General features: G+C 38.5%; 31 protein-coding genes and 1 long non-coding RNA gene across 47 annotated transcripts; 19 read left to right on the top strand and 13 right to left on the bottom strand.

The window, feature by feature from the left end:
* The first annotated feature begins 16,150 nt into the window (after positions 1-16,150).
* On the top strand, positions 16,151-27,612 carry LOC121646679 (TRPM8 channel-associated factor homolog). Its single transcript, XM_041995818.1, has 12 exons — positions 16,151-16,247; positions 16,352-17,097; positions 18,294-18,510; positions 18,694-18,979; positions 19,209-19,504; positions 19,884-20,058; positions 20,200-20,294; positions 20,769-20,979; positions 23,643-23,879; positions 24,335-24,558; positions 25,225-25,338; positions 26,102-27,612. Exons 2-12 carry the CDS (start codon positions 16,451-16,453, stop codon positions 26,342-26,344), a joined length of 2,745 nt encoding a protein of 914 aa, XP_041851752.1. The 5' UTR covers positions 16,151-16,247; positions 16,352-16,450; the 3' UTR covers positions 26,345-27,612.
* A 12,955-nt stretch (positions 27,613-40,567) lies between these two features.
* On the top strand, positions 40,568-53,542 carry LOC121646680 (TRPM8 channel-associated factor homolog). Its single transcript, XM_041995819.1, has 11 exons — positions 40,568-41,232; positions 42,490-42,706; positions 42,890-43,175; positions 43,373-43,668; positions 44,180-44,354; positions 44,506-44,600; positions 45,459-45,669; positions 47,699-47,935; positions 48,675-48,898; positions 51,679-51,792; positions 52,437-53,542. Exons 1-11 carry the CDS (start codon positions 40,586-40,588, stop codon positions 52,677-52,679), a joined length of 2,745 nt encoding a protein of 914 aa, XP_041851753.1. The 5' UTR covers positions 40,568-40,585; the 3' UTR covers positions 52,680-53,542.
* Positions 53,543-56,745: 3,203 nt separating this feature from the next.
* On the bottom strand, positions 56,746-70,637 carry LOC121646092. Its single transcript, XM_041994970.1, is given in 18 exon segments — positions 56,746-56,943; positions 57,066-57,223; positions 57,424-57,484; positions 57,591-57,699; positions 57,798-57,874; positions 57,990-58,089; positions 58,355-58,506; positions 58,600-58,723; positions 58,835-58,966; positions 59,097-59,168; positions 59,273-59,461; positions 59,706-59,761; positions 61,316-61,432; positions 61,554-61,647; positions 62,277-62,329; positions 64,123-65,282; positions 65,285-65,696; positions 70,632-70,637. Coding segments are annotated over 18 exon segments (3,078 nt in total). The 3' UTR covers positions 56,746-56,937.
* Positions 70,638-75,855: 5,218 nt separating this feature from the next.
* Positions 75,856-80,220, bottom strand: LOC121646091 (ubiquitin carboxyl-terminal hydrolase 37-like). The gene is made up of 14 exons (XM_041994969.1): positions 80,209-80,220; positions 79,985-80,101; positions 78,428-78,483; positions 78,003-78,191; positions 77,826-77,897; positions 77,564-77,695; positions 77,329-77,452; positions 77,084-77,235; positions 76,723-76,822; positions 76,534-76,610; positions 76,327-76,435; positions 76,160-76,220; positions 75,907-75,961; positions 75,856-75,859 (listed from the first exon to the last, which is right to left on the bottom strand). Exons 1-14 carry the CDS (start codon positions 80,218-80,220, stop codon positions 75,856-75,858), a joined length of 1,260 nt encoding a protein of 419 aa, XP_041850903.1.
* A 5,674-nt stretch (positions 80,221-85,894) lies between these two features.
* On the bottom strand, positions 85,895-97,381 carry LOC121645630 (TRPM8 channel-associated factor homolog). Of its 2 annotated transcripts, none has more exons than XM_041994190.1 (13): positions 97,261-97,381; positions 96,232-96,329; positions 95,183-95,905; positions 94,168-94,384; positions 93,763-94,054; positions 91,844-92,145; positions 89,430-89,604; positions 89,260-89,354; positions 88,815-89,025; positions 88,498-88,734; positions 87,097-87,320; positions 86,872-86,985; positions 85,895-86,782 (listed from the first exon to the last, which is right to left on the bottom strand). In XM_041994190.1, exons 3-13 carry the CDS (start codon positions 95,827-95,829, stop codon positions 86,540-86,542), a joined length of 2,757 nt encoding a protein of 918 aa, XP_041850124.1. In that variant the 5' UTR covers positions 95,830-95,905; positions 96,232-96,329; positions 97,261-97,381; the 3' UTR covers positions 85,895-86,539. The 2 variants fall into 2 exon arrangements, with proteins under 2 accessions (XP_041850124.1, XP_041850122.1); XM_041994188.1 differs by having other exon boundaries at positions 96,270-96,329.
* LOC121645632 (polynucleotide kinase 3'-phosphatase) lies at positions 97,311-106,503 on the top strand. The gene is made up of 17 exons (XM_041994192.1): positions 97,311-97,443; positions 98,902-98,948; positions 100,613-100,891; positions 100,978-101,274; positions 101,622-101,701; positions 101,855-101,912; positions 102,720-102,827; positions 102,907-102,978; positions 103,133-103,181; positions 103,366-103,436; positions 103,532-103,624; positions 104,644-104,740; positions 104,825-104,886; positions 105,005-105,114; positions 105,611-105,698; positions 105,783-105,850; positions 106,054-106,503. The coding sequence occupies exons 1-17, from the start codon at positions 97,323-97,325 to the stop codon at positions 106,172-106,174; spliced, it is 1,821 nt and encodes a 606-aa protein (XP_041850126.1). The 5' UTR covers positions 97,311-97,322; the 3' UTR covers positions 106,175-106,503.
* On the bottom strand, positions 106,308-113,158 carry si:ch1073-280e3.1 (complement C2). Its single transcript, XM_041994191.1, has 19 exons — positions 113,022-113,158; positions 112,789-112,901; positions 112,113-112,260; positions 111,841-112,026; positions 111,524-111,697; positions 111,310-111,408; positions 111,078-111,220; positions 110,833-110,974; positions 110,569-110,703; positions 108,994-109,098; positions 108,751-108,888; positions 108,541-108,647; positions 108,338-108,455; positions 108,024-108,171; positions 107,789-107,862; positions 107,594-107,685; positions 107,379-107,511; positions 107,242-107,291; positions 106,308-107,155 (listed from the first exon to the last, which is right to left on the bottom strand). Exons 1-19 carry the CDS (start codon positions 113,071-113,073, stop codon positions 106,985-106,987), a joined length of 2,328 nt encoding a protein of 775 aa, XP_041850125.1. The 5' UTR covers positions 113,074-113,158; the 3' UTR covers positions 106,308-106,984.
* Positions 113,159-113,775: 617 nt separating this feature from the next.
* Positions 113,776-122,485, top strand: LOC121646199 (membrane frizzled-related protein). Of its 2 annotated transcripts, none has more exons than XM_041995088.1 (13): positions 113,776-114,233; positions 116,160-116,268; positions 116,871-117,002; positions 117,148-117,315; positions 119,388-119,607; positions 119,945-120,075; positions 120,157-120,282; positions 120,374-120,450; positions 120,529-120,677; positions 120,838-120,968; positions 121,319-121,453; positions 121,672-121,799; positions 121,914-122,485. In XM_041995088.1, the coding sequence occupies exons 1-13, from the start codon at positions 114,180-114,182 to the stop codon at positions 122,136-122,138; spliced, it is 1,785 nt and encodes a 594-aa protein (XP_041851022.1). In that variant the 5' UTR covers positions 113,776-114,179; the 3' UTR covers positions 122,139-122,485. The 2 variants fall into 2 exon arrangements, with proteins under 2 accessions (XP_041851022.1, XP_041851021.1); XM_041995087.1 differs by having other exon boundaries at positions 116,865-117,002.
* Positions 122,486-122,587: 102 nt separating this feature from the next.
* Positions 122,588-126,319, bottom strand: nudt8 (nudix (nucleoside diphosphate linked moiety X)-type motif 8). Its single transcript, XM_041995089.1, has 5 exons — positions 125,903-126,319; positions 124,424-125,200; positions 124,210-124,342; positions 123,829-123,906; positions 122,588-123,368 (listed from the first exon to the last, which is right to left on the bottom strand). The coding sequence occupies exons 2-5, from the start codon at positions 125,197-125,199 to the stop codon at positions 123,180-123,182; spliced, it is 1,176 nt and encodes a 391-aa protein (XP_041851023.1). The 5' UTR covers position 125,200; positions 125,903-126,319; the 3' UTR covers positions 122,588-123,179.
* A 106-nt stretch (positions 126,320-126,425) lies between these two features.
* Positions 126,426-130,498, top strand: ftr86 (finTRIM family, member 86). The gene is made up of 11 exons (XM_041995086.1): positions 126,426-127,105; positions 127,408-127,503; positions 127,636-127,869; positions 127,981-128,143; positions 128,232-128,327; positions 128,457-128,507; positions 128,604-128,645; positions 128,756-128,800; positions 129,060-129,125; positions 129,223-129,425; positions 129,956-130,498. The coding sequence occupies exons 1-11, from the start codon at positions 126,596-126,598 to the stop codon at positions 130,289-130,291; spliced, it is 1,842 nt and encodes a 613-aa protein (XP_041851020.1). The 5' UTR covers positions 126,426-126,595; the 3' UTR covers positions 130,292-130,498.
* Positions 130,499-133,547: 3,049 nt separating this feature from the next.
* Positions 133,548-134,993, top strand: LOC121646090 (complement C1q-like protein 3). Its single transcript, XM_041994968.1, has 4 exons — positions 133,548-133,554; positions 133,714-133,797; positions 133,894-134,034; positions 134,557-134,993. Exons 1-4 carry the CDS (start codon positions 133,548-133,550, stop codon positions 134,991-134,993), a joined length of 669 nt encoding a protein of 222 aa, XP_041850902.1.
* An 8,398-nt stretch (positions 134,994-143,391) lies between these two features.
* LOC121646697 (cerebellin-1-like) lies at positions 143,392-144,230 on the top strand. Its single transcript, XM_041995848.1, has 2 exons — positions 143,392-143,456; positions 143,547-144,230. The coding sequence occupies exons 1-2, from the start codon at positions 143,393-143,395 to the stop codon at positions 143,981-143,983; spliced, it is 501 nt and encodes a 166-aa protein (XP_041851782.1). The 5' UTR covers position 143,392; the 3' UTR covers positions 143,984-144,230.
* Positions 144,231-145,580: 1,350 nt separating this feature from the next.
* Positions 145,581-146,880, top strand: LOC121646494 (complement C1q-like protein 4). The gene is made up of 4 exons (XM_041995511.1): positions 145,581-145,613; positions 145,702-145,803; positions 145,884-146,024; positions 146,116-146,880. The coding sequence occupies exons 1-4, from the start codon at positions 145,607-145,609 to the stop codon at positions 146,547-146,549; spliced, it is 684 nt and encodes a 227-aa protein (XP_041851445.1). The 5' UTR covers positions 145,581-145,606; the 3' UTR covers positions 146,550-146,880.
* A 4,243-nt stretch (positions 146,881-151,123) lies between these two features.
* Positions 151,124-157,217, top strand: LOC121645560 (T-cell surface glycoprotein CD3 epsilon chain-like). The gene is made up of 5 exons (XM_041994049.1): positions 151,124-151,333; positions 152,088-152,276; positions 152,351-152,494; positions 152,618-152,670; positions 156,085-157,217. The coding sequence occupies exons 1-5, from the start codon at positions 151,270-151,272 to the stop codon at positions 156,142-156,144; spliced, it is 510 nt and encodes a 169-aa protein (XP_041849983.1). The 5' UTR covers positions 151,124-151,269; the 3' UTR covers positions 156,145-157,217.
* Positions 157,218-162,411: 5,194 nt separating this feature from the next.
* On the top strand, positions 162,412-164,666 carry cbln18 (cerebellin 18). The gene is made up of 7 exons (XM_041995318.1): positions 162,412-162,469; positions 163,145-163,241; positions 163,412-163,591; positions 163,690-163,848; positions 163,951-164,039; positions 164,105-164,185; positions 164,266-164,666. The coding sequence occupies exons 2-7, from the start codon at positions 163,145-163,147 to the stop codon at positions 164,392-164,394; spliced, it is 735 nt and encodes a 244-aa protein (XP_041851252.1). The 5' UTR covers positions 162,412-162,469; the 3' UTR covers positions 164,395-164,666.
* A 3,245-nt stretch (positions 164,667-167,911) lies between these two features.
* On the top strand, positions 167,912-173,788 carry tagln (transgelin). 2 transcript variants are annotated; one of them, XM_041995277.1, is made up of 6 exons: positions 167,912-168,086; positions 171,421-171,464; positions 172,204-172,395; positions 172,529-172,700; positions 172,804-172,906; positions 172,999-173,788. In XM_041995277.1, exons 2-6 carry the CDS (start codon positions 171,453-171,455, stop codon positions 173,135-173,137), a joined length of 618 nt encoding a protein of 205 aa, XP_041851211.1. In that variant the 5' UTR covers positions 167,912-168,086; positions 171,421-171,452; the 3' UTR covers positions 173,138-173,788. The 2 variants fall into 2 exon arrangements, with proteins under 2 accessions (XP_041851211.1, XP_041851212.1); XM_041995278.1 differs by lacking the exon at positions 171,421-171,464 and having other exon boundaries at positions 167,914-168,086.
* A 1,784-nt stretch (positions 173,789-175,572) lies between these two features.
* pcsk7 (proprotein convertase subtilisin/kexin type 7) lies at positions 175,573-192,598 on the bottom strand. 2 transcript variants are annotated; one of them, XM_041995026.1, is made up of 17 exons: positions 192,411-192,598; positions 191,087-191,394; positions 190,676-190,918; positions 188,671-188,805; positions 187,960-188,125; positions 187,789-187,879; positions 187,628-187,682; positions 187,316-187,454; positions 187,119-187,219; positions 182,800-182,967; positions 181,908-182,012; positions 181,686-181,788; positions 179,611-179,767; positions 179,376-179,470; positions 179,138-179,243; positions 178,945-179,062; positions 175,573-176,746 (listed from the first exon to the last, which is right to left on the bottom strand). In XM_041995026.1, the coding sequence occupies exons 2-17, from the start codon at positions 191,333-191,335 to the stop codon at positions 176,462-176,464; spliced, it is 2,316 nt and encodes a 771-aa protein (XP_041850960.1). In that variant the 5' UTR covers positions 191,336-191,394; positions 192,411-192,598; the 3' UTR covers positions 175,573-176,461. The 2 variants fall into 2 exon arrangements, with proteins under 2 accessions (XP_041850960.1, XP_041850961.1); XM_041995027.1 differs by having other exon boundaries at positions 192,463-192,598.
* Positions 192,599-195,428: 2,830 nt separating this feature from the next.
* bace1 (beta-secretase 1) lies at positions 195,429-209,922 on the bottom strand. The gene is made up of 9 exons (XM_041994716.1): positions 208,926-209,922; positions 205,079-205,167; positions 204,783-204,999; positions 200,339-200,476; positions 200,119-200,253; positions 199,940-200,041; positions 199,525-199,674; positions 197,111-197,282; positions 195,429-196,949 (listed from the first exon to the last, which is right to left on the bottom strand). Exons 1-9 carry the CDS (start codon positions 209,286-209,288, stop codon positions 196,711-196,713), a joined length of 1,605 nt encoding a protein of 534 aa, XP_041850650.1. The 5' UTR covers positions 209,289-209,922; the 3' UTR covers positions 195,429-196,710.
* A 373-nt stretch (positions 209,923-210,295) lies between these two features.
* LOC121645927 (T-box transcription factor TBX1-like) lies at positions 210,296-213,365 on the bottom strand. The gene is made up of 8 exons (XM_041994717.1): positions 213,334-213,365; positions 213,047-213,221; positions 212,824-212,925; positions 211,824-211,995; positions 211,582-211,737; positions 211,429-211,496; positions 211,129-211,229; positions 210,296-210,894 (listed from the first exon to the last, which is right to left on the bottom strand). The coding sequence occupies exons 1-8, from the start codon at positions 213,338-213,340 to the stop codon at positions 210,713-210,715; spliced, it is 963 nt and encodes a 320-aa protein (XP_041850651.1). The 5' UTR covers positions 213,341-213,365; the 3' UTR covers positions 210,296-210,712.
* A 1,260-nt stretch (positions 213,366-214,625) lies between these two features.
* Positions 214,626-216,015, bottom strand: LOC121645928 (apolipoprotein A-I-like). The gene is made up of 3 exons (XM_041994718.1): positions 215,906-216,015; positions 215,669-215,813; positions 214,626-215,579 (listed from the first exon to the last, which is right to left on the bottom strand). The coding sequence occupies exons 1-3, from the start codon at positions 215,946-215,948 to the stop codon at positions 214,976-214,978; spliced, it is 792 nt and encodes a 263-aa protein (XP_041850652.1). The 5' UTR covers positions 215,949-216,015; the 3' UTR covers positions 214,626-214,975.
* Positions 216,016-222,325: 6,310 nt separating this feature from the next.
* LOC121645923 (centrosomal protein of 164 kDa-like) lies at positions 222,326-247,482 on the top strand. 3 transcript variants are annotated; one of them, XM_041994709.1, is made up of 28 exons: positions 222,326-222,490; positions 222,930-223,013; positions 223,260-223,371; positions 223,968-224,193; positions 225,204-225,368; positions 225,471-225,593; positions 225,671-225,751; positions 225,890-225,994; positions 226,995-228,092; positions 228,633-228,683; positions 228,760-228,896; positions 229,106-229,615; positions 229,712-229,843; positions 230,209-230,404; positions 230,719-230,796; positions 230,910-231,032; positions 231,161-231,304; positions 232,087-232,170; positions 232,244-232,312; positions 232,397-232,635; positions 233,018-233,191; positions 234,332-234,509; positions 234,607-234,714; positions 235,278-235,380; positions 235,607-235,957; positions 236,042-236,114; positions 236,224-236,343; positions 236,557-237,131. In XM_041994709.1, the coding sequence occupies exons 2-28, from the start codon at positions 222,935-222,937 to the stop codon at positions 236,651-236,653; spliced, it is 4,956 nt and encodes a 1,651-aa protein (XP_041850643.1). In that variant the 5' UTR covers positions 222,326-222,490; positions 222,930-222,934; the 3' UTR covers positions 236,654-237,131. The 3 variants fall into 3 exon arrangements, 2 of the variants coding, with proteins under 2 accessions (XP_041850643.1, XP_041850644.1); XM_041994710.1 differs by lacking the exon at positions 226,995-228,092; XR_006011536.1 differs by lacking the exons at positions 235,278-235,380; positions 235,607-235,957; positions 236,042-236,114; positions 236,224-236,343; positions 236,557-237,131 and adding exons at positions 243,022-243,026; positions 247,472-247,482 and having other exon boundaries at positions 234,607-235,007.
* On the bottom strand, positions 238,528-254,487 carry sidt2 (SID1 transmembrane family, member 2). Of its 4 annotated transcripts, XM_041994711.1 has the most exons (27): positions 253,683-254,487; positions 253,468-253,589; positions 252,019-252,183; positions 251,850-251,895; positions 250,218-250,319; positions 249,828-249,911; positions 249,539-249,704; positions 248,994-249,087; positions 247,401-247,459; positions 247,134-247,160; positions 246,865-246,897; positions 246,327-246,365; positions 246,161-246,238; positions 245,562-245,677; positions 245,404-245,477; positions 242,127-242,193; positions 241,974-242,047; positions 241,762-241,885; positions 241,559-241,676; positions 240,945-241,081; positions 240,743-240,851; positions 240,361-240,437; positions 240,194-240,240; positions 239,999-240,104; positions 239,806-239,916; positions 239,594-239,707; positions 238,528-239,302 (listed from the first exon to the last, which is right to left on the bottom strand). In XM_041994711.1, exons 1-27 carry the CDS (start codon positions 253,929-253,931, stop codon positions 239,240-239,242), a joined length of 2,601 nt encoding a protein of 866 aa, XP_041850645.1. In that variant the 5' UTR covers positions 253,932-254,487; the 3' UTR covers positions 238,528-239,239. The 4 variants fall into 4 exon arrangements, with proteins under 4 accessions (XP_041850645.1, XP_041850647.1, XP_041850646.1 ...); XM_041994713.1 differs by lacking the exon at positions 246,865-246,897; XM_041994712.1 differs by lacking the exon at positions 247,134-247,160.
* Positions 254,488-257,373: 2,886 nt separating this feature from the next.
* sik3 (SIK family kinase 3) lies at positions 257,374-296,500 on the top strand. 5 transcript variants are annotated; one of them, XM_041994527.1, is made up of 27 exons: positions 257,374-257,699; positions 271,614-271,730; positions 272,234-272,297; positions 272,701-272,862; positions 272,946-273,070; positions 273,200-273,323; positions 274,357-274,475; positions 274,667-274,777; positions 274,869-275,000; positions 275,588-275,665; positions 276,184-276,293; positions 276,540-276,696; positions 276,783-276,932; positions 277,021-277,094; positions 277,927-278,052; positions 278,255-278,359; positions 279,167-279,308; positions 281,990-282,109; positions 282,579-282,637; positions 282,800-282,909; positions 283,459-283,628; positions 283,733-283,860; positions 284,507-285,276; positions 285,474-285,628; positions 292,140-292,269; positions 292,367-292,493; positions 293,273-296,500. In XM_041994527.1, the coding sequence occupies exons 1-26, from the start codon at positions 257,409-257,411 to the stop codon at positions 292,486-292,488; spliced, it is 3,951 nt and encodes a 1,316-aa protein (XP_041850461.1). In that variant the 5' UTR covers positions 257,374-257,408; the 3' UTR covers positions 292,489-292,493; positions 293,273-296,500. The 5 variants fall into 5 exon arrangements, with proteins under 5 accessions (XP_041850461.1, XP_041850460.1, XP_041850463.1 ...); XM_041994526.1 differs by having other exon boundaries at positions 275,585-275,665; XM_041994529.1 differs by lacking the exon at positions 278,255-278,359 and having other exon boundaries at positions 275,585-275,665.
* Positions 296,501-299,188: 2,688 nt separating this feature from the next.
* Positions 299,189-310,617, top strand: LOC121646726 (transmembrane protein 25). The gene is made up of 9 exons (XM_041995894.1): positions 299,189-299,815; positions 300,667-300,780; positions 302,178-302,519; positions 302,611-302,901; positions 303,191-303,322; positions 303,404-303,437; positions 307,573-307,682; positions 309,460-309,546; positions 309,676-310,617. Exons 2-9 carry the CDS (start codon positions 300,675-300,677, stop codon positions 309,747-309,749), a joined length of 1,176 nt encoding a protein of 391 aa, XP_041851828.1. The 5' UTR covers positions 299,189-299,815; positions 300,667-300,674; the 3' UTR covers positions 309,750-310,617.
* A 527-nt stretch (positions 310,618-311,144) lies between these two features.
* On the top strand, positions 311,145-315,751 carry LOC121645380 (T-cell surface glycoprotein CD3 gamma chain-like). Its single transcript, XM_041993802.1, has 7 exons — positions 311,145-311,237; positions 311,625-311,683; positions 312,533-312,553; positions 312,697-312,876; positions 312,990-313,133; positions 314,466-314,530; positions 314,615-315,751. Exons 2-7 carry the CDS (start codon positions 311,647-311,649, stop codon positions 314,669-314,671), a joined length of 504 nt encoding a protein of 167 aa, XP_041849736.1. The 5' UTR covers positions 311,145-311,237; positions 311,625-311,646; the 3' UTR covers positions 314,672-315,751.
* A 1,335-nt stretch (positions 315,752-317,086) lies between these two features.
* On the bottom strand, positions 317,087-322,381 carry LOC121645379 (T-cell surface glycoprotein CD3 epsilon chain-like). Its single transcript, XM_041993801.1, has 5 exons — positions 322,159-322,381; positions 321,496-321,687; positions 321,276-321,419; positions 321,103-321,158; positions 317,087-319,458 (listed from the first exon to the last, which is right to left on the bottom strand). Exons 1-5 carry the CDS (start codon positions 322,238-322,240, stop codon positions 319,396-319,398), a joined length of 537 nt encoding a protein of 178 aa, XP_041849735.1. The 5' UTR covers positions 322,241-322,381; the 3' UTR covers positions 317,087-319,395.
* A 2,748-nt stretch (positions 322,382-325,129) lies between these two features.
* Positions 325,130-347,658, top strand: LOC121645934 (myelin protein zero-like protein 2). Its single transcript, XM_041994725.1, has 5 exons — positions 325,130-325,405; positions 344,157-344,326; positions 344,523-344,733; positions 345,324-345,498; positions 346,899-347,658. The coding sequence occupies exons 1-5, from the start codon at positions 325,351-325,353 to the stop codon at positions 347,053-347,055; spliced, it is 768 nt and encodes a 255-aa protein (XP_041850659.1). The 5' UTR covers positions 325,130-325,350; the 3' UTR covers positions 347,056-347,658.
* Positions 347,659-352,774: 5,116 nt separating this feature from the next.
* Positions 352,775-366,008, top strand: mpzl3 (myelin protein zero-like 3). Its single transcript, XM_041994726.1, has 6 exons — positions 352,775-352,987; positions 357,001-357,167; positions 361,561-361,774; positions 362,460-362,616; positions 364,832-364,901; positions 365,103-366,008. The coding sequence occupies exons 1-6, from the start codon at positions 352,921-352,923 to the stop codon at positions 365,175-365,177; spliced, it is 750 nt and encodes a 249-aa protein (XP_041850660.1). The 5' UTR covers positions 352,775-352,920; the 3' UTR covers positions 365,178-366,008.
* Positions 366,009-373,314: 7,306 nt separating this feature from the next.
* gap43 (growth associated protein 43) lies at positions 373,315-385,179 on the top strand. The gene is made up of 3 exons (XM_041995638.1): positions 373,315-373,604; positions 379,984-380,614; positions 384,068-385,179. Exons 1-3 carry the CDS (start codon positions 373,575-373,577, stop codon positions 384,145-384,147), a joined length of 741 nt encoding a protein of 246 aa, XP_041851572.1. The 5' UTR covers positions 373,315-373,574; the 3' UTR covers positions 384,148-385,179.
* Positions 385,180-387,606: 2,427 nt separating this feature from the next.
* Positions 387,607-938,528, bottom strand: LOC121646206 (limbic system associated membrane protein). 2 transcript variants are annotated; one of them, XM_041995095.1, is made up of 9 exons: positions 938,083-938,528; positions 634,278-634,356; positions 464,414-464,558; positions 460,764-460,851; positions 431,490-431,615; positions 407,054-407,185; positions 405,970-406,090; positions 395,923-396,071; positions 387,607-391,335 (listed from the first exon to the last, which is right to left on the bottom strand). In XM_041995095.1, the coding sequence occupies exons 1-9, from the start codon at positions 938,411-938,413 to the stop codon at positions 391,238-391,240; spliced, it is 1,269 nt and encodes a 422-aa protein (XP_041851029.1). In that variant the 5' UTR covers positions 938,414-938,528; the 3' UTR covers positions 387,607-391,237. The 2 variants fall into 2 exon arrangements, with proteins under 2 accessions (XP_041851029.1, XP_041851030.1); XM_041995096.1 differs by lacking the exon at positions 938,083-938,528 and having other exon boundaries at positions 634,278-634,705.
* Positions 512,772-517,663, top strand: LOC121646207. The gene is made up of 3 exons (XR_006011588.1): positions 512,772-512,782; positions 516,637-516,643; positions 517,573-517,663. It is a non-coding gene; the product is annotated as an uncharacterized LOC121646207 (long non-coding RNA).
* A 32,656-nt stretch (positions 938,529-971,184) lies between the features above and the next one.
* On the bottom strand, positions 971,185-983,753 carry LOC121646720 (E3 SUMO-protein ligase ZBED1-like). 2 transcript variants are annotated; one of them, XM_041995888.1, is made up of 5 exons: positions 983,739-983,753; positions 973,234-974,421; positions 972,780-972,932; positions 972,107-972,359; positions 971,185-972,028 (listed from the first exon to the last, which is right to left on the bottom strand). In XM_041995888.1, exons 2-5 carry the CDS (start codon positions 974,196-974,198, stop codon positions 971,636-971,638), a joined length of 1,764 nt encoding a protein of 587 aa, XP_041851822.1. In that variant the 5' UTR covers positions 974,199-974,421; positions 983,739-983,753; the 3' UTR covers positions 971,185-971,635. The 2 variants fall into 2 exon arrangements, with proteins under 2 accessions (XP_041851822.1, XP_041851823.1); XM_041995889.1 differs by lacking the exon at positions 983,739-983,753 and having other exon boundaries at positions 973,234-973,555; positions 973,665-973,750.
* Positions 983,754-988,337: the final 4,584 nt, after the last annotated feature.

The following is a 988,337-nucleotide window of genomic DNA, read 5'->3' as shown; positions in this document are numbered from 1 at the left end:
TGCCTCAAAGTTTACCGCCGGGAGCCTCCTTGACTTTACTGGTTGAGTGTAACATGTGGAATGGCTGGTCTGTGTGTTTCCTGACCACTACTGCGAAGACTACAAAAGTTGTGCCAGTTAAAAAAAAGCAACCCATCAGATTGTATGTTCTAGGTCCAGGTCCATGTGGGACAGGTTCTAGGGTCCGGATCCAAACAGTGGTCTGCTTGTTAGTGACCTCTGATCTAAACTGATTGACAACTCTCCTAAGCTGCTTTTAACTCAACACTAGATTTGAAAAACTTAACCTAAAATGATATTGATATTGACTGAGTAACAGTAATTCAGCGAAAGACTTTAATTGATTGTATTTTTTAACAGTTTCAAGACCAATGAATCTATTATTACTTCCCCTGTTAAACAAATAAAGTGAAAAAATTGTGTTGCATACAAACATGTGTCCTTTTTTGCATCTTTTCTTTAGCATTGAAGAAACCCTACTGACCTTTGGCATTTTAACCGTTTGGTCCCCCTAGCTCAGTCAGTCTGATGTGGACTTATGTATCTCTCTCTCTATATATATATGTATATATACATATACACACACACACAAACGTGGACAAAATTGTTGGTACCCTTCCATTAATAAAAGAAAAATTCACAATAGTCACAGAAATAACTTGAATCTGACAAAAGTAATAATAAAAATTCTATTAAATTTAAGCAATAAAAGTCAGACATTGCTTTTCAGCCATGCTTCAACAGAATTATTAAAAAAAAAAAAACTCATGAAACAGGCCTGGACAAAAATGATGGTACCCTTACACAACCTTTTGAGGCAATCACTGCAATCAAACGATTCCTGTAACTGTCAATGAGACTTCTGAACCTCTCAGCAGGTATTTTGGTCCACTCCTCATAAGCAAACTGCTCCAGTTGTCTCAGGTTTGAAGGGAGCCTTTTCCAGACAGCATGTTTCAGCTCCTTACAAAGATGCTCAATAGGATTTAGGTCAGGGCTCATAGAAGCCACTTTAGAATAGTCCAATGTTTTCCTCTTAGCCATTCTTGGGTGTTTTTAGTTGTGTTTTGGGTCATTGTCCTGTTGCGAGACCCATGACCTGCGACTGAGACCAACCCTTCTGACACTGGCCAGCACATTTCTGTCTAGAATCCCTTGATAGTCTTGAGATTTCAAGACACCCTGTGCCAGATGCAGCAAAGCAGCCCCAGAACATAACAGAGCCTCCTCCATGTTTCACAGTAGGGACAGTGTTCTTTTCTTGATATGCTTCATTTTTCCGTCTGTAAACATAGAGCTGATGTGCCTTGGCAAAAAGTTCCATTTTTGTCTCATCTGTCCATAGGACATTCTCCCAGAAGCTTTGTGGCTTTTCAACATGTAGTTTGGCAAATTCCAATCTGGCTTTTTTCTGATTTGTTTCCAACAATGGTTCCTCCTTGGTCGTCTCTCATTAAGTCCACTTTGACTCAAACAACGACAGATGGTGCGATCTGACACTGTTGTTCCTTGAGCTTGAAGTTCACCTTTAACCTCTTTAGAAGTTTTTCTGGGCTCTTTTGTTACCGTTCGTATTATCCGTCTCTTTGATTTGTCATCAATTTTCCTCCTGCGAACACGTCCAGGGAGGTTGGCTACAGTCCCATGGATCTTAAATTTCTTAATAATATGTGCAACTGTAGTCACAGCAACTTCAAGCTGCTTGGAGATGGTCTTATAGCCTTTGACTTTAACATGCTTGTTCATAATTTTCTTTCTGATCTCCTGAGACAACTCTTTCCTTTGCTTCCTCTGGCCCATGTTGAGTGTGGTTCACACCATGTCACCAAACAGCACAGTGACTACCTGTATATATATATATAGCCAAACCTACCAGCATCTATCAGAATCTACCAACCCTTTTTTCAAATGCAACATCCTTGTACTGTAGATGTAAGTGGTGCTCTGTAACATTATTTCCTGAAACAAACAATAATAAAGACAACTTATTTTGCTGTTTGTGTTTACCGTTAATGTTGCAACCAGGGATGATGGCAAAAAACAAAAAACAAACAAAAAAACAAAACAAAAAAAAAACAAAAAAAACAACAAAAACAACACTGAGTCTGAACTTTTTAATGTGTTCCTCAATAGACACAGCTGTAATTAATCTGAAATTTCAAAACAATATTATCACACAGAACACATTGCACCTTTTTCCACAGTAACATCCTGTTGAATCCACGGCTATTTCTATATTTAATTTTTTTTTCTAGACATCAGATGAGCGTTTAAATTAAATAAAATACCAGCTAATTATTTACTAAAATTTAGGCCTTAAAAAAAAAAAAATAAATAAAAAAAAATAAAAAATCTCATTTGTGCCCTTCTTGGCCCCCTCATCAACTTTTCTAGCCCCGCCCTTGCATATAAGTCCTTTCTATTACCTATCAGCCATCTGGTAATAGAAGGGTCCTGGTCCTATTTGTATTTTAAAACCTGATCATAATTTAACTTCCCCACATTCATGGCTCCTAAAAGGTAAAACTGTCTATTCAACATATGCACAGCACCAATGATTGATGTAGGATATCCTCTTGTTTAATTTTGACACTCACTAGACATCTGATCCTGATCCATCTGGCTATATTGTGACCAGCAGATTTTACAGCTGTGTTACCAGCAAATCTTATCTAATAATGAAAATTATATGAAAAAGATGTAAATAAAAGGTTATCTTATTAAAACGGGCACTGTTTTGCATCAGCATCCTGTTAGTTTCCTCCTCCTCAGCACGAGCTGAGCGATAAACAACAAGAGAGATGGGACAGAAAAACCAATCAGCTGACAGTTCTGACACGATTCAAGGACCAACAGGAGAGGGAGACAGAGGAGAGGCAGTGTTGCCAGATCTTACAGTAAAAAAACGACTTTGTCCTCTCCAAAAATAAATAAATGAATAAATAATCAATCAATAAATAAAAGGTATATATATTTGTTTGTCTTATGTATGGACCTACAATCCGCAAGGCAGACACACTTATAACTGTTTGACTGTAAATATAGTAAATAAATTGTGTCAGTTTCCATTTTGCAACATAAACATAAATATAACTTCCCAAAATTAAATTCTCCCATTCTCTCACCCCCAGACATCATCGGCGTAGACTACCCTCTGTCCTGAAAAGGGATTATTCTGTCCTTTTAAGAGAGATAGTAATCAGTCTCTAAACCTGAGCGGCAGATTAATTATGTGCTCCTCGAAGTCAGTCTCTGGGGAGTGGTAGACTGGAGAGAAGACATCGGGGCAGACCGGACGATGGCTGACTCTGTGATGGCTTCTGTGGAATCTCCACCATCATAGCTGTGAAACTGCAGTCCTGCTGCGGTTGGACAGGGGTGGCACACTGCTGTTGCTCCACTGTATTGGCGGTCTCCAGAACAGCCTAAGTTGTGACCTGTTGTGAGTTGTCTGTTTCCACCACACAGGATCTTGGCTCCTTGGACTTGCTGATTACTTTAGCAGGCATCTTCCACCCTTTGTCTCCATTGGGTTTCACTCCGACAGTTTGACCGGAGTGCAGCTCAGGGAGAGGACAAGCTGAATATCTGCGGTTGTAAAAGACCTGTTAGCTTCCTTGGCTGTAGCATCTTTCTGGTGGACAAGGTCCCAGCTGGCTGGCTGTGGCAATAAAAACTTCTTTAGCGCTGGAACGGTGGTGTGGATTTGTCGTTCTGTCATCAGCTAAGCGGGGCTTGCCTCAGTCTCTGCAACTAGCGTAGAGTGATAGGAAATCAAGGGAGAGGTAAGGCTGTTTGAAGATGCATTTAGCTGTTTGGATGGCTCTTTGAGCAGCTCCATTGCCTTGTGTGTATTGTGGACTCGTGGTAATGTGGGTGAACCCATACCACTGTTTAAAGTCCTGGAACTCAGTCGATGTGAACTGTTTGAAGTTGTCACTGGCATCTCTGATAAAATTCCTCACAAACTCACAAATATTTGTTTGAGTTTGTCAATAACATGTCTGCTTGTAGCGGTCATGAGAGAAGCAATTTTAATATCTGAAAAAACAGAATCCACTACAATGAGGAAACTTTTACCCTCTAGCTCGCACAGATCTGATGCCATCCTTTACCAGAGGCCACTGCGTAGGGGAGTCATTACCAGTGTTTCATGCCTCTGTGTAGGTTTGTTTTCTGCACAGTAGTCACATGATCTTACTTTCTTGGTGAGCTTGGCCCCAAAGCTAGGGCCATTAACCTGGCTCGCTCTCAACACTTGGTTAGGCCCTGGTGACCTTTGTGCAGCTGGTTAACCCCTTAAGCCCGACGGACCCACCAGTGGGTCCAACAGGTGAAAACACAGGTTCATGTGTTTAAAAAAGTTACTTTAATGATGTAAGGATATTTTATTTATAATGTGTCTCAAACAAGAATATGTAATGCCACTAAATCAACTCTCCAAGTGCATTTAGTCAACAAAGTATTTGTTTAATAACAACTTTAAAATACATATGCCACAAACAACAGCGCCACCATAATGAGTAACACCAGAAACAAAATGCAACACAATGCGTGATTCACTCCACCCCAACATATTGGGTATCAAATGAAACTAGAAAAGCTGCACTTTCATATGATACCAAGCATAAAAAGATATTTGCTAAGCACCTCACGCCAGTCTCAAAACAAACACAAAGCTAACCTTCGCATATCACAGCTATGCTTATCAGATAGCATGTTTATCACCAAATACAGCACCAACTCCCAAAGCTAAAGTGTATGCCCAGTGGCAGGGTAATACCACACATGCTAACCCACCAAGGCTGGAGACTGATGATCCATGCCTACTGGTTAAAGATGCTAACTTCATTCCATGAGCACCTAGAGGCACAAATGAACAAACTGCTGAGCGGCTGACCAAGCGAAGAACAGTTCTGATACTGAAAGACCCCAGAAGGGAACAATCCCATCCAACTATCAGCCAATAACCTGCGTCTTTATAACATGTTTCTGTTGGGCATTATATCAGAAGATAAGTGGGCATATGGATCAATATATGACAGAGACACAGAAAGACATTGGTAAAGGTACCAGAGGAGCAAAACACCAGCTGCTGGTTGATAGAACTGTCGCTTGAGATGCAAAACCAAACCATTAATCAACAAAACATCCAAGCTTCATGAATACATCTGGAAGATAGCTCCAAGGGAGTGAATGTGCATGGCAAAAGAACCTGGAGGAAAATAAAATGGAGGAACCATCATGGGAGGACAAGTCCCTGTATGGGATGTACCGCTGACAGATAGCTGAATTGGCGCATATGAACAAGTCCTACCAATAGCTAGACTGAAGGACAGCACAGAGACACTAATCATGGCAGGACAGGAGCAAGTACAATGGCAATCGAGGCCCAGATCTACCACACCAGGCAGGACCCCAAGTGCAGGCTGTGCAAAGAGGCCCCTGAAACAATCTAGCACCTCACAGCAGGGTGCAAGATACTGGCAGGCAAAAAATACATGGAATGCAGAAACATCTGTGCAGAAAGTGGACTGGAGACCCCTGGGTCATAATGCGAAACACCTCCCAAGGTGGTGGAGAATGAGCACGCTAAGATGCTCTGGGACATCTAGATACAGACCGACAAAATGATGATGGCCATCCAACTAGACATTGCGATCATGGATAAACAGCAATGGAAAGCTGTAGTGATTGATGTAGCCATCTGCAACAGTGAAAATATCTGTAAAAAATAACACGAGAAACTGGAGAAATACCAAGGACTCAGGGAAGAGCTGTAAAAAACCTGGAAGGTGAAGGCAACAATAGTACCAGTGGTCACATGAGCACTGGGGGCCGGTCCCCCACACTGGAGAAGAGGACCTGAGCTTGAGATGAACAGCCACCCAGCCTATCTCTCTCTCTCTCTCTCTCTCTCTCTCTCTCTCTCTCTCTCTCTCTCTCTATGTATATATATATATATATATATATATATATATATATTTCTCGCCTCTTGTCCATTTCGAAGTCAAGGTGGGAAACACCTCCGAAGGTGGTAGAGAATAACCGAGCTAAGATCCTGTGGGACTTCCAGATCCAGACCGACAAAATGGTAATGGCAAACCAGCTGGACATTGTGGTGATGGACAAACAGCAGAGGAAAGCCATTGTGGTTGACATCGCAATACCAAGCAATTGCAACATCAGGAAAAAGGAACATGAGAAACTGGAGAAATACCAAGGCCTGAAAGAAGGCCTGGAAAGTGAAGGCAACAGGGTTGCCCGTGGTCATCGGAGCACTCGGGAATATGCACTGCCTGACACTAAAATTATGTAAGAATAAATATCTCCACAGACATTTTCAGACAGCTGTAAGGAATTCAACTGTTATCCAACTTTCTTAGAGCCTAGTTGAAACCTGTTATGATTTGCTAGATTCATATATGTGTTCCCATGCAACCTTTGCTGATCATCACAGGCACACACACACACACACACACACACACACACACACACACACACACACACACACACACACACACACACACACACACATATATATATGTATATGTATATATACATATATATATATATATATATAAATATATATATATAGAGAGAGAGAGAGAGAGACAGAGAGAAACTAGAGAAATACCAAGGCCTGAAAGAAGGCCTGGAAAGTGAAGGCAACAGTGGTGCCTGTGGTCATCGGAGCACTTGGGAATATGCACTGCCTGACACTAAAATTATGTAAGAATAATTATCTCTATCAGTTCTGTTCATTCGGTTGTTCTCCACTAACCCAGCTAAAGTGTACGCCTAGTGGCAGGGTGATACCACACACGCTAACCCACCAAGGCTGGGAACAGAACAATAAAGGGAAAACATATAGGAGAAGAAGGCATTACATAACAGTGAAGGACAGTGGTTAAAAGAACTATGAGTGGACCAGTTACCAGTCACGTGCAGGCTGTGCAAAGAGGCCCCCGAAACAATCTAGCACCTCACAGGCAGGCAGGCTGGCAAAAAATACATGGAATGCAAAAACATCTGTGCAGAAAATGGACCGGAGACCCCTAGGTCATAAAGGGAAATACCTCTCAATGTGGTGGTGAATGAGCAGGCTAAGATGCCTGACACTGAAATTATATAAGAATGATTATCTACACAAACATTTTCAGACAGCTGCAAGGAATTCAGCTGTTATCCAACTTTCTTAGAGCCTAGTTGAAACCTGTTATGACTTGCTAGATTCATATATGTGTTCCCATGCAACCTTTGCTGATCATCACAGACACACACACACACACACACACACACACACACACACACACACACACACACACACACACACACACACACACACACACACATATATACATATATATATATATACAACATTCCCCGTCTTTAAGTAAGAGCCCAAAACAATTAAAGGAGTCCTGACTAGGAGAGGTGGGAGACACTAAATCATTAAGCATTAAAGTTATGCAACCCTAGCACCAGTGTAAACAGATATATGAAAGTAAGTTGTTATCCTCAGTCTGTTCTGTGCTTGTCTTTGCTGTCAAAAGTTACCAATTATCCTCTAAAGTTTTAGCATTTTCTTTCATGTAATAACCAGTCCTAAACTGTTGGATGTCAAGCAACCGACAACTTTAAGTTACAGAGATCTGGTCATCTCATTACAGAGATCATGAGAAGTGTTCATGTATACTATATTTCAAGGTGAGTGAGCAGAACCCTGTGAAGACTCCAAAAGACCGTCTACTCCTCGATGTGGCAACCAAAGTCTTTAATGTTTCCCCAAACCAGGATGCCCTTCTGCCCTTCCTCATCAAAGATAACCCATCACTGCCTGTCAGCTACAACCAAAGGATCAAGACCCTGCAAATGTTTACACATGAATAAAATTCAATTATATCTGTAAGTTATATCTGTGGTATCTCACAGTATGACATTTTATAATACTCCCTTCTGCTTGATTTACATGAATGAATTCAACATCTATGGTTCTGCTTGTGAAACAGAAAATGAAGAGTGGATCAGTACAGGTCTGTACCTCCCCCCTGGCATGAAGACCTACATGATAATGCCATCAAAGCTTGTTAACACTAGATGGCAGGTACAGTATATATTGCAATCTAATAACTGTGTTTATTATGTTCCTGTACATATTCTAGAAAACTGAAAATCAGAGAAGAAAAAGATGCCAGTAAATTTGGGGAAATTATGCAGCAATTGAAAAGTAAAGTTCTTTCACTAATACAAATATCCAAAGTTTAAGAATACTTTCACCCTGGCCTGCCTACCTGATATAAGGCTCTCTCAGCTAGCTTCACAGCTATGGTAGTATGGATCAAGAATGACAGTAAGTCTCTGTGGCTCAATCTAGGATCCCTACAGATTATTCAGTCCTCAAGTGGTCTGTTGTTTACTCTTGAGCATAAAAAGACAAAACGTTCCATTGGTGATGATGTAATTATAAACACAATTATCAAAGCGTGGCAGGATATTACAAGATTGGAGAGAAAGGGAGGTCCCTTGCACCAACATGGGGCAATTAAGACTTCCTCCTTGGCACCATGAGCAGGAGCTTTGAACTGTGGGACAGTAAAGCATTTACCAATATGGAATAAGGCAAATATTTCAGACTGTAATTTCATACTTACAGTCTGCCTTGTACAGTTTCGTCCTTAAAAGCTTCACCTGGTATTGAGTGCAGACAAATCCAAATTTATGTTATTCTCTACCTTGAAGGAATCATTGAGCGCCACACTGCAGATCATAACTTTTAAAGGAACATCTTTAGAAAGAGTCACATGTTATAAATATCTAGTTTTTTTTATAGATGAGAACTTGACATTCAATGAACACATTGATAAACTGGCAGCTTAACTTAAACTGAAACTAGATTTTTATTTTAGAAACAAATCTTGTTTCTCTCTCAGTGTGAGGAAGTGACTGGTGTCCACAACCTTTATGCCAATCCTTGATTATGGTGATGTTTTGTATATGAGGGCTTCAAACAAATGCCTTCAATCATTTAACCCTGTATACCATTATGCAATAAGATCAATAACTGCTTGTAACTTTCAAAGTCATCACTGTGATCTGTACAACAAAGTTGATTGGCCAGGTCTAAATATCCAAAGGTAAACACACTGGATTATCTGGGTGTATAAAACTATTACTGGCTCCTTCATATTTGGTATCATATTTACATACAGTTGTGTTGAAAATCGATGTGCCCTGTGCTCTTGTGACTTGTACAAACTGTGTGGACCGAACTCAGGAAAGAGCTTTTAGTTTTTTTGTTGCTCCATCAGACTGGAACATGAGGAGTGAGTTGTGTTAAGTGACTTTGTGAATGCAACCGCGTCCCCTCCATGGACCAGAGGCAGACAGGGCGCCAAGCATCAGGCAACCAGCAGCCACCACGGAGCATGGAGGCCAGACAGCCCACCACAGGAACAACCACATGCCCACCCAGACGGAGGCAGAGGAAAGCCATTGTCAGAGCCCCATGGCTATGGAGCGTGGGCCCCAGGGGACAGTGACCCACCAACCCCCCGAGCAGGAGTCTTGAGCAGGATCCAGAGTCCCATGTCAAACCCTGAATACAGCCAAGGACCCCAGAGACCATGATGGCCCCAACCCACCCCACTTCCCAGTTAACATGCCTTTCAGATGTTTAGCAAGACATTTGTCCCTTGTCTCCATATAGTCCTCTTCCTTTATCTCTTGATTCAGCTGACAATAACGTTTCCATCTGAGAATTTCTGCAGTGACATGACTGCACTGTTTCAGCAGCCTGATATATACATGGTGTAAAGAACAGTCAGTAAAACCATCCACAGTTGTGCTCAATCTGGTGTCCAAGATAAAGAAAACAATGTTGAGAAGGATGACGTGGGCAGGTGGCTGGATGGTTCCTCTGCTTGTGGAGGAAAAATGGAAAATAAATAAATAGGACTGATTGTTTTTTTAATTCAGGTTTGATGCATTCAGGCTATCCCATTATGATGCCGTCCTCTATAGCATCCGAGCTGTTCAGACCACAAGATGCCAAGACCAAAGGTCTCTGGGGAGAAACTCATGAACTGGGACACAACCAACAGAAAACCTGCTGGGAGTTCAAACCACACACAACTGAGGCAACATGTAACCTGTGGTCAGTGTATGTGCATGAAGAGGTGCTGGGACTCAGCAGAGCATAGGTGGGTATTTTTTCTTTCTCTCCTGATGAGAAACCAGAGAAGCTAAGTTTCTAAAAGCTTTGTCAGACATGCATTGTTTTATGCATTTGTGATACATCAATATGGAGATTAAACTGATTTTGTTTAACAAAACTTTTCTGTAAAGACAGTCTTTCAAGGAATGTATACTTAAACATATCTGGATCTGTATCACTGCCACAGAAATATACCAAAAAACAGAAGAAGACATGGAGGGTGCACATAAACCCATTTGAGTGGATTTTGAACTTTTTAAAGTTTTGCTATAAAAGCCATATCATGCTCAGGAGCTTCTGCAACATGAACACATGGAGTTTATGTAAGCATGTTAAGAGAAATCGGTTCAGAAAAGATGCAAATAAGTTGTAAACACGGAATGTTTCGGAGCAGGAAAAAAGTCTCTGTTGTGGGCATTTTTTTAAATTAGAAGCGCTAATGGCAAAATTATCCCCGTCTCCCCATAGTAAGGAATCCTTTAAAAAATTCCTGGATCTAGGCAGTGGTTCGGATGAACCCCAAAATGTACTTGCACCTTATTCCATTTGTGAGATTTATTGAAAGTTTTATCAAAATCTGTCCATAACTTTTTGAGTTGTTGAGTTGTTTAAAAACCAACGCTGCTGAATAAATGACCTCCGCCTTGGCTTCCAGCTACACCTATACTCATCTACGTGTGGACATGACTTAACTTGCCCTAAAAATCATGAACAGAAAACCAATGAAAAACTGTTTCACACTCCAAATCCACAATTCAGTAACATACTATTCTGATTTTACTCAAACTTAAAATAAAATGGAAGCCGGTAGGAGCCCTAAAAATATCCAAATATACTTAAAGTGTTCTTTATTACTCTTAAAATTTAAGAATATTAAGCTATTGTGCTTGTTTGATTTGAAGTTGTGTATTGGGCTTAATGAAGAGATGAAATGATTCTTCAAGTAAGGGAGAACTTTAAAAAGACATCATAAAACCACTGCCTGAAATTATGTAGAAAAAGACCAAAAATGCTGGGAAAACTGGGCATTGGGAAAATGTGTTGTGGTCTGATGAAAAAAAGGTTGAACACCATACCTACCTACAGTAAAGTATGGTGGTGGCAGCATCATTCTTTGGGGCTGTTTTTCTTCTGCTGGAACTTGGGCCTTGGTCAGGGTGGGCGGAATTATGAACAGTTCCAAATACCTGTCAGTGTTGGCACAAAACCTTCGGCCTTCTGTTAGAAAGCTGAAGATGAAGAGGAACTTCATCTTTCAGCACAACAAAGCACACATTTAAATCAACAAAAGAATGGATTCACTGGAATAAGACTGAGGCTTCGAAATAGCCCAGCCAGACTCCAGACCTGAATCCTTTCAAACATCTGTGGGGTGATCTGATAAGGGCTGATGCCCTCGCAATCTGTCAGATTTGGAGCGGTTTTGCAAAGAAGAGTGGTGAAATATTGCCACAACAAGATGTGCTACGCTGATAGGCGCCTACCTAAAAAGACTGAGTGCTGTAATAAAAGTATTAGTTTAAAGGTGTGCATATTTATGCAACCAGGTTATTTTAAGTTTTTTATAAAGGTTTCTGTTTGTTTTTCAATTGCGTTGTGCAGGGTATAGGTCACATTAAAGCTGGAAAAAGTATATATATATATATATATATATATATATATATATATATATATATATACATATCCACTGTGTGTGTGTGTGTATATATATATATTAGTGCTGGGCAACGATTAAAATTTTTAATCGCGATTAATCGCATGACATGCTGCGATTAATCGCGATTAATCGCATCGTTACGCTCAAAATGTCTCTTTCCTTTAAAAAAAAGGCCTACAGCTATAAAAAGAAAATGAAGTAAGTTTTGGTTTACAAACACTACATCAGGGGTCTCCAACCTGCAACTCTGGAGCTGCAAGTGTCTCTCTGGACCTTCCACAATGCCTCTAAATATGTGGCTAAAATATTTTTTTAAATCTATCTTTCTTGTCATTAGGTTGGAAACCATGGACTTTTTTTTTTCTTTCTTTTACATCATTTTCCACAAATATCTACATTCCTTAGCAGAAAGTCTGTCTATCCTCTTTTTTTTTTATAAAGGTTTTATGTTTTTATTTATTTTAAAACCTAAAAACAGAAATAAAAATGTGGTTCTGCAAAATAACAAACATCCTATGGTGGCTCTTTATTAATAATATATATTAACTTGCCTTTTTGAAAAGTCTCGTAACATTTGTGTCTCTAAAGTAGTTTTATTTAGCTGGCTGAGGGAAAAATGGCTCTTTGGATTGGAAAGGTTGCAGACCCCTGCACTAAACACATAAACATGTTTAACAGCAATTTTCAGATAAAATATTTCTTCATATATATTTATAAAATCCAATATTTATGACAAAGAAGGGTGAAATGTTTAGGATTTACTAACTAAAAGGTAAAAAGTCAGCAGGATGGATTTAAAGCTGTGAAGCTGCTTCCTTCTAAACACAGAAGGAACAATATGTGATGAATAACAGCATCAGGTGAACAGACAGAAAGCAGGATGAGAATCTCACAGCTTCTAGATGGTGAGGAGAGAGAAATATTCACAATATGCACAATAACTTCCATCCATGCACCTTCAGTGTTTCATTATTCAGGTTTCTGGCCTATAATTTCTCTAAACTTTAATTTTCAGCCTCCGCTACCGGGAGTTAAGGGGTTAACATCTCGTTCCGGGTGTAGCGTCAGGTCTGTAGATGTAACTATAAACGTGTGGTATCCACAGAAAGTCCAGAATCTCAGCCACCAGCTCAGTAAAACCATTTCTATCACCAACAAACACAGTTAAGACAACAAATAATTTAAAGAGCAGCTACACAAAGTCCGAAAAATATGTAAACACAAATTATGTCTCCCCGTGTCCACCGCAAGGCATGAACACGAACAAACGACTCCTCTACTGAAAGCTCACATCTCTTTATTTTAATAAACCCGCTCTCTCCCGATCATGTCAGACGCACCGCTGCAGCAGGGAAGAGAGACATGGACGCCATGCTTCTGTCATCAAAGCCAGCGGCCAGAAAAAAAAAATGCTCGATTAAAAAAATTAACAGCGTTAATTAAGCGTCACGTTAATTAAGCGTCACGTTAATTAAGCGCCGTGTTAACGCTCCCAGCACTAATATATATATATATATATGTATATATATATATATATATATGTTAAAGGTGAACAGAACATTGCTGTGTTATATTCTAGTTTTCTTAGGAAGAAAATTTTTAAAAAAGCCACATTTAAATGTAAATACTGCTGAAAAACTTTGTCACAACATGTATTTGTGCAAACTAAACATTATTTTGTAAAACGTAGAAGTGAAAAACCATATTGGTGTCCTCATAACATGCAAGTTATTGCCACATATCCTTCATGTAACACTAGTCGCACATTTGCTCGATTTTTTCGACACGCACACACACACACACACACACACACACGCACACACACACACACACACACACACACACACACACAAACACACACAGACCTCTTAGTCTTACCTAACTAAGAGCTTTTGGAAGATTAGGAGAGACTCTGTCAGAATCGCATGCAGTAAATATTCCAGGACCAGAACCTTCGCTCAAACAAGCACACTGAACATTGTTGAGGTTTCTTACTTTATTAGAAACGAATGTGGTCAGTGCACTTTAATTCACTGGAAGAATCGCTTCTCATTTTACCGTCACCACAATGCTGCAACCTCCTGTATTATTTACAGTTATTATAAATAATGATCCTCTTTCCATTGAATCCTTGGCTATATATAGTGAGTTGTGTACTGGAAAAACCTCTGATTTCATAAAGTATTTGTTACACCCCCACCAGGTTCTGCCATGGATTACTGATTGTCCACACCTTTTCCAGCCATGCACCACAGCAGTCACTCTCTGGATTACTGATTATCCACGACTGTAATCAGTGTAATCACCTGGCCACAAATACTGCAGCACCACACTCATTGCCTGTCGGATGTTTACACATACTTGGACTTGTCCTCTTTCCCATCCCTGCTCCATGACTCCAGGAGCCAGGATGATAGGTCAGAATGGGTAGTTAACATCAGTTCTGTTCATTCGGTTGTTCTCCACTAACCCAGCTAAAGTGTATGCCTAGTGGCAGGGTGATACCACACAAGCTAACCCACCAAGGCTGGGAACAGAACAATAATGGGAAAACATATGGGAGAAGAAGGCATTACATAACAGTGAAGGACAGTGGTTAAAAGAACTAAGAGTGGACCAGTTACCATCACAGTGGCAAATAACAAACAAAGAATCTCAGGTATGAAGAATTGATCAGCACCTGGCCCAGACATGATCCATGCCTACTGGTTAAAGATGCTAACTTCATTCCATGAGCACCAAGCGGCACAAATAAACCAATTACTGAGGGATGGGACCCATCAAATTATAAATTATATAAGAATGATTATCTACACAAACATTTTCAGACAGCTGCAAGCAATGCAGCTGTTATCCAACTTTCTTAGGGTCTGGTTGAAACCTGTTATGACTTGCTAGCTTCATATTTGTGTTCCCATGCTGCTCATGACACACACACACACACACACACACACACACACATGCACACACACACACACACACACACACACACACACACACACACACACACACACACACACACACACACACACACAACATTATTGTGAGCACGCTCATTCTGATGTTTGTGAATGGCATTCTCTCACTGCCAGATTTCCATGGAGCCTTCCAGGCAAAATCCTGCTTAAAACACATCATTAACTCATCATAACTAATGACGAGCTGGCCTTTGCTGAGGAGCTGAATACCTTCTTCACCTGGTTTGAGACTGACGGGGCTAAACAGGGCTGCACAACCCCGGACAGAATTGAGATTACAGTGAGTCAGGTGGCTGAGACCTTCTGATATCGACGCAAGTAAATTGCATGCACAGGCAAATACGCTAGCATGCAAATTTATTATGTGGTTATAATGTCAAAATTGCTTTGTTTACACTGAACACATGAAGTGCAATTACAGTAAAGCTAAATTTAATGAGCTGCAAGTTGCATTTAATGATGCACTTTGAATCCTACTGAAGGTCCCAATATGGATGAGTGCCAGTCAGCTGTGCAGAATGCTGTGCCCACCTTACATGCTGTTATAAGAAATTTTGTATATAAATTCATCATTATACATATATAAAACATTAGTATCTTAATCTTGCATGTAACTTAGAGACAGGTATATAAACTTTTCTTTTTTGTGGGTGTCGGTGGGTGTGTATGTTTGACAGAGTAAAGTAAAATGATTGGAATTAGGAGTACTACAAATTACTTCCTGATCAAGATAATAAGATGATCTTTGGGCAACCATGAATGTTTTGATTTATTCAGCTTATTTTGTGATTTAAAATCTAAATTATGTGGAGCTTTAATTGTTCAGTTTAACATTTCTTAGTTTTTTCAAGCTGGGTGACTGTAAGACCTTTTGAGATTGCTTTGTCAAAGAGAGAAAGAGGAAAGGTTTAGTCTCTTTGAGGGATTTTCTCTCATCTTTCATTAAATTGAATTGATATTAATCATTATTGCGTAAAACTCTTCCTTGTTGAATGTGAGCCCATCCAATTCAGTTCCTGTGGTTTAAGTAGTACAAAGAAGGCTGAATGTTTACTGCAGATTTTAAATACTAACCTGACACTAAAGCTGTCCTCCAATGAACATGTGAGCGCACCAGTTAGGGCCTTGTATGGTGGCAATGCCTCAACTGTTATGTAAGCAAGTGCCTCCAGGTGTGTAAATGACAAAAACTTATCTAAGGACGTGCAGTTTATCATGTATCATCTTGTCAAATCTTTCTCAATTGTTCATTGGCTGATGTCTGTAATCCCTCCTCATACACTCGGTCTTATCTTTTCTCACATTTCCTTTAAATAGTGTCTCCCCATTTCCTCTTTAGCTTCGATCCTCTTCTGCAGTCAGATAGAACTCAGCTGAAGACTGAATTTACTCTCAGGTAAAAGTAACTTTTCAACTTTCATCTAATAAAACTTACTTTAAATGTTGCTATAACTATATATATAAATGAGTTAGAGCTATAAAAATGTTATTCTATTACAGACAGGAAGCCTAAGTGCTGAAATTCATCTTCATCCAGCACACCTTCCCTGCACCAGTCACCCTCTTTGACCAACTTTCAGATCATCTATTCCTCTCATCATGTCTAACAAGCCAACCCAGTTTTATCATGAAGAGGCCTACAGATCTGTGATGACAGGTGTGAAAGAGCTGGACCTGAGAGGATCCTCTGTTCCCTGTAACCTCCTGCTGACTGGAGAAAATGCCTTTCCTTTATTAATGAACAGCTATGGCCAAGTTCTGATGGCTGCTTCTTCATATGGCCGTGGAAGAATTGTGGTTTTGAGTCACGAGAGCTACCTGTTTACCTTTCCTGCTCTGGTAGAAAAGGCTTTAAACTGGCTGAGAGGAGGAGAATCTGGAAACCCCTCGGTGGGGATACAGAAAAGCCTGCAGGCAGTTGCTGATAAACTCAACAGATCGGTCTTCCAAGTCAGCATTATGGAGGCTTTTAGTGAAAGTCTGGGTGTTGGTGCTTTTGTAACAGATGCCTACAGTGTTGGTGCAAATCCAAGAGAGCTGGTGGCCTTTCTGAAGTCAGGAGGAGGAGTCCTGATGGGGGGACAGGCATGGAACTGGGCTGCAAACAACCCTGATAAAAACACAATCCTTCAGTTTCCAGGGAATAAAGTGTCAGGGGTGGCAGGAATCTACTTTACTTCAGAATATGGAAACAAAGAAAACCTGCCCATTTACCCTGAAATCCCATCCTCTTGGAGGTTTATAGAGTAAGTGCTTCCTTTTTCATTACAAATTTTATTTTTTTTTTTCACATCTTTTTTTATCATGTCATGCTTCACCTTGTGGGCAAATCTTACCAATACACTAAATGCTTCAGCATAAGAGAAACAAGAAAATGCATCCCCTGTCTTTACTGCAGCAATTTGTCCTCAGCAATAAGAATTTTTATGGTGGTGGTAAAGTAGAGTCTATCCATGTGGAGAAGGGAGAAGAAAATATTAGGGATAAATGGACAAATGAGAATTTGTAAGGTTCAGGACATCTTCAGCACATACATGACAAAATAACCAGAAAGTGTTTGTGATTTTATACTTGTTTTAGAGCAACTTTATAAAAAATATTTTTATAAATTTCTACCTATGGTGATTAATTTGGTAGACTCCCTGGTAGCTATAAAGACGATCTACAGCCTCCTTTTGCTTAAACCCATCATGCTATTATTGTGTGAAAGGTTATTGGTGCCATTTGAATCCCTCAAAGTCAATGGTACCTAAAGTTATGGAAAAGTAAAGAATAAAAATTACATGCAGTCATTGGAATCAAGTGGTTTGTCGTTGATCTTGAGCTTCAATATTTGCTTCAGTGAAGTGAAATCAGAATTTTTGTAGAAACATTTTAGTGAAAAATATAGGTTGCATGGCTCATCCTTATACAGATGTAGTTATCCTCCATCTGTTCTGTGCTTGTCTTTGCTGTCATAAGTTACCAATAAAGTTTTAGCATTCTTTTTTATTCATTAACCAGTCTGAAACTGGTCACAAGCAACCGGAGACATTAAGTTAAATATATTTTCTATGAACTGGTAATTGTCTTGGATTTGGAGTTGGACTGAATGACAATCAATCCATCAATCCATCAATCAATCAGTCAATCAATCAGTCAATCAATCAATCAATCAATCAGTCAGTCAAACTTTATTTATTAAGCACTTTTCATACAGTAAAATGTAGCACAAAGTGTTTTACAGATTTTAAAAAGCATTAAAAAGAAAAGCCCTCCACGTACCACCGTACACCTTAGACATGCCCCAATTTTTTTTCTTTCTTTTACCAAGTTGCTGAGAAACAAAACTGTTTGGTGAATAATCTTATTTATCAAATGCAATAGTGAAAATGCATGTGCACTAACTTTGAGTTTAGTTTTCTCTCTGTGCTTCTGTTTCCATCATCTTCCCTTAATACAGTGTTGGGAAAAACTTTGAGGATGACCTGGAATTCTTGCTGAAAGGGATTTCAGGGTTTGAACTTCATCCAGATCTTGCGTGCTCTGAGGCTCTGGTCCACGGTCCTCTAGCTTTCCCCATCGGCATCACTGAGGGTGGACGTGCACTCTTGGCAGGAAGCTATTATGGTCTGGGCCGGGTCGTTTTGGTGACGCATGAAAGTCTTCTGCAAACAGAGGTTTATTAATCTAAGGCTCAAACTTATTATAATGTTTTTTAAACATGAAAATGTTTTGTGAACCAACAGTTACTTTAAATATCCTTTTTCTAGACTTTAGCTTGAGATAATTTGTTATTGACAATTTTAAACGTAATGAATGTTTTCTAAGCCCTTTTCTGATCAAACTGTTTTTAATTTCAGACAATGTCATCATTTTGGAGGAATGCAGTTCATTGGTTGGACCAGGGCCGGAATGGAGTCATCGGTTTTGATCAAGAAGGCATAATTTTACCCAATCTAGAGTTAAATTGTGAAAAGACAAGGTTCAGGCCAGACCTGAGTGTGTATGTGTGCACAGCATACAGTGATGAACATGTTGAGGAAATCCAAAACTTTGTGGCAGAGGGGGGAGGCCTGCTCATTGGTGGGCATGCTTGGTGGTGGGCATCAACAAACCCAGAGCAAAACCCATTCCAAGACTTTTCAGGTAGGTTGATGCATGGATAGGTTTTTATTTCACTATCACACACAAGGTACCTCCACTGTCACAGTAATATAATAATGTATAGGCTTGTTTTTGTGTGCTGAGTTTATCTGTGTGTAAAAACACGGGGAACAATTATCAGACACAAGCATGCAAATAAAAAGCAAATCTACAACAGGATGTTGCACTGGAAAGGGTTGCAGGTCAGATTTGTGTATGTCCTGTGTTTCAGGAAACAAGATCTTGAACAAAATGGGCTTGAGCTTGTTGACAGACACACTTAATGATGTTTCCTACAAGTGCTCTGAGCCGAGCCAGGTCAGCCAATTCCACTTTCGTCGTCTTCTCCGTCGCTTCGCTGATCACGTTACTGACGGCAAAGACCTCACCAAACAAGAGGAGGACCTCCTTCCAAAGCTGCAAAGGGAGTGCAGCAACTTCTTGAGCATGAAAGCTTATAATAGCTTCTTCTACAGACAGGTGCTCCTCTTCCTCACTGACATGCTGAAGAAGTTTGGCATACCACAGGTGGGCAACCATAAGATTTTATAAATTAACTTTATTGTATGATAAATCTACAATGCAAGAGAGGTATGAAATTTATTTTTAACAGAAATTAGTATAAAGCATCTAACTTAAACTAAAACTAGTTTAAAAACTAAAAACCAAACATTAAGCATTAAAGTTGTGCAGCCCTAGCTCCAATAAAAACAAATGTATGAAAGTAAGTTGTTAACCTCTGTCTGTTCTGTGCTTGTCTTTGCTGTCAAAAGTTACCAGTTACCCTCTAAAGTTTTAGCATTTTTTTCATGTAATAACCAGTCCTAAACTGTTGGATGTCAAGCAGCCGACAACTTTAAGTTACAGAGATCTGGTCTCTAAGTGTTCATGTTTACTATATTTCAAGGTGAGTGAACAGAACCCTGTGAAGACTCCAAAAGACCGTCTACTCCTCGAAGTGGCAACCAAAGTCTTTAATGTTTCCCAAAACCAGGATGCCCTTCTGCCCTTCTTCATCAAGGATAACCCATCACTGCCTGTCAGCTACAACCAAAGGATCAAGATTAATGCCAAAACAGCAGGTCAGACCCTGCAAATGTTTAAAATTCAATTAAATCTATGAAATATTTCTGTGGTATCTCACAGTATGACATTTTATAATACTCTCTTCTGCTGGATGTACATGAATGAATTCAACATCTATGGTTCTGCTTGTGAAACAGAAAATGAAGAGTGGATCAGTACAGGTCTGTACCTCCCCCCTGGCATGAAGACATACACGATAATGCCATCAAAGCTTGTTAACAATAGATGGCAGGTACAGTATATATTGCAGTGTAATAACTGTGTTTATTATGTTCCTGTACATATTCTGCTAATTCAGGGATCTACGTCAAGCCCAGACTAGAATCTGAAAATCAAAGAGTCGGTAATGACAGTAAGTCTCTGTGGCTTAACCTAGAATCCTCAGAGGTAAATCAGTCTTTGCGTGGCCTGTTGTTTACTCTTGAGCACAAAAAGACAAAACCTTCACAATTATCAAAGCGAGGCAGGATATTAAAAGATTGGAGGGGAAGGAAGGAATAACTGTTTTCCTTTGCACCAATATGGGGCAAATTAGACTTCCTCCCTGGCACCATGAGGAGCTTTGAACTGTGGAACAGTACAAGGATTACCACTATTGGTCATTTATATGATTATTGATTGATTGATTGATTGATTATTATTATGATGAAAGAAAGGAATTTTTTCCATGTCAAAATGAATAACTCATATTCTTTGTCATTCTTAGATCCAGATCAGTTGCCAGTCTGATGTGCTGATACATGAACATTTGAAGAGACCACCTTCTGTTTGTGAGCGATATCCTGTAACCTCTGAGGTGATGCAGGTGTGGAACCTGTGGGGTGGGCTCATCTATCTGGTGGCTCCACGTGACATAAAGGTGGATGGGGAAGAGGTTATTGTGCAGGTGGCTGTACCAGCCCCTTATTTCAAGTCTGGTGAGTGCGTGACTGCTCATAAGAGACGGTAATGAGAATCAAATGCTTGGTGATTATGTAACTGCACAAAATAATTTTCAAGATATTAAACTGACCTTGTCGCCGGACATTTTTTCTTATTGTTTTTCTAAAAAGAAAAACATATTAACAAGCAAGTTTTGCACAAGACTATCAGGCTTTTTTTAAGAACATATGTCTAACTTTTCTCATTTTTTCTTTTAAGTATGGCATATTTGTATGTATATTTCTAATGTTGGTCCTAATGTACATTCTTTGAAAAAATGTGGTGATTAAAACTATCCACATTTTGATAACATTCATAAATTTGACTATGCCTCATTAAAGACTTGCAAACATTTTTAAAATGTATATTTGAAGCCCATTGTTTATAAAAGCGGTGTTTTGATTCAAATCTCATGCATATATGACGGACCATTGGTCCTAGTAGTTTAATTTGGGATGGTGCATGAATCAAATAATGTTTTGGTGTGATGTTGTTATCTGGGAAAAGGTTTTTTCATATGCTTGAAGTCCTATTCAGTGAGTTTTTTTTAACTTCTTAATTGTCTGTAGACCAGTGACAGGAGCAAGTAAAATTTGAACTATCTCTATGAGTTCAAGAATGACTGCATAGTGTTCGGTACCTTTAGTTGTATCAATCAGAAATGGCAGAAACAATCATTTGCCCTGAGGACTGTTTCAACTTATTGTAACTGGAAGCTAATGTGCTGTAGGCAATAGGGCTTGGTTTACTTCTAATATCAACTGGAGAGTAGGGGAATCCAGTTAATGCAGCATTGAAGCTAAGTCTAGGTCTCCCATAAGAACTAAGTGTTTCAACACACACTTTATTTCTAATGAAGCGATTCCTTCAAAAATCATATTCATCATGTCTTGGGGTGTTTGTTAGATCAAGTTAAACGCTAAGAAATCAATTAGTTTGCTTCTTCTATTTATACCATTTGTAGTTTTAAAGCTGTTTCTGAGATACTCAGTGTTGGCCTTCTCAATTTTGCAACACTGCCAGACATGTCGTACAAATATCCGCTCATCGAAGTCATCCTAATCTAAGTGAATTTGCATGTCTGCCAATAAACATTCACACTGCCTGCATTTACAATATGCAAAACAGACACCTTCTTTAAACCTGTGAAGCTCATGTTGAACCAAAGTATCTCCACATATGGAAACTACTGCTCCAAATGTTTCACGTTCCCAATTGCCAGTTTGAATTGTCACTCCATCATATAGCATTACTAAGTCCTCATGCAGCCTTTGCAAGATTCTGTCAACACCACATCCAGAAAGCTCACTTTTCTTTGCAGTGGCAAGCAGACGAAGGGCAGCTAGTTTTGAATGATATTTAGGATTAATATTCTTGCATCCAACCTGTACTGTGAGATCTCTCCAGCCAGTAAAAGTCGGTCCGACATTGACTCTTGTCTTATCTCTTGCTCTGTTCCTTTCTCTGTTTATTTTCCTCTCTTCCTTTAATACCTCTTATGTTTCTTTGCTGAATCAGCACATTTAAATCGAGCAGTGTGTTGATATTGGCTTGCTAGCGTGACACGTTGCATAATGTGAAACTCAGCTAGAACATCATATGGCGTCCCATAAGAAAAAGTTAAGTGCAGTGTCATAACCTCGCAGGACTGATAGCTCCAGAAATGCACATAAAAGATGTCACAGTGCCATCAAACGAGTTAGGAACGTGGAGTTTTAAGGTCAGGAACTTATACAGTGCATCTTTAAGGACTACACATTTACTCAGATAATTGACATTTTCACACTGGAGCTGAAAATGAACTATGAAGATGCTCAAAGAATACCTCCGTATCCAAGTTACTTAGTGCTGATTAAGCTAGAGCTACATGACTGAGTTTAATCTAAACAGGAGTCTAGCAAGGCTGCTAGCTGGTTTTAAAGTAAGTCACATAATGAAACAAATATAGCCTGTAGACAAATATAGCCTGTAACCAGTCAGATTTTGTATAGGAAGATATAAGAATGAAGAGAAAATGAGATATTTCTGAATTTTTATAAAGATAAAGGACACACAACAGGCAGAGATAGACCTTAGCCCCAGTATCTGGAGCCCAACTGTTCCCAACATGGAGCTAGCCAAGGAATTTGTTGTGGGAAGATTCAAGGATCTGCCTGCTACCACATCAAACTCCTCATACTGCACACCAAAATGACTAACTACCCTTCCTAGGGACTTTTTTTTTTAACTTGTTTAAAATATTAATGCTTGATGATTCAATTTATTAACATAAAGATGTTTAATTTCTCATGTCTCACTAATGTTACCACAGTTATCACAGCAAGATATGTGAGTGTGTGTTAGACAGAAGAACACAGTCTTTTCCTTTCTTAGTATATGTCTCTTGCCTCACTGATAAAGTCTTGCTCTGCCACTGTTGGTCACCATAAATGCTGCATATGCATACAAACATTACTGACTAACCTACAACGATCCTCATCACTAGAATGAATTTACAATGTAAACATAATAGTATGGTCAAATCTTTGCCTACGAAGACAAAATGTACATGTCATTAGAAGTTCATGTTGTAACCAATTCCTGCCAGCTTTATCTTTTTTGATGAATAATGTTTCAATGGTCTGTTTTCATCATAACATCCACCCTTGTTTTCCTTCAGGTGTGACGACGGCTGATGATTGGTCCATGCTGCGTGCGGCCCCTGCACCTTGGGCAGAGTTAGAGTTTGACAACATCATCCTCACAGTTCCCTCACATATTGTCCGTGATCTGGAGCGCCCTCACGAGGTGGAAAAACTCTGGAATGACATCATGAAGGGTGTTGCAGATCTGGCAGCTTTACCACAAAAATTTGACCGCAAAGAACGCATTGTTGCTGATGTGCAGATTTCTGCAGGTAAGTCAGTTTTTCTGCCAATTGTTCAAATGTGGTACTCTGTTTTTTACCACTGAGTCATGAACATTAAGCTGCATGTGTATTGAAATGGAAATAGGGAGGTTTAGAGTTTTTTTTTAACCTTGTCCTATCCAACATTATGACAACAACATTAAGTATTATTCTTGATCTCTAAATGTGTTAAGAAGGGAGAGAGGGAACAGAAAAGAAAACAAGTGAAGAGAAGAAAAGGGAGACAAAGGTACAAAATATCGAAAAAAAATACCTTTATACAACCTCTAAACAGCGTGGGCCCCAGGGGACAGCAACCCACCAGCCCCCTTTGCATGAATCTCAAGCAGGAACCAGAGCCCTGTGTCACTGCTTGCCCATGGCCCATGGTTTCTCTGCTTGCGGAGGAAAAAGAAAGAGAGAACAGATTAAAAGGACTGATTGTTTTTGTTTTTTTTAACCAGGTTGGATGCATTCAGGCTATCCCGTTATGATGCCTTCCTCTATAGCAGCCGAGCTGTTCAGACCACAAGATGCTAAGACCAAAGGTCTCTGGGGAGAAACTCATGAACTGGGACACAACCAACAGAGAATCTGCTGGGAGTTCGAACCACACACAACTGAGGCAACATGTAACCTGTGGTCGGTGTATGTGCATGAAGAGGTGCTGGGACTCAACAGAGCAAAGGTGGGTATTTTTTCCTTCTCTCCTGATGAGAAACCAGAGAAGCTAAGTTTCTAAAGGCTTTGTCAGACATGCATATATATATACAGTATATACATATTTAAGAACTCTTGATCACTGGCAAATCTGTTTTTCTGTAAAAGCTGGAGGAAATTTTTTGGTGTGTTTATCTAGCAGTTTGTTGTCTGGTGACAGTTTGGTGAAGGGTTGATGGCTTCTGTCTGTGGTGTTTATGTCTCCTCTTTCTTTTTTCTGCTTTCCCTTTTGCTTCTTTCTGCTGTCTTCCTTAGTACAATTTAGATTTTACTCAAACCTAAATGAAAATGGAAGCTCATAAGAGCCCTGAAAAATATCCAAATATACTTAAGTCTTCCTAATTATTCTTAATAGTTAGTAATTTTATTAAGCTATTAAACACAATCTTCTTATTAATTTGGGTTAGATACAATAATAACAAAGAAGAAAAAATTATGACAGGGACTGCAGCAACTAATCATAAAGAAAACTATAAGGTTAAGACAGATCTGTTTTCTACTAATTGTATGATGCCATTAGTTGGACACCTTGATAATGTTATTGTTAGCAATAATTAATTTATTAGAGGAGTTTATTAATACTTTATTATGATCAAAAATTATTTTAAACATAATTTAAATGTTCATGTTGCAGGCACATCCTGAGATGACCTTGGAAAAACGAAAGCACTGGGTAGACGAGTATGTTAAGGAAGGCAGGAATCTCGAGAAGTGGAATGTTTGGACTTGCCTAGAGACATATTTGCAGGTGAGAGAAATTACAGTAGTAAATTCTACATAGAATATAAGCTTGTGTTCTGCAGGAGTCTGCGTTAATACACAAAGGTTCTGTTAACTTTGCTTTATTTGTGTCCAATAACTTTAGAGATGGGTTTTAGTTGCTGCCAGCTTATCTTGACATCAACAGGAACATATTAACAGAAATATTTAATATATTCAAGAAAACCTGGATGGAAAGAAAATATGCAACTAAAAGATAATTCAATAAAAAGGTCGGAAACACTTGCCGAACCATGTCATTTTCTTTGTTTGTGACTAAAGAATGGTTCAGGACCCGAGCTTGAATGGATGAGAGACCGTCCACAGGTATATATATATATATATATATATATATATATATATATATATATATATATATATATATATTTATACCTGTGATGCCATCATTTAAAATTAGATAGGAAATTTTCCTGCCATTTTTTAAAAACTCTGTTGCCTAAAGGGTTAATCTTCTTGATCACATCTCAGGGCTTCATGGTTGCACTCATGTCTGTACTTACTGCCGTCTACCATGTTCAGATCACCCAAACATGTTAATATCTGGTATGAAGATTAGAGAATATCTGCAGATATTGTGTGAGGGAAAACAAACAGTTTAAAACTTGTAACTGATCATTTTACACATGAAAATAGTCAAGATCCCAGCACAGCTGTTCTTTAACACATGTTTAGACTACAGCTATAGAATTAGGATGTTACATCGCTTTCACCTGTCTCCTTCTGTCTCTCAGCTCCAAGGAAAGTTTGGCTGGGATGCCTTTAAGAAGGTGTTTGCTGCCTACCATGACATGAGCAACTTTCCCAAAGACAACAAAGGAAAGATGAACCTGTATGCTGAAACTTTCTCCCAGACTGTGAAGATGAATTTGAGTGAGTTCTTCAAGGCCTGGGGATGGCCTATCGAAAAAGCCACTGAGGAGAAACTCTCCAACCTGCCGCCCTGGAGGGATCACCCCATGGTCCAGTACAGCTGAACCTCAGAATGGATCTGGTTTGTAGTGTGGACTGACCTGAGTTTGCTCATCATTAGTCATGAACTGCGTGTAGTTCTGTATTAAAACAGTTATTCCGAACAATCAGAAAATAATGTGTCCAAATCATAAAAAGTGTGCTTGTTTGATTTAAACTTGTGTATTGGGCTTAATGAAGAGATGAAATGATTCTTCAAGTAAAGGAGAACTTTAAAAAGACATCATAAAACCACTGCCTGAAATTATGTAGAAAAATATCAAAAATGCTGGGAAAACTGGGCTAATACATCTTCCATGTGGCTTGATATTTAAACCTCACAATCAAACTATTTGTCTTACATTTTTTGTTTTTTGAGTGCATGAAATCAGTTTAATGAAGCATCCCAGTAAGAATAAATTCAAATGTGACTTGAAGGCAGTGTAGTGGCCATCTGTAAATTGGAAGGTTTCTCCCAGATTTCAAAGTCTACATGTGAAAGGTACTGAGCCCTGCGTTAACCTCTAAAATATCATCAGTGTGTGAATGTGTGTGATAGGTAAAAATCACAAGTTGGGGCGGCGTTTAACTCAACTGGTTGAACGGCCGCCCCAAGTACAGCGGCTACAGCTCTTCAGTGCAGTGGGTTCAGGTTTGAGTCCCTACGTAGGGCCTTTTGCTGCAGGTCATTCCCTGCTCTCTATGACCCCCTTTCAAGTCCAGCTACTGTTAATTAAAGGCCACTAGAGCCCAAAATCCTTAGCAAAAAATCACAAGATAGGAACTGCTGTATGAGTGTGAATGCGGCTTCTTGTGTGAAAGTGCTTTAAATAATCTAAATACTATTAAAATTGTTATATAAGTAGAGTTTATTTACCTTTTTTTTTGGATTAGAAAAAAAGTTTTATAATGATTTTACTCACACAAGTCGTGGTGTGAGAATCCTGAACGGATCATTCTAAACTGGAATTATTTTACTAACTTGTGAGCCATGATTCCTCACCTCTATTTACTTTATTACAAGTATTCTTTTTTTTATTATTATTATTAGCGGTGCTTAGCAGACTGCGGTTCTATCAATTGTGTTTTGGGTTTTACTGTATCTTCTGTTTAATGTGTGTGTGTGTGTGTTTTTTTTATCTATTTTTAATATTGTTAAAAAGTCTTTTAAAAAACTGAATGGTGGGTAAAAAATATTATAATTTTCTTCTGTAATTTTTTTTATTGTTTCTGTTGATGCTTTTTGTTTATATAAAAAGGAAGTTATATAATAAATATGGATAAAGGTAAATGTATGAACACGAATAGATAGTGGGACAAATTTATAGAATAAAATTTCTTCTTGTTTTAAAAGTAAATCTAAAGCCTCCTCTTTTTTTTTGCTTATATTTGCTGTAAAGTTTGTTCTTCTTTTTTTCTTTGTAAATCTAATGAACTCAGCTATTACACACTTTAGAGTGAAACCACAATAACAAGACCTGCCAGGCTGTGTTCACATAAATCTTGATCATCTGGTTGTAGACAGCTGGTATCAGTTGGTTACACTTGCTGTGGTGAGGGAGCAGGGCAGGGCTTTCACTTTTTAATTTAATGATGAATATTGTAACATGTTTGTAACATCATCACAGTTCCTGCAGCTGAAAATGATCAACATCAGACCTCATGCATGCACATTATTGCAATATTTAATTTTAACTTTTATTAATGTGGTAATTATTGTCTTTCTTACACAGTGGATTACAAAAGCATCAAGTGCAGATCTGTGTCATGCTAGACTCCTTAAAAGCCCCAGTGTTTAAGAATTACTCTCATCTAGTGGTGCGCTAAAATAATGCAAGCAACCGAGTAGAGCTCTACTTGAACTTCACTGTTTCAGTGCGTTATTACAACCACGGAAGCCGCGGAGAGTCATAAATGTGAAAATATCAACATCTCATAGGAGTTCGAGTGTCCCATCAGGTGATACAATACAGAACGATACATAATTCAGTTTTGTCTTTGTTTTTTTTGCCAATAAGTTACAAGCATGCCCTCCATGTATTTTGTACCAAGCTACTGCTAATAGCTAATGTTACCATGTGAAATTGTTTTTTATTACTTGCAGACTCAGAGATCATCTGATGAAGGGAGAGGAATAGGGGGAGGAAGATGGAGAGGAAAACAAAGAGGGAGAAGTAGAGGACTTTCTGGAGTGGTCCTTAACTGGTTCAGGTCCTATTTAGAAGGCCGGAGTTATTTTGTGACAATCAGCAGCTATAAATCTGAGCGAGTGGTCATGACTTGTGGAGTCCCCCAGGGGTCAGTCCTTGGACCACTTCTGTTCAACTTGTATATGCTCCCTTTGGGTAAAATATTACAGAACTTTAGCATTAATTATCAAAGTTATGCAGATGATACACAACTTTATGTGTCTTTGTCACCAGTCGACTGCAGTCCAATAGACTTATTGTGTCAGTGTCTGGAGCAAATAAACACCTGGATGTAGGAGAATTTTCTACAATTAAATCAATACAAAACTGAGATTATGCTGTTTGGTATAAAGAGAAGAGGGTCAGCAAAAACCTGAACACTTGGCCTCTTAAAATCACTGACCAAGTTCGTAACCTGGGAGTGTTGATAGACTCAGACCTGACTTTCAGCCGCCACATCAAAGCTGTCACTAAGAAGCTTTTTACCAGCTCAGAAACATCAACAGAATTAAAAGTTTAGTTTCCCAGGAAGACCAAGAGAAACTAATCCATGCATTCATCTCCATTAGGCTGGATTACTGTAATGGTCTTTTAACAGGACTTCCTAAAAATAGCATTAAACATCTGCAGCTCATCCAAAATGCTGCTGCTAGAGTTTTAACCAGGACTAAGAGATCTGAACACATCACACCAGTTTTAAAATCTTTACACTAGTTTTCAGTCAGTCACAAAATAGATTTTAAAACCCTTCTAATCGTTTACAGAACAGTTTAGGCACTGAATACATCTGTTATGTTCATAGCACATAAACCTAGCAGAGCTCTTAGATCCAAAGACTCTGGTCAACTAGTCCAGCCCAGAGTCCAGACTAAACATGGAGAAGCAGCATTTAGCTTTTATACAAACAAGTGGAACAAACTACCAGCGGAGATTAAACTTTCACCAAATGTAGACATTTTTTAAATCCAGGTTAAAAACATTTCTTGTCATGCACCTATGCACGAAATCTGCATGTTTATTTTTTAACTTATCTTGCTTTTAATCATTTTAATGATTTTATTGTGATTCTTGTTATTTGTTGCTGCCTTTTACTATTTCTTAATATTGAAGTTTTAAAATATTATTTGTTGGCTTTAAAAGATTTGTTCACCACCTGTAAATAAATCATCAGAAGGAAGAGTGTTCAAAAATCCACATTTTTAAAAGAAGGCAAAAAACACCAGAGTTTGAGTAGAATTGACAATTCTTTGTTAAGCCAGTAATAAAAAGAGCAATACATATCTCTTAAGAGGAGGCCTGTTAGCTTAGCTTCTGGTCAACTAATACACGAAGTGTCGGGACCCTTCGGTTCAGCCAAAAGACCCACCTAGCTAAGTTATCCTCCTCATTTATAGTGATACAATGCATTGTGGCTATGTGCGTGCATGTGGTGCGCATTCATGTGAATGTGTATTTTGCAAGGTGGTCCCTCCTTCTTCCGGGTCCTCCTTTTGGGGTACGTCAGAGCTGAAAGGAAAGAAGATGCTTCGCTCTGCCCTGTTATCTGTCTGCCTTTCTGTGCTGACTCCCTTATACTTTTTCTCACAGTTTCACACAAAGGCTGCTCTTTTAATAATTTCTGCGAGTTACTGTGAATTCCGTTCTGCTTGGAGTGAGAAATAGATAAGTAAGGAGATACGACAATATTTACAACCACTCCCTACTGGACATCCAGAACATTTTCAAGGTCCCTGTTATTTTCTCAGTATTGAACTCAGTAACCCTGTATGAGTTTGTGTCCTGTTTGTGAATGCATTATCTGTAAGCTGTGAAGGAATAATAATAATTAAGCTGTTTTCACCTCAGCACCACTATATAATGTAGCTCTAATAATTAAAAGCAGAGCCTAATGAATGTTACTAAAATCTAAGGATAAAATGTAAATGAATAAATGAATAGGAATGCTTAAATGAGTAACTGAATAATAAATGAGTAAATGAATGAGAATGCTTATAAAATATTTGCAACAATATCTATAATGCTTTTGTTTAAAGCACTTTGAATTGTCCTATACATGAAATGTGCTCTACAATTAAACTGCCTTGCCTTACCTAGAGGGAGTCAAAGCAGGAGCAGTGGACCTGTCGGCGCTGCAAGAGGAAGATCCCGTGCTGTAACATTACTCTGTGTTTAATAACATGTATTTTAGCTGATTTGTCAACGGACGTGGGCGATGTATTGGTTCAAAATCATTATTATTTGAGAGATATTTTTGTGTTAGAATGCTTGCTGTTCTGGTGATTAAATCACGACAAGAAACTGGTATTACTTTGGTCTATTCTGTCTGACTAGGAGAACAATTACCCCCACCCCCATTGATAAATCAGCTGAAATAAATTATGAAACACGAGGGAAAGCTCTCGGAAAATACGTCTGAAAGAAGCGCACAGTCGCCTACTGGTATGACTTCTATGAAGAGTAACAACAACTGAAAACTGTTGCAACGGAGCTTTTCAACTGTTGGCTAACTAACAAATTAACTGTTTCTGCCATTTTATATAGCAAGTAACAGTAAATGATCTGACTTAAACAGGAGGATAAAGTTGTTGCTGGACTACCCTGCCCTGTTTCTAACATAGCTCCAAAATAAACTTCACAGATTGAATTAACTTACCTATCCAGCTGAAAGCCTGCAGCCTTCGCGTCAGTTTTGAAGTCCCTCCCCTTCCTCAATTGCCTCCATCTGGCAAACGCTCCACCAATGTGCACTCTCATCCTCCATCTTGCAGGGCAGGGCAAAGAGTATGAATGGTCTTCCATTTCAATGTAAACTGCAAGCTGAATGATCCACGGTTGTATTTGCTTGTTTATTCCCCCCTGGAAACATGCAGGATGTGTAGGTAAAACGCATAAGGCTAACAAGTTTGACCCCTTTCGGCCACCATATACAAAGATGACAATGCACATGGGAGCCTCCAGTTGGGTGCGCCGCCACCTGTGTATTTATAAACAACTCATTCTAAGCTACAAGAACGCTTTCCTTTGGATGCGATTGTGATTAGACTTGATAAAATACGTATTTATTATAGTGATACTTTATTTTTGCCAACAAAAAGCCAAATAAGCCATTTGTTGGTGGGAGCGAACACCACCTACAGGAATAGAGTGGTTGTTTATTTCTCTTCATGCTCTGTAGGTTTTTCTCTCTTGTTAGGCGATCAAGTCATCCTGTTCTCTGAGGAAAAAGGTGGGTTATTCTCTGTCAAGCTAAACAGGGTTTTACATCCCTCCTACTTCTAATTTGATGTTCTTTTATTTCTAATGTGTTAGAGATAAATTAGTATGATGGATTAAATAACACTGAATGTTAAAACAAATATTTTTTCTTAAATCTCCAATACTGTGTGTGTGTTGAGGAGAAAACTCTGCCACAGGGTTTATTTACAGCATTTACTTGGACTCCTGTAACATAGACTTGACTTTGGGAATCAAACATTTACACTACTGTTCAAAAGTTTGGGGTCACTTCCCTATTGAATCCCATGGCAAAGTGACCCCAAACTTTTGAACGGTAGTGTACAAAGTACTTTGTACTACTACAAGTACTTACTTTTATCTCCCCATTTTCTTATGCTTTAGTCAGATATTTATTTGTCCACTATCATATTGAGTCTGGAGCAGTAACAGGTTCAGTAAATGCTGAATTTGCATATCACCACTGAAAATAATCAATAGAAATGTTCAAACTTTCAGACTCAACTGAATATTAGAAACATTATTTTAACGCCGTTCAGCATGTTTATATATTTCAGACATGCTTTCTATCACAGTTAAAGGGAATAAAGAATTTTATAACTGCAGCATATTCATTTCTGTCATGTTATTAATCAGAGATTGAAACTTGTTTTATAGCAACTGGGAATTTCATTGTAGGTGTGTTTATTCCACATTTCACACCTCGTCTTAAAAGTGTAAATCAGAGAAAACAAACCAGGTTTTCAGAATATAGATTTGTAGCGTTTTTTCCATATTGTGATTATTATTATTTTTCTACTTAAAAGTTAATAGCATTTTTGGGGACCTGAACATGCTCGACCACTCACCATCCCAAGGGAATGTGTAAATTTACGTATTTTGGGGTGCTCAGGACTGTTCGGGCAGAATTGAATGAGAGTGCCACCTATTTAGGATGCCCCGCCACTGCACGTCATCAATCTTTATGAAATTCGGTACACATGTTCTAAATGGTGGGGCAAACAAAAAATCCTCTTGGAGCAATGGCCGAAAACACACAGGAAGTCAGCCATTTTGGGTCAATGTCTCCATTTTGACGTTTTGCTCATGTTGCTTAAAATCTTTCTCCTCCTAGAGATTTCATCGTACTGCCACCAAAAGGGTTGAGGATGTTCAGAAGGCATGTGTCTTGAAAAGGTATCAAAAGTTTTGTAATAGGAGAAAGGGCATAGAGGGGGCGGGGCCTCAAAGTTTTACATTTCGCCATGAAAAACGAAAGTAATATAACTTCCACATAAAATAACATATCTGAACCAAAATGGCCACGTATGATACCAGTCCCAACCTGAACAGATCTACATGTCAATATTTGGATTGTGAATTGGCCACGCCCCCCGGCGACAGGAAGTCATCGTTTTTACTCGAAGACCTACTTCTCCGACGTTTTGGACACAACCAGGTCTAAACTGGTTCAGACAGCAGAAAAAAGGTTGGTGATAATTTCAGGTGAAAACTGTTGCTCTACGCTGCAGGGTGAGACCATGGAGTCATGATGATCTTCGATAAGGCGCCATGACATCATAAATCAATATAAATCCCTCAATTCTCATCCAATCCCCAACAGACTTGCAGGGATTAATCAGGGTCTGGCCCTGAACAGATCCATATGACCAATTCCGGTCTAGCCCTAAGTCGAGTTTCTGTTGGCTAACTTGAATAAGACGCTCTGACATAACAAATAAATATAAATATAAATTTTTTAAAAAAGCCACATTTAAATGTAAATACTACAGAAAAACAACGAGAAGTTGTGCAAACTAAACATTATTTTGTAAAAAGCAGAAATGAAAAACCATATAAGTTATTGCCACATATCCTTCATGTAACACTAGTCACACACACACACACACACATACACACACACCTAAATAAGAGCTTTTGGAAGATTAGGAGAGACTCTGTCAGAATCGCATGCAGTAAATATTCCAGGACCAGAACCTTCGCTCAAACAAGCACACTGAACATTGTTGAGGTTTCTTACTTTATTAGAAACGAATGTGGTCAGTGCACTTTAATTCACTGGAAGAACCGCTTCTCATTTTACCGTCACCACAATGCTGCAACCTCCTGTATTATTTACAGTTATTGTAAATAATGATCCTCTTTCCATTGAATCCTTGGCTATATATAGTGAGTTGTGTACTGGAAAAACCTCTGATTTCATAAAGTATTTGTTACACCCCCACCAGGCTCTGCCATGGATTACTGATACCAGCCATGCACCACAGCAGTCACTCTCTGAATTACTGATTATCCACGACTGTAATTAGTGTAATCACCTGGCCACAAATATTCCAGCACCACACTCATTGCCTGTCGGATGTCGTTTACACATACTTGGACTTGTCCTCTTTTCCGTCCCTGCTCCATGACTCCAGGAGCCAGGATGATAGGTCAGAACGGGTAGTTAACATCAGTTCTGTTCATTTGGTTGTTCCCCACTAACCCAGCTAAAGTGTACGCCTAGTGGCAGGGTGATACCACACACGCTAACCCACCAAGGCTGGGAACAGAACAATAATGGGAAAACATATGGGAGAAGAAGGCATTACATAACAGTGAAGGACAGTGGTTAGACATTTTGTATATAAATTCATCATTATACATATATAAAACATTAGTATCTTAATCTTGCATGTAACTTATAAACAGGTCTATAGACTTTTCTTTTTTGTGGGTGTGGGTGGGTGTGTATGTTTGACAGAGTAAAGTAAAATGATTGGAATTAGGAGTACTCCAAATTACTTCCTGATCAAGATAATAAGATGACCTTTAGGTAACAATGAATGTTTTGATTTATTCAGCTTATTTTGTGATTTAAAATCTAAATAATGTGGAGCTTTAATTGTTCAGTTTAACATTTCTTAGTTTTTTCAAGCTGGGTGACTGTAAGACCTTTTGAGATTGCTTTGTCAAAGAGAGAAAGAGGAAAGGTTTAGTCTCTTTGAGGGACTTTCTCTCATCTTTCATTAAATTGCATTGATATTAATCATTATTGAGTAAAACTCTTCCTTGTTGAATGTGAGCCCATCCATTTCAGTTCCTGTGGTTTAAGTAGTACAAAGAAGGCTGAATGTTTACTGCAGATTTTAAATACTAACCTTGTCACGATCGGTGGAAGGACCCAAGGAGGGGAACACACGGTGGGTTAGTGAGGAGTGTTTATTTACAATATCAGAATGTGCACGCAGGGAGATCCTGTAAGATGTGAAGCTGGCAGGCAGGGCGGAGAACAGGCTGGCAGGCAGGCAGGCAGGCAGGGTGAGGAGCAGGCAGGCAGGTAGCACCAGTCCGGTAGAAGATTCAGGATGAAGAGCTTCGAACAGAACAAGATCAAGGTTAGCATGCAAGATTCAGGATTTCAGACTTGGATTTGTGTTGAGCTGGTTACCACAAGAGTAGTATGATCCAGCGAAGACTAGACGTAGTCCAGGAGTCTTTATGCTTGTCTTCTAATGAGCCAGAATGTGCTGCAGCTGAGTAGCCCAGATTGAGAGCGCCGCCTCTCCTCCAGATTAGGTAAGGGGTGGAAGTCAGGCAGGATGCTGACAGTGCCCCCCCCTCAAGGAGAGCCTCCAGGCGAACCACCCCCACGAGCCCGACGGAAGGCCCTGATGAGACCAGGATCCAGGATGAAGGACCGGGGGATCCAGGAGCGCTCCTCGGGCCCATAACCCTCCCAGTCCACCAGGTACTGGAAACCCCGGCCACGGCGCTGCACATCCAGGACGCGACGGACCGCAAAGGCCGGACCACCAGCATCAACCCGGGCGGGTGGAGGGGGCCCGGAAGGAGGGACCAAAGGACTGGAAAAAAAAGGTTTAATGCGGGAGACATGGAAAACCGGATGAACCCGCATAGCACGGGGCAGACGAAGCCTAACCACAGCGGGGTTGATGACCTCCAGGATCTCAAAAGGCCCCAGGAACCGGGGGGCCAGTTTGCGGGATTCAGTCCGGAGAGGGATGTCCTTGGAAGAAAGCCAGACCCTCTGACCAGGCGCATAAGCGGGAGCGGGACGCCGGCGCCTGTCAGCCCACCGGCGATTACGGGCAGCAGCGCGCTCCAGCGCGACCCAGGTGGACCGCCACAGCCGCCGACACCGCCCCAGGTGGCGTTGGATGGACGGAACCGCCAGCTCAGCCTCTTGTTCCGGGAACAGTGGGGGCTGGTACCCCAGGGACGCCTCGAATGGGGACAGACCTGTAGCAGCAGAAACGTGAGAATTGTGAGCGTACTCCACCTAACAGAGATGGGAACACCAGGAGGTAGGGTTGGCCGCAGCCACACAACGCAAGGCGGACTCTAGTTCTTGATTCAGCCGCTCCGCCTGGCCGTTGGTCTGGGGGTGAAAACCGGAACTAAGGCTGACCGTGGCGCCCAAGGCGGAGCAGAAGGCCCTCCAAACGTGAGACACAAACTGGGGCCCACGGTCCGAGACTATGTCCGCAGGCAGTCCATGGAGACGGAAGACCTGCTGGGACATGATCTCGGCCGTCTCAAAAGCTGTAGGCAGTTTAGGCAAGGCCACGAAGTGTGCCGCCTTGGAGAACCGGTCTACAACCGTCAGGATGGTGGTGTTACCCTGAGACGGCGGTAGACCGGTGACAAAGTCCAGGGCTATGTGGGACCAGGGCCGCCCGGGGACAGGGAGCGGACGAAGAAGTCCCGCCGGGGCCTGAGATGAGGTTTTCCCCCGTGCGCAGACGGGACAGGCTGCGACGTATTCCCGGACGTCCTCCTTCAGCGTGGGCCACCAGAAACGCCTCCGGATGATGGCCGATGTCCGGGCCACCCCCGGATGACAGGCGACACGGGAGGAGTGACCCCACTGGATGACCTGAGACCGAGCGACATCCGGAACGAACAGCCTGTTGGGAGGACCGGTACCTGGATCAGGCTGAGCGCGTTGCGCATCGCGGACGTTCTGCTCCACCTCCCAGGTTATGGCAGCAATGATGCAGGAAGCGGGAAGAATAGGTCCCGGGTCGGAGGAGGGATCCTCGGAACCGAACTGTCGGGACAGGGCGTCTGGCTTAATGTTCTTGGATCCTGGTCTGTAGGTGAGAGAGAAGTTAAATCGACCGAAGAATAACGCCCACCTGGCTTGCCTGGAGTTCAGGCGTTTAGCTGTCCGTATGTACTCAAGGTTTTTGTGATCGGTCCAAACGATGAATGGTTGCGCCGCCCCCTCCAGCCAGTGACGCCATTCCTCCAAGGCCAGCTTGACTGCCAATAATTCTCTCTCTCCGACATCATAGTTCTTCTCCGCCGGGGAGAGGCGCCGGGAGAAGAACGCGCAGGGATGGAGGATGCCCGACTGTTCGGCTCGCTGGGACAGAACAGCTCCCACTCCTGTGTCGGAGGCATCCACCTCCACCACAAACTGACGTAACGGGTCCGGATGAGTGAGCACCGGAGCGGACGTGAACCGAGTTTTGAGCTCCAGGAACGCCGCCTCCGCCTGCTCAGACCAAAGGAAAGGACGTTTAGGGGATGTTAATTGTGTGAGAGGAGCTGCTACCTGACTGAAGTTCCGTATGAAGCGCCGATAAAAGTTGGCAAATCCCAGAAAACGTTGCAACTTCTTTACGGTGTCCGGTTTTGGCCACTCCTGCACCGCCTTAACCTTCTCAGGATCGGTCCCCATCCGTCCGCTCGTGAAAACGTATCCAAGAAAACCAACGGTGTCTGAATGGAATTGACACTTTTCTGCTTTCACATAAAGCCGGTTCTCCAGCAGCCTCCGCAGCACCCGTCTGACGTGAACCTTATGCTTCTCCAGATCCTGGGAATAGATCAGAATATCATCAAGATAAACAAAAACAAACTGGTTAACGAAATCACGGAGAACGTCATTAACCAGAGCCTGGAAAACAGCGGGGGCATTGGTTAAGCCAAAAGGCATCACCAGATATTCGTAATGTCCTAAAGGAGTCTTGAACGCTGTTTTCCACTCGTCTCCCTCCTTAACACGGACCAGGTAGTAGGCGTTGCGGAGATCCAGCTTTGTGAACACGGTGGACCCCACCAGGGCATCGAAGGCTGAGTCGATGCGAGGCAGGGGGTACTTGTTACGGATGGTGATGTCGTTGAGACCCCGATAGTCCACGCAGGGGCGCAGTGATTTATCCTTCTTAACCACGAAGAAAAACCCTGCAGCCAGTGGGGAGGAAGATGATCTAATGATGCCTGCCCGCAACGATTCCCGAATGTATGTATTCAGGGCCTCTCTCTCGGGTCTGGAGATGTTATATAAGCGGCTATTGGGCAAGGTGGATCCTGGTACTAGGTCGATGGCTATGTCATATGGCCGATGAGGGGGAAGAGAAGTAGCCTTGAGTTTACTGAAGACTCCAGCCAGGTCGTGATAATCCTCAGGCACGGAGGATAGATCCGGAGCCTCTTCCTGAGATTCGGGCCCGCTGGCGGTGGGCAACGCTGAACGCAGACAGGACTGATGACACCCGTCACTCCAACCGGATATTGTTCCCGTTTCCCAGTCGATGTGGGGGTTATGGCGTGCCAACCAGGGGTGCCCCAGAACCAGGGGGGAATCGGGAGCAGATATGAGCTTAAACTCAATAAGTTCCGTATGGTTTCCTGATAGTGTCACTTGGACCGGAACGGTGGAGTGTGTGACTTGAGCTAGTATCTGACCATCGAGGGCGTTAGCTGTTATGGGATGTGGCAGCAGGATTAGTGGGATGTGGGCCTCCTTTGCCAGGTCGATATCCAGAAAACTGTCCTCGGCCCCGGAATCTAATAAGGCAGGAACAGTTAGAGATTGATTGGCACATATTATGGTTGCCAGTATCTGAGTTTTAGTTGGTAACCTGGTTGGGTGGCTTGTGTGATCCGTCAGGACACCAACCCTTACTGACGGATTTTCTCGTTTGGGCGCACAGGACAGGATACACGGAAGTGCCCGGCTTCTCCACAGTACAAGCAAACCCCGGCCTGTAGCCGTCTCAGTCGTTCAGCTGGCGTTAAGTGAGCCCGTCCCACCTGCATAGGCTCCTCGGTCGAGGGAAACGAAGTCGTGGATTCCTGGAGCAACCGGGGTGCAGATGTTGTACCGCCTCTCGAACCGAGGGCTGACCGGGACCCCTCTCTATCCCGGCGTCTCTCTCGTAGGCGGTTGTCCAAACGGATGGTCGTCTCGATCAGTCCATCCAGGTCTTCGGGAAGGTCACGGGCTGCCAGTTCGTCCTTTAACACATCTGTCAAGCAATGAACAAAGTGGTCTTTTAATGCGGCTGAATTCCAGCCTGAATCAGCTGCCAGAGTTCGAAATTCAACGGAGAATTCCGCCACACTCAAAGTGCCCTGCTTCAGTGTCATGAGGCGTTTGGATGCCTCCCGACCACGCACAGGATCATCGAATACTTTCATTAACTCACGGGCAAAGTTGTTGTAAGTGAGTGTTTGAAGGGGCATGGTTACCAGAAAGGCTTCTGCCCAGGTTAGCGCTCTTGCTGTTAGCAAACCTATAATGAAAGATACTCTTGACCTGTCATCCGCGTAGGTGGATGGCTTCTGCTCGAAAACCAAGGAGCATTGAAGAAGGAACCCCCTGCACTTGCCCAGTTCTGCTGCGAAAGGTTTAGGATCTGGAATATGAACCTCCCGGCTAGCTGTCGGTGGTGGATGCACGGGACCAGGCGGTGGAGCTGCAGGGGCGGAAAACTGGGAGAGCTGGGTTAAAACGTCTGTCAGTCTGGAGGTGATATCATTTAGCTGACCTTGTAATGCCTGGTGGCTATTGCTGAGTGACCGGAGTGCCTGGGAATGTTGGCCGAGCAGGTTTCCTTGAGATGATACGGCGAAGAATAGGTCATCAGAGGCGTCAGGTTTGCCAGAGCCGGCGGAGGTCGCTCCTACTGGGTCCATGTTGTGGCTGGATCGTTCTGTCACGATCGGTGGAAGGACCCAAGGAGGGGAACACACGGTGGGTTAGTGAGGAGTGTTTATTTACAATATCAGAATGTGCACGCAGGGAGATCCTGTAAGATGTGAAGCTGGCAGGCAGGGCGGAGAACAGGCTGGCAGGCAGGCAGGCAGGCAGGGTGAGGAGCAGGCAGGCAGGTAGCACCAGTCCGGTAGAAGATTCAGGATGAAGAGCACAAGAGTAGTACGATCCAGCGAAGACTAGACGTAGTCCAGGAGTCTTTATGCTTGTCTTCTAATGAGCCGGAATGTGCTGCAGCTGAGTAGCCCAGATTGAGAGCGCCGCCTCTCCTCCAGATTAGGTAAGGGGTGGAAGTCAGGCAGGATGCTGACAAACCTGACACTAAAGCTGTCCTCCAATGAACATGTGAGCACACCAGTTAGGGCCTTGTATGGTGGCTATGCCTCGACTGTGATGTAAGCAAGTGCCTCCAGGTGTGTAAATGACAAAAACTTATCTAAGGACGTGCAGTTTATCATGTATCATCTTGTCAAATCTTTCTCAGTTGTTCATTGGCTGATGCCTGTAATCCCTCCTCATACACTCTGTCTTATCTTTTCTTATATTTCTTTTAAATAGTGCCTCCCCATTTCCTCTTTAGCTTCGATCCTCTTCTGCAGTCAGATAGAACTCAGCTGAAGACTGAATTTACTCTCAGGTAAAAGTAACTTTTCAACTTTTATCTAATAAAATTTACTTTAAATGTTGCCATAACTTTAATGTGATAGATCTATAAAAATGTTATTCTATTACAGACAGGAAGCCTAAGTGCTGAAATTCATCTTCATTCAGCACACCTTCCCTGCACCAGTCACCCTCTTTGACCAACTTTCAGATCATCTATTCCTCTCATCATGTCTAACAAGCCAACCCAGTGTTATCATGAAGAGGCCTACAGATCTGTGATGACAGGTGTGAAAGAGCTGGACCTGAGAGGTTCCGCTGTGCCCTGTAACCTCCTGCTGACTGGAGAAAATGCCTTTCCTTTATTAATGAACAGCTATGGCCAAGTTCTGATGGCTGCTTCTTCATATGGCCGTGGAAGAATTGTGGTTTTGAGTCATGAGAGCTACCTGTTTACCTTTCCTGCTCTGGTAGAAAAGGCTTTAAACTGGCTGAGAGGAGGAGAATCTGGAAACCCCTCAGTGGGGATACAGAAAAGCCTGCAGGCAGTTGCTGATAAACTCAACAGATCGGTCTTCCAAGTCAGCATTATGGAGGCTTTTAGTGAAAGTCTGGGTGTTGGTGCTTTTGTAACAGATGCCTACAGTGTTGGTGCAAATCCAAGAGAGCTGGTGGCCTTTCTGAAGTCAGGAGGAGGAGTCCTGATGGGGGGACAGGCATGGTACTGGGCTGCAAACAACCCTGATAAAAACACAATCCTTCAGTTTCCAGGGAATAAAGTGTCAGGGGTGGCAGGAATCTACTTTACTTCAGAATATGGAAATACAGAAAACCTGCCCATTTACCCTGAAATCCCATCCTCTTGGAGGTTTATAGAGTAAGTGCTTCCTTTTTTATTACAAATTTTATTCTTTTTTTTCACATCTTTTTTTATCATGTCATGCTTCACCTTATGGGCAAATCTTACCAATACACTAAATGCTTCAGCATAAGAGAAACAAGCAAATGCATCCCTTGTCTTTACTGCAGCGATTTGTCCTCAGCAATAAAAATTTTTATGGTGGTGGTAAAGTAGAGTCTATCAATGTGGAGAAGGGAGAAGAAAATATTAGGGATAAATGGACAAATGAGAATTTGTAAGGTTCAGGACATCTTCAGCACATACATGACAAAATAACCAGAAAGTGTTTATGATTTTATACTTGTTTTGGAGCAACTTTAAAAAAAAATATTTTTATAAATTTCTACCTATGGTAGTTAATTTGGTAGACTCCCTGGAAGCCATAAAGACGATCCACATCCTCCTTTTGCTTAAACCCATCATGCTATTATTGTGTGAAAGGTTATTGGCTCCATTTGAATCCCTCAAAGTCAATGGTACCTAAAGTTATGGAAAAGTAAAGAATAAAAATTACATGCAGTCATTGGAATCAAGTGGTTTGTCGTTGATCTTGAGCTTCAATATTTGCTTCAGTGAAGTGAAATCAGAATTTTTGTAGAAACATTTTAGTGAAAAATATAGGTTGCATGGCTCATCCTTATACAGATGTAGTTATCCTCCATCTGTTCTGTGCTTGTCTTTGCTGTCATAAGTTACCAATAAAGTTTTAGCATTCTTTTTTATTCATTAACCAGTCTGAAACTGGTCACAAGCAACCGGAGACATTAAGTTAAATATATTTTCTATGAACTGGTAATTGTCTTGGATTTGGAGTTGCACTGAATGACAATCAATCCATCAATCCATCAATCAATCAGTCAATCAATCAGTCAATCAATCAATCAATCAATCAATCAATCAATCAATCAATCAATCCATCCATCAATCCATCAATCAATCAATCAATCAATCAGTCAGTCAAACTTTATTTATTAAGCACTTTTCATACAGTAAAATGTAGCACAAAGTGTTTTACAGATTTTAAAAAGCATTAAAAAGAAAAGCCCTCCACGTACCACCGTACACCTTAGACATGCCCCAATTTTTTTTCTTTCTTTTACCAAGTTGCTGAGAAACAAAACTGTTTGGTGAATAATCTTATTTATCAAATGCAATAGTGAAAATGCATGTGCACTAACTTTGAGTTTAGTTTTCTCTCTGTGCTTCTGTTTCCATCATCTTCCCTTAATACAGTGTTGGGAAAAACTTTGAGGATGACCTGGAATTCTTGCTGAAAGGGATTTCAGGGTTTGAACTTCATCCAGATCTTGCGTGCTCTGAGGCTCTGGTCCACGGTCCTCTAGCTTTCCCCATCGGCATCACTGAGGGTGGACGTGCACTCTTGGCAGGAAGCTATTATGGTCTGGGCCGGGTCGTTTTGGTGACGCATGAAAGTCTTCTGCAAACAGAGGTTTATTAATCTAAGGCTCAAACTTATTATAATGTTTTTTAAACATGAAAATGTTTTGTGAACCAACAGTTACTTTAAATATCCTTTTTCTAGACTTTAGCTTGAGATAATTTGTTATTGACAATTTTAAATGTAATGAATGTTTTCTAAGCCCTTTTCTGATCAAACTGTTATTAATTTCAGACAATGTCATCATTTTGGAGGAATGCAGTTCATTGGTTGGACCAGGGCCGGAATGGAGTCATCGGTTTTGAGCCAAAACTCAAAATTTTACCCAATCTAGAGTTAAAATGTGAAAAGACAAGGTTCAGGCCAGACCTGAGTGTATATGTGTGCACAGCATACAGTGATGAACATGTTGAGGAAATCCAAAACTTTGTGGCAGAGGGGGGAGGCCTGCTCATTGGTGGGCATGCTTGGTGGTGGGCATCAACAAACCCAGAGCAAAACCCATTCCAAGACTTTTCAGGTAGGTTTTTATTTCACTATCACACACAAGGTACCTGCACTGTCACAGTAATATAATAATGTATAGGCTTGTTTTTGTGTGCTGAGTTTATCAACAACAATTATCAGACACAAGCATGCAAATAAAAAGCAAATATACAACAGGATGTTGCACTGGAAAGGGTTGCAGGTCAGATCTGTGTATGTCCTGTGTTTCAGGAAACAAGATCTTGAACAAAATGGGCTTGAGCTTGTTGACAGACACACTTAATGAAGTTTCCTACAAGTGCTCTGAGCCGAGCCAGGTCAGCCAATTCCACTTTCGTCGTCTTCTCCATCGCTTCGCTGATCACGTTACTGACGGCAAAGACCTCACCAAACAAGAGGAGGACCTCCTTCCAAAGCTGCAAAGGGAGTGCAGCAACTTCTTGAGCATGAAAGCTTATAATAGCTTCTTCTACAGACAGGTGTTCCTCTTCCTCACTGACATGCTGAAGAAGTGTGGCATACCACAGGTGGGCAACCATGAGATTTAACAAATTAACTTTATTGTATGATAAATCTACAATGCAAGAGGTATGACATTTATTTTAAAAAGAAGTTAGTCCAAAACATCTAACTTAAACTAAAACCACTAACAATAATAATAATGATAACAATGATAAAATTATTAATTATAAAAATAATAATAATAATCCTCCATCTTTAATGATGAGCACAAAACAATTAAAGGAGTCCTGACTAGGAGAGGTGGGAGACGCTAAATCATTAAGCATCAAAAAAAAAAAAAAAAAGCATCAAAGTTGTGCAGCCCTAGCGCCAATAAAAACAAATGTATGAAAGTAAGTTGTTATCCTCGGTCTGTTCTATGCTTGTCTTTGCTGTCAAAAGTTACCAGTTACCCTCTAAAGTTTTAGCATTTTCTTTCATGTAATAACCAGTCCTAAACTGTTGGATGTCAAGCAGCCGACAACTTTAAGTGACAGAGATCTGGTCTCTAAGTGTTCATGTATACTATATTTCAAGGTGAGTGAGCAGAACCCCGTGAAGACTCCAAAAGACCGTCTACTCCTCGATGTGGCAACCAAAGTCTTTAATGTTTCCCCAAACCAGGATGCCCTTCTGCCCTTCCTCATCAAGGATAACCCATCACTGCCTGTCAGCTACAACCAAAGGATCAAGATTAACGCCAAAACAGCAGGTCAGACCCTGCAAATGTTTACACATGAATAAAATTCAATTAAATCTATAAATTATATCTGTGGTATCTCACAGTATGACATTTTATAATACTCTCTTCTGCTGGATGTACATGAATGAATTCAACATCTATGGTTCTGCTTGTGAAACAGAAAATGAAGAGTGGATCAGTACAGGTCTGTACCTCCCCCCTGGCATGAAGACATACATGATAATGCCATCAAAGCTTGTTAACAATAGATGGCAGGTACAGTATATATTGCAGTGTAATAACTGTGTTTAATATGATCCTGTACATATTCTGCTAATTCAGGGATCTACGTCAAGCCCAGACTATAATCTGAAAATCAAAGAGGGAAAAGATGGCAGTAAATTTGGGGAAATTATGCAGCAAATGAAAAGTTATTTCAATAATACAAATATCCATAGTTTAAGAACACTTTCACCCTGGCCTGTCTACCTGATATAAGGCTTTCTCAGTTAGCGTCACAGCTATGGTAGTATGGATCAAGAATGACAGTAAGTCTCTGGGGCTTAACCTAGAATCCTCACAGGTAAATCAGTCTTTGCGTGGTCTGTTGTTTACTCTTGAGCATAAAAAGACAAAACCTTCCATTGGTGATGATATGATTATAAACACAATTATCAAAGCGTGGCAGGATATTAAAAGATTGGAGGGGAAGGGAGGAATAACTGTTTTCCTTTGCACCAGTATGGGGCAAATTAGACTTCCTCCCTGGCACCATGAGGAGCTTTGAACTGTGGAACAGTACAAGGATTACCACTATTGGTCATTTATATAAAAATGAAATATTACTTTCCAACTGTGATAATGAAAAACCTGCATTCACACCCGGAGTGGAACACCAATCTGAACACGGGATATCGATGATATTTTCCCAGCCAGGAAACCATATAAAGTACAAGCAAAAAATGTATCTGATAAAGAGTCAGATATAAAGATGAAAGGTCTTTTGTGTGTGTGTGTGTGTGCGTGTGTGTGCGCGTGTGTTAACTTGTGTATGGTGGTTAAAGTTGTACTGGATGAACGAAAGGAATTTTTTCCATGTCCAAATGAATAACTCATATTCTTTGTCATTCTTAGATCCAGATCAGTTGCCAGTCTGATGTGCTGAAACATGAACATTTGAAGAGACCACCTTCTGTTTGTGAGCGATATCCTGTAACCTCTGAGGTGATGCAGGTGTGGAACCTGTGGGGCGGGCTCATCTATCTGGTGGCTCCACGTGACATAAAGGTGGATGGGGAAGAGGTTATTGTGCAGGTGGCTGTACCAGCCCCTTATTTCAAGTCTGGTGAGTGCGTGACTGCTCATAAGAGACGGTAATGAGAATCAAATGCTTGGTGATTATGTAACTGCACAAAATAATTTTCAAGATATTAAACTGACCTTGTCGCCGGACATTTTTTCTTATTGTTTTTCTAAAAAGAAAAAAATATTAACAAGCAAGTTTTGTACAAGACTATCAGGCTTTTTTTAAGAACATATGTCTAACTTTTCTCATTTTTTCTTTTAAGTATGACATATTTGTATGTATATTTCTAATGTTGGTCCTAATGTACATTCTTTGAAAAAATGTGGTGATTAAAACTATCCACATTTTGATAACATTCATAAATTTGACTATGCCTCATTAAAGACTTGCAAAAATTTTTTAAATGTATATTTGAAACCCATTGTTTATAAAAGCAGTGTTTTGATTCAAATCTCATGCATATATGATGGACCATTGGACTTGTAGTTTAATTTGGGATGGTGCATGAATCAAATAATGTTTTGGTGTGATGTTGTTATCTGGGAAAAGGTTTTTTCATATGCTTGAAGTCCTATTCAGTGAGTTTTTTTTTAACTTCTTAATTGTCTGTAGACCAGTGACAGGAGCAAGTAAAATTTGAACTATCTCTACGAGCTCAAGAATGACTGCATAGTGTTCGGTACCTTTAGTTGTATCAATCAGAAATGGCAGAAACAATCATTTGCCCTGAGGACTGTTTCAGCTAATGTGCTGTAGGCAATAGGGCTTGGTTTACTTCTAATATCAACTGGAGAGTAGGGGAATCCAGTTAATGCAGCATTGAAGCTAAGTCTAGGTCTCCCATAAGAACTAAGTGTTTCAATACACACTTTATTTCTAATGAAGCAATTCCTTCAAAAATTACATTCATCATGTCTTGGGGTGTTTGTTGGATCAAGTTAAATGCTAAGAAATCAATTAGTTTGCTTCTTCTATTTATACCATTTGTAGTTTTAAAGCTGTTTCTGAGATACTCAGTGTTGGCCTTCTCAATTTTGCAACACTGCCGAACATGTCGTACAAATATCCGCTCATCGAAGTCATCCTAATCTAAGTGAATTTGCATGTCTGCCAATAAACATTCACACTGCCTGCATTTACAATATGCAAAACAGACACCTTCTTTAAACCTGCGAAGCTCATGTTGAACCAAAGTATCTCCACATATGGAAACTACTGCTCCAAATGTTTCACGTTCCCAATTGCCAGTTTGAATTGTCACTCCATCATATAGCATTACTAAGTCCTCATGCAGCCTTTGCAAAATTCTGTCAACACCACATCCAAAAAGCTCACTTTTCTTTGCAGTGGCAAGCAGACGAAGGGCAGCTAGTTTTGAATGATATTTAGGATTAATATTCTTGCATCCAACCTGTACTGTGAGATCTCTCCAGCCAGTAAAAGTCGGTCCGACATTGACTCTTGTCTTCTCTCTTGCTCTGTTCCTTTCTCTGTTTATTTTCCTCTCTTCCTTTGATACCTCTTATGTTTCCAAGGAATTTGTTGTGGTCAGATTCAAGGATCTGCCTGCTACCACATCAAACTCCTCATACTGCACACCAAAATGACTAACTACCCTTCCTATGGACTTTTTTTTTAACTTGTTTAAAATAACTCTTGATGATTCAATTTATTAACATAAAGATGTTTAATTTCTCATGTCTCACTAATGTTACCACAGTTATCACAGCAATATATGTGAGTGTGTGTTAGACAGAAGAACACAGTCTTTTCCTTTCTTAGTATATGTCTCTTGCCTCACTGATAAAGTCTTGCTCTGCCACTGTTGGTCACCATAATTGCTGCATATGCATACAAACATTACTGACTAACCTACAACGATCCTCATCACTAGAATGAATTTACAATGTAAACATAATAGTATGGTCAAATCTTTGCCTACGAAGACATAATGTACATGTCATTAGAAGTTCATGTTGTAACCAATTCCTGCCAGCTTTACATTTTTTGATGAATAATGTTTCAATGGTGTGTTTTCATCATAACATCCACCCTTGTTTTCCTTCAGGTGTGACGACGGCTGATGATTGGTCCATGCTGCGTGCGGCCCCTGCACCTTGGGCAGAGTTAGAGTTTGACAACATCATCCTCACAGTTCCCTCACATATCGTCCGTGATCTGGAGCGCCCTCACGAGGTGGAAAAACTCTGGAATGACATCATGAAGGGTGTTGCAGATCTGGCAGCTTTACCACAAAAATTTGACCGCAAAGAACGCATTGTTGCTGATGTGCAGATTTCTGCAGGTAAGAGTAAGAATTATGAATCTTAAGCTGCATGTGTATTGAAATTGAAAAAGGGAGGTTTAGAGATAGTTTTTTCTTTTAACCTTGTCCTATCCAACATTATGACAACAACATTAAGTATTATTCTTGATCTCTAAATGTGTTAAGAAGGGAGAGAGGGAACAGAAAAGAAAATGAGTGAAGAGAAGAAAAGGGAGACAAAGGTACAAAATATCGAAAACAACCTTTATACAACCTCTAAACAACAACTATGCAATCAAACCCAAACAAAAACAGTGTGAAACAAAGGAAAACAAAGTGTGAAAACAATGAACGATGACCACAACAAATGTATTTGTGTGTGCGTGCATATGTGTGTGTCTGTGACAATACGAGATATGAAGAATGAATTAAGTGACCTTGTGAATGCAACCGCGTCCCCTCCATGGCTGACAGAGAGGCCCCCAAGCATCAGGCAACCATCCGCCACCACAGAGCATGGAGCCCAGACAGCCCACCACAGAAACAACCACGCGTCCACCCAGAGGGAGGCAGAGGCAGGCCGATATCAGAGCCCCATGGCTATGGAGCGTGGGCCCCAGGGGACAGCAACCCACCAGCCCCCTTAGCATGAATCTCAAGCAGGAAGCAGAGCCCTGTGTCACTGCTTGCCCATGGCCCATGGTTTCTCTGCTTGCAGAGGAAAAAGAAAAAGGAGAACAGATTAAAATCACTGATTGTTTTTGTGTTTTTTAACCAGGTTGGATGCATTCAGGCTATCCCGTTATGATGCCGTCCTCTATAGCAGCCGAGCTGTTCAGACCACAAGATGCCAAGACCACAGGTCTCTGGGGAGAAACTCATGAACTGGGACACAACCAACAGAGAATCTGCTGGGAGTTCAAACCACACACAACTGAGGCAACATGTAACCTGTGGTCGGTGTATGTGCATGAAGAGGTGCTGGGACTCAACAGGGCAAAGGTGGGTATTTTTTCTTTCTCTCCTGATGAGAAACCAGAGAAGCTAAGTTTCTAAAGGCTTTGTCAGACATGCACTGTTTTATGCATTTGTGATACATCAATATGGAGATGAAACTGATTTTGTTTAAAAAAGAGTTTTCTGTAAAGACAATCGTTTTAAGGAATGTCTACATAAACATATCTGCCTGGCCTGTAAGTGGAGCTGCATCACTGCCACAGAAATATACCAAAAAACAGAAAAGACAAGGAGGGGGCACATTAAATCATATAAGTGGATTTTGGATTTTTTTTTTTTTTAGATTTTGCTATAAAAGCCATATCATGCTTAGGAGCTTCTGCAACATGAACACATGGAGTTCACACAAGTGCGTTAAGAGAAATTTGGATCTATCGGTTCAGAAAAGATACATATAGGTTGTAAACACGGAAAGTTTGGGAGCTGGTTTAACAAAATAATTTTTGAGCTGTTAAATCACAGGTCCCATGTAGAGGTGTCGTCCAAATGATAAACTAGAAGCACTCAGAGAGCGCAGACTTCCGCCTAACCATTGTAATTTATTTATTTACTTATTTATTTGTTTTTCTTTTTGTTTTGCCAATGATTGTGGCCATTATTTTTAAGTTAGAAACTTTAATGGCAAAATTATCCCTATTGACTAGTGGTTACGGGTTCTTTGTGGTTTCCTGTGGCGCTGGACTGGGCTGCTCTGCAAGGGGTCCTGTGGTGGGCTGTGGAGGCCAGGGAGGGGGTGGGGGTTCTGGGCTGTGGTGCCTGGGACTGGCCCCTCTCCCTTCGAGGTGGGCTCCATATGTGCCGGGCATCTTGGCCTGCCTTGATGTGCTGCCTGGCCGGTCTTGCAAGAGGGACGTTTGCTTCCCTCTGGATTTCTATCCCCAGACCCCTCTTCTTTCCTGCTCTCTCTCTCTCTCTCTCTCTCTCTCTCTCACACACACACACACACACACACGTAGGGACTTGAGAGGCGTGCACATCATGTGGGGTGGAGCGGAGGGGGCCATTTAAATGGCCTCTTCAGCTGCACCCTGTGGCGACTTGCCTCTCAGTTTTAATTAACTCAGACACAAAACATAAGAAACAAATCACAAACAACATCTGTGGGGTGTGCCATGTAGTGCATGGCAGGTGGGGCTACTAAGTTGGCCTCACTCCAAGCACAATGCAGTCACTGCCCCTCAATTTCAATTGCAAACAACATACACTTCATAAACAGTCAGGAGCGGGGAGGGGGAGGGTAATGGGGACCTCTCACACCCCTGTTCCCCCTGGGTGTGGCCAAGGGCAGGCAGGGGGAGGTGGTTGCCCAGGGAGTCGGGACCCGGATTGGCTGCACTGATGGTCTACTGACTCTGAGGGGTGCCTGGTCTGCTACATCTGGATGGGATAAGGGGGTGGTTGGGGGTGGTGGAGGAGACTGGACTTGGGGCTTACCCGGGACGTCCCCCACGGGGCATGCTGGGAGGGTTATGTGTGACATAATAATATTGATAGTGAGTGCTTATGGGTACAGCGCAGGGGAGGATGTGAGTGAGGGGTTATATGGGGTGGAGGTTGGGGTAGGTGGAGGGTGGGGGAGGGGTGTCGATGGCGTCCTGGTTTCCGGGGTGTGCGGCCGGAACAATGGGGCATGGTGCCGGCCCTCCGCATCAAGGGTGGTGGGGGGGGGGGGGGGGGGGGGGCTGCCTCTGAGCTTTTGGGGCTCTGGATCCTTTGCTCTGGCCACCCTGGATAGCCAATGCCTGACAGGGCCGGCGGTTGCTGATTTTGGCCCACAGGGGCCTGTGCCCCTAGACCGTGGAGGACTCTGGGGCTCTCCTCCTGGTGGGACTGGGGTTGTCTTCGGGGTGGGGTGGCTTGGGTTCGTGCTCCAGGTTGGCTGCTGGTGGCCCAGTCTGGCCCTGGTCTGCCTCTAGCCTCGCATTTGGTCGCATTTGCACAATCTCACTCACCAGTCCTCATCACTGGTCACTCATTCTTCATACTCTGCATGCTGACACAGTCAGTGAGTTGTCCAGCGGGTTTATACGCTAAGATATATATATATATATATATATATATATATATATATATATATATATATATATATATACATATATATATATATATTTTTTTTTTTTTTTTACTCTGTGAGTGTGTGTCTGGTACTTCAGTTGTTGTGATACTTTTGGGATATGTCTTTTTGATTTGGTTGTTATTTAAGAACCCTTGATCACTGGCAGCTCTGTTTTTCTGTAAAAGCTGGAGGAAATTTTTTGGTGTGTTTATCTAGCAGTTTGTTGTCTGGTGACAGTTTGGTGAAGGGTTGATGGCTTCTGTCTGTGGTGTTTATGTCTCCTCTTTCTTTTTTTTGCTTTCCCTTTTGCTTCTTTCTGCTGTCTTCCTTAGTGCAATTTAGATTTTACGCAAACCTAAATGAAAATGGAAGCTCATAAGAGCCCTGAAAAATATCCAAATATACTTAAGTCTTCCTAATTATTCTTAATAGTTAAGAATTTTATTAAGCTATTAAACACAATCTTATTAATTTGGGTTAGATACAATAATAATAAAAGAAGAAAAAATTATGACAGGGACTGCAGCAACTAATCATAAAGAAAACTATAAGGTTAAGACAGATCTGTTTTCTACTAATTGTATGATGCCATTAGTTGGACACCTTGATAATGTTATTGTTAGCAATTATTAATTTATTAGAGGAGTTTATTAATACTTTATTATGATCAAAAATTATTTTAAACATAATTTAAATGTTCATGTTGCAGGCACATCCTGAGATGACCTTGGAAAAACGAAAGCACTGGGTAGACGAGTATGTTAAGGAAGGCAGGAATCTCGAGAAGTGGAATGTTTGGACTTGCCTGGAGACGTATTTACAGGTGACAGAAATTACAGTAGTAACTTCTGCATAGAATATAAGCTTGTGTTGTGCAGGAGTCTGCGTTAATACACAAAGGCTCTGTCTTTACTTTACGTCAACCTTTGTTTTCTATTGCATGAAATCTTTTTCACTATATCATGCAGCCTTGTAAAAACGTTCAACGTGATACGTTTTACGTTTTTACAATAAATTTATCACGTTATAACGTGAAAAGGTCCCAGTTTTTTTCATTTGGGTAACAGCTCCACGCTTCTGTTTTATTTATTCATATATATATATATATATATATATATATATATATATATTATAAATCATAAACTCTCTTAATAGTGTGCCTTCAAAACTAAAGGGTTAATCCTCTTGATCACATCTCAGTGCTTCATGGTTGCACTCATGCCTGTACTTACTGCTGTCCACCATGTTCAGATCACCCACACATGTTAATATTTGGTATGAAAACTACAACAGAAGTGAATTAAGTATGAGGGAAAACAAAAAGTCATACTGTTGTTTATAAACTTTGTAACTGATCATTTCACACATGAGAAAAGTCCCAGCACAGCTGTCCTTTAACACATGTTTAGACTACAGCTATAGAATTAGGATGTTAATCTCCTTCACCTGTCTCCTTCTGTCTCTCAGCTCCAAGGAAAGTTTGGCTGGGATGCCTTTAAGAAGGTGTTTGCTGCCTACCATGACATGAGCAACTTTCCCAAAGACAACAAAGGAAAGATGAACCTGTATGCTGAAACTTTCTCCCAGACTGTGAAGATGAATTTGAGTGAATTCTTCAAGGCCTGGGGATGGCCTATCGAAAAAGCCACTGAGGAGAAACTCTCCAACCTGCCGCCCTGGAGGGATCACCCCATGGTCCAGTACAGCTGAACCTCAGAATAGATCTGGTTTGTAGTGTGGACTGACCTGAGTTTGCTCATCATTAGTCATGAACTGCGTGTAGTTCTGTATTAAAACAGTTATTCTGAATAATCAGAAAATAATGTGTCCAAATCATAAAAAGTGTGCTTGTTTGATTTAAAGTTGTGTATTGGGCTTAATGAAGAGATGAAATGATTCTTCAAGTAAGGGAGAACTTTAAAAAGACATCATAAAACCACTGCCTGAAATTATGTAGAAAAATATCAAAAATGCTGGGAAAACTGAGCTAGTACATCTTCCATGTGGCTTGATATTTAAACCTCACAATCAAACTATTTGTCTTACATTTTTTGTTTTTTGAGTGCATGAAATCAGTTTAATGAAGCATCCCAGTAAGAATAAAGTCAGATGTGACTTGGGGGCCGAATAGTGGCCATCTGTAAATTGAAAGGTTGATCCCTGCTTTCCAAGTCTACATGTGAAAGGTACTGAACTTTGTGTTACCTCTGATATCTCATCAGTGTGTGAATGTGTGTGATCACATCACAAGTTCGGACGGCGTTTAGCTCAACTGGTTGAACGGCCGCCCCAAGTACAGTGGCTACAGCTCTTCAGTGCAGTGGGTTCAGGTTTGAGTCCCTACATAGGGCCTTTTGCTGCAGGTCATTCCCTGCTCTCTATGACCCCCTTTTAAGTCCAGCTACTGTTAATTAAAGGCCACTAGAGCCCAAAATCCTTAGCAAAAAATCTTTTTTACTGTATCTGCTGTTTAATGTCTGTGTTTTCTTTTAATTTTGATATAGTTAAACTTTAAAGCTTGTCAGGTAAATGTCTTCAAAAGTAAAACAAAATAAAATGGGCAAAATTTATATTCTTCTGTGATGTTTCCTCTTTAATGTTTCTGTTGGGGTTTCTTTGTGTATATAAAAAGGCACATGTATAATAAATATGAATAAAGGGAAATGTATAAACATGACTAAATAGTGGGAAAATTTAATAGAATGAAATTCCCTCAATATTTAAAAATAAGTCTTGCCCATCGAGTGCAGATCTGTGTCATGCTTGACTCCTTTAAGATGTTGGTGGGAGAGGACACCACCTGCAGGAATAGAGCCTTCATGCATAAGTAGCCAGCAAAGTGTCCATACAGTTTATTTCTCTTCATGCTCTGTAGGTTTTTCTCTCTTTGTTTACAGGAAATAGGCGTTTATGATAGTAAAAGTGTTTTGTATGAATGAAGGCCTGACTGAACACAGAGACCTTGTAGGAACCTTCTTAGCCATCCAGTTCTCGGAGGAAAAAGGTGGGTTACTCCACGTTGAGCTAAACAGATTTTTACATCCTTCCTACTTCTAATTTGATGTTCTTTTATTTTTAACGTGTTAGAGATAAATTAGTCTGATGGATTAAATATTAAAACAAATATTTTTTCTTAAATTTCCAACACTGTGTGTGTTGAAGAGAAAACTTTCTACCTGGATTCCTGTAACACAGACTTGACTTGTTTGGGAATCAAACGTCTACAAAGTGTTTTCTTTACTTTTGTCTCCCCATCTTTTCATGATTTAGTCAGATATTTATTTGTCCACTATCATATTGAGTCTGGAGCAGTAACAGGTTCAGTAAATGCTGAATCAGCATGTCACCGCTGAAAACTTCAAATTTTCAAATCAAATTTTCAGATTTAAATGAATATTAGAAACATTATCTTAATGCCCTTCAGCATGTTTATATACTTCAGACATGCTTCCCATCACAGTTAAAGGGGAATAAAGAATATTATAACTGCAGCATATTCATCTCTGTCATGTTATTAATCAGAGATTGAAACCTAAGTTATAACCACACGGTTTTCCTCCCTGACTCACAGATAATGTCCCAGTTAGCCTCCTCAGTCCCATTTCAGACAAGCATGTAAATAAGTTCTTATATTAAAATGTTTTGGTTAGTTTTTGCAAATTTTACTCCAAAGTCTGAGAAGTTCTTACACATGGGACTGTTTAATAGAAAATGGGAATTACATTGTACATGTTTCACACTTTTCACACCTCGTTTAAATGTCTCAAAAGTGAATATCAGAGAAAAAAAATAGCATCTCAGAATATAGAATTTTTTAATCTTTTGTTGTTTTTTTTTTATATATAATTTATTATTTACTCACATCCCAGAATATAAAAACATGCCTCTTTTCTTCTGTCCTGTAACTTCACCTGACCTTGTTTTATGGCAGTTTCGGTGGCTTTCTGTGTTTTCTTCTTCTGCATTTTCAGCATCACAACAGACTCCAGTGCATGAAATTCCATGTGCAGGGATCAGATGGAGACTTACATCCCATAAATGTAGGGGGAGAACAGACACCTAGCTGTCTACTTCCAGCTTCTTGAATAGATTGTTTTCTTCGTTTTATTGCATTATGTTTTAATAACATATTAAAGAGTATTTTGTTTTCACTTTTAAAGAATGTGAAAGAACATCCTGTAATGATCCCGTCAGGTTTCAGTCAGCAGCGTAGCTCCATGTTATCGTGTAACTTCATTTCACGTGTGTGTAGGTCAGAGTTTCCAGCTAATGGACACTAATCCATCCTAATTCTGAACACAAACATGGTTTCATTCAAGTATTTTAGTCATCTGCTGGTCAGAAGGTCAGTGGTTCGATGCCCAGCTTCCACCAAGCACATGTCAAAGTGTTCTTGGAAAAAACAGTGAAACCCACATTTTCTCTGATGTGTTTATCAGCACGTGAGTGACTTTATTTCTGAATTCACCCTGAGGGTAAATAAATGATCATAAAAAACTAATAACATCAGTAATTAGAGAAGACTTTTCTTTGAAATAAGCAGCTTAATTTTTTAAACACATTAGTGCATTAACAGCAAAGTCAGTACACATGCCACATTAAAATTCTGAATGTGACATTATCGCCGTGAGAAAAGCTGACTTTGGGCATGTAGGTGTCTGGTCACAGCGGTGAACAACAAGAACTTTATCCTCCTTATTTATGAAGATTCTGAGAGTTTTCCAGCCTTACATTTAGAGGATGCTGCACGATCACACATTTTATACATCACACAATTAATCACTAAGTCATCCCATGGGGGTGGGGGTCACCAACACCAACATAATTATCTTAAGGGTTGTGGCTCAAAAAGTTTAGGAACCACTGCTTTAAATAATCTCCACTCACTCAAGTGTTTACTCACTTGTGGTTCATTAAGATGTGACAACAATCAGACATGAAATTTGTTGAGTTCTCACTGTCAAACATGGCATATGTGTCTAAGTAAATATAAAAAAAAAACACCACAATATGATTTAATATGTGTCCGAGAGCCCTATAATAAATAGATTCAGTCAGAACTTGGTCAGTATTGTAGCTCAGTCTTGTTTTGTGACTTTATTTCAAAAGTTGTGTCTGGATCAGCGTTAACTACCACATAGTTACCAATACAATAAAGAATAAGTTACTTTATTGAATGAAACCTGTTTTTAACCACAAAGACACACAAAAACACTCTTCACACAGGATTTATTGATATAATTAAAGTTTATTTATTTTTCGTTATATTTGAATTAGTATTTTTTTATTCTGTTTTATCCTATTTTATTTTGTTTTAAATTAAATTTAGTTCATATTATTTTGTGACTTTTGTATATCTACTCTATTTTTTTATTTGCTTATTTTATTTTTTCAAATTATGTTTGATTTGTTTTTAGATTTTGATTTTACCTACTTTTATGGATTTATTTATGAATATTAAACTGTTTTTTAATCTAATTTTATTTTGTTTGGTTTGTTTATAGCTTTAAATTTTACAAACCTTTTAGTGGATTTATTCATAAATATTAAACTGTTTTTCAATCTAATTTTATTTTGTTTGGTTTGTTTATAGCTTTAAATTTTACAAACCTTTTAGTGGATTTATTCATAAATATTAAATGGTTTTTTTCATTTACGTATCCATTTATAGAGGCCGTTTTTGGTTTTTCTATTGTTCTTCCTATTTTTAGTTTTAAACCTCCAGAGAGCAAGCCGGTCAGATTAACTCATCTTCATGATTTGATAAATTCTAATAGAATAAATAGATGAGTTTGAATTTGGGCGACAGTGGCGAGGAAAAACTCCCCATTAGGAAGAAACCTCGGGAGGAACCAGGCTCTCTGGGGTAAACCCCTCCTCCTGAGGGCTGCTGCAAGAAAAACCACAGAACAACAACAGATGAATCTGCCTCCATACTTACCTGAGCTGGATCGTCTCAGATCTTCATCTACACCTAGAAATAAACACAATCTTTGAACCAGTTCAGTGTGTGGGGAAAATAATTCAGCTGTGTCAGATTTTGTGTAATGTGTGTTTGGCCTGACGGCACAAGGTGTTACTGTGTTGTTTTCTTACCCTTCTCTGGTAGAAAAGGACGTATGACGTGTTCTTACACGCCTCTCTGGCATTAGCTCCGGTGTTATAGTAGACGTTTACGTCGTCGTAGTGGAGCCAATGCTCAGCGTTGTTGTCCTGGTCCTCGTACGGGTGCAACCCGTCACTCACGTAGTGTCCTGAAAGGAGGAAAAGCAAAGTGAACTCGAAGTCATGAACAGCAGCTCAGTTTCCATCCAGATCTCACACAGATTTTACACAAACGTCCAAGAAAATCAAACTCACACACAAAATCTATGTAGAAATATTGATAGAAATATTGTATATCTCTGTTTTTACTAACATGACAGAGGTTTACATTCTCCTCACGTTAACTTACCATCATCGTATGATGATCCCAGATGGCTGATGACACTAACCAGGCTGTACCAACCTTCATCCTGAGAAGAATCACAGACAACGACAGTTAACTTCACACACTCACCATCCTGACACCAACACACAGTCCCAAACTTTACTCTTTGTTTTGGAGTGTTATTGTTATACCTGGTGGGAGGTCATCATCAGCTCCTTGAGGAGGATGATGGGGTCATGCAGCTTCATCATCTGCAGGTCCTCAGTGAACTTAAACCTCTTCAGATGTAATATGAGGTATCTGTTTCCAAGAAAGAGGACATCAGTTAAAGAAAATGACTGCAGATTCTAGCAAACTCAGACTGTACAGCAGACATTTAAAATGCTGGTTTTACTCACTTTGGGAGGGTCAGAAATGTGGTCTCTCGTCCTGATGTCGTTCCACCACAGTCGCACATGTACTCCAGCTGTGTCTCCTGCAGGGACAACTTACCGTCAGTTATGTACAACGAAACAAACTGACTAAACATCCACACACACACACAGTCAATGTTTGAATGACTGGAGTCAATAAAAACATGATGTTCTTACCATTTGGTACATCTGGAGCAGCTGCTGCACTGAAAGTTCAGAAATCAGGTCCAGAGAGAGACTGGTGAAGTTCTCCTGTGTGATGGACTGGTCACCACATCTGCACATTAAAGGGACAATACACATAAATATACATGTAGAGAAAATGCTAGAAAACTATCTGTGGTACAGCAAAGCTACGATGACAGGACGGTTTGAGAGCAGAGCAGACAGCACAGTCCACTTAGACAAGAGGAAAATGAATGTTATTCATGGTGAACATGTAAAAATACCAAAGCCTGTTCACATTAAAATGACCGGCCACATGAATGAAAGAGAAACATTTTTTTTTAGATCTGGGTTACTGCTTTTCTGTGAGGTTTTACCTTTTACATGTCCTGGTGTTCTGCATTTCGAATGCAAAGTTTCTTGCTATGGGGCAGGTGTAGTTTCCCCCCACAATGGCTGCCGTCTGATGCAGAGGTAAAGCCAGGCTGTCCATCTGGTCTAGGACGGCTGTCAGGAACTCATGGGCATCCTGAACACACAGAAACACACAGATTTTAATTGATGCACAGACGTAAACTCTGCAGACGAGAGAACATTCAGTCATAAAAAATAGCCGACTCACTTTGTTTCCAGCATCCTCAAATTCTGGCGCCTTCGCAGAAATGACCCTCTTAAACTTATTGAGGATGTGAAGCTTTAGGAGGGCATTGTCTGAGTTGTGACATCTAACAATGTTCATGAAACATCTGGAGAAGAAGAAGGAAATAAACTGAGGTTAGCATTTAATTTTATTCTCAAGCATTGATGGAAAAACATAAAAATTGGGTGGTGTGTATTTGTGTGTGTCATCACTGTACTTCATCAGCTCAGCCTCATGACACTGTCCAAACAAGTCCTCCTGGGAGCGGACGTCTTCCACAAACTCTTTGAGTGTCAGCAGAGTCTGGAGGCTGGAGTTCATGTAGCAGCTCCGGGCTGGGTTCGGGAAGCTGACGCACGAAACAACAAGCAGCATCACACATTAGCATCATGATCTTCATGACAAGTCACAGAATGCTGAAACATTTATCAGCTTGTTTGTTTCTATGTGTGTGACTGTGTGTGTGTAGATGTCCTTACCCAGGACGCAGGACCTGCTGGGACATGATGCTGGTTGCTCCATCAGTGGGGTGGACGTTGAACTTCTCTCTGCTTCAGAGACACACGAAAATCAATGAGGGATGTTAGTGTGTCCATGATCAATTTACACTATGTGGACATTAATCTGCTCACAATTTCTGTGCTTGTGGACCTACTTGTTTTCTGGTTTCTCAAGACTTCTGACCATCTCTGTGGTGAATCTAACCCTTTTGTCTCCTGCATTTCGTGATTCTTTTATTTTCCCATCAGAGGCAGCCTTTTCTTTTTTGTGGCTGTTCATCCCCCCATGTAGTCCTTGGATGTAGCTGTGGTGGTTTTGTATCACCTCTTGAGCTTTAGCTATTCTGCAGTGTGGAGGGAGGAGATTTTTGTAATTAGTATTTTAGGCATCCTCAGTAACAACAGCAAAACCAGATAAAGGATTAAATTAATCTTAAATACGTTTTCATTTGTAGCAAATACTTGTATCAGTCACCATGTTAATCTTGTTAACTGAGGATGTAACACAGTGAACTGTGGACTGTGTGTAAACTAAATGCTGCTTATGATGAAGAGAAAACAGAAATACGGAGAAATGAGGCTTTTTACCTTCTGACAGCTTCCTGAAAGTCATCGTCACAAATCGGAGAAACTCGATTTTTTCTCTGTGGGATAAAAGACAAACTGAATATTTAACAACAGCAACAAGATGAACCAGCATGACGTTCATGAGAAAACATTCAAGCCCAGAACACAGTAGCGTTCTTTTCGTCAACGAAAACTACACAAAAACATTTTCATGTGTTTAACGCACATTTTTCACTGGACGAGAACACGAGACGAAAACCCCCGTTAATAAACAATGACTTGGATTAAATCAAAATGCATTTTCGTGGACTAATAAAGACGAGACGAAAATGTAGTTCACTAAATAAAAGCTGGGCTAAAATCTACGGACATTTCAGTTAACGAACAAAGACGATACAAAAATTATATTATATAATTATATGATATGATATGTGATGATATGATATGATATATGATATTATTTTCATTCATTCATGATTTTGTCAAATCCTGTCTCTCACTCCTCCTCGGCTCTTCCGCCACTCACACACACACACCCTTTCAAACCTGCAGTGGGCAGGTGTACAAACGGGACAGACAGGAGGTGGATTCACGGCAAAAGGTTAAAAATAAAGCATTAATGGCCATGCTTTGCACGGGGGACAAGAGAAAGAAAAGACATGATATATGGATCCATTTTCGCTACATTGAAGTGCATGATTTTAGTCGAAGGGAAGGAATGTGGGTACAAGGCAGCTGGAAAAAACACAACAAACCTGCAGTTCACCACAAAAACATTGTGGTAAGTTAATGAAAAATTTGGTGGTGGTTGTTTATAACGTAACATTAAACCACCGGCTGTAATGTTCCAACAATAACGTTAAACTGATGGCAAACCACTTGCTAACTTACGTTAGCTTCTTAGCTTGTAACGATAGTAGCCACTTGCTGGTAGAATGGTGTGTGAAGTTGAATTTATGCTAACTTAGATACTGGTCGGGCAGCTATGTTTTCAGTTGGATTGCAAGTTTAATTAAAGCAGACAGAAGTATGAGCTAATCTAGGAGCTGCAAGTGAACTATTTAACACAAAACACCTGGGCAGCTACACATGGATGCAAACTAAAAACTAAATTGTACCAAAACAAATCCTCTAGATAAAATAAAATAATACGCCACACTTAATTCAAAACAACTTTAACCTGAATTTTCATTCATGAAATAGCCTAAATGTGGTATAAAAGTAAGTAAAATTGTATGTGTTTTGAATGTCTGGGGTATTAAAATTTCGTTCTAAGCTAAAAAAAAAAAAAAAAGGTTGGGAACCACTGCTTTAGGAGTTTGCATCCAATGTATTTATTTGGTGACATAAAATGCTGTTTGTCTTTAGGTTACTAGACTAAAAATGTTGACAGTTTTGTTGACTAAAACTAGACACATAAAAGGTTTTTTGTACTAAAATAAAGACTAAAATGCTAGACTTACAGTCGACTAAAACGTGATTAAATAAAAACGGGATGAAGTTGGCTAAATGTGGTAAAAACTAAAAAGCGTTATTGAAACTGGACTAAAAACTGAGACTAAATTTAAAAATGGCTGATTAAATTAACACTAGAATAGAGAATATGAAGCCCTGAAACATGTTAGACATACTCTGAAGCTCCACCAAGTCTTCTGTTTCTTCTTCTTGGTTTTCTCCTCAGGCTGGGGTGCTTTACTGGTAGTTTCACCATCTGAGGACTTAGTCTTTACACAGCATATATCTTTTCTCTGTGAATTACAAAGGGAAATATGTCAAAGAAAAATCTTTGCCAAACTTTCTCTGTGTCCAAACACAAATATTACAAACTTGTACAACAATCACGTAAAGCAGACACACTTGGAAACATACCAGGGGCCGACCGAACAGCCTTGACAGCCAAGTAGTCCTCTGTTTGGGGTTCTCTGTGCAGGTCTTTGCTGCTGGAGCTTCTGAAACAGCGACTCTGGAGATAAACAGAAACACGGCTCGTTAAGTGTTTGTGGATTTATGTGTTAAATAAATTTTACATCAGTTTGAAACAATTTAAACAAATAATATCTTGTTCCTGGTCTATAAACTGATCACATCAGCAGAAAATGATCAGCCAGATTAATAAATCAGTCTTCGAAATCAGACATGAATCATCATACTTCAAGTCATTTTAAGGCTGGAGTTTTGGATCAGACGTGTTAGAAGATGGAGATCAGATTTAGTCTCATTTTAAAAGCAGAATAATTAATCACACACACACACACCTGTCAGGATATTAATGTACAGAACAACACAACCATAGATTATTTTTATCTATGGCTCCTCTATTTGTTGGTTATGTATATTTTACTATGTACCTTGTTTTTAGAGGATTTAGATTGAGCACTTGTTGCATCTGTTTTAATTAGCTGCTCATAACTTATATTTTATGTTTTATGTTTCTTTTGTCTCATGTTTTAAGTGATGTGACTGATGATTTTACATGTCTGCTGCAAACCACACTGCCCTCTCGAGGAGCAAAGCAATAAAGTGAACTAACTATTTATTTATGTTGTGTTTTTATGTAAAAGAGTCCTCTGTATTAACAAATAACTTTCTTACCGTGTCTGTAAACTGGACTGATCTCGATCAGCTATTTTAGTATCTTGTTTTTTCTGTGGGAAATAAATAAACATTTTTAAAAAGGTAATGTTTCTTAATCTAAAAACACACTTTCACACACATCAATAGCTCCAACACTGTTATCAGTGAAGACAAGGACATAAGTTTCAGTGAATGAGTGTAAACTGTACAATCTACACATCATTTACCTTTGGATAAACCTTCTGTTGACCGGTTAGCTTGATTATAAGTCTTTCCATGGTGAATAAGGTGTGAACTGCACTAAGATCTGTTCAAACTGAATGAATCTCTAAGTTAAACCTTCTGAGAATGTTCTGAAGAGACTTTAATACATCACAATGTGTCAGTTCTGGAATATGACAGTTCCATCATCAGAGTTCCATCATCTGACAGGATGCAGACAACAAACATGTAAACATGAACGCTCTGTAAATTCACATTAATGTGGACTGTTTGACTCAAATTACTCATGATGTCTAAAAGTGTAAAACAAAGTTTATCTTTAAAACCAACATCACTGTGCAGCCATATAATGTTAAAAGTCGAATTTATTTAGTTTTATTTCTGCTGAATTTCTCTAAAATTATTTTTATTGTTTTCCACATTTGAATGTCAGCTTCCCTCCATGTGCACACGGTCTATTTCAAATACAAACCTAAGTCAGACTTATTGTGTCACTTTAAGCCCATTAAAAGCCACCAGAGACCCAGTTAACATTAATAAAATTACTCAGTTTATTTAGATCAGATAAAATTTGATTTATTCTTTACATAATAACAATCAAAATAATGTCAACATCAAATTAAAAATAAGCCTTCACATATGACCAAACCGAATTTAAAAACACACCTAATCTCTTACACACTCATACACATGAAGCACACAAAACTTTAGGTTACTGTCGTAACCCCGGTTCTCTGAGTAGTATTCGTTTTGTGTCTCACTATGGGGAGAAATACTTACTCCTGGATTGCCAGACATGCCTGTAAAGAAGACAACAGTTTTTTGTTTTTTTGTTTTTTTTGAACTTCAGACTGGGCCCACATCCTGAGGGCCCAATCCTAGGCCCAAATGTGCCAGGGTTGGGGCTGTAACATCCAACTTGTAAAACCTAGCGAATGTATACGGGGAAGCCCAACATGCCACTGCACACACCTCTTGGATTGAAACTCCCTTAAACAAGGCCTAAGAGGTTGCCAGTCCCCTTGTGGAGTGTGCACGGAGCCCCCCAGGTGGCTGTAGATCCTTGCTGGTCTATGCCAGGGCAATAGCCCCCACTATCCTGTGGGAAAGGCGCTGCTTAGACACAGGTTTTCCAACATATGGTTTGGCCCAGGACACAAACAGCTGATCACTTTTCCTAAAATGCTTGGTTCTGTCCAAATAAATCATAAGTGCCCAGACAGGGCACAAAGAATGTAAAAGCTTCTGCTCTTCAGAGGCAAATGGCAGGGGACAGAAGGCTGCTAGCTCTATAAGCAGGCATGAGTCTGTAACCTTAGGGATGAAGGCTGGATTAGGCTGCAAGCTAACCTTAATATTATCCGGAGAAAACCGGATGCACGCTGAATTTCCAGACAGTGCATGTATCTCACCAACACGCTTAGCTGAAGCTAAAGCAAGCAGTAAGGCCGTCTTTAAAGACAATAGTTTCATATCCACCTGTCCCAGCGGCTCAAAAGGAGAAATGATTAGAGCATTCAGAACAGTGGAAAGGTCCCACGATGGGGCGCGCGCCCTTCATAAAACAGCATACCAGAGGATGCTGGCCAACAGTTTTCCCATCAAAGCCAACATGACAGGCCGAAATTGCAGCCAAGTATACCTTGATGGTTGAAAAGGCTTTGCCTTTGTCAATGAGGTCCTGAAGAAATGAAAGAATCACTTCCACTGAGCACTGAAACGGCACAGCCTGAACTTCTGTGCACCAGTTTTCAAACACAGCCCATTTGTGATGATACAATGTCCTAGTTGAAGGTGCCCTAGCACACTGAATAGTGTCAATGACAGAAAGGGGCAGCCCTGATGTATTCAGGTTGAACCGCTCACGGGCCATGCCCATAGCGCCAGCCTCTCTGGATATGGGTGAAAAATTTCCCCCTGTGCTTGGGACAGCAGATCCCTGCACAGAGGTAACTGCACCGTAATTTAGAACCCCAGGTATGTGAGTTGCCTTTAGGGACAGCAGATGCCCACTGCTCCATATTATCAGTCTGTGTGCCAGTGTGTGCAACCAAGGTGACCTTAGTCCCCCCTGTCTCTTGATGTAGGCCACTACAGTGGAGTTGTCCGTCCTCACCAAAACGTGAAGACCTCTCAGCCAGGGGAGAAAATGTTTTAGAGCCAGATGCACCGCCAGCAGCTCCAGGCAATTGATGTGGGTGGAACTCATGTGAGGGTCCCATCTCCCATTCACTGTTCTCCCCTCGTGAGTGGCCCCCCAGCCTGCTAAGGAGGCATCTGTCGAAACCACTTTCCTGGAGGACACAGTTCCCAGCGGAACCCCTTGAGTCAGGAAACCTGGCCCCTTCCACTGGCGAAGTACTAGAGAACAGTGCATGGGCACCCTCACTAGACGACGGCCGTCGCGGTGTGGATCCAAGCCTAGGGAGGCAACCCAGCGTTGTGCTCCTCTCACGTGCAGGCCTCCCAGCGGTGTGACTGGGACCGCTGAGGCCATCAGGCCCAACAGCCTCTGACACTGTTTGAGGGTAACCACACTTCCTCTGCGGAACAGGCCAAGGCTGGACAGCATCGTCTCCACCCTCTCCGGTGACAAAAAAGCTTTGAACAGGAGGGAGTCCAAAGTGAGCCCGATGAAGGTGACGTGCTGTTGTGGGGTCAAAACGCTCTTTTCTAAGTTTATTTGAAAACCCAAATTCCCCAGATGGCGTACCAGAACATCTGTGTGTTGGGCCACCTCCTGACAGGTGGGGGCTGCTACCAGCCAGTCGTCTATGTATGTGGCCACTCGAATGCCTCCCTCCTCAGGGGGGTTACAGCAGCCTCGGTGCACTTTACAAACACCCTCGGGCTCAGTGACAGGCCAAACGGTAGGACCACAAATTCGTAAACTATCCCCTGGATGGCAAATCTCAGATACTTCCTGTGGGGGGGATAAATGGGGATGTGAAAATATGCATCCCTCAGGTCGATTGATGTGAACCAGTCGCCCGCCCGCACAAACAGTAGCAGAGCTGCGTGGGTCAGCATCCTGAATTTGTATTTCCTCAGGTGGCGGTTCAGTGCACGGAGGTCCAGGATAGCTCTCATTCTCCGCCCTCCCTTTTTGGGGACGAGGAAATACCTCGAGTAAAACCCGTAGAGGGTTTCCTCCACTGGGACAACTCTGATCGCCCACCGGGCCTGCCCACCGTCGCCCTGGGCTGCCTGGTGCCCCTGCCCCGTTGCGCCGGGGGGCTCCGGTCTGGGTGCCCCTCTGCTCTGTCTGCTTTGGCTGTCCTGGGCTTGGTGCTCTGTGGACCTGCTGGGCCTTTGGGGCCTTGGGCACAAACGTGCTCTTCTCTCCATCCGCTTCTCACTAGATGTAGCTGATGTTTGTGTGTTGGTACGTTTATCTGCAGGTACGTTTGATGACTATTGTAATTTTTCATATCATCACCATCCTATTTTTTTTTTGGTATCATGTAGTACTGTGGTAGTTTATATTGTTTTTTGTGATATGTTCTAGGCAGCCTAGACAACTGTTATTTCCACATTTTAATACTGTTCTTTTCTCCCATTTTTTTTTTTTTTCTGTCTTCCTCTATCTCCCTGTCAAGTTCAGCACTGACATATAAAGATTAAAGAAAATAACATTACAATAAAAAATAATAAAAATATCAAGGGTAGCCATGTATATAACATGTCTCCCTTGGTAGAGCAAATCTGTCAAGCAAAATATGGCACACAGACCACCGTTCTGTATGTTAGGATGCTGGACAGGACAGGGTAAAAAAAAATAAAATAAATAAATAAATCAGTTTCACCCCAGTTTACTGGACCTGATGTGGCCTGGTGACCTGTCCAGGGGGTGCCCTGCCTGTTGCCTGCTAATTACTGGGATAGGCTCCAGCTTCCCTGCAACCTGAACGAATTAGCTTACTGGTGTGTTTAATAATTATCAGCAATGAAGTCTTGTAAACAAGAAAACTGAGCATAGAAACATTAAAATATTAAATAATTCAGTACACTAATTGAATTTATGAAAAAGAGATGATGCCAGAAAAAAATGATAAACTGGTTAACGTAAATTCATTTATTGATCAGTGGAAAAAACCAAACAAACAAATAAATAAACACACAAAAGCGCTTTTGTGGTCTCTATTTCAAATACTAATCTTCTTAGTTGTTTGATAGATTTACGTGTGGATGGAAATAAACTTTCTCCATTTAAAAGACGAGGAAATTGAAATTGTGGTCTTTGGAAGTTCTGAGCTTCTAAATGGTGCTGTAAGTGTTCTTGGTCTGCTTACTTCACACTGTCAAACCCATGTGAAAAATCTTGAGTGTGATCGTGGATAGCTCTTTTAACCTCCACCAGCAGGTTAGTTCAGTAGTTTAAAGCTTTTTCTTTCATTTGAGGCTGCTTGGCAAGATAAAGCCCTACCTGCCTAAGCAAGACCTAGAAAAGGTCTTCCATCTGCTCCTTCTGTCCCGCTTAGATTACTCCAACTCCCTGTAATATGGCATTGATCAGTCATCTTTGCACCGACTGCAGCTCCCTCAAAAGGCAGCTGCTCAGTTGCTCAGTTGTTACAGCCTGGAAATATTGAGTTATAAAATGTTCTAATTTGGATATTGTCCAGGAGAGGTGTTTAGGCAATGTTCCTTTCTTTTATTATTATCATTCAGGTGATTTTTGAAGTAATTTGTTCTGTGGGTATTTTCTGTTGTGTATGTTGCAGGGACATGTAACACTTGTGAGCTATAATACGTCATCAGCCTGCGTGCACCAGGGTGTGTATATGCAACGTGTGTGCTGCGGCTAGCTCGGTGTGTGTAGCGTGGTCATCTTTGCATGTCCTGGCTGCCTCAAGAAAATCCACATATTAAAAAAAAAAATATGCAGCACGGGGCAAATTAAGTTGCCAAAATCAAGACGGTTTCTTGTCTGCTTCAAGGGTGCAACACTTACTGAGAGGATACGACGTGATCACATTACCCCTGTGCTTACTACTTTGCACTGGCTTCCTGTTAGTTTTAGGACTCAGTACAAAATTTTATTACTTGTTTTTAAACAGTTTAGCTCCCTTGTATTTGTCAGAGCTGCTGCACCAGCATGCTCCAGTCAAGGCTCTTACCTTCTTCTGAAGGCCCCGTCCTCCAGGCTCAATTCCAGGGGTGACAGAGATTTTTCGGTTGCCGCTCCAAAGTTGTGGAACAGTTTGCTATTTCACATTAGAGCTGCCCAATCTGTCTCTGGTTGTAAGTCCTTGCTCAATATTCCCTTCTTTGAACTGGGTTTTGAACATTGTTGAGCTTTACATTTCCTTGATTTTACTTTTTATTCCGTTTCGATGTAATTTGTTATTTACATATTTTTAATGTTTATTGTTTTACTGTGTAGTGCTTTTGTAGTTGTTTTATTGTTCAGTGCTTTGGGCAAGTGGGGTTGCAGGAAATGTGCTATATAAATTAAGCAAAAATTAATAAATAAATAAATAAAAACACCCCCTAAATAGTTGTCAAAAGAAAGTCTGGGAACCTTTCTTGTGGAGATCCTAGGTGTTTCACAGAAAGACAAAAGGTTGTAATTAATGTTATAACTTGATCCACTTTCTGAACTGATAAGGGAGTAATGCGAATGTGATCATTTGACTTTGACCAAGCCACGAGCAAGACATTTATTTGTGAATGCTCATAAAATGTTGGATACATATCTTCCGTATATTGCCCCACATTAAAACCCTACAGGGGCTGTAACCACACTGTGTTCTGTCCATCAGTCTATATGCAGTGAAACTAGTGATATCACACCACCATCCTCTTCTGTGTGCTCTTCTGGGCTATGACTTTTGGTGCTGACCATTTAATGTTTTTTGCCTCATCCAAACACAATGGCCTAATCTTTTCATAGAGATATGTCTCCCTGTCCACAGTCAATTCAGGCGGGGCCAGGACAGGAAAACCATCAACAGGGGGCAAAACTCCTGGGTTGCGCAGTAGCTCAAACAGGACAGGCTCTGCATCACGGAGAGTCCTAGAAAGCACCACTCCAGGTTTGTTGGCAACTGGCAAGATTTTCAACAAAAATGTTAAAAATGACAGAGGATTTTAAAATACTGTGCAAATTTTTACATTTACTACTTTTTTATAGCGAAGCTTTTTAAACTAGTAAATTATAATACATTTTTTTTTTTTTTAACCAGGGAAAATTAACCACATCTACTCTTAAGCACTGTTGCCATCTCCTCAGCAAGAAAAGTAGCCATTGATTGTCCTAAAAGTCGCTAAATGATATCATTGTCTAATTTGCCTGGTACTTCTAATGGATGCTGCAGGGAGGAGGAATACCATCAATTAATTACTGGAAATGCCTAAATTTTCTTCAGTTAACTAAAAACAAAACTGAGGCAACTGTCTTTGAAACCAAAGAGAAATAATTAAACATCACCAAAGAGTTTCATTCTATACATCTAAAGACCGCCAACCAGGTCAAAAATCTGGATGTAGTGATGCACTCACACCCAATTTTCGAAAAACACATTAAATGAATTACAAAGTCAGCCTACTATCACCTTAAGAATATGTCAAGAGTAAAAGCTCTGATGTTACAGAACGACCTGGAAAAACTAGTCCATTCTTTCTGTTAGATAAAAATATCAAACTTTAAATCAGGAACGACAACAAAATCTTGGTAGAGTAAAACTAATTTGCAGGGAGCAAATATCTGTGCAAAGACAGAGACAACAAGGTGTTACAGGGTACAGGCAGCTTTGAACCAAATGAGATCCAATTGTGAACTAAAGATGCAATTGTTCAGCACAATTTTATAACCGTTATCTTCTTAGCAAGGTCATGTTCATTTTTCCCAAGGGAAAAATTAGCTATGTACACTGCCAATATACCCACAAACACAGGCGCAGCTACAATGTAAGATTCACATAATATCATTCACAAAATATACTTGCAATTATACTACGATACTTTATTTCTTCTAACACCGGCACTAGCTATCAATAGCACTCGCTATTTCTAGCTCAATACATATGCCATTTTAATTTAGCTTTACTTCCACCACACATTATCTTGTAAAATTTTAGCTTTAGATATAATTTTCATTAGGAATAGCAAATAAAAAGTAATATAAAATATTTTAGACCACACACACACACACACATATATATATATATATTGTTATTGTTTTTATCATCAATTTCACCCCGAAAGATCCATACCTCTTTTCTTTTGGTGAAGTTTCTTTCCATTGGCAAACGTTTTCCTCTACATTTAAACTCTTCCTTCTCCGTAAAGAAGAAGAAGAAAGAAAAAGTGGTGAGACTTCCGTAGCTGCTTTTGTATTTGTACTGTGGCTTTTGTATTCATGTTGCAGGTTAATTGAACAGTGTTGTGGTTTTTGAATTCCTGTTGTGACTTTTGTATTGCTGTGGCACTTCATGACCACTGTACAGCTTTGGTTAATAAGAAAATTGTTTGAATGCGCACACATTTTCAGATAAAGTCTAGCTCTGTCCAAATTCAGGGTCTACACACTTCAAAGTGCAGATATGTCAACGATGTGCATCAAAGTGGTTCACCAAGCACTGTCCCATTGGTCTCACCCTACAAACCTGCACTTTGTTTGGCCTATAGCGAAGGCTACTGGCAGTGGATCCTTCATGGCCTCTTATCTCACAGAATTCATTTCATACATGCTAATGAGCAATGCTAATGGGCAACAAAGCTTCAAAGAGTACTTGTTTGGTTTTTTGGGGGTTTAACCCCCAAAACCAAATACTTTAAAAACATGTTGAGCATGCCATTTAAATTTTGTAACATTTTAGATTCGTTGATTTTTTAGGGGTTAATGAAGAGTGAAACAAGCCTCAGTTATATATATGTATATATTTTTTTCTTTTTACATTATTACTCGACTGGTGTTAAGGTTTACTAAAGTTTCCTATGATATGCAAACTTAGGAATTTAAGAGGTTTAAGTGAATCAACATCCTATGTTACTGCAATGGGGAACACTCATTGGCAAGGTAGCCTGTCCCATTTCATAACCGGTTATACGTACTTCGAAGTGTGCAGACTACATAGCCTGTGTAGTCTGCACAGTTCGAAGTGTTTGGACCACACCTGGGCATTTTACGGCCCCCAGGCCACATACGGCCATTTCGGTAACTCTGTCTGGCCAGTCTAAGGTTAATTGGAAATTACAAAAAAAACATATTTTCTCATTTTACCTAATACATGTACTAAAGCTGCATTGCTTTTATTTTGAAGTTGTTTTTTTATATAAGTAGTAGATAGTTTCCATAGTATTCCAACACCTGCACATGCTTGGATTATTGTCACAAGATAACTTTGGCCTTCAAAATGTCCGCTCATGCTAAAAAGAGAAAGTAGATGGAGAATGCAGAATTTTCAGCAAAAACTGGACTGCTAAGTATTTATTTACTGATGTCAAGGGTAAAGCTGTGTGTTTAGTTTGCGGGGAGGAGATCGCTGTCTTCAAGGACAACAATTCAAATCGGCATTACGAGATGAAATGCGCGGATAAATATAAAAACTTGATGCTGAAAGGGCACAAACATCGGAAGCTTTGCTAGCTAAGCTGCAAAAGCAGCAAGGTTTTTTTACCAAGCTTCACACATCCAGGGATGCAGCAACTGAGACCAGCTTTGTGATATCCCACAAAATCGCTAAAAACAGTAAGCCATTCTCGGAGGGAGAGTTTGTTAAAGAGTGCTTGGTAGACTTTGTAGCACATATATAAGTGTTACTTAAATGCGTGCATGGACACTGGGATTGAAGTGGGACAGACTGGCAGGTGTCACAACGGACGGTTCTCCCAATCTTACAGGGAAAAATGTCGGACTTTTGAAATGCAAGATAAACTGACAGAAATAGACGCAGATCAGAAATTGGTATTTTTGCATTGTATCTTACACCAACATGTGTGTGCAAGTCAGTGCTAAAAATTAACCATGTTACTGATGTTGTTGCTAAAATAGTAAACTTCATCAGGGCATGGGCATTGAATCACAGACAGTTTGTCGCACTTTTGGAGGAGCATGAGACTGAGCAAAGGGACATTGGCTACCACACAGCTGTCAGATTGCTCAGCCTGGGCAAAGTGCTGAAAAGAGTTTGGGACCTGAAAGGAGAGATTCAAGAGTTTTGTGAGGAGAAAGGCAAAGACATCCCGGAGCTGTCAGATGAGGACTGGATGGCAGATTTTAAATTTGCTGTCGATGTGACGGAGCTGATGAATGAACTGAACACCAAACTGCAAGGCAAGGGCCTTTTTATGTATGAAATGCATAGCCTGGTGAAGGCTTTCATGACAAAGTTGCAGTTTCTCTCAAGCCAAATGGAGAGCAACACTCACTCAAATGCAAACCCTGAAAGAAGTCACACCATCAGCTGATCTCCTCTGCATGTACTCATCAATGTCAAGAGCATTGCATGGTAAGTTTTCAAGGCGATTTGAAGATCTTAGGAAAATCGAGGATGAAATGCACACTCTCCCTTTACCTGCAGTGTGGATAATGCATCTAGTGATGTCTAGCTGGAACTCATTGACCTGCAGTCTGATGCAGTCCTGGCAGAGCACTTTAAGTCAGGATCTCTGCTGGATTTCTGTTCTTCGCTTAAGAAGGAGAACTTTCCAAACATGAGGAGACATGCTCAGAAAATATTGGTTCTCTTTGGCTCTACCTACCTACATATGTCAACAAACATTTTCAATTATGAAGTTCACAAAATCCAGGTATAGATCTTTGCTAACTAATGATCATCTGTCAGCTTTGCTTCACATCTCCACCTCAGACATTCAACCTGACTTTGATGCACTCATTAAAGCTCAGCAGAGACTAGATTTCTCTCACTGAGCAAGAAAAAATAACTTAAAGACCAAATGAGGTGGTTAGACTACAAATATAGGCATGAAAAGGTGCCAACTAGCAGTGAACTGGGACACTGTCTTTGGAACCCGTTTTCTCAAAATCAATACAGTGATGTTCAGTTCAGTTAGTTTAATATGATGTGTCATGCTGAATGTTTGGAGCACAAAGACAGAATTGTAATGTCTGTAGGATGCCAAGAATTTCTTTCCAACAGTATTTGAAACTCAAAATGTGTTTTGGAGTGAATGTGACTGAAAATGTTCTCTAATATAAGTCACAAATGTTTAAAAAAAAAGTTTCACAAAAGTCTACATTTTGTTTACCATTGCTTTGGAAAATTTGAATAAATGACATTTTTTGCAAGGCAGCCTCACTTTTTCATTTAATTTGATAATAACATATAGCCTACTCTTACCAGTTTGTCAAAACAATGCTATTAACTGTTTTTTATATAGAAATACAATTAATATGCTAAATTTAATTCAGCCTTTTGGCCCAGCCCTCCACAATATTTTCTGTTTGTCAAGTTGCCCTATGGAAAAAATAATTGCCCACCCCTGGTTTAGACCCTTAATTGGGACATAGCTTATAGACCATTCTCAGTTTCCATCACTGATCACGTGACTTGCACGTCAACGATGTTTGTGGGTGGCAAAAAGATAAACAAAGTAGACGTATTTCTAGCCAATTTTTCGTAAAAAAATGGAATAAATAAATAAAGGTACATCTGTACTATGCCTTTGGATGTTACAATGGACATCCCAAGAATTTTTTTCCCCGGGACCACACATTTCACGTTAGTCTGTTGTTTACCGACATGTAATCGAGGCTAATTTTGTCTTCCCCTAGAAAGTATGTCCTGCCTATCTTTGTGTCTGCACTCCTGAGAAAAGAAGGCAAAAGGATGCTCTGGAAAAGTTTGAAAACCACAGCAAGCAAAAAATTTTCAAGTGTTTAAAATGTTCTTGTTCATTATCATTTTTGAAAAAGCATTCTTGTTAATGCAACAAGAAATGGAAGCGAAAATGTGGTTCATGTATAATCGGGAGGACAGTCAAATAAGTTTGTATGTAAGTCATGTTTTATGTGAGGCAGCAAATGAACAACATTCTCAAGTTTCTCACAGCAAGATGTGAGATGGTGCCTTATTTTGTTTATTGTAAAGTATAACAGAGCTGTAAAAAGCATTTATGTCTTACTGTTAAAAGCATTGAAGGGCTAACTGTTCTCATCAATACCCGCTCCTTTGTGAGTATATGTTAGGTGACCTAGAGCGATGTGAGTATCTCCACCAAGAGGTAGGCTAGAGGTGCTACATAAAGTTTAATAATAACTTACATCCTAGAATATAAAAACATGCCTCTTTTCTTCTGTCCTGTAACTTCACCTGACCTTGTTTTATGGCAGTTTCGGTGGCTTTCTGTGTTTTCCTCTTCTGCATTTTCACCATCACAACAGACTCCAGTGCACGAAATTCCATGTGCAGGGATCAGATGGAGACTTACATCCCATAAATGTAGGGGGAGAACAGACTCCTCGTCTACTTCCAGCTTCTTGAATAGATTGTTTTCTTCGTTTTATTGCATTATGCTTTAATAACATATTAAAGAGTATTTTGTTTTCACTTTTAAAGAATGTGAAAGAACATCCTGTAATGATCCCGTCAGGTTTCAGTCAGCAGCGTAGCTCCCTGTTATCGTGTAACTTCATTTCAGGTGTGTGTAGGTCAGAGTTTCCAGCTAATGGACACTAACCCATCCTAATTCTGAACACAAACATGGTTTCATTCAAGTATTTTAGTCATCTGAATGTGACATTATCGCTGTGAGAAAAGCTGACTTTGGGCATGTAGGTGTCTGGTCACAGCGGTGAAGAACAAGAACTTTATCCTCCTTATTTATGAAGATTCTGGGAGTTTTCCAGCCTTACATTTAGAGGATGCTGCACGATCACCCATTTTATACATCACACAATTAATCACTAAGTCATCCCATGAGGGTGGGGGTCACCAACACCAACATAATTATCTTGGGGGTTGTGGCTCAAAAAGTTTAGGAACCACTGCTTTAAATAATCTCCACTCACTCAAGTGTTTACTCACTTGTGGTTCATTAAGATGTGACAACAATCAGACATGAAATTTGTTGAGTTCTCACTGTCAAAAATGGCATATATGTCTAAGTAAATATAAAAAAAACACCACAATATGATTTAATATGTGTCCGAGAGCCCTATAATAAATAGATTCAGTCAGAACTTGGTCAGTATTGTAGCTCAGTCTTGTTTTGTGACTTTATTTCAAAAGTTGTGTCTGGATCAGCGTTAACTACCACATAGTTACCAATACAATAAAGAATAAGTTACTTTATTGAATGAAACCTGTTTTTAACCACAAAGACACACAAAAACACTCTTCACACAGGATTTATTGATATAATTGAAGTTTATTTATTTTTCATTATATTTGAATTAGTATTTTTTTATTCTGTTTTATCCTATTTTATCATATTCTGTTTTGTTTTAATCCATTTAAATCTTAATAATTAAATTTAGTTCATTTTATTTTGTGACTTTTGTCTATCTACTCTATTTTTTTATTTGCTTATTTTATTTTTTCAAATTATGTTTGATTTGTTTTTAGATTTTGATTTTACCTACTTTTATGGATTTATTTATAAATATTAAATTGTTTTTCAATGTAGTCTATTTTATTTTAATTTTTTATTTGATTTGTTTTTAGCTTTAAATTTAATCAACACTTTAGTGGATTTATTAATAAATATTAAACTGTTTTTTAATCTAATTTTATTTTGTTTGGTTTGTTTATAGCTTTAAATTTTACAAACCTTTTAGTGGATTTATTCATAAATATTAAACTGTTTTTTTAATCTAATTTTACTTTGTTTGGTTTGTTTATAGCTTTAAATTTTACAAACCTTTTAGTGGATTTATTCATAAATATTAAATGGCTTTTTTTTTATTTATGTATCCATTTATAGAGGCCGTTTTTGGTTTTTCTATTGTTCTTCCTATTTTTAGTTTTAAACCTCCAGAGAGCAAGCCGGTCAGATTAACTCATCTTCATGATTTGATAAATTCTAAATTCTAATAGAATAAATAGATGAGTTTGAATTTGGGCGACAGTGGCGAGGAAAAACTCCCCATTAGGAAGAAACCTCGGGAGGAACCAGGCTCTCTGGGGTAAACCCCTCCTCCTGAGGGCTGCTGCAAGAAAAACCACAGAACAACAACAGATGAATCTGCCTCCATACTTACCTGAGCTGGATCGTCTCAGATCTTCATCTACACCTAGAAATAAACACAATCTTTGAACCAGTTCAGTGTGTGGGGAAAATAATTCAGCTGTGTCAGATTTTGTGTAATGTGTGTTTGGCCTGACGGCACAAGGTGTTACTGTGTTGTTTTCTTACCCTTCTCTGGTAGAAAAGGACGTATGACGTGTTCTTGCACGCCTCTCTGGCATTATCTCCGGTGTTATAGTAGACGTTTACGTCGTCGTAGTGGAGCCAATGCTCAGCGTTGTTGTCCTGGTCCTCGTACGGGTGCAACCCGTCACTCACGTAGTGTCCTGAAAGGAGGAAAAGCAAAGTGAACTCGAAGTCATGAACAGCAGCTCAGTTTCCATCCAGATCTCACACAGATTTTACACAAACGTCCAAGAAAATCAAACACACACAAAATCTATGTAGAAATATTGATAGAAATATTGTATATCTCTGTTTTTACTAACATGACAGAGGTTTACATTCTCCTCACGTTAACTTACCATCATCGTATGATGATCCCAGATGGCTGATGACACTAACCAGGCTGTACCAACCTTCATCCTGAGAAGAATCACAGACAACAACAGTTAACTTCACACACTCACCATCCTGACACCAACACACAGTCCCAAACTTTACTCTTTGTTTTGGAGTGTTATTGTTATACCTGGTGGGAGGTCATCATCAGCTCCTTGAGGAGGATGATGGGGTCATGCAGCTTCATCATCTGCAGGTCCTCAGTGAACTTAAACCTCTTCAGATGTAATATGAGGTATCTGTTTCCAAGAAAGAGGACATCAGTTAAAGAAAATGACTGCAGATTCTAGCAAACTCAGACTGTACAGCAGACATTTAAAATGCTGGTTTTACTCACTTTGGGAGGGTCAGAAATGTGGTCTCTCGTCCTGATGTCGTTCCACCACAGTCGCACATGTACTCCAGCTGTGTCTCCTGCAGGGACAACTTACCGTCAGTTATGTACAACGAAACAAACTGACTAAACATCCACACACACATGGTCAATGTTTGAATGACTGGAGTCAATAAATCATGAGGTTCTTACCATTTGGTACATCTGGAGCAGCTGCTGCACTGAAAGTTCAGAAATCAGGTCCAGAGAGAGACTGGTGAAGTTCTCCTGTGTGATGGACTGGTCACCACATCTGCACATTAAAGGGACAACACACATAAATATACATGTAGAGAAAATGTCGGAAAACTATCTGTGGTACAGCAAAGCTACGATGACAGGACGGTTTGAGAGCAGAGCAGACAGCACAGTCCACTTAGACAAGAGGGAAATGACTGTTATTCATGGTGAACGTAAAAATACAAAAGCCCGTCCACATTAAAATGACCGGCCACATGAATGAAAGAGAAAAGTGTTTTCAGATCTGGGTTACTGCTTTTCTGTGAGGTTTCACCTTTTACATGTCCTGGTGTTCTGCATTTCGAATGCAAAGTTTCTTGCTATGGGGCAGGTGTAGTTTCCCCCCACAATGGCTGCCGTCTGATGCAGAGCTAAAGCCAGGCTGTCCATCTGGTCTAGGACGGCTGTCAGGAACTCATGGGCATCCTGAACACACAGAAACACACAGATTTTAATTGATGCACAGACGTAAACTCTGCAGACGAGAGAACATTTAGTGACAAAAAACAGCCGACTCACTTTGTTTCCAGCATCCTCAAATTCTGGCGCCTTCGCAGAAATGACCCCCTTAAACTTATTGAGGATGTGAAGCTTTAGGAGGGCATTGTCTGAGTTGTGACATCTAACAATGTTCATGAAACATCTGGAGAAGAAGAAGGAAATAAACTGAGGTTAGCATTTCATTTTTTTCTCAAGCATTGATGGAAAAACATAAAAATTGGGTGGTGTGTATTTGTGTGTGTCATCACTGTACTTCATCAGCTCAGCCTCATGACACTGTCCAAACAAGTCCTCCTGGGAGCGGACGTCTTCCACAAACTCTTTGAGTGTCAGCAGAGTCTGGAGGCTGGAGTTCATGTAGCAGCTCCGGGCTGGGTTCGGGAAGCTGACGCACGAAACAACAAGCAGCATCACACATTAGCATCATGATCTTCATGACAAGTCACAGAATGCTGAAACATTTATCAGCTTGTTTGTTTCTATGTGTGTGACTGTGTGTGTGTAGATGTCCTTACCCAGGATGCAGGACCTGCTGGGACATGATGCTGGTTGCTCCATCAGTGGGGTGGACGTTGAACTTCTCTCTGCTTCAGAGACACACAGAAAATCAATGAGGGATGTTAGTGTGTCCATGATCAATTTACACTATGTGGACATTAATCTGCTCACAGTTTCTGTGCTTGTGGACCTACTTGTTTTCTGGTTTCTCAAGACTTCTGACCATCTCTGTGGTGAATCTAACCCTTTTGTCTCCTGCATTTCTTGATTCTTTTATTTTCCCATCAGAGGCAGCCTTTTCTTTTTTGTGGCTGTTCATCCCCCCATGTAGTCCTTGGATGTAGCTGTGGTGGTTTTGTATCACCTCTTGAGCTTTAGCTATTCTGCAGTGTGGAGGGAGGAGATTTTTGTAATTAGTATTTTAGGCATCCTCAGTAACAACAGCAAAACCAGATAAAGGATTAAATTAATCTTAAATACGTTTTCATTTGTAGCAAATACTTGTATCAGTCATCATGTTAATCTTGTTAACTGAGGATGTTAACTGTGGACTGTGTGTAAACTAAATGCTGCTTATGATGAAGAGAAAACAGAAATACGGTGAAATGAGGCTTTTTACCTTCTGACAGCTTCCTGAAAGTCATCGTCACAAATCGGAGAAACTCGATTTTTTCTCTGTGGGATAAAAGACAAACTGAATATTTAACAACAGCAACAAGATGAACCAGCATGACGTTCATGAGAAAACATTCAAGCCCAGAACAGAGCAGCGTTCATTTCGTCAACGAAAACTACACGAAAACATTTTCGTGTGTTTAATGCACATTTTTCACCGGACGAAAACTAGACGAGACGAAAACCCCCGTTAATAAACAATGACATGGATTAAATCAAAATGCATTTTCGTGGACTAATAAAGACGAGACGAAACAGTTGTTCACTAAATAAAAGCTGGGCTAAAATCTACGGACATTTCAGTTCACGAACAAAGACGATACGAAAATTATATTATATAATTATATGATATGATTTTGTCAAATCCTGTCTCTCACTCCTCCTCGGCTCTTCCGCCACTCACACACACACACCCTTTCAAACCTGCAGCGGGCAGGTGTACAAACGGGACAGACAGGAGGTGGTGGACAAAAGGTTAAAAATAAAACATTAATGGCCATGCTTTGCACGGGGGACAAGAGAAAGAAAAGACATGATATATGGATCCATTTTCCATTGAAGTGCATGATTTTAGTCGAAGGGAAGGAATGTGGGTACAAGGCAGCTGGGAAAAACACAACAAACCTGCAGTTCACCACAAAGACATTGTGGTAAGTTAATGAAAAATTTGGTGGTGGTTGTTTATAACGTAACATTAAACCACCGGCTGTAATGTTCCAACAATAACGTTAAACTGATGGCAAACCACTTGCTAACTTACATTAGCTTCTTAGCTTGTAACGATAGTAGCCACTTGCTGGTAGAATGGTGTGTGAAGTTGAATTTATGCTAACTTAGATACTGGTCTGGCAACTATGTTTTCAGTTGGATTGCAAGTTTAATTAAAGCAGACAGAAGTATGAGCTAATCTAGGAGCTGCAAGTGAACTATTTAACACAAAACACCTGGGCAGCTACACATGGATGCAAACTAAAAACTAAATCGTACTAAAATAAATCATCTAGATAAAATAAAATAATACGCAACACTTAATTCAAAACAACTTTAACCTGCATTTTCATTCATGAAATAGCCTAAATGTGGTATAAAAGTAAGTAAAATTGTCTGTGTTTTGAATGTCTGGGGTATTAAAATTTCGTTCTAAGCTAAAAAAAAAAAAAAAAAAGGTTGGGAACCACTGCTTTAGGAGTTTGCATCCAATGTATTTATTTGGTGACATAAAATGCTGTTTGTCTTTAGGTTACTAGACTAAAAATGTTGACAGTTTTGTTGACTAAAACTAGACACATAAAATGTTTTTTGTACTAAAATAAAGACTAAAATGCTAGACTTACAGTCGACTAAAACGTGATTAAATAAAAACGGGATGAAGTTGGCTAAATGTGGTAAAAACTAATAAGCACTATTGAAACTGGACTAAAACTGAGACTAAATTTAAAAATGGCTGATTAAATTAACACTAGAATGGAGAATATGAAGCCCTGAAGCATGTTAAACATACTCTGAAGCTCCACCAAGTCTTCTGTTTCTTCTTCTTGGTTTTCTCCTCAGGCTGGGGTGCTTTACTGGTAGTTTCACCATCTGAGGACTTAGTCTTTACACAGCATATATCTTTTCTCTGTGAATTACAAAGGGAAATATGTCAAAGAAAAATCTTTGCCAAACTTTCTCTGTGTCCAAACACAAATATTACAAACTTGTACAACAATCACGTAAAGCAGACACACTTGGAAACATACCAGGAGCCGACCGAACAGCCTTGACAGCCAAGTAGTCCTCTGTTTGGGGTTCTCTGTGCAGGTCTTTGCTGCTGGAGCTTCTGAAACAGCGACTCTGGAGATGAACAGAAACACGGCTCGTTAAGCGTTTGTAGATTCATGTGTTAAATAAATTTTACATCAATTGTTTGAAACAATTTAAATAAATAATATGTTGTTCCTGGTCTATAAACTGATCACATCAGCAGAAAATGATCAGCCAGATTAATAAATCAGTCTTCGAAATCAGACATGAATCATCATACTTCAAGTCATTTTAAGGCTGGAGTTTTGGATCAGACATGTTAGAAGATGGAGATCAGATTTAGTCTCATTTTAAAAGCAGAATAATTATTCACACACACACACCTGTCAGGATATTAATGTACAGAACAACACAACCATAGATTTTTTTATGGCTCCTCTATTTGTTGTTTATTTATATTTTACTATGTACCTTGTTTTTAGAGGATTTAGATTGAGCACTTGTTGCATCTGTTTTAATTAGCTGCTCATAACTTATATTTTATATGTTTTAGGTTTCTTTTGTCTCATGTTTTAAGTGATGTGACGAATGATTTCACATGTCTGCTGCAAACCACACTGCCCTCTCGAGGGGCAAAGCAATAAAGTGAATTAACTGTATTTATTTTTGTTGTGTTTTTATGTAAAAGAGTCCTCTGTATTAACAAATAACTTTCTTACCGCGTCTGTAAACTGGACTGATCTCGATCAGCTGTTTTAGTATCTTGTTTTTTCTGTGGGAAATAAATAAACATTTTTAAAAAGTAATGTTTCTTAATCTAAAAACACACTTCCACACACATCAATAGCTCCAACACTGTTGTCAGTGAAGACAAGGACATAAGTTTCAGTGAATGAGTGTAAACTGTACAATCTACACATTATTTACCTTTGGATAAACCTTCTGTTGACCAGTTAGCTTGATTATAAGTCTTTCCATGGTGAATAAGGTGTGAACTGCACTAAGATCTGTTCAAACTGAATGAATCTCTAAGTTAAACCTTCTGAGAATGTTCTGAAGAGACTTTAATACATCACAATGTGTCAGTTCTGGAATATGACAGTTCCATCATCAGAGTTCCATCATCTGACAGGATGCAGACAACAAGCATGTAAACATGAACGCTCTGTAAATTCACATTAATGTGGACTGTTTGACTCAAATTACTCATGATGTCTAAAAGTGTAAAACAAAGTTTATCTTTAAAACCAACATCACTGTGCAGCCATATAATGTTAAAAGTCAAATTTATTTAGTTTTTTTTCTGCTGAATTTCTCTAAAATTATTTTTATTGTTTTCAACATTTGAATGTCAGCTTCCCTCCACGAGCACACGGTCTATTTCAAATACAAACCTAAGTCAGACTTATTGTGTGACTTTAAGCCCATTAAAAGCCACCAGAGACCCAGTTAATATTAATAAAATTACTCAGTTCATTTAGGTCAGATAAAATTTTATTTATTCTTTTTATAATAACAATCAAAATAATTTCAACATCTAATTAAAAATAAGCCTTCACATACCCAAGTATATGACCAAACCGAATTTAAAAACACACCTAATCTCTCACACACTCATACACATGAACCACACAAAACTATGTTTGTCACCCTCCTTAAAAATTAGTTTCACACCAGTATACTGGACCCGATGTGGACTGGTGACCTGTCCAGGGGGTGCCCTGACTGTTGCCTACTAATTACTGGGATAGGCTCCAGCTTCCCTGCAACCTGAATTGGAATAAAACAAATTAGCGTACTGGTGTGTTTAATAATTATCAACAATGAAGTCTTGAAAACAAGAAAACTGAGCATAGGAAAAACTTCAAATATGAAGTAATTCAGTACACAAATTTAATTTATGAAAAAGAGACAGTTACAGCCAGGAAAAAAACAAGGATAAACTGATTAAGGTAAAGTCATTTATTGATCAGTGGAAAAAAACAAAACAAATAAACACACAAAAGCGCTTTTGGGGTCTCTATTTCAAAAGCACAATATTGCCTGTCATTGCTTTGCAGACGTTCCCTTTAACCACGGGGAGATTGCTTAGTTCTTGATAGATTTAAAAGTGTGGATGGAAATAAACTTCCTCCATTTAAATGAGGAGAAAACTGAAATTGTGGTCTTTGGACGTTCTGAGCTTCTGAATGGTGCTGCAAGTGTTCGAGGTCCGTCTGATGGCCACCTAGGCAGCCACACACATTGAGCCCCGTCTGGTAACCTTTTTCTTTATTTCATTTAACTCAATACACACTTTATTTGTTATACTTACCATTTCTTTTATATTTAACCTTTTTATTAACAGGTTTGGCTGGGGTGGTTAACTAATTGGGTTCACACTTTTGGTTAAGTCATTCTTGTCATCTTGTTAATTTGGTTTACTTTCAGTTAGAATGTATTTCCTTTGACTTGCCTGTTCCTGGGGAAGTTGTAGCGTGTGGGAGAACCAAGCCTGCTAAGGAAAAGAGTCCCAGTTGATGTGGAGCTCCCTTGACAAGACTGCAGCCTAATTGGACTCTTCCATTCCACAGGAGACTAGTGGGAGAGAGGTTTAGGTTTTCTATTGTTTTGTATTACTTTATTTGTTCTTTATGTAGAATTATGATTATTTAGATGTGTTTCCCTGATGAGTTGAGAGTCTCAATTGTTTAGGTTCTGTTATCAATTAGTTAAAATTTATTAAGTAAGCTGGAGATCGTTATTTTGTGTTTTCCGTCTTGTGTCAAAATGGTCTGATCAGCCAGTGTACATAGTTTTCCTTGTGTGTCAGTTTGTTAGGTCACTTAGTTTTTAATTTCTCATGTTGACCTTCTGTTTATTTGACCTCTTTTATGGGCACAGAACCTTTACTTTGTTTTTTTTTGTTTGTTTGTTTTTGTAAAATTAAATGTCAAAAGACTTTTTCTTAAAAAATTTCCTGTGCTCTCTTCATCCTTGGCCTCGGTCCCTCACAGTCCACTTACTTCACACTATCAAACCCATGTGAAAAATCATGGGTGTGATCGTGGATAGCTCTTTTAACCTCCACCAGCAGGTCAGTTCAGTAGTTCAAAGCTTTTTCTTTCATTTGAGGCTGCTTGGCAAGATAAAGTCTTACCTGCCTAAGCAAGATCTAGAAAAGTCATCCACCTGCTCTTTATGTCCCGCTTAGATTACTGCAACTCCCTGTATTATGGCATTGATCAGTCATTCTTGCACCGATTGAAGCTCACTCAAAATGCAGCTGCTCAGTTGCTTACTGGGAGGATGTGACATGATCACATTACCCCTGTGCTTGATACTTTGCACTAGCTTCCTGTTAGTTTTAGGAATCAGTACAAAATTTTATTACTTGTTTTTAAACAGTTTAGCTCCCTTGTATTTGACTCTTGTAGATATCCTCAGCAGACCAGAGGATCGCAAGCCCCTAATCCAGCCCCCACCACCACCCCTGCTACCTTCACCCAACCCCCTACCCCAGGAGTGGCCAACGTCGGTCCTCAAGAGCGACAATCCTGCAGGTTTTCCATGCATCCCTTCACCGACACACCTGACTCAAATTAAATGGATCCAACAGCCTATGAGGATCTGCACAATGACTCATTAGTTTAAGTCAGGTATGTCGGTGCAGGGATGCATGGAAAACCTGCAGGATTGTGGCTCTTGAGGACCGACGTTGGCCACCCCTGCCCTACCCAAATGTAGTAGACTGGGCACCCCCCAGGGCCCGCAGCCACCCTGTCAGCGGTTCCAGCATGGATCCCTGCCCTGTAAGGCAAACACCTCCCCCTGCCCGCCCCCGGTGGCGTCCAGGAAACATGAGTGTGAGAGGACCCCATTGCCTTCAACTTCCCCGCTCATGACTGTTTGTGTGTTGTTTGTGATTAAGATTGAGAGGCAGTAACCACGCCACGCTGGGAGCAAGGCCACCCGAGCAGCCCCGCCCGCAATGCACTACATGGCACGCCCCCCAAAAGTTGTTTGTGTTGTCTTTATTGTGTTTTGATGTCTAATTGTATTTAAAACTAAGAGGCTGGCTGCCACAGGGTGCAGCCAAGGAGGCCTCTTAGATCCAGGGATGTAAGTGAACTTCCCTCCAGAGGATGAGCCAGTTGTGGCAGTAGGCACCCCCGTTTCCCGGGACCACCCCAGGGCAGGACAGGCCAGGAGCAGTCATCCCCCACGACTAGGACATACATAATCAATGAGCTACAGTCACCCACCCACCACCTTCCTAGGGGGGAAGGAGAGGAGGGAGAGGAGAATAGCTGGAGAGCCCAGATCCACGACCCACCCACCCCCAGGCCCTCCCGACTCGTACATGTGATCCCTCTCCACATACACAGCTATGTCCCACTTATCCTGACACATACGCAGACATACACGCATGCACACACACTCCTTCGTTTTAGTAAAAACGAAGGTGTGAAAGAGAGGTCAAATTGTGCTGAATGTGGAACCTGAACTAAAATGTAAATTGACACCGCTGGATAAGGGGGAAATTACAAAATGGAAATTAAATCTGCTGTCATTAACCAAAGCATTTTTATTTTCTAAACGTCCAAATCATATGTGATGCATACATGTTCCTCACCAGTATAGTGGCTGATTGGCCTGGGTCTGCCCATCACTCATTCATTCTAAGACACAACAGTCTGCGCCCTGTATGTATGTATGTATGTATGTCTTTATGTATGTATGTATGTATGTATGTATGTATGGTCTAGGACTGATGCAATGCAAAAGGGAGTTTTTCTTTTTTTTTAATTCACAATGTTTTTTGAGTGATCTCTAAATTTCAGCCAAGATGGTCTTTATTTCCTGCAACTCCTTGGCCACCTCCTTAATAGTGCTGATTGTGTCCCTTTGTGCTTTTAGAACTTCTTCTGTGATGACATGGCTGCTGCTGTGCTGTATGGAGTCTCTGGCCTCACCCTCTCCAGCCAGAGCTGCAGAATTGTAGACCCTGCTGGAACACCCAGGAACTATAAAGAGATATATGTATTATATATATTTTTAACACTAATTGAACGGGTGCCAATCTCAATTGTGTCTGTATTCGTTTTATCATTTAAAACAAAGGAATACATGGCATGCATCACCCGGTGACTCCAGCGTGTCTTGCCCTCTGACATGGCTTGGGAGAGGCCAGCAAAATGTTGTCAAAAGAATCTGACTGCCTTTTGATGTTTTGAATTTAGTTAAATTAGCTGCCAAATTGTAAGAGACTCACAAAAGCCTTGTGGTAACCTTGTGCAAGTATAATGTTTGCTGCAAAAAGTGAAAGTAAACCAAAAAAAAAAAAAAATCAGGCAGTTTTATCCACACAAAACTCTGTTACCATGTAAACGAGAGGCCAGAACACAACAAAACTTTTGTGTCTTACTGTCTCATTTCTCAGCGTTGTGGTGTAAACCGGGCCTCAGTCTCTAACAAAAACATATCCATTAAAGCCCCGTTCTGTTTTTGCTGCCGCCATTTTTCCAAGTCTTTGCCGAAGGGCATCACGTCATAGTTCAAGCATGCAGAGACAGCATCCACCACATCGAAAGGATTGTATATATGGTTATTATTAAAAGTTATTAAAAGTTCAATTTTCCAAAATGTATTATTTATTTTAAAGAAAAATCCTGCTACAAGAATTTTGTAGTATCAACAGGTTTTTAATGTCTTTTCTTTTTTTTAAATTTCACCTTACAGAATAAGTTAATTCCATCATTAACCTCAATACACAACTTCAAAGCAAAGAGCTGTTTCAAAAAGGGCCACTTTCTTGATTTGGACACACAGTATTGCTTTCCAGGTTATTTTTCAAACTACAATAATGACAAATGTACACATAGTTCATAACTAATGATAACGTTTTATTCTTTCCTCATATGAACAACTTTTATTGATGCTATGAAACAACAGGACATGAATACCTGTGTGTAAGGCACAGTTGTATTGCAAATATTGTTCAGAAGACTAAACAAGTGTCTCCATGTGAGAGCTAAAAGCAGCAGAATATTTCCATCTTCACTGTTCAACTAAAGAAAACAATCTAGTAAAGATATTGTAACTAATCTCCAAAGGTTTGGACTATTCACATAAACATACTGCATACTTTCAGTTTCTCTTAAAATAATGGAATTAATATGGAAAATAATGGAATAAATATGGCCAAGATGCAGCAACAGCAAAAAGAGAGCAATAACTGGTTAAATTTATTCTCTATAATGCAGCTCATGTTGGGAATTTCACTGGTGCTCATAACTTTGTCAGTGCTCGCTGAGCTGCTGCAGTCAGATGTTCAGTCATACTGGACCATGGGGTGATCACTCCAGGGAGGTAGGCTGGAGAGTTTCTCTTCTGTGGCTGTTTCTATGGGCCATCCCCAGGCCTTAAAGAATCCAGTCAGGTTCATCCCCACAGACTGGGAGAAGGTCTCTGCATACAGGTTCATCTTTCCTTGGTTGTCATTGGGGAAATCGCTCATCTTGTGGTAAGCAGCAAACACCTTCTTGAAGGCATCCCAGCCAAACTTTTCCTGGAGCTATGTGGAAAAAAACTAAGATAAACATGGAACTCTTGCATTGCTGATTCGATATGAGCCTTTTCTCTACAAAAGCGTAATTGTCTGACCTGCATATATGTCTCCAGAGCCACCCACATGTCCCAGCTGCTGAGATTCCTGCCCCCCTGGACATATTCTTTTGCTCGACTGTTTCGATTTTCCAGAGTCATGGCAGGATGAGCCTGCATTGGCCATAAGGAAATTTATCTGTAAAGTACTGTAATCCTACTATAAAGATAAACAATAGTAAAAATGTAAGCTTTAGGTATTTTAGCTAGTCTCACAAACTCTACCTGTGCCCTGTTGATCCCCAGCACCTCCTCATGCACGTACACTGACCACAGGTTGCATGTACACTCTGTAGTGTGTGATGGGAACTCCCAGCATCCTCTCTGTTGGTTGTGTCCAAGCTCATGAATGGGGCCCCATATGCCCTGACTCCTGGCATGCTCAACACTGACCAGCTCAGTTGCTGAGGATTTGTGTGCCATGACAGGATAGCCTGCATGCATCCAACCTGAAAAGAGAAATATAAGTATTGAAGGACACAACAGTATATAGTTGATTTGTTCTGCTTCCACACCTGTTCACAGAAACATAGTGAAAGTGCATCCAACTGGAGTAAGGAACAAAATGCAGGTCTCTTTTTTGCTGCTAATGTAATATACCCTATGGCACATTAAGATGTGTGTTAACACAAAGCCAAGAAGGAAAGACATCAGCAATGATCCTAAAGAATAATTTTACAATTATTGCTGTCCATCGACCCAGGCATGGTAATTTAGCCATTTAAAAAACATTTGACTCTAGTGAAAAATTATTCACAAGTGGAAAACATTCAAGACAGCTGCCAATTACAATGTGAGGATGTCCAGCGATGCAAAGCTAAAAGAAACTGGAAAAAACACCAAGAACTAGAGCTGCCTCTCAGATTAAAGACCTTAGGTCAGTAAATGTTTAAAATTTAAACAGTACAATTAGAAAAAGACTGAACAAGAATGGCTTGTTTGAAGGGGTGTGAAGGAGAGAGCCTTTTCTCTCTAAAAAAGAAAAGGGAAGCATAGGTTAGGTTTATTCATTTGCACTTGAACAAACCCACAACGCCCCTGGAATGATGTCCTTTGGACAGAGGAGGCCAAAGTAGAGATCTTTAGCCTAATGCAGCATGTTTGGATAAAACCAAACACTGCATGTCAACACAAACAACTCAAAGTAGTAGTAGAGGGATTTGAAATAGTTTTACAGCCACAGGACGTGGTCACCTTAAAGTCACTGAGAGCACTATAAACTCCTCCATATGCCAAAGTGCTGTAGGGTGGAATGTGAGACCATCTATCCGACAGCTGAAGCTTAACCCAAATTAGGTTATACAGAAGTAAATGTTATACTGAACAGCTAAAAGAGAAAAGAAGCAAGATGTTGGCCAATTTAAAGTCCAGATTTCAAATCAATTAATATGCTGTGGCAGGACATCAAGGGAGCTGCCCATAAAAAATGCTGCAAACCTCAAAATAAAAAAATTCCTCCATAATGAAGTGAAATCAATTACATCATAAAGAGAACAATTTAAATTATAGCAACTAAACGATGAGTTTTTTCATTCCCCAACAGATAAAACCTTAAAAGTGAGAAAGCCTACCTACTTATTCATATGACAGTATTTGCATGTCAGTATGAAAGCCAATCACACCCACCATGAGAAATCTGCACATCTGCTACAAAGCGCTCTTTGCGAGGAAATTTGTGTGGTATGGCGGCGAGATCAGCAATGCCCTTCATGATAGTATTCCAGTGGGCCGCCAGCTCATCAGGGCGGTCCAGGTTCCACACCGCCTCTGATGGTACAGTGAGGATGATGTTGTCAAACTCCAACTCTGCCCAGGGAGAAGGAGATCTGCGCAGCATTGACCACTCAGCTGCTGTTGTCACACCTGAGAGAAATAAACTGATGTGTTCAAAAACTGAGCGATGGATTATTACACAGATGTTTAGTAAAATCCACCACATTTACCTGATTTATAATAGGGTGCAGGTACAGCCATCTGGACTATGACCTCCACCCCGTCCACTTGTGTATTGGAAGGGGCCACCAGATAAAGTAGTCCTCCCCACAGGTTCCACACCTGCATCATCTCTGAGGTAACAGCAAATCGTTCATGAACACGTGGAGGTCTCTTCAGCTCTGATGCGTGCAGATGATCCGTTTGACAGCCAATCTGAATCTGTGGACAAAAAGGCTAAAGATTTGTACCATTTTTCATCTTTTATATTTATCTTTCTCAAAGGGGGAGCAGTTCATTCATTCAGTTCATCATCTGCTCTTTCTGACAGCTGATTTTCTTTACATACGGAAAAGCTACAAAAATAAAATCAAACCAGACATGCTGAGCTGCACTGGGCTGAAGGAGTGAGTGTACCATTTTTAAAAAGAAAACAAAAAATAACATGTAGCGTACCTGCCATTCCTTGTTGACCATCTCTGCAGGTATGGCCAAGTAGGTCTTCATACCAGGAGAGAGGAAGAGACCTGTACTGATCCACTCCTCCCCTCCTGACACACAGTTAACATACAGTCAGTGTTGTTTACAGGCATGAAGAAATGTCTGAACTAATAACTGAGTCTGACCTGCTGTGTTAACATGAATCTTGATTCTTTTGTTGTAGACAACTGGTAACAGCGGGTTATGCGTGATGAGGTAGGGCAGGAGGGTATCTGGGTCTGGACAAACCTTAAAAACCTCTGCCCCAACATTGAGAAGAAGGTGGTCTTTGGGACTCTGAACAGGACAGCTGTCACTCACCTTGACAACAAAGAGAAAATAAGAGGTTTAAGGACACACTACGTCCTAAATAAAGTAGAATTTCAGTTAATGAAACATTGGGGTTTTAGTTTTTCTGTGGAAGATTTAGCTTGTGTTGTTTCTCACATCTGTTAAGATCACAGGTCACTGATAACAATCTCAGAGTTTGGATCCTTAGCTTTCCAGGTGAGTTTAATTAAAAGAAAACTAATTAAAAAAGGTTGCTCCACATAATTAAGCAAGTCACAGTTTTCAGCCCTTGGCTGACAGGCTCCTGTGCCCAGCATCTTGTAGGCCCTGCAGTGGGATTTGCCCACAAATCCTCAGCATCCCACTTCAATGGGTTGGCATCTTGCCCGCCAACCATTGTTGCGGCACTTCTCCACAAGCTCGGAGTGCTTTGCCTTTTTTCTCTCATGGGCTTCCGCCATCCGGTCCTCCCACGGTACAGTGACCTCCAAGAAAATTACCTGTTTGGATGCTACTGAGGTGAGGATGATGTCTGGCCTTGATGTTGTCTTGGCAACCGCTTCTGGGAACTTCAGCTGCTTCCCCAGGTCAACTTTCAGCTCCTAATCTCATGCCGTCGCCAACAGGCCAGGGGGGGTGTTTTGGGCAGCCGCTGCAGGCTTTTCCCCAGCTCTGACGAAAGTGATGTTGTTCCTAACTGGGCGAAGGCTCTTGCTGTGGCTGATCCCACTGCAGATAGCATCTGCTATGACCTTCAGGACCCGGTCGTGTCTCCAGCGCCCTTCACCCAGGACACTTGGACAGCAGCCAAAAATGTGTTCCAGGGTTCCTCTCGTCTGGCAGAGGGGACAAGCTGGTGTCTCTGCCATCCCCCAGGTAAAAAGGTTAGATAGGCTAGGCAGCACATTTTATACTGCCTGGATCAACAATTTTATGCGATGGGGTTCAGCTTTCCACAGCTCGGTCCATGTGATTTTGCCCTCTACAGCTTGCTCCCATCTCATCCAGGCTCCCTGTTGCCTCATTCGCACCATCTGGCTGACCCGCTTCTCCCCCACTCCAGCTCGCACCTTCTCAAGGACCAGTGACCTCCTCTTTTTCCCCTGTGCCCTACCATAGTGAGGTGTTCTACGTCTACCCAAACCAGCTCTTCCCTGTGCCACTATACCCACAAGCACCATTTGCTGTATCGTTGACTCTGCAACACCCACAGCCTTGAAAGCTCTCCACTTATGTCCCGTCCTAACATCGATCCCAGCCTGGGGGACCTTTGGGTCACTGGACTCTTGGTATTGAAGCAGCTCCCTCGACCGAGTGACCATGGACTTTACGCTCAGGCTGCATATGGGGAGCTTCAGCTTGTTGGTCTGCCTTTACAGGGTGATGCTACTCAGGCTTCGCGGCAGCCCTAGCCACCTGCAGAGAAACCTGCAGACCCTCATTTCAAAGACTTCCACTGTTGAAATGGGGACTTCGTAGACCAAGAGGGGCCAAAGGATCTGAGGGAGGATACCATACCAGTTTTATTCACTGAGGAATGCCACGCTACACTGGATGGTCCAGATGAAGTTCTAGGTGGTCGTGGATGGCCACCATGTCCCAACAAGGCGGCGACATCAGCAAGAGAGGTAGATGGTAAATGGATAGGCCCCTTAAGGAGTCTGAGGTGTAAAAATGATCGCTGCAAAATCTGTACAGTGTCTATTTCCTGCCAAGGTATTCTGCAGTAAGAGAACACAGCCTTGCATATTGCAAAAAATACCATTACATTTTTGGCTGTTATGGGTATAAAGGGAGAAATTTATCAGTGTGGGCACCATTGAGAACCTGTGGAGAATCCTTAAAAGGAAGATCTATGAGGCAGAATCTACCCATGGACTTATAAGTTTAATGGAGAGAGTTGTTAGTGTATCAAGGAAGGGGCACCTATGATAACATGGAGCTGAAAAAAACGTATATATATTTTAGGCAATATACAACAGGTAAACATTTTCTTTAATCGTCATTGTTTAAAGTTTTTAAAAATTTATGAAGAATAATTTGGAACACTGGATTTTAACTAATATGGCAAAAATGCCAACCTATTAATTTTTTATGATAAAAAAAAAATCACATTCACTGTAATTTGCATTGATTATTTAGGAAAATTTAACTTAATCATATGCTTAATAATTTGGAACACAGTGTAATAGCTCGTGACCATATGTTGCTTCAGAGCAAGTTTTAAAAATGGTCAAATGGTAAGGTTTATTTTATGGTGTCAACTCACCTGTGGCAGCCCTGACCTCTTCAGGATGTCCGTGAGTGTGGACACCACCTGGTTGTAGAAGCAGCTGTCATAGGCCTTCATGTTCAAGTAGGCGGCGCAGTCGTTGCCTAGCTTTTTAAGACGTTCCTCCTCATGTTTGTCGAGTTCTTCACCAGCAGTTACATGCTGAGCAAAGCGGTGTAAAAGGTGACGGAAGTGGTAGGTATCTTTGATGGCCTGGCTGGGAACGGGGGCTTTGTAAACACCTGCAGAAATTGTGGCCCCCAACAGGCTCAACCCCATTTTGTTGAGGATTTTGTTAGCTGAAAGACAAAATAACCGGACGTAATATACTGTTGGACATGATATATTTAGTCTCAACCTTAAATAGGTTAATTATAAACAAACAGTGATTTTGTTATGAAAACCAGAGGCCAAATGTGGTTTAAATAGGATTTCTTATATAGTATGCAGGTCTCATATATACCCTACAGCATAATATTAACACATACACTGACGTTCCTTCGCAACACCATGTACCACTGTGCCTTTTCTTGTCTCTGGGATTTAAGTTGCAGTTCTTCTCTTGACCACTGGGTGTCCTCAGCAGCAATACACATGATAAAGGCTGAATCCCATTTCATCACTTGGCCCTCTCTCCGTTTTGCGCGTTCACGTGTAGGGGTAGGGGTGTTCCAATTTCTTTTAGGACAGAAGGGTAGGTGTAAGTGGTAGGGCTATATACCCCTTCAAACGAAGATTTTTCAGAGGCACACTTCAAACGGATGGGGTATGAAAAATTTCCTGTTCTATATGAAAACGCAAGTGTTTCTACTCACATCACGTTTTCTTGAGGTGCACAACACACACTCGCACACACCGAAAAAAAAAAGCCACAGAGAAAAAGAGTATACCAACACATACAATTAATTGTAATTGCATGCAAAAGTTCAACATTAAGTTCTACATAGGCCTGTCGATAAGCAATAAGTCAATTATTGCACTGTAAGGAAAAAATGAGCGCAACAAGTTTGCCGCCGCGATAGTTTTTATTAGTCCCCCCATCTAACTTCACCATAGACTGTGTATGACAACAGGTTTCACTATGGAATATCTCTTTGAGATAGCCCTTGAGGAGTGATCTCTCTCATGTCATATTTGACAGCAGCATGTTGCAGCACGAGGTGCGGTACACTTCATTTGTTTGCAGGGCTACTGTCACGCATCGGCATAAACCACATCTATCCACAGCTATGTGACATGGACTGGTTCCTCTTGGCCCTAGCAGCATAATTACCTATGAAGAAAACTAAGTCTAAATTTTTGTCTGTGCATCTTAGTTTAAGGTGGCTACTCCTTTAGGGTCATCCAGTGCTTATGCATTTTTGGAGGTCAGCAGTTTTGTTCTTTACAGACACCCAGCTTCTTCCCTGGTTTAGCCAGCTCTGTAGAACCAGTCCCTGTTTTGTTGTGAGGATTTTTGCAGCACAAGCTCTTCAATACACACGTTCAACTAGCATGAAACAAGTTCCATTTTGGCCAATGCACCAAATTTGGCTCTGTTTAGAACATTTAAACCAAATAGGGCTTTAACTGGAATCCGGGAAAAAAATATCCAGCTGAAACTAAAGAGTCCATTTCAAAGTGCAAAACTGTAACAATAGTGTGTTTTTAATGCTCCATGCTTAAAATAGCAAAGGACTAAAATGAATCTTTGACTATAATATTTCTGATCAAAACAGTTAAAATGGAGACTGTTGTGATCAAGCCCAAGTTCCAAGAATTTTGAGAAAGAATTTCTAAATCCTAACTCTTTATTCTACTGCCCGTTTTACTTGATATTACCCACTGTACGGTTATGCATTTGGTAACTTATTCTGTCTGTTTTCAGTATTAAAATACAATATTATAACAGTACATTTGAGAGAAAACCATCATACCTGAGAAATCAGTTAATGGGTTTTGGCCATGGTGCGTCTGTGCCCAGTACCAGGCGTGTCCACCAATCAACAGGCCTCCACCCTCTGCTACAAAGTCTTGGATTTCTTCTATGTGGTCACCACTGTAAGCAGAACCCACAAACACACTCAGGTCTTCCCTGAAGTCAGTTTTCTCACACTTCAGGCCTGACATGCTGAGAGCTTGGAGGGCATGATCAAATACAACACCAACAACCCCCCTGCGGCCTTCGTCCAACCAGTGAAGGGAATTTTTCCAAAACGGGGCCATTTCCTGCAATAAAAGGAGGTATTGTAAGAAAAAGATGGACATTTATTAAATGTAATATAAAACAAAATAAGTATTGAAAGCATATCTGTTTACTTTCTTCATTAACTTGACTCTACCTCACTTCCCAGAAGTCCTTCATGTGTAACCACAATGACCCGGCCCTGACCGTAGTAGGCTCCTGCCAGGAACGCCCGCCCATCAGCTGTGGTCCCGATGGGGAAGGCTAGTGGACCGTGAACCAGAACTTCAGAAGCTAGCAACCCATCGCGGACATTAAATTCTGAAATCCCCTGGAGCAAGAACTCCAAGTCGTCCTCGAAATCTTTACCAATTCTGTAATTTGAGAGAAGAGACGGCATGAATTTATGGCACTGTTTCAGCTATATCTTCAGAGCGGCCAGGATGCAGTGCAGTTACATGTTGTGTGTTGAAGCTTAATATATTTCTGTATGCGTAATAAAATATTATTGCATTTTTTTGTATTTTCAGAGTTAACTGTAAAATAAAAGTATTTTATAATTTAAATTAAGCTTTGTTATTTTCCAAACTTTAAAACAATGTTAAACGATGTTAAAATTGTGTCAAACATAAATTCCCAAAACAACGTTAGAAAAATGGCCTAAGTGACAGTAAATGTGTTAAACAGAACAAAATGTGTGGGGACATTTTTATTCAAATGTATCTATTCAGTTCAACTTTATTTGTATAGTGCCAATTCACAACAAAGTCATCTCAAGGCACTTTTAAAAATAAAGTCCAATCCAGTCTGATTATTACAATATAATTAAATCAAATTAATCAGGATGCATATTAGTCCAATTTATAACAATTGTGCTCATATAAGCCAATTAATTAAAAAATATTGACAAGCTATAGATCCTTTCTATGATTCAGTTATGGTGGTGGGTGATAGTGGAAATGGAAAAACGTCCTTTTAACCCAGGGGTGGATGGGGGGTCTTCGGAAGGCCAACAACCTGCCTCAATTGGTTGGAGGGGAAGTAGGAAAAAGGGGTCGAAGAGCACCATAACTCTGAAACATGAGTCCAAGTTATTTTGGAGGAAAGGCTTTCATCTAAAACTGGATGTTTTTCTAAACTGGAAGTAAAACAAAAGTAGAACGTAAACTTACACTGCAGCCATCCAGGAGGATGGGATCTGTGGGTAGACAGGGAGGTTCTCCACCTCACCCACATTCTCAGAGAAGTAGATCCCAGCTACACCAGACACCTTGTTCCCTTCAAAATTATGAAGCGTGTTCTCCTTCGGGTGCTCTGCAGCCCAGCTCCATGCCTGCCCCGCAATCAGCACGCCTCCCCCTGCTTTCAGAAATGCCACTAGGTCCCTTGGGTCAGCCCCCACGCTGTAGGCATCTGTCACATAAACACCAACTTCAGGTTTGTTACTAAAGGCCCATACCACTTCGGTCTGGAAGCTGGATCTACTGAGGTTTTCAGCAACTGCCTTGACGTTATTGTGCAAGCCTACAGAGAGGTTGTCCGATCCGTCACCTCTCAGCCAGCTCAGGGCATTCTCTACCAAAGCAGGGAAGGCAGTCAGGTAGTCCTCATGACCCAGGACAACAATTCTCCCACAGCCGTACAGAGAGGCGGCCATCAGGACCTGCCCACGACTGTTCATTGCTAAAGGAAAGGCATGGTCTCCGATCAGCACCAGGTCACTGGGAACACAGGGGCCACAGAGGTTCAGTTCTCTCAAGCCTTTCATGATTGACATATAGGCTCCTTCATGCTGGTTTTGGACTGGCTGGTTAGACATGATGATAGATGTAATGCTGAAGAAAGCGGACAGCAGGATGGTCACCAAAGAAAAAGATCAATCAATGCAGTTTGTCCTGCAGGAAGAGAGAGAGATAGAGCTGACAGGTGAGAAGATAAAAACTTAACTGATGGCAAATATGATAAATAAGTTTTCACGCCATGCCAATCTACAACTGGAAAGACATATATAATAAATAGCCACTCATTTGCTGTTTTCAAGGACAAGGTTAATTTTTATTGTAAAACACACAAAAGAACCAAATAGGTTGCCCTGCATTAAAATTATATAATAAATACAGAATGACAGACTTAATCAATAACTGAAAAGTAAGTTGAAAAAAAAAAAAACTAAACTAATAAACCATTAACAAAATGCATATAAAAAAGTGACAAAACTTACATTTAAATAGATTAAAAGGGACTTTTAAGTTGTCTTACTGGTTGTGGTATATGACTGCAGACAGTTCTCCCGGCAGGTGACTCACAAAATGACACCACCTGACAGAACAGAAGAACTAGATTAAACCAGGATGAGGTAGGGAGGGAGTATCTGAGGCAAGACAATGACAGGAGGGACTGCAAAGAGGACAACCCTGTGACAGACTGTATGGAAAATAAAACCAGTATGTCAACATACTTGGTGAGTAATTATCTAATTACACATGCAGATTATCGGGTACACCCCTACTAAGATTGTGTGGAAAAACCTGCTGATCATGTGGTTTTAAGTAAATATTTACCGATGTCTAAAGTGTAGAAACAGCATCTGTCTACTGCCTGGAGATGTTAAAGCAACCAGGTTCAACTAAAGATTGAAATGAGTTTTTTTTTTTTTTTTTTTTTTTGTCTCACATAATGATGCAGATAGGTCGATTCTCAGATAGAGGAAAAAGAGCTGCATCATTATAACGTGGACAAAAATACAAATAAAGTGCTTTGTTTGTTTATTTTGTTTTGTTTTGGCAACACTTCCGTTTCCGCATTACGTCTGACTGGGAGGACTAAAACGTTTACTCCCCTATACCGTCAAAACTCTTCACGCCCAAGAAATAATGCTTTGTTAAAATAAAAATAGAACTTAATGATTAAAATAGTCAGACATTGTTCCATTAAAGTACACGACACAACAACTACATAAATAATTTGAAAACATATATAAAAAAAATAACTACATTTGCACGTACAGACGGTAAGCAAAGCTCATTGCGGAACCTTGACGGAGGGCACGTTTCTTATCGAACACATTTCTCGGATGGATCCCGAGTTCAGTGCAAAATAAACTCCGTCTGCAGACTTTGAGCAAGCAGCAACCAACAATTTCCAGTTTTACTTAACCATTAAAAGTAGAACATTGCCCGTGAAACGCAGTTGTGTTAAAGTTTCAGAACATACGCTGGTTCCTTTTCGTTATTGTGGTTGCTTAACTCACCTCGTCTGCCTTCACGTTTGTCCGAAAATAGTTTCTAAACAGAGCTGAAAGCTGCGGCTGGAATGTCGTGCACACTGGTCAGCTCCTTTGGATCCCAGATTTCTCTGGAGGATGGGCGAGCTGTGATTCTGGGCCGTGGTCCGGACACCGGAGTGGCTGACAAGAAATGCTCGAGGCACCAGGGTGAGGCGGAGTGCTACTCATTTATGTGTTGTGGTGCTTCACATCTATCTAGCAGGCATGTGAGTGCGTGCATGCGTAGGCGACGACTCGTTGCGAGGAACAGCTGAAAATTTATATCGATAGTTTATTTCAAACATGTTTTGTCATTTACTTAATTTACAGCTTTACATTTTCTTCTCCTTACATGTCTGAAAAGGACTAGGCAGAAGCATAAACTGTCCCATTTTTCATAGTAATCTTCATAACATATCTCAAATTTTCTTTTGACACTAAGTCATTTAATTAATTAAATAATTAAATGTTTAAAAAATGCCCCGCCTACTTTATAAGTTCGTTTTTAAATTTTAATTATTAACACAATAAATATTTTTTTTTTTTATTGCAGCCTCAACTATATTTGAAAATTATTGAATTAGAAAATGTTGGAAAAGTGTGAAGTATTAAATGACACCTGTAGGGCTTTAAAGTAATGTTAGAGATCTAGTTAGCCAGCAGTTATTTTTTCAGTCAGTTTGTTCGTCAAATTAAATGCTGATATGAGAGGACCTTTTCAGTCCTTAGAATCACTTTACATCTGGGCTGTAACTGTTGTTGGAAAAAAAAAAAAAAAAGTAATTCTAACTTGTAAGGTTGTGTCACTTTCTTAATTTTCAGCATTGTTGGAAAAAACCATACATATCAAAATGTTTGGCCATGAACAGCCATGTGAAAAAGCAAGTTGTAGAGGAATTGGATAAATACAACCTCAGGTGAACGACAAAATACTAAAAAAGATTAACAAAGCCAAGAGCAGAAGCAGTGTGTGAGAGGTTAAGTGCACACCATGATTCAGTTGTTTGTAGAACCTGCTTTAGTCGCAATTTCTGGACATTATTTGTGTGTGAGTGTGTGATGTTATCAGTCACATTGTTGTGGGGGGATTTTTGGTCCACCCTTTTTAAAAATGTTCATTGTGGTTTGCAGGAATTCATGTATGTGTGTCTCATAAGTTCCTGTCAGGACTTTGACCGGGTCATTGCAACTCCAACTTTTTCTCCAGTCATTCTGTTGTAGGTTTGCTGCTGTGCTTGTGATCGTTGTTGTGTTTTCAGCCAATCTTTAGCTGTCATACAGATAGCCTTATATCTGACTCAAGAATACTTTGGTATTCAGGGAGTTCAAGCTCACTGATGCAGGGTATTCAGGTCCTGTTGCTGCAGAACAAGCCCAAATCATCAGCCCTCCACCACCATGCTTTTGGGATTTTCACAGTTTCTCTCTTGTATAGTCTGTAAAGTTATGGGCCCCTGATAGTTTGGAAATTACCTTATACCCTTTTCAGACTGATAGGCCTCAACAATTACCTCTGTAAGATCATTATGGATGTCTTTCCTCCTTGACATTGTATTTAGATCCAGGTGGAATAATATGTAAATCATTGTACAGCGTACATTTTGATTGTTCTTCTCTTTTTTTCAGTCAAGGTGGTGGCTTGTTATGCAGACCAGGATGTGGTTGTTACTCAGGTAAATAAACATATATTTAAGCACAGCTCAGTAGTATAACCAACGCGCCCGCAGGGCTCTAGAGCTTGACCAAAGAATTATTAAGTGCAACTTAAGTTTTTTTTCTTAATCAACCCAGTGCACCTAACATTTTATGGGTCTGAATGAAGGACTTTAATTATCTCTGAATGTCAGTCTGTGTGTTTTCTGTCCATTCCCTCCTTGTCCGATTTTAGAGAAGAATAGCATCTTGATAAAAAGCCAAGAGAAGGAGTGGGTCTTCACCTTTGATCAGCTGTGATCCACAGCTGTACACCGTGTTACGTGCTGGTTTGAAATTAAGACCAACACACATTAGTGTCGAAGAATGACAGACGAAAATCACGGAAACTGGAATCAATTGTAAAACATGGAAAATGTGAAATTTGCTCGTATGTGGTCGTTATGTGTTGTTATCACTAATTTAATAGTTTTTCACAGTGCCTGAATAAACTGAAGCTAAAAGGCTGGATGAGAGTTGAATGTGTTTTGACGCCTGCAGCTCACCGTCTGTCTGTGTGACGTCACCTGAACTGACCGGGATCAACTCTTCCCCCAGAAGTTGAGCGGCTGGTTAAGAAGTTATTTAAAAAATAAGAAATCCAGCACTACACAACTCTAGAAAAACAAAGAGCTGCATCCGCTTCTGGTGAAGCATCAGAGTGAGAATATACTACCCGATCAATCTCGCCAGAAGATGAGAGTACTCTGTGTGTTTGAGCTGTACCTGGAGGCTGTCCTGAAGAAGATCTGTAGAAAATTTTAACTGTGGTTGACAAAACTACTAATATGAGAGGCTGCTGTGTATTAAAAAAATTAAACAAAAAATAAACAGAATAACAAAAACCCTGGATGTTTCTGGCTGTTTGAGCAGCCATAAACATGGTGGATAATAAAGCCAAAGAGGAGTTGCTTTTCACATAATTCAAGTCCAAGTAGATAATTATCATGAAAAATATTAAACATAAATCCAGAGGGGGGAATTTACCAGAAGCAGCATAACCTCATAACCCATTTCAAGCTTTGAAATTTTTAGTTTTATTAAGTTCTGTGAAGCTAAAATGTTTGTTTTTTCTCTACTTAACATTTATGCTTTAAATAAAGGCATTTTCCTTAACCTCATTATTGTTCACAATAACTTAAATAACCATCAGTGTTGATGTGTTATGATCTAAAGATGATCCTTAAAATGTATTAAAATGAGCTGCTGAGAGCGCGGCTGTAAAAATTTGGGTGCACCTAAGGCCCAATCCCATTTCACCCCTTGGCCCTACCCCTTACCCCTACCCCTCGGTCCTAAAAGGAATTGGGACACCCCTACCCCTTCACGTGAACGCGCAAAACGAAGGGGAAGGGCTAAGGGGTAGGGCCAAGGGGTGAAATGGGATTCACCCTTAATCTTTTGCTGGTGCACCCAAATGAAAAGGTTTGGTGCACCAGTGCTGAAAGATAGTCTGGAGCCCTGCCCCTGTGAAGCTACAAAGACGGGTTACACTTGACTCAACACTACACAATAAACGTAATCAGTTATGTAATATCTGAACAGCTGATGTTGGCACACCTTTGTCTTTACCTGTAAACCAGTCTAGTTACCTTGTAGTTCATAAACTGTCTAAAGTCCACTCATGACGTATTTTCCCCTGCAGCTGGGTCCCAATCCCAGTTTCCTGGATGGTGTGAAGCTGGGCCGTGGCCAGTCTGGTAAACTGACCCACGGAGGTACTCTCTACCTGGTGGAGCAGAACCACCCGTTTACCCTCAGCTTCTCTCTTAGCGCCAACGGAACAACCTCGAGCATGGTAAGAACAAGGCTGAAAGCCACAGATAAGACAAAAACAGGAAAAAATGGAAAAGAAAAAGAAGCTCAAGAGAGTCCGACGCCCAAACGCAGCATAAAAGATTTCTTTGCTGCCTCTCCTGCAAAGGTAACGTGACATTACATGCCTAACATTACAACAGACACATCACGTGAGGTTAAAACTGAGAATGCGGATGTTATTTTTCACTTTAGTCATCTAAACGGCATCTGAGCCCAGAGAGGCACAACACTGAGCAGAAGCGACAAAGACGAGATGAAGAGGCTTTAGATCAAGGCATGAAAGAAGAAGAGGAGGATGAGGAGGAGAGACAAGCAGAGGAAAAACTAAAGCGTCTGCAGGAGTTTGCAGAAAAGTCTAAGACAGTGGAGAGTATGGGTACCCAATCTTCTCCCTCTTCATCTTCAGCAAAGCCGAGTGTGAAGAGCAGCTGGCAGCAGATTGGCAACCTGCTGCTTTACACGGCTGCAGGTGTCAAAGCAAGCGAGAAGGTGTGGGCCGCTTTAAATAAACAGCTAGAAAAAATTAGCTTTAATATGTGACGGGACTGTTTTATTTCATAGAATTATACAGTATTGTCTAAGATGAAATTTTGACTTCTTTAGCTCACCCCTAAATTTAAAGTTTATCCTTAGAATTATTTCAGGCCTCATACACAGCATAAAGCTTGTACTTGCATAAATAATAAAAACTAATGTTTTTAGAGTTTAGTTTAAAGGAAAAACTGATAACTGGGTGATAGCTAAAACTTTTATTTATCTTACCAAAGTGCATTCAAATTATTTATGATGCAAAACAACTTATGGATGTGAGATATGTGTGTCTTCTCTGCCTCCAGATTGCTGGGTTTGACATTGATGGCTGTATCATCACCACTAAATCTGGCAAAGTCTTCCCTACAGCACCAGATGACTGGAAGTAAGCCTGCTCTCCTCATCTTTTCCTCCTAACAGTTACCAGCTTAAACTTTTTTCCCCTATTTTTGCTACAGAATTTCCATCTCAGGTCGCATATCCATTATGTCTGTAAACTACATGATTTGCTCTAATAGTCCTTGTGTTTAATTACCAGGATCTTGTATCCTGAGATTCAGCCCAGGCTGGCCAGCTTGCTGAAAAAAGGATACAAGGTAGGAAAGTGCAAGATGGCTGCTGTTAACCTTTTTGCCCTCCTTAGGCACTTTTGTACATTTTCTTTTTATTTTTTTTAATTTGGTGATCATTTTGGCTGTGTTCCAGCTAGTAGCATGATTGTTTTTGTAATATTTCTCCTTTTTTGTCACTGATAATGGAAAACCAATTAAATCTGATGGAATCCAGTAAAAATGTAATATATTATTAGTTTCCTTCCAAATGAAATGCCATCCTTAAAGAAGGATTTATTTTTAACTTTAATGATTGTGTGACTAATGTATATAGATTTAAAGGAAATGAATAGGACATTTTTGGCCATGAAGGTCACCAAAGGGAGTATCCGACACTACATAAGAAATATGAATGAAATCGAATAAATTTTGCTGCTAATGTTTTACATATTTAAGACTTCGAACACCATCACAGCCCCATCCCCCTGATATTTATTATATACAAAATAATGAATGTTTTGTTTGTGTTTTTTAAAATGAATATTTCATCATTTAAAAAATTAAACTGGCATTTAAAGGGTTAAAATCCTATGAAAATCTTTGAATGGTAGTTTTGAGCAGGTCTGGAGTTGCTGAAGTGTTTTATTGACAAAAAAAAATGTTAATGTGTGATGATGTTATAGCAGTTTTATTGTGTTTTTAGCCCACAAAGGTTACCAGACGGTACATAATTTGAAGAGGGTATTAAGGTTAATAATCCCCATTAATTTGTTAGATTAAAGCAAGAGAAATATAGCATAATTTGACACTCTGGAGGTGTTTGTCACTGAGTTTTCTAGCCTCCTCTTCCAGGTGGTATTCTTCACCAACCAGATGGGCATCGCTAAAGGCAAACTGAGGCCGGAAGTCTTCAAGTCTAAGGTGGAGGACATCCTCGCCACTCTGCAGCTGCCTGTGCAGGTTGGTCGTGTTGTACCGTAAACTCACGCTGACATGGTTGTAAAGTTTCAGTTGGATCCGCTCATCGTCTGTGTTGCAGGTGTTTGTAGCAACCGGCCCTGGTATTTACAGGAAACCAGTGATGGGAATGTGGAATCACCTGTGTGAGAAGGTGTGTGGAAATCTATGGACACACACAACCATGTAGCTACACCTCAAGACACTACAATGAATGATTTACTGTTGTGTCGTCATAGAAACTGCTTTCGTCATCACGTCTTACAGCCTTGTGTTCTGTTGGTTTTTTCAATGTGTTTCCTGCTCAGGCTAATGATGGTGTGACTGTTGATAAGATGCAGAGTATATACGTAGGAGGTAAGTGATCTCTAGTTTGGGGTTTTGCTAGTGGCTGTGAAATATGACAGATCCAAACTTACATATATGAAAACTAAGCTTAAAGTTCAGCTGTTTTTCACGTGAATCCTTAAAGTAAGCCACACGTAGTCGCTAATGGGTCAGAAACTCCAAGCGCATAAGCAACTTCACCCTCTGTGTGCAGATGCTGCAGGAAGGCCAGAAAACTGGGCTCCTGGCAAGAAAAAGAAGGACTTCTCCTGCAGTGACCGACTGGTAAAAGCTGAAGTTGTGTTATCTACTTTTAAATGGCAAGTTGTCATTATGGACTTAAACTAAGCACAAAGCTGTCTTTCTGTTTATCATTGCAGTTTGCGTTGAACATCGGGCTGCAGTTCCACACACCAGAGGAGTACTTTTTGGGTTGGAAGAGCGCCCCCTACAGTTTGCCTCAATTTGATCCTGTGAGTAGAAAGTATTCTTTCCCGATCTTGTTCCTGGGTATTCTCTAATTGTTTGACATGTTTCCCTCCTCCATCATGCCTGATTCCAATGAATGTGCCATTATCAGGCTTTTACAAAGCTTATTTCAGTTCCAAGCTCCTTCTATAGGCCTAATCACTAAACCCTCAAAGGCTTAATTTACGTCACAAGTAGAAAGCTTGAGTGTGTGGGTTCATGACCTCTCAAAAAGTTGTAAAAAGGAGGAATTAGCTCAACCATCCTGTCAGCATATATTGCCTGGAAAGCTACAAACATCCTTGTGCGTAAGTTACAAATAATGACATAAAAAGTCTACAAATTGTTAAAGGTTTAACTCATTTAAAGCAGATTTAAACGATTTTGTAATAGTCAGTAATCAGTATTTTTCTCACAGTAGAACACAGACCAGTGTTGAAAGTAAGACATTATAGTATTTAATGAAAAATATTATCTCCTCTTGAATTCGATGGCAAAACATCTGAAAAATGTTGGGATATGAACAACAAGAGGCTGACTGGTGTTATTGTAGGGGATGGAATATTTAAAGTCTTGTTTCACAATTTGTAGACATTTTTCTGCTCTGCTCATTTTTTCTTTGAGACTCTTAATGTGCTCTTTTCAAACCCAAATATGTTATTGACTTGTTTCCAGTGAACTGAATTAATTGCAACGTGTTTCTCTGTCTTTCTTTTTCAATTTCTTTCCTTTTTTTTATTCAGTGCAAGCTAATATTTTTAATGAAATTGTAAAATGTTAAATTCAGTATCTGATATACCTTCTGTGCTCTGTTAAATAAAATATTGGTTTATGAGCTTTTAAAGTCTCAAATCATTGCATTCTGTTTTTATCCCCATCTTAGACCAGGTTCCAGTTTAGTTTGGAATTAAGGTTGTAAATCTGTGTTTTGTTTTGAGCAACTAGAACCAAGTGTGAAGAAACTTTATTCTATAATGTTTAAGTAAACGTTTTTGTGAATAATCCTCTTATTCTTAATTACCAGAGGAAGCTTGACTCCACTGCCAGGCTGTACGACCCACCGTCTACCTCTCTCATCTGCAGTGAGACTGAAGTCATTGTTGCCGTGGGTTACCCAGCATGTAAGGGAAGCACTGTGTCACTTTTAAGGTCTCAGTTTCCATTTCCACCCTTCAATGTTGACGCCTCTGTTTTTTTCTCTACAGCTGGTAAATCCACCTTCTTCCACACCCACATTATTCCAAAAGGCTACGTCTATGTAAACAGGGTGAGCGGATTTTCCTCAGCACACCTCCATCATCTGTATATACAACCTGTACAAAATTTTTTATGTACAGCAGTGTGTTCAATGCTTTTTGACATTTAACCTGTTGTTTCTGCATCAGGACACACTCGGCTCCTGGCAGGCCTGTGTGTCGGCATGTGAGCGCGCTCTGAGGGAGGGCCGCAGCGTCGCTGTAGATAACACCAACCCTGACCTAGAGTCTCGCAAACGGTAGATAGAATTGTAGCATTGTTTTGTGTGACATTGTTGCCTACTGTTTTATTGTACTCGTTTACTCACAATCCATCCTCCTGAGTACACCTTTAAGTACATGGACTGCATAAAGATGAGTCATACATGGATGGAAATGATTACACCCAGACACACGAGTGTATTTGCAAGCAGGGTGGAGATGTCTGGCGTGTGTTTACTTTAAACTAAGTCCCTTTTGGTGCTGGCTCAGTACAGTAGATTACTTCATGTGCTTGACAGACTAGTAAAAGCAAGTTTACCAAACTAAAAAGGAGATTATTTACAGTCCAGTAGATGCATTTGGTAGATAAGCTATGAAATCCTGCACCATAGTCAGCAAGTCCCGTTGTTTTTATTTATTATAATAACACGATTCATTATTAGCAAAGATAAATAAATAAATTTAATGTGAAAAATCTAAATATGTGTGTATTTATATTTAAGTTTTTAAAACTACATTGTGTGTATTTTCCAGATATGTGGACGTGGCCAAGGCAGCAGGAGTAACTTGTCGTTGTTTCCACTTCTCTGCCTCTCTGGAACAAGCCAAGCACAACAACAGAGTATGACTCGCCTCTCCACACGGCCCTCTTAATTCAGGACTAAGTTTTATCCTGATGACTGAGTGTTTTCTGGTTTGTTCTCAGTTCCGCGAGATGAATCCCTCCAGCAGTAAACATGCAACGGTCAATGACATGGTTTTCCACAGCTACAAGTAAGTGAAACCGACCTGGAATAATAACTCTGTAACGGTAAACATAACTGATTCCTGCACCTAAAAACAGGCCCATACCGGATATTCTATCTTTGCTTTTGCTCCAATTAAAGTCTAAACCTGTTTGTTCTGATTCCTGATCATGAAAAGTCTTCAGAGGAATGTATTTCATGGTGAACTAACTGCTGTCTCCCTGTGGACAGGAAACACTTTGTGGCTCCCGCTCTGTCTGAAGGATTCTCTGAGATCCTCCAGATCCACTTTGTTCCAGACTTTAAAGACAGCCAGTCTGAAACTCTGTTCCGACAGTTCTCTGAAGGCTGACTGGACACATTTTACTATTCTGACAAAGGAATAAATAAATCACATGAGCTTGTGTGCTGTCTGCTGCAGTGTCTGATGTCTAACTGGCTTTAAGGACCATGACAACAGTAAAGTTTATTAGACTTAAAGCTGAGAGTCAGGTAATTTATTCAGACTGTGTTACAAGAAACAGTGAAACAGAAAAAGATTAACTGTAGTTTGATTACCAATGCTGTGTACAAGTTTGGTACATAGATAGTGATTTTGCATGGTTTTATTTTCAAAAACTCTCTGTTGCTGTACTGCACCTCATTGCTAAAAATCACAACTAAAATGGCCAATAAAGCTTTGAAAAACGGATTGTTATTGCTGTTCATGACTTTGTATATATTTCTAGTATTTGTCTGCAACCACTGTTTAAACATTTAAACAATATACTGACATCAGCCCTAAATGGAAAGTGACAGGCAGATGAGGTCAGATCTGCAGTGGTTGTGCTTGATGTGAGGATTGCATGATTGCATGTCATCACAACTTCAGCAAAAGAGGAGGAAGTTTACAATTTTACCTGTTTTGTGTAAGAATGTCACTTTTGAACATGTATATACACTACCAGTCCAGTGCTAAAGCAGTACATCCTATGTCTGCATTCGCCAGCAGTTAACATGAAAAGAGTAATTAAAATAACATTAATTGTATTAAAACAAAGGCTTGATGCAGGTAGATGAATTAATTGCAACATCTCCAAAAGAAGTACAAAAGGCATAATCCCTGCCTTTGCACTGTTTAAAGTGGCATCAGATCAAGTTTCCATTAATATCTGGACCTTCTCTAGATCTCAGGCAGGAACTTGATCTCAGCACCCAGCTGCTCTTTCAGCCACGGCATTATCTTGAAGAGGTTGATGTGAAAGTCTCGAGCATCTGGAGGAGGCCTGCTGCTGCTGTGTGACCCATGGACAGATTTGCATGTATCTATGATACCCCAGCTGACAACTCCCACCTGAGGAGGAAAGGAGGAGGCCAACTAAGAGAGAGCATACTACACAGTTGATGGTTAAGATCTTGGAAGTGAAAAGAAAAACAGACCTGAAAGTGGCGCTTTCTTTTCTGCAGAAACAAGGCTCCACCAGAGTCTCCTATAAACAGAGACATGTTACTTTTAAAAGAATCTCACAGTCATATCAGCGGACGTGGGCACGGTTCAGAACGTGCAGAGTGCAGACCTTTGCATGTGATGGCATCCTGGAATCCCTCGGTGCCACCAGTGCAGAGGAATCGCTCAGGTACAAGCTCATCCAAAGTCACATCTGTGGGCTGTTTTAGTATTTGTCTGGCCTTTTCCACACAGGCAGGCCTCTGCAGGCAGACATATAACTACTGTACTTGAACAGATCCATGACCACCAGGTTACAAATGATAGACATGAGCAATGCCTCACCTGAGTCTGTGTGTGAATGTGTGTTTGTTTACGTTCCTCCTTCTTATGGGTGAAAAAGGCAGGAGTCTTCTCGTATGCTAGTAGTTCCTTTCCTGTTCACATACACTGATTCAACTCAGCGAAAGCTCTAGAACTACTGACATTTACGCAGGAATAAGTGAAAAATAAGTTCCTATGTCATTAAAGGTCACATACTGTGGTCCTCACAAGTAGAGTTGATTTTCTTCATGGCTCGTGAGGCTGGCATGGTGCATGGCAAGCAGATGGGTCTGTTGGACACAAAACAAATGAGGCAGTTTTTTTCCCCCCCTAAACTTCACAAGGAAACACACCTGCCACTTGCACTATTATGACTCAGGTTGTTCCTAACATTGCTTTTCAGTCAGATGTGACCCTGGCTGATGCTTTAGGAGCTTTTCTGTTGTCTTACCTGGCTTTCCAGGACAGTGGGATGCTGCTGCGCGCCTGGACCAGAGCCACATCATAGTCGTAGAATTCAGACACATTTCTCTGACTGAGTCTGCTGATGTTGTACTTGGAGTGAATGATCACTTTACTGACATGAATTTCTCCCCCACCTGGAAACCAAAGGATAACATAGAAAAGAACTGACAGGGATCCAAAATGAATCACAAATAGGTTTCAGTCATTGAACTGGACTGGTATGCAGTTATATTGGGGGTCTCAGCTCTTTAAATCAAATGATTTTTTTAACACTAATAATGTTCTGATTACAACACTAACCGTGTACTAGAGCCAGCTGTTCTGGGACTTTGCCGTTGGTGAAGCAGTGAGCAGCTGTTAAAACCCAGTTCTGGCTTAAAATAGATCCTGAACAGTACTTACTGGGTCCCCATTCAGGCTGTAGAGGACGACAAAATTAATGAGTGGCAACTAGCTCACTTTAAATTCCCATGATGCTTTTAGAAAGTGTGCAAAGCCCTTACTGATTTAAGAGTCACATGCCAGGGCTTGGTGTAGGCTTTTACTGAAGCCTGCAGGTCCTTGGAGATGTCTTCCTGAGCTATCCCACACATCGTCACACTCTCATCACCTGTTTTAAAAGCCAAGTGAAGTTCAACACCATTTACATTTCAGTTCACACTGAAAAAAATGCTGATTTTGTGGTTTTGAGTTGAGTGGATGCAGCTACTCACTAATGATGCTGTTGAACACATCTCCCAGGGTCTGGAAATCTTTCAGAATAAAGAGATGCTGCTCAGCAGTTTTCTTTGAAGCCAGAGAGTTCAGCTCCTCTCTCTTCACTTCCTTTCCAATGCCAAATACATAGACATCTGAAAAAGGCACACACCACAGAACACTGAAACTTCAAAACTAAAAATCCACTTGTGGTTTATTACTTTTCACTAAATATTTTAGATTCATTCTTGTCGCAATACCTAGCATTCTCTCATTTGTGTGATCGTGGGGTGGGCTGTTGTAGCCCAGTAACTTCCTGATCTGGGCCAGAGAACTGTCAGGCTTGCCTCCTGTGTTGGAGTAACCTGCAATGAGAAAGATATTAGGAGGGAATTAATGCTGCTCTAAGGCAATCCAAGGCAAGTTTATTTGTATAGCACATGTAATATACAAGACAATTCAATGTGCTTTACATAAAACATTAAAAGCTTTACAGCAGGGAGCAGAAGAAGCATTAAAAGCGCACAAAAGAATATGAAGAGAAACAAAATCATAATGACACATTTAAAAATGTATGCAAATCTTTTTTAAATAATTCAAAATAACTAAATTAAAACAATTAAAAGCAAGGGACAGTCTAAATAAAGTTACCGTGCAGATTTCATGCATAGGTGCATGAGAAAATAAATGTTTTTAACCTGGATTTAAAAATGTCTACATTTGGTGAAAGTTTAATCTCCACTGGCAGTTTGTGCCATTTGTTTGCAGCATAACAGCTAAATGCTGCTTCTCCATGTTTAGTCTGGACTCTGGTCTGGACTAGTTGACCAGAGTCTTTGGATCTAAGAGCTCTGCTAGGTTTATATTCTCTGAACATATCACAGATGTATTCTGGGCCTAAACCATTCTGGGATTTGTAAATGATCAGAAGGGTTTTAAAATCTATTCTGTGACTGACTGGAAACCAGTGTAAAGATTTAAAAACTGGTGTGATGTGTTCAGATCTCTTAGTCCTGGTTAAAACTCTAGCAGCAGGGTTTTGGATGAGCTGCAGATGTTTAACGCTCTTTTTAGGAAGTCCTGTTAAAAGACCATTACAGTAATCCAGTCAGTTGAGATAAACACATGGATGAGTTTCTCCTGGTCTTTCTAGGACAGTGGTTCCTAACATATTTTCCTTGGGTATCCCCCTTCATGCAAATACTAAAAAGCCATGGGCCCCCTGTCTATCCCATGCTGAACCCATGCTTGGTTTTATGATTCAGAAGTGAGATTCTCACCATGAAAACGGTATTCTGGCTGAGTCCTGAGCTTCGGTAAAGCCAAAGTAAATTTAACAACATATAGGCTTACGTTGTTTTCAATCTGGACAATGTGTGGGCATTAATCACAAAGGCTCTAAATGTTCAAAGCCTCGGGGACCCCCTGTGCTTTTTGAGGGTCCCAGACCCTAGGTCAGTAACCACTGTTCTTGGAGACAAAACTTTTAATTCTGTTGATGTTTTCAGTTGGCACAAAGCTGTCTCAGTGGCAGCTTTGATGTGGCTGCTGAAAGTCAGATCTATAGTAACATGCCAAGGTTACAAGCCTGAGTCTCAAGATGTTTACCAATGATGACCCTTTTCTCTTTGCTACTAAACAGATTCAATGTCAGTTGTTTTTTTTTCATTTAATTGTAGAAAATTCTCTCTCATCCAGTTGTTTATATGCTCCAGACACTGACACAGTAAGTCTTTTGAGCTGCAGTCGTCTGGTGGCAGAGACACAAAGTTGTGTATCGTCTGCATAAGTGTACAAGGTGGTTGTAAGAATGTGTGTTTTTGTTTTGTTTTTACCATCTGTTTCTATGATGATGATGTTCTGGGTCTCATTAAAATGGTTCTTTGCACTGTTTTGCTTTAATAAAGCAATCCTCTCGTAGACGTGATACAGTGCAGAGTAGAGGTTTGTTCCTGTCTTACGCCCATGACCTGCAGATAAAAAAACACATATTTGACACACTGTATCATGCACTGCATTTTTAGGCCTACCTGTTGAGTTTCCATTGCAGAAGATAAAAAATAAGGTATTTTAAAGGAGCAATTAAACACAAGTCCTACTGTCGTATTTGAACTCCATAAGAAAGTCTATGACCAAATCTGCATCGCCACTAATATCCGTATGGCTGATGTCTACGATGACTTTAACCTCGCTGGCGAATGACAACACGTGGAAATTCAGCTGCACGTCGTAGCTGTCCAACTGAAGAGACAACGGACACATGCGCATTTCACATTTACTGGAAGATGAAGACAAAAAATAACAGAAGTTACGAAATGTTTTAAATTTCTCTTTTGGTGCAGACCTTTCTGATCAGAGCAATAGTGGCGTTCCTGGATACTTCAAAGTCCTCCTCTTTAATGCTTCCTGATGTGTCCAGTAAAATGTAGATGTTCATTCGACTGACTTCAGCCACACGGAAAACTCGGCCGTAGGAAGTGACCTCTCCTTTATAAACACACACAACGCAGACTTTTCCCCATCTTGAACCTGATTTATAAGCATCTATAAACAACTGTGTCCCATTTTGTACCCACTTGTCTTTTTGGAGTCTGGAGAGAATACATCCATCACTCCTGCCAGTGATCCTGCCAAGGCTGCTGCCACAAAGCTGGGGGAGTCAAAGCTATTTGGGCCTGCAATTGAACACAAAAATGAAGTAACATTTATTTCTGCAGGTGAAGTTGGTGATAGTATCAGAGAAATCTATTCAATCAGTCATATTTCTTTGGTAGCGGAGAGAAGAACCACCTTGGCACCGTGGTGTTGAGCCACTCCACTCCCTGTTCTCCAGGCAAACCCTTTCAGCCGACCCAAGTAGATACAGACCAGCCTGACACCGATAAGTCACCTTCTGTCCCCTGTGAAACTGGCCAGCTGACCTCACAGCCCCGGGTGGGATCCCAGGGTCATCACAGCCTTCAGCTGCATAAATTAATACGGATATTTCAGATTAGGGAGTAGCCCTTTATGAAAGAGGATCTTCTCTTGTTTGGTCCCTATTGTATAAAAAATCCATGAACATGATAAATGATTAGTCAGAAGCACCATTTAAATCGTTTCCTCACCATGATTATCACAGATGGGAGTGTCTCCTGTCCACTCTCCAGAAAGAGTGCAGTTTCTGTGTGCTGATCCGTACAGGGTGAAACCTTCCTGGCAGGAGAAGCTTTGTGTTGTGTTGACACGGAACCACTGGTTTCTGGGCCAAAAGTTGCCATTATCCAGTTGCAGCTGAGCCGGACACAACACATCTGAGTGTAGCAGAGAGGACAGTACAGAAAAGGATGACACAACAGAGACAGGGATGGAAAGTTTTTTGCTAAACAAACAAAAGTACCTTTGCATGTGGCTTTGGACAAAGGTCTGCCATCAGATAATGTCATGGTTGACCACTCTCCATCAGCACCGCAGACCCTGTAGCTGACAGGGAATGGATACTGCACCGGGCCACAGTGATAAGTCAGCACACTGCCCTTTAAACCTCCCTGGAGAGGAAATACTGGGTTATTTTTGCTTGAGGTAATTAACACAAGGCTTTCCAGTAAAGGGATGCTAAAGCAGGGTGTCAAATGTACGGCTTAAATGCATTATTATGCTGTTAACTTACTGTTCCAGCCAACTTCAGTTAAAATAGTACTGTTTGTCATCTCTAAACTAAAATCAGTTTGACACCCCTCATTTTCTGTGCCCTCTGGTTCCTTTCTTCTCATTACTGTAAATTAGCTTCCAGAATTAGTGTTGTTGGTTTTAACCGTCTAACCAAAAACCACTTCATTACTTCATTCATTATACAAACATTATTCTTGTTTCTTTGTGTGTTTTTGCCAACACTGTTTTAAAGTACTAAATATTTCTTTAATGTGACCTTTTAATTAGAATTTCATAAAATTAGTTTACACATAATTTCCAAATAATTATGTCTTTATACATCAGATGCATAGAAATGAAATACTGCATATGTTCAATATACATTATTTATTTCATATCAAAGTGCATTTTCATGCGACTTTCACCTGTGAATAGCTGACACGTCCATTTTTGATGCTTTCTGTGGTCGAACAATTCAAAGGCTGTTGATCCTCATATGCTTCACCCTCATAATCATAGTTGTAGTCCTGCAGAAACACTGGAGTACAAAGGTTAAATGCAGATGTGGGCAGCAAACTTCTCTGCTCATGTGCAGCTCTATTGCAATAAACCATATAAATTTAACTAAATTAAGCTTATTTAATACTGAAAGGCTTACCCCCTTGGATGTAGATGGAGAATAGTATCCAGAGTGTAGACTTGACACTCATGACCAGACTTTACAGCCACTGGTTTTTGTCTTAACGTGGCAGAAACCACAACAGAAGTGTCTGAATCGACCTGTGACCAGCTGTTTTATTTGATGAATGACAACCCTCCAACGTAGCATCACCAAACAGGGACAAACAGAGACTAAGCAATACAGGAACACAGATTTATGCTCACATATTCATTTTTTTGTGGCACTACCTCTTTCTCTTAATTCAGGATTCTGTGAAGTCTTGTACCTTGAGTCACAGGCTTAAAATATAAGGCCAAGAGTGTATTCCACACCCCCAATTTAACAACTAACTTTACAAATTTAAATCATAAAACTGGTTTTGTACTTCTTTCTGGTATTCTGACATTCTCTCACATATAACCTGACCATAGAAAATCACTTTGAATTAGTAGTAAAGGACTCAGGCTGTTGTGTCTGTGGTCTTTGGTTCAAAGTTGTGTGTATGTGTGTGATTACATTTATTTGCAGTTGTGTGTTTGTGCAACTGCACCCCCAGGCTTGGCATGCAAGTGTGTGTTTCAATTAAACATGTTAGGGGTTTAAAAGATCATTGTAGGGATTATAGATTTAACCAGGACCCCCACCACCCCCCAACCCTCCCCTTCTCTCTCTGTGCCCTCCTTTCCTGGAGGCTCAGTCCACTCAGCTGACTCGGCTTTGCTCAGCGCTGAGAAACTTTTCTAAAACTCTTTTGTAACCAGTCACACAACCAAAAATACAGGTTGAAGCTGCTTGTGCTGAACAAATGGACGTAGATCAGCAACGCATGGATATTTTAAGAAACTCTAAAAACCCTTCATTGTGAATTTATTGCTTTATTTATTTTTTTAATAGTTAATTTTTCGTGTGGATTATGTTGATGGATTCCCAACTAAGTACTGTGCTGTGCTGGAGGATTGAAGGCTGCATGCTTCTGCCACAGTGAAGGTTTATGGTCTGTGCAAAATGAAGAATGATAAGAAAACTTCTTTCAAATGTCCTCACAGAGGAACCAGTCTCTTCATGATATCGTCCCAATAATTTTGTTAAAACACTGGGCCCTTTGAGAAGAGGATCATTAACCAAAATCCATCTTCTTACATTAGGAGACTAAAAATGTCTGACCTCAGCCAAGTTGCAGTCTACTCAGATTCCTCAGACATTTATAAGGTGAGTGGGAAGTTCAAAACTTTGTAACTCTCCTCAAAACAATAAAAAAAAATTTAACTGCCTTAAATGGCAACTGGACTGTGATTTTAAAGCCTTGTTTGTGATTGTAGCCTTCAACGATTTACTTGGATAACCAAAGTGGGCCCAAATCCCCCTCTTTTTACTGCGGTGTATGGATGTTTGGTCATTTATGGAGAGATCTGATATGAAAGGATCAAGTTTTAAGGTCTTAGCCTAAAAATCAGGTTCTACCAGAGCTTATAAATCTCATTAAATCTCTTCAGCAGATGATGTCTGATCAGTTGTCATGGAGATGGATCTGTAGAACTGCACCCTCAGTGGATCTCATTTAATTTCCAAACATCTTCTTGTTGATTGATTAGCTCACGGGTGTCCAAAGTTGGTCCTCAAGGGCCTCTGTCCCGCAGGTTTTGGATGGTTCCTGCTGCAGCACACCTGAGTTGATGGGTCAACATGTTTGGCAGAACTTGACAACAAGCTGTTGAGGAAAGCCATTTAATTTTAATCGGGTGTATTGGATCAGGGAGACATCTAAGACCTGCAGGACTGCAGCCTTCGAGGACCAGCACTGGACACCCTGATATACAATAATCTCTGTGTTGAGTTTCTTCTGTGGCCTCTTTGAAGTTGCATGTAGGAAGTCAAACACTAAATGTGTTCCAGGCTCTTTATGTACACAGTTGCTTACTGTCTTGCAAAACACAGCCTGGCTTCTGGTTTGTAGGAGATCAAATATTTATGCAGGAAACTACCCCAAATCTTTTAGATGTGTGAAATAGGAAGGTAGCTAATGTGTGGCCTTAGCACTGAAAGTAAGAAAATGTTACTTATTATTCAGCAGTAACATACATTTTGTGCACTTTTGATGACTGTTTTTGACCAGTCACTTTAAAGCAAAGGGCGCCATCTCCGGTCCTTGAGGGCCAGTGTCCCGCAGGTTTTAAAGGTTTCCTTGCTGCAACACACCTGGTTCAAATTAATGGCTCATTAACAGGCTTATGCAGAACTTGACAACAAGCTGTTGGAGATCCATTTCTTTTAAATTAGTTGTGTTGCAACAGGGAAACATCCAGGATGGCCCTTGATAACCAGAGTTGATAGCCCCCACTTTAAAGGTTCAATTTGTAAAAAAAAAAAAAGCTTAAGCTTACATGCTTAAGTAAAAAACTTGGCATATTTATACATCGTGTCTTTACAAAAATACTATCTATTGCAGGAGAACAGTATCTGAAAGTGATTTCTTTATGATATAAAAAAACAAAACCAGCACAGCTCTGAGAGATGCATCCATCTATTGCTGGCTGAAGCCTCATCAGAAATGTTCTCCATGGAAGGGTAGCTGTCTTTCTTAATGAAAGGAAACAGAGTATAAAGGATAAGTAGCCATATGACACAAAAACTAAACAGAAACTTAGAAGAGAACAAAAGTCTTTAAACTCAACTTTATTCATAATGCATCTTTCAAAGTTAAATTTAGCTCAAAATGCTTTAGAGAGAAGATTTCTTAGAGAGAGAGAAAAAAATATGACCTTCAGTATTATGTTCACATAATTTAGTGATCTGCCTTCAAGTGAGGGGACTGGAAAAATAAATAAAATAAAATAAAATAAAATAAAATTAAATTAAATTAAATTAAATTAAATTAAATTAAATTAAATTAAATTAAATTAAATTAAATTAAATATAAGTTAAAAAATATAGCAGTAGCTTTTATTTTTTTCTTATTGTTGCCATAGCAATAATTATGCTATGCCAAGCCAAAGAAACTTATTAGAAAGAGGAAGAAAAGTATTTTCCTTTGAACAGTTTCAACATTACTTGGAAAATGTACAATTACAGTAAATGTATTGACTTTCATTTCAAGTTTCTTAATTTCTTTTTCATTTTCTGTTCTGCTTTTCACAGAATGTGTTTTGCAACCCTGCCTTTGAGCTGGAGGGGGAGAGAGAGGAGAGGGTGGAGGGATTCAGGACGTCCTCTTCCACCCCTGAACCAATCAAACCTCCAGCAGCTAGTAAGTCAGCCAAACAATTTCCTGCTTTCTGAGACTGAGCTTAACATATTCTTGCATTTTACATGTCATGTGTATTCAATAAATAACATAAATCTTTTAAATAAATGCAGCATAGCATTACATTAACACATTACTTTAGTATTAATTTACCTGTAAAAGTATTAAATGTGCTATTATGTGCAAGTTTGGGTAAATATGAATCCTTCTAAGGCTTTAAAGAATATAGTCAATGTCATCTGTAGCTCCAGGTTTTTGTTTTTTTTTTTTTGTTTGTTTTTTTTGTAAATAGAAATTTAAAACCTGGAAAAGTGGGTTTTTAGTGTCTGCTTTTAAGTTTGTTTCATTTTGGGGGCAGAAATCAGACTGAAGCTCAGCTGCTTTGAGTCTAAATAAATATTGACACATGTGACAGCAGGAGAGGTGCAAACCAAACAAAACCACCCTTCTGAAAGGTGAAAGATTATTAATTATTAATATGCTCCAGGTTTTGTCACAACTTATAAATCTCAAGCAAGTTTCAGATTAGATGTGATTTAATGCTGTTAATCATAAAAGCCACAATGACAGTCCAGCATTTACATTTTGTTCTCGTTGAGGTCTAGGTTGTGGTCTCTTAGGATTGTGTGTGCTCCGTCTCCGGGGTCCAGGCTGTGGATGGGGGGTGGTGGTGGTCTCTGCTGCTGCTCTACTCCTGTTAGCAGCGCTTGGACTGACGCTGGCCCTCATTCTCACACGTGAGTTCTTGCTCTGACACAGTGAAAAAGAAACATTTGAAATGTGATAACCTTATAAGGTTGCTGATAATCGTACCTAGAGGTACCATGTGTAACCAGAGAAAGCCTTTAGATCACTTTATATAATGTTCTGCTCCTCCTTTAGAGATAAAGAACCAGGCAGTGGAGGATGAATTGCTCCCCACAGCGACTCCAGACCTGCAGAGTGTAGGAAATGAAGCATCCCATGCTTTACCCACAGTCCCTGCTAACAGAAGTCAAATGGACAGCACATCAGAACCACAGCCCCCGAGGATCCCCCTATCTGAAACAAGTAGCTTTATTAATTTATTTTTATTTTTTATTTAATTTTATCACTATATTTTATTCTATACATTATTATATCATATTTTAAAACTCTTTTTTATTTTATTTTGTGTAAGTTTTTTATTTAAGTTAAATTAAATGTAATTAAATTGTGAGGTACCAAGCCAAAATAAACAGTCACAGGGAATTTTAGAAAAAAATATTTTTTTATTTAATTTTATATATATATATATATATATATATATATAAGCGCATAATTTTCAGTGATAATAGCTTTGGGCCCATATAAGAGGTAAACAAAACAAAAATTCAACATAAGCACCAATGCAGGAAATTAAAGCACTAATGTCGACTAAAGGGGGCGTGTCCAAATGAAACATTAAAAAAAAAAAGTTATTTTCCTAAATATCACATAACCAATGACAAACAAGGCTCAGTTTTTCCTAAATGACGCGAGTTCCTCGTTGTGTGATTCAAGCTGCTGAAAAGCCGCAGAAAATATAACTTTAATCTGCTGAAATCATCATAGATAGATAGACAGATAGACAGATAGATAGATAGATAGATAGATAGATAGATAGATAGATAGATAGATAGATAGATAGATAGATAGATAGATAGATAGATAGATAGATAGATAGATGCAGGTGTAGCATGCCACGTGTATAAATTAATTAAACTCATAAAACATTCATTTCTGCATTTCTGAACAATATCATTGTTACAGACTGTGCCTGTGAAAGCTGTCTTACAGCAATAACACCACATCCACGCTGACGCGCTACCATACACTCCATGACAATAAACCACAGCCACATCCCAGGCCATGTAATTTACCCTTCATCTCTTTTAATTGCAATATCCTTCATTTTGGCTGAAACTCATCAGCTGTATCTTCACTTATACAAACTGGCCCTTCAGTTTCTGTGCACACCTGCTTCTTCAGTCCCTTGAGGGGGTTTTCTGAGGTGATGAAATTTTATCACAGAAGATGAATCACCTGAGCCCCAATAGTGTCAAAACACTTTTATTCCTGAACAAGAATCAATAAAACATAACCCTCCCTCTCACCTAATCTCCCTGTCACACAAGCACGCCCTGTCACCATTGTGTACATACACACCCTTGAAAATTTTGAAAATATATAAGTGTATGAAAATATTTATATATATGGCTGGAAACAGTCTCTCTCTCTCTCTCTCTCACACACACACACACACATTATATATATGCATCATTATGTTTACATCCCCCGGTATGTAGTTTACATATTGACGGCGGACTGTTGGACATCAAATGACCAGCAGATGTTACTACCAAATGAGTTGTTAAATGGGCCTCGAATAATGTTTTTGGCAAAGCAATTGGCCAGAAAGACTCAACATATTCACGGTGCTTCATCACACCATAACTGACATGACAAACTGGCACATGAGGAAAACATATGTACTGGCTGATCAGGCCATTTTAATACAAACGGAGAAAAAAAAGTCTCTCTAAACAAACTACAAAAAAGAATGAACTAATCAGTGCAATGATAAACAGTAACATATTAGGGACAAAGAACCTAAACAATGAAAACTCTAAATAAAGCAAAAAATAAAACAAAGCAAAAACAATAGAAAAACTTAAACCCTTCCTATACTTTCCTCAGATAAAATGAAATAGTCTAATTAGGCCTCTGTCCCATTTAAGGAGCTCCGCAGCAGCTGGGACTCTTTCCTGAAACAGGCCAGGCAGCTCCCACACAGCAGCTTCCCAGGAGCTGGCAACTCAAAAGGAAAGTATATTAACTTAAAGCAAAACAAGGTGACACAATACGTTAACTAAATCTGTGCACCCAGCCAAAACTTGATAAAATGTGAAATATGAAAAATGGTAAATAGTGCATTTATTTAAAGTGTTTGTTCATTTAACTGAAACAAAAAAAAGATTACAAGACTTTAGTGTGGCTGCCATCACATAAATTAAATCAATTTTTTAATTTTCCTAATTTATATTATTTTTTTATTTCATATTTTTTTATTTTCCAATTGAATTTTTTAATTACCTGCAGTAATATTCCTTTCTGTTTGGCAGAATGTGGCGGTGTATTGACCGACTCTGAAGGCAGTTTCAGCTCTCCAAATCACCCCGGCTCCTACCCCCCTAACTCGCTGTGTGTGTGGGTGATCCGGGTCCCGTCCCCTTACTTGGTCCAGATTCATGTGTCCTCTCTGACAGTGGAGGGACCATCTCCATGTCTGTTTGACTGGCTGGAGGTCCAGGAGCAGATGGAGCAGAGATCGGTGGTCACCAGGTTAGTCAGGGTCCAGGGATGATGAAAAAGTAGTTCCTTTAATTTTCAGACCTCCTAGTTAAGAAGTAGTGGGACATTACTGTAAACCAGTGGTAGATGGTGCTAGAGGACTATTTATTTGGAGAGCTATCCTACACGCTTGGAAATTTCTAATCTGAATACTTTAACCTTTTGGATTACTTACATTCTTACAAAATTCTTAAAAAAAAAAAAAAAAAAAGAAAACTAATGCATTTTTAAAAATCGTTGTTGTGATGTTTTGTCTTGAAGTTCAATCAAAAGTTTTATTATGTGGTGGAATATTAACAAAGATTATAAGTAAGTGTCTTTCCTGCAGGTTCTGTGGAAATGTTGCACCACCCACAGTAAACACTAACAGCAGCACGGTGTGGGTCACCTTCCGCTCTGATGGCAGCATAGCAGGCAACGGCTTTACGGCACAGTACTCGGCCATATTACCTGGACACAGTCAGTAGTCAGCATTTTTAAGTACATGCATGCTGATGTCCATTTGCATCTTCATGCACACATTTGTTGCATGTTTTTCAGAAAGCTGCTCCAGAGAAGAGTTCATGTGTGACAGTGGACGCTGTCTGCTGCCTGTGTCCGTGTGTGACGGTCATCCAAACTGTCACGACCAAAGAGATGAGGCAAACTGCAGCCATAAGCACAACAGTGAGAGAACAAAAACTATGGCAAAAACAAGAATTTAACTTTTAAATCCCAAGAAGACATGAGCAAGCTTATAAACTTTGCTGCTTTACAGAATGTGGTGGCCAGAAGGTTGGGCCGTACGGTTATCTAGAAAGTCCAAATCATCCCAGGCCTTACCCTCACCAGCAGGTGCAGTAGAGATCCCCCCTCAAAAAACCCAAAACTTGTCTAAACAAGAAGTAATCTTTTGCTGTTTTATTTTTTTAGTTGTGTATATGGTCTATATCTGTCAAAGAGGGTCATTTCATCTCATTGAGCTTCGTAAACTTCAGCCTGGAAACTCAGGATGTGTGTGAGTTTGACTATGTGGAGGTGCACGATAGCGCCAACACCGGAGCTGGAAGGGTCTTGGGGAGGTAAGACCCCCCTCCCCGTCACAGCCTCATGTGCTTTCTTTTCACCCAGTTGTACAATCAATGCAACTCCAGCAATCGTCTCGGTACTTGAAATCTGGTTTGCTGAGGCTTCTTTTATCAGAGTTATATAACTAAAGCTGCTTTGTTTCCCATGCACCAGGTTTTGTGGTACCACCCTCCCACCGGACTTGACCTCCTCTGGTCCCCACATGACGGTGGTGTTTGTGGCTGATGAGGGTGTGGCTGACAGTGGCTTCAATGCAAAGTATCAAGCTGTATCAGTACTGAACAGTGAGTTTTCAAGTTTATGACAAATCTAAAACCTATAAAAATCAGCTATTTACATCTTTGTTGAACTATATGCTACAAACAAAAGAGATCCCTGAGGATCTTGGAAAGAAGGAAATAGTTGTTTAATGTGACATTCTTCAACATGAACCTTATAACGTGAAACAGTGATGGGAAAAACCAGGTTTAGGGCTGTTTTGCTGCATCTGGACCAGAGGGAATCATTGGGTTTCTCTTTATAATACCTGACCTTATTAAATGATGCCCTGTTGTAATTTGGTGCTACATAAAAAAAGGAGACTCTCCGAACTTCGCTGACTGGTTTTGCTTTCTACAAACCTCCTCTGTTAAAGGGACATGCGGCCCTAACCACTTCACCTGCAGTACGGGGGAGTGTCTTCAGCACCAGTGGCTGTGTGATGGATGGAATGACTGCCCAGATGGAGCTGATGAACTGGGCTGTGGAAATTCCACTTACCCTCCCTTTAGTGAGTCCATGTTATCTCCAACCTGGAGCTGTTTTTGTCTCCTCCACCACTGAGAAGTTGATGCATTAATTTGATATTAATTTCCGGGGCTATGCAAACAGTGATTTAGCTTAGTATAAGTAAATAAAAGTTCAAATTGGACATGTTATAGCTGTAATATTTTTAAATTTAAATATAAAGGAAAAGACTAAAAGAAAATCCTTTAACTATTAAACCAGCTTCATCATGTGAGTTAATAGAGGTGGAGATGTGTCAGGGCCTCAGCTACAACCTCACCTCATTCCCCAACATCTGGCTGTCCATTGCGGACCAGAGGGAAGCTGCCACACTCCTGCGACAATATCGGGTAGAAGCTACCGTACATAACTTACAACAGAGATGCAACATTATCACTTTATCTGACAACTGTTGTTTACTGTCCTTCAGGCCACACACACTTTTTCTTGGTTTTGTCTCCCAGGTGCTAATGGAGCTGGCGTGCTTCGAGCCGCTGCAGAGGTTGGTGTGTGGGATGTTCCTTCCTCAGTGCAGCCCTCACGGCGGCGTCCTCCAGCCCTGCCGCTCCGTCTGCTCCTCTGCTGAGCAGCAGTGCAGCCAAGCCCTGGACCTCTTCTCCTTCAGCTGGCCGTTCAACTGCCACCTCCTGCCCGACTCACAGGACCCCATGGAGTGTTCACAGCCTTGAAGCTTTGACTGCAACAATGTGTAAACGTGGATGTGTTTTTGCAGGATATCGCATCCAACTAGCTTACAACCGGGAAATAGCGGTTTTGTAACAAGTTCAAGGACTGAAGGCCTGCACCTGATACATCTGGAAACAAGACTTAATATGCATTTTGTTATTCGTGTGCTCAGAACTGTGGAGAAGCAGCAATTTATATCATGTAAATTGAAACTAGACATATAGAGATTGAAAAGGTTTAGAGTTTCTGTTTATGTTTTATGTGAAGAACTTTGAATTGTGTTGTATGACATGTACTATAAAAATAAACTTGCCTTACTCCAGTTCTAACAAAGCAAAGTCTAAGTTTACAGCCTCAAGTAGAAGTCAGATTGTGCTTTTTGTTCTACTTGTTGCTTTGATGACAACAATATCAAACAGAAACAAAAATTAAAACCACTGAGAGAGTAGCGTTAAAATAAAATAAACTTTATTGCATTGTTTTTTCACACTTCACACATTAATGTGCTTCTATAGCGTTATTGTTCACAGTCGAGATTTGATCCGTAGTGAGATAACATGGGCAACAGAATAAATGGGATCCAGCTGGAAATCATAGTCTTTTACAGACGTGCTTCGTTGATTTGACATAAATAAAAATCTAAGAATTTAGAAGTTATGGAATAAGCTGACTCATCATTCTATTAAACTATTTAAAAACCTAACATTTATGTAAGAATCAGGTTTTTTTAAATATTTGCTTTGTCATTTATTCATATCTGCTTTCCAAACCAATTGACAGATCTTAAAATATTTTTTTCAGTGATGTGAATGCAGGCCTGTCTTTATACACCAAACCTTTTCAGTGTAGTTTCTTACATCTGAGGCTTAGCCGATGCAAAGGATGAAAAGCTTTTTCTTGATTTTAAAAAAACTCTACGAATGAGAGTGAACAAATAGATTTTTCTTCACTGGTTCCTGACATGATTTTGTGGTTCAAAGTCAGAATGCACACAACATGGCATCGCTTCAAACACCGGAAACTTTAAGAAGTCTGTGCCCGAGCTATTCTGGAGGTACAACAAGTTTCAGGGTCTGATCCAGGGCAACGGCAGTCAGGCCCCAGACCCGATGTTTCCCGTTACGAAACACCGGCATTGTGTATCCATACTTGTCACCAATGCGAAAGTGGGTGTAGCCGCGGTTTAGGGGGTTGCACAGGTGCGCCACGGACAAAGTGAAGATTTCCTCCACCTGTAAAAGAAAAAAACTATCATGCATTTTATTGGTTCCATCCTGAAAAAGGTCCACTTTTGATAAAAAAAAACAAAACATGTTTTTAGAAGATATTTCAGTTGTTTTCTTTGTGCATTGGCTATTTCAGCTTTTTAATTTTCAGTGCAGTTTTTGAACATGACCATTTTATGAGAAATGTCTTTGTTACCCACCTAAAACTGACCTCTGAAACATTCAAGTATTAAAAAAAAACCCACCAAACTCAATAAATATAAACCATAACTACACATCTAACAACTTGAAGCATTTGTTGGCACATATAAAAAGGAGGAATAACAACACATTTGCACAGAAATGTATCCATACAAATTTTTATGCTGATGTGTCAAATGAAAGAAAAACAAAATGAAAGGCAGTTAAAAAACCTCTTGTCAGTACCTAGCTATTTCAACACATATGAAATTTAGGTTGACTATACCTCCTCAGGGTTTGGTTTGAAAGTCAACTCTTCTAGAGGACCGAGGTTAGCCAGCACAGGAGCAATCATCATTCCTGACTGGAAAGACAAACACAATCTCAGAAAAAGACAAAAAAACATTCAAGATATTAACATTTTTACCCGCTTAAAAAAACTTCCTCTCGTTTATAATCTTGACTCATTGTAAGTTTCCATCAAATTTGTGTTTACAAATTTTGATTTTTGTAGTTCAGACACAAGAGACCATTTGGAATTTCTATTTCGAAGGAGAATACTTTAATTTGGAATGATCTGATTATGAATATGTCAGCAGATTCAAAAGGAGTAAATATTCTGTTGTGAAACTTTAAATGAATTAAAACAAAAAACAGCCCAACTCACCATATCCACCAGAGGTTTCATGATGCCCCAAACCCGCTCAGCTTCCACATTAACACCCAGCTCCTCCCAGGCTTCCCGCAATGCTGTGGCCACCACATCTTTGTCTGATGGGTCACTCTTCCCACCAGCGAAGCTGGAAAAAACAGGATGACACATACAGCTCTCTGATCAGCAACTCTAACATTCTGTAGCAAGCTTCAAGCCGGACACTAACCTGACGTCTCCTTTGTGTCTGCCCTTCAGTGTGCTGGAGCGCAGCGTGAAAAGAAATGCAGGTTCACCTTCGACAGAGCAAAGACAGACCAGGATAGAAGCCCATTTCCCCTGGTTCCTCCCCCGCGTCTGGCTTGCCCCTTTTCTCACCTTGTCCATCTCATAAAGTTTGCAGTTGGACCCCAGGGTCTGTCGACACCTGTTTTCATTTTCAGGGGATAGGCTGTCCCTCCAGGTGTCTGCCAAACTAGGGGCAGCCTGATGAGCAGCTCTGGTTTGATGAAAAAAGTGGCTGAAGGGTAGTGATTTACAGTTAAACTTGTTTAAAATCCACAGCTTATGTGTTGACAAACTGGAAGAGCTAACAGGGTGCTGTCTATGATGTAGATGGCTTTGTAGAGGGTTGCACTGATTCTTATTGATCCAACTAAGTGAAGGATGGCTTAAGTCCAATGGACTTCTCAGACGCTGAAGGAAAGTGCTGTTGATTAAACAGTCCCAGAAAGTGTTTACTAGATAAGACAGTTGTTTGGTTGTTGCAGAGACCTGAGGGTGAAGATGATGGCTTAAAATGGCTTTGGCTAAGAGGTTTTCAGAGGTCCTTGTTGATAATGATGATCCATCCTTACTTAAGCCTCTTCCATATATTTTTTCATGCCTTGCTCCCTGCCATCCTGATCCAATGTGTTCAGAGAAAGCTGACAGGTGGGATTCTCTCAACAGCAGGGACGGTCTTATGGGACAAGCCCAAAATGGGATTTGTAGACCCCTAAACATCCTATAAAAAAGAAACAAACATACTAAGACAGTTTGAACAATATCAGGGTCAATTGGCTTGATACATTAACATAGATAATGTTAAACTGGACCAAATGCTGCTTTCCTCTACCTACCTACCTACAGAGGACTGTTTACACTTAATACAAAGAACAGTGAGTCCCCAGTAGGTCAAAACCCAGCTGATCTGCCACAATTCCTTCACTAAACTTAACAATCCTAATTTTAGTACTTAAACGTTTCGTTAAACTATAGCTTAAAAGAAATGTCACAGGGAAAAAAGAAATATAATTAATGCCTACAAATACAAACTTCAACTCCCTACCCCCGTTTGGCTAAAGTTTGTAGCTGAAGTAAAACTTTGACTAAAAGAAACCACTGCTACTTATCTGTACTTTATTAACTATATTAACAACCCATAGATGAAATTTTGCCTATCAACTAATAATTCAAACTGGTTTGGTAGGTCTTCTTTTCCTCCATAACGAACTCTGCGCTGGTTATTACGCACGCAAACTAACAGGCTAAGCTAGCATAGACGCAAACAAAACAGATAGCTAGCATGCTAATGTCGTTCGTAAAGCAAAGCATTAATTTTAATTTTGTCAATGGCTAGTATTGCAAATGCATCACACCAAGTCCCAAATATGCCCAAATGTGCCTTATAAAAATAGAAAGTACCCTGAAAGTGTAATAAGCTCACCTTGAAAGCGATATCAGGAGCGGCGACTCTCTCGCCAAGCTAGCCGGCTGTACTATTCAGTATGAGGCGGAGAAGCTTCACGAGTTTCAGTGTTGCCCTCACTGCGCTGCCAGGGCATCAGAAATTAGCATCTCTAACATTTAGTTGGATTTTTTTGTCAAATAAATCAAACGTGGATTAAAACTAAACATTCCCATTATTTAGTGATGAGGTCACTGGAAAAATACCCAACTCTTAGCTATTTACATCACAGGACAACTGTGGATAAACCAGTCTGTCTTGTTGAAACGTTCGTGCTCCAGTTATAATCTGAAGTAGATTTTAATTTTTGATCACTATCGTTGTTTTTTAGAGAAGTAAACGATTGTTTAATTTTCTCAAGATTAAATTATTCCTTTTATATGTGTGTGTGTTAATTTGCTCAAAATACCTACTTTAAATATTTGGAATCTGGAAAACACCAGTGACATATGTGTCAAAAACTCCTCACCACACCTGTTCAACCAGCCCCACCCTGAACCAAAGGTACTTTAGTATTTGAGCAGGATGTGATTGGGCTGAACTGTCATTTCACACTTTTCAAGCTTTGAGTGTTTGGCTTGGATTTTTCCCGACTCTACAACCTATTCAAACAGTGAACTTGTCATCATCTGTGTATTCAGTTTGGATCAAGCTCCATTCTTCCAGCACCACATGGCTTCAGCTTGGCCTGAAGAAGACACCTTTGCCTGCTCAGTATGTCTGGATGCCCTGAAAGACCCTGCCACTCTCCCATGTGGTCACTCATACTGCTTGGTTTGTATCCAAAACCACTGGGACAAAGGAGACAGCAAGGGTCAGTACACTTGTCCCCAGTGTAGGCAGGTTTTCAACCCTCGGCCCTCGCTGGCCAAGAGCACGGTGCTTGTTGAGGCCATGGAGAAGCTGAGGACCAACAGCTTCAAGCAAAGCTCCTTCACAGCGGCCTCCTCAGCTCCATTATCAATGCCCATCTATTTGGAAGTCCTACCAGCTATAGGACCAAGGAAAGGCAGCATGTACCCACAGCTTCCTTTAGTGGAACCCAGATTATGCCCTCAACACAACCGACCCCTGGATCTGTTTTGCCATGAAGACAAGGACTGTGTGTGTGAGCTTTGCTGCCAACATGGACATAAGGGACACCGTGTGCTCAAGCCACAAGAAGAGAGACAAGAGAGACAGGTATGAAACTGGAAAAGAAATAGTTTTTTTACCTGGCTTTCTTTTTAATGTCTTGTGTTTTTTGGTGTATAAAATAAATAGCAGGGGAAATAAAATCTGTTGTCACAGTTTGAACATTTTTCAAACTGACTTAACTTGAAATGCTTGTTAAACAAGAGTCCTATGACACACATGGATGTTTTTTTTCTGCTTTCCATGATGATTTCCTGCTAAAATTACTTCACCTCAGTCACTTATTCAAAAGACTTATTGCTCCACAGTCCCTGTGGCCTCTTTCACAAAGCTATGGTGTGTGTTTGTAGAAAGAGCTCATTCAGATGCAGGCAGAGGTTCAGAGAAGAATCCAACAGACTGAGAGGAAGGTCAATGAGCTTCCACATGCTGCTCGTCAACACAAGGTCTGTAGATACTGTGAATGTTGCAGATGTTTTTCTAATAAGTTTCTTCCTTGTAGTTTTTTGTTAGAAATGCACATTAAAAGTCTTCTCACTGCTATATCATAACATCATTCTTTTCTTGTGTACACACAGGCCTTGGTGCAGGCTCTGGAGAAGGAGAGCTCAGATTTATTCTCTGAAATGGTCAAGAACTTGAATCTAACAGGCACTCAAGCTGGTGAGCTCCTTAGCTCTCATGAGAGTGCATTAGGCAGCAGTGTGGAAGGACAAATCCAGCAACTGGAGCAGGAAGTGGTGCAACTTCGCTGGAAAAGTGAAGAAATGAGCAGGCTGGCCAACATGCAGGACCACGTCTGCTTTTTGAAGGTAAGAAGTGTTTCTAATGAAAGCTACAAGCTTTCATTAGAAACTTGAGGGTAAAAAGAGGCATTTTCTTTTATTGTGGAACTTAATGAGACTTTTTACTTTTCTCTAAAGAATTTCCTCCTCATGGAGCCGTTGGGTCAGACAGGCGTGCCAGGAGAGTCGTTGCTAAGTCAGGATGAGGCTGTTGTTGCTTCCATCCGCTCTGTCATTAAAGAACTACAAGACTCTATGCAGGACCTTTGCAAAGCCACTGTGGCCAAGATTGCCACGTTAGGTTAGACCTTTTCCCGTCTCCTTGTGTATTTTGTTTTTTTTTTCCTCTTCTCTTCTTGTGAAGATCAAACCTTCCCTTCTCTTTGTAGTGAATCTTGATGCAGTGGCTCCAGCACCCAACGGTGTGGCAACAGCAGGTGCAGCACTTGCTAATAACTCTGATCAGGCCAAAGCACAAAACACAGGTTTGATCATTTCATCCATTTTATCCAATGCAACACTGGCACACAATGTTTTTTTAGATGAGGAACAGTTTGTTTTTAATGCAGAAAACATAGGATATGTTTTTCATAATCAATTCCTCTTTTTTATAGTGTATGAATCCACAACAAACCCTCCACCTTTGCCACCACCACGACCTCAAGGCAAGTTATTTTAAAAACATGATAGACTATCTATGTGTCCTGAAAACTACACCACACTTTATATTTAGCCTAATCCTGTCATTGTTGTCTCTCCAGCTGCTGAGCCTTCAAGGTTTAGGTCATCTGCGAGTCATAAAGGTAAGATTGATAGTGCTCACAGCTATATGTGAAGCAGGTTTTACTCATACTGGGTGCCATGGATCTGAGATCTGCTTTGGTTTACTTATTCCTTTTTTTTTGACTTGAAGCCACAGCCCCACCTCCACCACTCCTTCCTCCTCCTCGACAGCAAGGTAAACACAGAAAAATGTAGCAAAATGTTTTCATGCATAGAGAAACCTTTCCCCTAAAAACTGAAACTAAGCTGTAGACCTCTTTTATTCTGTGAATGAACTCTGTATGCAGTTGTTTCCTCCAAGAGAGTTAGCAACTGACCTTTGACTAGCACATTTCATGAGAGGCACTTCCTGTGAGGCTGTTTTTAATTTTACCCATCATGTTTATGATTGCAAAAATCATAGTTTTTCTTTTGTTTGTTTTTTGTGCTGTTAGCATCTGGAACAACAACAACTGGACTTGTGACTTCAGAGCCAAAAACTAGAGAGGAAATGCTAAAATGTGAGTTCGCCATCCTTCATAATATTAACCAGAATGTAAAATAGCTGGAACTTTTGTGGTGAAGAGTCTTCACTAAAATCCATCCTCTTTCTTTTAGTTCGCTTTGAACCCACCATGGACCCCAACACGGTGTACCGCCACATGCAGTTGTCAGATGAGGGTCATAAGACCACAATGCGGGCTGAAAACTTGAACCCACCAGACCATCCTGAACGTTTCATCTTCTGGAGACAGGTCCTCTGCAAAGAGCCCCTGGCAGGAAGTCCTTACTACTGGGAGGTGGAGTGGACTGGCCAGAAGGTGAATCCTTAGACATAATGACTTAATGCTTCTTTTATACATAAATATTTAAACAGAAAAACCCTCTGGTCTAAGGCACTTTAGTAAATATTTCTTTAAACCACCGGGTTTTAGTTTTTCAGGGCAGCCTTCCTTTCCACATGTCAGGAGATGAACCTGAAATGTGAAGAGACATGCAGTAACCAGGGTTTATGCTGCTGAGGCATATTAGCCCACATAGTTAGCACGGTCCTAATCATTTAGCCATGACATTCCCAAATATAGTTCTCAGATTTTAATAGGAATCAGTTTGAAAGAGTTCTAAATACCAGAAATCATGAGTAGATGTAGCATAGAAATTATAAGTTTGAATTTAGTTCATGTGTAGAACCTCAAAGACTCCTGGTTCTTATTTCTGGTATTAACAAGACAAAATATAAACTTTTAAATGGTGTCATCTTTCTGAATCATAGGCTTGTGATTTTCAGCATAATGTGTTAGGTGGTTTTGTTCATTTTCTTACTGTTTTTACTTCTTGTTCCAAAATACAGATTACCATTGGTGTTGCTTACAAGGAGATGGAGCGTAAGGGTTCGGATAATAAAAGCCGCTTGGGCCACAACACCCTGTCCTGGAGCCTGTACTGGTCTGGAACTGGCTTCTCCTTCTGGCACAATGACCAGGAAAAACTGCTGGGCTCACCTAAGGCGAGAAGGATTGGTGTCTATCTAGATCAGCATGCAGGGATTTTGAACTTTTATCGCATTGCTAACAATCAGGCAATTCTTATTCATCAGCACCAGACAGAGTTCAAGGGACCGCTGTACCCAGGATTCAGATTATGGGGAGGAGTAGGGAATATGCTGACTGTTTGCAAGTTGGACTGAGCCAAATAGAAACTATGTGCTGCTGGTAGTTGATGTAACCTGCTTGTGTGGCCGAAGGCATTTGAAATTTCATTAAGTCAGTGAAGGTTTTCTTGCTCTGATTAGGGATGTATGCTTTACAAAATGCTCTTTATACACCAAACTGCATTCATGTCATGTAAATCCTCAAAAATGAAGTAAATTAAAGTATATATATATATAAAAGCATACAGCTTCTTTTTAAGTCATTGTGTTTGAAGTGAATGTTCACAGCTTGTTTATCTGGACAATGTTAAGGTAGTCCTGAAATAATTTTGTGCACACATTCTCTGAGCTTACTGAAGCTTTCTAATGAGATAAAAACAAAACAAAGAAAGACACCACTTACTGGGATGTCACTGAGCATTCAAGTCCTAAGTCCTCATTTTGTTATTTTTTAATGGATTATAAAAAAAAAAACATTATCACAAAGGTACTTATAAAAGTACCTTTGTGATAATATTTTTCTAAGATTTTCATAAACAGACTGACTCTGAGGGTAGAAATGATCAGTCCAAACCTGCAACCTTCACAAAGACACATACACACACACACATATATATATATATATATATATATATATATATATATATATATATATATATATATATATATATATATATGTATATATATATGTATATATATATGTATATATATATATATATATATATATATATATATATATATATATATATATATATATATATATATATATATATATATATATATGTATATATATATATATATATATATATATATATATATATGTATATATATATATATATATATATATATATATATATATATATATATATATATATATATATATATATATGTGTATACATATATATATATATGTATGTATACATATATATATATATGTATATATGTAAAAAGAAAAAAAAAAGCAAACTCGGCTTAAAAATTTTTTAAAAAGCACAATTCAATGATTTGAACTGTGAACTTAAGTGAACTCTAAATCTAAGTACGCTGTAAATACACAAGGTTGCAAGAGACTCATAAAATCCATGTAAATTAGAGGTGATGCTTCACAAAATTTTTTCATGTTCAAAAATGATGATTTTAAGTTCATCTTACTTAAAATGATTGAAGTTAAATCTGTGTGGGTGTGTTTATTTAAAACTAATGTGACGCCTCAGGTGTCTGTTACAGCAGCAGCTGTGTGTACAACTGCTTTTAAACACCAGGATGCCTAAAATGAGCCCAATAGACAGTTTTATGTAATCAGTTGTTGATATGACATGAAAGTGAAGGCTTGAAAGTTACAGAGCAGTCACACAATCAGTCCATATTGTAAAAGATATGCTGTATTTTCATGTCTGCATACACTAAAACTAAAGATGTATGATTGTTGGGATGAGGTCAATGTGGTGACCAAAAAACTTCCTATCCATTTTGCTGAACTATTTTCCTCACACGAGTAGGTTTTGAGGTAAAAATCATCATTTTATTCTGTCTAAATATATTAGTGCTACTTATCAAAATGTTGAGAAATAACAAGAAAAAAAACTGAACAAGAGAAATTGAGATATTTAAGTTTGTATGGTAAGAAAATGGACGTGGAATTATAGTTTATTTCTTGTTTTTTCTCTTACTGGAATAATTTGAAACTTTTATTTATTATTATTATAAATTATTGATAGGCATTTTTTTAAAGAACTTTAATTTTTTTTTATTGGACTATTATTAAGATACCAAACTAAATGTTTATACAATGAATTACCTTGAATTTGATTTTTTTTTATTATCTTTAATTAGAAGCATTGTTCCCCATCACTATTTTACATACTCATTTTATTTATATTAATTTAACTCAAGTTAACATATTCAAATGTTTTTCCTTCAAAGTACACATGACTTATTTAGAATTGATATTAATAAGAACTAAGTTAAAATGGAGTTATGTCCACTAAATATATTTTATTAAAACCACATTAATGGTGTTGAAAAGCATCCCTTCCACCAATACCAATGCTCTGCCATCATTTTTACTAATTAAGTGGAGCTCTTCCTTTTCCCATGCTTCCACTCTTCACCCTGTTTCATTATATTCTTCTTGGTGTCTTTGGAGTACTTTTGCAAACAAATATACTGGTTATAAATACCAGCCACACTATCACAGCTTGTAATCAATATACTGCTGATCGTATCTTTGGTCCCCACAGCAGAGTGACCTGGATGACTAAAGCTCCCCATCCATCCTGCAGTTATCTCTAATACCACCAGTACTCCCACATGGTTTAGAGCAAACCTTTCCAGTTGTCAAAGGTCTTTTATGCATCAAATTTATGTGGATCAGCATTAGAAGTTATCAATTCAAAGGTTAATATTACCTCAGATTCTTACTTTCTAACTTGTTAGACTATTGCAGGAAACTGTTGTGTCTTTCCCTTCTTATTCCAAACATTCTTAAATGGGTGCCATCCTTTGTGTTAGCTAGTAATCCAACACTATTCATACTGTAGGAGGGCAATGAAACTCTCGCTTTACCTGTGGTGGCAACAGTTCTTTGTGTCCTGCCCTGATTAGAAATGTATTTTTTGACTAATAATCCCTGATGGCATGTTGTCTTTTAGCGTTTCTGGGTGCAGAACATCAATCATGTGTGGATGACTACTGGTTTAGAAAAACATTCTGCACCACCAGTGCTTCACACATAGCTGAAACAATGTGAAATCTAATCAGAATAGAACTTTGTTGCACCTTTTTAGAAAGTTCCTTAACTGGAAAGGGTAATAATGTGCAGCAAAGGGCCACAGGTCTGAGCTCAAACTTGGGCCAACATCATCGAAGAGCTTTAGCCTCTGATCGTAGAGCCTTTTCTCAACCAGTTTAACCTCCCAGCAGCCTTAAATACCACATCAGCTCTGCACACATCATTTTACACGTTACTCAATGAAATACTGAATGTCCCCGTGAACACGGGAGGAAGGTCGATGTCTTTGTGTGCTAATGGGAACGTTGAATCACACGTAGAACATGTTTTCAGAGGACAGATGATACCCGACCTATATAGCCAACACAAAGACACTGATGGTATGTGTTACCCCACATGTAATGAAGAAATTAGTTAAGGTATGCATGTATGTAGGTATTGGGGAAAACAGGGAGGAGCTATGTCAAAAGAAGAAAAGAATAGCTGGGAAATACATATATAGAAAGGGCTGGAACACTTAACCCTGCAGTAGTCTAAACCTTTTTAGAAGCCATCATCACCATGAGAGGTGAGACTTGGAAGTAGATGGTTGAAACTCTTGATGTGAACATTAGAATGTTTGCTTTTAAAAGAAAAAAAGAATCAACCATTTAATCCTTTCTAGGTTTAGTGCTACATAACTTTGGTTTTCTTTTCGCAGCGTTTTTATTGCTGTGCCTGTTGGAAGCAGCACTCTGTGAGACTTTTGATTACGAGTGGGGTGGACCTGGAGGCAACACTGAAAATGGGGGTGTTGGTTCAAACACAGATGGTGAGAGACTAAGAAAACAAGTCAGTTTAGTGATGGGACAAACTTATTATGTATGCATTTAATTGCCTTTTTATGGGTGTGTTTGCATGTGATCAGTTTGTCTTATAGATCAGGCATCATGTGGCTGCTGTCTGATGCAGCAGCAAATCTACAGGATGAAGACGTTTTTTAACGTGAGCTTCAACGAGCTGGAAAAAGAGCTGATGAAAACAAAAAACATCCTCAACAGTGTCAGAGGTGAGATATGTAGTCAAACTTGTAGAGGGTTATAAGTGATAAGCCAGACTCTTCTTCATACTTAAAGTGGCACTAAGGAACTTTGGCAGAGTTTTCCCTAACAACGGCTAATTTGGCATCCATCTTGCATCCTACCTGTACTCTGAGTTCTCTCCAGACAGTAAAAGTCAGTCCTATGTTGACTTTTGTTATATTTCTTGTGCTGTCCTTTTCTCTTTATTTTCTTCTCTTTCTCCAATAATGTCCTCTCGTGTTTTTAGCTGAATCTGTGTGTTTAAAATAGCCGGTGTGATGATATCAGTTGCTGCCGTGTGGCGTGGTGCGTAAAGTAAAATTTAGCTGTAACATCTTGCGTCGTCTCGGAAGCAATAGCTGCATATCGCAGTTTCTCAGCACATAATAGATGTCACTGTGCCATCAAATGAGTCCGGAACAAAGGGGTTTTAAGGTTGGAAATCTGCATAATGTGACTTTAACAAGTGCAACTTCACAACATTTGTGTCTCTTCTTCTCCATCTCCAGCCAGCCGCAGTGCCTTCTCCGTCTCTCTGACTAAGGAGGACAGTTTGACCTGTTTTGGTCCGTTTCGTGGTGAAGACAGGCTTATTGTCTACAAACATGTCTTCATCAACCTGGGAGACGGTTACAACGTGAACACTGGTGTCTTCACTGTTCCTCGCTCTGGTGTGTACAGCTTCGCCCTCACCATCTACAGCGATGCTGGGTCTCCTGCCAACAGCTTGGCTGCCTGCGCTGCCCTGCTGGTTAACAGCCAGGTGGTGGCAGGACCCAGCGAGAAAAATACAGAAGATCAAGAAGACAGTGCTACTGTTGTCATCGCCTCACACCTGAAGGCTGGGGACAAGGTGTCGATCAGCCTCCCAGCTGGATGTTTCCTCTGTGATGACAGCAACCACTATAACACTTTCACCGGTTTCTTGCTGTTTGCTACTGACTAAGCAAGCATGTCGCCTGTCATCCTACTGGTAGCAAACATGACTTGTAGCCCTTAATTTATGTGCTTTCTACCTGTCCTCATGCCAGCTTTTAAAGTGATTTCTTATGTTTGAAGCCTTGTCGACCATTATTTTAATCAATTCTTCCTCTTCATTGCTGCTGTTCATGTTATTGTCTATCCTTAGATCTGAAAAATATTTAACATTTTATACCTCATTGACATAATTTTTCACACACTGATGTTATGAAATGGAAATATGTGACCTGTAAAATGACAGGAAAAATAAATCTGGATTTAAAGAATAAAATAGTAGCATTGTCAGGTATTTTATGTTGATCTCTACAACAGCATGTTGGAAAGTTTTTTTATTTCATTGGTTGATGACTTTTCATTTTACATCACAATGGAGCTACAAAAGAATATTATTTTTAAACCCTGATGCCATTAACCACAACTCATACTTGAAGATTTGGGTGTAATAAAAAGCTAATGTAGCTTCAAGCTCCACACCTTAAGGAGAGATGCTTCTTTTTTATATGCAGAAGTCAAGTTCCACTTTGAAATTATGCTTTGTTTTTCTTTGTTTTAGTGAGTGTTTTACCTGCAGTAGACAGCAGTCAGATGGCTCTTAGTTTGGAGAGAAAAGGGCTCACAAGTGAGCCAAGCTTCTCAAAGCAGGTGTAGGAAAGATGAGGATTTTCATTTTATAAATCAACTCAAACTTCGTAAATTTATAATGCTTAGAAAAGCTGCATATGTGTTTTCACTGCTTTACTTTGGCTTTAAAAAAGTTTGTTTACTGCTACTGTTCCCAGATAGCATACATTTCGGCCTAATCCAGGCTACTTTTGGCACATATGGTTCCTTACTGCACTGGAAATTGTTTTATGGGCCAGATCAGAGCCGTCGATATACTCAGAGTCTCGACACTCTCATTGACAAAAAATGGCGGCGCACTTCCGGGTTACTGGAGATGTTGAATAGTTCCAAACACCAGATCAGACTGCGTTCATCACCAATGCATTTCATTCATTTTCAGAGGGAAGTCGATGCAATATCAGTCTTATAAGTCAGGAAAATGCATGTACATTCTGTCGGACGTCCTGCATTAACATATTTGCGTCTGTTAAATGTGATAAAATTTTGTTTAAATGTATTTTGTCTTTGTATGTTATAGCTATTGTGCTTTTACACCATGGCCTCCCAGCTTTTTTGTTTTAGTTCAAAAAAGTGTAGTCATGTTCTTATATTATTTATTTCAGTGTACTGATCAAGTGCATTGTTATTCATAGATTCATAGAATTTGATGTTTAATATGACTTAGGTTAGTGGAAACGTATTATCACTGTGTTCTCATATTGCTGGTTATGTTTAGCCCGGTGCCCAGAGATGACATTTCGGGGTCCTGTGTTGTATTTTAAGGTGAAGTTTGTCATGTACTGGGGACTGTTATGCTTAGTAGCAGGTAAAGCTTGGGAGCTTGTAATGCTTTTCATGAATTCTCTATTACATATAATAGAAAATCCTAGAGCAGATGACCTGTTAGGTAATTATCCAGAGCCTACTGACTTTTATCCATTAAACTTTATTTAAACTGTTTAAATATTGATTAAAACTGCCTTGTCCCCTTTTGCTTTCCATGTTCCATGCACCAAAACTGAATAATAATCACCTAAATTTGATTCCTAATTAACTTATATTTCACTAATTTCCTGTGCATCTCTATTCACTATCACTCTTTTATCTTCCCTCTTTACTCTTGCATTATTTTTTCTACACATACTTGTTCACTTATTTGGCAACACTCATTGATATTAGCACATGTTACAGCTGTTCTACATTCATGTTCTGTAGTCGATTAGTCATTGCTGCCATTTAAAAAAAAAAAAAATCTTTATTCGGGAGCAGCAGGCAGGAACACTGACATCCATCAGTTTGTCATTTTTCCTTCCCCAGGGTTTATTTTTATAATTTCATTATGCACACTGAAACTGATTTATTTACTTTATTGCCTTGCCCTATTGTCTTAGGTCAATAAAAAATGTGTTTTTTGAAAGGTTTTCCTTGTTTTCTTGTGCCTGTTGGTGCCAGTCCCACCAGTAGGTCAAGTGAGTTTTTAGTTAAATCAAGTTGTTACTCAGTGAGACATTTTCTTTTAAATTCAAAGCAAAGCAACTTTATTTATACAGCACAATTCAACAACATGGTGATTCAAAGGGCTTTACAAAGACATTAACAACATAATAATATATGAAGCATAATTTAAAATTCAAAGACAAAAAGGGAAGAACATAAACTAAGCATAATCAAGTTTTTTTTTATTATTATGCAGCTTAAGACAGACAGTGCAGATTTGGATTATCAGTAAGAAATATAGAGGCTAATGAGGACCATCATGTCTGATCTTTAATAAATGCTAGCTTGTTGGTTGAGATGGTGCTGGTTACACTTATTTAATCTATTGTCAAACATGACTTGATTGTCACTTAAATCAACATTAACATAATAATGCATTCACTGACAAAAGTATATGTGCAGAAATAATACGTTTATTTAGTTTTCACTCTCAGTAATACAATCGCTGCTGTCTGTTCCTCAGTAGAGTATGGCAGCGCGGGGTTTGTTTGGAACTATTGGAGGCTCCATGACCCACGTGACCACACTTACAACAAAGTCAACGGATGTCGCAACTCTGAGTGTACCGACGGCTCTTGGCCAGATGTGGTCCAAATGTAAGAAGCTGGTCTGGACATGGATGACAGAAATTTCTTGTGGGCCACATGTCTTGGTCATGTGACTGAGTTTTGATAGCCACACTAACACCGAGTCAACACTGTAAGACAAGGCCAAACATGGGCCAAACAAAAGTGCAGATGTGGGCCAAACATGGACCAAACAATTCTTGCTGTTTGGGTACTTTCTCAAATGTGACCTTGATATGCTGAATGCAGCCATTATGTAAGCAATAATAAATGAATGAACATGACTTGAACCACATTTAATTACTTTAAATGAAGAAAATGCTCTTCCCTGTTTTCAACAGTGGCTACTTGATTTGGCTGTCACCCATCCAAACCAAGTGCACTCTGCTATATTGTAGGTAAGGCACTGACTACTTCAGCACTGTAATCAATCTCCCTTAAAAAATAAGTTAAAAAAACACACAGAGAGAAATAGTAAGCTGTAAGAGCTGGCATATAAGCCATCAGATAACTTTTGGGTAGATGCTTTTGTGAAAGCATGCTTCACACAAAGGCCTATCAGTTTTATCTTAAGGTCTTTTAGATTATTACTTCAGCTCATTTTATCTGAACTCTGTGTTCTCACAAGCCAAGGACTCACAGTATTTATGCTTTTATTTATCTTTTTTGTCCTCTTGTGAATCATAGAGTGTCTCAATTGATGTTTTTGCTAACTTAAAAACTGGCCTGATCTTCAATTCTTTGGGTTATGCTGACAGCAAGCAAACAGACCAGTTTCATTGTAGGTTAATAATCTGTGCAGGTTTCTCCAGTCGCTGCATTGGAAATGTGAATTAGTCACAAGCAGAAACCTCTGAAACAGCAGGCAGGCATTGGTCTTTCACATGAAAAACAGCTACATACTCTACGAAGGGTACACCAGACTGGTACAGACTGGTTATTGAGTATTTTCCCAGTGGGGCAACATGTTTTTTGGGGGGGAAGAAAGGAAGAAATGTCTTTCCTTTTACACTTATCTTTAACATCTTTAACAGGTGTCGGTAGTTACACACTGTACTGTTAAACAGCACATCCATCAGATAAGTCCAAGTAAAAGGGAAGTGATGTTAAACAAAGATGTGCTTTTGTGTTTAAAATGGACGAGCAGTCCAGGTATCAGCCTACTGAGTTGTTCTTGTTCACTGGACATAAAAGTATATGGATGTCTAAGGTTTTGTATCTTCTTCTTTGAAGCGAATGCTGCATGTATCCCACATCCATTTGTCTTTATTGATCACTGTAGTGATGAAATTGGAAATGCAACCTAAGTCAGTAAACTTGACATATGAAAGGAACAGTGGAAGGTTTTATTATTATTATTATTATTATTGCAGTCATTTAGCATACACTTTTATCCAAAGAGACTTATAGTGGTTAGGCAGTAGCATTAAGGGTCTTGCCTAAAAACCCAACTGGAAGGTGTTATTATTCTACCCCTGGGGGAATCGAACTCTGGTCTCCTGCATGGGAAATGGATGCAGGTTTCATTGAAGCAGGGGTAGGCAACTCCATTGAGAGTGCAGTCATGTGGGTTTTAGATGTTTTCCTGCTCTAAAGCTCCCGATTCAAATTACATGGATCCAGCAGATTATGAAGTTCTGCTCAGTGACTGACTAATTTGAATCAGGTGTGTTGCAAAACAGAAACATCTAAAACTTGCAGGACTGTGGCAGGGGTAGGAGTTGCCTACCCCTGCTTTAAAGCAACACTGAACTATTGCAGGATTTTCCACAGTGGCACCCCCTAATGGCATTTTTCCATCCATCCATCCATCCATCCATCCATCCATCCATTTTCTGCCACTTATCCGGAGTCGGGTCACGGGGGCAGCTGCCTAATCAGGGAAACCCAGACTTCCCTCTCCCCGGCAGAGTCCAACCCGCACTGGAAACGATTCTGATTTACTGCCGGCAATGTGGCCCAAGCTCTGACACCGGTCGTACAGGGAACGGACAGCTCGTACAAGCGGACCTGTATAGACCTTACCGGGGAGGCTGAGGAGTGTGATCCCCCTGTAGTAGGAGCACACCCTCCGGTCCCCCTTTTTGAAGAGGGGGACTACCACCCCAGTCTGCCAGTCCAAGGGAACTGTCCCCGATGTTCACGCGATGCTGCAGAGGTGTGTCAGCCAAGACAGCCCTACAGCATCCAGAGCCTTAAGGAACTCTGGGCAGACCTCATTCACCCCCAGGACCTTAACCACCTCAGCGACCTCAGCCCCAGAGATGGGAGAGCCAGCACAAGCTACCCCAGACTCTGCTTCCTCATCGCAATACATGTTGGTGGGATTGAGAACGTCTTCGAAGTATTCCCTCCACCACCTCACAGCGTCCCGAGTTGAGGTCAGCAGCCCCCCCATCCTCACTGTACACAGTGTTGACAGAGCACTGCTTTCCCCTCCTGAGCCACCGGATGGTGGACTAGAATCTCCTTGAAGCCGTCCGGAAGTCATTTTCCATGGCCTCTCCAAACTTCTCCCATGCCTGAGTTTTTGCCTTAGCAACAGCCGAAGCTGCGTTCCTCTTAGCCTGCCGATACCCATCAGCTGCCTCTGGAGTCCCACAGGCCAAAAAGGCCCGAAAGGACTCCTTCTTCAGCTTGACGGCATCCCTTACTGCTGGTGTCCACCAACGAGTTCAGGGGTTACTGCCACGACAGGCACTGACGACATTACGGCCACAGCTGCGGCTGGCCGCCTCGACAATAGAGGCACGAAGCACAGCACACTCGGACTCAATGTCCCCTGCCTCACCTGGGACATGGTTGAAGCTCTGCCGGAGATGGGAGTTGAAACCCTTTCTGACAGGGGACTCCGCCAGACATTCCCAGCAGACCCTCACCACATGCTTGGGTCTGCCAGGCCTGACCGGCATCCTCCCCCACCATCTGAGCCAACTCACCACCAGGTGGTGATCAGTTGACAGCTCCACCCCTCTCTTCACCCAAGTTTCCAGAACATGCGGCCACAAGTCTGACGATACAACTACAAAGTCGATCATCGAACTGCGGCCTAGAGTGTCCTGGTGCCAAGTGCATATGTGGGCACTCTTATGTCTGAACAAGGTGTTCGTTATGGACAGTCCATGACGAGCACAGAAGTCCAGCAACAAAACACCACTCGGATTCAGATCGGGGGGGGCGTTCCTCCCAATCATGCCCCTCCAGGTCTCGCTGTCATTGTCCCCCAGCAGAATGAAGGAGTCCAAGGACTCCAAAAAGGGTGCATAAGCACAAACAACAGCCAGGACCCTTCCCCCCACCTGAAGGTGGAGGGAGGCTACCCAAACCTGCTTTGCACCTCTCACCGGGAGCAACTCCAGAATGGAAGAGGGTCCAGCCCCTCTCAAGGACAGTGGTTCCAGAGCCCAAGCCACGCATCAAGGTGAGTCCAACTATATCTAGCTGGAACCGCTCAACCTCGCGCACCAGCTCAGGCTCCTTTCCCGCCAGAGAGGTGACATTCCACGTCCCTAGAGCTAGCTTTTGCAGCCGAGGATCAGACCACCAGGGTCCCCGCCTCTGGCAGCCGCCCAGCTCACACTGCACCCAACCCCCATGGCCCCTCCTGCAGGTGGTGAGCCCACGGGAGGGGAGGCCCATGTCACCCTTTCAGGCTGAGCCCGACCAGGCCCCATGGGCAAAGGCCCGGCCACCAGGCGCTCGCCTCTGTGCCCCACCTCCAGGCCTGGCTCCAGAGGGGGGCCCCGGTGACCCATGTCCGGGCAAGGGAAACCCTGGTCCTTGCTTTGTCATCATCATAGGGGCGATTTGAGCCGCACTTCATCTGATTGCTCCCCTAGACACCTGTTTGCCATGGGTGACCCTATCAGGGGTATGAGCCCCTGACAACATAGCTGCTAGGATCGTCAGGACGCACAAACTCCACCACGATAATGTGGCGGCTCAGGCAGGGCATTTTTACGCGTCCAAAACAGCTCATGTTTTGATATCCAATTGCCGTTGTGTGGCATAGTGCCATTAAGCAAAATAGAGCTGTCACATGAGGCTGGAGAAAAAGTTGTGAAGGGCAGTTTCTCAGCTTTGGCTTAATGATGGCTCCAGGAATGTACATAATGAATGTCAGTGAACCATCAAAGGTCAGAACCACAGAGTTTTAAGGTCAGAAACTTATGTAGTGTTGCTTTAAGCTAAAGAGCTTCTGATATCTCAGCTTTTGTGACCCTAGACAGCTTCCTGAACTGCACTGTTTTTTTGGCTTGTGTCATACTCCTACCTTTCATAGGCTTGTGAATAAAGCACAAGGCAATATGTTGAAATGCATAGCTGCATGACTTAGATATATATTCCATTGACTGAGCTTTCTACATACACTAAGTTGCACTTTTTTCCAACCTCAGCTGCCTCAATGCCTCAATTACACTCAGTCATTCTCTATCTGTTCTGCAGGTATCTGCTAGTATGTCATGCAGATACAAAAAGCATGGCCAAAATTGATTGCTTTTTCATCATAGAAGTGTCAGGATGCATGGAGGGTGTGGAGGCAGGACCCAAATGCAGGGAAAAATAGGCAGGAGGCAGAGGGACTCTACAAAATAAAACCAGAAGACAAACCAGAATATTAAATATTTACAAAACGTGGGCACATAAAGCAACATAACCAACTAAAGACAGAAATCCACAACCAGCTAAAACCAGAAACAGAACCAATGCCTAAGATCATGACAAGCAGGGGAAACAAATGTTTATTCAACATAGACCAGGTGTCTGCAACAGACACAATGCCCAGCCACTATATTACCTGAACAATGCAGGTGTGTGGCCCATGTTGTGCACCTCCTCTGAGGTGACAGATGATATCTGGGCAGCATCCACAAGGCCCTGATGCATTTGTGTCTGCTCATGTGTGAATGTTAGAAAACGAGAGCCCCTAGTGCTGAAAAATACTTCCTTAGTTAAAAAGTTAAGAAGCCAGTTGGGAAGAACATTAAAAAAAAGGGGGAGTGGCAATGTTTTAGAAGTGAAATAAAATGATATCTTACAGGGGAGGAGCTTGGAGATAAATATATAGTCTTGTCTCGTGTGGTCAGCCTACACCTCTTCTATCCTTCAGAGGCTTTTTTTATTATTTGTCAGCGTCACCATGAGAGGTGAGACAGGCCATTACCTTTTCAGGGATCATTGTTGGAGCTTGTTAAAGCTGGATCGTCAGATTTAACAGATTTTGTTCAGGTTCAGGTTCAACTGTAGGAGGCTCATTAGAGTCAAATTCAGTCAGGTGTAGTGAAAAAAAATTGGGAATCTGACAACTTTTTACTCGTTATTTTCCTAGTATAGTTTGGTTGTTGCTTAAATGGGATATTGGAAAGAGCAGCAAAGGCATCAATGTAATGTTTTTTCCTGTTTGTTACACATATATTTGTGCTTTTTCCCTCCAGCACTTGTTCTGCTGTGTCTGCTACATGCAGCTTTGGGTCAGGATACGAAATATTCCTGGAATGGGCCAGTCCAGACAATGCCTAGTGCAGACTCCAGTCTAGGTTGGAGAATCTGGCTTTTCTCTCAGTAGCTCCTGAATTCTGCCATCACCAAACTAAATTTTGTGTTTCTTTGTGTGTGCATAGCGTGCAGTACTAGCGAGTCATCGTGTGGCTGCTGTCTCATGCAGACACAACTAAGGAGGATGGAGCAATTCTTTAACATGACCGTTGAAGAACTGAACAAGCAGCTGATGAATCCTAAGATGTTACTCAACAATACAAGAGGTGAGCTACTCTACAAGTCACATAAAAGCAGAACCTTCACAGATCCAGTTTTCATGTTATTCTGTTTCTTCTTCTCCTCTGTCTCTCCAGCCAACCGCAGTGCTTTCTCCGTCGCTCTAAACAATGAGAAAACATTGAGCTGCTTTGACGTCCTCAGTAGAAGCAGAGTCATAATTTACAAGCATGTCTTGCTCAACCTGGGAGGTGGCTACAATGTGCAGACTGGCGTTTTCACCGTTCCCCGTTCTGGTGTCTACAGCCTCGCTGTCTCCATCTACGGCCCTGGTCTGTCTGGCAGAACCCAGCCCACCTGCGCCGACCTGCAGGTTAATGGCAAAACTGTGGCTGGACTCTTTGAAAAAACTGGTCTGGACAATGAAGACAGCAACACCGTCGTTGTAGCCGTGCAACTGAAAGCTGGGGACATTGTCACCGTCAGCCTGCCTGATGGCTGCATCGTCTGCGATGACACCAACCACTTCAACACTTTCACCGGCTTCCTGCTGTATTCTACTGACAAAATGTGAAAAGATGTAGCTTGTAAAATTTCCTTCACAGTGACAAGATCATAGTTCAGCAAAACGCTCCCTCATTGTTTCGTCTGTTTTGACCCACCGTGATTCACTGTTCTTCTTTACACCCTGTTTCCATTAGTTACTCTCAGTAGGTTTTACAGAAACCTTCCTAATCATCTTTTCTCATTCTCAATTTTATTTCAAATGTGTTGGCAAACCTTAAGAATGACTTTTATATCTCTTTAAGTTCAATATCTTGGCTGTACATGTTGATCTGCAGCAAATGAAATGATGTAACATAAGTTGTTAATGAAATCTATGAAAAGTACAAACAAAATAAACCAGATTTTTAAACAAAGAAAGTGGGATTATGAGTTTCTATTAAAGGAAAAATCTATACTATCCACAAGCTGTGTTGATGAAGCTGGAACTTAATGGGTATATTTATAAAGTAGAGGTACCGCTGATAGAAGTATGTCACTATATAGATATCATTGGAATAGAACAAGGTAAAATAGTCAATCATAGTATTTATAACCAGATTTGTCTACAATATGTTTGAAATTAGTTTAAATTTGTTTAGTGAGGATTGAGATTCGGGTGATTTTATAGCTAATTCCAAACAGACAGAGCAGTTTATTCACATTTGCACTTTAGCTCAGTATAGGCACTAAGGATAGTCAAAGACAACAACTTCTTAATTATTTGAGGGATGTAGGCTCTCACATTCAACTAAAAAAGCTGAATGTGAGGTATAAATTAAATTACTAGGGATTTCTATTGGGATGCTGATTCTGGATCTGAATACATGCATAAGCAGAAGATTCAAGAACAGATGTTATGGTGCAAATAATACAGATAATATCCCAAGCTGAACCACACTAAAAAATAATAATAAACAAATATATATATATATATATATATATATATATATATATATATATATATATGTATATATATATATATAAATGTGCTTTAAATAACCAAAAAATTCCACATCTTCAACTATTACAAACAGTTCCTCCTTTTTGACGTCATTTTGCATAATTAAGCACACAAGTGTAGGTGTGAAGAAGACAGTTCAGTTAAATGAGATGCAGCATGAAGTGTATGTGTGCATTTACTTTTTTTTTTCTATTTTGACAAACTGTTCAGGTCCACCAAAAATAAACCAAATAATCATCAACAGCACAGAAAAAAGGTACATCTTTATTAAAAAGCCTGCCCTCGGTGAGCTTTTTTTTTTTTTTACTTTTTACATGCCAGAAATGGAAACACTGACACCATCAACTCCCGACTACTGCTGATACAGCACAAGTTTCCAGATGATAGATGATACCCAGCCTGCGTTGACAACAAAGGCCGCGAGGGCGTGTGTCTGACTGCCTGATTTTAGAAAATGAGAGCACCTGGTGATGACAATAAAACCTCCTCAGTCATGCAGTTATAAAAGCACATAGAGTGGAGGGATTTAATAGGGAGCAAAACAAGGTGGAGCAATGTTATACAAGGAGGAATAAAACTTGGGGCAACAAGGGAGGAGCTCTGAGAAAACTATATATCCATGACTCTTCTTCGACTGATCAGTCCATCACACCTTCCTTCTTTCTGAAGCTGTTTTTATTTAGCACCAGCATGAGTGGTGAGACTCAATACATCTGCAAACACTCATATAGCACCAAGTTCTTTTAAGGTTTGATCATCTGTGTCTTTTCTTCTTTGTCTTCCAGTTGTGGTGTTGCTTTGTCTGCTGCATGCAGCTTCTGCTGATTTTTATAGCTGGGATGGACCTAGCCGGGTTGCACCAGATCCTGTCCTCAACATAGGCAGTGGTGAGAAACTTTGGACCATAAAGTCAGCATGTCTGCAAAAGTTCTCATCTGCACAGGTGTTTATGTGACTCTGTGTTCAGCCTGCAGCACAGACCAGTCCTCTTGTGGTTGCTGCTTTATGCTGCAAGAGACGAACAAGCTGAAGACGTACTTTGATGCAACCTTGACTGAGCTGGAGAAGGAATATGTGAAAACAAACAAGAGTCTGCACACTGTCGAAGGTTGGTAGTGCATCCATTAAGCTACACAAAGCAGTTAATGACAGATGTAGATTTTATGGTTCAAACTGTTGTCTTTCTTTTGCATTTCCAGTCAGCCGAGTTGCCTTCACTGTCTCTCTGTACAGTGGGGATAATTTCAGGTGTTTCGGCCCTTTCAGTGACAACAAAATCATCATCTACAAACATGCCTTCATTAACTACGGTGGGGCCTACAATACAGACACTGGTATCTTCACTGTTCCCTACTCTGGTGTGTATAGCCTGGCCATCACAGTCTACAGCGACTCTGGTTCTCCTGGTAGCCCGCTGGCATTGTGCGGCACTCTGTACGTTAACGACAAAGCAGTGGCCGGAGCCAAAGACCTTAACAAATACGACCGAGAGGACAGTGCAACTATTGTTGTTGCCCTGCAACTAACAGCTGGAGACAAAGTGTTCATCAGTTTATCCAAAGGTTGCTTCATCTGCGATGACAGCAGCCACTACAACACTTTCAGTGCTTTCCTGCTTTATGTTACTGAATAAGATGGTTTTCAATCCAAACTCTTGTCTCATTTAATAGCCTAGCATGTGCTGGATGAAATCTCCATGTGATGCCATATGGTTCCTGTCTCATCTCATCTTATCTCTGTATAATCTTTTTTTACATAATGGCCTTATTTTAAATCCATCATGTGTATTCAGTTTGAAAACAAAGTCTGTCTTTGTTTTCTACTGATTAATCTTTTTCTTGCTGAATAATGAAAAATTTTAGATACGTGCCTGACATACACCCAACTGTAAAATTACACAGAAGTAAATCAATATTTTAAACAAGGTGTTTAAAGAAAGTGGAGGAATTGTAAACAAAAATTAAAGTATTGAACTGTGAGCTTTACTTTGCTGACTGTTTTTAATGTGATGGTGAAAAAAAGATCACTAAATAACATTCATGCAGAATCACACATGAATTAAGCATGTTATTTACCATTTTGACATGATTAGTATGATTAGTGCCTCAGTTATTATTTAATTACAAAAAGCTATCAGTCAAATGCACCTGCTAGACATTAAGGCCTTGAATGCCATTTTTAACGCATGCAACCTTCAGTATCTTTAGGAATATTATATTATTATGTTATAACGTCTGACAAATTTAATCAAAATAAATTCAACTTTCCATTTTACTCCATTTACTCATCATGTCTTTTTTCCTTCCATTTTGGTTTATGACATCTGATTGGACAATTGACCTTACACACTAGTTATCTGTAGTGAATGGAAACCTTTTTTATTATGTTCCAATTTACTCTAAACTCTGATAGGAACTGACCTGGCATTTTAAAATCAGGAAAAAAGAGAAAAAATCAGACCTAGAAAGCTAAACCTGCACAGATTGCATGACTGTGCTCCAGCTTCTACGGAGGATGTTAAACCAGAGCTTATCAAACAGTTTTTACTGGTGGTGAAATTACACAGATCAGAATCAGTACATCTGAAAGAAAACAATTATTTTCCTTCTATGACCAGTGAAATGAACTGCTATAAAACTGGGACATCTACTTTCAGTCAACTTCCCAAGAGGAAACAATCAGCAATGATCTTAGATAAGCAACTGTTGCTGCTTATCAAACTGGTACGGGTACTGATAAAGGCCCATTTACAGACAGTAATGCTACAGTAAGAAAGATTAGACAGCAGACTCAGTGGTCTGCAAAATAAAAAACAAGAGCTACATCTCAAACTCCACAGGCCTCAGTTAGCATGTTATGATAAATACTAAAGTTCATGTCAATACATTAATAAAAACAGCTGAACATAAACAATGTTAGGCTATTTGTCCACCAACTAAGCTTGTCTCTGGGTCATGCAACATGGTAAAAGCTACGTTAGCACAGCTAATATTTCATCTATCTGACTGAAATCAGTCTGATCAGAAATTCCAGCAGACATGTTGTGTGTTTACATGATGGAAAGATTTAATCCCTTTGCAACGCGTTTCACTCATGATACGACTAATTTAGAAACAGACAAAGAGGAAAATGTATTCTTCTATTTTAAGCCTGGGCTGCTCGGTGGTGTGATGGTTAGTACCGCTGCCTCACAGCAAGGTCACAGGTTTAAGCCTCGGTTGGGGGGGTCAGACAGTAGCCTTTCTGTGTGGAGTTTGCATGTTGCGCCCATGTGTGCGTGGGTCATCTCTGGATGCTTCCTTCCACCGTCCAAAGACATAGATGTTAGGTTAACTGGTCTCTCTAAATTCTCCTTGGGACTGAGCGCGAGTGGGTGTTGGTCTCGCTGTGTTGGCCCTGTGATGGACTGGTGACCTGCCCAGGTTTACCCTGCCTCTCGCCTAGTAACTACTGGGATGGGCTCCAGCTTTCCCACAACCCTGAATTGGAATAAGCGGTATAGCAAATAGATGGATGTATATTTTTAGCCTTTAAACCGTAGAGATGCTATACAATCCTCAACTCTGAGTTTCTAACAAAAACGTTGTATCTACCACAGTTATCTTTTGCTGTTGCTATTTTTCAAGCCTTCCCTGAAATCACCTAACTACCACATGGTTCAAGCATGTGCAGAAACAACATACACTGACACAGAATGAGTGAATACATGGTTATGTTTTCCTGTTGATCCAGTTGTGAAAAAGGTTTAAACCACCACTCTCGACTGGATTGAAAACTGTTTCCAGTCAATCATCTATCAGATCTAAAGTGCTCCATGTGAATGCAGCTGATGATCCCAAACACAGCAGCAAGTCTGCAACAGAATGGATGAATCAATGGTCCAGTGAAAGTCCATACATCAAACTGGGTGAGATTGCGTTGTAGGATCTTAGCAGGCTCTGATAAATAAATACCTGCAAACGTCAATGAACTAAAGTGACCTTGTAAAGAAGAATGGACCAGAGGTCTTCCACATGTCACACAGAAAAACAATTCCTTTAAATATATTGCTGGAGTTAGGAATGATGGGAGTACTTGGCATGGTATGATATTATTCTTCATCTGAGTTTGTATTAATCTCTTAAGGAACAATTTATTTATTTTTATTTATTTATTCTATAACCTAGGAACTTAAAAAGGACACCATTTTTTTCATGACTGTAAACATACACCTGAGATACCTCCTCCAGACGGATTTTCACAACCTTACAATCCAAAAGTTGCATAAATAGTACTTAAACCATGAATAATCCATGAATTACTGCTTAATTTATCATAATGATGATAAATATAAATATAAATCAGATAGCAAAAAACCTTCACACCCTGTTTACTGGAATTATATCATATATTTATAACAGAAGATTTATCTAAATCAATGTACAATGGTGAGAATCTGTCAAATCAGGGTGTATGGTGTGTAATGATCAGTTATTGAGCCATGCATCACACACCATAAAATTCAAAGTAAATGATTCATAAAAAAATTTCAAACAAGTTTTATCATAACACTTCTACACTATTAGAAATGGTTCATCAAAATGCAGTCACTCCAATAATCATGCAAATTATATATATATATATATATATATATATATATATATATATATATATATATATATATATATATATATATATGCTTGTCATAAAATTAGAATATCATAAAAAAGTTTCAAGATTTCAAATTTGCATTCAAAAAGTGAAACTTGTATGATGTAGACATTCATTCCTCACAGACTGACATATTTCAGATGTTCCAAGCACATTAATAGAGAGGTGAAGGGAAGAAAAAGATGTGGTAGAAAAAAGTGTACAAGCAGTAGGGATAACCGCACCCTGGAGAGGATTGTGAAATGAAACCCATTCAAAAATGTGGGTGAGATTAACAAAGACTGGACTGCAGCTGGAGTCAGTGCTTCAGGAACCACCAGCACAGACGTATGTAAGACATGGGTTTCAGCTGTCGCATTGCTTGTGTCAAGCCACTCTTGAACAAGAAACAGTGTCAGAAGCATCTCGCCTGGGTTAAAGACAAAAAGGACTGGACTGCTGCTCAGTGGTCCAAAGTTATGTTCTCTGATAGAAGGAAATGTTGATGTCCTTTGGAAATCAAGGTCCCAGTCTGGAGGAAGAGAGGAGAGGCACAGAATCCACGTTGCTTGAGGTGGAGTGTAAAGTTTCCACAGTCAGTGATGGTTTGAGGCGCCATGTCATCTGCTGGTGTTGGTCCACTGTGTTTTCTTAGGTCCACGGTCAACGCAGCCATCTAAAAGGAAGTTTTAGAGCACTTCATGCTTCCTGCTGCCGACCAACTTTATGGAGATGCAGATTTCATTTTCCAACAGGACTTGGCACCTGCACACAGCACCAAAGCTACCAGTATCTGGTTTAAGGACCATGGTATCCCTGTTCTTAACTGGCCACCAAACTTAACCCCTTAGAAAATATATGGGGTATTGTGAAGAGGAAGATGTGATACGCCGGATCCAACAATGCAGAAGAGCTGAAGGTCACTATCAGAGCAACCTGGGCTCTCATAACCCCTGAGCAGTGCCACAGACTGGTGGACTTCATGCCACACCACATTGCTGCAGTAATTCAGGCAAAAGGAACCTCAACTAAGTATTGAGTGCTGTACATGCTCATACTTTTCATGTTCATACTTTTCAGAAATCCTTTTTCTGTATCGGTCTTAAGTAATATTCTAATTTTCTGGGATATTGAATTTGGGTTTTCATTAGTTGATTGTTATAATCATCAAATTAGAAGAAATAAATGTTTGTAATATGTCAGTCTGTGAGGAATGAATGTCTACATTATACAAGTTTCACTTTTTGAATGGAATTACTGAAATAAACCAACTTTTTCATGATGTTCTAATTTTATGACGAGCACCTGTATATGCAGTGTGGTGAGTTTCCAAGGTAACCAGTGATTGTTTGTGTATGATGAAATATTTATTACTAATGTTCCATTTAATCTGTGCTGGAGCTGTTTTAATCAGTCAGAAACAGGATTCTTTTATTCACTATGCTTCAGCTTGACTTCATGTTGAGGGTAAACTGTGAATTCATCTAAAAGATGAAGAAAAAAAACCACTTCCTGTGTGTGTGTGTGTGTGTGTGGGTGCGTGTGCGTGTGTGTGTGTGTGTGTGCGTGTGTGTGTGTGTGTTAGTGAGAGTCAGAGGGAGAAGCACCAGGTTGACTTTGAGTCTTTTCTCTCATTCAGCAGCTTGACTAATTAAAATATTCTGGAAGAAATTTTACAAACTGGATCCAAACTGTAAAACGAAACAAGAAGTTTGTGTTAAGAAATGGAAGTCCAGGCTGTGCTCGTCGTCCTCTTCATGTTCGCTTCCACCGTGAAAACTGATGCAGGTAAAGATGAAAAAGCTGCTTTATTTCTGCTTTATGTAGTAAATATAAAATAAGTTTTACTGCTTTGCTTTTCTAATTAATCCATATTCTGTCATCTAACATGATATTTCATAACATTTTATGTCATTTGGTGTTTCCTGTACTTATGTTTTGTACCTGCTGCTTCATTTTCAAGATTTATCTCTGTTTATTATTCGTCATTTATATCTAAATTCATCTGGTCGTTTCTTATTTCCACTACGTGAACAGAACAAACTAAATATAATATAATAATATAATATAACAAACACAAAGAGATTTCAGTAAAAGAATAAGATCAGGTGAAAATAGGTAAGAAAACAATAATAATAATAAAAATAAAACACCATAACTAGTAACAACCTAAAATGTAAAAAAATGCAAAATGCAGCAAATTCTGTTTAAATTGTTTTTAACTAAAGTTCTTTTAAAAGTGCAAATGTGTTTAAAACACTTTATTTTCTGCTGTATCGCCACATTTTATTCATTTTATCATCTTTTACAGATTGTTGATGGAAAATTTAGTTTTTATATAAACATATAAAATTATTGTGATATAGTTTAATATAATACTAAAACCATATTAATAAAATGAGTTAAACCATCCAGGGTTTGCAGAAGCTGAGAGCTTGTAGTGCTTCCTTTTGTCTCAGAGAATTAATGAAGGAGTCTGTGTGAAACTATTAATTTAAACAAGTCCAATTAAATAACTTGATATCTGTCTAACTGTTTAAAGGAGGAGCAGTCTTCTGGAGAAATAAGGTCACACTGACCTGTCCAGGCGAAGGTAAATGGTATGACAACGAGAAGGAGATCCATAATGGGAAAACATTACAAACTGAGTACAAACAACCATTAAAATACCGCTGTGACTACTCTGAAGACGATATTGAAAAGACATATTTTTTCTACGTAAAAGGAAGGGGTACGTATAGCATTTTTCCTTTGTCTCGTGTGTGTTAGTCACTGAGCTCACACTCGTTAAACGTTTCCCTCCAGCATGTGAGAACTGCTTCGAACTGGATGCAAGTCTCTTCGGGCTGGTCATCATCGTGGATGTGGTCGGGACAGCAGCTGTGATGATGATGATCTACAGGTGCACCAAGAAGAGAAGCTCAGATAAACTCGCTCACCCCTCTAAACGTAAGAACTATCAATCTTAATAACTTCTGTCTCTTTGTCTGATGTTCTTACACACCGTTCAGTGTTCTTACACACCTTTCAGTCTGGATAAGTGTATTAATGTTTATTCTGTCCACATCACAGCACCTCTTCCACCAGGGAGCCGACGTCCAGCTGGCCCACGAGGAACCTACGAGGTATGTGCTGCTGGCAAAGTTTCTAAACACCATTTTGTTTTCAGCTCATCTTCCCATACTGGACTCAAAATGCCCATTTAAAAAAATGTTTTTATTTATTCATTCATTAAATGAACAATGCATATCAAGTATCAGTAATAAATGTGTAGGATTACAGCCAGAGACTATTTCTATCCTCAGTCCCTCAGCAAGGCAGTATCTTTATTCTCTATAAACTAAACCGAATTTAAGTCCAATCCAACGGAAAAACATTAAATCTGCTCGCTTTTCAAGAGACTGACAAGAAAATAAATGTCACTATCACAGATTAAGGAGAGACAGAAAAAACAAAACGTTTTAATGGCAATTTAATGCATCATTAAAGGTTCATTGTAGCTCTTAAAAACTTATCTGACCATTTATGTACAATATGAGGAGAGGGTTTAATCTTAGTCCAATGGTAGTATTGGGTAAACACAATTATATGATCCAATATCTCCTCTAATCCCACTGTGGAGTTTTTCTTATATCATTTGAAAATTAAATATATGAAAATAATTAAACAATATGGACACTTGAAAATGTGTTAATGATGTGGCTTCATGTGTTATTAAAACAAACTATACACAGATCCATACCAGCATCATTTCAAACCATCCCTGCAGGATCTGGATATCAATATGTTTCTCATCTATAATTTTCCTTGTTAATATAAAATAATTTTACCAGTTCGGTATGTAAAACACAAAACAACAGGAAAAAAATTTAAATGAAACTTTCATTTACTTTGATTTAATTCCAGACAGGATGAAGCCAGGAAATTCCACGCTTTGTTTAATTATCTTTATTTTACGTTTTAATAAACATCCAGTTTCCTTCTTTGAGGAAATTCTTAGAAGAAACATTTTCTCAATTTTTAGAAAAAAAAATTCTCAAAAAAGAACATTTTCCCGTCCTTTGCTGAGGAGCATTTTTTTAAAAAGCTGCACTAATTCTGAAATTCTTGGCTAATGTTAGAAATACGCATTTAACTCCAATACAGATTGTTTTTATTTATTTTCTTATTAAAACCTGGGGAACAATAAAATGAGCTCTATAGCCAGCCTTAAATTACTTCAATCCTTAATCACACTTTCTTTAAATCAACAGAAATTAATGAAAATAAATGTTTAGAGCCTTAATATTAACTTTTAACTTCAATACTATTCAAAAGACGTTTCAGTCTTTTAACCTATTAAACCATTCCCAACTCAGCGACTTCTCAGCTCTTATGATGTGTTATTTTCTCAGATTAATTAAATTTAAATACATATTGTCAACTTTAAGGCAAAATAAATGCAACCCAGCAGGACACACCTGATAAATATCAGCCACCGTGTAAAGTTGGTGTTAACGTATTTTTACTGATCAGCTGATTAAATATTGGCCAATGTCACAAACTGTAAAATGAAACAAGTTTGTGTTAAGAAATGGAAGTCCAGGCTGTGTAGTAAATATAAAATAAGTTTTACTGCTTTGCTTTTCTAATTAATCCATATTCTGTCATCTAACATGATATTTCATAACATTTTATTTTGTGTGTTTCCTGTACTTATGTTTTGTTCCTGCTGCTGCATTTTCAAGATTTATCTCTGTTTATTATTCGTCATGATGATCTAAATTCATCTGGTCGTTTCTTATTTCCACTACGTGAACAGAACAAACTAAATATAATATAATATAATATAATATAATATAATATAATATAATATAATATAATATAATATAATATAATATAATATAGCAGCAAATTCTGTTTAAATTGTTTTGACTTAAGTTTTTTTAAAAGTGCAAATGTGTTTAAAACACTTTATTTTCTGCTGTATCACCACATTTTATTCATTTTATCATCTTTTACAGATTGTTGATGGAAAATTTAGTTTTCATATAAAATTATTGTGATATACTATAATATAATACTAAGATGTCTGTGTTAGGCTGATATTTTATATTTCATTATTTTTTACGGCATTAATTACCAAACTGCAGCACCTCTAGCCATTGTTGCCTCTAGAACATATGTGTCAAACTCAAGGCCCATGGGCCACATCTGGGCTGTGAATTAATTATCTTTGGCCCGCATGATCATATCAAATCACTATTAGAGCTGGCGCGCTGATAGAGTGCACGTACCACCATAATACTACAAGTCCCACAATGCACAGCCACAAGTGTGTACCTCACTCGTTCTTTAGCCTGATGAAGCTACTTGTCAGCAACCCTTCTCCCAAACAAATGGCTAAAGGAAAAGTGAAAGACTTTGAAAACAGAGTAAATGTTATTGGCGGGCCTGCCTGGACGCTCAGTTAAACCTCTGCAGATGATTCAGAATGCAGCAGCACATCTGGTCATCAACCAGCTTCTAGCACCACATGACAGCACCTGGACTCAGCAGTCTGACTACGACTTCATTATGATGTCCCCTCCTGTTTGATTTCTTTCCTTGTGTTGTTTTTACTCTCAGATGTAAGTCGCTTTGGAGAAAAGCGTCTGCTAAATGACTGTAGAATGATTGTATGTAAAGCTGTGTGTCTGTGTGGAGACAGTGAGGCTGTAATGAAAGAATAAAACGTAAGAAGACACTTTGACACGAAGCACCATGACAGATAGAAGCATCTGGACAGGAAACAAAGGCTCCAAACGGTAGAGGAGTTATTAACCCTTCAAGCGCTAGAGTTTTCAAAAGTTTTTAAGTAAACTGTAAGCAAGAAAAGTGTTGAATATGAACCAGAGTTTATGATGGTAGTAAAATTACTCATCTAATTTTATACTGTGGCAGCCCAAATTGGCAGTTGGCAATTTATTTAATGATTAATAGGTAATACTTAATAGGCTCTTTTAATTCAGATTCAGTATGTGCAATAAGGTCATTTTATTACGTTTTAATAAATATTGAACCAGTCTGGCCCTTAACTTGTTCCATTTTTTTAATTTTGGCCCGCTGTGTATTTGAATTTGACACCCCTGCTCTAGAAGATCCAGCCTTTTGTAGATCCTGGTTTTGTAACAAATCTGGATTATGATCACCTGTTGGAAAAACATTAGACTTCTACTGGGTCATTACTGTTTTTTTTGGCTCTCTTTTTTTGTTTGTTTGTTTACATGTTGTATTCCTAAATGTACAGATGAATATTTATTAATACCAATCCCTTGTTCAGCACCCTCATTAACACAAAGTCTAAAAAAAAAAACAAGCAAAAGAAAATCTGCTCATAAATCCACGTAAATTTATATGAAACCCTCAATTATTTACTTATTTTTTATGTTTTACTAGGAGATTTACAAATGTTTAATGAACGTTAGCATCCATCACAAATGTTTGATGAAAGCGTGATTTCCAGTGATGTACACAGTGATGGCAGCTGAACACTAAAACTTTTGGTTGTGTTTTGGAAGGAACTACAACCTCGCTCTCGAGCTACAGACACTTACACAACTTTGAACAGGCTGCAATAAAGACACATCATCTAGAGGCATCAGCGACATCAGCCGTGTCCCCAGCAGCATGCAGATACTGGATTTCTGTGTTTTATGTATTAAAAAAAGACTTATTTTGTCAGTTATTACCATGTAGTTACCTTATTACATCCACATTGTACATCCACACTCTTAAGTGATAAAAAATAAAAACAAATATGATTAGAAATAATTTTTTTTTTAAATTATGTAACGCTGATCTTCATCTGATCTGTGACAGTTTTCCTGTTTTCTAATGCATAACTAAAAATATGTTCATACAATCTTGTTTAATTTTGGATGCATGAGCTTAAACTGGCAGCTCAACGTCACAAGAGACTATGCAATAAGTTTGTCAACATACATAAAAGATGTTACTATTAAAGGACCAGACGTTGCAGTTAACATTTTACTTTGCATTTTGTTCTGTTTAGTGTGGCGTTCATTGAGCTCTGTGCTTAACCACATGTACCTGATTTTAATCATCCGGTGACAGCTAAATATAAACTGGATGATATTAGTTTGGACAGGTCTTTAACCCCTTTCTACACTGTAAAAAAGTGTAATATTAAACCTTTATTTCCATATTATTTTGTGTTTTTTTTCATGTACTGTTTTAAATACGGGGAAATACTGATAATATTATGGAAATAAACTGCAGATTTAGACATCTAATGTAAAATTACATGAAAACCTTGAAACTAAAAATACATAAAGTCTCCATGTTTTCATTTCCCTGTTACAACGCACATCAATTTTCATCATAATTTCAGTCAAATGTAAAGGTAAATTGCTAAATTAAGGTTTAATACTGTTAATACTGTACTGCACTGGAATATTACCATATTTAAAGTTTTCATTTTTACAGTGTAACTTTTTATTTTTTTTATTTTTTGTCTGCTATCTACTGATGATAATTTGCCTTTTTTTTTTTTTTTTTAGTTCCTCAGTCTGGAAATTTAGGATTTTTGATGTTTATTTTTGTATGTCTTTATTCTTCATTACACTCTGATGTGTTTTCTTCTTCTAGCTGTAAATATGCCACTATTGAAATAAACCACAGTCAACCCTGATCTTGTTTTTTTTCTCTGCGTATACGGTTGGAAACAATACTGAGTTGGTTCAGCAGATATAAACTATATATGATTCATGAGCCCACAGGTCATATCCGTTGCGCTCCCCCGCAGGGCGCACATTTACAGCAAATGTTTCTTATTTAGTTTCTTAATCTTTGATGTTCTTCTGCCACAAACATGCTGGAAACATCTCACAGATCTTTTAAACGTTTCTTTGTATTGCCTATTTGATGCAGTTAGGTGTACTGATAGTACTGGAAGCAGGAAACATGATGCAGTAGATCTTCTCCAGGCAGATTATGATCTATTATACTGTAAACTGCTCAGAGGTGAAGCTTTTGTGGAAACACTCCCACACATGGTTATCTGCATCTACATCTAATGTATGTTTGTTAGTGTGAGGGAGATGCAAAGAGGTGAAGGGGGATGATTATCAGAGTGTGGGGGTTAATCAGGGTTGCAACCCTTAGATGAGCTATCTAAAGCTCCTTTCTTTGATCTTTCTCTGTTTAACTAGAAAACAGCAGTTGGTAGTTTTATCACAGTAAACATCGAAAGGAAGACGAGCCATGATCAAAGAATGGAAGCAGTTAGATGATCTAATGAGGCTCTCTAAGTTTTGTCTCTAAGTTTGTTTTAACATTTCAGCTATTTAAAGTAATTGTGTTACTATATATATTTACTCATATATGCTTTCCTCATCGTATCAGATGACTAATAGATTTTTACGTGTAGTAATGACAACAGCCAGTGGTGCGCAAATTATTTTATATCTTTTATTGAAGCTTAAATACAATTTCTTGTATGAATGTGCTTTAAACCAAAGTACTGGTCATTTTTATTTATAAATTATAAGTTATCAAATCAGGAATACTCTTACTAAAAAATATGCATACATCAAAAGTGGGGCACCCTCCCCCACCCTTATCTACGGTCATGTGAAAAACAAATTCTACAAATTTATCAAGACATTTTTTAACAGCCTAATTAAATACAATGCCAAGGAGGAAAGACATCAGAAATATGCTGTTTTTGCCTGTGAAGATGTGAAAGGTCATTTCTGACAGGTATACAAGACAGCTGTTGACCTTCTTGAGAAGTAGACGTCCAACACTGTAGTGAACTTTAAAAAGTATGGCATCCAGCTGTTAAGCTTTGTTTGAGTTAAGGGGACAACAAAGTAGAGTTGTAAATGTAAGAAAGTTAGAATAGATATAGCCAACTTGAGTTAAGCTGGAGGGTTGGAAGTCTGTCTCAGCAGGTAAGCAGGTCCTAGACAAGAGAAAGGGTACACCCTGGACAGGACACCAGTCCATCGCAGCACCAACACAGAAAGACAATCAACCATTCACACTCCTACATGCAAACTCCCCACAGAAAGGCTGAGGCTTGAACCAGGAGCCTTTTTGCTGTGAGCCAATGGTGCTAACCACCACACTACCATGCAGCCCAGGAAGTCAGTTCAAATACCCTTTAAAATTCACCTTATTTATCATAAACTACTAGACCACTGCAGCCTCATCGCAGGCTATTTCAAAGGCACAATTAATTATATCAGTAAACAAAGTGTTCTTTAGGGTTTGAACCCTGGCTGAGCAGTGGGTTCGGGATCATTAACATCTTTTGAACCATCTCAAAATGTACTTCAAGTCCTTTAGATGGTTCAGGTTTAGAGTATATTTAAGGTGAATCTGAACCCAGTGCATAGCCTGTAACTTTCAGCTACAGCCTTAATTTAGGGCCACACAAAACCCAAACCCCTCAGTTGAGTTTAATACTTACTTATTTAAGTTTTTTTTTTTTTTTTTTTACTACAGTGCAGCAAATCATCCTAAGGTCGGACTGTGTGATGTTCAGCAAAGCCAGTTGCAGGTTTGGAAGAGTTACCTGGAGAAATTTTCTTCCAAGGTGTTGATGTTTGGTCATGATGCACAGCTCCGTGTTTATTTTCACATGTTAAGTGAAAACCACTCACAGCATATCAGCACAAACACCTCACATCAGCTGTGCAGAGGTGCTGACACGGTGGTGGAGTGGTGATGATTTGGCTTGTAGCCACTGAGTCCACCAAGAACTCCTCTGTATACCAAGGCATTGTGGGGCCAAACTTGAGGTCTGACAGCTCAAGCTTGGATGAAACTGGGTCATACGACAGAACAGTCATGCAAAACACACCATCATCATCCAGACCTCACCTTGATTTAAATGTTGTGGTAGGGTTTTCAGAGATGTGCATATACAAATGCTCACCAACATCACTGAATCTTTCCACAATGATCTAAAAAACTGATAAACTTATAGAAAATAGCAACCTCAAGATATTGCTTTTAACACACTGCTTCTGCATTTTATTTAGTTTTTGTTAAATAAATAATATGATTACACATTCTTATTTTTCATTGATGAAACTGGTAAACTGGTACAGTTTAGCTTCATTTCAAGCCATCTCAAACAGACCATTATGCATTAACTCAGCTATCTGCTTTGAAATCACATCTGAGGTCAGGAAACAACACATCTCAAGCCAGTTTTATCAAACACAGTTATGTGAATCATCTTTTCTGAGGGGATGTGTGTGCAAAGCAGACATAAAACACCTAATACACCCGACCTCCATCTTGCTGATAAGATGAGAGGAACATGAGACATTATGAGAAGAAACAGGTCAGCTGATGTGAGATTCCACACAGACAATGCTCTTCCTCAGGAGAGAGGATATCTGTAAAAGCATGAGGAAACACCCTGTTATCTAAAAAGAAGTGAAGGAACAGCAAGGAAGATAACAACGTGAGCTTATAAACACTCATTAAAGATGACTGACAGCAGGAGCTGCAGTATAATAGACTGACTTTCTGCTTATGGCGACAGCGGCACATGCAGGAAAACCTCTGTTACTCCTACAGAGACTCTCTCATGTCTCAAACCAAGAGACAAAACCATGAAATTAAAAAATAAGCAAGGTAAGGTTAGTTTATTTGTATCGCAGCACATGGCATGAACAAGACAATTCAAAATGCTTTATTTAAAACATTGAATTGAATTTGAATTGAATTGTTTATTTCGAATAAGCATGAAAAGTAAAATAAAACAAAAAACAAAAATCAAGCATACAAAAATAAAAAATACAAATACATATTTGAAAGGGAGTGAGAAGAAGTATAACTTATGAACTCCCACCCTTTCTCCTTAAATAATAAGTAAACATGATACCCTCCTGATTTAGGCCTGTCTGGAAGCTAACCTGATATTATTAGTTACATAACGACTTAAAGACTTAAATATTAAATACACAGAATACAGCCATATTCAATGAAAACATACACATACATACACACACTTACATACACATAGTCATAGATACCCGTACCCATACCCAGTAGAAGTGATCAATAAAGAAAAATAAACACAAGCGCAATATCCTTATAACAGTTAGTGCTACTCAACACGTTCTACATCCCTATATCTCTGGAAAATAGTGTCTTTGTATTTCAATTTAAATTGTTTCATGGCTGGACTCTGCTTCAGATCCATAGACACCCTGTTCCATAGTCTCACCCCAATGACAGAAACACAAAAACCTTTCCTGATTGTCCGGATTAGGGGAATATTAAAGTTAATTTCCCCCTTAATTTATAATTTCCCTCTTATATTATATTTTATATTAAAAGCATAACCTTTTTAACCTGGATTTAAAAGTTTCTACATCTGGTGAAAGTTTAATCTCCACTGGCAGTTTGTTCCACTTGTTTGCAACAACAGCTAAATGCTGCTTCTCCATGATAGTCTGGACTCCGTCTGGACTAACTGACCTGAGTCCATGGATCTAAGAGTCCTACTTGGTTTACATTCTGTGAACATTTCACAGATGTGTTCTGGTCCTAAACCTTTAAGGGATTTGTAAACGAAGGGTTTAACATCTATTCTGTGACTGACTGGAAACCAGTGTAAAGATGTTAAAACTGGTGTGACATGTTCAGATCTCTTAGTCCTGGTAGAGGCAGCAGCGTTCTGGATGAGCTAATGTTTAATGCTCCTTTTGGGAAGTCTTGTTAAAACACTAATTAACCACACAGCAACACAGAATGTTTAGAAATGAATGGAGCAGCAGCCAAAATTAGAGCAAAATAGATCAAATTAGCCCAAATCATATCTGCATGGTTTATGGTTTTGTGTTTTTACATATCTTTGTCCAGGAGTTTTTTGTTTCATAATCAGTCATTATGTGTAACTTATCTGTTCTTCCTTGTGCATCCTCCACTGTAACTTCGCTCCTCTTTAATAGGGCGATAATGATTGATTTAATGGCTGATAAAGCCATGATGAAGCAAAAGCTAAAACCAAACGGTTTTCAAGTTAATGCAATCACAATGTTTGCCTCTTAAACATAAAGACATCGGCCTTTCTTGAGAGTCATATCCTTAAATTAAAGCACATTTACAACCAAAGACCAGGTCTAAGGTGTCTCTCAGTTTCTTTGCTTGTTTTGCTCAAACAGTGGTGTCTTTCCTTGAATCTGTCTTTGAAAAGCAACACCTGGATATTTTTGTTATTTCTTTATTGAATAAAAATGGCCTGGTAGCACTAGATTATTTCACTGATAACTGTGGAGTGTGCCAGGTAACTATCACATATCCTAACTCATGTTAAAACACAATCAGGATGTCTGGGTCCAACTAACTCTGAGGTGAAAGTCTTTCTGAGAACTCATCAGCTTCAGCATGAGAACCAGGTGAAAGGATATTGTTGTCCGATTCAGGCTTTTATTGATGGAAGGATAAAATGTTCATATTAGGCCCTTTTTTGTCTTCTTGACTATAGACTATTGTATTCCAAAAGCACATGGCAGCTATGCCGTCCATATCAAAATATCAGAGCAACGTCCTTTGGAAGGACAGCAACCAGACACTACTGTCCTAATAAAGGGTATTATGGTCCAAACAAAAGGGCCCCAAAAGGTGCCATAAGATCCCCTGTTGCTCTTTCACTCCTACAATACTGTAGATATTTACGTCACCACAAATGGTTGTAGCTCTCATCGTTGGGGGGAAACCTGTATACAGTATTTGTTTACGTGTGCTTCCATGTGAGGAGGTGGAGCTCCTGTCACTCACCCTGATGTGGGATGGATTGCCTGAAGTCCATCAATAAGAGGCTACAACCTCACCCTGCTTTAAAATCTCAGTTTCACCAAATCACCCGACTGCCACATAGTCTTTCAGCACAAGGGGAGGAAGGAACAAAAAAAAACAGTAAGTTTAATGTTTATATCTTTACAAAAAGCTCACAATTATGCTAATTAAAAACTATAATATCCTACATTATAACAACAGTTTTGACCAACTAACCAGTACTAACCAATGCCATAAAAACATAACTGGTTCTGTACTATAATTTTGAGATGCAAAAACAAGCTACGTAGCTGGATTTGAGGTTCTTTTTCATAGTATGAATATGCGGCTTGATGACTGATTATTGATGTAATGCAAATAGATTAAATAAAGCCAGGCACTTTGTCCTACGTATGCTTTGTATTTACACCTTACACATTTCTATTTGTGATCACAAGAATAAAAATTCTAAATATAAAACTTAAAAAATGAAGTTGTTAAAGTTAAAATGTTAGCAAGCTAATGCCTAGACATCCAGCAGACATCCTGTTGTTGCGCAAGTAAATATCTGAGCTTCAAGCTACTAATATTTAGTGTTATTTAGCTGACAAAGGGTTTTGTTCCTCATTAGATAACCTAACTAAACTTGCTATGTCTTATTAATTCAGATGCTCTGACATGTTTGTGTCATAATTTATAGTTACTTTATACAACTATATAATTCTTTATTCATTTAAAGATTTATTCTTTTAAAGACAAATAGCTCTCCAGTTTATTGCCTCTGCTCTGATCCAGTTTCCCTCTTTCCTCTTTCAGATGGGTGTATTACCACTCTTGCTCCTGTCGGGGTCACTGTTTCTCTGTGGTCATGTAGAGGCCCAGACCGCTGCTGAAATGCTGAAAGACGCAGCCCGTAAGCCACACAGTCATTTACGACTCCTTACTCATCCACATAACATGGGCAAATACAAATGCTTTGCAACCAAACTACAAGCAACTTTATGATTTATGTTTCATTTATTTGCAGCAACATCTTGCTTCAAAGTGAAACACATCTCTTTTTTCTCTTATATCTTATTCCAGTCCAGTGGAAGGGACCTCTGACCTGCGAAAAATGGGACTGCAATTGTACTTTTAACCGCCAGCGTAGCTGCTGCTGTGCAGCCAATGATATGCACCAAATAGAAGAAGAAACCTTTACTAGGATTAAGAATTTGTGGCACAAAATCAACACACTGAATAACAGAGTACAGGCTTTCACAGGTAAACACTGGTTTTTACAACACCAGAAGGTTTTTCTTGTAATTTTGATGGTAGTTGACCAATGAATCCATCTCGCTCTCTATTTTTTTTTTTCTCAGATGGTTTCAAAGTTGCTTTCAAGGCCTCTATGGATCCAAGTATTGCCATTCTAGCTCCTGGATCTACTGACTATTGCTTTGGCCCTTTCAATGCCAATATGCCAATCCCATATGCCTCTGTAACTCTTAACACTGGCAACGGGTACAACCCATCTTTGGGTAGGAAAATCACCCAAAATAATATACTCCAATGACAAAACATGGAAGATTAACTATTATCATTTAATAAAGCCATCCCTAACTCTTTATCTCCCTCCTCAGGTGTCTTCACTGCCCCTGCTCCTGGTACTTATGTGTTTTCCTTCACAGTCTACTCCTCTGTGGAACAGAACGGACGCCTCTACCATAAAGTAAACTCAGCTTTTAGAAACACTTACCCAGTTTACCCTGCATGCTAACATGTGTTCTGTTGTAGGTCCAGCTGATGAAGAATGGGGTGATAGTGGTCGGTGTGTGGGAGAACAATCGAGAGGATAGTGAAGACAGTGCTACTCAGGTAAGATGAGCAAAGAAATAAAAACTGTGCACAAAAGACTCCCTTTTTGACAGGACTGTTTACTGTGTGTCCGTTGTCAGGTTGTAGCCCTGGAGCTGCTGCGAGGTGATCAGGTCTACCTGGAGCTGATGTCTGGGAGGAAACTCTGCACATCTCTGAACTACAATATCTTCACTGGTTACATAGTTTACCCCTACATTAATCAGTGATGCACCAGCTGCAGATTCAGGCTACTTTACTTATATGAATCACGTTATCTGCATACAACTGAGAAGTAAAGAATTATTTTTGTCCCCACCAGATGTAGGTTTTTGATCTACATGTTCCACAGTTCAAGAACCCCAGCTGTAGTTATAAGCAAGATCGGCATATCCACATGATCAAACACAGAAGATACACATTTTTTGCAAAAAATTGTGCTTTGATTTATTTGAAATAAAACATGTATGCATGTGAATGAATGACATAATAAAAGTGTATCTGAAAGGTGATGGACTTATATTTTTAAACCTGTACAGACACTTAAAGGCATCGTCCACGTATGGAAGCAGGCAGAGGTACAATTTATATAGCAATCTGGGACTGATGACAGAGGGTTTTATCACAGCTGCTGCAGTGAGCAGTTGACAAGAAAACACTGAACAAGGGTCTGTCATGCAGACTCATTACAAATGAATATAAACCACTGCCAGACTTTGTAAACTCCTTCAGTTAAGCAAACATATGCTGTACATACTGTTACCCAAACACTGAACATCTGGGCATGTCAGTCATTCCAGTATAGACTATATGAGGCAGCAAGAAGCAATAGATTGCAAAAGTTGTAAAAGAAAGTTTTATCTCATATCTTTATGCTAGTTCTGGGGCAGCAAGAAAGCTTATGGGATAGAGTCTCGCCCATTCAGCACCGGTTGTCTGAAAGCCAGCCTCCGTTTCCTTCCTTCATCTTCATCTCCCTCTTATCTCCTCCCTCCTTAAACATTCATCCTTCCTGTCCCTAATCCATTCACCTCATCCTTCCCTGCTCATCCTTATTCATATCCATTCATTCACTCTTCCCTCATCCTACTTTCATTTTCTTCAGGCATCATCTGGGGTCCAAATTTTGTTTTCTCTGGTTGGTGGGAAATACCATATGAGTCAAACCTTTACATTCATCCATACCCCACCTCCAAGTTTCCCTTAACCCTGTCTATTTGACCTCCTCCATGAACCAGTAAACTCACACTGTTGAGGTGCAGCCCTGGAAAATGAAATATTAGACAGAGGCTAACTGTGGACCACTGTTTGTCCAAAATACATCATTAGTTAGAGTTCAGACCTTGTGCTAATCAGGTTTATGCATTTTGGAATTATCTTAAAAAGTGCCATTTGTTTCAACATTTTAATCCATTAACTGATTTTTGCTTTATGAGTCTTCTTTTAAAGCTGATGTTAAGCTGTGGAGGAAATTTCTGTTCACCTGTTTAGATTTTAACAAGCCATAAGATATTTTTTCAGAACAAAAGTAAAAATAATGGATCAACGCAACAGACTTCCAAACCTTAAAATTCATCACACATTCAAAAGTGATTATCAAGTGAAGAGGAAACCAGGAGGCATTTGACTCATTGAGCAGATGTAGTTTACCACAAACATAATGGTTAAATATTAGTGGGATAAAAAGACAGACCAACACAAATAGCTGTTCAATCTAAGTCCATAAAAAAACTAACAATTTTGAAAGTTTTAAGGTAAGAATTCTACAACTGAACACAATAAGGAGTGCAGTGCTAACCTAGAGGAATAAACCCAACTACGGTTCTCATCAAGTGGAAGCAGGTGTGTAACTAACAGGGAACATGGGTGGTAATTACCAAGCAGTAGACAGATTAATAAGAAGGCAAGAAAAAAACAAGAATAAAATAAAAAAAGAAAAACAAAGTCTAAGTTTAAAATAAGGGCAACAAAAAACAAACAATAATATAATGAACGAAGCCAAAAACACAATAATTTAAGCTCCGTGAGTTTTACAGTGTATAAACTGCTTCTGAAAAGACTTCTTTTTTAAATGGTGGGAATTAAATTAAATTAAATTAAATTAAATTAAATTAAATTAAATTAAATTAAATTAAATTAAATTAAATTAAATTAAATGCACACATAGAATAAATGTATAAAATTGAATAAAATGTACACATTTTTAATGGATAATTTAGTTATTTCATGACATTTTTATTTTATGTAAAATCCTGTAGTGACGAATTAAAATCTGATTATTGTCAGTGTAGAAATATAAAAATAAATAGTTGCAAATAACAAATAAAATGATAACTACAAAAATAATAAAATGATAAATAATTCTTTTGTTTTCAGTGAATGTTATCATGAGTCAGTCTGTTGTTACCAACACAGCATGCACATCATTTTATATTGCATAAAATATACATTTGACAATACATTTAGTACCAGCAATACACTTTGTTAGAAATGATCATATTTTTGAAGTTATATTCTTATGAGGTAAAATAGACAACATAACTGATCAGCACAACGGTCCAGGGTTTAAATCCCGTCCACTTGCAAGCAGTGTTACAAACTATGCATGTGGTTTGTTTTCAAGTGCTCATTAAGGTCAGCAAATGCTTATAATTGCACTGTTTGCTTGATCGTTGCAGCTTTATCTGATTTGAATCATCTTCATCAGAGCCAGCTGCAACTTTAAATTCAAACAACATATGACGCATGAGACCGTGCACGGTAACATCTGGCTCTGCTCTCGTTTCAGCTGATGGGAGCAGCATTAAATGAAGGGAGCAGAGCAATAAAACCTGAAGATTACAGAGCCAGAAATGTAGACAATTCACATGTGGCAGAGTTTATTGTTTTGTTGTTGGTTTATTTCCCTGTTTAAATACTAGTAAAGGCACTTTACAGAGTCATTTTGCAGCAAATGCTCATTATTCACATCCTGCACATGAAGTGCAGAAACAGGGTGCAGAAACAGGCTAATAATATCAAGACTCAAGTCTTAATGTTGACATGTCTTTGTTCAGCTGGTACAGAAAATATTTTTCACCACTGAAATCTGACTCTTTGTCTCAGCAGAGTTCACTCGTGTGTTTGACGGTTAATGTGGTTGCATGAGTTTCCCATCCAGAGTGTGATTAGACCAACTTCAAACTTTCCATTGAGGATCGGTTATAAGCAAACGTTGAACATTAAATGATGCTGCATGCCAAAAAGCATTCGTAATGGACTGGTTGGGTATACACAGACAGATCGTAGACAGCACCCAGGACTTACAAGGAATTCTCTGTCTAAATAATGACTACTGGCCCATCTTACCCCTCTCCTCATGAGCCTGCCACTATAACAAAGGAAATGACCTACTCCTTTACTCTCTTCCCTATAACCAATTATAAATTATTTCGATTTTGTTTTAATTCCTCCCATCCCCCTCATACTCAACATTTAGCCTCTTTGAATGAGTAGTGATGTGGTGAAAGTATTTGGAGAATTCCCTCTGACCAAACCAAAGCTGCCTGGCTGCTGTCTCTCTCCTCCACATGGAGAAGCTATCCAAATAAGGCTGGGTGTTTCAACCTGACGTGAGAGAAGGAGACGCAAAACACAGAGAGAGGGAGCTGCTGAAAGGCCGTGGCCTTATAAGGATGAAGTTTCCTTTTTTCCTTCCCCTCTCTCCCTCCTATTTCTCCTTCGCTCTCCCTCTCTCATCCACCCTCCCTCTTGTCTCTGATCAGACCAGTGAAGTCATCTTTCCTCCTCTGCAACCTTTTCAAGCCGGCATTTTTGGGAGGGAGGTCCCTGCAAAGGATATACAAACACTCGGTCAAGCATCCAGACTGGTTCCACACACTGCACCAGCGGCCAGCAGAGAACTCGCCTAATTCTCCACACAGTGAGTATGCTTCTTGTTTATTCTTCCGTAAAAGATGAATTCCCCTACTTTAAGACCATCGTAACATCCCATCCAACAATGTTTCTTTAGGTTTCTTTTCTATTAATATAAAGGTGACAACAGCAGGATTTTAAGGTAAAAAGGACTTAAATTAAAAGCTGTTTTACAGTGTTTTTCCACACATAACCTACCTTACGAATAAGTTAGACTTGTTGCAAATATCCTCCCTGCTTCTCTTAAATGTGATCTTGATGAATTTGAGGGATAATCTAATAATTTTCCCGGCGAAGTGAGACTGCAGAACCAGAAAAAAGATCCAGACTGTGCTGCATATTTTTGCAAGTGCACCACCTATATATAGTTTCATTTGCACATGCGAATGATCCACTGCCATATACTGGTTTTCCATCCATCCATCCATCCATCCATCCATCCATCCATCCATCCATCCATCCATCCATCCATCCATCCTCTATACCCCTTAGCCCAAGGGTCGCGGGGATCCTGGAGCCTTTTGCGGGCGAGATGCAGGGTATACCCTAGATAGGTTGCCAGTCCATCATAGGTTTATATATATATATATATATATATATATATATATATATATAAACACCTATTGAGGGGGATACAGATGCACGGTAGCAAATCAACGTACGTATGCTGACATTTAGACACAAAAATTAATCTTTGTGGTCATATTTGAGTCTAATGTTTTTTTTTAAATATATATTTGGACTGATAACTAGATAATCATTAAGAATGGCAGCACACTCATGATTCCAGTAAAAGGAGGCCAGCAGCAGATGTGACGAACCATTGGGCAGCTTAGTTTCTGAACAGCAGCAACAGGAGCAGATAACACTATCTAAACTGTGGCAGCTTATAAACAAAGCAGAGGCACAGCGGATCATAAAGCCAAGTACTGTTCATTAATGTGAAACAGTGGCTCCGGAGCATTGAGCCATCAAAGTCAAAGGTAATACATCAGCTCTGACAAACAGCAGTTACACAGTTTGTCAGAATAATCAGAGCTGCGAAGGGCCTTGGCAGCAGTTTCACAAAATCCTTTTCTGTGCTCACAACAGTCTGGCAGCTCAGGGCAAAGCATCAGTTTCCCAACAGCTTTAGGAAACTAGAGACATGTAACAAAAATAACTCTGAAGCTGAAACAATCATCCATCATTAAGCTGCTTGAGCTTCCTTCCACTTAACTGATAAAACCAACCATCTCTATGCATTTCACCCTACACTGGTCTGTTTCAAACTCATACTGAGGCATCAAATGATTACTTTGCTAAACACAGCTCATTCATACCAAATCATTATTTGGTGGTTAGCTGGTTAACTGTAGAGGAGGCAAGGCTGCATGACGCCAAGTCCCCACAGGCTGCCACAGCAGCCACAGCCCTCGCACTGGTTTCCTGTTCTGGCATTAGGCATATTACCATGGTAATAGAGAAACAGAGCAGTAAAAACACAAGAGGGAGACATGGATGAATGTGGGGACAGAAGCAATGAAGTCATGTTTGTGGGATACAGTACTTTGGGACTTTGAGAGGAGACACTTTAACCTTTTTTCCATCTTATAAGCATTTGGTTTTACTAATTTTTATATTTTTCTTAATTGGTTTGTTTTCAAAAGAAAATATGGTATTATAATAATTATAAATCCAATTTCATTGCAATACTAATTCATGTAGCAGCTCTAGTGACAGCAGTAGTTGACTATTTATCTTTATAATGGCAGAAATGTCATGTAACTATTTCTTAGTTATAATGCTTGTCAGAGGTGGCAGCATTTGTAGGGTGCTGGCAGCTGAAGTAAAAATTTTAACAGAAGTAACTTCAGAAAAAAACAGGTTTTGTTGAAGCTATGTGAAGGGGGAAAAGTAATATCACGAGTAGTTTGTAATAGGAGAGGAGAGGCAGCCAGACGGCACAGAAGCTCGTTTTGAAGATAATCCTGACTTACTGGATCCTTGGCTGAATCCCAAGCATAACAACAGGACCCTGGATACTCATAAATACCAGCAAAAAAGAACAGGCTGTAACGGACTCACTTAACCTCCAAAAATATGCATGCATGCAAGCACATTCTCTATTCTTTTCTTCTCTTCGTGCAATGAAAAGAACATATTTTCTTTTTTTTTTTTTCCTCCTACAAAGAGTATATTGTATGTTATTTGCAATTGTGGTTCACAGAGTAGTTTATGAGGCTAACAACTAGAGGCCAATGAAGAGGGGGGAGAAAAGGGGGAAAGTTACGGACATACCAGACAAACATTACTCTGTAATAATGATTGCATAATGACGGATGTCAGTGAGAATAGCATGGTGTATAAGAATGTGTTTGTGTATGCCCACAAAGGAGACGATGATGGAGTATCTAACGTTGCGGGTGTATGTAAGTGAGTGTGTTGTCTGGCATGTGTGTTTGGTTTTTGGTGGTCTGGAAAAGCACCGCAGGGAATGCAAAAATATTAAACAGGGTTGGTGGTAACACACTGTGGATGCTCCACACAGGAAGCCAGTAACATCTTAGGCATATATTTTTAATTAACTTATTTAAAACTAAGTAAAAGTAATTGCCATGGGTTCTTTACTTATGGTTGTTTGTTTTTTTATCCAAAACTGACTTCTCATCAGATTTAACTTAGCTCCCAAAGTTCTGTTTTTTTCCCCTGAAATGAAGGGAAGAGAAGAAAGGGCGGATCCTTTTCACTGTTTGCTCTGTATCTAAATAGACTCAGTAACTAAAAATCTCCACTTCCTTATTGCTCTAACTAGAAACTAAACACAGAGGCATACAGAAATATTAAACTGTAGTGCCTGTGGTTGAATTCAAACTTGTTTTTCTGAGTCATGCTAGCAAACTTGACTGATACAACCACAATAGCCACAACCTGGCACAGAGCTAGCCAGCAAACACTTATCTGAAATACATCACCACTCCAGTGCACAGACTGTTCTTCCCAGACTCGGTATCCACAGAGTCTAGAAAAAATATCCTTCCTTTCACTGCCCTTCAGACTCCGAAAAGCCAAAATAATGATTGTAAAATCACAAGTTAAGTAACAACCTCCAATGGCCATCTTCATCTTTTATGTACAGTGTATGTTCTGCACATATTTGCACATATCTGTTGCAGGTTTTACATTTTTCTTACACATATTATCTGTTATCGCTCCCTAATAAAACTATAGTTAAAAGTTTACTGCTCACAAACAGAAATGTACCGTCGCTCCTGGCAACAACACATCTCGTCCTGTGCCAGAAATGAGACTCCATAAGTCCTCGTTTTAACCTTTAACATCCTAACTCTGAACCTCCCCAGGAACAGGATCGTTGACGTGACCTGACATCAAGATGGCAACAAAGGTTGGATGGTGCTGACAGCACTTTGATATGAGTTTTGCACTTGGCTGTTTGCCCAGAGGCAATACAAAGGCATAAAACTGAAAGAACATAAGAAAAATAACTTTTTGCTGGCAGTGTGTATGTGCTGGCAGACCTACTGCCTACAGGATGGAAATGTGTGTGTGTGTGTGTGTGTGTGTGTGTGTGTGTGTGTGTGTGTGTGTGTGTGTGTGTGTGTGTGTGTGTGTGTAAAAGGACAAAACTCAGCTGGCTGACATAGAGCTCCCACTGTACACCATTTTGCCTCAGACATGCTGATGGTTCTTACACGGCTGAATGGAGTACATTAGGAGACACAAAGCTGTTATTGCTACTGTTCTGAGAAAGGTATTCAAAATGAGCGCTGAGCATTTACACTCGTAAAAACACGCTTCTGGCCTGCATGTCGTCAGTGTTTGTGCTGGTGTATTTTGTATGCTACATTATTCTGCAATGTGTAAATCCCAGCTGTTGTTTGTCTTATTTGAAAGTAACTAAATGCTGTAAAAATGGGATTGAATTGTGCACTTAGGCAGCAAAGTGACAAAGTTTTGTAGTATTACATTAATATTGGTTTTAATTTATAATAAACAGGTAAGAATTATTACCTGAGCTGCCAATCATCACTTTCATCTTCCATATTGTGACAATAGACATAAAGGTTTCACATGAAGATCGGATTTCGTTCTCTACATTTTCGTCCATCTGTCTTACCTCCCAGAACGTCAGCGGCATGGCTAACAAAGGTCCATCCTACGGCATGAGCCGGCAGGTTCAGGATAAGATCGACAGCAAATATGACCCAGATTTGGAGCAGATCCTAGTGGAGTGGATCAGCCGTCAGTGTGGCTCCGGTGTGGGAAAGCCCGAACCCGGCAAAATGGGTTTCCAGGCCTGGTTGAAAGACGGATGTGTGAGTGCACTCACCCTGTTTGACTAATTATTTTTAGTACAACTTTCCTCGGGATGAATATTTTTTGTGCTTCTCCTCCCTTTCCTTCCTCATCACCTGCTCTACTTCCTTTTGTTCCATCTTGTCTCATCAGATCCTGAGTGAACTTATTAACAGTTTGTTCGCTGGAGATAAACCTGTGAAGAAGATTCAGAGCTCGCCCATGGCCTTCAAGCAGATGGAACAGATCTCACAGTTCCTCAACGCTGCAGAGAAGTATGGCGTCACTAAAACTGACATGTTCCAGACCGTGGACCTCTGGGAAGGTTGGAATGGTTCCCAAGTTGCTGCAAACATTCAGGGATAGTAGGCAAGGTTTTGGTGGGATAACTGATCCTTTCATAATTCAGACTTTATTTGCTTCTACAGGTAAGGACCTTGCTGCAGTGCAGAGGACCCTGTCAGCTCTGGGTAGCTTGGCCGTCACTAAGGACGAAGGCACGTACAATGGAGACCCTAACTGGTTCTTCAAGTGAGTCAGATGGAATAAACTAGGTCAACAGACTCTTAAAAAGTGTTGTGATTTTGTCTACTTGATAAACATTTTTATTTTTAATGCTGCAGGAAAGCACAAGAGAACAAGCGAGACTTCAGCGACGACCAGCTGAAGGCAGGCAAAAATGTGATTGGCTTGCAGATGGGGTCCAATAAGGGAGCCAGTCAGGAGGGCATGAGCTACGGAAGACCCCGACAGATCATGTAAAATCACTGAGCTACGCAAATCCGAAACCTCTTTAGCATCAGATACCCCTTTAACCCAGCCAACTGTTCCACTTCAATGCCCCTCTCTGCTTTAGAATGAAGGGATTTCCTTACAACTACTTCTCTAGTCTTAAAACTTTCCATCAAGTACTTAAGTACGTGCCTTCACTGGGGACAACTGCAGACCTCACCACGCTTTGTCTTCCAACTGCAGGACTACCTGTACAACCAAAAGCCTGAAGATGCAGTGGTAACCATGAAATGACCAAAGAACTATTTAGGAGATAAACCAAACCATCAAATACCAAAAGAAAATCTATTCTTTCATCATTCAAAATGGAAGAAACAGTTTTCTTATCTTGGCTAATTCTCTATATTCACCTCTGATCCATCGCAGACTTTTGAATCATAGTGTAAGATTTATTTTACATTTTGAGTCTGGATTCAAACAAAAATACCAATTTGTTTACAAAAATTTCAGAGACCTGTGTTTTCTCACTGCAACAATATTGTTTTGTAACACCTGTAATGTCAGTGCCAATCTTTTTGTACATTGTCTTATTAAATAATGACTTTGACATACATTTATGGCCTGACTTGTGATTCTGGATATTTTAGTCTTGCCATATTAAAAAAAAAGACACATTTGTATTACACCTGTGTGAAAACATCTCATTTTTGTTGTTTCTTAACAGAGCATGGCCATATTATATAATTAGCATGTGAAAGACGGTAGAAAAAACATCATTCTGTGCACATACACCTTCATTTCTGTTATTGGAGTTGCCAAACATCCCTTTAAATACAGTTTAAAGGTAAGCTGCACCTATAAAACTAAAAGATGTGCCTCTATTGAACTGATAAGGAATACACTTTGTCCTGGAAAAGAAGCTCTTCTATCCTAAACAAATATCACTCTTCTCATCGTGGCTGCCTGTTCCTTTCCTATGGATGGATTAAACAATGGACAGGACCTCGCACACCCAGGTAGTCTAGGGATAAAAGTTGTCCACCACCTCTTGGGTTCCTAATTTCCATTTCAGAAAGTTGACAAATCTTTTCTAGTACCTACTCAGTTATACTTGTTTTAGGTCATTTTCCATAACAAATGAGAACCATGTAGTTGAGATTCTTATGGTAAAGCGGCCCGAAAGTCCTGCAACGTTGTTGGTATACGACACAAACACGACAATAACTGAGAGTCAACCATAAAACAGAACATAATTAGATTATGATGAGGAAGAGGAGAAAATTTGCGGGTCAGCTGCTGCAAGCGCGAGACACGTCACTCTTGGGAGTCCTTTGATGCTGCAACAGGTACTAACCACTATTCAACATGTGGAGTTGTGTAACACTGATGGTAAATTAGGTAAAGTGATTTTCATCTGTCTGCTAGGTTTAGGTTTTCGTGTTGATGTTCAAACAAGTGTTCTCCTCATTCTAAAGACTATTACATCATGTTTTGTTATGTACAGTATTAGATATGATTATGAAATAAGAAACTTATGCAATAAATATCAGTATGCGCTCAGCTGTGTCCTTTAGGTCAGCTCACATCAATTCACCAGGCCTAAATTTAGTGGGTAAGGATGCTGCTTAAGATGGGGTCATTAAATATTCAGTAAAGCAGCCATTGTAGGGTTTTTAAAAATAAAAATATGGATGAAAAATATTATAGGATAAAAAGACAATAACATCCATCCCTTTTTATTTGTTTAGACTGACGGTTAACTAAATAATTTAATATGTAGGTTTTAACAAACATAATTATTGTTGCATTTATTTTTTTATTTATGCATTTTATTGGGAATTTAATTTTGAGTCTCAAAGTATTGTATAAGAATGTAACTACCACTTCTTTTCCATCATTGCAGCCTGCTTTGAAAGTGACTTTCCAAACACATTAAGTTTCTGTACAAAGTGTCGGTACTGGATCGGCATTGCCGATACTGGCTTGTATTTTACTTGGTACAGGATCAGAAAGAAAATGAGTGGTATCGCACATCACTAGAGTTTACTAAGAGGCTTCTCTCATAATTTATCTACCGATATCGCTTCCCTGCCCAATCAGTGGCCTGCAGTCTGTAGGCTCGACTTATTGGAAGCCTGGCCAAGTAGGTGCTAAAAAAACCTAATGGAAAACTAAAAAATTAGTCAAAGGGCATAGAGGAAAAGGGCCATAACTTGGGTGGAAAGGGCAGCTGTCTAGTACCAAAAAATAGAAGATTCATGCTGCAGCTCAGCCAGCAGTTTTCAGTGTGGGTGTTTTCAATTTTAAAATGGCCCCACACATGCTGTGTACCAAAATCCATATCATCAAGCCTTGTAGTGTCAGTTGAATGTTAGTAACGTCTTGAGGCTGAGAAACCGCACAGGCTACCACTTTTTAATCCGGGACGCCACATGTCACATACTAGCAAACAGATATCCCAGAAGCAGTCCTAATTATTTTTATTTTCATTTAAAATCACCTGTGACTTGCACAGCAAAACACAGATCTCAGCTGAACTCCAAACACTCATTCACATAAAAGGGAAAAAGAAAAAATACAGCTCTTTAAACATTCTTAAAAAGAGTTTATAGAAATCTTTAAACAGTATATAGAACATCTGTACAGCAGGCACACACTGTTTATATATTATCATTCATAAAAAAATACTAAGTGAAAATCCCACACCTGAAAACCCCTCTTCAAGTTTTAATCGGTAGTTGATAACGCAGTTAAAAAAAAACAAAAAAAAAAAACAACAAAAATGGGTGTAAATGCCTCAAAAAAACATTGATACGTTTGTGAAACCTCATATTGCACTTCACAATGGAAGACCTTGCATGTCATCTCACACACACACACACTCACAGCTTTCATCCTTTCCTACAGTGCACAAATGTGACATTTTAACTCCACAGGTGTCCCCAGTGAATCCCATGAATCCTAAGTTTTTCTTTGTGTGGAAATTTTACAAATAAATAAACGTGAATGTGAGATTATACTGGGGCAGTAATCCCTTTCCAGTCTGACACCCACCTTTAAAGACAACCTATTTGTTAGAAGAATTTCAACCCGTGACACAAAAAGAAAAAAAACTGTCAATTGATCATCATTTTTTTTTAGAAAGAGGTGTACAAAAAACGCACACAATCACAGACTGACACACACAAGGCCACTTGTCTGGTAAGTAAAGATGAGGACAAACAGTCCCCTCTTCATTCAGGTTCCCTTGCAGTCCTCTCTGAGGCAGTCTTGGAAGAAGGAGAGGAAGAGAAGCCTGAGATGTCCCATGGGCACAAGGAGTCAGAGGGTTTTGACCCATCATGTGGTTCAGTGCTATGTTGCCAGCCGTTCTCCAGTGATGAGAGGCACTTGAGCGTCAGAGTCCAGCACTGCATGTAGCTCCACCCCTGAGTCCTGTTCCTCTTCATCCTCGTACTCATCTACCTCCTCTGCTACAGCCTCCTCCACTGTTCTCTCTCGGTGCTCCCACCTGACTCTACGACCGCTTCGTCTCTTGGGCAGGCACAGGAGGCCCCTGAGGTCCTTGTGGGCGAACGTGACCTCCAGTGTGTAGTAGAGGGACCAGAAGAGGGCAAAGCATCCAAGCAACAGCAGGAACTGAGGGAAGAGTACAGATAAAGACAAAGAGGTGGTACATCTTAAGATCGCTGATGGATGACTGTGTTAATGTGAAGAAAGACAGCTTTGTTTTATCTGAGGAAGTCTCTTCCTGGCAAGTTTCTTTTGGAGATAAAAGGTGTAGAGTGTTCATTATTTTGCATATGCCATTTTTGTTTCTCCTAAATAATCAATGCAAATTACAGTGATTAAAATTATATTAAGTTGTATAATAATTTGGATTTTATTGCACAAAACTATCAGTGATGAAAATTGCATTTTTTGTCAATTATGTACAATCCAGTGTTTCAGATATCAAGTTCCATGTTAGCATAGAAGCCCTTCCTAGATATTACCTTAAAAACTCTTTCATTCATTAAACTTGGAAGCCCATGGGTATTTTCCTCCTGGATCTCATTGAGGAGACCAGAATTACGTCCTCAAGTTGCACTTTGTAGGTCTACTGCCCCCCAGCCTCAGATCTCCCATTTAAGGATGCTCCACAGGCTCTCATTAGGGTTGAGGTCATAGAATGATGGTGCCTACACCATGAGACGCAGGACCTTTTCGTTGTCTGTCATTTTGACTGACAGGGTCATAAAAATCCAGTCAGTCTATGTTTACCAGTCACCTAAATTTTTTTTAAAATATAATTTAAAATTTAATAGCGTTTAATTTTTATTAATTTTTACTTCATATTCAGTCTGAACAAGCTGAACAGAAAATCCACCAACTGTGGCCCCAGTAGCTACAAATAAACAAAGAAATTAAATGACTGCATTTAATATGAGAACAGTTCACCTGCTGTGGCCTGGACCCTCAGTCTCACACCTTCATCCTGGTCTGCATGGACTTGAATTGTGCGCTTCCTTATAAACAATCAAATGTCTCAAATGGGATTGCTGCAGAGGCTGTTGTCATAAGGTTTTGGACTTTTTGTTTTGATGTTGTTCTGGAGGCTGAATGTGCTCTGTGCTGCTACACCAGAAACTGGAATTACAAGCGCCACTTCAGCCAGAGTTTAGAAATCAGGGAAAATTTCTCTAAGTGGTCAGAAGTCGGTAAGACTCCTGAACCCGCAAGCACTCGCTTCAGCGGGAGGAAATCCCGCAGCATCGCTCCTTCTGCACCGGTGGTTCAACGGTCTGTGACCCGCAGTGGTCATTTTTCCAAGTAAGTCCAATGAGGTCATGCATCAAGAGATAATATCTAATTAATATGCTCATATGATTCCAAGTGGTCAGAGGTGTGAATTGCAATCTGTCAAAATGACAGATGGCTTTCAGATTTTTCTGTCAGTTTAAAAAAAAAAGGTCAACAACGGAAAATATTTGGTCAACGCGACCCCCTGCTCCACACCATGATCTTTTCTCCCTTTATAGCTCCCTTAATAGCTAAAGATTCAATGTGTTTATTTTTTTGTTGTTTTTTTTTTTTGCAGCATGGGAGTGTTTACTGCAGAGAAGAAACTGAACATTTTTTACAGAGGTCATTTTGACACCCTCTGGCACCACCACCTCACTCCCCATTATTCCAGCCCAGAACAGCATTGGTTAGGATGTCTGAAATGTAGTTTTATACACAGCTGCAGCCCTTGGTGTATCCTGCATGTAGTGGTTCTTGGTATTCCAGACACACCAGCAGCTTCAAACACCTTGTTGTTCATCAGTGGCTTTTCAGAATATGATGCATTTGTCTGATGGAGACTTTCCTTGATATACTTTTATTTGAATGAACCAGTTTGCTCTAAGAATCACACTTTTTCAACAGTACAATCACCTTGCCCAATTTTTTATGAATTATCCAATATTTTCCTTCCTTTTGCAAAGCATTGCACTACTTCACACTTCGTATTTGCAGGATACTTCTTCTTTTTCCACCATAGTGTAAGAAAACCTATTTGCTTGATCATGTGGACCAACCTCCTTAAGAAGTTTCCTTTAACTAAGCTTACCTGAGAAACTAATGTCTGAGATTGTTATCAGTGATCTAAACAGACAGAAGAAACAACACAAGAAAATTCCTCCTCAGAAAAACTAAAACCTAAATGTTTCTTTAACTGAAATCCTACATGCAGAATCATTTGGGACACAGTGAGCTGTCGGTTTGACCCAATCACAGCTAGATGGGTAGAGGTTTGATGAAGTCTGACATAAAACTGCCTCTGAGGTATTTTTCTGTGAGAGATTTGCCTTTACCTTGAGGCTGTTTGAGGTGAAAGGGTTGATGATCTCTGGAGGGACATCCAAGCCGGGAGGACAGGGCAGGGAGAAGTTGCTGTCCAAATATTTACCACTTACAGCCTCCTCAACCAGCCTGCCAACCAATGAACAAGTCAGCGCAATGAAAGAACCAGAACCACTGCAGCCGACAGGGTGATCAAGTCCTTACCTCTGCCTGTCCTTCACCTCGCTGTAGGTCATAGATGAACCATACAGGGTCAGCTTCCACTGCTTCAGCACACCCAAAGCGGTACACTGGTCAGACACAGCATCCTCTGCAGAACAAATACGCGTCAGGAAGGGTCTCAACCATAAAAGAAACCAGAGATGTGTATGTTTGCATCTCCAACTCGTTGGTTTTAGATCATAGTGGTCATCATGTGTCGGTGTGTGTAGCAGCATCTCACTGTGGTCAGATATCTTCAGAGTGTATTGGCCTTCGGCTTTCTCTCCCCAACAACGCACAGTGGAAAAAGTCCAGTCCTGGTAGCCTGCAGCATCTCTATGCACACAACAAAGATGCACACAACTTTATTAAAGTTTCTATAAATCTTTTCATAGAAATAAATATCTCCTCTTGGTTTCTCCATCAACACTAGTAACATATTGTACTGAGCAACAGCAGCGTATGTCTGCACGTACCTGTCGACGGCTCTGCGAGCCCCGATGACTGATGCCATGCCGCTGGGGCAGACTAACACTATCTCCACGTTACCACGGCAAGGGTGGGTTATTGTCATGGTAACGGCTACGTGCTCCAGCGTCTCCATCCCAGACTGTTTCAGGTCGGCAGCGGAGACTGAAAGAAGAGAAGAAAAGCAGCTTAGTCTGTATATGTCAACAAATACTGCATATGTTTGTTTGTTTTGGTTATGTTGAAAGATATTCAACTTTTACAATAAATATGTTCACACTGCTGAAATGACATCACCTACATGTGGGATTTCTGCAGTTTAAACCACTTTTACAGCTTCTGTTTACATATTAAACAATATTGACGAGTGCATGACATACTAATGTGTGATAATCGAAATGTAAACACTGAATTTGAAGTGATCTGTTATTGATCACAACAGAGAAACAAGATAATAGTTAGGAGGCCTGTGAATTCATTCTTCCACCACATTCTGGATCTGTCTTCAATCTTGTTTTTCCTTGAAACTGTTATCAGCTTGTCTCCTGACATCCGTCCACCCCCTGAGGACGAGTGTCTGGTAATTTCTCAGCATTTTCTTGGTTCTGACTTCTAATGAGCCCCAGTTCTCCCTGACCATTTAGGGCTGTACACATCCTCAGGGTAGAGAGAGGCATAAAAAGACAAGAGGAGAGGGAGTGTAAACAGAGGTGTAGACGGAGCGAGTTGAGCGGCAGATGTAGAGAGAAAGAAGGAGACAGACAGCAAGTAAGGGTCAAATGGAATTAGAAAAAATAAAGACTGAGTGTGAAAGAAAAGGAGAAAGGAAGAAGAAGGGGATGTTAAAGATGTGGTGATGTATTTTTATCACCGATCTGATGACAATTAAGATTAATAAATGAACAAACCAAAGAAAAAAAACAACTCTCTGGAAGTGAAGGAGTCTTTACTTTCCATTTGATGACGATGATGACAAAAAGGTTTGCCTTGCCAAGCATCAACTTCGCTGGTGAAATACTAAATTAATACAATTTTCCTGCAATCTTGTTAATACTCATTTCTGTAAAACTTAGTTTTTCTGTCTCTGATTTGGTTTTGTGTTTTAGTTTTAGTTAAGTAGAAGGCCACTAAAAAGAAAAGGTGGATGTATTAAAACTTTTCATCTGTGCTGTATATCTGCTCAGTTTAGTAATATTCTTATTTTTGTGTTTTTATTCAGCTTTGCTATACTAATTTCTGATTTTTCTGATGATTGTAATCTCTGGGCATGCAACGTTAACAAAAAAGCAGAATTTTAATCTTTTTATCTGTAAATTTTGTGCTCTTTTAGCTTTTCTATGCTTTTTTTTTTTATTTTTCATTTTATGCAATCTATTTCTTTCCTGTCAAAATACATAGAAACGACAACAAATACTGAACAGTGTGGCCAACAAATCTGCTTTATCCCATCAGGGATTTGACAAACATGAGCTGAAAATAAAATGTTAGAAGAGACACATGTAGAGCAGTCTGACGTGCCTTCATCCCTTAATGAAAAGAAACCCCGTTCGAGGCTGTTTTGTTACTATCAGCATTTCTGTCCTTGAGGAGCTTGTTGCATGCGAACAAACATACACATGCTTGTCTGCTGCTGAACTGCTAACTGCAACAAGGCCATAAAACAGGGGAGATAAAGATCAAGGGAGGAGAGGAAAAGAGATGGGAAAGGGAAATGTTTGTGTTACAATGATGTCATCACCAGGAGCGTTTGCATAAAAGGTGTGAGAGGGACGGATTACACACGGACTGTGTTAAATATGAGAAAATCTGAGTGGGGAGAAGTGAATACGGATAAACACTGACTGAGGAGAACTGGAAATGAAACTAAAGAAGGGACACGAAGAAAAAATTTTTTTAAAAAAGTATCTCACCAAGGAAACTCACAAACAAGTGAACATTTCCTAATATGGACAGGCAGACTGAGGAGCAGGCAGCCAGGGCGGGAGGGATGGACTCAGTTACATGCTGCAATATGTAAACTCAACAGGCTACTGTCAGTACAGACCCACGAGAGCGGGAGGAGCAGATAAATAGAAAGCGTTACCATTCCAGGTACGGATAAGCTCCTTGGAATAGGTCAGGATGGGGACTTCCTCCTTTATGACCGAACTCTGATAGGACACAAGGAAAGGCACCGATTCCCACACCTGAGATAAACAGAGAAATCTGACTTGTTGTGGACATTATGGCATGGATTTAATACAGTCCAGACTTTATTAAATGAAAAGAGTTGCATCAAGTATCTCATCCATCCATCTATCGATACCTTGGCGGCGTTAACGAGCCTCCATGCGTTGAGCAAACCGAAGCCGTGCTGGTGGCTGTGATGAAAACCAGCTCCATTTACTCTCCAGTCGGCATTACTGTCGCACTGCTCAAAAACACAGCCAAAACACACACATCCAAGTTTATGTTGTGTTTATATTATGTTACAATGGTGAAACAGACACCTTTAGACACAGCCAGGACATCTACCGGCATGTTTTCAGTCTTTTTATGGATCAGTTATACTATATATTTACAATTTTTAGAAAATACTTCAGTTTGGGGACATTAAAATGGACTCACATGTCCATATGTTACATATGTTCAAGTCTATCCACTGTATTTCTTTTACAAATACAATTTGAAAGCATTGCCTTAAATTCTGTCCTGTCTTGGTTTTGATCACTGAAGAGTTTTATAATAAGATACAAACCATTTCATTATACACCAACTGGTAAAGTGATACCATCTAAAACTGATAGCTCCCAATTGTTCTCAACCTGAAAACACTGAATCAAATTGCCTGTGCTGGGTTGTTTATCCACCAGTAACAAAGCTTAATTCAGCTTCACATGTTTCTGCTTCCTTCATAGAAAACGTTTTAGTTGGTTATAGAAATATTTTTTCCCTCAAAATAATAACTAATATTAACTTGGTAGAAAGCAGAAAACACAGTAAGTGAACAAGATATAAACATGACTATTCAGCTGCAGTAGAAGTTTAGTACACAAATAAAAGCTTAGTATTTTTCACCATGGCACAGAATTCAACACTTTAAGATTACGTAAGAGTACTTTTTACCCTCTCTATTTTGTCAATAAGATCTAATCTATAAAGGAAGTGATGTTTTCCTGGTCTGTTCTGGCTCTAAAATCCAGTCACATCAAGCCCACCTTGGTAGCAGTGAAGGCGATGATATGCTGAACGTCCCTCCAGCTGAGGCAGGGCCGAACCTGCAGCATGAGGGCCACCATTCCGGCTGCCAGCGGGGCTGCAGCGGACGTACCAGTGTGGCCATCCGTGCAGCCAGTCCCTTGCTGCATGGACCAGTCCGATGTCACCTGCGAAGCAACAGAGGTGGTGTTGGAAATGCAGTATGTTGAATTATACAGTGTTAACAGCTCTGATGAGGGTTCGATGTAAACTCTGCATTGTTTACATTAATACATGGGCTTTTCCATGATCCTCACAATTCTGAAAGAAATCTAAATCCTGAGCTTAGAAAGTTTAGTATAAAAACTAGGGCCTGCATTATGGAGCCATCTTTACAATATGACAGATTTAGTGTAAGGACCAGAGTTCAGTAATGTTTATGCGTCATTAATTTCTTACACTAACATGGGGTTATGGTCTGGTGAAGGCCAAGCTTTATGAAAATAAAGACAATCTGAAAATAGTTGCAGCAATAAAAATGAAAGAGGGATAACTTACAATAAACATACAGAGAGCAGAAAAACGAGTTCACAAATGCTAAAAGATTTAATAAGAAAATGAAAAAAAAGAGGCCAACGTCATTATTTGTTTGTAGGTTTGTCTCTAATCGTGAAGCATCTGGATCCAACAGGCAGTCGAATCCAGTCACAAGCAAGCAAACGGTTCATATTTTCCATCTCCACCAGCAGCTGGTTCCCAGCCTTCTGTGTTTACAAGTTATTCACATGTTGGCCTTCTCCTGGCTCCACTCCTGACATGTAGAAGGTTTCTAAATATTTAAGGTTGTGCTTGTGCCACCCTTCCTAAATGGCAACGTCAGAACTTAACTTTTTGACTCACTTATATCCAACGTCATTAAAATAAAAATGCATGTTTAATCACATTCTTGTGGGAAAAGAGACGAGGTCTGAGACACAGTAACGGAGAAACAAGCAATTTAAAGATGTCTGTGATACAAAGCAAACAACAGAAAGGGCAGCTACATCATGTATAGCTGCCCCTCCTTCATTAAATCAACAGTCTGTCAACGCAGAAAACATGTAGCACATGTTCACATCACGATCAAGTCAAACAGGACGTAGCAAGGCGCCGGCAGATTACAAACAGAATCACTGCATAACATAAACATCACAGACAGGAGTTTTATACAATGACTGCAAAGGAAGGTGAGAATTTAGTAACAAATACTTCATAATACAGTCCACAGCACTCCCAGTCAAACAGAAAAATGAGGTTGGTGTCATTTAATCTGCATTAGTGTAACAGAAAAACATCATTAGAGAAAAGTCCCTTTAAGCCTTAATGTGGAGTAAAGTAGCAAAACGTTTAAAGGTCCCATATTAAACATGTTTTCCCAACAATTCCATATATGGGTGTCAGAGGTCCAACATCATTGTTTTCTAAATTTAATACCTCAAATTCAGCCTTCTTAATTTCAGCCATTTTAATGAGAACGAACTGTTTATGTATCTGAACCTGTAAATGTTCATAAGCGGAGCCTGTTCACACCCCTCTATGGTACAGCATCCCCCACCAGGGGCAGTGGTTATTTCCCTTTGTGAGGTCACAAGGGAAAGCTCTCAGACTCGCTCATTTAAGCACACATTCGCTAAAAGTGGCCGTATGCACATATGCTATGAGGCCACATGTGACTGTTAGAAAACCTTCAGAAAGAGAATTTTACATTATATGGGATCTTTAAAATATATTTAGTCCGTTTTAACACACACTTCTTATGCTTTGTTCCAAAATATATTTCATCTATTCACTCCAAAAAAGATGAAGTAAAATTAAACAGATAATCCAGGTAAATTATAGGATAAATTTACTTAACTTAGATCTACTCTGTACAGTGAAAAGTGGTAAAAAAAACTGTCGTACTGGTCAAGCATTCAAGTAACTTTATTACTGCCATACCGCCACACACTTACACATGCGACAGCATGGAATTCAAGTACCAGAGGTACCAGATGTAGCTGTAAAACCTATCCACATTTGGTAGCTGGAAAATTTATTTCAGTCCCTTCAAAAAGCTAGTCAACTTCATCCAGCACAGCTGTCTCTGTGGGGACAGTGTTCAAACGCTACAGACTCTGATCCCTAACTTTCTGCTTTGCTAATGAATCTCCAGATGTTACACATGATCACTTTTCAAGAAAAACACGACAAGCAGTGTATGGTAAGTGCTCAAGCTGGGAGTGTACTGTGTGTTGGTGGATCAATGGTTCAGTCCTGAATAAATATTTTTCCCCTTGGCGATGATTTCCTCGATGCAAACTGTGTTACCATGGTGATGACCACAAACATCACCAAATAGAGGTCAGTAACTTCAATGGGCCCTTACTTCTGTCATCGCTGGCCTGCTTCTGTAGATGAAAATAGTCCTCATTTCCCCTAATGTGGAGCTGCTGTTTCACTGGCTTTTAAATAACCGTCTCCACCCCCCAACACCTCTCCAGCTTACACACAGCAACCCGTCTCCACCCCCAAACACCTCTCCAGCTTACACACAGCGACCCGTCTCCACCCCTGCAACACCTCTTCTGCTTAAACACAGCGACCCGTCTCCACCCCTGCAACACCTCTTCTGCTTACACACAGCGACTATGGCGTTACATCGCTGCCAAATACCTTGATGAGTGTACCAAATACCCTGGTGAGCGTATTTATCAATTCAGCAGCGCATTTCTTAATCAAGAGAGCGCATTGCTCTGATCGCAGCAGCTTTTAATTACTCGCGGGGCCGTGAACGCAGCACAGCGAGCGTAAAACACAGCAGGGGACTTGGCTGTATTCATTTTTATTATTTTTTTAATAGCTTGGTGCAACTTTATTTCCCAAAAGGTACGGAAACATTTACAAACACTACAGTTTAACCTGAAAGTAAGGGGAAAATCCTATGGGAGCACCAGGAAGATTCTAAACAACAGTTTAGAAAACAAATATAATACTAAATAAAAACTAAATAAACATAGTAATGCTGCACATACACGTTTGTCAATGAATGCATTATTATGTTAATGTTGATTTAAGTGATGATCAAGTCATGTTTGACCATAGATTAAATAAGTGTAACCAGCACAATAATTCATACATTTTTGGAGGGAAATATTCATCTCAACCAACAAGCTAGCATTTATTAAAGATCAGACATGATGGTCCTCATTAGCCTCTATATTTCTTACTGATAACCACCCATATAATTTACTTTTGTAAGGTTAAGTGATTAGGTTGTTACGGCATACTTTCATCTAATTATTAAAGCCAGCCGTGTGGTAGCATGTAATGTTCACGGCCCCGCAAGAAATTAAAAACTCCTGCGATCAGAGCAATGAGCTCTTAGATTAAGAAATGTGCTGCTGAATTGATAAATACGCTCATCAAGGTATTTGGCAGCAATGTAACGCCATAAGGGACAACCGTCTCCACTCCTGCAACACATCTCCACGTTGCTCCTACTCGCAGACATGGACGCCAGCATGGACAGCTGGACTGACCACTGCCCCACAGTTACCTATAATCTTATCTGGTGATCTCAGTTATTCTGTTTTTCATATTAGTTAATTTTAATAACTGACAATCCACACTTGAATATACAACACAAATCTCATAAGTTATAAAAAAGTTGGTAGAGAAATTTAAAACTTTTACAAAAGCTGAAAATTTTCCCCACTATTACTCAACACGGGGGGGAGGTGTTAAGTAATTTTTTTTTTTTTTTTATTTCCACACATCATTTGTTCCACCCCGATGTGCGCACGTTGCCACAGAGACAATCTTCATGAAATAAGAAGTCTATGTGCTTCGCATTCATTTTTTTTCTCAGTTTTCCACTTCTGTTCAAACAGCCAAGAACTAAGCAAGTCCTTACAGATTCCCTGAAAATAGTACTTCTCTCTTCCTTTCTGTTATGGCATGAACTGAAATGCCACAGTAGTAGCACAGCAGTGGTGGCTGGTTTACTTCCAGTATTTGCACGGACTCGTCTACACTGCTTTACATGTCATGTTAAGAGAGTCGCCCTGTTTGCAGCCTTGAGAAGAAGACAACTGGTCGAGCTTCTCTCACTCAACTCAAAAAAGTTCAGTACACACAAGCTCAAACTCCTTCTTACACTCATTAGGTACGCATCACAGATGACCTCTGTACTCACATGTTAATGCATCCAGAACAGCCGATTTCATTTCTTGCTAATTCACAATCAGCAGATGCATTTGATCACCACTGTTTACTTGAATTTGTGTGTATTTGAGTGTGTGTTAGCTTCAGCAAGACCTACGATGCTCCTCAGCTTGTTTCCCCCACTGCTGAAAGTGACAGCCAGCATGGATGCACACTCCTCTGCATAGAAGGGCATCCTCCCTTTCTCATCGACTGCTCCTGCAACAAGCAAACACACACACACATTCATATCCACAACCAAGAACACACATAATCTTGCTAACATATACAAAGACACACATTTCCATGTCATACCGATTGTGATGGTGTAGATGGAATTGGCGTAGCCATCATAGTTGCAGTTGTCATTGTATTGACCTCCATTACCACTGGCAACCACAAAGATGCTCCCAAAACCCTGTCTGCCTGCAATCACGCCATGCTGCAGAGCTGCCTGTGGAAAAAAAAGGTGAAAATAAAACAGAATTAAGACCATGAGAGAAGAATTAATAGTTGCAAACCACTCCACACATTTTTACTGCAAGTCTTTTTCAATGTCCATGGCACAATCCATTGCGGTATACTGCCCTCTGCAGGACAAAGAGTGACATAACCAAACTCTCTAACCTTGCCCAGGGGATGAGGTCCATCCACAGTGTGTCCATCATCATCTGGACCCCAACTACAGGACACAACAGTCTAAATCAGAGTCTTAAAAACACCTGAATATAAAGGCGAATTTCCCAACAGAAATACCAAATACAATCAGGTAAAGACTTGTCTGCTACCTGCAGCTATAGATGTCATTGACTTGGTAGTGTTTGTTGAAGGCTATTGCCTCTAGGCTGTCAGTCAGCGGGCCATCCAGGACTCGGATACCTGAGCAGCAATATTTCAGTGTTAATATATGAAAAGGGCTCTTCACAGTGCTGAATAGGCTGATGTTGAGTGTAGCATACCTGCCACCTTGCTGCCATAGGCCACACCCACAGCACAAAAGCTGTTGTTAGGAACAGCTGCGATCTCTCCAGCACATCGAGTCCCATGATGGTTGTCGCTCTGGACGTCCGGGTGAGGCATGGGGTCGGGGTCGTTGGAGTTGAGGTCATAACTTCCCTCTGGACTCTAAAAAGGATGTGAAATAGATTATGAGCATGTGGTGTACACTCCTTAAACTCCATTTTCTTTTGGTCAAAACAGGTTTAACCAGTTTTTTTTTAAACTGATCCAGACAAAACATTAGTGACGGAAACAAAGAAAGGATCTGAAACAGCTTGAGGAATTTCCAAACATTTCTGTGCTCATTATGGGATTTAAATATAATCAATATTTCAAGCACTGCTACTTCTGCCAATGCTTCTCTCTTTTCTGGAAAGTTTGTTATGTCTGACTCCCTTTTTGCTATGAGTCATATTCTTTGTTTTTAAACTTCCTAAGAAGTCCACATTTAGTCTTACAACAGAGGTATCACAGTAATTTTCAATAGTGGAAAGGTATTATGCCATTACAACGACATACAACCAACCGTCTGTCTTGACAAAAGCACTAAGCACCATCTAATACATGTAATTTGCCTCCTTTATGAATACACCTTGTGTTTTTTTATCTGCAACAAGCCACAACAAGCAACCCAGACTACATTTCTAGTTGTTGTCGTCGTTGTGACTTACATAATTGGGCTGAATGTCCTGGTGGGTGTGCTCCACCCCATCATCCACAACCACCACTGTGACTCCCTGACCAGTGATGTTGCGCTCCCACACTCCCGTCACGTTGATATCCATACCTCTACTGATGTCATTATGCTGTAAAACAAGAAAAGGAGCATACTCTAAAGTAAAGGTCAAGAAATGGGTCAAGTCTATTTGTGCAGGGGTATAAGAGGTTAGGACCAGCTTTTTGTCCCCACAGCATACATGCTGTATCCAGGGGCGGATTTTGAGCATAAAGCTTGCTAGCTGTTGTATGAAAATAGGAAGCGAGACAATCCATTCCAATCAGGTAAACTAAGATGAGAAACAGAGATCTTGTTTCACTGAAACATACAAAGCGAATTTGATGCAGCTTTGTTGATAAGTTCAGTCAAACTGGTTGTCATACTTGATGTTTACAAAAAGGTAAGAATTTAATTAAAAACAAAAAAAAAACACTCCATCTGCATGTTATTCTCAACCTAGACAACAAGTTGAATTTCTTCTCACTGGTAAGTTGATCAGATGTTGCTTCAACGAATTTGCCACAGCAGTTAAAAATTATGAGGTGAGCATGTTAAAAAAATGTTCAAAGTGCATCAGCAATGATTATCATGAGAGAATCCAACTGACTATTATTGTAGTTTTGGAGTAAAAAGGTGAAAATGTGCCACTATCTTGGGTCACAAGTGTAAAGAAATAGAAATACTGGGAACAATGCAATATGTGTGTCTTTTTCAATTTAAATGTAGAGCGAACATCCTTAAACCTCCTCAGCTGTGCTGCTGTAAGTCTCTACATCTGCTTTAATGACACACTTCCAGCGTGCACTGGTTTCATCTTGCTGCTTTCGGCCAGCTGACAGGGATTTGCCCTGCCTTTGTGTAAACAACATAAAACAGATAACTATATTTGATTAGCACTTGACACACTTCTTATGGGTCACAAGATATGATGGAGATGGCACAGTTTTGTTTGAACCCATGAGTGTTTACTGAAAGAATATCCTGCTCAGTCTACTTTAAATATTGATAGCTGATGTTAATAAACAGCACCACTAAGCATCGCAAGCAACAAGTTGTAACTGGTGAAAGCTGTCTGTAATAGTTTGAGAACCATCTAATCAGGCTGAACTGGTATCGGCTGATTAGTTCACAGGACTATCTGAGGCCAGTAATTAGAAAACGTATAGAAATACGTGCAGCTGTCTCCCAAAGTGTTTTTTGTTATTTAGTAGATACAAGCAGGATATCTCAGCTTGAGCAGGAACAAAGCAGTATGTAACGCTTGTCAGCAGTTTGGCATTTCATGTTTATGGGTTGTTTTTTTCCAGAGAAAAATAAAATATATAATCACAACAATATGATGTCAGTGTTGTATACTGGACATTCTAGCCAATAAGGTACACTGACCAATTAAAATCCCATATATGTCAAGCTCTACTTAGTCATAGTGCTAATTTATCCTGACTGGTAATATCCATTAAACCTTGTAGGTGATTAGGGACATTTTTTGTCCATTTACGTAATTTTTCCCCTCAGTTTTTGGCCACTTTTTTTGTTTGTGTAACCTCATGTAACAACATTTTTTGTAACAGTGTTTATTTTAAAGAACTTTGAAATTCCAATTTCAAGTTCTCTTAAAAAGGTCAGCAGGATGTCATGACTCTTTCAAGTCATTGCAGATAAATATTCTATTTCTTGATCAATTTATATATATATATATATATATATACACACACACACACACACACACACACACACACACACATACACATACACAGGTTAAGCCAGCAAATGGCAGGACACAACATTAGCCTCAACAGAAGTTAGGAGTTCACTATAAGAAGCTTCCAGAAAATAACATACTTGAATATTACAGTGGCACAAGGACTTAGCTCCCCATTAGCTCTCTACCATTTGTAAAGCAACACCAGCCCAGAACTAGTACCTGGAAGTGATTTAGAATCAGTAAAGGTCCTCACCAAATGCCACTGCTTAGGGTAGTTGGGATCGTTAAATGCCATTGATCTTTTTGAACGACTGAGCACTCTCTCCTTCGAGTACCACAGGACATGAGGATGGGCTGCTAGAACATCCCCTGGTTGGACACCTCTTCTCCACAGACCTCCCATAGATCCGGAATCAGGCTTCACAGTACACAGCAAGTAATGGCCTTCCAGCTGTCCAATCTGGCCCTGGTTCTGGAGTCCGGCCTGCTCTGCTACCTGTAACACAGAAAATAATGATGATGACTGTGAGTTAAACTAGAATAATACCTCTAAAAATGGCCGGCTTAAGTCTTCCTACTGGTCCACATTCAAGACGTGCATGAGATATTCTAATAAAACAAAAAAGGGGGAAATAAAACAAACTACATAAATGGAATACTGTACCCTGTTGGCAATCACATCCAAGTGGACAGAACCCTCGTCCCCATCCTCTTCCTCGTGATGTGGACCGGCATGAAGCCGGACTGCCCAAGACTGACCCGGACCGCAAGAGTGTGATGGCCAAGATGAGGAATGAGACAAGGATGCAAAGGGAACAGAGGGGGTTACTGAGGGCAGAAGGATGAGCAGCAAGAGGGTGAAGGAGGACACAAAAATGAGGAGAAGGAACGTGGGAAAGTAGGGTGTTGCCATGGCAAGGAAGGGTGACACAGAGGGTCAATCATACAAGCCCTCTTCATCTGAGCTGCAATCTGGACACAAGACAGGAAAAAGATATGTTATGAGTGGAGACAATCTGAGAATGAGTGGCTGGTTGCTTATCATCTATGTTTCACATTCAGAGACAGCTTAGCAAAATGACAGGATCACACTAAGTGGAGGCTTGTTCAGAGAGCTGTGGCTGAAGCAGATCTGATTAATACTCATCCTGTTTATAAAGGTTCCTGCATAACACTACTGTGAAGATAATTTCTATATTATACACACTGGTAGGGCAAACAACTAAATAAGAAAACCTACAATAGCCATGTTTTAACCTAAAAAATAGAATAAAAATAAAAAATCAGGAAAATGCACGAGTTTTCCACTAACCAATAAAAATTAATATCTGCATTACAAAACCACAATCAAAGCATGGTAACAGGTACAGCATGCACAGTTCACAAACCCAGCTAACCACAACAATTACAATGAAAACCATGTGTCTGCCTCGATGAATGATCGATCTTATGGACACTTAAATAAACAGGCTATTTTCTTGGAGTCAGACTGTCCCAGAGCATAAGTATCAAACTCATATAAGAAGATCTGCAGTTTAATCTGTCCTTTGAGCTTATTATTAAGGATAAAACATCGACTGTAAATTCATATACACAGTACTGTAAATACACACATTAACGGGAGCGTTAATAACAGCCCCACGTTTACACAAATTAACTACTGTTTTCAATAATGTCACACTATTGTCAATACTGGCTTAAATTCAGGCTTTTAAGATAATATACGTTAGCTCCTCCGCGAACATAACGTGAGCTCCCAGTTTTGCTGATTGTTTCGTTTTTCTTTAGCCTGCTAGCTAGCTTATTTGACAGCTAGTTAAGCTCTTGGGTTAGGTTTAATCGTTTACTTCCCGAGTCTCTGAAATGATTCAATCCCTCCACATTTTCACACAACTAAATGTAATCTTACCATAAAAACGATGGGGGAAAAACAACAACAACAACAAAACAAGCAAAAAAAAACAAAAAACAAAACACAGCACAACAACCTGAAGTATGAAACTCGAGCTTCTACCGCAGTGTAAGTGGTTGTTATCATACTGGTATAGCCTTGAAATGAAGCTGGTGTCCGTCCTGCAGCAGCAACGGCTAATGGTCCGGTCGAATCGTCTGTTTTGGGACCTTCCTAACCGAGAGAAATGACCCGGAAGCGTCTAAATGGCAGCCATGATGCTTTTTTTTTTTTTTAACTTTCTTTCCTTAAAAGGGCATCCAGCTTCCGCCAGGATCAATTCACATTACAGCACGGTTTATTTAAAAATGTGAACACCAAAATCAAAAGAATAATTGGTGAAATGCATATATTTTCTAACGCTAGGGGGAATAAAATTAAATAAACATAAAAAACATTTGTTTTATTTGTTGCAAGCTGTTATAGTTTTTATAGCTTCCTGGTTCAGAGTTTTTAACTGGGCAAATGTACTAGAGGAATGGTTACTTTCATATGTATCTGCATTTATGTATATGAAACTTTGCCAACTTTAAATAAATAATAATAAATAAATAAATAAATAATTTTTTTTTAATGATTATCTAATTTATTTAATGACACTATCTATTCTATTCTATTCCATCAAAAGAGAGTAATAAAAATGGGATTACAAAATAAAAGTTAAATTAAATACATGGTACTAAAAAAAAGAAGTTACACATAAATATAAATACCATTATAAAACAAGATTTGAATAATTCATTTAATATATTCTTTAATTAATTTTTTATTTAAGTAATTTTTATTTATTATTATCACATTTATTTATTTATTCAATTATACTCAACACTTGTTCAAACTAATCAGGTCTAAGTTGACTGTCTCTTTTGTCTCTCTGTGTGTTTTATTAGTTTATTTATTGGTTTATTTTACAGGGACAATGTATATAAATAGCTATTCTGTTTATGTACCGGAGTTAGCCTGATGGCTATTGTTCTTTTCATCTGTAGTCCCTTTTTAGGTTTAGGATTGTTGTCTTCGACTCCACTCTTTAATCAAAATACCAGCCTGTTGCCTTCAGTGCCCCCTGCTGGTCATGCAAAGGTACTGTTGAATGAGGTGTAATTCAGAAGTAAGACCTCTTAACTATTTTTCTGCTTTGTGCCTCTTTTAGATTGTGTTGTCGACCAACATTGCTGAGACAGATGTCTCTGTTCCTGACGTTAGGTTTGCCATTGATTCGGAAAGACCAAAGCATCATCTTCAGTAAAAATACTTCCTGACTTATCCTACATCTGCTTTCAGTTGTTGAGTGAGTCTTAGTTTTGAGTTTTTATTAATTCACCTGGGTTGAGATCAAGTGACTGATTTGATGATTGCAGAATATTCTTTGTCTTTACCCTCAGAATTTTTATTTTTTTTATTTTTCCTGTTTTTTGGGGGGTGGGGGTGGGATTTGGATTTGCATTTGAGTCCTGTTTACTTCAGAATTCATGCAGTGGACTCAGTAAACACTAGTAATGCTGTTTCATCTGTCTAAAGAACATTGTTTACCAATTTTAGTTATCTTTTTATGTTTGTTTATTTGTTTAATTTATTAATTGTTTATTGTACCCTCTTTAATTAAATGGATTTCAGTTATGAAAGGGCTAAAATTCCTAAATCCTCCCACAGTTTGGATGTGAACGCTCCCAAAGATACGCTTAAAGCTCATTTTTCCTTTTTATAAACAGGTCCTGTTGAGCTGGAAACTCCTGTATGCATATAATTTTTTAATAATTTGTGCAACATTTACTGAAGAAATAATTACTCTGTGAACGTCTTTTGATGAGAGATATTAATAAATTAATGTCCCATATTATACATTTTTTCAACAATTTCACATGAGTGTCAGATGTTCAAAACATTGTTTTCAAAGTGTATTACCCAAAATTCAGCCTTGGTCTTTAATTTCAGCCATTCCAGAAGTGGCTCTGATGAGCTTTAAATCCGAACAGGCTATTTCTGTGTCTGAACCTTTAAATGTTCATGAGTGGTGCCTGTCCACACCACTCTCTGGAAGAGGATCTGGCTTTTGCTGGTGCCCGCTCAGTGATTTTAGAGGACAGGCTCAGCAAGCCGAGGGGCGGGTCAATGGCAGCATCCACTACCAGGGGCAGTGCTTATTTCCCTTCGTGAGGTCATAAAGGGAAAGATCTCAGACTCACCCATTTGAGCACACATTCACTAAAAAGTGGAGCAAGCAAGTGAGAGATGAGACAGAATTTTCTCATTCTTGGGCCTCATACACAGACTTTGAGGACACAAATGACTGTTAGAAAACCTTCAGAAAGAGAATTTTGCATAATATGGGACCTTTAATTTAACCCTTTGTTGCATAGTGTCCACTACAGTGGACACATATTTAAAGACTGTTTTTAAATGTATGCGTGGGTGTGGATCATACACCCGCAACATTAGCAACTTCATTGGACATTAGCGAGTCACCAATACTCTACCACGAATAAAGAATAACTACATTTGAGATAGTATATATACATACATTATAATTACCAAGTTCGCCTCAGTGATAAACAGGACAAGAAAATTATACAGGTGTTTTTATAGAAATGTTATATTATATTAATATGACAATATATTATTTTATAAATATTTTCACAGATCAAATAGAAAAATCAATACACTAAGTAAAAGTTAAAATAAGATTAAAAAGCAGCAACATGAATGTGCATGTCTGTAGAAGTAAAATATTTTATTTAAAAAAAATGTGGTACTGTTCTTTAATAATTCATGCACCAGAGGGTTAAAGTCATAAGATTGCCTCATAATGGGAGATGCTTTTAATTACATTTAATACAATATATAATATTATTGTAGTTGTTTATACACAGAAAACAACCCCACCATGCACTACATAACTAAAAGAATATCATTAAGTGTAAATGCTGGAGTGTTTTTAGTCATGTATCGATGCTAAACAAATTTATTAACTATAACTTTTTCAGCACTCTTAAACTGGATGTGTGTGCATTCATTGGTTGAACATGAGTGTGTATTAAATGAAAATCCTGAGACATTTTACAGTTACAATAAGTACTTTATTGGTTCAACAGTGAGTCCAGCACCTGACAGATAAATATCCAGTTCTGAGTTGATCTATTTACAGCTTGTGTAGAGACAACACAAACAGTCCCTTATAGATGTAAATAAGTTCTTTAGTGTGTAACATACTTTAGGCTGGTTTCTTTGTCTAAGCGTTAATGGTCCCCACTGGAAAATATAGTGAGTTAGGTTGTTTGTGTCTCATGAAAGGAGCCCTATTAAGTCTTTGTTAACATGTAATGTGTTACATGTGCAAATCATCAGATGGGTGCAACAATAATTTGCAGGGATAAGAACTTTGTGTTTAAATAAAAGATCTGGAATGCAGACGTTTTATGTACAATAGATACATTTAAGCTATCAGTGTAAGAAGAAGAAGTGACATCTGATATTGACTGTGATCAGTAGCCTCAGTTTCACACCAAGCAGGACCGGTTTCACACTGTAAATGCCTTACAGTCTTATATTTAACAGCCTCTTTATGCATACTTCATTTGCTTTGCAGGATTTTTCGCTGGCATGTGCAACATAGTGGCATTTTATAGATGCGGCATCATTCTCTCATTTTATAAGTAACTTCTTTCACATTTTCTTTAAATTTTTTTTTATAATTTTCAATCAAAATAGCTGTGTACACACACACTCACACAGGCATGCTCACACTTCTTTCACCTGGAAGCCACAAACATAAGAGCAACAAACACATGTAACCACATGTTCCTGTGCTCAGATCACACCATAACAAACCCCTGCACGTGGACTCCTCGTCTCCATTTTGGCTGTTATTTAAGGGATCTTTCCCACAATTTCAAAGTACTTAAAGCTAAGAGACCAATCTTTTGAAATTCCAATATCCAAATCCAGTCCATCTCCGTGGTTTGTTTTTACACTATTTATAATAAACAGCACATTTTTCGTTTTAGTTTGTTTTGCATTTTCCCCACCTCGGTTTCTCTAGCCATGCTGATCTGCATAGGTAGCTTAAACAGGCAACGTTGATGCTGCCGCCAGCATCTTTCACTTGCTTGTCCCTTAAGTTCATAATGGCTTAAGTTATCCCCACAAACAACTCGAGGGCAGCAAGGCTCACTGTGTATGTCGGCATTTCCGTTACTTTTTAAATCATATTCCTGAATAATCTTTTCAAAGCTGACATGGAACAGCACCTTCATTTTGCAATGTTTTTTATAACAAAAGCCATCTCTGTCCTGCGGTTCAAGTGTCCACATCTCCTGTCTCCAACTTCTCCTTCCTCTTCACTTTAGGAGTGATATGTCATCTGAAAAGTCCCCGTGTGGGTGGAGGCAGCGGGCGAAGCGCCACTGGCACACCATGAGACACAGAGGCAGCATGAAGAGAGCGCAGATTCCCGCCATGATGTAGGCGATGGTCATCAGGGTGGACTCGTCCGTCTGGGGGATGTTGTAGCCGCAGTCTTCCAGGTCGACGCCGTGGAACGGGCCCTCAACGGAGGCTGTTCGAAACTCATCGTGCACTGCAAACGGGGGAAGAGGTTGAAAGAGTCTAAGAAACATGAGAATAATAATATCCTGTATCGTCTCATCTCATCCCTCCATCCCAACATTTCTTCTGTTTTTGCACTATAAACCTGTTTCTCTCTTCCCTCATACCATCCCTCCATCCTCTCATCCTCACCATGGCAGGTGCTAACGGCAAAGCCGATGCGTTTCTTCTCACGGTCAAAGACGACATAGAAGCCCTCCATGATGACGGCCCCCATCACGGTACCAGTGCTGGACTGAGACACGGCAAACTTATAGCAGTCCTCCTGAGCAGAGGCAACATCTTCTACTGGCCGCAGGTATTGCTGTGTAAGCAAAAAAATATGTTTTGGTGTATATTTTCATTATTTCTTGAGGATAAAAAAAGGAAGAGCAAATATCTTGAGGTAAACTGTATGCCTTTAATTGATTTTACTGTTAATTCATCCGTTTGTTGTCTCCAGGAGATTTTCCTGAGCATTTAAAGGCAAGTTCAACAAATGTAATATCTATGGACTGATCATTTTGGAAGTTAATCTGGTTTATTTTTATACATAGAAGGGGAATCACAGGCACAGAGCAACTATACATGCAAGTTTAAAGATGTTTAAAGATGCTCTACATGTGCAGAGCTTTTACCATTTGCTTTTAGTAGTTGCATGCAGAATGGGTCATCATTTCTTCCAAACATCATTTCTTTATTTTACCAGAATTTTAAAGGATTTTAGGCGGTTTTTCCAGAAAAAGGAGTTTCTCTGGCCAACCAGAATACAATGCTCTTTTGAGGTATATCCACAGATTTTCTACGGTGATCAGATGTGAGGCCTGTGAGGGTCATGGCAGTTTTTACCACTACACCTGTTGTGCTATTTGTTCATATCTTTGGCTTTCCTTTTTTAACAGGTGGTGAAATTTACTCTTAGAATTTCCTGCTCATTAAATGAATTAAATTATTCAAATTCTCCACCTTAATTTCTCCAAATATATCTTTGCTCAGTGCAGCAATGAACTTCATCTATCCACACATGAACATCTTCCAAGATGCACTAGTCTTGTTTGTATTTGCACAGTTCTGGAGGTGCATTTCTAATAATTCACCGGAAAGGTTTTCTGATGGTGACACTTCCATGAGGGTCATATTTGTGCAGAATATTGCTAGAATTTACTTAATCCTATAGGTTTCCAGAGCCAGTTTGTCATTATTCCTACAAATAGTTCTGTCATTAAGTTCTTTTGGTTTTCCAAACTTCAACCTGACCCCCATCACTTGTCACCTGACATCTATTAATCAAATTATTAACAAACGGACCGGTACCTGATAATGCTGGGCTATCTTCTAACAGCCTTGTTGGTCTTTGTGGGCATCAGTTATTTAAATTTTCAGGGTGCTGGGCGGCTCGTGGAGGAGCTCGTGGTTGCTGATTGTTAAGATGAGGTTTTAGCCTCCTAAGTTTTCTTTAGGATCGTGCTCCTTACCTTTTATCTCTCTAAAACTATACTAAGCAAACCAATATAATAATCTGGCTTAGAAAATTAGACAGTAATGTTTTTATCTTTACCTTTAAGACATTTAAAACTGTTCAAATTCTTACAAACTTTTGTTGCAGCAGTCCTAATGTATGCATGATTTTTAAGGTACCACTGGGAAAAAGTCTAGTCTGAAAATAGTGGTTAATGTCTTCGCTGTGCAGCCTAACCAGTGTGCCTGCAGTTTGTTGGTTTATCACAAACTAGAAAATATAATAATAATAATAATAATAATAATAATAATAATAATAATAATAAAACTGCTACATCCATTAACATGGAAACTGTGGTGTAATTGCATAGTTATCCACTAGAGGGCGCTCACACTTTTTTTTAATCTGTATTATTCAGTGCAAACTAAAAGATAGCTGTCAGTGGTTGAACTGTTACCAGTTACATAATGTTTGTAGCTGCTTTGTACATTTCTGAGTTTTCCTGCATATACACACTGCATCCAGCGTGTTTCAGTGTAATTTACAATACTTTAAAACAGATGGGAGAAGAAGGCTGCTTGGAGTTCATGAGCATCCCATATGGAGCCAATCAAGGCATTTCTGAGTCACAGCTGTAATCGTGGTCTTTTTTCCCCTTTTAGTGCGCTTCCTTTGAATTATGGGGAAAAAATGCTCTAGGATGGAACAATTTCCTGTCATGGTTAACAATGAAATACAAGCTTCTAGGGAGAATTTGTATAAAACGTAATGTTCAAACAAATTAAGAAATTAAAGATTTCATTTTAGTTGCATTTTATAAAAATTCCCAAGTTTTCTACATACCCTGTACTGATTTACTGTCATAGGCAGAAGTTAAGGAGTCCAGTAAGACCAAGGACGTTCACGTCATACTTCAGCTTTATGCTGTGGTAATTGTGAAATTATTTACAATATCTTGCTCGTGCAAACTCACAACTTAAACCCTCAAAGTTCATATTAAACATATTTATGGTTATGTGAATTTGCTGAATTATCACATTAATATTATTAACTATCATGTCTTATTTAAGCAACTGTATTCTGATCCAGAAGCAGATGTTGTATTTACCTGTGGGAGGATGGAGATTCTGAAGGACTGGTTGCGGTTTTCACTCATCAGATAGAGGGAGATAACTGGGAAGATGTGCCATGGTGTGGTGCCGGCCTGCCAACATACCAGCTGCTCTCCGAGCCAGAACCCAGAGGGAAACTGCTCCGTCTGAAAAGCAGAATCAGAGGGACGTTCATTCACTCTTCTATAATGACGGCTCAGTATATATCAGGTTCAGATGTGGATGTGCTTCGATCAGGTAACAATAATCAGGCTAATTGTTGAAGCCTTTTATTGTCAACGGCATCATCTGCTTTCACGATATCTAAAGGGACGGGTGTTGTCTGGAGCAGCTACATCAGCACAAAAAGAAACAGAAGTTCAGAGTATTTCAGAGTTCAGAGAGGCTATTTGAATTATAGTAAGAACTGACCGAGGAAGCTGCTTCTATAGCCTTGACTGCAGCCTGGAAAACTTTTCTAGGCAGGCGAAGGTTGGTGGTGCCACTGTCCACAATGCTCTTATCGTAGTTGTACTGTAGAAGACAGTGAAAGAGTCACATATGGCAAATCTATGGCAGCTTTTATCACTTTTTCTTCAATCTGCTCTCACCTCTTTACAGTCCATGTTGAGGTCCTGACCGTTCACCTCAATACGTACGATAATGACCTCATAGTACCACTCCCTGCGGATGGGAGTGTACCAAAGCTCTCCGACATACAGCGACGAGTCCACTCCACCGATGATCTAAGGGCACAGTAGAAAAATCTGATTCCAGGCTCATTAATGTGCACCATTAGATGATCTGAGTGTATGTGAGTGGGTGTGTCACCATGCTGCCGCCAACTGTGGAGCTGCCCAGGGAGTAGTTTTGGGTGAAGCCTGCACCGCACAGCTGGAGAGAGAAGAGGTTGGAGACAGAGGTCTGGCGGACTAAAGAGTCGAAGAATGGCTCCAGCGTTTCATCAGGCTGGAAGAGAAAGAGATATACAAGAAAACTGTCTTGAGAGTGACCAAGTGTCTAAAGATTTTCCTCTTCCGATCAGTAATTCTCAAATTCCATCTGGGGCGCTTGAAGGTTTTACCCTTTTAGAAGGATTTGTTTCAGTCTAAACGTGACCGAATGAGAGACGATACGGTTCATTTTCCATTTGTAAATTTATACATGGCACAGAGTTGGCATCATTAACTTGTTTCTCTTCTCTCTGTCAGCAGGCTGCAGGTCGTAGTGCTTGTTGATCCCTCTGTCCTGTCCTCTCCACCCCAACCGGATGAGCCGGGTTGTGCTGGAGATTTTTCCTTTCCACTGTCGCCTGCTGCCCTGTTTATGCTCAGGACAGGGAATGGAACTGAAGTAGTGCTGGGCGGTATACCGGTTTGCACCGAAAACCGGTTTTTATTTTTGTTATGATATGAATTTTTCATATACCGGCAACACCGGTTTAAATAGCCTAAATATGTCCGGAACGCAGCGCGGTGGTACATTGTTTCACAGGGGACGTATTTCATTGCTGCGCAGCTAAACACACACGGAACAGAGCGCAAGTAGTTGTGACGTTGTTGAGCGTGATGAAAATGGGGAGCCTCTGAAACAGAAGTTGAAGATGATGACCCAGAAGAACTTTTGCCGAAAAAAGGAGCTGTGTCTATTGTCTGGAGGTACTTCGGGTTTAAAAGGTCGGACGTGAACCAGACAACAATTTACTGCTAAAGTTGTCGCCGGAGGTGGTAACACGAGCAATTTGCTGCATCACCTTAGCCGTAAACATGCTTTGGAGTACCAGGAGTGCATTAAACTAAAAGCAGCGTCTTCCATACCATCAGGTAAAAGTGACGCTAGAGGACAGGCGAGTCAGACGTCACTTTTGGAAGCGTTTGCTAAAGGTACGCCACCCTCTGAAAACTGACTGACCGGGGCCATGCAAACCTGTATTACATGTAATACTAATGTGGAAATGTTTCTTTTTTGAATAGGGTAGTCTTAACCACTCTACTGCAGTAATTCTTATCACAATAATATGATTAACACAGTATGCACAAGGGAAAAAAAAAAGTCAAATACCGTGAAACCGACATGATTTTTAAAAATACCGTGATATAGAAATTTGGTCATACCACCCAGCACTAAACTGAAGTCAAGATTTGATGCAATCCGCTGATTTTTCTTAGCTAGGCAGTTATTTCTTATGAATGGCTTGTATGAACGCAGTGACTATGAGTTGGACTAATATGGATTTGTCTTAATTAGATCACAATGAATTGGTTTGAATGTTTGTTTGCAGAAACAATACAAACCTGTAAGTTTAACACATTTAAATCATCACCTCCAAAAACCTCAGACGTTAACACACACACACACACACAAGGTAACAGGACAGTATACAATAGACACAATCTACAATACACTTACATTTCACACACAGTATCAGACGAGCAAAAGATGGCTTTTAATTCTAAGTTTTAGTTTTTAGTCCCATAAAGTTACATGTTTAGTTTCAGAATTGACTAATGTACAGAAGAGTTTTTCTATCCAACTTTATTGATCTTTGGAAACCTGTATCTCTGGCCAGAGGTTAAAAGTTTGTATTTTGCGAACAACACACAGAACAAGTCTTACCGTCTGGCTGGACATGGGCCAGTTCATGTTTGCAAATGAGAACTGGATCTCCAACATTTTAATGGGTTAAAATAAAGGTACAAAAAATATGAATTGGGTCGGACGTTATATTCTTGAACAGTCTCAGCATATATTTATGACAGGATGAGTCACACAGGATGTGTAATGGTTATCCTTTAATCAAGGAACAGATTTCCATTTTTTAGTGCAGCTTTGATTTTTCCACCATTGACAAACTTTTGTACCAAGTGGTACTGCAGTACTGCAGAAGTACTTGTTTACTTGCCCCAAAAGACCAGAGGAAATAGATCCTTTTTGTTCTTTTGCAGATCATATTTACTGAGGTCTTTCCAGGAGAAAAGCTGGTCAATCATGATGATTAGGTATTTATAGGATAGTACCTGTCTTCTTACGGATGGCAGTAGAAACATATGGACAGCCAGGTGGTGTCCAAATATAATTTCTAATTTGTTTTAGCTGTGATCATTTTGAGAGCATTTCTGGCACACCATTCAGCAGCTCTATTCACTCCATGTTATTGCAGCCCAGAGACGTCCGAGTCATTAAATGGGGCACATTAACGCTGGTACAGTTTGGTCAGCTTTAAGCAAACCCTGGTCTGCTCCCATGTCTGGTCCATTTGGAGAAGTGTCAGCACGCATTTGTAGTCTGGTGTGGACCAAAGAAGCGAACTCTGGTCTGCTTGAAAACTGGGAGTGAACTGTGTCTGGTGCCGTGACGTATGCAACATGTTGGGTATCTCACGTCCTCCCTGCTGCTCATATTGGACAGAAACCGCATTAAGTTTTAACACCAAAGAAACGGAAAACCCCAAGACTGAATAAATGTACTGTTCCATTATTTACTGGCCAAAAAATAAACCAGATTTTCTTCTTCTTTGCACAGTGGTCGTTTAGGGGAATTCCTCCCCATATCAGAATCAGAAATCAGATCAGAAATACTTTATTAATCCCTTGCAGGGAAATTCATGTTTTCAGTACAACCCATCCAAGACTAGACAAAACAACATATAACACAACAGGAACAGGCAGACTGACGGAGCAGCCGTTTCTACAGCGCTCCTTGTCTTAGATATAGGTGAAAGGTAACATTAGGGGAGTAAGATGTAGCTGGAGAGGATAAAAAAAAAGGCATCTCCACACTGGGCCTAAGGGCCCATTATTGAGATACAAAAAACACTCCTCAGTACATAAAGAACAAAACTCAGACAATCACAACATCAGAAACACGTGGCGGGGGGGGGGGGGGGGGTCTCCCATCACAGCAAGTCCGGACGCAGCTGACCAGTCGACCCGCCGCCAGGGAGTGGAAGGAGCGGGGTAAGGAGCAGCCCAGGCAGTGAATCACGGGGGGATGTATCTGTAGTTGTGTACTTGAGTGTGGTGCATGTATGATGTATGTGTGTGCGTAGTAGTGGGCATATGAACTTTGTCCCAGTTCTCCCTCACAGTCTCTGCCACCTGATGATAGTGGGGCATCCTTGAGGGCTGATCCAGGTTGAAGTCCATCGCCCGTGAAGAGGGTGAGGGGAAGGTGGGGGACTGAGCGTCCATCAACAAAACATTCCAGGGAGCTTTCAACCAGCCATTCAAGGCCAGCACAGGGAGCCAAATTCGCACAGGGAGCCAAATTAATCGAGCAGTTGCTGTTGCTGCGTGACGCGGTGGAGGTGGTTTATCGACTTGAGTAGAGTGAAGCGTGAAAGCAAATCTAACCAAGGTGTGAACATTTTCAGAATTCCCTGCCCTATCAAACCGAGTCCCCTGGATTATCCCGGTGGTAATGTATCCTAAAATATGTTGAATTGGTTCATCGGTATGGCAGGTGGCGGTGTAAAGTACAAAAAGAACAAAGCAGCTCCAAGTGTTTATGTGCTAACTTGACGAGTTGATGATGAGTTTGGCTGATTGTAACTCTTTGAACCTGTCTGTTAGGAGGGAGTTTCTTTGGATGCTTTTTTTGTTTAAATTTTTTAATGTAATGGTGAAGGCTGAACTTCTTAAAAAGACTGACTGATGGTAAGCCATGCTGGCCTAAATGCAGCAAACCAGGCCCAAAACCAGGGAATAATGTGGGAATAAGCTTTGTCCTTTCCTTTCTTCTTATATGACTCCTCTCATTTAAACAAGGAAGCAATACAAGCTAGTAGCAACACATTACACTGTAAACACCACAAAAATATGTGTGTTGAGCAACTGATTTAATGAAATACAAACCGACATAGTGTTAGTAAATAGTGTCTTACTTTGGCTGTCTCCCCCATTAATATATGCTGGGTGGCCATGATTGGTTTTGAGATCAGGGATGGGTTAAGTTCTTTTGATTTCCAGGTCAGAAATTTCAATTTGGGGTATTCCAGTTACATTTTCCAGCTAAGAACTTGGAAATGATTACTTCTACAGCATGTTCAGTGGCAACGCAGCACAAATATTGAACTAAAATTTCTTCTGCCCTCTCACTTCTTTTTCCAGTCCAATGTCATGTTTTACAAAACGTTACTGTAAATGATTCATTTTTCCATTCAAGGCTAATTTAGTCTTATTCCCTTTATGAGGCAGTAACCAAGAAGTGCTGTGTTTCCTGGGAACTGAGTGATATGATCACTCAGAATGGGAATGGCCATGTGAGATGTTCTTACCCGGGCTATATCGGCATATGCGAGTCCCAGGATTCCCTCCCAGTTAGATCCATTGATAAAGAATCGATCTGACTGGGTGATGGCAGCGATGTTGGCGCGCAGCGTGGCATTGGGGCCATGAGGCACCGAGACCAAGTCAGTGCCCAGCTCCCCTTCCCAGCGACCCTGAGTGTAGGGAACGTACACACTCCTACCCAGGTCGCGGTATGAACTGGAGCTGTGAACGGACAGAGGAGAAGAAAATGACTTTACTTTGCTGTCTTTGCTTTCTTCTTGACAGCGGTATCACTACTTACAGTGAACGGTGGTAGTATCTCCGCAGGAAAGGATGAGAAGCTGCTCCGACAGCAAAGTTACTGCTTCCAGTGTCCACAAGGATATTTAACTAATGACAAGAAAGGAAGAAAAGTATTTATTAGTGTTTATAAATTAAATGGGAAGACAAATGGCTGCTTCAGTCTTTGAAAAACTACTAAAAATGAGTATCTTTGCTTCTTTGTTGCGTCTCTTTCTATCTTTTCTCCTTTTTTAAGAGCCCTGCAATGCTTCCCTATGACCTAAATGTCCTTCTCAGTCCCTTCTCTGTCTTCACTCCAACCCTCCCCTCCTCTCATGTTGCCCATTCTACCCCCAACCCCTCTCCATCTCACCTCCTCCTCTTTTGTCTGCTATGTGAGTATCATATTTTGCGCAATCAGTCAAAACAGTCAGTGAATGTGTGAATGGAGAACGACGACAGGCAGCTACGAAGGGAAAATACTATTTCATTCGTGCATTTGGTTAATTCATTCACTAAAAGTTTGAATCATTTGTGACTGACAGATTCAAAGAAAGATCAAATTGTTGGTAAGGACATACACAGGGGGATAGAAACACCCAGAAAGGCAGCCACGGAGCCAAAGCAAGATGTTCAATAATGGATTGGTTCTTAAAATACCCAAAGAAATCCAACTGTCTCAAGGCCCGGGCCTTCCAGCCTGGAATAAATCCTGGCTTTGTCTGTTTTTTCTTCCCCTGCATGAACTTTCTTTGCAAACGCAGCTACTATCAGTCATAACAACGTACGGGCTGTCCTCCTCTCTTGGAAAGAAATTTGCTGACTGTCCAGGATAAAGCTGTTTCTTTCACATACACATGAACATGCACACACTCTCCAAGTCACCACGAATACTAAATGCTGCATCCTGACTCACTCAGACCTCACGTCTTTCCCTGCTCTCCCTTCCTCTCCGTCTTCCTGTCCTCCCTGGCAGAGAGCCTGTCTGTTCCAGCCGCTGTGTTTACCCTCCCCCCATCCATCACTATGAAAGAGAAAACTATCTGGTGGTTACCAGAAAAGACTGCAACGGATCTGATTGCTACTGTAAATGACTCAAAGTTATTTTAACAGCATTGGATCCACTAAATGAATAAGGCTTTTTTTTTCATATCATATCAAGACTTTTCTGCCCTTACTGATCCCCTTTTGTTTGACCCAGCGCCACAATCACCATACAAACACAAGGGAGGACTCCTATAGAATTTACATGCTGTAAAAATATATGTAGAGATAATTTACAGCGTTATGTAACCTCCAGTGAGAATTTAGCAATACTTCATTCATAAAACGATGACATCATCTGGGTTAGTTTGGTGCCACTAATAATAATAATTTCCTAAAATACTGCCCCGTGCACCCCTCATTTCTTTATATTTTGCTACTTTACTTCCAAGCAGACAGACGTTCAGGTAATCTTTCAGTGGTCCGGAGTGATAGTTCTCCAGGCTCTTTCATGGTTTTTTCTTTGGGCATCAGCAGCTTTTTCAGTCCAGTCGTTGCACCTGATCCCCTTCGATGAAATATTTTATTTTTTCCTCCTCCTTCTTTTGTGTTAGGCCATTTAAAAATGACCTATGAGTCAATATTAACTGGCAGTATTAACCCTTTACCTTCCATATATTTCAGTGACTGTAATGAATCTTACTCATTCTAGCCTGATTCATTTCTACCAATTGATCTGGGTTATGATGCCAAAAGTAAGGCTATGTTATCCCATTTCTGTTTCAAGTTTTATTTAACTTAAGTTGCTGTATTATTATCTCCTATCTCAGGCATTTGTTTAAAAAATATTGATCGTTATTATTTTTCATAGCTTTTTTTTCTTTATGAGGTTGTTAAAATGTTGAAAAAGTAACCGAGCAAAAGGGATGAACCAGTGTTGTATCTACACAAAAACTATTTTAAATAATATATTTATACTTGCAAAACATCTAATTTGTTCCCATTTCTCCAGATGCGTGTATTACAAAACAAATGCCAAAGATATTCTGTTTGAAGAGACATAACATAATATATTTGCACCAACAAGATGATTCCCAAAGAGCTATCTGCTGAAAATGTGATATATCAACGATATAAAGAAACTTAACTAGTGGAGTACAAAAAGAAGAAGACCTAAAACAAAACTTTTTGAAGACTATGAGCAGAAAATCTGCAAAGACATGGGAGCTTCGAGATGCAATGTGACCTTTATTACCGTTAGAACTTTATCAGAGATGGTCTCTGTGGAAGGATGCGCTCAGCGAGGAAAATGGGGAGAAAAGATTAAGATATTTGTTAAATTACACAAGAACTGAATTGAAAATCTGTGGAAACAGCTTGTATGGAGCAACAAATCCTCCCCAGAATGCAGACCTCAACATTACAGAAATGAAACACAACACAGCCAACATCCAAAAAAGAGCTTTGGGAAGTCCTTCCAGAAACCTGGAGCACTAATCCTGATTTCTGTTTTTGTTTACTCGTGTTTTGTGCCATTTTACAGCTTATAAAGCCTTAATTAAAACGAGGAAATGAATATAAAAGGTTTTAATTTCAGGCTGCAAGGCATTTAAAGGTCAAGCTAAATTAAAAGGGTGCCAAAGAGATTTTTCCAGTAACTGCATTCATATTGATTATTCAACGGTCAAGGGTCATGATGCTGGGTCTGTTGCTAAGTGACGCCACCTGGTCTATAAAGACATTATAACATACATTCATATTATAAAAAAAGATGTAAAGAAAATATCACCTTAAACAGATCTACTTTAGAAAGATTAGAAGAGTGAAAACATGGGATGGAGAGAGTCTCTCGGCTTGTGGAAACATCAGCATCTCTCTGAGATAGAGCATCTTAATAGGCTTTCATCCCTCTACAGTCATTTCTTTTGTTTCCTGAGAACTCCCTGTCTGACTCCCACATCCTTTTTATGTCACACTTCCACCAAACACCCTCCCACCTGCTTTTTTCCCTCTCTTAAACTCCCTCTCTCTCTTTCTGGCTTACTCCTTACTCTTCCTCTCCTTCCCCTTTCATTCATTCCTCTGTTTCATTCTCAGTCACCTTCTCCCTCTTCTCCTCTGCCGGCTCATTTCTCCCCGACTCTCCCTCTGCCGTCACCCTCTGTGTGCCAGCCTGTGCACTGCAGCTGCACCCAGCTGGCAGTTCTCACTCTGCAGAATTAATGGCCCCATTATCTGTCACTTTCTTTCAGTCCTTTCTCTCATCCTCACACACATCAGCCATCTGTCACTGAAGGGCCAACCACTGAATTTCAGATTATAAACTTTTAGTACTCCACTGACTTTAAAATAAAAATCCCCATATAAATATGGAACATGCAAAATTTCCTTGCATACTACCCCGTGTTTGTGGAATTGCTGGTACTTAAAGATGCCTTGGGTCTTCTGGTGGGTTGTAAAGGTTAAATGAAGAACTCATATAGGTGCATTTATGCAATGCACGTGAAATTGTGTGTTTTTATTTGTGCCAAAGAACTCTGAACTCAGTGACCACTTTGAAGTTGTAAAACACAGTAAAAGAGGTCAGAAAGGGTTGAGTAATCTGCTATTTAAGACAACAGACATGATATTATAACATTACAAACTAAATAAAGAGAAACAGGGCAAGATCAAAGCGGAAATTAGCATTTTACAAGGACAGCCAGAGGTATCTAACAAATACATACACTGACCAGTCTAAATACTGAATGCATTCCTTAAATTAATATTTTATACACTTCTAAAGCACCCTTTTTAATTATTTTATTATAAATACTTTTATACAAGACAAAAGCTATTGATAATTTATGCATCACTGACATTTAATCGAATCAAACCTTCACCTTTTGTGGAGGAGAACCCACGGCCATCTCCACGTAGTACCCCTGACCGGACTTCCCACGGAGGTTATCGATCATGTCCACGAAGCTGATGCCGCCCGCTGCCGCTCCTCTCCGTCTGCGCGCAGGATGCCTTCCCGCGGCAACGCGTGCGTTGGTGAAGACAGCAGTAGCAGCTGCTGCGGCGGCATCGGCAGGTGGTAGCGGCGGTGGCTGCTCACCACGAGCGCCTTGCCGCAGTGGCACGCGGATGGCAAGAGACAGGCCCGAGGAGTCAGGTGCGGAATGTCCGCTGCTGAACAGAAATATAGTCGTCCATATAAATATAACCGTCAAACGGCGAGGCTGTAACGTCGACTCCTCCATGGTGATACGCGTTTAACTTGTATTTTGTTTAGTATTGGCGCGCCTGACAGCAGCTGCAATAGGCTCCAGCACCCCCGCGCGACCCTGGACTGGATTAAGCAGGTATAGAGAATGAATGAATGGTGAATGGATGGATAGTGTCGCTCCCGTCAGTTTGACATCCAGCCTGCAGCAGCACGGAAGAAAAGATCAGGTGGCGATGATGCTAAAATGATAGCTAAAACCATGATGGCAGTTGACCCACAACACGAAGAGGAACGGGGTCACTTTGATTTCTCCGATTTTTTTCTTATAGTATTAAAAGAAAGGGCGGAGAAAAACTACTTCAAACCATTACAAACAGCCTCCTACAAAATATGTCACGGCAGAAATCACCATTAAGCCAAGCCTTCCTCTGTTTCACGGATAATTGGAGGCGACGCATAAATCACAGGCTCTTCGCGCTCCGTCTGTCAACAAACCGAAGGTCTTTGAAAGTTGATCCGCGTGTCACACGACCAAAACCACGGCCGGCAGACTACCGTAATCCGCATCCTTCCCCCTTTCCGACCGGTTCATTCCGTTCTCCGCCTTCCAGTCTTTCACCTCCTCCTCCTCCATCTACCCCGCCGCATCCTTCAGAGCTGCGAGGGCACGCGCATGAACGTTGTCAAGCTCAATTACACAAGCTGCCTCATTTCCTGGAGGGTTTTTCAAAATAAGATAGCAAAATACAGTTAAAAATCAATTTAACAGCTCCGGTCAGGAGAATAAATTTTTTCAATGAGCCGGGCCGTCCATTTCAAATAATTAATACAAGCCAGTACATGATGCTAAACTCTCCAAGAAAAGACAAGCTAATACATATAGCCCGCATATTTCTTTTATAAATAATTATTAATATGAAGGCAAAACCTTCGTCATTATCGAGCTCCCGCCGTTACTTCCGGTATTAACTCTGGGAAGCACTGCATTATGGGTGATGAACTCCTTCAAGAACTCAGAGCCACATGCACACAGCCAGGCAATAAATGCATTTTCTGAACACCTATTATTTCATGATGGCGTTTTATTGCCACAAAGATCAACCCAATGTATTACAGCTGCAAAATTGTTGTGACGATACACCAACACTAGATTTTATTACTTCATTTAATCATATTCTGTCAAGACTTATATTTGGGATATATTTATTTTCACTTCTAAGTGTATGCTGAGTTATTTTACTGTGCTATGATCTATTAAACTTCACTTCTGTGGCTATGCAGTACTGTTATTAATAGTGAATGTGATCATGCATCTATCATTTAGACATCCACATCATGGTTCGGTGGTACTGTTGCATAATTTATAGGATTCTTATAACTTAATTTTGTAAAGCAGACCACACTAACTACATTTACCATAAGCACACTTATAAATCTGTGTAATATCTGCTTGCTCTATCACAGGTCCATTCTCTCTTGAGAGGACCCTGCACAGTCCCAGTAAGAGGTGATATGAAAGCAAGGGGCAGGTATTAATAAACTCTCCCCGTCTTTTCTCTGCACGGCAGGCCCCATAATGTCTTTCCCGTGGAAGAATAGCTCACACTGCTCCGCCAGCTGTGGGGCTGGGCTTTTCTGTCCTGTGAATCCAGAAGAAAATATTTAAACAGTTGAAGATTCACACCTAAATCATTGCTTTTTCTCTGTGTTAAAACCATATTCTAAGCACATTGCTGATTTAAATAGCTGGATTTTACAGCTCCAGCTTCATAACACTTAAACATTTTGACTGATGAATCATAAGTAATTTTAACCATTTTTGATAAGATATATTTTGCTTTCATGTGATACGTGTTTCATAATAAAATACTCACTGGTTGATGTTTTTGAGCCCCTTTCTCCTTGTTTGGGGATGAAGGCCTCAACTCTGCCCTCTGGTGGACAGCACACAGCCAGGGGGCTTGTATTATTATCCCTACACACACATACAGTACTGTTAGTTGTGACATAGTCATGATAGACAAAAGTGTACATGCCTGTACAAACACATTATACTTAAACTAATTTTAATCTTATTCAACATAATTATATCATGCCAGTTTTACCATAAATAGTCACCAAGGTGTCATGTATGAATGTCTTTTCACATGCAAACTGAATTAATAAAGACTCACCATCCCTGTGCGTCTGTAGTCCTGAAGCCTTTTGCAAATGGATTGCTCGCAATTTTTAGCTGAGTGATCTGAGAGGGAGGCAGGTGAAATATTTAATGGGCCACAACAATTTTTATCTTTCAGATTCCATGAAAAAGAAGTTCTGCTTCTTACCCTGTGGTTCTGATAAGCAGTAACAGCCATGAACTGTGTCTCAGGAAAAGAGAAAGAGCAGAAGTTCTTGTATGCATTTAAATGGCTGTTAGGAGCTGGATCTACATACACCACATGGAAGCGCGGCTGGTAGCGATGCATCGAGTTCAGTATCATCTGGAAAGGACACATTAAAAGGAAAAACAAATTACATGATCTTTCATGAAAAAAGTAAGTTAAAAAGATTAAAAACAACTACTGACATGTCCGTTGTCATCCAGCAAGTTGTTGGTGAGCTTGAGAGTGTCAAAGGACACAGTCTGCTTCATCCACTGGGCTCCAGGAGCAGGAGAGTCTGGGTGGAAGTGCATCCTGCTTGGAGCTGCAACATCTGCCCGTCCTGCGATCAACCAGGAAGAGCTGTGGAACGCATATCTGATACACACACAGGAGTAGAAATATTTAGAAATATGTAAAAAATATAATGATCAACTAGATCAGATTTTGTTTGTTTTTTGTGAAATTCTGAGGAACCTATTAGCTTAATTTCTATGACCATTTTTCATTCGTGTTCAGAAGATGTGGCCAGAAAGAGTGAATAAAAATAGGAAAAATGTGGGAAAACTTCCACCAATGCACACGTAAGTTCATGTGCTTGCATGAGATAGTTTTTGCCTGTTTTGAAAAAGATTTAAGGTGCATTAGGTGGACATGAAAGCATATTTGGTTAAACACACCCAAACTGGCAAAGACCAAAATGTCATGACTCACCAGGTATGCTGTAAAACTGATGTTACTGACCCAACATGCCCCACTGCTGATGACTTTTTACTCAAAATTCCCCAAATGCGAGACAGGGAAAATAAATTCAAGGCCCGGAAAAGCTTTAGCACCGTCTTTTAAGAGTTTGCAAAAGTAGCATCTAGCAAGAAGCTGTCCAATAAGTCTGAAGCAACTACTGACAGACTCAAGGGAAGGATTTGTTGGTCAGCCACATTTAACAATGCCATGGGTCCACACTAAAGTTCTGTCATTATTATTCAACATATGTGACATTTGCTTGAACTTTCAATGTTTGAGCTGTTTTAGATGGCAATTTTTTTTTTTTGCTTCTCTGTTATGGGAAGCTATTAAGCTATCAGAATTCCCCCTTGATTCTTCAAACTGAGCGCGCTCTGATCACGTTAGGTGGGATGCTGACTATTATTAAGTACTTCATATAATCCTACTCAAGTACTGCTTTGCTCACTCTGTATGCCTTACCGGTATCTTTTGTCATCAACAGGAATGAAGTCCATGAGCAGAACATATTCAGCAGAGGGATCCATCCCAGAGATTCGTACTTGAAATGTTGGAAACATCCTCCTGCAGTTTATAAAAAATAAATAAAAAATATTTATCAATGGACATTGGAGAAAGAATAAAAAAGGAAAGAAAGAGCAACAAAAGATATATCAATAAAATGTGTTGTTGAGGCTTGAGTCACCGTCCAGATTTAGTAACGATCATCTCTGTACCCAGCTGGTTAAACTGCTGCCAAAGTGCCTGCATCTCCAGCTGAACTCTGACCCCACTGACCGGAAGGGCTTTAGCACTCAACAATGCCCCCCTGTCTGCACAGCAGGGTAGAGACAGGTCGCAACTCTGAGACAACACAAGGCCTGAAAGGATAACCTTTGATTAATTTTCGTTCTTCAAATTTGACCAAATAAACAGTGGATGAATAAACAGTTAACTCAACTCTGCTAGTTTGGAATTAACAAAAACACTTACCGTTCATGCTTTTAGTATCTTGAAGATTATCAGATTCAATTAAATAATTTTGCTTTTTCCTCTACTATTTCTGTTCTTTCCTTTCAGTTCTTCCACTCACAAGTCAGAAATTATAATACAAAAAAGCAGCTGAGAACCAAAATCCACAACTTTGCTTTGCATTGTTATTGGAAGGTTGGAAACCGTACATCTAGATGCACAAAGTGTTCGTGGCCAGGGAACCACCTGGTTTTATACACCATAAAGCCCTCACTGGGGACCTCCATGCTTGCCTCATCCATTATAATACTCATACTGCCACTGACATGCACTAATCAAAGTTACATAGGCTTGCATGTGTGCAGGCCCACAAATGAGTGTGTACACACACACATACAATGCTCTGGGAGCATCTAGAGATCTCTGATCTGTTGACTTTTGTGTCTTGTAGCCTGAAGCCTGAAGCGGATTAGCATTTAGCACATTAATAACACCCTAATCAGCTCTGTGTTGCTGGGTGAGGACAGATGAGGATGGCAACTACCTTTATTATTCTTAGACTGTTTTTAGGAGCAGATTTCAACACCACATTTATTGGAGAGGCACTTAATAATTAAATCTGACCATGGCATAAATTTCTGATTTTGTTTTAAGGCAACATTCTGGCAATGCTGTGGTTATAAAACTAAAACTCATTTATGTTAATGTGAATGGACTTAGTATAAAAAATTATTAAATATATTAAATGATATGTACTGATGATAATTCAAAGTTTCTGGTAGCACAATGTGCTTTCAGGGTGTTTATTCAGCCTCATGTGGCTCTATGATGGGATTGTGCTGAAGAGTTCCACCCTGAGGGATCCCAAGGCTTTTCTCTAATAAAGCCCAACAAGAATCATGTTTGTCAATAGTCTGGGTCCCTCTCTAATCAACTCATTAATCACAGCTTTCATTTCCACAGACAGAAACATATTGCAGGGATCTTAATGACAGTCTCAAGTAGAACTGATTGTTTTATTATTGTTCTTTGCCAGTGGACCTTTGGAATCAGTGATGACATCTCAAAACGCTGTGTCTTTGGGATATTACCTTTAGGGCCCACAAAGGTCACCAATGCTCCAGTGAGGCTAAATGTGGGCCCCTGCCCTGGACATTTTTCAATCAAACTAAAAATTTAGAACACAGTAATACTACTGGCATGAAATAAAGTAAACTTGGGTGAAATACTCAGTGAAATAGCAGTGTGTCATCTGCATAGATATTGATCATTCATTTGGGTAAAAAGAAAAAAAGGCATCCCCAGAGGCAGAATAGTATAAACAGTTAGATGTTTATTGAACTGTATCTTTCATCAAAGCACAGTTTTCACAATTACACAAAGATTCACATACAATTCATACACAAAATGTTAGCAGTTGGAATGCAGTGTGTAAAGATGGTTATGCATGTGTCTCTATGTGTGTGCTTGCATGTGGTGAGCATGTGCGCGTAAACTGAGATGTTTGCTTGGAAGAGAAAAAGTCCCGCCATTTTTGTTTGTCAATTGGGCACTAGCTTCATTGCAGGAGGTGGTGTGTATGAGAGAAGTAGGAATGGAGAGAAAGGTGGAATGGATGTAGGACAGACAGGAAGGTAAGGTTAGTTTAAGGAACACAGAGCATTTAGTTCTTGGTGAAGGTTTCAGCGATGAGGGCAAACATGGCTGAGAACTTTGCCTTGATATCCTCGGCAAGAGGTGCAATCTTCTCCCTCAAGGCAGCCAGATCATCGGTTTTGAAGGACTGAGCTTGGCCGTAGGCCGTCTTCAGCTGCTCCTTGTATTCATCAACGTAAGGGGTAGCCATCTCCTTCAGGTTCTCCAGGCGCTCAACGAGCTTGGTGCGCACAGCCTCCACCATGGGCATCAGGGCGGCCCTGGTCTCGTCAATGTTGGTGGACATCTTCTGACGCAGCTCTGCCACAATGGGCTCCATCTTGGCCCTCAGAGCTTCCATGTCAGCGGTGTGCTTGGCATGGTACTCTTGGATAATGGGCTCCATGTGGGTGCGGTACTCCTCCAAGTGCTTTTCAATGACCTCCATAAGCTTAGCACGTTTGGGCTCGAGCTCAGTTTTCAGTTGCTCGATGTCGGCCGTGAGTTTGGCACGGAAATCTGCAGTGGCATCAGAGACGGTGCTAACAACGCTGTCAGTCATGGGAGACACAGAGGTCTGCAGGGTCTTGATCTGAGCGTGCAGGGTCTCCAGGCGCTGAACCAGGGTGGCCCTGGAAAAGAAAGAGAGTGTATTCATTTCAGCAAAGAGTTGTAAAAAGTGACTACAGCAGAAATTTAAAAAGATATAAAATAAATTTACTTGAGCTCCTGGTATGGAGTGTCATCAAGCTGCTCCAGAGCCTTGATGGCACCTTCCTTCACCTGAGTCATGTAGATATCCGCAACAGACCTGATATGGGCCAGCTGGGAGGGCGCATCGGCCTGCAGGGAAGCGGCCTGAGAGCCTGAGATGAGAATGAGGAAAGAAAACAGTTAGGCTGTGTGATAGAACTCCTAAAGCTTTACATGTTAAAGAAAGTGTGTGTTCAGTACTCACCGACAGCCAGCAAAACAGCGAGAGCGAGAGCCACGAATTTCATGATGGTGATCTACAGAAGAAAAAGAGGCATCATGTTGAACAGTTAAATCAGTTTCAATACATTAGTTAAAAAACAGAAAGAAATAAAAAAAATAAAAGTGGAAATGAATTAATCCATTAAACTTTAAATCCCTCACATAGAGCAGATTTAAATGCCTTAAACGTAGGAATATTTGACTGAACTGGCCCAAATGACTTGCTACTTTAACATGTGGCTGTCTACAGAAAGAAGCTGTAATCCGGATAGATTAGTGAGACAGTTTAAGAAGATAGGGTCCGGATTGCTTCATAATCTTGTTTCAGGTTTTGCAACAAAACACAGAAATAGAATTAGGAAGTCTGGACGCTGTCAGAGGTAGCTTCTGTCCAGACGTATTTGCCACAGAAACATCTTTAAATAGAAATAACTGCTGTAATATCACATCGAGCTAAACAGCATTTCTCTGGCATTGCAATTACTAAAAAAGTAAATCATTTAAATTTGCCAATTAAAAGTGTCTTCCTTCCAGAAAAACACATTTTAGTTAACTTCATCAAAGTTTCAAAAAGTTAAAAAAAGAAATAAATTAAAAACTTTTCCTAACCCTTTCCTGCCTCCTACTCTAAAGCCCAGGTTCCACTTCCAGCCTCAGCGTTTGCTTGTCTTACCTGTTGGAGTTGGTGACGAGACTGAAGAACTTCAGCAGGAGCAGACTTTTTATAGTGCCCTGGTGAGGGACGAGTCTGTGTGGGAAGGGGGAGGAGGAGAGGAGCTGTGAGGGCTGTGTGTCTCCGTGGAGGTGGACCTCACCCCCCAGCCGTCTCCCTCAGCAGGAGGACTGGGTTGAGGGTTCAACGGTCACCTGCTGCGAGATCAGTCGTCACACACAGCAACACACGTCAACAGACTAGGCCACAGATTGACTATATACTGTACATGATCAGGGTCAGACACGTACTGTAAATTTCACAGTTATCCTTCTTTTCAGTCCCTCAAATGGCTGTTGCTATTTAACACCCGTTTAGTTTTTTCCCTTAAATAAAGACCTTTCTTATTTTTCTTGAGGCCAAGCTGCCACATGGACATAAAACACAAAGCCATTGACTTTGGGAAGTTAAGAAAACGTGTTAATACTACACAACGGGGAAAACTTTAACTTTACTTTTTTAAAAATATGAACCTGTATTACTTCAGTTGAGGTGCTCTACAGGTTTATGTTGTTCTTTCAAAAAAGCTGCCAAGAAAAACAAGGAAGAGTAAACAGCAGGCAACAGCTTGATTCAATCTGGCTCTCTGAAATGCAGTAAAACTCAATTAAAAGTTACTGATTTGAGGATGGCAAACAAGCAAACACACTAACTAAACCATGTAATGTTATGCAGTGATCAAGAAAGTACCAAAACACACATCTCAAAGTACGGATAACAAAATTACTCAGTGGTGTGTGGGATGATTAATAGGTCAAAGAGTGGTGTGTGCTGTTCTGTTGTTTGTTGTCCTATCACCTCTGGACTTTGTCACCGCGATTTCATGTGATTTGAGGAATTGGAGGGATTGCAGTGTGTGGTCCTAAATAATACATTTAAATACTGTTATAGGAACAGTAGCTTCTGTCAAGCATGTCTAGCCTGCACAAAGAGGACAAATAAATAGTTTATCTGGCTTATACTGTTGAGAATTGGAATTTAAATGTGTAACATTTAGAAAAATGTACTTTCGTTTTTGTTCTAAAGTGAAAACAAGCATCTATATTTGATATAAAGACATATTGCCGCCAGTATATCAGACCACTGCAGAGTAAAAGGTGTAGTGTAAGGGTACAGGGTTACCAAGTGCAAGGTTAATCATTGTAAGAGCTGGCATGCGGTCCTTACATAATGCCTAGCCTATATGATCAATCACTATGTTCAGTTGCAACATGTCCAATGCATGCCTTATGCAAAAAAGGTCATTGATGCTCATAGTTCCAAGAAAAAGCACAAGAACTGTGGAAGCAGGAACCCCTAAAGCTTAAAACACACTAATATTATAAATGGGTCATTTTAAAGGATTTCTTTGGACACTATTTCTGTGTAAATTGGGTTACCAAATCTTTCCTTATGCTGCCTTATGTTATTTTATTACTAAATTTGTAGGAATTAAGACTTATCCTGACTTCTCTTGATGAATAGTATCTTTATAACTTACAGGAATTGCGCTTATGCAGTTTTAATTATGCAGGGAAATTATCGCAGTAAAGTCTTGTGTTACCATGGAAATTGGAAAAAGTTGCAGAGGTCTATTGAAACATGTAAAATCATAAATGGAAAAATAATTTATGAAGCACAGCGAGAGCTTATACAGTTTTAACAGGCAAATCAATATAAGTTATAATCAACTTTAATTTATTATTACAGCCTTAATTTTCTTAATTAAGATTTCTTCCCCTTTCTTTAAGTAGTGAATTGTCTGTAGTAAAACCGTCTTATTTTGTTCTACTTCATTTAATCAGAGTTGGCCTTTTCTGAGAAAATGTTTAAGTTATGATTTTATAGAGGTTTAGAGCTACAGCTGCATCATTTTAAAGAGATTTTCATATTCATCCTGAAAGTGTCTGAAACTTTTTTATTTTTTCTATGTGTTATCTTCATTAATTCTTCACCAGTAACACTGCTGGTATTAATACACATTAACACATATCACGTTTTCTCGTGTATCTTAAAGCATCCAAATAGATCTTGTGGTTGCAGAGATATAGTCAATTCTTTTCAAGCAATGATTTTTCAAGCTAAATATTTTCACAGGGCTCAAAGGGTTTAAGACACATCATACAACAGGTCACACAATATGTCAAATTTTAGCTGATAGCTCTTTGGAAATCACCTTGTTGGCATAAAAGCCTAATTTTATTTCTATAAAAAGGTACATGCTAGCATCCTTTGCTTCACCTAACTTCCATTTGCCTTTTTCTTTTATTCTTTGTCAGTAACTCTTCTAACTTCATTTACTTCTCACATAAGGGGAGTCAAGCTCATGAGCCTGATGACAAGACAGAGGAGTTACCTTCTCCTGCCACGTTACCAGCATCGTTATCAGCCCTGTTATCAGCTCTGTCACCGATTAGCAAAATACTGCAAACCAGCTGAAAAATGTAACGATGGAAGCGTTGTAGTATAGCATCAGATCACTTGGAAGCATCTGCATGGAAATAAATACCAAATTATTTTTTAAAATAGCACTATACCGACACTGAGACAGTTTATTGATCTTTTGGTCATATTGGCTGATTGATCATTATCTGTTTATCTACTTAATATTATTATAAATGTAATGTTTTTGTTTTTGAAGCTAAGGCTGACAGAAAATGCAGCTTTAAGATGCCCTCCTCTATCATCTGTCGGACAGAAAAGTTACTTTAAAAAGGAAAATATGAATGGAATAAATCAGTAGTACTAGGTATCCATTATACACAGCTACCAGAGAAAAAGGTAGAAGAGATTACACCACATTGTTTCATTGTACAGTGGTCTTTGGGGCTTTTGCCCTGGCCCATAAGATAAGAGTGTTCAACATATAATATCAGCTGCTCAGAGCTGCTAATCAAGAGTGAAACAGGCCTCGTCAGAGGAAAGACTCTTATCTGGAACAGCAACCTTTGAGACTGCTTGCACTGCAGTGCATTGATTCAGCATCCACACTGAGTCGTGTCTATAGATTACTGCTGTCATAACTGTTATCAATAGGTCTTCAGTTCTTCGAGCTGGCAGGACAGTTGCTGAGGTTGCACGTATTGCAACAACACTCAATTCCTGTGAGGGGGGGCAAAATGAGCAAAAAAAGAAGGATTTTATTTCAAACACAAACCATAGCTTTGTCAGCTAATCAGCAGTACTACCCCTGGGATAAAAAACATCACCTGTGCTTCATTTGAGACTAAATAATTGCAAGAACAGACACAATTAGGACATTTTGATTAATTTAAATTGTAGTTTCATTTACATGTGATGGGATTTCTCTGTGCTTGTTGATGAAAATCAACGTTTACGCCAGATTTACCAGATTTGCTGGAGCTGATAAATATTTAATCAGCAAATCCACCATTTGATCAGGCGCTGGCCGTGGGTCAAAGGTCACGTCATTGTTCCAGCTGCCTCTGTGATGGAGCACTGTTTAAAACCAGCAGGGGAGGTTATTGCAGCTGTAACAGTGTGGCGGACGCTCACACTTGTTTTCTCCAACACACACACCACTTAAGATTGCTATACCCAAGTCTACTTAACTGTAGTGATGTGGTTTTGCAATGACACACCTGCTGAGTTAATTTCTGTTTTAATACAGATATTTGGAGCGAAGCCCTGCTTGCAGAGCCTCACTGCTGGTTGCATCGCCCTGAGGGCTGTGCAGCTTGACAGCAAGACAAGAAAATCCACCCTGAACTCAGATAACCTAGACAAGGTACAATAAAGAATTATTTCTAATCATAAAATAAGCCGCATGCATGCTGAGAAATGCTCATGCATTTACAGAATAAAGAGGAAACACAAAAGGGCATGTTCCACAACAACTAACATGCAATGAGCTGTTGTTCTGATCAGAGATAGGGAGCATTATCTTCTCAGTTTATGAGTCCGTGCAGCCATTTGCTGTTCTTAAGCATGTTCCTAAGATAATACAGTTCATTCACATGCACAGTTAAATGTAAGGACTTTCCAACATCATGTCCCAGATGAAACTTTAAACTTTACCCTGAGAGTTTTAAAAATATATATAATAAAATAAAAAGCAAAGAATCTGAGCAGGCAGTTTTTGGAGAACCATCTCCCAGCATCACTCTCACAAAGTATTTGTGTGCATTTAATAGCGCAATCTTATGCTGGTGTTGTGTATTTTGTGGCTCAGCGCGTAGGTGTTGATCATTAAAGTTTCAAGGCCTGTTTGTAATTCTAAAGCATTGCCCAAGACGTAGAGGCCATTCACCCTGATACTAGAAACAAGCCACCCACATCAAAGGTAAACACTGGGTGAGGAAGAGTCTTTTTCATCCATGACTCTGAAGGATTTAGAACTAGTTTTCTTTATACTTGATGCTACTTTTACAGAGAATTAGTGTGTAATAAAGTGATCATTTTGCTTTAATATGTGCCTAACACATGAAAAATAGCAACAATAAGAAAAACATGCTTTGAATACTACGGAGATCTTTTAAATTTAATGCTTCAAAGTAACTTTAAGCTTCCAAAAAATAAAAAATCTGTTGATAAAACAAGTTATGATGCCTTTTTCCGACTCATCTGCCCTCTTGTGGTTAAACACCTGACTAGCTTTACATATTGAAGCAATAGTCTAACGATCCAGTGTAAAAATAGAGTGCCAAGAAATTTTAAATTATATATATATTGCAGTGGATGAGAAATAATGCACTACTCTTCTTTTTTTAATTTTTTTACAATAAACTAACAATAAATTTAATGAGACAGTTCTCAGCAATGTGATAGCACACCATGGCTGTGAGACTGAACAAATGCATCATTTAGCAACACAGTGTTAATTCAGCACCCAGCTGAGGGTGACAGGCGTTGGGAGGATAAGTGCCATCTGACACACCACAGGCATCCTAGCATTTAACCTCCCTTACAATAACACGTGCAACACACATTAAGTCTTCACTTTCTAAAAATAAACTCACAGCTACTGAACTATTTGACATATATTTTAAAAAGAGTAGTTCCTTCAACCACATTTAACAATAGAGTTTTGTTTAAATTGATATTTTTCTTTTACAAATAAAGTGGGCTGAAGTGAGGTGTCACAAATCGTTTAGGGACTTTTACACTATGCTTTGGTGATGATGAGTGGAAGCATTGCCACTCCTTTGTGATTATTTCAGTTTTCATATTGAAATGCTTTCTTTTTAGTACAGTTTGCCCAATGAGTGCTACAGACAAACGGCTGACTGAAAACCCCTGACCCAAAAAAGGACAGAGGAATGGGAAGCATGATTTAGAAGAAAAATTGAGAACAAAAACCATCTGTTCAACAGCTTCAAAGATTACTATTTAAATATATTATATGCTACATGATGAAAAGTGAGTGGAGTACAGATTTATAAAGCCAGTGGTACCTGTGTGAGATTTCTGTAGAGGCCTCCCACAGCCTGGATCAATGACAGCTAAAGTGTACACTTACAAGTGTATTTTCCTGGAGGAAAGCATAAAAGAAAGAAATGTATAAATAGGCGAACAACATTTTAGTAATTTAAAATCATATTTAGGAAATAGTTATCTGCAAGAAATGTATACACGGTTTCCTCGTGAGTATTTAGTGTGTAATGTGCATTGATTTGCTAGAAATCCAAGTAAATTAGGAATTTCCGAGTACACGTAAACGCCGCACGTCGTTGAGCCAGTCAGAGTCACGTCTCTCCATCGTCAGCAGGAAACCAGGGAAGCGTCCTTGGATATTATGTTTTGAGTGTAACTTTTGCATCTTTTCCCATTCTGAATACACCATGTCTGTCTTTTCAATTAACTGAAAGCTCTTTTTTTTCTAGAAGTACTAATGAGAAACTATTTAAAGTTGGGGAGGTAAATTGCTCATACGAGTCAGCTTATTAACTATTTAGCTTTCCGAGCTAACGTTGAAATTAGCAGGAAATGCTGCCGTTAATTAGCTTAGCTCATCCTTCTCCAGCCCGTTCATCGCATTAATGTGATTCAGATTGATTGCACGTTGATATCTAACAGTCATCGACATTGTTGCTGTCTAGCTGTAGAGATCAACCATTTCTTAGAGGCACAATCGCGCTCCTGTTAGTCATTTAGCAACAAATGCGTTTGCTAATTTTTAATCTTATTTGTAGATAAGATTAGTGGATAAGATATTGGATTTCCTCAATAACATTGTGCATTTCTCTCTGCAAAGTTCAGTTTAGAGGCTTGCAATCGAAACAAATGATATCAGTTTATGAAATGCAACCATCTTTAACCAGTCATTGGGTTTTCCACCTCCTGCTTGTTTCTGCAGTAACCATGACTGCGGCTGCTCTCATAGGAGACCAGCTGATCCTTGAAGAGGACTACGATGAGAGCTACATCCCCTCTGAACAAGGTATTGGTTAGCATGCATGTATAGAAGATTAACTAAAAGCTATAATATGATGATCTTTGTATCACACAGTAATCCTTGGCCAATTATTATGCACAATGGGATGAATGAATGCAGTTATGCAATATCAGATTTCAACAGTCAGCAATGGACAGTGTATATTTTGAGTTTTATTCTGCTGCATGATGTTTGAAAAATGCTCTCATTTCACCCAGCTGTTCTCGTATCTTATATTCTCTTACTGGTCAGAGATCCAAGAATATGCAAGAGAAATTGGCATCGATCCTGAGAATGAGCCAGAGCTGTTGTGGCTGGCCAGGGAGGGCATTGTCGTCCCTTTGCCTCCTGAGTGGAAGCCTTGGTAAGCATGAGAGAGATGCTGGAGAGTAGATCTCTGCCACCATGTTGATTCAGCTGCTATCAAAAACAGAAACTATTTGAAATTTAGCAATGCTGCCCTGCAAGTTTACATTTGTTTGGCAGTAATGTAGTAAAACAGTGCAGTTTTATGTTGACATTAGTGATCAAAAATGAGGATCTGAACCTTGAGAGTTAAGTCACCTGCTCTCAACGATGTCTCTTTAGAGATATGAGCTGAAGTGCAGCTAAAAAAGTAACACCTGCAACCTTACAACACAGCGATGTAAGGTATTATTATTACTGCCTTTCTAGTTAATTTTTGCTTCAGTCTGATACTCCAAGCCGGTTTCTGCTAGCAGTAACATTGATTACAAAATTGGGTTATTGACCAAAGTAAAATAATTTGTCATGTCTATCCATCCATCCATCATCCATCCATCCACCTTGTCCATTTGTCTCTTCTTCCCCCCATCCTCCCAACCATGTGTCTGTATATCCATCTATCCAATCATCAACCCATCCATCTCTTGTCTTTGCTTTCTCTTTGCTTATTTTAAGTGCTAAAGTGACTTCTTTCTCCTTCCTTCCTCTCTAAAGTCAGGATGTGACAGGGGATGTTTACTACTTCAACTTCTCCACTGGCCAGTCCACCTGGGACCACCCATGTGACGAGCACTACCGGCGCCTGGTGAGCCAGGAGCGTGAGCGCATTCATCTCACAGCAGCTGCCAGCGGGGCAGGGGCTAAGAAGGACAAGAAGAAGAAGAAAGAGAAGAAGGAGAAGAAAGAGAAGAAGAGGAAGGATCCACTGAAGGCTCCATCAGTGAGTGATTGATAATAATAGTTTCCATGAAAGATCTAATTGAATCTTGTTTAGTTTATTTATGTGATTCCTTTTTAAAAAAAACAGTGTTTGGAGGCGATTCCCAGCCTGACACGGTTAGCTAAGTTCAAAGGACCTGAGCTGAAGGTTGTAGCATTTATAGTGCTACTACTTTGGAGCTATTAGCATTTCTGTCCATAAAACACATTTAGATAGTATCTTTTATTAAATTCTTGCTTGCTGAATATTTTAAGTAAAACTAGAAGCACTCAGAGAGTGCATACCTCCGCACATACCTCTGATAAGCCAGTGTCTTTTTTTTTTTGTCAACAATTGTGAGCATTAGTTTTGAGTTAGAACTCTAATTGTCAAAATTACCCCCCAAGGACTCCAAGATTGTCAGCAGTAATACTTTCGATAGCCGCTAGACAGTGTCACATCTTTCTGGCTTTTTGTGTCTTTTCGGTAGGTCTCTTGTTGTGTTGTTGTGGAACAACACAACCGCAACACAACCTTTTGGCATACTTTAAAGGAAACTCTACAAAAATCACAGAAAAATCTGTGATGACTGATGCTAAAAATCCAGTGGTCTTACGTTTGCAACCTTATGTTCACAAATGTTCCCGGATGCTTTCGCTTCTTAAGAATCCTTTAAAAAATTCCTGGATCCAGGCGGTGATCTGGATCACTCCCAAAATGAAATCAATTCTCCCTTATTCCACTTTCAAGATTTCCCCAAGAAATCTAATCCATTAAATTTTGAGTTATGTTGCTATCAGACAGACAAACGTACAACGCTGACAACATAACATCCGCCTTGGTAGAAGTAATGATATTAATGTAAATATTTTGACCTACTTTGGAAGTTTTAGGAAACATCCTTCCTGGTATGTAAAAGTTTAAATGTCTCAGGTACCCAAATTGTTTGGTTATGGTCCATGTCTGGGTGTATTCCTTATTTGACATTCAAAAAGTTATCAAAAATGTCTTGGAAAAATGTTTTCCTGTAGGCGCTGAGCTCTTCTTTAGGACCATTATCATCCCCACTTGCCAGCTTGGTTCCTGTGAGAGGTCTGGACGCCCCTGGTCAAGGGCCTCTTTCTGGATCTGCTCCTTCTCTTCGGGGGTCCCTTGGCAGTTCAGGTGGGCTGGAACCTCTAAAGACATCCCTCCGAGTAAGAACTTATTTAGGCTCTGTTACTACATGTAGAACTAAACAATCTCTTGAGTTTTCATTTTTTTTCCAAACCAAAATCCCAAATCATTTCCTTTTTCAGGCTCCTCGAAGCAGCGGGGCATCTAGTGTTTTAGGTACCAGGCAAGAGGAGAGGGTGTCATTTACTTTACCTGGCTTGGATGATGATGATGACAATCCTGAAGAAAAAATCTCAGAAAATGAGGTTAGTTTTGCTCTCTGATCCTCTCAAAACTGTACTTAATATCCTTACAAAACCAGACATTGTCCTTTTTTTTTCAGTCAAGTCCTCGTGGTTCAGACAGACTTCTGAAGAACCTCCACCTAGACCTGGACACTCTTGGTGGAGGTCTGCATTATGAGGTAGATTAATAGATTTATTAGATTAGATTTATAGTCAGACATTTTCTGACTAATTAACTCCTTTAAATGACTTCCAGTTAAGTTTTTTTGTCAGCTCCAGTGGAAAGATTGTGCATCCTGTGTGTATGTTTTCTTCAGGACAGTGAAGCCAGCGGTGCAGCTCCAGCTGAGGAGAGGACGGAGCCAGAGTTGCAGGACTTGGCACTGTCTGGAGACCACAGCCCTGAACCACCATCGCAGCAGGTAAAAACACACACACACACACACTCACAAATCTGCTCTGCCATTCCTTTACTCTTTACTCTTGTACAACAGTGTCACATCCTTTCATAACTGGTGTTTAGTTTATTGGAATTACTTGGCTTAACTATCATTAGTATCTTTGAGTACGTCCTTTTTGTGTGAGTTTCTTGTAAAACCACATCCGTCAATCATGTTGAAGGTAATTTCCAAGACACCTAAAGACACTAAAAGAAAGATCTAGAGAATTAATGCATATTTATTCAAGATTTGCATGTTTTTATTTGACAGTTCTGATTTTCTGTGCATCGTTGCCATCGTGGTCTTTTCTTGTTGCCTTGTGGTTTCTGATCCATCTGTAATTCCTTCTCTTGTGTCTTTTTGATCTTTTAAACCTCTCCACTTTGCACCATGACCCACACATGTTCACGCAGCTGGTGTGCTGCTGGGATCTATCCTATGGCCACGGCTGTTACTGTGTCTTCCTCTTTGTCCTGCTCTCCTCCTACTGTCGCTGTTACTGTTTCGCTGTTTGACCTAAAATAACCCTGGCATGTGTCATCACCATCATAAATGATTTTTAAACCTTTTTTTAGCCTAATTTATTTACCTTATACGACTTCCTTTCATCTTCCAGTCAGTCCGGTCTTTGTCCTAAAATGACTGATTCATTAACAGCCTGGTGGACCCCATTCCTATGTGTGTGCTGGTGTTTATATAACCAAAATATCCAGAAGAAGAAATATTTTATATTTATTTATCTGTTTTAATTAATTTATTTATGTGCCAGCTCTAACTTGTTCAGTTGTTTTGTTTCTGCATGCACTTGTTCCCAATACATCACACCGTCATCATCTTTCAGTGGGTCACAGCCGGTTTTTCTGCCTCCTTCTCTCACCTGCCCTCCTGCATCCCTTCTGTCCCCTTGTGTCTCTGCACGCCTTCCTTTGTGCCTCCCGTTTTGGGGATGGACGGACTGTTCTTCCTTTCACCCTCCACCAAGGACTCCTTGAAGGGTCGCCACATCCACCTCTCTCCCACAACGGCTGACAGAAACCAAGTCAGCGAGGAGGGGGCTGGTGTTACCACCCCTGATTCTGAACACTTTGCTGATCAGTCACTAGAGGAGGTTGCAGAGGAGGGAGGAGAGTTGGAAGCTGTTCAGGAAGAGAAGGGAGATGATGGAGAAGGAAGGGACGCAGAGGAAGCAGGGAGCAAGGCAAATGAATGGGGAGGAAATGAGCTGCAGGATGGAGAAGAAGCAGATGGGAAAGATAATTCAAGGCGAGAGGAAGATGAGGATGCAAGTAAAGTGGCTGCAGAGAGTGAGAAAGAAGAGAAGGAAGAGAAGGAAGAGAGTAATGAGATTGAGGAGGAGTACAGTGTTGGTGAAGATGTAGAAAAGGATGAAGAGAAAGGTGAAGTCTCAGAAAGTGTGGAACACAATGATAGAAAGGATAATGAACTAGAGGGAAATAGCAGTGATGAAGAGATAGAAAGATTTGTTGAAAGGGAGGATGATGAAGCCAGAAACAGAGAGGTGAGTGATGAGCCTGGGAGGAGTGTAACCGAGGAGAAAGAAGGGCTGAAAAAACATGGAGAATTCAAGGATGAAGCTGTGGCAAACTGCCACAAGAGTGATGGAGATGGAGGAAGGGAGGAGGAGGACAGTCTTGACAGAGAGAGAGATGAGACTGAGAGAAGCATTTCCGATGAAGGGCAGAATGAAAGTGAGAGAGAAGTGGAGATAAATAGCAAAAAAGGACAGGAAGAGGATGAGGAGGGTGAGAGTGATGAGGCCCTGCAGAGATGCTCCATCAGCCACAGGAAACTGTCAGAGACTCACAAGGACGCCTTAGAAAGATGTGTGCAGAGCGGAGGGGAAGAAACATTGAAGGAAGGAGTGGAAATAGAAGATGAGTCTGATGGTCAAAGTCCCAAAGAAGCATCGGAGAGTGAGGAGGAAGTCGTGGAGGTTTTTAAAGCGGGGCCATCTCAGGTCAAAGCAGCCAAGCTGGGGCATAAGATGCATTACCAAAAGAGTGAAAGCCTTGCTGATGTGATGAAGAATGTGACCAAAAAATCTTCCCTTTCTGCAGAGGTAGGGTTCAGTGTTGTCTCTGCCTCCCCCAACCCGGTCACTCCCCCACAACCAGTTCTGGCCCTGCCTGTTATATGCAAGTGGGTGCATGTAGCTCCCAGAATCCAATTCTTGTGCCTTAGGGGCTTGCTGTGATTTCCTGTCTGGATATCTTTGCTTAGAAAGTGGATGAAATTGGTTATGGGCCCATTTATTTGAGCCCCTGAGGTCTGGATTGGAAACTTCTAATCCTGCAGACTTTTTATAATTTGTCAGCTTTTAGATCAGAGATGTAATTTTGATCTCTCCTACCATCACCCACTTACAGCTGCAGAACGCTTTGCTGTGTGATTTTTATACAACATGCCTGCCTGCAGCCTGGCCCTGCTTGTGTTTGCATGTAGGCTTTGCCTTGACCTTCTGTGTTTTTCTTTGGTATTAGCCGCTTTCTTCAGTGTTCAGTGTTTCCTGTGAAAGGTTTGATTCATAACACCTGCGCATGAAGGTTTCATTCAGAACCGTTACCTTGTAAATCAGTGTCATGTGTGTGTGTCATTGCAGGAGTCGGAGGCCAGTAAAAACATAGAGGCGTCCTCCTCAGTGGATGTCAAGGTAATCTGATCATGCCATTCATTCATTCAGCTGTTAAATGCCAGACATCTCATAATCGTAGTTTTGTTTCTTAAAGCTGTCACAGAAAGTTCTAGACATCAACGACCTCTCTGGCACAATCAGTCCAGTGGAAAAAGACAGAGGAGGAACACATGAAGAAGAAGAGGAGGAAAATGGGAGCAGAGGAAAGACAAAGACAGAGACCAACTACAGGTAGCTTCTTGTATTTTTAGCAGGTCCTCAGATGTTTCAGCTGCACTTGTGCAAATGATCTGATGCCCAACATTTTTGTTTTCAAGAACTTTTACAAATAAACATAATTTGTTCTTTAATGAAATAACCAAAGATTGCGTGCAATAGCTAAAATTTATTTTACTTTTTCTTTTTTTGCTTTAAAAATTCCCCGCTTTCTTTTTCTGCAGTCATATGCTAGCTAAAGACAACCCTGCACTCCCTAAAGTTGACCGACTTATCCTCCACCAGTCCAGCCCATCACCCTCACTTTCCAGCTCCCTCCACTCTGAACAAGGTGCCCCCCACCATCAGAAAATACAAAGCCTTGATGTGTCTCTGGGGCTACAGAGACCTGAAACGTCAAGAGGTCGGCTGGCCCGGACTTTTGAAGCTCCATGTGATCCTGAACCCACCTTAAATAAACAAGAGAGCCCTCTGGGAGATGACCCAAGCTGGAGAATCCGGAAGGAGACGGACAACGAGGAGGAGAGGAAGAGGGCAGAGAGAGAGGAAAAGAGACTGAAAGAAAGGGAGGCGGAGAAGAGACTTAGGAGGGAGGCTGAACAAGAGATGGAGGAGGAGAAGGAGCATTTGTTGAAGGAAAAGGAGAAAAGGATGCATCTTCTGCAGGAGAAATTGAGGAAAGAAGAGGAGGAAGAGGAGAGGAAGCTGAGGGAGGAGAGTGAGGAAAGACTGAGGTAGTAAACGTGACTGCATTTACCTGTTTTCTGTGTCGTTTACTTCCCATTCTTAAAAGTTGTTTGAGCTTAAAAGGGTAATTTGCATATGTCCAGGGCCCTGCAACAGTGTCTCTTGTCTAAGAGGAGAGAAGAGGAGGTGAGGCTGAATGAGGAGTCTGATGGCGTGCTGGAAGAACTCAGAGAGTCTATGAAAAGAGAGAGAGAGGAGCAGCAACACAAAGTCAGGTCAGACTTACTCACATGCAGTAAACATGCATAAAGCAAAGAAGATGATGGCCACCATCCATGCATTATTCATGCCCTTCATATCCTGTTTACTATGAAGGAATGAGAAGTGGGCTACAGCCTGGACAGGTTTTAGACCCCTACTGCAATTGATCTTCATGTCTTTGGATTGTTGGAAAAGAAAGGAAAAATATCAAAAGAGCACCTTAGGGAGGCAGAGTCTCTGAGAGTCTGTCGCTGCCTGCTTTAAGATTGTGCTGCGTCTACCTAAATACAACCTTTTAAATACCAAATTTAAATCCAAATCAACTCGACCTAATCACCAACCCTTGTTTTAATGTTGCTGACTGTTTTATCTTCTTAAGAGAAGAGAGCGAGGTCATGCTGAAGGAGTTACGGGTGACTCTGGAGGAGGAACGAGCAGCGATGCGCGACAAACTGGAGGCCCAGACGAAGCAGGAGGTTGAACGTCTGAAGGCTGAGTCGGAGGAGGAGCTGCAGGCTCAGAGGACGAGACTCGAGAGAGACAGGGAGGAGAAGCTGAACACTCTGAAACAGGAGGTGACCAATTTAATTTTTGCGATTTAGTTACTCCCATTCCCTTGGGTGTAAAGAAAAAAGTATTTTATTTAAGTGATTTACATAAGATTGAATAAACCGTTGGGCCTCTTCTGTATATTCAGGTTTTGGGATGTATTCTTGCAAATTTAGCTGAAAACTAGACAAGAACCAAAAGTTTATGGTTTGTTTGATGGTGCACAGTGTCACATCCAGGTGATCTATCCATACACTTATTTGTTCTTCCTGCATGGTGCCAGTGAACCTGAGATACACAGTTTAATGATCTGTGCTCTCAATATTTTGTCTGTATAAAGGTCAAAAGCACAGAGAGGAGGAGGGAGCTGATGATGAGTCCACGTCCTGAGCAGCAGCTGGCAGAGTACCACAGAGAGGTTAGGCAACAAACACAAACACGTCCAAAATTACATCATCAGCATGTCTGTTTCTGTATAAACTTGACCTGATGCTGGAGGCCAAATTTCCAACCATCTCTGCTGCTGCACAGCTGACTGACGTTCTCCAGGAAGTGCGAGACGAAGTCCAGCGTGACCACGAGAGGAAGCTGGAGCAGATGAAGGACGACCACAGGAGGGAGATGAACAGCATCAGAGAAAAATACCTTGATGAGGTGAGAGGCTCTTTAGGATAGAGCTTCATCATCTAATAATAGACGGAAAAGATAAAAAAGAAAATATCACAAACTGATTTTGGTATAATAATAAGCATTGATGGGAGTTGGATGTGTTTGTGTCCCAGGAGACTGTTATGAGGGAGCGCTTGCTGTCCACTCTGCAGGAGGATAGAGAGCATCTCCAGGCCTCACATGCTGTCCAGCTGGAGAAGCTCCGCCTGCAGCTCGAAACACAGATACAAAAGACTCAGGTGGTACACTCACGGAAGGTGAGATGGGATCTACTCACTCAGTGTTGCTAAGTTCAGTGTATGTTTTGGTCATTGGATTTTCCATTCAGAGGTCAGTATTAAAAACAAAAAATGAGCCTTTTATATTTTTCAAATTTTACAAGCACAAAATGCATCATATTCTCAGACAGGAAGTGGTGGTTTATTGGGCAAATCCCTTAGAGGCTCTGCGTGGTCAACAGTAAAGCCTCATTTCTACAAAGGGGTCTGGCTCAGTACAGGGTGGGTCAGTACGCATTATTTTTGTTTCCACGGGCTAAAACTAGCAAGGGTTCTGTAACATCCGATCCGGGTTGTCATATTTTTTTGTGTCCCTTCCATCAGGGTCCAAATCTTACCCATGTGATCCTAAAGAGTGGAATTTGACACAGTGCTATCTATTGATTGATCATATATATTTAAATATATGTGTATTTTTTTGTTTTTTAAAGCCACATGCCAAGAAGAAATTTTTGTTCTGCAGACTTTAAAACCAAACTCCAGCCATTTTTTGTTTTACCAGGTAAAAGGAAAATGACCTCATATTTCAGTCTTTTAATTTTTAAAGGTTTGTTTTTTTTTTTTTTTTTTTTTTGTTCTTAAATGCAAACCTCTGAATTAAAGATCCGATGGTCAAAACGTACACTGACCTGCTAAGCATACGCCTTGCTACTGCAGTTTGCTGGTGTAAATTAAAAGACACCACTTACAGACACTAAGTTGTTCTCATAAAAGAGGGGAGCCTGTTGTAAATAGAGAAATGATTTTACTTTGCCTTGTAGGAGTCAGAGCTGCAGGATCTGGCTGATCAGGTAGAGCTTAGAGCCAAAGAGCTGAAGAGCCAAGAGGCCATGCTGCAGACAAAGGTTCATTTCTCACTCTGTACATACTTTTAAAACAAAGAAGCATTACATGGACTAATCATCTCTTAACTATCAGGCAGCAGATCTAAAGAGAAGGAGGAAGAAGCTTGGAGAAGAGGAGGAAGAAGTAGAAAGGCAACTAGAGGTGCAAACTTTTCTGCCATAAACCAATTAGATTTACTTGCTCTCTACCACTTGTTAAGTGTGTGTGCTGTATGTGTGTGTTCAGGCTTTACCTCGGCTGATCCAGGAGAGAGACCGACTAAAGGAGCAGCTCCAGAGGACAAGAGAGGAGTTGGCTCAAGCCCGAGAACTCATCCACAGAGCCAGAGAGGAGAGAAGTGCAGCCAAGGAGGAAGTGGGGAAGCTGAGGGATGAGAGAGACAAATCCAGGGAGGACAGGGAGCGACTGGAGAGCAAGGTGGCACTGCTGCAGGAGAGATGTGACCGTCTCCGTCGCAGAGTCAGGTACAGTTGCTTTCACAGGACTGTGCTGACCTGAAAGAGAAGCTCATTGTTTCTTGTGTCATATGTTATCTTTATTAACCCCTTGACATTTTTTTTACTTATTTCTTTTGATCTAATTAGTTTATTTTTATTTACTATATTTGTGCATTAATTTTCACATTTTTTTATGTTTTATTAAATCTATTTAATATTTAATTGTATTTTATTTAATTAGTCTTTTTTTCTCATTTTTATTGCATTTTATGTTAGAAATTTAGGCGCTTAGGAATTAATAGTATTTAAAATGTGTGACGTGGTCACATGTTATAGAAATGGTCAGTTTGGAGTTTATAAGATTTTTCTTTAGCATTTTAAAGTGATTTCTGGGGTTCTGTTTTGTCAGTGAACTGGAACTGGCTGAAGGAGAGAGCGTTTCCCCCAAAACTGAGCAAATCAAAAAGAAGGCAGATAAAGCAACAGCGCCCCCCAGTGACAGGATAGACGCATCGCTGCGTGTAGAGGACCTGGATGACTCGCCTCGCTCCCCTGTGCCCGACAGCCACAGCAGCATGGACGAGTAAGGAGAGGCAGCAGACATGTTTTTGTGGCTGTGTAGTATTTCAGATCGTATAAAAAATTTGTGTAGCAATAAGTTTTTTTATAGACCTGACAGCTTTCAAAATAAGGATATCACATATTTGGTTGTCTGCAACAATACTAAATTCTGTTACCTGTACATATGCTGCCATTTGGTGGTATTTTTATCTTCATCATTTTTAAGAAAGTGTGTATAATCTTAAAAATATGTATACTTATAAATAATAGGCATTTTATATACATATATACACTACTCATAAAAGCTTAGGGATATTAATTTTTTAAAAGGTAAAAGAAACAACCAGCCAACTATATTGGCCAATAGAAAAATTGTCCAGTTTTACAGTAGATTTTGAATGAGGTGTGACTTAAAAAGGAGCAGATGATTTCTCATTGGATGATAAAGTTTTAACCTGCATGGCACAGCAGATTGTTTCTGGAGGTGTTTCTGACCCCATGCAGTGATTCAATGACAGTCATTTCTGTTTTTAATGCAGTGTCACTCAAGGCCAAAAGATGTTCTGGTGTCAAGAGTATCCAGTATTCATTTTACTCTCTAAAAATATTTATTTATATATCTTTTGATGATATTATTTACTCTAGATCAGGTGTGTTGCAGCAGGGAGACATCTAAGACCAGGAGGATAGTGGGCCTTGAGGACCGGGGTTGGGTCTCAGATAATCGACTACACAAATTCTCTGCAATTTTACATTGAGGAACATTATCCTGAAAATTGATCCACAATTTAAACCACTTTCCTTCTGAGACTCGGCCTCTCTAAGGTGCTCTTTTTATTCCCGATCATGTCACAGTCTTATTGCTAAAAACTTACTGAGTTGCAATATGTTTCTCTGACTGTTTCTTTTCCGTACTACTTACTTTTCCCACCTTTTGTTGCTTCTGTTCCAACGTTTTTGAGATGTGCTGCTGTTACATTCATGATACGCCAATACATGCCACAAAAACCGTGGTTCAGAATTTAATTTTAAATATCATTTTCAAATGATTGCATTCTGTTTCAATGTTTTTTTACAAGTTTCTCTGGAATTGATGTGTTTGTTTTAATAAATAAACTATTGTTTAATATAAGTTTCTATCTCCACACCTCTGATTTTCCAGGTTTCGGCGGTACGTCTCCTCACACGGAGCCTCCATCCACAAGACCAAACTCTTCCTGGAGAGAGAGAACAGCCGGCTGATGGAGAGACGGGCAGCTCTGCAGGCAGCCCAGACCAGCTCCTCCCAGGTCCCTGATCTTGGAGGAATGACTGAGGAGATGATAAGAAACCTCCAGCAGGTGCAGGGGAATCTTAACGGAGGTGATAATTGGTGAGGTTTGGTTTGGTTTTTAAGAGAAGAACTAAATGCTTGGCGCTCTCCCTGTTTTCTTTCAGGAGGCCAGAGATGTGGCGGAGCTGCAGCACACGGTTCAGAGAGGAAATGCTCTGCTGCAGAGGAAGGAGGAGCAACTTCAGCAGCTGGAGAGCTCAATGGCTGAAGAGGTCTGCAGAAAACATTGAACGGATTCAGGGACACGTAAACAATGTGACAAACAAAGATAAAACCCAATGAAAGCAGCAACGCTGTCACATTTTTAATCAGTATTTCTTGTTACGTCTCCCACTTCTGCAGTGGTTTAATGAAAAAACTAACTTTAAATATTGCACTGACTTCATTTTGATGATGATCTGCTGAGATTAACTTTATCAAATTACATGCAAAACTTTGCTGCTACACTTGTGGGTGTCTTTTGGTTATAAACCAAATCAATTTTCTTCTTTTAGAGTCAGGGCTAGTTAATTAGTTAATTGAACTTATTTGTATGACAAATAATTAGCTTTTTTCATTAATTAATTACAGCCCGACTTGAACATCTATGTTTGCACTCACTACAGTTTGGATTTGATGATCAGTTTTCTAGTAGATCATGCCTCAGATGAAAGTTTTGGTTAGGGGACTGGCAGCTTATCACAAATTAAAGCAACTTTCAGAACCATTTTGCATCTAATGGGGTTTTTTAATGGTTGTGATTCTGATCGAAATCTCTGTGTTTGTCTTCATTCAGCCCTTATTTGAGAATTTGTCTCAGCTGGCTGGAGGAAGGAAAGTAACCTTCGATGTGACCGAGTCCGACCTCAGCAGTGCCGCGGACCAACCGGACGAGACAGGTGACCCACATGTTGGTGTTTTACAGAGCAAGAGGAAAAACCCACTGAGCACAGAACACATGATGATCATCCTGGTCGTGCTTAGACTTTTATCTCTCTCTCTCTTTTATCATTGTCTGTCCTTCTGAGGCTCCATGAAACTCATTTGTGTTTTCCAGGGGTGCTGTACTGTTGGAAAACCTTTAATGCTCTCCTCTATCTCTTCTCCACCTCTCTCTTTAATTAGATCACCCCACTGTCCCGGCCAAAGTCCAGGTATTAGCAGAGTCCCTGCAGCAGATCTCAGGCCAGCTCAACACCGTCCTGAGTGCGCTGGGTTCATTGGCTCAGAGGCAGAGCACCACACCTTACTCCACATATCCTCTGCCTCTGTCCCAGCCTCACTCCACCCCTGCTCCCACCTCTGTGCCAGTCTATCCCAAGATGCACAGCATGGCTCCCATCTCCTTAGTCCCACCTCCTGCCTGGAACTGGGCACCTCACAGCAGCTCTGCCCCTTTCTTCAGCACCCCCATCAGCAGCGGGCTGACAGCCTCAGAGGACCTCATGAACAGCCGATGGAGCCAGATATTTCCTGGTAAGTCACCGTATCAGCGAAGCACCAACAGTGATACTGATTTAGACTTTGCAGTTGGTCCTGAGCAGCTGTTGTGCTCTGCAGGAGTAACTGGTGACGGTGTTGCTTCCAGTGCCACGAGAGCCTCCTCAGCTTTACCATCATACACTCCTGTCAGGTACTGCAACCTTAAATACACCTTTAATCATAACAGTGTTGTAGATTACAAACCAGATTAAAGATTAAATCTAGCTGGAACAATCTTAAAGTGTTTATATTTGTGTTAGTGAGCACGCCCGCAGCCTGCGGTCTGTACAGAAATCAGTGGAGATGGATGGTCAGAGGCTGCAGGGGCTGATTGACGGCAACAAGAGATGGCTGGAGCTGCGCAAAAAAGACACCAGCATGTATCCTTCTGTTATAGTCTCAAATGCATACATCTCTTTTTTATCTTTTAAGTCATTTTTGTATGCTTTCTTTGTAATATCAGACACAATTATTCATCTTTTCCCCATTTTTCCCTCCATACATGTCTGATATTTTATCACCTCTTCATAATAATGCCATTTGTTTTCTGATGCGCTTCACTGGACCAGCGTTGTCTTTAACTCAGCTTTCAGACCTCTTTTCACTCGATATCAAGCTCCTTCTTCCAAGAGCAGCCTTGTCCAGCTGGGACTGGATGATAACAACCAGATCAGAGTCTATCACTACTAAGGGCAGGACGCACAGTTCCGTGTTGGTGCACTCTGACCGTCACGGAGGACTTTCAGGGATAGTCCAGCCCCCCCTTTGCTGTAATTGGAGGAAGACATGACTACAGAGGACATGACTGTTCAGGGGCCCACGTGTCACATTCAGCTGAGGACTTTGGCTTGTAGATTACAGCTACATGCTAAACTCAAATGGGAGTCTGTAAGGGTGTAACATGTTGGACAATCACATTTCTAAAATATTACATTTGAGTTACAGCTTTCCAGAGTCAACATTCTGTCTGTCTTACTGATTTTGTAAAGCAATTGTGTGATTTTGTCAAGGAAGATGAAGCCAATCCACTTTTTTGAGGCTTCTCTTCACACTCCCTTAATGTTTACATAGCACTAATAGTGAGCTGCTGGCTTAAACACTTGTGTAAGTAATGATGTATTTTTCTATGAAATATTTTAATAATCAACTTTTTATATATTTGTGTACACCTCATGTATCAGTCTTGTTATTTTATTTACACAGAGGAATCTTGTTGCTTATACACGGCCTGTCCAAAAAATAGTCACACGCTATTATTTGACTGGACCGCCTTCAGCTTTTAATCTGCTGTGGCATTGTTTCAAGTTCAAGTAATTTTATTGTTCCTAATGGGAAACTCAGTGTACAGACAGGTCCTCACATTATCAAAAACATAAAACAATAAAAACCACTCACACATCAAACCTGATGTAATTACGAATAAAAAACAATGAGAAAATAAAACCACTAAAATAAAAAAAAAAGGAAGCAATACACCAAAATAAGTAATAAGCTTCTGCAGCGTCACAAGATTTATTTCTGTTCACAGTTGCATTCATTTTTCTACAAGATCTTCTATGGATGATGGGTTATCTAACCTGGTCATTCACTATAATCAGGCAGTCAGCTGACCTCATTCTTTGACCACATAATGATGCTGAACCTAGACCTGACCACCTGCAGAAACCCCAGACCATAGACTGCCCCAGCAGGCTTGTACAGTAGCTACTAGGCATGATGGCTGCATCACTTCACCTGTCTCTCTTCTTACCCTGATACTCCCATCACTCTGGAACTGGGTAAATCTGGACTCATCAGAGCACATGACCTTCTCCCTTTGTTCACTTCATTGTTCATGTGGAAATGATTTTACTTCCACTTTTAAACATAGCCCTGAGTTCTACTGTTGTTTTTTATGATTTCATTTAATCAAACGCTTGAGCGCTCACAGCATTTCTTCCTGGAAGACGATGGTTCTTCACTATCCTTCCAGCTTTTAATCATGCATTGAACAGTTCTTAACACAATTGTAGTAGCTTCTGCACCTCCTTAGATATTTCCTTTACATGATGTCAATAATTTAAACCTTCTGAAACAGATTGACATATTTCCCACGATCACAGGAAATGTCTTTCCATACTGTTGTTTAAGAAAAAATATGATGCTCACTGCACCAGTTGGGGTTAAATAACTTTGTGCCAGCTGAAACAAAATCATCTATGCCAGGGAACCTCAATCCTGGTCCTGCAGGACTTGTGTTCTGCAGGTTTTAGACATTTCCCTGCAACAACATACCTGGCTTGTGCAGAGCTTGATGTCAAGCTCTGTATAGGTCTGTTAATTACCCACTGATATGAGTCAGGTGCGTTGCAGAAGGGAAACATTGAAAACCTGCAGGACACTGGCTCTCGAGGACCAGGATTGTGGATTCCTGATCTATGCAGTAATTTTCTAATGGGTGGCTCATCTGTTTGCTTAGTTAAATTCAGGTGGTGACTTTTTAGGGATGGGGAGTGTATGAGCTGCTCTCTGAGGGTTCAAAGGTTTTGGTTTCACAAGTGGAAGAAGGGGGGAAAAAAAAAAAATCAGAAAAGGAAACCTTTATTCAGTAACCGCTCATTGCAATGCTTAACAATAAAATACTTTTTCTTCATACAGAACAGTGCAAAAAATACCTCTGCAGTCACACATGAGGGCAGTCATGAAGTAAATACAATCATCGATTTTCTCCAAACAAGGAGGACGGCTAGCTTGAAGATCTGACCAATCAGAGCACAGTATGTGACTAACATGATTAGAACATTGAAGGCCACTGGACAGACTGCACAGGTTTCATTTTGCACAATGAATGTTTGTAAACACACACACCTGTACAAACACACACAGCATACAAACAGTATTTTTCAAAATGCATTAATGCCTCATGATCAGATAGAACGTTGATAATATAAAATAAGTTAAATTGGACAATTTTTACTTTGTACATTGTTATTTTCGTCACCAGCAGTGCGTAAACATTGATTACAAAAGTAACATTGTTGATGGCAGCATGAGGAGGAAACATTTCAGCATCGCTCGACGTCGATCCAGCACATGATTGGCACGTTAGTGTCCGAACGGGTGATGGGAGGAGCTGCCACTGTTCCCTGACTGGCTATGAAAGACAATGATTGACAGCTTGAGGAAACAGGCTGCTGGCTGTGCTTTTTGGAAACATGGAGGAAATGCAAACAAAAAAACCAAACGGTGTTAAGGCAGAGAGGACAAGCTGAGCTTCTCACAGAAGACCTGACAAATCTAGAAGACGAAGATCTTGTCTCTCTGGACAGTGTCAAGGTCATCATCCATGGTCAGAAGGACCTAACGGGGAACAGAAGAGGTGAGTTATGTTGAATGGAAACAAAGATGGTGTAGATCAGGGCTATCCAGCTGCGGTCCTCGAGGGCCGCAATTCTGCAGGTTTTAAATGTCTCCCTGATCCAACACACCAGATTAAAATTAAACGCCTTTCGTCAACAGCTTCTTGTCATGTTCTGCCCAAGCATGTTGACCCATCAATCTGACTCAGGTGTGGTGCAGCAGGAGACATCAAAAACCTGCAGGGCTGCTCCTCTCAAGGACGGCTGTGGATGCCCCTGGTGTAGATCATACCAGGAATGATCCAAACATAGCGATGGAGGAGAGGAAGTGCCAAATGTCATGGTCATCAAAGAATGACAGCAAGATACAGTCCCTGTTGTGCTCACGAGACTCTGCTGGAGTTTTCTGTCAGTAGAGGAAACACATGAAATATTTATTCCATACAAAACTAAATATGCATCCCATGAATCAAAACCTGATCTGCGTGTGTGTGTTTCGCTGACCTGCCAGGTGCTGAGACCCTGGAAGAAGAAATACAGTGCAAAGCCCCACACCACCGCCGTGAAGAGAATACACACCAACGGCAGACACTTGATTCTTTCACCACTCCGCAGCTAAAACACCAAGAACACAACTCATTAAAATACACACTTCTCTCAACCTAAATGATCCGAACATGCACCGGAAAACACACACCTTCATAATGATGTAGAAGGCAAAGTAGAGCAGCAGGTTGCAGATGGCGATGGCCAGCAGGTAGGAGGCAAAGTCATTAGGTCTCTCTATGAGACCATAAGCAGCCCTGAAGAAAAGGTGCAGACCAAACACACAGATAAATTCACTGCTTCTACCTTCCATAAAACATGAAGATAAAGACCGCTGTCTACTTACAAAGACCAGTTGACTATGTTGCCCATCACAAGCAGAACCATACGATCCTAAGAGAAAAAAAGCAAGAAAAACATCTTAATAACAGGAATAAGTAATTATTAACGTGGTTACTTCATGTACTGTAGCTGTATAACATAACATCTGTTGAATATCATCATTTTACTCACAATGTACATGGGTCCACTGCACTGTCTGATGCAATCTGTGTAGATGACGTACACAATCCTTCGCAGGATGCCAGCATCTGATGCACAAAATGCAGACAGGTAGGAGATGTGACATGAAAACACCAAGAACCCATTTAACTCCTCTCTAGTTTCCATACTATACACAGTAAAGACAATGGGGATGTTATGCTTTATCAGTCTGATAAAAATAGATTTAATTTAGTTATTACATAAACAGCTACATGGTAGCTAATCAAATTACCCCAGACTAGCTGCTGCTAAGCATTGGAGATCAAACCCACAACATACAAACTGTTATACAAGAAATTAAAACTGAGATTCATATGAGCCTAAACTAATTTAAAATGTTTAGTGATCTTACTGAGCCTCCATCGGCCCATGTAGTACAGCTGTGTGCTGAGGAGTAGCGTGGCCAATATGTGGATCACAGAGAAAACGATCCAGAACACCATGTTTCCTCTCCCAAACACCTGTAAAAAACAGAAGTTTACAACCATTACTAGACCTGCACATTTCTATACTTTTTTTTTTTTACTAGCATGTGTGTGAGCGTATGCACGTACCACTCCCAGCACAGAAAAGAAAATGACTGCAGCGAGGCAGGCGTAGGCAGTGTAAGCACTTGCATTGATGTCTGGATGTCTCTTCTGGTACAGCTTTAACATGCACAGACCAGCAATCATGTACATGAAGGAGGTGTCTGCAAAGGAAAAAACACAAGCACATTTTACTTTTCTCAGCAAATATTAAAAAGAAAAATCACAACAGATTGTCGTCAACTTACAGATTTAAATAGTTATTACATACACTACCGTTCAAAAGTTTGGGGTCACTTTGCCATGGGATTCAATAGGGAAGTGACCCCAAACTTTTGAACGGTAGTGTACTTGCAGCTATTTTTAAAATTTTACCATATTAAGTAATGTTTTCAATCTTAAATGAACAACAACAAAATCCCCTCAAAGTTCTTTAACTTCCCTCTGCTGCCCCGATTTTCCACTTAATGGTTCAAGTTAACTTTGAACCAGTAATCATGACCTACACAGATCAATATCTCCAAAGAGTGATGCAAATACTGTCTCCACAGCTTCTGGTTTGGTTTAATTCCTATTATCTCTCGCTCTGTGTGAAGTGACGAGTTACACAAACATTAGATGCTTAGAGCGGGTGCTCTTACCGAACTGGAAGTTCGTGTAGTTGGGACAGACATGGTAACAAGCACTGAGCAAGCCCTCCATCATCAGAGCCGTTCCCATGGCATAAAACAGACCAAAGTGCTTTGGGATACCACATTCCTACAAGAGGAAGAGAATTTTTATAAAAACAACTTATAAAAACAGCAGCATGGAGACCGTTGTGATTAGAGCGTTTGTTCCTCACCAGCGCGCTGAGATCATTTCGAACCAGGGCTCTGTTATGGACGATATCTCTCTGGAGGACAATGAGGAGGAAGAGGAGTCCCAGCATCACGTAACCAAGGTTACTAAGGATGTTGTTGAATGCACTGTGAAGGGCAAGCAAGAATTCATCAAAACATGTTTTCACACAGGTATGTTACCTACAATAAAACGTTAAATTCATGTTAAACACACCTTAGAGCCCCGAGGGGGTGAGCACACAGGAAGTTGTAGTAACAGATGTCCTGATTTCCTGTGACATTGACAACCTGGAGAACAGAGGGTCATGCATCTTATCAACCTGAACCAGACTTTATCAGTTCACTGCTGGTCTTCCTCTCATCTTACCGTCTGATAGGTGATGACCAGCTGGATGACTGGCAGCGCGTAGAACACGGCGATTGTGGCGATGTTCCTGATGAAAGGACAAACAGATCTGATCATAATCAAGCATTTCTAAGTAATTTCTTATTTCATTCAGAGACTTCTGGGAAGAAAAAGTGTCAATAAGTTTTAAAGTTTAATGTTTCTATGTTCTGATCACAAGTGGGGAGTTTTAAATGCATTAATTTACATACAGTATTTTCTTAAAATCAGCCTAAGCATCTACATACTGCTGCTGATTGGATGTTGCTTCCTCACAATTCAAGATTTTCTTTCCACCACACTGCTTCCAAAAGGATGATGGTTCACCACTACAAGTAGTTTCAGTTATGTCTGTTTTGTTTTGTTTGCAGACTGTAGTGGAATTTTATTTATCAAAGATCACACACTAAGTGAGAATCAAACAAAGTATTTAATTAAGAGCTGATCAGCAATGAGAGTCACATAGTCAGAAAGATCTGCTAAGTGAGTCTGAAGAGATACATGTGTGCTTGGTTAATATAGCCAGAGCATGAGCTGATAACATCGAGGTCGAAGGTCATTGTAGTAAACCCCTCATGGCCTGGTACAAGGAAGAAAAGAAAAGGGGGAAGGGGAGCTCACTAAATACTTATCTGGGTAAACAGTCATTCTCCTCCCTGAGTAAAACATAAGCCAAGCTTTAACAATGCAAAGTGTAGTCTACAGAATATAAGGGTTCTGTGTAAATTTTCCATTACAAGACCAATGTTTAAGGTATGTGAAACTAGTTACTGCATCAGTACAGGTTCAATAACTTGTAAGCTGAAACACATTAATCATTGCAGTCATTTTCCCAGTGGGTGCCTTTTCTTATTTTCCCAGTTCTATAAATATGAAGGCCACGTCACATGACAACTGTGACATCAAGAGATCGATTAATGTTTCTCCAAAATCCTGAATTATATTTAAACATAATGTTTTAAATCAGCTTCAGTCATGCAGAACATTTCAGCAGGCTTTTGTTTAATAAAGATGCAACATGAGAGATGTTAAAGGAGCGTGAAATCAGGATAAACTAGTGATGCTGCAGAGCTGAAAGTCTGCACATTTATGTTGATTGTGCACCAGTGTTTGCAGGAAAGGACGAAGCTTGAGAAAAGGTTCAGGAGAAAACACAAAGAGGAGTAGTTTCCATTCAAAGAACCTGCAGCACCTATACAGTCCCAAAAGAAATTAGGTCTTGGGCTAGAAAGTGCTGGAAATTAATTATAACATTCATTTAGGAAACTGTTTCAAACACATGACAATAAAAACAATTAATGTAGCTACAGTGCAAATATACAATTTACCCAACCCTAAATAATTAGCTGATAAATCAAATAATTAAATAAAGACTTAGTAAAAACCTAAAACTTAAAGATTTAAAAACCCTAAAACACAAGTAAAACTACAAATAAAATAGAGTCTAATCCTGTGGAGACACAAGGAAGATATAAGTTATGTAAGATATGAACCTACTTCCTGAACTTAGGGTTGTGTGACTGTGGCTGTTGAGGATATGGATGAAAGGACAAATGGAAGCTTCAAACTATTACTTTTACATTTACTATCTGTAAACAGTCTACCTAATGGTAAAAGTTCATATTCTGGATGGAGGATGTGTGTTGGGTGGTTAAGTATTCTCTGCGCCTTTTCTTTCTTTTGCATTGTAGATGGATTGTAAAGATGGCTGACAGTTGTGTCCATAGCTGTTTTTACCACTGTTCCAATCCTATTATTGGATCTATCCCCCTCTAATCTTTAATGATTGTCAGGTCAGTCAGAGGAACCAATCCATTTTCAGTAAATCCAACCAACAATAAAACACAAACATTCATAAACTAAAATTAATCTTGATAAAAAAAAAATGTTTCAAATGACATAAAGTCACATGCACTGGTGGCTGCAGTGGTTACTGCAGAGGGAATTAAGGATTTTTTTCTAAATGTTCTTATGGAGCAGGGGAACTTCACTGCGTCTGCCTAATGGCAGCGTCTGGAAGGAATGGAGATGGGTGTGATGGGTCCGCTGTGATCTGGGAGGCTTTCCTCATCACAGAGCGGTGGTACAGTCCAGAAAGTGACCCAATAATTTTGCTGGTCTGACTGAGAGTTTGGTTTTGTGTTTGATGAAGAGGAAGCTGTACCAGGATATTCAATGGGTGAACCCTGGATAACAAGCGGGTAAAAAGGGGTGTAAAAAGTTTCTCTTTGCCTCCACAGCACAACTCAAAAGTCATACAAGGATTTTTAGCATTAAAGAGCAACACTAATATGCCATGCCATGTCTAACGATGCTTTCCAGTACTGCTTTATAGAATAACAGCATGGCCTTTTCAGCAACTCTAAACATACTCAACCTCCTGAGAAAGTGTTTTTTTTTTTAGCTAGCTTACTACAGACAAACTCAACATGTTCACACCTTTTTAATTTGTCATCCATGATTATTTCTAAGTACTTGTAGGTCTGTATCTGGTTTATTGCACAATTACTAAACATCAGTTTCTTACAATCTTAGATCAAATTTAATTCTTGTAGTTTTTTGGCATTTAGAATAAGATGACAGGATTTATAGACTCATTTATCAGACATTTATTACAGCACAGCAGACTTAGAATAACTGCATCATTAGAAAATTTGATGATATAGTTATTGTAGTTCTTGCATCTGCAATTATCAGTGTAGACCAGGCCTATTCAGTTTGGTCCCAGGAGGGCCACAGTCCTGCAGGTTTTCAATGTTTCCCTGCTCCAACACACACCTGACTCTTAAATGGAGCCAACATCCATGAAGTTTTGCACAAAGACACATTAATTTGAGCAGGGAAACATTGGAAACCTGCAGGATTGCGGTCCTCGTAGGTCCAAATTGAATACCCTGGTGTGGAGTGTAAACCGCAGAGGTGAGCTCCCACAAGCCTGGCACATGCCTGTGCACATGCACATCACTGGGTTTATAAGGAGTGGTCAACTTTAACCTGCTGTGATCTGACAGTTAAAAATGACTAACATGTTTGTGTTAAAACTATATAAAAAGTGCCAGCATGTGTCTCTGATCACCTCCACGAGGTACTGACTGCCACTAGAAAACACGTCCACTTGTGACTCGATTGCTCAGGAAGTGTAAATTCACCACATGTAAACAAGCTCTAGTATGAAGGCCTCCTTAGTCACCGAATGACTGTGGCAGACTTCATTCTGGTCTGGTCTTTTATCACTTCTGAGTCTAACCAGCATCCTTACCAGAAGTAGATTTGGTATTTCTTGCTGAGGACCCTCTTGTCTTTTCGTGCCAGGTCAGACACACACAGGTATTTCTGTAGTAAAGAAAGGGGAAATGAGCATGCTAACATTTGAACCATTTTAATATGAGTGATGTGACTACAAGAGATGAGGCGTGCCTTGGTTCGAACGATGTTTTTGTCTGAGTTGATGTCATCTAATATGTCGTAGTCATCCTCCTCCACTGAGCTTAAAGACTCCTGCCTGCTTCGTCCAACGCTGTCCAATGATCGCTCTGATGGGGGGGCAGGGAAAAGAAAAAGGAAGACAAAAACTTTGATTAAATACACGTTTGGACAGATGAAGATTATGAGGTGATGCACAGGGGGTCAAATGCTTCCCAACCTTTAGAGCTCATTTGCAAATTTGTACAAAGTCTCAAAAGAATGATTGTTGGTACCCTGATCTTTGCTTTTCATTTAAAAAATTTTTTTCTCCATTTCATTCATGTGTGATTAACAATGTGCTGATTGGTTTGGAGCAAATCTGGGGACTGATTTGAGAAACTGTGCGGCAGAGTGTCACCGATGCGGATGGCTATGTCGTGAAGGTGATTGAGGAATGGTCGACGTTTGAAAGGCTCATGTCCTAATGAACAAAGACACAAAGAACCAGTGAGGGCCTGGAGGTGTTCGCAGAGAGGCCAGCTGCAGGGCAGGTTGGGGATTAATGATGAAGAGCAACTGGTGGATCAGAGAGTGTTGGTGCATGTTCATACCCATGTAACCGTAGTTGTTATCAGTTGATGTGGCGCTGTCGGTGACGGCCTCTGAACTCAGCGTGCTGCCATTGTCAGCTGCAGTGGTGAAAAAAACACTTCCAAGTTTATTCAACTTCCACTCAAACAAAAACATTAATGGAAGTAAAATCAGTGCCAAACTCACCAAAGGAGCCATATTCATACGGTGAGGTTGGAGTCTTGCCTAGGGAGAAAGGTACACACACATTTAAAGAGCCCAAACAAGCACAAATGAACTGATTTCACACATTTAAACACAAACACTTGCACACTACATCACAACTGTTAGTTCATTAACACAGAGATGAGGGAGGCACAAACACATGCACGGATCTGGTCAGAGAATCGGTGCTTGAAAATGTTTTTTCAGGCTGTTAATGGCTAAAAGGACAATTTATGCACAAATCCATGAGAATGGAAAGATGTTGAGGGCTATCTGTGCAAAGCAGTGACTGCTGCAGTGAAACTGTGGGAGTCATGTGGTTAAAAATCAAATCTGGCCAGCAATCACTGCAGTGAGCAGACACACAAAGAGGCAGCCTGAGCTGAAGAAGAACATCAGCAGCAAACACATTTATCTCAACTACTGTCCCCTTTCATTTGCTGACACATAATGTTTGTCCAATGCTGCTGAAAATGTTCTTAGGCTGTATTTTAGTCAATAAAACTGCTATTTGTTGTACCTAGAAAGCACCCAGGTGAGTTTGCATCTTTATCTGTTCGATGCCATAAAAAACAAAAAGAATCAAGTCTTAAAAATGACTACATTTATGTTAATGCACAAGCACTGCAACTCAGTACTATTCATCTTCTACAGAGTCTGGGTACTTTCACTCTAGAGGGTTCTGGGGAGCTTTAAGTATGCAAGCTACTGCACACAGCATCTGCAGACAAGCAAAAGAATGTGAGAAAGGGCAGCGAGTGCACAAGAGGAGTAACTGTGTCGTTATACCATCGCCGTTCTTCCCAAGAAGAGAGGCTGAACCACATGTCAGCGTGAGGGGGAGAGAGAGAGAGCCAAACACACATTCAGTAAATACAAAAATATTCAGATGCACAAACAAATATTAACAAAGTAGAAGTTATTATCCTGCATGTTAAGTGGAGTTTTTACAGCTCATTTATTCGAGGCACATTTCTGTCTTGAATATGATGTGATGCAAGTACTCTTCACCGAGCCCCTGATGGGCCAGTTTGTCATAGCTGGTTGCCGGGTTACCTGTCTCTGCAGGCGATGTGTCAGCAGGAACCTGAAAGAGTTCTCTCCTCTTCTTCATTCTGCAGAAACAGAAAGGAAAAGATGCAAATGAAGTGAATTAGTATTCTGGGTAGTGTTGTTCCTGCTATGCAGCGCAGACTGATTAGAAATCCAACTAATACTTTCAAGCACGCAAGTTTGAACACTGAGAAATTTTCAGATCTGTACATGAATGCATTTTCTGGCTTTATAAGAGCACCCACTACTGGTAATTTTCTCAATTGTAAGCAAAATCTTATCTAGATGCATACATTTTTTCATGCCACAGATATTAGATATGGTGAAGATCAAAATTAAAGATATTTCTCTATGTTTTTGTGTTCTTTTTGTTCTGTTTTCTTGTTTCTGCACCACCACTCCAAGACGGATTTCTTGTATATGCAAACAATGATGTCTCATTCTGATTCTGATCATTTTTGAGGGAAAGTCATCTCAGTCACTTGAATATAAACTCTGCACTGCAGTTTACATGGAGCAGAGCTAAAACATGTCTGCACAGAATATTTTGCATTTCCACTGTGATCTAAAGCAGTGGTTCCAACCTGGGGTCTGGGACCCCACATGGGGGTCTCCCAAAGAGCACAGGGGGTCCGCAAGGCTTTGAACACTCAGAGCTATTGTGATTAATGTCAACACATTGTTCCTATTTTAAGAAAAAAAAGTAAGACTCAGCCAGAATACAGTATTTATGGTGAGAATCTCCACTTTTGAAAACCAAGCATGGTTTCAGCATGGGGTGGGGCAGAGGGTCCATGGCTTTTTAGTATTTGCATTAAGGGGGTCCCCAGGGAAAATAGGCTGGGAACCAGCGGTCTAAAGTACAGGGTAGTTGAGGCAAATTAAGCCTCTCCTTATGTCATTGCTACAGTGCAGATCACTCAGCAACGTAAAGAAAGAAACCAGGAAGCTTATTAACTCTAAAAATATCATCATTGCACATTTCTGATGATCCAAGTTTCTTTTTCTTTAATCTGTGGTGATGTACAACATCCTCTCAACCAATAAAAAGTGTTTATCAGCTCAGAAATGCAACTTATTTAACATGTGAGCTTTTTTATTGGGCTCCGAGGTTTCAGGTTGAGAAGTTTTCACCGTCTTGCTAAACAAAATGCCGGCCAACTGGCACAAGTTTGCAGGGAAAGGGCTGCAGATTCCTCAGAGAGGCTGGTATGTACGTTAGCGTTTATGTTGCCAAGTAGCTGCAAACGAAAACCTTCTTCTTTATAAGCTCTGCGTTACTTTTTCCTCAGTACGAGGACCAACTTGTGAGCTTGTAATTATGAACTTGTGAAGAGTGTCGCCAGTTAAGTGGGTTTGATAAATAAGTAAACAGGCACATAAATGATTAACTCAAAGTTTCCTCAAGCTTTAAATTGCAGTTCAAATTTCTTATCAGAATTATTAACATTATTATATAAAAAAATAGAAACGCATGAAATTAAAATGAAGGAAGATATAAACTGCTTCCTGACCTTGATCTCTACTATATATGAATACTAAAGCAGTGGAAATTAACAAATATTTCAAGTTCAGAGTAAATTTTCAAAATCTTACCGCCTGTTATCCAAACAGGCAACCAGCAGGGTGAGCAGGTAGAAGGAGAGGAAGATGCCCAGACAGAACAGCATGCCCATCACATACTTCTCAGCTGTGGAGAAAGATTAACAAAAACAAATAAATTCTCACTCCAGGGCAAATTTACCAACAAGGCATGACGAAAACAGCTCAGCTACCTCAGCTACAGCTATTAAATGCAGCTGAACTTCTCCAGCATTAGTTTATTTAGGATAACGGTGTCTCATTGTAAAGATGGAAAACCCTTTTGTTTCCATTGGTGCAGAAACAGAAGCCAATCCTCACTAAATGCACCCAAAACCTGTTGTAGCTTTGAAAACTTGAAAGGATCTGAATAATTTCCATCATCAGTGTACATTACGTCAAGAGACACCAACATTAAAACAGACTACTCCACCACCCTTAATGATTAATCTGTTACTAAACATCAATAACTTGATGATGCTGTGCAACAAAATGTAAGATAAATATGAAAATGACATGAAGAATCATTAACCACTTTTCATCACTTCTATGTAACTTACAGTTGATGGCAGGAGAAACCATCACATCCAGGACCTTGGTGCGGTTTCCAGCATCGATCAACTCATCAGGTCGTAGGGGGTAGAATCGCAGCGGACCGCCACATGCTTCGTCCTCTGTTTTTACCACTACCACCACATAGAAACTATTGCTCGGGAAATCCTTTCTCTGGAGCGATGGAAGAGAAACAAGACGATACACCAAAGTGCAGGTTATGCTTTTATCATGATGGTTTTTAAAATGTTTTTCCTCTTTAATGCACGATGCACACATCTACGAGTGAAAAACTACCTGCACGGTGATGGCACCTTTTTTAGTCATAGTCTGATACATCCCAATGAAGGCCACATTGTTGTCAAGGTCATAGACTGGGCACTAAAAAGAAGAAATAGGGAGGAAAATTAAATAAAAACATTTCATAACGATAGGCTGATATATACTAATAATATTAATAACTGGGCTACATGTAAAGGACATGATTGTGAAAAACATGAGAAAGTTTAAAGAGTAAATAAGCACAAAGGAATCTGATGCAGCAGCCTCTATGATGCTCTCTTGTGGCTCAAAAGCATTATTGCATTATGACCATAGATGTGAGGGGCAGGGGCCACCTGAGGACATCTGAAGTCTGCTGTGATGAAAAAAAGGAAGTAAATATACAAGACTTGGCCCAAACTGTACCTGGATGTCCTGAACTGACATAACAGAGCAGGGGAAGTTCATGTCTGAGTTGACTTTGACAATCACAGTGTCTACCCCGTCTGGAAAGACATACTTGAAGTACTGAGAGAAAGGAAAAGAGAAAAAAGAAAATGGGGGGTGGGGAGTCAGGGAAACATTATAGGTGTTAGAAATTAAAAATAACTTTGTGCTTGGTCATTTTCTGACTTGGTCGATCCACACCAACAGGGTTGTTGACATGATTTACCATTTTGATTATAATTTCTTTTACAATTGGTCTGTTTGGGAATAAAGAACACTCCCAGTTCTAGTTGGCTCCTAATCTTAAGCCCCGTTTCCACTGAGCAGTACAGTTCAAGTAGGTACGGTTCGGACTAGTTAGAACGGTCCGGCTTATTCAGGTATGCGTTATGCGAGGTTTAGACCAAATGCCTAGTGTGGTGTCATACTAGTGTGACAAAAACAAACGTGACGCTACAAACGACAACAATGGAAGTTAAGGTCATCCAGTGTTTGTTTTAATACTTGCCTTTGTAATGGGCAGTGACATTTTTCTGTCCAATAATTATGGGATTGTAGTGATTGACGCCAGCAGCTCCGCCCTAACCATACCATTTTCCAAAGGACCTACAACTGAAGCGGGCCCATAAATGGCGCAGTTTGGTTCAGTTGTATGGGCCCTTTTTAAAATGGAAACACAAAATAGGGTACCAAACTGTACCAATCCAAACCATAACAGTTAGTGGATATTGGCTTAAGTTTCCTTTTACTGTCACTGATTTATATTCAAAACAAAGCTCAAGTCAGAGAAAAGAAATCTGTGGTTTTCCTTTTCATATCTACTTTTTTTCTCCTCAACAACTAAACTTCTGCTTCCTGTTTACACAAGCTGCTGCAAGGCCTGTGTACATTTGGTTACTGTGACATACGTTTTAAGGTTTATTATTAATGGAAATTATATCTGTAGGCGCAGGTTTGAACCAACATGAACTTCATCTCAAAGCATCTTAGAACAGAAGTAGCTTTTGATATATTTGCTAACAACACAAACATGCAGCTTCAGACACAATCACAGATTCTTTTTCTTTCCGTTCATGGATTTACCTTGCTAATCCATAATGGGGAAAAAAAGCTAGACAATGTAATAAATAAAAAGCACACAAACTAAAACAGTACAAAAGAAAAGATGCTGTTAACTCAAAACAAGCTATCTCAATATAAACGACACTCCCTCCTTCTATACTGTGTCTGATAAAGTCTCGATATATTTGAAAATCTCTATATATTGCCCAGTCCTATCAAACCATTTGTTTGTCACATTCACTGTATCTGAAAGGTGATATTCAAAGGTTACTGATAAAACAGAAGTTTACTGTCAGATCATGAAAAGCAGAACTTGCTGGGAAAAGAGAGAGAGACACACACACACACACAAAAAACACAACTTGCAACTTTTTGAGCAATTGTGTAAAATTGGAATATCCCTCCATTCACACTATCCTGTTCAACACTGATGCTTTTCTCATGTTCCTTATCTTACACACCCTGCAACACCTGTCTTAACTCACGTGCTGTGTCTAAGTGGCCCTTCCTATTACAAAAACACAAAGGTAAAATATCACGCTGGATTACCTGAGGTTGGGATGGTGACGCAGTGAAGCTGAATATCTTGTTTGTCCTATAATCAAATTGAAGACAGCATGTCAAGCATACTTTTAAGTCAATGGTTGTTGCTTGTAAGTGCATTAAACAGAATCTGGGCAGCTCTTGCACAGTGTGTTTGTGTTATCACATCACTCACTGTAGGGTGAAACTTTCCACACGGCTGACTCTGAGCTGGTAGTTTGTAACCTGGCTGGACAAGGTGGACACGTCAACATAGAAGTACTGGGTTTCGGAAGCGGCCCGGGTAGGAGGTTGGCACAATGTTCGACCAACGTGTTTGTAAGGGTACTTTCTCTGGTAGCTGCAGAGGAACACACATGGCAAGAGAATGAATTAAAAAAAACAAAACAAACAACAACAAAAAAAACAAACAGAGAAAGTGATCAAGAGCTCAACATAAGAAAACGTATAACTTTCTTTATTAATAGTAAATAATATAAAACCAGTGACATGTCCAGAGTGTGCCCTGCTTCTCGCATAGTAGCTGCTGGAATAGGCCCCAACCCCCCACGACCTTGCATTGGAATAAGCAGCCAAAGAGAATACATGGATGTATAAATCATAATGAACCATTTTGAGGAATTCTGTCTCACAGCATGGATAAAAACTGAATCAATACATAAATAGAAGCAAAAAGGCTTGGGTTTCTGTCTTCTGAGTTAAGAGTACAGGAATGAACTAAATTCACATAAACGAGTTTGAGACCATCATGATCTACATCGTTCATCCTCAGTCCTGTGACAAAATTCTGAGAATTCATTTATGAGGCAACATGAATGTGCCAATTTCAAGGCAGCTCATTTTCTGTCTCAACGGTTTCAGAAATCTACAGTGGTAAATCTCAAAGGAGGAACTGAAAGTCCAAGGTTCACTGGTGATCTGTTAAAACATGCCTGTCCACGAGACTGTAAAAACATGACTGTGGAGAAATTATCTTGGGTGTAGCACAAACATACAGTCTACCTCAAAGTGTGAGAGACAAAGATCACATCAACAACAGGCTCACAGCCTGTGGATAAAAAGAAAAAAAAGCAGCTGAACTCCAAGCCTGATATGAAATTACACCTGATTAACTCTGGTTATGTAAGGTCTGTGTCCTCTAACCACCAAGGTACATTACAGAGGATACAAAATACTTCGAACAAGATACTGAAACTGATCTTAAAACCACTAAAAAAAAAAAAAAAAAAGCAATGCCTGCTCATTTGTCCAAAACACAGCCTTATGTGTAATAAGATACAAGCAAAGGTAGCATTTTCACTGTTCTCTCGCACCTGAGGTTGTATTTGTTTATTCTTTTGAGGAATGCTATCCTCCTTCAGAGGGTAGGTAAGGTTAAATATTTCTGCCCAGCATGCACATTTGCAGTTCAGTTCAAGAAAGTCTAAAAGGCCAATATAAGAATCAAGCTGGGCATATATTAGGCATATTTTATGTTATTGACATTTGCTCTTATTAAAATTAATTAGGTATGTTTTGTGGGAAAATAAAATTGGATGGATAAAGCTGAGTAATACAAATGTTACAAAAAATAATATCACGCTTCCATATTATTTCTTCTGTACCTAAAGTGGGGCAAACTTACAGGCCTCTTAGAATAAGAGGGACTTGAAAAGACATCACTGCTTGCTTCTGCCGCACTACAAATAAAATAGGACTCTCCAAATGTTGCTGCATCACATCCACGGTCACACGCACTCCTTCTGTCTAAAAGTCAAAGAATATAACAAAAAACAATTAAACAAACCCTAACATCACTGAGTGGTTATCACATTTTCTGATTAAACTAAGCAAACTTACCTTATTCCAGGAGATGGTGTGATTGAAAGCATAAACGGTCTGGTTTACACTTGTAACCGTGTCATTATAGGTGACATCAAACTCTGCATCCTTATGGACAACGAATTTGGTCTCTCCCACCATCCCATTCCCGCTAGCTAACTGGGTCGCACATAACCAGAACAAGGCTGCCAATGCCAGTCGGATCCAACGAGCAGCAGGTTCACAGCTACTTTTATGTCGAGATTTCCAGCAAGTCCTCAGCACCATTTTGTCGGACACCGTCTTACTCGACTAAGAACTGAAAGCTAACGTTATTCTCGCCTATATGGCAACACTAATAAAAAGCTCCACCCCATTAAGTAGCAATCACACATAAGACGGGCTGGCTAGCTTACCAGAGCCCTTCCACGCCAACAAACAATGACAGCTGTGAGGTGACTGACGAGCTGAAAAGACAGCCAAATCTTTACATTTGCTACAGGTTTGTCCTTTGTCCAGTCGGCAATCCTTACAAAGTCCAAGCGAGGACCTCTGCAGCCATTAACGCAAGTTTTAATACCACGCCACAATAATGACACTCAAATGCGGAATGCCGAAGTCTGACAGGCTGCTAGCTAGCTGTGTTAACATTAGCATTGCAGTTTGGGACGCTTCAAATCAGCTCAGCTGTGTATCACAGTTTGGTTCCAGTGTGGCGGACATTTAATTCAGTCCGTCGTTAGCGTTTTGTCTTGGTTTACACGAAAAACGACACTGCACCGTGCAAATGTATCTTCGTCCCAAACATGTTTACAATCTGAAAAATCTGTGCCAGTAGCGCCCCCTCCACGCTCATGCAGTAAACAAAACGCCGTGCGACGTCATGACGTCATCACGTGGGCTGTTCACATTTTCCCTTTTGATCATATTTCCCGTTTATCAAGAAGGGAACTTGACAGGAATTAACAGTTGTTTTCCCTTACGGCTTGCAACAGAAATAAAGATATTTCTGTGCTCTTTCATTTGTATTGATTACTCTATGTAAACAGAAGATAGATAGCTAAGTCTCTTGGCCCACTTACCTCATTTGTTAAGCCCTTGGTTAGGAACCTTGGTGTAATTCTTGACCCTGCTTTGTCTTTAGATGCTCATATAAAATTGCTTGTTTGCTCTTGTTTTTATCATATCAAAAACAATGCCTAGCTGAGTCCAATTGTTTCACCATCTGAGATGGAGATAATAGTTCATGCCTTCATCTCATCTAGACTTGATTATTGTAATTCCATTTTCACATGCTTAAGCAAAAAATCTCTTGACCATCTCCAAGTTGTTCAGACCACTGCTGCAAGGCTGATAACAAAATCCTCTAAATTCATTCATGTTACTCCATTACTAATCCAGCTGCACTGACTTCCCATTTATCACAGAGTGCATCTTGAAATTCTGATTTTAACTTATTGAGCCCTACATTACCAAGCACCTGAATATATCAAAGACCTTCTACAGCCCTACGTGCCCAGCAGGCCCCTGAGATCAAGTGATCAAGGTCTGCTGGTTGTTAAGCAAAAACGGCTGAAAACCAAAGGTGACAGCGCTTTTGCAGCAGTGGCTCCTTCCTTCTGGAACTCATCTCCTCTCAGCCTAAGATCTGCGGACTTAGCGATCTCTTTTTAAAGGCAGCTAAAAATCTTTTTAAACTTGCTTTTACTTAGTTGTATTTGTTTTTATGTTCTCTGTGTTAATGTGTTGTTTTGTGTTTTGTGTTAAGCACTTTGTGATTTTTATCTTGAAAGGTGCTGTATAAATAAACATTTACTTAATTACTTTACTTACTTACACAGCGAACTCTAAGATTAGGTCCTTCAGTGTTTGCAGCAAAAAGTTGCTTATCATCTATATATCTGTGTCAGAGAGTGCATTTTGCTTTACAGCCACTGTTGGAGCAGCAGTATAATAACTATTGACTCAAAGAAGGTGGCTAAAGTCACACCTTCTAAACTAAAAAGTGCTTAAAATAATCCCGCTAGCGCTAATAATCGCTCCTCTCTACTGTTATAGTCCTTATATAATGAATTTTTATAATGGTTGTTAGTGTTTTTTTTTTGCTTTTGTTCCGTAATATAGTACAACAATATATATAGTTTTATTTTCAATTCAATAAAAAGGGTGGATACAAATGGACATGGCTTGTATTTGTTATCTCTCTGCAGCAAGCAATAGTAAACGGTTTCAAAGTACTCTCACAAAAATGAAATTTTGGATCCAGTTGGTCATCTTTTCCAGAATCTCTGTACATTGTGTACTCTTTCTTCTTCAGTGACACAAAACTGACAACAAACAACAATATTTTGTTTTCATTCTCAAAGCTTTCCCATACAAATCTCATCTCCCTCTCATATTTTGTCATCTTTCCAATCCCTTTATTATTTATTTATTTTTAGTGTGTGTGTGAGCAGTTATACTAATTCAACATAACTCTATTAAGATATATGAGCCAAAACTATATTTTAAAGTACAAACTTAATGAGTATTGATGCATATCATTTTGTTTGATGGTGCCATGTAAATGTATAAATAACATAAAGTAGTAATAAACTACTAAATATGTCTTATATTAACACAGACCCTGTTTTTTCCTCCTAATTAATCAACTCATTAAAGTTTGGCAATTCGAGCTTCTGCCTGCATTCTGCATTGAGATCTGCTGTTGGCTGCAAGAACTCCTCTCTATCAATAGGTGGTGCTGTCCACAACCTGGTAACAGTGTTATTAACTGGAACAGGTTAAAAATGCAGCATCATATGAAATCACTGCTTATGTCTTGTTTAAATTATTTTGTGTTAAATTAAATTTATTTGTGATTAGGTATTATATTGTGTTGTAATAATTGCACACTGTATAAATGAAATAGCTTTTTCTTGATTCCTTTATTTTTCCAAAGTAAAATGTGAAAAACAACCCTTTTAAAAACTGAGTTAATTTGTGTATGCCCTTTTTTTCTTCTTGTCTTCCTCATCCTTATTCTGTTTAGTCTTTTTCTTGTTATCATTGTTGTATATTTGTCTTTTATGCCCTAAATTTAAGCACATAGCATGTTTACTGAGGGATCTCTGGAAATGTCAAGGACAATTCTTTACCAATGGCTAAGGGAACATCAGCAGAACCAGGTTTAAGGCATAATCAAATACGGCTATCTATGTGATGTCCTATATTAAAAGAAAAATCATGAAAGCCACAATGGCCCCAACTGGTCTGGACGTCACTGTGGTATTGCAGTGTCTGCTAAACGACGGATACTGCAATACTGCTTCATTTTTATTTATTTATTTATGTATTTATTATTATTATTATTATTATTATTATTATTATCATTATGTATAAAAATTAAAAGTGATACTTGTTCAGTGCTGTAATAGAGTAATATCAGGAGTTTTTCTTGGCTTGATTATCTTACTCTGTCATTGTGATGTTAGCGTGTTCTACACCTTTAAAGCGTCATGAGTCCCTATAATCATACATAGCGCAGCAGTTTTGTAAGGAATCACTGAATCATGGGAACCACAGTGATAATGCGCACTTCTGTCACCTTGGCAACCACAATACGTTGCTGTGGATGAAGTAATTTGTTACGCTGATCGTTGCCATGGTTACAACCTAGAGAGGGCGCTGCGGAGGAGCGTTCTACGTAAAATGACGCAGGGCGGGGGCGTGCCCGCGATGCGCGCTGCGCAAGGCTGCTTGTTGTTCCCGCAGAGAGGCGAGAAGATGGCGGCCGTGTCTAGCGGAGGTGCTGCTGGGTCCGCTGCGGCCGGGATTACGCACCCTCCACGACAGACCCACGTAGTTATGGGCCCTCCGAACCGAGCCCAGCCGTCCTCCGGGATCAGCCCTTCAGGTCATACCAGCACGGCCAGTGGGTGCATCACCAATCCTGGCCACACTTCGGCCACCAGGCCCCCCCCTGCCCGTGTGGGCCACTACGAAATCGAGCGGACCATCGGCAAGGGAAATTTCGCGGTTGTTAAACTAGCCACACACACCATTACTAAAGCAAAGGTAAGCGGACTGGTGTCTGGACGTTTGAGGTGCACAAATAGAAGCTGTCACTTATTTGTTTTAAGCCTTTTCGATTATGTACACGGTAAAACGCTGGGGCCTCTGCTCCGGAGAGACAACAGTCAGCCCGCTTTGGTGGCACGGTTGCTGTGTACCAGGTCCGTTCGACACGGGACTTCACCTTCAGCTGTTGCGTTAAATTAGCTCTTTTGGATATCAGCTCATGGTATTTAAAAATAATATATAAATAAACAAAATAAATAAATAAACACCTAAAGGGCCCGAGGTATAAGTGTGAAAGAGCGCAGAGGACGGAGAGAAGGGTATTGACGAAGATGAAAAAGAGGAGACAGCGATCTCGTTTAAGCTAGCTTAGCTAACTAATTAGCAAATTGGCAGTGTTTCGGCATTGGTAAGATAGATAAGGCACAAGGCAAATAAGTTTAGATAACTCCATTGATTAACTTTAAGCTTATCATTAGCCTCCAAAGTTGGTGTGAAGGTAGTGTCGATCTTCTTGAAAATGTATCACGAAATACGACCGAAAACTATGGCAGAGGCAAAGAAGACTGACAGAAAATTTTCCTTACCTAGTTGCTTACCTAGTTGTGAATTACATATATACTTGCTACTTTTCAGAGGGTGTTACAAAGTTAATTACGTATTTTTTGTGTTGAGACTCAACTGGTTTGTCAGAGCTACACTTCATCTTTGCGCATCAGGTTTTGTGGCATTTAGATGTCCTTGCTAATAAGTTAGATGACATTTTAATGACTTCTCCATACAAAGAGACACATTCACATGGGGGAAACCAGTGGGTTTATTACTACCGCCACAAGATTTAAGTTTATATACATCCTTTATCAAAATGATTGACAGCATTGACGGAACGTCCTTTTGTAAACAAACTCTCGTCATGGATAAAATCCCCTTTCAGGGGCCGCTTCCCTGCATTGAAGTTGGCTGCAAGTAATTCCTTTCGCTTTTTAAGTTGATTCTGTATATGTGTGGCAAAGAAACCATTTATTTCGAGAGGACGATTGGGGCATTTTAGACAAGGGGAGTTCAAACCTGCTCCTTCTGAGGCTTTCCTATGATACTGTCGTCATTGTGCCTCTGGTTTGTATGGTTGCACTAAAACACCCCCTCAAAAGACAAATAAGAATATCTGTTTGAGAAGCATCAGTTTTTGTTGTCTGTGTCTGACTATTGCATGACTGCTGTTATCAGTACCTCATCTCTTATAGTGTTTGTCCTGCTGAACTCTTGGAGCCAATAGGATTAACTGAAGCCTGCAATGTTGTCTGCAATATACTTTATTTTTTGCCCAATAAGTAACCTTTAAGTCAAATAGCATAAATAGAGACGTGCTGCTTAGTGTTCTGATGTACCTCTGTGTCCTTGTTGACATACACACAGACAGGCAGGCACAGATCATTTGGATGCTTTGCCCCACATGACCGACAGAACCTTCAGTTTAGTTTCGTGGGGCCGAAATAAACTTGGATCAGTGAGTCATGGAGGGGTTTTCATCTCTGGGAAGGATGCTACTAGAGGGACTTGAGCTGTGTTATGACTGTAGTGTAATTTAAAGACTAGCTAGTGTGATAGAAGTGTTTTCAGTCTCTTATAAGAGCAGTGCAAAGGTAATAGCAGACCATATTGTTTTTGCTAGTCTGGATGTGTGTCTGTCTGCGCCTGAGAGGCGGGCAAAGGACGGAATGACAGAATGAAAGGGAGGCCTTGTTTGTTGACGGTAGTTACAGACAGACTGAGTCAGCTCATGATTTACATGAACATTCACAAGTGTTTCAGCATGCCCAGTTGCTCATGAATATCAGAAGAATAAGAGTGTGCTTCACCATGCCTGTGGATATCATGAATATGGATATGATGATCAGTCATCAGATGAAATGTGCTGCGGAGCCTAATTTTATGGCCCAGGTTTTATAACGATCCAATGAGAAATGCTGATCAGTCAAAAATAGCCCAACTGCTCTCTACGTTGTTAAATGGAGGTGGACGCTATCCTGCAGTGGAGTCACACAGAAGAGGACCTGGCTTTTATGCATGATAGCTTGGAAACCTACAAACGAATGGTCACTTTTCAGTGTCTCATTTCCATTCTGTTAAACAACAGGCAAAGTTTATTTCCCCAAAGCGCTCAACTGTTTCAGCTAAGGCTTTTGTTAACTCTTGGCAAACGGGGGCTATTGCTGCATTGGTTATCTACCCAAAGGCAGATGCACAGCCTGCATCTTCAGTGGCAGACGTAGTGTGCTGCATGTGAATGTTGTAATAATAAAAGTTCATCTCAGTCAAAGGTCCAGTTAGTACAAGAGCAATGTTACTGTCACTGTAGATACAGTTGTAAAAAGTCACTTTTTGTGTTATAACTATTTATTAAAAAATCATTGTGATCGTGACCCTTCGGCAAGGGTTGAGTGTTTTTCTTTATTAATTGCCCATTCTTGACTATATCTAGTCAATTTATCCAGTGCAGGGTTTAACATTAACAGGTGCTTGCTTGGCCAACTCTAATTGGGACTGTGAAATGTCCCGTACTGTTGACTAATTAGGCAATGAGAAAACAGAAATGAAAAATGTATTTTAAAATATGACATTTGCTTAGCTAAATTAGCTATAAATGGGGGTCAAATTTAGTGATTAATTAGATTTTGTCACAGCACCAGCTTGTTAATCAGCAGATCTCACAATTAATTAATTGTGATCCAGTTACTGCTGGTAAGGTCCATCTTTGGTCCCTTTTCCTTCCCTCTATCATTTGACTTTTTAGCCAAACAATACGCAGTTTAATCAGGCAACAGTTGTTGTAAATGGAGGTAATGGGAGAGCATTATTTACACAATGTTGCTCTTGTCCCAAGTCTTTTGACTAATCAGACCCTGATCATAATTTGTGGACCAATCAAGGGTCTGGTCTCCTGATGGTGAGGGTTTAAAGTTTCAAACATACAGTGCTAGCCGCTGGCTAAATAAAATGTTCTTGTCACATAAGTTAGATGAAGTTTGTGAGGGCAGTAATAAAACTAAACAAATCTGTGAAAAACGGAATGAAAATAAAGGGAAGTGGTGGATAAAATCCCTACTGAGTTCACTGGTAATGTTTCCTGGAGTCCGCATAATCAGTAGAACAACCCAACATTGTCTGGTAATTATCTGGAAATCCTAAAAAAGTAGATGTAGAAGTTTTAATAAATTCAGTTACCGAGTTACCTCAGGACTTTGATCATTGTAAAGTTTGCATTATGCCAGCACGGTAGTGTGAAAGAGGCACACTCGAGTAAAAAAATATTTTATAAACTTAGGTATATGATGAGCTAAGACTGACATGATAACTGAACCTGTCAGCCGCTCACCAATACGCTTTACTGGTTTCATGCACTGGAACAAGTCATAACAGACTGCTTCACCATTTAACACTAATGTTGTTATTGAACATATTCAGCTGAGCCGATGGTTTCAGTTCTTTTCAGTTTTTAGTGTGGTAGTTTCATTAGTTTATCAGTATGTTTTTAATAGTTCAACTTATAGTTTTCACCAACTAGCTTTCATAGAAAATGACTCATCACTTAAGTTTAAATCAGGTAAGATCCACTTTATTCAGCTGGCATTTGTATCAGTGTTTATGCTGTCAGCTAAAATATATATTTTTTTTTATAGTGTACGATAAATCAAAGTAATTTGTATAATTATTGACTAGATCCCTATTGACTTATTAAAATTAGTCCTTGTTTTACTGGTTTGGCTTCTGTGCAAGGAAAACATAATCAGCTGGACAAATGGCTTAAAAAGCTTAATTTAAATTCTTGTAGATAAAAAAAGAGTAAACATTTAAAACAATTTGTTTGGCTCAAAACAAAATATTGACTCTTGAGTTATGTCTCAGTGTGCTTTAAATGAAATAAAATTAACATTAGGGCCACTTCAGTAGCAAACGGCCACAGCCTTTTGCATATCCATTCAACTGCCACTGTCAGGCTTCTTTGTATGCAAAGTTGATTACATCAGGATCAGTAAAACCTTCAATATTCCACCTCTAACATTTGCCGAAATAGTTTCTTGTTAACTTGTCATGTAACAGGTCTGGTCCTAGCTGGTTTGTAGGTAAAGGGTCAGGTCTTATATTCACTGATGGTGGTGAGGCAAACAGCTGTGATGCAACCAAAGTGTGGCAGATTTCTGTTTGCTTCAAATACTCACAATCTCCATTTTCCTTTGGGACATGTGGCGAAACATAAAAATGGTAATTGTGTTTGATTGCTGTTACATTATGTACATGCACACTAGTGTAGTATGATCAAGAACACATCATCAGCACACTTGTATGAAGTTGCAGAAATCCTGCAGCAACATGATCTGTGCTTGCGATTAAAAATCACAACTCTGTGCCATCATCATTCAGTGCTGCCTGTTGTCAGAGGCGATTATGTGTTGCCAAGGCTCCTAGTTGGAGAAAGGTCGTTCCATTGAAGTCTTTGTGGTTGCCATGGTTTCAGTCGTGATGGCGGTTATGCCAGACCCCAACCAACAATTCTGAATGGAAGTTGCTTAGGACTGGCAAGGCTTTTTTTTGTCAGGTTGTTTCCCACTTCAGTGTCGCAGGCATGATGGATCTTGGCTCCTCTTTGTCATTTAAATCGTTGCTTAGTGTCATGATGGGTAAACTGGCACCATGTGACATGTTCTGACCTATTTGTGTTAAAGAGGAAGAAAACCTTTACCACCTCTCTTCTTCATGTAGTCTTCCATTCCCTCACAAGTTTTTTTTGTAAGAAAAGGACAAGCAAAAGGAAGAGGGCAGGCATTAGGTAACAAGTCTAATGTACTGAGTAATAATTTCACTTACTCCCTCAGATTTGTTCTCATGCAGCTCTCAGACACAGAGCAGCCCCTCTCTGTTCCTCAAAGCTACACACACATATGGCCAAATGTGATTTAATTTGGCTGAGTAATTTGACAAAAGCCAAGTTTCTGCTTGACATATCTTCCTGCCCTCTAGTCATCTTCCATTTCGTCTCAGTAGGTAGAATCTACAGCCTTGTGACTTCAAAAGGGGAAGAGCACATCTGTGTCTCAGTACATGACATGATGGAGGGCAATGCTGGCTTTGTCAAGATAATCGTATTGTGTTCCTCACGAACCACATCAGCACCTTTGTCTCTACTGCTGGACCGATGCCAACAGATTTGTGTATCTGTGAATGTATGTGTTCATGTGATTTTTAACATGGCAGCACAATCCGTTACAATAAAAACCTGTAATGATGCTATCAGCCATTTAATGTAATTAAAAGACTCCATTAAAAGTCTTCATAGATCCACCGACTGGTGTGTCATTTAGCTGAGCTTACTGGATGAAAAAAGCTGGATGAAGCTTTTTGTCCTTGATTGTCCAGTAATGATAATAGCCCAGCTAAAGCAAATTTCTTCATCTACAAAACATGTTGACAAGGGTTAGAGAGGGGAAAACTCTAATCTGACATTCCAAGTGGTTTGTTTGTTGACTCAGATAAGGGCCCACTCTTTACAAAAAAAAAAAAAAAAAAAAAACAAAAACAAAAAAAAAAATCCTTACAGACAGTTGATTAGAGGAAGCTACTATTACTGTCTGTCACAGGCAAGCTAGTTCGTAAAGTCAAGCTCTGCTGTTTTTGATGCTCTTTCAATCATTTAATAGTCTCCTTTTCTATTATGTCATAACTGACATTATACGTGTCTATAACAGCCACTTTAGTTGTCTCTTATTGTTGACTCTTGTTGCATCTAAAGCTTGCCTGTAGCTGCCACTGTAAAACACTGATTAGTCTGACTCTGCTCTCTGCAGTCACCAAAAATAGCTCAGGACCTGGTTAGATGAATTGTCTCGTCATCATGAATGATCTCACGAGGATTCAGCTGCCTCACAAAGGAACCTGAACTGTACAGCTGATTGCATGTCATACTGATTAAGTGTGTCATGATGTGCTACAGTGAGTGAGGAAGTATAGAGAAAACCCAGACAAGTTTAATGTTCAAGATTTGTTTGATGAAGCAGCATGCAGATGTTTTTTGAGCATCTGAAAGGAAGGAAGATAATTCTACCGTGTTTGCGTGGGCGATGTTCTGCACCAGTAGGAAGATTATCTTTGTAGCTTGTCTCTTTGATTATTTTTTACAGTAACATAATACTTTGGATTTTTTTTATTATTATGACATAATACTTCAACCATTGTGTTTACAGAGACATTGGTATGTAGCTACATGTAATATCACATGACTGATGTACATCAAATAACCAAATGATGTCAGTACTCAGTTTTGAGTAACTGCAATCTCAAAGAGTAGACTCACTCACATGGCTTCATCACACTATGACTATCAAGAACGAAGGCGTTGCCAGAACCAGAACCAGTACAGTGATAATGAAAACATTGTTATTGGACTACAGGGTTGTCATGATTACACATTTACTTGGTATGGTTAATGTCAAATATTTATGCTTATTACACTATAAATGTGTAAAATCACACAATATTCCTTAAAGGTTTTTAAGTTTTACTTAGGGCTATCAAAAATGATTATGTTAATGCAAAGAGATTAATCTGTGAAATCGATGCTTTTTCATATTAACACATAAACAACGAAGGTGTTACTCATAATAAAAATCATAATTTGGCATTATTTCTGCCAGAGGTGCTGATTTGAGGCATATAGATGCCTTGTCACAGCAGTGAACAGAATCCAGGAAAAAAAACACAAAAAAAACAAACAAACAAAAAAAAAAAACAGTTGATGCTCCTTATTTATGAAGATGAAATGAACTGTGTTTCTGTTGCACTGTACAGTAGTTTAATCGTTTTGAAAAACTTGTTGATATGACCACAAATAACCACAGGCATTTATGTTGCTGTTATTCATAGTCCAGCTGCCACTGTTGAAATCTAAATTTTTTTAAGCCTGGACTGATGTGCCTTTGTTACCTGTTGGTGACACATGTCAGAGTAACTGGGTTAAAGCTGATCCATTGCTGATGCACATTTGAGTCTGCAAGGAGGTAGTAGAAGAGGTGAAATGGTGCCACAATGCAGAACTTGCCCCTACAGCGCTGGCTTTTGGGCTTTGTGTGTGTCAGCACACACTGCTACAAGGCTGAACCAGCACTGGTTGTATGGCTGGGCAATGTAAACCGAATTTTATATCTCAATATTTTTTTTTTACCTGAATTAAGATATATGATATGTATCTTGATATAATTTTTTTTTTTTTTGTCAAATAACTGAAGAGACAGTTTTAATTTACGGCCTTGAGCACTAAATCACTTTTATTAAGGATCAGCAGCAGATGTGCATTAAAACAGCTGACTGAAATTAAAGTAGCTGTATATTAAATTAAATGTTCTTAAAACAAAATTAATGAAAAATACTTTTTAATGACCATAACAAAAAATACAGCTGGGCAAAATGCAAAAAGAAAAAGGTACTTTTAATACAGAACAAGCTATCGATATAAATGATATTCCCTCACTCTATACTGCATTTGAAAAGTCTCAATATATTTGAAAATATTGGTATATTGCCCAGACCTAACTGGTTGGCATGTGTAAATTACTAAGGAGGAGCAGCTGGTTAACAAGGAATACTTTTTCCCCACTAAGTACTCACAAATAACATGTGAAAATTACTGTATGCACATACACACTCAGACAGTGATGTTTCTTGTGGTAAACTGAAAATGGTTGAGTTTAAAAACAATTTTTCTCATCCTTTGAAGAAGCTTTAAAGATTATAATCAACCATTTTATGGGTAAAACCATCAGCCTTTACAGTAAACCATCGACTTTACCTTTATGCTTATCATTGTGTTTAAAACTGAAAGTTTCATGTGGCTTGAAGAGGCTGAGATGTAAATGCACACATGTTATATCATGTCTGAAGTGGTATCATCTGTCTGGCCCTGGTTTGGGAACAGTTTGGGTTTCAGCTGAATTAGAGGAGAGTCCATTAGTGGAAGCATAATAAATAATCCCCTTTGCACCTGCAGTGTTTGTGTTTGATCATAACGTTTAGCTCGGTACAACTGATAATTTGGTCTCAAAATGATCTCACCCTGAAGTGTGGGCTCTGCTGTGTTCAAAGGGTGGAAAAACTATCAGATAAACATGTGATGTCCACCTCTCTCCACACTGTAACATGCCCCCGTCTTCTACTTTCAGCTTGAAACACTCAACTGAGTCATTTCCACAGCGCACAACACAAAAGTAAAACACCTCTAAAGGCATCATGTTGACTCATAGCATCTGCTTCACAGTGGTTTATATGCATGCACACTACGGTCATATACTGCAGTCATATTTGTGCAGTTTGTGCTGACCTGACATGAACTGATCATGTGCGTGAGGATGCATGATTTCTCTGACTTTCAACACATGGAGACCTTCATCTTGGTGTCATAACTTGCTGCAGAACACAGCCACGGTCAGCAGAGATGTTTGTGAGCATGTGTGAGTCAAAGCCGGTCACTTACTGATGTGGGTTAAGCCACAGCATTACACCCTCTGAGGGTGTTGTAATCTGCGTCTGCTTGAGATGAAGGTTAACCTCATACGTACAGTATATCATCTTACATGGTGTGAGAACACAGATGAGCATGCAGAATGCACTTTCCCAGCTTTCCACTGTAGACATTGCACCACATTACATACTCTGTTTAGTGTAATGAGTCATGGATTGCTTTTTCCAAGTCCTGAAGGAAGGCAGAATGTTAATTACCCATAGAAATCTGTGCTAAAATACTTGATATTGTTCCATAGGGTATAATGATTATTTAGCTGAACCTAAAGTAAATTATATCTCTTACTGTGGGTAGTTTGGGACTTGACATATGGGACATGGGAAAGCCGGGATCAAACTATAGGTCTTCCATATTGTGGACACCACACTATCCAATGAGTCAGCCAGCTGCTAACGTATGTAAGTGATACTAGTCAAAACACGTAAATTATCTATATAAATGGACATATTTCACCTTCTTTCATTTATGATTATTGCTACAAGAATATCAGAGGAATCTGGAGTAGACTTTAATTGTGAGTTATTTTGTCTGCAATTCAGATCATTCGACTTAATGAATGCAAATATTTGTTGTTGTGTGTATTTGAATGGCTTTGGGGGAGAACGGGTCATGGCATCCCAGGACATGAGCTGTCTGACCAGGTTGGAAATCCAATGTTTTTGGTCATTCAAAGTTGCCTGTACTAAACTGAAATGAAAAGCTGGTCATCATAGAGAAGGCTCACATAAATCATTTGAAAATTGGGATCGCATCACACATTATCAGACACTCTCCCATGGGTGGCATTGTGAGTGTTGGATAGGATTGTGCAAGTGAAATGTGTCATGAAAAGTTGAGTTACAGATGGTAAGGGTGAATGTTTGCTAGTTTCAGAAAGTAAGAGAAGATAGGCTACACACTCAGTGGATTTACATAGGACCATCTGACATGTAGTTCACACCTGCAGATGGTAAATGCCATTTATCAAAAAGAAATCTACTCAAGTTTACTAAATCAATGCAGTGGAAGTCAGATTGAAGTCAGCTTTATGCTTTTGCAATGTAAACAGTTTCATAGAAACAAGTAGCATGTTGTCTTTAATATTTTCTTATAGCGGGGCACAAGAAAAGACATGTAATAATATTCTTTAAGAGTACAAAGCTGATGAAGTAGTTGTTTATTTAATTTTTTCAATGATATCCTGTAAATGTGTTTCAGTGTGTCCACACAGCAGTACCTGCCTCAGCTATCCTGTTTGTTTACTGCAGACATGCAGAAGGATATATAAGTGTTCCTGTGTCATGTCTAAGCTGATGACAAGCTCCCAGTAATCCTTGTCCTTCTGGCCTCGTTATGATGGATGAGTACACATGGAAATCTCCTGGAACTTGTGTTGTGAAGTAACCTATAAGGATGTGTTTGTTAGAAACGATGAACTGAAGTCAGTGATAATGCTATATTTTGCTACCAAGTGTTACATTTGCTTATATCGTACATTTTAGCATTTTTCTTAAAGCGCATCAGAGTGGAATTGTGCCACATTTACCGAAATAATAATTAACTCCAGTAATAAATACATATATTATTGCACTTCTAAAGCCTAAAAACTGCAGCTTTACATTTTACTCGGTTCACACCCCTCACGGTTTTACTAGGCGGATGTGCCGATGCCACGTGTTTTTTCAAGCTGAGTACAAGTACTTACATTTGAGTACTAGTCGGTACTAAGTACCAATATGCATATTAATAAATACCTTTATAGTTCTCCAAAATGCCAGATGTTAAGACTGAGTGTTTAATGGTGTTATATCATATTAGTCATCCTGCATAATGCCATATGCAGATTTTTTAATATGACATGACTTTCTTTTATGCGTTGTGTTAAAAAATGAACACATTAATTCCACAGATTGTTTTTGTAATTTTGAAAGCCCTATTTTTTCACATTGTATTGGGTTCTGTAGTATTCAAACACTTTGAATACCAAGTTACAGGTACATGCACATAATATCAGACTGGTGAATCCTTAACTATCAGTGTAACAGAATGGTTATTTCCTGTCAACAAATCTCAAGCAGTGTTGGCACATAATAATCAGTCATATTAACAGCCACGTTTTTTAGTGTTGGCAGGTGATTGTCCAATATGTAAAACATGAAGTGTGTGTACCTTCACAGAGCCATGTAGCCCCCAGCTGCTCTAGCTTTTTCTTAGTTTCTTTGATGTTACTGTCTTCTTATCCCAAACATTATGTCCTGGCACAAGTAAAAAAAATCTGCGCTGTGGCAGTTGTAACCCAATGTCGCCATTTTCACAAGTCTCACAGCTCCCACAATAACCACAATTAGTGTAAGTCAGGTGTCCTGTTGGTACTCTCTAGGAGATGCAGGGGGGGGAAACAACGTCAACAAAAGTGGAAGAGTGCCATCTACAAGAATAGATTCCATAAGCTAAAAATACCTCGTAGACACACATCTCAAAACTGTGCTCAGTTAAACAAATAGCAAGAGTTGTCTTTTCTTCTTTTTTTATGGTGTCTTTACCTTTGGGTGTTTTTTTAAGATGCCAGTAGTTATAAATTGCCCTGTTCAGACTTGCGTTCATCTCAAATAATCTGGCAGAGCTGAATGTGTGGTGTCATGTCTGAAAGATCACCCTGGTGTTTTTATTTCAACATTTTACAACAACAGTTTTACTAAGTTTGAATCTGATAATATTTGTGTATCACTTTTAAACACCACTCTTAACTATGTGCATTCATATTAACAGATAGACACACACACTTTTAAACTAGCTTTGCTACTCCATGACTACTATCTGCCTGGCTATCGTTAAACTAATGTGAACATAACAACGTATTCATTTATAACAAGTAGGAATAATTTTGTCCCAAATTAAGACAGTTTATCTAACAGAAGTGGCAGATTCTTAGATGTCTATTGTCTTAAGTGAAGCAACATCCTTTTGCTTTTCTTTCCTCTTGCTTTGTACAGCAGAAGGTTACTGAATTAACCTTTGAGCCTGGGTACAGCTAAAGTGTGCAGCATGTGCATTGTTTAGTGATCAATATCGCTCAGCAGTGTTTGTATTGTTGTTTTTTGTTTGTTTTTTGTTTTTTTTATAGTGATCATTGTTCTTGGTATGGAAATCCCTTAAAATTGCAGAATATTCAGCATAGCATTTTGAGATGTTTTGCAGCTGCACTTGTTTTTTTTACTGATAGAACAAAGAAATGGGTCCAAAGGTGAAGATGGAAAAAAAAATCATATCAACTGTCCTCATTGCTGTGTTTATAAATCAGACCGTTAGTAAAGCTGAAGGTGTAGGAAAGCAGTCTAGCTGATCCCAACCCATCTGTTTTACACAGCTATAGTGTGCTTATCATGATCAATGACTGTAGCAAAATTACATGCTTTTGGAAGACTGACCCTTGTTACACCTCACCTGATGTACTGTCCAGTTACATGAATAACAAGTGTTGCTTAGCACCAGAAATCTCTCCATCACTGCTGCAGTTATCTCTAGATGAGGAAAGGAACTTAACAAGCATGTCTGTACATGTCTGTACATGCCATGCTGCGTGCACACACAGGTGAGCTACACTCCCACCAGCAGAGAGAGTGTACGTTAGAAATTGTCGCATCAACCACCTGCAAAACAAGACAAAAATATTTGGCTTAAGATCAGCTCCTATTTAATAATAAGAGCAGTTTGAGGTGTACCAAGAACTTAATGTCCAAAAACTTAATGTCCATTGGGAAACACAAAAACCTGAACAATCAGTCTCCTCATCATTGTCCTCATTTCTTAGGCGTATTGCTGGTTAAAATGGACGTCTTGCATTCAGCTTCCATCTCTTTAACGATCGTAGACTAGCTTGCTTAGCTATCTAGCTGCATACTCCATGCTTCTTTCCCGCCTCTGAAGGAACAACGCGCATGTGGACAGGAGAGTTTTCAGGATGGACGGGGGAGTGAGCTGTCTGCTGTAAGAGAAGCTAAATTACGAAGAAAATCACATGTAGACGCTTTAAACTCTGCCTTGTCAGTTTGTACTCTGTCCGTGAAATAGACATTTTATATATCGCACGTAAAACTTTTTGAGACACATCGAGTATATCCGATATTACGCCCAGCGCTACTTCACCATTTGTATCAGAAGGACTGAGTACTTTGGCGTTATAACATATGAGTGGATGCCATACACATACATACACCTTAGTGGACATTAGCAGGATGCACCGCTGCTGTTTTGAATTAGGAGAGTCTATTATGAGTCTAATAAACAACGTAAAGGATGAACTTTGATAACAAAGCAGACATGTTTTTTTTTTTAAAGGGCTACATTTATGGACATAATAATCTCTCCACTGGGATACGTGTTGTTCAGGTTTCATACAATACCCTTGAAGGAAAAGTTGCTCAATGAGCTGAGTTAATGTCACTGTTGTTGCTCTGCGCTCTCTCAGGAGCTCCCGGTTCGCTGTTCCTCACTTCCCCTTCCTGTTTCCAAGAGGAAGTTGGCCTTGACAGTTTTCAAAAGGCCTCATCTTCTTCGTGTCTTTTCTCAGGAAAGGAAACACTCCGTATGGTACTCCCTAGAATTGGACGGATGGGATACTGTTTGTGTGTAGGTGGGCGTGTGTGTGTATAAATGCTACGTGCTTTTTATGTTTTCAGTCCTCAGTAATCTGTTTTTGGCAGGAGATGTGTTTTGGGGCATTCCCATTAGCGTCGCTTGATTAAGTCATTAAAGTTGTATACAGATTCCTAAGTGGCAAAGCAAAGCTCCTGTCACACACTATCACCGTCCACTATTGTCCAGGGCTCAGTAGTTATGCAACAGTTGTGTTTACAGTCAAAGGTCATGGCATGGGCCATGTTAGCTAAACAGGCTGGAATATAAACAACACACTGTTTGACAACACACAGTTTGGTTTGTCTTCTAGTTGCTGGACCTCCTTCTGTGTCTGCTTCTTTTGCCCAGTTAGGTGCAGATAATAGTTTACTTATTTTTGTGTCAACCCCTCCTTCTTCATCTCAGCATTGAGTACATTTGGCTCATACCTTCTTTGATGGTTATGTTTGTCATTTTGTGTCATCATACCAATAATGGAACTGTGTTAGCTAAGTGCTAAATGCTGCTATATGAATATATCGTATGTACTTTTAAGAGCTGGTAAACAATGTCATGCGTTGAATTCTTTCCTGTTTTGTCTTCTCCCTTGCCCTCATTTATTCTACTTTCTCTGCCCGCTTTTTTCCTCGCCATTTCCTCCTTAATCTCTACTTCTCTCCTCAGCTTTTCACCATCTCCTCTTCTCTCGTTATTAAATCCTCCGTTCCTGGTCTCCCTGTCTCCAGGTGGCTATAAAAATCGTGGATAAGACTCAGCTAGACGATGAGAACCTGAAAAAGATCTTCAGAGAGGTGCAAATCATGAAGCTGCTGAAACACCCCCACATCATTCGCCTCTACCAGGTATGCACTCACCCACAGAGCTAACAACACACTGCACACGTCTTACACCTGAGACTTGTGGCCCAGTAGGGGTAGGACAAATAAGATAGATGGTGGTTTAGCATCTTGGTTTTTGTGAGTATTTGGACCACAGTGCAGAAGTCTGTTTTTTTTTTCCTTTTTTTTTAATCCCTCTTTCCATCTCTCAGACTTAACTAAATTTAATTTGATTGTTTTTTTGTTGTTGTTGTTGTTGTTGTTTTTTTTTTAAAAAAGATTATCTTACTTGAAATCCCATCATTTAAAACATTCCCCAATCATTTTGCCATAAAGCTTGAAGGTGAAGTTTTTACACACACATCGTACAGTGCAGGTTGAAGTGCTCATCAGTTTCTGTTCAATTTAACCTAGTCTCGTTTATATGCCAAACAGTGCTTATTCTGTAACTAAAGAACTGCCCATCGGTAGATACCAGCCTGTCAGAGGGTCTGTAAGTCCCGCTTGTTATCTGTTTATGCTTTTAGGTGATGGAGACGGAGAGGATGATCTATCTGGTAACAGAGTACGCTAGCGGTGGAGAGATATTTGGTAAGGGAGTTCCCTGCTGTTAAGTTAATTGTTTTGGTTTTTGCCCCTCCCTCTGCTGTTTGTTTTCTTTTGGTTTTTGACCAAGGTCTAGGACACAAAACTGCTTTCTTTAAACAAATAAACACATAAGTAATTCAAAAGTCTCTTTGTAAACAGAAACACGTACGTTATATCTTATTATTATTTGGATAGTAGTTCTGTTTTCTGTTAAGTAAATTATTTGGCAAAGATCCAAAATAATCAAAAGTTTCCCTAATTTTCTGTTTACTTTTTTAGTTTCTAGAGAGCAAGAATCTTTCGGATTAATGAAAGCTTAAGTGGAAGATTTTATGTAGACAAGCGCTTGGCAGACGTACTGTGCTCGACCTTTTTAAACCTCTGACTTTGAACCTCATGCGTGCAGACCACCTGGTGGCTCATGGGCGCATGGCAGAGAAGGACGCCAGGAAGAAGTTCAAGCAAATTGTGGCAGCAGTCCACTTTTGTCACTGCCGTAACATCGTCCACAGAGACCTGAAGGCTGAGAATCTGTTACTGGACCACAACCTCAACATCAAAATCGCAGGTGTGTACACGTTATTTAGGTCATGTTGCTTCAGATGAGCTTCCTTTGTTGAGAGGAGTGACCGGTTTCATCTCTGTCTTTAGATTTTGGCTTCAGCAACATTTTTTCCCGGGGCCAGCTTTTAAAGACTTGGTGTGGCAGCCCTCCCTATGCTGCTCCAGAGCTTTTTGAGGGCAAGGAGTATGATGGACCTAAAGTAGATATATGGGTAAGTTGAGTAACTGAACTGTCTAATAACATAAATCCATGTTGTGACCCACTCTGTCAAGCTTATGATGAATTATTTAGTTATGCGTTGAAGCTCATAGCTTTTTTTTTTTTTTCTCTCTCTTCATAGAGCTTAGGTGTAGTGTTATATGTGCTGGTGTGTGGCGCCTTACCATTCGATGGCAGCACTCTACAAAATTTGCGAGCGCGTGTCCTTAGTGGAAAGTTCCGCATCCCTTTCTTCATGTCTACAGGTAGGATTTTTATCAATGTATTTTTTTCCTTCCCTTCTCCAGGAACTTTCATCCAGGAGGTTTATATGTTTCTTTCAACAGCCGACATTCAAGCTCAAAAGGGATTTACATGCAATATTTGAAAGATAATTTGACTTTTAGTTTTGAAATGACAAAGGAAAGGCAGAAAAGAAGCATGGAGCATGTTAGTTTTACAGGACTGTGCATTTTCCTGTTTTTAAGCTCAATGGTACACAAACTTTTTTTCACCGATATCTGAAAATGTAGGAGTACAACTTTCATATCCTTTTTTTCCCCATCTTTATTATGTCCTTGAGAATAATTGGTAATAAACAGACAGTTTAAAGTAATACTGAACTACCCTTTTTCTGTAAATTGACAGTTTGTTGCAAAACCTTTAACATTAAAAATGATAAAAAGTATAACTATTACTTGATATAAGTCACCTGGTTGGCACATCAGTGTCATTGACAACCAGTTGAACATATTTTGTGTCTTTTCTGAGAGATTCACTTAAAATTTTTTTAGTGAATCAGCTTAAATGTGACTCAGCCTAGTGAAAAGTCTAGTGAACTGCAGCATTATTAGTACACTTCCTATTTACAAATACTACTAGCAGATGTGCTGCAGCTCAGTGTTTTTTTGTCCTAACATTACACCATGTTATTGTTGCGTTTCATGGGTGTTTGAATATATACTGAAGCCTTCAGTGAGGAAGAGTGATATTTAGATTGGTCACAGGCATTCAAGCTATTATGCCTCATTATAATGCTGGGAGCCTAAGATCAGCTCTGGACTCACACGACACATGCATACACACCTTTGCCTTGTTCCATACCTGCTCCATCAGTGGATATATGCTAATAAAAACAAATAAAACTTTAAAGTCCCATGATCTTTAAAAGCTGTGATAGTTATTTACCATTTCTGTTTACCAGGCTTATTATTTTACTATCCAGATATTGTATATTGATATTTTACTTAATTTCGTTACTTCATTTGCATGGATTCTTATGTTTGTGTGTTATTACAGACTGTGAGTATTTAATCAGACACATGTTAGTTCTGGAGCCCAGCCGACGGCTGACCATGGAGCAGATCTGTAAGAACAAGTGGATGAGACAAGGAGACCCAGACCCAGAGTTCGACAGAGTGAGTGTTCAACAAGCTTTTACGTGTACTTCTGCCTAATTACATTTTTCTGTTGATGTTTTTTGCTGCAGTCACATACTCCCTGCTAAATGATTTTGCCATCACTCAATAATTTTATGTTTGTACTGGAAAAATACCCTGTAAGGTTAGAAATTATTAGAAAAGCTACAAAAAATAATATTTCCTTCCAGTTGATAGCAGAGTGTGAGCAGGTGAAGACGGAGAGAGAGATGGAGCTCATCAATGAGCAGGTGCTGATAGCCATGTCTGACATGGGCTTGGATCGAGAGCGCACACTTCAGGTTGGAAACGAACACAGAGCTGGTTTGACGTGGATTCGTCTCTGTTCTCATCAGCGACACTTAAGTTTGCTCTTCCTTTTTTTGTTTACAGTCCCTACAAACAGATGCATACGATCACTACAGTGCCATTTACAGTCTGCTGGCTGAACGCCTCAAGAAACACAAGTCTCTGCGTGTTGCCCCGCCCACACCGCGCATCACCTATCCTGTAAACACCGTACAGGTGATCCATTTTCTGTAGCTGTTGTCATGATACAGGATGTATTTTACAGACAGCATAGTCTCTAGAGCAGAAGTTTTAGTGGCTGACAGCAAGACTTTTAGAGCTAATAGGTCGCAGCATAGCCCATTTATACGGTAAAACATATGGAATATATTACACAGTGAATTTATTTAAGATATAAAAATATCTTAATGGATATACTTTGTTTTAAGCATATGTCGATCATTAGATCTTATAATTTAGAATTAGAACAGAATTTGTTAAATGAACTTGTTTTCTGTCACTGTAATAGTTTTTTGTATATCTTAATGCATATCCATCTTTTTTTAAGTGAATATTGATCTTGAAAGACTGAGAATTTGTTCATTTAACTTGTTCTATTGTTGCCATTGGGTCAGACATGTTTTATCCTTTAATTGTCTTCACTGAAGTCATATGCTGTCATGACTCTCAGGAGTTTAGCCTGTTTAGGTTTTAACCCACATCTGTCAATCCCACTTGCTATAAGAAGATTGTTATGAAAGCAGTGCAATCCTCACATAACCTGTATGTATGTATGTGTGTGTGTGTGTGTCCATGCCCAGCAGACAGACCCACAAGGTAATCCAGTTAGCATAACCGTTCCCCATGTCCAGCTTATCAACCCAGAGAACCAAATTGTTGAGGTGAGTCATTCAGTCAGCTTGACTGGTTCATTTAGGTTCACTGTGATTGAAAAGTGAGCATGAGGAAGTCAGGAGTTTTCCTCATGGGTTTACAATCCCAACCATGATGCCAAACTACTTGCAACTTAAAAAGTTTGATCCTGGGAAAATAAATAAAAGTTTCCTCCCTGTAGGTTCTATGATTTCTTACTACTGTTTACTATGATAAAGTAGACCGGAATCCAACTTTCACAGTTCATCAGTCACATCCAATCGCACTTACATGCACAGTCAGACATAACACACAGGCTCTGACTCACTAACACTGAAACACAAGAATGCGTCAGATTACTGCATTGCAGCAGGGATTTCAATGAAAGACTTTAACTTTTAAGCAAGTACATTTGAGCTGCATTTGAAATATAATTTAATTCATTTTATTCTTTTTATTTTAAAGCTGACTGCAGTTTTATTCAGTCATACAACCTGCACTACCAAATGAAATTTCTAATGACTAAATCTGATTATTTATCGTTTAGCCTGATGGCAGCATGGCCCTGGACAGCGATGAAGGGGAGGAGCCATCTCCCGAGGCCATGGCTCGCTACCTCTCAATGAGGCGGCACACTGTGGGGGTACCAGACCAAAGGTAAGTCATAAAACGCCTCTTTAATTCGTTACATCAGTTGCAGAAGGTCAGTGATGAATTTTATGAAACGTTTAGTTAATAGGAGTTGGAGCATTTTTTTTGTTTGTATAAGTTTATTCCCCCCCCTCTGACCATGCACACAGGTACAAGGACAGCGAGCCAGTTAAATGACAAGATAAAACTCAACTCAGTCATGCATGCAACTGTCTGGCTCAGTCTTGTGTTATGTTGCCCTGCATTGTACAGGACAGAGATGCAGGAAGACCTTCAGAAGCTTCCACCCGGTTTTCCTCGTGGTGCATTGCCTCAGCCTCCTTTCCCCCAACTTGCCCCTACCATGGCTCAGATGCTCACACTCATGCCAACACAGAGTCTGCAGCCAACACAACAGCTGGAATACAAGGTGCAGTTAGTTTGCTGGATTTTTAACACTCAAACTTCGCTTTATCTACGTTGTTATGTGACTTTCTGTGGGTACTGATTCTGTAGGAGCAATCATTGCTGCAGCCGCCTACCCTGCAGCTGCTTAATGGCATGGGCCCCCTGGGTCGAAGAGCTTCAGATGGTGGAGCCAACATTCAGCTACACGCTCAACTTCTGAAGAGGCCTCGAGGGCCCTCACCACTTGTCACCAGCCCGGTTAGGACCTGGATTTTTATTTGCGTAAAATTTGTTTGTTCTCTGTTTAAACAAGCCTTGACCGGTGAACTCCTTGCCTCTCTCTCAGCATCCTATCTCTGCAGTAGCTCCCGTGGATGAGGAGGGTTCAGATGGAGAGCCAGATCAAGAGGCAGTACAGAGGTAACCCATGGTGATGGTTTTGGTGATTGGGTATACGTTACAGAGGTGCTGTCTGAACTGGACGTGGCAGAAATTGCAAAACGAAACACTGATCATGTTAGGGTAGGTGAGAAAGGGAAGTGTGTCTCGGATCAGTTTTATGTTGAAATTTATGTAGAATGTCTTTAGAACTTGTTCATAGATTAATGTGTATGAGAAGATCTAAGGAACAAATGTATGGAAAAAGTCCCTGTTAGGGCTTTTGAGCTGGTTCCCTTCAGACCGCACCTTCTGTAGACTTCGCCGGTGTCCTGGGTTGCTGGGAGTGAGTGCCTTTAGGCTGCTCTGCTTTTCCCCCCTTGGGAAGTGGCCACTGTGCTGTGGTGCTTATCCCATCTTTTCTCCTTTCTCCATCGCGCAAGTGCCTTCAGCCACCGTTTCAATCAATGACAGCCCTCCTATCTCTCAAACTCTCGACCCAGAGCTTCTATATCTCTCTCATTTCAGTAAGTGCCAAATTACTCTGTGGACTTTTCCATTCTTTCTCACACAGCTTTGCTAACTCTGAAGCTTGCAAAAGCAATGACTACAAAACTGGCAACCGGTCCAATCCTTAAATTGGAAGCTGGGGGGTTGTTGGATACCCATAAGCTACAACATCCATCTGTGGTGTAATTTTATTTGATGTTTTCTGATTGGCTAAGATGATATGAATGATGGCACCTATTGGCAGAGGTGGGAAGGGGTGGGCTTTTCCCCCCCATCTCCGTTAGCCAATGAGGACAGAGAGCTGACCAGCGCTGCTTCCTGTCTCCCACCCTAATCCCCATCCTCCCCCCTCCCTGCGGCCCAGGTACCTGGCGAACCGCTCCAAGCGGCACACGCTCACGAGCACACCGCATGGCGAGCCCTCGACAGAGTCACAGAGGCCCCAGGGCCCCCGCCAGAGGGGGGGCTGGGCCCCCGACATACACACCCGGTGAGGGGACATTTCTCTAAGCTGTATATGCACAAACACACTCACACACAAACTCTCAGACTCACACATTAAAGGAGGGCATATGAAGCCTGACTTTCTGTAGTGCTCACACACACACAGCTCCTCTCTAACACACACACTGCTGATGGAGTACAACTGAAAGTGGTGTACCCTCCACTGAGGCTTGATATTTTTTTGTCAGTAATGATGGTGGAGGTGCAGTTTTTGGCACAGGGCAGACATATCTACACATCACCAGTAAACCAGGATCAAAAATAACTCTTCTCCACAATCCTGGAAAGAACAGGTACGAGACAGGTTTGCAGCCTAGATTTGGTCTTGTACGAGGAAAGCATCACAGATAAATAACTATCTGTGTATCTTTTGTCTAATAGAAGGTACTTTTTGTTTTATTGTCAGTGTTGTAATCTCAGCTATGTTTCCTGTGAATATTATCCCCTACTTTAGTTCAGATTTTCTGTTCTTTTTTTTTTTTAACGAATCTTTCGCATGTTTTCCTGTCTGTAGAAGGTTGTTTTGTGAAAATAGCCTAGACCTGTAGTTCAAACCAGGACTCTTTTCCTGTGCCCTTTATCTGTTATTTTGCTGCATTACCTTAAATGCTGTACAAGAATGTAAAACTCTATTAGTCATGCAGACTCTTGGTATTTGTTTGTGTGCCCTTTTCTAATCGGCAAAAAGTAGCTTACTCCCTGAACTTTGCACGTAAATGGTAATTAGAAGTAACTTAATCGTAGAAACGAAGATTCCAGGAACCAATGCTAAATGTCATGTATGAGCGGTGTTGTAATATTTACATGGTTTGTGCTGCAGGTAATGTTACTGCTCTTATCCTGGCTCAATTTGTGGGAAGGATAAAATCATTTGCTTCTTCTAAATTTTCTTTTCAACACATTTTTTGTATCAGTGTCAAGACATTTGAAGCTTTTATTCAGGCTGGAAGAGCTCATGTGTCTGTCTCTGTTTCTTATCTGTGTCTCTATGACTGAATGTGTGTGTGTTTGTGTTATCTGTCACGTTGTTATTGTGTGTGTGTGTGTGGGGTTGGTGTACACACTTGTTTGTGCCTGCTCCCTGTGGTCCCCCTTTTCAGATCCAGCTATAAGGATTGTAACACCCTTCATCTCCCCATGGAGCGCTTCTCTCCTGTCAGACGGTTCTCTGACGGCGCCGCCACCATACAGGCCTTCAAGGCTCATCTAGAGAACAGCAGCCTCATTAAGCAACTCAAGCAGGTGCGTCTCTCGATTTAATGAAGGGGTGTATTGTGGTAAACATGTCACTGATTGTAATAATGCGCAAAAAAAAAAAAAAAAACTGAATTCATTTCAGTCAGAGAAAACCAGGTTGCCCATTCTGTTATATATTGTGTATTTGGTATGTACAGAAACTGTTTACCTTGAATATTTTTAACACATTTGAAACCGTAAAAATAGATTATATGACAGTAACAGACTGTTAAATACTCATTTTTACCACCATTTTACTTGGTTGACTTTTAGATGAGACACATTGACCAGTTTATCATCATGTATTGACTGCAACACAAATGCTGCAATTTATTTGTGTGAAGCAACAAGTCATGACTGTTAGTGATAAATGAACTTATCTGTTGACCTCATCTTTTTATTTGAAGCATTTGCTGCTAGTCATTATCTATTCATGTTGGATAATGTTAGTTTAAAAAGTCATTAGATTATAGGATTACTGGCTTCCTTAGTAGCCAGTAGAAGAGTAACAGTACAGTTAACAGTATAAGTGCATTACCAAACAATTTCATACCTTTGCAGTTCCTTGTTCACGTTGGTTATAAAGTCAGCATTTACCTTTGCTATGTACTGGCTTTGCCTCATTATGTATTTTATTGTATGTAAGTGTCCCCCTTATAGCAATTTCTTAACAACAACGTTTACAAACGAGCAAAATCGTGTATGTGGGGCTTAGTGCTTTTGGTTTAAAAGGTAATGTGTTTAGGAAAGTCTACAGTGTGCTGATAGCAGCACCTTCCACTTTTTAGCCGAGTCGACAGCCAGGCGTGGCTGCTGTAGGGTTGTAGCACCGGTGTGATCACCAGTGATGTGGAGCGTAGCTTAGCCTGCTGCCGCTTCTTTACAAGTAGAAAGTAGAGCTCTTCACTGCTGACAGATGGTTCTCATCATCATGGCCCAATATGCATTTCACCCTCATACTTCTTGTCCTTTTCACCCACAAATTCTAAATAACATGAGAGCCTCTAGATACACAGAACACACAGATTAAATCAGATTTCGCATTTGGCTCTTTTTTGCTTTGTGGCAGCAATATGCCCAGGCTGATGAGGTAAAATGTCGACGGTAACATGGTGCTAATTTGAGAAAGTTCAAAAGAGCTAAACTGTCTTGTGGGAAACCTGAATAGTGGCTGGTTATCTTAGTATGTTTAAGTCTTGTGCTCATCAGTGTGAAATTTCTCATCTTTCTTGTTTTTTTGGTGAACCTTTCCACAGATTTATGGTCCCAGTATTTTAAAACCAAACCTACAACACTTGTTATGAGGAAGCTTAGTTTCCATCTTTACCTGCTGTGCCATCAGGCACCTCAGATTTTGGCTGAACCTTTCTTGTAAGCAGCACAGTGATTCTGTGGTTAGGATGGAGTTTACGCTGACTGAGATGAAACGGGGTCAGAGCATCACAGGACAAAGCTCTCTTCAGGCACAAGATACATAACACCAATGGCTTCAGTATGTTAAAGCAACATCAATCATTTATTCAGATGTTAGTTGCTTTTTTGTGAATGTTTTTTACAGCCTCTACCAGGTAACCCACAAAAAGAGCAACATGTCAGATAAAACTGTACATGAAGTGAAATATAATGTACTTTTCTCATATGATGTCATTTTGCCATGCTAATTAATACCAAGCTAACATACACGGAGCATTGTGTAAAACAAAACCGATATGAAGTGATACAAAAAAGTTAGTTCCTTGTGTTCATTTGGTTCAGATTGTGCAGCTGATCGTTACATCTAAATGTAGGGAAAAATGTTTACGTTACGTTTTAATAGATAGACTCTTCTGCTGCAGGTCACATCTGTTTAATAATGTAAAACCACAAGTTTAAAGCTCTAAAATGTTATACATAAATGTTGCTACGTACAGCCAAGTTAGAGAAAAAAAACTGATGGAAAAGCACCAAAAGATCATTTTCAGAGAATACAAATGTATTCAGTTGCCAAGCCATGCCCCATGTTTAGGAAACAATTTCCTAAACATAAATCCTTTCCTTGAAATCATCCAACTTAAACTTAACTGCAATGTTGACACACAACACATCATATTTGTTAAGATAAAGACCAGACTGGCGTGTGAAAACAACAAGCTGCTTCTTGGGACATTATATCATCTTTCGTGACCTTGTAATGAGATTACCTCACCTACTAGGCAGTATTTGTGGAGAGAAGGATAAACATTATGTTTGCAGCAGGTGCTACATCTTGGCTGTGCTATGACGTGCTGGGGGATTATCATTAGTTAGATGTCACAAAGGTTAATACGTTTAAAGAGGCATGTGTTCTGCTGCTCTCTAACCAAAAGTTTTACTCAAAGACAAAAACAAAGTTTGTGCAGCAATAAAAGATTCGAGGAGTATTAGGAATTAATGCTGCAGCTGGACATTCAAGCTGTTATTTTCATGCAGAAACACTGAAAATTTGTGCTTTTGTACTTTGAACACAGTTTTCTGAAGTGTAGTAAGTATCTTTAGCCCAAACATTAGCCTAATTGAATGAGTTCACTTGTGCTACTGATACTGGTTTCCCTGCTATGGGTAAATGGTCAGCTAGCTCGCACACGCAGCTCAACTCTCTTTAAGTGTAATCGCTCTCCTTGTTTTCTTGCATATTAAATATTCGGGGCACATGTCTGTGTTGGAAATAGGAGTGCGAGCAGCTCCAGAAAATGTACGCTGCCCAGCAGGACGAGCGCTTCCTGGAACAAACTCAGCAGCAGCATATCCTGTACCAGCAAGAGCAACAAATCCTCCACCAGCAAATCCAGGTATTTGAAGCTGACGCTTAGCTTGCATAAAGTTGTCGAGAAAAGGTGTACCAGGTTGCAGCAGAAAAACCAAAGAACTGCTCAACTGTGGTGAGCTGCATTACATCATAAGACCCCAATGCTTCTGAGTGCATTATATTAAATTCTGCAGGGGTAAATCATCAGTCTTTGGATTAAATGCTGGTTCCTGGGGTTTTGATTCTAAAGAAGCTCCTATTATTGTAGTACCGGGTACATATTTACTCTTAATGTCTTAAAACATTACTGACTTGTGTTGATGCAGAGATGTGTGAAAGTTTGCATCATATTGTATTTATGTAGAGTATGTTAGTTAATGCCGTATAGATGCTGAAATAATATTAGTGTCTCTGTTCTTTGTAAATAAAGCCGCTTTGTTCAGTAGGGGAGGGATTATCTCATTATGTAATATATGTGCTTTGAGTTAAATTTGATTTCTCTGTATTGGCAGGGTCTGTCTTTAGGCCATGGAGAGAGCCAGCCCAGTCACTTAACCCACCAGCTCCAGAGGTGAAAAAGGGAGAAAAAAAATCATAAAACACACACATTACTCATCAGCTACTGAGCAGTAAACAGCGAACCTGAGACTGTGCTGCAGCAATATCAACCGATGTGTTACATCATTAACATTTCTCTCTTCTCCTCTCCTACTCTGGGCCCGTCCTCCGTCAGGTTGCGTATCCAGCCCTCCAGCCCTCCGCCAACACATCCCAGCAACCACCTCTTCAGACAGCCCAATCAGAGTCCTCCGCCTGGCTCTGCAAGCATAATGCAAGGGCACGGTTAGTAACAGCTCCAGTGCTTTATTGCTTCATATGTTGAAATTGGTGTGGGTGTAGTGACTTGGCAAAAACGCAGCTAATTGATCATTTCACAGCTTCGCTTTAACCATCCACTTACATTTTAGCTGTACATGTATTTATGAGTAATTACCCTTTAAGTAATTACATTGTTTGTTTTTAAAATTAATTAAAATTTGGATTAAGATGTGTTGGGTATGCATCAAGGGTTTAAAAGTGATTGATTACATTATTTGATTATTATTGTTTTTCATATCTGTACACAAACACTGTTGCTTGTAGATTCTATTTGGTTTTTAATAATGCACAAGAAGATAAACCGTATGCTGATTGCATTAATGTTATTTTTCAAGAAAAACACATTGGGAAACTGTTTTTCAGTAAGACACTGTAAAGGTAAAACAAATTAAACAACTTGATGCAAAGTTTTGCATTTGTTCTGATTAAACTTGATCATTAGAAACTGAACTGAAATGGTTTAATTGGTTGGAGAATTTTGATGAGTTAAAGAGTTTTCCTTTTATCTCTTAGGGGGTCAGTCATCAGTGCAGTACCAGCATGGTGCCCCAGCGATGTACCAGGGACAGAGTGGGAGCCCACCTCCCACAGGCATGCCTCGAGTTTCTCTGCCAACCAATCAGCAGGCTGCATCTGCTCGCCCTGCTGTCCCACTGGGACAGGTTGTACCTCAACAGCAGCAGGTGACCACAAGGATTTCATCATTTCAATTTTTTTCCTCTACCAATGGTTACAGAGGTTTTTATTAAAACCAAGTCATGTCCTTCTTTCCATGTTGACTGTTCAGGTGACCATCCAGGTTCAGGAAGTGGAGCTGGGAGGTGGGGCACAGAGACAGGGTAGCTTTTTGTCTACACCAGGGGGACACCGAGTCCTCGGCAAGCAGCTCAGTGCAGACAATGCCGAGACACACAGGTGACCCTCTACGCCAGCTCATCATCATGCCCTCTGGTGGTCCCCTACATAACCAATCGACCATTTCTGTGTCTTCTCTCTGCCTTACAGTTTGATTTTTCTCTTTTTTTTAACTTAATGGCTACATCAGTCTGTCATTAAATTGTTTTCTGGTCATCATTGCATATATATGTTTTCCTTTTTTTATAATTCACTGCTTTTTCTTAAACTTGCACTTTGAAACTTCCAACATCGATAATTTAGGCCACACATGTTTTTTTTTTTAAAATTGATGTGAATATTGTTTGTTACAAATGTTGAAACTTAAGATAAATCTTGTCGTCTTTGCTGAGAATGAATCATCAAATTCCCCACCTCAGTGTATGAGGGTGAGTGTTTTCGATATGAGTGTTCCAGCATCTGGAGTAGGAGATCTTGTGAACCTTGTAACCCCGTCATCATCCCATAAACGTTCCCTTGTAGCCAGGATTGCCTTCACTGAGAGTTTGTAACAATCGTTTGTGTTTTGTGTCTCTAACTTGAACCCTGGACAGACTCGGAGTGTTTGTTAGCTTGTGTGTTGGCCTTTTAGACTGAGATATACATGAAGTTTTGCAGTTGAGGTTGTAATTAGTAGCTAACTGTCTTCTACTCCCCTCCTCTTCAGTCGCAGCCTTGGCCGATTCACATCTGCCTATGACCAGGCACAGTTCAATCCCCACCTCTTCTCTAGCGACGCCACCTCCCGGGGTGCATCTGGAGTGGTCGGCTCCTACAGCCCCTACCTGCAGGGAACCTCCCTTAAAGTCCCTGGGCTAGAGGGGTACCAGAGTGGGGCAGTGGGGACCAGCAGCTACGGGGCCCCCTCCACATTACAGCAGGCCCTGCTTTCCCCAACTCCTTTGGACTACCGCCCCCCACAGCAGCACGTCACCCCAACCCTGCAGGGCCTCCTGTCTCCCCGTCATTCTTTAACAGGCCACGCAGACCCCAGACTACCCCCTCAAGACCTGGCTGCCCTGCTGAAAAGACAGAGTCCCCGGCCATGCCCAGCACCCCCAACACCACCCAGCGGCGCGCCACAAGAGTTTGGAGATATGCTGCTTCTCCGTCAGCTGAGCCAAGGAGACAGCCTGGAGCCAGCTGCAGCTCAGGGCGCCTCTGGGGGGCAACACTACCACCACCTCCTCCAGATAAGACCTCCAGAGGTTCAGCCACAACATCACACGCCTCAGGTGCCATGTCCCACCTTACCTCACTCAGAGAGCATGGAGGAGGACGAGGTGCCAGCTGGATACCACCACCCGCATGAGGGTCTGCTGGCCAAGGCAGGGGAAGGACATGAGCTCCTCGGCCCTCCCCGAGGAGGAACCCCACCCTACAGCTCCCCTACACACAGGCACGGTGGTTACATAAGGAGTGCTCAAGCTTCTCGAGGTGAGACCTGTTTGCATGGCTATTTTAAATCTTGCTGCAATGATTCACAGTCCAGTTTCTCTCTTGACAAGAATGTTTATTTTTACATTTGTGTTGCTGCCTGCAACAAGAATATAGACCTTAAGATTATATTCAGTCCCTTTTCTTACTTATTTCTCTGTAACATGCACATGTAAGTTTTTTTCTTTTTCTTTCAGAATCAGACCATGTGGAGTGCCGGCCCCAAGGACAGGCCATGGAAGTGCCTGATCATAATGGTGTTGGCTATCCACGAGGTTCCCAGGGTGACACCTACAGGTCTAGAGGACAGCTACAGCGTCACCACACCATCCAGACCTGCGATGATGCTTATGTGAGTGGCTAGCCTAGATTAGATTCTGATAGTGTATTTGATTTTAAATTGATCAAATACAGCCCTGTTTATATCATGGTTTCCAGCTCGGGACAGGACAGCTTGCATCTTTTTTTTCCACAGTCAAAATCTGAGAAGGGTGACAAAAATCCAAGCCATCCTATTTTTTTTGGGACACTTGGGTTGTGGTCCCAATCTTACTGATCTGACCCTAGAGGGTGGAGCTTGGCACACTGAAAGCTATTGATTGGTCAAGAGAATTATCACCTCCTGAGCGACTCGACAATGAAAACAAAGTGGGAAAAGCTCCATTATTAAATATACAAATTTCTTTTGGTTTTTTTTAAAAGGTGCAGCAGGTTACAAAATCAATGAGTTTAAGAAAAGCCATATACAGTACCAGGGCCTGAAATTCACTGCAGAAATTGCACATAATAAAATCGATTCCCGTAAACCTAGCCCTTGTTATGCAGAAAATTCCCTCAAACAATTACAGTGGTCTGTAATATGAAGGTATGAAGGAATATGAATGTGCTATAAAGGTTTGCATCGGAGCCATGAAACTGAAAGAAAAAGGAAGAGCTCCCTCTCAAGTCGCACTGTCACTCCCGCTGGTAAACCAAACATAGCAGCTGGATTTCCTGCCGGTAAAATGATCCATTCACAGACTGCTGGTTAAATCTAAATCTAACAATACATCTGAAGGGAATAACACCAGAAGAAGTCAGTGATGTTGGTAATGATCCAAATCCTCCAGATCCTCAGGTAGTGCCGGTTGAAACCAAGCACCCTAAATAAAAGTTTCAGGCTAATTTACTCAGAATATATCTGTGGCTTGAACATAACAGGATTTAATGCGGGGGGTTATGCCTTTTCCCATCAAATCTGCTTCTTCAGTTAATGATGTTTATAACACAGCAGCTAGGGATGTAACTGTACGCCAACATCACGGTTTTAAGGTCACGGTTCGGTTCTTTTTCTGTACAGTACAGAAACAAGTGCAAAACATAAAACTGCCTAACTTTGGTAAAAACAGGAACATGTTTAATTACGTTTAAAATTAAAACAAAAAGAAAAAGAAAATTGCAGTAAATTCTCCAATAGAAGATTCTTAAATATATAACAATATGGCCTAAATAGTGATATGCCCCCCACCCCTCCAAGTAAGTTTGAATGATCACACATTTTCAGATAAAGTCTGTATTCAAAGTAAAAACCCTTCAACCACTTTACCTGTTTTATTTACAGTATTTGTTATTGTTAAAGACAAAAGTTGTCAGAAAATGTAAATATAAGAAAGTCTCTTTTCATGGCTCTTTAAAAAATAATTAACGTAAGCGCCGTAGGGGGGAAAAAATGCTGTCAACTTTTTCATAGTGATTTGGTGGTTCGAGCACAGTTCATTCAGAACGACTTTTCAGAGTGTGCTTTCATCCACATGTGGAGGGGGCGGGGCTATCGGGAGAGTGGATCTTGAACACAGCTCGACTCAAGACCAGCAGACTGCTTTGGTCTTATCCACTTATCTTTGTCCATTTACATCCTTCACTGGGAACGAGATTTTAACAGTGGAAGAGGGTCTTTAAGTTCTGGTTTCTCTTTAAAACCGTTGTTACACCTCTGTTGCGAACCGAATGGTCCGTGGCGAAAAATCCAAATATGGATACATGTACCGTTACACCCTAACAGCAGCTGTAAAGAAAACGGGTGTTTAAGAGGCGCGTTCGCAGTGTGAAGAGGAAATTAACAGGCTTCTTAGAACTTGAAGTTTCAAAATATTCTTTGTTGGCTTTAAAAGATTTGTTCACCACCTGTAAATCAATCATCAGAAGGAAGAGTGTTCAAAAATCCACATTTTTAAAAGAAGGCAAAAACACCAGAGTTTGAGTAGAATTGACAATTCTTTGTTAAGCCAGTAATAAGAAAACAATACATATCTTCTCGAGAAGGAGGCCTGTTAGCTTAGCTTCTGATCACTAATACACAAAGTGTCGGGACCCTTCGGTTCAGCCAAAAAGACCCATCCATCCATCCATCCATCCATCCATCCATTCTCTTCCGCTTATCCGGAGTCGGGTCGCGGGGGCAGCTGCCTAAGCAGGGAAACCCAGACTTCCCTCTCCCCGGCCACATTCACCAGCTCATCCGAAGGGATCCCGAGGCGTTCCCAGGCCAGCCGAGAGATGTAGTCTGTCCAGCGTGTCCTGGGTCTGCCCCGGGGCCTCCTTCCGGTGGGACGTGCCCGGAAGCCACCACCTTATCGTGGTGGAGGAGTTTGTGTGTCCTGACGATCCTAGCAGCTATGTTGTCGGGGGCGTATGCCCCTGGTAGGGTCACCCATGGCAAACAGGTGTCTAGGGGAGGGACCAGACTAAGTGTGGCTCACAAAACCCTTATGATGATGAAAAAACAAGGACCAAGGTTTCCCTTGCCCGGACGTGGGTCACCGGGGCCCCCCTCTGGAGCCAGGCCTGGAGGTGGGGCACGGAGGCGAGCGCCTGGTGGCCGGGCCTTTGCCCATGGGGCCCGGTCGGGCTCAGCCCGAAAGGGAGACATGGGCCTCTCCTCCCGTGGGCTCACCACCTACGGGAGGGGCCATAGGGGTCGGGTGCATTGTGAGCTGGGCGGCTGCCAGAGGCGGGGACCCTGGCGGTCTGATCCTCGGCTGCAAAAGCTAGCTCTAGGGACGTGGAATGTCACCTCTCTGGCGGGTAAGGAGCCTGAGCTGGTGCGCGAGGTTGAGCGGTTCCGGCTAGATATAGTTGGACTCACCTCGACGCATAGCTTGGGCTCTGGAACAACTGCCCTCGAGAGGGGCTGGACCCTCTTCCATTCTGGAGTTGCTCCCGGTGAGAGGCGCCGAGCAGGTGTAGGCCTGCTCATTGCCCCCCAACTTGGCGCCTGTACGTTGGGGTTTACCCCGGTGGACGAAAGGGTAGCCTCCCTCCGCCTTCGGGTGGGGGGACGGGTCCTGACTGTTGTTTGTGCCTATGCACCAAATAGCAGTTCAGAGTACCCACCCTTTTTGGAGTCCTTGGGGGGGGGTGTTGGAGAGCACTCCTTCTGGGGACTCCCTCGTTCTGCTGGGGGACTTCAATGCTCACGTGGGCAATGACAGCGAGACCTGGAGGGGCGTGATTGGGAGGAACGGCCCCCCTGATCTGAATCCGAGTGGTGTTTTGTTGTTGGACTTCTGTGCTCGTCATGGATTGTCCATAACGAACACCTTGTTCAGACATAAGAGTGTCCACATGTGCACTTGGCACCAGGACACTCTAGGCCGCAGTTCGATGATCGACTTTGTAGTCGTGTCGTCGGACTTGCGGCCGCATGTCCTGGACACTCGGGTGAAGAGAGGGGCGGAGCTGTCAACTGATCACCACCTGGTGGTGAGTTGGCTCAGATGGTGGGGGAGGATGCCGGTCAGGCCTGGCAGGCCCAAGCGTGTTGTGAGGGTCTGCTGGGAACGTCTGGCAGAGTCCCCTGTCAGAAGGAGTTTCAACTCCCATCTCCGGCAGAGCTTCAACCAAGTCCCGGGTGAGGCGGGGGACATTGAGTCTGAATGGGCTGTGTTCCGTGCCAAAAAGACCCGCCTACCTAAATTATCCTCCTCATTTATAGTGATACAATGCATTGTGGCTATGTGCGTGCATGTGGTGAGCATTCATGTGAATGTGTATTTTGCAAGGTGGTCCTTCCTTCTTCCGGGAATTTGATTCCTCCAGGTCCTCCTTTTGGGGTACGTCTGAGGTGCGTCAGAGCTGAAAGGAAAAAGATGCTTCGCTCTGCCCTGTTATCTGTCTGCCTCTCTGTGCTGACCTCCTTCTACCTGTTCCCACCATTTTACACAAAAGGCTGTACTTTTTAATGATTTCTGAGTTACTGGGAAATTCCGTTCTGCTAGGAGTGAATAGATAAGCAAAGAGATACAAAAATATTTACGATTTACTCCCTAGTGGCCATCCAGAACATTGTCAAGGCCGCTAATTCTCAGCTGTCTTCTCAGTATTGAACTCAGTAACCTTATATGAGTTTATGTGAATACACTATCTGTAACCTGCAAAGCAATGATGACAATTAAGCTGTAGTTCTATTAAAAGCAAAGCCTAATGCATGTTACTAAAATCTAAGGATAAAATGTAAATGAATAAATGAATAAGAATGCTTAAATGAGTAAATGAATAATAAATGAGTAAATGAATCAAAATGCTTATAAAATATTTGCAACAAACTTTATAACTTTATAGCACAAAAATATGGATGCAGTCAGAGGACATTGACTGGGGGGAAAAAAAGATGTTATCCCGTCGGCACACATTTTTAAGTTGTGGCCACGGATTACTGACATGTGGAACGACTTCATTAACTTGTGGCCACCTGTTAGTTTAGCACATATTTATGGGCAATTATCCTTTAATTTGCTTGTATTTTAATGTTGAGATTAATTATTGAATTGTAACCAAGCCTACTGGGTTGTTGATGGATCAGTAATCCATGCCCATGATTTAAGAATCCGTGGTCCTGAGTTCATTTTTTTTTTTCCGGTTTCAGTACTAAATGAATTGGCTAATGCAAATTTTTCCTCATCTGTTTAAATTAATGAAAGATATGGGGTATCCTTCTAGAAACACCAAGGTATGATAGCTACAGAAAGAAAAAGTTCTACCAGAAATGCACAAAGAATTTACAGGAACACTGGTGAAAGATATTAACAAAGCTGTGCTAAAAGTCCTGTGTTTTCCTTAATAACGGATGAATCCACTGCAACACCAAGTAACTCATTCAGATACATGGATGATAACTAGATCTAAACAAAACTGTTAAGGAAATTGTGTGAGCATGTTTTTCGCACAAAAGGAGAATTTAAAAAAAAAAAACTAGTCAGAAATTTACTAAATAATAAAATTTCCGAGCTTCACCCTCCCCAAGACCAGCTTGGTTTTAACTTATCAAATGGAAGGAGTTTAAATAGACAGAGAACAGTGGGCAGAGTAGAGCATGGAGGGAAACAACTTATTTCGCTGATGCATTGTTTATATCAACTTCCTCTGGGTCCACATCCATGGCAGCCGGCATAATTGTGCAATCCACAGTGGTCACTATAGCCCCGTTTCCACCGACTTTACAAAGCACTTCCAAGAAGAAAGAACACAAACTGTTGGATGACCACCATTCTCCTCCTCTGTTTTGGTTGTTCCTTACGGAAAGCGTTGCACCGCGTTGTTGTCATACTATTACGTAGCTGAGGCATCTATTGCTGTCCGGCTAACAAGCCGCCTCTCATATCCATATCCACAAACCATATCCACACCCTAACCGTTCTGACCCGCACTCATTGGTGGAAAGGAGGCATATGGTGTTTTTAGAATGGAGAAACAACTCTGTGTGTCAGAGCAGTCTATGGTGGGGAGGGGGGTGTTCTGTGAGGGACAAGAACAGGCTCAACAGACTAATAAAATGAGTGTGCGGCAGCCCCCTGGACCCCATCGAGGTGATGGGGGAGAGGAAGGCTCTGGCCTCCCACCCTCTGCATCAGACTGTGGGGGCCTTAAGCAGCTCCTTCAGTAACAGAATCACATCCAAGGTGTAGGACGGAGCGCTTCCACAGTTCTTCATACCAAACACGTCAGAGTGTTTAATGCTGCACTATAATTCTGTTATTGCAACAAACATTGTCATATCTCAGTAGGGCTGATGTTTACTGATGTCCTAGCTATGCACTTTATGGTCTGTTTTTTCATTCTACTCTTATATGATTAATTCATATCTTCCATGTGTCCATATTCACCTCTGTAATAACACCTCACCACTGCACATCAAGCTGGGTGAGGGTGTGAATATAAACACTGTTTCTTTCTTTTTCTGTTATTAATATTTACTATTTACTACTATTTGTGTTTTTTATTTTGTCTATTTATCTCTTTTACTTTGTGTTTGAGCTGCTGTAACAGTGAAATTTCCCCACTGTGGGATCAATAAAGGATCTTATCTGCAACTGAGGCCACTGAATCTACTTGAAAATGAAAAGATGTTTATATCTGGGAGAATTTTGGCCACTGAGGGCCACCATCTATTCCCAACTGTGCTTGGCATCTGAAGTAATTTTTTATGCCCATCTTTACTACTAGATGTCAGTACTTCTTACGCACTGTACCTTTAAAGCTGCATGTGAAGAAGAAAGGATACAAACTGCTGGATGTCCACCATTCTTTTCCTTTGTTTCTTTGTCACATTATTCTTTAAGATTTGAGAAAGACATTGTGGCGCTATGACGCCATGCTACTATGTAGCTGACGCACATATCGAGCTCTTTCTTATACCCTGCCTACTAGGTAAGGGTATGGTTAGCTGTGGAAACGCAATAGTAATCCAAACCACCCCGTCCCGAGCTGGTCTCCTTGGTGGAGATGGGATATAACAAAGACTTTGTTTTATGGCTTGAAAGTTACTAATCAAATGTCCATTAACTACTCCCATGTATCTAAAGCTGCTTTTCCATCTTCCTGCTCAGGATCAGGCAGACCCCATGTCTGGGATGAGCCTCCTAGCTGGAAAGGCACTAAGCTCTGCTCGCATGTCAGACATTCTCAGCCAGACTTCGCTGACTGGAAGCCAGCAGCTGCACCAGCGAGAAGATTCAGGTTGGTATGAGGCGTGCAAACACCACAGTGTGCACACTTTCCTTTTCCTTTTTTTTTTTTTTATCTTGTCATCCAATAAAAGATGTTTGTCATGCAGTGTGCGATGTTGAAGGGGAGCTCCATGCTGCAGCCTGCTACCCCTCATCCTGCACCAGTGATATGCTCCTCAGCTACAAACCCCCTGATCTGCAGTACAGCATGGAGCAGGCTGGGGTCTAGCACAGGTACACACTCACACACAGAAGTTTCTTGGAAATTTTTTACTTTTTTGTGCAGTAGAGTTTACAATCAAACCTAAAAATGAAAGAATTCTTCATATTTAGGACCTGTGTTATCTGTACTTCTTTGTCTATCTCAAACCGAAATATTTTTGATGATAGCCAACATCTACAGGCTCAACACTGAAGGAGTGTATGTCAGTTCTGAGTCTCGAATAACTCGGGTGTGCTGTTACTGGATGCTCCCTGATGGGGTTGTTCAAACTAGGGATGTGCAAAGTGTAAAATTCTGGGCTGATGTTGGTAAGGAAATAATGACATATGCTTTAGTTAAGTTAAGCAAAAAAGAAAAAATCTGAACAATTATAAAGTATTTCAGCCCTCCATCGTGCTGTTTTTGAATTGACCACAGATGTATGAAACCTTTGTCATAGCCTTGACATAAAAGCAGCACTTTATTCCGCTTCAGCCAGACTTCACTGACTGACTTGTCAGTGCTGACATGGCTCATCTTTTTTTTTTTTTTGTCAGTTTCTCATGCACTAATCTTGGTGATTATTTGATAAAAATTGGAAAATTGTTGTTGGAAGAGAGGAAATTAATGGAACGTTAGCGATCCAACTTGTCAGCCGTCACTACACCGAGCAGCGAAAACTTTTAAAAACACCTCTGCAGCACAAGACAAAAGGACAAAAGCATGTAGAGGGACATTTTTCCTCCAGTTTTAAGTGTAATCGTTGAAGCCAGATATTGATCATCTCTTCTCTCCCCTTGTCTTCCTGTAGGAAGGGATGAATCCTGTGTGCTTCGGTCCATATCAGCCACCCTGAGTTATGTTGACTTGAGTTAAGCAGCATCACGCCAAACCACCTTCGTCTGCCCGAGCAGGGGCGCTCTATGTCCATCTGTCTGTCTCCATCTGTCCCTCAGAGGGCAGCGTGAGAGAGGGGGAGTGTGGGTGGGTGTAGACTTTCTTGGGTTTTTTTGGGGGGGGGTGGTTCAAAGGTTAAAGTGCCAGCATTTTCTGCACAGACATCCAGCATTCTTTGCTGCAGGTTGTCTCCTCTTCTCAGCTCCCATCCTGGGTAGATTGGGGCTCCACTCCTCCCTCTTTCGACTCGACCTCCCCCATCTCCCATCCTCTCCCTCTTTGGCAAACCTGACCCACATCACATCCACCCGCAGCCCTGTCCAAAACCTTCCTTTTCCACCCCTAACTGTTGGCATACGTTCATTCTGTGCCTCACTGGCCGAACCATTGATACAGTAATGCTTTCAAGAACCTGGAGTCCAACAACACATAGACACACTGCTGCCGCAAACCCAAAGTATTTACATTTTGGCTCGAGTGTGTCTGTGTGAGTGTGTTTACACGTGTGCGTAATTCAAACAAAAGGGTGAGATTAGGGACAGGTGGTGTATATGAAGTTCAGCCTGCTGTCCTTGAAGCAGATGCTTCCAGAGCAGGATGAAGTCTCAGCAGCGGTTGGTGCTTCGGGTCAGACTCCAAAATTGCTCTATCCAAAGGTGGAGCTCAGTGACATCGCACAGGACAAACCAGCTTCCTTTTTTTTGTTTTGTTTTTTCTGTTCTGTCATTCTTTTTATTCTTTTCAAAAGTTTATTCATTTTTACAGTTAATGTCAGTGTAGGCATTATGGTCTGTATGGTTACTCTTATTACTGTTTTCTGTAAAAGAAGTTTTATTATAATGAATATTATTATTATTAAAGGAAATCAGATGTGTTTTGCAAGGAGGACAACAACGCTCTTTTGATTACTAAAGTAAATCTGCACTTTGGGTTCAAGCTATCCTGTCGGTTTCCTCGCAGTTCCCTGCTCTCGTTCATACGGTTAACCCGCTTTTCTATCCCGCCCTCCCCATCGCCTCCAACCCCGTAATTCCACACTCAATGTTCTCCATCCTCCTCTCCATGTCAGTGATGTTGTATTGCATTGTGGGTAGTTTTACCAGACATTTCCTTCTATCCTTGTACAGTGATGCCATGTATAGAAAGCTTTTACTTTTTTTTCTTTCTTTCTTTTTTTTTTTTTTTTTTATTTTTTCTTTTTAGATGTTGAGGATTTTTTTATTGGTATTGTTTATTGTTTGTATTTTCGGATGTCTTTAAAATGTTTTTTCATTGTTCTTTTGCTTTATGAATCTTGAGATTTCTAGCCAAAAGAGGACAGAGAGAAGAGAGACTGCGCTCTTCTGTTCTTATTATTTTAATGTTATTATATTGAGACACTTGAATAAGAAGAGAGTAATTATTTTGTGTTGCTTTTTAAAGTATCATTTCAATCGATGTTGTGAGTGTCATTCTTGTTGATGTTGGGCCTGTTTTTATGTTAACGGGGTAGATGTGGCCAGCTATACAGGGTCAGGCTTTGGGCTTTGTCTGGGTTGGATCGGGTGCTACAGAGACTTGACAATTAATAAATAAAAAGGAAAAAAAACACAGACATAAAAATAAGGGAATAACTTGTAAAATAGCTGACATATCATTCAAACATCACAAGCGTGGAGATGGACAAATCCACCTCAGTTTCTCCTTTTCTCTGTCTGCTGTGATCCTCCCATCATCCTTTTCTGCATCGGCTTCTGGTCAGATGGCGCCTTACGGACACGCCCCCCCTCCTTCCCAGCTAACTTTGCTACTATGGCAATCATGGAGGAAACTACTGCTACAATCGCCCCTTTTTCCTTTTGATTTTTATTATTCATACCTTCTTTTTTTCCCCCCATTTTGCTTTTTGTCGGACTCTGAATCTTAAGAGGAAGATGGGAGGAGGTGAGGGCTGCATTTCACGAACTGTTAATGGCTCTTGTCGTCGTTGGATACACCTGCACAAACCTCCAAACTTTAAAGGGAAACATTTCAGGGGGTGACCATAAGAATGAATTATTAAAATTCTTCACCAACAAAGGAATACAAGGTTGCGTTCAGAGCAGGGAAGGGCGTGCACACCTTAAACATGTCTCCCGGGTCTGTGGCTCTGCTGAAGGGCAGCCAGATGGAGGCTGCTGCACGCCGGGGACCACAGCAGAGGACTGAATCTCCTTTTTTGTTTTATTTTTTTAAGCATTTAATGTTTGAGTTCTGTCTTTCCTCCAATATTTGGCCATGAAAAGACTGTTGTGCAAAAATAATGTTTGTACAGGCCAGATGGACGAATACCTGGCTGCACTGTCTGCGTACTGTACGCTATTTACGCCTGAAAGCTGTAGATGGTGTCGTGCTGCGCTGGTGCTTTCCATTTCCAGCATGGCACTTCCTTCATTACCAACTTTCACCCCTATTTAGACTCCATGCAGCTGATGTTTACTCTAAGAATAGAGGACATATGGGCATAAACGCTGAGTTTTGCTTTGTTTTAAGAAACTATACTTTACAAATCAGTGTTCCTCTTGGCTCTGCTTCTTTTCTGTTCCAGATCTTTCCACTTTGCTTTTTCATTGTTTACACCAAGCCAAAATAGATTTGGAAAAGAAAAGATTGATGCTGCTGAGGACAAGGAGGGAAATGACTGGAATGGAAGGCATCGGCATGTTTCTCATCCCGTGGCAAGATAAATAAAAAGGTCTGACAACCTTAGGCTCCTCATGTCTATTGTGAACGGCCAAAGGGGATTTATAGAAAAAGGGACAGTTCCAAGGGAATGGAAAGCACTGCACAAATTCAGAAAGTAGTGGAGCGAATACTTCACACACAAATTGAGCCTGATCAGACCGATCATGACACCACCCTTCCCCGTCTTTCTGCCCTAACTCTTCCATCCCTGACTTCCTTTTTGCTCCATCCCAGCAAGCCAGCTCTCTGCTCCACCTCCCCTGTTTTTAGATTCCTTTTTTTTTTTTATCAGTTCATTTTTTAAGTCTATTTGTTGTTGTTTTTTTATGTTAAGTTCTGTTGACTACAAAAATACTAAAGTGCAACAACAACGATTAAAAATATCAACCAAACTGAGATGAATAAATAAATATATATAAATAAAGAAATAATTTAAAAAGCTTGACTTGTGTGTATTTTTGCTACAGACACTTCAGAAATCCATTGTGTTCTCGCTTTCATTAGTTTCATTTAGTGGAACAAAATCTATTACTGCTTAATTTATGACTTGTGTTCAGACCCTCAATCCAGTACTTCCTACAAGCTCTTCTAACTTCGGCTACATCCGTGGTTTGTCCTGACTGAAAAGCAACTGAACTTTTGTTTAATTTAGGTCCCCCTGACTAACTCAGGCCAAAGATTAATTAAATGGCATATAAATAAGACTTTCATTTGACCTGCTATCGCCATGGATGACTACAACCTGGACAGTGACCACCAGCCTTGAATGTTTGTTGCAAACATCCATTTAGTCCCATAAAAAGTAAAATATTCGGATTCGGTGAACTATTCACACGGTGCTGAGACACTGAATTTTTTCCCATTTAATCAACATAATTTTGTATTCTGATTGAACTTGTGATTTACACCCCTACTCTGAGCATTTTGTTTTACACTGCTTACTTGGTAATGTGTAGTTCATTTACTGAGGCTGCAGCTTTTCGGAGCAGCCGGTCCATGTTCGATCCCCAGTCTGGGGCCCTTTGCTACATGTGATCGCATCCTCTCTCTGACCCCAATATATACTTGATGTGTCCTTTCTAGCTACTGTAAAATAAAGGCCTGTTACAAAACAATCAAAAGAAAAAGAAAAAAAGTACATTACTTTTTGGGGATGGTGTTGGCTTGAGTGGAAGTGGTACCTAAAGCGTAAAAGGTTGTATCTATTTAAGATATGATCTGTATAACAGTGCAGTGTCAGTAGTGGTCTCAGTTACGGAAGAATGCTTTACATGTTTTCTGCCTTAGAGGATTATTTAAAGGTGAAAATAAATAAAAGGAATAATACCTTAAAATGTTATTTAACTAAAAGAAAAGATTTCTACGGAGCCCCCGAGAGGACACAGGATTTTTTTTTTTGCATTCCCATCCCAATAAATTTTGCGTTACCTTGCAACACTGGGATTATCCGAGAGCGCGCACATCCTTTTAAAGCTGTTTTGCTCAGTTTCTTTCTGGTCTGCATCTGTCCCTCAGCATCAAGTCAACGTAACACGCACAGCTGACAATGACATTATGTCCACATTAACAGAGATGTAGTAACATGGTGCTTTGATGGATTAATTACAAATGCAGACAAAGGTTTGCTCTAATCAGAAACAGCATCTTGCTGCTTTACTGTTTTGGCTGCTTGTGTTTAGACTGTAAAGTGACATTGATATGATTTACTGGTAATTTATTAAACTCCAATTTCCATCCATTTTCATGACTGAATTATTAAGTGCTCAGTACAGCTTATTAAGAAGACTTTAGGGTATTTGTGTAAAAAAAAAAAATAGTCTCTTCTCTTGAGGATCTTCTGACTCAAAAAGGATCATTTAGTCTTCTTTCTAATGCTGTAACGCATCATTCATTACAGCACTCAGACGAATTATAATGAATGCCATGAACTGCACTGAGGCTGAGGTAACGTGTCAACATCATCTAGAAGTACATCACATTCTGTATTTATTTGCACATGGGCATCTGAGGTTTACCCAGACAAAACTCAGTTTACACTAAAAACATTTTTTAACTTGATTGGTTATTTATATTTATATGTATTTAAAAGAAGCATCTTTCCCCAGAGGTACAGAGATTGTTGTGAGGGACAGAAAGCAGACTGAGGAGCACAGTATGGGAGGGTGTATATGATGTATGGGTGAAGGAGGTCAGGTAGGTGCTGAGGGGCCAGGCTATTGTGTTGTAGCTGTAGACTTGACCAGGTGTCAGTAAAGATTTATAAGCATGGGGGTGATATGTTGAGCTTTTAGAAGTCTTACAAATGTGTTCTGGTCTGGACATACTGTACCCTGCCCAGGGGGTTTGATGGAAATCCCAAAGAAGACCCTATTGTAGTAATCCATCAAGGTGATGATGAAGGCATGGTGAGGGTCAGTCAAAGTTGAGAGATGGTTTGATGAGAAACGGGATATGAGCCTAGAATTAAATTGTGGAATCCAGAACCACACCAACCACAAAAAAGAAGGTGCAAACCTCTGGGAATGGAGAGATGGACAACCATCAGTATGAATGAGTTTTACACTCATCTTCTGCAGCAAGGCTTTGGGGCCATAACCAATAATTCTGTTTTATTAGGTTGGCTTACAACTAGGTTTAAATTTTTGTTTAGAACAGCTGATCAGGGATTGTGTGTGTGTGTGTGTGTGACTGGAACTTGCGTCTGATTGTACTCGTGCCATTACAAAAAGAAAGGTGAATGTTTTCATTTTAATGGCACAAAAAGTGTGCATTACACACTCCCACGTTACAGTTTACTACACACATTGCAGCCCTGTTTACAGTTAAAATCTCTTTTTTTAATCTTCTCGTCATTGTGCCAAAGATTGTTAAGTTTCAGAAAGATAATACAATCATTTTAAGAGGATCTTGGGAGAGTTTCTTCACAGAAACTCTAAACCAAAAACACTTGGAGCAGATGGGGTCCTGCTTGCCCTCTGTAGGTCTCATTATAAGCTGACCACACAGAGGGAGACCTTTTTCTTGTGAGCTTGTTTCTATTGTGTGGCTTTTAGCTGCAGTGCCTTTCTCTGCATGCTGCTGCTTTAGTCTGTACAGCTGCACTGCAGAGGCTTTCTAGTCTGAAGAAGCAGAGCTCAGACAGAATGCATCTTGTTCCATCTGTGCAGATCATAAGGTTACTATGACATGAGCCCTTTGTGTATAGGAATGATGGATGGTGGTAAAGTTAGTAGTTTTCCTGCTGAAGTAGATATGGATTGCTTTTCCATATCAAATGCCAGACTGATGTTTTGCTTTGCATGGAGCTCCTTTCTTTCTCATCTCCCACATCAGCTGTTTTTCTTTCCTCACGACTCTGTCCACCCTCCCCTTCCTTCCCATCCCTCTCTCTGTAAAACCTCAGCTTCTTTCCTAGCTTTCACCCTCCTGTCTTCCTTCTCCTTTCCTTTCTTCCTCCCACCTCCCCTCCCACTCTCTACTCCTAAGAGTGGCGACACGGCGACTGCCTGCGTCAGCCGGCCGTTGCCAGCCAGTGAAGGCTGCTACTGGAGGTTTCCGTATCCTGCAGAGAGCCAAATGTTTGTGTGTAAGCCTGTGAGTGTACGCAGATGGGCGAGCAAGTGAGTCAGGGAAGGCTGCCTCTCATCTCGCCGCTGTCATCACCCTCCTTCGCTCTCCCTCCTCTCCTCTCCGTCTCTGCTGCCATGGAGCTCCAGCAGGCTGAATCACAACGGCATCTGCAAAAAGGGCTGAGGTAATCCTGTGTGTTTGCTATACAAGACATATTTCTGTATTTCTGTGCACCCGTCCGCATGCGAGCCTGACAAAGCACATATGTGTGTGTGCGTGTGGAAAGATACACTGACATGCATAGGGCTCCACTGCCTATCAAAGCATTTAACCTGAATCTAAGGAGCTTTCAGCACATATCATATGCATGTGTGAATAGATTATACTCAGATTTAGTATGTAGGAATGTATGTGCTTCATTGATGGCTTAGTTCCTGCTTCCTTCCAAGGTACTCACACAGATCACATGACCTACACAGCAAGCAACAGCCCCCCCACCCTTACTGTATTACTGTGCACATCATCCAAGCAGGACTGTGAGTGTTTTGTAGTGTTGACAGTGAGCTTGCAGATCAAAACTAGACAGACAGTGAATTATTGAAGAATGAGAGCCATGTCAGTGTGAAGGGCTTTGATTTGGTCTTCTCTTTTTAAAGACGTTATCCTCTATTTCTTCAGGCCTTGTATGTCTGCAGTAACCATCAATCAAAACCTGTCACCTTACATAGCTCCAGTAGACTTCAGCCATTTGATACAAAACCATCAAAACTGATATTGTAGAATTGGACACTCATTAGAAATACCTTGTTGTTCAGCACATTCCTCCTTTTTTTATTTCACAATGCAACCCTACTACGATCAGTTAGATGAACAAGTGAATTTGTAACTTTTACTTATTTAGATCTAGAGGACTGAACTTGGGCACCCCTGATCTAACTCAAATTTATCTCCACGGGTATATTTTGTGATTCAGGTAGAGTGCACATTTAAACTTTCCTATACTGTAAATTGTCAAACCTTTTCTTGTCTAAGCAGATAGATCCATGTGTGTCTGTCGTGCTTGGGCCAGTATGGAGAGTGTGTGGCTAAGGACGTGGACATCGGGCTCTGCTGTCGTGTTCTTTAACACGTTGGCGTTGTCCTGGACAGGTAAAACACATGCTAACGCTAGCCAGATACACGTATGTGATACATGATTTGTTTGCTTAATGATCTTATTGTGTTATTGGTCGTTTTCTACTTTACCAAAGATGGTAAAGACCCTACAGCTCTACAACGCCATCACAGTAGACATAGACAGCAGGTGATAACATACAGTAACTATGCCTCTGACTTGTTTTGATAGCACAATGACATCTTTTACGTACATTCCTGGAGCCTCTGTTATTGAGTGATGTCCTGGAGCTGAGAAACCAAACTTCAAAACCTTTTCCTCCGTTCCGAAATATCATTTTACAGCAGTATTTCTTTACAGCACCTCATCACACTCTGGCTACTGGATGTCAACCAACTGGTCATTTTGAACTTTGATCCTGGTTGATTTAGCAAAGAAACTTAAGAGGACATTATTGGAGGAAGCAATGAAAACAGAGAGAGAAAGGGGCAGAGCAAGCAATAGGATGAGGAGAGAGCTCAGAGAAGAGACAGGATGCAAGATACCTGTTGTAAGGGGGCACATCAGTAATTAAATCTGGTAAAGTTTACAAGCGTGGCTTTAAAAGGTTTTTCAAATCACCCTTTTCCCACTAAAATTTAAAGAAATATTGTTTTTGGTTTCAAATGCTCTTGAGAAGTGTTAAGTTTAAGTATGAAGTTAAATTTATTTCAACATACTGTATAATGATATGGCTAAAACCCATTATATGCCTCAGCTAACTTCTAAGTTAAAACTAAGGAGCACTCAGTTTGCTGCCGCATGTAGTACTTAGTATACCATCAAAAAGTTTATGCTTGCTGAGCGCCTAATACTTCTTAAACTAAGTGGGTTTAATAACCAATCACAGGAGACGAGGCTTTATGAGGTAACTCTAAGAAATAGGAGATAAAACAGAGTTTTTATACAGACAGTATCAAGTGGTGCTGCAGAAACTTAAAGTACAAGTAAACCTATTTCTTTTTCAAACATTAATGTATATCTGGATATCTCAATCGGTAGTTCGAATCCCACACGGGTGAAGCGTTCTGGCAGTGGTAGCCTTGTGGTTACAGAGATGGGCTTGGGTTTGGAGAACCTCGGTTCAAGTCCCTGGTCTGGCAACTAAGGTAAAATCACTGTGGGTCCCTGAACAAGGCTCTGGTCCCCCAGCTGGTCCCCCAGACAGCCCATTACTCCTAGCAACAAGGATGGGTTAAATACAGAGAAATAATTTCCCAACTGGAATTAATAAATAAATAAATTATATTTACTTCTCTGAGTGGATTACCCAGTTAACATTATGACCCTAAAAAAAGCCCCTTTAAATACAGGAAACATGGGTTAGATGAAGTTTCAGATATACCTTCATCTGATTTGCCGCATCAGATCAGTGCTGTTCTTGTCTCTACAGGTGCAATCGAGCCCGCCCTTAAAATTGATGGATGGCACCAGGCGGCTGTGACCCTGCAGGAGAACATGACACACAGGTTCAACTGCCAGGCAGATGGCTGGGATCCTCACACCCCTCCTTTACTGACCTGGTACCTGAACGGGGAGCAGCAGAGAGAGCCGTCACCAAATCGTGGCCGTCTGGTGATGACATCACAAAAAGATGACATCATGAGACCAGGGACCAATCACAATAGCACCTTCTCTCTGCGGGCTAGAAAGTGGGACAGGGAGCTGGTGTGTGTCGCATCAAACCCCAGGACAGGAGAGAGCTACAACGCCACGGTTACACTCAATGTCCAGTGTGAGTCTTTGTGAAATATGCCAGGGATTGTAAACCACCTCTTTTAAGGTTAATAGGGTGAATGAAACTGCTCCTCTCCTCTGTGTCCCAGTCCAGCCAGAGATCCTCAGGGTAAAAGCCTACTACAGTGAAACCTCAGACCCAGGTCTTTCACTGGTCCTCTTCGCCTTGGTACGGTCCAACCCGCCTGCTACCATCACCTTTGTCGACCAGTCAGGCCAGCTTGTGGCCAACACTACTGATTTCCTCATCCTGGATTCACGCAGCTACCCCTGGCTGACCAATCACACGCTGAGGGTCACACTGAGTAGCCTATCAGGGAACATCTCACTAAATGCCAGTAACAGTGTGGGAACGGTGCAAAACAACCTCACACTGGCAGGTTAGTGATCAAAACCACAATATTCAAGCTAAATTTGGCATAAAAATTTAAATAAAAAGCAAAGAACAAGAGATTTAGTGTAAAATTAGTTTAAAATTTAAAAAAATTATTCAGTGAAAGCAACAGAAAGATTCTGCACCTTTTAAAGTCCATCTCAAACTCTTAATAAATTAGTGTTTTTAGTTTGTTGTCACAAACAAACCAGTCAAAAGCTAATTTTAGACATTTGCCAAGACTAAAATTAGGTTTTGAACCACAAAGGAACGATTATTTGTCTTATTCTCTTCAGAGTTCCTGCAGTCTCGTGTGGAGGTGCCCATGCTGGGAATAGTGACTGGGGGATCCATGGCCTTCATGGCCCTCCTCATCCTCAGTCTGATAGTTCTTTGCCTCATGCAAAAAAACAAGGGCAAGTCCATCGGTGAGACCAGTGTGTGCAACTATGACAGAATCGTAGATTATATTTCAGCAGACTTATACACTCTGTTGTATTATGTTGCAGACGAGCCGGTGGAGATTCTGATGACTAAGAAAAGGTAAAAAAACAACCCACTTGCATCTTTTTATAATAGAGACCAAGAAGATGAATAGAAATCCAGCAACTTTTGAACTTACAAAACTGTTTACAATAATAAACGCATTGATTTAGCTATAAGATAATCATTTTTCTTTTAGTTGCAGAGTGATCAAGACATAAAATACATGTTTTAGAGCAACTTCAAACAAATGTTTCTTGTTTTCAACTTTAAAAGGAAGAAATTGACAATTTGATAAAATGCATCCGTATTTTGTTTTACTGAGAGCATATGTCAATCAGATGAGTATAAGTCCTGGTATAACTCACAACTGACAAGTGGAAAGGTTAGATACTTGATAGTGTGTACCCCACCCACCAGTCAGGCTAGAACCCTTCATTACTTATTCATTACAGTCTTTTGCGTCTCAATAGCCATGACTTTGTATCACTTAGAGAGAAAAGATAATAATTTTCCATCTTTCTCAAAGCTGTATCATTTGGTTTAGCTCATGAAACAACTGTAGGATCTGATTTATATTTGGACTTCCTCTGCCCCATACATAGATCTCTTTGAACTAATTTGGATTTATCTAAACTTTCAATGTAATTTTTGCACCTTATCTCAATGAAGCTGTCAAATGACCGCATATTAGATCTGATCATTCTATCTTTGCGGGTAAGCTATGAACATTTAATACTGCTGCAACCAAACCTTGAGTTAAAAACGTTACTCTTGATTCTTGTTTTCTGGCCAGTTAAATTCAACTCAGCATTTTTTCTTTTTCATAAAATCCTTAAAAGAATAGTTGCAATTCTTTTACTCTGAAATGGTTTGTTTCAGGAGTTTCAGTCCACATTAAGAGTAAATTATAGCACAGAGACAGCTCTGTGAGGAGTTATCAAACAATAGACTCATGTTATATTAAACTTAGCACCAAAAAGTAAGCAAATTTGTGTTTGGTTGATTATTCTTTAATAATAATTGGCATTGTATAATACATTATTGGAAAGCCTGATGAGTCACCTTTACAACAAAGTGTAACTTGTAAGGATCATGCATTTATGGAATTAGCAACACAGCTAAACATGTGGGTAGTACTTCTAAAAAATGTGCCAGAATCTCCTGCCATATTTACGGTTTGTTTTCACTCTTGTTTTGAGATTCAAGAGTTGTCAGATGTGTGTCAGTCACAGATGTTTGACTGACATCTAATTGGCACATAATTGATAGACAGATATACCGGAATGAGATTCTGTAGCCAGTTGTGATCTCATATCTCCAGAATCTGGGACATAACTCCATCCTATAGGGCAGGGTGACCAAAGTTGGTCCTTGAGGGCCGCTGTCCTGCAGGTTTTCAATGTTTCCTGCTTCAACACACTTGACTCAAATTAAATAGAACCTACAGCCTGTTAAGTTTTGCACGATGACTTATTAATTTGAGTCAGGTGGTTTTGGAGCAGGGCGACATTGAAAACCTGCAGGATTGTGGCCCCCGAGGACCAGAGCTGGACACCCGTGCTATAGGGTACAAGACTTCCCCACAGAGCCAGGATCATCACTGACCATTACAGTGTGTTCATATAGGTGGAGAGCGGGGTGGGGGAGGGGGGCCGACGGTGCCCTGGTTCCCGGGGTGTGTGGCTGGAACATTAGGGTGTGTGCTGGCCTATGCTGGGTGGTTGTCTGGGGGGGCCTGGTCCTCCTTACTGACCATTACAGTGTGTTCATATACAGACCTCCTGGGCATGGCGCAGGCCCTCTGCCTTTGGGGGGTGGGGGGGCAGCCTCTGGTCTCCTGGGGCACTGCGCTCTTCGCTTGGGCCGCCCTGGATGGCCGGTCCCAGGCGGGGCCGGGGGCTGCCAATCTTGGCCCACTGGGACCTGTACCCCAAGACTGCAGGGGGCTCTTGCTGTGGCCCTCCTCTGCCGCCCTTCAGGTGGGGCTGGAGTCGTTTTCGGGGTGGGGTAGCTTGGATTGGTGCTCTGGGGCTGCTGCTGGGGGCCCAGGTCTCTGGGCTGCCCTGGTCTGCCTCTGGCCTCCGTGGGGGCGTGGTTGCATTTGCACTGATCACTCCTTATTCCTCAAGCTCTGCATGCTGACACAGTCACTGAGTTGTCCAGTGGGTTTATATACTAAGAGATAATTTCTCTTTTTTTCCCCCTGTGAGTTAGTATCTGGTCGCTGTTGTGCTACTTTCATGATATGTCTTTTTGATGTGGTTATTATTTAAGAACTCTTAATGACTAGCAGCTCTGTTTTTTTCTGTAAAAGTTGTAGGAAACTTTCTGGTGTGTTTATGTACAGGTGTTTGTTGTCTGGTGATGGTGTGGATTGAAGGGTCGTTGCCTTCTGTCTGTGATGTTTTTGTGTCCTTTCTTCTTTCCCTTTTGCTTCTTTTTAAATTTTCCATCTTTTTCTGTCCCCTCCTGTCAGGTCCAGCAAGATTACATAGATTCCTTGATTCAAAGTAAATAAATAAATAAATGAATCAGATTATCAAGAGGAGCCTTACCCATAGGCCTCCCCTTGGCAGAGCAAATTTGTTCAGCACGATATTGCAGCCAGATTATCATTTTGCTTGCTATGATGCTGGACAGGACAGGTTTAAAAAAAAAAAAAAGATAGACAGATATACAGGAATGAGATTCTGTAGCCAGTTGTGATCTCATATCGCCAGAATCTGGGACATAACTCCGTCCAATAGGGGACAAGACTTCCCCATAGAGCCAGGATCATCACTGACCATTACAGTGTGTTCATATACAGATCTCAACCCAGTTACACACTTGTGGGATAGCTTTGTTATGCTGTACATGATTATCACAACCATGCTTTGACCTTCAACATTAGGTTGAGGAATAGGATACCATCCCCCAGCTAAATGGACCGGTCTGGTGACCAGTATGAGAAAGAGGTAGCAAGCTGTTGTGGCTGCATGGATCGGTAGCGAGGTTCCTGATAATGTCAAATGAATAAAGTGTAAAAAAGATATATTATTTGTCTTTTTTTTCTTTCTGGTAACTCTGGAAGAGAGTAATCATCCAACCCGCCACTCAAAACAAAAGGGAACATCAACAGGAGAATATTGCAGGCACATTATTTGTGGGCACTGCCTTCACACTTAGCTATGTTGCTCATCCTACAGAAGCATGATCCTTTCAATTTATACCTCATTTTAAAGGGGTATAGTCAAGCTTTTCAACAATGTATAATACAACTCCAACTAGTTTAATTAAAGGGGAGAAATAATTAACCAAACACAAATTTACTTACTTTTTGTGCTAAGTTTAGATGCATTTTATAATTCACACTTCACATGTAATCACAATTAAATAGATAATTCTTGACTGGTAAAGTCTCATTTTTCATCTAGATTCCAGGTTTTTTTATACTAAGGTTGTGATTTTGAAATTCCACAGAGGTCAATGCTCGGATCAATAATTTTCTCTTAATGTATGCTCCCCCTTGGCAAAGTTGTTGGAAAACACAACATGAATTTCCATTGTTTTTCAGATGATACCCAGCTATATAACAAGCATGCCTCTAAGATATGAGGAACTAAACAAACCTTATTTTAGGTCATGCTGTACTGAGACAATAGAAATGTTATTGGATTTGGCCCTAAACTCTTAAGTTATACTCAATTTAATCATGTTGTTACTCTGGAAAACATCACCTCAGCTTCCAGGAATCCTGGAGAGATTCTCAGAGGTATTTTTCTTTGCTATAGATCAGTCTAGAAACACGTTCTTTAACCTATGCAGCATTGTGAACATTAGCACATCACACACTCTGTGAACACTCAGCTGTTCTGTAATATGCTAATAAGCATCCAAATGTTACATTATGCACAACCAAATCCTCTAAATTGTGGAGAACAGCAGCTGCTTCAATAGTTGAAAATAATTCACTGCACAGCAGATTTTGGTTTGTGTCTCTTTGTATTATTACATTTCCATCCTGCTGACAATGTTTCTGCATTTGGGCACACCCTTATTGTTGCGTCTCATCTCATAATTCTCACCATTAGCAGACTGGAAGAAAACAATGATGGAAGCATTTTTCTGCTCTTATGAAAACTTTATGTCCATCTTAAAGATCAATAGCATCTCTGGTCTAAGTTTGATTCTCTCCATATTACTCATACAGTGAGTCAGCAAATCTGAAGCCAGAGAAAGCAGACAAGTCCCACATCCCCAGAGAAAATATGTCTCTGCCTTCCAACATGCAGCTCAACGACCTCAGCACTTTGAGAAAAGGTAAGAGTTCCCCAAGTTTACAAAGGCAAACAATCATGTGTGTGTGCACAAATAAAACATTGAAAGACATGAACTCATGAACACACCGTGGGTTGACTGAGATACAAAAAAAAAAACAGTCTAGCAGACATAGTTTTTTTAAAAAATAAATAACAGGCTTAAAATCCCAGATTTAGAAAATAAATACAGAAGCATCTGTACCACGTTTGGGTTGGAAGTGCCAACGTGAAGATGGAAGATTCCACTAAAGGTGGTTGAAATGACAGATTAAGACTGTGACCTTCCAGATCCAGACTGATAAACTGGTGAATCCTCACCAGCCAGATATTCTGGTGGAAGCTACGGAGGAAGGCCGCATTGATGGATGTCGTGATCATAATTACAGCAACATCAAGGAGGAGTAATGTGAGAAGCTGGAAAAGTACCAAGGGCTGAAGGAGGAAATTGAAAAGGTGTGGGGTGTGAAGGCAGGAGTGGTGCAGTGGTAATTGGAGCACAGTGACATCCAAACTGAGAGGCTCCATTGTATTTTTACACTCACCAGCCACTTTATCAGGTCCACATTTCCAGCACCGGGTTGGACCCCGTTTTGCATTCAGAACCTTCTTAATTCTCAGTGACATCGATCCAACAAGGTGTTTTGCTCCATATTGACATGATGGCATCGGTTGCTGCAGATTTGTCGGCTGCACATCCCAAAGCTGCTCTGGTGGATTGAGATCTGGTGACTGTGGAGGCCGTTGGAGTCCAGTGAACTCACTGCCATGTTCAAGAAACCAGTTGGAGATGAAGTAGGATTGAAACATGTTTTTATGATGTTTCCACCAAATTCTGAGCCTGCCATCAGAGGCGGAGCTGAAATAGTGACTCATCAGATTAGGTTTTTCTGTCTTCTATTGTCCAGTGTTGGTGAGTGTGTGTGAATTGTAGCCTCAGTTTCCAGTTGTTAGCTGACAAGAGGCACCTGGTGTGGTCTTCTGCTGCTGTAGCCCATCTGCTTCAAGGTTGGATGTGTTGTGTACTATTCTGCATATCTTGGTGGGGACCCATGCTTATTTAACTTCCTGTTGCCTTTCCATCATCTCCAACCAGTCTGCCCAGTGTCCCATGACCTGTGACATCAACAAGAGATTTTGGTCCAGAAAACTGCTGCTCACTGGATATTTTCTCTTCTTCAGACCATTCTCTGTAAACCCTGGAGATGGTTGTGTGAGAAAATCCCAGTAGAGCAGCAGTTTCTGAAATATTCAGACCAACCACCATGTTATGTTCAAAATCACTTAAATCTCTTTCCTCCTGATTCTGATGCTCAGTTTTAAGCTTCAGTAAGTCGTGACCATGTCTACATGACTGAATGCATTACGTTGCTGCTGTGTGATTGGCTGATGAGCTATTTGTGTTAAGTAACTGAACAGGTGGACCTAATAATGTGTACAGTGAGTGTTTCTAGGATCTTCAGTAATGTAAAAATTAGAAATCAGGAAAATCAGCTGTCTGAATTTCATTGTGCCTGTAATTACTACTAAATTACAAAGGTAATCCTAATGAAGCAAACACAATGCAGTGACATAGGTTGTAGATGTAATTGAGAAAGGATCCATTGACTTTCAAGTCTACAACAATTTTCACTGTTAAACAGTTTCCATTTCCACCGCTGGTGACCACTTAGCTTTAACACACAAATCATATTTCCCCAAAACTATTCCCCAGGAGATAAATCTTTACGTCTCTTTGCTTTTGTTTCTGTCCTCCATCTTTCCTTTATCCCTTCTGGTAGCCCGAGAGGCTGCCCAGCAAAACAGCGTGGGAAAAGAAAACAAAGAAGAAGAGGAGGAAGATCTGTCTTTAGCCTACGCAGCAAGAGGTCAGGGATACACATGCTGATCCTTTTATATTTTTTCATGCTTTATGTTTAAGTTTCAGGGCAGAGGAACAGCAGTGATTATTAATGTTTTTTGTATTTCTTTTCCCTCTTTCCCCTGATGGTTTGCAGGTTTTGCCAGATATCCGATGGTGGGCTACATCTACAAGGTGAACAGCACAAGCAGCGAGGAGATCTGGCTCTGACTGACCTCAGAATAACACACACACACAATACTGAACGTGCATGCGTAACTACGTCTAACAATGCAGCTGTCTAAGAGGAAACCCAGAACAACTGCCACTCATCCATTCAGCCAACCATCAGTCACCTTCCAGCTGGAACCAGGGTCCACAAACCCACCTTTATTTTGGAGATCTTATCCTGTTTCTGGACACATGAAACAAAACAGTCGATGTTAATGTCATGAAGTGAATTAAGTGCTCAGGTGTTTGCACTGCTGACTTGTTCTCTCAACAATGCAAAGTATAACATGTTATTTCCTGTAACCACATGCTTTAAATGATGTCCCCCTTGTTGCATTAACAGAATGCATTTATTGTTCTATGCTAACACCAGAATGTTACATTTTGACCAGTAATATCTGCATAAGATGGTGCATAATTATAGGATATATAATTGTTTATGGACATGTAACATGTCATGTACTGTATATTTGTATGCATATGTATATGTGTATAAAAGAGGCGTGTAATAAAGAAAATATTGAGGATGCTGTGCTTTTATCAACACTCACCAGGGGGCGCATCGCTCTCATGTGAGGCAAGAAATCTGGTTTTTAACGTCATGCTGAGAAAGAGTGAATGTTGTGTGGTGCTGCTGAGGAAGAGGAATTGTTTATTTTTCTTTTCCAGAAGCAGGTGCAGGAGAGAAGCAGTGTGTATTTGGCTTCTGGTGTGTGTTTGTGACAGGTGCTGGCTCTGGGTCACAGGTTGTTGTGGCTTTTCTTCTAACAGGAAGCAGAATTGTGGTGTGGGAGCATCTCTTTGCTCTCTGTGTTTCTCTCAGCTACTGCTTCTGGGTTGAACAGGGAATGGGAGTCTGTTGTAGGGGGGGAAATGTTTACACCATAAGGGGAAATTAAAATATTCATCCAAACACACATATGGTTGCGATCCTTCTTTTGTTTTAGCAGATGGAACTGCTCATTATTAGCGTGTGTTTCCCAGAACAACTGTACAGCAAACAGCAGCTGGTTTTAACAGACTAATCAATCATTTCAGCTTAAGCTGAAACTTTCTTTCTCTACTCAGGCATGATTTTTTCTCAGGGACTGATGCTCAGATCTTTATGGGAAATTACAAAAACATGGGATTGAAAAAAGGGTTCCAGTCACCTTCAACTTTGAGTCAGCAAGTGTGGAAACAGAGAATTCCTTGACAATTTTGCCAAAAAATGGTTCTTTTCAATAAAGTTTCGATAAAGGACTAAAGGTATTGATGGCACAGTGTGGAAATATTGGCAAAAATGCATTTAAATATGTTAAAATTAAAGATAAAATCAAATGAAATCAACAAATACTGGTGAGATAGAAAACAAACCAATCACACTAACTTCCTTGTCTTTCTCAAACATGAACACACACTCGCACAAACACACAATGTGAAACACTTTGACTGCAGGCGGAGACTATATGCGTTCACAGCCGGCACGCAGCAGCGCTTCAGTTCAAGGTCTGTACTTTTATTGAGAATTGACAGAGAAAATATATCTTTTCTTATTCAGCCCACACTTTGTGTGTGTGTGTGTGTGTGTGTGTGTGTTTTTGTCAAAACCCAGAAATATATTATTTTATTCTTTCTTGATTTTTTCTTTTTTGTTTCTAAAATCAGCTAAACCTCCTGTCAGACTCTAATATTCAATAGAAAAAACAATGATCTTGCTGTACCAGTGTTCTCTGGGAACCGTGGAAATGTTGTGCTGTCAGGAACGTCGTGGATCTGCAGAGAAAAGCAGAATAAAATGGTTGACGTGAAGCAGAAAATGGCATCCTTCCGGTTTGCTGTTGTTTGCTCACAGTTGCTTCCAGTGAACTGAAGTGTGTCCTTCTGTTATCACAGACCAGAGAAGACTTCATTCACAATGAAATATCAGCTCCTGCTGCTTTGGACTCTTGCAGGTAGGACACTCTCATTAAGTAATGATGTTTAAAGTATAAAATGGCTTTATAGCAGTTGTGGGCCTGGTTGTCACGTCCTTATTTATAATCAAGTATTTTAATACTGGTACTCATTCTGTAAAGTTAGTTCATCTTCTCCCTTACTTACATGTTTTTTCATGGATTACAGATTTACAAATTTTCTGTAAAACACTTCAAGTTCTCTCCACATCTCTGCTTAAAATTATGAGTAATTTTAGAATGATATAAACAATATCTGGTCTGCATACTGTCAACTATTGAGCATCAATAATGTGTATATGCTACATCGTCCTCTCTGGCTTGTCTTCATCCTGAGCCCCCTTCACACAGCAGACCACCCCCGTAGTCCAGGAACGTCACCTGTAAATTACTTTAAATATTAAAACTCTTTGCTTCCCTCCCTAAAAGATCCTTCAGACACCTTCATATCTAAACATCCACCTGTGCTCGTCGCCAAATCCTCCTCTTTCTTTTTACCTCCACCTCTGCATGTTTGACCCTCAGGGGGTCTTGAGCCTCTCACCCACTCACCTTTTCCAAACAACCACACGGCTGACTTCCTCCCTTCCTCCAAATATTTTCTAAAAACAAAAAATCTGTTTGATTTATTTAAAAGACTATATCCAATATTAATCAATATGTTTATGCTTTTGTCTTTAGGTTTATTTTTACTTCTATTTATTTCTAGACATTGTTTTATGCTTTGACCATCTTTTTGTAAGGTTTTTATACACTTGATGCAATACATTATCATTATCATTGTCATTATCATTATTGTTCTTATCATTTATGTTATTAAATTTTGTCGTGTTTTCATTTCTCCTGCAGCATTTGTCAGCTGTGACCCTGGTAAGAACACCGTCCTAACTCTGAAATGTAGCAGTAAATACTTCATATCATATTATGCATTGCACTTTATGAGAAGCACGCCTATTATTTATATGTGGCACAGATTTAACATTTTCAGCCAAATGTTTCTTTTTCTTTCACAGGTGTCAATGAAATAACACCAGTTGATATGCCAGATGGAATTAAACTGTCTTGTGGGTCTGACAATGTTATTTCTAAAAATGGTACAGGCTTAAAATATGTTGAATTACAATACAAAGATGAGAACACAGGAGAATATAAATGTGAAGGCACTGACTCAAAAATCTTCGTGAAATTTCGAAGTAAGTTCCTCAGAAAAATTCTTGACTTATTGGCTACGTTTTATTTCATTTTTCTCTTGGATGACAAAGTTTCAGCTGAAGACAACCAAATTTATCTTTGTGTTTATTTCCAGCATGCGACAACTGCATAGAGTTGGACACGGCTTCGATAGCTGGTATTGTTGTAGGAGACGTGGTGGCTACTGTGGCCGTTGGAGTGGCTGTCTATCTCATCGCTTCTAAAGGCCAACCCAGCACGGACAACACCGCCAAGAAAAGTAAACACCACTTTTATAACTTTCCATCCATCCATTTGTCTGTCCATCCATCCTTCCATCCATCTATCCAGCCATCTGTCCATCCGCCGATCCATCCATCCATCCTTCCATCCATCTATCCATGACCTCACGTCAGTGTTTCTCCCCTCAAACGATGATGTGTGATGATGTCCATCTCAAGTTAGAACCCCCTTCCTCCTTTAGTTGTGGTTTGTCCTTATGTGTATTTAGTCAGTGAGCAACAGATTAAAAAAAAAAACAAAAAAACAATGTATAGCTATAATATATATATACATACATTAATATAAAACTACTACTATATATTGTGCAACTATAGGTTGTGATGCAGCTAATGTCAAACAATCACAGAAATCAATCAGTAAAGAATTCTAACCGACAATTTTGTAATAACTTCAGTCGGCTCCAGAAAACAGTGATATTTTGGCACAACATGTACATTTGTTAAAAAAAAGACACAATTCCTGCTTCAAAGTCTGTTTTTTGTATCAGTAAACTGGCCAATGCCAGTAAAATGAACTTTTTAAAATAATCATATTAACTAATAATTACAGTTTTACATGATTAGACATTTACAGTTTTATCTGGCTGACCGCTGTTGTATGTATTAAAATTTCCAATTAACAGGTCATAAATGTCAGCATTGTTCAATATCGAAACACACAGAGAAGGAATTTCACATATATATGCGTGGATTATATGGCAGAATGTGACGTATAATCTAGATTTAACAGGAGTAATGTCAGGTACATCACGGTTTTAAATGAATTGTTTACATTTCAATTCATTGTTTGGACAACTTGAAACTTAAACAAGATTTGAACTAATTTAAATGTAATTAACAAGACTTCAGTTATCAGTTTAAAAGTATTTACACAAGTGACTGAATTAAGTTATACTCATAATTCAGTTCATTTGATCATGTTAATGTCAAAGCCTTGTAGAAATCAAGAAGTCCTTCTTATTTCTCTTTTGATCATTTGAAGTTCAGCAAACTGAAACAGACATATTCAGCTTTACAACAGCGGATTTTAGGGTCGAGAAGTGAGTTTGTTCTTAGATCATTAAATGTGAGCTGCACGGATGCAACTCACGATCAATTATTTGCAGGAATACTTGAGCGTGATGGTCACAACTATCATCAATATCATCTGTTTCACCACATGAAGAAAGAATTAGGTGCCTCTCAGTAATTTAAAAGTTGGACAACTTTAATTGTACAATCTGTAATAATATTGCATTGATCATAGTCCTGATCAGATTATATGATGTCTTTTAAATCATTATTATAATGGTCTAAACTTCTGTCCTCAGGGTCGGACCGACAGCCTCTGGTACCTAATGAAGGGCCTACCAGAACCGGCAACGATCATTACCAGGTAAGCTCAGTTAGAAACATCATGCTTACACATGAACTGATCACTTGTCTCATTGTTCTCCTCATCATCCCATTCCCACTTCAGCCTCTGAGACCCAGACAAGGCCTGGGGAGAGATGAATATGATGTACTCAAAAAATAGAGGAGCCCCCCCCCCCCCCCCCCCCCCCCCCCCCCTCTGGAAATACTGGAATCTGACTGGAAGAAACGTCTGTTACCTGCGTCCACATCTGATCGTGTGAAGCTCATTCCTGATGTTATTTGCTCTGTATAATATTGTCTGAACTGAAAGATTTTTATCATTTATTAGAATGAAAAACAAGAAAACTTTAACTCAGTTTCTGCTCTTGTAGTTTAGGTTGTGCTTTAATCATGATTTTTTTTTTATTAAACAAACTAAAACCTCAGTCATGATTTAAAATGAAAAAGATTGGTAATGAGAAAACTGCAATGTTTTGTAATTCGTCTTTAAAGTTAGATGGATGCTGGAGATGGCTTCACATTTAACTCCAGGATACTTTAGTTTGCAGAATAAGATGAAGTCAGCACCCCTCCTCCACCGTGCTTGACAGTTTTTCTACTCAGCTTTCAACTGGCAACCCTTTGAAATAATCCACACTTGTTCAGTCTTTTTCTAATTTCACTGCCATGATCTTTAACATTTAATGTGCTAATTGAGGCATGTAGAGTCTGAGATGTAGCTCCTGCTTTTTTAAGTTTCTCCGAACATCACACAGTCTGACTTTGGACTGAGCTTATTGAGACGTCCACTCCTCAAATAATAGGAAATCTGTTTTGAATGTTTTCCATTTGGGAATGATGTAGAATATGTGGAAATGGCTGTATAAACCTTCTAAGATTGATGGGCAGCAACAAAAAAACCTTCTTTAAGATAATTGCTGATGTCTTTCCTCCTGCAGGTTTCCGCTTGCATAGAGGTGATCATACTTACTGATGCTCAATTAATTTAGTGAATTTGATTAGAGGCACCTGGTGCTTATACTTTCTTCATACTTTCTTCAGTTTTATTGGAAATAATACGTGTTAACTTTTTTTTTTTACCTGTCCTCTCCTGCGTCGTGGCAGCATAATGATGGTCAGGCTGCCAAGATGGGCCTTTTGAATATGGGGCTCCCCTTAAATCTTAAATGTTATTTTTTATTATAGATGTTTTGACTTAAAAAAAAAAAAAAAATTGACACTTTTATTGATAAGCGCCGGATTGGACCATAGTAACAACAAAAGGAAGAAGGTGGACAGGTGGAAAGAGAAAACATAGTAAAAAAGACACCAAAGCAAGATTAATTAGTTTTTCCAAACATGGTTTCTGGATTTTTGACTCAGTTTGGTTCAATAGATAATTACTTAGCGTAATATGTGTTGGTGTTTATCTGAGATGGTGCAAACCCAATTTTAAGACCTGCTGGACCAGATTAGTATATATTTTAAAAGGGGGTAGAATTGTTTTTCATACGACTGTAAATAAGGATGGGGATTTTTCAATGGAAGTATATTTTTCTGTAAGAATTTTTCTCTCTTGATTAGCACAAAAGTAGAAATAAAGTATCATTTATGTGTTACAGAGTGCATTCATACAACTTACTGTACTTTTAGCTTCAATAAAGAATCTTAATATTGTCTGCACCATTGGCTGCTGTTGTCATTACTACAGGGGAAATCTGTCAGTGGTATGATGGAAGTATGCAACAATAAAGAAATAATATGTAAGTAAATGTAGAGAATTACTCAATAACTATGAAAAATAGCAGAGAAAAGACGTTAAAACAGTAACAAAGACGAGAGGCAGTTTTCTTGTGAAACAGGGGAAAAGAAAAGATCAAACAAGGGAGCTTAAGACAGCTCAGCTGAGAAACGCAACCCTGATCAACCCACACACTCTCACACACTCACACACACACAAACGTCTACATCTGCACACGGATGTTCGCTCGCATAGGCAGATGAGCAGATGTAGGTCTGTGTGTTGGAGCGGTTTGACTTAACACAGTCAGACAGAAAACCAACCCCCAACACCCCAACCCTTTCACCTCGCTGCATCTCCCTCACAAACAAACACACAGCAGATGCAAACGTAGGTAGCTGAGTACCAAATCTGGGGGTGTTTCCACAAAATACTACACCTCTGAAGTGCTTAAAGCACATTTAATGAATCAATCATTAATAATCTGCAAGAAGAAGATGAGTTACGTCATCTTTGCTGCTTTCATTTCCATCAGCACAGCTGTGTTCAGTCACTGCTGGGAAAAATGGTAAAAACAAGAAATGACACAACATTTCCACTGCAAATCTAACAGTGTGAAAATTACGTAGATGCACATGCAAATCTTTATAAATTTATGAGCTGTTTCCAGCAGTGTCTTTTACACAAAAAGATGGCGAATGTGGAGGACACACTGGTGGTAAATGAGTGCACCGGGGGGGTTGGTGATGCTGAAACGACCTGTGGGTTTGAGGCTTCTTCGTGTATCACATACAGTTTACATCTGCTAAACCATTTCAGTGTTGTTTCCAACCATGTACAAAGAAAACTCGAGAGCAGGGCTGATTGTGGTTTATTTCATTAATGACAATTACAAGAAGAAAAATCCGTGAAATGAGAAAGCAGAAAGCCAGATAGACAAAAAGCAACTGATTTCATCAGCAAGAATTATAATAGCACAGAAACAGGAGAAATATCTGGTTTAAAAAGTACTTAAGCAATCGTTTTATATGATGTTGATTGTAAATTAAACATTATAGCTCTTTATTAAAAGATAAGAAAACTTTAAACACTCTTTAGATATACACAAGGTACAATAAATCCCCTAAAATCTTTAGTTCTGCTAACATAAATTCTACATTTAACCAATGCTGTCACATGTTTAAGGATCTTTTTAAGCAAACAACACATGTAAATACAATTTACTTTTATGCTTTGTAAAACAACATAATTATTAACAAGACTTTGATTATCAGAAAAACATAAAATCATCTCAGAAGTTAACACCATCCAATACTTGCTCTGCTTTTAGCGTGCAGCATCGTTAGCTTCATAGCATAGTTGCCTCAGTCATATTGTAGCTATCTTTGTCAAAACTTACTCTCCTGATATTGCTGATTGATTGTGCATCATTGCCCATAAAACCTTAAAATATGACTTAGACCAGGGATAAGCAATCTTTAAGCTCCAAAGAGCCGTTTTTGCCCTCAGCCAATTCAAATGAAACACGTTTAAAGCTGCAAATGTTACATAATCTATTTAAAAAGACAACTTATCATTTCTGATGGATGCAGTTTCTGCTATAGGAAATTTGTGGTAATTTCTGAAGAATCACAATTTTATTTCTATTTTTTAGGTTTTAAAATGAAGAAAAACAAAACTTTTCATTTTCTTCTTTGAGATGTAGATTTTTAAAACTATGTAAAAAAAATAGTTTCCAAACTTATGACAAGAAAAATAAATCTATGGTCATTTTCGTGTCATTACGTTGTGGAAATCCAATGCAATTTTTCCATAAAAAACTGAAAAACTGCTAAATCATCTTGAGTCTATATTTAAAAACATCAGTTTATTCTTCGTGATTGTTTAGCCATTGTTATTAAGAGCCACTGTGGATGGTCCAAAGAGCCTCTTGCAGCTCCAGAGCCGCAGGTTGGAGACCCCTGACTGAGGCAGCAATGCTATGAGGCTAACATAAAATGACATGGGAATTACTTAAATCGTGCACAAGAAAAATGCAAAATATTCCTGAAGTGGCATGCCAGTCATATTGGATGCTGAAATATCACACAACTATAAGAAAGTAAATAAACCAGGATTATAAGGGCAAACTTTATGGCGGACAGCTGTGGATTGCATTAAACACTAAACTGGATTATAAGTGCAATAATAATAATAAAAAAACACATCTCTATGTCTAATGATCAGTATTATGTAGATAGTTTGTTAATTCCTCCTGGTTACATTTAGTTTTTGATTAACTTAAGTCCTGTCCTCACATTACCGCTCTCCTTCAACAGGAATGGATGCCATGTTTTAGTTTTTTTGTTCGTCTTTTATTGCAGGCTGGTTTCAGTGCAGTCACCAGAATGTTAAAAGGCTGTGTTTGTCCACAGCAAAAAATAGTTCACTAAAACTGTAAAGCACCTTTCTGAGCTCTAAAACCACCAGATGCTTCGTCTGGCTTTAAAAACAGAAGGACTCTTAAAGTTTGAATTACACGATGTTGCAAATACAATATTGCACAAATGTAAAGACTTCAAAAACATACAAGTAGATAGTTTGAAACCCGTCCATACAAATACCATCTAAACATTTTATAGTTTGTATTCAGTTGTCGCTAGTTAGTTACAGTTGGGTCAGAAGAACAGGCAGTTAACCATTAAGATTAATTAACGCACTTAACAGCACAATATGAGTGTAAAACGTGGCTAACTGAAAAATCTGATCCTTTACTGTATGTTGGGAAATGCACGTATTACATGTGCGGTTAGGCTGCCAGTATACGTAAGCTTATACGTCTGAAATTAAACAAGCTTTTTTTAGTTATTTGTTATAAAACAGGAAAACTGTCAAAGATCAGACGAAGATCTGCATCATATAAATTTTTTAACAATTCTAATTCTATTTGTGCGTTTATTTTTTTTCATTAATATAAGTGTGTGGATGCACAATGAGCTACTTCTGGGTGTAAAGAAGCAACTCGGGTTAATAACAGATTTAGGACCAATCAACAGGAAGACTAAACCAATTTCAGAACCAGTTGTCAATAAGTTCTGCTTTACCTGACCAAGCAGTATTTTCTTTGAGATAAAGTGAAAATTACAAATGAAATCCTGTTTGCAGTGACTTTAGATGATGCGTCTTTATCCCATCCTGTTCACCACAGTGGAGTAAGTGTCAGCTGCTCGAGTGTGAGGGTTCAGAGACTGAGAAAGCAAAACCAAAAGACTCCATGTTAAAATCCTGGTCTCATTAAGTATGACAACTGGATATTACACTAATATCAAACTTGTGTGGTTCATGCTAACATGATAAGCAACAGACAATGAAGCTATCTTCTACACACACAATGTAATGGTAACAATGAACCTGGTAAGTACTGACTAATGTATACAATTAAAAAATCCTGTTGCTAGTTTGAGTAAAAAGAAAAATGCATACAATTAGCTAAATAACTGACTAAAAAAGAGGATTGATTCTTAGTTATTTAGACTTTTATTCAATTAGAGAGAGCATGAACCCCAAATAATTCATGTTTTCACACATTTTCTTAGTTTAATTTGTAGTAAAAATCCATTCATGCATTTAAGGAAGCAACAGATTAACAAAACCTTAGTGGGAGAATTTTTCAAAGGGAGGGTTGAAAAATTGTGTAATAACTGCTTTGTTACAAAACCAGTGAAAAAGGCTGAATCTTTTAGAGACAATGATGGGGCGAAGTCCTACAGTTTAAAGGTAAAAGTAACTTTAAACAACGGATTCATAGATACGTCAGTCAGTAACATCAACATCGGCCAATATTCAGCATGTTGACTGCTGGCGGTGCTAATAATGACCAGGTGTCCCTAAAGCTGATCATATTTATTCACATTTTGTTCAGTGGGATAAAAAACATAGTTGGGAAAAGTCATTAAGTTTGTAATAGTCTTACAGGCTGAAAGTCTTTTTAAAACTGTCTTTTTTCATATAAAAAGTTTATTATGTTAATACAATATATATAATTTGTTTTGTCTATTTTATATTAACATTTTATTGTTAATATGTAAAAAAAAAAAAAGTTTAAAAACATTGTGCATCAAACTTCGACTAACTGATTATTTCTAATATCAGATTTTCTGAGTCTGTGCCTCCCAAACTGAAATCTGTAAAAAATATTCCTCAAAGAAGGACAAGAACAGTTTGTATATTAACTGCAAAACACAGCCAAATAATTTAGAATTCCAGTATCCAAATAGTGCGAGGCGGGACATCTGGACGTTGGACACCTGTGATCTCAGACTGCATCGTCATTAATCAATAAGCGATAAAAACACAGGGGTACATAAAGCTGCATCATCAAATGTCTCTAAAGATTTGACTGAGAAAACACGGAACCTTATTCTAACTTTGTTCAAATGTTTTGTTAACTTCTTTGAGATTGACCCCATCGTGAAGGGATCATCACACTATGCAAACATATTGAAGTCAGAAATCTTTTTCTTCCTTTTTTCTCAGACATGAATGTCATGTGCTTCTAATCAGAGGAATAGAACAGCTTTTAGGACAGCTGAGGTAAAACCTCGCTGGTTCAAACTCGGTTCATCTGTGTCCAGTTCATTTACCATCTAGACCAGGGATCTCCTACCCCAGTCCTTGTGAACAGCTGTCCTGCAGGTTTTGAATTTTCCCCTGATACAACACACCTGACTCAAATCACTGGGTCAAGCTTATACAGATCCTTTCGTTTGAATGAGGTGTGTTGTAGTAGGAAACATCTAAAACCTGCAGGCCAGTAGCTAATGAGTCGGAGATGTTGTAGTTACTGCTGCTTATTTTAAATCCAAGTTGAAAACAACTTTGACAGTACATACCTCGTAGTCACGAGATGGGACAGTTGGTGGAGGTCGGTGTCCTGATGGAAGAGGTGCTACATGATGGGGACAGAACGAGCGTGATCAAACATTTATCCAGACTAAAAGGTGTGTAAGAACATCAGACAAAGAGACAGAAGTTATTAAGACTGAGGCTGACATGCAGGTCTTACGTTTGGGGGAGTGAGAGCGTTTATCTGAGCTTGTCTTCTTGCTGCACTTGTAGATCATCATCATCACAACTGCTGTCCCGACCACATCCACGATGATGACCCCCATGAAGACAGTTGCATCCAGTTCGAAGCAGTTTTCACATGCTGGAGGGAAACGTTCAACAAGTGTGAGCTCAGTGACTAACACACAAGAGACAAAGAAAAAAATGTTTTTACTTACCCTTTCCTTTCACGTAGAAACGATATTTAATAGTTTTAGCATTATCATCGTATTCACAGTAGCCTTTTAATGGCTGTGTATACTCAGTTCTAATTGTGTTCTCAGTTTGGACCTCCATCTTCTCAATGTCATTCCAGGTCGCTTTGCCTGGACAGGTCAGTATGACGTTTTTTCTCCAGAACTCCACTTTTCCTTTAAACACATAGACAGATATGAAGTTATTTCATTAGGCCTGTTTGAATGAATAACTCCACACAGACTCCTTCATTACTTCTGAGAGACAATAGGAACAAGCTGAGCTGAGGTTAAACCCTGTATGCTTTAACTCTTTTTATTCACATAGTTTTATCTTAGTATTACTTTAAACTAAATCACTATCATTTTTTGTTTATATAAAAATACATTTTTCATCAACAATTTATAAAAAAGATAAACATTAATAAAATGTGGCGACACAGCAGCAAAGAACAAAGTGTTTATAAAATGTAGCAGCAGTAGCAGACACGAAACGTCCGTACAGGAAACAGACAAAACGCCATAAAAATGTCATTAAATATGTTGAATAACAGAATATATATTTTCTACAGAGAAAAGAAAAGCAGTAAAACTTATTTTAGATTTACTACATAAAGCAGAAATAATGCAGCTCTATTTCATCTTTACCTTCAACACTGTTACCATTTTCATCAGTTTTCACGGTGGAAGCGAACATGAAGAGGACGACGAGCACAGCCTGGACTTCCATTTCTTAACACAAACTTCTTGTTTCTTTTTACAGTTTGGATCCAATTTGTAAATTTTCTTCTAGAAGATCTTAATTCATCAAGCTGCTTAATGAGAGAAAGACTGAAAGTCGACCTGGTGCTTCTCCTTCTGACTCTGTCTCACTAACGCACACACACACACACACACACACACACACACACACACACACACACACACACACACACACACACACACACACACACACACACACACACATGCACTGAACCCCACAGGAAGTGCTTTTTTTCTCTCTTTTTTTAAGCTGAATTCACAGTTGAACCTCAAGCAAAGTCAAACTAAAGTGTAGTAAGTAAAAGATGCCTGTTTACTTCTTGACTGACAAAAACAGCCACAGCACAGACAAATATTTTATCATACCGTACTTCAGCACGGAAACTCACCAAACTACACATAAATCTACTTTTTGTGCAATAATGTTTGTGTGCAACATGCTATCGTTGCGTGATTATAGGAGCGACTGCATTTTGATGAAATAATAAAGTAGCAGTGTTACAATAAAACTGGTTTCAGTAGTTTTATATGAATAATTTACTTTGAGGGTCCAGTCCAGTCTGAATCGATAACTAATTACTACACAACATGCAGCTCACCCTGATGTGACAGATTCTCACCACTGTGGGAAAAACACATTGGTTCTGACATGATGCAACTTCTGTGAAAGTTTGTTACTAACTACCCTGTTAAAATCCATTTTATGCACTTTTTATTTATCAATGTGATAAATTAAGCAGTAATTTGTGATCATTATGGTTTAAATACTATTGATGCAACAATTGGATAGTAAGATTGTGAAAAAATCCTCTGGATGAGGAGTCTGTTTAACTATAGTCATCAAAAAAGAAACTGTCCTCATTCAGCTCTGAGGTTTTTATAACAGGACATAACAAAGAAACCATCTGGTTTTCTGCAGGACTTGTAAACAGATAAATACAAACTCAGATGAAGAACAATACATGGCCTTTTACACCATGTTAGTATTTATTTAACAAAAATCAAGTCAAACTGCAGAAGCAGTGAGCGAAAAGCAAAGTGCATCATTCAGCAACTTTAAAGCTAAATTCAGCAATAATTTGAAGTCATTATTTTCTGTGTGACATGTGGAAGAAGTCTGGTTCTTCTTTACTGTTTTGCTGCAGTTCATTGAGGTTTACCAGCATTCATTTCACCAGTTTGCTATCTGGACTTTGGATCATTGCAACACCTTGGTTATTTATTTTTTCAGTCGTTCTGTTGTAGATTTGCTGCTGCATTTGGGATCATTGTCCTGCTGTACGATTCAAATATAAGACGAGCTGTATCTATCAGACCAATGGCTTCACATTTGTTCAGTATTTTCTAACAGTACTGACATGAACTTCAGTATTTAACATGCTAACTGAGGCCTGTAGGGGAAGATGTGGCTCTTGGGTTTCGTGCAGTGTCTTCGAGCTTTGCACAGTCTGACTTTGGGCTGAACCTGATGGGATATTCAACCCCAGGATGATTAGCTGCCATCTAGAATTTTTTTCATTTGTAATAGTCTCTCTCACTGTATAATGATCAATTGTTGCAGTTTGCCTTCATGACCACATTTATCACGTTTCCATTGCCAAATAAGGAGGCCACAGATAAAGACATCATGATTGATAAAAATGTATTGAATTATTATGATGAATACTAATAAAAGACTCTTTCAGTAATTGATCAAGTGTAACAGGTGGTAATAATGTGGTTTGGACCAAATTGTCCATTTCAGGATTTTTTATAGACAGATATAATTTGATATTACTGTGAATTGAGGAGAATATGAGGAGAACAGCTCTAATCCCACATGCTTCATGACAATCTGCAGAGCTGCTCAAACAAGCTTAATTAAGTTGATTTAAAACTGAGTCTTGGATTACTATCAGAGGATGACTAAAGGCAGCGCTGCTGGTTGTTTTACTGGTTAAGTTCCAAGTTCATTTTACATTAAAGCTAACAAGTTTGAGATACACAGAAGCTCATAAATGAACACATGAAACATCTGTAGCTTGTAAAAACGTGAACATTTCAAAATATGAAGGTTTTACAACACAATTCAATGACTGTAAATATGTTTGTTATTAAACAGTTTTTTACTAAAGGCTGGATTTAATCATCTTCAATAAAACATGTTTGTGGTCAGCCACTGGGGGAAAAAAAGTTTGTTTTAATACTGCTCTGACTGGAATCAGAGATGGTGCACAACAAAGTGCAGCTCTGCCCTCCAGTGGTTCAACCAAATAAAACTACCATTCATAGAGAATATTGTTAACCATCTCTGTTTTCTGTTGTAAAGACAAACCAATTAGTTTAAAATGCCTAATTAAGACAGCAAGATGTTATAAATTCACAGTAATTACTTTTTAGTTAATAAAGGGTATTCTCTTTTATTCATCCAATCAAATGTATCTGAAAAACTAAATTAAATAAATTTGACTTTATGTATTGAAGATAATTTAACAATTGGACACGTTAAATATTTTAAAGTGAATCAGGAAGTTTAAATGTCCTGGTAAGCGAAATAATAATCATGCCAAAATAACGTGGCTGCCCTGGAATTAATGAAATATCTCGTTTTTATGAGTCGTGTTTTTACTCGTGTGCCATGTCATTACGCACAGGTAATATTTCACACAGTTTGACATCAAATTTTACACAATATTTAGCAGCTAAATATCCATTTGTAGTCTTTAACTGATCAGCCCTCCAGTCAGGTTTGCGCAACAGACCCTGAGGAATCAGACAGGTAGCGGAATAATTTGGATCACCGCAGGCTCTTCGTTAATTTGCCGATTTGTGAGACGAGCAGACAAGAGGGCGGCGAGGAAAGTAAGACTTTGTTACTCCGCCCGAAAATTGTGGTGGGAGGGTACTGAAGTCAAATGTAGGAGAACAGCTGTGAGTTGGTAGGCTACGCGTCTTCGGAGAGGAAAGGTAAAGGAGTCGCCGCGAGTTTTTGTTCCCATCCTTCTTCCAGGAGGGAATCCGCAGATTTACGGTCTCTGTGAGAAGAGTCTAAGTGGGTTTCCTTACAATCAGTCTCGTCTTTAGCTGAAAGTTTCTCCAATGTGCGCAAACGGGCTCTACTTTTTCACCGTCCTGTCTGGACTGGCAACTTCAGGTGAGACCCCCACTAGTTTTCTGAGATCTATGGATTTTGTGCTTATGTGGTCTGCTTTATAACATTCATTGCTATTATCTCTTGAACTTATTTTTCATATTTGAGTTTAGTTATAAAAGTTAATTTGTTGCTTTTGCGCCTGGAGACGCCTCAAGTTGGCTATCTCAGGAGTGGTCTTAAGAAATAACAGGAAGAGCATTACAGTGAAAGATGTCACCAGTAAGTGAGTTTTAAAGTGAAGAGGAAACACTGATTGCGGGTCCATTTATGTGAGCTCCGCTGGGGACCCTCAACGGCCATCCCAGCGCGCCGTCGTGCGTCATCGGGAAATGGAGAACTTGGCACTGTTGCACCGGTGGGTCATTTAAGAATTCCTGCAAACGCGACCAAATAGCCAAAGTGGGAGCCATTTCTGAGCAGCTAATGACTTTACCGCGTTTACCGGCATCAGACGCTGGCCTGGTCATTGTCTTTGTGGGTTCATGCAGCCTCCTTTCCTGCCTATTAATGTGCATCCGTACTTGCGTTCTTGGAGACTGTGAAATGGCCAACTGAACGCAGATAAAGTCCACCTGCTTCCCGTTCGCAGGGGGTCCAGGAAATGTCAGCTAGATCATAATAACCTGTCAAATAAACAAATAGAGCTTATGCATTTCTGTTAAGACCAATCACTCATGGCTCTACTAATGGAACATGTTTTAATAGCATAAATTGGCATATCAATGGCAATTCATTCAGTAGACGCCAGGTTGTTTAACCTTGGAGTAATCTCTGTCCATCCCGGTTAAGTGGATTATATTGATTGAACATTTCCATCCACTGCCAGGAGTTCACCGGAGAGGCGAGCTGCTTATGTTTACAGTGAGCATGTGCCTGCAGGTCAGTCATAACATCCAGACTGAGCAGATGACCAAATATAGGCTGATGTTTGGGGATTGGTAATTAAGTAATACGGGATTCTCATGAAGAGAAACATGACTGACTGCAGCAAATCAGTTCTCGTGACGGTTATGTTGTCATCTGTCTTCTTGCATTTAACTTTATTGCACCGAGGAAACAGCAAGGCATGATGAAATGGGCATGAGCCTTGTGTAAAATTGCAAACTTATGTGCAACAAAATTGATTTGATTTCTTCTCTTTTAACCATCCATGATCATTCACGCTCACATCAAGTGTTCAGACAACCTGATATAACAACACTACAGTTAAAAAAGACATTTTCATTGGCAGGGTTGCTGCAAAAGGAGAAATTATATTAAAACAGACCTTACTCCACTCCCCCCACTGTTTTGCAAAGTAACTCAATTTTGATCACTCTCAAAGATAAATGCACTTTTGAATCTTATTTTTTTTTGTTTTTACTGACATTTATTTAGAGTTATTTTTTGCTTTTATGTCCTCAGATTGAAATGACTTACTCAGATCTCCCCTTTCCTCCAGCACAACAGGAATCAGTTGTAGGTTTCTTCCCACTGTTTTGGAAATATAATAGTTCTGTCATATCTTGTTTTTATTTAAGGATTTTAAAGGCTAAAAACTTTTGTTAGAACATGACTATTAAATAAAACTTTAAGAAAGATATTTTTCTTTTAAATTCCACACTCAAAACAGGCAGCAATAACAAATCAGATTTCAGTTATGTCATATTTTATCAGTTGAGATTAAATCATGCTGTTATATATGTATTGTTATTTCTTAAAATACACCCAGTTTTACTGGAATTAGCTCAGCCTTGAATGAAATTTGCTCTGCAAACTAAGTCAGGAAAAATCTATTAACTGTGGTTGGACCTTTTTTTCCTTTCTGGCAGTGACAGTATTTACACTAACCCTTTACATTTGGAAAATCAGAAACTTTTCACAGAGTTTCCACTCTGGTGGATATTCCACTACTGACTCCATCTTGCTACAGTCCTTGTCCTGTGCAGACCGTCCTTGCTGTTTGATGTTAATATTAATCACTGCTGCGGCAGCATCAGCACAACTTACATTAGATTTAAACTAAATACAGTGAAATACAGGACTGACTGGCTCTGACAGGCTGTGTGAATTTGCAGTTTTAAAGAATGAATAAACAGTAAAGTATAATTTTCTGTTTTCAAGTAAACTTAACTTGGCAGAACAGACAAACAGACACTTCATCACTTCTCAAATCTCTTTGGTTCTCTCCAAATAAAGACACTTAATTAAAAATCTGTTTAAAAAATTTCCATCCCCTTTCTGTTGACAGTGACTGTGTCTGTGCTTTACTTTAAGTCCTCTCGCCTTCCTGTAACATTTTTCTTGCTCAGCCGGAAACATGTTGACATGCGCCAGCCTGCCCAGACTTACAGGTTTAACACATGCAAACATGTGAACAAATGGCTGCTGTTGGCTGCAGCTTACCAGACACACATATAAGGCCTGTTAAAGCTTCAGCTGAGTTTACAGTTCAGGAGCAGCTTCTCGAGTCTGTTTACGGGAATATAACGGTTATCTCTGCCACACTGTCTCTAATCTCTGTACAATAACAAATCCACAGGGAAACATGACTGTAATTTATTGACATACTGTATTGTGTTGACATGCTTAGAGGGACGATTGGCCTTTGTGTTGAGTTGATAGAACAGCCTGGGGGTGTGTTGAGTTAACAATGACGTTCTCATGTACAAGGACACACCAATCCCAAACAAAGAGATCTTATTCAACGCACATCTGTGAAGTGTTTAAAGCATGAGGCTGAGCTCTACTGGAAATGTAGAGGGACCAGAAATCTATTCATTGCTTTTGGCTGGTTTTCAAATATTTTGACTTACAGTAAACAACTATATCTACAAGGTCAAGTAGATTCATTTTTCTCAGAATATCCGCTGTCTTCTCAGAGTTATGTAATCCACAGAAAGCCTTTTTTTATCATCACTTGCCAGAAGTTACATAGTTCGTGAGTCAATGCTGAGCAGTTAAACTTGTCCCAGCTAGGATATCATAATTTCCTTTCTTTGTTTAATATGACTGGGAACTGAACTCTGTAAGCACTACAGCATATCCAGCTATAGTTATTTAAATGCAGGAGCAGAAACACCTATTTTTATGCTTTTGTCTACAAATTATGTAATAGTTTAAACTCACTAGAATTTGGCCATCTTCTTGCTCTTTGGCACCCCTTACAGTTGTGAGGTGGAACATCAGCATCTAAAAATCAAACTGTAACCCGTGCACAACCATGCACGTGAACTTATTAACTTATATATATATATATGTTGGAAAGCCATTTCTATGGAGCCTCATTTGTGAAGAAAATGTATTTGTGGGATGAGCAGCAGAGTTGAGTATGTGGGATGCACCTGTAAGAAGAAGTCAAGTCTTCTCTGCCATTGCCAAACAGCTAATTGTGCTATTAACTCTTGTTTGATGTCTTTTATTGGATTGGATGATTGAAGTCTGAAGAAATTGTATTATTGGTCATTTAATAGTCTAATCATGTTACAAAGTTCTCAGAGGCAAGTAGAAGAACCAACACACAACCACAACAGCTTGGCAGCTCCTCATGCTAGAAACCAGTGTATTGTGGAAAGACAGTCAGTGTGGTTGTGCTGGTTACTCTGGCACCAGCAGCACATCCAGGCTGTTCAGTGGGGTTAAGGTCAGAACTGCATGAAGCCATTTTCTCCTGTCCACTCCCAAATTCTCCAGGTAGTCTCTGATAAACTTGCTCCATGGGGGATGAACATGGTCGTCTTGGAGGATATAGTTTGGTCCCAGACTGTGTGGATGTGGGATTTCCGCTAGCTGCCAAATTTCAGCTCCATATCTCTCTTCCGTCTTACTATGGTATACAACATTTAAAGCACTTTGGAGAATCAGAAGCAAATCTGATGGTCGAGTCAAAGGAAAACCTGCTTAGAGGGGAACCACAGCCAGTATTAACCATTTTAATCAACTCCAACATAAACAATCATAGCAAGTTAAAGTAAGAGCTAGACTGCGGCTCTTACACTCTCTAACTGTCTGGTGTTTGTAGAAGTCAAGTGGTGTTAAAACCCATCATGCAGCGTTAGCTGGAGTTGTGCTGAAAGATAAGGTTTTAGATGGGGAGCGATTCACTTTTCTAGATGTGATAAAAATGCAAAGAGAGAGAGAGAAAAAAGTGGTACCGCAAAGTAAATGAAAAGAAAAGAAAACGTAGAGAGAAAACAGTGCATGTATGTATTCCACTCCCATTTCCCAAGGCAGACCGTGGCTTCTTGAATTATAAAAAGAAAGAAAATGGATAGTCTAGCTTTATCCCCACCCCACCATCCGAACCTACACTACAGTCCCTCCATAAAAGAAAAGAAAAAAAACAGACATGAACACATAAGCGTCTCCATCTCACAACTGAACTAACCAACTTACTTGAAATTCCAGGGGGATTGTCATACTTTTGTCCACTTTCAGAAAACATTTGACAGCATTTGCACCTGGTTAAATGACTCTGCCGATCCATCCATCAGAACAAAGCTCTATAAGAACAACCAGATTACAAACCAAACCTCTGCTGACACTAGCTGGGAGAAGAAGAAAGAAGCTTTTCTGATGAGACCTCTTTTTAATAATGAACTATTTATAAAAGTGATGCTACAGCAGTGTCCAGCTTCACTAGACACTTAAGACCCATATTTAAACATTTATTACATCTAAATCCCATCCCTAGCTGCCACTATTGCATACAAATACCCTGACTATAGAAGTATAACTTGAAGTCTACATAGATGGATGGTCTTATGATCACAGTCTTGCAGTTTCACAGGAAATTGTTGCTGCCTTGCAAGGTAATGGGTTTAGAGTCAGTATGCACAAAGCCACTATAAGCCATTGGTTCCTTCTACATGTAGAAACGAAATCACTGAGATATAGATTTGAGTGGGTTTGTTAAATTGTGTATCGATCTAACTTTCCATCTCATAGATTTTTCTTTTTAAAGTTGCACAATTTCACTTAATAAAAAGCCTGCCAGAGCCACGGCATCTAATAAAACTGTTTACACAGAATAATTTTCTTTGTGAGAAATCAACCAATCCTCATTTAGAAAATGATATGTGTCTCTTTAAGGCAGCAAGCAAGGAGCAGACGTTTGTGCCTCCTTCACAAAGTGATTTTGCATATGTGTATATATTGTCATTTGCCCACTTAATCATCTGCTCAGGAGCAGAAATGAAGGTCACAGTGGGACTCTGACTCATGCTGATGTTGCACAACAAGCATAGGTCTTTGTAATTTTACAGTAAATACTAAGGTAGTCATTTCAGGGATGAATTGGTTGTTCAACAGAAGCCTGTGGGCCGAATAGGATCGAAACTATTAGACCCAACCCCCCCCCCCCCCCCCCCCCCCCCATCTTTCTCCCTCGGGAGTTTGTAATCCCAAGAAGTTGTTGAGTCAGCCGGGTGGTGGGAGTAGAAGAGGTTTGATGGATTAAACTCTTATCCTCACTCACCCACTTCACGTTTCCTCTGAACACTGTCACCTGATGAATTTACAATAGGCTTGGCGGAAGGAGGAGGGGAAAGAAGAGAGAGTTAAAGAGAGATTGATTCGTGGTATCTGTTTGGAATGACCTTTACAGTGTGTTCACACAGATTTGTCTAGTGTTGCTTCTATATGGATTTGAAGGAGCAGGAGAATAATAGGTACTGTACCAAAATAACCAAACGTGACATTTTCATGAATGGAATTGTAATATTTCTCCAGATGTTGAAAAACTTTAGATCCGGGGTCTGGCATACCTCTCCGAATAGCTTCAAAATAGAGATGGCAAGAATTTAACAAAACCACCGCTGAATATTTTTATGAATTTGGAGAATCTTAGACCTTTTCATATAGCAGACAGTAAGTAAGAAAAGGCAGCAAAGTCTCAGCTATGTTCAGTTTGTGCTTCATGACATAAAACTTTATATTTAGTTTTAGAAATATGAGCACCTAAGGATTTGCTCGCAGGCAGAGTTTCTTCTACATAAACATGAGGGTAACTGATGGACTGGCGCTATGGCAGTATCTCATCATGCAGTTACCGTACCTATTTTGAAATGTCTAACCATTTTTTAATCAAGAATAATGTGGGCCTTTTTGTCTTTTTTAGTGTGTCTGCGGTAACACCACATCAGTTCCAGCAGCTACCCCCTGAGTAAATTAACTGTCACTTGTGTCTTCTACACAGTCCGTGCAGAACTCCAGACTAACTTCTTTGCATCGGTTGTACTAGTACACAGTAATACAGTCTAATAATAACACTGTAGGGGAATTCATGTTATTGTCAACAGGAATAAAGGTGAAGTTACATGTCATAAGGTTTACGTTTAATCTTTTAGCTCTGCCAGCTCTGACTATGTGACCGTTGCCATGGTGATCTTCCTTGTCTGGGTAGTTGGGACCCTGCAGTGCAGCCCTATGGCAGTGGTGTGGACCTGGTCTGCCCTGATCTGGGTGGTTACAGTGGTGACGACCTCCTTGGATGTGGGTGGAGTGACTCTTGATGTGTATGGACCTCTAGATAATCGTTTTCTCACCTGGCTCATTGGTACCAAGACTTATGTCCATTTATACAGTTATTTTTTTAGTTTATGTGTGTATGTGTGTATGTCTGCGTGTGTGTGTGTGTGTGTAAGAGAGTATGATTAGGTGTGTGTGTGCTTTGATTTGTTTTCTGACAAATTTGGGTGTGTAATTGCTTCTGTTGCAAAAACTTGTTGTTATTACTTAAAGCACTTTGTGCTGCTGTGATTCATGAAAAGTGCCGTATAAATAAAGTTTGATTGGATTGAACTTTCAAGCAGACGATTTCTTTTACATGATTTTAGTAAAAGGTACTTCTTCTTTGTCTACATTATAAGCAACATTACATTTTGTTAGCTTCTCTGACGTTTGACGGCATCTGTGTGCTTGCCGTCCGGCACTGAAATGCTACGGGGTTGGCAGACTACACAACAGACGTGTTTCTTCAGCTGTTTCCACACAACATGGGAAATTCCAGACAATTTGATTTGTTTTTTCTTGTTTTTTTCATGCAGTTGTTGTTTAAATAAAGCAAAAGGGAAATTTGTCTAGATTGTACATGAAGCAGCATGTGATAGAAAAGTTTGACTCCTGACATGTGGCTATTTTCCATCACTACATGTTTAACTAATACCTCATACCTTTTTGGATCATCGTGTGACCAAAACTGGTCACCCCTCTGCTATTTCAAGATTTTATCCCTGTAAAATTTAGAAGATTTTAAAGTAGTTAATATTCATTTATATATTGGGCTTATTGAAATGTTGTTGATAATGTCAAATTAGGGCAGCAGATTTACAACCAGTATATATATATATATATATATATATATATATATATATATATATATATATATATAAAACTGGGTAGATTATTCAGAAGTGTCACATTTACTACAAGTCTACAATAAAATTCAGAACCATAAAATAAAAAATTTTATGCCTGACTTATTGAATAAGCCAGATTTTACAAATAATAAGAAAATTATGTTTATGAGTGTTTAAGAGGTTTATTACATTAGCATGACTGCCAGAAGTGGTTTAGCTCTCTGGAGGTGCATCAATCTTTATTAGTAAGAAACTCATTTATGGTTTTAAGTTTTTTTTTTTCCCTAATTGGATATTACGTCATGAACCTTTATTTTAAAGTATTTCTAAATGATCTTGATTATAATTAGCCCTGCTTTCCCGGTAACTGTACAATATTTTGCTCGTCCTGAATGTCTTTCTACTATCACTCTCCCGGCCACAAATTCTGTGAGATTTCACAATGAGGCATTTCCTCAGTAAATACTTGTTACATGTTAGATACACACCTTTCTCTGTAGGAGCCTTATCCATAATGTAGTTGCTATTTGAGTCTCAGTGGCATTTTTGCTAATTTATAATTAAAAAAAATCACTGCAGTGCAGCTGTTTCACATTTACTGGTGACATCGTTCTCACTCGGCAATATAATTAATTTAGAAAAGTTTTTTTTAAAGTACCTGAAATTGTGCATTAGACCATAAACATAGTGATACAGTGTACAGAGTCACAGTCGCTGTGCTGTAAAGGTCTGTGTGCTGTAGGAGTCTGATTTCTGACCCTTGGCCTTACATGTACTTGTTTTGGCTAAATTTCATGTACAGGAATGAATGAAAAGCTATTTAGAGTAAAAGCAAAGTTTACAGTTTTCATTTCAGGGTTCCCTCCCATTATACCATTCATCTCTCACCCACTCCCTCAGTCCTGTGTCCTGTGAGTTTGCTGTTACCTGAACCTGCTTTTCCCAGCCCTCAGAACTACCCCTCATGAAAGATAAGCCTTGTTAAAAACAGAGAATACTAACCTGGCCTTGTGAAAGCTCTCACAAAGAGGAGAAGAGCCTCTTTGTGATCATCTGAGCTCTTTGCATGTTTTGTCCAATCTTAAGTGTTTCCTCCAAAACCGGCACAGCTGAGAATCAGGTTTCCTCCGGTGGGCCCTTTGTTTCTGAGCCATAATGAAGAAGGGAAAGGCATAAACACTCACCGACTAGGAAAGAATGCCATGAAACCAATTTCCTGATTCAGAGAGTTATACCAGCTGCCTTCTCTTGCACTTACTGTTTATTCATCTTTCTTTCATTCTAAATGGTCTTCACATCCACTTTATATTAGCTCTTAGACGAACACTTTTAAATAAACCCATTTATTAAATGACGACTGAAAGCACACCCAATCCAGGATATGATGTAGAAATTGTTGCATTTTCTGTATACTGTGTTAAAACAAGGAGCAGATGAGGTTCTTTGTTTTGTTGATACCCTTACAGCAAGCAGTATACAAGCCAGCAGCAGTAAGAATGAAGGAGAAACTCTTACCAGCAGCCATGACTGCTCATACGCAAGCAGTAAATGCTCTGAAATATTTACTGCTATGTTCGCCTTTTGTCTTAATGGCTGAAGTTCCGGAGGTTTTTTATCGGGGGCTGGGTGTAAAATCTCCAGTCTATCTGTAGAACGTTTCAGCTCTCCGGTTCATATGTGAAAACAGCTTTAGTCTGATAAGAGTGTTTGCTTGTTTGCTAGCATCGATTTATTGAGTCATTGTGGAAAGGTCAGTCGAGTAGGCTGAAAGATTAGGGATTATTTTTGGGTGCAGAAAATGATTTTCAGCTATGGCAGAGCTCTGTCAGAGTTACTATTAGGTTAAAGATTGTGTGCACAATCTGATTCTGATTTTGAAAGATGGAATATGGGACTCTAATATCAGTCACGAGAGGGTCCCGAGAAGAAACTTGACTTATCTTTTGCTAAATCTCTGTGTATATCATCATATTCTGGAATTTGTTTCTGTGACTTGTCGTGATGCAGGTTCGCTGCTAGTGATTTATGCTAACTAGCAATGATTGGTTTGCTAAAGCTGGTGAGGCAAGCTACTGTAACAATGGAGTATGCTATGCTAGTTAAGAATATGCATCTTAAGAAGATGCTGCTGTGAAACACAACTAAATATAACATTATTCATAAATGTTAAGAACTAAAACTCACTTTGACATTCAATTTGTTTAAGGCAGGAATACTTATTCTTCTGTATCTTTGTTAAAGAGACAGAATCGGGGTCATTGTTGTTGCCCCTTTAAGCTGTCAGCAGAGGTTGTCACAGAGCCAAATCGATGCTGGTGTGACGCTGAGAGCAAAGTGGTACAGATCATAATAAACAACAATGTGATAAACATCAGCCCTCTAATCCCACAAAGCCAACATGGTATCATAAAACACACAGTCAAGTGGAATTGCCCTGCATCTATGAGGGAGTATTAGCTGCAGAACAGCAAGAGGTGAAATATATCATAGTGTTTATCTCTTCATGTGTTTAGATGAGAACAAGTCATAGCTGCTGATACTCTATTCACCTACACATCAGCTAATGTTTTACATATGAATGCAAAATAGTATTTTATGCTGTGTTACACACAAAACAAGCATTTGAGAATTAATTTAAACAAGGTTTCTAGCTGTGTTTGACTGATTTTTGTGGGAACACTTCCTGTAAATGGCGCCAGATTTGTGTCTGTATTTCCCCTGGAACAGGAGTTTTTGTCAGGCCTGGTACCAGAAACACCCTAAACAGATGAGACAGGCAGGATTGCATATTGGCATTGCTGGCTTTGGTTAGATTGTTTAGCAGGTGGTTTGCAATCCATTTTTGTGTACCAAGAAAACACACATTCACACCCTGGTGTTAGCTGTTCCTTCAGTTTGCCAAGCGGTTGCCTTTGATTTTTCTTTGCTTTTTGAGATTCATAACAGCAATGTCTCGATTTCACAGCCCCTTTGATTATGATGTTCCTAAAGTGGTCTTTACTTGTCCACATCGCCATCAACTTTGTTCACATATCGGATTTTCAAAAGTCTAAAGTAATATTGTTGATTATAAACCATGTCAAACTCAGAGTGAGTGAATAGTAATACATTAAAGACTGTCTTTGGATGACCTGGTTGTATGTGGTTATATCACCTTTTAAATAGTTTTTCCATAGTTTTGTTCAGTCTGGCGGCATCACTCTGTTCTGTCCTTAGTGCTACTCAAGACAAATATAAATAGTTCAAAGAAATGCAAAAAAACATTTTCCCTCTATGTCAGAAAAGGAAGTAAGTGCAACCAGACCATTTTTCAGCAGTGACATCAAGACTGCTTGCCAAAATTTACCTAAATAGATCAAAGAGTATGAAATGACCTTTGACTGTTTTTGTTACAATTCCCAAAGGTGAGTGGAACTAAAACATCATCTCATTGACATCTTAAGCAGGCTGACTCATATTAACAATAACAAAATAAGCTAAGGGTGGAATGGGAATTTGTTGAATCTTAGTAGTGTTATCTCATGAATGAACGGTTTTACATGTGTGTGCAATGTTGTATGGCTACCCAGAGAATAAAAGAGGCCTGCAAAGGTTGGCTTTTATAACCTCAGCTTGTCCCTGGCACCTCGGCCAAAGAGCAACAAGACCAACACCATCCCTTAAGTGGAGCATAGAGATGACAAGATCAGTATATATATCTAGGAAACACAGGAGTGATTTTTGAAATTCTCCAAACCAATCCACGTCATTTATATAAGACATCTTTTTTTAATTGAACTTTTATTTATAAAGGTAATCCCATTGAGACACACAGGCTCATTTGCAAGAGAGACCCTTTCTGGACAGACAAAACAGCATTTATTCTATTTTGTTCTATTCTACAGTCATTTAGCAGACGCTTTTATCCAAAGCGACTTATATTTGAGAGTAATAACAACACATGCAAGAATTCAAACAAGATGGGACGTCATAATTAAGTGGTAGTCAGACTGCTGTGAGTCCAGTTGGACCCAGGTGCTGTCATGTAGTGCTAGAGGCAGTGCATATATATATATATATATATATATATATATATATATATATATATATATATATATATATTAGTTTATTATATTACGATTTCATCAAACAGTTAACATTTAGTTACAATTACAAACAGCTCTAACAATGCAGTTACAGTTCAGTTAAAAGGCAAAAAGCCAGTTACATCTAAATAAATAAAACACACTAAAAACAAAAGAAATTCAAAGATGCTTTCTTCTGTCCCATGAGAATAACTTTAAATTCCCCTAATGCGATCAAGGTGGGCAGTTTTAGATCCTGTTGAATCCAGTTCCAGTTGAAGGAGCAGAGTAAGAGAATATCCTTTTGCTGAGGTCAGAACTGAGAAAAGGCTGAAAGTAATAAAATCCTGGTAGCGTAGCTTTTCTCTGTTCTGTCTAAGTAGCAGGTAGGAGGATAAATATGATGACTTAAATGAAGTTATACCATTGCAAGAGTCTGAGGACAGATAATGATGACAAGCTGCCCAGATAGTACAATGTGCTATAGTGAGTGAGGAGTTAACCGTCGGTTATTAAACTTAGTGCCATGAAAAACAGTGTCCAACATCTGTAGTGAGCTGGCAGATGTGTTCATGTAGATGATGTCTTCATTGTCAATGTGAGGTAAAAAAAGTAGAAACAACAAACCTCTTCCTGAATGTAAAACAAGATTTATTACAGAAGAAAAATATTTTCATTATGGGATTTACAAGAAAAACTATTATTATTATTATAATTACTTGGACGTTTCTAAGAAAAATGGAAGAAACTTCAAATAGATAGTTTGTCTAGCTTGTAGGAGAATTTCCATGAAAACTTGAGGTTGTCATTGTTCAAGATCCTGTTTTGAGCACTTATATAAGTGGAATTCATTATTTTATTTAGTGTTTTAGAGCCAGGAATAAAGAAAGAAAACTTTGAAGACTTTAAAGGGTCTGAAAACTTTTCATCAGCACTTAAGCTACAGACTAAGTGCTGATTAGCTAAACCTAAGACACTACATATCATCTGTGGACTGGGTTATGCACATTTGACTGAAGGTGAAATATAATGTGGACGGGTCAAACACTGCTTGATATTTTTTCTGCTTCTGATGAAAGCTTGTTTTTCTAACAGTCTTGGGATCACTGCCAAACCTAGCAAATCTAATCATGCTTGAGTAGGCTTTGTTTGATTCTTTTACAGTGGATTAAAGTATTTACTCCCCTTTGGCTTCAGACAGACCAGTGGACCAGCGCAGTTTGTTCATCATAGTGTTGACAGGTAGAATGAAGTGCATTAAAGGTTCAGCAAGTTCATTTTATGGTGATATATTGGACATATTGATAGTTATTATGGACCAATTCCAACTCCTGTATTTCAGATGGCGCTGGCGTGTGTATGAATCTGTGTGCGTGTGCAGCAGTGTGTACATGTGCCAATGAGGAGCGCACACGTGCAGCATTACACTCACAATAATATAAAATAAAAGTCTGTGACTTACTACAGCTAATCCTGATACTATATCTGTTCATGAATCTAAACATCTGGTGTTGATATCAACAAAACTGTGCACAAACACACACTCACACACACACTTTGCTTAGAGGTTTATGTTAGATAAGACGTTGACCTGAACTGATCCCATCTAGGAAGGTCCAATTTGTGCTGTTCGGGCTGCAGCATAATGCCTCATGCATATTCTCTCATTTCATTATTCTCATTTTTTCCATCATGAGTGAAGGGTGTAGTATCCTTCAGATGTTTTACTGCATTTGTTAACTTTAAGGATTGAATTAGAAACTAATGTGAATAAAGACTGAGATGACAGTGAGTGTCATATGATCTGCATTTCTTTGCCAGTTTTATAAACTTTTTATAAAAAAAAAACATTTTAAAGACATTGCAGGAATTTCGACTGTATTATAGAAAGACTGACCTCAGAGAACAACTAGCAAACATACCATATACCATACCAGTATACCAAGACCCGACCCATGAAAAAATGGTAAGAAAAGGCCTTTTTTTTTTTTTTTTTAAATATTAGGTCTTTCTTTGGCCCTTTAACAAAGTGTAAAAAAAAAAACATTTTTTCTTTATCTTATAATGTGGTTTTCTGCTTCTGGGTATCTATTAGGGGACAGAAGACAAGTACCAGATTGTGTTCAACAGGATTTTGAGCACAGTTTATACCATTGAAGCAAAACGTCTCAGAAACTGTATATAACAAATATGTCACATCAGACTCTTATGGGTTAAAGGATGCACATGTAAAGACATCAATTAACCTACTATCACAAACTAGCACATGCCAGTCTACAAATACAATTAAGATAAAGTATAATACTTTCTACTTTGTTCAGGCCCACTTCAGTGAACAGCATAAATCCGAATAAATAAGCTGTGAAAACCCGTTCCTGTGCCTCTTGATGCTGGGAGTGGTCAGCTCTGGCCAGGAAGAATGTCCAAACATCAAAAAGTCAGTGACTTACTGGATGGAAATACAAGCTGCAACACAGTAATGGACTTGCAACAAGCAAACGAACAAATACAATTATCTTATCTTGCTCTTGCAGACGTGCTGATGTAGATGAATACATGCTCCATAATTTTGTTATCCTTTAACTCCATACTCCATACTCTCATCCATCTCATCTTTTGTTCATCACTTCAGCTCACACTTACATTTCTGCCTGTTTATCTCTGCTGTCTTTTATTAAATGACTTAAATTCTGTGTTCTTAATGTCTTGTCATGTGAAGGCTAATTAGTGCCTGCTAATGACTGATTTAACAATAATTATGTACGTTTAGCCACTAGGACAAATTAATAATTGAAGAACTGTCTGTAGCCCTAGAAGTGCTGTCCTTCCGCTAATATCCATTCTGCCTTCAAACAAGCCCAATTAACCTTAATTCTTAATCAGCTCAACTCACTGCAGAGGACGACACAGCTGAAAGTATTGTTCAAAGGAGATTAGCGACGCTAATTTGTATCTTATAAATAGACTTGGTTAAAAGTAGAAATGGGAAATAAGGTGTTATGACTTGGACGACCTGTTTTTTTGTTTGTTTGTTTTTTTAATCATAATAGGTCGATCATGAGGATTTCAGCTTTTAGATGATGTGGTGATTAAGGCATTTAGCTACTCAGCTGGGTGTTTATAATGCGCTTCAAGAATCAATCCAAAAGCCCGTTATCCATGTTGGGTGAAGTTTCCGTTTATTTTCAATGATCTCTTGTGGTATGCGCTGATGACAGGTCACATTTACGATCAAAATAAAAGGTGCAAATAACAAAAATGTGATAGTGGTAAAAATTGTGTCATTCTCCTCCACTCTAATGAGAAAGTTCCACATCACCCATGGCTGCAATTTAATAGACCTGGTGCACTTCTTTACTGCCACCCAGTGTGATAATACAAACCTAAAATGCCAGTGACACAAAAAACAACAAATGGCTGCTACAGATGATTTAGAAGAGAATAGGGATTGCATTATGTTGTTCCCTTAATCTCACAAGTACTGTTAAATGTCAGAAAAAGGATAATTGAACAATTGAGCTTTTCTCTGTATGTGAACAAGTCTTTGTTGAAGCTATGCTGTAACTCTTTACACATGCATGTTAGGTTAATTTGTGAGACTAAATTAACAAAAGGGTGTGAATGTGAGCATGGTTCGTTGTCTCTGTGATAGACTAACAACCCGTCCAGGAGTACTCTGTCTTTCAGGCAATGGTAGTTGGGATTAGTTCCAGCTTTTCTGCATTAGTTTTCAGACAGGATTGCATCATTTTAACAATATTATTTAGATGAAAGGCAGTATTAGAGTTATGCTTTATGTGAACATTAACACACACAGTCTGGCTAAAAGTAACTCCAAGTCTCACTGTAGTCCTGAAGGCTCAGATAATGTCACCCAGGATAGCTACATAGTTTGATAGCCATTTTAGTTTTGTTTTAATTGAGAGGAAAAAAAACAACCAAATTAAGGAAAAACATTATGATTGGTGTTATCTGTCTTCACGAAAAAGTGTAGTCAAGTATCACAAAGGCTTGCACTGCACAGTCTATCGATAAAGATAAACTGATCAGATCCACCCTGAAATAATCAATTAAAGAAAAACTCTGGTTCAGATGGGTCCAAAAAATTTACAAAGTCTTCTTTAGATTAAATTTTTATTCTTATTAGTTTAGAGAGCTCAACAAGAGAGGACCAAGAAAAAATCAGGTTCAGTAGTGAATAATAAAGTTGTCGTGCTTGGTGATCCATCAGTGACAATAGTGGGAAGGATCCCATTAATTTTCACTTTAATAGAAACTGTTTCATTTGAGAAGAAGTTAATGAAGGCAACACTACTGAAAGTTACAGGAATACATGGCTTATGTGAACTGAGACTCTTTGTCAGCCTGGGTACAATATTGTAAAAAGATCTTCTTCTCCTCTTAGAATAATTAGATTTCTGCTTGTTGCAAGGGAGTTTCTGACATGTTGAGAGACCTTCTAAGAGAAATTCTTCTAAATTAGTGGAAGGCCTCTTCTGTTCAAAGTCTTTCGTTAAGTCTTTGTCACATGACATACAGTACCTATGACTTATACCAGTGAGCCAGCATCTTCTCACTGGTGCTTTCACATGGCCAGTTCAAGACCTTTGAAGAAAATTAAAATTTTTGTTTTTCTAAATGTTGTTAAAGATTCTTCTGGTAGGTGCCTGCTGCAATGAAATTTCTTCTCATATGCTGTGTAGTCAAATGTCTCAGACTCATCTTCTAGGATTTAAGACACACACACACACACACACACACACACACACACACACACACACACACACACACACACACACACTTGAATACAGTCAGTCCAGGGAGAGAGTCATTACTTGCTGTACTGATACAGCCGGCACTGATGCTATCTACCTAATGAATATCCTAAGCTCGGGCAGTGTAATCCACTGACTTCTACTGACAGGTAGAAAGCGAAGTGAGAAAATGTGGAGAAGAGGCAGCCTCTTCATCAATTTGGAAGGATGGACATTTCTTGCAGTGTATGCTTTGTCTGCCTTGCTCACTTGTACACACTACTCCCAGATTTCATCGGGCTCATTTAAAACACATTAGGCTGTCAGAGCACTGTTAGGGCCAAGCGATGAGAGAGTAGCCGTCTATTTAATGATGTGAGGGAGCCCTCTCTGTCCTCCTTGCCCACAGGAAACTCTCTCCAGTCCGATAAGGAGCAGAAAACACTGCTCAAGAAGCTGAGCCCTCTGACATTTTCCCGGCAAGCCTCTGACTAAATGCACACAGTGATTGTTGTGCAGGGGTAACAGCATGACTCAATCTGCCTTCTTCTATGGATTTGGTCATTGCTATGCTTTCCATGTTATATAGCTATAGAACACACCTCACATCTTGAATTACAAAACAAAACTTAATCCACCTTTTTAGGGCTAGTTGCATATAAAATATCAGTATTACATTTAGTCATTTAACTTCTATCCAAAGTAATCCCAGTAAGACAGTAAGTGGGTAAGAAATCCCTCTTACTGGGCAGCATGGTACAGATAGGCTTAATCTGTTAAAAGGTCAGTGTAACAGAGCAGGTACAGAGGTGCAGAGCAAATGCAAGGTGTTTTAGAGCTGCTACGACAGGAAAGGCTTGCGCTTAATGCAAAGTAAACAAAAATTATGATTTTCACCAAATCAAAAGACAAACCTTATTATTACTACTGTTGCACATCTTGGGGAGTTAAAATCAAGATTGTTTCTACTTTTAAATACCCAGGTTTTTTTTAGATGACAGTTTAACTTTCAGACCTCACATTGACAATCGGGTCAAGAAAATAAAAGTAAGACTGGGCTTTCTATTTCACACATAAATCATGCTTTTATTTTCTAAAAAAAAACAAGGGTTGTTGCTGCAACTTTTTTTTTTTTTTGCCATTGCTGGGCTGTGGAGATGTACTTAACATGAATGCCCCTTCAACCTCATTACAAATGCTGGGTAATGTGTATCATGCTGCTTTGAGATTTATTACTGGGTATAAATCACAAACCCATCACTGTATCTTGAATGCCAAGGTTGGTTGGCTTTTTCTGTCCCCTCGCAGACTTCTTCACTGGTACATTTTCATCTATAAAGCTATTATTGGACTACTCCATCCATACCTCTGCTTTTATCTTGCGTTTAAATGCAACTCAATGCACAATCTGCAATCTCAGGCGTGTCTTTCTGCCTCAGTGCCCAGAACTTGCACTGCGTTTGGGAAGAGGGCATTCATGTACTCTGCTCCCTTTACTTGAAACGGTTTTACAAAAACAATCAAGCTTCAGACCCTCGTTAGCCTCCCTCAGTTTAAAACTCTTATCACAGACATGTTGATGGGATATATGGGATTGTGCAGGTGCTTTGGTGCAGGATATGCTGTGGTGGTACATTTTCTTTGTTTTAATATTGTTGTTACATGTTTTAATATTGCTAGATATTGTATAATGTATTACAATGTATGCTTATTATGACAAAGTCTTGGCTACCCTAGGTTCACTGCAGTGTAGCCCCGTAGTCGTGGGCAGCCTGTCGAGCTCCTGTGCATAGACTTTAATAAGGCTAGATATGGCTTCCACTATTATTAGAACATATACAGCTCTCTCTATAAATAGCTCAGGTGATTTTGACTAGACAGTCCTCACATAAAGCTTCACACACACATACTCAGTGGGTCGTTACAGAAAACAGCTGGATCTCCCTTCATAAAGAAGACTGTGATCTCCTGGAGGGAGAGATGTGATCATATGGTTCACCACGCATTGCCGACTAGCCGACAGGCAGGAAGTTAGCAATAAATAGGTGTCTTTGTGGAAAAGTGAATGGGTGGTGTGTGTGTGTGTTCCTGTGTAATTCATTTGTACAAGACTGTTAATTCATTTCTGGGGAACTTCATCCCTCACTATCTGAATGAGTCAATTTTTTTGTCAATATCCCTCTGTGCTATACCAGTTCATTCATTTTACATCACATAGGTCTGTACTGATGGATACAGTCAATATCTTTGTAATACACCGCAGACACTCAATAACGTGCCAACAATTTGATTAATTATTCTAAAATCAGGGGAACTTTCTAAATGGGTAGATCAAAGGTGTAATCTCTGTTAACCCTAGGTTAAAAACAATAGTAGGATTTAGTGTGTAAGGCAAGCTACTGTATGGACATAATGCACTTCAATTGACAACTTAAAGTTAGTGATTTTCTTACAGCGTCACAGAGTAGTTAGAGTGCATTAACTGTGTTGCATTATTTTTTATTTTTTAGCCACATGTGTACTAAATCTGTTCTACATGTCCTGCATTCTGCCCAAGAAGTAATCTGCTGCTGGACTTCATGCTTGCATGTTGCAGGTGTGCTGCAGGTCAGCGGGATTCGTATATACACATCTGGGAATATTGAGGCGGTCAATGGGACAGATGTTCGTCTGAAGTGCACGTTTCAGAGTTCGTCTTCCATAAACCCCAATGCCGTCAGTATCTCCTGGACCTTTAGACCCCTTGGACCAGGCCGAGAAGAGTCGGTGAGTTCATATGTGTCATGCCAAATATCTCTCGCTGTGTCGGGGTGCATGACCCACCTAACAGCTGAGAGAGGACCTTTATCTATATTAAGATTTGACTCAATATGCATAAGTAGCAGTAGCAGCCTGTAGCAATTTAAACAAACTAATTCAATAAGTGCTTTAACCAAATCTACCCATTAAACTCTGCTTTAAGATATTCCACTACCAGCAGCGACCATATCCTCCCCTGGATGGCATCTTCAGGAAGCGCATTGTTTGGGCTGGTGATATCATGGGCCGTGATGCCTCCATCATAATTCAACAGGTCAAATTCATCTACAACGGCACCTACATCTGTCAAGTGAAGAATCCACCAGATGTCCATGGCACGGTCGGAGAGATTCAACTCCGTGTTGTCACCACAGGTCCGTAGAGGAATTTTCTCACAATATATTCCACCATATATCCCGGTGTTTCTGAATCAAACCATCTTATTCCTTCTGTTGCTGACAAGTCAAATTAGAAACAACAATACAAGTAACTCAAGCATGATCAATTTAAAGTAAAATAAAGATCTAGAGAAGGATTTCAGAGTGTCTTAAGAGAGGAGATGAGTAGGCACAACTAGAAAACTGGTAAGAACTTCTATTGGAATATTAAATGTTATTTCTGTGATTGTCCAGAACATAAAACATTTAGTTTTACTCAAATGGCTTCAAAATGGCAGAGGCCAACATTTTTATTGCTACTCTACTGGAATGCTTCTTTATTATTTAGCTCTTTTTTAGGTGTCGGTGTAGCACCTATTTGGACAGATAAAGCCACTAAGTCAACCCTAGGACTTTCACTTAGCACAACGTGGTTCATGTCCTATTTGGTACCAAAAGTTTTTTTTTTTTTTTTTGAGGAACATTAATTCTTAAAATATTTCCAAGTCAGACTGAATATTTATGGTCAGCAATTTTGCCTTTTTATATCAGGACACTCAGTTTTCTTCATTCCTTCTTACTTGCAGCCTCTTTCTCTGAACTTCTCCTTCTGGCCTTGGCCATTGGAGGTGGCATCGCTCTCGTGGTCATCCTCCTCATCATCATTGTTTCCTGCAGGAGGTGCAAGAGGAGAGAGAGACAAAGACAACTAGAGGAAAAGGAAGAAGCTCCCCGCAAAGAGAGAAAGGACCCCACTGTGTGGTAAGACCATATGAAAGACAGAGAGAGAGGAAGAGGGGGATTGAGGATGAACCGAAGGTTCACACACTTTCTTTATTGTTCTCCGGGGAGCTCTCGGGATCAGGGCATGCGGCGCTCCCTCTTGGGGCCTTGGGCTCTTTTCTCGCTGGATGCTTCACTTTCCTCCTTCCTCTCTGTCGGCAGTTTTTGGATCCCAGATTTGGACCAGTACCAGGCAGCTGCCATTAACCAAACGTAAATGGAGATTGTGCCTTAGCATAGAAAGCTATAGATCCTGATCGTTAGCCATACTGGTGTGTAGCCTCTGTCACCATGTGCCTTATATTTGGAGAGAAAGGACTGTTTTATCAGTTCATCTTATTCTGTTCAGCTAAACCAGCTTTCCTGTTTAGAGTAAATGTTCTGAGGGTCTAGACAAAGAACAATGGTGTATACTTGCTGTTTACTTTCATACTAATACAATTCAAGCCCTTATGAACCGCACCAGTACAAGACACTTTTGGTATATTATTTCAAGAAACAATAGAAACATAAAACAATGACTGAACACTTCAAGCTTCCACTGAATTCTTCTTTGCTTCATGAAGGGAAACTTTATGAAACTCAATACGAAGCCCATATTGGCCCTCATTTCAATGGTCTTAAATGCCGGCTGTCTGATCCAATTTGCTGAGGTTCTTCTGAATCTGCAGAAGCATGCTGGTTTACATTTCTGTTTTGTTTCACTACTGATGCTATGTCGTTGTATTTTTCTGAGATTTTGTGTTATTGTTAGACTGATTTTGTGGTTGTTGTACAATAAAAAATGCACAATGAAGAAATCCAACCAGATGGTATAAATATAACTGTACTTTTGTACAGTTGTTTTTACTGATTCAAGCAATAACAACTCTAAATTTAATTGCTAGATTCTGTTAATTTTTGTAATATTTTTTTCTTTTTACAAATGCTAATAGTCAGCTTTCTGTTTTCAACAATCAGCAGATTTTTTTCCTCTTTTGGGTTTTCAGATCTTTCTGTCAAAAGTGCAGTATATAAATATATATAAATATATATATATATATATATATATATATATATATATATTGTTATGCCCTACTTTTGATTTCATCTTGGGTGTTTAGATTTGTTCAGACTAAATCTTTCATTGAGAAACTTGGTGAAGGAAAGGAGAAATCTTTTCGCTCTGGTCTGATGAGTAAACAGAGATTTTAATCCGAGCTTTGCTCATAACTTGACTGAGCCCTGTTTGTCTTTGTCTTTTGCCAATGTGTGGGACTTATGCACATGTGGACATCAGTCATTTATGAATGTGTCATGCATGAATGCATATTCCCATGTGTATGCATGCTGTGTTATTCACCCTCTCCCATGTATGTGTGTGGTTGTGTGTATCCTAGTCACCCATTAAGGGCCGTCCACCTCTATGTGTCACAAACATCCATAGAGATTGACAGTTCAGACGGCATGATCTCAGACCCTAGCACCAAAGATCCAAGCTCCTCGGAGGATGAGGGTCCTCACTATGATGACGACTATGGTGATGACTCCATCTGAGAAGGTGAGACAACAGAACAGAAAGACGGAGACACCGAAGTGAAGCCAGCCAGCAAGGACTGGACCCCAATGAAGGCCATACTGCTGTGAAGTAGGCGCTGCTGCTGTCATGAAAACAAGCACATTGTTAAAAAAAATGTGAGAAACAAATAACATTTAAACCTTTTTAAACAAGAATAGAGACATTGAATCTTCTGATAAGAGGCAAGACTTTATAATTGGATCAGAAGTACAATAACTTTTCTTTCGGGAGGTTTCAGAAATGTTAAAATGAGGGAAGAAATGTTGGCTAAAACTTGAACAAAATGCTGCTGCTTTTGAACCAACAGATATTGTAATACTGGAGGTGGACTGGCTGGTGTCTGGAGAAAAGTGTTGTGTTCTTGTTCAGTACTGGTTTAGACTTGATTTTAAGTGCAGGAAGTCAGCAAAAGCAGCTGAAGCAAGTGCCTGATTTCACAGAACATATTAGGCTGTATGCAGCTAAACTGAGAGAGATGCTTTAATGGGCTATTAACAGATCTTATGCCTAGAGCTGTCCCTCAAAAAAAAAATAAATAAAATAAAATAAAATAAAATCTTATCTTGAGTAATCTGTAGACTGATCTTTCACGCAATGGTAATTAATTTATTTTGCAGTTATTTACTAAAAATGTTGGCCTTGCATTTCAGTCAGTTATGTACTGATGCTGAATATTTGTTAAAAAAAAGTTTTTTTTTCTTGCACATGCAAACCACAGTGCTTTCCATGTGTCACAGCAAATTGCTTGGAACCTCCTTCAAAAAAAAGAAAAGAAAAGCTTGAATGTAATCTTTCTGAAGGCCAAATTCGTACTCAGTGGGCAAGTAGCCTCAAACACACCTGCCCCAAAAGCCACATGGGAACCCACAGTCAGATCTGAAAACCCTCTGATTGCTAAATGTCTTTGGACACTAATTTTGTGTGAATGCATCCCGTCCATTACCAAAAGGCTAAAATGCCTCTTTCATCCTTGCATGGCAGAATTTTTACTTGTGTTTAATATGTTTATAGATTCTTTTGTGTTTTACTTGTTTTTCTTAGACAATGCCAGAAACATTGTATCATGTTCCTTAAAACTGTCATGTATGTATTTGTCATAGAGCTTTTATAAAAAACAATGTTTTGTTTGTTGTTTTTTTTAAATAAAAAATGACTATATCTTTATGAATCCTCATCACAGGAAGTTAATGCAGACACAATCCAGTCGGCACGTGAAACAAATAATCACATCAAACTGCTTTGACAGTACTTATCCATTATGTAAGACAGTAATCTTGTTATCCGGCATTTATTATGCATCATTATCTTCAATGCACTGCCTCCAGTGGTGTGTTTATGGTGTGTCTGTCTGCAGAGTTCTTCAAATGTTTACCTGTAAGCACTAATTTGTTTGTTCGATATGTTTAATGCATTTGTTACTTGAGTCTAGATTTGCTTGTTGACTGTTCATGACCATGAATATGTTACTCTGTTTATTAGTGTGTATTTGTGTGTGTGTGTGTGTAGTCTTTGTGGTCCTATTTGTGTGCATTGATCAAAGTCTGCCCCTGTAGGTGTAGCTTTAGTTACTAAGTGACAGAAATTGAGTGTGTGCAGGACTATGTAGAAGGAGATTTTACACACACTAAAGAGATAGCAGGTAGGGAAGGAAACAGTTTGTTTATGTAAGCTGACGATTACATTTGGATGTAGTGAAACCATAAACGTTGAACTGATAATCAACAATGAAGTTGTGAGATTATTCTGTATTGCCAAACCTTGGTCAGTATCTCTTTTTAGCATTTAAACTAGTTCAGTCACATCAGTAATCACGTCTAGAAGTGGAAATTAACATAACTGGAACTGGAGACAAACAAATATGCCCTTTTAATGCAAACTATAATGTCCTAAACTTATTAGATATTCTTAATGCCTAACCCAAACACATTATGTTTAAATGCCTTAACTTGATCATTTATTTCTTAATGTGTCAACCCAAAAATGTTATTTTATTGACCTGACTTTTTCTATTACTTTTAAATGCCTAAATGTAACCAATTCTTTTTAATGCCTAAACCTAACCAGACAACTCCTTTTTATTAAAGTTGCTAAAACAATGTCTGAAAAAGGACGTTTTAAACCCATTAAATAGATAATTGACATTTTTCAACCAAAATAAATTGAGAAATTACGACATCAAATGGCTGGTGATATACCTCAACCACAACAGCTTCACAGAAATTCCTAACAAATATGTATCATGTGACTTGTGTATGTTAAAGGCAACGCATTTCAGAATGACTGACATCTAGTGGTAAAGATGTACACAGAAATTACTTCAAATGCCAAACACAGTTGTGAATGGACAGTGACCATCAGTGGTCAAAATTCTTCCACACATAAACATCTGTGAGTGCATTCAGGCCTCAGGTGCAGCAATGACTGCACTACAGGTAACTACAGGTAAAGGGTAACATGTGTACTGTCTTCTGTCTTTACTTATCCCAACCGGTGCTCTAACATTTAGCAAACACAGTCGGTGCTGCAGTTTTAGAGCTCAGAGGGTTCTCACTTCACTCTTGCCATGTATCTGGAGACACAACAAGTAGATAGATGGCTCATTCTAGGAGAATAAAAAGATATTATTTACATTAGTAAAGTGATTAAATACCAATAGAAGCACAGTTTTTAATGATATGTGTGTTTTTTGTGTGCGTGTGTGTCATTGACCTTCCATTTTGTTACTTGCTGCACCTTTAGAGTTAGGGACAGTTTTATGAACTTATGTGAGAATACAATATTATCTGCAAAAGCTATGCTTCTTCTTCTTCTTTTTTTTTCTTGGTATTTTGATTACACCAAACCACTTTTACAAGGTGACAAATGAGGCAACTCTATCGCTGTGCCACTTTATCAAATTCATACCGCTGGGCACAACATCTATGGCTCCATATTTAGACTTCACTCTTCACATTCTTAATCTATTTTTATTTCTTATTTTCATAACTTGGCAAGTTTTAATAAGCAGCCCAATTGCTGCCAGTTCTAGCATCCAGGTAAGTTGTATTTCTGTCAAAATAGTAAAACTGACAACTAGCTAGTTATGAGTTTTCATCTCATTGACAGCTGTCAGTTACACAGCTAGGTGGCACGGTTGGCTCGTCATCCTTCTAAGCCAATTTATATAATTACTGTTAAGGGTGGGGACTATTGCTTAACTTAAAAACTATTCTGCTGTGTCATGAACTTTGTTTTCAAACCCGCCCTAAGTAATCGTGAGCAGAAACCAGACAGCAGTCCTACTGTAAAATTCAGCACAACAAATGTCTGTTTAAAATGACACGTTTTAAGCAACTATTACTGCCCCAACATCCTCCACCAATCCCTGATAGACAAAAAGAAACACTTGTTACTTTTTTGTTTGATTCTACAGAGGAGGTAATCTTAGCTAAACTCCTGGGGAAAATGTTTTAAACAGTGTGTGTGCATGACTCACTGAAGAAGCCGTTCTCTGTACCTACGTCGCTGCAACACACATAAAACATTTCTCAAAGGCCCACACTGATGTGTTATTTTATATCATAAGAGAAAGAGTGGAAACTTGTAAATGAATAGGAAATCATATCAGTCTTTAATAAGACTTCCCTACATTTTTTTCTTATCTTGCTGCTTTTCTTTTTATTCCTGTTTGCATACCACACTCTGGGTGGGTTGTTCCTTGCACAGCAAAGCAGAGAGATACTAAATTCCTTTGCTTGCTTACTCACACTTGTTTGTGCAGACATGGGCAAGGCAGGACAAGTCACAGCCAACTCAAAGGTTTGTAATATGTTGTATTTGACTGTCACCTCTATTCACTGTTGAACTTATCCAGACACACAGATTGGTAATTAATGCACTCATTTGAAAGGTGGAGAGTCAGGTTCATTTTCTGTATTGCACAGGAAAACATCTGCTAAATGTTTTGTTATGCTGTTGTATTTGTTTCTGACCTCCCTGAGGGAAACTATAAGTACTTTTAAATGACATAAACTGTACTGGTGAGCAGCAAACATGATGTTTCTTCAGCTCTTCAGAGCATTTAAAGTGATGAAAAGACTGCAAAACTAAACTTTTGAAAGACAGATAATGGTTTCATGCACTGTCTGGCTCCAGCTATTTAAATCACCTTTATTAGTCTCCACTAGTGTTGACAACAGAAGAACAGGTCTCTCGTTGTTCAGAGACGCCAGAAATCCAGCGGGGAGAAAAACGGGGAGAGCCCTCATTGTCACTTTCAGGAGTTCAGCTGAAACTGAGACTACGCTACTGTAACCAGACAGAGAGCTCTGTGTTCACACACACAAAACCTTACAGAGTGTAATGGGATGTGTGTGTGTGAGAATTTACCCAGGTAAGAGGGCACAAGACCGCACTCTGACAGATTGGAAAATATAGCTAACACAATACAGCCCTGTGGAAAGCAGCTGGTATGAACACTCCTTGGCTGGGTAAGTGGTGTAACCCAGTATAAGTTAAAAGAAAAAAACAGTATCCATGCATCACTGTTGGAAGACTTATATAATATTTTAAACAAATATAATAAATACTGTATTTGCGAATGGCTGCAAAAGGAGGGGGAGAAAGCCTGTGACCAATGGAGGAGAGAAAAGAGCTGGATCTCTGCCATGGCAAAATGAAACTCTAATATTCTTCTTGTTTTAATCACTTTGATATGATTTATCAGATGTTGCTTATAAAATTTACATGAAAATGTTAGTTGTATGTGTTCACACACCATTTTCACATGCTCCTTTGAGAAACTGCTCCTTAACTTAAATTTAAGAGTTTTAAGCTTGCACCATGCAATTTTGTATAACTCCATAGAAAAATATTGTCATACAGAGTGTCACTCTGTCAAATGTTAAAACATATTACAAGAAAGATGATAAATGCACATTCAAATGAAATCCATGTTTCTATTCCTATTTCCAGTATATAACCTCTTCTTTTTCTGATGTATAAAGAAAATGATATGTTACACAAGTACAGCATCCCCGTGGTTGTCATAAAAGCTTCGGGAAGACATGATGGATGAATGGAAATGACAATCCAGACCAAATAAAGGCACAAATAAACTTTGAAAGGGCTTTGCAGAAACACGTAGCTGAGAGATAAAGCACTGCACCCTAGAGAACGCTGGAAAAACAAATACCTTCTCCCATTGGAGATAATTACACCAGTAAAGACAGGAGATCAGGGACAGGGATAGAGAAGTAATTTGTCTAGAAATTTCAGAGGCGTCCCAATAGAGTATCCATGGTTTTATGCAGCGGCTGGCTGGGGAAACAGGGGATCATGTACGGAGATGAACATGGATGAAGAGAGAGTACCACAACAAAATATTGATTTATTTTGGCCCCACAGCCTGTATCTGTTTACAAAAACTATCTCATAAATATAAGAAAATAAAAACCAATAAAAACTAACCAGCGTACGAATAAAAAACGGACTAGTTTTTGGTAGCAGATGACAACATTGGCAGTAATTTAAAACTTTTTCTTAAAATAAAGAGGATATGTTGGACTAAATAAAGCTGGTATTTTAGTATCATATGATGAATTTCCAGAATAGGTGAGGATATTTCTTCATGAAGATTTTTACTGTTAAAAAACACATCTGAGTTATGAATTGGTATCTTGAGCCTGAGTTACTTTTTGATCTAAAGCTCCACTTCCTGCTACACCTGTCTGACAGGTAGTTAGACTCCAGACGGAACGGAAAGACATGAATAAACAGACTATGGACGGAATTTTACCAAAGATTTGATCTAACTTTTTCCCCCCTTAATCGTCACCAAAGTGGATTTGTCTCTTCATTTGATAATGCGTCGACTGGTCCTGGGAAAAGCCGCTCTGAACGCCGTTTTGCTGCTGTATTTATTCTGTTTCGGTGAGTACACTGGGCACGAGCTACTCTGTCATGTCGCGTTTCAACAGAAACTTTATTGAAAGTTTCTCCATTATTGTAGTTTAGACTTGTCTTACCATAGCAGGGTTTTGTTGTTGTGGTTAAAATATAAGTTAAATAAATGTTGTTTTAAGCTGTATTTGTTGTCAGCCCGAAACTTTTTTTTTTTCTTTTGGCAAACAATACGCTTCATTTTCAAAGGCACCTGTTTAAAGTCCAGGAGGGAATGCCTGCTTGAAATACAAAACCCTAACCACAGCAAACATGCCACGTATTATTAATATGAGGTTGTTCATTTTACCTGCTTATATTGAGAGTTACAAACTGCTTTTAACTTCACCTTGAATGCGTCATGTCTGCTGTTGTGAATACAGGAAAAGTTAATACTATAAGAACCCTGGGTAAGAGGCCAGGCTTACAGGGTTCTTACAGCTAGTATGCAATACTTTTGGCAAAGCATGGCTCTGAAATGCAAGGCCTTTCTTTCTGTCTGAAGGTTTATTAGGCTACATTCGAAAACGCCACAGTTTCTTTTCAGGACTTCCAGCATGAAAACACTGAAATATATTAAGATAAACAATTGCCTTTGAAGGGAAAATACAAAGTGCCTGCTAGGGTGTGTACAGTGTACAATGTGTACCCTGTAGTGTTGGAATACAGCAAAAATGTGATTAAGTAGCATATTTACAGTAAGAACTAATTTTAGACACATCTACTCTTGTCATATCTTTGCATGATACATTATACTTCAACTTGTTTTTTTTAGTTAGCAGTGACTTAAGAAATGAGATTTTTGCAAGAATGATGTGTGAAGTTGTTAAATTACGCAATAGTCTGAACATGTATAGACAAACTTAGTGGCTGCTTTGTGTGTTGCACCATCTGGTACCACAATTGCTGAGATGGCCTGTCGTAATTACCTCATATCTGCCAACATTGATTATTGATTATCTGGACTGACCAAATAAATGGCTCGTTACCAGGCCTCTGCAGAGCTGAATGACATGTAGATGTAATTCAGTCATTTGATTCAGGTGTGTCAGAGAAGGGTTGTATCTAAAAGTTGCAGGATAGGAGATCTCAAGAACCTGACTTGGGCACCCCTGTTGCCCTGATAAGAGCAGATAATGTTAGATTTCACAATATCTTCCAAATTAGTCATTAACTCTCAACAACATTGCAGCCCCTTGTCTCTTAGTACATTAACTGGCATAACAAACTTTCTCCATTGTGTCTCGTAAAGCTGGACGGCATCATAGATATTTAGTGTCAGAATGACGACTGCTCAAATAAATTTACTATGTTTTTGCTGTTAGGAATAAAATCCAGTGTTTCTTCTACCATGACAGCATGTAATTTCTCCCGTGCTCTCTGTATGTCCGGTGTTCTTCCCCGATGCAAACACGGCCCATCAGTGGTCAAACACCATCAACCACTGTCCCCCTCAGTGTCACACAAACAGAGGCAATCTTCATGAAGTAATGTCTGTGTTCTTCGCATTCATGTTTTACCACAATTAAAGTTTTCCATTGCTGTTTAAACAGCCAAAAAAATGTACAAGTCCTTCCAGATTTCCTTGCCATGTTTAAGAAAACGTCCAGTTCTCATCTGTGCTACTTATACACATGCACAGACCTCTGGTGTTTATCTTGATTGATGGTTAGTCATTTAATCTAGAAAATTGGCAAATATTTCCATTATGGGCTTCAGTGGTTGTGTGACATTTTGTTAAGACTTGGCGATTAATCGATAAAATTGATTAATCACAAAATATTTAACAAAATACCAATAAAATCGATAATCAAATTTTCAATTTATGACCATTTATTTTTATGAAAATCTTGTTTTCGTGCACCACAAACGCTGTCCTTGAGCTTCCATAGTTAGCAACGAAATCAACCCTTCGCACCATAACGCTGTTTGTCTGAAAGCGCTAAGACCTATACAAGGAATTTAGCTTCTCTTCAAGATGCAGAAAACATCTTTAACCCACAAACTCTCTTAATAAATTAATAAATTATTAATTATTTCTGCAGTGGATCCAGTTTGATGAGGATCCAGATGGAAAGAGATCACTGATGCAGTTGTGTTGCACATCTCTATGGAAGAGCTGTTTATACAATGGAAAAGTTAATAACATAACGTAATTCATTCATATAATTAAATAAAATATTGTTTTTAACAAGTTTATCATGTTTTTAAGAAAATAAAAGAAAAAAAATATATTAAAATCCAAGATTGGATTTGGTTTGAAAACATCTGAGATTTTATTTTTATTCCATATTGCCCATCCCTACATTTTGTTAACTTACATTAAAATGATGATTACTAGCAGTTGAGTGAAAATCAGATTAAGAAAGAGCTCCATCTACATTATCTACAACTCTGCTGGTAATGATAATATTTTTATGCTTTTGCAATGGTAAAACAGATGTTTTCTGTTTTAATTAATTTGCAAATTGCATTTTTGTATTTGCGGTACCATTTAAAGTTCTAGGCTTTTACTGAGCGTAACTGAGTGTTTTTAGAAGTACTTATATGTAAGTAAAATATCTGAGTATTATCTCCACCACTGACAGTCGGTGTCTCCTTGGCAGGGTCAGGTGTCGATACAGCCACTGACGAGCTGCTGAGTTTTCTATCCTGCCTTTAATTACTTGATTCTCAGCACCCATCTTTTCTCAGGTTAAGAAGGAGTTCTGCTTTCAAAGGTCCTCTGCTTGATGTCCACTACGATGTGGTGATAGTGTTGTTAGACATGATGCATTTTTATTTTATTTATACTTTTTTGTTCATTAAGGATGCTGTAGATGGTGTCCATTAGACCAGCATTTGCACAGTCCACTAGTTAGTTGCACTCTGTAATATTTGTCAAATCATGCAAATTTATAAGCTCTATCAGCATTTCAAGTCCCTGAAAACTGTAACAACTAACACCCACATTTTGTTTGCCACACTGAATAAAGATATGTTAAAAAAAAAGAAAAAGAAAATCTTTCTAACTGCTGAGCACAGTGGTGGTCCAATCAGGCTTGGGGCTTGTGTTGCAGCTATTAGCACGGAGACCCTTTCACTAGAGCAGATAAATCAATTAAAAATCAGCAAATACAAGCAGACATCATGCCGTCTAGGAAAGAAAAAAAGTCAAACTGGAAAGGCTTCTGCAAAAAGATAACAGGCCCAGAATGGACTAACTCAATAGACTAATGCAAGAAGCTAACAAAGTGATGAGCCTTTTGCTGGAAAAATGGGTGAAACTCTGAAATAAAAACTGAAAGAGTCTTACTTGGCTATAAGTAGTGTTAAGAGCTGGGATATTTGTGAAAGTTTTTTTTCTTTTATAAGAATTAATAGATTTCCCTCTTTTTCTGCTTTTACTTCAATATCTGCTGTATATAATGCTTAATGGATCCAGACCTGGTGCAACATGGTTTTATCTTTCCAGGTTGATGCATCATGAGCGTTGCATGATAATCTTCAAAGCACAAAGCTTTACCTTTAAAATTTAAATATCTAAGAAATGTGTCCTTTGTCCATTAGTCAGTGAAGTGATAAAACTGAAACCACGCCTTGAGAGGCACTGGGTCCCAGTTCCTGGGCAAAGCTTTATCTACAGCTGAAGGCCTTTGATGGACAGATTCGTAACAAGTGTGTAAAACTGAACAAGAGAGGCTGGTGGGAAACTGGAGTTACTGTCATCTACTTCTGAATCTACCAGATGTCTGCTGTGCTGACACTTTCATGGCAGACCAGTGGGAGCACATGTGTAGATGCTATCAGTGTTTTGTTTACTACATTGTTTAAAGTGAGCAGGTATTGTCACTCACATGTGTTGTGTTCTCCTCTGCTCTCCACTCCCCTTCCTCCTTTACTTTTGAGTGTGTAAATCTGCTTCTGTTTCTTATTTTGCTGCTTTCAAGTCTTTACCTCTCTGTCACTATGCTTTGATCCTTATTTTTTTCTCTAATACTTCCTTTCTCATCCTTCATCTCCAGGGCCTACCCTGGTCTCCTCCATCACAGTGAGCACTCCAGCAGAACTCCATGCATCTAGAGGCGATGACGTCACCTTATCCTGCACTTTTTCCTCCACGAGTAGGCCAACCAGTAAGATGACTGTTGACTGGTCTTATAGACCCCAGACTGGAGGTCTACCTCAGACTGTGAGTATTTTTAGAGTAACTTGGAGAATAGGTGTGTAGTGTAAACATAGTTTGTATGCTAGAAATAATATAATTTCATTCTGTTTAAAATGTGAAGTTTTATCTAGCTGGGCTCTGACCTGGATGAACGAGAAACTTCACAGGTGTCTGAGTTTGTGTTGATGAATCCACACTTTCACCTACAATTTGCTCACAGTAGAGCACTTTGAATTCAATGCTTTTATTGAGTGATTAGCTTGTACACTCTAGTACACCAGCTCTGCTTGAAATTGTTTGCCTGTGACCCATAGTATCATCCATAATGTAAATGATTATGTTTTATCCAAAAATAATGATAGTTATGTTGGATTCTATAAAATTTGGCATTTAAAAACCAGTAGATTACAACCTGGAAACAGATAAATGAGTTCATTTAATCATTTTTGTTAGCGGCAGGTTTCCTCAGCTCATTGGGATTTCTAAAGAATTCTGATTGAGCACCGCTGACATCATTGATTATGTCAGAACTGTAAATAAAAAAAATAAAAAATAAATAAATAAAAAAAAACCATTACATATTAACTTTATAGACAGATGCTGTTTTTCTTTTACTTCTGCACAAATATATTCAAAGGTGAAAATCATTTCAGCAGTTTAAAATTTGACCAAGAAAAGAATCAGATGCTGTTATTTCCGTGGGATTTTTTTTAAAGCTCTCCTTCAGGCTGTGCTCATTGTACAGACAAGTGGCTTGTTTGAATATCTGCTTTCTTTATTTGCATCCCTGACCAGTCTGACTGGATCTCTGGACCTGCCTGTGAACATAATAACTCACCCAAGCAAATTCATTCCCATTTTAATGCAGATTCTGTTTGTAGTTGTAAGATTTTCTTTAGCCACACTGAAGAGGTAACGTTCAAGTTTTACTCCTCCAGCTTCCATTTCATCCATTCTAGGCTCCATCTGTAAGCCCCTGGCCGGTCAGCTATCTTAATACTTCTTCCTCTGCGATGGTCTTGTGGTCTTGTTGGAAATGTTCGGATGTATCCACTCAATCCTGTAACTGCATTCAGACTTTTAAACCAGCTCACTCAGAAGTCCACTAAGAATGCACCACATAATTTAAGCTGGCCCATTGCACTTGAAGATAACCATCAAATGCGGTTTTCTGTAATTGTATTTGGACTGTGGGAATCCATAGTGTGGTAGCTGCAACGCTATATGCAGTCAGTTCCTATAGGAGCACTCAGAGTTAAGTGGAGGCTAATGTTTTGTGGTTCCGCTGATATACTGTAGAGTGCTGTTGGTTTGGTCATAAAGATGCAGTGGTCTGGTCTCAAACAACATAGGATTCATATTCGTATGGTCTTAGAGTGGGAATTTGTCAGTCAGTATATAGCATTATATTGCCTCTTAAAGCCCAGTTTCCCTCCACTCAGTCCAAATAGCCTTTTCTCTTTATTGCAGGTAAATACTAAATGTCACCTTTCAGATATGACCCACAGATGGAACCAAGCCTGGAAGTTTTTAATTTCTATTTCTAAACCTTCATTTACTTTCCATCCAATTTCGTTATTGGCTTTGGCTGGTTTGTTGGGCAGTGTGTGCCTGGCTATATATCACACCGGGAGAGAGCATGAATAAGCATACGAGAACCTCGATCAGAAAACAGAATTTTGCTGCCAAAGCTTTAGTGTCAATCTGAATTGCTGCAGTGCTTCAGGAGTTTGCATAATTACCTTGGTCCTGATGAGAATTAATTTTGGAGATTGGAGACAAGAGGCTGGATATTCAATCAAATATCTGTGATAGATGATGGTAATTGGGAGGATTTTGTAATTAAATTCTGCTGATAAAAGGTTCGTCAGGCTGGTAGCAGACTTGGTCTAGAATTTGTCGTGTAGGTGGTCCCAGTTGAAAACAGTATCCCATCCTTAGTTATGTTTCAGCGCTTCTCATGAATTTAAAAGGACCTTTGGGTCTAATGTGTTTTTCCAGTCTGAGCAGACACTTGCGTAGTCTCTGCTCTCATGTAGGCTGAGCGCTGCCAAGTCCTTAAATGATCAGGAATAACAGTGCACTGGGAGGAGGGGATTTATCAGTGCCAGGCCTGCAACCAGTCTCAGAAAAACCTAGCTGCTAGACACACAGTTGTAAAACCATAAAATTTATTGGTGTCAGTGATTGTTCAGACGATTCTGTTTGCTTAAGCTTTTATTGGGAAGCCGTGCTCTTTTCTCTGTTTAAAGAACATACATTAGTGTTTCACAAGTCTAATTAAGTAAACATATTAACTTCCTACTGTGCATATATTGCTACTTGAACTTGATTCAGATAAATAAATAAACATTTTAGGATAATGTTTGCTCACATTTCAGTTCAGTCATTTCACTAACATTTAAGTACAACACAAATAAAGAATTGAGATTATTTTTCTAATATTATTTTCTTTTTTTGTACATGCGATGAATGTTCTACTTTTTCCTCCAGACCATTAATTGTGGGTGGGATCGTATTTAGTTTGTTTGGCTCTTCGGTACTGATTTAATCTTTGTGTGTTGTACAGAATAACTTATTTTTAAAAGACATGTCTGGGTAGATATTTTTGCACTGGTGCACTAGGAGTGATGTGTTTACATCTCACAGCAGTGATGTCAAAAGAAGGAGCAAGAGTTTGGGATGCTGCAGCAGCCAGAAGAGCCTGAAGTAAAAGAACCTTTGAATGTTGAAAAGTTTCAGAAAGCACAGTTAAAAATAGAAACGCGCCCTTCACAAGGAGGATTGCGTTCTTAAACTAGGGGGTGGATAACAGCAGGGAATGTCATTCCATTTAAATAATGTTTTTGGAGTAGAGGTTATGTAGCTAGTATGTTTATATATCCAAATAAATTAAAATGTGTTGTTGCATGTTCCACGAACATTTCTTTGTATTTATTTAATAATTTGAGCATGAGTTTTAGGCAGTGAAACGTTTGTGTAATGTTATGTTACAGAGCTGGCTTTTCTCATCTGTTGTCTTGAAGCTTACGGTAACCATAGCGTTGGCATGTGGCTGAGCCATGGTTAGCTTCACTGTCACAACATATTCTGCAGAATTTCCCCAGCAGTTCTGCAAATTGTGTTGCTATCCACAAGCCCATTAAATAATTTTTTTCTGTGCAATAATCTCTGCTGCTATAACCCTTGATTTGTACACATTTCATGTTATTGACTAGCAGAGAAGTGATCTTTCCTTTTGCACTGAAGTCTAAATTTATATCTGCCATCCACAAACCAGCTGGTAATAAATCTGTAGATAACTACACTCTGTCCCACTTAATATCAGTTTTCTGTCTCTGGTTTGTTTATATTGCTTTGCACTTTTCTGTAGCAGAAGGCAAATTACATTTCTGGCATTTGTAATTGCCTCAGCTGATGACTGGATGCCTGTTCTCTCCGATTTCTGTCTATGGCCTTTACCTGCAGGCCTACTTCGCAAACGTGCATCAACTATGTTTGTGTAATTACTCTGCTGCAATAATGTCGGAGAACGAAGTTCTAGCCTTCAGGGTAAATGTGGAAGCAGCTGGGTGAATCTGCACGATGCAAAAAAGTCTTCTTACACAATGTTCTTTAAGAAAATCGCTGACTGCTTCTGTTGTGATCAGGAAGTAAAACGATGTTGTTGTAGCTCTATAAATAATCTGATAGCATGTTTTTGATCGTCATCTAACAAAACCAGTTTAGTAAAAGAAGCACATAGATGTGTTTTTTAACATATAAAAAGTCTTATTTTGTACCTCTTTAATTAGATGCAGTTTTAAATCACTTTAGAGGAAAATACAGTCACTGTTCATGTTTATATTTGTTTACTTGCATCAAAATCTGTGGTTAGTCATAACAGAAATTAAAACACAAATTCAGCTCTGTGTTATTTATTTTATGGTAGTCGATTGTCTGCTTTCTCCACCCACACATACAGAGCACACTCATACTCTGGATGTCATGTTCTCAGGAGGTCTGGGTCAGTGTGACGTGGGAGGAATGAAGTGATGGAGTGTGTGTTGCTGAAAACAAATGGATGTGGGAAATGGTAACCCAAAAGATGAATTCATTTTTTTGGAGACATCCGCAGATGTTCAGGAAAGCATGATAGTCTTTGCTTGTAGCTTTGAGTTTAATTCATTTCCCCCAGATTGTACACAGATACCTTTTCTTTAATATCTGCTGTATTGCCCAAAGACAATACCCCCTCCCCAATTCTACTGTTCCAGATAAGTAGTTAGTCTTTTTTTACCCTGAATAATATTTCAGAATTTCAGTTCTGTCTGTGTGGCTAAAAATGCCCAATTCAACTTATTTTTTTCTTCTTTAAATCTTAATTTTTCAGTTATTTTTCTCTGACTGATTTTCCAAACCTCTCTTCTCCTCTCAGTTCTTCCACTTCTCCTCTCGGGTGTTTCCTCCAAGTGAAGGCCAGTTTGCTGGTCGTATCCGCTGGCAGGGAAGCCCGGCGCGTGGGGACGCCTCCATCTCTCTGATTAACGCCACGCTGAACGATAATGGCACCTACACATGCTCGGTCAGAAACCCCCCTGACGTCCACGGCTCCCCGACCTCACACACTGTACTTGCCGTCACACCAAAGGGTAAGATTGGAAGAAGATTGTTGGATAAGTCTTCCAGCATGACTATGATTCTACAGTCAGAAAGATGTTTTCACCGATAGCAGCTTCATTCAAACATCCACACACTTTGTGTCGGCTTCACATGGTGTTTTCATTGTTTGGGGTGTCAGCTGAAAGGATGACTTCAGGGTAACTCATCAGATTTACCATCATGACTGATAGACTGAATAATTGACACGTTACCTGCTATATCTTCCAGCAGCTAAAAGCATTGCTGAAGCTCAGTTATCTTTGTGTTTGCCAGGCAATCAAAGATGAGTTTGGTCCATAGAACAACAGCAATGTGGAATTTCAGTTTGACCATTTTTTCTTCTTGTTTGTTCAGATTAAGAAACAACATATGGATGATTAGTGGGTTTGTACATGGATTTTGTTACCTTTGTGCAAAGTTGGGCAAGCTCTGCTAACTGTTTTGTAAAAATCTCAAAACATTGAACTAAGCTGACATTTTTTTTAAACGGTGGATGTTATTTATTCCTTCTACCATCCAGAGAGACACATGTAGAGCTGCTGTATACTTTATGTGCTGCACGTGGTCTGTGTGCACAGTACTTGTCTGTGAGATGAATAGCAAGTCCAGAAGGTGCGATTATAAACACCATTTTAATGCGTGCCCAGTGACCCCACATTCTTTCCCCCTCCTCAGCACCCAGCATTCGCTTCTCTGATGTTGCCGTCCTCCTCATCTTTGTCCTCGTCCCCTCTGGCATCATCACCCTCATTCTGATTGGACGAATGCTCTGTCCCAAGAAACAGGGTAACCAATCCAAGGCCTACAGATCACCAATAGAGGTCACAGAGGGGTGAGTAGATTTATTCAACCAGTCACAGGTGTGGCTCTCCTGGGGATAATGATAGTGCAGGCAGGCTTTGATGACTATAGATTCTGCATCTTGATTGCTAATTTGATGAAGGTTAACAAGAATTAAAGTTTGAGTTGAAGGTTTTATCTTCTGGAAGATCTGGATGATGTAGAAACATGCTTTGAGTGAACAGTGTGTTGTTGGCTAACCTACAGGTTGGTGTTAAATGAACCACTTACGTTGTCCTACAGGAGCTGCTGCTTTTTCTCATGACTGGTGTAATACAGGAATGATTGTTATAAAAAAAGGTTTAAAATGTTCTCAAACCTTTTGGGAACTTGAGTTATTTTTTACAGTTTAAAAAGAACAATTCACCATTATTAGCTTTTTTTGCAGCATTCCTGTTTGTTTCATTATTTGTCTCATGTTAAAGTGTTTGATCTGCAGCATTTTTAGCAGCATTTTCTTGTTAAAAGTGTTAGGTTTTTGTCTTATAAGAGGGAACGCTGTTTAGTTTAGCCAAGCGTAAATATGAGCTTTTAAAAACAAGCTTATATAAGAAGCATAGATTTGTGTTTGTGGATGCAGGACTGGCTGCTGGTTTTACTTATCGTTGCTGTCGGGCAAAAACCTCCTATGTCCGAAATTTGTGATTTTCTTTTTCCTTCATAAATCAGTACTATTGGTTACCCTTTATGTCTGTCTGTAGTTTTACAAATATTTAACCAAAGATATATGATGTAAAAAAACAATACCAAGTTTGATGACATTATGTCCATTATTACAAAAACCATACAGTTTCATTCATTTAGTAAAAAATAACAGTTTTGGACATAAAAGGTTTGTGCCCAACAGCAGCGTTATGTTATGTTATGTTGGCTTCAGTAACCTGTAAGAACTTAAAGCAGATAACTAAAATACTGCTGAAATTTGTTCACAGTAGTTTAGTATTTTTGTAGGTTTTGTTAGTTTTACATTTACCTTTGGCGGTGAGGTTTAGAGACATGTTTTTGTTTTAACTATCAAGTATAAAAGATTTAAAAACCTATTCATGAGTATCTGTGACTAATGCTGAACATCTAGGACGCTGAAAATCAATTTTTTTTATTGTTCACCATAAACTCTTGAAAGAAAATTTCATTGTATTTATCCTGTAAAAACCACAACTTGGTATTAGTTTAATGCCCTGTCTTGCCTTCTTGCCACGACCAATATGGCGCACACATTGACATCATGATGGCTACAAACCATTGTACCACAGATATTGCTGCAATAAGTCAATCAGTAGTTGATGAACAAGTCCTAAGTATGTTACTTGGACCTTTTTATCTTTGTTTGTAAACCAGAAATGATATATAATGGTTGGATTTGAATATGCCTTTAAGCACTGTGCAAATAGCAACCTCAATTCTCAACCATCATTCAAAGGGTCCATGCCTTTAATAATGCATAACTTTAAGTCTTACCATAATTTAAATCTTCTTTTCTTCCCTTTATGAAATGAGAAAATTAGCTTCAGAGAACTAAACTGTTTGGATCTGGTGCATAATTTACACTATTGTAAAATTTAATAGATGATTATTTGTAATACATTTGTCTTTTTATTCCTTTTTTCTTATGTTATTATACCATAGGACTTATATTTTATAATTCACCTAACCCTTGTGACACCTTACACCCACTTTTATATGAGTCTCGATGCACCTGCAGATATGTCCCAGTATGCCAATATTCCAGCTATGTTCTCATTAGCACTTCATGCAGTTTGCTCTCCAATGATTGCAGGAACGAATGGTTTAAATTTCCTTCTTCTTGCTCTCTGCTTTGTTCCTCCCCTAAATCCTAGGCATTCCCACTTTAACTCGTTGGAATTTAGGGATTTGCTCTGGGCATTACTTAAGCTTCGGAAAGCTCAGCCAGCTGCCATCATATGCAAACAACACTGCCACAGATGTTCATCATAACATACTAAAAAGTGCCAGAATAACTAGCTGAAACCAATCCAGCACCACATCAAAGTCATGAAAGACAAACTCCTAAATCCAGTAAAAATAAAAAGCCATTAAATGCAGTTTTTAATCATATTTCACTTTAAACATGCCTGTTGGAGTCGTGTAAATAAAATGTCAGAACAACACCGCCTCTATTTATTGTAATTATAAGTGTGCTTATTGTCCTCGTCAACAATCTGTGCCGTCTGATCTGCATCCATCAGAGAGGAGTATGGCACCCACCCACAGGCAGACAGCATGAAGACGGCCACATGCTGCAACTTATATCTGATGGTACGGTACACATTACATTTTAGCACACTGGCTTCCAAGCCATAAATAACTTAATGAGACATGTCCGCCAGATACATTTCACAGGATTAAATTTACATGCCCTCTGTGTCTGCTAACAGGACCTGAGGGTCTGTAAAATATTGATAATCCTTCTCTACTGTACAGTTTGCATGTGCTGATTCCTTTTCTGCTCTCTTCTAGGATTCAGACGATGAGTACTACACTTTAAAAAAGAGGACCTCCATAGATAAAGACTATATTGAATCTCAGTGCTAAAGATTTCTGGTGCTTAGGAGATGTAACTAGCACCTCAAGGCCTCATTAAGGCCTAAGAATGGGAGGTACTGAATGGAAATCAATTATGGATTCATCACTTCTTAGTCACAGTCCTCCACTCAGTCATGTTGGTGATGGAGTTTTTCTTTTTTGTTTGTTTTGCTGAGACCCCTTTTGTAAATGCTCCATTCTGTTAAACACTATAAAATCTGCAAATATTGGATTTACATTTAGCTGAGAAGCTCTTAAAGAAAACAGTGCACTGTTTTTATATGAAGGAGCTGGGGAAGAGGGGAATATTAATATCTAAGGCTGCAGCCATAAGATGTTCTCTGTTCATTCACCTGAATAACAGCGCAAAGCTGCTAGTGTCTGATAAGGTACAAACTGACCCTGAAAATTCAAACACAAGCAAAAAAGCCCTGTGTACATGTATATATATATTTTATCTTTAGGATTCGCATACTGTGCCACTTTCTTGATATGAAGTGCATTTATGTGTTTTGTCTAATTTATTGTTATCTTAAGTTGTAGTGGAACATTTCTGTTATAAACTGGAGAGATAAAACGAATAGCTGTGGATGCCTGTATAATATCTGTATGGTATATTTGACATGTTTTCAGTCCTCCGTTGTATCATATCAGCAGCAACTGTGTCATCACGTGTCAATACATTCTGGTGAGCCTGTGTTTCATTGTGGTTCATCATAGATGTGGCAATAAGCCATTTAGCAGGATTGAAATCTGTTTTTTTTGTTTTTCTTTAGATGCACAGCTTTCTTTAATTCATTTTTCTGCAACATTTTTTGCCTAAATAAAATTTTAATGAGATTGTTTTGGCTTTTTATTAGAGAACAAACATTGCTATGAAAAACATGCTTCCAATCAGTATTAAAACCTTTATTAAAATATTTTTTTAGGGAAGCTGATACTCCAACCATTTTCTCTTTTCTTCTATTTGCTCTGCTACACTATTCATGAATGACCCCTCTCTATTCACTGCTTTTGAATATTGCTTTAAAACGTGGAGGTCAGACTGGACTCGTGTAGGTTTAGTCTCGAATTGTGGCAGCATCCATTTCATCTTCACAGCTCTGGGTCCAGAGACGCTTAAAAAAATCGTCTGATGCACAAATGAAAAACACAAAAACAAAAGGCCTCATTCTTTTATCTGTTTCTCAGTCAGCTCACTCATGCCCTCTAGTTTTTAATAATTTACACACTGCTATGGTGAAACAATTATCATTCCTGCCTCATCTGGACTACCATGGCAACAGCTTATGAGTGTCAGGCAGAGAAAATATAATAATGAAAGAAATAACTAATTTTTCTCTGAATTTATTTTTCTGGCTAGACCTGCTTGAGGAAGTAAAATATTCTGGCCTATTTCCTTAAAAGATGTACTGTAGTATCAATATTACATTAACATTTGCTTCTCTAAACCCTCAGTTAAACAGCAAACACTTGTTTCATCAACCTCAAATCTGTTGGGCCTCAAGGAGACGATCATCAAGTTCTTCGCCAGTGGAAATGCTGCAGTTTCGCTTAATTTATTCTCATTTTTAAAGTCCAGTTGTTGGGTATTGTTATTAAATAGAAATCACAGGAAGTTTTTAAACAAATATAAACAGTGAAACACAAAGCTCTTTTCAACAGCAGCATCCGGAGGAAGCCAGAGCCAACAATGATGGCAGAACCTCAATCCGGCTCCACCTTCAGCAGAGGAAATTCAGCTTTCAGATTTTCAACAAGTGCAAGAAGCCAAAGGTAAGCGGTAGCCATAAAGAAGAGATCACCCTTTGCCTTACACACAAGCTGACCTGTTTTCTGACCTAGTGTTTGGGAATGGGGATTGGAGCGGATAAGTGAGGAGCTTTTGGACCAAAAAAAAGCCGACCATAAACTAGATAAATGTTCAAAATCATGTACTACAAGGTGCTGAACATTTCTAGTAAATGAAATTTGAAAAGACCAGCCTAATGCAGGCTGGGTAGAAGCTAAATATACACACAAACCCCTTTGCTTTGTTAGTGGACATGTTTGTGTCAATAACTTAAGAGACAGAAGATCTACTGATCTGATGGTTTATTTGTACAACACGGTTCAACGACAGGATGATTCAAAGCGCTTCACACAAATATTGAAACATCAGAAAATAATTTAAAATTAAAGACAAAAAAAGTAAAAAAAAAAAACAGATTAAAACAGTAATAAAACATCAAGTTTAAAAAAGTAAGCTTAAACAGTGAACTAGTGAAATACAGCAGAGAACAGGTGGGTCTTTAACCTGGATTTAAATAAACTGAGAGTTTCAGCTGATCTGAGGCTTTCTGTGAGTTTGTTCCAGATATGTGGAGCATAGAAGCTGAATGCAGCAGCTCCATGTCTGTTTCTGACTTTTAGAACTGATAAGAAACATGATCCAGATGACCTGAGTCATCTGGTAGGTTCATACTAGATCAAGAGGTCACTGATGTATTTTGGTCCTAAACCATTCAGAGCGTTATAGACCAGCAGCAGAACCAGAACCAGACTGAACCTCGTTTGTTAGGAGGGGGAAAAACTGATGAGATACAGCAAATCGTCATGTAAAGTCCAACTTGCAAACAGACCAAATAATAGAGTAGCCTACATTTATCATGAAGAATGAATTTCACAAATAAAAGAGAAATATAAGTTTTGCATTTTGAATTGGTGTACGATTCATTGATGAGGTGAACAACAGAAACCTTCCTGCAAAGTGTTCAAACAGGTCCATGTTGTTCTGTTCATACAAAGTCACGTTTCCCCCCTCATTCTTAGAGGGTGTTGATCATGTATTTGTCTGTACACTGTCTAAAAGAGTTGGCTTTATTTGGTGTTTAGAGAAGGTGTCACTAACTCCGGTCCCATAGGACTGCCGTCCTGCAGGACACAGACGTCTCCCCACTGCCTCACACCTGGTTATAACAAAATGGTTCTCCAGCAGTGATGGGTGATGCTGGCCTAGATAATTTAGACTGGATACAAGTTTCACCAGTGAGTATGATGGAGACCCCAACTGTAAAGCAAAAACAAATATTTTCTGGTTTTAAGGAATATGTATTAGAATGGCAATATGAAAGACCAGACCTCTGTCTAACCAAAGGTCTGTAGAATAACTTAAAGCTTTCTGTACCCCAGCAGGGTTTTTCCTTGAGGAACGGGCAAAAATCCAATCCAACTTTTGGATGGTTTTTATCTTATTTCACATTTGTTTTGCAACTTTATGTTTTGTTTATTAAATGATACAGTCAATCTATTTAAATTTAAATTTGTAAGACAACAACATAAAAAATGTCGGGGTGAATACTGTCACAGATCACGATATTGCGTCCTGATGTACAGCAAAACAATAACAGTATAAGAGTAATAATTGCTGTCATATCATTTGGCTTTTTTGAAAAGTTTTCTTTACTTTTTAAACATGTTGCTGTAATGCAATAATGTAATAGAAAATGCATGAAGTTTAGTGATTACATCTAAGTTTTGACATTTGGGTTAGCATCCCAGATTAAATGAATGAAATATAATAGTTGTGATCAATTAGGTGCAAATGGCTTCTTCCTTAATACTCATATATACCATTCTGTTGGTAGATTACATGTGAATCTCATTGCCTCTAATGGATACAGTGACCTTTCATACTGCAAATGAAGAGCTTCATCACAGTCAGTATGAAAGAACAGCATTGCATTGTTAATTTGCAACACAACCAGCAGCAGAATACACTCCCACAAGCATTTGTTATGATGTACAGTTAAAAAGTACCATTCTCATAGTTACAAGAGGCTATTTCAATGCCAGCACAATTAATAATGGTAACTGTAGTGTATTAGAATAATTTTTTAAAGGGGCTGTCATCTGTGACACACCACCTCTCTGCACTCTGTTCTACAGTCTCTAAAGCTTTATTGGAAGAGTTTACAAAGAGCAGGGTACTTTTTTGTGAGTGAACATGTTCAAATAAACTAGCTTTATGTGGTCATTTGTTAAAGTCCTGCAGAAATTGTGTCAGCATATTGTAAACTAGTTCTCTCAGTGTTAAAACTTCATGTTTGACATTAAAGTAATCAAAGAAATTACTTGGTAATTAGAGTAAACAGCTGCCAAGTGTTAAGTGTTGCCAAAGCATACCGTTTGACTGTTTCTCAATACTGTCAGGGCAGTGTGACTTTATTGATCCCTGTGGTCAGTACAACAGCAGATTCAGCGTCTCCGCAGAACAATCGAATAACTGGACACACGTCTGCATACCAAGTTGTCCAGAGAAGGAGCTGCTGCTGCTGCCCTGTCGCTTGCAGGGGCAGATGGATTGCTTTCAAAGACCGTCCCACACACTTGTTCTGTTTCTGCATGGACCACAGCCCTGGCCTCAGTCTGGTCTGGCTGTTGGCATTTTGAGTGTTTTCAGGCTTTTGCTTTTTTCTCAGACAATCCCTATTGTTAGTAATAGATTATGATTGTGGTATGTATTACTGTTTTAAAGGATTTGTATTAATGCTTCCATTGTTGGGATTTAATTTGACAGGATTTTCCATTTGATGTTTAGACGCTTATCCGGTAAACCCACTCATCAATGAGCAACAAGCTGTACTGGTTTCCCCTGCCTTCAGGATTTCTTTTTTTTTGTCATGAATTGGTGCTTTACAAATGAAACTGGGACAAAATTGATTAAAATCCTTTTTTGTGTCCCAATCTTCTCATGCATTACAACGACCAAAGCTGTTGAACATAGCATTGCATATATTCATCACATATATAGTCATTGCAAATTTGCGCCATAAATCTTGAGCTTCATGGTCACTCTTTTTTTGTTTTATTTAAGTTTTCAGCAGCTGATGTTAAGAACTGTTACTTGTATGAGCTTCTTTTAATCTAAATATATTTGTATAAATGGTTCATTTCTTACTTTCACTTAAAAAAAGGAATGAAGGAAAAAATTAAAATTAGAACTTGGATCTTCTAGTCAATTAACCTACTTATTCTTTTACCAACTGTCTGTTAATGTCTGGGAAGCGAGCAGACCGGTTGCTGGAGTTTTAGGAGAGGAAAGTTGTCCCATTCTAGTCTGATGCAGGATTCTAACTGCTCTACAGTCCTGGACTTTAGTTCCTGGATTTCTGCCTCCATAATGCTCCAGATGTTTGTTGGTGACAGGTCTGGACTGCAGGCAGGCCAGTTCAGCAGCCGGGAGGCATGCTGTTGTGATGGATGCAGTATGTCAGGGGTGGCCAACGTTGGTCCTCGACAGCCACAATCCGGCAGGTTTTCCATGCATCCCTGCACCCACACACCTGACTTAAACTAATGAGTCATTGTGCTGATCCTTATAGGCTGTTGGATCCATTTAATTTGAGTCAGATGTGTTAGTGCAGGGATGCATGGAAAACCTGCAGGATTGTGGCTCTTGAGGACCGACGCTGGCCACCCCTGCAGTATGTGGTTTAGCACTCTCTTGCATAAATATACAAGCCCTTCCCTGAAAGAGACGTTGTCCAGATGGGAGCAAATGTTGCTCTAAAACCTCCATGTACTTTTCAGCACAAATAGAGCCTTTGCAGATGTAGAAGCATTTTCTAGATTGTCTTCACATATAGCTTCTTCTTTGCATGATAGAGCTTTAACCTCCATTTGTGGATTTTATGATGAATTATGATGATTTCTGGAAGTTTTCCTTTGCCAATGCCATGATTTCCAATGGAGAATTATTATTATTTCATTCAGTTCTGCCAGAGGGCCTAAAGACCACATCCAGTGTTGACCCTTGTCCTTGTCCCTTGTCCCTACAGATTCCCCCTGATTCTCTGAACCTTTAGATCAATGGTTTTTAAACTTTTTTAACCACGACCCCCAAAATGCATTGGTGTTGGCGACCCCCCCCCCCCAATGACTTAGTGATTAATTGTGTGATTTATCAAATGAATCATCTTGCAGCCAGCCTCTAAATGTAAGGCTGGAAAACTGTCAGAATCTTCATAAATAAGGTGGATAAAGAGGTTTTTAGTGGTTCATCGCTGTGACAAGACACCTTCATGCCCAAAATCAGCTTCTTCCATGGAGATAATGTCAAATTCAGATTTTAAAATGGTATGGGTACTAACTATGTTGCATTACTGTGTTAAAAAAGATTGTGCTGATTTCAAAGATTTATCTTCTTATTAATGGTTTAATTTTGACAGCCCTGGTTAAAAAAAAAAAAAAATTATTTGATAAATGTAGGCTATATATATATTTTTTTAATTATCTGACCACCCCTGAAAATATCTTATGACCCCCATGGAGGTCTCAAACCACAGTTTGGAAACCACTGGTTTAGATGATTTTATACACTGTAGATGTTGGGCTCTTCAAAGTCTTTGCATTTTTTCATTGAGGAACATATTTCTGCAGTTGTTCAACAAATTTTGATGCGGTTTTTGACGTCTGTCCATCTTTACATCTGAGTGGCTCTGCCTTATTTACATTTTACACCCTGTTCCAACCTGTTTTAGAACTGAGGTAGTATTAAAAGTTGATTTATGATAAATATGTGGAAGTTGGATAATTCTACTTTGAGATGAGAGTGTGACACAGAAATGCACTAGAGATCTGGACTGATCACTAAATAAGCTTTTTCCAAACCAAGGGAACCCCAAACACAAGGCTGGGGTTGTTTCTTTCTGAGTTTCTGGTTGGTTGTAACTTTAAACAAGTATATAAATACTGTCCTGAACTGGCGTCTGTGCAGCATGAATGCACATAACTGTGCAAAAGTAAAGCAGAACAGTGCGGAGAGTAATCAAGTGCACTCAGCAGAACCTATTACGCTGTCTGTGTCACTCGGCCTGCTATAGACCATAATTACACATGGTGATGATGTAGTGCTGTCAAGTAAAGGTGTTACAGTGACCACCAGGAGGGCTGTGGCTCTGTGATGTTTCTCGGATGTCTTCTCCGAGAAACTGGATGTGGAATAATCCTGTGTGAGAGAAGAACAGCAGAACACAAGTCAGGTCTTTTTCTCCTCTTCTTCACACCGTCCATACCTTGCTCTGTCCTCCCACCCCCTCACCCATGTTCTCCATCCTCATTGTGTCTGTAGCATCTGCTGAAGCTTGCCGGTGTTGAAGCGGGGGTGGGGACTCTCTGACACCACAGTATGTGTGTGTATGTGTCTTATGAAAGACAAATACAGAGAGTGGGTGTTTGGATGAGCATGCGCCTGCAAGCCTCACTGTATGGTAATAGTTATAATGGGGAGAGTGCATGCCCAGTGCCTTGCTCGTTAAAGTAGAGTGTGTGCAAATTTGAGCACAAGGGGATATAAAAAAAAAAAGAGGGGGGAAGCAGTTTGCCTCGCCTGCCTGTCTGCCACACCCAGCCTTCTTGCTTCCTCCTCCTCCTCCTCTCTCTCGCTTTCTCTATCTTTCGTGGACACACTCCTCCTCCTCTGCTCCTCTAGTCTGGTGTTTCCATGAGAACAGAGAGCGCCGGGTATGGGGAGGAGGGTTGGAGGGTGGGTGGTTTGGTGGTGTGGGTGACGTGTCCTAAAAGCACAGTGTGCGTGTGCACACATCCACACTCCTCACTGCTCTCTTTCACACGTCTCCACTGGCAAGAGCTGTGCCAGAAAACATGCTTTTGGCACCATTGTGGTAATTTGGACCCTGCACTTGCAGGCTTATAATCTGAGATCCAGAGAGTTTTCACAGTGTGAGAGGGAGCCTGAACAATCTCGGGGGTGCACTTCCATTTGGGGGGCACTTAAAATTAAAGAAAGACACCTTTTCATGTGTGTGGAAGGGGAAGGAAGTGGAGAAGTGTTGAGACAAACTAAAATAAAGCACAATAAAAATAAAGTGTCATGGCAAAAACTGGATGGAGGTATCCAGTCAGTTATTAAGGGGCAGCCCTTTCAGGGTGGGGCCACATCTTTTTGCTGTAGCCAGGCTGAAAGGGAGGAGGGTGAGAAGATGTAGAAGAGACGAGTGCCGATCTAAAAGAGATGGTGGTGTTGGGGTAGGGGGGTCATCACTATGAGCGAGAACACAAGGAGGAGGAGGAGAGTGAGAAGGAAAGAAAGGAGGAGAGATGGAGGGAGGGAGGGGTTTAAAGGGTGGGCTTGTAGTCATTGTCAGGCAGCGAGTAAGAGAGAGAGTTGCGCCTAGCCAGACCCAGTGAAGAGCGTGTGTGTGCAAACTGGGATGAGTAAATGCACCAGGCGGCTTAGCTGTTGATACAGCCAGGGAGAGAGCGAGAGAGTGTGTGTGTGTGCACGAAAGCGAGAGCGTGCGAGAGAGAGAGAGAGAGAGAGAGAGTGTGAGAGAAGAAGTGAAAGGGAGGAAAAAGGGAAGAAAGAAGCAGAGAAGAAAAAGGGAGGATACTACAACTACAACTATGCTGTGCTGCATAAGAAGAACCAAACCGGTAAACTGCTCTGCTTTGCTTGCTTGTCTTTTTCCCCACTATCTTCAGCTCTTTTCTCGTGACAAAATGATTCTTCTCAACTCTGAACTTTGCGACTGTTGGCTTGTAGTCAGATTAGAGGGGCTTGAGGAGAGATTAGAGGAAACGTTGGTGTGATTTGCTGTGACTCTGGGCCCGGCTTGTCTTTATAAAAGTCTGTCCACAAAGCCCAGACACGCCTTGTTAATGTGATTATCCTGCATGAATGGAGCTTGCCACAATGCCTCTCAGACCCCACACTGCACTTGCAGAGAGGCACGAGACTGTAACTCGAGTCGTCTTGGGGAGCTGGCTTATTGATTAAACACTTGGGGGGAGAAGTGAAGGATTATTAAAAGGTACTTGATAGATACTGTTTTGTCTGTGACATCAAAGCTGAAATAACTCAGTAATAATTTGCCATTGTTAATGATGCTTTATATTAATTGGACCAAACTGTAGTTCTCATGTAATTGGTGCTTTAGCATCTTTTGTAACTGTGTTATCTGGGGTAGTGATGGGTGACACAGGAAAGAAAATTTCCACAGTGAGGGAAAGAAAAAAAAGGGTGGGGTAGGGATTGAGTGAGCAGCACCATCATGTCAGTGGCCTCGTGGGAATACAATGGGAATAAATGAGCATAAATGGATTATCATAGCCCTCCAGCTTTACAAGTGGATGCTGCCAGTGGAGGCTTGTATGAAGTGTGCACTTATTTAAAGGGTGTGAAAGGGTGCTGTTGGGTACTTTAAAATAACCGGTGTCCAGTCTCACCGGTGGAGAATTATAAAGAAGCTATCTTAGTGGTTCTGTAAGTGATCAGGGCCAGGTTCCTGCTGCTATCTCAGACTGATTGGGGTTTTTATCAGACTAATAACACATTGGATTCCAATCACACTTGATTGCTTCTTAAATGTCAGTCGGGATGAGTCATATTAGCTCTGGCAAGGAGGAGAGGGAGAAAGGAAGAAAAGCTTATAACTGAAAGCAGTAAGAGCAGCAGGGTGGAGCGGCATGGCTGCTGCACATGGAGTTGAATGAGGGTAAAGATGCGAGAAGACGGCAAAGGAGCTGAAGCAGAGGTTAAATAATGATTGAGACAGGGGGAGGGAGGCTGCAAGGTGTAGGGGGAGGTGGGAAGATGCAGGAATGCTGCAAAGCAGAAAGGTTAAAAAAAGGGACAAATTGGTGGCTATAGTTGGCAGGAAATGAGGTGATGACAGAGTGAGGGTGAGGTAGGTGATGGTGAGATTAGGTGAGCAGGTGCGAAGGTGAGAAAGATCAAAGGATGAGGGAATATGAAGGGATAGAAACCGGCATGCTGCACACTGCAGCCATGTGGGTGAGGCGCTGGCTTTTTCCCACAGAGTGCTGTCGCTGCCTCGAGCATGCACACCTCAACACAGAAAAATATTCTCCCAGCCCACAAGTACTTATCCTCCTGCCCTGCTTTCCAGCATAAATTAATTCAGACAGACCTCGTGGTCTGCATGAGCATGATTTTCTGCTTTACATCACAGTAATACTGCGGTGGGTCCTGTCTTTGTGGAGCGGTAAGTGCTGTTGCTAAATCTTCACTATGTGGGAGTGGCTTCCAGCACCTAATTTAGGTGTCCTCTGTAGCCCCAGCCTCAGCTTCATCTTTAGAGTTGCTTGTGCTTGCTTCAGCATTTTGCAAAAGATCACATGCAAGTCCAACTTTTTAAGTTCAAGTTCTTAAATTCAGGTCTTCCTACACCACCTGCTCCCTCATTAAACTCATCTAACCCATACAACTCTGTCACAGCTCCTTCCTTACCATCCTCCTATTGTCCTATTGCCCCCAGTTTCAGCTTTAGACCCAATATTTTTTTATCCAAACTCAGATTTTTAAACCCAGACCACTACCTGAAAGATGATTATTTCCTCTTGCGCCTCATGCACTCGAAGCTCTTTCCTCATAGCTTGATTTTTAGCACACATCCACCAGCCCCCACCCCAACCCTTTCCCCATTTCCTCTGGCATCTCTCCCTTGTCCACTGTCCCATCTCCCCATCCCTTATGAGATCAGTGGCGATAGCAGAGGCTTTTGTTCAGGCGGAGAGCCGGTGTAATTGAATTAAAGGCTGCTCCAGAGGATGTAATGAGGCTGGCATATGGCCGTTATTAGTTGCTGCAGAGCATCTTTTTCTGGGCTGTCGTTAAAAAAAGAAAAAAGAGAGAAAGAAACAGTGCATCCTTTCATATCAATGCACCGTCAAAGGAAAGGAAGGGTTAGACAAGGAGATGACGAGTGGGGGCTGTGGCAGGCGCCACCTGAGACCCCCTTTCCTCATCTGCAGGAGATAGCCGGCTAAAAGGGTGTGGTGCTCCGCTGTGTGTATGCGTTTCAGAGCGAGGGAGAGAGAGAGAGAGAGAGAGAGAATGAGTGGGTGGCAGTTTGCTCACTGAGAAAAAAAGAGTGAAAGACGACAGAAAGAGAATGAAGGAGATATTCAGCAGTTGCAGACAGCAGCCTTTGCTCTTTGATGTCTGGATGGTTCTTGGAGAGAACCAGACACTGAAATCTTGGAGAGGGTTTTAGGAGCATGGTGCTAGTGCTAGAAGTCAGTATACCACTTGCAGGGAGACTACAATTGTCTGGTTAATGTGACAAATGTTTGGGGAGTTAGTTTTTCTTTAAATAAGCCACTGTGCTCTTAATTTTACAACTAAAACATCTACTTTAATATGCACAAATTTTTCACAATAAGACTTTGAAGTGACTTAGAATAAAAGAAATTAGCAGCAGGACCTGTTGGTTTTTAGATTAAAAGGATTCTGCAAAGCAATGACTTATTATAAATGCAAATATTATCTTTAATATTTCTCCCCCCTCTGGCTAGCTGCATTCATCCAAAGCTGGGCGGAGCAGCAAGGTGAAAAGAGTGGGACTGAATCAGAGTGATAATTAAAAAAATAATTACCATAATTTCATGCACAGCTTGTATATACATTACCCTGAGCGGTGTCTCTGTGGTGATTCAGTCAGCATCCACCTCACCGCTCCACTGTGTCTTCCCTCCTCCTTCTTTTCCCCCTCCTGAAACAAGTCTCTAATGGTACTCTCAGTGAGGCGGCGAGAAGGTGGTGGATTGTTACTGTGTGTCACTATTGGGGGATGGTGATGTGTGTGCATATGTGCGTGTGGATATGGATAAGCCGGCAATGCCACTGACTCTGGGGTGTGGTTCTCACGACAGCCGGTGCCCACCCAAGGACAGAGTCCGGCGACAGAGTGCAGACTGCAGCTGATAGACAAAGCTCGAATAGACACATCCAGCCAACAGATGATGTGCTGAACACATCTCACCATACAGCCATTTGTTATTTTTACAGACAAAACAGACAAGGAGGGGTTGGTCCTTTGCAGAAGTGAAGGGCACCCATTTATTTAAACTGTGAGCTGTTGCTCACTTGAGGTTCATCTACCTATCTATAATCTACACACAAATATAGAGTTGTGTGCAAGCATATCATGGTTTTACATATTTGCTATATTATTTAGGCTTAAAAGGGGGGAAAAAACTTTTTACGTAGTGTATCTATGGCAACCAGGATGACTTGTGTACAAAAAGGAAACACTGTGGGCTAATTATAAAAAGTAATTTGATTAACCTGATAGTTGAAATATGTTTCCTTGCTGCAAATGAATTGTTTAAACAGGCGTGTAAAGACGGTTTACCTTGTGTGCTGCACTGTAGGGATGAGGTGCTGTATTTATGAATGAAAATGTGTGTGTGTGCCACACAGACAGTGAATGGTACACAGCCTGCAGGAGGGTACGTGACCAGAGTTCAATTAACAAGGCTTAAAGAGACAAATCTTAAGGATTTACAGGTGTTTCTGCTTAGATGACATAAGATTGTAATACAATATGTAGTCGCACAATCAGTTTGATATGAAAAACCTGATATCTGTCTTCATCCTGCTTGGGAAGGTGATCCAAATCATGATGTTAGAGTTGTGATTTCGCTTCCTGTCTTCATACACCAACATGAGATCACCCGGCTCTTTGCCGCTACTTTCTTACATTTCCACTCATACACAGCCCCATCTCTAAAGTAAATGACATCTCCTCTGTTCCAGTAATGATGTCATACCCCCATGTTCCCAAACACCCTCATCAATCGCTTTCTCTGCCTGTCTGACTCACTGAATGCAGCCGGTAAGTAATTCAGTTTAGCGTTAAGTGCTTGGGTCAAATTTTTGGCAATTGCAAGCACCCATGAGATCAGACTAATAAAGACCCAATAAGTCAGCTGAGGCTTGTATATTCCTAAGAGGAGAGGGTGGGGCCGGGGTGCTTTGTCTGTGTCCAAGCTGCCCGGTTTAACAGCAGGTTTTATGCTCAAGTTTACTTCAACCCTTGATTACTAATCAACACATATCCCTTGACCATGTTTGAGGTGTAAATTGCTGTACGGGAGGAGAAGAATTGAGCTCCTGAAAACATACCATTCCTCCCCCCAGCCGGTGGTTTTTTTCTTCTTTTGCTTTTAATATTACATTGGCCAAAATTGCTTCAGGAGAATGGTATTAAGAGGTGCAGGAAGACACGAGGCAGGATTTATACACTGAACCCAGAGGGAATAAAAGTAGAAGAGGTGAATATTAGCAGTACGGCTGCACTTTGGCCTCCGTGGTCCAATATTTCACTGACACAGTGACCCTGAAGAAGGCATGTTGGTTTAGGGCCTCTGGTTCTGAAATCATACCATGCTGAAGTGATTCCTCACGCAGACAGCTGTCCAATTTCAGTCTTATAACAGATGCAGTGACATGATAAAAAAAAAAAAAAAAAAAAAAAAATATCAGGAAATGGAGTGATTAAAGCTGGATAATGGAGATAATTTCCACTCAGATTCGCTCATGTTAAACAGTGCTCTGCTGGCTGTTGATGCAAACTGGAAAATTAATGTGCACACATACACGTTTAACCCCCCAAAGCTGCCCCCCCACCACACCCTGCGGCTGCCTTGCAACCCCTCCCTTAGTTATGTCGATTGCTCCGCCCTGATTTACGAGTTTGTGTGGGCTCGCTCCCCTGAGGGGTCAGGTGTGCTGCCAATCACGGTGACATATAGTCTTTCATAGAACCAACCAGCAGACAGAGTGGTGATGAGTTAGCACTCTGGTTGTCAAGGTAACCTTTGATCGTAGGGAGGGGGATGGCAGTGAATGCTGAGGAGACTCTAGCAGGCAGCTTGTTCGCTAGCAGCCAGACATGAAGCTGCCCCTGTAACCAGACTGAGGATGAAGATGGGCTCATAATTAGACTTCCACTTTGCTCTTTAGTTATTATAAGATCATTAGCAGAAAATGCAGAGTTCAGTAATGGATGCATTTACGTTTAGGTATCTACTAAATCTATTTCAGCACCATTATCAAGAGGAGAATATCAAACGCCTGGATTGAGCAACAGCAATGAATACCCAGAGTCATTTTTCTTACCTCAAATCCCCGTGAATTTGATTCATTATGTGGAGACAATCGACCCCCACACACATCTATTATTTTCATCCTTGACAATGGCAGTAAATCTCCTCTTTTTGTCCCATACTACAGATTCATTTTTCTCAGCAGCCAGTTTCTGGCTTCTGACAAAGCTTTAATACCTGTAAGAGGAAGCCCATTTAGATTCTCCTTTATACCCTCACATCTCTATTATTTGGGAAAACCAATGCTGCACCGCTTGCAAACTGCTAAGACTATTTGTGTTGCTTTTTTTGTGCTTTAACATTTTAATTTAAGGTGCATATTTAAGGCTTTTTTCTTAGTTGAACTTCAGCTGGTGAATATTTTATTTTTATATGTTTTGTTTATTAATTTTCAATGTACTGATTCATTTTGTTTGCCACTTTCAGTGCTCATCATTCATTCTTTGATTTGATTTGTTTTTATTAGATTTATATAACTCATAACACAACCCACTATTTGACGGACAGCTATGGATCCAGTTGCCAAAGGTAATAAAAACAAATCCCTTTCAGTATTGCATTTTGATCTGTCCTGTTCCTAACCCCGATCCTCATCCTGCCACACATCTTGATTCGGTTTCAAAACCTGTCTTGAAACTCTAACCCAACTTTTCCCGGTTTTTAACTCTCCAGTAAAGGCACCTAAAAAGTTTGTTTTTCCTGACTTTTGACCTTTCAGTTCATTACATTTCTATAATATGTAATGGACTTTAGAGCCAGCATGATGCCTCTGGATGATCATTCTCAGTCTACTTATCATCACTATAGAGAAGTACTTATCAGTACAACCATTGCTGCTTACCTCTGGCTCTACATCAATGCCTTCAGCTGTTAACCTGCTGTACTGTTTGTTGCCTAACAGGTGGAGAAGAATGAGGATGCAGACCAGAAGATTGAACAAGATGGCACCACCAACAAACCCGAGGACAAGGCCCACAAGGCTGCCACCAAAATACAGGCTAGCTTCCGTGGACACATAACTCGGAAAAAGATGAAAGACGGAGAGGAAGAGAAGGAGGGCGACAGTCCTGCTGATGGAGAGGAGGCCACAGAGGGAGGAGAGGAGACAAAGAAAGTGGAAGGAGAGGAGGAACCTGCCAAGCAGGAAGATGCTGCGGGAGAGGAGGCCAAGAATGAGGAGGAGGAGACAAACCAAGTCAAAAGCCCAGCTGCAGACAAGCCAGCTAACTCTCCGGCAGCTGCCTCTCCTGCAGGAGCAGCGACGTCTCCTGTAACGGCAGCCCCGGCTGCTGCCTCTCCCACGGTGGCCACAGCTCCCTCCGAACCTAAGAAAGAGGAGTCAAAGGTGGAGGAGAAGCCCAAAGAGGTGGAGGTGGCAGCGGCTAAGAGTCCCACCACAGCCACAGCTGAGGAGAAGAAAGTGGAGGAGAAGAGCGAAGAGAAGAAGGAGGAGGCCAGACAAGCCGACGTGCCTGCTGCTGTCAGTCCGACAGCTGAGAAGGAGGAGCCTAACCAAACAAAAGATAAACAAGGTATGCACTGGATCCAACTCCTAGGTGTGCATGTGATTGTGAAGGTGGAGAGTTCAGAGATTAAAAATACTTCCAGTCACTTCCTACAATTTAGAAGCAATTACTCACTGTAAAAATCTAATAAAGAAGAACTGGTGAGCTTCTACGCTGTCTGCTTGGCAGGACAAAACTGCTTGTTGAGTCTTTAGGATTTAAAGATCTTTGGCAGTGCTCCACCATTCACTGTTTAACACAGAGACACAGCTCAATATTACATTAGACAGCCTTGTATCTCAGCATCTGCTTGATGGGAACTCCATACTGATGAGGAAGCCGGCTCAGAAATAATTAGTCCTGTGTGAGAATTTTTCCCAGCGAGATGATGTTATCTTGGTAATGGTTGGAGTTACTGTTTAGAAGCAAAGCTGTGTGTTTGCTTAATGAGAAAGCAACTTGTTTTGCAAATCACTGAGGTTTATGAACATTTCAGACTGTTTCTTGTGAATTTAATGATAGCATAACTGACACATTTAGCCCACTATTATCAATTATTCAAACTGAAAGGCAAACAGTGGTGGAACGATATGATCCCATAAAAATCCTCGCAAATCAGAGCACATCAAAATATGTGATAATATCCTTGATTACTTAACTTCTCATGTTGGCTAATAGATTTCAGACAAACCACAGGCTAACTTTAAACTACAGCAGAAAAACACGATGTGGTGAAACACACTCTTGACATGAACTCATATATCTGGTCCAAGGACTCTCAGACTGGGTCAGATAGGTGCTTAATGGAGCATGCTCACTCTGGAGTCAGTGGGAGTGCGAGGTGGGAAACCTACACACACACAAACTAGAGAACTACACAGAAACTAGGTCACCTAGGCAGCACTGTCTCCCTGTTGTCATAGTTACCACCTCGATGGGATAGCTGGCCTGCATGGAGCGGAGCGGGTATAACAGGTGCTCTGATTTAAATGAATGATTAATGATCCATACTGGTCACGATCCACTCCAGGGGAGTCTGTCATAAACAAACACTACCTGACAAAGAACTGCTAATTAAGAATCCACCGCTGGCAACCATCTACTTGACTAACTGAACTGACTCTGAAATGAATATTTATGACTGAGTCGCTTTGTAAAGGTCTGGTAGTTACTCCAGATCCAGAGCTGTAATGTAGCCCTAGCACTGATTCCAGCAGTGCTTGCTGGCATATGCCATGACCATAATCACAATACCCGATAGTACAATTTGAACATCAGTAAAACCAATTAAAAGATATATATATATATATATATCAGCTATTACGATTATGGTCATGGCATATGCTAGCAAGCACTGCTAGCATATGCCATAATATAATATAATATAATATAATATAATATAATATAATATAATACATTACATATATAGCATTGCACCATTATACCACTAGTGTAGATAAGGCACAAGCACTCATCTTTTATATTTACATAAGATCATCAGCTTTTTCCAGGTTTAGATTTGGTGATTCACTGGAAATAACTACAGAAAACTGTTTCACTGCATGTGTTTGTTTTCATTTTGGTGTCACCAGCAGCAATGAATAATATGATCCGAGCCAGAGTGCTTCTATATTTACACTGGGGAAACTGATTTTGAGAGTTTGAAAATCAGTTTAAGGCATACAAACTAGGCTGTCTAGTGTCACCAGAGGGTTTCTGTTTTGGCTGAATTGGCTACTTTGCTTGTGGTTGTAATTCAGTAGAAGTAGATATCTAAAGTGGAAACAAAACACAAGTTGGAAAGAAACAATAAATGTTGTAGATATTCAAAAGAGGAAAAGAAATAGCTCGTCATCAGGATTGATTTTGGCCTTAAGGAAGATCTGAGATATAATATCTGGGCAGACACTGGGCAGCCATGCATTGTTAATATGTGAATCCTTGGCTCTAAAAACCACCAAAGTGTTGCCCATTAGAGTCAATGTTTTTCAGTTATTATTATTTCATTAATCGTTTTGTTTGCATATCTTCTAAAACAGGCTTTTTGCTTAAAAGTTTTATAAACTATAACAGAGTTTTGGCTCCGATGGTGTCCTGTGGTGCAGACCTCTGCATTGTGCTGATTTAGGTCTAAACCAGAAAACTACACTTCCAATGGACGTAAAGAAGACACAGTACAAATAGTGCTATGTAGAGTTGAATGTCATTTGCATACATGGAGGATATTCTGACATTTAATGACTATGTGCTGTCTTCTTTATATTAAGAGGCTTTTAATTAAAATAGAAAAAAGGTTGCAGCATGTAGCTCATGTGGATACAAAATTATGCCTGATTACATGCAATGTTTTCATATACAAAACATTTTTTTACCTGTAAACTTCCTCAGTGTGTCAGTCAGTTATAAATCTGCTGTGAGTAAATTCAATCTGATGTCACTGCATGAGAGATGACAGGCTTTTGCTCGGTAAATTGGATGAAATTGTGCTTGCTCCACATAGTTCAGTGGCTGTGGAGAAGGACATTCTCAAATCTGTCACGGTACCTAACAAGCCAATTACCTCTTACCTCGAAGATCTGCTGTGACTCATGCTGTCTTGTGTGACACACACACACACACACACATGCACATTAGTGCAGTCACTAACGTTGGCACGATCACCTCACTTCTCGCTGCACACCCTCACATACACACACATGCACTCCATTACCCCAGTCTCCAATGCAATGATGTCATTCCTTGATGCCTTTTGTTTCTATTAAAAGAGTATGAGATCATCTGGGTGTGACATCACTGCTCTGAGGGCACTTGAAGAAAAGTCTGAGAAAATAAAAATCTAAATCATATCTATTGGATGATAAAGTATTATTAAGTGTAGATAACCCTTTTTATTGTTATTTTTTTAACCACTTTTAATTGTATCATTATCAACAAAGGATGCAGACTAAACATCATATAACAATGCTTTTTAAACCTGGTAACATGAGCCAAGTCATGGCTTTGTAATGCTGATTTAGCAGCACTTACTGCTACATAAGCCACGGCTAGATATTTTTATAATGCATTAGACTCTGGGCATCCTACAGAATGAAAAGCAACAGGTAAAGATGCCTCTGTTTGCACTGTAACGTAGGTTCACAGGCTTTTTAGGTCCAAGATGAGCTCCCCTGTTAGCTATTATTTACAGTCAATGTGAGATTTCAGACTGCATCTTCAGCATGACATGCTTTTGTGTGTTAGTCTTGTTAATCTTGTGAACAACGTAGAATTAGAGTACACATCTCTTTCAGATTCAGATCTCTAATAGAGCTCCATCATTTCAGCCTAACAAAACAAAATAGACTTTTAAATATATTCTCTTCTGACTCAAATTTCTGTTTTTATTTAATGTCCATTTCTACCCTTCTTTGCAAGTTTACTTTCTTTTATTTGCTTCTCTTAAATTTCTACCTTCTACTTTCCTTCCTTCTTTCCTCATAGATGCTGCAGAGGAGTCAAAAGTAGAGGAGGCAGCCCCGGGAGATGGGGCAGAAGACGCTGCAGAGTCCAAGGATGACTAAGGCAAAGTCTAACCCCACGAAAGCAGAATTTAAAGTATGAAGAATAATACAAAAACAAAAATCTAAAAAGGTTGCTCTTTTTGCCTTCCCAATGCGAAGGCAGTCCGTTTCTATTTGTTTGTCATTTTTTGTGTGGCAATGATTTTCTCATGTTGGGGGGAGTTTCCAGCGTGAAGTTTTTTGGCTCAAGCTAATATGATGAGGAAATGATGTTGATGTTAATGATGTTGATTATGAAAAATGATTGTTATCCTGATGATGATGAGGTGGAAGACTTCTTTTCGTACAACTTCGCTATATGATGTATTTAAAAACATCAACTGGACCGACTGTTCCCAACTGGATTTTCACACATTGAAAATGCATTGCCAATGCATCGTACCTAATTTGCATTGCAATGTACTTCCTCTGAACCCATGTCGCAAATAAAATCTGTTCTGCAAATGCACGCACAAAAAACAAACAGGATTTAAAATGCAACTCTAGTTTTCAACACAGTACAAGTGTGTTGAGAACACAGCAAATAAATAATGCACTGACACATCTAATGGATGATAGAATGTATACTTAATGTGTGATATTTCCAGTTGGGCAGTTTTATCCTGAATCCCAAAAATTTAACATGTAGGACAATACTTTTACTCCTTTTATTCTTCTTGAGTCATTCAAGCTTGGTTTACACCCCTTTTACAAACTCTGTCTACTCACATTTACAGTAACGGACCTGTTGCCATTGAAATCATATAATAAACTATAGAAATCAACTATAGTATTGAACTAACTGGCTCTTGCATATAACAATTTGTGTTCTGCCAAGCAAAAGTGAGAACAGTAGCATGAACCATCGAACCAGATGCATGATGGGAACTCTCCCTCTGAGAGGAACTTCTTCGCAGTCACAAAAATTTAAGAGGTGTGGCGGCTTCTTTTTGATGTCTTTGGTGTTGTTATGACAGTTTATATGAATTGGAAAAAAATTACTCTTGCACTGATGTTACGAAAAAGAATAAAAAGAAAAAAAAAAAAAAAAAAAAAGAAAAAAAAACCCCAAACAAGCGAACAAACAAACAAAAAAAAGCATTCTTTTCCTATGTTCCAGTGAGTACAATGTCCAGTTTCAACCTTATCGAGGAGTTCAAACTTGTGAGAAAAAAAGAAGAAAAAAGTAAAAATGGTTTCAATGTCTGTTTTCGAAATAAAGCAAATGTGCCAATTACCATCATAAACTGTTGAGTTTGTTCAACGCCGAGCAGAAATGTGTCGTTATTTCAGAGGGAGGGAAACATAGGCTCACGGACAAACATTTCAGTCCTCTGAAATGCCCGGGATGCTATAGATGGGGTTCTTGCCAACAAACACTACTGGATGTGCACACACATCCAGGTGGCAAAATTCCAGTTTGCAGTGACAACACTGCAATAAACATACATTTTTATTTCTGAATAATTGTTGACTTAATCACGACTTACTGATGAAAAGGTATGTAATCATTTAAAGAAAATGCTAGTGATAATATTAGTTTGCCTTGTTTTGCAAATTTTTTACTTTTTGAGTTAAACTTGTAAATCAATTTGATTTTATTCTGCTCTTCTTGTCATATCTGACCACTCAAAATGCTCTTAACACTACATACCACATCCATGTAATTACACATACATTAAATTACACATTTATGTGATCCTATACACATTCATATGCCTATGGACACATCAGGATGCAGAGTGGGTTTTAGTGAAATAGGAATTGATCCACTCTTTCTCTGAGCTACAGCTGCCCAACATCTGAGTGGCAACTTTCTGAGACAGTGATTGGTACTGATTACACGTGGACCATGCTAATTACATCAAAAAGTGGGCAGATGTTTCTGATGAGAACACAGCTTTGTCACTGAGAAAGCCATTGACTGTATACAACAGAAAATCTGGGTGAATATAAATCTTTAGAGGCATGTATGTTCTTGTGACATATCATGACTGCAGGAGCAATGGCTTTATCTGAAGCATTAAGACCTAGTAATTGTCTTCCCTGTTGTCAAATGTAAACTGAGAATGAAAATCTAGTTAGTAAACCTGTTTCAGATGTGGATTCTGCACTAGCATCATCTAACATGCTAGTTGCTAGCATGCAAGAAAGCACCTTGCACTGGTACTGTTACATTTAGTTTGAAAAGTCCTTCCTTTTGTTTTGTAACAGACATAAAGCATGGTTCTTAAACTGTTAACATAACTGTTAGCTGGGACTTTGGGTAGGTCCTTAAATTTCCGATAACAGTTTCATATTCATCGTCAAACAGCGGGTAGCAATGAAAGCAAGCTAACTAGCTTGTACGCTACAAAATAGTACATGCTTAAGCTGATATTGTTCACTCTATGAACAATATCAGTTTTTTCTTCCAGTTCCTAAATTTAACCAACATTATGAAATAAGTTATTGTTACCTGACTTGTAAAACCAAAATTGTAAACTACTAACTAAACAAAAAGGTATGCTAAGCAGTGTGATTTTTTAGATTTAAAATTTCAGCAGGCTCAACCAATCACTTATTTTCTTTGACTTCTGCACCTATAACAAACAAAATTTTGAATTAGGTGTTTGCACAACACAGTATTTCAGTTTTCTTTCACAATACTCTTGGTAAATTTGGCATTTGGGTTTGTGAAAATACTGTGTTTTTTTCCAAAAACTTTATCATTACAGCAATAGTGTCAATGGTAAATTTAGTATGTGTTTATATCCTTTATGTCTCTACTATATATCATATAGGCACAGTCATTCACAGATACACTCAGAACACTTGGTATAACATAACCTTTTTGCAAATGTGCATGCAATATTTTGAAGATCCAGGGCCAGTGGAATATCTGCAAAGTTAACCATAGTTCAGGGAAAATGAGAGTAAAATGATTTTAAATGCCAGCAGCAATGTGACCTTCATGCTAATGAAGCTGGTTTGCTGAATAAGTGCAATAGTGAAGAGCACTATTTCTTATTTTACTGCGCTCGCCCAACTAAGTCATATACTGGTTCCATCCTCCCTTTTCATAAACACTCTTATCTGTCGGCATTATAAAATTAAAACTTTTACATATTAACTTTTAAATACCCCTATTTCAACCAATTTTAACTTATCTCTTTTAAATGTTCTTTTGCACAAACAATAGTGAGAAAACCAGGATATGCAGCAAGGGTAGTCAATATTAAAAATACGTTGCTCATGTATACTCATCAATTTACTCAACCACTGATCAGGATAACTAAATCTTACCAAACACACCCAAATTATCCAAAATGCAGAGTAATGATTTCCAATCCTCATTTCTTCAAACTATGGTCGGTTCTGACACCTAGAGGTCAAACATGTTATTGCAGCAGTTCATCTGGCAGCATGCAGCAAGCCATTTGTGGCAATAACGTCAATCTTAAATGCATCTTTTCACAAAAATGTCCTCCAGAGAGAATATAACAATACATAGATTATTTTATTTGCATGTTACACGGTGATCAGCACAACAGTACCATTAAGATTCTGTGTGTTCTGAGCTATTTCCAAAAAAATGTAAATAAAAAGAAAAGGAATAAAGAGGATACTTTCCCCAACATCTCGTCACATTCAAATATAGAACACCGAATTCAAACATCTTTATTTAGTTAACATTTTCTCATATACCTTTAATACATTTCTCTCTTTTTTAAAATCTTTTTTTTTAGAAACAAACTGTAATTACTTTATGCTATAATAAAGTAAAATAGACAACAGGGGACATTTGTGCATCATAATCCACAACTGAATCTCAGTTTCCCATGACAAAGGGAAGGGAAGTACAAACTGCCAAAATTGCCAAATTGTAGAGTTGTACAAACATGATCTTATGGAAGTGTTGACTTTACATTCTACAATAGAAACATAATTCTGTGTATACACACAGAGAAGGAACAAAAGTAGAATCTAAACTTAAAAACAGAGGGTTACCGCTGTAACCATATCTAAAGGGAGAATAGTAAAAGTTAGTTGCTGAGCCAACACTTCATGTATCTCGTGCCTCACATGGATATACCGTAACTTCAGCTCGGGTTTATCATCTTGAACAGAATCATGGGAATCACACGGCACACACACATAAGCCAGATTTGTACACTGAAGCGGGAGTTTTACCAGTAGTTTTTAACTGTTCTCCATGCTGGTCTGCAGGAGTCGGTTCTGTGTCCACATGGGCTGGAAGATACTATGTATGAGCAACAAAAAGACAGATCTAATTTCTTTCTGCTTCATAGACAAAACAGAGCTCCATGGCTTTTACATCAGTGGTCTTATACGTTAGTGCTTAGCAACTGGTTTTGACCTGTATGGATGCACTTAGACATCTATACATTTGCAATATCAGCCTCATGCAATCATCTGAATGATAGAAAGCGTACATAATGAATCAGTATATCATCCATTAACATTAGTTTCCTTCCCTTTACGCAGTTATCACGCATCCCAACATTATAATGAACGTTAGGGATCTTTAACCATCTTTTGCTAATTGGTTAGGGTCTCATGAGGCAAAACCACAAAGTAGCAAACAAACAAAAGGAGCAAAGAAAAAAATATTTGGTCATAGTCTGACCATCTGGCTAAGGCTGGCCCTGCTCTGCCTTGGATTTTGTTTTCATTCTATTAAATTTTCTTTTAAAATGCAACACATAGACAAGCAGTGTAGACTGTTCTCATGCAAACTGATTGTGAAGAACTGTTTCACCACACCTCTCTAATCACGACAGAAAATCGACTGTTGGTGCTACACAAAAACAACACAGAAAAAAAAAAGAAAATCAGGAATCACTTGCAATTGCACAAAAATAAAATAAAACTAAAATAAAGCATGTGCAAGATTGGGGAAGCATAAAAACAAACAGCTTTCTTTTCACTTCAAGCCTCAGAAATCTGACTGTAAGATAATGTTTACGCTGTGACCAACAGAGCTGAAAGGTTGTAGCCACTGAAACTGACCTCCAGCTTTGGGCACTGCTTCAGATTGCAGCACTATCACGACACACATACATGCCCTCAGAATGATTTACAATGAAAACACTGGGAACAAGTCTTTTAATGCATGGCAAGGATGACAGTAATTACAGGTGTGTTTTACAGTACTTGCACCGGCCCCTGCTTGGTTGTTTGAAGAGCAGAGACATGAACGCACATCCAGTCGTAGAGTCCGCATTCAGTCACTATACAATAGGCCAAAATAAATGTCAGAGAATGGCTCATCCACAGCCGCGTTTCCAATTCTGCTTCATGTAAGAGCTGCATTTTTTGAAAGATGCTTTTGTGAGGTTTACAAAATACTGACACTCACAATTCTCATTTACTCATTTTCTTCACACAGAAATTAATGTAAAGATCAACCAAAGCATTGGCAAAGCTGTGAAGACAAAAATTTGTGATTATGTTATTAAAAACCTTCAACAAAATGGCCTTGTTGGCCACTGAGGGGAATTCCATTCAGTGTTTGTTAGTTTTTTTTATTTGATTCCAGGATTATGGAGGAGTATTATAAGCTAACCATAGCACTCCATTTGTTAACATCACGCCAGCTAATGCTTGACTCATTGTAAAGATACGTACAATAATACCTGCTTAGAGCGATCTGCTGTGTGTTTTCGGCCTTTTTCTTTACATCACTTCGGTTAATGGAGCAGGCTTCTAGTTCAAAACATCTGCAAGCCATTACTCCTTAATAATTTTCTACCCTATTCAGAAACATTGACACAGAAAATTTTCCTTTTCATATATATGAGGATGTTTGATTCAAGTATACAGTATAAATACAGACAACTAAAATCAATGAGGTAAAGACAGAAAAAAGAATCTTTTAATATCAATATATCATGAATGCTTTTGTACCATTTCATATTAAAACACATACTTTTTGAGAAAAACTAAAAGGTAAGTCATTCATTGGTGTCATACATTTTTATCCAAATTCCAGCTGAATAGCAGAACGAGGCTTAAACTCATCAACTAAAAGCACACACTGCAACGGTTTTCTGTTTCCTGGTGTTACAGTGGCAGAAAAGTTAGTCTTTTAATAAAGAAATACAAAATTTAACTTTATGTACAGTACGCATCACTTTCACATACTGTGTTGTTTATTTTTGTTTTCTTTTTATGTCCATTTAAAAAAAAAAGAAAAGAAAAAGTTCCTATCTTTTGGAATAAAGGCGAGTGGTTGCAAAGCCACTGAATGAGGATGTATCTGTACAAAGGATTTTCCTCAGGTTTGTACTCTGTGGTTTAGCTCAGGACTGGGTCGATTCCTTTTACTGCATCCTCGATATCTGGGCTCGACTGCTGCAGCCCAAATGCCATTAACTGGAGAATTATCTAGCTAATGCTCTATATCTGTGTTTTAGCCTAGTAGCATCAGATTATGGTTGTACAGACTTAAATACCAAGCTCTAATCTCATCTGGAAGTCAGCTGCAGCAGTTTTCCCTTGCTTTTGCATGTTAAGTTTAAATCTCTGTATATTTGGCAGATACTTTGCATGTTGCTCATTAATGCACTGGTTAAACACACGGTTAGAGCTATACTTTAAGTTAACTTATAGTAATGCATTCATGGGAGTAAGAAGAAATATTTGTCATATTCCTCTAGAGACAGCTGATTGTTGGCATCCCTATGGCTGAGGTGCCTCTGTTTTTATTCCCATGAAGAAAGAGAGAAAAAATAAAAATACACATCAAATCCAAGCCCGATCTAGACCCGATGACAAGATATAGCAGAAACAAAGAAGTGCATACAAATTAAAATTCTTTAAAAGAGCACTGTTTGCTTGCTCTGTCCTTCATTTTAAATTTTTTTGTTTGTTCCTTAAACATTTTACTCATAACCCATCGTTTTTCATAATTTCTGTAAGCAGTGCTTGAGAGCACAGAAGGTTTTTGTAACATGATGCAAATAGTCTGGAAAGAGGGGGGGAGGCGGTTGAGTTGGTAATAAGGTAGCGATAAGGATGTTGGTGAGTTGGAGAGGAGTTGGAAGGAGGGGTGGAGGGAAGAACGGCCGAGAAGGAAAGAAGAAGAGGCAAAGGCGGGAGAGTGGTATTAACACTTGAGAAAAAGGCAGGCGAAGGAGGCCAGCAGGAGCCACAGTGATTGAGATACACAGGCAGAGCCATTGATGTTTCCACCTGTACCGGGTCCTGCAAGGGAGACAAAGAGGACAGTTAACAAAAGAAACAAAGAAAGATATATTAGATATTCAATCCTTATATTTCCATGTGCCTCCACACATCCATTCTTTAAATCCTTTTGGTTATAACTAGACAGACAGACAGACAGACAGACAACTTTATTTATCCCCGAAGGGAAATTGCGTTGTTACAGTAGTCCAGTAATAACATAAAAAAATCCACAGTGGAATAAATTAGAGAAAAAAAAAAATACGAATACAAGAGTGAATTGGCAGATAAAGTGCAGTGGCAAGATGAGTAATAATGAAAATAGCTATCAGATATTGATATGTAAATATGACTATGTAAATAAAGGAAGTGCAAGATAATACAGAATTTTGAATGATGTGCAAAGGATACAAATATTATATAATTGTATATCAGAGCGACAACTATAGGTTGCAGTAAGTACAGTGGTTGACTTAGTCCAGTTGTGTGATCGTGTCTTTGGCAGAGGTAGATGAGTTATGGAGTCTTATTGCAGCAGGAAGGAACGATCTCCTGTACCGTTCCTTAGAGCAGCGGGGTTGGATCAGTCTGCAGCTAAAACTGCTCTTTAGCTTGTCCAGTGTGTTATGGAGGGGGTGGGAGGGGTTGTCCCTGATTGCCAGCAGTTTTGCCAGCATTCTCTCCTCCACCACCTCCTCCAGGGTGACAAGTTTAGAGCCGACAGCAGACTCTGCCTTTCTGATCAGTTTCCTCAGTCTGTTGGCGTCCTTTGCCTTGATGCCCGCACCCCAGGACACTGCAACTAAGTTATCTTGTGGGGAGTTGACCTATTGATCCGTTGAGCATGTATTTGGACTGCAGCAGGATGTTGTGACACCATCTTTTTTAATTGTATACCATATATGTATTTCTAGTCCCTAAGACAACAAATACATAATATCAAAGGTAACTCATACATATGACTAAGCTGTAACCTGTTCAAGTGAGGTCAAACTCTTAGCGGTGTTTGGTGACATCTGGTGGCCATATTGTGTAAATAATTGAGTTCTTATTCATGCCTAAGAGGAGGCGTACAGAGGAGCTTTATACAGCTGCAGCCGAAGAAAATACATTAAAATAAACAAATAAACAAAGCCTGGACCCTCTTTTGCCTTCAGAAGTGCCTCAATTCATGGTTTCATATATTCAACCTGGTGGTGGAAACATACCTCAGAGGTTTTGCTCCATATTGACAAGAAAGTATCACACAGCTGCTGCAGATTTGTCAGCTGATGAGAATCTCCCATTCCACCACATCCCAAAGCTGCTCTATTAAATTGAGATCTGGTGACTGTGGAGGCCGTTGGAGTCTGGAGAACTCATTGCCATGTTGAAGAAACCAATTGGAGATGATTTAAGCTTTGTGACATGGTGTATTACCCTGCTTGAAGTAGCCATCAGAAGATGCTACACTGTGGTCATAAAGGGATTGACTTGGTCAGCAACAATACTCAGGTAGGCTGTGGTGGATAAATGATGATCAGTTGGTACTAAGAGGCCTAAAGTGTGCCAAGGAATATTCCCTACACCATTATACTACCACCACCAGCCTGAACTGTTGATAAAAGGCAGGATGGGTCCATGCTTTCTGTTTGTTTATGCCCATCCATCTGAATGTTGCAGCTTAAATTGAGGCTCTTCAAACCAGGATTGTAGCAGGACCTGATCTTAGCTGACAGAGTGGCACCCATTTCAGTCTTCGGTCGCTGTAGCCCATCTGCTTCAAAGCTGGATGTGTTTTGTGTTCATAGATGACATTCTGCATACCTTAGTTGTAACCAGTGGGTTTTTGAGTTCATGCTGCCTTTCTGTCGTCAACCAGGTTCCCAATTCTCCTTTGACCGCTGGCATCAACAAGGCATTTTGATCTTCTTCAACTTCAGCAAGTCATCTCGAACGTGCCTACATGATTAAATACACTGAACTGCTGCCACGTGATTGGCTATTTATGTAAACAAGGAACTGAACAGATGGATCTAATAAAGTGGCCAGTAAGTGTTAATGCTGCAAAGTGAGGAAACAACTAATACTGGTTCGTGCATTAAAAACTGAAAAACTGTCAACTACACCAAGGCTGTAGTACATATGAGTAACACATTCTAATTAGTTTTGATAAATAGAAATCAATATTTTTTTCATGTGATATTTTGATGCAGAGTGCACCTGTGTGTCTCATTTTCACATCTTCACAACATTTTTCAGAGACAAACCAATGAGTTTTTAATAGAGCAGAAGCCATGGGAAACTTGTGCCTATTTACCTGTATTGCTGCTGGTGCTGCTGGTAGCTGTAGTGTGTGTTGCATGTGTGCCACAGAGAGCCATCTGCATGAGCAGTGAGCACTGAGGTATGAAATTCAAATGGTGGAGAAACTATGTCCTGATGGGTCAAACCGGCACTGTGCCATTTCAACATGCTTTGACCTTAGAGCAACTCAAGCTTTCTTTTTATGTAGTTAAAACATGTGTGAATAAAATATTATGACATTAACAATTTGTATCAAACTAGAAAATCGTTGCTTAGCTTTGCAGCTTGACACAGGTTTTACTCTCTTGTTTCTCAACCATTTACAAATACCATTAAGTTCAAGCTGCTCTCATCTAGGCTCATTACCACCAGACAGCTCAGATAACCTTCCAACCATCAGATACCTGCCAAGCACCAAACTGCAGGTGAAGATGACTGAGCAACCACAAATCAGGAATTCAAATGGAGAGCGAACACTGGATGTAACCAGCAGCCAGAGAACATTTGAACTAAAAAGCTTGTCTGCCCTGCAGTGGCTAAACGAAAGTGATGCTGCAATAAAGCAAAATGTTTGTACCACAAACGTTAACATGAGTATGGCTCAGTTTTCAATTAGAGTCACAGTTGCATTGACTGGAATAGGCAGCTGGGTAGATTTGCTTTTACTGAAAATGTATTAAATCAGAAAGTCATTTCTATTCTGTAGTTTCCACCAAGATGTATGTACATTTACACCAAATAAAAACAGATATTTGAAAGGAAAGTGTAATGAAAGATGTTCAAAGATTAAGAGCTATGTCCTGAGCTGGGATGTAGCTGTGTTTTTTTTATTAATTTTCTAGAGTAGTGATTATAGCAAGTGAAAGGCGACCCCAACATTAGCACTATAATGTTATAAATAATAAAAAAAGTTTTTCTTTTGTTGTTTTGTAAGAGCAGACTATGCCATCAGGCTCTGTATCTGACAACAGGTATATTATCACTTTAATAAAATAAATGTTGGTTTTATTCTTTGCCACCATCCATTTACAACTGTGCTTGGCGTTTGAAGTCATTGCTATGACTATCTTTGCCACTAGATGTCAGTAATTCTTACACACTGTACCTTTAAGGCACCATGCACATAGCTGACCCAGTGAGTTATGCACTGTAGCACCACTTTTTTAAGAGCCCTTATCAGATAATGGAGGTTAGAAGGCTGCTCACCCACTCGGAGGACCAAGCTATGGCCAGTGGATGCTGAACGAATTGGTTTGAGTTGGATCAATTCCAACACTGACTTTGTTTTCATCTTTCAGAGTTTATCATCACTCATCATAGTCTGACTGATTCTGCAGTCTGTATGTTGATGTCAGCCTGGACATCTGTATAACAGCATTATACTTACCACCAGCCTAAAGGTGACCAGTGTGTGTATTTGTGATTTAACTTCAATGTTGGCTTTTTTTTTTTGTTTTGTTTTTGGCGTCATAACAGCAGACTGGGTGAAAATTCATAAGCTCACATGTTCCCTTCATAGTCCTTGTTCATGTTGTCCTCATTCCTATGCCTGTATGCTTGTTTCTCGAGTAGTGTGCTTGAGCTTTGCCTCTTCAAAGGCCGAATCATTTACATCCCATTTGTTTGTATTTTCTGTTGACTTTAAACACCCATTTTGGGGGGAGGGGGCTTAATAGCCAGTTTCCCCCAAAATCTTTGGCTAATTCAAAGCAAGCCTCCATGAACAGAGGCTGTCAAATTGCTCAATGAATTAATGTAAAATCCTTGACAAAAAGTTAAGATCTGTGACTTTGCGGGTGATATAAATAAAAATGACTTGACAAGACTTTGAGCTGACTTTGACTTTAGCTAAAAACCTTTAAATATTTCTATACTTTTTTTAGATGTCACCTCGCCTCTTGTGCCAGATTTCCACATTTCCCAAGAGTTGTGTAAACTGACTCTCATGTGGGGAGAAGAAACGTCTCGTTGCCAAATGACTAACATTAATACACAGAAAGGCTTTACTTCTTATCATGGCCTTCAGATGTTCAGCCATACAGCATTAAGTGAAGGAAAAAAAAAAAAAAAAAAACTGCAGTGAATTTCCTCCCTGCTGAGTTTCAATGACTCAATAGGAAATTAGGTTAATGGAATTAACATTTCAAAGTCATTCTGCTTCACATTATATCTCACAAATCTTAAAATGGCTTGTTCCATCATTGTAGAAAGATGATATTACAAGACTTCTGCCTTTTTCCACAGGATAAAAATATATATTTCTATGATTTTATACTAATCTAATCTGCATTTGTGACAGCAGTAACACCATTAAATACTTACTAAAGAGGAAAAGGCTGGCACTCTGGGCACCCAGTCGGTTTGAGGCCACACAGGTGTAGTTCCCGTAATCCTCTTCAGTGACATTGGTAATCATGAGAACAGTAGTAGTACCCAGAATTTGGATATTAATACCTTGGGTATTAGACAGCCTGGAGAGGAAAGACAGACAGAAATGAGATCATTTTACTGAAATTATAGTACAAATCAAAAACACTGAAACTACAGAGTAAACTCTCACCCTGTAATTGTAGGTAAAACAATTAAAAAGAAGAAAAAATTCTTGTATCTGAGGAGGAATGGGTGAAAGTAAATCATCCAAATTGATTAATCAACAAAATGTTTTGCCAAAAAGGTTTGAACAGGTTCATGGAAGTTGTCTGCAGTTATTATTATTTCAATGCACTTATCTCAAGGTCATCAATTAATTTTAACATAATCAATTTCTGGAGAAATTGGCCTTCTCTTTTCTTGGGATAACTACAGACTGAGTTATTTTTTCTTGCGAAGATCAAGGTTAGCTGAAAAATGAGGGCTTAGCACCTACTTTACGCTGGTAATTGTCACAAATGGTCAGAATCTGTAACATCAGATAAGGCAATGGCTTTCATGAGCTCTAACAAAACAAAGACCTCCATGTTTATCATAGATTTTAAAAATAATTATTAGAACTGATAAGTATCTCTAGAAAACAGTTTACTTTTCATGTGATAAACAAAACTGTTATACTTGTTATCCTCAGATAATGAGATGGTTAACTCCAGATAATGATGTTAAACTGTTTTTTCAAAGGCTCCTACTAGCTTCCATACAATTAGTCATAAGAGAAGAAAAACACACCCCAATCAAACTTTAACATCATTAAAACTTTACATTCTAGTTAGACTATTTTCAAACATATAAATGATATTTTCTGAGAATCCTACAAGCTTTACTGGAACTATGAAGAGATTTTCATGCCACCTATAACTGTTTTCAGATATGTTTTCATGCAAGTAATTACTTGTAACAGCAGAGGTCAGTGTCATACGGCTGAACGTGGTCAATGCCATGACAGTGAAGATGTGGGATGAACCTTTTCCATTACCAGTTTGACACTCTGCTGCATTAGGCAGGAGCTCATCCTTGGCCTTTGGATGATGTGGCGAGCAGTTTCATCACACCTCTGTGTCTCTGTGCACCTTTTTTCTCATTTCGCTAATCAAATATAATAATGTGTCAGCATAAAAAAAACAACTGAGGTAAAATGTGAAATGAATATATATCTAGTGAAAGGTATGCACTTTTTCCCGCTCTAGACAGTTTATATGTCATTGTTAACTTTTATTTCTTTAGATTGTGAAATTCATGAAACAGCAGCATTTGTGCAGAAAGCCAAAGGTCATGGAGAGAAATAGAAGGCTTTCTGTACAGAAAGGTGAAGTGTCAAGGAAATTACCATTTAGAGGTACAGAAATGGTCCTACACCCTGTATCCTATGTGTGATACATACAGTTTCTGAGATCTTTAGTATCATTTTATGGTACAAACTTGGCTCAAAATGCTGTTGTACACAGTCTGATACTTGTCTTCTGTCCTCCCCCCATGAATATAGTGATAATACAATAATACACTACAATCATTTTTACATATCACATGTTTATAAACAATAAATATCCCAATATTGTTTTTGCTAATCCTAGCTAAACATTTTGTTAAAAGGCCAAACTAAGAGATATTAAATGGACTTTTCTCCTCACGATTTCTTGGGTTGGGCTTTAAAGGTTTAAGTTTATTACCAGGACCTTTGTTTCATTATAAAACGTACAAAATTAGCTTAAGTTAGTTTTTTCTTTTTTTTTTTTTTTAAATAATGAACTTAGTCATAATGAACGGGACTAATCTAAACTAGTGACTGAATAAAATTGGAATAAAACATAAAAGTCAGTCCAACGTTAACTCGTCTTATCAAAATGAGTCAGAAGAATTTTAGGGTCAGAAACTTATGAACAGTTGCTTTAGTGCTGTACAAGTACTGCAAAGCTGAAAATGACTGAAAATCATGGATAAGTTAAGTGTATATATTTTTAAATGTGATGCAGCAACGAGCTAAAGGCTGGGATTCAAACCCAGGATGGCTGTTATGAGGATTTCAGCCACTGTACATGGAGCCCCCACCTAACAGGTATTAGTAGGTGTTAGTTATTATGATGTATTGTTAAGAAATGTAGTTCTTTGCCCGTCACCCTGTTCATGCTCAGGAAAGGGGATTAAACTGAAGTCAAATTTTGATGCAAACCAGTGGTTTCCTTAGCTTGCCTGTTATTTTATATGAATTGGCCTGTATGAATACTGATTGTATTCCACTGAATTAGCTTGAAATGATTTTGTCTGCACAGTGAGCAGAGATGACGTAGTTGTGTAGAATTCCACCTTGAATTCATCAAGTTTGTTTGATGCTCTGATGATGGCCATCGGGCTGAAATACACTGGTTTCTCTAAAGGTCATTATGACTTTGTCTTGTTTGAAATAAAGGCATTTTAGTCACTTTTAAATGATTTTCTTTTGTGATATCTGGAACCTCTGCACAGTTTTACCTTATCTTGTTAAATGGTTCTATTTGCCTTTATACTAACAGCCCATCTCACTTTTATTTTCTAAATGAGCATATTGACATTATTTGACATTATTTGAAATAATGACAATATTTGTCATTATTTTGTATTTTGGCATTCTTTGTGTTCCTACATCATCATATTTTATTTCTGTTCTAGTTTTATCTACAGGCGTAGACTGCCTGGTGGTGTTGTGGTCACATTATTGCTCAAAACAAGAAGGTTCCTGGTTTGAATCTAAGGTACATATATTCTCTCTTCTTCAGGTTTAAATAATACAACTAGGATTAAATGAAAACTGAATTGAGTGTGTTTTGGGTTACAAACATGACATGAACCAAAGCAAATTACTTTATCACTCCAGCTGAATTTAATTTAATTTAATCAAATTTAATTTAATGTAATTTAATTTAATTTAGTTTAATACTTGAGCCTTTTGCAGCATATAACAAGCTTATAAACAAGCCACAGTGAAGCTGAATGTCTAAATCTAACTAGGTGGTTTATTAAAGGTGCCTAAACCTAAAGAGTGAGTAAGTTTAAAACCAAAACCACTGCTACATCCTTCAACACTTAAAAGTAGGCTTTCTTTTTTGCTATTCAAACTTCTTTCTTGACATACTGCTCTGAAGCTTACCCCAACCAAAGTACATTCTCTGTATCCTACTTTCAGATGAAAGATTAGCATGCAGCTGAAGTCCAGCCCCTCACTTCTGAGAGCCTTAATGACCATCAGACAATCAATTATGTCAACCTTGAACCCAGTTTACAGCACATTAATCAATACAATTTGCTGACTCAGGCTGTATACCTTGCTGATGAACTCTTCCTTACATCATCATCACCAAATAAAAACTCTTTTAATAACACTGCACGCACAATGGTTCCCGCTTGTTCTGGGCTGATTGAGCCCTTTCACATCCTGAATGAGGTGAAGTTCATTTAAGGCGCCTCAACTTAATCCTGCTTAAGTCTGGATAATTGGTAATCGGAATTTGAGCAGGGGAGCGAGAAGTTTGTGCTGACACATGCTTGGCTGATAGAACGTATTAACATAAAAAGGGAAACTCACATCATAGCATAATTTGACTCGCAGGAGGAGTGGAGAACTTAATAAAGTGCTGAGGCCCTTCCCATAGGGGCACCTTGGGAACAGACTCAACGCGTGTTTTGTGTTGGAAAGCCAGAGAGAACGAAGACAGGCAAACTCCTCCTCACTGATAAGCCCAACAGGAGATATATCCTCCAGTGTGTCTTCATGAGAAGTGACTGCACCATTAAAAAGGCCTTTATGTCCATGCAGTACACTGAAAAACCCAGATAATACACAGCACTGCAGGGAACACAAACAGCTTCCTGCACAATAGATTACAGTGCATGATTGTACTGCAGCAGCAATGAGCTAAACTGACCTCAAACAGGTCAAAAGAGACAGAACACTCTTTTGCTTCCCGAATGAAAGTTGGTAAAGGAAACTGTGGAAACTGAATCTGTGACCCCAAAGTTCTTTTTCCTCATGTTCGAATTAACTGGGCTCAAAGTTTCTGTTGCCCATTTTAACTTTTAATGTCCTGGCAGGGGCAGGTCTGCAGTCTCCAACTTTCACCACTTCTGATTTCAAGTGTATTCTCAAATATCCCTGCGTGCCAGCTTCCTCATCTGGCATAATAGACTGGAACAGATCATCAGAGAAGTTGGCAGAAATGGTGCCCTTCTAGCTTTTTTTTTCTTCTTTTGGGAGGGATCTTTTTAAGTGCTCTCATCAAAACTCGGTGGCTTTCCCCACAGGAAGAGGGCAGCAGAGCTCTACTGGATGCCTCCCAACTACTGTGTTCTGATACACAGAGTGACTGTGCTACATTACACCCTGGATTGAAATGATTTGACCCCTCAATTTAGGGGAGGGCATGCAGAGTGAGTGCAGGACTGCAGTCTCAGGCCGACGCAGATGAAAGACTGGAGCAAATCATCAGATGGACAGATGTGATTCTGTAGCGTGTGCAAGCATCAAAAGTAGGTTATCACTGCCAGGGAAAGCGACAGGCCTGTTATGATTCAAGGCCGATGATAAATGTAATCAAGTGGAGAGTCCTGCTGAGACTTGTAACCCAGAGATGATTGAAAATGGTCTGGTGGTTGTGACGGCCATGTATCAGCTGACAAAACAATGAATATATCTGTCTGTCACATTGGTTGACAGCTCTATTTGGACTTTTCCCCGTTGGAAGCATGCATGGAGAGTTTCTTATCTGCAGAGAGCAGGAGAGAAATCCTACTTTGGAAAACACTTTTTGATTCGATTGAATTCTTCTCTGTAAGGATTAACTTTACAGTATCATTTGACAACACATTTTTACTTGATGACAAGGAGCAACTGGTACAGCTTGATTTACTGGGTGTTTTAAATGTGCAGCCCATGAAGGAAAGACAAACAGAGCGGAGAGAGTCATGACATCCAAGTAGTCAGAGTTATCGCTTATGGCTTGCTGCTCTGAGATCATGCAAAGCTTGCTGAGGTAAATTGCATCTTTATGGGCTGTAAACCCCTCAGATCCCTGCAAAGTTAGAGATGCTGTGAAGTCATGATTCATTTATGTTTCAGAGCGTGAGTAGCTTTTTATTGCCTGAGGAAGTCCACAACTTCATGCAAGACTAACTAACGCTGGCTATTCACAGATATATAGGTGAGTTAAGACTCTCTGCACAGAGCTCGGCAGCGCAGTATGTGTTCACAAGCTTGTGCCAAGCAAAGTATTTGAACTCTGGAGTGTTTACTCCTTCAGTTTGGTTAGCTCGAGCAGGTGAGAAGGAAGCTTTCAGAACCTCAAAGCACGTAACAAGACTGAAAATGAGTCTTTCCATCATGCTCCAAGAAATAAAATGTAATTGATAGTTACAGTAACAAAACACATGAAAAACATCACTCTGAGTGAGTAGTTTTTACACAGCTTTCCTCAGTAAGTCAGACTGACACAAATGCTTTTAAAGCGTTACAGCGATTGAGGAAAATGATTATTGTCAAAAAAAAAAAAAAAAAAAAAAAGTGAGAATAAAAGTTTAGTTACTGATATCTTTCAGAGCAAAGTAAGAAATATGATAGCTATGCTTGCTATGCATAGACTAAAGAAGACTTATAAGAATGTAGGAACAAAGATAAAAAAACAAAAAAAACAAATAAAAATTCTACCTCTAAAGATACAGCAATTAAAAACAAGTGACGGAGGTGACAATAAAAAAATCCCGACAGGAAAAGCAGCACGGGGAGATGTAAATTCAGACATAAGTGTAAGCCTGAGGCATATAAGTCTCATTATCAAGTCATTTTTTTTCCTTATTCCTTGTCCGCCAAGAGGATAACCCTGAGATAAAAGTTTGTTCTGATTTAGAAAAGCTGTAGGAAGACTTCACAAGATTTCATGTACTTGTGAATTGAGAGAAGTTAAATATAATGTTATGAGATGCTTTTCCAAACTTGCAAAAGTTTAACAAGTAGATATTTGATAAAGTGCTCATTGTTGTAACCTCAAGTGGCAGAGCAGAAGAAAATATTTGGAGAAGAAACGTGGGCTTACTTCTTCATTTAGGCTATACATGATGAATTCTGCTGAAACAAAATGGTTTGTTTTTTATGTTCCTACACAACGAAAAGCATCTGTGCAACAGGCTGTGATGTTCATCAAAAATAAATGGACAGAAAATAAGTTATAATGGATCATAGCATAATTATGCACGCCTCCTTTGTGCTGTAATTTCAACCTTTGTTTTTAAGGCGATTCATGGCTGATGGTGGACCGCTAGTTACACAATAGAAGTCATCCTTATGGGGGAACCTTTCTTAGTGGTGTCACAATTATTCTGTAGACATTATAAATCACACTTCAAAAGTAGAAGTTGGAGCACACAACATATTCATGCATTAGTTAATCCTTTAGGTTCTACATAAAATACCAGTCCTGACTACCTGCTCGATTAGCCTTTAATGTAGCGTAAGGGGTTAGTGCATGCTTGGTGGTAAAACTACTTGTTATGTTTTGTTCTTTTGAAGACAGTGCCTGACATGTTCTGTTTAGGCTGTGATAGCATGAAATAAGATCCTGTAAGATTTTATGTCTTGCAAAAGGAATGCTAAACTACAACAGAACTAGATTAAATTATTTGGACACATTGTTGTGTGCCATCAGAAATATTACTTTTCAAACAGCATTTTCTCAAATTACAACAAAAATAGCTGGTTCTTACTACACACTAATCATAAAATCATTTGCCAACCATTTACCTGGAAAACAGCTCGAGTACAAGTAGTCAACCTATTATTTCAAAAGGCTGAAGCCAGTAAAGAAGAAGCTGCTAAGGTTTAGCTAACATTAGCATTAAATCACTGATACATTGTCAAGCCAAAGGCTCATATCATCCATTAGTGTTATGTTTCTAATAGTATTGAATACAGCAGAAAGTGACATGAATAGAGAACATTAATATTGTTATGCTTCCACTTGGATGTGACCTTGTATAATTAGGCTGATTCAAACATGTGAAATTACCCTAATATTAGAATTAGCCATTACACAGAGGAGATAGGGGAGGCAGGATCAGCTGGTGGGAGAAGATGTAGGTGCTGTCAGGTTACTTCATTAAGCCTCATTCACTGAATAAAGAAAAAGATGTGCTATACAATTCTCATGGTAACAACATGAGCTATTCGGAGGAATACACTGCTTTTTGGGGGGGTTATTAATAATTGCTGGAGTGGAGTTTTAAGGCTTTTCAGTTAAATGTGACTAAACATGAACATCTAAAAATATGAACATCTAAAAATATGAACAAAAAATTAAATAAATAAAAAAAAAAAAAAAAAAAAATTAAGCAATCATGCAAAATTAGTCTACAGTTGATAGATGTGTTCAGGGATTCAGTTGCTTTATTGTTTAACAAATGTGGGCTCCTTTTTGCTGAGGAAGGTTCTGAACTAAGTGAAATGACCAGAAAGTAATGGCAGCCATGATAAGAGCAGGGTGAATTTCATTATGCAGCAGAGAGAAACTTCATTGCTTCTTTAATCACCACTTTAAGGATAGAAAACACTTTACCAAGTTTAATATACGTTTCATTGTTTTTTTTCCTTTTTTTACGTCTTCATTTCTCTTCGTTAAAAGTGCTAACTTTTGGTCTGGAGCACATAGCTTTAGCTTCTGTCTTTCAGTGCATGACGACAGATTATAGGCTGCACATTTAAAAATGCTTTTTTGTAAAAAGGTTGTCATTTTTACATTAGTCAGTAAGGAACACTTAAGGAAAAATTCAGACCAAGATTCAGTTTTTAGATGCCTCAACCTGGCATATGTTAGCTTGATTATCCAAATTGCTAGAAAATGCTAGTTGCTAATAATGATAAAACTGTAGATGTCTATTATTTTCTGACACAAAGAACATTTCCAACATTTTTTACATGGTAAATCTGGCACTTATATACAAGAATAAAACGGTTGATGAGACATATGACTTTGTGTTCAGAGATAACCTCCTTGGTAGTGTAGTTAAACTAATTAACCTCATTTGCACAGGAGCAAGACCTTACCTTATGAACAAAGACGACACAATAAGCTTCACTGTATTATGTCTGCTTCTTGGAGAAGTGGGTATACAATTAACAAGCCGACCATGATCAAATGATATTTTCATGGTGCATTAACATCATCCTTCTAGGAGTAAGAACAACAACACTTTCCACTGACACCGAAGGGGAGTGGGGGGCACTGTGAAGAGGCACAAAGCCAGAATCCTCCAGGGGACAAAACAACTGAGATAAATGGAGGTTGGAAAACAACAGATAATGCAAAAATATTTCAACAACCATAAATCTTTCTTTCCAAGCTCTGGCGTGATAGGCCTATTACTTTAGAGACCGAATCTCTGATAACACTCGTGACACTGCTCCAATATTTCCTCACAATCTTCTGTAAACTTTTCCACTGTAGTCCATGAAATTTCACATCATAGTTTTTGTTTCGCTCGCTCTCTCTTATTATCAGCTTTTAGCATTGTGGCTCCTGCACTGACAAGGGTGGGGAATTTGCCGCAGATAAGAAAATCTCCAGAGTTATTAAGTAACAAGTGATAAAATGGAGAGACTGGATTGTCATTGCCTTTGAACTCCATTACCTTTCAATCCTCTTTGAGTGTTTTTCAGATACATCCATGACACTTAAATTGATAGCTTTCCAATGAACATCTGTGTCTGGTCACACAATTTGCAGTTTCACAGCAGACAGTGTGTGGGAGGCTTGATTTCCATTTCAGTGGAATTACTTGTAGAAGAAAGGGGTTTTTGAGATTTCCAGTGACTGCAGTTTATAAAATAATTGCACACTGGAGGATGAACGATTTGTTCTCCTTTTTATCTTCTTAAAAGAATGTCAAAGAACCTGCCACTGCCTTCCACAGTAGCATTCAATTAACAATGGAATGACAGCCTAGCAAGCGATTAAGTGGGTGATTAGTCATTATCAAACTACAATGATGATGTCATCTGATGTGACAATGAGAGCACTGTAAGGGTAGATTTGACAAAAGGAATCAAAGACATCCATTATAACCAGGGGGGTAAAGTGATATAAAGGATGCCTGGCACAGAGAAAAAAGTGATGAAGCTTCTGCCACATCAAGGAGATAAGAAGAAATTAACCCAGGAAAACAGGCATGGAAAGCTGAGATTCCAAATAAAATTTCCTTCAAATGCATAGGAACAATTTCAGTATCTATTCACCAGACTGTCATGCTGTCCAATAACTGTACTGTAAAGGTCTTTACACACTCTCCATGCCTAAGTACAGTGTAAATCTAATTATTTTGCCTAATTATTTTCCTTTTAATGGCAACAACATAAATCAAGTCTGCTTTTTGCCTCAAGACATATTAGTTGAAGTAATTTCAGTTATTTCTGCAAGAGTTCACCACATGCCTGCAGCATTTTGTAGTTGTAACAAAATATTAACACAAATCACAATGTTCTGAGACAAAATTGTTGTGATGCAATAAAAATGCAATGATGTTTTTTCTCCAAGACTTTGTTTCCTGTAAATTAGCATTAAAGTGGGAGCTGGTTCACTGTACTGGAAAAATTTACAAGAGATCATTAATCATTAGTCTTGCTGCTGATAATGTTTGTTATAAGGGGCACTAATGGCTTGTGCTCTTGATGATGAGTTGTTTGCTGTTGATTGTACATAGTTTATGCTACTGGTTTATCTCTATCAATTTCTTAGCTCACATTTAAGCACTTAATGACAAACATTTTTTAACTAAATAAACTTGCACTGAGTCCACTGAAATCCATTTTTCAAGTTTTGTACAAATGTTTAGTGATTTTACTGCTTTGAAATTTATGGTAAATCAGCTGTGTAGCTCTGTACAAGCGTATGCTTGTGACACTGGTGAATGAAGTGTGGCAAGCTTTACCTTTTTTCATCTCTGTACCATTCAAACTCCGGTGTGGGTACAGCAACAGCCTCGCACTGCAGCATCCCCATGCGGCCAACAGTAGTCTCAGAACTCAGGGTTTTCTTTATTGCCGGGGGGTCTGTGGAGTCACAGAATATTGACGTAAATAAAATCTTAAACTCTATAACTAATGCAACTGTTATACACTGAATGGGGTTATGGCACTGTCACATTCTTTAGAAAAGGAAAAAACAAGAAATACAGCACTTTCTGGACTGCCTTTTCATTTACAGTAAGGTCAAATGGCCTTCTCTGAATCTTTATAATAAAAAACAGTAAAATATCCGGTACACACCTAAAAGAAACGACTGAACTTTTTCTATGGAGCACATTTTAAAGTGTAGAACTTCATCCTAGTGTCATCTTATCCAGCATCAGCCATTCAACCAGTGGAAAATGGATTGTTGGGGCTTGACATAAAAATAATCAGTGTCTAATGATCAAATTTGTCCAGTATATTTGCAATAAAAACACACACTTCCCAGCTAGACAGATATGTTCCACGTGGATTTATGCTCATCTTCCATCCATTTAAGATTAAACACAAAGAAGTGCTTTAATACACATTAAAATGTTCTTCTTTCTGGCACTCCGACCTGGCTTGAGTGCAGTTTGGGCTAAGAGCCATAAATGATTTGTCCAGATCAAATTAAATGTTATAATTCCATCAGAAGGATTTGGTTTGTGATGTCCCATGAGCTTTCCATCAAGCAATCAGCGTATGCACACTATGGGTCCCTGAAAAGACGACATTATCCTGCTTTGAAATTTTGAATGCTAGGTTAAATGATGATGTGATATGTGAGAATTACCATAAAAAAGTGCTTGTTGCAATCAGTGTCAGAGATCTTTCTTTTTCTACCTGATTCATCTTGAGAAGGTTGAAGAGAGCTACTAAAGACTTGCCTGGCTGCACTGGTTATGCTCCAATTTTTACTTTATGGACTTTGTGTCTTGAGTGGCAAAATTTCTGACATTAAACGTGACAGAAATCCTGATTTGTGTTCAGGTCATGCATGCACTGCATTCTGTTGCTACTTACAGTTGACAATCACATTGACATATTTGACATCCGGCGTGGCGACATCGTTGCTGGCCTTGCATTCATAACGACCCGCTTGGTTTCGCATGATGCCTGTAATGTCCAGATATTCTTCTCCATCTAATGGCTCCGCTGCAGAGAGACAAGAAGACAGAAAGCTAAATGGGAGAAGAACAGAGAGACTAACAGAAGAAGATTACAGAGGATGCACCAACGTCACCACGCAAAGAACTGTGGGATTAAATCATAGTTTTAGAGGAACCCGTGGTCTGGTTGCATTGATTCAACAGTGGCTCTTGTCTTTTAAATCTCCATCTTATTTTTAATTTCTGATGAGTATTTCATCTTATTATTGTTTTTTCCTGAGTTGTGTACTCTGCTGCAGCAGCAGCCGCTTTGTGATCAACACACAAAAAGGAAATTAAGCAGCTGATTTTCATCCTACGTTTCTGTCTTGGTGGCAGTGCAAACATCCCAGAAAACAGTGGACTTCTGAAGAAACAGTTTGGTCGTTCTGTCAGCAGAAGTGAAGATTGGTACATTTACAAAGTGTTAGCTAGATGAACGGGATGATGAGAAGACAGGTGAGGTGGTACACCTGAAAATTCATGTAAAAAGTGTTCCTGGCTGCAGATGCAATAAGTAGTCAGCAGCAAGTTATCTTAACTTTGCCAGACCTAAGCTAGCAGACAGTTACAACACAGGAAGAGAGACTTCAATAAAAAAAAAAATAAAATGTGAATTTCTCTTCAACATGGATAGAAATTTTTACAATTGTTTGTTTTTGACAGCTTATAGTAGCATCAGCTAATTATCAATCAACATCCTTGCAAATGAAGTAGTCACATGATATGGTGTCTGACTGTAGCTACTGGTAACAGCCACAGGTGGATAATCACACAAACGTTCTTCTTGTCTCTTTATAGACATTTGTAGCATAAATCTACTTGTTGACACCAAAAACCAGAAAAGCATTGTAGTGAAAAATGAAAGGAGGGATTCAGAAACACTATTGCTGAAACTGAGTATGGAAAAGGGATGCTTGTTTTCTAATGTTTAGAATATTTTTCATATACTGATCCTATAACATTGTATACCAAAATTACACAATATTAGTGAATCAAAGTCAGTCAGGTCATGGTAACCAGCCTACTAAATAACTATTCATTGCAGACGTGAATTATTTACTTAGTTTTAAAGCTTACAATCGACTGAGGAATGTTATCTTCTAAGTCAGATAAAAGTAAACAAAGTGCAGAAAACCACAAACCTTTGTTCAAATATTTATCTTACACAAATCTGCCTGATTGTTTAATGTGCAATTCAGCTAGGTGCCAATGCAAAGAACACAGTGGTTGGGTGTCTCATCTAGAATGATCTATATCTATGGGTCAGGAGGACAAATCTTGTTTCAAGTCCTCAGTGAGAAAATTATAATAAAAGAATGTTTCTTTGCATCCTTTCATTGCATTGGGGAAAATCTAATTAGGTCTGGTGGCTTCTTTTTTCCCCCCCAAATGTTTAAAGTAATGTTTTTTGGAAAAGCAGTGGAGTTACATACCTGGAGTTATACCTGTCCCAAGCAGGTTTATTTCCACAAATCTTGAATAAGATGATATATGGTGACTCAAAATATGCTCAACAGATACCAAACCAGTAAAAGATTTTAAATTGTACTTTATTCTTTATCACATCACAACAACAGTGGTACAGTTATTATTAGCTGTGAAAACACAATTAATTTATATGCTGGATGTGTAACATTACAATTCTTAGACAAAGGTATGATAAATGCCTCAACTTTCTGTGCCACAAAAACATTAAGAAAATTGATTTGACTTGAAAATCCATCTACATTCATTTCCACCTGGCAGAATATGGAACTTTTGAGAATTGTAGTGACTTAATAAGAAATCATCTCTTCATAACCAGTCTACCAGCAGTGCAGATCTCAGGGTATTTCTCAAAAAGGCACAATTATCCACATTGAATGAAGGAGGATGTCTCTATGGAGCCAGCAAATGTAATAACTGCTACAACATCGACTGATACTTTCCTTAATCTAAGAAAATAAGGGATGATGGAAACTCGGTGTTGAAAATAAATTGCACAGAGGAGATCTCTGGGGGAAGGGAGACAACTTAACAAAAATAGATGTCAGTAGAATTAGGAGTGGGCAAATTTGTGCTTTGAATATGGGGCTGCAAGCGTGCAACCACACAACAGTGCTCTGACAAAAGACCTGGCCGCCTTGAAAACTCGTATAAAAGAGGTGAGAGTACTTTTGCTCTGGCTTTTGACAGCTTTACCTCCCCTTTCAAAAATATCCAAAATGGAGGGACAGTCTCACATTCTCTCATTTGACATAGAAGAAAACATTCTAAGTTGATCAAATGATCAAATCAGTTTCATGATAGAGATGGAGGCCAGCTGATACAATATCATTTTATGTTGATTGAAAGATCAGTGGGATCATAGCCAAAGTCTGCACCACATCATATTCATCTCCCTCTGAACAAACTGCCAGACTGACTCATGTGATGGAGAGGGTATGATTGAAAATCTGTTGCCATGGAAATTCTATTGAAGTTCAATCTCTTCTTCAGCACTTTGGTTTGGCGCTGGATAAAGAGACAGAGAGGACCAGGTGACTGTAAAGATCAAAGAATGGAAATAGAGAAGAAAAGATGGGAAGTGAATTTAAATGAGAGAAAGTGGCTCAACTGCTTGTAAAAGCACAATTAACTCTCAGTCATCTAACCTGGTGTGTACAAAGAGCAACTCATAAATCATGAAGGTGAAATGAAATGAGATGTATTGTGTAAAGAAACAATAAATTATGTTATGACACTTCATGCATTTTTTTTTTCCATGCCCACAGGCATAGGAACATATACAGCTTTCTGCATATAAAATGCATGCTTTATGTTATCTACTTAATGAAGCATAATGAAGATAGATTGGTTAATCTTTTCTAAAAGGGAGCTGATTTGAGTGTGCGTACAGTATTAGTGCATGAGTCCATGCTGTGAAGGGAGGCGTAATGTCTTTGTGGTGAGTATGAAACTAACATGCATGACTTGGGGGTGAAGAGAGATTTCCTTGAAGGCTTATGGAGAACACTGAATGCAGTGACTGATTCAAAGTGTGCACATTAAAGAAAACCCATGAATTCAGACATTGCATCATGAATTACATTATATCATCACATTTCTATGCTAATGTGGTTAGAGGAAGTGGGTGTATGTCAGAAAGAAGAAGAGCAAATTAATTAGGGCTGGGGCAAGGAAGAACAATATCTGCATATTTTTTTCCAAACGAAGCAGGCAACAACAAGATGTCAACATGCTAATGTTTGCCAAGTGTAATGTTAACTAGCTTACTGGATGAATTCCAATCATGCAGTAGATTGCAGAGTACTCAGTAATGTTAAGACTCAAGCTGTTGGAAACACAAAACACTGATTTCAAAGAGACCTGAGCAACTGATCCCCACTTAAGATCAAGTTTAATACCATCATTACTCATTGGTCACTGTATTGCTTAAGTTCTGAGGTAAAAAGAAATAAATAGAGCTAGCAAATTACTTTAAACACGTTTTCACTTGTACTTAATCTTGTCATTGCTTATGTAGTTTAAGATGTTATGGTACTTAAAGAAAGTGTTTCTAAACCTATAAACATTGATCATCTTTAGGAAAACAATCCTATTGCTGGCATTATAACTAGGCTAAACAAGCTCAGCTAAAGTTGGGTTTGCTACCTTAGATGTGGAACAGATGCTAATGTTAGCAGCTAGCTATCACAGCTAACCGGTGTGATACTAAAAATGAATGCTGTCTGCATTAGTAACACTGATGTTCTTAAAGGAGGATTTAGGCTGTAGTTGTTCAAAAACATTTTTAAATTAATCCTACTAATTCTTTGTTGATTCAATTAACTAGAATTAAAGAGAATTGAGGAACCAACTTAAATTAATTGCTTCTGGTGGAAAAGATTAAATTAAGTTTATTCATATTAATTTATTAAGTTAGTTCAACTCGACTGTCAGACTTATTCAAATAATTTAGTTTCTTCCAAATAAAGAATCACAATCACTCTGACCCAATTTAGTGGAAAGTTCATTTAAAAGATTCAAGTTGTGCAAAGACTACAAACTCATAGAAAAAGCATTTTCAGCTCGAGTTTAACTTTTCTTTATTGTTACCCTATAAATGTAAGTAATATGCTTTATTGTCTAGACAATGTTGTTGGAATATTCTGTTCTCAGGGGTGTCATACTGTGGTCCTGAAGGGCCGCTATCCTGCAGATTTTAGTTATTTACTTGCTCCAACACACTTGAATAAAATCAAATGGATCCAACAGCTTGTTGTCAACTTCTTCACAATAACCCATTAATTTCAGTCAGGTGTGTTAGATCAGAGAAACAATAAAAACCTACAGGATACCAACCCTTGAGGACCGGAGTTTGACACACCTGTGTTAGAATATTAAAGCTGGTACCATGAGTGTGAAGGGCAGTACAGGGGAGACACCCAACAACACCACTGGCACTTATTTATGAGTTGTGTTAAAAACAAAGTTGCATTTTCTTTTCAAGTTATTATGTTAAATCTGAATATGAAGTTACGTTTGGATAAATGTAATAATTGATCAGGAACAACTTAAATTCTTTAAATGACTTTACATCTAATTGAGTCAGATAAATTTAAAAATTAATGATGAATTTACATAAAGTAAAAAAAAAAAAAAATCAGGTTAAATTTTTATTTATTTATTTATTTGAGTTATTTGACAGGGACATTGCATTTGTACATGGTCACAGAGTTTTTAGCCAAAGCTGGTTCTCAACTCTTGTCCCTGGTTGGGCCTTTCTACACTACATTATTATACATTAAAATACATTAAAATACACGTATATTAAATACTGAACTAAATAACTAACTGAATTAAACCATTTATTTAATTAAATCAATGCTAAATATTGGTGTGACAGATTACTTTTTTTTTTTTTTTTTTTTTAGTGTAAGAATAAAATTTTTCCAACAGAAGTTTCCTTAGCTGACATTTCCTAAGCGAGGAGAAGGGAGTACTCTTCATGTGTAGACTGGAATGCAGCTACTGTAAATTAGACTGCTAAATTTCGTTGCTAAATTATTCATGCTCACATACCAATTAGCAAGTCATAAGCAAATACAGCTGATGCTAACAGGGATTTGTTGATAACTCAGAAGTGTTGAATATATTAGATTAAATTAGATCTCACAGTGGCTCCATGTTAAAAGTCACAGAAATCACTTAAATCTTTAAAATAATAATTTTGACAGCTTAAATGCTTTGTTGCAGCTTGTCTTGTAATTACTGAAATGAAATATTACTGGAAAAAAAAGCTGCTAGTTTGGCTAAAATAACTAAAAAACTTACTTCCATTGATCATTGTAATATTCTTTTACATTAACAGAACTTAATGACAGGTTCAGTATAATTGCTGATGGGATATTATTTGCTTTTGATTCATAATTGACTGAATCATAAATCAAATGTATATCGTGATTATGTAGCATATTCCGGTTCTCAAGAAAAAGGAACAGATTGGATAAATCAATAATTTTTCTTTAATGTTAATTAAATTTTTATTTATAGATGAATTTCTTCCAACAAAGACAGAGAAACAAAGGGGAAGAGTTGGGTGTCTGAGCCCCACTCAGAAATTTACAACCTGGTTAGATGTCCAACAGGTCAAAACAGGTCAGCTCTTCTCAGAAAGGATGCAGAGTTGGACCTTGCTTAAACCATGATTTGGTATTTAGGGAGTTCTGGACCTCCTTCAAACCAAAAATCTGTCATTGGGATGGCGAATTCATGCGAACCGCACTAATGTTTATCTGTTCCAGATGTAGGTCCAGAACTGAATACTTGGACTCTCATTGCTTTTACTTGTTGGTCTTTACTCAAACTGATAAGTAACTCACATACCCCACAGATTTTATCTCCAACTGTGACACAGAACAGACCATCCTTGGATCCCTGCAGATCTTATAACAAAGACTTTGTTTAACTAACATTCCAGTTAGGTTCTGAAACTCTGGAAAGAGTTTTTTACACTTCATCAGAACGGCCCTGATGAGACTGGAAAAAGACTTTCTTTATCTGACATATAAGAAAGAACAAAGGCCTTGGCTTGTCATTAAATAATGTCCACTGCATTTATACTGTTTCATAAGATATATATTTGTACTCAAAAAGCAGTCAAATCAACAAGATTGGTATAATGTTTAACCAACAGGAGTTGATCTGTTTATCCTGAGCCTTTTCATTCTTTTATGTTCTTTAATGTTTTATAACATTGTTGGTTTAATTACTTATAGTTAATTTATCCTGTTTGAATGGTTGATCAATGTTCCAATAAAATGTGTATTAATTTAATGTTTAGCATCTTATAACTTACACACAGGCTTACAAATGTTAATTTGATACTCTTAACAAAAGGAATCTCCTAATTTCCCAGCCAAAAAGACATTCCTTTCTCTTCACTTTTTACTCCTCTCTTCATTTTTTCTTTTTTTGTGATTCTTTAGTCTATTCACACATAGAGTGGAGAAAACAGTCAGAATGAAGAATGAAGGAACTAAGCTGAACCTGCATTTTAACCTGCATGAAGATGCCTGCTTGATGAAGAAGATGGTCAAACCCGAGGTGCTGAGTCCATCTCTGGAAATGCTTAATCCCTGCTTTTATTATGTTCCTTTTATTTTGTCACTAGTTACACTCTGTTTAGTTTCATGTTTTATTTTTTTATGTATTTTTGAAAATAGCCTGAGTGTTTGTCAGCTACAGCACCAGTTTACTGAGAGTTTTTCCCTTTTTGGCTCTCAAAGCTGGACTTTTTGATCTTTTGCCATAACTCCATGAGTAACGCAGCAGATACCTTTTAACTATACACCATTCATGTTTCCCATCCACCTCTTATAAATATAAAGCAATGTTTTAAAAATAATTTTTCTTTTTTTTTCTAAATCATGTCTTGGTCAATTTGAAAAAGAACTTGTGTAATTGGCCTCTTTGAGATGGATTTGATTTGATTAAGTAATAATGTAGGACTAAAATGGTTTTTCATGTTTACATTAAGAGAAAAGGCTTGTTGATGCTCAGAGGTTTACAAATATTAATACTACTAATTAATATTTAATGTTGATTATTAAAATTAATATTTTATCTCTTCTTTAATGTTTAATGATGCTAGATCACTACAATTATCATGATGAAAAATGGCAGGTTTGCACCTCATTTTAAACTGTTTTTACACACTAAAAACATCCTCGCTAACCCACTGCAGTTCCTTCTTGGTAATTGACACATGCCAAACAGAGATGGCTCAACATTTGTGTCTGCAAGCCAGAGTTGCAGATTCAGCTGAGTGAGATTGCTTAAAGTGGCGACTTCCGCCATGCCAGCTTGCCCTTTTTCACCTCTGTTATTACATCCCTTGCTGGCACAAAGATAAATCAGTGGTGGATTGAATTTGACTCCTCATGCCACCTGTGTACTTCCATTCATGACATTGATGTGCAAAAAAAAGGCACATCAGACTATCTAAACAGTCCTCAATCCTGCAGGTCTCTGTAGAAAAAAATAAAGATCAACAGAGGACCGAATGTTCTCTGAAGATGTCAGGATGATCTGGTAAGTTAGCTGTAAACATATTTATACGTCGTGCCGACCGGTTCTGGCTGAGTCAGGCAGGCATTGGTCAAAGTCAGACTGATATAAAATGATAATTTTGAGTTTAGGAAAGTTCAAAATTTTTAAATGATGTCAATAGGCTGATGTTTTTATGAAAATGCTAAGTATGTGTTGGGAAGACTGTGTGGTTGTGTGGAGATTTTATATGTCTAGAAAGATTAGGGATTTACACAAAGCATAGACAGAAGAAAACGGTTGGATATAAGGATACTAGACTTCTTTGTCTTTTTCCCTTCAATCTTTGCAAAGAGCGATACCGTACTTGAAAAGCTTATTCTTCTCTGATTATAATTGGTCTTGTAAAAGAAATCTGCACTAAAATGATGAACGAATCTTCCTGTCGTCTTCTGACTTAGAGGCACAGAAGTGGTCTGTTTTGTCTTCCTCATTCTATAAATATGTAAATTGGTTAAAAGAGAAACTGAACATTGCAACAACACCTCCAAATTTCCAGGAGAAGAAGCTTAAAACAAATGTTCTAATACATCTGAAAGCCAGCACACAACAGCTGCTGGCTACCTGTCATAAAGTGTCGATAATTCACTCCTTCGGAATTTTAGAAAGAACGCACACACACACACACACACACACACACACACACACACACACACACACACACACACACACACACACACACACACACACACACACAAACAAAAAACAACCAAACACGCAAAAAAGAACTGGACATACTTTTCACACAAAAATAAGAAGCAAAAGAAGAAAGAAAAACAATAGTAGATAGGAGTATCTGTTTCCACAGGGCAAATCTTGGACAAGTTTAAATTGGCATGCAGAGATTCTATTAACAAGACACCCAATTGTGTGTATTGTTTCACCATCACACAGAATTGTTATTAGCTGAGAAAATTTGTAAGCATGTATTGCAATTACAGCTTGTTAAATCAACAGTTGCCAAATTAATATAAACTTTCAGTGCACTGTGCTGCACTGTGAATGCAAATAATGCATACTCATAGATAATATAAAAAGCAGGCATATCTGTGATGCAACAGGAAAAAAATCCACTTTTTCATTTTAATAGCTCATAAGCAAACACCTGAGCCTCTTTGAAATATCACCTACTTTTAAAAGTAGGAAATGACAAACAAATTGCAATGAACATGTAATTAATAGTCAGTTATATGAAAAACAAAACTAATTTCTTCAATTATCACTGGTCAACATGAAATTAGAATCAGAATTTGATTACAGACTCCTTATAGAATGTCTAAAACTTGTTTTAATTAAACCTCTGAATGCTGCTGTCTTTGCTTTGAAAGTGAGCAGTGCCAGAACTACTTAATAGTAAAAAAAATACAAGCGTTTCAAGTCTGATTATCCAAGCAAATTCAGCCCAAGAGCAGATCATGTGATCTAAGATGTAACTCCCTGAGAAGCTCAAAATTCAATCACAAGCAACTCCTATTACTGTCGGTGTAATGGTCCATATGTGTGCAGTTAGAAAGAGGTTTCAGAAGTTGGACATGCCAGGTACAGCCCCTGCAGTACTAGAACATTAGAGCAAAACAAAATATTTTTGTCGTTAGACATTAGCAAAATTCTACCATTTGTAATAGAGCATATCTGTATTTTGCAACAGCAAAACATGATCTTTTCACTATTAGAATCTCAGGCAATCTGTGATGGTATTAAATATAATGGTTTAAGTCTTGTTGCTTCAGAGACACCAGGACTTGCAGTTATTCATTAAAACAGAAATCATCATATTAATGTGTTCCTCAAAACAAAGTGAAGCCATCTGCAAGTTGAATTTAAACTGTTTGTGCAGTTCACACATTTACATATTTACCTATCTACAGGACATCTTCTGGTTGTAAATGTGTAATAGGTGGTCAGGCTTTGAATTACCAAGCAGCAGCGCATTTGTTGCACATCTATTGATTATAATTTTATGGTGCCAGCATTTCTATCCAACTTTTCACCTTGTTTACTTGGATTTGAGAACATTTTAATGTCAGTGGCCTTGAGCTACTCCAACAATAGAATTCACAATGGGAAGCATACAGGGAGCAGGTGGCAAAATGTCAGTTTTTTTCCACTCCAGAACAGCAATAACTGGAACAGAAACTTGCCGATAAAGCATCCTCTTGCAGGCAAGTTAAACTTCTCTGCAAAATATTCTCCAGTGTGTCATAACTGGACTGCAGCTATCATTTAAAAAAAGTTTATGCTGACATAATTTATTCTGATTTTGTAATGTTTTATATTCACTTTTAGAGGTTGTATAACCATAAAATGAACCGATTTCCTTATTATCAGAGCGAACTTTTCACCAAGCCTGCTAGAGTCCAAAACTAAATTACCCTGTCTGAGATAGAAAGCCTCATGTCAGGTACTGCTGAAAACTAATACCTTTGATGTATAACCCGCTTAAAGTCAGACATAGGTTGAAAAAAGATCAGGATGCTGTAAGTGGAAACCATCTAATAGCTGTGTATTACAGGAAACATCTTTGAATGATTAGGTTGCACGGTAAGCAGCACTACAGCCCCCAACAGCTGAGCAGTGAAGTAAATGAGACCCTTTAGCCAGCTTGTCTCCCTAGCCATTAACGTTTGAAAGCATTTGGAAATTTGCTTGAAAACGAGTTACAAGCCTGAACTTTGCGACTCTTCCAAATGTATTTTGTGCATGAAAGTGCATGCCATTTTGTTTTCATGAATAAGACATGAAAAACTAATCTTTATATTGTTATTTAACTACTTCTTGGACACCAAGTAGCTTATCTGCCATTTCCAATTTGCTATACTGGATCATGCTGGCCATTCTAAAAAAAACACTGCTTTTTTGAAAAATTATTATGTTGAAAATCATGAAGCCTTCTCGAAATGCAGCAGCAGGTTTTTGGAGGAGATCTGGGTGGAGCTGAGCAGTCTGGACGTAGTACACTCCTCCAAATGCCTGCTGGTAATGATCTTCATTGCAATGGCAATGTAAAGTTTGTATGAACGACTAAGTTTTCCAAGCCAATTCAAGTTCTTTGCAGGAGTTAGGGATGACAGTAGGATGGGAGCACCAACAAACACTCTGTAGGTCCAAACATGCTCAAAGGCCTATAAACTTTAGAGAGGGGACCAGCGAGGGAGGGAAAAGGGGTATAAGAGAGGTAAGGGGGGGGTGGAGTATGCGCCTTTGCATATCCTCATACATCATTCATCAGCATCACTTCACCACAGAGCAAAACATTAAATTTTTTTGCAAATGCTAATTTATGTTAAGCAGCCGATTTGAGAAACTTCGAAGTCAAGTAGCATAAAAGACCCTGGGACATTCAGTTTCTTTTGTCTGCATGGGTGTGACTGAGTGTTAGTGCTGGTGTTTGCATATGTGCACAGACTCCTTACCACCACCCTTTAACACTAATTTCTGCCTGTGTTGGTGTGCGTTTAAGCATATGCACACGTGTGTTTGGACAGTGGCTTGTCTGGCCATAGAGCGGATATCTATCTTCCAGGACTCACTCAGATGGGTCAGTGCATAATCATAGAGCGATTGCGTTGATCAACAAATTCCTCACAGTGGAGGTAATGAGAAGGCGACAGAGCTGAGAAACTAAATTAATCTTTCTCACTTATGACTTAATTGATGGTGCGCTGCCAAAATCAAACATGCTATGAAATGCAAATAGCTATCTACAGGGCACAGTGCACCAACCCTAAAGGGATTTTAGTTCAGCAGAAGTCGCTTTTAGATAAATATCCTTTGAAAGCAATAATCATATTACACTTTTTCTGCTCTCTGGTTGGTAAATATCACTTACAAACTCAAATCTCAGAGCCACTGAAATGAAACCATAATTCTAGGGTCCTATAATGCTTGGCAACATTGCTGTAGAGCTGCAAAGAAAACCTGCCTCGGCTGTAGCTTTTCAGAAGTCTGGGGAACAAAAGCAACGCGTGCACCTCTATTCACAGGCCATTTGCTGCCACTGGTGCTGGCAGCGCAGAAATAACACAGGTGTCGGAGCCAAAAACAAGACGACTGTTTATTTGCCGCTTCCTGAGCTGAAGAAATGATCTGCACGGTGAAGCGGTGCCGCCGTCTGTTTCTCCAAACGCCAGCGTCATTCCTTTCTCTATCACATTTCTCCACACCCTCCCTCCCTTGTCAGGCTCTCTTTGTTGCCATTTGAAGCAACTTCAGCAGGGTTACTGTCAGTGTGGCCTCACTGCAGCTCGCTGTATGCACCACGTGGTTGTTTTTTTCCCGTCCTATTAAGTGTGAGGCTTTAAAAGGAGATTAATTGGTGATAAAACAGAATAGAGTTTAGTGATTAAATTCCCATGAAGGGGAGTTGGGGTGTCTGCCTTTTTTTCTTCCCAGCTGATAAACGGATCTAGCCTATTGTTGTGGGAAGACTTCTCATTACACTTTGGATAGATTCAATGGGCTTGTGTTTGCCATGGGAGAGGAGGCTTTGTACTGAGCAAGCAGAGCAAGGTCAGCCACAGAGTATCACTGCTTACTCCTTTATCACGGTTTTTTCTGCTCTTTCCCCTTTCCTTTTTCTGTATATGCATGCACACGTACACTTTGTGATAGCTTTACTCACACTCAGAGAAACTGAGATAAATGAATAATTAAGTTGCTGCATCTTTACTTGTAAAACTTGGGGGTTTGGCTTGAAGAACAAATTTCTTTAGAAGGATACACATAAAGGAAGAAGTATGAGCGTGCATGTGACTAAGTGTATTCATTGTCAGTGGGCCAAGGATCTACCCTTGTCATGGGCGCTCATTTCTCCACATGGCCATGAATCTATCACTTCTGTTCAGTTACTGAATGTAATAGCTGTATAATTCCCTGTAAATCATCAGACTCATACAATACGACATCTCAATTTTCCCACAGTGACACTGACAGATTACAGTTTTATACACCGCACAGACAACATGCAACTATTTTACAAATCTTTTTTATAGATTCATCATGTTTAGTCTCTGTATAAAGATCAAGACTTTTTATTGAAAATAAAAAAAACAACAACAACAAAGAATTCATGGTATAACTGCAATAACTTAATAACAATAAAACTAACAATTCCTGCTAAATGACAGTGAAAGGATTATTAAAAAAAATATTTTCATAAGATTCACCTTTTCCAAATCAATTCTGATGAAGTGAAAATATTACTCAGATTACATGACTGGTCACCTGTTTCTGCTTCCAAACATGAAATATGCCTTATAGCTGTAGGAAAAGAAATTCCTTTCACAACAGCTATGAATGTTTGTATTACGTAACTAAATTTGAAAAAAAAAACTTTGATATTAAGGAGTATGTTATTATGAACCTAAGTCTTATTGTTATGTAGAATTGTTTGAGTATTATTACGACTTTTCTTGTCTTTAATACGATTAATATTTTCCCCTGTCTTTTTCATTTATATGCTACCAAATGTCAAGCGTGGCTCGGCAAAAATCTTAGCATACACACAACTGGTTTCTTGTGTTGCCTCAGTCCAAAATCAGCTTCTCTTGCTGAGATAATGTCACATTCAGATGTTTTCATTCACCAGTGTGGATTACATGTTTTTGTAAACTATTTTGAAGCATATTACCGCTCACATTAGCAGCTAATGCTAAGACTACGGGCTTTCATATTAACAGCTAATGCTAAGACCACGGGCTTTCATATTAGCAGCTAATGCTAAGACCACGGGCTCTCATATTAGCAGCTAATGCTAAGACCACGGGCTCTCATATTAGCAGCTAATGCTAAGACCACGGGCTCTCATATTAGCAGCTAATGCTAAGACCACGGGCTCTCATATTAGCAGCTAATGCTAAGACCACGGGCTCTCATATTAGCAGCTAATGTTAAGACTATGGGAGCTGCCACGTCCCACAACAGGAAGTGATGTCACCACGCATGTATGTACTTTGAAATAAATCTGACATGGTCATTTAAAGTCACATTTCATCTAGAACAGGTTTACATTTCATCCTTTTATCAAAAAGGAAACAGTCTGATGCTATTTATGTGATTTACATGACAGCATGTCATAGGTGCCCCTGCTGTCTGTGTCCATGGCAGTAACACCTGCGCACAGCTGAACAAGCTGAATCTACGTCATTGTAGGAATTTCTCAGTCATAATCTTTCAATAATTAAACTGAAATTAACTGAACTGAACTATTTGAACTATTAAGTCAAAGGGATTCAGTTGTATATATTATTATATCAGTTATTATATAAAAAAATCTTATGCCAAGAACCTAGACGTATATACACCTGCCGAGTGAAAATATTTGCCAAGCAGTTTACAATTAATTTGTGGGAGAAATGCTTTTAGTTGTAAATATAATGCGAATTAAATATTGTATAGTTACCTAAAAAAAGGTACTCTTACTGATTTATCCATAATTTTTTATTGGCAGCACAAACATCCAGGGGCACACAAAGTTCAGCCCACAATACCACAATACAATCTTGCACCATCTCACAGATATGCTTAGGGAGGAGGTGCAGGCAAAATATCTCCCCCTGCTATAACATGAACACAGCATTAGAAAGATGTTATTCCATCAGGGACCTCTAGAAAGCTCCAGTCCTCCTTGGAATACACTCTGGGGCAAGTCTCTGGAAAGTTACAGTTCCATGAGTTATAGTGAAACCTCATTTGTGGAGGAGAGTGCTATATAACGCATCACTTTGAGATCTCCCACAGGTGATCATTAGTTTGAGTGCTGCCATCTGCAGAGGCCAAATATGATTCATGTCATCTCTATGGTCACTACAGCGGTCATTGATGAAGGAATTGTTGCATTTCCTTACTCATTTATTTATCTGCTTTCCAGTTTGTCACTTTACTGTGCTTTACATGCAAGCAGCCCATTATTGCCATTTTTACAGCTCCAGTAGGGTAAATAAGCTGGCAAGCTCATCTCAATAAGAAGAGAGAACAAAAAATGAATAAATAAATAAAAAAAGAGACAACAGAAAGATATCCCATTGTCTCGATTCTCATTTCCTGCTCCTACCCTCTTAACTTGACTGGAATTGCACAGCCTCAAGCCATGAGTTCACCTCTTCTTGAGGACACTGCCTCCCTGAGGGCTGTGTGACTCCAGGCTTTTGGTAAAAGTGCTTATGGTCAGAAATAAAAGTGCTGAGATTCTGCACAGTTGTGACTTCAAACAAGTGTGAGCGCCAGCATTCAGCCAGCCCAGCCTTGGCTGCACCTAATGAGGTTAGGCAGACATGGAGCAAGCTGTGCTCATGATGTTCCTTGCATGGTCTCACAGCAGACTGATTTCAAACCAGCTGCTGATGGTGCTGATTGTCAACAAACAAGTGAGTAGTGACAGACAGCAGATCTGCGACCTGCAGAGAGACTGATGAGACTCCCAAAGGACTTGTGTTCAGCTTTACACACATGCACAATCACGCTCACATGCAGTTACAAACAGCTGGAGATGTGGAGTGGTGGGGTGGGGGTGGGGCTTGATCTGGGTGGCTCATACAAAGACCTGTCATTACCTTACACTTCGTTCCCACAATCAGAAGGCTTGTCAGCTACACTCTGTCTCTGACAGCTTGGAACATAATGATAAGCGTGTATATGTGAGTGTGTGTGCATGCGTCTCTTTCCTAATCTGCTTTCCCACTGCCTACTTGGGACTCACACTACTGAGGCCTGGGTATCTCTACTCCTGCCTGCTCCACTCCCTCCTGAAGATGCTATGTGAGTGAGTGTGTGCTGCTCCCTCCAGATCCATGTGTTTCTCCTGAGAGTGAGCTGAGGTGCAGAGAGAGACTGTTATACTATACCGAAGGAAGAGATGGGTGCATGATGGGTAGTAGAGGAGACAGAGAGACTGAAAATGAGCCAGAGGAAGACAGAGCGACAGCTGCAGACAGAAAGACAAAAAGTTGCAGAGAGAAATGGGGGAGGGGGAGTCTCAACTCAAGGTGACAGTCCTAGGGAGACTTTCCTGAGCTCTACTTTTGGAGCACAGCCGATACTGCTGAGACCGGCGTAGGAGGGATGTCAAGGGCACTCAGCGTCAAACCTCTAAAAGGCTACCCTGCCAAGCACTGTTATAAAAGGGTTATGACTTCAATATGCAGTGGGATCACATAGCACGGGAACGTGGGCTGGAGTCCAAATCAATTCATTTGGACAGATGTCTTTGTTGCAATGAAACTGCTGGGGTAGATTCATAGCTTGCCATTTACAGGTAGAAGATGCTATTATCCGGCACATCTTAAGTGAGTGCCGACAAAGGACACTGTGACAGTAAACACACCTGCTGATGGGCAGGTAATGGTTTTGAGGAGTATAAACTGGTGATATTTTGGTTACTCTTTGCAGCTGTTCATCCATTCAGCCACCAACGCTTTTTAAAGGCTTGAATTTGAATCATTCATGTGTTGCTATTTTCACCACAACCTTCTCAGATGTCCAGATGTGTGTGTGTGTGTGTGTGTATTTGTGTGAGTGGAATTGCAGTTGACTGTGCTTTCCCCCACCTGCAGCATCAAATGACTGACAATCTCTATTACACCGCAGAGGTGAGAGGATCTAGGATGCATAATTGAACATTAATTAACTACTGAAGTTACTATAATTAATGATAAGAATGATTGCACATCTAATGAAAGTGGCCATCTGCATACTAAAGCAGTGTTCTGTTTTTTTTTTTTTTTTCTTGTGGTCCCCTGCCTCTCTTCCTTTCCTTTTTATCTTTTCTTTTCTTTTCCTTCCTTCTCTGAGGAAAGGACAGCTTCCACCATTTCCTCTTCTTGCCAGCTCTGCATGGCTCCTCCGTGTGTCGTGGAAAACCACAGGCAACCGGAGGCCTTGTAGTTTTCATACTTGCGCGACTTCTGTTTAGGTGGTCTGAGAGGCGTGCAGCGAATAATTCTTCGCTTGACCAGCAGCTCCCTCATCACATGATGGGGTGCCACTCTTCTCCTGGCTTCCAGTCATCCAGGAGTTCCACTCTACAACCTTTAGCAACTATTCTGAAGGAGTTAAAGAAACAAGGATGAACTCGAGCTGAGAAATCAGCCAGCTGAAGAGATCATCACCAACATGCAGCAGAACGATGCCAGCTTTGAGCATGTGAGATGTGAGTTCAGTCTCTTTTTCACACACATATATAGACCAGTGAACTTCTCCTCATGCTACTCTGGTTTTTCTTTTACTTTCTTGTTTCTCAGCGAATATCTCATCACCTCTGCTCTCCTCCTCCATCAACCAGCTTCAAGAACGCAAGAAACAATTCAGTCAATATTAACAGCAACACAGCAACACCTACGCAACGTACCTATAGCATGCCGTACCAACTCCCACAGGTTCTGCTCTCACTGACTATGGTCAAAGGGACCAATTTAGACATCTGATGGATGTATTGATCTTTTTCTTGTCTTGTGACCTCTGGTAATTACATGAAAATCAGGAGGGCTAATAATTAAACTCAAATGCTAAACATTCAGATAAGTTAAAAAAAAAGAAACTGATCACAGCTTGTTCTCATCTTGAACTGCGCTCATAAGGGGAATTACAATAACCATTCAGAATATTTTATTTTATTTCCAATTAATGAAAAAGAAACTATATACAAAAAAATGAAAAGAAAAGAAAGAATAATTATAATTATTATATCATCAAATTATAATATAAAGAAGTTAAAAAAAGAGTGAGAAGAAGGATACACTTTTACAAGGGCTATATTAATACTACTGATTTACAATGCAAATTAAAAAAGGAAGAATTTTAAGCCTAAGGTTAAATTGGATAAAAGAGCAAAACAATCTAAATTATATGAAAAAATAAAATTTACTGTGTACCATTTGCAACTGGCCATTTAAGAGACATGTGGCTGCTCTGCACCTCAGTCAGTGGGGTGACTGAGGTGTGACTTTCCAAGCTGCTGCAAATCACTAATGACAATAAACCTGTTGCCAGGCTGTGGTTTTGCCTTGGTTAGAGTTATGTAAAAATCCTGATTGGTGCAATTACTTTTCTTGCAACTAGTTCCCAAACTGTTTGGAGGAGCAAAGAAAAAAGCATAAAATAAAACAAACCCCCCCCCCAAAAAAAAAAACCCTTCTAACTTTGTGTCCCCATAAGATCCCATCTCATGATTTCAAAATGAGGAGTTTAAGGTCATGGGGTTAGAAAAATGTCATGAATGAAGGCTCCAGTCATAAATTCTTAGATTTTGCCAACTGACCTCTCTTGCTCTTTAGCGAAAGCCTTTGTCATAGTGGCTGATGAAGGTGAAATTATTGAACCTCGACCGCACACAACCCACAGACAGAGGAGTGACACTGAAAGGATACTCAGTCCTGTTTGTTTGGTCACTGCGAATGAGTGAAATTGAGCAACCTCAACATAACAAAGGCTAAAGGAGTTTTGGTTCTGTTAAGATTAAATTAGTTTCTAGTCTTGTTTTATTTCCATCGTATTTTGTTTGGTTCCTTTGAGTTAGTTTTAATATTCGATACATTTCATGTTGTGGTTAACATTTTGGTTAGTTTTGTTTGTTGGTTTTTTTGTGTAAAGTTTGTCCCTCTTGTGTGTTCAGTTTACGTTCTCTCCTCTTTTTGAATCAGAGCAGATTTTTAAATCTGTTTTTAATCTGTTTGCCACACCCTCATGTCCCTCATTTGTCTCCCTTAGTATATTCTTCCTGGTTTTCATTGTTCACTGTAAGATCCTCGTCTGTCACATCCAAGTTTGTCTTTAATGCCAAAAATATACTTGCTATGTGTACACAGAATTTTCACAAGTACTTTGTGTACTTTGCATTTGTTTGAAGCATTGTTTGTGTACATCATCAGAAATTAATGCAACATGTTCATAACCTGCAGTATGCAAGTACAGTGCCTAAGTACAGTGTAAATCTAATTATGTGTCCATCTTCTGCGTTGGTCACGTGTGTAATTTGGTCCGTTTTTAGGGAGCTTAGCTATCTGACGCTTCACGCAGAAGACGGAGCAAGACCACCAGAAATTTGCAGGGGCAGTATTGAGCAAACACACAACCTGCGAACAAACCAGAGAAGAAGAAGAGGAACAGGAAGAAGATGACGCAAACCGCCAAATAAAAAACACCTAAAGAAGAAGACGTAGACAACAAAGAAAAAGAAGTTGAGAGAAACTTCTCCTTCTTCGTGGTTCTCTACTTCTTCTCTTGGTGTTTTTGGACAGTTTAAAATGAGTTTATAGCAGTGCATTACCACCACCAAACGGGGTCAAAACGCGTAAGGGAACTCTGCACTAACCACTTGTGGATCAACTGACTTTTTATCCATGGAAATGTAAAAGACACATGGAAGAATGAGGGCAACGATGTACGAAGAAAGTGCCTGTCTGAATACACCATCTACAATACCGCTACTGTCATTTTTTCTGCAGGAATCTATACATGAATTTAATCTATCATTCTATGTCACCATGTTTATCTTTTTGTTGACTTGGCAACTACATTTAGTGAGTTCTCTAATGTGGCCCTTAGTTAAATCCCCAGGTAACAAGCATAGGCTGGTTACCTCCAGGAACACAGGGTTAAAAGGCAAGTATATTCTCGGCCTTAGTTAGTTATCTTTTCATTTATAGGTTTTGTTTTCATGTTAGCTTACAGTTATGCACTTGGTTAATTCTGTCAGGGCAGCACCTTTTGTTATTCTATAAATGTAGTCTTCTGTTATTCATCCATCTGCCTGAATGTGTCACCATAGCAATGCAACGATCACCTCATGCAAACATTCATATCTGATGAAGACAAACAATGTTTTGTTCTGCTTGACCATTTTCTCAATAAAAAACAAAAAATGTGGGCGCTATAAAATTAGCTTCATGATAACCAGCCAAAAGAGGCAACAATAACAAAAACAAATACTACTGAGTCTCATCTTGGGTGGCCTTGTAGAGACAGATGACTGGACTAATCAATGTGGACACCCAGAGAAAGTTTGCTATTAACCATCCAACATAGACATCTTTTGGCATTTAAACGGCTGGCATAATTTACCAGTGGTGGCATTTGAACTACCCTGTGATACATGCTAACCTGTGTGGGTTGTATCTCTCCTTTTCCTGCTGATACCACTTAATGGTACCAGAACTGTACCATCTGTATGTGTGGACAGATGGGGTGAATAATGTTATGACTACTGTGTTGCGTATATGGCTCTTGTTGTTAGTGATATGGTTGTTTGTTGTTGTCATGTTCAGTGCTGTGAAAAATAATCTTCCCTTGGGGATAAATTCAGGTTTAAGTTTGTCAAGATGACAGCTGGGAAAGTTTTGAACCCCAGATACCACAACAACAACAACCATGTTTCATGCAATAACACTTTACTAAGATACCTTTGTCACAGCATGGTTGGGTTCAGCTGATAACATGCCATGCTTAGAAGTTTACATGTATATTTTAAAAACAAACTTATGTTTTGAGTTAAAAACACATTAAGTTGTGGGTAAGACAAGATCATTATATTAGTCTCCATTCTGGATGCTTTGACACTTCAACACAATACTTTACAACAACACTTCTTTTCTTCCTGGTTGGGTTTAGACAGTAGCATCATTTGGTATGGGTTAGCAATTAAAAATAATTTATTAGGGCTCTGGATAAAAATGCTTTTTCTCTACAATGCCACTGTCACCATTTTGGTATCACCAATACCAGAAAGACACTTCACATGCAGCTGATCTTACAAACAGAAGTGGTAATATGTTATTTGAATATAATTATAGATAATTATTTCTAAGAAAGTTTCCACTTCACAGGTGTCCTTCATCTTTCTCTGGACAGAATTTTCTTTGAAAAGTCAAACATGGCTGTTAGACAAACACTTTGGGATGGTGTCATTAATCTGAAGGATTTATCTTGTGACAAGAGTGGGTGCTCTCAATTCTATAATGATGTATTTCTGTTCTTTACAATTAGCCCACATGAATCGACTTTGCCACTTTAAGTATTTAGATTATGATTAGATTTAGGAATGGAAAATGCAAGCATCGAGTGGTCAGGAATTACGAATATTATCATTTTTGAAGGAGCCTCATGAAGACAATGTGAGTAATGTGTACACTCACAAATATATATATATATATATATATATATAGAGAGAGAGAGAGAAAGAGAGAGATTGTGGGTTTGGTCTGTGTTGGTTTGGTGTTTGCATGTGTGTATGAATGCCACTGAATTTTCACACACCCATGCACATCAACATGTGCAGTAAGTCATCAGTCTAAATATGAATATTCATGGGTTTGCAGGCGTGAGCTTCTGCCAGACTTTTGGCACTAAGACCAGTGAGTCATTCGAGTTGCAGTCTGGTCACACAACTTCATTTGAAATTTTTCTGTAGTGACTTCAGATACACTAATAATGATAAACATTGTGCATACTGCTGTCTGTAGATTTCGTAACCTTGCTTAATTTGCATTGGAGTGAGCACATGGTGCAAAGGACCATGACGATGAACAAATGAGGAGTTTCAGTTCAGTGTAATGAGCTGTTAGTGCTAGCGATGACCTTGTGACGTTGCTGTCCTAAATCAATGGATGTTTGAACCATGTACTGGCATATGCCTAAGCATAGTTTTCCTCATTTTTTGTGGAAAACTGTCTTACTGCTAAGAGATTTGAACTTGTATAGACACTTAAAACTTGATCTTTATTCTGTAGTACAAAGACTGGACTCCTACTTTGAATAGAAACTTGACATTCGATCTGAACTGGTATTTTGTATCTCATGAACATCTGCATTCGCTGCAAATGGTTGAGAGCCTCACTAGTGAAACGAGGCGGCGATACAGCCGAAGCAAGCAGAGGCGTGAAGCGGTGAGACGACCGGCTGGCAGACATCATTATCTCTCCCAGCAGTCCCTTTCACACTCTTGAACTGCATTACAATTACGGATTCTGCTGAGAAAAAAATCCCGCAAAACAACAACAATAATAATAACAGTGTTGGTGTTTTCAAATTATGTTTTGTTCCCATCTCAGGGACCACATGTCGGTTTATAGGATTCAGTCCTGCCAGGATGTTGACAGGATTTCCTTTTTACCTCTCTTTTTCAGTACAAAAACACAAAGACTGTAAGGTGGTCTGCCCACTACTCACAAAACAAAACACTGAGAAAATGAATAATGAAAAGAAAAGCATCTGTATAGAGAACAGAAAATCCACAGGCACAGTTAAGGCAGAGGCTCGTTTACTTTTTAAGATGAAAAGCTTTCAAAACTTACTATACCCATGTTAAAATCTTAAGACATTTAAACTTTAAGGATAGGGTGGAAACTTTGTAGAAAATAAACTAAAAGCAGTTTTCAGTTTTCACCACAGTTGGCCACAGCAGCCAGTCAGATCCATACGGACTGTAGAATTTGTGGAACAAATCATCCTACCTTCATTCATGTATGCAGGAGGCAAACACACCTATTCAATTTGTTTGGCTTCCAGGTGCAGGAAACAGATGCATTTGATGAAACATGTCTGGCATACTCACAAATGATGCAGCAATTGATAAAGCACCACAAATAGAATGGCTTTCAATCAGCGCAGAGCTCTTATCAAGCTGCGATTTTGTCATCTCAAGCGTCTTCATCCATCACACTACATGCTTATCAGTGACTGGAGACATGTATCTTTTCTCTGAAATGGGATTAAATCCCAAAGCCAAAGTATTACTTATATCAGAGGGAGGCACATATGGAGAGATGCAACAACACATCCCCTGGATACACTTTGATGACATATAAACATGAAGTTGACTATTACACATGAGAACCCTTGCATGAAAATGATCTGCAAGTGTGCATCTACCACAGTACAATGCAGACCTTGCTCTTATATATTTCTGTTTAAATTACATTAAAAAATCAGTGTTCACTAAAGTGGATTGAACTCGTACAAACAGTCTTTGAAAGCACTTTATAATGTTTAATATGCAGAACAAAGGTTAGCACTAAAGACGAAAATTTTATGAGCTTGCTTTATGAAGAGGAGGAGACAGATTTATTTAAATGTGTTAAAAAAAAAAGACAAAATGCCTTCTCATAGACATAATTGGATTTTTTTTCTTTTTAAATAAGGGATGTTGTGCATGCTGTGAGAGGAGATTAAGACTAAGAATCATTTCAAGTCTCAATGTAATGATTTTGACTGAGGATCAGAGTAATAAGAAATGGCTCTTTCTGTGGTTTTCAAATCAGATTTAGAGATGTTTATCCTCAAAAGATGCTGGGTATTTTAATGTGACTTGGAAGAATAGTTCTCACAGAATGTGAATGACATGCGGTATCTGCGGTAATTAAGACTGTATATTTAATTAATTAATTACACAAAGGATGCACCAAAATATACGTTGTACAGTCATGTGAAAAAAGATGCATAAAAAGTACAAACTTTTTCAAAAATATATCACACATTAAGACATAATATGTATTAAAATTAGTAAATAAATAAAGGAAAATAATTTTTTTTCCACTATTCTTCACAATGCTGCTTCGCTTCATTGAGGTTTCCAAAAGCATCTCTCTTTATTTCCCGTTACGTCCATTAAATCAGTTTGAGGTCTGGAGTTTGACTATGTCATTAAGTTTTTCTTTTTCTGTCATTCTGTTGTAAATGTTCTGACGTGTTTGGGATCATTGTTTTCTTGCATGACTCATGTGGTTTCATATTTGATTCTAAAACACTTTTGGTATTCAGTGGCTTCAATTGTCCAGGCTGCTGCAAATCAAGCCCAAATCCCCACCTCTCCATCGTCATCATGCTGAAAAATGAGTGTTTGGTTTTTGCCAAATGTGGCACTTAATGGTGAAGAACTCACACTTTGTTCTAGTCAGAATCCTTGTGGCTTGTTCAGATGTAACGCTGCCAAACTAAACTGTGCTGTCATGTTCTTTTAAGAGAAAAGAAGCTATCGTCTGGCAAAACCATAATTAGTCATAATTTAGACTTTTTTCTAAATGTACATCATGAACATATACATTAACAGACTATCTGAGAGTGTGTAGAGCCTGAGATGTAATTCTTGAGTTTTTTCTAATTTCTCTGAGCATTAAGCATCAGACCTTTGGGGGAATTTGCTGGGAGATTCATATCTGGGAAGGCTGGCATCTGCCATTTGTCGATAAACGTCCTCATTGTAGAACGATAGACTTAAATTGCTTCTCAGAGTGATGGGCACCAATAAATGCTTTCATGGGATCATTACAGGTGTCTCTCCTGCTTGGCATTGGATTAAAAACACATCTAAACGCTTCAAATCAGCAAACTACGAAATCTTTTGTCTTTGTAGGGGTGCATTTACTGATGATCAGTTAATCACAGTTACATAACTTACCTGCTACTTACCACTTTAATTCTTATGGAAGAAGTGAGGGCGCTTTTGTTAGATACAAAAGGATACGGTGTCATATGTCATGTCGTTTGTTAACTTGATCTTGTATTTAATGAATCTTAAGACATTGTCTGGCCTAGATCAAGTTCAGTACATCCTTATATGTAAAACCTTAGAAGTGATATAAAAAAGTTCTTTATTTCCCACATTGCTGCGCAAATTTATACGTTTCTGAGCATGCATCATTTTGAGTTGCTTAGGTAACATTTTTAGCATTTAGATGATGATAGAATCTGGCTCACCACCTGCCAGACATCTAGACGTGAATAATAATGTGCACTGATTGCAAGATTCTTACCTGAGGGGTTCAGCAGCCGCCAGGTGATTGCAGGGTCCGGCCTGCCGGTTGCCAAACAACTGAGTGTCACGTTGCTGCCTTCATTCACGAGGATGTCTTCTGACACCTTGTAGATGTTGGCTGGAACTAAGACCACAAGAGATTCAAGGTTATTTATCATCTCAGGAAGATTTCACAGATAATTCTGTAAAACACATTTTCATCAAAGTAATTTAAGGCTTTCCAGTCGAAACACTTCAAGCAGAACTCATGTGAACACCATCTTTTATGTAAACTATCAAACGAGGATAAAAGGAAACAAAAGCTGACCTTAATTCTCAGATGGAAAGAGGAGTTCAGGAAAACTTTGTTGAACTTTTAGTTTATGTTGCTACCCCCCTCAGAGGTACTTAACAGTAAACTTTCTCAACCCAAGAACCTAAGAAGCAATTTAATCCCCTGCCCTGAGACCTGAATTCATGAAAACAGATTGCTTCTCTTGTCATGTGGGGATCCACCAGACGCTTGATGCCAATTCTGAGCTCATACAAATGTTTCCAGAAAGCAGATTTTAGTATGAAATAAAACATTTATACACAGTACCAGTCAAAACGTTGGTTTCTCATTAAAACTAAGGGGAAAATGTGTCCAAAAGTTTGACCGGTAGTATATTGAAGGAAGAATTCCTCATAGGCTTGTGGCTATGTGACACTTCTTTAACAGGAGGCTGTTTGATCTTTCTGCAGTGCTTAATGATCACCTTTCCTTGTGATCAGTGGCCACTGCTACAAAAATAAACAGAAATGAGCGTATAATCAGATTTGAAGGAAATCAGAGGCTAAGATGATAAATGAATTTAGAATAAGATGCATTTTCGAAAACACGAACATCAAGTGAATTCTTGTCAAATTTCAGGAATTACATGTGTTTATACAAACATAAAAGGCCAAGACTTCTTTGTGCTCAACATATTTTACACCATAATTGAGCCTCACTGAAGCCGTCCCAGGGTAAAAAAAAGAAAATAAAAACAAATCTAGAATTCACTGGCATTTTCTTAATGTTTCTTAGGTTACAGTTTACATCTTTGGCCTCAAACTACATGAAAGAGTGTTTTAATAACCAGGCAAAAGTCAAAAAGACCAAGGGAACAAAGATGTGCATTGTCGTGTTGTCACCAGTAGATCTTTTGACACTGGTAGAAAATTCAATATAATTATATCACATTGTAAAAGACACCATTCTGGATGCTTTGACAATACTTTACAATAACACTTCTTTACTTCCTGGTTGGTTTTAAGCAGTAGCTTAATTTGGTAAGGGTTAGCGATGAAAAATCCTCAAATTTGGATAAAAAAATACTTTCTCTGTACATTGCTACTAGCACAATTTTGGCATCCCCAGTGCAAGAAAGACATTTTGCATGCAGCTGATCTCACAAACAATAGTGGTTTTATGTTATATGTTAGCACAGGCAAGCTCAGCTGAGAGAGTAAACAAGAAAACATGGCTGAGCAAAACCAAAACAGTTATATCGACAAAAAACAATTCTTATTAAAATCATTTGTCGTAATACGGTCTGCTGTTTTGTCACATGTTCCAAAAGACACGAACATTTCTTTCGCTTCCGAAGGTGGGTCCAGGAAAATAATTTCACCGTCCAACGCTGCTCATTGTTGCCAACTTAGTGACTGTCGCCATATTTATCGAGTTCTTAGATACTTCTAGCAACACTGGAAATTACAGAGTTTGCCGTGAAAGCGTGTATCATTCTTTTCTTCTCAATAAGCAGCTGTGTTGCCATAGGTGCACCCTGCGCCCCAAAGGGGGCCTGGTTTAGCTTTGATATAAGCACCCCTGCCATGAAACCATGAAATGCACATTAATCGTCTGTGATATCACTACTAATGTACTTTAGGAAAATATTGTGATGTAATTTTTTGGCAATATTGCCCAACCCTAGTAGGGAAGCTTACTGGCAAGCATCTAGTTAATAAGTCGCGGTTTGGGGTTACCCCTGGAGACCCCTTAATTCGCTTGAGGATGTTTAATTGGAGTAACAATAACAATATTGGAGAAGCCTGCTGGGGTCTGACTGGGAGTAAAAGAAATCATAAAATTCAACAAATGCAAAAGAAGTCATCTGAGAATGGCATGGCATACCAGAGCCTGTTGTTTGTGATGAAAAATGTTATTAGGATAATCTTTATATATTAAAAAAAAAATTCTTGTGCTTTTAAACTGTTCTTTTTTTAAAATCATTAATCATAGTGCTAGATGAGCTACAGCCAGCCTCTGCTGTGCATTTTTTGCATTCATGCAAGTTCCAACAACATCCATGTACACTCCAGACAAAAGATGGAGAAAAGGTCGACTGTATTCCCTGACATTTCTTGAGTCTGCCTTAGGACATCTGTGAATACCCTGAACAATCCAGTAGGTAGTACTATCTACAAGTATGTGTGTGTGTATGCTTGCTTGTACACAAGCGGGGAGGGAGGGGGTTATGTGTGTGTGTGTGTGGGGGGGGGGGGGTTGCTTTAACCATAAAAAGCACTTTGTGCTGCATTCCTGTATGAAAAGTGCTCTATAAATAAAGATTGATTGATTGATTGATTGATAGTATTTCTTTCCAAGTCATTTGAGATGTTGCAACTTTGCAACATCTAAATGAACAATGAACAACTTTTTAGTTCATGGTAAGCCTGTTATTAAAAAGGAACAAATTCTGCATATTATACCCATTTTTTTCAAATCACTGAATTTTTCAGAACCCTGCTTATTAACCAATTTTTCACTCTTCATTTGAAGATAGTCATTATGTTTGACAAGCATATAAATTAATTCAATTTCAAGTCAGTCTAAAAAACCCGAAGTACAAATATAATACTATGAACATTAATAGACTTTAGAAGTACAAATTAGACTTGAATCCATTTTGATTTGCATTGAAGCCCACAGTGACTTCCTCTTTGCTTTGTGTTATCAAGTACTCTCTCTTAACATCAGTACATTAACCATTAAGCACAACCGCGGAACTTTCTGTGGTGGCTGACTAAGCTCAACCTGCCAAAGACAATGATGGTGCACTCTATTGAGTCCTCCATCACCTCCTCCATCACCATTTCGAAGGCTGCTGTCAATCCCAAGGACCAAGACAGATTTCAGCATTTTGCACAGTTTGCCTAGGAAGTGACTGGCTGCTATCCATCATCTCTTCAGTACCTGCACACCCTCAGGACCCTGCCGTGGGCAGGAAAGAATCAGGCTGACTCATCCCACATGGGAACAAACTGAGACACTTCCCTCCACCAGAAGGCTATGCATCAGAGGCCAAAACCTTACACAACAGAAAATTTAGTCTTGTTTCTAGAAAAAGAGGCTCAAGACACATCTTTTTAGTTTAGCTTTTACTTGAACTTCTTAATCATTTAGTTATTTGACTAACAATATTATTAGTTTATTTATTCAGTTATTTTAATTAATCTATTTATCCATTTTGTCTATTTTTATCACTTATCATTTGTATCTTGGTCTTAAATTGACTTTTTAATATATATTAATTTTCTTTTATTGTTCTTATTACGTTGATTTATTTATGCTCTTTTAAGTATCTTATACTGTGTTTTATTTTCAGCTTTTATCTTTTTTATCTTTTATCCTCTAGCTCCGGTGTTCCCTCATGGGGATCCTCCACATCGTGGGCTGTCTCTCCGGCCTGCAGGGTTGTCGCTGCGGGGGTCGACCTGGACGGGATGGCTGACGGGCCCTGCATTGCAGTCCTGTGGCTGTGGTGGGGGCCCCCGCCTGCCCCGATCCTGTCGGCTCCTGTGGCGATGGCCTCTGTGGTTGCTGGTGGGGCGCTCATGGTGTGGATGGGTCCCCAAGGTATTGCTTCCTCACAGTGGTGTCAAGCCAATCGTCTTTTATCTTGTCTTTTAGATCTCTCTCTCAAACTTTGTTCTTAAACCGTTTCAGTTAAAGAGACAGGAACTAGAAGGAATAGTTTTAATTCTATGAAAGAAGAGTGGCATCATCTGTTTGTGTTGTGTGTTTGCGCGCTTGGGTGTGTGTGTGTGTGTGTGTGTGTGTGTGTGTGCGTGTGTGAATGTGTGTGATTCAAAATGTAAAGTAGATAGCATTTGTGTTATTCTACTCTTACATTTTTAATATATGTTTTTACATTGTAAAGCACTTTGTATTGCATGATAATGTATGAAAAGGGCTATACAAATAAAGTTTGAATTGAATTGAATTGAATTGTACCGAATTGAGGCTCAAGCACGCAAACACGACATGTAATCTTAACCCCATTTATAGGTACTTTACCAACTTATTCTCATCCCATTGTGTCAAATAAAGACATTTTGCCAGGATGCTCTGGCCTTTCTGAGAGAGGCACAAGTTGTGTTTGCTGCTGGAGCTTTGGCCAGCAATATTACAAGCTGAAATCAGGTCCAATGTCCTTCTGAAGTTATTAGCTTTACAAAAAAAATCCTAAAGGATGGATGGAGGGGAGGTGGAGGAAAGTCACAGGACTTCCACCTAAGTTAAACTTGTGACAGCTGTGTTTTCCCCACTTCCTTGTTTTCTTTTCTCTCTATCTTTCAATATTTATTGTCACTTTCACTCACTCGTTTAGTTTAGGCATCAAAATGACTAAGTTTAGGCACTGCAGTTTCTTGGTTATGTTTAGGAACTAAGATTATTTGTTTAGCTTCAGGAAGGGATTATGGTTCGGCTTTGGTTAGACACAGCTTCATGACTTGATCCATGAAGAATGAGGCAGCAAGTCACCGTTTGATCATTGATCAAAGAGCTTCAAACCTCAATGAAGAGCTATAACAAAACAACAGCATGTGATGCATTTGGCATGAAAAGAAGACAAATTCTCAGTATGCATTACATTATTGTGCACAATGAACATTATTCTTAACACTTAAGGTTGTCTGTTTTCTTATTTGTATTTATAACATTTGCTTATCAAAAAAATTATGACATTTTGACTATATTGCTTTTGGAATATTGCTTAAAATAAGTTTAAATGTCGTAAGAAGGTGAAGTTGCTGGAATTGTAGTTTGCATTTTTGTTATTTTTTGTACATCAGATTAAACTAAAGTTATTTATGCATTCAAACTAATTGGAATGCTCAGTGCATCTCAGGTTAGAATTTGTTCCAAGGTTAAGCAAATGGTTGCTCACAGCCTGTATGAAAAGTAACCCACTATGACAGGTCTTTTCCAGCTCTCTACAGTCAGTTTGTCTATAAAAGAGGCATTTAAATCCAAAATGCCCTATTAAAGTTACTCAGCGGCACTATAATAAAGACTGAGCTTCAGGTACTTTCACTTCTACTTGCAGTGAGACCTGTTTCTACTTAAACGCCTTTTATTTTGTTCTATATTTGTACAGCTTTAAAGGTATATTTTGACTTACAATGAATAAATGCAGTGAGGATTTTCTGTGTGCCTTATAATAAAACAAAATATTTATGGAAAATCTATACTTAAACAATTCTTAAACCATATCAGAACTACATCATCTAGGAATTCATATGCTATTTAAATCTGATAGGACTTATGTTGCAGGAAAAAGAGCTGCCCCTGCCACCATATTGACAGCCTTTTTTAAGAAACAATATTTCAATGTTTGTTTTCCCCAGCAATGTTATTATTGAATCTTTGTCTCTGCACAGCATCACTAACAGCTTTCCCCACCGCTAATGTCTCTTTTCTCTCTGTCTCAAACACATACACACACCAACAATATCCCCCAGTAACTCATCTTTCTAATATCAACTGACAAGACAGTCACAACTGTGTCACCAAGCATTTTAAATGAAGTCATACAGATTTATTTCTGCAGTCAAATGGCCAAGCCAAAATGGTGATCTGTTTTCAAGATGTTGCAAGATGGAATAGAGGATGCTTGGGTGGGAGCTGTGGTGGTGGGGAGGTCTCCCCAATTTAAAAAACAACCAACATGGGCTTGGTTGAATAAGCCGGTTGGCTGAATCAGATGTGTGACTGAAAAATAGATCCTTGTAAGTATATAATAGAAACAACTGCTCGAGCTGTGATAATCCTGTCACCTCTATAAATAGAAGGAAGGGTACATGGATTTCAAAAGGAGTGAGGATGAGAATGGCAGAACAAAAGGAAAGAAGTGAATGCCATTTCAACTTATGGGCTATATGGCTCTTGGTAACCAGCTGTTGGAGGTAAAAGGGGAGGAGGGAGAAGAAAGGAGTGAGGTGCAATCACAGGCCAACCTTCGAGGAATAATCGCGTAAAGGGCATCTTGTTGAAAAGCACAACACCTCTTCAACTGCAAGAAGGAAGAATGGATGCACCCCACGCTGTGCTTAAGTTTCCCCAGCGGTGTTAACTTAAAACACCCATATTTTATTTTTACACTGACTTTTCTGTACAGATTCAAAGACTCACTATAGTTTCCCTGGGAGAATTTATTCTCTAGATAATTCTGTTTCAACTCATTCGCTCTATCCCTTTCCATGCATAATCAAACACCAAAAGCAACAGTTTATAGTCATAGTTTTCCTTTTACTTAGCAGGCTTTCTTCGGGGGGGGGACAACAAAAAATAAAAAAAGAGAAACATTTAATTTTCGTTGGCTAATTATCCAGCAATTTCCAGGTCCTCAAAATTATAAGTCTCTGGTGAACACGTAATAAATACACTGACCTTGTTTTCAACCCTTTTTTCAAACTTCAAAGACAGAATAAAGACAGGAATTCAAAAGATAGAGACGGAGATGGAGCACAGCGAGCTGAAGAACAGTAATTAGGGAGGATGTGTTGGTGTTTGCAGGTTTGTGCCTTATCTTCAAGTCTGTATTAAGACGAGGAAAGAGAGAGAAAGCGAGAAACAGAAACACTGGCAATTCTATAGGCCACGTCATAAACTATTCACCACACTGAGTAATGAATGGTGGTGAAAGCAAAGTGCTGATTGAACAATCAGGGTAAATGCAGTCTGCTGTTTTTTTGTTCAAAGGTGAATACAATTAGACATTAATTCAACAAAATTCAGGAAAACCTACCATATGTATGAAATCGTAAAAAAATAATTTAATTTTGTGATGTTAGCGGTTTCTTGGTGTCCCATTTAATTGGTCTGTCATTACTGCAGTATCATAAATACAACCCTAGTCACAGCATCAGGAAGATCACTGACATGGTAAACTCTTTATACAAAATTATAATGGTGGAATGAATTAAATGAAAAAAAAAAAAAATGCATTTCACAAAGTCCGTCACAGACAAGACAGGACCAACGGAAGTGGATGCTGGGCACAAATACAACAAACTTACTGATAAAATGCAAAATCACAAAACAACTAACTTGTTCTCCTGCTGCCTGAGTCTGCCGGTGCCCTACATCTCGATTTAGAATTTCAAGTTCTCTATTTCTCCTGTTCTGCATTGCTCCTTCTCTGAACTCCATTTCCTATAATAACAGCAGTTATACTCCCTAATGTAACAAAAATACACCAGCATTCCTGCTTAGTCCGTCTCAAATGTAGGTGTACTGAGCATGAAATTAGTCTTGGAGCAGGAATAGGCAGAAGGGATAAAACCTCGTCCACCTGGATTCTTTCAGATTGCTTTATATTCAAGCTAAACTGTTTGTTACAATGCACAGATTACTGTGCCAAACTCGATTCCACTCTTCAGAGACATACAAAAAACAGGAAGAAACAAGATAGTGTTGGGCTTTAACTGTAGAGTTTGTTCTTATACCATCACCGTCTGGTGTCTGCAACATTTCATCTGACAGCAAGCAACTATATGGACATGTTCTATATGTACAACAATAAATCATTTATATTTTCAGTAGTTTTATTTACATGTTTTGTATTTTCTCTTGGGCTTAAGTTTCCCCCCACTCTCAGTCATACATCCACCCACCCAACCAATCCCCCCCCCCGGCTCTCAATGTGACATTTAGAGGACTGATGTGGCAGCGAATACAAAGCGGCGTTCCATTATACTCTGCTAATTTGAAACCATTAGAAGACAATCAGGAGAAAGCATTCGCAGCTCTTTTACTTTTAGCTTTTAGTGGTTGGAAGCTTTAGTGCCAATTACTTGTGTTCTCTAGTAAGCTAGCTCAACCAGGGTGGCTGCTGTCAAAACTAAGAGATGGAATCGTGTTGCTTTAAAGAAGCACCTGCTGGGCTTAAACACACGTGTGTGTTTGCATCTGTGCTTGTGTCAGCTTGTTTTTAAGGCCTTTTTGTGCACATATTCTTTGGTACCTTGACCTCATATGGCACCGAATTATTGCAAAATCTTTGAGAATAACAATCAGGGAATATAAATCATTCAACCAGAGAGTTTTTTCGATCTCTGGAATTGGCCATCTGAGGTCAAGGAAGGAGGAAACATACACAATTCAAGCTTGTGCAGAGATTTATGTTAAATCTGCAAGGTGGAATTTGCACCTTAAAATAATACTGCTTGATAAAAGGGTTTTGAAATACGAAAAAAAAAAGTCCAAAGGGAAGAGAAAAAGATCAAGGAAAGAAAGAAGCTATTTGTTATCACTAAAGAACATCTCCAAATGTCTGCAATGTGCTTGTGTTGATAAAGAATTTCTCTTAAACATTAAGTCTGGTTGCTGAACTGAATCTCACACACACCTCCCACACAAGTACAGGCACAAAAGCACATTTCGCTTATTGCTTTCAGAGTATATCTCCATACAATCTGAGTCTTTGTTAAAATCTGCTGTTGATCCCCTCATATTCAAGCCGACATTGATAATGGATATAACAGCAATATTAAATCTGCATTACATGCGTGGCACAGACTTTGAACACACATTTTGCCTGTACTGTCACATCCCTTAATGCTCAATAAAAGAGTACAGATCGATCTCATTTGATCTGAGACCTTAAGGTGTGTTTTTTGCAGCGACACACAAACGTGCTAATTCTTTCTTTCCCAGCTTTGCAGAGTTGAAATAAAAACAATCTAAAGTTTTGAGAAGCAGACTGGTTCGTCCTGCAGGAGAAGAATGATAAGTGACCTGGTGATGCCAGTTGGTCTTTGCCTTCCTCTCCCTTACACACTCGTAGACAGAAAGGTAGAATACTGGAGATGACAGAAAAGAAGATGACACCTGCTTTCCCTCATCCCATATGTAGCCATCAGCATCAGCAGTGCTTTAAAAGCCCAAGACACTAGGGAAACCTTCAAAAGAAGTCCTGGATACAAGACAGATGTTGTGGCCTGCTGGAGGCACTGATGGAAGCCAGGGAGGGAAAAGAAGCTCACATTTTTTGTGCATTTTTAATGGAAGGAACATTTCTTTTGTATTTTCTGTGTTGGAGACGATCACATTTCTATCCATGCATCAGATAGAGCCACTTGGAGACCCCCAAGGTGATCAATAAAGGAATGGTTTTTCAACTATATTTTCTGACTTTTTTCTCCTTTTTTTTCCCAGTGAGGGTCCCAGTAAGGGCAGCAACTCGTAAATCACATGAACATTTAATTGGTCTTAGCACAGAAAGAGGTGGAAGGTAGAAAAGTGTGATAGCAGTTTTTGCTAACAAGCTGCAGCGCCGGCAGCCAGGGAAGGGTTAGAGAAGAGAAAATGCAACCAACAGTATTTTATTTTCATGAAACCAACTCATGGCAGCTTTATATTCAGTGGAAAATATCGGTATTCCAGATGAAGCATGGTTTTTATCTAGATCTGGCCAGCACAAATCCATTGTCTCCTCGGCATTGGATTTATGCTTCAGGCTTGGAATCAGCAAAGTGTGGAGGACTCACCAAAAAGGCAAAGCCGATTTTTGTATTCAAGCCATCAGAAGATTTAACAGCATACAGTGATGTGTTTTGATGATAACAAGAAAAACACAAAAGAGCTTCATAAGTTAAACCCAAGGTTAGAAAATGTTGACCGCAATGGCCACCTTTTCTTCCACAGGTACCTTTTCTTCAGCTCTTTAATGCCACTTCCTGCCCTTTGCTCTTCCACATCCAAACACCATTCTTCATTATGTCAGTTTGCTCACACAAGGTTTATTGGAGACCACAGGCCTTTCCAAAACCCATACAGCTTATTGTGAAACCACCATCACCTCTGCATCTCATTGAAAGGCTTATTCAGTCACCTAGAGTACAGCTAGTTCAGCAAAACCTTGGACCTTAATGCAGAACTGATCATTTCCAGACTGTTTCTCATTGCTAATTTAGTAAGACTTTTAGAATAGCAATATTTGTTTTTGTTTCTTTATCAATTACAGCTTTGACCCTTGAATTAATGAACTGATTGCACTGACAGGATTTTAAAAACAAGCATCATTTGAAGACCAATTTGGCTTTATATCCCTAGATTAAAATAGAGGCTTTTAACTGACCAAAAACTATGATGAGATCTCAGAAAAAATTACTGTCTATGCTGTGTTTGTTTGAATGAAGAAACAGCAGCAAATTTTCACCAACAGAAGCACTTTTAAATAATTTTATTTAAATGATTTCAAGCTGACTTCAAATGACTTCTGCAAATCCAAAGTAAAGCTGGAGGTTCAAAGCAACAATTTACTGTCTCTTTGTTCACTCAGGCACTAAAAGGGGTCTATAAATTTACAGCGTGATGCACTGTGGCATTCAGATGGCTTTTTAGTGCAATTCCCAAAGTACTCAGAGGCCCTCAAAGAGATTCTGTGGAAGCAAAACCAGCAATCAGCACTTACTGATCAATACCTGATTTGTCCTTATTTGCAACAATTTGCTAATGTGCACTCCATAAGCTGGAGTGGGAGAGTATGCTCTATATGGACTAAACACATGTGACTGTGTGTGGTTATTAAAGATTCAGAAACTTACAGATTGAAGAATTTTAAACCATATGGTTAACAACAACTTGACTTGGACACATGGTGCAAAGACTCTTTTCATTTTATTCTCAATATTTTAGTTTAATAACAAAGCTGTTAGAATTTATGTGAGCAAGGCATTTATTTTGATCTGTATTAATTGAAATCTACTCACCCAAACTCAGATAAAGACATAATAAGTGGTTAGCAGACTCTCTTCCTCTCTAAAACATGCTCATGTGGCCGATACAGTATATATGTTTGAAGAATATACCATTATTGCTGTCATTTTAAGCAGGTATTCCTGGCCTTGAGTCATGGTGCTTGTCATCTCATTACTGTCATCTCAACCCCCCACCCTAACCGTGTCTACCTGTTAAAGTTTAGAGTTTGTAGAGTTTTTTTCTTCACCCTTGCCAACTTGTGCTTGTGCATGGTGACGACAAGGGAATCAAACTGAATTTAATTGAATATGTAGCCTTTAGTGGTTGTGAGAACAACTGCATGTAAAAAATAAAAATGATGCCCATGACTGACAGTTTCATTGTAAAAAGAATTAATTTAATCTCTAACCAAAGTAACTAGTATAGTTTTCTAATTTTACTAATGTAAAGTATTTGTCAAAATTCAACCAAGAAACACACGTACAGCATGTTGCTGATGTTGTATCTTAACAACGGAGCAGATATAACTACTTCAGTTTAGTCAGGACTTGAGTGGTAACAGTCCTCTAAGATAAAAGGAGCTCCGTCTTTTAAGATAACATATACTGCGATATACGTTGATCAACATGAACCATCTTCCTGAAACCAGCAGCGCTAAAGCCAATGAGAGCATGCTAATGCTAGCTAATGCTACTACAGTATTTACAGCTTGGACTTGAGAACTAGAATAGTACAACACAATGAGGAATTATATTTTAAACTAAAGTTTATCAGGTCAATCAACAAACATATTTGGGGTAAGTTGTAATGGAGTCCACTAATGTCCATCACAGCTCTCAAAACAGCTTTTTACAAACAGCTGCTAATAGTTTTTGTAAAGATTTGGCTGTAGTGTTGTACAGGGAGAAATGTTAACTATTACATATTCTCAGCAAAATAACTTCAAACTTGTGCTGTCCATCACCTCAGACTTTATGTGCACCTATCCAGCAGGTGTTTGTTTGTTTATTAGAGCTGAAAAAAATAAATTTAAATTTAAACTGTTGCAATTAGCAAATCGCAAAGAAGTGTGATTGATTTTCATGTTCCACAGCAAAATCCGATCTAGGTTTCACACCTGAGGCGTCCACGGTTTTACAAATCCACTTGCTTCAGTCATAATTCCTGTCGTCTTTCTTGTGCAACAGTCATTTCATTGACTGACTTCTGCCTGAATGATCCGCTCTGCTGTAGACCGACGCAGTTTCCAAGTGTTAAGCATAAAAAAAGAATAGCCGTGTATTTTTGGCAATGCAAAGCGTCACAATGCTTCACAAATGCTGTGCCTGGCGGAAGCTCTCAGATTGACTTGAGTAGCCGTGATCAGCTAAGAAACTACAGAACAGCTGCTCTGCGATGCTTCTGTGACGCGTTTGCAATTGAGTTCAGATTTCAGGTAATGTGTTGACGTTAATAAAACCTACAAAGAATATTGGATCCATTTGAAGCCATAATACAATTAGAAATCATTACAATGATGGTAGATTCAGCTGCATCTTGGTGATGGATGTGAAGTTCTCAGCATCTTCACCTCCCTGGGAGAGTTTAAAAAAATATATTTGTTACTGATTTTCAGAAGTGATAGTTTCCAAACTACGATCTTGTGTGCCTGCGTGCATATGCACGCATGTGTCTGTGTGTGTCCACATCGAGGCAGAACTGGGAGCAATACAGATCTGTACAGATATGTGGAGAGAAAAACGACAAACTGTAGTGTAAATAAGATAAATGACATCAGACTTTAGTTTCTAATACAAAGACGAAGTATGAACATGTTCTGGGAAATGTGACCTTCAGGCTTCAGTGTTTTGGCCACAGGTTGCATCTCACAGTTGGCAAGTGAAGCTGTTCATATCTCAGCTTTGCATCCTTACGTTGAACTATAGAGCACTTCCTACTCTGAGGTCATCTCATGGGGCAATCCTCCATCTCATGTAAAAAATATATTTCCACACGAACACTGAACAGAAACTGAAATTTAAAAGATTAAATCTTTATGAATTCAACACATGAAACTGAGTGTCATCTTTGTAAGAAATGCCACTTTTCACACTTGCGTGAAAATTTCCAGTAAGTTTGCAGGCCTCAGCAGCAGCCCTCACATGTTGGAGCAGAGATAAAAGGGACCTATTTGGATATCCTTCACTGTGGTACAGGTAGCACATCATTCAAGTCCTGCTTTGAGCAAATAGGGGCTTTTGGTTCAGATCACTTTGGGGTCAGGGGAGTTTTTTTTGGCTTATTTAAGGAGTTTTGTAGTGTGTTGTTGGTGAAGTCACTGGCATAAGGGTCATTTTTTGCTCTAGGGAGAGTGTGCTTGATCTGAACTCACACACAGTATGTTGTGATCATAAAAGTAATCTGTCAGTCTTTGGTCTTGTGGCATGGATCTTAAAAAGACTTAAATGGCTGAGAATCAGTCCCGTTTTTTGGGATATACGTGTGGCTCTCTGTTGCGATACAGCAATAACCAGCTTACAGCACTACATACTTTTGATCTACGCAACACAGTAAGCACTTTAATGGCTTAGTGCCTGTGTGAGCATTATACTATTTGCAACACTGCAGAAGTCTAGTCATGGCTGTCAGATGAAATTTCACAAGCTGATTCTTCTCCTTCCTCAGTGGGGCAGAGTGAAGGCGACATGCTCGTGGTAGATTACACCTGAGCAAAATAGCTTTGGAAAGTGAGTTTTCATTCATCATGTTTTTCAGCTGTAGATGTGTATTTTTGGTAAAAAGAAAGAACAAACTGAGAGAATCTGCATATGCAGTGCTAAACTTTCGCAATTTATTAGTAAGCTGTCAAAAAATGCTGATTTTCTGGTTCCTCCCTGGGAAAGAGAGGTGCCATCTTTTTTGATACTATGGTCAAAATTAAAAAGATACCAGTGGATTATTGAATATAAACCAAAGGACCAAAAGCTGCATAGTAAGTTCAAAACTCTCTATTGCACCAAAAATAGTTTGATTGGAAAAATCTATGAATTTGCACAACTTTCCTGGCCGAGGAATGTGAAAATGAAGTGATGCCACTGTGTTAGTGTTGATTGGGTTCCAGATCTGTAGACTCTCACGCAGCTTGTTGGTTCTCGCTGTGTGAAGAGCTGTGAACAGCTGCTGAAGTGTAGAGCACCTGACACACTCAGCTGGAGACCACCACACGTTGCTCCACATACAGCACACACACATGCTAAGCATCTGACTGGGCTTGCAGCTGTTGCTGATGCAACAGCAGCTAATGGGAGGGGTGTGTTCATCACTATGCTCTCTCTCCAGAGTCACTGCTGCTGCTTTCCAACTTCTTCTTAAATTACCTTGTTTTCTATATAATGAAAATAAAGATGCAAACACTGACTTTAATGTGCATAATTATCCTTCTGCTATTCACTTTGTGGCAATTCCATCTTAGTTCTTACATCACCACTTTCATTCTTCCTCATCTCCTTTTCTCACGTTTCCTTCCTTCTCTCTGTTCCTGTGCTTTGCAGTCTAATGAGCAAGTGGCAGGACTTGAGTACTTCCTAGCTCTGTCAAGAGATAACAAGCCCATATGTTATTCACTACAGTGGCCAGTGCTGCAACAGACCTGTGCCAACTCTCAAAGACCCTCCCAGGGAAAAATATTTCCCATCAGATCTGGCGTTGCGCCATCACAGAGCTTGAAAGGAGCATATTCTTCACAACACTCACTGACTGAACTGTTTTTGAGACACCTACACGTTTGATAGCAACATATTGCAGTAAAGAGTCATAAATATTTTCTCTGAGTGATAGATGATCTTTTTTTCCCTCTTCATTAGCAAGAAGCAGCTGTGATTTCTCTGAAGGCACGTGTTCAGTACAAGTGTATTTGTAAAAGAAAAAATTATAAAAAGACCAAGTGATAGATACAGATTTGTAGCTCAATTTCAGAAATTTACCTCAACACAGCTACATTACACTTCTAAATTAAACTGTAGTGATAAATTTACTGTTCAATACACTCAAGACAGCCAGTGGAAAACACTTCAAAAAGAGCTCCAGCAGCTTACATCAACTTTCAGCCCTCATTACTTGTCCTTGTTTCAGAATTTCAGAAAAACAGCCCTTTATTAAAAAAGCATCCAAAAAAGACATATGCTCCATAACAAGTCTTTAACACTCTGCTGCAACACTGAAAAATTGGTATGTAAAGCCCTGCATCAGCGCTGGCTACCATATGGTCCAACTAAATAGCATGCCAGACATCTGGTGGGGCAATGGGAACTGAGAGATGAAGCAGCCAAGTAGACTCACTAGAAAAACACAGATGATATGCATGAGTATGTAATGCATGCAAAGCACACGATGGATGTCAGGGAATAAATTTCAAACCTCTGAAATTTTCTTGACATTAAAAAAAAAAAAAAAGAAAAGAAAAGAAAACTCACCAGGTTTAACATCTAGGATTATCATATCGGTGTGCTACTGTTTGCCAACTCACAGCTGAGACTGGTGGATTTTTCACTTAGCTACTCTCTTGTTCTTTCTGTCCTATGTTACACTTATCCCTTCCCTTCCTCCCTGCCACCTGACTCTTTACTCACACATGCTCACCTGTCTTACATGGTTGCCTGTCTCTGCTGGACCTGCTTCTGGGTTTTCAATCCCTAATGAAACAACTGGGAAATGATAAAAAGCTGTAGTAAATGTTAATGAGACATGTTTCCATGGACTGGTTAAAGTGAATAATGTGGGCTGTGTAATGTCGCCTGAGGGTGGCAGTATAGGCTTTCTTGCCAGTTATTGTAATTCAGTAGAAGAAGTAGTTGTCCTAACAAAAGAGCTGCACAACATCAGTGGGAGATGTCATGGAAAGGAAAATAAAGTCAGGTTTTTCTTTTGGAATTCCTCTTATCTTTGGAACAAGCTAGGACATTTTATCATATACTTTATATAATCTCAGACCGGATATTGCTGTTACTTCCTGCCATCAGGTGTTACTTATCTTAAACACAACTGGTGCTGCAGTCCAGAGGATCAGAGGGATCTCACTTCTAACACAGAGTATTTTGTCCATTCAGAGACATCATAATAATAGTTATGGCACAAATATGGCCACTGCCATGTATGTGGACCCACAGCAAGTAGATATAAATATATAATTTAGAGAAAATTCGCAGATGTTATTTCAGGAAAGTGATTAGATACAACTAGAAATACATTTGTCTGTCACTGACCTTTGATTTTGTTACAGATTGCACCTCTAAATGTGCATGAAAAATTAAATGGAAAGTAAGTTTGTGATGGGCGGTGACCCTGCACAGAATAAAGAGCTTTAAGAATGATTAAAGATGGATTACAACTGTTGTCAAGTCAAATCCAGGATACAAGATTTTACCAGTGATTTGTTAAGATATGCTTATTTGTTGTAGCTTTTCGCTGATTCTTTGCCTGGTTTTTGTTTTGTTTCATTTCTCTGACTCAGTCAGTTTTTCTTCTCACCTGGCACCGACACAAACTTACACACGGCTCAACAAACATTGCAAGCTTGGCTAAAAAGAGAAAGCATGGCTCATTTGAAGAGGATCTGTGCTTTTATCTTTTCTTCTGTTGATTACAGAAAGAAGTAACATGGGGGAGGAAAAGAAAGGAGGAAGATGCAGCTACACCACATGGTTCTTTGCTGTGCTGAGCTTGATACAGCTCAGTCATCAGGAGGCACCTGAAATCAGATACCTCTCAGCACGTGTGTGAAGTGCCAGCTTGTGTTGTTAACACACTCCAAGTGCAAACAAACACCAAACACAATGCGGTTTCAAATTCATTCACACACACACTCACACACCGGTGACCCTCAGTATGTAGGACTATGTAGGACATAGAAGAGAATGAGTGAGGGAGAGCATTATGTTAGACCAATGCAGGGTGAAATCTTAAAAAGCACCTGGCTGTAACACACACTGCTCTACAAAACTGTCAGCGTCCCGTGTTTTTACTTACATCCCACCACTTCTGCATGCTGTGACACAACCGAGTCACACTCACAAAACATGTACACACCTAACTTTATCTTTACCCCTCAGAGAAACCAGTGAGGTCAGGTTTAACTGTGCCACTCAATCTCACTTTCTGAGGCAAGTGTGACGAGGACCATGCCAAAGGGCCGTCCGTCTATTTGACAAGCCCAGGTCACACAGACGATGGAAAAAAGATGGAAGGGAAAGGATACTGGCAGGTTCTGTACAAGTAATGGGGACACATGTGGGGAGCAGAGGTAATAGAAAAGAAATAGTGGTTCTTTATATTAGAGATAACACCAAGGAGACACTGGCCAGAACCGACGGCCGCCTGGCTGGTCTGTGAAATATGACGCTGCTGGCTCACCTGCTCACCCATCAACACCCCCTCTGTCATATGTGAGTCCACAGGATGGTCCCATTTAAATGCATGACAGCACCTCTCCCAGCCAGTAAAAAAAAGATTAAAGGAGACTGCAGTCCTTTATTTTATTATTTTATTTTATTTTTAGAGATTCAGTCTGAGTAAGCCTCGGCAGCCCAGGGAGAAAAAGGGAATGGTAAATTGTTGCTTTCATTAAAACTTCAAGGAGTCAGTTTCATTATGAAGGTTCAAAGGGAACGGAAAATGTGTGTGGCTTTTCTCTCACTCTGCCTCTTTCTTTTGCCTCAGCCGACTGGCTTGCTGCACCAAATAATGGCCAGTGTGACGACTTCTTCTTATCTTGTCCCCAGGGGGGCGATGGCATATATAGATGTGCATCTAGTTGCCGTTGTGCTGTCATGCTCACGTCAGGCATAATGAGGCATGGCACAGCTTACTGCTGGGCTTTACCGAGTCTGCCAGGTTCAGTTTAGGCTTTTTTTTAAACTGGTCAAACACTGGACTTCAATTTTCTTGTTATTTTAAGAAGGTTTGCAGGCTGTAAATAGGGTGCAATTAATGTATTTAGAGATGCACATCAAATGTGTAGGGATGCATTTAAATGCATTGATTAAAGTGTTATTATAAGATAGCTGACCACTGCCACTACATATCTGTTGCTGTATCTGGCTCTTAAATGTCTTTGACTTTTGAAGCTTCTGCTTAAATAATGCTGTCACAGTCCCTAATGAGAGGAGCCCAAATGTAGGACTAACAGGTAAGAGTTAGACAGGTTTCAGAAAACTAAAACCTTTATTTCAAACTAACAATATGTGCTACCGAAGCAGGAAATACCAAGAAGCTGCAATGACAGACATGAAGAAGACAAAAGGAAAAACCAAGACCAGGATGGGTGATTTCTGGGGCTGAATTAGTAATGTTTTTTAAATCAAAATTACAATTTAAGACGTTGCTATTAGGAAATTGTAAAGAAATGCAATTTATTTTCGTGTTACATAGAGCCTGATCCAGGTTTCACACCTGTAGCGTCCACTGCTTCACAGATCCACTCGCTTCGGTTTTATCTCCTGTCGTCTCCTGTGCTACAGTCGTTTAAACGTCATGTGACCGCTACACTCAGTTGTGAAGTCATATCACATTTTCAAACTTAATCACAGATTAATTTTCCATAAATGACTGAAATGCTGAGACCAAAAACACAGAGGCCAGACAGCAGTCCAGCTTCTGAAATGTCCTGATAAACATGGTTTTACTGGGTGGAGCCGCTGTAAATATTTTCAAAGTGCAGATCTCAGACATTAATAAAACCTACAAAGAATATTTGATTAATTTAAGCTGTACTAAGACTCAGACATTATTATTCAGCTTGTTTAGCTGAATCTCATCTTCACCTCTCATCTTCAAAGTTTAAATTATGCATATTTCTGTCTGATATTTAGGTGGCTGAAATGACATTGTTTGACATGCCTTCTCTGTGTACATGCATGTGTATGTGTGTGTGTGTGTGTGTGAGTGTGTGCGTGTGGCATTGGGGCAGAACTCAGTGTGTGCAGTACAGAGAACATGAGGAGAGAAATAACGTGAGTAGTGTAACTAAGGTAAGACCATTACTGTTTAGTGTCACAGTTTGTGATTAAAAAGCTCTACTCTAAGCAAGAAGCTGTCAATAGATACATCATAATCATTTAATGGCTAATAGTCCATCTACAGCATTAAGGTCTATGACTCAGTTACTTGTGGACAGCCCTAAATCCAGGCAAAAAGGTAGACATGATAGAGCTATTTCAGTTGCGGCTCATAATCTGTGGCATGGCCTGCTTCTTCACATTAGAGCGGCTCAGCCCCCTCGATCATTTTAAATCTTTGCTGAAAACTCATTTCCTCTCACTGACTCTTGCACCTGATTAAGTAGCATTTCCTGCTTTTTATCTTGCTAGCAGCTTTTTCCCCATTTATTGATTTGATGTTTTTACTGTGAGAGACTAAGATTGTTTAGCGTTTTATACTCATTTATACTCGGTTTGTGCAGCTCTTTGGTGAAGTGTCTTTTTAAAAAATGTGGTATAGAAATAAAGTGACTTGACAGTAGAGCTTGAATAAAAGTTTCCCTTGGTTCTTGTAAAACTTTCACCTCTCATCACCTCTGATTCAGTTCAGAACTGAAGAAGCCTTTCAGTTGAGAAATGAAACATCTTTTAAAAACCAAGAAAGCAAGTGTCTTTGCCCTTATTCAAGCTCTTAAAATGACTAAGACCTGGTCTTCTCAGCACAGAACACCTACAGCAGCTACTGTAGCTGACTGGTTAAGAGAACTAGAATTTATAATTGTTGCACTGTCTTGTTTAACATGCCAATTCCTTATGCACAATCTATGATGATGATGAGAATTCTTTGTTCTTGGCAATATTAGACTTTAACAGGTTTGATGTCTTTACATTTTGTCATGTGGGTGCACCTGTTAAAACAGACTGCTGAGGATGATGTCATTATTTCTGGCCTGATCTGGGATATTAGCCCCTAACAGGGGGACTGAACCTTAGCTCTTTGTGTTCTTGGAGACAGGCAAAATCAGTCAGTCATGTGTCTTTTCGACACTGTAATAAATATGTCAAATAAAAAAAGTGTAGCTAATCTTATAACCACGCAGCATAGCAGCTGTATTGAAAATCAGTGCATGCACCTGGATGTTATGTTTCCATCAGTGCTGATCAGAACCAGAGCTGATAAATTCCTGCATCTACTTCTGAGTCATTTGAGTAAGGACTTAATGGCTGTTAAATCTTTTGCAACTACTCCTAAAAACCAAATCTTTGGACCAGTATAAAAATGGTTTTATTGTGTAAGGATCCATAAAATCAGTGCATGCACCTGGATGTTATGTTTCCATCAGTGCTGATCAGAACCAGAGCTGATAAATTCCTGCATCTACTTCTGAGTCATTTGAGTAAGGACTTAATGGCTGTTAAATCTTTTGCAACTACTCCTAAAAACCAAATCTTTGGACCAGTATAAAAATGGTTTTATTGTGTAAGGATCCATAAAATCACCTAGTTACTGTCTCCGGTTGCCATCTTGCTTTCAGACCTTACATTTATTAGTAGAAATGTCAGACTTCATGGTCTGCTAGATGCACAGTGCAGCTAATCCACTGTATTCGTCTTGAGATTGCCTTATTCTGGTCATATCCTGGATAAGACATGGACAAACATGCCTCATCCATACATGCAGCTCTTTCCTACAGAGTGTGATGTAACATTAAAGCTCAGTGATTCAAGTACCATATTCCATGATGGCTTAAAAACCTGCATACAGTGGCTTTGCCTAGCTGTGGTGCTTGGTAAAGAAGAAATTTTGTTCATGTGTTTGTTTTTCTGTTGGTGAATGAAAGCTTAATTGATCTTTCTTAACATGCTTTAGTTCAGACAGGTAAGGCTGAATCATCCAGCAGAAAGAACACAGTCTGTACTCCATGGCTGGCGGCAGAACAAGCAATTATACGAATGTGGGTGTGATCATGGTTTGTAGCAGCAGAGCCAGACAAGGTGCCGATATCTAGAATTAATGAAAGCCATGCAGCACCTAATCCACTCTTACCCACTGCATCTGTTCGAATTGCACAGCCTTCCTCAGTCTCTCCATCTCTCATCTTGTCCATAAAACCTTCTGGTTAGTGCGAGACGAGCTAACAAAACACTGTGGCAAGAGCACGGATAAGTGGTGGAGGTGGGAACAGATATACATGTGAGATGGGCGTGCAGTGGGCAAAAGAAAAGACAAAGGAGGAGTCGAGATGGGAAGAGGTAGAGAGGAAGAAAGTAGGTGGGTGGCCTCACAGACACCACAGAAAGGCTCTGATTGTCCCATGATAATTGTAAAAAGGTCAGTTCTCCTCCTTGTTCAGACTGTAGAGAAAAAGCTATCCGCAAACACAGAGATACATGTGTGTGCACTCACACACACACCTAACCCCCTTCTGTTAGGTTGCTCTTTAGAGTGACACGGCTTCCTTTAGAGAGGTCAGCGTATTGGTTCTTTAAATACCACAGTATTGTGTTACAACGACTGAGGAAATGAATGGAAGAAAAGATGGATGAGTGTTGAGAAGACATTTGATGGTTTCTATCTTTTAGTTTGAAATTCAGTAATACCTAATGGGGATAAAGGTCAGTCAGTAACAGAGTTCAGGCTCAAAAATGAGTCAGAGAAATTTTGGTAAATACTAAAAAAGCTTGAAACAGCAAAAAGAATTTCACAAAAAACTGCAACAGATTAAAGGTAATTCTTCTATTTGTGTAGCATCAATTCACAAGAAGGTCAAGGGACTTTTAAAGATACTGTCCAGCTATATAATCAAGTTAAATCCAATCACTGTAAATTCAAATTCCTAATAATTGTTAAATTAAAACCAAATCTAAGGAAAAGCCAGGAAAACATCAGATTGCATCAACTCTTCTCTCTAATTCAGTCTTGCATCCTGAGCAGGCACAGGGCCGCAGGTCACAATAAAGAGAAAAAACTCTTTTAACAGGAAGAAAAACTTCTAGTCGAGCCAGAACCAGGATAGAGCGACATCTGCCTCAGTCAGTAGAGATTACATGTGATTATATGTAATTAAATTAGCCTAATTTCATTCTGTGACCAACAACATCATGTTGTTTTGTGACTTTTGTCATGTCTCCTAGCTCCAGAACTAGTGCATTAACATGTGTAGCGTCTTAATGGACACAACATATTGAAATGGGGGTCACAGCAAGCGAGGAACAGCTGTTTGGGGGACTATTCAAATTTGTCTTTCTACTTTATAGTCACTCTGTTTCTGTGACATTTATGAATAGATAATGCCATCTGTTTTGTAGGAAAAGCAGCTTGCAAAGAAGGTTTGAGTGATAACTTGTCAGTTTAAGGGCTAATCCAGATTGCTTAGCCAGACGAGTATTGGTCATAAAGAAAACACATTAGACTTATGTTGACACTGCACTGAATATCAAGCATGAATGTAAACCTTCTAGTAAATGTAACTCGTTCATCTGTCTAATAAGAAACCGAAGTAGAGAACAAAAAGCTGTCTCCGAGGCTGAAGTCAGATGAATCACATTTTCCATATTAATAACTTAAACCATTTCATAAAAGGCCAGTGCAAATACAAAACTGCTGACTCTCACTCAAAATCAACATAATCAAATCAATGCTGATTTGAATCAGCTGAATCAGCACTGAAGTAAAAAAGAAGCAGAGAAAAAAAAAGAAAAGGAACCAAGAAAGCAGCATGTTGCCCATCCTGACAAACAAGATCAATATTAATGATAAGCTTAAAAAACTACAGTACATAAGGAAGCATAGATGCAAATGCATGACCACAGACACACAGACACAGACACACACACACACACACGTTGCTCACAGCAGAACAGTGCATGTCGAGATCTGTTCAGCCGTTATGGCTCATTTAGTTTGGGATGCACATATAAACAGAATGACTTTCGATTTACTCGTGGCCTGTGATGGCACAAATGATTCGAGACACCCCCGCGCTACCAGTCGAATCACTCGCTTGCTGTAGTTACTGTTATTTTCTTAACCTGTGAAACAGCTTTGCCAAATAAACCCTGATGTCGGATACAGCAGTAAAATTCAGAGTTCAACAAGCTGTAACATTTCTGATTGGGGTCAGCAGTCTGCTGGCAGATTGTCAGTTAAATGGAATAGAAGTTCAACAGTGGTGGGAGAATTACAAGCGGCCCTCATGAGATGAATGAATGAATCACTCCATAGCCTCTGCATTTTATGAAGCTCATTTGCATAGAATATTGAGATTCGCTGACTTTGCTGAAACAGTGCTGCTGTGTTGCACAAAGGGCTGTACATCAGCCACTGTGGTGGGGATTTATGCTATATTTGGGTTAACGTGAGGCCTTCCTCAGCACATTAGCAGGTCTCTGAATGTATTCTTTCATGTGTTAAATTCTTACAATGACAATGCAGTTTAGTTCTAAACACTATTTATCATGCTTGGCATCTTAGATTAACGTTTACATTGACTCTGTTGTTGAAGTTAAATTACACTCTTGAGCGTAGATGCACAAATCTCATTTATACTGTTTCGAGTTATGGTCCAGTTAATGCCACGGTTACTCTGGTTTCAGACAATACATAAGCTAAATATAAAGACATCAGGATAAGTGATTTACAGAGTTTCTATCTGAGAGGAGGAAACATGAACAGACTCCCTGTTCAGAGACAAGAACTGCTTGTAGAGGCTGAGTCATGGAATATTTTCTATCAGAGGCTTCATCCACCAAAACGCATCACATTGTTCTTCAGACATACATGACAGGTCTGATTTTTACGTTGTCACATTTCCCAAAGTATTGTTATTACACCCACTGACTGCAAAAACTATGTTGTAAACATCATAGCTCAAAGCTAAATGTAAAGGGAATAGTTTTAAGTGGTGCGTTACTGTGTCACTTATTTGCTACCATTTTTCCTTCTTTGTCCCTGTGCCTGCTCCCTGTGCAGTTGATTATTATCGTCAATTGCCAGGCCTGAGTGTAAAAGAGAAAAAAAAATATTGCAGCTGACCTGATTAAATATTTAAAAAAAACAGACAAAAATGGAAATATAATGAAATAATGTCCACAATGTGTCCCCGGGTAAAGTAACTTAAGGATAGCTTTAGCCCATTTAGTTTAGTTGTAAAGGAACCAAGAGCTAGGTAAGTTTTTATATTTCAAACACTTTTATATTCTAAAAAAAGTACGTCTGCCATTTGTCCCAGAGGCAAAAACTGGTATCATTAACGACAGCTAAGCGATTTATATGGGCCCCAGACAGGACTTAACATTGTGGATATCATCTTCCCCCTCACTGGGACTGCTGATTTCCTCAAATGGTGGATGACAGTGTGTGAGCTTAAATTTAATGCAAACTCCAAAATACAGATGGTGGATAAGGTATAAGATTATTTAGGAAAACTTAGCAAAGTTTTCCCTATTGCTCCTGCTATGTACTGAGTCAGCCACTTTTTTAGAGCAGGTTATAATTTCAGCTATAACTTTTCACAGTCCACAGAGGCTAACCACTACATTGTAGCCTGAAACCATCAGCTCGGGAAGCCAGGGGGTTTGCTGCAAGGCTATGATCCACAGCTCTTTATTGAAATCTCCCAACCCATTGCCATTACCTGGTAACTATAACATCCTCAGATTCCCCAGCCCTAAAGTGTCCAATCTGTTCCTGCAGAAAGATAGAAAGTAAAATCTATCTTTCTTTAGCTGAGGTTATTTGTTTATGAGCTGCATCAGCATCATCACCATGGCTCTAAAAACAGTTTTTTACCAACAGCTGCTTTCATATTTACACATATTTAATTGCTTTAATAGATAAAAGGAACCCTTTATGCATCAGACTTGTTAAAGTTTTTAAGGCCGACTGTTAATGAGAAGAAAGTTTGATTATTAAATTAAATTACTTAATGCTAACACATTATTTTTGATTTACACACACACATACACACACACACACACACACACACACACACACACACACACACACACACACACACACACACACACACACACACACACACACACACACACACACACAGGTTAATGCTGCTGTATTTGAACACAGCCCAACCACACACAGAAATAGGTGTACACTCATTTATGTTGTAAAATTTACACCAACAGCAAACATATGGTGTATATCATCTTACATTTGGCATGTTCTGTACCCACTCTGCCAGACTTTGTTTATGGGATAAGTCAATGTGAATATAGCCCATAATTAAGAAGCATTAAAGTAGCATCTAACATGCATGAGCAGCTGGCTTCCTCTATCTTCTAGTGAGTGCTTGAAATAGTTAACAGTATATAATGGGCAAGTAAGTGAGTGAATGGACACTGGGTACCTGGAATGTGCAAAATCATCAATAATGGTATCGCCTAAAATGCATCTATTAGCAAAACAAGACAGAAACGGACTGGAAAGCGAAAGTGTTTCTCCCAGCTGTGTTTCAGCAGTCTCCACCTGCAGGTTCAGACTGTACCAAAGTAATAACTAATGACCTTGTGACCAACTGGATCGTAGAAAATAATGGATTTAAGTGTGGCTTTACTCTGTTGTGCTTGGCTGTACTAACAAGCACAAGCAGCGGTTCAGGAGTTCAACTATATCAACTGTAGTAACTCTGGCAGCTGCCCCCCAGGACTGATGGATGAACTTCAAAGTAGTACTACGGAGTACACAGGCCAGCTTTACTCATTTACTACAGACACTTATGTTACTTCTAATTAATTTTGTCCTAATAACAATATGTTGGCATTTGAGAGAACAATGTTAGTTTTTCATTATTCTACTCAACTGGAATTTATCCAAACTATCACACTGACATCAAAATGTGCACTCATCTGTGTGCTATGCATTCTATAAATGCTTATAATGAATATACACACTTGTATTCCCATATATTTAAAGAATAAATACTTTAAAATGCTTTAATAACAATGACAAATATGAAAGACAAACATTAAAATCATGGTAATACTAGCCTGGACTTGCCCATCAGCACAACATTTATGTCTGATTTCATTAAAAAAGAAGAAGGAGTCTAATTGGAATTTGTTGGAAATGCTGGTATCATATTGAGATTCTTCCAGTCTGCAGTGACCCTGCTTCTTGGTACCACTTGTATAGCCCTGCAAGTCTGCCACTTTTTCATCCTCCACAAATTCACTTTGTCTGATCATTTGTTTTCCAATTACATCCCTGTCCCTGCTAGCAGAAAATTGTCAGCCGTGGTTATGTGAACCTGCTTTTGGGTCTGTAACCAGGGGCAGTGTTTGATGCTTAGAACATTTTCATACCCATTAAAAGATGAAGGCAGGGTGAATTATTATCCTGCAGAGTTGATTGGGTTTTGTGGGGGCTGGTTTAGGTTTCCGCATGCTTAGCCATAGTATTACCACACACAAAGACATATTCTTATCTTCTCTAAGTTAAAAAGCTTAAGCTAGAGAAGAGAAGGAGTGGATAAAACCAGACCAAAGGAGAGGCTGAAGTTACATAAGCGGTGGATTGTTCAGTTCAATTTCTGATCAGAAAAAGTCACAGAACTGGCTCAGAGTGACACATTCACAGTGACTGTCTAAAACCTACGCTTTCAGAGATGCAACATAATCATGCCGAAAAATGCTAAAGCTACAAGACAAGATTACACCCACGCCCAGAAGGGAAATACAACACATGAGCAAAACAATGGCAGCAAAATTGAAAGGCAAAGCAAAGGAAGTAATAGCAGGCAAAGACAGCAACAGGATCAATGTTTGGCCATAACTGTTGCATTAGCTGTGATAAACGAGGCCACCATCAGAAACTCTTGAAGTCAACGCAGGACATTCCAATGATCAAGCACTGAACAATCGGATGCAATGGATTCTGGGAAGGACAGGCCATTTTCTGCTATGGATCCCAGAAGGGCAGCATCAATTCATGCACTGACCTTTAAAAATGCTGTTAATGGATGATATCTTAAGTTAATAGCTGAATGAGAAGTTCTCTTGCAGACTATTGTATGCAGTGAAATTGTACTGTGGTGCATTTTGCCACTGTCAACCTGCAGATTTACGAGGGGTTAGGTTTCACACCAGACAATCAATAAGTTCAAAATGGAGAAGCAATTAACTAAAAAAAATACTTGAATTGATAGAACAAATCAATATTGGTGTACCTGCAATACACAGTCTCTTACTGTGGATATTTAACATGAATATGTCATTTAACGCAGTGGTTTTCTGGCAGTTGACACCTTTATGGTTAAAAACATTGAAAGATACACAGAATCACACTCGTGGAAACAAGCAAGCAAACTCTGTCAACTCAATTTTAAGAACTCAGATAATGCAAATATGTCAGGGAAGCAGTCTGTTACAGACAGATTAAGATCAATGCTGCCACCAAACTTCTGCTTCGGAAAACAAGACTGTAGAGAATTGGCTGGCGCATCAGGATAGATAATGATATCTTTGTATTTGGCCTTGATGCAAAATGAAAGGTGTTATTGCTCCATTGCTTTATGATTGCAAGAATTTGCTGCTAATTCAGACACAACTTAGAGGTGAAAAGAAAAGCTAATTATATATATATTTGAATAAAAACTCTGCAGTTGATATTATAAAGGCAAGGTGGGATCATGATGATGGTTTTATTAATACCTTTATTTTGATGTTTCTCTTTACTAGACAACACACTCCAGCATTAAAAGACGGGAAGTTGTACACTACATGAAAATTTACTGTATGACTCACAGTTTTAAGCCACATCCTCTAATGCTCTTCATGGCATTTACATGGATGTCGGTTTGACAGATGACTGTTGTTCATAAATAGGCTACATTATATTGCTGGTCATTTAGAAATACTTAATTAGATTCTTGTAGGTGTGCATGTAGTTAAGCCTTTTGCAGACTGATATTACAATAGTGTCTGTACAACAGTGTTTAAGTCAATTGCTGTTTGTATTTAAGAACATTGTTGACACTATTTTACTCCATACGCAACTCAAACCTAAAGCTGTTGCAAGCATGGATTTATTTACCTCAACTACAGGAGGTAGCAGGCTTGTAGGGTGTTTGCATGTACTTCATTTCAAAACAAATATTTTATTATAAATAAGTTATTATTTAGAAATACATAAACTATTTCCAAATACATACAATTGTGGTAGAAATAAGTCAATTTCCAGGTGTCTGAGAGGTTGTAGTACAGGTCATAACTATCAGTAATTAACCCACCCAAAGACGTGTTAACATTGTGACCCACACTGGTGAATTTTTATCTTTATAAAAGGAATTGACTGAATTAATTGTAAAAGATATTAGTGTATGACGTACTAAAGATAATCAATGCATGTTTAGTTTATACAAAAAGTGATCATTTATCAAAAGTCTGTGAAAAACTCCAGGCAAAATTAAAGAAGTTGTAGCTACCTGCAATATGCTGCTGTAAAAAGCCACTGTATGATTATTTTTAAAAACGGATAATGAGGTTAGCATGCTGCTAAGGGATCAGCATGCAAAACAAAAGGTGTGATGGGGAGATTGCTGAGGCTGAGAATATGTGCATTCACACATACAAACTTCTATCATATATGTCTATTTGTGTTGGTGATATGGACCAAAATAAAGATGAATGAGAGAAAAAAACAACCCTTAAATGCCTTATCAGGTACAAAAGTTGATGTTATAAAGAATCTTTTCCCCTTAAATCACAGGAGTTATATGAAGCCTGAATACATAAAAGATAACTTTTGGAAAACATTTTTTTTTTTTTTTTAAAAGAGAAAAACTTCCACCCAGAAGGCATTAGATCGAATCCTAGGGCACCTCCTTTCACTCCTCCTGATCACGTCTGCCTGTCATTTTTTCCTGCCATCTCCATTCAGGCAAAATAACTTCCTCTTCTTTGAAAAGGAAGACGAGTGCTGAAGGCTTTTCAAGAGCACTTAAGAGTCACTAGAACTGGGACTGAAAAATTAGCTTTCTGTGGGCAAGCATATATAACACACAGCTTTTCTATTTTCACAAAACATATTCATATAATTTGCCTCCTTGAGTCTTTAGAAGGACACAACTCGTCATTCAGTAACAGGGAAGTGCCACTGATGTCTGCTGCTTTTATGCTCCTACAAAATGAGCCTTGACACACATGAAATAAAATTAAGTGTGCAAAACTGTGATAACAGTGAAATGTTTAAAAAGTATTTGTCTAGTGTTTTTTTTTTCTCTTTTAACAGAATTTCTCAGTATATTCTGCCAGCTGGTATAGATAAGCAGCACTTTGTTTATCCTTGGAACACGTGTTTGCAGCTTACCTTGTACAATAAGGTAGACCTGTGAGGTCTTTGGCTGCTGCTTAGTCTGTATGGAGCAGGTGTATGAGCCCTCATCGTACACATCCACCTGAAAAGAAGAAAACAACATTATTAATTGCTCAAAAGCGTTTTATATTTCTGTTTTGTGTTTTATCGTTGCTTTATGATTATGTGGTCTACTTTAACTTGCACAGCTCTTTTATTTTATAAGGCATTATATAACTGCTAGTAGATTATAAACATTGTTCTTTGTTTTTCATTAATATTGTCCTCTGCTGAGCTTTGGGATATATGGAGAATTAGGTGAGTAGTCTGGTGGGTGGGATTATGCTCTTTATAAGGTAATCACAGGATTTAGGCTTACTGTCTACTGACTTATACTCTATTTATATTTCTCCTTTTTACTTCTAATGTTTATTTTTCATAAACTCTTTAGTTTGGTTACCTTTTAAAAATGCAATAAAAACTTATTTTATTTTTCTGTTAAGATTGTATGGGACTTTCTAATTTTAAGATTTCAAAATTAATATTCCTGAAATCCAAACTACCAGTGGAGAAGTCAGTATGCATGAGTTCCTTATGAGAAGGAGATTTCATGTTGAATTATTACTGTAATAACTGTTGTATCATAATTATGCACCGTCTAACATCTAGCTTTTTGGTGCAATAGGATAGTATTTAATTATCATTTATTCATAGATCAAATAACTCTGCAGCAGCCACCTTTTGCTTTATTTGATTTGAATTGATGGGAATATAACCGCTGAGTGTACACATTTATTTTAATTGTGCATTTTCACTAAAACAGCAAATATTGGTCAGAGCTCACTGGCAGCCCACCCCCAGTCATGATGACTGGGGGACTTCTACAGTCCAGTCATAACCAATAAATAAGCTTAAATATTTAAGGAAGTGATGATTATCAGAAACTGTAGTCTATTGCAGCCGCAAGATATTGTATAATAACAACCATTCATTCAACTGATTTAATTTTTAATTTAGAGTACATCTAGATTAAAATTGCATACATCATAACTTTGAAGAAGTCTGTAATTATTTCAGAATAAGGAAGAGCCTTCTCCTGGGTAAAAGGTACGCCCTGATTGAAGTAAAATTCTGTCTTCTGTCTGGTTGAGTTCCAACCATTTTGCTGAATGGGTGGGCAGGTGATGGTGACTCATGACTACTTATGAAGTAGTGGTGTGTGGATCAATACTGAAATATCTATACTTCCAATATGCATGTTCTGGAATTGATTATTTCAGAACTTTTTTTTTTTTTTTTTTTTGTAATTTGTGGTAAATATATAATTTATCATAAGGGGAACACTGCAAAGTAAGTATCAGGATGTTATCTAAATAACTGGTAGAAACTACTTCTTCCACCTGCCATAGTCATATGCAAAATACAGCACAGTGTAAGCATCTCAGGTGTGTGTTGCTCACTCAGTCCAGTTGAACCTGTTAATAATGATAGCTGAACACAAACACAGTCCATACATCTGCATGATTATAGTAACATGTTTTTGAAATATGTTCTGGTTGACCGTGTAAAGTACAGCACAGAGACAGTGCTCAGGTGGATGTCATTGAAGGCCTGAACTAGAGCAGTCTCAGTGCTGTGGTGCTGAAAACTTGACTGGTAGAGAAACAGTTATTAAATTTCAGGAAGTTCTGTAATTATTGAAAGACAGCTTTATCTATAATTTTACTAAGAAAGGGAAGGGTTGGTGTCAGCCTATAGCTGCTCATGAGTGACAAATCTGATTTGTTCCTTTTCAGGAGTGGCTTGATGAAAGCTAATTTAAAGGTCTGGGGGAAAACAACTGAAAGCAGACATGCTGCAACAATCTGTTTCTTGAAAAACCCTGTTGGCACAATATCAAGACAGCAAGAGGCAGATTTCAAATGGTGGGTTAAAATCTCATTCTGGTAATAAAAAATATGATGTGATGATCCAAAGGGGGAGGAATGGAGAGGTGACAGGTGTCGCTAGGGTGAGAAAGTTGTCACTCTTGAGTCCTTTGGTGCTGCAGGCTAGTGCTAACAAGGTACAGGGGGAGAAATGTGGAGCTGTCAGTGACATGTAGCACTATAATGAAGCTATAATTTTAACTACACAACTTTTTTTTTTTTTTTATCTTCCAAACACCTTGGACATTGGTATTAGTTCAGTATCATCAGTGCATAATGATGTGGAAGTTATCACAGCTGGCAAATAAAGAAAAACTTCTGACAACTGCTACATTTTTAGCATGAAATTACCTCAAATTGAGCTTGTACATGCTCAAACAAAAACTGGATCCAGAACATAACAACACAAAAAAACCTCCAGTAGGATGTCTCTGTATGGTAAATATGCTAGTTACCAGCAGATGCTCAACATTGGGGGGATATGGGGTGGTAAAGGCTAATTATACTTGCATGGGCTAAATTTGCACAGACCTGAGATCTGTCAATCAGGGTATCACAATTGTCTTCCTGAGTTCGAGAGATAATGTCATCCCACAAAAATCTGCTCCAAAGTATTGTGCATCAGTTTTTAACTTTACTCCACTAGCGTGTTGCTGCCATGTTAGAAGTAAAGAGCAGGGTGCATCGACTAATAAAATACAGATTAAAAAACTAAATAGCTCACATGATTAATGGTTTTCTGTCCATCTTGCTTTATTTGCAGCAGCATGGCTGCTTTTATTTATCTATTTTTATGTTCTACACAATCTCACAATCATTTTGCAGAAAAAAAACAACCAAACAGCCACTTTGATGGATTCAAACAGAGTCAGAAGAAGGAAAGCCTGAGTGAACAAAGAAAGCTGATAACCACATATTATCTCTGAGTGAAGTTTTTATTGTGCCAGTCAAGGAAGACTTTACTCTGATGAACCTGCTTTGTGGTGCACTTTTTGAATGCTTAGCACAATGATCTACAAATGTTTATCATTCTGACATTTAGAATTGATTGCTTTTTTTGGCTAATGCTAACAGAAATCCCATTTTCTTTTGTTGTTATAGTTTTTTTCAGATTTAATCTCCAACAAAACACAGGATCACAATCAATATTTATGTGTGCCTTGCTCTTGCAATGAAAAAAATAATAACTGAAAATAATAATGATTATAAAATGAGCACACATTGTTACTCTTCACTGTCTGAAAGAATAAACTGGTTTAGGCTTCTTCTTTCTCTGTTTACAGACTCTTTTCTATGGTGTGTGAAGCCTACCATTCTGGATCTGACATAGAAATACACTTTCAAGTAGGTTTTGAGTATTAATTTATGGTAGCACACATTTTTTTGGTTCACCTTCTCTTTCTGAGTTTATGCTTGGAAAAGTACAAAGAAAGCCATAAATCAAAACAATAAGAATGAACTAAACAGTCCCTCTGCTTGAGCCGTTGGTATAATAAAAATGAATGAATAAATGTTTAAACAAAACAGCTTTTGCTCAGTAAAAGAATAAATTTAGCTCAATCTTTTATTACAGTTTCATGGTTTCTTAATAGCTTCCCTGAAACTGAAAAATTCTAGTTTCCTCATCCTCTACAAATGAAAACATTTCATCCAAATTGAAAAGAAAAGAGAAAAAACTAAGTTGTAAGAGAGTCTTTACAGTCCACTCCAGCCTTCACCCACAATGATCAACGTTACCTTTTGTATGCGTAGGCTGTACTCCAGCTGCCCTTTAGTGACCAGGTCTACCCTGGGGTCCAGGGACCACTTGTCCTCTCCGGCAAAAATGATGTTGGATCGATTGAGCCAGGCTACCTTGGACACTTTGTCATCAACATAACACCTATGGGAACCACAAGGAAGAGGAGAGGAGAAGGAAATGGAAAGCAAACAGGGAGGACATGATGAGTAAAACTCGTTAGAAAAATGTCTTGCAGTGTTTTAGAAACAAATAACTAAACTGGCTCTATAAAACTCATCATACCCTCGGGTTTATACATACCACTGTGTATAAACATCCAAGCTATCGGTTCTATTGGAATTCAGTCCGTATTAAACATCCCAGCACTTTATCAAAAGATTTTGAACTTTTACAACCACTCTTATTGTTTCCACTTGTTCCACTAAATATCTTCCTTCAGATCTCTTCTTTAGGCCTTCCTATACCCCTCTTCCTGTTAATGTGCTGTAACAGTGGGGTATGAAAGATCCAGTTTCCTTCCTATTGAATTTTCCCAGAGCATTGCAGCAGGTAAGCTCCAGGCAAGCTTGATTTTGCACAGAAAGGTAAGCTGTTGAGCGTCTTTCCGAGGGAAAAAATCTAAATGTAAGGGAGGACCTCAGAATCCATGAGAAAAGATATAAACTGCAATGCAAGTCGACAACAGATGCGCCTCACATGCAAATTCATACAACTCCCCGAGCCTCAGCTGTGCACTCCGCTCTGGACTGAGCTACAAAGGAGTAGATTAGTGAGGCAGTTGTCTTTAGCTGCTGGCCTCAGGTGGAAGTGGAAGTGCGGTCACCTCAGTCTGTTACCCAGCAGGAGCTGGCTGTTGGACTTTTGAAAGTTTGTACTCGCAGCTTGAATCCCTGCTGATGGTCCATCCCTTTGTTTGGAACCATGATAACTAGCTGTAGTTATTGGATCTCTTTAACATCCAACACCCACTTTTCTCACTCTGAACGCTTATCCATTTCTGTTTCAAAAAATCTTCAGGAATCTAATTGAAGGAGACAATTCAGTGGCATGCTCTACTGATTCAGAGTTTCCTATAATCACTGAGAGATATGAACATCTCTTTCCTACAAAACCATCCACAATCCAGAGAAAACATCAGGAGCATGAAAATAGAGTCTGAGTCACACATTCAAGTCCTTATGACATCATTCATTTCATGACTCAGATATTATTTTGTTTTTTCTTTTAGTTCAGAGCTTAAATTCTCCAAATCATCCATGAATTATGCAACCTTGTGGTGCATGATTCATGCTATTCATAAACTATTAGAACTTTGTATTTGCTGGAGGACATCTATGCTTTTAATCATTAAAAAACAAACAAACAAAAAAAAAAAAATGGCAATGTGTAAAAATGTCCACAATAAACTGACATAATTCAGTGAACAGAAATCTGCTGCTGCACTGTTGCTCAAACTAATGTACAGAGTACTGTCTACTGGACAAGGAGGAAAAAGATAAAATCAGATTTTTTTTTCTAACAATATGTGATCATTTAAGATTTGTTTTGTGCAATTTTATTATCATTATTGAAGCTACAAAGTGAATTTGTTAATATCTTTCCTTATGTAGATGTACTCAGGGTGCGAACCACAGGGGAGCTGGGGGAGCTATAGCTCCCCTTAATGAAACATGAGCTCCCCTAGAAACAGGATTTATGAAATGTTGGGGGAGCTATATAATACTGACAATAAAATGTATGCTGATTGCTCACAAATTCACTGTAGCCTAAAGTATGACTATGGATACTATAATTATTGTGACCACTGAAGCGTGGGGGTGCTCCAAGTTAAACTTCCTGTAGATCTACGTTAAATACAAAATAAAAGTAAATGCGTAAAAGGTAAGGTAAGACCTGCTTTAACTATTTACAATATGGGAAACTATCATTGCTCATTATATTGTGTATAGCAAGCATCGCTGTGTACGTGTGTGATATGTGGGGAATATTAACTATGTAAGTTGATCTTCGCAAAAAGAGTGGTAAAAAATTTTTTTGCAAGGGACATTTGCACCTCTTATGTATTATTGTTGCATAAGAGTTGTTAACCATTATGTATTGGTATGCCTATGTTCTGTGGGGCAATCTGTAATATCACCTGGCATCATGTTCTTACTTGCCCAAAAAGGATAGGAAATGCAAACAAGCGGCTCCCCCTAAGCCCACGGTATGGTTCCCACTCTGGATGTACTACAGCAAAACTACCATGTTCTTGATCATAACGCTGCTTTCATGCAGCATCATCTCATCAACTGCCTACCTGGGTGATAATATTTGTCTGTCCAAGCTGTTTGCATTTTATGAAGAGGACGTTAAAGTCATAAAACCACCAGATGTGACGACTGTGCAAAGTTAAATGGCAAACAATGCGGACAAACCCCTAATAAAACTTGTCCCAAAGCAAGTTTTTCTCATGATCAATGTAGTAAAAGAGTTTGTGCAGCCATGATTAAAACTATATGATGCAGAATCATCTAAATTAACAAATGTAGATTAAAAAAATATATCACTGACTTTTTGCTTTTACATATTTGCTTTACTTTTAAGATTAGATGATTACTCTAGTTGTTATAAGCAGTTATTATTTCCTAAAAATTGGATATGTTTTCCAAAGAGTCTCGTTCCCGGTCTGTGCCATTGGCTGGCCCCCCATCAAAATTATTCTAGACCCGGCCATGCCATGATTTGCTCATTGGTGTGTAACTATAGAGAAAAACATGCCACAAATATTAAAAGTAAAGTATATAATAAGAAGTGCTGTATGAGTGTATGTGTAAATGAGTGAATCATAAACTGCAAATCTTTGTATGGAACTTACAGTAGATAAGGTTAAATACGTTACATAAGTGCAGGCCATTTACCGTTTGCATTAGCAAAATCCATAGACACACACTGACAGATTAAACAGCTTTTAGGTGTTTTCAGTGAAGCAGTAAACTGCCCGGGGTGACTGAATGGTTGCATCTTGTTTGTTTTCCATGAGCCTGCTTCCTCTAATCCCTGATTACCCCAGCCTCCTACTGTGAAGCAACCCGGAGATGAAAAAAAGGAAGAAAATAAGACAGTGGAAGATGAAAAAGCAGAGACAAGAACAGAGTCACTCCCGCAATTGTGTCTTTAAAAATAAAACAGCCTGGGCTCATGGTGAATCACAGTAAACAGATGCATTGCAATGCAAAGATGTTGAATAGCTGTATAAGGATCGTGACTTTTTTTGTGATACACACTATGACAGCAGAATAAATTTTAACATACAAGCCAACCCGAATGCTGAATGAGTAACTGAATAGCTTAGGTGGCAGTAAAATAGCTAACTAAACTATTTTGGTGGGTTGATTCCACGTGTCTTTGTTAACAACACTAAACCCCACTTTATATTATATTATATTATATTATATTATATTATATTATATTATATTATGTAACCTATAGTAACCCAAGCATGGTCCTAGTAAAGGAAGCAATCTTCAGACAGAACTTAGTAAAATACCTCCGGTAACCAAGAATTTCTATAAATATTGCTGTTGGTTTACCACAAAGGGGTATACCTATTTCACAGCTAATAAGAAAATGTCGGAGCGATGAAAGACAGGTTCACGGCGACCGCAACAACCCCCTCACCCCTGTGGAGGACCTCGCGGTGAGCCTGAACAGGGACCGCCTGATGATGAGGGGCATCCCAGGGGCTTACATCATCAGAAACGGGCCCAAATGACTGCAAAGTAACTCTATAAAGTCCCCCTACAGCTCCAGATCCGAAAGCAGACCAGGAAATGGAATACTTAAAACTGAAGATAAGAAATCCATGAAGACATAGGCCAAAATGTCAGTGAATGATGGCATTGTACAACTAAGTGTTTTTTCTTCTCAGGCAATGAAGCATGCAAGCTGCGAGAAAACAATAAAAAAGTATATTGAAAATGAAGCTGTCTGTTCGTTTCTTTAAATCAAAGTGGTTTGAACAGATTTGATCACGCAGAGTGACCTTCCCTCAAATCATTATGCCTGAGAAATGTTGGGCATAGCCTGGACAAAACCTGCTCCCTACCAGGCTGTTCACAGCATAGGAAATATGTATTAACTTACCTAAATTAGCCATTTTGGAACAGAAAACCCAAGATTACCATTTAGTCAAGTTTAATATAGCTAGCTAAACCAGTAAACCTGCTTTTTGGAATACCCCTCAAGTCTGATTCTCAGAATCAGATCTCATCAAATGTCCTAAACATAATGAAACTCATATTTAAATATAAATGTAAATATTTTTATGAATTTCATATCATTACATAAAGTCAATAATAAAGTGAAAAAAGCATAAAGTCTGAGAAAAAAAGATAAAAACAGAAAAAAAGGAAAAAGCCTAAACTGTAAAACCTGCAATGTTGCCACACTCCAATTAATACTCTTATGTAAATGTGAACCCCAACTGATTGCATCTACTTACAGAAATCAGATGGGGGTAACTTGCTTCTTTCCTTTGCATAAAGAGCAAACGCAGATTTTGCTGTTTCCCACTGAAGACTGCAGCATTGCTATTCAGCAGCTTGTAAACAGTTTTATCATCAGACAAAAAAATATTGAAATGAGTTAAGAAATTATATTTGTAAGAAAAAAAGCACATCACTGAACGATGTTGCTTTTGTAAAATAATTCTACACAAAATAATAGAGACTAAAACAAACATTTAAACCTTTAAAATAGAGAAATACAATTGATAAAAACAGATATAAGCTTTCTCTAGTTTTGAATGTAATTGCACAGAGGCTGTATTATGTAACTGTACGTGCAGTGTCATGAGCATTAGGAAGCATAAAATAGAAAGTGTGTTGTTTTTGTCTGTTAGCGGAGCCATAACTCCTTCTGGTGGAGCTTCAAACATTTGCCTTGAACAATGTAAGTCTGCCGTTTTTTCCAGTGTGGACCACTCAGGCATTACATCAAACATGTCTCAAATGATCACAAATAAACTCACTCACTCTGGCTTAACGTCAATACAGACGCCTGGCTCTAATTAAAAAAAAAAAAACATACATATATATATATATATATATATAGAGAGAGAGAGAGAGAGATAGAGAGAGAGAGAGAGAGAGAGCTGCGTTGCTGTAGCAGCAAAGATGTGTTCAGATTATTATTTAGCCTTTTCCGTCAGCATGGGAGGTGAAAAAAGTTGGCCTTTTCTGCCACAATAAATTTGCAGCAGTGATGCAGCGATCAATAAATCTGTTTAAAAAATGCACTGGAATAATGTAAGGTGAATTATCTGCATAAAAAGACAGACAGACCACCTTCTAAGTGTGGGGGAACATCACAGATTGAAACATAGATAGTAGTTTATTACACAGACCAGAACAGAAGATAGCAAAGCTATCTGATAGAAGCCAAAATGAAAAGTCCAACTTAAATTACTTCGCTTTTCTTCTTTTTTTATTTCAGTCTCAAAGCTCTCTTTGGAGGCAGGTTTCTGTTTTTGCACACTCATTTGCCAGTTTCCGCCTCTCCTGAGGGAATGTTCAAACCCGTCTATAATGACCATGACCCAACATTCAATACGATGTCTTTCTTTGAACGTCATACCATCGATTAAAAACAAATAAAACAGATTTTATAATTGCGGTACATGTATAACTTAGTAAATGATGAGCCTGTTTATGTGTTGTAAGTTGTAAATTAGCATCATTATGTATGGGAAAGTATAACACATGAAACAGAGGTTTGGTGGCACAATTAATGCAATGTAATTAAGATGCTGTGTGATTTCAGATTGCTAAGTGATGCATTTAGTGTTCTGTATTTTTTTAACAAGTTCATTGACAGTCTATTCATGCTGCCACAGGATCACAATAAGCCCAAATGCATATGCATTAGTTGTATATATGGTAGTTAGGTCTGTGGAGCTGTGTGGAAATGAGACACAAAATTAAACATGTGCATATGTTTAACATACAATCACTGTGTGATTACACACCTTGCCCACATTAAGCACATGGTGCTCATCTAAATATGCCACAATATTTCAGAGTCAAAGCTGCAAGTTAAGGCCAAAGATGCACTACGCAACTTTCAACCTCTAAACGCCACCTTCCAGACTCTTTTGATGGCACACTGACATCTATTTTGTGCATTTTTGGAGCTGTACTTGCCTGCAGCGTCCTGAGGTTGAGAAACAAAACTTTTTCTTCTGGTATTCTGCATGACGTTCCAGCTAAGTTTCACTTTATGCACCATGTCGTGGTAGCAAGCAGATATAAACACAGCGACCATTTTGAAGAAATGCAAGAAGACATTATTGTAGGAAGAGACCAAGAGAAATAGACAGAGCAAGACAGACAAGATTCAAGATAAGACTCTTTTACTGGCTGGAGAGATCTCACAGTACAGGTAGGATACAAGATGGATGCTGAATTAGCCATCAATAGTTCTGTAGTACATCTTTAAGTAACTGGTTTGCATTTCCACTGCACCACATTTATTCTTATCAGGCTGATACCACTTGTAAGTGGACCCACTTTAGGGTGGTCATCCTCCAGCTTCTTATAACTTTGTTCAAACTTCTTTAAGTTTTACTGAATTTGTTCGTGTGTGCTTTTCATTCAACTCTGCTAGCTTTTAGCTATTCTTCTATATACTTGGCATTTTCATTTGCAGACTCAAAGTGCCTCCCCCAGCAAATACCCTCAAAAGAACCTGGACCTCTTCATCCATCCACCTCTCATAGCAACCTTTTTATAAACGATCAAAGAACAGAGTTTGGTTCGTAAAAGTAAAATAAACATGAAAAAAGCTCCTGTAGTGCAAAAGGGACGATTCTCTATACTGTGGTTTTGACATTTAGATAAAAATAACCCTTGCAAATATAAATACTTTTATAATGCAAACTAAAGGATTGCGCAACCTGAATTTAATGTAGCTCAGTGTTGAGTCAAAGGTAAAGCCAATATATGTTGACAAAACATGCTGTCATATTGGCCGCTTTAATCAACTCCACAATGAGAATTACAAGTGAATGGGCTCTAAAAACAGACAGAATACATGTGAGCATTCAAACCACATTGTTTGTGCCGCTGTTCAGCTGAGAGAAAGTTATAAACATGGTCAAAGAGCCATGAAGGTAAAAGGCAGCACAGGCTATCCATCCCATAGTGCGTCTATGTAACATCAGTGCTCAGACAGGCACACAGGGTTCTCAAGGATCTCAAAGAATATCAACTCATCTCTTCAGGTAGACGTTTCAGGGCCAGCAGATGCAAAGGTAATATATAGAAGAATTCCTTTGTACCAACATCAATAACTCCTTAACAAATAAACAACCTTGTCTCCTTCACAGTAGAGCTGTTGCATGAAAGGTACAGACTTTCTTTCTTTTTTTAACTATTCTGCTTTTAAGTTTAGTTTAAATGTCTTTAAATTTTTTTTTAATGTGTCTAAGTTTGCAGTCACAATCTATTGGTAAACTTTGACACATTGTTACTGCTGTTTTTTTTTTTTCTTGCCTTCCTGCATAACCAATGTACACAATGAGTATATGCCAGTGCATGCAGCTGTGTCAGCACCCATGCCCAGGACAAATTTCTTTCCAAGGGCAAATAAAGTTGATCTAAATCGTATCTTAGACTAATTAGGAAGAAAGACCCAGTTCAAAACTCTTGTACATTCTGTATGATATCAATTACTTTGCAATGCAAAAGATTGAGTTTTTAACCCCCAGTGAAACCTTAAAGTAAATCAGGTGCAGCAGTCCAAGCTGTTTGAAATAGTCAGTGATGAAAATTTATAAAGGAAATCACATAGAAATAAAATGGTTAATAAAACTGGTAACGATATATCTGTTGTAAGAAGACACAAGACACATTTAACTCCAAAAGCAACTAAATTAGTAAGTCAGGCCTTATCTTGCTTGCCCAGCAGTATGGTCAAATACAACTGAAAATATGATTGCAAAACTCCAAAAAGTACAAAACAGAGCTGCACGCGTTGTTCTTGGTTGTAATTGCAAGTGTTGATAATATAAGCGTCTGGGTTGGCTCAGAATTAGTGACAGACTACTTCACTCATTTCAGTTATTCACTAGAAATGTGTCTATGATAAAGTCTCATCAAGCATTACACCAACAACTATGCTACAGCTATGATTATCATAAATACATCACCAGACATGCGGCTGGAGGATAATTCGCACTGCCAGCAGTGAAGACTAAAGCTGGTAAAAGAACTGTTGTGTAACTCATTCCCTAAGCACATCACACAGAAATCAAACTATTCACTAAGAAACATCTTTTGAATCAGTATGAATGATAATTATAGAACATAAAATAAAAATCAATTAAACAAGCATTTAGCTGAGATTGATTGTATGAAGTGCTGGGAACTGAAACCTAGTTATTTCTGACTGCTGAATGTATTTTTTCTGTATTAAAGTAGATGTGACAACAATTTATATGGCTTGAGGATTTTATTTCCTTTTTTGACTCATTTTGTCTTTCTACTTTTTTCATTTAGTTATTGTTTAGTATGTCTCTGTTTAGGGCAGATTATTGTTTGTTGAGTATTCTGTTAATGTTTGTACTTTTATATATTTAAGCCGCTTTTGGTTTGCTTCTATAAAGTTATTTTAATAACTATTATTTTATGTAGACGGACCCCAGGAAAATAGCTGCAGCCACCTGTAGCTAACAGGGATCCTAAATAAAAAAAAGACTAAAAATGCAAACACAAGCCAATCGTAGCATGGCTGGTGATGCTTGAAAATAAAGCTTTCAAAAACTAAAAATGATCAAACTGTGACATTAAAATGAATTCTGTATTAAAAATATTCAAAACATTTATTCAATTTCATTGTATTTGCAAAAAGGTATCATGTGTGTTTAATGGCAACTGCAAAAATGATGCATAGCCTTATACACTGATGCATATTAAAGCTCACTAATAGATCATGTGACTAACAGCTGTGACCATTTTGAGACCAATACCTCACCTGTGACTGCAACACTTAATCATCCAAGTGTCCCTAAATGATATTCCCTTCTTACAGTTAGTGGCTGATCACAAATGGGGGAGCATTTAGTAAAGAATTACAGAAGATTCAAAAAACACACAACACATGAGTTAATACATGCCTCCATTCTTGCACTTCAATCAGATCTGGACAAACCTTCTCATCTTCCCAAGCTTTATATCTTTCCCTTTGCAACTCAGCTCCTCCATCCTTTTCCTTAGCTTACCCAGTTTGCTTCCCTGCTTCTCAGTCAGGTCCTCGTCACTACTTTCGCTTGGTTTTCTCTCAGCTATCACCCACTATCAGCACCCTGAAGCAGAGGTGGACAGCATGGAGCTGAAATCAAATACACTGTTTAATGATCTATAGATCACTCGTCTCTGCTTCCTCTTGCCCTTTACTTTCTGCCTATCGTGTAACTGTTCATACCTCCAGAGGGTCCCGGCAACCCTTAGCGTAGGCTGTACAGCATTCTAAGCAGCAGCTATTTTCTGTTCCAACTAATGAGCAACTGCCCAGGAAGCAGAGAACTTCCAATCACTTGTCAGAGCAGTTGTCTGCCTGTAACTCTCCCTTCTGTTTAGCAGAGTAGCTGTCAAGGTGTGTCTTCACAAGGGCTGGCCTTCTTGGGCTGTGCTGAGGCCCTGCTGGACCAGAATCAAAGAGAGGAGCACATCTGTCTTTCACTGGTCTGATTGCAGGCACATTCAACAGGTTGCTTGCAGAGAACTCAGTTTGATTGGAACTGTGAGTCATGGCCAAACAGTAATGAAAATCTATCCCATAAACTGGTTGCAACCATCACAATGATGTAGTATCTCAGCTGCATCAATTAGACTGAATTACTTTATTTAATATTTGGCATGATGAAAAAGAGGGCTGCCCTTTTAAAATCACAATAGCATCTCCGTCCTCACAGTCCCGACAGAGAGGACTGGACTGTTTGCATAAATATAAATAAGCTAGTAAACGCCAGCAAATGTTTGACAACAACAAATCAAACTAAATCCACCTTTTTTTATTAGAACTTAAAATTAGAGTTGTTTTTTTAAGTCCTCACAGAGGATGGGTCTGTGAAGGGTCTGTGTTATATTATACTCTTTCACTGCTCCTTTTTTTTCCTGTGTGCTGTGCCAATATAAACTGGCCAACAGGCTATGGCTGACAGGGGACTGTGTGGGCTGACAGATGCCTAGGCCAGAGCTGCTGAGCTGGGCTTGTGTTGACAGGAGGTCTGGGCGGGATGGATCCCTGCTCCAGGGCTAGCCGTGGGGGAGGACCAAAGAGCAGGCTGGAGCCAGGGAGTGAAACTGTAATGAGAGAAACGATGTGCCAAGACTGACAGAAGAGCCACACCACCCGCTATTCCATCAATACCCAGCTCTCCTCATCTAACCTCGCCTTTTTCCTTCTTTTCTATTTTACCTCTCTGACATTTCTCACCCCTTAACAAAACTCTTTTTTCTTCCTTCCTCTTTGTAATGCTTCTGTCTTGTGCTGCTCTCCAGTCTTTTCAACCTTCTGCCTACGGCTGTCTTCATCCCACTCCCCTTTTTCCCCCTTTTATCTCATGTTGACTGGGCGGCCTGTGTCACAAAAGTGCATCTATGTGCGTACATGAGCAAGTAGGGATTTCGATGAGTTTAAGAGCGAATGCACTTCCTGCCATTCAGAGAGGATAGCAAATCCTTTCCCTCAAAAACCCAAACAACTTGTTTCATCAATCAATAAAGGTTTATGGAGAGTCTGGCAGGGGTGTCTGATCCAAATCTGCCCAACTCAAGGATGGTGGGCAAGAACTGGCTATAAAATTCTCTCACTTTGCTGTCTACAGACATTGGGCAGGTGGTATAACAAACAAAGAGATAGAGATGAAGGGATTTAAAGTAAGGCTAGCTAAAACTAACAGAAAGAGACAGAAAGGAAACACCATAGAAGAAAACTTGAGAGAGCTATGGGAAAAGAGCAAAGCTAAAGCTGCATATCAAATCAAAGTTAGGTCATTCCTTTCTAGCCCTCAGAGCAGTTTCTTGCCCCAGATATTCTCTGCAAAGCAGGTTAAATGTATTTCCGGTAAGGTCTACGCTTATCCCCTTGGACAAGGCTTAACAGAACAAAGCATTTATTGAAAATACCTGGTGCAAGGCTGTCTGGCTCTGGATTTCACCCTCTAGTCTTTCAAACAATTTGACAATAGATTTACACTATACTGCTATTCTCCTCTCACCACTGACAGACCTGACAAACCCTTAAACTTGGATGAAGTGTTTAAGTCAGGTAAGATTGCTGTTGCGTCAGGCAGAGCACAAACACACAGAGACATTTTAAAGGTGAATGTTTGTGCGCATACGTGTGCGTTGTGTGTCGCTGCAGTTGCTGTGTTAATTGGCTACGAAAAAGGTAAAATCTGTGCTATACATGTACAAATTGGAGTTGACACTGGTGGCAAACAGGTCACATTAATTATTGAGATTTCAAAAAGCAAGTGTAAAGTGTTTAAAGCTTGTTTGTTGGAGGTTTAATGACGCATTTTAAGAGAGGAATAAAGGAGGTGATAGATTCTGGTAACATAATGCCTCCTCTCATTAACACCATTTTCAAGAAGAGAAACTCACCTTTTAGCCTGAAAAAGCTTGCCGATCTGTCAAAGTTGACTTTCCATCTATGTACAGCATGCATGCACATTACCAATAAAGCTTTTTTTTAAACTTTTCATTCACCATTGTCATGTCAGTTAGTACCATCATCCCTCCCTTCATATCCATCCCTGCAGGGAGCCCTCCACCCTTTTGATGTAACCATTTGAGAACAGACTTTGAGTAACCTTTCTTGCTCAGTTGATTTTCCTCCTCTGCTTCAAATCCCTCGGATTGCAACAAATCCTCAAGTAATTCTCCCAGCGTGAAGCTTCACCTCGGTTGGCATGCATCGGTGCTTAGAGCAAGCCATTAATCAAGGCAGGAATGATTGTTTTGAGACTCAGCCCAGTCGACCTAACAGGGGGAAATTATTAATCAAAAATGGTTACAAACAAGTCATAATTTTGCATGTCTGTGTGATTTAAATTTGCATTGTGCAGATGGGAAAGTTTCTCAAGTGTCCCTGAAGTTTCCAGGAAGTTTTGGATGTGCAACACTGTTAAATCCACACAAGCTGTCATTAGAGGAGGCAAAGGCAAAGCAAAGATCAGAGTCCTTATTGTGCATGTCAGCAGTGTGAGAATCCAGACACTTCTCCTGGCAGTCTAGCTTTGCTTGACTTTTGCATTCACTCTTATTTTAAATTTAATTATTCAGCTCCACCATAATGCCTACTACTCATTCTCTGCATTGTTTTGTTTTGTTTTGTTTTTTAATGCAGGGTGAGAGTGTGAGGGAGAAGTGGTTGGATGTAACGAGCCAATGACAGATGGTTACTCATTGAGATGTAGGCAGGAGGATCTATGGTGAGGGCAGGATGCTGCTATTAAATCTCAGGAGATGTACTGTGCTTCCTCCTTCTGTCATATTTTCTCCTTTTGTCACTCTCATTCCCCTTCCTTATCTTTATTTTTTTGCTGTTTTGTACCCTCTGTGAAAGTTTATGCCCTTCTCTATCTGTCTTCAATATTCATTCCTACACCATAATTTCTTTGTATTGTTTCTCCATCTTATCCATTACCTCTCACCATGCCACTCTGCTCAATTTCGCTTTCTTCTTTCACCTCATATTACCCCATATAGATGGTAAATACAATGGAATTGTTACTGAGTGTAAATAGAGGATAGACAATATGACGGTAAGAAATGTAAAAAATGACATCAATGCTAATGTAAGCCATTTACTTCTTATAGGTCCAAATTATACTCATTACTCAGGTGGTAACTGCAGGAGGCACAGTGTGGATCTTTCAAACCCTTTGTGGCGTATTTCTTTCTCAACATGTAAACTGCTCTTATTATTACAGGATGTCACATAAGGCCTTGTCTCCAAGTGTGGCACCATTTCTGTGATCTCCACATTTTTCTACTATGTGATCCATCACCGTGCTCTGTTTTGGTGCATTGCAAGCACAAAGAGGCAAATCAGTTGATGAAGCAGTGTCAAGGGAGAAGTGAAGAGGCAAGAAGGGGAGAAGAAAAGAAAGGCATTCTTATGAGTATTAAAATACCCCATACCAAGCTGCTCCATCCAGGCTGTGAAATGAAATGCAGCACCATAAATACTGTCTGGAAAGAAATGGGCTTATTTGAATTTGTTGGCCAAGTACTTTATTTATGTTTCTGGGAAGAACCTTTTATAATGTACAATGTAAAAGTAGCAAGACCTGTACTATATCTCAGTGAGATTCCATGCACATCTTGATCTTCGGCAAAACTCAGAAAAACATACAAACTTGAGATAAGGTCATTATTGCTTTTTTGTACTCATAGGTTGCTCAATATATAGGGTGTTTCATCACAATTTTGTATGTAGAAAATTGGCTATTTCATACTTTTGCTATACTGAGAAGTATTTCTTCTCCCCTTTTCTCTAATTTTCAAAAGAAAAAGGTTGTCATTTGATGTCATCAGAAGCTGATGATTAACCATTATTGATAAGATCAAATAGATGACTGGCAGATGTCACATGAGAAACACGGAGGTTTTATATTATGCTGTGCGGAGGTGGACTCACTAAGTGATTTGCTGATGCAGGGAGAGGGAACTGACAGGGAGGTGAAGTTGACAGCTATTCAGCATATTCATGTAAAATCTTACAGGTTGCTGGGAAGCTGGATATAATCCATACCACATTGGTTATGTCACTATGTATATAATATTTTAAGAAAGTAATTACCTTACTTGTCTATGACATGTCAGAAATTAACTGCTTTGAAATTATTAAATGTTTAACTTTTAATTTGATTAAAATATTAACTACTTCTCTCAATAACTTACAAAATGCTTAGAAACTTGTTCCGAAATCTTAACACACACACACACACACACACACACACACACACACACACACACACACACACACACACACACACACACACACACACACACACACACACGAAAATCCTTCTTAAGTTATTTTAAGACTAAAGACTTTTAAAGATTTGTTTAAAGACTTACACTTCATGTTGAACTGGGCTAATCTGCTATATTAGCAATAGAGGGGAGGAGGTTTCAGTCTAACTCTGTTTTTAAAGCTCTTTGTAGCACAAAAACTGCTCCTAAATTTTTACAGACTTGGAAATCCTGATCTCCCGACTGGTGCACTGTGGCATCAGGGGCACTCATCTAGTGTAATTTGGGTTGCACCTGTCAATGTAAACCTTGGAGAATCTGTTTCCTCTTTAGCCCCTCTAATACGTGGAGTTCCCCAAGGCTCTATTCTTGGACCAATTATATTTAGGCTCTTTGTTAAGAAAAGATGACATCTCTTTTTATTAGTTTGCAGAAAAAAAATCTGGTCCGCCTGCGATTAAAGCACAATCATTCATTTTCATATACACCACTGTTTGTTTGCCTCTCCTAAAATAAAGCCTGGATGACTTCAAACTTTCTCAACTTTAACAAGAACAAAACTGAAGTGAGGATTTTTGATTTTTGGACCCAGTGGAAACTGAAGTTAATTTTTCAGATCTGGGTAGCTTGGAGCCCCATATTAAAATATCTTGTTAAAGATTTGTGTGTGATATTTGACTGAAATTTTAACTTTAAAAAAATGTTTGTTCTGTAATAAAGAAGGTGAAATCATTTTTAACTTTTAAGGACTTTAACAGGTTGACTCATACTTTTATTAAATTATTTTAAATGTGCCATGATCTGTGGGGTTTTTGGTTTAGTTTTACTGTCCTATAGGTTCATTGTCTTGTCTGGTTTCCTGTTTTATTAGTAGTTTATTTCCCTTGTGTATTGTGTACTGTTTTTCTGCTTGTCATCTCACCTGGTTTAATTAGCAAATTCATATTTTTGTGGACTAATTAAAAACAAGCCGAAAATGTAATTCACTAAATAAAAACCGGACTAAAATCTATGGTCATTTTAGTTCACAAACAAAGACGAGATGAAAATTATATTATATTATTATATGATATGATTTTGTCAAATCCTCTCTCCTCCTCCTCGGCTCTTCCATCACTCACTCAGTGTTGCCAAGTTAGCGACTTTGTTGCTATATTTAGCAAGTTTTCAGACCCCTCTAGCGACTTTTTTTTTTTTCACAGAAGCGACTCGTGACAAATCTTGAGACTTTTTCTGGTTGGAGACTTTGGAGACTGACGTGAATGACTTTTCAACAATGTTTAACAATGTTAAACTACATTTAACAATGTTCTACTAGCTAATAACAATGTAATATATTACTAACAATGTTCAATATTATCTGCTGAAAAAATAGTGAAAGGGTAAAATGATTGTCCTGACTAAAACTAGACTAAAATGCTGACAGTGTTTGTCGACTAAAACTAGACAAATAAAATGATGTTTTCTTGGACTAAAATAAAGACTAAAATGTTCGACTTATAGTCGACTAAAACTTGAAAACGGGATGAGGTTGACTAAATGTGATAAAAACTAATAAGCACGATTGAAACTGGACAAAAACTGAGACTAAATTTAAAAATGGCTGATAAAATTAATACTAGTTCCTCAGTATATTTACACCCTTTGGTTTCAGTTTTCCTTTGTCAGCTCATTTATTGTCTTTCCTCGTTGTGTTCCCCTGTTTCTGTCAACAGCGTAAGTTCTCCAGTTCTTTTTATTAAACCTTCATTCCTGCAATCCATCTGCGTCCTGCTTGGTCAGCCTACATTTGTGTCCTGACATCCATGCAATGTGACAAAGTCTTTATATGTTGTTGTTAATCAGGCCTGTATAGCACTGCTGAGGTTGTTTCAGAATGCTACAGCTCATCTTTTAACATAGACAGGAAAGCATGAACATATCTGTCCTGCACTTGCTTCCCTTCATTAGCTTCCTGTTGGTTTTAGGATAGATTATAAAGATTTAATGTTGGCCTATAATGCTCTTAATGATCCACCACCTGTAAATCTGTCTGACCTCCTGCAACCTCATGTGTTTTTAAAGTGATTTTGGTGGTATATATCCAAATGTTTAGCTTGTCTTAGGAGAGATTTGTGGGTAAACTACACCCATATAAAAGACAGCCATGTTTTGCTCAAACAAAATTATCTCTGAGGAAGAAGAGAGGGATGGCCTTCTGTTGCTGATTATGTCACCTAATCGTGTAACCCTGGTAAGGACAGGATTAGTTAATCCGGACATGTTACCACAGTTATATTATTCTGTCATTTCCATGGGGTGTAATTATAATTAGTATTTTAACAGAGCCATTTGAGAATGTGCTGAAAGAACTCAGCATGACTCCCACCTCTTTTACAGATAGCTTTTCACAGCACTTAGCACCAAGGATAACTCATCGCTTCAAGTGCTCCCTGGAGCCTCCACAAGGCTAATCACTGTTAACAACTATTGCATGCCACAGAGGACTTATGGATGAAAGGTTTTGACTTTGTCTGTTCAAAATATTTTTTCTGAAAACAATTTTTGATGACTCATTTTGTCCTGGGTTCTTTCAAGTTAGTGCCAGAGTGGAAAGCCTGCTGTCTGTCATCATTGTCTCGATTAGTTTTCTTTGGCAAAGCATCGCTGCTCTGCTGGTCTATGAAGCTCTTCTTAGTATTAATGATTCATATGAAGAGCTTTTAAAATGTAATCCGGGGGATTGGACATCGCATCTTCCTTCTCACCTGGCATCTATGCCGTCTTACCTGTTGTGCAATCCAGCCATAAACCTTTGGGGAATGTGTTCCACAAAATGCGGAAGGTGGGCAGGTGTTTGGGTGAGACTTTCTGAGATCCCGCTGTGGGATTTATCTTCGTCTCTTCATCTGTTCGGGTGATCTAAGTGCCCTTGTTGGATCCAGACGGTTCCCCCTCTGGTGAGGATCTCCGTTGCTGCTGCTTCCTCTGCCTCAGGTCTGGTTTGGAGGTGTAAATTTTAAAAGACATTTTGCTGTGTTTCTTCACTGATGACACTTCATTTGTCAGATCCATAGCAAACAAGACTTTTATCCTGAATGACTTCTTCTCTTCACATAAGCTGAATTGTATGTTCATTTTGAAGACATGGGATCAGCCGGGTGAGTCATTTCCATTCAGGAGTTTTCAGACCTTGTAGTAAGTCTAACAGTGAACCATGATCTTTTTTTTTATTGTCATTGATTTCAGTATTCTTCTTTGTTGTGAATCTCGTCATTTGGTAAGAGATTTTCTTAACTTTATTGACTCCTTTAATCAGTGTCTAAGTGAATAACACACTAGAATGACATACGTTGGATCTCGTGCTATCATTTGGTTTCAACTTAAATGTTAGTGGGCTTCTTAACACCCACATTTCGGATCATTTCCCTGTCCTCTTCATTATTACGCTTCCACATATAGTCAAACTCTCCGCTCCAGTCTGCACTATTACTCCTTCAACTGCAGCACATTTTTCTGAAGCTTTTGCTCTCAGTGCACCCCAAGTATATGATGGCAGTCTTAAGATTGACACCTTACTCACCCTTTTTAACTCCACCAGCAGTAATATCCTGAATACATTACCACTCCACAAATACAAGCACACTAAGACTGCTTCAGAACCATGGTTCAATGACTGGGCTCGCACTTTAGATAGCATGTGTTCCATTCTTTAATCTCATCTCGTATCGATCACTGTAATGGTCTCTGTGTAGGTCTTGACAAGTCTTCTGTTAAGAGGCTTCAAAATATTCAAATGCTGCTGCTTGTTCGCTTACTGGGAAAAAGGACTTTGACCACATCAGCCTGGTTCTTGCTTTTATGCACTGGGTTCCTGTCTACTTTAGAATAGTTTTTAAAATTCTTTTATTAACTTATTTTTAAACGTTTTAAGGGTTTGGCCCCTATTTATTTGTCAGAGCTCCTGCAGCCTTACCTATAAGCCAGAGCTCTAAGGTCTGCTAACCAGCTGTTTCTGGCTGCTCCCAGGGATTGGTTTAAAACTCTGGGAGACCGTGCCTTTTCAGTAGTGGCCCCCCACTTGTAGAGCAGCCTGCCTTACCAAGTCAGAGCTGTACAGTCCCTAGAGCCCTTTACTGAAAACATATCTTGTCTCCTTGGCTTTGAGTTGTAGTTAGGTAGGTTGTCTTGACCTTATGGTTTAGGTTTGAAATTTTATTTTATTCGTTCTACTTTTTTTATCATTAAGATTTGATACTTTGCTTATGAGTGTTTTTTTATTTTTTATCTTTATTTTTTTGTTGTCTGATGTTTTTATTGTCTGTCCTGTACAGCACTTTGGTCAGCTGAGGTTGTTTGTAAATCTGCTATAGAAATGAATTTGACTTGACTTGATTTGTATCTAATCTGAGATCAAAGTCAAAAGAAAACAGGGGTTTTGCGTAATCTGATGTTAATCTCAGTATTTACTGTGCTCTAACACAATCCTTCATAACAAGAAGGCTGTTAAAGAACCTGTCAGGCTTTTTGCCACCAACACACAATGCAAGATGATAATGAAGAGTAAATCTATTGATTCATTGATTCAGTCAGTAGATTATTCATGCATTAAGGCGCAGCCCCAGAAGTGCTATTACGTGTTGCAGCAGAACTCATTGCTTTAAGACAATGATATGTTAGGAACATAATTTAGACTCAGTAGGGGGATCATAAATGAATGCAAATAAATTACAATCTAATCTTTGACCTAAATTACTGTTAGAGTGCATGGCAGCGGCCTACGTGATAAACATGAGAAGCTGTCTTCATAGCACCTTGTTTCTTACAGTCAGAGGTTGCAAAACTACACAGATGCTTTATTTAAGCACATAAACCTTTTAAATCAGGACTTTGGAAAAAGGCAAAATTGATATCAATTTTCTAGATTTGATAGATGTAAAAAAGTGCAGGCTTTGAAATGTCATTGTAAAAAGTATAATGAAAATTCTACTTATTTCAGTACAAAGCCTCTAAAGAAATTACATAAATTGTTCTTGTTAAAGTCCCAGCACAAGATTTATCTGATAAAGTAGCACCCAAATACGAAGATAAAAGGTAGAGGGTACTGAAATACAAGAATGCAGGACGTAGCTGTTGTCTCAAATCGAGCTAATACCCCCCCCTTTTTTTGTCTTCTTTTTGTGTGTATGTAAGTCTGTATTGTTTGTGTGTTTACTTGTGGATAATACTGTACTGTATAAAGGAGAGGACAAGAAAGTCGTCATCTCACCTTCTGTATATCATGTAGCTCTCATGTCTGACACTCCTCGAGCTGTTGGCCAGTCATGAATTAAAGGTTTAATAAAAAAATTGTTTTAAAAGAAAAAGAATGGTTCTTATAATCAAAAGTTTTAAACAGTTTACATTAATAAAGACATGGATTGGAAATAAATGGCTTCTGTTTATCTTTTCCGTGTGTGGTCCAACTTACAGTCATCTATGCAGCTAGTTACCGACTCTTCTTGTCACAGAAATTACATTAAATGTTCCCTCTCGGATGTTTAGTTATGCTGAGTGTCGCTGCGCCTGTCATGTGCTGAGGGACTTTTATTTTCAAGAAATTCCCGTCTCATCTATGTAAACTGAAGCTGATACTGATTTGACAAAAACACACAATCATACAAAAAGTATTTTTAAAACAAGATAAAAGAAATCCAAAATTTCCATCAAATGAACTAAAGACCAACAGATGAGAGCTTTGAATCTCTAAATATAAAATAAGTCATTATGTTTCCATATACATGGGCAGGATTCACTCAGTAGTACTTTGTGTAAAGTATGATTTTGTTTCATTAAATAGGGGCTGGTCCAGTTTGTAACATATGCTAACATAGATTTTTTTTTCTTCAACTGTAAATGAAAGCAATTTTATAAATGTGGTATTGGCTAGTTCTATCTAAATATATTCATGACAAGAACAGGAAATCACAAATATTTCTGGTATTTCATAGTTCTGGTTTGACTCTTTTCTTTGATACACAAGTGTATGAGACTGTTGGTTTAAATACAGCTTAAAGCTAATTATTTCAGCTTGTCAGAAACCACACTTGAGGTTACCTTGCAAGCATAGAAGGTGGGTGAATGTGCTGCTTTCACTGCCATGTCTGAGTGGAGCCTCTGTTAGGCAGGCTGCATGAAGCACTACATCTGCTGCTGTGCTCAGTCATATTCATGTTGTGAACCTACTCATATGTTTAACATTACACTAACTTTATTAACATGGGCAAATCTAACATAAGAAAAAGAAAAAGTTTTATTAGCTGTCATTAAGCAAATTATATAAACCACCTCCTTTATTTGTTTAAAAATTCATTGGCTCACTCAGATCTGACTGAGATGTTTACATTAGGATTTTCTATTCTGGTTGGACCATTAATCTGATTAAAAGAGGTCCATGTAAACACACTGATGTGGTCAACTCAATTAACCTGTACACCCCAAATTAAAACGAATTAAAGCCAACCACTTTTGAAAATGCAAGGAGTAGAAGGTATATTTGCATTCAAATGTTGGTAATTTACCCATAATGTAAATGCTGGTAAATACAGGACAATATAGGTGCAGCATGGACCAGTGAAAAGGTTTCACTGGTCCACAGTAACACATTTGTACTTCATTGCTTACAATCTTTGTTACTGTAAAACACTAAAGCACTATACCACATACATCTACTGAAGCCCAACAAAACGATGTTGTACAAAAATAAAATATGCCAAACTGAAATATTGTACATAAACATAAACATAAAGAACCCTATTCACCTGCCTATTATAAACAGCTGAATAACATATGGTTGCTTCAAGTTTGGTTGCTGCTTTATTTTAGGTCTTGAATATACCAGAACAAACAAAATGTGAAAGCAAGAATAAAGTGAAGATCGCCCACCGTGCCATCTCACCAAAACCAGCTGCACCAACATCCTCACCTCCTTAGGATTTCTATGTCTTTGGTTGAAAATTTACTTAAGGCAAAAGAATGCCATGGACATCATGGTTTTAGCCTGGTTGATGTTTTAACACAACATTTAATGGCTGCTGTAACTCATGATTAAGCTGCAGATGCAGTAAATATATAGCTGCCTTCCCCTAAAAAAGAGATGACAATTCGATAAAAAAAAAAATCTACATCAATCAAAATAATCTTTCTGTGATATTAATAAAGAATTTTTCATATAATTTCATTAGAAAAACATTAGAAAAATTGAAAATGATTAAAATCTGGAGCATGCAAATCAATTTTATATTTTATATTGTCACAGCAAATCTCATTTTATAATTTCTTATATTTGGCATGCAAACTATTGCTCTGTAAGACTGTCAAACTGGTGCTTGACAGTTTATCACTGGAGAACAATAAAAAAACAGAAGGAAAGAAAGAAAAGAAAACAGATTTCTAATTTATCCAATACCTTCAGCTGAAAACAACAACAACAAAAAGCTTCTGCATTGAAACCTTAAGGCAGCTTGTGTTTCACCACTCTTCACACTGATGGTGGAGCAAAGATTCTGGGCATGTGTTAATATCAGAACAGCCAGGGAATCTTCTATTAATCAAAATAAACAAAGAAAAAGTAACAGATTCCCTTTTCTAATTGGTTTCTCTTCTGTGTAGACTGAGGAAAAAGGAGGGATAGTGGCAGCGATGAGAGGGTGGATAGATGAAGGGAGGGGCAGAGTTTGCCTTCTTCCTCAGAGCAACTGCTCCAGCAGATAATGCCAAGCAGCTCTGAAAGGGACAAGAGATGAGAGGAAGCAGGAGGAAACAGGAGGCAGGAGAAAGTGTTATCCAGAGCTACCTTTTCTTCCTCCCCTTCTGCTCATGCTGGGGATGAGAGTAAAAGCTCAAAGCTAATAACCGTGCACAAATGCTTAACTAACACTCAACAAGAGACATGCAGAAAAATGTAATTTCATCACAGTGGTGGTTTAATAACAAAGGAAACTAAACCATTGTTGTTAAAACTCCAACTCTGTTTCAGAAGAAATCTGCCTCCAGCACAAAGAAGAATTTGAAGTTTTTTGTAGCTTCTATTTATTACAACAGCAAAGCACCTGCAGCAGAATCACCAATAAACACAATGAGTAGTTGCTACTGATTATTGCCAAAGGCATTTTGGACATAGAGCTGAAAAGGCGCCTTACAAAGAACATACAAATAGATTCATCCCGAAGTCGAGGAGGTGAAAGCTGCAGTTCTGCTTATGGAGCTCCATCTTTAGAATCTGCTCTCATATACCCCAAAGCTTCTTGATTTGAAACTCATCACACTGTGTGGCTGTTTCCTACATGGACATACAGCCGAAGACAATCACAACAACTATAAATCTAATCAAATCAAACTTTATTTGCCACTTTGCAGGTTTCAAAGTGGTTCAATCAACGCAACCAGGCGCTAACAGAAACAAAACAACTTTAGAGCAAAAACAGGGTGCATAAAAACTAAAAGCAGCTTCTCCATGAAGGCAAAAAATACACTGCAGTGATAAATTAGAGCGAAATTAAAACAGAGATTAAAAAAGAGAAAGCAAAAAAGCTAAGCATAAAAAAGACAATTCAAAGGAAAATAAGATAGAAAAAAATAGAATAGAAAAAAAGGCAAAAAAATAAGAGACTAGTTAAATGTAACAGTAAAATAAAAATAATAATAAAAAAAAAATTAAGAAGCCAGAGTTTCAGCTGACCTGTAGTTCTGTGGAAGCTTTTTCTAAATGGAAGGTGCATAAAAACTAAAAGCTGCTTCTCCATGTTTGGTTCTAATTCTGGGAACAGAAAGCAAGCTTGCACCTGATGATCTAAACTGCCTGGAAGGTTCATATTGGACCAGAAGGTGTGAGATGTACTTTGGCCCTAAACCATTTATAGCTTACTAAACCAGCAGCAGTATTTGTTGGACGGGCAGTTGGTGTAAAGAACTCAGACCTGGAGCAATACAATTCACCTTTCTGGTGTTGGCGAAAACTTGAGTAGCACCATTTTAGATTAGATAAAACAGTCTGATTAATTTTTGTGGCAAACTTGTGAATCGGTTGTTACAGTAGTCCAGTTGGCTCCAAATAAATTAACCAGTTTTTCCAAGTCACCCTAACACAGCAGTTCTTTAATCTTAGAAATATTCTTAAGGTCAAAAAAGGCAGTCTTTTGTAAAGGATTTGGTGTGGCATTAAAATTCAGGTAGGAACCCAAAATAACATGAAGATTTCTAGTTTGGTTTGTGCTTTTTCACATTACAGATTGAAGTAGGGTGCTGTTTCTAGATGTTCTGGTCCAAAATTACTACTTTTGTCTTGTCTTTGCTTAATTGTAAGGAATTATGAAGCATCTAGTTATTTACGTCCAGGCGACACCTAATGAGATTTTGTGGATTGTATGGTTTATATATATATTTGTGTATCATCTGCATAATAATGGTAACAAATGTTATTTTTCATGATCTGTGTGAGTGGAAGCATGTAAAGGTTGAATTAAGAAAATTGGAAGTTTACATAGACCTCCTTGTGATGATTTTGGGTTCTGGAAACATTCCTCAAAGCATTACAATTTCCAAGATAGCCTTTTTTTTTAGAGTTAATCCTAAAAGCTGCATCACTTTATGACATGTGGAGAAAAAAAAACAAAACAAAACAAAACAAAACACATTATAGTCGAAGAACCAATAACCTCTATCACGTCACACTGTAGACACACAGTTTGTCAGACTGTAGCATGTAAGAGGTTTTCTAGGACATAGGTAAGATAGCAAACTTATCTTTCCAGATCCTTAACATCACCTGCTTCCGCTGATAGCATTGCCACAATCCGGCGCCATGTACCAGCAAGCCACTGGGCCACCACTGCTGTTTGAGGCAATCTAAACTACGACTGATTTAGATTTCCTCCTCCAAGCCACATGCTTTGGTGCTCGCGCTCACATCAGCTGGAAAACCCATTTTGCGGAGCCTCAGCTCGGCCAATTTCTATCTGTCACAGGTAGTGGGGAATTGACTGTGCAACATGTAGCATATCACTTTAAAGTGACAGTAAAATGGGAAATCACTTTGTGCTAGCCACATGCTCTTGTCACCTTCCATAAGAACCTTGTTCAGTCAGAGGGAAAACTCCTTAAATCCAAACACTTTGTAGGGAAAAGATAGCAAATCAGTGCCAAGTACTATCCAGTCTTCCACCCACTCAGGACACACACAGGAAAAGCTAAGTAGGTCTTAAAAATCATCAAATATGAGATGTGATCTTATCAACATGCATGTCATTAGATAAACTTGACTGCATGCAAGTTAGAGGAACAAATGCACACACTGTGGGACACACACAAACATATAATGCCAGTGGAGATTAAACTTTCCCCAAATGTAGACATTTTTAAATCCAGGTTAAAAACTTTTCTTTTCTCATGCGCCTATGCATGAAATCTGCACGGTAACTTTTTTTAACTTATCTTGCTTTTAATCATTTTAATGTAATTTATTATTTTATTGTGATTATGTGTTGATTATGTGTTGATGCCTTTTACTATTCTAATATCTGTAATGTCTTTGTTTTATGTAAAGCACTTTGAATTGTCCTGTACATGAAATGTGCTATACAAATAAACTGCCTTGCCTTGCCTTGCCTTGCCTAATGAAGATAGAAAATCCAGTCAGAAAACTGCATCTAACAAGCAGAGTTTTCTGGTCAGTTTGCCTTCTGATTACATGTTTACTCATCGACCTAAAGATGAACTCAGAGAAAGTTTCTATGGTCTCGCAACCCCTGGCAGACAGTTGAATTTAATCTGAAGAAATGAGACAGAGGCAGTCTGTTCAGCTATGCGTATCAACAGTCTGGCTCCATGACCTACAGTAATGACAGAACTGTGATTTCTTGGAATCTCAGCTTGTCACAGAACAATTCACGGCAAATGAAGCTTGAAAAGTGGTTGTAGAAAAGTGGAAACAAAACTGTGATTAGTAGAGCAATTTATGAAACTAAAGTGATTTTATTACACATATTTCCACTGCTGATTTGTCTTTCAGTTACATTTGATTGCTAAAAACTTAATAAACTGCTGTATGACTGTTAGCTCTTATCTTTTTTAAAACCATTCCACTGATGTACTTCTCGACTCATGAACATAAAATGATAAACATTAAACTTCATGGTGGAGCTAAATAACAGCAGCAAAAAATTTATTATCAATACAGGAAATTTGCACCCAGAGACAAACAGTAAAGGATCCGGAGCTTGAAAGCAATTTAAGGTCCATTATTTTTTTTTCCTGATCCACATCAGGCAAGTGACAAGTCCAACATCACTCACTAATTAAGAAATCCTACTGACTACTTAGGGAGTAATATGTGGAGAACTAGGGCTCACTGGGCTCGTTGTAATAATGAAAAAGCCACTTCAGCAACATATTTTAATTTCTAATCAATCACATGCTGATGCTTCTTCAAAAGGACATTGAGACAGTTTCCAAGACATGCTATAAGCCCAATCATTTCTGATACACAGGAGCTGTTATGCAGCTTATAGCCTATAGTTATCCATCTGGAGCACTGAATTACGCACTGCTGCACCAATAGTAAAGACCAATGGGAAGACTTTTTTTTTTTTTTTTGTTTTTTTTGTAGTGCTCGCTTATTAACAGTAAAGGCACAATGCATTAAGAAATTCCTTTAGAAAAGGGAATTCTGTTTAAAACCAAGATACAGATTGTTGTTTTCCATCGTTCTCCTTATTTTGGTTTTATTTGGAGTTCCATCCCCTTGCTGCAAAGCTGCTTCATTAAGCGTGTAAACAACCTTGTTCAGTTAAGGAAAATATTATGCTTTTTGAATAATTAATAAAATATATTCTGTTATAGAAAGCTGTGCGATCATTCTTCTTGTTGCCATGGCAATGCATCCCACAACTGTCACATCAACAGCTTGGAAAACCTTACATGTCTTCAATACTCTCAGCATTCAAAAGTACCTCAGCGGGCTTTTGACCATGTGCCAATCAGTCGGATCCCAGTTCTGTCAAACTCTTGTCTCCTCCTCAACCCTCCTCCTCCTCCACATCTCAACCTCTTCCTGGTACCTAGAGCCTAGAGCCTCATCAGATGTATTTGACACGTCCATCTGTCCATCCATCCGCTTTCTTGGTTATTTCAATGCAGGGTCATGGGAGAGCTGGAGCCAGATACTTAGCATGAGGCAGGGCACACCCTGGACAGGTCGCCAGTCCACCACACCACCAGTGTCTAGATTTCAGGGAGTCCTACCCCATCCCCCTCCATCATGTATGTTTCTATCCTCTAAGATGAGTCTAGGAGTAGGAGTTTAGGAACTGTTGTGCTCAATATAGTATAAATTTGCTGGGGAAGTAACCATTATTAGACACTACTTCTCACTGCTTCATCTGGATTACTTTGAGGTTATTATAGGTCATTTGGACAACACATTATGAAAATTATATGATTAGATGATTAACTAAACTATTGAAAAATTTATGAGATGATACCAGACAAAGTTCAAAACACAGGACAGGCAGGTTTTGTACAAATACTGCTGTAGATTGTGAAAAAAAAATCATTATATCCAGAAGTTTGATATTCGTCCATCCTTCCATTTCTCCGTGCAACCAAACAACCATCTATCATACCCACATTTCCTGATCAGTATCAGGAACCAATCCCAGCTCATGTTTAATGTAATTTGAGAAATTAGGAGGCAAAATTATTTTTTAATATTTAACAAGCTGCAGTTTTGAGCTACATTGTGGAAGAGCAGTATTTATGACTGCAGAGGCATGTCGCTTTTGCATTAACAGTTATATATATATATATATATATATATATAAAGATGCTGCAGTGGTTAAAAATGAGCTGAATTTACAGAACGGTGTTGAAGGAAGTGTGCAAGTTGCTCATGCATTTCTGGGCATTTTGATGCGTTTTTAAAATGACTGTGCCAAGCTTATTGTGTTGAGCATCAGCCAGTGACAGAAGTGTGTGTGTGTGTGCATGTGTGTGTGAAAGACTGCATAAAACAGAAAAAAAGAAGTAGAGAAAAATGGTTCAGGGGAAGAAGACAGATTGTGGAGGCATTGTAAAAGCAAGAGATGATAAGTGTTTATGTATTTGCATGTAAAAGAAGGCTTGAAAAATGGGTTGTATGTATGCATTTATTAATATTTATGTGTTCAAGCTGTGATAACTTTGTAGTGTGGGATGCTGTGCTGCACTAAAGCGAATGACAATTTAAGATGAACTTTGTGTACCATAAAATGTCTGTGATGTATCTGATCGTGGGAGTTGCAGAATGTGTGAGTGAGAGGAGAGAGCACGAGTCATTAATCAGCTGGACAGTACTCTCCTTCAACTTCAGTTCAAAGTGAGAGGAGCAGGGAGTTCACACAGGAAAAAATAGACACCCACTCGTAGCTGTCTGTTTGTGCATCTGAATGCATTCTTTGAAAGGGTCTAAAGAGGGACGAGAGCAGAGCCGGCTAAACACAATCAAATCTTGAACTTTGTTTTATCTGGAATAAAAAAATAGAGCTGTGATGAAGTAGCTCTGTCTGAGATGTGAATAGAATTTCATTGTGGGAAACACTTTGATTTATGAGGCTTCTCCCTTCAGCAGGTTTGCAGGTATTTTAGTCAAAGCAGGACAGTTCGAACCGAGCTGCAGGCTCAGATCAAGACTTTATCAAACAATACAGCCAATCCTGGTCTCTTCCAAAGCAAGGTTGAAGGGTTCTGTTTTAATTTGGTTAACTTTATGAAAACTCTACAGTTTAAAGATCATTAAGAAGCAGAAAATAAAGTTTTGGCTTTGCCAGTTCTCTTGGACCTGTCCTGTCCAGCATCATGACAGCAGAATGAAGGTCTGGCTGCTGTATTGTTAACTTTAGTTAACTTTATTATTATTATTATTATTATTATTATCATTATTGTTATTTATTGACTTTTTCAATTCTAATAAAAAAAAACAACAACATATATCTATAAAACCACACCAACATGTGATTGTTAATTTATTTTGCAGCACTATTGCCAAATGGTTCTAATGCTCTTTGTTCTACTCTTAAATTCCTCATGTTCTTTATCACATTTTTCCTGCCATTTGTCCATCCCAGATAGGAATGTGGTTCATGTTATTCACAGTCCAATGGAGTCTTGTGGCCTTATGGATGTGTGAAGTATACCAGTCCCGTAACCCTACCCTGGTTTTATTACTTACCATGACTCTATGGTCCTTAAAGTTGAGCTCTTTGGCTCAACCAAGCACTGAATAAGCTGTGTGCACTTATGCCCAAGTTGACATTGTTTGATGAATTTCTGATCTTGTATTTAAACAAAATGACTTACAAAAAATTATAAAAAACTTAAAAAAACAAAACAAAAAACAAAACTAATTATATGCACTGCCTCTAGCACTACATGACAGCACCTGGGCCCAACTGGACTCAGCAGTCTGACTACTACTTAAATATGACGTCCCATCTTGTTTGAATCCTTGCTTGTGTTGTTCTTACTCTCAAATGTAAGTTGATTTGGATAAAATCGTCTGCTAAATGACTGTAGAATACAATAGAATAGAATAGAATAGAGTTAACAATTAATAAAACTTTCAGTCAAAAAAACAAAAGCAGTAGTAATAAAACCTCTAATTGGAGTCCCACAGTAGAAATTTCTCCATGGACTGGCTCCCTTTGCACCTCTTCCACCCTCCTTTTGATGGGGATGGAATAGGAGAACTTTTTAATGCTTGCTTTTATTTGTAACTCTCATATGACTTGCAGTTGTATTTCCAGGTGGTCCCTGACATTTTAAATGGAATTTATGCTTATCCACTTGTATAGGGTACTAGTTTTGAGGGCACTTCAGTGAGACATATTTAAAATTATGAGCAAAAGAACTATAAGGTTGTATGGGGTTGGAGGAGTTCTTACTCTGTGAGCATGCATCTAAAAGCTGCTACACTTTTTTTTATATCTTTTTTACAGCTTATCATAGGTTGTGCTCTAATAAAGCATTTTTACAACTTGTCAGAGCCAGAATGCTTAACACTGAGAACATTTAATAAAATTAAAAAAGTAAAAGAAATTCAGCAATTAGTTTTTCTCCTTGCAATTTGTCAAAACATGTTTTATACAAAAGGTGTCTATTTCCAGATATTTCTCAGTTCAGCACCACTAATGACAGCCTAATTACTAAGTGCTTGCTAAGTGTTTTTCTTCACATCCATCCAACAATAAAGAACCACCCACAGACAGATCTGATGTATTTAACAACAACAAAAAAAAGAAAATGCTGACAAAACCGGAGCAGAAATAAACATTGGGCTTTGTTCACTTGCTAGGTTAACTAAGAGGTTATTATGAGTTTGAAGGGTTTTGACACTGAATAGCACAATGTTGCTGCTGACTGGCTTGTTAGCGTGTTCTGTGGCTCAAACACTCGGCAGCTAAGATACAAGGCCAAGCTGACATCAATGCTTTTGTTTGGCAATAAACTGTTTGAACAGTTTCAGACCAACATGAACACCCTGTGAGAGGAATTTCAAAAGGAATTTTGTTCAGTTGGTGTTGGCAACAAGCTAATGGCTAAACCAGTTCATACAAGTTAGAAATCTCTCCAACATTGTAAATAGCACACAAGAGCCAGAAAAGAGGGCCTTTTTTTCTCAGTTAATCTGGCAACTCATTAAGCTGCTCTGATAAACGAATAAATTAACCTATGAGATTAATCTTTTAACTATGTTTTCAGATTGCAACCAAATTCTGAGGAATTTTCACCCATAATATTAGAGTTGTATTAACAAATATGCACTGCCTTGTCGCAATATGAGCATCTCAAATTTTCTTTTTTTTTTACCAAACCTATTCTTTTCCCCTTTACCTTTACTTCATGAAGCATTTCAACACTTGAAAGAAATCTGTCCACAGTTTCTGCCCACGCCATCATGCCATCTTTCTATCTGCATTGTTACAGGAAAAAAAAAAAGATGAGGCTCAGTCTAACTTTAGAAAGTTGGAACTTCTTATGTCTTTTCATGACCAAAGCTGCCTCAAACTCTAGCAAGCTTAAGAAAATGTTACCATTCTACAAATGGAATGGCTTTCATGTTATATTAAATATTTATTTGTACTAATTATCGGATTCAAGAATTATTCTCATAATCCAGTCATTAAACTCCCCCTCCAGGCATTGATTAAACCTCCAAAGCGCATCTCTGTTCACCATAATTACATACTGAAGAGGGTCTATTTCCTATTAAAGTAATCCTCTTAAAATGGCTCTGATGTAATTCTACATCTTTGTCTAAGTTCTATGAACACAAATGTCGCTTACTTATTGATGAAGTGCATGATTGATCAGAAAGTTCCATGTTAAGAGTTTCTGGCCTCTGTTATTTAAAAATGTGGAGGTGAACTTAATTGTCAGTTTAACCTAGTTAAGTCATTTAGTAAAGGAGCTAAACAGGTTTTTCAAATAATAATTTTCAATGTTTTCACCATGTCACATAATTCAGTCTGAGGTGTTCTATGCAGTGTAGCTGCAGCTCAGTATACCCGCGTATAGTCACTAAAATAACCTTCCTGTAGTCAGAAAATAATGTTTTATATCTCTGTTTCACTGTTTTCCCGACTGGTGCTCTTGTCCTGTATCCCAAGCTAGCTGCGCCAGTGCTTTTTCAATCTCTCACCATACAAACAAAATCTCATTCTGCTTTATTATTGGCCTTTTTCTACCTTGTTGTTGGTGGTAGAGATAAATCATAGCCAGAGGAAAAAGTCACATCAGTTTACTGTTTTCCAGTTCAGAACTAAAACAGCTGCTAAATGGAGTTATTTTGACCTTTCCAAGGTCAGACCCAGTTCGCTAAATTGTTAAGTTTTTTCATCAGTTTTTGTTCAGATTCACCTTTCCTTATTTGTATAGTCTAAATTTGAAACAAAAAATGCATTTAGACTTATTGTCATGCAATAAACTGTCAACTCTGTTCCACAATAACTGCACACGGTCCATCTATTTGTTGAATTTCATGCTGTACTTCACTGTTATGATGCTGTTGCATGCTAACAAGAGAAGAAATGAAAACCTGTTGTGAGCAAAACACTGATCAGTTAATCAAATTAAATCAAAATTGGTATCATGGCAGAATTTATGACACCAATAAACATCAAACCATTATCCAAATAATGATTATGTGCATCTTTACCACTAGATGTCAGTAATTCTTACACATTGTGCCTTGATTCAATGATTCAAAAACAGAGCGGCCGCCAGAAATTCACTATTGACATGATTCAGTTTAAACTGTCCTAAAATAGAAACTATAATAGCTGTAACAATACTTTCTTTTTGCTAAAAACTAAGACTCTCGCCTTTCAAGACTTTACATTATTACGAGTTGATAATGTCATTGCAGTACCCTACGCGCGATGCACGGTGGCGCCAAGAAGTCGTGGGAGAGTAGGAGTGTTCAGTTATTATCAGAGGGACTGAAAGAGAGAGGGAGAGAATATTTTTTAGATAGTTTTTCAGTAGATTTTACCAGTCAGTCAGTACTTTTTGCATAGAAGATTACTCGTTTTTGCCACAGTTCTTCAGGAGGCTTAGCATAATTTCTTGTTTGCCTTTGGCACAACATTAGTAGTTTTTAGCTTACTTTGTATTAGTGCAGGTTGGGTAAATCTTAGCATAGTTCCCTGTTTTTGGAGTCAGTGGCACAAAGGAAATACTCGGCGGAGGAAGCAAAGGAGCTGTTGTGACTATACATAGAGCCCTTACACAATAAACCTGCACTCTGTACATAAAACATAGCTTCAGAAAATGAAAATATAGTTCAAATAACTATAACTATATTTAATATTTTTCTGAATTTATAAGTGTTTTGGTTAATTGTATTTGTCTTTTCATTTAGCAACACTAACCCCAACCCAATTTCACAAAAAAGGAAAACATCTAAATTTGAATTTTTATTCTTTTTAGACTTGAATGCTCCATAACCGTTTTGTATCTATTGTAGCCTATATATTCTAGGGATATACAGCAGAGTGGAAAAAATACCCATGTATATATTAGTTGCTTTGTTTTGCTGGTAAAATCAATGAATCAATCAAAACGCCTTTGTACTCTGCTCCTAAAAAGGATTTCAAAAATGAAAAGATATAGGATGTTGTAATAACTTGTACAGTGTAAAGAATCGTTTACGTTATTGTTGGGCATTTAGAAATGTTTGGCTCACTAAGTTTTCTGTGTTTATTTAGCAAAATATGATAAAAAAATTTTTTTTAATTTTTGTCTATTTTTATATTTGTGGCATAACTTCAACAATTTTAAAAGTTATTATTGCCCATTGACTTCCATAATCTTTTGGTTTAAAGTGTACAGATCATAGAAATATGAAGTACTTGAGGAAACTCCAAGAAATGACTTCACTATGTTAAAAAATAACAGAGTAGGCACATGCGGACCATTTCTGTTACAGTTTTTAAAGGGTTAATGTCCACCACCTTGGTGCTACTTCTGTCTGTGTACTACAGGACAAACAGTACACCAAAAATATTTTCAATACAAGACTCAAAACTCATTTAAAAGCTTATCTTTGTGAAGCTGTAAATGTTATATTTCTCTGTGAATTGCTTCATTCAACCCATTTAAAATTAAATCCAGTGCTGTTGTTAATATTTCACTTAATAGCTGTCTCCATTTCATGGTTTGTTTACTGCAATTCTGATATTTGGCATTAATGAGCAATTAAAAAATAAATTATGATTTAAAGTTAAAGGCCACATGTCATCACGCTCTATGTAAGCATGAGCAGAACAAGACGTTTTGCAAAGGAATTCTTTATTCTTAGCATCAATTTGCACATGCATACACAACCTCAAACAATGCAACAATATTAAATCAGTATAATCTTACTTTGCCTGATAAAGATTTGGTTGCCATTGTTGGTGTCTAACATATAATGTTAGACACCAACAGTGAAAAAAAAGTGAAGAAAAAAATTACCTCACGTGAAATGAAACTGAGTTGGTTTGAAATCAACAGATCAGTGAACAAAGTTGTTTGTCATGACCAACAGACTGGGCTGGTTTACATCCTCTCAGCTCATGCTCTGCTGCTGCTACACATGATGCATCCCACATCCCCCCGTGACAAGGCAATTGATCTGTTGTGTTCTCTCACTTGTGTCTGTCTTTAAGTTATAAATCACAGGAGGGAGTTTAGGAGTCTAAATAGGAAACTAAATCCAACTTTTTTTTCTCCTTTGTTTTTTATTGTGCTGGTCTTTTGTGAAAGGAATGTTTTGTTAATCCAATTTCTACCTAACCTTAATGTTAATAGAACATTTCTGAATGCACTTTGCAGGCATTTCTTTTAGTTATTTATGCAGGCATTAATTGTTTTCTTAACATTTAAAGAGAATCAGAAAGGTAAAACCTGCCATCTCATTGTTCTTAAGACTATCAATCTCACAAACACTAATCACCGTTTTTAAAACATGTAATTGTACTCTAAAGTGAGCTGTTTGTCCATTTTCCAACTTTCAGACTTACAATAAAGACTTTAGAGATGGAAAAATCTACTGTAGCTGTGTAAAGTGGTGCAGTGAAAAACTGAAATTATTTTTGCCATTTTGTTGAGTCATGTGACTGTAGGAAACTGACCTTGTGATAAGTATTGCCTGAAACATCTCCTAGTTATCAAGGAAAACATTGTCGTCCAAGTCAATAATTTAAAATGGGCTGTTATCAATGATGGACAATATACAAATATCCTACACATGCAGCCCGAGATGTTGATAAAAGTGTCTTGGTTGAAAATTTCCAACATACTAAATAGCTGTTTATCAATATATTGTCAAGATACAATTGCATAGTTAATGGGGTTAACTTTTTCTTTGAAATTTAGATATCTGCTTAAACTTGGGGAAATGTTGAATTTTTAAAAATCTGATTAAATAAAAATTCACAGCCTGTAAATTGGGCCTAGCCTGCCACAAACCGCGGGATGTGTGAAACTGTTAGATGTAGTTTAATTTGTGATCTAATGGATGGCACCCTAGCTTCAAGATGACACAATGTATGCCATGGAAAACAGTTGGTAAAACAACCTCATTTTATGATTATGTTTCTAAAAAATGCTGATTTCCACCTAAGTGGAATAGTGGAAGCACCACATATAAGTGAATCAGCACTGGCCATTCAGTATTGAGTGACTACCTGTTATTCAACACAGTGAGATAAGGAAGCCCTCTTGCAAGAGGTTAGTGAAAATGATCAACAATATTGGAAAATTTTAATTCCTTTTGTATCGCTTGGGAAGATAATTTTAAAAAACTGTAATGGAGCTGGAGCATGTTTTAAAATTTCATATCACAGTAAAATCTCATTCCACGGTACAGCTATAAAGGCCAATTTATGCTTGACACAGAAGACAGATACGCAGACGGATGGACAGTTTCATCCATCTTCTGCGTTGGTTACGAGCGTAATTATGACAGTGCTTAGCAGAATAGCTGACATGCGACCAGCAAAAGAAACAAACCAAAGAAGAAGAATGAAGACAAGGACAACTATAGAAATCGCAGGAGCTTTTGAAGAGAGGATATGGGATTGTTTTAGGGCGTGTTGAGGGGTTGAAAACAACTTCATACTGGTCCATTATGCCAACAAACGGTGTCTGAAACTGACACCAGCTCACAGGACAGAACTCTGAAATTAGCACAGCCCGAGGAACTGACGCAAAAGACACATGGAAGTATAAGGACAGCGACGTACAGTATGACTGTTTGAAATCGACGTTGCTATTTACGCACATAAGGGGAATAAATGGGCCTGAAGACACACAGGATGAAGATGAATATAATACTGAAGACTTGTAACAGTCACCTCAATAAGGTCCAGATTCATGGGAACTTGACTGTGTGTGCTGTGTAAGGATATGACAGGAAGCAGCTCCACTTTTAGAAAGCATTCGCTTCACATTGATTGCAGTTGATTATTACATCGATTCACCACAGTATCTTTAGGGTATTATGGTGATAGTAGCGTGGAAACATAATTCAAATACAAAGATTTGCATTTGTACTTCAAATTAATTTCAACCTGACTAATGAAAAAAAGTGACAAGCTAGCAAACAAGCTAACCATCCACTAGCTTGACATTTACCCCGGTTCACACTATCTTGATCTTCAGTAGGATTTAGCCAACAGTGATACTAAGTGCATGTTTAGTGGTTCAAACATCTTTTTAACAAATTATCACTCGTGTTTTTTGTAGAAAGTCCTTAAAACCAGAATGAGAATAGTTGCTAACATGAGCCACCCTTCATCTACGCTAGTGAAGTTTCATTCATCCAAAATAAATAGATTATTCATATGCTTAGCAATATAGGAATAGTCTACATTTAATATGGTAATAAAGATGAAAAACATTTATATGCAGGAACGTGTTGTCAAAATAAAACTGAGAACCTACACACTGGTCTCATGTTCATTAAATAAAAGGAAACGTATCTGCTGCATTATCGTGCCTATTTACTATCTTTTCATCATTTTACTATCTGTGTTTATGCAAAGACAAAATTCAAAGACATATCTTGCTGATGTTCATATATACCTGTATCTCATGTGAAAAATATTCCCTTTTGATCACAGCAGCATCAAGGCAAATATTCAATCAGTCCCAAGATTCTCATCTCAGGACTAAATCTTGAGTTGATGGACTGTGGGCTTAAAGTGTCCTCTGAAGTGACTTTGGGTCTAAAGGTTCAGCTTTAGATTTGTCTGGATACTTGAGCTGTGGCTGTGTGGCACCTTGCCAGTATATCAGTGAGAGTCAGTGGCTTTGTTCTGACAGTCTGGGACATAGACTGATGGTTATAATCTCCTCCCAAGCACACACTCTGTTGATCTATTCATTAAATGAAAAATCATCAAAGAAGCAGAGTTCAGAATTCTTTTTCTGTGTTGGTGGAAAGATTGATCAAATAAAAAGATATCTTTGTGAACCAAACCAATTTGGTATCCAGTTAGATTGTTAATGATGTCCAATTTGAAGGAGAGTGGGTGGTAGTGGGTGGAATGTGAATGGTAGACACTTTTGTGACAATTAATCCTTTTATCCAATTTCTTTAAAAGCAATTCTGTGGGTACGGACTGACATGTCAAACAAAATAACACGTGTAAAGGCTGGACATTCTTGAAAAACACTGTCAGAACAGAATGCTGTACAAAGAATATGAGGAAACAAAGGCATCTTAGGTGTGCATCACATACATTTTTGATAATCTATACATAATCATGTTCCTCTGTATTAAAACAACAGTGTCCCATCAATCGATATCCCCAGTTTAAAGCAAACTGTGTGGGGATCTCTGTTGTAACACATCAGCATTTAATAGATTTGTAGGGTCTTTCCTCTCATTGCTTTGATTTTGGACCTGCAACTGTTTCTTAATACAGAAGCAATATTCACTGACAAAGCTCGGTTATATAATCTATGCACTACTCATCAAGCAAAACATGGCAGAGGGCTGAGCTGAGGTGGCAGATATTTCCCTCAGCAGTAGTGTACGTTTGTCTGGAAAACAACTCCAGCTGAAAATTGCTCAATTTCTGCTGTGTAGAACATTTACAGGAATACACCATTTACACCTTATTGCACCATTGCAAGTGTGAAAATCCAAATAATACAGCTTCAACTAAACAGTCCTGATGCTTGGAGAACTCTGCTGATGCTTCAGGGACAATCCATAGCTATCAACAAATATTCATTTTTATGAGATGAAGTAATTTAATACATTGTTTTTAGAAATTGTATGCATTACACCTTCAATAGCATGTAATACATGCTTTGAAACAGAATATTGTAATTGCAGATAATGTGCGTTTCCTCTTTCAATGTTTAAATTGTGTGTTGGTGGCTGCAGAATGGATAATGAAGCATTAAATGACAGACCCAAAATTACTAGAGGTATTCAAGATCATGTACCCTTAGAGCAGTGGTTCCCAAAGCTTTCATGCAGTGCCCCCTTTTTATAGACAAGTATAATAATCTCAAACAACCCGCCCTCTGAAACGCATGGTTTTATTCCACCTTATTTAAAACTAACTTTGAATTGTTGTTTTTTTGTTGGTTTTGTTGTGAAATGTAAAATGTTAGAATTTCTTTCTTGTGTCTAAATACAGTTTTCAACTAAAGAAAGACATTGTAATCAGGTTTCTCTGAGCTCAGTTTTTGCATACATGAAATAGTTCAGCTTGACACTCCTCATTTACAGCATTAATAACATTATGTGTATAGTGTACAATGACATAATAAGTCACAAGGTATTTTTATAGCAAAAAGAGGATTTTGTTCAGTTTTGTGTCAGTATATTTACTACAGTAAAACATCTGAAGACTCCTTCCAACACTGACTTTCTTAATTACGAGCTATGACACTGACCTGATTGGAATGGCTCTGCAGAGATCTTTCCCCTTTAATTTCTAAAGTAGAAGTTCATCTTACATTTGGACTCCTGACAGCAGTGGGAAAAATGCATTCCTTATAGCTCTGAGTACTTGAAGAGCTATTATCTTTATTATACAAAGAATATGCTAGCATTACTTATTTTAAGTAATAGAAACTGGGAAAATACTTGAGCATAAAACAGTCAAGTTAACTTAAAATTAACTTTACAGGAGTGCATTTATATATGAACCATTGATTTTTAACAGAAAACACTGCCTCTACACTGGAAAAAAAGGTCAGTGGACCAATCAAAATAAACAGATGCCTTCAACTGAAACTTATTGAGCCGTGAAACAGAAAAATGCTTGCAATTAAAAATAAATATCTTTTAAGCAGTATGGACAGTAGTTTAAGTATTTATAAGGAATATTATATTATAAAGGCACACAGTCAGGTATTGTATAAACATTTAATTCTTCATATTTATGTGTAGCAAAAGCCTAAAGAAATCCATAATGCTTAAGCAGAAGTAAAAGGAGCTGTTAAAATATTTTGCAGCTGCCAATCTGCTTTAAAAGAATTCAAGGATTTGACCAGTGATTTTCAAAGCAATAAAATTGCCGGCAGGCTTTTTTTTTTATTATTTATTATCAGTATGCAGATTATGTTGTATATTTAATTGTTATAACACACAAAGTTCATGTTTATGTGGTTGGAAGTTATCTGCTGTTTTCTTTATTTTTATTTTGTGGGTTTGATTTTATCACAGCTCATGAATTTAACAGCCCACTGACTCCACACATGCAGCTGCAAAGACACTGAGTGACCTGTGTTCCAGCTTGGAAGATAATCAGGGATGAGGCTCTGCCTTGAGACAAAGATCCAAATGAAAGTGTTTAACAGTCAGCTCATCAACATACACTGCAGCCCAGTTCATAAATTTGCCATAAGGGCAAGGTCATGAAAAGATACTTCAGACTCTTCTTAAGCAATGGATTAATGTGCCATTAAGTCACTATCAAAACTGGTGTTTTTATTAAGAGCCACATCCTAAACCAGAACCAAAAAAGGATTTAGCACTGCGTCTGTGAATGCTGGTAATCTAAAGTAAAGCTCATTTAGATTTACAGATATACACCAGGCTGCTGGAGAAGAAATTAACCTATTTGTGATAGTATTTAAAGACATGAGAATGTACTTGTTAATCCGTTAATAGTGAGGATTGTGTTTTGTGTTTTGAACTTGAAAAATGGTTAATCCATGAAAGAGAAATAAAGTGCTACACAGAGGAAATAAAAAAACAACATGAAAAGCCAAACTTTCTGTTTTCTTTGGTAATTACAAAGAGCAAAGTCGTGGCGTAGAGGGATAGCAGTGGAAAGGGAGCCACACGGACACAGTTTGAACTAGTTGGATTTGTGATGCCACTTTCTCTCCACATATCCTCAGAGAGTGAATTCCTAATATCGGTGTACTGTGTATGCCTGTGTGTGTACCTTTGAGCGAGTCTGAGGGAAAAGCCGAGGAGAGCTTATTACCAGGAGACACAGCAGAAAGGCATTGCTGCCATTCCGGTCTTTGGCTAATGAAGTGCATGTCAGGGTGTGTGCTCGTGTGGTGGTGTGCTGTGTGTACAAGCAAGGCGATGCATTTTGTAATGCTTTTTCAAACTACTGGATTGGAAACTATGTATTGACATCCTTCTTTAAAAGCCTGGGGCAGAACATTTGTAATTATCTGTCGTGTAAGGTCAAAATCACTGAAATAGCTTTTTTCATCCAAATGTTTTAACTCGGTCACTTTATTCTCAGTTGTTTACATACTGCAGAGCAGAGCTTGAGAATCATTCTCATCTTGATTTTCCTTGGAATGGCAACTGTTTGCACCCATCTAAAGCCTTCATTATTTGCAACCCTCATGTACTGCATCAACTGTGCTGCTGGAGCTGAATTAATGCAGCACTTGCATGTTTTTATATTATAATTTATACCTCATTTCCTATTGTACATGGCCTGTAATTCTGTCTGATAACTTTGCATATTTTTCTAGATGGATAAATTTCACCAGGAGTCTCTAACGTTAGCAATTTTCTAGGCCAGTTTTATGGTTTATGGGCTTTAGTGACAGAATAATAATATATAAAATAAAAAAAATAATATAAGTCGAATGATCATGCAAAAGAGAATGATCTGTTGTCACTTTTTAAAAAAAGACATTAAACATGATGTATGTGCTCATAAGTTACACAGCTTTCCATTATTTAAATAAAGTTAGTTAAATATGATTATGACATTCCTGCTTGAACGTGACTAAATGCAAAGATAGTTGTACCTGTTTATCAAATGTTTGCCCTCCGAAATCCACCACAAAAGTTCAATGTTTGAGTTAATTTTGCAGAGATTTTAGATAGAAAAGAAAGAATATAGAGGTAGATTTTGGCACATCTATCAGAGTTTATTGTGGCTCTCACATAAATTAACTGACTTCAAGTTAACTTACAAACGAACACATTAAAGTGTATAAAAATCAACATAATGCTAATAAAATGAGTGTTCTCATTCATCATCTTAATTTGGTTATTGCTTACCCCAAACATAACTTATTTGGTTCAACAGAAACTCCTGTTTGCATGGCCATTATGGTCTTAATCAGGTTAATATCCGCATACTGCTGAGTAGAAAAGCATAGCTAGTGATAAATGAGTGCAATCAAAAATGCCATATTAACTTATGTAATGTCAACATTTGAGGGATGCTCCATTACTGAAGGAGTCATTAAACTGAGCTCCCAGAACAGGCGACAGTCTAATTTCCATGCTGTCTTGTGTTTGTGGTCCACACTTACTGTTATTACTGAGTTTATATTATCATGTATTTTAGCTCCCGTCAAGCCCAGACCTGAAAACATAGTCACTTTCCTGTATTGAGGTAAAAACCTGTCTATCCTGCAGCTTACACACCCCTGCAAGAAAACATAGTGGGCATAAAGCGATGTTTACACTCTCCAGTCTACTCTCACACATGGGAAGAGGAATTACGCAGCGGTGGTCTCCAAAACGAATGGCTTGCCTCAGGCCTGCTTCCAGATAGAGGTGATCCTGAGCTCCCTGGTCTTGCAGGTAAAAAAGTATGTGCTTGTGCATGTCAGTATGTCTGTGTGGAGCTGTGATGTGTTTTAGCGCTTTGGGGCTTGTTATTCTGTCAGTGCAGACAGGAACTTGAAAATGTCAGGTTGTATCCCAAAAGTGCACCAAATGTATGCTGGAGATTTTCCAGCAAATGAATGTGTGCAGCAGAGGCATTAGATGGGAAATGTGGACAAATGTGCCTTGTGAGAATGGAGGAACTTACAGGTATGTTTAAACAGAGTGATGTGAACAAAAAGCAGCCCACAAAGTCTGCTTGAGTTTGACGCAACGACTTTAATGAGGATCCAGCTGCTGGATGTTGATGGGGAAAGTTATCAGAGCAGACTGAAAAGACCAGACGGATGTTGCTAGTGTTGTATCGATGGATGAACAGATGGATGGGAAGACAAACAGATGACAGATGAATGACACACAGATTCTCACTGAGATGAGTGATGGTCTGATGATGGATGGATATTTTACTTGTGTCGTATTTGTACTGTAAATGCGTTGACAGATTGTGATGCAACACTGGCTCTCTACACCTGGGGTACGTGCGGTGCTGACAGCTGCTCATTCACCCATCATTTACATCTGGCACAAGATGCATGAACCATATATAACCTCTCATTATTATGAACCTAACTGTGTTACAAGCCAGTTAAGACAAGCGTACCTGCTTGGCTCTTGTCAATAATGCTGGATACTGCTGCTGACGAAGCAGTTCTAACAGGTGTGTTGCTTATGTGTTTCTGCATATCTAACATGTATTAGTAAATGCATGAAAAGTGAGAACACTGTGATATTTTAAAGAACCTGCCTCCAGATTTGTTTTACCCTACTACCAAACTATTTTTATTTGCAGGTTTATAGCTATAAGAATCTTAAGAGAGATTAAAGCTTATATATTTTATTATACAGGCAGTGCTGAATTAAAATGAAAAGAGAGAAAGATCTTGGTTTAAAAAAAAAAAGAAAGATATACAAACAGGGTTTCAAATGCAGTAATACTGCTTTGGTCATTTTCATTTGTCCAGAGTCCAGATCAAGGCTTCTTAGAAGAACTTGTGTCTAGGTTGTTTCATGTCTAACTGGGTCCTAGTGTGGGCGATACGAAGTGGACCTGATAGCAGGTGAAAGCCCGCAGACAAAGCTGGCATTGGTTTTTATTATAAACAGAAAAAAAAATGTTAGCAGTCATTGTTACAGGAAGTAGCCATAAATAGACTAAGCTAATTCAGTCAGCAAGACTGTACTAAAGTATTTTAACTGACTTAAATTATTTCCATAGGTCACTAATGTTAAATAAGTCACAAAGTTTGTTTTGATAAAATTAACTTTAAATTAATAAAAGCAATCAGTTTTGTTTACATGACAATAGAAAAAAACTTTATTATTGTGTTAGTCTGACAACAATCTGAGTTTTAAGAATGCTTTTAAACATATTATCCTGCTGAAATTACATAATATCAAACTGAAAATTGGGCTAATGCACTCAGATTATGTGGATGGAGGTCAAATACCTTCTTCATGTGCTGCAAATGTTCAACTAGACTTAAATAAACTAAGCTTTTAGACTTTTGCATGTCTTTGTCAGGGCAAAAAAATGTATGTTAATACAACTGAATTCCTCATTTGTGACTGTAAAATTAATTAAGCTTCAGTTTGTTGCCTTATTAATCAAGTTACCTCTAAAGACAATGTGTATTTCCCCCAGTCTCCAGTGTAGAGTCATTATTCGCACATGAATGTGAATGGCTCTATTACCTTCTCTTGAATACATTGGGGGACGAAAAACAACTGAAAACATACTGTAGATGTTTTAGGATATTTAGTCCTAAAATCTCTTTGTCTCTCTCAGTCTTGTGAATATGTGAAATGTGTGAGTTGTTGTTGCTAGCATTAGCAGTGCTAGCATTCAGGTATTCACTGTGACACCTCTCCAGGTGAGTGTTCACTGTTGTGTTAACCATCTTCAGTGTTTTTCCTTCTTATAAAATTCAAATGAGATCCAGAAATGACATTTTATGGTGCACTAAGTTATTAATGGCACTATTTAAAAAATCATAATTTGGCTCTACCTCAATGAGAGAAGCTGATTTGGGTCGTGTAGGTGTTTTGTAACAGTGGTGAAGAGAATCCACCAAAACTACTTTTTCCTCCGAACACGCTTCGTCTCTGAGGCCAGAGGTCTTCATCCTCAGTTTTCATTCGTTATGAAGAGTTTGTTAAGGCCCATGTGTCTCTATAGTTTGTGTGCTGTGGTTACAAGACTGCAAAGCTGCGTTTGATTAGTGAAAACGCAGCAAGTACAACAACGCGGTAAAAAAGGTGCATTTGAGAAAAATATACACTAAACTTTGATGTCAAGTAGGGGGCCACAAAATATCATTCCACGGCTGCAAGTTTGAGACCCATGATCTGCAGCATCAGTATGTAGAAACTCTACTTTATTCCAGCTTAGCTAGCTTCTGGCTAGTACAGATTAAAAGTTAAACAGCATTTTTTTAATGTAGACAAAACCACACAGCTTCACATTGGAACCTCTTTTCTTCCTCCTGTCAGCAGATATCAACATCTCTTGGACAAGATGTTGATATCCATCGTTGATATTTATATTAACCTGAGATGCGCTCCACAATAACCTGTCCCTCCCCCGCTCTTGTAGCGCACACAAGCTCTAAACGTATTTTAAGAATGAACAGCTTTGGTAAAAGTGAAACTCCTCCTTGCAGATCATGCAGATCACTTTTAATTAATTGGTTGTTCAATCCATGATCTTTTTATACTTAAACTGATCCATAAAGCCACTTGTGCATGCATTAAAAATGTTAATGCGGTTAATTACATGAATTAGTTACCACTGGCAGCACATTATTTTTAACAGTCTTACTTTTTACCCTGCTAACATTCATATATGGTGGCTATATAACCAGAATATAAAACTGGGCACTCCTTTTAAACTATAAAAAGGTGTGGGTTGAATTCTGAATAAAGCCAAATGGCCTCATTTTTTTTCTAACTTCTGAAGGCCTGGAATCTGCCAACTGTAAATTGAAGGGTTTCAAGTATGCATGGGAGGATCTTTTAACACTGAAAATCTGTTGACAGCAAATAAGTCTCCCTGTGGTTTCTTATAGCAATCACCATCTTGACTATCTCTGGCACACTCTTCTCCACCCAATAATCCTCCCCACTCCACTGTTGCTTCCTATTATATCTCTTTGTTGTCTTAATCATCACTCTTCTCTGGTGAATTACCCTCCTTTCCTCCATCTCCCCCTTCGCTTTGCTGTGATATTGGGGCTGTAGCCTGTGGACTTGTTGGAATAAACACAACAGCCTTCCATCTTTCTTGCTACAGGCTATTCTCTTATCCCCATTAGACAGCACTCAGAGGAAAGAGGCCGCCAACAAACAAATGGTCTGCCCATCCACAGACACTACGAAACATTTGCATGGACACATATGAAAATAAATAAACACATGTGTTGAAACTTTTAAAAGTGTCACCCGAGGACAAGCAAATCTTCACTTTTAAATTTATAAAGTTAAATATGAAGTAATTTTTTTTTTACTTTCTTTTTTATATTTGTGTGTTTGCCTCAGATGGTTTCCTCAATGTGTCGCTGCAGGTTTTTAATGAACTGATCGCATTAGTCACCTTTTTTTCAATTTGAGGGGTCAATGAGCCGTAGATAAACCAAATAAGTGGACATATTAATGCTTATATGTGCTTTTATATAAATATTATTATCACAGTCTATCCTTTAACACAGCTTGAACCCTCTTAGAAAATTTGTTTATAAATTCTTCAAGTGTTCTTCAGGAGTAGTTCTCCAGGCTTCTTGAATGACTGTTGTTGGAAGTTGGCTGCCTTTTATTCTATTCTCTGTAAAATGATTCCACACTTCTTTAATAGTGGTGAGGTCTGGGTTCTGTGGAGGAGTTATAATTCCATAAGACCTATTACCACTGATTTTCAGTCCAGTACCTGTATAATGAGGCAATCCTCTTCCTTTTCCCCAGTTCCATTTCTTAAAAATGTCATCCTGATAGTCACCCTTCCTTGGAGAACTTGTCTGTTGAGGATTTCAGGAGCTTAAATAGACACCACTGGACTTAGATTTCTTGGTTCTTGGTAGTCATTCAACCTCTCATCCGGAAGCTTTCTTCATTTCTGACCAGGTGATGTGGCGTTTAGGCTTGTAAGAACCAAGCCTTTGTTTAGGTTTTTAGGATTATAATGACCTAGATGACTTAGAATCTGCACCAACATGCTTTTGTTGAGATTTTGATCAACTAGAAATGGAAAAGCTGAAGAAACAGATCCAGAACTGTTAGCTATTTTTTAAGGAAATCACTTTTAGACATCATTCATCTGCTGTAGATCATTTTTTAGGATTGTCACTTCTTTTTTTTTTTTTTTTTGTCCTTTAGTTTCTTCAGTTTATTGCACACCTTGCTGAGATATGCAAGGCTGTCACCTACTTGGTCTGGGGAATCACTTGTAGGTGCAAAAATAATTTTTTTTTTTCTGTTGAACTGTACTGTGAGTTGCATTTTTTGTAGATTCAACAAATGCAACTGAAAAAAGGGCAACAAATTCTGTGTTTTTTTTCATAGGCTGTTAGTAATATTACATTACATGCAGGCACCTAACTCAATGGACCAGCATCACATGCTGGTTTCTTGAGTAGGTGTCTTTTTATGCTTGATTGAGCCTCAGCCTGTTAAGTGGCAAAAACAAACAAACAACCAAAAAAACAATTCTTGGTCAGGTACAAGAACTGGACTAAAATATGTGAGGATAAAGCTGCCAGTCCAGAATGAAAAAAAACACAAAGAGAAAATCCTTCAGAAAGCCTTGAACTATTGCTCAATACCACTTTTAATAATTACAAAAAAAAAACAAACCCTCTGGCTGCTTGGAATCAAAATATAAAAAAAAAATGGCATTTGCACAATACTGTAAATGTTTATCAGTTTTAGCCTTTACTAACAACATGAGCTTGTGCAAACGCGTGTGTACAGTATACTGACCTACATGATCAAACATTGAACATGAATAACTCATCAGACTTGGAATAACTTCAGTCTTTGTTATATTCTCAGCCTTTTCTCATGTGGGTTGTGCATTTTACATCAATCAGACTTTACTTTTGCCAAGCTCATGTGAGACTTCAGGACTTTCTTTCACTCTGTGCTTCAGCACTTCTTTCTTTATCACAGGCACACACACACACACAGAGCAGAAAGAAAAAAAGATTGACACAAAGAAAGAGAAGGATTAATTAGCATTAAGAGTTTGAACATGACAATAATGTTTGTTATAAAAAATAATTAAAAAGATGGAAATCAATACGAACGTTAACATTTTACCAATGTTATTCCATGTTTTTTCTTATTTTTATTTCAACCAGCACAACCCATTAACATACCAACTCTAAATGTCCACCGTCACATATCTGATGATTGATTACATTTGTCAGATTCCTACATGGGAGTGGATTTAATGTCGATGAACATAAGATTCCAAATTACACAAGCACCTTATTCCTTGCTTCTTAACCTTTTAACTGCCTGCTTTATCATTTGGTAAGGTAAATTTTTAGAGTCTCTAAAAAATTTTAATAGAAATTTATGGAAATAAATCTGCCTGAGTCATCTTTATTACTTGAATTGGTAATTTAACTATTGTTACTATAATATGAACTGTTATTTCCACTGTTTGTTAAATAAAAACATCATTTTTTTGTTATCACTGTCTTATTGAAATGAAAAAAATGCAAAGAAATTAATTTCATTCCTTTTTTCTTTTAGTGCAAAAATGATAGGGTTAAGGGCCTTACACACCAAGCTAAACAATGGCCTTCTGGGTGTGTCCCATCAGGTCTGGCACCATTTTTATTCCAACTGATGTTTTCATGTCTGTTGATGAGACTTTTTCTGTTTGGCTGTTAAGTGTAGTTAAATAATCCATTATCTTTATCATCATCATCTTCAACCAACAGGCCAAATGTTATCAATGCCCCATCCCACAAAATCAGCAAAGTGGCTGTGTCTTTGAATTACACACAAATCATGTTGAGTGAAATACAGTGGTGTAAACCAAACTATGCTTCTTTTTTTATTTATTCTTTTACTGATGCAGTCTTTTTGTTTTTTTCGTTGAAAAATACACATAAAGTACTGTGCCCTTTTAGAGTTATGTCTTGGTGGATGTATTTGCGCTGGCAGCGGGACATATGTTTTGCGTTGTGTTTGAATGCTATTGTTTTCCCCAGGTGCTTGCATCATGAGGAAACCCAGCAGCGGTCCTTCTGTTACTGCGAATGTTTTTTAAGTCAGTTTGGTCAAAAAGAGCCCTTAAAATTCTGGACATTCATAGTATCTCCAACTTTTACTTCACTACAAATACTATTTTTCTTCCCATCGTGACATTGAACGGAGTCGAGAGTGATTTATTTCATTCAGAGGCTCCACTTCCAGGTTATAGCGTTCCTTTTCTTGGCAAACCCCCACCCTCCTTCAGGCGTGTGAGGCGTTCTGAAGCTTTGCTTCAATCACAGCTCAACTCAACATGTAACAGAGTGAAAATGAAACTCTTCAGAACAGTGTGTGCAAAGTGTTATCAACATGAGACCGGTAATAATGAAAGGAAGGGGTGACGCAGAGAAAGGAGATTTTAGGGGCATGGGTAAGAGTGTATGGAGGTGGGTAATGTTTCAATGTCAATCTGTCATTCAGCTTCAGGGCTGAATGACAGATGGGGAGGGAAGTGTAAGTAAGTAAGACTGACAGACAAACAGAAAGCAAAGTGCAAGCAGCAAATGTTTTAGGAAAACACAAAAAATACAAAGAACACAAAGAAGGGAATTGAAAAAGCTATTTTAAAAGGCTGCTTACAAGTGGAGGCTGTCATTTCATGTGAATAATGAGTTTTTGAACCAAATAAGCCCACATGATCAGACAGAACAAAGCAAAGGACAGAAGTCCTGTTGTTGCTGACCAAATTGGCTCCTCCCTGAAAACAGTGGGCTAAACTCCGAACAAATCTGACGTGTGTGTGAGGGAGAAAGAGGGGGAGATAGTGTAGGTTGAGCAAGTTCCAAACAGATTTGGAATGCATAAGAGGGCCAAATCTCTATTCCCCCTAGAAGGCTTTAGTGAACTGATGGTGAAACAATATGATTACACACAGAATACAAAAGTGTTCTTCCAAACACTGTTTACGGAGACTGTTTCCTGGATAAATACATTATATGCCATTAAGGACAATCTGGTTTATTTTTAGTTAACTGAAACTGGCGTTGTAGAATAGCAAAAAACCCCTCCAGTGCAAACTTGTACAAATCAAGTTTGAAAAATGCAATAAGGTTTTCATGTCATGAGTCATGAGTTGGGAGAGGAGCAAGTGGCAACCTCTAGCGGTGAAATGTGAGGCCTATGCGGAAGTGCAAAAAATTGCAGTTCGCCCCTCATCCACTAGAGGCTCGCTCAAAAACAGAGCAAATCCCCATAGACTCCCATGTTAAAAAGGCCAACTTCACAGCAGAAATAAACATGTTTAAACCCTGGTACAAAAGTCCATTGTAGAATTAAAAGGTCAAGTTTAACTTCATGACAACTGGGAGGGGGGTGAATTTTTTTTTCTAGGTCATCCATTTGGATGTTTTTTAATCTTGAAATTTGGTATAATTAGATGCGTGTCCTTTTGATTGACAGGTATTCAATATCCGCGGTAAGAAGGGAGAGTGTAGCACAACCATGGTTTTTAGCCAGCTAACAGTGCGCCTTACCTTTAGCCCACCCACCTTCATTAGCCGGTTAGCTCACGTTAGATCCAAATTGGCTCAGTTGGCCCTTAGCTACAGGCAGCTTGGAGTTTGACAGACGTCAATCATCCACCCCCACATTCACAGCCCCCCTCTCAGCTCAGCCACTTTGCCCATTTTTGTATTTCCTGAAGCGACGGCAGGCGTGATGCCGCCATGATGGCGACGGTAGGAACCACCTAACGAGCTTCACTTTTGCTCTTCAGAAACCTACGGGTGACATCATGGAGGCTCCATCCATCTTTTATATACAGTTTATGGAGAGGAGTAGTTTTTTATTTTTTTCTGCTTTTTTCCTTAATCAATACAACTTCATATCTCCTCAACACTACCAAACATTCCATCATTTTTAGGATTTTAACTCTTTAAATTCCAGTATGATTATTTGAATGACTTATTACAAAAACACTGGTGATTAGAGTCTTGGATATGTCAAAGATTAACAATGAAACTGATTTGATTGCATTCATATATTTAATGCAGTGTCAGATTATTCCTCTGGTGACCTTTGTGGCCAAAAATGCCCCCACTGACTTACATTAACCCTTGTTGTTTACTAAATATTTATTACTATGTAATATGTCAAAGCGGTTGTAGTGCATTATTGTATTATTTTTGTATCCATTAGGGGCACAAGGCAAGTATCAGATTATGTACAATGGGGTTTTTACCATAAAGTGATGCAAAAGGTCTTAGAGACTGTATATATCAAATATGATACATACATCATCAAAGGGTTAAAACTACATATATTAGTCTCACATAAAGTAATTTATTCTTTAATGTCAGTAGTGGTATTTGCCATTTTACTGGATTCCACCAGATTTAACTGCTTTCCAATAGATGCGGAAAATACTTGCATTTATATTATGGAAGCTTGGGACCACACAGGGGGCCCTACAAGTAATTTGTGTGTGTGTCTTTGTGTCAAGTAATTTCTGACTATTACAATGTTGATTAGAAAATTATTTCACACTAACACATAAACACACACACAAATCTTGGTGCCCCATTCTTTTTATGTAAACAAAATATTTATAGTAGTTTATAGTTTATTGTGGGTGGACATTTTTAGCCATGAAGGCCACAAGAGGGTACAAAATGCATCAACCGAGCATAAAGATGTGAGAGAAAAAGACAAAGGATTTGTGAAATTTTACAAAAAAAGAGGTATTGCAAGAATTTGTGCCACATGGCCCAGCCAAAATTATCAAAATTACAAAAAAAAAAGACAAAAGTTGATAAAAAAAAATGGATAAAAATGCCCTGGGAGGGCATAAGGGTTTAGTTTATGAGTCAAAAGGATCATGGTCAGGTTTTAAATACCCTGTTCCACAACAAAAACAAACAGGTGAAAATGGTGCTAAAAAGACATTTATCAACAAACTCTGATGGAATATTTGTAAAATCTTGCTTCAATATTTGCATATAAAAGGTGAATAAAATGCATGTAAAAATAGGGACATTTAAGGCAATATAAAAAAATTAAGGTCATGGATGACTTAAGATATGTAACAGTACCTTTAAAGTCTGTACCTGAGTTTCATTTTGTCTTGATAGAACCTGGGTTTCGTTCATTCAGAACTAGGGCAACCAATGTCATGGTGGCAGTTCACATGACTGCACAAAATCAAGGATTACTGTGTAAGTAAACGGCTTAGGAGGTGTTTTTGAGACCTGATGTCCAACACCATTTATTCTCAGCCCTCCCTGACTGGGACCAGAAACTCACATGAAAAAAATTACATTTAACAGTCCCAAAAAACATTTTCATGCTGCTGAGGGTCAGTTCACGCTGCATGTCAGTAACCACAAGTGCAGTTCTTGTAGCCGGATCTGCGAGATCACAAATTTTCAGGTTAAACGTCTTGTCATCCATGATGAAAAAGAATAAAAAGAAATAAAACCATGAGACCCCCTGACCGATTGATGATGTAATGTCTGCATGTGGGCTTTTATTTTGAAATTTGCAAGAGGCTTTAACACTGTTCCCATGTCTGACTTCCTGTCTGGCCCTATATGAACTGCTGATCTTGACGCATTCTGGACGTGTGCTCTGTCAAAAACAGACTTGGTGTGTATGTTTAGCGGAAAGCCGCAACGAGGCGCTTGTGACACCAAACTATTGACTAAAATGACCACGAATAGGCTGTGGCACAACGGAACGCGGTACACACACACCCAATGGAAATTGGCCTTAAGAATAGTTTATGATTTATATTGACTACATGCATTTTGCATCACTAACTTATCTTCATAAACAACAGCAGGGTAATATTGCTTGCTTCTTATCGGTGATCTGCATGGTGAATAGGGGCCTTAAGACCATGTAATGGGTGCGGTTTGCTCAATGTGACATGGTGATAACAACTGATAATTGCTCCTTAATGGGCTGATGACATTTCGAGAAGGAGATGTGTCTTTGGGTGTTAAAATTGTTTTACACCACATTAACACTGACTGTATTTTTAGGTAATCGTTAAATTTGAGAAAGCTTGAAAAAAGTCAGTGAAAATCTCAGTATTGTTTTTGGCAGGCATCTCAGTTTTAGTCTTAGTTTTAGTCGTCATGACGAAAATGCTTATTAGTTCTAGTCACGTTTTAGTTATGTCTAAGTTTGATTGTTTTAGTCTAGTTTTAGTCGATGAAAACTCAAAAAGGTTTTAGTCTAGTTTTAGTCAAATAAAAAAAAGTATTAGTTTTTAACAAATTAATTTAGGTCAATAGTACGTATTAAAAAGTGGAATCAAGGTTGACAGGTTATAACAAGAATTGCAATTCATAAAACAAGTTAACCTTAATGCTTTTGCATAATAACCAGATCCTTTACCAGACTGATAGCTTTAGCCGAGACTTTCCCATCAACAGGGATGCACTGCTGCCGTGCTATACTTAACCGCTGTTGGGCAGAAACCTTTTATTTCTATATTTCAGCTTTTTTCATGAATTTATGCCCTACTTCATCCTACAAAAATGTCACACAAGAAAATAGTTGCTCTATAAGTTTAACATAAAGCAACACATTGTGAGCTTGTTTGGTTATTTTCATCAATAATTACAAAATTAAAAGGAATTGTTTTAGACTTAGAAGGTTTCCCAGCCAACAGCAAATACTGTAATCAATTACTCTTAAAAAGCAAAGAGCCACAACACCCTTACTTTGGTTACTGTGGCTTTATTTCTGAGAATATTCTGAAGTGCAATACTCCACCCTGAACATACACATGCCCAAAATATGAGCAAAGGATGAGGAGCACATGCTCAACTTGACCTGGTCTGCCAGAGAAATTATGATGGATTATAGTTAAAATACGTCCATATATCGTTTTGTCGCTTCCACCAAGCCCCTTTGTCGACGCTGCCGTCATGCTCCATTTATGTGTTATGGGATGTGTCTAAATCCTGTGTGTGTGGTTCAGCCAGCTCAGTGCGTGTGTGAGCGTGAGTGAACGTGCATGTGGAGAGAAACACGCATCGGGAGTGAAGAGAGCGGAGAAGTGGTGTAAAAAGTATGAACGAGGTCTTGTAATAAAGCTGTTTCTCAGCGCAACCGCTGCCTTTTCTTTCCTTGTGTTTCACCTCGAAGTGAAGGCTACTTCGGTCCTGGAGAAGGATCTTCCCCTTGTCCTCCAACCACGGTCAGAAGAGGAAAACAGTAAAGGTTAACATATGAATGAATGAACCGCTTGTCTGTGTGCGCTGCACGTCAGGTGGTGGGCGTGGCCAAGGAGCAGCAGCATTGCTGACTGACAGATTGTTCTCACAATACGCAGAAATGCCGTTAATTTTTAATGTCAGACAATCAACCCTTGAACATTTGCGTCTCGTCTCATCAACGAAATGTTACAAACGTCTCGTCATGTTTTCGTCATCAGAGAGCCATTTTTAGCTCGTCATTGTCTCGTTATCGTCATGAAAAAAAGGTTTGTCAACTAAATAATTTCGTCATCGTCATCGTTGACAAAAACAACACTGGATTGTCTTATATTTTTTTTCCCCATAAAAAATTTCAAAAGAAGCAAATGAATGTTAAGATTTGTGGCCAATTATCATAATACGGGAAGGATAATCTGTTCTAAAATAACATGTCAGCTCATTTCAAAGCACTGCACATTAGGGGGCTTCTTTCCTCTGAACTCACTGTTAAAATCTTTCACTGGATTATATTATAAATGTCAGTCAACTGAAAAGAAGCAGCTAAAACAGGATGAAAAACTAATAGAGGTAATAAAAGGTGACAAAATGTTGCTGAAACCTAATTGTCTCTGTTTTGTCAGATTTCTAAATTCATTTAGTGAAATGGATAATGAACATCGATGTCAAGTCAAGGGTAAGGTAGAGTTATTAGAGGTGTGGTGCTGCTTTACAGTTGCAACAATTTCTGTATCTACACTTATCAGCCACTTTATTGGGCAAACCCATTTAGTTCCTTGTTAACACAAATAGCTAATTAGCCAATCGCATGACAGCAACTCAATGCATTTAGTCATGTAGACATTGTCAAGATGAGTTGCTGAAGTTCAAACTGAGCATCAGAATGAAGAAGAAAGAGGATTTAAGTTACTTTGAACGTGGAATGGTTTTTTGGTACAAGATAGGCTGGTCTGAGTATTTCAGAAACTGCTGATCTACTGGGATTTTCACATACAACCATCTCTAGGGTTTACAGAGAATGGTCTGAAAAAGACAAAATATCTAGTGAGCAGAAGTTGTCTGGACCAAAATGCCTTGTTGTTGTCAGAGCTCTGAAGAAAATGGGATGACTGATTGGAGATGATAGAAACCTAACAGGCAGCCACATAACCACTGGCTACAACCAAGTTATAAAACACAACACAGAACACACAAAACACAAATCCATTGGGCAGATGAGCTACAGCAGCAGAAGACCACAGCAGATGCCTCTCCTGTCAGCTAAGAACAGGGAACCGAGGCTTAATTCACACAGACTCACCAAAACAGAAAGACGTTGCTGGTCTGTTGATTTTCCATTTTAGCTGCAACATTCAGATGGTAGGATCAGAATTTTTCATAAACAAAATGAGTGATATTTTCTTGGCATACTTTTGGCTCTGTAAAATAAATTTATCATTGTTTAAAAATGCCACAAATATTGTTGCTGAAAAGGTCCAGTTGTTATAATGCATAATGCACCATGTCACAAAGCTCAAATCATATCCAACTGCTTACTTGAACATGCCAGTGAATTCTAAGTACTCCAATAGACTCCACGTAAAACAGTTCTCAATCTAATAGAGCAGCTTTAGGATGTGGCGGAAAGGGAGTTTCTCATCATAGATGTGCGGCCGTCAAATCTGTAGCAACTGTTTGATGGTGTCTTGTCAATATGAAGCAAAATCTCTGGGGAATGTTTCCAACACCTTGATGATTCTATGACACGAAGAATTAAGGCAGTTTTGAAGGCAAAAGGCGACCCAAGCTGGTACTAGCAGTGTGTACTTGATAAGTGGCTGGTGAGTGTAATTTGATCTGTAAGTTCTCCTTGTGGGACACTTGTTTAACATAAAACTAATTTCTATTTCTTTTTTCCCAAAATTTTGCGTGTTGGGCACCTGCTATATATTCACTATCCACCCACAGTGAGTTTAAATCAAAGACAGAGGAAAATGTTTTCCTTGCAGAAACTCCAGAAATGTGCATCCAGTGGGGAGCCTCCAGCTTCCATCCCTTTCTGAGTTAATTGCAGACATAAATTAAGTCCTGAAAAACACATTGCAGGTTCCAGTTGATGCAGACTTCCTCTTTGCTCTGCTGCTCATGCCACTGGCAGGTTTTCTGTATGTGTGTCACACTCACACATACATTAAGTGATTGTGAGATGGAAGGCACGTCCACTAGGCGACAGAAAACAGCTGTTCAATTTCACACTTCCTCTCACTTTCACTCCACCTACGCTGTCTTTACCTGCACTCTCTGCAGCTACAACCCTCACTATTACTCCACCGCTACCTCCATATCCATCCAAACCATGTGCCCCGTGCTCCCTTCTGAATTTACAATTATGCCTTTCAGACAGCGGCCTCTTAGATTTTTCACACACAAACCGGCATGCACATGCATAAGCGCCAATACAGCTTGTGCTGACCCAGACCACTGGGCTGAGTCAACAATTTAATTATTTATCACAAGTCTCCTACAACATGCAGAGGGTCGTCCAGAAGGACTGGCAAGTTGTCATCTGAATAACAACAGCGATAAGTTTTTGTTACTCAGCTAAGCGTTTTTCAACTAATATGACAAATTGCAGTTCCCGTACCACAAGGCTGAAAATCATTACTTGTCATCAGTCAGTGGAGCTTTTTTCCCTTCCTCCAAAAGGCGAAGAGGGAGGGGGGGGGGGGGGGGTATATATTTCTTAAGTTAAGTCATAATACATTCATACATTCATACTGTACATTGTTCTTCCATTTTAAGGTTTGATTGGTGCAATTTAAATTCAATTTCACTTCCAATTTAAAATAAAAAGCTGCAATTACCTCTATTTACAGGCTCTTTACCAACCGCTTCTCCTCAGGGTATCAAATACTGCCATTCTGACAAAGCCAGTGAAGTCTCTGAGACATGCACATTGTGTCCTTTGGTGTCAGCACCTTGATGGCAGGCTACTTGACAAGCTGCTGCCTTAAATCTATGAACCAGGAAAGGATTAAGTTGGAATAATAAGTAGGATTTTCATGCTTGGAACGCTGGTTTACATCTGTGAAAGACAGCAAATTCACTTTGAATAAAAACAGCAGTTTGTTTCTCTTCTGTTTAAGTTGCTTGTTAGTCACAAAACTATATGATTAAGCCGAGGAATTAAATATAGATTTAAACACAGCCTTTCACAACATTTTATTTAAGTTATATATTAAGACGCACTGAAATATTGTTGGAAAGTTGGAAGTGACACAAACTTTTTAACCAGTTTATCAGAGGCTACAAATATTTTTCTTGGTGACCAGTTTTATCAGTTTTAGTTTTTCTCACTGTTTTAATTCTTGACATGTCATCAAGTTGACAGTAAACATCTCGTCGTGCTGCTAGATCATATTTACTGTCAACTTGGTGACTTAAGCTGCATCGTTGATGGCAAAATAGTGAAAATAATAACATAACTGCCAAATGTTAAAGAACTGGACTAAAGTTTGTTACCAAAATAAACATTTGCTGCTGCTCGATAAAACCCGATAAAAGAAACTAGTGTCACAAACTTACCGACAATATTTCTGTAGCCTGTGCATCAAATTGTAACACAATTTAAATGCTGTACATTGTGATAGACTGTTAAAAACCAGACTATGTCTGATTTATAAACTTAAGGGGCCATTTCTCTCAGACGGTTTGTAAGCAAAACAGACTATTAAGCCAGACCCAAACTGTGCGGTCTGGTTTACGTACTTATAATCATTTGTAAATGTGTGTTTTAGAGGTACGTTTTTCATGGATAATATGTTTAGCCACAGTAAATTCAGACTTTGAGGAAAAAACCGAAAGATAAAGATCCATTCTTAACAACAACCTGAATTTGTTGATGAAACAGTGACAGCCTGCTGCAGCAAAGGGAAGCAACTTCTTCTCGTACTCCTTCAGACTCACCTGCACCTCCTGGCTGTATAAAAAAAGTCTCTCTAACATCCACAACACAACCAAGCTTCCAAAAGTTAGAAAGCCAAGAAATACCTGCCAAGTGCAAATGTCCTCTGTGTCTTATGGTTATGGTGTGTGAAATCCACATGTGCAAGGAATGGACAGTCTATAAAGCCAGTGAGTGTACAGCAGATGCTACTTGCATGAAATGCAAAGAAACCCAAACAGACCCTGTATGTGTTTTAGAGCATACTTTTCATGTAAAACATTCTGGGCTGCAGCCCAGGTCTAACATAGAAGCCCTTATAATGAGGAAGGTGTGCATCCATCCTTAGGACACATAGCCCTCAACATTTCTCTTATTCTCTTATTTTATATATAATATATATATATATATATATATATATATATATATATATATATATATATATATATATATATTATGTATTTGTGAATGGGTAGTAAGGAGTTAAAAAATACATGGACTGGATGAGGATAAAGCCACATGTTTAGGTTTACATTCTGGAAAATAAATAGAGTTAGAAAATTGGTTTACTTTTCATGGGATCTAATTCCTATCACGTCATGTGATGCTGCCCTTTGGAAAGGAACAGTCTAGGGATGTTAACTATTTACGACAATTGATTGTCTCACTGCTGTGCTTTGGTTGTAACTGGAGAACCTGGTAAAAAAAAAAATCCCCACAGACAGAGAATGGGCAGACTAACATCACCCAGACAGGAGATCCAAACCCAATAAGTGCTGCACCACCATGACTCAAATGAGCCGTTTTCTTTTTTATCAGCATTTCTTTTATCAAAATTATAGGACAGTTGGTGCAAACATTTATATTACACTAACATCAGGTTACAGCCAATTGCTGCTCTGATAAATCACTGATAATGGTCTTTCTTTCTCTTCAAAAGCCACTGTTTCTCACTTTCAAAGCACACAAACTCATTTCTCTTCTTAGTTCATGGCATTCCCATCTCTGAAGATGGGGAGAACAAACAACAAAGTAACCTAGTTACCCTGAAGATGACCTCATTTATCTCAACATGACCTGCTCTCAATTGCATCTCTCAGCGTTTGATACGATGTATGAGCAACAAAGCTCACACATGTGCTTATAAAAGACGGGAACCGGTACCCTGAAAGCCTGATCTCAGCGGAATTGTCTTACTCTAAATGGATTACAAAAAGCTTTTGCCTCAGAGCAAGTGGCAGTGGGTTTAGGCTTCTTAGAGAGCTGGCGCTGTGTGAAATGGAAAGCAGAGATAAATATATACACACACATGTTAACTGACATGTTTTAGTCATCTCTAACATCATTTATTCATTTTAGTTGTTTGTCTGCTTCACAGATACCATCTTCCCACTTTTCATGTCCAATTTCCTGCTCACCTTCAGAGAAACGAAAGCTGACTGATTGAGGCTCCAGTTTGCTCAGCTCAGAAATCTCATTATGCATCACACATCATGTAGAGTTTACTGTTATTGATCAGGCTAGACTGTTACAGTGGCACCACGGCTGTGCATTAAGCAGGTCCAAAGAAAGACAACAAAGGATCTGAAGAGTGTTTATTAGGAATGGGCATTTTAGGTGATTTTTTAAGTAGACTAGTTACGTCTTTTAAAAATGATTAGTCGATTAGTTGGGAAGTCATCAATAATGAAATATAAAATACTTTATCTCCAAATAAAAACTGTACTTTCTATATCATGTGTGTTCCATTAACAATTTCTTTTGCCTGTTATATTTTTGACATTGTGTGGGCTCTAGTGTCCTATTGCTCATACTTCCTCCTTGGGTCAATTTACACTCTCCTATTGACTGGACTGTCGGAGGAGGCTGGAAAATTCACACATGTGCAGGGAGAACATGCAAACTCTTGAATAAAAGTTCCCAGCTAGAGGTTTAAACTGAGACCGTCTTGATGTGGATTATCCACACCACCAAGAAGCTCATGATTGCAATTTATCAAAACAAGCTTTATTTCAGGCAAAAACATTGAACTTTAGTATTTGGTATGACCAACTTTATTCTTCAACACAATCTGAAACCTTTTTGCTTTGCTACAATTTAGGTAACATTCAGGAATAGTTTCCCAGGCTTCATGAAAGATTTTACAAAGCTTTCTTTGGACATTGGCTTCCTTTTGATTCATTCTCTGTCAAGATGATTCTTCACTGCTTCAGTAACGTTAAGGTCCAAGTTCTGGGGGCATCGTTCCATTTGACCCATTGCCAGAAGATTTTCAGTCCAGTTCATGTGTAATGTGGCATACCTCAGCCTATTCTACCCGTTTCCCTTCCTTAAGAAGGACTTCTTTACAGCAATAATCCGTGTGGTTACAGTAAACAGCAGATCAGAAGCTCTAGGTCACAGGTTTTTGTTTTTCCCTGTTCCAACAAACCTAAATGCACCTCGAGGACTGGAGTTTGACAGCCCTGATCTAGACGCATCACTTAGGTTTTGTGCTAAATTCAGCCAGATTTTTTTTTCCCTATTTCTTAAAAAAATTGCTTCCACATAATTTTAATCTGCTGTGGTGTCTAATACCTAGCATCTCATTTTATGTCCACCACTTGTCCAGTTTCCCTAATTTCTTTAAGATTATTGCACAACATGCCAAGATATGCAAAGTTATCAGCCAAATGTTCTCTTTAGCATTTTTTTGTAGATTCAGCTGAATGATGTTGAAGAAATAAAAGTGAAAAAGAGAAACCATCAGACAGAAATATTGCTCAAGACCAGTCTAAGGATGACAAAAAAATTGTGGCTTCTTTAAAGTAAAATATAAAAAAAAGGGTGGCTCAAGACTTTTAAATTGTACTGAAAAACTGATTTCAACCAGCTCCTCAAAGACTATTAATTACATCCAAAGAAAATATCATCTTTTCACCCAATTTTCCCTCTTTGCATCCTTTTGTGTCCCTGCAGGACCATGGAGTTCATGCATCTTTGCTCCACTGAGACATTTCCATTATTGGTGGCTGCTATGCTGCTCAGGTGTCTAACAAACATAGTGGACACGAGTCAGATTAAAGATAGACCCTGAGACAGACGGCTATACCCAGAATACAACCTAACATTCCCCATGAGAGACTTTAAAGATATGCAATCCATGACAGCAGTGTTACATCATCTGAGGATTTCTGTCTCTGTTGTGTGTCTGGTAAAGAGTCTAGCTCTTCTTTTTTCTATTATTTCTCCGCTTTTATCTTTTCCAAGAAAGCCAGAGAATGTCTAGCAGAAAGTGTCCTACAGATATAAAAGTAACTAAGCTGGGAAAACAAAAAGGAGTCTAATCTATGTAAATCTTTTCAAAAGATTGCTTTCCTTTGTATTCCATGAAGAGAAAGTGTTCAAATGTTTTCTGCAAAGCTCGACCTCTGCAACAGTCCACACACATCGCAGCGTTTGACGACTTGCTTTTAAATTCAGTGTTTCAGCTTCTGGTTTATGCTGTGTAGAGATAAGGAGAACAATCTTTATGAGATTAGCATAAACAGATTTGCATTAATTTGTTTGTCAAGCCAATTCACTGGAAGAAGAAATAGAAACTCTTCCTCCATTTACAAATATTAACACCTCTATTTAGGACTGGAAGAGCTTGATATTTATTTTCTGAAGCAATTTTCTCAAATGCCAAATATTAGTTCTTGTTCCCAGCAGTGCTTTGCCTTTACTAAATTAGATCTGCCTGTTGTTCTTATTTTAGGTCTGCAAACATGAATTTTAATTAATGAGTCACAAAGGTTTGGAATATAAAATTAAAAAAACACTTTTTCTTTCTGTATTTATTTTTTTTTAACTGAATCACTTCCATTAAGGTGAGAGAAAAATCTTCATTACTCACCACCACAACAAATTCAAATATAGCCAGGCTTGCTGAAATGTGTAAATATTACAGATACATGTAAATAAATGATTACACAACCAGCTACAGTTACAGAATCACCATAACTAAACAGAGCTTTGGTCTCACCACCTCCACACATTTAAATAAAATGTTTCCTTCACATGTTGCCATTCAGCAGATGATTTAATCCAAAGAAACATACAAAGGAGGAACATTAAAGCTTCAGTGTAGTTAAAAAACATATAAGTGGTGCATTAATCCACACAATCCATGGTTAAAAATAGGGATCTTGCAACATACAGTATCTGTAACAGTTACTTTTGGGCTACAATATCGTTATATGTTCATATATGCTTTTCTAGTAACATACCCACATCTTAAATGAGAAGAAACTGATGCTAAAAATGACGACATTTCTACATGTTAAAGGCTCCAAAAACACTCCCATGCCTATGTTTTTCTTTGAAAACTGATTCTTTTTACACCTAAATGCTTCCTTAAACTAAAGAGGAAGCAATAAAAAATGATGCCATGTCATAAATCCTCATGAGATCGGGCTGATGTAACCCCAAAAAGTGTTCAGTCCTCATCTTGTACACATTCATTCTGACCTTAATTATGAACTTTTACTTTCAACCTCAACCATTTAAAAGTGAAGAGGAAAAGTGAGGAATTCTGAGTAACAAGGAAGTGTGAGAATAAAAGGAATTTGCAGAATGGATGAGGTGTTGGAGTTTTGGGAAGTCTGAAAACTAGCGTTTCCTAACACAACCTCCTTTGTCGTTTTTGTGTGTAAGGCCAAATCAACAGTATAACACATGTGCCATGTTTAGTACTTTAAGCCCAATCTACCTTTATAAAGGCTAAAAAACCTAGACATAAGCTCCTAAAAACCAAAATAAAATAAAACAGGACAGAGGTGTCTTCAAAACTAAAAGTGTACTTAAGTGCAAACATTCAAGTTTAGAAATAATTGTCTTGTGAAAGTTATCAGCAGCTGTGTGCATAAGAACAGAGATCACCTACTCCAGTCCTCAAGGACCATTGTTCTGCAGGTATTGGATGTTTCTATGTAGCAACACACCTGATTCAGATGAATGGCTCATTAACAGATTTGTGCAGAACTTGACAACAAGCTCTTGGAGATCCATTTTATGTGTTGCAGTTGGGAAATATTCAATAGCCTACATGCAGAACACTGGCCATTGTGGACCAGAGTTGGTGATCCCTGGCATAGAATCACAGTTTGCATGGGGTTACCCCGTGTCAAAAACAGAGTTTCTTATTTTAAAAAAACTGTTAAGGATAGAAATTTCACATTTCTGTTCTGCTTATTACTCAAGCAATGTAACAGACACAACATTTTTCACTGTGGAAATACATTTGAATACAGAAAATCTTCATTTACTTTGGGTTATGTCATTTTAGACATTTTCTTCTGACAATATACTCAGGATTTAAGGGTTTAGTAAAGAAATGATGAATGTGAACTTGATGGTGATTATAGCTAGTCAGCAGACTGAGCTATCCCCTGAATTTAGCTAGTCATCAGATTCAGATTCTATTTTTCGTCCCACATCAGTGAAATTCACAGTATAACAGCAGTCATCGAACATAGCCATTCCTTTAATGTAGCTAGTCATCGACACATTGCTAGTCCTTTAATGTAGCTAGTTATTGAACATAGCTTGTCCTTTTATGTAGCTAGTTATTGAACATAGCTTGTCCTTTAAAGTAGCTAGTTATTGAACATAGCCATTCCTTTAATGTAGCTAGTTATTGAACATAGTTTTTCCTTTCATGTAGCTAGTTATTGAACATAGCTTGTCCTTTAACATAGCTAGTTATTGAACATAGCTTTTCCTTTAATGTAGCTAGTTATTGAACATAGCTTTTCCTTTAATGTAGCTAGTTATTGAACATAGCTTTTCCTTTAATGTAGCTAGTCATCGACACATTGCTAGTCCTTTAATGTAGCTAGTTATTGAACATAGCTTGTCCTTTAATGTAGCTAGTTATTGAACATAGCTTGTCCTTTCATGTAGCTTGTCATTGAGCACAGCGTGACATTAAATGTGCAGATAATGACTGAATGAGACACAAGAAGGGGAAAAGAGTAAGAAAATTTGGGTCATTCTTTAAGTTTTGAGTCTTTCTGTCTTTTCTCTGAGAAATTGCAATGTTTTGTGATGTGGGTGTAGTTAGAATTTTTATAGCTGACTAACTCTCTTATGATTCATTGTCAGTATTCTTTTACTTGTGGCCTTTATTTAAATGCTGCTTGACAGGAAACAGGTCAGAGAGACAAAGAAGAGGACATCTAGCAAAGGGCAACACACCAAGACTCGAACTGTGGCCAGCTGTGTGAAGGAGCATTAATATTTCAAATGCAAAGCATAAAAATTGAATCACTCAGTAGTAAGGGATTCTCTACACAATTAAACATGGAAAAGTCTCACACGTTGGATGTCTGTGTTGAATGAAGACATGTGACCACATAGGACGGAAAGAATTTTAAAGCTTTTCTGGAATTAAAAAGCAACCACCATCAAAAGCAGGCAATGTTGAAGTTCTTTTTTTTTCCAAATAAATAAGTAAATAAGTCAAGATGAGCAAGCAGAGCTGCACTTGGCTGAGTAAAGCAGTGAGTATCACACTTCCTTTTACTGTTACACATTATGTGTTTTAAAACCAGCTTTAAAAATGGAGACCAGATTCAATGAAACAGGAAAGAGGACAACTCCAATAGTATATAAACGAAAAAATCACATATGTAAATTTTTGGAATGAAAAGCACACGGTTACATCAAAGAAATACATCAAAAAGAGCAGTCATAGTGGATTTAACTGAGAAACACTGATAGTGCAGCTGAAAATGTGGCAGTTGTAACAAACTGACCTCATGTAAGAAGCAAGTTACACTGCTGCTGTTTAAGACAAGCCTCTGTTATTGTTATAATATATCCAGAATATTCTGTATAGCGTTTGTGCTTCTTTTTCTTTATCAATAGAAAGGCAGGCAAATTTCCTTCTTGTTTTCTTGTTTCCTCCATAGGAAAAAACAAAAAAAGCTGAATTCCTCCTGAACACAACAAAAACAGAATAAATTTTACTTGCTGCTTACCTCCTTTCAGAGGAAATATACCATAATTAGTGTCATTTTTTCAATTTTGCAACATGACGTGACAGAAATCTGCACATCTGGAGCAAGCACAAATGTTTGCAAAATGTGTTAAAAGAGTGGGTGGTAAGCGATAAAGAACTTCCATCTCTTTTTAAATAAACCTGTTGGCTTTAGAGCTGCTCTCTGGCACTGCAATTATACTCAAAAGATTCAATTAAACGAAGCGTGTCAAGCATCCTGTATGTTAATACTCCCCCACTGTACAGCTGGTCATTGTCAAAAGGGCCCTGCAGGCACACGACTGACATGGAGATCAAGTGAAACCATTAGCTGTGCAGACAGAGAAGACACAAACCTGCACACACATTACGCATCAGCTCAAAATACAGCGGTGGTTTCATTCAGTTAGATTTAGGTTCAGTAAAATGCTAATTAAGACATGCAAATATACACAACACAAAATCACTATCGTCCCCTCATCCTTCAGAAATGACAGAAATCTAAGCTGCCTGAATCATCCCTTCACCACTCCAAGATGTCGTATTACTGCCTCCATTTTAAAAGAGGCCATATGGATGTGAGTGCTTGGGGCTGGGTGGGCTTTTCCAGCAGTGAGTTTCACAGCTGTCCCCTAGCAGCCTCCAACTTCCTTTGGTGATAGGCCACCATCATTAGACGGCCTAGGGGGTGAAGGAGATGAAAGAGGGGACTTCGCCAACCCCAGTGTTCGGAGTGTAAAACATCAACAGCATGACCGAACCTTCACATCCAGGTGGGCAGAGGAAGCAGCAGAGACACATATGCAAATACTTCGAGAAACACATTCAGACAGAGTGTGACAAAAATCTGCTTTTAGAAAAGCACAATCTGGCTTCAACCCTCATGTCATGACTTGAAGCTAATCCATGTGGCTCTTGCCTATTTATAGACAGTTAACATGTTTTTTTCTCACTGAAAAATCTATTAGCCAATAGCTTGCAGTCTATTTGTGCACCCACATTAGTTAGTCCACTTTTTTATTTCCAAGTACAACACAGACTGTAATTACTGATCTTTGTAGATTTTAGTCAAGAGACTAAAAATAACCACAATGACCAGAATATAATTCTGGTCTGAGCTATTATAAACAACTCTACCATTTGCTTTGACTGTATACTTTTTAAACACCACAGTTCTAATACACCAACTTCATTAAGTTCATGTGTCCGTTATGGGAAGGGAATTTTAACTAAACACAATTAAAACAGCATCAAAAGCAGCCGGTGCAGTTGTTTAATAGAAAGTATGACTTCTTGTAATTATCATATATATAGGTATCATATCAGATATCAGGAAAGATGAAATAAATAAAAAGTTTTAAATTCAAAACTAAAACCTCACTTTGAGACACAGAGGAGTTCATTGTTGAATGCATGACTGCAAGGCGACTGCAAAACAAGCCCAAACAATCAGCCCCCCACCATCATACTTGAGATGTTTGTGGTAAAATAGATTATGATCAAACATTTCCAATTTGGTCTGGTTTCTTGAAATGACATTGTTCCAGATGTTTTGTGGTTTCTTTAGATGCAGCTATGAAAATCTAATCTCTACCGCTGTGTTCTTTTTAGCTTGAAGCTTTCTGCATTCAACCCTTCCATATAAGCTAAACTTGTTCAAGGTTTTTTCTAACGGTACTGTCAGAAACATGAAGCTTAATAACTGGAGCCTGTGGACTCTGGGACGTCACACTTGTTTTTTTTTTGTTTTTTTTTGCAGTTTCTTTAAGCATTGCATGATGTGACCTTTGAGTAAACTGGAAAGATCGTCAACTATCTTCACTTGTGAATAATTCCTTTTAACGCAGAATTATGGACTCCAAAATATTTAAAAACTGCTTTGCAACATTTACACATTGATGGGCAGGAAATATTTCTTCAGTAAATTAATTGCTTATGTATATTCTTCTTTTAAAGAAATACAGTGATGATGATGATGGTGAGGAGAGTAAAGTAACTAAATGTTTACTTATTGGCTCACACACTGCTTCTGCATTTTGGTTTAGTTTCTTACTAATCTTATGATCTGATGCAGATAAATTTATTTGAATTTCCTCATACACAAGGCCTTTAGAACTGAAACAGGGTTTTCTTTCTTTTTCACATTAATGTAAACTATAATTCTTCGGGGAAAAAAAAGAAGACAAAAAAACAAACCAGCAAATTTCATTCTGTGAGTCTCTTGTAACTGTTTTCTTGTAAAGTAATCGCTTTAAAGCAAAGAAAATATAAAAATGCAGGCTTCAGTTTCTAGTCCCAAAGCCACAATTAAAATACCTAATTCCTTTTTTGAAACCTATAAAATGAAAACTCCATTTTCTCTGTGCCAATAAATCTTAATCTGGTATTTTACTGTTTGTTTAACAACTTTAAGCCAAATTGAACTTTTTTCACTATTTTTCTTTATTAGTTCTTGATCCTCAGCTAGACTTTTTTGGCAGGCAAGTAGATACACAAGTTACAACCAGTCAGCTAAGTTCTGATCCTCAGAGAGGCACTTCACCAATAGTCGGCCTTGTTCCCATGAATTAGTCATTGGGGTGTCGCATCTGTAACATCCACAGTGTGTTCTGCATGTCACTTTCAACGGCAGAGATTTCCAAACACATCTGTGGGGTACCATAGAGTTGCAGTTTGACTGAGATAGCTCTTATTATTTTTCTTCTCTGCCTTCAGGGATGCAGCATTGCTTTTAAGCAGCTGTTGGGTTTGAAAATGACTGTTTGACCACAGAAAGTAGCTTTGAAGTAATACTTGATATTTCACCCCATCTTATGATGTCTGCCATTGTCGTTCCAGCATTATATTTTGGTTTACAGTCTGGAATATCTGGAAAGTGTTCACAGCACTTCACTTTTTCCACATTTTGTTATGTTACAGCCTTATTCCAAAATGGAATAAAGTCATTTTAGTCCTCAAAATTCTACACACAATACCCCATAATGACAATGTTATTATTTATTTATTTATTTTAGATTTTTGCAGATTTATTAAAAATAAAACCCAAATAAATCACATGTACATAAGGCTTCACAGCCTTTGCTCAGTACTTTGTTGATGTTGTTTTTGGCAACAATTACAGCCTCAAGTCTTTTTTCAATTTTATGACACAAGCTTGGCACACTGATGGAAAAATAATGTATTGATGAGATAGTGACCATCTGTGAGCGACATAGCTAGTCATTAAAGATTATAATCAGGACTGTTTTTGCTGGACTATTATCTTTAGTTCCCTCTGGGAGTGAATACAGTTGTAGAAAGACATCAAAGAACTTTATTGCTTCTTCTTCACCACAGAACTTCTGTGGTGGGTCAACATGGACCTCACTCCAGGGGTCCAGCACCAGAGGTCAAGAGGGACCATTGTTCCCAGGGGATGGGCTATAAAAGGATGTGTCCTGAGAATGGACTTCAGTTCTAACATTGTCGGCTGGCTTGTGTTAACTTGTCTTCTGGTTGTGTTTGAACTCCTGTGATGGCAGCAAACAGCTGTGTCTTTTCACCGATTTGAGTGTCTGTCTTTCATGTGAGGAAATATCTTTGTATCTTTGGGCAGTGTCGCCTATTCCTCTTTGCACCACCTCTCAAGCTCCATCAGGTTGGATGGGAACCGTTGGTGCACAGCCATTTTCAGATCTCTCCAGAGATGTTCAATCGGATTCAAGTTTTGGCTCTGGCTGGGCCACTCGAGGACATTCACAGAGTTGTCCTGAAGCCTCTCCTTTCTTGGCTGTGTGCTTAGGGTCGTTGTCCTGCTGAAAGATGAGCCGTCGCCCCAGTCTGAGATCAGGAGCGCTCTGTAGCAGGTTTTCATCCAGGATGTCATTGCTGCATTCATCTTTCTCTCTATCCTGACTAGTCTCCCAGTTCCTGCTGCTGAAAAACATCCCCACATTATGATACTGCAACCACCATGCTTCACTGTAGGGATGGTATTGGCCTGGTGATGAGTGGTGCCTGGTTTCCTCCAAACATGATGCCTGGCATTCACGCCAAAGAGTTCAATCTTTGTCTCATCAGACCAGAGAACTTTGTTTCTCATGGTCTGAGAGTCTTCAAAGTGCATTTTGGCAAACTCCAGGCGGGCTGCCATGTGCTTTTTACTAAGGAATGGCTCCTGTCTGGCCACTCTACCATACAGGCCTGATTGGTGGATTGCTGCAGAGATGGTTGTCCTCTCTCCACAGAGGAATGATGTAGTTCTGACAGAGTGACCATTGGGTTATTGGTCATCTCCCTGACTAGGGTCTTTCTGCCCAGATCACTCAGTTTAGGCAGCCGGCCAGCTCTAGCCAGAGTCCTGATGGTTCCGAACGTCTTCTATTTACAGATGATGGAGGCCACTGTGCTCATGGGGACCTTCAAGGCAGCAGATTTTTTTCCTGTAACCGTCCCCAGATTTGTGTTTCGAGACAATCCTGTCTCGGAGGTCTACAGACAATTCCTTTGACTTCATGTCTGGTTTGCGCTCTACCATGCACTATCAAGTGTGGGACCTTATATTGTATAGACAGGTGTGTGCCTTTCCAAATCATGTCCAATAAACTGAATTCACCACAGGTGGACTTCAATTAAGTTGTAGGAACATCTCAAGGATGATCTGTTAAAACAGGATGCACCTGAGCTCACTTTTGAACTTCATGGCAAAGGCTGTGAATACTTATGTACATGTGATTTCTTAGTGTTTAATTTTTAATAAATTTGCAAAAACCTCTAAAAAAACATTTTCACATTATCATTATGGGGTATTGTGTGTAGAATTTTGAGGACAAAAATTAATTTTTTCAATTTTGGAATAAAGCTGTAACATAACAGAATGTGGAAAAAGTGAAGCACTGTGAATACTTTCCAGATGCACTGTAATTTTACTCAGGTGGCAACCAAGCTAATATTCACATCTCAGTAAAATAGCTGGATATAACAATTGTGTTATTCTGTACAATACAATGACTCTTTAAATTCCATACTAACATACCATAATGTACCATAGTAATATAGCTAAGCCATTGATACTTTGAAGTTCACTTTATGAGGGAATGGCTATGTTTGCACAATTCAAACATGTTAAAGACAGACGGGCAGAGAAGGTGTTACATATAAACACAGATACGGCCAGAATACTTCTGTCTTGGCAGGGTAGTCCATATCACACAATGCTTGGCAGCCGTCTCTGAGGATATTTTAAAATGGTCAGCATTATGCATGGCTTTGTTTTGAGAGAAATGCCCACTGAACTGTGATACAGTGCAAAAATCCTCTCTTTGATCAACTGGGAACAAAGTGAGTAAAATTGTCTCTGGTGGCAACAATCTTGCAGTCTAGACAGAGAATTGTTCTGATAAAATGAGTGAAATGCAAAAGACTGTGCAGTAGACTTTTTTATTTTGGTTGGTAAGAATGCACAAACACAGTCCTGCCTCAGCTTTTTCAGAGTAAAGAAACATTTCAGCCAAGATTTTGTCTTTTTTAAATATTTCTGTTGTGGGTTTTCTACCTGACATACCGTAAATACTGTGGTGTTGTTTGTAAGAGATAGTGGAGGAGCCAGAGAGGTCACAAAGCGAGGGGTAAGGTGTTCAAGATTTTACCAGCATTCATAATTAATTTGGAGAATTTGCAGGCACGTATAATCCCCCAACTTGCAAACATGCACACACTCTGCAGTCAAATTCTGCCAGGTAAATCCCTCATTTTCTTCAACACAAGTTGGAGGTCATGCAGCTCTCAGTTAGCCTGTCAGGGTGCATTATCTCAGCCAGAGCTTTGATGCTGTTTCCTGCGGTTAGCCATGTTCATATTTTCAGTGCAGAGAGGATGCTTCTGAGTTATGTTTTGTGACAACTGTATTTTCCTTTGTAAGAATAGTTATAACTCTACTTTTGTAAGTTTTTCTACTAATCTTGGACAGTTTGCAGATCGGGATCAAGCTATTTGGTGTGTTTGGTGTGTCCTTTATGTTGGCAGCACTTCGGTGTTGCTCTTTTAGCTTTTGCATGTCTTCTGAGCTGTTTTCAGTGAGAAGGGAACTGCCACAACTTCAAATCATCTGCTGTTTGGTAGAAAAGGCTCCTGTAGCTGTTACCACAGTACAACCAGGTCGGCCATCTTTTGTCTGCCCAATTTCAAATGTGTAAATTCAACAGGTATGTGTGGCTGTTTGTGGCAAACTAATGCATTGGGCTGTGAGATTATTAGTTCAGCTGAATGCACAATTTTCCACAGGTTTTTAATATTATATGTTACGGCCCTGGCTTGTCAGCCTGTGGTCGTTCATGTCAATGTAAGTGTGTAGTTGCTTGCAGGTGATTGGCCAGTCTATCGTCAGCTGCTGCTCCTCTCCTCTCATCCGGGATTGGACGGCTGTGGCTCCCCTCTTCCTAAGCACCGCCCTCCTGAGATGTATCCAGTATATAAGGACTGGAAAAATAACCAAACCCACTCACATTTGCACACAGTCATGCACGCTTTTCTGCATAAACAGCAGTAATAAATTAATCAAAAGATTACTCTTCCATTACGTCTTTCTCTCATTATTTTTCTGCATGTGTCTGTTCAGGCTTGGAGGCAAGTGTAAGAGAACAGCTGCAATGTATTGTTATTTCATCTAGAAAAAAAAGTCTAGGCCTCCACTTATAATGTTCTGCTGGTTTTCTGCTAATAATAAAACTGCACAAGTACAAGCAATACCTTGAAAGAGTCAAGTATCCCTCTTCATTTCCTTATAATTACTTACTATTTATTTCCATGAAGCCAGCAAAGCACTGAGAAAAAATCTCAATTTTTTTTTCTAAAAAGGCTCTAAAGTTTTTCTTAAAACTTTCTCTAGCTTTTTTCCTTCTTGGTCTCAGTCCTGTATTTGTGCCTGACCATTATACAGGATATTTTGTTTGTTAAGCCTTTTAACACTGTAAAATAAATAATTCATGCATAAAAATGGAACCTAACCGAATGGACAACCAGCATTGTTGTGGGACAAGACTACATTGAATTGTAAATTGTATCTTCAGGCACTTTGTTTCCAGCACTTAGTTGCAAAGACACAAATAGATACAAAGATTCTCAGATAGCACGCTGTTTCTTGGCAGGGTCTACTGTGTGTCCTTAGAAAAATCTGAGGAAACTGAACAAGTAAGGGAGAAAAAACTACAATAGATGAACACTATCTGAAACTGTCAAATCTCAAAGTAGCGCTATGTAACTTTTTTACCTTAAAAATATGGGTTTCTGACTTTTTTGATGGCACATTGGCATTATGATGTACATTCACTGGCTGCAGAGATCTCGCAGGGGGTGCCTCATAATAAAATCTGCCACCATTCATGTTGTGGCTTTAAAGAATAAGCAAAAAATCCAGTGAAGACCTGATACAAGACTTGAGAGCTTTGGCATGTCTCTTCAAGAAGACTAGAAAGGTATTCCTGAAGGCTACTTAAAGAAATAATAAGACCTTGTGTGGAAGCGTCACCTTTGCAGGAAAGACTCCTCTTTTAGTTTATCCAACGCTCACTTGAGTATTTCATTTTTTGTGTTAGAGTCTTATAAAAAAAGAGGATTTACAAAACCCAAAGGGCTTCAAACTCATTAAAAATTTCAGGAGACGTCGATGGCAAGGCACTGTTCCGCTGGTGAAAGCTGCAGAGCAGAGTGCTCGCATGTCTGACTGATGGACCAGCTGTATGACAGTCTGTCTTTCTGATTGACTGACTCGCTGACTATCCAAGCAGCAAGAGAGCAGACTTTCCTCTGGCCGATAGATTAGCTGACTGATATGCTGACTTGACTCAGAGACTAATTGTTAGCCAATGAAGAGCTGATTGGCAGGTGTCACTTCAGAAGGGGGGTGGTCTGAGCAGGTGGCTGGGAGGAGGACAAGCTGGCTAATGTATACATGCACATGCTGCTGAGAACAGCAAGAAACCAAAAAAAAGGAAGAGGAAGCCTAAAAGGAGACAGCACCTTGTTTTGCTGTGGTGCAAATGTGAGTTTGTTTGTCTTTAAACTAGGCTCCCTGGGCAAGCATAGAGGCATAATAACCTCTGGCTGTCAGTCTGGCACTGTGAGTAGTAGAGGAATGCCAGCAGGCACATGTGAACTGTGTGTGTGCTTGTCTATAATCCTTTACCTACAGACATGCATGTATGCACACATGTTTCACAGTGAATGTGTATTTCTATGAAGTTTGTCGCCCTGTGACGGTGCAGGCCTCCCGGAGCAGTTCCATCTGAGCGGGCCTAGTTTCACAGTTGAGGACAGACCAAGCTGAACTTTATGCCAGATACTAGGGGTTTTATGACAGCAGCAAACTGGGCTCAGCTGGTCTTGACTGGCATTTTGACTGCTAAAAACTTCAAAACAGAATAAAACTGCAGCAGCTTGGCATGTGTGGATAAAAAAAAAACCCCAATAATAACAAGACAAAAAAACAAAGAAACAACAAAAAAAAAAAAAAACACCTCTTATTCTGTGATACTTTTGGCAGCTTACACTCTACCAGCTAAATCTCTACAAGCTCACACACGCTATGTTGAAAAAAGACAAAGGTGTTGATGACATTAACTAGAGAAAGTGTCCATGTTTTGATCTAAAGCTGATATTTAAGGGGAAAAGTAGCTATGGCTGGCACAAATTATAACTACATGTGGATACCATAAATCATTTTAAGTATTAAATGTGAAAAATGAAACGTCATATTTATATACATCTCCTATTATTTTATGTAACACCCATTCAAAGTTTTAGTGTAGATTCTCAGTCATCCAGGTCATGGTAATTCTAACTTTGTTTGGTCTATTTAAAATGTTTCACCTCTCAAAGGCTTCTCCAGTAGTAAACTGAACGGTGAGGTCTGAGCAAGTGGCCAGGATGAGGATAGGGTACACTCTTTTAAGGACAATAATGTGGACAGTTTGGACAGGGAAAACATATGTGTGAAGTGAGTGAAATAAACCATCATGTCAAACAGAAAAAACAAAACAAAAACAAAACAAAACAAAACAAACAAACAAAAAACAAACAAAAAAAAAAACACTAAACAGAGAAGATAGCCTCACGTTTAATCTACCTAACGCCTACAGTGCAGCTTTGACTCTCCTTCCCAGGCAGTTTCTCTAAAGCTTCCCCATTCAGAATTTAACGGCAGATAAGCTGTCATTATTCATTCAAGAAAAACTAAATCCAAATGCAGAAGCATTGCGTGAAAAACTATGCATACTTTTAGAGCTTTCATGTGTAACACAAAGCCAAGGAGAAAAGACATCAAAAAATTATCTTAGAGAAGAAATTGCTTCTTTATATTAATCTAAGAAGGGTTATTAGGCCATTTACAAACAAAGATTATTCATAAGAGGAAACATTCAAGCGAGTTGCCAATTACACATCCAGTAACTAAACCTTAGTATCAGACCATACAATGATCTCAGACTCTGTAGGCCATAGTTAGCAAGTTAAATGTTATGTTTATGATAGTACAGTTAGAAGGAAAATCAACAAATATGGCTTTTTTTTGGAAAAGTTGTCAGCAGAAATTATTCTGCTTCCATTGTGATGGCTGATTAGGCTGAAGGCTGATGAGTTGGGCTTTGTTTCTGCAGGAGTTTAAGTTGGACATCTGCCTTGAATTCACCCAGTCCGGTCACTTAATTTAGCTTTTCAGGTACCGTAGTTGCTATATCCCAGTGGGGGGAATTGATTGGCGCCCTGGTGGCGTTAAGGTTGCATGATTTCACTTATTTGTTAATGTTGATGGCTTTGATAAGGGAACCTGCTATTTTGTGCTGGGGGACCGGTCTTTATAGGGGAGGATGTGACAACCCTGGCTTTACCAGTTGAGATTGGAGTACTAATTTGTTCTCTGTTCATAGGTTGGTGTGCCAAGTAGGTGGCTCCTCTTTGCTACAGCACCTGGCCTTGGTGCATCTGGGCTATAAAAGCTCCAGTCTTCAGTGTTCTTTCTCTCTCTCTCTCTCTCTCTCTCTCTCTTTCTCTCACTGCAGCTTGGTTTTGGTTGCATTCACTTTACACAACTGATATGCCCGCCTTTACACACTGCACGCTTATATTCTATCTATAGCTTGCAATTTTTTTAAATAAAACATATTTTGTTAGTATTTCCCTGTTTTGTAATGGCCTACCAATTTACTCATAGCATCACTTGTCTTTTTGACAGATGACACCAAAGTGGAGATGTTTGGACATAATGCAGCACATTTTACAAAAACCGAACACAGTATATGAGCACAATCACCTCATATCAACAGTCAAGCACAATGTTGGAGGAATGATGATTTTGGCTTGCAGTCATAAAACCCAGACACCTTGCAGTCTTTGAGTTAAGTAAAACCTCTTCTGTTTATTCCCGAGTCAAATGTGAGGCCATCTGTCTGACAGCTAAAAGTTGGCTGTAATTGGGCCATGCAACATGCAACAAACGCAGCAGCAGATCTACAACGGAAGACCGAAAAAGAAATTAATCAAGGTTTTGGATCAATGCAGTTTCATGTCCAGACCTCAAAGTGATTGAAATGTTATTGTGGGACCTTAAGTGATATGTTTACAAATAAACCTGAAAATCTAATTGGCCAGAGTTCCTCCACTACACTGAGAAACTCATTACACATTTCAGAAAGTATAAGCTTTAAGTTGTTGTTTTGTTGTTAACATACAGTATATCAATTACCAGCTCCTCTCTTCAATCTGGTATCTTTCCCTCTGGCTTCAAGCAAGCCTGGGTTACCCCGCTGCTGAAGAAACCCACACTCAACCTAGCCCAGGCTGTAAATTACTGGCTGGTCTCAATGCTTCTATTTATGTCAAAACTACTAGAGCATGCTGTCTTCAGTCAGGTCTCACAGTTCCCACACAACATGTGAATTGTTTGATGTATATCAGTCTGGGTTTAGGCAATGTTACGGCCACTGCTAATTGCCGGCAGCTGTGGCCGGTTTTACCACTGATTAGTGATTTCAGAGCGCTGTCTGGAATGGCTGGGGCCGGCACACCTCCGTCCCCGCCCCTCTGATTGGCTTCGCTATGGACCAATCAGGCTGCAGCTTGCTAGAGGACCTGACTTAAGCTAATGAGTCATTGTGCAAATCCTTATAGGCTGTTGGATCCATTTAATTTTAGTCAGGTGTGTTGGAGCAGGGAAATTTGGAAAACCTGCAGGATTGTGGCTCTTGAGGACCAACGTTGGCCACCCCTGTGCTAGACAGTCAGCTGAACTTTAAGGTCCATGTTGCCTCGGTTGCCCAGTCTTGCTGATTTGCTCTCTACAAATTTCACTGAGGAATCTCCAAAGGGATTAATAAAGTATTTCTATTCTATTCTATTCTACAACATTAGGAGGATGTCACCCTACCTGACAGAACACAAGGCACAGCTCTTGGGTCAGGCTCTGATCCTTTCACGCATTGACTACTGCAACTCCTTACTGGCAGGGCTGCCTGTTTGCTCAGTTAAACCTCTGCAGATGATCCAGAATGCAGCAGCACATCTGGTCTTCAAGACCCAAAAGAGCTCATGTCACTCCGCTGCTAATCGCTCTGCACTGGCTTCTAGTTGAAGTGCACATCAAATTCAAAGTTCTGCTTCTGGCTTACAAAACAATAACCCAAACAGCTCCTGTCAACCTTCACTCCTTAATCCAGAGCTACACTCCCTCTCGACAGTTATGCTCTGCCAGTAAAAGATGCCTAGTGCTCCCACCACAACGTGGCACCAAACAGTAGCTAGACTCTTTTCCTCTGTTGTTCCCTGGTGGTGGAACGATCCACCAAACTCTGTCCAAACTGCAGAGTCCTTATCCACTTTTAAGAGCAAGCTAAAGACTCAGCTGTTGAAGGAGCATTTCCGCACTTAGCTTAACTTATCTACTAGAGTTAGAAAGATTTGTCCAGCTCTTTGGCTCAACTCAGCACTGAATAAGCTGCGTGCACTTATGACCAAGATGATGTTGTGTGATGAAATCATGATCTTGTAATTAGGCAAAGGACTATTGTAGGGAGAGGAAGGGGAAAAATGCACTGCCTCTAGCACTACACGACAGCACCTGGGTCCAACTGGACTCAGTCTGACTATCAATCTAATTATTGTGTCCCCTCCTGTTTGATTTCTTGCTTGTGCTATTCTTACTCCCAGATGTAAGTCGCTTTGGAGAAAAGAGAAAAGCGTCTGCTAACTGACTGTTGAATAGAATAGAATAGAATAGAATAGAAAAGAATAGAATAAAGGTGGTTCTGCAGTCCTGAATACCACATTGTTCATCTGAGGTTGTGATTAGCTAAAGGATATCTAAAGGTCCTAATACATCCTGATATGTAAAATATTAAAATTGCTTTACAGAACTTTTTTTTTTTTTTTTTATCACATGACTATATGTGTTCATTGTACAGTACTAAACAGTTTTGATTTAATTTTGTCACACTACAATACACTATTTACATATGTCAAAATATGCAATATAAGTTTTAAATGTTGACTGTATTTCCATTATTATCTTAATTTAGTGATGTCCTTCTCATGTAGATGAATGCCAGTCTTAGTAATCCTGAGCTATTCTTGCTGCATAGTGGTTTGGTGGTTAGAAGAGTTCCTGGCTGGAAACTTAGTTTGGGCTTTTCTGAGTGTTATCTAAGTATTACAGCTTCTTCCCATAGTCCAAAAACATGCATTGGTTATGCTGAAGTGTCTCTAGTAGTGAGTGAATGTGAATGGTTGTTAGTCTTGTTTGTCTCTGTTGTTAGTCTGTGTGATGGAATGGTGGCGCATCCAGGCTGTATGTTTGGCCCAGAGGCTGTGCCCACCCCATGACCTGAACTGAAAAAAAAAAAAAAAACAGGTATGGTAAGGATGGATGGATGAATGAATGAGTGAATGAATGAATGAATGAATGAAAGAATGAATGAATGAATGAATGAATGAACGAAGGTCCAAACATTGGCAGTTACAGTAATGTATTTGTACTGAAAATGCAGTGCAGATACAGTTTACATTTCTTACACATCCATTTAACTTCAATAGAAATACTGATTGAAAATCTGCTTGAGTTCTTTTTTTAAGAGGGAAAACTTAATGAAAACCATCTATCTCCTTAGCAGTATTTGCCTGATCACAGTTGACAACTACAAATCCCCTTGGTAGCTAATTTCCAAGGTCCCCTGTAAAAAACTGAAAGAGTGATAATATGAAACTTACAATTATGGAAAGGATTGTGACAATATTTTATCCAAAAGAAATACAACTTCTTTTGAAAGAAAGCTTCAACAAAGACAGTCCAGTAAAAGCTCATGGGTGTTTATAAAGTTAACACCACTGAGGCAATCAAGAGTGTACTCATATCCTTTAGGCTGCCTCCATATGGTGCTGGAGTGACTTTAACAGTTCAAACTTCACACTTCTTACTTAATCTTTCTGTAATGGCACTCTGGAAGCAAAGCTGGGGTAATGATAATCTTGCCAGATGGCATAAGAAGTAAAACATTATGGGTAGCTTCTTGACTTCATTTAACAATCAAGAAAAAAAAGGGAAAAAAGATGAAAAACCTTATACTCTTCACTAACACTCAGAATCTTCTGTAATCCTGCGAGATGGTGCGTCAATACAAATGCTTATCCACCATTCAAGCCTCTCAAAGCCCTACCTGGCTTATTGAAACTACTGACTGATGCTGGGCATGAAAAACAACATACAACAAAACAGACAATAAATGTCACTCTGTACAACGATTTATCCATGTAAAAGCATCTCAGACTATGACCTGATAACAATAACAGGAAAAGAAAAGCAAAGCATGCCTGTCTGTAAGGCAGCTATTCAAAATGAGCACGTTATCTCTGGGGTGAAGCCTTGGATGAAGAAATTATTCATGCGAGTGTGCCTTCAGAAATGATCTCATCCCATTTACATTAATAAAAACCATGCTTGTGGCAGAAAGATGCTCATCACAGCGTTTGGGATCAGGCTGAAGGACACTAGCAAAGAAGTTGTTAATAAAAAATACATGCATTTAGCTGAGGAGTGTAGACTTAATGGACAACAATTTGCCAGCGGAAATGAAAATTCACAAGTCAGCTCATTATATTATTATATATTTTTGGTACTTCTGGTACTCACCCCAACAATGTTCCTACCATTTCTGAGGAATTGTGCAGTCTACAGGGATTTATCATGTCTTTGTGAACAGCTATTCATGAAATTATCATGAGGTCAGATGCTAACAACATTGTGGCACGACATTATTCTTGCACACGAACTGCAATAACTTGGTTTGTTGCCTTGGTAACATAGCATGCCATGGCAGCTCGTATTACTCGGGATGAAAATTAGGGGTTATTTTGCAGCTGTCTTAGATAATAGAGTTTTTAAAAGTCACTGTTAAACACTGACACAAAGCTAAAGAGGTTTAATCCAGCTTTAGCACATCTCAATTGCGACAAGGAAAGTTTCTTTAACCAAGCAAAGTGTAATGTAAGAAGTTAGTAAAGAATTATAAGTTAGATGCTTTCACTGTGCCACTCCCTGGAGTAATAAATGAAGTTGAAGTCTGACTGTTTAAGCAGACCACGAAATTATAAAGCCCCCTCACTATCCTCACCCCTTGCTCTGAAAACCTCCTTCCAAATAGAAATCAGTCACTAAGCTTCCCAGGGACAACCTCATTAGAAGAGATGAGCAGAGAAGTAAACTTGTATCTGTCTCCCAGTCGACTAGCTTAATGAGCTTTTGCTGCTGTGCTGCAGCAGTAGCATAAAGAAGGATGTGTTCAACACAAAATGTTTGTGTCACACATGACCTATGCATGTATTAAACACAAATACAAATATGGCTCCATTCATTAAGGACAGCCCCTTTTCATTTGGAGGGACTTCCAGCTGGTCACTTTGTGTAAGTAGTATCACATTTTTACCATTGTGACATCCCTAGAGTGCGTTTGTCCTTCAGGTTTAAAATGGATTTCAAACCTTAGCTGTTGGCTTTATCTCAGTTCCTGAACCAATAAATCAGAAATGCTCAGCATTTTAGCCACCTGCCTGAACAAACAAAGATGAAGAGATACTAAATTGAAGAATGCCAACACACTCAGAGTGTATTATCTGGGTGAATTGCTGATAAAATAGCGAAGGCCAAAAGCTAAAAATGATTAATTCCTGTGCTGCTGATTAAAAATCAAGGGGCAGTAAGTATGCCAGCATATCAACCTACAGAGTTTGTTGCTTTTCATCTTATGGGCAGGTAATGATCTAATCCTTATTTGTAAAGTGTAAATTAAATGCACATTGATTTACAAAGAACCCTGAGCCAAAAAGGGCACAGCCATGGCACTGATTAGGTAGAGTCACCTTCCTACTGCCAGAGCATGTTTATGGGTGCTGCTCATTGGATAAAAAGGTGTCTGTGTGTCATTTAAAGCAATGCTTACTTGGATGTGTTGAGACTTTAGAGAAAAAAGCATCCAATGCATGTAGGTAAAGTCCTTTTGGATTAAAGATGTGGTGGCCCTGAGTACCTCAGCTACTTCTTTGATTCTCATTCTATATCTGAAAGGGGGAATGGTTTTCAAGCGATAAAAGTTTTAGTGTTAAATTGCTGAGTTAATCCCTGATGATTGTGAGACAATGTAAAACTTAAGAGCCTGGGAGCAATGGTTTAGACTTTATCTGAGTCACTTTTTGTGGGATTAAATGTGGACTCACATGAAAAATAAAGATTGGTGTGAATTTTGTCTCCATTTTAGAACCAGTGTTATTAATGTGATTTTCCATGTCTATATTTTGTTTGTTCATCTTGTATTCTATTTTGGTTTTCTGTGCCATCAGTGAGTGTACTGAGACCCTCCGGGGATAAGGTTTCCTTCTTATTTGGGTTATAAGCTGTGCCACTTGTACTTTCTTCCTGTATAGTACTGAGGCAAACAAAAAAGAAAATCAAGAAATGAAGAACCAACCTTCTCTTGTTTCACAATTCATGTTATTAACTCCAATTTTATTTATACATACAGAAAAAATTATACTCCACCTTCTCATCATTCCCCATCATTCCAGTATTTGCACTACCTGCAAGAGCTCTTAATAAAATCAAATCCCAAGATGGGTAGAACTGCAAGCAAGCAGATATGCAAGGAATAAAGCCAGAAATTCAACTTAATTTAAAAATCAATCAGGTCATCACCTCAGCAGCTTCTTCATGACACCTAGCTGCCTCTCTCTCACCCCAATGCATACAGCTTAGCCGTAAATGATCATGGCCACTGAGCCATATGAGTGTTAAAATGAAAAAGGGGTGAGAAATGCATGAAATAAGTAAATGTACGAACATTTTTCAGGTGTTTATGTTTCAGCGAGCACAGGATTTGCCATGGTGTATAGCTGCTGGTGATATTTCCTTCTGTTAGTGGAAATAGCATGAAATATAGTCCACTTCACAGGCCACTGGGTGGAGCATGGCCAAAACGGCAAAGATTTATTCTTTACTCACTCCCAATTAAACATTTCAGTTTGCAAAGGTGCACAAGGCAGTGACTCCTAGCTAAACCATGGCAAACTGAATCGAGGGTGCCAGGGCTTTTGGCTGATGCTTTTTTAAGTTGATAAATAAATTCCTGGTCAGCAATGAGAGCCTGTGAGGGGCCACGGCTGTGGCTGATTTCTGTGTGTGAGATCAATGTGTATACTAATCAATAAGCAAACAATTATGTGTGCATATGTTCATCATGACATATGCTTGACTTATTTTCTGCTGATTGCAAGAAATATGTCAAGCACAACTTTCTCTTTTAAGCAAAATCAAAGCAATAACTATAATATATATATATATATATATATATATATATAAACATATATAAATGTATGGAGAGAGAGACAGAGAGAGAGAGAGAGCGAAAGAGAGAGAGGGAGAGAGAGAGAACGACAGCAGATATTAAAAAGTAATTTTACATATAGGTAGGGCTGAGCAATTTGGCTTAAAAATAAAATCTGTTTTTTTCAAACCAAATCAGATTCCGATTTTAATAAATGCTTTCCCTTTTCTTTCTTAAAAACAATTTAGACTGATTAAAAACAATAATAAACTTCAAGCTTTTGCATGAAAAATGTTTTTCTTTTTTTTATTTATATGAATGAATGACAGCAAAGAACGTTGCTGTCATAACGTTTCCACCATATGAACAGCTTCATATTGCATCCGTGATCTCTTTCCATCTGGATCCCTATCATATGGGATCCACTGCAGTATTTATTTTACTGATGTAGGTCATCTCTTAACGAGAGTTTGTGGGCTGAAGATGTCTTCTGCATCTCGAAGACAGCAGCATTTCTCACTGCAGTTATATGCACAGCTAAATTGCAGGCATGAGTGACGGCTCAGTTCACTGTCTGTTCAGACAAACAGCGCTCTGGTGCAGAGGGAAGGCTGAGCCCGCTGCTAACTATGGAAGCCCAAGGAGAGAAATGCAGTGCATATAAAAGAGGAAAAAATTCCAGATTTTCATCAAAAAAAAAAAAAAAAAAATCATTAAAGGAAGATTTGATTCATCGATTTTATCGATTAATCGCCCAGCCCTACATAAAGGCATTAAAATAGTGTAGTCTGGCTTTTGGACTACAACCTATCTGGCTAGGCTTGGGCAATTAAAAAAAAAAAGTGTTTGATTAGTCATGGTTTCCATTGAAATACATGTTTACTATGTATGCACATATAAATCTCCATAAAGATGTACAGGTAAATACCTTTATCTGGCCTTCTAAAAAAAAAAAAAGAAAAAGCTTAGTGTTTGACTCAAAATCTACAGTATATCCAAGCATGGTGGAAATAATGAGCAGTCTACCGAGCTTCATGGCTGGAACATTGTCATATTGATCAGGTAGAGAAACAGCCTGCTAAAGGGCCAGCCAGTCTGCATCATTGCTTCAGTGTGGGGAAGAGGAAATATTCTATATCAGGCACACAGGGGACAGATGAGGCGTGGAAGTGTATTGTTGGGTTTACTCTTTGGTAAAATGTGTGTATTACTTTAAATGAAATCAGTGACTGAGTGAATGAATTCATTAGATTGCAAATTACTTTCTGCATGTGTGTTTGTGTCTATACCCTTGCGAGCACATGAACATACCGCCAGACAGCCACACGTGCAAAGGCAACAATCCAATTTCAATGGTTGTAGCTTATAAGGGAAACTTGGTTTCTTTTAACAAAAGAACACATTTTCACATTATTTGCCATGTAAATAAATATAACATGTTAATGGAATACACAGACACAGTCACTTCTCTACAGCCTTGTTTAGCCATATTGGTTCTGCTGTCTTAAATTTAATGCTTTTTAGAAATCAATCCATTGGTATTTACTTTTTCTGGGAACAATTGTCACTAGTGAGACAAAGAGAGAGAAAGGCCACTCAACAAGGCCACTCAACAACGTTAAATAAATAAAAAAAAAAGAATAGGAAAACATAGACTGACTGAATGACTTCCACTTTTGTAGGCAAGATGTATTTAATTCATCCTCTGATATAATGTACAACATAAGAGGATTAAACAGACAAGACCCCACAAATAGGACATATATTAGTTTGCAGCAAATACCAGGAAATAAGGTTTTGCCGGTGAATTACAGTCAAATCTCAAGTTTTCACAACTGCTGTGTGAAATATGCATAGTCTGGCACTGCTCTTCACTTGCAGAAGATGCACTCTGAAGTGCATCTTCAAACTCTGAATATTACACGTATTTTAGATATTCCTTTATCTATAGTCAGGTGCACTCTTGAGGCAATCCTCTACCTTCTTTTTTCTGATGCGCATTAGCCCATTCCTATTTACTCTACAGCTCCTGAGAGACTGTGATAAAAACATCTTACTAAGCCCTCAAGTGCCTCTAAGATCTCAAACCCTGTTTCCAGTAAAACTGTGTCCATGTGTTCAGGCATGTGAACCAACGAATATTTACCACTCTCCTAAGTGCACACATACTAATAGCCTGAGCAAAGGTGTCTCATTGAATGAACAGAGGTCCCCTTTGGTTCTTTCCTCTACAGTTTCTGTGTGATAACCCCTTCACCATCCTCACTGCTTCCATCCTCTTCACCTCATACATAATACATGGATCGCTCACCAGTTGCAATCAGAATGATGCAGATTTAAAATTCACGGCTGGTGAGTCAGAGCGAATAGGTGCATGGCCATCCCTTCCCATTGCTTCCCATGATGTGAATATTTCCTCTCCATTAGCATGACATCCAACACCATAATGCAGGCTTGCAAACTTAGAAATATTTGTGCTGAAAACCAGTTAAATGCTTATGATGTTTGTTTCTTTGCAGAGTTGGAAAAACTTGAAAGTATGTTGTGACCCAAAGCCATTTCCTTAAATTGACAATTGCCTTAGGATTTAATTTCCCAGAAAACTGGTTACAACAAATTATTTCATGTTTAATCAACTTGCAGGTATACAGAGGGCCAAGGCTCAAGCATATTACATTGTGAATGTGGAGCAGTATTCAAGGCTTGTTAAAGTACCTTGTCAGGTTTTCTTTTAGACATTTCTGTCACAACCAACCTTGGCAGATTCTACGGTATTTGATAAATTGTGTGTTAAGAGGAGCAGCTAAACAGCTTCCTTCCTAAGTGTCACATTCCCTGAAGCTAACATGCAGTTAGCATATAAGCATGTGTGGCAAGCATTCACCATCTATTCGAGTAGAGCAAGTGTCTTACCCTTTAACATAGTCTTAATGCTCTTCTGTGCACAACTGTATAAGGTGGCGTTGTAGTGCTCCAGTTTAACACCTTTAAATCTTGCAACTTTTGCCAATTTTTTAAATTATTTTTTTATTTATTTAGTTTTATTTCTTTGTGGATATAAGACTGGTTGTGGACCAACTATTTTACTGGACTACTTTTACTGGACCCTTGCGATGTGACAGGACTGTTTTGGTTTCAGCATCATCTGCTACTGTAGTACAGTAGGACTTAAAAGACAATTGTCAATTACTGAATCTACAGTTATGATTGTATCCTGGATTGATATGCATCATTCAAATCCCAAGACTCTTAGCTTTCCAGTGGTGTATAACATGTGTAGGTACTTGAAAGGGGGACTGAGTAAAATACATATTTTTTGAAGGCTATGTATTGACACATTGCACTCAAATAACATTGATCATCAGTTTCTTGTTTTATTACTATACTATTTACATAGTAACATCCAAAAGAAGTCTGAACGGTGTCCTTTTAGAATTGCATTGCTTGCTTGTGTCCTCCATTATCTTACAAATGTAGCCAATATGACCTAAGATTATTTTACTGAGAGGCTACTTTGGTGTGCATTAAGTGAAGCTAATCCCAGACATTTTCCTATGTTCAAACAAATGTTGAAACCTAAAAGAAAAAGTGATAATGCTAGTAATCATTGGAATATTAGTGTGAAACCTTTAACTCTCTTTCTTCGATATTTGTTAAATTAGACAGATTTATTCAACATCAAATCTATTTTCCCACAAGCTTACTGTTGATAATTTAGGGAATATGACAAAACATCCAGGACAAAAAGCTTCAAGAATTTGTAATCTTCATCCTGCCTTACATAAAGACAAGGAAACATAAAAACACAGGCCAGATGATGTCAGGAATAATTGCCCACACTAACTTTCATGTAGCCTCATCAGTCAAGAAGCTGAAAATAATTAATTCCTTCTGTCCGCTATCAAAAGTGGTTTACATATTTGATATGTGGGCTTCAGGAGCACAGCCGAGGCCCAGGAGAGAGTCAGGCTCGACAAGCCTCAGCTCCACATGGCTGCATTTAATTAGAAGGGATGCTGAAGAGGATGAGGGGGTGGTGCTTATGTTAACTGATTTCCCTCTTTAATCAGTGCTAATCTCAAGTCATTTTCGCAGCACAATGCCGACTTGTTCGTAAAGTCAAATTAATAAGTGATGCATATAGTGCTGGCTGACTCGGCCTGGCATTCTGTGAAGTTCCTGTCTCTCTTTTCTTAGTTATTGTTATCTTCACCTCTGGAAGCTGGGAAGTTCCCACTAAGAATTTGGGAAAGACCTTTATTGCATTATATGTAAAGATTATATGAGTACCTGAGTCCTGTATTATCTCTGTCATGGAGAGAATGTAAGCAACCAGTTTTACCAACATACTTTGAAATGGATCTCTTTCAAGTTAGAGGTAGTTTAAAGAATACACGTGAACTATCATTATTACAGTGAGCAACAGCTTTATTGTAATATTCTGAAAGCTAGGCCTATCCCATGTATCGAGAAGTTAAATTGAATTGGACAGCATAAGGTGATGAAATGAAATGGAGACAGAGATATGAGTCTGGGTAACTTTTAGGCTCCAGCTATTAGATTGGCTAGATTTTGTACCAGGTTTGTCTGAAGGGAGTCTCATACAATACCAAAGCTTTGTCTCCATATGCATGTGGGTGTAAAAGAACAAAAGGGTGCCTTTGGCCTGAGATGAAAATAAAATGAATAATGCTATTGTTAGTGAAGGTCAGCCAGCCAACGTAGACCATAGTAGAGATTGTTGCTTGCCAGAGATGGAGCTTCAGCCAGATTTGGATGTGGGAGGATGAGGAAAAAAACGACAGTTGGGAGTGTGTGGAAATGTGTGTGTCAAAGACAAAGACAGAAAACAGAGTTGCCATTTGCAAGATTGTCACAGGGTGCTCAGCCAGGTTAAATGAGGCAGAGGGTGGGAGGTTTTACGTGACACATCTTAAGTAACAGTGCACACATATGGAATGTGTCTCTCTGTATAAGTATGTGGGCACTCACTGTAATTTATGTTGCAGTACAGAGCATTACCTCAAAGACATATCCTCTGGACTATGACCTGCCTCAGTGCACTGGGGCATCGACCAAAAAGCAAGTGTTCTGATGATGGATTAAGTGATCTATTCTGGGCCCTGTCCTGATCGCTACAGCATTAGATGTACATTAACAAAAGGGTGTGTTGGCCTTTTAAAGCTGATTCTATGGCTGTACTAATAATACACTTCTACACTGTTATGCTCAGACTGAAAGCCTCTCCACTAAACAATTTTAACATTGTTTTAATAATTTCTGTCTGGAAGCAGCACCATAATAATGATAAAACTAACTAATAAAACTAAAAGTATTCAAACTTTATAAAACACATCATATCTTCAATTTTCAAAACCAAAGCTTCATATGATAAAACTTTAAGGTTGTCATTTTAGTTTGTAAAGGCAATTTGCAACTTTAAAGAGGATCTACGGTTCCTTTGTGTGTCTTTTCAAGTATGGATACAGGTGGAAAACAATAAACTCTTTATTTGTGGGTATTTTTGTTTTAGCTTTTTGTCTGCTGTGACAAAGTAAGGAACACTTTCTCCTGTCAGAATGTGCTTTGTGCTTTTACCAGACTAGTCCCTTAGCAGTTGCTGTCTGGCACTTTTACAGGAAAAAAAAATATTTCTTTAACATTAAACAGGCTGTACATTTTTTTTTTCTTTTTAATTCTTTGTACTCAACAATATACATATTTCCCTTTTAGCAATGAACATAATCAGAATTATCTTACATATTTGCTGTAGTTTGAGTTCTCCAAACGTAAGATTAGATTTCTAGATATCCATCTTGTTTTGTGATGGTAACTTTGATTTGCTTTTTTTTTTTTTGGCATAATATTCTGTCTCAACAACTTTAGATGACGTATAATGCAGGACATTGGGAAATATTTTTTTTTCATCTAAATGCAATGTATTTTGCTACATAGAATCATTGTCCCTAAATGATTCATTTAAATATTTGTCCCATCTGGCTTGAGACCATGGGCGTAGAAATTGGGAGTCCAATAAAGTATTTGTAGTCTGTAACGTTATCTGAAGCACAAACAGTTGAGAGATCAGTGCCACATGGCTCTTTTTCTGCAACAAACTGTCGGCTGCTGGTGGTACAGTGGCAGGGTCTTCAGTCAGAAGCAAAGAGAAAGAAGGTGGGCATCAGGAGTTATTTTACAGTGAGTCATTAATAATGGAAATAATAATAGTCTCTGGATGAAAATCTTGCTTCCTTAGCATGCAGCATTGTGTTAGTTTGTCATGTGATAGAGTTAAAGCTGCCAGGCTATATAAAAAAATGACACATTAACAGTGGTAAATAATTTATGTAATTAGTTGCGTAACTGCGTTAATATTTTTAATGCATTTAACACAAGCACAGAAGCCCGATGCACACTTGGTGTCAAGAGGTGTCAAGAGAAAAACAGGAAAAGATGAGCAGGCGGGCTCTATGGATGGATTTAAGTAAAAAAGAACATTGATGGAACAACACGTGGGCATCACCCCGTGAAGGATGAGGGTGTTTTAACACCCATACTTTTCCTGGTGAGAGGGTTTCATACCCACACTTTTCCTGTAATTTTTTCTTTCTTTCTTTCTTTCCTTTTTTTTTTTTACTTTTTGTGCATTGTGCATAAACATGGCTGCTGTTGTGGCTGCTTTGGTCCTCCCTGTAGGTGTGTCCCAATTCAGGGTCTGCACACTTCACACAAGAATTTCCCATAGCAACAACACCGGACGCTGAATCACTTAAACCTCTAAAACAGGGCTACTCAATTCGGTCCTACGAGGGCCGCAATCCAGCAGGTTTTCCATGTATCCCTGCACCAACACACCTGAGTCAAATTAATGAGTCATTGTGTAGAACCTGATTGGCTGTTAGAGCTACCTAATTTGACTCAGGTGTGTTGGTGCAGGGATACATGGAAAACCTGCTGGATTGCGGCCCTCGTAGGTCCGAATTGAGTAGCCCTGCTCTAAAATTACTCATAGGACACTTCAGTGGACACTGAACACGGACGGGCAACACCGACAGTAAAAAAAAAAAAAAAAAAAAAAAAAAAAAAAAAAAAAACATGGTCTAAAGCTCTGTTTACACACTCTGTTCCAGTCGGTACACACTTCATTAACCTCTTAAAAGTCCATGAATATCAAAAATTACCGAATTTTAATGTCACCATTTAACAAACATACTTTAAATGGACTTGGTTTTGTAACATTTATACTAAAGTGTAGTTTAAAAAAAAGCGTAATTTTTTTTAAAATAAAACTTTATTTAAACTTAATACGACTCTTCTGAGCTCGGCTGCTGATTGGCCACTGTCTTGTGCACAATGAATTCTGGGAGAAAAGAGGCTGCGAAGGATGCATCATTAACATCCTTCCTTTAAGGCTAAATGAAGGGCGGATTTGAAAGGTAGATTCTTCAAATTCTGTCAATTGGGACAGTACTTCACGCATCATGATGACCTATGTGGCCGACGAATCCACACTTCGAAGTGTGCAGACCCTGAATTGGGACACACCTTGTGTTTGTGCAGCGCAGCGTGGCTCCTCCCCTCCATCTCCTGTTGTTCCCTGAATCACAACAGCTGTCGGTGATCAGCTAATTGGTTTTTTTCTCACTAGTACCGTCTCTCTTGTTGCTTTTGTTTATCATTCAGCTGGGAAGCTGTAATCTACCAGTACTAAAGTATTGTTTTGGGCAAGACGCTTCTCTAACACAGTGGTTGAAGTGGTAGAAAGGAATTATACTTCAGCTATGCAGGGGCGGACCTAGACAAGCTTTGATGGGGGGCCAAGCAAGTGCACTGACCAGGAAAAGGGGGGCACAAATGAGATCTTTTTTTTTAGGTTTAGATTTGAAAAAATATTAAACTCATTATTACAACAAAAGTGATCATCTAATGTAAAAAAGAAAAACATGTAAAACTAACGGATAATGATCTATTTTATCAATAGGTATTCACTTTAGGTGATGCTGCTGTAGGACTTTTATCACTGCTGCACAAACACTCACACTAAAAACCTGTTTTTATCCAGATCATTAGTTTAATCAGTTTCTTCATCAATGTTGACTGTTTAACTTCAGTCGTCACATCTGGTAGTTTTATAACCATAACCATGGAGACGGCTGGTGAGATGATGCTGGATGAAGTCTCCATTGTAATCTAAAATATGGTAGACATGATGCAGAATAACATAAAGAAGTATATAACATGCTGCATTTACTGACCCTTGGACATCTGACGTTTACCCAAGTGAAGGTCAATTTACACTAAATATGTGTAGCATCAGCTGTTGATACAAAACAGTAAAAACAGGCATATTTCAGGCATAGTAGTTGTGAATGGTGATTAATCATGATCAATTATTAATTATTCTTAAAATCTGAGAGAGAGCGAGAAACAGAGAGAAAGAGAGAGAGCATTATGACATTTTGTAAACAAGAAGCTATGAAATGTCTTGCGCTTTTGGGGAAAATATTAAAGAACTTCTAACTGGCAGGTAAAACCATGCTGTACAATTGAGAATGAAAATCTAATAGAAAAATCAAGACTCAGAGACTTTAAATCCATTTTTGAATTGAATAACATCCATGAATAAATGTACCTTGCCTTGTAGTCTCCCCGTGAGCTCTATGAACCCCAGTTAATACCCTAGGATTACTGTTTAATATGAGAAGATTTAAATGGGTGATGATGATGAGTTATTTTTGCACTCCAAAGCCACGTAATATGTCAATGTGATTTAAGTAATTTGACCTTTAGGATTAAAAGTGATGGAACACTTCTATTTTGTGACACTCCTGAGGAAAAAACTATACAAAACTAAATACCAATATATAAACAAAATAAGCATTTATTGTTAAAAAAAAAAAAAAGAAAAGAAAAGAAAACAAGAACACATTTGTCACACAGAAATTTGTTGTTGCTCTTTATACATATTTTTGTCAGTGAAATAATTTACTTGAATGCAATACAAAACCAAATAAATAATGAGGAACATGAAAGGAAAAACCAGGCATCCTTTAAGTATAGTTGAAGTATTTTTTTGTGTGTTGTTTTTGTTTTTAAAGCCAAACATGGTAAGTTGTGCTGAATATCAATAATTTTTTTATGTAAAATTCAAAAGACAGGACTGACTGCTGGTGGGAGTGACAGAAACTGATTCCTGTTGACTCAAAGAATCAACAGAGAGGGACACTACACACTCTCTGATCTCACAAAGCAAACCCAGAATGAATGAATAAGCTTGTAATGCAATATCCACCCAAGGCAAGTGCCTATGTGTGTTTGCTGAAGGTCATTTAAGAGTCCCCATACTTACAAATCCCCCCGGTGCTTCTCAAAAACTCCAAAAATAAAAAAAAAAAAAAACACATTCCATGCACACATTGCCAAAACTGTGTCTATGTTGATGCTGACAACACAACAGGCCCTAATCCTTCTACCTGTGACTTTTTACAAACAGGATTAGTCCCAGTTTCTCCACAAAATTCCCCCTGAAATACTGGTAAAACCTGGAGCTGTTGACTGATCCAAGAACTGTGGCCCTAAATCTCTGTTTCATGTCCCAAATATGCAGCTTCTCTTATCTAAATGAAAAGTTCTGCTCTGGATGTGAAACGCATCCATTCCTGACTTAGCAGGAGAACACATGCATGACTGGGAAGCTCACCAGTCAGTCCGACATAGAGACAAGGAATTAAACATGTTCAATCACTCTTTTAACACACACACACACACACACACACAAAATTATTAAAATATACAGGTCAAACACAACACTTATATAGCAGCATCAGCATGATGTCTTGACCATGAGTAATATTAGAGGGAGAGGAACAGAACAGTTATAAATCTTAATATTCTGAAGAAGCACATTTATGGTTTATGAGCTGAGGAGTCAGCATAGCTGCACATATAAATGTGACCAGTTGTAAGATGTTTAAAAAAATTGTTATGTGGGGGAGACAATTGTGAGGGTAACACTGCTGTGCCAACATTTTCTATCATATCATCTTTCTATTGTTTAAATAAATCAGGCAAAAGGAGTCACTAATGTTTAGGATTCAGTGACTCACATGAATTGTTGTTGATAATAACACAAACCTAATGGCTCTTGTATCAACAGCCACTCATCCAAGCTATTATGTGATTAGTCACACAAGCAAGGTAAGTAGCCATAAATGGTGGTGATGATAGAAAATGAAGATAGTTTTCCTGCCTGTTTTTATGATTATAAAGATAAATGGAAAAACATGTTTCAGTAAGCTACAGTTCCAATAATGCAAAGCAAACATTTAATTATTTCCATATTGATGTTACAAAAAAAAATCAATATTTACAACAGAATGATTGTCTTTACAGACAACTGGATATTTAACATGATAAAAGGTTTACATGATGCTTAAAGTTAGTTGCTGACATTCACATATAAAGTTACGCTTATGTCATACATGCATACATGCTCATGTAAACTAGAATTAACAATACAAATGATTTGAAAAGCACGTCAGGATCATACAAAAATGTTGGATGGACAAAGCAGCAGGTAAGAAAAGAAAAGTTGATGTAAAAATGCCTTTAAGTGGGCTATTTTGGACTAGTTCGCTGATATACCAGACATTTTCCCAGTGAGCTAAAGTGTTTTTTGAGCCAACACAGCTTATTTATTGGTCTGACTGGTCCATAAAACACAGTAGACTAGCAGCCCGGCTAACACTGGCCCACTCCAATTTTTAAGCACCACCCCCTCTCGCTGTGTTCCCTGAGCAATTCATTTATCCAAATAGTCAGCACAGAGCTCTCTTCCCTGACCACCGGCCCATGAAACACTATGATCTGCATCCTCATTGGTTCTGTTCTGTTCTTAACTGACACCAGGCTAAACCAATCAGACACTTTAAAATCTGTTTGGCTCCGTACCAAACAGAACCGAGGTGAGAAAATAGAGAAGAGACACAAAGAAACTGCCCAATTTAAAACTAATATTATTATTATTATTATTATTATTATTATTGTTATGATTATTATGATTTTATGATTATTAATAATAATCATAATAATAATAATCAAGGATGCTGCAAAATTTCCAAAAATGATTGACAATTCAACCACAGACTTTTATCTGATTAATTTTTTTATTCTTTTATTTATTAACACTGTTTTCTTTGGTTAGCATCCAGTACACTAGCGAGTAATATAATATTTAATGAGAAGTTGCTAAGTGGTCTAAACATCTCTCATAATAATAACAAAAAAATAAATGTTGAACAGATCTTGATATGGATATTTCCCCTGTATAATCTATTGTCTCGCTATCTTCTAAATAATAAGCTTTTATTCATTCCTCCTTGCCACGCTAACCAGCTACACTTGGTAAGAGTTGAAGAACAAAGAAGAACAAGTGGCTGTAGAAGAAACATAATGAAGTCTCTTTCCTGTTGCCGTAAAAGGTCACAAGCGTTTCCCACCATTAACAAGAAGCGACACTATTTCTAACAAAACTTGATAGGCAAGGGAAATTTCGGCAGCACAGTGCTGAGAGACACCATCTAATCTCCCCCACTTTCTCCCAGGTGTTCTGCTAAGAATATTGCTTTTGGGAGATAAACACTTTCACTGCTTTTAAGAATCCTGTCTGTGAGTGAGTTGAAGGGACTGTGGATGGATACAGCATGACACTTCAGACTTAGCTGTCCAATGGGTTTATTAGGTCTGCCCCTTGAAAGAAACATTTGAGAGTCAGGCCACTGAAGTGACAGCTTGTCACACATCAAGTGGTAAACCCTTCACTGGGCTTTTCTGAAAACCGTCCCCTGGTCTAAAAGAGACATTGGTGATGATGTAGTGGATCTAGTGTGTGCTTATGCAAGTCTGTATGCATGTTCATGTCTGTCTGTGTAAATGTGCACGAGTGATGGCAGCAGGTAGTGTTGATTATAGTGAATTTCAAGAGCTAAAATTGCTCTGTAATTCACAGGCTGTGGCGCCAATCTCTTTTTTTTCTAAATCTGAGCGTTGTTTTCAGTAGCATATGAATATTCAATGAGACCCAGGAGTGTGCATACTGTTTATGCAAATACAGGTTCGGTGTCGGTCCTTAGCTGTATGTTCATGTCAATGATGCAAACTTTAATTCACATAAAGATTCATCTCTGCTAAATGGTCCTTGTGGGAACATTTTCATCATAGACACACACAAAAGATGGAGGGTTTTTCTTACCTGAAGCAAGCAGTTTATCACCACATTGATCATTATGAGGAAGACGGATACGCAGGATGCCACCAAAAGACCACATAAGAAGTAAAAAAAGAACAGGGAAATTTTTGTTAGCTTGGATGAAAATGAAATCTGTGTGTCCAATGGAAAATAGTTTTGCATCACAAAGGTATTACTGATTTGTGCCTTCTCACAACTCTAAAGGGAAGGAAGAAGGAGTATATTTCAGAAAACCCTGTCTTCATTTGTCCTATCACTGATATGATCATGCTGTCACTATTACCCTTAAAACACAGTTATCAATATCAACAACAGTTTACCTAGCACTATAATCATGACCAATCTCGGAAACTCAATGGCTCTGGTAATAGAAAAGAAAAAAAAAATAAAAAATAAAACAAAAACAATTATCCTGCATCGCTCTGTACTAAATAAAGAAAGAAGACACAATGACATTTTAACCAAGACACTTTAATAGCAGACAGAACAGACATCAGTTCTTGTCCAGTGGTTCATGTTAAAAACTTCCTGACTCATATAGTGCAGTTAGTTTTTCATGTGATCCCTACATGATCAGATTCTAAATGTGACATGTCTTGTTTTTGCTGATCTGAGCATCACGATGCTACGTTTTCATATTGTAATAAGACATCTTCAACTGACTGTGAGAGACAGAAAATATCAACCCTGCAAATGAAGCTGGATGAGATTTATATTAAAAAATCAGAGGGAGCCACGATCCAGAGCTAAATGGATTGAAGAGGGCGAAAGAAGCACAGGTTATCTTTGTTGATTAGAAAAAAGAAAGCAAAAAAAAAAAAAAAAAAAGTCCATTAAAGCCTTATTAATCCAATATCAGTTATGTACAGAAGAAGAAGAAATTATAATAATTATAAATTATATATAAATATCGTATCCCCTGTTTAGATGAGGAGTTTGCTAAGTTATGTGAAACGGATATTTCTATTTCTAAGGTGGACAAAGCGGTAGACAGCTTGTACTTAAATAAATCTCCTGGCTATGAGAGCCTCACATTTAATTTCTACCGACACTTCTGGAATCAATTTACATACACAAACAAATGTAGATATTTAAAAGTAAAACCTAGATTTAATGTGTCTCAATATGAATTTCTCTCTTATACCAAAGCCCTTAATTTCATGAAAAGTTAAAATGCAATAAATGTTTTTAGTTTGCTTGAAAAATATGATGTACAACATAGGCCCTAACAAATTTTTTGTTTCTGTTTCCCTTTAAAATGGCTTTGTTTTTCTAGATTGATTGGGAACTGTATTGTTATGGTATTTAAAAAATGCATAGATGCATAGAGTCAGATCAGATTATTACAGTAATCTGATTACTCCCATATTAATTGATTTTGATTGTCACGGAAATGGACTCTGTTTTATAAAAATATTTAACTGAGAATGTCTTTAATATTCAGGAAAAATAGGTGGTATTACATAATTAGCTGTAAATGAATCGATACCGAATCAGATTTAATTGAAATAGAATTGAAATAGACTGCTGTCGATTCAGGAAATTAGGGATGATACCCAGCCCTTATACAGAGTTAAGTTCACAAATGCCACTTAACATTTCAATATGCATAAAAAAAAAAAAAAAAAAACTTGGCCAGATGCAGCTTTGATTAGCTCATCCTAGATAAAACATCACACAGTGTTCCTGGTTTTTAATGAATTAATGCAAATGCCAAATGCTGCAGACCAAAGAAGACAAGAGCCATCTACAGTGTTATCAACAAGTCCAAAGGCTGAGTTTAGTGATGGTATGTGGTTGAATAAGTGCTCTTGGCAAAGCTCATTTGCACTTTGTGATGGCAAGATTAATGCAGAAAATTATATTAAGATTTAAGAGCCACATATGCTTCCTTCAAGACATTTTTTCCAAAGACATTCATTCATTTTTTAACAACACAATGCAAAGGCATGTGCACTACGCATGTTGCAAAGGCATGACTGAGGTTGAGGAGCGTGCATGTAATGGAATGGACTGTCTGTAAACCTGACATGTACTCAGTAGGGAATATGTGTGGGGTTTTTAAAAGCACAAATGCAATGTTGACCCTGTACTGTTGAATGCCCTGATACCCCTGTGTGCCCAAAACAGAAATAAGTGTGTTATGCTTTCTCAAGATGAACCACCTGTATGATTGAAACGGCTCCATTTCCTGCTCAGGTTGGAGCCCGAATGCTCGTCTAGTCTGCCACTCTCTCAACGGCAGTAACCTTTCAACTCCTTCTGCTTTCTTTTCGCAGCTCCCCTTGGGGACTCAAGAAGAGATAAAAAACTGCTACAGATGGCAGCATCGCCTTTGCCGCTGCTGATTTCGTGTTTCAGCGAGGAAAGGTCTGTGACAGATCTCTGCTATTCCAGGGACAGGTGCTGAGCTGTGCTATGGAGGCAAAATGGCAAAGTATTGATTTGGAAGAAAGACGACTTAAAAAACCAGGAGTGTTCTTGGTCAAGGTTGCATTTTGTTCATTCAACAATTAAGAGCAACACCCACTGCAAAAAAGCCCCCCCCCTTACATATACACACAAACGCTGTCTTGATGCAGAAGCACACGCATCTGCAGTAACCCCAGGCTTTTCCCAGTAATGACAATCTCCAAACAGTTACCACATAAAATGGCAAGATGAGATTCTGCATGATGATATGTAATCTGTTCGGTTCCCCTGAGTTCTACATATAATAAGAAAATGGCTCTAAGTGACAAGTAAAATTGATTGTTGATTTGATCATAATGTGCCTGCAGTCGTCCCTGTGATAAGAATTCATAAAGTATTACTGCGTTAATGGCGTGGCTCTGCAGAATTGATGGTGTGTATTCAACCAGCGGAGGTAAGAATAAAAGGCGGCTTTAATTAAAAGGAACACATCATAATAAAGGATTGGCCAGTCAATTTGGGTTAAGAATGGTCTCCCTTAATGCATGTTTTACTGTAGGCACACAAGTATTTCAATAAGTCGACACTCCTCACCTTAAGCCAACAGGTGAGCGTGTTTAATAAGGCAAGTCTTGCCCAAGGGTTCACCACAAATAATGAACTACTTTAAAATCAGAACGTGATTAAATTATTCACATTACAGCAGCAAAACAATAATAAATGCACTGCAATGAGAATGTGTAACACCATTTTCGTTTCAGAAAGCAGGGTTTCAAGACCATGAGTGAGCTGTGAAAAGGTTACTTCCGCTGACAGATTGAATGGGGAAGGTTAATGAGGAGGCCAGAATGAAGCCAGGCCACAAAGCTGGCATTTAATTAGCTGTGGATTTGTATCGAGAGGTTATGGACATCTAGTACTTTGCTTTTATTCAAAGGTCTTTGGCTGTGATATTTGAAAGCAAGTTTGATTGTGAGCATTAAAGGCATGAGTTTGAACTTCCTATTAATTTGGGACAAACAATGTTTTTACTGTTGGCTTTGACTATTCTTAAATTTGGAAGAAAGAAAATATATTTTCTTAAAATTTTTACATTGTTTTTTGATTAGTCCATTTTACATTCACAACTAAAGCTAATTAAACCAATCTTTTAAAAAGAACAAAATAAAAATGTGAATTAGACACATTTCAACTGACTGGTTTGAGGAGGAAAAATTAAGCTGTGTAGTGTTACCAACAGGGGGACAGTGGTACAGGCTCATTAGTGGCTTTAATGTAAAAAGTATTAATGCAATTAATTATATTAATTAGTTACCACCACTAACGTGTTATTTTTGACAGTCTTAATATATATTTATATTTTTACATCTAAAATGCACACACACACACACATACATATATATATATATATATATGCATTCCATTTAAAAGCACCTGTTTCTGCAGGTTATGTCCTCTCGTGTACAACACTGCTAACCTTGATTTTAGTATCATACTGTTTCAATTTGGTCTCAGGAATTGAAAAGTCTTTTTCATCTGCAGCCCGTCTCAGATGGTTGTCTCATGGAAACACCATTTTTCTCCGCTTTCTCTGTGCAAAGCGAGTCCAGGTTTGTGAAGAAATTAGTCCAGAATGAACTTGGAGCTGTGTGGACCATGATATTAGGCTGTTGCACACAGGGGTTTCAGAAATGCACCGGCAGCAAAGATATAAAAGTTGATAGACAATTGAAACATTTCACTCAGATGGAAATTTTTTTTCATGGCAAAGAATTGAAATTATTTCTCAGAATTACTTTATTCAAAACCTGAATGCACATGTCATCTAATTCACCCACTACTGAGCTTCAAGCTCTGACCTGCAGTGTTGTGTCCAATGTCTTTGTTTATACCTTTGAACACCATGCTTGATTTCTGTCAGAGAACATCCCTGTTGGGTGGAAGTCCACTGACAAGCGGTGTTTGTATTCCCTCTACAGTTAGTGTGTTTTCTTCTGTCATTGATTGTTTATGGCATTTTGCTCAACAGTCTCAAAGAGTGCAGAAGTGTTCAAATTGCACATTTCATTCAACATAGACCAATGATGCAGAGCGATCTGAAGCTAACACCAGCACAAAGGCACACAAACACGCGCTATCCCAATCAATCTGTCTGACAACCTCTGCTAGGCATTATTGGACAGAAGAAAAAAGGAGAAGAAAATCAATAGGCCAGTGGCCACCTTGAAATAGCTGCTGCTGTACAGTCACCCATCGTTTCCACATGTGCAAAGAAAGAAGACAAAAAGAAATAGAAGGAGATACAAGAAACGAGAGAAAAGTCCAGAGGCACTTGTTATAACACATGCAGAAGAGAACATCTTGTGTAATGGATTTGTGGGTCCTTTACTACATTTACAAATTGCATGATTTTTGAATTGCTGGAAATATGGCTCAAAAATAGAGATGAGCCTCCTTCCATAGAGCAGAGCACATTGGCTTAAAAGAAATTGAATGAGAGGTGTGAAGCAAGCAATTACATCATGTGGCCCCTCGAGGCTACACACCCACTTGAAGATGACCTGAAAGTGTAATTTCCACACCGGTGCCAGTGGGCAGTTCGCACAGCTTAAGGATAGAGCTCTAAAGATAGAGCAGCACAATTCCGTCTTGTTTGTAAATATACCGTTTTACTTGGGAAAAAATAAAAATAAATAACTACTATAAATAACTTTGTCTTTTGACACTGATGGATAACAGATGGTATTAACTACCTCTTTTCTAGCATATCTCAACCTTATGGGACTAAAAAGAAAAATGAAATGACAGATGCAAAGTGGTGCTCTGAAGTCTGAACCCTTTTGAACTTTTTTTTCCACATTTCTGCATAAATATGACCTGAAAAATCATCAGATTTTCTCAACTCCTAAAGCTTGACAAATGACAAACAACCTATTTAAACAAACATTAAGAAAAAACATATTTTCCTTGGTTATTGAGTCATTATGCAAAGTGATGCATTCCTACAATACATATCTTTGAATAGCAGAGCCATGTAACCCTCAGGGACTGGTTGTTAAATCTAAGGTGAAATCTGAGGGAATGCTCAGTGAATGTGCAACTGAATCATAGAGTTCCCTACTGATCAACATAGGGAACTCTGGCCAGACAAAACCTGTAGGTATCGGTTCGCTTTAAGCATTAACCACTAGGTGAGGGAGTTATCTTGTTCGCAGTTTGTCTTTTCTTCTCTTTCACTAATGCTTAGAATACATTATTCAAAAGGTTTTTCCAAACCTAGCAGCCTATTAGGCCTAATTAGCATATCTGACTGATTCATGTCTGATTATAATCCTTATGACGTATGTTTAAAAAAGAAAGCTATGCCTAAATGGTCATCAGTATTAGTTATGCTGTATTGTAAATGTAAGCAACTGTGCATCAAACATCAACTAACTAATTACATATCATACAATTCTCAATAATAAAAGGATTAATTTCCCACTCAGTTCCATTTCATTGTTTTTGTTTACAAAAATGTTGACCTAAAACAGTTGTAATGAAATAATTGTGTTACATCCTGCATCAAAATAAATAAAGATTAAGTAGTCACTTGGTGTTTTAAGCATTTGGAACTTATCAGAAGGACAGAAAGTGGTAGAAAGGCAGGACATGAGGAAAAGCAGTGAGGTTTGCGGGGGTCAAGCCTGGATGAGCATAACAAGAAGCAGCATCTTAAAGGTCATGCCTGGACCGCAGGATTGGTTTTCCAACACATTCCTCTTCACATCTCTTCGTCCTTCCTTTCTGCTCGGTGTGTGTCACATCCTCTCCTGATCTTCTTAAGCCAATATTGGACGATAGGACACATTAATGAGGAAAAGCGTGAGGAGGTGTTTGAGTTGGACCCTGTAGAACATACACACACTCTTACAAATGAAAAACATCCTGCCTTGTTCAAGGCTGTTAAGACTGTGTGAAAGCGAGCAGGGAACAACCTGTACAAGACTTAGCATGATTACTACCACTGTTTCTCCACAGAGGGATTCTAAACGGATTATATTTGTATGTTGTAGTGAAAAGGATAGTTGGTGAACCTGGAGAAAGATAGTGACACATACCTGTTTATCTAACTCCGCACTGGAGGGAAGATGAGCGAAGAGGTTTAAGAGGAAGAATGACTGATAGAGAGACGTGGGGGTTTGCAGATGAAGTCCACAGCGGTGTGAAGGAGTGGGAGAAGAGACAGAACAAATGAAAGGCGAGAAGAAGAGCATGAAGGCATGTCCATTCAAAACCGGCTTATCGGTGAGCTTTCCCCAGGAGAGGCAAGAAAAGAGGAGGACAGGGGCGAGAGAGAAAGAACATGACAGAAACAGCAAGAAGGTGGTCGACTGAAGAAGGCCGAGTCAAGCAAAAGAGAAAAGTGTTAAGAAAACAAAAAGTGGATAGCGTAGAAGAGGGTGTGAGATACTTGTAAAGGGCAATGATAACGAAGGCGAATTGGAAAAAGAGCAAATAGAAAAGTGGTAGAAAAGTTGATGTCAAAGAAGGAAAAAGAGCAAGAAATGAGTGGATTGATTAAAAGGATGAATAGAGGCAGGAGACTGGGAAGGAGAGGTGCGGACCATGACTTTGCCAAGGCAGAAAAACAACGAGAGGCCAAATGAAAGGGGCTTTGGCAATTGTGAGGCACATCAGCCTTTCTGACACTTCTATCCCTGTCCTCACCTCTGTTTAATAAAACATCACCCGACAGCGATCAATACACACCTACACACTGAGACACAATGAACAAGAAAAGGTTTGTGCAGGCGCATGCTCGCTGTACATCCTGCACAAACACCGGACGGAAAGTCTGATGAGAAATGCACAAAAATCTGTGTAAATCAATCAGTTCATTCACCCTTCCACCTCTCCACCTCTACCCCTCCTCTGGCTCTTTTCCTTTCATTATCAAAAATCAATTTTTCAATTTTAAATTATATACATCAAATAAATCGCAAGACACAAACCCTGATCAGACTCACACACAAGGGATTGACTTACCAACCCTTGAGGCGATGTGTCTTGCAGCATGTATGCTTGCCCCTTTCCTCCCACACTAATCGAGGTTAGATAGTACTAACATTTCTATAAGAGAAAACTTTGTTATAAAGTGCAGATTCATCTCACTGGACAAACCTGAGAACAACAGATTTTTATCTTCTATTACTTGTAATCTAAAACCAAACTGTAATGTATACTAACTGGATACACTTATGCAAGAAGAAGTTTATCAAACTGCAGGCAAAACTTGAGCATTCAGTTATCAAACCACAAAACCCCAAATAGTCACATGATTAGAGTTGATTTAATTAGTGTGAGTACTTATTCAACAGTTGGAAGGATAATAACACCAGTGTTGGTATACTGATAAGCATCCCCAAACTAAGACTGCTTAATGAGGGATAAATGATTTGTAATTACAACTAGAAGCCTGATGTTGTTCTGAATGGTTTTAACATGAAATCTGATCATATGATCACATATGAAGCCCAAGTAAATATGTAAGGGGTTGGAGAAGACCAAGTAAACCTTAGCAAGCTTAAATTGAAAGACCTTCTCTAATAAAAATGTTATTCTCAAAACATTGTTAAGAGGTCCTTGTTTTTACATTCTGTAAGCCGCATCATGATCATCAAAGTCAACAATATGTCTAAACCTTTCTACTCCACAAATGCAGCGAACAACAACCTTTAGTCAGAGCTGGTGATCTGGAAACAGGGTTTATGGAACGCTAGCAACAAATCATTTGTTTCATCACAAAGTTCAGCTGGATTTTTACGTTTTCCATTATCATTACAGTTCCAACATAGCTGACGGCGAGATGAAATTGTACATAATTCAGATGCACTCACTTGGATTGCATATCATCCCCTTTTCCTTCTACCTCATTTTCACAGTCTGTTTACAGTTTTTTTGTGGTTATTTGTGATTTTTAGCTCATTGTGTTATATCAAGTAATCTTCAGTGATTCAACAAATTCCAATAGAGCATTTATGGCTAATTTTATGGAAATGGATGTTTATTTCCATTTTCATACTGCACAATGAATGGGGTAAACGGTAGAGTTAATAACAAGCTATAACAATGCAGGGATTGTTTTCACATAAAAAGGATATAAAAGAAAGAAACTCCAAAACTTAAAAATTGTAAAAAAGGTGGGTGTATTTTATCCAGATTGTCAGATCTTATTTTAAAGATCATGGAATCTAGTACTCAGAAAAAAAAAAAAAGGAATATAAGAAATTATAAGGATTTATTTTAAAAATAATGATGCATTCTGATGACTGCTAAAAGACTTCCTGAACCACATGGATTTTTCATGGCAAGGGAAATATAGTAGGTCTGGGAACCAAAGGCTGTAGGGAAATTTTCTATATCCTTAGTAATTACATATATTTGGTTTATTTATAGGTAACAGAAACATACTGGTTCTTGTTTTTCTGTGATACTAAAACAGTTACATTGTAACAATGAATAATATTCTGCTTTGTCTCCAGAGAAGTTACAATAATTTAATTTCTCTGTCCTCATAATCCGGCATAAAATTTCCGATGTTAGGTTAGGTCAAATATAAATCAGAGTATTTGGAAAAAAAAAATCAAAAACTATAAAACCGATGTGTCCACTCAGATATAAAAGTATGGTTCAGCTCTAACGATGACCAAATGCACAGACATCCATGTGTTTTGCCACCACCAGAGGCTTTCTGTAGCCCCATTTTTGTCTCTCACACTTGGATTAGCACAACTGACAAGCACCTGCAGGAAAATGACTTATAACCAAACACAAAACATGTGCTCGCAAATAACTAAGGGTTTATTCAGAGGCTATAAACAACAGCACCAATAGACAACAGGATGAAAGCTATGTACTCTTCCAAAGTAACAAACAGACAGTTGCTAGAAGTCACAACAACCCTCACACTGAGGGAACATAATTGTGCTCCTAGAGTTAAACCTCACTAGACTCCTTGCCTATCCAGATGGATGCAGAGACTTTAATGAAGCATTTCATGGTTGTTAAAGCTTGGACTACAAACCCCATGTCTCTGGCTGTACTACACTATGGGGACATTAATTATATACGTCTTTGTGTCCCTTTTAATTACACACTATGTGGAGATGGTAACGTAGAGTACAATTTTTTACACTACAAATAACCCAAGAATACACATGCTGTTGCCATTTTTCTGCCACTGCTATAATGTTAGAAGGGTGAAACAACAAACTTCGTGTCCTTAGAGAGTCATTGTCCTCTGCACTGAATGCTGCAGTGAGACAGTTGCATCCCAAGTGCCACCTCCTGAACTCAAGCTTCTTCTCCATTGGGATGACCTGTTATAGTCCTGGTGCCATCCATTCAGTCTCAAAGTTATATTTTTTGAAGTCAAACCCATTCTTTGGGATAAATGTGTTCAGAAGCTGGAATATGTGGCTGTAGCTCTGCTTTGTAATGACTGGTAGACCAGAAAGCCCTCCTGAGTTGTTTAACTATATGGTAGCCTTTTTCCAACAAATGCTGGGTGTCATCTCTTTGGCTAATTGTAAACACAATTGTTTGGCAGCTATTTGTGGCTTTCCAGTTTCTGCTTGCATGGGACAAAGCTTCCTCATGCAGCAAAACTAAAGTATCAAAGTGCAAGAGAGCCTTGTTAATGGTCAAATACGCAAAATTTTCCAATCGCATTCACAATGCTAATCTGAATACTGCAGATCCTTTCTATAACAGTAGGGGGTCAATCCTGACATCAGAGTAACAGTGATCTGAAGTTTCCGAACCCATGAACGCATAAAAACCACCATGTAGAGGGATTTCACCCACTCAGATAAATGCCATGAGTTTTAGCAAATCATTGAAAATTAGGACTTATCATTAGTCACGTTTTCATAGATTAACATCATCATGCTTATTCATCCTGTTTAGTAAAAGAGGCCCTTTGAGATGTGATTGGTTTTTGGATTCTTTGCTAACACCATCACTCCAATAACACCCACTGCAGTCTGGCCTCCTCCTTCATCCCTAAAGATCTGAATCCAGATCTGAGATAATTTTAATAATTTTTCCTCAGTGTTTTGCAAATTTTGTGTCTGGTGCTGCTTAATAACCCAGTAGTATCTGTTCCTGGTTCACTGTTTTGCAGTGTTGAGTTTTAATTGGACTACTTTTGTACATCTCTTTGCAGCAGTTCCCATGAGGAGCCAGGACCATATTGTGTTTAAACAAGCCTTTTAGCTAAATGCACTTAGTAATTTGCCATCACACGATATTTTTTGACAGTTAGCCTGTTGTTTAACTTGAAAACTTGTTGTTATTTAAATGTCATATACATACCACTAGAACCAACAGGGAGTTAAATGGGGATATTCAACATCAACTTGCAGTTGTAAAAAGTTCCAGGCAGAGCACCACAGTCTTTCTGCAACCAGGCTAAAGTGCAACTAATTAAAAAGCATTACAGAGGCTATGAATTAGTTTAAAACTGTCACACCCTGAGAGTCCATTTGTATTATTTAGGATACTTAGTGAAGTCTAATGTTCTCTACACTGAACTTGTGCTTGAACAGATTCACAGCTCCAGTCATTTACACAATCCTCTAAAGAGATAACCGCAATTACTGCTTCTAAAGACTCAATCCCATACACACACATCCACAATATAATGAGTGATGGAACTGAGAGCTACAGTAGTAGCGGTTTAAAAGTTCCCATCCAAGCTGAAAGCCAGCCGAATACCTGCCAGCTTCCAGCCCAGTTCCATTCCAGTTCCAGCCAGCTGCCTTCCAACTTCCAGCCGCCAGAGAGGCCCCCTCCTTCTCCTGGGAGTGTCGATGTTTTAATCAAACTCCACCCATTCCTTGTAATATAGGGTAGACCCAGAAGATGGCGCTTCTCTCACAGACTTCTCATCGCCCGTAGTCTGTCAGATTTTATCTGAATTTACACTGACCGGCAGAGGCACCACTCAAAGCACCTCTGATGGCCAGTCACAATTCATAAAAATGCATAAAACTTAATACATAATCATCGTTTGACGTGGAATGTGAAATTGTAACATGCTTGTGCGCTGCCAATTGTTTTATTCAGAAATGAATGCTAGTAGGTTAATAAAACCTTTCAAATACTGGATCACAGCCCCTAGCTCTATTCTCAATAGGATGTATTTATCATACTGATTAATCTTTTAATATTAGCATTATTAACATAGACAAATCAGATTTGGATCAAGCAACACAGAATCTGTTTGAGGTAGCTAGGAAGGGTTATTTTATTCTCATATTATTTATTTCACCTCCATAAGAAGACAGGGCGACAGATAAAAGCCCCACGCAGGATCGGAGATAATTTCTTCCACTTCAATGTGTCTAATCGCGGGGGGACATCCAACACTCGCTGTGCTGCGACTTCCTGCTCGCCGGGAATCCCGATTACGTCACCCCTCCAGGTGGGCTATTCCCCGACACACTCTGATTACCATTCCAAAAGGTACTGTATGCAGCCCCCAACTTGAACATGCGCCTTCTTCAACATTCGCACTTGCTCCAGAAAATTACCATCTCTTAGGCTCCTCCACCACCACTTTGACTGTGGATTGATACGTAAATGAGCCGCAATGAGGCAGCTGAAGCAGTGACCCAGTTTTGTGATTGTTGCACATTGGGTAAGAGTGGTCAAACGAGTCCAGTTTGTGTTGTCATGCTACCAGAAATTCAGTAGGCTAGTCGGTCCTAATGCAGTGAATTTCCATGTTAATGTTGCCAAATTCAATAGCATAGCAAGAGATGAAAAAAGAAACAACGATATTTCTTCAACATGTTAACCAAAATATTTACCTCTTAAAGCATAAACCAAGTATTTACAACAAGCAGTGTGCTTTTTAACGTTAACGTGTGCCATAGCCTACTGCACCGCTGTTCCTCCTTCCAAGTCTTCTTTTTTATTATATTGTTGTTTTATCATCTGAATATACTACAACAACACAGAGAAAATATATGAAAGTTTATTTTACGCTGGTATTTGCGCAGCAGAGTTTTCTGCCGCCGGATTTGTAGTCCAGGAACGGAGAACACAGCTGCTGCCAGGAAAGGTGGATTACATTTTGTTAAAGCACAGCAATCTCCGAGTAGCCTATTATAAATACCCTCTCAGTGGCAAAATAAAACACACTGGTCTGGTTTAGTCTTCACTCTGAAATGGTTCAGTCAGAGGAATATAAAGCTGTTTTAAAAATGTTGAGCAAGCTTAAAATAAACATTCATAGGCTATCTATGTGTTTTAGATTAACACAATGATAAAACAACAATAGGCTATAATAATGGAAAAGAAGCGGTGCAGCATGGCAATGATGCGTTAATGGCTCGGGTCGCGGGTTAAACATCAGTCTGGTTCGGATTTAAATGGAATAAATACATTGGTGACGAGTCGGGTTCGGGAGTCATTCTAACGGGTTAGAGCAGGTATGCGTAGCAAAACGGAACCGTGCAGGACTCTGCTCTAAGCAGTTCGGACTTGGTTGACCTGGAACCATTTGACAATAAAATCTGGAGCCATCCTGCAACGCGCTCGCTTAGGCGTCCAGTTAAACTGTGTTTATTCAACCAGTCCCTACTTCATTGCATTCATTCTTTCCTCATAGCCTACGTGCACATTTTTTTCAAGATTGTTTATGTCAGTTTTGTTTTGGAAAATGAAAAAGGAGTCTTTGCGCAGAACTTATAACATTATTCTAATCTTGCCACTTGCCTATTTTATTATTGTGTATTTTTGTAATAACATGTAAATTCACTGCATAGGAACCAACTAGTCTACTGAATTTTGTGTGACAACACTAACAGAACTGTTTTGACAATGCAACAATTACAAAACTGCGGCTCATTTACTTATCAATCCATAGTCAAAGTGGTGGTGGAGGAGCCTTGGAGATGGTAATTTTATGGAGCAAGTGCGAATGTTGAGGAATTTAGCCTTTGTTCAAGTTATATGCAGCCCACAACTTGGTATACCTTTCAGAATGATAATAAACAGAACAAGACACACCAAACCAGGAGCTAAGACCACGAAGTTCAGCATCATGCTTATCTATCTTTGGCGTTTTTACACCAACATTTTTATACACTGGATAATGATAATAATTATCGATTAAAGTCACGGATAAAACTGCTGTTGTTAAAACACACCCATCTCTTACAAAATCTAAAATGTAAAACAAAAAAAACAACAAACAAAAAATCTGGATCACTGTAGAAATATCTTTATTCATTGCTGATCATCTGGCCATTGAAGCGTTTTTATTTGGAATTGGGAACAAATATTTTCCACCCTGTTATATTCTGTTCCACTCTGTTATGTTCCATTCCACCCTGTTAGTAAGGTGTTTTTTAATTTTTTTTTTTTTTACTAAAAACATTGAGGACTGTGAACCTTGTTGCACCATATTAGGAAGTGAGGAACATTAAATTGATTTTGCTTTTCTGTTCCCAGGTCAAAAGGAATGTAATTATCTCTCATTTGAAATACTTGATTATGCTTTCCTTCTTGCCTTTGTGGAAACAGAAACGTGATAATCTCTCACTTGAAAGCAAGCTGGGCGTACAATAGTGTGATGACGATGAAAACTCACATGACCAATGCTCAATAAAGGGTACATGAAAATGTGAGAAATGGTCAAAAGCACAAATACCGTTTGTGGTGAGTGAAACTATACAGCACAGTCCACAAGGCTCTTTTCAAGCACACTCCTCCCCCCAAGGAGTATGCTTGAACAGCTAACGGCAGGTAATGGCTGTGTTTACAAATGTAAAGGTGCTAATTGTTGGCCATTGAATTGTTAATTTCAAACCGGGCAGCCTTTTGGTTGTACTCTGGGCATGGTAGAGGGATAAGAAATCTCTGGGTTTTCTAGTGTTAAACACTGGAAGCGTTGCCAGCGGTCTTTTGATGACCGCCAGTCACGCTACCATGCTTATAGTGTATTAAAAACTAAACGGCTGAACCTGGTATTTTAGGACTTTTATTATATAGTTGTTGTCTATAGTTTTACCTGCTTACTTGTTTGGAAAAGTAAACACATCAATATTTACGAGCAGTTTAGCACGTCTAAACTTCCACAGAGCCGCTCAGGGAGACTCTTTCTCAGCCAAACTGTCGTATATCACGGCTATGGAGTTGTAATAAATGGCCGCCCTACTCTGCTTCTGATTGGCTGTAAGATCACAAACCCTGTGTGATGATAGGCTGCTGGTTCCTGTCATTCCTACCAGCCTTTGCGCATGTGCCTGCTTCAGACAGCGGGCAGGCAGCTGTCCCACCGCTGAGACACAGTTGTATGACGTTTTATCACGTTTTATCACTAGATCGCTATGAATAAAATCCAGGGACACTTCATTTCACAGTATAAACCATTTATTTACTTATCTACTTAGGATAATAGCACTTTGAGGCCTAATTCAGAATATAGGTTGGGCTGGGTCCGGACTTTTGTGATCCCTGCTTTACACATTATCAGTATTATGTTATTTTTACCTGCCGATATTACGTTATGATTTTGTCAATATTCAGTTATGCAGCAGCTGTATCAACCCCCACTGTGAATAACTTACGTTGCAGTCAAATGACCGCTGGCAGCGCTCCTCGGGATGTTTAGAAAGCTCGCTGCTAGTGACATTCACCACTTAGCCGACTTGAGGAGGTTGTGCTTTGCCTCATAACACCATTAGCTACACATGTCGGCTTTTTTGATACATTTATTTGACGCCATTTTCAAATCAAATCATTTTTTAAATGTTGGCAAAAATGCAACAAATGAGCGACACAGCTCATTATAAACTGTTTAGAGAGCAGCAAGATCAAATCACTGCTCCTCCCCGTGGACAAAAGAGGGATTGCAGCTGTTTTTTTACTTGGGCTGCTTAGGGGCAGAGCCTCGCTGACGACGTCATTGCGGGGGATTACATTACCCCCACAGACCTGTGAAGGATCGGCCAAGGATCAGTCAAGGACCAGTCAAGGACCAGTCAAGAACCAGTCAAGGACCCATCATGGAAACAGGGGAACTTTTAAACCGCTACTACTGTAAGAGTCGGAATGATAAGAATTGAGAAGATAAAGATGGAGGAGGAGAGAGAGAGAAAGCAAGGAAATGTTCATTTGAATTAGAGTGAGGTGGAAGGTCAGAGCACAGAGGGGAAACTGATGATGGCACGGGAGACCTGAACTCAAGCACAACCTCTTCTCTCCTTTCTCTGCGTTGTGTTTGGTTCAAACTTTTTTCCTGTCATCTGTCCCCGTCCTCTTGGCTTTTCTCGGATCTCACGCTCTGTATTCAAAATATCCTCTCCTCCTTCCAACTCTCACTCTGGAAATACTCGCTTTCTGCAAATACTTGCACTTCTCAAAGGACGAATCAATTTCTCATGTTGTGTAAGTGTGAGATGTGCACTGACTTGGGAGTCCAACAAACACAAGCTCCAACCTACAAAAAGTAGATCTGTGTCTTCTGGCCACAGTCCTGTATTTGTCAAGGTTCTGTTGTGGTAAAATTAGATAGTAAAACACGTTATGAGAAAAAAAAAACAACCAAAAAACGAGGACTATCCTGTATGTGTATTTTGTAAAAGCTAAAATCTTTTGTGTAGTAAGTAAGGCCTCAATTCTTCAAGCTTTTAAATGTACCAGGAGATATAACAATTACCTCAGTTGTCCTCTGTTAGGGATATGTATCCCTAAGGGTAATGCTTCTATGTAAAACAAACAGCTTCAATACAGCTGCAAACATCTCTTTGCTATGTAAAGACAGTGTTTTCATCACTCTCCCTTGTGTATATGATCTGCCAGCCTTCTGATGCACACTTTAAGAACTAGTCCAATACAGCGTTAAGATGGACGAATGAATTTTCCACCACCAAATAAACCACATTCTATCCTAAAAAAAACAAAAACTTCAAGTTAGGCCTTGGCTTTTTTTATTAGTATAAAATGTCGTAGCTGAAATTAAGTTGTACGAATAGCACTCCACTTTTACCAAAAGAATGAGCTGAAGGTTTAAATTTTCATCATCGTCCGGTTGTTTTTAACTACAATCATCCTTTTTTTGTGATTGTTTGATTGATTTTTTTGGCCCAGGTATGAAGAACATCTTCACTATTAAGAATGAAAAATGTGTGTCCTTGCATGTTTATGTAACGATGACTATATACTTTTGGACCAAGATTTTGTTAATATTTTTTTCTAATTTCTTTAGCTAATTAATTTTATGCTAACATATTCTGCACATTCAAACAGGAGAGATTTCAGTGATAAATGGCAGATTTCAACAATGTCAGCAATGGCTAGCGTGATAATGTGATTGACAGGATCATTTTATCACTGTGCTCGCTGAGTCCATGAAGTCTTCAGGGAGAGTCAGTCAGCTGAGAGACATTTAAGACAATTTATTTAAAGGTGCTGTGTGTAACAAACTTAAAGGTCACCAGACTTTATGAATTTTTAAAAAAAAAAAAAAAAATATTTGTACAATCCTCAGTATTTAACGTTCTACCTTTAATCACATCAACTTAACTATTAAATGAAGGCCAATCACACACCTGCACACACCCTACAAGAGAGTTGCTTTGCTGGCAGGACAATGACCAAAATTCTTCAGAAATTCCTCAGAATGAAAGGAAATTATTGACATTACTAATGGAAATAAGGAAAACTGGATGATGGGTGCCCATAATTTACCTTCATACACAAAAGGTAACATAAAGCAGGAGGGAGCTTGTGCTTCCTAACAATATCATTAAAAACGGTTTCTGCTGGTATCTAATCACTTCTAATATAACTTGTATTTACATTCTCTCAGAATGAGCCATTTATATCTGCGTGCTGTGGGTCTACATCCATGACAGCTGCCATATTTGTGACACCATCTTTACTATGGCATCTCTGAATGGACAAACAACTTTGTGCTTGAATTGAGAACCTACTGAGCTTTAAAACTGCCATACTAGCTTTGTTTGATGAGTAGTAGAGCACCGTTCGGGATAAGTAACAACTGAAAAGGTGCATAGAAAAAGACAGTACAAATGTACACACTTGCCTGGAAGAATTTGGACCACTTACAGCTACTGTCCATTCACCTGATGTCACACTGTACCTTTAATATAACATATCCCCAGTTACATTTATCATTATACTATACTTCAGATTGAATTGGGTACACATAAGCATATAACAATTATAATTTGAACCCAGAGAGACTTTCAATAAATCACAATGTATTTATCAAAGTGCTAAAAGAAAAAGAAACCAGTTTACACATTTACTTCCTAAATTTTCATGAAAAAATTTTTTTTTCATTGACTCTAATTATACAAAATAAAATCTAGAATTTCAGAGCTACCTCTTTATGAGATTTATTCTTAACACATTGCACAATGTTTCACAAGATTTACACATTCTGCATGTGAAGATGTTCATTTGAATAGCACCTAGTGACCACAGTTATCAGATAAATAAAAAGAATGGTTATATTTCCTTTGACAAGGTTTAGTTTTTAGTGCTATACATAAGTCACACTCAAAGGATAAATCTCAATATAAAATCATTTTTAGGTATTATACTCTATTATACACCCAAACAACTCTAGCTTATTCAGGGTGGAGGTTAAAGCCTTAAACTCTGCTTAACCTCCGTCCATTACTGAGTATAATACTATGCCATTGCATAATATCTGCAAATACAAATTATGTAACTGATACCCTGGCTGGATTTTCTATTTTTGAGCCTGACGTAGACAGCAAATCATGAATCAGTTTCCCTTGACGCGACAAGTCTTTTGTTGCAACTCACAACTTAAGCTCACATTTAATGTTGACACAGCGAGATGGAGCTGCTGTCTGCATTTGTGCTTTACACCATGATGTTGTTTCCATACAAGCAACAAAGACATGATGCAGACATATATGAAAACAGCTGGAAAAGCTGTTGTCATATAGGAGGTATGGCCGGTGTGAGATAAAGCTGAAAATGAGCATGTGTGGAGCTCATACAATGCGTAATATATTGTGTAATATATTTTTCCATACTGCCTGCATTTTAGGTCAAATTTCTGTGTAATATTTGTAAATGTCTCTTAAAAAAATGACTGTCTCTTACCACACTTTTTTGGAGGAGCATGTAGGAGGATCTGGTTGAGGGGATCAATCTGCATCTAAAATTAATCAGCATATTTTTATAAATAATTTCTATCCATGATAAAAGCACACTTTGGCTTCAACTAATCATTACGCATAACTAAATGGAGTTTTTTGTAGATGTAAGAGAGAATGATTCTTCACTTCATACCTAATTCTAGCTGTTCGTCTCACACTTTTTTAATTGGGGCAAATGAATTTTTAACTTTTATGCTGGTACACCAACACAAATTGACAAATTAGATCAGTTCCCATGCTGTATGGAAGAAGAGGCAATACAGAGATATAGACTTTAAGTTAAATAGCAGACTGGAGAAAAATCTTAAAAAGTATTACAAAGATCACCACTAAATTTGGTAAAGATGCTGACTGCATCTTCACGCAACAAATCCTCTGGCATACATCTTGCTTCAGATTCGTTTGTTTGCTTATTTAAATTTACATATGTGTTGGATTTAGGGGTTTGACAATAAACTGGTACTGGTAAAAATGTAGAATTGTCAATTTAATACTGGTTTTGAGTTAATAATAAACATGTTATTTGTTAGCCACCCCCACAAGCTAGTGTTGGCTGCTACAGCCACATAACAGAGAAGGTCTGCCATTAACTGTGGTGCAAATGTTTCAGTCTCTCTAAGGATGAAATGCAAACACTTCAATAATTCCAAGAATTTTTCATTAGTTCAGCACAAGCAAAGATCATGCTAGTTTTCTGACTTTACCATTAAAATCAAAACACCTTTATTTGTCAAATGCAACCTTGCAGAGAAATCCACTAATCTGTGTAATATCAGATTAAACATGACAGGATCATGTTGGTCTTTAGGCCATATACTTGCTGCTCTAAGATACAAGTCCGACTGGTATGGCAAGTATGTATGACCCTCATCTTTTCTTCTGTTAGCGTTAATAGTTTTTTTGGTACAAAGGTGATTTTCAACCCTACAGGAGAAACTGACAAGGAGAATTCTACTTTTTGTTCTATAAACTCGGTCTAAAGGTCAAACTGTGTGTTTGCCCAAGCTTGACAGTACTTCAGGTAATGGGTACAATTATTTCAGTGTAGTACAAAGATTGCAGTAAGGCAGGTCTGTAAGAGTCCCTTTGATTTAGAAACGATCACACACTGTGTCTGTGTTTGAATGTGTTTGGGCTCATGTCCTCTACTTGATTGGTTTGATTTTTCTACACCTGGGACAAATTCCACAGAAATGTTGCATTAGTAGAAAACTGTGGAACTATACTGCTCTTGGTTTTTACAAACTAGACTAGTTGTAGCAGCAATGGATGATGACTGACAAACAAAAGAAATAATTTAAGACACCAACTGTGAGATTTTGCACATATGTTGTAAACATTTGGCTGAATTATCTAGTGTTTTAATTGTAACCGTGGATACACCACATGTACCAAAATGTTGGGTCTATTCATGAGGTAAGATTAGACAAAAATATGTTGTGTTTACCACAACAAACCACCACCCACCTGCCTGGTAAAGCTGATGGTCGCTCAGCTGACAGCTTAATGAAATGCTGAGATTTCATTCCTATAGGCAGTTATTTTTATGTGCATGTGCACAGAATAAGAAGAGATATTTGTGTCTCAGGGCACAAAATAGCCGAAACTGAAACATACCCTCCCTCTGCAGCAGTCACATTGTGGCACACAATGGGAAATAAGCACAACTGTAAGTATTTTAAAAGAAAGCAGTGTGACCCATTAGTCCCTAAAGTTTTCTTAAAATGTGGTCAGCATGGCTTAAGATAAAAAGGTGAAAAGGCATATTATATTCACACCATCATTATTCCTTCCTGCTCAGTTTAATCACCAGTGACTGAAACAATAACTCTCTTTGGCTTCTAAAAAAAAAAAATCAGGCCTGCATTTCATTTTGAGATCTTTCTCATTGTTAGAAATGGAGTCCAAAGCTTTCAAAATTCCTATGGAAAAGCCGCTGTTTACACTGTACACTGGACCCACCAAAGCCTCAACTGAAAGAGAAAAAAAAGCTATTCTTCCTCCAAACTTGACATGAGCTCCGCTGGTTCAAGCCATGTCAACAAATGGAAGCTTTGGCCACTAAAGTGTGTAAGTTTGTTTTGAATTATTTGTACAGCCAGTATTGTTGTAGATAAATTCCCTCGCATCACTTAATACGTGTATTTTTCCCCTTTTGGATGAAGGTACTCAAGACTGTTATACTTCTTCTTCTGAGGAATTCACATGAGGTACCTTTGCTGCTTCTCCCACCTCTGCTCAGCGTGCCTTCGTCCTCTGCACATCAGACAATGATAATTGCTTAACAGGATTAAATGCTGAGACAGTTTCTAAGGGAGAAGTTGTGGAAAAAAGACCACAACTTGTTCAACCCCCCTCTGCAGCTGCCACCAGACCTTGGAGGTTTGCAGAAGCTTTCCGACAAACTGGTCTGTCTTTATCGATGACAGTGATTGATCACAGCCTCTGGGGAGCTATGAGCGATTTAGTTATTTCTAACTGAAAGTTCTCACTGTAGCAAATTCACTGCACACACACACACGCTTGCACACGCTCTTTTATAGTACACAAGGAGGCTTAGATCAAGTCATACACTGATCAGCAGTTTAACAGAAACACACACACACACAACTTTGTATCAACTTGCTGCGAAGATCTAGGCTGACAATCAATAAGGAAAAAAAAGTCATTGTGGACGCACAACCTCGTCTAGCCAGCTCTCCCTTGTGTGGTACGACCCACATATCATCTGTCCACAATCCACAAAGTCCCATTGTTCTGTTCCTTTAATTATATTTTCTCATCCACTGTTCACACATTTTTCACCCTCAAGCTTCAACTCTCTCCCTCTGCTTCAATAAGTTATTGTTTTCTGCTCCACATAGAATAAAAATCTTGTTTACTCTCTCCTTCAGTCTGCTTGATTTTTCCTCATGGCCCCCTGCACCCTCCCACCCACCCCACATCTGCCACTCCCTCCCACCTGCACCGTATCCCTCCCTCCATACTGAATAGATGTTTGCAAGAGTGTTTGACTGAACAATTAATTAATCCCTAAGTGCACAGACCTCCGTGGTTACGAAGGGGTGCAACTATTGCCTATTAAAGCCTTAAGAGGCAGGGAAGCAGCGAGCTGACAGCTCAATCAATTTAAATCACAAGGTAACTAATATGTCAAACCACAATGTGTGTGAAAGTGTGTGGGGACAGCATGTCAGAGTGCTGAGGCAAATAAACTGCATAAAAATGCTTTAGCAGATGGTAAAAATGTGGATTACCATGATACAAAAACACATTTGTATGGAAGATGATGAGAACAACATGGCTTCAGTGCTTGCACACAGATAGACTGACACACATACACTAACTGAGAGGTGGATTTATTTTGTGAGAGGGTAATAAACACACCTCTTAGGCTGCTTCTCTCATCACCAGAAACTGTATATCTCTGGCTGTTTGACAGTGGATCAAACTCTAGACCATTAAGAACACCTTCAGCCACTTGTGTGTAGTGTGTATGTGTGCCAGTGTGTGTGCGCAAGACAGAGGAGGGTGAGCGAACTTGAGAGGGACAAACCGATACAGAGGCACAGAAAGAGAGAACTCATGGTGCTGCCCACAGCCAATGCAGTCCAAATGGCTCCTTAGGGAACCACTAAAGCAGATCAATCGATTTCAACAATGGATGGCTTAAAGAATTAAAAAAAAAGAAATCCTATCGTGTCCTCGCCTCCTTCTAACTCTAGTTGCTACACACTAACTGATTTCCCTCACTTACAGTATTAACTGATTCTGTGGCTAAGAGGATGGTGATGAGAGCAGCACCCTTGGAGCAATAATGACTGCCTCTGAAAGTGCTGCACCACTCGCTGCTTGGACTCTAATGATGGAGACAGTGATTGGATTATTCTTTGAAATCTTCTGAAGTGGATCATGCGGGTGCCCTGTTGTGATTATTTATTCACACCATAGTTCAAGTTCAGTCTGGCCTCACATCAACGTCCTTATTTAGAGTAAACGGGGAGCAGTTGTCTCTTTGCCATGTCGCCATCTGGTATCTTGATGGAATGCACTGAAGTTTTTCATTTGTGTCAAAGTATCGTATCATAAGGGAAGCCCACGTCCTTCTGGACTGAAATGTCAGTGTGGCGGATGGTGGTCGGGATATTCCGACCATCTGTACCATTTCTCTGTTTCCCTGGTTATAACATGGTATCAAATTTTATCACAACGTTGGAAAAGGTTAAAACGCTTCTTCACTTTCTGTAGTAGGTGATGCTTGTGCAGTACATAATAGTTTGGATATGATCCAGTACCATGAAACCCCTTACATAGCTCACATTTATGTGCAATTATAATTTAATTTGGTTGTATTTTAATGTTGAGAGTTAATTATAGCAAAGTAATAGAGCTTAAAGGGTTGTTGATGCATAGAAGAAGAATCATGAATCATGATTTAAGAATATGAGGCCCTGAGGTTTTTTTTCTTTTTTGTTTTTTTTTCTTTTCTCTATCGATATCCCCAAGCAGTTTCAGTACTAAATGAATTGGCTAATGCATTTTTTCTGCCAGAAATGCACCAAGAATTTACAGGTACACTTGTAAAAGATATTGAAAAAGCTGTGTTTTCCCTAGTAATGACTCAATCCATCGTAAAACCAAGTAACTCATTCAGATACACCGATGATAACCAGATCTAAACAAAACTCTTACAGAAATTGTGTGAACATGGATTTAGCACAAAGGAGGATTAAAAGACTGTTAAAAAATTCACAGATTAACACAAACCTAACCAGACTGATGCTCATTTCAGAGCTTCACCCTCCATAAGACCAGCTTGATTTTAACATGACTCTTCTCAAATGGAAGGAGATAAGTAGAAGAGACAGAGAATAGGATAGCATGGAAGGAAATGATTTATTACACTAATGCAGCTCAAAGAGTCAAAAGATTACAACAAAAAAGGTGAAAGAGATGACAAAAAGCTTCATATTAATATGAGGTGTCAGTAGGATGTCGCAAGACCTGTAGTTGTCTCCAGAGTCCCAGAAGCACCATGGGATTATGTACTGCAGATTGCTAAACTGAACCCAGCCTTACTTATGAGAGACTCTGCCTCTCTCAAGCGCTCTTTTCATATCCAGTGATGTTAATGACATTTTGGCAATTAACAAAATTAGCTGCAACACACTCTTCCAGCTGCTCCAGCTTCGAACCACTTACTTTTCAGCCTCTTGCTGGCGCCGCTTTTACTTTTTTTGACATTCAGCCATTTTGGCATTCAAATTCAAGATGAATCCACTTTTTTATTTTAATAAGAAAATGTTTTATCTGTTCTATTCTGAATTTGATATTAATTGACTGGATTTAGTGATTTGCAAAGTTTTTTTTTTCCAGTGACATTGTACACAGCACTACAAGCTGTTTTTTGAAAATGGGACTGTAATTTGGAAAGTTATCATACCCTTGTCTAAATCCACTTTTAATTGTCTAAATGAATATGAAATGTTTTGATGGTTGATAAAAATGTACACTGAATTGTTCTTAAACTAATTATGACTCAACCACAATAAGGATGATGGGATAATAATGTTTTACAAGACAGTTTGTACAAGCTAATCGTTGCCTAATTAGTGATTAGTGTGATGTGGATGCTCTGACACAGTGATGCATGAGGTTTTATTAAGATGATAAAGGTCACACAAACGGAATTAAAGTCACTCTGACTCTGTGATGTGGAACTAACAGAAACAGTTGCATCCTATACACAGCATTGACACTAACACCACACTTCAACCATGCACAACTTTAAGCGGCTTCGGACTCTACTCATGTGTAAGGTCAAGCCCAGCCAATTATAAAGTTATTTCTGCTTGGTCAAGCAATTTGGATTTTAATCTCATGGGTGTTATCTCGAAATCCTCTTTATGAAGTATGGAGGGAGTCAGCCAGCGGAACGCATATTCCTCCTCTGCAGAGTGAACAGGTTAGAGCAACTTTAAAGACAATAAAAATGCTGTGTCAGGGGAGGGGAAGGAGAGATAATACTATGATAATTTGCCTACAATGAAATAAATAAGTAAATAAATAATCATATGACAAAAAGGATCAGAATATCATCAGTCAGCTCAGTGTCTCTGCCTCGCTACCGTCTTCCTCTCTGCCACAGGTCCCATCAGGCAGTGCCTCGGAGATTGGCTAAGACGCCTCCGCTTAAGATGAAAGAACAATTAGTGTCAGAGAGCATCACTCCTGCATCCTCTGATGCTCCACAAGGGCCATTATCTCACATCAGCTCAGTGCATACGGACGAACAAGGACATTGTTGATCAAAACAAAGGGAGTAGGCTGGCAAAACAAGGAGATGCTCTCAGTTTGGGTCAACTGTACCCATCTGTCTCTATTTAACACCTTATATAAATACTGAATTGATTTGCCTGCAATATTTTCCATTCTGGCTGTTTCTTCCCCATTTATTGTAGAGAATAAAGTTCATGTCATGCACACTTAGAACAAATTGACGGTTGATGAGGTCTTTATTTTGGCCATCACAGGAATGTGGAGCTTTGATTGTTTTGCCGTTGGCTCAATTTCAATTTTCCTTCTGCATGGGAATGTATGAGGGGAATTGACCTTCAAGCACACTTGCCTTAAACAGAGTAGAAAACTGGACAAAACTGTCTTCATACTGTATAATATGGATGAAATAGAACAACATGTCGTTCCCTTTGAAAGCACAGCACAGAAGGTACTGGGCTAACTCTAACAGGGCCATTAACTATTGATAACATTTGTATTGATTAGACAGGTAACTGTCTCAAAGTTTCTAAAACAATCTCAAGGGGAAACTGGAGGATAAAGAATCCACTGACTTGTATAGACTATGGTGCTCATTAGTGCTATTATACTGGAGACATCACAGCACAGACTTATTTAAGCTCACATTTTAAGAGATAATTTACTTTTAGATTTACTGCTTTCCACGCTGCCAAAGATCATTAACTGCTTAGTTCATTTGGGACAAACTTCTCTTTAATCAGTTCAGTTTCAATAGTAAAGATGATGAATCATACAATAGAGGATTTCTACAACTTTGAGGATGACCATTTGCCATTCTGTTTGTTCTATGAACTGCTGTGAACTGCAATACACAAACTATGCTAACCTTTTTATTCATATGGAAGAACAGATGGATAAAAAAAATAAATAAAGTTTTCTTGCTGGAAGGCCACTGCAGATTTGAAGATGAGGATGTGTGGTACTGATGGGAGTATCATCAATTCACTTCTGCCGAAAGTCCCAAAGGTTTGGTATGTAAATGACTGCTGGAGGTTGTTGCAGTACCAATAAAAAGGACTACCCATAAACCCATAAGTATTTCCAACAAGTATGCAATGAGATCACATCAGTTAATTAACAGATAATTAAGTAACATACATATTTTATCTGCTATGCCATGTTCTTGGGAGATATAATGACAGCGTGGGGCTCTAGCTTGCCCAGTTGTCAGTCCTTATTTTTCTTGCTCAAGTTTCTCTGCAACTTAGGAGAAAAAAGGTGTTCTCTATAGTCCCTGTCATTGCTCTTACAGCTGACCTGATGTTCATCAAGGGAAGCCATGAGTCTCCTGTGGTGCACAGGATCCAGCCTGTGCAAAGATTTGAATTGTATTTAAACGTAACCCTAACCATATGTTACTGCTTCCTGCTGGACAGATAAAAAAATCTGTTCCTACAACAAGGCTGTGAGTCTTCTACTGTCAACTTCATGCAAATGAGGACTATTGCATTTGTTGAACAGCAGCATCAGCAATAATAAAGCTTAAAAATTATGTTCTTTGGGGAAGAACTTTACCATTGTGCTAGGCATGACTGGTGTCAGTGTATACCCCGATTTTCAGAAAGTCCAGTTTCTAGTTTGTGGAAGCAGTCAGTCAGTTGTGTGAACAAGAAAAAGTCAGCTGTTTGGGAATTGTTAAGGTATTGAAAAACACAGATGGCTTGGAGGAGGATGTAATCTAATATGCAACTCATGCTTAGTAAGAGTAACTGCCAGAAGAGGCCACAATTCAAATATGCTAACTTATCTATGAGAATAGCTACACCTATGACTTTCAGCTAATTTTGAAGTAACGCTGTCTTGAAGTAAACATTTGAAACCTGCTATGAGAGTTAGACTTGCTAGTATTGTGAAATAAAAACTTACTTTAGCATTGCTACAAAAGGAAAATGAAATGGCTGTATTTGTATGGTAATTAAATAGCTAACATCATCTAGCATCCCTACATCGATATACATCACTGAATGTGATGTATATTGTGAAGTGCATTGGGTAAAAGCTATATAAGTACAGACCATTTACCATCCAAATGTTACCAATTGTTCTGCAAAATGTGTTCCTAATTTTATACACTAAGGGAATTTAACTGGTGCAACCTCTATAATATTGAGTCAGGTAATTGCTCACATTTTTATTTAATTCATTACTATACATACAAGTTTACTGGTGATCATTTTTTTTAATCTAAAAAAAATTAATCAATGCTTAACACAAGTCCTGAGATAAGTGATTGATACAAGGAATAAAATAAATTGAAAAGCATTTGCTCAGACATCAGACACCAGAAAGATGAACAAGTCATAGATCATTTAAATTATAGACAAACTGACAACTACCTATGCATGATGCCCCGATGCTTACCACTTTTAGATAAAACACCCGAGGTTTCTACAACTTTAAATATGACCTGCAGAGTTTAGATGCTTGAGAGAAATCCCTGCAGGCCTGTGAGAATACTGCTGCTACTGACCACCCTCAGAGCAGTAATGTGGCAGGATGTTTGAGCACATGAGCATAAACTAAATTAACAGTAACAGGAATCTTAAATCACTTCTGCCAGTAAAAGTCCCTTGAGGGATGGTGTTTGCCTGGCTGACAAGCAATGGGATTATTCGTCTATATTATATATGAGGTTATAAAACTTTGATGTCCTGTTTTTTTCCTTTTCTCTAGAGGATTATGTAGCATTCAAGCAAACGTGTCTCTGGCTTTGTAATGTTATTTTGTATAGATTCATCAAGGAGCCCTAGGCATGTAATTGATGAAAGCCACTCTGCAGGAGCCCATCCCAATATGTTGCTGACACTGACAACTGCAGCTGTCTTGAATTTCATTTGATGTGTTGATAGCTGATAGCTGTATTGGCATATTCTCCCTGCTGATTCAGTAGGGGCTGTATACCAAACAAAAGCAACCCTGTATCTATAGATCGTGGCTTAAGTCATATACAGTATGAGTCATTCACATGTGCAACACTGAGTAAAAGAAAAGCTCCTTTCAGAGCTCTGCCACCAAAAGAGACAACAATATGGGACTGGAAACAGAGACTGACAATGACAAAATGCGCCCTTCCTGTCTGCCCATGAAAAAAAAAACTATGTTAACTTACGATATAACCAACTGAAAACGCTTGGTTTTGACCAATGTGACAAGGCGAACCTGGGTGGGGAAGTACTGTACATGATCACTTATAGAAGTTATGCACAATGATTTTGTAAACTCATAACGTTGTATTGCTTGACTGAGTTACTGAGAAACTTTGGAAGTCTTGTTAGTCTGTCTTCGTTTGACTTTCAGTTCACTGAAATTCATTTAGCAATTTACAAAAAATTAAAGATCAGCAAATTCCCTCCACCAAAAAGTTAAAGATGACCAGGAAGTGGAAAAAACATGTGCCGTTAAAAGCCTGACGGGGGAACACTGATGACTGTCCTTTGGATCATATCATAAAAAGTACAGTACCACTCAAATCCAAGCCAAAAGTCAGTGTCCAGCTCATGAGCCCATTACACCCCCATCAGAACTTGCATCATAAAGTTTAAGCTTGAAAAAAAGTCTTTCAGTTGTCTCTTGTTGTTATGAGCCAGTCCTTTCTAGCTCCAACACAGGCATTCTTTGTGCCACTAAAGCCTCTTTGCTGTGCTCTCTTTCTCTGGCCGCTCAACACACACACACTCACACACATTCTCCCTCTAACCCCCCCAGCGAATGAATCTCTGCTATTCCTTCCTAGATTTGCACAGGGAGGACATTCCATTCCTTGCATATTAATCACCTCATTCATCCACCAACACAGCGTGCCCAGCTAAGCCAACCATTAGTCCCCCTTTTCCCCCTGCTCCTCTCCTCCCACTCCTCCCAGAACAGAGAGAGACCCTTGCCAGAGTCAAGCAACCTTTATTAAAACGACCACTAATTATGGAGCAGAATCTCTGCGCTGACGACAGAGGCTGAACCCTGAAACACTCATCGATGCGGGTGCGTGGAATAGAAACAATTATTTTTTCAGTGTTGACAAAGACTTTCGTTCTTGTCATTTCAGCTGCACAACTGCTGCCTCTGAAGGAATACAGGGAGCTCTTCAATATGCAGAATGACCTGGCTGAAACTGAGGCCTTCATTCATCATTAATGCCAAAGAGGGAACTTGGCAAGTCGACTGTTGATTGTTTTTAGAAGCAGAGGAAGTTATTGTTGTTTTTCTTGGTTGCCGTCCACTTAATCCTCTCAGCTGCAAGCGGAGGCGAGAACAAAGAGCCAATGATACAGCTGCAATAAATGTGATTGAACATGGACCCAAATTGGTCCTTAGTGATGTGGCCTTTTATTTTGCAGCTGGGACAAGAGACTTTAATGGCTTGGTTGGAGGCCAGCTTGGCGCTAAGATGGTCAGACAGTGGGACAGCGTGGCACCACTTAGCCTCTGTCAGTAATGCCCTGGACACCCCTCTTACTCTTCTCCATCACAGTGGTCTGGTGCTACCATCCCTCATGCCGTCTCTGTATGTCTCCCACGCAAACTGCAAGCTCACGTCAGAGGTGATGTCATGCCGAAAAGGCAGTGATGTGTAGTGGAGGGAGAGTAAGGCAAAAGGATAAATTGTATATAAATAAAAAATAGAAAAAAAGAAAACAGGGGTTCACTTAATGGAGAGGAAGGACAGAGATGGCACCATCAGAGAAAAGAAAGTTTATTGAAAAGCAGCAGAGAAAGAAGGCAGGAAACATGAGTGAAAAAAATTTATGGCTCTAGTTGAAATCAAAAAGCCGTTTTTTTTTTTTTTTTTTTAGCCATCAACAAAAGAGCCGAGCCCTCCCTTTCCATGCCTGTAGGGATCTCTGTGCAAATAATGAGAGCACATACTGTATCCAATTCTTGACTCACTACAACACTGTGGCATGACTTCTGAGCCAGTAAAGCATCCCTGTAAAATCTCCACTCACAAAAACACTAAAAACATGTCGTTTTTATGTTTAAGTCTTTCAGCTTTTTTATCTACTCAAGCAGCTGGTGTGTTGATAACAAACACTGCACGCATGTACTTGTTTTGCTTGTGCAGAACCACAAACAACTCATTCTTACTTTATTCAGTGCAACAGTCATTTTGACATAAATGTTATCTTTAATATTAGCCAGTGGAGAAAGTATCCACTGGGCTCGCCTTTGGGTATCATTAAGTTGAAGGGGCTCCTGTAAGTTTAGAGAATGTCAAACTCTTTGACTTTAAAGGACAAACTCTTTTCTGCTCTGCTATATCTCAGAAGGGACAAAAACATTAAAGTTTCATTTAATTCAGCAGCCACTTTACCTCTCTCTTTCTGTCTTTTTGTCCAGTTTTGTTAAAGTTTTAAACAAAGTAGAGAAAAATTTCTAAAGACCTTTCCACGCTTGTTTCCTTCAGTATCACACTGCAGGGTATTCTGTTAAATTTGAACTAAAAATATACAACTAAGATATCAGCACTGGTTCGGGCTTTAAGGTGTGAGGCTACCCTTATATCTTTGATAAAACAATAAGAGCAAAAACAAGACTAATAGCTTAATTGGGTTTGCAAAACTTTCTCCTACATAAAAGCAGAAATGTGAGAGGCAGAAAAAAAGCAATTATGGTTACAAGAAAAAATGTTGGTTTTATTAAATGAAAAAAAAAAATAGAATAAAATAAATCTGGTTTGCATCTCTTATGTTAGCTTTATTATATGTAGACTGAAGCTGACACTGCATCAGGGCTCTTCAACTCTGGTCCTGAAAGGCTACTGCCATGTAGGTTTGAGATTTTTCTCTGTTTCAGCAAAACTGACTCAAATTAGAGGGTCACTGCACAGAACATGACAAGCTGTTGGATCCATTTCACTTAAATCAGGTGTGTTGGAAAAGGGAAGCATCTAAAACCTGCAGGGCGTGGTCCTTCAAGGACCGGCGTTGAAGAGCCCTGTTCTTCATCATTAGCAATACTGTGTCATCTCCAAACTCACCATGACAACACACCAAATGAATTTTCAAATTCTTTCTGCTGTATTTAGCCTTTTGTCTATTGTGCATTCTTCTTTCAAAATCTTATTCATTTTCAGATTTTAGATTTAATGGTTTGTTTTCAAAGCATGCAACAAAGGTGGAACTGAGTAGCCCTTATGGCATGGAAACTTCTATTTAGATAGTGTACAAGTTAGACTCTTTCAGAAATCTTAGACAGACTATATGCAGGATCTGCAGTAAAACCTCAGTCAACTGACTTTAATCTGTGGAATCGGACCATTGACCAGGTTATGGCACATTTTATTAGACCCAGGGGTCCATGTAGTGATGTAATTACATCTTAAATAATAAAATCAGTTCCAATTTACATCATTTATATCACTTAATATTTACACCCCATAGTATGAATAGTGGAAAATTTCACTGCTCAGTTTTCTCTTGCAAAGCTCAGGAGACAAAAATGTGATTCTCACTTCAACCTCATATAGTTTCAATATTTTCTCACACACGTTTCATATATTTCTCCCTAAATTCACCTTTAATTTCTCCCTGCAATATACCTTGGAGAATGAAATGAGCAATAATAGAGCCACAAAGGAGAAATATATATGTGTGTACAGAGATTACCTCTTTATTAAAATGTCCTGCTTTACATTCCATACACTGCAGTTCTTAATAAAGAAGTGATGGGTTCTTCAAAAAGATTTAAATTCCAATAAATATTTACTTTATGATACACTTTGTTGCTTCCAACAAGAAGAAAAAAAAATAGAAATATTGCTTTACACTTTTAACATTTTTCAAATACAACTTAGATTTCAACGTTCCTAGTGTATCTGCACCATATGCTAACAGATACTAGCTAATACCTTAAGTTTGGAGTTTTGGATTGTGGGGATGGAGAAAAAAAACTTCTGGATAACTAGCTGTGTAGGCTTGAGAGGGACCAGTTTGTATAAATAAATACAATTTCCAACTTTTAACTAAACTGCCAATCGCATTTCTGCATTCAGATTAATCTAATGTTTGTTATGTAACCTGTGACCAGTTGAAACTTTCAAGAAAACTGAAGCCACTCTTATAGACATATTTATAGTTCAGGTTTTCAAGGACCTGTACAATAAATATGTCTGATCTAAGTAAGACTTAACAGTGACTCTTATCAGTGCACACACATCTGTACAATGCAAACTAATCTTTTAGTCTTAGTGAATCTACTCATCTAGTGCACCACATTCAAAAGTTTAAAGTGTCTTTTTGGTCCGCATGTGGAAACTATTCATTGAGAAACATTTTGACCTTTGTTCTCTTAGCCCGTGTCCATCCAGCACATTTTTGTACATAAAACCATTTTTATTGATAGATGGTAGCATAGTTTAGAATACAGAAAAGATTCATTTTCATATTGTACTGAAATAGTAACTTTGTTGCGCAGCTTCATCATCAAACCACTTTTTTATTTCACAGTAAGCATTATTGGAAATAAATATTTCTTGAGAAAACAATAAAATTATATTAAAAAAACAAAAGAAAAAAACAAAAACAACTCTTGGGGAGAAGAAAATGAGTATTTGTGGAGAGCTTTTCATTTGCTTTGCCTGAGTTCAGCATAAGCTTCATGAAACAAGTTTAACAGAGGGTGGAAAGGAGAAAAGACTGAGTTCATAAGGAGAACTCTGCTTTCTATGTATGAGATCAAAAATAGCTGCAAAAGTTAAGGAAATCTGAAAATTTTTTGGCAGCTTTATGAGATTCTTTAGAAACAGAAATCATGACTTATTTGAGCCTTTCAACATCTTTTACTTTTGGAGAGAAAAATGAAACAAGCCATTGATTGATTTTGGTTTTACATTTTTGTCTAAGCCAGTGGGTCCTAACCTGTGGGTTGGGAACACCCCAAAGAGCACAGGATATATATATATATATATATATATATATATATATATAAATATAATACCAGCACTGATATGGTAAAAATGATAAAATTATTGTTAAATAGGTCACCCTATGAAGTGACCCACTACACTAGCCAACCACATGCTCCAACAAGCCAGCCTTTTATCTACGTCAGCTAATGATAGAACTGTGTAATCAATAACAGCCTCATTGAATGTCACTGGACTTGGCACACGCATAAATAAACACAGAACATCTCTCATCCTGTCTTCCATTTCCTCAGAATGTCCTAATTCAGAAGTCCTCTCTCTGTGTAGGTCATTAATCTGACAGTTTCTCCTCTCAGTCCTGGGGTATTAATTCTGATTACCATTTTTTGGCAAAATATAAAAGTGGGAAGTCGAGGCTGAAACATTTTACGCATTTAATTGAGATGGGAGGGACACTGAAAGCAAGACATAATTTACTTGAAACATTTTAAATCAGCTCCCCATTAACTTGCAGTAAACACTCTCTTGTGTTTTTGCTTCTGTTGGACCTGTGAGAGGATGTAGAGAGACAGCAAATAGTGCAGATGCCCAGATCAGGATACATGTCCAAAAATCTGTTGCTTAAATTCCTCCTCAATTAAGTACTATCTTGCCTTTATTAGTCATCACAGTACTCCAATGTTCATGCATGTGTTCAATTTAATTAAACCTAATCCATGTGGAAAGGAAATAATGAACAGGTACAGCGACTGTGTTATTTATTCAACCTTCTCTAAGACGGCATGCTCAACAGGGTTGGTAATTAATTGGAGCCTAGAGGTTGGAAGGCCTCGGCCTATTGCCTGAGGTCAATACGGTGGTAAGGGCCACGTCTGTCCTGTAATAAGCTGACATAGTTATGAGTGTAATTGGCTGGTGCAGTCAAGCGACAAGGGCAGGCCGGATGGAAGCGATGACCATGGAAAATTAGAGAGGATGGTTTAAGATTGATCACTGAAAACCTCTCCACCGGGCTTCTCTGCTCATAATAACCCACAAGGATTAGGGTACGGCAGGCGGACTAATCGCAGGGAAAGGAGTGTAATTGCAGAGGCCATATCTCTCACAGTGTTAGCTTTTTAAGCCTAGTCATCCCTTTGTGAAAAATGATGCCTTCCGGAAAAAAAGGGAAGAAAAAAAAAAAAGTAGTGAATAAAGAACAAAGAAAAGTTCATCTTGCATAACTGCTAATTTATCCCCTGGGCCAATATTCTCTTTGATGCTTACATGCTAACTGAATGTCTCCCTGCAGATTGTCCTAGATAGGAAAGCGCTCTGTGGATAATAGATACCCTTAAAACTCAAGGCTCAGTTGGGGCAGTGTTAAAAAAAAGAAAAAAAAAGAGAAACAGAAAGTCGGGTGCCATGTTGACATCAGTTATTGAAAACTTTTTGAAAAGCTCAGATGGTGCCCCCCCCCCCCCCCCCCCCCCCAATGGATTCTGCCAGTATTGACTGTTTGCCGTTAAGCCTAATTGGTGTAGTGATTTCCATATAAACAAGCACCAAATTGTTACAAATAACGTGTTGAGTGGGAATGCATAATGTAAGGTGGCGGACTGCGCAAAATAAATCGGAAGCCGGAACTAGCTTCTAAATGCTGATTGCTCTCAGTGGACCGGATGCTAAGAGAGTGAAGGAATGGCCCAATTACGCAGAGCAGACAGACGGTGGAGTAAAGCATTGAGGGAGTTGATGGAGAAAAGTATGGCTATACAAAGCAACTTTAACACACTTCTGTGTCTTATGTGTTTTTTGCTTCTGATCCAACATGCAGGAATTCATGCATGCCATCCGCATGCTGCACTGCTCTCTTCTTGTGCTGCTATGAAAATACACTCACCTCAACAGCTTTAAAAACCCATCTCTCATTTACTTTCACACACTCTTCCCAATGTGTCTTATTATACGCCTTTTAGGATCAAGTGTACAGCTTCTAAATACAAGTAATTGGCCATTCTGTCAGTTTCACTGATTAAAATGATGCACACTATATGCAACAGTTTAAAACACTGCTCTCCTGCACGGCCTCTTCCACGTACTGTAAGCCCCTGCAGTCATATATCATCATCTGGATGGATGACATTCATGTCAGGGTCCTGGTTGCTATGCAGAATTTATGATTTGAACATAAATATGAAGACTCTGTGTCAGGGATGTACTTTGGGTTGGCGTTTTTAGCAGGACATTAACATAAACCATATTGGCACTAGAGGATGAGTATATATAACTTGACAAATAGATGGATCTATTATTAATTCCATTCAGCTCTTACTTTGAGCAATATATATTGTCCAAGGTTATGCAAAAATGAAAAATAAAAAAATAAAAATAAAAACATACACTGATATCTTCTGCTGACATCCTGACACGCTGCTGCATTGGTTAACAGTGAGATGCAGCGAATCCTCTAGCACCAGCAGTGTGTTTTTGTTTTTCCACTAATAGCTGTGTTTTTCTCTTGCCATATATCAAATTAATTTAGCGCCTGGTATGCAGTCCTAGGCTATTCTGATTTAAATAACTAATGAAGCGCTTCTTTCTGCCAAACAGGAGCATCTGCTCAAAGAGACGCAGAGTCAATTTTCATAAATTCGAAACACCCTCTAGGGAATCACCAAAAGAGACAAAAAGAGGATGTATGAATGAGCAGGATGGGAGGGGGTGAATGGGATAAACAGGGTTAATCTGTACATTAATGTACAGTTTCTGACAGTTATAGATCTTGGGCTGTAATATAAGGCATCACTGATGAAACATGGCACATTATTCCAAACAGGCTGGGTCTTAACCCCCTGAGGGTTTCTAAGAACCTACAAGTGTTAATTAAATGACCCTATACACTCGTGCTGCACTGATATGATGGATGATGTCTATAACTCATAACTGATTGATCAGTTATTAATGGCTAATTTGCAAAAACGGAGAAAAACCATGAGAAGCTGCTGTTCAGGCACACATCAAAAGAAAATGAACACACCCTGAAATAATGGAACTAATTCAAGTTATCTAAAGTGTTCACTCTTTGACTACCAGAGTTGCTTTGTATGCCGAAGTCACTTTTTTTGCTAATAACTCAACTTCCAGCTTAAAGTACAATGTCTGGTGGACTTGGAGGATTTAAATGTCCCTGCACACCAACAAAAAGCATAGCTTCCATAGTTGATAAATCAAAAGATTAATAATGTTTTAGACTTTCGTGTTTCTTTTAATTCATTTCCTAAGATAGATGAATCAGACATGCAGCATTATTATCGATATATCTTCAAGATAACTTTTTATCTCTTAAAAACATGTTTTGCTTTTATGTTTTGGCTCATTTCCTTCCCACAGTTGCAAAGAGTCACTTTGGAGAGAGTTGGACTATAATGAATTGCTAAGCACACACACACACACACACACACACACACACACACACACACACACACACACACACACACACACACATATATGTATATATATGTGTGTGTGTGTGTTCTAAAACTGAGCATGCAGGATTTATTCTAATGTGGTAGAAATTGGTAACAATTTTCAGAGCTAAATAAATACATGAAATCATGATTAATATGAGTAACTTTTACTATGCCCTACATATCAACTTCTATGATATGTACTTCTATTACACTCTTTGCTGTTTCAATTCAAGATAATATCCAATAAAGTTGCATTTTACAGAGTACCTCATGTCTGAATCTCCCTGCAGCAATAATGATACTGAATCTGTAACTATAGGAAGCAAAATAAACTGCCTGGAGAAATGTGCAAGAAAATACAGGCAAATAAACTATTCCCTTGAGATGCTTTTTTTTCCATGTCAGATTATATCAGCATTATAAACATGCAGTAAAAGTAAGAAGTCTGTGCACAATTCCACAATCTCCTCAATGCAGGATGCATCATAGCATCTTTAGGGTGTGTGGGTGGGAAAGGGATGTTATAGATCACAAAAATGTGGATCAATAACTACACTTTTCACCCTTGCATATAGTACATCTACAAGATGCAAGAGCATGCAGCACAGATATGCTGATTTTACAGACACAAGAAACATTTTACCCACTGTAGCATCTCTAGCAATATTGCACTTGGACTCTCTTTGTCTTCTTAGTTACTTACACAGCTGTGCGGGTTCTGTATTGGTTCAATAATGTGAACACCAACTCACTTCTTATTTGTTTTCATTGTGACTGATTTGACAGAGATTCTCAACAGTTGTTATCTTATAATTTGAGAGAAAAAGAAAACTAAAACGTAAAAGTTTCAGTGCCACATGAATCTCTTCATTGCTGCAAACAAATACAGGTTAAATCTCTGCATTCGAAGATAAGGCATTCATATAAAACATCCAGAGAAACTTATGAGGTGAAGTGGAAAACTCACTTGTTGTCATAGTCTAGGGTTTTTTGATAAGTTCATTGTGTCTGGAGATTCTGTGACTCACCTTGTTGTACTTCGAGGTTCTATGAGCTTGAAATTGGGTTTCCTTGTGAATTCCTCTCCTGCCTTCAGTCTGTGCTGGTGGCCAAATGGTTTTGCATCTGGTTTTCATTAATTGGTTACCCTTTAAGCTCCTCAGTTCAGTTTGTTTTCCACTACTTTATAATCTTTGTTTGATCGAGCAAGTAGTTTTACATCTAGTCGGTTCTGTTCAGGCTGGCAAGTGTCAGCTGTTAGCTTCGGTGGCACCTTTTGGAAACCTTTTGTTAACTCCTCATTCTTTGTCCCCTCCTGTGAGCCAACTCCTAGTATGCACTTCACAACACTTATGGCCAGATAATTCTACAAATAAACTGGAAATATATATTAGATAACCCCAACTACAGAAGAGAAAGACTGCAATGTTTTGTCATCAGAGTAGAAACGTGAAATGAAATGAGTGTGTATTTGTGTACATGGCAAGACTAACTTGCACATTTGTAAAAGTACAAGTAAATCTGAGTAAAATACAGTATATGCAGGATTTGGAACCATCAGGGGTATCAAACTTTGGTCCTCCAGAGCTGCTATCCTGCAGGTTTTTGTTGTTTCCCTCCTCAGACACACCTGATTCAAGTCAAATGGATCTGACATCTACACAATGACCCATTCATTTCAATCAGGTGTGTTGGAGCAGGGAAACAACAAAAACCTGCATGACAGAGGCCCTCAAGCCTTTGACAGCTGTGATCACGGATTTTTAGAGAAGGTCTTGCTTATTTCAGCAAGACAATGCCTTAGTACACCCTGCACAAGTTGACAAAGTAGTAAAGGAGTCCAGGAGCTCAACTAAAATGTCACTTCTGATAACAGTTGGAGCATTATGACACTACTCCACCCCACCAAGTCAAACTCATCTCGCAGATGTGAAAGCAGAACTCAACCTATTTTTTTTATTTTTTATTGTCAATTTACCACGGTGAAATCAATTCTCAAGTATCATTAAAACATTGGTCCACACTGCAAAACAACAGTGTACAATGCTGTTTTCCTGACTCTTTTCCTTTCTGCAGTGTGGCTTCCTCATCTTTCCGATCATGTGTGCCTGTAATGACACTGGCTCTTGAGATGAGAGTCCACACTGATGATTTCCACAGAAACACTGATAAGTGTGTCATCATCCTGTCAAATGATGCTGATTTTACACAAAACAAGGTCCTGGAGATATGTTCATTCTCATGATAAAAGATTCAACTTGTCAGTGAGTACAAAGCCTTATACAACAATGCCGCAATGCATATATGCACCTGCATGTCAGTATATCATGACAATAAGTAATTTTCCACATTTCCTGTGTGAGCTTAAACAAGCTGTGTGTGTGTGTGTGTGTGTGTTGGAGAAAATCTGTAATATTAGTGAATCTGTGCATGCTTGCACCCCAATACTAGGATGTCAGCATCCTTATTGACACCGTTAAATGTGCAACAATCCAATTCATCTTTCATCTCCCGAAAGTCGTTTCATTACCACCGTCATCCTCAGAGTTCACCCACCCCTTCATAGCCACTCACATCTTCATTGATCAGATCACTTGCATCATGAGCAGCGAATCATTTCCTCTGCTCACTGAAGAATAAATCTATCATACACACAGTTGCTACTCACACAGAGGGAAATAATAAAAAATATGAACTCTGTGGATGAGTAATATATGCATGCAGAGGATATAGCTTTGTATTTATTAACACTGAACCGTAACGAGGCATGACTATGTTTCTACCAAAAACATTGGATTTTATACTTATTTGTCTGTGCTACATATTGAAGTGGCTACAGCTTCGCATTAAAACCTTACTTTATGGTGACAGTGATTGTTACAGCTGGACAACATGAGATATGGAAGGAATATGGAAGATATGGAAGGAATATGTGGGATTCAATTCATTAAATTCTGGTGTGGTGAGCTCACACTTTTCAGACTTGTCATTTGTTCTTTTTTCTGTAAAACCTAATCCTCCAGAGACAGAACCTGCATTAGATTTAGTATAGCAGCACACATGAGGCAAGACAGCAAAATCTAACACCTGCACATATGCTTAGAAGAAAAGGTGAAGCCTTACACTGGGGCTGTTTTTAAAAAAATCTCTCTTTAAGCAGGGGGATTCTTTGATGCACTGAACTCAGTCTTGGTAAGATGTCCCCCACCCCTCCCACAAGATCAACATGAGTTACATCACACAGTGCCACAGTAAAATGGCTGGGATGAAAGAAAGCAGAGCACATTTAGAACAGCGGGTAATTAGGATTTCTCTCGGAAGGCGTGTCTCATATTGTTACCCAGCAGGAGACTCAGATATGCACAGGCTGAGCTAGGCACTGCAGTAAAAAGAGAGCATCAGAAGCTATGCATCTGATAATGTCCCTGAAAAGCAGCATTTTTTATTACCAATATGTCACCATTGTCCTCTGAGGCATTTTAATTCTTCTTCAAAGTGCCTCTTTTTGGATAAAATGGTCTAAAACACGTTTGTGTGCATTCTGTATGAACATAATTTAGAAAAGAAGTTCATGCTGTCATTACTAGAGGTGGGTGGTTAAATATTCAGAAGGCAGACCTTATTATGTGTGTGCATTTCTGCATTTCTCATTTCATAATTCTCTAGACTACATGTGAGTTTGCAGATGTGTGTGCGTGCGGATTAAATAAGTACCTGTGAAGTTGAATCCACGGTGGTACATTCCCCAGTGCTCTGCAAAACTTGGAAGTGGAGGCTCTGTCTAATTATTATTGTTTATTTTAAAACTTGAATTAATAAAACTCCATATGCTCACAGATATCAATATATTTTTGGAGAAAAGGAAAAAAAAAAAAGAAAAAAACTAAAAAACATACACACTTGAAAGCGTTTTGAATTTGCAACATAGAAGAGTCTATGGAAATGAAATAAACAGAAATATCTTTTACATTCTATTCAACCAATCTGGAAGAAATGATCTTTCCTCCAAAACACAAGTGAAAGAGCGGGTTAGTTGCTTGAGAAAATTATTTTAGGCTGACAGAGTTGCTCATTTGTTTCCATAAGTAACACCTTGAAAGAGTCAGTAGCAACAGACTAATGAGCTCATTAGTAAATCTTTCAGCACCTGAATATTTGCAGTTCTTCATCTGTTAAACACCCTATAAGCAGATTACGGAGCTATACTGTGCAAAAAGTCTTAAGCTGCTGTTCATGTCTTGATAGTAGCCTTCAATCAGCCAGACTTTCTTGCAAAAGTAGTCTGGAACAATAGTTGGCAGGGCTTTTCAAGTTTTTCTACGGGCATTGGTTGATTTTTTTACTTACTTTCAGTCTAGTACCTGACCATTATCAGAAGATAGTGTTTTTTTTGTATTGCTGGTACTGATTTCTGAACCATTTAAGATTAAAAAAAGAACATAACTCAAAGAGGAAGTCAGTGTTCGGGCAATAGGACTAGCCTCTTTTAACCCTTTAAAGCCCGACCCATGAAAAAATGGTAAGAAAAGTCCAATTTTTTTAATATGAGGTCTTTATTTGACCCTTTAACAAAATGTAACAAAAACATTAACATTTTTTTAGGGGGGGGATCTACCATTTATTACCATTACAAATATTATAATCTGGTTTTCTGCTTCTGGGTATCTATTAGGGGACAGAAGACAAGAATCAGATTGTGTTCAACAGGATTTTGAGCAACGTTTATACCATAATTTGAAGCAAAATGTTTTAGAAAATGCATGTGACAAATATGTCATGTCGGGCTCTGTCTGGGTTAAAAATGAAGATAGTCATAGAAATATTGACTCTCAAGCTTGCTGGAACTGTAAAAACTCAGTTTTTGCTTCATCAGCTTTATTTTATTAACATTCGTGTATATTAGGGCTGTGCAACTAATTGAATTTTAATCTCAATTACGATCTGGGTTTTCAACGATCATAAAAATGAGATGGTCCGATTATTTGCTCCTTCTCAGTTTCCTCTTGTGCTGCTTTCAGTTGCAAATCGAGCGCCACTTGCAGCGCTCTGCTGCAGACTCCTCCCACAGTCCTAGGCGCTTTGGATTTATTCAACTCGAGTTGCAAACACCTCTCATGTTATGGGCTGGACACATGGGAGGCAACATCGCTCCTTTTCCATTCATTTTCTAGGAACTTGCGCAATGAGGCAGAAACTGCTGCCCTCCTCCAGCCAAGCGACAGGCGACATTAGTGCATGTGAAACGTTGCACTCGCTCACGTAGACGTGCACACGGGGGCTTGCTTGTGACGCGACACGTGAGAATAATGTTCAAAATAATCCAGCAGCTCCCAGAGACACAGAGAGATAACAAACGTTATAAACAAACAAACTTTTTTTCTCACCAAAGACCAGTGCTCAATTACCACAGTGAACAACTCAGGATTTAAGAAACTCATCAACACTTTGGACAAACGGCATCACTGCCATCTCGTCACAATTTTAGTCGAGTGTCTCTCCTTGCCCTGTGTGATGAGAGTCGTGAGGGTGTTATGAAAGATGTGGCTACAGTCTAATGTTTCGCCACCGCTACGGTGGTCAAGCCGCACCATAGAGCCGTTTATAACAAGGATTTCAATGTGAAAACAAAACGTCTCCAGACTCATTTCTGTGAGATCACACCAGGCAGAACATAGCTGCTGGTCTGAGACAAGAAGAAACTAGTCTGTATTACCACCTCTGTTAAATATTCGAGATCTCAATTTCAATCAAAACAATCGTGATTATCATTTTTTTCCCATAATCAAGCAGCCCTAATATATATTAATATTTTTTTCATGTATTTGTTGCTTTTCTGCCAATGTAGAAAAAAACTAAAGTGGCTCAAGACTTACGCACAGTACTGTACATATATTGAGGAAAATTCTCAGTCAATGCACTTGTTCATTCTCCGGTTCACATGTGCATGCCTCCCAGATCACTAATCCTCTTATTAAGTCAACCTTTACCATGAGATTAGGGCCATGTCTGAAACAATCAGTCTCTAGGGGAGATACTGCAATTGAACCGAACACTTTGTTCTTTTCGGGGTACAGCACATCCTTGTGCTTTACAAAGAGAAAATAAATAATAGCTACTTATCTAAGAAATTGATTTCTGAGAATAAAAATGCAAAGCCTATATTGGTCTATAGCATCAGAGATTTCAAGGTTAGGTGCTGTTTACATCACAGATTCTCTGATTGTTGGGGAAAAGAAACATAAGAGGAACTCAACAAGTCTAAAGAAATTAAGATTTATTCAATTTGACAAGCCGTGTTCCTTGTTAAGCTGTTCATTGGATTGTAATTTGAATTTGAACTCATATCCTCTTTGCATTCTCATTTGCATGTTTATTGCTTGTCTAAATCTACGGCACTGTACCGTGGCTTGAAGGGTCAATCAATAGAGTTTGAACAAACAGAGCTACTAGCCACAATCTAAATAGTGATGTCAAGAAATGACAACTTGAGATAAGATCATATTCACTGTAACAGAGGAGGGCATACCATCAATTTTATTCTGCACATTCATGCTTGTCAAGGTCTTCCAGCAACATCAGCCACTCTGAAATTTGATCAACAGTGTTTGTGTCCAAGATTAAGGTTTGATATGACAGCAGTGGCTAATGCACACGTAGCCTTGTGATGGGACTTAAGACTGGAGTTCTGTTGAATACACAGTAGCACTCCAAGGCTACATTCATATTACTAACCACATTATTCTACCCCAATTCAGTTCTGTTTTCATATGAATCATATTTGACACTTCACATCACTACAAGTGTCCTAAATCTGGGTTTCATGTAGACATGTCTGCCCACTGAGACGTCATGCCTGTGCATTAGTTCATGTTTTGTGTCATTTATATCAACAACATAAAAATGTCATATTTCTGAAAGCACTTAAAAGATTAGACTGAGGCACGCAAACAATTCTGAAATGAGCCATCACAGCAGTTTTGTGGATGGTATTCAGCTTAAGACGATGGCAAAGATTTATCTGGATAAACGGGATAAGGATGAGAAAATTGTGATGAATGAGAAAAGCTAGATGGCTGGGATTTGCTGTTTAACCAGCTGTTGCTAGCAGCATCTTAGTAATGCTGCAGCTTTATAACAACAATGCTCAGCACATGTGTACAAGAGAGTAACATGAATCTGGAATGAGAGGACTCACCAATGTAGTATAGTTACAGTACGTATGGATCCCATCTAGAAGCCACTACTGAAGTGACATTAGCCTCGTTTCCACCAACAGGTGCAGGTCGGATCATGACGGTTATCTTTTGGATATTACAGTTTACAACTGTAATCTCGTTCCCACAGCCAACTGTAACCTTACCTGAGAAGCGGAGTATCAGCCGGATGGCGATAGTTGTCTGAGCTACTTAATAGGATGACGCCACTGCAGCAACGCCTTCCTCAATATAGACCCAAAACACGACTCAGAAACAAGAATGAGAATGGAGGTCATCCAACAGTTTGTGTTCTTTCATCTTGGCGGTGCTTCGCAGTGCTATTTTAAATGGAAATTTAATCAACAAAAATAAAATCAGTTGCTCTAAACAATGAACTATACCTGCGTTGTTTTTATGTCAGGTCACACAGGAAGTGATTTTTTCAACGGATTGCAGTGTGTGAAGCGCCACCCTTAGGGTACCATTTTTAGTTTGTGCAAAAAGGCGTCCCGACCCGCCCTGCACCCATTGGTGAAAACAAGGTTTTAGATTAGATTGGGGAACTGAAATTGACAATTTGTCCTAACAGCTTGAAAAGAAAATATTAATCAGATTTGAGTCGTATCAACAGAAAAAAAGGGAAAATAATTTTTTTCACTTCCAGCTGGTACAATGAATGTAGGCCCAAGGCCTTAAACAGACTTTTGCTTTTGCTACAGACATGCTGTCCCATAGTAACATGATCAAACTACATTTTCTTAACATATTTTGTTTCCAGTTTCCACCAGAAACAATTCCATTTCTCACCCTTTATAATTGTTTCAGTTTAAGTGTTAAACCATTCCTGTGTTGGATCTGAGTTAAGAATGCACAGAAAACACTACAGCAAATGAAATTGATTTCACCAAGTCTCAGTAATATCATGCAATCTGCCTCACTGTTGGCTATTCATTCAGTTAACGGTCTATTAAAGCTGCATTAAGGCAAAATTATGGCGTAGCATGGCATTCTGGGCCCCATGTACAAACCATCTATGTGTGCCTCTATACTGACTTGATCAGTAGTTCTCACACATACGTTTCCCATGGTATAAGACAAAAATAATAAATTTGATCTTAGTTTAACATTTAAATGGCAAAATGGCTTCTCTGGCAAAAGTCCTGGTTCATCTGGCAGACACTCATTAGGTGCATTTCCATTACCCCTAGAACTGCGCAAAACCTCAATATCGCAATAAAGAAATGGTAATGGAAACACCTACATTTAGAAAAACTTCTCAAATATCGCTAAAAAGTTTTTACGCTCCCATGAGCTGGTCACAAAAGTGTAGTGGAAACACGTTTTTTGCATTTACATCTTTCCAAATGTGACATAGGTGGTCACATGACCAGTTCATTTCAAATAAAGACACCATTGTATGAGTAGATGCAGGAGAACACGGGAATCTTTCTACAAAAAATAAAAGAAAAATTATGACTGCCATCCCTGACAGCAAACAACAGCGAGTTTTAGAAAGAATTTGAAATCTCCTTCTTCCTTAAAGTTCCCATACTATACATTTTTTCAACAATTTCATATGGCTAATGGCAAATGTGCTACACATAATTTTAGATATCACTTTTATTTTGGAATTTATTTTGTTATGAAAAATGCAGCTATAGTTTTCCTGTTTCTCTTATTTTCTCTCTCCTCAACCTCCTCACTACCTTCAGAGCAACCTTCACTTCCCATTGCTTCAATTGCATCTCTCTCTTTCCCTCCCTCTCTCGCTCTCTCTGTGCTACCAGGAGGACAGACCCTGTACAAGCTAGATACAAGATTATCTTAACCTGCTTATAGCCAGACAAGAAAATTAAATCTATGAGATGTAGGTGTTAATAAGACACTTTAAATTGAATCAGCTACAAAAGATTGACTGTAAACTGAATAACGTTGCTGCCTGCATGAGCTCACCTTGTTTAACATCCTGAGTGATGATGATGATGATGATGACAGTGATGGACCTGCTGCTATTGCTGCTGTGACTGAAACTGAGGGCCTTGTGGTTCATAATGGTAATCTTTGCTAATACTGATATATTGTAATGCCACCATAGTCCTGAAAGTTTAATATATATAGCATGCAATAAATTATTTGCTAGGCTACACCAACAAACACAGAGGTCATATTTTCTATTGTTCCTCCTGTCTGTAAACTTATTCTACTTTATATCTTATAACATACAGGCTGAATGATTGTAGATCAATAGTTATCACAAATGCAGATAATGGGGTCTGACGCATTCATTTCTTTCAAATATTGCAAAAAACAATTTAAGTGTTTTGTATAGCAAGGGTTGTAAAAGCCGTTATTACAGACAAAAGATATTTGGTAAAAACTTTGATGACTTTCCTATAATAATCAATCTTTGTTTGCCCATAAATGAATACTAACATGAGTCCTTCACTCTAAGACAGATTCTGCTGATACCAAACTGTGTTAGTTCTGATATTGCTAACCTGGCTTTTCGAAGAAATGAATAGAAGGTTGTTCCCCTCACTTCATTTTCATCGGTTGAACATGCAGGTGTGAATTTAACCAATTTGCAAAATTTTAGAGGGATAATCCATCATTATTATTAACAAAATATATTCTCTCAGCCCTTTCATTGAGGAAAACTGACTTTCATTAAGAAATTAATAATAAGAAATTTGAAAATCAACCCTCCTGTCTGTAAATAGGAAGTGAGTTGTAGTACATCCTTATAGCTCAGCTCCCTCTGTAAATCTTCCAATAGTAGAGCAGGAGCCCATGGGTGAAAGTCCGAGGTAAATATCAAGGGGAGACAGTTGTATTCACTAAAGTTACAGATCGAGAATTGTCACACAAATTTCTAGGTTAATCCTTAACTTCCCATCACTTGATCCCTATGTGCTTAAAGAGGCACTAGAGAACTTTGGTTTATCTCAGTGACCTGCCCTAAACGACAGCTTGTTCGGCATCCACCTTGTATCCTACCTGCTCTCTCCAGCGAATAAAAGTCAGTCCGATGTAAACTCGAGTCGTATCTCAAGCTCTGTCCCTTTCCTCATTTCCTGTCTTCCTCCAATAATGTCCCTTGCCTTTATTTTGTAAATCAGTAACAGTGAGGGTTAAAAACAGTCAGGGTGTTGATATTCAGTTGTTGGGGTATGACGCTGTGCATAAAGTAAAAAGTAACGTAAAGTTAAACTCAGTTGTAATCCGTGGTTCCAGGCTGGAACCCAACATTATGAAGTGTGATTTCTGAGCCTTGGAACGCTGCTGGGCAATGGCGATTTGAGGAATGTACATAATAAATGTCACTGTGCCATCAAAATGAGTCACAAACCCACATTTTTAAGGTCAGAAAGTTACAATGTGCTACTTTAAAGTACTTGCAGTTAGAACATCCAAAACAAAGCAATCATTTTTAGTGCATACATGGTTACAACTTCCTGTTTATCTCATTATAAAAGATTACATTGTACTTATTGATCTGACTAAAAGTTCATTTCAATGAAACCAAATTAGATCAGCCTGATCTGATTGAAGTGCTATGTGAAGCTTGTTTTAAATACTACAGGAAGAAATGAAACAAAGAGCTGAAACCACAGTGAGCTTTTACAGGACGTGTTGCAGGTGGCAGGCTGCACCCTGTCATCTTCAAAGCAGGCAATGTTGTTGCATGGAAGAATAATGCCACAACACCAGAAATCAGATTGTGTTCTCAGTTACTATGGACCAAGCTCTTCACCATAACAATGTAAGTTTATCTGCAGACTGACATCAGCTGCCTCTATATTGCATTTCTGACCAACTATGTGCTTTTAGGGTGTTAACTGTTCCATTTATCTGAAGGATTACATTGTTGTCAGACATCTACTTTGACAGCATTGAGTACAACTGACCAACAGAGTAGTGCACTTTACGTCCATGAACCCTGCAGTCAAACAGTGCAAATACACTTTTCACACTGCAGTAATGTCTTAGCAATTTCAGTGTCAAAGTTGACAACTAAAAAGCAACAAACAAAAAAACAACTGATGTAACGAGGGATGTATGAGCTAATATATATAGGAATAGGATAGAGATGCACCGATTGCAAAATTCTTGGCCGATACCGATTTCCGGTTTTTGAGGGGGTCTGACCTGCCAAAACCGGTTTTACCGATACCGATTTTCTATCTAAGAAATCATTATAATCATACAATAGACACCATATTTACTTGGCTTGAGAATAAAACATCAAAAATAAGATATAGTGAGTTTCAACAGTGCCCCCTGAGCAGATTTATTTAGAACACTGACCATAACATTCAGTCCAGTTTACAGGTCAATATAGGAAAAACACTTTGGTTCAGTTTTGAGCTGTCCGCGTTGAGCTGCTGCGCATGCGTGTCAGCGTGACCGGCCAAAAACCGGAAATGACGACAGTGACCGGCCGGTCACCGATTGGGCCGATTGGATAGAAAACCGGCCTTTTTGATCGGCGGCCGATTGACCGGTGCATCTCTAGAATAGGAATATATATTAGCTGAGAAATGATGCATCATCAAAGATCAAAAACCATGACAATCTCGACTGATGAGAAGTTTTGGTACGACACTATTTTTATCATTTTATTTTATCTTAAAACATGACAATGAAGCAAGCTCCTTGGTGTGAATAACATTTCTTAGGTAATTCACTCAGTCTGGTCAGTTGTCACACACAGCCTGAGAGAAAAGATGGATGAGAAAAAAATAAGTTCTTGTTTTGAATTTAATCCCAACAACAATTGTTCCGTATTCCTTGAATAATCCATCTATAACTTTTTGAGTTGCTAACAGCTAGACAGACAAACAAGCCTTGAGGTAATTACAAATGGTTTGCTCTCTTCCTGTTAGTTTATTCAATATATAAATATATTTCAAAAAGCAATACAATTGTTCAGTTTCAACATTTTTATGCTGCAATATTTTAGATTGAATATGGTGTTTGAATTATTTACATTTCACTTGAACTTTTATTGGCATTTCATACCAATGCTTGCAAGAGAAAATCTGGAGTGGAACCAAATGGAAGCTAAACTATTACAATTTCAGGTGAAATGGAAAATATGAGAACTTTTAATATATAGTTTGAGCTTTTATGAGAACTCTGCAGGTTTTAGTTTGTACTGTGCATGAATATGCATGGGGTTGCATGTAAAGCTTAAGCGTGTGCGTGACACCAGAGTAAAGGGGTGTTAATGTGAATATCTAGGCCAACAATAATGAGTTTTCAGGCCCTGAAACGCGGGCCACACTGTGATCTATTTCTACATTGCCACTGGAAGCTGTGTGCCAGCTGTGTACCACACAATATCCTCTACCTAAACATGACATGTTGGTGTGTTTGTGGTCTTTAGAGCTTTACTGATTCTCTTGTCAACATGGTGGGAATCAACTTCAACAGAGGATGTAGCTATTTAATATTTTAGATAATTATAATGGCACAACTTCTCCAAAAAGCTTGCATTAGCTCATTAACCTAAGCTAGTTTCATGTATTACAATGGTGGTCTGCTGGTAATTTACCACAAACCTGCACTGCATCACACCCACAAGCTAACCAGCCAATATGCACCCAATCAATCTCATCTGCCGTACACAGACATATTCACATTTACAATGCTTATGGGCATGCGGTTGATTAGCAGTAACCCAGTTCAGTAGGATCTACCACATGTAGGTCACTGTAATCTAGGACCCCTGTGGTGCTGGTTGACAGTAGAGGAGGTGTGTGTTTTTGTGTGCAAGAGGTAAAGTAGACCTGCAGTAAACCTTCTAGGTTTCAAACACCAGCAGGTCTGCCAGACCCCTTGCTGGGGCCCAGCTTGCAGGGAACAAATAGCATTTGTAAGAGCACAAAATCTTTATTTAGCCATGGTTTTAAAATAGGATGCAACACTAAATCACATAACAGAGCCTGTTTCACAGAAATGAACATTTCTTTGGAGGTTGCCAGTTGTGACAGTGAGAACAAAGCCTAACAACAGCAACAGAGAGGATGGTAATTTCTTAAGCCTGTTTCATATGTGAAAAAAAGGAAACAATTCTGATTGGGTAAACTTCAGCACAGCCTAGTGGGGTTCTTCCAGATGGCCAGTACATGATGTTTACGGATCAAAAAACACCATTAGTTTATTTGAAGCTGCAGGCCAGCTGGATGTTAATTATTGTTGGCAGCGAGATTATAAAAAGTGAAAGAAATCTGATGTTGGGGACAAGAAAACTGGGTTTAAAATCTAAGCTAAATAATGAATGAGCCCTATAGTTAAAACATGAGCTGCACAAACATCCTGTGCTCCGTGCAAGATGGTTTCAGCTGGGATGTTTTTAGCACCACAGTCATAAGAAGTTTAATTTCCTCAACCAGCTGTGTCTCTCTGGCTGCAGATTGTCCACTTTCAATTTGTTTCTGCTGAGTCCTGAGCAGGCCTTAATTAAGTAGTGATGTCAACTGAAACGATAAAAAAAAACTTGATGAACTGGTGAATTGCTCACTCCCCTTACAGTGGCAAGCACTAGCAGAGAAGTATGATAAAATATGACGAGGACAATTTGTGCCCAAACCTAGGCGTGCTTAGAAATATGAGCTACTGTAATGAGATTGTCTAAAAATTATCTCTGAGGGCAGGATAAAGATGAAGAACCACTCTTGTGCTGGAATCAATTAGACTAAAGAGGATTTCTGTCCCCAAAACAGCTTTTTGTTGCGATCAGACCTTTTATTTTTAATAAAATACAAATTTAATCAAATGGAGTGTTAGGACAACATGCGGGCCAAAGATTACATCCCAGGCTGCTTTTCTGCCTGTGGACACTCACAGAGACGCCAAACTATTCCAACACAGACAGGTGATTAATGTGTATGGTTCATACATCTACTTATAAACAGCAAGGACATCTGTTTGGCAACAAAAAATATGTATAATACTGCACAATATAACTGTACGTGTGCTGCTGTCAGTGGCTGTAAACGTATCCTCAATAAGGCAATTTCCTGATTATGATTTGGATATGAATTACAGATAAGACTTCCCTCTCATATTCCCAGTAATGTGTTGCAGAGCATAGCCCAATTAATAACTCATGGGCTCATTACATCCCTCAAGTGCTGTTGCAATTGCAATATTTGCATCCATCCGAAGTCTTAATTATGTTCATTTTCCTCAAAATACAGAACTTTAGTGTACTCTTGATTCTTCCTCACTCCAAAAGTGTGTCTTTATTGTAGCCTTCTTATTCTATACTGAGCTCTGCTGAAGTCAGGGTTGTCAGATCTTGTAACTGAAACAAGCAATCTGATCAGTGAAAAGACGTCTTTTTTTGTCAATAATTATAATCGGACCTGATGTTCTGGAATCTAGATCATGCACCATGTACGTCTACAATTTTGACCAAGATCAAAATACGCTACATAGTCAGGGTATAACTTAGAATATCCAGAAAATTCTGTTTAGATAGCAGCGTCCTATTCCAAAAAAATATGTTTTCAAGGAACATTAATGTACATATAAACTCAGCCACTAAAAAGAAATGTTACTACTGTTTTGAATGTAGATATAAAAGACTCAAACTCAAGGTCAGCACTGCTCTGATCTGTTCTGGTCTCCACTGGGAATTGGGGCCCAGTAGCATCTTGGGTAGCGCACTGAATTTAAATCAGAAGGGTTGATATCGATGCAGCCCTTTTATGCACTACACTAAAGAGATATACGTCTTTTGTCTATTTTCTGTCTCCTTTACATGCATAATTTGATCTGTTTTCAGAGAGCTTACAGATACGTAGCCTGACGTAGCAAAAATAGTACCACCGGAAACCATGGGGGCAGTGCTGAGCACTTGACATACAACTAGTAAATGGAACAAAGAGGAAAAAAAAAAAAAAAGCTGTGACGTAATTAAATACTGCACAGACCACCGCTGGTTACTGCGCTGCCTCTGTTTATGTCTCTTGATGGAAAGGTACATCATCACAATCTCCTCCACTGTGGCCATGTTAACTGCTGTCTAAAACAGATGTCAGAATTAAGAGGCAAACTCTGAACTGCCCCATGGATATATTGCCTAATAACCATACAGACATATGGAAGTATGAGGGCACAGACATTTGATACGGATGTACCTGTTTACGTACATAAAGGGGGCAGAAATAAGCCTTAAGTCATACTTTAGATATATTTATTCATAATGCACCAATTGTTTTCAATTGGTCTGTGCTGTAAGCAGACCAGTCCAGTATCTGGACTCTTCAATGATTAAGCCATGTTGGTGATGTCTTTTAAGGTTGTCTCAATTACATATAAGCCTGAAATAGACATCTTTTAGGAGCATGTGTGATCTACAAACTGTATATACCTTTCAGCATTCATGATACCTTTCCAGATGGGCAAAAATATAAAAGGCTGACAATATTGTGTTTTATTTGTGTTCCTGTAACACAGACATGTCTCCAGTCTCTCTGGAGATCTAGAGTCATTTATTTTTTAATGATATATGATGATGATAAATGATGAAACATGACACCATGTGTGAACAGAGATTAATCAGATTTAGAGGATAGTGATAGGGGCCATTGCATTTGACAATAAGCTTGGCCTGCAGGCACACACGAATCCTGCAGTTAAAAAAATGCACATACAGGTGTTGTCTGCAACGTACCAGCTCTGCAATCAAACTGGAGACATATTCCACAAGGGTGTGTCCTCTTATTGAGTTCTTCTTAAGGACCAACATAATAGATGATGCAGGACACTCTTGGATAAAAGCTTTGCTTAATACAAGGTTGATTCAGGCTGAATCTTGGCAGAAGAAAAACTGACTTTATGTTTTAATTGCTTTACTGTTACAGCACTGGGAAAAAAAAAAAAAAAAATATATATATATATATATATATATATATATATATATATATATATATACTGTCCCAGGTAAATGGGAAATAGGTGCAGAAATGTATTGAAAAGTGCAAGCTGCAATAGAAATACAATATAAGTTGGCATACCTCATGATTTTGGTACAACTCAGTCAAAATTCAAGAGGTATGCCATTGCTGTTGAGGCTTCAACAAATGGAAGTGGCAGAAGCATCAACTCTGTGCTTGATTTTTTTCCCCCCTTTATTTCTCAAGGGCATCACTTTCCAATAGTGTTTTCTTGCTTTCCACTTTTAGGGCTGAAAATTCTTCTTTTGTTCTTCTAGTCTAGCTTCCTAAGATAAGGTCAGACTTCTCATCATGCCAAGATATGCAAAATTTCAGTACATAGCTCTGTGGGAATCACCATGTCAAAATTGTGCCCAAAATGCTATTGAAAATTGTTTCTTTATCTGTATTATTTTGTTACTTTTAGACAAAACACTGGTTCATCCTATGATTAGGTGCATCGAATGAATCATAGGTTGGAGTGAAGTGGCATATCAGCGTAAGGAAGAGGGACTGGGTAAAAACATAGCCAATGTTCAAAAGAAAAAGGCCCTCAGAAAGCCTGGAGAACTTTAGATTATAAGAAGTTCAGAGTTACTTTGTAGAAAAATAAATAGAAACAAAGGATGTTGCAAGATCTTTGCAAAGTCCTATATATATAAGGCTAGGTGCTCTCGTCTGACAGGTTTCAGGTTGAGGTTGTAAAACACTGCTGAAAATGTCATTCTTTGTTATAAGGATACATGTTGATATATTGTTTATTGTCAGCTGTATATGACACATACTGTATGATCAAAGCTTCTGTATATAAATCCATGCTCTGCAGTATTTAGTTTGACTGAAGGCAAAGTGAAGGACTGATATTCTAAGAATATACCATGAAAATCTAGTCAACAAACAAGTAAGAGCAAAGAATAGACATCCCACTTCCAGCTGTGTTTGCTACTTGCTGTATGTGTGTACCTGTTGGGTGACTCTGCTGAACTAAGGAGTCTTAATTGGCGGCCCCCATGCTGCTCAGCAGTGGGGTGTTGGAGGCTGAAACTCCTGCCTGTCTCCAAAGTGACTTTTCCTTTCAACTGATTATAATTATGCCCTTCTTTGCAAATCCTGGCATTCCTGGGTGGGAGATCTAACATGCCAGGTGGAGGCTGATGGAGAGAATCACACCAATATGCTGTGAATACACATAAATTGCATATGGGAAAACAATACAGAACACACCAAATCATTTTCACACACATGTATTTCTTCTCTCCAGCCTGTCCTTGACTGGCTACAGTGGGAGTTTGACCAAACCAGCCAATTAAAGGGAGGCTCTGGCTTTCTATGGTGAAAGCAGAAAGGAAAAAAAAATGGAGAGGGGTTGGAGAAACAAGAGGAAGCATGGAAATGCAGAAGCAGTGTGTTAAAAACTCAGCATACCCCTACAACTCCCATGGGAATTAAGAGGGTAGGTGGCAGCCAGGTGCTGCTAATCAAACTAAATTGATCAACTAGCTTTTATAGAGGTGCTCACATCTGTTGTTGACATTTTGGCAGTTTGCTGGTCTGGAACAGTCATTTATGAGTCAACACAAGCCAGGAGGAAAGAGGAAAGGCATCAGCTATTTTATTTAGAGAAAAGTTTGCTTCTCTCAACCAACCTGCAAAACAGTTGGTTGTCAATCATTCTATGGAAAAAAAAAAAAAAGAAAAAAAAGATTGTTTATAGTTGCTAATCTCCCCACAAGTAGATGTCCAAGCAAGCTGACCCAAAGGTCAGACTGTGTAATGCTCACAGAAAGTACAAAAATACCCAAAAGCTGCACATCAGAGTCTACACCCATCAGTTCGCATTTTGATGCTAAACTATGTGTTGTTTGGAGAGTTATGTGGATAAATGTTCTTGCAAAAGAGTTCATGACAGCATGCAATAGGTTTGCAAAGTTCCCTCCAAGCATGCAAGACTTTAGATGAATGGCAAACTGCTGGACAGACAAGACCAAAGTGGAAATGTTTTTCTTTTCATAATCCACAGCAGCACGTTTGGCAAAGACCAAATTCAGAATGTCAGCACAAATATCTTATAAAAACTGTCAAGCACAGTAGTGGAAGGCTGATGATTTGGACTTGTTCTGCAGCCACAGGACACAATTTCTGCATGTTATTAGAGCCTCACATTATTGTGGATTGTCGATTTTATTAACTCAGGTCTTTTAAGGTCCTGACATTTCAGTCTGTTTTAGTGGCTATTGTAACACAGCCATTTCTTTTCTTTTTGGTCATTCAGTTGCAGGTTTGCTGCTGTCCTTGGGATTTTTGTCCTGTTGCATGAGCCAATTATGACCAAGTTTTAGCTTTCAAGCAAATAGCCTCACATCGGGCTCAAAGACTTTGGTGTACAGAGGAGTTTATAGTGCACTTCAAATTTTTAGTTTTGGTAAATAATTACATTTTGCAATGTGCATGCTTCATTATTTATCTAAAGTTCAACCTTGTTTTTTTTTTTTTTGCTGTTCTGACATGTATGGAAGAGGAAGTGCATTCTTTATCATATAACTGTATAATTGCCATTGCACTGACATTGTTGTTTAAAACTTTGGGCAAATTATTTCTCATACATAAACAAAATGCAAAACTGCCATGCAGAATCTTGCTGGAGGCTAGATAAATCGTAAAAGGAGGACAAATATCTGAAGTCTGACAGAGAGCAGCACTAGGGGTTGTTTGCTGGGTGAGGTCTGAGAAAAGAGTACACAGTAGCGTGGAAAAATAAGCACAAATAGCAGTTTCCACATGTGGAAAATGCATCGCCTGGAGCACACTGACATTTCCTCCCACTCAGTGATCAATCTCTTTCTTCTCTCACTCTTTCTATATCTCTTCTCACTCTGCCTTTCACCACTCTCTCTTTGCCAAATTATATGAAGCTGATTTCTTTTCAAGTGCCAACTTGTGTGTCATAGTCATAACTGGCAACACGTCTCTTTGTTCTCTGTAATGAGGTGGAACAAAGGTTAAGTGTATACATTATGTTTTCAAAAAGCCCAGCGTTCCAAACGCCGATGAGAGGAGGGGCTTCAAATTCTCTATCTGCAACCAAACCACGACACCTGGAAGATGTTGGCATCACAATGCCACACTATTCTGTTGCACTGAATAAGCTGGTCCACAATGCTTTGCTTTGCCCTATAACTAATCGGATTTTCTGTTGTATATTAGTGTTGCTGACAGTTGCATACAAACATGAGCCCAGAATGTTAAATTAATGTAATGTTAAATGTCATTTGATACTACATAGACATCGGCATTAACACTCTGATGTCCTTTAAATGCACACTTTTCAATCTGACCAAGCATAACATTAAAATCACTCAGATTAGGTGCATCTGACAATTTCATTGCAACAGCACTTACCACAGGGTTTCTTAAGCTACATGGACAAATATTTCTTCTATCCAATGGAAACCAATCAGATCAGAGATTCCACCTGACATCTTTACATGGATGTTGGATGAACTGATCCAAATATTTGTGTGTTTACATGATGGAAAGATTAAATACAACTCTAACACTGCATTGAGAATAACAGCAATCCTTGCCTCTTTTAGAGTTTCCAGCTCTATCCATTTTTCAAGTCTTTCCTGAAACTCATCACATCACCTAACCTCATGTTTCTTAAGCATGCACAGAAACAACGTACACCACAGAAAAAAAAGCAAAATGACTGCATGCACAGTTATTTTTTGTTGATCTGATCATGAAAAGGTTCAAACCAACCCTGTTGTGTTCACATGATGCATTTTATTCTATTTGGAAGTTCGACCAGATCAAAAGTGGTCCATGTAAACGCATCTATTGATTAGAGAACGATGGAAATTCTTGATGTTTAGCAAACACACCGATATGAACCACTTTGATGGCTAAAACACTGGGTCAGAGCATCTTCTAAACATCACGCCTTGTGGTTTTTTGGGGAGTTCATCTTTCCAAAGTTGCACAAAGAAAGAACAATCAGACATTTTCCAGAAGGGTAATTGGTTTCCAACACTTACTGATGCACTTGGGACATGAAAGCTACCGCAGAATAAACTGCTAAAAAATCTTTACTATCAGATCCTACTGGGCATGATTGTTGCTTGCAATGTACTGAGATACAGTACATGACAGAGTTCCCAAACGTGACCTCCTTACCACAGCTAAAAGCATCTGATGTGCACATACAGTTGTGTGAACTGGACCATAGAGCAGTGGAAGTAGCTGAAATGTTCTGATGTGTCATTTAAAATCTTGATGTTGAACAAACAAAATGGATCCTGTCACTAAAAGATGCACACAGTGCATGCGCATCGTTTACCTTGAGAGAAGATGGCAGCAGGATGCACTACAGGAAGAGGGCAAGCAGGTGATGTCAGTGTGATACCCAGAGAATCTGTTTTACTCTGCAGGCTGAAATGTTGCAGAATGTGTATATGCAGAATATGCCAATTTGTGTTTGTGTAGTCTGGCAACAATATTCCCTGAAGGCAGAGGCCCTTTTCCACAAGATCAAGCTGTTTTCACCAAGGACAGGGTGCAGAGCAGTGGAGAACAGTGCACACGAGCAAACTGAAATCCAAGTTGTGAAGCAACTAATTGTGGAAGTCTACCAGATTCCTTCCAACAGACGTTTAACAGGTCTGTGTAAAAATGTTTTGACTTCAGTCTGGTGTGCTTGGGCACAGCTCAGATCCACTCATATGTGGGTGCACCACCCGCAACGTCCCGTGTAAAAGCAGCTTAAAAACATCCTGCTGCCAAAGTTGCACATGATTTGCTGGAGCAGTCTCCAGCAATAATATTAGAAATGAAGCATTTGTTATCTCATGTTGCTTAGAGATAACACAGTAAGATATTCAGAAAGCTGTTAGTTCCTGAGCTCCCAGTTAGCTAGTCTGTTCCACATTCATGGCTCTTCACTTGGCCTTGCTTCTTCTGTTTTCTTCAACTTCGTTTCATACTTTAGCCTAGCATCTCATTTCACTGGTTCCTCACAGTAAATGCAAATTATGTGCAAGGCCCCACTCGCACATCAGACTTGTTCCTGTAATGTTCGATGTGGAACATATGGGCTGTCTGATCTTACCCTTCTGAGACTGTAGGTGATGCTTTCTGAAAAGCAGAATTCCTCAGCCATAGCGTGTCTTGTAAAATATTTAAAAAGAAATTTAAAAAGAAAAGGAAATGTCACAGGAACATGTTAACAAGAAAAACTTTATCTTTTACCAGCGGAGTACACCTTCAGAGATCTTGCGCCACATGTTAAGTCAGAGACTTCTTGCAGCTCAAAGGAGGCCAACACAATATGAAGCAGTTGTTTCTTATGCTGTAGCAGATGCATGCTAAAGCAGGTACCAGGCACAAACATCGGTCTGGAAAATGCAATAGACCCACCTGATTACACACCTCTTATTCAACAGCACCATCAGAGGCAGCAGGCATGTCCTCGGAAACATGTCCCTCAGGTTCTGCCTCTTTTGTCTCAGCCGTGACAGCGTGTCTTGTTTCTTGTATCCTGTGATCTCTCCCTCTGTCTCTCTTCACAGCGAACCAACACATTTATCACTTTCTCACTGAGCTCCATATGCTGGATTAACCAGCCCTGAATCAGAGATAAGTCAGGCAGGAAGCTGTAGATCTCGCTACACTCAAACTTCTTTCAGACTCGTGGAATCAATAGACTTCCTCAAGACAGAGTTAGCTTAAAAGATGTTTTTTTTTTTTTTAGCCTAGATAAGAAAGTTCAGGTTTTGGTATGCTATCTTTATAAATGACAGAAGTCTCAACTGTTATGTTTTAGCCTGACTGTCAGTAAAGTATGTGTGAAGAATTTGCTACAGGATACAACTTACATAATCACAACAGAAAGGAAGCTAGTGTATTGTTAAGGAGGGGATCAGTGGGACATATTGACTCTTTTTATTTTTATACTCGAACATTAAACTTGACATCACTGATCCACCATTTGGTTTCCCTTCAGTTCTATAAAAGCTAACCCAACAGATTTGCCACAGTGACTGGCATTTGCTTAAAAAAGCTGCCAACTTAATTAGCAACAGTTGCAGTTGAGGCATTTCTCACTCTTAATTTGCAGAATGTGTTACATAAAGGTCGTAACTTGTCAATCTATAGAATTTTTTGCTGCCTTCATGGTATGTATTTTACACATATCTATGTCACCTGTGCAAAATAAATAAATAAATAAAACAAAAACTTAAGCCAGAAGAAAAACAAGTGCAATTGTGTTGATGTTACATTGAATCTATTATGTTTAAAATCTACACATAAACTTAGACTTTACTGTGTCTCTTAAGGCTTTTACATACTTTATAATAGTGTGTCAATTAATTCTCATTAAATACATAATTTATGTGGTAATAATGAAAGTTTAGTTGATGTCTCTGAACTAGAGTTTGCCTGCCTCTCTTGACCTTGCTCTGGAAACAGGTCTTGTAATAAACTTTAAGGTGATAAATCGTGAAGGAAAAGTATCCTGAGCAAATCTATTCCAGTGCATGGGGGAAAAGTATATACAGCATATTCAATCAAAAATGACAGTAATGACAGCATCCCACTGCTAATGATAATTGGAAAAGTTCATTACCATAATAAAAATGTAAATATGCTCTGAAAGGACAATTCATTAACATTAGCATCAGCCTTGCTTGTCATGCAGACGATCATTATTTTAATTATTGTCTTACCTACTACTGTTGTCATCATAAACCCATAACAAGCATCTCCAAGTTTCTTTTGCTTGATCATAATCAAAATTTTCAAGTATTGAAAGAACCACAATTTTGAGCAGTGAGCTGAACAAAAGTGTAAAAATTTGAGGTGACTGAACTAAAATAACCACACAGGACTGCATGCACTTCAAAAGATGGAAATCTAAGTAATGTGAGAGATGTTTCAACCTAGACAACGGTATTTCTGCTATATCTGACAGTCCATGTATAATTTTAAGGACATTTTTAAGGAAAATGATTTTACTTGCATTAAGCTCTTTGATCCTAAAATATTTTATGTAACCTGATCAGGTGCTTATTAACATAATTAGCCAATCACATGGCAGCATCTACATTCATTTAGACATGTAGACATGCTCAAGATGACTTTCTGAAGTTCAAACCGAGCATCAGAATGCAGAAATAAGGGGATTTAAGTAACTTTGAATGTGGCCTGGTATTTGGTGCCAGAGGTGAGGGATGAGTGGGCTACAGCAGCAGAAGACCACACCTGGGGCCACCCCAGTCAGTTAAGAACAGAAAACTAAAGCTACCATTCACACAGGCTCACCATTTATAGAAGTTTGGAAAATCATAGCTTGGTCTGAGCCTTGATTTTATTATCTACATTTAGCTGAGAGGGTCAGAATTTAATGAAAACAACAACTTTATCAACAGCTCAGGCTGCTGGTGGTGTAATGGTGTGGGGGATATTTTCTTGGCACACTTTGCACATTACAGAACATATCTCAAAGAAAGCTGACAAGCTCTAGAAACTCCCAGGTTGCTTGTTGAACTTTTCATCTAAATGTCTCCTTCTAAGAAAGCTATTTACTTTCTTTGTATAACTAATTTCTTCAGAAATGACAGGTATGGTGCAACAAACCAGAACTGCAAGGCACTCCACTTACTCAGAAATAAGTAATAAAATTTAAAAGAAAAAAAAGAATAAAATCTAGCCACTTTTTATGTGTCCTCAGCTTGGCCTCATGACAAGCTCAGCAGAGTAGCAGCTCAGTTAGTTAGCACAGACACACTCACATTAACATTATTAATGCTTGAGATGAGGCTGATTTTAAAAAGTCACTGAAACAGCATTGACAGAGAGCCCAGTTGCAATACGATTAGAAAAAAGAAGAAGAAGAAGGAGAAGAAAAAACATAAAAACAATAGTAAAAGTTTTTATCCAGAAATATTTCAAGCTTTGCAACCATGACCAACATCCTGCTTTAAAACTTCATTTTGAGCTCCGTTGGTCATTAAACTAAAAAACAAGAAGAGTACAGCAGCAGGGAGGAGACAAATTATAAATCCAGTACAGGAAGAAATGAAAAGTGCATCAAGCAGAGAGCACAGCAAGATCATTTTGAAACCGCTTACTGTCAAGAAAGTAAAAATATGAAAATGGTACAAACATGCCACTTTTAGTTGCTGGACAAAAAAGAAAATGTCACAAAATATCCTCAGGCAAATATTCGCCAGGAAGAGCAGCTTTTCAGGGCAGTGGAAATAGTGTGAATATTTTTCCATATTCTGCCTCAGCTAAGATGGCAGATTATTTAGTCCTATTTGCAGAATGCAGTCCCATTTGTCATCCATGGTGAGCACAAAATGTAAGCCTCCACTCTCAGGCTAATCCACCGAGGCTTGCACCTTTGGGCCATCAAGTGCCATTTGCATTAAGGGTGTCCTTTCCTTTATTTGCCAGGCCACAGTCATTCTGTATTGCAGAATTTGCTGCAAAATGTCTAGAAGCCACTTTAAAAAGAGAAAATGGTGGAAGTTGCTGCATATCTTATTATGCAAGGTTTCGAGAGGCCTTGTTGATGTCTTCCAATCACAGTGAATAGCTTATTTTTCCCTATGTTCCTGCTTCCATCAAGGACTTCAGCGTAAAAGGGTTTCAGCCACATCTGAATAAAAATAGATAAGATTTGTTTCTTGCTAAGGTTTTTAACAGAAAATATAATACAGAGGTAAAGCAAGAACAAATGGTTACTTACCATGAACATGTCTCACCGTGTGTCACAGCAATTATATGAAATGTAACACCACTACCTAGCAGATGACATTTAAAATCAGTCATTACAAATGTCTATCTTTGTTTTCTCTTAAACAATAAGACAAATAAGACATTTTTTTATTATGTTTTTCTTCAGTAAGAAGAAGATGCAGTCGTTTTTAAACCCACTCTGAAAACTAATTGCATGCAGAGGGGAGATTGCTTTGTGTTTTGTCTGTTTTTCCTTATTTCAAGAGCTTCGTCCTTCTTACTGACCATTTACTATTTTTACTCATAGCCTCCATTAACCCTAATGACTAAGTAATTCTAAACCAAACTGCTAATCTTCCTGTATAAATTGTGCTTATTTTAAACTGAATCACACTGTTTCGTCAGTGTTTTAATGCCTCAGCATATCAACAAGGTTATTTCTCTTGTTTTTGTTGTCAGGACATGGAGAGTATTTTACATTTAACTTACAATTTGACCTTAATGAATTATTATGTATGTCTATATAAGGGCAAAGAAGGTTTGTTGAGTGTTGTGTGGAGTGTCTGATACCACAACATTAACAACAGATCCTTTGGCTCCTGTGGGATTTGAGATGGTGTCTTAATGGACTGAGTTTGCTATACAGAGATGTCATCAGGTAACATCAGATTTGGTGTCTGGAGAGTTTGGAAGCTGACTTTTTTTATTATGTGTGTGTGTGTTCTTTGAGTTTTTCCTCAGCAGGTTTAGTAAAACTCACTGCTGCAGGGGGAGGTCTGATGACATATTTGAGCTCTGACTGGTCTGCAAAAATGTTTAGGCCAGTGATGTTCATGTGAATTCCCAGGAGAACATTACACTGTTGGTCACCTTAGGAGTGGTCATAGGAGCAGGTCACAGATCCGAACGTGACAAGCTTCGCCAAAAATTTCTCCAACTGGACTAAACTTTAATCGCTTTAAAACTTTGGCAAATTTAACTTTTTTGTTTTTTTTAAACAATGACGTTGAGGAAAACCAACTACCTGCAGACATAAGAGCAAAGAATTAAAATAAAGTCACAAAGGTTAAAGAACCAGCCCTACATTGGAAATTAAATAAATAAACAAAATAAAATTTTAATTCAACACGAAATGTGGGATCAGAATGAAAGAGGAAAGCAGTCTTCTAAAAATGAGTCCGACAAAGAAGGCGTGGGAGGAACACAAGCAGGAAGCTTTGAGATGGGTCGGTAGCAGTTTGGATCAGTGCCAGAGCCGCCTTTGAAGAGTGGGAAAACCATGGCTGATTTCCAGTCAGAGGGGAGGATAGAGTACTGTAAGGACCTATTAAACAACTTGTGACAGGTGCTGCAATAATGTGAGCAGTTGCTTTCAGGAACATGGGATGAAGACCATCAAGGCCAGCAGATTTATTCAGATCCAGCTTAGTGAGCTCATCCTGCACTTCCAAGATGGAGAGAGGTGTGAAGGAGAAAGATGTGTTGCTCAATGGAGAAGGCTGAAAATCTAATGAGGCTGAGTCGGCCTCACTTGCTGAAGCCAAGTCTGGACCTGAGACAGGGGGAACATGGGTCGCATTGACAAAGTGATGGTTGAGGAGTGAAGCCATACGAGCCTTATCAGTAATAACAATGTCATTGAATAACACAGAGATTGGTAGCTGAGGGGAGGCAAGTTTATTCTCCATGATCTTGACGGTTTTCCAGAACTTCCTCGCATCAGAACCGCAGGTGGAAAATTTCTCCTTAAAATGGGAGATTTTAGCGTTCCTGATGGCCTGTGTTGTTTTATTCCTGAATTGCCGAAAGGCAAGCCAGTCAGCCGGAGACTGTGCCGCCAAAGGGTGCATGTCTCTCTCTCTCTCTCTTCTTTTTTTAGCTGTAGTTAACGTGGCCATGCTGTTCTTTTAACACCACTATGTTTCTGTGGACATGTGACTCTTGCAATCAGTTTGTTTAATTAATAATAATGTGGCGGGTCAGGTATGGTTGGAATGGCCCAATTTTGGCCCATGGGCCACCAGTTGCCAACCACTGATACATACACATACAGATTTTTGAAAATTTCTCTTTAATGTTTTATATCAGTGTTAAATAAAAGATGGAGAGATGTTATTAAACTGTAGACTCACTTTAATAACACGATATGCTCTGAAAGATGACTGTGGTCTGTGTGGAGCACTTAGTGGAGTGTCCACTGGAGTTTTTCTCTCAAAGCTACTGGGATAACATCTGTAATTACTATTAAACATAATTACAATATGCTTGTCTACAAGTACTTGCTAAGTAAATGCCTTTTAAGATTTAGAGTCAAGCAAATGTGAAACAAGTCACATTTCTGCAAATTCCCACAGCTAAGCAAACTGAAAACTTCATCTGCTTTGTAATTTTATTCCCTTTACAAAATACTAATAAGTCAGACCACATCGAACACATTATGTGATCCAACTCTTGGAACAAGCCATGGATATTTCTGCCCCGGTCTCTTGCAAACTCTTTTAATTAATTGAATTGATTTTTTTTTTATAATTTCCCTTGAAGTATTAATAAAGTTTCATTTAATCTTTTCTTTTTCTAATTTAATTAATTTTATTGCAACCCTCTTCCGGCAGGTCTTCCAATTATTCACAGTAAATCCTCTGCAGATGGTCCAAAATGTGCCAGCACATCTGGTATATGGACACACGCCCCTCTATTACTCACTGAACTCATCTGGCTACCTGTTGATGAATGCATCATTTTCAGTGATTGCCTACAGGGTGACTATGGGGACTGCTCCCCACACACTTATGCTTATACTACTGTTACTGTCATCCAAATGCAAAAGTTGCAGCTGACAAGGTGGTTTTGTTAAGGGTCAATGGCATATTTAAAAGGGAGAAAAAAAGAGCTGGATTATGATCAGGAAGCTAGCAAACCAATCTCAGAAACTCACTTGGGAACATAAGTTAAGACAATGTAATAAAACACCGAAAACACCACAGAAGAAAATGCCGTTTCAGTGGGTGGAAAATTAAACTCATCCAGTTTAATTAATCATAAAAAATACAAGCAAAGCTGAATTCTCCTTGTTTTTCTTCTTTCTACCTTTTAATCTAAAAACACTATGTTAGAAAGTGAAAAAATACCTCAGATAAACCTCTTTTTTTATATATCTGACACATTAATATAACACAAACCAGAACAAGTAGGCCATGAACTCATCTCCAATTCCACAAATGCCAAACGCTCGAGAGAGAAACTTAAATCTGCCTCACCTTTACTTCTGTGACCTTTTTATGTTGTTTCCATTTGAAGTGGAAAGTAAAACTGTGTAGCGTAATGAAAATCAGATCATGTTTCCATTAAGAATATTAATAGAATTTCTCTGAGTCCACAAAGCTGCTCCAGGGGGTGAATGCAATACTATATAAATGTTATGCAGCATATGCAGCTCAACATATAAAAATACATGTAAAATCAAAACAGCTTCACTCATCTGGAATTTCAAAACAAACAACAGAGACCTTTCTATTTTAAAAAAAGTACTATGGACACAATTATTCACACCCACACAATTAATATGATTTGTTTATTTTCAGTGTTTGGATGAAATCAATCAACCAATGAATAAAAGCTTTCCTGTGTGAAGAGGTTCTGACTGTTTCTATCACACAAGAGGACTGTATGACAGCAGCAAAATGGTTTTATTCAAAATATAAGAAGAAGTTTAGGAGGTATGAGGCACACATTGAATAGCAGAATATGAATATGGGGTACAAAAAAAAGATGGCGTGTTTCAAACTGGTCAGCAATGAGTCTTGTCCAAAATCCTACAGTTTTACAGACCTCAAATCTAAAAAAAGAGCTTAAAAAAAACCAAACAGTTCTTACTGACAGTTGCTACATCTGTGTTCAAAACCCACTTCCAGAAAAGTTGGAAAGCTTTACAAAATGCAGCAAAACTTAAATCTGCCATTTGTGAATTCAGTTTAGCCTTTAAATAACACACAATTACAAATTAAGTTATAAGTGAGTTCCTGACCAATTTCTTTTATATTTTCTGTGTTTTCACCCAGGCCTTGTGTTTCCATCTGTGCTATGCTGAGCCAGTGTGTCTACTGCCAAGTCCTTTAGTCCCACGTCAGGGAGGCACTCAGATATCCCTCTTTTGACAAAGTCCCAAGCATTTCACTGCCATGGCTTTCACAGATTGATAAAGTCTAATGAAAAGACTTTGAATTTTGGGTTTTATGTGTTATTTCAGCTTTTTGTGGCCTGTTTTTATTTTTTCTGCATTGATCAATCTTATCTTAATTTCCCTGCGGAAAGCACTTTGGAACTTTATAATCGAAAAGTGCTACAGACATAAACCTAGTTTATTTGTAATCCTTTCATCAGTAAACCAAAATAAGTCATCATTTAACAGCTAATCACATTTGCATGCTTGTGGTTCCTGCATCATGGCTTATGCATTAAAGGATCCAAAGGCCTCCTGCAGGGAGTTAAGCTCGCCTGGTTTTCTTGTGTGTTTGCTGCACAATGGCAGCTCATCCATCAGCTTATAAAAGTTGTGACGGTTCCTTTCTTGTCTTCATGGAAATGTTTTCTGAGAGTCTGTGAGACCCAATTTGCAGCTGGAAAACTGATCTGAAACGCTATATTACTTGTAATCTAGCTGGAGCACCCTCAAGTTGTTTTTTAATGAACTGTAACAACAAAGCGCATTTCTACAAAGAGTTAATGAATTTTATTAATCTATGTTATGTATATTTCTTATAGTTCTCCCATTTATTCACAGTAAAAGAAAAATAGAGAGTATGTAGCTCTATCTGATCCCATGTAAGTAAAGACAGTTTTGCCAGTGAAAGAAAAGCAGGATTATCCTGATCGTTTCCAGGTTAGGAAGTCAGTGGTCAATCCTGGAACACCTCAAAAAGAAAACCACCTATTTCCACAATCCAGTTCCACCTGTATTCTTCATATTATTTACCATTAAGAGCTTGGATCTGGAAAACAAAGCGAATCATGACAGATTAAAACAATGATGTCTGCACGTATGGTGGCTGTGAGTGGTCAAACTTAGTGGGGGGATTTTCCAAAAGCCTTTGATGATGAATTACAAAAAAAACTTTTAATTCAGAGTGAAAATGGGAACGTGGTTAACTGTGTGAAAACATTTTTATACAAAAACTTTAAGTTTGCTGTAATTATTAAGGTGGATGTAGAAGAAAGAAAGAAAGAAAGAAAGAAAGAAAGAAAGAAAGAAGGAAAGATTTATGCATAAATTGAAATATTAAATTAAATCAGTGTTTTTCAAAATTGGGCTGCACGGTGGTGTGGTGGTTAGCACAGCAGCCTCACAGCAAGAAGGTCGCCGGTTCGAGTCTTGGCTGGGGGGAGGTTTGAACCTTGAGGGCGGTGGCCTTTCTGTGTGGAGTTTGCATGTTCTCCCCATGTATGCGTGGGTTCTCTCCGGGTTCTCCGGCTTCCTCCCACCGTCCAAAGACATGCATGATAGGTTAATTGGTTATTCTAAATTCTCCCTAGGAGAGAGTGTGTGTGAGTGAATGGTTGTTTGTCTGTCTGTGTTGGCCCTGCGACAGACTGGTGACCTGTCCAGGGTGTACCCTGCCTCTCACCTGCTAAAATGCTGGGATAGGCTCCAGCTCACCCGCGACCCGTAATGGAATAAGCGGTCAAGATAATGGGGTTTTTAAAATTATACAGAGCTTATCTGAAACCACTGGACTCTGCTCCAGCATAAAGATGGACGCCTTAGTTTAACAGTGGCATGACATCAAATCTGCAACCCTATAAAATAACATTCAACAAATAGAAATTACATTACTCTTGTACATATCAATCACCACTGGCAAATGGCACTCAACACAAACACACACACGCACACACATGCTGTTATTATCTTGTCACTGCTTATTTCAGACTTGGTTAGAGAAGCAGAGTGACTGAGTTCGCCATAATGAAAACCTTCTCTGACATGACGCATGTCAAATAAACCTTTAACGTTTTTGCTGATGACGCAGCTTCATCTGCAACGTCAGTGTGTGTCAGTGGGTCAGTAAGCAGATTTTTCCCCCTTATTTTGTAAGAAATGAGGGGTAGACAGTGTGTATGCTTGTTCAGGACTATACTTACTGCAGGACACTAATCTGCTTTAAAGCCATGTGGATTTACAGCTGCAGGGACACTAGACATTACAGCTCAGAGCCACATGTTTCAGCTTTAATTCAAATTCACTCTGACTGATGGACGGATTTAAGCACATTTAACCCACTTCAAGAGTTAAAATGAGTTCAGTGCATCCATTTATCCACTTTCATAAGGAGGTGTTTGTGAAATATTCACATTTCATTTAAAGGTATAGATGTCTTCCTTCAAGGTTTATTTAATAGCTAAATTACGGGAAAACTGGCTGGTTCAAGTCAAAACTGAAACCACTGCTTAGCTTATGCATTTTAAACATTATTTTCTATAACTATTCATAACGGACCAATTAATAATGTTATTTACTTATTTATTTTGCCACAGTTGCAAAGCTGGGTGGAAAACATTATTTCCACCCGTCTGCCACTGATTACGTCCTTCTCGTGTAGCCAAAACAGTTCTGACCAGTCTGGTCGAGGGATTTTGTCTTGGGGGTGGATTCTCTGCACTGCTTTCACCTTTCAGTGGTTTTAATGTTCTGGATAATCTGTGTATTCTCATCCAGTAAAAGTTAAAATGTAACCCCTAACTTGTTGCTGCAAACAACATAAAACATCACATGGATGGTAATTAACAGAAACATAACCTCTGAGTTCTGCCTCATCCTTTAGTATTAAATCCACTGCAGCTTTGTGGCGTCCTGCCATTTCCAGACTTCTGACAGCTGTAAGAATACTCTTCCAGTCCACTTGGACTGCTGTCATCTGTTCGTAGCCAGAAGCAGTGAGAAATTGCTGAGTAGTTTAAATATGCACTTAGAGAAAGCCTGACTTGCCCAACAAAAGCCTAGGCAAAGAAGAAAATGGAGTGGGATTGCTTTTAGGTGGAAGCACTGCTTTAATATTCAGTTGAATCAAAAAGGGAAGAAAAATAAATAAATAAAGTTCAGCTCTGAAATTCTTGTTGAGTAATTCACAAAAAATATGTTGAGGGTACATAATAAAGACCTTGTATGGCCTGGTGTGTTTTCTGAGGCTAAACCAGTAAACATCAAAATACTTTCTCAAGGCAAAACTGGCTGGGAGTCTTTGAAATGCACCCAAACAGTCCTGCTGAACTGCATTGGACTGCGAGCTTCAGAACTCCATGTAAAAAAGGCTTCACACTGTCTCTGCAGGCTATTATACAGATCCTACTGACCAACATGAAAGGCTCTGGAACATGTGACGATTCCCAGGCTTTCCAAAAGACTTCAGAAAACTTTGCAGAAATGGCAAAATATCAGCCAAAATCCATGTCCATGCACCCACAGAGTCCCCCTGTCCTCCATAACCTCTGCTCTGTCCCACAGCAAAACAAGGACACTGCCATAATGACCCAACTGGCAACCACTCAGCTCTCCGCCATAGCATGATGAGTGAAAATGAAATTGATTTGAAAATCCCAAGCCCAAGCTGGAACAGAAGGGATTAATGTGATGATTGTACTAATACTGCAGCCATCCCCCACACTAATACTATCCAACATATTCCTCTCTCTTCTCTTTTCTCTGTGTCTCTCTTTCTTGTTAAAAGCTCCTCAGCCAACACTCATTACCTTTACATTATTCTCTTTATCATCCTCATAGAGAAGTCCTCTTTTTATGCCTATCTTGATTTCTACAGCAAGTTAAACACTAGAATAAAAAAAATAAAAAGTAAAAAAGAGGTGCAAGGGTTGTAGCCTGATGAAGAAATAGTAGGGAAAGAGGTTCTCCAGGATGTGCTTAACTGAAAAAGAAAAAAAAGAGCAAAACTCTGAACTGATGAGCAAGCCACACAGAGAAATATAAAGTGAAGAGGTACCTGGAGGCGGCACACCATGAATTATGTTGCCCTCTGCCTGGAAATCCAGAAAACTGATTTGTTTTTTCTTTACTTTTTTGTGTTTTTACTTTACTTGTGTCTGCCTACAGTAGAGAATGGACCGTATTGCTTAATGTCAAGCTTTACAAAGATTTGTCCGGTCTGTCTGTGTGTCTTTATTCTTTCGATTTTTTCTTCTATTCTTTTCGATTAAATGTGACAATGTTGATTAAAAGTCAGTTTTATGGATCTGTGGTGGAATTTATGGTATACGTAGATCTCAAATAATAAAAATAAATGACTAAATAAATAAATAATACCAAGAGTTGAGAAAATATACGCAACAATATACATATTCACACTAAAACTGAATTTATATTAAGGGAAAAAGACAAATTAAACTTTTTGAGCTAGAAGATAGAAAAAAAATGGTAAAACTTGAAATACACATTTTTTAGAGTCCTGAATTTATCTTTATTTTTGAGACTCTGCCTCTCTAAGGTGCTATTTTTTATACCTAATCATGCTACCACCTTGTTGCTAGGTAATCTAATCACTAACACATTCCCACAGCTTCTTCTTTTTAATTGCTGCTTATATTTAGTATTTTGTTCCCATCTTGTTTTGGATGTGTTGCTGCTGTTAAACTCCAGATGAGTTCATATTTTTGATGGAATAGTAAATTGTCTCACTATTAGTATTTGTTAATTATGTATTTGTGTTTTCCTGTTAATACAATGTAGGTTTTTTATTAGTTTTATTTACATTTTACACATAGCCTTAACTTCCTTTCAATTGTGATGGTATTTAAAACACACACACACACACAAACAAACAAACAAACAAAAAACAAACTCATTTCACAACAGTGTTTTTTAGCACTATGTACAGGTCAGTTCTTAAAGGGCTTGGCAAACGTGTAAGGTATATAGCATTTTGAACATAAGGCCACAGCACAAAACGGGCTCTATTGCAGGCCTCAGAGCTACTGTTTTTACAAACTGTTGCAAAAGACAGTGTCTAAGCTTAACTACGACATGTTCACAAATGTTTGTGAAAAGACTGAAAGGGATTGAAAGTTGGTGTATTTTGTCAAAGGACTTCAAAGAAGGACTTAAAGATGATGAAATAAAAATCTATGTTAAAACTGATGAACTCTGGCAAATTTTCTCATTTAGGCTCCAGATAACAACGGCTAATTTGGCATCTATCTTGCATCCTACTTCTACTCTGAGCTCTCTCTGTCAGTAAAAGTAAGTCCACTGTTGACCCTTGTCTTATCTCTTCCTCTATCCCACTCTCTCTTTTCTTTCCTCTCTTCCTTCTATAATGTCCTTTTCCATTAATTGGACTAATCTGCCACGGTGTTCATTCGAAACAGCCAGTGTGTTGATAGCCAGTTACTGGAGTGTGACACAGTGTAACTCAGCTGTAATGTGATGGTCCACGCTGGAAAAAAAGTTATGATGTGAGGTTTCTCGGCGTCAGGACACTGCTGGGCAATGACAGTTCCAGGAATGTACATAAAAAATGTCACTGTGCCATCAACACATGTCAGAAATACACATTTTTTAGGTCAGAAAGTTGCAGAAACTTTACTGTCAATCCTAGTTGCTTATTTTTAGCATAACACATGACAGTGTTGCTGTTAGATATTAATAAATAATGTAGATGGTTACATGTTGGCATTATGTCACATGAACGCTGCACATTTCAGTTTATGCTTTTTATTCATACACTAATATATTTCATGTGAGAAAAGACTTAGCACTATTGGGCAGTGGCACCTACTTTTTTTGACTTCATTTTTCTCTTCAACCTGTTTCTAAATTGAACTTAATCCAAAATGCGTATTATAAGCAGTCATGTCTACAACATAGCCAGGGGGTGGACAGCTCTGAAAATATCTGTTATGGCTAATTAATTAATTTGTTTTCCTTTCAATAATTTCCTTTTTAATTATTACTTTAAATAAATAAATAAATAAATAAATGTTAATGTTAGTGCTGTGAAGCTGTACACACCATCTCTTAAAAGTCTCACTTGTGCAGCATGTACAGTGAACCTAAATTAAATAACTAAATAATGCCTCATGGTCAAATATGATTCCTGAGACAATTGACTGAATAATTGCCTGTACAGTATCTTCAACGTCAGAAACCTTTTGGGACAAGTAATTACTGTAGCGCAAAGACTGAAAGAATGCTGTAGAAAATAGCTTTTGTTTTTAATTATTTTAGCCTAACATGTACTTAAGGCTTTAAGCAAATACTAGAACTCTTGGAGTTACAAATTTCTATCAACATCTGCCAATAACATTAAAAAAAAAAAGATTTAGACGTCTTCTAGATGACGTGCAGTCAATCTTAACAACACAATTTGCACTTCATCCCTCTCCTCAAATACTTGATGTTGTTATGTACAATTCTGTCAGAATCAGGTCATTTTAGAAACAGGTTGTACTTTCTGCTCCATCACATTTAATTTACTGCTTTTGTGACAATTTACTGTGTATAATTCTAGATACAACTTAAGAATAGGGAACAAGCACATCAGGGTACTTGGTGTAATCACAGTTACTGGATAAATTAACCCTCATAAGTGAATAATTGTCTACTGAAGATCGACTCTTTAACAACAGGCGAGTGAAACAGACAAAAGTATCTTATTTGTTTTTTGTTTTCCACAACTTCATAGATTAAGCTGACTGACCGTGCATGTGGAAACACTTCAGTTTCTATGGGTGGCTTTGCTTGCTTGGAAAGTAACGTTTGTTTGGGGAGGTTGGAATGTGCAATGAAAGTCTGATGTGCATGAAAGATACAAACTCTGGTCTGCTTACAAACCAGGCTTGCTTTGTTTCAAGTGAACAAATAGAGTAATCGGACTACAAAGCAGAGCATTGTGGGTAAACACAACCAAAGCATGCATGTGTAGCATGACAGCTGTCTCTTTCTATCACGTTGTGATAGAAAATTGGTCAGCCCCAAAATACTAGGACTTTATGCAGCTCCATGTTTTGCTCTTATGTGGTCCTCACTTGAAGCAGTACTATTCAACTTCAGTCCTTCAGTCCTCAGGAGTCAACACCCTGCAGCTGCCAAGGTCCGAACAATAAGTCTTTAGTAGGCTTGTGTAAACCTCAGGGCAAGAGAATCAGATGTGTTGGAGCAGAGAACCTCAGGACATGGACCCCCGAAATTGAGGAATTTCTCTTTTCAGAAAGGTTCAGTAATCAAGGAGAGGCTCAATATGAAGTCAAAAGAGGTCAGTTAAGGTGGTTTATGAGGTCAAGATGCCTTATGGTGCCTCACAGAAGAGTCGTGGCAGGACCCAGGACTGGCTTGATAGCTTGTATCACTCAGCTGGCTGAAACACCTCTGTGAGCTGGAGGAGGTGGTTGGGGTGGAAAACATCTGGCATCTCCGCTCAGATGGCTTCCTGCCACCCAGCCATGAGTATGCAGCACAAAATGGATGGATTGACAATGAATAATACAAAACACTTTTTAAAATACAACACATTATCAGCACTATCCAAACTTTTTGCCACATGTACTCTGGCAAAAAAAGTAAATAGTGAGTTTAGAGCTCCAACAGTGATTTTCTTTTTCCTTTTAAACACTTCTTCCAACATTTCAGTTCCATAAGGAATAGAAAGACTAGAAGTACTCTCATGCTTATAAGACAGACAGTATAAGGTCACTGGTTAGAGGTGGGTAGTTCAATCGAACCAGAAGCCTTTACATGCAATCATGTATTTATCAATATAAATAATTCACCTACACGGGTTTATCTTATTACAGACAAAAGACAGCCAGTCTGGTTTACTGCAATTAGTGCATGAGAGCGAGCCACAGCAGAATTTTATCCTTTTGGAGTCTCTAACAGCTGACACCTCCATGGAACAAAGATTGACTGTATGCTTAAAAACTGGACTTATACGTGATATGCTGGAAATTTAATGTATGATCAGCTTCTTCACTGTGGAATATGCTGGATATGCAGCTAATTTGCTGCATCTGGAAAGTCTTTGTTTCAGCGCCTCTGTTGTGTGTGCTAACCCACACATCAGCATCCAAAGATGCAACCATCGGAGTTCAATAGCTGAAGCTTCAATAATGCAAATTAAACTAAATGTATTCTCGGGCATTTCAAACTGGATAGGTGCTTGAATTAGACTAACACTATGTCTTATGTAGTGTCAGAGCCTGGAGCAGGATTCACACACACAATATCTGGCTGACTCTGACTTAAATTAAAGGCAGAGTTCTGGGGTAAGTTATGACAAAGATCCTTAAGGGCAAAGAACAAGAGAAGAAGAACCCTCCCTGAAATAACAAGCCAGGCGGGGAGTATTGTCAAAGCACAGATAATTGACCCAGAGGAGCGCTATGACTGAGACTGCGTCATCAATGCTTTAATATGCAATTGTCAATTATCAGGGCTTCTCCTGACATTACCTAGCCCTTGAGGGTTTTACGTAGAGACAGGCTCCAAAAAGCAATTAAAAAGGAGACTATTGTGGTGCAGAAATGGCTTTAGGAAATGTGGAGACACTTTTATTTTTACAGCTTAGATTCTTAGTACATCTCGCTGAGAATAAAACAAGTTTGATTTCACTTGTTGGCATCATCCTGATGCCAGCAACAAAAAATAAATAATTAAATAAATAAAATAAAGCAAAGTATGCACAAAAGCTTGTTCTGATGGGCTGTTTTTCACTGACTTAAATCTTATGGGTCTGAACATGAGTGCTGGGATGCAGACTTACATTTAATATGCTAGGACTTCTGTTTGTGCTTTCCAGGGGCAAATGTCACATCAAGCAGATACAAAAAAAACAACAAAAAAAAAAAACAGCCCTCCCCGTTGGAGTTAGACGACAGCCAGGGGACAAATGTAGGACCCAGATAGCTGATGATGTCTGAACTTAACACAAACCCACAGAATCATTTTAATTTTTATAATATATATAATTACTCCTCAGTAGAACATGGTGCACAAGAATAACAAAAGATCCTTAAACTATATGACAAAACATTTTTAATTAAAAGGGTTTAATCCTGCACCTAACTGTGCATAAGATGATTTGTAATTGACTTCACACTGAGGGTGTGAAAATGTTTCTTAGAGGTACAACTCACTAACAGTTCTGGTCTTTAAAAGAATAATCTCATTTAGATTAACCTCTGGACGCCCTGCTCAGAAAAAGGAGCTCAAAGGTTGAGAGTGTCCTAATCTATATATGTGGTAAAGGCTTAAAGGCTTAAAGGTCTTCTGAACTTCAGTCTTAGACCACTTTTAAAATGGTCTTGAGCAATATTTCCTACTATCTGCAGGTTTTGTTTTTTTTTTGTTTTTTTTTCTCAGACTTTAGCTGCTTTTTCATTCATTTTCAGTGAGCTCCTTATGACTTTTTGAAGGAATTTTTTGTTTGTTTATGTACTTATTTTAAGCCACCTGATCTGCAATTACTCAAATATGAAAAAGACACCAAACTCAAGGGATGAACCATGAGTCAACACGTAACAGGAAAAATCATTTTGTTACCAGCAGTATGTTGCATGGAAATCACCAAAGATTATTAACAAAGGTTTTCATATATATATATATATATATATATATATATATATATATATATATATGGTTATTCATATATATATATATATATATATATTTCAAGAAGTAGCAGACCTTTAAAAAATGTCTTTTTCAGGAGGTCAACAGTATCTGAAAGTCCTGACCCAGGACCTGAGAGATGCATTTGGACCTTCAGTTAATCCATCTAGTGTTGGCCAAAGTCTCATCTGGAATGGTCTCCATGGAAGGGTGGCTGAAGCTTTTCTTAAGGAAGGGGACAGGGAGAAAAGGCTGAAGTATGAAGAACTGTACAACAGAACTGGACTGAAAATTAGTGACAACAGGTCTGATGGAGAAAGGAAGCCTGTCTCAACAATCAGCAGAACAAAATGCAGCCAACATCCAAAGTGGAGCCTTGGAAAGTCATTCAGAAGTTCTTGAGAGCTACCCCTGAAGAAGACTTAAAGAAATTACCAGAAACTACTATGTGTCTGAGAGGATTCAGAATGTATTTAAAAAAAAACAGTGGTCCAAATTTTGACTTCCAAGATCATTAGAATTGGAAAATAAAAGGTGGTTTTGCCTTATTTAATATCTCCATTTGTGTTTACACATAATTCAACATTCATGCACCTGCATCTGTTTTCCTGCCATTGTTTGAAAAATTTAGATTTTGATCAAAACGTTTGCACAGAACTATACAAGATTGTTAGAATAAACTTGAGCCGACCCATGCTGAGGGGTCGGCACGCAAGCCTGCAACAGCCATGGCATGAATTCAGTATCTCTATACCAATACTCCAGCTTACTAAAATTCTGAAGTTTTCTTTCAATCTAAAATCAGAAAAAAGAAAAACACCCAACTCACTAGGAAATAGATTTAATATTGTCATATCAATGGATGTGATTGAAGAGATACTTCTTTGACTGTTAGTCACAATGATACTGAAAATATGAAAGTTTCAAGCCTGAAGAGACTTAGTTTTCCTTATTTATTCAGCATGAGACTGTTCCTGGCCCCTGGTAAAAATAAATTTCCTTTCTCTTTTCAGCAGCAAGACCTGCTGTTATGTTTTCTGTCACAGCGGTTGTTTGGCCACATGCTGTTTCCACATCCCCACGTTTCTCCTCTTGTGCCTCAAGTGTCACGACTGCAGCCACAGGCTCCACTGAGCAAGCGCCAGCCTTATTACGCTTCCCGGTCACCAATATCCCCCCCTGGCCTTCACAAAACCCAGCTTACAGAATCAGATATAGCATGTAGTTCAACAAATTACCAGCCAACGGCCTCCAACCTCCACTCCAACTTTTTTGCATTTTAACCCTCATGGGATTTTTTTTCCTTCCTCCCCTCCGTTTCCAGTTTGTCAGGTGGAAACTGGGTGTGAGAAATGTTTGTTTTGCTGCAGAGCCACGGGGGTCTGAGGTGCCGTTTATCGCTGCCTGACTGGAGATGAATAAGAAAGCCCATCAATCCCAACAAGGTGCAACACAAACATCAAATTAATTATGAGGCTGGCTGTGTGATGAATGATTAGCCAAAAGACTGTTTCAGAGGGCCAATGGTGAAGTACTGGACTTTCTATTTCAGTGACATCTCTGATTATAGAATGGAATATGGCTGAGCAGAGTCTGCTGTCACCTTTGGAGGGACCAGAGTGATATAGCAGTGACAGTCAATTGGACATGGAAGGTGAAATAATTAGCAATGATCCCAACAGTATCTGAACCAATCAGCTCATTTAATCAGCAGATATTTGGCTAGATGTCACTTATTCATTAACTTAGTCCCTCTTTACGTGTGTGTGTGTGTGTGAGAGAGAGAGAGAGAAAGAGAGAGAGATGGAAACTTGAGAGGAAACTCGCTTGCAATACATGCAGTCCCCTGCATAGTCGCCTATTTGTTTGTGTGTGCAGGCTTTTTGACAGGCTGTGTTAAAGGTCTATCCCATAATTGCATTTTAAATTCTGACCCTCATTAGACAAGAACTGGGGAGATGCACTGTAAATACAGGCTGAAAATGAACAGAGTAAGGGAAATCAATGTGATTGAATGTTCTGTGTGCAGCCTATTACACTGGTGGATTTGCTCACATTACATTGCATTCTTTTTTAGAGGTGGTGGATGTGGTGGGAGGCTGAGGGAGGCAAAGCGCCTTGTTTACAAGGAAACAAACAAAAAAAAAATCCCCACCAATCTAAATCCCTGTCACAAACACATGGCTCATATCACGTGGTCAGCGACATCTGCCCAGCAGCATCACAGAAGGCTATGACAAAGTTGACAGCTTGCACTGTCTGGGAAGTGATTAAGTAGATTGTGAGGCTGTTCGGACACAAAATAACTGACTAAAAACCAAACTGGATTTCCAGGCTAAAGCTTTTAATTAATGCAGCTGCAAAGAGACAAAGCAAAACCAAATTTGTACTTCTTGTCCCCAACAATCTGAAGCTGATCTGGTTGTTTTAAAATGTCCTTCGGGGATCTAAACAACTGTAAAGTTCTCTGTGCAGATCTCCGCGAATCATCCTCTTATCAGTCTCCAAATCCATCGACTCCTCCCGTTAAGCCACAGACAGAAAGCGGCCACTGGCACCGTGACGCATTTTGCCAAATCAAGAGGTTCTTGAATTAAGTTAAAGAATAATCAGAGCCTAGAAATACCGCTGCGGTTCAATACATCACGTGAGAGGCGTTTTTGCCTTTATGAAATTCCTCCTAACATCCTAACCTTTGAAAAACGTGCAGGTATATACATTACAATAGTACATGGCAGATGAGATTTTAAAGTCGCTGTAAATCCCTGCAGAGGCATCATTGATGTATGCTGCGCTTTACACATGAGATAAAAGTTCCAAGCAGATCGACTCAGATCATATAATTTCCCCTTTCCTGTGTAGTTTTTTAAGTCTAATCGTAAGAGTTGACAGTTAGATTAGGTAGCGAATAACACGTGATTTTTCTCAGGTGCATGCTTGCGGAGAGGAGAGGGTGCTGCGATGGTAGACAGGAGGAAAGTTGGAAGGTGAGTCCTACCTTATAATCGCTGTGTCGCCCTGGCGGATGGTGATGTTGTCGGTGGCACGCTGCATATCCACACTCCGGACGGGGAATCCTGTGGGGATAAGACACAGTAGTCTGAAAAAAGACGCCTGCAGCTGCCTCCAACACGATTTGCGTCCGGCTTGCATTTTAAAGCACAGAAGCGCGGGAGCGATAGATCCAAGGGTAAAAAAGAAAAAAAAAAGATGAGAAAGGAGGAATAGTAGTCCAGAATTCTGGTAAAATAAACGTTCCTAAGCAGTCCAACTGGGTGAGTAACTGAGATGCTTTTGGGACCGAAAATAAAAGTGTTGGTTCTATACTCCAGTGATGCGTAATGTTGTCTGCGTAAAGGGACGGCACAGCCAGCAGCGGCGACAGAGAGAGGCGGGCTTCTGTTCAGAGTCTGGGAAAGTCACTCCCCACCTCCACCTCCTCATCCTCACTGTTTCTAGCGCGCGCTCTCTCTCTCTCAGATTATCCAGCAGTCTGACTGCGAAGCTCCCCTTATTGGTTGTCAGGACAACAGCACCACCTGAGGTCCCTTTCAGTGAGACACAGCTGAGCAAGGACTCAAGAACAGTGAGTTTATAACTTAGAAAGCAAAGAAAAAGAATAATTTTGAAGCAAACACAAAGAAACGAGGTATGGAACAGGGATTTCAGATGGGTGCGATGATGCGTCATCATGCGCAAGCAAGTAGGGGAAACAAATCTTTCCTCCTGAACACATTCTCTTCATAACAGTGTGCTTTTATCTCACTTAAAAACAGACGTCCGAACTCCGTGGGGATTACTAGAGTATCAGCACCATTAGTCTTGAAACAAACATTATTTTCCCAAGAATCTGTTTATCTAGAACAGTGGCTCCCATGGCATTTTTATGCCAGGATGATTTGCATTGTTCTACTGAGTCTCTGGTGGATATTCTGTAGTTAATCATGGTTCAGCACAGACAAACTTTATATATATATATATATATATATATACATGTGCATTCTATGCTTTTTTTACACAATAATGAAGACAAATGACAAAGTAAGCAAGCTTGCACAGCTTATCAACAGAAGTGCCTGTTTTATTATTTGCTTTTCCTGGTAATGAATTCAAAATGAATAAATAAAGCAGGGACTGTATGTGAGGAAAACTTCCACTGACATGACAAACTAGTCTCACTGATAAAACAGGACAGTCATCAAAAGTTGTCCATGTTTTTTGTGCCACCGGACACAAAAACAACTCTACAAAGGAGTGATGGTTTAACCACATTTTATGAAATGTGATGAGATGACTCTTTGCATAATACTGAAGAAACAAAGTTTGCATTTGAAAGGCACAAGGGTTGAAGATTGGGCTGCAACTGTCACATTGAACAGCCAAATAAGACACCTAAACCTGCTCATGTTTTTAAAACTGAAAGAAAAATTTGGTGTCTTGTGCTGTAATTAAAACTTGCTTAACTTGGCAAAACATCACAGTTTACACTAAAGCAGACACTGTAATAAGGTATTGCATCATCATAACTGCTTCCTTTATTACTGATGGCCAACTTCTTCCCCCTTGGGTAACTGTTGGACACTCAAACCACACATCCTTTTGAAATACATTGGTTTGAAAGTGATAAAAATAGAGGATTTGTATTGAAATCAGAATGAGTACAAAGCTTTCTATTTAAGTTTTACAATTCCTGTGAGCCTGGGCTGGAAATTGAGTATCATATAGACTCTGAGTGTAATAAAAAAGTGCAGCATTGACGTGAACGCAACATCTAATGCAGACACTAATTTTTACTGAGTGTGCCAGGCTGTAAGAGAGGTCACAGTTTTTTATTTCCTTACAAAAACTCAAGTTTACAGACCATAGCATCTTACATGGAGGCTCAGACACTGACAGCAACAGTGGTAAAAAAGACGAGATTGATTGATTTTATCTGTCCGCAAGTCAGCTGGCAGCTCACTCTCAGCCTAGCTGTGGTGGGCTGACGTCCGCGGTCCAGTAAACTAGTCTAATTATCTCTGAGTCATGCTTATCAGAAACTGATGTTGCAAACAGCATGAAACTCTGTAGTACCATCCATTAATGTTGTTGAAGTTACAGGCTCACATTGCAGCTTCTTTTGACAAAGAAAATGGGTTTAAATAAGATTGTTTTAATAGGTGCACTCAAGTTTAAAGAGAAGGGTTTAAACTTGTTTTGTTTAGATGCCATGATATTCAAATCTATTTGCTTTGACCAAGTTGCCTCCTTCTCATTTAATTTATAGTGAATTAAACACAAAAATGATGGAGAAAAAAAGTGACCAAAGAGAACACTTACTTTTGACCATGAGCAAGGCAAAGCTCACTGGTGAATAGTTTTAGTAGACATTATCACCTCTTGTCCAGATGGTCGTGGCTGTCATGAGGCTGTAAAATAATATCTATTTACATCCACTTTCAGTCTATGGAAGGACACAAGTTTTCAAGGTGTGTTGTTGTTGTTTTTTATGTAAAATTAAAATGAGTCTTTAATTTCACCACTTGCCAATCATGATCCAGTTTAATTGACCATGATCTTATGCTCATTTGGAGATATACCTAATGAACTGCAGATCAACAGTTTAGGCAGCACATTAAGCATTTTATATGATTCATACTACTCATTAATACTAATGTGGATCATTGTCATTCATTGCTTACACAGTGAATTCACATTCTTACTTGTCAAATTTAGGATCAGATTTAACTCTGCACATAAATATGAGCATGGAAAAAAGTTGAGACGTCTTCACCCCAATAACAACCCAGTGAGTCATTTGTTCATGTAGATATAACAACCTGTTACTTTCTAAGAGTTCATGATCTCTAGTGGCTGTGAACACAACTGTATGTAAACTGTAACTATCTACATGCTGACTTTCATTTCAAACCCCAAACAAGTTGTGTTATTAGCTAATCCCTAACAGGAAGTGTCAGTAAGATGTAACGATGTGCTGAAGCTTCATCACAGCAACCAGCAAAATTAGAGCTGGGAGGGGGGATGTCCATGTTGTTTGGGCGTGTGACAGTAGTGATGCAGCACAGCCTTGTGGGGTGTTTAACTGAAGGAGAGAAGCAATGTCACCCTATATATATATATATATATATATATATATATATATATATATATATATATATGTATAGGTGACAGAGGTGTCTAAAACAAAATTATCTTATCCCTGATAATATCCTCTTACTTTCCCCAACCATGTGATGCATTGCCCAAATCCAATCAAGGAACAAAAAAGTTTTAGTAAAAGTGTTGGCATAAACCAATAACTGAAAAAAAAGAAAAAGTTGGATTTCAATGTTACGAGATCTAACTATCCAACTTATGTCCTTTAGTTGAAAGTACTGTGATTACTTAGACCATCCACCCTTCCACCTTCCTTTTTAATATGACATCTAAAAGGAGACTTGAGGAATGTATTTGTTCCAATGTGGAGTTGCATTTCCCTCCTGCTGCCTCAAGGGGCAGTAGTTTAAATTCGGTCCCTTTAGGTCAGGGGTGGCCAACGTCAGTCCTCAAGAGCCACAATCCTGCAGGTTTTCCAAATTTCCGTGCTCTAGTACACCTGACTCAAATTAAATGGATCCAACAGCCTATAAGGATTTGCACAATGGCTCATTAGTTTAAGTCAGGTGTGTTGGAGCAGGGAAATTTGGAAAACCTGCAGGATTGTGGCTCTTGAGGACTGACGTTGGCCACCCCTGCTTTAGGTCATATATCAAGTATAGAACCTGCAACCTATTTATTGCTGGACTTGTTGCCATTAAGACCCCATAATAAACCAAACAGGTTTGAATACATCCTAAAATATAATCTTTTAAATTACAGAATCTATAGTGATGTTGCCAAATCCTCAAAGCATTTGGAGGTTTTCACTACCTTAGAGATCACATAAATTATGCAAGAGCATGTGCATCAAGACTACTTTAAATGTAGACAACTGGGTTATCCAGAGGAGAGAAGAGGCGCTCTTTTGCATACAGATTTATACAGCATTGACTCCCACATGCCTTTTAGCAATATTTTTAGTTGAAAATTCTCTGAAGTCTGTGAGTGATCTGGGAGATTGTGTGTATGTGGAATAAGTGGAAATCCTCTTTGAATGGCAGAAAGATGGAGGAAAGGGGCGGACAGCAACACAGCAGCTTTAACAAGTTTCAGACAAAAGGGCCAGTGATCCTTTTCTTTAATGTACACGGAATGACTCATAAACTACTTTTTAACTTTTAAAATCAGTTTTTAAAATCAGTTGCACCTTGCAGATGAAAGAAGAAAAATCCTTATTAACCCCTTGTTGTTTTCTTTCTCATAATACACATCTGTTTCTGTTTCATTTGTTGCACAGTGAGTTCCCTTTTTGTATGTCAAGTAAAGTGCCCTGTTAGTGTGTGCTTACACACATCAATCCAGCATCAGAATCAGCTGAGCTACAACAGGAGCACTGGTTAGAGTGGCAAGTTCTGTGATGGCGGCTTGATGTCTGTCTAGTAACACAAAGAAGGCTTGTTGAGTCTTTGTTGTTGCCTGACTTGCTAGCTAAGCAGTGTATTCACAACTTGGCACTTTCACACATGGCACGTGCACAACAAAGCATCAATCCTGACTTTAAAAGCCATATCCTGGCTTTTAGAGGCATATCTTAAATAATCCACACACACAAACCAAGTGCTGATAGATACAGGTAGATGCTTTGCTATTGCCATGCTGGCAGAGAACGCTATCTTTAGTATTATGGGTAAAAGGCTGTATAGACATATAAACAGCACATAACACTTTAATGAAAGTTAATATAACAAAAGGGCTTTCTTTTTGCTGGCATTCAGTAGCCAAATAAATAGAAAATGTCACATTAAGTACAGAAACAAAACGCCTTTTCTTCTTGATTTTGTTCCATTAGTGAAATATAAGTCAGTTCCCTTTTCCTCAGCTACAAGTGCTGCATTACCAAGTACCAAAGAGAATTTTTCAAGATAGTAGCAGGGTTAGAGTAGGACACAGCTAGAGGAGAAATGCAAAATAATTGGTATTTTCCATGATGAGCACCAGAGACTGTGACAGATAAATGATGAAACAACTGCAGCAAAAAGGAAATAAACTTATTTGAGGGAAAAGTGAAATATGATCTGTTATTTAACTCTGTTGCTCAGCTTTAAAAGGTGAAAGCAAGTTATATCCCTGAAGGGAATTACATTGAAATAGAAAGATTAATGTCATGTAAGAAGAAATAATGTCAGATTACACAGCATTGCATAGTAGGTTTAGCTGTTTTGGGGTTCCTTTTACCCATTAGGAGATTATGCAACTATGCTTATGCTCATCTTAAAAGGTGCTTCAGGTCTTTGTATGTTTGCAGGTTAAAGGCCTGATTCAAATGCTTTTGTATTTGTTCATAGTACATGAGTGGGTCTTTTGTAATTGCCAACAAAGGGCAGCCACTGTAGAGTGATTCTCTTCCTACACATTATGAGGTGCCTGACTTTCCTCCCATCTCATTAGTTATAATGACTCTGGTAGGGCGACACTGCGGGGTCCCGCACATCAAAGCAGATGAACTGGGAAAGGAAGAAAGAAAATGGGTGTTTGACTCTGATTTAAAGACAAAAAAACTACGCTCAATAGTGTACTCATGAGTTATGCTCCTATGATATTTGCTCAGTTAATACATACAACTACCAAATTAAAACATTAGAGAATGAAGGGCTTTGTTTGTGACATTAAAATTACATGGCAAATAGACCGACTCTGATTATTCAGAAATTCAACAACCCTCTTTGAGCTTGTGCCATTCCAAATAGCTTTGTAATGAATACCAAAAATATAGTATTTAACAGTCTGAATGAATGCATAAATTATAATCAAGATATAGTTTAATAGTAAGCAGAAATTCGATAAGGACAAACAATTCTTTCTTCCTGGAGCTACTTCTATTCCAGTTTCATGCTACAGTAGCTTACAGTAAAATATATGTCATTAAAGCAATTACTGTGTTCTTACTAGTTTCAGGGATTCATAATATATGAAGCTTAAGTCAAATATACTGTACACCATTAGGAAAAGTTATTATGTTACATTTAAAAACACTGAATCTTAGTTTTTAGACAAACTGAACCAAAAGTCAACTAAGCCCTTCAAGCAGCTTCTGTGTTGCTATAGCCAGTGAAAAACCAGTGCGGTTTATGGTAGTCCACGTTTGTCTGTTGGGTTTTCACCTGAAAAATATGTGACAGGAATACATTTGCACTTTAGGGCACATTAGTGCATGTGTATTCAGCTAAAATCAACTGACACGATATTAAAGAGCAGAGGGAAACTAGCTAAGAACATAATAAGCTTCATAAACTTTAATGACTAGCTCACAGGACAAAACTGAAGGTGCTGCTAGGCAGGAAGTCTAGAAGATATAAATTCACAATAAACAAGACTTCAAAACAGCTGGAAATGGGACAGAAACAAAGTGATGGAGAGACCATAACCCAACTCACACACCGGTTATAGATTAATAATCTAAATAAGACATCCTCATTAGCCTACCACTGTTCCTCCTTGGTAACTCCTACACACCGAACTGAGGCAGATCAGTGCCATATCAGTATGTGTTTACACACAGCCAACAGACTTCATGGAATCAGTGTCGCTGGTTAGAGCAGCATGATGCTAGCTCTACGTCACAAAGAGACAAATTCACTTTTGCAATTACCTTCTTTCTCAGCTCAGAGGCGCATCAGATATGGATTAACTTGGATCTTCCTGTATGCATCTGTACTTTCACACGTATTTCTTCTTTGCCTGATCTGGCAAAGAAGAAATTAAATTGGGAGACGGGTGTACAGAGGAAGGAAACTGTTAACAAAATAGACGATCAGCAATCAGTTACTAAAACCTGGTGTGAAGCAAGGGTAGGATATAAAAATAACTAGAGTAGAAATCTGAAATACCACAAGACAAAAGGAAGAAATCTAACCAATAGAGCAAAAACAGAGGAAATGCCTGTCACCATAGTAAATGGTTGCTTTCTTCTTCATTGGGAACGGTATGTATGCCCAGGTGGCACATAGTGGCTAAGACAATCCTTTATCTACTGTTCTATGAACAGTTGGCATTTTTCAAACAAAATAAATCCTCAACACTCAAGAAACTTCTGGGATGCCAGTGAGGAAGATTATCTTATTTTTTCTCCTAACTTAAAGAGTTTTGTTCAGTACAGCAAATACAATTATTTATTGCAGAGGTGACAACAGTCATGCTATTTAATGATGCTATATCGTGATCTGGATTTCATCACTATTACTGTACCTAGATTCACCATTGCCTCCTAGATTTCATCATTTCCTGTTTCTGTCTGACAGTACTGATATCATGACAGTGAGTTATGTATGATGATTTAAAATGCTCTGCAGGCAAAATATAAAAATCTGTACATAGAAAAACTTTATAGATGAACTGAATAATGAATTGAAAGCAGCAGTTAACACATTCTGCAGAGTTAAGGGTATGTTCACAATTTTTAAAGCTTGAAAAATATTCTTTCTCTTCTTGTATGCGTGTGTATAATAACCCTAACAGGCTATTCAGTGGGTGAGGTATGTATGTATAGTTAGAGGAATAAGCATATGAACACACACAAAAAAGGTCTTAAAAAACAATCATTGCACCAAATTTCTTGCATCCTGTTATAAGCCTATACTTCACAGTTAACACTTTCAACTGAATTATCTCTGGCTCTGATTTGAGGGAAGAGTGCAAGAGTTATTAATGTTGAAGGGGGGAAATAAAAGATAAGCTTAGATTTAAGGCCATGGAAGGTTTAGCCATATGTCTTCATTCTGGCATGGCAACCTTTCATTTACAAAGTAGAGAAAATGGCTCCAGTAAAAAGTTGCTTTTAAGTTTATAATCTTTCTCTGTTCATGATAATACAATACAATTAGCTTTAATAGCTTAAAGTTACCTCACTCTCTTCTGCTGCCCATGAAATTAAATATAATTAAAATTAAGATTGAAGACTTGTGACAGGAGTTAATTAAATGAAGTAGGGCACACATTGGAAGCATCAAGTGGGAAGCATCCTGCTTGTAAATAATGTTTGAGCATGGAGGAAGGAGTGCCTGTGTTCTTGTAAATTACCAACAACTGATAATGTATTTTGTTTACAGTCGTGAACTAATTAACACTAATTTTGGTAGTTTGCTTCGTTTGCTAAATCCATGCTGACTGCAAGGATCAGCATATTGTAAGAATATCACTGGTAGATATAGCAGATGAACACATACATCACCAACACACTGAACCGTGAGATTAATCCACCATTTTGGGGGAATCAGTGATCTAGTTACAGCAGTTAAGCAGTGGCTGTCACCTTTTTTGTTTTGTTTTTTTAAAGACAAAGCCCTGGTGACATCAGATGTGCATTCATTATAGTTACAGCTGTAGCTAATTACTTCCTTCCTTGTGTGGCAAAACCATGTTTCATCGCCTCCACACACTGCAGTCCATTGATTGGCTGAAAATAAAGTCACTTCCTCGGTGACCTGGCATAAAAACAAAGTAGGAACAGCTCCTTGTTTAGAGCAACAGATTTGATTTTTGTTGATTAAATCTTTGTTTAAAATGTTTAAGATGGCATTACAAAGCACAGCCAAGAAGAAAGAACACAAACTGTTGATGACCACCATTCTCCTCTTTTGTTTCTGAGTTGTGTTTTGGTTCAACTTTAAGGAAGGCGCTGCGATGGCGTCATGCTCTTACTTAGCCGAGGAATCTGGCTGATAACTCTGCCTCTTAGGCAAGGAATAGTTGGCTCTGGAAATGCAATGAGATACCAGTTTACAAACTATCCACACCCTAATCGTCCCGTCCCTACCTGCACCCGTTGGTGGAAACAATGGTTTAGATTCAATTAACATTAATCCCACTGTTTTATGTTGTTTGGCTATAGGTTTAGCAATGCTACTACCTTTTGCAGTTTTGTTCTGTAGTCAGTTCAGTCAGCCAGGTCTAGACATTACCTAGTTAAATAATTTATTTCTAACCAGTTTAGTCCGTTTCTCTCTTCCTTCTTTCTTTGATTGGATTAGCACCACCCACCAGTTCCTCTTGTTTGTTTCAGTTATCAAAGTTTTGTCCACAGCTACAAAAAAGAAATTCCTTTCCACTCCGATAACCAGCTTGACATCTTTATTTTTATGTTACTTCCCTTTCCTTAGCTGAATTAGATAGTAACAGACTTTCAACTCACTCTGGTGCTTGTTTTCTTTATTATGGCTCAGTAGCTCCATATGGTTCTGGAGGAACTTCATTCCAGCAAAGGTGGAAAAGTGGCTACACGGTGCCTTACTAGTAAAAAATAACACTGCTATTTTCATACAGACAGATACACAGGTGATTTTTTTTACTGTTATTGGTTTATTGTATCTAAATACAGTAGCTGCAAGCACAAGACATTTACCGATTCAATGGAAAGTTAACCATTAAGGTGAGGAAAGCTTGTGTCTACCATCTGTAGCTGGTTGCTATCATTAGCACATTGAGAAATTACACATAAATGAGGAACATACAATCATTTGGATCCTAACATAATATGCTACTTGATGGCAGCAACCCAAAGAAAGACAATTATGCTAGGCTATCTATTTAGGCTAAAGGCTAAAAGTATTAAATTAGCTTTTCACAAATACTTAAATAGCTGCAAATATCACATTGGCTAGCTGTTACCTAATAATGTCTACAGATGGAAATCATGGTAGAAAAAAGACAACGCAAAGGTGCCAAAGGAGCATAATGTTAACACACACTTGAATTGTGAATTGGTTCACAGAAAAACTCTGAACTGTTATTGAATGGTATCTGTTTTATATGACCCAGTGAGTAGTAAGGCTACCCAGTGGCCTTGACTTGCATAGATGTCTGCACCAAGGTACTTTGTCTTGATTGCAAAACCGACATTTTGACAGTGGGAATCTGCAGAATTTGATTTCAAGTAATGTGCCAGTTCTTAAAGGTCAAAAAGAAAGTTCATAGCGATAAGAGAAAGTGGAGTGCATTCTTCCAGCAGCAGTCATTACTGTTCCAGCTAGCAGACAGACTGCCCACTTACTATAACATCAGCATCTCTGCCCCACTTTGCTTTGAAGTGTTCCACCAGTAAGCTTTACGTCTGTCATACTTTTCAATCTTGTCAGTAGATGTTAAAAATAATTTAAAATAATTGTTTTACAAAAAGAATGTGAAGATCAAAATCTTGCAAATCAGCATGTCATTATAAATTCCCTAAAACATCATTTTATTTTATTTCTCTGACAAGAGAACATAATCCCATCAATTTAGGGATGGGTTCCATTGTCAGTAGTAGTAGCTCTGGCAATGTGCTAATCATGACAGCAATTTGATAAAAAGGAAAAAAGAAAAAAAACACATATTGTTTTTAATACAAACATCTGGACATGTTTAAAATTTTAATGTACTGACCCAGAATGTACAAGCACAATCAGATGCACATGAAATGTAAAATCTGTCTTGCAAAAATGGAATACTGACATATCCACTGATATGAGGAGCTATGATGGCCTGATGTATCATCTGCAGCTTTGAGAATCACAGACAGCCCAACTGATCAGGCATGAAATAATGAGGCACTGCCAACTTTGAGACTCACCAAATCTGAGGCAGCTCAATGACAAAACATCGGTGGAGCTCCCGGGTTTCACTGGTGAGAACTTTTGATAAGTTTTTATCAAAAACTTCACTCAGCACAAACAGCTGCACCTGCACTCTGCAGCTAAACTGAAGGTCAGGTAAAGGGCTTGGCGAGTGAAGCTTGTTGAGTGGCAATTTGTGAAATTCAGACAACTGATAGAAATGTTATTCACAGAGTTGAGGAACAGTAATGAGGTGGTTCGCTCAGAACAGAAAACAGAAAAATGCACCTTCTGAAATTGAAGAAACTTGTCATTAAAAGGAAGTTCAGCCCACTCTTCCAGATGGTGTTTAGTGGTTATATAGAAAATTATAACACTGAGGTGAATCAAAATGATCACAGATAACTGGTAATCATATTGTCAGACGACCAGCTCCATGTTTTACCTTTTTGAGCCTGGAAGGTATCAGAACTTTTCTTCTCCTTAAAACATTACCAGGTAGTGTATATTGATATTGACATATAAAGTATAGCATATGGTTACACTGGAAGAATATACAGCCTATGGTGGTAGAGAGAGCAACTACATTAAGGATAAAAATGGCGTCCAGGTGTCCAAGTCCAAGTTTTATTGTAAATTAATAACAATAACATTTAAATAATATCTTTAAGGCTTTGTTGCTAATGCATTAAATTCATCAAATGCAACTTTTGGATGTTGTTTGGCAGCTTTCACCACTGTTCTACTTATTTATACTTTATTATTTTCCAGGGGACATGTCCCCTGCACTTTTTCAAAAGAACATTTTGGTCAACTGCACTTTTTACTGTCCAAAAACAATGTTTCGTTATAGTAAACAGAGACACGTGAAGCTTGTTCCCCTTAGTTAAGAGCACCCACAAACTCCTCCATTGGCTCTGCCGTTTCTTGTGTGATTGGCTGTCACTCCACCTTGCTTGCACACTGGTAAGCTAGTCTGCGGTCAGGTGTCCTTAATATGCTGCTGTAAGTTGTGGGTCACGTCAGTTGGAAGGATTGTAATATCAGAAGTTTCTTTTACATTAACATTTGAATCTGTGTCCATGCGTGCATATGTGTGTGGGTGTATGTTTGTTTAGTAATTAGGCACAGTCAGGATATCTAAAAAAGAAAAGTGGACATACGAAGCTTCTTTAAAAGTCAAAGTTTAAGTTACTCAGAGAAATGTGTTACACCCATCCTGCAACACCTTCACTGACACCATAAAGCAGCAGATCCACTCTAAGATCCTCCTCATCATTTACAAAGCTCACAATAATCTTGTAAAATGTATTTTTTATTGGAAGTGCTGATAAATAAAATGTATTATTATTATTATTGTTATTATTAAAAGGGGGAAAATACAATATATACAAATGTGATTTTTATACATCCAAACTAATGATAATTGTGAAGTTTTTCCTCTATAACTATATAATCAAAATTGATGATTGTTGCACCCCAAATTGTCCCCCTGTTCATGTCATGCATCAATATATTTTTGTCAGGTGATGGATAGTAGAGATGCAGAAATAGACGCAGGAGGAGAAGAGGCTGGCAATGGAAGAGGGAGAGTAGGAAAAGCTGGAGAAGATGGAGGAGAAGAAACTGGAGGTGGGTAAGGTTGAAAGGATAAACATATGTTAGTCATGACATCAAGCATTGTGACAACTGTTAAAGTGATGATAATCTGTATCAGAGCTTCCAAAGTTCAAACACCAGACGTCCTGAGAGGCATGCTGCCTGAAGTCAGAGGTCAGATGATCAGGTAGAGGTCCTTGTGAGGCTGTTGTTGATTGTTCCAACAGGTCTACTGAAGCTGAGAGGAGTTTCAGTGCACTGAGGAGGTTAAAGACCTGATTTCATGAAGCAGAATTGCTATAACAATGTGGCAGTTTGTCACATACATCAAGAAAGAGTTGATGCTTTAGACAGGAAGAAACTCTGCCAGGAATTTATGTCTACCAATGATCACAGACAACATGTGTTTGGAAACTTTGGTTGAGTTCATTAGGTTGCCCCTTTTGCGGTCTTGCTGTTCACTTTTCATTTACAAAAACTGTTTCAATGGTTCTGTGTTACACTTTTTTACTATAATCTTAATTACTATAATATTATTATTTACTATAATACTTGACTACTTACACTGAATAATGGACATTTTATTAAATTTCTTCCCACCAGTGATGTCAGTTTGACCTGCCCATTGGGTGGTGCAATGTAAATTATGATATTCCATGAATAATGGTGGTAACATGAAACATGGAATTGGTGATAATGTTTTGCTACATGCTTTACAACCAGTCAAACCAAAAAAGGGAACATTAAGCTTAAAAGCAGCAACAAAAAACTAGAAGAACTACTAGAAAAACACAGTGAGCTGAAAGATTAGTTTTATAAAAAATACTTCTGCCAACCCCAACCTTGTCTGCAGAGATGAGCTTTTAGGAGTGTTATTTATGCCAGGAGTGAGCCTTTAATCCACAAAACCATACAAAACTGTTTTTCTTTGGGTATTTTGTAATCAGTACGTTTAATGTTTTTAAATGCTTTTTGTCATTTTGGAACCTGCTCATAGGAGAATTGTGTTTCAACACATATTCTCATTCTTTGGGTCCTAAAATCAATACTATCTTATGAAACAAAAACACCAAAAACAGTTTCAACAAGAGGACAATCTATAATGGGATTCTGATTCTACATCCACCTCCATTGTGCACTAGCTAACCTCTGCATGAAAACAAATGGCAGTCAGCTGTGTCGTGAGCTATAGAAGATCAATGAGCCACCGACTCCCCTCCAATACCTCTTTTTTCTTTCCTTTCTTTTTTTTTTTGTCTGAAGCCAAAAACTAGAGTGGGCTGCATGAGTAAAATATGCCTCGTACTCCCATTTACTTGAAGTATGTGTAGGGGGAAAAAAGAACTAAGATAAGAGATAAAAAGAAAACATGTTTTCTTCACTTTAAATATATAAAAGAAAAGCCATGCTTTACCCCTGGTTTTCCTCTCAAGAGCCAAGTCTTGGCAGCAGAATGCACGATAGGCTGGGGAGACAATTCCCAGCAACATACTCAGCACTATATTGTATCACATATCACAGCACACACTCACACACACTAATGCAACATACCCACCTTGGCCTGAAGGCGCTTGCTCTCTAAACGTCTTCCCCTTTGTCAGCAGGAATAAAAAATAAAGGAATACTCTGGCAGCTTCTTGCATTGTAGACAGCGAATTAAAGCAGTAACTCCAAGTTGAGTAGAAAAATCAAATTGAGAGAATTCAGTAATATTTTTAATTACATATATTTCATTTGCCTAAAACACAAATTTTCCTGAAATGCGTACTGTATGTTTATAAACTTGTCCTGATTTTGGTAATTAACATCTACGTAAGGTCTCTTAAGGCTCTTATATATCAAACTGAAATGAAAAGCCAGCACCAATTAGAAGCCATCAGCTGGGTGTCCTCACACTGCCAACTTTTGAACCACTCTTTGAACAATAAACAACCCGACAATAAGTTGTCGGCACGTCCTTGAACAATTAAACTTGCAGTATTTGTGTCCAGTCAGTTAAAATGGTCTGTCTGATTGGTTGTTTAGTATATCGAATGAGTGACAACAGGAAGCTAATGGTTAACCTGAACATAATTTGTCATCCTAATTTCTCTAAAACAGGCTATGGTTTAACAACAACTTGACAATATTAAGTGAAAAAAATAAATAAATAAATAAAAAAGCAACTAATAATCAAAACTCAAGTCAGCCCACTACTTTTTAACATCACTGAAAAACACAAATCACATGCTGCTATGTTGCTGTTTTGTTTGCTAAGATGCTGGCGATGCGAGGAAACCCAGCAGGGGTCCACTTGTTGGCACAGGTTATTCATGCTGGTTTGGTGTTTAAGAGCCTTAACATGTAAATCATTCTCCAAGAAGCCTTTTTAAGCCAATGCTGAGTTGGACAATACAGTACAAACAAAATATACTTCAAAAGAACACGTAGGAGGGCCATCCAAGAGCTGGCAGGGTTTTTGCTGTTCTAGGAACCGATTAAACAGCAGTTCTATTGTCGATTTCTTTTGCCAGTTGTATGAAGATTTTTAAGGGACGTAAAAAAGACTAGTTGTTGAAGATTGGTTTTCTAGTCCAGCTTTTAGATAGACTATTCTTTTTGTTCCTGAGATCTCTAGGCCAAATGTAATATATGTGAAGTAATCAGATGTAAACTGTTTGTGTGGGAGTCTAGTGCTTGCACCATCTGACAAAGAGGTGTGCTTTCAGTTTTCTATTGTTTGTTTTGTTGTTGTTTTTTATAGTCTTTGGCTCAAACTTTCCCATATGTGCTTTGCTACAAGCTGTTATGGTCCTAAGACACATTTAAAATATTTCTAATCTGGATCTGGCACACATAAACCAAAAATATGTTGTCTGTGAGCATGGAGTTTGTCTCATATAGCTTTGTTTTTCATGCAGTATTTAGCAGAGTGTAATTGTGGATGTATATTAAGCTGCATAGTTCTTTGGAGAACTGGCTATGTCTCTAGCTAATTCACACTGAACATTGGCTTCATGGTTTGAGCTGGTTCGCTTCATTTAAAACTGCAACACAACCTGTAATGGTGAAATCCTTCAGCAATAATTCTTGACGAAACTGTATTCAGTACAGATATGGATGGGTTGATTTATACATCATACAATTAGCCTAAGTTTAACCGTATGATTAAAACACCAGAGGAATAATCTGTACTTGTATTTTCTGTTTATAAAATTACATATGTTTGATTTTTTTAGTAAAACATAAACATAATCACTTTAGAATGAGGCTATTTCCTCTATGGTCTAAGGCTCTGGTAGGCTGGTCCCTGCCATCAGTCCCATAGTACAATCCACATAAAAAGAGAGCAACTCAATCCACTGTGAGTCACTTGCTGATGTAAATGCTCGAGCCTGCCAATGGTTAGTGAGGCCAGATATAGTGAGTCTGACTACAGCTTTCAGCAACACTGCATTATCCATCCAGCCTACTGAAGATGATTGCCCACTGCCTCCAGCCCCCTACACAGCATCTCCTCAATTTTCTTGCAAAAGAATTGCTTTGAGTTGGCCCCTGAGGGTCATCCCTCCTCCTGCTTTTCTGTAGTATTAAAGAGTTCAGGCACAGAGGGACCTTGCTGAGGAGGATTGGTTTAGCAGCAGATGTAATGTTCAAGGTAAAAACCTACAGGGTAACAAGATGAATTCCTTACAGAAAGCACAAGGCTGTACACTGATAGATTGAATGGTCTCGTCCTTGGAAACACAAAACAGCTCTTGGAGTTTATGGTGGAATAATTTCATGCAAAACATCATGTAACTACTCTTCATTCCAGTTGCTTATCAGCCAAATTACGATTGGGTGTATTTCAAGAAGTGATTGATGACTAATTAAAGGTTTCACAGAATGAACCATTCAACAAACCAGGTTACTCTCAGGACTGTATGCAAATTTAACGCAATGATGTGAAATTGCCTCATTTACTCTCATCTTTTTATTTATTTATTTATTATTTCAAAGAAAGCCTTTTTTGGGGTATTTGAATGCAAGTTACTCACTGGTTGCAAAATTCAAGTTGTTTCTCTTGTAGTTTTAACCCATTTAGCATCTTTGTTCAATGATTTAAAGCAATAAAAAACAGAAAATGACAGAAAGTGAATGAATCTGCTAGTTCCCATCCTACTGACATTACTTCCATTTTTGTTGTACGCAAGAGAAAAGACGTAAAAAGAATAACTTCACTGAAGCACAAAGACTTTTAAGTGTTTCTAATGGTAAAAAAAAGTTTTCAGTTTTTTTTTTAAGAATTTGTACAATCCTTTCTCCAGCTCGGTGAAAACCCCAATTAACCAGTTTTCAACTCTTATTACACCCCATTGTCATTTTTGTCCAAAATACAAGAAACAATTCTAATGCAGTGTTGTTTTTGGCAGGCATCTCAATTTTAGTCTTTTAATTAAGTCTTCAGGACAAAAATACTTATTAGTTTTAGTCTAGTTTTAGTTGACGAAAACTCAAAAGGTTTTAGTCTAATTTTCGTCAAATAAAAAAAAAAGTATTAGTCTTTTAACAAATTAATTTAGGTCAACAATACGTATTAAAAAGTGGAATCAAGGTTGACAGGTTACAACAAGTATTGTAATTCATAAAACAAGTTAACCTTAATGCTTTTGCATAATAACCAGATCCTTTACCAGACTGATAGCTTTAGCCGAGACTTTCCCATCAACAGGGATGCAATGCTGCCGTGCTATACTTAACTGCTGTTGGGCAGAAACCTTTTATTTCTATATTTCCGCTTTTTTCATGAATTGATGCCCTACTTCATCCTACAAAAATGTCACACAAGAAAATAGCTGCTCTATAAGATTAACATATAGCAACACATTGTGAGCTTGTTGTTGTTGGTCATTTTAATCAATAATTACAAAATTAACAGCAGCCAACAGCAGATACTTTCTGATCTACTTAGGGTGATGTGTTGCACAGATAAAGTGCTAACTGTGGAATCAACTACTCCTAAAAAGCAAAGAGCAACAACATCCTTAAATGAGAATTTTCTGAAGTGCAATACTCCACCCAACATACACATGACCAAAATATGAGCAAAGCATGAGGAGCACATGTTCGACTTTACCTAGTCTGCCAGTGAAATTATGATGGATTATAGTTAAAATATGTCCATTTATCATTTTGTCGCTTCCGACCACCAAACCCCTTCGCCCACCCTGCTATGCTTCATTCAGCGTTCATTCATTCATAGAATCGTCTGGTGGTGGGCGTGGCCAAGGTGCAGCAGCATTGCTGACTGACAGATTGCGCTCACAATATGCAGAAATGTCGTGCATTTTTGATGTCGGACAATCATCCCTTGAACATTTTCGTCTTGTCTCGTCTTATCTCGTCTCATCTCCTCAACGAACTCTCACAAACATCTCATCATGTTTTAATCATCAGAGAGCCATGTTTAACTTGTCACCGTCTAGTTAGCGTCATGAAAAAAGGTTTGTCAACTGAACAAATTTGTCATTATCATCGCTGACGAAAACAACACTGTTCTAATGGTGCATAATGTTTTCGTTTTTGGGCAGGAAGTGACATATATATATATATATATATATATATATATATATATATATATATATATAATAGCTAATAGTATATTTATAGTATATATATAGAGGTTGAATTCTAGGGGGAGGGGGGCATCTTCAGGCTTCTGTTTTCACTTGCTTTGGCAAACTACCCTGAGAATGCTACATTACCTGTATGAGCAACCCACATGCTTAAAAGTGAGGTTTAAGGTCACCCTGTACAATTAAAGCCAATGCAGCAGGCTACTGACCAAGCAGGGAGTGAAAATGGTAGTTGGAAAGAGTTTTCCAGATTTAAGTGAGCTGCAACAAAGGGCTACATGACTGTAATTTTCTAATGATGAATATCAGATGAAGACATGTATTTAAAGCATAATTTATATAATTTAAATATAAAAGCAGGGAAAAGAAAGACAAGGAAATCAAGACCAACATGATCCATATTATCTCTGCTTTCCCACATGCTTCAATTTTATTCAACACTACTTCTCTTTCTCACTCTGAGCTGCTAAGATACTATCAACTATTTCATATTGCTTGTGAGCTGGTGCTGCCATTTTGTGCTGTGTTTATATGTAACTCATTATCCGTTAGGGACAGCAGTGTTGTACAATGATCGGAAGGTTGGTGGTTTGAATCCTGTTCCCCTGGTTAAGCTGTTGTTTTGTCCTTGGGCAAAACACTACACCATTCTTGCCTCCAGTATCGGCAGCTGTGGCTACACATGCAGCTTTACAATCACCAGGTATGAATGAGGAGTGAATGAATAATGGATCCAATTTAAAGCGCTTTGAGTGCCTTGAAAAGTGCTTGAAAATCTAATCCATTACTATTGTTATAGTGTTGTAGCAGGTTTTTATACCTCTATGTTTTACTTTAACAGTTTCAGGCAGCACGAGCCAATGCTGTTAATCTGATTTCCTTCTATTTCACAGTTAAAGCAGTAAACAAACAGATTAGACCAATTACAGTATTTACTCTGACTGATTCCATGCCTGCTAGAAGGCCGGGAAATTCAACTAGCTTAGTTTTCTGTCAGCTGCAATGTAGTGACTTCTAGCTAGCTAATATTATAGGATAATAAATATTTTCCCTCATTTCCAATGCCTTGCTATGGCAGATATCTGAATGACACATATCTTTATTTTGTGGACAGTCGCTGGAGCATCTATGCCTGTCGAATTCATGCACTAACTTAACTGATGTGGTGGGCTCTGAGTGACAGAGACACATTGGCCTTAAACAAAACAAAACCAAATAAACTGCTGAACCGTACACAACTGCATATTCAGCATATATGGTGTGCCTGCAGTGGGCAGGATTATGTTGTTCTCGCTTTGCCCGGCTTATCTCCACAGACTGAGTCCTCCCCCCAACCCCCCCCCCCATATAGAAAGGCTGTGCCACATGTTTCCAAGCATTTACATTCTGGCTTGTGTGTACTGCTTTAAATTATTTCTAATCAGCAAATGCTTGACTGACAAAAGACCTGGTCTGTTATTGCCTCAGATTAAATTTGACTGAAATATGAGTACTTTTATTTGTGCAAGTTGGTAGGCTTTAAGAATAGTCAGTTTAAAGAAAAGGATATTAGTCAGGTTTCCATCAAGTAATACAGTTGCTGCAACAGTAAAGGAAGTAGCTGTCCTGTGTGGAAATGACACTCCAGAAAGAAACTACAATAAATACTGAGGTGGAAATGGAAAGGAAAATGGAATATAAGGGATTTTAGAGCATAGGTCAGAGAGTCGCCTGAGTGAATTGTTTGCTGACTCACACACACCACCCCCCATAGAAATAAAACAAACAAAAATAAAGACATAAATACCTTGACAACCCACATACCCAAAGTCCAAAAAGAGAAACCTAATAACCATGGCATGACCGTGAAAAGCTTAGCACTGTGATTAACTATATTCCACTCAGCATACTCTACCTGCTTTCTATTAAGCAAGCAGTCAATGCTTCATTATTCCAGGTAATCACAAGCAGCATGTTAAACTATAAAACATTTATCGGGAACTCTGTGTAAATAAAGCAGTGATGCTAATCTTAATATATGCACTACTACTTTCCTATTACAGCAGCACCTTGCTGAGATTATTGCATGTATTGATTCCCCACTTGCCAGAAGCACTTAGAAAAGAAATGTAGTGGATATGACCCTCAAGGTTTAGTAGTTACTTTAACGATACAGTTAGATCCAACAAGTACATCAAACACCTGCCAGACATAGAATCTAACAGGTACCTTTATTTAGCCAGCATATTATCACTTATAATCATGTTCATTACATAATACAGCACGTCCAAAAAATCATAACATAAATCATTTGGTTTAACTGATGAAAACATGCACATAAAGCTTCGAAGTAAGAACACACAAGTAGACATCCTTGATGGACCAGTGGCCTGTTCATGATGCACCCTGCCTCTCGTCTGCTAACAGCTGGGATAGGCTCCATCTTCCCCGCGACCCTGAACTGAAATAACGGTATAGAAATTAATGGATGAAAGTACAGACATGCAGAACTCGTAAGGGCTTTTTCCCCTAGCAGTGTACACCTTAGCTCTATACCTCCATTTCTGCGTTACTCCATCCTTTGCCCTTACTGCCTCTCTGTAACTCACTTCCGGAGATGAATAATGTAGACCCCCTTATTGTTTTAGAATGAACGGAGCAACTCCCTGGATGAGCTTTCCTCTGAAGACTGGAGAGCCACAGGCCTACCTCCAGGCCCACCCCTCTAATCTGAATTCTCCCTCTGTTCTCTTAATTAGGAGGATGTGGACAAGAAGGCACAGTAATTGCAGTGGGTTGTTATTTTTTTTTATCCCTCCCTTGTGAGGCATACTTTTCCCCCAAATATAAAGTCACATCTTCTTTTATCTTTCCATCTTCATCATTTTTACAGCATCCATTCTGGGCTCATCATTTTCGTCATCAGCAGAAAAAGCATTTTTTATTTTATTTTTTTTATTCTTTACAGCCAGAAACAAAGACAATTTGATGTAGCAAAAGGGCAGAGTAAATAATTAAGGGAGAAAGAAACGCTGTGAGCCAGAAAAGTCAATAACAAGCCAACATAAAACCCTACAACGACTCATTGCTTATTATGTGTTGAAGGAAAAATGCTTGAGCTTCATTTCTTGAGATAATGGCCTTGTTTCATATCTAATACAATGCAATAAACTGGAATCTCCCCCTAAACCTGCCTTGACAGGAATTAATCTCTTTCTTTTGCTTTCTTTCTCTCTGGTGGATTTACAGGCTAAATGTGTTTTGGAAAAGATTGGCAAGCCTGGGGTCTCTGGGTACAACAGCATGCGGCACCCAGGGGACCCTCATCACTCTCACAGAGTACATCAGCAATAACACGGGAGCTTAAATAGGAGTCTATTGTGTGTTTACACTGGTCGGCTGGTGATATTAAGATAATGCTGTCACATAAACAAACGTTCGCACCACGATCCAAGCACCCCTGTGGTCATGTTCAGACAGTGTAGTGCACTTTATAAAAAGAACAGTCAGGTTATTAATTTCAAAGAAACCTTTGCAGCAACACAACAAAGATCCTGACACTGTGTGCACTGGGAAAAAAAGCAACATGTAGAGATAAATTTCTGGATTTGTAAGCACATTTTTTCTTTTAAACTGTGTAAAATTGTTCATGAGTGTTCACACATTCTGGCTTCATGTTTATGTTCTCTTTAACTTTTGAGAATCATCAAGAAATACAGATATTTGAAACTTCATGATATTCTTCATATGTGAACATTAACGTTATCCTACAGGAGGTTCAAAAAAAGGCCACCTGTGCCAAGTGCATAATAGAAATAATGTAATAGAAAAGATAGAAAAGTAAAAAATTTGCAAAAATGAACAAAAAAAATCAACAAATAGCTACACACAGAACCTGCATATTGAGAACATAACTAATAAATGAGTTTAATAGCCATGAGTATAGATTTAGAGACCTGGTACTTGCTGTTATTTACACCACTCTGAAATTATATTCATCCAGTCTGAACTAAAAATCAGTTGCAAACTGAATCACTGCAATAAGAAACATGCTCTATATTTCTTTGCACTCCTGAGTTGTTTTGTATAAAAGCTTCAGTTATGTCTATGTTATATAATAAAAAAAATAAAAAAAAACACAAAGGGTGTTATCTTTTTTTTGTTGTTGCAGTTTCACCCTTGCTGTGATAATATACAGCTGATCTTGACTCTCATGAAGGGGATCCTGTCTGCGATACAAAGTAAAGTATTGAAGAGTCATTTTGAGCTCCACCATGCTGTGCAGTACTGGATAAAGTAGTGTAAATAAAGGGTTTGGGAACACCATGCAGCACAGGGAGTCCTCTTTATTCTGTAAAGTGAAAGTTTCAGTTGTAATGAATCCATGAAATTATACTGTTTCATATTTTAAGTTTGTTTTAAGCATTACGATATTTTTCTTGTTTTTCTTTTCTTTTTTAGACTATGACTTAGTGTTGCAAATGGGTACCACTGTAACACTCCATCTTTAATTCCATCCACTTAATCTCCAACAAACTCTAATTAGCAATACTATCATTAGCAAACAAATTTAATGATAGTGTTGGCAAAAAAAAAAAAAGTTCGATTTTTGTTCCCTTTTTACATCTGGAGTACAGTCAGATAGTCTATTTTTATTTGAAACCTTCCTCTCGAAGTGAAATGCTACTCATGAGCGGTTCTACGACTACCTTACCCAGGATTCCTTTGTTTCCATCTCATTGGACTTCACCTGTCTCTTCTCCTCACCAGCCTGACAAGCCACACCTGTTCTCCCCTCTACTTAAGCCTCCAGTTCACCTCAGTTCATTGTATTGTCTTGTAGCTACCTTAAACTACCTACTTTACTCAGAGAAAGCTGTTTTAAAGCCTGATCACATTTAGCCTGCGTTTGTGTCCGTCCTTCAGCTGATCCTGCCTTACAAATGCTTCTGACATATCTGAGCAACAACCATAATGAAACCTGTTCGAAATAGATGAAGTATCCAAGGCATATTGTACAGTATTTTTTTGGACATCTTGAGTTTCAGGGATGCAGACTTGTATCGCAGTTCAGGGTGCATTCACACCAACTATTCTGATTCAAACCCAGACTCGTTTGCTCAGAAAGTCTGGTTTGTTAAGGAAAGTGTAAATGCACAGCCAAACGCTGATGCATATCAAAGAAACATACTCTAGTTCGCCTAAAAGCATAGGTCTTGGTTTGCTGCAATTGAACTAAATACAGGAAGTACAGTGCATTGTGGGTGCAACGTGGGACAAAGTGGGTGAACACAACCAAAAAACGTGTGTAGAATAATTGCCAGAAGAAATGGTTTGTGGTCAAATGAGGAGTGAGGGTGGCATGGCTCAATGGGTAGCGTGGTCGTCCTGTAACCTAAGGGTTGCCGGTTCGATCCCGGCCCGGAGAGCTCATGTCGAGGTGTCCCTGAGCAAGACACCGAACCCCTACTTGCTCCTGATGGGTCGTGGTTAGCGCCTTGCATGGCAGCTTCCGCCATCAGTGTGTGAATGTGTGAATGTGATGTATATGTAAAGCGCTTTGGATAAAAGCGCTATATAAGTACAGACCATTTACCATTTAGAATAAGATAAAAGTTGTGATAGAAATATTGCCAACACAAGATTGGTAGGACTTGATGCAGCTTTGTGGTTTGCTGCTATGTGGTAGAAATCTAGTTGTCCTGCAGTAGAGGAGCTGGTTTCCTCATTATTTGTCTTGTCCTCTCCTTTAGTAATTCCTGATGCATTCTGGCCTCAGGTGAGGAGAGGAATATGTTTGGGGAAAGTTTGTTTCATTTGACTAACTGCACTGTGAAATTGGGGTGTGTGATACTACAAGATTTGGTATAGATCTAATACCAAGTAATTAAAAGGCTTAAATCGATACTGATAAAATACTTTTAATGGGGTTGTCAAAATTAATGTGTTGATGCAAAGAGATTAATCTTCGGACTGAATGTGTTAATTTTATAACACATTAATGCTTAAACAACAAAGTTATTACTCACCATAGAGCACCAAAGCTCTGCTTCTGGCTTACAAAACAATAACCCAAATGGCTCCGGGCTACCTTCACTCCTTAATCCAGAGCTACACTCCCTCTCGACAGTTACGCTCTGCCAGTGAAAGACGCCTAGTGCTCCCACCACAACGTGGCGCAAAATCAGTAGCTAGACTCTTCTCCTCTGTTGTTCCCCGGTGGTGGCACGATCTACCAAACTCCGTCCGATCCGCAGAGTCCGTATCCACTTTTAAGACCAAGCTAAAGACTCAGTTGTTTAAGGAGCATTTCCACATTTAGCTTAACTAAATGAGTCAGAAAGATTTGTCCAGCTTTTTGGCTCAACCAAGTACTGAAGAAGCTGTGTGCACTTATGCCCAAGATGATATTGTGTGATGAAATCATGCACTTATGCCCAATTTGATATTATGTGATGAAATCATGCACTTATGACCTAGTTGATATTGTTTGATGAAATCGTGATCCTGTATTTAAATAAAATGACTAAAAAAAAAAAAAAAAAAAAAAAAATTATATGCACTGCACTAGCACTACATGACAGCACCTGGGTCCAACTGGACTCAAAAGCGGTCTGACTATCACTTAATTATGACGTCCCATCTTGTTTGAATTCATGCTTATGTTGTTCTTCCTCTCAAATGTAAGTCGCTTTGGATAAAAGCGTCTGCTAAATGACTGTAGAATAGAATAGAATAGAATAGAAATCTGAATTTGGCATTATCTCGACGAGAGAAGCTGATATTGGACATATACGCACCTTGTCCCAGCAGTGAACAGAATCAACCAAAAATCACTTTATCCTCCTTATTTATAAAGATTCTGACAGTTAAAGTATCAATTTTATGACACTAGTATCACTCTAAATACCAATGTTGGCATTGGTAATATCGACATTTGGATCAATCCGCTCATCCCCAGTGTGAAAGCAAAGCAGACTATTTCATTTGCACTGTTAGTCTAAGTGTAGCCAAGTCTTATGGAATTTCTCCCATGACTTTCTTTATTTCTGCCACGATAATAGTATCGTTTTTTAGTATATATATATATATATATATATATATATATATATATATATATATGTATATATATATATGTATATATATATATATATATGTATATATATATATATATATATATATATATATGTATATATATATATGTATATATATATATATATATATATATTGGACACCTCTCAGGGCATTATCCCGCTTATACCATGGTCACTTACGAAAGAAAGAAATATTAAATCAATTATTATTACGTTAATCTTGTTTTTCACCGTTAAAATCCTAAGGTATTCAGAAGAAGCTGCTCAGTGGACTATTTCTTTGTAACACATTGCCAAGGCTCTGACACAGAACTTGCAGCTCGGTCAGCTGCAGCTGTTGTATTAGATCCTATCAGTGGAAGGAAGGGAGATGATTGCTTAACGTTATGTTACGTGGCACAAAATATCATTTCAGAGGGCGGGTGCAGCTCTCACAGCTTCTGTCTTTTCAAAGGTTGATGCATTATTTTGTTTCAGTAACAGATCGTTTCCTAAATCTTTTTTATTGCAAGAAATATTATCCACCATTCACTCTGATCATTAAATGTGTATCAAGTAAGTAAGTCTATCCTAAATAATTTTTGTAATGTTATCCACCATTCACTCTGTATCAAGTATGTAAGTAAGTGTGGTGGAGTAGGTTTTTCTTACTCCAATCTGCTCGCTCCCCATTTGAAGGCGCAAGGTGAAGCGAATATGGCAGTAATTGCGGGGGGAGTAGAGCGCCTTTATATCCGGGCAGGTGTTTGTCCGTTTAGTATGCGCTGTACGCTGACAGTTGTGTGGCTAGCGTGCCAAAGTGTCACCATTACCTCCTTGCGATCTTAAGTGCCATAATCTCTTTCCTTCTCCGCTGGGGCTGTGGCGGTCCTTGGGTATTTACACACGCATGCTTCTTTGCAGCACTGCAGTATGCTGATTGTCGCAGCTCTGCGGGATGCTGCATGACGGGCAGTTTCACCTTTGCGGTGCACTGTGGGGTTGTGACTGAGTTTGGTGCTGGGGCAGCTCATTGGGACCTGTCGCGGTATTCCTGTTCTCTTTTTTCTCCCTCCCCATTTTGAGGGATATTAATCGGCATCGTATGATTGGCGTGTTTTCCTCTTTTTTTAGACATGTGAAGTAGCGTGCCCTACGCTATACTGTGCCTAAGAGGTTGCTGTTTTGTCTCCACTTGGATTTCCGCCAGCTCCTCCAGTTCATCGGCCCTCCGTACAATCTAAAATCCTAAAATATAGAGTTGTTTTGAGAAAAAGTTTTTATGTTTTAATATTGTTTTAAAAGAAATTGTTTAAATAAAATGTCATTTTCATGGGAATCCACCTGCCAATGTGCCTTTTATTTGAACTTATCCTTTTTAGGTTTACTGGGGGTTTTAACTCCCCAGTTGGGTTGTCACCCTCTTCTTTTTTGTATAGAAATTATTGCTTTTTTCGCCTTACCAACACCTCCCTGCCACATAGGGTAATCAAGACAGAAAGACAGGCAACGACCTAGTTAAAATTAAATGCAACATTGCCGTTGATTGCGACATCTCATAAAGATACTGGCTAGTGGCATTTGAAGGACGGAGTTTAATGTTTGTGTACCCTGACCACTGCTGGTTGGGATGAGAATGGAACAACAAAATATTGTTCCATTCTCGTCTCTCCTGGACTGATGGAGCCCAATAAGCCTGCAAGCTGTGTTCACATCAATGCGCCATCACAGACATGATCTGGCATGTTTGCAGCCCGGCGTCTGAGTTTCTGTTGCCACAGTTACCAACTACCATTTAGTCAGCACAGTAATTTACAACAATAAGTCTATTTGACCGGAACTTGTTTTATAGGTGTCCATTATCACTTTTTAATGAACACCCTCCAGCCAATCAGAATCGAGTATTCACCCAGACCATGGTATGTATATATCTAAAGCCTGCTCTTTTAAAAACCTCAATATCTATTCCTGCAATCCCCGCACTATGTCTACTAGGTGACTTGGGTGACATTAATATGACAATTAACTCTGCACACATGATACGCACAGCATTATGCATCGCAAAGAAAACTATCCTTGTGAACTGGAAAAACAAAAATAATCTGTTTATTCAGCAGTTTAGGAATCTCTTAGTTGACCACATCAGTAGTGAGACAAAGTCTGCTTCCTCAAAGAACTATTTAGCTGAATCTCATTCCCTCTGGTCCCCTGTGCTTACTTCCATCACTTAGTGTAGGTGGAGGACTGTGACCTCGTTGCTATGGGGGTTGGGAAATGGCCGGGAGTGACTGGTGGTTGCGGGCTCTTTGTGGTTTCCTGTGGAGCTGGGCTGGGCTGCTCTGCGATGGGGTTGGCTCTGGGTCTGGCCCTGTTGGGGGCTGTGGGGGCCAGCGGTTGGAGTCGCCTTGTGGCGGGGGGTGAGGCCACTGGTGACACCAGGGTTGGTGGGTGTCGGTCCTGGGCCGGGCGGCCGGGCTATTCCGGGGCGGGCTGGGCTGGGGTTCTGGGCTCTGGTGCCTGGGGGTGGTCCTCCTCCCTCCGGGGTGGTGGGGTCCGTATGTGCTGGGGGTCTGGGCCTGCCCAGATGTGCTGCCGTGGTGTGGGTTGGTGCATGCCCTGGTGTCTGGTTGTCGCCCTGGGACCCAGGGTATGGCCCGGGGGCAGGAGGGGTGTAGGGGTTTGAAGGAGAGCTGAGTGGAATTAGGGGGATTATAGGGAGAGGTGCTGGGATGTGAGACAGGGATGCTTGTATGTTGTTTGTGTGGGTGTGGGGGTATGTTTGTGTGCGTGCGTATGCGTGTGCTAGGATAAGTGGGGGTGTGTCTGGGGAGTGAGAGTGGGAGGGTTGTATGCTGTGTGAATGTTTATATTGCTGGGTGGGGCTGAGGAGGCATGTATGCGTTAGGATGAGCGGGAGTGTGCAAGGAAATAGGTGTGTGCATGTGTTTCTGTTTGTGGTTATGGCAGGGTTAAGTACACTTGTGGGGGAGGCCTGGGCGGGCCTTGGGGTGGGGTGCTGTGGGTCTGCCGCTGTCCCCTCCCTCTCATTCCCCGTTAGGGATGTGGGAGGGTGGGTACTTTCTGGGGTCAGTGATGGCTCACTGGCTGTGGTCCCTTAATGGCCCGGTCATGGGGGGCGGCCTCTCCTGACCTGTCTTGCCCTGGGGGGCCTCCTGGGGAGTGGGGTTGCCTAATGCCACTAGAGGCTTGACGGAGTGGTTGCCCCGGAGCCGGGTCCCAGGGTGGCTGCGCTGGTGGGCTGCTGGCTCTGTGGGTGTTGGGTCAAGGGGGGGTGCTTGGGGCTCGCTGTCCTCTGGTCCGCCTGGGGTGTCCCCCACGGGGCATGGTGGATGGGTTATGTGTGATGTGACTGTGTGATGGTGAGTGCTTGTGGGTACGGCACAGGGGAGGGTGTGAGTGTGGGGTTATATGGGGTGCAGATTGGAGTAGGTGGGGAGTGGGGGGAGGGGGTCGATGGTGCCCTGGTTCCCGGGGTGTGCGGCTGGAACATCGGGGTGTGTGCTGGTCTACGCCGGGCTGCTGTCTGGGGGGGGGCTGGTCCTCCTAGGCATGTTGCGGGCCCTCTGCCTTTGGGGGGTGGGGTGGCCGCCTCTGGGCTCCTGGGGCCCTGGGCCCTTCGCTTGGGCTGCCCCGGGTGGCTGGTCCCTGGCGGGGCCGGAGGCTGCTGATCTTGGCCCACTGGGACCTGTGCCCCAAGACCGTGGGGGGCTCTTGCTGGGGCTCTCCTCTGCCGCCCTTCGGGTGGGGCTGGAGTCGTCTTTGTGGTGGGGTAGCTTGGGTTGGTGCTCCGGGGCTGCTGCTGAGGGCCCGGGTCTCTGGCCCTGGTCTGCCTCTCACCCCGTAGAGGCGTGGTCGCATTTGCACAATCTTACTCACCACTCTTCATCACTAATCACTCCTTATTCCTCATGCTCTGCATGCTGACACAGTCACTGAGTTGTCCAATGGGTTTTTATACTAAGGGATAATTCTTTTTTTTTTATTTTTCCTTTGAGTTAGTATCTGGTCGCTGTTATGTCTATTTGATTTGGTTATTATTTAAAAACTCTTAATGACTAGCAGCTCTGTTTTTTCTGTGTGTGTGTTTCTGTTTTTGTTTTTGTAAAAGTTGTAGGAAATTTTCTGGTGTGTTCATGTACAGGTTTGCTGTCTGGTGATGGTGTGGATTGAAGGGTCGTTTCCTTCTGTCTGTGATCTTTTTGTCTCCTTTATTCTTTCCCTTTTGCTCTTTTTGCTATTTTCCATCTTTTTCAGTCCCCTCTGGTCAGGTCCAGCAAGATTACATAGATTCCGTGATTCAAAGTAAATTTGAAATAAATGAATCAGATTATCAAGAGAAGCCTTACCCATAGGCAAATTTGTTCAGCACGATACAGCAACCAGATTATCATTTTGCTTGCTGTGATGCTGGACAGGACAAGTTAAAAAAAAAACAAAAATAATAAAATAATAATAAATAAAAATAAAAAAACCTCAATATCTGCCCTGGTAATGATGGTGGACCTCCAAAAGGCTTTACCTGAGAAAGAAATAAAATGCTATAACAATTATTGCAAGTACTGTACACCTTGAATGTCCCAAATCAATCATGGACAAATCAGGTTCAAGATTTGTTCACCAACAACTGCAAGCCTTTACACATCGAACTTCTTAGTAGCTCGAGGGTTAACCTTATTAAAAACTGACTGGAGCCAATATGAAGTTGAGATGTTTTGTATTCCAGTCAAATGGATCAGAGGAAGTCTAAAAGCATTCCTGGAAGGTCATACACTTGGCGAAGCAGTCTTACGAGTTTGTTGAAACTACAAAAACAGCATAAACACAAAGACATGCTCACCACACGATTTCAAGAGAGTTTGATCTGCCTCTTGGTCCACTGAGCCTTTCAGCTTTGTTAGCATGTCTCCGTTTTATGATAACTGGGCCTTCCAGGTATGCTGTTACAGTTTGAATCGTATTATGGGCTTGACAGCATAATCACCCTGAAGCAGAGACTTAACACAATGGACTTTTGACGCTAGCATGAGCAGCTGGGGCAGATTGATCCAGTTCAAGTCAAAGCCATATATGTGTTAACACATTTTCACCACACCAGAATAAAAATTCCAAATACTATTTTTTTATAGAATGTACAGTGACAAGTGTTAATTAAACTTTTTCAAGCTGTATGTGTCCTAAAGTCATAAGTCTGGTTCTTCAGCCATAGTGTTGAAAGCAGCATAGTGCTTGTTAGGTTGACATTTTCACAAATTTATACAGAACGCTGTCACTTCAGTATTCAGTGTGAAGAGCAGACTGTACCAAAGTAGAAATGGTGGGGGAAAAAACTGAGCTGGGAAGTGATAAATTAGAGGTCCCGAATGAACACATACAGCACATTCACATACACACACTTGTGTTAAGGAGCCAGCCAACCAGTCGGTAGCAGAGATGCAGGATAAGACAGCATGGAGTAGTTTTATATACTTTTCATATCTTTGCTGACCAGCCCACCAGACAACAACCCAGTGTTTCAGCTGGCTGGTCTGTCCCCTTGTGAATGATTTAGATATGCATAAATATGTATCTTTTCCATAAATAAACATAAAAAATCAACAGCAAAAGAAAAACAAAAAACTTCCCTTGCTCCACATTTCTGAGAAAATGAGTCTCCACTCTGCCGAGTCCTTGCATAATATTACACATGGTTATCATCCAATCTACCTGATTACACCTGGCATAACACCTCCCACCATGAAGAGCTCCTGCTTCTTAATCATAAAATCACACAGTCCTCTAAATTATAGATGTATTTATAATGCATGCTCCAAAAACAAGTTCTGTAAAAGGCAAGAAAAATGTATAATAACGTAATTCCAGATGTCTGAAAAGCAGGGTCAAACCAGTGATATAAAAAAATGTGAGATGGTATATTTTACAGTGCTTGTAGTTTGGTACAGGGTAACATTTAATGAAAGTAAAAATATGTTGACTAAATTTAGGTTGGATGGGGCTCGAACTTGGCTCTGTAACTTGAGAGTTTGTAGTGTAAAGCCTTTAACCCCTTCCCACTTTCTTGTAGGGGTTTTGAAATCATGTAGTTGTTTGTACTAGCTTTAAGTAAGGCACAATGTAAGCATGTTACAATTATTTAAAGAAAACATACGCATGTGTGCAACATCTTGATACATGCAGACATTGAATGATCTTAGTTCCTTAAGAAGTCCAGTCAGCTCTGTCCTTTCTTGTAGATGCTTCTGTGTTGCATTACCAGTCTAGTCTGTTGTCTAGTGCAGTGATTCCCAACCTTTTTTTCTCGGGGACCCCCTTCATGCATAAACCAAAATGCAATGAACCCCACCCTGTGCTGGAACCATGCTTTCAAAAGTGAGATTATCACCATAAATAATATATTCTCGTTGAGTCCTGTCCTTTGATTAAGTCAAAGTTAAATGAACAACATACAGCCTTACTTTTCCCCTTAAAATAGGGACAATTGTGGACACTGATTACATCGTCTCTAATGTTAAAAGCGACAGGGACCCCCTGTGTACTTCCGGGGACCGCCTTGGGGGGGTCCCAGACCCCAGGTTGGGAACCACTGGTCTAGTGGAACTCCGAAGTACTTTTATTCCTCCACCACCTTCACTTCTTCTCCCGGAATGTAAACAGTACTTTGCTCACTCCCTCCTGAATCCTTGTTTTGTTGGTATTCAAGATGTGGAGATCGTTTATGCACCATCTCACAAACTGACGAACCAGTTCTCTGTACTTAGCTGATACTCCCCACAACTGCAGAGTGATCAGAGTATTTCTGGAGATGACAGGACTCAGAGTTGTATTGGAAGTCTGATTTGTGCAGTGTGAAGAGAAGTGGTGAGAGTACAGTCCCTTGTGGTGCTCCAGTGCTGCTGACCTCCACCTCAGACACACAACCTTTCAGTCTCACAAAGTTTTATCCAGGTAAATCAAGGTAATTATTTAAATGCCCACCTGGAATTTATGGAGCTTCTCACATAAAATTGTGCTAAAGGCACTTGAGGCATTTGTTCAGAGAATGTGCTATATAAATATAGTAATGTGATTGTTGTTGCTCAGTCTAATGATAGAGTGCTGTAAAGTGTTAATTGATGTGCTGACTTGTCACCATGGCAACCAGAAAAATGGTGATGTAAACATTTTAATTTAAATCCTAACTATAATTGTTTTCAAACCCTGACCAAGTAATGGATTTGCCTTAACCCAAAAGTGATGAAATAAAAGCTGGGTTGAAATTACTGAACGTAACCACATTATTCACTTCACTCCTTCCCTGTTAAGGGTATTAGAGCAGAAGCTCCAATGTCACTCTTTTTCAACATTTTTGCCACTGCTGAGTAAATTACTTAGAGTTAATTACATTAACACATGGGAACAAATACATTTAAAGGTGTGATAAAAGATCTATGCAGTGGATATTCACACTGCTTTAGTGCTAACTACTTATCAGTGAATTAAAATAAACTGAAAAGAGGACAAATCAGGAAGACCTCCCACATGTTGTTACACAATACAATAAATTAGTGAGGTAAATAATACAAAGAAAAAACAAACAAAAAAAAAACAAAATTATAAGCAAACATGTCCAAATATGTGTTGGGAAGCCACTGCAGTGAGGGAGGAAAGAAAGAACAGACATAAGGAAGGAGGAGGTGCAGAGAAAAGTAGGGAAGGTCAAGAGGGAGTGGAGGTGACCTGATTTGCACAGACGTGTACACACTCATACACAAGCATTCACATGCATGATAATCTATCACAGTGCTTGCTTGTCATTCCTAAAACTGCTGTAACGACCCATAGCGTTCGGCACGGTTGGAGCCAAAGGTGAGTCATGGGGCAGTAACACACAAACACGGACATGCACACACAGCTAAAAGCACATGCGTAGAGCCCTTGTGATACAGAGCATCACTGCAGGTCCATCTGCTGCTGCTACTAGTTCACACCTAGATTCTTCTAAATTTGACTCCCCACCTTACTGCACCCATTAGTCCAGTAGACATAAACTCCGGCTTCAGCTGTAAACTTCATAGTCATGAGGTCATTCATCCAACTTTACTGAGGCTTATGGTTTTTTTTGTTTGTTTGTTTTTTAATTGAGTGCTAGACAGCTTTAGTGAGTGTGCTATATCAACAGGGCTTTGCCAGGTCACAGGTGTGCTTGACAGTCTGTCAGTAACATTACCCTTACCTGTATTTTTGACAGACGTTTTAAGATACATGTTTATTTAAAGACATTCTCTTGTTAGTATTTTAAAAATATGAGGCAACAAACTTAAATTTCTTTCCATCCATCCATCCATCCATTTTCTATACCACTTAGTCCATTTCAGGGTCGCGGGGAAGCTGGAGCCTATCCCAGCAATTGGCAGGCAAGAGGCAGGGTACACCCTTGAAAAGGTCACCAGTCCATAAAGATCTAGTCATCTTGAATAAAGATAATATTCTGATCATAAAAATATGCATTTCTGGTTTTAATGGCACAGCGACATTATTGATGTACATTCTTGGGACAGTTGTTGCCCAGCAGCATCTCAAGGTTGAGAAACCACAATTTGCTTTTGGAAAACTTACATTATAGCCGAGTTTACTTTTACTCACATGCCAGCAACTGGATATCAACACACTGGCCGTTTTTGAACTTGCAACATGGCTGATTAACCAAAGAAACACAACAGGACATTATCAGAGGAAGTGAGGAAAAGAAAGAGAGAAAAAGATAGAGCAAGGAGTAAGACAAGAGTCAAGATTAAAACTGACTTTCACCAACTGGAGAGATTTCAGAGAACAGCCCAATTAGCCATTGAGGTGCCCCCCTTCACCTTATCTTGTCAGTGAGGTGATGGGGGCACCTCACTGAGAAGTTTTCAGGATGCTCAGAAGTGTTGGCTTATGTTGGGGGGACAATGTGGGACTAATGGGGGATAAGTTTGAATAGGTACTATGGGGTTGTTGGATGTAAAATCCCACAAGGTAAACCATTTAGTTAGTACTTTTATTTAGAACAATACCATGAGGTTATGTTTAAGGAAGTGCTCAAAGACAATGGAGAGTTGAAGGGCCTGTTTAGAAGTTAAGACACTTTTAGGTGCCACAAAATATTAAATCTAAAACAATTTAAAGCTATATTAAATATTCATCCAAACACTGGCTGAGCAAGCAAAATTTCAAACTGTGGTTAGGCAGACAACAAACTACTAGGGAAAGAAGGGGGTTCTGACAATAAACAAAAATAACCTGCTAGTAAATAAACCAGGAATATAAATTCTAATGGAGCATAGGTATATCAGAAACAGCAACTAAGGGTGCATTCATACTAGCACTGTTTGGTCTGGTCTAAGGCTCCATGGATAGTATAGTTCATTCAGAGTGGTGTAACTGATCATTTGTACCCTGGTGCACACCAAAGAAGCAAACTATGGTCCACTTAAAAAAGGGGGTCTTGGTTTACTTACAAATAAAACCCTGGTGCAGTCTACTCACAGTGTGAAAGCATGCACCATCCAGTGAACCAAAGAGAGTAAGTGATGTACCTAGGACGTGTCATAAAGCAATATGCTGGATAGCTCGCTACCTCTCTTGCTGCTCATGCTGGGCAGATTGTTTTGAAAAATGTATTAGGTTTTAACAGAGAAATAAAAACCTTAACCCCAAGACTACTTAAATTTATTGTTCCTTAATTGTTTCCTTTCAGTTAACAAGCTGTTTTCAGTAATGACCAATCAATGGCATTTGAACATTTATTCTGTATTATTTGTTTTGTGTGTATTTTTCCCAAAATTTAATAATAATAATAAAAAAAATAAAATAAAAAAAAAATAACTTGTAGCAGCTCTGTTTCTCTTAAAGTTTGAATGTTACCATTTAATTTAGAAAACTCCACACTGGCAAAGCAAGTTCTCCAAAAACCTTGGGATTAATAACTTCATATGTACAGTATGTGAAGAGAAGGGCTAAACAAGATAAGAAAGGATAAACATTGAACTGTATTCTGCTGCTGTCCCAACACTCCTCTAAATTATGACATAGAAGGAATTGAGTATAATAAGGTACCTATGAAATTCTGAGCCTCTTCATGAAAGTTCCTCAGCACATCGCAGTTAAGTCACACCAACATGCCATTTGGTCACGCTCTGGGCTTTTTGACAAACTGCAGATGACAGCGAGATTGTCCTGAGAGGACATGAGACATAAGTGGAGTAGTGTGCACTGCTGTTGAGACCCTCTGGTGAACCGGAGGATACAGGGGATGTGGATGGTACAGCTGAAGGACTTTAACTGCTTTACAATTAATAATAAATTAGCTGAGCTCTGCTGCCCCAAAGCAGCTGCTGACCCACAGTGAATACACTAGAAGTAAATGTAAACCACTGACTATAATAGGGTTAAAATGAATTACATAATATAATTGTTTTCATAACCTCCTCAGCTGTAGCTCTATTTCAAAATTCAGTCTCTACCAACCATTGTCAACACATGACATTCCAGTGACTTTTGCAGGTACTGTCTGACAGCAATGTGGAGATCCATTCATATGGCACTGTACTGTGTAAGCTCAATACTCAATTATTCTCAGAACACATTCCACAGGTTAAAAGTACAATTTGTTCAGTAGAAAAATATTAATGAGCCATTACTGATTATCAGTTCTTCTATTATATGAAGTGTCATTTCATTCAAGTTCTTCAACTTTTCCCCAGGTATTATGGATACATGCTGAAAATGCACTGCACAAATATCCACATGCACCATACTGAGACACAATGGCATCCCACATCAACTGAGGATTTTATGAGTGTTCTAAAATTAGACAAGCCAAAGTAAAAAGACAAATTGTCTTCCCATCAAACACTATTTTAACTAAGTTCTAGCAACTATCTGGTCTAAGAGCATTTTAATAATGGCTATATATGCAGCACATCTTTATAGCCGCTATAAGATGTTATGCTGGAGCAGCACACTGTTAATTTAGTTTCTAAATGTGCAGATTATATCATCACCCTTATTCATGTAGGACTAATCCTAAAACTGGATGAAAAGACAGGCCTGATTTTTCATTGCTGACTGTTGCACTGAGGGGCAGAAATGCAGCTCTCCAGAAATCCTGTTTTTGACGATAAAAGCAATAAATAAAAAAATAAAAACTACACTGCAAAAGTCTGAAATGCATTCATATTCCGAATGCCCTCCTTATGAGCACAACTGGAAGTATAAAAAATTCTATCTTAAAAATCTGATGGGAAACACTTTGAACTGCCATCATGCAGATAAGAGCCCGCTTACTGTGAGCTGCGACGGATTCCTTTTATGTCATAAGGCAAATAAAGAACTGCTGTGAATATGGATGAATAATCCACTGTGAATTATCCTCATTATTCTTTCATATATAGTAGTTGTTCTTAATTCAAAGGAATCCATTTATATTCAGTTAGGATGTAGTCTTCTAATAACTTTTGGTATAGGATGCTATAAGTATAGGCTCCATTGCTTCCTTGCATGGGTCATTTTTAACTTCTTTCTTCTGGTTTTTGTGGCTGCGTCATGTGAAAGAAAGAGAAAGAACATCAAACTGTGCACAGCCTGTGTTAATTCCTTTCATTGCATAACACAACACTCAATTCCAAAATGAAAAGTTGTGGGTATCCAGCTTGTTTAAGAACATGCAGAACATGCATCATCTTGAAGGAGTATAGGGCATTGAAGGTGGGAAAACTCTCCAAAGTTAGAAACTTGTTCACACTTAAAACTACAGTCTATAAGTGCTCATATTATTGGCTCTTTAGATATATGCATTGAATCATTTGAAGAAATTTGTCTTGTAATTCAGGGCACGCTGGGATAGTATCAGCTTGACCCAATTTATGCCCTGATAATGTCTCAGCAAATATTATAGCTATTTAATTGCTATAAGAAACTAGCAAGCAAAGCTGTCCTGAAATTACAATCAAAAAACAAATAATCTGAGAGGCAGTGTTTGGAAGCATTTTTGGATATCCAAACATAAATGGTAAAAACACAAACAAAGAAAATGCCATGTACAAAGCAACTGTCTTTCTCTAAAGCAGACTTTCATTTGTATTATGATTTGAGTCAGTTCAGGTGGCCAGGGTTACTACACAGATGTGCAAATGTACATGTATAAATATTTTAAATAACTTCTAGATCTTGAAAGGTTACTCTGATCATAAGTTCCAGATACCTGTCATTAAACATTTAGTGACACGTTTAAATGTTTAAACATGTCATTAAACATTTAGTGACGTGTTTAATTGTTTAAACATAAAATATCTACATGAAACTAAAAATAAATTAAAATAAAATAAGTTTAAAAAAGCTTACTTTTCTATCAGTATAAAACAAAATATGTATGTCATTAAATATAAAATATATTTAATAAATATTAAGTTTAAAATGATTGAAAATTTATGAAATGGATCAATTTTAAATACAAACATCTAGAATTTATTTTATGAATGTATATTTTCAGATAAATCTAAATATGTAGTATATCTTATATTTCTATATATAAATGTTTATAATAAAAAATATATATAATTGTCAAAACATAAAATAAGATATACAAATAAATAAAATATCTAAAACTGGGCTTATTATTCTTTTAAAAAAGTTCTGGTTGTTCAAAAGCTTTTATAAAAGAATTGTTTATTAGACACTACCAATCAGATGTTTGGATACACTGGTATTGTACTGTACTTCTATGCACTAAGAAAAATTTTAAAATAAGAAGTATTCATTATTTATAGGTTAGTTCGTTATTTTAACTGTTCTGGTCGACTTCAAATCCAGTTAGACTGTTTGTGGTGCCTGATGTAAACTGTAAATTGGTACCACTGCTTTATGGGGTACTGGGCTAAAAAATTATTCAGGGAGTACAATGTTGGAAATGGTTAGAGAAACATTTCTGTAAAGTAACAACAAACAGCACCTGCTAGATTTCCCACCAAGTGAGACAGCAGACTCACTAAAAATCCACTTACCTGTGGACGTAGAGAAAAGGTTAATGGTCACGTCATTTGGCTGAGACCATTGTTTGAACATTCACTGATTATTATAAAAATCAGCCAAAAACTGGTACAGTCTAGACAGGCCTAATTATGAACATCCACTTCCATCTAGAATTGGTTGAGAAAAGATTCTTAAATGGTCTAAATCCAGATGTCTAATGACAAGCAGAAAGTTAGGAAAGTTTGAATAAACACTCAAAATCTCTTTTGCAGATCTCACTGAAGATGTCATCCATGTGATTTGGACTGGTTTTTGCTAATGTCTGTTGTAAAGATACTGTTGTAGTAAATTTTAATTATTAAAGGTCACATTCAGGAGGCAGAGTTGGAAATCAAAGGTGACTTGGACATTTATGGAGTGATATTCTTGTGGTTGAGGTAATGGATCTGGTGTGTTTGTAGTCTTGTGCACTGATCGATGGTGTCAGTAAGACCAGAAATAGAATTAGATCCATCTTGACTCTGACTTGTTCTTGAATGAATGAAATGGATGAAAAACAGTTAAAATTTCTTTGAGGGAAATCATAACGTTCGGACCTGCAATATTGGTATTTATCTTAAATAAGAAAAAGCTTCATACTTTACCAAAAGTAATTTCAAAATCTGACAAAAAACAACTTTACTGTAGTTTTATTTTTGTATTTTAATAAACAAAACAACAACAACAACAACAAAACAAAAAAACACCAGTGCTGATTTTATTCAACATGTCGGCTTTCAGATGTTCCTGGAGTACTCCTGATTGTTCGTACGATTTTTCTCTTAGCTAAGAATCCAAGATCTAACAAAGATTTTGGCGAATGCCACAGTTTTCATAAAGAGTTTGTAAGTAGGATTTGAACAAATTTGTTCATACGAAAGGTTGGTGAATGAGGCCCATTGTGTCTGCTTCAAAATTATTTGATCTTAATTCATGGAAAATGTGAAAGCATGGATCAAGCTTTGAGACTGCAGCTAGTAGTTTAGTCAGGAATTTTATTAGAACTTAACCCATAAAGTGGACTATGCTTGATTTGAAAGGTCAGTTTTGGTTAGATAAAAAAGAATGACAGTGTTATTTATTTAACATTAACTTTCATATTCTAATGCATAAAGGTGTTAGAAGTCTCTTTGTTGCTATTTTACAGCAATTTAAAAATATTGCCAAGAGACCTGTTAAGCCTGGCTTTTTATTCCAGGAGTGGGGTCTGTTATGTTATGAAATAGATTTTTTTTTCCAGTAGATAAGACAAATTGTGAGATGTTACTCAAAAAAGGAAGAGGCATTTTAAAAGCATGACACACAACTGTCAAAACTCTCAAGTCAAATCAAGGTCTTGAGGAAAAAGAAAAGTTCAATCCATCAAGTACAGAGCAATAATAATGAAACATACTGTAGGGATGATTTATTTGGAAAACATGTAGAATTGTGGGGTAAGAGTTTTACAGCATTATGAATGGTGACACATACAGGTGATACATGACTGTTATCCAGGAAAACATATAAAAAGTCATTTTCACCATCATTTTTGTTTATATGACTTGTTTATTTTTTCTTTTTAGCAACTTTTCAGTTAGATTATGTCACCTAATCCATCTAGTTAGGTTTGCACCTTAATGGGCCCTTCCTGAAGGGGTGCATATATTTATTTTAAATTATTTTGTACGCTCAGTTTGGAAAATATGGCAAGATTTCTGAAAGACAAACACAGCTGATACCTGATGGGGAAGATTTTCATTCATAGCATGGTTATGGCTTGTGGACCTTGTTGCAACAAGGATGTTTTACAGTTCTGCTATCCCTGGTCTAAGTAACAGTTTGCTTGGCCGGTCACACATTCACTCCTGATTACAGCCAAATACTATGGATAAAACACAAACTACAGGTACTTCACAAAAAGATGATTCTGAGTCCTCACCAGACCCAACAAGTGCTTTTCTTAAAGTGATGCATCTTCAGTCTGAGCCAAATGCTGAACATTGGTTTTACTAGCCAGAAAAACTAAAAACTAAAGAAGTTCCTCTGAAGCTCAATGAATAGAGAATACTGATCTAAAACTGGAGGGATTTTGTACCCATCAACATGAATAACATGACTTTTGTTTGAGTCCCACATGCTAAACAGTCATGTTTATTGATGTACTACCTCTGGGTGTTCTATGTGTAACATACCTTGACATGTATTGGGAAAAATAAGTTTCTGATCGTACATTACAATTCAAGACACTGACTTATTTACTGGCTGAATCCAAGAAAAATTGGAGCTGTAGAGGAACATAGCCATCTATCATCACTGTATGCTGCATTCTGTTGTGATGCGATTAGGAAACCATCCAGTTGTGATTTAGTACAAGTTGAGTATGTGCTCCCTCCATGCCTGCGTGATTGATTGCTTCGACTCCTAAAAGCTGTTACTTGTCTAATTTTGCCAACATCCTTGTTTGACCAGAATTAGCTTGAAGCAAAAACAAATTAAATAAATGAACCCATCCCAGACACAGATGTGCAGCAACTCATCTTATTTGGCAATTTCAGGTAATAATGCTTTTAATGTAATGCTTAAAAAAGCACATTCTATTCTACAAAGAGCAACACAGTATGTGGACTTTGCTATTATGAAAGAATAAAATCTCAACTCAAAGTCAACTTTGCATTCAGTGGCAAGCCTTTCTAGATCAAAACATATAATTCTGTGGCCCAGCAATTAAATCCCCTTATCATTTCTTCAAACACTGAATTAACAGTGTGACGAACAAGATGTATCAAACATTTTTCTAAGCCCGTATTTCTTTGATTTTTAGAAAAAAAAAATAAACAGGGGCATGAAAAAGGAATGTTCCTCAATTTTTAAACCCATCGTCAGGGCACAGGACTTGTGGAGCAGCACATATGTAAAACGTTACATGAAGAGTTTTGTGGTTTCAGGAGAAACAGTACAAGTAGTGACATCTTAAAAACCACATCTACCAAAAGTCAAATTGATAATCTTGATTAGTAACATTGATTGATAACAGCTCAGATCTTAGAGTTGGTGATTGGGAAGACGGATTATATAACATTCAACACCAAATTATTATTTTTGTGACACATGTGGTGAAAAGAAGGGAGGAGCAGAGGGACAAAGCTGCTGCCAATGGCCTTTGAGGATGCATGTCAGCTCAGACCCCAAACCGACTGGCTTGCAAGTGAAACTGACTATGCCATTTCTGACATAATGTAGCTTTTGAAAAACGACATCAGATTGACTGAGGCAGCTAAAAAGGATGTTAAAACTGAATTATCTACTAACTTCTTTAACGTTATCTCTAACTACGGCAGAGGTTTAGGGGACATGCAGCCGTTCTTGGAAATTGGACCCATCAGGTCATGGTTGACTCCAGTGGAGGTTTCATTTGGCAAAATCTTGAAATAAGTCAAATCTTTTCTTTGGCTTTTCTATTTGTTTTGTCGTTTACTTCATTTATCATGTTAACAGAGACATGTAGGGTCTGAAATGTAGTGCTGAGGTTGTTTTTGAGTCTTAAAAGCTCTGACTGAAACTTGTTGGAATGTTTACTCATGGGAAGATTGATTACTGTCTATTTTTTACTTGTAAATAAATTTTATCGCTGTAGAATGATGGACTACAAATTGTTTTCCAAAATGAATTTTCAATAATAGCTTATCTAAAAGCATTGCTGATGTCTTTGCTTTCAGACACTGTGTAAATGTGCCCAAACTGTCAAAACTAAATGTGCTTAGGATAACTAATGATCAATTAATCAAGAACATCTGATTGGGTGTAAAAGACCACTAAATGCCCTCTACCATTGATGACCCAGTTTAATAAGTGAGCTTGTTGGTCATTTAACCCTTTAAATTCCAACTCAACAATTTGTATTTTTATTTATTATTATTATTATTTTATTTGGCCCTTATTACTTTATTTGGCCCTTTAATAAAATGTTAAAAAAAGAAATGACAAAAATTATTTTTCTATATTTACTGTTTCTTACCATGTAATGTCAAAATCATTGCAGTACAAAAGGTATCCACCAGGGGGCAGAAGACAAGTACCAGATTGTGTTCAACAGGGTTTTGAGCAAAGTATTTAACCATAAAGGGTTGGTTGTTCAAACATAATCCAATCAGATTTCGGTTATCGGATAGCATCAAATCTTGAAAATGGGTTGTTCAAAAGGGAAATCCGGATTCCGAAATCGGCTTTGGGTTGTTCAAAACTTTGGAGTAGAATCAGATAACTTTAATAAAAAAAAACAGGATTATCCTGATCCCAACAGGGGTTAGGATTACAAGGCAGATTTCAGGAGGAAACTGTGGTAAAACCTCAGATTTGGCCAAACATCTTTGTAGTCACTGCATATGTTTATATGTTGCACCTGACTTGTTTAACAGTTATAGTGATAAAGTGGTTAAAATAGCAATAGGCCACCTATTAAGCCTTTCAGCATAGTAAAGCAAAAATAAAAACATGACTTTATCATGTCCCCATGAAATAAACCCCCAAATAAATTAAATTAAATAACAAACAAATAAAATATAAAATTTTTTTGTTATTCATCACTGCATCATCAGAAAAGAACCTCTTAAAAAAAAGAAATTTCTATCCATTGCATCCCTCACAACATGTCTCGTCCATCCCTCATTCTGACATAATGCCAGAGGTCGGGCCGGTACCTCACCACGGGGTTCAGGTGCATCATTAACATTGTCACAGAGAGAGATATTCCGCCTGGTAGCAATGTTATGCAGGACAATGCAAGTATGATGTTACATGCTCCCTGTGGTTCCACTTGCAAGTAGTTAAGGCTTGCAAACTGTCTCTTCTACCTGTTGTTCTTCACATGGCCGGCAGCGCACGGTGATCTACATACTGGAAATCCGGATTTGGTGATCCTGAAAAATGGGATTTTTGATCAGGGTGCTCCAATCCTATTTTGCTTCGATGAACCGGGATTAAAGTAAGCCGGATTACGTGATCCACCGTCCAGAAAAATGGGATTCCCAAATCTGGATAGCTTTTATCTGGAATAAATTTTTTGAACAACCAGTCCAAAATGGTTTCAAAAACTCCATGTATCAAATGCGATACTTGCGGCATTAAAGGATTAAGGCTATATTTACCCATGTTTATGAACTGGAAAAGGGCAAAGGATTTTCAAAATATTAGAATTATTTACTGCTTTCATGTTATCTGACTGTAATATGTGTTTTTGGAGGGGGGAAAAAGCTGCTACACACCAAATCTGTGAGTGTTTAAAACTGCTCTCAATTCACAGAAAAGCAATTTTCTTTCCAGGTTTGACTTCCTCACTCGTCTGCCAATCTAGTCAGAGCAAAACCAGACTTAAGCCCTTTAAATGTTAACAAATCCACTTTTTTGTTTATATTTTAATTTTCAAAGGAATTTAACATTACTTCTTTAGCAGCATCTTTGTATTTTTTGTTCCTCTATGTTGTAATTTTACAAAGAAAGTTTAATTATTAAATTATTAAACAAAAAATATAATAAAAAAAATGCTGCATTCATCAAACAAGTTTTCAGGTGATTTAGTTAATAAACTGTATGGCATTTCTTTGTCCAATTTTGCTCTCATGTTTGGCCAGCGTGCCACTAATATATAATTCTCTTTGTTACAGTCATCATAACTATTCTGAAGAGAAAAGAGACAAAGGAATCAAAGAGAACAAAGGCATATACTGGTCCATAAATAATAAAAGTGGAAGCTACTGAACTCAGCTCAACATAGAGCTAAACTTTCCTAGAGAGTAACCAACTTCAAAAGTGGCAAACTGAGTCATTGATAGCTTTATTTCTCTAGATGGAAATTAAGTGGAAGTTTTAAATAAATTATTATTGTGAACATTGATTCAAAGGTGGTGAGTTTGAACAAATCAGCAGCTGCCTATACTGTTTTGTTCTTGTCAGTAGTCACAACTGATTACAACTGACACCGACAATGTTGCTGTACTTGAATCTAAACAGACAAAATTTCATGCCTGTCAGTCTCCATGCTTCATCATCACAGTGTTGTCATCATTACCCTACCCATTGAACCCCCACCCACCCCTATGCTGAAACAGATGGATACAAAAGCCACCTGTCTCACAAAATGGGATTTAAAAGTTTGTATTCTTTTTCCAAAGACCAGATGTCTTCACACCAGGACCGAAAATATGAATCACATCCAATCCAATCCAAAAACAACCACAGAGGAACCGAATGCTGTACAGACAACTAAAAAATAATAAAATCAATCAAAACAATAAAAACAAATAAATAAGACAAGTTAAAATAGAATAACAACATGTGAGTTTTAAGAAGACTTATAATCAGGCAAGGGAGAGGCAGATTGTTCCATAATCTGTGACCAGCAACAGCAAAGGCCTGATCTCCTCAGAGCTTATGCTGTGTTCTCAGCTTAAAATCAGAATCCATTTTAACACCCAGGTTTTTGATGACTGGCTTGTTGCACTGGGACACATAACCCAGATCTACAGGGGAGGACCTAGTTGTACCACCAAAAACCATAACTTCAGTTTTGTCTTCATTAAAATTTAAAAACTTACAGGCCATCCACTCCTTTATGTCATGGAGACATTGAAGCAGTTGTCTGACAGAGTAAAGGTTGTTCTTTTTTAGGGGCATATAAATCTGACTATCATCTGCATAACAGTGAAATGAAATAGTGTTTCTTGAATATGGAACCTAGTGGGAGCAAGTATAGAGGAAAGAGTAGAGGGCTTAAAAGTGAATTTTGCGGGACCCCATATAATAAAAAGGCAGAAGATGACACAGCATCACCAAGACTGACACAAAATGTCCTATCAGCAAGGTAAGACCTAAAAGAACAACATAGTACGCAGTCAATGGCTAATAAAATATCATTAAAAATTTTTTCAAAAGAGCGGATTATGTACTATGTAGAGATTTAAAACCAGACTGAAACATGTGTAGAATATTGTGCTCCTTCAGAAAGGCCAGTAGTTGAGTAAACACAACCTTTCCCAGCAATTTTGAGAGAAAAGGCAGTTTGGAAATAGACCTGTAATTTATACACACTGAGGGATCTAGATCAGATTTTATCACCAGTGGCTGAACTACCACATGTATAAACTGTCCTGGGACTACGCCAGAAGCCAGACTGCTATCGATGAATGTAAGAACAGATGGATGTGCAGTTGGGAAGACCTTTTTAAGAAGTTGTGGAGGATGACATCATTTGAAGAACCTGGGGGCTTCAAAAGACCAACTATATCATCTACAAAGCACAGTCACAGGCTCAATATGATCAGACAGCAGAGCAAGTGACAGGGACTGAATGATCAAAGGATCACATGTATTGTTTGATAGTGAAGAAAAAGTATTAAAAAGCACTAAATATGCTTAGATCATGAAATGTTACATGAATGTGTGGATCTTTTAAAGTAATGGGGAAACGTGCAAAGTACTTTGTAGAACCTAGCCAAGATTAAAAGGAGCTACATAAGTGCAGACCATTAGCAAGTCTAATTGTGCTGCATTCACTGGGTGTACAATTCTCATTGCATCATTTATTACCTAACGTGAATGAAGCAGTGAACCCTAAAAATGCCTACAAAAGCAAATTAAATGAACCTCTCAAATAAACATGGTATTATTATTTCAAACCAGATTCTACAAAAGTAATGGGTGTTAAAAGTGGGGAAAAAAAGACATTTCTTTATCTGGATTATTAAAGAAGCTCGGCTCAGCAGTACTGCCACATGGACAGAACCTCAGACCCTCTCAAATGGACAGAGTCTTCTTGGGAACAAATTAACATTAAAAATAAACTAGGATCTGAACTCTGTGTAGGGCTCTGATGATTCAGAAGTGAATCATTGTCAGAAGTGATGGTGCCCTGAGAGTGACCTGCTCTCAGTTCCAGCCACATGTGAGGCCCAATCACAGGCCACCAGAGTGAGGGTAATTGACAGCACCATTCTTCATCTGTGGCTGACCAAAACAAAATATCCTTTGTCTATGTAACACGGGGGTCTTTTTCTTTAGCTGTGTGTGTCTGTTCCTTTACAAAGCCGCCTCTTTCTGTTTCTGGCTAACTATGAGTGTGAGCCCATTAGAAATCTATAGCCTTTTTCTTTGTTAGGACATTTGATTAAGATTTAGATCTTTATGTTTCAGCAAAAACCTTTATTTTCTATGCCTGAGCAACTTTTCAGCCCATCCATTAATAGCTATGCTTAGATCTTAAGTACAAACCTTATTTTATATTTGCTTTATATTGGTTTAAATATGCTAGGATGTGTAGTGTTGGTCACTGTTGGTGGCATAGGCGATATTAACAGTTTTGGTGACTAACCAGTAACAAAACTTTGAGGAAAAGACAAAAGAGATTGTATTCTAAGCCATGCAAAAGAGAAAACATAGAAAGATCCTCAGTAAGTCTTTTAATTGGGGGTGCAATGTTTATTTTTTTCATATCAAGTTTTGTCCATATTTATTCTATGAGCAGAAACAGTTGTGATTAGTCAAGTGAGGTGTCTATTATGTCTGACTTTGATTTAGCATTTTTTTTCTCCACAATGTGCATTAAATCTTATTCAAAACAGGTAAAAAAAATAGATGATCCACAAGTAGAAACCTTTTTACCAAATCGGTTGTTTATATCTCTATATTGTAGATTTGTTTTTAAACCTTTTTAAATGTGTATCAAAAAGCAGCCTTATGCTGGGCTTACACCAGAAGACTTTTAAAAGATTTGCAAGACTCTAGAAAACTACCAGCTCACATCTAAAGAAAAATGTTTAGTTTTAAGTCTCAGTCTAGTCTCAGACTGAGATTGGACAAAGACTGTGAATCTTTTGGGTCACTATTTACAAGACTACAACTAGATTATTTTAGCATTTTTTGTTGATATCGAACAGGGCTGATCTGCCCACAGAAAAGCAAACAAAGGGAGAGTTTCCCTCCAGGAGGGAATTACACATCATTAAGTGTGCCTTTGCATCTTCACCAGGTGTTACACCGACTCATCAACATCTGGAGGGATGAATGAGTTTTCTATTCTTCTCTTATTTGTTAGATCATGATACTGTAACACATAAATGATCCACAGCAGACATTTTGGACAGCTCACCTACAACCTTCATCACTGCTTCTTGTTGGTCTTTCTTTTTTTTTTTTTTTTTTTTCATCTGTTTTTGCCGGTGTTCTGACTGTCGGGATTCCTGTTTCTGCTTTTGTCAGAGCTCATCTATTGGTTGTTGATTTTGTTTCGTCACTGTGACTTGCGATAATATCAAACATGTTTGATATTATCGCAGATCCAAGACTAGGGAAAGATTGACGTTAAACAGCACAGATTACCAGCTTAAACCTAACTACCGAGATGATGGGAGCACGCTGTGACTCCAGTAAAACTCCTAAGATTTCCTAAAGACTTCCGATTTTAGTCTGCGACCATGAAAATCTTTTGATGTGAGCCCAGCATTAGGTAGGAACAATTACATTAACCACTTTTGCTCAATTAATCTAAAAGCCATTTGCCAAGGCAACACTCATATAACAATTTTAAGAGTATATTTTTAATTTCAATAAAAAAGATTGACAAATGATAAATCATACACAACCATTAAAAAGAAAACGAAAAGAATAAACAAACTGGTTGGAAACTTTTCACTATTTTAAAATATATGAAAGATCCTGAAATCCTGCTTGTTTTCGTGGTGAATTTTACCAAAGCTATTCCTTTTACAGGAATAATTTTGCCATCTATAACAACTACAACAACTCAGACCTGAAGAATCACTAAAGACTGGTAAATTTAACATTGTTTTATATTATGTTTACTTTGTCACTATTTTCTCAACCATGGCACGCTGGTGTTGCACTATGTAATGATAGCACAATGGCTGCCCAAAACATGCTACCTCTGATCAGCTTAGTACTTAGGGGCTATTGCTTAGTCTTACAGCTGGATATAAACATAGCAAAGATTTAAAATATAGTAAATGTTTATGCTTTTCAAGACTTTTAACTAGTTTTTCTGTACCTTAGTTGGTATGTTGAGTCACAGCTGATCTTCTACAGGGTATGTTTGGCAGCTGTCCAAATCTTTATGAAACTTTTAAGTTTGCGTTATTGTAAAAGGGAAAATTTGCTTTTCTTCTTTTTACAGTAGGTAATTCTAGCTTAGCTGCCCCATCAGAATTTCTCCTTTCCGTTCTAAAAGAGCTATCTACTGAGATAAGACACTAACTACACAACCCTAAATCAAATTAAACAATTTATCACTGAACTTTGGAATATTTCCTTAGTGAAGTGCCCCAAAATGACAGCTATTGGCTCATTTATGCTCCCTTAACATATGTAAATAGGTACGTCAGTTTAAAACGTCAGTGCCGCTTGTTAGGCAACACATCCACTAAAGGGCAGTGGAGATTTCAGAGTTCACCTTCAAGTTACGGCATCAATTTCCGACAACAGTGAACACAGTGACGGTGGAGGAGATTTAATGATGTATAGTCTCATTAAGAGACTTAAAATGTTACTTTCACTGGTTGCACACCAGTTATACTGGTTATCACTGCTCTCAGTTTGCTGCTCCATTCTTTGCATTGCAGGACACATCCACATGAGCCCTGGAAACAGACCAAATTATGCACGTAATGGACATCTGCTTTTATCATAGAGCATAAATGGGCCTTAATTCGGTAACCATATTGCATCCTACCAGTACCCCGAGTTCTCTCTAGTCAGTGAAAGTCAGTCCGATATTGACTCTTGTCTTATCGCTTGCTCTGTCACTTTCTCTCTTACTTTTCTGCATGCTCTCTGATAATGTCCTCTTGTGTGTTTCTTTAATAAATCAGCCACAGTGCGTGTTTGAAATTGCCAGTCTCTTGACATCTATTTGCTAGCATGTGATGCAATGTGTAAAATGAACGCAGCTGTAAAATAATGTAGCAACCTCAAAGTAAAAATTGTGAAGTGTGTTTTCTCACTGCTGGAAAACAAGAGTGTGTACAAAATAAAAGTCACAGTGCCATCAAAATGAGTCAGAAACGTAATGTTTTTAAGGTTAGAAAGTTATATACTTTAACAGACGATCTTTTTTTCGATTACCACACCTCATTTAGTCATTACGCTCCATCAGTATACTTCTCTATTTCTTATATTCAGTGCCATCTTTTGTGTCCAAGTTTGTTGTTGTTTGTCCTACTTCCTCCACCCAGCCTCCCATGCATCTTTGTTTAGCCCCATTTCCACTGATGGGTGTGGGTCAGGACGCATTTTTTGTGTTTCCACACACAAAAACTGGGAAGGGTACCCGAATATCCATCCTAATATGTTGGGAACTTTCCGTTGGGGTACCGATTTAACTGATCTAACCGAACAAGATTCCAGTTTACAAACTATATCCACACCCTGACTGTCTGGTTCCGACCCGCACTCGTTTGTGGAAATGAGGCTTTTGAGTTTAGTTTTCAGTTTTTGGATTATCCTGCTTCAGCAGTGCTTTTTGTTCATATAATAAACCCTATGTTCACTTGTCTGAAATCCTGCATTCGAGTCCTATGTATCTCCTCACCCATACCATTTACATTATGATACCTGTAACTGATCTTGGTCACTTTAAACAATACTTATGACTCCACCAGATACTCTGTGGTAAACTTTAGAAGGGATTCAGAGTCCACCATTTTGTCCAAATATTGTCAGTTCTTTCTCAAAAAAGACCAAGCTGAACGACAAGTCTATAGTCTCTCACAGACAGGGGCAGCTTGTTAACAATTTTCTTTGAATCAAAGTCTGTCTAAAGATAATGTAAAGCCATCTGTCCAAAAGCTAAGATTGAACATAAGTGGACTTTCCAACAGGATAATAACCTCAGCTCAGAAGAAGATTCCCCATGGAATGGCTCAGAAGGTAGAAAAGGACAGTTGTGGAATGACCTAGATCAGATACTACAGGACGTTTTTTCTGCTTAAAAGGGTTAAGCTCAGATATTTTTCTTACTTTTCCACAAAATGACCTACTGTATATATTTAAGTTAGCTGAATGATGTATAAAGTCACTTTTCCTTCACTTTCTTTTTCAAGTTCTAATCTTTTTTAATGTTCTGAGGAACAAATAATCTTGTGTTACTTAGATGTGTTACTTTATGCGGTTAATTTTCACATAATTGTACCTTTACCGTATTTCCCACTCTGATTTAGGCTCATTCTGACTTTTATGACAATCCATTTATTTTCAAAATCAGACATTATATCAAGTTTAGTTAAAATGGAGGAACGTGAGAAATGGAGTGCCAAAACATGGCATGTGGCACTACCGCGCAGACTAGTGATTAAAAATTTATTCCCTACCCTTATGTTTGTTTTATTAGAAATGTCAGTGCCTATGTGGTAAAATCCTTTTTAAAAGTGATTCTCATTAAATCCCAATCGCCAACTTCTCAACAAAGGCCACTGCTGGTCCACTGGGAGGCATTCTCAGTTGCTGCACCAAACCAAAAAGGTCGATAGAATTCCCGGGGACATTCATGTTTTTATTAGTGATGCTGTAGTCAAGTTAAGCTATAGATTAATAGAGATGCCCTTACAATCATGACACACAAGAATTCATATCTGACATTCATATCTGAATGCCCATAATTAGGTTACAACTAGATCAACTGATGCCATGATCATAGTATTTCTGAGAAGAATACCTGTATTTACAATGAAAGAACAAATAAAAGACAAAGATGTAATAATAAGGGTTGTGTTGCTGGAGAGACTGTGGACTACTCAGAGCTTCCTGCTAATCCACAGAAATTTCATTAACTTCAGTGCAGTGTTGCACAGCAAACACAAGCAATGGATGCAAATAAAGCTGTAAATAATCTATGGAGCAACACGTTTCATACACTGGGCCTCCACCAGAAAACTATGAATTATGGAACTGCTTTGAACTCTAATGCTTTCAGACACTAGTCTGATTTAAAGTCTCACAGCAACAAAGAAAATGTACTCAATGTCTTTGCAACTTTGCAACTTTGCATAGATGTAAGTTGTCCTGAGCAGATTAGTTAGTGTGATTCATGGTTCATGTATCATGTCTTTATAATCAAATGTACATCGCAATAGAATGCATGTCCTTTGCTATGTATTCATCACCACTGCAAATATTTTCAGTGGGGCACATTGTGACATTAGAATTTAGAGAGACTGCTGCTTGTGCATGTTCTGCTGCAAGGATCAGAGTAATTGTGGTGTTACATGTAAAGTAATGCATGTTGCACATTAAGCAGTGAAAACCTAAAAGGTTCCAACTCACAGTCCTCATGTAGAGAAAATCATTGGGAACCATTTTTTGAATAATACTCCTTAAATACATACAATTCACAGAGACAGCCATTCAAGCTTTTTCCACTTCTTGCATATTTTGCAAAAGGGTTCTTTAGAGTTGCAATATTATAGTTCATATACTGCAAAAGATGCTAATGGCAATCAGCTTCAAGAATGATGAAAAACATGTGTTGGTGCTAAGCTACTAAATGACAATAAAGCACTGCGGTATAATTTAAGCCAAGTCCACATGTAGATGAGTAATGCAGATTTCCAGTGTGTTTGGTCCACATGCATGCGTTTTTTGGAGCACTGAAAACAAGCTCTCTGGTAAAAGCCTTTTAGGATGAAGATTTTTAGATAATTTGTCTGTCTTTTTTATGTGTGGACCAGAAAACAGAGTCACAATACATGCCTTTGATTCCGTTGCTTGCATCCAGATGTAGCCAAGACTGTGCCATGGCCCAAGTAGGTAAACGGGACTTTTTACATGTTCTTATTAAACACAGTTAGTCCCCAACTATGATGGAGAACGCAAGCTTCGTAGCATGTTATTGAGGACAATACTAAATAAACCAACACTCTAGTGAAACAGATTTCCTGGAATAAGGCTTTGTTTTTAATTTAAACCAACCTTCTGATTCACCAGCATGGCTTCAGACCTTTTGCTTTGCTCTTAATAATATTTCAATTATGTCTGTACATTTTCTTGTGGTTTTATATCTTGTAAACAGTATGCGTTGGGAGAAAAAAAACTGCAAAATATCCCTGTTCGTATGAAAATATTTTTATAGTACCTCTAGCTTTGCCTGGCCCGGGTTTGCACAGGGCTTTTTTATATTTTAGAAGGAGTTCCACACAAGTGATTGATACACTCTTTGTTCAGCTTTGGATGTGTCTTTTATTTTACACTATTAGCTAATTGTGCAATATACAATATACTGTATGTTCTACCAGGGCCTGGCAGTAGTATCCTTCTGTTGTTTTACAAGGCAGTAACAAATAGTTCAATGTATAATCATTAACTTGTAGCAGCTAGTTAAAACAAGACAATTCTATCTCAAGGTAATGGATTCATAAACTACTCAATCTGATATAATTTAACAGCTCAAACCTTGAAAATCATTGCTCCTCCTTTAAGGAGACTGAAATCCAATCTTGACACTTTCAAGATTGGATTTCAGTCTCCAGAAAACGTGACCGTCCCGAGGTTCCTGGATGTACATTACAACCGTGGAAAGCCTGTGTGAATAAGACTAAGCATAACTTGTGTAAATGTTTAAAATCTTTTCTGCTTTAATCTACTGATCATAGCAGCAGCAGCATGTTTGGAGGTTTGTGTCACATAAGACTTGTTAGTTCAACAAACTATAGAAAAGAGCAGGACTTGTTTTTTTTGTTTGTTTGTTTTACTCTTTTTACTTTTTTTTTCTTTATCACTTAAGAAAAAGACACAGCTAACGATTGGAAAATCTTATTTTAGGAGATTAAATGAAGTAACATAAATCCGTAGCTGATTGCTTGACATCTATAAAAAATAAAATAAAAATGCACAGTGAAACATCTTCATTCATCCTGGCTTTGATGTCACAATATGACAGCATGACAGAGGCTGAAAGCTAATTTAGAGTTGAAAGAGCAGTGTGTGCTGCTGACTTTAATCTGTCAAACATGTGTCTATCATAAAGCCTTTTTTCTCCCATTCTTACCTTCAATCCCTCAGTTCCATTTTAAGAAATTTGTCTACTCGGATCCATCAATGTAAATAAAAATAAATAAAAAAAAAATCATATTTATCTCACTGTATAGGCTCCACAAATGCATTCAGGGAATAATTTTGATTTCAAATGGGTTTATTGTCCATGAAATTGCATATAATAGGAATTTGTCAATGGCTTGTGCTCTGAGCGTGTTTCCATGAGCAGAAGGATAGACAGAGTGAATTACAGTCAGGGCAATAGCAAGGTAGGTTGGGGGAGTTGCATTCACACATCATTTGTGTCTGCCATTACATTATGTTCCCATTACATTTCAAATCAGTTTAAGAGTGAGGTGATGTTGTTTACAAAGCAAACCTGTAGAGGGACATTGTTAGCTATGGACATGTCAGATCATAACTATATGTATGGTGAAGCAACGATCAATATCCAGTCCTCTCATTCATATGAAGGAACTGCTGGGACTAGTAAATTCAACTATCCACACACAAAAAGGATTAACCTCTTGTTTCCATTTCCAAAGATGCCATACTGGTCTCTCATTCGAATTCTTGTCAGTTTATGAGCTGTAAGGCATCATGAAGCACTCCACTTCCACCACAACATCAGTCGGCTTGGTGGCCAGCCTCAGTTTTTTATGGCTCACCCAGGAGACCTGGCTCTGCTGTGGTCTCAGCCACATTGCTTCCTGGCTTTCTTTTCCTGCTCAGTCATCAACGTCCATTTAAAAAGTTCATTCTGCCTGAAAAAAAAAGGCATCAGGCCCAGGCTTGCTGCTGCACTGCTTTTGATAGTTGTTTTGCTGCGAAGCGATGGACAGAGAAAACCTCAGGGACTTCTCCACACAAAACTTTCTAATATATACTGAAGCAATAAACACTGGAACACAGTGCATGAGCAAACATACATTATATTGTATACCAGTGAACATATGGAGGCGCAGATCGACACTCTCTCTCTTCCCTCTGGTGGATTAGTTTGACCTGTATTGTATCCACACCATCTGAACTGACACTGTTCTAGGAACAGTATAACCCTGTCGCTTCTCCTCTGGTTCAAATAAACACACACAAACACACACACACACACACCCACACACCAAGAAACAGAACAAAACATTTCAAGGTGACACCTAAATCTTCTCATTTCAGAAACAGATGCAACTTTGTTTCCATAATTTCCATTGATTTTCATTGCTTTAGTGACATTATACTATACATAAATTATTACTGTGGTAAAAGATGACAAAGCTTTTCATCAACAAATCTTCTCTAAACTTGTGAAGCACATGTGATTCACATGTGATTCACATGTGGATCACATGTGATTTAGGAACATTTCTTTATGGATAACACGTGGAATACATGTAGTCCACATGAGGATCACAGGTGGTTTTTCTGTAAGGGATCTTAGTAAAGAACAGAAGAAAACTATTAAATATCATCTTTTTTGTGCCAGGAAGTAACAAAAATACCAGTGATTATCTGCTCTTTAACTGAATACATCAATTTGAAGGTAGCTAATTAAAACCACATAGCTCAGGGTTATTCTGATTTATTGCAGTTATATATCCACATTAACTCGCTGTTGAATAACCTTCAGCAACTGGAGTTCTTCTAAAAAGTAAAAAAACATCTTGTTTTTTATGTTGTGTTTGTTTTTATTTTAGACAGCATTTATATAGTTAGTGGTTACTTTTGTTTGCCTTCACACTTGCAATGTTAGTAAAACTATAGGCCATTCTCAGCCTTCGTCACTGATCACATGACTTGCACATCAGCACGTTTGTGGGTGGCCAAACGTTAAACAAAGCAGGTGTATTGCTACCTGGCTGCTACAGCCAGCTTTTCATGTAAAACAAATAATAATTATATATATATATAAATATATATATATATATATATATATATATATATATATATATATATATATATATATATATATATATAATATTTACTACTGTTACTACTACTACTACTACTAATAATAATAATATTGGTACATCTGTGTTTTGTGCCTCAGGATGTTTTAATCAACATCTCAAGATATTTTACACACTGACCCTGAATGGCGGGCTAAATGCTTTGCTGCGTTAAACGAGGTAACCGGAAGCTGTCAGAGAGCTCTCAGTTTTGTAGCGAGAACTTTGTTGGTGGTAAGTCTACTTATGGTAGGCTGCTGTAATTTTGAACATATTTATTTAAAACAAGTAAAAACGATGCATTACTAAAATGCATCAAACTGCATTGGTTAAACATTATTGCGCTCCAGGACCAGACACTTCACGTCAGTCTGTTGTCTATCTTCACGTTTATCTTTACTTCTTAGAAAAGAAGGCAAAAGGATGGTCTGAAAAAGTTTAAAGACAACAGAAAGCAAAAAAGAGAAGAGTAAAAATGACAAAGTTGTTAAAAAATGGTCTTGTTCATTCGTTTAATTCTTGAACAATCATTCTTATTCATACAACAAGAAATGGAAACAAAAAACATTGCTTGTGTAAATGTGACCACAGTGAAATTGGTTGGAAATTCAACAAATTCAACCTCCACCGAGGATCACAATGGTGACGGCAGTTTTCAATGAAAAGGTGGACATGCATTTTCCTTTGTGGTTCCAATAAATTAAATAGTCTTAAAATAACAATGTTGTCTCACAGTAATTGTTAGTAACATTAACTCCTAAATATATCACTGGGACATCCCTAATTTTTACATCGTGTTAATGTCTGCATCTGCTGTTTTTTACCACTTATTACCATGTGATAAATTAAAAATATTATGATATGGTTTTCTGGTTCTGGGTATCTGTTAGGGGACAGAAGACAAGTATCTGATTGTGTTTAACAGGATTTTGAGTAAAGTTTATACCATAAATTGAAGCAAAATGTCTCAGAAAATGTATGTGACAAATATGTCACGTCAGGCTCTTATGGGTTAAAAGTATGACTCAGGACTGTTTTCAAGAGAAACAAAGCTAGAAGAAAATGTTTTACCACTTAAAGAAAACAACAAACAAACAAACAAGCAAAAAAAAAAATCTTTTATGACTTGTAATTGTAATCTTTTGGTAAAGTCAAGCCACCTGAGAAATTTTTTTTGCAGTGGATTAAAATTGCCATAAACCTCATGGGCCTTGGTTGGAAGAAATAAAGAGACACAGTTGGAGGGATAAAGTAAAAGATGAAGATAAATATATAGATTAAAATGAGAAATATATGATGCACCTAGATGGATATGACAGTCTGGGACAGAAGAGATGGATAGATGAGGTGGGGATGCAATACAGGTTAAGGAAGAGAAATAGGAAGCAAAGAAGTAAATGACATTTGTAGATCATGTCAACTAAAAAAAAAGGAAAAGAAAGAAAAAAGGACAAACGAAAAGGAAGCATGTAGAGGGGTTTGAAGTGGGATACAGTAAGCTGGTCCAGGAGGATAGCATTGTGGAAGAAAAACAAAGGAAAAGAGAAAGACAGATAGTGGGAGATGGCAAGAAATGAGATGCATGATGTGGTCTGACATTAGCGAACCCTCTGGATCCAATCCCACCCCGATCACTCAGAAAAGCAGAGCGCTATTCTTTGATCCAGCACAGTTTGATCATTCTGTCAGCCATGTACTTTTACACCAACAAAGAACAAAAGAAAGCATGAGAGAGAGAGAGAAAATAAGTTTGTAAGCATCAAAACTAATAATCCTTCTTTACCCTTCATTCTTTCCTTTTTTTATTTTTGGCATGTAATTTAAGGGCAGAGGAAGTTAGAGGAACTGCTGGGATCAGGAGGGACATGGCGCACAAAAGAGCCATCTGGTTAAAAAAAAATAAAGGAATAAGAAGAGATAGGACAAAAGAAATACACAATAAAACACCACTGTCTTCATGTTAAACTGAGGCATAATTGAATACACAGCATCCCCGGTGGACTTAACTATCCCCATGTCCCTCTCACTGTGTGTCTTTTATCTTTCCTCTTAGTTTCACTACCCTTCCTCCACAAGTATAATTTTATTTGTTTTATTTTTTATTTATTTAGTTAGTTTTTTTTTAGGGTTACAATAAGGACCTGATAATTTTACAAAAGCCTGCTCACATGGTTGTGATCGCAGCCTGGTACACATACATCCATGTGCCTGTAGTGTTCTGAAACACATGAACAAACACACAGGCTGAAAGAAGGTGTGTCTGAGCTTGGAGACACAGAAGCCCTTTCATTCACCACCAGGCAAGTCTCGGTCATGGAGAGTCCTGCTCCGGTCTACTGCGACTTCCTTGTAAGTGACAGAGAGGAATACCAAGCATTTAAACATCATTAAGCAGACAGTGCAAAATGCTAATGCAAGGCTTTTGTTTGAGGGAGGACTACTGCAGTGGAGTCATGTAGAGAGTGACTGCAATAAACTTCAAGATAATATGAGCCAATTAGAAAATGCTTGGCCTTGGTTGTTTCGTCCAACACATAAAGCTGCAGTGAAATGATTAGTAATGGCTGACATCACAGAAAGCTGTAACTGTAAGTGCATTATGGTAGTTATAAATCTGCCACGAGTCACTTTATCTACTGCTAAAGCATAGGTTGGGAGATGTTCCTGTATGAACTTTTAAAGGGATTGAGCTTGAACCGTGATGTAAATTGAACTTTTGTTCCATCCATCCATCCATCCATCCAATGTCTAAGAATAATAACAATAAGAATAAGAAAACCTTTATTAGTCCTTCAGTGGGGAAATTAACATTGTTAAACTACATTTAACAATCCATTTAAGATTCAATCTTAAAACATAACTATCCTATTATATGCAGAAATAATTGCAGGCATTTTTATGTTTACAGGCATTCATTTATATAAATGTGAATGCCAGTCTAAAGTAAACGTCCTTGTGACGGTAACCTGAAGACAAACAGAACAGCATGTCACCAAATAAATGCATTGGGATGCAAACTCCTATAGCAGTGGTTCCCAACCTTTTTTTTTAGCTTGGAACCCAATTTTGATATCACAAAACTCTGGTGACCCCAGACATTAAAAACACAATTTTATTTACTTTTATACCACATTTAGGTTATTTCATGTATGAAAATGTAGGTTAAAGTTGTATTGAATTAAGCGTGGCATATTATTTTATTTGATCTAGAGGATTTGTTTTAGTACGTTTAGTTTTTAGTTTGCATCCATGTGTAGCTGCTCAGGTGTTTTAAGTGCACTATAATTCACTTGCAGCGCCTAGATTAGCTCATACTTCTGTCTGCTTTAATCAAACTTGCAATCCAACTGAAAACATAGTTGACCGACAAGTATAACGTATCTAAATTAGAATAAATTCAACTTCACACACAATTCTATACAAGTGGCTACTATCGTTACAAGCTAAGAAGCTAATGTAAGTTAGCCAGCCACACACAATATCAACAAGTGGCTGCAGCTGAGAGCTGTATGCTGCTGCTAGGACCAGGCCTCTTCTGAGTGCTTTTGGATGGGGAGGGGGTCTGTGCAGCACTGACTCCACATTGAAAAGTCATTCACGTAAGTTTCCAAAGTCTCCTACCAGAAAAAGTTGCTAGATTTGTCGCTAGTCGCTTTTGTGAAAAGAAAAAAAAAAAAAAAAAGTCGCTAGAGGCGTCTGAAAACTCGCTAAATATAGCAACAAAGTCGCTAAGTTGGCAACACTGAGGGGGTGTGTCGCTGTGTAAGTGGCGGAAGAGCCGAGGAGGAGGAGGATGCAGAGGAGAGAGGATTTGACAAAACCATATCGTATAATATTATAATATATTTTTCGTCTTGTCTTTGTTCGTGAAATAAAATGATCAAAGATTTTTGTCATAAATGGCGGGCGTCGGAAGAGGTGAGGACCCAATTGCAGGCAGTCAGGCAGGATGCAGAATCGGGGCAAGGAAAAAAGGTTTATTGCCAGGATCCAAAACAGGAAAAACAGAAAACACTAACCAGAGGGAACAGGCAAACACGAATGGTGAATGATGAGGATCCGACAAGGAACAACAGAAAACCAGGGGTACTTATACACTGAGGGAGTAACAAGACACAGGTGAAGTGGATGACTAATCAGACCAGGTGAACTAACGAGGCAGGAACAGAAAACCACAGAACACAAGGGAAAACTAACTAAACAAAACCAGAAACTAAAAAAACATTAACATAAAGTCCATAACCGTGACAGATTTTAGTCCAGTTTTTATTTAGTGAATTATACTTTTGTCTCATCTTTATTAGTCCACGAAAATGTTCATTCTGTTTTAGTCCCAGTTATTGTTTTTTAATGGGAATTTTAGTCTTGTTTAGTCTAGTTTTCATCTGGTGAAAAATGTGCGTTGATGAAAGTATTTTCAGTTAGTTTTCATTAACGAAATTAACACTACAACCCAGTATTAATGTCCATTCCCTGGATGTTCACCAGTGAAGGGACAGCAGACTGTCGTCTGCAAAAAACCACCTCCATCTCTTTGGTTTTCCCTGCATTGATCAGGAGGTGGTTTTGCTGACACCAGTCCACAAGGTTCTGTGTCAGCCCTCTGTATTCCACATACCTCCCTCAGTGATCAGTCCGACAACCTCAGAGTAATCTTAGAACTTCTGCAGAACGCAGCTGTCTGCGTTGTGTCTGAAGTCTGCAGTGTAGAGGGTGTCCTAGGATCAGTCTCTCCAGTGTCTTCATCAGATGTGAGAGCCACCGGCCTGTAGCTGCTAAGTTCTCTGGCCTATGATGACTTTGGCAGTGGTACCACACAGGAGGTCTTCCAGAGATGTGGTACCACCTTCAGCTTGAGCCTCAGGTTTGAGACATGCTCCAAAACTCCACATAGTTCATCTGCACAGGACTCAAGGAGCCTGGAGCTGATGCTGTCTGGTCCAGCAGCTTTTGTTACCTTGACCCTCCTCAGCCCCTTTCTCACCTTGGCTGCTGTAAAGAAGAGGTGTAGGCAGAGGGACTCTGTGATGGGGGTGTGGCTAAGTCCAAGGAGATGTGGATGTGCTTTGATGGCAGAATGAGCCAGAGGTATGAAGGGCTGTGGGGGGTAGTCCAGGTGTCGAGTTGTAGAGTACCATCTTTTTCCAAGGCAGGTTCTCGAGGGGGGGGCACAGCCTAACCCAGCATCAACTAGGCAAGAGGCAGGGCACACAGTCCATTGCAGTCTATAAATAGCAGACTAAGTATAAACTGTCATCTAATGATTTAACCATGAATTGTGATCCTGTGTGATCCAGCTCAGTCATTAAGGTTATATTATCTAAGACTCTTGAATTTACAGCAATTTATGGAATTACTGTTTAGATTTTTCACTCTGAGCTGAACTTGTGGACCAACTAGCATACTGCCACTCCCATCTTTTCAGCCTTACAGCTACAGCACAGTTTAACAGTACATGACCTTTAAAAATTCTTACAAAAACAAAAAAAGCCACCTACTTTAAAATGTTTGACAGACTGGAAACAAATTATTTGTATATGATCCCAAGCGATGTGAGGCAGAAAACATTTGACATTTTCTTTATAAATACACATTTATAGTTCTGTTTTAGTTTGATTCTTCATTTCATTCCTCTTAACATGACTTTACTGCTAAGAATGTGTATGTGTTTGTGGGAGTATGTATGATTTCATGGCCATCTATCAAGCCAAGCTCAATATAGTGTGCTTCAGTCAGCCATGCTGCAGACCCAGTTGCTGATAGATTGTAAGAAACAACATTTCATGGTGGTGGTGGATCCATGGAGAGAGCTAAGAGCCTAGAAACTGAAGACAGCAGTAAGATGGATATATGGATGATGAATGGTGTGACAGGAAGTCGGTCCCAGTTTCCACAACAACAAAATGAGGAAGAAACAAGGGCTAACTACCAGAGGAAAAATACTCCAAATGGACAAACAGACTCAAGAATACTACACACACTTAACCAGTGTGGCACAATTTTACAAGACAAAATGAAGTTATATGCATTCTGAAGTGGATATGATTAACTGATACATTATAAGATTTATATCAATATTTACATGTACAAACAGCTGCTCTTACTGAAGCTTGCTCATTGAATATCTACTCAGGAAGCATGCAACTCGTAATCAAATTCCACAGACATACACATGAACACACTGTCAAATCAGCAGTAGTAAATGGCACCATGCAGAAGTGACAGTGCATGTGTGGTCCGGAAGATGGTTAAGTGCACAAGCCACCAAAACAAACATGTCAGTTTGAGATGTGTCTTTTGGGAATTCCTTATTTAGGGCTTGTCTTTGGGTTGCATTGTAGATAAGTCAGACACCAACACAGCCACATTATAATAAAGCTGCCACTTTCAGTTGAAATATGTCTCTGGTGGAACTGTGTGAGGATGCAGTGCTTATGCATGTGAGTAACTGAGCCCCGGGGAGCCCTCTTAGAGACAGAAGTGTAAAATGCAGAGATACACAAAGCAGCAGTATGCAGAGGGTCCACGTGGAGCAGAGTCCAATTGTTTATTGCAACAAAGCCACAGTGTAAAGGCAGATGCAAGGTCAGTGGGCACAGTTGCTCCATAGTCATGTAGCAAAGAGAAAAAAAAAACAAGCTGCTTTTCTGCAGCAGGGTACTGAAAGAACATATTCTGTCTCATTAGCAAACCTATAGAGGCAGTGGTGTAGAGCAGAGCCTGCTGTCAAAAATAGTTTGTGTATCCTGCTTTTCATGAAGTTGTGGACAACTTTCTAAGTTTGGTTTATTTCGTCTAAGGACACGATGCCCTACTTTGGGACTCAAGGTGAGTCCATAGGTGGTGGCATCGGTTCACAGTGCTTGCTTTTACAGTTGTGACCACAGGATCCAGTACAACAGTAACACAGTTGTAAAGTGGGTTAACCCCTGGTGTTTTAAATGTTATTTGTACAAAATAAAGAACAAACATCTAAGAAAATCTTGTCCACTGACATTGTCTATTATAAAGTTTTATCTTAAATCAAGTTATACACTGTGAAGACAGTCTGAAACTACATTAGTGTGAAAAAATAAAGAAATGTTTTGTGCTTTAAACCTTTGACTTAATTAAAAACAGTTTAAAAAAAAATAAAGTAAATTTCAAATCCTATCCCGTCCCTGTTTTAAAATGAGGGTGCTAACTTGTAAGCTAATTAGCTTACACTGGATTTTGGGTGAAAGCTGCTTCATTGCAAAACAGTAAAAAGAATCTAATAATTTCTAGGGACCACTTCAATGTATGCTGTATGTGTCTAGGACAGATCTTTCACTATCTAGTTGCTTCTTGTCAGCATTTGTTTGGAATCATGGTTTAGCAACAAATAAAACACCAGTTCTACACTAGGAGCAACTCTTTGCTAGATCAGAGCAAAAAGAAAAAAAAAAGGCTAAAAAGCTAAAAAGCATCAAAAACAAAAAGACATATAGAATAAATAATAGCAAAATAAAAGAAAAAAAGACCCCTGAGTGGCGACCTTTCCTTATGCCCTGTCCTGAAAATTAAAGGTGAAAAGATACAAAAAAAATGTAACCCCCCTCCACGTGTTGTTTCTTATTGTTTGGTTAACCCGGCCGAAACCCGTTCTGCTCTGTGTGCAGGACAGAGGGGGAGGGACGAGTTATGGTGGGACACATCTCAGGTAGAGGTTAATTTTGACAGACGTCAACAACTCATCCAAGCGCTTCAGCGTGGCTTCCAGAAAGTTTAAAGATGTGGAAGAGAATAGGTGAAGGGTAGAGGTATGGGGTTTTATCTAATTTTAAAAATGTTGTTTAACTTGTAATCTGCCAGAGGCTAGCTAAGCTGGAATAAAGCGTTTACACATAATGATGCTGCTGATCATAGGTCTCAAACTCACGGCTAAAGGATAAAGTGGTTTTTGGTAGATTCTGTTTACTGCTGCAGACACCATCAACTTCTCTTGCTAAGATAGAGCCAAATTCAGACTTTTTTTTAAAAAAAATAAGCGCCATGTTCAGACCAGCATTTATAAACTAGACTGATAATATGGAGACGTCAGTTTGACAGGGATATTAACACTGCAATTACTTGTTGACATTTTGGTACACCTGTGAAATTATCCAATGTTGCCTTGCACCTTAGTTGTCTACAGAAAGTTTCAAACATATAAGAAAAGTTTGAACTCACACAAAGATGCTGCTCTGTTGGGGCTCTTTGGCTGTGAGAAACCAGACCACTTCTCAGCTAGAACTGGTTCTAGCACCAGTCCTAAACCATCACTGCAACTGTTGGGGTTACAGTGATGCATCCCTAGTAAGAAGACAATGGTTATGACTGAAAACAGGATTTAATCCGAAGTTTACTTGCTAAACCATTAATCCTTTGCAGGAAACCTGAAATAGAACACAAATAATATCCCAAGTCATATTGTATGTTATAACACTAGAATTTGTCAAGGTATATCACATTTACTTATTTTCTCTGGTGGAACAAAACTATGCCCCAATGTTTAACTCTATCCTTAACTATTCCCAGTGTTACATACCAAAAGACTTTAATATAATATGAAAATACAGAGCAAACACACAAAAAGTGTCTATAAAGTGGTGTTTATACATAAAACATGACATCACTTCATATAACTACTCTGGAGGACACATATGCAGCATTTAAAAGTGCACAGCTGTATATTCGTGATATTGAATCACAGCTGGCAAATAAATACAGTATTCATGTTGTCAACACGCGGATGCAGAGATTTACCAAACAATTCATGCTGCAGGCAGTACGGGTGACTTGCAAGAATCTCCTGTACCATAACCTGAGTTGAAGGCTTTGAAGTTATGTAATCATGTAATCCAATAAATAAATGAATGAATACATAAATAAACATCACAGGACAGTATATTGGCAAAAAGCAACAAGATATAAAATTTTTAATCCCGTTGATGTCTCTGCTTAGGGGTTTTTAATTTTTTTTTTTTTTTTTTGTGGACGCCTATCATTAATATTTTAAATTAATATGTGATCAAAGATGCACACCTGAGCTATGATAAAAATATGTTATATCACAGGTTTGCAACCCCATCAGCATGCCCTCCATGCATGTCAACACTGCACATGTCACAGAAAATTAATGAACAGATGCAGGGAACCAAACATCTGCTGGTATCAGACAGCACTTCATTGTGAGCTCCCCTCTGGCAAGGTCGCTGCTTGGTGGACAGAATCCCAAAAAAATGTCCCTACAAAAGTGTAATAGAGGTAAAAACTGTATGAAGTTAAGAAGGATCAAAACAAACTGACATTGGACATTGTGTAGCTTATGCAAATTCAACAAACCAGTTGCTTCTACAAACAAGCTTGTGATCACAAAGAGTGCAATGAATGAATGAATGAATGAATGAATGAATGAAGAGGGTCTGACAGCTCTGTAAACTGCTGTATCTGCAAGCAAAAGGTGATGTTGTTGTCAGTTCCAGCTCTATAATGGATTTAGAAAGTTCACCTTATGTAGTAAATATAAAATTACTCTGAGAAAGATCTGCCCACTTGGGCAAGAAAAGACAGAAAAAATGAAAGGAATGAAGAAAGAAACAGCAGTATTGAATGGCCATGATCTTTAGGCCCTCAGGCAGTTCTGTGCTGGAAATCTATTGTTGATTCTTTTTGCAAACAAACATGGTTGAAAATTGCAATCTCAAATAAAAAAATAAACAAATAATTAAAAATAAATTCAATAAAAGAGAGGAAAAAACGCGTGTACCTCATCTGTGCCTGAATGTTTTGGTTTTTGGTTTTTTTGGATATAATAGGTGGTAGATGACATTGTTATGCACAGTTTGTTTGTTTTGGTGAAATATGTAATCGGGACCACCACACGAAACCTGCTTTTTCACTTCTGAGTTACATTCAGTCAAAAACACACCAACATTTGTAAAAAAAACTTCTTTTTGTAAGGAAATAAGGCCAGTTTGTTGAAATCAGAAATGAAAACTACTTGGTATGGTTAGAAAACCATGGCCAGTGCTAAAATACATTCTTTTTACAATGTGATTGTTACTTTTATTGAAGTCATATTTACTATTTGCTTGCAATTACTTTCACAACCACTCGAAATTCCCTAGTCTTTCTAATGTAATAATATTTAAGTTCGGCCTACATGATCAAACAACCCTTGTGCTATTTTTTATTGCACAATTAAATATTTCTTTAAAACATGAATTTCTGGCTCAGTCTGCTCTTACTGCTCGTAACATGATCAGACTCCATCTCTTATTCTGGATTAGTTCTGCTTTTTAATTCTGTTAAGCATGCTGTGTTGCGTTTATTTGTATAAAAAGTGTTATATAAATAAAGCTCTGATTGATTGTTTGAAACATAAAATTCATGAAAGTGTTTTTTTTCCCACACAAAGGTTGTGTAAACCTATCAGTGCAAGAGGAATAAACATCTCTAATAATTTCCCAGGAAACAACAAATTTTATAATAAGAAATGTTAGAGGTGGTATTGTTATTTCTGCTCCAATGCCTGCTGTATTAATACTGCTGTTTTAAAAGATAATAAAATTTAATTTCATGAACTTTGAAAATGGATGTACTAACTTTACATTAAATATACAAGAAAAGTTTATTTCTATAGCACATTTCATGTTCAAGATAATTTAATGTGCTTTACATAAAACATTAAAAGCATTACAGATGGTGTAAAGAAAGAATTCAGAAGTAGTAAAAGGCAGCAACAAATAGCAAAAATCACATTAAAACAATAAATTAAATAAAAATGATTAAATGCAAGATAAGTTAAAAAGTTACCGTGCAGATTTCATGCATAGGTACATGCAAAAGAAATGTTTTTAATCTGGATTTAAAAGTCTACATGTGGTGAAAGTTTAATCTCCACTGGCAGTTTGTTCTACTTGTTTGCAGCATGACAGCTAAATGCTGCTTCTTGTGATCAGTGCTGTACAAATAAACCTAACATTTTCATTCTTAAAATTTTCCATGGTCTTCATTTGAAATTAAATGTATGTTTTTTTTTTTAAATCAGATATTACACATTGTCCCAGGAAAGAATAAAAATGAAGTGCCTCACTCAGCATTTTATTCTACTGGCTTTGATTTGCACACTTACAGTAAGACCATAATACCTCCGATTACCAACATCCAACACATGTATTTTGCAGCTAAATATCTAAACTACTAACTAAGCTATACTATATATCTTATGACTTTTATGCATTGTAATGTGTACAACATATATCCAGAGAGAAATACTTTTCAAGGTTAAAAGTTTTGGATTATTCCCTCGCAACACTACAGTGAAGTTGTTTGAGCTGCTCTATGGGATCTGTCTGGGTTTTGGAAGTTAAAATGCCTGCTGCTATTACATAAGTTTTCATCATCCTCCCAGTCACAACTCTGCTACAAAAAAAAAGATGTACTGCATTTCTCAGCTCAGGAGTTTCATTGACACATACATTCTATCATGATACCTCTTCAGCGTTACATTCATTTCCAGTGGCAGATAGAACAAAATAGCAGATCACTTTATATGACACTTGGTCCTAATTAGAGCGGCAGGTTAATTTGATCATCAGTGCCAATGAAATGATGGCTTATTTGCTCATTTGGCAGTGACAGAGCCTCTCTGATGAATTAGGAATGCACAGACTGTTATGTACTTAGTGACTGCTAGTATCAATCATTATTTGGCCTTGTTGGAAGGCTGTGGCCCATCCATATGGGCCATGTCCATGGTCTCTGTCTCCCAGCAGAGAGGATTTGGCTTTGTGTTGCTCAACAGATGTTCCCTGCTTGAGTTTGCTCCTGCTGCTGACTGCGATACACTGCAGAGTGTACGCTTCCATGTGCAAGTGTGAGTCTTTCTAAAACAGAGATAGGCAGACACAGTGACATAGGGGTGAGAGAGACTATCTGTGTCTTTCTCCCACACATACACATTATCAGCATTATGAGCCCATCTGGTGAGCTCTCTGCCAACAGCAGACTTGTTAGGCCTGTTTTGACACTGCAGTTGTGGTGTGAAGCAAGTGAAAACAATACCAACTGGATGGCTGCATTGTTAATCAGCTTCACTCACACTTTCTGTGACCAATAGTCTGTCAAGGAGTCAGCAATGATACACTGTAAAAAGTGACTATATAATTTGTTGGAAAGCTGTGATTAAAACAGGAAGATAACAAACAGCTGCAAATTATGTCAGAAATTTCCTGGTGGGAAGCTACAAACTAGCCAGGATGTGTGATAACACTTACATGACTGCAATTAGAAAACAATATTTATCACATTTGCCGCTACTGCAATAAGAACATACTGCACATACTTGATATTTCAGTCAGAAACAAGGAAGACTATTTACATCAAATGGTTACACATTTTGATTGGAAAGCACCTCTAAACCTGCGCAGTAAACACCAGAGGTGATGTGACACCTTTTAAGTATTTAAAGGTACAATGTGTGAGAATTACTGACATCTAGTGGTAAAAGTGGGCATAGAAATGACTTAAAATGCCAAGCACAGTTGTAAATAGATGATGGCCATCAGTGTACATGTGTACTGTCTTCTTGTTTGTGCCTTTTAAGGTGTTACTTATCCCAAATGGTGATTCAGCACCAATCAAATAAAGCCAGCCCTGCAGTTTTAAAACTCAGAGGGTTCTCACTTCACAGAGTTGTTTGTCCACTCTGAGACACCGTAGTAAAAATGGTGGTATAAATATAGCAGCTGCCACGTATGTGAACCCATAGCAAGAAGAAAAAAATGTATTACAAACATAACTGTTTTCTAGTCAAGTGATAGAAACTGGTCAACAACCCCCACTCAGATACTAACCTGCCTCTGTCATGCCCTTACTTGAATTTGAATGTTGCTCTTATTTAATTTAATTTGTTTATGTATTTTAAAATTGCACTATTTGTTTGGACTATGTTGCCAAGGAGTTGCCTTGCTGTCTCGTTCTCTGGTCAATGTTTGTTTGAACATGTGTCTTTTGCTGCCTTGGTTTTATTTTTTCACTTTTACCATTTTTTTTCTTTCATCTCCATCATTTCTTGGTTAAGGTAAAGAAAAGATTTAAGTTTTAAGCTTAAGATGAAATTACAACAAACTCTTTTTCTGCTTGTGTTGGTGACATGTAAACAGAAGATTCTACATGAAGATTTTGATTTACTCATTTATGTGTACATTTTTTACTACTATATCTATATCTATATATATATATATATATATATATATATATATATATATATATATATGTGTGTGTGTGTTTTCGTGTATGTATGTATATGTTTACTTTCATTATTGGTTTTAAAGCAACAAATTTTTTCCTCATTCCTACACATATTTTCTTCTTACCATGCAAAAATGATCTTTTTAAAAAAATGCATTGGGGTTGTTTACTTACGTGTCTGACTGAATTTTGTGGTGATGATATGCAAGAGTTGTTTTTTCTTCTTGGAGGTCATAGTAGAAGCTCAGCAGCTCAGTGCTAATCCTCCTGAGTCTGTTGTATCTTTCTGAATGTATTTAGTTCCAAACAGGAGTTTTTTTTGTTTACCTGACAGATAATTCTTAGAATTAGAATTTTTGTGCTAGTTCTCCATCTTCCTCATTGACCACCACCAGCTATTTACATGTTGAATAGTGGAAAAAAAGAATTGCTTAAATTATTTTATTGCTTTCTCCTGCCAAGTTGGTATCAATTATTTTAATTCATACAGTGCAAGGCCACAGTTTCAACATGTTCAAGGTAGTTTTTGTTGGAGGAGACATTTTTTTTTTTTGACTTGGCCATTCTGTACAACATTGTCCTTCCATGCTCATGAGGTCTGAGACAGTCATAAAAACTAAATTAGTTAAGGTCTGCAAACCAGCCTGGTGCTGCTTTTGATTTTACTTCAAATTTTGTCTAAATCTGAAAATGTACAGAATTCAATGCTCTATTCTACCTTTTTGAGTTCAGTTTGTTTCTCTTTTACTTTCACAGTAAGGACATTTTTAACCAGTGCTTTGTGTCACTTCAAATGTACAGCAGTGTGTACATTCTATGTAAGTGACACATTGGGAAGACTTTTGATAAAAACTCCATGACAGTCAGAATGGAAGGAATGCGAAAGCCTGAGCAAGGAGACTACTCATGATCCTCTGTGAGGACAAGTCTGTCATTCCTTCAGGGAGGCTCAAGGGCATTAACATCTATTCTGCTGCTGGGACTGGGCCTCACAGTCTCTTGTCAACTGGATGGCGTATCAGTCGTTTGGAGGAAAATATGAAAACTACGTGTTTTGCACATTTTTGACTTAAATAATTCAATTGCTGCCCAGCGATGCAAAGACATGTTGAATGGATATTTGAATCCCAAATGTGTGTTCACTCTTGAGCTGTAAGGAGAAAGGTTGTAGGGGGAGGAAGGAGAGCAAAAGGTCCATCAGAAGATGAAAATGAAGGAGGCTGAAAAAAAAAAAGAAAAAGCAAAAGAAAATAAAGGAACACAAGAAGAAAACTTGAACTTCGACCCTTCTTCAACAACTCAAGCATGCAGTCGCTGTAAGTATTGCTTTTTTTCTCCATGCCACACGTATGCTGACAGCTCTGCATATATACCACTAAACCGCTTAGATGAGATATTGCTTTTAGGCAAGGGCTGTGAATAACATATTCCTTGAGGGGAAGCTTAAGGTCTGAACCAGATCCCCTATAGAAAGACCCCCTCTTGTGAGATACATAAGGCTTCATAAAGCCTGTGCCATTTTCTCTTTTAATGTATTTCTAGTTTACATATAAGAAAGGGAATAAAAGTGTATTAACAGGCACACCAACTGATCTGGTGTTCTTGGAGAAATCTACTTTAAAAGACACATTTTCAAGGAGAAAAAAAGTCCTTGGTACAATTGAAAATATTTCTCAAACATTCACATAACGAAAGCAAAGAAAGATGTTTCAAGTTATTATTCTAGGATCTCAAAGTTTTCTCAATATATTGGTTTAAAATGAATTTGGCACATTGCAACCAGATGCAGCTTATTGTGTTTATATCACTGGGAAAAAAAAGACTTTTTGTGACTAAACATCCGAAATTGCTCCAATTCAGGCATCAGCCAGGCAACAGCTGCATCTTATTTCCTTGAAAATACCAATCAGACATTCTGTAATTCAATTCATTCACACCGTGGCAAAAAGGAGAAGGTTTAACAAGTTACAATGGCTGCTCTGCCGATTGCCGCATCAGTTAATGCCTGTTTTTATATGACCCTCACACATCTCCAAATATAAGGGGAAAGATTGCGGGGGAATGATGACACCTTTTGCTAATGCTATTGGTGGTGCTGTGAAGTGGAGCGTGCTGATATCAGTACATGCAAATCTTTTATGCTGTTCTTTTTCCATCTGCAATGCAGCACCTGACAAAGCATAAAGTTTGCCTTTAAGAAAAACCTATGGCTAAGCAGCTGAGCTCACATGCACACACAATTCTATTAATTTAATTAGAAGAACATTTAGTGATTGCTGAAATTTAATTAGGTAAGTATCCCTTTAGTCAACATGTGGCATATATGGTATGTTTCCATAACAACTGTTGCAAAACTACTCTAAATTTTTTTTTAGAATTGGCCTCAGTAACAGTCGACATTTGAAGCATTATTACTCTTTACAGTTTTCAGTCCAAATCAGGTTTTTTCAAGTCTATATGGATTTTAAAAAAAGAGACAAAAGAAATAAAAAAAAATGCAATAAAATAAAATAAATAAGTTAAAAAAAAAAGAAAACATCCCAACACAATGATTGTGCCATCACCTTATTTGCCTGTTAAGATTTGCACTGAATGTCTTCCACACACATATTTTGAAAATGGAAATTAATAGTTAAAGATTTATGTATCCATTTCTTTATTTTCCTAATCAGATCAATAGATTTAGCTTCTGATGATCTGTGAGTCATCCATGTGCCTTTTTAGGAACTATTTGATTGATTTCTCTCTGGCCACAATACTATTAGGAGCTACACTGGTCATTTCTTTCATCTGCATAAAGGAACTCTAGATTACATTTATATAATTACAAATGACTAAGCAGTCCTTACTCTGTGTAGGTTGAATTAGACCATTGGCGGTTTGACCACCATTCATAATTTTAGAACGATGAGGATCATTTTATGTTGTTTGTTATTTTCCATCCATCCCCGGATCTGATCCTTGTGTTTTTCTTGTTTCACAACAGTTTAATCACATAATATCCTGGACCAAATAACTTGCTTTCGACGCCATTTATGAGACCTTATGTAGACAGGTGTTTTAATAATTGTGTCCCACAGTTTAAATCAAGGGCAGGAATTTAGCCTCACCATTGTGGTGAGAACACTTTAACGTATATATATATATATATATATATATATATATATATATACACACACATGAACACATAAGATGCAATATTAAAAATGGTGGAATAAACATGTTAGCTGTATATGAACCCACAGCAAGTAAATATGAACAGGCCATATTAAGAGAATAAAAACATTTTTGAAAATATTAAAACTTGCTGTCAAATGAGCTGTCAAATGAAAACTTTTAATTTGAATAATTACAGGTTCAAATCATGATTAATTACAGCTTAAAAAATAATCATAATTGGTCACCATTCACGACTATGCCTGAAATTTGCCCGTTTTTACTGTATTGTATCAACAGAACGAGCCAATGCTACAAATATTTAGTGTTAACTGACTTTCCCATGGGTAAATGTCTGATGTCTCAGGGTAAGTAAATGCAGAATGGTTTAAACTTCTATGTCTTCTAAATCATCTACCATGCTCTAGATCATAATTCAGAGTTCATGTATCATCATCATCTCACCAACCGTCTCCATGGTGATAATTTTTGTAATAATACCAGCAGATGTGACGACTGAAGTTTAACAGCAAACACTGATGAAGAAACTTTGATAAAACTGATGATCTGCCTAAAAGCAGGTTTTTCCTTTTACCATTTAAGTGTGATAAAATCAGATTACAGCCAGGTGCGTGTGCGCCATATTACGGCTGCGCCACGGTTTGGTTCCGACCTCAGTGGCGAGGCAATCTATGCCGGGAGCATGTCAGGTATGGAGTGAGTGCAGTCCACCTAGCAGGAGCTGCGAGATCACGAAATCACAGGAGGATTAACGTCTTGTCATCTATGATGACAAAAACAAACAAACAAACATTGAGACCCCTGAATGTTTTCATGGTTCAGCAGCGCAAATCTGCATAGGAGCTTTTATTTTGAAAAATACTGGAAGTTTTTACACTGCTCCCATGTCTGATTTCCTGTCTACCCTTATCTGAAATGCGGAAATTGACTCATTCTTGGTGCATGGAGCATCAAAAATAGACTTGGCGCATAAATTTAGTGGAGTGCCGCGACAGTGCACTTCTGGGATGCTTCTGATACGAGCTGTGGCTCACCTGGTAGAAACCAAACCATTGACTAAAATGGCTGCAAATAGCAGCGGAGGCCATGGCACAATCGTAACGTGCCTGGTGTAAAACAGGGTGAGTGTTTGTGTAGCAGTGATAAAAGTCCTACTACAGCATCACCCAAAGTAAACAACTGTTGATAAAATACATCAATGGCTTTTTATGTTTTTCTTCACTTTTTTACATTAGATAATCACATCAGTTGTAATAATCAGTTCAATATTTCATAAAATCTAGACCTAAAAAAAGGTCTCTTGTGTGCCCCCATTTTCCTGGTCAGTTCTCCTGCCTGGCCCCCCCATCAGAACCCTTTTAGATCCGCCCCTGCATAGCTGAAGAATAAACAATGTCTATCACCAGCCAACTACTGTTAGAAACTGTTAGGTCCTCCCAAAAACAATACTTCTGGGTAAATGTGATGGCATGAACCATTAACCACTAGTGTCCTTCTTCTCAGCTGAAGGATAAACGAACATAATAAGAGAGAAAAGCCAATTAACTGATCACCGACAGCCGTCATAATTCAGGGAACAACACGTCATAATTCAGGGAACAACATGAGAAGAGAAGGAAGAATCAGCTGCTGCACAAAAACAAAGACGATCAGAGAGCCATTAGAGCAGACACGTTAGTGCAAAATGCAGGATAAGTTTAAGAGAAAAAAATGTGGGAAAAGTGCAGGTGTGGCTCATCTTTCCTATCTTGTCTCTTCATGTCCTGCCATCATAACAGAGAAATGATGAATGTATGGGGCTTGTCATGTCATACATGTGTTAATGGTGTTAAAAATATTAATGATTATTAATTATTTACATAAATAAGTTCCTCCCATTAATGCGTTATTTTTGCCAACCCTAAAAAAAATCAGTTAAAAATTATGTCATATTTTTCTGTCATTAACCTTTGATTTTGTTACATACTGGACTTTTAAGCCTAACCCAATTTAGACCCTCAAGTAAGTGATAATACTGAACTGACATCTCTACCACACAAGAAATCCTTAAATAGGAAATTGCTTTTTACTTTGGAAAATTATAAATTTTGAAATAAAAAAAACAAACAAACAAACAAACAAACAAACAAACAAACAAACAAACAAACAAAACAAAAACAAACAAACAAAAAAACAAATGTATGGTTTCTAAAAGTCAAGGAGTCATTATTACTTTAATTATCAAACAGCTAACATGAAAAGAGCCTGAGAAAGATCTCAGCTACATCATACAAATGGAAAAGTGAATTTCCATACCCATGGTTTTAGGTCGTTTGAAGCAATGTGTGAAAACACAGACACACATGCACAGCCAACATTCACACACCCGCACACACACAAAATCACAGGTCCATTGCTTAAACCAAAAAGTTTTTTTTGTTCCAGGAAGAAATATGTGGGGGACACAGATGCTATCATAGCGCTGCAGACCTGCTTTCAAACTGACTAATCACACAACCCAAGATAAAGACTCAGAAGAAGTACTTAAGCTGGATAAAGAGGGGAGGAAGGAAAAAATACATCTAAAGGAACAAAATGATGGTGGTGGTGGTGGTGGGGTTTCCATCAAGATATGAGTAAAAGTGACAATGGAAAAGATAAGCAGCAAGGGACAAGCTCAGCTAAATGAGGAAGATGGAGAGATAAGGGAAAATGTATACATTTTGTTTAAGGCTAAAGTAAAAGATGTGAGGCCTGTTTGGCAATTTTAAAGCTGGAGGGACTTCAGACTTCATTTTAATTCAGCTGCTTGTTGCAAGTGATGTCAGGAATAAACGGTGGTGGGCGAAACGTATGGAGAGAATCCATTTAACATAGCTTGTCATTAGATTTCATCAGTGTATTACTTTTAATATTCAGCAACAATAAACACCTCCCAGGTAGGTACTTAGACTTAACAGCCTCTAATCACACCCATTTACATTTACTGTAACTCACCCTGTGCTCACCTCCTAATTTTGATGAATGCAGATCGTAGCAATTGCTTAGTTTTAAGAAAAAATAAAATCTTAAGGCAGACTTTTCCTGTTGTTGTCTGCGAAGGGTCTTATTCCTGCAGGTCATGGTATCTAGTTTAGGATGAGTCAGCTGGACTGGGTTTAGTTTCTCAAAGATGTTTTCATTTCATCCAGAAGAGTGTTTTCAGTTTTGATGAAGATAGTGGGAGATTGTACTTAAGAAGCCTGTAAGACCACTGATGTTACAGAGTCGCCAAACATCGTTGAGGGTTGTGACTCACTGGAGGCCTTGTTTGAGTGACCATTGCCCAAAGTTACACTTGAAGTTAAATGAGAATAGGTGTCATCAATCCCCTAATGGCTAAAAGGTAAGTAGGTGAAAGGTAAATAGGGTAGTGGTGATGCCTCAGACCTTCTTCTCTGTTAAGTGAAGATTTCTCTACTTTGACATTTATGGCCTCTTTCATTACCTTTGCCATACAGTGTTGGTTGAACTTGAGAACAGTAAGTAAGACCTTGTTTGTTAAGTTATTTTCACAGTTATGGTTTGGGAAAGCTAAGTTATGTAAATTTAAAACTTTCATAATACTCAGTGGTGATGAATTATTCTAAGCAGTTATTGGCACTCTAACAATTTAAATTAATGATGACTACTAAGGAAGAAAAGGCTATAATATGATCGTTATTTTATACAGTCTTATCAGAAAGGTAAAGAGAAGCCACAGTTTGACTGCAAAAGACCTTCCAGGAGATTTAGCAAACTCTTGCGGGGAGATGTATTATCTTAATTGAGGTATTTTCTGTGATGGACTGGTGACTGCTTAGTCCAAGAACCTCTGCAATCCTGGAAGGGATTTACCATAAAAATGGGTGAATGAATGTGTGATAAGCTCATCTTAAATTGTTAAACACAAAGGTGGAGCAGTCATACTTTGGGCTTCTGTCCCAGCTAGTGGAAGAGGAAACTTCTTACCTGAAAGAATTACTTAATACCAAAAAGTTATTAAAGCAAATATCACAAAAATCTGGATGAAGCTAAAAGCAAAATGAGGATAGCTTCTCCAGCTGGGTAATAAATAAAAACCCAGACTCAAAGTTTCCAACAAACTAATAAAAGAGATGCAAGGTGAAAGTTTTGTAAGACTTTTAACAGTCTAAGATCAGAGAAGATCTATAACAGACATCATAAGGGTATTGCACGCAAGAAAGCCATAAGATTTCACAGAACCGCAAGCCTTCTGCAGGGTGAGCAAGAACTGAAAGACTCTTGTTACAGGATGTGTTACAGTACTTGCCAAAGAGGATATTATAAGAATTGATCATGGAAGATTAAATCTGAATAGTAATTCTGCTCAAAAAGATAAATAAATACATCTTGACTAAATATTCATTCATTCATTTTCTGAACCGCTTAGTCCATTAAGGGTCACGGGTAAGCTGGAGCCTATCCCAGCATTAACAGGTGAGAGGCAGGGTACACCCTGGACAGGTCACCAGTCCATAGCCAACACATAGGGGACAAACAACCATTCACACACACACACTCACTCCTAGTGAGAATTTAGAGTAATGAATTAACCTAACAAGCATGTCTTTGGATGATGGGAAGAAGCCGGAGTATGCGGGGGTTCTCTCATGCACATGCAAACTCCACGCAGAAAGACCACCGCCCTCAAAATTGTTAATGACCCTGTAAATGCCAGTATATGAACATTTTTCCCCCTATCCTTTTTGATCAAGACATTTGCTTTATAAATTAATATTTAGTTAAAGAGTACTCACAGTTAAATAATACTAAGTGTTACTTCTATCAGGCCAGCCTGTCTTTCCTTATTATTAATTTATCTTTAAGTAGCAAAAAGTGGAATGTTCTCTACTTGCAAATACTTTAATAATGCCATCATAACCAAAACCAGCGAGCATCCAATTTTAATCTCCTATCATTTGATTAATCTGATAGCGTTAGTTTATCATTAAACTTTCATCTCAAAGTTCATTGTGAATATCATTTCTTCCTAATTAAGATGCCTGACTTTTACCAAATGGCTGTTCCAGTGCTGTGCAAGTGTTGCAAGATTGCATCGTGAAATTCTAAATAGCAAATGCTGCATACTTCGGTGACCACATCTCACCCTTCTGCATCTGGAGATGCTGTTATAGTCATGACCTTGACAGAGTAGGTGCTGCGAGAGGTTGGTCAGGGATGAAGGTGATTCCAAAATCTATTTCCCTTTCATTCCTGCTGCACAGGGAGCTCAGCTTCTCTTGACAATCCACCTTGATTTTCAAATTGCATTAAAGAAGAGTTGGGAGAGATTAAAATGAGTTTTATCGCAAGTCCATGAGAGCTCAATTATCCTCTTGCCTAGCATGAGTTTTCACATTAACCTTGGCCACCTCTAATCTATATTCCAGTCTTATCTTGGCCTTTCAAAGACACTGGGTTTGGCCTTATCATTCGGTAAGAGTGTTGCCATGAACTGCAGTTGAATGTGGATGTAGAAGCATTTAGAACAAGGTTCAATTGATGGAGTGATCTCTGAGAAGGAGTCTGACATAGCAATATGTTAGTTCTCATGATGCATTTTTGCACTATGCATAACCCGTCTTCTTGGGCATCCTTTAGTTTATTTCTGACAAAAAACAAACATGAAAACATGTACCTGCATTTATTTCAGTATGATTGCACTGCTTGTGTGAAAAACCTGACAGTAAAAGCATCAAATCTCTATTTTACTCTTTAGACTTGCATGGGAAAAACAGATCCCAAGTCTATAGGTTTCAATTAAAACAATGACCCAAAGGCCTTTAAAAATAATTACAGGTGCATAATGATTAAACAGCAGGCTCTATACCACCTTCGGTGCAAAGATCAGGGCACATCAATAAAAGATGCACTCACCCCTACATACACAACAAGACACCCACTCACCTACATGCAGACACGGAAACAGTCGTGCACAACCATGCACACAATCACAGCCTCCTTATCTTGATCTATGTAAGTACATGACCTCTATTGGCACAGCAGTCTGGAGCATTCTGTGTCATTAGATTAGTGAATCCTCACAAGCTTAGTCAGGTCAACACACCAAGACCCCATAAAGGAAAAAAAAAAACAGAGGGATGACAGAGAAATATAACCTGTTTTTTCCAATTGTTTCCCAAGAGAATATTAGAAGGGATTCAGTAGTTGTAGTTGACTTTTATCTGAGTAACTATTTTATAGTATATATTGTTTTTGCCCATCCATCTATTCATCCATTCATCTGTAGATACACCAACCAATAGAATCTCTGCAGACAATCCTTGGTCTGCTCTGAGGCCTGTTATCGATCCTATCTGCCTGAAATACCTACCTAAGGAGACCTATATCTTATTGGGATTCTTTTGGTCACTACTCACAGTCAATGACTGTAGGTGAAGGCTAGAACATTAATGGACAGTTGAATTGACAGCTTTGCCTTTTGGCTCAGCTCTCTTTTCACCATGACCGACAGGTACCAGGTCCCCATCACTGCATACACTGTTCTTATTTGTCTGTCAATCTCATGTTCTCCACTGACTTGTGAACAGGAACCTTTTTTTGTAAATTATTGCACTTTTGTTTGCCAAATGCTTATTTAATAACTATTTTTAATTGACGGAAAGTACTATTTTAGTGGAACTTTTGTGGTACTTTGTAAAATTATATTATATTGTTTTAATGACAGACAACGTTCGACTGAAATTTCATAGCGGTGACAGCTGTACCACCAAATAACCAACTTACCTGTAAATATAACAAAGCAAGACTAAACAAACTGTGTGACACAACTGCGTCCACACTTGCTGTGATGGGAGACCCCTTTCCCACCCTGCCACATGTTTCTGATGTTGTGAATGTCTGAGTTATGTGCTTTTATGTACCGAGGAGGTTTTTTTGTATCTCAACACTGGGCCCTTAGGCCCAGTGTGGTGATGCCTTTTTTTTTATCCCCAGCCACATCTTATTCCCCCAATGTTATCTTTTCCTTCTATATCTACTCTAATACATAGGCGCGCTGCCTCAACGGCTGCTGCCTCAGTATGCCTGTTCCTGTTGTGTCTACATGTTGTTGCTGTCTAGTCTCGGACGGGTTGTACTGGAAACAATTTCGTTGTACCTGTGTCCTGCACTGTGTATAATGACAAATAAAATCTTCTTCTTCTTCTTCTTCTTCTACATTAAGGCAAAGATGGTAGTTAAAATAGTATCTAACATCCATAGCTTGCTACTGCAATCCTACATCTTTCCTGATGTTCCCTCTTAAAGCACTACAATACTTTTACAATGTACTTTGAAGTCCTAACCCTAACCAATCATTGGTCAGAGTGAAGTAGATAGGTGATGACTTAATTTACAGTGAAAGTTAAAAAAAAAAAGATGGAATTTGAAGTGTCAATCTCTCACTTGAAAATTAGAGGTATTTAAAACCATCTATCTGCCACTTTTTTCCAGGATTTAATGACATTTTTGTTTTAGTTAAGAGTGGTAATTCAATATAATTATGTTGTGGGTGTCAGTTATGTCAAGAATCAACAGAAGTGGAAACATCATCAAACATTTGATGATGTGCACGCATAAACAAATTTCTAAGCCTTTTTCTGTGAACTTGCTATGTATCTTTTTATGGACAGGAAAGTATTTTAAGATCTGTCATAAAATCCCACTGTTAACACACAATAAACCATTCAGGTTACTATAATTTCCCCTCTCAGAGGCAGCAATGCTTGCATTCCTTCATTTGACACTGATACAAAGGAGAAAGAAGTTAAAATAGTTCATCAACTGAGGAATTTCACACTGACACAATCAGAATGGAGTGCATACAAAGACTGAGCCTCTGGATCATTCTTGATGGCAATTTGAGAATTGATACACCACTTGATCTTGTAGAGGAGACATTTTACTTTCTACATTCCTAAATACTTACAGGATGGATGCTACCACCTGAATCAATCCACCTCTCCCAAACTGTAGCAGGTGGTTAAGATGGCACCATCCGTTTTCACAATTTTTTGTTGATGTTTGCGATTAAGCAATTGAAAGTGTTTCAGAAGGGAAATAGCTGTTATAAAGATGTGAACAAGGCTGAAAAGCACAGGTGAAAAACACTAAAGATGCTCAGTAGAAATTAGAACCAAATGTTTCCGGAAAAGAAATAATTCATGTCTATTAAAACTGACAGTAAGCGGCAGAAATTAGGCTAATTTTTCCAACTGCAGTAAAAGTAGTAGTAAACAACTGAACTGTTATTTTAATTTATCCAATTTCCTTCATAACTATTATAAGTGGGCCAGTCTTAGACATCAAATTACCAAAGTGAAAATTGGTGCATTTTTAGCCCTGGCTGACAGACAAAATCTAATTATAGTTGATGTACAAGCTCACAATAAGAGACTCAGAACAGTCCTGCTCATCAATGCATTTATTGTTTATTGGTAAAATATAGGCTTTTGCATATTAAAAAAAAAAAAAAAACTGTTTGCTGTATTTCTGATAATCAAACAACCAAAGACAAGATAGTAAAGAAACCAAACAACCATAAAATTACACGTGACCCCCACACGAAGAAAAACAATCTAATCTGTGTACACATGATGCATTCAGGCACAGTGCTGTCCTGTAAGAAGTTTTTTCTTCTGGTGGTGCTCAGAAATAAACGCAGTCACTGTATAAGTATGAAACAAGAAAACATTTAATTTTAATGTAGGAAGCATGATTTATTCATAGGAGAATATCTGTTCAGCCAGACACTGGACATAGAATACGAATGATAAAATAACATTAAAAGTAAAAAAAAATTAAGTTCAAATGGTTAAAATATTAGGATTTTATTCTCATAATTATTTTTTGCAATATTACAACTTTTTTCTCATAAAATTACAACTTTATTCCCTTAAAATTACAATTTATTCTCAAAGTCTGTCAAAAAATATTTCTTTTAATGTGGCCCCAATACAAGTGACTAAAACAAAAATACTGGAGTTGATTTTTTTAGCTTTTGGGGCAGTAAAGGACTTAACTCTGATTCAAAATTTGCAGCTTCTCTTTCAGAGTACAAGGTACAATACTTTTAACTTCATGGATGCAGCTAATGTGGTTATAACATTTCCTTCCAGATCATGTGATGCCGGCTTGTCTTACAGCGCCACAGAGGAACAGCAGCAAGTTAACCAGAACTTTCCTTTGGGTTGATAAAACTTAAATGTCAAAAGTCATGTTTGCTGCCATGTTTGTGAGTGTACTTTTTTCTTCTTCTTCCTTTTTTTTTTTTTAGTTAAAACAAAACACAGTAGTAATAAATATGAATAAATTAATTAATCTTAAGTGAAATGGAGGTAAGTATCTAATCTGGTAAATCTCTGCCTCTTTGTGGTGAACAATTTTGAAGCCTGAGGAAAAAAGACCTTTAAAGTGAAGCCCCAAAGCATTAAATTTAAGAAATAGGAGAGAAGGAAATACATACATTGTTGCTTGATTAAAATGCTTTATTGTTAACCTAAATTGGTGCTGACTCAATAATCATTAGCTGATTAACTATTCTGCCTGATTACTCTGCGCTGTAGTGTTTATTAAAATCAATACACTGCACTAAGTAAAGGGCAAATATCATCTTAATGTATAATGAATTTCTACAAATCTATATGGCAGCTCATGTTTTCATCTTCTGTGTTTGTACTCAGGAAAAATTAATTAAAACAGCAGGTGGATGTTCACTATATCACACTGTAGGTCCACAAGTATGTGCACACATATATACACGCACACAACCACATGCATGAATGTTCTTCACATCACCATCAGATTTTCTATTCATGGTAATGCTGGCTTAGGCTGGAACCCAGTGGAGAGGAACAAAGAGATTTTTGAATGCAGCACAAATGGAGACATTTTCTCAACTCATCTCACATAGATGTTTTCAGAGTTCAGCTGAAGGGGAATTAACTGCACTGTCCTGCAGAAAAGAGCTACTCGGTTACTACAGATTAACCTTTTTATTCCATTTAAGATTATGAATAAAAGGTAAAAAGTGGTCTAATATGAAGCCATTGAGATTCAGCCGTTATCGTTTTCCAGGCACATGATGACACAGGGTCTCATAAAATAGACCCATAAATTCTGTAAGAAGAATTCTATTTTCTTTTTATCTAAAACTTAGTGTTCAAAGGCAATTCCTAAGTTTTATGTTTATCAAGGCTGACTCATTCAAACAGCCAGAAGGAATTAAAAATGCAAACAAAATTAAAGCCCAGGTCTAAAGAGGATAGATGAGCATTTTGAGAGAGCATTAATCTGGGAGGAAAAAAAAGATTATTTCTCATTAAATGAAATGCATATTCTCCCTATATCCAGTTCTTTGGACAAAAATATGTTAGCTAAACAATGATTTATGTAGAATGTCTTTCTTCTTTTTTTGTGTTACCTTCCACCTTTTTTGTGTTCAGACATGCTTCTGTGCATGGAGGCAGAATGGGACAGTAGGACGATTTAAATACAGCACCCTTCCGCACCAAAAACCGATAAGTTATTTTTAACTCACCGGGATTTTGGCCATCACTTTATCTGGTTGATGTGCAGAACACAAAAAGAGATGTTTGCATTTTTGGGAGAAATCCACTAGCTTTTATTTTGATAAGATAAATTTGATCTGTTCTCAACTTATTATAATAGCATTAGGTGGCATCACTGCAAGACAGAAATAAATTGTGACTGATTAAACAGTGATCATTTCAAAATGCACGCTTTACCAGCTGGAGGGATGAAACGTTCGACAACAGAGGCGTAAAATTGAAAGAACAATACACAGCATTACCATCCACCTGAGTGCGTTTATTCAAGTCAGTCTGGGTGAACCGAGGAGCTCGTATTCATTTGCAAGAGTGTGTACAAATAAAAGATAAGCTCCACACAAACAAACCGCATTACAGAAGATTACTGCAAAGGGAGAATATATATAAAGACAAAAATCTACTAGCTGAAATGGGCGTTGTTGTATCCTTGCTTATTTAGGCTTATAAAACATTGATTTGCAGTGATGGGAATGAGTTTTAGAAGATCACATGCTGGTTAACACATAGCTCCAGCAGGGGAACATCACAATGCAAAATGACCTGTGCTGCTTTTTTTGTCCTCAAGGATCCATAGTGATGTTGATGAAACAGCAGGGTCAATCAGGGAATTGATCAGCTAAGAAAATCAAGGTTCATAAGCACATGTTGGAGATACCTTTTCGTATCTGTATTAATTCTGACTGATTCTCATTGTAATACGTAAGAAAGAATTACAAGCAACTGGATATTGAAAGTGTGGATATTTCTGCCGTGTAACCTGCTGTTAGGTGAGGGTTCCCATAGTTACTGATGATTGGAGTCACATCTATTTCTCTAACAAGACTTAACTTTGGTTCAAACAACTCTGCAAGATTCTTCAACAGGGGATAAATTAGAGTGGAGATTGAGGGATGACACAATCACAGGAGGAAGGCTCCAGCTTTCTCTTTTTCTATTAGTTGACAGTGTTGCTGTGCATTTCTGGAAAATGGAACATTGTTCTTAAAAAATACCTTTTTAAAGAGCCTGACACAGTGAGGTGGAAGTGAACATATTCCAATTAATCCACAATAAAACTAAATGGACAGTTTAATGAAGCTTGCTCAGTACAGTGATATTTTTTTCTCCTCTTGTTCTCGATTTTTTTCTCTTTTTAAATTAAGTACATTCAATAGTAGGTGCTATAAATAATTGCAGCAGTGCATCATGGTTATGTATCAGGATGGCTGAATGTGCTATCACTGCTGAATGACCTTCCTAATGTTGATTTAAGAATTTAAGGAGAAAGCACGTCTACTGATTGTTTAAATTTTGTTGCATGATAAATGGCTCATGCCTTGTTTTAGATTTGATTGGGCTGTTCTTTAAGGGCTGTGTCTGAAAATGACTCTGCTGTAGATGATAATGCCTATAAGAGCTGATGTATTTTTGACCTCTGTTGCAAATTAAAAAAAAAAAAAAAATTAAACTCTTGAACTTAGAACACCAAATACTTCTGTCACAGTTCCCATATCTGGGTTGCTGATTTTCTTCTGTGTTACATTAAAAATGGATTAATGTCTATTTACTTTTAGGGCATGTAGTGTCTTTGTAAATCACATCGATCAAGTTGAGGAGTTTCAACATCCCTTAAAGGCCATGGAGAAAAATCAGGCTTGCACATGTGAATATACACTCACTGGCCACTGTGTTAGGTACATCTGTTCAATTGCTTCTTAAAACAAATAACTGGCCAATCGCATTGCAGACACTCAATACATTTTGGCATGTAGACATGCTCAGCATGACTTGTTTAAGTCTAAATGGAGCATCATGATTGGGATGAAAGAAAATTTAAGTGACTTTGCATGTGGCATGGTTGTTGGTGCCAGATTGTTGGTCTAATGGAATTTTCATACAAACCATCTCTATGGTCTGAAAAAGAGAAAATATTCAGTGAGCAGCAGCTGTCTAGACCAAAATGCCTTGTTGATGTCATAGGAGAAAAGGCAGACTGGTTGGAGACGGCAGAAAGGCAACAGTATCAACAGTAACAGAGCGAGATGGACTACAACAGCAGAAGACCACACCGGGTCCCACTTCTGTCAGCTAAGAACAGGTGTAATGGTGTTGGGGTACACTTTGGGCATGTTACTACCAGTTGGGCATCATTTAGGCACCACAGCCTATATGAGTATTGTTGCTGACCACATCCAACCCATTATGACAACAATGTACCATCTACTGATGGCTTCTTCCTGCAGGATAATGTAACATGTCGCAAAGCTCAAATCATCTCCAAATTGTTCACTGTACTCCAATGGCCTGCACAGTCACCAGATCTCCATCCAGTAGAGCAGCTTTTGGACGTGTTGGAACGGGAAATTGTCATGATGGATGTATAGCCAACAAATCTGAAGCAACTGTGTGACATTATCATGTCAATATGGAACAAAAGCTCTGGGGAATATTTTCTTCGAACTTACTGGTATCGTAGCAGCAGAATGATGTTCTGGTTGCTGTATTGTTCCGAACAAATTTGCTTTGCCAAAGAGACCTTTATGGGTATAAGGCTCCTCTTGAGAATCTGATTTTTAAACTTTTTATTTTTAGTTTGTTTATCATGAATTATGGAATTTATGTAATCTTGCTGGACCTCACAGGGGACAGAAAAAAGGAGAATAGTGAAGAGAAGTACAAAGGAAAGCAGAAAGAAGAAAGAGAAGACAAAGAAACAACAGATAGAAGCAACAACCCTTCAATTCAACCTAACACCAGACAACTAACAGCTACACCTGTACAGCAACAAAGAATTTCCTACAGCTTTTACAGGTAAACTACGCTGACAATCACCAGGAGTTTCTAAAAAAAAAGTAACCAAGATGGAAAAAACAAAAAAAAAAAAAATGTATCACAACAACAACCAAAATACCAGAAACTCACACACTCACTCACTGCAAGCCGACGGTGTCGGCATGCAGCGTATGATGAATGAGGAGTGATCATGCTAATGTGACCACGTCTCTACGGAGGCTAGAGGCAGACTAAGACAGCCCAGTGACCCAGGCTATCAGCAGCAATCCAGGAGCACGAACCCAAGCTACCCCATCACGAAGACGACCCCAGATCCACCCTGAGGGCCACGGCGGAAGGCCCCGGCCGGAGCCCCAGCCGGCCAAGATTGGCAGCCACAGACCCAGCAGACAACGGGCATCTAGGGCAACCAAAGCGAAGGACAACATAAGACTAGAAAAAGTAAAGTTATTTTACCATTCAAGGTTGACATAATAAAGTGGCCAGTGAGTGTAATTTCACAATGATTGAGATTTCTAAAAGAGAGCTGCACACAACTTTATTAATCTGGGGAAAAGAATGTGTCTTATTACCAACTCTTGGGGACAGATGCATGAAGCTGTTTGGTTTCATGGCTTAAACTGTTTAAGCAGAAAGTCCATCCAACAGAAGACAAATAAGACATTTTACAGTACTGTACTATTTCCTTTTATTTAAAGATATGCTGTATTGTTTTCAGAAGGCGGTAAAATAATAATAATAAATGAGTTCCTGTAAAATGTTCATTTATTAGATGTGAATAAATCTACACAAGATAAAAAAAAACATGAAATGACACTATAAACTAATGTTTTGTAAGTCTGTAGCCAAAATTACACAAAGGCCCCAAACGAAACTACTTATTTAGTACCATTTTTATCAGTTGTACTTGGAAGGTAAAGCTGAAGTTCTTTTTCATAAGAAACCCATTACTATAAAAAGTCTGAGTAACTGATAAACCTGTAGATTAATTTAATTGCTTTGTGGAGGAGCGATATGTTGTAAAAGGAAAGCCATACTGTGCAGAGAATTCACTGAGCTCCCTCTCTAGCAATTATTAGTTCCATAAAGAGACTTTTGTGATTTCTCAAAATGGCACAAAGTTTATAACCATGAAAAAAACAAACAAACAAAAAACAACTAGAGAGCAATTCTGAAGAAGACAAGAGAGCCTGCAAGTAAAGGAATGGTAATGTTTCTTTCTAATTTTTCTAACCATGTTAGAAATGCACCAGAGTGTGCCTGAACTAAACACCTGGGCCATTCTGCATTGCTAGCTAGTAGGTCAACTGAGCAAAGCATTAACATGTTAGCCACTGCTGACCCACTTAGCTGCCATAGGTGCTAGGTCTATGCTAGCTTCTTTCTTTCACTCCTTAATCTTTATTTACATTATCATTGTTATATTATCATTTCAATAATATATTGTTAGAAACAAACATAACAATACAGTACAAAATATACACAAATAAAAAGTCACATGTACATAAATAAATAACATTCGAGTCACTGTGCAGTAATAAAAGTAAATGGACAAGCTATAAAGTGTATTGAATTTAAAGGATTATAGAGAGTGCAAAAGGGCAGCCAGAATAATTAAAAAAATAAATAAATAAATAAAAAATAATCAACAGGGACTTTAAGGAAAAATCATCAAAGCAATGTGCTGCTTAACTTTGCAGGAGGAAGTGAATACACTTCATTAAGCATCTGTCTGTTGTGCTGTTGTTCCTGTTCGTCCTGTTTGGTTTAAAATGGAAGCCTTGAAGTTTTGCTCCCTACCTGACAAATAGAAAAATGAGTGGAAACAGTCCTCACATTGTGCAATTTGAAGGAGAATGTCCAAGATAAAAAAAAAAAAAAAAAACCCTGAGCCAACTCTGTCATGTTGATCAAAAGTGACAGCTCTGAATTACATTTGACTACTTTCACCCAGCTCTGCCTGCACACAGCAGAAACAGTGAATATCGGTCTTCAGTTCCAATTTTTCAATAAAGACAACAGTTGAGCCAAACACATGCGAGAAGATGAAGGATGAGAGTGATATGATGTGACCTTAATTCTCCCCAGCGGCTGCATTTACCACCTTTTATTCAATAACATTTAGTGTTTTAGAGAACACAGCCATAGAAGCCAGCCATTCAGAAAAAGAACTTAGGGGATTATCGAGGCACTGAACAGCCACTGTGTCGTCTAGATGGAGGGCGGGATGGAGGAGGGGAGAGCTGTGGTTGCAGCAGGATTGTGGGTGAGATAGCAGAGAGGATGGGCGTGAGGTTGAGTAGATGGAAGAGACATGATCAGGGGGTAGTCACGGAGATATGGAGAAAGTGGAGAGCCTGGGAGACGGAGAATTTATTCAGGTGTGGGCCTCGAAAGCCAGCAGTGGAGATTTAAAATCCTCCCCCGTCTCACCCCATGCTAATGGAAAAGCATCAGTCATGAGTGGAGAGCCAGAGATAAATACATCACGGTGACTGGATGCCTCGCAGCACTTTCTCCAGCAGTCAGAGGAAGATGGTGGTGGTATGGGTGGGTGTGTGCTGGTAATTCTAACCACCCCCAACATCTTCACACAGTGGCTGCTTTGAGTAAAATAAGGACTTATACATATACATATATATCTGTTTGGTTCAGCTTTTTTTGATTGTTCAGTTCCTCTGCCATTTCTCCTTAGATGTTTAGAATTATCTAAAAGAATCCACATAGTTTAGAAAATGCACAAACTAATAAACTGTCAATGTCTTCGGCTACAGGCTTTGTGTGCTTTTTTTTACTGAAGTATTTTTACTGGAATTGAGGTGTCACATAGACACAGCTATACAAAGTTGCTTTTTGTGGAGTTTGCTTTGGGGAAGCAGAAGCAAAATTTAAAAACTCAAAATAAAATAAAGCCCAAAAATCAGTGTCCTTTGAGATTAGATTTGATCTCTACCAGTTCACTTAATGTATTTATTTTATTTAGTTTTACAACTTTCGCAAGCATGGATAGTGCACTGCTTCTTGCTTATATCTGCTGGGATAGATAACCTTAAATCACCCACAACACTAGATTTGGAAGTGGCTGTAGAAAATGGGTGGCTGGATTCTGTTACTAAACTATTGTTGAGTGGTGTGAAGGAGCCAAGATACTTTAAATACCTAAAACACCAGAAAACAACTCATAATGGATTATGAAAAGATTGTATAGTGAATTTTTTTTTTTAATTTCAAAGTTAACTTTAATGGTTTTAGGTGGACAACATATGTATGTTTAAAGTGACAGAGACAAATATTTAATTCACAAACTGGTTCTGATTTCAATTTAAAAATCTGGGATCAGTTTTGAGACGATTAACCAGAACGGGTATGGCTTTTAATTAGTCTTAAAAATGCTTGGAGAGCAGAAACACTGTCTCACAAAGATATTTTTTATTCATGCTCAGACTGAGGCTGTGAAATGCTCAATTGGAAATTTGTGAGTTATAATGTGCTCAGTCTTATGAGGGGAGGGGATGTAAACTGTGAGCTGCAGCTCTCTTTTGGCCCATTAACCAGAGCCGAGCCATAAAGGAGCCAGGTCGGGCGAATAAATACTAAACGACCCAAGTTGGGCTTTGGGGAAATGATGCTGTAGAGGGGGTCTGGCAGGCTGATTCTTTCATCTATACATCAATTGCCCAGTGCTGGACATTTGTCATGTAAATGGTTCTCTGAGATTGCTGGCTGTTGCTAAAGCTATTTAGCTTGGAATCATAGGTTAATCACCCTCCACTTTAGGCATTTCAGAGATGTTTATGGTAAACTGTAAAACCTCATTTATGTTCATCTATAAGGATCTAATTGTCGGTTGTTACTCAAAGGGATTTAATGGAACAAGGTTGCTTCCACTGCTGTCTTTGACCTGAAACAGCTATATTTTCAGTGATGTTATGGAGGGGATATTTAGTCAATGAAAAACAAAAGACATAAATGTCATTCAAAGGGTAAACAAAAATTAATCTCAGTAGAGAAAAAAAAGCTAAAATAATCTTGTGTGATTGCATTGAGCTTCAAGTTCTCTGTTGCAGAACATACCATTTATATACAGTGCTGTGCAAAAGTCAAAATGATCACAGGCTCTGGGGAGGACTTATCACTCCATAAGACCTGTTCACTGATTCTTGGGAAATTTGGCATACCTCAGCCTTTTTTCTTTGCCTTAAAAATGACTTCTTGACAGTTCCACTTCTATTGTGATCACTTTTGATTAAGTTTTGGTGGACAGATGTTTTACTTATTTTTTTTTTTCCTATTGAGATCATTTTCAGACACTGTTCATCTGCCTGAGATGTTTTATAGGCCAACAACCTCTTCTTTTGTTCTCTATTTGTTCAGTTTCCTAATTTTTTAATGACACTCCATGCTGAGATATTCCAGTTTTTCAGCTAACACTGAGAATCACTGTGCTGAGTATTTTATGTTTAACAATAAATGTGGGCATATACAAAATGCAACTAAAGAAATGGCAACAAATTGTGTGCCTTTGTCTTAGGCTACTAGTAAACAAACCGACTAAAGAGTTCTCCCTACACAAACAGCTGAAAGATCAGTGCTGCACTGCTCTCTATATGAAACAAGCAGTTGCTGCTGTAAGTCGCGCCTCGTAACCCATTCCAGCTAAAATGAATGGCTCTGCTCTGTTGTTTCTTGCTGGTGTTAGCTAGCACTTCTGGCTAGTGCTAGCTAGTAGCAGATTGTGATGCTAACCGTGGTCAAAACTCCAGGAGAAAAGGAAAGAAAGAAGGACATCAGGAGTGAGTTTAGAGTGAGTGAAAGTAAAAGTTTAAGTCACAAAGAAATAAAGATTTTTTCCTATTATTTAGTAATTAGTAATGGTAATAATCATAGTCAAGCAAACTTTTTATTTCCTTAGCATGCATCAATGTGACAGAGGTACTAAGCAGTTTAGACATGAGGAGATGCTGATGTAGATGATCTCAGAGTTGTGACTTACTGAAATTTAATGAAAGTAATATTGATACACTGAAGTGTTTACCTGACCTTCACATATTGCTTTTTTATTTTTTTTTGTAGAGATTCCTGCAAAAAAAGTCAAAATAATTTTGTTTTAATGTTTTAAAATTGAAATGAAAATATCAACGCTATATAAAATTAATTTAACACAATCTATTACAATTTCTATGCAATTCAAATTAATCAAAATTATGACATGGATTTTATTTTTCAAAATTAACACAAATGTAAGGATGATGATAAACTGTGCAACAAAAGTTGACCACTTTGCAATTTTGCTTTTATGTTTCTACCGATGTCAAAATCAAATCACTATTATTGCTTAGTGCTATTATCCTTCAAAATTGAATAAAGAAATAAAGGGATGTCCCAGACTTGTGCATAGTACTACAAAGGCTATAAATATTTAGTAAATGCATCCTTCAGCACAGTTCTTTCTCTAAATCCGCTCATACAATCCATGGGAATCTGATATTGTTAAGGCAAAGAACAGCTGGAACATCGAGCACCTAAAAACAGCTGAATGCAGCATCTGCACAGTGGCTGGCTTCACCCATGATTAAACAAACACACAGCTGCCATGCTTACGTAAACAACAATAACCAGGTTACATAAAAGATAAACAAGCACCATATTAACTGAGTTGACTCTTAGGATTATCTAGGTTTGCACATCAGTTATGCAAATAATCTGTGAGATGCACGCCTTCGCAAGGGCCTTCAATTTACAAATCGCTGAATTCTCAGACCTTGAAACTGTTATTTAAACAAAAATATGTTTATACAACCACTCCGGGGACTGTGGAATTACACACAAGCATTCAAAGTCACACACTCACATCAGTAGAGGCAGGCACACAACACAAAGGTGCCTCTTCTAACATTCAGGCAACTGTTCTCATGCACAATGATGCAAGGAGTTTGTTATCTGATCATTTAATGGCAGGCTTTATAAATAAGCACACAGAGTTGCTGTGGCGATACAAAACTAAATGTGTTGCAGCTTACCCAGAAATAAAGTAGTATTTCTTTTGCAGCCTAATCAATTCTGTACTTGTCAGCATTCAAAATACTAAACATATCTCCAGCTGAACTGGACTGTGGACTGTGGCTTGTTTGTTTGACCGAGATGTGTATGGTTGTAAAAGAAAGCCTGGATCAAAGAGCTCCATGCTGTCAGCCAACTTGGCAGCTTGATAATTTTACTTCCATCAAAGTTCAAAATAAAAAAAAAAACAAGTATGGGGGTTCGGAGTGGGGGTATTGTGAGGCAGGAGGAAGAAAAAAGGGAATAAAGTAGAGCCTGTGAAGGAAAAATTGGCTGTACATACAAAAGTGAGCTTGTTCGTTGTTTGAGAAGTGGGTTGTTTGGTTTTCTTCCTGTTTGTTGGAGGGCTGTGATGTGAGTGGTGTGTGACAGACACTGGCGTGCCACTGTGTTGTATGACAGCTCGGGTTGAGTCACTGGTGCTTCTCCTTCCCGCTTCCATCAAATTTTATGTTTGAGCAGTACAGACAAATAAATTAGAGGTTTGCCAGAATGACATCGAAGTAGATCTAGGGAGAAATACTTGGGAGAAAATATGTACATGCTGGACAAAAGCTAGCAAAACAGAAAAATATGGAGAGCTTTTCTCAAGAGTTTCTGAGGGTAAGCGTCCAGACAAATCAAGTTTAAAATCAAAATCCCTGGGTAGTGATTGTATAAATATTTAGCAAACTGATAAAATAAAAATAAATAAATAAATAAAAAAACATAGTTCATTTATCCAACACAATAGATCATAATTCACTGTTTATGAAGTGAAAACACTGAAACGTTAGATTATGAGCTTCCATACAAGCCTCAGTGTTTCTTGGCATAAATCCTTCAAGTCTATTGAACTTTCCTGGATTGTTCAACAAAACACTTCCAAAAGAGTCCTTATTTTACTGTGTTTTCTTGTGATCTGTGATCCATAAGACATGTCCTGCTGATGGTTGATGAACTTCATCTACTCAACACAAGCTGGGGTAAAATTACAACACAGTGGGGAAAGAAAAGGGATCATATCACAATATGACTTCTGCCAAAGCCCATGTTTATAAACAGAACAACTAGAATATGGAACAGTGACAGCACTTTGCCTGCTTAAAGGTACAGAATGTGGGAATTACTGACATCTAGTGGAAAAGATGGTAATAGAATATACTTCAAATGCCAAGCACAGATGTGAATGGTGGCCGTCATTGGCCAAAATTCTTCCAGACATAAACGTGTTTTCATCTGTGAGTAGATCCAGTGTCCTCAGGTGCAGCAATGACTAAACTACAGGTAACTACTTGTGTACTGTCTTCTTCTATGTGCCATTGAAGCTTTGACTTATCCCAAATGGTGCTCCAGCAGCTATCAATCAAAGCCAGTATCCTTGCTCTAAAACGAACATAATGATGTTGCATGTGAAGAAACCACAAGACTCCTGGAACATTGTCTTTGATTAGAGGTGACCAAAGTGGTCACAATGCACTGTGCCACCTTTGGAGAAAATGAAACACATCACAAAACCTCATACAAACTGTTGAGCACTGTTAACTGGGTTTGTTTCACAGCACAAGACCTTGTCAGAGAGTCGGCCAAGTCATCCACCTGAACTCGGCTGTATATTAAAGTACTCTAAAGCCAAATGTGAGGCCATCTAACCTACATCTAAAGCTTGATCAAAACTGGAACATGAAGGACAGTGATCCCAAACAGTATCGCTGAAAAAGAAAAGAGTCTAGGTGCTGGCAATGGCCCAGAGTCCAACTGACCTTGCTAAGAGAGCTTTATTAGGGATGGGTTTCCCTCCACAGACCAGTCCAAATAAAAAGGATCCAAAGCATGCAGGTGTCAGTGAGGGATCTAAGCATAGCATTTTATGATACACTCTCAAGATTTACCATATAAGGTTCTATGTCCTACAGACTGGATTCACACACGAACATGTCTTCTATGCACACAAACATCCTATATGCAAACTCTATGATTGGAGGATACAGGACTGAGGAATTTTCTTTGTTTAAACCATATATAAGACAGAACTGTACATCAGGTCTTTGGGTCTTCGTTCTGGTTTTAGGACCTCCAGATTTTTCTGCAGAAATCTGTTTTGATGTCTGAACTTTTGTAATAAACTTCTTTTTATTATTCAAGTCAGCGTCCAGAGACATTTTTGCCTGAGGTTCAACTTTTCCACATCTCCTTATCAAGATACATCATCAGTTTTAAAGGGAATGTGGTGTTAAGTTGGAAAAACAGAAGTTGAAAACGAGTTGAAAAAATTATATATATATATATATATAAAAAGACAGAAAACACGGCCTTGCTCTTTAACTTCAATCAACTGCTGTTGTTTGCCAGTGGCCCTACCTCTCCTCACACTAGACATTGACAGGATCTATCCAGCTGCAGATCAGGCTTTGGCCTCTCTGATATAGATGACACACATCTACTGAATGCATTGTTTAAAACATCATTCATTTTGTACTGCTAACAGGGATCATTCTTGTTCCATGTGTGTTTCTAGCAGAGACAAGAAGTAGTCACTGACATTTCAGCCAGACAAAATGAGATTCAGCTGCTTCACAGAAAGGTGACATCCAGTTTCAGTTCAGCTTTAACACTTGGCTGGCCCTTTTAAGTCCAGTCTGATTGTTGATTAAATGTCATTCAAGTGCTAATAACAGTCAATTTCTATCCTCAGATATATCTGCTTTCCAAGGTCAGTGTGAGAAGGAAAAAGGACCTGACAAAGAAAGGTGAAACAGTGTTGACATTAAAGTGGACTGAGCATGGTCACTAATTTAACTCTTAATGTTGGCTACTTCTAGATTAGCTCTGCACCTGTTACAACTCCAAATATGCTGTAGTTATTGCAGAAGATGCTTTCTACTGAGAAAAATATCCTGAAAACAAGAAGATTGGGTAAAGTGTCTAATAACTGACTGAGTTACCTACTTGGTAAGGCGGAGGGAAAAGAAGGATGGTGACTCAAATGCGAACAACCAATACCAAAGTTTTACTTCAGCTTGTAAATAAAAGAATGCTTTTGAAAAACATACTGCATTTTGAGCATGTTTAAAACATATAAAGCCTTGAATATGGCTGTATATGTGTAAATGTGGCCTAAACATTAAGCTAAACACAAACTATAGTTGTTTGTGTAAGTAACTGTGTTTCTGGGAGGATGTACGGTAGAATTAACAAATTGATCCTCTCAGCTGCCCCATTGAACAAATGTATCAATGCAAAATAATGTTACCCCTGTTTCCCTTAAGCTCTAGGTGATGTTTTCGATGATAATATATTGTTTTTTTAAGACTGATAAGTCACAAAAAATGCAGCCCTTTAAACTATTTTATATACGTATTATTATTCAAGATTTTGACATCACAAAATATTAGGAATGGGCATTTTAGGTAATATTTGAAAGCCTTTCAAAATTGATTAGTCATTTAGTCATGATGTCATTATAACATCATAAATAACTAAATGAAAAAAATACTTTCTCCAAAGGGAAATTGTAAAATGTTTGAGATGTTAGTTGCATGATGTGCGTATTCCACGACTGTTTTTTATTTTGTTATATTTTTAATATTGTGTGGGCACTAGTGTCCTTTATCGTTCAGCAGATAAATGAGAAAGTGGGTCACGTCAGGATCGAACCTGGGTGGGATGCATTTATGGGGCGACTGATATGCTGCGTAAGCTAAACACTGCTACCACAGGAACATTCAGCAACAACAAAACCAGTTATTTTCCTCATCTTTCTACCTGGTCTTTTTGCTCCTGATGCAACTGTTCTGTGAGGGTTTAGTAACCGTGCTGCTCTGGTTTGTTGCCTCCACTATTGTTGAAAACTCCGACAGAAACAGCTGGTAAATTTTTCTGCTTCCACTTCCACACCAAGGTCGGTAGACAGAGGTGAGGTGATGACTCCTGGGTAAAGCTGCAGCTAGCTTCAGGGTTAGCTTCCGTCACTTTACCCAACAGTAGGAAAGCAGACATGAGACTCTGCTGGAACTAGAACAGCTGCGTGGTATTTATGATAAATCTTATAGTAAAAAAATTCTCATTAACTTCCTCAGGTCCAACGCCCCCCCCCCCCCCCCCCCCCCCCCCCCCCCCCTCTGACTCAGACCTGCCTGTGCGTTGAACCAGGTGATGAGCTGTGCGTTTCTCTTTTCCTTCCCCCCCGCTCAACCTTACAGGGGGCACACTGTTCTTTTAACACAGCGCTGTAAACAGCACCATGTCTCTGCAACTTGAGATAAAACTCTCCTCCCAACTAAAACAGTCAACTTTGTTTTAAAAAACGCTGACTTTGTGTGCTGATTAGACTAATCGATAAGCTGTTCACATCCCTACGAAATATATAGTTTCACCTGGTATGATTATGATATTGTAGTAGTCAAAGATGGAGATTTTATGATTTAAAACCTCTGTATATTATTTAACTAATTATATTATTTACTTCATTGCCAAACAAAAGTTTGGTGATTTAATTCAACCACTTCTTTAAGGTGAAGATAACCCTTTATTACATATAAAACAAGTTTTGATTACTTTTCTATGATTGAATAATCTATAAGTACAGTTAATCTCTATGTAAATAACAGCCCTTAGAAACTTTGGCCAAAAAGAAAACCCAAGGCTACTACTTGATAGAAGCATTGCTTTGAGCTCACTGTAGTAACTGAAGGTAAAATCAACATTTTTGTGAACACTGTCAGGACCGCGGAGGCTGATAGATAATAAAGTTTCAAAATGACAACAGAAACTAAACTAACCCATCTGCTGACCCAGAACCTGCAGATTGTACTGTGTACTTGTATATCTGCACATCTCTGGGGTTACAGCAGCTCTGCAGGTCAGATTAAGACAACACCAGCTGAGAACTTGTAGTTGATGGAGCACAGAGAGTAGGACCCTCAAGTATTTCAAATGGAGAGTAGGAACAGTACTGAAGTGGAACACAGCTTGACAGGTCAGCATCAGCCATAACCCATAACAGACAGTGAAATATGATGACCAACCAAGTGCATCTGTGTAGCAGAAATAACAGAAGAAAAGCACTGAGATGGTCTTTTATCTCCGTGTCCCTCTTAACATACTGGACTCTTTTTGTTCTCTGTAAAATGTGTGTGGTGTCTGGTGGATGATTTCCTTTTCGATTACTGTCAGACTATGAAGTTGTAACTCTAAAATGTTTTTTATTGCTTTTCGTATGCTTGTTTAACTCCCAGACAATCAGTGTGCATCTTGCACCAGAGAAGATTTAGACATTTTACTCAGAAACTAAAGGAAATCCATCCCTGCTTCTATAACTACTTCTTTAATAGACAACCTGAGAACATCATATAGCCACTTTCTGCTCCATAGCTATGCCCAGAGGCAAACCTCTGCCAAATACCAACAAGTGGACCTCCGGGCAGAGGTAGCTTAAAGTCCACAGAAGAAAGTAGATAAACAGTGGAAAGGCACTGCCTGGAGCAGGGACACTCTGATGAAGCTAGCTGTCTACAATGTGTCAATGTATAAATAAAATCCATAGTTTACTGTTTATGAACAAATACACACAAATGCCTTAGCCACATTTTCTAAGATTCTCCATTTACCCCCTGAAGTTAAGCTGAGAAGTTTAAAAAAGCATTTTGTTGCCTGTCAACTTTGAAAATATACCCTCTGAGGCTCTGTCACCAAGATGTGATGGATAACAGGCCCCATGTTATGTGTCTGTGCCTTGGAGGGAGTACACAAAGACTTATACCGGTGCACTTGGAGTGGATGAAACTGCCAACACATGCCCCTTGATTGGAATACTAACTTCTTAATGCACATCAAACCCCAGCAACATCAAGACAATGTTAAAAACTATGTGTGTGATATAACAGAAACAAAGGATAGTGCCTTCTTTATAAAATATTTAAACACAAAACATTATTGTTAGAAGCAAGAGATCTGGAAGAAGTACCTAACCTGATGGCATGTTTGTTCATCTCGGATCTAACACAAATCTGTCAGCCTTAGTTTAGCGTGAAGAAGAGTTTTTATTTATTTATTACTTTTTAAAGAAAAAGTGTGCTTCCTCTCAAGAGACCCTTAGGCCTCCAAGCATTCAACTAAGTTTTTCATATTTAAAAAGAATGAAAGCAAAGCTGGAAAAGCATCTCTTCTTAATTTTTTTCCAAGGTTTTATCACTGGCATGGGCTCCATTTATGTAGAAAATAAGGCAGCAGTTAAAACCTGTCTATTTCTATATAGCATATCTTGCCTTAAAGGTATACAAGTGGAGAGAATACATGTGGCACTGCTGCAGAGAAGAAAGACCAATTGCTGTTGTGGAGCTGTGAGTCTCCAACATGAATCCTTTAAATCAAAATGCGGGGTCTCAGTATGCGGTGGTTGTGTATAACATGAGGTCAGCAGCTTTAATCAAACATTGATTTATCTCTTGCTGCTTGCTGTTTCTTGAGCGATATCAATAGGTCTTACAGATCAGACTCAAGAGGTCATTCTTCAGTGCATAACCCAAGAGAAAGAAACGTATCTCATATGTTTCATGCCAAGGTAAAATCCACACCAATAGCAACCAACATTAGCATTTAGGAGACATAATGATCACAAAACAAAAAAAAAAACACAGAGAAATGGTGTTTAGAGATTAAGATGTCTTGTATGAGGCGAGCAATCTTGGATCTTAAAGCCTTAATCTTATACATGAAGGCTTTTTCTTTAAAAATGCTTGAAGCTTTAATTAATTTAGTAAAACAAAGCAGTAGTAGCTATGTTATTTATTAGCATTTAATGTGTATATGTAGCTACTCTTTTTACCAATAAAACTTGGTTTAAGCTTTTGATTGATTGATTGATTATTTGTCCTCAGTGTTTTATATTACAATTATATCATTTTCCTTTAGCGATTAAAAAAATTATATAAAAAAGTATTACTCAAATCTTTACAATCCACCCATTTTTGGCAGGAGCTCATAAAAACAAGCTCAATAGCCAAACATCAAAACAAAAAGGTTGTATAAAGACCTGAAAAAGATCACCTAGTTCCAGCGTTTAACTACTATACAGCTTGATTTCGTAATATTAATGATTTGAAAAAGAACAAGTGAGGAAATTAAATACAATTTCTTTCCAAAAGGTCAGAGTCTAACTTAATCATATGCAGAATAGCTTAAATTCAAATCAGATTTATAATGGATTACTCACACTGATGCTTAATGTTAATGATGATTGATTGATGATTGATGAGTGCAGCAAGACTCTGTTTTACACAGGATGGTTCAACAGGTGAAAGGGAATGCTAAGGGAGGCTTGTAGTTGTGGATGGAGACAGTGTTACATTCATTATACAGTTAAATCTTAATAAAACATTTTATAAATGCTTGTGCAAGAACAAATATGACTTGTATCTATAAGAGAATTATAAAATACTAAAGAGAATTATTAAATACTTGTGGTGCCTCAGAGGAAAGCCCACCAATCCCAATTAATTTACCCACCAGCAATCTGCATTCATGACAGCGTTCATGCAACACTTCTGTAGTTTACAATGTTTAAGGTTTTAGATTTGAGGTGCGTTTGGAATATGTACGTGTACTTAAAGTTTCACAGCTCATTGCTATTCATTACTTGCAATACATGAATAAATAAGAGCTTTGCAGTCTGCTCAGTGTAATTTAAATGTATAACAAATGAGAAGGAAGTGTTGCAGGTTTTACTTGTGGGACTAAGTGGGGTTAAAAACTTCAGAATAACATGTGCATCTTTTTTCTTTTATTTTTTAGCAATGATGGAAGCGTGGCCGTTCCCTGTCAGCCGTCAAGCCTTTGTTTTCCTCACACAGTGGCGCTCAGGCATGACCAACTCTCGTCCTCCAGTTTCTACCTAATCATCACTTCACTTCTTGACAAGGACACTCATAAAAGTGTTGAATTATTTGACTCGGGTCAAATTGAGCTTTACATCACGTCATTGCTGAAGGATATTTCACAAATCCAAACGAAGGCTGATTTCACGTATGCCGACATTGACCCACAGGAAGTGTTATCCACACTCATTTTGGTTCAGAAAAAAGGGAAAACGCAGGTTGATGGATGGATTAGGGGTCCTATGCTTAAGTATAAGGTTAACTCAAGAACTAGTTTGTTTTCCTTATTTTCCTGAGCTGCTTGTGCATGAGATGAATCCCCTGGAAACAAATAACACATAAATATGTTTTGCTTGAGGAGGCTTTTGATGAAAACGCTCATGATTGTTTAACTTTAGTGCTTTGTCCAAATAAATTCCTACTCGTATATTTATTTACTTCCTTTCTTTATTCACAGTCTTGATTCCAAAGGGAATAAACAGATATTTTCTTTAACTTTGTACTCAACTAGACTTAGTGACTTGTGTTTTCAGGGTTTTCATGCTTATATTAAAATAGCAGGATTCAAAACAAAATGCTGTGTACCAATAAAAAACAAAGAAAAAAAAGCATAATTCTGCTCATGAGAGCATGGGCCTAATGAGAGATGTAAAAGTACAGAACCAAGATCTCTTAAATTTATTTGCAAAAATCTTGTATAATACTGAGGTTATGTAACTTAAACCAGACACAATTTCTCAGCAATGACAACATTTTTGGGGGTGCAGTGTGTGCACAAAGGAACGACCATACATCCATGCATGCATCCCCTATAAGTGCATGTTTTTGCATTAATGCTTCATACAGTTAACCTTTTGTTGAGGCTGTCTGTTCTGCACAATTTATTATGAGCTAAATAACTTCAAATACAACATGCCCTTTAAAATGTGGCTCTTGAAAACAATAATGAGAAGAAAACATAGCAGCTTATAATGATTTAATGCCATATTGTTTAGCATACTTTTAACAGCTTTCTTGTAATGAATAATTCCCAGATAAAATTTATGTATTCATCTCCCTTTCCTTTTGTGAATCTCCCTCTCTCCACCATCACATGTAAAACCAGCATTACAGCTAAAGCTTGTAAAACCGGAGGAGAAACACCACCCAGCAGTGCAAAATGCAAAAATTGCTACTTAAAATCCTCCTGAAAACTACTGATTTGTCAATTCATGTCCACAGAAAGGATTTTTTCGCTATCTCTGTCATGCTGTCGGCATGAAAATAACTACAGAGGACAACACACTCAAAAAGCTAAGTCTTTGAATGAAGAACAAGAAATATCTACATTAGTATTTTTTTTTTATTTCAACATTACATGGTGCTGTTATTCCAAATTAATGTACTCTGGTCAGATTATTTAATGATGATTTAATATATTTACTGCCACTTGATCCAATTAAGCTTGTTTTAGTTGGTCTAATTTAAAATGTTTCGGCCAAACTCATTTCACATGGTTCTTTTAAACAAATGTCCTAAATATATTTGGTCCCAGCTTAATTGGTTAGAGTTCATCATGCTGATTTTATAGTACCATAATTCACTTTTTAAACATTATTTTATGAAACAATTTTAAATTAAGTAGCTCTAACAATTTATCTTCATTTTAAAGGAAAATAATGTAATCATTTGGAAATCCTTTTTATGGTTTTTATGGTCATTCAAAGACAACAACAACAAAAAAGTTAAAAAACAAAAAAAAATGTGAATAAATATCCCTTTTTTCATCTCTATTTTCTCTACCAGAAACCTGGCCAAGAAGAAGAAGAAGCAGCTATTTATTTAATGGGGCATCTTCTACTGCGGTGCCTCTTTTTATGTCTCTTTCTGAGAATGTGTATTATCATGATCTCCACCGTCACCATGTTTGCTACTGTCTTCAACTGATCTTCAGTGATCGCTGACATCTGCACTGCCCCCTAGTGGATGTATTTCCAGACCAACATGTCAACGTAAAGGACAAATCAACGTGGGCATTTATGTTTGCCACCATTTGAAATGTACATATTTACACATGTAAAGGGTGCATAAATTAAACTTTACTATTTTAGACCATACAGTCCTCTGCAGCCCTCTTTCCAAGGTAGCTTGAGATCTCGTGTAACCTCATGATACTGTGAGACCTCCTGTCTTAAAGGCACATGACCACCGTCTAGCTATATTGAATCATGTTATCTCAACATGCCTGAATCTAACAGGCTTTATGTTATCAAAGTTTAGGCAAATTGTACATGATTTAATTACTTTTACCTTGAAAATATGAAAATATTTTTTCAAATTATGTACTAGATTCTTTTAAATAATAATAATAATAATAATAATAATAAAAACCACCAGTTCATAAAAAACAAAACAGCTGTTAAAATCACATTTAAGAGGCAACAAAGTCCCAAATAGAAGACATGTGATTGGAGGATGGAGACTCTCATTGACAACCACAGAAATTTTACAATAACTAATTCTCATTTTAGGATTTAGTTACTTTGTTGTTTAACAAATTATAGACCACTTGTTGAGGTTAGGAATTATAACTGGCATTGAAAACTACATGGTTAGTGTGATAAAACACACACTCACACACTGTGCTAGCTTGTCTGTACTACTTCCCCAGGCTACTAACAGCTATCACACCAGCTTGGCTAAACACACAAACAAGACTTACTACTAAAATCCATCATTCTGAAGCCGGCTGTTTGGTACAAAAGAGAAAAAAAAGCATTGCAGATATATACTGAGCACATGGATCACCTGACGGCTCCTGATATACGTATGTGTGAGAAAGGATTTGCAACATTTATAATGCAGATTCCAACTTTTCGCAATGCAAACAGGGAAGAAATAAACCATGTGTTTGATTCCGCTCTCGGCATTCATCAGGCTGCATTTGGTGCCACTGAGCAGCCACACAGCTTACTGGATCTATGTGGAGCAGAACAAGTACAGTTAGTGCCTGGATTATGAGCTGCAAGCAGCGGATCAAACAGACTACAGCAAAGAACAGGGACATTGTTTTATCAAAGCATCGTTCTAAAAGCTTAATTTCCCCAAAAATTGTGATAAACATTAAAACAATAACAGAAATATCAGCTGAATTTGGCTGAGATGCAAACAATCTGTTCATCTTTATACTAAGCTAAACCCAGGCCTTTTCCCCCCACATTTTAGGTTGTAACGTCTGTGTGAACTGAGGAATGGGCTCCACTGAATTATAAAATAAACAGAAAATGAAAGATCAGATTTGCACCCTTGGATTTAAAACTCCAGCATGAATGTAACATAAAACAAAAAAGGGATCATGTTGGGACAGAAAAGCACAGTCTGTTAAAAGTTCAAATCTGGCAACACTTGCTGAACCAGATCAACTAAACTCCACATTTTCTGACCAAAAGCTCTGCTTTTTGTCACAACATTCACCACAGAAAGGAGCAGAGTGTTCGGTTCCTCCAACAGCATGATGCACAATAATGAACAAAAAAATCCAGAGATACAACTTGAAACCCCCGTAGGATTAATTATTAATAGGGAAATGAATTATTAAGCTTTTACCAATTAGGCTTTAGAAGAGTCCATATAAGACTTCTACAAGTAGAAAACACTGATAACTTTTGGTGGCATAAAATCATTGTGGTTCATAGAAATCTTCACATTTTAATATTACTACAAAAAATCTGCAGACATATTTTAAAAGATGTCATTAACTAGTATTAATCTCACATGAAAGTATGGTGTCACTGTGTAAAAAGAGGTTAAATGCAGCTGCTTACTCAACCATGTCAACACTAGAAGGCATTTCTCATTCATCATCTTGTTCTTTTTCTCTTTCTTTAAATCAAACTGAGCACACGCTTTCAAGATGGGTAGTGAGGATCAAATCCATAAACATGCTTACGTAGTTGAGCTCACACTGGCCTGAAAAAGGTGAAAGAAAGACAAGAAAGAGTGATGTTTTCTTATTACTTATACTCCATGCATCTTAATAGATCAGTTAGAAACATGAAGGACCTTATTAGCAATTCTACTGCCACCCTTCTCCAGGAGATCTGAGATAAGCCCCATCCATCAAACCCGACTGTTTCATTCAAAGTGATGGGAGAAGTGAACCTATCTGTTTATCAGCACTCCGTCTTTCAGATAAGCCCACATACCCTGAAAACATCAGAGAGAAGCTGAAATTAGACAGGGGGGTATTCTGTGAAAGGTGCTGCATTTTCAAAGTAAAGTAGAGACATCTGCTGGCTGCAAGCTGTCTTACACAACCCTCCCTGTGCATCAACACAGCACACAACACATCTTTGTTTGGTGGTAATTTTCATTAATGAGTCTTTTTAACCTCTTCAGATGTTGCTAATTTGATGCATGTTCACAAATTTAAAAGGATGTATCCTAAAATGACAAAAAACAAACACACTTCTAAAGGTTGAATGAAAGTGAATCAACTTGTTGGAACTGAAGTGATTATTTCCTACAGATGCAGCCTCTATAAATGATTTGTTTGTCATAAACAAGTCAGTACAGTGATGTTTGGCTGCTGGTGCAGACATCACAGATGCCAGATTTCCCCAACATTACAAAATGTTCTGGCAATGAAATAAATAAATCAAAAAGGAGACAATTTCTGATGGCGAGAATCCCAGATTTGAATCACTAGCAGCACTTGCCAGGAGTGATATGTCCACCAAATTTCAGCCAAATAAATCAGAAAGAAGAGGTGTCGTATTTCAGTCTTACACAGAGATAATGCTCAGTAAAAATCTGCTGAAGTATTTTGAGAACCTTTTGCTTTGTTATCCACATGACTTTTTATGACATTATTCACAAAGATAAATGTGATCTTAAAGATGCATGAATTTCATCATGGCAGCCTTGATTTTACACTCTACAGGCCATAATACTCTAACATCTCCTGCAGTTAAAAATGATCAGTAAGCAGAGAAGTGTTTTTATAATACTTTGATTCTAAAAATGGTTTCTAAAACAATTCACACTGCATCACACTCTTTATAAGTGGTTAAGTCCAAACCTTTGAGGGAGACTGAAACAGCCCACATTCAGATAACATTTGCTCACAGACAGCAGAGTCTTGTTTACCATGGTTTGTAGAAGTGAGCCGTGCTTTGTAAAGAATCATAGCAGGATGTAATTGGACGGGAAATGTGACGACTGTGCTTTTTTACAGTCTCAAAAAGAAATGTCATCCTGCAGTGAAAACTGCTTTCAACGGGGAGAGAGGAAACCAGTCTATTTTGAAATTATGGGTGAGAATAAATGTCAACAAACCTCGACTAAGCTCTTCTATGTGAGTCTTTGTGTGCGCGTTCATGCACACACTTTGCTAAACATATGAAGAAACTTTTCTCATTATTTATAAGTTTAACTCACATCCACATTGAATCGACGCTGCCTCGTTCATCTCCAGCTGCTCTCCGTTGTTTTGATGCTGCACTTAACACGGGCAGCAATCTCCAACTCACAGACATACGCTGCCAGCACAATTCTTGAGAGGTCCATGTTTAAAATGACTGTGCGCTGTGGTTGCCAAGTCTGGTCTAAGTGGAATTAATTAAATGTAGCATACTATTCCATCTGCCCTGCAAATATTGGCAATAGCAATGTTTGATACTTCTGGGAAACAATCAGGAAGTTGGGTAAACATGAGCTTTATGTCTGTCAGGCTGTGTGGCAGGCTGAGGGGGTCACAGCGAAATGTGGAGGCTACAATAAAAACTGGACAAGTAGCAGAGTTCTAGAAGCATTAACATTCAAATTAGTGTGGAGTGAGCTCATTATTCAAGTCACCAGAAATTAGGCCTGGACTGGCCCGCGGGAGGAGCGGGACAATGCCTGGTAGCCTGGGCCAGAAAGCTGCATGACTAACTGGCTTGCAAAAAAAGAAAAAAAATCACAAAGCTTTACACTGGTGCAGCTCATTGGCCAGCCTGGCACTGGCACTCATCACTACTATTGGTGATTGGTCAAAATGACTGTAATACATATATATATATATATATATATATATATATATATATATATATATATATATATTTATATATATATGCAGTAATCCCGTCCCATCGTGGGCAAAGCTTCTCTCCTGCGGCCTTGAAAACAAGAAGAAAGTTCTCGCTTCTCGTGGAGTACGTAACAAGCTTGAATGAGCTGGGGTGGCCTGGATAAGTGAATGACTCCTGGCCCGACTTTTTGTCAAAGTCTGGCCGTGCCAGAAACACATTTTAATGAAGCAGTAATTAAAAAGCTTATTGGTTAAATTTAAGACAATTGATGGGCTAAAAAAAGCTTCATTTAGAGGTAAATCCTTCAGTTTGGGTGGTTTGAATTGAAGTGATTGTTTGCATTAAATAGTGGGTGTAAAGACAGGATGGAAAAGAGCAAATCCTCTTTTTATTGTAAAAATTTACCTGCATTTGTAAATAAATAAATAAATAAGGTAAATATAGCCTCAAATGAAAAACTAACAAAAACAAAACAAACTAAAACAAAACAAAAAACTGTCATTTTCTGTATCATTTTGTCCGTTTTTTTCATCGGTGTGGAGAAATTTTAGCACACTCTTCTTTACAATGATGCTTCAATTCACTGAAGTTTACACACTCAGTAATGTTACTGTCCTGCCAAAGCATTTCTATCAAGCTGATGTCTGGATTTTGCTCGAGCCATTGCAACATATCGATTCTGTACTTTTTCAGTCTTTGGGCTTTTGTTCTCTTGTTTCATGACCTAATTTTAATCAGGTTTTAGATGTCAGACAGACTGCCTCATTTTGACTTTAGGATACATTGATATACAGATGAGTTCATGCTCAACTCAGTAGCTGTAGGGAGTCCAGGTTCAGTAGCTGCTAAACAAGCCCAAACCATCAGCCCTCCAGCATTGTGCTTGACAGTCAGTGTGCAGAGGTTTTTGTCCTAATATTGTGTTAGGTTTTCCACAAACTTGGCACTATGCATTATGCCTAAACATCTGTACTTTGGTCTCATCTGTCTTAAAGACATTGATACAGAAATGTTGTTGTTAGTTCAAATGCAGCTTTGCAAAATTTAGCTGTGCCGAGATATTTTTGTCAGAAATTAGAAGTTTTCTACAGGCAACTCTTGCAAACAGGCCAATCTTTTTCTGACTGTACTGTACAATTGGTAACATTTAACATGCTAATTGAGGCCTCTAGAGTCGGAGATTTAAACTAGGGTTTGTTGCAGTTTTAGTGAGAATTGTATTGTCTGACCTCTGATTTAAGTTGCTGAGATGTTCACTCTTAGTTGGACTGGCAACTGCCTTGAACATTTTCTACCTTGGAATAACATTTCTCATTGTAGGATGAGGGACTGTAACTTTCTTGGAAATCACCTTAGCCACAGATGGTATTCATCAAGAGGATGCACTTTCTTTTTCACACAACACCGTGTATCAGACAGCACTGATTAATTCTTCACATTTCAAGTGCAGTTGCTTTGATCAGCCTCCATATCTCTTTTCCTAAGATGAGCTTGCTGTGATTAATGGGCGATACAGTCAAACTTTTATATTATATGCAGATTTTACCATGGTACTTAATTAGCTTTGGTTTCTGGATACAACTGCTCTTCTTTTCCCACTCATGCGATTGCCTGCTGTTGCTCTGTTGCTATAGAAACATCAGAAAGTGAGAAAGAAAGGCAGTGACTGCAGCAAGGCTAGTTACCATGTGTTTGTATGTGTGTGTGTGTGTGCTTGTGTTCAGGACTATGACTGTGACAGAGTGAGATTTTAGACAAGATTGTTGAGCTGTGTCTAATGAGCAGAGTGTGTACTCACACTCCTGTGTAGAGTGAAGGCTGAAGCCTACACGGGGTCACAGCTGACAGACACTCGGCCCTCTCCTTATCTGCATACACAAACATCTGTACACACTCTTTTGCTGACTTTTGGCCACACTGGAAGCATGAAAGACCAAACATTAATAATAAGGTGTCTCTCACAAGGCAAGGCAGCTTCCTTGGTAGGATGAGATTTTCATGTCATGTCCTTCTCACGGGTAAGAAAGACCCTTCCTTGTGTTAGGAAAGCACATAATGTCCTAACAAGTGGGTATTTGTCATCCACTGTCAATTACACCCACCCACACACACGCACACACACACACACATACTCAACTAACATTGTTGGAAATAGCTTGCAGCTGTTAAGTGCTACCTAACGGCCAGTTTTACAAGCATTTTAAACTTGCTGTATTATGATGGGAAACATAATGATGCCAACAATCTGTTTAAAGGAAAAACAAAAAGGTTTTTGAACATATTGTCTCACCCATGTTCCATCATCTGCACCATTTTTAACAAAGTACTATGGCTGCTTTGACATCACCAAGATATACAGAAGCATCCTTATAAGTTCAGCGAAAGAAAGACATATTCCTTCTTTGACACTTTGAAAATATACTTCCATGAAATTTAATGGTGTGGCATCTAAAAAAAAGATCCACCTTTTAAGAAGCTTCAACACTAGACCTAAAATGGCATTTTTTAAAACACCACGAAGGCATACGGATTCATAAATCTAGAGTTTGGTGGTTTGGTTACTTAGGTTAACCCTAACCATATTTGTGTACACATTTTATCTACTTTAAAGTACATTCTGGTAAATGACAGGCCACAGCAAAATGGGGACAATTTTTATTGTGAAAAAAGCAGAGGAGCTTTCATTTTTAAGAATGTGTCTGGGTTGGAAAAGGGAAATTGTATAGTGAAACTCTTTTTTTTCTTTGTGAGAAGGACTAGTGATGCTTACAGGGACTGTTATAAATGGTTTTTCCAGTCTTGTTGACCACTCATAGAGCTGTTACCCTATGTCCAACATTCACCACTATCAAACACACACACACACTTACACACCAATGAAGGCATGGGAAGCAGTGTGGGATGCCACCAATCCTTCTGATGACAAGAAGACATCTCTACCTCTTGAGACAAAGCTGCCCTTTAGAAAGAGTGTGACTGGTAAGAGACTGCTTTGCAATAGCAAAATGTGTTACACAATAACAGTTATGTTTGCCTCGATTGAGGGGCAAATATGAATATTTCTTTTTTACCTGTTTTGATGCACTGAAGTTAAAATAAAGGTAAATTATTTGAATATGAGGGACTAAGTCCATATTTACACAATAAAATACACAGAAAAAAATTGTGTGACGACCAGGTAAACAAGAAAAATGTGTGGGCTGCACTGACACTAAACTTTCATGTCAAGTAGGGGGCCACAAAATATTGTCCCACGGGCCTCAATTGGCTCATGGGCCATGAGTTTGAGACCCATGATCTACAGCATCATTATGTGGAAACCTCACACCTCTACAGTGGAAATTTTTTGTTCCTCCTCTTTTCTAAACTTTTCTAAAACTGTTCCTGAAACACTTGGACTAGTTGTTGACGTCTGTCAATATTAACATCTACCTGAGATGACCCCCCACCCATACCGTAGGGGAGTATTATGACTTTTTATCCCATAATAATGAGATTCTTTGTGCATTTTATTTATTTCAAGAGGCGGAAACAGGCTTCCATAAAAAGCTCACCAGTCGGGGCTCCCCCTACAGCGTGTGGCGCCTTAGGCCGCCGCCTATATGACGTATGCCAAGGGCCGTCTCTGTATACATCTACAAAGGATCAGACCACTGAACAATGCGATGTGTGTCATTCTGCGATGACAATAAAACTGCAGGCTCGTCATCTAGCTAGCCATCTGAGTAAGCCAGCGTAGACACTGTAAACCTGCATGGTGATACTAAATCACATGACTGTGGTTTGGCACTGTACGCTTCACCTGCCAATCTGCCAGAAGTTTGCAAAAATCCGTCACAGATATTGTATGACCGCATGATGTAAATATAAAGATAGTATTTTCAACCTTAGGCTGCTGTTTAAAAGAGGCATTCAGCATCATACAATGGAACTAGTGATGTGCGACACCACACACTGTCTTTCCGAAGTAAAATTCAAGCCAGTATTGGTGATACTAATTCAACACTGATGCTTGGTACAAAAACTCAGTGTGTTGGGAAAATAACTTTGAAAGCAGGCTATACTGAGTTGGAAGGAGTTAAGGTAAATTTTTATAGAATGGTGACCCAAAGTGAAATTACCAGTAAAATGCAAAGGTAAATATATAAATTCCACAATAATTGCATGTTTGTTAAAACATACCTTAAAATATTTAGATAACCATCAGTCGAAACAAATGATAATGAGTGATGTTATTATCTTTATATCCTATTAAATATTGTTCAGCCCTATTTTTATTATTATAACACCACAATGGCTGTTTTACAGAATATTTTATGACACCCAGCCTCTACAGCATCTTTACCCACTAAATCTCTGAGCTGATCTCAGGGACACATAACACTCCAAGCTGAACTCACACAGATATTTATTGTATCATTTACTTATTTCATATCCATAGTTAATACTGTGTATGACAAAACAGGATGCCTTACTCTCAAACATGAGGGGATCTCCTGTTGTTTGAACGTCAACACAAAAACTTAAACCTAGCAGAAAATCACTTTCCCAAAATTTAGCACCAGTGATACACAGCTTCACATTTTCTCCCTCTGAATAGCGGTTAGTGCCAGATAGTACCCGATAGTATCAGGTAGTACCTGCTTGCAGCATCCAAGGATTCCAAGACTGACGTCTGTCTCACCCTTGCAACAACTGTCCCTCTCCTCGCCTCCGCTTCCTCATCATAATTTCATTATACTCTGATTGGCTCTCAGATGTTTAAGGAGGTTTGTGTGGTTGCTATAGAAACCTTTATGTCTTCCCACACACATCATACAGCACCATTTCTGTTCAGCTCCACACATGATGCTACAGACCGAGTGAGTGATCAGCTGCAACGCTGCACTGTGCCTTATTTCACATATGACTATGGTAGGCAGAAGAAAAATTTGTTCCTACCAACTGGGTAAAATTTAGGCAAGATCCTGATATTATCATTACTTTCCAGTGTATTCCAGTTACTAATAAACTACATATTTACGCCCCAAAACACTAAAATATCAATATTCTAACATGAATTCCGAGTGGGAAATGTGAAGAGTGTGAAAACATTCAAAGAGCTGTACAAACTGGGACAAGAAACAGCCCCTAAACTGGCGTGAACGCTGAATGCTTGTAGCTTATATTGTCATCCAGAAAGTCACAGGTCACAGCAAAGTTTAACATTTAGTCAAACATGCAGCATGTCAACTGTTGAAATATTTACTATTTACTTTCTAATAAAGATTTCCCGATTACCATTGGTTTCCATTACCTTTGTAAACCTTTTGAAATAGTTGGCTCAAAGACAACTTAAGTTGTTAAAAGTTTAAAAGTCTCAGATTTATTACTACTAAATTCATATGTGTGCAAGGTCATTTAACACAAATGTGTGGCATGAAATCACAAGCAGATCTCAGAGAAGTGGGGGTGATTGAACGGGACTGTGTGCTACTCTGTTATCTGGTAAAATGTCTTTGAACGCTGTGCAAGGTGAACATCAACCAGTAACATATTCACAGGCTCTATGTTCAATGTGCAGAACCAGCATGATATTTAAATGTTTCAAATGCCACAATGACTTTGTAAGTAACAGAGATGGTCCAGCTTTACTTCAAACAATGTGACCTACAGTATTACCACTTCTTAAGACTATATTGAGTTTTCTGCCTTTTTCGTTTTTATTCACTACACTTCTCATTTTCCACCTTTACACAGTCACCACGAAAAGCTGACCTAAATGTACCACTTCTAATTCTTTAGCACATTAACAGAACACAGTACATATGAAAGGTTACTAACCAAAATCTAATTTGAATAAATGAAAGCCAACTGTGAGGCAATGCAGTAACTGCTACTGACCACTAGATGTCAGCAGATCCTCATTACTTGACTTTTTGTCTTGTGGCACATTGTTACTGTACAATACAGCGACAACTAACTGTGTGTACATATATAACATATATAACATATATATTATGTTAGTTTGTGCTAGTATTTTTATATTTGTGCTTAATATGCCACATTCTGGTATGATAAATGGCATCCAATCTGAATTTTATTAGTTTGTGTGTGTTTGTCTATAGAAGAAAATGAAAATTACTGGAGGGAAAAAAAAGAGATGGAGAGACAGATAAATAGACGGTGACTCCCACCATTAGTCATGGAAGACATCCTTATAACCACATCGCAACATCATTATCATATTCAAACAGCTAAACCTGGGAGCCAGTCAGTGTGCTGCTAGATGCTATTTGGCATGTTTCCTTGTAGGAGTGACATCAGATCAGCTGAGTGAATGTGTGAGTGTGGGACCTCATCTGTGACACACAAAGGATTCAACAGAAGACTGATCAGCAGCATCTGATGTGCTGAATGTTTGAATACTCACGCACTCATCAGGAGGCTGAAATTAGAAAACCAACAGCAGATACACACACACACACACACACACACACCCACCCACACACACACACACACACATACACACACAGAGATTCTCAGTCTATTGTGATGGATATATCAGAGCAGTGTATGTGTCTTTCTAATTACATGCTGCATCCATCCTGCTCTCCTCTCATTAAATAATGACGTTTAATCTATGGCCCAGAGCTCCATCTACAATACCGCTGTGATAAGGGCAAATTAAACAATGCACACCATTCAGCTCTGGTGATAGCTGAGGTGATTTTGATTGAACTGATGGTTCTGCACACACACACACACACACACACACACATATATATGTATATATATAGGATTTCACACTGTGCACATGATTGTCAATCAAACAAATGATCTGCAAGATAAATGATGCTCAGACTCCATCATTTGCAACCTTGAGTTTAAAGATGAAAAATTCCTTCACTTCACAGGACAAAAAAAGAAAAAAAGAAAAAAAGAAGGAAAAAAGTTTTTTTTTTTTTTTTTTTTTTTTTTAAGCACAAAGGAAAGAATTTACAGTATCTACATTGATAAACTTTATAGTATAGAGGAAATATAAAGAAATACAAAATTTGATGCCAACAGCGCAGTTTAAAATGAGTGAGATAACTAGTGACTGGTTAGGGTGTCAGGGTTGGGTATAAATGAACTTCTAATGATCTTTAGAGAAAAGCAATGGTTCAGTCTTTATAATCAAAGATAGGTTGTGACTCATTACCTAGTGACAAACTTGGTCATAGAATCATCAAAAATTTAAAGAAAAAAAAAACAATATTCCTAATTCAAAGATTGCGAAGAAAGTTGGTCATTTAATGTCTACAGTTCATCATGATGTCATGGAAAAACGAAGACAAACATTCCCGTTTGTTGCACCTGACCCTAAAGCCCTCAGGGAGCACTAAATGACAAACCATCATGCTAACATGATCATTATAGCCACATAGGCCCAGATGTACCTGGAAAAGCTATTTTTGCATAATTCGAACTTGCTGCTTCATCTAGAACTGTAACCTGAACCTGTATTTTACAAGGAGGAATCTGGAAATAGACTCACCAGCAAGTTACCTGCACACAAGCTAATCTCAGAAGAACAGAGCGAGTTAGTGGTGACATGTTCAGTGATTGAATGAGCCCATATCTCAGCTGCTTTGAGTGAAAAAAGGAGGGAAAAAAACACAAAACCTGTATTTTTCAAGGTGGTTAAAATGAAAACAAGCACCCAAGCTGATATGAGTGAAAGCCAGACAGCCAGCATTTGTGATGTATGAAGGTGCATCAGTGACCATTACATGGACGTTTTCCATTAGATGAGTACAATTGATGAGGAGACACAGAATGGAATATTAGAAACATGAAAAAATTAAATAATTAAGTAAAAAAAAAAAGTATTTTAAAGTAATTTTGGAAAGATAAAGATAAGTCTGTTAAAAAAATCTCACAAAATACGAAACGCACTGAATGGTAAATACAAGTAACTATTTATGTGTGTTTGTATATTCACAAGTGACTTCTGCCTCTTTTGCCTTCCTCATGCAGCTGTAACCATTATATGGACATCCTTTTTAATTATATGGGAAACAACTCCATTTACACCCATCCCTATTATTATACAGAGAGAGCATTATATGCATGAGCAGCTGTGCAGGTCTGGAGGTGTGCATTGGATGTGACTTAATGTCTGACAAATGTTCTTGGTTGTCATTTGGCAGACAGTAAATTGCGCATAGATGAATAAATAACTAGATGCACTAGATAGATATGCATCCTTTGCATCTGTTGGAGTTCTTTGCAACAGTGTTAAAAATCTGTGAATGCCATCCAGAACATATGGCACCGAATCAGTGACAACATTAACAGTCAGAGATGTGAGTTTAAACAAAACCAGGACAGTTTAATGATGTGCAGCTAGAATCTAAAAGAAAAAAAAAAGTTCTGTTCAGCGCTGAGGGATGCAACTAAAGCGAGTGTGGTCATTAAGCTGAACCTCCCCCACACACCCACACACACACAAACTTCAATAAAAATGCTATCCCGTGACCCTTTTCTAAGAAGAGCAGAACTGGCACAGATGCTTTAAGGGTGTATAGAAAGAATTATAAATGTACTCTGTATATAGACTGTGCATCCAACAGACATTTGCTTACATTTTTAGGTCTCCTTTCTCATGCACATTTTAGCATACAAGGAGTGACTTTGCTGTGAGCCTTCATAGCAGCCTCTGTCACAGCCTGGAGAGGCCACCCTGCTGAAAACAGTTTGAATGTGCAGAATCTAACTACCATGTTGCATCAGCATCTCGCTGACATGCCAGGAGAGGAAACTGTGTTCGCTGCCACGGCTGGACGCAATTTGAATTCACACACACACACTGGGATGAAAGAGAAATTGATAGAGAAGAGCACACTTGGATTTGTGCAACAGTAAGTTGAATACTGCAGGAAGAAGGGATGTTAGAGGAAGATGTGAATTTGGCATGAGTGTGCATTTCTAAGTAATCCATAGATGTTTGTAGAGACTGGAAAAAGGAACCATGGTGAGCATCTGACAGTTAAAATGTCACAGTGTGTAACTGCGTTTGTTTTTTATATTCAGAAAGTCCTTAAAATGAAAAACAAAAAAAAGAACATTTTCTTAAGGGAAGTAAAAGCCCACAGGTATCTGAAACTACCAATTCAAAGACGAATAAAGAAAATGCATTTTCAGGGGAAAGACAGTCATGTCCTTAACCAATAACCAATGTCATATGTTCCACTCAAGCATGCATGTGCAGTGAATGCAAATGAATCAAGATGCAACAGCTGATATGCATGTCTGTTACCCTCCTAGCAGCGAGCAAACTGACTTTCTCTGTCCTGCATCTTCTCTCACTTGCTGATGTGCTCATTGTTCACCACTCAGAAAATCTGAAAGTATCCCAACTAAAAGGTTATTTCTGGGTGTGACAAAGGGGACAAACACACTGACCATATGGCTGTCACTGGGAGAGCTGCAGTAACTTTGGCAAGAGCACAAACTAGACACAGCTGTTCATTTTTGAAAAATAAAGAAATAAATATAATAAAATAAAATAAAAATCCTCCAAAACCTAAATCAGCCCAGTAATTAAATTTTGGGGCTATAACATCAGTTTAACCATCTAGTTGTTATGGTCTGTGCGCTTTTGGCTCTGCGCTAGCTTGATTAGGTTCATATTAAATTTGCGTCACATGTCCCTTATTTCTGTTGTATTTCCTCAGTTTGTTCTTTTGTTAGACCTGGATTTAGTTAGTAAATTACCACCACCTGCGCTGTATTAATTATTATCTGAGTTTTGGAAAGTACCGATTTTTATATGCGTTTATGCCTTTTATTCAAACGCAGTTTGGTGGCAATTAAAATGAAATTTTAGGAGAAGACTTTCGGATAAATCTGTGTTTACATGTGGACAGGACAACCGGCATGTTCTGGCTCACAGCGTCGGATTTTGCTGCACCATCTGTGTGGCTTGGGTCACAACATGAGCTGTTAACTCCCTTGTTTACATGCAATTGGCAGACATTGCAAAGATTGTGCTAGCACTAATCTTATGGTATATGATTTGTGGCAAACTTTACTGAAGAACAAAGGCAGCACAACATGTTTCTGAGGACACCGTAACATAAAACAACACACAGATTTGGCCAAAATCTTTTGTCAGCCCTCTAACCAGCTAACGTAGCTTCAGAGGTGGGGAGTAGCTCACCACCTTTTGATTTCAAACTAGTCTTTGACATTAAACTTAGACATTCTTAATCACACTATGGATGCTCATTTTTCTTTTTGTTACAACAGCAACAAAAGTACAGGCTAATAAAACCAGTACTTCATCTGAGAGCCAAGCTGTATAATGGTGCAACATTGGTGCCAAGCTTTTAGTGCAGGTCTGCGGAGCTCTTGTAGGATATACAAATCATTATTTTTATTTTTGCTTTTGCATGCAATAAATAAAACTGTGTGGATGAACTGATTTCATTTGAGAGAAAGAAAAAAGCTCTTCTTTTTGCTGCAGAGGCAGTTAAGCTAAAATTAATTTGTTAGTAGCCTGATGAGTAGCATGATTAATTTTCATGTTGAACAAATAAAAAAATAAAAAACAAGACACATCATTGGAGTTACTCTCAGAGATACAGACTCAATTTGAGTAGATTTTTTATGTCTGCAATGGGATTAAAAAGTGTGAAAGCCTTAAACAGATGTACTAAAAACAGTCAGGAGTGGATGCCAGGAATCTTTAGTTGCCTGGGATTCTGATACTTGGCAACAGAAGAGAAGTCATTACCATGTGGACAACCATGGCCATGCCATGTGAGTGCTGAACCCCCAGTTAGTTTGACCTTTTCTCTCCTCGGTCAGCATCAATTGGCATGTTTTTGCTTTCAACTAATTATGATTAACAACAGGGAAATACTTAGAAACATATTAAACAAGCTCTAATAGCAACAACATCCGAATTTTCCCCACTGTATAACAGCTTAGGAAGCGATTTTGGCTTCAGTTCCCAAAGATTTTCAAGTAAGCTACTGCATCACTGGTTCTCTTCCAGTCTTGAGTTGTTTTTGTGATGGAAAAAGAGACAACTCAGACAAAGGGCTGGAGGTGCCAAAATTAAGGACAAACCTCTCCAAACATGTAAAGCTCCTTTAATTTAAGCACAAGTTAGAGCAGCTATCAAAATGTGTAATGTGATGTAAATGCAAACTTATGTATATGTATATGTGTATGTATATGTATATGTATATGTATATGTATATGTATGAGCACTTTAAAAATAACTAACAGCATAAACATGTTATAAAAATAAATTCTATTGCTGAGATTTCTGCTACCACATGATAGTTTGGTGACTTGCTAAAGAAGAAAAGAAGTGCTGTGAGTTTATATTTATTATTCCATACTGTAAGACACTATAAGACACACTGACAGCGCTTTCACTCTGTCAGGGCTCTGTGGCAGTTTCCAATCCTAATTTTGAACCAGCATGTTTACGTTGAAAGAAATTGGTTTGGAATTTAAAAAGTCAGTTCACAACTGGAACCAAAAAATAGTGGTTTATCCCAAAGATGAATTCTGGGAATAGGAAAGAGAAATCGGTTCTATTTTCCAGTTTTTCCGATTTTGATTGTTAATGAAAATAACAAAAGAAAGACGGTACTTCCGTTTTTCCGATTTTGGTTTAAAATTAAAAAACAAATTGCCTGAACGTACACGAACAGATACACACTCATGTAATTCAATTATTAATGAACTCAGTGCAAACAAACAAACAAACATAAACAAAAAAAAAAGATAAATAAAAATGGTGGGGAATTGGTAGATGTATAAATCAACTTACAATTGTTTAGGAGATCTTAAAACACAGTGAGACTACCACTATGAAGACCAACACACACCTTAAACTTGTTCAAAATAAGTCACATAATGGGTTTTGGCTTTTGTTTTAATTTCTTCAACAATGTGGTGCAAGGTATATTTACACGTGAATATATGTAGAAATTGGAAGCGACAGTATTAGATAATCATGGCTGAACAATCAGCACGATGTTTTCATGTAGCGAGAAGTGAGACGTTGAGAAGAAATAAGTTCCTTGACCAATATTTTGGCGTATGGTGCCATCAAGCAGCAGCTCCTCAAAAGAACACTTTTCAAGCATGAAGGAGTTTTTCATGAAAGAGAAGACAGGGGAGAAGTTTTTGATAAGCAGAGATTTAAGCCCTCATTAGTCAGGACACAGTTAAGCTAACATTCTAGCACTGATGCTTTAATAATAATAATTTAAAAAAGACAAAGGACAGTCCAATCAGAGGTGCATAAAAACATTGCTCACCAAGTCAGCACAAACCTACAGATGAGAAACTGATGTTTCTACCATGGAAACAAGTTGGTGAATGAAATATTTTTATCATAACAAGATCAACTCTGACATGTTCAGGCTTGTGAAACACACAAGAGGGGACCTTATTTCATAAAATGCTGAAACAAGGCTAAATATGGATGCATTTTGTAGAAATGAACTAGACTCACGACCAACCAAGCAGCTCACACAACCATGTCCTGATCAACTGATTTGGGAACACCAACAATAATGACTAGAAAATAATATGATACCAGAACAAGCAATATTTAGTTATTTTCCCAATTATGCATTAATGTGCTTAATCTCTTCTTGTGCTTGAACCATATTCCGCATAATAATCAACAAATGTTACAGCATGACTCCAACTAGTTTTACCTGAAATTCAAGGTGCCGAGATGCAGAAGGTCCATGACGGAGATCAGGAGGCAGCATCCAGAAAGCAGAGAGAGAAATGAGAGAAAATTAGCAATAAACATCACACATTAACATGTTAAAAAAGCGAAAACTGCAGCATGCTTAACTAAACTTCTGTAAAAAATAATTACATACTATTAGATTAATAGTCTATAAAACAGAGAAAGATGAGAACAGAAAAGTCATTGGTCTTTTAGTGCAGCCAAAGCAGCTGTTGAAAGCTTTTTGTCTTCCCTGTATTAACTGTATAAAACTAATTAGCTGATTTCTCTAGTAGGACCAATGGCTGACAGATTCTGGTCCATGCCAGGGCGAGATAGTGCATTTGCCAGCCAAGTCTGGCATGGAGGCATGGAAGAGGTTGGCCTGTGGTCAAGCCTGAGAAGAACTGAAAAGGGTTTAGCTTTATTAACAGACAGGGTGTGAACATCTTCATGCTCTATGACCGTGGTGGAAAATAGAACTAATTATTTCAGACAGATCTGTAAAATAATATACGGTTGATGGAGGAGTGAGAGCGTAAAAAGGTCAGGAAGATGAGCAGCATTGTAGCCAGTTCCGTCAAGTTGTTTGAGTTGTTTATCAGTAACAGCTGCCTGCGTGAGTGTGTGCTGAGGATGAGTAATGAAAGTCAGTCTCTATGCTGAATTGCCTCCATCTTTCACAAGTGCTGAAAAACAAAGGAAAAATTCTCAAAAAATGCTTCTTTCAAAGGGAAGGTGGGCACAAACTTAGGCAGAGCAGGGAATAGACTGGTGGTAACTCACACATGGCTTTACATTTATTGAGCTTGAACAGAAAAAAAAAACACTCAAAACTGGAGCTTGTCAGAAAAGAGCTGTAAACACCTGGTAGTGAGAATAAAAACTTCTACTCCGAGACCTGTCAGAGCTATACTCTCACATGAAACTTTCTACTTTAAGTCCATGAGAGGTGATCATCCATTTGTAGAATGTCATACCAGGGTGTGACTGAATCTATGCCTTTTTTTATGAATTATTCCTGACAATCACCTGCATGTTTGTGCATGAGATATCTGATGAGTTTTAAGGCATTGTTCTTGCAGGAATAGCTTAGAAGAGTCTTCTAGAAGCTTTTGTGAAATGAGGCTACATTTCAGCATGCTAACAGAGAAAGTGAGCAATGCTTTTGTGTCCTCCAGAAGGTGGGTCAAAAGGTTTACATAAGCACACACATGGAGGCTGTCGCCATGATCAACAGTCAGCAGTTTCCTCTGTGTGGTGGATGGCACAGCATGGTAACTTCCCTGCTGTTTGTCTTTAATCTGTTTTTGTTTTTTATACATCTCTGAGCTGTTTCACTTCACTCTATCCTTGGTTTCATTCTCTGTATCCTTGCCATGTCCTCTATCCATCCTTAACTCCCCCCACACTCTAAATTGCATTGATTTTAGATGTTAAACATTTGTTTCATATAGCAAAAAAAAAAAAAAATCCCTCAGATTTCAGACACTGCCCTTGTGTATCTGTGTTGGCTGTTTCTTGGTAAATGGGTGTACTTCCACTGCTCAAGCGTGGACAAAATCCAATTCACACAGTTCATAGATTACAAAACCTCAACTGGATGAGCCTGTCTTTTTTCCCCTCCCTTTTCTTTTCCCTCTTTGTGCCCTCACTCTTCCATTGTAGCAGTGATTACCTAAAACCTCAATCCTCTTATCTTTAGCCAGTTGCATAGGAGGTTCATTACCACAATATTCTCATAAAACTAGTAAGTTTATTAAAGCTCACTATCATTCATTAAAAAAGATGGAAAAAGAAGCAGGTGGTAGAAGAATTGAGGGGAAGATGAGGAAAAGAATGAAAGAAAGTGTCCTCAAGATAAATTGCAGGCAATGTCAAAAAAAGAAGAAGAATTCCATTCATTTAAACAACTAGATGAAACATAATAAACCATCTGCGTGTTCAGTTTCAGAAAAATAGGTAATGAATCATGCATGAGTTTGATCAGGATGTAGAAACAGAATGTTAATCTGTAAGCTTGTAAAAGTTTTAATGGGTGCCAATTTTGCAAAATGGTTAACTCATCCTCACTCCTCACTTGCCTTCCTACAGAAAGAAAAGGAAAAAAAAACTGATAAGTGAGAGCATACACCTGAGCAGTGATAGGAAGGTAGCTGAAATAAACTTCAAGTTTTCTCCTTAATGAAGATGGAGGTAAGCCTGTGGGAGAGGAGGATGACAAAGCAGAAACCCAACAAATTACATGAAAGACCAGGAAGAGAGCAGTTCCAGTCCTTTGGCTGCAGCACTCAAACAGAACAGACTATGAGGGAGGACAGATGTTCTGCTTAAAATCACTTATATTGCAAAAAGGATGCATTGCAACTGGTTTTCAAACCCAAAGTATTAGATGCTGCCACTTCTCTTTCTAAGTCGTGGCATTTCTCAGATATTTACATGGTGTCTCTTAGCTTTGATGCCTTGATGCTCTGACTGTTAAAATATGGATTGTAAAGTACAAAGTGGATTCAAGCTGATATACTTTCATTATTTTGAAGCCCTGGTTGTTTGCCTTCCTTTACCTTAGAGACCATAATTCACATCTTCTGCAGGTCCTATGTAAGTAACAGCATTCTTTATTTTTTGGCCCTTTCTTGCTGCTTTGTTCATTTAGCCATAAAAAAACAACATGTTAAAGGTTAAAACCTGATCATGATTGTGCTTGTAAGGCCCTGTTCACACCATGTTTCCATGCAAAACACATTTTTTTTTCCATTGTTTATTAAAAAATGAAAAAAAAAGAAAAAAAAATACACAGCAGCAGAATGAAAATTATCTCTGTGGAAGGGAAAATTCAAGTTGGACCAGAAACAATGTAGTGTGCATGCCAGGCCTCTAGTGGGCAGCAAAACTTTGCAACGACACACCCAGGTGTTCACCACATCCTCAGCGGCCAGAAAACACAATAACAGAAGTGTTGCGTACCAACCGCTTGTTTTCTGACGCTCTTAGCCTCTGCTTCTTTGCTGACGTCATAAATGTTCAACCAGAAACAGGTTTTGCTTCAACAGAACAAATAAATTACAAATCTGCAGCAGCACCAACATGACATGGCGGTCTGCCATTGTTATAGTTGTGCTTTCGCCGATTAAGCAGGGTCTTAGTGCACAAGTCATGAAATATGTCATCCTCGCCAAAAGATTCCAATTACAGTTTACACTGACAGGGCTTGCCTTGCCTTGCAAGAAAATTTCACTCTGGAGGTCGTTGTCAAATCCTTGTGGTTTTATTAACCCAAAACTCTGTTACCATGTAAACGAGAGGCCAATATGCGACCAAACTTTTGCTTTTCACTGTCTTAGCGTTGTGGTGTAAACAGGGTCTAAATCTCCTACAACGTTCACCTTGAATAACCACCTCTGTGTCACCAGAAAAAAATGGATTTAACTTGTTAATACATTACGACTTTTTCCGAGCACTAGCACCTTCATGGTAGTTAAAAGTGGCTTGACAGGAAATGGGTCAGACAACAGTGGCTGACATGCAGCAAGCGACCCCTGACAGCAATTCAAACCCGGGTTAGCTCTGTTGAGGAACTTGTGACTTTGTATATGTGATGCTGGTTCATCCATTAAAGCCATCCAGCACCTCCTAAAACCAGCCTTTTAGAATACAGGTAAACATCGTCTGACTATAATCACACCAAATCAAACTTTTTTTTCAAAAATGCTCAGATTGTTGTAAGTCTAATTATTCCTTTATCCATAGATATGCTGTATATTTCTAATCCTGGAGGCAAAAAAGAAGCTGGTAGACAGAGGAATAAGAAGCTGCTAACAGCAGAGAATTAATCACTAAGACTAGCATACATCTCATTTGCATTTAAAAAAAAGTAGTGATAAATTGTCAATTTGTCAGTTGCTGTGATCCTTGATATAACTGATTATATTACTTCATATATCATCCCTTATCTTAGTGCAATTGGAAAAACTTCATGCTCATATACTGGGACAAGAAGATGGATTTAATTAAATGTCAAAACTGTACTATGACTTAAACTTGGCTTAAACTGTGCATGGAAACACACTGAATGCAACTTAATGGCTGCCTGAGCATTAGAGTCTATGCCAAATGGTTCTGACAAAGTGGTCATACATGATGGGTTTGGAAACATGCAGCTTGTGCACTGTGCCATACATGAGTCCTTTCCACTGAGAAATGCAACCAATTTGCAAACTTTTTTAGCCAAAAAATTAAAACAATTAGGCAAAATATTAATTCCACACAGTCAAACAAGAAAATTAGTCTGTGTCTAAAACCCAGAAATAATTCTGATGTCATGTCACAATTTAAAATGGTGAATTTAAAAGTCCTACAAGAAACAGTTTGGCATTTGAAATCAACAACATGCACTCTGGACATGATACCATCCGACTTTTTAAAAACAGTTTTTACCTCAGTAGAAAGTGATCTCCTACTGATAGTTAACAGCTCGCTGGCATCAGGCATTTTTCCCCAGTCACTAAAGATAGCTGCTATTAAGCCACTCCTAAAGAAAAGGACTCTAGACGCCTCTATAATGAACAACTATAGACCTGTCTCTAACCTCTCTTTTATTTCCAAGATTATTGAAAAAGTTGTATTTCACCAGCTTCATGACTTTTTAAATGAAAGTGGAAATCTTGATAAATTTCAGTCCGGCTTCCGACCTCATCACAGCACTGAAACAGCTCTGGTCAAAGTGTTAAATGACATTAGGTTGAATACCGATTCTGGTCAAGTATCAGTCCTGGTTCTGTTGGATCTCAGTGCTGCGTTTGATACTGTAGATCACAGAATCCTGTTGCACAGGCTGGAAAACTGGGTTGGACTTTCTGGAGCGGTCCTTAACTGGTTCAGGTCCTATTTAGAAGGCCGGAGTTATTTTGTTACGATCGGCAGCTATGAATCCGAGCGAGTGGCCATGACTTGTGGAGTCCCCCAGGGGTCAGTCCTTGGACCTCTTCTGTTCAACTTGTATATGCTCCCTTTGGGTAAAATATTACAAAACTATAGCATTAGTTATCAAAGTTATGCAGATGATACACAACTTTATGTGTCTCTGTCACCAGATGACTGCAGTCCAATAGACTTATTGTGTCAGTGTCTGGAGCAAATAAACACCTGGATGAGGGAGAATTTCCTACAATTAAATGAAGACAAAACTGAGATTATTCTGTTTGGTAGCAAAGAGAAGAGGGTCAGCATTGGCAAACACCTGGAGACTCGGGCTCTTAAAATTACCAACCAAGTTCGTAACCTGGGAGTGTTGATAGACTCAGATCTGACTTTCAGCAGCCACATCAAAGCTGTCACTAAGACAGCTTTTTACCAGCTCAGAAACATCAACAGAATTAAAAGTTTAGTCTCCCAGAAAGACCAAGAGAAACTCATCCATGCATTCATCTCCAGTAGACTGGATTACTGTAATGGTCTTTTAACAGGACTTCCTAAAAAGAGCATTAAACATCTGCAGCTCATCCAAAATGCTGCTGCTAGAGTTTTAACCAGGACTAAGAGATCTGAACACATCACACCAGTTTTAAAATCTTTACACTGGCTTCCAGTCAGTCACAGAATAGATTTTAAAACCCTTCTGATCATTTACAAATCCCAGAATGGTTTAGGCCCAGAATACATCTGTGATATGTTCAGAGAATATAAACCTAGCAGAGCTCTTAGATCCAAAGACTCTGGTCAACTAGTCCAGGCCAGAGTCCAGACTAAACATGGAGAAGCAGCATTTAGCTGTTATGCTGCAAACAAATGGAACAAACTGCCAGTGGAGATTAAACTTTCTGCCTTGCCTTGCCTTGCCTCTTGTGGATGAAGAGAAAAACTCAATTAAAAGCAAATATTTGACTGAATTAAATACAAACCGGAAAAAAGTTAAACCCTGTATCCATTCTTCATACATTCAACTGCAATTTCACAACTAGTAAGTCTTGACTTATGTGTCACACCATCAGTAACTGTCTGAAAGTGTGAGCACATTAATAGGGTGCAAATAACTACGAGTATAACGGTGCAACTTGACCTGCTTAGGTAACATTCTAATAAACATAATGCCTGTCCTTTATTGCTCCGTTTAGGCATCATACCCTGATAGGTAAAACATCAGTTACACAATGAGCACAGAACAGTCGGAGCTTCGGAGCTACTGACAGTGTTAATAATGCTAACAGTGAATTTGGGAAGTCTGCAAATTCCTATTAGACATGGAAAATAATAAGCTGCTTGAGGAAATTATATTGGCCTTTAATCTTGATAAAAAATATTCCATTTAATTTCAGCTCCTAACGATGTGATTTGCTACATTTGACTGGGTTGCTATTTAATATGATTCACTGATGTGTATACTAACTGACAAGCCGCAGTCAATAATCAACCAACAGCGTGCAGTCTAGGTGGGTATTAAGATTAAACGCTGATGGTGGCTGCTCATCATAATTTGTCAGATAAATAACTTTCATTGAAATTAAAAGAGAAACTTTGGAAACAGGATGTCTGCGCTTTCATCACTCAATCTTAATTTGCTGCTGTCAGGGTTTTGAAATGCTCCCATTTCGTCAAAACATATTAAATGTCATTTGAAAGCCAGTTTTCATAATTACATCTGATTGTTCATATGCATATCAAGATCTAGGGAGTGTATTAGAATATTAACTGTCATCCAATTGACAGTATTAAAAATAGATTTTAAATATGACACTGCTTTGGGATGAAATAATGACCTAAACTTTGTCAAACGATGGACATATCAGGCCATGTTGCATAAATATAATGTGACATGAATGATGTCCATGCATTTTTTATGAGCTCTGAGTGTGGAAAAAGTCCCTATTCAACTAATTGAAATAACCATTGAAAATATCTTGGATTTTAGGGTGTGATTTTACAGTTTTACTTAAGCTCCTGACATTTTCTGCACACTGCATAGATGCTACTGGAGACTGTGGTCTATTTTCTTGTAGGTCATCACAGTAAGAGTTGAGCTGAAATAAGTGTCTCTGAATAGAAACAAGGCTGAGCTTCAAAAGAGTCATGATCATTACCTTTACGTATTTTCATCACCTTACTGACAGAAATAATGTATTCATGACCACTTAGTTGTGAAACAACCATCTCACTGACTGATTTCAACTCCCTGTTTGGATGTCAATAACAGGTTAGAGATTTATTTACTGAAGCTGGAGTATAACTGGTCCAAATTATGACCCGACAGTACAAACAATAATGTAGAATGTCAACAATCTGTGCAAAGCAGTGCTTTACCAGACTGATTTTCAAATCTCGGAGCTTAACAAGCCAGCAAGCCGAGTGACGAAGCTCTCTGCCACTTGAACCTGCATCCTTCAAAATGTTTCATGTGGAGTTTTTAGAGAGCGTGAGAGGGCTTAATATGGACTGACGGGAAGGCAAAGACACTTCACATTCATTTCTACCTTTGGCCAGTGGAAAAAAAAAACGCTCATCACAAGGCCTCTTCACCTCAATCTGACAGAGATGCAGCCCAGTTCAGCCTCAATTGCAACAGGAAGCAAATGTCAGGAAGAAATTATCTTGAGGAATGGACGTGCACCCACTGGCATGACATAATTATTCATGCACTTCACAAAACAATGAACACCCTGGAGAATTTCACCTAATTCTCATAGTACAATGTTCAGTAGCATCATTTGTAGCACCTAACAAAAAAAAAACAATGGGTTAATTTTTGTCATGCTGGCAACAGTGGACCTCTGGTGAAAAATGTGTAGTTTGTTATTTCATTTAAACACAAAGCTGTCTTAAAAGATTGTATATAAAAAGTTCAAAAGGTAACGCTCAAATAAGAAGAATACATTACGATTGTGTGTATGGTTCTTTCAGTTACCTGACCCTTACCACTGTGTTATTTTTACAGAAAACCGTTCAGTCTCTTTGAAAATGTACCAACTTTAACAGTTAGCATGCTAAATGAGACCTGTGGAGTTCGATATGTAGTTCTTTTGAATTTCTCAAAGTACTGCCCTTTGGGTCAATCTGCAGTGACGTCCACTCTTGAAAAGATTTCCAACCAGCTTGGATGGTTTCCACTCAGCACATAATGATGGACACAAACAGTTTGGAAACCTTGAGACCCAGAAAACGTGTTTTCAGTAAAAAAATTTTCTTTGATAAATAAAATGTTGGAGTTTTAAAAAAACAAATTGCAAAGGAATAATTTACAAGATGTCTGCTGGAGTGGGAATCAGGATTTCCTTTATCTCAAATACAAAACATTTATTGGATGAAAAAATTATCCTCCTCTTGTTCTTCCTCATCTGAAATTTCCTGTCTAATCCTTTCTATCTCTGGACTTTTATCCCATGAAAACTATATCTGAGTATCCCTGATTTTAAGGATCTTTTCTACCTCTGTTATGGAGGTGTTCTCTGAATAAAATCTAACACAAACAGTAGAATAAAGTCCTGATGACCAGTACAGCGGACATTAATAAATGAGAATTTTTTTTGAAGAAAATAAATAATCTCAGCTCTGAAAAATCATTCCAATATTTCTTAGAGGTGGACACACTGAAAACAACTGGAATCTAACATTTAAAACAATGTTAATTGTTAGTAAGATGGTTATCTTTCTTGTTCCCATAAAAAGACAGACACAGACAAGTTAATAATGCCACACCCCCTCACATGTGACATCATCTTAAAGCTACAGTTGTTCATCATGTGAATCTTTCAACAGGAACGAACGAGTGTGTCACAGGGTAGCACATCCATTTGCAGGGCTATTCATTTCTATTTCACGGAGCAAGTTGTGTTTTTGCTGTAAGGTGGGTTAAAAGTTAGAAGTGTTGAAATAAAGTTACAAACAGACAGACTGACAGATAAATACATACTGTGGATGGAGGGATGTATGGATAAAGCAACAACTAGGATTCAATTGGACCAAACAGGAACATGTTTTGATTGATTGAGAAAGTTTATGTGAATACAAAGGCAAAACTATAAACATGAGAAGGAAATAAATGCAATAAAAAAAAATTTAAACAAAATATACCCATTCAAAAGGAGTGGGAGGAAGTATAAACTTATGTAATCCTGCCCCAGTAAATTACAACTTTTTTTTAAGTCATACCATAGGAACATTCATTATTAATATAAAACCACTAAGCATCACTTCAGGGATACCCAACTCCGGTCCTCCAGGCCCACTCTCCTGCAGACATTCGATGTTTTCCTGCTTCAACACACCTGACTCAAATTACTGGCTCATTAGCAACATTGTGCAGAACGTGCAGACATCTGTTTAATTTGAATAAGGTGTGTTGCAGCAGGGAGGCATCTAAGACCGGCAGCATAGCGGGCCTTGAGGACCAGGGTTGGAGACTAATGCATTACATCATATTGAAAATGAAATAATATTGAGTGAAACTTGTTTTATTGGACTTGTTTTGAACTCATATAATTTATTTGTGAAGTGACTTTAAATTACTTTTGCAGCAAAGTGGCGCATAAAATGTGTTTAATTCACTTCAACTGAACACATACAATTGTTTTTCTGAAGTTATTACCTTGTTTTCTTGTCTTTAAACTGTGAATATTTCTTAAACAGTAAACTTACGTATAAATATTTTCTCATTGACAGCATCACTCTTGTGCTTTGTGTTCATACTGGAGCACAGGAACGTGTTGCATGCACCAGTTCATCTAAATGCAGAGAAAACAGCCTTCAGGTCAAGCTGAGCATGTTAAATGGAAGCATAAATTTTCTTTAAAATAAAAACATAAACAAAAATACCATCTTAAACATCAAGTACCTGAATATCCGTACTCAAAAACAAACACTGGTCCAACAACACAAGAGACGTCAAAGTTGGGTGAAGTTGTCTAGAGGGCTGAAGTTCTCTGGAGTGTGTCAGGAACTACTAAAACATTCTTTGATACTGTGGTAGCATCAACCTTTCTCTATACATTAGTCTGCAGGGCTGGAGGATGCACAGAGCAGGACAGAAGGAAACTGCACATGTTGATCAGGAAGGCCAGGTCAGTGCTGGACGATCCTCTGGACTCTAGTAAGAAGGTGTGTAGCAGGAGGATGTTAGCCAAGCCAACATCAATTATGGACAACACCTTTCTCAACTAGAATGACATAGCAACACACAATACACCCCAGTGTGGAGGCAGATTATTAACCCACAGCAGTCAGACATATAATAATAACAAAGATCAAGATCGAGACAACGTCAGAGATGGAGACCAGAATGGAGTTATGAGCCTGGCTTCATAAAAACACAAACATATAATAATTTTCCATCTTAGCAGGTGCTCCTTCTGTCTCTATATGACACTCAAGTACAATGTTTCTCTCAATAGAATACATGAAATGTGTAACACCACCACAGATCATATCTGTATGCACTATAAATACAGCATTTGTACCTGTTAACATAGTACTTTTTTAACTTTTCTGGCATTATATCTAATGTTTATTTTAGTATTTTAAGTGTGTTTTAAATCTGTATTTTATTGATGTTAGTCTTAACTCTTAATCAAAGCTGTAAAAGAATTTTCAAAACACAAATGATTTAAAGTCTTATCTGAAAACACCTGGTGCACACTGTGTACATCAAAATTCTGATGCCAAGGTCTCAAGTTCTTTTGCACTTTAATTACTGTCACTTCATGCCCAAGGCACATCAAGACAATAAATGTTGCATATTCATTCTTTTTGTCTTTCTCCCTGTCATGGTGGAGGTCACAGGCACTGCCAAAGGCACAAAGAAACCAGACAGTAAAAAACAAACAAAAAAAACCAACAACATGGTAACAACATAATGCAACAGAATTAATCACTAAAAAACATTATAAACATGGTATTTCCCATTCGGTTCAGTTCAAAGAGGTAATGTCAACTATAGGGTAACTAACCATCCCATACTCAAACTTCTTGTCAGACAGTAATAGTTCTGCAGCCAGAGGCACTAGAAGTCCCAGAGAGGGGTCAATGGACCTTTCTACCTTTACAACCCAGAGATGGGTCGATTGACCAGTAGGATTTTAGCTAAAATCCTGTCTTAAGCTGCGAACAGCTTCTTTTGTTTGTAGACGAGTCAATTACTGGCACACCCCAGGAGGGCGCATACTTAGGGGAGACACTGTAGACTCTTGAAACCGGACTGTCAACTTTTGCCCAAAGCTTGGCTTGAGACACTGCTTGGTCCCCTGAGTATGAGATTGGAGTAGACCTCAAACAGATTCAGAAAGGTTTTCCTGCATTCTGGTATATTTCAAATAATTAAAAATATATTTGATATGATATATGATATATACCTCCTCGACACATTTGTGTGCTTTTAGAAGAAAAAAAAAAGATAATCATTGTGGGCCTTCAATAAAAAAGCAAACAATTTAGAATGATATGACAAAATGATGAATTCATATTTTTTTTAAAAATCACTTTAAAAGGTCCAGCTCTCCTCTTTTCATACAAATGAAAAAATACAAATTTTTCAGAATTTTTGACCAATTTTTCAAACTTTCTAACCCAATGTTCATGTACCTTATGTCCAAAAAGCCCAAGCAATGAACAATTTTGAATATTTAAAATGAACATTTTTTGATTGTGGTGGTACAGGCAGGGTCTGTGAGTAAAATGTCCAGAAGCATTAGTGTCTAAGTCAAGAGGGCATAAATGTCAACATGACAAAGATATAAAAGAACAACTGTGAATTTTTTCCAATGCTTTTTATTTTTGTCATAAAAAAAACAACAAAACAGTTAAAATAATGCAAGTAATGAAACAATTTCACAAATATTTACACAAGGCTACAGTGGCATGCCCTTGTGTGAATGGCTTTTCTGCTCTTTCAGCAGTCCGTCTGTGCTAAGTCCAAACATGCTTGGCACTTCCATGGTATCTCCATCCTGCATTTGCCACATGTGTATTTGTAGCAGTCAACACATCTTACAGTTGCGCAATTGTTCTTGCATCGATGGTTGACCTGACATTTTGCCCTTTTCCCAGGGCTAGGTGTGGGAGGTTGCTGCTGAAGCAGTTGCTCCTTATGTGCCTTCTTCTGACTCACATGAGAGTTGGCCAACTCTTTCGCGAGCTCAACCAGGAAGTCCACTCTTCTCTCCTGCACTCCGGTGCATTCCTTATGAAGAACATGAGCGTTCAGTGCTGCCATGTCGATCATGTTGTAGAACACGGCGACTGGCCATCTCTGTGTTCCTGCACGCACGCTGTACTCCCGCACCATCTGGTCCATCACATCCACACCACACTTTGTGGTGTTGTATTGTGTGACAGTGTTTGGCTTCCTTTTGGTGGTATTCTCAGTCTCAACCACATTGTGCATGCTGCTGAGAAGATAGACAGTCTTTTTCCGTTTCGGCGCATATACTGTGAGTGTTGCACCAGTGGTGGAAAACACTCGAGTGGTGAATTTAGTGTGGTCCTTCTGTCTAGTTGACTGAGGAATTTCCCGGTGAATCTTGTTGACTGTGCCAAGGATGGTGGTTTTCCGGCTAAGCAGTCGTTGCGCAAGGGACAGCGATGTAAAAAAATTGTCTGTTGTTACAGTTCTGCCCTTATCCATGAACGGCTCCATCAGCCTCATCACTACACTCTCAGAGAGTCTCTCTCCACTGGGACGACTGGGGTCCTTGCCAAGATATGGCAGGATATTGCAAATGTACTTTGATTTCAAGTCACAAGCCAGCCAAAACTTAATGCCAAATTTGTCCGGTTTTGTTGCAATGTACTGCAGAAAACTGCAGCGAGTCTTTGTTGGGAAAAGCTGTTGATCAATAGTGATGTGTCGACCAGGGTTATAAGATCTGATGCAGTTATTGACAAAAGATTCCCACAGATTAGAAATTGCAGCAAACTTATTTGTCTCCACTCGCTCACTGCGTGTGAACATGTTATCAAAGCGTAGGTGTTGCATGATGTTTTGGAAGCGGTTTCGGGCCATAGTAGCAATGATTCGTGGGTTTCCCAGCTCTGCTGACCAATTGTCACGTAGTGATGGAACTTTCTTCACCCCCCGCAAGATAATAATTGCAATAAATGCCATTAGTTCTGGGAGGTTCATGAACCAATCTGCCTGCTCCTTTTGCCGTGCATGCTGAATGGTCCATTCTTGAATGCTACGAAGCATTTCAAGTGTTATAAAACAGAAGAAGCTTTGAAGACGAGTCCGGATACTTCTTCTGGCCTTAGCAGTTGGCTCTCCATCTGTGCCGTATGGTTCTATTGGGGTGAAATTGAGACATGTCCCCAGCTGTTCTTCATGCCACACTGTGCCATCTTTAGCCATCTCTGTCCTCTCACTTCCCAACCGAGCCCTCTTTTCTGGCAGTGGAGCAGTCTCATCATCTGCAAGGTAAACAATTTCACAATTTCAGAGGACGAAAATAGGATGTTTTGGAAATAAGATTAAAAAAATCCTTTATTTGTACCAAAATGGAGAAATTCCAGTGTTGCAACTCACAGTACAGGACAAAGCAGAAAGAAAGAAATTTGTCATACCAAAAAGTTCAATAATAATTTCAAATCTTACCTGAAGACTGCTCAGAGTCAGAGTCCGAATCCAGCTGAATTTGTATCTCTTCTCCATCTGAGTCACAAGGGTTTGTATCGTTGAGGATCAGGTCCAATGCCTGCTGAGTTGTAAGCCGCCTCTGCATTTTGCTTCCTTCTATTTGTTGGAGGTGAAGCTAGCTACTATTTATCCCCCTCAGCCCACCATCCCCCACTGCCACAGAATTTACCAGACGTTTCAAGGTAACAAGGAGGGGCTGGATGCAATGGGTGCATTCCTCAGGTAATGGCTGCATTTACAAATGAAGAGATGCTAATTTTTGCCAGCAGAGTCATCAGTTTGGACTAAAGGTCTTTCGACCCTTCTCTGGGACTTTAGGGAGATATCAAAATTCCTGGGACTTCTAGTGTTAAATGAGCTGAGTCTCAGTAGAATCTTATCACTATTATCAGTCTGAAGTCATGTCTGTGTATATGAGTTAGCTTTCTTCAATGGACACCTGGAGCAACTGACAGAAGCAGTGGCTTTCAAAACGTAAGCAAGAAAAGCTTTTGGGGACAGAAGAAATCTAATCTCATCTTAGCTGATCTGTATCTAAGAGCAGTACAGGAAGGGATAAGGATATAATTTAGCACTGCCAAAGTTTGCATAATAACGCTGGCACAGTCAGAAAGTTGGGGAATCTCAGTGATCTGAATTCACTGATAAGTCAGTAATTTTATTTAATGTTTTAGCCCACTGCACAAGTAAAATGACAGACAAAGCATTCATTTCACAGTTCGCATGCCATATATTCTTTTATCACTTTCATGCTAAGGTTCATCAGATCCTGACAGAGCTGTTAGACTAGTAGAGATACTTTGATCTGCTCATCAAGATACTTCAGAGCCATTCATTAAGTCTGCATATTTAGTGTAGTGTGTATTTAGTTTATCACAATGGTGTGTGAAATAAGCTTTAGTTTGAGGACCCAGAAGATGGAGAAAAAGGGGGTAAAAATGCCATATTAATAAAACATTTGATCAATTATTCAGTGTGGAACTGATCAATAGTGGCGCGGTTAAATGAACTTTAACAAGCAATTATATTTTTCTGTCTAAACTGGAGCACAGACAGAACATTTTTATTTGGATTCTCACTCAGTGTGATTTTTCCTAGCACTTTTGATTGGGACCTCAACTTTGCAGTGAAAGCTGTTCAAAGCAAAAAATGACTGAGCATCAACACAAGTTGATGACAAACCCACAACCTGCAATTCATACGGTTCCCTCCCACCTGCCCAGGGATGCAGCCTCTCAAAGGAGTGCCACAATTTGGTCAATGCAGCACATAAAAGCCCAACTTCTTATTTGCATTTAGAGAGTGTTGTGGCTGATTTCCTTTAGAGAATAGAAGAAGCAAAAAAAAAAAAAAAAAGAGCCACAAAGTCATTTCACCTTGTGAACTCTGTCACTGGGTTCCCCCCCGCATGGAGAGAACAGCAACACAGAGGATTTCACAGGGATGACAGACAGTGGGCCCTTAACAACTGTACTCATGTCAAGTCTGTCAACAGCCCTGACATCAGTTTTCACCTCACATACACTCCAAGATAATTACACATCATTAAGGAGTTAAAAGGCTGAAAATCTGTCCACGTGAAAAGAGCTTGCAATTCAAAGAAGGAAGGAGTTAAGATAAAGACAGAAGGTTGAGCAGATAAGCACGCTGCAGGAAGTTTGTACTTGTAGAGCAAATGATTTGCGCTCCTTTCAAATAAGACACCATCTCAAACTAAAGTGACAATTTTCAAAAGCATATTATCCTAAAAATGATGATTTTTTAAGTTTTTAATCAGTCAACTGAAGCATGTAATTGCTAGACAGGATTAAAAATAGATAATAAAAAAGTATTTTGATAGATCAAACTGCTAAAGACTTCATTTTAACCTGACATTGCATATGGTTCAAACATATAGCAGCCAAGCTAGCAGCATGTTTGTCAGGTGGTAAACATTTTTTCATCCTGCCAAGTGTCACAGTTAAATAAAATTCCACATATCCACATTCCCAACCCTTCCCCTACTTGGTCAAGAGCTTTGCACATCAGTTTTCAATGTGCAACATAACCCATAGCTTTCTGATGTAGAGGGGATATGCTGCATGTTACTGGCTGATTCAGTAGCAGAGGGAGTCAGGAAACTGCAATTCTGTAATGCTAGCTTGTTAATAAGTAATCTAGATTGCTTATTACCTTCTGTAGATTAATTTTTGTTCTATTATTGTACTGGTAGGTACAGAAAGAAAATCCAGACAGAAAGGCCAAAGTTCAAACTGGGAACCTTCTTCCTGTAAGGTGGCAGTGTTAATGAATGAATGAATAAATTAATGAATGAAGTAAGGAAAACGCTCACTTGACATTTGTTTTGCTGCAAAGCACCAGAGAGAAATAAGCTTGGACTAAATTATCAAGTCAGTGCAACGTCTATGAGCTTCACTGGCCTGTGAATCCTATCCATGGCGAGTTTGGAACAACTGTGAATTCAAATAACCACAGGGGTCCAAACTAATGATGAGTTGCATACAGTCCTACTGCTGTAGAGAATACCCTCGAAGTGCTCTTTCTATTTAAAAAATAAAAAAAAATGCACACTGTTGTTCAAATAATTGATTTAATATATGAACAATACACGTTCTGAGCAGAAATAGTTGTTTATAATTGCAAATATAACTCAGAGAGGGTATGCAAACACCAATATTTGTTCGCCCTAATGCTGGGCTTACTTCAGAAGACTTTGAAAAGATTTGCAAAAGATTCTAGAAAACTACCAGCTCACACCTGCTCACATCTAAAGACAAATGTTTAGAGTTTTACGTTTTAGCCTAGTCTCAGACTGAAAATCACTATGTACAAGACTACAACTAGATTCTTTTAGCATTATTTGAGACAGCTGATATCGAATAGGGCTGATCTGCCCACAGCAAAGCAAACAAGGGGAGTTTCCCTCCAGGATCAATGAGGAATTACACAGAGATTATCAGGGATGAATGAGGAGGGATGAATGCGTTTTCTATTCTTCTGTCATTTGTTAGATCATTATACTGTAACACACAAATGATCCAGAGCACACATTTGCTTCTTGATAACCATCCGCTCCTCTTTTTGGACGGTCCACCTACAACGTTTCATCACTGGTTTATGTTTGTTTTTTTGTTTTTTTCTTTTCTCGCGTCCGTTTTTGTCAGGGTTACATGTCTCTATTGGTTGTTGATTGTGTGACATCACCGCGACTTGCAATAATATCAAACACGTTTGATATTGTTGTAGACCCAAGTCTAGGGTAAGACATGAAACAGCGCAGATTACCACCTTAAACCTAACGATCGAGATGACGGGAACGCGCTGTGACTCCAGTAAGACTCCTAAGATTTCCTTAGACCGTTTTTAGTCTGCGACTGTGAAAATTGTTTGGTGTGAGCCCAGCATAAACATAAACCTTTTATTTTTAAACTATACAAATAATATTATATGTAGCATTCAAGAGTTGCAGAGCACCAATAGCTGACAGTCTTCATGTGATGTACATGGTGATAAATATATAACTTAGACAAATTTAGGGATGTTAATGGGACTAAATGAATGTTTGACTTTTAAATGTGTTTTATTACCAACAATAGATGTTTTTGGTTTTCTATTAAATAGATGTAAATATGATGAATGAAAATAGCATTTTAAGAAAATAAAAGAAAAGAAATATTTTCTCCATTTTCTTCTTGCTGATGTCTATTGCATCTATTGTTTTTTCGTTGAGTTTTGTTTCCTGTTTAAAACAACTACTACTTCTACTAAATTACAGTTACTATCAATGTACCATACCAGTGGTTCTCAACCTTTTTTCCAACATTGTAGAAAAAATTCTCAGCAAAGACCCCCCTAAAGCAGTAGTGTCAATTTACATTCAGTTTAGATTCCACATGCAGGACAATCTGATCTCCAGTGGGTCGGCCCAGTAAAGTAACAACATAATAATATAAAAATAATGAAAACTACACATTTTCTCTTTGTTTTGTTACAAAGACGTACAAGTACATTATCAAGCTGTTAACATTTAATAATCTATTCTTTCAGAAAATATTACAAACAACCTGAAATTTTACAACAACATTTTACCTTCTTACACATAACTGTTTCCTATTTTATTTGCATCTATTTTATTTCATACCTTGATAATATAGATTTTTTTTTATAAAATTTTAAATGATTTTTGAAAGTTAATTTGATATATATATATATATATATATATATATATATATTTTAACATATTTTCATATTTTATGTTTTTTTATGTTTTTCTCAAGTGGCAACCTCCCATGGTGAAATGTGAAGCCCATGCGGAAGTGCAAAAAATTGCAGTTCACCCCTCATCTGCTAGGGGCTGGCTCTAAAACAGAGCAAATCCCCATAGATTCCCATGTTAAAAAGACCAGCTTCACAGATTAATAGTTTAGGTTAATACCTTCATGACAAATGTGAGGGGGGTGATTTTTTTTAACTCATCCATTTACATGTTATTTAATCTTGAAATTCGGCATAATTAGGGGTGTGTCCTTTTGATTGACAGGTGTCCAATATCCGCGGAAAGAAGGGAGAGTGCAGCACAACCACGGTTTTTTAGCCAGCTAACAGCGCACCTTAGCTTTAGCTCTTAGCTACAGGCAGCTCTGAGTTTGATGGGTGTCAATCATCCACTCCCACCTTTATAGTCTCCCTCTCATATTAACTTCTTTGCCCATATTTGGATTTTCCAGGAATGACAACACGCTTAACGCTGCTAAGATGGCATGGTGGGCACCGCCCTATGAGCTTCAATTCAGCTTTTCAGAAACCTACAGGTGACGTCACGGAGGCTTCATCTTTTATGTACAGTCTATTGTTTTTATCTATAAATTTAACAATTTAATAATAAATCAATTTTATTAACTGTAGATATACTAAATATATTATTTTATATATACATTATATTTCTGTTATTTTACCAATATTAACCTTTTTCAGCTTTTTTTAATTTTATCTTTTATTTTTTGGGATAGAAAACATGGAAAAAATTATCCATCTTTCTTTCCTTTCTCACTCCCCAGGGGTACTTGCAGGAAACACTGCCCTATACCACCATCACCTGGCAATACTATACACTCTGCAAACCATTCACCCTAAACATGTGTGATTTCTTCCTACAAACACCTCATGATTATGTTTATAACCAGCTATCAACAAATTGCTTTCTTAAAAATATATTTCTTAAGGACTTCAGTTCACTAATACGGATAAATACAATTAAGAAATATGTTGTACCGTGTTAATCCATTGGGAAATAATACCGTAAATATGTAAGCATACAAGAACAGATTAACAAAATGGCATCAATCATACATAATGGTTTCTCTACCACAGTGTGCACTTAGGCAGTGCAACAAATCATGTAATCACACTGAAGCAAAACACTCTTCTCTGATTCAAAAGCGTTTTAATATACACCTGCAATGAAAGGACTAATTGCTGACATTATTACTTCCTAAAAGAAGAAGGCAAGAAGCAGAGCGAGAGAGACTGAGAAAGGGCTCAGAGAATTGATATTCCAGCATGACCTCTTTTGTGAACCAATGTAGACAATGTTGGCAGTCTGAAAAAAGATGTCGGTCTTCCAAGGTGAAAGCCAAATAGAAAATGACAACCAAAGTGGAAGAGGAATGGGTAACAAGGCTTTTATGTGGCCTGACTGCAGAATCTTCCTGGGATAGACAATAACGTGATGCATGATTCCCTTCTCCATCGCTCTCCACCCTCATTTAATACCACAACCACAATGTCACGGTGCCTCCCCCATGCAGATACAGATTGATCAGTGATCTGCCCACCGATTTAAAGTGCCAGAAAAGGCATAATGCAGCTGAGAAACAAGAGAAGAAGAGCTGTTATAACTACCTGTTGCCTGTAAAAAAAACTAAAAAAAGAAAGCAGTGTGAAACACTTGAAGACATGAATACAGACTGTAGAGGCAGTCAAAGTAGCATTTGTTGTGATGCGCGGAGACCTCAAATCAAGTAAGCAAAAAAGGTTCAGTTCTGATTAAAGAAAAAACGTGTAACTCATTCAGTCTGGACCATACGAGCCACTTAGCGGTGAACATGATAGCTGTTTACAAAGTTATGGTGAAGTGATGAAAACACATTAATAAAACAGCTGTTTTATTGTCAGCTTGGTTTGTCTCCTTATGTTTATGAATTAGTTGATGATGTCAGAGTTTCCAGCAGCTGGTTAACTGGTAAATCATTATCATCAACATTAACAGTGAGTCAGCATTTTATTTATTCTCTATCTGTTATTGGTTGTGAACTAATAATTGAATACTTTTGGGACAAAATGTGTTCAAGGTAGCTTCTGTGTAGATGTTTATGGACAATATACAGAAATAAACACTTTTTGAGATTATTTATATGTCTTTTTACATTTTTGTTCTTATGTTATACTGATGTAGCTGTTTGTCCCTTAATAGAATACAATAACTCTAGACCTGACTGCATCATTATGTAAAAAACAAAAACAAAAAAGAAAACAAAAAAAAAAAACTGTTCAGTCTTTTGTTGAATCTGATTCAGATAACAACACTTGAAGAAGACAGCAACAGCAGAAACTTTATCCAGGAACACTTGTTAAATGATCCTTCATTTATCTGTCTCTGTAGGATGAACGCTGCTCTAATATTCATCAAGGTGCTGAAGTATAGATGTTTATTCTATTAATAAATGGCGTGCATGATTGTATATGGGCTGGTCTGGCCCAAAATGCCAGGGCCAATTTTCTGTCTTAGTCCACCCCTGCCAACCATGACTTCAGTACTGTGAGGAACCAAGTGCATGCAATGGGAAGTTTTAATTGAGTTTCTGTTGAGTTCCTGAACTGTATAATGCAGTTTGGAGTTATTGACAGAAACTTTAATGCTGTGTAATGTATGATTAGGCTGCCCAGAAACTGTCAGACAAGTGATGGCAAATCATCTCCTGCAGAGTAACAAACACTTGTGGTGTGCCACTACTTCCACAGATAATGCAGTAGTTGACACATCATCATGCTCTGAAATGATTAACCAGAATAAACAAGGGCATAGGGTTTCAAATTTGGTGTACGGTTTAATCTTTGCTTTTTTTTTCTTTTTTCTTTGTTTTTGCAGATGATGTGATCCTGTTGGCTTCATCGAGCAGAGAACTCCAGCAGGTACTTTAGTGGAAGTCTAAGGTCATGCTCCTCAGCTGGAAAATGTTGGATTGCTTACTCTGGAATACAACTGAAATGCTTCCTTTAAGTGGGGGAGTTGAAGTATATTGGAATCCTGTCTATGTGTCGGGGTAGAAAAATGTTGGCAACTGACAGGGTGATTGGAACCTTGTTGTCGTGATGCATGCGCTCTATCAGTTTCTTGTGGTGAAGGAAGAGCTCAAGTGTAAGACTGTCAATTTACCATTTGACCTATGTTCCAACCCTCACATCTGGTCCAGAGCTGTAACTGCATGACAGTCCAAATAAAGTAGCTGGAAGATGTGTCTAGTCATCCAGGAGGGACTCTGAGTAGAGTTGCTGCTCCTTCTCAAAAAAAACAAAAAAAAAAACAAAAGCAAAAAAAACAAACAAACAAACAAACAACAACAACAACAAAAAAAAAAACAGTTAAGGTGTTTTGAGCATTAAAAAGTTATGCCACTTCCCAAGGTAGGTGTTTTAGACATGTTCCACCTGTAGATGGCCTTGGGGGAAACCCAGAACTTGCTGGAGAGATTATCTTTCGGCTGGTTTGGCAATGCCTCAGTTATCCTCTGTAAGACCTACAGAATGTGGCTAAAGAAACGTCTACCTAAGGATCTCTTCTCATATGGTTTTACTTGACATGCTACCACTGCCAAGGAGGTTATGTGATGAGTGTTGTCTTTTTGTATGATTTTTCAGCAGGATTATGCCGCAATGTTTGTGCCACATTTCATATGGTGGAAAAAACCATTAACACCTGAATGCTAAGAATCACTTTTCTTCAAAACTGTAAGGTACAGTTTTGGCCCTGGAAGAGGATAAGCTGTGAGCAATGTGTCTACCAGACTTTTAAACGAATTGAAAGTTTTGCAAGTGATACATTTAATTCAATATAGCACAATGGCTCCTTTTAGGGAGACAAATGGTAAATGGTCTGTATTTATATAGCGCTTTTACCCAAAGCGTTTTACAATCTAAATCACATTCACACACACTTTCACACACTAATGGCAGAAGCTGCCATGCAAGGCACTCAACCACGACCCATCAGGAGCAATTAGGGGTTTGGTGTCTTGCTCAGAGACACCTGAGCCATGAGCATTACAGGCCAAGGACTGAACCAGCAACCATCAGGCTACAAGATGACCACTCTACCCAGTGAGCCATGCCGCCCCGTAAGCAAGGGATTTAGAGTGAAGCTTCCTTGTGACACCTGTTATCATTTAAGTGTTTGATGTCTAAATCAAGATGTTGAATATGATACAATATTATATTGATTCACTGTTTGCCAATTTCACAAATTCTGCCACAATACAATTCTGAATCCCTTCACAATATGAAATTTTGGGTTGCTAAGCACCAACTTACATATCAGACCTGCTTGAACTGTACACTCCATTAAGGGCACTGAGGTCTGGAGATCAGTTCCAGCTGCTCGTTCCAGGCTCAGTTCCAGCTGCTCGTTCCAGACTCAAAATCAGAGGTGATCGAGATTTTCCACACTGGGACCCAAGCTGTGGAATGAGCTCCCCTTCCAGATCAAACTGGGCTCCTCTCTGGAACCTATTAAACTTTTAAATCACATAAAGCACATTGTTACTCCTTTGCTTTTAGCACAACATGAGAATTGTGTGTCTGTTTGTCTTTTAATCTATTTTAGACTTGAAATTTCTTCAAGTGTATCTTAATCTTTAAATTCTTTTAGTATTTCATTTGTATTTAGTATGCTAATGTCTTTTAGAGTATTCTGCCTTTCTAACAGCTTTATTATAGCATATCTTAATCTATAGATTTATTTTAATGTATTATAATTTGTACTGTTTTAATACATTTTAATCTTTTAATTTACCGTATTTTAGTCTTTTAATATCTTGCAGTGTATTTTGTCATTTTTAGATGTTTTTTTTTCTGTATATTTGAGATATATAAGTGTATGTTTTTTGGCAAATCTTTTGGGAATACAGATTTTCTGGCTGTGTATGGAATGCTTTCATGTTTCAACCATTATCTTTCATATGTACAGCACATTGGCAACCATTTGTTTTAAAATGTGCGTTATAAATAAAGTGGATTGGACTATATTGGTCAGAACAAAGCAAATGTAAACAATTCCATGTGTTCTTTTTTCAGCATGTCTTTTGAATTATTATGTTATTAATTTTTCCAATTTGGATCAGGGATATTGGCTCATTAATCACTGAATCGATGTATTGTCACACCCCTATTAAGTGTGGACAGGCTAAATCCATCCTTTTCTTGCCAGGTTAATTTTAAGAATAAAGTAACTTTTTACATTTAAGGCTGTGAAATTTAAATTAAAAAAAGGGCTTCATCTTGTTGAAAATGCTTCTTGGCCAAATCACTATGGTTTGAATACAAAGGACATGCTTCCATACTTCTGATTGACTCACTTTCAGTTAATAACACCTCTGGGAAAAATAAGCTACAAGAATAGAAAAGAATTGTCTCAAATTTATCTGTAGGTTGATAATTTAAAACACAAGAGCACAAAGCTATAGTTTCTCTCCATTTCCCACCCACATTCGCTTCTAACATTTGTCTCCTGTCCTTTCCTCAATCTTGTTTTTACACATTGTTTTTTCTTGCTTCTCCTTTGCCTCCTCTCTCGTTTTCTTTAATCACACTTTATCTCCCTTTCTCAACCCATTGTCTCCATCTACCTTCCCTCTGGCATCCTTTTATCAGGTCTAAACCACATTTCCACCACGCTTCTTATTCAGGGGGATCATTTTCTCTTTAGATGCCAAGCTTTTGTGGAGTCAAAGCACTTGTTCAAAATCAATTTCCACTACTATCTATTATGTTTTTTTCTTCCTCTCTCCTCCATTCTTTCAGACCTTTTCTCCCACTCAACTTATTGTTTTCTGCTTAGAGTGATAAGGAAGCTAGATTCAGCTCTTTCTTTCAGCTCAGAAGATTGAAGCAAGGACGGAGTTCTGTGAAGAACAAATTTTCAGACGGATGGTTATCTAAAGACATTATTATGCAAAATGCATTCAGGTACAGGTGTTTGTTTTGATTTTGACAAAAAAATAAATCCTGACTAATTTCTAATAAGAAACCATAATATGTGACTTAATTGTCATTTATTAGGTGACTATAAAGGCTGATTTCACACAATGCAGCTTTGGTGATGCTCTTTATTTTCATTCAAATGAGAAAATCTGTTTTATTCTGTTTATTGGTTTTAAAAAATACATATATTTTTAAAATGTTTAAGCAACTGGTCTTATATGGACTACAGAATACCACAAAATACTGAGTAGGCTGCTGTGAAGAAAGTCTGTCACTGTTCAGATATGACAAGAATGAACTGTTCAAGATCCTTATGAGTCTTGACTGGTAGGGGAAAAAAAAGGAAGAAGGAAAGAAACAATTCAACAAACATTCAAACTGTTTCCAGCTCTTACTCATCAGCCAACACTTCAACAGATTTAAAGCCAAGGCACCCACTGACATTTCAGCTGCTTTCATCTCACACTCTTCAGCTGACAGTTCATCTGTTTTAGTTGTTCAACTATTTTCAGCACTTGCAGGAAGAAGAACAAGAAAAAAAGACAACTTGCTCATACGTGTGGATGGGTTTCTAAATTATCCGAGACTTTAAACCTTTAGATTTTAACATGGGCGATCTTATACTGTAACATCACATGTGGGGTCCTTTCACATGTTAAAAGAGACCCTTCGTGTGTTGTAAAATTATGTATGGCTGCATCTTCTGTACCACATCTCATGTGAAAATAACACTTTTACCACTGAGCAGTAGCCATTAATGAGGACTGTAAGATGAACAAGAAAGCCAATAAAAGTGATGTTTTTTTTATTGCTGTTTTTGAAGTCACAAATTAAACTACAAAAATCAGTATAATTAGCACTGCTTATCTCATTCCTGTATTTACAGTTACTTTGTTTTGGGGCCACTTCCATCTGGAAATAACAGTATATAATGCAGTAAGTCGTTCAGGTTTACAGCCTGATGTTATGTCACTAAGCTATCCAAAAGTAAAAGTACCAAACCTCCCAATTCTCATCTTCACTGCAGATTTTCACACATCATTATTATTTATTTTATTTTTTTGTACCACATTTGTAGGCTGTCAAATCTTTTACACTTATTTGCTTAATTATTAACAACATATTTTATCAACAATACTGAAGAATGCTCCAGAAATACTATGTCTAATGTCTTATTTCCTGACTAAAAATTCAACTTGTTGTAATTTTATTGGGCGACTTCCATGACTACAGCCATGATCTTTTATTGATCACGGTTGTAGTCATGTGACTGCATTGCTACGTCTAATTGGTGAAATGGAATCATGTGCTGATTGTTACTATGTCTGACCGATGAAACTGGTGGCATCTCTCTGGCAACACTGAAACCTGTGATAAAAATCCCCCATCCAGGTATTTAGGGATTTTGGCAAAAAACAATATACAGACCAGATATATTCTGTTGGAAGAAGTCAGAGTGACCTGGAACAAAACCTGGCTCATGGCTGGGACTGAGTAATGGTGTGAACAGTACAATAAGCTGACCTATGATAACTATCAGGAGGGAAAAAGCAATTTGGGTGAAGCCACATAGTTTGGCTAGAAAAGGCAGATGTTAAGTTAGGGAGGATGAGTAATGGAGCTTGTCTATGTAACACTGAAGGATATAAAACACTGAAACCAAGTGTGATGCCTTACGTCAAATTAAAAAGATGATCTGGACAAAAGCCAAGACTGGTTTTTGTCTTCTTGAAGATCTGAATACAGCCTATAGCTTTTCATGCGTTTATATAAACATGCAAAGGTTAAAAAGCCTCCAACTACCTTACTCTAGTGAATATAACTTGTTACTACTCACCTCCGGGTGTATCAAAGGTTAATGCAGCCCTGCCTCAGAAAAAAATGTATAATACAAACGTGTCTAGATGTGATGACATAGTAGTGCAACAGTTCAACACAATTCTGAGATGGCAAAATATCACAAGGCTGATCTTTTGTATAGAGCAGAGTTAGCGTCACAAAAGGTGTGTTTTTAAAACTACAACCATGTATTACGGCACCTAACCCAAATAATTTACAAAAAATTTAACACAACCTCTGTTCTGTTAACCCCAGTCCCTGACCATTAGTGAACAAGAGTTAAGTAGAACAGCAAAGAAACTATAAGTGGAGAAAGATGTGGAGAATTTGGACAGATCTGAGATTTGAAATGATTCTGGACTGTCTGTATGCATGCTGTTATAAGTAATCCCATTTATGGCTGTGCTCACACGTTCTTCGACAGAACTGAGGCGGTTTCAAGAAATCACATCTTCAAAAGTCCCTAAAGAGTCTACTTCTTGTTCCTAAAACGTCATGGGTCTCTCCCTGTGGGAGACATCAAGGCAGCCCTGTCACCTGCACAAGCAAATAATCAACTTATGTTGTCAATCAGATCCACACAGGCTACGGCAGTGACACACACCGAGACCACACACATCCCTCTCTTCCCACATTTTCCCTCTTGGGAGTTGCTCTTCTCACCTCGCTCTCCGAGCACTCGTCTTCCTCTCAATCTTTTTCCTCCTATGCAGTCTTTACTCTCTGAGAGCAACACAGCCCAATCACATTTCGTCTTCACTGTTCCTGTGAGATTTCCACTTCCATGCCTCATTTACCAACAGTTTTCCTCCTTTTGTCACCAGTTGTTTTACATGCAGCCGTCTCTTGTGACACCATTTAATGTCACTAAGTACCAGCAGATGGACTACGTTATATCAGCTTAATCACTGCAAACAAGTGATGTGATAAAATACAAATGGCAGCGTGATTATGCAGTAAGTTGTAGTCATATCTGAGATCCCACGTCTTGTTTCAGAGAGTAAAAAGTACGATGAGAACTCTTATCATTTATTTGTGCCTCCCGTCTCTCAAGGGTTCAACTTTTCGACTCATATTAAAGGTCTGGATATTTCTCCCACCTCTGCTGTTTCCCATCCCTAACCTTGCTGCTGTTTCTACTATTCACCTCCCCAAATGATATTTTGTCATTTCAATTCGCATTATTCAAATACTGTCATAAATATTTATGGTGAGTTGTGAGATAGGAAGGAGGGACTGATGTGTGAGGGAGGCCAGCAGAGGATTTCTACTCCCACATCCCTGGTCATGGAAATTATTCCGTGCAACATCTGAATAGGAATCATTTACTGCACATAAGAGGGCCACGGTGACAGGTAGAGAGAAATGAGCTGGGAGAGTTTTAATTGCTGTCTCATGACATTTTATCAAGCTTGATTCCAAAAATCCCAGGTAATCATTGTAAATGAGAATTTCTTCTCAATTGACTTTTCTGGTTAAATAAAGGTTAATTAATTAATTAATTCTTGAGTCGGGTCTCATCACGCTTGGCTTTCTTGTATGAAATCTTTTCATGACCAATTCTTTCCCTTCTTATTGAGCTGTTTGTCCATGGACAGAAACATTGCTGTGGAAAAGCTAGGATTTGATTGAGCTTTTCTTTTCTTTTCTTTTTATTTTACCTAAAACCTATTATGATGATTTAAAACCTCCTGTCTGAAATGATAAGCATGACTTTTAAGTCTGAATATTCAAACACTTCCTATGGGAAACTTGGAACTAATTCTCTCCTAGGGGTATGCTTTTAAGTATGATCTTATCTTCCTATTCACAGAATAGAAAATGCCTTCACTGTTTACCGGCATTGATGTCTACCGGTATTAATTTCATTAACTCAGAGTTTACATCATAGCTTTTGTCAACTATTATTTTTGGGATAAAAAAAAAAGATAAAATCCAATACAAAAGGACAAAATCTATCACAAAATTTCTTGTATCTTTCACCAATGAATGAAATCGAGACAAAAGTCTTGGGAGAGGCAAGACAAGTTGAGAAGATGCAATCTGATTTAATTTGTGTGTGGTGAAGAGGAAAACACACACATTTGATCTACGCCCCTGAAGATGTTAGTGTCAGCTCTGATGCATTTTCATTGAAGTTATGCAGAATCAAAATCAACCCCTCAGAGAAAGTTTGATATAAAGTAAAAAAAAGAGAAGGTACACTTTGCAAACTGCATGGAACGACTCCCATGGGTGAAAACACAACATATTTGAGTTAATGAAAGATGATCCTCATGAAATCCATGCAAACCCAACATCATATCATCAGCTACAGGTCCTGCTGCAAGGCTGCAACCTTAAAGATGCCACAGATGTCATGTTCTTGTAAATGACTTATCCATCTCAGATGGCAATCAACCTTAAAGGTTTTTTAGTGTGTGTGTGTGTGTGTGTGTGTGTGTGTGGGGGGGGGGGGGGGGGGGGGGGGGGGTGTGTGTGTGTGTGTTATTATTCTCATCAGTTGCAGTCTATAACAAGATAAAAATTTCACATAGTTGTACATTGACCTTACACTTTGTATTTGACTAAATTCATTGTAGATTTAGTTGACTAGAATATCATTTTATTTAGTCGACTAATTGTCAACAAAAGCTCTATTTTTCTTTTTTTTTTGCCTTAATTCTGACTAAACCAAATGACAAATTGAACTTATAAGATTAAATTAACAATGATTTCTACCTGAGCTGTGATTAATATTGTTAACTTTACTGCAGATTTACATTTTTTTTCTTTAAAAAGTGAGGTCAGGTGAGGTTAAATGAAAGTATTAAAGTGCCGTTATAACTTAAAGGCAAATACTTTCAGAAACCTCAAGCATCTTATACTCTGATAGAGGTTTATCTCCACAGAAAATCTAAACAGATAAAAGTTAAAACTCCCTAATTCAGCTTGAAAAATAATCTTTATCGTGCAGCTGGCTTTGAGATAAATTTTTTATCACGTATCAGATTCTGGGAATTTTTTCAACTATTTAAGTTTGATCTTTAAATGCAGACTAAATATTTATACTGAAGTAAAAATGCACCTGTAGGGATGGCAAACCTATTCAGTCTGTAAATTTATCATTTTATTTTTTATAAAACAATCTCAGCGAGACCTGGAGGGGCTTGATTGGGAGGAGCGGCCCCCCTAATCTGGACTGTCCATAACGAACACCTTGTTCAGACATAAGAGTGTCCACATGTACACTTGACACAAGGACAAACTAGGCCGCAGTTTGATGATTGACTTTGTAGTCGTGTCGTCAGACTTGCGGCCACATGTTCTGGACACGGGGGTGAAGAGCGGGGTGGAGCTGTCAACTGATCACCACCTGGTGGTGAGTTGGCTCAGATGGTGGGGGAGGATGCCGGTCAGGCCTGGCAGACCCAAGCGTGTGGTTAGGGTCTGCTGGGAACGTCTGGCGGAGTCCTCTGTCAGAAAGAGTTTCAACTCCCATCTCCGGCAGAGCTTCAACCATGTCCCGAGTGAGGCAGGGGACATTGAGTCCGCAGCTGTGGCTGTGAGGTCGTCAGTGCCTGTCGTGGCGGTAACCCCCGAACTCGTAGGTGGACACCAGCAGTAAGAGATGCTGTCAAGCTGAAGAAGGAGTCCTATCGTGCCTTTTGGGCCTGTGAGACTCCAGAGGCAGCTGATGGGTATCGGCGGGCTAAGCGGAGCGCAGCTTCGGCGGTCGCTAAGGCAAAAACTCGGGCATGGGAGGACTTTGGAGAGGCCATGGAGAATGACTTCCGAATGGCTTCGAGGAGATTCTGGTCCACCATCTGGTGGCTCAGAAGGGGAAAACAATGCTCCATCAACACTGTGTACAGTGGGGATGGGAGGCTGCTGACCTCGACTCAGGACGTTGTGAGGCAGTGGAAGGAATACTTCGAAGACCTTCTCAATCCCACCAACACATCTTCCAATGAGGAAGCAGAGTCTGAGGAAGCTGGTGCTTGCTCTCCTACCTCTGGGGCTGAGGTCGCTGAGGTGGTTAAAAAGCTCCTCGGTGGCAAGGCCACGGGGGTGGATGAGGTCCGCCCAGAGTTCCGTAAGGCTCTGGATGCTGCGGGGCTGTCTTGGTTAACACACCTCTGCAGCATTGCATGGACATTGGGGACAGTTCCTCTGGACTGGCAGACTGGGGTGGTGGTCCCCCTCTTCAAAAAGGGGGACCAGAGGGTGTGCTCCAACTACAGGGGGATCAGACTCCTCAGTCTCCCCGGTAAGGTCTATTCAGGGGTGCTGGAGAGGAGGGTCCGTCAGATAGTCGAACCTCGAATTGAGGAGGAGCAGTGGACCAGCTCTACACCCTCTTCGGGGTCTTTGAGGGGCCCAACCAATCTACATGTGCTTTGTGGACTTGGAGAAGGCATTTGACCGTGTCCCCCGGGGACTCCTGTGGGGGGTACTCCGGGAGTATGGAGTGCCGGACTCGCTTGTACAAGCTTACCGGTCCCTGTACGACCGGTGTCAGAGCTTGGTCCACATTGCCGGCAGTAAATCAAAATTGTCTCCAGTGAGGGTTGGACTCCGCCAAGACTGCCCTTTGTCACCGATTCTGTTCATAACTTTTATGGACAGAATTTCTAGGCTCAGCCGAGGTGTTGAGGGGATCCGGTTCGATGATCTTCAGCTCTCACTGGAGCAATTCACAGCCGAGTGTGAAGCGGCTGGGATGAGAATCAGTACCTCCAAGGAAAAGGGTGGAGTGCTCTCTCCGGGTCTGCAATAGGGTCCTGCCCCAAGTGGAGGAGTTCACGTATCTCGGGGTCTTGTTCACGAGTGAGGGAAGGATGGAGCGGGAGAGTGACAGGCGGATTGGTGCGGCGTCTGCAGTGATGCGGACTCTGCATAGGTCTGTCGTGGTGAAGAGGGAGCTAAGCCGAAAGGCAAAGCTCTCGATTTACCAGTCGATCTACGTTCCTACCCTCACCTATGGTCACGAGCTGTGGGTAATGATCGAAAGAACAAGATCGCGAGTACAAGCGGCCGAAATGACTTTTCTCCGCAGTGTGGCCGGGCTCTCCCTTAGAGATAGGGTGAGAGGCTTGGTGCTCCAGGAGGGGCTCAGAGTAGAGCCGCTTCTCCTCCACATCAAGAGGAGCCAGATGAGGTGGATCGGACATCTGGTTAGGATGCCTCCTGGATGCCTCCCTGGTGAGATGTTCCAGGCACGTCCCACCGGCAAGAGGCCCTGGGGAAGACCTAGGACGAGCTGGATGGACTACATCTCTCGGCTGGCCTGGGGATGCCTGGGGATCCCTCCGGATGAGCTGGTGAATGTGGCCGGGGAGAGGGAAGTCTGGGTTTCCCTGCTTAGGCAGCTGCCCCTGCGACCCGAGGTTTTTACTTATTCAGTGAAAATCTCAGACTCAGTGAACTGGCCCAACTTTTTTTAAAAAGGCTTTGCTGGTTCAAAAGACGAAGTATTGTGATGACTTTGTCAAAAACAACAATGAGATATAGTTTCTTGTATTTTATTAAGGTCTTTAAAGACCTGCAGAATCGTTTTACTGGTAAATTTAACATCTGAAGCTTCGGTTCATTTAATTCGGTTTGAGCTCAATGACTCGCCACACAGTGTTAAAATGCACTGAAGGCCATTTTCTGGAAAAATTCTAATTTCTTTCACATTACTAGAACTATAATTAGCTAGTATAAAATATTCTTTGTTATTTTGTTTAACTAATTTTTAAATATTCTGATTCTCATTCTGATTATGAATCTTCAGGTATTTTTCTATGTCACTTACCAGCTGTTTTTTTTTTTTTTTTTATCAGCTTGGTCTGGGCTCATCTGTCTTCTTTTGATCCCTGGATCTAAATATTTTTTTGAAAGAAATTACCAAATATTATTTAATTTCCCAAGATGCCGCCATTTTCTTCTTAGTTTCATCATTTGTCATCCACTTAGCAGTGTAACATTCATGTTTGTGTATTTGCACACTAACCCCTCATTTCCACTGGGTGCGTGTGCACCACGTTACGGCTGTGCCGCGTTTTAGTCAATGGTTTGGTTCCCAGTGGGTGCACCGCAAGGCCTGTCAGAAGCATCCCTGAAGCGCCTTGTCACGGCTCTCCGCCAAATTTATTTTTGACAGAGTTCACCAGGGACATACAGGAAATCAGACACGTTAGCAGTATAAAAGCTTCCGTTTATCCTGGAAGTAGAGAATCACAAGATTTTCTATTGTGAGACTGCACACACGGGCGCTCCATGTCTGACACGTTCCCAGTTTGGATTGACATCAATCCCACTGGATAAATCTAAAAACTTAAACAATGCTGACTGGCCAAGGATGCAAACTTTGCAAAACCAATGAGAGCAGCTGCAGGCCACATTTAACAAAAGTTTTAGGTTACACATGCACACCCAAATACCGGGGACCCCTTGCAAAAAAAAAACTTATTTAGGGTTATTTATACAGGAAGTTATTAACCAAATACAGCCAAATTTTTAATAAAAGCTGACAGACGAGCCTCCAAACACATGAATATATACTGTATGTACGGTTTTACCGGACTAACCACCTTTAGACCGATAACTCCCACCGTATAGGGTGTGTTAAACTGGTGATACAGTGTCCCACTCAAACGCCAGGTTACTTGTTCACTCAGGTTTATTTTGACAAGCTGATGCTATTTTCCTAATAGCACCGAACGTCTCTTAGTAACCGTGTCGCTTTCAGGTAAACAACTGTAACGACACAAACAACAGAACACAAAATTAACACCGCGTACACTTGACGGGCAGCATACAGATTATACATTTTGTGGAAATAACCATATCCTTACAACTTTTAGATAACTCACCAGCTCAGTCTCACCAGCCAACAGCGATAACTCTGGCAATGCAGAAAAAACGGGCATCCGGCACGCACGCATGCGCGAATAGACCAACCCCTCACTACCCGACTTTACACAGATAGAAAAAAACGCTTCACGTGAATACTGTGAGGACTGGCTGGTGGTAATATTTTGTACACAAAGTAAACCCACATGCCATTCGAAAGAGAAAGAAAGGGAAAATCCACACACTGTATATGTAACTGTTTTAATGTAATTTTATATTTTTTTGCATTATTTAATAAATTAATGTTTAGGGAGGTAGCCATCTTGAACAACACTGATGGTGTCCCACTGCTGGTACATGCATGTTGTTTTACCAGGCGAGATGGGAAAGAAGCATGGACAAAACAAAAAAGCAGGGTCCATCATATAGCAGTGGCTCAGAGTGACAGACAGCAAGCAGCAGCGCCACAGACTCTTCAACTGAAATGTTATCTACCTAAATATGAGGAATATCTCAAACTCTACATGGCCACATCTCCACCTGCACCTTTTAACAGAGTTTACAAGAGTCATTCTACTCTGTGTATGATAGTGTTGAGTTCAATATTTGCAGTGTTTTATGGGACTGTTTAAAACATAAAAACTTATGTTGTGTATTGTGTAAGTTGCTTAAGGGAGATGATGATTTACTGTATGACCTGATGGAAAGTTGTAATTGTGTTTTGTGGAAACTCTAGAGGAACATATGATGCATGTTGGTTGTTGTGAACGGAATGAATGCACATGGATGTATGAGTAAGTTAGCTGTGTGTTTATACTATCTTGTTATTTAATTTATTTTATTCAATTTAAATTAGTTTTATTTCCTCCCTTTCTAATGTACATTTTTCATTTTTCTCATGCATGTTGCTGTAATGCTTTTAACATTTTATGTAAAGACCTTTGAATTGTCTTGTACATGAAATCTGCTATTCCTTGCCCGAAGCCCAATAAAGATTGCATTATACGTTAAATTGCCCACCAATAATTACAAAATAATTGGGACTTCTTTAATCAAAAGTAAAAAGAAACAAAACTACAAACTACAAACATGCTTTCTAGCAAGCGTTCCCTGACACTGATAAAACAGCTTCAGAGATGCAATACACTTTCAAATGGTGTACTGTATGCACTGTATGCTTTGTATTATTATTTTTTGCATTATTTATTTTATTTTTTAAGCAAAAGAAGGTTTTGTTACCAAACAAGTTGACTGAGAAAACAAAACAAAAAAAAAAAAACAAAACAAAAAAAAAAAAACAATAACATGTCCATCAGAATAAAATGAATTACGGTTAATTTGGCTTTTGTTTTTTTAGTGATTGATGCAATCCCAGCTGATTAAATAATTACAATAATCATCACCGGAACAAACTGTTCTATTGTGTCAGAATTTTCATGAATCTCCCAACACATGCTCACAGGCACAGCTGTGGCCTCATCAATGAGAAGGCTGGGCATGTGCATGGCTCTGATCAGAGTGGATCACCTCTAACTCCCCATCACAACACTGAGGGTTTGAGCAGCTTTTTGAATAGTCTTCAGTTTCCTTTTACTTGATGCCTGCAAGCAAATATTCAGCTAAACCGTAATGGTATTAAAGAAATAGAACATCAATCAATCTCCCAAATGCTTTAAAAGGAAAAAGTCATTGAGACGTCTAGTTAAGCCTAAAAACTACACATTCAAAGATGAATTTATGTTTGTGTGTAAATCTGCCCGTGTTGCTGGTGTCTCTCAGTGGGAAAGAGGAAACTAACAGAAAAATAAACTAATTCAACAGAAGCTGAAGCCTGCAGGAGCTTTGGGTGTTTTTTTTACTCCTTAAAGATGCATATGCCTGCTGTGAAAATGACATGATATTTTATCCTCCAGGGTATAAATATTTAAAGAAATTTGCGTCATGTTCCTTACCACACTCCATGTACTTTTAAGAAAAACAGACTTTTTTAATCTGCTCATAAATTGTCCCATCTTCATTAAATATTGATTTCCACCAGCACAGTTTGTCTCATATTGTAGTTTCCAAACATATTTACAACTCGGTTAAAACTACTTTATACTGTAGCTCCTGTCATATAACAGACTATGCCCACACGCTATGGCATCTGAATCACCCATGTGACCTCTGTGCTATTGCCTCTGAGAAGATCAATATTCCTCTAAAAGCTCATTGCCTTCCATGTGTCCTGCTTCCGGGCACACTGCCAGCTCAATATGAGAACAGCGCAGCAAACTGGATGACAGGGATCACAGCACCAACTTCCTGTTGGAAAAGCTTTCATACCTGCATGACAAAGTTTTTATGTAGTGTGGTTCACAGCTTGGGCAGGGGTGGAAATGACACACTTGCAGTTTTGAGGAAACGTGTTGTTGTAAAAAGTCATTCAAGTCAAACTTGCTATGTTTTCTATCCTTCTGTCACAGTCACAGAGGTGTTTTCTGACCAGATCATATCATGTCAAAGATTTAAAACAATTTATTTAAAGACACGACAGAATACTTTTTTTTGTTCTTCTTGTTCTTCTTTTCTTCTTTAAACTTCTCTGGAAATTAAGTTTATTTTTGATCCTTCATTCAGTTAAAACACATACAGAAAAAAATGACCAATTAGCTTTGTGCTATAGTGCAAGTCTGCTGCATATGCAATTAGCATGATGTTGACATCAAGTGGACCTCATCACTGTATTTTACATTCCTTTCATGCTAGTCAGGCTAATGCCATCTGTATGATACAGAGAACCCCAGCCGAATATCTGGGAAGCCTTTTTTAAGCACACAGTGAAGGATTTCCTCATTTTAATATACAACTTCCCTTGGCAACCAATTAATTTTAACTATGAATAGGAATGTGGATACAGTAGACTAATGAAAGTGCTTAATTATGCTATGAGTATTATTCAAAAAGAGGATATCCAGCCAGTGGGGACAATATTTTTTTCCCATTTTCTTTCAAACCCTGTAGGATCAAATACCTGAACTGACTTAGAAGTCAATGAGGTAGCAAGAGCACCTTGTTGGCATGATTGTACATTTTTGATGCTCACTCACACAATAATAACCCCCAAAATTTCCATACCAATCATTATTTAAATGAAAGGAAGGAACAACTTCAAATTCATATTGTGCAGACAGTGTATTCACCTTGATGGCCAATAGCAGCACAATGGTCAGTTAATAGGGCTGAATTTTCACACCCACACTTTTTTGTATCCCTGTGCAGCCATGCATGGGAACAGTCTTTCAAGTGGCTTTATAAATTCAGTCCCCCAGACTGACCTGGTGTTGCTTTGCATTCTATCAGGCATCTTCTATTGTCTGGAAATTCTTAGCTGTCTGACAGTCAGCTACTCTTGGAGGGTTTTACATGCTTTTCTTCTGCCACAGACAGTTTGGATGCCAAGTCATCTGTAGCTGAAAGGACTATGTACTTGATGCCTTTGAGGGACTTATTGTTAAGATAACTTTGGGTTGCAGAAGTGATAGATTAGCACAATAGCTGCTTTAGAGTATAATGGTGGTTTTTACACACAGTGGCAACTTATAACCTTCACACCTAACTCTCCTATTACCCATAAATTTTACTAACACATGTCGCCCTTGGGATCAATCTGACCCCAGGAATATTTGTTGACAAAGTTTTTGTGTCAGGCACTTTGTTTATTTGTTGAATAAACCACTGGATAATAGAACCTTGACCTGTCCTCTAGTGCCAACATCAGACCAAACATTTAAATTAGTAATTCATCTTGGAAAGTTTTCATCTAAATTTTCTCAAATTTAATGACAACAATAATTACCACAAGAGTATGAATCCTATTGATTTTGGTAATGATATGACCTTTCTTGCAGCACCACCATCAGGTCAAACTTAAGGTTTCCCCTCCCCCTGTATCAGCTCAACAGTATCAATAGCGCACTTGCAGGTGTGGGTATGTTAGGTCACACATGGATCACACACAAGCAGATAAGTTTTACACAGTTAAAACAGCTTGGGGTCAAACTGACCCCCTGAGGAACACCAATGCATGCAATACGGTGCAATACAATGATGGTTTTCTGGACAACTATCAGGTCAGAAACCTTCCCCGGGATTGTGAATTCTACTGAAAAAGACTGAAAAACCATTTAAATGCTCAGGGTCAGGGTTAGGGTTTTTCCATATTCATTTCAATGTCACAAACAAGCATCAACTTTTATCGTACTTGTCCATTATTAAAAATTCCATTATTACTTCCATTAGTAATGATTGGCTGTATACCAATTCCTCTGTTTGTCAATGACAGCTCTTGTGCAACTTCATCAAGTATTTTGCATAAAGAAAATATGAGATTACTCCTCCAGAATCTCAATTAAATCTATCTGGATGTGAAAAGCAAAATCTTCATATGTGTTGCCAACAAACACAAAACATTGCTTTAGGATCTGTTAGGGTCTCAAGTGACATCAAGTGAGTTTGGCCAGCTGCAAAAAAACAAATATTTGACAACTTCACATTTTTCTTTTGATGCATAACAATTACATAGTCAAACTAATTTAAACGCTTTTTTTCTTTTTTTTCTAAATTAGTCTAATATTACCATGAAAGAAAGACCATGGACAGTGTGTTTACCCTGTTCTTTATTTCAGTAATGAATTTCTTATAAATCTACCTCAAACACAATCCTCTCCCCAATCACACACACACAGTATCACAGTCCACTTTCTAGCTGTCTGATACAACAAGCCATTATCTCAAAGTTCAAGTCTTAAGTAATCAGTGGTATCACTTAGTAATTGCATTCTGCTTGTACTTTTTCTTCACATCATAACAAGCACCAAATTTTAGCTGTACTTGGCTGACAAGGATCAGAATGTTGTCGGCAGCTAATCTGGGTATGCTTTTCTGCTGGCATGCTGCCATTTCAAGCATTCATGGTTGTGCAAAAAACAAAACAAAAAAACAAACAAAAAACACATATATGTTTACTGAACAAAACATTCAGGAACACATTCAATGAGACTCAAATGAAGCCATCAGCTCGTCAACACTTTGTCTCAGTGCATAATATGTCCTATGGTCAGTAATCTGAACCTCTGGAGGCTGAAAAGAGAAACAACAAAAGCAATATTCCTTTTTCAGTTGTTTATTAATGGTAATCATCTTTTTAAATGAAAGAGAAAAATCAAGCACTTTTAAATGGGCTGTGCTGACATATTCTTGTTTTAGAGAGATTTCACCTTTCAAACACATAACAGTTGTTCAGGCTTTCTGTGAACTTTAACACACTACATGCTGTCTTTAGAGCAGGAGATGGTTTTTCAGAATTTTTTAAAGGACTGCACAGGATGTCCACACTTGGGAAAACTGTAAATTGTCTGTTTTTTTTATTGTGAATAATCCTAATTCATAAAGCCTTTTAAATCTTTCCAGATTATTGGGGCACAATAAAAGCCACTCTAATGCATCTCTCCCTTGGTGTTGTACACAAACCTGAATGCTCTGGACCAGAAAACTGACAGAGGATGCTCTTTTATGGAGTTCTTCACATCAGCACCTGATTATCTTTTTAACACGATGTTGTAGCCATTAAGATGACAGAAAAAAAATGTTTGGACTGTTTTTAGTTTTTACAATATATTAAATGAACATCATCTAAATAAATAAATTAATTAACTGATTAATCAATTTATTTATTTAGTTTTTTATCTATAGTATTGGGGCTTGTTGTCTGTAGGCAGCATTGTACCATAACGGTTAATAATTGTAAAAGCTTTTGTTTTTCTTCTTGATTAGATCAATATTTACTTTACAAACGTGTGTGAAATATTCAATAGCTTAAATACTTTAAATTAAAACGTCTAGAAAAGTTTGACTAAATGTGACTTTTCAAACTTTCCACAAACTACTTATCAAAACAAAGATCATAACCATTTTCTAAAGAAGAAACTGCAGCCAAATTCAAGTATTTAATCAATATGTCAATAAATGTTTTCTTTCAGTTTTCTGTGTTTTTCCCAACATTTGTGATGTTGCTGCTTAACACTCATGAAACTCCATGAAGTCCCTAATGAGAAACTTTGTTTACAGGCAGGTTCTCAAAGAAGAACGTCATTGAATTAAAATGCACTTATATACAACAACCATGACTGTCCAATAAAATTCACAACAAAAACAACTAAAATGAAATTAAAAAGCAAAACAATACCCAATATGAGACTGCACCAAAAACAAATGTATCTGTCTTAAATGATAAAAACAGAATGAAATTATGATCAATTAAATAATTTTTAATGCTAAATCAACCCAAACACACAATACCACAATTTCATGCAGCAGTGTTGATGCCATTATGACTGTTGCCGCTAGCAATTTTCCATGAAGGTATGTTGTGACCTCAGGGTTGTCTGTACCTAGTTTTCATTATTTAATAAGCAAATAACTTGCGCTAAAGACAGACAGAAAATGGCAGATGAAATGAAGTTTTAGACTCTTTATAAAGTAGTAAAGCTGTTTAAAAAAATCTGCCAAACAGGGTTCAGTATGGCTGCCTGAGAATAACGTAAAATATAAAAGCATTATTATTGGTTCCCTATAGTGTTACATAATTTAAAGGGGGTGGATCTGAAATGATTGGAAATGTGCCAGGCCAAAGATTGGTGTGTTTTGTGAGGGTAACATAGTGCAATAAAAGCGTAAGTCCTAATAATTATGCCCTGATATGTCAGTTTTCTCAGCTGTATGTACAGTTGTTAAGTTATAGGGATTTCATTAATGGTCTCTTGAAGAGATGACAACTCTGCAGTTGTTGGTAGCACCTCCTTTATCACATAATGAGTAATGTGGTGTAGCTGTAATGTTAGTTTCCCTAAAGTGGCGTCTTTTGCTGAGTTAAGCTGCCGTAGTTTTGGGACTGTTACAGTGGCTTCAAAGGTTTTGTGGAGGTGCTTCTTTGACCATGAAGAACAGTTACCCACTGATGACAGTTATCATCACCCAGGCACAATTTCCCTAGAGTTGTCGTTTCTTCTTCTTCTTCTTTTTTTTTTTTTACTTACTAAGGACCTTAAAATAATGTAAGTACATAAACAACACTATCTTTGCTGCCTCAGGAGCTTATTGAACTTTTTGTATCACTTTCTGTTTTTGTGGCAACATATGCACAAACAGATCTAACAGATACAATCAAATGGCAACATCAACAGATTCATTATCTTAAAAAAAGTAACTTCTAACAGATTACTGGAGTGTGCTGTTTATGTCCTGTGTTACCATCCATATTTAATCCCATGCTAAAACACAATTCTCTCTGCCAGGAACCAAACTTGTAATTTTAAGATTACCATGGTGATTCCCACCAACAGTGATAAATCTAAAAAAAAAAAACAAACGTCATTTTCATACTTTAACCCGTTCCTGTATGACTAATAGGTCCTCATAAAAGTGCATTTTTTTAAAAACAATTATTATAACGTTTAGTGTGTGTCCCCCCCTTTAGCTGTCCAGCATCATAGTAAGTGGAATAAAGGTAATGCTTTGGTTATTGTTTAATTACATATTAATAGTTGACCTGGGGGTTGGGTGAACAGAACGGGAAAAGGAGAGAGTGAAGAAAAGAAAAAGGGGACAAAGATACAAAAGATGGAAAAGAACAGCTACAATGGTACTATCAAAGAAAAAAAACATATATAAGCAGCTTCTAAAAAAAACCATCCTAAGAAAACAAAGCGGAGAACCATCAGGAGCACCTACAGGATGACAAACTATAAAAAACACGAACAACCACCAGCAGCACGTAAATAAAAAACATAACTGCAGATAATGAAAATTAAAGCTGCTGGACAGCAAAGTAACAGTGTAAGCATGAGTGTTTGTGGATAATAGTGTGTGTGTGTGTGTGTGTGTGTGTGTGTGTGTGTGTGTGTGTGTGTGTGTGTGTGTGTGTGTGTGTGTGAGTGTGTGTGTGTGTAGGTGTGAAAGAGAGAGTATGTGTGGGAGGAGAATGAAATGTATTTAAGACTAAGTGCTATCATACTAATGCAACTACACTAAAGATCAGAATTACATAAAGAGAGCCCGAAGACCCTGGCAACCGTCAGCCACTATGGAGCATGTAATCTAGGCAGCACTGCAGGAACAACCACGTACCAACCCAGAACATGGCAGAGGATGTCCTCTGTCAGAGCACAGAAACCACGGGACAACAATCTGCTAACAAAATTATAACTCCTATTATAACTTTCATGCATCTTTTCCAAGCTCTTTACATCTGAGAATCATCTGACTTAATGGCAACGTCCATCTATAGGAGGCAGCTCATTTAGTTAAGTGGGTTAAATCAACAAACTGTATTGATTATATGGGCTGCTGACTAGCCTCTGTATCTGTATAGACCAGCTAAAAGGCTTTTCTTTGCCCTTTTAACCTGAGAGAGGAAGAGGGAGACAAAGCCATCCCTCGGGGTACAGGGATTGACTTAGCTGTGGTTCATAAACCACTCAAACAAGGAAATGGTCCATTTGGCCAGAATCACAGTCAGTCATTGCACGTGCCTACAGGCCACTTTTTTACTGTAGGCATATGTACCTACAACAGCCAAGATCCATTTTTAGCAGAACGATGAACAAAAAGCATGCTGATTTTCTTTTATAAGTCATTATATGACTGGCATACTCCATTAAGATGTTTAACTGTCATGTTACTGAAACCATGTTGATCAGACGTATTGTCTACGACACAACACTTCATCTAAGTTGACTAACTATGTTGGCTTATGAGATACTTCGGTTCTATTTGTATTGAGTGCATTTTTTTTTCATAAACATAGTGTTGAGGTTGAACAAAAATATCTTCTCATGTCTTCCATCTGGGCTCGATTAATTTTACATAAATATTCAAAAGAGGCCTTCATGCCTCAAGTTGTCTAACCACTATTTAGCCAAGGAAACAAGATAATTTCAATCATTCAACTACAAACCCTGAAGCTCTTACTGACAAAATAACTATACAGTAGCTGATCAGTTATAAATTAAATGGATTATTTCTGTATTTTATGTTGAAAACACTGTTTTCATTGAGCTGAGCAGAAACTTACACAATTATTTTGCTTTTTCCAACCTGTGATGTCATTTTTTAATAAGCAGGAGTAAATTGTACCACGAAATTCTAGCAAAGAAATCTATTTTTGGATCAAGCAGTCATATTCCGTAACGTCAATGGACTACATTATTTTGTTTATTTAGATTTGACACATCAGTGGAACAATAGTTCCATTCAGTCATTAAATAATCCACCAAACACAGCTGTGAGAGTTGCAGAAAGTTTTTCACTGCAAGATGCATCTCAATGGCGAAATGAGCAATTCTGCATCAGTGCAGTGACAGAAGGTAATTGAGAATTTGCAGGATGCCCAGAATTATTGTATATGATGGTAAATTGGTGCTTTTCAAGTCACAGCAGAACCAACAGTAAATCAGGCCCAGAGTGCTCCCATTATCTGCATCCTACAACCAAACTTAAAGTCTGAGTGGTGGAAGGTGAAGAATAAAGGAATGAGAGCAAAGCAAAGAACATATTAAAAGTATAAAGCAATGTTGTACTGTTTTCATTTTAAAGGGTCAAAAGCAAGACAAAATACAGTTAGACTGGGGCTATTTAGGGCAGGAGTCTGCAACCTGCAAAGTGGCTCTCTGGACTTTCTACAATGGCTCTTAACACATGGCAAAAATGAAAACCAAAACGAACAAAAAAAAAAAAAAAAACAACAAAAAAACTAAAGAACTAGCTAATGTTTTTAAATAAAGATATAACAAATGCAAATTTTTACTCATTTTTCAGTTTTTTTTTCATGGAATAGTTGAACTTCCACAACATAATGACACTAACGGTACCACTAATATTTGTTTTTGTTTATTTTAAAACCTAAAAACAGAAATAAAAATGTGGTTCTTCAAAAATTAAAACAAATTTCCTTGAGTAGATTTCTAAGTTCTTTACGAGAGAAATTTATCTGTTTCCATCCCATCAACCATCTCCATGGCGATATCTGTCCACCAGATGTGACGTTTGAAGTTAAACAGACAACATTGATGAAGAAATTCTGATAAAACTGATGATCTGGATAAAAACACATTTTTCGTTGTATCATTGAAGTGTAAGTGTTTTTGTCTGCCTGGTCAGTGCCCCTGCCTGGGCCGAGATTATAACTTTTCTAGATCCACCCCTGCATATCAGAACTAGAAATCCTTTCAAGCACCTGTCAGCTACTGTGTTAGAGAAGAGTTCTGACAATAGCAATACTTTGGGATAAATATGTGTTGGTATGAACCATGAACCACTAGTTTCCTCCTTATCTGCTGAACATACATATTTTTTTATACTCAAATCCATCCATAGCCAACCATCTCATCTTTTCCATCTCTCTGTCCCACCGTCATAATAGAGAAATAGAGAAATAACGCATGCATTAAATGCGTTAAAAATGTTATTGCAATTAAATTAGTTAGCGCAGCTAACTCGTTATTTCTGACAGCCTAAATTTTTTTTATTTCAAAATCACTGCACCACACATTGGTCTATGTGTGGGAAACCCTGCAGGGAAGTTTGTTTCCAGTGATAACGCCAAATAAAATGTATGTAACAGTGATTCCAGCAGTGTTGCCTGGTACCACAATTATGGTATTTGAGTGATAATTTAGTCCTTAGTACAATATATGACCAATATCTCCTAAAATCCCATAATGTACGATAGTCTGACCTGTGCATTATATGGCTAAGTTACTTTCTTATCCAGCACTATCAAAATATGGATTCTGTGGCTGCATACAGCGTCCAGCTTCTCTGGCTCAGCAGCCGATCAACACGCTATGTAGTTTGCGCTGAATCATCTGGAATGACTGTCATAATAATTTCCACTGTTCCAACTTGCTGTCCATGTGGCAGGTAGATCATTTATGTTTGGAAGCACTCAGCTGAGTGAACATCCACCAAAAAATATGGTTTCATAACTGATTAATTTGTTTTCCTAAACCACCTTAACAACAGATGCAAACTGTCAGATTTGCTGTAATTCAGCAAGTTTACATGATGTATTTTCTTTCTGATGTATATCAACTTGTGATGTCTCAATTTGCTAAACAAAGAGAAGAAATAAATATATAAAGTGTTGGCTGAATCTATTATTCATGCAACCTGAGTAAGAACTGAAATTGGTCAAAATAGCCTCATATTTATTCTGCTTCTCTTTCAGTGTTATTTTTCAGCTGCTGCAGAAAAATAAAGACACCATGGGTTGCACATCTCATAGTGAGAAGAAAAACAAATCTATTTAACAATGTTTTTTGTTTTGTTAGAACAAATTCAGTATTAAAAATGTCCTCACGGGAAATGTGTCAGAATTAAAGTATCTAAAACCTACCGTCTGATTTCAAGGTGTTAACTCAGCAGTATAAAGGTTTCATGCATAAAAAGACTTTTTTTTCTTGGCTTACTCTCATGCTGCTTATTGATTTTCACCATGCTCCAAGGATGAGTGAAAACTTTCTGCTCTTCAATCAAAAACAGCGCCAAGAATGAGCCCATGGTTCATCGTGATACAGTCATCCTTCTCCTAAGCATAAAGGTATATGAGTCAACAAAACATACATACACACACACACACACACACACACACACACACACACACACACGCACAATCCCACACCCTTAAAACATTTTCTGAGGTGAAAGTATCTGAATTAAAATGGAAAATGTCCTGTTAAAACAGGTTAAATGATGTTCTTATTCAATCTAGCAGCAAATTTCTGTTCAAAACAGATATTTATGGAAGCCAATATTTCCCCCTCTAGTTTCTGATTTCGTATTTGTAGATGATCAAAGCTTTAACAAGGTTCAAAATGTCTTAGTTTAGGGTTCAGTTTAAGTACAATAAAAAATACTCATAAATAAATAAATAAACCAGTAGGCTTAATTCTTAAGCCTAAACAAGTCCAGGAGAGACCTTAAATTTAACCATCATTTTATGGGTTGCATGTTTGTCTCCTAATTGGCTCTGTGATAGACAGGTGACCTGTTCAGGATAGACTTCAGCTCCCTTGAGATATTTATTATGATAAAGCTGACATGAAAAGTGAATAAATGAATGCATAAGAAGGATTCTGTCAGAATGAGACATTGATGTGACCATTGTCTCAGCACTTAATACATGGTTTTATGTGCACCAGACCGTCTGACAAGGTTTGTATTTGATGCCGTGAGAACGACTCTTTCTCTATGCACAGAAGCTTGTTTTAGGGTTCAAGACTACTGATCCAACAAATAAATGTATCAGCAGTACTTCTTCTGACAGCAGAGATGAGTCAGCTCCATGTCTGCAGTTGTTTATGTATCAGCTTTGTTCATGTATTTCACAGAGTTAATCAGCCAAATACTGGACGTGTTTGCATTAAGTGACAGTTATTCATTTTTATGTGGAAGTGGATAAACAAAATGAACAAAGACATTTTTAGAGAGACCTACAAGTCTACAGTGTGCTTATGTGTGTGTGTTTGATACTACCCATCTCCAAGCTAAGCTTGCACTTTTATGACAGAAAAATGTAAGAAATAATGATCTTCTGTCATGTCACAGAGGTCTCTGTCATTGGCTAAGCTTCCCATATCACAACTCTATCAGAAACCAAAAAGGTGACGCAGCGAAAAAGCTTTTAAACCAAGTGGATAGTGGCAGATAACTAAATTGTCCCTTGTCCTCAGTGAGAATACATAGGGTTTTTGAAAGGAAGAGGATGGGTTTAAAAGCTGCTTAGTCCCAAGGAAGGAGAAGAATAAACCTTTCTTTTCTTACTCTTTAAGCTAATACATAGCTATCACAATGGTAACATTTTGGTACATTTACGAAATCCACTGTACGTATCAGCATGAGTGCTTTTGGCCATATACGGTCAGTATAACTTACATTTATGAAGAAAAAGTTTATTTATTTAAAAAAAAATGTTTCAAACAAAGTGACCAAGTAATCTAAGATGGTGGTGTGGTGGTTAGCACCGCGGCCTCACAGCAAGAAGGTCACTGGTTTGAGCCCCAGCTGTGAGGAGGTTCGAACTGGGGGGATACATATATATATATTCCTGTTGCCAATCCTGCTACAATTCCTGGACTGCCTGATTCCCCATCAGACATTCCTGCTTCCTGCCTATCTGGATTTTGACCTCTTTTTGGACTGACCACCGATCTCTGCCTAGCCCTTTGAGTATGGATTGGCTTTTATGTTCTCAGTATCATTGCTCTTGTAGCATTTGTTTATTGTTCAGGTGAGAATGAGGAATCGATTCATACCAGCACATATTTACCTCAAAGGATTGTTTTTTTGTCAGGACCCTAGGAAAGGTGATAGAAAGGATTTGTACTCCAGGTATACAGGGGTGGATCTAGAAAAGTTTGGAAGGAGGGCCAGGAAGGAGCATAGGCCAGGAAAGGGGGGCACAAATGAGACTTTTGTGTTTTTATCCAGATCATCAGTTTTATCAGAGTTTCTTAATAAATATCAGCTGTTTAGTTGCATTTGTCAACATCTGGTGGTTTAATGACAGATATTTTCACCATGTTATAATGTGTAGATAGTTGGTGAGATGATGCTGTATGAATTCTCCATTTTAATCTAGAACATAGTAGAGACGAACAACATATATAATATACATTACATGCTGCATTTACTGACCATTGGATATCTGATGTTTAGCCAAGGGCCAGTTAACACTAAATATTTGTATGCTTTGGATTGCAGTAAAAATGGGTAAATTTCAGGCTTAATCACAAATTTTAATAATTTGACAATCCTAATACACACACACACACACACACACACACATATATGTTGTGAGATCAAAGGGTTTCATAGCAGTTTAGTCAGTTGGAACCTTGCCTTTTACCCACCACTGCTTAGGTTTATGAAGACCAGAAGTAATCAGTAGTTAAATGACAGATTTGATTTCAGTTTGGAAGATTCAAAGAAAAATTAAAGTTATATCGAATTATTGATGCCTTTCAGGGTCACTTCCTCAGGGGACTCTACAGTGCAACGAAATCTAATTTGACCAACTACAAAATTGCCTACATGGTTACACAAAAAGCTACTTCTGCAAATGCATCCCTCCACCAATCTGTAAAATCCATTTGTAAAAATGAGGCTATTATATCCATTCACTTTAAAAAAATAAAAGAACATCTTTGGTAGGAAAAACCCTCCTGCTTCGTAGGTATAGAGGTCCAAGCTCTTTTTGAATAAAGCTTTTGATTGGTTTTACCCTGATAAATCTTTTTGTATATAGTGCTGATCATAAAAGCACAATCCCAGTATTTTTCTGTGTCATCATCAAAAATATTTTCCTGAAATAGATCACAAGTATATGAAAGGCTGGTGGCACATCGATGCAGATATGTACAATTCTTTCTTGGCTACCGAGGAATTATCTGTGCAAGATTGATTTACTATTGTAAAGAGTCCTGATATATTTTTAAAATTGAACTCGGGGCGCATCAAAAAAGCGCCTACTCAACAGTTTTTTTTTTTCCTTTTTCTTCTCCTTGCGAATTTTGTTAACATTTCATCAACCCAGAATGGACTCTCTGTTTCTGCATAATCAGTAGCAGTACAATAGCTGCATGTTGTTAGTCACTGACAGCCTGCAAGCTCCTCTAGCCAGAGCCCATCAGGATGAGAGCTGAATCTCAATCGTTTCCTCCTGCTTTTACATTCAGAGAAACAAATAACTTGTAATCATGTCTGCCTCTTGTCTTTCTGCTGTTCTTTTCTTTATTTTTCTCTCTTTCTTTTTTCTCCCTCCTTGGTGAAGAACCACTGCAAGGAAATTGTCTGTGGGAGAGAAATGTGGCATCACTCCTCTAACGCATTTAGATAAAGAGGGTCGGGAGCTCCCAGATGAGTCTGGTAAAGCATCCGTGTACTGGCAAGCACACACACACACACACTGTACAAACAAACACACATACACGTCTTTTCTTTTGAATTTATATTTTGTTACAAATTATGCCAAGGGTGGATGATTAATGCATTCTGTACTATAGAAAGATGAAAGTATTACCATGCCTGAAATCACCATGAAAATACACTTTGGATTTATAAGCTGAATCTGTAAAGGCAGACAGGAAGAAGACACTGACACACTTCTTCATTTCAAACACTTATTAATAACCAAGACACACTCGAGCACACATACTGGGAAAGCTGTATTTATGCAATGCTGGGACTTTCTACTTGTAGTTATTTCTGGCTTTTATTTGGATTTTGTGCAATTTTTGAGTGAAAAAGTGAAAAGTTCAAGTTGAGTTTGGGTAACTGTTGGTTACTCCTTTAAAGGGAAGGTTGCTTATTTCTCCAGTCTACATGTTGAAGTATCCTTGGACAAGATACTGAACCCTTTACCGCCACTACATTATAACAATAATGTTTATAATGTTTATTTAAAAACAATAACAAAAGCTGACTAAAGGTTGAAGCCTGAAATGATGTGATTTCAATGTGCATTATACTGGAACTGACTTTAATTAAATACCTATTTTAATTTAGCTTAATTTAAAAGACCTAGTATTAATATGTCAAGTTAGAAAATGTATCTTTAGTGTGAGGTTGCAAAATAGTTTGTCTAGCCAGATGTTGGTGACCAGTGAATTCAATGGGTAATGACTGCATGTTTGTGAATCTCGCAAATTCTGCTTGGATGTGATTTCCATTTGATTTGAGTCAGGATCTAGCAATTAACAGAAGTCAACGTCACATACTAATTTAAACCAATCACTTCCATTCATATCAAAGCACAAAAACAACCAAAATATCAACATATGATTTCCTTCCTGAGTTAACTCGGCCATTTTATCATCCAGCTCTCCAGGTTTTAACACACCTCTGTGTGATAGCAGTGGGCATTAAGAGACACCCTAAATAGTGGGGCAGTAAAAACACAGAATGTCTACTTGAAAATGACTCACTATGTTAACATTGACAAAAATCTCTTGTTTCACATGTGAGGACAAAGGAAAGCAGCCACACACCAAGGGGGCTGGTTTCATTCATATCAGACAAGGCTGCAAATGTGGTCCGCGCTGTGAATTTGATGGAACGATCTGCACAGCAGCTGTTTTGTGCACCCACTCAATTTGGCCTCTCAAAAAAGCTTGGCCTCTTTCCTTATCTGAGTAATTCCTTCTCCTTTTTTTTTCTTTCTGTAATCTATCACCAAGGCAAGATAGAACCTAAAGAGCAGCAAAAGCTACCAGGTTTTCCTACACATAAGCAGGCGATTTACGTGGTGGCATGATGGTACGACGCACTGGGGATCCTGAAATGATTCCTGGAGCAGCAAGTGATCTCCACAGCTTTGTCACCTGAAGCAGGAAGGAATAAAAACTATCTCTGCACTCCTGCAGAGGTTGATATAAGAGCCACATACGAGATGGTGAAAGCTCTTAAGCTATACTGGTAATGCCTGAGGAAAACTCCACATCTATAACCGTCACTGAGCCTTGGCTCAGGCAGAAGCTGGAAGACATTAGAGCTGTATAAAATATGAATTTGAAGTATGCTTACCAAATATGTGTCTGGTGACCTTGAGTTAAACTAGGCCCAAACAAATACATTGAGCTTTGTCCATAAGATAGAAGAGGAAACAAGGATTTTGTGTCAGTGGCTATATAATATTTCTATACCAGGCTACTTTACTCAATTTTAATATTCAGGTTTGTACATTCAACGATAATAAAATTGGTATTGTAATTTAATTAACCCTTATTAAATTGATACTAAATCAATTTGAAAATCTTATCATAAAATGAATTAAATTGAGATCTCATAAACAGCTGCAACTGGTTCCAATACAATCCTCTTGACATGTTTGCAGCTACAAAGCAACAGTCCGGTTATTTTATTGGCTCTTATCTGCTCTGACCCATGCAGCAGGAGTCAAACATTATTTCGTAGAGCTGATACTTGTCCACAGAGTCAAGAAATGAATGCATTGGGGCTTTATGCTGAGATTACTAGCACTCTCTAAAGACTTGACTGTTTTAGTGCCTGAAAGCATGGCTTTTGGTTTTGGCGTCCATCCTAAATGAAAATTGGCATAAACAACAATTGGACTGTTTAATGCAGGAAGCCTTTGCTTCTGATTAATCTGAGCAATCTGATGAAAGAATTTAATACCATTATTTCAGTTTCATTGGTGGTCTTAATGTTGCAAAGACTATTGGCACCAACATGTTTGCTCAACTTAATAATGCTGGCACACAGTTCTGATGAGAAAATAAATAACAGAAGCCAAGAATTGTGTCTAACTTGCAGTTTGCACACTTTGGTCTTTCTTTTGTCTTCAGGTCAAAAAAGACCTGAAACTTTGTGCAAAAAACACCTTTAATATTGTTTTCTAAAGTTAAAATTTTATTACTCTTTCTAAAATAACATCAGAAAAAAAGAAACATTGACTTTATACATATTTCCATGGAAGCTGTACATACAAAGATTGTCTTTGGGTAATTTTTGACCTGACATTTAATATTAGTCACAGAGACAGTTACAGAAACACACACACACACACAGACATGAAAGAAACCCGTATTCACACATGAACATACTCATGGACATATACAAGCATGTGCACATACATGAGCATGTACATACTGTACATACACTGCTGATTTATCGTAGACAGAAGTAAAACTTTCTCGTCCAGGTGTACCATCCTCTTTCCACAACCTCACACACAACTTTCAGAGATCAAAGTTCAATGCATTGTTTAGTATAAAACTTTGACATTCTGTCTCTAAATGTGTTGCAGATGACAGAAATTGTCTGACAGAATATGCCTTGCAAGCACCAAAATATGAACTATTTTAAAACATATGGGTATGATAGATAAAAACCGACCAGTGGAGGACAAAAGACGAACCGGGAGATGCAGGCTGTGCTTAATGTGAGGTCACACAATGTCACATGACAATTTTTTCACTTCTCATGAACTCAGACAGCAGTTCTATAAGAGGGAGATCACTAAGGTTGGCACATTTACAAAGAGCAAGCCTGAGTACCCACCGGTGCTGCCTGCACCAAAGGGGAGAGAGGCCCTCTCACTGAATTTTCCCCTTACCCTGACTACTACCCATTCCATAAAAAAAACCTCCATACATTCAGAGAAGAGAGCACCTCTCCTGTACCATCATTTTCTGTGCATTTGTGATACTTTCTTTGGCCCTGCAGACTTTAGATGCTTCCCTGCTAAAACACAACTGAATCTAATTAAAGAGATCTTCAACTGCTTGTTAAGTTCAGCACAAGCCTGTTAATGACCCATTAATTTGAGTAAGTTGTGATGCAGCAGGGAAACATCTACTTCAGTGAAGAAAACATATATGATGTGTTAAAAAAAAACTGATTGGTGTTTATTAAATGAATTCAGCCTTTCTTCATGCAAAATAAATTTAACTTTAAAAATCCTTTGAAATTGCTTTTTTAAATATATTTAGTTAGGTCAGGTATTTGACCCAGAGGACAAATACAGAATGTGAAGACAACAGGAGGATTAAAATTATACACTTATAACCCAGAATGGCCTTTCAAGCCTTTATAATGTATAGATGAGAAAATATGATCATTCATATGCAGAGAAGGTGATTGGCTGCAATCTGCCTTCCCTCGAGGACTTGTTCACCGCCAGGTCCCTGAGGCATGCAGGAAAGATTGTGGCTGACCCCTCCCACCCCACTCACAATCTCTTCATGAAGCTCCCCTCTGGTAAGAGGCTGCGGTTCATCAATACCAAAACCTCATGCCATAAAAACAGTTTCTTCCCCTCTGCAACTGGCCATATCAACATGGCCATGTGCATCTGTAAGTGAAGTTATGCAAAACAATGAAAACAAAAGGAGAAAACAATGATGGTCATAGAGTCTAAGTATTTTTCCTGTCTTCACCACGGTGTTGTCAGAAAATAAAGCATTTTTATCCCTTTTTATGCTTCATTTTGATGGAAGATGCTCATGATTTCAGCTTTCACAGTTGAAGACTGTATTTATTATGTATTTCGATATCAAAAAACAAATTCATGATTGGATCAGATATTAGTAAAACTCAACACAGCCAATATGCTATATGTGTTATGCTATGTGCATGTGCATAACACCACATAAAGTTTACAACCATGTCATTGCTTAAATCATTCTTCTGCACAATAAAAGACAGTTGGATGGTTAGATTGTTAGAGATGGGAAAACTACAACCTGTGGGCATTGTTAGATCAAAGAAATAAAAAACAGACATCACGCATATTGGACCAAATTTCCTGCTTGCACAGGTGATTGCCAAACTAAAGGGTTTCATTTTTAGGGGCCAAAATTGCTGAAATTCCCAAGAAAATCCATCCAACAGCTGTTGCTATCACCTGTGTTTGGATCAAAGTGGTGGATAAAACATCTGCATTATAATGTGCTGTATTTGAGACACTTTATTGGTAGTATGGATAAGAACATAACTGGATTTCAACACCCCTGAATTAGTATGTAACACAACTCCACAATCACCAATATGAAATGGACACATTCTGTAACTAAATAAGGAAACAGATAATGGAAGCCTACAAATAAATGTTTATTATCATTAGTGACTAATAGCAAGTTACAAGTCAAACAATTGACGTTTTATATTTGTTGCTTAGCAACAAACTGGGCCTTTGTAGAGCTATCAAACAGCACAGCCACAATGCTATCAATCAAGACCAGAAAGTTACTGATTACAGACATATAAATGTTATTGCTGTTAGAAAAAAAATAAATGTAAGAGCTGGACAAAAAGTTTTGGATAAAATCTTGGCTGCCTGTGTAGGGGCTGTGGTTTCCTCCCACAGTCCAAATATATTCATGTGAGGTTAAAAATTAATTCTAAACCAGCAGTAAGAGTGAGAATGCATGGTTACCTGTTTCTTTTTAGTACTGTGATAGATTAACTACCTATACAGGGTGTACCAGCCCCTATCTGGAAAAGGTTCCAGACCGTTACTACTCTGAATGTGAAAAAGTGGTCGTAGAATGCAGATTGATGGACCAATGGTGGTGCATTTTTTTCCAAACTGTTACACATAAAAGTTAGGAATTGTGCACTCCTGCCCTTTGACACATGTCCTGTGCAAAGGGACTAGTAACTTTGTGAGACACTTTCTCTCTACCACAAGGCAAGGCAAGGCAGTTTATTTGTATAGCACATTTCATGTACAGGACAATTCAAAGTTCTTTACATAAAATATTAAAAGCATTACAGATATTAACAGGTAGTAAAAAGCAGCAACAAATAGCAAGAATAACAATAAAATCATAAATGACATTAAAATGATTAAAAGCAACATAAGTTAAAAAGTTACCGTGCTGTTTTGCATATGCAAAGAAATGTTTTTAACCTGGATTTAAAAGTATCTACATTTAGTGAAAGTTTAATCTCCACTGGCAGTTTGTGCCAATTGTTTGCAGCATAACAGCTTAATGCTGCTTTTTCATGTTTAGTCTGGACTCTGATCTGGACTAGTTGACCAGAGTCTTTGGATCTAAGAGCTCTGCTAGGTTTATATTCTCTGAACATATCACAGATGTATGCTGGGCCTAAACCATTCTGGGATTTTTAAACAATCAGAAGGGTTTTAAAATCTCTTCTGTGACTGACAGGAAGCCAATGTGAAGATTTTATTACTGGTGAGATGTGGTCAGATCTATAAGTCCTGGTTAAAACTCTAGCAGCAGCATCATTCTGGATGAGCTGCAGATGTTTAATGCTCTTTTTAGAAAGTCCCGTTAAAAGCCCATTACAGTAATTCAGCCTACTGGAGATGAATGCATGAATGAGCTTCTCCTGGTCTTTCTGGGAGACTAAACTTTTAATTCTGTTGATGTTTCTGAGCTGGTAAAAAGCTGTCTCAGTGACACTCCAAGGTTACGAACTTGGTCGTTGATTTTAAGACCCTGAGTCTCCAGCTGACCCTTTTTCTCTTTATACCAAAAGAATAATCTCAGTTTAGTCTTCATTCAATTGTAGGAAATTCTCCCTCATCCAGGTGTTTATTTGCTCTAGACACTGACACAATAAGTCTAATGGGCTGCAGTCGTCTGGTGACAGAGACATGAACAGTTGTGTATCATCTGCATAACTGTGAAAATTAATGCCAAAGTTCTGTAATATTTGACCCAAAGGGCGCATATACAAGTTAAACAGAAGAGATCCAAGGACTGACCCCAGGGGGACTCCACAAGTCATGGCCACTCGCTCAGATTCATAGCTGCCGATCGTAACAAAATAACTCTGGCCTTCAAAATAGGACCTGAACGAAATACATAAATACACAAGTGGTATACGATGCAAAAACCACCCTGTAAAAGTGAAAATCTCCTGTCTTCATCAGGTTGTGAATAGTTGTTAGGACTGCTGGCCTTACCACTCGAAGTGTTTTTAGAATGATATTGAGTCACGTATATTTGGATACATCATGCCTGCTGCTAATCTTTGCTACACAGCCTTATTCAGACGTCATCTGGACTTAATACTAGGGATCAAGCAGTGTAAAATAAGATCAATGTCTAGTCTGGCTGATTTGGATATTTGATTTCTGCGGCCCCTCCTAATAAATGGTTGAAAAATTCAAGGCTGCATGAATAAAAATTATTCTTGTCATTGTCTCCCCTTGCAGCTCTCTCCCTCTCTGTAGCATGATTCTCTTAAATTGTGTGATTAGCATGCATAACTACAACATGCAATATAAGGAGCATCAATGTGTAAAAGACTAACAAATATCTGCAATTTGAGGTGCAAACTGTTGTAAACAGTCTGCAGCTATTTTATACCTAATGATAATGAGCTTTAAATCCTCAGTTTTGGCTGGAGAGATGTGAGCATTAATTCCATGTCCCTGATGAGAAATGATCTGAACAGATAAACATCCTTGAAAGGAGAATATATATATATATATATATATATATATATATATATATATATTGTGCCACAAAGCAGGAATGAAACTAATATATGGGCAGACACTGACATAACAATGAGCTTATACCAAGCCCATTCAGTACATGCTTCCCTTCCTGTGAACCCACTGCAGCATGCCCACCTTTCAAACCAAAATGTCTTAACTTCTTCAGTCGACTGAATAACTGAAAGCAGGCTTGATGAGATCTGAGGGGGGGGGGGCTGAAGGGCATGCTCGTGTCACTGCTATTAATCTGGGGTTCACAATAGCTTCCTGCAGCCCACTGGAGTGGATCATTGTAACAGAACAGCTTCAAGCTCCAGCAAAGCCTTACACATTTATGCACCATGACATGAGATTAAAAAAAAAACTGGAAAAAGTGGAAAAAAGAGAAGGGGGGGTGGGAGACCACCAGTTTTATGAGTCTCTGTTTGCTTGATGCCATGGCCACAGTTCCACTTATATACCGTTTCCCATGTTTTGGTTCATTCAATAGAACATCCAATTCAAACATGAATGATAATGATTGAGAAACACAATATTCTAATTAATAATAAATTGCATCAGGTGCATGAGCAATCAACTTATGCAAATGTAAAGTACTGTCTTGAAAAACTCCTCATGTCATGATGTAGCCAGGGACATTTAAACATTTACAAACATAGATGGAAATATAGTGTATAAGGCAAAAATTAAGCTATATGTTAATAATTACTTCATAAATAGTTCTTAGGGATTCTTGAAGGATATTACCAAGCTCACCCTTTAGATTTTGGCTGCATTTAGTGTCATTCTCTGTCAAGATGATCCCACACTGCTACAATAATGCTGAGGTCTGGGCTCCAGGGAAGATTCATTACTCCATAAGACCTGTTGCCCCTGATTTTCAGTCCAGTTTCTGTGTAATGTGGCATACCTCAGCCTTTTTTTCCTGTTTGTCTTCCTATAAAATGACTTTTTGACAGCCACTGTTCCATGTAGACCAGATTTACTATGACTTTATAGACACAAATAAAGAAATTGGAACAAATTATGTGTGTACGTGTAGTACGCTGCGTATAGCTGCATAAAGTGCATAAATATATAATTTAACATATGGTTCTATGCTAAGTTGTCTGTTATGTGTAGACACAGCACTGATTCATTAGGAGTTTTTTTTTTTTTTTTTAATTCTTGAATAATTTAAAGGTTAGTGTGAAGTGGCTTAACAAAGAGCCATGTTTCACTGAAAATGGTTTGGAAACAGAGACTTTAAAAGACCTGCAGCAAGCATGGAGAGCTATTGTCAACACTGCTCCAAAAGATTACAAGAAAGTCTGGCAGGCAAGACACAATATAAGAATTGAGAAGGGTCTCAAGACGTTTGCACAACACTAGAATGTTTAACCCTCAAGTAAAATTTCTGCTACCTTTGGTCCACCAGTTTTGTTTTTTTTCTTTGTTTGTTTTTTGTTTTGTGTTTTTTTTTTTATATGTAAAAAGGCACATAGAACATTAACCCTTCAAATCACAGTCATCATACAGAAAAAAAAAACAAAAACAAACAAAAAAAAACTTTTAGAAAATAATACACAAACCTTTTCTCATCTGCATATCATTCTCTCAAGTCTTGGGTTTTAGTAAAAAAAATATTGGCACTGAAGCAATCACAAACAACTTAGATATTTACACTTTTTCCACCAGGCATTTTTAACTATTTACAGTTATTTAGCTGCTTTTTACTTCACAAAACCAATCAGCTGGTTTTTGGCGTCTAACTTGTAGTTTGCACATTTTAACCCTCCTGTTGTCTTCAGGTCAAAAACGGTCTAGAGGATCATTATTTTTAGTTATTTTCAGACAGACAAAACTTTTTTACTCATTTGGAGATCTTCGGCTGTGCTTGATTTGACGTTACCATCAATTTCAGCTATCTAATGGGTCAAAAGTTTGACAAGAAGTGGCTTTGTCACAATTAAATTGCAATATAGTAATAGCAATCTTTTTCTTCATGAAAATGTGATCAAGTAATGGTGTTATCATGGATCACTTATACTGGATTTACTATATAGTCTCAGAATAAACATACGTTTTGACGCTGGATTGTGAACCTCCTGTATGGAATATAAATTAATATAATATAATATAATATAATATAATATAATATAATATAATATAATATAATATAAATGCTCACCTAAAAGGTAAAAACAATCCATCACAATTTACCCCATAGACTTACACACTGTTCCTGAGAAATCGTTGACAGCAATGTTGATAGCACTTAGGGACGCCTGTGACGAATCAGAGTTTTAAGAGTTAAAAGCACTTCTATGGGATAATGTGGACACTAAAGATCATTATATACCACATCTGGAAACTATCAAACTAGATAATAAATCAAAATTTAGCCATTCTGTCCCTTTTTTTCCATCTTTTCTTTTTTAAACCTAACAGCATCTCCCTGTTAGTCATTTACGTAACATCCGATTGGCACACCTTAAATCATGACTAAACAGCCTTTACATTCCATTTTTTAACAAACAGCTGACCAATCAGCTTTCAGTAGGAAGCTGTTTAAGATAAAAGAGTTAAAATGAAGCATTCCAATGAGAAGGTGACATTAAAAAATGAAAATCCCTAAAGTAAAGAAGCCACAATGTAATCTGTAAATATGCATACAGTGGGCTTTTTGAGGTTGAATTAAAGTTAATGTCCAGGGTCATCGGAATCCAAACATCTGTCTTTGGGCATAAGTTAATAGCACAAGTAAATTCCTGTTAGCATTTACACTATAAAAAAAGACTGTGTTCACGATTTGAAGTTTGTACTCAATGTGGCCAAGTACCAGTAAATAATCATAAAAAAAATACAAAAAAAAAAAAAAAAAACTTTTGGAGTCATGCTTTTGGTTTTGAGAAATGGGTCATTAAAAAGAGATTTAATTGAACAGGTGTTTAATATGCACAGAATTTCATTTTAATCCTGACAGCAGTGTTGTATAATGCTCTACATCAAAGAGTCAGATGGACGGATCAGCTCATACATCACCATCAACATCTTTAGGTTCCAAAATGCACTAGAGCACCTCCTGGAGTGGTGTAACCATCTTGAGGATGGTGGGAAAAGAGTGCTGCAGACAGCATTTATGATGAAGTCAAGAGTCATTCAGCTCAAGCTCAGCAGTCATCTTCAGAGACAGAGATAACCCTGCAGCGAGTTGAAATGGCACCCCGCTGAAGATGCACTGCTTTACCCCCCACAGTCTAATGGGATTATCAATTCAGCTGCTTTGAATAAGAATCATATTATCTGCCAGGGCTTGAAGAGATATTTTAACAACGAAAAAAAAACAGGTATAGAGTATCAAAATACTTCAACAGAGGCTAATTTTGTGGACAATGAGGTTGTTACCAAAAATAATAGTTAGTCTGACTCATTAGATACACTTTGTACATATTTGTAAACAAGTCCATTTTCAAGCAAATGAAACCCAAGATCAGCGATATAGATATCTAAATGAAAGATCCAGACATTTCTACATGTGTATACTGACACATAACCTTCAACTGTCTCTATAACTGTTCAGGCAATCTAATTGTCAATGGAAGTGCTGCTACGAACCCATGGAAGTGATTTACATTAACACTTCTTAACTTCTGGATAAAAATGTATCTGTTCAGTTGTCATAGTTACAGATTTACTGCATGTAAAGTGCATGTTATGCACTTGCAATGCTTGCATTGTTGCTATCCATCCATCCATCCATCCATCCACCCATCCCTTGCAACAAAGATGTGGCTGCTGGTGGCAACCTACTTGCGGGTCAGGGTTGTACCATCCCAAATCTGTCTGTTGTTTCTGACACAGTCAAAGTACTTCCACTGCTGCCTAAAGCATAGGAAATAATTACCAACTACATGCGAATTTTTTTAGAATCATATGCCTATTCACTCTACAAAAGTCAACCCAGTGTCAGTTGCTGATAAAGAAGGAAGACATATATACTCAATGCAATCATCACTATGATCGGCTACATTCATAAAGGGGTAGTATACGGCCTTAGGAAACTACTAAATATGGTGCTTAAGCAGTAGCAGTTCAGATCAAAACAAACATAACTAGAATCAAATGTTTAAACTATGGTCCAGGTTTTTTATTCATTTAGAAAATTCAATCTATTCAATTTAGCATATTGTATATTACCCCTTTTTTGTATGTAATTAGCCATGATCGGATCAATGTAAACTGATGAATACTAATTATTTCATTATCAAACTGTTCCTGAGTTTGGAGCAAGAATGCGTTATGAGAAAAGACAGATGGACACTGTTCGTAACTGTGAAACAGCATGACCTTTATTTCCATTTGCGATCCAGTAAACACTATGGGACAACAATCATAAAATGGTTATCTTGCACCTGTCTTGACACTTTATGACTTATTAAAAGCAATTTTATCATCTCTATGGTATGCATCCAACAGATGCACTCAGGTGACATTGCTCACACTGCGTTACAGAGAGTGCCAGAGAGCTGCCCAGTTCCCAAAAGGCCTGGGTCACAGCCAAGGTATCCAAAAGGCTGGATTCATCACAAAGAGTCCATTTCAATTAATCCAATTTCATCCATCATTTACGTAGTTTTTACAAGATTGCCATGCTTAAGGTTAGTGGCAATTTTATACTCCGATTCTCCAGCTGTGTAAAATTAGAACCATATAAATCTCTTAATTGGCCGTTTAAAGCTAAATTACTCTGTCTTACTCCATTTAAATCTCTTACCCTTTGATTAAAAAACAAAACAATAATCTTCTACATGTGTGGGATTCATGCAGTCATTGGTGAGCTCAAGGAGAGCCTTTATTATTTGACTCCAACGCAAAGAGAAAAGCAATTTTCTCCAGCCAGAACCTGCCTCCAACTCCATTAAGTTTGGTGAAGTAGGAATTACCATCCCACTGATAGGCTAGGTTTAGTTTGAGTTTGAATTTTGTAATGATTAAACAGTTATTTTTAATAAAATAAACATCTGATGCCTCCCAACAACCAACTGAGTCTTGGAATGAGCCCTTTAATCGACACCTTTTCTCAGTTATTCCCGTTTAATACAATAGAACTGTTGTATAGCAAAACATACTGACAGAGGGGGAGTAGACAAGCATCAGATTGTGTACAACTGGACTCTGAGCACAATTTTTACCATGATGTGTTGCAATAGGTCTCAGTATGTAATACTATATTATAATATTATTGTAATATATTGTAATACTATTATAATGAGTATTAAAGGGTTAAGGAGAGAGACACTACGGGCAAATAGGGTAAAATTTATAAATTACAGCTTTCATCTTGAAACATTCCTAGTTTATTCCTCACAAAATGAGTTTTATGGATTTTTTTTAGCAATGTAATATGTAAATTTGGTATTATATTGCCAAAAATGTGCTAATTTACATATATTTTTAGGAAAAAAATGTGAAAACAGGATTAAACCAGGTTCAATGTTTATTTTGAATTTTTGTTCATATATTGGAGTCAAAAGTGTTTACAGAGGGGACTGAAAATATTTCTATTAATCACTTATTGTCAATAAGGGAAAAATATTGTCAATAGGGAGAAAAACCTTGTTTTCTGAATATTTTTGGGATGAAAAAAATATCTGTCTTTTGTAAAAATACAGACAGGATCATAACTATAATGTTTGATGTCTGTAAATGCTGCTGAAGTAGTGGTTTTTGACCCAAAGTACATGTGGGGAAAAAAGCATTTATTTTTATCTTTTTTATTTAATAGATTTTTTTAGGGGACCATGTACAGTAAAACATTAAACAGACTGAGTAGGGGTGCAGCTTTCTAGTTCGTTTCCATCTGCAGTCCCTGTAACAGGCAGAAGAGACATTTTAAAAGATTTTGAAGATCGAAAGATAAAAAAAAAAAAAAAAAAACAATAACAAAAGAAGAAAAAAAACCCAATAAAAATCAAATACATTAAGTGCATTACAAAAATAAAGTTGGTGCAAACCCCAGAATAAGCTGGTTCCATACAGTACAGAAGATACAGAGCCAAGCTGCAAATTGATGGTAACAAAAACACATAAAAATGCACAATTTGTAAAGATGCAGAATAAGCAATAAATGGTCACTTAGAATATAGACACCAACGTACATTTAAGTACAGTGCTGACAGGATTGATTTCTTAAAATGCTTGAGCCTGGTAGATGGTTGGTGTCAATATGCAAACTTTCCTTAGACCAGTCGGTTTGAGTCGGACTGGCGTTGGATCTACAGCACATGACACAACAGCAGAAATATCCTCTTTCTGGCATTTGGCTGGTAATTCATACTCAATCACTGAGCCATCTACCACAGCATCAGGCTCCTGACCAGCAGGGGCACCAGTTGATGGAAACCAAGGGAAAGTTTTAACAGGGTCAGACACTGCAGCCTGTTATGGTCGAGAGGAGGGAGACGGAGCCTGGGGAGCACTCAGTAATACCTGCATATAGATTGGTTTGGGCAACTGCGACTGCTATAGTTACAGCTCCACCTGTCCTTGTTCAGGATTTTAGTCTCAAGCTGGTGGATGTTCTCCTCAAGACCCCGGTGAGCCGAATCACACTGCATGCATGCCGCCATCTTGAGATAGATTCGGCAGTGATCTCCTTTACAGAGACAGCAAACTGCTACAAAACCATGATTTTGTGAAGCGATCTCCACTCTGAGTCTGTCTTTGCTTATTTGGGGCAAATTATTTCACTGATCAGTTCATTCAAATATGCGACGTGAGCTATGAAACACTGCTGTGCTGTAGCAAACAGGAAATAAACAGCGTGTCACCTGACCAATATGAACCAATAACATTGTCTGGAATAGAGATCAGCCAATGAGAGTTCATGCTTGGCATAAAGCCTTTAATGTTTCGTTTCTAATACCAGGGGAAATGTGAAATTTGGATGAGAGCCTTAGCTTTCAAACCATACCAAACATGACAGGATGCAGACAACCGCCACGGCACCGAACTTCGTGTAAAAAGATAAACTTCAAATGAATTTTGAAGAGATTTGGATAAGCATGCAGGCAAAGTTTCATGAAATAAAGATGTTTAATTTTGACGTTTTCTTTTCACTACTCCTCTCTTTTGTTTTTGTTACCAATTTTTGATTGCCATAAATCATTATGCCCCCCCCCCCCCCTCCCCACACCACCACACACACACACACACACACACACACATACACACACTGTTCAAATTCATGTTGAAGTAAGGTAGAAAAAACTGCTCCTGTTAATGGATAAATGCATTTCATGATGTTATTAGCAATCATTCAGCATGAGAGACTTCAGAAAGTGCACTCTTAGACAATTATAAAGTATCTATGAGATAATGGCTATGAATAAAATCTTGCCTCAGTATGCAGATGCTTTTAAGCTCCGAGCATATTCCATTTGTCAATGGTAAACATATTTTTACTTAAGTCGCTGTAATCACATGAGGAACAAAAACTGTCAAAAAGTGTTTTGAGTACAGTTTGCCAGCAGAACAAAACTGATATCTGGGGATCAAAAGTCTTTCAAAGCTTTACAACTTTCACCATACAACAATTCCACTTCAAACCATCAGCACATAAATTACTTGGCTCTGAAGGTGACACAGAAAGAAATGGAAAGATGCATTTCCCAGTCTGTTCTGAATATGAAATTCTAATTAACATTTTCCAGGTAATTGTTTCAACTGAGTTGGCCTAAGCTTCCCTCTCAGATTGTTGAAAGCCTGCTAGCATTCTCAAACACTACTTATGAGATTGCAAAGCTTCAAGGAGAATTATAAATGACCTGAGCCCGATGTTTTCCCTGAGGTCTGACCATGGCATGGCCTCCTCATGATTCTGTCATTAATGTTTAGGGTTCAAGAGCAATATATAATACTTGGGATTTTTTTCCTGCATGCATAAAATTGCTCTTATTCAAATGTTTAATAAACAGATTTTCTATGATTATTAATAAATTAATAAAAGTGTGTGGGGAAGAAAAGAGTGTCCAAGTAAAGATTTAAAACAGCAGAGTAAAAGCAGTGAAAAACAGAAAATGTGCAGAAATCAGAATGTGTTTAAATCAGGTAAAGATTAAATTATATGAATATTATCAATGGATCTGTTAAGTTGTTTTGTTAACACTAAGATGGAAAATGGAAGCAGAAAGAAAAGGTGGGTTAACACTGAGAAGCAGAGTGACAACATGACAGATGGAAGCACTTACAGCTTCTCAGCATGTTTCTATTATGTTACAGAGCATGGTGGGCCCCTCAGAGAGCCCCCCTCCGGTGAAGCAGATCACAGCTGTAGATGAGTATTAGCGACTAGACTGAACATAGAATACTGCATGAACAAAAGAGTAAAGCAAAAAACTATTTTTTTTCTTGTATAGTCACAGATTACGTTTTAGTATCAGAAAGAAAATCTAGAAACCAGGAGTTTTCTGTGAAATGTAGTAGCTTTACATTTCACAAATAACATTTAAATGGCTTTCCGGCGGCCTCATCAGAGGGTAAATTTTACTGAGGGAATTGCAAGCTACCCGACACAAGGATGCCACAAAAGGCAGTTTTAAATATTAGAAAGAAAAAAAAAAGAAATCCTACAATGTCAGTGCAACTATCCTTACTTTCATATACTGTTAGAGAATGTAGAACTACAAACCTTATTTTCAGAAAATTTGGAAAAAGGCAATAGATAGTTTTACCTTTTATTTATTTTAAAGCTTTTAAACTAAAACAGGTCCAAAGAAATGAGTTTGCTTTCACCAATCAACTCCATGGTTTTAGAGACATGACCGCACAAACATGTACACACATGCACATAAGGAAAAAATAAATATAATAATAATTTCGATGCCAGCAACTCCACCCCCAACTCAAAAAAATAAATTAATAAATAAATTATATATTGGGAGGGGTAAATAAATAAATTACAAAAAAAGTTTTAGAATATTTGAAATACATGAAAAGAGTGATAGTCTTTTGAAAAATTCTACAAGCAATAGAATAATTTGTTAGAGGTTAGGGTGACAGGATAGGGTATAAAAGGAGTGTCCATAAAAGGCTTAAGGCTGCTACATACTCTGTGAGAAGCAAGAACCTTTTTCTTGTTCTTGAGGCCACGAGAACAAAATTACGTCATTTTGCTCTCGCAGATGTGAATGGGGACAGTTCTTGACATGTCAGCGAGCAGAACTTTCCTCTCGTGGGGCTCCGAGAAGTATTATGTGATTGGTTGGACATTTGAGGTGGGTGTTGTTAACGTGGAAAAGAACGGAGCGGGAAATTTTGGCTTCCACATTTCCCCTAATGCATGGCTGAATGGAAAGTTTTAACAAACAGCTGATCGAGGTCATGAGAAAGTACATAAATGTAAACAACACGTGGGACTGAAAGACATGGACACTGCTGCATGCACACCCCTGTCCTGGCGTGGACGAAGTTCCTTGTTAAATATGAAACAACCTGTCAGCTGTTATTTCCACATAAAAACACAGACATTCCCCTTGCAGTTTTCCCCATCCCGTCACAGACAAAGTTCCTCATGGAGTATGAAATGACCGGATCAATACAAACTATTTTCTTGTTCTTGCAGCCTCGAGAACAAGAAAAAAGTTCTTGCTTCTAGTGGAGTATATAACAAACTTTAGTCTTTCTTCATAACTATGTGTGGTGGCTGTATTGAAAAGAAAATCATCAATTAAAAAAAGTTACAAAATATAGGGAAACAGGAATGTCCTTTTGGTTTCAATACTTAAAGTGCATAATAAATAATGTCATTCTGAGGAAATCGGGGTATGAAAAGGCCATCGTCTAACTATTGTTAGATGCATGTGACCTTCAAACTCTCAGGCAGCACTACACAAGAGACCGTCATAATGCCGTTACCAATGTACATGAGCTTGGTGGTACCTGAGAAAACCACTGTTTCTCTCTACTGTTCACACGTTATTGATGCAGAGGTGTTTACTGGGATTTGGGAGAGTCACACGCTACCACCAAAGCAGTATCCTTTACTAAGAGATTAAGAGATTATTTCAGTAGCCAATGCCAGACCATGTTCTGTTTAATTTACAACAGCATGGCTACTTAGACACGATGCATGTACTTGACTGGCATGTCTGCGGTAGAGTAGTAGTAGTAGTAGTAGTAGTATTGCCCATTTTGAGGAGAATTACATCACAACAAGCACATTCTGTTGAGTAGCTAAAATCCTGTATCCAGAAAATGGTCACAAAACTCCATCAACTAGCATCCTCTGCTCCCTGCAGGTTAGAAAGTTTAATAAAAATAAAGACTGATATAACACATTGGTTAGCAATGAAATATGTCAGTGAACAGGTCTCATGTCTCTAAAAACAGTTCCAACTAACCCAACATGTAAATGGGATTTCTTCTCAAACAAGCTTTTCAACCCAACATGATTACAGAAGCTTTGATTTTCTTCACGTCCTGCTGATTTAATTAGAAATCCTAATCAAACGACTTGAAATGACACAAACTGAAGCAGAAATTAAATCAAAGCCAACAGGATGGAAGTCTTGTTAGAAAGATGAGTAGGCAGGAAGCAGTTTTAGCAAGCTCTGTGTGTGTGTGTGTGTGTGTGTGTGTGTGTGTGTGTGTGTGTGTGTGAGTGTCTGTGTTTAGTGCAATCTTACTCTCTCTTCCAGACTCAGTGATGGTGTTACCCCTCTGGCAGACATGCACACGAACCAGAAAACAAGCACATACCATCGCATGTGTAGACGTCATTCATTCTCACACTCAGAAGCCAAAGGTTGAAAGAATTCCTCTTACCTAAAACACACAGAAAGGGATGAACTGTAAATAGGAGAGCACAAAGAAATCAGACACTTTTCTTTTCCAACATCCAGAAGTAAAAATGTTTCTCATATTTAAAAGAAACTAAACTGAATAACACCACGCTGAAACAGAGAGCCAATCTGTGACACCCCCATTACAAAAATTGGAAAAGGCATGTTGAAATATTCTGTAAATGCATAAAAAGTGAATTACTAAAATATTTAATTTCATTTTACACTCCAGAGAAGCCTTGTTGTTTCCTTCACAGGATATCATTTCTTGGGACTTTTTCTTGTCTTTCGTTGTGGTAAAAAAGTTTTCAAGCTTATCCAAGTTGGATTGGAAGCAACGATGCACAGCCATTGTCAGGTCCCTCCCGACATGCTCTGCTGGGTTCAGATTCAGAGTATGGATGGGCGATTGTGCTTACATTCTAGTAGCTTTCTCAGTAAAAAGGTCATTTCTATTCCCAGTATTAACTGAAAGTTCATATGGATAAATACAAATGTGGACTTTTTACATCAAAACAAGGCAGAAGCTTAATCTGACATGATATGATCAAGTAGATCAAAGCATTTCTTTTATTATTTAGTGTGTTTTGGCTTGGGTTAAATCCTCATATGAAATGTGATGCTCAACACCAAATCCAAGACACAGTTTATATGTTTGAATCTGTGTTTTTTTTCCCCTCAAAACTCAGCTCATCTATATTTCGAACTTTACAGGTGTTTTACTGACAAAATGAGGGAGTGCAGTGCAGAGTCTACTTACAGAGTCAACCTATTGCCTCTCTGTGAGGGAACATTGGTAAATTGTAGCCTTGCCACAAACCACCAGTAAATTTGAACCTGTTGGAAACACTGCAGTGAAGTGTGGGCACAGTTGTGAAAGAATGGCTCTCACCATGTGCCTCTGTTAGCATTAGCACTGATACTAAGGCTAGCTTGTCATGTTTTGTTTAGTCTTGTTAAGATTTTTTTTCTTTCTTTCTTTCTTTCTTTCTTTCTTCTTATTAGCAGAAAAACACATGTGGATGTTTGATTAGCTTTTACAACAACCAACTGCTTGCTGGTGAAGTGTTAGCAAGTATCGGTAAATTTTAGTGTTTGTCTGGAGCCTCGTATAAGAAATTTATGGGATATTCTAGCAACAGGAAACTTGTGTTAGCTTCTTGTGTTAGTTCCTGAATGGAAACTGCAATAGTTTTGATTATGGCTCACAAACATAGGCTGTTAGCCTACCAGTTCAATTGAGAACTTTAACTGGAATTACTTATTTGACATTATATGATCATTTGATGTTGGTTTTATTTCAACAGCAACGAGCTGAAATCAACAAACAAACGGAAATGCAGGTTCATTACGTTTCTTTAACATACCCTGTCCACAGTTTGGTGTATGTCTGCATTTTGCAGGAAACATGTCTCACTTCAGAGCCTTTCAAACATTCACGATTTATTATTTCTTATATTCACACATAGTGTGATTCATTGAGCTTGACTGTATGAAAACAGTGCTAGCAGGTCAAGTTGTTAAAGCTCATAAAGAAATCAGACAAAAATCTTACTGCGGTCTCTTAACCCTTAAAACTCTGCTACCTTGGCGGCACCCCTGAGTGCTGTCACTTCTAGTTAATAGTTTCTCAGAGACAGTAGGTAAACTGTGATCGGTGGTGTACCCTTTTTGTGATCTACTTCAGTTTTCCTGGCATTTCCATTCCGTGCAGAAGGTTTAAGATCTAGCTGCAAACCATAGTGTTTATTCAGAGACTCTATCCACAATGGCTCATTTTTTATAATACAATTATTTATCCCATTTTGCGATAAAATTAAGATTACTACTATGGCCATGTTGCTGAGAGACCTCTATTTTGACTCATAAATTATGGTGATGCCACTTCCTGTCAATCTTTTGAACCAATAATGTCCAATCAGAAGCAGCCAAAGATCAAGGAGTGAAAAGAAGGTTATAAGTCTGTCTGAAAAGAACAAAAATAATGATAAAACAAAGAAGGCGTCTTTGATGCACAGTGATGCCAAAAACAAGCTGACTTGGAGTTGATTTTGTGAAAATATTAGGCAAATAGTAGCATATATATTTTATAGTGAAGAATGCCAGGAGGAAAAAGTGTCAATTGTTGGGTGTTTTTTTTTTTTCTCTTCATGCCAAGACTAGAGAGAATAATATGCAGATGAGAAAAGGCTTAGTCGCTGGTGATCTGTGTAAATTTCCACAAAGTATTGTTAGTAATAAATTGTGTTTTCTTGTTTTGGTTGGCCTCGATGGTGCTATATTTCATGATACATTAATTTTACATAATTTTAGCCTTATACCTTGAGAACTGAGGTTGTCCCGAAAAAAATGTCCATATGTTGACTGTGCTTAAAAGGGTTGAGCTTCTACATGCGTTTTTAAAATAAGTAAAGAAAAGAAGAAAAAACGGGCAGACCAAAAGTAGCAGGTTTTAAGGGTTACTTTAATGTAATATTGATCTATTAATTTATGTCTGTATTGGCCTTGAAATTAAGGCTGCCAATCATAAGTCTGATTATGATACAATATTATTATACACATTAATATACATTATTATTATCATTATCAATTCAGTGACAATTTAATGTACCAAATCAGAAATTATACCATATTCTCTTTTTCCTGAAGATAAGAAGAGACCTTGTCCTCACATTTGATGACAAGAAATCCAGTCTTCTTTCATAAAAGGATCTTAGCAAGCCTAGATACATGAGGGCTTTTACCAATTTTCTAAAGCCTTTTCTTTCCACTGGAATTTAATTTTGAACAGGCAGCTTGCAGGCGGTCTCCTGTAAAGCAAGCCTTCATTGATTTAAGGGATGGAAGATAAATAATAAATAAATCAGTTTCCCTGGATGCATGAATCAATGTTACCTCGTATGTCACATGACACAAATTAAAGTTGACATTTTACTGACCCCCATAATACAGAAGAGGGACATGATTAGTTTAAAATGAAAGGATACGTTTGTTATGGGTTTTGACTGAAATTCTATGTATAAAAGAAAACAAGGTCTTATAAGAACACTAGTTCCCAGATCCATATATTCACACAAGCTTTTGTTTACCTTGCTGTTGTCATGATAAGCTCCATTACCAAGTACTAGCTGAGTGTGAAAAGGTGTGAGAGTGTAAATAGAAATGTTGCTCACAGGGGAGGAATACGGTTCTCAGTGCTCAACCAGCCTTACGCCTGGTGGCAGTTGTTCTTTCCATTGTACTCGAGGAACTGATTTACTGCTTCACAGACTTCTCACTGTGGGAAAATAGACTGAGGGAAATCAATTCCAAATTTGACCCCTTGAGGTCAACAAATTGATCTGGTCTCCATTCTTCTGTCTCTTCCCTTACAAGATGTTCCCGTAAACACCATCAGACATTTTTATTTTACTCAGTCGCCATGAAGAACGTTAAGTTCAGCAGTCACTGCACCACACCACGTTTCAATTAATGTACACCACATTTGCTAATTATAAACAGTATAATTTTAAGAACGTTTTAACATGTCCAGATGCATGCAAATAAGTGTAAAAAGTCTTTTTCCCTTTATATTTTTCTAAAGAAAGAAAAGGCACTGATAGGGAGAATCAATGAGAAAGAATGAATGCCAATTCTACACGAGGTTGCCTTAAGTGGAACATGTGAAGCACAACGCTGCAATGATGAATAAAGCAGCTGTGGAGACTTTCACAAAAAAGCAGATTAAATGTGGTTGACCAGTAGCTGGAACTCTTTTTATTCTCATTAAAATCAAAATTTCCATAAAAATAAAGGTGAAAGGTGTAAAAACAAATTTAAATCTGTATTGTTTCCCTCACTCATGACTTATTCACATTTAGAATATACAGTATAAATACAGTATAAACTAAATTAAAATTTCATGCCAGCCATGCAATCAGAAAATGTTTGCAGAGAGGGATAGAAACACAGAGACATTTTTTAAATACGCCAGTGACATGGCTGTAGAAGATTCTAAAATCAGCAGATTAATTAATAACCGGTGAGGGTGTCAGGATTGGAAATAAAAGGAGCATTCAGTAAAGGCTTAATCTTTCCAAGCAACAATGAACCAGGGTTACGATTTTGCACCTTTAGAGCCTAAATAAAAAATAAATACATAAAAGATCCCAATTTATAATTATAATTAACCTTTAGCTTATAACATCTGTGGTGCATTTTATTCTATATTCTGTAGTAAGTGTAAGTGACTTTGTGCATTCAGGAGGCCCTACATGAGAAACAGTCATGTTTACGCTCATGAACAAATAGACACATAGGTTTAGACATTACTAGAAAAAGTATTTTCACTCAAAAGACTCCAGAAACTCAACCTGAAACTGGATCAGGTGAAGAGGAAGATATATATTAACCCTGTGCAGAAATGCTGAAAAGTTCACACAACCTCAAAAGGATGGAAAACAATGGACACGCTTTCTGACGTCTCCGATTTAAGCAGTTTTTTTGTGGGGGAAGAAAAAAAAAAAGAATCTGCAAAATGCAAAACCTAGCATCACTGTAGCATGAATAACAATTGGTCCCTTTGGCACAGATAACTATAGGCAATAACTGATGCAGAGATGCATTTTAGAATTTCAGTCATACACTACATTCAAGGTGACGTCTTTTCCTAGAAAATATAGTAAGTTCCTTTCTAAGCAGGAAAATCCAAGACCTTGTTCTTCATGAGATTCAGAGTGTTTGTACTTGGCTGGCCTGCCTGCTGTACAGATGTGTCCCCTACTGAAAGTGTATAGTGTAATTTACAGAAAGAACTGAGATGACAACAATACCCAAATTTCCCTGAGGACTGTCCAGTGGGATTAATAAAGTATTTCTATTCTAACATTGTGGTTGTTGTCTGAGCTGCTGGCATCTTGTATTCAACTAGAACAGAGACCGATTATTTTGCATAACTGCAAAAAAAAGTATCCTTGGTTCAATAATTATTAAAGGAGTTGTGTAACAAGGTGTAAAAACACCTGAAAACATGCCTTTTTAAATGTGTTAAGTTTATTTATATTTTCAATCAATTGAGAATTGTATTTTTGTACTTGTGTTTGTTAAACTCCAAACAGGGATTTTTTTCTTTTTGTTTTAGATGACAAAATGCTGAGAAAAACAACATTCACCATCCACAAAGAATGAGAACCATTTTCAGCATTTTCCAACCACAGTTAACTTTCTTGAAGAAGGTAAAATTCAGTTTCTTTTTACTGTCATTTTCACCCACACTGCTCAGAGCAGACTTTCCGGACGTCAACAACACAGTTTTGCCAACAAGTCACTTATTCAGTCCCAAAAAACAACTACTGAAAATGTATTGCAAAAGATGTGCTATTAGATTTGACAAAGATAGATTTAACCCTTTGAGCTAAGAGTCAAGGCATCCACAATTCTGCTAATGAAAACTGACACAAACATGGAGATTTAATACAATTTGATATCAGAAAGATGAAATGTGAAGATGAGTGTAAACGAGGAAGTGATTTTGCCCTGAGACTGAATGAGCTGATCCAATTCTTACTTTGCAGCATCGCACAGTCTGGAAAAAGTAAAGTCTCTGCTCTCACATGAAGCTCTGCTAATAGGTAGAAAAACTGTTATTTCCACTGGTATTACAGTTTTCCTCTAACAGAATAGATCTGCTGTTGTAGTAATGACTGTGATTTGAAAACACTGTTGCTTACCCATCCTGGTTAATTAACATGAACCAGCTGAAGCAATCGGTTTCCCAAACAGGGTCCTTATTTCAACACAAGAAGACGGAGTGTGTGGGTTTCAGCTTGAAATACACATAGCAAAAACAATGAAACAATCCTATAGAAGTATACATTTAAATGAACACATTTTGACATGGATCACCAGCACTATGGCAGGCGTGAGCTCTTTTTACAGCTTTACAAATACATTGGTTAATTATATAATTAGTTATGCCTTCATGCACACACCATAAAATATGAAATATATTTGTCATAGGAGAAGCTGCCAGAAGGTTTATTTGGGGCAAGAGGAAATGAAGGTGCCTTCGAGATGCCTTGCTTTGGCTGTTATTAGAAATATGATCAATTAGAGGTGATGGGGAAAGACAAGCAGGTTTTTGCAAAGTCTTTAAAGTCAAAGACTGTATCTTATCAAATTCAAAAACTGGATTTTAAAAGTACTTTGACTGTTGTTTTATAGAGAACTAAGTTAGGGGGAAATCAGTTTTTATGACAGCTGCTAAGGGTCTATTGCTGAGGCAGCTAAGAGCCTTTGAGCTTACGTTTGGCAAATATTTACTAATTTTGCTTTCGTCAAAAGGGGTTATGCGGCCCATAATGCATTGCTGTTTTGAGGTTGAACAATAGGTTTTCAGTAATGTGTAGTGTTTGTGCCTCCAAAATTCAATGGCTTTTAACTGAATCCAGGCTTACCTTTATAAGGAAATGGTTTTTTTGCCTGGCACTGGCTATAGCATGGACTCAAAGCAGGGTTGATCCGAATTACCGCTAAAAGGCTGCATCCTTTGTAGCCAAATATGCAGTTTATAGATATTCATTTGCAAACATATAAAGCTGTTTTCTGATTTTGTTTTTTTTTTCTTTTCTTTTTTTAAAAGATATGTATTTGGTGGAGTTTTTTTTCCCCTTTACGACTCGTTTGTGATGATAATAAATATTTGTGTGTGGTTGGACAGCAGAACAGTGTACAAACAGGGCACAGTCCTCTAAAGCTACCTGAAACTTTTTTAGTCAAAAGTGTTGATTTGGCTTGCAGGATTGCTGTTAGGATGCTCTCTCTTTGAAAGTTTTATCTTTCAAACTTCAGTGTTACCATTTGTCCTGTTAAATAATATTTCTTAATTTAACTTAAAGCATAGAATATGGCTTCTTGCAAAAAGCTTTCTTATCACATTCTAGCCTTCTCCTGCTTTGTAGGCAATATTTTATTCAATGGAGGAAGGAGTTAGAAGGAGCTTGTGGCTTTGATTGTTGGTACAAGGTTTGAGGAGTCACAAAATTTTAAAACTGCACCACCTGGCCTTTCCTCAGATAATGTAGAGATTTAACAAGTTGGTAAAATTGACAAAAACAGCAATTGGTCTACCCCTACCTGGAGAGACAAAAGCCTCCTTATCTCCAAAGCCAGAGGCCAAATTGATGTGTTCAACTTGTACTGAGTTTGCTGTGGTACTTGAAGATTACAATGTGCAGAAGCACCATAAAGAAACGCCAGACTTCCAGAGTACCTTTCCTGGAGGAATACAGGTGAGGGCTGCAAAAGTATTTACCATCTGTACCTTCACCGTGTGGTTATGGACATCCCATGAGTAATCCAAAGCTGTTTCCTGATGTGTTGTTTAGATCTCAGCAAAGACAAGGCCATGTACAAGTGCTTAAACCTAATACGACTATATGCTGGTTGCCATAGATGGGGAGATAAAGAACAACTTTTAATGAACATTAAAAAACAAAAACAAAACAAAAAGAGAGAATAAAAAAAAAAAAACTATGACACCTAAATTTTTCCCAGTGCTGACATTTATACTACAAATGTGTTTGGAATTGTTTTAATTGCTAATACAACAACTTATTATATTGCCAGGCACCTTAACATCTGCTTAAGTAATATATTTAAATAGTTTATTTTCTTATGTAATATATATATATATATATATATATATATATATATATATATATATATACTTTTGCGTGTCTGAGTCAGATGTTACCAAATTAACAGCTAATAATAATATTTGTGCTCATTTATGTCTGATTAGAAATAGTTATAACCTCCACCTAACAGGCAATAAAAATATCTAGCCCAGCTAAATTTGTTGGGTTTTTAAATCTGCTTCAACTGAATTTATAAGTGAAGAGTCCCACCTTATGGAGATCTGTTGTCAGAAATAAAACAAATGATAAAAAAATAATGCTTTTATTGGTGCACCTTTGCTACCTTAGAATGAGCCTTTTTATACCTACAGATGGCTCGGGACTTCTCCTCCCCACCTGGAACTTTACACAACTCTGTTACTTCTGTGCAAAGACTAAAAGGTGTCGAAACAGCTCAATGCAAAAACAATGTAGCTATAAAATGGTAATATAAAACCAACCAGTAGTTATAAAAAGGTCTATGAATAAGAAAAACATTTCTTTGCATTTCATGTGGCTAGCAACTAAGACCTCAGCCCAGTTAGTCAGTGCTGAAAACTAAGCCAGGATGAATCATGTGCCAAGAGTGGTCAGCTGTGCTCTTGTTGATAGCAGGGGACACATTAAAGATAAAGAGCTGGTTGGAGATTTGGTGCTGTGAGTCTATAAAGGCTGGCTATAGCGGTTTGATATTAATTCATTATGCTAATTTAGTTGCTCTATTTTCATAGATGCATCCTAAGTGTGAGGGCGTGAAGTCAAACATGTTTTTTTTAATGGTATGATGATGCATACAAATGTATTTATAACATAAAGCATGCTCAGAATTCTTGTACTTGCTTGTTCTGCCTTTGTTTTCAGCTGAGGTTTTAATGAGTGTTATCAGTCCTCCAGTGCGGCAGGATAAAACAATGTGCTAGGAAAAACTAAATCTCATATTCGAGATAACGACTGATTCCTGGTCATTTGTGAGCATTGTGAGCATTTGGAGGAATAAACATCACATAAATAAACTTGAAAACACTGTAAGATGCTATAGATTTTGTTGTTTTCAGGTACCAGTATAAGTTGATGGTATTCAGAAAAAGAACTGCATGGTTTCAGTGGAGTTTGTTCAGAGACCAGGTTATTAATGTACATTTCTGACCTGTCACTCATATTCAGCATGTATCACACCAGAGAATAACCTCAAGGTTGTGTGTGTGTGGGTGTGTGGAAGAGAGAGACAGGATTGAAAGCTTGGAGGCGGCAGAAATGGACAGATGAAAGTCAGGTTGGTTAGTGACAGCTCATATGAAACTCTGCTTTAGAAGAGACCAAAGAGACCATGAAACCCACTGAGCTCTACTTCAACATGCCCCTACCCACGGATCATGCCAACTAATTATCCACAGTCACAGGCAAAAGCAGAATGGGGGTTGTAAACGAGCAGATATTGAAAAGTTGCTTTGTTGCTATGTGACACAGTAAATCTATTAGTGTAAAACAACAAGATCAGAGGATTTAGCTCTCATGCATCATGTTTGCAAATCTTTTCCTTTGACTGCCATGGACGGCGCTCCTATTTCTACACTGACAATTTTCAAAACTGATGAAATCATGAATATGTCATTACAAAAACAGCTCTGATGTAATTAGTTGCCACAATTTGTCTTCTAAAAAAGAAAACAGGATTACATCAGACGCGTCGCACTCTGTGCTACAGTTTTATTTCCAGACAACGGCGGATTAGGAGGGAAAAAAGCATGTTTAATTGGAATTTACTAATAATTTTGTATCATATATTAAAGAATTAAACATATATATATATTTTGGTCATTTTTTAACTATATTCTTTTGTTTTCTCATGTGAAAATGTATTTTCTTCTAGTATAAAAAGTTACAAGACAAGAGTACATACAAGCTGTGGGCCACAAACCCTCAAAGCCCTGAGTGTCTTCAGTTACCATGTCATGAATCCGCTTCTTTTGTAGCTTTTCTTTTTACACTATGTAGCCTTAAGCCTGTTTTGTTTCTTTCAGTCTATCACACATGAAAATCCACCAGCAGCTTTTTATCAGAACTTCCGTAGTTTTTATCTGAACTCGATTTAAACATGATGGGAGAGATTTATGTAGTGATTTTGATACTTATGCAACTGATTTTCTAAACATCACTTCTTCCTTTAACTTTGAGCAACATGCCTAAAACAAACAGCAGTTGACACATCTTGGACTTTCCTTTTTTTTTAGTTTTGGGGCGAGAGCTTCTTTTGTGGAATTAAATGACTTCAGTGTGTTTGACCACAAGTCTATACGTTTAATACTTTTAGTCCTTTTCATCTTGTATTTTTAATGAACAACGTGCCTCAAATTTCGGTAAACTTTTTAGCTCTTCTCAGAATTAAGCCACGCTAATGAGATGACAAACTGTTTTAACTTGTCCTGCCTATCCATTTTAAACAAGATAGTGTATATCTCCAGAGGCTGAAACTCTTAACACAACATGGGTTAAAAAAAAAAAAGTTTTAGATTCTGCTTTTGTTTGAAGGGAGGTAAACAGTTGCCATTTATATCACAATTTGACAATGAAACCCATGATTATACAGTTCTCTTTGTAAGAAAGCAAGCATGTTGTTTGGAGCATAACACTGATAAATTTATTCTGCCTCAGTAAAACTAGTATTAATTGTGATTTTTTTGTTTTTCTTTTTTTTCAAAGAGAAAAAGTGGTAGAGCCGAAGGAGAAGTCCACATGGAATTCATGAAACAAAACAACAAGAAGTCCTGGGCATATCTGAGCCCCAAGCAATCACTTAAGCACATTCTCATAAGGACTCTCATTTCAAGAGGACAATAATGAGCACTAATTAGATTTTAGAGCAGAAACCATTTTAAAGACCATTAACTGAAGCTGGTGCTATTTTTTTTTTTTTTTACTGAAAAATGCCATTTTTACAATGTAAAACTGTCTGGGCTGGTTGACCTGTCTTTCTATCTGTGTTAGTGAAATACAGAGACTAACAAAGCAAAACTGTTTCAATACAAATTTACACTAATTGAGAAAGAGTGTAAAATGACACCTCCAGTGAACACATCAGTATTACACCGAATCTCAATCCAAAGAAAGACGGCGAGAGAGAGACTAATATCGACATGCTGCTATTGAGGTCATGAACATGTCAAAAACACACATCCTGTCTGTGCATGTCCCATCAAATTAGGAATAAAAATATAACCTTAGTAACTCCAGAACTGAAGCTATAGTAGCCTTGCAGGAGTTAGGCTCATGACAGCAGCATCCACCATTTTCATGGGATAAAAACAGAAATTCTTGTCTTTCCCTGTTGGCAGCGAAGCCGTGGGAGTGGAAATGTCAGTCAGCACCGCAGGCGAAAAATCCTAACTATGCTGACAGCAACTTTACCCGTAATCACTTTCATTTATTTATTTATATATGTATTGCTTTACTAATCAAATGTTTGAATGACTTTTGGAAAGATTGCCATAAAAATGACTAATTTCCATACAGCCTTGAAGAAGTCAACAGTACCCAGTTGATCCCAGAGCGGCAACAGAACAAACGAACTGAAAATAGTACAGAAGCAGACAGACTGAACTATAAAATGAGACAACATGTATAACATTACACATGCTAAAGACCTGCTACTTTTTAGTAGTATAGTCTGCATATGGAAGAGCTGTAAAGTAAAAACTAAAGATATAGATAAACATTAACAAAGCAGAAGGAAATGTTTAAGTAGCCAAAAGCAGAACATTTCTGCAGCATTTTAGAGCCTATAAAACAGCTGTCAACTCCACCTGTCTACACGAACGTACACATCTACAGTCAAAAGCTATGCTGAGTTACCTTAGCAAAATCTTGGATGTCAGGTTTGGTTTAACCAAATATACACAGGATACGGGAAAAATAGCAGATTCTTCCGAGATTCCATATTTTTTCCAGTGTGTAAACATCTTAGGAATCTGAGTGAGTTGTCAGAGCAGAGTTTATTTATTTTCTTTTCTTTTCTATCAGAGGGGCAGCGGCGGGGGGGAGATCTATTAATCTATTAGGGGACAGAAGACAAGTTTCAGATTGTGTTCAACAGGATTGTGAGCAAAGTTTATACCATAAATGAAGCAAAATGTCTCAGAAACTGTATGTGACAAATGTCACATCAGGCTCTTATGGGTTAAATGTTAAAAATGTTAAATTTTGATGGCATTTATGAACTGGTTAATTATATATACATACATATACATATATATACATATATATATATATATATATGTATATATACATGAGTGAGTTTTCAGAGCTGAGTTTATTTATATATATATATATATATATATATATATATATATATATAGTTCTCCTTTGTTTATAACATCCCCAACATTTAATTTATTAAACAAAAAAATTAAATTGAAAACTTTATTTTTTCAGGGTCTCAGGAGGGCGTACTGTACCATAAGTAATTTGGTAACAGGTTGGTTGAATTAAACGTTTAGCTGAGAAAACTGTGCCTCCAAAAGAAAAGAAAAAAAAAAAAAAAAAGATTCAAGCTGCTCTGCAAAATGCGAACCTAAACTGCAGTTAGATTTTGACATATTTTATAACAGCTATCTTTTATTGAAACAAAATCTAAAAAAAATCTTTTCTGGTGTTTTGATTCACAGTCGCGAACCAGCTGAGCATAGATGTTGCTGAGTCACATTCATGCGTCATTAAATTAAATGCACTAAACAGTGATTAGATACCCCTCTGTGATGGCTTTGACTTCCAAATGGCAGGGATCAGGACCATTACACTTTATCATCGCTGCAGGTAATGTTCACGGGCCCGGAATTTTCTCTTCACCTTTGCTTTCAACATGAGAAAACCTCAAATATTAATTATAAACTGTGATGAAGTGTAGACTTTGTTTAAAGAATTAAAAAAAATTCTAATAGGAGCAAATAAAATCCCAACAAACCTAAATTAATCAATGCACATAATAACTATATGGCTCATGTAAAAGCGTCATTTCCAGAAAAGTTGGAAATGTTCTAAAATGTATTAAAGCCTACAAATGCTAATTTAATTTGACCCTTTATGTCATTTAATTAATTTTACTAATTAAATGAAAAAAATATGCCTCCAAATCAATGGGTTAATCAATGGGCCCCATATTTTCTTGCTTCAGCATAGTGTTTATATAAAATTATGCCATTTAAATGTACATAATGTATACAAACATACATACATTCACAAACATACAGAGTTAGTCAAAGTTCAAAGGACAGTGAATAAAGTGATTGAACATTAAATTCTCTTCTTAAAATGCATCACTTTTTCAAATGTTTTGCCCTTTTCTTTCTCTTTATCTCCCTCCACCTGCGATCACACCGTTGAAAATGCAGATTTTCATTGTTCATGCATTATGCATTACAATCTGCTGAAGGTCAGACTCCTCAGATCTCTAAATGTTTGGGCATGCAGAACTACAGGTGGATGTGGAGAGTGAAAGATGGATGGTACCTATGAACTCTATTCACAGTCCTGTGCTCCTGCTCCAGTCTACGCTCACAGAGCTGTTTAGTTAGGGAAATGTGAAAGACGTCTCTGAAAGTCTATTTGATTATCTGGAGGATCCTGACCTTTATTTAACCGACACATTTGGGTACAGGCTCTTACGAGGATTTTTTTCTGACAGAATAATATTGTAGTTTGCAATATAGACGGCATACAAATCATTATCCAATAACTGCTTAATGCATGCAGCTGATGGTCAGCTTAGACAACATGTTTTCACAGAAAAGCATTAAATGGGCATCTCTTTAACACAGAAATAAATGGTACATAAAGAGGCATGTGTCTAATTATTTAGTCTGATAAGAATGATGGCAGCTTTGTCATAATGGACACTTATATCCCATTCAGATAAAAGGGCCCTGGTGGATGTCAAGTGTCAAGGTTTCAACCAGATGATTTTGGTTTTAGTTCACTGTGAGAACAATGTTTTGATGCTAAAATATGCAGGACTTTTGTTGGATATTATTTACTTTTAGTTACGAATTGTAGTGAGTTTGGCATTAAATATATTTGGTCAGCGGTAGGCAGGGTTTAGGCACTGAGGGTCATATTTACAAAGAATTTATAAGATTCTTCATAGCTAACTGGTCTGATTCATAGAAACCAAGTTGAATGAGAAAAAATAAGGGTCTACGTCAGTCACAGAAAAAAGATTATCAGTAAGTGAAATAAAATAAAAAAACTTTCTCTGTGGGGTTTGGCAAATCTAATGAGTTTGTCCAAATCTGACAACAGAACACAGCAGTGTGCCAGACTGAAAGGTTAAGACAGATAATAGGTCACGTCCTGCTAGGTAGAGAAGAGAGGGCATATATATTGTAGAGCCTTAGAGGAGGCAACTGGTAAATAATGACATCTGAATTTTACTTTATAAATTATGTAATAAAGTATCTGACAGGAATTAAGTGGGTAAGCAGGTGTTTGACTGACAGCTGGAACATACTGTTTGCTGAAGTGATAGTGAGTGAATGCTGGATGAGCTCCAACTGTTTTTCTAGGAAAAAAAAGGCAACCATGCAATTTTACTTTTTAAATAAGTCTGGAGAGATTCTCTATTTCTTTTTCTTTCAGGCTACAACAAAAAAACCTATCAGATTATCAGAAAAGAAATTTTCAAAAATCTAAAGTATGTCTTAAAGGTGCAGCTTGTAACCAAATCAAAGGTCAGCAACAGAAACATTTACAGAATATTACCTGTTTGCATTACTACTTTACCATAATAACTTGTGGTTTTATTCTGTTGAGGCATTTATATCTACTTAGCATGTATCCATATATATAGCAGGTGACACATTTTGCCACCATTTTTCTGGATCCACTCAAAAATCAATTTTTTTTTTAATGTCAGGAACAATTTTAGCCACTGAAGGCCACCGTCCATTTCCAGCTGTACATTTGAAGTAATTTCTATGCCCATCTTTACGACTAGGTGTCAGTAATTCAGTACCGTTTAAGTTGGAAGTTGAAAATAATTAAAACTTAGAAGAAGATCCAAAATGTTTAAAGCAAGTATCTAGTTTTGTTTTTTGAAAAAAAAGAAGAAAAATAAAAAGAATGAATAAATAAATCAAGATCCTGCTTTAAGAGTTTGTTTTTACTGAGCAGTTTGTGGGGGCAGCAACAAACTCAGCTAATTGGAAATGTTTATTTAAGTCCTTCATGTAATCATTCCCACTACAAAATCATATCTGCTCCTTTTGTCAAGCCTCTTGAAGGCCCCGAGATCCCAGTGACTGGGTATTTGTTTTATGCTTTGGTGCTTCTGCAGAGATCTTTCTTCTGGTTCTCAAAAAGTATATCAATTTATTTAATATATATTTATTTATTTTTGTTATTTCAGCCAGAATTGAGACACTACCCATCTTTGCTTTTAAAAGCCTCTGCCTGCTATCCACCTGAAAGTTACAGGAACTGTGCAATTTTTACTCATTTTTTCAGCTGTGCAATTTTATTTTCAGTGTCCTGTTGCAATTTTCAAAATATTTCTGTTACATGTTCCCTAAAATCTAAATTAGCATTTACGTTTGAAAACAACAACAAACATATCCCTAGGATGCAATTTTCCTGGAAAATTATAATTGGCCTATCTGGGCACCATTGTGGCTTATTCTGTTGACCTCCAAAAAAATACCTGGCCAGTGGGTGTTTTTGTTTTGTTTGGACAAAAATTATAATAACCCCCCCTTTTTTATTTGTTGAATTTCAACAATGTGTTTGGCTTAAATATCCCAAGAGATTGGCCTTTTAGGGAGAACCATCATTGAACATTTATATTGGCATAGAAAAGCATATAAGAAGACATTTGTTACTGAAGAGATTTTATTTTTTCTTTCATTAGTTCTACAAGTTTATTGAACTTTGTTAGAAATCCTCAAATCTAACTTGACCTTCAAGCTTTCTGTTAACAGTTGATTTAATGGCCAAACAGTGACAATACAAGTACAATGACTTAATGTGATTTTCAATGTTCTGTGCAGCCACTTATTGCCCTAGTGGGCATACTTAGGAGTTCAGGACATTCTGCACCAGCAGGTAACCACAAGACTTGCTGAGTGTTTCATTATCCTATACTGGTTTGGACATGCCAAGTTTGGGCGCCAGGTCTGTTAGTCCTTGGCTGACTGAGCATTCTTTTATGTCAGTAGCCCAGATTTCTGACTACACAGCTTCCTGTTTTAGATCACACACAGGATGTGATGAATAAAGAAAGAAACCTGATTGCATAGACTATAAATTACATTCCTGTATACAGCCATCCAGGAGAAGGCTGGATGGTTGATAAAATGTGACTGCACATTAACAATAACAATAACTAATTTCATCTGCTAGCCTCATGCTCTGAATTGCAACTAATATATGAAGGTTTTGATAATTAAATCAAAAGGTACTCCTAAAATACACCTTTAAATTCCTACAAGCATAATACAGACATAACAGCAGAGAGATACTCAAACTAGCTGTGTTGTAGCATGGAGTGGTATTACATAACGCTAACATTATGCTAGCTAGGATATTGTTAATACCTTTCTGTTCACTTTTAACAATAAGATCTTTTTGTCAGTTTCTCAACCACAGCTGTTCAGACCCTACCATACATATCTTTGGAGAAAGGGCCCCAGAGGGAGCAATTTTTCAGCTTTTTGAGTTTTAAGTACAACAGTGTCACATATCTCTTTGTTATGGTGGGATTTGTAGAAATTTAACAAAGGTTTAGCTCTTGCTCTAGTGTAGTTTGTAATAGTAGAACAGACGCTGAAAATACAAATACAATCTCACAGTAATTTAATGGTTTGTTGGTTACAGTAAATGGAGATGTTTTTGTTTTTACGCCACAACAGCAGTAAAGTATGAGGGGCCGTTTGAGACATTATTCAGAATTACCCTCTCACAGACACATGTGAAATTTAAGTCATTCACACATTATACACATTATACTGAAACCTCTCATATATTATACTGAAATCATTCATACACTTAGATCCACACAAAAAAATATCATTTTAACTGATGTCCTATCTGTATTCCTCATGACTAATTAAGTGGTCATCATCTTTCTCAGCATGGGATTGTGTTATTTGCTCAAAGGTTACAAAGGCATTTAATAGATAGGTTATCTTAACACACACTCAGCTTGTGGTCAAATTTTATAAAAACCCTCTATAATTTTTTTTCTTCAGGTGACATTTGAAGAACAAGGTGAGTCATTTCCATCGGCACAATGCTCGACACACTCAAGTAATCATACCAAACTTCCATCTCTGTCTTTGCTTCTGAGTGGCCAGTACTGTGTTTCTCTTTTTACCCATCTTTCCTTTTTTAAGGCTGGATTTCCAGCCCAACTAAGGTGTTCCATGTGGACACGTCAGGTACGTTTAGGACTTTTGTTTGAGTTTGTTTGAAGGCCAACTGAAATTTTAACCATCTTTTATCATTATCGTTGTTTTTTTACCTTTGTTACAGTTTGGGTTTTTAACGTTAATTATATCTGACACTTCTGGTGTCAGGAGTGCAGGAGGTTGCCAAATTGGTCATAGCGTGTCTATGGAATAAAGTGCTTCTTGTTTTTTGGTGCAACTTTTAAGTAACAACTGGAGAAGTGGAAGGCATAAAAATGAAAAAAAGCCTTACAGGGCATTCCTTGAGCCATTATGGGTGATAAGGAAAATTAGATCGAGTCTCAAACAACAGCTTCACTCAATTTTCTTACGAACTTGTTGAACCAAAGATTAACTGACTTATAATAAGAGTTTGTCTGAAAAAGATTCAAGTATAATCAGTCACCAAGCCAATTCACGAATAATTTTACTTAGAAAATACTGAAGGCTAAAACTAAAGACAGCTAAATACAGTCTAGAAAAGTAATACATTTGTGAGTTTTGGATTTTAAGCAAACGATATATACATGAAGGAGAAGAGAAAATACGGCAATGAGAGGTTAAAGAAGGGAGGTTCAGACTAGGACTGACTGATTAAAATGACATTCAAGGTGTCAGATGTGGTGCTGTGGGGAGATTTCATATCCTGTGCTCTCAGACTCTGCTGCTAATGGATAAGATTTATAAGCCTAATATAGTCCTCTGGACCTCTGAAATGGTATTTTAGATGGCTTAGCTAAAGTTAAGGAGAAGGAAAGGGGAGACTGTGACTAGAGGGATTGTTCCTCTTACAGATGAGAGTTTGAATTTATATCTGTCATTGGCCATGAATAGAAGTTTAAATTTGATATGAATGTATGAGGGGATTGACACCTTATATGCTCAGAAGATAACTCAATAGCATAACTCAAGCAACTCGAGGACTAACACAAGGATGTTGTGTCCTGGTTCTGCTATTTGATGCTACAGAAAACTGTGGGTGATTTTAAAACCATGACTATACTCAGAGTTATATGTCGTCCAGTCACATTTTCATTAGTGATAATCAGAGTATAAAGATGCCACTGGTGAAATCATTAACTCTCATAGAACCACACGGAGTGCTGCACACCAATCATGGCAGGCTACATCTCAGCTACTTTACTACTATTTTACAGCATTTTTTTTTACATGTCATAGTCCTTTTAGATATTTATTGTTGCTTGTGTGTTTGTGACTGATTGTTACTGCTGGCTGTCCAACAAATTGCCCTCACAGGATATTAAAGATTCCTTGAACCTTGAACTGAGACCAGTCTTCAGCATAAAGATTTTAAGAAACTGTTAGTACTGAGCACTTACTGCTGTAGAGCTTTTGTTAAAAAAAAAAAAAAGTAGTATGAAGTTTTCAAGTCTTGTAATATTATAATAACTTTAATAACACTCTTTTCTATAGCTGAACATATAAATTTCCAAGTACTTCTATAAATGCCCAATATTTGTTAACTAGCCAACTTACCCAAGTCAATCTGTTGATCATAGTTTTTCATCTGGTATTTACATGTGACGTGTTTATATCAGCACAAAATCAGTTTTGTCTAAATAAAATACCAAATGGATGCCCAGTGAGTCCAAATATTTCCACACAACAGCAGCTATAATAAATGTCCCACTTTCTTTGTCACACAATGTCATACATCCATGTCTAAGTGAATGCATTCTGCTGATCCGTTACACATAGAATTTACAGCTTAAATTGTAAAAACTTCGTACTAACACATCTATGAATAATGCAATGAGAGCCTAACAACAACGGCAGTTATGAGGTGACACAGAAAACTGAACCGTTACAACATGCAAGGGCATTTTTATCATTTTGCATTGTAACAAGCTGATCTGTGATGTGTTTTATGCTGCGACTCATTAAATGCTTATTTTTCAAGTGCAGATTTTATTTATTCATTCATATATTTGGTTTTAATCCAATTCCAACAGACATTATTTATTTAATATCTAATCTCAGAATCAAATCGTCAATTTTATTAATAAGCACGTTTAAAAACAACATATGTTGACCAAAGTGCTGCACAACCAAGAGTGATAATATAGAAATACAAATTTGGGGGCCTAAATAATAAAACAATTCAATATGTATCAGAAGTTGTACTAAAGGTGAACCAGCTCCACCCGTGTTTATGTCATGGGTATGCATGTTTTCCTTTATTTGATGGATGAGAAGAAAAAAAAGCTGAACCAACGAATGACTTTAGCAGTGGGTTGTTTCTTAAACTAATTTAGAAGATGTGAAAAAGTAAATAATAAAAGGAAACTTTAATGAAAAATGCTTTAAAAAGGCCTTGCTATAGAACTGTTTTTAACCTTTTTGTAGGTGGTTCTATGAAGATTTAAAGCAAAAATTCTCAGTCATATCATGGATTACTGATTTTGGTCTTGTCACACAAAAGTACTGTTTATTTTTCAGACACGATAACAAGGCTAAAAATGGGATTTTATCTGAGCAGGACTCTAACTATGCAATACAAATGGAGGCCAGGAGGCAAAAATATGGAGCTGAAGTGGGGTAGCTGCACAGCAGAGGACACACATGTAAATGTGCACATACACACTTAACACACAGCATGGTTAATCCTGAGCTGTGTGTCAGCTGGCATTTTCTGTTCTTGAGGGAAATAGTGTGTGACAGACGTTTCTGCAGCACACACACTCTGAATAAGAAAGAAGTCTCTGTTTGTCCACTGAAGACACAGTCAAGGTTGCACTGCACTATTACAGGACTAGACAGACAGATAGATAGACAGACAGACAGACAGACAGACAGACAGACAGACAGACAGACAGACAGACAGACAGACAGACAGACAGATAGATAGATAGATAGATAGATAGATAGATAGATAGATAGATAGATAGACAGATAGACAGAACTTCCAACAATAGCACAAGCAGCTGACAGACTGCTAATCAGTAGATTTCTTACTATTGCATAAGAAAAGAGAAGGGGGTTTGGCAAGAAGCGACTTCCTGGTCATCACGACAAACGTTGCATTCTAATGCTCTCAAGTGCTGGAACACCATCCTGAGAGTTCAGCCAAAACACTTTTCCTGAGCTCAAACCACAACTGATAATGAACAGAAGAAACAACGTGTGTCCCACATAACTTATAATAAAGTTTGCAAGAATTTGTAAAATATACTAAAACACCATTGGCGCAATTATGCGCCGCCACATAAATTTTATTCATTAGCATTTTCATTTCCAATAAAATTGGATATACACTGAAACTATGCATCTGCCACATATTTAAAATAAATTAGAAATATCTGTAGCTCAAGCCACAGTGCTGCCATTAGAAGAGTGCTGAAAACATAACGAGAAACAGTCGCACATGCTGTGTCTTAACTGGTATTTACAGTATACAGTCTGAATCCACCATCAAAATCCTAAATTACTAAAGCCCTATCCTTGAACAGCAGGAAGAGAGGCATCATGGTGTCATCAAATAGCAGAGCAATTACAACATCAAACCAAATGAGTTGCCAAAAGTTTAACGTGCAAGCAATGGACTTGATGTGCAACATCAAGCAATCAAATAAGGAACAAACACTTCATTTTTGTGACTGCCATGCTAACAGTAAAATGTCTGGTTACACTACAGTACCTAACTATACACAGTTTAAACTGAACACTGGTGCCAGATAGAATAAAAATTTCAACATAACCCTTTTTAAACTTAACCAGTTTAAGGTGAAGAATTTCTGTGGACCTTATCTGGCAAAGACAAATGCAGACCTTCTATCAACCTGTGATAAACGGCTCACTTTAACATTGAAGTGTTGAATAAAAAGTTGTTTGCCTTTGTTTTAGACCTGGAGTAATGTTAACCTGCCTCTATTTGTCCTTATAAAGGACAGAAAGTGGATTTGGAGGAGCTATTGATGTACACTGCGGTGTCTTCATTTACTGAAACCGCACTACAGGGAGCCAGGAAGTTATGTGTTTCATCTAGGAAGATTTAATGGGATTTCCATGGGAATGTTGGCATGGCATCTTTTGGGGTTTTAGCTCATGTGGGTTATTTGGTTTTAGCTTTGACTTGTCAAATCATAAGACACTAACAGCACCCACTGAGAATTACATAGATTTAACCTTTAGCAATCATGAAAGCAAACATTCAGTGAGGAAAACTATCTCATCCTTTCTCCCTTATTTTCTCAATTTATTAATCCTTTTCATTGACAACATTTGCTTCCTATACTTCATCTCCAATTCTGTTGCTTGAATAAATCAAGAATTACACATTTCCTTCAAATATTTAAGTGTTGCCATTTTTTTATGTTCTTTTCTTTTTTCTTTTTTTTTTTTGCTTGTAGGAATACAAACATAAAACCCATGAAATAAGAGGGAGTAATCAAACACTACTCAACAGGCATTATGAAGAGTTACCATCATTATTATTACTTAATCTTAGACAGGACACTCAGTCTTGGAACGTCACAACTCTCATTGAACAGCACAAACACATGAACAGATTTGCAGCAGTGGTAACAAAAAGGTGAGAATGCAATTTATAGTCTGCAAATAAGCAAAGTCCAGTGCCAAATACCATCTTGATACATCAGGATTTTGTGTGAACCAGCATTTCATAGTAAAGGGTTGGAACCAAGGTGGCAGTAATGCAAAAAGCTGGTTGCTAACAAGGGAAGTTCCGATTTTTTCCTTTTCTGTCCGATACCGATTCCGACAGCTGGGGTTGAGGTATCTGCGATAACGAGCGCCTATCCAATACCTGTGTTATTTTATCAAGAGGTCTATTAAATTTATGATTTAAATAAATTTTATTTATTATAGGCTTTGATGTTTAATATTGTTACTATCATTCAATGGCCAAGCATAGATTGAACTATAAAACATTAGTTAACACATGAAAACAATGATGGCCACAGAATTTGTTTTGAATTAATGAATAGAAAAACTGAAATTAATAAAGTTCTATTGAAAAAAAATAGTCTTGGAATTGGACTTACAGTGAAAGTTTTCCATGTTGGACAGGGGCTGGTCATCAAGGACAGTAGATTTTAAAACTTTGTCTGTTATAGCGGTGGCTTTCTGGCCTTCTTTTAAGAATTTCTCTCATTTTTCAAAGCATTTTCCAGTGTTGGCTGTTGCTGCAGTTCGTTGCACTTTTCCTTCAAGGAAAACAACAAAATCCTTGTGCGCTTTATTGTGATGGTAACCCAAAGGCTTGATAAGGTTGCTGGTATTAAATTTGGCAGCATCCGTGCCGCCTCTGGGAACTTTAGCCGTGAGAGTCATGTTGCTGTTTTGCTTGAGGGATTTTCTAATGAGTATTGGCATCAAATTGCTAACATAATGCTAATGCTAAATATTAGCCCAACAGTGACTCACGGCAGCTCTCCGCCTACTAACTCAGAACAATCGTAATGCAAGATTGCGGGATTTCTCGTGTCTGTCTGTGGCGGGGATGGTCAGGAAACAAAGAGTTATGATTCCATTTCTATGGTGTCGGACAGTGTTTAGACAAAAATACTGGCCAATCCTGATCCCCTTACTAGGGGCAGAATTGGCAAGTATTTCCGAGGCTAACATTGGCCCAAATCCATAGCTAACAGATTAGACACAAACAAACAAACCAAAATGAAAAAAACCCTGACAGCTGCAAGCCTCCCAGACAACATCTGTGTTCCTGTAAGCTTATGTGTTAATGGTGTGCAGATATGAAAAATATTCAAGCGTCAGATATTAATTTGATTTAGTACCACATATGAAAATGGTCAGGGCTTAATTTGAAATAATAAAATTTTTGCTATTCAGAGTGTCAAACATCAGATACAGGTCACCTATTATAAAAAAAAAAAAAAAATAGATTTTCCAGGACTGTGAACATAGCCTAATTTAAGAGCAGAGCATACAATGCATGCTGTCATACTATTTATTAATGTGATGCTTTAAGTTCATAATTGTGTGTCTAAGAACAAAGTAATTTATACGTTTGTGGGGAAACATGAAACAAACAAATTATATAAAGGCCTCTAATAAATGTAATTCTTACCAGAGCTTAAAAACAGCAAGAAGCTTTTTATTGCGACAACTCTATTAGTAACTAGTGACCCATCCAGGGTGGTGCTTGCTTTTTGCTTGATAGGAGCTGGAATGAGCTCCAGCCCCCTTATGACCCTTAATTTGATTAAATGGGTGTAGAAGATGGGTAGCCACTTTCTATTTTAATTGCTGCATTAAAAAAATTTCACTAATAGTGACATGGTGGACATAGAAATTATTTAAAATAATAAGCACTGCTGTGAATGAACGGTGGCCGTCAGTGGCCAAAATTCTTCGACATCCAGTGGCCTCAGGTGCAGTGGTGACTGCACTACAGGTAACTACTTCAACATTGTGTACACATGTCATGTCTTCTTCTATGTGTCTTTTAAGACATTACGTATCCCAAACAGTCTTCTAGCATCTATTAAACAAAGCTGGTACAGCAGGTTAAAAGCTCAGAGGGTTCTCAATTCACACACACACACAGTTGTTTGTCCATTTAGAGACACCATAGTAAAATGGTGACACCGTGAACTTGTGGTAAGTTGATATAAATGACTAAAGAAAATAAAAACATCACAGTTACTTTAGTAAAGTGATTAGATATCAAAAGAATAAGTTTTTAATCATTTATATTTTTTCTGTCAGTGACCTTTGATTTTGTAACATGCTGCACCTTTCAGTACAATAAAGGGATCTTACAAGATGAGATGTACATGTTTAAATAAGACATGTGCAGGCACCATTGCCAACTAACTCTTCGGCATCCCTTACCCTACTAACTAATATAAAACCTAAAGTACATGCTGCTTTGGCTGCAAATGTACATCTCCAAAATGCATCTGGTCTCAAAAACGAATGGTAACTTGTTTCATTTCAATTTCAATTTTCACAGAGTTTTGCTTTAGCGTTTGTCAGTTCCATTAGATAAGTTACTTCTTTACCACCTGGTTACTTAAGGATTGATAGTCTAATTAAATTTTGGTCAAGAAAAAGACAACCCCATGCACCTTTGGGACTCTGAAATACATATAATAGTCCCACTTCTGCAGGCTGGACAGATGCCATTTGACAAACATAGTTCTAAATAAAGTTTATCTCAAATATCTTTAATTTATGCCAATACTCCTCTAATTCCATAACAATTAGACACCATTATCGAAGAGATTTTTACCCCACAGTGATTGGACATGCAATGCTCACATCAGGTAGTGAGACCACTGCTCAGAAATGGATGACACCCTAAAATTTCAGTATTCATGTGGTGATCAAGTAAGAACCTTTAATGCTGCCACAGCCATTACTTCCATGTCTCACTTTGATCAACCCATGCTGTCCTCCCTGCCTACTTGTTATTCACCACATTTTGCAATTAATAATAGAGTCACAGCATGCAGATGGATGGGCAGCCGTTTCAGCAAGTTGATTAGAAGACCTGATTGTTGTCAATTTCCTGCTTTAAAAAAATAAAGAAAAAAATAAAGACCTTCATCTAAATCAAACATTAACATCTAAATGTAATAACAGCATGTGTTAACCTTTTAATGATGTATATATCATATCTGATACGTACAGTTTCTGAGACCTTTTGCATCATTTTATGGTAAAAACTTTGCTTAAAGCCCTGTTCTGCCCCTGGTGGATAACATTTACACTATAATAACTTTGACACTTGGTAATAAATGGTAAATATGCAAAAAAAATGTTTCCATTATTTTATTTCATATTTTGTTTAAGGACCAAATTAAGACTTAAATGAAAAAAATCTTTTGCTTTGAAGGGTTAAAGAGCATTCAGATTAGGCAACAAATCCCTCTGACTCGGCAGTACAGCCTGCATGATGTAATCACCATGGTCACTGGTTTTAAAGTCATTGTAGTTAATACTACATCACTTGGTAATTTCACACTACACAGCTCTGTGTTTGTAATAGTCTGCGTTTGAAATGTTCAGCCATCTATTTATCCCCCACAGCTCAGCCAAGCTTAAACCCGAGCTTCAGAACTGTTAGGTTCTCCGTGTGTGTATCTGTTTACATATGTGTGCTGACAAGATAAATACAACAGGTTGTGGAAGGTACTGAGGCTTTTGGCTTCTGCTCACAGGATATTTTATCCAGTTTGTGAAAATCCCACTAGATCAGCAGTTTCTGAAATACTCAGACCAGCATGTCTGGCACCAACAACCATGCCATGTTTAAAGCCCCTTAAAACCCTTTCTTTCCTCATTTTGATTCTTTGGTTTGAACTTTAACAAGTCATCCTGATCATATCTTAACAAGCAGTAGAACAGATGGACTGAATAAGGTTGCTGGTGAGTGTTTATAGAAACACAACACTGACAACAGTCAGTATGAGGGAGTAGAGTTGGAGGAAGACCAAGAGAAAGAAACTGGTTTGAAGACACCATAACTCACAAAATTTTATAGACTGCTGAGCAAAAGAAAACAAATACATAACATGCACAATATATAAAGCAGTAGGACAGGCACATTAATAAATCATGAGGACAAATCATAGCTAGTGAATTCACCAAGTCACCAGTTTGTTTGCTGGACATGTGTGATATAAAGCAAGTCAATATAGCAGCATAGCAATAAATCCAGTGACCATGAAGCTTTGGCTTGTTTTGCAGATAGGTTATCAGAGTTATTCATTCACTTCCTGTATGTTGTCAGCTAATTTCTAAGCAAAATAAGATCCCATGGATAGATTCTATATTTAAGTGTTTCTAATATTCTGCTCTGGTATTTGTTCATATTATCACTGTGACACATTTTACCCCAGTCCCAACTCCAAAACAGAATTTGGGACAGAGCCTTTGTGATCTGCTCTCCGTTGAACTGATGTAGCCAGGAGGCTCCAACAGCACGATTCAATCTAATAGTGTCCACAGAGAATACATGTATGATTATATTTGACAGTGCATTTAAATTAAGAATTTATGCCATGGAGTTGAGTTGATGACCTCATGAAAGGCCTCTGAGAAATGCAGAAGATGAAAACCAACTACATAGCACGTGATCTAACAGACATGGCTGAATGACTCAAGTGAAAGTGCATAAAATGAAACAGCAACACATCCTGGGAGGTACAGTATGCAGTGCCAAATGGATGACATTTAGCTTTATGGAAACATAAATTATCATCTGCATAAGCCACAGAGTAATGCCTTACTCGTTAAAGTCATAAATCCTACAGAATGTTAAAGTTATTTCACATTTAGATATACAATGCTGTGCAAAATTCTTCTTCAAAGGAGCCATGTTTTCTTATTAGCAAAAGTTCTACAAGCTTTTGGAAGTATTTTTAAAGTTCTTTTTTTTCCCTGCTTTATGACGTATAAGAATTTTACCATACGTACAAGATATGTGTTATTGTGCTTGTTGACCTACCCAGCACTGCCCTATTTTAAATTTTTATAATTTATTTAGTTAAATCAAAATGAAAAAAAAAAAAAAAAAAAAAAAATCACAGTCTGACAGGCATGAAACAGATTCCTGCACCAACAAGAGCTATGAGCCCTGGGACAAGTTTGGCCTTTGAGAGCCACTCTCCTGTAAAGTTTGGATGTTTCTATATTTCGACACACCTTATTCAAATGAATGACTCACTGAGCAGAACTTGATAAGCGATTGGATCCATTTAATTTGAAACAGGTGTGTAAGAGCAGGGAAACATCTAAAATCTGCATGACTGTGGCTGTCTGAAAATCTGAACCTTCCTACCCCCCTGCTAGCCAAAAATCCTAGCATTATATTGAATGTCTCATTAAAAAAATCTGGCAAAAATGGACCACTGGAGGACAAAGGAATACAATAATCTGAAAATAATGGCCTTGAGAGGTAGGAAACAAAAACTATAAGATGATTAATCTTTTCCCTGAAGCCTCATAAGAAATGGCTTTATATTAAGGGGTGGAAAGAAAGAGGAGGGCTGAGATATGCCAAATAACACAATACTGGATTCTCTTTATAGCCTGGACCTCAACATTATTGAAGCAGTGAGGGATCATCTCAACAGAAATTGAAAAAAAAGTCTCACAAAAAAAAAAAAAACAAAAAAAAAAGAGTTTGGGAAATCCTTCAAAAAGCCTGGACAAGCCTGACAACTTCTTAAGCAATTACAAATAAACTGCTGAGGAACAAAATTAAATATAGACTGAAATTTGTTAGAGTTATACAGACACTGGTCTTCTTCTGATATTTCCACAGGTTTGGATGGATAATTCCACCAATTGACTATTTTCCTGGCAATATATAAAGAAATTTGGACCAAATAAACCCTCATCCAATGGCTTACCTCCATTTGCAAGTCATGGGAAGCTGAACTGCTGCTTTAAAGTGTGTTATGTTTGGACAAATGCAATCTGCTGGTGAGTGGGTCCAGCTTGCCTGTCTCTTGCTCTGCATGTAAACTGCTGTTACAGCCACAGAGCATAGAGAAAAAACAGGCATCATTATGCTTGCTGACAGCATCCACCTGTGATAATGGGACATGATGACAAGACAGAAAAGTGCTATAAAAGACATCTACTCCCTGACACAGACAGAACACAGTAGTGTGTCACCCCAGGAAACTGTAATCTCAACCTCATCATATTCATCATCACCTCAAGAGACCAAGAGACACGCATAAGTAAATACAGAAAGCAATGTGTGTGCTAGCTAAATGTAAAAATAAATACTTTCATCATATCCCTGACAGCTGGCCTGAAGGCCTTTACTTTCAAATTCACTCTCTCAATCTCCCTCTCTCCATCAGACAGATCCAGTAGCTGTGTGTCAATCCAAATGGAAGCCATCTAACCCAGGAACACCCTGCATGCTGGCCTGACTCTGGTCCACTGAGCTCTGAGCAAATCTCTGCCTCTTTCCCCAATGGAAAAATTGAGTACAGCAGCAATAGATCCAAACTTGGATCAGGGATAATGGAGTTTAATGATAATGGAGTTTTATCTGTGCTTTATAACCTCTCTGTCTAGCTGTTTGCAAGGCCTCAGTGTACCCTCTCCATTCACTGACTCATGGATGAGGCTGAAATCCTCCACAACATAGAAAGGAGCAATAGTGTTTTGGAGGTAAAGAGGTATGAAATTCACCATTAAGTCTACTGGAGCAGCAAGGCATTAACGTGTTTTACGCCTCACCAGTTGTCAAAACACAGAAGAACCTTGCCATATTCACAGGCATGAATTTAGAATAAATGAATGAAGGACACAACAGAAAAAAAAATAGTTGAAGAAATAAAGCAGCCAATGGCCAATTTAAATTGAGCTGCTTATTTTTTGAAAGAACAACTTTGTCATTAGCTTGTGATGAGTTTAAAATGTGCAAACCTAGGATTCTATGTAAACTAGGGTTGTGCACGACTCATCGGCTAATCGAGTGCAGTCCGTGTAGTTGGATCTGTGAGATCACGACATTACAGGAGAATTGGAGAATCTTGTGATTCTCCGCCTCCATTATAAACGTCTCGTCATTCATGATGACAAGAACATCGAGACCAAGTTACCGATTGACTTCTAACCTGGTGTAACTGGTAATGACGTGATGTTTACATAGTTCAGAAATCGTGGTTTACACTGCTCCCATAATTTCCTGTTTGGTCCTATCTGAACTGCTGAGCTTGATGTGTTCTGGAAGCATGCTCCTTCAAAAGTAGACCCGAGGACTATGTTTGGTGGAGAGCCACAATGAGTGTGATTACACCGCGTTGCACACGGACCTGGTGGAAATTGACAATGAGTTATAGCAGGGAGGGGGGTTTCAGAGCAGAGAAAGCTAGCTGTGAGAAACTGCCTATTGAGTGATGAATGGTTTGCTACCAGCTTAACACCACACAGATCTTCTAGTTCCAGCAGTCCATGTCTGCTTCACCACTGCTGGGTAGCCATGATAAACATTTATGCACATCATTGTAAGAGCTTGAATAAAAGCATCTGGACTACTATTTCTTATCTCTTAAAGATGTTCAATCCCTCATCCAAAAGCCTTCTTAAATTCTACCTAGTTGGTGAGTAGCTTCAGCTTATAATCTTTAGGAACCAAATAACTACTTTATGAATGGATAGCATAACACAGGTGAGCCAACTCTACAGGTCAAGATTCAGCTACAGCTAAGGATAAATGGCCTACTCTTTTAAGAACAGCCATGTACATAACTTGAGCAGGTAAGGCAGTTTAGTGGAGGGGCCAAGAAAGCCATCTATGTAAAAATAAAAAAAACATCACTAAACAAAACAAAACAACAACAAAAAAAAAAAGAAAACATCTTGGAATAAAGGACGCAGCTTTAGGTGTTACCTTCCTTGCACCGACAATGGAGCCTTGACGCTCCTCCCTAGGAGGTTTCACAACCATTCACACATTGAATATTTTGATCAAAACAGTTTTGATCATGCTGGGGAACAACCAATAGATTGTGACCTTTATGATCTTTAAGGTGAATTTTCCTTATTGCTTATAAGTTGAAACTTCCCACTAAATGGTAAGAACTGAAGAAGCCTCGCAGATGAGAGGTGAAACATCTTCAAGAACCAAAAACTAGAAGTTCAACTACATTTATTCAACCTCTTATGATTACCATGACCTGGATGACTGAGAATCAACAACAGCATTCATACACATACTTAAAAGCAAATACATGCCAGAACAGAATAAAATAGTGAATAGATGACTGCCCTCTTTGAAGTTAAAGCCACTATCCAAAAGGTCTGAAACAACTGGTATGGCGTAGTTAGATACAGACATAAAACTACTTTATTCAAGACAGAGACTAATAGCAAAGGAAATTAAAGTGCCCAAGTTATTAGTACTAGAGTGCAACAGCCACACAGTATGAGCACATTTACTGTAAATGAATGAGTTCTGCATCACAGCATCAAGAAGGAAGATTGCTTTGTAGATGTAGTGCATTGATAGCATTAGATCGATTCTGTTCTGCTTTGTAATTTTTCTTCATACTCAATGGAGAATTTCAGAGCTTTGCACCCATAAAGAAAAGAAGCAATCTCTTTGTGAGACTATACTTAAATATGTGATATCTAGCATGTAATTCATACTGAAAAGAAAGCTCACCACTACAACCACAGCTCAGTAATAAGCTACCGACATGCATCTGCCACCATGAAGATTAGGTCATGAACCCATTACCTGAGTCCTAATTGAGAATGGTGAGTAAAGAGTACAGAAGAAGAATGAAGAGAAAGAGAGGGTAACGAGTGATGTTTTTTTTTTTTTTTTTTTTTTTTTTTTTAACATTGCCATAAATCTTTTATCATGGTCAGTTATAAAAAAATGCTGTCTTTATATATTTGTTTTCTGCATGACATGTATGCTAGGGTATATATATATATATATATATATATATATATATATATATATATATAGCATACTCATTGGCACACAGTGCTTAGCCCTGTGTGACTGATAGCACTTATGCAAACTACAGCCCAATAACAGTGACTCATGGCTCTCCTGACAAGGTCAATGAGGACACATTTCCCCCCATCGTTCTGGTAGAGGCAAGCTGTGAGCTGTGAGTGTTTCCATCTGTCATGTTGTTGTTGCCATTCCTGCCTCTTTATTGTATGTGATACTTTATACCTCACTGGCCTTCATGAGGTTTCCCTCTGTTGCCTCTCTCATTCACTGTAGGCAGAAACAATAAAAAATGGCTCAAACAAAAATCAGTAAGTTTTTTAAATAAAAAAAGAAAAGCTAAAATATGTGAAATTGATCAAATACGAAATTTCTTTGTATGCACTAACCACTCTGCTTACGGTACAACCAACATTGGCTAATGTTATTTGGGACAAGGAGTTCACAGATATGTCAACAAACAATTACTCCACCTCCTCATGTGCAGATTAAAAAAAAAAAAAAAAAAAAAAAAAAAAAGTCTAGTGAGACTGCAATGTAGTAAATTAAAAAATCAGATTACTCATGATGCTACAGTTAAATAGGGTTGTTCGTTAGTTGTACTGTACTTTGATCATTGGCAGATGACCACACTTTGAAGGCTCTAGAAGTTAACAAGCTTTTAAATTAGTCACCCATTATGACCACTCTGGACTCCTGTTTGTGAACCTGCATTGCCTTACTTGTTCAGGTTTACATCAAATTGATTACCTGTATAATATCTGATTGCAGGAGCCATAGAGCAGCGAGTGGCTCGTAGAGCCAGAGAAAAAGCTGCCAAGTGCAGTAATTACAATCCTGATGAAAATTGTTCTGTTCAGTCCACTATACATTGCACTTTATGCCTACTTTGCTTTAAGCAATAATGAGGATCTGCACAGCAGCTGAGTCGGTTCATACTTCCATCGATGCCTTGTACAGTATAAACTAATCCACCGTAAATTATAGCACATATTTATCTAGGGCACCTGTAACTGTACGCTGGCATACTCCAGCACCTAAAATAAAACTGTATGCTCGTTTAAGCTGATCTTGATGATTTTAACTTAAATAGAAGTGCTTTACACTTACTTGCTGAAAAGATAAACTAATAAAAATAGAAGAAAATATATATTTATATCTTAATTGTTATATTAAAATTTAAATTTATGAGCTAAACCAACTAAAACAGTTACAGTCACATACAGGAGGATGTCACTGTTGTATGTCATGGTTGTCTTTTATTGTGCTTTCTACAATGTCCTATGAATTGTCATTGATAATTCAATCTTAGTATGTTTATTGTGTGTAGTTGTAATGTTTTATGATGTTTTTATCTCTCTGACGTGCCACGGACTGCAGATGTAAAGTAGCCTTCAGGCTAATTCTGGTATATTTACATTTATATGTTCATGAATATGCATTGTTCCTTTGAAATAAATAAATAAATAAAAAATTTAAAATGTCTTAATTTCACCTTGAACAAGCTGGTCTCTCTGGGTTCTGGCTGCCACCGAGGGCTAAAATATCATTACAAGTCTGCTGAGCCAATTGCAGATTACTAGTGTTAAGACAAACAAGTTCCATATGGGCCCACTTGTTGAGAAGCCTTTCCATTTCTCTCTCTCTCTCTCTCTTTTAGATTATACCTTACATCCTACACTTATGATTTTTTAATACCTTGTGCCTACCAACTGCAGTACAATAACATTAATACAAAAATATATTACTCTGACCAACAATTGACTTTCAAAATGTAGGTAAAAAATTTTACACGAACTGTACATAATTGAAGCTAATTAAAACATAATACACACACAAAAGCAACTTTTAGCATTTAACTAAACTTATAGGAACCTTGGTATTTTGCCTTTAGTAATGCAGCCAAACTCCCACTAAAGTATTTTTTCTTCATATATGTTTTGTATCTTTTGTCAGATGGCTAACAGCTTGAGACATTGTGACTGAAAGCATGAAGAACACATGTCTATGCATTTGACAACCATTGCTTTATCACCATTGTTGACTAAATCCTCTTAACTCAAAGACAGTGTGTGTGCAGTTTATTCAACATCTTTACATACAATGATCTCCCACAGAGAAAGTTGGTGTTGGCAGAATACCTTGAACATTTTCTCACAGTCCACTTTATTGCACCATTGAACATACTTTGGTAAATAGTTTAATTTGCCTTCCATGCATGTGTACTGGCACAAGGACCCTGGTCTATTTAAACAGACAGATCCAGTGTTGCCAACTTTAGCTACTTTAAGCCTATGCACTTTTTAATGCTTCCTGCACCCTGCTGTAATGCTTTTTTATGTAAAGCACCCTGAATTGTCTTGTACATGAAATGTGCCATACAAATAAACTTGCTTTCAGTGACCTTTTTCTTTCAAAAAGTGACTAGCAACAAAATCCAGTAACTTTTACAACTAACTTTAACAACTTAATAGAAAAGAGAATTGTCCATATTGTGCTGTGGGGACAGGACTTAGTTGATCGGCTGTGTGTGAGTTGTGCAATCCATTAACTACGGAATAGAAGGCTGGCTCATGTATGAACAAACAAGTCCAGAGCCCACAGTACAAATGACAAAAGAGTGGGAAAATGGCAGCCAACAAATGTCTATAACTTGGACAAAATGTCAAAGATGTTTTGCCATTTTTAACTTTCACTTTGAGTCATCATCATACATGTAAATACAGCCAAAATCATTTTACAGACATTGTCTTGAACTCATTTGGATACTAGCTTTGTCAGATGGTAAGATTTAATTGGTTAAATTAGAGCAGAGCAGAAGCCATGCAGTGCTTTCCAGTGGTCCAAGGCTTAACAACAAATCTAATTTGGAGACACTTCAGTCACTTCTCACTCTTCCCATCCTCTGACAATTAGAAGGAATTTGGCTGTACTGAAGTACATTAAATGTAAGCACAAAGTAGCAGTGGTAAAAAAGCTACATTACATTAGAAAAAGTGAGTAAGACTGGCCAAGCTGAATTCAAACTGTAGCTCAACTTAGCTGTGAACATAACCGCAGAGGATATTTTATCAGTTTGTGTGAAATTAGTGTTTTGCTGTAGGCTTACATTACCACCTCAATGATGTAGCTTGGCAACATGTAGCTTGTAGCATTTTATCTCCAACGATCAACCTTCTCATCAACCAAATGTAACTCTGCTCAAATTTCTGAACTTGTCTGATTATTAAACAGTTGGTGACTAATCAGTACTGCATGATATTAAAAACTGCTTTTGGTTAGTTATTAGTACTGGGTACCTTAAGTACGAGGTTAAGTTTAGCAGCCTATATTGTATCACATCATATTCTACTTAATTTCTACTTTAAAAACATTAAACCACTTGTATGGACATATTATTTGGACGGTGTAGAGTAAAATTTAGGCAGCTTGTAACAATTTACCCTGAATAATCTCCCCTCAGCATGTTGTATTGCCCCACTGTGTTTGACTGAAGTATATTGTTTAGAGGGAAACTTGTTCATGTTTGCTGAGACAGTACAAGTAAATGCACAAATGTGAGCAACGAGATGCTAACTGCAGTCCTCGAAGATACAATACATTCTTAAAATCCTCAAAGACACTTCATTTTTTCATAAGGAATCTTAAGTAAAAACAAAAAGGATGAAGAAAAAAAGCATAAAGTAGAGTTTAACTTAAGACAAAAATGTACTGGTTGTTTCATTGTTACTCTAAAGTCCAACTTTTTACTCTTTTTACCATTGGACACACTATTGGTTTGCACATGTTGGTCTTTACAGTCTTATTTTTTTAAACAAATTCTGGAAAAACAGCACATGACAAATATAAATAATTGATAAATTCAGGCTTCTATAATGTTGGAAGACCTCAGTCTGTGAATGTCATTCAAGACATTACACAAGTAACATTATCGATAGGTATATTCAATAAAGCTTCTCAAACAAACATAGCAGGAGTATTACCAACTCCTCAGTATGGAAAGTAGTTATTGGCTTTCCTAAAAGTCTTTAGAAATCTGTAAATGATGTCATCATCTACTGAGGAAGTGAACATAATTTTAATGGATGCTGTTAAAGAAAGGAATGACATTGTAGGAGGGACACTGACAAAAAAATGTAAAAACTGTTTTGAATAACAAATGATGACAGATGACTTTTCTTCTGTTAATTCGTGCTGTTTTTTTATGTCACAATTCCAACGTTCATCCTTAATCTGAGGTACCACAAAAGTAACCCAAAAGAGACACTGGCAGAGTTACATAGATTTATTTATTACTTTTTTTAATGTATGTATGTATTTATCAGGTCTAGTTTGATTTTAATTTAATAATTAAATAAAGACAAAAATTAAAGCAGACCAAGAAAATAAATGTAGGTGGCCATTCTACCTCAAGCCACCTCAACCTTTTATGTTTAATTTATTTATAAGTTCAGTTTGGTTATTAATCTTTTGGTTCACTTAGGACTTTAAATTTATGGCACAATAGGAAAAAAATATTGTCAGCTAGTCGTGAACTAGTCTGGAGGCAGAAGGGTGAAAATGAATATGTCCTTCTCAAAGGGACTGATGTGCGAGGACTGGGCTGTCTGTGATGCTTTACTTTGGGAGAGGGGCACCAGCAACAACCGCTGCTCATTGAGAAGAATAAGAACTATACCGGCTTTAATCTTAGTATCCAAAAATCTCCAATAACATAAGACAAACTTACTAGATTTGTCTGAAAACTCACAAAATATAGCAACAAAACTCCTAAGTTGGCAACACAGTCTGGAAGCAGGACAACTAAAGTAGACTTCTAGTCCCTTCCACCAATCATTTAAGTTCCAAACCTTTCTTATTAATGATGAAGTACAAATAAAAAATTACTCAAGTGTTATTTAATGCATTAAAACATATGATAGCTGCAAATATAAAATGTTGTCTGTACCCTAACATTTAGCTCTAAGCACTATCTTAACTATCTTTTTCATTGATGCTCGACATCAAGGTCTTATTGAATGGATAAATAAATGAATGAAAATACCAGCATCATATAGATATTTATTTAAAATCATGTGTTATTTTATTTTGGAATTAAAACTGATAAAGCAACTTTACATCAAAGACAAGGGTAGCTCTATATGTTTGTGTGAGTGTGCTTTCTGTAAATGAAAGCCATTTCTGATCTTTGCTGTCCTTTGATGAAACATGAGTTCTACAGGGTCCACGGCCTCCAGAGCCAAGCAATAGCTGACACACTTTCTGCCTCTGAGAGCTCATTTGGCACCACGGAACGTGTATGTCCCAAAGGTGTAATGTCGCCAGGGGCATCCTACTGCGGTAGCGATGCTTGGGTGCATGTGTTCCTCTGTGTGTGTGTGTGTGTGTGTGTGTGTGTGTGTGTGTGTGTGTGTGTGTGAGAGAGAGAGAGAGAGAGAGAGAGAGAGAGAGAAAACAGACAGAAAAGAAATAATCCTATTTGAAATGGAACGTCATGCTAAAGAGCTCCCCTGTTTCCTGACATCTGATAAGCAGACTGTTTAAATCTCTGCCTCAAATACACAGAAGGGAAAAGACTAATTGCAAAATTATTGTGGACATGAAAAAAACAATCCAAACTAAGTACCATGTGTGTCTGTGCAATAAATGATCAAAATGCATACAAATAATTTAAATAAAATGAGTGCTATTTAAAGCTATAAAACATCAGTATAATTAATTATGACATAAAAAAAAGACAAAACATTGACTCCTTGAATCAGTCTGGTCAAAGAAGATTAATCAATTAACTATTTCTCTACTTGTCACATTACATCCATGGGCCTTGCAGATCTGGTTTCTGTCCATGAACATTGCAAAAGAGTAGCTGGCGTGCAGCCACATATGCACATAAAAATAAATAAATAAATAAAAAAGCCTCAAATAACAATAATAATAAAAAAGATTTTTCATTAGATTAAAAAGTAAAAAGGCAGCAGACCGATAAGTGTGCAGCCATCTAATTTAAATCACATGAAGATTTTTTTTTCTTCTTTGGAGAAATTAGTAAATCAGTCACTCGCTCAGAGCTGAAGAGGAGCATCGCTCCTTAATTAGTGGAACCTCAGATCTAGAAGACTGTTCTGGGGAGTTATTAGCAAAGTCATAATGGCCATCATCAAAACATCAAAGACTTAATCAGTCCCTCTTGATTACAGTAATTAATTTGAAGGGTTTCTTAGAAGATGCATACACAGTTTTGAGTGCAAAAGAGATTAGTTTAAAAGGTATGTTTTAACACTAACTTCTGTTAAACATGCCTGGAACACTTCCTGTTCTGCTCACATGGTGCAACTAAAAGGTGACACTGTGTCATCCATCAGCTTCCCAAGTAATATGCTTCATATATTGTGTCGGACTGAACACAAACTGAACATAATCAGCTTTTGACTTTTCAAATACTGATCTCCCATGGTTTAAAAAGAAGAGTCAGTCAGAAGTTGACATTCACTAATGATAGGATGTTTGGCTTTTTCAGATAGCCGGCTCTTTTGACTCGGCTCCCAAAGAAGAGTCTGCGCTTTTGGCTCCCAAACGACTCTTAATTTAGTATAATTTTTAGCCCCATAATTTACCTTAACTTCTCAAAAATGAATGGTGTTTTGAAAACCCTTTTGTGTTTATGCATTTTTTACGAGAAGCCTTATATTTACCTCCTTTTGTGCATTTATTCTGATACAAAACCACTTACTTTTGTTTACTATTTCAACAAAAATCTTGAATTGCTGGGTTGAGCGGTTTCAGCTAGATATAGTTGGACTCATCTTGACGCATGGCTTGGGCTCTGGAACCACTGTCCTTCAGAGTGGCTTCCATTCTGAAGTTGCTCCCAGTGAGAGGCGCCGAGCAGGTGTGGGCATGCTCATTGCCCCCCGACTTGGCGCCTGTACGTTGGGGTATACCCCTGTGGACGAATAGGTTAGCCTCCCTCCGCCTTCACGTGGGGGGATGCGTCCTGACTGTTGTTTGAGCTTATGCACCAAACAGCAGTTAAGAGTACCCACCCTTTTTGGAGTCCTTGGAGGGGGTGTTGGAGAGCAATCCTTCCGGGGACTCCCTTGTTCTGCTGGGGGACTTCAGTGCTCACATGGGCAATGACAGCAAGACTTGGAGGGGTGTGATTCGGAGGAATGCCCCCCCCCTGATCTGAATCCGAGTGGTGTTTTGTTGCTGAACTTCTGTGCTTGTCATGGACTGTCCATAATGAACACCTTGTTCAGGCATAAGAGTGCCCACATGTGCACTTAGCACCAGGGCACTCTAGGCTGCAGTTCGATGATCAACTTTGTAGTTGTATCGGTGGACTTGGGGCTGCATGTTCTGGACACTTGGGTGGAGAAAGGGGTGGAGCTGTTAACTGATCACCACCTGATGGTGAGTGAGCCCAGATGGTAGGGGAGGATGCCAGTCAGGCCTGGCAGACCCAAGTGTGTTGTGAGGGTCTGCTGGGAACGTCTGGCAGAGTCCCCTGTCAGAAAGAGTTTCAACTCCCATCTCCGGCAGAGCTTCAACAATGTACCAGGTGAGGCAGGGGACATTGAGTCCAAGTGGGCTGTGTTCCATGCCTCTATTGTCGAGGCAACCAGCCGCAGCTTCGGCTGTATGGTCGTCGGTGCCTGTTGTAACGGTAACCCCAAACTTGTTGGTGGATACCAGCAGTAAGGGATGCCATCAAGCTGAAGAAGGAGTCCTATCAGGCCTTTTTGGCCTGTGGGACTCTAGAGACAGCTGACGGGTATCGGTGGGCTAAGCGGAGTGCAGCTTCTGCGGTCACTAAGGCAAAAACTCGGGCATGGGAGGAGTTTGGAGAGGCCATGGAGAATGACTTCCGGACGACTTCGAGGAGAATCTGGTTCACCATCTGGCAGCTCAGGAGGGAAAAGCAGTGCTCCGTCAACACTGTGTACAGTGGAGATGGGAGGCTGCTGACCTCGACTCGGGACGTTGTGAGGCAGTGGAGGGAATACTTCGAAGACCTTCTCAATCCCACAAACACGTCTTCCGATGAGGAAGCAGAGTCTGGGGACCCTGGTGTTGGATCTCCCATCTCTGGGGCTGAGGTCGCTGAGGTGGTTAAAAAGCTCCTCGGTGGCAAGGCCCCTGGGGTGGATGAGGTCCGCCCAGAGTTCCTTAAGGCTCTGGATGCTGTAGGGCTGTCTTGGCTGACACACCTCTGCAGCATCGTTTGGACATCGGGGACAGTTCCCCTAGACTGGCAGACAGGGGTGGTGGTCCCCCTCTTCAAAAAGGGGGACTGGAGGTTGTGCTCCAACTACAGGGGACACTCCTCAGCCTCCCTGGTAAGGTCTATTCAGGGGTGCTGGAGAGAAGGGTCCGTTGGATAGTCGAACCTCGGATTGAGGAGGAGCAGTGTGGTTTTCTGTCCGGTCATGGAACAGTGGACCAGCTCGACACCCTCTTCAGAGTCTTGGCAGGGGCATGGGAATTTGCTCAACCAATCTACATGTGCTTTGTGGACTTGGAAAAGGCATTCGACCGTGTCCCCCGGGGACTCCTGTGTGGGATACTCCGGGAGTTTGAAGTGCCGGACCTGCTTGTACGAGCTGTCCGGTCCCTGTATGACCGGTGTCAGAGCTTGGTCCGCATTGCCGGCAGTAAATCAGAATCATTTCCAGTGCGGGCTGGACTCCACCAAGGCTGCCCTTTGTCACCGATTCTGTTCATAACCTTTATGGACAGAATTTCTAGGCGCAGCTGAGGTGTTGAGGGAATCCGGTTCGGTGGCCTCAGGATTGGGTCTCGGCTCTTTGTGGATAATGTGGTTCTGTTGGCTTCATCGGTCCGTGATCTTCAGCTCTCACTAGAGCGATTCACAGCCAAGTGTGAAGCGGCTGGGATGAGAATCAGCAGCTCCAAATCTGAAACCATGGTTCTCAGCTGGAAAAGCCTCAGCTGTGGGTAGTGACCGAAAGAACAAGATCGCGAATACAACCAGCCTAAATGAGTTTTCTCCGCAGGGTGGCCGGGCTCTCTCTTAGAGATAGGTTGAGAAGCTCAGTGATCCGGGAGGGGTTCAGAGTAGAGCCGCTGCTCCTCCACATCGAGAGGAGCCAGATGAGGTGGCTTGGGTATCTGGTTACGATGCCTCCTGGACGCCTCCCTGGTGAGGTGTTCCGGGCACGTCCCACCGGAAAGAGGCCCCGGGAAAGACCCAGGACACGCTGGACAGATTACATCTCTCAGCTGGCCTGGGAACCCCTCGGGATCCCTCCGGATGAGCTGGTGAATGAGGCCAGGGAGAGGGAAGTCTGGGTTTCCCTGCTTAGGCAGCTGCCCCTGCGACCGGACTCCGGATAAGCAGCAGAAAATGGATGGATCTTATATTGCACAAATAAACAAAAAATAGCAAATCCACAAAACAGAACGAGAGCCAAACTTAAGAAAACAGCAATAATGTCCTCAATGCAGGTTGGCATTCAGAAAAATAAGATGCCTCATCTTGGATGGCTGATCCGGTTTCCCCCCTTTGTGAGTAGGGTTTGATGACACGACGCACTCACTCATGTACTCTCCTCAAGGCTGCCTGCTGCTGTTTTCACATAATGGTATGATTCTATATCCTCACATGTGATTGGCCGCCTGTCCATTCGGGCCAATCCAAACATAGCAGTGCTGTGGGCAGAGCTGGGATGAGCACTGAGAGCTAAGCATGCAGCAATAATAAAAGGAAAAAATAGACAAAAACTGGGAGCCGGCTCTAACTCAATCTTCTGATTCACTACAAAGCATTGGCTCTCAGAGCCGGCTCTTTGGTACATGGCACATCGCTAACATTCACTGTAATCCCAGGACTGACTGTTTACATGCAAACCATGTTTAGAAGAGATAATAAATCAAAGATTAGACACATTGCCAATTCATTACAGGTTATGTGACCTTAATCTGAGGGAAAATATTGAACATCCATCCATTATCTATACCGCTTCATCCAATGAAGGGTTGTGGGGCAGCTGGAGCCTAACCCAGCATTTAACAGGTGAGAGGCTGGGTACACCCTGGACAGGTCACCAGCCCATTGCAGGGTAAGCACAGTCAAACAACCACTCATGCTCACACTCACTCCTAGGGAGAATATCAGAATCAGAATTGTGTGCACACAGTTGCTCCATACCAAATAAAGAAAGGATAAGATAAAGATAGCAATCACAATAAGAAAAATGACAGATTAGTTACAATATCTATATAAACAGGTACAGGATCCTGCCAGTGGGTAATATGTACAGTATTATCAATATGATATGATGAATGTAAATGTAGTGCAAAGTGTAAATGTATAACAGTGGATGTTGTTGCTATATAAAGGAGTTGTACAGTTTGATGGCCACAGGTAAGAATGATTTCCTGTGTTGTTCAGTGGGGCATTTAGGTGGTATCAGTCTCTCACTAAACATACTCCTGTGACTGATCAGCAGGTTGTGAAGCAGGTGGGAGGTATTGTTCAGTATTTTCTTTATTATGGACAACATTTGACTCTCCGACACCACCATCAGAGAGTCCAGCTCAATTCCCACCATGTCACTGGCTTTGCGGATCAGTTTGTTCAGTTTGTTTGTGTCTGCAAACCTCAGCCAGCTGCCCCAGCATGCAACAGCTTAGAGGATAGCACTGTCCACAACAGACTCATAAAACATCCAAAAGCAGCGTTAGCCGCCTCAAAAAATAGAGATGACTCTGGCCCTTCTTGTAAAATGCAGTAGTGTTCTGAACACAGTCCAATTCATTGTCAATATTCTCTCCAAGGTATTTGTAATCCTTTTCTACTTCCACATTGATGCAATGTCTTGAAAAAGGTGTCACTGGTGTTTTTAGAGTCACCAATTAACCTAACATGCATATCTTTGGATGGTGGGAGGGACTACCCAGAGAGAACCCATGTAAAATCCGCATAGAAAAGCCACTGTTTGAATCTCCCCCCAGCCAAGGCTTGAGCCAGCAACCTTCATGCTGTCAGGCCGAAGTATTAAACACCACACCACCATGCAGCCCTATATGAACATTATATTCAATGACAGCAAGACTTGGAGGGGTGTGATTCGGAGGAATGCCCCCCCCCTGATCTGAATCCGAGTGGTGTTTTGTTGCTGAACTTCTGTGCTTGTCATGGACTGTCCATAATGAACACCTTGTTCAGGCATAAGAGTGCCCACATGTGCACATGTGCCCACATGTGTGAAATGGATCATTGGAACCCTTTTAAATAAGAGGATACAGTTTTTGTTGGGAAAATATCATTATCAATCCCCAGCCACTTTATCAAGAACACCCCCCTTAGTGCCTGGTTGAAACCCATTTTCCCTTCAAAACTGCCTTAATTCTTGGTGTGATAGATTCATCAAAGTGTTGGAAACATTCCTCAGAGATTTTGCTCCATATTGCCACGATAGCATCACACAGTTGCTACAGATTTGTCCGTGATGAGAATGTCTCGGTCCACCACATCCCAAAGCTGCTCTACTGAATTGAGATCTGGTGACCGTAAAGGAAATTGGAGTACAGTAACTCATAGTCATGTTCAAGAAACCAACTGAAAATATGAGCTTTATGACATGGTGCATTATCCTGCTGGAAGCAGCCATCAGAAGATAGTACACTGTGGTCATAAAAGGATGTACATGGTCAGCAACAATACTCTGGTTGGCTGTGGCTTTTTTTAATGTCTAAAGCTTATACTCGCGCGGCATCTGCATGTGGTCGGTTACAGCGTAGCTGACGCTGGTGAGTTTACTCTTGCACTCAAACGTAGGGGGTGCACGTCGTTTTGGCGTTGTGTTGCAGTTTCTCCTCCTAATCTGAAGGTGGCAGCAGGGGTGGTATCAGCCAGTAGACTCACCAGATCGGAGTTATTTTGATGGTTCACTTTAGTTGTGATATGTATTTTCTGTTTGAAAACAACAATGGCGCCCAGTATGGTTCAGTGTCATTATTGTTGTATTATGTATTGTATCGTGGAAGAAAATGAAAAAATAGTTCGATCAGCCTCTCGTCAACTTGATCCATTGGGTGTAGTTTTTAAAAATGGTGGTTACTACACAAATTCAGTGAGAACTTGTAATCTCAAATTGACCAATCAAAATGAAGTACTTCGGCATAACTGTCTGCGTAGCAGGGGTGCACGTCGGGTCTGGAAGAGGTGCGTGTCGGGCCTCCGTGGTTGTTACGGCCCCTGGCTTTCCATCCAGTGACCGTATGATTGGAGTCAGCTGTGTCTCGTTGACGGGGAGAGCAAGTGGCTTCGGGACTCCGCCCACCTTCACCAGAATTGGTCGCCTGCTGAGCCGACCATGCCTGAGGGACCGATCGTTGGGGAGGACCCGCCTTTAAAAGACGTGCAACGCTGTCATTCGGGGCAGCTGTGTTGGGAGAACGCAGTGTGCCGGCTTTGGGAAACTCTTTGGATTGCTAGTGAGCTTGTTTCTGTGACAGTACCTTTGGTTTTGGATTGAAGAAAGACTTGTGTTGACCTTTTGATTTTGGTAGCCTTTGCATCTTCTGTTAAGTTGTTTAGATTTTCCCTCACGAGGAGGAGGACTTTGTGTTACCCTTTTGTAGGTTTCTTTCTGAGTTCTTGTTTACCCACGTCCCAGAGCGTTAACTGCCTGGTTGACTTATTGTTTATATATTCGTTTGTAAAACCTATTTAGGACACCTTTTATTATATTTTTGTCTTTATTTTCTGCTGGAGCAGTTATTTATGTTTATGTTTATTTATGGTGCAAAATAAATCTCCGTACATTGATTTTGACTCCGGCCCGTCTTTGTTGCCAACCTCATTCACCCCTTAGACTCCCCCAAGGTTGTAACAGTGGTGCTACGCAGTGCCTATGGCGGTGACGCAGACGTTGCAAGACTATAAATCCAGCTTAAGGGACCCAAGTGTGCCAAGAAGATATCCCCACACTATTACACCACCATCAACACCATGAACTGTTGATACAAGGCAGGATGGATCCATAATTTAATGTTATTTCCACCAAACTCTGACTGATTGCTGCTGACTGATTCTATCATCCGAATGTTTTTTTCCATCTTCTATTGTACAGTTTTGGTGAGTCTGTGTGAATTGTAGCCTCAGGTTCCTGTTCCTAGCAGATAGGAGTGGCATCCGGTGTGGTTTTCTGCTGCCGTAACCCATGTGCTTCATGGCTGGACATGTTGAGAATTCAGAGATGGTATTCTGCATATTTTGGTCTCCAGCCAGTCTACCAATTCTCCTTTGACCTCTGACATCAACAAGGCATTTCGGTCCAGACAACTTCTACTCCCTGGATATTTTCTCTTTTTCAGACCATTCTCTGTAAACCCTAGAGATGGTTGTATGTGAAAATCCCAGTAGTTTTTGAAATACTGAACAACCTGGCTACGTTTGTCTTTATGCCTAAATGCATTGAGTTGCTACCATGTGATTGGCTGATTAGCTATTTGTATTAACAAGCAGTTGAACTGATGGACCTGTACAGTGCTGACTGAACACCGGTCTAAGTCATCTTATGCTACAATGCTTAAGTGCTTAAAACAGTTTAAGGCTTTGATGTGTTTATGTGTATCTTAAGGTATGAATGCTTACATTATCAGCTCTCTAATCTGTATGCACAAACTGCCTTCTACAGTTTTATCTTATTTATTCCATCAGCTTATACATTCGCTGTCTCAAAGTAAACAGTGATAAAAGAAATGCATCAAACCAGAAGACCTGAAGGCATTTACAGCAGACACATAATTATATTCATCGAAAGGCAAAGACAGATTGTTATTGTTTCGTTCTTTAACATGGCCGTGGGCTGTACTCATCCTCGCAAGGACCATGTGTCCTACTTTAGCAAAACAGAGCACTCACACCATCAGTGCTTCAGAACTGTGATTGTAAAATGCCCAACACGAGTGAGTTTAAGGAAAACAACAAGATTAATGATGTCAGGTTTATTGTTGCTCCTTTATCAATACGAGTAGAATGACTTTTTTTTGTTCTCACACAATAATCTGATCCAAAGCCCAATGAGGACACTGAAACACCAAAGTCATAATAATCAGATTAGACCAATTCATGTTTAGGTGATTTTCCCCCTAACACTTATTTAAAAAAATAAAGAAAAAAAAGAAAGAAAAACTAAAATACAAAGTGGTAAGTTTAATAATAATAATAATAATTTCCTGCAGGAGATATATATTAGGTAATGAACTCTGAAATCTGAAAAGACAACAACTAACCGCAGTCCATGTGACATACATAATGGTAACTCCAAATTAAGTTGATTGAACTTGACTGGACACCTTCATCATAAAAATTGCTGACCTTATTGTTGCAGAAGTTTGAATGTCTTTCAATCCAACTTTACCATGGACACATGAAAACTCAGGCATTGCCATGATATTATTATCCAGCTGTGAAACATCTGCCCACACTGGAAAGTTTGAGGAAGGGATGGAGTGATGCGTTTATAAGCACTCACAGAAAACTGGACAGATAAATTCTAATATGTTTTTATTAAAACAGATGCTGCTAGAAGTACCTCTTTTCTTCTGAATTCTGTAAGGAATCTACCTCTGCTTGAGCTGATGAAGCTGTGCTGAACCATTTTGAAGTAAACAGTATATATATATTTTTTAACTGTTCAAAAGAGAAGTTCAGTAAAGACCTACTGAAATACATTACATTTACATGAATAAAAAGGAAAAGGCAGAAAAAAATCTTTTTTTTTCTGAATTAAAATAATTTTACAAGGTGAAAATATTTAAAGTAAAATTCAATGCTTCCATTTTCAAGGACTGAAGTAACATCTGTTAGCTCCTGGGATCATGCCAACACTTATATGTAAACACTATATCATGTCAAGTTTTTTTCTGTTTTTGTTAAATGAAAAAAAAGCAAATAAAAAAAATAATTAAAAAAATAAGAAAACAATTTCAACTCACAATTTAACATAAAATTTAAATTAAAAAGTTAAAAGTCAGTACAGAAAGCAGAAATATTAACCACAGCTTTTTGAATAATTTTCGTCAAAAAGCTGAATAATGGTGCACCCTAAAAATAAACAAATATATAAATAAATAGCCACACATTAATCCAGAGTTTTTGTGTTAACACAAAATTCTTTAAAAAATAAAAATAAAAATAAATAAAAAAAAAAAAAACAAATAAATAATAATATAATAATATTTTCATACCACGTTTGACCCTTGGCCCTCCCATCACATCATATTAAGAAATATTGTGTTTTTCCTTCTTTGCTGATATTTCTCACAGCATCTTTGTAAGCTGCTGCTGCTTTTAAACAGCAACCACAGGCAGCCTGCCAGAGTAATCCGGTACCACATGCAGGTCAAAACCTCACAAGCTGTCATTGGTTTATTTAGAAATCAAATACCATCAAGTCTCCTGCCACTTTAAGGCACAATTTAACCATAAGGTCTTCAATATGATCAATACTTTCTCCAGTCCGGTTTCTAATTAGCATCCTTTCCTTGTCTGGTGGCATTTAAGGACAACAACCATTAATCATTTTGTCTTAGCAAATAAAGAAATCATGTATATTCTTGTAATCATTTGATGCTTTTCCAAATTTCAGAATTAAAATTGTGCATTGTGTTAGTGTATATGACGACAGAAAGGAAGCCGAACCTGGCAGCTAACAATAAAGCAGAACTTCAATAGCATGCATCCAAGGGAAACGACACGAGTGGGAAAGTGATCGCTGCCTTTGTGAGCACGCTATGAATGTCACATATTACCTCAGAGAGGCGCTAAATGGCAGAGGTACAAGCTGGCACAGTGATCCTTCCAAAAACTCTTCCTCATTGTATTTTGGGATGCTTTATGTTTACTTTTGTGTTTAGCTACAATAGTCTGGTAGCTAAGGTCTACATGATGAAATATGAAAGGTCTCGAGGATTATTCCTAGAAAAGTTTACAACAGAACATAGTGTATAAAAAGGCTTGTACTCATGTGTATAAGCTGCCTGATACGCTTTTCTACCTATTCTTTTGACCGTAATTATGTAAATGCTCGCATGGAAAATGACCATTTTGGCTTCAGCTGTGAAAAAAGAAAAATGAAATCTAAGCTGGCTGACAAAAAACCAGCTGACATCACTTCGGGCTTTGAACCTCTATCATTTTTTGGCAACTCATTTGGCCACAACAGCCCATCAGGTGCAGCTTCTTTTTAATAAACAGCTACATTCTGAATGCTTTGCTTCTTGTGTGAAACACATGGTGGCATCTACACAACAAATGTGCAAAAACACAGTTAAGGCACTTACTGTAATGGATCATTTATTAATCATTTATTAATTCATCTTACCTTTTTCACACACCATGTACGGCAATGGTTATAGAGACTAATTTCTTAAAAGGGGTTTGTAATTTATTTCCTCGCAATTAGTTACATTTTTGAAAAGCTCTTCCATAAAACAAGTAGAGCTGATAAATTAGCAGCCAGCCTTGTTAGAGGAAGATAGAGTAGCTGGGAATGCTGCAGTGTTCTTGTAATACAGCCCAAGAAAAATAACTAAATAACACTAGACAATTCACTTCAATAAAAGGCAAAGAGGTCTGCATGAAGTTGAATCGCACATTCAGCAGCACACAATTTCTTTTTGTTTTCGAAATTATATCCTTTAATGTGATCTGAGTTACAGAATATGCAAGTGACCATTTGGCTTTAAATAGCATTGTAAAAGTAAAATGCTTATTCCACCTGGACCAGGGCCAAATACTGTAGTACACCCTATTTTTCAGTGGTACTGAAATTTAGATTTTTTTAAGCATCCTGTAAAGCTGCCATGCTTCTTTCCTGATCTCTCCATGTCATCAAGGTTCTTTCATGACTGTATTGTTTGGGTAAAACATCCTTGCTCTTAGATTCTCATAAAACAAGCCATTTTTCCTACATATTTCATAACCTTGAAATCTAGTCTAATCTAGAAAATGCTTACAGCAATCACAAAAGACACAAAAAGAACTTCAAATTCTTTGAAATGAATCACTCCACTTTAAAGAGAAGCTACAGGTGGCGTATTGTTCAGATGACAGCTTCAGGATATTTTGTTCAGGAATGGCTGCTGCAGAAAATACAGCCAGAAACAAACTTCTTCTTCTTCTTCTTCTTCTTCTTAAAAGGAATACATTTTGAGGAAAAAAGAAAACATTTTAAAATTACTCTAACTCTTGTATTTAACAGTCACATTTTAGCTGTATGAGAGAATTTTGTTTAGCAAAAAGTTTTAACTGAGTATTAAAATCAGCTTTTGGAACAATGCACTCAAGACAAACCTCACTAACTCTGAAGCATGGGTGTGGAAATGTTATGGTCTGGGACAGCTTCACTTCACTAATTCAATTATAGATTCTGCATTATAACAAGCACGTATGAGGAAAATGTGCACAATTTAAAACATAAGCTTCATCTTGACATCAGAGGAACTGTGGAAACTGAACCAAGAAGCCAGGCACAGATTTCTTTTCTTTTTTTTCCTGTTTTCAGACTACTACGCCTGTTCATGACCAACTGGATATCTGAGGTCATTGTCAGGTTGCAGAAACAATTTGGAACCAAAAGATGGCTTCCTGATGACATTGGGTGAATCAAAATCTAAACCCTTCAACATGTTGGCGAGAAAACAAGATTTTAATCAGAGCATCGATTTGTCCACTACTCAGCAAAGGCAGCCCCCTTAAGATGCTCTGATTAAAACATATAACACACATACATGCATTTAGGATCTATGGGGCTCTTTGATGACACTGTGGAAGCTAGAAGACAACAAAAATCACAGTTATTTAGCTCAGTGAGGCTCACAGTCACAGGCAGAAAATCTCCAGTTTGCTACGGTCCTTAAATAATCTGACGGATCTCTTAGCAATAAGCATTACCATAAAAGGCTGGTTATGGCTGCTTTGTGTAATTTGCCTGCAGTCACCTGCAGCTCAGTGAATCTGTGTATTTTTAATGAGCTGTATGGTAAAAAGTCCAAATCTGTAGGAGGAAAATTGCTGTGCGTTTCAGTGTGTCCAAAGCAATCAGCATGTAATTACAAAACAAAAATAATGGTAGAGATTGATTTCTCTAAAAGGTTTCCCATGTAGAAAAATCCAAAGAATCAAGAAGTGCCCTCTGGGGTGAAATTTAAACACTAAGTGAGTCATTTTGGCACATTGAATTTTATATATCTCTCTCCACTGCAGTAAGTCTAGTTTCAGCTATCTGATAGTTAGTGAATTAGGGGAATCATCACTGTGTATGTGCAGGTCAGTGGGTATGGTTTAACGGGGTCACTAGTCTGGAATAAGGGGGATGGAGCCCCACTGCTTTGTTATGCTCTGATGTGTTTCGGTCCAAAAAATATGGCTCAGTGCACATGAACTTGTGATCCCACGCTTAAATTTTAATACCCTGATGTGCTTTAAAACAAAGACACAAAAACACCAAACACATTTTAAGTAAAACATCTCAATATATGAAAAAATATGCAAAAACCAGAAACTGATCCGGCATAGTTCAAGTGTAAGAATAAGAATAAAGTTTTTTAAAGATTTTTTTAAGCAGTTGTCTAAAAGTTCTCCAATCTTTCTGAAGTGTTTTTCATTGGAAATTGTTTGTTATATATATAATCTTTTAATGCAATACATAATGTTTTGTTTTCATGTGAAGCCACTAAATACAGGATGGCACATGTTAGACAACTTACCAGAGAACCAATTTCAAAGACATCTTTTTTTTCCCCATATTTCCAAAACAAAAAATTCAAATGTAACACAATTTCTAATAAAATGGCAGTTTTGCACCAAAGAGAGTCCCAAGAGGTATTTGCCAAAAACTTGACATATCTCAGCATGGTGGGCAGTGTGTTATAAAAAAAAGTAAACTGGAATGTCAGGTATAAGAAAAACAGACAAAAGAAAAAAAAAAAAAAAATTTCCAAGCAGATTAATTTTATCTGAACCTTAGGGATGCTTTGTGTTCTGCTTCATCTAAAATTGTTTCCAAGGTGGTTGTCAAGAAGTCATTTATAAGGAAGGGAAACCTGGAAACAAGGCTGACGTGTGCCAAATTGGACTTAAAATCTGTGGCAACAGGTCTTATGGAGTGATAGTTTCACTCCACAGCTTAAACCTCAACAATATTTAAGCGGTCTGAGGCCATCTTGATAGGCAAAAAAGAGAAAAAAAAATGGGGGGGGGGGGGTGCCAACATCTGAAAAGAAGCTTTGGAAAGTTATTCATGAAACCTGAAGCACTATTCCTGATGACTTTGTACGAGGGCTTTGGCTGTGTTGAAGAATAAAAGTGGCCAGTGTGAACATCAACTTTCGTACTTGGCTGAATTGTCTGTCATTTTCTTTTCCTTAAATATTGTATTTCCATGTGTGTTTGCACATCTTTCCTGTTTTACAAGCAAAACATAAATTAATTGAAATGTGGCACAATATGTGCTCTGATTAAATTCAGCTTGCTCAGTTGAGTAACATTTAATATAAAGATAAATACTGAACAACAGAAGTGACATACTGCTGCAAACATTTCTAGTTCATGACATGTTAATAGAATGTGATTAACAATTGCTTGAATTTTAATCTGATGTTTGCCAATATAGTGCTGGATTAATACGAGCCCTGTTGTATGATGCTTTGAGTGTATTTGTCACAGTTGAAAGTGAAATAAAAAGCTGTCTAGTATCACTGGAGAAAGGTACAAATATAGTGTTTTAAGAATTCCTGACAACTGATATATTACATTGTGGTCAAAGTGAGAGCAACTGAAGCTTTAACTTTCTATTATTCATCTTGGTATGGTCTTTGGTTTGAGCATCATGCTGATTGACTAAATTACAATCTAAATGGAAAATCAATGTCGTGAGCAGACTTTTTTCATTGTAATCACCACTTATTCTGCACTGAGCCATTATTGATTCACTTTTTAATATCGTATTTGCACATTCTTCAAGGAAATACTAAGGAGAACTCACTGTCTCCTCTTTATTGATTGCCATGAGGCTGGGTTGTGTCTTGACACTCTTGTGAGTACCAGGTAACAACCAGATTAATAGCAAGAACCATAATTGACATAATCTACGATTTATGAAACATTAGCTGCGAAAAGAAGAAAAATCTATGGGACATTGGCCTACTTGATTTGACTTTCATTGAGCTACCTCAAATAATGCTGCAGATGGAGACAACAGAGCAGGGTTACTGATTTTATTTCCAATATTGTTTTGCAAACAGCAGTTCTAACCACTTTATCCCCCTTCCTTCCCAACAAATGCCAAATACAACACAAAGAAACTGAGAATGCAAAGGCAGAGTGCTTCACATTTCTGGTAAATACTTGATGAATCTTGAGCGTAACAGTTCGCTGTCCTGAGAGTTTACTATGCACTGGATTTGCATCGCCTCAAGCATAAGACCTTTGCTTCAGAGTATGACAAAGGTTCCTGCCTTCTTCTGCTGGATCTTTATCAAAATCACATACTTCATGATAAACAGATGCTGGAAAACCAAATAAATGCATATTGTAAAAGCAAAATTATGTGAACGCTGTCCAAACAGCATGAAATACAGAAGCTGCACACAATACCACTCATCAGACATCATGGTGCTATGAGCCCGCAGCTGTGGAGCTGATAGAGTTTTCTCATGCTAACTGAAGCTAAGTAGCGCTAACTACAATAGTAAAAATAAAAATGACATGACATGACATGAGTATGCCTATCCTCTGATAAATCAGCTGACATTAAAGGTCTGAAAGTGAGTCAGTGAGTAGATCATTATAAGAAAGTCCTGTTTTTTTTCAAATAGTTACACCCGAAATGTGGATAGTGACAACTATTTGATTTCCAAATTAAAGAATGAGCCCCACCCAAAAGAATGAAAAACAGAGCGTTAAGACCAAGTAATAGAGCTAAGGGGAGACAATTAGGTTAATTTACAAATCTCCATATTTTTCAATTCTATAGCATCAAACAATTCTGGCACATATACAAAATGAACATAAGTTAAGGGGAAAACTGTCAGGTAGTGTGACCAGTCAAAATCATGGATGTCGTTCTCTCTGGAAAAATGAGGAGGACCATGAAGCTTATTGTCAAGGCACTTCCTAAAAGTCAGCATCTGTGAGGTATGGGGTGTGATACTGCACATGATATAGGCAAGTTAATGTGCTTAATATTTTGCCATCTAAAGATAAACTTTTAAAAAGAAGCCTTTGCTTATTTCAGCAAGACAATGTCAAATCACATTCTGCCCATTCAAAAACATCATGAAGAAAAAGAAGAAGAAAAAAACCTGCCCCAATGTGATGCTTTAAATTCTAATATCTCAGTTTACGGTATGACACATTACAAACTAAACAACCATTTTTTCTCGTTTTTTGTTATTAATTTAACTCCTTTGCCTACTTTTTCTTTTAAATAGAAGGAGACTGCAATTGAAATGTTCACATTCATCTAATTTTTCCATCACATCACACATTTGGCCCACGTCAGGCCCAAAGCAACAGATCAAAAAATGTCCATTGCTATTTGCCAACAGCAATGCTGGCAAGGCAGAAACAAAGTAAAGGTTAGATGGAATTCCATTAAACTAACGTGATGAAAAATATAGTTTATAGCCAAAGTCGAAGCAGAAGAGACCGCTGATTGCCAGCGACAAGTCAAATAGTATTTTTTTTCCCCCCATAATAGAGTGAAACCTGCAATGGCCACTGGTCACAGGGATGAAATGTAAATGATTTCTGTCTCGGTGTGCAGAGTGAATGCTTTCATACATTATTCATAGCACTACATTGACACTTGTGTCTTTCAAGATTGTGTTCAAGGGGGGCTTCACACATTCAGGGATCCACATATTCAAGAATGATGTCATTCAACTTTTTTTTACATCAGGAAACAATTTGGAAAAATCAATTTTTTTTGTCAGGACATGATTCATCTATTTTCCATGGTGCTAGTCAACCTGTCAATACAATGTAAAAGAAAACAGTTTCAACTGATTCTTACTAAAATCAAGACAGCAACAAATAAAACAAAATGACTGTTTAAAATGAGAAGTGGGGATAACAAACTGTACACACTTGGCTACAGCCACGATCCTGTCGGTCTCTCTTCAACCCTGAATTCTGATTCAGCCTCTTTGGAATGATGGAAAACCCAAAGACAAGATTGTTTCTCTTCTCAGCTCCAGGCATTTAATCTCCTAACCATCCACCATAGCTGCCATCACTCCACTCTACTTTGGTTTCAATAAACTCTAAGTCAGGGCACATACTTTTTTTTTTTTTGGGGGGGGGGGGGGGGGGGGGGGGGGGTGCCTAGTTTCCTTGGGCTGTTTGGTTTGTTTCTCCTCTATGAAAGCAACCGAGAGTAAGCCGTGGCCCATTGTCTTCCTGTGGATTTATAATAAAGGTTGTTTCTTAAACCATAGCACAGACTGCTATAATGCCTGCAAGATAGGACCCAGTGCAAGTTGAATTCTTGATCATGCATTAGCTATTTAATCTCCATCCCACCGCAAGAGAATAAAACCACCTGCCCACTTGATTACATTTTATTACTGATGGTTTAGTCATACGTAGGATTCTTTTTTTCTTTTTTTAATTTCTTTTTGCTTGCCTTGCAGAAGGCCCAACATTTGTTCCTTAGCCAGATTTCATGTCTGGCTAAAAAACTAAAGGATGCAGCCAAGTGCAGTCAGAATAGCCAAGTGGCAGGCATCATCCTGGCTGTGATTTCTCGTTTGTTGCCTTTTCAAATGCCCATCACTTCTGCTCTGCCTACAAGGTCTGAGATGCACTCATACTCCATTGTGCGGCTTCTAAGAGCACACAGCGCTGGCTGCCAAAGGCCAAGAATATACTAGATTATAATTACACTTCCATGTGGTTATGATGGCTTGTTCATATATGTTTGGAGCACTGGTTGTGCAGCTACACAGGGGGAAAAAAACAGAGTGCAACACAAAGCTGCCTTGTATGGAAAATTGTTTAGTGAAAATGTGTGAAAATTTTAGCTAATGTTAGCTTACCTACTTAATAAGTTAATGAAATGCAAAACATTTGCATTTTATACAATAAAAAGTAAAAGACTGAGCATAGCTATTCTGCTCCAATGACTTTTTTGTCACCAGTGTGCAGTCGAAAGTTACAAAAGGGTCATGGTTTCTACTTCAGCCTGGGTATCATTCACACAGTGAAACGGTGCATGCATGTGTGTATTACTCTTGAGCATGCACCAGTGGTTACGCTAATTTTATAGCTGTCTTCTGAAATCTAGAATAGAATTATTTATATGAAGCAGGTGGAGAATGCAGAAGTTACCAACGTGTTTGATTTAAGGGTTCTACTTCAACTTTATCACCGCGTCATACAAAGTGTGAACACAGTCCCACATCCTCCACGTGGAATATGAACTCCTGCCTTCTGGCAAAAGGTTCAGGATCCAGAAATGCAAATTCAACCATTTCAAATACTCTTTTGTACCTTCCTCTGTCAAAATTCTAAATAGCTCTTGAATTGTGGTCAAGCTGTGTAGCGTACAATAACTGGGTGTTCTGTCTTTTGTTACACTTAATCTTTTATTGGATGTGTCGTGTGTGTTATACATATGTAGTAGGGGTGGGCATTTTAGGTGATTTTTAAAGTAGAGTTGGAGTCAGGTGTTTCAAAAACAATTAGTCGATTAGTCATGACGTCATCAATAATAAAATGAAAACAATACTTTATTTGCAAATAGAAACTGTAAATTTTTTCTGTATCCTGATGAATGTTTCAAAAGTAAATGACCACCTCTATTTTTGTTATATGGAGTTGTGTGATAACAAACTTTACAGGAACGTGAACACATTAACAGGTTTTGCTGTTTCCTTTGCAAAGGTCTGGCACTTCTATGTGCACTTCTTCTACATGATGCAGCCATAACACTGGTTTCCCCCTCTGTTTTCAGCAGCTGTAGACATTTTAAACCTGTCCTATCCAGCATCACAGCATGCGGAATGATAGTCTGGTTGCTCTGCTGTGCCGAACAAATTTGCTCTGCCAAGCAGAGGTTTGTGAGTATAAGGCTCCTCTTGATAATCTGATTCATTTATTTTCTGTTATTTATTTACTTTGAATTATGGAATCTATGTAATCTTGCTGGACCAGACTGGAGGGGACAGGAAAAGGAGGAAGACAGCAAAAAGAAGCTAAAACAAAAGCAGAAAGAAGAAACCTTTTTTTTGCATATTTTTGTTTAACCCTTTAATGTTAACACTAAGAAAAAAGGCAATGAAAAAAAAAAAACAAATTGACATTTTTTTGATTTCCTTGGGACCATGAGAATAAAAATCAGTTATTTATAACTAATAGCTGAGCTAACAGTTAATAATATAGTCACATTAGTGAAATCTAAAACAATAATGACATTTTGGCATTACATACCGAAACCAAGTGGTAGAGATGACTAAAGCAGGTACTTCCATACACATTTATTAGAATTCATTAGTCACTGGAAATTTTGCTCTACTAAACATTAGAGCAGGCAGCTACTCTATTGTAGCCCAACCAATATACCAATCAGCATCTCTGTTTATCACTTTTAGTAATAATTAGCTGTTGTCAGCATACTTGTAATGCGAACATATTTTTTACATTTCAGCCTTTATCAGTCACCATAACATACAAAGCCGCTGTGGACTCTTCTTACTCTTATAGTTTGTCATTTTCCACCATCCCTTGACACTTTTTAAATCTTTTTTTTTTTCCATTTATATCATCTTCATGACACAAGCCACTTCCAACAACACAAAATTATTATTATCTCTTTGGGAAAATGACAGCGATTCTCTTCCTGTCCACAGTCCTGAGAATCGACCGGTCAGAGCCTCAATTAACTTAACAGGGCAGCTGACCGCGACCTCCAAGACTCCAGTTATGATAACAAGTTGTGTAGCACCATGAGCAGACAGTGCTGTTTTAGAGTTTAGAAGGACATACACTGCTGTTGAGATATAAGTATATGGTGGCTTGGTCACCACAGTACAATATAGTCTTGGGAGATTAATGTAAAATGTAATGAACTGTTTTCCTTTACTTTAAATTTATCCAACTATGTTCCTGAAATATTTAAGTAACAATTTTTGACCACTTGCAAAAATAGGACGGTCAGATAGATTGTTTTTTGTCTTGAAAATGGAAAGTATTAAAAAAATTAAACTACCCCGATTTACCAGGTCATTTATCATTGACCACGTTTTTCGAATGAGGCACAAAGTTGTTTCTGTTTTTAGGTTTATTTGATTTTCTACTTTTAACATTTTTAACTCCAGTGTTTTCCTCATGGGAATCCTCCATGCTGGGACCTTTGCCTGCTTTGTCTGCAGGGCTGTTGCCATGGGGATGGCTGTGGTCTGGGTGGCTGAGGCCTCTAATAGCTGTGGTGTGGGCTTGGGTTGTCCCTGTGGTGGCAGTCTCTGTGATCATGGTGGCTCCTGGTGTGGACAGATCCCCAAGATATTGTTTCCTTCCAGTAGCAACAAGCCAGATTATATTCTTATTATGATGACATACGGGGGGGGCGGGGGGCGTGGGTTGCTTTGGGTGTGACTGTATGTGTGTGAGAAGAAAGAGTAGGTGTGGCTTGTTAATTGCTATTTTATATTCTTTTCAATTTGCAAACGATGTTTGTGTGCATTTTATTATATGAAGAACTTTGTGCTACTTATGTATGGAACATGCTTTATAAATAAAATTTGATTTGATTTAAAAGATAATACAATACGTAAACAGAGCTACATATCTCTTATTATATATTTTACAAAGAAAAAACTGAATATAGTTGTTCTGTAATTTACAAAAATATTCAAAATTGTTTTACTGGGGGCTATGGACTGGTGCAGCGGCTTGGCGTGCCAATTTCAGTCGATATCTTTGCAGCTCAGAGGCGGATTTACTATCTTTGGTTGCCAAGCCCAATCAACATTTTGATGCTAAAGAAAATATTGACATTTATAAACAGAGAGTATTTGAATAAAACACACACAGAAATTTTCCAATTGATTTCATGCCAATTCTTCCATCATTTATTATATAAATTATGCACTCATGTAGCTATAACAATCAATGCACTGAGGATGTGTTGATGTGGGAGGATAGAATTTGTGAGGAAAATTTGTACCAAAAAAAAAAAAAATTAAAGGCTACAAAAAAAAGAGTTATTATGACTGCCAAGCGATGTTTTTCTTAATTGTAGGATATCTAAGACAGCCTTGCTAACAAGAAGTCATCTGAAGGCAGCTTCACTAAAACGTTTTGCAACTTTTTAAGTTTTTTGTTTCTCTCTCTCTCTCTTGTTTATGTTTCTTTTAACTGACACACCATACTTTCTGAGGCAGGGAATGACATTGCTCACATTTTTATCCAGTAGGTTTATATTCTGCAAGCTTTCATCATCGGGAATAATAGCAAATATCCCAAAGTTGACTGTTAGCCAAGCCCAATGAGTTTGGTTTTAATGACTCCTACTGATTTATGTGTGCTGTCCGACTTTCAACCACAAAAAAAAGCAGAACAAAATTAAAAGTAGACTCAGTATCGGGGGAGGGGATAGGTAGGTTTATATGTATATGGTCTGTATTCTGTAACAATGAACAAAGTGTGCATTTCTACAGAACTGGAAATTCCCGTTACAACGATTTAAGATCTCCTATGATTTTTCCAGCTTATTAAATCTGGATCAAGGAACATAAAAACTCTGGCATAGTGCTACAGCTGTTGTAACCTCACATTCTATATTGCACGTTACTTTACAATTTCATGAATTATTAAAACTAATAATACTTCATAATGCAAAATCATCAGAACAATTGCAAAAGTTAAGTAGACGTAATTTGTCACTGAAAACTACAACAACACAGTTCTCAGATGTTTAGCCATTCAAAAACTACTATCTTGTTTTGCTCTCAACCCTCTCAGGGACCCTTTCTCCCATTGTAGCTAAGGGGCAAGTAACATTTGAGTAACAGATTTTGTGAGTGAAAACAATGGAAAGGAAAAAAAATGTAATAAAACTTTATAACAAGGCAACAGTGTAAGGAGGCAGAGATGAGAGTTCTGTCACCAGCATCAGTCACATTCATCAATTTGTTCTACTAGTTATAAATAATGGCAGAAAGATGCCTCAGGGAAAGACATGTTTCACTCAGATTGGTCTTTTAAATGTTCATCTCTGGCAGTGGCACAGCCATCAGACATCTCCCTGGAAGACTACGAGGGTCCACAAATATTAGCGTAGCAGAAATTATAATAAAAACAAAAATAGAAATGTTCTCACACATCACACAAGTGCAGACAATATGTCAGTTAGTCTAACTGAACATATTTTACCATCTACTGTAAAAAAATGAATCCTTAATCTACCATGTTATTAAAACTCCACAAATCAATATTCATATATAAAGAACTGCAGTGTGAAATCAGTCTCTTACAAGTCATGACAAACTGAAGCAGGCAGTTCAGATTGTGTTTGTTTTTTTCTGCTTATGTTCGGATCAACAACTTAAAATTCTACTATCTTGTTTTGCCCTAAACCCTCTCACGGATCCAAATTTTACCACAGCGAGCAGCTGTTTATTTAAACTAAAAGAAACACACACACACACACACATACACAGACACACACACACACACACACACACTCACCTGTCCAGCTTTAGTGGCAAAGTAGCATCAAGCAGCTAAGAAGCCTGAAGTTTATCTCAAAAATAGATGAAATATATGAGACCCCACAGTGGGTTTGAATGAAAAATAAAAATAAATACATAAAAGTGGTTTCCAGACTCTGGCATCTTTGCCAACTTTATAGGGTAATATTACTGTGGGCCTGATGTGTTAACAGGTTTTCCAACTGTTCCCAAGTGGCCAAGGGATTTTATTAAAACACATAAGTCATTTATTAAACTGGAACACATGGATTGGGTCTTGGCAGCACACAAAAAGGACGCCCTTTCCCTACACACTTTAGTGTACGTGATGTTTGCTTTATAAAGGTTAATGCAAAAAGGACTTGCCACCTCTTTTCTGAACATTTTCCTTGCCACTAACCCAGGATCTGAAATAAAGTTGCCTAATTTTAGCCGTCTAAATGAATGATCTTGTGATAAAAAAAAAGAAAAAAAAACAAAAAAGAAAAATGGGCTGATCGAAAAACAATCTCCAGAGAGGCAAGTAGCCAATGTCAGAACAGCATGGATGGAATTTCTCTGATAAGTTCATGATTAATAAATGTCAATGCACCAAAATTGTCCTGTCTTAATTTAAATCTAACCAGTCTGACTATATTTTTATCCTATAATAACACATAACACACTTTTGCATTTTACCCATCAATCAGGGACGTTTTCATCCAATCCTTGAAATTTTGAATTGCGCAAATCCTGTTTATCTTCATGTATAAGTCTTGTCATGTCAGTCGGACATCTGACATTGGTGTGGCTGTGTGCAAGGGTAACGCTGTGAATATGTTGGAAGAAGAGCCGAGTTGTTTCAAACAGTGGTGAAATCTAAATTAGAATTGTTGTGACTCATATTTCTCCTTTTGAATCCTGACATCCAATTACTTTCCTGGAAAACACAAGAAGCCTTAATCAACCTTGTATGGCCAGGAAAAGGACCTTGAATATGTGACACCATGTTGTCAAATTATGTCTCAGCACAGAAAAGGAGAAACTTCAATTAATGCAAAATATAACAATGTCATACTATATACAGATACAATGATATACCGGATGAAATCAACAGACACTGTGGTGCTAATTAAAAGTCTTTTGGCAGCCGGTGTAAAACCAAAGTCTATCCTGTGTGTCAGTGTGTGTTTGTGCAATGCTTTTGCTCCTCCGGCAACATTTGTGCCACACTGTTTCTGTTTATTTAGAATTCATTGTTTTTCTCAAATAAAATAAGATGGACCAGACTTGCCTTTTTAATATGGTAATTAACACATAAATATGCAGCCTGCTATAATTTTATTTTCAGGATGTCAGCATGTATTCTCCATGCCAATTTGTGTTGGTGTTTCACTTCTGAAAGCCACTGTGTGAGTCAATATAGTGTGACTCAAGGAGCTGAAAACAGAAGTTATCAGTCAGAGAAAAATATGAGAAAAGTTAGATGTTATCCCACACTGAGGTGTCAGTACACAACATATTTCAGGTGTTCGGAAATAGTCTTGGATTTCATACAGAAAACCAGGTAAAAATGATGCCTTTTTAAGGACATTGTATCTGGCATTATATATCAATGTGCACCATTTCTCCCAACTAGAAATAAATCTTCATATTTTAATGTGCCAGTTTTGCATAGTACCCCAGTGATGCTCATGAAATAATTTGTATTTGTTTACTTGTTGTTGCTGCTAACAATTTATTGCTTATTTATTATAATTTTAGGCAATCTATGCAGTTTATTTCTTTGGTGTGTTAGCTTCATTGCTATGAGAATCCTTCCTTTTGTTGGTAGATATAATCTAAAATAACTGCATGACATTAACATACAGATCAAAAGTTCATAGTAGTATAAAAGATTCATTATTCTAAAAAATAAAATATTAAGTACAACCTTATACTACATGCAGGTGACTTGAGATTACCCTATACCTCGAACCTGACAACACATATACCACGTAAGTCACTGGTTCCCAACCTGGGATCCCCCAAAGAGCACAGGGGGTCCCTGAGGCTTTGACTGTTCAGGGCCAGTGTGATTTAAATAAAGGTCATGTCCACATAGAGACTAGGTAAGGTTATTTGCTTATTTTTTTTTTTTTAACATTTGGCTGTTCCATTCACATGGGTGACTGTAGCTCAGGAGAAAGAGCAGTCGTCCACCAACTGGAAAGTCGGTGGATCGATTCCAGGCTTCCCCTGACTCCATGCCGAAGTGTCCTTGGGCAGGACTGAACCGCACGTTGCCTCCTGATGTGCCTATCAGGGTATGAATGTGTGTGTGAATGGCCGAATGTGACATGTAATGTAAAGCGCTTTGAGTAATCAACATGACTGGAAAAGCACTACATAAGTACAGTCCATTTATCAAGTGTTTTGGGAGCCTGTAAACCCAAACTTTGTACCATTTCATTAAAGAAGCATGTTTGAGAAATGCCACAGTGCAGATAATTCATCCTTATTAAAAAAAGAAAGAAAAAAAGAAAAAAAAAGTAAGGCTATGTGTTGAAAATTACCTTAACTTTGCTTTTTACCAAAAGAAAAATAATAGTAGTGGCTTAAGGAGCATGGCTTAAGTTTGCTAAGTCGCAGCTGAACAAACCCCAAGACATTTGGAATAATGTACTGTGGAGTGATGAAGCAGAAGTGGAGATGTCTGCTCATGATGCACATATCCAGGTTTTGTTAAACTCAAGCCGCATATCAGCACAAAACTCATCATACTACTTTCAAGCATGGTGGTAGAGGGCTGATGATTTGGGCTTGATGATACCAGGCTGGGGAACCTGGACACCTTGCAGTCATTGAGTCATGACGGTGTATGTATACCTAAGTGTTTAACAGTCACATTTGAGACCATCTGCCTGATAACTAAAGTTTGGCTGAAATTAGGATGCAACAGGACAATTATCCCAAGCACGGCAGCACATCTACAACAGAATGACAGAAGAACAAAAACAAAAATGAAAGAATAAAGGTGTGTCAATGTCTTGGTTAAAGTGTCAGAGCTTAAAAAAGCTGTGCATAAACTACTGTACATGAGGAAGTCCCAGTTAACCAGCACAACATTTTAAAGACAGCAGACCGACATTCTCCCTGAACAAAGTTAGAAACTGATTAAATGAATAAAAACAAAATTTAAATACTTTAAACAATAGCTGAAAAAAATGTTTTACTAGCTCATAAAAATTACCTAATTTTCCACACATGCTTGTACATTATGGCATAGTTTTACTAAATATTGGTGTAGCAAACTAATACATGAAAAGAACCAGATAATGATTATGTTTAGACAAATAAAACTTTTAAGATCCAATCCACCTATTATTATCCCTGCTCATAGGCATTACTGATAGATATCACTGGCAACTCTATCACTAACACAATAGCTATTCTGAGATTGTGAGTCTTATCACTTGCCTTGCAGGTCTATCAACAATGAATAATGAAGGTGCGCTTTTAACTTTCTTCAGTCAAAGAAAGTACTTTCTTTCTAAGAACCAGGTGAACATTGTTTATTAAGGGTTTAATCTAAACCAAACCCTTTCTGGGGACTGACACCATCACCTCCTTCACCTCAACACTGATGCACAAGTCTCTGTTCTGAATCATCTCTCAGGACTGTGGTAACAGCTTCAGAGTTCATTTTCATAGTAAAAAATACAGCTGCAGGTGGTTTGTTTAGCTTTAATCCATTCAGATTCAAAAGCAGAACTCCGTAACGTCACAAGCTGTCTTTTAAACATTTGCCATAGGCTCATGTAGCACCACGTTTTTGTACCCATCCCCAGTCTATTGCAGTTACAAACTCTTATTTGCCTTTAGTGACAAGTTAACTCAATGTTTTCATAAGATGTAGTCCTGATTTAGATCATTAGCTGGCCATCAATGATGATCTCTGGCTCTTTTGTTTGTTTGCTATTTGAACATTTCATCCTAACAATGAGTTCAGTAATCTGTCTTTAGATTTTGACATGGTAAAAAAGTTAATAGAGTTATTAAGTGGGGTAGTCCTAAGTAGCTCAGCTTCTTGTTCCACTATCTTCTATTTGGGATTTTTCCTTACCGATTTGTGCATTATGTATGCCTCTCTCCTTTTTAATGATTTTTTTTTTAAAATTATAATTCCTTCCATTGCTTTCAGATATATGTTTGTTCACACATGGTGTGGTGTGTGTTTAGACCTGCCAAGGGACCACAGATGCAAATTAGCTTGTAGCTATAATTGGATGTGTTGCATCACATGGTAACATTTATGTATAAATTGTATACTGTTAATAAACACTTCCTTTCCACCTGTGCTTTGATGATTGGCACTGGAGATGTGCCAGTTTTAATATATTTATTTTTTTTCAGCCCCTCATGGCAGAGTTTAAATTTGTGTTCCTGAATGCGTTGAGTTCACTGACAATGGATGTCAGAAAGGTTCCCAAGTCCAATCAGTGATGGTGTCTGTGTTCCAAGCGGTGCCATCTGAGGGCCAAACCATCATGGCCATTCAGCTCTGGATTTCAATCTTGAACTTTTTCAACAAAGACTGACTGAACATTTTGATAATACCAGAAATGGTTTCCATATCTTGGTATTTTATTTAAATTTTATGAAAAATCTTAAGATTTCTGAGCATTTATAAGTAACCTGAATTTGTTAAATGTGTTAAAATACAGACTTTAAGAGGCAAGTATTTTCATTACACATTAATATAATTTGGAAAATGCATAAATAAAAAAAAAAAACTTGAGTTTCTCAACGACAGATTAATGAGAGAATATAGGTGAGCAGCTTTGCTTTAAATTTAGGACCCTCATTAAGATGCGACATTAGGAAAATTTCTTTTTTCAGGATAATTCAGCAACCACCCATTTCAAGGTTTTTGAGCGGACTCTGGTGCATCTCAGCTGGCGTAAATATGTCTCCACTAAGAAAGGTGAAGCTGTTATTTCACTGGTTTAAAAAAAAAAAAAAAAAAAAAAGTGTACTTCTCTTCCATCATTCCCTCTCTTTGCCAGCTCTGATAGATGTGTGACCATGACAGCTTCAAGTGTAAATGTGAAGCTCAACAGCAGGAGCCTTTTAACTTTATTAAACTGTCACACCAACATTCTTCATGTGGCTAGCAGACATCAAGGGATTTAACATGGATGTTGGGGAATGAGAGGGGTTATAGTGAGTATTAAACCTCTTACAGCTTTCCTGGTTCACCTCCTCTCCCTCTCTCTGTCATATGATCCTCTTGTCAAAAAACCGTTAGGTGTTACTGCTGATATTTTATGGTGTCACATAGCCTCTCACCAATAATCCAAACAGGGTTAGATAGTCTATAAAATAGGAATTCAGTGCCTAACTTTACCTACTTCTTATGACAAGGTTATTTTATTCTGTTATACATATTATTCCTTCTTTCCCACTTAAGCAATGACTTACAGTAAATATGAGCATCACGCATATGCAGAAGGACATTTGCTTCTACCCTCCCGTGTTTACATTTACTTAATTCTATTATGTATTTTAGCATTTGCGGTAAGAAAAAAAAGTAATTTAACGCTAAATGAAATGCATAATTTGGATTTTTAATTTACTCGAGAAGGATCATTTTATCTACAGGTAATTGTAAACTGTGTGAGTTGTTAATAAAACGAAAACAATAAAAAATATGCATGTCTCGTTTTTCTTTTGCATTCCACAGAACACGCAGCTGCCTGTAATTTTGCTGGAAGGAAAAAAAAAAAAGAAAGCCTGTTATGATAAGCACTTTATTTGTTGTAGCTCTGTTTGTTCCTTTTTGTGGAACAACTATATTTCTCTCCAACCTTCCAGACAATGTAGTTTGTAAATTATATTGTAAGAACAAGAAGCTGTTTAATGAATTAACCACTGGTTTATAGGAATATACAGTAGTTAAAGAGTTATGGATAACTGGCAAGAAAAGGTGATTTTAAGCATTTTTCTGAGTATTTGTGTTTCCTTTTAGAAATTTTTACAAAGGTGTGGGACAATTTTACCTATTGGATATAAAAACAGATTTTTGAGAGTTAAGATTTGGTTTTAGGGTCAAGATCAGGGTTAAAATGAAGTTATAGTAATGTTTAGTGTAAGGCAGTGACTCTCATTCTGGGTGGTGAACCCCATCTAGGGGGGCACAGCAACATGACATTGACAGGGTTGACAGCTTGGAAACATTCTGGTCCACACTCCTGAACACTCGGTGGCAGTAATGCAACAATTCACTTTTGCCAAGCACCAAAAAACATAAAGAAGAAGAAGAACCGCAGACCAGAGATCAGCGTTTACTGAACGCATCAAAGGGAGAAAAGAAAGAAAAATATGGAGAAACAGGTAACTGGGATGAAAGAGGGCAGAAACTTTGCTTTTGGTTTAACAGTAAATGTGTTCTTTGTTACATCTCCCTCACGTCTGTGATGTTATGAGTACAATAAGTTACATAGTTATAGTAAGTTATATATATATATTGATAAACATAAACCAGATGTGTGCACATATTTGTACTTTTTCTTAGTTTTTGTCCTGTTTTTCTCAAGAAAGACATTCAGCTAAATTCTCTTCTAATTCCATTTGTACTACAAGGTGAGAGTTTCAAGTAGTACAACCAGTCCTCCCATAAAATAAGGCAAGCAGCTGGGTCAACTTTCCAATTAAAGAATTAAGTCAAAATGTCCAGAAGTCATTGTAGAAATAGAATTTGAACAGAGTTCCTAAGGTTGAGAATAAAATGACAGATGCAGCTACTTCATATTGCCTCTCCCATTCCAGGTCCTGCCAATTTCAGCCGTAGACTTTACAACAAATCATCTGGGAAGGAAGTGGCTCATGCATGAAGCAGCTGGCCATTCTCCATGGTTGTATCAGTCCATCAGTTGCTGGAAGTTGAACTGGATTTGGGAAACCCTGGTCTGAGAGGAGAACTTTACTGTAGTTTTTTTCTTTTTTTTTTTTATTTAATCAATGACTGAATACAAATTAAGATGTTAATGAGAAAAGTTGAATGGAATTAAAATAATTAAAATCAAATTTCCACTGACCCATGAAATTTAAGCCATCAAAGTGGCGTGAAAGATATTGTTTGCTGCAAAATGAATGCATAGCTAAGATTTTTAAAGCCACAGGCTTTTCAGTTACAGGACCACTGGGTAGAGATAATCTGACATTTGACTGAAGTTTTGTTAGTGTTTGAAAGCATCCATCAATGAACTCCACAGGCTCCCTGGCACTCACCCACTGCTGCAAATATAATTGTGTCACTGAGGCATTGACGGACAGAAAAAGAAGTGCAGACAGTGGTGTGAGAATCGGTGACCCTTGCAGTAGTAAACCGACAAATGTTCACCAGGTTTTTTTCAGTTGCTGCTTCTTAAATATTTTAGGAAATAAAATCACATTTCAACCTTTTAATTTGTTTTAAAGAAAAGAATATCAACACAACCCTCCACCTACACACTCTGCCCATCATGTCCTCCCCGCTCGACTGGATTCAACTGTATTTCCTGAGCTGACTGAACAGAAATGCAGAGACTTCATTGGTTCCCCCGAGGATTCTGCTGTTGGAGTCTATATAGCCTTGTTAGCTCATTCACTTCCACATCTTCTGTCAGATCAAGTTCTCTCTTCGGATTAAGACCACGTGAACATGTTGGCAATGTCAGCCATGTCTAACTGTGTTTCTGATGTGTAGCTCCGATGCTTTCCCTGGTGCTGTCAAGCAATGACATCATCAGCATCTCTCAGTGAAGAACTCTCATGGTACAACATTAGTGGATCAACAAATGACTTAATCTTATTCGCTTACTATAAAGCATTTATCTAAAGTAATGTCCTTAAATAAAAGAAATAAATAAATTGCACCAACAGGTCTACTGAAGTGATGAATCATACCAGAGCTCAGACCTCAATATTACTAAAACAGTGTGGTGTCATCTTGACAGCAGGCAGCCAAAACACAGAGAAAAGCTTTGGAAAGTCCAAGAGACATGGGGATCTATGCCTAAAGACTATTTAAAGAAAATACAAGGAAGTTTGTCTAAGAGGATTTAGACTGTGTGGAAGAATCAAAGTGGTTATACCAAAGACTAACCAAATACTAAAACTGTGTGACCTCATATTTTTGCCATATATACTGTATTCCTATTAATGTTTGCCTATTTCAGTGAATTACTGTTACATATTTCTGTTTATCTGGCAATGTAGAAACATGAGGAATGATTCAAGACAGTACTTTGAATGTAATTTCCAGACAAACTACAGTACTTCAAATCTGTTGACCAGTTTCCTTTGTTTTTCATGTGAACGTTACCTATTCAATGCAAAAGTCAGACAGAACCAGAGACCCAGGCAAAGGCAAACGAATATGGCAGAAATTTATTCCATTCTTGTCTATTCTTCACAACGCTCCTCTTTAATATACCAACTTGCATATGCCATCACACTGCTGTACACATTTGCAATGGCTGCTTGACTATTATAAAACACAGACATTATAAAAGTCACAGCAGAGTAAAATCTGACTAGGTCCAATGCTGCCATTATTAAGATCTCCATATTTGTTCTATGAGCCGTTCTCTCACGGAGGTAGCTGAACCACATGAACACAGCTCATCACACAAACCTACCATATGGCAGTCTCTGCATGAAGTGAGAAAACACAAGCTTGCACCAACAGGTCAAAGTCAACACTGCAGTAGGAGGCTAGTGGGACTGCGATGACTCAGTGAGAGAAAACAACCCTTTTAAACTCATCGTCCACCCTCAAGTCAAGAAGTGGGGACAACCCTTCTCCCCAGCAAGACAATCTTGTGTTGGGTGACAAACTGCACACTTTCATGCACCCCTATAACCCACGCAAAGCTGCATATGTCTTTTATATAAGAACCTGTTGCATTTTACCTGCATTTCAAGATCCACAGGAGAAGGTACAGCAGATCAGGAAGCAGCATCCCCCAAAAAAGAGACAGAGAGACAAATTAGTTATCAATCACTAGCATAAACTGAACCATCCTGATAAACACAAAGTTTAAGAAAGTTTGAGGACTGAGCAAAGTCACACAAAGGGACATGTGATGAGTAAATTAATATAATAATTATTTTTATATAAGTTTAATATAATATAAAAAAGAAGAAAAAAAAGACATCACAGGCTAGAAGTGAGTCTATTTATATTTATCTAGTCATAGAGGGGACAGAACCTCCTCACACTCCCCAACACTTCTGACAGGACAGTTTTGTTATACAAAAAAGGGCTTTTCTGTTGTTTGATGGGTTTAAACTAACAGTATCAAATCAAAAACAGGTAAAAGGGTTAAATCTCAGTCTTCAGTGTCATTTTAGAAGGCTGGCGGACCATTAACGTAAAGCAGAACTACTGATACCGACATTCAAAGCTTCGGGGCTCCTGTTGGTCTTAAAGGGTTAAGTCATACTGAAAAGAAGAAGCTGGAAGAGATTGCTGCAGCCAGTTAGGTTAATTGACAAAAAGGTCAGTTACATGGTATAAAAAGAGCACCATAGCGAGGCAGAGTCTCTCAGGAACAAAGATGGGCCAAGGTTTGGTAATCTGATCCTCAGTGTGAAACTGTAAAAACTACACAGCGGTACCAACAGATTCCAAGAATCCAAGAATAGAGACAACTATATGTGCACAGTGAGAATATAAAATAAATAATCTGAATAGCCATTCAGAAAGTAGCTCTAGTGAGCTCTACTGAGAACGGGCTGTTTTCCGTTTCTGAACCTTTAAATGTTCATGGGTGGTGCCTGTCCACGCCCCTCTGAGAGAGGATCCGGCTTTCGCTGGCGCTCGCTTGGTGATTTTAGAGGGCAGGCTCAGCTAGCAAGGGGGCGGGTCAATGACAGTATCCACAACCAGGGGCAATGGTTTTTTTCCCCCCCTTTGTGACGTCACAAAGGGAAAGATCTCAGATTTACCCGTTTGAGCACACATTCACTAAAAAGCGGAGCAAGCGAGAGAGGAGACAGAATTTTCTGATTTTTGGGACTAATACACAGCCTATGAGGAAACATATGAATGTTAGAAAACCTTTAGAAAGCGAATTTTGCTAAAATATGGGAACTTTAAGTAGCTAGAATCCTATATCAAATAAATATGAGACAACAACCCTTTTCTCTGAAGATCCAGCAACTGGTGTCCTCCGTTATCAGACATTTAAAAACTCTTAAAACAGATGTTATGCAACAAGCTGTCTGAAAAGATGGTCCTGTCCCAACCTTTGAGGTGTGTTGCCTCCATCAAAGTCAAGATAAGCCAATATTTTTATGAAATGGTAAAATGTCTCACTTGCTTGTAAGATAGGAGCAGTATAAAAAGCTATAGAAATGTACAATTGTCCCAAAAATATTGAAAAATGTTTGCAAAAATCACTTTTATTTGAATAAATTACATTTTTAAAGGGTCAGAAAAATTTTAATATTAACTCAAAAAGGATTAAGAATGAAAAAAATGTAAGATTAAAAGCTGAAATTATCATTTTAATTTTGAGAAGAGGTGATAAAAACTACACAACTAAATGTCAGAGTGACATTTCAGAATTTCAGGCAGTACCTTCTTTGATTTCTATCTTCCCTCTTCAAGGTTCCTGCAATTTATTACATGCCAAAAGACAGAAATGCAGATGCCACAGGCTGAATACTGAAATCTTGATTTATAAACACAAACTCTTCTTGTCATTTGTCATTTTTCTCTGTCTGTTATGATCTGCAGTTTTTTTTTTTTTTTTTTAGTTTGTGTTAGTTTTTGCTGTTGCCTATTTTCTGTCCTGTTTCCTGTTTAATTTTGTAGAGTTTTTCCCCTTGTGCATTCTGTGTGCTTTACTTCCTGCTCCCTTTTTCCATGTTTGTCACACCTGTTTCTTGTTTGTAATATATTCCCCTTAGTATTTAAGCTCCTGGTTTTCTTTTGTCCTGTGCCTGTTCATTGTGTGTGTGTGTGTGTCAGTTACTCCTGTTATGTCCTTGGTCTTCTTTTGTCAGCCTTCTGGAAGTCTTTGATTGTGTTTTGTTTATTAAATGCTCATGCTACCAATGTCTGCCTCTGGAGTTTCAGTGCTGTATTTGCATCTTTCCTTTACATCCTCATGACATCATCTTCTACAATACCTGGAGAAACTGAGTCTGCTGCTGAGTACAATAGCTGACTAATGGTACCTTTCTGTGTGATTCCACATTTTGGTAAAAAAAAAACAAAAAAAAAACAGTTAACAAACTTGTATAAATTCTGAAAACAAATGAACAGCTGCATCAACCCAGGGAACAAAACATAATCACTGGTGATTCATCTTTCTTCATTTCTCACATTGCATCAGAGCATTATGTGGCTTGATAAATTTTAGTATATTTTTGGACTTTATATGAGGATAGACTAAAATCATTGAAGTAAGGATAAGGGGATTGAAATATAGCAAAACTTAATGACCCAAGGTTCCTACAACTCTTCATAACTTTTCAAGGTCAGAGTGTTGAAAGCTTTTTTTGTTTTGTTTTTTAATATCCGACATGCAAAAAAAAAAAAAAAAAAAAAAAAAAAAAATCCACAACTCAGAACATCCTAATCTCATCCAGCCAAGCCTCCCATTCAGTCACAGACCTAATAATCTAAAGATCTGATCTTACTTGGTACAAGTGAAACCGTCATGCAAACCATATTAAAACATTTTAATATTAGTAAAAAATTGATGAACTGAAGCTTTTAAATACATGCATTCAAACTGAGAAAAAACTGTCTTTTGACAAATCCGCTGACAAACTTAAATATATCAACAAATACAAAGCCTCTGTTTACACTCGCATTCTACAATTACTTACAGTAGCAGGCATGTTTACAGAAGTGTGGGTTATTGGTTTTAAGTAAATGTGAAATATACAAAATTGCCAGACATTATCTCTGGTCTTCCTCTGCTGCCATTTATCACAACATCCATTGTTGAGCTCGACTTGAGAGTGTTCCCAATTAGATTTAGAGACTTGCATTGGACAAAAGTCACTCATCCATTTTCTAATGCTATCTTTGCATCTAATTGTATTTTGTAACATAATAGTTTAAGATCTAGCAACCATAAAGGCTGCTGCACAGCTAGTAAAAATAAATGTTGCACAGTTATGTTGTTTGCTTTCACACTGAAGAGCGAACCAAACCACTTGGAGAACGTCATGCAGTTACAACAGCTGCTCGACCAACAACCACTGACCAACAAGAGAAAAAGCAGGAAGAAGAAGAAAACTTTGTTCTTCAATTCGCCAGGTATAAAAACAGCTTGTGCACTGCAAACAAACAATGGAGAGATAACACATTTATGCAGTATTGTTTTTACTTGAATGCTCAGATTAATCTGGTTTTAACAATAATCTGTCCAGCAGAAGAGGCAACAAGCTATCCAGCATGTTATTCTTGTTCATTTTCCACATCACTGTCTGTCTTGTGTTCAGTGGATGATACGTTTGCATTTACCTTGTAAGCGAAACACGCCAGGGTTCACCTGCAAGTAAACAAAGACCTTGGGTTCAACTCTTTGGTCCACACTAGAATGTAAGTGAACAATCACACTACTCCAAATGAAGAGTACTAGCGATGGAAGCAGACCAAACAGCACCACTGTGAATGTGCCCTTTAAAAAGCAAAAAAAAAAAAAAAAAAAAAAAAAGACAATGTTCACTTTTTTTAATTATTCATTTTACGAACAGTTTAGTGATAGATTAGTTGACTGTTATTTGGATTATTTCTGTTATTTCTCTGGGTTGGTTTATCCTTGTGCAGGACTTCAGTGTAAATTCTGTTTTAGCAGTGCTCTGTATATAAAACTGATAGACAGTGTAAAATCTGTTTCAGAAGCTCATCATTTGTGTAGATGTGCACTTAAACTACAAGGGAAAAAAACTATTAATGCACATCTCATTAAGGCCACTCTCATGTATTTTCTCTACTAAACATCATGACAGTGCAATCAAACTGCCTGCTGTACACATCTGTCTGAAGAGAGAGACAGATCAAATTTACAGATGATGTTTGTGTAATTTCCTCCTCCCTCAAGTTTTGATCTGATCTGTCAAAATCAATCAAAACTGAACAGGTTCCTTCTGAGTGGGGGAGTGAATTAATGCAGAGTCAGATGAGAGGGGAAATGGAGAATGATTGACTTAGAGTAAAGATCTGTGCTGTCACTGTCAGTTCTTTCACATTTCTTCCCTCAAACATGGGAGTTGTCCAAAATCATTCACCTGAGATCAGCTGATGATGGCTGTAAATGAACTCAAGTAATATGCATCTGCTGCAGTGCTGGTTAAAGGTAATGTGGAGCTCTAGATGTACCTCAACTGTGGTGCCCCCAAAAACAAAATGCACATGTTGTTTTTTTTTTTAACCTGAAATTCCAGCAGCAACACTGAGGAGTCGTGTTTCATCATGTTTTTGGATTGAACAGATGTACTTTAAAAGTGCCTTTAAAATATGAAACAAATCATCTTTAAATGCTCTCACAGTTAAATTTTACCATATAAATTACTATTATTTAAAGTAAAGCACAATGATGATATTTTATTGGATTATAATGCTACTGACATCAACACACAGAACATAATCAATAGTTTGGTAATTGTATTATTATTTATTTTAAATGATCCACATTCAGTTCCACTTTAGGACTAATCATCTTGTCTAGACCAGGGGTCCTTAACCTTTTTTTACGCTGAGGCCCAACTTGTCCAGTACAAAATGGTCCAGGGCTTTTTCAGATATTAACACTGTCGATTTAATTGATATCACTCTAGGTTTAATTTGTATTCAATAAATAAAGTTGCAGTTTACCAAGCTAAAACCTTGTGAGTCATCACATGATGCAAAAAGAAAGAAAGAAAAAAAAAGGACATGATAAATGAGATCATCACAAAGAAATTTATATATCACCTGTATATGTAACTGCACAAGACACCCAATAGGATAATAATTTATTATAAATCAGGTGGCTACAAAACAAATTTAAAAGCTCAAGTCAGGCTTAACACACAATCTACTAAATATTTAGTAATATATCTTTACAGCAAATAAAAAAAATTAATAAGATGCAGGGACTCGAAAATGGATGGAAATGTGATCAATAAAATTATGCAGTGATAAAAACATATTCAAAATAAAAGATTCAAATGAAATTGTAAATAAATTTATAGTTTATATATTTAAATACTAAACATTTAATTAAACTATTTATTTATTAGCATTTTCTTAGATTTTGTTAAGAGTTGCCAGACGTGACAGAAGTTTTCTGCAGCTATAGCTCACTTCTTTGGCTTTCCCATATGTTTAGCGTTTAGTTGCCAGATGCCGCTTTAGTGTTGAAGGCTTCAGCACTGGATAGCATTAGCTAACGTTAGCTAACCCTCCAAACACACCTTTTGACTCTGCTTTGTTATCTCTGTTTACAAAACCCTACTCAATGAATTTGATTGTTCTTGTGCAATATTTTTGCCTATTGGGGAGGGGTTTGTCACCATTTTTGTCTTTGTTTTTTCATTTTAAATACTTCTTCATATGTTTCGATACAGGCTAGTAGCTAGCTGAGTCTGCATATACAAGTTTGTTGAACAACTAACTTGACACATTATCACCACCCAGTGGTGGGAAGCTGCATTGCAACTGAGCTTCTTGTGATGATGGTAAAATATCTCAGTTACTACATATAACTACCGACGGTTTATGCCTTTTCATTTTGATACCTATTAACTACATCAATTGGACGAAGCATGAACGTAACCTCTGCAATGTGAACGTGCCCCCACGCCCTGGCCCCCCAGCAGAAGACGCCCAGGACAACCGCCTAATTCGCATATAGGGAAGAATCGGCACTGATCTGCTAGACTGCAGCATGGACTATCTGCAATTTTCAAAGGTAATTATCTATATGGTTCATTTTCACCCTCTTATGCTTACTTATTTTAAAATGTGAACAGTAGAAATGAGTGAAAACCAGATTTTATTGGGCCGTGAAAAAATCTTGTGTATAGTTCTGGCAACAGCTAGTCTACATTCAATTACATTATCCTTTTCCAAATTTATTCTAAGGAGACCAACACGACAAGTAAAGGAAAATGAAAGGACAGAACATCCTGATAATTTTTGTTAAAAATGGAATCCATGCGCCAAATGAAAATAATATAGTTGAGCTTACCAAGGAAAAAATCTGAATGCCTTAATTTCAAACACAAGATGAGGAGCTCTGAAGTTCTTGAAAGATGGTCCTAAACTGACTGTACTGAGCAGTTATAAAGCCTAAACTTTCAATCAGATCAGTGGCTTTTAACAGAATCTAACACAAAAGACAAAAGTCTAACAGAGAACAAACAATGGAAATTATTTCCAACTGATTTAGCAGACTCACCACTGCTTAGGGAATTTTTGAATATCTGACTTACATTCAATTCAAGGTTCAATCATTATTATTTTTTTTTCAATGTGCCGAAAATGTATAACTAGCTGAGTTGACCAATTTTTCTGTATTAGAAGAAACATCAACAATGAACCCAGCTATGTCACATTTTCACCAAAGATATCTTTGATGTAAAATGCAAAATAAAAGGGGTTTTAGAGAGTTCTCATTCTCCATACAGGAAATCTGTTGATCTTATACTCTGAAAACCTAATGAGTATTTTTTTTTATTTTAAATAGTTGTGCAAAATTTTAAAAGTCTGAGATGACGCTGACTTTAATAAATTCCTGTATAATCTTTTAGATTCACATCAGGTGGAGACAAAGCAATATTACTGACCTTAGTACAAAATATCAAAAAGTCTCTTTTCCACCTGCTTGTTTCTTATTACCATGCACTGCACGTGTTGTGATCATGTGCACATGCCCCTGCAACTTCTTATTCTAACTGCTCCCCCACCACTGATAAACTGCCTTGGAATTTTGCAGAGCTCCCAGTAGGAAGCCATTAGAAAACCAACTGGGTCCAGATCACAGCCAGACCAATAGATCTGCCCCACTGATAGAATTAGAAGCAGAATTTTAAATTAATGACAGCCTAAAGTTGGGAGAGATTCATTTGGACTGAAAAAAAAGGAAAAAAAGAAGCAGTCCAGCAGCTCATGATGGGAGAGCTGCACTGAGCATGTAGAAAAACAAACTAGTCACTCACTTATCAGTAAATTTAGTGGACTGAGGACTGCTTTAGTAATTCATCAGTGGAAGCAAAGAGCTAGTCACATAAAAACTAGGCAGAACAGTCTTTCAAAAACTGAAAACAGTACCAGCTGTTAGCAGTCACCAATCATATCATCTATTTTCAAACAGCATTTATTCATGTTTTCTGTGAGCATATTTACTACCATTAACCCTTAAATACCCTTAAATAAGCGTGAGCAGCTGTGATCCCACCAACTCACCACTGCTGCTTCTGGTTAAATAATTCAGGAAAAAACAGACCTAACTTTCCATAATTTCAGGTTGACATCTTTCTGGTGTTTAGTTTTAGATAGTTTATTGGTTGTGTGGGAAAGTGTAACTGCACATGCTGGAATAAAACAAGCATTTGTTGACGTGTGTAATGACTACTGCTGGGCACGTTAACGCGTTAATTACGCTGTTCTTTTAATCAGATGTTAAGTTTTTTTTTTTTTTTTTTACTGACCACTAGCCTTGAAGGGAAACATAGCGTCCATGTCTTCCTTCCCTGCTGCAGCGATGGGTCGGATGTAATCAGGAGAGAGCGGGTTAATAAAAATGAAGAGATGTTTTCTGGCTGGAACTTAAGAAAGAAGAAGAACCGACGTTTCTCTTTGTCTGTCAAAACCCATGCAGATGGCAGATCATCGTGATTTTTGGATGGGAAACTGCTCCCAAAAGACAAAGAGGAACTTTTTATGTATTTATTATTATTTTTTTTTTAATAAATGCGGTGTTAATTTAGGCAAGACAGCAAAGGTAAGACATGTTTTCTGACTTTTACAAACGTGAAGCATAAATCGGGTCTTCTTCTACCGCTGGTTCGGTGAATCATAGCGAGATGAAACTTCCAGCTGTGGAATCTGTGAGATGTGAGCTTTCAGTAAAGGAGCCGTTTGTTGGTGTTCATGGGGAGACATCATCTGTGTTTACATGTTTTTTGGACTTTGTGTACCTGGTCTTTGAAATGTTTGTTGTCTTAACTGTGTTTGTTGGTGATAGAAATGGTTTTACTGAGCTGTTAGCTGAGATTCTGGACTTTGTGGATACCACACATGTTTATAGTTACATCTACAGACCTGACAGACTCTGACAAACGAGATGTTAACCCCTTAACTCCAAGTAGTGGAGGTTGCAGGTGCAGAGGTAAAGCTAAAGTGAAGCACTGAAGGTGCATGGATGGAAGTTATTGTGCATATCGTGAATATTTCTCTCTCCTCACCATCTAGAAGCTGTGAGATTCTAATCCTGCTTTCTGTCTGTTCACCTGATGCTGATATTCATCACATATTCAATCAATCAATCAATCAGTCTTTTTTTATAAAATGCAGCACAAAGTGCTTTCCATGGTTAAAACAATGCCCCCACATACACACACACATACTTGCACATATTAAAAAACTAATGTGAGGTTGAGCACAGATGAGCCAGGTAAGGAAACACTATCACAGGGAGCCGTCTGCACCGGGAGCCGCCCACAGGCCACGACCACCAGGACACGTACCCAGGGCACACGGCCAAGTGAGAGGCAGAGGAGCCACCCAACCAGACCAAAAGAACCCGCAGGACAGAGCCGCAGCAGCCACAGCCGATGAAAGCCCCCGATGCAGAAAGCCCCCTCCGAAGAAACACTGGAGAAATAACCTAAAAATAATATAAATAGAATAAAAGCATAGAATAAATAAAAATGGGTTAACATAGAAAAATAAATAGGCTAGGGGAACAGAATAAATAAGAATAAAATGAATAAATATTAAGTAAAAGCTAAATTAAAAAGGTGGGTCTTGAACCTGCTCTTAAAAACATTAACATTCTCTGCAGCCCTGAGCTCCTCCAGCAGGCTGTTCCACAGACGAGGACCATACCACCGGAAAACTGCCTCTCCGTGAGTATGTGTCCTGACTTTAGGTACAGTCAGGAGGCCAGTACCGGAAGACCTCAGGGGCCGCGAGGGTTCATAAGGTAAAAGCAAATCTGAAAGATAAGAAGGCCCAAGACCATTAAGACAAGATATTGTTCCTTCTGTGTTTAGAAGGAAGCAGCTTCACAGCTTTAAATTCATCCTGCTGACTTTTTACCTTTTAGTTAGTAAATCCTGAACATTTCATCCTTCTTTGTCATACATATTTGATTTTATAAATATATATGAAGAAATATTTTAACTGTTGCTGTTTAAAGAGAAAACTGCTGCTAAATCTGTTTATGTGTTTAGTGCAGGGGTCTGCAGCCTTTTCAAGCCAAAGAGCCATTTTCCCCTCAGCCAGCTAAATAAACTCCTTCAGAGCTGCAAATGTTACCAGAGTTTTCAAAAAGGAAACATAGTATATATATATTTTTACTGAAGAGCCACCATAGGATATTTATTATTTTTGAAGAACCACATTTTTATTTCCATTTTTAGGTTTTAAAATAAAGAAAATCATAAAACCTTTGTAAAAAGAGGATAGACAGACTTTCTTCTAAGGGATGTAGATAGTTGTGGAAAATTATGTAAAGTAAAAGAAAAAAAAAAGTCCCTGGTTTCCAACCTAATGATAAGAAAGATAGATTTAAAAAATATTTTAGCCACGTATTTAGAGGCAATGAGGAAGGTCCAGAGAGACACTTGCGGCACCAGAGTCTCAGGTTGGAGACCCCTGATGTCGTGTTTGTAAACCACAATTTACTGCATTTTCTTTACATAGCTGTAGGCCTTCTTTTAAAAGAAAGAATGCAATTAATCACAATTAAAAATTTTAATCATTGCAACACATGCAATTTTAAATCAAGTCTTTTTTCCTGTTAGGTAAACAAAACGGTGAGAGTGGCTTGGGGAATTGGAAGGTTATAAGCCCAACTATCTGACTTTGTACTGTGTTAAAACATAACTGTGACTTCATCTGAAACATCACGTGAAGGCGAAACTTAACGTTAAATGTTACTGCCGCTAATATTTGATAATTAACATTTAAAAATTAGCATTTGGGTCATTTTCACATGCTTAAGCAAAATATTCCTTACACTTATCCTTGTTTACTTGCCTTTTTCTAGTCTTTTACGCCGTTCTGTTGTCTCTTAGCCACCACTCCTGAGCCAGCCGCAGTGGAGTCGGACAGGAAGTTGAGACTTAAGTGTTCATTTTTCAAAATTAAGTTATTTGTTTAGCTGTATCACCTTTCAGGGGTACTATTTCACACTCTTATCATGGTCTACAAATGTGCGCAAATACAGAATTTATGCTGATATGTATCAGGGCTTCAGAGTGCGACCAAATGGTTGCATTTTGGGACTAAAATGTGAGACAGTACAAGTGAATTTTCCATCTACTTGTGCAATGGCGATACATTTGCCGCTGTTTTTCTTGTAGTAGTTATAAATTAATTTATTTTATCACTAACAAACCTCTGCTCCCCTTTTCAGCCTAGTAGTTCACAGTAACGCGCAAATTAGCTGCTGGTATGCCGACTCAAACTAACTTCAATACGAGAAAAGGAGACGAACACCAACGAAGAAGACGACAGCCAATGTGTGTGTGAGCGGGGACGAACGACCACTGTGACTGATTGGCTTATGTGTGAAAAGAGATGGGTCTTGGGGGAATTTATTACCAACTTAGCTACTTTGTTGCTATATTTAGTGCTAGCTACTTTTTTCAAAAAGTGACTAACGACAAATCTAACAACATATCCAAAAGCACTCGTACGAGGCTTGGTCTTCTCGCCAGCAGCGCCAAGATCCAAAAACGGCAAATGGCCAGCCACTCAGAGCAGACGACATTCACCTCTGTTTCATGACCAGGCTGAAAATGAAGCATACAAAGCTGCTGCTGGATAATCCTGCGCTGGCCTACCGTTAGATAGTAACGTCTATTAATTAAGAGTGTGGACCAAAATGTTTAAAAAGTTAAGTGTTGTGAAATGTGAAAGACTCCTAATTTAAAAAACAAAATAGTATAAAAAAAAAAAAAAAAAAAACTGAACTAAAAAATAAAAATATATTTTTTATATACATATATATATATATATATATATATATATATATTTTTTTTTTTTTTTTTTTTTCCAACATTGCCAGTGGCTCTCTGATTATATCTTAAGTCCAGTCTGTCCCATTGTTTCAGCCTGGGGGCTTTCAAGTAAGACATGAGCACCCCACATTGACTCAAGCATGATAACTCAAACATAAACCTCAATGTTCACATGGTAACAAGACTTATGCTGGTATCTCAAGCTCTGCTCTGAGGGTAAGCAAAACAAGTAAGAACCAAGTCCAAACATTACCATACTCTCACAAAAAAAAAAACATCTCAACATTAATTCTTTAATTTTTTAGTCTGTTCAACCCATTACCTGAATATCCCAGAGATTATTGACTGCAACACTGAGAGTGAAGCAAAACTGTCATGTCTATCTTCCTATTTGTATTACCTTTGCTGTTTTTTAAGCAAACAAAGGAAGCACATTTTTAAAAGACACATTAGAAACACTGTCTGGAGATATTAGGGAGTTGTTCTGTTTTGTTCTGTGTACAGATGTGTGATAACTAGGACAAAGTCAGACTACAAATGGCCTCTCTTTCTACTCTCAGAAGGAATGGATGCACTTTTAAAAAAAAAAATTGTTTGACAGCAGTGCTCTGCTTTTTCTTGACTACCTTAGTGGCGAGACAATGTGCGAAGCCTTTCCTGCACCAATGAAACATTTATATCATACAGTGAAATCTTTCAAGTCCATTTAGCTTTAACAGCCCATTTCCGTCGCAGAGCATGTTTAGCCATTTTGCAAAGCTATTACCAATTTGTGGCACAAACAGATGGAGATTTTGCTGCAGCTGAAATTTTTTAAAGAGACGTCTCCCCACATAATACCACCCTGCATTGTGAGACAGTGAAATGTCTTTATTGTTACAATTTTTACTGTCATCCAACTGAAAGTCTGATAAGTCATGGAAACCATATAAAAAAGAATGGAAAACAAGCTGATACTGATGGCTGGTTTTCAAAGATATTTATGACTGACATGTACCAAATAAGTCTGAATGCTTCTCCTGCAAAGCAGAATTAGATTTCATTGCAACAATCAGAACCAAATTGCCAAAATAATATGATTTTCTTTGCCCAAAGGCAACAGACACACACATACCCAGAGTTTTTTTTTTTTTTTCTTGACATACCTGGGTGAGCTACAGGGATCACTGTGCACCAGGTGCTAGCCTCATTTCAAGGCATTTCTCTTTTGGATACGAAGGTGACAGAGCAATATTCACTTCAAGGCTGAAAATGAAGTTCCACGAATCGTATGCAGAATGCGCCAAGGGACAAAAAGCAAATACATAGCTCTGTGTTGTTGTGAACCCAACACCAACCACTATAGCTAACATTGACTTATTGTTGATTTGATCAAAGGTGGCATGATGAAAGGGAGAAGGCCTTTTCTGTGCAACAGTGGCTGCAGTCAAATATCAATGGAGCAGCTCAGAAATTCATTTCAGTCACATGGACTCACAGTCTGCCCAGAGAGGTGGATTGAACCTGACATTGATTGAGGCACCACATGGTCAGATAACATCCATCCTAGACACTACCTTCCAGCAACAGTCAGCCTCCCACATCTTATATACAATATCCTTCAGTCAGAGGAGCACAAGATGCAACCTTTGAGTTTACAGAGCAGGAAAGTTGTATTTGCCTTTAAAAGTAGAAGGAAGAAGAATCCCCAAAGTGAATTTTTTGTCATTAAATCACTCCCAGCAGGTTTTTAAAGACAGCTGTCTGTATAGGTGGGGTTTACTAAGAACATCAGGCTGTCAGTGGTGGACAGCTAATCTGTTGCAAAGCTTCATAAAGACACCCTCTTAGCAAAGGGCTTAAAATGTAGAAAAGAAACAAAAAACAAAAAAAAAAAACAGGGGTTAAACTAAGCTTTAGTCGTAGGAAACACAAGGGCGTCTTTAATTTTTTTTCTGTGCCTCTGTGTGTCCAGTTTTTGGTTAACATGGGTCCATGTGGCAGAAATTTCATAATTTGCACAGATCAGCAATGGCCCATTTAAAGCCTCCTTGGAAATCCCATTACATCCAAAAGTTTTTGATCCCACCCACAAGAGCAAATACTGAATGTGTGTGGGATACCTTAAGGGAAGACTGCATAAGGAGAGTTTCTCTATCCACAAGGCACCCCTCTTATTTCTGGCATCAAGCTGCGATTTAGCCTTTTAACTTTTATGTTGGAACAATCTGACATTGCAGGTCAAATGCGTAGCCTCTCGCTACGAACCGCTGGAAGGTGGAGTTAGACTATCCAACTCTGCCCATATTCAAATCAGACAAATTGTATTGTAAAAACCCACTCCCATGTCCATGTCATTATCTTTATGGTAAAAGTCAGACAGGGAGAGGAATGAAAGTTTGAATGCAACATTGTTGCAACATGTAGCCACATTCTAATGAGCCACTACAACATGGCGAGCTTAAAAAGATGAAGGTAGTCCAACATAAGGTCTCTGCTAGACATACGTGTGCCGACTCGTACCAAAATGCCAGTATTATTGAAGCCGTGTCCATGTTAAAGTCAGAGAGTGCGTTCCAGTCACTGCCTGTCAGGTGAACTGTGCAGGGTGTTCAGCAGTTGATGAAAATTTCAAAACAGAAGAAGCAAAAACTGGCAGCTCAACGGAAACTTTATTCAGTTGAGTCCTAGACAACTCAAGAGGTTCAAGGCTTGACTAGGTTCATAACAAGTCTACATGAGTCATTGTGGCTTGTTTCAGTTCCCAATTAATAAGTAAAAAAGAGTTAAAGACATTAGGGAGTAGTTAATGTCGTCACTATATAAACATATGATATTATTACCATCATTAACTTGTCTTTCTCTTTTCTTTTTCAGTAAGTATCCAAGGCTTGGACTTATGGTGCTGCCGACCACTCTATCCTGACCTCTGCTCCTCCAACCAGTCGAGGCTGATGGCCGCCCTTCCTGAATCTGGTGTGAGTTTGAGGTGAGTTTGTTTTTTGTTGTTGTTGTTCGTTTGTTTTTTTTTCTTTTTTCCTTGTCTTCCATCACCCATGCTTGCTGAGAATGGGGGACTGTATCAAAGAGATGATTCAATGCCATCCATTGGTGTCCTTTTACTAGGCATTTATTTTCATGAATTGGCTTAGATGAACACACGTATTATAAACTGAACTAATGTTGATTTAACTCTACTGAAACAGGACTACAATGATTTGTATTGAATTGGGCTGGGTCTGTAAAGTGCCTTGAGATGACTTTGTTATAAATTGGTGCTTTGATAATTAAATTTATTAGTACTGAATCACAGCCTATGTAACATAAACATTCTTGAAACTCTTTAAATTGTATTATTCTGTGAGTGACATTAAAACTATTAGCATCCTAAACCAGCCTTAGCTGGGTAGCGTAGCTGTATGTTGCCATTAGATGTTAGTGGTAAAACTACTACAGCACAAGTTACAGATATTTCAGCAGATTGGAGGAAGTGCTGTCAGTGTTGAAGGCCTTAAAACAAAAACAAGTATTTATGAGTGAAATACTGTTTTCTCACTGTTTGCAGTGAGACTGACATTATCTAGACTCTTTTTAACAGTTCAGAATTTGCCTCACATAGTGACACAAATTGGTAACAGTATCACTTTACTAGCAGTAAAATATAAATTCAGAAGATTTCAGAAAGCTAATTTATCTAGAACAGCCAGCTTTTATAGTTAGCTATCCTGTTCAGACTGAATTAGTCTTCTTTAAAGAATAGAATTAATCTGAGATTATTCAACATTTCCACAAGACAAATAAGAATCACAAATATTTATGCATATTCCTGTTTAAATTACACAATTTAAATGAAAGGAATCTGGAAAATCTAAGGAAGTGCACAGTGGCTTTGTGTCATCTAATCAGTCAATCTATAATTGACATTAATTAAGAAAACATGCACATTTGCCTCTAAGAGACATTTAATCAGACTGGTCTGATTACACAGGTTTCAGTAGATATATAGAGCCTAAGTTAAAAGCATTTCCACCCCATCACGCCAGAGACTTTCTGTTATGTGTACTGATAATTGACAGTAATTGCAGCCTCTTCAGTGAACTAATGCAGATAAACTTTCATCCAGCATCCCAAAGCTAAAATCAAATTGAGAAAGCCGAACAGCAAAGCTTTTCATGTGGCTGAACTACTGGGTCTGTCTGTGTGCTGGAAAGACAATTACCTAAAGCATGTGAAGCAAAGACACATCTCTGCACCTCTGCATGCTCTCTGAGAGTCTGAAATGTAAATTAGATCAAGAAGAAACACTTCTGGCTGTTTCTTTAAACAATTTATTGCCAAGGAGGGAAAAAAGGAGAGCTTTCATCAACATGATTCATACGAGAGTGGGAAGAGGGAAAGCAGCAGGACTGGATAAGTTCATAATAATAAAAATGACCACCAAGACAGAGAGCTGGATAAGAAACATCTTTATTTGGGTTTACTACTCCAGCCCAGTCTAAAGGCAAAAGGTGGAAAAGCAATTAAAAAAACAAAACTATATTGTTGTGCTTTTTTTTTTTATTCTTAAGAAATAAAGTGGTAATCAGATCAAATGGGACCTGAATGAAGGGTCAATCCCCAGCTGTACTTGTCCTGCTCAGTAACACTCACTGTACTTTTCTACTTCCCTGCCACTTGGGATTTCTTACTTTTCTACAACTGTACTCCAGCATGTAAATGGTTAAGGTGTAGTTGGAGGCTATTTTTAATCTAACCTCAGCGTGTTCATTTAAATGCAAAAATAGATATAGTCTGTATTCATATCTTCAAGAGGACAAAACCAGCCTTGGCTTTAGTCCAAATCGTCTTTTTAATCCTGGTTTAATTGTATGTGATGCATCACACATGGCTTCAGGTGGAAAAGACCAAGACATTTCTTCACAAGTGTTTTATATCCTTCAATGTTACATAGACAACCATACAAGCTCTGTTCAGCTCCATCCTCTCTAACTTTACATCTGCCTTTACCTGAATTGTTTTCTTCCTTTATGTTAGATTGTTTCTCACCTTACACAACTATTAGGCCCATGTCAGTTCTGGTAAGGCATTACTTACTTCTTGATAAAGCTCGGGTTCAGTCCAGGTCCCTCTGACATTGTGAAATAGAACTTTTATCCAACTACAGATATTCAAAAGGACATATCTGGGCTGCATTATTTATCTTTCAGAACACTTGTTTCTTTCTCTAAATGCCTCACTGAGGGATTTTTTTATTTTTTTAACCACAGGCATGGACTGCGAGCATTCACCCACAGCTGTTTCAGCTCATACTGAATGTGTATGGCTACTTTAACCTATGGTTAAATACAACCACATTAACATTAACCAAGATATTAATAGTATGTAGTTAGGAATTGGAATTTATGTATGTTTCTAGGTTAGGTCAAGTTATACATTAAAATACTTGGTTGGAAAAATAAAATGCTTTTTGATTCTGGTCATCTGGGAGGAGCTCAGAGTAGTCGCTGCACCTCTGCATTATGGGGCGACAGATGAGGTGCCTCAGGCATCTGGAAAGGATGCCTCCTGGATCACTCCCTGGTGAGGTATTCCAGGCATGTCCCACCAGGAGGAGACCAGGGACTACATCTCTTGGCTGACCTGGGAACACCTTGGGATACCCCCGGACAAGCGGGCAAATGTGGCCGGGGAGAAGGAAGGCTGGTCTTCTCTGTTTAGGCAGCTGCTCCTGCGACCCGATAATGACCATCCAGTGATGGATTATGACACTGCTGTGTGTTGGACAAGAAGGGAAATCTTTCCTAGTACGAACTTTGCTAAAGAAAGTCGTTTATCTATACACACTCACTAAACTCCACTATGTCTGGTTGTCAGGCTTCTTGTCATCGGGTGCCCTAAACACAACTGCTGTGTGGTTCTCCCAAGCAGACATCTTCTCAGCTACCCCCCAAAAGGGGGAGATTTAAATATTAACCAGTGCAGATTTCTTTATTTCTAATGTAAATTCTCAGTATTAACACTCAGGTGTCAGTCTAATTTGCTATCTTAATTCACTTATTCACTTATTCACTTATAAAAATCAGCTCAAACATTTGCTATTTTTAGCATAAATTTATTGGAAAAAAATGTTTTAAACAACAAAACATTAAAAGAATTTTAAGGATTTCATTGCTTCAAATGGGAGTTTGAGGTCTGCTGTTGTCCTCTTTTCAGGACAAAAATATCCCAGTAAGTCACATTAAACCCACATTTTAAATGTAATAGCTATTAGAAAATACGGTGATGTTAGGGTTTCCTTTTCATTGATAAATTGTAAAATTTGTGTTTTTTACTGTTTACCACTAAAACGACAGGCCTGTACATTAAATACTGTTAGTAAAATTAAAAGTTGAATTCTAAAATTTGTGGAGACTTTCTTATGGATAATTGTACCATATGCACTAACACAGCAATAATAATGGCCAGATTATGAGGGAAAATGTGCCCAAAATGATGAAGTTTAATGCTCTCCAAGCAGAATTCCAGATACAGATCAATATCAGTAGAACCACAGCAGCAGTATCACCAAACCACTGTGTAATGAGAAAAAAAAAAAAAAAAAACACAGAGCAAACATTAAATAAATACATAAAATGAGTAAAGACTTCTTTCACCACCATATTTATTGTTGTTTGTGTGATTATGCACTGACTGACCGTTTTCACTGCTTACTGTACAACAAATTACCCTCATGGGATTATAAAGATTCCTTGAAGCTTGATAATAAACCAGAACCATTCTGACATTCAGCTGGAAGTTAAGGGGACTGTTGTATTTATGTTTTCTATTTGTGTGTGAGGATCGAGGATGGAGTGATCTGGTTTGGACTACAGCCTACACCACTCTTTGTCATCCTATGAATAAACTTTAAACAACACAGGATCATTCCTCATCGTTCAGAAAGCTACACCAACCCTTTCCCTTTAAATATGCCATGATTGCAATAATAACTGATCAATTATACAAGCACTATGGACTCAATTATTCTAGTTAGAGTATATGGAGGTGAATTGGCAAAAATATAACTAGAAAATTGACTGTCCCAGTTGACAGCTGCACTAACGTTAAAGGCTTCAGTTTAGTCTCCTGGAATTTCAGCTTGGTGAAATTGGCTAATCCAGGGGTCTCCAACTCCGGTCCTCGTGAGCTACTGTTCTGCAGGTTTTAGATGCCTACTACTACAACACACCTCTGCACAAGCCTGTTAATGACCCAGTGGTTTGAGTCAGGTGTGTTGCATCAGGGTAAAATCATAGGGAGTTGGAGATCCCTGGGCTAATCTCATATTTGTAGAATGTCTATGAGAGCATGAGTGCTTCCTTCTCTTTGTTAACTTTAAGGTGCACGTCTATATTTTCACTATTTGAGAAAAGGGTTTTCATAAAGGCTCTGTAAAGTCTTAAGTTGTTGCAACAAAAGGCCTCAGATAACCATGTAAGGCCAAAAATATACTTGCTTTTTATTACACGTACTCATGTTCATCATGGCTGCTGTGTGTATTTTGCATTTGATTGAAGCACTGTTTGCACATGTCCTCCAAGAAGTGAGTAAGTGCACAGATATATTTGACCGGATGTAAGTTCAAAAGATTGACTGCAATGAAAATAATGAAAAGTTTAGAAGATGAGACACAGCGTTCTTGTTTTAGGGGCCTTACTGTCATTTTTTTTTCTGCTGTGACCTAAAATTAAACAAATACTAATCTCCTCTGTTGTTGCCATGTTTATTGTCTTGTTTATACCCTTTAAATTCAGCAACTCTAGCCAGTCTCCGCCCCCTAGTGGAATAGTATACAGGCAAGTACATAAACAATTATGCTCCCTATGAAGCCAGTTATCTATGCAAACTCGAGGTCAAAAAGTAAATATATTCTCAGCCTAACTCAACAAGTTTTGTCTCATGCATATTGATTCTGTGCATCTCTGTGTATGAGAGAGAGGCGGGCTGATGTAGAGTGGGTGTTTGCGAGGCATTCAAAGATCTGATAGTCAGACCCATTGGCTGCTGCTGCATTTGTTTGTGCTGTGGCACAGGCTGTTTGATCCACCATTTTCAAAAGGTGTACTGTGTGTCATCAAGATTAAAAAACTTAATTTCTATCTAAATGTAGGTTTATTATTGTCCAGCCATAATATGGAATGCAAGTCATCAGTCAGTCCTCATTTTATACTTAGAAGGTAATAAATTAGAGCCTCAAGAACTAACTGTGCCTTTAGTGAAACCACAAGTGATTATCTAAACTCTGCAAAAGGGTGAACAAGTCTTTCACATCACATACATTTCAGTCAGTTAGAAATTAATGCAGGCAAGTTCTGAGGAGAATAAAAAATGTATGCATGTGATAGCAGACATCATCAACATGCATAATATTGACTGAATGATACTTAATGACTCCATTGTCCATTTCGCTCCTCTACAGAGGCAAGCAGCTCATTCAACAGACAACTGGGAACTCTTACACATAAATCACAGAGAAAATAACAGCCAAATTAAAATAATGAAAAAAAAAGTTATCATTCGAAGTGTAGCTATGCTACATTCCCTCATTACATGGTTCATTGACCTTCAGATGTAGCTGAGACTCTGTCACAGCACGTTCTTAATGGTTTTCAATCTCAGCTTCAGTCAATTGAGGCACAGTATCAGTAATTGGTATTGATTACTCAGAAATGGCTCCTTGTTGTACCAGAACAACAGCCATCTTTACATTAAGTAACAAAGTGGTTATACTTATAGCATGAGCAATGTTGGTGGAGAAAGGGTGGAAAAAATCATGTTTAGAGGTAAAATGCTGGTTAAAATGCTTAACTGATTAAATTTCTTTTAATATGTGCATTTTCAGGCAGTGCTTTAAAATTAGGACAGAAAAAACTATAAGTGCAGACGTATTAAAGACACAATTAAATTACTGGACACTAAGTAAGAAGATACGCTTACTAATTGACTCCCCACACTAAAACCCTTATTATAAACTGGTTAGTCTACCATCAGGCTAAATTATTGCAGCATATACAACGACAAAGTTGAGCAAAAGTTGAATTATTAAAAGGTACACACAGCTCACAATGTAAAATATATACTCATTAAGGCTAAAAGTAAACATATGTCTTTGAATATGTATGTGACTAGGCCAGAACTCCAATATGGGGCGAACTGAGTAATAATATGTGTGCAATAATGAAGACAATGGTGATTAAAAAGAAAAAAAGACAACATTCTGTATCCCTCTCTTTCCCTCATCAGCCTCCCAGCTGCCATCATCTCTACGATGCCTGGTTTTATTTTGAGCTGCCCTCAGTGTCTGTGTCAGGCTTGGATTTCTACCTATAGTAGACATTACAGCCCTTTCCCCTCCTACTGTTCCCATTTTGGCTGATCTCACTGTGACAGGCTGGCATGTTGTCCTCAGCCACTGCTACAGGCTGTCGATGCCAGTTACCTGTAGTTGTTCCTATGTTTAGAACTTATGTGCCAGCCAGATGAGTAACCTCTGGCAACTCAGCAGTGTGTGAGAATAGCTGTGTGCAACCTTAGCAGACAATTGTTATGCTGCTGACCCATCTGCTGTGTCTCCTGGACTATCAGTGGGTCATATCCACATCTGTAAACCAATGACATGCAATCTGAAGAGGATGAACCTCTGATGGTGCACATAGTGTGTCTTTTAAACTGGTAGCAGTGTCTGGACAACTTGTGAATCGAGGGTCTTCTGTCCTGTAGTTACTTTAGCCTGCATGTTGTAGCCTTACTCCAACTTGAAGGATTCTCTAAACAACTATAAGTGTACTGCACTACATAAATGGGAAAAGGTAAATAAAATATACAGGTTTCTTAGTTTTGTCATTAAGGGGCACATTTTAAATATTCTGCTGTTGCAGAATGACATCGCTCCATTTGTTCCCTATAAAAACACAAGAAACTAAATTAAATGCTTTAAAATTATTCAAAAACCCAGACAACTCTGTCTTATTAAGGTTCATACTATTATTCTTTGAACAACCAGAAAATACTGAAAAATCTCTATTTTTCTACTATAGAGACTGGTCACTTTACATAAGACCCATGCAAAAAGACCATGAATTTTAGCAGGCTCAAGCATTTTTCTTTCTTGCAACTGATTTTACAACATAGCGTCGAGCAAGATAACAAATAATTTGCATGTGAATCATATGTAAAGAACATAAATTTGGAGTGGTAAGGTGGGATAGTAAATGCAGGAAAAAACAGCATATTTAGAATACACATTATTGCACAAATAAGTGAGTGGTATGAATTTATAGTAGCTGAAACAGAGTACGCAAATATAAAATGGGCAGCCTTTATGTTTAAACCTTTTCACTCCTCACAATATGTGAAGCCCTCAGGCTGCTGGAAGCTGCCAATGAGTCAGGAACAATGGGGTGCTGGATGTCTCTCAGTGTGTGTGTGTTACACATGAACTGTTTTATCTCCTCCCACCTCCACCACCCCCACCCCCCCTTGTTAATGTGGACTCCTACCTCCTACACTCCCCTCTCTCCACCCGTGCTTACTCTCCATTAGGGAGCTGGCAGATCTGATCAGGTGATGCTGTACTTGACTTACTTCCTGTGGGAATCAATGGCTACATTTAATCAAATGGCTGAAAGCTAATGACTTTAGTGGGGCTTGGGGTGGGGCCACAGCACACTGGCTCAAGCCAGTATTGGACAGAAAGATAAGTGAGAATGGAGCTCCCTCCTGGTAAAAACACTTGAAGGGCAATGCAACAGAGAACATGGTAACAAATACCTGTTTGGGACTGCAATGAAAAATAGTCTATCAAGTGCATCTTTGTCTTGTCTTGTCAAACAAACTATTCAGCACATCTAATAAATTATTTCAATGAATTTTCTCATGAGCTGTAATCACAAACCCATCTGGCATAGGAGAGCTAGACTGAAGGTCTGGCTAAGAACAATGAAAACCAGGTGGTAACAGGGTGATCAAGTGCTAAGGCAAAAGCAAATGAAACCTTCTAGGGATAATGATGGCTAACAAAGAAAATCACCCACAAGCAGGCTGAAAGAAAATCTAAATAAAATTCACAAAACGTAAAACTAACACTTCACAATGTCAAACAAAAAATTTAAGCAGACACAAACTACATGTACAAAACAAGATGAAGACAGAAAATGAACACATCCAAACCAAGAAAACCCAGAAAAACCAGATCAAAATGAGCTCACAGCCCAGAAACCGAAAGACAAAACACAAATCAACACTGTACAAAACTGTATTGTCACACTGATGTTTATGTGAGACTAACATGTGACGACAGCCCCTTATGAGCAAGACTTTACTAAATACTTCCTGGTTGGTAAGAACAAAACTTTTTTTGCAATGCAATCATACTCTTCATGGACACCTTGTAGTCGGTTGCCTTGGTTACATGTAAATCAAGTACACAGTACGTAAAAATGTCACTTGTTTAGGGTTAAATTGCTAAACAGAATTTTGTCATTGTGCTGCTACGATGAAACTGAAGTGTTGCAATCACCTCAGGTACAATAAAACAACAAAAATAACGTATATGCCCAGCGGGTGTTCATATACATATGAAGACATACACATACATACATACTCTGTCCTTACGGCACAAAACACAGCGCACAAGGTGGATAAAAATAACAAAAATAAAATATCTGTTTTAAAAATTTTAACAGGAAAACAGAAAACTATGCACGTAATAAATTGGGAGCTGTGGATGGCCTTGAATGTGTGCAGGAAGATTTTGAATGCTATTTTTGATTTAAGTGGGAGCCAGTGCAGTTGCTGTAGGACTGGGGTGATGTGGTAAAAGAAGGGGTTTTGGTTTTGGTTGGAGACCCAAAAGAAGAGAGTTGCAGGAGGTGACAAGGCTGTGAACATGGAGCAGTATGGGGAGAGGGCAGAGAGGAGAGATGTTGCGAATGCAGAGTGGCAAATATATAAAATATATGTAATATAACATTTTACATATGGAACATAAAATATATATGTAAATAGATACATAGATGGTGCAACTTCACAGAACACTAAAGTTACAGGTATGAATGCAGGAGCTGAATCTTGATGAAAGAAAATAGAGAGAAGCAAAAAAAAAAAAATAAAAATAAAAAATCAATGGGACTTTCCTCATTCTGTTACCCCAAATTATTTGGAATGTCAAAAGATAAATAATAAATAAATCTATTGTTGAAGAAAACCTTAAAAGACCAAGTACTTCTTCCCACAGTATTAACCAAGTAGGTACTAATTTCCCACTTCCTTAATTAATATGGTACTGTTCCACACTAATATCTTTTACCTGAGGTTTTCCTTCCACATTTAATTAAAGTTTAATTAAAATATTGAAGAATTCTGTTGAATTCAAAAGTGTGTTTATAAAAAGTAACAGATTTTGATTAGAATTGCAGCAGATGTTTTCAGTTAAAATGTAAAAAAATTTATTTAATATGAAAGTCCCTTTTCTGAAATAGTACATAACTTTTTCAAACGTGGTTCAACATAGTTCATGAACTGCTAAAAGGGTTTGTCAGTGACTGGCCAAAACTGGCAATTTTTATGGAATGTGGAAGTGATAATCTGAACAATTGCTAAGATTAATAAAATGAAAGTGTTGAATATTGATATCATCGGTTCCCATTATTAAGTTATTAGTTTCTTTTAAACATTAACTTTTAACAGGTACACAAAACTATTTTAAATGATTTTACATCTTTATGATAAAAGATTAATAAGTAAAGAACACCCCTATGATAAGAATAATTGGTTCTTAAGAAAAACACTTCTATGTAAGAGTATTTGAATAATAAGGCCACTTCTATAATAATTAGTTAATAAATGACTAAATGAGACTATTTTTTATTAAGAAATCTCATTTGACCTCTTTTAAAGAGGTGATCCTTCTTTATCATGGAGTCTATTTCTTTCTTCTGCCTCCTCAAGTCATTTATTTAATTGTTTTAACCCATACTTCTTGATAATTATTTTACACCTGTAACTACAGGGTGCATGGTGGAATATTTAATTTAATTTACCAACAAACCCAATGTATTTCCCATTTATTTTAATATTTTACACCATCCCAGGTATGAGTAAAATTATACAGAAAACCTTACAAGCACACTTGTACATGGTTTTCTCTTTTTTGTTCTCTTTTACAAGAGAAAAAAAATTTAAATATCCATGGATATGAAAGAGGTTTAATTCTCTTCCAGTTTCTTTCTGTATTCATTTTTACAGTGAACTTTTCCTGTGCTATTGCAGAGATAACAATTACCTTAAAATATTTTTATCCGCATCAACGTATGTTTGTTGTTTAAGTGTTTGTTTTCTTTCTTTGACTTAAACTATTTTTCAACATAGTTATATTTGCTGACAGCTAAAAATGGTGCTCCTTTAATTTAATTTAATTTAATTTAATTTAATTTAATTTCCATTTATTCATCAGTATTTTCTTTAAGTTTTAGGAATTTTCCCTCCAAGCATTTTATTTATTGATTGATCTATTTTCAGACAGATTTCAAATCTTTGGTTTGCTTGACTAAAATATAAATCAGGCCTTCAATTTGTATCTTTAAAAGCAGTTTCAAATGCACTTCTTGTTCAATATAAATTATAGCTACCAGGATTATCAAAAACCGTAACTCAAACCAGTTGTGAACAATCAGGACCCAAAGACACAAGAACAGTTTTAGTGCAAATCACACACACACACACTTTTTGATGAAATCTGGGGACTTGCAGCCTGCATCTCACCACAAAACCAACCGGGGAAACTGCCGTTCAGCATTTACATAAACAAAAGGATCAGTATGTTGGCATTTAAAGCACTGGCACCCACTTCTACAGCTGTAAAAATGAGCAATATAACCATCTTATCAGGGCAGACTTAACTACAACACCATAGATTTAATTAAATGACTGAACCTGGATAATTTACTTGAAACAAAACCAAGACTATTTAGTAGTTTTTTTTTTTTTTTTTTTTTTTTTTTCTGCCTGCGGTCACATTCTGTCTGCTACAAGCTCAGTGCTTGTCTGTGTTTTTCCTGTCAGAAACTTATGGTATTTTTAGAGCTCAGTTTAACTTCCTCTTTTTTTTTAGTAGTTTTTATATATTTTATTACTATTTCTCTCTTTTTTCTGTTTTATACTGCACCCACTTTATTATTGTTTTATATATATATATATATATATATATAGATATGTATATATATATATATATATAAATAAATCTATACATATATATATATAGTTCTCATTTACTGCATTTTTTTTCTTTTCTCCCTCTGCAGTTTTTCTCTTTTTCGCAGGGCTCTTTGTCTTTAACGTGCCGGCACGGAGTTGATTTTTAAGAACCTACTTACTTTGGTTCAGACGTTATCTTTTAAAACCCACCAGCTCGGGTTTCCTCCATCTCTGCTACACTGATAACACAGTCAGGTCTTTTCATCCGACTCCGTGTTCTTTATATATATATATATATATATATATATATATATATATATATATACATATATATTAAACATTAAGTTACTGACCGTGGACCACTGTACCATGTCATAATTTTGAGGCAGAAGCCTTTCTTCCTTCCTTTTCTGCATGTATTGTTCAAACTTTTTCGTTGTTTTAAGTAGTGTTTTAAGTTAAGGTCCCAGACCTTTTCTATCTCAGTTCAGGTCCCAGACCGTTTTAATTTTTTTAAATTAGGATCCCAGATCCTTGATGGTCCCAGACCATCCACGGTCCCAGACCATTTACGCATATTTTCATTTACTTCTTTTTAACTTCTTAAAGCCCCATTTCCAGTTAAATAAAAACATTGACCTGTTACTGGTCCAGGCTCTCTAATTTACAGTATTCAATGTGGACAATTTCTTAAAAGGTTTGTCCTTACCTTTTAGTTGGTCAACCGGTTCGAGTGCCTGGTCCCAGTATTGGATGAATGATAAATCTTTAGAAACGTATTCCTCTGAGAGAAGTTAATTTTGATTAAAATAACATTCAAAAAGGTTTAATTAATACATACCCACAGGACCAAATCACGTCGGAGGTCACCAAATTGTTGAAGAAAACCTTAAAATGCACAGGTAACAAAGACCATGTACTTCTTCCCACAGTATTAACCAATTAGGCACTAATTTCCCACTTCCTTAATAATATGGTACTGTTCCACACTAATGTCTTTTACCTGTGTTCGTTGATTTGGCCAGTGAAAGCAAACAACTTCTCTCAAATTAAGATATTTATTTTCACAAATAGCTGGAAATGTGCACAGAATTCTTGGTTTTGAGACTATCTCACTCTCTCTGGTTACAGAGGAAGGTGTTCTGCTGCTGATAGCCAAAATCAGAACCCTGCTGCTTTCTCTGAACCCAGTAATTATACCCTGTCTAAACTAAACAAGGACTGGACGCTATAACTAACTAGTCAGCTGTTGAAAGGCAGATTTTTTTCTGCATCTTCTGCTGTCAGCCTCGGCTGTCTGCTTTGGCTCCATCTGAGGTACATGTTATCTGTTTCTGCAAAAACAGAAGTACGGACGGCCAAAAGCAGACACATGTCGCAGGTCGCATGTTAACCCACGCTCATACAGAGTTCATGTTAAGTGTGCGTTATTTTGCCCCAACTTGCAAAGTTGAAATTAAATATATTAATTAAGGTCATACACAACTTATATATTCAAAGACAAATTAAAAAAATATCTAACACTATCCTGTTGCACATATCCTCTCAAGAAAGCTAAGGCAGTCTATTTAGAAACCATTATTTAAATATGAAAAAATGCTTTGCTCTTACAGTGCTGCCTACATCTCGCCATTTGCAAGCGCAAAGTTCAGAAGTCAAAGTGTTTTATCTATTTATGACTAAACTGTAGGTTTAATATTCAAAGTATAATAGCAGCAGGGTGTATCAGCATCACATAAGTGTTTTGCTTGGTGCATTTTTTACAGTGCTTTGTGTTTTTATTTAAAAGTGAGAACATAAGGTATGGTATTAAAGCATGGTGCATTTTTTTAATTAACATTCCACAGCGGATAAGAATTACACCTGTGCTTACAATGCCTTATGTCTTCCTTGAAGGTGTGTTACTCAACATTCCTCACATATTTTGTTTAAATTTCTGAGACATGATCATCTCCTCTAATCTAATACCAAAAAACTAACAAATGACAGACCTGAAATGTAATTTGACCGAGACAACATCTATGCATGACCCCATCCATCTCTTGTCAGAAAAAAAAAGTTATGATGCAGATTACATGGACAAGTCAATGAATAAACACACCTAAAACATGGAATTGAGGTCTTTGGGTGCAGGGAGGTCTATATAACCAGAGGCTTTGATGACATACAAGCGAGAAGGAGGAAGAAGATGAGACCCAAGATCAAACACCAGAAAAAGGTACTCTCTAAATGCTGATATTCTGCTACAGGGCTGATTTGAATGGACAAACAGGCACATCAACAGACTAAGGCTGTGACTGTTTCTTTGAAGTTAGAAAATCTGTTTCAACATAGAAAACTTTGTCAAAAACTTGTACAAATTAAAAAAAAAAACAAAAAAAAAAACAAAAAAAAAACAAAACAAAACAAAAGAAAACTAAGTGATTCAGACCAAAGGCTGAATAAATAGCTGCATCAAACCTTTATAACAAAAACTTATTATAGGCATACGTGGCCACTTGGAAAATTATGGAGGAATGAAACATAAATAAAGAGGACAATTACCACATAAAATAAATAAAAAACCTGAGTTGTGGAGTATTTTAGATTTTACACCAAAAATTATATAAAAATGCACAAACGTAAGGCAGTTTATCAATTTTGAACGAAAACAAATGTGCAGACTTATGTGCTGTTGGAGGCACCATTTAAATAAAGACGTCAGGTGTTCAGCATTGTGTGACTGCCTGCTTTTCAGCATAGTCAGCTACAGCAGATACCTCTCCAGAGTTTTGTAAAAATGTCGAGACCAACAACATAGCATTATATGCAATCACAATGTAACACTTTAGTTGCACTAATTACATCATACATAGTAAATCTATCCAACACTACACAGGAAAATATTAACACCATGTTAAAGTATGGGATGCTTTGTCTAACCACAAATGGATGGATCGCTGTCCAAACATTTTCTGACAGATTATGGTGCATTTCAGACCAATTCTACTTTGACAGTAACTCATTCTATGGAAAACAACACAGATAATCATATTACAGAATGCATCACAAGCACATTAGATGGATTTCAACAACATTCAAATTTCACTGCAAAAGTGACGGTCCTACAACAAAGTAACTTTAAAAACAAAGGAACTACATTAAGCTGAGACTTTTCTCTTTAAAAGCATCCTATATTACCATTAAGGTCCAAGTATGAGCTTGAATCACTCTTTAAATTTTAAAAAGGGCAAAAAAATAGAACACTGTCAGAAGACTGATGACTTTACTGGAGTAACACAGCGGTTAATCATGAGGTGTAAACAGAGACACAAGACAACCTTCACACACCTCCTGACAGAAGACAGATGAGACTAAAAAGGACACAGGGAGACAGGAAAGTGGAGAAGAGGTAAAGAAAGAAATAAAAACAGATGGGTAAAGTTGCTTGGATAACTCTGATTTCCAATCAAATTTGTATTTCATATGACCTTCAATTGTACATTCTTTCTACACAATCAGTCATTCTACATCAGCCTGAGGTCTAAAGCCAGAGGGTGAAGCCTTGGAAAAAAACATTCTTTGTTAGGGTGTTAAAGAAAAATACTTTTCCCCCAAGCTAGTCACAATCTGTACACAGTTGACTGATCACAATTTGTTGAGCTGATGAAAATTAAAGAGTTGTAACGTTTCCATATCTAATTCAATGTAATTTGCTACCATTTGCTCAGCCTTCTTCTGTCATGGTTTAGTGGCACCTTCACTTCTCATAAATAACTAACTGCATTTCAACGAGCATCTGTTGACAATGACTTAATGCATTTAGCAGCAAAGCCAAACACTGCAGCCTCAATGTGAACGGTTGAATTGGTTTTTTAAGCCATAACAAGACGAAAAACAAAATGAAAGTTTGGTGGTTTATCAACACAAAAACACAAGTTCATGACTGTGACCATCTTACTTGTACTTGAAATTAAACTAAATATGATTGGAGGTCCTTTGGCATTAACACATTAATAGAAAAGACTCCAATCTTGACTCAACCTGGTAGTACTTGGTAGGGACCATGCGGTATATACTTAGGAATGCCTTAACCAATGTTCCACGCAAGCTGAGCCATTACTAAAAAAATAACATCTAATTAGTCAGATATAATTCATTGGTGCGGTTTGTGTCATCTAAATCCATACACAGACTTTGCAAATCTGCATGCAAAAAAGAGGCCCTTACCCACTGGTACCAGATGTCCCGTGGGCGGGACAAATGAATATCTTATTCACTCATCCTTCCAAGTGACTAGACATCTTATACAACATTGGAAAGCTAAGATTCTTGAGATATGAATGATGTATACCATTCCAGGCTACTACAGTCATAACTGTAGATTCAGTGAACACTTATTTCTGACCAGTCGCCAATGCAATTTGTCTTTAAAGCCATACTGTACTCCAGTAACAGAACTAAATCTATTCTGTTACATCAGCAAGGATCTGGTAAAAGTAGTTCAGTAAAATGGTTGGTCAACAACAAGTCCTTAAACCATAAAAATTTAATAAATAAATAAATAAAAACATTTTAGGTGAAAATTGAAGGATTTTAAGGGGTTAAACCAGAAGTAAAATCCTACAACTTTTCTTAGCTGACCAGCGTCAGCTCATTTCAATGTATCTATGGCCACTTTGAAATAGTCTGAAATCTAAAAGGATGTCAAAAACTGGTCACTTAGTCACACAGTGCAAAAACCAGCCCAGACACACACAGGAGATTTGTTTCCCATCTGTTTCTTTGCCACTGTATCTTCACATTAGGGCTGGGCAATATATCGAGATTTTCAAATATATCGAGACTTTCTCAGACGCAATATAGAAGGAGGGAATATCGTTTATATTGAGATAGCTTGTTTTGAGTTAAAACCATCTTTTCTTTCGTACTTTGCACAGCTGTATTTTAGTTGTGGTTATTGAATTTATTTTGTTTTAAGCGAATTTAATTAAATGTAAAGGTATTTAATTTCAGTCAGCTGTTTTAATGCACATGTGCTGCTGATCTTTAATAAAAATATATTTGACATTGAAGGCTGTAAATTAGAGCTGTCTCTTTGGTTACTTGACAAAAAAATATATATAAATATCGAGATATATATCGAATATAGTGGTTTAGCTGAAAAATTCCGAGATATAAGATTTGGTTCATATCGCCCAGCCCTACTTCACATTTAGCTAAAATCTGTACAATATTTCTCCAGTTGGTGCCTCGTCATCTCCCTGCTTCTCTGTGTTCCTCTCTATGACCCACAAATCCATCTCCACAATACATCTTGAATGACATTTCAATTTCTAAAAACACACCGGGAGGAGAAAGAGAAGGCATGCCGGGGGGAGATTTACAAAAGTACACATGCTTCCTTTGTAGAAACAAAGGATGTAAGGAAAGGAAACAAAAATGAGAAAGAGATAAAGTGGAAAACTAAGAAATAATTCTAAAAAAAAAATCCATCCATGCAATTCAACAGATAAAGATCAATAAGATTCAGTTCGATTAGTGCAATGGTGGTCAAGAACTGGATGGATCTCCTTTTAAAAACATAAAACTGCATCCCATTATTCTACATTTCATGAACTACATTTTTGGAGAGGTTGAATTAAAGTTGGCTCCATATATATTGCAATATTGTTTATTCAAAAAACTTGATAAGCTCACTTGATTAAACAAAGTGGCTCTGTAAGAATAAAAAAACTTGATTTCCCACCTTGTTTGAGCTATAGTGGGACGGGACAGCAAACACTAATGGAGTGGTGATTTCAAAGCAGATCAATGGATTTCCAAAGTGAATTTTCACAAGTTTAGTGCAAGGCAAGGAACGTATACTTGTACAGCACATTTCATGTACAAGAAAATTCAAAATGCTTTACATAAAACATTAAAAGCATTACAGTGGAGTGTAGGCTATAACAGAAAAAGTTTCCCTGATCAGGCTCATTTCCATCAAAAGAAATCATGAAGCCTGGTGGTTGAGGGTTACGGATTTTATTTACCAAATCATAGACTCATTGTTGCTATTCACCAAAACCACAGCTGATTCATTGCTCAGAGCATGAACTGCATTTGACCCTGAGTCTATGACCCTCTATATGAACGTAAATCAGTGTTTATTATTACTGAATGAGGGTACAGTTTAGTTCATTGACTGCTTTTGAAGATTGATCTAGTTGTTATCAACTTCAATACACAGCAGCAGAGCAGCACTGCCCGGTCAGCATCTTCTCTTTGCATGCAATATGTCTCTCAGTTCTTCTCTCCTTTTATTAAACAAAGTTAGGGGACTGGCATACAAACGGTGCCACTGTTCAACCAGTATGAGTCTTTTTAAAACCATCTATCTGCTTTTTATGTGTAAAAGCAGTAAAACACCAAGAGACGGGGCATTTGACCTTCTGTTTGATTGTATGTTTTGTACTGCAGGGTCAAAGTATTTCACAAACTTGCAACTCAACTGGCTTCAGGGGTCAGTCTGTTTGCCCATCTGTTGGCCTGGTATGTCAATTAAAAAAAGCGAAAAAGAAAACAGGATCAACACTGCCAGCATCAAGGTTGAAAATGATTTGCAGTTGAATGCCACCAAACTGAAAGATGGGTGACAGTAACGCCTACAAGGTGTATGAGAGTGGAGTGATGGCAATTTTGCTACAAGCACAACTGAATCACTTCAGCTTCAACATGCTCTGAATTTCAGTTTTCATGCTATTTTTATTTTTTTTTTTTTTTAGTCATTACAAATTCAGTTTGATCAAAAACTTGAACAGGAGGACAAGGACAGAGATTACTGCAAAACCAGAATAAAACCCTACCTAAAACATTTTTTTTTTGTTTTTGTTTTTTTTCCCAATTGTTTCATACACTTTTTATCAGAACATATGCATTTGACTTGATACCATGCATCAAAATTTGAAGCAAGCAACACTTCTGAGTGTTCACAGTGCACTTATCTGCATGTGAATAATGTCTAGCATCTGCTTTCATATTTATGCCCACTTCCAGAGACTGAAGAGGGTAATTTACCTTTACTAAAATATTTTTCAATGAATAGAAAGATATCCATTGGATCTGGGTTAGATCCAACAGCTCAAAGCTTGCTTCCATGCCATTTGGGAATTATTCATGAAATCAGCTTATCAGTTTTGCAAGCAAGAACTTTATGTAAAGAGCAACAAAGGTTACAATTATGAAATTAATGGAGTTAATTCCAAGTGTGACATTTGCACTAAGAAGTTGATGCTGTGAACTTTTAATAAGTGAAGAATAAGTGGAGCTCTCAATGCAAGTGAAGCACCACATCACCAAATAAATCAGACAGCAAGAATGTTGGAGGGACTGATCAAATAAAAGCACATTCTGAGGGCAAAAAAAAAAAATAAGAAAAATGAAAGGGGGGCATTTTTGAGCTTGGCTATATAAGAAGAAATGTGAACAGAATAAGAAAACAAGTGGTCAATGATCAGAGAATTAGAAAAAAAGTTGAAAACATCAAGATGATGATGACGCATTGTTATCAAAGTCCATCCTAAATAGAAGACTTCAAGGGTGAAAATTCAGAGGATTCGTTGCATAGAGGAGAAGAAGAAAAGATTGCATCAGACTTGTTCTACACTGAAACATCTTAAAAAGCAAGATAAAAGTTACATCAACCTGGACTGGAATAAAGGGAAGAAACGACGAATGAGGACGGCTTGGAAGTGCTCATGATCTGAGGCATACCACCCATAACATCACTTGTACACCAGTCTAAAAGAGTGTGATGGTGTGTGCCTGCATGGCTTCCAACTGCAATATATCAGTACATGTTATTGATGATGTGACAGAAGACAAAAGCAGCAAGATAAATTCTGATGTGTATAACAATATACTGTCTACAAAGATTAATCTAAATCCTGCATAGTTGATTAAAAAGCACTTCACAGTTAAACAGGTGGTGAGGTTTGGCTGGGTTGTGGAAGGAAAAAGCCAAAGCTCAGCTCTTCAACCTAGTGCTTGTCTCACATCTAGAGCTTCCACTCAGGCTTTATACTGGAAGCCTCTCCTACAAGACAAACCAACATTAATTCATAGCCACTTAATGCAGTGCAGACACAAAACATGGATGTGAATATTAACCCACAAATAAAATTTAGTCACGACCATAAAACATTAAAATGGCTCCATATATAGATCCTTCAAAAATAATGAATTACGTCAATAGGAACACCCCTTCATATTATCTACACATGGTACATGCCATGCTACCTGCTCTATAAAGGCATTTGAACACTCACCATTCTGGTTTAAATAGTCATTAGAAGGATACACCATGACACTGGTCAATCCTAATTAATGTGGACAATGACCCAAAACAAACTATGGAAGCAGCTCTGGAATTTTTTAAACGAAAGAACTACAATACTAATGGCCTAATCCGATGGTTATCAAACTGGGGGATGGGACAAAGTTCCACTATTTCAAAGCAAACTACTGGCTCATGAATGTACATAATCAACAGTAGACCAAGTTCTTAAGAGAACTTTATTACTGCTATTATTACCTTGACTTCGTTATTGGATCATTTATTTCCTCAGAAAAAAAAAAAAAAAAAAAAAAATTGTTAAGTCTCCCTTTCCATTTTAGTAAGGCTTTAGTAAGGCACATTTATTTGTATAGCACATTTCATGTACAAGACAAGTCAAAGTGCTTTACATAAAGCATTACAGCAGGATGCAGAAAGCAATAACAAGTGCATTTTAAAAAAACAAAGATTAAAACAACAAACTACTTCAACTGAAGCCACATTTAGTTACGGGACATCTTCCATCCTAATTAAAACAGGAGCATATTGTATGAAAAAGCAAGATTAGTCAGTTTCTCTAAATGTCAAGGTGGGTTTCTGGAAATAGCATCAAAATAAATAAAGTCCACATGCTTTTGAAATGACGATCTGAGGATGAAGAAAATGTCATACTACGTTGCTAATTCCAGATTGTCTTTAGCAGCGATATTAAATTCAATAACTGTGCTACTCTTAATAGCCAGTTCTTAATCTGGGTTAGCAGCATAATAACTAATAACTAATTAAATAACTAACTGTACTGATACAAAGAGATATGCACTTGGAATATTTCTTGATCTGAAGATATCATTTGAAACTGTCAATCATGACATTGTTTAGGAAAATGGGAAAGTTTGGCTTCTGAGGTGTTGTTCCAGACTGGTTAAAGAACTAATTATATAACAGGCAACAATTAAATTGGGGCAATTGGGGAAAACAAATAAATCAGTATAGGTGTAGACTAACGAATATTACATGTGGGGTACCTCAAGGATCAGTTTTAGGTCCAAAAATATTTATTATGCCAATTAATGATATTTGCATAGTATCAAATATATTCAGGTTTGTGTTATTTGCAGATGACACAAATATATTTTGTTACGGTGTGAAACTGCAGAAGCTTTTGGAGGTGGTCACAAAGGAACACAGACTAAAAAAGTAAATTGTCCTTAAATTTGAATAAAATTAGTTTTATGTTGTTGAAATCATAAGAGAAATGTCTAAGTAAAATTAATTATTGATAATGTAAATATTGAAAGAATTAATGAAATTAAAATTCTCGGTGTGATCTTAAACTAAAATATCTGTTGGAAACCATACATTAATTAAAGTCGGAGGAAGTTGGCATGGAGTATTGCTGTCTTGGGAAAAAAACAAGGCACATACTAATGCACATGCTCCCCGTGAGTTTCAGGATTGATTTTAAGGTTCTTTTAGTAGTTTATAAATGTCTTAATGGTCTTGGGCCATCTTATTAATCAGACCTTCTTTTAAGTCGTGAACCCTCGCGGACCCTGAGGTCCTCTGGTACTGGGCTTTTAGTTGTTCCAAGGGTGAGGACCAAGATATATGGCGAGACTTCTTTCCATTGTTATGGTCCTCCTCTGTGGAACAGTCTGCCAGAGGGCCTCAGGGCTGCAGAGAACATTGATGTTTTTAAAAAGAGGCTTAAGACCTACCTTTTTAGCTTAGCTTTTAACTAAATTTTATTTGATCTTAATTTATTTATATAATTTTATTTCACATTATTTTAAATTCATTTTATTCAACTGTACTACTTCTTATTTATTCATTTACTATTTTAATTGTAACTCCAGTGTTTTCCTCGTAGGCATCCTCCCCGTCGGGGGTTTTGCCTACTCGGTCTGGGGGCTGCTGCCGCGGTGATTACACCCTGCTGGGGCCCTGCACTGCACCCTTTTGACTGTGGTGTGGGCCCAGGTCTGTCCTGATTGGGGTCGTTGCATCTGTCAGACATACTGTAGGTGGACTGGTCTCTGGTGTGGATGGATCCCCATGACACTGATATTGTTTCCTCACAGCAGCATCAGGCCGGATGCTTATCCCTTTTAGTATTTTATAATAACATTAAGTTCGAGACAGAAATAAGAAAATCATGTTTGTATAGAATGGGGAGGGGGGGCTGCTTGGTGTGTGTGTATGTGTGTGTGCGCGTGACTGTGTGAAATACTTTGGTGAGTGTTTCTCTTATTATGTATTTCCAATTTGTTTTGTTTTTAATATGCATCAATGTTTTTAATCATGTAAAGCACTTTGTGTTGCCTGTGGCATGAAAGGTGCTTTATAAATAAAGTTTGATATAATGATTTAATTTAAACCTGAAAGCTCTGTATACCTTATATTGTACATTAATTTAATTATACATGTGTTATTGTGTAATATTCAGTCAGAAATCATTTACTTCCAAATATTATTGATAATTTGTTTTCAGCAAGAGAGTTTAAAAATGCAGTGAGTCAGAACAACTTTAAAAAGTATGTGTGTTTCAATGTCAGGTGTAAAATTATCGAACAGCTTAACAGAACAATTAAAGGAAAGTAAATATACCAGTTTAAGAGAAGGTACAAAATGCAAATATTAAATAAATATAAGCTTGAAGCTTGAAGCTTGAAGAACAACAGTTTACCAAAGTGATGATGGTGTGACAGTGTTTGAAGCCAGAAATATTTTGATATTTTGTTTAATTTATGTATTTATGTTTTTCTTGGGAGGAGAATTTTTTTACTGTGAAGTAGGAAATTTGACTTGTGTAATAGAGTCGGTGTGCACCAGTGTACTGTAGAAATGGGGTAGGACTATATAAGTTTATACTTCTGCCTACTCCTCTTCAGACATGAAATGTGACGATGTAAATATTGTAAATATTTTAAATGAAACAACATGTTTGAAATAAACTTAGAAATTAACTCAAATGAAAGCGGACGACAAAGCAAAATGCATTTGCATTTGTAGGCGGACCGAATCCACTTCTATGATCCGAATCAGAGTTCATTTGCACATTTAGTTATGCTATTTACTTTTTTTGCCGTCCCTCATATAAATAAATAATACAAACACATTTTGCATGCATTATAATCAGATATCAGATTCGATTTGAAAAATTACTTTTAGGCCATATCGCCTAGCTCTAATGGCTAATATAGCAAAATTGAAGGGCAATAAAATTGGACACAAGTGTGATACAAACACAGGAAGCAAAATCCACTCAAAGCAAAAAACACAGCAGCAAATAAAAAATAAAACAGCAATGAGATAAATAAAACCCCTCAAAACAAAATATAAACTCCTGCCTCTAAGAATGGAATACAGAACAAAAACATGACAAGAACATGGTCAAGTGAGACACCCAGTGCTACTTATTAGATCGATATGGTTGCTATCTATATCTGTATTTATGTGAGGATGAAATGAATGCCAAGATAAATCACGATGTGTGCTATGTGGTCACTCAGCTCTGATACCGCAGATAGCAGGGAACATTTTTAAGATAAAGAGAAGTCTGGAGCTTTGTTGTTGTGAGGCTACGCTTGCAGGAACCAGGCGTTTTATATTAATTTGTTATGCTAATTTAGCTGCTGTATTCCCATAATGAAGGTCCTGGTGTCGTGAGATGTGGAGTGTTTGTGTAAAAGAGAATAAGAGAGAGAGAGACAGAGAGAGAGAAAAAGCAAACAGCAGGTGCAGGTACTATCCACTGAACTTTTAGCGTTAATCATTTTCTGCTCTCGGATTGTCACAAGAGGGGGACACTCAAATGAGAAGTAAACAGGTAAGTGGCAGGCTGTGAAGTGACAGCTTATATCATCATTATTATGTTCTTCCCAGCTGTCACATAGGCATTAGGCCATTGAAGCCCTCGAGTCAAAGTGTGAGAGAGATGATTGACAGCTTGGAAGTTGCAGAAATGGACATGCACAATTTAGGTTGAGGACTGACATCTTATATAAAAACCTGTGGAACTAAAGACCCCGAAGACCATCAGTGCACTGAGCTCTACTTGATTAAGTAGAAAGGTGTCACACCATCAAGTTTGTGTTAAAAAGTTTTTAACTTCACTGCAATTACTTAAATTTACAACACTGCATCTTGTTATACCAGAAATTCCGTTAATCGAATATTTTTCATCGTTGACCATTTATTTTTTAAACGGTGATGGAATCGTCTGAAGGCCGTCTGTTGTTTTGACAGATTTCAATTCACACCTCTGACCACTTGGTAGCATGTAAGCATATTAATTATGTTACATGCTACCAATTATGCTATCATCTTTCTTTACACGACCTTGTTGGCTTCACTCGAAAAAATGACCACTATGAGTGGAGTGCATGCTGCAGGATGAGGAAACCCCTTAAGTCTTGCCAGCTTCTGATCATTTCACTTGGAGAAATGTTCCCTGATTTCAAAACTTTGGCTAAAGTGGCGCTTGTAATTCCAGTCTCCAGTGTCGCAGCACAGGGCAGTTTCAGCTTCATGTCCAAAAAAAAAACCAAAAGTCTGTCTGTGGCAAAAGTCAAAAACCTCATGACAAAAGCCTCTGCAGCGATCCCATTTGAGACATTTGATCATGCACAAGCTGGCGCACAATTTAAGTCCATGCAGACCAGGAGGAAGTGTGGGTTTTCTGTTTAGCTTGTTTAGACTGAATATTAGTTAAAAATAAATTAAAATTAAACACCACTGAATATGTCTTTATTATCACTTAAAAAATTAAAGTGATGGGTAAATACAGATTTTGACGGGATTTTTATGACCCTGTCTTTAGCTAAACTGACGCCTGTGACATCAGCAATGAATCCAGTAATCATTATGCAATAGAGCTGCTATGATATCTGATTTAATAAGAAATTAACATATATAAAAGCAATTACATTAATAAATTATTATATCAATACAAAACTTGAATATCAATACGTATTGCTATCATTTAACTCATCATTGTTTTTGAGTCAGTTCAGTTGAGATGGCATGGGATTGGGAGAATGTAGCACACAAACTAATGTTTTGACAACTTGGGCTCTTGGAAACATTCTGGTATGAATGGATGGGTGTTTTTTTTTTATTTTTGTTTTTTGACAATTATACAGTGTATAACATATTAAATATATTCAGTAATGTATTTAGTAATATATACTCTTTTATCAGCTGACATCACAATGTCATTCTTTTAAGATCATGATTATACTCGGTACTTTAGAGTTGAGCCTTCCTTGTCAGACAACCCAGGATAACAGCATTGTTCACGTGTGAAAGTAAGACTGGGAAATGGAGCATATTCCTCACTAAAATCCACATTAACTATTTCCTCAATCCAAACAATGTCTAATTGATGACTTCTCTATTGATCATTCAAGATCGACCTTTTCCATTGCTCAATAAGGTGTTGAACTACTTCATATTGTTCACCTTGCGTGAAGAAAATAAATAAATCACAATCAGAGAAGCTTGTCACAGGAGGCTGAACCATTTATAGCAACAAAAGGTTACACAGCTGCATTTGACTGATGAAGCTCAGCTCTCTAGGAATCTTCTACATGAATCAAAACAGCATTTGAAAGATGCTGCCAGGAGCAATAAGGCTCTAGTGGGGGTGTACAAAAGAGAACTGAGCATGTGCATATTGTGGCGTAGGGATTGCGATTCACACAGCAGGAGATGTCAGTGGAAATGTAATTGATAATAATTTTAAACAGATTGTAGGGGAGAGAGAAAGCGTAACTGAAAAGCACAGAAGTAATAAGGGACAACAGTGGTAGTGGCGTGAATGGACTGCAATGAATTGGGTTGTGCTGAAAATACACACAAACACACACACTCACACACACAGACATGCCTGGCATGGTGCCATTAAAATTCCCCTGCAGGTGTTTCTACACTAAACTGAGCCACACTGCATAGCAGATGTTATACATGCACACAAAAACATAAGGTATTGCTGATGAGCACATGAGTAAACTATTCATATTGTTACACTGAGCTCAAAACATGTTTATATCAATGGAATCTGATGATGCAATAATGAAGTACTGCAAGCTTCCCTATAGTAATTACTCTGCTTAGAAAGCAACACTTAAACACAAGAGGCTCATCTCAACAGAGAATCAATCATCGACTTTATGTCCCAAGAGGTAAGAAGTGTTAAAAGTGTTAAACTGGTGAATAATTTGGGAGAGAACTATTCACATGACAGTGAACAGTGAACAGTTACATGTTTAATGATTATAGTATCAGATGCATTGGACAGGAATCAACCTTAAAGCGGCACCACTGAACGTAAGTAGATTTTTGCAATTTGGTGACCTCTAAGGACAGCTAATCCAGCCATCCTGTATTTTCTCTGAGCTCTTTCCTGCCACTAAAAGTTAGTCTGATGTTGACTCTTATCTTATCTTATCTCTTGCTCTGTCTCTTTCTTTCTTTTCCTTGTTTACTACGATAGTGTCCTTAATTTCTTTCCTTATTGTCATGGTGCGCATTCAAAATGGCCAGCCTGACGATATCAAGTTACTGATGTGTGACATGGAGCTGCAAAGCAAAATACAGCCGTCACCTGATGGAAAAAATGAATAACACACAAAAAACAAAAAAAAAACTAGTGGCCCTCTGGATACCCCAGAGCAAAGACAGCTCTAAGAATGTGCATTATGAAAATCACTGTGCCAGTCAAAATGAGTCGGAAGCAGAGAGTTTTAAAGCTGGAAACTTTAGTGTTGCATTAGGAACTTATGATCTAAAATATATTCAGAAATCAAAACTATGACTGTATAAAACATTGTATATAAATCAACCTGAAGTCCAACTCCAACAGTTAATATTCTAAAAACTCGTCTGTGTCCTTCAAAACTGTATATTTGCCATAAAAACATATACAGTGTGTCTTATTTAAAATGACAAAGGGTCAAATCTATTTATTTTTACTTTTTTAATAACACTCAGTAATCCTCACCATGGGGATTAATAAATATAAAAACCCAGCCCCACCCACCTACAAGCTCTGCTACACTGGGATAATACTGGGTTTTTCAAAGATATTTTAACCAGGGAAGTCTCAAGAAGAGAAGGCTAAATTATACAAGGTCTGCACGAATATACAAATAGACAAATGAGTGAGCCCTGATTCAAAGCCTTGACTTCTACCACTTAAGAATAGCTTGATAACCTTGCCAGGATTATGGAGCCTGTTTAATTTTATTTATCCTTTAAAAAGATAAAATCCTTATCAAACATCCATACACTCTGCTTTCAAACTGACGTTTCCTTTCTTTGAACAAATTTGAATAGATGCTGAAATTTATTCACCGTTTTTACTAAGCAGACACTTTGAATTAAGAATAAATTTTGAATAACATCACGATTCAAAGGCGAACTATCTGATTTAATGCCTAAAATTTAAAGCCCTGGTTTATAGGTAAGATGGCGGAATTTTTACACTCAACATAATTTAGTAAAATGTCGAACTTGCATCACAGCCTAATTTTGACCCATTTAATATCCATTTAAGCCTTCGGTTGCGCATCAGTGTGTCAGTGATTAAACAAAGGCTGCTCCTGCTTCAGTTAATTGTAGTTTTGTTACAGATCTTACCTATTCATTATCTCATTTACAACGTAAAATAGAAGCACCCTGAACATCCTCACACAATGCGTATTAAGCTGTATCACTCAAGGTCCTTAAAAGCACATTTGTAGCAGACAAATTATAGGGTTACTTTATGATGTTTTCCTCTCTCTCCACTCTAGGCTATAAGAATAATTGATGGGAGTCGGCTCTTAGGGAACTGCCTAAACAAACAAAACAATCCTCAAGAAGGCTACTGTACAGTGCATGTGCATACAAATGATAATGCCTGTTTCTGTGAGGCTGAATATAAAGTAATAATGTCTCTTTTTGAAGTGCCATGTCATGTACAAGCAGATTATCCTGAACTGAGCTTTAAAGGTACCAAAAGAAGGAGCACAGGGGGGTGAAATTATTATATTTTGATATCTGTATGAAAAGCCATGAAAATTCTGTTTGAATTTCGGGAATATTCACAGAGCTTATAACACAAGAGCACATTTACAGCAACACACACACACACTGTGAGAGGCTTCTGAGCTCCCAAAGGAGTCATTACGTGCATCAGCTACTGATGTGAAAACCACAGGAGGAATGAAAATGAGAGAAACTCATTTTCTGCCAAAAAATACACAAAAAAGAAAAAACATTGTTGCTTTAAAAAGCCTTATCTAAAAATTAGACCATTAAGGCAAAATCAGCCATGTGTTACTCCTCCCAGCTGAATCCATTTCATTACTACATTTGATAACATGCATCATTTACTTCCTTAACATCTCCCATTCAAAGCCTTAACATCACAAGGAGAAACTGAATGACCTCAAACACACCACAATGAAGTAATACTGAAAGCATCTGATGGATTCATCATTTCCCTGTGAGAACGACAACAAATAATCTTTTAAAACTTTGATTTTACAGTGTTAATCTTACTTGTAATGTTTAGATTCCATTTTAACCAACTGTCTGATCTCTATGACCAGATATAGCATCTTCTCCAACTGTTGTAGTGCATTAATGATAAATATTTTGGGATTTTGATGATCTACACTGGGTTACTGTCTTATGTGACTTTAAAATAAAGTTTTCATTTTTTTCAGTACCTGCTCATGAGTGCCTGTTTAGTCCTGTGTCTTAGCCCTTGCCATGCCACTATGGTCTGCAGTATGTATGGTAAGGTTTAGACATGGATAAACACCTGGAAAACTTCCTGGCTTGTGTTCAAAGAAATTTCTTAATCATGAGTCTTTTTCTCATTTTTCTAATTTCTCTTTAGGGCGTACCGTTGAGGACTCCTACTCCACTCTGAAAGACAAAAAAAAAAAATCATACTCTACACTCAGTAACAAAAAACTCTATCCCTTCTCTATTACTTCATGCGAATGCTTCAGCGTGTGGGGCGTTAAAACCAGAGGCAGAAATCCGGTATGTACAGACCCTGTTTACATCAGCTGGGACACTTATCTCTGTGGGTAAAGGAAGCTTCAAATAAAACCTCACAACTTTGGTGCAAATCAAATTAATCAAAGAGCCAATCTGATGCTGTGGTAAGTCTTAGACAAAGGTCAGAGGAGAACTGTCTGCCAACCCAAAAACACAGCTTAGAGCTAATTAGCCAGGGAGAATTTCTGTTCTGACAGCCATTAAAAACAGGTCAAACTTCCGATAATGTGCTTCAGTATTTTAGATAGAAACATATTTCTTTCTAAAATAGATGCTAGCTTTACAATGAAAACAACATACGATGAGAAGTCACTAAAAGCACTTTGAATGATGACTTAATAACTACGAAAACATTCAAGATATCACATTTTGTTAAGAAAAGATCTGCTGAGACAGTTATTTCACAATTTTAACTCTAGTCTCCTATTGAATTGTGGCAGTGAAAATTGAAATATATACATGTAATATGTACCATGTTAACAATTAAAATGAAATCAACTGACTTCTAATGTCTAAAGTTATTCTCTCCAATAGAAGACACTGCTTCTGACTGGACTATTTATTTATATCACAGTACATATTTGCATAATACCATACCTCCCTAGATGGTAGGCTGGCACTCCTCAAAGAATCAGAAGCTGCTGCCATTCAGCTCACAAATTTAGAGCAAACGCAGAACATGTTTGGGCCGTCCACTCTTTCACTCACTCTACTATATAGTGCTCTCTGAATAGTTCAGTATATTCACCAGAGAATAAAGCTAGCCAGCTTCTTATGTAATGTGAACATTATTTGGATACAGCAGTGCTTCATTATAATGCAGCAACTATTCACGTTTATGTTACACATAAACAAAAAGCTACAGGGTAGGCACATGTTAAATCTGAGGTGATGCACAACACTACTTTACATATTATTATAATCCCTTCAAAACACTGATATTAGTTTATGACACAATATATATATATATATATATATATATATATATATATATATATATATATATATATATATATACGGTATATAAATATTCCCTTTAACCAACTTTAATAATATATTGGGTCCAAAAAACAACAACACAAAAATCATCAAATCTGAATTAAAAATAATTTCCTATTTATAACAATAAAAACCACAAACATGCTCAAGAAACTGTTTTGGAACTTGAAAAAGTAAATACAAAATAAATACATGAATACAAAAAGGTCAAATTATAAAATAGTGAATCTAGAAAAACAAACATGTATATTTCTAGCCATTTTTTTTTTATCTTGTCAGCTGCAAATCTTCATAGCAAACTGTTTACAAAATTCTACAGAAAGCTGCAGGAGACATTTGCTTTCCTATAGTCCCAAATAGTACCAAATATTGCACAAGAGGTCAAACTGAGATATAATTACACTATATTCAAATATTTGATGTATGGGTGGGACTTTAATACTTTAATTGTGATTTATTAGTTACAAAAAATAAATGTATCAAAAAAACTAATGCATTTAATTTTACATTCCAAGTATCACAGAAAATATGTCAATGCACGATTTCCTGGTCCAGCGATTACACATGTCAGAGCTCGGCTAACGTGGTGTAGCCGACTTTGGATCTATATTTAATGAGTAATCAGACCCCTCTAGTAACTCTAAAAAAAGTGACTAGTGACAAATCTAACGACTTTTTCTGGTGTTACAGAAGATTGACATGAAAGCACATACAGTTTACTCGTCACAATGAGCAGCAGGTGCTGCCACAGGCCCCTCCCCATCCAAAGCACTTACAACATCCTCAGTCCTCACACAGCACCAGCTCGCAGCTGCAGCCAGATTTTAATGCCTATAATTGAAGAATGTGGATGAAAACATTTGAAAAGTTAATAGTACTGTAAATGATTCAGACTCTTAATTGGAGAACAGCCAGAGCTGTTAGTTCAAGTACTCAAAACTCTAACTTTAGGTCTGACATTCCTAGAGCTTAAGTTTACCACATAAATGTCTGTGTGTCATCCACTAAAATGTTGCTTTTTGGTGCAACTGCTGTTATAGTGTTGTAAATGTGCACTTTGATTGAAGTTGACACCAGTGGTTTAGGTGAGCTAGTTGTTTTGTTGCAACAGTTTGAAAATGCCATCATAAACCTCTATGGGTTAATATTAACCATGAGACCAATTACATAAGAAGCGACGTCTGTTTTTACCGCTGCGATGGCCCCATTGGTGTAACACACCTGCAAACATTACGAAAACAGTATGAAAAAGACTGAGTACCTCTGAGCTGGCATGTTTGCAGGGAGTATTACAGTAACAAGCTCCAAACATTAGCAGTGACTTACACTTGCTAACATAGTGTAGCTAGTAAGTAATGTTAGCACACTCCATTAGCTTAAAAATACTGTTGGCTCCAGGCCACAAGGCATGATGTTCCATGCTGATCGATGCACTGCATGTGATTACAGTCCATTGTATAGCGATTGGAATTTTTAGCCGTAAATTTTGAACAGTTCTATACAATGCCTAACATGCAACTCTACACAAATAAACAATTCAAATACAGTCTGGACCCTCCTGAAGCTAGGGCCGTGGCTCCCTGGCTCCTAAGATGGATTGCTTCAGCAAACTCAAGTGTTAGAAAAATAATATGTATGCACAACATTAAGATATGTAAATCTGTTGTGGATAAACAAATGAAAACATGGGATTGCACATCTGGGCTCTTTAAAACTGAATAATTTTAAAGAACTGCCCTGAAATTAGTGCTTTAACTTCTCTTGTAAGTGAAAGTGGGCGACATATGACTCTTTCATTTTCATATGACATAGTTTCTGCATCAGTAACTCCACAATTTTAATTAGTTCTGGTTTTGTGATGTGTTTCCAAAGGGTTTGCAGAATCAGATGGCCAGTCTTTGTCTTCAGCTGTCTCAACTTTAATTGGCTAGTTGCCATAAATAAAACAAAATGACACTCAACTTTACACAGCCTTTCTTAAAGTTTTTTTTTTTTTTTTTTTAATAATAGACATAATTTCAACCAGCATGGTTCAGTATGTGTACATCCTACAACATTATTTGTTCTTGAAGAAACCCAAAAGCCCATGCACAGAAATATATGATCGTGTAAAGGCATGTTCTATATACTTTTACAGTTTACACAGTATGTATTATTTATGGCGTAACAACAGCAACAAAGGTCTTATAATTATTGACTTAGCTTCCAGGGGCAAAACAAATGAATCAATAAAAAGATAAATAAATAAATTAAAAAAAAAAAAAAAAAAAAGAATCATGGACGTACAATAGAAGCCTTGTATAAAGTCCTGTGAGATTTTTCCTGGCAGCAGTCAGACTGAAATCAAAATCTAGTAGTTTTTGCTGTGCATAACAATCATCCATATTAAAATACACTGGATTGTACTGCTAGTGCCCATAAATAACTCCTCTCTGCTGAGTGAATCATACATTCTTCATTGAAAAATCTCATAGATTTTTTGATCTATATATATGATTGCGTTTATTCAAGCTCAACTGTTCTCTCAAGGGGTAAAGCATCCTTTGTAATTAATGAGCCATCTTATCAACAGTTTCCCCACATCAATATAGTAGTAATAGCAGTTTCATTCACCCTAAAGAACAGTGATTCACGATTCTTCTGTATTGCATCTGTGTGTGTTCCCACTCAAGAGAGGCATCATTAAGCGGCTTGACAGCATCAATCTGGAGAGATGGGACACTCATCCTGGATGTAGGATGGCTATGAAAGACATCTTTTAACTTGCACACACCCCGGATAGCACACATTCAGCCTTCACTCATCTGTGACATCGTCTATGATCCTGTCCTCTCTGCTGACAGACTGCGTGACTCAACCAATTTCCCGTCCCCCTTCTCCATCCACAAGTAGAGTGTTCAGTACCCTGGCCATGCAGCTCGAATCTTGTTTAAAAGCTGACGCTTTTCTCCAGGGACTCATCCTTTAACCCTTTCCTGACTACAATCGTGCTTAGAGACTGAGCAGCACTAAAACTGCTGTCAGCCTGGTTTCAATCAATGAGCACTCCGACCAACATCAAATCTTAGCGGTTTGTAGAAAATGTGGAAAATGTTGTGAATTTAAGTGAAACTAATCATTGCATGTGGTTTTGATCACTACGTCGTCTACAGAGCGTCTAAGAAAATTTTCATCAATTTTCATACACACAGCTCTTCAAATGCCTGTGATTAATTATAACTCAAAATATCTTTTTTTTATGACAGGAATTAAGTTTTTTAATGTAATGATAAGTATAAGCACTCTAAATCTACAGCAGTTCACCACAATTATGCCACATTCTACTTCACAATTGACCTCAGTCTCCTGGTCTAACATCTCTATAAACCAAATCAACCCAAAAAAAGCAAGAAGAAAGAAAAAAGACAGCATTATCATTCAGAGGAAATCCCTCTAATGGGAATCCACCAACATGACACAGTATCAGAGGTGTTTTTCACAACAGGATTACCTGTTTAAATGAAGGATTAATAGAAACTGGATATGTTGATGTGGTATTTACTGGGTAAACATTTAAGCAGGGCAAAAAGGCATTAATCCTCTAATCCTATAATACAGTCTCACCTCCAATTTTTATTGACTCTTAACAGCATGGAAACATACAGAAATAAATTGATTTAAAGCAATAGTAAGCAGCACTGTCAGCATTTTGTTGATTGCAGAAAAAGCATGCCTCCATTACGTTATATCAGTAAATGAAATGTTCTTTTTGGATGGCTGAGTAAGAAGATTTTTCATCTATATCATTAAGAATTATTACTGTTTTATTGTGTTTATGAAAAACATATACTCTGCCATTACAGACTTAAATATAACATTGCAATAGTGCAAGGAATTATGTAGGTCTGATAAAGTGAGTAGTTTATGAAATAGTATGTTTATCTGTTTCCTTTGTAATGGCATTTCTGTGTCAGGGACTGAGTCAGTGGTTGTTTTAGCAGCTAAAATTAGTAAAAACTAATAAAAAATTAAACTACTCATTTCAACAATTCCAGCCAAGTGTATTTCTTTCATTAATAAGAAAATAAGATGAACAAGATAATGTAAAGAAATCACAGTTGCTACACAGCAAGGCCTTTTTTATACTGAAAGACCCACTCTGTAACTTTTAGACCCTAAAACTCTGCATTTGGAACTTGTTTGATGACACAGTGGCATCTATTATGTGCATTTCTAAAGTCATCGCTGCCCAGTAGCATAGTGCTGAGGATCCGCACTATGCAACTTTTTCATCTGGGACACTATGACGTTGCAGCTGAGTTTCGCTTTGCACGGAACTGTAAACACATCAATGATGTTACTTCGCCTGGGCAAAGCAACAAAGAACATTCGTCCTGTTCGGTATCGTTTGAAACCAAGCTCGGCGCCAGACTTTGAAACATTCATTGCACTCGACTGGGTGCATTGCTTAACAATCATGCAAACATTAAACACTCATTGGACGTATGTGGGCAGTGATGCCCTAAAAATATGTAGATGAAAGATCCTTCAAATGTGTATTTTGCTGCTCCAGCTGTACCTATGTGGAGTAAAAGAACTGTACCCTGGAAACTTGTGAATATGTGTACCTTGTCTGTCCAATTCAGCGCCTCTTGTGACATAAATGCACCTTTATTTTCTGCTACAGGAATATATCCTTTAAAAAGACCAGTCATACAAACAATCAACCAGAAGAAACCCAAGCTGGATCAGAAAGAACATGAAAACTCCTGCCAGAAAGTCAGCAGGTAACATTCAACCAGTTACCTTAATGTTGCAGAGCAACAGTGCAAAACTCAGCCCTGTTATTCATAAAGAGTTCTGCCTATGCACTGTATGCAGATACCACAAGGTAAATACGATTAGGGTTATTTACCCCTTGTGGCCTGTGATATTTTACCTTTTAATTTTATTAAAGTCCACAATTTTATTAAAGTGTATTTTATTTAAGTCACGATACTTATCTGAGAGACCATTTTTGTTCTTCAATGGGTGCTTTGTTTTTTATAAATGTACCTCTTAGGTTCAGGCACAGGAATACAACCTTTATTTGTCTGCAAAGACTCTCATGTTAAATCCACCCACACACAGTGCACCACCTTTCCAGAATATTAAATTAACTGTTGCTAAATGGTTATGAAGCATGTAGCATCCATCTTCCCTATTTCGACATGAGTGAATGTCTGATGGATCACTTGGTTTGTTGAAAACATGCATTTATCCAGATGACACAAACCGGGCCTCCCCTTATCGTACCTCCATAACCCTCTATGCCAAACATTAAACACCCAAAGCCAAGAGGCATAGGGTGGACCACATTAAGCCTCACTTTATCTCCATTAAACAGCAGCTCTGAACTGCTTTTCTGAAAAATCCCTTTGTTGTGGTGAATTAGTTTGAACCTAATTCTTCACATAACCCGATATTTTGATACAGACAACTTCTTTGTATGCATCAGGGATGACTGAATTTTAAAATAGACACTGAATTTTAAAATGATAAAGTTTGCAGCACTGCTTCTGCAGAAGGGATAGTCTATATTTTTGTACGCTGGTTCCATTATTTCCTGAAGCCCCTCCCTGGAAGCAACACTATTAGGGGCTATATATTTGCAGTTGAACAGCAATCTTGCCAGTAAATTGATTTTAGGAACCTTTGGCAAAGGGACCTGCTGTAACTGACTGCTTCTAACGTTAACTTACATGAATGCAATGCCTTCACTGTCTTACTTGAACTGGGGTGGGTGCCAGGCCAGCAGTATGCAGATTTGTTGTCATTGTAAAGTAAGACAGTTGATTTTAACAAAGTCAACAAATAACTTTGTTCTTTCCTATACAATTTACAAATTTAAAATATTTAAAAAAAAACATCTTCTCTGATTATTTGGTGTAAGACGGCTTTGCTCGATAGTTTTCTTCTATTCTCGTAGCAAATTTAAACACTTGCAACATTAGCATATTTAACTGAGAGGTTACCGCGGCATGCATTAGGCCCAGCTGACACTAGATCGCCCTCTGCAGGACTACAGGGCACACTACTTTACTGATGTATATGGCCGATGGCAGGGGTCTACAACCTGCCATCCCAGAGCCACATGTGGCTCTCTGGACCTTTCACAATGGCTCTTAATACACAGCTAAAAATGCTAGAGAACTTACTATTTTTTAAAATATAGATAACAAATGCAGTTTTTTTAGCTGTATTTTTTCATGGAATAATTGCATTGAATTTCCACAACAAATAACAATAAAAGTATTATCTATTTTTCTTGTCATTAGGTTGGAAACTATGGACTTTATTTTTTCTGTTCACCATTTCCCACAAATATCTACATCCCATAGAACAAAGTCTGTCTATCCTCTTTTTGTTTTATGTTTTTCTTTATTTTAGAACCTAAAAATAGCAATAAAAATGTGGTCATTCAAAATGACAACAAATTTCCTTTAAACTTTGTAAAAAAAGTGGCAACCCTTACTGATTCTGCAGTAACTATAGCAAGGGATTTGTGGACTTCACAGGCAACTGACTGAAATGATTGTTGTTTGTTTTTTTTGTTGTTGTTGGTTGTTTCTTTGAAGACAGTTGTCTAATTTTTAAAGCAATAAATAAAGAAGGAATTCTGATTTAATTCAGCAACATTTAAAACTGATTCTTTTTCTGTCACCTTATTGGTAATTGTGCAAAGACAAAGGACACATATTTAATATCCAAATGACCTCTGATATAAGATAATGAGCACAAAGCATCATAAAAGCTCCTAAAACCTATTTCCTGTGTTGCTTTGATGTGAGGTTGGACTCAATGAGTTGTTAAAGCACATCTCTTTATTAAACAGGACTACTTGCACGTCTCTGTTTAAATAGAGACAAAGATATTTTGGATATTTATTAAATAACCTTGTTTTATTAACTTGCTGCACACTGATCGGAAAATAAATGAGAAACCAAACACAGTAATGATGATAAAACCCAATTCATGCATAAGCAGCTGGTCTTGTTAGAGACGGATAGAGAACGTAGAACAATGATCCACCTGTGTAATTCAATTTGATGCTGTGCAGAAGATAAATAGTTGTAAACATAGGACAGCAGAGTGGATTATACACTTAAATAAGATAGAAAGTATTCACATTAAAATGCCACTATTTGAGCTATTTTTACAGTTAGTTAACCTTCCCCCTTGTTCGTTTCCTGCACTCTGAAAAGCTGTCAGCAAACAAGGTCACCGTCCAAATCAATTGAGGTCTGAGCAGATGACAAGTTTAAAGTAGCACTGCAGTGAGACGGGCATCACCGCTCCCCTCTGAGGAAGCACTGACTCAGCCAACGGTTAAAGATTTTACTGTCTGTCAGGAGCAATCAGAATTGGGGAGAGCCGATCCAGAATTAACATGGACAAACAAACGATTGAATGAAAAAAAAGATAGCTTCAAATTGCACAAGCCATGAGGTAAGGGGTAATGGAGGACAAAGGAAAAAGAAGAGCAAAGTGCAATCAGAAGCTGATAAGCAGGTAGAGTGCAAGGAGAGGGGATTTTCATGTTTGGACTAATGGGAGGAAGATTACACAAGAGGAAGAAGTGAGAGATAGTGATGGGAATTCTAACTATGGTTTATTCATTCAGTTCTATTTTGTCTCTGTTCTTTCAGGTAAGCTTCTGTAGCAGATAAAGCTAAAACTTTTATATGCAAGAAAGCAGAACTGAATTTATTTGGCTCTGGGATGTCTGTATTGTTTTCATACAAGCATCAGCGATCCTCTTCCCATGAATAAGCAAAGATGAGCAGCAAAGTTAAAAAGTAAACGTCCACCAATGTGCTAAAAATTGAATGTGCTGCCTTATGGTAGTTTTTGTCTGTTATGGAAGAAGACTTGATGTGAGTTAGAGGCAAACAACTTTACAAATTGCTTCTTAACTAGCAAAGATTAAAATTACATAATCAATAGCTTCATATGTTCCAGGATTTAGATTAGAATACAGTATTCTTACTGGACAGATCAGCATCTACTGAAATACACCAGTCAGAGTTTGGACATACTTTCCCATTAAATGTGATGGGTAAGTGTGTCCAAACTTTTGACTGGTAGTGTATGATGCACGATATCCTCAAGGATCCAAAGTATTTCTGGCACAAAACTACTTTCCTTTTGTAGATTTCATTTTCTTTGTCATTTTACCCTAAAGATGTGTTTCCAGTAAGCACAACTACGTTTAGCTGTGAATTAAACCCACAAGTAAAATAGTCAAAACTGCACATTCTAGCATCACTGTGCAGCCCGTTTTATTCACTTCAGACTGGTGAATGGCATTTCTTCTTTGTGGCTTTAATAAAAGATTCAGATTTACTTTACCAGTGAAATGATGAATAAGTAGAGTTAAGCAAAGAGTCATTGGGTGCCCTGGAAAACAAACAACAGGTGTCAATGCATAATATGTGGCTAGATGTTCCCTCTGTCACATCGCAACCCAATCCGAAGAGCAATAAAGATGTTTGGATGGATGCTTTGGCACTGCACCTGTCACTGTTGGCATCCACAGTAACTGACAGGAATTCATGATGGCAACAGCTGACCTCTGTTTACTTCATGAGGAAGAAAATTGTTTAGAAAAATATATTTCATGCTAAGAAATCTTTTTTCTGCTATAATGCAGATGGGCATTGTGCAGGCTGATAGAATTTACTAGTTGAATGATTATGACTCTAATCATCTCAACTAATAAACTGCAGGTTATTTAAAGTTCGCCTTTCTGTTGGGTGTGAAGGTGTGGCTCTCCATCTGTGCGGAGCCCCTTTGTCTTCGGTCTTGGTAGAAATACAGAGGAAAGCTCATCTGACGCACTGGCGCTTACTTCTAATACCAGCTTTTACCTTTGAGTATTTACTTAGTTAAATTGATTCACTTTTTAACTCCAACTAAGCAGCTTGTTTTGCAGAATGTCAAAAAAATTCCTTTTAAAGCCGATCCACTTCCAGACTGGAGAGCATCATCACTTTCTGCTGACAGTTAATTACAAAGGTAGGCAGGAGGGAAGACATAAAAACTAATTCCCTTTTCCTATCGCCATCATGCCTCTTTGCTCACAATAAGGTTTCACTCCTGTTTCCTACAGCTCATTTCTTTTTTCATCTTCATGCACCCACATGAATCACAATCTCCTGGCACACACTCCACACTTATGGGCTTCTTGCCAACATCCAATGGAGGGGATGAGGATGGGTCAAGAAGTGGCTGATCGAAACACAGATTGATACATCATTGTTAAATGTAAAGTGGAAATGCTTCATCCAAGCTTAGAGCTATGATTAAGCCACTAATCTGCATTTACGCTGTGGCGCCATCAGCATCAACATCCTCCTCGTTACTCTGATACTCTCATGAGCCTGTCAGCTTCTCTCCTCTGTGTCACAGTCCAATACACTCATCATCAACTTTATGCAGAGCAAACACAGTTACAGAGAAGCCGAGTACCTCACCTAGAACACTGCACACCTCTCTGCCATGTCAGGTGTTTTCAGGGAGGGAAGTTGTGGAGGAAAATGTTTATTTTATGACTCAATAACTGTTTTGTAGTAATTAGTAAGTGTATGCTTGAAGGCTCAGCTCCCTGCAGTTAAATGCTGAATCTTGCGCTGTCTCTCTGAAGTGTAAATGCGCGCTGGAATCATCTCATTAAAACAAGAAATTATCCACAAGGCTTTGAGAGGATATACTGGAAACTGGGAGAAAGAGTCCTCACTCTCCTTCTCTCTGTGTGTGTCTGAAAGTCGGAATCCCTTCTGGTGGGTAAGGATGCACATATTTGCAACAAAGTGACTTCACATACCTTTATACCTCGAGTCAGCATCAGACGGAAAGATGCAAATTTAAACATCCACTGTAGATGTTAATTTTCCTCTCAACTTCAGCGTTTCCTAGTGGGAAATGTCGGGGTATGAAAGTGAACAAAAAAAGAATGAAACTGGTCCCTTGCCTTGAAATCCAAGCAGGAAAGCGGCGCCGGTGATCCACGCGGTGTGTATCCAGAAGTAACGCATGATGGTCCCGTCCTCAGGTTGTAAAAGCTCCGCGCGCTTCCAGACCAAGCTCCGTGTCCAGCGGTAAGTTTCCAGAAGACAGAGCGCTGCAGATGAAGCCGAGCGGAGGAAGAAATCCCAGTCTGAGGGGGGGCTGATGAGCAGTGGAGCCGGAGACTCCGACACTGCTGCTTTCACACGGACATTAGCGACCCCTACCGAAAATCTTACCGACAGATGGAGAGTCTCTGTGGGGATTTGTGTGTGTTTGAGAGCGTGGGTTTCCATTTAGTGCTGCGTTTCGTGGTTCAGGACTGGGAAATGTGGGTGAAATCTGCACATTTCATTCAGCACAACACCATGACAAACAGGGTTAGGGGCACACACTAATAAAGAAAATATTTGAAACAAGAAATTCTTCCTTTTGTGTTTTCACCTATGACACGTAGCTATTTATGATGATAAACACATAGATGAAGATATCACACGAATTTGTGTGCGGAATTAACATTAAGCACAGTTATATTTTATGCAACTGTTTTCCTCTCAGTTTTTATAAAGTTAATTGACAAAGACCTTTTTCATGAGAGTTTAAAAAGTAATTCATGTATATACACATAATTTTATCTCTAAGAAAAGCTCTATTTTTTTCTTTTAATTAAAATAAATAATTCTATTTCATCTATATTTATGGTCTTTAAGATGTTTCTACAACTTAATGAAAGCCAGCACCCATCTGACAGAGTTCATTGGACATTATTTAAGTTCTTATCAAAGAAAAAAGAAGAAGAAGAAAAAAAGTTGGTAGAGGCAGGTCATGAAAGTTACTGTTAAAAAAGGATTTTGTCAAGATGCAAATCTGGGAACAAATACAGGAATATTTCTGCACCATTTAAAGTGCCCCAAAGCCCAGCAGCATCCATCATCCTAAAGTGGAAATATTTTGGGACCACCACCAGGATTCCTACATTATATCTGGTAGCCCAGCAGGACCTTTGTCAGACAAGTAACCAATAAGCAAATAGGAAAATGGCTGCAACCTAGAGTTCCTTTGTGGAGATGGTGGGCCCTCACAGAAGAACACCGCACAATCAATCAAGCTTTTGTGGTACAATGGCCTGAGTGCGGCCATTTTTCCACTCACGGAATAACAGCCTGCTGGGACTTTACCAAAGGGGACCTAAACACATTTTAGTCTATCAGAAACTAAATTATTTGATTTGAAGAAAGGGAGATCAAAAAGAACAGAGGTAAATAACTGATGTTTGGCATCCTTTCAATAATACAATTCTTTTAGCGAAAAATGGTGGAAATGTCTTATTTTTCTGTAAAAAGACACTGAGACCAGATAGGATGGGTGTAAAGATAGATGGAGATAATTACTGAGCAATCTTAAATGCAAACCACAAAGTGAAACCAATCAGAGTCAAATTAGAGACTGAACCCAAGAGAGCAACCCATGAGAGGCATGACTCTGTTCCCTGAGTCTCCCAACACAACGTAGCAGAGGTTGGGCAATCCCACTATGGAGACCAGAAGAAACTGAATAGAGCTTAATAGAATATGTTTCATGAATCAGCCATAAATCATATAAATTGGTATGTGAACTAAAATAGAGCAAGTGGTTTGAATAAACATATACATTTAATCACACTATTTACAATGAGACATATTTACGTGCAAATCAGGTTTGTTGCAGAATGGCTCCAAAGAAAGTAGGCTTAATTAGTATTTTTGTGTATTTTCACTCATAATTTAGTTTTTTGTTTTCCATTCATGGAGCTTCCATCCACAAGATGCCACTGCACTGGTGGACTTCAACAGTGTATTTACATTCTCCACCTGTTTCCAACACGCTGCTCATTTGTATTTTAGACTGCGAGGAGGAGAAAACTGTTTTCATTATAACATGCCAGCAGCAAGAGAAACGCAGCAAAGGTGAAATGGAATCAAACTAAAACATCACATTGAAAAATACAGTTTGCTGTCAAAGTCAGACAAGGGAGTGTATAAGATGTCAGAAACCTATCAAGTCTTGTCTTTGCAACGAATCTTCACTCAGGTGGATGAAATGTGTACATACTTCATGCTTTCATGCATTATTCATGGCACTTCCATGATATCAGATCTCTCTGCATATGGATATGTGTCTTAAAGGGTTCAGTTGGCTTCATGTTCAGTTTTCCTTAAAGCCAGGGAGCAGATTCTTAACAGTTTTAGTTTAGGCCTTACCAATTTGCACACTGTAATTACAGACCATCTCTCAGTGTCTCTGTTGTCTGAATTATACAGTACTCATAGTATGAACATGGAATGATAAGTAAGAAGAAAGAAAATCTAATATTTTTTGAGCTATGGCTCCACGCAACCGCCTTCATAAATATGCAAAGCTTCCTGCAGACTACAGTTTGTAATGACTAATTCTATTGCAGATGGCAGAATATGATTGCACATCAGTTAGTGTCATTAACGTCTTTGCACAAGACTAAGTGTTGCCAGAGTTGGAATAGGATGCTGACTTCCCATGATGCTAGAAACAAAACAGTTACAACAGTTTGTTTCAAAGTGTACTTTCAGAAGATTTCTCCAGCTCTCACAAATGAACAGCCAGAGAAAAACAAATCCTTATTCCATTCATCAGTGAGTAAAATTCAGATTCATTTCACAAAGTGCAATCAACTCATGTCTTTTGCTGAACACAAGGGTTAAAGTCTGACCTCTAACAGTCTTGATTTCTAATTAATTGCCAGCACACTGTGATTCTGTCTCCCAGCAACCTTAAGACAGTATGAATCTTGGCTTGTGTTGGTGATTTTGTGGCTATGCTGCATGTAAGAAAATGGGAAGTCTATCCATGGGGGGAATGTGGCACCATACCAGGATGATGGACAATGGAAAAAGGAGAATGTTGTCAAGGGTACCTCCTGAGGTGAGCATGCCATAATTGCCCATTTAGTGTCATTTTTATATGTGCAGGGAACTGGTTTTCAGCAGTAACTTTTTATTTGTTCATATTGCAGTTCTCACTTACTGAATATCCACTTAGTCCTCAAACATCTCTTTCACACTGGTTGTGCATCGGCACTGTGCCGGTTACTGAACCAAATTGAGAGGAGTGGAGCTGGACTAGATGTTACATGACCATCTTTCCCACTGCTGTACAGCCCCTCAGCAGCTACAACCACAGAAGCTGACCAGGTTGATTATTGAAATTACAACTACTTGATGAGGTTTAGACAACAAAACATCAGGGTTAGGTTTAGGAAAACATCATGGTTGGGCATTTAAAGGTCACAAGCTGGGAAATACCCTGCATTATGAAAAATGATGCCATGGAGTTGGTTGGAACTTTGCAACCAAGTTTTAGTATGTGATGAGTTGAGTGATAATGGGATGCTGCTATGGTAAAAACACAGCACTAAAATAGCGCAAGAGTTCTGCTGATCAACCAAGACACCTCAGACTGAAGATGAAAAAAGAAACAAGGTAATAAAATGGAAACAGAAAAGCATAAAGTAATGAGAATGGAAACAAACAGGAAGAATGTGGTATAATTTACAATAAAGCTAGAGATACTTCATCATGCTTGTACTGTGATGCTAATGACTCTTGGAGCTCCAGTTTCTAGTTTGCTCTGCTGTTGGTCTCTGTCCTAAATAAAGAGCTCCTCTGTCTATTTCTGGTGACTTCATCCCAGTGGTTTCTGCCACAGCAGACCTGCAGCTGATTATCTATGTCTCTAATGAGACTTATTTGATTTATGACTGTTTTGCACTTATTATACTTGAGCTCTCTGCCGAACAGCAGCTCTCAGGCTGGCTGGAAAACCTTTGAGAGCTTCCCTGCAAGGCTCTGGGTTTTCATAACACTTTGGTTCAGACAGAAAGCCAAACGACTGCAGAGCAAAGCAGATCTAGTTCAAGTGTTTTGGACTCACTGGGCCTATGTTCCCCAAAGATACTCAAAACTAATCACTCATAGAAGATGTCTTAAATATTCAGGCTGCAGAAAGTTGTATATCTGCCGCTACAAAAATAAAATTGAATGTAAACAGAAAAGCAGTGATGGAGAAGATTCTCTTTCCACTTCTTCCTTACTGGTGTAGCAGTTTATATGCTCTATGGGACACCATCTGTAAATTTGTTCTGTACCAAATACGTTCCTTGAGCTTGCCTTTGAAGGGATGCATGCACTGATTAGGCATGCCATCACATTTAAACGAAAAGCAGAGACTTGTGCTGCTTGCCTTTGAATTCTCCTGTTGTGTTTTTTCAGACTCTCAGACATTTGTCCTACCTTCATGTCATCATTCATGACCATGTCTAAAAATAATTCATAAAATTAAAATTTTTACATTGAAATGTGTTCATGTCCAACACTTTCAGTCACCACTATCTGCTCAATGTGCTGAATGAACAAAGCATTCTTTAAACTGTTAAATGTTCTATCATTACCTATCAAATTACATTACTATCAAACGTACTATCTGTTATCTGCCACATTGTGGATTAGTTCTATTTTTCTTTTTATTAAGCATAAGTGTAGTGCTGCAGAAAAAAACCACAGTATCATTCTACTTTTGTCCTCAAGTGATAAACCTTCTTACAAACTGGTTCAAACTGATAATATCAGCACTATAAGATCCAGTTATCACTACAAAGTGCAACACTGTGCAAAGTCTTTCCCCATGCTTATTTCATTACATATTGCCTGGAAATTTGGAAATGGGTGCTGTTTTTATTAAGATATAAAACATGTGCTCTTTTTCCCTTCATTTGGGCATTTTCATACTGCATTTTGTTCTCTGTCAAGATGACCCCACACTGCTTTACCAGTGCTAACCTGTTGCAGATGATTTTCCTTCAAGTTCTTGTATTATTTGGTACACCTCAGCATCAGAAACTGGCAAACAGTAGATGGAAAAACTGAAAAGCCGCAAGCAGAGATGCACAGGATGCATCTGGTCCTTCGTATTTTTTGGACATACTGTTCATCTAATGTAGGTAGGTAGCATTTTCCGCACCACTTCTTTTGTCCTTCACCTGTCCACCAAGAAAAGCCCAAATGTTGGTAAATTGTTTGGAACCATCTTGTTTGTACTCCATGTTATCATATATCACAGCAATAGAAATGGGAACAAATTATGTATATTTGCAACTGGTCCATCCCTTGTGTTAGGTGCCTTTTTTAATGCTTTGAAAGACCTTTGGAAAATCGGCAAAACTGTTTCTAAAAACAACATTAACAAATAACAAGACAGTCTGGCTTCCTTGAAGCAAAACACAAAGAAATGATGGATTGTATAGACCAGGGATGGGCAACTGCAGACCTTCAGGGCCACTTTGCTTCAGGTTTTAGATGTTTCCCTGTTTCAGCACACCTGATTCATTGCTCAGAACGTATTGGACCCATTTGATTGGAGCGAGGAAACATCTAACACCTGCAACACAGTCGCCCTTGACAACCAGAGCTACCCATCCCTGGCACAGACCTGCAGGTCAAGTAAGAGTCATTAAAAACAAACTGAAGTGACAAACCTTTTGTGGTGACATTAAGGGTGGAAAGTCTTGGAAATGAGAAGATGTCAGGTGGTGATGTTTAATATTATCCTAGTGGTTCAAAGAATAGAAATTAAAGTGGTGGCCCTCATTTCCCACCTTGTCTTTGACTTTTCTATATGCGAAGTGTTGCTTTTGATCAGTGTTTGGAATATGCCAGACCAGAAGACAGTAGTTTGTTATAGTTATTTTTATTTTTGTTATGATGAAAAGCTTTTTGAATCCGTAGCTATAAATAAAATGCAAGTCATTAAAATTTCTTTGGCTGAGCAGAAATTCTCTTTATTTTTTAATCTATATGATGCAAAAAAATGAGTAGAAGTAAAGATTCAATCTGATGAAAAAATAAATAACAGAGCACCTCACAGCACAGTGGTTGGTGCTGAAAGAGAGCACAGAGGAGGAGGTGCAGAACCCTTCACTGATCTCCTCTTTCTTGTCATAGTAACCGCAGATTTGCTCCTTGCTAATTACATGAGTTGTACTTGCACTTAACTCCACTAATTGCTTCAAATATTTTTCATTGTCACTATTCTCAGTAACCAGCAGGGCTGACAAACTCCCCTGTGAGCTGTACAACAGGCTGCTGCTGAGCTCTGATAATTTAGATTTAATGCTCATGTCTTGGAAATGTAGAAAAAGCTGAAAGAAAGTCTAAATATACAGAAGGTTTTCTTTACCAGCAACAAAGAGAAAACAGTTTTAATTTCAGTCCAGCTTTTGCATTTGCTTTAAACAGTTTACTCTTAAATCCATCATTAACTCCACTAAGAGGAGCAACAAATGTGAACTGTGTAGGTGGGAAAATGCAGAATGTTGCTTCTGACAGATTGAAGATGAATACTTCACACAACAAATAAAAGTATCTCTGGGAGAAGAAGAGTAAAGAGCAAAGGAGAGAGTGGGAGGCAAAAAAGAGAAAGAACGCTTTTTCCTCCAAATCACACTGATAAGTCAGCATTAATGGAGAAAGACTGCTTCAATTCATGAGGATGAAACTGAGAGGAGAAACTTCACAAACGGTGATTCAGCATGATTAGTTAATGAGCCATGCTTTTCATGAGTGTTTTGTTCTTAGAAAACCCACACTAAGGATAAAAGAGTTAATTTTTTAAACTCCTTTTACATTTTACATAATCCATCTAAACAAACAGGATCACATACTAAATCAGGTATGCATTTCATACTATGAGAAATGCAAGATTTGTACTGCTATCCTTCCATGTGCATAGCCTGCACTTCTTATACATCACCTAAATCGACTCTTTTGTCAAACATGTCACTGTTTGGATTCAGTCCAGTTTACACACAGTCGATACAGAACAAAACCCAAATGGATAGAGAGCCTCCTCTCCTCTCTTCTCTTTGTCCCCTTTTGTTCCCTGAATTGTCCAGTCAATAGACTGGGTGGGTGGCAGCTTCTGCTCCTTTTTTTTGAAACATTATTGAGTCAGTAGTGATGGTTCTGCATCCATCCTTCAAAAATGGATCCAAAAGGGTGCATTCTGGGCAATCACAACAAATGCTATTATTGTTAATTTATCTCATTTTCTTATTATACAGACGGCATCTGTGTTAGTATTTAGAGGCAAGCTTTATAAACACATGAGTTTCCAATGCATACAGTCTTCTCTGTTTAGGGGAATGGAATCATAAACCTCCGCTCATCAGCTTATTTAACCTTTTGGCCCGAGTGCAGTCTCTGCTGAGCTGAACAACAACCCTCTGCATACTGAAGGCTCATTGTTACATTATTTGCTCCACAATCAGCAGCACACTGGCTTGTAGATGTTACCATAATTCCTGTAAAGTTTTACTTAAGAAGAAGAAGATAAGTAAAAGAAAAAAAAAAAGGAAACAAAAGAACATGATAAAAGCACTATTTGCCCTGCACCACCATTGTTATATCCTTGCAGTTTAAAAATTCTTTCGGGAATAAATGGGTATTTCAGCTTTCCAAATGGCCCAGAGTGCTGGAGTTAACGAGCTGAATGACCACTACCCCTCGAGGTCTTAGAGAAAACCATAACTGTTTAATATTGAGTGGTAGAGCTAAGTAGGTGAATTGGGACTGGACTAAAGTGGATGTCTAAGAATACTAAAAGAATGATAAATGAATGACTATATAAATTATAGTAACTATCCAATAAGCACTCAAAGTAATTACAACTCTCATTTAGCCCATTGGTTGCAAACTGGATGGGGATGTTTGTTGCTGACAAGATGCTTCTGGGACGTTTTAAATGGAGCAGGTGGAAAAAAAGGAAAAAAAAAAAAAAGAAAAAAGAGAGGGGCAGCTAAAAAAAGTTGAAAAAATAAATGAAATAAGATATAATCTATAATATGCTTCTCCACAGACAACATACTCATACTCAATTCCACCATTGACATAGTAGTACATAACAGGGATACTCAAGTCTCTGTGTGTGCGTAGCTTAAAAACGATAGTAAGCTACGCACACACAGAGACCCAAGTATATTTAAACACCTTCCCCTATTATTGGCATTATGTGGTGATTGTGAAACTGTTATCTTGAAAAGAAATCTTAAAAATCAGCAGGTGATGCCCTAGAATATGTTATTTCCAGATGTTACTAAAATTCTTTGTTCACATAAAAACTTCTAAAAAAAAAAAAAAAAAAAAAAAAAGTTTATTTTTTTAACCTGACATATAGAGCTATACAATATTTTACTTGTGCAATGCATTCTGGGATGATGACATGTCGCGGTTGCTCTCAAGACAGGAAGAGGAGGTGAGGACAAATCTGACTTGTTTGTGCTTTTCCTCTCTAAGAATGGATAAACAAGAATGATGCTGCACTGCTTTTGGCTGCAAATTTCCAGTCAAAAGGTGTGATCATTCATGTGATGAGGTGAGGAGGTAGAAACCAAATACACGACTCATAAAGGACAGGTGGCTGTAAGAATAGAGATGTTTTACTAAAACAAAAAAAACTGCAAAATCAGAGAATATCAGATAATTATCAGAATAACTAAACAAAAGGTAGGATGAATGAACGGATGGATGGATGGATAGACTGACACAATAAACTGGCAACAAACAAAGGAAAACTGGGAGCATAAATACTGAGGGACTAATTTCAAACAAGCAACAGGTGGCCAATTAATGACCAGATGCAGGGAACAGGTAGCAAACTAAACAGAATACACAAGGCTATAGATTATTCAAGATAAAAATGAAGACAAGACCAGAACTAGAGGACAACAGAAATCCACAAGATATGAACAAGAACCCACAGATGTTGACAAAAGGCAACAAAAACAAGAACATAAGTCATCTCTGCTTTCTAAGTGATAAGAGGCGACCTGAATGGGAGAAAACTTGTAGGCAAGGCAAGTTTATTTGTATAGCACATTTCATGTACAAAACAATTCAAAGTGCTTTACATAAAACATAGAAAGCAATACGGATGCAGGAAGAAATAAAAAGTGCATTAAAAACAAACTTTAAACAGAAATACAATAAATTAAATAAAAACAGATAAAGGCTCAAATAAGAGATAAAATACAAGAAAGATTTTAACCCTGATTTAAAACTGCTGAGAGTTTTCTGCAGTTTTCTGGGAGTTTGTTCCACATGTGAGGAGCATAAAAACTGAACTCTGTGTTTAGTTCTGACTCTAGGAACAGAAAGTAGATTTGACCCAGACGACCTGAGGGATCTAGTTGGCTCATTATGAAACAGAAGATACTGAATGTATTTTGGTCCTAAACCATTCAGGTCTTTGTAAACTAACAGCAGGATTTTGAAGTCAATTCTTTGACAGACAGGAAGCCAGTGCAAAGATCTGAGGACTGGACTTATATGATCTACTTTCTTGGGGTTTCTTAAATGGGTTTCTTAGCGAGGACTAGAGCAGCAGCGTTCTGGACTAAACTTGTTCTTTTTCGGTATTGGCTTAATGGAGGCTGTTTTCAGGGTCTAAGGGAAGACATCTGAAAGCAGAGACATGTTTACAATCTGTAAGATATCTAAAGCTATGCATCCAAAAACATTCTTGAAAAACCCTGTTGGCGGGGCATCAAGACAGCAAGTGGTGGTTTTCAGATGGCCAATGATCTCATACAGGTTTTTAGGACTGATTGGAAAAAAACATGTCATGGTGTTCATGTCTTTGAGTAGACACTGGGACATATGTCCCGCCCCTGGCATAGAAGCACTGACTAACTCCCCGATTTTCTGAATTTTGTCAGAAACAAGCAAACTCATTCCAATGGTTGAGATGGGATGTTTTAAGGTGAAAAGATGGGATTGGGGCATGAGGTCAGTTTGGTCGCAATAGTGTCCAGCTCCTTCAAATGGGTCATAAAATCCAGGAGTGATGGGGAGAACGGGGAGAGGGAGGGTGGCCTGGATGGAGTATGATGAGATGAAGGGGGTGGGTCCTCGCTACAGGGGGTCTGAGGTGATTTTTCCTCAAGGTTTCCTTTGTCTTATCAGGTTTTTTTGGTCTCTCTTGTCTGTTGTCCTCAGTGTCTATTCAGAAATAAAATGTGTTACAGATGAGTTTTTCTTTACGCACTGCACCAGCAACGTGATATCAACACACTGGCCTATTAGAATGCTCACAGTGGTGGATTATGAATTTAAAACAAGAGGACATTATTTGACGAAGAAAGGAAAACAAACAAAAAAACAAAAGAGTTGCTAAGTTGCTTGACTTTTACTGGCTGGAAAGAGCTAACAGCACAAGTAGGATCTAAGATGGATGCCGAATTAGCCGTTGGAAGCCACTTAGAAAAATCAGCCAAAGTTCAGTAGGGCTTCTCTAAGTAGCTGTTCAGCTCTGTAAGAAGCATCTGTAAAGGTCAGTCACTTCCATTCAGAGACTGTTTGAGAACAATTATAATTAAATTGTTAATCCTTGTGAAATTTGAGCTAAACCTTTTCTAATGTTCCCAGATCTCTGCTTAAGTTTTAGTTTTGAACATTTTTTAGTGAAGTGTAAATTAACCATAAGGGGTTGCTTTAGATGTCTTTTCAACCAAAAGATGCTCAGTAAGTAGCCTAATCGCTGCATCCTGTTTGCAAACACGTAGCCTGAAAAAGGGAAACAAGATCAAAATATATAACACATGCCTAGATTAAAAATGCAGAGCCAACCTATGAACATTTTAACATGTTCCATTCTAATTGAAAGCCAAAAGAGGGAGGTTGGGAGAAATATGAAGTCCTTTACAGTGTCATAAAAATCATAGAGTGTAAGAATATAACTACTTAGCAGTATTAAAAAGATTTAAGCTCAAACTTCAAAGGCTTTGGTATGCTCATGCACACACATCAGCCATCAAATTTAAATTACCAGGTGATTTAATGCTCGTTTTCACCATTACGAATGGTCATCAGCCCCTAGTCTGCAGGGTTACAGTGCTGATCGTCTTGGCAGAAGAGTGTGCTCTAATAGGATCAGACAGGTGAGGAGACATTCAGAATAAGAACTGCTCTGCTCCACTGAGCGTTGCTGAGCTGGAAACAGACACCTGCTATTCTGATGTTGTAAAAACTAGGAAAGAAAGAAACAAAGAAGTGTTCAGTAGCTGCAGGTGCACTCTTGGTTCCTAAAAAATCTCAGCTTTAAGTTTTCTGTCGTCTTTCGACGCTTTGATCTTTTTTCCTTCTGTTTCACTCAGTCCACGTACTTTCTTCAAGGTTCCACTTTCTTTGTGTGTGAGCACATGAAAACCACAAACTTTCAATGCACATGAAAAATTTATCAAAGATATGCACATAAAAGAAAAAAAAGCACATATATAAGGATTTCTACCTGCTACTAAATACAAGCACATATTCACACACAAAAGCAATCTCTCACACGCATGGCCTCTTAGACATTCCACATCCCTGCTCTCTGTGAAGTGCCTTGTTTTTTTCTTTATTCCACCACATTAACACCAACATCATAGCGCTAATTAATATCTGTGAAATTTTCTGTCTGCAACTGCCACACATGCACAGACGTTTCACATTCTCCGTCTGCTTTGTTGTTGTGTAAGGAGCTGGTGAAATGTGGAGGCGACCGTCACAGTGACTGAGTTCTCTCTGCTTCCACTCAGCTGCCTGACACTGACACTTCATCTGCTGAGGCTTAGAGATCCATTTACAGGAGCCAGATCATGTAATGGTCCTTATTACAACAAACATTGTGAACCTTATAACTGATGAGGAAGAGTATCAACAACCTGGATCTGTCTGATTCTTAAAAGCTTGCAGAAACAACCACAGGCTGAGATATGAAGCGCCTTTTCTGTTGAACCTGTTCATCAAAAAGTTCCATTTGTAGACTTTAGTTTATATGAGAAGACTCATCATGTGGGGGGATGGGGAAGCACTTCACAGCTCTTTTCGAGCAGCCACCAGCAGAAAATCAGTCTGATTTCAAGCTGAAATGCATGTACACAAACAGGTAAGCAAGCATAGATAGCTTCAGAATAAAAACCCACCCACTTACTCACACACACACACACACACAGTTATCTAAGCCATGAAATAATCTCTTCTGTACACCACTGTGACAAATCAAACTGTATCCATCTGGTGTTTCTGTGAAACATCAAGTGCTCAAATGTGGAGGAGCCTGGTGTTGTTGGAGGAGTCACAGATGTTAAAATAACAAAACGAAAATTGGATTGAGAATGGTTGCTTGTTCCTGTGCCCTGTGTGTGTGTGTGTGTGTGTGTGTGTGTGTGTGCGTGAGCTTGCGTACATCTGCTTGGGCAATGAAGTAATTTATAATCCATCATGATAATTCATTGCATTGAATTATGTAAATAACAGGATTTCTAGGACCTGAGTATATAAACAGACAAAAATTGGCTACTATGCAGTATGCTGTATAAACACTTCAAAGAAACAAGATGAAACTAGAAAGATCCAGATTAAAGATTTCCAGTTTCCAAATTAATCCATTTTTTAAACAGACTTTCTTAAGACATTGCCTTTGAAATGGCTTTTTGAGTAAAAACAACTAAAATTTATGGTCTACTTTCTTTTTCCTGTTTTTTTTTTTATGAAAGTGCTGTTTAGCTAATACTCTTTAAAAACACAGACATTCTCCAAATGAAATGACCAGGTGTGTTTACACCATTATATACAACACATAAAGATGCAATGAAGTACCACACCTAGAAAATCTAGAGCAGGGGTAGCCAATGTCGGTCCTCGAGGGCACCAATCCAGCAGGTTTTCCAGATTTCCATGCTCCAACACACCTGACTTAAACTAACAAGTCATTGTGGAGATCCTTATAGGCTGTTGGATCCATTTAATTTGAGTCAGGTGTGCTGGAGCAGGGAAATCTGGAAAACCTGCTGGATTGGTGCCCTCGAGGACCGACGTTGGCTACCCCTGATCTAGAGCATGGGTGCCCAAAGCGGGTCCTCGAGTGCCGCTGTCTGGCAGATTTTCCAGTGTTTCCAACTTCAACACACCTGACTCAAATGAAGTAGATCCAACAGCCTATTAACTTTTGCACAATGACTCATCAGTTTGAATCAGGTGGTTTTGGAGAGAGGACACATCTAAAATCTGCAGGATTGTGGCCCCTGAGGACCGGAGCAGGGCACCCCTGATCTAGAGTTAAGTAAATATATCAAATGGAATTCTTACTTTTGCATGAGCTACTTATATTTATATATTTAACTTGGTTAGCAACTACCTTCACACAAGGTTTTTAACCTTGTGTTTGCCTTGGCTACCAGCTCCATTGTGAGCATATTTGTTTACATTCTTGCTTGTGTACTGTATTTGTTGCTGTTACGCTTCGCCTTCAAACCTTTCTCTCATGTTTACTGCTGTTGATCCTTTTCAGTCAAATTTGTACTTCCGTGATGGCTGCCATGAAAAATATGTATAAATAATCAAAAGCAAGTATATCCTTGACCTTGGTCTCAAGTAAAACTATGGGCAATGGTCAGTTAACCAGTCCTCATGTGAGCCATGGCCTTCGTAGTGGTCATAGTGGTTTCAGGCTGCCTAAGTGAAATCTCCATTAGACCATTAGAGATAGTCTCCATTAAGGTTGAAGAAGCTCTTCTAGATGAGAAACCCAGGTGAGAATACAATCACTTAGTTGGGTTCCATCAAAGTTTGTGGTTCAGCTTTAAATAAACAGTTTCTTCACAATAATCTAGCTGTTGACACAGATAATGATAAAAGACACCTTTTTGCATTGTTCGCCATGTTTGCTAAATTACGAGGTAGCGAAGGAAAAATTGAAGCCAATTTGAATGTTTGACAGGTTTAAGAATACTACATGTGGCAAAACTTTAAAGTTACAATTGATCTACAGGGCATTATGGGACGATTTCCTTGAAAAATATCTAAATATCTTATGCTAGTGAACAGAGACTAGGCTTAAGTGATTCCTGGGAGCAAGCCTTCAAAAAATCTTAAGATCTTTCCCTGTTGAAGTTGAACATAGTCACCTAGACATACAAAGCAAAACCACAGTGTGTAAGTATTGTACAAACAACTCATGTTTTATCCTTGCATTGTACAACACTGTCTCAAAGAAATCCAGCACATTGCTCTATAAAGGATTGACATGAACAGAAGAGACTGGCAACCTCTGAAACAAGAGCAGAAAGTACTGAAAACACTGAAGAAGCTGGTGGGATCCACAAAAGAAAAGAGGATTGTGAGATGAATACTAAGGAAAGAGACCTTTCTTGTTGGAGTCTGTGGTAAATTAGAAGCCCAATGTTTTTACTGCTTTGCAGATTAAAAGACAAGGAATTGACACACAAATTTATCACCCACAGATCATTTATCATCCTACTAACACATATTATGATTAAGCCACTCAGTTTTATACCAACTCACACAATTTATTAAACTGGCCTGAGAAGATTTGTCAGTCCTGAGACTGTGCAGGACAAATCCTTGCGAGGTTGAATCAGCTTGTCATGGTTACGTATTAGCATGCAGATTGCTGTGAGCTGTGTCGACATGTCAAGCAGCCAAGCAAATAAGGTCTTGCTTGAGAACAAACATTGTGTGAAATAGCAATGTATAGAGCAGAGGGGAAAAAATTATGTTAGCACCCCAACACACACATTTGGAATAAGTTCAAAACCTTGGCTTTCTGTTTTATTGTTTTACTGTTTATTTATTTAAATTTGTCTTTTACCCAAGCAGTTTTTATAAATGCTTTTACTTTATTTTATCTTTTGGGTGTATCCTATGGGTGTATCCTCAACATATTTCTATTAAAGAAATAACATTTTTATGTCTCGCAGGAATGGATAGAATGTTAAAACTGGTCTTAAAACAGCCATGCTAAAGTAATGGGTTAAACCTTGTAATTGGCATCACTATCCAAATTGTGAGTTCCTAAACCTAGTCTTACAGTGCCTAAACTAAACCACTAAATTGTAAAGTCAAACTTAACCATATAGTTCTGATGCTGCAATCTTAAAACTTGCACTCGTAATTTAAAGTCTTGCCTCCTTGACAGATAAGGGATTTCAAGCTAGCACTTGTTCTGAGGAAGTTTTATGGGTCTGACCAGTGCAGATTACTCAGTGACAGTTAAGAAAGAGGAGAAAACCTCTGAGAAGCAAAGGAGCAGTGAAAAGGGATGATGGTGGATAATAAGGTGTTGTTCGTCATATCAGTTTACTGTTACAAGAAGTGACTGGAGAGGTTGCGCAACTCTGAAACCTCACAATTTATTTAATATTTATACAAAGAAAGTTTATCTGTGAAGCCCGTGGACTATCTACTCAGTACAGTTATAACCATAGTTGAGGGGAACTAAAGATACATGTTTTACTGTCATTTAGGATCTTTGTCAAAGTACACATGAACAGGAAGGGAATTTAGTGATTAACCAGAGTATTTTAGATGCAGTGATCCCATGAACTATTTGAAAGCATCTAAATTCAATTTCCACAGATGTTGTCTTTATGTTATGTGAATGGTGCTTTTGTCATATGGTGCTGTGGGTATACAATCAGGATTTTATTAGAGCAAAGCCACAGTTTGGAAATACTTTAGGCAACCATATGTGTCGTGGTTCACGGTGCTGGTTCTTGATTTTTGTGTTTGGTTTTTGTCTGTTTTGGTTTGTTATGCCTTTCTCTTGGTTTATAGTTTTGGGTTTTTGTCAGGTTCAGTTTCCGTTATGTTCATGCTTTAGGCTTTAGGTTTTCATTTTTGTCATGTTTAGTTCAGTTTTTCTGTTTTTCCTCATATGCTCAGTTTTGGCTTGTTACTTCACCTGGTTTGATTTCTCATTCATTTCACCTGCTCCTAATTACTCCCTCTGTCTACAAATACCTTATCAGATGCTTGTGGTTCATCCCTGTGATGTGTAGCTCGCTGTCCCTGAGTTTTGGTAAATAAACAAGCTTTGTTCATCACAGTTTGGCTTCTGCATGATCTATCTGCATTTGGGTCCTCACCTCTGGTCATGTGCTCATGTTGTCTTTTTGGGTTGTTTCTTAGTGACAATGTCTGAAACCATCTGAAACATTTGAATGAGAATCACTCAAAGTTTTGGATGAAGATGTAGAAACACAGAACTTTGGAGCTCTTGCAGTGTTCAGAAGCCAATTTGAGTCTAGTGGAGTGTAGACATGTGTAATCATGCAAAAGTTATTTGATCTGCAACCACATTATCTGGGTATGCTAGCCTAGTTCTGAGAACTTTAATGTTATACAGTTTTGTTCATTTTTTTCTAGTGTCATGTAGACATGCATGATTACTCTATCAAGGATTCCTGTTTTGTCTGAATTTCTCTCATCTCCTGTTATTTTATTAGCACACCATCATACCTCTTGCGGCGTTCCCCCTGCGTGATTTGTTACAAAATATTGTGGGAGAGTCTCATAAGTACTCGGAAACTGTGCAGTAAAGATGTCAAATGGCCTTTTTCCCAACACACACTGAAGTGTGTCACAGCAGTTGAAGTATCTTATTCTCAACATTTCATAATTAGAATTAATTAAAATGACATAGATTAGGATAATTCTAAGATACAGCTTAAGCAGACTGCAATTTGCTAAGAGTAGTGAATTTTAAATTCCATGTATAGACAGGCTAATGTAAAGCACACAGAGGTTTTACCATATAAGGTGCTTAGGGTCTCAGGTACCCTGAAGACTGGACTTAGCACAACACCATGTGTGTGAGCATATGTTTGTTTTCACAGGATTGGTCACTTTTTAGGACTAAGGAATGTCTTTGTCAGAAACGTTTATAAGGATGCCTTACACAAGTTGTCAGGGGGATTCTTAAAATTGGCCAGAGGCCTCACAGAGATGCATATCTGTTTAAGATGTCACTTTTTGTAATAAACAATCATTTTTTATACATCAAGCTGATGTCCAGAGCACTTCTTTTTAACTGAAAGTATTTTTGTCACATCACCTGCGTCTACAAAAAAACCAACACAGTAAAATAAAATGTGTTTAATTGATTAAGCTAAAGAATGTGGCTTTGCATTTAATAACCAAGTCCTGGTGTTGTGCATGCAAGCTCTCCATTGATGGATATAAGGCACTATTAATGAAAATGTCTTTTTTTATTATTTTATTTTGTTACTTAGCAGTTATTTCATCATATGTGAAACAAGTTTATTTAGTGTTATGGTAAGGTTTGACAATGGTGTAGAAGTTAGTGCAGAATGTGACCATAATTTACATAGAAAAAAGATGACATGCACAGACATTTTTTTGTACTAAAATGCAATTAAATACATTTTTCCAGACATTACTGAGTTAACAGTATTCATGTCTCTGTCTAAAAACCCATTTAAATAAAAAAATGTTGCTTTTTGGGGCAAATATTTTTATGATGCAATTAAAATGTAATTAATCAAGCTTAACTCATTACAAAACCTCTAATTAATTAGATTTTTTTGTTTTTTATTGAGTCCCACCCCTAGTTACTACATTTCCATAGGTCCAAAGACTTTTTGTAACAATTTCCAACATTTTCCTGTATTAACTAACAGGCCTGAGTTTTGCATTAAGTTAAGTGGTGAATAAATGACTAGACGAGTTAAAAAAAAGCTTAAAATATAATTGGAAGGAGATACAGGAGGTATTCTACCCAAGAATATCACCCAATCCCTTATTTTCAAACTTTATTCTTTGCTGAAAAAAAAAAAAAACTAATCGGAATTACAGAAAAAAAGTTAATAAAAAATTGACAACGCTAAAATATAAACAGATAAGCAATAATCTTGCAGTAAAATTCCAAATTATGAAAGGAAGTGTAAAATCTGATTGTGTTATCCAAAAAAAGAAAAAGAAAGAAGGGTGAATGACTAAAATTCAATCTAGACCCACTTGAAGCAGCAATCACAAGGTGCAGAATGAGCCATAGTGTTACTAATCAGAGCTGCACTGGCCATCCCCCTAAAATGATGCCACTTGTACAATCTAGCTCTGAATAACAGACAGGCAAGTGCTGCAGATGTGGAACAGAGGTTATGATCAGAAATCAGAATTTCTGGGTCAGATCAGGCAGTGTGATACATCTCTATGGACACATAGAAGAGCCACAAAATCATGCATAAAAGGAACTCACAAAGCTGAGTGATTAACATTTGCTAAAGAACATTAAAACAACCCAATGGAAATGTATTGCTGATTCTTTAGTCAGATAAGATAAATTTTTCTGCACTGATCAGGTCCAACATCTTGACCTTGATTACTGCAATTAATTGCATGATCCCAACGCAGCAGATTTGAGGTGGGAGTATGATGATATGTGGGTGATATGTGGCTGCATTGGGATAAATGCATTGGTCTGATCATACTCATATAGAGCACTATTATTGTCTGGATATCCCAAAATAATTAAAAATATTCATAAATATTCTTCATTAAATATATAAAGCGAATTCTACTTTTTTCTTGTTCATTTGCTTCTCTTTTAAAATATTTTTTACCCAGTTATTTTCCTTTACTTTTTTTATTTTAACTTTTGTGATCATAATAAAGGTGAAGAATTGTTATTGTCATAAGAGCAACTTAAGTGTTTCGATGTGGTTGAAGAGCAGAGATCATTAGTTCTGAGTGACTGTTTTTCCTGTTAGAATCTGATAAATATATTTGGAAGGATTAATTATGTAGTCTAGTTTACTCTGGAGATGTCAATCAGCTTATTTGCTTCATGTGCATGGGACTGAATGACATGATCACAATAATATAGCCATGCAGGGATTTAAGTCAAAAGGTGGAGATTGTTTTGTGTCTTTTGTAGAATCTTTCTTTAATGGGTGGCTCAGACTGTCAAAATCCCTGATGTACACCAGAGAAATGTTTACGGATCTCATCTGTAACCATTCATTTTATTTAAAAAGCACTTCTCCCATAGTACCATTCTCTTATGATGAAATAAGGTGTTTACAACTTGTTTTTTGTAAAACCGTGAGGAAATACATACATGCCACTTCAATAGAAACAGATTCATGCATTGTGTTTGGAAAATGGAAACTGAAGGACCTTTGTATGTTAGAGACAAGCAATAAGTGGCCTGCTCCATGAAAGATAAGTTTCTGATGGACCCAGCTCTCAGCCATCCCTTAGCAAGGTGGTTAATTTTAGGATAAGAGCTGATATAAGAGATTATACATTTGGCATTAGTAGAATGGAAAGAAGGCTGCTTTTAGATCGTAAATGGTAATGGTCTGTATGTATATAGCACTTCACTGTACCTGGAATGATACCCAAAGTGCTTTACATCATACATCACATTCACCCATTCACACACACATTAACACACTGATGGCGGAAGCTGCCATGCAAGGCGCTCAACCACGACCCATCAGGAGAAATTTAGGGTTTGGTATCTTGCTCAACATGAGCTCGGCAGACCAAGGATCGAACCAGCAACCCTCAGGCTACAAGATGACCACTCTACCCACTGAGCCACACTGCCCCTGTTTTTAAACGGAAACAGAAGAAATAATAATAATTTCAGTCAATATATAAAACTGTAACAAGAGATTTTTTTTCTAAACCTTTGCAAGACTCTCACCTCAAACATTGCTGAATATAACACAGATGTAGTGGTTGTATGTCAGTAAATCCTATGTTTAATACCTTCTGGAACTGTTAGTAGATATGATTATTTGCAGATAACTTAGACTAAAAGGAAGCAGCCTAGGAGAGATAACAACTGTCTCGACGATTTGAAACACATTGCTAGCTGGAAAGCATTCAAAGTAGGCAACAATTCTCACTACAGGAAACCAGCTGGAATTTAGTAAAAAAGTTAAGCAAAAGCAGATTGGAGTAAACAGCAGGAGGTGAAAATGGCTTTTGAGCGCATGAACAAGTCTAGCTGTGGCTTGCACTTTTCTGTTGTGCAGTCATCACTGCACTGACTGTATTGCAAAATAGCCCCATATTCACCGGAACATTTTTGCATGACAGAGAATGAAAGAACAAGTAGAAAAAGAAGTTAGAAAAAAGGGGCAGGTGCAGGATTGTCTGAGATAATGCAACATATCCAGACAGGAAACAAAGTGCAGTTTGAATGTAAATGGCTGACAACAAAGAGGATTACACCCAGTCCATGTTAAGATTCACTGGTTCCTGGCTCAAGCTTATATGTGTAATCCCTAATCACAACTTGAGAGACCTGCTGGGTTCCCCAAGTTTCTTATGAATAAGATAAATAAGTAAAGCCACATTTAACTGTATAATGCCATATCTATCTTATTTCATACATATAATTTCTTTTGCATCATTTTATGGTAGAAACATGGCACAAAACCCTGTTGTACACAATCTGATAGTTGTCATCTGCCCCCGGGTAGATCCAATAATTACACAACAATGCACTACAATAATTTTGACTAATCACACGGTAATAAATGGTAAATTTACAAATATTGAGTTTTTTTCTTCCATCAAAAACAAACAAAAAAAAAAAAGAACAGATTTTTTCCCCCCCTTGGGTCGGGCTTTAAAGGGTTAAAGTCTTCTAAAAGCTCCAACAGTGAAATCTTGACTTGACAACCCTGACAGATGAAATTCTAGAAAATAGCATATAAGTAACAGCACCTGCTAGGTGTCTCCTAACATCAGCATCAGATTTACAATACCTTTCAGGAGTTAAGCTTCGTGATTACTGACACAAACTGAACAATTCCAGAGTAATTATAACTGGACCCTTATAGCCCTTTAACACTGGCATGGTGCCGGTTCCTGAACCTTATCTAGAACCAGCCGGAGTCGTGGCTGTACACTCTCATGTTGTTGTGAATCACTCATGGAACGTCTTCGTTTGGCATCTTTCTTGCCATTTGTTCCAGTGTCTGGCAATCAAAGAAAACACCTTAGCTTTATTTTGCAGCTCTTACAGCAAGAAGCTCCAAAGACATAAGGACAGCTCTCAACAGATCGAGGTAAAATTAAATTAACAGAATTTTACAGAACATATGTTCTGTAAAAACAAAAATGGCTTAACAAGCTAAACGCCACTTGTTCACTATGCAGCCTAAGTGTACTAGCTCAAGCAACTTTGCAGCTTGGTGGGTTTGATTCATAACAAGCTTATTATTTTTTCTTTTAACTGCACACTTAAACTGTTCAACCTTTAACAAGTGACCAGCATTGAAGGCAATTTTGTTTTAATTTCTATAGGAAAACCAAACTTTACGCTAGCAGCACAACTTACCATGAGGACAGCTCTCAACAAACTGAGGGAGGGGAATTCCCACGATCTGCAGGCTCTGCATAGGCACCCGTGCCACACCCAAAGAGGTCCTCATGAAAACCCACACTGAAGTGGAACCATTAACATAGTTGCAAAACAAATCAGTGCATAAAAACATATAAATGGCAAGCGGAATCTCCATCTTTGCTACACTGACACATTCATCTGTAAAGAAGTTGGTTTGAAACCTAAAAGCCGGATCTAAATGAGGACATCAAGTTTTCCCAAACACCAGACCAGACCACTGTATGACCTATGTTTAAATAAAGTTAAAAATAAAAGCCAGACCAATGCTGGCCCCTAATGTTCACATAAGTGCTTTGCACGCTGTATTTCAATAAAGTAAATAAATAAATAAATAATTAAAAAAAAAAGAAAAAAAAAAGAAAAACACTTGGCCAAACACAGAGCTGAATGCACTGTTACATGACCATTTTTCCAGATGCTGGACATCAACCTCTACAGCTACATTCAAAGAAACCAACTGAGTACCACCTCCCCCACCCAGGTCTTCAACAGGTACAGACAGTAGATTGACAAAAGACCACTAATTGAAAGTTCAGATATGCCAACTTATGCTGGGCTCACACCAAACTATTTTCACTGTCACAGACTAAAAATGGAAGTCTTTAGGAAATCTTAGGAGGTTTACTGGAGTCATAGTTCGCTCCCGTCATCTTGGTAGTTAGGTTTAAGCTGGTAATCTGCACTGTTTAGTGTCAATCTTTCCCTAGTCTTGGATCTGTGACAATACCAAACACGTTTGATATTATCTCAAGTCGCAGTGACGAAACACATTCAACAACCAATAGATGAGCTCTGACAAAAAGCAGAAACAGGAATCCCGACAGTCAGAACACCGGCAAAAATGGCCGAAAAAAAAAAAAAAAGAAAAACAATTTTAAAAGACAAACAAGAAGCAGTGATGAAACGTCATTGGTGGACCGTCCAGAAAGAGCAGCGGATGGTTATTAAGAAGTAAACGTCTGCTGTGGGTAATTTATGTGTTACAGTATAATGATCTAACCAATGAGAGAATAGGAAACACATTCGTTCCTTTCAGATGTTGATGAGTCGGTGTAACACTTGGTAGAGATGCAAAGCCACAGCTAATAATGATGTGTAAATCCCTCCGGGAGGGAAACTCTCCCCTTGTTTTCTTTGCTGTGGGCAGATCAGCCCTATTCTATATCAACTGTCCAACATATCACAAAAAATGCTAAAATAATCTAGTTGTAGTCTTGCAAATAGTGATTCACAGTCTTTGTAAATCTCAGACTGGGCTGAGACTTAAACTCTAAACATTTGTCTTTAGATGTGAGCTGGTTTGAGCTGGTAGTTTTCTAGAGTTTTTTGCAAATCTTTTAAAGGTCTTCTGGTGTAAGCCCAGCATTAGGTTAATCAAACACTGGAAAACTTTACCTGAAGTAAAACCTAAAAATTGCTGCATTGATATGTTGCCTAGCATCCAATTTAAATTTTGGGAAGTGAAGCTGCCGTCGGTGTCAGTTTAAGTTCAGCTAATAATTTTGATTTAAACAAATGAATAATTTATGTTTGTTAAAGAAAAATATTTTTCATTTATGTAGTTGTATTTTCATTTGTGTTTAAATCAGCATTTATAGCGGAACCAAAGTTCTGGTGCTGTTGAAGTCAGGACTTGTTTTCTTGCCTGATATTCTGTCAGATTGTAAGAAGACGTTTTCAACGGCATGCTATAAGTCAAATAGAACTTGGGACTGAAGTAGACTCACAAAGGGATGATTTCATTTAACTCCCTTTGAGTTAATGCGACCAATAAGTTATGTAGGTTTGTGTGTTCATTTCCTTATCTTGTAATGTGTGTGCTAATGTGTTAGCGGAGTTCACGTGACACTTAACCCACTACGTTATGGAAAAAGATTGTTATAAGCTCACAAAGTTTATAATCATTTAAGCAATTGAATAATGTGTTTTCATGTTCTTGTAATATGTTTATTCTCTATGAGAATGTTTAAGTAATATAAATATATATTGTGTTTTCTCTTAGTTCTCACGGCATGGTTGACAGCACGTGTGTGCAAATAAATGCCAGTAAACAAAGAACGCCTTGTGGCTGTAATTCAACCAGAGCGGTGTTACAGGAAGCAATTGATGTAAACTCATGTTGAAAATTGTAATATCAAAATTCGCTCAGTCATTTGATATATAGCCTATTCATTTGGGAAACTGCATTTTGGGAAACCTGATGACATAACAATCAACTTTCAGGATAAAATCTCCAAGATGTTTTACTTCTGCAGAGTTTAGTCCGCCCGCTTTGGTTCTAGTTAAACGTCTTTAAATAAATTAATCCACATCAGAACAGATAAAAGCCATGACGTGCTCATTCAGAGAAAGCAGGGGTGGTTGGATGGAATGGCTAAGCATCACAATTTCAAGCATGGGCCTGTGGAGGACATGGGATAAAGATACACATACACTACACCAGTGACCCAACAACACTTAACTGACAGACTTTTCTTTAAGTTTAGCTTTGGTTGGAATTAAACACAAATTTTACTTTGTCAGAGTAAAAAAAAAAGAAAACAAAACGAACAAAAAAAAAAACAAAAAAACAACCATGTTTAAAATAAAAATACATTCTTTTTACAATGCAATACAATGAAGGCTGTTTTACTTGTCACTATGAATTCATGCAACAAAGCAACACAATAAGGTGAAACTTATTTCATGATAGATTTAGGCTGCAACATCACTTGGTTTGGATTAGAAATAAAAACTATTCAGTTAGGCCATGTGTATACATTATGAGTAGGTTCGTTCATGGCTAAAGGTTGTATTTTTTTAAAACATCATCCAGGCATCTGTCTACATGAACAAATGTGGTAACACTTTAGGATGGAGGGAAGTTGTAGTTTAGTTATTGAAAAAACTTAGCATTCAGCAACAAAAAATGAACGAAAATGTAAATATGAATATCTAGTGTAGTTATTGTTCTTTCTAAAACATAATGGAGCATGATGGAATAGAATGGAGAACAACAGAAACTGAAGAGCATACAGATTTAATATTGTGTAACAAGCCAGGGATGAATCAAAAATACATACTAAACAGAAAAAAATGCCTAACGCAAACACAGCAAGTTAAAAATAACATGAATGAGCAATAACATAGCATAGAAACGTCATGGTGGCGAAAAGAAATGTGATGTAACTGAGAATGTTCTATACAGTGTCCTAACTTTTTGGAAATTGGGATTGTAGTTTGGCATACCTGCAAGTTGAAATACGAAAGAACCAACAAAATTAACTCATAAATAAATAATAATAATAAGAAGAAATACTCTGAATCCTGCATGTACTCAGTTTCTTGGTGCATCTACTGTAAATATTGTATATGTGATTAAATATAGAGGTCTTTTTCTCCTGTGTGGAACTTAGGTTTAAGTGTAGCAGCTTTAATTACATGTAATCCAACAGAAACCAGAGGGCAGCATTAAAGTAATGAAAAACACCCTAAAAGAAGACTGAGCACAAGAAGCACTACACTTACTGATGTGCTTTAAAGTTTGCACTTCTGAATGAATGTAACTTCCAATATGCCTCCAATATGCTAATGAGAACATTTTTGTTACATTTTATGTAACATTTTATGTCATTGTGTTTCTTTTCTGAGAAAAAAAATATTACAAATTCTATTTAAATGTCAATGTCAATTAATTGAATTTCCCTTTGGGATTAATAAAGTATTTTTCATTCATTTCATTCATTCATTCATTCATGTCAAAAGGATGTAAACTTTAACTATCTATGCTCTATCAGTCTTCCTTGCAGGCTTAAAATAATTTAGTTGCATGTCTGTATAATATACTAAGAGCTGAGATGCTTGTGAATTTCCTCACATTAGCTGCAAACAACATTTCTGTTTGAAAGAGGTCAGAACTTTTGCACGGCCATTTCAAGACAATAACTTTAATTGATGACCCTAGTGGTCTGATTCTTGGCTACAGAAGCTATTTCTAAAGATGTACAATGTCACCTCTCTGGTGGAGAAGGAGCCTGAGCTGGTGTGCAATGTTGAGCGGTTCCATCTAGATATAGGTGTCATCCCCATTATGCCGAATTGCAGTGAAACTGCAAAAGAATTTTAGCAAACCACCCTTTCATTCCCACGAATCCAGGGATTAGCCTCCATGAAACCTATCATGTCTGAAACCAGGTACCAAGGTGAATAGTTTTGAAACCTCCACTGTCTGTGATATTTTGTGGACAGCGTAACTGCACCACTAGAGGATATGGCATCAGTGTGATGAGTGCGTGCCAAACACAACAACAATTATGGCGTCTGTGACCAACTGTGTTGTGGTGCTGCTCCAGGCAGTCCTGGCTTGTGTACAGCTTTAGCACCAAAATACACTGCTTTTACAACACAGTATTGTGCTACTGTACCATCAACAGCGGGAGCAAGCAGATATGCCATTATCTGTGCATGCACTATGTCTCGTTCTAGCTCTGGAGTGTTACTCTTTAATCATTATAGCACCCCTCAGTTTTGTGCAAATGTTGAAGCCCTTCACCTAGTTTTCAACCCCGTTTTCACACCTGAACCAGCTTCGATGCCGTGTGGACATAGCCATAGTTGAACTCATCCAATGCATGGCTTGGGCTTTGGAACCACTGTCCTGGAAAGGGGCTGGACCCTCTTCCATTCTGGAGTTGCTCCCGGTGAGAGGCGCCAAGCAGATATGGGCATACTCATTGTCCCCCAACTTGGCACCTGTATGTTGGGGTTTACCCTGGTGGACAAGAAGGTAGCCTCCCGCCGCCTTCATGTGGGGGGACGGGTCCTGACTGTTGTGTTATGCACCAAACAGCAGTTCAATGTACCCACCCCTTTTTGGAGTCCTTGGAAGGCGTGTTGGAGAGCACTCCTTCCAAGGACTCCCTCGTTCTGCTGGGGTACTTAGGCTCACATGGGCAATGGCAATGAGACCTAGTGGACACACTAATGGTGTGTATGGACATTGGTAGCAGGCTCTATTCTCAGAACATGTCTGAGCTGATAACGGTTCATTGTCCTACATTTTTAACAGTTTTGTGGACAATTTGGATGTTTCTAAAAGGTGACAATTATTTATCATGACAAAGTAAAAGGGACAATGTCTGTTCCATGTCATGAACCTCATGAACTTAATAACTGATTTAATATGTTCCCCCTGCAGCTGTCGAAAGTTCTTTGTTTACTTTCATCAAGTATAAATTATTTTTCCACTGCAACATTTACGTACAGCATTTTGTTCATGGAAGCTTTGATCAATAAAAAAGTAAAAAGAAGAAGAAGAAAAAAAATTTCCACATTTACAGTTTTGTGAATTGTGGCCATTCATTTCTTTTTCTGCTTCCTACATCGTTTTTGTTTTTGTGCTCCAGGTGATAAGGAAACTTGACTCAGCTCCTTAGAGAAGGTTGGACTGGAAACAGGTTTTTGAGACTAATTCTGTGATGATGTGTATCTGAAAGAGGAATGGCTGCTTTTGTGTTGTTTTGAGAAAAAGTGCTGAGACTGTTAGCCTTTTGGGATATTAGTGCATGTATCCTTTGTTGTAACCAAGTGCAGATTGTGAAACATCTAATTTCCTCTGATTTGAAAGAAAGTTTGATCAGCAACAGACTGAGTAAGAATTTGAAGGTGAAGCCTCATTGTGATTATTCTTTTTGACTCACTGTACAAAGAATTTTACAATTTCACAGTGCATTAATTTATTTGCTTAAAGGTTAAATCCTTTTGTGTAGGATCTAAACTGATCGGAAAATAATTGAACAAAAAGGGATAAACTGACCAACTGTATCAAATCTGTATTTATCCTCACAGTTTCCCCTCACAGCTGTTACCATGTTTTGAGTGAAGTGGTTTGTGTGGATCACACTTTCTTTGCCAGCTCCTTTTTTCTAGCATCCAAACACACCTGCAGTATCGGCTTTTCTTCCGTCAGCTTACCATTTCCCTTGATGTTTGTTTCCAAACAGAAATGCAGCCTGAAATTATTCAGAGTGGGTCCACTAAATCAGTCTGTTTTTCAAAATTGTTCCCTGAAAGGGTGAAAAGGGAACGGCTGTACTCTCACAAAACAAACACTGGCTGATGCACAGATCCAGAGAGAAACATATACTCATACATAAAGGTTACTCCTATACATGAAAGCAAACACAAGATAGATAAGATGGCAACTTGTTACAGATTATTACATTAGATCTTATGAACTTTTGTCTTTAAACCCCTTAAGCCCTAGGCTATCTTTTTAAAGCTTTACTTCAGAACATCCTCCAGTTCAGTCAGTGAGGCAAAATTCACTCATAAGCATTTCAACCATTGATGGTCTTGCTTGTTACTGACATTGAATGAATTAAATTTCCAAATTGAATTCTCAGTCCACTTCTTTGTTATGCCAATATACCTTGAAATATAAAGTTAAGAATAGCTTTAAAGCACAAATACCAGCTAGTAAAGGTCCATAGTTGATTGCATGTCTGATCATGAGACTGATTGTTAAATTTAAGGCCTGCCTGATGCTGAGCATTAATCATTAACACATAAAGGTTAATCCTGCCGAGCCGGTCCACATGAAAAACGTAACTTTTGGCCATGAGTATAAGACTAACCAGTACAGTAGCCTGCCTACCTTAAAGATGCAGTACTTACCTTTTGCCATTTTCTCAGTGATGCACCCCCTATCAACAGCTGTACTGTGAGTGCTCTCCAGACATTAAAAAACAATCTTATGTTGACTTGTCCTATCTCTTGCTTTGTCTCTGGCTCTCTTTTGTGTCCTCTCTTCCTCCAATAATGTCTTCTTATGTTTCTTTGCTGAATCAGCCACAGTGCTTGTTCAAAACAGCCAATTTATTTGCATCTGTTTTTTAGCGTGTGATGCATGCACAAAGCAAAACCCAGCTGCAAAATCATGCAGCGTTCGAGGTTAAATTGTGTGGTTTCTCTACCATGGGACACTACTGGGCTGCAGCAGCTTCGGAAATTATGTCACTGTGCCATCAAATGAATTCGGAATATGGAGTTTTGAGATTAAAAAGTTACAGAGTGGGTCTTTAACACTATGCCAGAATAAGATTTGAACAACCTCGTGAAAAATTATATAGTTACTAGGGCTGCACAATATATCAAAAATTTACAATAATAGCCTTTGCAAAAAAAAATACTGCAGCAACTGCCTAAACTGCAATAATTAGTCATCCCTTTTTGCATAATTTAAGGAAGTGACATGACCCTGTTCTAAAAACTACTGAGCATTCATGCTCAGTGGTGAATCAAATGGACTCTTACTGTCCTGGATGCCTGCTATATGTAGATGCTAATAGAGCATGTTGATGCAAGGAAAATGCGGATGCAGAAGAACTTGTGGCTAAACAGAATAAGTCAGCTATTTCAAACTACAGCATGTTGGTTAGAAGAGGGATGACGCACTATGAACACCGGTACTCTGCAAGACATGTTGAATCCTTGTGCAAAACACCAGAGGACAGATGTTTAATCTCCGCTTCCACCTACAGTACAACCACAAGGAGTTACAGACAAATCCCCCTGACATTTTCTGTGCTGCTGCGTTGCCTTTATTACGAGTCCAAATTACTTCATATCTACCAACAAGGACAGTACTATAGATATCTGGACTGATGATGTTAGACAGTTGTTCACCGTTACTGACGAGGGCATCTTATCTTGTGATGAAGTTATTCTGTTGTACATATTAGCCATCGGTTCATTAATTCTGCTTTATCTGACAAACTACTTTTGACAACCCACACTGGACTATAAAATTAATCTACTTTATAATTTATCAAAAGTTGGTAAAGAAACATATTCAAAGTTTTGCAAAGGCTGTCAGTTTTCTATTTTATCTCTAGTCTTCAGACTGAAGGCTGACAAAATTAGTTTTTATTAATTGGGTTACTAAAATCAAGCATTTGCTACAACATGTTACTAGCGTTATAGCACAAGCTATAAAGTTCAGCAGATGTCAGTGAATGAGAGTTTTGCCAGTGGAGCTTGGTATGAGAAAACATGAAAGCAGCTGCTTTTATATTATTTATCGCAGATCATTTCATCATCGCGACTTTCTACAGTCATCACGTTTTCCTGATTTCATGCAACTTTAATAGTTACCATGACTAAATGATAAATTGGAAGATAAAAACATCAAGAAATCAGTGACAGTGATGTGGAATTTTCAAATGAATGAACAAATGAATGGACAAAAATGCGTTTGTATTTTATCCAATATATTTTTTTATTTTAAGATCCAACCAATGAAAAGTATGCAAAACACTACCAATAATACTTTAAAGAGTTCAAGGAAAATTGTATGAATTCAGTATTTCATGTGCGAAGCTGACATTTCTTTTTAATTGGAGCCTTTTGGAGCCAGGGACATTTTGTAACCAATATTACACTTTCAGGCACTTCCTTAATATACCAGACTTAAAATTCACTATACATCATGAAGCTCATTTATGTTCTCTTTACGAACATAAATAGATATATCAATTTCAAATGTCACTGCTCTCATACTTCCACGTGTCCTTTCTTTTGGCATGGCTGTTAAGCATTACACCAGAGGATAGAGTTCGGAGTTCACCTCTGAGACAGCAAACATGGCAACGGTGTAGGAGATCATGACGGTGTGCTTTCTCACAAAATGATAAAAGGAGGCAGTGCAGTACAGACTGTGCAGCCAATACATATCACAGCTTCTTCCTCTGTTCCTTTTGCTATCACACATTAGCTATATTGCTCAATACTGCCCTCATGGTACCTGGTGATACTGGTCTGTTTGCTGCATTGGGGGAGGTAAATGGTCTGTACTTATATAGCGCTTTTATCCAAAGTGCTTGACATATACGTCACATTTACCCATTCACACACAAGTTCACACACTTATGGCGGAAGCTGCCATGCAGGGCGCTAGCCATGACCCATCAGGAGCAAGCAGGGGTTCGGTGTCTTGCTCAGGGACACCTCGGCATGAGCTCTCCGGGCCGGGATCGAACCGGCAACTCTTAGGTTACAGGACGACCACTCTACCCATTGAGCCATGCCTGCCCCCGCATGAGTCCTGGAAACGAACAAAATTATATGCATGTAAAGGTTGCAGGAGACAGACAGAAGGCTCCGTATCTGCCCTTAATGTAGAGCATAAATAAGCCTTTAGCCTTTAACATATAATGTTTGGAGACCTTTGAGAGGCATATTTGAAAACTGCAATCTTCCCAATGGTCACCAGAAATGATTCTTTTGGTTTGAAAACGTAAGTCTGACAGTATCAAATTCTCAAGAGAAATTACCCATCTTTGCACTTAGTGGTGATATATAGTGGCTATATATCATCTAGTGGAAAATACCCTGAGCTCGTTTGGCTGAGCAACATACATGTGTCATGCCATTGTGGTTTCAAGAAATGTAAAATGGCTACAGAATCCCTCTGACTATCTGACTATCTACACAGAACAGTTTGGTGTTTTTCGTGATTGATTAGAATGCAATGTGCCGTCTACTTTAGTTGAAGTTGGAATTCTTCAGAGATAAAACATTAACCCTATACTGGCAGTATTATGTTATTGCTCATAATCACAGCATACAAAAGGGTCATAAGCTGGAATACCTCTAAATCTAGTCAAAAACTCTGTTGTTGTTGTTGTTTCTCTCTCTCTCTCTCTCTCTCTCTCTGCCTCTCCTTCAAGAAAGAGTACCAGATTGTCATTTTGAAACTCCACCACAGCCTGTGCCAGTCTTGCATCTCACCTTCGGGACAGATTAAAACTCTTTGCTTCCCCACTGTTCTCATCCTGGTCTCTCCTGCTGTGACAGGCTGCTCCTTGTCCTTGGCCATGGCTAGAGGCTATAAATGGCAGTCAGCTGGGTGAGTAGTCAAAATGTTTATGCTAGGCAGCTGAATACCCTCTGGCAATATGGAAATGTATGCGTGTAGTCGTATAGCAATGCATACGACAGCAGCTCAGAGATCATTTTAAAATGTTGGAAAAAAAAATTGATGAAAAATTTCATACATTTAACTTAGTCATTGTCACTACTGAACATTACAAATATATCATTCTTCAATATCAAATATATCAAATGGGACATTGAAAATCTTTTATACAACAAAGTTAGTCTGCATCTACAATCCATTTCAGGGCTTTGACTCAGTTTGGAAAATCATCCCATCTGAATCTCCAAACAGCTAGAGAATGCTATGATACCCTTTTCTTCCAACTTCTTTATTTATTTTATGGATCACTCATTTGTTCAACAAGACGAGCCAACAGTTAAGAAGCAACAGATGGTTCTCACCATGAGTGTGGTCCGTTTTCTCTGCACCGGAAAACAGGCGTAGGGGAGCCTGCTTGCCCTGGCGGAACGTTTTCGGCTGGATATGTGATGGATTCCTGGGGAGTGTGGAAAGTCATGTGTCTGTCGATTCTTTCTGTCGAGGACGCTGAGGACATCTATACATTCGGATTCATGATAACTGGGTTTCTGCTGTTTGGAGCGGGCGGTTTCCTGGCATATCGCAAAATTCGGACACTGTCGGCAGTCACTGGCAAGCTGCCGGATTTCTGTGCGGGTGTGTGCCGAGCTACGAACAATCAGGCTGTGGCGGTACAGGAGCTGAATCGTAAACTGGAGGCTATTCCAGTTCTGGATGGCAAACTGATTGCGATTTCTGGGCTTGTACGTGAGGTGGTCACCAACTTGGAGAAGTTGTCAGCTCGGCTGGATGGAAATTGACACAAAATTCGGATGATTGGAGTCGCCAGTGGGGCCACTGTAGAGACTCAAGGCAGACGAAACAGCTCTGGCCTGAACCAAAACAAATGCTGTTATCAAATTTGGCTCCCTGTGCTGGCCTTGAATGGCTGGTTGAAAGCTCCCTGGAATGTTTTGTTGATGGACGCTCAGTCCCCCACCCTCCCCTCACCCTCTTCACGGGCGATGGACTTCAACCTGGATCAGCCCTCAAGGATGCCCCACTATCATCAGGTGGCAGAGACTGTGAGGGAGAACTGGGACAAAGTTCATATGCCCACTTCTACGCACACACATACATGCACCACACTCAAGTACACAACTACAGATACATCCCCCCGTGATTCACTGCCTGGGCTGCTCCTTACCCCGCTCCTTCCACTCCCTGGCGGCGGGTCGACTGGACTGCGCTCGTGTCAGCTGCGTCCGGACTTGCTGTGATGGGAGACCCCCCCCCCCCACGTGTTTCTGATGTTGTGATTGTCTGAGTTTTGTTCTTTATGTACTGAGGAGTGTTTTTGTATCTCAATAATGGGCCCTTAGGCCCAGTGTGGAGATGCCTTTTTTATCCTCTCCAGCTACATCTTACTCCCCTAATGTTACCTTTCACCTATATCTAAGACAAGGAGCGCTGTAGAAACGGCTGCTCCGTCAGTCTGCCTGTTCTTGTTGTGTTATATGTTGTTTTGTCTAGTCTTGGATGGGTTGTACTGAAAACATGAATTTCCCTGCAAGGGATTAATAAAGTATTTCTGATCTGATCTGATTCTGATAATGACCTATGTATCCAAATACATGCGATGCATCTATTCAGATGCTTATAAATTTATTAGTGCTGTCAGACGATTAAAAAAATTAATCTAATTAATTACAGGATTTCTAATTAATTAATCTAATTAATCGCATTTTAATCTCATATCTGCTGACGGCCCCCAAATAAAGAGTTTGAATTCTAGAACACTTGCAGTATAGTGAATGACTAATCAAATAAGAAAAGAGCATATGAAATACACATTTCTTTTATTGCTGACATCTGAAAAGGGCATCTTGCCCAAAATATATACCAAGCTTCATAAAGCAAATTACACTTTCAGTGTTTTTTATAAATAAATAAAATTAAAAAAAATGTCTAGCAAACCTATAAAACGGGTGCATTATTCAAAAATGCAGTGCAAATAAAGTTAATAAAACAATAAATAACACTAGGCACTTAACCAGGTGCTCAATAAAATAAACAACAGCAAAACAAGGATAACATACCTTGAAATGTTTAACATCAAGAACGTGAAGTCAAGAGGCATTACTTGTTAGGAGGACATGACACTGTTTCTAGATAAAAAAAAATAAAAAAAAAATCATGTGGGGCATAACAAACCCAGAAACCCACTACAGAAAGTAGGGCCACAATTACAGGTCCTCAAATCAACCTTCCCTCTTTGCTTAAGTTACAGAATCTAAGTCTCCTTGAGCCAGTTGCTCAGACAAACAAGCTTGTTTACATTGTCTGAGTGTAAGGCTGCTCTCTTCTTTTGTATGATGTTACCTGCAAGAGAAAAGAGTCTCTCGCATGGCACAGAGGTCGCAGGAGTAGCCAGGTATTTGCGAGCAATAGAAGACAGCTGTCCATAGGCACTAGTGTGAGCTGCCCACCACTCCAGTGGACACTCACGCATTCCAATGCAAGGCTCAGCTTTGTAACGGGCTAGCAGCCTCGGCTCCTCCTTGTCCGAGTCAGAGTCTGAAGAACATAGCAGGAGCAGGCTCTTCTTGGCTGCTGGCTCGTCCTCTGTGGGTTGAGCAGGAGCAGGTCCTGCTTCTGCTAGCATCTCTCCAAGCCAGGTCCACACCTTAAAAGATGGAAAGTTAGCTTTTGCTTGACACTTTTTAAACTTCCAAAACACTGAACGTCTCAGTCACCCACATACCTCGTCTCTCTCATCCTTGGGTATGCTCTTCAAGTCCTTGAATCGCGGGTCAAGGGCAGTTGCCATCTTCAGCCATCTGTTGTTGATGTTGGCCTTGCGTGTGTCTAAGTCCTTCAAAAAGGTGGTCTTGAACTTCATCATGTAGCCTTGATCCTCATCAGTGGGCTCCATAACACGTTTAAGATGGCAGAGTGCGGGGAGCACCACAGAGCATGACACATAAGACTCCCCTCCCAGGAGCTCCGTCACATACCTGCAGTAGAACAAATACAGGGCAATAATGAACTCATATCCATTAGTGGTATTGTGGGTGTGTGTGCATGTGTATGTGTGAGCTAAAGTGTGAGTAAAAGGTGTATGGGAGGGAGGGGGATATGAGTGTATGAAAAGTGCAGAGAGAGGTGAGGTCTGTTTGTGTATTTGTGTGTAAATGAGTAGAGAGTATGAGAAGGATGGGAGATATGAGGTTTGTGAGTGAAGATAGAGAAAGATGTAGGAAGGAGCAGAAGAGAAAATTAAAGGAGAGAGAAGAATTGTGTGCAAGAGTGAGAAAGAGAGAGAGTTGTATGACACAGAGGCAGAGCTGAGTGTATAACAGGTGGAAGAGAGAATGAGAGGTGAGGTGTGCGAAAGGATGTGTATATGTGAGAGAGAGCGACAAAAAGGGACATACCTGCAGGGTTCAAGAACATCCTCCAGCTTCTGTAGTTTGACACACTCTAGGTTGGTCAGTGTGGCCAGGTTGTGCTTCTGTTGAGCCAAAGTGGTGTTCACAGCCTCCTGGTTCCGTAGGTACCGTGAGACCATTAAGAGGGTTGAATTCCATCTTATAATAAAATGAAACAAAAACTGCATTAGTCCCACAAGGGGCTTTAGCTTTTGAGAAACACATTGTACAATAGTTAAAGCACACACACACACACACATTGTTACTGTTGTTATTGGTATTTTTATTGTTTACGTTATTTATATTTTTTATAGATGTTACTGTTATTTTTATTTTTTCAGCCCCTTTGAGACAATGTTTGTTGCAATATTGGGTTTTACAAAAATTAAAGTGATCGATTTATTGACACACACACACACTTTAGGAGCAAAAAACTATAGATAGTAGTGGACAGTCTCACCTTGTGGATACGTCTTGAATCAATGGCTCTCTGGCTTGTCCGAGGGCTGCCTGCTGCTGGTGCAGTTCTTCTGTGCTGGCAGGGCTGTGCTTGAAGTGTCCGACTATTTTGCGGCACTTTGCCAGGGCGGTGTCAAAGCTGCTGTCCTCAAGGCAAATTGTAATGGTTCTTTGGAGCATATGAGCTGCACATGGAATATGCTCGTAAGGCATCCGGCGTGCTGCCGCGACCATGGTTCTTGCGCTATCAGTCCCGATGGTTGACACTTTGCTTTCTATTTTCCAGTCCTTTATCACAGCTTCAAACTGCTCGGCACACGCATCTGCATAATGGCGGGTCGTTGTTTTGCACACAGTTAATGCAAAAGATTTAAGCTTCCACTCACTATCGATTAGATGTGCTGTGACCCCCAAATAATTATGGTTGCTCACCGACGTCCAGTGATCTCCTGTTAAGGACACATGGTTGCTTGAACCTGCCAACAGTTCTTCTTTTGCTTTCCTTTCATCACTATACAACTGATGGATTTTTTTCATTACCGTACCTCTCGAAGGTAACCTGAATGTTGCATCCGACGACGCTATCTGAAACGCCTCATTTAGCCCCTCATCTTCCACGATTGAAATTGGCCTGCAATCACCTGCTATCCACTTAGCGATCGAGTTTGTCAGTTTATCTGTGGTGCCTTTGCTTAGTCGTTTACCATAGTCTGTAAGTTTGGGTTGGCGAAGAGCGCTAGAAGTACTAGCAGTCGCAACGTTAGCGCTGGAACCTGCCCAAACATGTTTAGCGTTTAAATGATAAGTCAGGCTAGAGCAGCTTCGATGAAAAGCAAATTCTTTTCTACATAAGCTACAAATAACCGTGTTTTTGTTGACTGTCCCATCTGCGTTCTTCTTGTAAATAAACTTGCCGTTCAATGGCCCCAGCAAAGATTGGCTCGCATCACCTGCACTCTTCTCCATTTCTCTGTGCTCACCTCAGCCCGCTCTGTTTGTTGTATGGACTAGCCTCTACTAACGGCGCATGAAGTGACGTAACCAGTCGCATGTTCGGGGGTCAAAGTGGCCAACTCTAAAATGTTCGAATTGCATAATTAATCGTGCGTTAAAATTTATAACGCGTTATTTTACGCTCTAATTAATTGATCTAATTAACGCGTTAAAATGACAGCCCTAAAATTTATACCTCAAATTATTATGCATTATTTTCACCCAAATGAAAAAGTTAAATAATATTTTCCCTCCACACAAACAGCCAGTAAGGACCTCATACACCCTCAAACACCAAAATGTGACCAAAATTCAGAAATATGAACACTGAACAAATGTGGATGTGATGTAATTTACATTTAATAGTACTAACATGAAACTGAATCTTTCATACAAATTATAACTTTTTCCTACTTCTGCTTTGTGAAAGGAGGGTAACTAGATTGATGCTAGCAAGTTAATTAATCGTGTTATCTATCTCAGTAACAAACCTATAGTAGACTATTACTGATGTAAGTGATTTTGCCTGCAAACGTTCATTTCAAAAGACTTTGGCAAAAAAGTAAGGATCGGTGGTGCTCTGATATGACGTTAGCGGCTCTTCAAAATGTTATTTTCTCCAGCAGCAAAATTTTGCTAGCATGTCATAAAAGTCAGTTTTCTTTGCTGGTCTTCCATTTTTGCTTCTTCTCAAAAATAAACAGTAAAAAAAAGTTCATGGTGTTTACTTTCTTCAGTCTCCAATCTTTGTTATACTTACCTGCTGCTGCCACTGCAGTTTAGTATGTAATGGATTGTTCCCCTTCCCATCTGTTCCAAAAACTCAAATTACATGAAGTCGAAATAGTTTTGTAAACATGAATTTGTCTAAGTACACCACTGGTCAAACGTTTTGGGAAATGTTTTCATTAGATTAAATGGGAAAGTGTTCGGAAACTTTTGTCCAGTGGTGTACTTTTTCAAATATTTATCTTTTCTAAATTCTCAGTCTTTCTTGTAATCACAAACTAGCTCATGCCTAGCATTACCAAACCTCAAAGATGGAGGTCACAAACAAAGATTGTACAAAATAACAAAAATAACCTTGAAAAACTCGTCAAACTAACTTGTTTTTTTTCTATCACACTATGACCAATGTGTCTTACTGAAGTTTTGTTTTTTTATTTCGATTTTTTTATTATTTTATTTTTTAACAATAAAACCCAAAACAATTTGAAGGATTTTTGATAATATAAAACTTAGCCCAAGTATAGTGCGTTGTCTGTCAGAAGGTGATGCAGTTCTGTTTTTCTCTTCTGGCTTCCTGCTGTGCCTCTGTTAACCTCGCCGTGCACTTCTGAAGCCTCTCCTGACAATATGGCCATACTCACAACACAGCCTGAGCGACCTTTATCACCACAGCAGCAGACCCCTGTCCACACATGGACACAGCAATGTGTGAGAGAAAGTTGGAGAGAGCAAGTGTCAGTGTTGTTGTTTATGTTCTCAGTATGAGTCTAATTAAAGTTTAATTTAGTGTAGAGTACCACCGTATAATTCAAGTGCACAACACCAGGCATTATTTACAACCTCTCTGACAGTAGAGAGGTAGGAAAATACAGCAGAGAAAAGCAGCTTCATCAGTGCTGCAGGAAACAGCCTCACCACATGAGTTCCAAAGCTGCTTTTACTGGTTCAATTCATAATGACTTTTTTTTTTTTAAAGTGCTGTCATTCATTGCCCTAAAACTCATAGATACTGATATTGTTCATTATATCATCATTTCTCTTGAATTTTAATCTTTTAGTCTGTTTTTTCTTTTAAACCTGCGAAATATTCTGTATAACCAAGCTTTGATTTGAATTATGATAGCTTTAGATTAGGAGCCAGTCCAGAATATTTAAATTTTTTAATGAAAGTTACAGTGGTACTTGGTGATTTGAATAAAGTAATATATATATATATATATATATATATAATTGTTGTCCTACTTGCTTAAAACATTTCTTTTTCTTCACAGTGCATCAAAAGGAAAATCTGAGATGAAATCCAGACTCAAATCCCATGACTTTGAGTACCATTTATAAAATCTTCTGAAAATGAAAAAAAAAAAAAGTTTTGAAACACTCTTGCAAAGGTTCTGATTGTGCCTGCATGATAGCCACCTCTACAGAAAGATGTTTTGTATGCAGAACTGAAGCACAGCAGAGAGGAAGTGGGGAATGCATTCAGCTTCTTCTTAAAGTAAATCATTTCCACTTTAAGTGACAGACTCATCCTCCTTGGATTTTATAATGTTGACAAGATTTCAGCCAGGAAAATGTTATGGAGCTGAACAGGAAGGCTGAACCCACTGTCAAATATAGTGATGAGAAAAGTCAGATTGATGAAATGTTTGGCATACATAACTGTCTGCATAACAGGTGGAAGATTGTATGCTGGGGTCACAGAAAAACAACATTTTAAATCCCTTTTTGCTTTCTAAATCAACACAAGTGTACAAAGTAGCACACAAAGCAGAATTTAGTCCAGTCCCTCTTAATGTCCATCTTCATTATTTGAGGAGGTTTAGTTATCCCATGAGTAGTTTACGTGAAAAGCAAAAAAAAAAAAAAAAAAAAAAGCTGACCATACAATCCACCAGTATTTTTCCAACAGTTATTTTAATACTGTTTATTGCTAACATGAAGGCAAAGCCAAGCTGGATTTACACCATTTTTGTTTGCGGTTTAACTATGCAGAAAACATTAAACCCAAATTCATGAAACTTTAAATATCGAGAGTTGAATCATGGCCAAAACGTCTGTTGGCCAACCCATTTGTTGTGCATGGAAAAAGATGAGCTTTGGCCCTGGTGTGAGATGCACCTTTTAAAGGCTCTCATATTTGTTTTGTTATTCCCGAATGCCCTCATATATTGCTTTGTGAGCCACTTTGCATTGTAATTTGCTCACACACACCATAAATGGAATTCTTAGTCTTTTTTCATCCACAAAAACCTCTCCTCTCACTCCAAGAGGCCAAGAAACAAAAAGGTGAAAGTCCTATTTAGTTGAATAAAGGGTCATTGATTGTCTCTCTCTCAGTACTGTTGAATTGTATTGAAATGAAAAAAGGGATGGACTGTTCTTAAGAAAGAGGAAGAAAAGGGCATCTGAGTAAGTTCATGTTTCTTGAAGATGCTTTAAGCTCAGTAGTGGTTTATAATAAGGTCACAGGTCAATATAGAGGGAAATAACCCTTCCAAATGATGAAAGCATACAGAGGCTCACAAGGAAGGTCATTACTTGAGCTGACAAACTAAAGAAACCGATAGGCAGAGAGTGTATTTATCCCAACAGAATAATGTGGAAAGTGTTAGTGGTAAGGTCAGTGAGATGGTATTGTTGTACAGTCAGTGCACATTAAATATGTTAAATTATACTGCGATATGCTGTTTGCCTACTGATCAAAAGGAGAGAAAAGGCTGTAAAAAAGCCTTTTTCCTTACAGCTATCAAATATTAAAATGCTTCAAGGTAACTCATCAATCATTCATTCAAGGTTGTTTTCATTTTGCAGAGCAAATATTATTAAGCTAGCATCATGGATAAACAAAACCTGATACTAATAAACAGCCAGAGTTTCATAAGTTTCTGTTTTGTCTGAAAACGAGAGAAGAAAAGAGCAAAATCCTCCATTCGATTTCAATGAAAATATCATACTGTTTAAATCTCTAGTTCATCTCATCAAACATCATGCTTGAAAAGTATTCTTGTAGGTTTTTTGTTGTTGCTGTTGTATATCAGGCCTATAATTGCAGAACAGTTATAGACAACTAGCTGAAGTGCACTTCAGATATCATCCCTGTTGCTGCTGCAGTAGTTTTAAAAGGCAGGTTAATTTCAGTTGCTAACAGCAGTATTTATGTTTCTTTTTTTGTCCAGCATAAAGACGACCACCATACACCCTTTGTGCAAAATGTATTTTTGACTGTAAGGTCAGTTTATAATGTAGAGGCTTAGCATCATGCCTTATGAAGGCATGTAAATGTTCACTATTAATATAATGTTATAGTCCAAGTTAAAGTCTGTGCTACACAAAACCTCTGCTATGACTTTGTGTTGTTCTCTCCTTATTCTACTTCCAATTTCACATAACATTCATTCAGTTTTGTTTGCTGTCCTTGTAACAACAAGACAACAGTGGAGGACAAGTGGAATTTCTGTTGCTCAAACATCAGATAGAGTGTTATCTTCATCTCTGAGTGTTTGGTGGCAAGGGTATTCTTTCAAATTCTAGCTTTGAAATAATGTCTGAGCATGTGTGTTTGTTGTTGAGGTCAAGAAGTTATTTGACTAGTTAAAAGCAGGACTGCTGATAAACTGTCCTTCATTTTCTTGTGACAGTCGTCCCTCTTTGTCACCAGTATGTAGAGTAGAAGAGGTTAAACTGGACATGGCTTGTCCAATGCTGTTGCTTTATCTGTTCCACAGCAACCGCAATAAGTTATGCCTTAAAAGGCTCATAGAAGAAGACAGCATGCATGTACAAAATCCTAAAGTAGTTACCTGTAGTGGAGCCATTGCTGCACCTGAGGCCACTCGCAAATGAAAATATGTTTATGTCTGAAAGAATTTAGATCACTGATGGCCAGTATACATTCACAAGTACTCTTGGCATTTAAAAATCATTTCTATACCCATCTTAATCTTTAGATGTCAGTAATTTGTACAGTGTTTTTAAACAGCCACTCCTTAACCTCCTGGCATTCCTGCAATCTTGCAGGAACACCCAAAGAAAAAGCCTACCCAAGGTAAATGTGAAGCTGTTCCTGGCTTTAGCTTTCGGCATAGCATCCCACCCGTGGCACACCGGAATGCCAACAGCATATAGGAATCATATGAATATTTACACATTGGAGAAAACATCATTTTCCAAAGTACAACATGCCACAGTGCGATGGGTGTGCATGCAGAATCCTTGTGTCCAGAGATTTCAAGCATCGGACACTTTCAAACGCAGGATCACTTTTCAGCCCCAGATATTAAACTGTTTTTGTTACTCTTGGTTACATTCAGTCAAAAACAGGACAACACTTTGAACACAATTTTGTCACTTACTGGGCTTAGGTAATAACATTACTTTGATAGGGTTACAAAAAATATCATGGAAAATAAAATACATTCTCATGTTGCCACATCACCATTTTGGCATCATCAATAGCAATTTTACAAATTAAATTCAGTTCCTCTAAAAATGTTACAGCCATGGGATCATGTTTGTAGGATCCCATAGATTGAAAACACCTACAACTTAATATGTATCTTACTTGACACAAAGTGCACTATGGGACATTCATGGAATAGTTTACTATGAAAAATAGTAAAAATGGTATGATTGTGTTTCATTGGTAAATCATATGAAAATTCCCATCGAGCCATTAAAAGCTATTTCCTAGTATAAAATGCTAAATTAATTAATCTATTTTGAAAAATAAAATAAACCATACTCATGTCTTCTTCATTCACATGACAAAAATTTGGCAAAGTAGTAGGAAACTACCAATTTCCCTCCTTTGGGACATAATTTTCCTTGAAACATTCTGACTCCCTTTCAGTTCCCAAATATATACCCCTTAACTAAACTGGAATAATGCCAACCTTGCTCTTTTTATGAGGCACAGAGAAAATGAGAAAGAGAGACAATATGTCTGAAGACAATATGAGAGGAAAGGTGGTAATAGTTGAGAAAACAGAGCAATATCTTACTGCAGATCCTGTAATTCCAGGCAACAGACACAAAACTGATGGTTCGGATAGGAATTCTTACCTGGAGAAAGACAAGAACAGAGAGGCAGCTTGTTAATTAAAACATAAATAAATACCTTTACAAAGACATTAGTCTTAGTACCGAGTTTCAACAATATCAAGGATTTTGTTGTTTTTGGTTGATAACATGTGATTAACGCGGCTCTCCACAACACTGATTTAGAAAGTCCTACCCCTAAAATCTGTAATAGCATAGTTTGTTTAAATAGTTTCCAATCTCTCAAATAGTGAGTCTTATTGCTTAATGAGGTAAATTATTTTCACCAGGCATTGTAGTGAGCAAGAAAATCACAGTAACAAGCTAGCAGTAGCTAATGGTAACATGCTGTCATTTCCATAGCAGTTGGACAGATGCAGTGTACAGTTTCTGTACTCTGCCTCCATGGTGCCATGTGACACATGAATACTATACTATGTAGAAATGAAACATGTCGGTAAAAACTTTAAACATCACTATAAATTGACTGACTCACTGGTGCAATATATAGCTAAGGTGAATTGAAAATGGAAGTAAAAATTTAAATTCATACAACAACAGATAAACTTACTAGCCAGGCCTAAACATTTGGCCTAAACCTAAAACTTTCATGTGTTTTTAAGTGCTAAAAAATGATATGCAAGAATGAGATAATATGTATAATGCTACTATATCCCACACCAAAGAAAATATTTCTCTAAACAATGTGCCACTGCTCAACATATTACCCTCTTTATTTTACACTGTTTCTAAAGAATTTCTATATTTATATAATTAACATACTTCTATTTTCTTAGCCATCGACTCTGGCAGGTAAAACCAATCTTATTTTTAGCTAATGATTGAACATATAGGTCTCCCATAGCTCCTTCTCTAAATGTTATCATCGCTAAGCGTTGACATACATGCTGATGTTAAGTTCTGCTTGGACAGCCATACCATTTTCTCCTCTCAACTGATAAGGCTCTGACATCTTCTAAATAAGAGAGAAAAATGAATTTTCCCTGCCGTGGGCTCTCATTACATACAAAGTGAAGCTTGAAATGCAGAGAAGGTGAAGCCCTAAATTATTTTTTTTTTGCTACACTCAATTCATTTTTAATAAAATGCATGACTGCTATCTTGGAAAATGAGTGACTGTTATTCAATACAGGGCTATCTGATGGTTCTTGACATTTGCAGTTTGTAAGAACTATAATAGCATGTCTGATTATTTTTACATTTTGAGTGTCCATGTCATCGTGTATTACAAGTCTGACAAATGTCAAATAAATGTCCCTCTTGTTCAGATTATGTGTGAGACTTTGAAAAGAGGATGGATTAAAAAACGGATGACATGTACACAACAGTGTGTAGAAGTAATCCTAATATTTGTTGAAGGTCAGGATTTTTATCTTTTGGGTCCAGACAATTGTTCCAGTTTATATGCTGAAATAGAAAGATGTCATTGCATCCAGAATATTAAAAACAAGAAACCTATGGACATTGTAATGTTCATGAAAGCAATTACCTACTGCAGTCCAATAACAATGCTGACAAACTGTAAACTGGTTAACATCTAAAGTACAGATCTTAACATGCAAAGCAACTGTTCTTTCTTTCACTGACTCTTCTTCACTAAGTTATATTAATTCATAAATGAATTAGGTGTTATTACAGTCCTATACTAGTAAACTCACCTGCCTCAGACACTTAATCTTCACAGAGCTGTGAATCTATTTAAATGCAAATTCTCTGCGGCTAAGTTAAGGATTTGTTGCAGAAATGCCCTTTCACGCATTCAAGATCTTAATCAGACAAAATAAGATGGGAGATCTAACAGTCTACTCCTTAATGTCTTTATCTCTTTTTTCCCTCAACCATACATGTCACTGATTTTCTCCAAAAGTGGAAATACATTGCACGTTAAAGACAAATAACAATTGTGGAGAAAACCAATCTCTAGTAGCAGTAGCACTCCAGGAGTGCAGCAGATAGGCAAGGCACTGGGAAAACATTTGTCCATTTCTTCTTCGATGAGCCTTAAAGCCCCTGCTGACCCTTTCTGATTTAATTTAAATTCAACAATTTACCAGAGAGGGAGAGACTTTGAGGAGCAACTCTGGAAGTACCACAAAACACCAGAATTGATCCAATAGTCCATACCTATTAAGACTTACAAAACTCTTTCACTATTTCTTTTCTTCATTTTTTGTAATCTTTTTATAGCAACTAAAAACAGAATCTAGCTCGGATATAATGAATATCACCTTAATTTATATAATTTTAGATGATTCAATTAATTTCCAGTAAAGTGAATTAAAAATCTAGAGTAATTGGCAAATGCTTGAAAGTATGGCAATATAGTTCTACAATACTCTTTAGATAAAACAGAAATCTGAATAAGGTGTAAAGCTGAAGCAAGAACAACCCCAAATATCAATTATTGCTCCATAAAAAAAGAGAAAATAATCTGAAGATTAACTTTGGCCTACAAATTCTTTCTTGACTTTTAAGATTAGTAGAGAATAAGAGAAACTTTATTGTGATTGTGAATTTACAACAAAATTTCATTGGTGACAGTCAAATAGCAGTATATCAAGAGATAAGTACAAGATATAGCTATATATACTGTAAATATATCAATTTCAGCATATAGACATACATACATACATATACACATTTTTATCCAGTAGTGCTACCCTGATGGGAGGGGAACAAACAGTTAGTGTCCGGGGTGAGTTTTGCCCGTGCTGACGAGCTTAGCTCGTCTTTGTAGACATCCAGCATACACATCATTCAGGTCTGAGAGCACTGCTCCTGTGATTCTTCAGACTGTTTTGACGACTCGGTAGAAGTCCTTCTTGTTTTGTGCTGTGCAGCTGGCTTACTACACAGTGACACCTCGACAGAGGATGCTCTCCACATTGCTCTTGTAACAATTCATGAGGCGCTTAGAGGTGAGACCAGCCCTCTTGAGCTTCCTGAGGAAGTAAAGCCTTTGCTGGACTTTCCTCATCAGGTGGGTAGTGTTCAGAGATGTGAAGTTTTTAGTGATACGAAGTCTTAGGAATTTGATGTTGTCTGCAACAGTGGGAGTGGTGTGGCCGTCCTGGTCCCCCTAAAGTTCACAATGATCTCCTTAGTTTCGGTGGTGTTCAGAAACAATATGTTATCTGAGCTCAGCTTGGTGCTGGACCTCATCTCTGTGGGGGGACTTCTCACTGTCTGTGAGAAGTCCTGTTACAGCTGTGTGTCAATTAATGATGTTGGATTGGTGGGTATGGGCACAGTCCTGGGTAAGTTTATCGGGACCAAAAATGCAATATATAAGTTATCAATATGATATAGAACTTGGTACAATTCTTTTGGGTTAAAGGAGCAATAAGTGGAAATTCTTCATTTATAGATCAGAGGAATTAAAAACTGGCTATGTGAAGAACTAGAGGTGTAATTTCATCAGTAGTATAGCATGACATCACACACTGTCTCTCTGTGTTGATCTCCAGCCCCATGTTTACCAGGCAGTTCAACTGTACATTCATGTACATTCATGTGAACCACCGCCTCCTCCCTTCTCTCAGAGCCCTCGGTCCTCCCTCCCTATAAAAGGCTTCAGCCAGCGAGCAATGGCAGCGCTTATTTTCTAAGCAAAATGGCGGAGAGTGAAACAAAACATTGACCAGAAGACAGCCATGAGCTGACATTACCTCGAAAAAAACAGCAGTTGTGGGAGAAGAAGTTGTCAGATAGGGAAAGGGACATAACATAACCCGGATTAACATTGGGTTGGTATTTTCAAAGAGGAAAGTGCGAGAGCTAAAGAAGCTACAACTTCATTGAAGCTAGCTCCTGGACAGTAAACAACAACATAAATGTTATAAATTACTTCAACATGTTTCTCAAAATGATAATAATGTTTCGCTTAGTCTGTTTGCACTTTTGTTTGTGAACAAGGCGAGTGGGGGGAAAGGTAGAGGGAGGTGTGGCTCATTACACACTTTGTTTTGGTCTACAGGCAGCGCACAACAGCAAACCTTGCGGTGAAACGATTTAGCTTATTGCCCTTCTAAGTTGGGTTCTGAAATCTTTTCTATGTACAGAGACAGAAATAGAAAGTTATTACATTTGTGTCCAAGAAAAAATACCTATAGGAGGGAATTCTCATAATGCAGTTCATTTGCCAAGTTAATTAACACTTTAACTCCAAGTGAATAAGTTAATTATGAAGCATTGTGTTTAGCCCATTTAAAGGTCATTGAATTGTCACAGCCATTGTGAAGATAAGGATAAAAATAATCAGAAAAAGACCTCCACTGTTTAATGTAAACTAACTTCATTAACATAATTTGTTCCAGAGCTTTCTATTCCACTGCTGCCACAACAATTGCACTAATTCATTCATTTAAAATTAATTTCTATTATCCTACATGGTATTAACAGTTCATAATATAGCCGGGTCAGACTGAAAGATAATGACAAATCTCCCTCATCCTCCGAATAAGGTTTATTCCAAAATTCTTTCGTTTTCTTTTTCTATGCTTGAGTGTGATTAAAGCCCAGAAAACAAGGGACAGAATGCCTTATGGCGAATAAATAAATAAATGATCCAACCAAATGAAAACTGGTATTGCTCCTTCCTTTTCAGACATTTATATTTATTTTCTGACAGGAGGCTTCAACAAAGAGCTCTGTTTGTTAATGCTGGAAATATCAGTGAGTATTGAACACAGCACACCCTGATTACAGTGAATGTACCAACTGCTGAGCTTTGTTTGGAAGAAGTAGAATACCCGAAGAGCTCAAGCATCAGGTGACAATTTCCATTTCCCCAAAACCAATTGGATGCAACAGTTAGAATATGTAAGGCTGCTGTGTTGAGCAAAACAACCTTAAACGATTGTTTTTGTTTTTTATTCTTTCTTTTGTTATACCTCATTGTCATCGACACTTTATTTTGGCTGCTAAAAAAGCTACAGTAACAATGCCAAATGAAGCCAAGTTAAACAAAAAAAAACCAAAAACAAACAAACAAACAAAAAAACAAAAAAACAACTGAAGGTTATTTTAAGGATTCACATCAGCACCGTCAGGATACTGAACAAAATCCTGGAAAAGGAACTCTGTTATATCAAATCAAACCAAGCTTGTAACAAGTATCAAGGGAAGGCAAGGCAGTTTATTTGTACAGCACATTTCATTTACAGGACAATTCAAAGTGCTTTACATAAAACAAAGGCATTACAGATATTTAGAAATAGCAAAAGGCATCAACACATAATCACAATAAAATAATAAATTACATTAAAATGATTAAAAGCAAGATAAGTTAAAAAGTTAACATGCAGATTTCATGCATAAGCGCATGAGAAAAGAAATGTTTTTAACCTGGATTTAAAAATGTCTACATTTGGTGAAAGTTTAATCTCCACTGGCAGTTTGTTCCACTTGTTTGCAGCATAACAGCTAAATGCTGCTTCTCCATGTTTAGTCTGGACTCTGGTCTGGACTCTGGTCATCCTAATCCTGCAGTATTACACTGCACAGCTATTCTACCCCACTTTGTGTTGTGGTGGGATATAATGTTTGGAAATTCTGTGTTTTCTGCAATGTGGTTTGGCTTTTTGGTTTGCTATATTAACATGAAAAAGGTTTCCAGGCTGTCTTTAGAAGTCACCTTCTTGCCCATCCTCCAGGTGATCTTTTTAAGCAGCCTTGCCTCTGAGCTAAGCCCCCAAAGCAGTCCTGCTTAATTACCTCAACATCAAGCCTTTTCCTCCCAGAGTTTCCTGTGCTCCCATCATCATGCCGCAGGCTGAATATTGGACTTTTTTTTTTTTACCTGTTAATGGTGTCCTGCTTTTGCTCTGAGACTAACACTAAATACATCATACTGGCTCCTTAGAGAAAAACACCAGCGGAAAGTCAAACACCAGATTTATCAAGCTACACAGAGAAATCCTTTTGTTCAGTTTAATAAAGTAATTCTCCACAAGCTTAACATTATACAATAGAAATCCATCATAAAGCAGCTTCATTTATTTGTTCATATTATGATATTTCAATATTATTTATGTTTAAAAAAAAATATTTATCTACCTTACTAGTTGAAATGTTGGACACAATTTTTGTAGAGCCTTGTTACAGCTAATGCTCCAACCTAGTCTCAAAAACATTTTTACCATGTTACCAAACAGAAATAGTTATTATATTTATGTATTTATTGATTTATTTTGAGCACAAATGTCACTTTTTGTTTGTTCTGCTGTGACAAGGTTCAGTAGAATGTCTTCAGAATGCCTGCAGGTATTCCAGAAAAAGGAATGTTGGGATATTGTATCAACAGAAATGAGTAAAGTAGCCAAAGAGCAGCGTTACTTCAAAAAAAATTACTCAAGTGAAAGTTAAAAGTATTCATCCAAAAATTACTCAAGTAAAAGCAAAATCATCCCATCATGCAGACGACAGACCTGTGAAGGAGAATGTCTCTATCCTCTCATATGATCAGAACAACGACTGAGTACAAAGTCATTTATCTGAATACCTGGTCACTAAAAATAATCATTAAAAAGTTGAACATTAAGTTAGTGCACTTTTATTACCGTTCTCACTGGATCTACGATCAGGCCGACATGACTGGATCACGGGACATCACAGCGTTCTAACAACAAAACTAGCCAACCTGCCGCTTCACGCAAACGTCCAGTCCTGAAACTCTGAAACATGTTTTGTATGTGAGGCCAGAGGTGTTCCTCCTCCTCAGTGTGGTCATGTGACTTCATGGCTAAATTTGATTGGTGAAACAGTCACATGAAGATTGGTACCATGTCTGTTTAGTGAACCTGCTGGCATCTCATAATCTCACTGGTTAAATGATATAAAAAAAAAAAGAAAAAGTTATGAGTCAGGTGTTATCCAATGTATCCAATGTGGAGTAAGAGTAGCGTTTCTTCACAAATTTACTCAAGTAAAAGTAAAAGTTTGGTGCAGTAAAACTACTCTTAGCAGTACTTTTTTCCCCAAAAGAGTTAGTCAAGTAAAAGGGATGATGTAAGTGGTTACTACCCACCACTGGTTATTAGTTTTTTTCTTTCTTATGCAAGTTTTTCTAGCTCTAACCATAGTTTCAATACCTAATTTAAATCAGGCAGCTTGTAATGTGTAAAGAGAGGTGACAGAAAATGAAAGCTACAAGAAATAGAGACGGATTCAAAAATGACATTTAAGAGAAAGGTTCCAATAAACCATCAGTAGTCAGGATGAAGCTCATTTATTTGGTTAGTTGTGTGTGTTCAGCTCCATCCCCTAACCCCTGCCACCTTCAAATGTAACTTTCACTTATTAAATTTGTCATTTCATATATTTTACAGTTCTTTCCTGGAAAAAAATATTCACCTCCTGTTGCATTGGGGAAAAAAGAGGGGATAAATGTATATGGACATAATTTAAGATGTTTAAATGGCATGTTCATGTTTTGTACAAGGTCAAAGCCAGTTTACACACTGAGGTCAGGCTGATCACAAATCTGATCCTTCAAATTAGCATTAATTTATTCTTCCTCACAAACCATCTTGGTTTGGGTCATGTCTGTGCTGTTGGTGTATTCACGTTACATCAGAAGTTTTCTCCTGCTCCATGAGTGTCAGGACAGATCCACTTTCTCATATTGAACTTTGAAAAAATTGAATTTTGGGAAGAGAATACAGTCACAAAATCTCATAACATTACATTTTGCTGAACTTCAAAATGTTTCAAGTTCTGCAACTTTCTGATCTGCTTGGAAAAGTTAAGCCAATATAGAAGAGCTGCAATTTCATGAGTCCATCTGACCTCACAACATCTGCCACCCCACTGACATTCAGCAGCATGGCAAAGATAAATGTCACAGCACCTTTTACCTTAAAATATTGATTTCCATACATATTATCATGTTTGAATGAACAAAATATGAAACAAGTAAGAAGGACACTATCATTAAAGCAAATTTTAAATAATAAATGGTCAAAAGATAAGTCAAATTCTGCATTTTTACTCAAAATAAAAAGGAAAAAATAAAAACTACTGACAATTATGGTGAGTATCCTTGCATTAAAAAGCATCCGGTGTTCCTACTGCCTGTTCTGTGTTTTATATTTGGAGTTTCACAGTGACACAGACAACCTAAGAGCGCTGGAAACCTCAGGGAAAAATTACACAGCTGTTCTACATATTGAGGGGGAATATAAATGCAATGACAGCCAAGTCATGAGACAAAAAAAGCTTAGGGTCCTTTGAGGATGACAGCTGCGTGGTCAGTGCTGCATTCACACAGCACTGTTAGAAAAAAAAACAAAAAATAAAACAATAAATGCTGCCTGTCAAGTTCTC

The sequence above is a fragment of the Melanotaenia boesemani genome, chromosome 9 (assembly GCF_017639745.1).
Source record: "Melanotaenia boesemani isolate fMelBoe1 chromosome 9, fMelBoe1.pri, whole genome shotgun sequence".
Classification (NCBI taxonomy): domain Eukaryota; kingdom Metazoa; phylum Chordata; class Actinopteri; order Atheriniformes; family Melanotaeniidae; genus Melanotaenia; species Melanotaenia boesemani.
This window is presented reverse-complemented; position numbering and strand designations above follow the sequence as displayed.

Excerpts from the sequence above, each read along its gene's own strand:
- LOC121646679 (XM_041995818.1), top strand. The coding sequence starts at position 16,451 with ATGTCTAACAAGCCAACCCAGTTTTATCATGAAGAGGCCTACAGATCT. Across the intron at positions 17,098-18,293 it reads TCCTCTTGGAGGTTTATAGA|TGTTGGGAAAAACTTTGAGG; the intron begins GTAAGTGCTTCC and ends CCCTTAATACAG. Across the intron at positions 18,980-19,208 it reads CCCATTCCAAGACTTTTCAG|GAAACAAGATCTTGAACAAA; the intron begins GTAGGTTGATGC and ends CCTGTGTTTCAG.
- LOC121646680 (XM_041995819.1), top strand. The coding sequence starts at position 40,586 with ATGTCTAACAAGCCAACCCAGTGTTATCATGAAGAGGCCTACAGATCT. Across the intron at positions 42,707-42,889 it reads AAAGTCTTCTGCAAACAGAG|ACAATGTCATCATTTTGGAG; the intron begins GTTTATTAATCT and ends TATTAATTTCAG. Across the intron at positions 51,793-52,436 it reads GCCTGGAGACGTATTTACAG|CTCCAAGGAAAGTTTGGCTG; the intron begins GTGACAGAAATT and ends TCTGTCTCTCAG.
- bace1 (XM_041994716.1), bottom strand. The coding sequence starts at position 209,288 with ATGGAGGAGTCGACGTTACAGCCTCGCCGTTTGACGGTTATATTTATA. Across the intron at positions 199,675-199,939 it reads CTATAGAAGCAGCTTCCTCG|ACGGAGCAGTTTCCCTCTGG; the intron begins GTCAGTTCTTAC and ends TCTGCTTTTCAG. Across the intron at positions 197,283-199,524 it reads GAATCTCCATCCTCCCACAG|CAATACCTGCGGCCAGTAGA; the intron begins GTAAATACAACA and ends TTGCTTACACAG.
- LOC121646091 (XM_041994969.1), bottom strand. Across the intron at positions 77,236-77,328 it reads TTGAGGATGCTGGAAACAAA|GATGCCCATGAGTTCCTGAC; the intron begins GTGAGTCGGCTG and ends CTGTGTGTTCAG. Across the intron at positions 75,962-76,159 it reads GGGATCATCATACGATGATG|GACACTACGTGAGTGACGGG; the intron begins GTAAGTTAACGT and ends TCCTCCTTTCAG.
- LOC121645630 (XM_041994190.1), bottom strand. The coding sequence starts at position 95,829 with ATGTCTAACCAGCCAGTCCAAAACCAGCATGAAGGAGCCTATATGTCA. Across the intron at positions 89,605-91,843 it reads AGAGGTCAGGGCTGCCACAG|GTGAGTGACAGCTGTCCTGT; the intron begins GTGAGTTGACAC and ends TTTGTTGTCAAG. Across the intron at positions 88,735-88,814 it reads TGCACCCTATTATAAATCAG|GTGTGACAACAGCAGCTGAG; the intron begins GTAAATGTGGTG and ends TATTTCTCTCAG.
- cbln18 (XM_041995318.1), top strand. The coding sequence starts at position 163,145 with ATGGGTGTATTACCACTCTTGCTCCTGTCGGGGTCACTGTTTCTCTGT. Across the intron at positions 164,040-164,104 it reads ACGGACGCCTCTACCATAAA|GTCCAGCTGATGAAGAATGG; the intron begins GTAAACTCAGCT and ends GTTCTGTTGTAG. Across the intron at positions 164,186-164,265 it reads GTGAAGACAGTGCTACTCAG|GTTGTAGCCCTGGAGCTGCT; the intron begins GTAAGATGAGCA and ends GTCCGTTGTCAG.
- tagln (XM_041995277.1), top strand. Across the intron at positions 172,396-172,528 it reads CCTGGTTGAAAGACGGATGT|ATCCTGAGTGAACTTATTAA; the intron begins GTGAGTGCACTC and ends TTGTCTCATCAG. Across the intron at positions 172,907-172,998 it reads GACCCTAACTGGTTCTTCAA|GAAAGCACAAGAGAACAAGC; the intron begins GTGAGTCAGATG and ends TTAATGCTGCAG.
- LOC121646199 (XM_041995087.1), top strand. The coding sequence starts at position 114,180 with ATGTCTGACCTCAGCCAAGTTGCAGTCTACTCAGATTCCTCAGACATT. Across the intron at positions 114,234-116,159 it reads ATTCCTCAGACATTTATAAG|AATGTGTTTTGCAACCCTGC; the intron begins GTGAGTGGGAAG and ends TGCTTTTCACAG. Across the intron at positions 121,454-121,671 it reads TTCCACTTACCCTCCCTTTA|CTTCATCATGTGAGTTAATA; the intron begins GTGAGTCCATGT and ends CTATTAAACCAG.
- gap43 (XM_041995638.1), top strand. The coding sequence starts at position 373,575 with ATGCTGTGCTGCATAAGAAGAACCAAACCG. Across the intron at positions 373,605-379,983 it reads GCATAAGAAGAACCAAACCG|GTGGAGAAGAATGAGGATGC; the intron begins GTAAACTGCTCT and ends GTTGCCTAACAG. Across the intron at positions 380,615-384,067 it reads CCAAACAAAAGATAAACAAG|ATGCTGCAGAGGAGTCAAAA; the intron begins GTATGCACTGGA and ends CTTTCCTCATAG.
- nudt8 (XM_041995089.1), bottom strand. The coding sequence starts at position 125,199 with ATGTTTAGGGGTCTACAAATCCCATTTTGGGCTTGTCCCATAAGACCG. Across the intron at positions 124,343-124,423 it reads AGACACAAAGGAGACGTCAG|CTTCGCTGGTGGGAAGAGTG; the intron begins GTTAGTGTCCGG and ends TGTTTTTTCCAG. Across the intron at positions 123,907-124,209 it reads TGAAACCTCTGGTGGATATG|TCAGGAATGATGATTGCTCC; the intron begins GTGAGTTGGGCT and ends TTGTCTTTCCAG.
- LOC121645934 (XM_041994725.1), top strand. The coding sequence starts at position 325,351 with ATGTGCGCAAACGGGCTCTACTTTTTCACCGTCCTGTCTGGACTGGCA. Across the intron at positions 344,734-345,323 it reads ACTCCGTGTTGTCACCACAG|CCTCTTTCTCTGAACTTCTC; the intron begins GTCCGTAGAGGA and ends TCTTACTTGCAG. Across the intron at positions 345,499-346,898 it reads AGAAAGGACCCCACTGTGTG|TCACCCATTAAGGGCCGTCC; the intron begins GTAAGACCATAT and ends TGTGTATCCTAG.
- LOC121645560 (XM_041994049.1), top strand. The coding sequence starts at position 151,270 with ATGGAAGTCCAGGCTGTGCTCGTCGTCCTCTTCATGTTCGCTTCCACC. Across the intron at positions 151,334-152,087 it reads CACCGTGAAAACTGATGCAG|GAGGAGCAGTCTTCTGGAGA; the intron begins GTAAAGATGAAA and ends AACTGTTTAAAG. Across the intron at positions 152,495-152,617 it reads ACTCGCTCACCCCTCTAAAC|CACCTCTTCCACCAGGGAGC; the intron begins GTAAGAACTATC and ends TCCACATCACAG.
- LOC121645927 (XM_041994717.1), bottom strand. Across the intron at positions 211,996-212,823 it reads GTTGATGACAAAAGATACCG|ATATGCGTTCCACAGCTCTT; the intron begins GTAAGGCATACA and ends TGTGTGTATCAG. Across the intron at positions 211,497-211,581 it reads CTGCTTATCAGAACCACAGG|ATCACTCAGCTAAAAATTGC; the intron begins GTAAGAAGCAGA and ends CCTCCCTCTCAG.
- LOC121645380 (XM_041993802.1), top strand. The coding sequence starts at position 311,647 with ATGAAATATCAGCTCCTGCTGCTTTGGACTCTTGCAG. Across the intron at positions 311,684-312,532 it reads GCTGCTTTGGACTCTTGCAG|CATTTGTCAGCTGTGACCCT; the intron begins GTAGGACACTCT and ends TTTCTCCTGCAG. Across the intron at positions 313,134-314,465 it reads GGACAACACCGCCAAGAAAA|GGTCGGACCGACAGCCTCTG; the intron begins GTAAACACCACT and ends TTCTGTCCTCAG.
- LOC121645923 (XM_041994709.1), top strand. The coding sequence starts at position 222,935 with ATGACTGCGGCTGCTCTCATAGGAGACCAGCTGATCCTTGAAGAGGAC. Across the intron at positions 232,171-232,243 it reads AGGCCATGCTGCAGACAAAG|GCAGCAGATCTAAAGAGAAG; the intron begins GTTCATTTCTCA and ends CTTAACTATCAG. Across the intron at positions 236,115-236,223 it reads CCATCATACACTCCTGTCAG|TGAGCACGCCCGCAGCCTGC; the intron begins GTACTGCAACCT and ends TATTTGTGTTAG.
- LOC121645632 (XM_041994192.1), top strand. The coding sequence starts at position 97,323 with ATGTCGTGCACACTGGTCAGCTCCTTTGGATCCCAGATTTCTCTGGAG. Across the intron at positions 103,182-103,365 it reads GCAGAGTATATACGTAGGAG|ATGCTGCAGGAAGGCCAGAA; the intron begins GTAAGTGATCTC and ends CTCTGTGTGCAG. Across the intron at positions 104,887-105,004 it reads GCTACGTCTATGTAAACAGG|GACACACTCGGCTCCTGGCA; the intron begins GTGAGCGGATTT and ends TTTCTGCATCAG.
- LOC121646206 (XM_041995095.1), bottom strand. The coding sequence starts at position 938,413 with ATGGAAACCCACGCTCTCAAACACACACAAATCCCCACAGAGACTCTC. Across the intron at positions 431,616-460,763 it reads GGTCTACCTTATTGTACAAG|TTCCAGCCAACATCTACAAG; the intron begins GTAAGCTGCAAA and ends TTGTGGTCTTAG. Across the intron at positions 406,091-407,053 it reads TGTCAATGTGATTGTCAACT|ACCCCCCGGCAATAAAGAAA; the intron begins GTAAGTAGCAAC and ends GTGACTCCACAG.
- LOC121646726 (XM_041995894.1), top strand. The coding sequence starts at position 300,675 with ATGTGTGTCTGTCGTGCTTGGGCCAGTATGGAGAGTGTGTGGCTAAGG. Across the intron at positions 302,902-303,190 it reads AAACAACCTCACACTGGCAG|AGTTCCTGCAGTCTCGTGTG; the intron begins GTTAGTGATCAA and ends TATTCTCTTCAG. Across the intron at positions 303,438-307,572 it reads ATTCTGATGACTAAGAAAAG|TGAGTCAGCAAATCTGAAGC; the intron begins GTAAAAAAACAA and ends TTACTCATACAG.
- LOC121646720 (XM_041995888.1), bottom strand. The coding sequence starts at position 974,198 with ATGGAGAAGAGTGCAGGTGATGCGAGCCAATCTTTGCTGGGGCCATTG. Across the intron at positions 972,933-973,233 it reads ATTCAAGACGTATCCACAAG|ATGGAATTCAACCCTCTTAA; the intron begins GTGAGACTGTCC and ends TTTTATTATAAG. Across the intron at positions 972,360-972,779 it reads GATGTTCTTGAACCCTGCAG|GTATGTGACGGAGCTCCTGG; the intron begins GTATGTCCCTTT and ends GTTCTACTGCAG.
- pcsk7 (XM_041995026.1), bottom strand. The coding sequence starts at position 191,335 with ATGGCAACACCCTACTTTCCCACGTTCCTTCTCCTCATTTTTGTGTCC. Across the intron at positions 187,880-187,959 it reads CTATGGCAGCAAGGTGGCAG|GTATCCGAGTCCTGGATGGC; the intron begins GTATGCTACACT and ends ATTGCTGCTCAG. Across the intron at positions 187,220-187,315 it reads CATCTACACCATCACAATCG|GAGCAGTCGATGAGAAAGGG; the intron begins GTATGACATGGA and ends TGCTTGTTGCAG.
- LOC121646697 (XM_041995848.1), top strand. The coding sequence starts at position 143,393 with ATGACCGTTGAAGAACTGAACAAGCAGCTGATGAATCCTAAGATGTTA. Across the intron at positions 143,457-143,546 it reads GTTACTCAACAATACAAGAG|CCAACCGCAGTGCTTTCTCC; the intron begins GTGAGCTACTCT and ends CTGTCTCTCCAG.
- si:ch1073-280e3.1 (XM_041994191.1), bottom strand. The coding sequence starts at position 113,073 with ATGAGTGTCAAGTCTACACTCTGGATACTATTCTCCATCTACATCCAA. Across the intron at positions 108,172-108,337 it reads ACAGCTGGCTCTAGTACACG|GTGGGGGAGAAATTCATGTC; the intron begins GTTAGTGTTGTA and ends TTTGGTTTCCAG. Across the intron at positions 107,512-107,593 it reads ACATTCACACACAGACTCAG|AGGCCTGCCTGTGTGGAAAA; the intron begins GTGAGGCATTGC and ends GTCTGCCTGCAG.
- ftr86 (XM_041995086.1), top strand. The coding sequence starts at position 126,596 with ATGGCTTCAGCTTGGCCTGAAGAAGACACCTTTGCCTGCTCAGTATGT. Across the intron at positions 127,106-127,407 it reads AAGAGAGACAAGAGAGACAG|AAAGAGCTCATTCAGATGCA; the intron begins GTATGAAACTGG and ends GTGTGTTTGTAG. Across the intron at positions 127,504-127,635 it reads ATGCTGCTCGTCAACACAAG|GCCTTGGTGCAGGCTCTGGA; the intron begins GTCTGTAGATAC and ends GTGTACACACAG.
- sidt2 (XM_041994711.1), bottom strand. The coding sequence starts at position 253,931 with ATGGTGCTGAGGACTTGCTGGAAATCTCGACATAAAAGTAGCTGTGAA. Across the intron at positions 247,161-247,400 it reads CACATCGCCTGCAGAGACAG|CCTCTCTTCTTGGGAAGAAC; the intron begins GTAACCCGGCAA and ends CATGTGGTTCAG. Across the intron at positions 239,303-239,593 it reads CTATGTTTGGATCATTCCTG|GTCCTTCTGACCATGGATGA; the intron begins GTATGATCTACA and ends GTTCCCCGTTAG.
- LOC121646090 (XM_041994968.1), top strand. Across the intron at positions 133,798-133,893 it reads TGTTGGTTCAAACACAGATG|TTTGTCTTATAGATCAGGCA; the intron begins GTGAGAGACTAA and ends GCATGTGATCAG. Across the intron at positions 134,035-134,556 it reads CATCCTCAACAGTGTCAGAG|CCAGCCGCAGTGCCTTCTCC; the intron begins GTGAGATATGTA and ends CTCCATCTCCAG.
- LOC121646494 (XM_041995511.1), top strand. Across the intron at positions 145,804-145,883 it reads TGTCCTCAACATAGGCAGTG|CCTGCAGCACAGACCAGTCC; the intron begins GTGAGAAACTTT and ends CTCTGTGTTCAG. Across the intron at positions 146,025-146,115 it reads GAGTCTGCACACTGTCGAAG|TCAGCCGAGTTGCCTTCACT; the intron begins GTTGGTAGTGCA and ends TTGCATTTCCAG.
- LOC121645379 (XM_041993801.1), bottom strand. The coding sequence starts at position 322,240 with ATGGAAGTCCAGGCTGTGCTCGTCGTCCTCTTCATGTTCGCTTCCACC. Across the intron at positions 321,159-321,275 it reads ACGCTCTCACTCCCCCAAAC|CACCTCTTCCATCAGGACAC; the intron begins GTAAGACCTGCA and ends CCCATCATGTAG. Across the intron at positions 319,459-321,102 it reads TCCCATCTCGTGACTACGAG|TCTCTGAACCCTCACACTCG; the intron begins GTATGTACTGTC and ends TTGCTTTCTCAG.
- mpzl3 (XM_041994726.1), top strand. The coding sequence starts at position 352,921 with ATGCGTCGACTGGTCCTGGGAAAAGCCGCTCTGAACGCCGTTTTGCTG. Across the intron at positions 352,988-357,000 it reads GCTGTATTTATTCTGTTTCG|GGCCTACCCTGGTCTCCTCC; the intron begins GTGAGTACACTG and ends CTTCATCTCCAG. Across the intron at positions 361,775-362,459 it reads ACTTGCCGTCACACCAAAGG|CACCCAGCATTCGCTTCTCT; the intron begins GTAAGATTGGAA and ends CCCCCTCCTCAG.
- sik3 (XM_041994526.1), top strand. The coding sequence starts at position 257,409 with ATGGCGGCCGTGTCTAGCGGAGGTGCTGCTGGGTCCGCTGCGGCCGGG. Across the intron at positions 274,476-274,666 it reads CAGACCCAGAGTTCGACAGA|TTGATAGCAGAGTGTGAGCA; the intron begins GTGAGTGTTCAA and ends ATTTCCTTCCAG. Across the intron at positions 275,001-275,584 it reads ATCCTGTAAACACCGTACAG|CAGACAGACCCACAAGGTAA; the intron begins GTGATCCATTTT and ends GTCCATGCCCAG.
- LOC121645928 (XM_041994718.1), bottom strand. The coding sequence starts at position 215,948 with ATGAAATTCGTGGCTCTCGCTCTCGCTGTTTTGCTGGCTGTCG. Across the intron at positions 215,814-215,905 it reads CGCTGTTTTGCTGGCTGTCG|GCTCTCAGGCCGCTTCCCTG; the intron begins GTGAGTACTGAA and ends TTCTCATCTCAG. Across the intron at positions 215,580-215,668 it reads ACTCCATACCAGGAGCTCAA|GGCCACCCTGGTTCAGCGCC; the intron begins GTAAATTTATTT and ends TTTCTTTTCCAG.